Source organism: Geotrypetes seraphini, chromosome 6, assembly GCF_902459505.1.
Source record: "Geotrypetes seraphini chromosome 6, aGeoSer1.1, whole genome shotgun sequence".
Lineage (NCBI taxonomy): Eukaryota > Metazoa > Chordata > Amphibia > Gymnophiona > Dermophiidae > Geotrypetes > Geotrypetes seraphini.
Window position 1 is genome coordinate 134682483 of NC_047089.1, and position 1148176 is coordinate 135830658.

General features: G+C 44.4%; 7 protein-coding genes and 1 long non-coding RNA gene across 40 annotated transcripts in view; 3 read left to right on the forward strand and 5 right to left on the reverse strand.

Moving 5' to 3' along the window:
* Positions 1-3896: 3896 nt before the first annotated feature.
* On the reverse strand, positions 3897-138317 carry DNAJC3 (DnaJ heat shock protein family (Hsp40) member C3). Of its 5 annotated transcripts, none has more exons than XM_033948151.1 (12): positions 138164-138317; positions 131747-131857; positions 98004-98128; positions 77913-77987; positions 70635-70787; positions 68841-69022; positions 67199-67318; positions 38892-38997; positions 38427-38547; positions 22296-22428; positions 8165-8313; positions 3897-4961 (listed from the first exon to the last, which is right to left on the reverse strand). In XM_033948151.1, exons 2-12 carry the CDS (start codon positions 131811-131813, stop codon positions 4804-4806), a joined length of 1389 nt encoding a protein of 462 aa, XP_033804042.1. In that variant the 5' UTR covers positions 131814-131857; positions 138164-138317; the 3' UTR covers positions 3897-4803. The 5 variants fall into 5 exon arrangements, with proteins under 5 accessions (XP_033804042.1, XP_033804040.1, XP_033804043.1 ...); XM_033948149.1 differs by lacking the exon at positions 138164-138317 and adding an exon at positions 138021-138157; XM_033948152.1 differs by lacking the exon at positions 138164-138317 and adding an exon at positions 109390-109730.
* A 22640-nt stretch (positions 138318-160957) lies between these two features.
* Positions 160958-180984, forward strand: LOC117362910 (zinc finger protein 862-like). Its single transcript, XM_033949997.1, has 3 exons — positions 160958-161058; positions 174063-175054; positions 180897-180984. The coding sequence occupies exons 2-3, from the start codon at positions 174105-174107 to the stop codon at positions 180982-180984; spliced, it is 1038 nt and encodes a 345-aa protein (XP_033805888.1). The 5' UTR covers positions 160958-161058; positions 174063-174104.
* Positions 180985-188777: 7793 nt separating this feature from the next.
* Positions 188778-203692, reverse strand: LOC117362690. The gene is made up of 2 exons (XM_033949495.1): positions 203119-203692; positions 188778-190977 (listed from the first exon to the last, which is right to left on the reverse strand). Exons 1-2 carry the CDS (start codon positions 203137-203139, stop codon positions 189085-189087), a joined length of 1914 nt encoding a protein of 637 aa, XP_033805386.1. The 5' UTR covers positions 203140-203692; the 3' UTR covers positions 188778-189084.
* A 1777-nt stretch (positions 203693-205469) lies between these two features.
* On the forward strand, positions 205470-790490 carry DZIP1 (DAZ interacting zinc finger protein 1). 6 transcript variants are annotated; one of them, XM_033947541.1, is made up of 24 exons: positions 205470-205750; positions 206190-206759; positions 305038-305122; positions 319277-319401; positions 335096-335257; positions 350937-351071; positions 360064-360126; positions 529466-529550; positions 546210-546334; positions 559998-560159; positions 578104-578238; positions 591191-591253; positions 617902-618042; positions 639728-639776; positions 660562-660618; positions 664152-664208; positions 728577-728722; positions 750540-750735; positions 772361-772508; positions 772615-772668; positions 773796-774028; positions 780014-780141; positions 788034-788196; positions 790339-790490. In XM_033947541.1, exons 2-24 carry the CDS (start codon positions 206307-206309, stop codon positions 790422-790424), a joined length of 3051 nt encoding a protein of 1016 aa, XP_033803432.1. In that variant the 5' UTR covers positions 205470-205750; positions 206190-206306; the 3' UTR covers positions 790425-790490. The 6 variants fall into 6 exon arrangements, with proteins under 6 accessions (XP_033803432.1, XP_033803434.1, XP_033803431.1 ...); XM_033947540.1 differs by lacking the exon at positions 205470-205750 and adding an exon at positions 205826-206009 and having other exon boundaries at positions 617914-618042; XM_033947539.1 differs by lacking the exon at positions 205470-205750 and adding an exon at positions 205829-206009.
* Positions 244557-395112, reverse strand: LOC117361931 (dnaJ homolog subfamily C member 3-like). 11 transcript variants are annotated; one of them, XR_004539752.1, is made up of 11 exons: positions 394802-394938; positions 388638-388748; positions 333840-333944; positions 319350-319591; positions 253210-253762; positions 253026-253118; positions 252817-252885; positions 251350-252720; positions 246100-246190; positions 245347-245971; positions 244557-245062 (listed from the first exon to the last, which is right to left on the reverse strand). XR_004539752.1 is itself a non-coding variant. In XM_033947545.1 (4 exons), exons 1-4 carry the CDS (start codon positions 394881-394883, stop codon positions 319571-319573), a joined length of 339 nt encoding a protein of 112 aa, XP_033803436.1. In that variant the 5' UTR covers positions 394884-394938; the 3' UTR covers positions 319374-319570. The 11 variants fall into 11 exon arrangements, 1 of the variants encoding a protein (XP_033803436.1); XR_004539751.1 differs by having other exon boundaries at positions 244557-245971; XR_004539755.1 differs by lacking the exons at positions 244557-245062; positions 245347-245971; positions 246100-246190; positions 394802-394938 and adding an exon at positions 394945-395112 and having other exon boundaries at positions 248622-252720.
* On the reverse strand, positions 488604-489710 carry LOC117361932. Its single transcript, XR_004539757.1, has 3 exons — positions 489605-489710; positions 489212-489280; positions 488604-489115 (listed from the first exon to the last, which is right to left on the reverse strand). It is a non-coding gene; the product is annotated as an uncharacterized LOC117361932 (long non-coding RNA).
* Positions 790491-791332: 842 nt separating the features above from the next.
* Positions 791333-888374, reverse strand: CLDN10 (claudin 10). Of its 2 annotated transcripts, XM_033947784.1 has the most exons (6): positions 888053-888374; positions 839915-840076; positions 839738-839819; positions 827074-827178; positions 811099-811227; positions 791333-791442 (listed from the first exon to the last, which is right to left on the reverse strand). In XM_033947784.1, exons 1-5 carry the CDS (start codon positions 888264-888266, stop codon positions 811101-811103), a joined length of 690 nt encoding a protein of 229 aa, XP_033803675.1. In that variant the 5' UTR covers positions 888267-888374; the 3' UTR covers positions 791333-791442; positions 811099-811100. The 2 variants fall into 2 exon arrangements, with proteins under 2 accessions (XP_033803675.1, XP_033803674.1); XM_033947783.1 differs by lacking the exon at positions 791333-791442 and having other exon boundaries at positions 810076-811227.
* Positions 888375-1061380: 173006 nt separating this feature from the next.
* ABCC4 (ATP binding cassette subfamily C member 4) overlaps positions 1061381-1148176 on the forward strand; it is a 627262-nt gene continuing 540466 nt past the window's right edge. For 5 of the 13 annotated variants that reach the window (XR_004539971.1, XM_033950379.1, XM_033950382.1 and 2 more), the window contains exons 1-4: positions 1061381-1061557; positions 1104223-1104333; positions 1117162-1117282; positions 1136720-1136944. Coding sequence is in view for 7 of the 13 variants with exons in the window: in XM_033950379.1 (XP_033806270.1) it covers positions 1061484-1061557; positions 1104223-1104333; positions 1117162-1117282; positions 1136720-1136944 (531 nt within the window). In the remaining 6 variants the exon portion in view is untranslated. Of the gene's footprint in view, positions 1061558-1104222; positions 1104334-1114019; positions 1114105-1117161; positions 1117283-1136719; positions 1136945-1142568; positions 1142706-1148176 lie in introns of those variants that run through there. The other 8 variants (XM_033950385.1, XM_033950387.1, XM_033950380.1 and 5 more) reach the window with 7 other exon arrangements.

The window sequence follows — 1148176 nt, forward strand, 5'->3', positions numbered from 1 at the left end:
CTGACATGGGACTCAAGGATTTTAGTGAGGATTGGAATGCCAGCAATTAGTCTATAGTTGGATGCTTTGGAGAGGTCTGCTTGGGCTGTTTTCGGTATAGGGGTTAAGGCTATTTTGCCCATTTCTTTGGGTAGATGCTCTTGGTTCAGGGAACTATTTAGTAGGTTGGTGAGCCAGCTAATGATATGATGCGGAGCTGCAGAAAGAAGGTATGGAGGACAGTTGTCAAGGGGGCTGCTTCATAAGGCTAGTTTTGATAATAGTCTATTGGTGTCAGGGATGGAAAGGTTGGTGAATGAAGACCAGATCTGGTCAGCTTTTATGGGTTCAGGGTATTCCGTATGGTCGGGTTGGGAAGTGTTTGTTGTGGCTGTCTTAGCAACTTCCAATTGGACCAACTTGACTTTGTTGAGGAAGAAATCTGCTAGTTCTTGGTCTGAGATTTTATTGAAGAGGGTTGCAGATTCTTGGTTTGGGGGGATGACTAAGTTAGTGGGGGTGAATGCAAGCAGGTCCAAGGAATGGCCTTTTTCATGGGTGGGACCTGAAGGTATGATTTCATTGTATATGTAACAGAACTTTTATTGAACCTATACAACAAATAAAAAAAAAATAAAAAAATTAGGTTGCTAAACTATACTATACTTCTGTATTTTGGTGGTTAACTTATAATTAATATTACTATTATTATTTGTAGGTATGGATTTATTATTATGATTGACCTCGTAATATTAATATTTTAGCAGTGAGTCAATGATGTTAACCTTGCTGCCTATGTTTGACCAATGGTAATTTCGTCTAATGTTCTTTTTATGTATGAAGTCATATTCTTCTTAAAGAGTTTATTTTGGTATAAGCTCCTGGAAGCCCTTTATAGATATAAATATAGTTTGACCAGAAGTGTTTTAAATAATTCCTTTCAAATTGACTATGGTTAAGCTTAATATGGCCAGTTGGAATGTAAATGTCTATTAAGCGTAAAAAAGTTTCAGATTACGTTACCCTGAAGAATATTGATATACTACTCCTCCTGCAAGAGACACATTTGAATAATGCTGATTGTTCTAAATTAAAATTTGAATGGGCTAATGTTTATTTTCACTCCTACGTTTTGAAGAAAAGAGAGGTATGTGCTAGGTCGTTCTCACACTCAATTCTGCAACAGTGGGCTCTTTTGTCATCTCAATGTTAAATGTATATGCACCAAATGTTGACTTATGATTTTATGATGGATATAAGAACCATTTTATTAGAGTATGGTTCTCATCCTTTGATCATCGGGGCGATTTCAATCTTCCTTTAGATTTAAGTTTTGGATAGACAGTCTACTTCTGTCATGCATCCATCGAAGATGTGGTCTCAGTTCTATTATCTTGGACTTGGGTCTTGCTGATCCTTGAATTCTTAATCCCACAGGAAGGGACTTTACTTTCTATTCTGCATGTTATCAAACGTAGAATTGATTACTTTCTTACATCCAAATCATTAATTCCTAACATCTTAAATACAAGTATTTCCCCAATATTGATCTCATATCATGCATTAATTGCTATGGATCTTTGGTTAGCTTCTCCACCGAAACAAAAAATATGGAGATTTAATGCTACTTATCTTCTGGATTCTCATTTCATCGAAAGAATAAATGACATAGAGGAATTTTTTCAGATTAATGAATCTAATGATATATCGCCTAATGCTATTTGGAAAGCTTTTAAAGCCTGTTTGACGGGGAAAATCATTAGTTACTCAATATGGATACTATCCAACTGGTATTATTAAGTATAATGTATAATTGTAATTTTAATGGTCCTTTATAATCAAATTTTAATTTTTGTTTCTGGTCTAAATAGGAGTATTTATATCTGTTTTTGAATAAATGACTTCATACATACTTTGGTTAGATAACATAGAAGCTTTAATTCTCATTGCATCTATGATCTCTATGTTAGTAACATTTTAATTGTAAAATCTCCTTGTTTTTAATTTAATCATGTATATTTCTTAAGTTAAAAATTCAATAAAAATACTTAAAAAAAAAAAAGAGGACCTATGAATGGTTGTGACGATCTTTATAAACTACCCATCTCTTACATATAGGGATCAACAATCCATATACTTTAGCTGGGCAAAAAGTGAGCTAAGGGAGAGCTTAAGTCCAGGTAGGGAAACACCACATATTTACATACATTTTGAAAGGAAAAAGTACCAACAGAAAACAGGCTGAAATCTATCTATATCTTTTCCAAGGACAATTTGGACTAGGGTGTGCAAATCAAGCATGTTTCTTTTTAGCCAGTATTTCCATAACTTTTTGATTTGGTTGTTTTCTCCTCATTTTTTTCTGCTTTGTAAACAGCGTATGTTAAAAACATAAAAGAATAAAAATGTCATTCATAGGAGGGGGAGTTTGTTTTGGTATTCCTAATTTCAAAAGAAAAAGCATACATCTGTAATGAAAGAATATGAGTACAGGCAGTGTTAAAGTATTGAATAAAAATGTGTCTAATTTTGCCTACCTGAAACATACTATTCTTTTCTCATTCTGAATCTGTAAACCACTCCAAATAAGAATTATGCATTAATTTGCAGAAATATGTGTTTACTCTGTACAATGTGGAAGTTTTATCATCTACTATTCAGTTAGGAGGTTATTGAAACATACAATTTGAGCAGCAGTGCCTAAACCTTTGAAATGGCAGTAGAAGAAAGCTTGGAAAATTCCAGCTTCAAGGCAATGATGCTTATATCAAGTACAGAAACTTTAATTTAGTGAGTAGAAAATCTTGATATTCTAGCAGGTGGCCCATGACTGACAAAAACAGAATCAGCTGACCAGAATTACCAAAATTTTCATTTATGAATTTGTATATTACATGTAATTCATTTTTTTTTTATATATTAACTACCACAAATGAATTCAGGTCAATAAAATAGCCCCCACCATCTGAGGTGGTTCAAGGAGAATTTAAAATTAGACCATCTGACTTCGCTATACTAACCATTTAGAAATTCCCATTAGATATTTCCTACTGCCTCTCCAAATATATGTGGCAATTTTCACTCACTTTAAATCACAATATTCTTACCATCTCTTCACAGTTCAAAAGCCAGAGGAACATGTCTCTTGAGCATACATCTCAATCAAGTTTTAAAAGATCTAGACTAGGGTTGTCCCACATCGGTCTTTGAGGGCCACAATCCAGTTAGGTTTTCAGGATTTCCCCAATGAGTTTGCATGAGATCTATTTGCATGCACAGCTTCCATTGTATGCAAATAGATCTCATGCATATTCATTTGGGAAATCCTGAAAACTCAACCTGGCGAGGGCTGAGGTTTACACCCTTGATCTAGGCTATAGCGATAACCCTCATCAAATAATGGAGCCATCTATAAGTAGCTTGTGCATGTTTAAAATGGCCAGGAAGCATTTAGCATGGCAATTTCATTCACTGGGCACAAGTGTTCTGCTGGCTTATTTTTGGTACATTCAACCAACATTCAACAATTTAAACTGTATCAAAGATATACAACATCCAAGAAAAAAGTCATTATTCTAGATTTCAGCAAACTAATCTTTTAGCCTTAAGTATTTTGACCTCCAACTAGTTTAGTTGGAAACTTTTTTTTGCATGTATAAAATTACTGGTTACCATGTAGTGCCATCTAAAAAAATATTACACAGTATTTTTCTAGAGCTGGGAATAACCTTTTGGTCTCCTACTTAAAAGCATGAGTAGCCTTTGTCACTTAACACACTTGAATTAAGTCAGGAGCTGAATGCATACCAAGCAGAAATGATCTGTCTTAATTTAACAATTTTCTGGTGTTTAAAAAGAAGATTTCACTTTCCAGCAGGTACTGCTTCAATGAACAAGAAAATATCCTTTCACACAACTGAGCTTTAAATAGAAATTTCTTATATATAAAGTTAATACATCCTTAAAAGCACTTAATTTTTTGATTTCTTATATAAAGTTAATACATCCTTAAAAGCACTTAATTTTTTGAATTGAAAGTTCTTATAATAAGTCCTCCAGGGACAGGGAAATACCTACTGTACCCTCAATGTAACTTGCCTTGAGCTACAAATGAAAAAGGCATAATCCAAAATCAATTCAAACTGCTCAAAGACTGAGCTCCATAGGAGAAACTTCTGTATAAATTTATAATCAAGGCCTTATTTGACATCACTCTACAGGCAGCTACCACTAAAATATAAGTTCTGAGGCAGAAAGATTAGCACCCTCCCAAGTTCTGATAAGTTTTCTGGGTTTAGTAGAATGAGTGCAATTTTATTATTCACTTAAAAAATGGTTGATATAATAAGCATGTTTGCACAGCTTATTATATCACAGAGACTCTCGCCTATAACTATGCTGATTTCACTTAGTAGTTCTCTCTAAGAATAGTGCACCATGGATCCATCAGTGATTCAGCAATGTACATTTTATATGTTAAAATAAATCCAGTCTCTCTTCCATTTATTAAAAAGAAAAAAAAATATCAATGGAAGTGTGAATAGATAATGCCAGTAATTGAAGTTTGGGTGCCCATATATGCTATTCTTAAACAAAGGAACTCCCAACTCCAGCATCCTAGCTAGGGCTATCTCTATAAAATGATCACAATAAAAATTTACTTTGGTAAGATGATGTACATTATAGGGACAAAATTCTTTCATGGAGGGGATGCTGCCTACTCAAGATACTAAGAGATACTAAGAGAGTGATTTCAATACCCATAGGCCTGTAATGAGTTTTTAATGTGTTCTATAACAGATGAGCAGCAGCAAAACGTGGTCTCTAATTAAAGTGGAATTTAAAATTAAATGGTCCTCCTGAGCCAAAGGGGTTGAATCCCTGCCACTGATTCCAGCTTCTGTGGAAATGGCTTCCTCCACCACCCTGCTGGTTCTCTGGGTCCAAGGGATCTTCTCCTGCATCAAATCGCTTCCTCAACTCTAAAAACAGAAATATAGCCAAGAAGATAAATCAGCACCTATTGTGACCAGAAGGGTAAATTGCAACTTTGTTTTGATACAAAGGAATCCAGTTATAAATAGGACATTACATCTTCTACCACCTAGCATGCATGCATTTCCACAAACAAAAATCCAATGTAAAACCCAGTAGAAACTTCAACTCAGCTGAAAGGCTCAGAAGAGAAACGCGAGCCAAAAAGACTAAAATATAAATCTATTCCTAAAGAAGACTAAAGCAGACTATAATTGACTGAAGACATTAATGAGGTGTTATTGTAAAATACTGATCAAGAATTAATCTGATATGAAAGACCTTTAAGGTGATCAGTTTAGCTAGTTTAAGTGGTGTATCAACGTGAGGAGGGGTCAACTCCGGGTTCAACTCAAAGGAGGATGTTCTGGTCCCTTGCCCATTGCTGCAGCCTTCAATTTTCGGGCCACTGGTAATGTCTGTCAACTGAACACACAGACGTTGGTGGCCCGGAAGCTTTCCCTCTGCAGTGTTCTGCCTCTCCGGGGACATGAAGTTTAAGCAGAGGGAAAGCTTCCGGGGATGCCGAAGGCAGCGTGTTCAGCTGACTGACACTGCCAGCAGCCTAAAGATTGTAAGTGGCAACCATGGAGTTGGAGGGGGGAGAGTAATATTGCACCAGATTGGTGGAGGGGGGGGTAAAGGAAAAATTGGGAGGGAGGGAGGACGGAAGATGATCAGAGAAGGAAGAGAAAAGAGAGCTGTCAAAGGGAAGGGAAGCAGAAGAGAGGAGAAAGAGGCCACACCACAGGGGGAAGGGAAGGAATCAGATTCTAGACCATGGAAAGAAAGAGGGAAGCAGAGGACAGAGTTTCCGGAGTATATCGGGGTGAGGGGAAGGAGGAAAAAGGGAGGGAGGGAGAGCTAGAAGGGAAAGAGACAGAGATGCCAGACCATGAGGTGGGGCAGTGGCATAACAAGGACAGACACTGGGTGGATGGGAGAAGAGATAGAAAGGGCTGGTGCTACATAGAAAGGAATTTTCTAAGACGAAGAGGAATAGATACTATAGTGAGCAAGTATAGCAGGCTGTTAATGGGCCAAAAGAATTATTTGAGTCTGAAGATTTTAATTGATGATTCAAGCAGAAAGATCAGAACCAAATGCTGAAGAGTTCCTACATTTTATGGTGAATAAGGGGGATAGTTTAGAGAGGAAGTTTCCACCTGTAGAAGTTCCTATATCTGAGGAAACCATTGTAATGTCAACAAAGTGGTCTGAATTTGAGGTGGTGAGTAAGACACAAGTGGCAGATCTTTTGCAATCATTGTGCCCCACTAATAAATTGATTGATCCATGCTCTTTGTCTATAGTGAAACAAGTAAGAAAGGAGGTGGTGCCATCTTTAACTTATATTGTTAACAAATCTTTAGAAATGAGTATAATGCCTTTATTATTGAAAACAGCTATGGTTATGCCATTTTTTAAAAAGGATGGCTTGCATGAGATGGTTATGGGAAATTACAGACCAACTACTGTATTACAATTTGTGAGGAAGATCATTGAAAGGGCAGTCGTAAAACAGTTTTTTATATTAACAGCTTTATTGAGTGCTCCAACTCCTCCATGCATAATGTGGTGGTATTTTTTAGTTTGGGTTTCTCATTTAACTATGGTGTAAAACACAGGTGTAGTATTTCACAGCTTACAGTGCTGGGGAAAAAATATGGTCTTTCTGGTTGGATACTGTTTTTTCCAAAAAGTATTTTTTCATGGTCATCTTTTATTGGTTGTGATTTGGTGATGGGCTCCTGAAATTTGGCTTTGGGATTTTAGGAGCTCATTTCATGGAAAAAGATTTTTAAAGTTTTAAAAGTTACTCTTACTGGTTGTGGTGTGACTGTGGTCTCTTGAAGCATTGCAATTGTATTTGGAACTGTATTGAATATGCCTATTTGTTGTAGGTACATATAACTTTGTGATGCTCCACAATGTTACGAAGGTCCATACAAAGGTCAATGTGACTTTTACTCTTCTAGTTTTGGAATGTATGGTTTGACACATCAATTCTTCAAATATTTTTCAATTTATAATTTTATCACAAATTTTTTTTTCCCATTCTAAACAGTCAATTCATACATTACAATGCTGTTTCAGATTCATTTTTATTCTTATTTTTATTTCTTAAGGACTCTTGGGGAAGATAAGCTAAACACGGCCTGTGTAGGGTATGGCCTTCAGCTACAGTATCACAGATACTTGAGAGTTTGCATCCAATGATATTTTTGTATTATATTTTGTATTATATTTTTGTATAATATAATATTTTGTATTAAATATATTTGCTTACAAATATATATATATATATATATATATATTTTTTTTTTTTTGTAAGCAAGTTGTATAATAAAGTATTTTGACGCCTACTCTCAGGCAACCCAGGAACGTGTTCCGCATTGTTTGTCTTTTTGACTGTCATGGTGCACATTTCTTTTAAATTTTTATGATTATCATACAATGCTTTCCACTGGAATGTCCCAAAACATTGGTCAAATAAATTGATCACGTGTGTGGCCAACTTGAATTCTGTGTTCATCTCAGAAGAATTTGCTTCAATTGCCATCTTTGGACAAGATGCAATTGACTAGAACAAGGAACAGAGTATTTTGCTATACAGGCTCATGTATAGCCATGTAAGTTGCCAAGTGAATTACAAGCCATAAACTGTTATTTAAGTTTCCAGAAAATATTGAGAACTTGGCCATTTAATGATAGTTTTCATTCTGTTTAAAAGTTCAGCCTATGAACAGTCATTGGAACGTGTGGATAATGTGACATATTGAGTATAAATTATTTTATGTGCAATGGTTTGTTGGGAAGTTGTATGTTAGAATTGGAAACCACTATAATAAACTTGATTTTTAGTAGTATAACAAGTATTAAAATCAAATCAAACAGAATATTCATTATTTATGAAAACTGTTTTCTTTTAGAAAAAAAAAACAAAAACTTAGAGATATATTTATTCCTAGAAAGAAAAAAATTATTCATCCTTTTCAGGAAAAAGTTTTAGCTCCAGTAAGATGATGCTCATTACAGAGTGCTGGAAAGGAAAAAAAGCAGAAAATTATTCAGCTTGATTCCATTATGCTAAAGGAAGGAAGACAAACCAAAAAAGAAAACCATTCTGAAGGGAATACAAAAGCCATACCTGGGTCAGTGAGGACTTCTTTTGCAGATGCTATGTCAATAAATTTTTTCTCTGCCTTTTTCTTTTCCACTTCATCCTGAAAGTTATCTGGATGCCACTGCTGTGCTAATTTTCTGTAAGCTTTTATAATTTCTTGTTTTTTGGCATTTCTGAAAAGTAAAGAAAACAGAGTTTGTTGTATTGTTTATCTACCGTGTTTCCCCGATGATAAGGCAGGGCCATCAAATAAGACAGCCCCCCCCTTTTTATTAAAAAATGTAAAATAAGGCACACCCCCGCAAATAAGCCACCCACCGATACCTGCGCTTACCCGAATCGGGTGGTACGCTGGGTGACTCCGTGTGGTCCCTCCGTCTACCTATTTGCCTCCATGGCTGCGTGCCGCGCCTCGTCATGAAGTGAAGAGGAGGAAGTGACAGGACTGCAGCGCGCGCTCGTGACTCCGCACCAGGAAACACAGGCAGCTTCCCTCATCCCTCCCTACAAAATTTTTTTTACATAGTTCCCCCCCCCCCCGACGTCCGATTCACCCCCCGCAGGACCGCTCGCACACACCCGCACCCCCACCCCGAAGGACCGCCGACTCCCCGACACAATCGGGGCAAGAGGGAGCTCAAGCCCTCTTGCCCCCCCGACTCCCCGACACGATCGGGGCAAAAAGGAGCCCAAGCCCTCTTGCCCCGTCGATTCCCCAACTCCCCGACAATATCGGGCCAGGAGGGAGCCCAAGTCCTCCTGGCCCTGGTGACCCTCCCCCCCCCCCCGCTAGTTGTTCGGGCCAGGAGGGAGCCCAAACCCTCCTGGCCAAGGCGACCCCCTAACCCCACTCTGCACTACATTACGGGCAGGAGGGATCCCAGGCCCTCTTGCCCTCGACGCAAACCCCCCCCCCCCAACGACCGCCCCCCCCAAGAACCTCCGACCGCCCCCCCAGCCGACCCGCGACCCCCCTGGCCGACCCCCACGACACCCCCAACCCCCTTCCCCGTACCTTTCTGTAGTTGGCCGGACAGACCATGTGCCTCAGGCCCTGCCCCCAGGAGGGACCTAAGGCTCCCGGGCCTATTCTGATTGGCCCAGGCGCCTTAAGCCCCACCAGTAGGCGGAGCTTTGGGACAGATGGGCCAATCCGGCCTCATTCCGTCGTTGGCTGCCTGCCGGACAGGCGGGTTTGGCTCCCGTCTGTCCGGCCAACTACAGAAAGGTACGGGGAAGGGGGGTGGGGGTGTCGTGGGGGTCAGCCAGGGGGGTCGGGTCGGCTGGGGGGGCGGTCGGAGGTTCTTGGGGGGGGCGGTCGTTGGGGGGAGGGGGGTTTGCGTCGAGGGCCTGGGATCCCTCCTGCCCGTAATGTAGTGCGGGGTGGGGGTCACCGTGGCCAGGAGGATTTAGGCTCCCTCCTGGCCCAAACAACTAAGGGGGGGTCACCAGGGCCAGGAGGACTTGGGCTCCCTCCTGGCCCGATATTGTCGGGGAGTTGGGGAGTCGGCGGGGCAAGAGGGCTTGGGCTCCCTTTTGCCCCGATCATGTCGGGGAGTCGGCGGGGCAAGAGGGGAAGCAGCAGGACACCGGTAGGAGCTTCTACATGATGGGGGGGGTCGGGAGGCTGTGGGGGTGCGAGCAGTCCTGCGGGGGGGGGGGCATCAGGATGAATCGGATGTCGGGGGGGGGGGGCATCAGGCTTTCAGGGTGGAGACAGGACTTCAAGGGGGAGAGGAGAGTCGGGGCGGGCGAAAGAAGAGTCGGGGTGGCCAGAGGAGAGTCGGGGCGGGCGACTGGAGAGTCGGAGACATTGTCTGGTTATGCTGGTTTGTAATGACAACTACCGTTATTACCATTATACTGTACCATATACAGGTAATAAAATTCTGTTTTTTTTCAACAATAACTGTGTACTGTAGTCTTCTTCATGGGTAAATAAGGCACCCCCCCCCCCCCGAAAATAAGCCCTAGAGCATATTTTGGCCTTCCAAAAAAAATAAGACAGTGTCTTACCATCGGGGAAACAGGGTATATCAGGGGTGTCCAATGTCGGTCCTCGAGGGCCGCAGTACAGTCGGGTTTTCAGGATTTCCCCAATGAATATGCATGAGATCTATTTGCATGCACTGCTTTCAAAGCATATTCATTGGGGAAATCCTGAAAACCCGACTGGACTGCGGCCCTCGAGGACCAACATTGGACACCCCTGATCTAGATTGTCTATGACCAGGCTTGTTCTGGACTGTAGGAGTTTGCTGGCTAATGGAATACAGATGTAGGTCCCTAATTCATAGACAGATATTTTCAGATATAAAGATGCTCTACTAATTTTCCAGCTTTGTAGATTACATAGTAGATTTTTCTATAAGCAATGGAATAACTTAAAGGGAAGGAGTGGAATTTGTCACAGGCTATGGGGCTCATAATCAAAAAAATAAAACTAAAACATCTAAAAAGTGGCCTAAATCAGTACTTGGACGATCAAAAAGCCAGATCGTCCAAGTACAGATAATCAAAGCTGGTTTTAGACTTATCTAAAACCAGCTTAGGCCTTTCCCTTGCCTCTAAACACCTAGAGCGAAAAGAGATGTTTTTAGAGGAGGGGAAATGGTGGGAGGTGGGCAGGAGGTAGGCCAACCTAGACTTAGTCGTACAACAGGTATACCCAAAAGTTTTAACAGGTTGCCTAGTCGGCACTTATACGTTTTGACTTAGACCAAGTCAAAACACGTATAAGTGCCAAAAAGGGGCCACTGAGCTGCCCTGGCAACCTTCCCACCCCCCACCGCAATGATCGCAGCAGGAGATAGCACCAATCTCTCCTGCCGAGAAGTGACCCCTCACCTCCCCTGATCCGATACAGGCAGGAGGGAGCCCAACCCCTCCTGCGCCGGCGACCTCCCCACCCCCCCGATCTGATACAGGCAGGAGGGAGCCCAACCCCTCCTGCCCCAGAGACCCCCACACCGATCCGATATGGGCAGGAGGGATCCCACAGGAGAGGCCTAAAGAAACTGGGCCAATTCCGGTTGGCCCAGGCGCCTAAGGACCCTCCTATGGGTGGGGCCTTAGGCACCTGGCCCAATCAGGCCCTAAGACCCACCATTCGGTGGATGGCGAGCCTGCCGGGCAGATGGATTTGGGACCTGTCCGTCCGAACAACTGATTTTAGGTGGGGGGGTATGCATCGTGGGCAGGAGGGCCTGGGATCCCTCTTGCCCATATTGGATAGGGGGGGAGCGGATTGCGGCAGGAGAGATTAGGCATCTCTCCTGCAGCGATCGCGATCACCCCTCTACCCGAACTACGGCAGGCATCTCTCCTGCCATGGCAGTTCGGAGGTGGGCCGATCGCCATTGTGGCAGAGGAGATAAGCCATCTCTCCTGCCACGATCGTTACCGGAGGGGGGGGGGAGGTGGATTCTATAACCGGTGTTGTTTTTGACAGATACAGGTTACAGAATCCAGTTTTTGGCCCCTCCTTCGCCTAAAAGTTCTGGTTTTGGGCATTTGGGACTTAGGCTGTTTTGAGGTTAATAATGAATAATGTGTTGTAAGTGTGGACGTAGTGGTGGTATGGCCGTTTAAACTGCTGAACGTAGAGGTAGGCCATTCTAAAAAAAAAAACCCATCTCATTTTGGACGTTTTTTTTTGAGAATGGACATTTCCCTGCTTCTACTTTCAGCATTTAGGGCCTAGTTCAAAAGGGGACTTAGACTTTCTTTTTTTTTAAAATTATGCCCCTCCATATTTATATGAGGGAGTACTGAAAATTTCCTAGCCTAACAAACCAACTTCCTAAATTCTGAGCGTTATTTTGCCACTGTAGCTAAAAAATGTGTTGTCTTGTTTCATTAAGTGCCAATTTGCAGAAACAAAATTCTATGTTTGACATTGTTTCAGATCATTGATTGAACTATATCCACATCATTCTCTTCTTAGTTGGACTGAGAACTTTTCAGCATCTCCTCGAACATATAAATCATATGCTATATAATTTTAAAAAACAGGGAAAATACAGATAAAGACCATAGGCCTATTTAGTCTGTCTAATCATGCCATCTTCTTTCCCCTCTTCTGCCTTAGAGATCGAACATGATTATCCACCTCCACTCTTTCTGTGAAAGAAGTATTTTCCGAGGTTACTTTTAAATCTGTCCCCTTTCACCTTTATACTATACCTCCTCATTACAGAGTTTCCTTTCAATTAAGAGAGACTTGCCTCATGCAATTAAACCCACATAGGTGTTTTAAAAGGTCTCTATCATATCTCCCTTCTCCCACTTTTCCTCTAAAGTATACATATTGAGATTTCAAGTCTGTCCCCATACACCTTATGATGAAGGCCACCGATCATTTTAGTAGCATTCCTCTGGACCAACTCCATCCTGTTTATTACTTTTTTGAAGACAGAATATTGTGTACAATTCTGGAGACTAAAGTGTACAATTCTGGAGACTAAATGAGGTCTCACCAGTCTTTATAGAGGAGGACTAATATCTCCCTTTTTCCTTGACATTTGATAAGGCAGTATATCAAACTCTTAAGAAACCTGAAACCTCTCCCTATATAGTACACCCTAGCATCTTTCTAGCTTTTGCTGCTGCCTTTTCAACCTGTTTGTCCACCTTAAGATCATCACATACTATCACATCCAAGTCCCATTCCTCTTTCGTAGACAAAAGTTCTTTATCCCCCAAACTGTACCATTCCCTGTTTTTTATAGCCCAAACACATGACCTAGCATTTCTTAGCATTAAATCTTAGCTGCAAAATTTCAGACCATTCCTCAAGCTTCGCTAGGTCCTTCCTCATGTTGTCTACACCATCAGGGGTGTCTACTCTTTTGCAGGTTTTGGTATTATCCACAAAGAAGCAAATCTTATAAGATAGCCCTTCAGCAATATCACAAAAAATGTTTAAAACAGGCCCGAAAAATGAACCTTGAGGCACACCACTGGTAACATCCCTTTCCTCAAAGCGATCTCCATTGACTACCGTATTTTCGCGGATATAACGCGCGCGTTATACGCGTTTTTACCTACCGCGCATACCCCTCGCGCGTTATATGCCTGAGCGCGGTATACAAAAGTTTTTAAACATAGTTCCCACCCCGCCCGACGCCCGATTCACCCCCCCAGCAGGACCGCTCGCACCCCCACCCCGAACGACCGCTTGCACGCGCTCCCACCCGCACCCGCATCCACGATCGGAGCAAGAGGGAGCCCAAGCCCTCTTGCCCGGCCGACTCCCCGACGTCCGATACATCCCCCCCCCGGCAGGACCACTCGCACCCCCACCCCGAAGGACCGCCGACTTCCCGACAATATCGGGCCAGAAGGGAGCCCAAACCCTCCTGGCCACGGCGACCCCCTAACCCCACCCCGCACTACATTACGGGCAGGAGGGATCCCAGGCCCTCCTGCCCTCGACGCAAACCCCCCTCCCCCCCAACGACCGCCCCCCCCAAGAACCTCCGACCGCCCCCCCAGCCGACCCGCGACCCCCACGACCCCCCCACCCCCCTTCCCCGTACCTTTGGTAGTTGGCCGGACAGACGGGAGCCAAACCCGCCTGTCCGGCAGGCAGCCAACGAAGGAATGAGGCCGGATTGGCCCATCCGTCCTAAAGCTCCGCCTACTGGTGGGGCCTAAGGCGCGTGGGCCAATCAGAATAGGCCCTGGAGCCTTAGGTCCCACCTGGGGGCGCGGCCTGATGCACAGGGGCCCAACCCGACCATGTGCCTCAGGCCGCGCCCCCAGGTGGGACCTAAGGCTCCAGGGCCTATTCTGATTGACCCACGCGCCTTAGGCCCCACCAGTAGGCGGAGCTTTAGGACGGATGGGCCAATCCGGCCTCATTCCTTCGTTGGCTGCCTGCCGGACAGGCGGGTTTGGCTCCCGTCTGTCCGGCCAACTACCAAAGGTACGGGGAAGGGGGGTGGGGGGGTCGTGGGGGTCGCGGGTCGGCTGGGGGGGCGGTCGGAGGTTCTTGGGGGGGGCGGTCGTTGGGGGGAGGGGGGTTTGCGTCGAGGGCAGGAGGGCCTGGAATCCCTCCTGCCCGTAATGTAGTGCGGGGTGGGGTTAGGGGGTCGCCGTGGCCAGGAGGGTTTGGGCTCCCTCCTGGCCCGATATTGTTGGGGAGTCGGCGGTCCTTCGGGGTGGGGGTGCGAGTGGTCCTGCCGGGGGGGATGTATCGGACGTCGGGGGGGGGCATCAGGCTTTCAGGATGGGGACAGACCTTCAAGGGGGGACAGGACTTCAAGGGGGGACAGTGCACGGAAAGTCAGGGGGGTGAACGGAGAGTCGGGACAGCGCACGGAAAGTCAGGGCAGTGCACGGAAGTCAGGGGGGTGAACGGAGAGTCGGGACAGCACACGGAAAGTCAGGGCAGTGCACGGAAGTCAGGGGGGGTGAACGGAGAGTCGGGACAGCGCACGGAAAGTCAGGGCGGGCGAAAGGAGCGTCGGGCATCATGCGCGGTATACCCGTGAGCGCGGTATACAAAAGTTTTTGTACATATCATCGTGATTTCTGCGCGCTATACCCGTGTGCGCGTTTTACACGGGTGCGCGTTATATCCGCGAAAATACGGTACTACCCTCTGTCATCTTCCACTCAATTGATTCCTGACCCAGTCCGTCACTCAGTTTATTAGACACCTGAGTAGAACAGTGTCAAAGGCTTTGCTAAAATCTAAACACACCACATTTAGTACGCTCCCTCTATCCTTTCTCTGGTCATCCAGTTAATTAAATTGATCAGATTTGTCTGACAAGACCTGCCTCTAGTGAATCCATGTTCATTCAGGTTCTGTAATCCACTGGATTCCAGAAACATCACTATTCTCTGTTTTTAAAGCATTTTCATTAATTTACTTATTACACAAATCAGATTTACAGGCCTGAAGTTCCCTACCTCTTCCTTACTTCCACTTTTGTGGAGAGGGACCACAGCTACCTTTTTCCAATCCTCCAATACAATTCTAATGTGAATTTCACATATATATATTAGAACATACACACTTCTTGTTTACTGGAGGCTGTAGTGCTCATTTTCAGAAAAGAAAACATCCAAAAAGTGTCATAAAGGGGACAGATGGACTTTTTTCTTGCCAAACCCTTTTCAATTCACTATTTTTGAAATCTGTTTTCTAAATAGATTTTCATGCTGTTCATCTAAATCTCAAGGGGTTGTGTTAGAAACGTGTTTTGGGCGGGACTAGGGCAGGCTTATGACTTGGACATTTTTCTCAATCACACTACTGGGTAAAGGTTTGGCAACAAATGTCCCCAAAGTTCTGAACCAATCAACAAACCAAAAAAGAGGGACTATAGGAGGTATAAATCCTTCAAACCGAGGTGCTCAGAACCAGAAGATGGTAAGAAAATCACAAAACGGGAACACGCCCCTGTAAGTGTTTTCAGTAGTCTATCATTGCACCATCTTCAATCGCTAGAAAGGTTTTAACTGTGTCTTAATAAATATTAAAAAGTGTTCATTTCTTGATGAAAAACACGCAAACTCCATCAATTTAAGTGCAAGCTGTTTTTTAAAAAAAAAAAACTTAGCTCGAGATGAAGGTAAGTTAATTAGGAAGTTGACAAATACATTCAGGGCAGAGTTTGGAAGTTTGGGACCAGACCTGTTTTAACAAAGAATAAATGCCAGTAAGTGCCCAAACTGACCAGATGACCACTGGAAGGATGAAGGCATGAACCTTCCCCCCCACTCTTCCAGTGGTCATTGACTCCCTCCCACCCCCCAAAAGATGTAAAGGAAAGAGTATCTTTAGAGACCTGCTTGCTGCTCCATAACATCTGCAGCTGGCACAGAGTAGAATAGTGGTCACTGCAGTGGACTGCAAAGAAGGTTACTCAGGCCCATATTCCACTCTAACTACTACACTTGACGTGGAAGGTGTGAGCCCATCAAAACCCAACAAAAACCTACTTTACTATACAGTACTGGAAGTTTTGCCAAGCAGTCATAAGAACATATGTATGAAAACTGGTGAACTAAAGATTAATGTGCAGAATGTGAAAAATATGCTTAAAATGATAGTGAAAAAATACACTTAAGTGCTGCATGCGCACACAAAATACACGCACAGACTGAAACCAAGGGCTTCTTTTACGAAAGTACGTTAGGGCCTTAACGCGCGGAATAGCACGCGCTAAATTGCCGCACACACTAGCTGCTACTGCCTCCTTTTGAGCAGGCAGTAGATTTTCGGCTAGCACGCGCTAATCCGGTGCGTGTGCTAAAACGCTTAGTGCACTTTCGTAAAAGGAGCCCCAAGTGTAAATGTGTGAAAAAGCTCAAAATGGGATGACCAAATAGAAGATGAAAAACTCACCGGTCAACTGAGTGTGAATAAAACCTAAACAAGAAATGGAACGAAAAGAATGGGCAGGATGGAAATCAATGCTGGAGAGTTTGTGATAAGTTCTTTTCACAGTTCACAACTAGGTTCATTCATACATCACAGTAAATCGATTGGAAAAAGTTTTTGGAGTATACCACCTATGGATATTTTAAATATTTTTCACGTTTTGCACGATAAATTGATGAACTAAGGTACTGGTCAGAGCACACACATTTGCATGAAAGGAACTGACGAGGCATATAAGACCCAATATCGGAAGACCTGAGAAAAGACCTCAATGAATGACCGGAAGAAAAATACGTACACTGTATAATTTTCCTGAGCTGCCTATAATTAGAAAATCAATATAAATACTTCTTTGTTTTGAGTGAGTATAGGCAGGAGAGGGAACGGTAATGTGCAATGATGGCTCCCTGATTATCTTGGTCTTTATCTGTTTCAGAAGTGATCTGGTGGAGGTAACTGAGCACTTTACACTTAATTTAGGTTTAATTCACAGAAAAATAGCACACAAAAGATTTAAATTATAGGCACTGCAATAATTAGTACCATTAGGATATATATTTCATTAATTCCTTAAGTAATTTTGTATTCAGCATAATTCATTTCCATCTGTGAAGTAAGGGGTAAAAATAGCGTCCCAATTGTAGGCGGCAGTAGGCGTCCTACTGCTGTCTAGCCAGCCAATCGGGACTCCCGTGTTTTAAAAAAAGCCCCGAGGAGGGTCGCCTATATTGTAGGAATTTTTGCAAGCCTAGGGAGGTACGCAGGGCCGCCTAAGCTCTCCTAAGGCTAGGCGTGGATATGGATTTGCCCAGAACTGACCTTAGGCGAGCTTAGGCGGCCCTAGGTGTCTCCCTAGGGTCACGACAGGCGCCTGAAATGTAGGTCAGCAAAATGCTGATCTATATTTCAGATAAGACACGGACGCAGATCCAATTGTGGTAAGGGAATCTCCCTGCCACGATCAGATTGTTTATTGTTTATTCAGGTTTTTGATTTAACGCTTTTTCGAAACTACAAAGCATTGAACAAAATTTAAAATTAACATTTAAACAAAAATTTAACAAATAAAACATACATTTCTATAATGAAAACATCTATTATTGATTAAACAATAAAAAAACTACAAGACTGACAACAAATACGTACTAGGTAAAACGGACTGAAAAGCCCTGGACACGAATAGGAAGAGGGAGAAATACAATCGATATAGAAAATGTGAGAAACATTTAAGGTAAACACAAAAGGGGATTGGGAAAATAAATGTAAGAAACAAGAATAGGTTAATAACTAAACACAGTTGATCAATTAAAAGCATCTTTAAAAAGAAAGCACTTTAAATTGCTTTTAAAATTTTTTAAGTTTTTTTCCATTTTTAAGTGTAAAGGAAGAGTATTCCAAATCATAGGGGCTGTCACAGAAAAGATTGAGGTACGACGTGTACCAATTATTTTTAAAGATGGAATGTTAAGATTATATTGAGAAATAGATCTTAAAGCTCTCGGAGGGTCATATGGGATCAAAAGTCTGTCTATAAATGCTGGTGTATTGGTCTGTAAAGTTTTAAATGTCAGAAGGGCGATTTTATAAGTTATCCTGTGTGGGACAGGCAACCAGTGGGCTTTTTGAAGCAGTGGGGTAACATGATCAAATTTCTTTGCCCCCGAGATTATCTTAATGGCTGTATTTTGGATCAGCTGCAAACGTTTTAAGTCTTTATGATAGATCCCTTTTAATAATGAATTACAATAATCCATTTTTGATATTACAAGTGCATGGATCAGCAATTACGGCAGGGAACCCATGCCCCCCCAAAAAAAAGACTACCGGCAAAGGGATGCTCAGTCCCTCTTGCCGAACACACACACACAGAGACACCCTGACCCCCCCAGCTCACCTGGACCCCCCCCCCCCGGTACCTTATTGAGTTGGCTGGGCAGAGGGATGCTTTCTCCCTCTGGCCGGCAGGCCCACCTCCACTGAATGGCAGGCCTTCCCCTTCCCAGTGCATCATGGGATACAAGGCCCTGACTGGCCCAGGTACTTAAGGCCCCTCCCATAAGCACCTGGGCCAACCAGAATCTTCTTTCTCAGTGAATTCTCTCATAGTGAATTCTGGAATCCACTGGGAGTAGCCTAACATTCCGATTGGTCAGATCCCTTAGGCCAATCCCCATGAGGACAGATGCAATTCTATATAGGATGCTTAGGCGGCTTCTGAGACCGAGTGTCCTATACAGAATCCAGCCCCAAGTGTCATGTCCCAGTATTAAAGTATTTTTTAGTTTTAGGCTTAGTGCAGTTCAACGTATGTTTCACCAGTATGAATTTCCATCCTGCCCTTTCTTTTCATTCCATTGCTCTTTTAGGTTTTATTCACACTCAGTTGATCAGTGAGATTTTCATCTTTTATTTGGCCATCCCATTTAGAGCTTTCACACTTGACTTCAGTCTGTATTTTGTTTGCACATGCAGTGCTTAAGAGTATTTTTTTCACTATCATTTAAGCACATTTTTCACATTCTGCACATTAATCTTTAGGTCACCATTTTTCGTATATCTTCATATTTTTTCAAAATTTGTCTAAAAACATCTTTTCCATTTGTTGGTCAGTGGAATAGTAAGTAGCGTGCTTCAAGGACTGGTGCTGGGTCTGATTCTGTTCAATATGTCTGTGAGCAACATTAATGGAGGGTTAGAACGTAAGGTTAGCGAATGTTACCAAGATTTGTAACAGAGTGGACACCCCAGAGGGAGTAGAAAATGGATCTGCAAAAGTTAGAAGAATGGTCTAAAATCTGGCAACTAAAATTCAATGCATTTTTTTTTTGGGGGGGGGGGGTAGAAATTTGTAGGGAACTGTATGAAGTGGGAGGCTCATAAGCACAGATGGAGAGATTGGGGTGATTGTGTATGAGAATCTAAAGGCATCTAAAAATGTAATAAGGCGGTGGCTATAGCCAGAAGGATGTTAGGCTGCATAGAAAGAGGAGTAACCAGCAGAAGGGAGGTGTTGATGCCCCTGTATAGATCACTGGTGAGGCCGCACATGGGAGTATTGTGTTCAGTTTTGGAGGCTGTATCTGGCGAAGGATATAAAAAGACTTGAAGCGGTCTAGAGTAAGGCGATGAAAATGGTAAGGGGTTTGAACTAAAAGTAGTACGATAAGAGACTGGAAGTCCTAAATATGTATACTCTGAAGGAGAGAAGGGACAGGGGAGATATGATATAGACGTTTAAATACTTGAAAGATATTAATATAGGACCAAATATTTTCCAGAGAAGGGAAAATGGTAAAACTAGAGAGCATAACTTGAGGTTGCAAGGAGGAAGTCTTAGGAATAATATTAGGAACTTCTTTTTCATGGAGAGGGTAGTGGATGCCTGGAATGCCCTTGCAAGGGAAGTGGTTGAGAGGAAAATGGTGATAGAATGCAAAAAGGCGTAGTATAAACACAGAGAATCTCTAATTTGAAAATGAATGGTATAAATTAAAGAATTAAGACTGGTATTGAACAGGTCTGTGTCCCATATATGGTGATTCGGTGTTGGATGGGCTCTGGAGGGCATCAATGGGAACTCCACTAACTTGGAACATGAGGACGTTACTGGCCAGACTTTACACTAGATGTCCTGCAAAGAAGAGAATAGATAGGCTGGAGTCAGCTTGGACGGCAGCTTAAAGCAGTTGGAACCTAGGCCAGTATCAGGTGGACTTTACAGTTTATGACCCAGAAATATCAAAGAAAAGAGACAAGTTAAAAAATTGAATCATATATTTTTTATCAGTATAACTAATGGGCAGATTGGATGGACTGTTCAGGTCTTTTCCTGCCGACATTTACTATGCTACCCATGTTGTTTCTTGGCTCATATGATGACACTTTTGCATCTGGCTGTTTTCACATATTATTGATTTTCTTAAGTATTTATGAGGGGTGTTCAATAATTTATCTACCACAGTAGGTAAGAAGCATTTTCAATTTTTGTTTTATTTTTCAATATAGTCCCCTGATAACTTCATAACTTTTCCTGCAATGACTTTAATCCCTTTGAAAAGAATTCTTTTTGACCTTCCAAACCAGGACATCACAGCTTCCTTGATATCTTCATCACTTGAAAACTGCTGTCCACAGAGAGATTTCTTCAAAACTCTGAACAGGAAATAATCCAAGGGAGCCAGGTCAGGTCTGTAGGGTGCATGGTTCAGCTGCTGAAACCCACATTATTGGATGGCAGCCTATGATTGTCATGATGTGCACCAGCCCATTTTTGTGAAGAAGCAGCATGTTTGCTTTGAGTTTTCCTCATCTTTTCTCCTCGATTGACTCCCACAAAGCGATCAATGTGTTGGTGTAACTCTCCCCAGTTATGTGGCATGAACTCCAGAAGCAAAAGTCTTTCATCATCCCAGAAGACAGTCGACATGACTTTGCCTGCAGATTTCTGTGTCTTGAACATTTTTGGGGTAAGGGACGAGCTGCCGGTGCAGGTGATCGAGGCAAACAGCGTGCAAGAATTTAAGAGCAAATGGGATGCCCATGTGGGATCCCTTAGAGGGTTAAGCCAAGGTAACCTGTCACCAGGAGTGGGATCCCTAGGATAGTAGACTTGGGGGTGGGTCAGTAGAGTGGGCAGACCTGATGGGCTATGGCCCTTATCTGCCGTCATCTTCTATGTTTCTATGACTTGTGCTTCCACTGTATTGACTCCATTTTGGACTCAGGATCTCTGTAATAGACCCAAGTCTCATCTCCAGTCACCAAAAGATGAAAAAAAAATTTACTTGGTCTTCATGGAGCATCTCCAAGTACTCCTGACAGCACTGGAGCCTCTTGGACTTCTGACATGGCATCAGCATTCTTGGAACCCATTTTGAACTTACTTTAGATATGCCAAACTTTTCATGCATTATTTTCCAAACTGTACTTACCAAGATGTCCATTTCTTCAGCTATTTGGGAAACCTTAATTTGCCTGTCTGACAAAATTAAATCCTCGACTTTCTTACACATTTCTGTGGAAGTTGCTTCCACAGGCAATCTAGTATGAGGGTCATCTTCAATGGACTCTCTCCCTCATTTAAAACTGCTTGCTCCAAAATTTTACTTTGTAGGATAATGGGGCAGACTCACCATAAACTGCATTGATGTGTATATGGATCTCCTTTGGCTTTTTCCTTTCTTTTGTCAGAAATTTTATCACTGAACGGTGCTCCAAATTTAGCAGTTTCTTACTTAATTTGCAAGAGGATTCTCCTGATATTCTGTCTCTTGGAACGTTAGACTCAAACTGTATCGCAACTGTGCATGAGTAACCTTAAGACATGTTGCAACATGCACAAACTTGTTTCAACATGCTTGCTTGTTTTCATACTCAGTTAAATTATTGAACACCCCTCATATGATGTGCCTGTTCTTGTATGTACATTCTTTTATTTTCTCTAGACTCCTGATGCAGGCGGATTTGCCAAAACACGGCCTTTTTCCCATCTTAAAGGTCTTTTGTGCTTTTTTTCTTTCCAAATATTTTAATTTTATTTTTTTTAAACATTCTTTAGGCTTTTGGAAAAATTTGTTAGCTCCTCCACCAAAAGTAGCATAAAAATATTTTTAAATAGTAATTTTACATTTCAAGGACTATGAAAGATAATGGTTCTAAGAGAAAACTACATTTGATTTGAGACCAGATAAATACTCTAAAATACTCTTTAAAAAAAAAAAAAAAAAAGACCTTACAGAGAGAGGAACCTAAAGTCACCTTTTTACTCCTAAGATTTTGTAGTAATCTCTCTTTTGAGACTGTTTCAATAGCCGTTGTGCTTTTTCAAGACCTTCTCGAATCTGCTGGTCATTTTCACTGTTTGTTTGGGCAGTTTCATAATCTTTAATAGCTGTTTAAAAACAAAACAATAGTTAAGTTCAGGTCACTGTAAGAAAATTTCTTTTTTTTTTTTTTTTTTTCCATTATTTTTTATTTTCAAATCTTACATAAAGTGTACAAAATATTAAAATACAATTGATAAATATATATTATCACTTTTATATCTAATACATTATATATCTAAATTTGATTTTCCCCCTCTCCCTCCCCCCACCCTTTTATTACTTTAATATAATATTTTAAATTTTCAAATTTTACAAAAAGTATGCAACATGTTAGAATACAATTGATGAATATTCAATAACATTTTTATATCTAATACATTATGTTCTAAATAAATTTTATCCCCTCTCCCTCCCCCCACCCTTCTATTACTTTTCATTCATACATTATATATTGTATAATATTTTATAACATATTATTTAGAAATTATTTTCCTTACCCCCCCTCTATGTGTGTCATAAAAAAAAAAAATTCTTGAAATAAAGAAAAGAAGAAAAATCATATTATTTATTCATTACAGTATTTTGTCAATGGCCCCCATATTTTTATGAATTTGATATATGTCCCTCTTTGTATTGCTATTGTTCTTTCCATTTTAAATATGTGACATATTGTATTCCACCAAAATGTATAATTCAGGTTATTATAATTTTTCCAGTTATTGGTTATATGTTGAATAGCAACCCCTGTCATTATTAATAAAAGCTTATTATTTTCTGGTGAAATTTGACTTTTTTTCCTCATCATCATTCCAAATAATATTGTATCATATGATATTGCAATATGATTTTCCATCAATTTATTAATTTGTGGCCAAATTGAATTCCAAAAAGTTTTAATATAGGGACAATGATATAATAAATGATCTAATGTCCCTGGTTCTAGATTACAGTGCCAGCATTTATTGGACTTAGAACTGTCTAATTTTTGCAAACGTGTAGGGGTCCAAAAAGCTCTATGTAATAAAAAGAACCAAGTTTGTCTCATAGATGCTGACACTGTACATCCCATTCTCCAAGACCAAATTAGTGGCCATTGAGATGCATTAATCTGATGTCCAATCTCAATGCTCCAAATATCTCTTAGACCATTTTTTGGTTTTTTATTCAAATATCCAGATATTAATTTATACCACAATGCGGCTTGATGTCCTAGGAAGTCTGTTTGAAAACATAAGAACTTTAAACTATATTGATTATTTAATGTTTTCCATTCAGGGAACCCAACCTGAATGGCCTGCTTCAATTGCAACCATTTAAAACTTTGTGTTTTATTAAGACCAAATTTATGTTGCAATTGTGAAAAATCCAGCAGTTTACCTTCTGAAATAACATCATCTAGAGATCTAATGCCTGCAATAATCCAGTTCTTCCAAAGGATTTGAACTCCGCCAATTTTGATCTTGGAGTTTATCCATATAGATTGATTAGTTGATTTGTTTATTGGGTTAGGTGTTAATTTATCAATAAACCTCAACGTTTTCCAAGTATCCATTAATAATTTATTTTCTCTGTATCTTCTAGGTATGTTGATACTTGGCAAATGAACTAAATTTAGGGGAAACATAAGGCGCCATTCTAAATATAACCAATCTGGTGCGTTATCTATAAGTTCTGGGAGGATCCAATACATACCCTGACGTAGAATATAGGCTTGATGGTACCTATAGAAATTTGGAAAATTTACCCCTCCCTCTTTAATTGATTTTTGCAAAGTTACTAAAGCTATTCTAGGTGTTTTACCAAGCCAAAGAAATTTTGTTAAAATGCTATTAAGTTTTTTATAAAAGGACCCCTGAAAGTAAACAGGTATCATACTCATTTGGTAGCAAACTACAGGTAACATCATCATTTTAATAGTTTGGACTCTTCCCCACCAAGAAATATGTAATGGGTTCCATTGTTCACATAACTCCGTAACTTTTTTTAATATATATTTTTCATTCTCTTTTACTGTATCTTCAATTGTATTTTTAACTTGAATGCCAAGATATTTAAATCCTTCTTCTTTCCATATGAATGGAAAAGTATCAAATAATCCTTTTACACAATGAACATTCAAGGGTATAATTTCAGATTTATTCCAATTAATTTTATAACCTGAAAATTTACCAAACTTATCAATTAGTTCCAATAAAGAAGATAAGGTTGACTCTGGATTTCTCAAATAAAGTAAAATATCGTCAGCATAAGCAGAAATTTTATATTCCATATCTGAATATGGAATACCTTGTATCTCCCTCGTTTGCTGTATTGCTAACAATAAGGGTTCTAATACAACATCAAATAACAAAGGAGATAAAGGACAACCTTGTCTAACTCCCCTCTGCAATTGAAAACCATCAGATATCTTATTATTAATATTTAGTCTTGCAATCGGGAAGCTATACAATGTTTTTACCATTTGTATAAATCCAGAACCTATACCAAACCATTCTAATGCCTGATACATAAAATTCCATTCTACCCTATCAAATGCTTTTTCAGCATCTAATGAAACTGTAAAAGTTGGTTCATCCATTTTTTTTGATAAGTTTAACATGTGAAATAATAGTCTAGTATTATTAGAGGAATGTCTTTTAGCAACGAAACCCATTTGATGCATATCTATAATATGTGGGAGAGCTTTGGCTAATCTCAAAGCCAAAATTTTCGCCAAAAGTTTATTATCAACATTTATCAAAGATATAGGCCTGTAGTTCGAAACCAAAGTAGGATCTTTATTTGGCTTAGGCAAAACAATTATTATTGATTCAGCCATAGTACCTTTAATATTACCTTTTATAAGTTGTGTCTGATATAAATTTAGTAAATATGGGGAAAGGACATTTTGAAATGTTTTGTAAAATTCTACTGTATAGCCATCACCACCTGGAGCGGATCCAACTCTAAGAGATCTCAATGCTGTTTCTAATTCTTTTAATGATATAGGTTCATCTAAACTCCGTTTTATATGATCAGGAACCTTAGGTCCATTAATTAAATCTAAAAAATTTTTCCCATCTTTTTGTCTCTCCAAATAAGGCTCGGAAGAATACAGGTCTTTATAAAATTTTAAAAATTGTTTTAATATTATATTAGTTTGATTTGTTATTATACCATTATCATCTTTAATTCCATTAATATTAGTTCTTCTTTTTTTTGCTTTAAGATAATTTGCCAATAATCTCCCCGCCTTATTAGAATTTCCATAATACACTGTTTGCTTGGAAAACAAATCTCTTCTTATAATTTTTGAAGTTAATTCATTATATTTACCTTTTGCTTTTAAAAGAGCTTGCAAAACTTCATATTCCCATTTACTTATCAATTTAGCTTCTAATATTTTTATTTCTTTTTCTAATTCTAAATATTGTATTTTAATCTGTTTCCTAATAAAAGCTGAATATGATATAATATTACCCCTCATAGTTGCTTTAAATGCATCCCATACATTCTCTATAGATGTATCCTCCACTAAATTTATTTGAAAGAAATCGTTAATTTGTGTTTTAAAATTTTCCAAAAATTTGTCGTCCACAAGCAATGCATTATCAAATCTCCATAGAGGTCTACCATTCTCTATTTGATCTAATTGTAATTCTATCCATACTCCCGCATGATCCGAAATAATAATAGGATCTATGGAAGCTTTAATCACCTGTTGCACTTTATTTGTTGAAACAAAAATATAATCTATTCTTGAAAATGATTTATGAACCTGTGAACAAAATGAAAATTCCTGATCATTAAAATGAAGAATACGCCATATATCTTTCAAATCACATGATTGAACCAAATTATCTAAACCTAAAGATTTTATACTTTTACCTGGTTTTTTATCCAATAATGGATCCATTACAGCATTAAAATCTCCAGCCACCACTAAATTAGAAGCAGCCAGTGGTAACATCATATTCTGTAATTTTTTAAAAAATTCTGATTGATTCAAATTAGGGGCATATATATTGAACAACGTCAGGGCATCATTTCCCATACTTATATCAATTTGTATCCATCTTCCATGTGGATCTGAATTTTTTACCTTAATATTGGCCATACATTTTTTATTTATAAGAATTGCTACCCCTGCTTTTTTACCCTCTGCTGGAGCAAAAAAACATTCTTTTACCCACCCACCCGATAATTTCTGTGATTCCTTTTTACTAAGATGGGTCTCCTGCAGACAGTAAATATCCGCATTTTGCTTTTTTAAAAATGTTAATACTTTTTTTCTTTTTATTACGTGATTTAGGCCATTGACATTAATAGAATATATCTTAAAAAACATTATACATTTTAATACTTTTCATTATAATCTTTTTCTCCTCTTCTTTCATATTCAGAATCCTAAAAATGTTTTTCACGACACACATTTTTACCCCTAAAGTATCTAATCCCTTGTTTATTATTTCCTTAATCCTTATAGTAAATACTCTCCTTTTCCCTCCCTTTCCCACCCAATACAATGGCTGCTTAAGGATACACATTGGAAATGCAACCCAAACATTCTCCTCCCCTCTAGGCATTCATTATTCAATCAAATTTCCCTTCTATCTATTTATATTAATCTTTAATATTTTTAGTCATATTTTCATAACATTTCATTAATGTATCTTTATCCATTTAACAGTTTTTAATTTATATTTCTTTGGTATTATCATTACATCATAAAATTTAATCTTGAACATATATTTAGTATGTTATTAATGTTTTTCTTATATCTTGTTCTTCTTTCTTATAAATTTTTATTGCCTTTTCTTTATATCATTTTTCTTTCTTCAGATATTTCGATATTTCATATTTTTATAATTATTTCATAAAGTCATCAAAACCATCTTAAAATTTTATATTAAAATATCATAGGTTCTGGTTTAGAAAGAAAAGCTTTTAGTTTTTCTGGATCCTCAAAATACAAGGATTTGTCTCCAGATGATACTCTCATTTTCGCTGGATAATATAGACCATATTTAAAGCCTTTTTCTTTTAGTTGAGGTCTCATGTCCAATAGTCTCTTTCTTTTATTTGCTGTATTTTTGGCAAAGTCCGGTAAGAACCATATTCTAGATCCTTTATAATTTAGGTTTTTGTCTTTCTTTGCCGCATTTAATATTTCTAATGCTTGTTGGTATCTAAGCATTTTGAAAATTATTGGTCTTGGCCTGCCTTTATTTTCTGTATTTTTAACTGGGATCCTATGCGCTCTTTCTATTTCAAGTGGTTGTTTCAAGTCTAGTTGTAATATTTTTGGAATTAAATTTTCTAGAAAAATTATGGGATTTTTTTCCTTCTAAATTTTCTTGTATTCCAAAAAGTTTAATGTTTTTCCTTCTTCCTCTATTCTCATAGTCTTCCAGTTGATCTTTTAATTTATTCAATTCCAAATTATCATTTTTGCATCTATTTGCTTCACTTTCCATGACCTCCATTCTAGATTCCAATTCAGTTGTTCTTTTGTTATTACTTTCCATTTGTCTATGAATGTTTAATATTTCTTCCTTCATTTCAGACATATTGGTTACAGTTTCCTTAAGCATTTGTTTGATTTGTCTTAGTTCTTCCATGACTTCTGCTTTACTCAATATGTCAGGTTCTTCTGCTGGAAGTGGGATCTTGCTTGGTGTTATTTGATCCTGTTTTTGTCTTTTTGCTGACGTGCCTGTTTCATTTTTGTTTTGTCTGGTAGTTGCCATGTTGTTGTTTCTATCACAATTCTCAGTATTCACTAAGATTTTTGGAATTTTTGAGTCCTTTCCTTCAGGTTATCAGTTTAATTTAGTTGGAGAGAAGTTTCAATTGATAATATTTTCACCAATTTTTCCCTTCACACTATATAATAGGAGAAATCAGCTCCTTACCCTCAGGATTTCTCATCAAAATTTGCAGAGAAGGGCTTTTTTTTCAGTTTTTCTATTTTTAGATTAATAGGCACTTTTCTTCTTACCAGAATCAGTTTTTAATTTAAGGAGTTTTATCTTTTCCTTTTTTCTTTGACAGGCAGTAGTCCTTTATCAAAGTAAGTAAGAATTTTTTGTTGACTAATATATTTTTAATAAACTGCCTTCATTCTTTTCAGTATCTTCAGGCAATTAGTTGATCTCTCAGGGCTGATTTAATTGTTTGTCTTCACAAAAAGGAATCAGCAAAGGGCAAATTAGTCTCCTCCGTTCTCCACCCTTAGGGCTCCAAATCAGCACCGGCAGGAGAAATCAAACCGTCACTTAAGTCAGTTAATAGCAGTCTCAGAATAAGATCAGCGTTTCTTCTCCTTACTGTTAGTCAACTTTCAACACGAAGGAATTGTTTAGGCACAACAAGCACAATATTAGGCTGGTATCATTCACCCTAAGTTTTTCTCGTCGCTCCAGCAAACCCTCTCTTCAATCTCCTTCTGTTTCAGTGAAAAGTAAAAAGAAATTCTCCGACTCTTTGCCCTCAGGGTTCAGCGTCTGCCTCAAACCGCCACTGCTTTACCCCTCTCTAGCTTCCCTTCTTTTCGGTTTCTTTCAGGCACGGCAGGTCAAATATTCCCTCAGACCCATCTCACCAGCTCTGTCAGTCACTCATTCTCAATATCGCGCCGTTTCAGCGCCAAATAAAAATCGGCAGTCCTTTCTTCTGGCTCTCCTCTCACAAGCCCAATCGCAGCTACGTTAGAGGAGAGCAACACTCACTCTAATAATCTTCTTCTACTTCAATAATCTCTTAAGCAAATGACTTTTATCTGTACTTAGCGCCTCACAATTCAATTTGCCGGTATTCCTCTCTCAGCCTTTTCTCTCTCAAGCCCTTCAATTTCGTTAAAGGTTGGCAACATTCAACGGTTTATTTTTTTTTTTTGAATTATGTTAATCCACATCGGGACACAATCCTCCTCTAAAAACTGTCCCACTAGCTCTGCCTTTTATTTACTCACACGTTTCACTATATCAGCGCTGCAGTTCAAGTCTCATAAAACCGTTGAAGAAAAAAAACGGCACTCTGCCTTTTCAGCTCCTATTACCGCAGGCTTCGCTTTAACTTCAGCAAAAGATAATATTTTCATTTATCATATGTTCCGCTTCTTTAGTATTTATTTCTTGATGAAAATTATCTAGAAGGGAATAATTTTTTTTAATATTCTGTGCCTAGATGAAGAGGAGCTTTGCGATTACACGTCCATTCGTGTTCGCGTTAAGCCACGCCCCTCTCTGTAAGAAAATTTCTACATAAGTAATGTATGTAGAGAAACTACAGAAAGGGCAATAATCTAGAGAAAGATTAAATAAATCCAAGGGGGGGGAGAAACTGTTAGTCATGAATTAGCATGCCATTTTGAAATTTTGTTGAAATAAGAAAAGTGATCATATTTTGGAAGCTGCATAGGGACATAACAGGCACATGGCTTATTCAAGGGAGAAAAGCAAGGTGTTACAGCAAGAACTCTAAGGAAGCCTTGATGCCAGCAAAGGTTCTGAAGTAGAACTCTCCAATTAGTTCAACTTATCAATTCATTCACAGTAGTTCTGTTACATATACACAGGAGTCTGTACTTTAGCTGTTGATTCCCACTTCCCGTGAAGCTGCAGAAAGGTATAACTTTAAGCTCTTGAACTCCTTCCCTTCTACAGTGGAGAACAGCTCCCTGCAGTGATGCAGCAGAGGAAAGGCCCCAGTGGGGAAGGCCGCAAAGCAGCCCATTCAGAGCACTGCCGCCGCCGCTGTTTTTGGAGGCCACAGAGCGGAGGTATGTCAGTCACATGGTGGGAAGGTCGATGGGGTTCTGCTGCACAAGGGGTTGGGAGGGAGGAATAGAAAGATGCTGCACAAGGGGATGGGTGAGAGGGTCGGTGGGGTTCTGCTCTACAGGGGGGTAGGAGGGAGGGATAGAAAGATGATGCATAAGGGGATGGGTAAAAGGGGAGGAAAGATGCTGCATGGGGGGGGAAGAAAGGAAAGAGGAAGAATTGGGGTGGATGAGAGGAAGGGAGAAATGATTGTTGTACAAGAAATAATAAGACATCTCCAAAAATAAGCCCTAGTGTGTTTTTTTGACCCAAAATTAATATGACACACTGTCTTATTTTTGGGGAAACATGGTAGCAGTTCTTCTGTGAACCAGGGAGAGTTTCTTCTATCACTAATGCAGAGTCCTGGAAAGAAAATGGAATAAGCAGCAACTGAAGAAGACATAAGAATTGCTGCTGCTGGGTCAGACCAGTGGTCCATCATGTCCAGCAGTCCACTTAGACTAACTGTGATTGTGTTTGCAGTATATCAAATAAATTGAAACTTGAAAATCTCATGGAAAAAAAAGAGCAATCACTACAAAACCAAAATAAAGTATTATTCTGAACAAATTGGAAAGGGAAAACCAGATTTGAAAATTTTTTTTCAATTTACACACTTCCTAGCTAACCCAAATGAATTAACATCCAAATCAATAAGTATCCTAAAAGCAGCTAAACTGGCAACCTTTTTCCAAAGCAAAAGTAGACCACATCAGAACAATAGCAAAGGAAATGCATCTAACTACATAGAAATACTGGGAAACAACATAAAATCAAAGAGAGGACACTCCACACAACAAATTGCTCAGCAGATAAGAACTGGGAGGAATTCTCATCAATCACAGAAAGAGTAATAAGATTACTACCCAAATACACCAAATCTCAATGCTCATTAGATGTCTTCCCAATTTCTTACCAAAAAAAAACCCCATCAAAAATATACTATCTATTAGCCTGGCTAAACAACTCACTAGAAAAAGGAATATTCTCCATACACCTAGGAAAAATCATTCTAACACACATCCCAAACGATCAAAATAGAGAAATGAACAATGTCTAGAATTACAGACCAGTAGCTTCATTCCCATTTCATGTCAAGCAATTACAGTGCAGTAACAAATCAAATCATAAAGTACGTGGCACACTATAAACCAGTGTATTTCAAACTGTGTGCCAGTGCCTCCTGAGATTCCAAGTGTGCCGCGGCACACTGAGGAGGAAGAGAATCGCCTGCCAGCTGACTTCCCTATGCGGTACAGCGCCAGTGCTGCCCAATTTGTCGAAGGCCTACATGGTATCACCCTTCTCTTTAGCGTCCTCCGGCTCCCCCCTGGCCTCCCGGTCTCACCTTTAATGCTAATTACAGCAGCCTGCAGAGGATTGCCAGTAGGTAAAATGATTTTATTTTTAATATAGTGATTGAAATGTGTTAGTTTTGAGAATTGATATCTGCTGTGTATATTGTGTGTATATGAAAAATGAATGGAAAAAAATTGCATTACAATTAGTAAAGGGGATAGGATCTGGGGCAGAGCTTGGGTGGGCCTAGGGAGGTCTGTTGTTGGGGTACTCAGTTGATATTTGTTAGACTTAGGGAGTACTTAGCTTGAAGTAGTTGAGAAACAATGTTCTCCGGCCCTCTTCCCTGCTGGCACACCCTACTGGCATCTCAGGGCCCATCTAGAGGGCCGCTGCACATGCATGGACATCGATGTGATGACGTCACACATATGCGTGATGTCATCATGGCGACGTCCGCGCACTTCTGCGTGCCTCAAGCCTTGGCCACTACCTTTAATGTGTCCTGGCTCGAGAAAGTTTGAGACACTGCCATAAGCTATTACATGTCACAGACATCCAAGATTGGAACGCGCATGAGCACTGGACAGTAAGTCCTTGTACTACAATTCAACTTATCTAGTGCATTCAATGTGTTAGACCAGTGTATCGCAAACTGTGCCTCCTGAGATTCCAAGAGTGCTGCGGCTCACAGAGGAGGAAGAGAAGCACCGGCCAGCTGACTTGCCTCTCGCTGCAAGGAACTTCCTGCAGTGCTGGCGCTGCTTCTTCCTGCTGCTGTCGCGCTTCTCTCTGTACCCCTCCCCCCCCCCCTGACCAGCAGCGGCAGCTTCGTATGCTTTCTAACTTGGTCACACAGCTACCGCTAGGATTAATTTAGACACGGTTTCATCTGGGAGCCTTGGGGCCTTTGCTAGGCCGGCACCATCAAAACAGGCCAATAATGAAGGGAATAGGCTTAGTAGATAAGGACAGGCTGTTCACCCTCTCCAAGGTAGGGAGAACGAGAGGACACTCTAAAGTTAAAAGGGGATAGATTCCGTACAAACAAAAGGAAGTTCTTCTTCACCCAGAGAGTGGTGGAAAACTGGAATGCTTTTCCGGAGGCTGTTATAGGGGGAAAACACCCTCCAGGGATTCAAGACAAATTTAGACAAGTTCCTGCTAAACCAGAATGTACACAGGTAAGGCTAGACTCAGTTAGGGCACTGGTCTTTGATCTAAGGGCTGCCGCGGAAGCGGACTGCTGGGCACGATGGACCACTGGTCTGACCCAGCAGCGGCAATTCTTAGGTTCTAGCAAAGGCTCCTGGATGACACCACATCTAAATTAATCCTAGCAGCAGCTGTGTGACCAAGTTAAAAAGCACACAGTGAGCTGCTGCTAGAGACAGGAGAAGGGGGAGGATGGAAGGGAGAAGAGAGAGAAAGAAAGAGAGAGAAAGAAAGAAAAAGAGAAAGAGAATGAAATCTCACTAGCAGAATTCGAAACACTGAACTCACTTCACCCTACCACCTCAGCTCATGGCCCATGCCCACACTCCCTCCTGTACTCGGCGAAATCAAATCAATCATTCCCCTAATCAATGCCCATTGCATAAGAGGGAAGTACTAGCACCCTGGAAAGTTACAGTGATCAAACCTCTGTTGAAGAAGCCTTCCCTGGACCCAGACACACCAAGCAACTATAGGCCAGTCTCCAATCTCCCCTTCACATCAAAGCTCCTAGATAAAAAGCAGTGCTACACCAAATAACTACATTCATCAAGAATCAGTATGCCCTCTCCAAATATCAGTCTGGATTCAGAAGCTATCACAGCACTGAAACAGTACTCATTGACATAATAGAAGACTGCTAGTACTACATGGACATGGATTAGAGAATGACACGGAAAAAATATGTCCCCATCCCCGTCCCATCCTGTCCCTGCAAGCTCAGTCCCCATCCTCATGAGCTTGGTTCCCGTCCCCGCAAACCATCTGATCCTATCCGCACAAGCCTCGAATAGTTTTACACTGAACTTATTTTATTAAAGTATAAAAAGAAACAATATTCTGTACAATTGTCATTTTATAAATCAAAGTTCTGGCTGCTGAACTAGAGAAAGATCTTCAGCTGGCAGGGCTTTGTTTATAAATGTTTATCAACAGAAAGTTAAAAGGATACATACTCCCCTCTCTTTTTAATATTATGGAATTGGAAAGTTCCCACTCAGAAATATTTATGACATACAAAATGGGTTCCCTTTGAAATGGAAATGATCCATCAGAATAAACTAAAGGCAGTATTCTTCTGCTGTCAAATTAAAACAGTTGTCCGGTCTGTATTTGGACAAAGATAGTTGAATGGTGATCAAACCCCCAGGCAAACAAATTTTGAGAGTCAGAAATAAGTTTTTAATCACTTCAGTGTTTGCCAGCTGTCTTGGTGCACTGCCACTGTCGCAAATGATTTTGTTTACACTTTGCCAGATAAATCTAAAATCAGTCTCTTTGGCATTATGTTATAACTTTACTGTTGAGACCACGACTTTTTTTCCTACCGGATTACTATATTCCTATTTGTGTTCTTCATTTTGCACATAAAGAATTACAATTTAGGCTCCATCTTTAAGCTTTTCTAATTATTCCACATTGAAGATGTGGACCCCCTCCTGATCCCTTCATGCCCCCCCCAAGCTTAAAAATACCCTGGTGTCCTGCAGACCCCTCCTAACCCCCCTCCCAGAAAAAGCTTTAAAAATTCAGTACCTTTCGATGCACGAGTCTAAGTGGGTCACGCGTGGCTGCTTCTAACTTCTCCTCACATGCAACTTCTTGTTTCCGGTTGCGTCAGAGGAGAGGTTTGGGGCAGCCACATGCGACATGTTGAAACGCTCACTCGTGCCAACGGGAGATAAGGGGAGGGAGGTCGAAAGAAAGAAGGGAGGGGGCTGCTGGACCGCACAATCGGTGACCACGCGCACTCCTTCACTTCACTGCAGAGACAAGGTCAATCACCGCTCCACGGGGCAGACCACTTCTTTTCGCTCCCCATTTTGGCAGGTTACCTGCAGCTAGCCGCGGGTAACAGCCATCGTGTCATTCTCTAGTCAGGATGTACTCCTCATCCAACTAGACCTGAGTGCAACCTTCAACATGTTCGACCATGGAATCTTACTATCTGAGATCTGGATCAGGATTACAGCACTTTCCTGGTTCGCATCCTTCCTGACCCAAAGACAACAATGTGTCCTGGCGAACTCGGAATTCTCAAAGCTGAGAACCTCAAATTACAGGAGTCCCCCAAGGAGCACTACTATTCCCACTATTATTAATCAACACCTACAACAGACCAGCCCTTCAAATTGCAAAGAGGCACAGAATCCATATCCACTCCTTTGCAGACAACATACAACAAGAGTCACACAACTTGAGACCCTGCAGATCTGCTTTGAGGATACTAAATCATAGATGACAGCCAACAAACTCCAACAGAACCCATCTAAGACTGAACTATAGAGTCTTGCCTCACCGCTTGACCATACATCTCCTGGGACAACATCACTCTGGAACCCAAAGACCAAGGGGCTCATAATCAAAAAAAAAACTCAACCGTCTAAAAAGTGGCCTAAATGGCTACTTTGATGATCAAAAAGCCTGATCATCCAAGTACCCATAATCAAAGCTGGTTTTAGACGTATCTAAAACCAGCTTAGGCCTTTCCCCTGCCTCTAAAAACGCACAGAGAGAAAAGAGGCATTTTTAGAGGAGGGGAAAGGGCGGGCGGTGGGCCGACCTAGACCTAGGATTTCCCTAATTTACCTGCATACATGACACCTTTTAATGAGGGGAAAGATAGTTTGACTATGTGGGTGAATCTGGTAGTGTCAGGTCTCAAAGAATTCCAGGATAGAGGGATTAGGGGAGGAAGAATGCCATATAGGATCTTGAAAATTAGGCAGATACATTTAAAGTGAATCCTAGAAATCACCGGAAGCCAGTGAAGTTTTGACAGAAGCGGGGAAACATGATCAAATTTGCTTTTTGTGAAGATCAACCTAGCTGCAGTGTTCTGGATCCGCTGAAGTCTTTGAAGATTTTTCTTGGTTCGACTTAGATAGATGGAATTACAATAGTCCAGTCGGGAACGAATGATTGATTGTACAAGGACAGCAAAATGTTGTTGGCGGAAGCAGGATCTCTTTCCTCAGCATGTGAAGACTAAAAAAAATTTTTTTTTACCAGAGAGTTGAGATGATCATTAAAGGAAAGTGTAGAGTCAATAATGATGTCCAAAACTTCGATATGTAGTGAGGGACCAGAAGGTAGTGGAATGAACGTGGGTAACTGATCTAATTTTGGGCCAAGCCAGAGTAGTTTTGTTTTGGACTCATTCAGTTTCATTTGTACAGAGAGGGCCCAGGATTGGAGTTTCATTATGCAAGCTATTATATTTTCGGTGAGATTAGTGAGGTACGAATCTATCTCGAGAAGGACAAGGATGTCATCTGCATATGTAAATAGAGTTTCAAAGGGAGATAGATGGAAGAATTTTAAAGAAGACATATAAATGTTGAAAAGAATAGGGGACAGGGGTGATCCCTGGGGAACAACACATAGCGGTCTCCAAGGAGAAGACATGGTTCCATTCATGTTAACAGTGTAAGAGCGGGATCGTAAAAATTTTGAGAACCAGTCTAAGACTGTGGAATCAGTGTCTTATCTCAGAAAGTTGGTAAATTAGGATATCGTGGTGGACAACATCAAAGGCCGCATATAGATCGAATTGTAGTAGGATAGCAAACTTATTACGAGATTGAAGTTGTTGAATCTTTGAGATTAAAGAGGCCAGTAGAGATTCAGTGCTGAAATTAGGTCTGAAGCCATATTGGCATGGTAATAGAATGGAGAATCTCTCTAAGTACGATGAGAACTGAGTGGATATAATAGCCTCGAGCATTTTGGTCAGGAGAGGAATATTTGCTATAGGACGATAGCTGGAAGGGGAGGATGGGTCTAGATCAGCTTTTTTTAGTAGTGGGGTTAGGGCAATGTGTCGCATTTGTATGTAAAATAGGCCAGATAGTAAGGCTGAGTTGATAAGTCTGGTGAGAGATGAAATAGCCTGCACGGGAATTTTCTTGTAAAGGTAGGAAGGGAACGGGTCCAGGGCACATTTGCAGGATCTTAATTTGTGGCACAGTTTAGAGACCTGGGCTTCGGATACATGCTCAAAGACTGTCCAGGATCTGTCTACTGGGATAGGGTTAGTGTTGCTGAGCACCAGAGAATTGTAAGTGACTGCTGATGGAAAAGAGCTATACTGCTTCAACTCTTGAGTTAAGTACCAGGGAGTCGCCCCATAGATCACCTGGTGCACAATTGTCAAAACCTTATACTCAATCCTCATTTCAATCGGCAACCAGTGCAATCGTTTCAACACTGGACGCGGCTTTTTTCAACATCAAGTGTGTAGACCAAAGGACTCGGGCACGGCAAATAAAATCAATATAAAAAGCTCCGGCTTCCTGATGTAGCTTAGCGAAACACAGACTGTGTTGGAGCCGTGAACTGACCTTTTCAGATAAGTGGTCTACTGTTAACCAACTTTTGTAGAGCCATAATATTTGCCACTCCAGTAGAAGCAAGTATCCTTGCTCCATCCAATGTGTTATGATTAAAATTCAAGCACCTTTCCAGCAACATTGTACCGCTGTTGTGGCGCCTTGCTGAAGAGCTTATGAGCGTATTTAAATATTTAAAAGCCTTTAAATGTTATATGAAGATACTATTTGAGAAACTTGCACAGTATTGATGAGAGGGTTTGTTTTGTGTTTTGTTCTATTTTGAAAGTATTGCCCCCTCAAGTGGACTGTAATTTAAAATCCCTGGTCTGTTTGGATCAAAGATGGATGCAAGGCAGAAAGTGAACACAGAGAGAAAAACAGTGGATAAGAAGGCCTTGGAAACATAGTTAAAAGCACTGAAAAATAAAGTCACCAGACAACAAAGGTAGGGAAAATGATTTTATTTTCAGTATAGTGATAGAAATGTGTCAGTTCTGAGAAAGGAAAGATATTAAAATTTAACTGTGAGGGTCGCAGAAAAAAATAGTTAATGTCTTGTTAAAAAAATTACAATTTTGAATGAGGTAAAACTCTTTATAGTTTATAAATCTTTCCTTTAACAGTTATGGACAAACCGGGAAAGTGACACCCATACCAGAACCCACAATATCAAGACTACAATACCACATACAGCCAATCTTCTTTCCAAACCATATGCCATAATCACAAGCCTACACAAATACAAACCAAGTTATCTATGTCAAGAACCCTGATGAAATAATGTAATCCCTGGATATGGCCAGGCTCTAAATCGCTTTAAACTACTCCTGGGGCATATCAGTGATCCATAAATACTAATGTAATGTAATATAATTTAATCTACGGCTGGTGTGACTGCGGGCACCTAGATTTTAGGTGTTCTGATACTTGGTTGTGCTAGAATTCCATAACGGAATCTAGGTGTCCAAATGCCATTATAGAATAGCTTTTATCACGAAGCATTAGGGTGCCTAAAAGGAAATACCCACTTACAAAATTACCTCCTTTATTAATCATGTTGCCATCCAACATAGAATGCTCATGAATTACATCTCACAGCATTACCATGAACTTGTCTTCCTTTCAGAGTTATCATAAGCTTTGAGCACCTTCTGACCAGGAACTACTTTATAGCCAATAAGCTCATCAGTGCATCACATTAAGAAGTTACAAAGCCTGGCAATCATAAAACATATCTAGATATTAAAAGGAAATCATATCCTTATCCTACATCATCTCAAATGATGAAGATTATGTTTCCCTCTCTGTACAAAGGGGAGGAGTTTAGATTCTTGAAGGACTGTGAAAACATTCAAAAAATTTTAAGCTAATGCAATATTTTGAATGACAAAATTCTTAACAAAAAATTACCTTCATCATATTGTTCCTCTAATAAATATGCCTCTGCCCTGTCTTTGAGAGCATTTACATTAGTGGGGTCATGAAGCAGAACTTCTGAACACACTTGAATAGCTTCGGAGGACTGTTGGCTCTGTATTGAAGAAAAAAAAAAGAGGAATGAAGGTTTTCTTTATACTTAAGCTTAATTTTAAATCTAAGTTATGCACTAAAAATAACTATACTTTCTCCAAACACTATATGATCAGTGTATAAGGCACATACACACTTTTAAAAACAGTTGGAAAAGAAAAGGAAAAATAAATATTACAAGGAGCCGATGAGGAAATAACCACGTAAAGCTTGCCACGATGAAAGGATTTTGAGGCGGTGAGTAGTGGGGCTGAGGTTAATGAAGTAGATTAAAATTAAATATTTTAGAAGTTGTGAAGAGCTCAGAGTATTCGAAATATAACTAAAAATAACTAAATACTTTACCTTTGAATAGCAATGGCAGATCTTTTCTTGGGCAAGTGTAGAATAGAAAGAGACATTGGGCTCTGTATTTGGCAGAGACTGATATTTAATGATGGCATCTGCATACCTAAGTACAAAGTAAAGGGCAGATAGATTTGTGTTTAGTATATTATGTGAGAAGAATGGACAATTTGTATTTTTAGTATTTAGAACCTTTAAGTTCTATCATAAATCACCAAATAAACCTTTAAAATAAACAAAGGAGAGTTTTTGGAGCACCATTCCTTGCAGTGTAAAGCTCTTTGAAAGGTACAAAAACTTAACATTTTAGATCTGCTTAAAGTACAAAGGTCCTCTGTTACTATACTATGTTAAACAGCAGGAATTACTGTGCACTTTTACGGAAAGTTCACAATACCACCCACCACAAGAGCTTGACACTTAGGATCCAATTCATTTAATCCACCTACAAAATCAGAACCGACTAGTATGGCACTAAGCGTGATTCTATAAAAGCTAGGCACACGGTATAGAATTGGGCTTAGGCATCGCCACTCCTGGCGAAATTCTGCGTAACTGCATAATGCAGAATTCCCCCAGAATTCCCCAGGCAAGCAGAATTACTCCGTGCTCTTCACAGAATTACTCCCTCTCTGAATTGCAAATCGCTGACGGCAACATCTTCAGGAACCTGCGTGGGTTCTGCAAACTTCCCTCTACTGCATCCTATTCTTGATGACACTTCCTCTTTCTTCAGATGGGATCACAGTAGAGGGAAGCCTGCAGATCCAGCAGCAAGTTGCCTCAGGAAATCGGCATCACAGAGGTACTGTTGGATTGGGGACAATGTGGATAGCGTCAGAAGTGCTGGCTGGGGGGGGGGGAGGGAGAGGGGGGAGAAAGGTACTGGCTGATAAGGATAAGGCTGATATAAACGTGGTATAAAATACTTCATACTTGCTCCTGACCCATCTTGCCTCACATGGGACACAGACTGTAGAAGTCCATCCAGCATTGGCCACATTGCCCCAGTGCTGGAGTCACTGTCAAAGCTAATGCCAGCCCGTTCCGATCCGTCTTACCATATATGGGGCAAAGACCATAGAAGTCAGTCCGGCATCAGCTTCACTTCCCCACTGCTGGGGTTGCATTTAAGCATCACTCCTGCGCATCATAACCAAAGTTATAATTGTTGATCTGATGAGTTTTGTGTTGGTACTATCCTCTTTCTATTTAGGGATCCTTTGCGTCTATCCCATGCATTTTTGAACTCGGTCACTGTTTTTGCCTCCACCACCTCTACAAGAAGGGCACTCCAGGTATCCACCACCTTTTCCATGAAAAAGTATATCCTGGCATTATGCCTAGGTTTACTACCCTACAACCTCATATTATGTATTCTAGTTTTACCACTTCTTCATCTCTGGAAAATATTTAAACATCTGTATCATATCTCCTCTATCCCTTCTGTTGAGTGATATTGCAAATGGACTGTCTAGTAAAGTTTGCAGATGATACCAAGCTCTGTAACAGGGTAGACACCCCTAAAGGTGTTGGTAACATGAGGCTGGATCCAACAATGCTGGAAGAATGGTCCAGAAACTGGCAACTAAGATTTAATGCTAAAAAATGCAGGGTCATGTACTTGGGATGAAGATTCAGCAACTTTTGTACTATATATCACTTTATTAGAAACTACGAGTAAGGGTGCTGTCCAGCTCAAGGGGATAAGAAGACATCTTAAATAGTAAGTTAATATATTGTTAGCAAAACTCTGGTTATAACATATTGTCCCATGAGCCCATTATATTTAACTGCCTCTATGTGGTGATGGCAAATTTGCAACCTGCATTTAAGCATGAATGACTACAGCTTGCACAGAGTAGCTGGTGTGGCTCTGGCCATCTTGTTGGGCGGACTGGATAGACCATGAAGGGTTTTTTTTTCTTTAAATTTATTTATGTTTCCACATTTACATATCAAGTAAACACTTGTAAAGAAAGTTGGTTAGACAGAACAGTTCTCTCAAAGTATAAAAACCTTTATACCTTGATAATCCTTAAAAGGAAATAAAAATACATTAATAATTTAATCTAGCACAACTCAAGTCCTCAACTTAAGATCCAAGATTTCACATAAGCGAGAAAAAGAGGTAAATACTAATCAAGAAATATGCTAAACATAGTGCTGAGATAGGAGATACTTATTAAACTTCTAGAGCATTTGTTGTTCTGCCATCTATTCGGGAGATAGCCAAGAAAGGTTTTAATCTGCTGTCATTTACTGTGTTACTGTGAATTTTGAACACCTAACATGCTGGCTGGTTACTGTGTTGAACCACTAGAACCCTATGGACTTGGGTGGCCAATAAAGTCCAAACTCAATACCAAAAAAGAAATTGGCTCACAATAGAAATTCTTCCCAGAAGAATTTCTTCTGGGAAGAATTTCTATTGTGAGCCAATTCCTTTTTTGGTTACTGTGTTGACCAGCCAAACACTTAAGTGAATGGGACCAAAAATCAGAATTGTTTTGTAGTATTCACATCATTCAGAACAATTTGTCTAGGTACCAACCAGTAAACCTACATTTTGGGAACTAAACAAATAACTAAGGGCTTGTTTTACAAAGCCATGGTAGCTACTGCTATGGTAATCGCCCTGATGTCCATAGGGATTTAATGGGTGTCAACAGAATTTACCGCACAGAAGCCACTACCGTGGCTTTGTAAAAGGGGATAAATGCACTATTTTTTGCTGAAGTCCTTATAATCCTTACTGCCAAGATCAAGCCATGTGCACTGTAATGCACTAGTACAGTAGATGAAACACACTATTAAGTAAAACAAAAAAATTAAAAAAATAATTTGGGCACATTTTACAGGTTTCAGCTCAGTATCCAGACACTATCGTGTGGCCATAAAATATTCACAAATGTCCAGATTCTATAAGCAACATCTAACTCGGTAGGTGCCCAGCAGAGCGACACCTATCGCATGTCAATCAAAGTTAGGCACCATTTATAGAATTATGCCTAGAAGCATCAAAATCAATTTAGGTGCTGGTCGACATCATGTTAGGCATCGGTATATTTTCCTGGCCGAACATGCCAGCACCTAACTCAATCCATTCCTAAACTCTGCCCCCAACCATGCCTTTTTTTCATGTAGACACTTCCGTGTAGATGCCTACCACAAGGTGGTAGGCATCTACCAGCTAATTATTTTTTTAATTGGTTAATTGGTGCTGATAATTTAAAGCATCATTAAAAACCGATTAAAAATCAATTTAATAAAATTAAGTTAGACATCTAACTCGGTAAGTGTCTTTTATAGCAGTGTTCTTCAACCTTTTTACACCCGTGGACCGGCAGAAATAAAATAATTATTTTGTGGACCGGCAAACTACCGAAATTAAAAAACACATTTTCGCCCTGTCTCCGCAAGCTCGGTCCCCACAAACCATCTGATCCCATCCGCACAAGCCTCAGTTATAATTTTATATTGAACGTATTTTATTAAAGTATAAACAGAAACAATATTCTGTACAATTGTCATTTTATAAATATAAATATTCAGAGCAAGGACCAACAAAACCCCTGTCTCCCCTCCCCTTCACATATATCCCCTCTACTATCAAGAAAACTGAACAAGCCAAATTATTACAGAATGCTACACAGAAATATCATGCTAACAGAATACCACAGTCACACATGATAGGAATAGTTTTAGGCTTTGCAGTCCTCAGTTATGTCTCTAGCAGGATATATATTTCAAACCTGATATATTGTAATGACAAAATAGAAATAAAATGATTTTTTTCTACCTTTTGTGGTCTCAGCTTTCATCTTCTTTCAACTCTTCCTTCCAGCGTCTGCCCTTTCCATCCACTGTCTGGCCTCTCCCCCTTCCATATGTATCTGACTTCTTTCTATGCCCCTCTCCCCTTTCCATCCAGCCTGTGCCTCCTCTCTCCTTTTTACATCATTCATTCCAGCTTCACTGCTTTCTTCATTTTTATATATCTCTCCTACACCAAATCTAGCATCTTTATCCCTCTCTCATTTCTCTGCTGACCCCCTTTCCAGCATCAATCTTTCTCTACTTTCTCATTCCTGTCTCTCCCCTTTCCCTCCTCTAATCTCCCTGCCAGCTGTTTCCTTCCTTTTTTCCTTCTCCCTTCCCTCCTCCCCCCTATCCAACAGTAGCTCTCTTCCTATCCCTTTCCCTCTTCCCCTCCCAGCAGCATCTCTCTTTCTACCTCCCTCCAGGTGCAGTAGCAGCTCTCCCTTTATCCAACAGCTTCCCAGCCTCCAACAGTGGCTTCCTCTCCTTCCAGCAGCTCTCAGTACTTGCCTGCAGCAGTGATTTCCTTAGGCAGCTTGGGTCGGTTGCCGCCTCTGAGGAAAGGGGAAGTTGCCAAAGTGAATCACTGCCCTGTTAAGTACAGAGCTGCTAGGAGAGGAGACAGCCACTGTTGAAGGCTCCCCATGATCCTACTCCTGCTGTGCCCTGCACATTTGCGACCCCCCCCAAGCCGGCAAAAACAGCTTTACACCGCAGGCCCTGCCCCCCAAGGCAAGCCGGAGGCCCCTATCCACCGCATCCTGCACGTGGGCAGACTCTCAGCACATATACTGCTGATGGCCCCAATCCACACGCTGACACCCCCCCCCCCCCGTGCACGCTGACCATCTCCCTTCTACTTGCAGCTTCCCTGCGGCCCTCTTCGGCGACTCGGCAGGGGCAGCGATCAAGACAGGCTGCCGACGTCGGGACCTTCCCTCTCTGAGTCCCTCCTATTTTGTTTCAACTTCCTGTTTCCGCATAGGCGAGACTCAAAGAGGGAATGCCCGACATGGGCAGCCTGTCTTGATCGCCCGAGGCTGGGAGGAACAGAAGATTTCCGCAAACACCACCGGGGCAGGAAATTTAACGGCATCCATCTCGCCGGCCCTGTGCGGACCGGCAGGAATTTTCTGCGGACCGCCACCGGTCCGCGGACCGGCAGTTGAAGAACTGTGTTTTATAGAATCAGGGTCAAAATTCAACATTTTTATACTTCAAACACCAGAAGTTAACATTAGTTACTTCTACATGGCAACAATTTGAACAAGTCACCTTTGTAGGCATGTACAAAAAAATGGAATTTTCTCACCCTAGTAAATTTCATTCAGAATGTTCAATGAAGTGATTGTCAAGTGTATAAAATTAAAATTTATTACTGTTGGATACATACTAGAGGATACATACCAGTGGAGTAGAATGAGTACAAGTGGATCAATTTTTTACTCCGTCAAAAATTACAAAGACTAGGGAACACTCGATGAAGTTACAGGGAAATACTATTAAAACCAATTAGAAGGGAAAAAAATTCACTCAGAGAATAGTTAAGCTCTGGAATGCATTTTATTTTAATTTTATTTATTTTTATTCAATTTTATATACCATTCTCGCAAGGAAGCTCAGGATGGTTTACATTAATTTATTCAGGTACTCAAGCGTTGCCAGAGGATGTGGTAAGAGCGGATGGCATAGCTGGTTTCAAGAAAGGTTTGGACAAGTTCCTGGAGGAAAAGTCCATAGTCTGTTATTGAGAAAGACACAGGGGAAGCTACTGCTTACACTGTATCGGTAGCATGGAATATTGCTACACCTTGGGTTTTGGCCAGGTACTAGTGATCTGGATTGGCCACCGTGGGAACGGGCTACTGGGCTTGATGGACCATTGGTCTGACTCAGTGAGCCTATTCTTATGTGCTTATAGAGAGGATGTGTAAATAAAGGCACTCTTGAAAACATTAGGCAGGGAATCTGAAGCAATTCTAATACTAAAATACTGGAGACCAATATTGAGCCCAAATTGGAAAATTATAGGTCAAGATATTCCACATGATTACTTGCCAACACTAATAGGCTGTTTTCGATAGATATTCTGAAAAAGACTTGAGATTTACTGTTCATGACTAGATTGGCTCCTGCAGAAAAGTGGAAGCAAATCTGTCCTCCCATTCTTCTAGACTGGCTAACCATACCTAGAGATGACAAAGGTTGTCACGTTTAATCAATGACAATATATCCTCTTTCCTAGCCATCTGGAATCCTTTTATTAAATTTGAAGAGCAACATGTTTATGCTATAACTATTATCTCACACATTAACTTTGCATAATGTGTCATTTTAGAGAAGTCTCTTCAATTTGATTGTTTTACTTATTCTTTTCTTTAACTGCTGGTAAAGTGGCATGAAATTCTACAGCCAGCAGTCTATATTTTCAGTACAACACTTTCAAGAATTGCTTTATGTCTGAAAATGTTTTACATTTTTATTGTTAAAGATGATTAAACCTCTTTTTTTATATATTTATATATATATATATTTTAATCTTGGATTCACAGAACCATGATATTTTAAGCATTTGTATATACTGAGTTTTGAGAATACAGTATGGGGCTCATAATAGAAATGTAAAAACACATCTAAAAACCCGCCCAAGTTGGTACTTGGACGATCTAAAAGACAGATTGTCCAAGTGCTGATAATCAAACCTATTTTTTTGATGTATCCAGGGACTTTTTAGGCCTCTGAATGCCGCTATGCGCCCAGAGCTAAAAGGGGCATATCTGGCAGAGTGGTTAGGGCGGGATGTGAGCCGACCTAGACTTAGTCGTCCTGCAGAGATAATCAAAGGTTTTACGAGACCTCCTGGACGGAACTTATACGTTCTGAGTTAGACGATGTAAAAACAGGTATAAGTGCCCAAAAAGTATTCAAAATGACCAGATAACCACTGCAGAGACAAAGTAATGACCCCCACATACTCCCCCAGTGTTCACTGATCCCCTCACATAGGGTTACCAGACGTCCAGATTTCCCCGGACATGTCCAGGAGATCCAGATGGCTTTTCAAAGCCTGGCACTTTGTCCAGGTTTTGAAAATAAATTGCGTCAGGAGGGGGCATCTGCACAAGCGTGGATGCCTTCCTGCCCGAGGAACAGGCAGCATAGGGTGGGGCTGGGGGCAGGGCTCGGGATCTGGATTTTACTGACGTAAAAAAAAAATAATAATAAAAATCTGGTACCCTAATCTCACCCTCACCCCCCCTCCGCAAAGATTGGAATAAAAACGTACATACCTGTTCTCCAGAACATTAGCACCTAGTATAGGAAATCCTAGTAGAGCTGCACACAGGTCTCTTAAATAGCCTGGGGAGTGAGCTAGTGAACCATACAGAGGAGGACCAAGGCCCATAAGATAGTTAACCCAGGGGTGGGCAACTCTGGTCCTCGAGGGCCGGAATCCTATCGGGTTTTCAGGATTTCTCCAATGAATATGCATTGAAAGCAGTGCATGCAAATAGATCTCATGCATATTCATTGGGGAAATCCTGAAAACCCGATTGGATTCCGGCCCTCGAGGACTGGAGTTGCCCATGTCTGGTCTAACCACTACATTTATGGTAGAACATATGTATCCACCAAAACCCCCCCAAACCCTACTGTACTATCATATAGGTGCCACCTGAAGCCATAAGGGCTATTGGGATTGTAGCCAGTTGGGCATAGTGGGGTTTGGGGGTGTTCTGGGAGGGTTCACCATAAACTATAAGGGAGTTCTGGCGAGATGTTTATCTGACACACTTTTTGTGAAGTTCATAGCAGTAAGGTGCAAGGTGCCCCACTGCTCTGTTGCCATGTCTGGGTGGCCAGTCCATCACAATTCTGGCCTCTCTCAAGTCCAAAAGGGTTTGTTCTAGGGGTTTAGGACTTGGACAAATTTTTGGTTGCGAATACGGTATAGAGATAGACGTGGTGGTGGCCAGGACATCCAGATAGACGATTTTAGAAAAAATATATATTTTAGACGTACTTTTTGAGAATGGACATTTTCCCGCTGCCGACTTTGGGCGACCAGCACCCTATGCCCAAATCAGACTTAAATGCCCTCAGATTTTTCTCTACAAAATTAAATATGCTTCACTTTACCTACTAGTGAGGTGTATATATATATATGAGAGATTTTAACTCCTGTAGCAAAAGAGCCTCAATTCTCAGCTTTAGCTCTTAGAATCAAGAGTCATAAAATTATTTCTGATCCCTGCCAGGAATTCAATGCACATTTCGAACAATCAGGCATTTTCTAAGATTTTGTGAAAGTGTGGAACCAGCCACAGATAGAGCCCATAACATAAAAAAATATGGATTTTGAGACAGAAGTTCTCTCTAAAAAGGGAAGAATTCATCAACTTCACTGAATTATAACTGATTGAATATGCACTGTAAATCTCCCAAAGGAGTAGACCTTAGATTTGCAACAAACATTTCCATGAATATGAACATGCCCTTCCAAGATCAAACCTGCTACAGAATAACAATAAGAAATACAATCTGCTACACAATTAGAGGGGTTTTGTTAGAACAAGGCCAAAGATGATGGAACAAAAAGATTTTTTTTAAAAACTGTAAAAAAACAAACAAAAAAACCAAAAACAAACCACTGGGTGAACTTTCTAAGAACTTTAATCTGCTTCAGACAGAAGGCGATAGTTGTCATGTAATCCAGTGATGTGACATGCAGCTTCTCCTTTATATGCACGAGGTCCATAGAAAATACTGGAAGGATAATTTAACTCCTAATGATAGTATCAGATTTCTGTTGTAGTCAGGAATTTGCGATAGAGAATGATCATTACTCTGTTCTGCCAGAATTTAGCATTAAGGAGGAGAAGTCAATAAAGCTGGTGCTCACTGATTCTGAAGGTTAACATTATTGCCATTTAACATGTGATATGCCCAATCAAATGCTTGAGCTCAGAAGAACCTAGCAGTTTGAAAAAGTTTTCAAATGAGTAAACTCTGTTAACAGGCACCCATGGGGATTGATAGATGCCAGATAAAATGTGGTTTCTGGTTGCTTGAGTTAGTATTAAAAATAGGCCTAACTAATACTATACCCTTTACCAATCCCCGGTCCGCTGACAGCCGAGCTGCAAGAGATCCTCCATCTCTCAGCAGAACCCTGCCGACCTCCATTCTGAAAAGCAGTGGAGGTGGCAGCACTGAACAGACTGCTTCGCTGACTTCCCCGGGGCCTTCCCTCTGCCACCACATCACTGATGACATCATTAGTGACGTGGCGGAAGAGGGAAGGCCTGGAGGTAAGGCAGCGAAGCAGCCTTTTCAGTGTTGCCGCTGCTTTTCAGAACAGAGATATGTCGGGGCCTCGTGGTCGGAGGGTCATTAGGGTTCTGCTGCACTTGGAGGATGGGAGGGAGAGATGGAAAGGTGCACAGGGGGATGGGTTGTCGGGGTTCTTCTGCAAAGCGTGTCACTATCTTCCATGGTCCCCAGATGGAATATTTTGGTTGCAGGAAAACAAGCTCAGGGTTCCCACTGATTCTGTATAATTTCTATTATGATATTATAACTTAATAATAATAGAAATGTAACATATATTGTGTAAAAAAACTGCCCTACGAACCTGCCCCGAATCTTCCCCCCCTTCCCCGGAAAAATTTGCATCTATAAAAGCAGTCCTTGGTGTCAAAAAGGTTGGTGACCACTGCCTATACTATGCCATACCATAAACTGTTCCAGTCAAACTACCGGACATGTGGTAGGCAAAGCGTGGGCGTACTCGGGTGTGGCGTGCCAAGTTTACACTTAAATTTCCACCAGAAATTGATTTTATTTTTATTTTTTATTTATAGTATTACAGTATTTCTTAGATTTTTTTCTGGTTGCTTGAGAGTTCTGGTTAACAGAGAGTCTACTGTATTGCCATGTTGCTGTCTTAAGACACTGCGAGTGGCTTTAAGTAAGGTTTGAACTGAAACAAACCTTGACAACTAAAGCCTGTAGAAAAATTTTATTCTCTTCCGTAAGTGGTGAAATGGCACTGGGACTTAGGTGAATCCTGAGTTTTGTTTTCAGATCAGATGCAGAGAAGTAGATTTATCTAGTTTGTGTGATGCATGCAAAAAGAACCCAAGGCAAACATCCTCAGTTTAGAGCAGTGGTCTCAAACTCAAACCCTTTGCAGGGCCACAGAAAAAATAGTTAATGTCTTATTAAAGAAATGACAATTTTGCATGAGGTAAAACTCTTTATAGTTTATAAATCTTTCCTTTTGGCTAAGTCTTAATATTAATATTGTAATTTATAGCTAAAGAGACATATGATCAAGAAACTGTTTTGTTTTACTTTTGGGATTATGATAAGCATGCCGAGGGCCTCAAAATAGTATCTGGTGGGCCGCATGTGGCCCCCGGGCCGTGAGTTTGAGACTACTGGTTTAGAGTTATATACCCTCCTACTAGACTTCCTTATGTCATTACAGGACTTTAGCCAAATTCAAAAGTTTTATATTACATCTCTCTCAACATTTAGCTGTGAAGGCTAGAAACTGGATACCAAGGTGAAGCAATGACCCTTGGCTCTCAGTTATCATGGAGGAGAAAATTCCAGCCCGATGGGGGCCTCAGACATATTCAGGGGAGTAAAATAATCAGTCTCTCCAAGAACAGTGCTAGGAAGATGATGGTTTCTCAGTTTTATCCAGATTTCTAGTACTAAGGATACAAAAAACCACAAGGCATCTACTACCCATATGAAGGGGAAGTAGATCTTCTGCTAATCAACCTTCTGGTTCCAGTTTGTTATCATACAGATCTCTAACTTGAACAGCATGTACTTAAGTATATAAACTATGTCCTGTGTGAGAGACTGACTTAACTGGTTTACAGTAAGTGTAAATAATTAATTGAAATTATGGCCTTAATACTTCAAAATAAAGAAAACTTCATAAAGGAAAAGTTCAGCTTGTTACATATCTGCTTAGCAATAGTTCTCCTAGTCTGTAAGAGTACAGACCTTGCAAATCTGAGATGGTATGTACAATAGGGTTGTCCAGAAATACCTAAAGTTGGGAAAACTGTGCAAATTGAAGTTTTTCCCATGAATTTGATTGCGCTTGAACAGCATCACAGGCTTTATCCTGACTATCTCAAAAAGACATTGAATGATTGAGTTTTGGAACGCCGTTGGTAGATGAAATATACCAAAGTGAATGTTTTTAGCTATTGTTATGGAATTATCAAGTGATAATGTAATATGTTGTGTTCATATTTTAATGTACACCTGATGTATATGTTAAAATGAATAAAGATTTGGGGAAAAAAATGATGTTAAATTTTAGGGGGGGCCCACAGTTAAGTACAAATACTGAGGAGGGGAAAGTGTGGCGCAATGGTTAAAGCTACAGCCTCAGCAACCTGGGGTTGTGGGTTCAAACCCACACTGATCCTTGTGACCCTGGGCAAGTCACTTAATCCCCCCCCCATTGCCCCAGGTACATTAGATAGATTGCGAGCCCACAGGGACAGACAGGGAAAAATGCTTTAAGTAGCTGAATAAACTCATGTAAACCGTTCTGAGCTCTCCTGGGAGAATGGTATAGAAAATTGAATAAATAAATGAAGGCTCATTTAATAAGATACTGTTAGACTTTTTCCATAAAATGTATTTTTAACAATGTATCATTGATGAGTGTGAAAACATAAAAGTTATAGCTATAATACCAAGAAAGTTGCTCCATTAAGCAAAAATATTAGCAAATTTTAAGAAAAATTGAGCTGTGAGCGACCCCAGGATGGGCTTTAAAAAAAATGAAAAAATTATTTTCCGATCAAACAAAATCAAATTCATGGGAAAAACTTCAATTCACACAGTTTTTCCAACTTTAGGTTTTTCTGAACAACCCTAATGTACAAGCCTAGTGCTGGTATGAAACATCAGATAAACTTGGGTGTAGAGCTGATTTGATCATGTGCTGAGATATGCACATAGAAAAAGTTGGTTTCTGTTGAGACAATGTGCTCTAGAAACATCTACTATTTTAAAGTGAAGCATAAAGCTAAACCCCCATACCCCCTCCCATTTAAGGTATAGTATCACTTATCAAGGTATAACAGATTGGAGAAACAGTAAACTAGCTTCTAAGAGAAAGAAAACTAAGACCAGATCAGTTTCAACCAGCTAAACAGCAAGGCTTCCTGCAATTGCTGCTAGAAAGGTATATGACCTATAACAGGACCCAGGCAAAGCTGGGATTCACACCTCCTTTGTCAAAGAGGTCTGCCTTTGGAGTGCGCACCCTTATCTTTGTCTTTAGCAGGGGTGTCCAACCTTTTGGCTTCCCTGGGCCGCATTGGTCGAAAAAAATGTTTCTAGGGCTGCACAAACGCGCAAACACTGCAGCAAGACAGAGGAGGGAGCCAGCAAGATGGTAAACACCCAGGGGCAACAGAGTAAAACACTGCATCGCTCTCGACCAGGGCCGCACAAAATACTTCACTGGGCCGCAGGTTGGACACCCCTGGTCTCTAGTGACTTATGTACTATGATAGATGAAGGATTGTGGGTAGTAAGGCCAAGGCTTAAAAAATATGTTTTCTTGCCAGTACACAGAATAAAGAAGATAAAAGAGATCATAGCGTCCGATTGGTTTTTCTTGCTGGATGTGTGTCTTGTCTTCTTTATGTGTGCTATCCTGGGAGTATGGTAAGTTAGATGAGAATGTATGTGGGCCAGAGTCTCTCTTGCTTCTGGTCCAGGAGAGGCACCCCTTACACCTGATCCAGGGTTTATTTGTGCGAGTCTTACAGATGACGAATAGTTTTCTGCCTGGAGACTAGTCACCTTCTGCCAGGTACTGTACATGACCTTTAGTACTGTGCTAACCCCATGCTGCTCCTTGTGACCCTGGGCAAGTCACTCAGTCCTCCATAGCCTCAGGTACGTTAGATAGATTGTAAGCCCACCGAGACAGATAGGGAAATTGCTTGAGTACCTGATTGTAAAAACCGCTTAGATAACCTTGATAGGCGGTATATAAAATCCTAATAAACTTGAAACTATGAGAGAATACTCAATTTCACACTATGACTTTTCCTGCCTACTACCTGGTTGTCTGTGCACTAGCATAATCAACTGAAATCTAAAGACCTTTAGAGCACTCAGATTTTCCCTCATTTCCAAGGGGTTAATTACAACATGATTATTCTTAGAAGTAGCAGGAACACCAAGTATATCAAGTACCTCTAGGTAAGACAAGATCAAAAGTAACATAGTAGATGACGACAGATAAAGGACCTGCATGATTCATCCATCTGCCCAACAAGGCAGTCAGAGCTGCACCTGCAACTCGTTAATGATCAAATACTGGCACCATAAACAGGGCAGTCAGCAATTTTCCAAAATGCCAAGCACATATAGGTGGTTATTTTTGCTGCAATATTGGAAGCGTTTATCATTTTGGCTGCAGTATAGTCACATTTGTTGTCAATACTTGATTAAATCAACACTATGCTAGGAAGTTCTTCTTTACCCAGGGTGTGGTGGACACCTGGAATGCACTTCCAGAGGACATAATAGGGCAGAGTACGGTATTGGGGGTTTAAGAAAGGATTGGACAATTTCCTACTGGAAAGGGGGATAGAAGGGTATAAATAGAGGATCACTGCACAGGTCCTGGACCCTTTGGGGCGCCGCGTGAGCGGGCTGCTGGGCACGATGGACCTCAGGTCTGACTCAGCAGAGGCACTGCTTATGTTCTCGATGTTACTAACTGACAACATTTTACTTGGTATCAACCTTATGTTGTCTAACCCTCCCCCTTTGAAATACTCATATTATATAAGAACATAAGAAGTTGCCTCCGCTGGGTCAGACACGAGGTCCATCGTGCCCAGCAGTCCGCACCCGCGGCGGCCCATCAGGCCCATGACCTGTAATGTGATCCTTCTCTAATCCCTTTTATCCTTCTATCTATACTCTGTCTAAAAACTATCTTTACCCCTATTTGTATCCTTCAATCCCCCTATCGTTCAGGAATTTATCCAAACCTTCCTTGAACCCCCGTAGTGTACTCTGTCCTATCACAACCTCCGGAAGCACATTCCAGGTGTCCACCACCCTCTGTGTAAAGAAGAGCTTCCTAGCATTGGTTCTAAAATTGTCCCCTTTCAGCTTCTCTGAGTGCCCCCTGGTGCTTGTGGTTCCCAATAATCTGAAGAATCTGTCCCTTTCCACCCTCTCTATGCCCTTCATGATCTTGAAAGTCTCTATCATGTCTCCTCTGAGTCTCCTCTTTTCAAGGGAGAAGAGCCCCAGCCTTCCCAACCTGTCTGTGTATGAAAGGTTTTCCATGTCTGTTATCATTTTCGTCGCTCTTCTCTGGACCCTTTCAAGTATCGCCATGTCCTTCTTGAGGTACGGTGACCAATACTGGACACAGTACTCCAGATGCGGACGAACCATCGCACGATACAGCGGCATGATGACTTCCTTCTTCCTGGTCGTAATGCCCTTCTTAATAATACCCAACATTCTGTTTGCTTTCTTGGAGGCCGCTGAACATTGTGCCGTTGGTTTCATTGTAGTATCTACCAGTACACCCAAGTCTTTTTCAAGATTACTATCCCCTAGCACTGACCCCCCCCCATTTTGTAGCTGAACATCGGGGGTTTTTTTCCTAAATGCATGACCTTGCATTTCTCTATATTAAAGCGCATTTGCCATTTGCTTGCCCACTCCTCCAGTTTGTTTAGGTCCCTTTGTAGGTCTTCACATTCTTCCGTGGTTCTAACCCTGCTGCAGAGTTTGGTGTCATCCGCAAATTTTATAACTTCACACTTCGTCCCTGCTTCTAGGTCGTTTATGAATACATTGAACAACAGCGGTCCGAGCACCGACCCCTGGGGAACACCGCTCGTGACCTTCCGCCAGTCCGAGTAGTGTCCCTTCACTCCGACCCGTTGCTTTCTGTCTGCCAACCAGTGTTTAATCCACCTGTGTACGTCCCCTTCCACCCCGTGGCTCCACAGCTTCCTAAGAAGCCGCTCATGGGGCACCGTGTCAAAGGCCTTTTGGAAGTCGAGATAGATGATGTCTATGGGTTCTCCTTTGTCCATCTGGCTGTTTATCCCTTCAAAAAAGTGCAGTAGGTTCGTTTGGCACGATCTTCCCTTGCAGAAGCCGTGCTGGCTCACTTTTAGTTGTCCATTTTTTTCTATGTGTTCGCAGATGGTGTCCTTTATTAGTGCCTCCATCATCTTGCCTGGGACTGAATTCAGGCTTACTGGCCTGTAGTTCCCCGGGTCACCCATCGATCCCTTTTTAAAGATAGGTATGATATTTGCTATTTTCCAGTCCTCCGGGATCTCCCCAGTTTTCAAGGACAAGTTGCAAATTTGTCGGAGAGTTCCCGCTATTTCGTTCCTTAGCTCTTTTAGAACCCTTGGGTGGATTCTGTCCGGGCCCGGTGATTTGTCGCTTTTTAGTCTGTCTATCTGTTTGAGGACCTTCTCATGGCTTATCTCTATATGCACCAGTTTTTCCTCTTGATCTCCACTTATGATCTTTTCTGGTTCTGGTACATTCGATGTGTCCTCACTTGTGAAGACCGACGAGAAGAACTTGTTTAACCTGTCGGCTACCTCTTTTTCCTCTTTTACCACCCCCTTTCTGTCTCCATCATCCAACGGTCCAACTTCCTCCCTCGCCGGTTGTTTCCCCTTGACGTATCTGAAGAACGATTTGAAGTCTCTGGATTTCTCAGCCAGCTTCTCCTCGTATTCTCTCTTTGCTTTCTTAACCACTCGGTGACATTCTTTCTGGTAATTTTTGTGTTCTTTCCGGTTTTCCTCGGTTTGGTCCTTTTTCCATTTTCGGAACGATTTTCTTTTATCTCCTATCGCCCTCTTTACTTCTGTCGTTATCCATACCGGGTCTTTTGTTCAATTTTTTTTGCACCCTTTCCTAAACCTGGGAATGTACAGGTTTTGTGCTTCCAGCACCGTGTCCTTGAATATGGACCATGCTTTCTCTACGGTTTCCATCCATTTTGAGTGATTTTTGAGTTTCTTTTTCACCACTGCTCTCATAGCTTCATAGTCCCCTTTCCTGAAGTTAAGCGTCGTCGCTGCAGTTCTTTTCACTTTGGATGCTCCTACCTCAAGTTTGTACCGGATCATGTTGTGATCACTATTTCCTAGTGGTCCTACAACTGCCACTTCCTTTGCAGGTCCCCCTAGTCCATTTAGGATTAGGTCGAGAGTGGCATTTCCTCGCGTTGATTCTTTAACAAGCTGTTCCATGAAGCAGTCTCCCACAGCCTCCAGGAATTCTGTTTCCCTCGCACAGCTTGAGTTCCCAATGCTCCAGTCTATCCCGGGGTAGTTGAAATCCCCCATCACCAGTACACTTCCACTTTTGCATTCTCTCCTCAATTCTGCTTCCAGTTCTTTGTCTTTTGCTTCCGTTTGCCCAGGCGGGCGATAGTACAGTCCCAATTTTATGTCAGCTCCATTTCTTCCTGGTAATTTAACCCATAATGATTCCAGTTCTTCCATCCTTGCTGCCGTATCCAATCTGGTCGAGTGAATGGTGTCCTTTATATATAGTGCTATTCCTCCGCCCTTCTTGTGGGTCCTGTCTCTCCTATAGAGATTGTACCCGGGTAATACTATGTCCCATTTGTTGTCCTCAGTCCACCATGTTTCTGTAATTCCTATAATGTCCAGGTCCTCATTTTTAGCTGTGACTTCCAGTTCTCCCATTTTGGCCCTTAGACTCCTTGCATTAGCATATAAACAGTTTAAGTCCTGGTTTTTTCCCTTTCTCGTTCTGCCTTGTGAATTTTTCCTCTTGCCGTCCACCTTGCGGGCTTCCAGCCCCTGAATTCCATTTTGTTCTTCTTCTCTCAATGTCTTGTCTTTCCCGTCCTCAGCCTGTTTCCTCAAATTCACCTGTTCCCCTAACTCCTGCTGTATGCTCTTCGTTTTGTTCTCTGGTTCCGCTTGACCTTTGGACCCCTGTGGTGTGCCATTTGTTTCTTCCCAGCATTGTTCCCACTCAGCATCTTCATTTGATACTGTTTTCCGAAATGTCGACGTCTGGTCGATGTTCGGCTTTCCCCTTTTTCTCAGTTTAAAGCCATCTCTATTTCTTTCTTGATGTTGTTTGCCAGCAGTCTTGTTCCCGCCGTGCTCAGGTGTAGTCTGTCCCTCCTGTAGAGCTTGTTCTTCCCCCAAAAAGTCGTCCAGTTCTTCACAAAGTGGAAGCCTTCCTCTTCACACCATCTCCTCAGCCATGCGTTCATTGCTTGTAGCTCAGTCTGCCTCTTCACATCTGCCCTCAGTACTGGCAGGATCTCTGAGAATGCTATCCTGTTCGTCCATGGAATTGGAAACAGAAATAAGGAATGCCGACCTGGATGTGGTGGCGATATCCGAAACCTGGCTCACAGACTCCCACGGGTGGGACATGGTCATACCGGGTTACAACTTGCTTCGCCGGGACAGAGAGGGTAGGAAGAGAGGGTAGGAAGGGAGGGGGTGTAGCATTATATACTAAAGATGACATTAAGGTCACGAGAATCTCAGATGTACAGTATACTGGGGAATCCCTTTGGGTTAATTTGGCCAGAGGGAAGGACAAATGCTTGTATCTTGGCGTAATTTACAGACCCCCAAGACAACAGGATGACCTGGATATGGAAATAATCGAAGATATAGAAAATATCACTTTGCGTGGGGACACAGTATTGCTAGGTGACTTCAACATGCCTGATGTGGATTGGGTTACACTTACCTCTGCTTCCGGCAGCAGCAGGAGGCTATTAAACTCTATGAAAGGAGCAAGCCTCAGGCAACTGGTGTTGGAACCGACAAGGGATCAGGCAATACTGGACCTGATACTTACCAATGGAGAAAGTGTCACAGAGGTCTCGGTGGGCGACACATTGGCCTCCAGTGACCACAACATGGTATGGTTCAATATCAGGAAAGGTTTCACTAAATCTACTACACTAACCAAAGTCCTCAAATTCAAGGACACAAATTTCAAAGAAATGGGAGACTTCGTTCACCAGGCGCTACAAAGCCAAGAAGAAACCGATAACGTGGAAGACATGTGGTCGACTTTGAAAGCAACCATACAAGAAGCAACAAACCGCTATGTAAAATCAGTAAGTAAACGGCGAAGGAACAATAAGCCACAGTGGTTTACTGCGGAGATCTCAGACCTGATCAAGGAGAAGAAAAAAGCATTCATCTCTTACAAACAATCAGGGAAGCAGGACTCTAGAGCAGACTACCTGGCCAAATCAAAAGCCGTCAAAACAGCAGTCAGGGAGGCTAAATTCCTCATGGAGGAGTCTCTAGCAAAGAACATCCAGAAGGGAGATAAATCCTTCTTCAGGTATATCAGTGATAGAAGAAAAAACTCAGGCGGGATTGTACGTCTTAGGAAACCAGACGGAGACTATGTGGAAAAGGATTCGGAAAAAGCCCAACTATTAAATGAATACTTCTGCTCAGTCTTCATCCGAGAAGCGCCAGGGCTCGGCCCTCAGCTACAGACAAGGGTTGGCTCAGTTGACCCGTTTAGTAACTTTGAGTTTACACCCAGCAGTGTCTACGGTGAGCTGTCAAGGCTCAAGGTTAGCAAGGCAATGGGGCCGGACAACCTGCACCCCAGGGTGCTTAGGGAGCTGAGTGATGTCTTGGCGGAGCCACTGTCCGCGCTCTTCAACCTCTCCCTTAGTACAGGCAGCGTCCCGTTGGACTGGAGGACGGCTAACGTCATTCCACTCCACAAGAAAGGCTCAAAGATGGAGACAGCAAACTACAGACCAGTGAGTCTAACATCGATAGTGAGCAAACTAATGGAAACTCTAATCAAACACCAATTAGATAAGATCCTGGATGAGGAGAATCTACGGGATCCCCGACAACATGGATTTACTAAGGGGAGATCCTGCCAATCCAACCTGATCAGCTTCTTTGACTGGGTAACGGGGAAGCTGGATATTGGGGAGTCCCTGGACATCGTGTACCTGGACTTTAGCAAAGCATTCGATAGTGTACCACACTGCAGGTTACTGAGCAAGATGAGTTCTATAGGATTAGGTGACACATTGACGAAATGGGTTGGGAGCTGGCTTGGAGGTAGGCTCCAAAGGGTGGTGGTGAACGGCACCCCCTCCGAAATGACGGAGGTGATTAGTGGAGTACCACAGGGCTCAGTCTTGGGCCCAATCCTATTCAACATCTTTATAAGAGACTTGGCAGAAGGGCTTCGAGGTAAAATAACATTATTCGCCGATGACGCCAAACTGAGTAATGTAGTGGGCAAATGCACAACAGACGAAGATTCAGTGCCCGACAACATGATGCACGACCTACTCCTACTGGAGCGATGGTCTAGAACATGGCAACTCAACTTCAATGCCAAAAAATGCAAAGTTATGCACCTGGGCAGCCAGAATCCATGCAAGTCTTATACCCTTAATGGCGAGATCCTAGCAAAAACGGTAGCAGAACGAGACTTGGGGGTAATCGTCAGTGAGGACATGAAGTCTGCCAATCAAGTGGAGCAGGCTTCGTCCAAGGCAAGACAAATCATGGGCTGCATACGAAGGGGTTTCGTCAGTCGTAAGGCGGAAGTCATTATGCCATTGTATAGATCCATGGTGAGGCCCCACCTGGAATACTGTGTGCAATTCTGGAGGCCGCATTATCGCAAGGATGTGCTGAGACTGGAGTCGGTGCAAAGAATGGCCACCCGGATGGTCTCGGGACTCAAGGATCTACCATACGAAAAACGGCTTGACAAATTACAGCTATACTCGCTCGAGGAGCGCAGAGAGAGGGGGGACATGATCGAGACGTTCAAGTATCTTACGGGCCGCATCGAGGCGGAGGAAGATATCTTCTTTTTCAAGGGTCCCACGACAACAAGAGGGCATCCGTTGAAAATCAGGGGCGGGAAACTACGAGGTGACACCAGGAAATTCTTTTTCACTGAAAGAGTGGTTGATCGCTGGAATAGTCTTCCACTACAGGTGATTGAGGCCAGCAGCGTGCCTGATTTTAAGGCCAAATGGGATCGGCATATGGGATCTATTCACAGGGCAAAGGTAGGGGAGGGACATTAAGGTGGGCAGACTAGATGGGCAGTGGGCCCTTATCTGCCGTCTATTTCTATGTTTCTATGTTTCTATGTCCTCAGCTTCAGTTTCTTCCCCAGGATCTTGAAATGTTCAGTTAGTGTAGTCCTGCTGTAATTTCTGCTGTTGATGTCGTTTGTTCCAACGTGGATTATCACCGCTGTCTCTTCTGTTTCAGTTCCTTTCATGATCCTTTCAATTCTGTCGGTGATGTCCTTCGTCCTTGCACCTGGGAGACATGTCACCAGCCGGTCCTCTCTCCCTCCTGCTATGTGACTGTCCACTTCTCTCAGGATTGAATCTCCCACCACGATTGCAGATTTCCCCTTCCTCAGCTTCCTCTCTGGTCTCAAGTCTGTATCCTTGATGAGGCTCGATGCTTCTCCCTCAGGGTTCTGGTGAATCCTTGTCTCCTCTGTCTGCTCGATGCTTTCATGAGGTCCTCCTCCCCTGGTGTCTGGCGGCTCCTGTCTTCCGTCTATTGGTTCCTGTCTGCACTGTTGATGATCCTGGTTCTCCACGCTCCTGTAGGCCTCCTCGATGAATCTCTCGAGCTCCCGTACTTGCTCCTCAATGTGGCTCTCTCTTGTGGGGTCCTCAGCTGTCCACGGTTCTTCCGAGATGCGGAGTCCCTCCAGCTCCTGGACCCTGACCTGCAGTCTACCGACCTCCTTCTTCAGGCTTTCCAGTTCCTGACACCGACCACATATGTATGCCTGCCTTCCCAAGGGGAGGTAGTCATACATATGACACTCCGTGCAGTACACCGGAAAGCTTCTCTGGATTCCTGCTGCTTCCATTTCTCTTTCTAGTCTCTTGGTGTGAAGTGTGCAAAGGCGGTCCCTGCTGGGAAGAGAAAAAGAATAAAGAATTTAAGAGAGAAGTACTGGTGTCTTACTTTCTAGTTTAATCTGCTGGTGGCCTGGTCTCCTGGCTCCTTCACAAGGCTCCTTCGCAAAGGCGCTCTCGCTAAGGAGAGCGCCTTTGCCGCTTGCCTTCGCCGGGCGCCGAACGGCTGCGCGCCGTTGGCTCCCCCCCTTTTAAGGGGGAGTCCGGGCGCTGACGACGCGGTGCGGGTGGGCGGAGCTTACTCTCACTACCCGCTCCTCGCCACCAACAGTCCCTGCTTTCTCCTGCCTCCTCCGGTCTCTGCTCCCTCTGTCTCCGACTCCCGCAGCTACCTCTCCTGCCTCAGCTGCCGCCTCTGTTCGCCTCCTCCACGCGGCTTCTGTGCCCCTCACGCCGCGGCTCCTTCCTGTTAAGGGGGAGTCCGGGCGCTGACGACGCGAGTGACGCGGTGCGGGTGGGCGGAGCTTACTCTCGCTACCCGCTCCTCACCACCAACAGTCCCTGCTTTCTCCTGCCTCCTCCGGTCTCTGCTCCCTCTGTCTCCGACTCCCGCAGCTACCTCTCCTGCCTCAGCTGCCGCCTGTGTTCGCCTCCTCCACGCGGCTTCTGTGCCCCTCACGCCGCGGCTCCTTCCTGTTAAGGGGGAGTCCGGGCGCTGACGACGCTGGTGACGCGGTGTGGGTGGGCGGAGCTTACTCTCGCTACCCGCTCCTCGCCACCAACAGTACCTGCTTTCTCCTGCCTCCTCCGGTCTCTGCACCCTCTGTCTCTGACTCCCGCAGCTACCTCTCCTGCCTCAGCTGCCGCCTGTGTTCACCTCCTCCACGCGGCTTCATATTATAAGTTGGATGAGACAATTTGTCCCAATATGCTGTGATATAAAATTTGAATACTTGACCTTACAATTTTCAGGACACAGACAGTAGGGGCTCCTTTTACAAAGGTGCTTTAGGGCCTTAACGCGCGGAATAGCGCATGCTAAAATGCCGCGCGTGCTAGCCGCTACCGCTAATCCAGTGCGTACGCTAAAAACGCTAGCGCACCTTTGTAAAAGGAGCCCTAGATGTCTGCCCAGCAGTAGTCTTACTTTCCAACTACTGGAGTTGCTTTAATTTACTGTTAGAAATCTGTTGTATTCCTAGATCAGCTGTTGTAATGCTTTTCTTTTAATATATTTGACTTCCTTATTTGCCAATTAGCTCTTAGATCCTATTATATTGTGAGCTTTAGCTATTTTCAAGAAGGTTTTGTTTCCTTTCTACTAAATATTGCCCGTTTTATTGGTTCTGAATGACTTTTCTGTACACTTTGTTGCTTGACTGTAAAATTGAAATTACTAAAATGAAAAGAAAACCACCATTAGTAGGTTCTGTATACTCAGAGCTGGGCAAGATCCCAACATACCTGATATTCTCAGAGATATCTGAAATGGAAATCAGATCGGTCTCGGCCAAAAAGGAGACATGAGTACACTTCTCCTTCCAGATTCTCAGGGGATAGGGGCAGAGCCGGATTGTGAATGGCGAAAAACTGCGAATATCCGGTTCTGACCCACCCCCGCCTCCCTCCCGCCTTCCTGGCTGGTCTAGCGGGCTTTCGGGGCAGGAGCGATCTTTCTACTCTCCTGCCCCGTGCAGATCGCCATTAGGAAATGGCTGCTGTGAGTTCCCGTAGTCTCTCGAGACTACGATGGGAACTCCCTACTGCTATTTCCTAATGGCGATCTGCACGGGGCAGGAGCATAGGAAGATTGCTCCTGCCCCGAAAGCCTGCTAGACCACCAGGTAAGGTCGGGATGCTGGGGAGGAAGACTTAACGATGGGGTTTTTTTTTTTCTTTTTTCCCCCTCCCCAAAAATCACGAATATGTGAAATCGCGATTACTGAAACCACGAATGGGGAGGAGGAAGTGTATTACAGTTCCCTGGATCCTCGGAGTTTTATCAAATCCTGGCTACCAGAAGTATGGAAAGATGCAGTTAAAAAAGACCTATCCTTCAATAATGGGAAAAGATGGCGGTCCCTAGTTTGCTTCCTGATCACCCCTTGGAATAGCAAATTTGTACGATCACCCTTTGGAGTAGGAAATTTGTACTTTCATGTTCTGGGCTGTCGCAAACAATGCCCATTTGCATATGCTCACTCAAAGTTGCTGTTTGTCACATCCTGATTTAGGGACAACTCATCAAGGTCCAAGTATTGACTAGGATTATCCGCTAGGAAGCTGATTTATCCTGCCAGGTATGGTGCTATACAAAAGCAAAAACCTCCCAAACCCCAAGAATAGTAACTGGACAAGGGAGAGAGACAAGAGTAGGACCAACACAACTACACTCTACAATCTACAAATAGTTTTTGATACACGGGAGAGCCCTCAGTCACACAGCCACCCACTGAAAAGCACAGTGGAACAGGCTGTCACTTGGCTTACACTCAGAAGAGTGTGAACTGTGAAACATCCCCGGGCTCTACTCCGTGTTTTTTTCAATAAAGTGCACCCAACAGTGCTAAGTGTGAAAAAAGATATAAATAAATCAAAAAAACACACTTTACCATTCACTACAATTGTCTCTGTCCCTTGTCCAGGGGGCCAATAACATCCATCTCATGAGATATGTGTTAGGTTCCATAATCAGTTTGAGCCTCTTTTAAGTAGAACATTACTGTCAGGCTGCCTGCTCAGATCAAAACAGACAATTTTGCTAGTTATTGGATTTCTCATTGTAACCTCTCTCCAAACAACTCAAAGACTATGAACCAAAAGACTGTAGCTGGCCAGAGGAATAAAACCAATACCAGGTATTTTGGCTGGAAATTGATGGGGTTCAGCAAGCAGGCTCTCTGCCTGTAGATACATAGGATGCTGGTTCAAGAGTGGCTGGACTAGACACTACCCTTAACAGCCCAAGTATCAGAGGTTACAAGATTCGCAGTAGTTTAAGAAAAATCTTAGCTCCTCTTCCCTATTCATTCAAACAAGGAGATTTTTAGACACAGACAGGAAGATTGGATATTTTTTTTTAAGACCGTGTCAAACAAAAGTATAAGCTTTCCAGTTTCTCTGCAAAGAAAATAGAACTGGAAGTTATTAAACTCGAATAAGCATTCCAATGAGTAGAAGGAATGGGTGAAAATTCATTACCGTATTTTCGCGGATATAACGCGCACCTGTGTAAAACGCGCACAGGGGTATAGCGCGCAGAAATCACGATGATATGTACCAAAACTTTTCTATACCGCGCTCAGGCATATAACGCGCATGATGCCCGACGCTCCTTTCGCCCGCCCTGACTTTCCGTGCGCTGTCCCGACTCTCCGTTCACCCCCCCTGACTTCCGTGCACTGCCCTGACTTTCCGTGCGCTGTCCTGACTCTCCGTTCACCCCCCCTGACTTTCCGTGCACTGTCCCCCCTTGAAGTCCTGTCCCCCCTTGAAGGTCTGTCCCCATCCTGAAAGCCTGATGCCCCCCCCCCCGACGTCCGATACATCCCCCCCCCCCGGCAGGACCACTCGCACCCTCATCCCGAAGGACCGCCGACTCCCCAACAATATCGGGCCAGGAGGGAGCCCAAACCCTCCTGGCCACGGCGACCCCCTAACCCCACCCCGCACTACATTACGGGCAGGAGGGATCCCAGGCCCTCCTGCCCTCGACGCAAACCCCCCCCCCCCCAACGACCGCCCCCCCCCAAGAACCTCCGCCCGTCCCCCAGCCGACCCGCGACCCCCCTGGCCGACCCCCACGACACCCCCACCCGCCTTCCCCGTACTTTGTGTAGTTGGGCCAGAAGGGAGCCCAAACCCTCCTGGCCACGGCGACCCCCTAACCCCACCCCGCACTACATTACGGGCAGGAGTGATCCCAGGCCCTCCTGCCCTCGACGCAAACCCCCCTCCCCCCCCAACGACCGCCCCCCCCAAGAACCTCCGCCCGTCCCCCAGCCGACCCGCGACCCCCCTGGCCGACCCCCACGACCCCCCCACCCCCCTTCCCCGTACCTTTGGAAGTTGGCCGGACAGACGGGAGCCAAACCCGCCTGTCCGGCAGGCAGCCAACGAAGGAATGAGGCCGGATTGGCCCATCCGTCCTAAAGTTCCGCCTACTGGTGGGGCCTAAGGCGCGTGGGCCAATCAGAATAGGCCCTGGAGCCTTAGGTCCCACCTGGGGGCGCGGCCTGAGACACATGGTCGGGTTTGGCCCATGTGCCTCAGGCCGCGCCCCCAGGTGGGACCTAAGGCTCCAGGGCCTATTCTGATTGGCCCACGCGCCTTAGGCCCCACCAGTAGGCGGAGCTTTAGGACGGATGGGCCAATCCGGCCTCATTCCTTCGTTGGCTGCCTGCCGGACAGGCGGGTTTGGCTCCCGTCTGTCCGGCCAACTTCCAAAGGTACGGGGAAGGGGGGTGGGGGGTCGTGGGGGTCGGCCAGGGGGGTCGCGGGTCGGCTGGGGGACGGGCGGAGGTTCTTGGGGGGGGCGGTCGTTGGGGGGGAGGGGGGTTTGCGTCGAGGGCAGGAGGGCCTGGGATCCCTCCTGCCCGTAATGTAGTGCGGGGTGGGGTTAGGGGGTCGCCGTGGCCAGGAGGGTTTGGGCTCCCTTCTGGCCCAACTACACAAAGTACGGGGAAGGCGGGTGGGGGTGTCGTGGGGGTCGGCCAGGGGGGTCGCGGGTCGGCTGGGGGACGGGCGGAGGTTCTTGGGGGGGGGCGGTCGTTGGGGGGAGGGGGTTTGCGTCGAGGGCAGGAGGGCCTGGGATCCCTCCTGCCCGTAATGTAGTGCGGGGTGGGGTTAGGGGGTCGCCGTGGCCAGGAGGGTTTGGGCTCCCTCCTGGCCCGATATTGTTGGGGAGTCGGCGGTCCTTCGGGGTGAGGGTGCGAGTGGTCCTGCCGGGGGGGGGGGATGTATCGGACGTCGGGGAGTCGGCCGGGCAAGAGGGCTTGGGCTCCCTCTTGCTCCGATCGTGGATGCGGGTGCGGGTGGGAGCGCGTGCGAGCGGTCGTTCGGGGTGGGGGTGCGAGCGGTCCTGCTGGGGGGGTGAATCGGGCGTCGGGCGGGGTGGGAACTATGTTTAAAAACTTTTCTATACCGCGCTCAGGCATATAACGCGCGAGGGGTATGCGCGGTAGGTAAAATCGCGTATAACGCGCGCGTTATATCCGCGAAAATACGGTAATGCCAAAAGAAAAGAAAACAACAGAATTTGCAGAGAGAGAAAACTCTTCAAGGAACTGAATCAGCGGGGGAGCAACAACAGGTGGCATATTCATAAGTACAGTAGGAAATATCAATGACTACTCCAAGAATCATTCAATGATGGACATATGAATGGTTAAGCAGAGATGAATTGAAACCTAGATGAGTGATTGATAGCTACAGCCCAGGACAACAGTTTATGAACAAGATTGTTTACAGCAAGCATTGAAAAAACTAGTTAAACCAATATTTGTAGATTTTATAAGGGTTAAAAAAACAAATGGTTACTCATCTTGTGGCTAGCTGCAAACTGCTGATGGCTGAAAAATTTTATATAGAATAGAACAAGGTGATAAGTCTCATTCATTGGAAACTCTAAGCATTAGAGTGGTGTGCCAGAAAAGCATTGGGATCATGACTCTAAGAGATTTGCAGAAAATTAAAAAGTTAGGATCACCTGAAACATTCCCATCATGACTGATAAAAAGCTGGATGTCAAAAAGCAGATATAGTGATGAAAGAGAAAAAAAAAAATCACAATGGCACTTGATTGAAGAAGGTGTCTGTACCAAGTGATTATGTGTTGAACTGCGAAAAGAGAGGGAAGATACTCAAGCCCCAAGTCTGGAGCTCTCCAAATCTGTGGCACCCCGTTAAATGGCTAGTGGAAACCCCACAATTCAAAGAAATGCAGAACGCAAGCCTTTCCCTTCCTTCTTGTGTTGCTTCTGTAATGCAGAAGTCTGTGACATACCAGGACTTCTCATGTGTGCTCAGTTTGCACAAAAACCAAGCATGCTCAGGAATCCTGGAGGCACACCGCCATCTTCTGCATTATGGAAGCAGCTCAAAGAGGCAGGGAGCAGCTTGAACACTGCATATCTTTGGCTGGCAGGGCTTCAGCATCCCTGTCAGCAAAGCTACTGTATGTTTAATGCATGTGTGGGGGAGGGATACAAGTCAGAATGCATTACACACACACACACACACACACAAAATTGGAAGGCTGACTATGCCTCTGTCCTCTAGTACTAAGAATTACAGTCTAAAACTAAGAAAATGTGGCAGAAAGATACAGAATATTTCCTATTGTTTTGGATGCCACAGGCTTAATTAAAAAGAACTTCCAAGTGCACATGTACATATTACATCTTATGAACTCCAGAAAGTTCTTTGGCACAATACAAGTACAATGGTACCTTGGATTACGAGCATAATCCGTTCCAGGAGCATGCTCGTAATCCAAAATGCTCGTTTAACAAAGCGAGTTTCCCCATAGGAAATAATGGAAACTCGCTTTGATATGTTCCCCCCCCCACGAGAACCGGCATTGCTCCCCCTGAAGGCCACCCCCTGCCCCCCCCGACGCGATCCTGCACCCCCTGACTCGATTGGGCAACCCCCCCTGCTGCGATCGGGCACCTCCCCACCGCTTCTTACAGTCATCTGGGCACCGGCATGTCCTGTGCTTGGCGCCAGTGCCCGAAGATCGGCCTCCTCTTCTGCTGGGCCTTGAGCATCTGCGCATGCTCAAGGCCTGCGAGTTCATGTCAGAACGTCAGAACGTGAACTCGCAGGCCTTGAGCATAAGCAGATGCTCAAGGCCCAGTAGAAGAGGAGGCCGATCTTCGGGCACTGGCACCACGCACAGGACATGCCGGTGCCCAGATGACTGTAAGAAGCGAGTGTTTTGCAAAACACTCGCAAACCGGTGCACTCATAAACCAAGGTACCACTGTATTATGATGAGCATTAGTAGTATATTTGACAGGCTGAGATCATACTCTGTCTTAGAAGTAAGTTTCAGTCCTGTCATGGTATGTGCAAAATTAACCCATTTGGAGAAATTGTCCCTGACAAAAACATTTTAGAAAGCAAAATAGGATATTCTAATGAAGTAACACACACAGTAACACAGTAAATGACAGCAGAGAAAGACTTGCACAATCCACCCAGTCTGCCCAACAAGGTGAAGCTGCGCCCGCCACTCTATGCGGGTTATAGTCATTCATACTTAAACACTGGTTGGCAAATTTGTCATCATGCCAAACATGTATAGACAGTTAAATATGATGCAGTATTGGGACAACATTTTACAAGTATTATGTAGCCAAAATGAGAATACACTGAAATTGCATAATCCCAAGGAATCTTTGTTCAATTCATGATTAATTCAAAAGAGGTTGGCTTAATTCCACAAATAAATATTACACTTTTGAGTAAAGCAAGGGCCTAATTTAGAGTTATCTTAGGTACTATAGAGAAGGCAGTCTCCTCTTACCTGCCTTCTTGTATGAGCTCCTCTGCTGATTGAATCTGTTTGTTAAGTTTCTTTACTTGTTTATAATGAGTAAAGCACTGCTTATGATCCGGATCAAGTTTCAAGCATTCACGAATTTCACTTTTCAAAGTTAATGAAGGAAGGTGAAGAAAAACAAAAAAAAACCCCAATTAAAATTATCTTTCAAAATTAATCAAATACAATCTAGCTATATCATTCACCTATAAAAACAAGGATAAGAACCAAGTTTAATCATGACATATCCAAGTTACTTGCATACTCTAGGAGCAGGCCAGATTTTCAGGATATCCACAATGAATATGCATGAGAGAGATTTGCATACCAAGAAGGCAGTGCATATTTATTGTGGATATCCTGAAAACCTGGCTGCCGGTAGATCTCGAGGACCGGACTTGGGCAGCCCTGCTCTAGAGTATGCAAGTAACTTGGATATATCATGATTAAACTTGGTTCTTTTATCCTTGTTTTTATAGGTGAATGATATTTACCATCTATGTTAAGTATAAATGATTTCTGAACATCATCCAGAGCTTTGGATGGTGTGGGATGTATTTTTAAACATTTAAAATAAATCACCCAGTCTTCTTTTCAGTATTATACAGTATACTATTCTTTAAGCCTTTTACATTAACGGGTGCTGGAATAAATGTGTGTGTCTATCTTTCTTTTTCTCTCTCTCTCTCCTTGGCCGCTGTCTGTCTGTCTTTCTTTCTGTCTCTCTTTTTCCTTAGCTGTCCACTACCACCCCTTGCCTGCTCCCCCTGTCCAGCAGTAGCCCTTCACCCTTCCTTTTACCTCCCCCGTGTCCATCAGCAGCCCTTCTCACTTCGTTTTACCTCCCCCGTGTCCAGCAGCACCTCTTCCCTGCTCCACCTGTTCAGCAGCAGCCCTTCTCCTTTCCCTGCTCCCCCTATCCAGCTTCTGCTAGCTTAGGCAGCCTCAGGGCTTTTGCTAGGCTGGCCCACCTCGCATTATCGAAGTGGGCCGACCTAGTAAATGCCCCGCGGCTGCTGTGTTTGCTGGTCTGGGGGTGAGAAGAGGCGCCCCGGCAGCGCAGGAGTCAAACCACCATTGCCGCTCAAATCTCTCTACGTGCCGCAAGCCGTCACGAGCCGCCCCACGTGCCGCAAATCGAATTCAGAACAGAGGAACACAGCATGGCGGCAGGGATCACGAAACCCTAAGCGCGCATGCACGCTTAGGGTTTTATTATAGAGGATACTCTTCCAAAGGAGGCAAATGCATCTTTTTTCTTACTAATTGAAGGTATGTTGGTTTTCACTGATAAAGTCTATTATAGTCTAAATATATTACAAACGGCCAGAGAATTGGCCAACAGCGATCCAGTCGGTATTACAGACTGACTTTAGTGCATCTAATGTGACAAGAATCCTGCAAATTTCTCTGACTTGGGGATCCTTTTATTAATGTGCACCAATGGATTTAAAGAGTGCTAATGATTAGCACATGCTAAATGTCATGTAGCCCACAGGAATATAATGGGTTGCTTGGCATTTAGTGCATATTAATCATTAGCGCACCTTAGCAAAAGGACCTCTTGGTATGTCTACTATATTCTTAACTGCTCCACCTCTTTTGGAGGGAAAAAACACTAACGTACTTGAGTGACATCTCATGATCCCCCAGCTGATAGTAGATTGTGCTGACTTTATAGAAGGCTTCAGTGTTATCACTCTTTAGTTTGGAAGCAGCTTTCAAGTCATTAATAGCTTTCCCAAACTCTCCCTCCTTAATAAAGCATTCTGCCCGAAGTTCTCGAAGTTCTGCATCCCAAACACATACCTAAAATTAAAAAAAAACAAAAAAAAGCAGCTTACTAAAACCTTACCAGGCATCTCGCATCCTCATTTGGTTTCCTGAAGTACTGTATCTTCTTTGGCAATATATGGTTGCCAACTAGCTCCAGATTAGTTAGAAAAGATTGATCCAGTCCTGGGTTTACCCCAATGCATGCAGGAACTTGTTCTGAGTTGCCAATTTCCTATACTTCCAAAAAACCACCAAAGCTATTAGCATCTATGATCCTGCATCATATGGGGTGGGGGAAGTGGTATCACACTAAAATCATTCCTCAACTAAAAAAACATACCTAACAAATGGTATTTTGAAAACCAACCATGGCCTCTTTTGTCAGACACAAGAAGGGATGTAGTAGTTTGTGCATTGAGAATAGAGGTTATCCTTTATTTCTCTCTGAAAGGAAACTAGAAAAGGGGAAGAGGATAATTTTGATGCGTTCCTAAAATGTTGTGAAGAGGTAGTCAAGTCCTTCAGCCTCCAGTTTTGAAGAAGAAAAGAGGAAAGAAGTGATTATAGCCCAGACTTGGAGGCTTTAGGATTACTCTTATTGCCTATGCATGAACCACAAGGTTCATCAGTAAGAGCAAGAGTACTTCTACTTTTCCTTTCTGGGATATGGGCTTGCCCATTGTCCTTCAAACAGAAGCTTAGATGTGTAAAGTCAAAACAAGAAATGGTGAATAAAAGGAATCGATATAGACTACTTCCATATACCACTTTCCCCGTATCTAATTCATGAACTCTGCAGTGCCATCACTAGATTTCATGTATAGGTATCCTGTTCAGATTAAGAAACATACCAGCATATTAAAGAGTCCTATATACTTATGGGCTATTCAGCCTGTATGCCCTGATTCAGCAATTTACTTGGTTGGATTTTGCCACAAAAAGTTTCCCAGAGGTACTAGAAAACTGTTCTGGAGCTTTTATACAGTACATGATGTGTCAGTAAATGAATATGCGTAGACTAAAGTGTTGTCAGAAACGTAAGTGTGTCTTGAGCATGAACATGAACTAAATGCCATGCATCCAGCACTGGTCGCCGTACATGAAGAAGGACATAGTACTACTCGAAAGGGTCCAGAGAAGAGCGACTAAAATGGTTAAGGGGCTGGAGGAGTTGCCGTATAGTGAAAGATTAGAGAAACTGGGCCTCTTCTCCCTTGAAAAGAGGAGACAGAGGGGACATGATCGAAACATTCAAGATAATGAAGGGAATAGACTTAGTAGATAAAGACAGGTTGTTCACCCTCTCCAAGGTAGAGAGAATGAGAAGGCACTCTCTAAAGTTAAAAGGGGATAGATTCCGTACAAATGTAAGGAAGTTCTTCTTTACCCAGAGAGTGGTAGAAATCTGGAACACTCTTCTGGAAGCTATTATAGGGGAAAACAGCCTCTAGGGATTCAATACAAAGTTAGACAAGTTCCTGCTGAATCAGAACATACGTAGGTAAGGCTAGTCTCAGTTAGGACACTAGTCTTTGACCTAAGGGCTGCCACGAGAGCAGACTGCAGGGCATGATGGACCACTGATCTGACCCATGTTCTAAGTAGAGGACAGTAAAGAGTGTGGAACAATGTATTCTCAGCTTACCTCCAGAATACTATTTAGAAAGTCTGTGGCAGATAAATAATCTTCTTCGCTGTATGCAGCAAGGGCATCAGATCGGAGGCGCTGAATCTCATCAGATTTCAACAGTTGAGATGTGGCTTCTTTTTCTTCCTTTTCACTAGGATTACTCTTCAGCTGGAAAAGAACAAATCTGATTTTTAGAACATAAATACCTTACTGGGTCAGACCAAAGATTCATCAGGAGCATCCAGTTTCCAGTAGTGGCCAATTCAGGAGACAATTACCTAGCAGGATTCCAAGGAGCAGATCTATTCCTTTTTGTGTACATCTGCAGGCAAGTGGTGACTTTCCAAAGTCTACCTGGTTACTTTTCAAAGAACCCTTTTTTTTTTACTCAATGATTTTAAAATTCCTACCTATTAGCTTCACAGATTATCCAAGTTTCAGTATGAGTATCTGAAAGGAAAAATTAAAATATTTCCATCTTACTTGCTCCATCCTATTCATGATAAACAAACATCTATCCTCCTATCTCTTCTCTTCTTCCAAGCTTAAGAGCCCTCACCCTTTTTTTAATAGAAATTTTAATACAACAAAAATAGTCAACACAATCAATCAACATTCTATAACAGCCAGCAAACCAGCACTAATAACATCCGTACACTAATCCTTTGGTACAGTACTCGAACATATTCAGTAAGACTGGTCAACAATACCCCCTCCCCGTCCACTTCCCAATCATGCTATTAGCAAAAAATAGAGAATAATGAGCAGAGCATCCACTATAACTGTCGCACTGTGATCTTATCCTAAACTAGTTACATTAACGGGTGCTAGAATAGATGTGTAGAATTTCTTTCTTTCTATCTCTCTCCCTGCCCCCGTCTTTCTTTCTTTCTTTCTCCCTGCCCCCTTTCTTTCTTTCTTTCTTTTATTGGCTCCTGGTGCTATCCATCACCATTTCCTTAGTCCTCTGTACCCTTTTGGCCCTCATCGATCCTCCACTGCATTTATCACCCTTTCAGTCCCAGCTCCATTCCTATCTATCTTTTCTTCCATTGCCTTCAAGGCCATTCTTCCTGTCCCTATATTCCACCTCACCCAGCTTCTCTTCCTTTTTTACCCCCTCTCTTGAACCCCACCCCAGGACCAATTTCTCTCTCGTCTCTCCCCTGCCCCTCCCCAAGGTACTGCAACTCTCCCCCTCCCCATTACTTTAACCCTCTTCACCCAACCGCATCCCAACACCAGAGCCTGCACCAATTCAAACCCCACCCCCCTCCCCCACCTACCTCCTCCTTGGCCACTGCACTGAATCTTTGTGCAGACTGCCCCTCCCCAGCCCTTCACCCTAATGGACCCTCCACACACACACACACACACCTGGTCCACCGCCCCACAGGCCTGCCCTCCCTCTGCGTGGGTCTGGCCTCCTGGACCCCCGTTACTTACCCGAGGTGGTAGCAGCGGTCCTGAACTACCAACCCCTTCTCCCTCCCTCTGTGCCCCAAAGCAGTAGCAGCGGCAGCAGTCCTGACCCACCAACCCGCCATTCCTTATCCAAAGCAGCAGTGACAGAACTGTAAACAGGCTGTTTGTGGCCAGCCCTGACAGGGCCTTTCCTCTACCACATCTGAAGTGATGCGGCAGAGGAAAGGCCCTGCCAGGGCTTGCCGCGAACAGCCTGTTTACAGCGTTGCCACTGCTGCTTTGGGTAAGGAATGGGGAATTGGCAGATCAGGATTGCTGCCACTTTGCTGAAATGCTTCCCTGCTCGGCGGTTCCTCCCGCTCGGTGATCCTCTACTGCACATGCAGAGGCACGGCGTTTCAAGTGCGCATGCGTGGCTAGGATTTTATTATTATAGATGGGTACATCATTGTACATAAGGATTCCAGATCTTTAGAAAACTGTGTAGTCTATTGTAACGCAGTGCAGTGAGTCTCGACATATGACAAACATAGTCCACTTTAAGCCACACCTGCTGTCTAGTAGGCATTCTAGTTTTGTTTCCAAGCAGCTGCTAAAGTCAACCTGGATGCCATTGCAATAAAAAGAGATACGTTTATGGTACTTGGCTGGTAGGCCCATAGGCTTAAGATACAAGAGACCATAACCCTTCTTAATCGAGATCCCATATATTTCAGTAAGCCAAGCAAATAGAGTCCAGTATACCCTAGCCCAGTGTTTCTCAAAATGCGGTACGTGTATCCTTGGGGGTAAGCGTGCCGCTTGTTGTGGGTACACGGCCTGGCCGCCACTGCCAGGGATCCTTCTCTGCCCGCCCGCTGTTGAAACCGCTCCTTGGGATCCCTACCTGCCTGTTTGAACACCCGCTGCACCACCCCCCCACTCCCTGTTACTTTGTTGGAGCTGAACTGGCTGCTTCCTTCCCCAGAAGCACTCCGTGCAGTAGGCAGCAACTCACACGCTGCGTAGCTGACTCTACACCCTTTGCAGTGCCACATTTTGGATTTGTAGGTACTTGGAGGGCCTCAGAAAAATAGTTAATGTTTTATTAAAGAAATGACAATTTTGCATGAGGTAAAACTTTTTATAGTTTATAAATCTTTCCTTTTGGCTAAGTCTTAATAATAATATTGTAATTTATAGCTAAAGAGACATATGATCAAGAAACTGTTTTATTTTACTTTTGTGATTATGATGAACATACCAAGGGCCTCAAAATAGTACCTGGCGAGCCGCATGTGGCCCCCGGGCCGCAAGTTTGAGACCACTGCTCTACACCTTCTCTCTGACATTAGAATTGATATCAGAGGGAAGGATTGTGGACCAGCCACGTGCAGTGTGTGAATGTCTGCATGTGCTATCCCTGCTGCTGGGAGAGGATGGAGCGAGTCCTACCCTGACAAAGTAACAGGGATGGCTTTGAGGGTGGGGAGCTGCGGCGGACAGACAGACAGGCAAGCATGGATCACCAGTGGCTTCTGGGGAGGGAGGTGGTGTGTGGGCAGGGCAGGCAGGGATGCCCAGGGGTGCAACTTAATTTTGGGACAAAGGTTGGAAGTCAGTGAGGGGGAGGGGGCATGAACTCAACACAGAAAGAAAGGGGGGCATGAACATAGGACACAGAATGGAGAGAGGAAGGGGGCACTAACTTGGGACATAGGAGGGAGAGAATAGAAAGGGAGAATTGTTGGGTATGAGTGTGAGTGCGAGATGGTGCACATGGGGAAAAGCAGAAAGGAAAATTGGACATGGAGAGAGAGGAGCGAGGTAGAGATGCATGGAGAATAGAAGGATGAGAGGGAGAAATGTTGGATATGATGGTGGAGAGGGACCAGAGGGACAGACTGAAAGGGATGCAAGGGGGAGGAATGTTGGACATAGTAATGGAGGGAGAGATATGGTGTTGGAGAGGGGTAATAGAAGGATAAATGGGCATGGGGTTGGTGGGCACTGGTGAAAAATGCTGCACATGATCTGGGGTATGAGACTTTTGCACGAGAATAGTAAAGTTAGGACAAAGGATCAAATTGAAGCCTGTGAACTAGGCCTTAGAAGAAATATAAGTGAACTAACATAAGTGATCCAGTCATCTCCACAAGTAAATGGCAGTGTCATGTGCCAGGAGGCACATGACAAGTTGCACTCTTCATATACATGTATAGGCCCTGCACCACAGCAGATGCTGAGATCATAACGGTCAGGTCTGAGAAAAGCACCAACAAGCATATCACTTATTTCACCTGTCTACAGCCAATGACAAGACAAAAACCAAAACAAAACCCAACATTATTGCCTATGGATACAATCCTGTATAATAAGGGCTTTCCTGGATACCAGCCAGTTGAAGAATGAGATATCCAGCCAGAGACCAGAATGATGTGCAGTGGCGGGAAATAATAATAATAACAGCTTATATACCGCAATACCGTGAAGTTCTTTGCGGTTTACAGAAGATTAAGCAAAGGTAACAAATTGAATTGACTTTAAGAGGGGAGGAAGAAAGAGAATTAATAGGACAGGAAATTCATTGTTGAGGAGAGTGATCAAAAGGACAAGTTAATCGCTATAGAGGGGAAAGAGAAGAGAGGCTCAGTTGTCTAGATGCTTTAGGAACAAGTGTGTTTTTAGATGTTTCCTAAATTCCCCATAAGTAGTGGGCGAAAGCAATTGTTCAAGGTCTCTACCCCACGATGCTGCCTGGTGTGAGAGAAGGTGTTCATGGTGTTTTTTCAGTTTACAACCTCGAACTGGGGGGGAAACAAAATTGGAATGTGAACTTCTCTTGTGTCTGTTGGCTGAGAAGAAGAAAAGGTCAGTTATGTATTTAGGGGCAAGTCCGTGTAGTGCTTTAAAGCAGAAGCAGGCAAATTTAAACTTTACGCGTGCCGCCATTGGCAGCCAATGCAGCTGCCGGTAGTAGGGTGTCACGTGGTCAAACTTCCTCAGCCCAAAGATCAGTCTGACTGCAACATTTTGCATCAATTGTAAACGTTGCATATTCTTTTGGGAAATTGCTAAATAAGCAATGTTACAGTAGTCAAGTAGACTTAGTACGAGGGATTGGACTAGGGTTCTGAATGCTGATGTATTGAAGTAAGCTTTAATGGATCTGAGTTTCCAGAGAGTAAAGAATCCCTTTCTGATTAAGGAGTCTACCTGGTCTTTCATGGTTAGGCATTGATCCAAAGTTACACCTAGTATCTTAATGGTGGGCTGTATAGGGTAACTAAGTTTACTGATACATAGTTGTTATTTGGTGTCAAGCGGATGTGGCGAAGCAACGAAGAAAGTTGTTTTTTCTGAATTAAGTTTGAGCCTAAAGTTTGTCATCCAGTGCTCCATCATGTTTATGGCTTCTGAAGCTTTGGGAATAGTTTCAGAGACAGAATTAGCGAATGGGATGATAATCGTAAAGTCATCTGCATAACTAAATAGTTTTATTCCCAGCTGGGTTAGCTGCGTGCCCAGTGAGGTCACCCGTCAAAAGGCAGAGCAGAGATGATCTTGCTCTTGGCCATGGTGAGAAGTTTCCATTCAAAGAGGGGAGGAGACAGACATCCTTATTGGGAATAGATAAGAATACACTTCCCCCTCCCCATTTGCGGTTTCCACACTCGCAGTTTCACAAATTTATGATTTTTTTTTTTTGGGGGGGGAGCCCATATTTTATCACGTTCCCGCCTCTCTCCCGGCATGCCAGCCTTACCTGGTGGTCTAGCAGTCTTTCGGGGCAGGAGCGATCTTCCCACGCTCCTGCCCAGTGTAGATTGCCAATTGGAAATGGCTGCCGTGCGCTCCCGCCATAGTCTTGAGAGACTAAGGGAACTCACGGCAGTCATTTCCTATTGGCGATCTGCATGGGGCAGGAGCGTAGGAAGATCGATCCTGCCCCGAAAGCCTGCTAGACCACCAGATAAGGCCGGGAAGGTGGGGTGGGTCAGAGCCGGACGAAAAGATATTCGCAGTTTTTCTCCATTCGTGGTCCAGCTCTGCCCCTATCCCCCGCGAATACCGAGGGAGAAGTGTAAAGAATTAAATTGCTAAGTATGGGCTAAACTGAAAAAATGTTAAACTTCACAATAAAGGATTCACAAAGAGAAGCTTATTTATTCCAAGAATACATATGGATTGTGTCTTTAGTACCAATCCAAGAAAGAATACTATTTAAATTCTACTGTATGTTATTTAAAGCCTTAAAACAGAGACAGCCCAATCTACCTGAACAACTGCCTCATCCAAACCACCTCAATCAGACCACAGAAAAACACACACCCCATTCACACACCTTCGATCAAAGAAGTAAAACGGAAAAAACTATACGATGGCCTCCTGGCCACTCAAGCAGCTAAACAAGATAACCAAATCTTCAATCTACTGATAACGACACCAGACTACAAGACGTTCAGAAAAGAAATAAAAACTACATTCTTCAAGAAATTCTTGAAACAGCCCTAACTTCAAACTTACCGTCCTTCCCCCCTCCCTCTTCCCGCCACACAGAAACGACATAACCTACTCTTTACCTCTCCAGAAAGGACAAATGTTCTTCCATTGTAACCCTCCGTTTTTTTAATTCTTTTGTAATCCGCCTTGAACCGTAAGGTAATAGAAATCTCTAATGTAATGTAATGTAATATTTGTTCTACTGTACTTTATTCCTACACATGTAAAAATTCAGTTGCTAGTACACTAATATTAGTATTATGCCTTCAAATAATATTCCCTAATACCACTATCAAATGGAATGCAACACCTTAGGCTGTCCTCATTACCTATCCCTCTCTGCTTCTAATAAGTCTCTCTACTAAATCTACATCCTTTCCTTTTTCAATTTCTCTTCTTTCCTCACCCATTCCTCACTTTTGTCCCTTCCATACAATCTCTTCTGCTCCCTTCACTCTCTTCTGGTCTGCCCTGACTACTTCCTCTCCTCCTCTGCCCAAGATCTTAGTTACATCAACACCAGCAAGAGTCCAGAACATTAGGTTCATTAAGAGAAAGAGATGACAAATTCCAGTCCTACAAGTTGTAGACCAGGGATCTCAAAGTCCCTTCTTGAGGGCTGCAATCCAGTTGGGTTTTCAGGATTTCCCCAATGAATATGCATTGAAAGCAGTGCATACACATAGATCACATGCATATTCATTGGGGAAATCCTGAAAACGCAACTGGATTGCGGCCCTCAAGAAGGGACTTTGAGACCCCTGTTGTAGACCAACACTTGCCCCTTCTTCCCCTCTATACAACGAGATGAAAGAACAAAGGAAGGAGTAGTGCTTGGAGAATACAGTGATTAAAAAGGAGTTAGGATGGCACCCCGACATAATATCTTGGACAAAACAGCCCCAACAAAATAGCCTTAACAAAACAGCCTTTTGTCATGTTTTCTTTTTCTATATTTGCCATCCATCTTCTCTCTGCATTCCTATCTGTCTTGTCCAGCATCTCTCTCCTGTATCCCTGTTCAACATCTTAATGCCCCTATTCACCCCTGTTTCAGCATTTCCCTATGTCTCTATCTCTATTCTTACTTCATGTCCAGCATCTGTTGTCTGTGCACTGTTCCTCTCCTCTCTCTTCTCTTCCTCAGATACCCCAGATCCAGCATTTTTCCCTCTATGTCCCCTGCCCCCTCCCAGTGGTCTGGTATAACTTCCTCTTTCCATCTCTGGGTCCCCTGCCTAAGGTCAGTCCTGAGCAAGTAAGTACTTAGGCTAGCAACAGCAGTATGGGTAAAACAGTTTGGAGGGCAGGCCCTTTTGACAGGGGCTATTTTAACCTGGTACTATTTAGGATATTTAAAAATTTGCATAATTTCTTTCACCTTACCACATTCTCGAAGTCCTCTTCTGCGTCATTCAGCTTTCCTTGTTTAAGTAATAAATGACCTCTTTGCAGTCTTGCCTGCAAAGAAATATAAAATTTAAAAGGCTAAGAAAGCATTTAAAGTTGGTCTTGCATAGAAGTACAGTACTTAGAAAGTCTGTGAACCCTTTTAGAATGGGCTGTGTTTTAGTACAATTTGTTTATTATGATTTATTACCTTTTTGAAAAATTTTACCCAAGGCAGTCTAAAGCAAGAATAAGTCAAACATAGGCAATAGATAATTAAAGCAATAAACATACTCAAAAACAGTATTTAGCATGCAATATTTACATAATATGCAAATATACATTATAAAAGATAGCATACAGTATAAGTATACAGTATAAGTTGAGGCAGAACATGCAGACAGATAAGAGTGTAACAGGAATCCTCTATAATAAAACCCTAAGCGCGCATGCGCACTTAGGAGGCCGTGATCTCTGCCGCCGTGCTGTGTGCTTCCATGGCCACATTCCATTTGCGGAACGTGGGGCGGCTTGTGGCGTATGCAGTGGATTGAGCGGCGGTTTGTCTCAGCAACGGCAGGAGTTTGTCATGCGGGTGCTGCGAGGTGTCCCATGCTGGTAAGAAGTGGAAAGGGAAAGGGGGTTGCTTTGAGGGGAGGGGTGTGCTGGGGGGCAGACAGCAATTATGCTTTGCTCTGGGAGGGGGGGAACAGAAGGGGGCCATGGAGAGACAGGCAGGCATGGCGCAACAGAGAAATACAGGGGGAGGTAAACGAAGGGAGAAGGGCTTCTGTTGGACAGGGGGGAGGTAAAACGAAGGGAGAAGGGCTGCTGCTGGACAGGGGGAGGTAAAAGGAAGGGAGAAGGCCTGCTGCTGGACAGGGAAGCAGTGAAGGAGTGCTACTGGACAGGGGAGAGGTAAATAAAAAGGGAGAAGGGCTGCTGCTGGACAGGAGGAGCAGGCAAGGGGTGGTGGTGGACAGCCGAGGAAAGAGAGAGAGAGACAGACAGCGGCTAAGGAGAGAGAGAAAAACACCCGTTAATGTAACGGGCTTAAAAACTAGTTAGATAATAAAGGGAATAACTTAAAGAAAGTCGCATTTGAAGTCAGTTCAGTAAAAAGTTTAAAAAGCTGTCCTTGAACCTGTTATAGCTGTCCTTGAACCTGTGCTTTATCCTAGGACAAGCAGGCAGCATATTCAAACATGTGGGACTCCTTAGCTGCCAGGATAATAGAAGAGGTAATAGATTTTTCTAGTAACATGAGTCTGGCAAATTCAGCATGGTTAGAGAGAAGTTGGCATCTAAATGGAGAATAAATTCTATAGAACTACTTAGCCGAACCGACTATCCCATCTGGAATGAATGATTCTCCAAACAGTAGTGGGATGTGAAGGTATGAACAGAGAGACCGGGTGACTGCTTTACAAATGCCCTCAATGAGAGTGGGACATACGCAAGTGGCCACTGATCCAACCTTATGTGCAGTGACATGGCTTTCCAGTGTCAGCTGAGCCCGAAGAGCATAGCAAAAGAAGATAGTCCATCAGCCATGTTGAGATGGTTCTCTTGGTGTTAGGATCAAATGACAGGAACAGCTTGGAAGTTCTGTGAGGTTTGGTGCGATCCAAGTAATAAGCTAATACACATTTACAGTCCAGTATGTGGAGGGCGGCTTCATCAGGGTGTGAGTGAAGTCTTGGGAAGAAGACTGGAAGCGATTGGTTCAGGTGAAATTCATAAGCTATTTTGGGGAGGAATTTTGGATGAGTTCAGAGAACCACTCAAATCATGGTAAAATGTTGTAAAAGGTGGATCCGACAAAAGCACTTGAAGTCCACTGACTTGGCAAGCAGATGTAATAGATACGAGGAATGCTACTTTCCAAGTAAGATGTTTAAGAAATGAGGATGAGATTGGCTCAAATGGAGACTTCATCAAAGTGTAAAAGGACAATGTTAAGGTTCCATGCTACCAGAGGATGTTTGAGAGGTGGTTTGGTGTGGTTAAGGCTTTTCATAAATCTGGCAACCAAAGGATGTAGACTGGTTTTTTATCAAGTAGGGTGTGGAGAGCGCTAAGAGTACTAAGATGCACCCTAACTGAAGTAGTTTCAAGACTTGAGTCAGAGAGATGAGGGAGAGCATCTGTTGCGAGGGGTACACTGGCTCCAAACACAAACTCATATCTCACATAGTTGAAGGGGCATGTTGGTGAGAATGTACATTCCGAATTGTTACTAAAGCATATTTTTCTCAGGTACTATTATGTCTACATAACCTCTAAAAATTGTTTAAAATTGGGTACATCAGAAAGTACACTTACTAATACATTATGGGGTTCATAATAAAAAAAACAAAATACGTCTAAAAAGTGGCCTAAATCGATACTTGGATGATCAAAAAGCCTGATCGTCCAAGTACTGATAACCAAAGCTAGTTTTAGACGCATCTAAAACCAGCTTAGGCCTTTCCCCTGCCTCTAAACACATAGAGCGAAAAGAGGCATTTTTAGAGGAGGGGAAAGAGCGGGAGGTGGGCTGACCTAGACATAGTCATACAGCAGGTATAACCAAAAGTTTAGACAGGTTGACTAGTCGGCACTTATACATTTTGACTTGGACCAAGTCAAAACAGGTATAAGTGCCAAAAAAGGGGCCACTGAGCTGATCACAGCTGCCGTGATCAGCTCAGCAGCCCCAGCAACCTGCCTAACCCCCACCGCAACAATCACGGCAGGAGAGATGGATCATCTCCCCTGCCGTGATAACAATACCCTGAAGTGCCACCAACTGTGGCACTTCAGATCGCTATCGCGGCAGGAGAGATAGACAATCTCTCCTGCCGCGATCCCCCCCACCATAGCGATCCAGGCAGGAGAGAGCCCAACCCCTCATGCCCAGGCAAAACCCCCAGCCCCCCGATCGGATTGGGCAGGAGGGAGCCCAACCCCTCCTGCCTAGGCAAAACCCCCAGCCCCCCCCGATCGGATTGGGCAGGAGGGAGCCCCTTACCCCCACCACATGCTCAAGGCCCAGCACAGGAGGCAGACCTTTAGGCACCGGCAAGACATGCTGGTGCCGTTGCGGAGGCTACACTGAAGTAAGAAGAGGGTTCAGGTGGGTTGGGGGACCTCAGGTCACGGCGGGAGGGGTGCCGGTTAGCGGGGGGGGGGGTGCTTGCAAATCAAAGCGCGCTCGGTTTCCGAGGCGCCGATTTTGCAAATGTTTTGCTCGTCTTGCAAAACACTCGCAAACCGGTGCACTCGTAAACCAAGATACCACTGTATTTGGAAAAAATTCTTTGGTAAAGTTTCTGTTTCACAGTAATATTTTCTAGGTTTAAAAAGGGTAAAAGAAACAGAAGAGCTATTTTCCTTTTTTTCTGTTGACTATGGGCTCCTTTTACGAAGATGCACTAGTGTTTTTACCGCACGCACCTGCTCAAGAGGAGGTGGTAGAGGCTAGAGCGTGTGGCATTTTAGTGCACGTTAAGGCCCTAATGCGCCTTCGTAAAGGTGCCCTATATTTGTTTGCTTTTTGTTTTAGAATATCTCCATCATTAATGTGGACTAGAATGATTTAATTTCAGAATTATGTTATATTGATGAGTTTTTGTAAACCTGTTTTTCCTGCTTGGATTAAAAAGGAAATTTAATAAAAAGGAAATTAAAAAACTAATATTTTATGAGCATCTTTGAGTGTAAGGATACAACTACCCAGACAAAAGCATCATTCTTTGATGCGATTGGTCCTTGAAAACTAATGGCAAGTAATTTTATTTTTTTATGCAGTATCCATCCTAACTTGAGCAATAAAGCAATCAAGGCTTTGTTAACGTTTGGATCGTCTTATCTTTGTGAAGTTGGATTTTCAGCTTTTACAGAAATTAAATTTAAAAAAAAGAGAATGCCTGCAGATGGTGCATGATAAAATGTGTTTGCTTGTCGCTATTGAACCACGCTTTGCACTCAAAAACAAGCACAGCTCTTGCATTGATTATTAATTCTATGTATCGTACTTCTTTCAATTTCAATTATAATGTATAGCGAAAAACATTTGCTCGATTTAGTTTGCCGAAGCTAAAAAAAAGTCTGAGAAACACTGCTCTAAGAGGTACTATAGTGAACGCCACATTAAAACATTCCAAGTACACATCTCACCATAACCTGTTTATATTATATGGTGAGCCCTCCAAAACCCACCCAAAACCTACAGTACCTACATAAAGATGACACCTGCAGGCATAAGGGTGTTGTGGTATACAGGTGGGTACAGGTTATGGAACTTTTTAAAGTGATGTTCACCACAATACCTCCTAGAGTGCGCCTCTGCTCTAATCTGATGTCTGTGTAGCCAGTTTACTAAGAATGCTGGCTGCTTGCATGACCAAATGGCTTATTTTTGTGCGTTTTTCATTTGGACATTTTCAGATTCTAAAATGGCCCAAAAAGACACACTAAAGGCCAAAACATCCAGACAGGTCATTTGAGATGTCTTGCGGTTTCAAAAATGGACATTTTCTCTGCTAGATTTTTGGTTTTCCCAAACATCTAAACTCAGACTTAGGGCTCCTTTTACGAAGGCGCGTTAGGGCCTTAATGCATGGAATAGCGCACGCGCTAGCCGCTACCGCCTCCTTTTGAGCAGGCGGTAGATTTTTGGCTAGCACGCACTAAACCATTGCATGCACTATAACGCTTAGGGGCTCATAATAAAAAAAAACAAAACAAAACCGTCTAAAAAGTGGCCTAAATGAGTACTTGGACGATCAAAAAGCCTGATCGTCCAAGTACCCATAATCAAAGCTGATTTTAGACGTATCTACAAACCAGCTTAGGCCTTTCCCCTGCCTCTAAATGCACAGAGAGAAAAGAGGTGTTTTAAGAGGAGGGGAAAGGGCGGGCGGTGGGCAGGCGTAACATAGAAACATAGAAATCGACGGCAGATAAGGGCCAAGGCCCATCCAGTCTGCCCACCCTAATGACCCTCCCCTGCCTTTACTTTGCGAATAGAACCCACGTGTCGATCCCATTTGGTCTTAAAATCAGGCACGCTGTTGGCCTCAATCACCTGAAGTGGAAGACCATTCCAGCGATCCACCACCCTTTCGGTGAAAAAGAATTTCCTGGTGTCACCGTGCAGTTTCCCGCCTCTGATTTTCCACGGGTGTCCTCTTGTTGCCGTGGGACCCCTGAAAAAGAAGATATCTTCTTCTACCTCGATGCGGCCCGTGAGATACTTGAACGTCTCGATCATGTCTCCCCTCTCCCTACGCTCCTCGAGCGAATATAGCTGTAATTTATCTAACCGTTCTTCGTACGGGAGATCCTTCAGTCCCGAGACCATCCGGGTGGCCATTCTCTGGACCGATTCCAGCCTCAGCACATCCTTACGGTAATGTGGCCTCCAGAATTGCACGCAGTATTCCAGGTGCGGTCTCACCATGGATCTATACAAAGGCATAATGACTTCGGGCTTACGGCTGACGAAACCCCTGCGTATGCAACCTATGATTTGTCTTGCCTTGGAAGAAGCTTGCTCCACTTGATTGGCAGCCTTCATGTCCTCACTGACGATCACCCCTAAGTCTCGTTCTGCAACTGTTCTTGTTAGGATCTCGCCATTAAGGGTATAAGTCCTGCATGGATTTTGGGTACCCAGGTGCATAACTTTGCATTTTTTGGCATTGAAGCTGAGCTGCCATGTCTTAGACCAGCTCTCTAGTAAGAGTAGATCATGCATCATATTGTCGGGCATTGAATTTTTATCTATTGTGCTTTTGCCCACTACATTGCTTAGTTTGGCGTCATCGGCAAATAATGTTATCTTACCTCGGAGCCCTTCTGCCAAGTCCCTTATAAAGATATTGAATAGTATTGGGCCCAAGACAGAGCCCTGGGGTACTCCACTGATCACCTCCGTCATTTCAGAGGGGGTTCCATTCACCATTACCCTTTGAACCCTACCTCCAAGCCAGTTCCCAACCCACTTCGTCAATGTGTCACCCAATCCTATGGAACTCATCTTGCTTAGTAACCTGCGATGAGGCACGCTATCGAATGCTTTGCTAAAGTCCAGGTATACGATGTCCAGGGACTCTCCAACATCTAGCTTCCCCGTCACCCAGTTAAAGAAGCTGATCAGGTTGGATTGGCAGGATCTCCCCTTAGTAAATCCATGTTGACGGGGATCCCGTAGGTTCTCTTCATTCAGGATCGTATCTAATTGGTGTTTGATAAGAGTTTCCATTAGTTTGCTCACTATTGATGTGAGACTCACTGGTCTGTAGTTTGCCGCTTCTGTCTTGGGGCCTTTCTTGTGGAGTGGAATGACGTTAGCCTTCCTCCAGTCCAACGGGACGCTACCTGAACTAAGAGAGAGGTTGAAAAGCGCCGACAGCGGCTCCGCCAAGACATCGCTCAACTCCCTGAGTACTCTGGGGTGCAGGTTGTCCGGTCCCATTGCCTTGTAAACCTTGAGCTTGGACAGCTCAACGTGGACACTGTTGGGCGTAAATTTGAAATCGCTAAATGGGTCAACTGAGTCAGCCCTTGTCTGTAACTGAGGGCCATGCCCTGGAGCTTCTCGGGTGAAGACAGAGCAGAAGTATTCATTTAACAGTTGGGCTTTTTCTGAGTCCTTTTCCACATAGTCTCCGTCTGGTTTCCTTAGACGTACTATTCCCCCTGAGTTTTTATTTCTGTTGCTGATATACCTGAAGAATGATTTATCTCCCTTCTGGATATTCTTTGCTAGAGATTCCTCCATGTTTAATTTAGCCTCCCTGACTGCTGTTTTGACGGCTTTTGACTTGGTCAGATATTCTGCCCTGGAGTCCTGTTCCCTTGATTGTTTGTAAGAGATGAATGCTTTTTTTTTTTCTTTGATGAGGTCTGAGATCTCCGCAGTGAACCACTGTGGTTTATTGTTTCTACGGTGTTTACTTACTAGCTTAACATAACGGTTTGTCGCTTCCTGTATGGTGGCTTTCAGAGTCGACCACATTTCATCCACACTATCGGTTTCTGCTTGGTTTTGTAGCATCTGGTGAACAAAGTCACTCATCTCTTGGAAGTTTGTGTTCTTGAATTTGAGGACCTTGGTCAGTGTGGCATGTTTAGTGAAGCCTTTTCCAAGATTGAACCATATCATGTTATGGTCGCTTGAGGCCAATGTGTCTCCCACCGAGACCTCTGTGACACTTTCACCATTGGTAAGCAACACGTATAACCAAAGATTTTGACAAGTTGCCTAGTCGGCACTTATACGTTTGGACTTAGACCCAACCGGCCCATGTGCCCAAGGCCCCACCCACAGGAGGGGCCTAAGACCCACAGGAGGGGGCCGATTCCGGTTGGCCCAGGCGCCTCAAGCCCCACCTGTGGGCGGGGTTTGAGCCACCTGGGCCAATCAGGCCCTAAGGCCAGCCATTCCTGAGATGGCCGGCCTGTCGGACGGACGGGCTTGGCACCCGTCCGTCCAACAATTTTAAGGTATGGGGAAGGGGGGTGGGGGGTCATGGGTCAGCATGGGGGCCAATCGGGGGTGATCGTGTGGGAGGGTTGCGTTGAGGGCAGGAGGGCCTGGGATCCCTCCTGCCCGTATTTTAGTGGGGGGTGTGGGTTAGAGGGTGTTGCTGGGCCAGGAGGGCTTGGGCTCCCTCTTGCCCTGATCGAGTTGGGGGTTCAGGGGTGCTGCAGGCCAGGAGGGCTTGGGCTTCCTTCCTGGCCCCATCGAACTCGGCAGGGGGGATTGGGGATCACGGGGCAAGAGAGCTTGGGCTCCGCCTTGCCCCGATGTCAGCAGGGGTGGGGGGGATCGCGGTTCGCCAGGGCAGGAGGGCTTGGGCTCCCTCCTGCCCGGATCGTTGTAGGGGGGGGTGGGGATTCTGTAACCAGTGTTTTTGACAGACACCGGTTACAGAATCCAGTTTTTAGGCAAAGGACTGGCTCCTTCTTCACCTAAAAGCTCTTGTTTTGGACGTTTGGGGCTTAGGATTTTTTTAGATTGATTATATGGTGTAAGTTTATACATAGTGATGGTCTGGGCATTTAAACAGCTAAACGTAGAGGCAGGCCATTATAAAAAAAACAAACAAAAAAAAAACCACCTCCTTTTGGATGTTTTTTTTGATAATGGATATTTTCCCTGCTTCTACTTTCAACGTTTAAAGCCTTAGGCCAAAAGGGGACTTAGATGATTTTTTTGATTATGCCCCTCCATGCATACCTTTGTAAAAGGAGCCCTTAGATATCCTATAGAAAATGCCCCTCCACATTTACAATAAATGTGGCATCAGATCAGATGTCTTATTCCAGGAACAAGTTAAACTATAAATAATGAAACACAAAATTCTCCCATAAATATTTGTGTATAAATTGGACTGTCAGGTGGTGGTTTCAGACAAAATTCATTGTTGCAGCATTACCCAATTTATCACAGGTCCTTTTTTCAAAATAATTTTTAAATTTTGTAGCTTTGCAAACAAAAATGACAAATCACTTAGCTTAAATATCAGTGCCATTCAGGGCTCCTTTTACTAAGGTGCGCTAGCGTTTTTAGCACACACATGATATTACTGCATGCTACATGGCTAGAACCAACACCAGCTCAATGCTGGCGTTAAGGTCTAGCGCGTGCGGCAATTCAGTGTGCGCTATTCCGCGCGTTAATGCCCTAACGCAGCTTGGTAAAAGGAGCCCTCAGTCATCTCCCCCCATCCCCCTAACATGATAAGAAAAGCCTTATTGGATCAGACTAATAATCTATCTAGTCCAGTATCCCATCTTCACAGAGGCCAATTTAAGTCGCAAGTACCTGGCAAAAACCCAAATAGTAGCAGCATTCCATGCCACCGATCCAGAGCAAGCAGAGGCTTCACCCATGTCTGTCTTAACAGCAGACTATGGACTTTTCCTCCAGAAACTTGTCCAAACCTTTTTTTTAAAAGCAGCTACATTAACCGCTTTCACTATATCCTCTGGAAACTAATTCCACAGCTTAACTATTCTCTGAGTGAAAAAATATTTCCTCCTATTGGTTTTAAAAGTATTACTCTAACTTCGAGTGTCCTCTTTCTCTTTGTTGCACTGGGGTAGAGACTACTTTAATCATTCAACCATTCATTACATAATGTTAATTCTTCCTTACCAAAAAATTCAATTCTTATTTTTTTGTTTTTTTTAAAGGATCTATGAATGATGATTTGGGTGATGCTGCAACGTTGAGTCTTGGCTGAAACCAAGGGGTCCTTTTATCAAGCTGCAATAGGGGTTTAATGCGCGTTAAACCGCCTGCCGCGCTAGCCGCTAACGCCTACATTGTTAGTTGTTTAGCCGGCCGCGGCGGTTAGCGTGTGATGAAATGTCCGACGCGCTAACCCCGCTAGCGCGGCTTGATAAAAGGACCCCCAAGTTTCCAAGTTTATTTAATCTTTGATATACTGTTTATCAAAAATATACCTAAACAGTTTACAATTATCAGAATATTGTTAAACTAAAACAAACTTAAAAGTAAAAAGTGGAGGGGACAACAAAACAAATAGACTTACTGGAATAAAAAGGAAAAATGGAAAATGGTAAAAGCTTAAATACACTACCCGATGATCCATTTCATATATAAAAATATTTATGGAAGAAATGTTTGTAGTTGAATATCTTATTAAAATATGCATAATTAATAACTTGACTCAAAAAATGTTGTTAATAAATATGCCTACACATAGGTCACATACTTTACACACTTATTTCCTGAGGTAATTTTATTAAAGTACATTACATGTGAAAAATCCTTCATAAAGTTACACCTTAAAAAGATAAACCTACTATAGAACAGCTAATGAAGAGAAGGAGATTTGGGGTCCCTTTTACAAAGCCTCAATAAATGCATAGAAGTCCATTCAATTCCTATGGGCTTTGGTACATTTACTCTGGCAGGCCTTAGTAAAAGGGGCCCTTTATGTTTGGGATTATCTAAATTAAAAGTCCTCATCTAAACCTTCTTGCAATGCTGTGGTAAAACCGAATGCAAACTGATCATACATGTCAGAGCTGAAACAGTTCTAGATGTTAGAATGGGTCAAATTCCTCAAAGATGATGATGATGCAAAAGTCTGTCAGTACTGTAGTCTCAGGGCCTGCCATATCTGCCCTGCAGCTGCTTTTGCCTTGCAGGAGACCAGCCCCATACACCTTCGGGTCTCTTTGAATGAGCCCTGCAGCAAGTGAAACCAAGGTTCTTGGAATTATTCCTGATAAAAGTGTGGCAGTTGGTATCAAAATAAACATTCACTCCCCGAGACCAAAATCCCCTCTTATACTCCAGAATTTACCAGAGAGCAGAATATGTTCAACAATCAGATTTGCTCACATGAACTTATTAATGATACTCATGTTAATCTGCTTTCCTGTAAACATTAGTCATTAATATAAAGCATTCAAATCCATTTCAAAACACATGAAAAACACAGCTTTGTAACACTAGTATAAAACTGCTGTGTAATCCTAAGCTAAAAATTTCCCAATAAATAACTGGTAGGGCTAAACTGAAAAAAGGAAGAAGACACTGCAGGGTGTGTACACAGTCCAGTTGGTGGCTGCAGTAAGATCTGGGGAATTTCCTGGAGTGCTCTAAATGATGAATAAATCTTTATGTGGATGAAAAATCTCTAAACCACATCATTTTTGTATGCTGAGAGCAACTATTTCAGAGCCCTGGACTGTAGCCCTTCCTGGGATGATCAGCTCCAAAAACTAGGGGAAATCTGTACAAGATACCTCTGGTTCGTGGTGGAGGTGTTTCCTTTGGAAGTCCCTCTGTTTGTCTGTTCTGGCTTTCAGGCAAAGTGTGGCTCAACTCTAGATCCAGAAGAATCTTGATCTGAAAAGACATGCAGAAGCTCTGTGGGAGTTCACTTCTGCTTTCCATTTTGGAAATCCTTTGATTTGATCAAGTCTCAGGGAATCAGAGGCTACTGTTGGAAGTGTGAAGCTGGGCCTCCACAATCAATATCCCTCCTTTGACGCCCTCTCTTAACCACACTCCAGTTCCATCAGAGGTACCCTAGGGTTATAACGCCCTAAGGAAGTTAATTCTATTGCTGCTGGTAGAGGAAGAAAGAGCTGCAACTTCCTGCTAGTTCCACGAGCAAAGCCTACATACATCCAATCCAGGTTTTACCACCAGCTAACTGCAGAATTTGCTAGAGTTCCATAGCATGCACATCTACCTTTATTTGGGGTTTTATGCTATCCAGGAAGGAAAAATTATGTCCTTACCTGTTAATTTTCTTTCCTTTAGACGCAGCAGATGAATCTAGAGACCAATGGGATAGCCCACATCTACCAGCAGGCGGAGATAGAGAAACTTATTAAGAGGTGGTCCTATTGGCTGGCACTCCTCCTGTATTTCCTTGCCCAAGCATCTGTAACCATCAAGAGGCATAGCATGTAAAAAACTTCTTTCCCATAACAAATCTCAAAAGACAATAATACAGAATACAACCATCAACAATAACAAACTGCGAAAGTTGCACAAGTAAAAACCAACAGACAATATCCAGAAAGGGTGGGGGCTCTGTATTCATCTGCTGCGTCTAAAGGAAAGAAAATTAACAGATAAGAACATAATTTTTCCTTCCTTAGCAACAGCAGCAGATGAATCCAGAGACCAATGGGATGTAGCAAAGCAATCCTCAATCTGGGTGGGATGCAAACGCTGTCTCTGCAACAACTGAAGTACTAAACGCATCCACCGCATGCGCCCCGACATCCAACCACTAATGCTGAGATACAGCACTCTCGGAAGACCAAGTAGCCGCGAGACAAAACTCCTCCAAGGAAAAAACCTCTGGACCGAGTCCAAGAAGTAGCCATCGCTCTGGCAGAAAAGTCATGAAGTTCTCTCGTCACACGCTTCCCTGCCATCAAGCAAGCATAAATAACGTCCTCCCGGACCCCAGTGGCGTACCTAGCATATGTGACACCCGGGACCCATCATTTTTTTGCCACCCCCCCCCATCTGTACGAAAAACATGATTTTTAGTAACAAGCCACACGTCACACATAAGTACTTAGGAAAAGGCAGCATCTTACATATGCAGTGAGCAGTACAACATCAATACACCCATTGTAAAACTAAACAAGCCAGACTAGTACAGATCAAACCTACACCGTCAATCCTAACAGAAAACCATGTCTTTCGAATACACAGAACTCAGAAAATACCTTAACCTAGTATGGAATATGTCATCACAAACTAACCCCTCCCTCTTTTACAAAACTGTAGTGTGATTTTAGCCATGGTGGTAACAGCTCTGACACTCATAGAATTCTGAGCATCAGAGCTGCTACCACCACGTATGGCGCTAAAAACGCTCCACAGTTTTGTAAAAGGGGGGATAAAATAGAAATACATAGACAAAGGTTAAATTGAACCAGCAAGAAGGTGGACTCTGCATACAATGCAAAACCACAGAAACAGTGACACATGTCTCCTAAAGCAACAAATAAATAGAAAATTTTTGTTCTACCTTTGTCTTCTCTGGTTTCTGCTTTCCTCATCTTCTTGTTACTCTCTTCCTTCCATTCACTGTCTGCCATCTCTCTGCCCCTATATGGCATCTTCAATCCTTCTATGCCCCTTCTAGAAACTGTATGCCTCCCCCTTCCATCTCTCCTTTCACCCCTATATGGCATCTCTCTCCTCTCCTTCACCTCTCTTCTGCAATCCCTTTCTTCCCTCATTTTCCTTTTCAATTTATTTTCTGCATCCATCTAGATTACGTTCTTATTACCCTGTCATCAATTTCCTTTTTTACTGTCTACCTACAGCTCGCCACCTCTTTCCCTCACCCCCTCCAGTATTTCCCTAACTCAATCCTTTCCACCATCATGTGCCCTCCTTTTATTTATCTCTTCCTTCCATCCTCTGCCCCTTCTCTCTTTCCCCCACTTCCATCATCTGCCCCTTCTCTCTTTCCCCCACTTCCATCATCTGCCCTCTTCTCTCTCCCCCTTCTCTCCACTTCCATCATCTGCTCCTTCTCTCTCTTTCCCCCCTCCTTCCATCATCTGCCCTCTTATCTCCCACTTCCATCATCTGCCCCTTTCTCTCTTTCCCCCCTCCTTCCATCATCTGCCCTCTTCTCTCTCCCCACTTCCATCATCTGCCCTCTTCTCTCTGTCCCTTCTCTCTCTTCCCCCCACTTCCATCATCTGTCCCCCTTCTCTCAATCTCTCCATCCACCACAGGCCCATCTTTCTCCCTCACCTTTCCGATTTTGGCAACAAGATCGGCAAGGCCCCACCCCCCCTGTGACGGCACTGAGCGGCATCGGCACCCCCCCTCCGTGATGGCACTCAGAGGCATCGGCGCACCCCCTGCCCCGCGACAGCACTCAAGTTTGGCCTCCTTCTCCCGGCATCAGCAGAACTTCAGATCGGCAACAAGTGCTCAGTCAAAAGCTTCCCCTGACTCAGCTTCCTGTTTCCACCCAGGCAGTTCAATCAGGGGAAGCTTTTGACTGAGCACCTGTTGCCGATCTGAAGTTCTGCTGATGCCGGGAGAAGGAGGCTGAACTTGAGTGATGTCGCGGGGCAGGGGGGCGCCGATGCCGCTGAGTGCCGTCACGGAGGGGGGGGGGTGCTGATGCCGCTGAGTGTCGTCGCAGCCCAGGAATTTTCTGGACCTGTCCAGCTGTGCACCCCCCCTAAGGCTGCACGGGGCGGACCGCCCTACGCCCCCCCTTGGTACGCCACTGCCGGACCCATCGAGCTTTGGATGCCACCATACGCTTGAGGCGCCCCTTTAAGAATACAAAAAGGTGATCTAAACAACCACCAGTCATTAGAAACCTAGCTCGCGGAGAACGCGATGCACTTTTAAAAAATGCAGTGAATAAAAGCACGCCTCCCCATTTTATCTCCCAGGAAGAAGGAAGGAAAAGTGAGAGCAGCATAAAAGAAAGGATGATACCTCGTTAGAAAGAAATGGAGTACCGACCAAACCAACACTCCCCCCCTAGAGTTTGTAAATCAGAAATAGGAAGCCCCGCCGAACAAGGCCTGCAACTCAGAAAACCGCCGAGCTGAAGCCAGGGCCACAAGAAACTCCGTGTTCAATGGCACAGCCCTTCAGCGTCTCAAAAGACAAGGAAGAAATGAAGCCTTCAGTAAACTGCGAAGAAGTATCGTAAGACTATACGCCGGACAGGGCTTTCCAAGAGGTGTATGAATATACCGTACTCCGTTTAGGAACTGAACTACATGAAGCTAAGAAGTAAGCGAAGAGCAAGATACCTAGCCCTGGTAACAAGCTAAGAATGGCCCTTGAAGCTGAAGGGAATTGAACGCCAAGCCCTTGGCAATACACTTGTTCCAAAAAAGAACCCTGGAAGGGTGCAACTGTTGAGAAGTACCCAAGAAAGGAAAAACCTCCAAAAGGAAGCAGAAGCCATAGTTGAAGATGTCTGTATCGCCTGGATCGCATAACCCTTACACGTCAACCATGATTTTTCAAAAGCTAGGCCGAACTACCAAAGTAGTATGAATATCCAGGTTGATCGGACCCTAGGGAAGCAAATCCGGAGAAACCAGGAAACTCAATAGTCCGGCTGTTGAAAAAATAATCAGATTTGCATAGCAAGGATGGCGCAGCCAAACCAGAGATTCTTCAAATACTGCACCCTGAAAGCGAGCGGGAGATGGTTAATCCAAGTCAGCATCAGCCAGGGGAAAACACTGAAAAAAGAGAAACCAGAGGCAAGAAAGAAGCCACGCTGCAACTCCCTCTGACTCCCACTCCCTGTGTCCGCCGAAGAAGCTAGAAAGCTGAAAATTTCGAGACGAGGCCATGAGGTCTAGTTCCAGGAAATCTCACTTCCATACAAAGAGCTGGAATGCCCGAGCCAAAATTCACAATATCCAGGATGTAGAAGATTTTACTGTTACTAACCTTTACACTTTCTAGAGCGCACAAAGAGCTACACACCTTCACATACAATAAATGGGCCATGCTCAGATTTCACGGAGAGAAAGTCTATCCAAACTCTTTTTCTGACCCGTAACATGAGCTGCCAACAGAAGAGAAAGAAGAGGGTCCACCCATTGAAGTAGAACTAGGACGTTACCTGCCAATTGAGTATATCAACTACTGCCCAGGCTGTAGAGAAATACCACCATCATAATACTGACTGAAAAGACCTGCAGCGTCATACTGGAAGAATAGTCTGAAGCTCCAGAAACGGTAGCCTGACCATGCTCCAGAGTAGAAGAATGAACAAGACCAGACTCGTGGATCTGAGGATGGAAGGCACCGAGCCCTCAACCCGCCAGCCCGGGATGTTTGGTGACCAGGAGCCAGTCCAGCAAAGACTGAGTCATGCCTTTGAAAAGAGAAATCACGCTGAGCCACCAAAGCATACAGAGCAATGCTTGAGGAGCCCACCAAATAATGGGAGCCCTGAGATACCGGGAACCACCGGAACAAAAGCGACTGCTGCAGCGTTACAATGGGAAAGCAAGCCGAAGTTCTCAGTGGAGTCAGCAACATGGATCCCAGAACCTGTACAGAATCCCATACTCTTAGACAAGGTGACAGAAGAAGAATGCAAACCTGAGACTGTGACCCATCGCCCTAGTCCCAGGGAAGAAACACATTTCTCTCCTATATGAAGAAAAACAGCTTCCCGATATTCCTATAAATAGTACAGGAGAAAAGAGATCTGTGCAAATTCAAAGAGTCACGTCCAAAGAACGGAGGAAAAGAAACCACCCCTTTTGTGGCAGACAAATGGCCCAACTGGACGCCGTCCAAATCAAGCAGCCAGTCAAGAAGAAAGTAGGTGAATCGCCTGGTAGTGCCAAAATGGTACCACTGCCCTCATTTTCTAAAGCCTGGGGTAGGCGAAATGGCATGAGGCAAAATCGAAAGCGTTGCTCCAAGAGAGGCAAGCATACCAAGTGCCGATTCAGAGTCTATAGGAAAATGTAAATTGTCTCCAAGTTTTTCTGCAGAAATGTGTAACCCTGAGAAACCAATTCAGCAGAATGGAATCCAGCCCCAGTCTGCCCAATGCCCCCATCTTGGGCACCATGCAGTGAGTGGAACGTCGTCTTAGTTCCTGAAGAAATACAAGAACTGCCCTGAGGACCAGTAACATATAAAAGTGAAACATAAAACATAGAAACTTCAAGAACGAACCAGAAACCTGATGAGGATGCAAAGTTGCAAACATCCTGAAAAAAAAAAAAAAGTTCACAGTCCCCTGACCTGACAATATAGCGTCTTCCCCCTCAAGAGAAAGCCTGAAGAGTCAGTGGAAGAAGTCAAGATCCCCTCAGAACGAAGTGCCGAAGTTCAGGGAACAGCAGGAGGAGCACTATAGGATCTATAAGAAGAAAGAAACTCTCCTAAGAAAAATCAAGGCTTGCCAGGGAAAGAGGAGCATACTGGAACCATGAAAACAGTACTAACTCCATGCAATGTGAGCGAAACACGTACTGTTTCATTAACTGAGGCAGACAAGGAGTCGGGCTTATAGAAGTAAGTGACTTACCCAGGGCCAGATGTAGAACGCTGTTTGCCAATTCTGTCTAGCACCTGCCATGAAAAAATGGCGGTGGTAAAATCTCGTGCAACAGGCTGTGCACCATAGAGGCTCCGCTGCCTCAGAAATAAAGACAGCCCTGCCCATATGAAAAAGAGAAACACCACTGTGCTCCCAAACTGTGCCCCAATAGATTATCACAACACCAGAACCGGAAATTATTTCTATAACGCTACCACACACACAAACCACTGCACAGAGAGCCGAAAAGAAAACATTCAAGTATGTATATGCTTTCTTTAGAGAGATCCTGAGAGAAAGAAAGAGAAACCTGCACCACGAACCAGGTAATCTCTAGCTGTTAACAGCAACCTGCAGCAATGCACCTTCTGGCCACCCTGTGCAGAGAAAAGCTGAACTGGGCAGTGGAGCATAAACTGAAGTCTCCCTCCAATATGCTCTCAGGCCTAGTAAGCATGACCCCCAAGTTACGAGAAGCATATCAAACAAACACTCAGCAAGCTCCCAAGTGCTGCATCAAAGCAAAATGGGGCTGTACAACCTCCAATGCGTGGAACTCAAACAAAAGGGAGGCCTTGTGAAATAATAGCCTACACGCTGCAATGCTGCTGGGTACTCTGCTGGTATTGAGAAATTTGTACTACAATGAGCCTCCTGCCGCTCCGAAACCGAGAAGCACTGAGTGAAAACACCCCCTGAAATGTCCTCAGGCCGTTCAAGATGGGCCCCATGCCAGCAGAACGCATATGAAATGAGAAGCAGCACTCGGGAGAAAACAAACCCGACAGCCACAGCTTCGACACTATTGTAATGCGGCCAACACGAACAAACAGACCACCGCCAAAGTGGAGGAAAAAACAGCCTGGAGGAGAACTGTTCAAACGCTGTGGCACCGCCGACAGCGTAGGAAAATAACTGTATGGCTCCCGCGCACAGGAAATAACCGTTCCTTCCACGCTCCGGTAAATACAAACCCAGAGCTCCCTCAGCAAACATGCACTGCCTTGCCAACCTAGGCCACCGCAAAATGAAGTAAAAAACAGCTCGGGGGAAAAAGTGCTTGAACGCTGCAGTACTACTGACAGCGTAAGAAAGAAGCGCGGGAAATAACCGCTCCTTCATGCTCCGGTAAACACATACACGGAGCTCCCCACAGCCAACAGACACTCCTGTGCCGAAAGGAGTTAGGCGCTGAATACCACCCAAAACTCGGTCTCACAACGTGTGCGGCTAGAAATAAAATTGCTCACAGCAAAGTCTCTCACCCGTGACACCGGAACCCATAGAGGAAAGGCTCCCTCACAAACATGCACCCGTGACTAACGAACCTGCAGCGAACAAGAAGCCTAACCATAACATACTCACAATAAACTCTGAGTCAGGGCTTGCAGAGGACAGCAAGTGCCGGTTACTGCTGGTTGCTCAGCACTAGCAGGGCAGACATTGTATATATTCCCTGTGGTCTTTTTTTTTTTTTTTTTTTTAAATTAAGGGAAAGAAGAAAAATATACATACATATAGAGACCCAGTCAGAACCTCTATCACTGGAGGGAGGGTGAGGCAGGGACCTGGGAGAGGCCCAGGTATAACCCCTAAAGCTGGCACCGTTCAGCTGGACACCCCTGTCTCACTGAAGAGAAAACCTCAACAGGAGAAATAGAATGGCAGGCTCACTGAAGAGAAACCTCCACAGGAGAAATAAGGTTCCAGACACAGCCAGAATCCAGGAGCTAATTGAATAACGACCATCACTTGCTGGGAAATAGAGCATACTGGAGATACAGGAGGAGTGCCAGCCAATAGGACCACCTGTTAATTAGTTTCTCTAGCTCCGTCCGCTGGTAGATGTGGGCTATCCCATTGGTCTCTGGATTCATCTGCTGCTGTTGCTAAGGAAAAGGAAAATGTCACATTTTGGCAAAACGCTCAAAGTTCTTTAAACTCTGAAAGGAGGTTCCAATCCTTTTGAGTGAGGCCCTTACAACAAATTGCAGGAAACATTCGATTGAAATTGTTGCTGTTAAAGGAAATACCAGTTACTGGATGAAGCAGAATTCATATAAGTATACTAATTGTTGAATAACTAAGTATATTGCTTTGTTCAAGTTAATTAATTTGATGGGGGTGTCTGTGTATCTCTCTCCTGTGTTTAGCTTAGGATTTGTATTGGAGTACAATCGTTGTACAAAAATACAGATCACCCTAGACCAGAGGTTGGCAACTTGGGTCCTTGACAGCTACAACATAGTTGGATTGTCAGGATTTCTTCAATGAATATGAATGAAATCTATTTACGTACAAAATGAGGCAGTGCATGCAAATAGATCTCATACAAATTCCCTGGGGAAATCCTGAAAATCCAACTGGATTGTGACCCTCAAGGACTGAGGCTGCCCCACCCCTGCTTTAGAACCCTAACAGTGGGCTACCTGTGGCCCTTAGGCCAAATAAAGTCCACCACTGATTTTTATGCAACCTATAACACCAGGGGAAGCATACACAGAAAAAAAAATTTTGTTAACTAAATTTACTTTTTTTAAATACTGTATGTTATAAATATTTTCAGACTAGCCATTAGCAGTTTCCATCAGGTTTAGTTACTTTTTACTTGTTTATGACAGAGCTCTGTGCATTTCAGGTTCTGACATTACATAATATTGCAGTATGCAGGTGGACTGTACCGATGTTCATGCAGCCCTCTGTATCTAAAGGATGCCCACTCCTGTCCTAGAATGTACTCAAAACTTTTTCCACATAGTGCACAATCAGAGCCACTTTGTGGAAAACTCGAGTATAACTGTTTAATACATTTTTCCAAAAGGAAGTAGCGTACCAAGTCTCATACTGTTGGCTATGCAAGTCATATGAAGGAGGATAAATAGGCTCTTGTCCAGGGCTGAATTTTGGATTCCTGCTTCCAAATCTAAAGCAAAATTTTCTTCAAGAAGAAATTTCATAAAGCTATTATTAGCCTTCATTCCATACATTTGTATGTAAAGTAAAAGTTTCTAGGAACTGAAAGGGGATACCAAAAATAATCAAAAAGGAAAAGAACTCTCCCCACCCCCCAAACAAACCATCCCAACCCAGGAGAGAATGTATTCTTCTCAAATCAGTCTCATGACAAAATAAAACACCTTTTGGAATTAGACTGATTGATTTACTATGTTTTTAAACAAACAAACCTCTGAAAGAAAAGCACTATTATTCATGCTACGCCAGTAACTCTATATAATATAGATTTTAGCCTCTCATATCTGATCAAATGCGTTTATTTGAACTACCACTAAGGGAACAAAATAATCTGCTTTTAGAAATATTCCATCTTTACTGCAACTTTTGATCTAAAAATAAAAACATCATAAAACTAAAACCCACTGATCTTGAATTGACTTATAGGTAAATAATTTTTGAAATGCTAAATCATAATACACTTGAAGGCAATATCTTAAATCAAACTTATCAAAAGAAAAGCCACCAATTTTCTTTGAGTGTTCTTTCAGAGAAAAACACTACTTACCGATGTAAAATCTGGCTTCAGTTCAATTACTTTACTTAAATCAGGAACTGCAGCTTTAGATTTGCCCATGGCTAGATAAACTGTTGCCCGTCTATAAAAGGCAATATAGTTTTCAGGGTCTCCATCTAGAACAAACAGTCATGCATTAAAAACCCAAAGTATACACATCGGTGAAACAAAAATGCTTTTACATTCAATTGTATCCATATTAAAAAATGTAAATTTTAAAAATACCAAAACCACACAAACACTTAACACAAAATTCTTACCTGACTCAAATCAGATTTGTCGTATTTTACTGCCTCTAGCTATATTAGACAGTCTGTTTTGTTTCATGCCTGGTAACAAATCATTAGTATTCCTTGATGTCTGCATGCAGTTCTAGTTATTTTGGATTTACTTACACATGCACTGCTCATTTCTGTAATGTTCTCCCACACTTGCAATCCTTAGGAAGGCCCATGACCTAGTGCACTATGGCATCGATTTTCATCCGCATCAACTACATTAATACTTCACATACAACATATTCATGTTCACATCATTTACCCCTTCCTTTCTCATTATTTACCACTCATTCATATACACACATCACCTACATTAACACTTTACATTCAAATATAACACTCATGCTCTCATCATTTACCACCCTTTTCACATTGCATAATGATCTCTTCCCATTTGTTTTCAAACTTTCATTTTTCTTTTCCGGTTCCATTTTTAGGTCCATTTGCATTTTTTCAGGGTTCTGGCCTGTCCATTCCCCCCCACGTCAGACATCATCACGTTTTTTTCTTCCCGCTACGTTTTTTACTTTCACTTTTGTTTCCTGTGCACACCCAAGTAGCAGCTTTACAACATTTCACTGTGTTACATAGTAACATAGTAAATGATGGCACAAAGACCCGAGTAGTCCATCCAGTCTACCCAACCATACATGCTCCATAAATTAATTATTTAGTCTAAATGGTCCTTTTACTTAGATATTTCTGGGCCAGAAACCCAGAGCCCTGCCCAGTAGTGTGCTTAGGTTCCATCTACTGGAGTCTCCAAAGCTCATCTTAACCATCAAAACCCTCCCCAGCTCATCCTCCATGGAATGTTCATATTTGGGACACAGGCCATGCAAGCCTGCCCAGTACTGGCCTTAGTTCTTCAATGTATACCCATTATTTTTCTGATTAGAGATCCTCTGTGTTCATCCCACACTTGTTTGAACTCTGTCACCGTTTTCTTCTCCACCACCTCCCTCGGGAGTGCATTCCACGCATCAACTACCTTCTCCGTAACAAAGAATTTCCTAACATTACTCTTGAATCTACCACCCCTCAACCTCAAATTATGCCCTCTGGTTTTACTATTTTCCTTTCTCTGGAATAGATTTTGTTCTACATTAATACCTGTCGAAGCCATTATTGTAGCAATTTCAAAAAAGGTGATTTCAGTGTTCTCCCCAGAAATTTTTTCCAGCCGGGTGGCATGAAAAAGTAGCTGGGTAGGGCGGGGTGGGGAAAATTGGCAGAGTCGCAAGCTTCCCTCCATCGCTGACCTATCTTCCATAGGTCAGCGATGGAGGGAAGCTTACAACTTGCTGCTCTTTCCTTGCTTCGGGCCTTCCTCGTTGCCAGGTCCTGCCTTCGCAGAAACAGAAAGTAGGCAGGACCCAGCAGCAAGGAAGGCCCGAAGCAAGTTGTAAGCTTCCATTCGTCGTTGACCAGTCTCCTGCCTTAGCCTGTAGCGAACTCATGCTTCAGAGCTCTAAGGGGTGCGTCCAGGCTTCCCTTCTCTTCCCCCCACCCCCCAGGACATAACTTCCAGTTTCGGAGGGAAAAGAGGTGAAGCCGGCATGCACACCTTAAAGCCCCGAAGCACGAGTTTGCTACGGGCTAAGGCGCCAAATCTCCAGCCGATGAGAGATGGTGGTTTTTTTAAAAATGTTGAGCAGCGGCGGCAGCTGCAGGATTCACGATGGATGGCAGCCAGGCGGTCATCTAAATTAGCCAGGTGGACCGCCCGGCTGAAAGGCCCTAGGGAGAACACTGATTTCATTCTCCAAAAACCTTGCATGGAAATGATGTTGGCAGAAAGTAGCAAAGATTCACTAAATTTCCATGTGTCCATCACTGGTGATAGTGATGGGCACATGTGCAGAATAAATGCCCACTCCCTCCCACCACTGAAGTCAAGCACCCCCCTGCACATGACAGTGGGAGAGCTTCTCAATCACTCCTGCCACCAAGCAACACCCCCCCCCCATACCTCCAATAACTAGTGCTACCCAATTCATCGATTCATTTTGTTGAATCGATTAGTTTAAAAAATAAAATAAAAATTGAGCACGCTGATCCGTTCAGGTCTCTTAAATCAGGAGCGGCAGCGCTGCCTCTTGCTCGTCATCCACTGCACTGCTGCTCCTGCTTTAGGGGGATGAGGGGGGAGGTGGGAGGGTCAGTCGTGAAGTGCTGTATTTGTGCTCTTTCTAGTGTCCTCCAGCTTTCCACCTGGCCTCCTGGTCTCACCTTCAGCTAATTAGGGCAGCCTGCAGAGGATCACAAGTGCTGTAGTGATCCTAGCAGGCTGCCGTCATCCTCCACAGCACATTCCCTCTGCCATGATCCCGCCCCTGATGTCAGAGGAGGGGGTGGCACCTGAATAGGTTAGGCTGCAAGAACCTACTTAGAGAATGACCAGATACTTGCACAAGTATATTGAAATTTCTCTTTTATTTAAATCATTTAAATGATATTAAGCAATTTAAATTATATTAAGCAAATTACAAACTGTATGCAGCTAATATATTTTGAATATAGTTGTGCCAGGGAGATGTCTCTAAATCTCAGAGCTGACTATCTCAATTCTATATTGCTGTGCTGTCTTTTTTATAATTTTCTCTAACCTATCTATGTGTCTTGATTACACAATGCTTAATCTTTAGTTTTTACATTGTTTCTTCTCATAACTTGCTGTACTCTGCAAGTGTTATCAATCTTGTCATCTCTGTGCTTTTCATTCCCTCATGTGCTGTTGACTTTGTCTTTCTGTTTTTGATAGTAACTAAGTATGTTCCTTAAAATTTTGTTGTGCTCCTGTCACTGCTTTCAGGACTTCATGCTTCTCTCATCACAAATCTCAGGAGCTCACTGTGGCCTCACCCAGCGCTATTGACTTGTTTTCTTACAGCATGATCACTTGCTAGTCTTTCTTTCTTACAACATGACCACTTGCTAGCCCTTCAGTCTCCACTTGATTAATGGCTCGACTCCTCGAGACAATCATATCCAGGCCGTCAGAGGAAACAGTAAGAGAGGGTTGGCTGAAGCAATACAGTTTTCTTGATAAGTGTGAGTTTAGCTGTCATCTTCTGAGCATAACTTTTCCCAATTGCCATCAAAAATGTGGCATAACTACAGAATATTAGAAGCAGAAATACAAGACCAATTAGAGCACTTATTAAACCCTTTTCCATGTACCGAGATTGGAAATATGCATCTGTGATGTATGTGCAACATTCTTCACCAATATTAGCACAGGTACTACTATATTGAGAGGCAAGCAGATAAATCAGAGCCATTTGGTTTTGTAAAGCCATTGTATAAAGAGGATATATCCAATATATCAGAAGCCGACATACTATACACAAGAAATAAAGACGGGAAACTGACAGGGTCGATAGTCAGCCTAGAAGAGGTATGCAAGCAAATTGATAGGCTTAAAAACGATAAATCCCAGGGACCGTATGCCATCCACGCGAGGGTAATCAAGGAACTGAAATGGGTTATAGCTTAACTGCTTCAACTAACAGCCAATCTGTCGATCAAATCAGGAAGGATTCCGGAAGACTGGAAGGTTGTGGATGTTACACCGATCTTCAAGAAAAGTTCGAGGGCCGATCGGGAAACTACAGATCAGTGAGTCTGACTTTGGTACCGGGAAAGATGGTAGAGGTGCTGATAAAGGACCACATCACTGATTACCTTGAAGGACACAATCTGATGAGGACCAGCCAACATGACTTCAGCAAAGGAAGATCTTGCTTGACAAACTTACTGCACTTCTTTGAGGGAGTAAACAGGCAGATAGACATGGATGACCCAGTCAACATCTTATATCTAGATTTTCAGAAGGCGTTCGACAAGGTCCCGCATGAACATCTACTTCAAAAAATTGTGAGCCATAGAATCGAGAGCGATAGTGAGGGGGTCAATGGACAATATTCGGACTGGAAAAGAGTCACGAGTGGAGTGCCGCAGGGTTCAGTGCTCGGGCCCGTGCTCTTCAACATATTTATAAACAACCTGGAAATTGGTAGGACAAGTGAGGTGATTAAATTTGCTGACGATGCAAAGTTATTCAGAGTAGTGAGGACACAGAAAGATTGCGAAGACCTACAATGAGACAAACGCACTCGAGGAATGGGTTGCGAAATGGCAAATAAGGTTCAACGTGGATAAGTGCAAGGTGATGCATGTCTGTAACAAAAATCATATGCACGAATACAGGATGTCCAGTGCTGTACTCTGAGAGAGCCCCCAGGAAAGAGACTTGGGAGTACTTGTAGACAAATCAATGAAGCCGTCCATGCAATACACAGCGGCAGCGAAAAGGGCGAACAGAATGCTAGAAATGATTAAGAAGGGGATCACAAACAGATCTGAGAAGGTTATCATGCCGCTGTACCGGGCTATGATGCGCCCCCACCAGGAATGCTGATCCAACACTGGTCGCTGTACATGAAAAAAAACAAACACAGTACTATTCGAAAGGGTCCAGAGAAGAGCGACAAAAATGGTTAAGGGACTGGAGGAGTTGCCGTACAATGAGAGGCTAGAGAAACTGGGCCTCTTCTCCCTTGAAAAAAAGAGGAGACAGAGGGGACCTGATAGAAAAATACAAAATATTGAAAGGAATTGACTTAGTAGAGAAAGAGAGATTGTTCCAAGGTGAAGAGAACGAGAGGGCACTCTCTAAAGTTAAACATAAGGAAGTTCTTCTTCACCCAGAGAATGGTAGAAATCTGGAACGCTCTTCCAGAGGCTGTTATAGGGGAAAGCACCCTCCAGGGATTCAAGAAAGGGTTAGATAAGTTCCTGCTGAACCAGAACATACGCAGGTAAGGCTATATTCAAATAAGACACTGGTCTTTGACCTAAGGCCGCCACGTGAGCAGACTGCTGGGCACAATGGACCACTGGTCTGACCCAGCCACAGAAATTCTTAATGTTCTTACAAGGTTTGTCATAATTCTAAAGAAAGGGGGATTAGCTAGTACAATAGGTTCATTACTCCTACTTTATATATAAGTATTGCAAGTCTCTTTACAATCTGTAGTAAACATGCTACTCCATATACAAGGTAGAGAGAATCATACCAATTCTATCTCCTTCTGATACTAAAGGTGATGATCTCTTAGGCCTAACTGGGGGTTGGGTATGGAGTAGCACCAGTGGTACCAGAAAGCACAGTTACTTACCGTAACAGGTATTATCCAGGGACAACAGGCAGATATTCTCACATGTGGTTGACCTCATCCACGGAGCCCGGATGCGGACAGCTTCGCAAGCAGACTTGCTGATAGAACTTTAGAAAGTTTGCGAGTGCCTTCCTGCCCAGTGAAGGGTGCACCTCTCCTCAGTTCAGATAGCTAGCAGAGAAGACAACCAGGGGAGGTGGGTGGGTTATGAGACTATCTGCCTGATGTCCCTGGATAACACCTGTTATGGTAATTGTGCTTTATCCCAGGACAAGCAGGCAGCATATTCTCACATGTGGGTGACCTCCAAGCTAACCAAAATGGGATAGTGGAAGTGTTGGCAACTTAAGAGAATAAATTTTGTAAAACTGCCTGGGCGAAATGGCTATCCCGTCTGGAAAAAGTATCCAGACAATAATGAGAGGTGAAAGTATGAACTGAGGACCAAGTGGCAGCTTTACAGATTTCCTCAATAGGAATAGATCTAAGGAAAGCTACTGATTTCGCCATGGCTCCCACTTTATGGGCTATGACTCAACTCTGTAGATGCGTCGAGAAAGAGATACAAGCAGCTAACCAGTTGGAGATGGTGCACTTGGAAATCTGATGTCCCAAGTTGTTTGGATCGAAGGAGACAAAAAGTTAAGGGGCAGATCTATGTGGTTGAGTGCGTTGCAAGAAGAAAGCCAAAGCATGCTTACAGTCCAGAGTATGAAGAGCTGATTCTGCAGGGTGAGAATGAGGCTTTGGAAAAAACACTGGAAGTACAATGGATTGATTGAGATGAAATTCTGAAACCAGGTAAGAATTTAGGATGAGTATGGAGGACCACCTTGTCATGATGGAATACTGTGAAAGGTGGGTCTACAACTAAAGCTTGTAGCTCGCCGACTCTGCGAGCAGATGTGGGAGCAATGAGAAAAACCAATTTCCAAATGAGATATTTAAGATGAGCCGAATCCATTGGTTCAAAAGGAGGTTTCATCAGTTGAGCAAGAACAACATTGAGATCCCAAATCACTGGAGGAGGTTTGGCATTGAAGAGTCCTTTTATAAATCTGGGTATAAAGATGCCAGAGACAGCATTCGAAATTTCTCTCTGACAAGAAATTTGTTGAGGGCTCCGAGGTCCAAAATAGGTTGCAGATCACCCGTCTTCTTCAGAACTAGGAAATAACGGAAGTAAAACCCCCTGCTCTGCGGTTCCAGAGGAACCTCCTAGATGGCATGGAGACGAAGCAAAGCTTGAGCTTCTTGAAGAAGGGCGGTCTGGGATGGATTGGAAGGATACTCTTTTAGAGGCAGATCTGGAGGAACCTGGATGAAATGAAGAGAGTATTCTTCCATGATGACGGAGAGCACCCAGTGATGATAAAAATGATGGAGATGACCTCCAATGGGAAGGGGAGAGGACAGAGGCAGAACGATGGAGGTTGTGCTCTGTATTAGATGGTCAAAAAGGCTGAGAGGCCTTAGGTGCAGCAGGAGTCTGAGGTTTCTGCTGCTGTTGTGGTTGCTTCTTAGGAGGCACTCTTGTATAAGGAGCTGCTCTCTGTGGGAAACACCTCTGGTAAGATGGAAGAGGTCTGAAGCCTTTAGAAGTAGAAGGCTTAGGCTTAGGATGAATGATGGAAGCAAATGATTTCTCATGTTCAATCGTTTAATAGCTGCTTCAATGGAATCATCAAACAATTCATTACCCTGACAAGGAATGTTGGCCAGACGATCTTGAAGATTAGGATCCAGATCTATAGTACAGAGGCGGGCAAGCCACTGAAAAGGCAGCGACCCTCGAGGAAAGCTCAAATGCATCATAGGAATATTGAAGGAGATGCATGCGGAGTTGAGTCAGAGTGGTGATCGTCTGCTGAAATCCTGAAAGACAGTGTTGAGGAATATATTTGAAATATTCAGGCAGTGTATCAACCAAATGCTTGAAATAAGAAATAAAAACAAAATTGTAATTCAAAACTCTAGTTGCCATGAGATAATTTTGATACAAACGGCGACCAAATTTGTCCATGGTCCTGCCCTCTCTTCCAGGAGGGATAGTGGCATAAACTTCAGCAGGATTGGTCTTTTTCAGAGAAGACTCCATAAGAATGAACTGGTGGGATAACTGAGATTTCTCGAAGCCCTTGCAGTGGACCATCCTGTAACGAGACTCCAGTTTTCCTGGGACAGCAGGAATGGATTAAGGTGTCTCAAGATTTCTCCTGAAGGTTTGAGAAAGAAGCCTATTAATGGGTAATTTGAGAGACTTCACAGGAGGACAAGACATACCCATTTCTTCTAAATATTCCTGAGAGTATTTGGAATCAGAGTCCAAAGTAATATTGGCGTTCCTTACTCATTTGATGTAGGAAAGAAGAAAAAGATATCTGCTCCATGGAAAGTTAACCTCGGAGTGCCTCGCAAGGTGGAGAATGAAGGTGAAGCTTCTCTGGAACATTTCAATCTGGTAGGCAACAATCTTAGTTAGGTAAATGTATTCAGTAAGCTATGTTATCCTATTGGAGTTTTCAGAAATTAAGACCACTTTGTTTGATAAGTTTATTACTTAGCGAGTTTTATTATTGAAATTCTATTTTACAAATATTTGTATTTTTTTACTGTATTATTGTATTTCGTTAATTGTGCAGCTCTTTTTAGTGTAAATCGCCTAGAACTTTTGGTTATGGCGATATAAAAGAATAAAGTTGTTATTATTATTATACCTGAGGCCTGAATTCGCAGGTATAGATGACTCACAGAGAATGGATAGAATCCCTCACAGGAGAAGAAGCAGAGGTATTTGGAGATGGTGTCCTCAACTTTGGAGTTGGAGGCCTCGAAGAGTCTCAAGGCCTGGAGATACGAGGCTCGTCTCAAGAAGAGGATCTATGCCTCGATGAATGCCTCGACTGATGTAGAGAACTGTATCTCGAACCAGGCAGGTCTTGCTGAGAAGAAAGTCAAGGAGTCTTTGCCCTATGCCTCAGGAAGGGCGATGCCTTATACGAGAAGGGAGGGCTGGAGGTGGAGGTATCTCGAGGCACTGACAAGGACTCAGCTCCTTGAGAAGCGTGCTTTTGCTCCAGACGAGACACTCGCAAAGGCTTGACTCCTTGCATAGAGTATGTAGATTCTTCTCGAAGCACTCCCAAGGACTCAACTCCTTGTATAAAGTGAGGAGGATCAACTTGAGGCACAGCCAAGGACTTGACTCCTTGTGATACTGCTAAGTGCTCAGACTGGACTGCAGGAAGCAGAGTCGAGGCAGGAGTATGTTTGACAAGCATATTACCAAACTGAAGATCCAAGATGGTCTGTATCATAGCCTCCAAATGTGACACCGAGACTTGAGGATCTGGTACATTTGTTGTGGCTATAGTCTCCGAGGAAGGAGGAGAAGAATGACTCTTCGACTCGGAGACATGCTTCTTGGGTAGCTTGATAACTACTAATGGTACCTGACCTGAGGGAGGCAGCGAGGTAAGCATCTCGTCAGGAGAAGACTTAGCAGATTTACTCGAGGACGAGGACCCAAACGAGGATGGCTTGATTAAAGTTGAAGCCGAGATTGAGGCAGAAGGTGAAACCCCTGTAAGCTGACCAGATTAGAGGTCGAGACCAGGGCAAGTGGATCCATACCTCCAAAGAGTTTTTCCACCTGAACTCGACGATGTTTGCGGGCATGAGGTTGAAGGGTAGCGCAGCGGGCATACAACTCCGGATGATGGTCAGGTCCCAAATACTGAATACACCACTGATGTGGGTCAGTGAGAGAAATCGCACGCTGACAATGGCTACACTTCTTGAAGCCTGTAACCGGCTGGGACATAAATGGGAAAATAGCCACAGCTAAGTCAAAGCCCGGAGGCTGAGGCCACGAGGCAGGCCCCACCATGACCAAAAGAAAAAAAACCAAAGTAAATTAAAAAAATAATAATAATAATAAAAACGCACAAGAAAAACACAGCGACCCTGAAAAGAAATAAAACACGAGCCGCAGTGAGAGAAGGCACAAAGTAGTGAGTCTAGCACAGAGTGTAGAAATAGGACTTCTTGGCTCTGCGGAAAACTGAGAAATGAGGAGAGGCGCGCCTTGCACTGGGCGGGATGGCACTCATGCATGTGCAGTGCGGCAGTCACAAACTTTCTAAAGTTATACAAGCAAGTCTGCTTGCGAAGCTGCCCACATCTAGGCTCCGTGGATGACGTCACCCACATGCAAGAATATCTGCCTGCTTGTCCTGGGATAAAGGCCATATAGCATGATCTGGACCAATTTTCATGTAGCCATCGGTACACACAGGTCCCACAAATCAACCATCAATCAGCGTAAGAGGGCAACAAGAAGTTGCTCTGCCCAGATTGCCAGGCCCACCATTGTGCAAGGGTAAAGTATGAAGATACAGTTACATTAGGCCATGGATAATAATATTGAATGAATTGGTACTAACATTATAAACACAAGTACCAGAACCAGCAAACCATAAAATCCAGGGTAAGGTTGAATAAAACAGATCTTGAAGGAGTGGTAGGATCATATTCAAAATGATGATTGATTCACATAATATAATATAGCAGATTTAAGCAATGTGGAACAATTGCTTGTGTGGTTAAATTGAGGCGACACAAGCCTTGTAGATTTCATTAGATATATAGAGTAATAACACATATTGGAAATATTCCAAGCAACAGGCATAAAAGGGAGCCTATCAGCTTGGTGAGGAATTTGGGTGTAAACTCAACAAGAAGTAGCATTAGCTACTCTAGCAGCTTCAAATTTCATATGTTCATATACATTTAAGTGACCATGTTAAGGATTATTATAATCCCATGTAGGTAAAACTAATGTAAAAACACTAAGATAGTGAACATGCATTTTCACATATTGGTATCTAAATTCTTAAGTACGTGTTATAAAATCTTTACTAAAGACAAATTTAATGTTTCAGTCTAAAAGGTTTTGCAGATAACCATAAGCTAAATATTGAGTAAGAAAACCAGAATAACATCAAACAAAAGTCAGAAGAAAAAAAGAATAGTAGACAAAAGATAGATAACTATTATCTATCTTTCTATTATTATTAACTATTATTAATTATCTTATTATTATTATTAACTATTATTAACTATTGGGAGAGTGTGGCGCAGTGGTTAAAGCTACAGCCTCAGTACCCTGAGGTTGTGGGTTCAAACCCACACTGCTCCTTGTGACCCTGGGCAAGTCACCTAATCCCCCCATTGCCCCAGATACGTTAGATAGATTGTGAGTCCGCTGGGACAGAGAGGGAAAACTGCTTTAGTACCTGAATAAATGCATGTAAACCATTCTGAGCTCCCCTGGGAGAACAGTATAGAAAATTGAATAAATAAATAAAATATTATTATACAATCTGTCCAGTGGTGACAAGAACTTGCTATTAAATTGCTCAGTAATAGTGTGTGTTAAGGGCTAAGGGAGGGTTTGCATCTCTACACATGCTCATACATTTTCCAAAAGTATGTGCTTACAATTTCCTTGAAAAACTAAGCACACGTTCTACAGGTGTGTCATTCTGGATGTACGGGTTATGTCCCGGTGCCCGCAGGCCATGCAGAAGGAATCCACTCCCGAAAGAGCTGGTGGAGGAAACCATCATTATAGGATTTAAGGGAAAATTGGACGCACATCTTCTTGCAGGAGACATTGAGGGATACGAGTGACTAGTGTATTCGCCAGGGTATGCCTGGCTGAGCCTCCGCGTGTGCGGATCACCGGACTGGATGGACCCCAGGTCTGATGTTCTTATGTAATGAAAACCTGAAATTCCTCTCATGTTTGGGGCTTCTCAGATAGGTACACTGGCATACTCGGTCTTTTTCCAGTACAGGAACAGGCTTCATATCTTTCACATAAACTAACAGTGAATAGCTTTTCAATCTTACAGCAAATGAACAGACAGTCTCTATCTGAAAGGGTCCATAAGAATATTGCCGAGACCAGTAAATTTGTAGACAACCATTAAGCCTGTGCCTGGAGTTGCCGGTTCTCGTTGACTTTGGACTTCAGTCAAAGTTGTTTATAGGGTTTTCTAGTATCCCCACTTCTCCAGTTTCTGGACAGGGCAATGTATATGACCAGTCAAATGTAGGACAGGTATTCCAGCTTTGTCCTGTTTGTAATGAGACCCATTAATTTTCGTCAAATTTGAAGGGTTCACTGATGCCCTTGAAAGCTGCATTTAAACCTCTCTGCACTCAGACTTCTACTACTGCAGTCTTCAGGGCTGCAATATAATCAGAAAACAAAAACTAAATGGTAACTGTCCTGGTAATCAAAAAGTATGCAGGCATTTTCCTTCCTGTAGCAAACTGATAATAATAATAATAATTTTATTTCTTATATACCGCTATACCAGAAGTTCGAAGCGGTTTACAACAGAGATACATACAATCAGTGATTGAGATACAAAGTAAACATTCAATCTGAAATACAATAACAGAATCTAAAAGTTATAACAGTGGCATATTTAAGATGTGGACAGCTGTTTGGAATTGTTAGAGAGATAGGTGGAACATGCTTTGGGATTTAGAACTTGTCAAACAGATGTGTCTTTAGTAATTTTCTAAAGTCAACGTAAGAAGTGGCCTCAAGTATGGGTTTTCCAAGCCATATGTTCAATTTAGCTGCCTGGAATGATAATTCTATCAAAAAACTTTCTTGTATTGACATGATTTCAGGGAGGAATAATTAAATAGATTTATTCTGCGGGTGCTCTTATTAGAACAGTTTATAGTGAACTGAGAGGCAAGGTAAGATGGTAGCATCCCCAAAACAGCTTTGTAGCTAAAGCAGGCAACCAGTGAAGTTTCTGAAAGTAAGAGGTAATGTGTTCCCATTTTTTTAAACCGAAGATTAGATGGACCGCAGTGTTCCGAATTAATCTCAGCTTGTTAAGTGTCTTTTTGTAGGCTCCTAGGTATATAATATTACAGTAATCCAGAGTACTCAAGATGGATGATTGTACTAGTAAACGCAAAGATGATTCGTCAAAGTATTTTTTAATGGTGCGAAGCTTCCATAGGACCGATATGCATTTTTTTAACAAAAGATCTGTATGTTTTTCCAGGGTTAGATGCTTATCAAGGGTTACACCTAGTATTTTTAAGGTTTGATCAATTTTGTATTCTCAACCGTTCTCGTGGATCTTATTTTCTTTTATCTTTTCATTGGGAGTTGCTAAGAAGAATTTAGTTTTTTCTGTGTTGAGTTTCAATTTGAAGGCTATCATCCAGAGCTCAATTTGATTTAGGTTGTTGGTTAAGAAATTAATAAAATCTGACGACAGACAGGTTAGAGGGATCACTACAGTAATGTCATCTGCGTAAATGTAAAAATTAAGCCTTAGACTTTGTAGCAGATTTCCCAGTGAGATGAGATAGATATTGAACAGGGTCGGAGATAGAGGGGAACCCTGAGGTAACCCGCAGTTGTTATTCCAGCTATAGGAGAGTTTGTCATCCTTGAATACCTGATAGGATCTATTCCATAGATATCACATTTTCTGTGATACCTATGGATTCTAAGCAATTCATTAGAATGATATGATTACTAGGTCAAAGGCGCAACTTAGGTCCAGTTGCAAGATCATAGCACTGGTGCCTTGACTAAGAAGGGAATGTAGGTGGTTTAGTAGCGAGGCCATAATCGTTTCAGTGCTGTAACCAGCTCTAAAACATGATTGGTTGTTATGCAGTATGTTGAATCTGTCTAAATAGGTATTTAGTTCAGCATTTTCCATCCCTTCCATTAACTTAGTAGCAAGTGGAATGCTTGCGATAGGTCTAAAATTTGATATATTATTGGATGATTCTTTGTTGTTCTTTTTAATAGGTGTTATTACAATTTGACCCAAATTTTCTGGGAACTTTCCTATAGATAGTTGTAGGTAGACCCAGACTAGTACTTTGGTTTTAAAGTTGATTGGGGCCGCTTTCATCACATTTGGAGGGCAAGAGTCCAATCTGCAGTTTGATTTGCCATACTTATAAAACTTGTTGAATGATTGTCAGTCAGTCTCATGAAAGTTGGACCAACTCCCACTCCCTCCTACCGGCACCCCCGAACCCCCACTCCTACCCACTAAAGCCCACCCCAAAGCCCACCCAGACTCCACTGGACCCTTAACAGGAAGGTTGACTGGAAGGATGGCCAGAGAATGGTGGGCCTTCTCCTTCCCATTCTGAAGAGATGGACATGCCGACCAGAGGGAATAGGCATCCATCCAGCCGGCCTTCCTGTTAAAGTTACGGAGGGGTCTAGGTGGGCTTTGGGGAGTGAGAGTTCACTATTTACCGTTCACTATTTACCCTTCTCCATTGAGAATATTGACCAATTAATCTTACTCTCTTAATCCATAATAGAACAGTACCTCCTATCCTATGACATTCTAATTTCCTCAGAAGTCTTTCATGAGGTACTTTGTTAAATGTCTTTTAAAATACACAATATCAACTGGCTCACCTTTATTCACATGTTCATTCACCCCCTTCAAAGAAATCCAGTAGATTGGTGAGGCAAGATTTCCCTTGACTAAATCCAAGGGATCATAGAAAATTGTGGAAGGTAACAATTCCTTACTATATACAATGCTGCTGGTAACATAGTCAGCTAGTCCTTAGAGATAATGGCATACCTTTCCTTAAGGCACTTTTAATTACAGGAAATTAATTTTTATCGAATTGAAAAAAACACAGCAAAAAGGTACAGGTGTGCAAAAATGAACAAGTCCCCCAACTCCCACCCACCCCCCAAACTCAACCCCTTCCCCAGCCCACCCTCCAGCCAAAACCGTCCAGTCATCATAAGGAAGAAATAAGAATATGCAAGACCATTAATAATCATCAGCCCAACCCTGTGCCACTGGGGAGGCCCAGATACCCTAGGCCAAAATACCATGCAAACAGAGCCCTGAGAAGAAAGCAAGGCCTCCCCCACCAACACCCCCACCCCCAACAAAAAAAGAAGAGAGGGAAGAGAAAAAAAAAAAACCAACCAAAAAACGGAGGAAATCCAAACCGAAGCCCCCCCACCCTCACCGAAGGCACTTTTAATTAAATCATTTGCGGGTTTGTTTTTATAACTAGTAGATTGAGGACGATACACTGTAATGAATTTGTGTTCAATCAATAAAGATTTACTTACTAATTTTAATAGCTGATTGTCTAACAATTTGCAGTGTTTTATACCATATCTGGGTATCAATTCAGTGCATACAAGCGAGCCACTTCTACTGCTGCTGCTTTCTGCATTAGTAAGCTTCTACACAATGTGAAATCAATGGGCCATTTATGAAATGGTCTCTCTGGAATAGCTATGGATCCAGATATAACGTGTATCCCTCGGGGATTTACTTTATTTATTTATTTATTTATTTAATTTTCTATACCGCTCTCCCAGGAGAGCTCAGAACGGTTTACATGAGTTTATTCAGGTACTCAAGCATTTTTCCCGTCTGTCCCAGCGGGCTCACAATACATACTTCAGATTTAACTACAATTTAGGTCACAATCTTATTAACATCATGATGCCATACCTGGAGGGATAAGACATGTATCACAGTGGCAGCATTTTCATGCAAGGTAGAATGTAGGTTCTGGACCCGCAACATTAAGGGAATTTGGGCAGCACATGACATCCCTTGGGGATTACTAGAGTCATTCTAATGCACTGTTTCCTTGTTTGTATTTCTAAGGGGTGTGACGCCTTCTAACAATAACTCTCTCAAATTTCCTTTATCTGCAACATTCTTCTTTTGATGCCATGTTAAAGCAAATATATCCTGGCTTTGTTTGTTCATTTGCTCACATGCCCACTTGGCAGCTTTATCCGTTCTGTCATGCATATACTGTTAGTCGTCAGGTTAGGGAACACTGCTGTTTTAAAAACCTCTGCTGCCTGGCTTCCTAAATCTGATAAAATATTGCTTTTACATCTCCAATTAAAAGTACTCTGCAGTATCGCACTAAGGCACAACATAAGTATGGAAATTTTCCATTTTTTGCCACATAGTCACATGGTAACATAGGAATGTGCGGTACAGACCTCTCTTATTTACACTACTAGGCACAGGATCTGTGATTTTAGCCTGAACCAATTGTATTAATTCATCAGCCTGAACCTTCAAGCAGTTCAGGACTTCCATAGTCCGTTCTCTAAATGATTTATTAGCATTCTTAACCTGTGTTTCTATAATTTGTATTATTTATTTTTAGTGGTGGGTTTTTGTTGGGTTTTTTTACATATTTTTATTGCCAGTGAAAAAGTCGCAACCATACAAAGTACAAACTCAACAGCAGAAATGCAAAAATGATCAAATACAAGCAATAATCAACAAGCAGGACAAGCCCATCCATTAAGTCCTTCCCCTTGGCCAAGCCAAGCCTTTTTGTTTTCCTGCTCTTTAGCGTTTTTAATTAAATGGATAACTGAGATCAGAAGACCCCTTTCTAAATGACAAGACAATGGACTCAGTTTCTGATCCTATTTCAGAAAACGGTGCACCTTCTAAGGGTCTCTTACTTTAAAAGCTCCTTTAACATAAATCCACTTCCCTTCTCCTTCTGACCAGGGAGCACTTAGTATGGGCATTAAAACCTGAGTGGGGACACAAGAGAGATGCTGGATGAAAGGATAGTTGAGAAAAGGCGAGATGGTTGATCTGTGGATGGTGGGGTCCATTGCTGCAGCTGCGAGGGGATGGAGATGAAAAAAAAAGTAAAGATGCCAGACCTCCAGGGGAGGAAATGAAAACAGAAGAGGATGACAGAGATGGAAGATGGATGGTTAGAACAGAGAAAGAAGAAAGAAGGAGAGCCTGATCAGAAGACAACCAGAGCCTGGGACCAACATGATTTGAAAAATGACCAGACAACAAAAGGTAGGAAAACACATTATTTTTTGTTTTGTGATTACAAAATGTCAGATTTGAAATGTGTATCCTTACAGAGCTGGTGTTAGACCACGAACTAGGATTTAGAGAGGAAAAGTATTTTTTGTTTGTTTTGTTTACACCACAGGACTAGTGTGGTTAAGAGAGAGCAAAGGGGGTGAAGAGGCTATAAAATAAACCCACCAGGATGTTTGGAAAAAAATAAAAAAACAAAAACCACCCAATTGGGCAGGAAAATCGAATCGAAAAATCCATTCAATAGGCTGAATCGAATCAAAACTTTTTTTCCTGAATTGGGCAGCACTAGTGCATAGTCTTCACCATAAAGCGTATGGGGGACAGACTTAGATCTCAATATGTATACTTTGGAGGAAAGACGGGAGAGGAGAGATTTAATAAAAAAGTTTAAATACCCAAGTGGCGTAAATGTGCACAAGTTGAGCCTCTTTCATTTGAAAGGAAACTCTGGAATGAGAGGGCATAGGATGATGTTAAGAGGTGATAGGCTCAGGAGTGGCTGAGACAGAGACTGTTGTCTGAATTCAAGAAAGCATGGATCTCAGAGAGGAAGAGATACTGGTTACTGCAGTTGGGCAGACTGGATGGATCATTTAGCCTTTATCTGCCATCATGTTTCTATGTTTCAGTATCAGAGACTGCCAGAAAACTCAGAAAAGACCATGGTAAAGCCGTTTTAATAGTCAGCCGCTAAAATACATACATGCTGGAACCAGTTTAGCAAGCACATTAAAGGCAGATTTTAGTTTTGAGACTCTGGCCCTAAAAACTAAAATCTGCCTTTAATGTGCTTGCTAAACCGGTTCCAGCATGCATGTATTTTAGCGGCTGATTATTAAAACGGCTTTACCATGGTCTTTTCTTACAATAAAAGTCCAACCTGTTAGCATAGGGAGAAAATGTTCAGTAAATACGAGTATAGGTTGTATTCATCCAAAACCCTCATGAACACACACACAACTTTTAAATATCAAGATTCTTTCAAATATTAAGAGGATCAGTCAATCACCATAAATGGAATGCCAGTTGAAAAATAAAACTGTATACTAAATTGACTTAATTAGTGGCATCACATGATCTTTAAAACCATTCCCTCAAATGAAAATCATTGTACAAAATTGTATCTCAAAATAGAACACTCATCACACTTTACTTATCTTAAGAGAAGAATAAATCTTAATCTCTCATCTGGATTTTTTTTATTGGGGGGGTTGGCTGTGTTACTGAAGACTTCAGCATTTATAGTACACTGTATTGAAAGGCAGTATAAAAATGTCCAAAATAAAGAAAAAAAAAAAATCATGAGAATGCACCAGTAAATCAGGAGATGACCTCTGATGCTGCTGGCCCATGTTGTCAATGACATGAGCCTTGCTTACCTCAGCAGGGACAGAGATCAAGTGCAGCTGTATTTAATTATTGAAGGGAGAAGGAGGTGGTACTTGGGACGTTTTGGGTAGGTAGGTGGTCACCAAGAGGCTTGTAAACTCATGGGAATCCCTCAGGAACTATTTTCATCTCTACGTTATCCCCTTGCATCGTTCTCATGCAACTGTCTAGAATAGATCATGGCACAGGCTTTTTGCACACGATACCATAATTTGTAACAGAGTGGACACCCCAGGGGGAGTGGAAAACATGAAAAAATATCTGCTAAAGTTAGAAGAATGGTCTAACACCTGGTAACTAAAATTCAATGCATAGAAGTGAAGAGTGATGCATTTGGGGGGTAGAAATCCGAGGGAACTGTATGTGCTGGGAGGTGATGGAGAGAGGGACCTTGGGGCGACTGTGTCTGAGGATCTAAAGGCATCTAAACAGTGTGATAAGGGGGTGGCTGTAGCCAGAAGGATGCTAGGATGTATAGAAAGAGGAGTAACCAGCAGAAGAAGGGAGGTGTTGATGCCCCTGTATAAGTAATTGGTGAGGCCGCACTTGGAGTAGTGTGTTCAGTTTTGGAGGCCGTATCTGGTGAAGGATATAAAACGACTTGAAGTGGTCCAGAGGAAGGTGCTGAAAATGGTAAGGAGTTTGAAGTAAAAAGTATGAGAAGAGACTGGAAAACCTAAATATGTATACTCTGGAGGAGAGGAGGGACAGGGGAGATATGATACAAACGTTTAAATACTTGAAAGGTTATCAATATAGAACCAAATCTTTTCCAGAGAAGAGAAAATGGTAAAACTAAAGGGCATAATCTGAGATTGCAGGGAGGAAGACTCAGGAGCAATGTTAGGAAATTCTTTTTCACGGAGAGGGTGGTAAATGCCTGGAATGCCCTCCCAAGGGAAATGATGGAGAGGAAAACGGTAATGAATTCAAAAAAGCGTAGACTAAACAAAAGGATCTCTAATTAGAAAATGAAGGATGTAAATTAAAGCAGAATGTAAATTAAGGAACTATGGTCGGTGCTGGACAGACTTGTGTGGTCTGTGTCTCATGTGTGGTGATTTGGTGTGTGATGGGCTGGGGAGGGAATCAATGGGAACTCCAACTTGGCACATGGGGATGTTGCTGGCCAGTCTTGTGGAAGATATCCTGTGGACAGGATGGTTGGAGAGAGCTTGGATGGCAACTTCAGCATTTGGAGCTTAGGACAATGCCAGGTAGACTTTGCAGTCTGTTTTCCAGGCGTATCAAAGAGACAAGTTAATTTAATCATGAATTTTGGATGGGTATGACTGATGGGCAGACTGGATGGACCGTTCAGGTCTTTATCTGCCGTCATTTGCTATGTTACTAAGGAGCCATGATCTCAGCTGATAATCTGAAGCAACAGGGATGTCCCTCAAAATGAGGTCCTTGTTGAGAATATTTGCCTTGAAATATGACTGTATATTACTGCTTGTATCTGATCTGCGAGAGGAAAAACTGCTGGCGTTGCAAGTTCCCTGTTTGGGTGGGGGTTGTTTTGTGTATTGACATGAACAAAAAGCCTGAATCTGGAGTTTGAAAAAGTTGTTAATGGTATTGCTTGCCGAGAATATTGCTGTGAAAAGAATAACTTTAAACCTCAAGATTGTGACTGCGGGTTCAGGAAACGGGGAAATCTGCTTCCAATCTCTCATTTGAAAGATAAAGCCATTTATTTTTGCGAATGTTTTGCATTTATTTTTTTAGAGATATATTTTCCTGGAGCTGAGAGAAGTTTTTTGTAAAATTATTAGTTTCAGAGTCAGGTTTTTTTTTTTTTTTTTGAGCAGGCAGTCTTTTTTGCCTGTTAGGTTTATGTCTGTGCTGTTCCTTTTTCTGGTTCTGCTCTATTTCTAGAGTCTGTGAGCCAAAGAAAGTTTTATGTAACTCCATGAAAGCATGGTTATGCGGAGCTAGCTGCCTAATTAGTCCAAGCTTATTGAGTCTTTGAGGCTCATTTATTATTGGTTATGGTGCTCGTATATCATCTTCTCCCAGTACAGGTTCAATACCTCAAATATATAAACACACTATTTGTGATACTTAAAACACTTAAGGAGCAGCCATGGCATGCCAGTTGAAAAATGCTGTGCTAGAGATAGTGAAGATACTGAATTTTTTTATTGAGTACCTACTGTTTATACCATCGAGTTCAATGGAAAAAGATCAGTTTCTCTACCTTCATCTACTAGTAGGAGGGGATAACACCCACTTGTACATAAGAATTGCCACTGCTAGGTCAGACCAGTGGTCCATTGTGCCCTGCAGTCCGCTCATACAGCAGCCCCTAACTAAGACTAGCCCTACCTGCGTACGTTCCGGTTTAGAAGGAACTTGTTTAACTTTGTCTTAAATCCCTGGAGAGTATTTCCCCTAAAACAGCCTCCGGAAGAGCGTTCTAGTTTTCCACCACTCTCTTGGTCAGGGGTGGGGAACTCCGGACCTCGAGAGCCATAGTCGGGTTTTCAGGATTTCCCCAATGAATATGCATTGAAAGCAGTGCATGCAAATAGATCTCATGCATATTCATTAGGGAAATCCTGAAAACCCACTGGACTACGGCTCTCGAGGACAGGAGTTGCCTACATCTGCTCTGGGTAAAGAACTTCCTTATGTTTCTACGGAATCTATCCCCTTTTAACTTTAGAGAGTGCCCTCTCGTTCTCTCTACAGTACAGCCAGATAAGAAATATACATTTACTTTTACACCTGCCCTAGTTCCATCCAATTGTTTCCTCTTTGCCATATGCACATTTTTCAGTTTAAGATGTGTATTTCCTAGCTTGGCAAAAAATTGTGATGTGTTTATGTACGTCTAAAAGGTAAATGGTTTTTCTAAAATAAACACCATAATGTCAATACTCAAACAAGTTTCAGCGTTATGGCCCCGATTCTATAGATGGCACCTAGAGGTTAGGTATCTACACCACCGAAGTAAGCGCCTGACTTAATTAACGCTGATAATTTGCAATTAACAATGTGTAATAGGTGTCTTAACTTTTAGTTAACTCCAATTAAATCCTAACTCAAAAAGTGCAGTTCTATAACAAACAGGCACCAACCAAGTCTTAGGCCCCAAGCTAAAAAGTGGGTGTGGTTTTGGGCGGATCATAGGCATGGTTTTGAGTTAGGTGCTTCTTTTTGAATTAGGCACCAGTATTTAGGCCAAGAAAACCCTGACATAACTAGAATACGCCTAAGATGCAGATGCCTACTGGGGCCTAAGTCCACTTTAGGCACTCCTAGGTAGTGCGCCTAACAAATTGGCCCCTATTTACAGAATCGGTCTCTTATGTGTTTTCCCACTGAATCGGAAGCCAAAGACTGGCCTCAACAACAAGACAGGAAAACACAATAGGGAGTCGTGAGGACAAGATGTCAGAAATCCAGCCAAGGATGTATAGTTCAAGAAGTCACTTTATTAATAAACATGTCACACTAACTCAAAGACTCAACACTGGCAGTGTTTCGGCAGATATGCCTTTATGGCTTCTTTATTATGCCTTTATGGCTTCGTATATTCAATATGAAGCAAGCCAAGACAATTAAGACCAATTGGGCATGATATAGTCTACCAAAAAGATATATAGAGATATATATATATATATATATATTTTTTTTTTTTTTTTAAATTCATATCTCAATCACCTGGGTAGATTTTGTTTGTATTCATTCAAGCTTTATTTTGTTTTTACTCAATTTATGGTTTCTCCTTTATGAGCTTTTCGCTTTTTCTCTTAATATTTCTTATAATGTTGCTTGTTTTTGTTCAGTTTATAATGTTTTTTTATAGATATGCTTTTAATTCATGCAGGCAGATTGATAGACTTAAGAGCGACAAATCCCCGGGACCGGATGGCATCCATCCTAGGGTCATTAAGGAACTGAAAGGGACAATAGCTGAACTACTTCAACTAATAGCCAACCTGTCGATCAAATCGGGAAAGATTCCGGAAGACTGGAAGGTGGCGAATGTTACGCCAATCTTCAAAAAAGGTTCAAGGGGAGATCCGGGAAACTACAGACCGGTGAGTCTGACCTCGGTACCGGGAAAGATGGTAGAGGCGCTGATAAAAAGACCGCATCATTGATCACCTAGACGGACACAATCTGATGAGGACCAGTCAGCACGGCTTCAGCAAAGGACGATCTTGCTTGACGAACCTGCTGCACTTCTTCGAGGGAGTCAACAGGCAGATAGACAAGGGTGACCCAGTCGACATTATATATCTGGATTTTCAGAAGGCATTCGACAAGGTTCCGCATGAACGTCTTCTTCGGAAAATTGAGAACCATGGAATAGAGGGTGAACTACTCACGTGGATTAGAAACTGGCTAACAGATAGGAAACAGAGAGTGGGGGTAAATGGACAATACTCTGACTGGAAGAACGTCACCAGTGGGGTGCCGCAGGGCTCGGTGCTTGGACCCGTGCTCTTCAACATATTCATAAATGATCTGGAAATAGGTACGATGAGTGAGGTGATTAAATTTGCGGACGATACGAAGTTATTCAGAGTAGTGAAGACGCAGGGGGACTGTGAAGACCTGCAACACAACATAACCATGCTCTAGAAATGGGTAACAACATGGCAAATGAGGTTCAACGTGGATAAGTGTAAAGTAATGCATGTTGGTATCAAAAATCCCATGCACGAATACAGGATGTCCAGGGCGGTACTTGGGGAGACCACCCAGGAAAGGGATTTGGGAGTACTGATTGACAAGTCGATGAAGCCGTCTGCACAATGTTCGGCGGCGGCGAAAAGGGCAAACAGAATGCTAGGAATGATTAAGAAGGGAATCACGAATAGATCGGAGAAGATAATCATGCCGCTGTACCGGGCCATGGTACGCCCTCACCTGGAATACTGCGTCCAGCACTGGTCGCCGTACATGAAGAAGGACATGGCACTACTCGAAAGGGTCCAGAGAAGAGCAACTAAAATGGTTAAGGGGTTGGAGGAGCTGCCGTACAATGAGAGATTAGAGAAGCTGGGCCTATTCTCCCTTGAAAAGAGGAGATTGAGAGGGGACATGATCGAAACATTCAAGATAATGAAGGGATTAGATTCAGTAGATAAAGACAGATTGTTCACCCTCTCCAAGGCAGAGAGGACGAGAGGGCACTCTCTAAAGTTAAAAGGGGATAGATTCCGTACAAACGTAAGGAAGTTCTTCTTCACCCAGAGAGTGGTGGAGAGCTGGAATGCTCTTCCAGAGGCTGTTATAGGGGAAAACACCCTCCAGGGATTCAAGACAAGGTTGGACAAGTTCTTGCTGAACCAGAACGAGCGCAGGTAGGGTTGGTCTCGGTTAGGGCACAGGTCTTTGATCTGGGGGCCGCCACGTGAGCGGACTGCTGGGCGCGATGGACCGCTGGTCTGACCCAGCAGCGGCAATTCTTATGTTCTTTAAATTATGTCATTTGCACAATTTTAGCCTATAATGGTTTTTTTACATTTATATACATGTTCCTATGAAGCTTTTGCATTATGATGCTAAGTTATGTTCTGTTTTTAATTATGTTTTAACATGGTCTTTTAGACTCTTGATAACAGCATGACTGCTGCAACACTGCCAGTGTCGAGTCTTTGAGTTATTGTGACATATTCATCAATAAAGTGACTTTTTGAACTATACACCCTTGGCTGGATTTCCAACATCTTGTCCTCATGACTCCCTGTTCTATGTGTTTACCTAAAGATAATCCTATTAAGCTTTCATTAATTTAAGTCTCAAAGTGATAACATAGTTTAAAAAAAAAACCCTCATAATTTTAGCTAAAAATGACAATGTTGAAATATGACAAAAGCACTACAGGATCCAGAGATTTTATTTTAAACAAAGAAAAGAACTGAGACAATTTTTAGAGACGCTGGGAGGAAACCACTAGAAAGTGATGCTTTTGCTAGAACAAATTATATTGGTTCTCTCGATCCATATATAAATCAGGGATCTCAAAGTCCTTCCTTGAAGGCCACAATCCGGTCGGGTTTTCAGGATTTCTCCAATGAATATGCATTGAAAGCAGTGGATGCACAAAGATCTCATGCATATTCATTGGGAAAATCCTGAAAACCCGACTGGATTGCGGCCCTCAAGAAGGGACTTTGAGACCCCTGATATAAATGAAAAGCTCATCATAACATACTTGTGAAGAATTTAGGAATTTCAAAACTGATTGGATATCAGAAAATGAAATCTACTTCAAGTCCTTGCAAAATATGTCAATAGTAGATATATCCCCCTCATTCTATAATCTGGCATTCACATTTTTGTACTTAGCATACAAAACTGCATACACAAGTTATAGAATAGTACCAGAGTTCCATGCATAGGTTAATTGGTACTACCAACCAACAATGGGCGATAGTTTTAGTGCTAATTGGCACTAATTTGTAATTACACACATAACCACACAAGTCGTTATACTAGAAACTTTGCAAAAAGGTTTTGATGTGGGAGATGTATGGGTGGGTCAGATTCTAGAATATTGACAGTTTTGCACACAACCGCAACATTAAGTCAAACATTTATACCAGTTACTGGACCAGATTCTATAAACAGCGCCTAAATCGGCAGGTGCCTTGGAAAAAAGTGCCAGCCGCATGTCAATCACTAAAGTGCCATTTAGAGAATTGTTCCTTAAGGTACCTATCACAAAACTTAGGCACCGGTAATGTAGGTCAGGTTTTTACTGGCGTCCATTGCGGGTGTTTAAGTTCTTTTCAGACTCGCGTCTAATGGCACCTATCTCCGACTCCACCCCAAATATGCCCATTTAGGCATTAGGTGTCAAGAGGCACCATGCAATAAGAACCTATATTCCAATTAAATTTTTTTCCAATTATGAGCTGGTTAAAGCTCATTTAGGTAATTAACGTAGGTGCTGATTTAGGCACCTAGCAGCACCTAACATAGGTGTCCTTTATAGAATCAGGCTCCAAGTGTCTACATAGAAACTACTAGCATAATAGAAATTATGTACATATTTGCCAACATAGAATAAGCTTAGAGGGGCATAATCTAAAAGAAACATTTAAGTCCGTTTTGGGCCTAGGGTGCTAGTCGCCCAAAGTTGGCAGCATCCAAAGTCCATTCTCGAAAAACACGTCCAAGATTTTTTTTTTTTTTTTCAAGAATCATCTATCTGGAGGTCCAGGCATTTGATTGTCCAGACTGCCAAGCTGTCTATCTTTATACCACATTCTCGACCAAAAATTTGTCCAAGTCCCAAATGCCCAGAAAGCACCTGTTACTTACCGTAACAGGTGTTATTCAGGGACAGCAGGCAGATATTCACTACATGAGGGTGACGTCACTGCAAGCAGATTGGCTCGAAGACCTTCAGGCTTGCGATTGGCCCGCACATGCGCACGTGCCCCTCCCGCCCTGCCTAGGGCATGCGTCTCCTCAGCGTGTCCTCAGTTAAGATAGCTAGCAAAGAAGCCAACCACGGGGAGGTGGGTGGGTTGTGAGAATATCTGCCTGCTGTCCCTGGGTAACACCTGTTACGGTAAGTAACTGTGCTTTATCCCAGGCAGGCAGCATATTCTCTACCTGTGGTTGACCTCCAAGCTAAATATAATGGGATGGAGGGAGAGTTGGCAATTTAGGAGAACAGATTTTGCAAAACAGACTGCCCAAAATGGCCATCACGCCTGGAGAAAGCATCCAGACAGTAATGTGAGGTGAACGTATGAACCGAGGACCACATGGCAGCTTTACAGATTTCCTCGATGGGAGTCGAGCGGAGGAAAGCAACAGACGTCGCCATCGCTCTGACCTTGTGGCCTGTGACTCGACCCGGCAGGGAGAGACAAGCCCGAGCGTAACAGAAAGAGATACAAGCAGCCAACCAGTTAGAAATGGTCCGCTTACAAACCAAGTGACCTAAGTGATTGGGATCGAAAAAGAGGAACAGCTGGGGAGAAGAACGATGAGGAGCAGTGCACTTCTAGTAGAAGGCCAGCGCACGTTTACAATCAAGAGAATGTAGAGCCACTTCTCCAGGGTGAGAATGGGGCTTCAGAAAAAACACAGGAAGAACAATGGATTGGTTGATGTGAAAATCAGAAACAATCTTAGGCAAGAACTTAGGATGGGTATGGAAGACCACCTTATCATGATGGAAAACAGTGAAAGGTGGGTCCGCCACCAAGGCTTGAAGCTCACCGACCCGATGGGCAGAAGTGAGAGCAATAAGAAACACAACCTTCCAAGTAAGATACTTCAAGTGAGCCCACACTAGCGACTCGAACGGGTGTTTCATCAATTGAGCAAGGACTACGTTAAGATCCCAAACCACCAGAGGAAAATGAACGTGGAAAAGGCCTTTCATGAAGCGGGAGACCACAGGATGAACAGATAGGCTTCCCGTCAATTGGATGATGAAAAGCAGCAATGGCACTAAGGTGGACTCGAACCGAAGAGGACTTGAGCCCAGTGCCACACAAGTGCAACAGATAATCCAGGACAGCCGATAAAGAGGCAGACAGCAGTTCCTACTGCCAAGTAGCACACCAGGAAGAAAAGCGGGTCCACTTCTGATGGTAACATTGGCGAGAGGACTCCTTCCGAGACACTTCTAGAACGGCCGCAAAATGGAATGGTGTAAGCCAACAGTTGCAGCACTAGCCCCGTCCTGAAGAAGGCGAAATGCGTTGGTGGGGAACAGTGCGGCCACATAGTTGATATTTATAAGATAAGTGCATTATCCATTAGTGAATTTTTGAAAATGGAATGCTTTAATAATAAGATGAAGTTTTTATAAGCAAAAAAGATTAAGAAATATTTATAAAATTAATATGTTTAAAGAAAATTTTCATGACAAGTTACGAGTTGAACTATAAAATATAAAAAGAAAAAAATATTAGGTTTGATATACACAGTGAGGAGTGCTGCGACGCTGATATTTTTCAGAGTAGCGTTTTGAGATATCCCCAGTGTCTATATATCAAATTTTAGTTCTTTGCATTTGGAGTTATACATGGCAAGATAGCTGGTTTGCTTTGGACTGTTATTGAATACTTGCCACAAAGCCTTTGATTTCTACTTTGGAGTTAGGCACCACTAGGCATCTTGTGATAGGCACCTTATTTTTTGTTGAAGTCGCACCTAAGATAAACAGGTGCCTATCACCCAATTAAATTTTTTTTCAATTATCAGCTTGTTTAAGCTCATAACTGAAGCCAATTTACTAATTGAGTTAGACACCTAACGTTAGGTGCCTATTTATGTACAAGTCCCACCTATTTCTCAACAAGATATGCACTTAGAAGGGCATTTTCGATATGACATCTAAATCTGAGTTTGGGAGTATGGGAAAAAAATCTTCAAAAATCCAGTAGAGAAAATGAACATTTTCATATCAAAAACACATTTTTTTGTTTCAGAAATGACTATTTTCTAAATGTTTTTGAGCTTAGTGTGTATCTTTTAGGACCATTTTTGGTCAAAAAAATCCAAAAGAAAAAAATAAACACAACAAGCCGTTGCGACGTAGAAGCAGCTAGCATTCTTAGCAAACTGGCCATTCAGACATCTCAGTAGAGTAGAAGGGCACCCCTAGGGAGTATTGCAGAGAACGTCACATAAAAAGTCCCAGGTATACATCTCACCATAACCCAATTATATTGTAAGCCCTCCAAAACCCAACAAAAAATAAAAATAAAAAATTACTGTACCCACTTGTTCACAATAATAGCCCTTATGCCTGTAGGTATAGTATGTTTGGGAAGAGTTCTGGAGGGCTCACCATACAATATAAGCTGAGATGTGTATCTGAGACTTTATATGTGATGGCCACTGCAGTACTCCCTAGAGTGCCCTTCTGCTCTGCTGAGATGTTTGTGTCCATCAGAAGCTGTCATATAGGCTGGTATGTGCTATTTCTTTCACTGGTGACCACTGGGAGAGTAAGGGGAGGGGGGGGCTCATGCCTTAATCCCTCCAGTAGTCATCTAGTTTGTTTGGGCACCTAAATGGTGTCTAAATGGTGCCCTGGATGTTTTGTTAAATGTTCAATCACCGGTGCAAGACATTCAAGACCTAAGCCCGCCCAAACACATCTTCAAGCTTCAAGTTTATTTAACATTTCTTATACCGCCCAATCAAGCCTTCTAGGCGGTGTACAGAAACGCCAAAACAATGTGCCAAATAAAATACATTTTAAACAGAAACAGACCAGGGGTAATGACAATTTTTAAAGACGTTGACAAATGGGAACAAAAGGGAAGAAGGGTTAGAACTACAATTGATAGAGAAAAAGAACATGCAAGGGGAAGAATAAAAGGAAGGGGGAGCTGAAGGTAAAAACCTTTCTTGATTCTAAGTCGCCCTTAAAAGGACAGTTTAAGTTACAAAAGCATTGAGAAAGAGAAAATGTCTTTAACTTCACCTTAAAATTGGCAAGAGTTGATTTTTCACATAACAGCCTAAAAAAAAAAATATCTAAAATATGAGTTTTGAAAATAGCGACTTGGATGTTTTTTAGTAAGCAAAAAGTCCAAATGCCACTTTTTGGATGTTTCTCTCATTTGAAAAATGAGCCCCATAGCCACAAAACTGTTTAAGCAGGTTCTCAATATTTATGCACATTTGTGCTGGTATTTTCATCATTTATGCATGTATTCAGCATGTAATGTTAGTGCTTTATTTACAGAATTGTCCCCTTAAAGGCTACACATAAATCTTTGAATATGGCTTATTAGCATAGTAAATTACATAGGTGTCCTCTTACTAAGGCGCACTAGCTGTTTTAGCACGCGCTAAATTGGTTAGCGAGCCTTAGTAAAAGGACCCCATAGTAAATGACCGCAGAAAAAGACCTTAACGATCCATCCAGTCTGCCCCGTAACTACATGCATTACAATTTCATGATTGCATTCTTTTTTTTTTCCTTTGTTTCTTCTGGGCCACAAACCTAAGAAGTCCACCCGGTACTATCCTTAGGATCCAACTACTGGAGTTGCCATTGAAGCTTACTCCAGCCTATCCAAACCATCTCCTTGGTGAGATTCAGACCGTTCAATCTGAACAGGCAAACTTTTCATTAGAGATCCTCTGGGTTCATCCCATGCTTTTTTGAAGTCAGTCACCGTTTTCCTCTCCACCACCTCCCTCAGGAGGTCATTCCAGGCATCCACCACCCTCTCTATGAAAAAGAACTTCCTCCTAACATTATTCCTAAGTCTACCACCCCTCAACCTCAAATTATGTCACATCTAAGAGGTTTCATAATTAATATAGTTTACATGAAATACCCTCCATTGTTTCTAAATCATAAATTACATGAACTGCAGTATTTTAGACTTGACCAGTGTTTTCGGAAGTCCTAAGTATAAACTATAATAAAAAGATACTGAGTAACAGTAATTGTAAAACCATTCCTAGTTATTTTCACAGCTTGCATAGATTTGTTTTTAGCCACTTGCACTGGCATAGCAAGGGTGGGAGGTGCCCAGGACAGTGAGGCCCCCCTCACCCTCTTCTCCACCCCCCACCCCCGCTGCACGTGCCCCTTCTCTTTCCCCATACCTGTTTAGCTTCCCCGATGCGAGCAGTATCTCCAACTTGCTGTTCATGCTGGCATCGGCTCTCCCTCCGACATCACTTCCTAGTCCTGGAAACTGTAAGTAATGTCAGATGGGAGCGCCGAGGCCGGCACAAGCAGCAACTAAGAGCTAGAGGTGCAGCGGTAGGGGGGCCCGGCGGTGAAGGTGTGTGCCTGGCGGAGGAGTGGGAAGGAGCGGGGGGGGGGGAGCAGAGTGGAGGAGAGGTGCCAATGCTCAGGGCGGTCCACCTCCTCCCCTTTACTAGGCCACTAGAATGAAACTCAGTTTCTTGGTTCCTGTTTTAGTTCCCTTAATATGGAATTATACAAGATTTTCCTTACCCTATTCCTAAAATGTTTCATAGATACAATTCTACTTCTGCCCTTTCTTCTGTCCAATATACCTGCAAAAAGTCTCATCGCCTCACTTCCTTTTCAGTCATTTTTCCTTCTGTGTGTGCTTTAGCCATCCTGATTTCTCTGTGTTTCAGATTGGTCTGGTATTCTTTTAGAAGGGCAATTTTCCCAAATGGGTTCATTTTGTGCTTACTGCTTACCATAAACAGGAATGAATATGTAGTTCCTGCTATCTTCTGTATTTCGTGAATACTAAATCTGTTTTGCTTTTATTTTTAGAGTTATTCTTTAGAAAACCATATCAATTTCCTTTTCCTCTTATTTTTATTTATTCTCCTTAAATTATTTGTTGACTTTTTAAAAGACTGATTTAATTTACAGTTTTTACATTTTGCTTGTCTTCTCACACCCTACCACTCTTTCGGCTAATTCTCCATTTTGCTGAAATCAACGTTTGAAATCCAGAACACACACAAATATGTGTGTAAAGCTGAGCAGTGCACTAAAGAATCTCAAAACTGATGTTGCGCTTCTGTCTGAATATTTTACTGCCTAGCTGTAGTTTACTTTAAGTTCTGCTATCTATTTCTACCTATACTGTTCTGGCATATAGACCCTAATTCTACAAATGGCACCTAAAACATAAGCACCGAGCAGTGCGTTGTTTAAGTACACTTTATAGAATCACACTTAGTGATGCCTCAAATGAGTTTAGGCATCGATAAGCATCCTAACCTTAGGCACACCCTATTTATATGCCAGAGTTTTCTTGGCCTAAATGAGTATGTCTAACTCTAAAACAGGTGCCTATATGAAAAACCTGCCCACAATCTGCCCTCTAACCATGCCTACTTGCACTGTGTGCATCTGGCCTACTTGCACTAGCCAATTGGAGTCTTAGACCATTCCCAGTGCATCCCAGAATGCATTGGGATTGAGGCCTAAAACTTCAGTTGGCCCAGGTGCCTAAGGCCCCTACTATGGGAGGGGCCTTAGGCATCTGAGCCAATCAGAGCATTAAGCCCCTCCACAGTGCAGCCCAGAATGCACCTGGAAGGGGAAGGCCTGCCATTTTAGAGTCGTAGGCCAAGAGGTGAGCATCCCTCATGACTGGACTTTCTTCATACAGATATTGAGTGGGAGGGGTTTTCTATGAAAGGATGATGGCAGGAGAGAGAGGGCATCCATCCTGTTGGGGAATTTCTTGGAGGCAGGAGGTTCTAGGGCAGAAGGGAGTGGGCATCCCCGCTGCTGCGAGAGGGGTTCAGGGGCAGGAGGGAGAGAGCATCACTCCTGCCCCGCTGCTGCAGGAGAGATTCGAGAGTGGGCATACCTCCTGCCCCACTGCTTCAGGAGGGATTCGAGGACAGGAGGGAGTGGGCATCCCTCCTGTCAGCTGACATCTTGGGGTGGATTCCCTGCTGTGGTCACTCAGCTGATAGCAGCAGGGGGATTCCCTTGCCACGATCATCTGATGGCAATGCGCTTCTCTAACTGGTGCCGATTAGAGAATCAGGCTGTTTAGGCGAGGTTAGAGCTCTGTCCGTTAGAGCAGATGCGATTCTGTATAGGACATCGGTGTGCGATTCTCAGCCACTGCCTAGGCGGCTGCTGAGATCGGCGTCCTATACAGAATCTACCCCTAATTCTATAAAGAATAGGTATTCAAAGTGACTGCACCTTAAAAGTATGTGCATTTTCTATCATTTAGTCATCAATTATTGTACCTCTTTATATCACGGTCTACCACAAAAAGAAACTCGCAAATTACAACTCATCCAAAACACAGCTATTAAACTTTACTATAAGGCAAGGAAATATGATCATGTTACCCCTTTACTCCGTGAAGCCCACTGTCTCCCCATATCACACCGGAAAACTAATAAAATACTTCTACTTGCCTTTAAAAATCAAACTTACCAACTCACCAGCATTTCTAGACAAATATCTTATCCCTTACGCGTTCTGTCGAGCACTTCAATCTAACAGCCAGAATTTATTAAATACCCCATCCATTAGGGAACTATTTTACAATACCACACGCAATACTATATTCTCTGTCAGAGTCCCCTCCCTATGGAAAGCTCTCCCATCAGATATCAGACTGGAAAAATCATTAGACAAATTTAAGCCCAAACTAAAAACTTTTTTTTATTTAGGGATGCATTCTTAATATGAGAATAGGCAATTCATCTCCTCTTAAAATATTTTTTAGTATTGTAAACCGTCTAGGTGCAAGTTGATAGACGGTATATCACGTATGGAATAAACGTGAAACTTGGAAGGGAAATTCTTTGAAAGGGTGAATGAGCACGTGGCTAAAGGTGAGCCAGTTGATATTGTGTTATTTGGATTTTCAAAAGGCATTTGACAAAGTACCTCATTAAAGACTTCTGAGGAAATTAGAAAGTCATGGGATAGGAAGTAATGTCCTATTATGGATTAAGACAGAAAAGAGAGTAGGTTTAAATGGTCAATATTCTCAATGGAGAAGGGTAAATAGAGGCATACCTCAGGGGTCTATGCTGGGACCGCTGTTTTTAACATAACAATAACTAGTGAGAATTAAATTTGCTGATGACACAAAGTTGTTCAAAGCTGTTAAATCGCAAGAGGATTGTGAAAAATTGGAAGAGGACCTTGAGAGACTGGGTATCAAAATGGCAGATGACATTTAATGTGAGCGAGTGCAAAGTGATGCATATGGGAAAAAGGAACCCGAACTATAGCTACGTGATGCAGGGTTCCATGTTAGAAGTCACTGCCCAGGGAAAGGATCTAGGTGTCGTCATTGAGGATACACTGAAACCTTCGGCTCAATGTGCGGTGGCGGCTAAGAAAGCAAATAGAATGTTAGGAATGATTAGGAAAGGAATGGAAAACAGATGAAAATGTAATGCCCTTGTATCTTTCCATGGTACGACTGCACCTCGAATACTGTGTACAATTCTGGTCGCTGTATCTCAAAAATGATAGATTGGAATTAGAAAATGTGCAGAGAAGGGCAAAGACAATGATAAAGAAATGGGATGACTTCGCTATGAGGAAAGGCTAAAGTGGCTAGGGCTCTTCAGATTGGAGAACAGATGGCTCAGGGTTAATATGAAAGAGATCTATAAAATACTGAGTGGATTGGAAAGAGAGGATGCGAATCGCTTGTTTACTCCATCCAAAAATACTAGGACAACGGGGCATGAGCTAAAGCTGCTAAGTAGTGGATTTAAAACAAACTGGATAATTTGTTGCTAGAGAATGTGATGAAATCAGTTAGCAAGCAGGGTTTTAAAAAATATGTTTGGATAATTTCCTAAAAGAGAAATCCATAGGCCACTACTGAGATGGCTTAGGGAAATCCACCGATTATTCCTAGGATAAGCAGCATAAAATCTGTTTTACTACTTGAAATCCAGTTAAGTACTTGGGACCTGGGTTGGCCACTGTTGAAAACAGGATATTGGGGTTGATGGACCTTCGCTCTGTCCTAGCATTGTAATTCTTATGTTCTTATTCTATGAAGAATAATAGGCATGTACTGTTCCTTATAGAATAGACTTTATGTTCTGTGCCCATGTCAATATTATGACAAGACTTGTTTATGGTTCATTATTTGCACCTATTAAACAAAGGTTACAAAAAAGAAAAGAAAATCGACTTAAAATAGATGTCATATCCAATGCCTATAGTATGTACCCTGTTACAAATTACCCTCAGAAAGACTTAGAAGGGATGAAAAAGGTAATGCTACTATTAAGACTATATTTGTTAGTCCCATTTAGTTAGTTTGAACTCTTTTTTTTCTTGCTGTCATTTGAAAAACAAATTCATAGTCAAAAGCACACCAAAATATATTCTCACCTTCTTCCTTAAGAGAACCATATCTCAACATTTTAGCTACATGATATCATAACATTACAAATCCATCTTACTTTCCATCTTAGATTTTGGTTTTTTTTTTAAAAACCATAAGGCAACCACTGAAAGTTAGTTTGATCAGGTTAACACATACCTACAGCAGAATGAAAGTGTGATAAGGCATCTGCTAACTGTCCAGCTGCTAACAACTTCTTGCCCATTTCCAGATGTTTTTCTACTTCTGCATTTATCCCACATTCTGCTCCTGTAAAATAGGGAAAGAAAAAAAAAAAAAAGTCGCTTAGGATAGTAGTTCAAGATGTTAAAAAGCAAAAGTATTAACCACTGCAATTATACCATAGAAGAAACAAAGTACAAACAGGTCAATTGATCATGGTCTGGCCCCAAACACCAGATACAAGTGTCAGCCCCACTAAGAACTGCACTTAAACAGCACTTAGTCACTGGGAACCTTAGATGACATTGAAGGAAAAATAGCCACAGCCAAATCAAACAACTCAATGGTGAGCACAAAAATGGGAATAGCTCACCTGAAAACAAGGGCAGCACCCAACTGATACTCAGGCCTAAGAGAGCACTGAAAACTGAGAAAAATAAAGGACACTTAAAAGAAGGACAAAACTTTACTGAAAACACCAAGGGTAAAAAGGAGCTGAAATAAAAGTGGACCCCCCCTCCCCAAGAAAAAAGGAAAACAATGTCCAAACTCCTTAAGGAAAGGCACCCAAACTCATAGACAAAATGGTGCTGACAGAAGCTGCTAAAGGTGCATCTTCCCCTTACCAAGGATGAAAATGTTGGTCCTGTGCTTGCAAATCGAGCAGGAAGGCACCCTTGCATGTGTGGTGAGAATACTGCCTCAAGCTCTTAAAGAGACAGTATGTTAGACAGAGTTTCTGTCATCAGAAAATGAATTGTTGAGAGATGAAATATTTAATAACAAAAATTATCATATGAGGTCTGACAATTAAGTTCATGAAGTCCTCCTAGAAAAAGTGCTACATACCTCATTATTGAATATCACTATGGTCACCTTCGAAGTACTCTCCTTGGGAAGCTACGCACCAATGCCAATGCCTAGTCTACCCTTCAAAGCAATTTTGGAGCTCTTTTTCTGGAATGCCCATCAAAGCTGTCATTGAATTACCCTTGATGTCCTGAATGTCATCAAAATATCTTCCTTTCAATATTTCCTTTATCTTCGGTTAAAGAAAAAAGTCATTGAGGGCCAGATCAGGTAAGTAAGGAGGGTGTCGAAAATACAGCTATTTTTCTGGCTAAAAACTCCCTTGCAGACAGTGCCAAGTGAGCTGGTGCATTGTCATGATGCAAGAGCCAGGAGTTGTTGGGTGAAAAGTTCAAGTCGTTTTCGTCTAACTTTTTCATGCAGCCTTTGCAGCACTTCCAAATAGTAAACTTAGTTAACTGTTTGTCCAGCTGGTACAAATTCAAAATGAACAATCCCTCTAATATAAAAAAAAGAGGTTAGCAACATTGTTTTGACTCTAGATTTGGACTGGTGGAACAGTTTGGTCACGGAAAATTGTCAGACTTCTATTGCACACTTTGATGCTTTGTTTCAGGGTCATATTGGTGCGTCCATGCAGTGGCGTAGTAAGGGGGGGCGGTCTTGGTAGGGGCGCCAGCACCCGTCCTCCTCTCCCTCTGCTCCTTCCCGACCCCCTCCCCCACCGAGCACAAGTGCCCCTTCCCTTTCACCTCTTTACATTTTTCCTGTGTGAGTAGCGTTACGAACTTGCTGCCCACGTTGATGTTGCCTCTCTCCGACGTCACTTCTGGGCCCCGCGTCTGGGAAGTGACATTGGAGGGATAGCCAACGCGACACTGGCAGCAAGTTCATGATTTTGCTCCCACCTGGAAAAATAAAAAGGCACAGGGGAAGGAAATCGGGAAGGAGCAGGGTTCGGAGAAGAGGGTGGGTGAGGGATGCCACTCACCCTCGCTACGCCAATGCTCCATGTTTCATCACCACCGATAATACATCCCAAAACATCATCCTACCTCTCCAAAAAATCTTGGCAAACTTCGACTCTTTGCTTTTGTTCATCGGTGAGCTCCTTCGGGAGCTTTTTTGCACATACCTTTCTCAAGCCAAGATTTTCAGTTAAGATTTTCCCTTTTCTCTATTGAGGTTTACTTAGTCTGCTCTGCTCCTCAGTGTCAGCCATTGACTTTAACGCACAATTTGACGAAATTTTGCAATGTTTTCATCAGTTCTGCTCCTTACTGGCCGCCCTGACCTTTCTTCATCAGTGACGCTTTCTCTCCCCACTGCCATTTTCTTCATGGCATTATCCCCATGAGCTTGGACTAACATGTCCCTAATTTCACTTCCACTCTTGTCAGGTTTAACATAGAAACATGATGGCATATAAAGGGCAAATGGCCCATCTAGTCTGCCCATCCGAAGTAACCATTATCTCTTTCTCTTTCCAAGAGATCCCACGAGCCTATCCCAGGCCCTTTTGAATTCAGACACAGTCTCTGTCTCCACCACTTCTTCTGGGAGCAAAGAAACTTGATGGCAGTTTAACAAGAAATTTAATGTTTATTCGTTGCTCTAATTCAAACTCTGACATTCTTGCGACAGCACACAAAAACACACAACAATAATGAACGCCACTCAGCAAAACACCACCACATGTCATAAGAACATAAGAATTGCCATCTCCGGGTCAGATGTTAGGTCCATCAAGTCCAGCGATCCGCAGACGCGGAGGCCCCGCCAGGTGTATCTTGGCATAGTTTTAGTCCCCATATCACTCTATGCCACTCATAAGGAGATATACATCTAGCTTAACCTTAAATCCTAGAACAGCGATTCCGCAATTACCTCTTCTGGGAGAGCATTCCAGGTGTCCACCACTTGCTGCGTGAAACAGAACCTCCTGATATTTGTCCTGGACCTGTCCCCCCTCAGCTTCAGTCCATACCCTCTAGTCCGTGTCACATTGGACATTGTAAATAACTGTTTTTCCTGCTCTATTTTGTCGATTCCTTTCAGTATTTTGAAAGTCTCGATCAGATCCCCTCGCAGTCTCTTCTTCAAGGGAGAACAACCCCAGTCTCTTAAGTCGTTCCTCGTAATCCAGGCTCTCCATACCTTTCACGAGCTTTGTTGCTCATCTCTGCACCCTTTCCAGCAGTTTTAGGTATGGAGACCAATGTTGGACGCAGTATTCCAAGTGTGGTCTGACCATCGCTCTATAAAGCGGCATTATTACTTTCTCCGATCTACTCATGATTCCCTTCTTTATCATGCCTAACATTTGCTTTCTTCTCCGCCGCTGCAACGGTTTCAGGGTCCTATCAATTAGTACACCCAAGTCCTTTTCCTGTTCAGTTTTTCCCAGAGTTGCACCTGACATACTATACTTGTATTCCTTATTCTTTCTGCCTAAGTGCATCACTTTGCATTTTTCCACATTAAACTTCATCTGCCATTTATCTGCCCATTTCTCCAATCAATTCAAGTCGCTCTGGGGTTCCTCACTGTCCTTCTGCGATTTGATTGCCCAGCATAGCTTTGTGTCATCTGCAAACTTGATGATCTCACTGGACGTTCCATCCTCTAGGTCATTGATAAAAATATTAAATAAGATGGGCCCAAGTACCGAGCCCTGGGGTACACCGCTAATCACCTTCTCCTTGTCTGAGAACTTCCCATTTATGCCCACTCTCTGCCTTCTGTTCTCCAGCCATTTGTCTATCCATCTTAGTATATCTCCTTCTATTCCATGGCCTTGCAAGTTTCCTGAGAAGTCTTACATGTGGAACCTTGTCGAACGCTTTCTGAAAATCCAAGTACATAATATCCACCAGTTCTCCATTATCAATTTGTCTGTTCAGTTTCAAAAAATTGAAGTAGGTTCGTCAAACACAACTTCCCTTTCCTGAATCCATGTTTGCTGGCTCTCATCAGGTCGTGTGTGTCTAAGTGGTGGATTATGCTATCCTTGATCAGGGCCTCAACCATCTTCCCAGGGAATGAAGTGAGACTCACAGGTCTATAGTTGCCTGGCACTCCTCTCAATCCTTTTTTTAAATAAATATCGGTGTGACATTCGCTATCTTCCAGTCATCCGGTATCTGTCCTGTTTTGATTGACAGGTTGGCAAGTTTTTGCAATAGTTCTCCGATTTCCACTTTTAGCTCTTTCAAGACTCTCGGATGAATTCCGTCTGGTCCAGGAGATTTGTCACTTTTGAGTTTGTCGATCTGGCGGTAAATCTGGTCCAAGTCCACTTCTACTGTGGTGAGGCTGTCCTCTGTTACTCCTTTGAATACTTTCACTGCTTCTGGAATTGTTGCGGTGTCCTCCTTTGTAAAGACAGACACAAAGAAGGAATTTAGTCTGTCTGCAATTTGTTTGTCTTCCTTGATGAACCCTTTCCTTCCTTGGTCGTCCAGTAGTCCCATCGCCTCTTTTGCGGGTTTCCTCCCTTTTACGTACCTAAAGAAGGGCTTGAAGTTTTTGGCCTCATGCGCTATTTTCTCCTCATAGTCCTTTTTGGCATCCCTCACCTCAATAAGAACACAGCTGTAAGACACTGATATACCAAGGTTATGAAACCTTACTGAGTTGTTTGTACAGTGCTGCCAACGTAAGCGCATGGAGATAAGTTTGCGAACTTGTCAGACCTCATGCATAACCCTAGTGCAGCCAGTAAAAAGAATACCTAAACACTGAAAAGATTACTCCTGCCCTGCACCTCTGGCCGCCACATTGGAGAAAGCAGCCAGCAGCCATCCAGTGAGGGAGCTATGGTATTTTATAAGGTGCGGGGGGCTCCAGTAGCGCCACGGCTGATCTACTAATGGGGTGGCTTATCTACAATGTCTTTAGATAGGCTGCCCCATATAAGGAAGCCATACCCACTGTATAAGTTTGTAAAACCCATATATAAGCCACGGCCTTTACATGGGGAAATACGGTATATGTTAATCTTACAGCATATGATATAATATGTTATTGGGCAGACTGGATGGTCTGTACAAGTTTTTATCTGACATCTACTATGTTATGTGCCTTTACAAAACAGGCTCCCAAAACCACAAAAATGCTCTCACATAAATTTACATTTGCTGCATGGCAAGTGCAATTATATAAATACTAGTCATTAAGCCCGTTACATTAACGGGTGCTAGAATATGTCTATCTGTCTTTCTTTCTTTCTGTGTCTCTCCCTGCCCCTGTCTCTTTCTTCGTCTCTCTCCCTCCCACTGTCTGTCTTTTGTACACATGTACTGTATATTACAGCTCTTCCAAAGCTGCTCTCCAGGAACATTTATACAGAGGCCACGTAAAAGTGCATGTGATTTTGTGAGAACATAGCCATCCACAGAATTCTGTAACATCTTCCTGCTTGCAAACTTTGCATACAGAACGTGCTTTGTAAAATTACAGTAGGCCTAAGAAACACTATGCAAAAATGACGAGTAACGTATGTGCATTAAAAAAATGTAGCAAGTTAAGCAGTATAAAGTAAAGGCGTTTAAACTATACTTCATGTTTTATGTTTACCGTATTCATTTCCATGAACCAAAGTATATTATACACACAACCCAAAAACTACGCACAACTTTTACCGCTTTTGTTTTCACATCTACAAGCTAAAACAAATAAAATAAGGCTATACATACTGCGTGTTAACTTCATATCCAGCTTTCACTTATAATTATTTATTTGCTTGGCACGTAAGGCGTATCAGGACTGTATCTTATTTATCCCGTACTGCAAGAGATCCTAAGATTAAGTTATGAAAGGTTTTGTCCTTTTTGATGCTTGTTAAAAACTAGATCCCTAAAATACATCCTGATCGTCTGTCTACAAACTACAGTGCAACGGCTAAGCAGTCTCCAGGTGATCATGTACTATTATTGCTCCTTAATCCTCTCTGGATACAAGCCTTTATTCGGGTAGCAAAGGACAGATCCGGAAGAGAGTAAAATGCCAAAATGCCTGCTACCGTTTTATTATTATGAATAATTAATTCTCCGACTACAAATAAGCAAGATCTCATTTCAGCTCGGAATTTGCCTCCTGTATCTCAGCCCCCTCTTGCCTTAGCACAACTCCGAGGACGTGTGGGATACTTTTAACGCGGCGCCAGGAACAATCCGCCCCGGACAGGCAGTAGGGAAACATTTTTGCCAGGAGCTTAGTGACACTATCTTGCACCTGCCCTGACGGGGGTGAATCCTAACTCAGAGAAGCAGGGTTTCCGCTGATAAACAGCCTCCCAACCCAGAGGAAAGGAAAAGCACCCTCCAGATGAACCTTCCTGGCGCCCGTAGTACTTATCAGCCCCTCCAAACGTCCCTGTACAGCCAGACGCTCCACTGAGCTATTGCCCGGCTCCTGTCAGCTGCGGGCCTCTTCCTACCTTCATAGTGGAGGTCCAAGAGCACCAATAGCAGAGGCAGAAAGGAGAGCAGCTTGTCAGCGCAAGCGCAGGGCGACACCATAATGCAAGGCCTCTGCCCAACTAACTACCAACCACACAGCATCGCCAAGCGCTACACTAACAGCAATTCTTGTGCTCCCAGCGTTCTTCTAACTGCTCCGGCTCTGTTCGGCTGGGTCGTGGTGGGTCCGGATTGGTAGACACCGCTCGTGGCCCCGCCCCCTTTCGCTCAATAGGATAACGTGGAGGCTAGGGAAGAGGGCTGAGTCAGCCTGGCAGTCTCGGGATGGCTGGCCGGTGTCCCCGGCTCGCGGTCCTCTGACGTCAGGGAAAGCTCGGGCGAACGACGTCGTGGGGTGCTAGTAGCCGTACGGTACCTGTCCTGGTTTAAATTCGTGGGCCAAGTGCCTTTCTTGTGCTGCTTTTTCACGGTCGTCCTAATGTATTTTCCTTAAGGGAAAATAGCTGTCCAAACCTTTGCAGATCCGGAGTGGAGGTTTTCTTAGCGCTTTCTTTTAGTTCAAATATTTTATTGAGAATTTAATCGTCACAATTACAGAACAAACCGTACAATGAAAAGAAAAAAGCATCATATAACACAAAGGGCATACAAAAATTATAAAATATTTGGCGTGAACAATCTAAAATGGGAACATGGTAAAAAAAAAACAGGATTTGCAGGATTCTCAGGATCTCCAGGATGTAGGGCAGACCACCTTAAGAATGGAATGCTCATTTTTTAATGACAGCAACAGGCGACAATGTCTTTCAGTGGGGAATTTGTCTGTAAAGTCTCGCCCCCTAAGATGCAGTTCTATCTGTGGGTGGGCTTGGCAGAAGACAATGATGTCAGCAAAAGGGGAGGGGACTTCATGCAGAATGACAGAAAATCAGACAACACAGTTGGTGCAAATTGCAGAGCTAAATAGTGGAAGCAGCTGGATATGTCAGGATCCTGCAGTTCTGAACCCAGAAAAGGCTGCATCTATCTGGTTTCAGCACCCTCAACCACTTATAAGGCAGGAAACATCCATTCCATGCACTCTTTCCCTATCAAAAGCACAGGATATGCCAGAATGTTTCAGGATTTGCAGGATATCCAGGATCCGACAGGATCTGTCAGGATCCTACAATTCTGACCCCAGGAAGAGCTGCATCTATCTGGTTTCAGCACCCTCAACCACCTATAAGGCAGGAAACATCCATTTCATGCTCTCTTTCTCTATCAAAAGCACAAGATATGTCAGGATGTTTCAGGATGTACCAGGATCCTGCAATTCTGACCCCTGGAAGGGCTGCATCTATCTGGTTTCAGCACCCTCAACCACCTATAAGGCAGGAAACATCCATTCCATGCACTCTTTCCCTATCAAAAGCACAGGATATGCCAGGATGTTTCAGGATTTGCATGATATCCTTGATCCAGCAGGATAGAAACATAGAAATAGATGGCAGATAAGGGCCACGGCCCATCTAGTCTGCCCACCCCAATGACCCTCCCCTACCTTTCTCTGTGAATAGATCCCACATGTCTATCCCATTTGGCCTTAAAATCAGGCACGCTGCTGGCCTCAATAACCTGAAGTGGAAGACTATTCCAGCGATCAACCACCCTTTCAGTGAAAAAGAATTTCCTGGTGTCCCCGTGCAGTTTCCCGCCCCTGATTTTCCACAGATGCCCCCTTGTTGCCACAGGACCCTTGAAAAAGAAGATATCTTCTTCCACCTCGATGCGCCCGTGAGATACTTGAATGTCTCAATCATGTCACCTCTCTCTCTGCGTTCCTCGAGTGAGTATAGCTGCAACTTATCCAGCCGTTCCTCATACGGGAGATCCTTGAGTCCCGAGACCATCGGGGTGGTCTTGGGACTCAATTCTGACCCCAGGAAGGGCTGCATCTATCTGGATTCAGCATCTTTAACCACCTATAAGGCAGGAAACATCCAGTCTATGTACTCTTTCCCTATCAAAAGCACAGGATGTGCAGGATTTGCAGGATATCCAGGATCCAGCAGGATCTGTCAGGATCCTTCAATTCTGACCTCAGGAAGAGCTGCATCTATTTGGTTTCAGCACCCTCAACCACCTATAAGGGAGGAAACATCCATTCCATGCATTCTTTTCCTATCAAAAGCACAGGATATGCCAGGATGTTTCAGGATGTGCAGGATATTCAGGATCTGTCATAATCCTGCAATTCTTACCTTAGGAAGGGCTGCATCTATCTGGATTCAGCACCTTTAACCTCCTATAAGGCAGGAAACATCCATTCCATACTCTCTTTCCCTATCAAAAGCACAGGGTATGTCAGGATGTTTCAGGATGTACCAGGATCCTGCAATTCTGAACCCAGGAAGGGTTGCATCTATCTGGTTTCAGCACCCTCAACCACCTATAAGACAGGAAACATCCATTATCCCAATCAAGCGGACAGCATAGTCTCACATGATGGTGATGTAATCATTGGAGCCCTGATACAGACAGCTTAAAGTGTATTGCCACATTAAGAATTTTAGTTCATGACTGACCACACCACACTTGCAAGAGTGCCTTCCTGCCCGATCTAGGGTTGCGACTCCTCAGTTTTAAGTTTTCCGCAGAGCTAAGTTGTATTTTTTGAATGTCATTCAATTTTGCCTTGTTGTCTTCCCGCTCTCGTGTATTTTCTTTTCTCCCTTTTTTCTTTCTTTAAAAAAAAATAATAAAGCGGGTTTTATTTTTTTCCTCTTGCAGGCAGAGAGCTAGAGGAGGTGTAGGTGGTATGGGTGAGAGTAGGAGAAGTGAGGGGGCACCTGTTGCTGTGATGTGGGTGAGGTTCAAGCAGGGAGAGTGGATGATCGAATGAGAGGGAGAAAGTGTTGGATCTTTAGAGAGTGGAGAAGAGGAGAAGAGGAAGGGAGAGGCAATGGGTTTAAAGAGTAAGTGGTGAGGTGTTAAGGGATTCAGTGACTTGGGGAGAGATTGGGGATCGTTAATACTAGTAGGAGGGGGAGTAAGGGAATCATAACAGTGGAAGGAGGAAGAGGAACAGGGAAGAAACTTGCTTGTGGGCTAGTCTAGAGAGCAGAGTGTCACATGTCCATCTAAGTCATTGAGTTTGATTTGCCTGAGGTTCTCTTCCCATCGATGTCCCATCCATGATGGGTTATAAGAAGTGTAGCAGGTATCAATAGCCCATATCTCTCAACGACCCATATTGTTGGTGCCTGGGCCTGGAACATCGTGTTGAGTCCTGTTCATGTTGTTCATTGCTTCAGAAGCATACCATCAAAAGCCACAAATTAAAGCAGGAAAAGTTATTTGACACCAGCATGAACGTCAATAAAACTTCCCAGCCATCAAAACTGACACTGGTGTCAGAGGACATCGCTCCCTCTGGTAAGCCTGTTAAGAAGCCACCAGCTTCCTGGTCTGTGTCGCAGGCCACTATGGCATCGAGTCCAATCATGCCGGCCAAGTGATAACCTCTCTTATGACTCGCTTCTTTTCCATCGAAAGTTGCATCTTCATCGGAGTCATCCTCTCCGAGGCGAGCCGAGGTACCTTTGGTACCAGCAGAAAAGCCGACGGTACCGGTGCTGTCTTTTTGGGAAAAGCTGGATGCGCTTTTCCGCTTAGAATTTGGTGATATGTTTCACCTTATGACCTCTGCACTGACTGCTCTGGTACCGGCTCAGCCTGAGCATGACACTGTGAGGTCTGACTCTTCGGTACCTCATTGAAGCACCTCTTAACATCGATCATCTCATCAATCCTGCACAGCATCTTCTTGTCATTCAAATTCATCAAGGCATCGTCGATTATCGCCTTCTCATTCCAGCAAATGTTCTTCCAAGAGGAAACACCATTCTCTTGCAGATACTTCCCAATGCCTCAGGTCTCTGACATTGATCCCATGTAAGAAACTTCACTCTTCTCATCATGCTTCTAAACATACCACACTGACTTCATCCAAAAAGAAGCATCCTCCTGACCATGCTTTTAAATGTCCATGGTCCCCAACTTCAGCTTCGACTTCATCATCTGATGGGTATCGGTGCAAACACAGACATCATCACAATTCATCTTCACAACCGCAAGGAGAAGTCCGTATCTTCAGTTTGATTCAGATGCTGACTTCTCCATTTCTTTTACTGAGGTTTGTGACAAGTCTGAGGAAAAATCTCCATGCAGGTCTCCTCCTAGAATGAAATCTCCCACGGGAGGGCCATTGGGGGTTGGTAGGAAGGGTTGGGCACCCTCCTGATGCAATTGTCGGGGGGACGGGTTCTGTCGGCAGGAAGGGTTGAGCACCTTCCTGCCGTGATTGTTGGGGGGGGCGGGTTCTGTCAGCAGGAGGGGTTGGGCACCCTCCTGCCGCGATCTCTGGGGGGAGGGGAGACTTACAGCCATAGCCGTGGCTGCTATACTAAACACGGCAGGGAGATCCTTGCCGCGATTAGGTATAGCAGCCGCGTCTACTTACCATATAGGCCAGCATTTTACTAGCCTACATTGTAAGCGTCTCCCGTTCTGCTAGGGAGACGCATAGGGCCGCCTAGGTTTGCTTAAGGCTACCGCCTAGAATTAAGCGAGCTAAGGCGGGCTTGTGGGCCTCTCTAGGTTCCCTGGAGGCACCTTTAATATAGGCGGCCTGCCTGGGGAGCATTTTTTTTTTTTTTTTTAGAAAAAGTGCCTGCCAATTGGCTGATTTGACAGCTGTAGGACACATACAGCTCCTACAATCGGGAGCACTTTGCAGAATCAAGGCACAAAAGTCCATTCCAGTCTGCCCATCCGCCCATTATCTCTTCCTCTCTCTGAGATCCCACGTGCCTATCCCACGCTTTCTTTAATTCAGACATAGTCTCTGTCTCCACCACTTCTTCTAGGAGACTGTTCCATGCATCTTCCAGCATTTCTGTAAAAAAGTATTTCCTTAGATTAGTCCTGAGCCTATCACCTCTTAAATTCATCCTGTGCCCTCTCATTCCAGAGCTTCCTTTCAAATGCAAGAGACTTGACTCATTCACATTTATGCCACATAGTTATTTAAATGTCTCTATCATGTCTCCCATTAATGTAATTATATTTACCATTCCCTCTTTCCAAATTGATCCGCAGTGCCTCTTCCCAGGGCTGGATTAATGGGTAAGCCCAGTAGGCAAGTGCCTAGGGCCCAAAACTGTCAGGAGGGCACCACTAAAGGAAGGTAAAAAGTCAACTCACCTTGTAATTTTTTTTTCAAACAGAAACGTCCCGTCGTTCCCCCCCCCCCCCCCCCGGCGACATCAACGGTGACGGTCTCTCCCCCTGGCATCAACGGCAATATGGCTGGCTCTGCTCCAGGAAGGTTCCGCGATGACTGCATCTGCCGGTCTATCCCCTTCCAACATCACTTCTTCCGGAGTAAGTAAGTGACGTCAGAAGAGGATGGACCGGCAGGCTCAGTCATTGCGGGACCTTCCTGGAGCAGAGTCGACAGCATTGCTGTCCATGCCACAAGCTGTTCTAATGATTTCTGCTTTGGGCTTCCTTTTGCCAAGGAGATCAGAGAGCAGAGCCGGCAGCACGGGACCTTGCATTTGTTTGGAGGGAGAGAGAAAGGAGCATGGAAGGGTGGTGGAGGGAGAGAAAGGGGGCAGGGTGGTATGGAAGGGTGGTAGAAGGAGAGAAAGGGGACAGATGCTGATGGAATTAGTGTGTAGGGAAAGGGGAGAGAGACATAAGGGGGAAAGATACTGGAAGGAATTGGGTTGAAGGGAAAGAAAGGGAGCAGATGCTGATGGAAGTGGGGGGAAGAGAGAGGAGAGAGTGAAATGCCAGACCTTGGGGGCGTGGAAGAGGAAAGGGAAGGAGAGGAGAGGAAAGAGATGCCAGGGAAGGGAAGAAAGTGAATGCCAGACCAATGGGGGTGAAGGGAGAGAAGATGCCATATAGAAGGGGCAGAAAGAGGGTAGACAGTGGATGAAATGAAGAGTGACAAGAAGATGAGGAAAGCAGAAACCAGAGAAGACACGGTAGAAAAAATGTTTGTTTGTTTTAGGAGAGATGCATTGCTGTTTCTGTGGTGTTGCATTTTTTGCAGGTGGTTCAATATAACCTTTGTCTATGTATTTCTATTTTATCCCCATTTTTGCAAAACCATAGAGCATTTTTTACTGCTGGCCGTGGTGGTAACAGCTCCAATGCTCAGAATTCTATGAGCATCTGAGCTGTTACCACCGAGGCTAAAAACCACACTACAATTTTGTAAAAGGGGGAGGGGTTAGTTTGTGATTACATATTCCATACTAGGCGAAGGTGTTTTCTGTGTTCTGTGTGTTCGAAAGACATGGTTTTCTGTTAGAATTGACTATGTAGGATTGATCTGTACTAGTGTGGCTTGTTTAGTTTTACAATGGGTGTATTGATGTTGTACTGGTCACTGCAGTTTTTCTAGGTACACTCTTGTGCAACGTGTGGATTGTTTCTAAAAATCATGTTTTTCATACAGATGGGGGGTTGTAAAAAAAAATTATGGGCCCCGGGTGTCCCATATGCTGGGTACGCCACTGTACTGAGGTTTTGCTTTTTCCCTTGGAAAAAAAATGACACACTTGTGACATCGGCATATCCCTTCTCTCTCTCTCTCTCTCTCTGCTACTAATTAAAAATAAAAAATAGTAATACCATTGAGTGGCAGCAGTGAGAAGGGGGCGGTGGCTGCCATGTGGGGCAGGAGAAGAAGAAGGAGACAGTGGCTGGAAGTGGCACAGGGCGCAGTTCCACGGGCTGCTCTGGGGAACACTAGATTTTAAAGTGAATCTTGCAGTGGTGTCTTTGGCTGGTTACAGCCTGGAGATCGAGGCAAGCTGCAGGTAAGTGAGGCTCTGCCCAGGGAATGTGTCATGGGATCTAGGGAGGGCAGGAGCTGCAGGCAGGTAGGTGATCCTCCTGTCTAGGGAATGCTGGCTGCAGACGGGGTGGTGGATGGGGACATCGTGTTTAATATAGTAACATAGTAAATGACGGCAGATAAAGACCTAATCGGTCCATCCAGTCTGCCCATAAGTTATACCAAATACATGATTAGATTAACTAGTCTCTTCCTTGGGGGCAGGGTGGGGCATGGGCAGGGATAGGGGGCCCTGTGTACTTGTGTGCCTAGGGGCCCTCGAAGAATCCTGCCCTGCCTCTTCCTTGCCCTGCAGATCCTGCAATTGTGTGGCTTTAATAACACTACTCCCCCTCCTTTTCTTCCTGAACAGATTATAGCCCAGTATAACTACATCCCAGTCATGGGTCTCCGTGATCACCACTATATCCAACTCATCTTCTTCAATCACAGCTTCTAGATCCAGAATCCTGTTTTCCATACTTCAAACATTAGTATATACTGCTTTCCAGACATTGCCCTCTTTTCCCATCCGTGTAGAGCAGCGGTCTCAAACTCAAACCCTTTGCAGGGCCACATTTTGGATTTGTAGGTACTTGGAGGGCCACAGAAAAAATAGTTAATGTCATATTAAAGAAATGACAACTTTGCATGAGGTAAAACTCGTTATAGTTTATAAATCTTTCCTTAATTGCTTCTGATAATTTCAGCTACACATAGCTGAAAGCAGTGCAACATGCAGAAAGTGAAGTTTAGATAGTTTTTCACTTTCTGCATGTTGCACTGCTTTCAGCCTTATATAGCTGAAATTATCAGAAGCAATTAAGGAAAGATTTATAAACTATAAAGAGTTTTACCTCATGCAAAATTGTGATTTAGATTCTAAAGTATCAACTGCAAAAGATAAACCTCTAGGGTTTTTATGTAGAGGGGAGAATCAATATCCGACTTGTGCCTGGAAAACTTGTGCCTTAAGTGTCCGGTGGTCGCATCTGCAACCGCCTTCAGCTTTCACCTCCTCCAGCACCAGGACACAACCACCATCTTACATCAAGCAGTCACCGCAAGGAGAGGTGCCAAATTTAGCAAGAGTTCACGAGATTACGTACACATGCACAAGTTGCACTGCCTCCAATGGTTACCTTACGTTCTGGAATGTTGCCTGCCTCACTATTGTAACTTCACACAAGCGTTTTACAGCGTCTGTACACGATTGTCCTCTCCACTCCACCTTACAATTGCATACAGATGCAGGAAAGTGCTTGCGTGAGGTTACAGCAGTGAGGCAGACAACGTTCCAGAACAATGGTAACATACTGGCAGGCTGCATGTGGCCCCCGTGCTGCGAGTTTGAGACCATTGGTGTAGAGGTATACAGTGGTTTACCGTACTTACCTGAGGGCTTATACTCACCCAGGGCTCTGAGCACCTTGCCCCATTGCTTCTGGTTTAAAGCCCTCTTCAGTAGATTAGCCATCCTGCTGCCGAAGACACTTCTTCTCTTCTTTGATAGATGCATACCATCCCTGCTTAGTAGCCCTTAGAAAATCATCCTATTGTCCATAAGAACATAAGAAGTTGCCCCCGCTGAGTCAGACCAGAGGTCCATCTTGCTCAGCGGTCCGCTCCCGCGGCGGCCCATCAGGCCTAGTGCCTGAACAGTGGTCCCTGATTAATTTTGTAACTTACCTCTAATCCCATCCCTATAATCTACCTTTACTCTTATCTGTACCCCTCAATCCCTTTGTCTTCCAAGTACCTATCCAAAGCTTCTTTGAACCCCTGTAGCGTGCTCCTGTTTATCACATCCTCTGGTAGCGCGTTCCATGTATCCACCACCCTCTGTGTGAAAAAGAACTTCCTGGCGTTTGTTCTAAACCTCTCCCCTTTCAATTTCTCTGAGTGCCTCCTTGTACTTATTGATCCCCTTAATTTGAAAAATCTGTCCCTATCTAGTTTTTCTATGCCCTTCATGATCTTGAAGGTTTCTATCATGTCTCCTCTAAGTCTCCGCTTTTCCAGGGAGAAAAGCCCTAGCTTTTTCAGTCTGTCAGTATATGAGAGGTCCTCCATGCCCTTTATTAGCTTAGTTGCTCTTCTCTGGACCCTCTCAAGTATCTCCATGTCCTTCTTGAGGTACGGCGACCAGAACTGAACACAGTACTCCCAGGTGCAGGCGCACCATAGCACGATACAGTGGCAGGATGACTTCCTTTGTCCTGGTCGTGATACCCTTCTTAATGATACCCAACATTCTGTTTGCTTTCCTTGAGGCCGTGGCACACTGCGCTGACGCCTTCAATGTTGTGTCTACCATCACTCCCAGGTTTCTTTCAAGGTCGCTCACCCCTAGCACTGATCCCCCCCATTTTGTAAGTGAACATTGGGTTTTTTTTCCCTATATGCATGACCTTGCATTTCCCTATGTTGAAACTCATTTGCCACTTTTTGGCCCATTTTTCCAGTGTTGTCAGATCTTTTTGGAGATCTTCGCAGTCCTCCATGTTATTGACCTTGCGATATAGTTTGGTGTCATCCGCAAATTTAATAACCTCACATTTTGTTACTGCTTCCAGGTCGTTAATGAATATATTGAATAGGAGCGGTCCCAGCACCGACCCCTGTGGAACTCCGCTCGTGACCCATTGCCAGTCTGAGTAATGTCCCTTTACTCCAACCCTCTGTTTCCTGTCCGCCAGCCAGTTTTTGATCCATCGGTGGACCTCCCCTTGCACCCCATGGTTCCATAGCTTCCTTAGTAGTCTTTTGTGTGGCACCTTGTCGAAGGCTTTTTGGAAGTCAAGGTAAATGATATCTATGGATTCCCCTTTATCCACCTGGCTGGTTACCCCCTCAAAGAAGTATAATAAGTTCGTGAGGCATGACTTGACTTGCAGAAGCCATGCTGGCTCGACTTTAGCTGCCCATAGTTGTCGATGTGTTCCCAGATGCTGTCTTTAATCAGTGCTTCCATCATCTTTCCCGGGACCGAGGTCAAGCTCACCTGCCTGTAGTTTCCTGGGTCTCCCCTTGAGCCTTTCTTGAAGATGGGCGTGACATTTGCTATTTTCCAGTCTTCCGGAATCTCTCCAGTTTTTAGGGATAGGTTGCATATTTGTCGAAGTGGCTCAGCTATTTCGTTCCTTAGTTCCTTGAGTACCCTTGGGTGAATGCCATCCGGACCTGGCGATTTGTCACTCTTTAGCCTGTCTATCTGCCTGAGGACATCCACCTTGCTCACCTCTATCTGGACCAGATTTTCATCCTGCTCTCCTTTTACGATCTCCTCGAGCTCCGGAATGTTGGTTGTGTCCTCCCTCGTGAAAACTGACGTGAAGAACTTATTTAGCCTGTCAGCTATCTCCTTTTCCTCTTTTACCACTCCCTTTCTGTCCCCATCATCCAAGGGTCCCACTTCCTCCCTTGCTGGTTGCTTCCCCTTAACGTACCTGAAGAATGATTTGAAGTTTGTTGCTTCCCCTGCCAGTCTCTCTTCATATTCTTTTTTTGCTTTCCTAACCACTCGATGACACTCCTTTTGGTGTTTTTTGTGTTCCTTTTGGTTCTCCTCTGTTTTGTCCTTTTTCCATTTTTTGAATGATGCTTTCTTGTCACTTATCGCCTTTTTCACTGCATTTGTTATCCACACTAGGTTTTTTGTTCTATTTTTTTTGCACCCTTTCCTGTACTTGGGGATGCACAGGTTCTGTGCTTCGTGCACTGTGCCCTCGAGTATGGTCCAGGCATTTTCTACGGACTCCATCTTCCTTGCGCTGTCGTTGAGTTTCTTTCCCACCATTTTCCTCATGGCATCATAATTCCTTTTTTTGAAGTTAAGTGCAGTCGTTGTAGTTCTTTTCACCTTTGATGATCCAATTTCTAGCCTGTACTGGATCGTGTTGTGATCGCTGTTTCCTAGTGGGGCTAGTACCGCCACCTCCTTAGCGGGTCCCCCTAGTCCGTTGAGGATTAGGTCAAGAGTGGCATCACCCCGTGTTGGTTCCGTGACCAGCTGTTCCATGAAACAATCCCTCGTGACCTCCAGGAATTTGGTCTCCCTCATGCAGTTTGAGTGCCCAATACTCCAGTTCATTCCCGGGTAGTTGAAGTCTCCCATCACCACCACACTTTCGCTTTTGCATACCTGCCTCAGTTCAGCCTCCAGATCCTGGTCGATTTCTTCCGTTTGTCCAGGTGGGCGATAGTACAGACCCAATTTTATGTCTGCTCCAGTTCCTCATGGTAGCTTAACCCAAAGTGATTCCAAGTCGCCCGCCCTTACTGTTGAAGGTATGGATTCTTTTATGTATAACGCTATTCCTCCACCCTTCTTGTGTGACCTATCTCTCCTGTATAGTTTAAAACCTGGTAAAGCCACATCCCATTTATTGTCATCAGTCCACCACGTTTCTGTGACTCCAATTATGTCTAGTCCCTTTTTGCTGGCTAGGACTTCCAGCTCTCCCATTTTAGCCCTTAGGCTCCTAGCATTAGTGTATAAGCAAAGTAAGTCCCATTTGTTCACCTTTCTTGCTGTTTTTCCTCGTGGTTTGGCGCTCCTGGCGTCCCCCTCGTGAGTAGCCAGACCCCAAGCTTCGTCTCGGTCATCCTCCTCCTGTGGTGTGTCTGTTTCGTCCTCAGCTTGTTTCCCTGTTTTTGGTTGTCCCTCTGGACTCCGTTGTTCTCTATTAGTGCTGCTTGCCAGTTTTATTCGTGCACTAGACCCCTTCATTTCTCCCTTAGGTCCTCTTTCAAAAAGTTCCCACTCAGTCCTGAGCCCTCTTTTACAGTGTCCTTGCTCAATATCTTTGGCCCGTGTCCCCTGCATTGCGTCCTTAGGTTCTTTTTCCAAAAATTCCCTCTCAGTCCCGATCCCTTTTTTACAATGTCCTTGCTCCATGTCCATGGCTCTGGGCCCCTGTAATGCATCCTTAGGCCCTTGTTCCAAAAATTTCCACTCAGTCCCGAGCCCTCTTTTACAATGTCCTTGCTCAGTATCCTTACTTGATACTTTTGTCCGATGTGTCAGATCGACTGTCGGCTTTCCCCTCTTCCTCAGTTTAAAGCCAAATCTATGACGCTCTGGATGTTGCGTGCCAGCATCCTCGTCCCCGTCGTGCTCAGGTGCAGTCCATCTCTCCTGTAGAGCTTATTCTTTCCCAAGAAAGTTGTCCAGTTCCGTGCAAAAAGGAAACCCTCCTCTTCGCACCATCTCCTGAGCCAACCGTTTATTGCTTGTAGTTCGCTCTGCCTCCTTGCGTCCGCTCTCGGTACTGGCAGGATCTCCGAGAAGGCTACCTTCCTTGCCCTCAGTTTCAGTTTCCTCCCCAGGATCCTGAACTGATCAGTTAGTGCAGTCCTGTTGTAGTCCCTCCTGCTGACGTCGTTGGTTCCAACATGGATTACTACAGCTGTCTCCTCCGTCTCGGCCCCTTCCAGGATCCTCTCAACTCTGTCGATGACGTCCTTCGTTCTTGCCCCCGGGAGACATGTCACTAGACGGTCCTCTCTCCCTCCAGCTATGTGACTGTCCACTCCTCTCAGGATTGAGTCTCCCACTACGATAGCAGATTTCCCCTTCCTCAACTGTCTCTCTGGTCTCAGGTCTGTGTCAGTGGCGCAGTCCTCAATTTCCTCCTCCGGGTTCTGTCGGGTCTCCTCCTCATCTGCCTGTCCAGATTCTCCGCAAGGTCCTACTCCCATGGTGTCTGGTGGATTCTGTCGTCCGCCCGTTGGTTCCCTCCTGATGAGCTGGTGGTCCCGTGCCTCCACCATCCTGCAGGCCTCCTCGATGAAATTCTCGAGCTCTCTAACTTGTTCTGTGATGTGTTCCACTCTGGCGGTGTCCTCCGTTGCCCAGCATTGTTCCTCTATGGTGCAGAGTCCCTCCAGCTCCTATACTTGAACCTGCAATCTCCCGACCTCCTTCTTCAGGCTATCCCATTCCTGGCATCGACTGCATATGTACGCCCGTCTCCCGGAGGGGAGGTAGTCATACATATGGCATTCGATGCAGTATACTGGGTAGCTCTGCTGTGTTCCTACAGCCTCCATTACTTCTTTCTCGTTCCTATGTCCCACGGTGTGTATGGTGGTGCCTGGCGCGCAGCTAGCTGAAAGAGTAGAGAGAGAAGAGAGAAATGAGTATAGAAGAGGTACCTGTGGTTTATTTTCAAGAAGTTAGATGTCGTTGCTGGGCTGCCCGGTCTCCTGGCTCCTTCTCAAGGCTCCTTCGCAAAGGCGCTCTTGCTAAGGCGAGCACGCCGTTGGCTCCTCCCCTTTTATGGGGGAGTTCGGCTGGTGATGTCGGGGGTGGGCGGAGCTATCTCTTGCCTCTTCCCCTTGGCTCCGCTTTGTCTGGTTTCGCCCTTTGGCTCTCCTCCCCTGCTTTCAGCTCCGCTTTCCGGTTGCCTGCTTTTAACCCTCTCACTCTGTCCGCTCTGGTCTCTGTCCGCTCCGCTCTCTGTCTCCTCTCTCTTGACCGCTTTTAACCTCCTCTCTCTGTCCGCTCTGCTCTCTGGCCACCTGCCTCAATCTGCACCGTTCTCAGCCCTCTGTTCTCCTCTCTCTGCCCGCTTTCCGATTCCTCAAACCCCGCAGCTTCCTCCATTGCCTGCCTGCCTCGTGGTTTGGGTTGCAGTTCAGCACAGCACCTCCTAGCTACCCCTTGCTGCAAAGACTGTGATCGTCGCCGTTGGCTCCTCCCCGATTGTTGTAAACTAAACTATTAAACTGTCAATAAAGATGATTGAACTAAAAAAAAAATAAAATCTGGCACGCTGCTGGCCTCAATCACCTGAAGTGGAAGTTCATTCCAACGATCAACCACCCTTTCGGTGAAGAAGAACTTCCTGGTGTCGCCATGAAATTTCCCACCCCTGATTTTCAGCGGATGCCCTCTTAGAGGGACCTCTAAGAAAGAAGATATCATCCTCCACCTCAATACGGCCCGTGAAATATTTAAACGTCTCTATCATGTCTCCTCTCTCTCTATGTTCCTCGAGTGAGTATAGCTGCAATTTATTCAGCCTTTCTTCATATGGGAGGTCTTTGAGTCCCGAGACCATCCTGGTGGCCATTCGCTGAACCGACTCAACTCTCAGCACATCATTTTGGTAATGTGGCCTCCAGAATTGTACACAATATTCCAGATGAGGCCTCACCATGGATCTGTACAACGGCATTATAACTTCGGGCTTCCGGCTGATAAAATTTCTACGGATACAACTCATCATTTGTCTTGCCTTTGATGAAGCCTTCTCCACTTGATTGGCAGTCTTCATGTCTTCGATAATGATCACCCCAAATCACGTTCCGCCTTGGTCCTAACTAAGGTCTCACCATTAAGTGTGTAAGTTTTGCACGGATTCCTGCTGCCAAGGTGCATGACCTTACATTTTCTAGCATTGAAGTTTAGCTGCCAAGTCGAGGACCAGTGTTCCAATAGAAGTAGGTCCTGCGTCATACTGTCTGGTAAAGTGTTCTCACTTATTATGTTGCATAGTTTGGCGTCATCGGTGAATAATGTGATTTTACCCTGAAGCCCCTGAGTCAGATCTCCCGCAAATATGTTGAAAAGGATCGGGCCCGAGCCCTGCGGCACTCCACTGATCACCTCTGACGTTTTTGAAGGGGCACCGTTCACCACCACTCTCTGAAGTCTACCGTTTAGCCAATCACTGACCCATGCAGTTAATGTTTCTCCCAGTCCCATTGATTTCATCTTGCTCAATAGTCTGCGGTGTGGGACGCTATCAAAAGCTTTACTAAAGTCCAAGTACACGACGTCTAGGGACTCACCCACATCCAGTTTCCTTGTTATCCAGTCAAAAAAACTAATTAGATTGGATTGGCAGGACCTGCCCTTAGTAAATCCATGTTGGTGGGGATCCTATAGATTCTTCTCGTCCAGGATCGTATCTAATTTATGCTTAATTAGTGTTTCCATGAGTTTACTCACTATGGATGTGAGACTCACCGGTCTGTAATTCTCAGCCTCTGTCCTGCAGCCCTTTTTGTGGAGTGGGATTACATTGGCTGTTTTCCAGTCCAAGGGGACTCTTCCCGCCCTCAAGGAAAGATTGAAGAGCACAGATAACGGCTCTGCCAGGACATCACAGAGCTCTCTAAGCACCCTAGGATGTAGATTGTCCGGTCCCATGGCTTTGTTCACTTGGAATCTTGATAGTTCACAGTAGACGCTGCTGGGAGTAAACTCAAAATTCCAGAACGGGTCTTCTGATCTTTGCCTTGCTTGCAACTGTGGACCGGACCCCGGCACCTCGCAGGTAAGGACTGAGCAGAAGTATTCGTTTAGTAGTTCGGCTTTATCGGAATCTGATTCTGCATAAGTCCCGTCTGCTTTCCTCAGGCGTACTATCCCATTTGTGTTTCTTTTCCTATCACTGATATACCTGAAAAAGGATTTATCCTCTTTCTTAATGTTCTTTGCTAGATTCTCTTCTATTCGAAGCTTGGCCTCTCTGACTGCCGTTTTGACAGCTCTGGACCTGGCCAGATAGTCTTCTTTTACCTCTCCTCTTCCTGATTGTTTGTAGGAAACAAATGCTTTTTTATTTTTCTTAACGAGGTCCGAGATTTCTGTAGTGAACCACTGGGGTCTGTTATTTCTCCGTCGTTTGCTTACTGTTTTTATATAGCGATTTGTTGCTTCATGTAGGGTAGATTTCAGGTTTGCCCACATAGCCTCTACATTATTGGTTTCAGCATGGTCTTGCAGTGAACGACGGACGAAATCTCCCATGCGTTTGAAGTCAGTGCCCCGAAAATTAAGGACCTTTGTTGTTCTGGACGATCTGGTGAAACCTTTCCTAAGGTTGAACCAAACCATGTTATGGTTGCTGGAGGCCAGCGTATCACCTACCGAAACTTCTGATACGCTTTCTCCGTTGGTGAGTACCAGGTCTAGTAACGCCTGGTCCCTAGTGGGCTCCAATACCAATTGTTTGAGCCGTGCACCCTTTATGGAGGTTAACAACCTTCTGTTGCCGCTATTTTTTGCGGAAAGTGCATTCCAATCTGCATCGGGCATATTGAAGTCCCCTAACAGTACTGTGTCCCCACGCAAGGTGATGTTTTCAATGTCTTCGATTAATTCCGTATCCTTGACTACCTGTTGTCTTGGAGGTCTGTATATCACACCTAGATACAGGCATTTTTCGTTTCCTCTAGCCAGGTTCACCCAGAGGGATTCCCCGGTGTACGTAACATCTGTGATTATGGTAGTTTTGATATCTTCTCTAGTGTATAGAGCTACCCCTCCTCCTAACTTGCCCTCCCTGTCTCGACGGAGTAAGTTGTAACCCCGTATAACCATATCCCACCCGTGTGAGTCCATGAACCAAGCTTCGGATATCGCCACTATGTCTAGGTCGGCGTTCATTATTTCCGTCTCTAAATCCAGAATTTTATTGCCCAAACTGTGTGCATTGACATACATAGCTCTCCATATCTTATGTTTGCTAAGTCCCTGTACAGAGTGTCCTGCCTGAGTTAGTGTGACCCCTAATGTATTGTTTACAGTGTGTGCACTTACCTTGGACTCAGAGTGGCGACTCACCTCCTCAGGATAGTTACTTACTGCTCCAGAGTATGAGTGGGTACCCTCCCCCAACTTACCTAGTTTAAAGCCCTTCGAAGTAGGCGGGCTAGTCGACGTCTGAAGACGTTCTTACCTCTTCTGGTCAGGTGGAATCCGTCTGGTCCCTGAAGTCCCTGCAGTGCCTCTCTATGGTCCAGAAATCCAAAGTTCATCTTGCACCATCCATGTAGCCACTCGTTAGTCCTCTGGATACGCTCCTCCCGGGCTCTACCCTTGCCTCTTACCGGGAGGATAGATGAGAAGACCACCTGCGCTCCCAACTGCCTCAGCTTCTCACCCAGGGCTCCAAAATCTTTGGGTATGGTCTCCGGGGTGTTCCTGGCAGTGTCATTCGTTCCGACGTGGATGAGAAGCATGGCGAAGTGGTCCTGTGGTTTGAGAAATCTATCTAGACAGGTGGTGACATCCAGGATTCTGGCTCCAGGCAGACAGCAAACCTCCCTTGATTGTATATCCGGTCTGCAGATTGGTCCCTCGGTGCCCCTTAGCGTGGAGTCCCTAATAACCACCACCCTGCGCTTCTTTGGGGAGAGCTGTTCAGTCGTCCCTGGAACTGGGGTCATGTGTCAGACGTCTTCCTGTACCTCATCTGCAGTCCCTTCCTGTAAGATCTGGAATCTGTTCCTCAGGGCGATTTGTGGGGTTGATGTAAAACTGCCCTGTTTGAGAGAAAAGGAAGAAGATGAAGAAGAAACTGAGAAAGGGGGGGGGTCTTCTGTGCTTGCCTTTGGAGGAGGTTACCAGCTGCCAGGAGTCGGCATCCCCAGCCATTTCCTGTACTCCAGTTGTTGGTTTCAAAGCTGAGGGTTTGGTGTCACGAGGATGGACTTGTCCGGTGCCTGCTCGAAGATTCGGGACAGCTCCTGGATGACACCGTCGATGAAGGCCTCATCCTCTCTGATGGTTCTCAATCGCCTCACCTCCTCCCTTAGGCTCATCAGTTCCTGTAATATGTCTCCTTCTAGCTGTTCCACCTCCTCTGTCTGTGTAAAGACTGTAGTGTATTGCTGGGGGGGAGGGGGGATGGCCTCGGTCTGCACACAGGCCTCTGTCCACCGTCCAGGGTCATCCTCCGTCTGTACATAGGCCATAGCCATCCCCTGGATCCCTCTGGTGACTGGAATGCTGGTCTTGATTGTAGTCCTGGTGTTTCTTGTTCTCCCTGCCATTTCAAATTGTTATTTAGGTATGCTTTCCTGTTAGTTAGTTGAAAAAAAACCCAAAAAACCTGCTTGTTAGTTAGTTTGAGAATTTGAGAGAAAAGTCTGCCTGTTTAAGAGCTTGAAAGAAAGGAAAAAGTCTGCCTGTTTGAGAGTTTGAAAGAGAAGTCTGCTTGCTAGTTCGTTAGTTTGAGGGGTTGGGGTGTCTGAGAAGGTCTGCCTGCTATGTAATTAGAGAGGATATATAATTAGAGAGGATGTAATTAGAGAGGATATATAATTAGAGATATATAGTTAGAGAGGATTGCCTGCTTGCTAGTGAGTTAGAAAGGTCTGCCTGTTAGGAGGATTAAAAGATGGATGGAAAGTTTTAGATATAGTTTGAAAAAGACTGTTTCTATTGGTTGTGTGTGGTCTTGCTTTCTGTTTGTTGTCCCCTGAGAGTTGTGATGATTCTGCTGGTGCTGCTGTGTGTGCGGTTGAGTGTTCGTTTGGGGAGTGTGGTGCTCCCTGATGTGTGACTAGGTAACTGACTGGTGTCTTGCGATTTGGGACTCTCTGTCGGGCAACTTAGTTCCCTGGCTCCTTCTTAAGGTTCCTTCGCAAAGGCGCCCTCGCTAAGGCAAGCGCCTTTGCCTGCTCGCCTTCGCCACACGCCGAACGGCTACACGCCGTTGGCTCCCCCCTTTTAAGGGGGAGTCCGGGCGCTCTGATGCTGCTGGTGACTCGCTGGGGGTAGGCGGAGCTTCCTCACGCCGCTACCCCGCTCTGCCTGCCTTCGCCTGCTCTCTCTCCCTCGCATCCTCCACACTCTAACCAGCGCTTCTCCTCTTACCCTCTGCTCTCCCGCTGGTGCCTGCTTGAGCCTGCTGCCTCCCCGACTCGGCCCAAAGCAAGTTCCCTTGCGCCGCGGTTCTCCTCCTTTTAAGGGGGAGTCCGGGCGCTCTGACGCTGCTGGTGACTCGCTGGGGGTGGGCGGAGCTTCCTCTCGCCGCTACCCCACTCTGCCTGCCTTCGCCTGCTCTCTCTCCCTCACGTCCTCCACGCTCTCACCAGCGCTTCTCCTCTCACCCTCTGCTCTCCCGCTGGTGCCTGCTTGAGCCTGCTGCCTCCCCGACGTGGCCCGAAGCAAGATCCCTTGTAGAAAGAAGTCAACTATCAACCACTCTGCTCTTCCGCAGCAGCCCCAAACTCTTCTAGGTAAAAGCAAAAAGAAAATTAACCTTGCTAGACCATTAGAAAATGGTTATGAGGGCTGCCTTCCTTCCCAGGTGTTGGTGAGGGACCGTTGCTTCCGTGAGGAGAGAACTTTTGGACTATTTCCTAAGCCCTTGATTGGTGCCGGTTCCCAACAGGCACTGTCGAGGACAGAGAGTGACGTCAGCTGGGGCCTCCGATTTCTACAAAAGATGCTGTGGTTACGCTATCCCCAGAGGGCTTCTTACCTTCCCAGGTGTTGGTGAGGGACCATTGCTCCCATGAGGAGTAGTGCCTGCAGAACTTTTGGACTATTTCCTAAGCCCTCGATTGGTGCCGGTTCCCAACCGGCACTATCGAGCACAGAGAGTGACGTCAGCTAGGGCCTCCGATTTCTACAAAAGACACTGTGGTTGCGGCAAGGCGGCAGGGCACGGCCGCAGGGTGTGGCCATAGGGACATGCTCTAAGGGGCACGCCTGGCCCCTTGGGAGCCCCTTGGAGCTGCGAGGAGCCGCGCTCTTCCAGGTACTATTGTATGGTTCCAAATTGTAAGTAGTTTTGTAGTTTCTTTCTCTTTAACTGGTTATGGGGAAACGGAAAGTTAAACCTAAGAGTTCCATACCAGTAGTGTCTGGACCCATGGATCATCATATATTACAATCCAATGAAATCTCTACTCCAGTAGGGGATTTACATACTGTTTCGGGAGCATCGCTTAGTCCCTTAGAGAGGACTCCTCCTCCTCCACCTAAAGACTCTTGTGTCAATGGTACCGAAGTGGTTCCAGATGGGACTCATGAAGACAGTTCACCAGGAATCTTCAACTCTCATATTTAAATCTATGCCTCAGGTTTTGTCGCATTTAGAAGAAGCTGTTGGACTAATGCCATCTGAGCCTCCACAGGTTGTTTCCCTAAAGGATATTTGGCTTATTAACACTAGAGTAGAGGGGATGTTACAATCAGTTATAAAGCAAGATGCAAAATTTTCTAGTGAGGTTGATCAGAAATTTCAAAATGTCGATTCTAGTTTAAATATTTTAGATAAGTGTCTGGTGGTATCGGAGGCTCAAATTTCCACATTGCAGAAGGTATCTACCTCTGCTATTAAAGATTCACCAATAATGTATTTTAAAATGGAACATATGGAGAATTTACTTCGATCAAAGAATCTGAGATTGGTTAATTTCCCAAAAACACATCTTATTTCATCAGAAATTTTGTTTTGAAAATATCTAAAGGAAATTTTGGGACTTCCAAACTCAGATTCTTTACCTATTTCAAATTGCTATTATATCCCACAAAAGAAAAAAATAGGCTTAGAGAAAGGAGTGGATCAATTGGTATCAACGGATTTAAATCTAACTGAATTCTTAGAAGACTCATTTGATACCATACAAAATAGGTCCACCCTATTAATTACCGGTTTTAATGAGATGGATAAAAGTCTAATTATGAAAACATATTTCCAGAATAAGCAAGCAAAATTTTGTGGTGATATAGTACAAATATTTCCTGATATGGCCAGATCCACCCAGATGAAAAGAAAGTTATTTATCTCATTAAAATCTAGAGTACTAGCTATTGGTGCCACATTTTATTTAAAATTTCCCTGCAAATGCCCAGTGCAATTGCAGGGTAAAGAATATATTTTCTGGGATCCAATTCAATTGGAAAGTTTCTTAAATATGAAAGAACAACATAAAACCTAAATATCTGATTCTTTTTGAGGAGAAATAGCAGAAGCTACACCTAAATTCCGGAACTTGGAGGCTGGAAGGTGGCTGGCTGACAGTTGAGCTCCCTCCTTTTAAACAACAATTATTCATCTATTTAATTATAAAATCCTCTAAAAGGACATCAACCAAGCAAAAGAAGCATATGATATATGCGTTATGAGAAAAGACCAGCTGTAAATTCTAAACATCAGCAGATACTATGAGCCGTTCGCCTGCTCCTGCCTTTTGCCTGCTCTCACCGTAACTGACATCTCCAGGGCTCCCAGGCCACCTCTCTTCCTCCGGGACTCGGCGTATGAGCGAGCTCAGCCGCCCAGAAGCAGCCGGGAACCCTCCTGAACTGCGGCAGTTGAGCCGTTCGCCTGCTCCTGCCTTTTGCCTGCTCGCACAGCAGCTGACATCTCCAGAGCTCCCAGGCCACCTCTCTTCCTCCGGGGCTTGGCGTGTGATCGAGTGCCGCCCCCCAGAAGCAGCCGGGAACCCCCCTGAACTGTGGCAGTTAAGCCGTTCACCTGCTCCTGCCTGTTCCCTGCTCGCACCGCAACTGACACCTCCGGGACTCCCAGGCCACCTCTCTTCCTCCGGGGCTCGGTGTGTGAGCAAGCTCCGCCCCCCAGAAGCAGCCGGGAACCCTCCTGAACTGCGGCAGTTGAGCCGTGCAACAGCGGACCCAGGAAGCACATTGGGAGCCTGCTCCACCGAGGCGTGTAAGCGCCGCTCCACCCCCCCGAGCCAGCGGGGTTCTTCTTCAGTCAGTGCAGCAGCGGGCCCAGGAAGCACATCGGGAGCCTGCTCCACCGAGGCGTGCAAGCACCGCTCCGCCCCCCCCCCCCCCGAGCCAGCGGGGTTCTTCTTCAGTCAGTGCAGCAGCGGGCCCAGGAAGCACATCGGGAGCCTGCTCCACCGAGGCGTGCGAGCACCGCTCCGCCCCCCCCCCCCCGAGCCAGCGGGGTTCTTTTTCAGTTAGAGCAGCAGCGGGCCCAGGAAGCACATCGGGAGCCTGCTCCACCGAGGCGTGCGAGCACCGCTCCGCCCCCACCCCCCCGAGCCAGCGGGGTTCTTTTTCAGTTAGAGCAGCAGTGGGCCCAGGAAGCACATCGGGAGCCTGCTCCACCGAGGCGTGCGAGCACTGCTCCGCCCCCCCCCCCCCCCGAGCCAGCGGGGTTCTTTTTCAGTTAGAGCAGCAGCGGGCCCAGGAAGCACATCGGGAGCCTGCTCCACCGAGGCATGCGAGCACCGCTCCGCCCCCCCCCCCGAGCCAGCGGGGTTCTTCTTCAGTCAGTGCAGCAGCGGGCCCAGGAAGCACACCGGGAGCCTGCTCCACCGAGGCGTGCATGCACCGCTCCGCCCCCCCCCGAGCCAGCGGGGTTCTTTTTCAGTTAGTGCAACAGCGGACCCAGGAAGCACATCGGGAGCCTGCTCCACCGAGGCGTGCGAACGCCGCTCCGCCCCCCCCGAGCCAGCGGGGTTCTTCTTCAGTCAGTGCAGCAGCGGGCCCAGGAAGCACATTGGGAGCCTGCTCCGCCGAGGCGTGTGAGCACCGCTCCGCCCCCCCCCCCCCCCCCCCGAGCCAGCGGGGTTCTTCTTTAGTTGGTGCAGCGGCGGGCCCAGGGGGCGCGTCAGGAGCCTGCTCCACCAGGGCGTGCGAGTATAAATAAAAAATTTATACTGAAAGTCGCATGTTAAACTGCTAGTGGCATGTTAAACTGCATGCTAATCTGTTAGTGGCATGTACTGTTAATGTTAATGGCATGCACTGCTAGACGCATGAAGAACTTAGTAGCATGTACTGTTAGACGCATGTATTGTTGGGAGCAGGTATTGATAGTCGCATGAAAAACCGTTAGGCTCATGCACAGTTAATATTAACGACATGTACTTTTAGACGCATGTGTCGCTAGGAACTTAGTACTACTAAGAACTTAGTAGCATGTACTGTTAGACGCATGTATTGTTGGGAGCAGGTATTGATAGTCGCATGAAAAACCGTTAGGCTCATGCACAGTTAATATTAACGACATGTACTGATAGTCGCATGAAAACTGTTAATGACAAGTACTGTTAATGTTAATGGCATGCACTATTAGATGCATGAAGAACTTAATGGTATGTACTGTTAGACGCATGTACTGTTAGACGAATGCACTGTTAGACGCATGCACTGTTAGATGCTATACGGTCAGAGACGTCACAAAACCAACCTCCACTTAACTTATCTTCTTTTCCACCCTAACCCATCTACAATCCAGTGTTCTCCCTAGCGTGTTTCAGCCAGGCGCACCGCCCAGCTACTTTAAGTGAGCGCCCAACTGTCATTTTGCTGCAGATACCGCGCCGGACCGGTTCCGGGATCTGACATTGGACTCGCGACTCGGCAGTGGTTCACGCATGAATTGTCAAGCGCCTGCTTCTTCCAGATTGCCTGCACCCTGTACTTGAAGGTGAACAGACCTTTCCTGCCTGAACCACATCTTCAGCAGCACTTAATTCAGCACGCAAGGATAATGCCTGTTCTTCCGCACATGCTCAGATCAGGTCTAACTGAGCATGAGCAGAAGAACCAGCATTAGCGACCAAAGCAAGCCTGCTGAATTAAGTGCTACAGCGCTTTTACAAGGATTTTCCATGAATCACGCCACTGCCCACGGTGGAGTACGGGCAGGGAAGGGGTAATTTGCATAGCACGCCAAGGGGTTGTATTTCGATTGGTCCAACACCTTGGCGCATTATGCAAATTACCCCTTCCCCGCCCCTACTCCTTCACTGTGAGCAGGGAAGGGTAATTTGCATAGTGTTTTTAACATCGACCTATTAAAATATTTTCGCACACGCTCCAAAGGTCCGCCCCTTCAACATCGGAACTTTTGTTTCCCGCTGTGCTGAGGGACAAGGCAGAAAGTTTTGGGCGGGTTAAGTTGATGGTCTAACTTCCCTCTGTGCTTTCAGCAGGGTATTTTTGGAGAAAAAAAAAAGTTTTAAGCTCTTTCAAGCAGAGACTATTTTCTTACTTTTAACTCTGCAGCCTGCGTTGTTGGTAAACTAATAGAAATATTTAATATTAAATTTTTGAAGAGAAAAAAGTTGTAAGCTCTTTCAAGCAGAGAATATTTTCTTACTTTTAACTCTACAGCCTGCGTTGTCTGGTAGACCTATAGAAATATTTAATAGCAGTAGGTCCTCCAGAAAGGGGAAAAAAAAAAGAGTCCAGGGCCAGACTTGGCTGTGTTTTTCCCTCTTTGTGACTCTGTTCAATGCTGCTGCATACGAGAGCGCTATAAAAATATTTAATAGCAGTAGATCCTCCAGAAAGGGGAATAAAAAAAGAGTCCAGGGCCAGACTTGGCTGTGCTTTTCCCTCTTTGTGACTGTGCAGCGCTGCATACATCTGAGAGCGCTATAGAAATAATTAATAGCAGTAGGTCCTCCAGAAAGGGGGAAAAAAGAGAAGAGTCCAGGGCCAGACTTGGCTGTGTTTTTCCCTCTTTGTGACTCTGTTCAACGCTGCTGCATCTGAGAGCTCTATAAAAATATTTAATAGCAGTAGGTCCTCCAGAAAGGGGGGGGGGGGGGGAAAGAGTCCAGGGCCAGACTTGGCTGTGTTTTTCCCACTTTGTGACTCTGTTCAACGCTGCGTACATCTGAGAGCGCTATAGAAATAATTAATAGCAGTAGATCCTCCAGAAAGGGGGAAAAAAAAGAGTCCAGGGCCAGACTTGGCTGTGTTATTCCCTCTTTGTGACTCTGTTCAACGCAGCTGCATCTGAGAGCTCTATAGAAATATTTAATAGCAGTAGGTCCTCCAGAAAGGGGAAAAAAAAGAGTCCAGGGCCAGACTTGGCTGTGTTTTTCCCTCTTTGTGACTCTGTTCAACGCTGCGTACATCTGAGAGCGCTATAGAAATAATTAATAGCAGTAGGTCCTCCAGAAAAGGGGGAAAAAAAGAGTCCAGGGCCATACTTGGCTGTGCTTTTCCCTCTTTGTGACTGTGCAGCGCTGCATACATCTGAGAGCGCTATAGAAATAATTTATAGCAGTAGGTCCTCCAGAAAGGGGGAAAAAAAATAAGAGTCCAGGGCCAGACTTGGCTGTATTTTTCCCTCTTTGTGACTGTGCAGCGCTTCATACATCTGAGAGCGCTATAGAAATAATTAATAGCAGTAGGTCCTCCAGAAAGGGGGGAAAAAAAGAAGAGTCCAGGGCCAGACTTGGCTGTGTTTTTCCCTCTTTGTGACTCTGTTCAACGCTGCGTACATCTGAGAGCGCTATAGAAATAATTAATAGCAGTAGGTCCTCCAGAAAGGGGGGAAAAAAAGAGTCCAGGGCCATACTTGGCTGTGCTTTTCCCTCTTTGTGACTGTGCAGCGCTGCATACATCTGAGAGCGCTATAGAAATAATTTATAGCAGTAGGTCCTCCAGAAAGGGGGAAAAAAAAGAAGAGTCCAGGGCCAGACTTGGCTGTGTATTTCCCTCTTTGTGACTCTGTTCAACGCTGCGTACATCTGAGAACACTATAGAAATAATTAATAGCAGTAGGTCCTCCAGAAAGGGGGGAAAAAAAGAGTCCAGGGCCAGACTTGGCTGTGCTTTTCCCTCTTTGTGACTCTGTTCAACGTTGCGTACATCTGAGAGCGCTATAGAAATAATTAATAGCAGTAGGTCCTCCAGAAAGGGGGAAAAATAAGAGTCCAGGGCCAGACTTGGCTGTGTTTTTCCCTCTTTGTGACTGTGCAGCGCTGCATACATCTGAGAGCGCTATAGAAATAATTAATAGCAGTAGGTCCACCAGAAAGGGGGAAAAAAAAGAAGAGTCCAGGGCCAGACTTGGCTGTGTTTTTCCCTCTTTGTGACTCTGTTCAACGCTGCGTACATCTGAGAGCGCTATAGAAATAATTAATAGCAGTAGGTCCTCCAGAAAGGGGGAAAAAAAAGAGTCCAGGGCCAGACTTGGCTGTGTTTTTCCCTCTTTGTGACTGTGCAGCGCTGCATACATCTGAGAGCGCTATAGAAATAATTAATAGCAGTAGGTCCTCCAGAAAGGGGGAAAAAAAAGAAGAGTCCAGGGCCAGACTTGGCTGTGTTTTTCCCTCTTTGTGACTCTGTTCAACGCTGCGTACATCTGAGAGCGCTATAGAAATAATTAATAGCAGTAGGTCCTCCAGAAAGGGGGGAAAAAAAAGAGTCCAGGGCCAGACTTGGCTGTGCTTTTCCCTCTTTGTGACTCTGTTCAACGCTGCTGCATCTGAGAGCTCTATAAAAATATTTAATAGCAGTAGGTACTCCAGAAAGGGGGAAAAAAAAAGATTCCAGGGCCAGACTTGGCTGTGTTATTCCCTCTTTGTGACTCTGTTCAATGCTGCTGTATCTGAGAGCGCTGTAAAAATATTTAATAGCAGTAGGTCCTCCAGAAAGGGGGGAAAAAAAAGAGTCCAGGGCCAGACTTGGCTGTGCTTTTCCCTCTTTGTGACTGTGCAGCGCTGCATACATCTGAGAGCGCTATAGAAATAATTAATAGCAGTAGGTCCTCCAGAAAGGGGGAAAAAAAAGAAGAGTCCAGGGCCAGACTTGGCTGTGTTTTTCCCTCTTTGTGACTCTGTTCAACGCTGCGTACATCTGAGAGCGCTATAGAAATAATTAATAGCAGTAGGTCCTCCAGAAAGGGGGAAAAAAAAGAGTCCAGGGCCAGACTTGGCTGTGTTTTTCCCTCTTTGTGACTGTTCAACGCTGCGTACATCTGAGAGCGCTATAGAAATAATTAATAGCAGTAGGTCCTCCAGAAAGGGGGAAAAAAAAGAGTCCAGGGCCAGACTTGGCTGTGTTTTTCCCTCTTTGTGACTGTGCAGCGCTGCATACATCTGAGAGCGCTATAGAAATAATTAATAGCAGTAGGTCCTCCAGAAAGGGGGAAAAAAAAGAAGAGTCCAGGGCCAGACTTGGCTGTGTTTCTCCCTCTTTGTGACTCTGTTCAACGCTGCGTACATCTGAGAGCGCTATAGAAATAATTAATAGCAGTAGGTCCTCCAGAAAGGGGGGAAAAAAAGAGTCCAGGGCCAGACTTGGCTGTGCTTTTCCCTCTTTGTGACTCTGTTCAACGCTGCGTACATCTGAGAGCGCTATAGAAATAATTTATAGCAGTAGGTCCTCCAGAAAGGGGGAAAAAAAAAGAGTCCAGGGCCAGACTTGGCTGTGTTTTTCCCTCTTTGTGACTGTGCAGCGCTGCATACATCTGAGAGCGCTATAGAAATAATTAATAGCAGTAGGTCCTCCAGAAAGGGGGAAAAAAAAGAAGAGTCCAGGGCCAGACTTGGCTGTGTTTTTCCCTCTTTGTGACTCTGTTCAACGCTGCGTACATCTAAGAGCGCTATAGAAATAATTAATAGCAGTAGGTCCTCCAGAAAGGGGGAAAAAAAAAAGAGTCCAGGGCCAGACTTGGCTGTGCTTTTCCCTCTTTGTGACTCTGTTCAACGCTGCGTACATCTGAGAGCGCTATAGAAATAATTAATAGCAGTAGGTCCTCCAGAAAGGGGGAAAAATAAGAGTCCAGGGCCAGACTTGGCTGTGTTTTTCCCTCTTTGTGACTGTGCAGCGCTGCATACATCTGAGAGCGCTATAGAAATAATTAATAGCAGTAGGTCCTCCAGAAAGGGGGGAAAAAAAGAAGAGTCCAGGGCCAGACTTGGCTGTGTTTTTCCCTCTTTGTGACTCTGTTCAACGCTGCGTACATCTGAGAGCGCTATAGAAATAATTAATAGCAGTAGGTCCTCCAGAAAGGGGGAAAAAAAAGAGTCCAGGGCCAGACTTGGCTGTGTTTTCCCCTCTTTGTGACTCTGTTCAACGCTGCGTACATCTGAGAGCGCTATAGAAATAATTAATAGCAGTAGGTCCTCCAGAAAGGGGGGAAAAAAAGAGTCCAGGGCCATACTTGGCTGTGCTTTTCCCTCTTTGTGACTGTGCAGCGCTGCATACATCTGAGAGCGCTATAGAAATAATTTATAGCAGTAGGTCCTCCAGAAAGGGGGAAAAAAAATAAGAGTCCAGGACCAGACTTGGCTGTATTTTTCCCTCTTTGTGACTGTGCAGCGCTTCATACATCTTAGAGCGCTATAGAAATAATTAATAGCAGTAGGTCCTCCAGAAAGGGGGAAAAAAAAGAAGAGTCCAGGGCCAGACTTGGCTGTGTTTTTCCCTCTTTGTGACTCTGTTCAACGCTGCGTACATCTGAGAGCGCTATAGAAATAATTAATAGCAGTAGGTCCTCCAGAAAGGGGGGAAAAAAAGAGTCCAGGGCCATACTTGGCTGTGCTTTTCCCTCTTTGTGACTGTACAGCGCTGCATACATCTGAGAGCGCTATAGAAATAATTTATAGCAGTAGGTCCTCCAGAAAGGGGGAAAAAAAAGAAGAGTCCAGGGCCAGACTTGGCTGTGTATTTCCCTCTTTGTGACTCTGTTCAACGCTGCGTACATCTGAGAACACTATAGAAATAATTAATAGCAGTAGGTCATCCAGAAAGGGGGGAAAAAAAGAAGAGTCCAGGGCCAGACTTGGCTGTGTTATTCCCTCTTTGTGACTCTGTTCAACGCTGCGTACATCTGAGAGCGCTATAGAAATAATTAATAGCAGTAGGTCCTCCAGAAAGGGGGAAAAAAAAGAGTCCAGGGCCAGACTTGGCTGTGTTTTTCCCTCTTTGTGACTGTTCAACGCTGCGTACATCTGAGAGCGCTATAGAAATAATTAATAGCAGTAGGTCCTCCAGAAAGGGGGAAAAAAAAGAGTCCAGGGCCAGACTTGGCTGTGTTTTTCCCTCTTTGTGACTGTGCAGCGCTGCATACATCTGAGAGCGCTATAGAAATAATTAATAGCAGTAGGTCCTCCAGAAAGGGGGAAAAAAAAGAAGAGTCCAGGGCCAGACTTGGCTGTGTTTCTCCCTCTTTGTGACTCTGTTCAACGCTGCGTACATCTGAGAGCGCTATAGAAATAATTAATAGCAGTAGGTCCTCCAGAAAGGGGGGAAAAAAAGAGTCCAGGGCCAGACTTGGCTGTGCTTTTCCCTCTTTGTGACTCTGTTCAACGCTGCGTACATCTGAGAGCGCTATAGAAATAATTTATAGCAGTAGGTCCTCCAGAAAGGGGGAAAAAAAAAGAGTCCAGGGCCAGACTTGGCTGTGTTTTTCCCTCTTTGTGACTGTGCAGCGCTTCATACATCTGAGAGCGCTATAGAAATAATTAATAGCAGTAGGTCCTCCAGAAAGGGGGAAAAAAAAGAAGAGTCCAGGGCCAGACTTGGCTGTGTTTTTCCCTCTTTGTGACTCTGTTCAACGCTGCGTACATCTAAGAGCGCTATAGAAATAATTAATAGCAGTAGGTCCTCCAGAAAGGGGGAAAAAAAAAAGAGTCCAGGGCCAGACTTGGCTGTGCTTTTCCCTCTTTGTGACTCTGTTCAACGCTGCGTACATCTGAGAGCGCTATAGAAATAATTAATAGCAGTAGGTCCTCCAGAAAGGGGGAAAAATAAGAGTCCAGGGCCAGACTTGGCTGTGTTTTTCCCTCTTTGTGACTGTGCAGCGCTGCATACATCTGAGAGCGCTATAGAAATAATTAATAGCAGTAGGTCCTCCAGAAAGGGGGGAAAAAAAGAAGAGTCCAGGGCCAGACTTGGCTGTGTTTTTCCCTCTTTGTGACTCTGTTCAACGCTGCGTACATCTGAGAGCGCTATAGAAATAATTAATAGCAGTAGGTCCTCCAGAAAGGGGGAAAAAAAAAGAGTCCAGGGCCAGACTTGGCTGTGTTTTTCCCTCTTTGTGACTCTGTTCAACGCTGCGTACATCTGAGAGCGCTATAGAAATAATTAATAGCAGTAGGTCCTCCAGAAAGGGGGGAAAAAAAAGAGTCCAGGGCCATACTTGGCTGTGCTTTTCCCTCTTTGTGACTGTGCAGCGCTGCATACATCTGAGAGCGCTATAGAAATAATTTATAGCAGTAGGTCCTCCAGAAAGGGGGAAAAAAAATAAGAGTCCAGGACCAGACTTGGCTGTATTTTTCCCTCTTTGTGACTGTGCAGCGCTTCATACATCTGAGAGCGCTATAGAAATAATTAATAGCAGTAGGTCCTCCAGAAAGGGGGAAAAAAAAGAAGAGTCCAGGGCCAGACTTGGCTGTGTTTTTCCCTCTTTGTGACTCTGTTCAACGCTGCGTACATCTGAGAGCGCTATAGAAATAATTAATAGCAGTAGGTCCTCCAGAAAGGGGGGAAAAAAAGAGTCCAGGGCCATACTTGGCTGTGCTTTTCCCTCTTTGTGACTGTACAGCGCTGCATACATCTGAGAGCGCTATAGAAATAATTTATAGCAGTAGGTCCTCCAGAAAGGGGGAAAAAAAAGAAGAGTCCAGGGCCAGACTTGGCTGTGTATTTCCCTCTTTGTGACTCTGTTCAACGCTGCGTACATCTGAGAACACTATAGAAATAATTAATAGCAGTAGGTCCTCCAGAAAGGGGGGAAAAAAAGAGTCCAGGGCCAGACTTGGCTGTGCTTTTCCCTCTTTGTGACTCTGTTCAACGTTGCGTACATCTGAGAGCGCTATAGAAATAATTAATAGCAGTAGGTCCTCCAGAAAGGGGGAAAAATAAGAGTCCAGGGCCAGACTTGGCTGTGTTTTTCCCTCTTTGTGACTGTGCAGCGCTGCATACATCTGAGAGCGCTATAGAAATAATTAATAGCAGTAGGTCCTCCAGAAAGGGGGAAAAAAAAGAAGAGTCCAGGGCCAGACTTGGCTGTGTTTTTCCCTCTTTGTGACTCTGTTCAACGCTGCGTACATCTGAGAGCGCTATAGAAATAATTAATAGCAGTAGGTCCTCCAGAAAGGGGAAAAAAAAAGAGTCCAGGGCCAGACTTGGCTGTGTTTTTCCCTCTTTGTGACTGTGCAGCGCTGCATACATCTGAGAGCGCTATAGAAATAATTAATAGCAGTAGGTCCTCCAGAAAGGGGGAAAAAAAAGAAGAGTCCAGGGCCAGACTTGGCTGTGTTTTTCCCTCTTTGTGACTCTGTTCAACGCTGCGTACATCTGAGAGCGCTATAGAAATAATTAATAGCAGTAGGTCCTCCAGAAAGGGGGGAAAAAAAGAGTCCAGGGCCAGACTTGGCTGTGCTTTTCCCTCTTTGTGACTCTGTTCAACGCTGCTGCATCTGAGAGCTCTATAAAAATATTTAATAGCAGTAGGTACTCCAGAAAGGGGGAAAAAAAAAGATTCCAGGGCCAGACTTGGCTGTGTTATTCCCTCTTTGTGACTCTGTTCAATGCTGCTGTATCTGAGAGCGCTGTAAAAATATTTAATAGCAGTAGATCCTCCAGAAAGGGGAATAAAAAAAGAGTCCAGGGCCAGACTTGGCTGTGCTTTTCCCTCTTTGTGACTGTGCAGCGCTGCATACATCTGAGAGCGCTATAGAAATAATTAATAGCAGTAGGTCCTCCAGAAAGGGGGGAAAAAAAGAAGAGTCCAGGGCCAGACTTGGCTGTGTTTTTCCCTCTTTGTGACTCTGTTCAACGCTGCTGCATCTGAGAGCTCTATAAAAATATTTAATAGCAGTAGGTCCTCCAGAAAGGGGGGGGGGGAAAGAGTCCAGGGCCAGACTTGGCTGTGTTTTTCCCTCTTTGTGACTCTGTTCAACGCTGAGTACATCAGAGAGCACTATATAAATAATTAATAGCAGTAGGTCCTCCAGAAAGGGGGGAAAAAAAGAGTCCAGGGCCAGACTTGGCTGTGCTTTTCCCTCTTTGTGACTCTGTTCAACGCTGCTGCATCTGAGAGCTCTATAAAAATATTTAATAGCAGTAGGTCCTCCAGAAAGGGGAAAAAAAAAGAGTCCAGGGCCAGACTTGGCTGTGTTTTTCCCTCTTTGTGACTGTGCAGCGCTGCATACATCTGAGAGCGCTATAGAAATAATTAATAGCAGTAGGTCCTCCAGAAAGGGGGAAAAAAAAGAAGAGTCCAGGGCCAGACTTGGCTGTGTTTTTCCCTCTTTGTGACTCTGTTCAACGCTGCGTACATCTGAGAGCGCTATAGAAATAATTAATAGCAGTAGGTCCTCCAGAAAGGGGGGAAAAAAAGAGTCCAGGGCCAGACTTGGCTGTGCTTTTCCCTCTTTGTGACTCTGTTCAACGCTGCTGCATCTGAGAGCTCTATAAAAATATTTAATAGCAGTAGGTACTCCAGAAAGGGGGGAAAAAAAAGAGTCCAGGGCCAGACTTGGCTGTGCTTTTCCCTCTTTGTGACTGTGCAGCGCTGCATACATCTGAGAGCGCTATAGAAATAATTAATAGCAGTAGGTCCTCCAGAAAGGGGGAAAAAAAAGAAGAGTCCAGGGCCAGACTTGGCTGTGTTTTTCCCTCTTTGTGACTCTGTTCAACGCTGCGTACATCTGAGAGCGCTATAGAAATAATTAATAGCAGTAGGTCCTCCAGAAAGGGGGAAAAAAAAGAGTCCAGGGCCAGACTTGGCTGTGTTTTTCCCTCTTTGTGACTGTGCAGCGCTGCATACATCTGAGAGCGCTATAGAAATAATTAATAGCAGTAGGTCCTCCAGAAAGGGGGAAAAAAAAGAAGAGTCCAGGGCCAGACTTGGCTGTGTTTTTCCCTCTTTGTGACTCTGTTCAACGCTGCGTACATCTGAGAGCGCTATAGAAATAATTAATAGCAGTAGGTCCTCCAGAAAGGGGGAAAAAAAAGAGTCCAGGGCCAGACTTGGCTGTGTTTTTCCCTCTTTGTGACTGTGCAGCGCTGCATACATCTGAGAGCGCTATAGAAATAATTAATAGCAGTAGGTCCTCCAGAAAGGGGGAAAAAAAAGAAGAGTCCAGGGCCAGACTTGGCTGTGTTTTTCCCTCTTTGTGACTGTGCAGCGCTGCATACATCTGAGAGCGCTATAGAAATAATTAATAGCAGTAGGTCCTCCAGAAAGGGGGGAAAAAAAGAAGAGTCCAGGGCCAGACTTGGCTGTGTTTTTCCCTCTTTGTGACTCTGTTCAACGCTGCGTACATCTGAGAGCGCTATAGAAATAATTAATAGCAGTAGGTCCTCCAGAAAGGGGGAAAAAAAAAGAGTCCAGGGCCAGACTTGGCTGTGTTTTTCCCTCTTTGTGACTGTGCAGCGCTGCATACATCTGAGAGCGCTATAGAAATAATTAATAGCAGTAGGTCCTCCAGAAAGGGGGAAAAAAAAGAAGAGTCCAGGGCCAGACTTGGCTGTGTTTTTCCCTCTTTGTGACTGTGCAGCGCTGCATACATCTGAGAGCGCTATAGAAATAATTAATAGCAGTAGGTCCTCCAGAAAGGGGGAAAAAAAAGAAGAGTCCAGGGCCAGACTTGGCTGTGTTTTTCCCTCTTTGTGACTCTGTTCAACGCTGCGTACATCTGAGAGCGCTATAGAAATAATTAATAGCAGTAGGTCCTCCAGAAAGGGGGAAAAAAAAAGAGTCCAGGGCCAGACTTGGCTGTGTTTTTCCCTCTTTGTGACTCTGTTCAACGCTGCGTACATCTGAGAGCGCTATAGAAATAATTAATAGCAGTAGGTCCTCCAGAAAGGGGGAAAAAAAAGAGTCCAGGGCCAGACTTGGCTGTGTTTTTCCCTCTTTGTGACTGTGCAGCGCTGCATACATCTGAGAGCGCTATAGAAATAATTAATAGCAGTAGGTCCTCCAGAAAGGGGGAAAAAAAAGAAGAGTCCAGGGCCAGACTTGGCTGTGTTTTTCCCTCTTTGTGACTCTGTTCAACGCTGCGTACATCTGAGAGCGCTATAGAAATAATTAATAGCAGTAGGTCCTCCAGAAAGGGGGAAAAAAAAGAGTCCAGGGCCAGACTTGGCTGTGTTTTTCCCTCTTTGTGACTGTGCAGCGCTGCATACATCTGAGAGCGCTATAGAAATAATTAATAGCAGTAGGTCCTCCAGAAAGGGGGAAAAAAAAGAAGAGTCCAGGGCCAGACTTGGCTGTGTTTTTCCCTCTTTGTGACTCTGTTCAACGCTGCGTACATCTGAGAGCGCTATAGAAATAATTAATAGCAGTAGGTCCTCCAGAAAGGGGGAAAAAAAAGAGTCCAGGGCCAGACTTGGCTGTGTTTTTCCCTCTTTGTGACTGTGCAGCGCTGCATACATCTGAGAGCGCTATAGAAATAATTAATAGCAGTAGGTCCTCCAGAAAGGGGGAAAAAAAAGAAGAGTCCAGGGCCAGACTTGGCTGTGTTTCTCCCTCTTTGTGACTCTGTTCAACGCTGCGTACATCTGAGAGCGCTATAGAAATAATTAATAGCAGTAGGTCCTCCAGAAAGGGGGGAAAAAAAGAGTCCAGGGCCAGACTTGGCTGTGCTTTTCCCTCTTTGTGACTCTGTTCAACGCTGCGTACATCTGAGAGCGCTATAGAAATAATTTATAGCAGTAGGTCCTCCAGAAAGGGGGGAAAAAAAAAGAGTCCAGGGCCAGACTTGGCTGTGTTTTTCCCTCTTTGTGACTGTGCAGCGCTGCATACATCTGAGAGCGCTATAGAAATAATTAATAGCAGTAGGTCCTCCAGAAAGGGGGAAAAAAAAAGAAGAGTCCAGGGCCAGACTTGGCTGTGTTTTTCCCTCTTTGTGACTCTGTTCAACGCTGCGTACATCTAAGAGCGCTATAGAAATAATTAATAGCAGTAGGTCCTCCAGAAAGGGGGAAAAAAAAAAGAGTCCAGGGCCAGACTTGGCTGTGCTTTTCCCTCTTTGTGACTCTGTTCAACGCTGCGTACATCTGAGAGCGCTATAGAAATAATTAATAGCAGTAGGTCCTCCAGAAAGGGGGAAAAATAAGAGTCCAGGGCCAGACTTGGCTGTGTTTTTCCCTCTTTGTGACTGTGCAGCGCTGCATACATCTGAGAGCGCTATAGAAATAATTAATAGCAGTAGGTCCTCCAGAAAGGGGGAAAAAAAAGAAGAGTCCAGGGCCAGACTTGGCTGTGTTTTTCCCTCTTTGTGACTCTGTTCAACGCTGCGTACATCTGAGAGCGCTATAGAAATAATTAATAGCAGTAGGTCCTCCAGAAAGGGGGAAAAAAAAGAGTCCAGGGCCAGACTTGGCTGTGTTTTTCCCTCTTTGTGACTGTGCAGCGCTGCATACATCTGAGAGCGCTATAGAAATAATTAATAGCAGTAGGTCCTCCAGAAAGGGGGAAAAAAAAGAAGAGTCCAGGGCCAGACTTGGCTGTGTTTTCTCCCTCTTTGTGACTCTGTTCAACGCTGCGTACATCTGAGAGCGCTATAGAAATAATTAATAGCAGTAGGTCCTCCAGAAAGGGGAGGAAAAAAAGAGTCCAGGGCCAGACTTGGCTGTGCTTTTCCCTCTTTGTGACTGTGCAGCGCTGCGTACATCTGAGAGCGCTATAGAAATATTTAATAGCAGTAGGTCCTACAGAAAGGGGGGGGAAAAAGTCTAGGGCCAGACTTGGCTGTGCCTTTCCCTCTTCTTTCATTATAGAGTGTTTGGGGCAGGTTAAGCCCAGAAGAGAAAGAAATAAAAATCCTTGTAGCACTCACTGGTTCCTGTTAAAGTGACCCATCTGCCTTTCCTTTTTTTGTTCATATCTTGCCCTGCCGTAGTGTAAATGTGCACTGAATATCCAATAGCTCCCACGTTACCACTCAAAAGTCTTATTCATAGGTACTTTTCATTTTACCAACATGAGTAAAAAAGTGTTCAGAAAACAACACTGCTCAGTTATTTCAGAAAAGAGACGCCACAAAGCAATGAAGGTGCAGCATCAACTGCTGATGTGGCAATTTCAGACAAAGACATTGCAGAGGCTGGTCCATCAGGGGAAATCTTTTCAGCACACACTCTGCCAATTGATAAATCTAAGCACCGCTTATCTGGCATAAACAAACAATGGTTTAAAGATTTTGATTGGCTAATGGTCAAAGAAAATGGTATGTGGTGCTCACTGTGCACGAAATATTCAAACAAACACCTCCCAAGGAGGGAGTTACCTTGGGTAAATGTGCCATGCACAAGAATTCAAAAAGAAAGCTTGCTGGACCATGAAAAAAGTAAAACACACATTGAGTCTTCTTCTGCCCTTTAAGATCTGTATCTATGTTAAATAACTTACAGAGAGATGCCTTTGTGGGAGCTTTAAGATTCATGTATTGGTTGGCAAAAAATGAGTTGCCACATACAACGTTGTTTGAAAAGCTGTTGGAACACTGTAAAGAAATGGGTTGTTCCTTTTTACAACATCTCAATGTTGGTAAAAATGCCTATTACACCTCAGAAAGAATAATGCAAGAGCTGCTGGATGTCTTAGCATCAAAAATAAAGTCTAACATATTGAAAAATATGCACGCTGAAAATTTTTTCAGTATTCTATGTGATGAAACCACAGACATCTCAGTTGTAAAACAATTAATTATTTACATTAAATATGTTTTCCAGGTCACTGAACAGGTCAAAATTAGTTATGTATCAACCAGCAATATGAGTGATGGCAAAGCAGAGACTATAACCAACACACTGAGTGAGACTATGGACATACTAGGCTTGAAAACTGCTAATCTGGTTGGACTAGGGTCAGATGGAGCAGCTGTTATGATTGGGAAACAGAAAGGTGTGGCAAAACTGCTTAAAGATAAAACATCTGGACTCTTGGTCAACTGCCACTGTGTAAACCATCGATTGGCCCTTGCAAGTGCCCAAGCAGCAGCTGCCATACCTTATTTAACAAAACTGAATGACATTTTAAGGCAGCTGTTCTATTTCTTCCAAAATTCTTCAGTTAGGATGGCTGGTTTAACAGAAATGCAAAATATTCTGAACATTCCCCAGATTAAGCTTAAAATGGCCAGTGACACTAGATGGCTGTCTCATGCCTCTGCAGTACAGTCACTACGACAGTGCATGATGAGTGTCATAGCTGCGCTGGAAAGAGAGGCCACTGAACGAAATGACATCACAGCTGAAGGATTAAGCAGATGTATTAAAACGTACAATTTTGTTTCCTCTCTGATGATGCTTTCAGATGTATTACCTTTGTTGTCCAACTTATCTAAGGCTTGGCAAAGGCAAGATGTCAATCTTACCGAAATTGAGCCAATTTTGCTCGCCACAAAATTGTCCATCATGCAGTTGAAAGACACTCCTGGGAGATATTTTCAAAGCCTTCATCTTTGTCTGGCAGAAGAATGGTCAGATCTCCGCATTGTCTATACACAGAGTGATGTAATGGCATTCAAAATTGCAATATATGATAAATACCTAGAAACAGTTGTCAAGCACCTAGATGCAAGATTCCCTGACATGCCAATTATTTCCAGCTTTTCAAAAGTTTTCAATGCAGAAACTCACGATTCAAGTGAGTCTGCTGAAATTCTTTTTGCTCATTACTCCAAAAATGGTAGCCCTCCAATTTTAAAATATGAAAGTAGCAGGCAAGAATGGACAGTTGCATCAAAAATGATCAGAAGTCAATCATACAAAGACTTCAGTCCAAAACAAATTTTATTAAAAATGGCAATGACATCAGAGCTCAAAGAGTCGTTTTCAAATTTAGCCAAACTAGTTCATATTGGGCTAGTGATCCCACTGAGCATAGCTGAATGTGAAAGGGGGTTTTCTGCCCTTAAAAGGATCAAGTCATGCTTGAGAAATCGCATGAACCAAAGCACACTAAATAATCTCAAGCTGATCTCCTTGGAGGGCCCAGATTCTGAGGACTTTGATTATGGGAAAGCTGCAGACAACTGGGCCTCTAGGAAAAAAAGAAGAATAAATATTTAACTGAAGGTAAAATTATGTCCTTACCTGATAATTTTCTTTCCTTTAGTCACAGCAGATGAATCCAGAGACTAAGCAGTATCAAATATAGGGAGGGATGTATCAAAGCAGTCCAAACATAGGGATGGAAATAAAGAAGCGAACGGGAAATCCCTCGCCCCCAAATCCTGCCCTGTAGCACGCATCCAAGGAGATTCTACATTCCAGAGAGTATGTTACCCACAATCATACAGAGGCTACCCTCCCTAGCCTATGTGAACAGGAGCCATTCTTGCCTGAGAGCACCATGCTGTGGAAAACACAGCTACATCCCACGAATAGAATGAGTGCAAAGCAGCCTCCCATCATAACCGACAGGCCCCAAATATCCTCCTGTGGAATGGAACCATCGTGCCTGGCAATGGTCCTTAGCTTATGTCAAAACCCATGAGCACCACCGCAGACCAGACCTTTTCCTCGCAAGGGTCTAGGGCATCAAGCCTGGAAACGGGATAAGGGAAGACTCCTCCTCTAACTGAAGGCCTCTGAAGCACAAATCTATAGGGCTCCCTCAGGAGGCAAACTGTTGACCAAAGTCAAGAAGAATGCCAGAGGAGAGGCAATACAACAAAACTGTACCTGGGCCCCGAAGTCACAAGTGCCTTTCCCAGAGCCCACAAATAGATACAGTAACAACATTAGACACTGCGATATCTGATCCAACTTTTAGCCCACTCCTCCACATGAATGACCCAGAAGGAGTGGAAAGAAAAAAAACTCTGATCCAGAGAGAAAGAGCTGCAGCTAGCCCACAACTAGCCTAGCCCCAGCTGTCAGCTGGCCGGGATTAAACAAGGTACACTAGGCTGCCAGTGAAATGGCGCCCCAACCAAGGCCAACCTCAGCTAGGGCCTGTTGAATAATGAGGGCAAAGGAATCACTGCCGGAGGCGGTATCCCTCCTCCAAGAGAAGAAAGATTGACAGCAGTGGCACCGGCAACTGCAGTGACACCCCCTCCTCTTTCGTGGCGGGAGGGAAGGGCCTTGGCTGACCGCCCTCAGGGCCTGTTGCTGCCCCCGCGCGACTACAGCTGAAGCAGCCTCGGCTATCCTACGTGACAAAGTAGTAAAAAAAAAACTCCTCCCACCGGCGCCTCTCCAAAGAGAATGGCAACTTCTGTAGCCCCGCGCCCACAGAACAAGTGAGCTTATGGAACTTAGGTAGCCAGGTTCTTCAAAGGGGAGGGGAGAAGGGACCTGAGAGCCAGGTGTTGCCCCCCCCCCCAAATGGCACTGTACAGCTCCCATCCCGCAGCTCAACTGAGGCCTGAGCCGCAGGAACATTTCTCCTCCACTGAGGCCTAATGCCACAGGAACATTTCTCCTCTGAGGCCTAAGCCACAGAAATATCTTTCGAAATCCACTGTAGAATCCAGGAACTGTGAGGAACCCCTGTGGTCCAGAAGGCACCACATCTAGTAGAGTAAGGGACCTGGGAGGTTTCCAGGTGTTACCTTGAAGAGGGCGAGGTAGGGACGCTGGGAGGGCCCAGGTGTACCTCCAAAGCTGAAACCTGATGGATGTAATCCTACTAGTTTCTGGATTCATCTGCTGTTGATGACGAGGAATATTTTTTCTTCATTAGGTTTCCCATATTTTTTTTCCATTGTTTTCACTTTTCTTCCTGAAAGCGACAATACTTGTGGTGTTTGGTTTATGTCATAACAATTGTTATTAAAAATTTTTGTTAGGATTGCAGGATCCTAAATTGGATACTTTTTAAATTTAATAAAAATATTCTGGCACAAGTGTTGAACCTTAAAAAAGGTTGGAAAATAATTAATGATAATTAACTAATAAAAATAGTACACATTTAATTTTCCCCACCACCAATTTTCCCCGTCCCACCCCACCCGGCTACTTTTTCATGCCACCCGGCTGGAAAAAATTTCTGGGGAGAACACTGACAATCCAACCATGAACCTCTTACTAATATTACTACTCTACATGCTAAGTATTAGCATCAAAGAGATTCACACTCTCTACCCTCAACTACAATTTACCCATTTCCCCGCTTTATCGACCACGCACATCTCCATTCCACAAGAAGACAATACATATAACATTAGCATTATCTCAAACACAAGAACACATCAACGCACCCGCAAAAAAAGAACAAGGGTAGTAAAACCCATAAGAACCATTACCCATACCAATCCCATCACATCCGCTACTATCCCCTGTGCTCATCTTAACACTAGATCAGTCAGGAACAAGGCCTTTATAATCAAAGATTGGATCATCAGCAAACAAATAGCCTGCCTCTTTCTAACTGAAACTTGGCTACTGTCTGAAGATGACCCAATAATTACCGATCTCCTTCCTGACAATTTCAAAATCCTTACATTAAACCGCGAGGGAAAAAAAGGAGGAGGATTAGCAATTCTTCTCAAAGAAGGATTCGAGTTCGAACTTATGGACTCCAAAACATCCAACCAACTAGAAATCCTAGCCTGTAAAATCAGTAACATCCACTTAGAAGATTCCCTCTCATGCATATTATTCTACGTCTCACCGAAAAGTTGGTCAAAAGCCAAAGAGGACTTTTGTGAATTCGTCCTACACAACTCTCTTAGTTCCTCCTACAATATTATCGCAGGAGACATAAACATACATCTCGATGAAGAGGACAACAAAGACACAAAAGAATTCAAAAACTTCCTATCCCTACTTAACTACAACCTCCCTCCGCACAAACTCACGAAAAAGGCCACCATCTAGACGTAGTAGCCTTGTCCACAAAGGAACTCCCAGACCTCACCATCTCATTACCAGGAGGCACCTGGTGCCACGACATCTGGTCCGATCACTTCACTTTCTACTTCAAGCTAATCTGGTTCCAACGAAAACAAATTACCCAACCAAAAATAAAAAAAGAACATCTCACGAGAGGCCACATCAACCCAGATAACTACTGGGCGCAATATAAACTACAAGCAGAGGTAAAGGAAGTAGCTGATTTTTGGGATCACTGGACCACTACCAGCACCTGCATTTTAGACAACATTGCACCTAAACATACCAGTAAAAGTAATGCAAATAAATATAACAAATGGTTCGACATCGATCTTCTAAAAATGAAAGTTAGCCAGACGTCTAGAAAGAAAATGGAAAAAAACAGGAGAATTATCAGACCGTAACAATTGGAGAGCCAATATAAAAACCTACAAACAACTAATAAAAGATAAACGCAAAGCATTTTACTCAAACAAAATCAATTCATCCTGCAACAGCTCACGAGGAGTTAATACAAAAGAGCTGTTCAATCTGGTTACTAACCTATTTGACACCACCCGCTACACTCTACCCACACACAACTTTAAATTACCCTCGGCGAACGACCTAGTCCTGCACTTTGATTCAAAAATTAAAAAACTAAGAAACAATTGCCCAACAGAAGAACCTAATGAACACCATATACCTAACACACAAGGAAATGAAACCCCTGCAGACATGTTCTGGGATTCATTTCAAGACATAGATTGAAATAACTATACCAAATTATACAACAAATACTCCAAATCCTGGACTCATGTCCCCCGGAAATCATGAAAGCGGCACCACTTGAATTTAAACTATCTCTACTGCACTACTTAGCCCATAACCTGAAAAACGGAAAATTCCTCACCAACAAAGGCCACATAATAATAACCCCTATCCTAAAAAATAGCAAAGAATCGTCAGCCCTAGTTTCCAACTACAGACCAATTGCTTCCATATCACTCTTTGTAAAGATCATGGAGGGGCTGGTACACTCCCAATTAATGGAATATCTAGACCAGTTCTCACTCCTTCATGAGACTCAATCCGGCTTTAGACCGCTTTTCAGCACAGAAACGGTAATTGCGGCCATCTTAGATTACTTGCACATATTTTTAAGCAAAGGCCTCAGTGCCCTGATCATGCAATTCGACATGAGCTCTGCCTTTGACCTTGTAGACCATGCGAATTTGCTACAATGTCTAGACGCTATTGGCATCAGAGGCGAAGTGCTAAACTGGTTTCATGGTTTCATTTCGTCCCGAACCTATCAGGTTCACTTCAATAATGATCTCTCCAACACCTGGAGCAACCCAACCGGCGTTCCACAAGGGTCCCCACTATCCCCTCTGCTTTTCAATATTTACATGACCTCACTGAGCGTTCAATTAACCCAGCTGGGGATAAAATTATTCAGTTACGCTGATGACTTCACAATTATTATCCCATTTGCCAACTCCATCTCGGAAACAATTCCAAAAGCATCAGAAGCCATAAACTTGATGGAACATTGGATGACAGACTTCAAACTCAAGCTCAATACTGAGAAGACAAAATTCTTTGTCGCTTCACCGCGCTCTCTTGACACCAAAACCCCACTAGACATCAACAAACATAACTACCCCATACAGCCCACCATTAAAATACTGGGTGTAACTCTGGACCAATGCCTCACCAAGAAAGATCAGGTGGACTCCCTAATCAAAAAGAGTTTTTTCACCCTCTGGAAACTTAAATCCATTAAAGCATACTTTGATAACTCTGCCTTCAGAATCTTGGTACAATCCCTCGTATTAAGTCAACTCGACTACTGTAACATCGCCTACTTAGCAATCCCCCAAAAGAATATGCGACGATTACAACTAATGCAAAACACTGCGGTCAGATTAATCTTCGGTCTAAAGAAGTTCGATCACGTGACGCCATACTTCAAACAGCTACACTGGCTGCCGATGGAAGCTCGTGTAAAGTTTAAGTTCGCCTGCCTCTGTTTTAAAGTTTTCTACGGTCTAACCCCTAAATACATCACTGACCTATTCTCCTTCTCAGCCAACAAACACACTCGCACTTCGTTTCTCCCCCGGTTAGAGGATGCAAACTAAAAAACACCATGAGCATCTTCTCTCACATCAGGCTGCTCTATGGGGTAAAGACCTAGAACAATTCCTATTGCCCACCACTTATGAGGTATTCAGGAAACGCCTCAAAACTCACCTATTCCTGAAATACCTAGACAGCTGACCCACTTCCCTCCTTCCCCTCTCTTGCCCTTTCTCCCCATTGTTCCCACATCCCTTAAGTTAACTCAACTTGTACGTCAACTCAACTTGTACTCCACTAATCTTCTGTAAACCGCATAGAACTTAACGGTATTGCGGTATATAAACTGTTATTATTATTAAATGATTAGAAGAGTTTTTCCCTTTTCAGGCTTAATTTTTGCTGGTTATAAAGTAAATACTTTGTTCCTGTAAAGGGGAATTACTGTTTTTGTTTTTCCTGTATTAAAAATTTTAATGTGAGCTAGATGGAAATAGTTTATGATGCAATGACTTTTTTCTGATTCTATTAAGATTGAAAAATTCAATTCCTTACTGTTCTGGATGCTGAACTGTTGTAACAGTATAAATTAAAAATATATAAAAAAAGAAAATGGTTATAGCAAGAAATCACACTTTTTTTTAAATTGACCTCCAGGTTATCTGGAATGATTCTGATGGCAGAACAAGATTACAGGCTTTCGATGTCACCAGAGAGGAGTTCTGAGTCTTCCCATAAGGAATAAGAAAGTAGGAATGAGTCCTACAAATAGACATGACTGTACTACATTATAAGGACCTAATATACTATCAGTAAGAGAGATTAAAAAAATGTAACTTAGAAGTAGTTTAGAGGTCACAACTCGATAGAAAACTGGATTTGGTACCTTGTAGCCCCAAAAAGCACAGTTACTTACCATAACAGGTGTTATCCAGGGACAGCAGGCAGATATTCTCACAAGTGGGTGATGTCATCAACAGATCCCCGATGCAGACAGCTGCAAAGCAATTTTTCTTGAAGAACTGTAGAAAGTTTGCGATTGACCGCACCAAGCATGCACGACTGCCTTCCTGCCCGAAGTGGGGCATGCATCTCCTCAGTTTAGATAGCTAGCTAAGAAGCCAACCAGGGAAGGTGGGTGGGTTGTGAGAATATTTGCCTGCTGTCCCTGGATGACACCTGTTACAGTAAGTAACTGTGCTTTATTCCAGGACACGCAGGCAGCATATTCTCTCATGTGGGTGGCCTCCAAGCTAACCAGAATGGGATGGTGGGAGTGTTGGCCTTTTAGAAAAATAAATTTTGTAATACTGACTGGGCGAAAAGCCTATCCTGTCTGGACAAAAGTGCCAGACAATAACGAGAGGTGAAGGTATGAACCGAGGAGAAAAATAGCAGCTTTGCATATTACATTGATCGGGTTAGAGTGAAAAAAAAATACAGAAGCTGCCAAACTCGAATTTTTGGAGGACTGTGACTCGACTCTCTAGTTGCAGCCCAGCGTGAGTATAACAGAAGAAGATATATGCAGCCAACTTGTTGAATATTAATCTCCTGGAAACAGGATGCCCCAACTTGTTAAGGTCAGAAAAGACAAAAAGATGGTATAGTCTTCTGCAAATAAGTAGCTAATGCTCATTTGTTAAGTTCAATCTATTTGTACCATTGAAGGAGTCTGGGACTGGTTTTCGTAAGTGTTGAACTAAGTTTTCTCTTTAATTAAATGCTGAATTATGTTTAGCTGCAGACCTAACTTATCTCATGTTCTTGCCTGCCTGTACTGGATGTTAGCTTGGACATTCTAACTTCATATGGCTATCTCAGCATAAACGACATGTAACAGAAAGACTGCAGGGCTTAGATAAGTGACCTGCTAATGACCTGCTAGTGTGAGCTTAGCACCAATGATTGTTAAGAAAAGTAACACGTGAAAAGTTTTTTCTAGAATTCAGTTGTATAGCCAGAAGAATGTATAAATATCTCTGTAACGTCCTGTTTTCGGGACTTCTGAAGCCAGCTTGGAGCTCAGGAGTCGCATATGAATGCTAATAAAACCTGTTGCTTTCTTCAAGTCTCTAAGTTTTGTGGCTTCCCAAAGTGACCTTTCATCTGGTGCACGAACAGGGACTTGAAGGTCTTTTGACCACCGGCTACTCGATTGGTCACTTGTGTCTGGTCTGAGAACCAACCTGTCTGCTAAGCCGGCTTAATTCCTCTTGGAATTTGTAGACCTCATGGCTCTGGCCGGCTCAACTGATTAATCGAGTCCTGTGATAAAGTGCAGCTATCTGTCTGGGATTGGCCACCAAACTGGTAAGTGGAGGAATTGATCATTCCTCTCATGTTTCTCTTCCGTTGCTCTAGTAAATGGCTTGATCCATCATTGAAAGAGCGGGAAGAGATTCTAGGAATTGTGTCTGTCTGTTTGGTAAACGAAACTGAATCTGTAGACAATAGATGTAAGCTGTTTGCAGGAGTCAGGGAATTGGTTAGAACTGGCTATATTTCTATTGTGCTGTATTTGTAAAGGAAGATGGAGGAGGGGTAATAAATATCTGTTGGATTTTGCCTGTTAAGTTCGTTAATGACTGGCGCTGCTAGGTTTCATGAAAGAAAAGATCACTTAATTTGAAGAGAGAGACAGGAAGTGCTTTAAGAAGGAGACGAGAGTGGTGCTTTAAGTATTTAAGGAACCAGAATTTGAAATGAGGTGGAAAGTGAATGAGTTAAAGGACGTCTGAACAGCTGGACGGTTTATTTGTTTCTAGTTGCTCAGAGCAGGCAGTTGAATCAAGAATATACACGTATGTTGAAAGTATTTTAGAGAAAGTATGTGCATGAATTCTGACCTGATTAAAAGGGCTCATGTAGCTGGAATCAGCAGATGTAGGTAGGATTATAAGGGTCAATGCAGTTGAGCAGCCCAATAGGGAAGAACGAATCTTTTGTGTAGGAAAAATTTTATTCCAACCGAGATACCACGCTTATAAGATATATTCTCTCTTCTCTGTGAAATTCTGAAGGGAGGGGTAGTAAGTCTCTATTGAGACGCATGTTGATTATAAAAAACAACAAAAAAAAGGTTTAAAGTTGTGTGTATGGATTATCTTTTGTGAGTACAGTAAAACCTTGGTTTGCGAGCATAATTTGTTCCAGAAGCATGCTTGTAGTCCAGGACACTTGTGAGTTTCCCCATAGGAAATAATGGAAACTCAGACGATTTGTTCCACAACCCAAAACTATAATACAAAAATATACATATTTGTATTGCAAGCCCTTGTTCGTTTGGAACAGTCCCTGCACTCCTGCAGCGTCATAGAGAGAGGAACCATTGGCTCAGTTGTGATAATGCGATGCTTGTATACTGTATGTACTTGTATTGCAAGACATTACTGGTATAGCAAGTTAAAATCTAATCAAATGTTTTGCTTGTCTTGTAGAACACTTGCAAACCAAGTTATTTGCAACCCAAAGTTTTACTGTATATTCCAATCTTTGTTTTGTATTTCTTTTTATAAATCATGTAAGCTTAGTATAAGAATGTAATTTTTAGGAATACTTTTGTATGGAAGTAAATATTTTTGCCAGTCAGATGATAGTGAAGGGACTGCCGCTTTAGAGAGCGCTTGTGTCAAACTACCCTGCTTAGTGGGTGGACCCAAAGCTGAATTTTACTTAATTTTTACAAGTCAGCTCTTTGGGGTAGGAACCTGATACAGAATAGGGATTGAGAACAATTCTTATGTGCTAGTAGTTTAGATAGTGGATCTGCCTTTTAAATCTTCTTGTGGCCATATTTACACTGATTTCAAGTATGCCTTCCTCGTGTCACCTACCTTGGGTTTCATATTTTCCAGGGTACTCGGTCCCTTCCTCACACCCAGGTCCAGGCCGTCTGTAGTCTCCCTGTCCCTGATAACCGCAAGGCTCTGGATCCCTGATTTCTCTACCATTGCCCACCGTCTGTATGATTCTATCAAAGGCACGGATTCAGCCCCTTTTCTCTGGACCCAACTCCAAGATCGGGCTATCCGCTGCCTCCAAAAACTTCTGACTCGGGCTCCTGCCCTTGGCCTTCCTGACCCCTCCAAACCTTTCCAGACAAATCTGGTATCGCAGCCGGAGTCCTTACCCAGTTCCTTGGTTCCTGGCGTCCAAACCTTTCCAGACAAATCTGGTATCGCAGCCTGAGTCCTTACCCAGTTCCTTGGTTCCTGGCGTAGGCCCACTGCCTATCTCTCTCGACAATTGGATCCCGTTGCTGCCGGGTGGCCTCTCTGCCTTTGGCAATTGCTGACGTCTCAGATCTTTTACAGCACGCTAACAAACTCACTTTTGGCCGCCTTATTGACCTCTTTGTTCCACACTGTGTAACCTAGAACATAAAGGCTCCTTATGGCTCACGAACGAGCGCCTCCTTAAATACAAAGCCCTTCTTTGTGAAAACCCTCAGGTCTCTCTTGTTGTTTCTTCTCTCTTTGACCCCTCCACTCTCCTTCCCGTCTCCTCCCAGCCGGTCATGCACAACTTCCTTGACACCGTTGATTTAGTTTATTCTTCCCGTCCTGGTCTCACTGATATCTCACTCCGGGACCTTGATCTCACTCTTTTCACAGATGGCAGTTCGTCTGTCATCCCTTCTGATGCCCATATCGCTGGTTATGCAGTAGTCTCTGTCACTTTCCCTTTACTCATGGACCCTCTGCCCTCTGGCACTTCCGCCCAAGAAGCTGAGCTATATACCCTCCCTTCTGCCCTGTGCCACTCTGCCTCTCAGTCTTGCAACATATTCACTTACTCCAAATATGCTTTCCTTACCTTGCATTCCCATAGGGCCATCTGGAAACATCAAGGTTTCGTTACAGCCTCCGGCCGCCTGATCCATCATGCTCCCCTCATTCTTGACCTCCTCGAGGCTGTCAAATTGCCCTTCCATATTGCGGTTATGCACTGTCGAGCCCACCATCGTGTCACTGATCTCATCTCCTGTGGCAATGCCCTTGCTGACCGTACAGCCCGAGCTGCCAGCCTCTGCCCCCTCCTTCGGCTCCTCTGTACACAAATCATTCCTTTTCTGGATACCCTTATACCCCAGTACACTTCTCAGGAACAGACTTGGGTCCACATTCTTTCGGGCCAGTCTGTCCTGAAAGGGGGGTGGATACAAATATGCGCCAATTCAAGTGCCAATCCAGACCCACACACTGATACTTCAAACGCGAACACAGCAGGTACCCTCATATTCATTCCTCAACACCTGGCCCTCATGATTGTCAAAAGATGCCATGATTTGGCACATTCTGGAGAACCAGCTATGAAAATGAATCCCCCAACCAGATGACTGCCACCTCTTGGACACCAACCCATTGAAACATATCCGATGCAGGTTCTGTCTGTAGATTATACCCACTGCCGATAGCTACACAAGTCCATGGGTATGTCCCTGGAAATACGGTATGGCTAAAACTTGGAAGTCAGATCCCCTGAAACCTAGATGGATAGGTCCTTTTACTGTCCTAATTTCTTCTCTTACAGTTGTCAAGGTGTCTGGACACGAAACTTGGTTCCACTACAACACGGATCTTCAGCTGAGGCTTTCTAAGACCTCAAAAGTTCTGAATATTTACCACTGTACTTAGCAGGTTTTCTGAATATAATTCTTTAAAAGTGTTTGAGTTTAATTGACTGCCTGTGGTTCACCACTGCCTTTAGCAAGTGTCTTGAGTATAACTTTTTGAAGTTTTCTAAGTTGTGCCTGAAAGAAAAATGAGCTTCCTATGTTAGCATTGTCGGCACCTTTTGTGTTAAATATCTGATATTTGTGTTGCCCTCACTGCCTTATGTTTCTTTCTTCTGTAGTTCTTTCCTATTGTACTTAATAAGGGCCCCTAGCTCCTTTGCCTGATGTTTGTTTGCATGATGGAGTTAAGTACAGAAAGTGTCAAACATCAGAGGGTATTTTCTGTTTCCAACCTACTGGTGATGAAGTTTAAAAGTGGGCGGAAATCTGCATTGATAATGTTGAGGGTCCACTTATCAACCAGACTCTTATTGTAGACCCCACTCGCCCGGTGTCTTTGTATTTTGATACGTGTGTTATTTGATGTTGCCCAGGGTCATGGTTTTGCCCCTAAAACAGTTTTGTGTGGCTGCCTAGATTGACAGCGTTATTATACCAAATGTGCTAAGTATATATGTCTGTATAACCTGATGCCTTTAAGAACTGCTGCCATTAGGAAACCTTCACTAATGGTGGAGCGTCCTTTATGGGAATGTGTCTCGTAGGCCACCTACAAAAACTCTCATAAATACCCAGCCAATACCCCCTCTGCCTCCCTTACTATAGGTCCTAGCTCTGGCCCCTTGTGTATTACAGGCAACTGCAATCCCATGGTTTTCACTATCACTGACCCACATAACTGGAATGCCAATGTCCAAGTCCAGAAGGCCAGAGGCAGCATGGCATGAGACCCAGGTACTGTTGTATATGTCCGTATTGTATCCCGCTCAAGTGCTCCTGTCCATCACTCTGTGGTGTTTCCCCAGTTTTATGAAATTATGAAAGTAGATACTGATATTCCTGTAATCACTAGAAATCTGTTTATACAGTTTGCTGAAACTATAGGTCAGACTCTTAATGTTAGCAATTGTTTTGTATGAGGAGGGACTGGTATGGGAGAACAGTGGCCATGGAGCTGGACATGTTAAACCTGACTTCACAGACCCTCACTTTTACGTCAGGTCCACGACCTTCACGATGGGCCTTGCGAACCTCCATTGTCGCTTCCCACTGTCTTCAGTGCCCTTCAGACACTGCTCAATGAAACTTCCTATGAATGATGGCCAGCTCCTGATAGTTGATATTGGCTCTGTGATCTGTTTGCCTACTCTTGGTTGCCTGCTAACTGGACTGGTACATGTGTACTTGGCATTATCTATCCCAGCTTCTTCTTGTTACCGCTGGCCGATGGTGAACACCTGGAAGCCCCTGTATTCGACAACAGGGGTCGCCAAAAGCGGTCTACTTCCACTAATTCCCTTACAATAGGTGAACGGGGAGATGACTGTCCTGCAGAATGGATCATTGCTGTTTACGGACCTGCCACATGGGCCAAGGATGACACCTGGGGCTATCGGACCCCAAACTATATGCTGAACCTTCATCTACAAGCTGTACTCAAACTGATAACTAATGAGACCGCCCGAGCTTTGAGTACCATTGGCAGAGCGAATGCTAAAATGTGCACTGCTATCTATTAGAACTGCCTATCTCTAGACAGAAGGTGGAGCCTGTGGCAAATTCAACCTCTCCAACTGCTGTCTTGAACTTGATGACGATGGTAAAGTGATTGAGGAAATTGTGGATTGTAATAATAATAATAATAATTTTATTTCTTATATACCGCTATACCCTAAGTTCGAAGCGGTTTACAGTGAAGTCGGGTCTAGAGAGAGTACAGTGTTAACAGAAGGATACAGGATAATACAAAGTGAGCAGGTACTGGGTGATACAATAAGGTACGAAATATTAACACGATAAACAGTTACAGTATGTTTACAATGAAGTACAGGGTACTGGGGTGTTTACAAAGGGTACAACATAGTAACAAGAGGACAGTTACAGGATGTTTACAGTAAGATACAGGAAAGTACAAGGTGAGTGGGTACTGGGGTGATTACAGTAAGGTTCAAGATATTAACAGGAGTACAGTTACAGGATGTTTACAATCAGATACAGGATGTTATACTAAGTTATAGGGTGATACAATATGAACAGTTACTAGGGATCAGTGCTGTTTACAGCTAGATATATGATGAGCGTAAGAGAGGTAAAGCATTAGACGTTGGGGGAGGGGAAAAGGAAGGGGAGGGTTTTCGAGGTGGTTTATAATTGGTAGGGGGAGAGTTTAAGTGGTGTTGAAGAGGCGGGTCTTCAGAGATTTTCTGAAGTCCGCGTATGATGTGGCTTCGAGTATTGGTTTTGCTAGCTGTTACGCCACTTATTTCTGCCCAATGGGATGATCAGTGACACTCAAAAAAGCACACAGACTATATAAAGCCTAAACAATAACACTTTATTACATGCATAGATAAATATAAAAATAGAATAACATCACCGTATTTCCGGCTATCACCATCCCTCACAATCGGGAATCCGCAAAGATTGATAGGAGAGGAGAACCAAACCGGGCTGTCCCTTGGTTGCAACGAAACTGGATTCAATTTCTATGGGCTGAGTTTTTCTCTTTTATAGAGAAAAACTGCTGCCCTCTTAGTAAGACAGCCAGTTCTGGTCTTTTGTTATCTGTTTTGACAACACCCAGGTCAAAAGAGGTCAAGATAGCAGATTTCTCAGTCCTTTTGATGTTACTGGCCTCTTAGTAAGACAGCTGGTCCTGGTCTTTTGATATCTGTTTTGACAACACCCAGGTCAAAAGAGGTCAAGATAGCAGATTTCTCAGTCCTTTTGATGTTACTGGCCTCTTAGTAAGACAGCTGGTCCTGGTCTTTTGATATCTGTTTTGACAACACCCAGGTCAAAAGAGGTCAAGATAGCAGATTTCTCAGTCCTTTTGATGTTACTGGCCTCTTAGTAAGACAGCTGGTCCTGGTCTTTTGATATCTGTTTTGACAACACCCAGGTCAAAAGAGGTCAAGATAGCTCAGCTGTCCTTTTGTGATTAAAGAAGTCGGATCTCAGATAAGCAAGGTTATTGTAGAGACCATCTGGTCTTACTGTTCTTTGGAGGTCAGGAGTTCAGGTAAGCAGATTTGAGGATACATATCAGTAATATTCTGAACATGTTAGTAATATGCTGGGGCAAAACAGTCCACCCCTGGATCCTTAAGCCTGTATCTCTGAATAAGAAGTCATCCGAATAGAGGGATAGAGTGTTCGTTTGTATACACAATAGGTAAACCCACAATTAAGAAATGTTAGCATAAGGATAACTGAACAAATATAGATTAAGGGATGAAGAAACACCTTTCGTGCTGTAGCGCTCCATCCGGTAAAAGCATCCCACCAATGGTGTGCAGTAGTAGCTTCAATATGATCTGCTACTGAATGCAAGTTAGTATTTAAAAATTCAGTATCTATTTTATGCTGCAGCAAGGTAAGGTTACGTTGCTGATTTACTTTATTTAGGATTGCTATATTTTGCATGGCTTTCTTTACAGAGGGTAATAAAATAATTGGAGTAAGTACATCGACAAAAGAAAGATTAACATTTACATTTGATATCCAGGGTTCATAAAAATGATAAGTTGCATTATTTGCCCACTGCAACACACTAACATTCTGTAAACATACTGAAAAGGGAGCTTGAATAGCAGGAATCACAAGTTCAACAGTACTGCTAGCAACACAGACATATTTATGTAATATTTCTTGTATAAAAGTGTAACCTTGATGTTGAACGGTCCATTGGCACAGATTGTAGGTATGTTGTAGAGAACATGGTTCATAGATCACATAAGGAGATGGACAAACTTGTCCATGTTGAATTTGTTTACAATTTTTTAACACGTATGTTTTGTTCTGTTCATCTATTTGTTGCCCATAGTAAGTAGGAAACCATAATTGGGGTCCTAATACCAAAGGCATCACAGTGAAAGGACACATTATGGTAGAGTTCCTTACATCAAATAACGTAAGCAACCCTTCACAGGAGAAATCAGAACATTGTTTTATATCAAAATTCCACCATGTTCTATCTAAGGGCGTGGTTTTATTAAATAATACAAAAATCAATGAGGTATTTCGTAATTGTAACTGCTGGATAAAATTAATTCTTTGTTGTATAAAAGACAAAACACGAATCTCACAAATAGTCCAATGTAAGGCTGAAGAAACATTACTATCTAAAGTATATTGCTGTATTATAGTATCATTAACAACATGTAACATTAACTGATCATATCGTAAGGTTAGTTCATGATTATGTACAGTATTTGGCATCCATTTACCTTCCCATCTAAATACATCCGCTACTCCGGAGCCAAAAGATGCTTGTTTGCCAGCCAATATTTCAGAATCAATAGTATTTACAATACCTAATGTAGTTCCCGCCCCCCCTAATAGTTGATCCAGCCATCTTCGGGTCCTACATTTGGGTAAAATAGGAAAATTAATTTTCCATTCATATGTCATTTCCTTATGTTCCAAACTGGTATTTTTGCATTCTCTAATATTTCTTACTAAAGAGGCATTTAATGAAGTAGGATTAGTATGGATAAATGCCATAATAATTACCATGTCAGTGCGGTTTTCAATTTTGGTTGAATTCATACAAATTAGTCCCTGTGCCCTGTTAATGGGTAAGGATAAATTCCAAAATGTAGTGCTAGTAAACTTTTGTGTTTGTATTATATCTCTAGCCACCTGTTTACTAACTATATTTTGGGGGAAAGTATAATTAGTACATTGGATCCCTGTGTGATTTTGAATGGTAATGCTAATTACAGAGGCATTCATCACCCAAAAAGGAGTTTTATAATATTTAGTGAACCCGGTATCTGTGTCATATCGAATGACAGGGGAAGGAGAAAATGTAAAATTCCATATGTTACACAGAGAGTTTTCGCTGCATGTGAAATTATCTTGTTTTCTCATTGAAGTTGCATTTTTCCACTGGACCGTGACGACAGTGGTTGGACGGTCACTCTTCACTGACATTATTGCAGTTTGTCCGTACCATACCAAAGATAGAATGGCGATACACTTCCATGTTAGGTCCTGTGGAAATAAAAAGAATCTTTATTCTCTCCTAAAACATTGGTCTCGTGGAGCGAAGATTGGATGTTCATAACCATCCACTAGTATTTGTACAATACTATCTTTCCCTGCAGCTATTACGGTGGCTCCTACTATTGGTTGGAGTGGTTTCTTCCACCAGATTCTCATATCAGCTTTAATTACATTAGCTGCCCCAAAGCCTGGTTCACTTCGGCCATAATGGTGCAGGGGTTTCTCAATTAACTGTGGAGCTTCCATTTTAATTGCAATAGTTATCAATTGTGCAACACGATCCCCCTTTTGGAGAATGATAGCTTCTTTTCCAAGGTTTAATAACAATATTCCAATTTCGCCCCGATAGTCTGAATCAATGACACCCCCCATTATAGTTACACCTTTAAGAGCCAAACTTGATTGCGGACAAATCTGTCCATAATATCCCTTTGGAATAATCACCCCCAAACCAGTTTGAATAGGTTTCACTATTTGTGGATCTAATTTGCATTCATTAGGGCAATATATATCTAGTCCAGCAGATCCATCAGTGGCCCTTATAGGAAGCTGTACTCCAGGTCTAACAGTCCAAAACTGGAGGGTACAAATTTTGTCACTTGCTTCAAGAGTGGAATACAGCATCCTATTCAGGGGTGTAGTATGTGAAGCTATGGGTCTATTGTTCAAAATTTGTAAGGCTTCAGTTAAATGTTCCCTCCACCTACGCAATGACTGATATCCTAATCTCTTTAATTGGGTTTTTAATAATCCATTCATCCTTTCTATCAGTCCTGAGGCTTGTGGATGATAGGCTACATGTAGTCTCCATTGAACATTGTTATCATTGATCCAATCCCTAATCATATTACCTGTAAAATGAGTCCCCCTGTCTGACTGTATTTCTAGAGGGTGTCCGTAATATAATGTAATTAATCCTAATGCTCTAATTGTGTTTTCTTGATTGGCTTTCCGGCAAGGATAAGCCACTAACAACCCTGAATAGGTATCTACCATGGTACACACATATTGACATCCTTTAGACAATGGTAGAGGGCCTATATAATCTATTTGCCAAATCTGACCTGGTAGCCTGCCTCTGGCTATTTTCCCAAAAATTGGGGGCATCTGCTGCGCTGATGTGAGAGCTAGTTTACATAAATGACAATTACTGATTACTGTCTTTACCATATCTACAGTACAATGTATTCCTCTATCATGTGCCCACCTAATAGTTCCCTTCTCTCCAAGGTGTCCTGACTTTTGATGTGCCCATGTTGCCATGGCCATTTCGGAAGCAACATCTGTTTCCATGACCACAACGTGTGGGGTGGAAGAGTTTTGTTCTTCTGCCAACTCTGTTTCAGTGAGTTTGGATGCGCTATCTGCAACAGAGTTGAAAACAGTGTCAAGCGTATCTTTCACAACATGTGCATCTACATGGTACACTGTTATTACGGTAGTATTGGCCCATTCCAGAATATCTTGCCAAAGTCTGGCTCCCCAGACTTCTTTATTGTGAATTGTCCAATTGTCCTTTTTCCATTTCATCATCCAAGTTGTCATTCCATTTGCTACTGCCCATGAATCAGTAAAGATATGGCATTGTTGTCCTTGTTCTAGCCGTATGGCCTGCCACACTGCATATAGTTCAGCATATTGTGAGCTCTCTCCTTTTCCGGTAGTTGTTAGCAGTTGCTTTGTGACTGGATTAAAGGACACGCCCTTCCAATGTCTCAGTTGACCCTGGTATTTGGAGGAACCATCTGTAAACCAGGTATGCTTTTGTTGTGTCTCAGTTAGTTCTTGATATGTCTTTCCCCACCGAATGGGACTTTCACATATGTCGTCCACTTGCAATGGGGTATCTTCTGTGGGCACATTAAATGCTTTTTCATGCAGCATCGTTACTCCATGTAGGCTTGACTTAGCCCTCTATTGGATGTACCATTTCCATTTTATGATACTCTGTTCCTGGGCATGTCCAATACGATGAGTTTTTGGGTCACTCATGATCCATGTCATAATGGGTATTTCTGGTCGTATCATTACTTCGTGTCCTATGGTCAACTGTTCTGTTGCTACCAAAGCCCAGTAGCATGCTAGCAGCTGTCTTTCAAAGGGTCCCAGTTTCTGGGAGAGTCCTATTCCAGAATCCCAAAGGCACTCGTCGTCCAGCTTGCTTTTGCCATTGGCTCCAATTAGCATATTGCTCCTGTACACTCACTTGCAATTCTACTGGACCCTCCTTTAATGGCCACAAATTCATGGCTTGCTGAATAGCTTCCTTTGCTCTCTGGAAAGCCTGCTCCTCGTGTTCAGCCAAGACAAAATCATATTTTTTCCTTGTGATTTTGTACAGAGGAGACAGGATTTGCCCCAAGTGTGGAATATGTTGCCTCCAGAATCCAAAAAGGCCAATAAAGGCCTGGGTTTGTTTCTTACTTTGGGGAGAAGGGAAGTTTACAATCTTCTGTTTAACTTTCTCTATCACTTCTCGACACCCTTTTGACCATTTAATTCCTAAAAATACCACTGTTTGTGCTGGTCCCTGCACTTTCTTTGGATTTATTTCCCACCCAGCCTGTCTCATTGTTTCTACTACCAATGCCAAAGCATCTGCAACTTCCTTTTCTGTATTACCCTGGATCAAAATGTCATCAATATAGTGTGATAGTTCTACTCCTTCAGGTAAGGTACAGTTATCTAAATGCTCTGCTATAATCTTGTGACAGAAAGTGGGACTATGTAAATACCCTTGTGGTAGTCTTGTAAATGTATATTGTCTCCCTTGCCAAGTGAATGCAAATTGTTCCTGACATTGCTCCACTATAGAAATAGAGAAAAATGCATTGGCTAAATCAATAACTGCATACCAAGTACCAGTTCGTGATTGAATTTGTTCAACCAGTGTTATCATATCGGGAACAGCGGCACTTAAAGGTGGCGTGTGTTTATTCAATTCTCGGTAATCTACTGTCATTCTCCAACTTCCATCTGCCTTATGGACGGGCCATACAGGATTATTGAAGGCGGAGGTAACTGTTTTTATTACTCCTGCTTTCACCAAATCCTGTATTGTATTGGTAATTTCTTCGTGCCCTCCCGGAATACGATATTGTTTCATGTTTACAATTTTTGTGGAGATTGGTACTACTATTGGAACAGGTAATTTTCCCACCACTACTGATCTTATAGGAATGGCTGGTGATTTGCCAAAACTATAAATTCCATCAGAAAGCTGTAAGGTTGGCTTCCGGTGACGTCACGAACCAAGATGGAGGGTTAGAGACATTGCTCTGACTCTCCACTCTGTAGAAGCTTACCTTTCCCGTGGTGGGAGTTGAAATTTGTGAGTGAGCGAGTCGCGGGGAGAGCGTGCAGCCTAGCGCGATTGCAAGATGCCGTCAAAAAAAAGAAATGAGACCGGCAGAGCGTCGGAGCGCGGAGGAGAGCAGGGAGGCCTCCGACACGTGCGAGGGACCTCCGGCATGTCCGCGCGCGAGTCGGGAGACAGCGCGTCGGAAGATGACTCGGAGCGCGGTGCCTCCCCGCGGCTACGGCGTGCAGGAACGGCGGCGGCTGTTACAAGAGCCGATCTGCAAATGTGGGCCACAGAGATTAAAGAGGAGGTGGCAGCTGTTAAAGGAAAAATAAAAGAGGCAGTGAAAGAGATCCGGCAGGACTTTGCTGACTTGCTGGGCAGAGTGGAAGACACTGAAAAGAGATTGGGGGAGCAGGAGGAGACGGTACAAGGACTCACTACCCAGGTGAAAGCAGTCCAAAAGGATCTACTGGATTGCTGTGCTCAAGTGGAAGATCTGGAGAATAGGTCCCGACGGAACAATGTCCGGATCCGGGGAGTTCCAGAAACAGCTGAGTATGGTGATGCTGCGGCTGTGGTGCAGGAGCTTAGCCGGTTTCTGCTGGCCGAGGATGGGGTATCTGACACTGCTCCTGGGGGCCTGAGAGTGGATAGGGTGCACCGCACACTGGGTCCGAAGACTGGAGATTACCCGAGAGATATTATAGCTTGCATCCACCACTTCCCAGATAAGGATCGTCTGGTGAAGAAAGCTAGAGACATGGGTGTTATATCCTGGAAGAATTTGAAAGTGGAGATATTTCAGGATCTCTCGACCATCACTTTGCAGAAGAGGAGAGAGTTTCAACCGTTGCTGGAGGTGCTGAAGCAGAACAACTTACGCTATCGCTGGCTGTTCCCATTCGGCCTGCTGGTTACTTTTAATGGGGTGCATAAGCGTGCGACGACTGTGGCGGAGCTGCAAGCGATACTTTTGAAGGAGGGCCTGGTGCAGCTGGGAGATTCCGTTTTGAGCAAATTATCGGCGCAGAAGTTGGAGCGGTATCAGTGGAAAGCGGTGCCCCAGAGACGGAGAGGACGACAGAGCTCTCGACTTGAGGGGGAGGCAACCGAGCTGGGCGCAGCTGCAGCCCCGGACACCTGAGTGGATGGCTGAGGGTGTTCGTGTTCAACCGCTGCAGGGTTCTGGACCTTGGTGCTGATCCAGTGATGACTTTGGGAGTGTGCCTGAGAGTATATGGTTAAGGGTATGGGGAGCGATTGAAGGGGGGCTATGGTGTGTGAGAGGTTTGGATGTGGGGACGGGAGGTATATTAAAGGTGACATGGGGGGGTGGTGAAGTCACTTGAAGTCTTGGAGGGAGTGGGGAGAGAGGGAGTGTGGGTCTGGTGGGGAGGGGGGTGGGGAAGATTGGGGAGGAGGGGTGCGGATGGGGGGGGTGGGGGTATGGGGGGAGGGGAGCTTGGGTCACGGAGGGGGATGGTAGGGGGAGGGGTGTTGGGTGTGTTGTTGTTAGTTGAGGATGGGGGGGATAAGGTTCTCAGATTGGGAAGTTTGAATGTTAAGGGGCTTAACATGCCACGTAAACGGCAACTGTTGTTGAAAGAAGTTAAGCGCCTATGTTTTGATATTTGTTTTGTTCAAGAAACTCATTTTGTAAAAGCTGGAGAAAAACTTGTACAGTTCCGGGACTATCCAGTGAGGGTTTGGGCATCTAATAGGGTGGAGCGGAAAAAAGCGGGGGTGGGGATTCTGTTTTCCCACAAGTTGAAGGTGGTCCCAGAAGGGGAATGGAGGGATGAGGGAGGGAGATGGCTTATCTGGACTGGTACTGTTGATGGAATTCGGGTAACGCTGGTTAATTTGTATGCACCTAACTCTCAACAGGGCCAATTTTTTGACCTTCTCCTGCCCAAAATTTTATCGGTCAAGGTGGGGCACTTGGTGGTGGGGGGGGGATTTTAATTTGGTTCTTAATCAGGAATGGGATTCCACGGGCAAGGGGAGTGACAGACTTAAGAGTGATAGAAAAGGTCTGAAGAGATTTCTGGAAGTCCTTAATGTGGAGGATGGGTGGCGGGTGCAACATTGGATGGATAGGGACTACACTTTCTATTCTCCTGTACATGAGGTGTACACTCGCATTGATTTGATATGTGTGGATAAAGGGTGGGGGGGTAAGGTGATAGACACCAAGATTGATACCATTGGCTGGTCTGACCATGCCCCGCTATGGATGGATCTGAGCTGGGGAGGACCTCGGGGGGGAGATACGTACTGGAGATTAAATGATACCCTGTTGGGTGATCCGAAAATTGTGCAGAAGTTAGAAACGGGGATCTATGATTTTCTAGAGTTTAATAATGTGGATCAGTTTTCCCCCGTGACGATCTGGGAAAGTTTGAAAGGGGTGTTAAGGGGGGAATTGATCTCTATAGCTGCCTATAAGAAGAAGTCTCGGCAGAAGGAGGAATTGCAGCTCCGGGAAACGCTCCGCACTTTGGTGGATCAACACAAGAGGGGACAGGGGGGGCCCGCAGCTGAGGCTTCGGCTTCAGGAAACCCGAATGGCTCTTGGGAAGTTGGAAGATGAGGTGATTAAATTTAATCTTGAGAAGTTGAGGCTTAAATATTTTGAATCGGGAAACCGGGCCAGTAAACTTTTGGCTCACAGGGTCAAATTGCAACAATCTAGGAGTAATATTTTGGCTATTAAGGAGAGTGATGGCACGGTTATTACTGAGGATGTAGGCATACAAAGGCGGTTTCGGGAGTTCTATCAGGAGCTTTATACTCCAGAGCTTGAGGGTTCCGTGGAGGAGAGCCAAGCCTATTTGAGAGATTTGGGACTGCCCACTCTATCTGGTTCGGATGCGCTGGGGCTGGAAGGTGATATTACGGTGGATGAGGTATTACGTGTTATTAGACATTTGAAGCCGGGAAAGTCTCCAGGACTGGACGGGTTTACAGGGCTGTTTTACAAAAAACTTTCTCCCTTGGTTGCGCCTTTACTAACTAGATTATTTAATTCCCTGAAAGAGGGAGAGCGCTTGCCTTTCTATATGCGTTTGGCAGGGATCACGATACTTCCTAAACCAGGGAAAGATGAGTCTTTGTGTGGCAGCTATCGCCCTATCTCTCTGTTAGGTATTGATACCAAAATCTTGGCCCATATTTTGGCTGATAGGATGGCAACCTATATGCCGGACCTGATTCACCCGGACCAGGTGGGGTTCATTGGGGGGCGTCAGGCGGCTGATGGTATTAGGCGGGTGCTGAACTTGGTGTGGGCGGCTCATAGATCAAGGACGTCTTGGGTGGCGGTGGCGGTGGATGCCGAAAAGGCGTTCGATCGGGTGGATTGGACGTTTATGGAGGCTGTCTTACGCCAGATGGGATTCGGGTCGCGCTTTATTTCTTGGATTCTCACGCTTTATCATACCCCGTTGGCTTGCGTCAAAGTTAATGGGGTCTATTCCAAGCCCTTCGAGTTACATCGAGGGACGAGACAAGGGTGCCCGCTCTCTCCCCTGCTGTTTGCTCTGGTGATCGAGCCTTTGGCTCAAAGCATACGTCTGTCCCGGCTTGTGAAGGGGGTGCAGGTGCAGGGGGTTGAACATAAACTGTCCCTTTTTGCGGATGATATTTTGGCCATAGTGGAGGGGTCGGAGAGTTCACTTCTGGCTTTACGAGATCTGATGCGAGATTATGGGCGGATCTCTGGCTTCAAGGCTAATATGTCTAAGACGGAGATCTTGAACATTTCGGTACCCGAGCTGGAGGCCCTGGAACTGCAACATAGGGTCCCCTACCGCTGGGTGAAAGGCCCCATTAAATATCTGGGGATTTTGCTGGGGGTGGAATGGGATACCCTGTTCCGCCTTAATTATCTTCCTTTGGGAGCGGCAATGCGACAAGACCTTGATAGATGGGACCCTCTGTGCCTTTCCTGGATGGGTAGAATGGAGGTGGTACGTATGATGGTCCTGCCCAGATTTCTCTATCTCTTTCAAGTTCTTCCTGTTGAAGTCCCTAAAGCCTATTTTATTCGCTGGCATAGGTCACTTTTACAATTTATCTGGAGGGGTAGGCGTCCCCGGGTTGCGAGATATGCAATGTTCAAATTTAAGGAGGAGGGAGGCCTGGGGATACCCAATTTGGAACTATACTACCGGGCGGCACAGCTTAGGGCGGTTGTAGATTGGCATACGATTCCGGCCAAATTGTGGGTTTAGGTGGAACCTAGGGGCATAACGGCTCTGTCTTATTTACCGTGGGTGGGCTTAAGGGAGAAGGAAATTGTTAATCTTTCTAATCCTTTTATACGATGGACGCTACGGGTCTGGATGGGGGCTAGTAGGAAACTGGTGGATAGGGTGCGGGGACTACATTTTTTGCCTATTAGGTATGCGGAGGACTTCATTCCGGGTAGGGAGGGGGGAGTCTTTTGCAGGTGGGAGCAAGGCGGGCTGAGGCGTTTTGGCCAGCTGTTGGAGGGGGAGAGCATTCGTGGGTTTCCTGAGGTGTAAGCTTCTTTCCATCTGGAGCAGCGTGATTTATTCCCCTATCTTCAGGTGAAGGATTATGTTATGCGACTCAAAGCGGGGGACCTCCACGCTTATAAGCGCTCGAGGTTTGAGTTCATGTTGGGGGACCCAGTGCGTCGGGGCTGCATTTCGCACCTATACCGCATATTGCATGCCGACCCTGGTCAGCAGACATCTTATATGCGGGCTTGGGAGGAGGATTTGGGGCTCACCTATACGACAGAGGAATGGGAACAAATAGCAATGCGAATACACCACGTGGCGGTGGCTCCACAACTGGTAGAAAATGCTCTTAAGCTCCTTGTGAGATGGTATGTTACTCCTGTGATGCTTGCAAAGATGGGTACCTCATGTACAGGGGAATGCTGGAGAGGGTGTGGTCTGAGGGGTACGTTCTTCCATATGTGGTGGGAGTGCCCTCACATTTTGGAGTACTGGACTCAGGTGTTCCATTATGTGGGGCGCCTATTGCAATGTACTTTGCCATATAGAGCGGAAACAGCTTTGTTGGGGGTACTCCCAGGGGAAGTGGAGGAAACGCAGGACAAGATGGCACGTCTGGCTTTTACAGCTGCTAGGCTAATACTAGCCTCTCTTTGGAAGAGCCCCACGCTACCCAGGGTGGAGATGATGAGAGTGAAACTGGGCTGGGTATGTGAGAAATTTCGCCTTTCCGCTCTACTTACCCGCCAGAGGCGACAGTTCGAGGATCTGTGGGGTAGGTTCCTGGAGGTGGAGGGAAGTTCTGAGTTTCCTGCAAGGGAGGCTTAGAAGGCTTACTCCCGTATGGGGACCTCCTTTGTTTCCTGGGCTTCTGTCCCGCTCCTTCTCCTTTATGGTGCTTATTGAGTAGAGGGGGGGGATCTTGCTGCTTCTTGGGGAGGGGTTAATTAGCTGGTTCTTTGGGGGGGATGGAGGGTGGGGTCTGGGAGGGGGTGGGGGATGGGGGGTTTGGTTGTGGGGGAGAGGGGTGTCTCATATTGTACACACTGTATTCCTGCTTCTTGTTTTTCTTTTATGGTTATGCCATACTGCAGTACTTGTTGTAACAGTGGATACAGTGCTTAAATAAAGAATTACAAAAAAAAAAAAGAAAGCTGTAAGGTTAGCCCTTTCAGGATATCTATCCCTATTATATACTCAGGAATCTCAGTGATCAGTACAGTATATTCCCGGATTGGTAATTGTCCAATTTTTAATCTCAGTTTTGTCTGTACTGCTTGTATAATTTTCCCCCCCAATCCTGATATTTGTATTCTAGGGCCCCTAAATTTTTTAGGGTTCCCATATATAATAGATGCCTCCGCCCCAGTGTCCACTAGAGCTTGTACCTTTTGCTCCCCAGATTTCCAATAGATATTTACCTCGACATGTGGACGCTGTTCTAATTTGGTCCAGGCAAACACTGAGGCTTGGCATTCACATCATTGCTCCTCCCACCACTTCCACCCTTTTAAATCAGGATAGAGTGGAAGCAGTTTCCTCAGGAGGAGCAGTTGGCACCGGCATATCCTCACTCTTGCTTACTTGGGCTTGAGACATAGATTTCTTTTCTAATCCTCTACTTTTGTACATTTTCCATAAAGTCCCGGTATCTTTCCCATCTATTTCTTCCCTCTTTACCCCATCTTTTATTAATGCCAAAAACATATCCCTTCGGGATACTCGATTAGCCCTGTTTGAATTGGATTGTCCTTCCCTCTTTTTATCAAAAGTAGTTTGAGGTCCCCAGTCTCCCAGATCTCCTAACTGTCGGACCGCTTCCAAGACTTCCAAAATAGACCTGTCTGTTTGATTGATCAACAGAGTCATAATTACCTGTTTGTATGCCGGTGCAGCATACCTGATAATTTTATTTCTCATGGATACTGTAAAGGATAATGACATATATGTGTCAGCGTGACCTATTACTAAAGCAACTTTCATAGCCTCTTCCTTAATTCTCATTTGTGCATCTTTCAATGTATACCAAACTTTATCATTTGAAGGCCAGTCAGATTCAAGGGGATATCGCCTCGTGACACCCTTCCCAATTACCTCTAATAAAGACCATTGGTTATATATGTCGTTTAATACATCGCCCTCCGAAATCACCCCAACAGCAACTGAAGCACTAAACATGATGGAACAATGGACCACAGACTTCAAACTGAAGCTCAATTCAGAGAAAACTAAATTCTTTATAGCCTCGCCACAGGCACATAACACGACAAAATCACTACACATTAACAATCTTAACTACCCTATTCAACCAACGATGAAGGTCCTGGGAGTAATGCTGGACCAAGGTCTAACCATGAAAGACCATATAGACTCCCTAATCAAAAAAGGGTTTTTCACCCTCTGGAAACTTAGGTCTATTAAGGCTTACTTCCACACTTCAGCCTTCAGAATTCTAGTACAATCCCTTATACTAAGCCACCTGGATTATTGCAACATCACCCATCTGACAATCCCCCAGAAGCAAATGCAAAGACTACAACTCATACAAAACGCAGCAGTCAGGATGATTTTTGGGTTGAAGAAGTACGACCACATAACCCCTTCCTACAGACTCCTACACTGGCTGCCGATGAAGGCACGCACAAAGTTCAAGCTAGGATGTCTCTGTTTCAAGGTATTAAACGGTCTAGCCCCTAAATACATCACAGACCTCTTCTCATTCCCAACCAACAGACATGAAAGAAAAACACACCTGAAATTTGTCTCCCCACCGGCTAGAGGGTGTAAATATAAGAGATACCATCAACAACTGTTATCGTACCAAGCAGCCACATGGGGCAAAGACTTAGAAAAACTAATTGCATATACAACCAACTATGGTGAATTTAGGAAACACCTAAAAACATACCTGTTCTTGAAATACTTAGATAACGAACCAGAACATCAGCCCCCTTTATAATACCACAACATACCCAAATCATTAAATTATAAACCCCAACCCAATCATCAACCATGAACACTATATTCAATTTAAGGAACATTTCTAATCATGTGTAAGCAGCACGGCACACAAACTGCTGTTAATATTTATTAATGTTGGAACTACCAGATGTACAATGTTATACCCTTTAATCCACTGTATGTACAGTCTCTCTTTATTGTAACTACAGTTTATCTATATTGTAACTACAGTTTCTCTATATTGTAAACCACTTCTCTTTATTGTAAACCGCCTAGAAGTCGCAAGATAGTTGGCGGTATATAAAAATAAAGTTATTATTATTATTATTATTATAATTTGTCGGATCGGGATCCTCCCGTAGCGCATCTTGTACTGCTGCTTCTTGACTAATTCGAACGAATTTAGGGGCGTCTGTGGCATCTAACATAATCCCAGCTGCACCCAGCTCCTGTACTCGGATTACCCATTGTATTAGTGGCTCCCCGGGCCGCTGTGTAAAGCGTGCCATAATATCCATGACTTCTTGCTGAGTAAAGTCCTCCATAACATCATTTCTAGTTAGATTTTCTCCTGTCTGCAGATTTCCCTGTAATCTTCGTCTCCTCAGTGGCTTTGCTTCTAAACTTTCTGCCTGCTTTCCTTCATTACATATATCCTCCTCACTGGTATTAGAATTGGAATCCCAAATATCCCCATCCCATTTATCTGGATCCCAATCATCCGGAGGATGGGAAAGCAAAGTCCTAACCTTTTTGGCACTCACTTCCCCCTCTGTTTTTTGTATTTATATTGAGCACAACGCACGGCTGCCTTTTCGGCTACATTTTGATAGGTGCCCACCTTATTCATTAACAATTTATTTTGACATTATAGCATTGTGATGGCATTCTGTTGCTCACACATTTTCTTTTCCAGCTCCCCTAACTTTGATTGTAACTCATGTTTAGCTTCATGCAACTTCCTTCATGCTGCTAAAATCATCCATCCTCATCTAGAAATTCCCTCTCGCTCTTTTCCTTTTGTAATTTTCACCTTTTGTAAAGAGGCACATAATTCATGTGGATCCCCACTTCCAAAAGTCCAGGATTCACATAATCCTGCCTCGACAGACCACTCAGTGGCTACTAATTTATAAATGCTGTCATCCCAACCCGGAATGGAGAGGTTGGGGGCCTGCCCCTCAACCCCATGTTTCATCTGGTGCCTTTTTGACCACATCGATCAACCCCACTTCTGGTACCAATTTGTTACGCCACTTATTTCTGCCCAATGGGATGATCAGTGACACTCAAAAAAGCACACAGACTATATAAAGCCTAAACAATAACACTTTATTACATGCATAGATAAATATAAAAATAGAATAACATCACCGTATTTCCGGCCATCACCATCCCTCACAATCGGGAATCCGCAACGATTGATAGGAGAGGAGAACCGAACCGGGCTGTCCCTTGGTTGCAACGAAACTGGATTCAATTTCTATGGGCTGAGTTTTTCTCTTTTATAGAGAAAAACTGCTGCCCTCTTAGTAAGACAGCCGGTTCTGGTCTTTTGTTATTTGTTTTGACAACACCCAGGTCAAAAGAGGTCAAGATAGCAGATACTTGTTTGGTTTCTCAGTCCTTTTGATATTACTGGCCTCTTAGTAAGACAGCTGGTCCTGGTCTTTTGATGTCTGTTTTGACAACACCCAGGTCAAAAGAGGTCAAGATAGCAGATTTCTCAGTCCTTTTGATGTTAGTAAGACAGCTGGTCCTGGTCTTTTGATATCAGGTCAAAAGAGGTCAAGATAGCTCAGCTGTCCTTTTGTGATTAAAGAAGTCGGATCTCAGATAAGCAAGGTTATTGTAGAGACCATCTGGTCTTACTGTTCTTTGGAGATCAGGAGTTCAGGTAAGCAGACTTGAGGATACATATCAGTAATATTCTGAACATGTCAGTAATATGCTGGGGCATAACACTAGCCATGTGTTCAGTTGGGCTGCCTGGAAAGAAAGCATTCTGTTTAGGTACTTCTTGTAGTGACATGATTTCAGGGATGGGTAAGTAAAGAGGTTTGTTCTGCGGGAGGTCTTTTTTGGGCAGTAGGTGAGGAATTGGGAAGCTAGGTAGGTTGGTAGCATCCCGAAGATCGCTTTCACCAAACTGGCTCATGTTCCTGTCCAGATCTGGCGTGGCCTTACTGCAGATTGGCTCTCTGGTACCTTCGGCTCCTGGTTGCCCTCTGGTTCAGCAATGAAGACCATCTTACTGGTTGCCGCCCTGTCTTCTCTGCTCCTTTGCTGCCTGCCCTGTGTGGTCTCCATAGCCATAAAGCTGCTCCACCGAACTGTTGACCGTTCCACTGCTGCTATGGCCCTTGCACTTCCCAAGTATCAACCAGTCCCTACAACTGATACTGACCTTCCTCCTTCTTGAACTTTATCAGGCTCGTCTCCTTTCTCCTTAATTCGACTAGCCTGAAAGGGGGGACTAAAGAAGTCTGGGACTGGTTTTCCTAAATGTTGAACTAAGTTTTCTCTTTAATAAAATGCTGAATTATGTTTAGCTGCAGACCTAACTTATCTCATGTTCTAGCCTGCCTGTACTGGGTGTTAGCTTGGACATTCTAACTTCTTATGGCTATCTCAGCATAAACGACATATAACAGAAAGACTGCAGGGCTTAGATAAGTGACCTGCTAATGACCTGCTAGTGTGAGCTTAGCACCAATGATTGTTAAGAAAAGTAACACGTGAAAAGTTTTTTCTAGAATTCAGTTGTATAGCCAGAAGAATGTATAAATATCTCTGTAACGTCCTGTTTTCGGGACTTCTGAAGCCAGCTTGGAGCTCAGGAGTTGCATATGTATGCTAATAAAACCTGTTGCTTTCTTCAAGTCTCTAAGTTTTGTGGCTTCCCAAAGTGACCTTTCACCATCTTTTAATCTTTGTAAACCGCATAGAACTTCACGGTCCTGCGGTATATAAACTGTTATTATTATTATTAACCCTGTCCCCGCCCCTGTAGCTAAGCGGCATCCCTACCATCTGACCAGGTTTCTGGGAGCTAAATTGGATACTCTATTAAAATCCGGTTTCTGTTGACATTTGGAGCAATAAAATTAAGGAGGGGAGGAGATCATGGATAATATGTTGGGGCAGGAGTTTTCCTTGTTCTGTGTTTTAGACCAAGATAATTTTCCATATTCATCTTTTGAATTACGCTTGTTTTGCTGGTGTGTTTGATATTTTTCATGAAAAAACAATAAAATATATTTTTAAAAAAAGACTCTGGTGAGACCTAATTTAGAATATTGTACAATCCTGAACACCGCGCCTTCAGAAAGATATAAAAAAGACTGAGTCAGTCCAGAGGAAGGCTACCAAAATGGTGCGGTCTTCATCATAAGGAGTATGTATACTTTGGTGGTCGCGGGGACGGGGACAATTTTTTTCCCGTGTCATTCTCTAGTATCCACAATTAATATGCATAAAATAAATTTGCATATAATGTAGGCATATGTCTCTCTTATTACACTGTACACTGGAACAGACGTTCTGTGTCCTCCATCTAAAGCAAGTTTGTACTTTCAAAAGCAATTAAAAGTGAAATTAAAAGATTTATCTAAGTAAACTTGAATTAATTCTACTGCAAACCCCTTCCTCCACAGCATGTCTTGTGAGGGTGGGTAATAAAAATATCGCGTCTCATTGCCCTTTTCGATTTTCAAAGTTCAGCCTCCAAGAAACTGGAATAAGGCCTTTCAAAGGAGCGCAGCAGCGAGACACTAGATTCTGTGAACTCCTATCTTTGGCGGAGGAAAACTGCACCCTGGTTCAGTTTTCCTCCGCCAAAGATAGGAGTTCACTCTTCACAGCTCTTTGTCGCGCGACTCCTTTAGCAGAGGGCGTGGAACACGGGTTTCGCGATCACGATTTTCTGCTCGCAGGAAATCCCGCTTTTCCGGCATCAACTGGCTGCGGACGACTAAACGGAACGGGAAGACGGGAGCTCTATAAGGTACAAGACGGGTGCTGGAATCAATTTGGTCGGTTGTCTGGGCGGGCCGGGGAGCGGCGCGTCTTCGCCTCGTTGCTATGGAAACGTTGTGGCTGCTTTCAGCCCTAGGCCGCCTTTTCCTCTAACGCAGTAGCGGGGTTAACAGCGGTGGGAGCAATCGGACTTCGGAGCGGGGAGCCACGGGTGGGGGAGGGCAGGCAGCGGGCGGCTGGGCCGCCCACCTCCTGCTCGGTCAACGCTGGTCACTCCAGATAGTATGGTAAGAGAAAAGAGCCAATGGCCGCTGAGCGAGCGTGCCCGAGCGCTTGGGGGGGGGGGGGGGGGACAGTGTGGAATGTAAGCGTGTGTGGGCCTGCGCTTTTCGCTGTGTTCTAGGCGAGAGTGGCAATTGGGGGAAAAAAATTCGCTGGGATTCACAGTTTTCTCTTTCCTTTCCTAGCCTTTCTATAACAATGTGTACTACCCCTATGGGATCGAGATCGGGGCTTCGTTTACCAGCTTGTCTTCTTCGCTGAGTCCACATCCGATCAAACTTTCCTCCTTGGTTACAGCCAGGATGCCAGCGGGTCAGCTTCCAGTCTTTAAGTTCCGATCTCGGCACGAGACCGTGGACTGGAGGCGGATCAGCGCCATCGATGTGGACAGAGTTGCCAACGAGCTTGATTTTATTACGCTGCAGGAGCACATAACGAACGTAACTTTTTGCAACGTGGAGAACGAGAGGTGCCCCCATTGCCAGAATGCCGTGGACCCCGTGCTCCTGAAACTGCTCCGGTTGGCACAGCTCACCATCGAATATCTACTGCACTCTCAGGAATATCTGACTTCCAGCGTGCATGCATTGGAGGAGAAAGTGCAGGGATCCATCAGTCAGACAGAGCAAATTAAAGTACGGGTGTCCCAACAAGCCGAGGAAGTGAAATCCTTGAAAGATGAATGCAAACGTAGAAAAAAAATCATCAGCACTCAGCAGATAATGATTCACGCAGGAGCCAATACCTATCACAAGGTAAAATATGACTTTCTTGTCTAACAGTTGTGTCTGGGCCAAGAACAGCACACAGCAACATACAGTATTTTGTAATACAAAGAGCAAAAATAATTCGATGTAATTAAATAACAATATAATACAGTGTAAGTTGTCAAATATTCAAAAATCCATTCTCATAACCCTACATTTAACAAAACCCCAACCTGATCAACCCAGGTTACCACAGTTCTGTATATAAAATTTAAAAATGCATATGGTATTTTAATATTCTTGAAAGGTCACTTGGACACACAAAGACAGAGGCGTGAAGAAAGTACAAGAGTTTTATTTACGGCATGCCAGACTCTTGTGCATTGAGCAGCCTGCTTACCAGAGTGTCAGAAACAAGAAATGCATGTACTTTTATGCCCTTTTCACTAAGCATATGAAAACTAATATATGCAAAAACTACAATTTTCATTTGTTACTTCTATAACTTTCTACAATTATTATTGGTCCTAAGCCAGCACTTGCGATAGGTTCAGGGGTACGACTTATAGACCTGTAGGAAGCTAGTTCATTTATCTGCTTATCTAAGCCTTGCAGTTCTAAATGTTCATGTTCAGGAGGACAGGGTACATCATGGCTCAAACTCTTATCTATTTAGCTTACAATGTAGTAAGGCAGGGACATACATTTCAGGCAGATGATGTCAGCAGATTGTATACTGTTTCCAGCTATGTAGGCCAGAGCAGTAGTTCAAACAACAGTTAACCATTTCATGACCCTGCATTCACCCCTTTCAGTCTGCCGTACCTAAGGAGCCAAGCCTGACAAAATAAAGTTAGGGGTCAGGAAAGTCGGGGTTCCCAGTGGGTAAGAGACAATACTGGGAGAGGGCAAGAGCCACTGCAGCAGTGGAACGGTTGACAGCAGAGTCCACAATGCGGTGAAGACCAAACAAGGTAGACAACATAGTACCAGGGAGGACAAAGCAGTTATCAGCAGAATTGTTTTCAGGGTCATACCAGACGGTAACCAAGAGCCCAGAGAACCAGTCCGTATTGAGGCCATGCCAGGTTTGAACAGGAACATGAGCCAGCTTGGTGATGCGGTCTACAACTTCCTAAATCACTTTACCATCAACATCAATTTCAAGGCAACAGTTGGAGAGGTTGAATTTACCACAGACACCCCCTTCAGCAGCTAATAAATAGTCCAAAGCTAGACGATTCTGATAAATAGCAGTGCACATTTTAGCATTCGCTCTGCCAATGGTACTCAAAGCTCGGGAGGTCTCATTATTTATCAGTTCGAGTACAGCTTGTAGACGAATAATGCGGTTCAGCATGTAGATTGGGGTCCGATAGCCCCAGGTGCCATCCTCGGCCCATGTGGCAGGTCCGTAAACAGCAATGATCCATTCAGGAGGCCAGTCATCACCCCATTTTCCAATCTGGAGGGAGTCAGACCGCTTCTGGCGACCCCTGGCATTGAAGATAGGGGCACCCAGGCTTTCGCCATCGGCCAGCGGTAACAGGAAGAAGCTGGGGCGGATCATGCCGAGTACACAAGTTCCAGTCCAATTTGCTGGCAACCAGGAGTATGCAAATAAGCCGCAGAGCCAGTATCGACCATCAGGGGCTTGCCAGTGATCATAGGAGATACCATTGAGCAGATTCTGGAGGGGACTACCTGACAGAGTGGAGGTGAGGTTGGCAGGCCAGGGAGTCCAGGTAGCTGTTGTGGCATTGAAGGACCATTTGAGGTGTCCGACTTGAACATTGAAGAGACCATCAATCCAGGCAGTGAGAGGCAATAATGGAGGTTCGCAAAGTCCATCGAGGAGGTCGAGGAGTGGAAGCAAAAGTAAGGTTCTGTGTAGATAGGCTTAACATGTCCAACTGCTTTGCCTCCCATTGCTCACTCATATTAGTGCCACCACAAACAAAACAATTTCTAATATTAAGGGTTTGTCCAATAGCCTCAGCAAATTGTATAAACAAGTTCCGAGTAAGTGCTGGAATTTAAATGTCTACTTTCATGTTTTCATAAAACTGAGGAAATACAATTGAGTGATGTACTGGTGCTTATGGTCGGGTCACTACATGGATGTATAGGTCTGCATCTGGGTCAGACCCTTTGCCTGAAATTCTAAATCCAATATGCCCTTTCACATACTCTAATTGCTGATTCAACTTTCGGGGTTTCATGATAGTGAAGGAAACTGGGTTGCAGGCACCTACCGGTCAGGTAGGGCTAGGCATAGCGCCCAAGCGTAGAGTAGCGGAAGTTGGGGGCGGCTGGCCCTTTTCGTGGGTTAGGGGGTAAGTAGCCCACTTAATCTGATTTTCATATTGACAGACAAAGGCACCATACTTTCTCTGCCCGTACAGTGGAGGGATTATGAAAGGGCACATGTATTTATCACATGTGGAGTAGTATCTTTGCCAACTGAGGGACCCACAAGAAACAGAATACTTAAGAGTCCTCCAGACCTGCAGCCCTATCAGCAATCCCACATGCATCAAAATACACAGTTACTGGCTTCCTGGGATCCACTATGGGAGTTTGGTTAACAAGCGGACTATCAGCCCCATTAATGCGGACTTCTACCCATTTTTCATCTTTAATACTAGTGGGTTGGTAACATATGATTCCATAAGTGGTCTGCCACTTGCGATAATTGACTCCCTCATAGGAACAGACATCAGATAAGGGGGCAATGTGACAACGGAATTGGGTTCTGTACAGGAGGGCCATTTCTACCTGATTTCCATTACGGACCTCAGAAAGACATGGTTTACAGGACTCAAGGGGTTGTGCCTGAGCTTCTGGCACAACAGGAAACAAATACAAAAGGAAGAAGCATAAGACCGTAAGAAGAAAACAGCAGTCAGATACAACACATAGGAGCATTCGGCAATGTATACACAGAAAACCCATTTGTCACAGAGTGACTTTCAATGTACATAGAAGAAGATTCAATTGGGGCAGTGGTTAACCACAAGCAGTCAGTTAAACTCAAACACTTGTGAAATGGTTATATTCAGAACACCTGCTAAATACAGTGGTAAATGTTCAAAGCAATTTTGAGGTTTTAGAGATCTTCATCTGGAGGTCTGTCTTGCCTGGGGTGGCTTGCCATACAGCAGCAGGCTTGACTCTAATGTAGTGAAACCAGGTTTGATGTCCGGACACCTTGACAGCTGTAGGGGAAGAAATGAGGACAGTGAAAGGGCCTATCCACCTAGGTTTCAGGGGGTCTGACTTCCAAGTTTTTAGCCATACCATATTTCCAGGGATGTATCCATGGACTTGTGTAACTATCGGTAGTGGGGCCCTTTCCAAGACCCATTTGTGGAGCTCTTGAAGGGCTTTAGCTAAAGATTGGACCTTGGAGGATATCCGATCTCAGAGTAGCAAAGGAACCAGGATCTGGGTTCACAATGGGCGGTGGCCGGCCGAACATGAGCTCAAATGGGGACAATTTAGTGGGTTTGGATGGGGTGAATCTAATCTGAAATAGGACAGAGGGCAGCAGGAAAGGCCAGGACAGATTGGTTTCTTCAATTCGTTTCGTGAGAAGGGTCTTAAGAGTTCTATTCATTCTTTCAACCTGACCAGAGCTCTCAGGATGGTAAGCAGCATGTAACTTCCATTCAATTTTGGAGAGCCTGAGCAGTTTGTTGGACAACATCGGCAATGAAAGCAGGGCCGTTGTCACTGCCTATAGAAACAGGGAGACCAAAGCTTGGAATTATGTCATTTAGGAGGTGTTTGGTTACTTCCCTGGCGCGTTCAGTGCGAGTAGGGAAGGCTTCAACCCATCTAGTCAGGGTGTCTGTGAAGACTAGAAGGTGACTGAGGGAATGGGAAGTAGGCATGTGGGTGAAATCTACAGACAGAACCTTCTTCGGATATGTTCCAATGAGTTGGTGTCCAGGAGGTGGCAATCGTCTGGTTGGGGAATTTATTCTAGAACAGACAACACACTATCGGACCGTATTCTGGACTAGCTGATCAAGGTGATTGATAAAGAAATGTCTCTTGAGGGTAATTTTCATAGCGGGTTCTCCAGAGTGCGCCAGATCATGGCATCTTTTGACAATCGTGAGGGCCAGGTATTGAGGAATGAATATAAGGGTACCTGCTGTGCTCGTGTTTGAAGTATCAGTGTGTGGGTCTTGATTGGCACTTGAATTGGCGCATATTTGTATCCACCCCCCTTTCAGGACAGACTGGCCCGAAAGAGTGCGGGGCCCAAGTCTTTTCCTGAGAAGTGTACTGGGGTGTAAGGGTGTCCAGAAAAGGAATGATGATGTACAGAGGAGCCGAAGGAGGGGGGCAGAGAGCAGCTTGGACTGTGCGGTCGGCAAGGGCATTGCCGTGTGAGATGAGATCAGTGATACGATGGTGGGCTCGACAGTGCATAACCATGACACGGGAGGGCAATTTGACGGCCTCGAGGAGGTCAAGAATGAGGGGAGCATGATGGATCAGGCGGCCGGAGGCTGTAATGAAACCTAGATGTTTCCAGATGGCCCCATGGGCATGCAAGGTAAGGAAAGCATATTTAGAGTCAGTGTATATGTTGCAAGACTGAGAGGCAGAGTGGCGCAGGGCAGAAGTGAGGGCATACAGCTCAGCTTCTTGGGCGGAAGTGCAAGAGGGCAGAGGGCCCATGAGTAAAGAGGAAGTGTCAGAGACTACTGCATAAGGAGGAGCGGAGAGCGGAGTGGACAGTGCAGGGAGGAGCAGAGAAACAGGCGGAAAGAGCTGAGAGGACCGGAAAGCGAAGCAAAAACCAGCTAAAGGGAAGTAGATAGTGCAGAGAAAGCAGGCTCATAGGAGTGGACTAAGCAGAGACGAGGGGAAGAGGTGAGAGATAACTCCGCCCACCCACCCCCCGACGTCACCAGCCGAACTCCCCCATAAAAGGGGAGGAGCCAACGTTGCACAGCCGTTCGGCGAGCGGCAAAGGCACTCGCCTTAGCGAGAGCGCCTTTGCGAAGGGCCTCAAGGAAGGGCTCCGGATAACCGCCAAGGTAAGGACTCAACACATAACAAGGCGGAGTACAACCACCAGGCACATACAACTAGCTATTTAACTTTTAGACTATCTTTTAAACTTTCTATCCAACTTTCAAACCAGGCAGACCTTTCTAACTAGCCAACAAGCAGTCAGACCTCTCTAACTAAACAACAGCCAGTCCTTACCAGTCACTCTATCCTTCAAACTTTCAAACTATTTAACAGGTAGCCCTTTCTAGCCAACTAATAAACAGGCAGACTTAACTAACAATTAACTAACTACCTTTATCCTTCAAACTTTCAAATTCTCTGACAGGCAGTCTTTCATACTATCTAACAGGCAGACTTTTCTAGCTCACTAACGAACAGGCAGACATAACTAACTAACATATATTTAAACCAACAAAAAAAAAAAAAATTGAAAATGGCAGGAAGAACTAGAAGCAACAGGGCTACAATCAAGACCGGCAGCCCAGTCACCAAAGGGATCCAGGGGATTGCCACGGTCCATGTACAGACAGAAGGAGAGCCAGGACGGAGGACAGACGTCTCTGTACAGACCGAGGCCATCCCCAAGCAGATGACTACAGTCTCCACACAGACAGAGGAGATGGATCAGCTAGACGGAGACATCTTGCAGAAACTGAGGAGCCTTAGAGAGGAGGTAAAGCGCTTGAGAAGCATCTGAGAGGACGAGGCCTTCATCGACGGAGTCATCCAGGAGCTGTCCCAGATCACTGAGCCGGAGCCAGGCAAAACCATCCTCAGGACGCCCAAACCGTCCGAACCTGCAACCTTGAAACCAACGATTAGGGTACAAGAAGAGGCTGGAGACGCTGACTCCTGGCAGCTGGTAACTTCCTCCACAGGCGAACGCAGAAGACCTTCCTCTTCCCCTTCTGTCTCTTTCTCTCATACACAGGGCAGTTTTACATCGACCCCCTAATCACCTTGAGGAACAGATTCCAGCTGTTACAGGAAGAACCTGCCAATGAGGTACAGGAGGTTGTCCACCAGACGGTTCCAGATCCAGAGGCAACAGATCAGCTCCCCCCAAAGAAGCGCAGAGTGGTAGTCATTGGGGATTCCCTGCTGAGGGGCACCGAGGGACCAATTTGCAGACCAGATATGCAATCAAGAGAGGTTTGCTGTCTGCCAGGAGCCAGGATCCGAGACGTAACCACCTGCTTAGACAGACTAATCAAGCCCCATGACCACTTTCCCATGCTTCTCATCCACGTCGGAATGAACGACACTGCCAGGAACACCCCGGAGAACATATCTGAAGACTTTGGAGCCCTGGGTGAGAAGCTGAGGAGGATGGAAGCGCAGGTGGTCTTCTCCTCGATCCTCCCAGTGAGGGGCAAAGGAAGAGTCAGGGAGGATCGTATCCAGAGGACAAACGACTGGCTGCACGGATGGTGCTGGGAGATGGAACTTTGGATTCCTGAACCATGGAGAAGCACTGCAAGGACTACAGGGACCAGACAGACTCCACCTGACCAGAAGGGGAAAGAACGTCTTTGGACACCGACTAGCCTGCCTACTTCGTTGGGGGTTTAAACTAGGTAAGTTGAGGGAGGGTACCCACTCACGTACTGGCACAAATAACCAACCTGGTGAGGTAAGTTGCCGATCCATTTCTGAGTCAGAGATAACTACACACTGCATTTCCGAGTTCGAGGTAAGTACACATATTGCAAACAGTACTATAGGAGCTCAATTAGCTCAAGCAGGAATATCTACACAGAGACATAGCAAACATAAGGTATGGAGGGCTATGTACGTTAATGCCCACAGTTTGGGCAATAAGATTCTGGAATTAGAGACGGAAATGAGGAACGCCGACCTAGACGTGGTGGCGATATCCGAGACTTGGTTCACGGACTCCCATAGGTGGGATATGGCTATACCGGGACACAACTTACTTCGTCGAGACAGAGAGGGAAAAATGGGTGGAGGGGTAGCACTATACACTAAAGAGGACATCAAAGTTACCAAAATCACAGATGTCAAGTACACTGGGGAATCCCTCTGGGTGAATTTGGCTAGGGGGAAGTACAAATGCTTGTATCTTGGCATAGTTTACAGACCTCTAAGACAACAGGAGGACATGGATATAGAATTAGTTGAAGACATAGAGACTATCACTTTGCGTGGAGACACAGTGTTGTTAGGAGACTTCAATATGCCTGATGTGGATTGGAACAAGCTTTCCACTACGACCAGCAGCAGCAGGAAGCTACTAACCTCTATAAAGGGAGCAAAACTCAGACAAATGGTATTAGAGCCCACTAGGGATCGGGCAATACTGGACCTAATACTCACCAACGGAGAAAGTGTCACAGAGGTCTCGGTAGGTGATATGTTGGCCTCCAGTGACCACAACATGATATGGTTCAACCTCAGGAAAGGTTTCATTAAGTCAAGCACATCAACCAAGGTCCTCAACTTTAAGGGCACAAACTTCGAAAGTATGGGAGATTTCGTCCATCGGGCACTGCAAAACCAAACCGAAACAAATAATGTAGAGGTAATGTGGTCAACTCTGAAATCAACCATACACGAAGCAACCAACCGCTACATAAAATCAGTATGTAAACGGTGAAGAAACAATAGACCACAGTGGTTCTCTGCGGAGATCTCAGACCTCATAAAAAAGAAGAAAAGAGCATTCATCTACAAACTATCAGGGAAGCAAGAATCTAAGGAAGACTATTAGGCCAAGTCAAAAGCAGTCAAAACAGCAGTCAGAGAGGCCAAACTCCGAATGGAGGAGAATCTAGCGAAGGACATCAAGAAGGGCGATAAATCCTTCTTCAAGTATATTAGTGACAGAAAAAGAAACACAGATGGGATAGTACGCCTTAGAAAACCCGACGGGAACTATGTAGAATTGGACTCCAATAAAGCCAAACTTTTTAAAATGAATACTTCTGCACAGTCTTCACTTGCGAGGCGCCGGGATCCAGCCCTCAGCTGCCGACAAGGGAAAGCTCGGAAGACCCGTTTCGAAATTTCGAGTTTACGCCCAGCAGTGTCTACTATGAGCTATCAAGAGTCAAGGTGAACAAAGCTATGGGACCAGACAAACTACACCCCAGGGTGCTCAGGTAGTTGAGTGACGTCCTGGCGGAAGCGTTATCCACGCTCTTCAATCTTTCCTTAAGTAGAGGAAGAGTCCTGTTGGACTGGAAAACTGCTAACGTCATTCCACTCCACAAAAAGGGATGCAGGACGGAGGGTGCGAATTATAGACTGGTGAGTCTCACATCGATAGTGAGTAAACTTATGGAAACACTAATCAAACGCCAATTGGATACGATCCTGAACGAGGAGAATCTACGAGATCCCCATCAACATGGTTTTATGAAGGGAAGGTCCTGCCAATCAAACCTGATCAGCTTCTTTGACTTGGTCACAAGAAAGCTGGATATAGGGGAGTCCCTGGACGTCGTGTACTTAGACTTCAGCAAAGCGTTTGATAGCGTCCCACACCGCAGGTTATTGAGCAAGATGAGTTCGATGGGATTAGGTGAAACATTAACTGCATGGGTTAAGGACTGGCTTAGAGGCAGACTTTAGAGGGTAGTGGTAAACGGTCCCCTCTCCGATACGACGGAGGTAATCAGCGGACTACCGCAGAGCTCGGTCTTGGGCCCGATACTATTTAACATCTTCGTAAGAGACTTGGATGAGGGGCTTCAAGGTAAAATTACATTATTTGCCGATGATGCCAAATTATACAACATAGTAGGCAAAAGCACAATAGACAAAAGCACAGTGCCTGACAGTATGACGCAGGACCTACTCCTGCTGGAGCATTGGTCAAAGACTTGACAACTAAATTTCAATGCCAAAAAATGCAAGGTCATGCACCTTGGCGGCAAAAATCCATGCAGGACTTACACCCTAAATGGTGAGATCCTAACAAGGACTGTAGCAGAACGTGACTTGGGAGTGATCATTAGCGAAGACATGAAGACTACCAATCAAGTGGAGAAAGCTTCATCCAGGGCTAGACAAATCATGCCGGGAAACAAGGGTGCAGGCATAAAACTGGGGCTGTACTATCGCCCACCTGGTACGCCAGAAGGAGTCGGACACGACTTGGAAGCTGAACTGAGACAGGAATGCAGGACTGGAAGTGTAACAGTGATGGGGGACTTCAACTTCCCGGGGATAGACTGGAGTACGGGTCACTCCAACTGCACTAGGGAAACAGGATTTGTAGAAGCTGTGAGGGACTGCTTCATGGAGCAACTAGTCAGGGAACCGACGCGAGGGGGTGCTACTCTTGACCTCATCCTAAACGGATTAGGGGGGCCTGCAAGAGGGGTAGAAGTGGGAGAACCACTAGGCAACAGTGATCACAACGCGATCAGATTCACATTAGAAAGGGGGACACCCATAGTAAGGAGGACCGCAACAACTGCGCTCAACTTCAGGAAAGGGAACTATGCTGCTATGAGGGAAATGGTGGGGAGGAAGCTCAGAAACATCTTTAGGATGGATACTGTAGGAAGCGCCTGGACCCTATTCAGGGACACCCTGCAGGAAGCACAAAGAATGTGCATCCCCAGTTTCAGGAAAGGCTGCAAGAACAAGCGGTCAAAGGACCCGGTTTGGATATCAACTGAAGTAAAGAGGGCAATAAATGACAAAAAAGTATCCTTCTGGAGATGGAAAAAGGACCCAACGGAGGAAAATCACCAGGCGCACAGGAAATGCCAAAAGGAATGCCACCGAGAGGTTAGAAAAGCAAAAGGGGAATACGAAGAGGGGCTGGCCAGGGAGGCGAAAAACTTCAAGGCATTCTTCAGTTACGTAAAGGGGAAGCGACCAGCGAGAGAGGAGGTGGGGCCTTTGGACGATGGGGATAGGAAGGGAGTGATTAAGGAGGATAAAGAGGTAGCTGAGAGGTTGAACACGTTCTTCTCGTCGGTTTTCACGAGCGAAGACACATCTAATATACCGGACTCAGAGGAGCTCATGAGTGGGGAACAGGCCGAAAAATTGGAGCACATAGAGGTAAGTAAGGAGGATGTCCTCAAACAGATAGACAGGTTAAAATGCGGCAAATCACCGGGCCCGGACGGGATCCACCCAAGGGTTCTGAAGGAACTAAGACAAGAAATAGCGGGCACAATCCAGCATGTTTGCAACCTATCCTTGAAAACTGGAGAGGTACCAGAGGACTGGAAATTGGCGAATATCACACCTATCTTCAAGAAGGGATCGAGGGGTGACCCCGGGAACTACAGGCCGGTGAGCCTGACTTCAATTATAGGGAAGATGGTGGAAGCTATGATCAAGGACGGCATTTGCGAGCACATCGAGAGGAATGGCCTACTGAGAACAAGCCAGCACGGATTCTGTAAGGGAAGGTCGTGCCTAACAAACCTTCTGTACTTCTTTGAGGGAATAAGCAGTCGGGTGGACAATGGGGAACCCATAGACATCATTTACCTCGATTTTCAAAAGACTTTCGACAAGGTGCCACATGAAAGGCTGCTTAGGAAGCTATGGAACCACGGGGTGGGAGGGGATGTGCACAGATGGATCAAGCACTGGTTGTCGGGTAGACTGCAGAGGGTCGGAGTAAAGGGACAATATTCTGACTGGCGGGGAGTCACGAGCGGTGTGCCACAGGGATCGGTGCTGGGGCCGTTACTCTTCAACATATTTATCAATGACCTGGAAAAGGAGGCAAAGTGCGAGGTTATAAAATTTGCAGACGATACCAAACTGTGCGGCAAAGTTAGGTCCAGGGAGGAGTGTGAGGACCTGCAAAAGGACCTGGACAAGCTGGAAGACTGGGCAAATAAATGGCAAATGCGCTTTAACGTGGAAAAATGCAAGGTCATGCATATAGGGAAAAAGAACCCGTTGTTCAACTACAAATTGGGGGGGGGCATTGTTGGGAGACAGCAGACTTGAGAGAGACTTGGGTGTGCTGGTGGATGCATCACTGAAGCCATCTGCACAGTGCGCAGCAGCCTCGAAAAAAGCCAACAGGATGCTGGGCATCATAAAGAGGGGCATAACAACCAGGACGCGGGAAGTCATCATGCCATTGTATCGAGCGATGGTGCGTCTACATCTGGAATACTGTGTTCAGTATTGGTCGCCGCACCTCAAGAAGGACATGGCGGTACTTGAGAGAGTCCAAAGGAGAGCAACGAAACTGGTAAGAGGGCTGGAACACTGCCCATACGCCGAGAGGTTGGAAAGGCTGGGTCTCTTCTCTCTGGAAAAAAGGAGGCTCAGGGGAGATATGATAGAGACCTTCAAGATCATGAGGGGCATAGAGAGGGTGGATAGGGACAGATTCTTCAGACTGAAGGGGACAACAGGTACGAGGGGGCATTTGGAGAAACTGAAGGGAGATAAGTTCAAAACAAATGCAAGGAAGTTTTTTTTCACCCAAAGGGTCGTGGACACTTGGAATGTGCTACCGGAGGAAGTGATCAGGCAGAGTACGGTACAGGGATTCAAACAGGGATTGGACGGATTCCTGAGGGATAAAGGGATCGTGGGATACTGAGAGAGGTGCTGGGATGTAACACAAGTATAGAAAGCTAACCAGGTAATAAGAATAGAAACCCAACCAGGTCGTGCATGTGCAAGACTGGAGGGTTAGGACTTCGATGGGAAGATAGGACTTCAATGAGAAACCAAGGGGGCCCCTTCTGGTGATTCAGACAGGTCGTGACCTGTTTGGGCCGCCGCGGGAGCGGACTGCCGGGCGGGATGGACCTATGGTCTGACCCGGCGGAGGCACTGCTTATGTTCTTTTGGGTTGTATCCATAGAAGTTTCGTCAGCTGTAAGCCCGAGTTCATAATGCCGTTGTACAGATCCATGGTGAGACCCCATCTGGAATACTGTGTACAATTCTGGAGGCTACATTATCAAAAAGATGTGCTAAGAGTTGAGTCGGTTCAGCCAATGGCCACCAGAATGGTCTCGGGACTCAAGGATCTCCCCTATGAGGAACGGCTGGGTAAGTTGCAGCTATACTCGAGGAACGCAGAGAGAGGGGAGACATGATCGAGACGTTCAAATATGTCACGGGCTGTATCGAGGTGAAAGAAGATTTCTTTTTTCTTAAAGGACCCACGGCAACAAGAGGGCATCCATTGAAAATCAGGGGTGGGAAATTTCATGGCGACACCAGAAAATATTTCTTCACCGAAAGGGTGGTTGATCGCTGGAATAATCTTCCACTACAGGTAATTGAGGCCAGCAGCATGCCAGATTTTAAGAAAAGATGGGATTGGCATATGGGTTCTCTTCATAGAGGAAGTTAGGGGGGTGGGTCATTAGTGTGGGCAGACTAGATGGTCCGTGGCCCTTTTCTGCCGTCATTTTTCATGTTTCTATAACCAGCGATATGGGTACCAGAAGGAGTGACAGACGAACTGCCATCTGTGAAAAGAGTGAAATCAGGGTCCTGGAGTGGGATATCAGTGAGATCAGGACGGGAAGAATAAACCAAGTCAATGGTGTCAAGGCAGTTGTGCACGACCGGCTGGGAGGAGACAGGGAGGAGAGTGGAGGGGTCAAGGAGTAAAGAGACAACAAGAGAGACCTGAGGGTTTTCACAAAGAATGGCTTGGTATTTAAGGAGGCGCTCATTCGTGAGCCACAAGGAGCCTTTATGTTCTAGAAGAGAGGTCACACAGCGTGGGACAAAACGGTCAATATGTTGGCCAAAAGTGAGTTTGTTAGCGTGCTGTAAGAGATCTGAGACAGTGGCAATTGCCCGAAGGCAGGGAGGCCACCCGGCAGGAACAGGATCCAATTGTCGAGAGAGATAGGCAATGGGCCTACATCAGGAACCAAGGAACTGGATAAGGACTCTGGCTGCGATACCGAAGTGAGAAGATTTTGGAGGCAGCGGAAAGACCGCTCATGAAGTTGGGTCCAGACAAAAGGGGCTGAGTCAGCGCCTTTGGTGGAATCATACAGAGGGCGGGCAATAATAGAGAAATCAGGGATCCAGATACGACAGTATCCGGCGATACCGAGGAAGGTGTGCATGGCTTTGAGAGTACCGGGAACAGGGAGACTACAGACAGCCTGGACACGGGTGTGGGGAAGGTCCCTGGTACCCTGGGAAATATGAAACCCAAGGTAGGTGACACGAGGAAGGCACAACTGAGCCTTCCGGAGAGACACACGGTAACCGCAATGGAGAAGAAACTGAAGGAGAGAGCGTGTGTCCTCCTGACAGGCAGAGGTAGATAGAGTGATAGAGAAGAAGATCATCAACGTAGTGCAAGACTTGGGAATCAGATGAAGGGGAGAAATTGGCAAGGTCTGAAGCAAGGGCATTATTGAATAGAGTGGGGCTATTTTTAAATCCCTGGGGTAGACGGGTACAGGTTACTTAGGAGATTTGTCCAGTGGAAGGATTTTCCCATTGGAATGTAAAAATTGGCTAATTGGAAGGGACTAACCGACAGCAAAAGAATGCATCCTTGAGATCCAAAACAATGAAGTGGGTAGCTCCGGGGGGAACCAATCCCAACAGGGTATAAGGATTAGGGACAGTAGGATGGATGTCCTCTACAAGACGGTTGACAGCATGGAGGTCCTGAACGGGGGCGGTAATCGGGGTGATCACTGGGTTTTAAAACTGGAAGGAGGGGGGTATTCCAGGATGATTTGCAAGGAACCAAAAACCCACAATCTAGTAAACGAGACAAATGGATGTGTATTCCCTGGAGAGTGGACTGGGATATGCGGTACTGCTTGATAGAGACCGGACTGGCAGAAGCCTTGAGGGTAACAACAAAGGGTGGGATGTTACTTGCTAGTCCGGGGGACCCAGACTCAGCCCAAACAGTCGAATCAAGGCCCTCAAGAAAATCAGATACAGAGAGTGGGGGTTTGTTTGCCATGGGTTCCGACAATAGGGAACAGAGGAGGCTTGGTGAGGGGGCAGCGGAGCGGTCAGGAATGGGTGTGAGGTTTGCAGAAGGGAGGTCCATAGTCAGACTGTGAGAAGACAGATGAATAGTAGCTCCCAAGCGCTGGAGAAGGTCCCAACCAAGCAAGAGGACGGGACAAGAGGGCATGAACACAAATGAATGTGGTATGGAATGGCCACCAATGCGAACCGAAACAGGTTCAAGGATAGGGACAGAATCAGAAGAGCCAGTTGCACCCATAGTGGAGATAGATTTGGAAGAATGCTTACTGAGAGAGCAGGTCAGAATTGAGTGTTTGGCGCCGGTGTCGACCAGCATAGAAATAGAGTGGTCCCCTATACGGACATTGACCAAGGGCTCGTGGGAACCGAGTGAGTAAGTTGGGAACAATCCGGAAAGTCCTTGGTACTCACTGCGAGCCGGTCTGTCTCAGTATTCAATTTCAGAGTCGGAATGAAAGGATGCCAAACCAATAGTAGGTTGGTCCGTAGTTTTAGCCTGGCAGGTACGGGGCTTACTTGGACACTCGTTCTTCCAGTGACCCCTCTCCTTGCAATAGGCACACTGATCCCGTTCCAAATCCTTATTGGGTCCTGTCCTATCAGGCTGGGACCCCGCAGGTTTTGAGGGGCCAGAGGAATAGGGAGGGGGGGCGCTTGGAGGAGCAGGGCTCAGAGTTTCGGGCAGGGGGCCGGTTACTTGGGAAAGTATTTTGGAGGGCTACCGCATGGAGATCCGCTTTGCGCCGGAGAAGCTTATCAGCCTCTCGCCTGTTGGCGCTGTCCCAATTCATGAAAACACGTTGGGCAATCTCAAGGAGCTGGACAGTCTTCATGCCTGCGAACCCATCCTGCTTCTAGAGTGTCCTACGGATATCAGGTTGTGTCTGGCTCACAAATGAGGTATTAACCATACAGAGGTTTTCAGGTTTTTCTGGGTCAAAGGGAGTAGACGTTCATATAATGCAGCTGGAGATTCATCAGTCTTTTGGAAATGTTGGTGGGTTTCCGAGAAGCCACCCGGAGACCCTCAAGGATATACTGGCGGTACTTTGAGTGGCGTCATTGGGGTCTCAATTAGGGTCCTGAGAAGGGAAATGGTTATTAATCCAGTTGGGGTCGGCTGCATCCGCATCCGCCTGTGCCTTTGTAAGGGATTCTTGCAAAACCCGTTTACGTTCTTTGGTATTTAGGAGACAGAGAAGTAGTTCCTGGCAATCTGACCACGTGAGTCGGTGTGTACGAATGATGGACGTAATAAGGTCAATAGTTGCCTGTGGCCGCTCTGAGTAAGGGGAACAATGGGATTTCCAGTTGTATAAATCAGTAGTGGTGAAGGGCTGATATACAAGGCTAATAGTGGGTGGTCTAGGATGCCCGGCGGCATCCGGTGGATTGGCAACAGGAACCTGGCGAAGGGGTATGGCCAGATTTGTAGCCTCCAGAGTCTCCTGTTTCATTTGTCTTCTCATGGGAACTACAGTCTCAAGCGATGGCTCATCAGAAAGAGAGAGAGAGAGAGTCCAGAGGTGGATAAAGGACTGGGGAGGACAGAATGTCATGAGCTGGGCTATCAGCCAGGGCTCGGGAAGGGGAAGCTGGAAATTGGGCAGGGAGTTGTACAGGCTGGGAAACAGAAGGCTGAGCAAGGAAGACAGAACTGGGATTGGGTATGGGCTGTTGTGTTGCTGAGTAAGAAGGAGGAGCATTAGGTATTTCAAGTATGTCAGTTGAAGGGTCAGACTCAAAGACATGAGTAGGATGATAATGCTCATTGACAGTCTTCATGAGGGTGAGGACTTGGGACTGGAGTTTCTTGGGTACAGGAGGGAAAAGCCAAGAAGGCTTGCTGCGGACTAAGTCTAACCAACTATTTATATAGGGGAATTGATCAGGATGGCCAGTCTTAGGGTGGGTTACTATGATAAAAACCTGACGGGTTATGTCCTCTTCCAGGGAGCCAGAGGGGGACCAGCCCATACCAAACGTCGGCCATTCTAACTGGCATAGACGAATAAGGATTGATTTTTTTAAGTGTCCCATAATCAGAGCTAAATCCCTTTTTAAAATTAACTAACATTGTATCAAGGGGGTCCCCATAGATAGACTGACATCCCCCCATTGTGCAGTGGAGGACAAAAACACTTCCCTGTATTCCTGGCTCTGCCCGTCTCCGGACTAGGGAAACGCAGTACTAACAGGTCCGCACTCGCTTCGTCCCAAGGACGTCTCAATCACACACAATACACACGCCAGTAATATCTGTTACCCAAAACAGTGAAACACAGGTCCTATATTTCCTCCCTGCGACTTCAGCGATGGATCAAGTGGCTTACTAGGCAGGAGAAAAGAGACAGGATAGGAATGATCAATTCCTACTTACCAGATGGTGGCCACTCCAGGACAGAATTAAATTGATACAGATTCTTGTACTTTAAACTGAGACTGGATAAGTCAGTTGAAGTGGTCGAACTTCCTGAGGTCTGCCAACCCCAAAAGGAGTGCTGCCGGCTAAGCAGACTAGTCAGCCGTAGGACCAGAGACAAGTGACCAATCGAGTGACCAGTGGTCAAGAGACCTTCAAGTCCCTGTTCGGGCACCAAATGAAAGGTCACTTGGACACACAAAGACAGGCGTGAAGAAAGTACAAGAGTTTTATTTACAGCATGCCGGACTCTTGTGCAGTGAGCAGTTTGCTTACAAGAGTGTCAGAAAGAGGAAATGCACGGACTTTTATGCCCTTTTCACTAAGCATATGCAAACTAATACATGCAAAAACTACAATTTTCATTTGTTACTTCTATAACTTTCTACAATTATTATTGGTCCTAAGCCAGCACTTGCGATAGGTTCAGGGGTACGACTTATAGTCCTATAGGAAGCTAGTTCATTTATCTGCTTATCTAAGCATTGCAGTTCTAAATGTTACATGTTCAGGAGGGCAGGATACATCATGGCTAAAACTCTTTATCTATTTAGCTTACAATGTGGTAAGGCAGGGACATACATTTCAGGCAGATGATGTCAGCAGTTTGTACACTGTTTCCAGCTATGTAGGCCAGAGCAGTATTTCAAACAACAGTTAACCATTTCATGACCCTACATTCTGTGTCTCTTGATCAGAGCTGTAGTTTTTGAGTAATTATTTTTTTCCAACCTAATGGTAGCTGGAAAGAATTATACATATGCATCTTCATTTTATAATCTTAGTGCCTAAATGTAAGCACTGTTTGCATGGTTAGATTATTGAAATACTAGTGTTTACATGTGTGAATGTGTGCTGTGCTTGATCAGCAATACGTGTTATGCAGTGGTCTCAAACTCAAACCCTTTGCAGGGCCATATTTTAAATTTGTAGGTACTTGGAGTGCCGCAGAAAAGAAAAAATAGTTAATGTCTTATTAAAGAAATGACAATTTTGCATGAGGTAAAACTCATTATAGGTTATAAATATTTTCTTTAACTGTTAAAGGAAAGATTTATAAACTATAAAGAGTTTTACCTCATGCAAAATTGTCATTTTTTAAATAAAACAAATAAAAAAAACCTCTTTGGAGTGACGATGTTCCTAAATGGACTTTATTTGAAAGTGTCAAAGTTCCAAAGGTACACTAAAATCATCCACATAAAATAATTTCATCCACATAATAGCCTTAAAGGACATAGTCCGCTAGGGATACAGGACCCAACGCAGTCCGCGTTTCGACAAAAAGTCTTCTTCAGGGGTCCTATAAATAATGGGTTACATTAAGAATGCATGTAAGTTATGAATAGTAGTGGTGATAAGATGTGAGACTGTGAATGATATCTGACATGCAAAGAGTATGAAAGATATGTGATAAAGGACACAGTGATGTAAATGGCACTAATAAAAATGAGTTGGTGAAAAAAGTGATAAATATCATAAATATGTGAAAACAGAAAATATTTGCGTCTATGCAAAATGCAGAATGAAGTGAAAAACTTAAATATATTATAAAAATGGTGGACGTGCGAAGACCATGCTAAACAAATGATCTGTGAATGCTTGTGTTTAAACAAGCTAGAAAGACACAAAGGGAACTATATAGGACAAAAAATGAATGAAGAATACTTACCCTGGGGGTCCTATAAAGGTGAATACGTGGGAAACTAAAATAACATTGAATTTAAAATTTCAGGAGTTAAAACCATTTATAAAACTCTATACTACTGCCAAGTATTAAGCATATTAGCAAAGCCATGTAGAATGTTTTAAAAAAAGCTATGTAGAATGTTTAGATACAGATGATAGATGATAGAAAAAAGGGATACGCAGTAAAAAAGAGGGGGTGAGCTTCCAATAAAGAGGCTAAATTGAAAACCTAATTGAAAAACTAACATTTTTTAAATAAGACATTAACTAGTTTTTCTACGGTCCTCCAAGTCCCCTATTTTTTTCTGTGGCCCTCACAGTTAAAGTTTAACATCTTTCCTAAGTTCTCAGAATTGACACATTTCAATCACTATATTGAAAATAAAATCATTTTCCCTACTTTGTTGTCTGGTGATTTTATTTTTCTGTGCTTTTAACTGTTTCCAGAGCCTTCTTGTCCATTGACTATTTTTCTCTCCGTCTTCACTTTCTGCCTTGACTTACAGCCTGTTTTACAAAGCCGCGTGGCAACAGCCCTGAAGCCCTTTAAATCTCTATTGGCTTTGAGGCCATTACCTTGCGGCTTTGTAAAACAGTTTGCATCCATCTTTGGCATTAACTTAACATTCAATTTTTCAATTTTTCTGCTTCTCAAAATCTACGTTTCAATGTCTTACCTTCTCTTCCTATCCCTCTCTCCTTCCCTCCCTATTTCCATGGTCTGACATCTCTCTTCTCCCCCCCCAGTGTAACATTTCTCTTTCCCTTCCTCCTTTCTGCCCCCTGCAGTCCATCTCCCTTCCCTTGCTCCTTTCTGAGCACCCCAGTCCAACATTTCTCCCTCCTTTCCACCAGTCCATTTTTTCTCTCTTCCTCCTGCATGCTTCTCCTCGGATTCTCCTTCCCTCAGCCAAACAACATCTTTCTTTCTTCCTCCGAGTCCAACTTTTCACTCTCTGCCCCCCCTTCCCCAGTGTAACATTTCTCCTTCCCTCCTTTCTGCCATCCCCATCCATCTTGCCCTCTCCATGAGTCCAACACTTTCTGCCTCCTGCACACTTTCTCTCTCTGTTCTTGCCTCAGTAGCATCCTTCCTTCCCACCCCTCAATCCAACATGCTCTCTTTCCCTGTACCTTCTCACTCTCTCCTCCAGTGTGTAGCACCCTTCCTTTCCCTACCTTTCTCCAGGTCCATCAGCACCTCTCTCCATTCCTTTTACCTCCCCCTTGTCCAGCAGAACCCCTTCTCCCTTCCCTGCTCCCCCTGTCCAGCAGTACTCCTTCTCCCTTTCCTGCTCCTCCTGTCCAGCAGTACCTCTTCTCCCTTCCCTGCTCCCCCTGTCCAGCAATACCCCTTTTCCCTTTGTCAAGCAGTACCCATTCTCTCTTCCTTCCTCACCTCCTCCCCTGTCCAGTAATACCTGTATTTTGCAGCCGCGGTCTTGTACACAATCTCGCACACTGGGCAGGAAGAGAGGCGCCGGCATCAGCTGACTTGCAGCTTCCTGCAGCCGTCGCGTATGCCGGGACTCCTGCCTTTATGTATCTGCCAGATACGAGAAAGCTGTTATTCTGGCATATGCGACGGCAGCAGGAAGTTGCAAGTTAGCTGATGTTGGCATCTCTCTTCCTGCCCAAAGTGTGAGATTGGGTACAAAACTGTGGGCCACATGTTTGAGACCGCTGGTGTTGTGTTCTGCGCACTCACATTCTAGAATAACTATAAGGGGGCATTCACAGGTCCCACACTTAGGCATGTAACTTATAGAAAACTATAAGATTCATGCTAATGTGCAAAATTTATGTGCACATATTTAAGACTGCTTTTTATAAGATGTGATAGTGCCTAAATGTTGGTGTGCAAATGCTGACTTATGCTTTATTCTACACTACAGTATTAAGGTCACTTAAATTTGGATGCCAAAATAGCCTTTACAAATTCTAAAATGACAACTGGGCATCCAGATACTGTTAATACAGTAGAATTGCCTCTTAAATGATATCTAAAATGGGTGTCTGGAGAGAAAACTTTTAAAAGTTTAATGGAATAGGATCAAATTTGACATTGGGGAAAAAAACCAACCTGTTGACAAGAGGGATCAAGTTCAAAAACTGGCCAGATTAGACAAGGGGAGTCAGGGAGAAATAAGCTCCACTCCTCCAATGGCCCATTGTATTTCTACGAAGAAGCAGTTAAGCTTCTACTACATAGAAATTTGGATACTGTATCTATATAAAATTGGATATGTGTGTTCCAGCAAAACTCTGAAACGCATGGACAGATTTCAACCAAACTTGGTATACATATCACTTGCTATTTGGGAACAAACACTGTGGGGGTGGGAAGGAGGGTGACACGTAAAAATTATCAAAAACAATAGATTTTAGTGTCTACCCCATAGTGTTTTTGGGCTCGCTGAGATGAATACTCAGCATAACTCTGAAACGCATGGACAGATTTCAACCAAACTTGGTACACATATGACTTGCTATCTGGGGGTGGAAAAGGGGGTTACATTTTAAAAACTATCGAAAACGACAGATATTAGTGTCTAACCCATAGTTTTTGGGTTCACTGAGATGAATGCTGACCCAATGCCGTTAAAGTCCAAGTACAGCCCCATAGAGAGGGACATTCTTGTGGGACATGTGGGGGAGGGGCATGTGGGACATGTGTGGGGGGACTTTTTGGGATAAATAAATATCAGGGTGAATGTGAGGGGAGGGGCATGTGGAATGTGGAGGGTGGGACCTGGGGGCGGGAAGGGACATTTCGGGATAAATATCTGGTAATCTGCTAGTAGTGAAATAAAACACGATGCCTCTGAAAAGCTCTAGGCAGTTGGTTCTTAGCAATAATAGACCTCTAGACCAGTGGTCTCAAAGTCAAACCCTTTGCAGGGCCACATTTTGAGTTTGTAGGTACTTGGAGGGTCTTAGAAAAAATAGTTAATGTCTTATTAAAGAAATGACAGTTTTGCATGAGGTAAAACTCTTTATAGTTTATAAATCTCTCCTTTTGGCTAAGTCTTAATAAAAATATTGTAATTTATAGCTAAAGAGACATATGATCAAGAGAGCCTCAAAATAGTACCTGGCGGGTCACATGTGGTCCCCGGGCTGTGAGTTTGAGACCACTGCTCTAGATCCAACTTTTAACTTTATGAAAAAATGATCCTGAGATTCCCAGGCAAGGTAGACCTGACCAGGACAGAGTTGTGCATCCATAAGATCCAGGGCAGACCAAGGTAGCATTGATGCTCTGCGCTGCTCATAAGAGTTCCTATGAGTGTCGAGAACAGTGCAGATCATTCAACATGCTGGCCTGCGCTTAAAAACACTTGTGGTTTAGTAAAAAAAAAAAAAAAAAAAAAAGGTGGTGGAGGGGGGGGGGGGTTAATGATGTCAGATTTATATTTTTGCTGATTTTGTACAGCTTGACTCTTTTTTTTGTAATCTACTGTGAACTGTAAGGCTCAGTGGGCTGTAAATAAAGTTTTATGTTATATTATGCTGTCTAAGGCAGATTAGGGCAAGTTTGAGCCCTGTGACCAAGCCAGTGCAGGATCTGGGGCAGGGTTATATTAATTTCAAGCTGGATCCTGCAAAGACTGGCTCTGGTAGATCAGACTTCTCCCTATTTCTGCAGTTAGAAGTTCCCCTTTCAGACTGCCTGTCTCCTTTTCTGTACTTTCCTGGACACACACACAGATAATAGATATACCCCAATCATTACATATCAAGCAGACCAGGGGTCCACGCTCAACCTCATCAAGTTTCAAGTTTATTAGGTGACTTGATCAATCGCTTAATCAAACATTCTAAGCGATGTACACTTTAAAATTTACAATTATTAGAGAACAATACAATACGTACAAATACTTAAATAATGGTAAATTACTCTTAATTTTAACATTACTAAACATAGGGTAAGGAGGGATGAAATACAATTCCTAAAGTAAAGAAGAAACATTAAGGGAAAATACAAAAGGGAAATAGGTAACACAGGTATAACAAAGTAAAATATGATACTCCAATAATAAAATTATGTTGTAAAGGCATCTTTAAAAAGGAAGGTTTTTAATTCAGTTTTAAATTTTCCAAACTCTTTCTCCTCCCGTAAAAAAATAGGGAGGGCATTCCATGTCTGCGGTGCTGTACATGAAAAAATAAATTGTCTCCTCGTATTAATAATTTTTAATGAAGGAATAGATAGCAGATTTTGTTCGCTAGATCGTAGAGTTCTCTTTGCAGAATATGGAATAAGTAATCTAAATAAAAATGCAGGGGTCTTATTGTTCAGAGTTTTAAAAATAATTATGCATAACTTATAAGTGATTCTATGAATAACAGGGAGCCAATGAGCCTTTTTGAGGAGAGGTGTTACATGATCAAATTTTTTAGACTTAGTTATTAATTTTATAGCAGTATTTTGTATAATTTGTAGTCGTTTTATTTCATATAATGCAATTCCTTTGAATAAAGAATTGCAATAATCAATTTTAGACATCACCAAAGAGTGAATCAATATAGTAAGTGCTTTGGGACAAAGAAATTTAGAGATGGAACGAATTTTACGTAACCTATAAAAGGTAGTTTTCACTATGTTACTGATATGATCATGATAATTAAGTTTATTATCAAAGATTACCCCTAAAATTTTTGTATTTTTAACTAATTGTAGGGGAGCGTTATGAATTGAAATTGGAGAAACAAGAGGAAAACTATCCTTCCAAGGAAATAGCATAAAATTGTTTTTTTTGATATTGAGGGCCAGTCTGTTTTTATCTAGCCAGTGATCAACTTGATCAAGTTTTCCATTAATGGCCGAAATTTCACTTATGTTATTGTTATTTAAGGGGTGCAATAATTGTATATCATCGGCATAGGCAAAAACATGAAATCCTACGGATTGGCATAATGTCATCAGTGGTGCTAGAAAAATATTAAAAAGCAAGGGTGAAAGAATAGATCCTTGTGGAACCCCATGTGAAATCTGAGAAGGAAGGGATGAAGAATTATTGAAAATAACTGTAGATGTACGATCACTAAAGTAAGATGTGAACCAAGCTAGAACTTCATCTGTAACCCCAATAGATTGAAGTCGAGCAAGGAGCAACTGGTGATCAATTGTATCAAACGCTGCTGAAAGATCAAGAGAAATTAACAGCACCGATTGATGAAGATCTAAGAAATATTGAATAGAAGTTGTCATACCAATAAGGGAGTGTTCCGTGCTATGGTGTTGTCTGAAACCGGTTTGATTCGGATGTAACACATTAGTTTGTTCTATAAACTCTGAAATTTGGTTGAAAACAATTTTTTCTGTTAATTTTGCCAAAAATGTAATATTAGATATTGGTCTATAGTTAGACAGTTCATCGTGACCTACATTTTTATCTTTAATAATTGGACGGATATATGTTTTTTTCCAATCCAAGGGCACCGTATGTTGATTTAAACTCTCTGTAACTAATACATGAATCAAAGGCCCAAAGATGTCAAAATATTGTTTGAGAATTAGTTTGAGAATTAATTGAACAAAATTTTATGTTGATGTTCTCTAGGGTTTCAAACAAACCTTGCAAAATTTTTTGGCTAAATCTCTATTGGTTTGAAATTTACAGGCAAATGAATGGAGGTCACCATCAGAATGACACACTCTGCATTACAGAAAACAGCCACTTTATCTGGCTGCTTCAGCCCAACAAAATAGTCAGAGGACTGAAATTTTTTGGATTAGTAAAACCCCTGGTACTTCCTGTGCAAAGTTTGGGCACTTGTGGGATCTCTCAGAGAGAGAAAGATATAATGGTTACTGTGGAGGGGAAGAATAGATGGGCCATTTAGCCTTTATTTACCATCATGTTTTTATGTCACGAGGAAAAGCTGTGTTTCATTCTAAAAGAAATAAATTACAGTAGAATCTCAGTTATCTGGCACCCATGGAGATTGGTGGATATCAGAGAACTGTTTTTATCCCAGGACAAGCAGGCAGCATATTCTCTCCATATGGGTGACGTCATCCACGGAGCCCTGTAGCAGACAGCCTCGCAAGCAATCTTGCTTGAAGATCTTCAGAGTTTGTGAGTGCTGCACCATGCATGCACGAGTGCCTTCCCGCCTGAGTCAGGGCGCGCGTCTCCTCAGCGTGGCCTCAGTTCTTAGTTTTCCATGGAGCCAAGAAGCCCTGTCTCTCTGCTTTGCGCATTTATTAAGTGCCTTCTTGCACCGTGGCTTGCCTTGTTGTTTTATATGGGTTAGTCACTGTGCACGTCTTCGAAAAAAAAATACAGTGGTGCCTCACACAACGAACTTAATTGGTTCCAGGAGCAAGTTTGTTATGCGAAAAGTTCGTTATGTGAAACGCGTTTTCCCATAACAATACATGTTAAAAAAAATAATTCGTTCTGTAGCATAAAATATGCTAAGATGACATAAAAAAAGATAAATTTTTTGTTATTTTTATTTAGATACATCTAAAAACATACATCTCCCTGTCCTTTTACTTCCACTATCTTCCTATCCCATCTCTATTCCCTTTTGTCCCTCTCCCCATGATCAATCATCTCACCACCTCTCTCTTCCCTCACCCTCAGGGTTCAAGATTGCTTCCACTCTTTTTCCTGTTGTTCTCTCTGCCTGTCACCCTATGATTTAGCATCCCTTCTGCCCTTGTCCAATATTTCCCCTTCTCTCCCTCCCTCTCATCCCCTGCTCCAACATACCGTATTTTGACTGCCCTTTCATCCCCAGGCCTGCCAACTTCCACTCATTTACTGCTTTCTCCCACCTCTGCCAAAGCCCGCCCCCCCCCGCAGTGACCGGCAACACCAGGCACCCCCCCTCGATCGGCAACACCAGGCACCCCCCCTCGATCGGCGAAACAGGGCCCCCCCTCGATCGGCGAAACAGGGCCCCCCCTCGATCGGCGAAACAGGGCCCCCCCTCGATCGGCGAAACAGGGCCGGCGACTGCTTTCTCCCGCTGCTGTTGAAGTCTGTAAAGGGCTCTAACAGTGCGTATGCTGCCAACTGCTTCCTTCCTCCTTCCTCTCCCCTCATGATGTAACTTCCCATTTGGTTGATGGAGGAGGAGGAAGAGGGTAGCCGGTAGCGTCATGCACACTGCGCGGAAGGATGCAGCCTCGGGCGACTTCGTTGTGTGAAACGAAGTCCGTTGTACGAATCAAGACAAGAAGTTCGTTGTGCGCAGCGTTCGCAGTGCGAGGCGTCCGTTATGCGAGGCACCACTGTATATATATTTTTCTTCTTTTCCTCCATTTGTTCAACCCAGGGGCCCCCGAGTTTCGATCAGGCCGCCTGGCCTCGTTCGGCCGCAGCTGGCCTTTTTCCCTATGTCCCGGCCTGTCATCGAGTTTAAAACGTGTACGCAGTGTGGTCGGGTGATCTCTATTACTGACCCTCATCATTGGTGCATTCAGTGCCTGGGCTCCGTCCACCGGACCGAGACCTGCCCGCGCTGTGCCACTCTCTAACCGTTGGCCCTTCGTAGGCGGCGTGCCTGGATCCTCAAGCTCTTAGGCACTATGGAGCAACCGGAGGACAAGACCTCGACTTCAGCCCCGACCTTGGCCCCTGTAACGACCTCGGCCTCGAGGGCCTCGACCTCGATCAAGTTGTCCCCGGCCTCGAAGGCCCCGTCAGCCATGCCTGTTAAGGCCCCGTCCTCGGGTAAGCCTCCTCTTCCTCTTTTAGGTTCCCTACCGAAGAAGCCTTCCACAGAGTCTGTGGCGGCCCAGGCAGTGAGTGCAGTCCTGCCAGCCTCTACGAGACATCCCTCCAAGTGTGCCTCCAAGCATAGGGAATACTCTTCCTCGAGGTCGCCCTCATTGGAGCGCACTGTTGCACCTGCCCGACCAGATCCATGTATGAGGATATGCTAAAGGCCATCCTGACCATGCAAATTTTGTCCATCTTGGCCCAACTTGCCCCTGCCTCGACCCTGCTCCCTGCGAGCCAGCCTCGACAATTGTCCTCGAGTGACTCTTCCCTTCATACTTCCAGGCCTGAGTTGCCGACCGTTAGGCCTCGATCGAGGCACTATGCTAAGCTTGCCTCGTCCTTGAGGCACCTGCCTTCTAAGCGGCCGAAGGACTCCCCTTCTTGAAGAGGCCGGTCTCCAGTACCTTGGGCCTCGAGGTCCATTGAGGCCTCGGTTCAGCCTGGGCATGGGTCTCGGCCTCGGCAGTTTTCTACGCCTCCTGGGTCTCCAAGTCGAGGCAAGTCGAGGTCAAGGACCCCCTCCTCGTGGCCGTTTGGGAGAGTTCCTTCTTCCCCGGGCTCTCTGAGTCATGCCCCGTGGGTTTCCGTTCCTCAGACTCCGGGGTCTTCTTCGAGGCAGCTCAAGTGTAGACACTCTTTGACTCCTCCACTATCGCATAGCAGAGCCTCCTTGGTATCCCTGTTACTGGACACGGATATGCCTGCTCAATATTCTAGGGAGGCTTCCTCTTCCTTCTCAGCTGCTCCGAGGTCCAGATCCTCGTCGCCTCCAGAGGGGCCTTCCTCTTCCAAGGCTTCCTCTACCAAGTTCGTCTTTGACATGGGTAAGGCTCTTCAGCTGGATCTCCAGTCTGAATCCAGATATACCCTGGAATATTTGGTGGAGATGGAGCTTCCTCATCCACCCAGGGAATCTCTGTGCTGAACCCAGTCTTGAAACAGACTTTCTTCAGAAATCTGGAGACCCCTTATGCCATTCCTGCTATCCCTTCCAAGATGGAATCTCGCTATCGGACGGTCCCTTGCAAGGGGCTTGAGAAGGCGCAGCTGTCCCATCAGTCCTTGGTTATGGAGTCTTCCTTAAAGAAATCTAACCCGTCCAAGGTCTACGCTGCTGTCCCCACGGGCAAGGAGGGACATACCATGGACAAGTTTGGCCGTCGTCTGTACCAGAACTCAATGATGGCGAATAGGGTCCTCAACTATAACTTTAACTTTACGTCCTACTTCAAACACTGTATTAAGACCATGCCGTCTTTCCATTCTGATTTGGCTGCTCACCGCCTGCTGGAGTTCCGCCAGTGCCAGGAGACTCTTTCTCAGATTTGTCTCTTTATGCTTCAAGCCACATATGATGCCTATGAATTATCCTCTAGGGTTATGGCCTTTACGGTGGCTATGCGCTGCTTGGCCTGGCTGTGCATCGTGGATATGGACCCCAACTTGCAAGATCATCTAGCAAATCTTCTTTGCTCGGGGAACGAGCTGTTCGATGACTCCATCGAGGCGGCTATCAAACGCCTCTCAGCTTGCAAGCTTTGGTTGCGGATCCACCTTTCACCGTTTTCCATCATGATAAGGTGGTCCTCCGTACACATACTAAATTCTCGCCTAAAGTAGTTTTGGATTTCCACTTTAACCAATCCATTGTTCTTCCAGTGTTTTTTTCCTAAACCTCATTCTCATCCTGGAAAAGTGGCGCTTTATACTCTGGACTGTAAGCGTGCGTTGGCTTTCTACTTAACACACACTCAAGGTCATCGGACTGCTCCTCAACTTTTCATATCTTTGATCCAAATAGGTTGGGGCGTCCTGTTTCTAACTCTCCAACTCTTTCTGCTATGGTCAGGCTGGTCTCCCTCTGCAGGGTCAAGTCACGGGGCATAAGGTCAGAGCGATGGCAGCGTCTGTAGCTTTCCTCAGATCATCTCCTATTGAGGAAATCTGCAAGGCTGCCACTTGGTCCTCGGTTCATACCTTCACCTCTCATTACTGTCTGGATACTTTTTCCAGACATGAGAGCCATTTTGGCCAGTCCGTTTTGCAAAATCTATTCTCCTAACTTGCTAACTCTCCCACCGTCCCATTCTGGTTAGCTTGGAGGTCACCCACATGTAGAGAATATGCTGCCTGCTTGTCCTGGGATAAAGCACAGTTACTTACCATAAAAGGTGCTATCCAGGGACAGCAGGCAGATATTCTTACAACCCACCCACCTCCCTTGGTTGGCTTCTTTGCTAGCTATCTGAACTGAGGCCACGCTGAGGAGATGTGCGCCCTGACTCGGGCGAGAAGGCACTCATGCATGCGCGGTGCAGCACTTGCAAACTTTGAAGATCTTCAAGCAAGTTTGCTTGCGAGGCTTTCCGCTATGGGGCTACGTGGATGACATCACCCACATGTAGAGAATATCTGCCTTGTGTCCCTGGATAACACCTGTTACGGTAAGTAACTGTGCTTTCTGGTTAATTAAGAATGTGTTAGAAACCTTGTCTAACACACTCTCAATTCCCCCCCACTTACCCCCACCACCCTAAAGCACCAGCGTGGCAGCGGTCCTGAGCCACAAAGCCCTCCTCCCTCCCTTCCTCAAGTCCCCAAGCCCCGAAGCAGCTACGAGCCCCCTTCTCCTGCCCAAAAGCACCAGCGCGACAGCAGTCCTGAGCCACAAAGCCCTCCTCCCTCCAGCCCCGAAGTGGCAGAAGCAGTCGGCAGTCTTGAGCTGCGAACTCGCTCACTCACTCCCTCCTTCTCTCTCTTCCTTACCCGAAGTGCAGCAGGCAGCCTCAAAACAGGCTACTCACAGCCAGCCCCAGCAGGGCCTTTCCTCTGATGCATCACTTCTGACACATCAGAGGAAAGGCCCTACTGGGGCTGGCTGCGAGTAGCCTGTATTGAGGCTGCATCCTACTGGCTGCTGTGCTTTGGGTAAGGATGAGAGAAAGAAAGGGAGCGAGGGAGTTCGCGGCTCTGGATCGCCGCCTGCTTCTGCCACTTTGGGGCTAGAGGGGGGCTTTGTGGCTCAGGACCACTGCCGTGCTGGTACTTCTGGGCAGGAGGGGGGTTCGTAGTTGATTCGGGGCTTAGGGGCTTAAGGGAGGATTTACGGCTCATCAAAAGAGAAAAGATCAGAATGCAGTACCTGCACACAATCTTCCTTCTGCCCACTAACTGTTGACTGGCATTTAAAAGAAGCCTAGGCCCATATTCCAGTCCACTTTCACCTCTGGAAATATCTCCGCTTCACTTTTCAGACTCATCATTTTCAGTACAAAGTCCTCCCATTTGTCCTTTCTTTAGCACACAGGGTCTTTACCAAATACTTAGTAGTAGGAGTAGCTCTTCTCAGAAGATAGGCCTTTTAAATTTTAATCCGGACTAAAATAAAAACCCTTACTTCTCCCGGTTTCATCATCAATCTCAAGAAGTCTCATTTAACTCCAATACAGAATCTACAATTCATAGGAGCTCGTCTCAACAGCAAAAGCTTATCTTACTCAAGAGCATTACTTCAGAATTCAACAACTGCCCCTTCAACTGCTACAAAACACCACCTTCTCAAACTGCTAGATCACATGGCAGCATGTTCTGCAGTTATTCCAACTATCAAACTATGCAAGAGACCCATTCAGTGGGGTCTCAGAGATCAATGGAATCAGTACAGACAACCCTTGAATCACAAAATTTGGCCCACTCCTCAAATAAAGAACAATCTCCATTGGTTGCTTTCCCCATCCAACCTACTTTCAGGAGCAATTTTTCAACACCCATCACCAGATCTCATATTGGAAACAGACATCTCACCCCACAAGCTCCTTGGTTTGTATGAGAAAAAACACTTTACATCAATATACTCAACTCCGTACAGTCTTTTATGCCATCTCAACATTCAAACATCTGATCAAAAACAAGATGTTACTTGTCTGAACCGACAATTAAATAACAATACAGAATTTGGACTCTTGTCATTTGTCTGGGAACATTCATACAAACAGTCTAAATACCAGGAGCCCAAAACAACTTAGCTGATAAGCAGAATTTTATTTCCACATGAGCAGCCTCTTTCACTCTAGTGGCTCAAGACATTTTTCGTTACTGGAGAACACCAAAAATAGATCTTTTTGCAGCAGAGACAAATACCAAATTCTCCCTTTATTTTTCAAATCTCCCATCAACCAGCAGTTTCTCCCAGGATGCTTTCAATATTCCATGGACAATGCATTTCTTCTATCGTTTTCCTCCTATACTTATTTCTCGAGTTCTTCAGAAAGTGATTCAAGATTCCACTGACTTGATTTTAGTAGTCCCAGACTGGTCTTGTGAACGATGGCTGTCCCTTCTCTCCATCGACATTCCAATACTATTAGGAACTCATCCAACTCTCCTGACTCAACAAGGCGGTTGACTGATACACCCCAACTTTTCAGCATTAACTCTCAAAGTCTGGCACCTCAGGAGTTCTTTATCACCAATAATTCAAATGTTTTAACAGCAGCAAACAAACCATCCCACCCAAAAGTCATATTCCCTAAAATGGAAATGTTTCTCCATATGGTGTTTGGCTCAGCATTTGGATCCATATCATTATTTGATTCCAAACCTTTTATAGTACCTTAGACATCTCTCCAATTCTGAACTAAAAATAAAGCTATCAGAGTTCACCTAGCAGCCATCTCTTCTGTCCATCTTGAATATGATCATAACACTGCTTTCATCCCATCAAAAGATTCTATAAGAAGCGCCCAAACATTAGGCGCCTAATTAGGCACTGTTCAGCGCAATTCAAGTAAAATTAGGTTCTGTTTAATATGCTGAGCGGAACCTATTTTGGAGGCACCCAAGAAATAGGCCAGCTCCAGGCGCCTAACATGTAGCCATGCCCATGCCTAATATTCCTAGCGCTTATTTTTTTGAAGGCCGCCTAAATTTTTTAGAGGCGCCTTGTTACAGAATCGCGCTTTCTTGATAGGCACCTATGTTTCAATCAGTGCTGATTAAAAAGCTTAATTGAGCTTGTTATTCAATTTAGAGAGGCGCCTATCTAATTGGGCGCCTCTGAAATAGGTGCCTAACTTTAGGCGCTGGTTACATAATTTGGGCCTAAGTGTTTTCTCAAAAGACTCATGCATTTATGATATCCATTCCAGCCCCCTCCACCAACATGGGATTTCAACCTAGTCTTAACAGCTCCTTTTGCCTCAATTTTATCCCCTGGAATCAACATCATTCCAATTCCTCACTTGGAAAACACTTTTCCTAGTTACCATCACTTCAGTAAGAAGGATCAGTGAAATTCAAGCACTTGTACATTATTCACCATACACCAGATTTTTTCCAATGAAAGTAGTCCTCTGTACTCATCTCAAGTTTCATCCCAAAGTGGTTGCCATCTTCCACCTTAATCTAGAAATCACCCTTCCCATAATCTTTCCAAAACCTCATTCAGAACCAGCAGAATCCATACTTCATACTCCAGGTTGCAGAACACCTTTATTCTATTTACAGTGCATTCAGTACTCAGAGAGTCATCACAGCTTTTCCTGTTCTATAGCTTGTCTTATCTGGGCCAAGCAGTTTCAAAATGTACACTCTCCTCTTGGATAGAGAACTGCATAGCCTTCTGTTACGAGCAGGCAAACCTCCTTCCAGGGAGATTGGAAGCCTATATTCTTAAGAGCAATCTCAACTATAGCAACCCTTCTAAAAGGAGGAAGTCCTTTCAGTTGTTAGTGCTGGTGAGTGGAACAGGCACCAGTGAGATCAGCCAGAACATTGGGCTGTTTGAGGACCTTTTGCTATTTAGCAGACTTACCACCGCAGAATGCAGCTGTGGGCCTGACCAAAGGGGCAGGTCCCGCCAGGAGCAAGAGAATTTGATCTCCACAGGCAAAAGGAAGATCAAGGGACCTATTAAGGAAGCAACCCTGGTTCAGGTTTCTATGGCCCAGCATGTTTGCCCAGTTACAGTGGGAGGTCAACATTGTTCTTCCTCCCTGGTAGTGGCTTATTTTTCATTGGGTGAAGGAACCCTGACCCCTCAACTTGTAATGGTATTGGGGGGATCAGTAGTTCCTGCCAGAGATAGAACTACATAGGGTGGTATGGTGAATACTCCAACAAGTATATTTCTCTAGTTTCTTTATCAGGTTTCAGGTTTATTTAAAATTTGATAGTATCACCTATAAAACTTCTAGGCGATGTAGATATTAAAAACAAAGTCATTATTTTACAGCTTAAAAATTAAACCAGATTAGTTATAGACTAACTTGATACAGAAGGAAAAAAGGGAAAGAACTACAGTTCATAGACAATTGCGTGCAAGACAATCGCGCGCGGACAACTGAGCGCGAGACAACTGAGCGCGAGACAAATGAGCGGAAGACAATTGAGCGTTAAGACAAGTGAGCGCAAAGACAACCGAGCGTAACACATTTGAGCGCAAGACAATTGAGCGCAAATTATTTCCAGAAATGTGCACGAGTGGGACAACTGAGCGCAAGACAACTTAGCGCAAGACAACTCAGCGCCAGCAAGTGAGCGCAAGACAACTCAGCGCAAGACAACTCAGTGCAAGACAACTCAGTGCCGGCAAGTGAGCGCAAGACAACTCAGCGCAAGACAATTCAGTGCAAGACAACTCAGTGCCGGCAAGTGAGCGCAAGACAACTCAGCGCAACACAACTCAGGGCCAGCAAGTGAGCGCAAGACAACTCAGCGCCAGCAAGTGAGCGCAAGACAATTCAGCGCAAGACAACTCAGCGCCGGCAAGTGAGCACAAGACAACTCAGCGCAAGACGGAAGCACGCACCGAAGAAAAAGGGGATTTTGTTGGGGAACCCCCACAGTTTACTTAATACAGATCGCGGCGGCGTTGTGGGGGGTTTGGAGGGTTGTAACCTCCCTCATTATATTGGAAACTTAACTGTTTCCCTGTTTTTTAGGGAAAAAGTGAAGTTTTCAGTAAAATGTGTGGAGTTACATTCCCCCAAACCCCCCACAATGCCCCCACAACGTGGCGCAATCTGTATAAAGTAAAGTGGGGGGTTTTCCCCCCTCCACACCCCCGTCGGAGACCTTAAAAATATTAATTTTGTTCGGCACGCGCCTCCACGCTGCGCTCAGTTGTCTGCGCACGGCCTTTGTCCTGGCGTGCTCTTGACCTGACACCGTTAAAGCAGAGCTGATAGGAATGGGAAAGGGACAAGGACAGCAACATAACTCATAGGGACAGGATGGTGAAATTTAGTTCCTGTGTCCCTGTGTCATTCTCTATTTGGAAAAAGAGTTTAATAAATCAAAGTAACAGGGTGGCCAGGTTACCCAGTTCCAGGCTGCAGATTTTGGGATAGTTCTCAATTTTTGACCCAGTTGTTTTTGTCCCGTTACCAGACACATTCATTGGGGACTGTGAGACCTGTAATAGTGGAAGGTAAATGGGCATAGTGGGTGTTTGCATTGGGGTCATAATGAAATGCCCATAGTCTGATGCCTGCAGTGTCTATTCATCTGATCCATCTGTCAAATGCTAAGTTTCATTATTTGTGTTTGTCCTGCATTATATGTTTGTTGTATGAATTGTTAAAATTTTGTAAAGCTGAATTTGCTTAATGATCTTTACATGACAGAATATATGTTTAAAGTGTTTATGAAGATCATTGTCTCGTTTTCTTTGTTTGTTTAAATCGTTATTCATGTTCAAACTTACAAGTGTCTTCATGCTCTGTTGTCTTCACGCTCAGTTGTCTTTAGGCCCAACAGATTTTAAAGATTAAAGACAAGCTTCACTGCACCCCTCCCCCCCGAATAAAACCCAAACAAAACTGTCCACAATTTGTTTGCAGCCTTCTAGTTATTGATTTTATGAAGTGTCTTTATATGTTAAAAGATAATAATAACCAATTTGTTAAATGGCAACCTTAGTCATTATAAGTCATTATAAGTTCATAATCTCATTGGAGTTTGTGAGTGTAAAATAAATTCTGGAATCAATAGTTGTATTATAATGTTTTTATTTCTGGGTAACTGTATTATTGAAGAAAGCATAATACAGTGAACATATAGAATGGATAACATAGGTCCCCCAGGGCAAAGTTAAATGCAAAGTAAGTATTATTGAACACAAGTAAACATGATGTGAACAGCAAATAATAACATTGAATGATAAAGATCATTATAAGAAGTTTGAAATTGAAAAGACAATTACATGGTCTAAAAATAGGATGATGATGAAAGCATAAATTCACAGAAAGAGAAGTATTCTATATGCTTGAGATTCAGTGTTTGAACTGGAGGATGTAAAAGATTATATACATACATAAGTATAGTACATATACACATATAGAATGCTTTTCTGTCAATGAGAAAGTATTCTTCCTCATCAAGGGCAAGCACAGGAATATTGGAGAATTGAACATTAAAAGCAGTTGTAAATTGAAAAGACAATTATTGTTCCACATCCTTACTCTCAGTTGAAGAAATAAATGCATGTTGTGTCAGAAGTATATGAAGACCTGTTAATGCTTAAAAAAATTCTTAGTCAACAGAGATATTATGACTGCAAGGGTAAGCACAGGAACATTGTAGAAAATGACAGGGAGTGGATGAAACTCCAGTGCGAAAGCCTAAATTCACAGAAAGAGAAGTATCCTGTATGCTTTAGGTATAAAATAGTTAAGCCTTGAGCTTCAGTGTTTGAACTGGAGGATGTAAAAGACTATGAACTTTAAAAGATCATATATAGAGATACATACATAAATCTAGTCCATATATACATATTGAGTACTTCTTGTTCAATGCTAAAGTATTGTTCCCCATCAAGCACAGGAACATTTGAAAAATGGACAGAGTGTGGAGAAAACTGACTCTTTGGCTCTCATTCAGTCAGTGTGTGTGTGTCTGTGTGCAGTGTGAGCCACAATAGTGGTCGCTGAAACAGGGGTGGTGGGTGGTGAGGTACTTAGATTAACTGAGTACTTTGCAAAAATGTCATAGATTCACAGAGAAGATGACTTCCTATTATGGATTTTGTGTGCACAAGCACAAATTTTCCAAGCGTGAAGTACTCTGATTAACTGAGTACATGTCGCTTAATGCTAAACTGCTGTTCCCCATCAAGGGGAAACGTAGAAATATAGGTGAAATGGACAGGGCCTGGGGGAAACTGGCGCACCTGTTCAATGCTAGTGCCTTGACACTGCGCTCAGGAAGTACGTATTAAATACATGCTATTACTTCAGGAGACCAATGCCCCTGTTTTATTAATGGTAAGTAGTTCTGCATTTAAAGCAAACTAAATGCGCATCTCCTTACAAGAGGCATACAGGGATATGGGTGACTAAAATTACGCCAGGTGTACACCTTATACAGCAAAAAACAAAAGGAATTGACCCCAAAATTTCCACAAAGAAGAAAATCCAGAGAAAACCAAAAAAACTCTGTGGAGTGACGATGTTCCTAAATGGACTTTATTTGAAAGTATCAAAGTTCCAAAGGTACACTAAAATCATCCACATAAAATAATTCCATCCACATAAAAGTAAATCATCCACATAAGAGCCTTAAAGGACCTAGTCCGCTAGGGATAAAGGACCCAACACGGTCCGCGTTTCGACAAAAAGTCTTCTTCAAGGGTCCCTGGGGGTCCTATAAAGGTGTGTACGTGGGAAACAATTGTGTGGTGAACCGGAAGTGAGACACTGCTTGCATTTGCAAAGGAAAGATGTTAACATATCACCTCTATACATTTCATCTAATACTTAAATGATTAAGAACGATAAGTGTTCTACTCTATTAAAAACATCTCTAAACAAGATAAGCTGTCAGTCTTGTAGCTTTACAAATTCTACCTAGTTGACACAGCCATGTAAATTAACACTTATGTTTGATAAGGTTTTGCATTTATCCTGTACGCAGTTGTGCCTTATTTTCAATAAACTGTATATTAAAATGTCTTTTTAAAAGTATCATAGATATGATGTCACATTTTTCTGATCATCAAAGGAGAGCTGGCAAGCCAAGTCCAGACATGGGAACTGAGATAGTAGGAGGTAGGCGAGTCATGATGCTGGAGAATTCAATTGTGAACTTGTAGTCACAGCCGCTGCAACACAGGAGGCTGGAGGGCAAAGAAAACACTGTTGTCAGGGAGGAGAAAGAGAGAGGGTGAGGGAGAGAGAGAGGGAGGGAGAGGGAGAGAGCCACTCACAGGAGGATTGAAGATCCCACGAGACGGTAGGAGGCAGGCGAGTCATGATGCTGGAGAATTCAGTTGTGAACTTGTAGTCACAGCTGCTGCAACACAGGAGGCTGGATGGTAAAGAAAACACTGTTGTCAGGGAGGAGAAAGAGAGAGGGTGAGGGAGAGAGAGAGGGAGGGAGAGGGAGAGAGCCACTCACAGGAGGATTGAAGATCCCACGAGACGGTAGGAGGCAGGCGAGTCATGATGCTGGAGAATTCAGTTGTGAACTTGTAGTCACAGCTGCTGCAACACAGGAGGCTGGAGGGCAAAGAAAACACTGTTGTCAGGGAGGAGAGAGAGGGAGGGAGAGGGAGAGAGCCACTCACAGGAGGATTGAAGATCCCACGAGACGGTAGGAGGCAGGCGAGTCATGATGCTGGAGAATTCAATTGTGAACTTGTAGTCACAGCTAATGCAGGAGGCTGAAGGGGAAAAAAAACACTGTTGTCAGGGAGGAGAGAGAGAGAGGGTGAGAGAGAGAGAGAGGGAGGGAGAGGGAGAGAGCCACTCACAGGAGGATTGAAGATCCCACGAGACTGTAGGAGGCAGGCAAGTCATGATGCTGGAGAATTCAATTGTGAACTTGTAGTCACAGCTGCTGCAACACAGGAGGCTGGAGGGCAAAGAAAACACTGTTGTCAGGGAGGAGAGAGAGGGTGAGAGGGAGAGGGAGAGAGCCACTCACAGGAGGATTGAAGATCCCACGAGACGGTAGGAGGCAGGCGAGTCATGATGCTGGAGAATTCAATTGTGAACTTGTAGTCACAGCTGCTGCAACACAGGAGGCTGGAGGGCAAAGAAAACACTGTTGTCAGGGAGGAGAGAGAGGGTGAGGGAGAAGGAGAGAGAGATGGAGGGAGAGGGAGAGAGCCACTCACAGGAGGATTGAAGATCCCACGAGACGGTAGGAGGCAGGCGAGTCATGATGCTGGAGAATTCAATTGTGAACTTGTAGTCACAGCTGCTGCAACACAGGAGGCTGGAGGGCAAAGAAAACACTGTTGTCAGGGAGGAGAGAGAGAGAGAGGGAGGGAGAGAGAGAGAGAGGGAGAGAGCCACTCACAGGAGGATTGAAGATCCCACGAGATGGTAGGAGGCAGGCGAGTCGAGTCATGATGCTGGAGACTGTAGGTGGAGTGGGGTGGGTAAGTTGGGAACTGATGAGGAGGGGTGGGAGTGTGGAGGGGGGATGGATGAGATGGGGAGGGAGTTGTTTTTTTTCTTTTTTTGTATTTTTTTCAGGGAGGGCTAAGGGCAGGAGGGGGAGGGAGTTGTTTTTTTTCTTTTTTTGTATTTTTTTCAGGGAGGGCTAAGGGCAGGAGGGGGAGGGAGTGAGACAGGGGGAGGAAGAAGGGGAGGGAGTTTTTTTTCCTTTTTGTATTTTTTTCAGGGAGGGCTAAGGGCAGGAGGGGGAGGGAGTGAGGCAGGGGGAGGAAGAAGGGGAGGGAGTTGGTTTTCTTGTATTTTTTTCAGGGAGGGCTAAGGGCAGGGGGAGGAAGAAGGGGTGGGAGTTGTTTTTTTCTTTTTTTGTATTTTTTTCAGGGAGGGCTAAGGGCAGGAGGGGGAGGGAGTGAGGCAGGGGGAGGAAGAAGAGGAGGGAGTTGTTTTTTTTCTTTTTTGTATTTTTTTCAGGGAGGGCTAAGGGCAGGAGGGGGAGGGAGTGAGGCAGGGGGAGGAAGAAGGGGAGGGAGTTGTTTTTCTTTTTTTGTATTTTTTTCAGGGAGGGCTAAGGGCAGGAGGGGGAGGGAGTGAGGCAGGGGGAGGAAGAAGGGGTGGGAGTTGTTTTTTTTTCTTTTTTTGTATTTTTTTCAGGGAGGGCTAAGGGCAGGAGGGGGAGGGAGTGAGGCAAGGGGAGGGAGAAGTGGTGACAAGAGGGTGCAGCTCCCTCGGTAACAGTGGGAGCCATTCACGGGGTGGGAGGGGCACCACGAAGTGCTGCAAGCAAGACCTGTAGTGCCCCTGTCACGTCACGGATGTTTCTGACGGACTCCTCTGCAAAGTCTTGCATGTGCTGCACCCCCGATAAGATGGTTGCCACCGCCGTGTAAATGTCCTCCGCTGTTACTGAACTGGGCGGAGGATCTGTGTTTGTGGCAGCGTGAGCCACAATAGTGGTCGCTGCAACAGGGGTGGTGGCCGGTGCGGGGTTGGTCCCACAATCTCGGGTGGAGGGTCGGAGGGGGGCACAACAGGTGGGACAACGGGTGGGGCTTTGAATGGGGAGGGGGGATGTTGACATAGGCGGGGAGGAGGAGGAGGAGGATGCCAATATATCTGCAATGAAAAAGAGCATTAAAAGCAGTTGGACATTGAAAAGACAATTACGTAGTCAGCATGGTCTTGGCAGATAAAGTGTACAGTGGAAGCATCTATGAGACAAACTTGGTTCTTTTTGTTACATATGAATAAACCTAAGCATTTGATATTATATTAAGAAAATTCAAGTGATGTCTTAAATCTTAAATGTGTTTATTAATTGTACACTTGATGTACGTTTTAAAAATGAATAAAAGATTTTAAAATAAAAAATTACAGAATCAAAATATCGGAACACTTACCGGACTGGACAGAGAGGTCGCTGAATCTGTCCAGGATGGGTGTTGAGGGAGGACTCATGGAGGTATGTGGGAGGGCTGGGGGAGAGGTGATGACAGATGGACGATGTTGGGGGAAAAGGTACGTTAGATAGATTGTGAGCCCACCAGGACAGAGAGGGAAAAATGCTTGAGTACCTGATTGTAAAAACCGCTTAGATAACCTTGATAGGCGGTATATAAAATCCTAATAAACTTGAAACTTGAAAAGTTTAATGCAGAACTGGGGTTTAGGGGTGGGAGGGAGGGGGAACTGGGCATTGGGAATGAAGGGGCAGGGCTGGGTTTGGGGCGTTTTCAGAGGGGGATCCTGGAAAAGGGTGGTCTAGGGCGTCGGTGGGGGGAAGTGGGACGGGACTGGGTGGAGGTGGAAGGGGTTTGGGAAGTGGGACGGGGCTAGGCAGAGGTGGAAGGGGTTTGGGAAGTGGGACGGGGCTAGGCAGAGGTGGAAGGGGGTTGGGAAGTGGGACGGGGCTGGGCAGAGGTGGAAGGGGGTTTGAAGTGGGGCGTCGGCGTGGGATAAGGAAGGAGCGGTCAGGGATAGGGGCATCTTCCTCCTGATCCTCCTCCTCCTCTTCCTCACTCGCATCTGAAGACATAAATGCATGTAGTGTCAGAAGTATATGAAGAACTGTTAATGTTTAAAATACATTATTAGTCAACAGAGATATTATGACTGCACACCTTATACCCACCCGATATTTTACTGTAACATACCTGTGGTGTTGTCCAGATTCCGTCGTACAGCCTGCGCCCATGCAGGGTGATGGAGCCTAAGCTCTCGGGCTTTTTTCTTCAAATCCTCAACCTATTATATAATGGAGAGACATGAGTGAGGCATGATATATATATGGGATATGTTCAAGCAAGGGTAGGCAACTTCAGTCTTCGAGCCCCGTATTCCAGTCCGGGTTTCAGGATTTCACCAATGAATATGCATTGAAAGCAGTGCCTGGAAATAGATTCCAAGCATATTCATTGTGGAAATTCTGAAAACACGACTGGAATACAGCTATTTAACTCAAACAAGTAAATGAGAGGCACCATTATTGCGCAATTTTGCAGCGGATGCATGATGATGCAGTGCGCGATTTCATGAGATGCGTATGAAATACGCATCCATTATTGCCTTCCGCGCCCCCCCAAAAATATATTTGTCCGCGCCAGTTTGTCAGCGCGCAATTGTCTATGAACAACATGTATTTAATAAGTACTTACGGAGCGCGGTGTTAGAGCGCTGGCGTTGAACAGGTGCGTCAGTTTACCCCAGGCCCTGTCCATTTCCCCTATATTTCTACGTTTCCCCTTGACGGGAAACAGCAGTTTTGCATTGAGCGTGAAGTACTCAGTTAATGTGAGTACTTCACGCTCGGAGAAGTTGGGCTTCCGCCCACGAAACCCTTGATAGGATGCCATCTTCTCTGAATATATAACGTTTTTGCAAAGCTTATATGCCAGTCACATGACTGATGGTGTGTGAATATCGGGAGATTTCCCCTTTTCAGCGCTGCTATTGGTTATCTAAAACACGTGTTATATGGTTAATCGTCAAACAGATTTTACTACATTGTAGTGATGAAATGCGCATATTAATTGAGTATGTGTGAATTTATAGTATATAGTTTTGTAGTACTTTATTGAAACACATTTAACATTAGCATGACGCGCATATGTGTTAAACGTGTGATGACATCAGCATGTCTCCATTAGTGCATAATGATGACGTGTGTCATCATCTTAAAGTTATAGTACTTTTTCGCGCAATTGACGGGTTAGTTTCCCAGCGCGCAATTGACGGGTTTTAGTATAATGAGCGCAAGTGAAAACCGCGCAGACGAACAGAGTTACTGGGAAATCTGAATAAATGGTGACAGTTGTAAATGCGGGTGGGGGGCCTAATTGCGCATGCGCATATGTTGTTCAATGCATGCATGTGCTGACCTATTGATCCTAAAGATTCAGATGTGAGTCGCGCCGATATGAAAGTGCAGCGTACATGTGAAAAGGCTTTATCAAATACTGGCAATAATCTTTTATTTATTGTATACGCAAAAGGATTGAGTGCAAGTCAAATGCGTGAGAGATTGACACATCCGCGCATGCGCAGCTATAACAGTGTTTGCATATGGGAAACACATAAGAACATTAAAATTATATTAATTTTAAAAAGATCAGGGAGTCATGAGCAAATTATTGTAATGATAACACATCATTTTCCACTCATAATATATTAATACAATCATACATCACATATTTTAGGGAAGAGGGATGCGGAGGGAATACATTACTGCTCAATGCAGTAAGTAAGATGCTGCCTTTTCTATTTACACTTTTGTTGATTACTAAACATCGTGTTTTCCATAATGATAGGTGTTGTCAATAAATGGATAGAGGTTTAATGAGATGTGCACAGCTGTTATGGGATGCATTTCTTTAACTGGTCTTTTATAAATAATTGCATAAAAGTATCTGGACAAAAACCAATTACAGAGGATGGGGTATATTTTACAACCTTATATAGGTATCATCACACTAAGGTGTGTATTGGGTCGTTCGTTAATTCTTAGCTTTGTCCTAAAGTTAACTGACCTAATGTTAACTGAAAATGGAATCTAAGTCACTCTGCACTGATAATATGCCACCAGGTCAATCGTACAGGAGATGATTTAATCTACATAAAGCATGGAATTGAAAATTCTTATTTTTCTATTGGAATTGTGAACTTATTTTCTCTGCTAATGTCTTAGAAGTTTCAAGCATCAAATAGCATATTCCTGTTCTGCCTTCTGATGCATTCCATTGGACTTTAAACTAGAGTTTGTTGTGGCCTAATGGTTAGAGCTACAGCCTCAACACCCTGAGGTTGTGTTTCAGACTGCGCAGTGCTCCTTTTGACCCTTGGCAAGTCACTCAATCCTACATTGTCCCAGGTATGTGAGATAGATTGTGAGCCTACCGCAACAGATAGGGATAATTAATGAGTATCCATTTGAAAACCACTTAGATAACCTTGAAAGGCGGTATATAGAAACAGGGACGAAGAGCGAAGTAATAAAATTTGTAGATGACACCAAGCTATTCAATGGGGCTAGGACTAAAGAGGACTGTGAAGATTTACAAATGGATAATTGGAGCATTGAATTTCAGCATCTCGATGGCCACAAATTTGTTGTTGAATGAAGAGATGATCAATGTCTGCAACTATGAGACAAACTTGTGTTGTTATTTAACATAGAGCATCTTGGACACCAGTTATATATTATTATTCATTCTAGGATAAAATAGCATTTGGAATGATGGGAGTGAAGGGAGGTAATTCCATGTATCCTAAAATGAAATGGAAAGATTGCCCAATGATATATTTAATGATATAAGAATAAATATGATTAGAAGAAATGTTATTCATTTTTTAAGCTTACATCAAGTGTTCCAATAATAAAACATTTTAATTTAAATGCATCACTTGCAATTCTTTCTAACAGTTAATTGTTTCCATTGTGTCCTTACTTGTTACTTAGTGGGATAGTACAATAAAAACTTACATTTAATGGCATGGTTATTGATGTCATACTAACATAAATAAAACAAAAAAATGTTTTAACCATTGGTAAATGTTTATTAAAATATTGCATATGTGATAAACATGTAATACACATATATTCAAATGCAGTGTCAAGAACACAAAATTTTTCAGTTCACCATTCATTATCTTTTATGTACAACATGCTGAATTGTAAAACAATGCAGTATTCTACATCTCATGTTTTCTGAGACTGACTGACATTCCTACTTTGGAACTCTGCTTGTGTGTTCTAGAAAGACCAACACCTGACTGCAACCATCACGTTTGTACCTTTGTTAAATTATATGTGTTATAGCATAAAAGCACACATGGTATAGCATTGCTTCTAATCATGTATGGTTGAACAACAACATAGAGTGTGAAAGCTGGGGTTGTTACAGCAGATAAGCAATATCTGTGGGTCTGAGAGCAAAGGTTGGCACATCAGTTAACCAACAGTATTGGGAGTGAGAAAGATATTGGCAGAGTGGGTAACCAATATCAGTGGGAGAGAGTAAGTGAGGAGGATGTTGTTATAGCAGTTAAACAGCATCAGGACCAAATTAAGATAGAGTTTAAATGAAGCAGTTGAAACAACAGTTAGCAGGCCTCTGGCTGTCTGGCCCACCAAAAGGAGTGGGGGACATAGACCATTTAAAGTGTCTCATCTGTTCCTGCACCATGTGTGGAAAACAAACATTTTGCTTGCAGACCCTTGAAAAAGAAAGACAACACACCCTTCAAATTAAATGAGCAACATTTAAAGGGTAGAAAGAGGGAAGGAGCTTAACACAGGCTATCCCTGAAGCCGCTCCATTCAAGACACCATCTGACCTGCCCTACGTGAAGGAAAAAGCCTTTGTACACCACCCACAACACCTTGAAAATGTCAAAGCGAGTACAGTATGCTTGAGTGGGTTACCTTGGTCGGCATAAAAAACCTTCACGCTTGGCACATGTCAGAGCAGTGGATACTAGGATAGGTAGGGAATAGAGGAGGGCTTCAGGGAAACTCCTGGGGGAGAGATCCTGGACGCAAGAGTTAGCAAGCCTCTGGCTGTCTGGCACACCAAAAGGAGAGGGGGACATAGACAATTTAAAGTGTCTCATCTGTTCCTGCACCATGTGTGTTTGGGAAGACATTCCTGCTTCGGGGGACTCTGCTTCTAGGTCCTAGAAAGGTCAATACCTGACTGCCACCATCACGTTTGCACCCTTGTCAACCCATTCTGGGTCCTGCAAAGGTCAACACATGACTGCTACCATCCATTTTGCACCTCTGTTATGTACAACATGCTGAATTCTAAAGCCATGTCTTCTTTTTCTACATCTCATGGTTTCTGAGACAGCACCTAACTGACATTCCTGCTTGGGGGGACTCTGCTTCTGGGTTCTAGAAAGGTCAACACCTGACTGCCACCATCACGTTTGCACCCTTGTCAACCCATTCTGGGTCCTGCAAAGGTCAACACATGACTGCCACCATCTGTTTTGCACCTCTGTTATGTACAACATGCTGAATTCTAAAGCCATGTCTTCTTTTTCTACATCTCATGGTTTCTGAGACAGCACCTAACTGACATTCCTGCTTGGGGGGACTCTGCTTCTGGGTTCTAGAAAGGTCAACACCTGACTGCCACCATCACGTTTGCACCCTTGTCAACCCATTCTGGGTCCTGCAAAGGCCAACACTTGACTGCCACCATCAGGTTTGCACCCTTGCTAACCCGTACTAGGTCCTGCAAAGGCCAACACATGACTGCCACCATCAGGTTTGCACCTCTGTTATGTACAACATGCTGAATTCTAAAGCCATGACTTTTTCTACATCTCATGGTTTCTGAGACAGCACCTGACTGACATTCCTGCTTGTGTACTTTCTGGGCCACCAAAAACAAGGGAGGAAATGTACAATTTCAAGTTTTTCAAATTTTCCTTAACACTGGCTATCCCTAAAGCCGCTCCATCCAAGACACCATCTGACCTGCCCTACGTGAAGGAAAAAGCTTTTGAACACCACTCATAACATCTTGAAAATGTCAAAGAGAGTACAGTATGCTTGAGTGGGTTACCTTGGTCGGCATATAAAACCTTCACGCTTGGCACATGTCAGAGCAGTGGATACTAGGATAGGTAGGGGCCAGAGGAGGGCTTCAGGGAAACTCCTGGGGGAGAGATCCTGAGCGCAACAGTTTGCAGGCCTCTAGCTTTCGGGCCACCAAAAGGAGAGGGGGACATAGACATTTCAAAGTGTCTCATCTGTTCCTGCAGCATATGTGCTTGGGAAGACCGTATGGACATGTCAAAGCAAAGTTCATATCACTGAGTGAACACAATTGTAGCATAGCAACAGGAAAACCTGAACTTCAATAACAAACTCTAAAGTTCCAGATTATGTGCTTTACCATGGAGATATTGAAAGAGAGGTCTTTGTCCGTATGTTGGCAGCAGCGTTGTTAGTCTTTGTGTCACTCTCACATACGTGCTCTTACTGCTGGGTGGTGCGCAGTTACCAGCCTGGAATCGAGCAAGCAGCTGTTCTGTGTGATCTTGCTCACGCTGTATATGTTCAAGGAGTTTAAATATGGTTGGATGGTGGCATGCAACAGAGGATTGAAATGCATGGTGCCAACCTTCAACTGAATTATTGGTCCGAGGCAGTCCATCTTCCACACGGGAGCGCATATTCCACAGAGGAATAGGAAACGGTGGGACACGTCTCCCATTATGCCGCATTCTACCGATGTAATTGTCTTCCCAATAGTCATACACCGGGGTCAGTTCATCTGGTTGACTCTCCTCCAAGGTCTTGAAACACTCAGCAACATCATCCATAGGAACAAAACTTAATGCTAACAGCATTTTGGTGAACAATCTTACTCTCTCCTCATCTCTATAGTTGGCGGTCAGTCCCTCATGTTGAATTCTGCGCCACAATGATTGACCCAGATGGAACAGGCAGCCAGAAACTGTAGCATTCGGAAATACTGTGTGGGCAGCTTGCAGACTTGCTCTCTCAAAGTCCATCAAGATAGTCAATGGTGCCAACGTGTTTCTGGTTTCTACCAATTTCCTTAACACACGTTCATAGTCCTCCTCCCTTTTACTGTTCAACAACACGTACACCATGGGAAGTGCACGATTGTCTACAAATGCATGGATGGTAAACACTTGTACAAACAAATGGGGGGCAACTTTGAATGTCCCATCCATGAACCAATGTCCATGTTGCTCCAACACCTCAAGATTTGATTGTGTTGTAAAAATGAAAATGCGTCTTTCATCATTTTCACCAGAATCTCACAACAGTAATTGTTCACCACGTATGCTTCTTTGGAGCGGCTCAGGAATTTGTATCTCTCTTATGCACCTGGGATTACCCATTGCTAGATGGCCTGCATTTCTCTTTCTATTAATTGTTCTCTGCATGGAGGTGTATGCAGGCAATAATGTAGCTGCTTCTAAACTTGTAACAGCTGTTGTCCCATGAATGATCTGTCGTGGCTTTTCAACCGTAGCCACAGCTCTTTCATGTATCTCTCCCATCATTTGTTCAGCTTCAATTCTGGCTTGTTGGGTGCATGCACATGCGCCGTTATCTCGTCAGAAGATCCATCAACGTGCTTCTTTCTTCCGACACAGTCACGGCGCACACACCTCCAAGACGTGGAACCGTCTGCCATCACTCGGTCATGACGATAACGATAGCCCTCATGAACCCAGTGCTCTCTCCCACGCTGTGAAGTTATTACTTCCATGTCTATGTCAAATCACTCCTGAAACCATACAATTAATAACATTATCCTATTTTGACTTCCAATTGATATACAATTCCCTATATCATGAGTGCACTACTCAAAAGAACATCATACCTGTAAGACTGGAAGTATATCAATGAAACCCTCAGGAACTGTAGACGACCTTCGACCCAGAACCAGTACCTGCAAGAGTTATAACATGCATGTAAACTTCATGTTCGCCCCCACCAACCTCCAGCACACAAAAAAACCTTCAAAGGTAAAATAGGTGAGGTTAGGCCATACATATGTAGAGTTCAGCACTATGGCACAACACCATATACCTGCAAGGGTGCGATCCCTGGCAGGAAAAAACCGAAGATGTCTGACCTCTGTTGATTGTGGTCTGTTGATTGTAGTCTGTTGATTGTAGTCACCTTCAATAGTAGATTATATGAGGTTATTACATACATATGACATACAAATCCCTATATGTAGAGTTTAGCACTATGGCATAACACATTATACCTGCAAGGGTGCGATCCCTGGCAGGAAAAAACTGAAGATGTCTGTCCTCTGTTGATTGTAGTCACCTTCAATAGTAGATTATATGAGGTTATTACATACATATGACATACAAATCCCTATACCTCTGTACTTACCTTGCCTCCAATATTGAACTTCTAGACAACACTAGGGTTTCAGCAAATTCATATCCCTCAGCACATCACTGCAAGACTAGAATTTATAAGGTTAGCACATAGATATAACAAACAGGACCCACTATGTCTGTACTTACCTTTGCAATCATACCTCTAATAGTGGAAATCTGGCTTGACAACCATCATGGATTAAGAACGTCATTATACCTAAGCACAGACAGAAGGAAGGCAGAGGCCCAAAAAAAGTACCCACAACATTGGTATACAATCACCCTCACTACACACCCAAGGCAAAAAGTTTACACCAATAAGCCCCACCATCAGACTACTTATCCTATCCTATTGTTCCGATTTAACAAAACCAAAAAATGAAGCTATGCATATACCTGTAAATGTGAATATCCTCTTATGTATGATACCTGCAAAAGAAAATGGTACTCAATGCCTTTATAAAACTATAAACCATGAGCACACTGTTATTTTTTTAAAAAATCTTTATTCATTTTCAATGACACATCATGTGTACAAGAATCAAAACATTAAAATGAAATACATCACATGTCAATCTGTCTATATTATCACATAATAGATATAAGTACCTCCCTTCCCACCCCACTTCCCCACTCTTTTCCCAATATGAATGATAATAGTATAATAACGACCCCCCTCACAACTATAAGACGGTGTATCTTTAAATAGAAAATAGTGTCTATTCATTACAGTAAGATGTTAATGGCTCCCAAATTTTATTAAAATTATTACAACTTCCCTTTTTTATTGTTACTGTTCTTTCCATTTTGATAATGTGACATAATGAATTGCACCCAAAACTATATACTTGAGTCTACTATGATCTTTCAAATTATTACTTATATGTTGAATGGTGACTCCAGTGCTTATATTTTACTTTTTTTTTTTCATGGACTTACCAAATAACATTGTATCATTAGATAATGCAACACTCAAATTAAACATATTCAGATACTAGTGTTGCTGGCATAAGAGTTTTTACCTCATGCCAACATGTTTCTTTACATCTTTATTACTTTTCAATTCTATAACTCCATCCAATTATGCTTCCAATTAATATCAATCATCACATGATACTTAATCTTAATACTATAACTCAGCCTTCTCGCTCTTTTACCATGCGGGAAAACTAAGCGCAAGACGCGTGCAAGAATGACTATCGATGCGCGCATGCACGATGAGCATTCCATGATATATAAACATACCCATATAAATATGAACATACCCAATATAAACAATTCATAGTGAATTTGGCTGATTTTTAAACTTATACCCTCGCTTTTGTTGCGATTGTGTAGCACGCATCTGGTATCGCTTGCAAAGGCAGCAACATAGCAAAAACGGTAGCAGAACGAGACTTGGGGGTAATCGTCAGTGAGGACATGAAGTCTGCCAATCAAGTGGAGCAGGCTTCGTCCAAGGCAAGACAAATCATGGGCTGCATACGAAGGGGTTTCGTCAGTCGTAAGGCGGAAGTCATTATGCCATTGTATAGATCCATGGTGAGGCCCCATCTGGAATACTGTGTGCAATTCTGGAGGCCGCATTATCGCAAGGATGTGCTGAGACTGGAGTCGGTGCAAAGAATGGCCACCCGGATGGTCTCGGGACTCAAGGATCTACCATACGAAAAACGGCTTGACAAATTACAGCTATACTCGCTCGAGGAGCGCAGAGAGAGGGGGGACATGATCGAGACGTTCAAGTATCTTACGGGCCGCATCGAGGCGGAGGAAGATATCTTCTTTTTCAAGGGTCCCACGACAACAAGAGGGCATCCGTTGAAAATCAGGGGCGGGAAACTACGAGGTGACACCAGGAAATTCTTTTTCACTGAAAGAGTGGTTGATCGCTGGAATAGTCTTCCACTACAGGTGATTGAGGCCAGCAGCGTGCCTGATTTTAAGGCCAAATGGGATCGGCACATGGGATCTATACACAGGGCAAAGGTAGGGGAGGGACATTAAGGTGGGCAGACTAGATGGGCCGTGGGCCCTTATCTGCCGTCTATTTCTATGTTTCATTTACAAACATGGTCGGCGCGCGCGTGCGAACCGGAAATGTAAATATCAACATACCCTATATAAACTTCATAATCAATTGTGCTGAGTTTTATGATCATACACTCGCTTTTCTTGCGTGTGAACCGGAAATATAAATATCAACATACCCAATATAAACAGTTCATAGTCAGTTCATAGACAATTGCGCGCACGCAAGACACAACGCTGAGTTTTATGATCATACCCTCCCTTGTGCATGAACCGGAAATATAAACATACCTGTAAATGAAGAAATGTGGACGTTCGCTTTCACCAGAGGTGATAAAAATCCTCGTAAGATAAATATTCGTTATAGATCAAGTACTAGCAAAACCAGATCTTTACCTATAACGGACACGGTCAGGCAGCGAAAGGAAGGCGGGCTGTTCGGAGGACATATATAATGTGGAAACGTAACCATAGTAACGAAAATGCATTCACGTGACTTATATTTAAATGCTGTTCGGAGAATATATATAATGAGATAACGTAACCATAGTAACGAAAATGCATTCACGTGACTTATATTGAAAACGCAAAGAGTCAAGGGAATCATACTGAACACGCGTTGACGTGATCACGTGTAACATGATGTGTTAATGTGCTGTACGTGCGCATGTCCTTCGATCGGCAAGCGGCCTCTAGTGGCACGCTGAATTGTCATTGCGCTCAGTTATCTTGCGCTAAATTGTCTCGCGCTGAGTTGTCGCTGCGCTCAATTGTCTTGCGCGGAGATATAGTTGCGCGCAATTGTCTGTGAGCGCCATTGTCTTAGCGCTGAGTTGTCTGCGCGATTTTGTCCGCACGCGATTGTCTTGCGTGCTTTTGACCTGTCACCAAGAACTACATTGGTTATAGGAAAGAAGACATGTAAGGGAAAGTACAAAAGGGAATAAGGGAAAATAAATATAGCCTCTTTATATCCAAACTTAAGGCATTTATCTATTAAGAAAACATAAGATAAAGAAAGAGGAGTTGCACAGTTTTACATTACATTAGTGATTTCTATTCCGCCATTACCTTGCGGTTCAAGGCGGATTACATTCAAACTAAAAACAAGAATTACATTCAAAATTTGAAAGAATAGTTTTACTCTTCGAATGCATCTTTATATAGGAAAGTTTTTAGGGAACTCTTGAATTTGTTTAGAGATAGCATGCTTCTGAGAAAAGAGGGCATAGAGTTCTATAACTGAGGGGCATACACTGTGAATATTTAATTGCATCGTATTAATTATTTTTAGGGAAGGCACTGTGAGTAGGTTTTGCATTGAAAGCAGTGCATGCACATGGATCTCTTGCATATTCATTAGGGAAATCCTGAAAACCCGACTGGATTGCGGCCTTCAAGGAGGGACTTTGAGACCCCTGTTGTATAGGGAGCTAATGTGCGTTAAGTATTTTTATGGATGTGTTTTAGATTAGCTGTAATCGTCTTATTTGTTTCTACATGATGTTTTTATATATATTTATCTGAAACTTGGTCTTATTCATTAGTACCTTTTCCAGTTAAACAGCCAGTTACTTCTATCCTGAACTCTGTCTGTCATAAGCCCGGCACCAGTACCAGCCTTGTGCCAAGTAATAACATCTAGAACACTCCAGTTAAGGTTGTCAGGGCTGATTAGTGTAGATCTGACATACACAACACAAACCCCTATACTGAGCCTAGGAATAGCACTGCTGCTGATAGAATGCCAGAATCCACTACTAAACACAGCCAGGGAAAACAGAGCATGGCCTCTTTAAGTACTTCCCTTTTAAAGTTGCTGGCTAAGTAGGTGGAGAGGAATGCAGACCAGAGCAGCAGCACTCCCCCTCGCAGAGCTGGGCAGTGCAGAGCAGCACACAATGATCTTGAAACCTGGAAGCCACAGTGGGAGAGAAGCAGCCTAGGGAAACAGACACACAAGGTGAGGCTCCTGTTCCACTACAGCCTGAGAATGTGGAGATGGATGATCCTGAGGAGGATTTACAAATAGCTCAGGATAGTTCTTTAGAGAAGTAGTCCCCAACCTTTTTGATACCAAGGACCGCTTTTATAGAAGCAAATTTTTCCAGGGACCGGTAAAGCGGGGGGGGGGGGGGGGGGGGGGTGTGAGTAGGATTTGGGATGGGTGGCCAATGTTAAGCCGATTTTTTAAAAAGTTCTCCAGGGGAGATCTGGGAAATTACAGACTAGTAAGCCTCACTTCAATGCCGGGCATAATGGTAGAAATGATTATTAAAAAATAAAATTGTGGAACATGTAGACAAACATGATTTAATGAGACGGAGTCAGTATGGGTTCAGCCGAGGGAGATCTTGCCTCACCTATTTGCTTGACGTTTTTGAAGGTGTGAATAAACATGTGAATAAAGGGGAGCCGGTTGATTTAGTGTATCTAGATTTTCAGAAAGCGTTTGATGAAGTTCCTCACGAGAGGTTCCTGAGAAAATTAAAGTGTCATGGGATAGGTGGCAAAGTTCAGTTGTGGATTAGGAATTGGTTATCGGATAGAAAACCGAGAGTAGGGTTAAATGGTCATTTTTCTCAATGGAGGAGAGTAAACAGTGGAGTGCCTCAGGGGTCTGGACTGGGACCAGTGCTATTTAATTTATTTATAAATGATCTGGAAATTGGAATGACGAGTGAGGTGATTAAATTTGCAGATGACACTAAACTGTTCAAAGTTGTTAAAACGCATGCGGTTTGTGAAAAATTGCAATCGGACCTCAGGAAATTGGAAGACTGGGCGTCCAAATGGCAAATGAAATTTAATGTGGACAAATGCAAAGTGATGCACATTGGGAAGAATAACCTGAATTACAGTTACCAGATGCTAGGGTCCACTTTGGGGATTAGCACCCAATAAAAGGATCTGGGTGTCATTGTAGACAATACGATGAAACCTTCCGCCCAATGTGCGGTGGCCAAAAGAGCAAACAGGATGCTAGGAATTATTAAAAAAGGGATGGTTAACAAGACTAAGAATGTTATAATGCCCCTGTATTGCTCCATAGTGCGATCTCATCTGGAGTATTGCGTTCAGTTCTGGTCTCCTTATCTTAAGAAAGATATAATGGTGCTAGAAAAGGTTCAAAGAAGAGTGACCAAGATATTAAAGGGGATGGAATTCCTCTCGTATGAGGAAAGACTAAAACGGTTAGGGCTCTTCAGCTTGGAAAAGAGATGGCTGAGGGGAGATATGATTGAAATCTACAAAATCCTGAGTGGAGTAGAACGGGTACAAGTGGATTGATTTTTTTTTTTTTTTCTCCATCAAAAATTACAAAGACTAGGGGACACTTGATGAAATTACAGGGAAATACTTTTAAAATCAATAGGAGGAATTTTTTTTTCACTCAGAGAATAGTTAAGCTTTGGAATGCGATGTCAGAGGATGTGGTAAGAGCGGATAGTGTAGCTGGTTTTAAGAAAGGTTTGGACAAGTTCCTGGAGGAAAAGTCCACAGTCTGTTATTGAGAAAGACAAGAGGGAAGCCACTGCTTGACCTGGATCGGAAGCTTGGAATATTGCTACTCCTTGGGTTTTGACCTGGATTGACCACTATGAGAACGGGCTACTGGGCTGGATGGACCATTGGTCTGACCCAGCAAGGCTATTCTTATGTTCTCATAGGACAGTTTTAAACACAATATACATTATATTTCTATTATTATTAAGTTATAATATTGTAATAGAAATTATGCAACATACCATAATGCAGAATCAGTGGGAGCCCTGAGCTTGCAGAACCCCGATGATCCCACCAACCCATCCCCCTGTGCAGCATCTTTCCATCTCTCCCTCCCATCCACCACGTACAGCAGAACCTGATGACTCCACCAACCCTTCCCCCTGTGCAGCACCTTTCCAACTCTCCCTCCCATCCCCCATGTGCAGCAGAACCCCAATGACTCCGACAACCCATCCCCCTGTGCAGCATCTTTCCATCTCTCACTCCCATCCCATCCTGCACAGCAGAACCACACTGACCCTCCCACCACGAGGCTGACATACCTCCAACTTAAACAGCAGCAGCAGCACTGAACAGGTTCCTTCGCTGCCTTCCCTGCCGGGGCCTTTCCTGTGCCGCCACGCCACTGATGATGTCATCAGTGATGTGGCAGCAGAAGGAAAGCCCCATCGGGGAAGGCAGCAAAGCAGCTTGTTCAGTGCTGCTGCCGCCGCCGCTGTTTGGAAGGGAGGTATGTTGGCCTCGCAGTGGGAGGGTCGACGGGGTTCTGCTGTGCGGGTTGAAAAGGAGGGATGGAAAGATGTTGCACAAGGGGATATCGCATGGCCCGGCTGTCAGACTGTGGGCCGCAGACTGGGGGTTGTGGACTCCTGCTTTAAAGCCCATGGAAGTTTTGGACTCACCTGAACCAGTACAAGAAGAGACAATGGAAGTAAGTTGATTCTCTGATATTTCCAGAACTGTTTGAGAATTGCTAAAGTCCAAGTGTTTTTTTTATTATTGTTGTTGTTTGAAGCTGTGATTTCTTTTTGAGACATGGACTATGAACAATTGTCAAGCCAGGGAAGCTGTCTGGTAGAATTTGGCTCATGGTCACTGCAGTTTATTGAATGAAGTAATTTATGTTACTGTTGATCCCTCTGAAAGAATAATGGGCTGGGCTGGGCTGTGCACAAGATTGCTGCCATCAGGGATAGAGAGAACTGAACTGAGTTAGCACAAGTAGAAAGCTGAAATGTTTTCTGTTTTTGTTTGGAGCTTTGTTTTTTTTGTGTGTGTATGTGTGGTTTTTTTTAGCTGTTCATAACACCCAGGATATTTAAGGGAATTAGGGGAGGATTTGCCCCGTCATCTTTTGGAGTGGGATGTGGGATGCATTTTTGAATAAAGTGCTTATTTTGGCAAATCCGCTGATTCTCCCTCCTGCAGCTTTGAAGAGCTGAGATTCAACTGTGCAATAGTTTTGGGCACGGTTAGAGAAAAGGTCAGGTAAATAATTTTTTGAAATGTTTTGTTTGTGCCTTTGAACTGTTTGAGAGACATTGATTTTGGCTGGAATTCTCACATGGGAGAAGAGTTTAAACCTCACCAGCATCCTATATAATAAAACGCTAGCCACGCAGGAGTGCGCATACGCGCTTATACATCACCAGCCACCGATCGCTTCCACAAGCCGGGACCGCAGCCAGCCACCGATCTTCATTCCTCCAGCGGGGGAGGGGGGGTCTCGGAGGAGAGGGATCACGGTCACTCAGCACCCCCACTGAGGAGCCCAGAAACTTTCCGCCCGGCTCTTAAACTGACCCCGCTGCCCGGGACCCGAGTCCTTTGCTGCCCCCCCCTTCCCTTCCCGCGGGCCCGACTACAAACCTGGCGATTCAAGCAGCGTATGCAGCAGTCTTCACACGCTGCTTTGGGCCCTTCTACTGCCCTGATTTGCTCTGCCGCGTCTCTGATAATGTCATCAGGGACGTGCCAGAGTAAATCAGGGCAGTAGAAGGACCCGAAGCAGCGTGTGGAGACTGCTGCACACACTGCTGGAATCACCAGGTTTGTAGTCGGGACCGTGGGAAGGGAAAGGGGGGTGGAGGAAACGCTAATGCTACTGCACAGGGAACTGGTGTGGGGGGAGGGAAATGGAGGGGGAGGGAATGCTGCTTTGGACAGACAGACAAAGGGAGGAAGGGAGACAGAAAGAAAAGAAGAAAGACAGGGGCAGGTGCACAGGGAACTGGTGTGGGGGGAGGGAATGCTGCTTTGGACAGACAGAGGGAGGAAGGGAGACAGAAAGAAGAAAGACACAGGGGCAGCGAGATACTTAGAAAGACAGATAGACAAAGGGGGTCAGGGATAGAGACAGACAGAAAGAAAGACAAGCGGGCTGCTGCTGCATAAGGAGAGCAGTGAAGGGGTGGTGGTGGACACAGGGGAGATAAAAGGAAGGGAGAATGGACAGGGGGAGCAGGCAAGGGGTGGTGATGGACAGCCAAGGAAAAAGAAATACAGAAAGAAAGTAAGCGGCTAAGGAGAGAGAGAGAAAGAAATAAAGACAGACACACACACATATATTCTAGCACCCGTTAATGTAATAGGCTATAAGACTAGTTGGAAATAATCTCTAAAGACAGCAAGTGAAGCCCAGAGGCCCTGCTAGGCCAGGGTATTGAACTTTTGGGGATCTTTCTGAACTTTTTTGTTTTGGCCAGTTTTTGCTTTGCCTTGATTAATTACAGTATCTAACAAATGTGACTTTGTGGAATACTTTACTTGTTTGATACTGACTGCATTAAGTTTGGTAAGCCCACCAGGACAAGGGCTTCTTCCTTCTTGAAGCACACCGGGGCCAGTTTGAAGTGGTGTGTGCCAATCCCTACCTCTGGCTAAGGGATGGCTAGGCTACAACTTTGACAGGGGCAGGACGTAGCAGAAAGAACGTGCCACTGTTGACCAAGGGCAGCTGCAGGGATCGCTATAACACCAGCGAGCCTGCAGGCTGCCCTATTAGCCTTAAGGAGGTAAGAGCAGGGAAGCTGGGGGAGGCAAGAGCGGGCAAGCTGGGGGAGGCCTTTCTGACTGACCCTCCCCTCTCAAGCAGGAGCAGCAGCGGACGGCCAGCAAGAGGCAGTGCTGCAGCTCCTGCTTTAGGAAGGCACTGGGGAAGGGTCGGCCATTGAATCGGGAGGCTGATTTTTTTTTTTTAAATTGAATCAATTCGAATCGATTCACCTGATTCGAATCAGTGAATTGATTCGAATCGTGAATCGGACAGCACTACTCCTCACTGAAAGCAGGATTGTTTATGAAGGAAATAGGCCAGATTTTAGTTATCCCTATTGTAAAAAATTCTAAGGAGCCTATTACCTGTAATTCTAATTTTAGACCGGTAGCCACTCTTCCACTGTTCACAAAGCTTATGTAAGAATTAATAAATGTTGAACTAACAAATTATTTAGATAAATTTGATATTCTCCACAGTTTCCAATCAGGATTTCATTCATGATTCAGCACAGAAACAGTATTAGCCTCATTGATTGACCATCTTCATGGCCTATTTAGTTTGGGATCTAGTGCACTGATTCTTCAGCTAGATTTGAATAGCGCTTTTGACTTGGTAGACCATGAGATATTATTAAATTGTCTGGACTCAATTGGGATCTCAGGATATGTGTTAAATTGGTTTCAGGGTTTTTTAAAAAATAGATCATACCAAGTATTCAGTGCTGATGAATATTCATCTTCGTGGGAAACTTATTACATAGCTTATAGATTAAATTTTATATTTATGCTGACGATATAACAGTACTCATTCCTTTAACATCATTCACGACCGAAGTAAAAAACAAATTTTACTTGTTCTGATACAAATAGAACAATGGGCTACTAAATTTAAATTAAAGTTTAACCCAGAAAAAACAAAGCTTTTCCTTGCTTCTCCCAATGATAAAATTGTTGAAAATGAACTTCATTTAAATGGTCAAAACTATGTTATTGCTACTACGATAAAAATATTAGGTGTTACGCTGAATCGCTCGCTATCTTTTAATTACCATACTGATTTACTGATTAAAAAAATGCTTTGCAGTACTGTGGAAGCTTCGTATTATCAAAAAATATTTTGATTTAACATCTTTTAAAATGTTGGTTCAGTCATCAGTTCTGTCCACTTTGGATTATTGTAATACTATTTATCTAGGTTCTCATAAAATAACTCTTAGGGGTCCTTTTATCAAGGCGCGGTAAGGGTTTAACACATGGAATACCGCACGTTAAACCGCCTGCCGCGCTAGTCGCTAACGCCTCCATTGACGAGGCGTTAGTATTTTGGCTTGCCGCGGGGGTTAGCGCGTAATGAAATGTCCGACGCGCTAACCTCCGTAGTGCACCTTGATAAAAGGAGCCCTTAGTAGACTTAGAATGATACAGAATACAGGTATTCGCCTGATTTTTGGCCTTAAAAAATATGATCATGTTAGCCCTTACTACCAAAAGCTCCATTGGTTACCATTTGAGGCTAGAGTTTTGTTTAAATTTGGTTGTATTTGTTTTAAAGCTTTATTTAGATTGATTCTAACTTACCTCTCTTCTTACTTTGAATTTCATAATCCAAAAAAGAACACGCGAAGAATCAGTTGGTTTATGTTCCCATCAGTAAAAGCATGTCGCAGCAAGAGATTCTTGGGAAAAACTCTTGCATTTCAGGCTAGTGTAATGAATTCATGTTGGGATGCTCTAATCCCCTAAGCCCAGTCTTACTATTTATTTCGAAGAATTCTTAAAACTTATTTATTTGAGAAATATTTGTCTTAATTGTAATTGTATCCTCCAAGAAACACTTTGATGCTTATGCTTGTAATTCATTGTTCATTTTTATTTGCTGTGAACCGCCTTGAACTGAAGGTTTGGCGGTATTTAAGAATAAATTATTATTATTATTCTTTGTGAATCAATCAGTCCCACAGAAGGCGAGTCCAAAACCTAGGGTTCCACTCTGTAATATTATTGTTTGATAAAAACATAAGAATAGCCTTACTGGGTCAGACCAGTGGTCCATCTAGCCCAGTATCTCATCTTCATGGTTACCAATCCAAGTCACTACTATCTGGCAAAAGCCTAAGTAGTAGCAACATTCCATTCTACCGATCCAGGGTAAGCAGTACCCCATGTTTCTCTCAATAGCAGACTATGGACTTTTCCTCCAGGAACTTGTCCAAACCTTTTTTAAAACCAGCTACATTAACCGCTCTTACCACATCCTCCGGCAATGTGTTCCAAAGCTTAAATATGCTCTGAGTGAAAAAATATTTCCTCCTATTGGTTCTAAAATATTTCCCTGTAACTTTGAGTGTGCCCTAGTCTTTGTAATTTTTGATGGATTAAAAAATCGATTCACTTTTACCCGTTCTACACCACTCAGGATTTTGTAGTCTTTAATCATATCTCCCCTCAGCCATCTCTTTTTCCAAGCTGAAGAGACCTAACCTCTTTAGTCTTTCCTCATACAAGAGGAGAATATTCCCATTGTTATCCCAGGACAAGCAGGCAGCATATTCTCTACATGTGGGTGACGTCATCCAAGGAGCCCTGTCGCGGACAGCTTTTCAAGCAAACTTGATTGAAGATCTCAAAGTTTGCTAGTGCTGCACCACGCATGCGTGTGCCTTCCCGCCCCACTAGAGGGCATGTCTCCTCAACGTGGTCCTCAGTTCTTAGTTTTCCGCGGAGCCATAAAGCCCTGTCTCTTCTCTGCGACTCTTAAGTGCCTTTCTTACACCGTGGCTTCTTTTATTTTTATTATTTTATCGGAATTCGCTGTGCCCCGCATCTTTTATTATTTTCCAACCGATCAAAAAAAAAAAAAAAAATTTTTTTATTCATTCGCGACTGGGGGACCCCGTTTTTTCCTTGGCCGCCTGGCCTCGCAGTGGCCGCGGCATTCCTTCCTGCCTTATGTCCCGGCCTCTTACCGGGTTTAAGAAGTGCACGCAGTGCGGTCGGGTGATCTCCATCACAGACCTGCACCGTTGGTGTATCCTTTGCCTCAGTGTTGACCACCCTACAGACTCTTGCCCTCGCTGTGCCACCCTTCAGCTTCGGGCTCTTCGTCGATGGCGGGCCAAGATTATGGAACTCTTCAACATGGACCCGTCAGCGGATAAGACCTCGGTCCCGGTCTCGGCCTTGACCTCGGGTCTCGACATCAGCCTCGAAGACCTCAGTCCCGAGCAAGTCTCCCTCGGCTTTGAAGGCCTCGGCAGCTCTGGCTTCGAAAACCTTGACCTCGGGTAAGTCTCCTCTTCCTCCTTCAGGTTCAGCTCAGCTACCGAAGAAGCCGTCCTCGGAATCTCTGGCCAACTAGGCAGTGAGTGTAGTCCTGCCGGCCTTGACAAGACCTCCTCCTAAGCGTGCCTCCACATTATGGGAATACTCTACATTGAGGTCGCCCTCTTTGGAGTGCACTGCTGCACCAGTTTGTACAAATCCTTTGGTGTCGGTGCCTATGTTCGAGGATATGCTTAAGGCTATCTTAACCTCGCAGATCTCCTCTGCTTTGGCTCAGCTTGCCCTGGCCTCAACCCCGCTCATTGTTGACCAGCCGAGTGTCGCGCTGAGGGATCTCAAGGCAAGGCGCGTCGGTCTCGACGCTCGTCCTCGAGTGCCTCCTCGCTTACTCCCTCAAGGTGGACTTCTCCCGCCGCCCGACCTTGGTTGAAGCACCGTCCTAAACGTACTTCTTCGAGGCAGCGTTCCGCCAAACGGCCCAGGGATTCTCCCCTAAGGCGGGGTAGGTCGTCGGGTCCTCGCACTACGGAGTCCATCAAGCCCTCCGACCTCGTACTGTCTGACCCTCGTCTTCACCTTTCTCCCGTGTCATCTTGGTCTCCGCACCGAGGGGCTTCGAGGTCGAAGACACCAGCCTCTCTTCCGGGTCGGAAGGACGTTTCTTCCCGAGGCTCGCCGATGCGGGCTTCTCGGGCCTCTGTTCCTCGGACCCCTGGGTCCTCGCCTTCCAGGCTCTATAAGCGCAGGCTGTCGTCGACTCCCCCTCGTTCTCTCAGCGGAGCCTTCTCGACATCCATGCTTGTGGACACTGACCTGCCAGCGCAGTACTCGAGGGAGGCTTCCCCCTCATTCTCTGCTGCCCCGAAGTCCCGCTCAGCTTCGCCCCTTGAGGGGCATTCTGCGGGCAAGCCGTCCTCCTTCACCAGGTTCATGATGGACATGGGCAAGGTGCTGCAACTGGACCTCCAATCCAGATCAAGGTATACCTGGGAATATTTGGAGGAGATGGATCTTCCTTACCCACCGAAGGAACCCCTTCTCTTCCCCTTGAACCCAGTTTTGCAGCAGACTTTGTTCTGGAATTTGGAGACGCCATACTCTATTCCGGCCATTCTGGCCAAGATGGAGTCCAGGTACTGGACGGTCCTCTGTAAGGAGTTTGAAAAGGCTCAGCTCTCCCATCAATCCTTGGTGGTGGAGTCTTCCTTGCAAAAGTCGAATCCCTCAAAGGTCTACGCGGCTGTCCCGCTGGGCCGGGAAGGCCAGACTGTGGACAAGTTTGGCAGGCGCCTGTACCAAAATTCGATGATGGCGAACAGAGTTCTGAACTACAATTTCACTTTTACATCATATCTGAAACAGTGCATCAAGTCCATGCCCTCTTTTCAGGAGGATTTGCTTGTTCATCGCCGGGTGGAATTTCGCCGGCTTCTGGATACGTTGTCACAGATTCGCCTTTATATGTTTCAGGTGACGTACGATGCCTTTGAACTCTCCTCGAGGGTCTCCGCCTTTGCGGTAGCCATGCGCCGCCTAGCCTGGCTCTGCATAGTTGACATGGATCTGCAGTATCGGCTGGCGAATCTCCCGTTTTGGGCAACAAACTCTTTGACGACTCCATCGAGGCTGCCACCAAACGCCTCTCCGAGCATGAGTGCTCCTTTGCCTCCTTTTGTCAGACCCAAGGCAAAGCCTGCTCCTCCTAAGTCGTACAAGTTGCCTCCCCGGCGTTATGCCCAGAAGTCCACGCCGGCTTTTTCCCGGCCACCTCCTCGGCGACTGCAGCAGCAATGGGCCCCTCAGAAACCTCAGACCCCTGCGGCGGCTAAGCCTGTGCCATCCTTTTGACTGTCCCTGTTGGAGTGGGCCGGCCCCCTCCATTCTTGAGCCTTCTCCCCTGCCTATAGGGGGCCGCCTCCAGGCATTTTATCACCGCTGGGAACTGATAACTACGGACAACTAGGTCCTCTCGGTCATCAGGGAGGGGTAATCCCTTCATTTCCGGATGCCGCCTCCAGACCTGCCCCCAAGAGAGTGTCCTTCCAACAGGGCGTTACTCCCCCTTCTTCTCCAGTATGCTCAGGCCCTCCTTCGCCTCCGGGCAGTGGAGGAGGTCCCTTTCTGTCAGCAGGGCACCAAATTCTATTCCCGGTACTTTCTGGTCCCCAAAAAGAATGCCTTTTACTGTTTTTCATCATGACAAGGTGGTCCTTCATACTCATCCTAAGTTCTTGCCCAAGGTGGTTTCGGATTTCCACCTCAACCAGTCCATTGTTCTTCCGGTGTTTTTTCCTAAGCCCCACTCTCATCCTGGAGAGGTGGCGCTTCACACTCTTGAATATAAGAGGGCGTTGGCTTTTTACCTCCAATGCACCCAATCTCATCGGTCGGCCCCTCAACTCTTCATATCTTTCGATCCAAATCGGTTAGGCCGTCCTATTTCCAAGCGCACCTTGTCCAACTGGTTAGCTGCTTGTATTTCCTTCTGCTATGCTCAGGCTGGTCTCCCGTTCAGGGTCAGGTCACGGGGCATAAAGTCCGAGCGATGGCGGCATCTGTCGCTTTCCTCAGGTCCACGTCTATTGAGGAGATCTGCAAGGCCGCCACTTGGTCCTCGGTTCATACATTTACCTCTCACTACTGTCTGGATACTTTTTCCAGACGCAATGGCTAGTTCAGCCAGTCGGTTTTGCATAATCTGTTCTCTTAACTTGCAAACTCTCCCACCGTCCCATCTTGGTTAGCTTGGAGGTCACCCACATGTAGAGAATATGCTGCCTGCTTGTCCTGGGATAAAGCACAGTTACTTACCGTAACAGGTGTTATCCAGGGACAGCAGGCAGATATTCTCGCAACCCTCCCTCCTTCCCGGGTTGGCTTCTTTGCTAGCTATCTGAACTGAGGACCACATTGAGGAGACACGCCCTCTAGTGGGGCGGGAAGGCACACGCATGCGTGGTGCAGCACTAGCAAACTTTGAGATCTTCAATCAAGTTTGCTTGAAAAGCTATCCGCGACGGGGCTCCGTGGATGACGTCACCCACATTTACAGAATATCTGCCTGCTGTCCCTGGATAACACCTGTTACGGTAAGTAACTGTGCTTTCCAGAACACAGGAAGTTCCTGAGATTCCATGCTCTGCAGCAGCACTATCAGTTTGCGGTGCTCAGGACCTTCACCAATTTGTTGGTGATAGCAGTTTATATGCGCACCCTTGGGGTCCTGGTTCACCTGTATCTGGTTTATCTGGGTACGAGGGGTATCAGGCTGTTCACCAAGTTGTTCAGGTGCTTCAGAGCCTAGGCTGGGTGATTAAACTTCAGGAAGAGTCACCTCGAACCACTGCAGGACCTGGAATTCCTGGGAGTTCATTTTCATACCAGTCAGAATGAGGTGTTACTGCCCATATTGCGTCAGGACAAGTTATGCCAGTTGATATGGGAGTTGCTGGCCACTCCAGTTCTGACAGCTTGGCAGTATCTCCAAGCTCTGGGGACCATGGTAGTGACAATCATTTGGGTCCCTTGGGCCAGGGCTCATTTGTGTCCGCTCCAGGACACTCTAGTTTCTTCTTGGAGTCTGCAAGGGATCCTTTGCTTGCCCAGCTGCCCTGGTCTGTGGCAGAGCAGCCGAGCCTGGTGGCTGTGTCTTCTTACCTTGTCCTCCCATTCTGGATCACCGACTGGGTGATGTCTGACGATTAATGCCAGTCTCATAGGCTGGGGTGCTGTTCGCTGGAAGTCCTTGTTCAGGGTCAGTGGGTCCTCTCCGAGTGGAAGTGGTCCCTCAATCGCCTGGAGCTTTAGGAGATCTGGCTAGCTCTCCTGTTCGAGGGCCGTATTCGATATCGCGCTGTCCTTGTCGTCTTGGACAATGCCACAGTGGTGACTTACATCAGTCGCCAGGGGGATACCAGCAGTGCCTTCCTAAACGTGGAGGCTCAGCTTCTTTTCTGTTGGGCGGAAGACCCAACTTGTTTAGCTTTCAGCTGCGCATGTAGTTGGAGTAGACAACGTCCAGACGGATTTTCACAGTCATCAGACTGTTGACCTTGGAGAGTGGTCTCTGTCCCAGAGAGCGTTCTACCGCATAGTGGAATGCTGGGGTTGTCCCACGTTTGACCTCAGAGTGTCAGAAACATAGAAAGATGACGGCAGAAAAGGGCTATAGCCCATCAAGTCTGCCCACTCTACTGACCCACCCCATTAAGTCTGAGTACTAATGACCTAGTTCCTTAACTCGACCCTCGTAAGGATCCTACTAGGGCATCCCATTTATTCTTAAAGTCAAGCATGCTGGTGGCCTTGATCACCTGCTCTGGAAGCTTGTTCCAGTGATCTACAACCCTTTCTGTGAAGAAATACTTCCTTACGTCACTATCAAATTTCCCTCCTCTGAGTTTGAGCGGATGCCCCCTTGTGACCGAGGGTCCCTTGAGAAAGAAGATGTCTTCTTCCAACCTCGACATGTCCCGTGATGTATTTAAATGTCTCAATCATGTCCCCCCTCTCCCTGCGTTCCTCTAGAGTGTAGAGCTGCAATTTGTTTAGTCTTTCTTCGTACGAGAGACCCTTGAGCCCCGAGATCATCCTAGTGGCCATCCGCTGAACCGACTCAACTCTAAGCACATCTTTACGGTAATGTGGCCTCCAGAATTGCACACAGTACTCCAGATGAGGTCTCACCATGGTTCTGTACAGTGGCATTATGACTTCAGATTTGCGGCTAACGAAGCTTCTATTGATACATCCCATAAGTTGCCTAGCTTTGGATGAGGCCTTCTCTACTTGTTTGGCGGCCTTCATGTCTGCACTGATGATTACTCCCAAGCCTCTTTCTTCTGAAGTCCCAGCTAGTGTTTCTCCATTTAAGGTGTAAGGTTTGCATGGATTTCTGCTACCGAGATGCATAACCTTACATTTCTTAGCGTTGAAGCCCAGCTGCCATGTCGAGGACCAGTTTTCCAACGTAAGCAGATCCTGTGTCATACTATCCTGCAGATTGCTTTCACTTACTATATTACATAGTTTGGCGTCATCAGCGAATAGAGTTACTTTACCCTGAAGCCCTTGGGTCAAGTCCCTTATGAATATGTTAAAAAGGAGTGGACCCAGGACCGAGCCCTGTGGCACTCTTCTGGTCACCTCCGATGTCTCAGAGAGGGTGCCGTTGACCACCACCCTCTGACGTCTTCCACTCAGCCAATCATTGACCCATGCAATTAGTGTCTCACCTAACCCCATCGATTTCATCTTGTTTAATAGTCTACGGTGTGGGACGCTGTCGAAAGCCTTACTGAAATCCAAGTACACTATGTCCAGAGACTCTCCCGAGTCTAGCTTTCCTGTTACCCAATCAAAGAAGCTGATAAGATTGGATTGGCATGACCTACCCCTAGTGAATCCATGTTGACTAGGATCCCTTAGATTCCCCTCATCCAAAATCGTGTCTAATTTACATTTAAGTAGTGTTTCCATGAGTTTACACACTATTGATGTGAGACCCACTGGTCTGTAATTCGCAGCCTCCGCTCTGCAGCCCTTTTTGTGCAGAGGAACGACGTTAGCTGTTTTCCAGTCTAGGGGGACTCTCCCCGTACTTAGGGAGAGATTGAAGAGCATGGCTAACGGTTCCGCCAGGACATCGCACAGCTCTCTGAGCACTTGTGGGTGCAATTTGTCTGGTCCCATGGCTTTGCTCACCTTGAGTCTTGACAGTTCGCTGTAAACATCAGCTGGTGAGAACCCAAAATTCTGAAATGGGTCTTCCTTGCTTGGCTTTGCTTCCAGCTGTGGCCCGTGTCCAGGTGTCCAACAAGAAGGCACATCAGTTCTTCAGCTGCTATCGCGGGACAGGCAGCAAAGGCCTCATTGCTCTGGTTCAGCTGGAGGGTCTGCTGTATGTCTTTCCTCCATAGCCATGATAGGTCATCTGTTGAGTGGAATTGCGACCCACAGGGGTCAAGTGCTTCTCATGGCGCCCTTGGTATGCCAACCTAGTTCGACTGCAACTTTCACCCTCCCTTATTGCCTTTGTTTTCCCACTTGGGGTCCCATTGTGTTTCAGATTCAGACTGCTTTGGTCTTATGACCTGGCTGTTATGTGCACGGCCTTAGTTCGAAGGAGCTATTCCTCGGCCGTGATTATGCCTCTTCTCCATAGCATTAAGAAGTCCATGGTATCGGTCTATGTGAAAGCTTGGAAAAGTTATCAGGCCTGGTGTGTCCAGAAACATGAAGATTCATCAATTTTTTTGTTGGTGCCTCAGATCCTAGAATTCCTTCAGGATGCTCTGTCTAAGGGCTTGGCTGTGGCTTCTCTCCGAGTCTAGTTTGTTGGTCTTTTCCTACCTTGGCCCCAATCCCCTGAGGGGCTTCTTGCCCTTTCATTCTGGAGCTTCCTTTCAAATGAAAGAGACTTGCCTCATGCACATTTATGCCACATATGATAGAGATGTTTAAATACCTATCTCCCCTCTCCTGCCTTTCAGCAGCTCATATTGCAGGAACTCTGAATACTTATGCAGATTTCTCAGCAGAGTTTCTCTGGATATGGGGAAGTGGCAGTTATTGACAAAAATATATATCTGATCACATTATATTGGGGAGTCTCAGAGAGAGATCTAATGGCATCCAGGAGGCATGCTCAAGTCAGCACATTCTTCAGGTGTTGGAAGGACTCCAATGTAGAGGGTTTGGATGCTGTTCTACAATAGTAACTAGCAGCAGACCACTTATATGTTTTTTTTATTTCGTGGTCAATGATAAGCAGAATTCTTCTTCATATTGCCCATCTTTGAAGGAAATTGATCTTTGTAGCTCTAGATTGGCCAAAACATTCTTGGTACACAGATCTGATGTGGTTGATCTTGCTTCTCTGCTGTCTCTACCCATTAGAGGCCTTCTGAGTCAGAGTCAAGTTCCAATGGATGATCCCTTCCCATTTGGTCTTTTAGTATGGCTCTTGAAAGGTCACACTTAAGAAAGAAAGGCTACTTGGAAGAAGTCATTGCTACTCTTCTATAAGCCTGAAAATAATATATTTCTAATACTTATGCTTGGATATGGAAAACCCTTGAAATCGTGGAGGGGCATAATAAAAAAAATATGTCTTAAGTCCCCTTTAGGCCTAAGGCCTTAAACGTTGAAAGTAGAAGCAGGGAAATTGTCCATTATCAAAAAAATCGTCCAAAAGGAGGTTTTTTAAAAAATAATGGCCTGCCTCTACGTTCAGCTGTTTAAACGCCCAGACCACCACTACGTCTACACTAACACCATATAATCAACCTAAAAAAAGCCTAAGTCACAAACGTCCAAAACAAGGGCTTTTAGGCGAAGGAGGAGCTAGTCCTTCGCCTAAAAGCTGGATTCTGTAACCGGTGTCTGTCAAAAACAACACCAGTTACAGAATCCCCCACCCTACAACGATCGGGGCGAGAGGGGGCCCAAGCCCTCTTGCCCCGCGGCACCCCCGAACTCCCTGACACTATCGGGGCAAGAGGGAGCCCAAGCCCTCTTGCCCCACGGCACCCCCGAACACTGTTCCCTCTAAGCTGTGCACTTGTGCGCGCGCACACAAATTAAAATAGCGTGCACAAAAAAATAAATTTTTGCCTAAAATGATTTTCACTGCTAAAATGAAATGTTGTAGAAGACCAGCTGTTCCGATTTCCCATTTATCACATTTATTGAAGCGTATAATATAAATTTTAAGTCATTCACGTGATTCCGTTATCTTTGGCAGTTGAACTTGACACGTCATGTGCCCCATAGGGCCATAGCCTATGGCCCATAGGATATGAAGTGATTCACTACTGGAAAATAATGGTAACCAGTCCTTTACTCACAGAAAGTCAAATTCAAAAAGTGGACTGGAATCTATTAGGTCATGGAATGAAGCCCTCAGTAACCTGTGATTGCTGAATATAGATAACAGCAACCGAATACAGGTAGGTACTTTTTCATTCATCGGGCTTCAAACCGCATTTTTTAAATTTGTTTTTCAATGCTTATAAAACTTTTTAAATTGTTATCAAAAACTTTTAAAACTTAAAGGTTTGCTCTTATAGTTTATGCAAACATATATAAAGCAACACTTATCTTGTTAAGCGAGTCACTTATCAGCTGTGCTCAGACTATCGGCCCGACGGGACCCGTTTCGCCACTCTGGCTTCTTCTGGGGTCAAAATAGTCGAGCGCTCACAGCCTAACCCGGCTTTTCAGATTAGGCTGGGCTGTGAGCGCTCGACTATTTTGACCCCAGAAGAAGCCAGAGTGGCGAAACGGGTCCCGTCGGGCCGATAGTCTGAGCACAGCTGATAAGTGACTCGCTTAACAAGATAAGTGTCGCTTTATATATGTTTGCATAAACTATAAGAGCAAACCTTTAAGTTTTAAAAGTTTTTGATAACAATTAAACAAGTTTTATAAGCATTGAAAAACAAATTTAAAAAATGCGGTTTGAAGCCCGATGAATGAAAAAGTACCTACCTGTATTCGGTTGCTGTTATCTATATTCAGCAATCACAGGTTACTGAGGGCTTCATTCCATGACCTAATAGATTCCAGTCCACTTTTTGAATTTGACTTTCCATAGGATATGAAACACTTCCGATTCTTTGACTTCCTGAAGTTCCGCCATATTGTTTATTTTGTGGAATCGTAGTGTGCAGCGTGGTACTGCGGTTGTATAACTGTATTCGTTTATTAAATTGCAACCAGATATAAACCGCGAATGGTGAAAAGTGTAAAACGCAAGAGAGCTACAACAGCTTTTAGGTCTGAATGGCTTGAAGAAATTGTTGAAACGGAGACACAGGAATCTCGAAATACAATGCGTGTTCGACTGTGACGAAGACGATGGAGTTGTGTGTTGTTATTGTCAAAATGCCAAAGCAACTGGAAAATTCTCTACTGGAAAAATATGGGATGATGTTTGGAAACTGGACTTTCTGAAACGCCATCTATCAAGTAAATTTCATACCGACAGTATTAGGAAACTCAGAAGTAAAAATCCGAATTTAAGAGGGGGACTGGTTAACATGTTGCTTGAAAGCCCAACCAAAAAAGAAAACAGGCAAATTAATAATGAAAGGAAGCGTACCAGTCCTGATGAAATTAAGGTTCTTGTCGACGTTGTGCTGGCCATTAAGATGAATATATCAATGCTCTCTGTTCAAGATATCAATGAGCACATGGCGAAGTATGTTAGTAAACCTGATAGCTGGAGAAGCAAAAACTATGCGTTTGAATTTCTTGGAATTATCAATGGCATCGTGCAAGATGATCGTATGGCAGACATTAAATTAGCAATGTATCATACGTTAACTGTTGATGACAGCACAGACATTTCTGTCAACATGTACTTAATACTCTAAGTATCGGCCAGTCAATTAAAATGAGTATAGGACATCATTTGCTACAGTTGGAAGCATGTGATGCTACATCAATAGTAACAGCAATTAGGGAATTCTATAGGAAACATGAACTTGACCTAAATAAAATGGTTATGTTCACCTCTGATGGTGCCTCTGTCATGTTGGGCAAAATAGATGGTGTTGCAGCACAGCTGAGAAAAGACATTCCACATTTAGTGCAGCAACATTATGTTGCACATCGGGAAGATTTGGGACTTTCTGATTCATGGAAATAAGTAAAATTGACGAAAGAAGTAGAAACTAATGAGAACTGTGTACACGGTGTTCTGTCAGTCTTCTACTAAACGATGCAAATTTCAAGAAATAGCAGATGCATCTGAATGTGAATCAATTGCTTTCAGACCTCTGAATGAAGTGTGCTGGTTATCTAGACCAGTGTTTTTCAACCGCTGTTCCGCGGCACACTAGTGTGCCGCGAGATGTTGCCTGGTGTGCCGCAGGGCCGCCGGGCCCGGAGCTGACAGGGGGCCCGAGGCAGGGGCGCCAGTAGCTCGCCAAGGCAAAGTGAGTTGATCACCCAGGACTCACTTTGTCTTGGCGATCTAATCTATCGAGCCGATAAGTCTTCTTCTCCCCGACGTCAATTCTACAGTCGGAGAGGAAGTTCGGGCCAGCCAATCGCTGCCTGGCTGGGCGGAACTTCCTTTCCGATTGTAGAATTGACGTCAGGGAGAGCATGCGTCGGCGTCGGCTTTGGGGCCTGTTATCCATTGGTGGGTCCTGTTCCCCGATGGCAGCGGCAGTGGCAGTGGCTTGGGGAACGGCAGGGAGAAAGAAAGAAAGGGGGCAGGCAGGGAAACAGAAGGAAAGAAGAGAAACAGAAAAAAAGAAAGAAAGGTCAGGGAGAGAGGAAGAAAAAGTTGGGGGAGGGAATGAGGTGTGGAGGAGAGAAAGCATACAGGCTGATAGAAGGGAAGAAAGATTGGATGCACAGTCAGAAGAAGAAAGTGCAACCAGAAATCACCAGACAAGGTAGGAAAAATGATTTTATTTTAAATTTAGCAAAGTGGAGGCAGTATTACCACAGTTTTCCAAGGAATTTGCCCAAATAACTTAATAGTTAACTGGGTAAATTCCCAGAGATGAAAACTTCCCTTCACTTATTATGCACAGTTCTGAATTTATATCTGCTGTCTATATTTTACAATATGGTCACCTTTTACTAAACCGCAATAGTGGTTTTTAGCGCAGGGAGCCTATGAGCGTCAAGAGCAGCGCTGGGCATTCAGCGCAGCTCCCTGCGCTAAAAACTGCTATTGTGGTTTAATAAAAAGGATGGAGGGTATATTTGTCTATTTTTGTATGCTATAAAATCCAAATACAGAGAGAGACTGAGAGCTGTTGACGAAGAGCTACGTGTGTGTCTTTCTTCGATTCCAGCCAGAATATCAGCTTTGTGTTCAGCCAAACAGGCCCAGGTTTCGCACTGAATAAAGTATTTTATAATTTTTATTTCGTAATAAAGTAATTATAAAATACTTTCTTTGTGTTTATTTGATTCCTATTCAAGAGAATTACTTTATATATAGTCAATATAGGCAGAGAGTTAAATTTTTTAACATTTTCTAATGGTGGTGTGCCTCGTGATTTTTTTCATGAAACAAGTGTGCCTTTGCCCAAAAAAGGTTGAAAAACACTGATCTAGACACTGCACTTAAAGCAATTATTCGAAATTATGATCCCATGTTAAAATATTTTGAAGAAGACAGAGATAATGATCCTATTGCAAAGTACTGCTATAAGAAGCTGAACAGTGAACAATTTCATATTACACTTGAAGTTTTGAATGATGTCTTATCAGAACTGGCTTCCTTAATAATGGCATTTCAAAAACGTGGTTTGACACCATTGGAAGCTGATCATCTTGCACAGGGTAAATTGAACAAACTTCGAATGCAATACTTAGGTGACAAGGTTAAATGGAGTGATAAAGTCAACAGTCTTCTTGACAACAGGATGAGGTCTGGAGAAAAAGTTTCAGTGGATACTAATTCCATATTAACCTTCATCAACATCCTATGTTTGCATCTGGGTGAAAGATTTCCTGAAAATGAAGTTGAGGAATGGTCTGCTTTTGACTGTACAGCAATATCACAATGCGACTTTGACTTCGGAAATGGACATATCAGATCTCTTTGTTTAAAGTATAAACAATTTATTCCGGAGGAAAGTGTTATTATTCAGCAATACTATGACTTTAAATTCCTTGTTGCAGAAAAAAATCAAAAGCAATCTGATAAACAGCTTTCCAGATATGACAAAATTTGCATTACAGAATGATCAATTTGCAGATTTAGCAAAATTGATGGACATTGGTGCCACATTTTTAGCATCTAGTTCAGATTGGGGGCGTAGTTTTAGTCTAATGAACAATTTGAAGACTAAACAAAGGAATCGTTTACATTTGGAAATGCTGATGCGTATTAAGAGTCACCTTCAAGATGGAGGCTCAACAGATCATCCAGAATGCTTCTATTAAACTTATTATGAAAGCCAAGAAATTTGGTCATGTGACCCCTTTACTTAAAAAAAATCACATTGGCTTCCAGTTGCTTATCGTATAATGTACAAATTAAGTCTGCTCACCTTTAAATCTCTGACATTTAAAACCCCAGCTTTTATTTATAAAGTTTTAATTCCTTATACTTCATCTAGATTACTGAGGTCGAATGATCAATACTTATTGGTCATTCCCTCTCTTAAAATTATTAACACACGGCGGCAATCTATCTTTTCCGTTACAGCTCCTCAAACATGGAATGCCCTTCCAATTTATTTAAGAGAGGAAAAGAACTTGGATTCTTTTTAAAGATGCATTCAATGACTAAATGAATTGCTTATGACTCATTTTATCTTTATATCTTTTGATAGTTTTCTCTTTCCCTTTCCTATTGTTTTTAACCTTAATTGTTTTTCTTTATAATCAGATTGTATTTCTTTCCTAGCCTTTCCTTGTGTTTTATTATGTTTGTATAAGTTGTTTTTTTTATTGTGTTTAGTAGATTTAGGTTTTTTTTGTTAGTTACGTTTGTTTCCCCTAACTCTGTAATTTTTATGGATCTGTACATCACCTAGAATTTGGAATAGGCGATTAATCAAATTCTATAATAAACTTGAAACTTGAATTTATTCGGACTGGATAAATATAAAAGATCGCAGGGAAAAACTTTGAAAACTAAATTGCTGTTGTTTTCTAAATTTTAAGTATAAAGTACAATGATACCTTATTTATAGGTAGTGCTCAATGAAACATTTCAATGAAACATAATTTATATTTATTGAAATGAGACTTTATGTTACATAAAGTGTTACTAAAATTACATTGTGTTTTCGTTAATTCAGACTAAACTCAAAGACCTGCCCATAAATGCCCATAACTGAACTCCGGGCCTTCTGGTAGTCATTTTTATAGCACACACAAATTTAGTTTTTCTTTAAAATGAGCACAGATGAAATTTTTTGCACACACAGCCTATGAAAAATTAGAGGGAACATTGCCCCTGAACCCCCGATGAAGATCAGGGCAAGAGGGAGCCCAAGCCCTCTTGCCTCGCGGCACCCCCGAACTCCCCAACACTATCGGGGCAGGAGGGAGCCTAAGCCCTCCTGCCCTGCGGCACCCCCGAACCCCCCCGACACAATCGGGCAGGAGGGAGCCAAGCCCTCCTGCCCTCGATGCAAGGGCCCCCCTGAACCCCCAATTGCCCCCCCGCCGACCCTCAACCCCCCGCCTACCCCATGACTCCCCCTCCCCCACCTTCAAAAACGTTGGGCGAACAAACGGGTGCCAAGCCTGTCCGTCCGACAGGCCAGCCTTTGAATGGCTGGCCTTAGGACCTGATTGGCCCAGGCGGCTCAAATCCTGCCCACAGATGGGGCCTGAGATGCCTGGGCCCAGTAGATTTAGGCCCCTCTTATGGGCGGGGCCTTAGGCACATGGGGGGCAAGAGGGCTTGGGCTCCCTCTTGCCCCGATCTTCATCGGGGGTTCGGGGGTGCCGCGGGGCAGTTGGGCTTAGACTCCCTCTTGCCTCGATAGTGTCGGTGAGTTCGGAGGTGCCGCAGGGCAGGAGAGCTTGGTCTCCCTCCTGCCCCGATAGTGTTGGGGAGTTCAGGGGTGCCGCGGGGCAAGAGGGCTTGGGCTCCCTCTTTCCCCGATCTTCATCAGGAGTTCGGGGGTGCCGCGGGGCAGGAGGGCTTGGGCTCCCTCCTGCCCTGATCGTTGTGGGGGGGAAGGGTGGATCGCGGCAGGGGAGATGAGCCATCTCTTCTGCCGCGAACATTGCTGTAGGGGGTAGACAGGTTGCTGGGGCCGCTGAGCTGATAGCAGCAGCCACGATCAGCTCAGCGGCCCCTTTTCGGCACTTATACCTGTTTTGACTTGGTCTAAGTCAAAACGTATAAGTGCTGACTAGGCAACCTACCTAAAGTTTTGGTTATACCTGCTACACGCCTAGGTCTAGGTCAGCCCACCTCACGCCCACCACCCGCCCTTTCCCCTCCTCTAAAAATGCCTCTTTTCTCTATGTGTTTAGAGGCAGGGGAAAGGCCTAAGCTGGTTTTAGATACGTCTAAAACCAGCTTTGATTATGGGTACTTGGACAATCAGGCTTTGATCGTCCAAGTACTCATTTAGGCCACGTTTTAGATGTTTTTTTTTATTATGAGCTCCATAGTGTTCAGAAAGAAACCTTATTTCATCTAAAATGTTACTGTCACAAATTCTATCTTTTCTTCAAGAAAGGCTTGAGAAAGGTCTTTCCCTTCATCCACTCGGTTTAGGTAGCAGCTCTGGTTTGTTTTCATGGTTGTGTTCAACGATTTTCCTTGGCAGTGCATCCAGATGTAGTATATTTATTGAGAGGTGTCAATCAGCTTAGCCTCTGTCTATAAAGGTCTTTCCTGAATAGAACCTTAATCCTGTTGTCAGACTCTTCAAAAATCATGATTCTATAAGCAGCACCAAGCAGTTGATTGACAACCATGTGGGGAGGTGCTATGAAGCACCATTTTTAGAATCAGGCCCTTTTGGGATATGTCTCTCTATGTGGTGTTCTTCTTTCTTTCAAAAGTTGTCTGTCCCATCTGTTTGAACCAGTTCATTTCTTTTTTTGGCCTTAAAAGGACTGACATAATAAGGGAACAGAGATATGCATTGCTTGGATGTCTGAAAGGGAGTACTGAGTTTTTTGAAAGTCACTGAACAGTGTATGAAAACCAGCAGAATGTTCTGCTTAACCGGTGCAGGAAGGACAAGGTAGTCTTCAGAGCTTCTCCAGATGGATCACTGAAGCAATCAGCTCAGCTTAAATCAGCAAATGTCTTCAGATACTGAGAATGCATCTTACCAAGGCCCAGGCTTTGTTGCAGGCAAAATATAGATCCCTGTTCTTAATGAGCCTTTCAGAGCAGCTATTAGGTCTTCCATATTGTACATTCTTTTAGCACTGTTGTCTACATTGTATGGTTTGGGGGGAGGGGGCAATAAGAGATGATGTTGCTTTTGAGATAATTATCTTGTCTTGGCCTGTTCCTTCCATCCTGAATGAGGCTTGGCTTCATACCATGCTTTTGAACTTGTCTGACAATACTTGAGGAAGGAAACTGACAGGCAAGATTGTTTCCCCTGTGTAGCTCTGATGATTGCTAGTATGGAAGATTATAAAGGATTGTCATTATTTTTATTTTTCATTTTCAATTCTTTTGCTGGCACTGTCATTTTGTGATATTTAACCTTAGGTCACATACCAGTTTCAAATCTTTTTGCCTCATTGTACAAGTTTCAAGTTTTATTGTGTTTAATATACCGACCATCAACATGTATCTGGCCGGTTTACAATGCTAATAATCATGTTTTGAGATTCCTATCGTTATCTCACTAATTTACCACAATTACCACCTGTTTTTCTGCCTTTAATGTGAAGAATCCTTTCTGAGACTTCTTACCTTCTCTGAATCCTAGGTGGTCTTTTTCATATTATTTTGGAAGAGCTCACTATTTCTAAAGTTATTTTGCTGGATTATCCTGTTTCACACATTCTCTCATTGGTATCTTATTTCTTTGTTCCCTGTCCTACTCCTTTTAACTTATACTCTGCATATTTCCCACTCATTAGAGAATGACACGGTGAAAAAATTGGTCCCCGTCACCGCCCCGTCCCCGTCTCACCATCCTCTGCACCGCCCCGTCACCGCCATTCCCTTCACTGCCCCGTCACCGCCACTGCCACCCCATTCACCGCCCCGTCACCGCCACTGCAACCCCATTCACCGCCCCGTCACCGTCACCGCTGCATATATAAAAGCCTCAAACGGGTACGATTTTAAATACTTTTCTTTATTTACGTATAAAGGAAACATTCTTTAAAACTTTAAAACTTAGTTAAATATTAGTTAATAACTATACAAAAACAAACACGACATGTACTTTTAATGCTTACAATGTTAGCCTACATGGTAAGTAGACGCAGCCGCTGTACCTAATCGCGGCAAATCGTGTACCTAATCGTGTACCAAATCGTGTACCTAATCGCGGTCACTATGCTAATCGTGATTAGCATAGTGACCGCGGCTACGGCTGCAAGTCTCCCCTCCCCCCAGCGATCACGGCAGGAGGGCACCCAACCCCTCCTGTAGACCCCCCCCAACGGCCCTCCCGACAATCGCAGCAGAAGGGTACCCAACCCCTCCTGCCGGTCCTCCCAATGGCCTCCCCTAAGATCGCCGGCAGGAGGGTACCCAACCCCTCCTGCTGGACCCCCCCCCCCACGAACCCTCCCACCCCGGAACCCCCTTAGTCTTACTTTCCAAGTTGGACCGGACGGCTCCTCACATGTATGGCCAGCAGGCTTGCCTCCGTCCAAATGAGGCGGGCCCGCCCCTACCCTGCCCAACCCACAGGATCCTAGGGCCTGATTGGTCTAGGCACCTAAAGCCACTCCCGCTATAGGAGGGGCCTTAGGTGCTTGGGCCAATCAGGCCCTAGGATCCTGTGGGTTAGGCAGGGGAGGGGAGGGGTGGGCCCGCCTCATTTGGACGGAGGCAGGCCTGCTGGCCAGACGAGCGAGGAGCTGTCCGGTCCAACTTGGAAAGTAAGACTAAGGGTGGTGTTTCGGGATGGCGGGGTTTGTTGGGGGAGGGTCCGGCAGGAGGGGTTGGGCACCCTCCTATTGGCGATATAGGGGGCCGTTGGGGGGGCCGGCAGGAGGGGTTGGGCACCCTCCTACCAGTGATCATAGGGGGGCTGTTGGGGAGCTGGCAGGAGGGGTTGGATATCCTCCTGCTGCGATCATCGGGAGGGCCGTTGGGGGGGGTTGGGGTAGGCAGGAGGGGATGGGTACCCTCCTGCCGCGATCGTTGGGGAGGGCTGGTTCTGTCGGCATGAAGGGCTGAGCACCTTCCTGCCGGCGATCGTCGGGGGGGGGGCGGGTTCTATTGGCAGGAAGGGTTGATCTGACAAATGAGGAGCCAGTATATTGGGGGGCGGAGTCAATGCGGCAACGTGCAGGTGAAACACAGGTAAATAGCGGTTCCTAGAAGGGGGGACATTGGCCTGCGGGGACAAATCTATTCACCGTTTTTGCGGTCGGTGAAAGGATTTGTCCCCGCGTTTGCGGCGATTTGCTAATGAGGTCACCATAACCCGCAGCCACGCAGCGGTTCGCTGCGGGGATCGCTCCCCATGTCATTCTCTACCACTCATGATCTGGGTTGTGTTGTCATTTGTGATGTAATGACCTTGCAAAAGGAAGCTGAGTTATGGTTGCCGTGGCAGTTAAAACTTTAAATTTCCTGCCTGTTTTGCATATGTTACAATCATAAGAGTTCTTTATGTGCAAGAATCCTCAATATTTATTTATTTTGTTTTCCAATTCAAATAAGAGCTAGCTATGAAAGATTCAGGCATCAAAGAGACAGTGAGGGAAGAATCGATTCTACAAGCAACAGTAAGTGAGGAAGTGGGACAAAGTCAGGAATGGATAGGAAAAATAGCATGGATCCAGTAACTGGGACTAAGATAAGCAAAGTAGGCATCCTCTGTAAAAGCAGGATTTAATGGATTTTCCCACAATAGAATACATTTTTTTCTTAGTGTCGGAGCAGATGAATTGATGGGTTATGACCATCTACCAGCAGATGGAAACACAGTGCAGAACTGAACTCATCCAAATAGGATGGTGAGGCTCTTGCTGGTTCAGTATTGCTATCTCCAGTAGGTGGTGGATGGTCTTTCATCAGCTCCAGGATTTTTGTTGTAGGCTGCTCCTGCTCCCTTTGGTAGTTTAATTGCATTTGGGGGTGGGGGGTGAACAGAGTTATGATTCTAACCCTGTTCTTAGATGCACTGAAATAATGATAATTGTACAAATATTTCCAATCAAATATTGTTTATTAAAATTTTAAGAGTAATCTTGTTTCAAAAGGCATTTGTACAATGGAGACACATTACAGTCAGAAAGTGTAAATGCAGCTATTCTGAATAAAATGGTCTCAGAATTCAATTCTGCTATGTTTACTTATATATACCTAATATATGACAACACTCCTCTGCCTGCATATCAGTGGTCAAGAATATTTAATACCATATAAGGCTTTTGCATGCCTATTGGGGGAGTGTCTTCCCCCTCACACAAGGATTTCTAAAAATTACATTCTAATACTAGCTTATATCATTTATAAAAATACAGACGAAGTAAAGAAAAAGTATTACAATATACTTACAAAGAAAAATTATCCATACACACAGCTTTAAATTATTTCTGCTTCTCCCATGCTACTGAGTCATTTAACAGCGTGCACTGAAGATTCCTTGTCTCAGTGAAAAAGAAGGGGAGTGGCCAACCCACTCCCAAAAAACTACATTTTCCTATATAAATCCTCCAATACATTTTTGAGGTACCTATATTCTGATCTAAAACCTTTAAATGAAAGTTCCTATATTTGTATTTTAATAGTTTATTAAAATTTAATTCATCATATATGCATCTGCAAAAAAGGAGAGGGAGCCCTCCCCCCCCCTGGGAATGCAATCTCTGTAGTAAAAAGTCCTTCTCTATACCAGGTCAAAGGCCAAACTTTATCTGCCACAGGTCTCTGGAGTAATACCCTGAAACCAGACTGGGCACACATTGAAACAATGGAATTCCATAAAACTAAGCTACCGCCCCTGGTTTATCTTCTGTGGCCTTCAACAGAGCTTATCAATTAATTCTAGTGCCCCGAGAGAATGCCTACTCTTCTCCTGTTTCCAGTGACCACAGCATAAAGCACATATTTTTTCAGATCAATATGTTATCCCGTCTTTGTCTACCTGGTTTGCATTGTGGTTTTATATAGCCACTCATAAAACCTTCTGCTCTGCTCTTGGATTAAATCCTTATCTTATCAATCAATCCCTAACTAGTATTAATCCTGAGCAATGGTAAGAAAATTTAGTGGCTATTTTTTTTAATTTCCTGTTTGCCCCTTCCACCACATACCTGTCCATTTTTAATAGGCTGCCACCCCCAGGTTCATTTGAGCCAAAGAGCCACATCAGGGGTATGTGGGTTCAGGCTTCTGCTGGTGCCTGTCTTAGGGTACACCAGGTGATGCCAGGTCCCTCTTCTCTCCTGCTGCAGTCTTCTTCTTTACCAGCAAAAAAAGGCAGTAAAAGCTCTTGTGCCACAGTTTTGTGGTCAGCAGCTTGTGCCCTTAAGAAGGGGTTGAGTACTTTTACAAACCCCAGCAATTCAGCACAGAGAAAGTGCTCTCTCCCTGTGCTTCCCAGGTTCCAGCACTTTTCAGGGTGAACATGTCTTTAAATATTTTATTATTTTTGGTGTACAACAGTCACTTTTGCTTTCATTTTCATCTTAGCATGCAAGTAGAGCTCGTTAAGTGCTTCTCCCACTATGGAGCACAGAAAGTAGTTTTAGAGCAGTGTTTGGCGTGTTCTGGGGCTCAGGATTTGATGGGTGTAGTGACAGGGCCTTCCATTTGCGTGAGAATGGCACCTTACCTCTGATTTTTGCCTCTGATTTTTCTCATGTGGAGATGTCACTGGCTATTTTAATTCATGCATCCTTTTTCTCCTCACAGCCGTTCTGGTAACGAATTTTAAAAAGTGAGTCATTCACCCAAAAACACTCATGTAAATGAGGTTGGCGGAGAGTAGCGAAGACTCGCTAAATTTGCATGTGCCCATTACTGGTGATAGCGATGGGCACATGCACAGAAAAAAACGCAAAAACAACCCCCCAAAAGAAAAACACAACAATGGGAGAGATACCCATTCTCTCTTACTGCCATGCAACCACCCCCCCCCCCCCGCAGCAGAAGAGATGCCCTCTCTCTTCCACTGCTGCCTGTCTTTCCCTCCCTTTCTGCCAGGTCCAGCAGCACCTCTTCTCTCTTCTGGAACCTAGGCACCTCCGGCTGTGGTAGGGAGACCAAGTTCTTGGATGTTGTAGGTGATTGCTTCCTGGAACAACTTGTCAAGGAAAATATGAGAGGAAATGCAATTCTGGACTTAATTCTAAATGGACTACGAGGACCAGTGCAAGGTATATAAGTAGAAGGGACGAAGAGAAGCAGTGATCACAATATGATCCGCTTCAACCTGGACACGGGGGCAAAACATCAATCCAGAATGACGGCCATGTCACTGAACTTCTGAAAAGGGAATTACGAAGGGATGAGACTCATGGTGGGGAAGAAGATTAAAAGGAGGATAAGCACTGTAAAAACACTAGAGCAACATGGTCCCTTTTTAAGGACACAGTCACCGAGGTGCAAAATCTATATATACCGCGTATCAACAAGGAATCCAAGAGGAAAAAGAACAAGGAACTGGCGTGGCTCACTTTAGCGGTGAAGGAAGCGATCAGGGACAAGAAGACTTCGTTTAAGGAATGGAAAAGGTCAAAAACGGATGAAAACTGGAAAAAGCATAAACAACATCAAAGCAGGTAAGAGGGGCCAAAAGAGATTACGAGGAAAAAATAGCCAAGGAGGCAAAAAACTTCAAGCCGTTCTTTTGATATATTAAGGGGAAAAGCCCGTGAAGGAAGCGGTGGGGCCGTTGGATGACCATGGAATAAAGGTCATCCTAAAGGAGGACAAAGAAATCGCTGACAAACTGAACACATTTTTTGCGTCTATTTACCGAAGAGGATATACACAACATACCGGAAGCCGACAAGCTATACGCAGGAAACGAAGATGGGAAACTGACAGGGTTGACGGTCAGTGTAAAAGAGGTATGTAGGCAGATTGATAGACTTAAAAACGATAAATCCCTGGAACTGGATGGCATCCGTCCAAGGGTAATCAAGGAACTGAAAGGGGTTATAGCTGAACTGCTTTGATAGCCAATCTGTCGATCAAATCAGGAAGGATTCCGGAAGACTGGAAAGTGGCAAATGTTACGCCGATCTTCAAGAAAGGTTCGAGGGGAGATCCGGGAAACTACAGACCAGTGAGTCTGACCTTGGTACCGGGAAAGATGGTAGAGATGCTGATAAAGGACCGCATCATTTATCATCTTAGAAACATAGAAATTTACGGCAGAACACCCTGGAGGACATAGCTAGAGACTTCGGAGCTCTGGGAAAGAGGCTGAAGCAGACAGGAGCACAGGTAGTATTCTCTTCCATTCTTCCTGTTAGGGGCAGAGGAAGGGACAGGGACGAACGCATCCTGAAGACGAATGAGTGGCTACAACGATGGTGCCAGGAGATGAACTTCGGATTCCTGAATCACGGAGAGACACTGCAGAGACTACAGGGACCAGACGGACTCCACCTGACCAACAGAGGTAAGAATGTCTTCGGACACAGACTAGCCCGCCTACTTCGAAGGGCTTTAAACTAGGTAAGTCGGGGGTGGGTACCCACTTTTACACCGGAGCAGTAAGTAACTATCCTGATGTGGAGAACCAACACTACGCTTCTAAGTCTGAGGTAAGTACCCTTATTGCAAAAGAATCGCTAGGAGACACCTTGACTCAAATGGGGGGCTCACTACAGGAGGTTAGTAAACAGAAAGAGTGGAGAGCTATGTATGTTAACGCACACAGCCTAGGGAATAAATTTCTACAACTAGAAACAGAAATAGTTAATGCAGATCTAGACATAGTAGCAATATCCGAAACATGGTTCACAGACTCTCATGGGTGGGATATAACTATACCAGGGTACAACCTGATTCGACAAGACAGAGAGGGTAAGTTAGGAGGTGGGGGTAGCACTATACATCAAAGAAAACATTAAGACAACCAGGATCACGGATGTCAAGTATACTGGGGAATCTATCTGGGTAAACCTGGCCAGAGGCGGAGAAAAATGCCTGTACCTTGGTGTGTTATACAGACCTCCAAGACAATCGGAGGACAAGGACGCAGAACTAATTGAAGACATTGAGAATATCACCTTACGGGGGGAGGCTGTACTATTAGGAGACTTCAACATGCCTGATGTAGACTGGAACACACTATCAGCGACAACTTGTGATAGCAGGAGGATATTAACGTCCATGAAGGGAGTACGGCTCAAACAAATGGTACTAGAGCCCACTAGGGCCCAGGCCATCCTGGATCTGGTACTTACGAACGGGGAAAGCGTCTCAGAGGTCTCGGTGGGAGAGACGCTAGCCACCAGTGACCATAACACGGTATGGTTTAACCTTAAGAAAGGCTTCCCTAGATCACAAACAAAAACAAGGGTACTCAATTTCCGGGGCACTGACTTCGCACGCATGGGAGATTTCGTCTATCAGACGCTGCAGGTTCAAGAAGTAATTACTAATGTGGAGGCTATGTGGTCAACCTTGAAATCGATCCTTCATGAGGCAACTATCCGCTACATAAAATCGGTAACCAAACAACAAAGAAAAAAGAAACCCCAATGGTTCACAGATGAGGTATCATGCCTCGTCAAGGAGAAGAAAAGAGCATTTCTCTCATACAAACGCACGGGGGAAAAAGAAGCAAACATTGAATACAGGAAAAAGTCTGCAGCGGTCAAAACAGCAGTCAGGGAGGCCAAAATTCGTATGGAAGAAACTCTAGCAAAGAACATTAAGAAAGGGGACAAATCCTTCTTCAGATACATTAGCGACAGGAAAAAGAACGCAAACGGGATAGTACGCCTTAGAACACCAGACGGGAATTATGTAGAAACAGACTCCGATAAAGCCAAACTACTGAATGATTACTTCTGTTCAGTCTTTACCTGCGAAGCACCAGGGCACGGGCCTCGGCTAGCAGCAAAGCAAAGCATGGAAGACCCATTTCAGAAGTTTGAGTTAACACCAGCTGAAGTTTACAAAGAACTTTCAAGACTCAAGGTGAACAAAGCCATGGGACCGGACAATCTGCACCCAAGAGTGCTCAGAGAGCTATGCGATGTTTTGGCGGAACCATTAGCAATACTCTTCAATCTCTCCCTAAGTACGGGGAGAGTCCCCCTGTACTGGAAAACTGCCAACGTGGTTCCTCTGCACAAAAAGGGTTGCAGAGCGGAGGCCGCAAATTACAGACCAGTAAGTCTCACATCAATAGTGTGTAAACTCATGGAAACTCTACTTAAAGGGAAATTAGACACGATATTGGATGAGGGGAATCTGAGGGATCCCTGTCAACATGGATTCACTAGGGGCAGGTCATGCCAGTCTAATCTCATCAGCTTCTTTGATTGCCGCAGGGCTCAGTCCTGGGACCATCCCTTTTTAACATATTCATAAGGGACTTGACCCGAGGGCTTCAGGGTAAAGTAGCGCTGTTCGCCGACGACGCCAAACTGTGTAATATAGTGGGTGGAAGCAATCCCACGGATGGTATGACGCAGGATCTGATCAAGTTGGAAAAATGGTCCACGACATGGCAGCTGGGCTTCAACGCTAAGAAGTGTAAGGTCATGCATCTCGGCAGCAGAAATCCATGCAGAACATACACCTTGAATGGAGAAACACTAGCTAGGACTTCAGAAGAACGGGACTTGGGAGTGATCATCAGTGCAGACATGAAGGCTGCCAAACAAGTGGAGAAGGCCTCATCCAAGGCGAGGCAAATGATGGGATGTATCAATAGAAGCTTCGTCAGCCGCAAACCTGAAGTCATAATGCCACTATATAGAACCATGGTGAGACCTCATCTAGAGTACTGTGTGCAATTCTGGAGGCCACATTACCGTAAAGATGTGCTTTGAGCTGAGTCGGTCCAGCGAATGGCCACTAGCAAGGTCTCTGGACTCAAGGGTCTCTCATACGAGGAAAGACTGGGCAAATTGCAGCTGTACTCTCTAGAGGAGCGCAGGGAAAGGGGTGACATGATTGAGACTTTTAAGTACGTCACAGGTCGTGTCGGGGTGGAAAACGATATATTCCTTCCCAAGGGACCCTCAGTCACAAGGGGGCACCCGCTCAAACTCAGAGGAGGGAAATTTAGTGGTGACATCAGGAAGTATTTCTTCACAGAAAGAGTGGTAGATCACTGGAACAAACTTCCGATGCAGGTAATCAAGGCCACAAGCGTGCTCGACTTTAAAAATAAATGGGACATCCAGTGGGATCCCTACGTGGGTCGAGCAGCACTCAGACTTAATGGGGTGGGTCAGTAGAGTGGGCAGACTTGATGGGCTGTAGCCCTTTTCTGCCGTCACCTTTCTATGTTTCTATGTAAAAGGGCCACAGCCCATCGAGTCTGCCCATACCAATGACCCACTCCCTGACTTCTACTCCCCTATAGATCCCATGTGAATATCCCATTTTCTCTTAAAATCTGACACGCTGCTGGCCTCAATCACCTGCTGAGGCAGCTCGTTCCAATGATCAACCACCCTTTCGGTGAAGAAGTACTTCCTAGCATCACCTTGAAATTTCCCTCCCCTGATTTTCAGCGAGTGTCCTCTGGTTACCGAGGGCCCTTTAAGACTGAAGATATCATCTTTCACCTCTATACGCCCTGTGATATACTTAAAGGTCTCAATCATGTCCCCCCTCTCTCTTCGCTCCTCCAGTGAGTACATCCGCAATTTTTTTAGCCTTTCTTCATACGTGAGATCCCTGAGCCCCAAGACCATCCTGGTAGCCATACGCTGAACTGACTCAACTCTCAACACATCTTTTCGGTAGTGTGGTCTCCAGAATTGAACACAATACTCGAGATGGGGTCTCACCATGGATCTGTACAGTGGCATTATGACTTCAGGTTTTCTGCTGACAAAACCCCTATGGATGCAGCCCATCATTTGTCTTGCCCTGGACGAAGCTTTCTCCACCTGTTTGGCAGCCTTCATATCATCGCTAATGATCACTCCTAAATCACGTTCCACCGTGGTCCTGGACAAGGTTTCACCATTTAGTGAGTAAGTTCTGTGTGGATTTTTTTTGCCTAGGTGCATTACTTTACATTTTTTAGCATTGAAGCCTAGCTGCCACTGTTCCAGTTTCCGTAGGTTTTGCATCATAAAGTCAGGAACACTGCTTTTGCCTACTATGTTGCATAGTTTGGCGTCGTCGGCAAACAGTGATACTTTTCCTCTAAGCCCTTGGGTCAAATCTCCTATGAATAAATTGAATAGAATCGGCCCTAAGACGGAGCCCTGAGGTACTCCACTCGTTACTGCTGACGTTTTGGAGGGGGTACCATTTACCATCACCCTTTGAAGCCTACCATCTAGCCAATCCTTTACCCATGTAGTGAATGTATCCCCTAATCCCATCGATTTTAGTTTGTTCAACAGCCTGCGGTGTGGGACGCTATCAAAAGCTTTGCTGAAGTCCAAATATATCACATCCAGGGACTCCCCGGCATCCAGATGACTGGTCACCCAGTCAAAGAAGTCAATCAGATTAGATTGGCAGAACCTTCCCCTGGTAAATCCGTGTTGGTGTGGATCTCGTAAATTTTCTTCGTCTAGAATTTCGTCGAGTTTCTGTTTGATCAGTGTTTCCATGAGTTTGACACTATGGATGTAAGACTCACCGGTCTGTAATTTTCTGCCTCTGTTCTGCAGCCCTTTTTGTGGAGTGGAATTACGTTAGCTGTTTTCCAGTCTAGGGGTACTTTTCCCGTGCGCATGGAAAGATTGAAGAGCACGGATAGTAGTTCAGCCAGAACTTCACTCAGCTCTCTGAGTACCCTGGGGTGTAGATTGTCTGGTCCCATGGCTTTGTCTACTTTGAGTCTTGAAAGTTCGTGGTAGACGCTACTGAGTGTAAACTCGTAATCATGAAACAGGTCATTTTGGCTGTCTCTTATCTGTAGTTGCGGACCAGCTCCCGGTGCTTCACAGGTGAATACTGAGCAGAAGTATTCGTTTAGCAGTTCTGCCTTGGTATAATCAGATTCTGCGTTGTTTCCGTCTGATTGCCTAAGGCGTACTATCCCATCTTTGTTTCTCTTCCTGTTGCTAATGTACCTGAAGAAGGATTTGTCCCCTTTTTTAATATTCCATGCTAGATCTTCCTCTGTTTGAAGTTTGGCTTCCCTGACTGCCTTTTTGACAGCCTTAGATCTGGCCAGATAGTCTTCTTTTGCCTCTCTTTTCTCAAGATGTTTGTAGGTGATAAATGCTTCTTTTTTCTTTTTAATGAGGTCCGAAATTTCCTTGCTGAACCATTGTGGTTTTTTGTTTCTCCGGCGTTTGCTTACTGTATTTATGTAGCGGCTAGATGCTTCGTTTAGGATGGTTTTTAGATTTGACCACATAGTTTCCAGATTGTCAGTTTCTGCATGGTTTTGCAGCTCCTGATGGACAAAGTCTCTCATGTGGTCGAAATCTGCGCCCCTAAAGTTGAGGACTCTCGTTGCTGTGTTTGATTTAGAGAAGCATTTCCTGAGGTTGAGCCATACCATGTTGTGGTCACTGGAAGCCAGCGTGTCTCCCACTGATACTTCTGAGACACTGTCTCCATTTGTGAGTACCAGGTCCAGTATTGCCTTTTCCCTGGTGGGCTCTAATACCATTTGTTTGAGTTGTGTACCCTTAATGGAGGTTAATATTCTTCTGCTGCCACTCGTAGTCGCGGAGAGGGTGTTCCAGTCTGCGTCTGGCATGTTGAAGTCCCATAACAGTACTGTGTCACCACGCAGAGTGATGTTCTCTATGTCCTCAATCAATTCCTTGTCTCTGTCTTCCTGTTGTCTCGGAGGCCTGTATACCACACCGAGGTAAAGGCATTTTTCTTTCCCTCTGGCCAGGTTTACCCAAAGTGATTCCCCTGTGTATCTAACCTCTGTGATCCTGGTAGTTTTGATATTATCCTTAGTGTATAGTGCTACCCCCCTCCTAATTTGCCCTCTCTGTCCCGACGAAGTAGATTGTAGCCTGGTATAACCATATCCCACCCATGCGAGTCCGTGAACCAGGTCTCGGTTATCGCTACTATGTCAAGATCAGCATTCCTTATCTCTGTTTCTAGTTCCAGGATTTTGTTGCCCAAGCTGTGTGCATTAACATACATTGCTCTCCAAATTTGTGATGAGATGCCTATCCCCATTAGTGTGACTCCTGTTTTTTTGTGTATACTATGGGCACTTACCTTAGGCTCAAAAGTATGGGTTTTACTTGCTTCCCCAGGGTGGATCCTTGCTGCCCTTGTATGTATGTATGAACCCTCCCCCAACTTACCTAGTTTAAAGCCTTCCGAAGTAGGCGTGCTAGTCGATGTCCAAAAACTTTCTTGCCTCTCTTTGTTAGGTGTAGTCCGTCTTGTCCCAGTAGTCCTTGTAGCGCCTCTCCGTGGTCTAGGAATCCAAAGTTCATCTCTAAACACCATTCGCGAAGCCACTCGGTCCGATGGATACGCTCTTCCCTTTCTCTGTCTTTGTCTCTTACCGGGAGAATTGATGAGAAGACCACCTGTGCTCCTGTCTGCTTCAGCTTTCTTCCCAGGGCCTCGAAGTCTTCAGGGATGCTGTCTGATGTGCTTCTGGCAGTATCGTTGGTACCTACATGAATGAGAAACATAGGGAAATGGTCAGTAAGTTTCAGAAGTTTGTCTATACTGGTGGTGATGTCCCGGATCCTGGCTCCAGGGAGACAGCAGACCTCCCTCGACTGCAAATCTGGTCTGCAAATTGGTCCTTCGGTGCCTCTTAGCATGGAGTCTCCGATGACCACCACTCTACGCTCCTTCTGGGGCGGGGGGGGGGGGGGTCGAGCAGCGAGAACTGTAGCCGATGTTCTTTGTTCAGAATCCTCGTGAGCCCCCTCTGTTTCATCCTCGACAGTTCCTTCTTGAAGGACGTGAAATCTATTCTTCAGGGAAAGTTGTGGGGTTGGTGTAGAGCTGCCCTGTTTGAGAGAAAAAGAAGAAGACAGTGAGAATGGGGGAGGGGGTTTCTTTGCTTGCCAGTAGAAGAGGTTACCAGCTGCCATGGACCGGCATCTCCAATCATTTCCTGTATTCCGATCGTTGAATTTAGAGCTGTAGGTTTGGGAGTGCCAAGGATGGTCTTGTCGAGGCTTCGTTCTGTGATATGAGACAGTTCCTGGATGGCATCGTCGATGAAGGCCTCATCCTCCCTGATGCACCTCAAGCATTTCACCTCCTCCCTGAGGCTCCGTAGTTCCTGCATAATGTCCTCGTCCGCTTCTACCTGTCTCATCTCCTCTGTCTGCGTAGAGACCGAAGCATACTGTGGGAGGGGGGTGGCCTCGGTCAGCACTGAGACATCTGTTCCCCGCTCAGTGGCATTCTCTGCCTTCTGTGTAGAGTCCTTGGCCATCCCCCGGGTCTCTCCGGATGCTGGAGTGTTGAACTTGATAGTAGTCTTGGCGCTCCTAGTTCTCCCTGCCATTTCAAAAAAGAGGAAGAAAGAAAAAAAATAAAATAAAAAGGAATGTGAGTCAAGGAAAGAGTGTGTTTGCCTGAGTGCTTGTTTGCATGTGATAAAGGAGATTATCTGTTTTCGTGTGTGGGAAGAGAGGGGTGTTTCTGGCTCAAGTGGAAAGGCTCTGTTTAGAGGAGTGTATCTGGATGAATGTGGAAGGGCTCTGTTTAGAGGCCCTTCTTGAGGCCCTTCGCAAAGGCGCTCTCGCCCCTTTTATGGAGGGGCCCGGCGCCTACTGCTGATGCATTGGGGGGACGGAGCTACTCTCGCCGCTTCCCCGATGCTAAAAAAGAAAAGAAAAAACAAATCCCAGGCTTTTGCCGCTCGCCTTGCCTGCTGAGACTCTCTCCCCGCTTTCTCAGCCCTTCGCCTGGCTCTCTGTGCAGTGGCGGACCGTCGGCTCGCCTCCTTTTATGGAGGGGCCCGGCGCCTACTGCTGATGCGTTGGGGGGGCGGAGCTACTCTCGCCGTTTCCCCGATGCTAAAAAAGAAAAGAAAAAACAAATCCCAGGCTTTTGCCGCTCGCCTCGCCTGCTGAGACTCTCTCCCCGCTTTCTCAGCCCTTCGCCTGGCTCTCTGTGCAGTGGCGGACCGTCGGCTCGCCTCCTTTTATGGAGGGGCCCGGCGCCTACTGCTGATGCGTTGGGGGGGGCGGAGCTACTCTCGCCGCTTCCCCGATGCTAAAAAAGAAAAGAAAAAACAAATCCCAGGCTTTTGCCGCTCGCCTCGCCTGCTGAGACTCTCTCCCCGCTTTCTCAGCCCTTCGCCTGGCTCTCTGTGCAGTGGCGGACCGTCGGCTCGCCTCCTTTTATGGAGGGGCCCGGCGCCTACTGCTGATGTGTTGGTGGGGCGGAGCTACTCTCGCCGCTTCCCCGATGCTAAAAAAGAAAAGAAAAAACAAATCCCAGGCTTTTGCCGCTCGCCTCGCCTGCTGAGACTCTCTCCCCGCTTTCTAAGCCCTTCGCCTGGCTCTCTGTGGAGTGGCGGACCGTCGGCTCGCCTCTTTTTATGGAGGGGCCCGGCGCCTACTGCTGATGCGTTGGGGGGGCGGAGCTACTCTCGCCGCATCCCCGATGCTAAAAAAGAAAAGAAAAAACAAATCCCAGGCTTTTGCCGCTCGCCTCGCCTGCTGAGACTCTCTCCCCGCTTTCTCAGCCCTTCGCCTGGCTCTCTGTGCAGTGGCGGACCGTCGGCTCGCCTCCTTTTATGGAGGGGCCCGGCGCCTACTGCTGATGCGTTGGTGGGGGGCAGAGCTACTCTCGCCGTTTCCCCGATGCTAAAAAAGAAAAGAAAAAACAAATCCCAGACTTTTGCCGCTCGCCTCGCCTGCTGAGACTCTCTCCCCGCTTTCTCAGCCCTTCGCCTAGCTCTCTGTGCAGTGGCGGACCGTCGGCTCGCCTCCTTTTATGGAGGGGCCCGGCGCCTACTGCTGATGCGTTGGTGGGGGGCGGAGCTACTCTCGCCGTTTCCCCGATGCTAAAAAAGAAAAGAAAAAACAAATCCCAGGCTTTTGCCGCTCGCCTTGCCTGCTGAGACTCTCTCCCCGCTTTCTCAGCCCTTCGCCTAGCTCTCTGTGCAGTGGCGGACCGTCGGCTCGCCTCCTTTTATGGAGGGGCCCGGCGCCTACTGCTGATGCGTTGGGGGGGGAGGAGCTACTCTCGCCGCTTCCCCGATGCTAAAAAAGAAAAGAAAAAACAAATCCCAGGCTTTTGCCGCTCGCCTCGCCTGCTGAGACTCTCTCCCCGCTTTCTCAGCCCTTCGCCTAGCTCTCTGTGCAGTGGCGGACCGTCAGCTCGCCTCCTTTTATGGAGGGGCCCGGCGCCTACTACTGATGCGTTGGTGGGGGGCGGAGCTACTCTCGCCGTTTCCCCGATGCTAAAAAAGAAAAGAAAAAACAAATCCCAGGCTTTTGCCGCTCGCCTCGCCTGCTGAGACTCTCTCCCCGCTTTCTCAGCCCTTCGCCTAGCTCTCTGTGCAGTGGCGGACCGTCGGCTCGCCTCCTTTTATGGAGGGGCCTGGCGCCTACTGCTGATGCGTTGGGGGGGAGGAGCTACTCTCGCCGCTTCCCCGATGCTAAAAAAGAAAAGAAAAAACAAATCCCAGGCTTTTGCTGCTCGCCTCGGCTGCTGAGACTCTCTCCCCACTTTCTCAGCCCTTCGCCTGGCTCTCTGTGACGGACATAATCTGATGAGGACCAGCCAGCACGGCTTCAGCAAAGGAATATCTTGCTTGATGAACTTGCTGCACTTCTTCAAGGGAGTAAACAGGGAGGGAGACAAGGATAACCCAGTCGACATTGTATATCTGGATTTTCAGAAGGCGTTGGTATGTCGAGTGAAGTGATTAAATTTGCAGACGATACAAAGTTATTCAGAATAGTGAAGGCGCAGGAGGATTGCGAAGACCTACAATGTGACATAAACACGCTCGAGAAATGGCTGCGACATGGCAAATAAGGTTTAACGTGGATAAGTGTAAGGTGATGCATGTCGGTGCAGTGCTTGGAGAGACCCCCCAGGAAAGAGACTTGGGAATACTGGTTGACAAGTCAACGAAGCCGGGTGAACAGAATGCTAGGAATGATTAATAAGGAGATCACAAACAGATCGGAGAAGGTTATCATGCCACTGTACCGCACCATGGTATGCCCTCACCTGGAATACTGCATCGAGCATTGGTCGCCGTTCATGAAGAAGGACACAGTACTACTCGAGAGGGTCCAGAGAATAACGACTAAAATGGTTGAGGGGCTGGTGGAGTTGCCGTGCAGTGAGAGATTAGAGAAACTGGGCTTCTTTTCCCTTGAAAAGAGGAGACCGAGAGGGGACATGATCGAAACATTCAAGATAATGAAGGGAATAGTAGATAAAGACAGGTTGTTCACCCTCTCCAAGGTAGGGAGAAAGGTGGCACTCTCTAAAGTTAAAAGGGGAAAGATTCCGTACAAACGTAAGGAAGTTCTTCTTTACCCAGGGAGTGGTAGAAAACTGGAACGCTGTTCCGGAGGCTGTCATAGGGGGAAAACACCCTCCAGGGATTCAAGACAAAGTTAGACAAGTTGCTGCTGAACCAGAACGTATGTAGGTAAGGCTAGTCTCAGTTAGGGCACTGGTCTTTGACCTAAGGGCCACTGCATGAGCAGACTACTGGGCACGATGGACCACCGGTCTGACCCAGCAGCGGCAAGTCATATGTTCTTATGTTCTTTTACCTCCCTCCCCTTACTATCAGGCAGACCTCAGCTACAACTTGGTTATGGCAGGGAGAACAAGAAGCGCCATGTCTGCAATGAAGACCAACTGTCCTGTAACTGGGGGGACCCAGGGGGCAACCACGGTATGCGTACAGAAGGAGGAGGACCCAGGACTGTGGACAGAGGTCTCTGTGCAGACCAAGATCATCCTCCTCCCCCCCCTGTTCTCCACAATCTCTACACAGACAGAGGAGGTCGACCAGCTAGACGGAGACATCATGCAGGAACTTAGGAGTCTCAGGGATGAGGTGAAACGCCTGAGAAGCATCCGAAAGGATGAGGCCTACATTGACGGAGTCATCCAGGAGCTGTCCCAAATCACCGAGCTGGCCCAAGACATGTCCTCCCTTGAGACACCCAAATCACCAGCTTTGAAACCAACAATTGGGGTACAGGAGATGGCTGGAGACCTGGCAGCTGGTGACCTCCTCCACGGACAAACACCGGAGATCCCACCACCCTCTTTCAATCTCTTCACCCTATTCTTCTTTTTCTCACCAACAGGGCAGCTTTACATCCACCCCACAACTCACCCTGAGGAACAGATTCCAGATCCTACAGGTAGAAGATGTCGACAAGGAGCAGGAGGTAGTCCAGCGCAAGGCTCCAACTCCGGGGACAACTGATCGTCTCCTCCCAAAGAAGCGCAGAGTAATAGTCATTGAGGGGCACCGAGGGACCAATCTGCAGACCAGATATGCAGTCAAGGGAGATTTGCTGTCTGCCTGGAGCCAGGGTCTGAGATGTCATTGCCTGTCTTGATAGGCTTCTCAAGCCCCAAGATCACTTCCCCATGGTCCTCATCCACATTGGCACAAACGACACTCCTAAGAACACCCCGGAGAACATAACTAGAGACTTTGGAGCCCTGGGTGAGAGGCTGAAGCAGACAGGAGCGCAGGTGGTCTTCTCGATCCTCCCAGTTAGAGGCAAAGGAAGTGCCAGGGATGAGCGTATACTGAGGACTAACGAGTGGCTTCAAGATGGTGCCGGGAAATGAACTTCGGATTCCTGAACTATGGAGAGGCGTTGCAAGGAATTCAGGGACCAGATGGACTCCATCTGACCAGTAGGGGTAAGCACGTCTTTGGACACCGACTAGCCCGCCTGCTTCGTAGGGCTTTAAACTAGGTAAGTCGGGGGAGGGTACCCACTCAGATACAAGTGCAGTAAGGTACGATCCTGACGAGGTGAGTCAAAACTCCGATTCTAAGTCCAAAGTAAGTGCCCCCATTGCAAACAATTCTCTAGGAGTCACACTACCCCCAGGTGGGAAACTCCCCACAGGGACTTAGCAATCACGGGGTATGGAGGGCTATGTATATTAATGCACACAGTTTAGGCAATAAGATTCTAGAATTAGAGACCGAAATAATGAATGCCGACCTTGCCGTGGTGGCAATATCCGAAACTTGGTTCACAGACTCTCATGGGTGGGATATGGCTATACTGGGATACAACTTATTTCGTCAGGACAGAAAGGGAAAGTCAGGGGGAGGGGTGACACTATACATTAAAGAAGACATCAAAACTACCAGAATCACAGATGTCAAGTACACTGGGGAATCCCTCTGGGTGAACCTGTCCAGAGGCAGGGAAAAATGCCTGTATCTTGGTGTAGTATATAGACCTCCAAGACAACTGGAAGACAAAGACTCCGAATTAATTGAAGACATAGAGAATATCACTCTACAGGGAGACGCTGTTCTGCTAGGAGACTTCAACATGCCTGACGCAGATTGGAACTCATACTCAGCAATAACCAGCAGCAGCAGGAGACTGTTAACATCCATAAAGGGAGCACGACTCAAACAAATGGTATTGGAACTCACTAGGGCCCAGGCGATCCTGGACCTGGTACTCACCAACGGGGATAGTGTCTCGAAGGTCTCGGTAGGAGATACGCTAGCCTCCAGCGACCACAACATGGTGTGGTTCTACCTCAGGAAAGGTTTCCCTAGATCAAACACGAAAACAAAAGTACTCAACTTCCGAGGCACTGACTTCGAACGCATGGGAGATTTCGTCCACCGGACACTGCAGAACCAAGCTACGACCGATGATGTGGAAGCTATGTGGTCATCCCTAAAATCTACCATACATGAAGCAACAAGCCTCTACATTAAATCAGTACACAAACGGCAGAGAAACAACAAACCCCAATGGTACTCCGCAGAAATCTCGCACCTTGTCAAGGAGAAGAAAAAAGCATTTATTTCCTACAAATGAACAGAGACTAGGGAAGCTAAACTAGAACATAGGGCGAGGTCTGCAGCGGTCAAAACGGCAGTCATGGAGGCCAAACTTCGAGTGGAAGAGACTCTGGCAAAGAACATGAAGAAAGGGGACAAATCCTTCTTCAGGTATATTAGTGAGAGGAAAAAAAACACAGACGGGATAGTACGCCTTAGAAAACCAGATGGGAACTGCGCAGAATCAGATTCCGATAAAGCAGAACTACTGAATGAATACTTCTGCTCGGTCTTCACCTGTGAGGCACCGGGGCACGGTCCGCAGTTGCAGGCAAGGCACAGCGTGGAAGACCCGTTTCAGAATTTCGAGTTAACACCTGGCGACGTCTACTACGAATTGGCAAGACTCAAGGTGAACAAAGCCATGGGACCGGACAATCTACACCCCAGGGTGCTCAGTGAGCTGCGTGATGTCCTGGCAGAACCGCTATCAAGGCTCTTCAATCTCTCCCTAAGTTCGGGGAGAGTCCCCATAGACTGGAAAACAACTAACGTCGTTCCACTGCACAAAAAGGGTTGCAGGGCAGAGGCTGCAAATTACAGACCGGTGAGTCTCACATCAATAGTGTGCAAACTCATGGAAACACTAATCAAATGTAAATTAGACGCAATCTTGGATGAGGAGAATCTACGAGATCCCAGTCAACACGGATTCACCAAGGGTAGGTCCTGCCAATCCAATCTCATCAGCTTCTTTGACTTGGTAAAAAAACAGTTAGACTTGGGAGAATCCATGGACGTCGTATACCTAGACTTCAGCAAAGCTTTCGATAGTGTCCCGCATCGCAGGCTGTTGAGCAAGATGAAATCAGTGGAGCTGGGAGAAACACTAACTACATGGGTCAATGACTGGCTGAGTGGCAGACTTCAGAGGGTGGTAGTTAATGGTACCCTCTCTAAAACATCGGAGGTGACCAGTGGAGTACCGCAGGGCTCAGTCTTGGGCCCGCTCCTTTTCAACATATTCATAGCTAGACATGTTGAACCCAACCACGGGGTTGATGCTGAAGGACCTTACCGGACTAGCACAAAGACGATTTCTTTTTAGATCTGAAATTCATGAATACAAACTTAAAATACTCTATTTTAGTTATTTGTATATCATTTATTCATTGTCTCAGTGGTTTACATTCCATTACGCAGTCATTTGTCCCTATCTGTCCTGGTGGGCTCACAATCTATCTAATGCACCTGGGGCATTGGGGGGATTGAGTGACTTGCTCAGGGTTACAAGGAGCAGTGCAGGATTTTAACCCACAACCTCAGGGTGTTGAGACTATAGGTCTAACCACTAGGCCACTCCTTCCTCTATGCAGGTCACTTTCCTAATATGAGCCTACAGGGAAAGAGTAGAATGTGAAATCACTCTCAAACTAAGTGCCTTTTGATTAATAGCCCAAATTAACCAAGAAAACAATGCTATCGTAGCTCTGCCCCAGGATTCTCTTGGTGATCATTCTGTACTCAGTCTTTTTTCATTGTGGATTTCTTACTGGGCATAATATTAGAACATTACTTATTTCTATTTAGGAATGACCTTGGCTGTGGTGATATGGTTGTGATCATTCCTCTTAACATTTCTGCAGCCTTTGATGCTGCCAGTCATGTAATCTTGTTAGACTGGTTATAGACCAACAGATTCAGTTCATAGGACCTCCTATAACTTATATATTATTCCTATATATAGGTGACCTAACTCAGGGGCTTCAAGGTAAGGTAACGTTATTCGCCGACGACGCCAAACTATGCAATATAGTGAGAGATGGCAATTCACCCGATAGTATGACACAGGACCTACATTTGTTGGAGCTTTGGTCCTCGACCTGGCAGCTGGGCTTCAAAGCTAAGAAATGCAAGTTCATGCACCTCGGCAGCAGAAATCCGTGCAGAATTTACACCTTGAATGGTGAGACCTTAGCTAGAACTTCAACAGAACGAGACTTGGGAGTGATCATCAGCGCAGACATGAAAATTGCTGATCATGTAGAGAAGGCTTCATCTAAGGCAAGACAGTTGTTAGGTTGCATCCGCAGTAGAGAGTTGCGCGGGGACAGCTGCTGTAAGAAGGTAATTTAGATTCGCGGCTACAGGGCAGGGAGGATTGTCGGACCCGGGCTGTTATCGGTCGGTCGGGGAAGTGCCACAAAAGTAAGGGGACCTGGCCGGCTGTGCTGCACCCGGGGCGGGGCGGACCGCCCCCCTCCCTTGGTAGCCACTCGAACCGAGGCTACTCTCCTTCTCCTTACCTGCCCTGCCTGCAGCACAGAGCCGAACGGAAGTCTTCCCGATGTCAGCGCTGACGTCGGAGGGAGGGAGGGCTTTGTTTAAGCCCTCCCTCCCCTCCGACATCAGCGCTGACGTCGGGAAGACTTCCGTTCGGCTCTGTGCTGCAAGCAGAGAAGGTAGGGAGAAGAAGAGCCGCGCGACTGAGTACATGCAGCCCCGCAGGAGCCCCGCGACCCTCGGAGGCGTCCCCATGGGATCCCCGCGACCCTAGGGGGCGTCCCCACGGGATCCCCGCGACCCTAGGGGCATCCCCACGGGATCCCCGTGACCCGAAGGGGGAACCCGCGGGATGCCCGCGGGTCCCGCGGGATTCCCGTCGTCCCCGTTCCCGTGCAGCTCTCTAATCCGCAGGAGTTTCGTCAGCCAGAAGCCTGAAGTCATAATACCATTATACAGAACCATGGTGAGGCCTCATTTGGAATACTGTGTGCAATTCTGGAGGCCACACTACCGAAAAGATGTGCTGAGAGTAGAGTCGGTGCAACGGATGGCCACCAGGATGGTCTCAGGGCTCAAGGATCTATCGTACGAGGAAAGGCTGAAAAATTTGCGGCTGTACTCACTCGAGGAACGTAGGGAGAGAGGAGACATGATCGAGACATTTAAGTATATTACCGGCCGTATCGAGATGGAAGAAGAGATTCTCTTTCTCAAAGGATCCTCAGCCATAAGAGGGCATCCGCTCAAACTCGGGCGGGAAATTTCATGGCGACACCAGGAAATATTTCTTCACCGAGAGAGTGGTTGATCCTTGGAACGAGCTCCCGGTGCAGGTGATCGAGGCAAACAGCGTGCAAGAATTTAAGAGCAAATGGGATGCCCATGTGGGATCCCTTAGAGGGTTAAGCCAAGGGAACCTGTCACCAGGAGTGTGATCCCTAGGATAGTAGACTTGGGGATGGGTCAGTAGAGTGGGCAGATCTGATGGGCTGTGGCCCTTATCTGCCGTCATCTTCTATGTTTCTATGTTTACCCCTTCCCCCTTCCCTTCCCTGCTCTTCCTGTCCAGCAGTACCCCTTCTCCCTTCCCTCCCTCCGTGCACTTCTAGACCAGGGCCCCACTTCCCCGCCCACTTCTTTGCAGGTCCTCCAGCTTCCCCCGGGCCTCCCACTCTTACCGCAATCTGCAGAGAGGATTGCCAGTACTCTACGCGATCCTTGTAGGCTGCCACAGTCCTCAGAAGCACGTTCCCTCTGACGCAGTCCCGCCCAACCCGGGCCATGTGCCTAAGGCCCAGGCACCTTAGGCCCCACCAGTAGGCGGGGCTTTGGTTAGGCTGGGCCAATCTGGCCCCATTTGTCGGAGGACTGCCTGCCAGACGGACGGGTTTGGCACCCGTCTGTCCGGCCAACTTACCTAAAGATACGGGGGTGGGGGGGTCGGCCGGGGGGGTCGCGGGTCAGCTGGGAGGGGGGCCAATCGGGGATTCTGGGGGGGGCAGATGCTGGGGGGAGGGGGGTTCGTCGAGAGCAGGAGGGCCTGGGATCCCTCCTGCCTGTAATGTAGTGGGGGGTGGGGGTAGAGGATCGGCTGGGCCAGGAGGGCTTGGGCTCCCTTCTGGCCCGAACGAGTCGGTGGGGGGGCACGATCGGCTGGGCCAGGAGGGCTTGGGCTCCCTCTTGCCCCGATGGAGTCGGGGAGTCGGGGGGGGGCAAGAGGGCTTGGGCTCCCTCTTGCCCCGATATGTCGGGGGTGCCGCGGTTGGCTGGGGCAAGAGGGCTTGAACTCCCTCTTGCCCCGATGTCGGGAGGGGGGGTCGCAGTTTAACATGGCAGGAGGGCTTGGGCACCCTCCTGCCTGGATCGTTGTGGGGGGGGGGATTCTGTAACCGGTGTTGTTTTTGACAGACACCGGTTACAGAATCCAGCTTTTAGGCGAAGGACTGGCTCCTCCTTTGCCTAAAAGCCCTTCTGTTGGATGTTTGTGGCCTAGGCGTGTTTTTGTTTCATTATGGCTAAAAAGTGTAGACATGCTGTGGGGGTACTTTTAGACGTAGTGGAGATTGGGCGTTTAGGCAGAGGAAGGCCATAATCAAAACATGGACGTTTGTTTTGGTTATGGACACTTTCCCTACTTCTGGGTTGAACGTTTAGGGACTTAGGCCAAAAGGGGACTTAGACGCTTTTTTTGATTTTGCCCCTGTAAGATTTTAGTTTGTCATAATTATTGTTTGTTTTAATTCATGTGAACCATTTAGTTCTTAAGCGGTATAGAAAAATTTTAAATAAATACTTCTACCCTGTAAAATTTCGTGAATGTGGCAGCCATATTGGACTCCACATTTGGATAGTCCGTACTTTCAGCAGGCTCATCTGTCCCATCCTGAATTCCAGGGACTGCTTTTATATGTCCCAAGAGTTCAGGAATAATATGCGTTTTGCACTAAAAGGAAAGATAAGGTACTTACCTCAATAATCTTCTTTCTAGTAAATAGGCATATCATTCCTGAAGCCCACCCTGTAAAATGTTATTTTAGCCTGCTTACTGCCTCAGACAAGCCTGGAAGTCCGGTTTGCTTGTTTTTTTCCTTTATCCAGCAGGGACAAGGATAGGGGTTAACACAGCTATTTCAGTGCATTCAGAACTCTAAGAAGAGAGTGTGGCGTAGTGGTTAGAGCTACATCTCAGCACCCTGAGATTATGGGTTCAAACCCCGAGCTGCTCCTTGTAACCCTGGGCAAGCCACATAATCCTCCATTGCTCCTGATACATTAGATAGACTATGAGCCTGCTGGGACAGATAGGGAAAATGCTTTGAGTACCTAATTTGTAACCTGTTCTCCTTTGGGAGGACAGGCTAAAAAGTCAAATAAATAAGACTTATTGCAGGTTGCACTCAGGTAGCTTGCTAGTTTATTCTACCTTGTTATATGTTAACCGTTTATATTACTACTACTGCTACTACTTATTACTTATATAGCGCTGAAAGGCGTACACAGCGCTGTACATTTTGACATTATAAAGAGTTCCTGCTTATATGTTTCAGTGAGCAGCACAGTGAGGGGAAGGGAATCTAGTTATCCCCCTCACTGCACCCAGACACCATCTTTGCTTGAGCTGATTGATTTTATTTTGTGGGAAGCCCCGCCCCCTTCTTCCCAGGAGCAAAGCCTCTGTTCCTCTATACTGGATTTGGCCACTGTGGGACACGTACCATACAAGTCTGTCTGACATTGGCCTCCAATCCTAGATTTGGCCATTCTTCTTTGTCTCTTTCAAATGCAGGACACAGACCCCTATATGTCTGTCTGGCATTGGCCTCTGTTCCCCAATGCTGGATTTGGCCTCTCTTCATTGTCTCTAGCCACATGCTGGACACAGATCGTACAAGTCTGACCAGCATTGGCATCCATTCCCCATGCTGTATTTAGCCACTCTTTGTCTCTCACTATTCATGGGACAGACCATTCAAGTCTGTCTGATATCGACCTCAGATCACACTATTCTTGCACAAGGTAACACTTCAGTAACCATGTTGCTTTTCCATCTTCTTTCTATTCAAGCATCCCCTGTGTCAAAGTCCAAACCGTGCTCCAGCACTACTCCATGAGTGCTTCTGCTAGGTGTATATATGGTGTATCTGCATGCATTTAAATGTATATACTCAAGATAATGTTAGTAAAGGTAAAATGCTATTTAACTTCATTTTTTCTTATGGGAAAAATGATTGTATGCAGGCCCAACATGTATTTAAAATATGAAGATTATCAACGTTATTTTATATTATTCAGCTGATAGGGCTCCCTTCTTTGTCATTTTTTGTGCCTGCTTCTGAATTACAGTATTTTGCTTTGCTTGTCTCAGTGTTGGAACTTGAATCATTTAATGTTTTATTGCAGTGTCAACTTTGTGATAAAGCTTTTATGAATTATTCGTTTCTTCAAAGTCATGTCCACCGACGCCATCCAGAAGAAACTGCATTTGGTAAGCACTTAATATTTGATAAATTGTTGAGCAAATAAAAACCATGAAGTGTGATTTCTTATCTGATTATCCCTGCAGTACGATTAAGTCTAGGTCGGCCCACATCCCGCCCTAACCACTCCTTCAAAAATGCCCCTTTCCTTAGCAACAGCAGCAAATGAATCTAGCGACTAGTGGGATAGCACGCATCTACTAGCAGGTGGAGATATAGAAACTGATTTACAGGTGCTCCTCTTGGATGGAACGTCTCCTGTCCACTCAGTATACTATATCTCCAGCAGGCGGATGGTTGAAATTCAACTGGCTGCTGGCATTTTGCTGTGTTATGCCCAGTTTTTCTCCCGTTGAGAGTGATCTTCAATGAGCTAGGGGTATCTGGATGAACGGTGCCGGTTTTGGAGGTTTCATCAGGGCCCCCCCAGGTTCCTGCCCCACCTTCCCCTCTGTGGAAATGAGGTGGTGTTGAATCTCTGAATTTCTTCTTTCACATAGAAACCCCCCCTCCAAAAAAAAACAAACAAACAGAGACTAACTTTTGTGTAGCAGTGTAATACTTTTTGACACGTGTACAGGCTACAGCTACCTGTGCTGCAATAGATTCCTGATAAGGTCGAGTAAGCAGTGTTTAGTTCTCTTCATGTCTGCTAGAGTCGGGTGTGTTGTGCTTTATTGTTTAGCTGTCTGCATTGGTTCGATTGTGTCGGGTTTGGATATTATGGCGGCAGAGGCAGTAAAGAGGTGTTCACGCTGTGGGACGCGCAGGACACCATTGAGTTTGTGTTCAGCTGGCTGTGCAGACATCGCAGGGGAGGAAGCCAACATGGCACCGGAGGACATGAACATTTCCCACGCAAAAGATGCGCTGCCCTGCTCTCCCTTGATCTCGGCATTGCCGAGTATGGCACCGAGTGTGTCGGAGGTTGGGGGAAGCCCAAATGATGTCATCGGGCTTTCCTCATTAGCGGGGGCGATTTTTGTGATGGGCGGTTTGTCGGCAGTGAAAGCAGGAATGCAGGCCATGTCATTTCCCCTGAATTTGTAGTGCTCTTGCACAAATCCTTTCTCTTGCAGAGCTCTCAGCCTGCGCAGCAGGGGGAAGTGGTGGGGGAGCTGCTGCTGCTCAAGCGGTTGTAGTTCAGCCTCAGGTGGATGCACAAGCGGCTAAGCAGCGTAGGCTGATACCCTCGGATGGAGGGTACCCTCGGTCTGACTCCAGCCTCTCTTTTCCTATTCAGGGTTCCTTGGAGGAGGGGGAAGTTGAAGATTTGAAGCTGGAGGATTCCCTGGTTAGGGAAGTGAATAACCCCACCGTGCTATGCCTGTTCCATAGAGAGGAACTGTCTTTTATTTCAAAAGCATTGCAAGGGCTGAATATGTCTCAGGCCGATCCACAAGGGGTGGGAAAGGCAAAGCCCCTTATGGCGGGCACGAGAAAACCGCCTAAAATGGTTCCAGTCCGTGAGGCCATGCAGGAGCTTATCTCGACACAATGGGATGCGCTGGAGTCAGGGTTCCGGGTGGCAAAGGCCATGCAACAATTGTACCCAGTGGCGCAGGATAAGCTGGAGAGGTTTAAGCTCCCGAGGGTGGACGCTTTGGTAGCAGCGGTTATCAAGAAGACTACATGGCCAGTTGAAGGACACCCAGGATTGTAAGATTGAGTCTTCGCTAAAGCTCTCTTTCGAGGTGGTGGCTATCACCTTGCAGGCGGCTGTGTGCAGTTCCTATGCGGCGTGCGCATGTCTGCAATGGATCCAACAGACGGCAGATGGGATGTTGGAGTCAGGAGTGGCTCACCCATCTGAATTTGCGGATGTAGAAGCAGGTTTGGTGTATTTGGTGGACGCCTTATATGATGTTATTTGCGCTTCAGCGAAGCAGATGTTGCTTTCGGTGGTTTCACACAGATTGTTGTGGCTACACCATTGGGCAGTGGATGCAGCTTCCAAACTGCAACTTGTGCGCCTACCTTTTAAGGATCATCTATTGTTTGGACAAATTGGTGAAGGATTTTGGTGATTCCAAAACTCAGAGATTGCTGGAAGATAAGCCTAAGGGACCCTTGAGGGACTTACCTTCCCGAGCCCGTTTTCGTGATGCAAAACGGTATAGACCAGGGAAGCCAAATTTCACTCCTGCTTACGCTTCCTCCTTTGCTTTCAAGCCTACGTTTCCACAGAGGAATTCCTTTCATCCTGCAAAAACTCTGGCCTCTCAGCCAGCCCATGCTCCAGCTGTTTGTAATTCCCAATGACGGGGTCTCGGCTCCCTCCACCATGCCTATTGGGGGCGGCTGTCTTTCTTTCTGGCAGAGTGGGCTAAGATAATGTCTGATCAGTGGGTCTTGGACATTATTCGAGAAGATTACAAATTAGAATTCTCCTCTCCCGTTGCAGATTCTTTCTTGATTTTCCTGTGCGCAGGGGTGAGCAAGTGGGAGTTGGCGTAAAGTTCTCTTTAGGTGCTTCTGGATCTTGGAGCGGTGGTTCCAGTTCCTCGGGAGCAGAGGGACCAGGGGGAGGTATTACAGTTACTTCGTTGTGCCCAAGAAAGGGAGTTCAGTCAGAACGATTCTGGATCTCAAACAAGTCAATCAGTTTGTCCACGTCAGGCATTTCCGTATGGAAATGGTGAGGTCGGTCATTACGACAGTTCAGCCAGGGGAGTTCCTGATGGCGCTCGATCTCAAGGAAGCCTCCTTGCATATTCTCATCTGGCCGCTGCATCAATAGTATCTGCGCTTTTCTGTGCTCAGGCTCCATTATCAGTTTCAGGCGATGCCTTTTAGTCTGGCCATGGCTCTGCGGACTTTTTCAAAGGTGATGGTGGTAGTGGCGGTCTGCCTTCGCAAGGAGGGGATTCGGGTCCATCCTTAACTGGATGACTGGTTGATTCAGGCATCGTCCAGGCAAGAGAATTTGGAGGTAACACAGAGGGTGATTTCCCTTCTTCAGTCATTGGGTCAACTTTCCGAAGAGCTCTTTGATCCCCTCCCAATCATTGGAACATCTGGGAGTGCAGTTCGACACAGCAGTGGGGAAAGTGTTTCTGACCAGCGACTGGGGTGATAAGTTACAGTCTCGGGTTCGCCTTCTTCGACAGTCCCTGAGATCATGAGTATGGGATTATTTACAGGTTCTTGGCTCAGTGGTGGCATCTCTGGAAGTGGTGCCTTGGGCTCAATTTCACATAGTAACATAGTAGATGACGGCAGATAAAGACCCGAATGGTCCATCCAGTCTGCCCAACCTGATTCAATTAAAATTTTTTTTAAAAATTTTTTTCTTCTTAGCTATTTCTGGGCAAGAATCCAAAGCTTTACCCAGTACTGTGCTTGGGTTCCAACTGCCGAAATCTCTGTTAAGACTTACTCTAGCCCATCTACATCCTCCCAGCCATTGAAGCCCTCCCCTGCCCTTCCTCCACCAAACGGCCATACACAGACACAGACCGTGCAAGTCTGCCCAGTAACAGGCCTAGTTCAATATTTAATATTATTTTCTGATTCTAAATCTTCTGTGTTCATCCCATGCTTCTTTGAACTCAGTCACAGTTTTACTCTCCACCACCTCTCTCGGGAGCGCATTCCAGGCATCCACTACCCTCTCCGTAAAGTAGAATTTCCTAACTTTGCCCCTGAATCTACCACCCCTCAACCTCAAATTATGTCCTCTGGTTTTACCATTTTCCTTTCTCAGGAAAAGATTTTGTTCTACGTTAATACCCTTCAAATATTTGAACGTCTGAATCATATCTCCCCTGTCTCTCCTGTCCTCTAGGGTATACATATTCAGGGCTTCCAGTCTCTCCTCATACGTCTTCTGGCGCAAGCCTCCTATCATTTTCGTCGCCCTCCTCTGGACCGCCTCAAGTCTTCTTACGTCTTTCGCCAGATACGGTCTCCAAAACTGAATACAATACTCCAAGTGGGGCCTCACCAATGACCTGTACAGGGTCCTTCTACTGACTACACCTCTCTTTATACAGCCCAGCATCCTTCTGGCAGCAGCCACTGCCTTGTCACACTGTTTTTTCGCCTTTAGATCTTCGGACACTATAATCCAAGGTCCCTCTCCCCATCCGTGCATATCAGCTTCTCTCCTCCCAGCATATACGGTTCCTTCCTATTATTAATCCCCAAATGCATTATTCTGCATTTCTTTGCATTGAATTTTAGTTGCCAGGCATTAGACCATTCCTCTAACTTTTGCAGATCCTTTTTCATATTTTCCACTCCCTCTTCGGTGTCTACTCTGTTACAAATCTTGGTATCATCTGCAAAAAGGCACACTTTTCCTTCTAACCCTTCAGCAATGTCACTCACAAACATATTGAACAGGATTGGCCCCAGCACCGAACCCTGAGGGACTCCACTAGTCACCTTTCCTTCCTTCGAGCGACTTCCATTAACCACCACCCTCTGGCGTCTGTCCGACAGCCAGTTTCTGACCCAGTTCACCACTTTGGGTCCTAACTTCAGCCCTTCAAGTTTGTTCAACAGCCTCCTATGAGGAACTGTATCAAAGGCTTTGCTGAAATCCAAGTAAATTACATCTAGCATATGTCCTCGATCCAGCTCTCTGGTCACCCAATCAAAAAATTCAATCAGGTTCGTTTGGCATGATTTACCTTTTGTAAAGCCATGTTGCCTCGGATCCTGTAACCCATTAGATTCAAGGAAGCACACTATCCTTTCTTTCAGCAACACTTCCATTATTTTTCCAACATAAGGCCACTGTCAGCATAGCTATTGCTAGCATTTTTAGTTGGCATAACTAATGTCAGCAAAGGCCTATGGGAAATTATCTGACTCTGGATGCAGAATTCTTTGCTCCTGCACAGAATTCACATACATTAATCATTCAGCCAGACTGGATTGTTTATCAAGAAGATAGGCTGCTTGAATGGGACAAAGAAGCCAGAGACTAATCCCATCTACCATGCCTGCAAGTATCACACCCTCCTTATCAATTAAATTAACCATTGTTTCAAACAGTGTACAAATTCTAAACAGAAAGATACTGGGACATACAATAGTTTCTATACACAGAATAAGATTCCAAGCTATAAAAGCCTCCTTTCTGCAACACATCGGCAGCTCTCTCTTTCTCTGTCTATCCTTCTCTTTATCTATGGAACACGAAGCTTGGACCATCACCCCATCCCCCTTTTCTCTCTCTCTGCCTTTCCCTGGAACTTCAGGCTTCTATGTCTCTCTTTTCCTCTGAACTCTGTAAGGCAGGGAAATTGCTTTGCTCTCTCATTAATTGTAATGCTTATAAATATTGCTTTTCTGTAAGCCTATTTCTATAATATATTCTTTATGCAATCAGCTCTGGCTGTGCCTATTATTTGATTCTACTTCCTGGTGAATCTTCAGTGAGGGAACTGAACCTGGGACCTGGCGTGTGTAAGGGCGCCGCTCAAGTAACCCCTACCACCATATATTGTGGGGGCCACTAACAATCCTTACATTTTGGGGGCTCGTCTCGGTGCTTCCTGATGATTTCATTTGGGTAAGTAGAATTCAATTTTTTTTTCTTCTTGTATGCACTGTGCAATAGGATTATTAGCTGCCTAAGACAAGGTGAGAGATGGTATTTTCCATTCAAAAGACCTTGTGCAGTATAGACAGAGTGAGATAGAAATCAAAAGACCTTGGAAAACCCTTAGATTGATTGTACGTTAGACTGGATGACACACTGGTGAAAAGTTCCAGTAATATTTTGGGTTTTATACTTGGTGAGATTTTACTTATCAATAGACTTTGTATTTTTGATTGATAGACAGAGTGAGATAGAAATCAAAAGACCTTCTGGAACCCTTAAATTGTTTTAGACTGGATGACACACTTGTGAAAAGTTTCAGTAATATTTTGGGTTTTATATTTGGTGAGATTTTACTATCAAAAGTCTTTGTAGTTTACCTGTGCCAGTTTGCATTTTATGATTTGCTATTATATGCTTGCTAAAGGGTGTTGCATGTAAGAATATTTGAGCTGCTCTGAAGAAAAGCATGGTTCAAAATTAAAACAGTCACTCAATTAAGACACGCCACATCTGTACTAATAACTTTTACCTTTTTACCTTGTGCTTTTAATTCTATTTCTTGTCAGTCTCTGCCCTGGTGAAAGGGCACACTGGACTGGAACTGGCAGCTGGCATCTCTCCTCTTCTAACCGACTTCTTATATTTTTTCCTGCTAAACTTCTGCCTGTAAATTTCAGGTAGTAACCAGTGTGGGCAAGTGTGGGCATAAGTGTATTATTTAGGCCAATGACTCTTGCCTAACACGCTTTACCTCGATTTTCTACCTATTAACTAAAGTCTCCCTCCTTCATCAGTGGGATCATTTCAATCTCAAAGGCTACACACAGACAGGGACATTTAGAAGGCCATATAAATATATGAGCAAGGTCCACGAACCAAGGCAGACTTCTGCAGCCTCAAATATGAACCCTTTTGATTTTCAAGAACTCACAGATATTGTACACAAATATTTTGACAAGAAAAGGGGTCCATATGAGGGTAATTTTCCAGAACACACATGGCACGATATTCAGAAACAAATGGTTTCTCATTCTCAGGAGTTTAGAAAGAAAACAAATAAAAGAAAATGCCTTTTCATTCAAGGAATATTAAGGGGAGTTATTAGCCTAAGACAAGAAAACACTGACTTGAGCACTCATTGCCATCAGCTGTCCAAAGACTTAGATGAGGCACAAATTAATATATCCATGCTAAGAACCCAAATTCCTTTTTAACTGTAAATGAACAATTAGAAGAGGCCAAGGCAGAATTAAAGTATTTAAAGTCAAAATGTGCCTCACAGGGACAGGTTAATGCTGTCTCCTCACAGATTCTGCCTTCTGCACCTGTGCCACCATCACCATATAATCCATGTAGTCAGTTTAACAATGTTTTTGTAGCAGGCCAGCGAAAAGGTAAACTAGCTACAGATGTAGAACAGGAAGAAGAACCGACAAATGAAGATGAGGAAAATTTATTACCAGGCCAGAGCAATACCAATAGTACCCCTATAAGTGACACAGCTCCAGTAACAGTAGTACTGCAGGGACATATGAAAGATAGTGACATTGAAAGAATAGTGGAGAAAGTGGGCCCTATGCCTTTTAACATAAATGAATGGTGCAAATGGGCTACTAACATACTGATTCACTGGGGTCTAGGGAAATACAAAAGGAACAATGCAGATTTTGATAAGCTTATGCACCTAGCCCTGGGTCCACATTATTATAAATTTAGATCTCTTGTTCATCCATACCAATTTGTAAAGATGGGCATCGAACAACTATTTCGCTGCACCTCTTTGCAAGTACTTAGAACTCTTTCACCCCTGCCAACCGATACACCAGAGCAGTTTGCATATAGAGTGTGGGTAATCAACGCGGTACTTACGCGGAACATGAACATTGGCCCATTTCTTCAGATTATGGTCAGAGAGAACATAAAGAATTCCTATTAGAATTATTATCTCCTGAGATTACTAAACACTTTCTGTTGTTCTCGGACGACCCTAAAACTATGCCTTTTGACACTTTACTGCTCAGGATTGGGTCTGTGTGGAAGACCCAGCCAGCTCAAATTATTTCAGTATCAGAAGCTAGAAGGTGGCGTGCTGAGGGAGCACCCCAATACAAGAAAACACCACACACAGGAAATAGAGGGCATGGCAGAGGTAGTTACAGAAATTCCTCCACTTACATTCCCTTCCATGAACTCAGAGACCACAAGGAAAAATTAGAAAAAGAGAAAATGAAATGGGAACAGGATCGTCACACAATACAGATAGAATTGGACAGAGTAAAAAGTGATTTAACAGCTAGGAACAACAGTGCTAGTCCATAGGGATGTCCTGACTCTCTGTGTCCGAATGCCAAGATGACTCAGGCCTTCACAGCCCAGCCAGACTCCTTTCACTTACCTGTGGACTCACTTTTGGAGACGCAGGATAAGGGAAAGAAGTCAGACTCAGAGCGGCGCCCTTACATACGCCAGGTCCCAGGTTCAGTTCCCTCACTGAAGATTCACCAGGAAGTAGAATCAAATAATATGCACAGCCAGAGGTGATTGCATAAAGAATATATTATAGAAATAGGCTTACAGAAAAGCAATATTTATAAGCATTACAATTAAGCATTACAATTAATGAGAGAGCAAAGCAATTTCCCTGCCTTACAGAGTTCAGAAGAAAAGAGAGACATAGAAGCCTGAAGTTCCAGGGAAAGGCAGAGAGAGAGAAAAGGGGGATGGGGTGATGGTCCAAGCTTCGTGTTCCATAGATAAAGAGAAGGATAGACAGAGAAAGAGAGAGCTGCCGATGTGTTGCAGAAAGGAGGCTTTTATAGCTTGGAATCTTATTCTGTGTATAGAAACTATTGTATGTCCCAGTATCTTTCTGTTTAGAATTTGTAAATTGAAACAATGGTTATAATTTAATTGATAAGGAGGGTGTGATACTTGCAGGCATGGTAGATGGGATTAGTCTCTGGCTTCTTTGTCCCATTCAAGCAGCCTATCTTCTTGATAAACAATCCAGTCTGGCTGAATGATTAATGTATGTGAATTCTGTGCAGGAGCACAGAATTCTGCATCCAGAGTCAGATAATTTCCCATAGGCCTTTGCTGACATTAGTTATGCCAACTAAAAATGCTAGCAATAGCTATGCTGACAGCCACCACAGCACTCTCTTCTCTCCCATTGTTTCTCAGGGGGCTGGCCTTGGAGGAAATTTGTCGGGCAGCTTCTTAGTCTTTTGGAATACGTTTTATAGGCATTATCGCTTGGATTTGGTGGCTCAGGCTCATTGGGGAACTTACTACAAAAGCTTAAAAGTTAAATTTTACATCTACGCAGATGATATCACTATAGTTATTCCCCTTATACCCTGTCCTCTGAGACAAAGAATCAACTATCATCCATATTAAAGCAAATTGAATTATGGATGACTGAATTCAAATTGAAACTCAACTCAGACAAAACCAAATTTTTCTTGGCAAGCCCGAATGATAAAATTAAAGACTCATCGATTTTCTTGAATGGTCAGGTCTTCCCTATTGACTATTCCATAAAAATTCTGGGAGTGACTCTGGACCGTCATCTTACTCTAAATGTTCACATAGATTTATTGGTTAGAAAATGCTTCTCGATACTATGGAAACTCAGAACCATCAGAAAATACTTTGATGCAGCATCATTCTGCTTATTGGTTCAATCTTCCATCTTAAGCATGCTCGATTATTGCAACATCATTTACTTGGGATCCTTCAAAAAATCCCTTCAAAGACTCCGAGTTATTCAAAATTCGGCAGTTCGACTGATTTTTGGGTTGAAGAAATGGGAACACATAAGCCCTTATTATCAAAAACTTCACTGGCTGCCCCTGGAATCACGAGTATTGTTTAAATTTTTTTGTCTTTGTTTTAAATCAATATTTGGTCTGGCCCCCACGTACTTGATTTCTCAATTTATTCTGGATAGTTCTATTAGACCCACACATAGAATTTATCTATTCACCTATCCGACAATAAAGGCCTGCCACTACAAAAGATTCCTGGACAGAACTCTCGCCTTCCAGGCAGGTAAATGAAACGATTGGCTGGGCAACATTATCCCGCATTCCTCATCCTACTTCAATTTTAGAAAATCGGTAAAAACGAATTTGTTTAATCGATTTGTAACCTAAGAATTTTATAGTTTATCACTTCTTCCATTCTGTAAGCTTGTATTCGATGACTTTATATGGTGACCACTTCGCTGATTATCCAGCACCTCTTGATGTAAACTGCCTTGAACTATCATGGCTTGTATTTGATGACTTTATATGGTGACCACTTCGCTGATTGTCCAGCACTTCTTGTTGTAAACCGCCTCGAACTATCATGGCTTTGGCGGTATATAAGAATAAAATTATTATTATTATTTGACTCGAGCGAAGCCTACTTCATGGGCTGAGTCTAGGGGGCTGGCCTTGGAGGAGATTTGTTGGGCAACTTCTTGGTCTTCCAGGAATATGTTTTCTAAGCATTATCACTTGGATGTGGCGGCTCAGGCAGAGGCTGCTTTTGGCGCTTCGGTTATTGCGGAGGCGGCGTTTGGTTCCCACCCTGATTGAGGATTGCTTTGCTACATCCCACTAGTCTCTGGATTCATCTGCTGCTGTTGCTAAGGAAGGAAAAATTATGTTCTTACCTGTTAATTTTCTTTTCTTTAGGCGCAGCAGATGAATTCAGAGCCCCACCTTTTTCTGTATATTTGAGGTTGGTTTTCGGTTAGTGTTATGGTTAGTAGTTGCATTATGTATAGTTCAATTTTGTACTTGTTTTGGGAAAGAAGTTTTTCTTCATACTGGTGATATTTCTGGTTTCGGATGCTTGGGCAAGGAGTGATACTGAGTGAACAGGAGAAGTTCCATCCAAGAAGAGCACGTGTAAATCAGTTTCTATATCTCCACCTGCTGGTAGATGTGTGCTATCCCACTAGTCACTGGATTCATCTGCTGCGTCTAAAGCAGTGTATCTCAAACTGTGTGCCGAGGCACACTAGTGTGCCTCCTGAGATTCCAAGTGTGCCACAGCACACTGAGGAGGAAGAGAGGCGCATGCCAACTGACTTCCCTAAGTGGTACAGCACCAGCGCTGCCCGATTCACTGAAGGCCTGCATGTTTCCTCCTTCTCTCTAGCGTCCTCTGGCTTCCCCTCTGACCTCCTTGTCTCATCTTTAAAGCTAATTACAGCAGCCTACAGAGGATCGCTGGTAGGTAAAATGATTTCATTTTCAATATAGTGATTGAAATGTGTCAGTTTTGAGAATTTTTATCTGCTGTGTATATTGTGTGTATATGAAAAATTAATGGAAAAAATTGCATTACAATTAGTAAAGGGGATGGGATCTGGGTCAGAGCTTGGGTGGGCCTATGGATGTCTGTAGTTGAGGTACTCAGTTGATATATGTTAGACTTAGGGGGTACTTATTTTGAAGTAGTAGGCAATCAGTGAAGTAGTAGGCAATGGCGCCAGTGCCTCTTCTTCTCTCTGGCCCTCTTCCCTGCTGGCACCCCCTACTGGCATCTCAGGGCCCATCTGGAGGGCCTCTGCACATGTGCGGACGTCGACGTGATGATGTATGTCATCACGGTGATGTCTGCACACTTCTGGGTGCCTCAAACTGTGGCCACTACCTTTAGTGTGCCCCAACTCGAGAAAGTTTGAGAGACACTGATCTAAAGGAAAGAAAATTAACAGGTAAGAATACAATTTTTCCTTCAGCTCTGGGTGCAAGGCAGAATTCAGAAGCCTAAAAAGTCTCTGGATACGTCTAAAAACCTGTTTCGATTATCGGCACTTGGACGACCTGTCTTTTAGGTCATCCGAGTGCCAATTTGGGCGGGTTTTTAGATGCATTTCTGATTCGATTATGATCCCCACCGCATTTATTGCATACTGATTTCATTAGCATGAGCTAAGCTTTAGTAAAAGGGCCCATTTGTGATATAAAAGTTGGGAGTGAAGGAGATTGCAGGTAAATTTTGATACATTGTGTCTTTGGGGGTTAGAAATCCGAGGGAACCTTATGTGCTGGGAGGTAAGAGGCTGATAAGTACAGACGGAGAGAGGGACCTTGGGGTGATTGTGTCTGAGGAGCTAAAGGCATCTAATCAGTGTGATATGGCGGTGGTTGTAGCCAGAAGGATGCTAGGCTGTATAGAAAGAGGATTAACCAGCAGAAGAAGGGAGGTGTTAATAATAATAATAATAATAATAACAGCTTATATACCGCAATACCGTGAAGTTCTATGCGGTTTACAAAGATTAAGCAAAGGTACAAATTGATTGACTTTAAGAGGGGAGGAAGAAAGAGGGTTAATAGGACAGGAAATCCATTTTTGAGGACATAGGTCATTGGTGAGGCCACACTTGGAGTATTGTGTTCAGTTTCGGATGCCTTATCTGGCAAAGGATATAAAAAGACTTGAAGTGGTCCAGAGGAAGGTGACGAAAATAGTAAGGGTTTTGAATCAAAACAAGAACGAGAACAGACTGGAATACCTAAACATGTACAGTATATTCTAGAGCAGTGTTTCTCAACTAATTCAAGCCAAGTACCCCCTAAGTCTAACAAATATTAACTGAGTACCCCTGCCCAAGCTCCGCTTCAGACCCCACCCCAATAATAATAGTAGTACTAATTGTAATGCAATTTCTTCCATTCATTTTTCATATACACATAATTTAATCTTATTAATACATAATGGTAACCACAAAATTAAAAAAACACAAAGCACACTGTATGCATTGAAAATGTTAATTATCATTTTATATTTTGGGTTTTTTTTTTCAAATAGGTCAAGGCAGATGACTTTAAATATTCAATGTCACCTCAGTAACAACTATAGAAAAATAGACAAATATAGTACAAAATATAGACAGCAGATATCAATTCTGAAAACTGACATATTTTGACCACTTTATTGAAAATAAAATCATTTTTCCACCTTTGCTGTCTGGTGATTTCATGAGTCTCTGGTTGCATTTCCTTTTGACTCTGCATCCATTATTTCTTTTTGTCTGCCTCCTGCAAACTTGCTCTCCTCTGGACCTCATTCCCTTCTCCAACCAACATCTCTCTCTGTCTCTCCATGAGTCCAACTTTTCTTCCTCTCTTCTCCACCCCTACTGGCAACATGTCTCCCTTTCTCTCTCACTGTCCATCTATCTTTCTCTCATTCCATCTCTTTCTGCAAAGGGCGTGGAGAGAGAGAGAGAGATCCAGGGTGCATCTTCACCCCCCACCCTCTACTGCCACATCCAACATTTCTCCCTCTCCTATTCCCTGGATCATGTGCAGTATTTTTCACCATTGCCCCCAACCATTGCCCATTTCTCCTTCTATCACCTCTCTCAAGCACAATGCCACATCTCTCCCTCCATCACTATGTCCAACATTCCTCCCCTTTGTATCCCCTTCATTCTGTCCCTCTGATCCCTCTCCACCACCATATTCAACATTTCTCCCTCTCATCCTTCTATTCCCCATGCATCTCTACCTCACTTTTCTCTCTCTATGCCCAATTTTCCTCTTTCTTCCTTTCCCCACGTACACTATCTCTTTCCCTCTCACTCACACACTATTCCCTCCCTCCCTCCTATGTCCCAAATTAGTGCCCCCTTCCTCCATCCCTTCTGTGCCTGAGTTCGTGCCCCCCTCTCTGCCTTCCAGCCTTTGTCCCAAACGTTCTCCTTCCCCCACCCCCTCCTTTCTCCCTTTGTCCCACAATCATATCCCCTCTCTCCCTTACTTGCTTGCTCCAGGGCCGCACTCGCTCCCTTCAGGACCATCCAGCTGGGCTGCTCCTTCCTGCCTTCAGCCGCACAGGGACACAGGCAGTGGTTCTTACACGCTGCACGTAGCTGACCCACAAGCCTTCCCTCTGACATCAGCTCTAACGTCAGAGAGAAGGCTTCTCAGTCAGCCACGTGCAGCGTGTAAGAGCTGCTGCCTACATGCTTGTGCGGCTGAAGGCATAAAGGAGCAGCCCAGCTGGATAGCCTTGAAGCAGGTAACTGGGATCCCCCACTAACCCAGAAGGGGGAATATAGGAAGGAGGGCATGGGATCCCCGGCGTCGGCTTTGGCAGAGGGGGGCAGGCAAGAAGGAAGGCATAGGATCCCCAGTGGCAGCGGCCATTAAAGAGGAAGGGGGGTGGGAGACCCGCACAGTACCACGTACCCCCAAGAAGTGGCTCGCATACCCCTAAGGGTTCCCGTACTGCGTGTTGAGAAACTCTGCTCTAGAGGAGAGGAGGGACAGGGGAGATATGATGCAGAATAAAGAATAAAAAGAACATTAAAAAAACAAAAACACAGCTCTGCTGATTCAGTAAGAGAAGATAAGCTTGAAATGAGTAGCAAAAACCTTTCTAAATACAAAATAAACAATATTTGATTAAAGTTTTGCCCTTTTGTGGCAAGTTGAACCCTAGCTTTAATACTTACAGCTTCCTAGAGGCTTTGAATAGCAAGAAAAGTGACTGGTCGTATTCAATGATAAAGCACATTTGAAAAGTGTAATTGCTACTTTTTCAAAAATGAACTTTTAATATTTTACTAATTAATATTTCCTCATGAAAAAAGAAAAACAGAAGGTGTTGCAGTCAGACAAACTACAGAGTGAGATCGACAAGTTGAAAGAAGAATTGCTACTCACCAAATGCCATCTGGAAGCAGAGCAAAGTGCTCATGTGGCCAAACTTTCACAGGTATTGTATATTATAAGCCTTGATAAATGTTTCATTTGAATTGAGGAGCCAGACCAGAACTTAGGACCCAGGAGCTGAGACCTGCCCCATTTCTTCTCCAATGCTCTGGTGAAATTAAGGGGCAGAGGATGCGGGGGTAGAGATGGTTCCAATTTTTGTAGGGCTTGATTCACAGTCTCTCTTCACATTCCTTTTCCAAGGGAAAATAAATTAGTAAAACAGGCCCTTAATACACTCCTGCAGACCACTGGGCAAAACTCACAGCCAGCAAGCCTTTCTCTAACCAGTCATCACCCACGCTTATGGTCTTTCTCTACTGTTCATTTAGTTGTTCTCCTTACCAGTGTCTCCTCCCTTTTAATTAGCCATCCCTATTACCTAACCCCCTACTCTGCCCCCACTGCAGCTCAGCCCTCACCATCCAACGTGTCGGTCAGCCATCCCTTAAGCCTCTATCATAGCGAACCAGTTAGTATCTGTAACCCCTCACCATGCCCCATCAAACAGTGACCCTCCCCTAAGCCAGTTAGGACCAGATGCACAATGCTCTGGCAACCCAGTGGAAAACACTGGGTTGGGAGCGAGTTTCATTTTTCCAGTGATGCTCAGAACAAATAGCATGCAAATTATATGCATGCTATTTGTGCTCAGTACACTGGTGAAAGGGGGAGTAACTGTGCCTGGTAACTACGCACAATCCAATCCAGTCCAATCCTTGGTCTTATATACCGGGTCATTCCTAGGAAGGGACTCAATCTGGTTAACAGAATTAACCAATGAGGCAAAGGAGACAATGATAGGATAAAGATTCATCTGTTACAGTCCCTTATTTATCAGATAAAAATTTCTTAAAAAGATACATCTTCAAAGTTTTTCTAAAAAGTGTCAAAGAAGAGAGAAGTTCAAGTGTCAAAAAAGGAAGATCGTTCCAGATTTTTACCAAAGCAAATGCCATAGATTAAGAAAGCCTACTTAAGGTTTGTATACCCCTAGTAGAAGGGAATACTAATTTGAATTTGTGTATTCCTCTAGATCAGGGATCTCAAAGTCCCTCCTTGAGGGCCGCAATCCAGTCGGGTTTTCAGGATTTCCCCAATGAATATGAATGCGATCTATTTGCATGCACTGCTTTAAATGCATATTCATTGGGGAAATCCTGAAAACCCAACTGGATTGTGGCCTTCGAGGAGGGACTTTGAAATCCCTGCTCTAGATGAAAGGGGTTGTTGAGAGTTAAAAGAAAGAGTAAATAATGGGGAAAAGTTCCCTTCCTTAGCAACAGCAGCAGATGAATCCAGAGACCAATGGGATAGCACACATCTACCAGCAGGCGGAGATAGAGAAACTGATTAACAGGTGGTCCTATTGGCTGGCACTCCTCCTGTATCTTCAGTATGCTCTATTTCCCAGCAGGTGATGGTCGCTATTCAACTAGCTCCTGAATTCTGGCTGTGACTGGGAAATTATTTTCTCCTTTTGAGGTTTCTCTTCAGTGAGACTGACATTCTATTTCTCCTGTTGAGGTTTCTCTTCAGTGAAGCAGGGGTGTCCGGCTGAACAGTGCCAGCTTTAGGGGTTACACCTGGGCCACCCCAGGTCCCTGCCTCACCCTCCCTCCATTGCTAGAGGGTCTGACTGGGTCTCGATTTTTTTCTTCTTTCCTTCTCTGTTTAAAAAAAAAAAGGGAGACCACAGTTGCTACATTCTGCCCTGTTAGTGCTGCACAACCAGCTCTTACTGGCTTCAACCGGCCCTAACAACAAGGTTGTGAGTATGTATGTGTTTTTTTTACTGTTGTTTGAACTTCAGGTTCTGTTTGGGAGTCTTAGTACTGTGGGTTCGGTCAACGTACGTTTAAAGAATGGATATTTTATTGAAGCTAAATTTTATGACTAGAAATCCATTGAGGGAGCCGGGACTTTCCTGCCCTTTGCATGCATGCGCTTGGTTTCCTTGTTGGTTACAGTGCGGCAGTAGCGGTGCGATTTCATGCTTGCACTTGTTCTCCTCGTTGGGTTTCAGTGCAGCAGTAGTAGTCCTGTTTATTCCGAGGCTCTCTTTCGTCGGTGTTTGTCACGGCCATGTGCAGCTGATTGTGCAGGTGCCAGTTTATAGCAGCGCGTATGAGATGGGACATGTTTTTTCCGGCGCTGTGGGAAGCACCACATCGTTCTTCTAGTTATTCCCCGAGTCTGATTTTCTTTCTATGCAGGCCATGGCAGGGTAAATTTTGCAGGGCTTGAATCTGACTATGTTTCTAGGAGCGTTGATACAGCGGCCACGTGTCGGCGAGAATCAGGCGCGCGCTTGGGTCTCCGGCAATGGCGGGAGAGCTACATTAGCGTTCTGGTAGTTTATTTCCAGCTGACTTTGGTCAGGGTATGCTGCGGCTTCTCTCCTTTCAGGTTCAGACAAGTTGTACATGTTTCACCAGCTTTGGGACAAGCTTGGGCAGATTTATATGTCTGTCTGTGTTCCTGCTGTATTTACTTGAAGAAAGCTGCTAGTTTAATCGGACTCTGGGGTTGGCACTCAAGGGGATTACCAGAGAGTCTCTGACCTGTGCTAGGTCACCCAGTCTTGGTTTGTCTCCGGACTGGGTCGACATATGGCAAATCACGGCACAGTGAGATCAGCAGTAAGATAGTGCCTTCTATTTCACACGGGTATCTCATTGTCTCTCCTGGGGTTCCTGCAGATTGAGCCTTTGTCTGTTGGTAACTGTCCTTCTTATTTGGGCCTCTGTGCTGTGCTGCATGTGCCTAGTAGTGGCTTAGGATATATATGCCTAAAGGTAGTACAAACAGTTTCCAAGTTCGGGCTGTCTCTATGAGCATAATGAGACTTCGCATCTACCTACGGCCAGGACTCTCTTCTCTATTTCTGAGGGGGCCTGGACTTCAGATTTCCATGTTTATCACGCTGGTTTCTCCTGTTGCCATTTTCTCATGGCACATGCTAGACGGACCCCCCGACCAGACAGGAAGGGTTATACAGCTCCTTCTAACCAGGAGCCAGTCACCTATTCTATCAAACCCGAGGAGGAGCACGCGCTATGTGGCTGTTAGTCTCATCCCTGAAGCTCTCATTAGCGATGTGAGCTTTGTCTGTTACCTGTTAGGATGCTGTACGCAGGCAGATAGAAAAATTAAAAACTGACAAATCCCTGGGTCCGGATGGAATCCATCCAAGGGTTTTGAAGGAACTAAAGGAGGAAATAGTGGAACTACTGCAGCAAATTTACAATCTATCCCTGAAAACAGGCATGATCCCGGAGGAGTGGAAGATAGCCAACGTTAAGCCCATTTTTAAAAAGGGATCAAGAGGTGTCCCGGGAAACTACAGACCGGTGAGTCTGACTTCTGTTCCGGGGAAGATGGCGGAAGCACTGATAAAAGAAAACATCGATGAACATTTTGAAAGAAACGAACTTCTGGTAACCAGCCAACATGGTTTCTGCAAGGGGAGATCGTGCCTAACGAACTTATTGCACTTCTTCGAAGGAATTAACAAATGGATGGACAAAGGAGACCCCATAGACATCATATATCTAGATTTCCAAAAAGCCTTTGACACGGTGCCCCATGAACGCCAACTCCGGAAACTGAAGAATCATGGGGTGGAAGGAGAAGTATATAGATGGATCAGAAACTGGTTGGCGGGTAGGAAACAGAGGGTAGGAGTGAAGGGCCACTACTCGGACTGGAGGAAGGTAACGAGTGGGGTCCCCCAGGGCTCGGTGCTCGGGCCGCTACTACTTAATATATTCATAAATGATCTAGAATCAGGGATGAAGTGTGAGATAATAAAATTTGCGGACAACACCAAACTATTTAGTGGAGCTCGGACTAAAGAGGACTGCGAAGAATTGCAAAGGGACTTCAACAAACTAGGAGAATGGGCGACGAGATGGCAGATGAAGTTCAATGTTGAGAAATGTAAAGTATTACATGTGGGAAGCAGAAACCCGAGGTACAACTATACGATGGGAGGGATGTTAGTGAAAGAGAGTACATAAGAAAGGGACTTGGGGGTAATGGTGGACATGACAATGAAGCCGACGGCACAGTGCGCAGCGGCCGCTAAGAGAGCGAATAGAATGCTAGGTATAATCAAGAAGGGCATCACTACCAGAACGAAAGAAGTTATTCTGCCATTGTATCGGGCGATGGTGCGCCCGCATCTGGAGTACTGCGTCCAATATTGGTCGCTATACCTTAAGAAAAACATGGCGTTACTAGAGAGGGTTCAGAGGAGAGTGACATGTCTGATAAAAGGGATGGAAAATCTTTCATACGCTGAGAGATTGGAGAAACTGGGACTCTTTTCTCTGGAGAAGAGGAGACTTAGAGGGGATATGATAGAGACTTACAAGATCTTGAAGGGCATAGAGAGAGTAGAGAGGGAGAGATTCTTCAAACTTTTGAAAAATAAAAGAACAAGAGGGCATTCGGAGAGGTTGAAAGGGGACAGATTCAAAACAAATGCTAGGAAGTTCTTCTTTACCCAACGTGTGGTAGACACCTGGAATGCGCTTCCAGAGGACGTAATAGGGCAGAGTACAGTACTGGGGTTCAAGAAAGGATTGTACAATTTCCTGCTGGAAAAGGGGATAGAAGAGTAAAGATAGAAGATCCTGGACCTGTTGGGCCGCTGCGTGAGCGGACTGCTGGGTGCGATGGACCTCGGGTCTGACCCAGCGGAGGCAGTGCTTATGTTCTTATGTTCTGTTGTTTTCCATGGGGCGGTAGATGTAGCATCTTGATTGCGTCTAATACGTATTCATTTTAAAGGACATAACGTATTTCGCTCACGTTGCATGGAGTTAGTACTGTTTTCATGGTTTCAGTATACTCCTCTTTACATTGCGAAACTTGATTTTTCCTAGGAGAATTTCTTTCTTCTTACAGATCCTACAGTTCTCATCCTGCCGTTCCCTGACCTCCTGCACTTCATTCTGAGGGGATCTTGATTTCTTCCAATGACTCTTCAGACTTTCTCATGAGGGGGAAGCTGCTATAATGTCAGGTTAGGGGGCTGTGAACATTTTTCAGGATGCTTGCAACTTTACATCCTCCTCAGGTTTCCGGTTCGTTTTTGGAGTCTCTATGTTTTGTGTTTCCCTTTTAAGTGTTACTGGTTTAAAATACTGTGTTTTAGGTGGTATAGAGCCTATATTTCTGGTGCCTGTGGCTCAGGGTGACTAAAGTAGGGAAAATCTGTTATAAATCCTGTGTTTTAGGGTAGCACTGATAGAACCTGCAGTTTTGTTTAAAATACTGTGTTTTAGGTGGTATAGAGCCTATATTTCTGGTGCCTGTGGCTCAGGGTGACTAAAGTAGGGAAAATCTGTTATAAATCCTGTGTTTTAGGGTAGCACTGATAGAACCTGCATTTTTGTTTAAAATACTGTGTTTTAGGTGGTATAGAGCCTATATTTCTGACTCACTAGTTTTTAGCCATTGTGTCTGATTAGGTGGAGAAGGGAGGGGCTCTGTTTTACTTCTAAGGTTAATTGCATTATCTTTGGGACATTGCTGTGAACAAGGCTGCCCTGTAAACATCTAAAAGCTAAGTTACTCAGCATTTCATATTCTGCTCTTTTGACTGGTTTTCAGCATTATATCTGCTTAATTTCTCTTCTCCTCCCTGTTTCTTACTAAAAAAATATAAAAAAGCACAAAAAATAAATCCTTCTCTTTCCTCTGTTAAATCTTATTTCCTCTTCCTGCATTTTTGTTTAAAATACTGTGTTTTAGGTGGTATAGAGCCTATATTTCTGGTGCCTGTGGCTCAGGGTGACTAAAGTAGGGAAAATCCTGTTATAAATCCTGTGTTTTAGGGTAGCACTGATAGAACCTGCAGTATTGTTTAGGTGGTATAGAGCCTATATTTCTGCCTTACTAGTAGTCTTACTTATAGTCCCACCAACCACAGGGACCACTATTCATATATAGAGACCCATATAATCAGGACTACTCAAATCAAGTCACTTCACAACCAATCAAGATGACCTTTATTCTATGCAATCACTGTGGTGCTTTAATTCCAAGACATACTATTTGGAGGCTTAAGGCTTGCCCCATCTGTCTTCAACTTGCCAGTATTAAGGAGGAGCTCTGCAAACTTAAACAGGAATTGAATACAATTAAAGCAGCTTCCATCACTCCACAAAATCATACCAACTTACCACCTCTACCTCAAAGAATAAAACAGCCCAGGAATAAATGGGTCACAGTAGGCTCAGGAAGACTGCGACATGTAACACAGAAACATCCACCTTCACTAATATTACCTCTACAGAATTCCTTCGCTCCACTAGTGCACTGCGATACTCAGGAAAACAGAAGGGAGGTGGGACTGGAACCAATGAAGGTAACTCAAGAGAACAAGCGCACCCTAAGTACAAATAAAAAAGCCAAAAACAGAAAACTATTACTGTTGGGGGATTCCATCATCAGAGGCATTAACCTGGAACACAAGGCGAGGAGACCAAAATAGTGAAATGTCTTCCAGGATTCTCAGCTACCAGGAGTTCCAGGCAAATACTGACTATAATTAAGGAAGAAACTAAGGATTTTAACACTGATGTTGTTATCCATCTGGGAACAAATGACCTGGCCAACAACTCCACACTTGCAGCACAGAAAGCTTTTCGGGAGCTTGGTGAGGGCGTGAAACCTTTTGTAAAGACTTTAGCTTTTTCTGAAATACTGCCTGCATATGGAAAAGGAGAGCAAAGAGTGAAAAACACAGAGGACTTTAATAGATGGCTCAGAGCCTGGTGTCATCAAGAAGGCTTCAGGTACATAGGAGGATGGGGAAATACATGGAAGGACAAGAAGCTATATTGCACTGATGGGCTACATATTACTACAGCAGGAAAAAGAAACCTTGCAGAGAAATTTAGACAATATTTTTCTAGGCATTTAAACTAGAAGGTGGGGGTGGTGTATGTACGAAGGACAATTATAGAGACCACCCCCGGCAAAAGAAAAGATGTGATAGTAGTAAAGGCTGCAACATAAGCAATATCAGCAACTCATTTCTTAGTATTGCAACGGAAAGTGAAACGACACAAAAATCCATACAAAAGAGGAGATTATCGCTGAAAAATAGCTGGAAAGCGATGACCACAAATGCTCGCAGTCTAAGCAACAAAGTTCATGATCTGCAAGCCCTGATATTAGAGGCAGATCTAGATATTGTTGCTATCACAGAGACATGGTTCAGTGAATCACATGGATGGGATGCAAACATACCGGGATATAATCTTTTTAGGAAGGACAGAGATGGTCATAAAGGTGGAGAAGTAGCTCTCTATGTAAAGATCAATATCCAAGCGACCGAAATGCAAGGGACCTGGGGAGAGGAAGAAGCGATATGGATTGCTCTGAAAAGAGAAGATGGAACTTCTATCTACGTGGGTGTAGTCTACAGACCTCTGACTCAATCGCAGCAAATTGATAAGGATCTGATTGTGGATATCCAAAAGTTTGGAAGGAAAGAGGAGGTTCTGCTGTTGGGAGATTTCAACCTGCCGGATGCGGACTGGAATGTTCCGTCTGCGGAATCGGAAAGAAGTAGGGAGATTGTGGATGCCTTTCAAGAGGCTCTGCTCAGACAAATGGTGACGGAACCTACAAGGGAAAAAGCGATATTGGATCTGGTCCTCACAAATGGAGAGAGTATCTCTAATGTTCGAGTGGGTGCTCACCTGGGTAGTAGCGATCATCAAACGGTTTGGTTTGATATAACGGCTAAAGTGGAGAGCGGCCGCACGATACTTAAAGTCCTAGATTTCAAACGTACGGACTTTAATGCAATGGGAAAGTACCTGAAGAAAGAGCTGTTAGGATGGGAGGACATAAGAGAAGTGGAAAGACAGTGGTCTAAGCTGAAAGGAGTGATAAAAATGGCTACGGACCTTTATGTGAAGAAAATCAATAAAAACAAGAGAAAAAGGAAGCCGATATGGTTCTCCAACCTAGTGGCTGAGAAAATAAAGGCGAAAGAGTTGGCGTTCATGAAATATAAAAAAACCCAAGAAGAGGAGAGCAGAAAGGACTACAGGGTGAAACTGAAAGAAGCCAAGAGAGAGATACGTTTGGCGAAGGCACAGGCGGAAGAACAAATGGCTAAAAATGTAAAACAGGGAGATAAATATTTTTTCAGATATATTAGTGAAAGGAGGAAGATAAAAAATGAAATTGCTAGGCTAAAAGATGCTGGGAACAAATATGTGGAGAGTGATGAGGAGAAAGCAAATGTGCTAAACAAATACTTCTGTTCTGTGTTCACAGAAGAAAATCCTGGAGAAGGACTGAGATTGTCTGGCAAAGTTACACGAGAAAATGGAGTAGATTCTGCGCCGTTCACGGAGGAGGGTGTTTATGAGCAACTTGAAAAACTGAAGGTGGACAAAGCGATGGGACCAGACGGGATCTATCCCAGGATACTAAGGGAGCTCAGAGAGGTTCTGGCGAGTCCTATTAAAGACTTGTTCAACAAATCTCTGGAGACAGGAGTGATTCCTGGGGATTGGAGGAGAGCGGATGTGGTCCCTATTCATAAAAGTGGTCACAGGGATGAAGCAGGAAACTACAGGCCGGTGAGCCTCACTTCAGTTGTTGGAAAAATAATGGAAGTGTTGCTGAAAAAAAGGATAGTGTATTTCCTTGAATCTAATGAGTTACAGGATCCGAGGCAACATGGCTTTACAAAAGGTAAATCGTGCCAAACGAACCTGATTGAATTTTTTGATTGGGTAACCAGAGAGCTGGATCGAGGACATATGCTAGATGTAATTTACTTAGATTTCAGCAAAGCCTTTGATACAGTTCCTCATAGGAGGCTGTTGAACAAACTTGAAGGGCTGAAGTTAGGACCCAAAGTGGTGAACTGGGTCAGAAACTGGCTGTCGGACAGACGCCAGAGGGTGGTGGTTAATGGAAGTCGCTCGAAGGAAGGAAAGGTGACTAGTGGAGTCCCTCAGGGTTCGGTGCTGGGGTCAATCCTGTTCAATATGTATGTAAGTGACATTGCTGAAGGGTTAGAAGGAAAAGTGTGCCTTTTTGCAGATTTGTAACAGAGTAGACACCGAAGAGGGAGTGGAGAATATGAAAAAGGATCTGCAAAAGTTAGAGGAATGGTCTAATGCCTGGCAACTAAAATTCAATGCAAAGAAATGCAGAGTAATGCATTTGGGGATTAATAATAGGAAGGAACCGTATATGCTGGGAGGAGAGAAGCTGATATGCACGGACGGGGAGAGGGATCTTGGGGTGATAGTGTCCGAAGATCTAAAGGCAAAAAAACAGTGTGACAAGGCAGTGGCTGCTGCCAGAAGGATTCTGGGCTGTATAAAAAGAGGCGTAGTCAGTAGAAGGAAGAAGGTGTTGATGCCCCTGTACAGGTCATTGGTGAGGCCCCATTTGGAGTATTGTGTTCAGTTTTGGAGACCATATCTGTCGAAAGACGTAAGAAAACTTGAGGCGGTCCAGAGGAGGGCGACGAAAATGATAGGAGGCTTGCGCCAGAAGACGTATGAGGAGAGACTGGAAGCCCTGAATATGTATACCCTAGCGGAAAGGAGAGACAGGGGAGATATGATTCAGACGTTCAAATACTTAAAGGGTATTAACGTAGAACAAAATCTTTTCCTGAGAAAGGAAAATGGTAAAACCAGAGGACATAATTTGAGGTTGAGGGGTGGTAGATTCAGGGGCAATGTTAGGAAATTCTACTTTACGGAGAGGGTGGTGGATGCCTGGAATGCGCTCCCGAGAGAGGTGGTGGAGAGTAAAACTGTGACTGAGTTCAAAGAAGCGTGGGATGAACACAGAAGATTTAGAATCAGAAAATAATATTAAATATTGAACTAAGGCCAGTTACTGGGCAGACTTGCACGGTCTGTGTCTGTGTATGGCCGTTTGGTGGAGGATGGGCAGGGGAGGGCTTCAATGGCTGGGGAGGGCTTCAATGGCTGGGAGGGTGTAGATGAGCAGAGATTTCGGCAGTTGGAACCCAAGCATAGTACCGGGTAAAGCTTTGGATTCTTGCCCAGAAATAGCTAAGAAAAAAAAAAAAAAATTTTTTTTAAATTGAATCAGGTTGGGCAGACTGGATGGACCATTCGGGTCTTTATCTGCCGTCATCTACTATGTTACTATGGTCCTCAGGGCAGTTCTTGTAGTTCTTCAGGAACTAAGGGACGTTGTTCCACTTACTGCATGGTGCCCAAGACGGGGGAATTGGGCAGGCCGGATCCCATTCTGCTGAATTAATTTCTCAGGGATACACATTTCTGCAGAAAAACTGGGAGAATATTTACATTTTCACTATGGACTCCGAATCGGCACTAGGTTTGCTTGCCTCTCTTGGAGCAGCGCTTTCGGTTTTGGCACATGCCATTTCGCCAAGGCTTCATGAACATTTTAGAAAATGTGGGCAGTGGTACCATTTTGGCACTACCAGGCGATTCACCTACTTTCTTCTTGACTGACTGCTTGATTCGGACGTCTTCCAGTCGGGCCATTTGACTAACGCGAAAAAGGTGGTTTCTTTTCCTCAGTTCTTTGGACGTGAATCTTCGAATTTGCACTGCGCTCTTTTCTCCTGTACTATTTATAGGTATATCAGGGAGATGTTTTTAATCATATAGGAGAGAAATGTGTTTCTTCCCAGAGACTAGGGCGATGGGTCACAGTCTCAGGTTTGCATTCTTCTTCGGTCACCATGAGCAAGAGTATGGGATTCTGTACAGGTTCTAGGATCCATGTTGCTGACTCCACTGGGAACTTTGGCTTGCTTTCACATTATAACGCTACAGCAGTCGCTTTTGTTCCGGAGGTTCCTGGTATCTCAGGGCTCCAATTATTTGGTAGGTTCCTCAAGCATAGCTCTGTATGATTTGGTAGCTCAACGCGATTTCTCTTTTCAAAGGCATGCCTCGGTTTTTGCTGGACTAGCTCATGGTCACCAAACATCCCGGGCTGTCGGGTTGGGGGGCTCGGTGCCTTCCATCCTCAGCTCCAGGAGTCTGGTCTTAAGAGGCGACTCAGTTCTTGTTCATTCTTATACTCTGGAGCATGGTCAGGCTACCTTTCTGGAGCTTCAGACCATTCTTCCGGAATGACGCTGAAGATCTTTTCAGTCAGTATTATGATGGGGGTATTTCTCTACAGCCTGGGCAGTAGGTGATGTACTCAGTTGGCGGGTAAAGTTGTGGTTCTACTTCAATGGGTGGACCCTCATCTTCCTCTTCTGTTGGCAGATCATTTTATGAGTCAGGAAAAGAGTTTGGATAGACTTTCTCTCCGTGACATCTGAGCATGGCCCATTTATTGTATGTTACAGTGTATACGCTCTAGAAAGTGTAAATGTTAGTACCGTATTTTCACTCATATACCGCACACCCGTGTAAAACGCGCACACGGGTATAGCACGCGGGAAACTGTAATTTATGTAAATAAATTTTTATATACCGCGCACACCCGTATACCGTGCATGCCGCCCCGACTCTCCCGTCGCCACCCGACTCTCCTTTCGCCCGCCCCGACTCTCCTCTGGCCACCCCGACTCTCCTTTCGCCCGCCCCGACTCTCCTCTGGCCGCCCCGACTCTCCTTTCGCCCGCCCCAACTCTCCTCTGGCCGCCCTGACTCTCCTTTCGCCCGCCCCGACTCTCCTCTCCCCCTTGAAGTCATGTCCCCACCCTGAAAGCCTGATGCCAGAGAAAGGGCGGGACCGCCGGAAGAGGAAGCAGCGCAGATGCAGGGTTCACAGAAGGGCCGGGACCGCCGGCAGAGGAAGCAGCAAGACAACGGTAGGAGCTTCTTCATGATGGGGGGGTGGGGAGGCTGTGGGGGTGCGAGCGGTCCTTCGGGGTGCGGGTGCAAGTGCAAGCGGTCCTTCGGGGTGGGGGTGCGAGAGGTCCTGCGGGGTGAATCGGACGTCGGGGTGGGGGGAACTATGTAAAAAAAAAGTTGTAAACGCGCTCACGCATATAACGCGCATGGTTATGCACGGTTTGTAAAATCGGGTATAACGCGCGCGTTATATGTGTGAAAATACGGTAATAGTGAAATCTTCTACATCTTGGATATTGAGAATTTTGGCTCAGGCGTTCCAGCTCTTTTTATGGAAGTGAGATCTCCTGGACCTAGACCTCATGGCCTCGTCTCAAAATTCTAAGCTTCCTAGCTTCTTCAGCGGGCACAGGGAGTGGGAGTCAGAGGGGGTAGCAGCATGGCTTCTTTTTCGCCTCTGGTTTCTCTTTTTTCATTGTTTTTCCCTGGCTGATGATGGTTTGGATTTGCCATCTCAAGCTCGCTTTCAGGGCACAGTATTGGATTGGCTTGCTATGTGGATCTGATGAGTCTTTCGACAACTGGACTGTTGAGTTTCCTGGTATCTCCGGATTTGCTCACCTAGGGTCCGATCAACATGGATGTTCGTACTACTTTGGTATTACGACCTAGCTTTTGAAAAGTCATGGCTGACATGTAAGGGTTATGCGAAGCAGGCGATACAGAGGTCTTCACCTGTGACTTATGCTTCCTTTTGGAAGTTTTTCCTTTCTTGGGTACTTCTCAACGTTTGCACCCTTCCAGAGTTCTTTTTTGGCACAAGTGTATTGCCAAGGGCTTAGTGTTCAATTCCCTTCAGCTTCAAGTGCCATTCTTAGCTTGTTACAAGGGCTAGGTATATTGATCTTCGCTTACTTCTCAGCTTCATGTAGTTCAGTTCCTAAACAGAGTACGGTATATTCGTACACCTCTTAGAAAGCCCTGTCCGGAGTACAGTCTTAAGGTACTTCTTCGCAGTTTACTGAAGGCTTCATTTCATCCTTGTCTTTTGAGACTCTAAAGGGCTGTGCCATTGAACACGGGGTTTCTTGTGGCCATGGCTTCAGCTTGGCGGTTTTCTGAGTTGTAGGCCTTGTTAAACGGGGATTCCTATTTCTGATTTACAAAATCTTGGGTGTCAGTTCGGACGGTACCACAATTTCTTTCTAAGGAGGTGTCATCCTTTCTTTTATGACACTCTCACTTTTCCTTCCTTCTTCCTGGGAGGAGAAATGGGGAGCCGTGCTTTTATTCACTGCATTTTTTGAAAGTGCGTAGCGTTCTCCACGAGCCAGGTTTCTAACGACTTTTAGTTGTTTAGATCACCTTTTTGTATTCTTCAAGGGACGCCTCAAACGTATGGCGGCGTCCAAAGCCTCCATCACTCGATGGGTCCAGGAGGACATTATTTATGCTTGCTTGATGGCAGGGAAGCGAAAGAACTTCATGACCATTCCACCAGAGCGATGGCTACTTCTTGGACTCAGTCCAGAGGTTTTTTTCCTTGGAGGAGTTTTGTCTCGCGGCTACTTGGTCTTCCGAGAGTGCTTTATCTCAGCATTACCGGTTGGATGTGGGGGTGGATGCATTTAGTGCTTCGGTTGTTGCGGAGGCGGTGTTTGCTTCCCACCCAGATTGAGGATTGCTTTGCTACATCCCATCTGCTGCTGTTGCTAAGGAAGGAAAAATTATGTTTTTACCTGTTAATTTTCTTTCCTTTAGAAGTAGCAGATGAATCCAGAGCCCCACCCTTTCTGGATATTGTCTGTCAGTTTTTTGTTTTGCAACTTTTGCAGATGGTTGTATTCTGTATTATTGCCATTTGAGATTTCTTATGGGAAAGAAGTTTTTTACATGCTATGCCTATTGATGGTTACAGATGCTTGGGCAAGGAGCTATACTGAAGATACAGGAGGAGTGCCAGCCAATAGGACCACCTGTTAATCAGTTTCTCTATCTCCGCCTGCTGGTAGATGTGTGCTATCCCATTGGTCTCTGGATTCATTGCTGCGTCTAAAGGAAAGAAAATTAACAGGTAAGAGCATAATTTTTCCATATAAGCTTTTAAATACAACACTCGCACATTTAAATATACTTCCAGTATACTTCGTTACTGATGATGTCATCAGTAACGCAGCAGAGTGAAATCCCTGACGGACAAGGCCAAACAGCCTGTTTAGAGTGCTGCCGGCCCGACGCTGCTTTGGATGAAGGTAGGGCTCGCTCGCAGTCAGCGGAGAGGGAAGGATGGAGGATTCAGCAGGGGATCAGCTGTGCGGCGATGGGGGGAGCCGGGTTGAAGAGTTGCTGGTGAATCCCAGGACTAGGACTTATTTTTGGGGTAGGGCTTAAATTAAGACTTACCCTGAAAATGATGCTAGGTCTTATTTTCGGGTAAACATGGTAATGTCTTATTAAAGAAATTACAATTTTGCATAAGGTAAAACTCTTTATAGTTTATAAATCCTTCCTTTTGGCTAAGTCTTAATAATAATATTGTAATTTATAGCTAAAGAGACATATGATCAAGAAACTGTTTTATTTTACTTTTGTGATTATGATAAACATACCGAGGGCCTCAAAATAGTACCTGGCAGGTCGCATGTGGCCCCCAGGCCACGAGTTTGAGCCCACTGTTTTAGAGTGATTTGGTCACAGCTGTTGGGCGTGTTTTGTGTACATGTGTGTTCCGCACCTGTGGAAGACACAACTGATAGGTATTACATGGAACTCATTAGCATTAAAATGAGCAATCGGTATAATGCACAGCATCAGCGTGCAAACTTTTATGTCAGGTCTGAGCTCTCATAGCCATATTTTCCTGTTAGTGCCCAAGCGCTGATTGGCTCAGGCACTGACAGGAAAGTAAAGAGAGCTCAGACCTGCAAAATCTCTGACCCTTCTGTAAAACCACAACACATGGACAACTTCTGCTATTTCTACCCCACCTTTCCGCCACCGCCAAGACATTCAGGATGCCTGAATCCTGCAGATCCCCCCCAGCCCTCCAAAAATAGCCCCTCCCCCCAAAAAAAAAATTCTGGTAGTCTAGTAGGCCGGGCCAGACCTACCCCCCTGCCCCCCCCCCTAAATTTTGCAGCTTTCTCCTCTATCCCACCCTCTCTCCTGCCCTCCCTTCCTTCAATCAATCGAGTGCAACATTTCTCATACCTCTCTCTCTCTGCTGCTTGTAAACTTCAGGCCGCTGGCAGCGTTGATGAGCTGAACATGCTGCTTCTGGCTGCCCAAGAAGCTTTCCCTCTGCTTCAGCTTCCTGTCCCCACAGAAACAGGACATTGCAGCAGAGTGAGAGCTTCTGGGGCCGCTGAAGGCAGCATGTTTAGCTCATTGACACTGCCAGCAGCCCAAAGCTTGCAGGCTGCAGCATGGAGAGACTGGACCCTAGACTAGAGCACCCCTGAGGAGCTGCACTCGGGGTGGACTGCCCCCTCTGTACACCACTATAGTAATAGTAATGTGTGTGCACTAAGAGTGGAGAAATAGCCTATTGGCTAATGCAGTGATCTGAGAACCCTACTGCAGCTCCTTATTACCCTCTAACTCTCTGTTGTTCCAGGTACAAAATAAGTACCTGTATAGAATAAATAAACTGCTTTGATTTATATTATAATGAGGGGCAGCTGGAATTAAATTTTAATTTTAATTGTGATTGTTTAATATTAAACATTTGTGGTGATATGCTACTGTTTTTATCTGGTTATTATAAAACATGCTTGATATATAAAGAAAAGTAGCCTGTGCCAATTGCTTTTCAGTTTCCATTCATTGGAATACAAGGTTATATTATGTGTTTCTTTTAAATTTGCCATTTTAAAATGTTTTTAGGGGTATGAGCATCAAAAAGTGAAAGAAGATGAGATTTTGAAAAAATTTGACAAATGGAAAGAAGAAGAAAGAGAAAAGTTTGGGGATGAAATGAACAAAGTAAAAGAGATGTTCATAAAAGAGTTTCAAGAACTGACTTCAAAGAATGATGTGCTAGAAAAAGTAAGCAGAATCTAGAATAGTTCTAGAGAAAAGTTTATCAATACACAAATAAAGCATATTATTGAACAAATGTTTTGAAACTGTTCAACTATGATTTAGAAAAAAAGTTTTAACTATGTTTCTGTTGACCTTTTAAATTCTAAGTATGCTTATCTATAATAATAAAATGCTAAGCGCGCTTGCGCACTCTCACTGCGTGCTTCCCTGATCCCTGTTCTGTCGGGCTGTGGCGGTAAGAGTGCGCATGCGCGCCAGACAAGCCTCCCTGGTCTCCACCTCACGGCTGCAGAAACGGCCCCACACTCGCGGCTTCAGGCTCATCCAGCTCCAGCACAGCAGAGAGTCGGCAGTACAGAGTAATCAGTTTCTCCTTCCTTCCTGCGATCCGACCGGCTCCCTTAGGCCCTTCCCTTCCCGCGGTCCCGACTCCAGCAGCCTGCAGCACTGTACACACGCTGCTTCGGGGCCTTCTAAACTAAACTAAACCTTAGGTTTGTATACCGTGCCATCTCCACAAGCGTAGAGCTCGGTACGGTTTACAGGGTTAAGTTGAAAAGGAGCTACAATGAAGGGTTATAGGATGACATCATCAGAGACGCGGCAGAGCAAATCAGGGCAGTAGAAGGCCCTGAAGCAGCGTGTGTAGAGTGCTGCAGACGCTACTGGAGTCGCAGGTTTGTAGGGACCGCGGAAAGGGAAAGGGGGGGGTAGGGGAAATGCTGCTGTTGCACAGGGAAACATAGAAACATAGAAATAGACGGCAGATAAGGGCCCACGGCCCATCTAGTCTGCCCACCTTAATGTCCCTCCCCTGCCTTTGCCCTGTGAATAGATCCCATGTGCCGATCCCATTTGGCCTTAAAATCAGGCACGCTGCTGGCCTCAATCACCTGTAGTGGAAGACTATTCCAGCGATCAACCACTCTTTCAGTGAAAAAGAATTTCCTGGTGTCACCTCGTAGTTTCCCGTCCCTGATTTTCAACGGATGCCCTCTTGTTGTCGTGGGACCCTTGAAAAAGAAGATACAGTGGTGCCTCGCCTAACGAACGCCTCGCACAGCGAACGCTGCGCACAACGAACTTCTTGTCTTGATTCGTACAACGGACTTCGTTTCACACAACGAAGTCGCCCGAGCTGCATCCTTCCGCGCAGGCACTGCACTTAACTGCCCTCTCTCACTTGTTTCCCCCGATTATCCAGCATCTAGCCCTCCCTCCCAAACACTTCCTGTTTCCAGCGTCAGAGGGGACGGGGTATCGAAGCGCGAGCGAGCTGCGGAAGTGGTGTTGGTGGTGGATGGCCTCAGGTATGAGTTAGGATGGTGGGGTGGGGAGGGGAGGCCTGAGAGCGAGCATGCGCGCACAGGGAGGAGACGGGGAGAGACGCGCTGGATTGGCAACGGTTGCTCTCTGTCGCCTCCCGGGTCCAGCGGCGTGACAGTTTTCAAACAGGCGACCACCAGCTTTAACGGCGCTGACTCCCGACTACAGCCTCCAACAGATGACTGCTTCCCATTGCATCCGGCCGCTGGCAGGTCTCGCGCGCAGCAGCCAATGGGTGCCAGCCACGAGTCGGCCAGCACCAGAGGGGGGAATCAGGAGAGACGAGCATCAGAGGGTGGAGGAGAGGCAAGGTAGAAGAAGAAAATCAGAGAGGAGGAGAGAAGCAGAGAGAGAGAGATTGGACAAAGAGGAGGGGATGGTGAAGGAGGAAGAGAACAGAAAAGGAAAGCATAGGAGGAGCATTAGAGAGGGAGAGGAGAAGACAGTTTGCCAGCCTGAGAAACTCCCTAACCCCTTATGCTGCTGCACAGGGAAATGGGGAAAAATGACAGACAGACAGTGGGAGGGAGGGAGAACAAATTATTTTTTTTTACATGTATTGTTATGGGAAAACGCGTTTCACATAACGAACTTTTCGCATAACAAACTTGCTCCTGGAACCAATTAAGTTCGTTGTGTGAGGCACCACTGTATCTTCCTCCGCCTCGATGCGGCCCGTAAGATACTTGAACGTCTCGATCATGTCCCCCCTCTCTCTGCGCTCCTCGAGCGAGTATAGCTGTAATTTGTCAAGCCGTTTTTCGTATGGTAGATCCTTGAGTCCCGAGACCATCCGGGTGGCCATTCTTTGCACCGACTCCAGTCTCAGCACATCCTTGCGATAATGCGGCCTCCAGAATTGCACACAGTATTCCAGGTGGGGCCTCACCATGGATCTATACAATGGCATAATGACTTCCGCCTTACGACTGACGAAACCCCTTCGTATGCAGCCCATGATTTGTCTTGCCTTGGACGAAGCCTGCTCCACTTGATTGGCAGACTTCATGTCCTCACTGACGATTACCCCCAAGTCTCGTTCTGCTACCGTTTTTGCTAGGATCTCGCCATTAAGGGTATAAGACTTGCATGGATTCTGGCTGCCCAGGTGCATAACTTTGCATTTTTTGGCATTGAAGTTGAGTTGCCATGTCCTAGACCATCGCTCCAGTAGGAGTAGGTCGTGCATCATGTTGTCGGGCACTGAATCTTCGTCTGTTGTGCATTTGCCCACTACATTACTCAGTTTGGCGTCATCGGCGAATAATGTTATTTTACCTCGAAGCCCTTCTGCCAAGTCTCTTATAAAGATGTTGAATAGGATTGGGCCCAAGACTGAGCCCTGTGGTACTCCACTAATCACCTCCGTCATTTCGGAGGGGGTGCCGTTCACCACCACCCTTTGGAGCCTACCTCCAAGCCAGCTCCCAACCCATTTCGTCAATGTGTCACCTAATCCTATAGAACTCATCTTGCTCAGTAACCTGCGGTGTTATACGCTATCGAATGCTTTGCTAAAGTCCAGGTACACGATGTCCAGGGACTCCCCAATATCTAGCTTCCCCGTTACCCAGTCAAAGAAGCTGATCAGGTTGGATTGGCAGGATCTCCCCTTAGTAAATCCATGTTGTCGGGGATCCCGTAGATTCTCCTCATCCAGGATCTTATCTAATTGGTGTTTGATTAGAGTTTCCATTAGTTTGCTCACTATCAATGTTAGACTCACTGGTCTGTAGTTTTCTGTCTCCATCTTTGAGCCTTTCTTGTGGAGTGGAATGATGTTAGCCGTCCTCCAGTCCAACGGGACGCTGCCTGTACTAAGGGAGAGGTTGAAGAGCGCGGACAGTGGCTCCGCCAAGACATCACTCAGCTCCCTAAGCACCCTGGGGTGCAGGTTGTCCGGCCCCATTGCTTTGTTAACCTTGAGCTTTGACAGCTCACCGTAGACACTGCTGGGCGTAAACTCAAAGTTACTAAACGGGTCAACTGAGCCAACCCTTGTCTGTAGCTGAGGGCCGAGCCCTGGCGCTTCTCGGGTGAAGACTGAGCAGAAGTATTCATTTAATAGTTGGGCTTTTTCCGAATCCTTTTCCACATAGTCTCCATCTGGTTTCCTAAGACATACAATCCCGCCTGAGTTTTTTCTTCTATCACTGATATACCTGAAGAAGGATTTATCTCCCTTCTGGATGTTCTTTGCTAGAGACTCCTCCATGAGGAATTTAGCCTCCCTGACTGCTGTTTTGACGGCTTTTGATTTGGCCAGGTAGTCTGCTCTAGAGTCCTGCTTCCCTGATTGTTTGTAAGAGATGAATGCTTTTTTCTTCTCCTTGATCAGGTCTGAGATCTCCGCAGTAAACCACTGTGGCTTATTGTTCCTTCGCCGTTTACTTACTGATTTTACATAGCGGTTTGTTGCTTCTTGTATGGTTGCTTTCAAAGTCGACCACATGTCTTCCACGTTATCGGTTTCTTCTTGGCTTTGTAGCGCCTGGTGAACGAAGTCTCCCATTTCTTTGAAATTTGTGTCCTTGAATTTGAGGACTTTGGTTAGTGTAGTAGATTTAGTGAAACCTTTCCTGATATTGAACCATACCATGTTGTGGTCACTGGAGGCCAATGTGTCGCCCACCGAGACCTCTGTGACACTTTCTCCATTGGTAAGTATCAGGTCCAGTATTGCCTGATCCCTTGTCGGTTCCAACACCAGTTGCCTGAGGCTTGCTCCTTTCATAGAGTTTAATAGCCTCCTGCTGCTGCCGGAAGCAAAGGTAAGTGTAACCCAATCCACATCAGGCATGTTGAAGTCACCTAGCAATACTGTGTCCCCACGCAAGGTGATATTTTCTATATCTTCGATTATTTCCATATCCAGGTCATCCTGTTGTCTTGGGGGTCTGTAAATTACGCCAAGATACAAGCATTTGTCCTTCCCTCTGGCCAAATTAACCCAAAGGGATTCCCCAGTATACTGGACATCTGAGATTCTCGTGACCTTAATGTCATCTTTAGTATATAATGCTACACCCCCTCCCTTCCTACCCTCTCTGTCCCGGCGAAGCAAGTTGTAACCCGGTATGACCATGTCCCACCCGTGGGAGTCTGTGAGCCAGGTTTCGGATATCGCCACCACATCCAGGTCGGCATTCCTTATTTCTGTTTCCAATTCCAGGATCTTGTTTCCTAAACTGTGTGCATTGACGTACATAGCCCTCCATGTTATATTTTTGTTATGTCTCAGTGGGGATATTCCTGTTTGAGCTATTTGAACACCTTTAGCATTGTTTGTGTTATTTGTGCTTTCCTGAGGCTCAGAACCACAATGTGTACTCCCCATATACCCAGAACTACAGTGTGTACTCCCCCTAGACCCGGAATTACAATGTGACCCATAAATATGATGTGACCCTACTCCCGACTCAAAAGTGTGTGCACTCACCCCTGACCCAGAATTTCGGTGTCTACTTTCCTCAGCCTCATAAATGTATTGGCATTTTAGTTCACCTGGTATGTTGTTTGTGCCTGTACCCTCCCCCGACTTACCTAGTTTAAAGCCCTGTGGAGTAGGCGGGCTAGGCGGTGTCCAAGGACATTTTTCCCTCTTCTGGTTAGGTGTAGCCCGTCGTGTCCCTGTAGTCCTTGCAATGCTTCTCCATGGTGCAGAAACCCGAAGTTCATCTCCTTGCACCATCCTCGCAGCCAGTCGTTCGCCCTTTGTATTCGATCCTCTCTGGCTCTACCCTTGCCCCTCACTGGGAGAATCGAGGAGAAGACCACCTGCGCATCCATCCTCCTCAGCTTCTCCCCCAGGGCCAGTCTTCGGGTATGCTGTCCGGGATGCTCCTTGCGGTGTCGTTGGTTCCGACGTGGATTAGAACCATGGGGAAGTGGTCTCGGGGCTTGATGAATCTGTCAATGCAAGCAGTGACATCCCGGATCCTGGCCCCTGGCAAACAGCAGACCTCTCTTGATTGTAGGTCTGGTCTGCAGATTGGTCCCTCAGTGCCCCTCAGCAGCGAATCTCCGATGACCACCACTCTGCGCTTCTTAGGGGTGGGCTGTACTGTTGATTCCGGAGTTGGAACCGTCTGCTGAACAACTACTTGTAGCTCTTTCTCCGGACCTTCCTGTAGCAGCTGATATCTATTCCTCAGGGCGATATGAGGTGTCGATGTTGAGCTGTCCTGTATGGGGGAAAAAGAGACAGAGTTAGGTCCTCTGCATTTTCTTGTGGAGGAAGTCACCAACTGCCAGGAGTCAGCGTCTCCAACCACTTCCTGCATTCCGGTAGTTTGTCTCAAGGTGGCCGTTTTGGATGCTATGGGTGTTCCCAGGGTGGTCTTGTCAGGTTCCTGTTCAGCGATCTGAGACAGCTCCTGGATGACTCCATCGATGAAGGTCTCGTCGTCTCGGATGCTCCTTAAGCGCTGAACCTCCTCTCTCAGGCTCTTTAGCTCCATCAAAAGGCTTTCGTCCGGTTGAACCATTACTTCTGTCTGCGTTGAGACTGTAGACATCTTTGAGGGGATGGCCTCGGTCTGTACAGAGACCTCTGCCCTCCGTCCTGGTTCTCCTTCCAGGTCGTAATCAGAAAACATTTTTATAGAATAACAATGACTGGAAGGTAAACTCTTTACCCAAGGGAGGTTTTGTAGCCTTCCTTTCAGAGTTTCACATCTCTGAGTAATTTTATACAATATTTCTTGATCACCCTTCAAAGGCTTGTCTTATTTACATGGTCAGTTATATGTCTTTTGGATTTTGACTCTTTCTGACCTAGTGTTTGTTGAATAATATCCCTGAACATAATTCACTAATACCAGAGCCAGTAGAGCCTGTTCAATTGTCGATTAAAGTTAAATTGAAAAAAAAAAAAGTCTTCAGGCAGTGCAGGTCTGAAGGGAAGCCTTCAATTGAGGTAAATTGACTTTAATAGAGTCATCTGGTCCGTTCCTCTACATCATACATGCATTTCATCATACAAGCATTTTAGGAAGCTCCTGAAAACTCACTTCTTCCCTAAACCCTTATTGACCCAAGTCTAGACACTTTCACTCATCATCTTACCACTAACCTCAATTTTTTGTTTATTGTTTTTTATGCGTTTGTAAAACTATATTATTCTAATTTGTTAAAAATTAATGTTTTTTATACCTGTACACCGCCTTGAACCGAAAGGGTTATGTTATGTTAATTGCTAACCGGCACTTTATTTTTCTCTTAGTAGCGATTTTAACAATGAATACTTTTAAAGGGAAAAAGTGCTCATTGTGTTCTCCATGCGAGGTCAATGAGGCTGGCGTGTGCATGAGTTCACTGGCCGCCACGAAGATAAACCCTTACTGACTTCGGGTGCCAGCAAGCAGGATTCCCCTTCACGCGTGCACCGCAAGTTGGCAGTAGGCAGTGGGGAAGCTCGGGTTTTCAGGAGGGTGGTGGTTTTGTCTTCGCATCCACCCCCATTTGGCCCCCCCTCTTTTCTGGTTCTGAGCCAGTCTACCCATCCCCCCCAGTCTGCGGCCGAGGGTCTTGTGGGGCGAAGATCTTTTGTTTGGGGATGCAGATACACCTGATGAGGACTTGGACCCCTTGGTGGATCCCCAAGATCCTCTCGTGGGGATGGATGCTGCTAGCCGATGTTTTGCTGAGCCACCAGCTGGTGAGCATACATCAGTGGTGCGCATTTTTCAGTGGGAAGAACTCCAGGAACTTATTCTTCAGGTTTTGTTGGTTTTACACTTTGAGGAGGATGCAAAGGAGCCCCTGTGTGTGGTGGATCCCCTGCTTCTGGGAATCTGCTCAGCCTCCTGCTCTTTTCCTATGCATCAGGATATTCGGGATATAGTGCTCGCGCAGTGGAAGGCGCCGGAAATGCCTTTTCATTTTGCACGATCCATAACTCGTCTGTATCCCATCCCGGAGACGTATAGGGATACCTTGAAGTCTCCTGTGGTGTGGTGGATGTGGTGGTCTCAGCCATCACGCCATTGGCATATGGTGCCGGTTGAGGGTGGCTCGGCCTTACGGGGCTCTGAGGATCATAGGATAGAGTCTCTTCTTAAGCAGAGTTTTGACATTGTTGCCCTGGTGGTCCAGGCGGCGATGTGTGGTGGTCTGGTGATTTGGGCTTGATTTTGGTGGTCTGAGCGTGCTCTTGAGCGGGAGTCTGATGACTGGTCCTTGGTGGATTGGGAGATTGCTAAGATTGAGCTGGGTGCTTCTTATCTCTCTGATGCCATGTATGATCTGCTGCAGGCTTTGGCCATGGCTCTTGGATGCTCAAGGGCGGAAAAGTATCTGGTGGCCTTGTCTGCAGCCCACGTGGTAGGCGTCTACAACGTTCAGGTAGACTTTCAGAGTCGACAGTTTCTGGCCCGGGAGATTGGTCCCTGTCCAGGCTAGTGTTCGAGTCTATAGTCCGGTGGTGGGGCCGTCCATCTTTTGATCTGATGGTGTTAGCCAAGATCCAGAAGGCAAACAGATTCTTCAGCTGCTGCAGAGAGGTCAGCAGCGAAGGGTTGGATGCCTTGGTACAGCCTTGGCCTGAGGGTGAACTTCTTTATATCTTTCCCCCATGGTCCATGATAGGGCGCGTTCTGCACCGGGTGGCCCAGAAGATCATGGTACACAGGCCTGGTATGGTTGAGCATGGAGAGGGGTCTGCGACTCCCCTGCCATCAGCGGCTGTTCATGCAGGGACCCATAGTGCTACAGGATCCAGACTGCTTTGGTGCTTGAGTGCGCGGCATTGACAACCAGGGGCTATTCATTTGCGGTCATCGCTACACTCCTTCACAGCAAGCAGAAATTCACCGTGTCGTCCTACGCGAAAGCCTGTAGGGGCTTTCAGGCTTGGTGTGAGGGGCCAGGTGGATTCCTCAGCCCCTTCGGTGACATATGTCTTAGACTTCCTGCAGGCTTGCATCAGGAAGGAGCTTCTGGATTCTTCACTCTGTGTTCAGATTGAGAGACTCTCGTGTTTGGGTTCTGCTGCCTTCAGGGGTTCCTTGGTGTCTTGCCTGAAGGCTTTCAGCTTCCTGCAGGGAGCGGGGAGGCTGAGGCCTCATTTGTGGTTATCTTGCCCAATGTGGAATTAAACTTAGTTCTCCACTCGCTGGCTCATCCTCCCTATGAACCTCCAGATCTGATCTCTCTGATAGATTGTACCATTAAGACTGTGTTTGTTGTAGCAGTCACTTCTGCTCGTAGTGTTTCAGAGCTTCTCAGCTTTTTCATGCTGGGATCCTTTTCTCCACATCACGGATACTGCGGTGCTCTTGAGGACCGTGCCTTCTTTTCTTCCGACAGTGGTTTCAGCATTCCATATCAATCTGGAGATTCGGTTGCCCGCCTTTATTCCTTCAGGCTCCAAGTCCATGTGTTTTACAGTCGCTGAACAAACGGTGTCTCCTTCTGGGATGCTTGGAGGCCACGAATGTCTTTTTAATCATCTGTTGTCCTGGCGGGTCCTGCCCAGCAGGGTAGGCTTGCTTCTAAGGCTACCATCTCTGGATGGATCCATACAGCAATTTCCGTTGCGTATGTGAAATATTTTCCTAAGCTGCTCCTCAGTCTGCTTCCTTTCATCCTCATTCCATGATGTCTTGATCCAAAGCTTCTTGTCTATAGAGAAAGTCCTGCCTCTTGTGAATTCATACCTCTGTACTTAAAATGTTTCCATTAGAATTTCTCCATGCTGTCTTTTCTCCAGGGTGTATATATTCAGATCATTCAAGGATGTCCACATATGCTTTATGAGATGACAGTTGACATTTTAATAGCCACCCTCTGGACTAACTTCATCTGACTTATATCCTATTCAAGGAATGGTCTCCAAACTTGATACTGTAATTGAGATCTCACCAGAGAATTATACAGAGGCAGTTCAGTTCCCTACTTGTCTTTCCTTCTGGTGTTTTCTTCTCCTGTATTATTTATTCTGGTGTTTGCTGTTTTTATTTAGTCACTATAAAATACAGCAGCTGTTCTCATCATTAGATTAGCAGTTTCAAAATGAATAAATTCCAGTTGAATATTAGACTGAATTTTTTTTTTTTTTTACTGATACAAGCAAGTAGGAATGGACCTGTGAGATAAACTGAAGGTGCCTCCAGGTTAGAACTGTAACTTTTTCCTTAGTGCACATTGTCCTAATAATGCATTTTACCAGGATAGTATGTTTGGGTAAGCAATGCTGCAAAGTTTAGCTAAATTTTGAACAAGACTCAATTCGTCCCTCCAGTCCATACAAGGGATCCAACCAGGTTTATCGGAAGTACTATTTTAACTCATTAATAGAAAATAGAAAACTATCATCTGTTTGGGACAGCTAGTATATTACAACTATGATGAAACAATCAAATCAGTTTGGGAGTCCTCATTTGTGTGACTGAAATTGCTTGCATATAAACGGTGTCTCTGTAGATCAGTGGTTCCCAAACCTGTCCTGGAGGACCCCCAGACCAATCGGGTTTTCAAGATAGCCCTAATGAATATGCATGACAGAGATTTGCATATAATGGAGATGCCAGGAATGTAGATCTGCTCCATGCATATTCATTAGGGCTATCTTGAAAACCCGACTGGCCTGGGGGTCATTCAGGACAGGTTTGGGAACCACTGCTGTAGATAGATGAATATATTGGTAACCTGTAGTTTGTTTTGTAGGGTGAGGAGGCGCCAGATCAGTCTTCTGGTAAAGCCAGTACTCACCAAATATTAAAATATACTAGTCTTTAAGCCCGTTACATTAACGGGTGCTAGAATAGATGTCTGTCTGTCTGTGTTTCTTTATCTCTCTCTCCTTGGCCGCTGTCTGTGTCCTTCTGTTCCCTCCCCCCGAACAAAGCTGTCTGCCCCCAGCACAGCCCTCCCCCCAAAGCAGCCCCCTTTCCCTTTCCCTGTCTCTCCATGGCCTTCTTCTGTCTTCCCCCCCAGAGCAAAGTTGTTTACCCTAAGCACACCCCTTCCCCCAAAGCAGCCCCCTTTCCCTCTCCCTGTCTCTCCATGGCCCCTTCGGTCTTCCCCCAAGAGCAAAACTGTCTGTCCCCAGCACACCTCCCCCCCAAAGCAGTCCCCTTTCCCTCTCCCTATCTCTCCATGGCCCCTTTTGTCTCCCCCCAGCACACCTCCCCCCAAAGCAGTCCCCTTTCCCTCTCCCTATCTCTCCACGGCCCCTTCTGTCTCCCCTCAACACACCCCTCCCCCCAAAGCAGCCCCCTTTCCCTCTCCCCCTGGCCCCCTGTATTGATCCCCCTGCTTACTCTCCCTCCATCCCGGTGTCTTCTGGCCTGCTCCTCTTCAAAGCAGGCTGCGATCGTGGTGGCCGGCCCCAGCGAACCTTGCAGGCCACTCCCCAACCCAGAAGCACGCTCCCTCCCGACGCGATCCCATGCGTCAGAGGGAACGTGCCACCGAGGCCGGAAAGTGGCCTGCGAGGCCCGCCAAAGCTGGCCATGATCACAGGCTGTCCCGAAGAGGAGGATCAGCAGCAGCAGCAGTGAGCGAGGGCGGGAGGTGTGTTGAGCTTGCTTCGGGTTGGTGAGTGAGGGCGGGAGGAGGGGAGTGGCCAGAGTGATCCCTGGCTGAGTTCTAAAATGGAACACGGCCACGGATCACACACCACAGCAGCAGGGATCACGCTTTTTTAAAAGCGCATGCGCAACTAACGTTTTATTATATAGGATAGGAGAAGTACCGTATTTTCACGCATATAACGCGCTCATTATACACGATTTTACAAACCGTGCATAACCTTGCGCGTTATACGCGTGAGCGCGTTTTACAACTTTTTTTTTACATAGTTCCCCCCGACGTCCGATTCCCCCCCCCCCCCCGCAGGACCGCTTGCACCCCCACTCCGAAGGACCGCTCGCCCGCACCGCAACCCCGAAGGACCGCTCGCACGCACTCGCACCCGCACCCCACCCTGAAGGACCGCTCACACCCCCACAGCCTCCCGACCCCCCCCCATCATGTAGAAGCTCCTACCGGTGTCCTGCTGCTTCCTCTTGGTGGTCCCGGCCCTTCTGTGAGCCCTGCGCCTGCGCTGCTTCCTCTTCCGGTGGTCCCGCCCTTACATCAGAGAAAGAGCGGGACCGCCGGAAGAGGAAGCAGCGCAGGGCTCACAGAAGGGCCAGGACCGCCAAGAGGAAACAGCAGGACACCGGTAGGAGCTTCTACATGATGGGGGGGGGGTCGGGAGGCTGTGGGGGTGTGAGCGGTCCTTCAGGGTGGGGGTGTGGGTGCGGGTGGGAGTGCATGCGAGCGGTCCTTTGAGGTGGGGGTGCGGGTGCGGGCGAGCGGTCCTTCGGGGTGGGGGTGCGAGCGGTCCTGCGGGGGGGGTGAATCGACATCAGGGGGGGCATCAGACTTTCAGGGTGGGGACAGGACTTCAAGGGGGAGAGGAGAGTCTGGGCGGGCGAAAGGAGAGTCGGGGTGGCCAGAGGAGAGTTGGGGCGGACGAAAGGAGAGTCGGGCGGCGACGGGAGAGTTGGGGCAGCATGAGTGGGATACGGGTGTGCGCGGTATACAAAAATTTTTTTACATATATTTTGGTTTACCGTGCGCTATACCTGTGTGCGCGTTTTACACGGGTGCGCGTTATCTACGTGAAAATACGGTATCTATGTACGTATGTACTGTTTTCAACAGTAGCCTATCCATGGCTCTGCAGATCACTAGGCACAGACTGAAAGTATGAAAAGTGTGGTGCCTGCCATATGTTTGGATGAACTTATGCCCATTATGGAACTACCTATAAGTTTGTCTAAAGTGTTAAGTACTCAGGGGTCAGGGTTGAGGAGGGATTTGCACTTATAGTCATACTTACTCGTTTTGAAAAGTGTGCATGTATACTTCCTTGCAAAATTATCAGCAGAAGCTAATAGGTATAAATGCTTTTAGGTAGTTTTCCTGGGAAAATATAACAGATACATGCATATTACCGTATTTTCACGTAGATAACGCGCACCCATGTAAAACGCGCACACGGGTATAGCGCGCGGAAAACACAAATTTATGTGCAGAAATTTTTATATACCGCGCACACCCGTATACCGCGCATGCTGGCCGACTCTCTTTTCGCCCGCCCCGACTCTCCTCTGGCCACCCCGACTCTCCTTTCGCCCGCCCCGACTCTTCTCTCCCCCTTGAAGTCCTGTCCCCACCCTGAAAGCCTGATGCCCCCCCCACGTCCGATTCACCCCCGCTGGACCGCTCGCACCCCCACCCCGAAGGACCGCTCACACGCGCTCCCACCCGCACCCGCACCCCCACCCTGAAGGACCGCTCGCACCCCCACAGCCTCCCGACCCCCCCCATCATGTAGAAGCTCCTACCGGTGTCCTGCTGCTTTCTCTTGGCGGTCCCGGCCCTTCCGTGAGCCCTGCGCCTGCGCTGCTTCCTCTTCCAGCGGTTCGCCCTTTCTCTAACGTCAATCCCTCTTGCCCCGCCGACTCCCCAACTCCCCGACATGATCGGGGCAAGAGGGAGCTCAAGCCCTCTTGCCCCAGCCAACCGCGGCACCCCCGACACGATTGGGGCAAAAGGGAGCTCAAGCCCTCTTGCCCCAGCCAACTGCGGCATCCCCGACACGATCGGGGCAAGAGGGAGCTCAAGCCCTCTTGCCCCCCGAAACGATCGGGGCAAAAGGGAGTCCAAGCCCTCTTGCCCCGCCAACTCCCCAACTCCCCGACACGATCGGGGCAAGAGGGAGCTCAAGACCTCTTGCCCCAGCCAACCGCGGCACCCCCGACACGATCGGGGCAAGAGGGAGCTCAAGCCCTCTTGCCCCCCCCCGACACGATCGGGGCAAAAGGGAGCCCAAGCCCTCTTGCCCCGCTGACTTCCCAACTCCCCGACAATATCGGGCCAGGAGGGAGCCCAAACCCTCCTGGCCACGGCGACCCCTACCCCCACCCCGCACTACATTACGGCAGGAGAGTTGGGGAGTCGGCGGGGCAAGAGGGCTTGGGCTCCCTTTTGCCCCGATCGTGTCGGGGGGCAAGAGGGCTTGAGCTCCCTCTTGCCCCGATCGTGTCGGGGGTACCGCGGTTGGCAGGGGCAAGAGGGCTTGAGCTCCCTCTTGCCCCGATCGTGTCGGGGAGTCGGCGGGGCAAGAGGGCTTGACGTTAGAGAAAGGGCGAACCGCTGGAAGAGGAAGTAGCAGGACACCGGTAGGAGCTTCTACATGATGGGGGGGGGTCGGGAGGCTGTGGGGGTGCGAGCGGTCCTTCAGGGTGGGGGTGCGGGTGGGAGTGCGTGCGAGCGGTCCTTCGGGTTGGGGGTGCGTCGGGGGGGGGAACTATGTAAAAAAATTTTTATATAGCGCGCTCACGCGTATACCGCACAAGGCTATGCACGGTTTGTAAAAACACGTATAACGCGCGCGTTATATGCGTGAAAATACGGTACTCTCAATTACAGACAGTTATAAATTATCCCCAATGGCCTCAAGTAATTAATTCTTACCTGCTTTAATAAATAATTGGACAGAGGTCAAGTGGGGCAGAAATTTTACTAATCTTTATACAATTATGTGAAGTACTCCTGATTTCCTCTTAAGAACAGAAAGCATTTGATGTGACATTTATGTAGTAACAGGAGAAAGCAAGAGGAGAGGAGAATTCTTCAAATCACAGTATTTTGCATTTAATTATAACTGATCTTGAAAGGATAGAAAATAAATTTACATACTGTTGCCTCACAGCTTCCCTCTGTTGGATTCATCCTAAGTAAATCTAAAATGTCAGTCGGTCAAAAAGAATCCGGAAAAGATTACAACTACAATTGCATTGAGCCTGGCATTGAGTAGTTGGCAAAAAACAATTTTAGTAACAGGAGGTTCTGTATGAATACTTGGGATTTTTAAATGAGATATTTCTTAAAGCAGGGGTGCCCACACTTTTTCGGCTTATGAGCTACTTTTAAAATGACCAAGTCAAAATGATCTATCAACAATAGAATTTTTAAAAACAAAGCACACTGTACGTAGAGAAAATGTCAATTATCATTTATATTCCAGGGTTTTTTCAAAGAGGTCAAAGCAGATGACTTTATGCAATGTCACCTCAGTAACAACTATACAAAAATAAGACAAATATACCCCCTCCCTTTTTACTAAACTGCGATAGCATGTTTTAGTGCAGGGAGCTGTGCTGAAATGCCCCGTGCTGCTCTTGACGCTCATAGGCTCCCTGCGCTAAAAAACGCTATTGCGGTTAGTAAAAGAGGTCCATAGTGCAAAATATAGATAGTAGATATAAATTCTTAAAATGGACACATTTTGATCACTAAATTGAAAATAAAATCATTTTTCCTTCCTTTGTTGTCTGGTGATTTCATGAGTCTCTGGTTGCACTTTCTTCTTCTGACTCTGCATCCAATATTTTTCCCTTCTTTCAGCCTCCTGTATGCTTCCTCTCCTCCAGACCTCATTCCCTCTCCCAACTTTATCTTCCTCTCTCCCTGCCCCCCTCCCCTTTCTTTCTTTCTCCCTGCCCTCTTCTGTCTTTCTGTCTCCCTGCCCCTTCTGTCTTTCTCTCTCCATGCCCTCTTTCTTTCTTTCTGTCTCTCGGTCCCCCCTTTCTTTCTTTCTGTCTCCCTGCCTGCCCCCATTCTTTCTTTGTCTTTATTTTTCCCCGCCCTCCCCCAAGCCACCGCCGCCACCATTGGGGAAACAGGCCCCCAAGCTGCCTGCCGCCGAGTTGTGAGCTCTCCCTTCTTCCCGACGCGATAAACAGAAGCACCAGGCCGACCAGCTTTTCACCCAACGTCAATTCTGATGTCGGAGAGGAAGTTCCAGGCCAGCCAGGCAGCGATTGGCTAGCCCGGAACTTCCTCTCCGATGTCGAAATTGACGTCGGGGGAAGAGGGGAAAGCTGGTCGGCCCGGAGCTTCTGTTTACTGTATCAGGAACAGGTAGAATGTGAAGGCAACACAAGTTTATTACGGAGCCTAGGATAGTTGTTACTGAGGTGACATTGCATAAAGTCATCTGCCTTGACCCAGGATGGGCTCTGCGGTCGATGTGCATTGCCTTTATGATCTTCTGGCCGATTGTGATCGACCTTTTGGGCATCCCTGTCTTAAAGCTTGTGAGAACATGGCCAGCATTTTAAGAACATTGAGAAAGCACATGGTTATCCAGTTCCAAGTCCTACAATGTATCAGCTTCTTATCTTTAATCAGGATAGCACTGGTTTTCGTTACTTTCTTTTTTATCCAGCTTGTTTGTGATCTGCACCCCTGTTATTGGACTCAGTAAATAGCAATAGCACTAAAAAATTTAATATTATAGCTCTTTGATATAATGTTTGAGTATTTGCTGAGCTTTTAATAGTCTATCACCTTTTAGCATCTTATTGAGATACAGAAGAACAATATGCAAGTTACATCCAACTTAGGCACTTTGAAAGACAGCCAACCTTATGAATTTGAAGAAGACAGAAAGAATCAGCAGGAAAACTTGAAAGAATTTCTTGACAAACAGGTGGGTTTTCTCAATATTTCATTTACAAACTGTTTTAATAAATGATAATGATAAATTCTAGCCAAAGCTTAATTGGTATAAAACTTAAGTGCGTAACATCACATCAGAACAACACACAGGTACAAAACAAGAAAAGGGAGACTTTTGTATGATGCTAGCATAACATCGCCTAGTCATATATTAAGACTTACAGACTCTAAAATTCCTCAACTCTCAAGAACCCCACCACAAATCTAGATAGTTATCATAAATGGGGTAACTCCTTGCCTTAATTAACCATCTCATCTATTCTGTATTCCCATTAACTGACTAACTAACCCTCACTCACATCTAGTTCCAATAATTCATACCATCTCTAGTCTACTATTGCAACCCTTCCCAACCCTTTTGCTAATCCCTTCTTCACAAGAGTCTCCCTCAACCAGTCCAATCTCCTTCTACCATTCTTTAAACTTCTCTGGTTATAGCACTTTTGTATTTATTGGGAACTTGTTTTACCACCTTAACTGACCAAGTAGGACAAAGCAATTTTATAGGCTAAAGCACTTAATAGAAAGGAACTACACAGTCTCAGATAATAAAGCCAGCATTCAACCAACAAAAAGAAAGACAGTTTTACAAGGCAGTCACTCAATTCTACCTGGCTCCAGTCCAATCAATTACCATAAGTGTCCTGAAAGAGCCAGGTTTTTAATGGCTATTTTAATTTTTTTGGAAGATAGTTCAGCACAAATTACAATTGGGCCATAAATTAAAAGGCACCGTGTTTAGTGGTTTCCAGTGATGGTGGTATCCTAATAATATTTATTTTTCATCCTGCCATATCACTCCAAATGATTGGTTTGTGTCCCTTCCTGACCAACAGATGATATCATCAGTATAATGAATAGTGTAGACTGCCGACTGCCGACACTCAGTATTTTTCTACCTCAAGCAGATTGTGCAGTTTGGGCTGATGCAGTAGGTTGTCCTGGCTCCCCATAGCACAGGCTATATGACTGCCCGCAATCCTGGCCATGGGTTTGAAGACAAAGATCAAAGATTTTGGCATGCTAGATGTTAGGAGAATTCTTGCAACAAATGATTTTCATCTCACAGATCATGGTAAAGGGGATGTAACTTCTCTCATATGAGTAAAGGCTAAAGAGGTTATGGCTCTTCATCTTGGAAAAGAAATAGCTGAGAGGGGATATGATTGAGGTCTACAAAATTCTGAGTGGTGTAGAATGGGTAAAATTAAATCGATTTCAAAATTACAAAGACTAGGGTTACACTATTCCCCCCTCCCCCTCACTTTTATCAAGCTGCTGCTGAGCAGTGCAAGCTAAATGTCGAGCCGCCAATAGGATTAGAATGGGCTGCTTGGCATTTAGATTGTGTTGCTTGGCAATATGTCTTGATAAAAGGGGGGATATATGAGGTTACATGGAGAAAGTATTTTTTTCACTCAATAAGAACTTAAGAATAGCCTTACTGGGTCAGGCCAAAGGTCCATCAAGCTCAGTAACCCGTTCTCACAGTTGCCAATCCAGCTCACTAGTACCTGGCCAAAACCCAAGGAGTAGCAACATTCCGTGCTACCGATCTAGGGCGAGCACTGTCTTTCCCTGTCTTTCTCAATAACAGACTGGACTTTTCCTCCAGGATTTTGTCCAAACCCTTCTTAAAACCAGCTATGCAATCCGCTCTTATCGCAACCTCTGGCAAGTCATTCCAGAGCTTAACTATATTCTCTGACTGAAAAAATGTTTCTTCCTATTGGTTATTTATTTATTAGAATTTCAATTTTTCATGATCACAACAATCATTTGGAAAATATAGTATCAACAGATTAAGAAGCAAAAAAGGAAAAATATAAAATAAGGCAATACAGTTTATCTTAGCTTTGTTAATACTGTTAACTAGTCCACTATCTTGAAGGGAGGTAGCACAAGAATATAACGGAGAAAATTGTTTTCAATAATTATTAAAGGAAAAAAGATAATCTGTCCTGAAGTAGGCCTGGTTTTCCAATTACTAACATCATTCTTGTATGTTAATAGGTGTACTAGCCGAAATCACCTCTTTACTCAAAATAAACCTGGAAAGCTTGAAGATTAACCAAACATTTATAGGGAAGTCTAAGGCAGGGCTTTGGAGTCAGAGTCGGAGACAATTTGGGGTACTGGAGTTGGAGTCGTGGGTATCAGGAACTGAGAGTCTGAGTCTAAGGACAAATGTTGCACCCAGTTTTAAGACCTGAGGTCGTAATAATAGAAATTGCTTCCTCTTTTTCTGTGTAATTCTGGATACATCTGGGTACATTCTGATTTTATAACTCATAAACAATTTATCTTTATGTTTAAAGAACATTCTTAATAACCATTCTCTATCTGAGTCTAGCGCTAATTGAACAAACCACATAGCAGTTAAAACTGGTTCTATATCTGATCTTTCTAATATATTTGTTAGATCTAAAGCATCTACTACTAGATCTTGCTGATCTTCCATTACAATATATACTTGAATATAAACTGGGATTTTTGGGCCAAAAAATTGGCCCAAAAAGGGGGTCCCGGTTTATATTCAGGTCATCCCCCAGTGACCACCCAAAACCCTCCCGGACTTCCTGCAGGCCTGCCTTAGGCCGGGACAGGAGGGATCCTTCCCATCTCCTGCCCTGGCTGACACTAATAATTACCACCCTTCCTCGCATACCTGTTCCCTGGTGGTCCAGCGTGTATCCTGTTCTAAAATCCTCCCAAAGATTGTAAATGTAGTAGCCAGTGGCGCTTCTGGGCCGGCACGCAAGAGCGAGCTTTTCGTGCTGCTGGCCGGCCCTGCACCGCTCCTTGATAGGCTGCCGCAAGTTCTTGCGGGATTCGTGGTTCTCACAGCAGCCTATCAAGGAGCGGTGCAGGGCCGTCCGGCAGCACGAAAAGCTCGCTCCTGCATGCCGGCCCAGGTGCATTTCTGGCTACTACCTTTACAAAGGAGAATTTCAGGTGGGATACATGCTGGACCACCAGGAACAGGTATGCGAGGGAGGGAGGGTGGTAATTATTAGTGTTGGTTGGGGCAGGAGATGGGAGGGATCCCTCCTTCCCAGCCTACCACTAGGTGGTTTAAGTTAAGGGAAAGGGTTAATCTGTCCGGGTTAGAGGGCAGTGGGGAGTATGGGACAAGCCATTGTGACATCACTGATAAGGTTGACTCTTTTTAGGGGGAAGAGGGTACAGGGAAGGAAGGTGGGACAGTGTTCAGAGCCTGGCAGGGAAGGGGGCTTGGTTCACAGCTTGGTAGGGAATGGGACTGAGGGCAGGGAAGGGAGGGAAGGGGGCTGGGTGCAGAACTTAGCAGGGAGGAGGGGTGAGTGCAGAACTTGGCAGGGCAGGACACTTGAATATTAAGCTGCCCGACTTATATTTGAGTCAACTATTTTTCCTCCTTTTGGGGGGAAAAATGGAGGTCTCGACTTATATTCTGATCGACTTACATTCGAGTATATACAGTAATTTCTTCTTTCCCAAAGAGAGATAGTAAATCTTTGAGATTGGAGGATATGATGTTTCTGGAACTTTCAATATCTCTGAAAAATATCTCTTGAACAAATCAAGAGCCAACATAAGAACATAAGAGTTGCCGCTGCTGGGTCAGACCAGTGGTCCATCGAGCCCAGCAGTCCACTCACGCGGTGGCCCTTAGGTCAAAGACCAGTGCCCTATTTGAGTCTAGCCTTACCTGCGTATGTTCTGGTCCAGCAGGAACTTATCTAACCTTTTCTTGAATCCCTGAAGGTGCTTTCCCGTGTAACAGCCTCTGGAAGAGTGTTCCAGATTTCTACCACTCTCTGGGTGAAGAAGAACTTCCTTATGTTTGTACGGAATCTATCTCCTTTTAACTTTAGCGCCTTTTAACTTGTTCTCTCCACCTTGGAGAGGGTGAATCGTCTCTCTTTCTCTACTAAGTCAATTCCCTTCAATATCTTGAATGTTTCGATCATGTCCCCTCTGTCTCCTCTTTTCAAGGGAGAAGAGACCCAGTTTCTCTAGCCTCTCATTGTATGGCAACTCCTCCAGTCCCTTAACCATTTTTGTCGCTCTTCTCTGGACCCTTTCAAGTAGTGCTATGTCCTTTTTCATGTACGGCGACCAGTGTTGGACGCAGTATTCCAGGTGGGGGCATACCATAGCCTGGTACAGCGGCATGATAACCTTCTTAGATCTGTTCGTGATCCCCTTCTTAATCATTCCTAGCATTTTGTTCGCCCTTATCACCGCCGCCACACATTGCCTGGACAGTTTCATTCACTTGTCTACAAGTACTCCCAAATCTCTTTCCTGGGGGCTCTCTCCGAGTATAGCACCGGACATCCTGTATTTGTGCATATGATTTTTGTTACCGACATGCATCACCTTGCACTTATCCATGTTGAACATCATTTGCCATTTCGCGGCCATTCTTCGAGTATGTTTTATGTCTCGTTGTAGGACTTCACAATCCTTCTGTGTCCTCACTACTCTGAATAACTTTGTATCATCCGCAAATTTAATCACCTTACTCATTGTGCCAATTTCTAAGTCATTTATAAATATGTTGAAGAGCACCGAACCCTGCGACACTCCACTCGTAACGCTTTTCCAGTCCGAGTATTGCCTGTTTACCCCCAATCTCTCTTTCCTATCCGCCAACCAGTTTTTAATCCATGTGAGTATTATCACTCTCAATTCCATGTCTCACAATTTTTCGAAGTAGACGTTCATGCAAGACCTTGTCGAACGCCTTCTGAAAATGTAGATTTATGATGTCGGCTGGGTCACCCTTGTCTATCTGCCTATTTACTCCCTCGAAGAAGTGCAGTAAGTTTGTCAAGCAAGATCTTCCTTTGCTGAAGCCGTGCTGGTTGGTCCTCATCAGTTTGTGTCCGTTAAGGTGATCAATGATGCGGTCCTTTATCAGTGCCTCTACTATCTTTCCCGGTACTGAAGTCAGACTCACCGGTCTGTAGTTTCCTGGATCTCCCCTTGAATCTTTCTGGAAGATCGGCGTAACATTCACCACTTTCCAGTCTTCCGGAATATTTCCTGATTTGATCGACAGATTTGCTATTAGTTAAAGCAGTTCAGCTATAACCCCTTTCAGTTCCTTGAATACCCTCGGCTGGATGCTGTCCGGTTCCGGGGATTTATCATTTTAAGCCTATCAATCTGTCTGCATACTTCTTCTAGGCTGACCGTCGACCCTCTCAGTTTCCCGTCTTCATTTCCTGTGTATAGCCTGTTTGCTTCTGGTATATTGGATATATCCTCTTCGGTAAATGCAGACGCAGGAAATGTGTTCAGTTTGTCGGCGATTGCTTTGACATAGTTGATAGCTTAGAAAAATTAATTAATCTGAGATTTTGTCTCCTTGTTACATTCTCCAATGTCTCTAGTTTATAGTTAATATTTCCATTATATTTTATTAGATGATTTTGTGGTTCTAGTATATTTTCTTGCTCCAGAACTTTAGTTTTCAGTTTTCCCACTCTGTGTTGCAATTTTGAAGTCTCCGATAGTAAGCCAGAACAATGAATAGTTAAAGTTTGAATCTGAGTTCCCAAAGAAATTTGTAACATTGAAATGGCTTCCCATATCAAATTTAGGTCAATTACAGGGGGGATTGAAAAAGTCATTTGAAAGTTTTAATTTTTACAGTACCTGAAAGCAATTCAGTCTGAGAAGGATTCTGCGAGTCACCAGCCGACTCCAAGACTTCGCTCAATGACAAACACAATGCTGAGATGGTGGAAATCCTTTGTGCTGCAAAGTCTTCTCTTTTCTCACAGCTTTCAGACATTGCTGCGTAACTTCCCTCAATAGCGATATCGAACGATACCAGTCAGGGAAGGGGCTGTTCCGGCATTCTCCGCTCCTCTGGAAAGTGGCTGATAGCCTCAAGGGAAGCTCGAGAGTTTCCCATTCTACTCTCTCTTCCGGCTGAGGACTTCTCATCCGGTTTCGTTCCAGAGCCGCATTATACAAAAGCATCCATTGGGCCAGGCTATTGTGTCACAGACCCGGGTTCAGAAGAAAAAACCCAGGTCTTAGATTTCCTTTTCACCATCAGATAAAGCAAAAAGCCATGACGGTATTCTGCTGAACTCCTTTAGGAAGCCATCTTGGTAAAGCTCCTTCCCCATCAGCCTTTCCTCTTCCTATTGGTTTTAAAAGTATTTTCCTGTAACTCTGAGTGTCCCCTAGTCTTTGTAATTTTTGCCGGAGTGAAAAATCAATTCACTTGTACCCGTTCTACTCCAGTCAAGATTTTGTAGACTTAAATCATCTCTCTCCTCAGCCGTCTCTTTTCCAACTGAAGAGCACTAACCTTTTTTGTCTTTCCTCATATGAGAGGAGTTCCATACGCTTTATCATCATCATAATTAAGCACTTGAACTCGTCAGAGGATCTGGTAACAGTGGTTAGCATATCTTTTAAAAAAAACATTTGGACAAGTTTCTGGAGGAAGGGTCCATAGTCTGCTATTGAGACAAACATGAGAGAAACCTTGAGGTAGCATGGAATATTGCTACTTTTGGGTTTCTTCTGAGTATTTGTGACCTGGATTGGGCTCTATTGGAAACAAGATACTGGGCTAGATGGACCATTGATCTGACCCAGTAAGGCTATTATATTGATATGTTGTGGTATTGCTGCTAGAGACACCTTAGAAACATAGAAACATAGAAAGATGACGGCAGAAAAGGGCCACAGCCCATCAAGTCTGCCCACTCTATTGACCCACCCCATTAAGTCTGAATGCTAATGACCTAGTTCCTTAACTCGACCCTCGTAGGGATCCCACGTGGATATCCCATTTATTCTTGAAGTCGAGCACGCTGGTGGCCTTGATCACCTGCACCGGAAGTCTGTTCCAGTGATCTACCACCCTTTCTGTGAAGAAATACTTCCTGGTGTCACCACTAAATTTTCCTCCTCTGAGTTTGAGCGGGTGCCCCCTTGTGACCGAGGGTCCCTTGGGAAAGAATATATCGTTTTCCACCTCGACACGACCCGTGACGTACTTAAATGTCTCAATCATGTCACCCCTTTCCCTGCGCTCCTCTAGGGTATAGAGCTGCAGTTTGCCCAGTCTTTCTTTGTATGAGAGACCCTTGAGCCCCGAGACCATCCTAGTGGCCATCCTCTTGATCCCTTGATCCCTAACAGACAACATTACCTTGAGACAACCACTATGGATCACTTGCGCATTTTGAAATCGTCACCTGAAAGGGGTGGGAATAACTAGGGATCTCTCCTAACCCTTCCCAATAGACCACTCAGGAGAGAAGGGATTAGGAGAAGTTAACAAAAGAGGGATAATTCGTCAGCTTGGCCTCTTTAAAAAGTGGCCCAGGAGCATTGGGCCATGACTTTGCAGCCATATGCTTCCAGGACAGTAATAGGAATTTTTCATTACCAGGTATCCTGCGGTACTCTCTTAATATTAACTTGTATTGTTATAATATAAAGCATGTTATTTCTCTTTAACTTATGTTTTGAGGCAAATAATATGTGTTAGGTCCGTAATGTACATTTACAACTACCTTTCTACAATATCTTTTAAAATATTGACAACCCCCCTCATTGAGGCCAGTTTTATTCTCTCAACCTCATTTTACAGCAAAACACTATCCCACTCTATATTCTGTCCTCTTTGTATTATTTTAACTTGACTTTCACTGGTAGTTAATGTTTTGGTTTTTTTTTTTTTTTTTAATAATACTTTGATGTAAACACATTAGTGAGTCTCCAAGATTCCCTTTCTTTAAGCTATAGGTTAGTGGCTTGACCAGTTACTGAAGCAACTGCAAATCTATCTTACGCATATTTATTGTGGCTATCCTGAAAACCTGACCTGGCTCTGGCTCTCAAGGACCGGAATTGCCTACCCTAGCCATAACCTGTTATATACAGCTGCAAGTTTTTCATGACATACGAGGGCTGTTCAAAAAGTATCAGACCTTAATTTTTCTTCCGTAAACAAATAAAGCTAGGGAGGTGTGGTTTGGTTGCACAAATGTAGGCGACCCTAATGTGCATGCTGGAATTTTTTTCTGCCTAAAGAAGCTGTCATTCACCGGCAGACAGCTGATGAGTGAGGAAGTGTAAGTGAACGCCGTTCGATTTTCATTTTATACAAAATGACAGAAAAAGTTGAACAACGCTACTGTATTAAATTTTGTGTAAAGCTTGGTGATTCCCAAGTGGAAATGATCCGCAAGATTCAACAGGTCTTCGGGGACGAATCAATGGGCACCACACAGATAAAGGAGTGGTACAACTGCTTCAGACATGGCCGCACATAAGTGGAGAGTGAAGCACGTTCTGGTAGGCCCTCAACATCCAGAAATGAGATAGTCATTGACCAAGTGAGGACCCTGGTGATGCAGAATTGTCGAATCACCAAGGGGTACTACCAAGAGGTTCTGCTTTGCCTTCGTAACGCTGTGCAATGCAAGTGGCCGGACCTGTGGGCAGCAGGCAATTGGCAGCTCCATCACGATAACGGACCTGCCCATTCTTCACATTTGATACAGAGTTTCCTGGTCAAACACAACACACCTGTGATTCCTCAGGCTCCCTATTCTCCCGACATGGCTCCGTGTGACTTCTGGCTTTTCCCCAAGCTGAAAATGCCCCTGAAAGGGACCAGATTTCAGTCAAGAGAAGACATCATGCAGAATCTGATGGACAAGTTGTGAGCTATCTCAAAAGAGGCATTCCAGCACTGCTTCCAACAGTGGCAGAACCATTGGAAGAAGTGTGTGGCAGGCCAAGGGGACTACTTTGAAGGAGATTAGTATAAGATTGTTGTGTCTGAATACGAGTATTTTTTTATGAATAAAGGTCTGATACTTTTTGAACAGCCCTCGTATATCTTCTTCAATCTCTGATGGAATTGTCTAAGACAAAGAAAAATCATTTTAAATCAGATCTTTGAGTCTGCTGAATTGGTTTCATATTTATTTTAGGAAAGAAAGTGGGCTTCCAGAATGCAACAGCTTTATCAAGAACATGAAAGAGAAAAGAATCAGGTACAGTAATAATAAATTAACTTGTATGTTTCAGTAGACATCACTTTTTCCCTATTTTTCCCTATCTGTATCTTTTTTAACCTAGCCTCTCCCCTGCTTGCATGCCCATTCCCTTCACCCAGCTTTCTTCCCTTTAAATTTCTTTGCCTCTTTGTTTGTCAGACCCCCCCTCCTATCTTTCTTCTCTTGCTATGGTTCTAATATCCCCAACCCTACCCCTCGTTCTCTCTCACCACCCCATACTTCCACCGTTTAGTTTTTTACTCCTTTGAACCTTTCTCACCTGCTGCAGTATTCAAGGTCATATCTATTTCTAGTTGATAGCTAGTGTACCTCTGTCTTGTCCTCGTAGGCCAATCTTGCATCTGCTGCTTTATGCAACGAGAAACTCCTTCAACTAATGTGGACTCTCACCATGGTCATTGGTCTGTCTCTTGTTAATCTGCTATGCAGGAGTCCAGCTACAATGAAATTCTGTGTGAAAACAACTGCTATGCAGTCCCTCCTTGTGCAACTAGAACAATACTTGTGGTACTGTTTGTTCGTGTGGATGTTAAGGCCTAGATTCTGTAAAGTGTGCCTAACTTTAAACGTGCTTTAGACGTTCATATGGCGCAAGTGGCAATCAGCATTATTTAGGCACTATTTAGGCATCGTATAGACATCTAATGCACTAAGCGTATCTTAGGCATCTATTAGGCACGCGTTCCCAAAAAACCCATATAGACGTCTCTACGATGTTCATGTATAAAAAGGTGGTTTTTAATGATTTGTTATCATTATTTCAGGACTGTGAGCATTAACATAATTAACCCAAAGTATACCATCATTAAAAGGATAATAAAAACACAGTATACCATGTTTAAAAGGATATTTATAATATATTAGTTTCAGTGGGAGTTGATCTGGGAACATCAGCATGGAAGGGGGGAAGCTTAACTCCTATGCTACACAGAAACTTGTACAGCAATAGTATCATTAGCTCCTATAAGAAGTGTAAAGCATAGGACTTTGAGCTCCATATAGGCTTCCAATATAAGTGGTTTAAGCTCCAGAAAGGCTTTAGCATGATACATGCTATTTAGGTCATCCAATCCGCTTTCTCTGGGCATCCCACAGACGTTATTTGAGAGAGGTTTTTAGAACATAAGAACATAAGCATTGCCTCTGCTGGGTCAGACCAGAGGTCCATCATGCCCAGCAGTCCACTCACGCGGCGGCCCATCAGGTCCAGAACCTGTATAGTATTCCTCTATCTATACCCTTCTATCCCCTTTTCCTTCAGGATATTATCTAATCCCTTCTTGAACCCCAATACCGTGCTCTGTCCTATCACACCCTCTGGAAGCGCATACCAGGTGTCTACCACCCTTTTGGTGAAGAAGAACTTCCTAGCATTGGTTCTGAATCTGTCCCCTTTTAATTTTTCCGAATGCCCTCTCGTTCTTGTAGTTTTTGAAAGTTTGAAGAATCTATCCCTCTCCACTTTCTCTATGCCTTTCATGATCTTGTAAGTCTCTATCATGTCCCCTCTAAGTTTCTTCTTTTCCAGGGAAAAGAGCCCCAGTTCCTTGCTCTATATAACACTCTCTTTGTCATGAAAAATTGCTACAATTAGCTCATTCCTCAAAGCAAACAGAAAGCCCATAACTTCAATTGGCCAAGCAGACCTGAACATGGCTTCTAGTTCATTGCAAATGGAGGTATGCAGCTGTACAATGATGACCTTATTGTGACATTATCAAAGTGCACCTGCAAAGTAGAATGCCACAAGTAAAAGATGGGCTGGGAGTTGAACTCACAACCTCTGGAAGATCAGTACAGCACCTTTAGTCATTGAGCTACATACAGCATCTTCCACTCCAGTTTCTCTGACTCCCCTGTCATATCATAGCTTAGTGATCTGCTTAGCTATCATCTCACAGTTAGCTGAGACAAAAGACTGGTAGCTCAATGGCTTTCATTATCCCAAAAGCTAGAATCTCAAGACAGGTTCAATAAATGTGACATGGATTAAAATACTACTGTTTTGTATCAAATGCAAACTCAACTTTTGGAATAGATTGTTTCTAGTATTGCTAATGTTGTGCTGTTTGAGATGAAAATTAGATGTGATTGGTCTGTAGCTTGTCATTTTTATTAAAATGAGTATTTTGTCAGCTGAAGGACATGAGGAAGTCGAACCCAGACCAGGCTCACACCCCAGCCTTCATTCTAACTGCTGTACTACAGAATCAGCCATAAAATCATAGCAATTCTAATTGGATTATACTGTGCTGTTTAGGCATCCTTTGGGCAGTAGCATCAGCATGCTTGTGGCTCTATAACAAAGCGCTCAAAGTATGCCTAATCGGCTGCAGTTCAGCATATCTCAAGCTGTCAGGGTAGGAAATTGAATGAAAGAAGCCACCAAGTTAAGGCACCTGGTTCATCCTCTCATATAATCTCATGCTCTCAAATATTATGCTAGTTGCAGGCTGTGAGGCAGGAGACATACCAGCTACTCCCCCCCTCCCCCTTTGCAGCCTGGGCCTCATGGATAAAGGTCAATGTGACCAAGTAGCTGAAGTGGTGTTTATTAAGGAAACACTAATACCTGGCTGCTACACAATATAAATAAGCACAAAGTGAAAAATGGTTTTAAGATTTTTATTGCACAGTCCAGGAAAGCAGCAAGCAAGTGTAATATCAGGCAACTGCAGTCCGATGAGATGGATGACAGGTATGCAGAGTAAGACACTCATAGGTCCAAATTGTTACTGTGGTAGAATTGGTAAGGTCCCAGAATCTGCTCCCGGTAGGAGAAACATAGAAATAGACGGCAGATAAGGGCCACGGCCCATCTAGTCTGCCCACCCTAATGTCCCTCCCCTACCTTTGCCCTGTGAATAGATCCCATGTGCCGATCCCTTTTGGCCTTAAAATCAGGCACGCTGCTCGCCTCAATCACCTGTAGTGGAAGACTATTCCAGCGATCAACCACCCTTTCAGTGAAAAAGAATTTCCTGGTGTCACCTCGTAGTTTCCCGCCCCTGATTTTCCATGGATGCCCTCTTGTTGTTGTGGGACCCCTGAAAAAGAAGATATCTTCCTCCACCTCGATGCGGCCCGTAAGATGCTTAAACGTCTCGATCATGTCCCCCCTCTCTCAGCGCTCCTCGAGCGAGTATAGCTGTAATTTGTCAAGCCGTTCTTCGTATGGAAGATCCTTGAGTCCCGAGACCATCCGGGTGGCCATTCTCTGCACCGACTCCAGTCTCAGCACATCCTTGCGATAATGCGGCCTCCAGAATTGCACACAGCATTCCAAGTGGGGCCTCACCATGAATCTATACAATGGCATAATGACTTCCGCCTTATGGCTAATGAAACCCGTATGCAACCCATGATTTGTCTTGCCTTGGACGAAGCCTGTTCCACTTGATTGGCAGACTTCATGTCCTCACTGACGATTACCCCCAAGGCTCGTTCTGCTACCGTTTTTGCTAGGATCTCGCCATTAAGGCAGGCTGAAGAAAAAGGAAGATAGATTTAGACAAATTAAGAGTTGATTGGTGAGTTTTAGGCTGTTTTTTTACAAAGGTGCGCTAAATCCACACATGCGCTAACTACTAACACGTGCATAAGATAACATGCACACGTTAACCTTTAGCACACGCTAATGATGCCTAAACGGCGCAAAAATAAAATGCAGCACAGTCTCAGAATAACAGTTAGAATGAACATAAGCAAAAAAAAAACCACTGTTTCTTTTTTTATAATAAGGATATCTAACAATTATGACTCTAAAAAGATTTACCTTTAGCTCTTTGAGGAAAAGCACTGCTATAGGTTCCACATATTCATATAACTTGCATATCCATTTTGCTGACACCAAAGTTTCAAACAGCATGGTTTTTTTTCAGCCAACATTCCTGGCACCAATTATTATCATCACTAATTCTCAGACCTGCTAATGACCCTGTGGAATGGAGAGAATTGTGGCAGATAGGGGGAGAAAAAGTTAATGGAGAATCACCATAAGAAAAATGGGAGTCCAAAAAAAGAAATCAGTTCTGCCTGAGATTTTATCTAATAAAGACACCTAAGTAGCTAGCAATATATCATTCTCACCTAGATTTGTTCCTGGAAAGATGAAAAAGGTTAGACAAACATCAAAATTGCAAATTACTATAGCTGCTAATGGTCCTATGAAATGGAGAGTTGTGGCAGAATGAAAAGGTTAAAAAATAATCAAGAAAGATAAAGTCTCAGAAATAAGCATTAACAGAATAGGTGTCCTAAGAGAAAACACTGCTTTGATGAACCTTCTTATACTAAGCATGCATAAGTAGCGTCTGATGTCATAGGCACCGTTTGGACTTCCTACCAGAAAACTTTCATATCTGATTGGGCGTGCTTTAGGTGTGGTTTGGGCAAACACACCTGTCCTGACTTTTAATCAATTCCTTCCCTTCTCAAAGCTTTTACTAGAAGCCATTTGTCATCTACTTAGTCTGTAGAGGCTCTGTTACCAAATTCTAAATGCAGTTCCCTCTCTAGCTCTATGCCTTAAGGCACTGCTTTTATCTTCCATAGGTCAGGGGTTCAAGTCTCTAGTGCAGTTATCAAATATTTGATATTCATTTTTCTACCAGAAAACCTTCAAACTCTTTGGCCATTCCTTTGCTTAAACATATTTGAGTTGATCTTTAAAATGATCTGCAGCAATTCTCAGATGTCTAAAGCAGCCTGTTCTCTCTTCCTAAACTCCCCTCCCCCACCCCAACACACACTCCTCAAGCATGAAACCACAAACAAGCTGAATATACCAAAAGGAATGTCTCAAAAAATGTACCTTCAATACCTGTCCAAGCCCTCTGAAGTTTTAATAAACTCTTCTATCTGTTGCCCTGTGCAGATATTGCATAGTAGGAAATCCATTCCTACCACAATGGCTTGTAGCAGAGAAGATGAATGTATCTGATGCACCTGTGCCTACAAACTGCAGAATGCTGATGAAAAACAGCAAAGTCCACCAGTTATGAAAGCTGTTAGGATGCTGTTAAAATGAGTAAAGGTGAGGGTAGGATTTGAACCGGGGAGCTTCAGAAGATGGACAAGGTCAACAAGGCGCATTAACCTGGTGAGCCACAAATGGGCATCTTTCTATCAGAGGAGATGTTTCCTCCCATGTCAGCTTAGGATGTCCTAGCCATGGGAAGGAGAAAATAAGTTTGCCTGGAAAGGGAAATATGCTGCTAAAAACGGCAAAGTCCACCATCTAGACCAGGGGTGCCCACACTTTATGGGCTTGCGAGCTACTTTTATAATGACTAAGTCAAAATGATCTACCAACAATAAAATTAAAAAAAAAACACAAAGCACACTGAAAGGCAGAGAAAGTGTTAATTATTCATATTCCGGGTTTTTTCAAAGAGGTCACGGCAGATGTCACCTCAGTAACAAAATAGAAAAATACACCCCCTCCCTTTTTACTAAACCACAATAGTAGGTTTTAGCACAGGGAGTTATGCTGAATGCCTCGCGCTGCTCTCAATGCTCATAGGCTCCCTGCGCTATTGCGGTTTAGTAAAAGGGAGCCATAGTGCAAAATATAGACAGCAGATATAAATTCTCAAAACCGACACATTTTGATCACTAAATTGAAAATAAAATCATTTTTCCTACCTTTGCTGTTTGGTGATTTCATGAGTCTCTAGTTGCACTTTCTTCTTCTGATTGTGCATCCAATCTTTCTTCCTTTCTTTCAGCCTCCTGTATTTCCTCTCCTCCAGACCTCATTCTCTCCCCCAACTTTTTCTTTCTGTCTCCCTGTTTCCCCTTCTTTCTGTCTCCCTGTCTGCCCCCTTTCTTTCTTTCTCCGTGCCCTCCCCCAAGCAACTCGGTTTGCTGCCACCGCCGTCGGGGAATAGCCCCCAAGCCACCGCCGTCCCAAGCTTTCCCTGCAGAAGCGTCGCGCTGACCAGCATTCCGCTCCCTGACGTCAATTCTGACGTAGGAGAGGAAGTTCCGGGCCAACAAGGCATTTCTCCCCATTCCATCCAGCCTGAGCCCCATCTCTCCTTGATCCAGCATTTCCCTTCTGTGTCTATCAGAATTACCATTTCACCTATATCCCTATCTCACCACTTTTTCAGAATCTTCATTTGTCTCTGTCCTTGTCTTTACCCCATGTTCACTATTTGCCCTTTCAATGTCTTTATCTCCCCCCCGACACACACTTTTTTAGCATTACTTCTATGTCTCTATTTCACCTCCTCTTCATGTCCCCTCTGTATCTCTATCCTTATTCAGTAGGTCCTGCTTACCCTTTCTCTTCTTTGTGTCACTATCTCCATTTTCAGCTTTCCCCCCTTTTCCTTTGTTACTGCACCCTGTAGCCAGAATCTTTCCACCCTCCCTCCACTCCGGCCCAGCCCAGTATGAAATATTTCCTTTTGTTTTCCTCCCCTCTCTCTTTCTCTCTCTCTTCTCCCTCACTCACGAGTCCTGCATCTGGCCCTCTCCCTTCTACCTGCATCTAGCAACACCCCCCTGCTCCGCGGCTCTCTTAAGCAACTCGTCAGCAGCGGTGATCAAGACAAGCTGCCGACATCGAGGCCTTCCCTCTACGAGTCCCGCCTTTGTGGAAAAAGGAAGTTGAAACAAGCGGGACTCGCAGAGGGTAGGCCCCGAAGTCAGAAGCTTGTGTCGATCGCTGCTGCTGAGTTGCCGAAGAGAGCCGCGTAGCAGGGGGTGTGGCCGGAAGCAGGTAGAAGGGAGAGGGAGATAGGAAGGCTGCCACGCTTCCCTCCCCCTCCCCCGAAATGACAAAAACAGTCTAAAGTGGATGCCCGGCGTCGGCGTCTTTGATGTCGGGGAGAGGAAGTCTGATAGGCCCGGTAGATCGGGACTGCAACACGAGTCTATCACGGAGCCCGGGATGGGCTCTGCGATCGACTCACGTTGCCTTCCTGAGCTACCGGTCGATCGCGATCGACGTGTTGGGCACCCCTAATCTAGACCCTCTTATGACAGCTAATAGGAAACTGTTAGGAAGTTGTTAAAATGAGTGATAGGCTCAGGAGTGGCTGAGACAGAGACTGTTGTCTGAATTCAAGAAAGCATGGATAGGCACGTGGGATCTCAGAGAGGAAGAGATACTGGTTACTGCAGTTGGGCAGACTGGATGGATCATTTAGCCTTTATCTGCCATCATGTTTCTATGTTTCAGTATCAGAGACTGCCAGAAAACTCAGAAAAGACCATGGTAAAGCCGTTTTAATAGTCAGCCGCTAAAATACATGCATGCTGGAACCAGTTTAGCAAGCACATTAAAGGCAGATTTTAGTTTTGAGACTCTGGCCCTAAAAACTCTGGCCAGACTCTGGCCAGAGTCTCAAAACTAAAATCTGCCTTTAATGTGCTTGCTAAACCGGTTCCAGCATGCATGTATTTTAGCGGCTGATTATTAAAACGGCTTTACCATGGTCTTTTCTTACAATAAAAGTCCAACCTGTTAGCATAGGGAGAAAATGTTCAGTAAATACGAGTATAGGTTGTATTCATCCAAAACCCTCATGAACACACACACAACTTTTAAATATCAAGATTCTTTCAAATATTAAGAGGATCAGTCAATCACCATAAATGGAATGCCAGTTGAAAAATAAAACTGTATACTAAATTGACTTAATTAGTGGCGTCACATGATCTTTAAAACTATTCCCTCAAATGAAAATCATTGTACAAAATTGTATCTCAAAATAGAACACTCATCACACTTTACTTATCTTAAGAGAAGAATAAATCTTAATCTCTCATCTGGATTTTTTTATTGGGGGGGTTGGCTGTTACTGAAGACTTCAGCATTTATAGTACACTGTATTGAAAGGCAGTATAAAAATGTCCAAAATAAAGAAAAAAAAAAATCATGAGAATGCACCAGTAAATCAGGAGATGACCTCTGATTCTGCTGGCCCATGTTGTCAATGACATGAGCTTTGCTTACCTCAGCACGGACAGAAATCAAGTGCAGCTGTATTTAATTATTGAAGGGAGAAGGAGGTGGTACTTGGGACGTTTTGGGTAGGTAGGTGGTCACCAGTGTTCCCTCTAAGCGGGCGGGTGTTGTGAGCAAACTTTTTTCACCGTGAGCCAAAAATATCGGGCGCCAGCAAGTTATGAGCCAACTCGCCCGATTCTCCTCTCGCCGCCCTGCCATCTGCCGTACGCCTCTTCCGATCGTGCGCTGTGACGAGAAACGTGTGCGCTGCGATGTAATATTTTGTGCGCCAGCGCACGCCAGCGCAGCTTAGCGGGAACACTGGTTCAAATGGTTTTATTTATTTCCCCAAATTTATTTTTGTTATACGCATTGAAAATATTTGATATTGCGTTTAAATCAAAATCTCAATAAACTTGAAACGAGTGCCCGTGAGATTGTGGGAGGGTTAAATACTCAAAACTTAGAAGTTTTTGCTACGCCAGCTTTCTGGTATCTTTACATACAGTGGCGTACCTAGCATATGTAACATCCGGGGCCCATCATTTTTTGGCACCCCCCCCCATCTGTAAGAAAAACATGATTTTTAGTAACAAACCACACGTCACACATGAGTACCTAGGAAAAGGCAGCATCTTACATATTGCAGTGAGCAGTACATCAATACACCCATTGTAAAACTAAACAAGCCAGACCAGCACAGATCAATCCTACACCGTCAATCCTAACAGAAAACCATGTCTTTCGAACACACAGAACACAGAAAACACCTTCGCCTAGTAAGGAATATGTAATCACAAACTAACCCCTCCCTCTTTTACAAAACTGTAGTGTGGATTTTAGCTACGGAGGTAACAGCTCTGATGCTCATAAAATTCTGAGCATCAGAGCTGCTACCACCAAGGCTGGTGCTAAAAACGCTTCACAGTTTTGTAAAAGGGGGGATAAAATAAAAATACATAGACAAAGGTTAAATTGAACCAGCAAGAAGCTGGACTCTGCATACAATGCTTCACAGAAACAGTGACACATGTCTCCTAAAGCAATAAATAAATAGAAATTTTTTTCTACCTTTGTCTTCTGTGGTTTCTCCTTTCCTCATCTTCTTGTAACTCTCTTCCTTCCATCCACTGTCTGCCGTCTCTCTTCCCCTATATGGCATCTTCTCTCCTTCTATGCCCCTTCCAGAAACTGTATGCCTCCCCCTTCCATCTCTCCTTTCACCCCATTGGTCTGGCATCTCTCTCCTCGCCTTCCCTCTCCCACACCTCTCCTCATAGTCTGGTATCTCCCCTTCCCTGATTCTCTGGCATCTCTCTCCTTTCCTTTTCTTCCATCTTTCGCTCCCCCTCCATGCTCTCACATCTCCCCCTTCCTTTTCCCTTAGACTGGCATACCTTCCTCCTACGCTCCAAGCCCTGGCATCTCCTTTAATTCCCTCCCTCATCTTCCTTCTCCCTCCAGCTGGGTACCGCAACACTCTTCCCTGCAGCTCTGCACTTCCCCACAATTGCCATGCTTCGGTTCCTCTTCTTCCTTCCTTCCTCCCCCCCCCCCGCGGGACCCTGCGGCACCATCAACTCTTACTCCCTCTAATGTCGGCCCTGCAGCTCCAGACTTCCTCGCACCTTCTCCCCTCCCCCTTTGGATCGCTATTATTTTAAATGTTATAGCCGCGGAGCTGTATCCATCAGTGGAGATGTCTAACCTCGGCCTGCCCCGGAACTCTTACTGCAGCAGACGCCCGTCTAGGCAGGAACAGGAAGTCACTGTTGCAGTAAGAGTTCCGGGGCAAGCCGAGGTTAGACATCTCCACTGATGGATACAGCTCCGCGGCTATAACATTTAAAATAATAGCGATCCAAAGGGGGAGGGGAGAAGGTGCGAGGAAGTCTGGAGCTGCAGGGCCGACATTAGAGGGAGTAAGAGTTGATGGTGCCGCAGGGTCCCGCGGGGGGGGGGGGGGGGGGGGGAGGAAGGAAGGAAGAAGAGGAACCGAAGCATGGCAATTGTGGGGAAGTGCAATCCCCCCAATGCGTCCCCTTACCTTACCGACGCGTGTGTGCGCTGTGAAGAGAAACTTTGCGCTGCGATGTAATATTTTGTGCGCGAGCGCAGGCCAACGCAGCTTAGCGGGAACACTGGTGGTCACCAAGAGGCTTGTAAACTCATGGGAATCCCTCAGGAACTATTTTCATCTCTACGTTATCCCCTTGCATCGTTCTCATCCAACTGTCTAGAATAGATCATGGCACAGGCTTTTTGCACACGATACCATAATTTGTAACAGAGTGGACACCCCAGGGGGAGTGGAAAACATGAAAAAATATCTGCAAAAGTTAGAAGAATGGTCTAACACCTGGTAACTAAAATTCAATGCAAAGAAGTGAAGAGTGATGCATTTGGGGGGTAGAAATCCGAGGGAACTGTATGTGCTGGGAGGTGATGGAGAGAGGGACCTTGGGGCGACTGTGTCTGAGGATCTAAAGGCATCTAAACAGTGTGATAAGGCGGTGGCTGTAGCCAGAAGGATGCTAGGATGTATAGAAAGAGGAGTAACCAGCAGAAGAAGGGAGGTGTTGATGCCCCTGTATAAGTAATTGGTGAGGCCGCACTTGGAGTAGTGTGTTCAGTTTTGGAGGCCGTATCTGGTGAAGGATATAAAACGACTTGAAGTGGTCCAGAGGAAGGTGCTGAAAATGGTAAGGGGTTTGAAGTAAAAAGTATGAGAAGAGACTGGAAAACCTAAATATGTATACTCTGGAGGAGAGGAGGGACAGGGGAGATACGATACAAACGTTTAAATACTTGAAAGGTTATCAATATAGAACCAAATCTTTTCCAGAGAAGAGAAAACGGTAAAAATAAAAGGGCATAATCTGAGATTGCAGGGAGGAAGACTCAGGAGCAATGTTAGGAAATTCTTTTTCACGGAGAGGGTGGTAAATGCCTGGAATGCCCTCCCAAGGGAAATGATGGAGAAGAAAACGGTAATGAATTCAAAAAAGCGTAGACTAAACAAAAGGATCTCTAATTAGAAAATGAAGGATGTAAATTAAAGCAGAATGTAAATTAAGGAACTATGGTCGGTGCTGGACAGACTTGTGTGGTCTGTGTCTCATGTGTGGTGATTTAGTGTGTGATGGGCTGGGGAGGGAATCAATGGGAACTCCAACTTGGAACATGGGGATGTTGCTGGCCAGTCTTGTGGAAGATATCCTGTGGACAGGATGGTTGGAGAGAGCTTGGATGGCAACTTCAGCATTTGGAGCTTAGGACAATGCCAGGTAGACTTTGCAGTCTGTTTTCCAGGCGTATCAAAGAGACAAGTTAATTTAATCATGAATTTTGGATGGGTATGACTGATGGGCAGAATGGATGGACCGTTCAGGTCTTTATCTGCCGTCATTTGCTATGTTACTAAGGAGCCATGATCTCAGCTGATAATCTGAAGCAACAGGGATGTCCCTCAAAATGAGGTCCTTGTTGAGAATATTTGCCTTGAAATATGACTGTATATTACTGCTTGTATCTGATCTGCGAGAGGAAAAACTGCTGGCGTTGCAAGTTCCCTGTTTGGGTGGGGGTTGTTTTGTGTATTGAATGAACAAAAAGCCTGAATCTGGAGTTTGAAAAAGTTGTTAATGGTATTGCTTGCCGAGAATATTGCTGTGAAAAGAATAACTTTAAACCTCAAGACTGTGACTGCGGGTTCAGGAAACGGGGAAATCTGCTGCCAATCTCTCATTTGAAGGATAAAGCCATTTATTTTTGCGAATGTTTTGCATTTATTTTTTTAGAGATATATTTTCCTGGAGCTGAGAGAAGTTTTTTGTAAAATTATTAGTTTCAGAGTCAGGTTTTTGTTTTTTTTGAGCAGGCAGTCATTTTTGCCTGTTAGGTTTATGTCTGTGCTGTTCCTTTTTCTGGTTCTGCTCTATTTCTAGAGTCTGTGAGCCAAAGAAAGTTTTATGTAACTCCATGAAAGCATGGTTATGCGGAGCTAGCTGCCTAATTAGTCCAAGCTTATTGAGTCTTTGAAGCTCATTTATTATTGGTTATGGTGCTTGTATATCATCTTCTCCCAGTACAGGTTCAATACCTCAAATATATAAACACACTATTTGTGATACTTAAAACACTTAAGGAGCAGCCATGGCATGCCAGTTGAAAAATGCTGTGCTAGAGATAGTGAAGATACTGAATTTTTTTATTGAGTACCCACTGTTTATACCATCGAGTTCACTGGAAAAAGATCAGTTTCTCTACCTTCATCTACTGGTAGGAGGGGATAACACCCACTTGTACATAAGAATTGCCACTGCTAGGTCAGACCAGTGGTCCATTGTACCCTGCAGTCCGCTCATACAGCAGCCCCTAACTAAGACTAGCCCTACCTGCGTACGTTCCGGTTTAGAAGGAACTTGTTTAACTTTGTCTTAAATCCCTGGAGGGTATTTCCCCTAAAACAGCCTCTGGAAGAACGTTGTAGTTTTCCACCACTCTCTTGGTCAGGGGTGGGGAACTCCGGACCGCGAGAGCCATAGTCGGGTTTTCAGGATTTCCCCAATGAATATGCATTGAAAGCAGTGCATGCAAATAGATCTCATGCATATTCATTGGGGAAATCCTGAAAACCCAACTGGACTACGGCTCTCAAGGACAGGAGTTGCCTACATCTGCTCTGGGTAAAGAACTTCCTTATGTTTCTACGGAATCTATCCCCTTTTAACTTTAGAGAGTGCCCTCTTGTTCTCTCTACAGTACAGCCAGATAAGAAATATACATTTACTTTTACACCTGCCCTAGTTCCATCCAATTGTTTCCTCTTTGCCATATGCACATTTTTCAGTTTAAGATGTGTATTTCCTAGCTTGGCAAAAAATTGTGATGTGTTTATGTACGTCTAAAAGGTAAATGGTTTTTCTAAAATAAACACCATAATGTCAATACTCAAACAAGTTTCAGCGTTATGGCCCCGATTCTATAGATGGCACCTAGAGGTTAGGTATCTACACCACCGATGTAAGCGCCTGACTTAATTAACGCTGATAATTTGCAATTAACAATGTGTAATAGGTGTCTTAACTTTTAGTTAACTCCAATTAAATCCTAACTCAAAAAGTGCAGTTCTATAACAAACAGGCACCAAGTCTTAAGCCCCAAGCTAAAAAGTGGGTGTGGTTTTGGGCGGATCATAGGCATGGTTTTGAGTTAGGTGCTTCTTTTTGAATTAGGCACCAGTATTTAGGCCAAGAAAACCCTGACATAACTAGAATACGCCTAAGATGCAGATTCCTACTGGGGCCTAAGTCCACTTTAGGCACCCCTAGGTAGTGCGCCTAACAAATTGGCCCCTATTTACAGAATCGGTCTCTTATGTGTTTTCCCACTGAATCGGAAGCCAAAGACTGGCCTCAACAACAAGACAGGAAAACACAACAGGGAGTCGTGAGGACAAGATGTCAGAAATCCAGCCAAGGATGTATACCGTATTTTCACGCATATAACGCGCGCGTTATACGCGTTTTTACCTACCGCGCATACCCCTCGCGCGTTATATGCGTGAGCGCGGTATACAAAAGTTTTAAAACATAGTTCCCACCCCCGCCCGACGCCCGATTCACCCCCCCAGCAGGACCGCTCGCACCCCCATCCCGAACGACCGCTCGCACGCGCTCCCACCCGCACCCGCATCCACGATCGGAGCAAGAGGGAGCCCAAGCCCTCTTGCCCGGCCGACTCCCCGACGTCCGATACACCCCCCCCCCCCGGCAGGACCACTCGCACCCCCACCCCGAAGGACCGCCGACTTCCCGACAATATCGGGCCAGAAGGGAGCCCAAACCCTCCTGGCCACGGCGACCCCCTAACCCCACCCCGCACTACATTACGGGCAGGAGGGATCCCAGGCCCTCCTGCCCTCGACGCAAACCCCCCTCCCTCCAACGATCGCCCCCCCCCAAGAACCTCCGACCGCCCCCCCCAGCCGACCCGCGACCCCCCTGGCGACCCCCACGACCCCCCACCCCCCTTCCCCGTACCTTTGGTAGTTGGGCCAGAAGGGAGCCCAAACCCTCCTGGCCACGGCGACCCCCTAACCCCACCCCGCACTACATTACGGGCAGGAGGGATCCCAGGCCCTCCTGCCCTCGACGCAAACCCCCCTCCCCCCCAACGACCGCCCCCCCCAAGAACCTCCGACCGCCCCCCAGCCGACCCGCGATCCCCCTGGCGACCCTCACGACCCCCCCCCCCCCCTTCCCCGTACCTTTGGTAGTTGGCCGGACAGACGGGAGCCAAACCCGCCTGTCCGGCAGCCAGCCAACGAAGGAATGAGGCCGGATTGGCCCATCCATCCTAAAGCTCCGCCTACTGGTGGGACCTAAGGCGCGTGGGCCAATCAGAATAGGCCCTGGAGCCTTAGGTCCCACCTGGGGGCGCGGCCTGAGGCACATGGGCCCAGCCCGACCATGTGCCTCAGGCCGCGCCCCCAGGTGGGACCTAAGGCTCCAGGGCCTATTCTGATTGGCCCACGCGCCTTAGGCCCCACCAGTAGGCGGAGCTTTAGGATGGATGGGCCAATCCGGCCTCATTCTTTCGTTGGCTGCCTGCCGGACAGGCGGGTTTGGCTCCCGTCTGTCCGGCCAACTACCAAAGGTACGGGGAAGGGGGGTGGGGGGGTCGTGGGGGTCGCCAGGGGGGTCGCGGGTCGGCTGGGGGGGCGGTCGGAGGTTCTTGGTGGGGGCGGTCGTTGGGGGGGAGGGGGGTTTGCGTCGAGGGCAGGAGGGCCTGGGATCCCTCCTGCCCGTAATGTAGTGCGGGGTGGGGTTAGGGGGTCGCCGTGGCCAGGAGGGTTTGGGCTCCCTTCTGGCCCAACTACCAAAGGTACGGGGAAGGGGGGTCGTGGGGGTCGTCAGGGGGATCGCGGGTCGGCTGGGGGGCGGTCGGAGGTTCTTGGGGGGGGGCGGTCGTTGGGGGGAGGGGGGTTTGCGTCGAGGGCAGGAGGGCCTGGGATCCCTCCTGCCCGTAATGTAGTGCGGGGTGGGGTTAGGAGGTCGCCGTGGCCAGGAGGATTTGGGCTCCCTCCTGGCCCGATATTGTTGGGGAGTCGGCGGTCCTTCGGGGGGAGGGATGTATCGGACGTCGGGGGGGGGGGCATCAGGCTTTCAGGATGGGGACAGACCTTCAAGGGGGGACAGTGCACGGAAGTCAGGGGGGGTGAACGGAGAGTCGGGACAGCGCACGGAAAGTCAGGGCAGTGCACGGAAGTCAGGGGGGGGTGAACGGAGAGTCGGGACAGCGCACGGAAAGTCAGGGCAGTGCACGGAAGTCAGGGGGGGTGAACGGAGAGTCGGGACAGCGCACGGAGAGGCGGGGCAGTGCACGGAAGTCAGGGGGGGTGAACGGAGAGTCGGGCAGCATGCGCGGTATAATCGTGAGCGCGTTATACCAAAGTTTTTGTGCTTATCATCGTGATTTCTGCGCGCTATACACGTGTGCGCGTTTTATACGGGTGCGTGTTATTTGCGTGAAAATACGGTAGTTCAAGAAGTCACTTTATTAATAAACATGTCACACTAACTCAAAGACTCAACACTGGCAGTGTTTCGGCAGATATGCCTTTATGGCTTCTTTATTATGCCTTTATGGCTTCATATATTCAATATGAAGCAAGCCAAGACAATTAAGACCAATTGGGCATGATATAGTCTACCAAAAAGATATATAGAGATATATATATATATATATTTTATTTTTTTTTTTAATTCATATCTCAATCACCTGGGTAGATTTTGTTTGTATTCATTCAAGTCTTCTGGTTTAGAGCTTTATTTTGTTTTTACTCAATTTATGGTTTCTCCTTTATGAGCTTTTCGCTTTTTCTCTTAATATTTCTTATAATGTTGCTTGTTTTGTTCAGTTTATAATGTTTTTTTATAGATATGCTTTTAATTCATGCAGGCAGATTGATAGGCTTAAGAGCGACAAATCCCCGGGACCGGATGGCATCCATCCTAGGGTCATTAAGGAACTGAAAGGGACAATAGCTGAACTACTTCAACTAATAGCCAACCTGTCGATCAAATCGGGAAAGATTCCGGTAGACTGGAAGGTGGCGAATGTTACGCCAATCTTCAAAAAAGGTTCAAGGGGAGATCTGGGAAACTACAGACCGGTGAGTCTGACCTCGGTACCGGGAAAGATGGTAGAGGCGCTGATAAAAGACCGCATCATTGATCACCTAGACGGACACAATCTGATGAGGACCAGTCAGCACGGCTTCAGCAAAGGACGATCTTGCTTGACAAACCTGCTGCACTTCTTCGAGGGAGTCAACAGGCAGATAGACAAGGGTGACCCAGTCGACATTATATATCTGGATTTTCAGAAGGCATTCGACAAGGTTCCGCATGAACGTCTTCTTCGGAAAATTGAGAACCATGGAATAGAGGGTGAACTACTCACGTGGATTAGAAACTGGCTAACAGATAGGAAACAGAGAGTGGGGGTAAATGGACAATACTCTGACTGGAAGAACGTCACCAGTGGGGTGCCGCAGGGCTCGGTGCTTGGACCCGTGCTCTTCAACATATTCATAAATGATCTGGAAATAGGTACGATGAGTGAGGTAATTAAATTTGCGGACGATACGAAGTTATTCAGAGTAGTGAAGACGCAGGGGGACTGTGAAGACCTGCAACACGACATAACCATGCTCGAGAAATGGGCAACAACATGGCAAATGAGGTTCAACGTGGATAAGTGTAAAGTAATGCATGTTGGTATCAAAAATCCCATGCACGAATACAGGATGTTCGGGGCGGTACTTGGGGAGACCACCCAGGAAAGGGATTTGGGAGTACTGATTGACAAGTCAATGAAGCCGTCTGCACAATGTTCGGCGGCAGCGAAAAGGGCAAACAGAATGCTAGGAATGATTAAGAAGGGAATCACGAATAGATCGGAGAAAGATAATCATGCCGCTGTACCGGGCCATGGTACGCCCTCACCTGGAATACTGCGTCCAGCACTGGTCGCCATACATGAAGAAGGACATGGCACTACTCGAAAGGGTCCAGAGAAGAGCAACTAAAATGGTTAAGGGGTTGGAGGAGCTGCCGTACAATGAGAGATTAGAGAAGCTGGGCCTATTCTCCCTTGAAAAGAGGAGATTGAGAGGGGACATGATCGAAACATTCAAGATAATGAAGGGATTAGATTCAGTAGATAAAGACAGATTGTTCACCCTCTCCAAGGCAGAGAGGACGAGAGGGCACTCTCTAAAGTTAAAAGGGGATAGATTCCGTACAAACGTAAGGAAGTTCTTCTTCACCCAGAGAGTGGTGGAGAGCTGGAATGCTCTTCCAGAGGCTGTTATAGGGGAAAACACCCTCCAGGGATTCAAGACAAGGTTGGACAAGTTCTTGCTGAACCAGAACGAGCACAGGTAGGGTTGGTCTCGGTTAGGGCACAGGTCTTTGACCTGGGGGCCGCCGCGTGAGCGGACTGCTGGGCGCGATGGACCGCTGGTCTGACCCAGCAGCGGCAATTCTTATGTTCTTTAAATTATGTCATTTGCACAATTTTAGCCTATAATGGTTTTTTTACATTTATATACATCAGGGGTGCCCAACGCGTCGATCGCGATCGACAGGTCGTTCGCTCAGGCGACCCCAGTCGATCGCACAGCAGGTTCCCTTCTTCCCTTCTCTTTTTTTCCCCTCCTGACTGGCCCGCCTCTTAAAGAACGCTGGCCAATCAGAGTGCTGGAAGGGCGGGGTGAAGGTCGGTGGGGGACGGAGCTCAACGCATCACAAGAAATAGAAGCGCCTGTAATGATTGAGGTAAGAACGAGGCCTAATGCTGCCCGATATACAATTTTAAAACCCCCAAAATCGGCCTCCCAATCAGTGGCGTACCGAGGTGGGGTGGTCCGCCCCCGCCCCGGGTGCACGGCTTGGAGGGATATATATATGTTTAGCATTTTTATTATTGGTAGATCATTTTGACTTGGTCATTTTAAAAGTAGCTCGCAAGCCCAAAAAGTGTGGGCACCCCTGATATACATGTTCCTATGAAGCTTTTGCATTATGATGCTAAGTTATGTTCTGTTTTTAATTATGTTTTAACATGGTCTTTTAGACTCTTGATAACAGCATGACTGCTTCAACACTGCCTGTGTCGAGTCTTTGAGTTATTGTGACATATTCATCAATAAAGTGACTTTTTGAACTATACACCCTTGGCTGGATTTCCAACATCTTGTCCTCATGACTCCCTGTTCTATGTGTTTACCTAAAGATAATCCTATTAAGCTTTCGTTAATTTAAGTCTCAAAGTGATAACATAGTTTAAAAAAAAAAAACCCTCATAATTTTAGCTAAAAATGACAATGTTGAAATATGACAAAAGCACTACAGGATCCAGAGATTTTATTTTAAACAAAGAAAAGAACTGAGACAATTTTTAGAGATGCTGGGAGGAAACCACTAGAAAGTGATGCTTTTGCTAGAACAAATTATATTGGTTCTCTCGATCCATATATAAATCAGGGATCTCAAAGTCCTTCCTTGAAGGCCACAATCCGGTCGGGTTTTCAGGATTTCTCCAATGAATATGCATTGAAAGCAGTGGATGCACATAGATCTCATGCATATTCATTGGGAAAATCCTGAAAACCCGACTGGATTGCGGCCCTCAAGAAGGGACTTTGAGACCCCTGATATAAATGAAAAGCTCATCATAACATACTTGTGAAGAATTTAGGAATTTCAAAACTGATTGGATATCAGAAAATGAAATCTACTTCAAGTCCTTGCAAAATATGTCAATAGTAGATATATCCCCCTCATTCTATAATCTGGCATTCACATTTTTGTACTTAGCATACAAAACTGCATACACAAGTTATAGAATAGTACCAGAGTTCCATGCATAGGTTAATTGGTACTACCAACCAACAATGGGCGATAGTTTTAGTGCTAATTGGCACTAATTTGTAATTACACACATAACTACACAAGTCGTTATACTAGAAACTTTGCAAAAAGGTTTTGATGTGGGAGATGTATGGGTGGGTCAGATTCTAGAATATTGACAGTTTTGCACACAACCGCAACATTAAGTCAAACATTTATACCAGTTACTGGACCAGATTCTATAAACAGCGCCTAAATCGGCAGGTGCCTTGGAAAAAAGTGCCAGCCGCATGTCAATCACTATAGTGCCATTTAGAGAATTGTTCCTTAAGGTACCTATCACAAAACTTAGGCACCGGTAATGTAGGCCAGGTTTTTCTGGCGTCCATTGCGGGTGTTTAAGTTCTTTTCAGACTCGCGTCTAATGGCACCTATCTCTGACTCCACCCCAAATATGCCCATTTAGGCATTAGGTGTCAAGAGGCACCATGCAATAGGAACCTATATTCCAATTAATTTTTTTTCCAATTATGAGCTGGTTAAAGCTCATTTAGGTAATTAACGTAGGTGCTGATTTAGGCACCTAGCAGCACCTAACATAGGTGTCCTTTATAGAATCAGGCTCCAAGTGTCTACATAGAAACTACTAGCATAATAGAAATTATGTACTTATTTGCCAACATAGAATAAGCTTAGAGGAGCATAATCAAAAAGAAACATTTAAGTCCGTTTTGGGCCTAGGGTGCTAGTCGCCCAAAGTTGGCAGCGTCCAAAGTCCATTCTCGAAAAACACATCCAAGATTTTTTTTTTTTTTTCAAGAATCATCTATCTGGAGGTCCAGGCATTTGATTGTCCAGACTGCCAAGCTGTCTATCTTTATACCACATTCTCGACCAAAAATTTGTCCAAGTCCCAAATGCCCAGAAAGCACCTGTTACTTACCGTAACAGGTGTTATTCAGGGACAACAGGCAGATATTCACTACATGAGGGTGACGTCACTGCAAACAGACTGGCTCGAAGACCTTCAGGCTTGCGATTGGCCCGCACATGCGCACGTGCCCCTCCCGCCCTGCCTAGGGCATGCGTCTCCTCAGCGTGTCCTCAGTTAAGATAGCTAGCAAAGAAGCCAACCACGGGGAGGTGGGTGGGTTGCGAGAATATCTGCCTGCTGTCCCTGGATAACACCTGTTACGGTAAGTAACTGTGCTTTATCCCAGGACAAGCAGGCAGCATATTCTCTACCTGCGGTTGACCTCCAAGCTAAATATAATGGGATGGAGGGAGAGTTGGCAATTTAGGAGAACAGATTTTGCAAAACAGACTGCCCAAAATGGCCATCACGCCTGGAGAAAGCATCCAGACAGTAATGCGAGGTGAACGTATGAACCGAGGACCACATGGCAGCTTTACAGATTTCCTCGATGGGAGTCGAGCGGAGAAAAGCAACAGACGTCGCCATCGCTCTGACCTTGTGGCCCATGACTCAATCCGGCAGGGAGAGACAAGCCTGAGCGTAACAGAAAGAGATACAAGCAGCCAACCAGTTAGAAATGGTCCGCTTACAAACCAAGTGACCTAAGTGATTGGGATTGAAAAAGAAGAACAGCTGGGGAGAAGAACGATGAGGAGCAGTGCACTTCAAGTAGAAGGCCAGCACACGTTTACAATCAAGAGAATGTAGAGCCACTTCTCCAGGGTGAGAATGGGGCTTCAGAAAAAACACAGGAAGAACAATGGATTGGTTGATGTGAAAATCATTAACAATCTTAGGCAAGAACTTAGGATGGGTACGGAAGACCACCTTATCATGATGGAAAACAGTGAAAGGTGGGTCCGCCACCAAGGCTTGAAGCTCACCGACCCGATGGGCAGAAGTGAGAGCAATAAGAAACACAACCTTCCAAGTAAGATACTTCAAGTGAGCCCACGCTAGCGACTCGAATGGGTGTTTCATCAATTGAGCAAGGACTACGTTAAGATCCCAAACCACCGGAGGAGGTTTAAGGGGCGGATGAACGTGGAAAAGGCCTTTCATGAAGCGGGAGACCACAGGATGAACAGATAGGCTTCCCGTCAATTGGATGATGAAAAGCAGCAATGGCACTAAGGTGGACTCGAACCGAAGAGGACTTGAGCCCAGTGCCACACAAGTGCAACAGATAATCCAGGACAGCCGATAAAGAGGCAGACAGCGGTTCCTACTGCCAAGTAGCACACTAGGAAGAAAAGCGGGTCCACTTCTGATGGTAACATTGGCGAGAGGACTCCTTCCGAGAAACTTCTAGAACGGCCGCAAAATGGAATGGTGTAAGCCAACAGTTGCAGCACTAGCCCCGTCCTGAAGAAGGCGAAATGTGTTGGTGGGGAACAGTGCGGCCACACAGTTGATATATATAAGATAAGTGCATTATCCATTAGTGAATTTTTGAAAATGGAATGCTTTAATAATAAGATGAAGTTTTTATAAGCAAAAAAGATTTAAGAAATATTTATAAAATTAATATGTTTAAAGAAAATTTTCATGACAAGTTACAAGTTGAACTATAAAATATAAAAAGAAAAAAATATTAGGTTTGATATACACAGTGAGGAGTGCTGCTACGCTGATATTTTTCAGAGTAGCGTTTTGAGATATCCCCAGTGTCTATATATCAAAGTTTAGTTCTTTGCATTTGGAGTTATACATGGCAAGATAGCTGGTTTGCTTTGGACTGTTATTGAATACTTGCCACAAAGCCTTTGATTTTTACTTTGGAGTTAGGCACCACTAGGCATCTTGTGATAGGCACCTTATTTTTTGTTGAAGTTGCACCTAAGATAAACAGGTGCCTATCACCCAATTAAATTTTTTTTCAATTATGAGCTTGTTTAAGCTCATAACTGAAGCCAATTTACTAACTGAGTTAGACACCTAACGTTAGGTGCCTATTTATGTACAAGTCCCACCTATTTCTCAATAAGATATGCACTTAGAAGGGCATTTTCGATATGACATCTAAATCTGAGTTTGGGAGTATGGGAAAAAAATCTTCAAAAATCCAGTAGAGAAAATGACCATTTTCATATCAAAAACACATTTTTTTGTTTCAGAAATGACTATTTTCTAAATGTTTTTGAGCTTAGTGTGTATCTTTTAGGACCATTATTGGTCAAAAAAATCCAAAAGAAAAAAATAAACACAAGCCGTTGCGACGTAGAAGCAGCTAGCATTCTTAGCAAACTGGCCATTCAGATATCTCAGTAGAGTAGAAGGGCACCCCTAGGGAGTATTGCAGAGAACGTCACATAAAAAGTCCTAGGTATACATCTCACCATAACCCAATTATATTGTAAGCCCTCCAAAACCCAACAAAAAATAAAAATAAAAAATTACTGTACCCACTTGTTCACAATAATAGCCCTTATGCCTGTAGGTATAGTATGTTTGGGAAGGGTTCTGGAGGGCTCACCATACAATATAAGCTGAGATGTGTATCTGGGACTTTATATGTGATGGCCACTGCAGTACTCCCTAGAGTGCCCTTCTGCTCTGCTGAGATGTTTGTGTCCATCAGAAGCTGTCATATAGGCTGGTATGTGCTATTTCTTTCACTGGTGACCACTGGGAGAGTAAGGGGAGGGGGGCTCATGCCTTAATCCCTCCAGTAGTCATCTAGTTTGTTTGGGCACCTAAATGGTGTCTAAATGGTGCCCTGGATGTTTTGTTAAATGTTCAATCACCGGTGCAAGACATTCAAGACCTAAGCTCGCCCAAACACATCTTCAAGCTTCAAGTTTATTTAACATTTCTTATACCGCCCAATCAAGCCTTCTAGGTGGTGTACAGAAACGCCAAAACAATGTGCCAAATAAAATACATTTTAAACAGAAACAGACCAGGGGTAATGACAATTTTTAAAGACGTTGACAAATGGGAACAAAAGGGAAGAAGGGTTAGAACTACAATTGATAGAGAAAAAGAACATGCAAGGGGAAGAATAAAAGGAAGGGGGAGCTGAAGGTAAAAACCTTTCTTGACTCTAAGTCGCCCTTAAAAGGACAGTTTAAGTTACAAAAGCATTGAGAAAGAGAAAATGTCTTTAACTTCACCTTAAAATTGGCAAGAGTTGATTTTTCACATAACAGCCTAAAAAAAAAAAAATATCTAAAATATGAGTTTTGAAAATAGCGACTTGGATGTTTTTTAGTAAGCAAAAAGTCCAAATGCCACTTTTTGGATGTTTCTCTCATTTGAAAAATGAGCCCCATAGCCACAAAACTGTTTAAGCAGGTTCTCAATATTTATGCACATTTGTGCTGGTATTTTCATCATTTATGCATGTATTCAGCATGTAATGTTAGTGCTTTATTTACAGAATTGTCCCCTTAAAGGCTACACATAAATCTTTGAATATGGCTTATTAGCATAGTAAATTACATAGGTGTCCTCTTACTAAGGCGCACTAGCTGTTTTAGCACGCGCTAAATTGGTTAGCGAGCCTTAGTAAAAGGACCCCATAGTAAATGACCGCAGAAAAAGACCTTAACAATCAATCCAGTCTGCCCCGTAACTACATGCATTACAATTTCATGATTGCATTCTTTTTTTTTTCCTTTGTTTCTTCTGGGCCACAAACCTAAGAAGTCCACCCGGTACTATCCTTAGGATCCAACTACTGGAGTTGCCATTGAAGCTTACTCCAGCCTATCCAAACCATCTCCTTGGTGAGATTCAGACCGTTCAATCTGAACAGGCAAACTTTTCATTAGAGATCCTCTGTGTTCATCCCATGCTTTTTTGAAGTCAGTCACCGTTTTCCTCTCCACCACCTCCCTCAGGAGGTCATTCCAGGCATCCACCACCCTCTCTATGAAAAAGAACTTCCTCCTAACATTATTCCTAAGTCTACCACCCCTCAACCTCAAATTATGTCACATCTAAGAGGTTTCATAATTAATATAGTTTACATGAAATACCCTCCATTGTTTCTAAATCATAAATTACATGAACTGCAGTATTTTAGACTTGACCAGTGTATTCGGAAGTCCTAAGTATAAACTATAATAAAAAGATACTGAGTAACAGTAATTGTAAAACCATTCCTAGTTATTTTCACAGCTTGCATAGATTTGTTTTTAGCCACTTGCACTGGCATAGCAAGGGTGGGAGGTGCCCAGGGCAGTGAGGCCCCCCTCACCCTCTTCTCCACCCCCCACCCCCGCTGCACGTGCCCCTTCTCTTTCCCCGTACCTGTTTAGCTTCCCCGATGCGAGCAGTATCTCCAACTTGCTGTTCGTGCTGGCATCGGCTCTCCCTCCGACATCACTTCCTAGTCCTGGAAACTGTAAGTAATGTCAGATGGGAGCGCCGAGGCCGGCAGGAGCAGCAACTAAGAGCTAGAGGTGCAGCGGTAGGGGGGCCCGGCGGTGAAGGTGTGTGCCCGGCGGAGGAGTGGGAAGGAGCGGGGGGGGCAGAGTGGAGGAGAGGTGCCAATGCTCAGGGCGGTCCACCTCCTCCCCTTTACTAGGCCACTAGAATGAAACTCAGTTTCTTGGTTCCTGTTTTAGTTCCCTTAATATGGAATTATACAAGATTTTCCTTACCCTATTCCTAAAATGTTTCATAGATACAATTCTACTTCTGCCCTTTCTTCTGTCCAATATACCTGCAAAAAGTCTCATCGCCTCACTTCCTTTTCAGTCATTTTTCCTTCTGTGTGTGCTTTAGCCATCCTGATTTCTCTGTGTTTCAGATTGGTCTGGTATTCTTTTAGAAGGGCAATTTTCCCAAATGGGTTCATTTTATGCTTACTGCTTACCATAAACAGGAATGAATATGTAGTTCCTGCTATCTTCTGTATTTCGTGAATACTAAATCTGTTTTGCTTTTATTTTTAGAGTTATTCTTTAGAAAACCATATCAATTTCCTTTTCCTCTTATTTTTATTTATTCTCCTTAAATTATTTGTTGACTTTTTAAAAGACTGATTTAATTTACAGTTTTTACATTTTGCTTGTCTTCTCACACCCTACCACTCTTTCGGCTAATTCTCCATTTTGCTGAAATCAACGTTTGAAATCCAGAACACACACAAATATGTGTGTAAAGCTGAGCAGTGCACTAAAGAATCTCAAAACTGATGTTGCGCTTCTGTCTGAATATTTTACTGCCTAGCTGTAGTTTACTTTAAGTTCTGCTATCTATTTCTACCTATACTGTTCTGGCATATAGACCCTAATTCTACAAATGGCACTTAAAACATAAGCACCGAGCAGTGCGTTGTTTAAGTACACTTTATAGAATCACACTTAGTGATGCCTCAAATGAGTTTAGGCATCGATAGGCATCCTAACCTTAGGCACACCCTATTTATATGCCAGAGTTTTCTTGGCCTAAATGAGTATGTCTAACTCTAAAACAGGTGCCTATATGAAAAACCTGCCCACAATCTGCCCTCTAACCATGCCTACTTGCACTGTGTGCATCTGGCCTACTTGCACTAGCCAATTGGAGTCTTAGGCCATTCCCAGTGCATCCCAGAATGCATTGGGATTGAGGCCTAAAACTCCAGTTGGCCCAGGTGCCTAAGGCCCCTACTATGGGAGGGGCCTTAGGCATCTGAGCCAATCAGAGCATTAAGCCCCTCCACAATGCAGCCCAGAATGCACCTGGAAGGGGAAGGCCTGCCATTTTAGAGTGGTAGGCCAAGAGGTGAGCATCCCTCATGACTGGACTTTCTTCATACAGATATTGAGTGGGAGGGGTTTTCTATGGAAGGATGATGGCAGGAGAGAGAGGGCATCCATCCTGTTGGGGAATTTCTTGGAGGCAGGAGGTTCTAGGGCAGAAGGGAGTGGGCATCCCCGCTGCTGCGAGAGGGGTTCAGGGGCAGGAGGGAGAGAGCATCACTCCTGCCCCGCTGCTGCAGGAGAGATTCGAGAGTGGGCATACCTCCTGCCCCACTGCTTCAGGAGGGATTCGAGGACAGGAGGGAGTGGGCATCCCTCCTGTCAGCTGACATCTTGGGGTGGATTCCCTGCTGTGGTCACTCAGCTGATAGCAGCAGGGGGATTCCCTTGCCACGATCATCTGATGGCAATGCGCTTCTCTAACTGGTGCCGATTAGAGAATCAGGCTGTTTAGGCGAGGTTAGAGCTCTGTCCGTTAGGGCAGATGCGATTCTGTATAGGACATCGGTGTGTGATTCTCAGCCACTGCCTAGGCGGCTGCTGAGATCGGCGTCCTATACAGAATCTACCCCTAATTCTATAAAGAATAGGTATTCAAAATGACTGCACCTTAAAAGTATGTGCATTTTCTATCATTTAGTCATCAACTATTGTACCTCTTTATATCATGGTCTACCACAAAAAGAAACTCGCAAATTACAACTCATCCAAAACACAGCTATTAAACTTTAATATAAGGCAAGGAAATATGATCATGTTACCCCTTTACTCCGTGAAGCCCACTGTCTCCCCATATCACACCGGAAAACTAATAAAATACTTCTACTTGCCTTTAAAATCAAACTTACCAACTCACCAGCATTTCTAGACAAATATTTTATCCCTTACGCGTTCTGTCGAGCACTTCAATCTAACAGCCAGAATTTATTAAATACCCCATCCATTAGGGAACTATTTTACAATACCACACGCAATACTATATTCTCTGTCAGAGTCCCCTCCCTATGGAAAGCTCTCCCATCAGATATCAGACTAGAAAAATCATTAGACAAATTTAAGCCCAAACTAAAAACTTTTTTTTATTTAGGGATGCATTCTTAATATGAGAATAGGCAATTCATCCCCTCTTAAAATATTTTTTTAGTATTGTAAACCGTCTAGGTGCAAGTTGATAGACGGTATATCACGTATGGAATAAACCTGGAAGGGAAATTCTTTGAAAGGGTGAATGAGCACGTGGCTAAAGGTGAGCCAGTTGATATTGTGTTATTTGGATTTTCAAAAGGCATTTGACAAAGTACCTCATTAAAGACTTCTGAGGAAATTAGAAAGTCATGGGATAGGAAGTAATGTCCTATTATGGATTAAGACAGAAAAGAGAGTAGGTTTAAATGGTCAATATTCTCAATGGAGAAGGGTAAATAGAGGCATACCTCAGGGGTCTATGCTGGGACCGCTGTTTTTAACATAACAATAACTAGTGAGAATTAAATTTGCTGATGACACAAAGTTGTTCAAAGCTGTTAAATCGCAAGAGGATTGTGAAAAATTGGAAGAGGACCTTGAGAGACTGGGTATCAAAATGGCAGATGACATTTAATGTGAGCGAGTGCAAAGTGACGCATATGGGAAAAAGGAACCCGAATTATAGCTACGTGATGCAGGGTTCCATGTTAGAAGTCACTGCCCAGGGAAAGGATCTAGGTGTCGTCATTGAGGATACACTGAAACCTTCGGCTCAATGTGCGGTGGCGGCTAAGAAAGCAAATAGAATGTTAGGAATGATTAGGAAAGGAATGGAAAACAGATGAAAATGTAATGCCCTTGTATCTTTCCATGGTACGACTGCACCTCGAATACTGTGTACAATTCTGGTCGCTGTATCTCAAAAATGATATATTGGAATTAGAAAATGTGCAGAGAAGGGCAAAGACAATGATAAAGAAATGGGATGACTTCGCTATGAGGAAAGGCTAAAGTGGCTAGGGCTCTTCAGATTGGAGAACAGATGGCTCAGGGTTAATATGAAAGAGATCAATAAAATACTGAGTGGATTGGAAAGAGAGGATGTGAATCGCTTGTTTACTCCATCCAAAAATACTAGGACAACGGGGCATGAGCTAAAGCTGCTAAGTAGTGGATTTAAAACAAACTGGATAATTTGTTGCTAGAGAATGTGATGAAATCAGTTAGCAAGCAGGGTTTTAAAAAATATGTTTGGATAATTTCCTAAAAGAGAAAGCCATAGGCCACTACTGAGATGGCTTAGGGAAATCCACCGATTATTCCTAGGATAAGCAGCATAAAATCTGTTTTACTACTTGAAATCCAGTTAAGTACTTGGGACCTGGGTTGGCCACTGTTGAAAACAGGATATTGGGGTTGATGGACCTTCGCTCTGTCCCAGCATTGTAATTCTTATGTTCTTATTCTATGAAGAATAATAGGCATGTACTGTTCCTTATAGAACAGACTTTATGTTCTGTGCCCATGTCAATATTATGACAAGACTTGTTTATGGTTCATTATTTGCACCTATTAAACAAAGGTTACAAAAAAGAAAAGAAAATCGACTTAAAATAGATGTCATATCCAATGCCTATAGTATGTACCCTGTTACAAATCACCCTCAGAAAGACTTAGAAGGGATGAAAAAGGTAATGCTACTATTAAGACTATATTTGTTAGTCCCATTTAGTTAGTTTGAACTCTTTTTTTTCTTGCTGTCATTTGAAAAACAAATTCATAGTCAAAAGCACACCAAAATATATTCTCACCTTCTTCCTTAAGAGAACCATATCTCAACATTTTAGCTACATGATATCATATAACATTACAAATCCATCTTACTTTCCATCTTAGATTTTTTTTTTTTTTTTAAAAACCACAAGGCAACCACTGAAAGTTAGTTTGATCAGGTTAACACATACCTACAGCAGAATGAAAGTGTGATAAGGCATCTGCTAACTGTCCAGCTGCTAACAACTTCTTGCCCATTTCCAGATGTTTTTCTACTTCTGCATTTATCCCACATTCTGCTCCTGTAAAATAGGGAAAGAAAAAAAAAAAAAGTCGCTTAGGATAGTAGTTCAAGATGTTAAAAAGCAAAAGTATTAACCACTGCAATTATACCATAGAAGAAACAAAGTACAAACAGGTCAATTGATCATGGTCTGGCCCCAAACACCAGATACAAGTGTCAGCCCCACTAAGAACTGCACTTAAACAGCACTTAATCACTGGGAACCTTAGATGACATTGAAGGAAAAATAGCCACAGCCAAATCAAACAACTCAATGGTGAGCACAAAAATGGGAATAGCTCACCTGAAAACAAGGGCAGCACCCAACTGATACTCAGGCCTAAGAGAGCACTGAAAACTGAGAAAAATAAAGGACACTTAAAAGAAGGACAAAACTTTACTGAAAACACTAAGGGTAAAAAGGAGCTGAAATAAAAGTGGACCCCCCCTCCCCAAGAAAAAAGGAAAACAATGTCCAAACTCCTTAAGGAAAGGCACCCAAACTCATAGACAAAATGGTGCTGACTGAAGCTGCTAAAGGTGCATCTTCCCTTTACCAAGGATGAAAATGTTGGTCCTGTGCTTGCAAATCGAGCAGGAAGGCACCCTTGCATGTGTGGTGAGAATACTGCCTCAAGCTCTTAAAGAGACAGTATGTTAGACAGAGTTTCTGTCATCGGAAAATGAATTGTTGAGAGATGAAATATTTAATAACAAAAGTTATCATATGAGGTCTGACAATTAAGTTCATGAAGTCCTCCTAGAAAAAGTGCTACATACCTCATTATTGAATATCACTATGGTCACCTTCGAAGTACTCTCCTTGGGAAGCTACGCACCAATGCCAATGCCAAGTCTACCCTTCAAAGCAATTTTGGAGCTCTTTTTCTGGAATGCCCATCAGAGCTGTCATTGAATTACCCTTGATGTCCTGAATGTCATCAAAATATCTTCCTTTCAATATTTCCTTTATCTTCGGTTAAAGAAAAAAGTCATTGAGGGCCAGATCAGGTAAGTAAGGAGGGTGTCGAAAATACAGCTATTTTTCTGGCTAAAAACTCCCTTGCAGACAGTGCCAAGTGAGCTGGTGCATTGTCGTGATGCAAGAGCCAGGAGTTGTTGGGTGAAAAGTTCAAGTCGTTTTCGTCTAACTTTTTCATGCAGCCTTTGCAGCACTTCCAAATAGTAAACTTAGTTAACTGTTTGTCCAGCTGGTACAAATTCAAAATGAACAATCCCTCTAATATAAAAAAAGAGGTTAGCAACATTGTTTTGACTCTAGATTTGGACTGGTGGAACAGTTTGGTCACGGAAAATTGTCAGACTTCTATTGCACACTTTGATGCTTTGTTTCAGGGTCATATTGGTGCATCCATGCAGTGGCGTAGTAAGGGGGGCGGTCTTGGTAGGGGCACCAGCACCCGTCCTCCTCTCCCTCTGCTCCTTCCCAACCCCCTCCCCCACCGAGCACAAGTGCCCCTTCCCTTTCACCTCTTTACATTTTTCCTGTGTGAGTAGCGTTACGAACTTGCTGCCCACGTTGATGTTGCCTCTCTCCGACGTCACTTCTGGGCCCCGCGTCTGGGAAGTGACATTGGAGGGATAGCCAACGCGACACTGGCAGCAAGTTCATGATTTTGCTCCCACCTGGAAAAATAAAAAGGCACAGGGGAAGGAAATCGGGAAGGAGCAGGGTTCGGAGAAGAGGGTGGGTGAGGGATGCCACTCACCCTCGCTACGCCAATGCTCCATGTTTCATCACCACCGATAATACATCCCAAAACATCATCCTACCTCTCCAAAAAGTCTTGGCAAACTTCGACTCTTTGCTTTTGTTCATCGGTGAGCTCCTTCGGGACCATTTTTGCACATACCTTTCTCAAGCCAAGATTTTCAGTTAAGATTTTCCCTTTTCTCTATTGAGGTTTACTTAGTCTGCTCTGCTCCTCAGTGTCAGCCATTGACTTTAACGCACAATTTGACGAAATTTTGCAATGTTTTCATCAGTTCTGCTCCTTACTGGCCGCCCTGACCTTTCTTCATCAGTGACGCTTTCTCTCCCCACTGCCATTTTCTTCATGGCATTATCCCCATGAGCTTGGACTAACATGTCCCTAATTTCACTTCCACTCTTGTCAGGTTTAACATAGAAACATGATGGCATATAAAGGGCAAATGGCCCATCTAGTCTGCCCATCCGCAGTAACCATTATCTCTTTCTCTTTCCGAGAGATCCCACGAGCCTATCCCAGGCCCTTTTGAATTCAGACACAGTCTCTGTCTCCACCACTTCTTCTGGGAGCAAAGAAACTTGATGGCAGTTTAACAAGAAATTTAATGTTTATTCGTTGCTCTAATTCAAACTCTGACATTCTTGCGACAGCACACAAAAACACACAACAATAATGAACGCCACTCAGCAAGACACCACTACATGTCATAAGAACATAAGAATTGCCATCTCCAGGTCAGATGTTAGGTCCATCAAGTCCAGCGATCCGCAGACGCGGAGGCCCCGCCAGGTGTATCTTGGCATAGTTTTAGTCCCCATATCACTCTATGCCACTCATAAGGAGATATACATCTAGCTTAACCTTAAATCCTAGAACAGCGATTCCGCAATTACCTCTTCTGGGAGAGCATTCCAGGTGTCCACCACTTGCTGCGTGAAACAGAACCTCCTGATATTTGTCCTGGACCTGTCCCCCCTCAGCTTCAGTCCATACCCTCTAGTCCGTGTCACATTGGACATTGTAAATAACTGTTTTTCCTGCTCTATTTTGTCGATTCCTTTCAGTATTTTGAAAGTCTCGATCAGATCCCCTCGCAGTCTCCTCTTCAAGGGAGAACAACCCCAGTCTCTTAAGTCGTTCCTCGTAATCCAGGCTCTCCATACCTTTCACGAGCTTTGTTGCTCATCTCTGCACCCTTTCCAGCAGTTTTAGGTATGGAGACCAATGTTGGACGCAGTATTCCAAGTGTGGTCTGACCATCGCTCTATAAAGCGGCATTATTACTTTCTCCGATCTACTCATGATTCCCTTCTTTATCATGCCTAACATTTGCTTTCTTCTCCGCCGCTGCAATGGTTTCAGGGTCCTATCAATTAGTACACCCAAGTCCTTTTCCTGTTCAGTTTTTCCCAGAGTTGCACCTGACATACTATACTTGTATTCCTTATTCTTTCTGCCTAAGTGCATCACTTTGCATTTTTCCACATTAAACTTCATCTGCCATTTATCTGCCCATTTCTCCAATCAATTCAAGTCGCTCTGGGGTTCCTCACTGTCCTTCTGCGATTTGATTGCCCAGCATAGCTTTGTGTCATCTGCAAACTTGATGATCTCACTGGATGTTCCATCCTCTAGGTCATTGATAAAAATATTAAATAAGATGGGCCCAAGTACCGAGCCCTGGGGTACACCGCTAATCACCTTCTCCTTGTCTGAAAACTTCCCATTTATGCCCACTCTCTGCCTTCTGTTCTCCAGCCATTTGTCTATCCATCTTAGTATATCTCCTTCTATTCCATGGCCTTGCAAGTTTCCTGAGAAGTCTTACATGTGGAACCTTGTCGAACGCTTTCTGAAAATCCAAGTACATAATATCCACCAGTTCTCCATTATCAATTTGTCTGTTCAGTTTCAAAAAATTGAAGTAGGTTCGCCAAACACAACTTCCCTTTCCTGAATCCATGTTGCCTGGCTCTCATCAGGTCGTGTGTGTCTAAGTGGTGGATTATGCTATCCTTGATCAGGGCCTCAACCATCTTCCCAGGGACTGAAGTGAGACTCACAGGTCTATAGTTGCCTGGCACTCCTCTCGATCCTTTTTTTAAATAAATATCGGTGTGACATTCGCTATCTTCCAGTCATCCGGTATCTGTCCTGTTTTGATTGACAGGTTGGCAAGTTTTTGCAATAGTTCTCCGATTTCCACTTTTAGCTCTTTCAAGACTCTCGGATGAATTCCGTCTGGTCCAGGAGATTTGTCACTTTTGAGTTTGTCGATCTGGCGGTAAATCTGGTCCAAGTCCACTTCTACTGTGGTGAGGCTGTCCTCTGTTACTCCTTTGAATACTTTCACTGCTTCTGGAATTGTTGCGGTGTCCTCCTTTGTAAAGACAGACACAAAGAAGGAATTTAGTCTGTCTGCAATTTGTTTGTCTTCCTTGATGTACCCTTTCCTTCCTTGGTCGTCCAGTAGTCCCATCGCCTCTTTTGCGGGTTTCCTCCCTTTTACGTACCTAAAGAAGGGCTTGAAGTTTTTGGCCTCAAGCGCTATTTTCTCCTCATAGTCCTTTTTGGCATCCCTCACCTCAATAAGAACACAGCTGTAAGACACTGATATACCAAGGTTATGAAACCTTACTGAGTTGTTTGTACAGTGCTGCCAACGTAAGCGCATGGAGATAAGTTTGCGAACTTGTCAGACCTCATGCATAACCCTAGTGCAGCCAGTAAAAAGAATACCTAAACACCGAAAAGATTACTCCTGCCCTGCACCTCTGGCCGCCACATTGGAGAAAGCAGCCAGCAGCCATCCAGTGAGGGAGCTATGGTATTTTATAAGGTGAGGGGGGCTCCAGTAGCGCCACAGCTGATCTACAAATGGGGCGGCTTATCTACAATGTCTTTAGATAGGCTGCCCCATATAAGGAAGCCATACCCACTGTATAAGTTTGTAAAACCCATATATAAGCCACGGCCTTTACATGGGGAAATACGGTATATGTTAATCTTACAGCATATGATATAATATGTTATTGGGCAGACTGGATGGTCTGTACAAGTTTTTATCTGACATCTACTATGTTATGTGCCTTTACAAAACAGGCTCCCAAAACCACAAAAATGCTCTCACATAAATTTACATTTGCTGCATGGCAAGTGCAATTATATAAATATACAGTATGTTTATTTTGTACACATGTACTGTATATTACAGCTCTTCCAAAGCTGCTCTCCAGGAACATTTATACAGAGGCCACGTAAAAGTGCATGTGATTTTGTGAGAACATAGCCATCCACAGAATTCTGTAACATCTTCCTGCTTGCAAACTTTGCATACAGAACGTGCTTTATAAAATTACAGTAGGCCTAAGAAACACTATGCAAAAATGACGAGTAACATATGTGCATTAAAAAATGTAGCAAGTTAAGCAGTATAAAGTAAAGGCGTTTAAACTATACTTCATGTTTTATGTTTACCGTATTCATTTCCATGAACCACAGTATATTATACACACAACCCAAAAACTACGCACAACTTTTACCGCTTTTGTTTTCACATCTACAAGCTAAAACAAATAAAATAAGGCTATACATACTGCGTGTTAACTTCACATCCAGCTTTCACTTATAATTATTTATTTGCTTGGCACGTAAGGCGTATCAGGACTGTATCTTATTTATCCCGTACTGCAAGAGATCCTAAGATTAAGTTATGAAAGGTTTTGTCCTTTTTGATGCTTGTTAAAAACTAGATCCCTAAAATACATCCTGATCGTCTGTCTACAAACTACAGTGCAACGGCTAAGCAGTCTCCAGGTGATCATGTACTATTATTGCTCCTTAATCCTCTCTGGATACAAGCCTTTATTCGGGTAGCAAAGGACAGATCCGGAAGAGAGTAAAATGCCAAAATGCCTGCTACCGTTTTATTATTATGAATAATTAATTCTCCGACTACAAATAAGCAAGATCTCATTTCAGCTCGGAATTTGCCTCCTGTATCTCAGCCCCCTCTTGCCTTAGCACAACTCCGAGGACGTGTGGGATACTTTTAACGCGGCGCCAGGAACAATCCGCCCCGGACAGGCAGTAGGGAAACATTTTTGCCAGGAGCTTAGTGACACTATCTTGCACCTGCCCTGACGGGGGTGAATCCTAACTCAGAGAAGCAGGGTTTCCGCTGATAAACAGCCTCCCAACCCAGAGGAAAGGAAAAGCACCCTCCAGATGAACCTTCCTGGCGCCCGTAGTACTTATCAGCCCCTTCAAACGTCCCTGTACAGCCAGACGCTCCACTGAGCTATTGCCCGGCTCCTGTCAGCTGCGGGCCTCTTCCTACCTTCATAGTGGAGGTCCAAGAGCACCAATAGCAGAGGCAGAAAGGAGAGCAGCTTGTCAGCGCAAGCGCAGGGCGACACCATAATGCAAGGCCTCTGCCCAACTAACTACCAACCACACAGCATCGCCAAGCGCTACACTAACAGCAATTCTTGTGCTCCCAGCGTTCTTCTAACTGCTCCGGCTCTGTTCGGCTGGGTCGTGGTGGGTCCGGATTGGTAGACACCGCTCGTGGCCCCGCCCCCTTTCACTCCATAGGATAACGTGGAGGCTAGGGAAGAGGGCTGAGTCAGCCTGGCAGTCTCGGGATGGCTGGCCGGTGTCCCCGGCTCGCGGTCCTCTGACGTCAGGGAAAGCTCGGGCGAACGACGTCTTGGGGTGCTAGTAGCCGTACGGTACCTGTCCTGGTTTAAATTCGTGGGCCAAGTGCCTTTCTTGTGCTGCTTTTTCACGGTCGTCCTAATGTATTTTCCTTAAGGGAAAATAGCTGTCCAAACCTTTGCAGATCCGGAGTGGAGGTTTTCTTAGCGCTTTCTTTTAGTTCAAATATTTTATTGAGAATTTAATCGTCACAATTACAGAACAAACCGTACAATGAAAAGAAAAAAGCATCATATAACACAAAGGGCATACAAAAATTATAAAATATTTGGCGTGAACAATCTAAAATGGGAACATGGTAAAAAAAAACAGGATTTGCAGGATTCTCAGGATCTCCAGGATGTAGGGCAGACCACCTTAAGAATGGAATGCTCATTTTTTTAATGACAGCAACAGGCTGTCTTTCAGTGGGGAATTTGTCTGTAAAGTCTCGCCCCCTAAGATGCAGTTCTATCTGTGGGTGGGCTTGGCAGAAGACAATGATGTCAGCAAAAGGGGAGGGGACTTCATGCAGAATGACAGAAAATCAGACAACACAGTTGGTGCAAATTGCAGAGCTAAATAGTGGAAGCTGCTGGATATGTCAGGATCCTGCAGTTCTGAACCCAGAAAAGGCTGCATCTATCTGGTTTCAGCACCCTCAACCACTTATAAGGCAGGAAACATCCATTCCATGCACTCTTTCCCTATCAAAAGCACAGGATATGCCAGAATGTTTCAGGATTTGCAGGATATCCAGGATCCGGCAGGATCTGTCAGGATCCTACAATTCTGACCCCAGGAAGAGCTGCATCTATCTGGTTTCAGCACCCTCAACCACCTATAAGGCAGGAAACATCCATTTCATGCTCTCTTTCTCTATCAAAAGCACAAGATATGTCAGGATGTTTCAGGATGTACCAGGATCCTGCAATTCTGACCCCAGGAAGGGCTGCATCTATCTGGTTTCAGCACCCTCAACCACCTATAAGGCAGGAAACATCCATTCCATGCACTCTTTCCCTATCAAAAGCACAGGATATGCCAGGATGTTTCAGGATTTGCAGGATATCCTTGATCCAGCAGGATAGAAACATAGAAATAGACGGCAGATAAGGGCCACGGCCCATCTAGTCTGCCCACCCCAATGACCCTCCCCTACCTTTCTCTGTGAATAGATCCCACGTGTCTATCCCATTTGGCCTTAAAATCAGGCACGCTGCTGGCCTCAATAACCTGAAGTGGAAGACTATTCCAGCGATCAACCACCCTTTCAGTGAAAAAGAATTTCCTGGTGTCCCCGTGCAGTTTCCCGCCCCTGATTTTCCACAGATGCCCCCTTGTTGCCACAGGACCCTTGAAAAAGAAGATATCTTCTTCCACCTCGATGCGCCCGTGAGATACTTGAATGTCTCGATCATGTCACCCCTCTCTCTGCGTTCCTCGAGTGAGTATAGCTGCAACTTATCCAGCCGTTCCTCATACGGGAGATCCTTGAGTCCCGAGACCATCGGGGTGGTCTTGGGACTCAATTCTGACCCCAGGAAGGGCTGCATCTATCTGGATTCAGCATCTTTAACCACCTATAAGGCAGGAAACATCCAGTCTATGTACTCTTTCCCTATCAAAAGCACAGGATGTGCAGGATTTGCAGGATATCCAGGATCCAGCAGGATCTGTCAGGATCCTTCAATTCTGACCTCAGGAAGAGCTGCATCTATTTGGTTTCAGCACCCTCAACCACCTATAAGGGAGAAAACATCCATTCCATGCATTCTTTTCCTATCAAAAGCACAGGATATGCCAGGATGTTTCAGGATGTGCAGGATATTCAGGATCTGTCATAATCCTGCAATTCTTACCTTAGGAAGGGCTGCATCTATCTGGATTCAGCACCTTTAACCTCCTATAAGGCAGGAAACATCCATTCCATACTCTCTTTCCCTATCAAAAGCACAGGGTATGTCAGGATGTTTCAGGATGTACCAGGATCCTGCAATTCTGAACCCAGGAAGGGTTGCATCTATCTGGTTTCAGCACCCTCAACCACCTATAAGACAGGAAACATCCATTATCCCAATCAAGCGGACAGCATAGTCTCACATGAGGGTGATGTCATCATTGGAGCCCTGATACAGACAGCTTAAAGTGTATTGCCACATTAAGAATTTTAGTTCATGACTGACTACACCACACTTGCAAGAGTGCCTTCCTGCCTGATCTAGGGTTGCGACTCCTCAGTTTTAAGTTTTCTGCAGAGCTAAGTTGTATTTTTTTAATGTCATTCAATTTTGCCTTGTTGTCTTCCCGCTCTTGTGTATTTTCTTTTCTCCCTTTTTTCTTTCTTTAAAAAAAAATAATAAAGCGGGTTTTATTTTTTTCCTCTTGCAGGCAGAGAGCTAGAGGAGGTGTAGGTGGTATGGGTGAGAGTAGGAGAAGTGAGGGGGCACCTGTTGCTGTGATGTGGGTGAGGTTCAAGCAGGGAGAGTGGATGATCGAATGAGAGGGAGAAAGTGTTGGATCTTTAGAGAGTGGAGAAGAGGAGAAGAGGAAGGGAGAGGCAATGGGTTTAAAGAGTAAGTTGTGAGGTGTTAAGGGATTCAGTGACTTGGGGAGAGATTGGGGATCGTTAATACTAGTAGGAGGGGGAGTAAGGGAATCATAACAGTGGAAGGAGGAAGAGGAACAGGGAAGAAACTTGCTTGTGGGCTAGTCTAGAGAGCAGAGTGTCACATGTCCATCTCAGTCATTGAGTTTGATTTGCCTGAGGTTCTCTTCCCATCGATGTCCCATCCATGATGGGTTATAAGAAGTGTAGCAGGTATCAATAGCCCATATCTCTCAACGACCCATATTGTTGGTGCCTGGGCCTGGAACATCGTGTTGAGTCCTGTTCATGTTGTTCATTGCTTCAGAAGCATACCATCAAAAGCAACAAATTAAAGCAGGAAAAGTTATTTGACACCAGCATGAACGTCGATAAAACTTCCCAGCCATCAAAACTGACACTGGTGTCAGAGGACATCGCTCCCTCTGGTAAGCCTGTTAAGAAGCCACCAGCTTCCTGGTCTGTGTCGCAGGCCACTATGGCATCGAGTCCAATCATGCCGGCCAAGTGATAACCTCTCTTATGACTCGCTTCTTTTCCATCGAAAGTTGCATCTTCATCGGAGTCATCCTCTCCAAGGCGAGCCGAGGTACCTTTGGTACCAGCAGAAAAGCCGACGGTACCGGTGCTGTCTTTTTGGGAAAAGCTGGATGCGCTTTTCCGCTTAGAATTTGGTGATATGTTTCACCTTATGACCTCTGCACTGACTGCTCTGGTACCGGCTCAGCCTGAGCATGACACTGTGAGGTCTGACTCTTCGGTACCTCATTGAAGCACCTCTTAACATCGATCATCTCATCAATCCTGCACAGCATCTTCTTGTCATTCAAATTCATCAAGGCATCGTCGATTATCGCCTTCTCATTCCAGCAAATGTTCTTCCAAGAGGAAACACCATTCTCTTGCAGATACTTCCCAATGCCTCAGGTCTCTGACATTGATCCCATGTAAGAAACTTCACTCTTCTCATCATGCTTCTAAACATACCACACTGACTTCATCCAAAAAGAAGCATCCTCCTGACCATGCTTCTAAATGTCCATGGTCCCCAACTTCAGCTTCGACTTCATCATCTGATGGGTATCGATGCAAACACAGACATCATCACAATTCATCTTCACAACCGCAAGGAGAAGTCCGTATCTTCAGTTTGATTCAGATGCTGACTTCTCCATTTCCTTTACTGAGGTTTGTGACAAGTCTGAGGAAAAATCTCCATGCAGGTCTCCTCCTAGAATGAAATCTCCCACGGGAGGGCCATTGGGGGTTGATAGGAAGGGTTGGGCACCCTCCTGATGCAATTGTCGGGGGGACGGGTTCTGTCGGCAGGAAGGGTTGAGCACCTTCCTGCCGTGATTGTTGGGGGGGGGCGGGTTCTGTCAGCAGGAGGGGTTGGGCACCCTCCTGCCGCGATCTCTGGGGGGAGGGGAGACTTACAGCCATAGCCGTGGCTGCTATACTAAACACGGCAGGGAGATCCTTGCCGCGATTAGGTATAGCAGCCGCTTCTACTTACCATATAGGCCAGCATTTTACTAGCCTACATTGTAAGCGTCTCCCGTTCTGCTAGGGAGACGCGTAGGGCCGCCTAGGTTTGCTTAAGGCTACCGCCTAGAATTAAGCGAGCTAAGGCGGGCTTGTGGGCCTCTCTAGGTTCCCTGGAGGCACCTTTAATATAGGCGGCCTGCCTGGGGAGCTTTTTTTTTTTTTTTAGAAAAAGTGCCTGCCAATTGGCTGATTTGACAGCTGTAGGACGCATACAGCTCCTACAATCGGGAGCACTTTGCAGAATCAAGGCCCAAAAGTCCATTCCAGTCTGCCCATCCGCCCATTATCTCTTCCTCTCTCTGAGATCCCACGTGCCTATCCCATGCTTTCTTTAATTCAGACATAGTCTCTGTCTCCACCACTTCTTCTAGGAGACTGTTCCATGCATCTTCCAGCATTTCTGTAAAAAAGTATTTCCTTAGATTAGTCCTGAGCCTATCACCTCTTAACTTCATCCTGTGCCCTCTCATTCCAGAGCTTCCTTTCAAATGCAAGAGACTTGACTCATTCACATTTATGCCACATAGTTATTTAAATGTCTCTATCATGTCTCCCATTAATGTAATTATATTTACCATTCCCTCTTTCCAAATTGATCCGCAGTGCCTCTTCCCAGGGCTGGATTAATGGGTAGGCCCAGTAGGCAAGTGCCTAGGGCCCAAAACTGTCAGGAGGGCACCACTAAAGGAAGGTAAAAAGTCAACTCACCTTGCAATTTTTTTTTCAAACAGAAACGTCCCGTCGTCCCCCCCCCCCCCGGCGACATCAACGGTGACGGTCTCTCCCCCTGGCATCAACGGCAATATGGCCAGCTCTGCTCCAGGAAGGTTCCGCGATGACTGCATCTGCCGGTCTATCCCCTTCCAACATCACTTCTTCCGGAGTAAGTAAGTGACGTCAGAAGAGGATGGACCGGCAGGCTCAGTCATTGCGGGACCTTCCTGGAGCAGAGTCGACAGCGTTGCTGTCCATGCCACAAGCTGTTCTAATGATTTCTGCTTTGGGCTTCCTTTTGCCAAGGAGATCAGAGAGCAGAGCCGGCAGCACGGGACCTTGCATTTGTTTGGAGGGAGAGAGAAAGGAGCATGGAAGGGTGGTGGAGGGAGAGAAAGGGGGCAGGGTGGTATGGAAGGGTGGTAGAAGGAGAGAAAGGGGACAGATGCTGATGGAATTAGTGTGTAGGGAAAGGGGAGAGAGACATAAGGGGGAAAGATACTGGAAGGAATTGGGTTGAAGGGAAAGAAAGGGAGCAGATGCTGATGGAAGTGGGGGGAAGAGAGAGGAGAGAGTGAAATGCCAGACCTTGGGGGTGTGGAAGAGGAAAGGGAAGGAGAGGAGAGGAAAGAGATGCCAGGGAAGGGAAGAAAGTGAATGCCAGACCAATGGGGGTGAAGGGAGAGAAGATGCCATATAGAAGGGGCAGAAAGAGGGTAGACAGTGGATGAAATGAAGAGTGACAAGAAGATGAGGAAAGCAGAAACCAGAGAAGACACGGTAGAAAAAATGTTTGTTTGTTTTCTTGCTTTAGGAGAGATGCATTGCTGTTTCTGTGGTGTTGCATTTTTTGCAGGTGGTTCAATATAACCTTTGTCTATGTATTTCTATTTTATCCCCATTTTTGCAAAACCATAGAGCATTTTTTACTGCTGGCCGTGGTGGTAACAGCTCCAACGCTCAGAATTCTATGAGCATCTGAGCTGTTACCACCGAGGCTAAAAACCACACTACAATTTTGTAAAAGGGGGAGGGGTTAGTTTGTGATTACATATTCCATACTAGGCGAAGGTGTTTTCTGTATTCTGTGTGTTCGAAAGACATGGTTTTCTGTTAGAATTGACTATGTAGGATTGATCTGTACTAGTGTGGCTTGTTTAGTTTTACAATGGGTGTATTGATGTTGTACTGGTCACTGCAGTTTTTCTAGGTACACTCTTGTGCAACGTGTGGATTGTTTCTAAAAATCATGTTTTTCATACAGATGGGGGGTTGTAAAAAAAAAATTATGGGCCCCGGGTGTCCCATATGCTGGGTACGCCACTGTACTGAGGTTTTGCTTTTTCCCTTGGAAAAAAAATGACACACTTGTGACATCGGCGTCTCCCCTCTCTCTCTCTCTGCTACTAATTAAAAATAAAAAATAGTAATACCATTGAGTGGCAGCAGTGAGAAGGGGGCGGTGGCTGCCGTGTGGGGCAGGAGAAGAAGAAGGAGACAGTGGCTGGAAGTGGCACAGGGCGCAGTTCCACGGGCTGCTCTGGGGAACACTAGATTTTAAAGTGAATCTTGCAGTGGTGTCTTTGGCTGGTTACAGCCTGGAGATCGAGGCAAGCTGCAGATAAGTGAGGCTCTGCCCAGGGAATGTATCATGGGATCCAGGGAGGGCAGGAGCTGCAGGCAGGTAGGTGATCCTCCTGTCTAGGGAATGCTGGCTGCAGACGGGGTGGTGGATGGGGACATCGTGTTTAATATAGTAACATAGTAAATGACGGCAGATAAAGACCTAATCGGTCCATCCAGTCTGCCCATAAGTTATACCAAATACATGATTAGATTAACTAGTCTCTTCCTTGGGGGCAGGGTGAGGCATGGGCAGGGATAGGGGGCCCTGTGTACTTGTGTGCCTAGGGGCCCTCGAAGAATCCTGCCCTGCCTCTTCCTTGCCCTGCAGATCCTGCAATTGTGTGGCTTTAATAACACTACTCCCCCTCCTTTTCTTCCTGAACAGATTATAGCCCAGTATAACTACATCCCAGTCATGGGTCTCCGTGATCACCACTATATCCAACTCATCTTCTTCAATCACAGCTTCTAGATCCAGAATCCTGTTTTCCATACTTCAAACATTAGTATATACTGCTTTCCAGACATTGCCCTCTTTTCCCATCCGTGTAGAGCAGCGGTCTCAAACTCAAACCCTTTGCAGGGCCACATTTTGGATTTGTAGGTACTTGGAGGGCCACAGAAAAAATAGTTAATGTCATATTAAAGAAATGACAACTTTGCATGAGGTAAAACTCGTTATAGTTTATAAATCTTTCCTTAATTGCTTCTGATAATTTCAGCTACACATAGCTGAAAGCAGTGCAACATGCAGAAAGTGAAGTTTAGATAGTTTTTCACTTTCTGCATGTTGCACTGCTTTCAGCCGTATATAGCTGAAATTATCAGAAGCAATTAAGGAAAGATTTATAAACTATAAAGAGTTTTACCTCATGCAAAATTGTGATTTAGATTCTAAAGTATCAACTGCAAAAGATAAGATTTTGGTGTAGTCCTCTAGGGTTTTTATGTAGAGGGGAGAATCAATATCCGACTTGTGCCTGGAAAACTTGTGCCTTAAGTGTCCGGTGGTCGCATCTGCAACCGCCTTCAGCTTTCACCTCCTCCAGCACCAGGACACAACCACCATCTTACATCAAGCAGTCACCGCAAGGAGAGGTGCCAAATTTAGCAAGAGTTCACGAGATTACGTACACATGCACAAGTTGCACTGCCTCCAATGGTTACCTTACGTTCTGGAATGTTGCCCGCCTCACTACTGTAACTTCACACAAGCGTTTTACAGCGTCTGTACACGATTGTCCTCTCCACTCCACCTTACAATTGCATACAGATGCAGGAAAGTGCTTGCGTGAGGTTACAGCAGTGAGGCAGACAACGTTCCAGAACAATGGTAACATACTGGCAGGCTGCATGTGGCCCCCGTGCTGCGAGTTTGAGACCATTGGTGTAGAGGTATACAGTGGTTTACTTACCTGAGGGCTTATACTCACCCAGGGCTCTGAGCACCTTGCCCCATTGCTTCTGGTTTAAAGCCCTCTTCAGTAGATTAGCCATCCTGCTGCCGAAGACACTTCTTCCCTTCTTTGATAGATGCATACCATCCCTGCTTAGTAGCCCTTAGAAAATCATCCCATTGTCCATAAGAAACATAAGAACATAAGAAGTTGCCCCCGCTGAGTCAGACCAGAGGTTCCATCTTGCTCAGCGGTCCGCTCCCGCGGCGGCCCATCAGGCCTAGTGCCTGAACAGTGGTCCCTGATTAATTTTGTAACTTACCTCTAATCCCATCCCTATAATCTACCTTTACTCTTATCTGTACTCCTCAATCCCTTTGTCTTCTAAGTACCTATCCAAAGCTTCTTTGAACCCCTGTAGCGTGCTCTGTTTATCACATCCTCTGGTAGCGCGTTCCATGTATCCACCACCCTCTGTGTGAAAAAGAACTTCCTGGCGTTTGTTCTAAACCTCTCCCCTTTCAATTTCTCTGAGTGCCTCCTTGTACTTATTGATCCCCTTAATTTGAAAAATCTGTCCCTATCTAGTTTTTCTATGCCCTTCATGATCTTGAAGGTTTCTATCATGTCTCCTCTAAGTCTCCGCTTTTCCAGGGAGAAAAGCCCTAGCTTTTTCAGTCTGTCAGTATATGAGAGGTCCTCCATGCCCTTTATTAGCTTAGTTGCTCTTCTCTGGACCCTCTCAAGTATCTCCATGTCCTTCTTGAGGTACGGCGACCAGAACTGAACACAGTACTCCCAGGTGCAGGCGCACCATAGCATGATACAGTGGCAGGATGACTTCCTTTGTCCTGGTCGTGATACCCTTCTTAATGATACCCAACATTCTGTTTGCTTTCCTTGAGGCCGTGGCACACTGCGCTGACGCCTTCAATGTTGTGTCTACCATCACTCCCAGGTCTCTTTGAAGGTCGCTCACCCCTAGCACTGATCCCCCCATTTTGTAAGTGAACATCGGGTTTTTTTTCCCTATATGCATGTCCTTGCATTTCCCTATGTTGAAACTCATTTGCCACTTTTTGGCCCATTTTTCCAGTGTTGTCAGATCTTTTTGGAGATCTTCGCAGTCCTCCATGTTATTGACCTTGCGATATAGTTTGGTGTCATCCGCAAATTTAATAACCTCACATTTTGTTACTGCTTCCAGGTCGTTAATGAATATATTGAATAGGAGCGGTCCCAGCACCGACCCCTGTGGAACTCCGCTCATGACCCATTGCCAGTCTGAGTAATGTCCCTTTACTCCAACCCTCTGTTTCCTGTCAGCCAGCCAGTTTTTGATCCATCGGTGGACCTCCCCTTGCACCCCATGGTTCCATAGCTTCCTTAGTAGTCTTTTGTGTGGCACCTTGTCGAAGGCTTTTTGGAAGTCAAGGTAAATGATATCTATGGATTCCCCTTTATCCACCTGGCTGGTTACCCCCTCAAAGAAGTATAATAAGTTCGTGAGGCATGACTTGCCCTTGCAGAAGCCATGCTGGCTCGACTTTAGCTGCCCATAGTTGTCGATGTGTTCCCAGATGATGTCTTTAATCAGTGCTTCCATCATCTTTCCCGGGACCGAGGTCAAGCTCACCTGCCTGTAGTTTCCTGGGTCTCCCCTTGAGCCTTTCTTGAAGATGGGCGTGACATTTGCTATTTTCCAGTCTTCCGGAATCTCTCCAGTTTTTAGGGATAGGTTGCATATTTGTCAAAGTGGCTCAGCTATTTCGTTCCTTAGTTCCTTGAGTACCCTTGGGTGAATGCCATCCGGACCTGGCGATTTGTCGCTCTTTAGCCTGTCTATCTGCCTGAGGACATCCACCTTGCTCACCTCTATCTGGACCAGATTTTCATCCTGCTCTCCTTTTACGATCTCCTCGGGCTCCGGAATGTTGGTTGTGTCCTCCCTCGTGAAAACTGACATGAAGAACTTATTTAGCCTGTCAGCTATCTCCTTTTCCTCTTTTACCACTCCCTTTCTGTCCCCATCATCCAAGGGTCCCACTTCCTCCCTTGCTGGTTGCTTCCCCTTAACGTACCTGAAGAATGATTTGAAGTTTGTTGCTTCCCCTGCCAGTCTCTCTTCATATTCTTTTTTTGCTTTCCTAACCACTCGATGACACTCCTTTTAGTGTTTTTTGTGTTCCTTTTGGTTCTCCTCTGTTTTGTCCTTTTTCCATTTTTTGAATGATGCTTTCTTGTCACTTATCGCCTTTTTCACTGCATTTGTTATCCACACTGGGTTTTTTGTTCTATTTTTTTTGCACCCTTTCCTGTACTTGGGGATGCACAGGTTCTGTGCTTCGTGCACTGTGCCCTTGAGTATGGTCCAGGCATTTTCTACGGACTCCATCTTCCTTGCGCTGTCGTTGAGTTTCTTTCCCACCATTTTCCTCATGGCATCATAATTCCTTTTTTTGAAGTTAAGTGCAGTCGTTGTAGTTCTTTTCACCTTTGATGATCCAATTTCTAGCCTGTACTGGATCGTGTTGTGATCGCTGTTTCCTAGTGGGGTTAGTACCGCCACCTCCTTAGCGGGTCCCCCTAGTCCGTTGAGGATTAGGTCAAGAGTGGCATCACCCCGTGTTGGTTCCGTGACCAGCTGTTCCATGAAACAATCCCTCGTGACCTCCAGGAATTTGGTCTCCCTCATGCAGTTTGAGTGCCCAATACTCCAGTTTATTCCCGGGTAGTTGAAGTCTCCCATCACCACCACATTTCTGCTTTTGCATACCTGCCTCAGTTCAGCCTCCAGATCCTGGTCGATTTCTTCCGTTTGTCCAGGTGGGCGATAGTACAGACCCAATTTTATGTCTGCTCCAGTTCCTCATGGTAGCTTAACCCAAAGTGATTCCAAGTCGCCCGCCCTTACTGTTGAAGGTATGGATTCTTTTATGTATAACGCTATTCCTCCACCCTTCTTGTGTGACCTATCTCTCCTGTATAGTTTAAAACCTGGTAAAGCCACATCCCATTTATTGTCATCAGTCCACCACGTTTCTGTGACTCCAATTATGTCTAGTCCCTTTTTGCTGGCTAGGACTTCCAGCTCTCCCATTTTAGCCCTTAGGCTCCTAGCATTAGTGTATAAGCAAAGTAAGTCCCATTTGTTCACCTTTCTTGCTGTTTTTCCTCGTGGTTTGGCGCTCCTGGCGTCCCCCTCGTGAGTAGCCAGACCCCAAGCTTCGTCTCGGTCATCCTCCTCCTGTGGTGTGTCTGTTTCGTCCTCAGCTTGTTTCCCTGTTTTTGGTTGTCCCTCTGGGCTCCGTTGTTCTCTATTAGTGCTGCTTGCCAGTTTTATTCGTGCACTAGACCCCTTCATTTCTCCCTTAGGTCCTCTTTCAAAAAGTTCCCACTCAGTCCTGAGCCCTCTTTTACAGTGTCCTTGCTCAATATCTTTGGCCCGTGTCCCCTGCATTGCGTCCTTAGGTTCTTTTTCCAAAAATTCCCTCTCAGTCCCGATCCCTTTTTTACAATGTCCTTGCTCCATGTCCATGGCTCTGGGCCCCTGTAATGCATCCTTAGGCTCTTGTTCCAAAAATTTCCACTCAGTCCCGAGCCCTCTTTTACAATGTCCTTGCTCAGTATCCTTACTTGATACTTTTGTCCGATGTGTCAGATCGACTGTCGGCTTTCCCCTCTTCCTCAGTTTAAAGCCAAATCTTTGACGCTCTGGACGTTGCGTGCCAGCATCCTCGTCCCCGTCGTGCTCAGGTGCAGTCCATCTCTCCTGTAGAGCTTATTCTTTCCCAAGAAAGTTGTCCAGTTCCGTGCAAAAAGGAAACCCTCCTCTTCGCACCATCTCCTGAGCCAACCGTTTATTGCTTGTAGTTCGCTCTGCCTCCTTGCGTCCGCTCTTGGTACTGGCAGGATCTCCGAGAAGGCTACCTTCCTTGCCCTCAGTTTCAGTTTCCTCCCCAGGATCCTGAACTGATCAGTTAGTGCAGTCCTGTTGTAGTCCCTCCTGCTGACGTCGTTGGTTCCAACATGGATTACTACAGCTGTCTCCTCCGTCTCGGCCCCTTCCAGGATCCTCTCAACTCTGTCGATGACGTCCTTCGTTCTTGCCCCCGGGAGACATGTCACTAGACGGTCCTCTCTCCCTCCAGCTATGTGACTGTCCACTCCTCTCAGGATTGAGTCTCCCACTACGATAGCAGATTTCCCCTTCCTCAACTGTCTCTCTGTTCTCAGGTCTGTGTCAGTGGCGCAGTCCTCAATTTCCTCCTCCGGGTTCTGTCGGGTCTCCTCCTCATCTGCCTGTCCAGATTCTCCGCAAGGTCCTACTCCCATGGTGTCTGGTGGATTCTGTCGTCCGCCCGTTGGTTCCCTCCTGATGAGCTGGTGGTCCCGTGCCTCCACCATCCTGCAGGCCTCCTCGATGAAATTCTCGAGCTCTCTAACTTGTTCTGTGATGTGTTCCACTCTGGCGGTGTCCTCCGTTGCCCAGCATTGTTCCCCTATGGTGCAGAGTCCCTCCAGCTCCTATACTCGAACCTGCAATCTCCCGACCTCCTTCTTCAGGCTATCTCATTCCTGGCATCGACTGCATATGTACGCCCGTCTCCCGGAGGGGAGGTAGTCATACATATGGCATTCGATGCAGTATACTGGGTAGCTCTGCTGTGTTCCTACAGCCTCCATTACTTCTTTCTCGTTCCTATGTCCCACGGTGTGTATGGTGGTGCCTGGTGCGCAGCTAGCTGAAAGAGTAGAGAGAGAAGAGAGAAATGAGTATAGAAGAGGTACCTGTGGTTTATTTTCAAGAAGTTAGATGTCGTTGCTGGGCTGCCCGGTCTCCTGGCTCCTTCTCAAGGCTTCTTCTCAAGGCTCCTTCGCAAAGGCGCTCTTGCTAAGGCGAGCACGCCGTTGGCTCCTCCCCTTTTTGGGGGGAGTTCGGCTGGTGATGTCGGGGGTGGGCGGAGCTATCTCTTGCCTCTTCCCCTTGGCTCCGCTTTGTCTGGTTTCGCCCTTTGGCTCTCCTCCCCTGCTTTCAGCTCCGCTTTCCGGTTGCCTGCTTTTAACCCTCTCACTCTGTCCGCTCTGGTCTCTGTCCGCTCCGCTCTCTGTCTCCTCTCTCTTGACCGCTTTTAACCTCCTCTCTCTGTCCGCTCCGCTCTCTGGCCACCTGCCTCAATCTGCACCGTTCTCAGCCCTCTGTTCTCCTCTCTCTGCCCGCTTTCCGATTCCTCAAACCCCGCAGCTTCCTCCACTGCCTGCCTGCCTCGTGGTTTGGGTTGCAGTTCAGCACAGCACCTCCTAGCTACCCCTTGCTGCAAAGACTGTGATCGTCGCCGTTGGCTCCTCCCCGATTGTTGTAAACTAAACTATTAAACTGTCAATAAAGATGATTGAACTAAAAAAAAAATAAAATCTGGCACGCTGCTGGCCTCAATCACCTGAAGTGGAAGTTCATTCCAACGATCGACCACCCTTTCGGTGAAGAAGAACTTCCTGGTGTCGCCATGAAATTTCCCACCCATGATTTTCAGCGGATGCCCTCTTAGAGGGACCTCTAAGAAAGAAGATATCATCCTCCACCTCAATATGGCCCGTGATATATTTAAACGTCTCTATCATGTCTCCTCTCTCTCTACGTTCCTCGAGTGAGTATAGCTGCAATTTATTCAGCCTTTCTTCATATGGGAGGTCTTTGAGTCCCGAGACCATCCTGGTGGTCATTCGCTGAACCGACTCAACTCTCAGCACATCTTTTTGGTAATGTGGCCTCCAGAATTGTACACAATATTCCAGATGAGGCCTCACCATGGATCTGTACAACGGCATTATAACTTCAGGCTTCCGGCTGATAAAATTTCTACGGATACAACCCATCATTTGTCTTGCCTTTGATGAAGCCTTCTCCACTTGATTGGCAGTCTTCATGTCTTCGATAATGATCACCCCAAATCACGTTCCGCCTTGGTCCTAACTAAGGTCTCACCATTAAGTGTGTAAGTTTTGCACGGATTCCTGCTGCCAAGGTGCATGACCTTACATTTTCTAGCATTGAAGTTTAGCTGCCAAGTCGAGGACCAGTGTTCCAATAGAAGTAGGTCCTGCGTCATACTGTCTGGTAAAGTGTTCTCACTTATTATGTTGCATAGTTTGGCGTCATCGGTGAATAATGTGATTTTACCCTGAAGCCCCTGAGTCAGATCTCCCGCAAATATGTTGAAAAGGATCGGGCCCGAGCCCTGCGGCACTCCACTGATCACCTCTGACGTTTTTGAAGGGGCACCGTTCACCACCACTCTCTGAAGTCTACCGTTTAGCCATTCACTGACCCATGCAGTTAATGTTTCTCCCAGTCCCATTGATTTCATCTTGCTCAATAGTCTGCGGTGTGGGACGCTATCAAAAACTTTACTAAAGTCCAAGTACACGACGTCTAGGGACTCACCCACATCCAGTTTCCTTGTTATCCAGTCAAAAAAACTAATTAGATTGGATTGGCAGGACCTGCCCTTAGTAAATCCATGTTGGTGGGGATCCTATAGATTCTTCTCGTCCAGGATCGTATCTAATTTATGCTTAATTAGTGTTTCCATGAGTTTACTCACTATGGATGTGAGACTCACCGGTCTGTAATTCTCAGCCTCTGTCCTGCAGCCCTTTTTGTGGAGTGGGATTACATTGGCTGTTTTCCAGTCCAAGGGGACTCTTCCCGCCCTCAAGGAAAGATTGAAGAGCACAGATAACGGCTCTGCCAGGACATCACAGAGCTCTCTAAGCACCCTAGGATGTAGATTGTCCGGTCCCATGGCTTTGTTCACTTGGAATCTTGATAGTTCACAGTAGACGCTGCTGGGAGTAAACTCAAAATTCCAGAACGGGTCTTCTGATCTTTGCCTTGCTTGCAACTGTGGACCGGACCCCAGCACCTCGCAGGTAAGGACTGAGCAGAAGTATTCGTTTAGTAGTTCGGCTTTATCGGAATCTGATTCTGCATAAGTCCCGTCTGCTTTCCTCAGGCGTACTATCCCATTTGTGCTTCTTTTCCTATCACTGATATACCTGAAAAAGGATTTATCCTCTTTCTTAATGTTCTTTGCTAGATTCTCTTCTATTCGAAGCTTGGCCTCTCTGACTGCCGTTTTGACAGCTCTGGACCTGGCCAGATAGTCTTCTTTTACCTCTCCTCTTCCTGATTGTTTGTCGGAAACAAATGCTTTTTTATTTTCTTAACGAGGTCCGAGATTTCTGTAGTGAACCACTGGGGTCTGTTATTTCTCCGTCGTTTGCTTACTGTTTTTATATAGCGATTTGTTGCTTCATGTAGGGTAGATTTCAGGTTTGCCCACATAGCCTCTACATTATTGGTTTCAGCATGGTCTTGCAGTGAACGACGGACGAAATCTCCCATGCGTTTGAAGTCAGTGCCCCGAAAATTAAGGACCTTTGTTCTGGACGATCTGGTGAAACCTTTCCTAAGGTTGAACCAAACCATGTTATGGTTGCTGGAGGCCAGCGTATCACCTACCAAAACTTCTGATACGCTTTCTCCGTTGGTGAGTACCAGGTCTAGTAACGCCTGGTCCCTAGTGGGCTCCAATACCAATTGTTTGAGCCGTGCACCCTTTATGGAGGTTAACAACCTTCTGTTGCCGCTATTTTTTGCGGTAAGTGCATTCCAATCTGCATCGGGCATATTGAAGTCCCCTAACAGTACTGTGTCCCCACGCAAAGTGATGTTTTCAATGTCTTCGATTAATTCCGTATCCTTGTCTACCTGTTGTCTTGGAGGTCTGTATATCACACCTAGATACAGGCATTTTTCGTTTCCTCTAGCCAGGTTCACCCAGAGGGATTCCCTGGTGTACGTAACATCTGTGATTATGGTAGTTTTGATATCTTCTCTAGTGTATAGAGCTACCCCTCCTCCTAACTTGCCCTCCCTGTCTCGACGGAGTAAGTTGTAACCCCGTATAACCATATCCCACCCGTGTGAGTCCATGAACCAAGCTTCGGATATCGCCACTATGTCTAGGTCGGCGTTCATATTTTCCGTCTCTAAATCCAGAATTTTATTGCCCAAACTGTGTGCATTGACATACATAGCTCTCCATATCTTATGTTTGCTAAGTCCCTGTACAGAGTGTCCTGCCTGAGTTAGTGTGACCCCTAATGTATTGTTTACAGTGTGTGCACTTACCTTGGACTCAGAGTGGCGACTCACATCCTCAGGATAGTTACTTACTGCTCCAGAGTATGAATGGGTACCCTCCCCCAACTTACCTAGTTTAAAGCCCTTCGAAGTAGGCGGGCTAGTCGACGTCTGAAGACGTTCTTACCTCTTCTGGTCAGGTGGAATCCGTCTGGTCCCTGAAGTCCCTGCAGTGCCTCTCTATGGTCCAGAAATCCAAAGTTCATCTTGCACCATCCTTGTAGCCACTCGTTAGTCCTCTGGATACGCTCCTCCCGGGCTCTACCCTTGCCTCTTACCGGGAGGATAGATGAGAAGACCACCTGCGCTCCCAACTGCCTCAGCTTCTCACCCAGGGCTCCAAAATCTTTGGGTATGGTCTCCGGGGTGTTCCTGGCAGTGTCATTCGTTCCGACGTGGATGAGAAGCATGGCGAAGTGGTCCTGTGGTTTGAGAAATCTATCTAGACAGGTGGTGACATCCAGGATTCTGGCTCCAGGCAGACAGCAAACCTCCCTTGATTGTATATCCGGTCTGCAGATTGGTCCCTCGGTGCCCCTTAGCGTGGAGTCCCTAATAACCACCACCCTGCGCTTCTTTGGGGGGAGCTGTTCAGTCATCCCTGGAACTGGGGTCATATGTCAGACGTCTTCCTGTACCTCATCTGCAGTCCCTTCCTGTAAGATCTGGAATCTGTTCCTCAGGGCGATTTGTGGGGTTGATGTAAAACTGCCCTGTTTGAGAGAAAAGGAAGATGAAGAAGAAACTGAGAAAGGGGGGGGGGGTCTTCTGTGTTTGCCTTTGGAGGAGGTTACCAGCTGCCAGGAGTCGGCATCCCCAGCCATTTCCTGTACTCCAGTTGTTGGTTTCAAAGCTGAGGGTTTGGTGTCACGAGGATGGACTTGTCCGGTGCCTGCTCGAAGATTCGGGACAGCTCCTGGATGACACCGTCGATGAAAGCCTCATCCTCTCTGATGGTTCTCAATCGCCTCACCTCCTCCCCTAGGCTCATCAGTTCCTGTAATATGTCTCCTTCTAGCTGTTCCACCTCCTCTGTCTGTGTAAAGACTGTAGTGTATTGCTGGGGGGGGAGGGGGGATGGCCTCGGTCTGCACACAGGCCTCTGTTCACCGTCCAGGGTCATCCTCCGTCTGTACATAGGCCATAGCCATCCCCTGGATCCCTCTGGTGACTGGAATGCTGGTCTTGATTGTAGTCCTGGTGTTTCTTGTTCTCCCTGCCATTTCAAATTGTTATTTAGGTATGCTTTCCTGTTAGTTAGTTGAAAAAAAAAACAAAAAACCTGCTTGTTAGTTAGTTAGAGAATTTGAGAGAAAAGTCTGCCTGTTTAAGAGCTTGAAAGAAAGGAAAAAGTCTGCCTGTTTGAGAGTTTGAAAGAGAAGTCTGCTTGCTAGTTCGTTAGTTTGAGGGGTTGGGGTGTCTGAGAAGGTCTGCCTGCTATGTAATTAGAGAGGATATATAATTAGAGAGGATGTAATTAGAGAGGATATATAATTAGAGATATATCGTTAGAGAGGATTGCCTGCTTGCTAGTGAGTTAGAAAGGTCTGCCTGTTAGGAGGATTAAAAGATGGATGGAAAGTTTTAGATATAGTTTGAAAAAGACTGTTTCTATTGGTTGTCTGTGGTCTTGCTTTCTGTTTGTTGTCCCCTGAGAGTTGTGATGATTCTGCTGGTGCTGCTGTGTGTGCGGTTGAGTGTTCGTTTGGGGAGTGTGGTGCTCCCTGATGTGTGACTAGATAACTGACTGGTGTCTTGCGATTTGGGACTCTCTGTCGGGCAACTTAGTTCCCTGGCTCCTTCTTAAGGCTCCTTCGCAAAGGCGCCCTCGTTAAGGCAAGCGCCTTTGCCGCTCGCCTTCGCCACACGCCGAACGGCTACACGCCGTTGGCTCCCCCCTTTTAAGGGGGAGTCCGGGCGCTCTGACGCTGCTGGTGACTCGCTGGGGGTAGGCGGAGCTTCCTCACGCCGCTACCCCGCTCTGCCTGCCTTCGCCTGCTCTCTCTCCCTCGCATCCTCCACACTCTAACCAGCGCTTCTCCTCTTACCCTCTGCTCTCCCGCTGGTGCCTGCTTGAGCCTGCTGCCTCCCCGACTCGGCCCAAAGCAAGTTCCCTTGCGCCGCGGTTCTCCTCCTTTTAAGGGGGAGTCCGGGCGCTCTGACGCTGCTGGTGACTCGCTGGGGGTGGGCGGAGCTTCCTCTCACCGCTACCCCGCTCTGCCTGCCTTCGCCTGCTCTCTCTCCCTCGCGTCCTCCACGCTCTCACCAGCGCTTCTCCTCTCACCCTCTGCTCTCCCGCTGGTGCCTGCTTGAGCCTGCTGCCTCCCCGACTCGGCCCGAAGCAAGATCCCTTGTAGAAAGAAGTCAACTATCAACCACTCTGCTCTTCCGCAGCAGCGCCTAACTCTTCTAGGTAAAAGCAAAAAGAAAATTAACCTTGCTAGACCATTAGAAAATGGTTATGAGGGCTGCCTACCTTCCCAGGTGTTGGTGAGGGACCGTTGCTTCCGTGAGGAGAGAACTTTGGACTATTTCCTAAGCCCTTGATTGGTGCCGGTTCCCAACAGGCACTGTCGAGGACAGAGAGTGACGTCAGCTGGGGTCTCCGATTTCTACAAAAGATGCTGTGGTTACGCTATCCCCAGAGGGCTTCTTACCTTCCCAGGTGTTGGTGAGGGACCATTGCTCCCATGAGGAGTAGTGCCTGCAGAACTTTTGGACTATTTCCTAAGCCCTCGATTGGTGCCGGTTCCCAACCGGCACTATCGAGGACAGAGAGTGTTGTCCGCTAGGGCCTCCGATTTCTACAAAAGACACTGTGGTTGCGGCAAGGCAGCAGGGCACGGCCGCAGGGTGTGGCCATAGGGACATGCTCTAAGGGGCACGCCTGGCCCCTTGGGAGCCCCTTGGAACTGCGAGGAGCCGCGCTCTTCCAGGTACTATTGTATGGTTCCAAATTGTAAGTAGTTTTGTAGTTTCTTTCTCTTTAACTGGTTATGGGGAAACGGAAAGTTAAACCTAAGAGTTCCATACCAGTAGTGTCTGGACCCATGGATCATCATATATTACAATCCAATGAAATCTCTACTCCAGTAGGGGATTTACATACTGTTTCGGGAGCATCGCTTAGTCCCTTAGAGAGGACTCCTCCTCCCCCACCTAAAGACTCTTGTGTCAATGGTACCGAAGTGGTTCCAGATGGGACTCATGAAGACAGTTCACCAGGAATCTTCAACTCTCATATTTAAATCTATGCCTCAGGTTTTGTCGCATTTAGAAGAAGCTGTTGGACTAATGCCATCTGAGCCTCCACAGGTTGTTTCCCTAAAGGATATTTGGCTTATTAACACTAGAGTAGAGGGGATGTTACAATCAGTTATAAAGCAAGATGCAAAATTTTCTAGTGAGGTTGATCAGAAATTTCAAAATGTCGATTCTAGTTTAAATATTTTAGATAAGTGTCTGGTGGTATCGGAGGCTCAAATTTTCACATTGCAGAAGGTATCTACCTCTGCTATTAAAGATTCACCAATAATGTATTTTAAAATGGAACATATGGATAATTTACTTCGATCAAAGAATCTGAGATTGGTTAATTTCCCAAAAACATATCTTATTTCATCAGAAATTTTGTTTTGAAAATATCTAAAGGAAATTTTGGGACTTCCAAACTCAGATTCTTTACCTATTTCAAATTGCTATTATATCCCACAAAAGAAAAAAATAGGCTTAGAGAAAGGAGTGGATCAATTGGTATCAACGGATTTAAATCTAACTGAATTCTTAGAAGACTCACTTGATACCATACAAAATAGGTCCACCCTATTAATTACCGGTTTTAATGAGATGGATAAAAGTCTAATTATGAAAACATATTTCCAGAATAAGCAAGCAAAATTTTGTGGTGATATAGTACAAATATTTCCTGATATGGCCAGATCCACCCAGATGAAAAGAAAGTTATTTATCTCATTAAAATCTAGAGTACTAGCTATTGGTGCCACATTTTATTTAAAATTTCCCTGCAAATGCCCAGTGCAATTGCAGGGTAAAGAATATATTTTCTGGGATCCAATTCAATTGGAAAGTTTCTTAAATATGAAAGAACAACATAAAACCTAAATATCTGATTCTTTTTGAGGAGAAATAGCAGAAGCTACACCTAAATTCCGGAACTTGGAGGCTGGAAGGTGGCTGGCTGACAGTTGAGCTCCCTCCTTTTAAACAACAATTATTCATCTATTTAATTATAAAATCCTCTAAAAGGACATCAACCAAGCAAAAGAAGCATATGGTATATGCGTTATGAGAAAAGACCAGCTGTAAATTCTAAACATCAGCAGATACTATGAGCCGTTCGCCTGCTCCTGCCTTTTGCCTGCTCTCACCGTAACTGACATCTCCAGGGCTCCCAGGCCACCTCTCTTCCTCCGGGGCTCGGCGTATGAGCGAGCTTAGCCGCCCAGAAGCAGCCGGGAACCCTCCTGAACTGCGGCAGTTGAGCCGTTCACCTGCTCCTGCCTTTTGCCTGCTCGCACCGCAGCTGACATCTCCAGAGCTCCCAGGCCACCTCTCTTCCTCCGGGGCTTGGCGTGTGATCGAGTGCCGCCCCCCAGAAGCAGCCGGGAACCCCCCTGAACTGCGGCAGTTAAGCAGTTCACCTGCTCCTGCCTGTTCCCTGCTCGCACCGCAACTGACACCTCCGGGACTCCCAGGCCACCTCTCTTCCTCCGGGGCTCGGTGTGTGAGCAAGCTCCGCCCCCCAGAAGCAGCCGGGAACCCTCCTGAACTGCGGCAGTTGAGCCGTGCAACAGCGGACCCAGGAAGCACATCGGGAGCCTGCTCCACCGAGGCATGCGAGCACCGCTCCGCCCCCCCCCCCCCGAGCCAGCGGGGTTCTTTTTCAGTTAGAGCAGCAGCGGGCCCAGGAAGCACATCGGGAGCCTGCTCCACCGAGGCGTGCGAGCACCGCTCCGCCCCCCCCCCCCCGAGCCAGCGGGGTTCTTTTTCAGTTAGAGCAGCAGTGGGCCCAGGAAGCACATCGGGAGCCTGCTCCACCGAGGCGTGCGAGCACCGCTCCGCCCCCCCCCCCGAGCCAGCGGGGTTCTTTTTCAGTTAGAGCAGCAGCGGGCCCAGGAAGCACATCGGGAGCCTGCTCCGCCGAGGCGTGTAAGCACCGCTCCACCCCCCCCCCCCCCCCCCGAGCCAGCGGGGTTCTTCTTCAGTCAGTGCAGCAGCGGGCCCAGGAAGCACACCGGGAGCCTGCTCCACCGAGGCGTGCAAGCACCGCTCCGCCCCCCCCCCCCCGAGCCAGCGGGGTTCTTTTTCAGTTAGTGCAACAGCGGACCCAGGAAGCACATCGGGAGCCTGCTCCACCGAGGCGTGCGAACGCCGCTCCGCCCCCCCCGAGCCAGCGGGGTTCTTCTTCAGTCAGTGCAGCAGCGGGCCCAGGAAGCACATTGGGAGCCTGCTCCGCCGAGGCGTGTGAGCACCGCTCCGCCCCCCCCCCCCGAGCTAGCGGGGTTCTTCTTTAGTTGGTGCAGCGGCGGGCCCAGGGGGCGCGTCGGGAGCCTGCTCCACCAGGGCGTGCGAGTATAAATAAAAAATTTATACTGAAAGTCGCATGTTAAACTGCTAGTGGCATGTTAAACTGCATGCTAATCTGTTAGTGGCATGTACTGTTAATGTTAATGGCATGCACTGCTAGATGCATGAAGAACTTAGTAGCATGTACTGTTAGACGCATGTTGGGAGCAGGTATTGATAGTCGCATGAAAAACCGTTAGGCTCATGCACAGTTAATATTAATGACATGTATTGATAGTCGCATGAAAACTGTTAATGACAAGTACTGTTAATGTTAATGGCATGCACTGTTAGATGCATGAAGAACTTAATGGTATGTACTGTTAGACGCATGTACTGTTAGACGAATGCACTGTTAGACGCATGCACTGTTAGACGCTATATTCGGTCAGAGACGTCTCAAAACCAACCTCCACTTAACTTATCTTCTTTTCCACCCTAACCCATCTACAATCCAGTGTTCTCCCTAGCGTGTTTCAGCCAGGCGCACCGCCCAGCTACTTTAAGTGAGCGCCCAACTGTCATTTTGTTGCAGATACCGCACCGGACCGGTTCCGGGATCTGACATTGGACTCGCGACTCGGCAGTGGTTCGCGCATGAATTGTCAAGCGCCTGCTTCTTCCAGATTGCCTGCACCCTGTACTTGAAGGTGAACAGACCTTTCCTGCCTGAACCACATCTTCAGCAGCACTTAATTCAGCACGCAAGGATAATGCCTGTTCTTCCGCACATGCTCAGATCAGGTCTAACTGAGCATGAGCAGAAGAACCAGCATTAGCGACCAAAGCAAGACTGCTGAATTAAGTGCTACAGCGCTTTTACAAGGATTTTCCGTGAATCACGCCACTGCCCACGGTGGAGTACGGGCGGGGAAGGGGTAATTTGCATAGCGCGCCAAGGGGTTGTATTTCGATTGGTCCAACACCTTGGCGCGCTATGCAAATTACCCCTTCCCCGCCCCTACTCCTTCACTGTGAGCAGGGAAGGGTAATTTGCATAGTGTTTTTAACATCGACCTATTAAAACATTTTCGCCCACGCTCCAAAGGTCCGCCCCTTCAACATCGGAACTTTTGTTTCCCGCTGTGCTGAGGGACAAGGCAGAAAGTTTTGGGCGAGTTAGGTTGATGGTCTAACTTCCCTCTGTGCTTTCAGCAGGGTATTTTTGGAGAAAAAAAAAAAGTTTTAAGCTCTTTCAAGCAGAGACTATTTTCTTACTTTTAACTCTGCAGCCTGCGTTGTTGGTAAACTAATAGAAATATTTAATATTAAATTTTTGAAGAGAAAAAAGTTGTAAGCTCTTTCGAGCAGAGAATATTTTCTTACTTTTAACTCTACAGCCTGCGTTGTCTGGTAGACCTATAGAAATATTTAATAGCAGTAGGTCCTCCAGAAAGGGGGAAAAAAAAAGAGTCCAGGGCCAGACTTGGCTGTGCTTTTCCCTCTTTGTGACTGTGCAGCGCTGCATACATCTGAGAGCGCTATAGAAATAATTAATAGCAGTAGGTCCTCCAGAAAGGGGGAAAAAAAAGAAGAGTCCAGGGCCAGACTTGGCTGTGTTTTTCCCTCTTTGTGACTCTGTTCAACGCTGCTGCATCTGAGAGCTCTATAAAAATATTTAATAGCAGTAGGTCCTCCAGAAAGGGGGGGGGGGGGAAGAGTCCAGGGCCAGACTTGGCTGTGTTTTTCCCTCTTTGTGACTCTGTTCAACGCTGCGTACATCTGAGAGCACTATATAAATAATTAATAGCAGTAGGTCCTCCAGAAAGGGGGAAAAAAAAGAAGAGTCCAGGGCCAGACTTGGCTGTGTTTTTCCCTCTTTGTGACTGTTCAACGCTGCTGCATCTGAGAGCTCTATAAAAATATTTAATAGCAGTAGGTCCTCCAGAAAGGGGGGGAAAAAAAAGAGTCCAGGGCCAGACTTGGCTGTGTTTTTCCCTCTTTGTGACTCTGTTCAACGCTGCGTACATCTGAGAGCGCTATAGAAATAATTAATAGCAGTAGGTCCTCCAGAAAGGGGGAAAAAAAAGAGTCTAGGGCCAGACTTGGCTGTGTTTTTCCCTCTTTGTGACTCTGTTCAATGCTGCTGCATCTGAGAGCGCTATAAAAATATTTAATAGCAGTAGGTCCTCCAGAAAGGGGGGAAAAAAGAGTCCAGGGCCAGACTTGGCTGTGCTTTTCCCTCTTTGTGACTGTGCAGCGCTGCGTACATCTGAGAGCGCTATAGAAATATTTAATAGCAGTAGGTCCTCCAGAAAGGGGGGGGGGAAAAGTCTAGGGCCAGACTTGGCTGTGCCTTTCCCTCTTCTTTCATTATAGAGTGTTTGGGGCAGGTTAAGCCCAGAAGAGAAAGAAATAAAAATCCTTGTAGCACTCACTGGTTCCTGTTAAAGTGACCCATCTGCCTTTCCTTTTTTTGTTCATATCTTGCCCTGCCGTAGTGTAAGTGTGCACTGAATATCCAATAGGCTCCCACGTTACCACTCAAAAGTCTTAGTCATAGGTACTTTTCATTTTACCAACATGAGTAAAAAAAGTGTTCAGAAAACAACACTGCTCAGTTATTTCAGAAAAGAGACACCACAAACCAATGAAGGTGCAGCGTCAACTGCTGATGTGGCAATTTCAGACAAAGACATTGCAGAGGCTGGTCCATCAGGGGAAATCTTTTCAGCACACACTCTGCCAATTGATAAATCTAAGCACCGCTTATCTGGCATAAACAAACAATGGTTTAAAGATTTTGATTGGCTAATGGTCAAAGAAAATGGTATGTGGTGCTCACTGTGCACGAAATATTCAAACAAACACCTCCCAAGGAGGGAGTTACCTTGGGTAAATGTGCCATGCACAAGAATTCAAAAAGAAAGCTTGCTGGACCATGAAAAAAGTAAGTCTTCTTCTGCCCTTTAAGATCTGTATCTATGTTAAATAACTTACAGAGAGATGCCTTTGTGGGAGCTTTAAGATTCATGTATTGGTTGGCAAAAAATGAGTTGCCACATACAACGTTGTTTGAAAAGCTGTTGGAACACTGTAAAGAAATGGGTTGTTCCTTTTTACAACATCTCAATGTTGGTAAAAATGCCCATTACACCTCAGAAAGAATAATGCAAGAGCTGCTGGATGTCTTAGCATCAAAAATAAAATCTAACATATTGAAAAATATGCACGCTGAAAATTTTTTCAGTATTCTATGTGATGAAACCACAGACATCTCAGTTGTAAAACAATTAATTATTTACATTAAATATGTTTTCCAGGTCACTGAACAGGTCAAAATTAGTTATGTATCAACCCGCAATATGAGTGATGGCAAAGCAGAGACTATAACCAACACACTGAGTGAGACTATGGACATACTAGGCTTGAAAACTGCTAATCTGGTTGGACTAGGGTCAGATGGAGCAGCTGTTATGATTGGGAAACAGAAAGGTGTGGCAAAACTGCTTAAAGATAAAACATCTGGACTCTTGGTCAACTGCCACTGTGTAAACCATCGATTGGCCCTTGCAAGTGCCCAAGCAGCAGCTGCCATACCTTATTTAACAAAACTGAATGACATTTTAAGGCAGCTGTTCTATTTCTTCCAAAATTCTTCAGTTAGGATGGCTGGTTTAACAGAAATGCAAAATATTCTGAACATTCCCCAGATTAAGCTTAAAATGGCCAGTGACACTAGATGGCTGTCTCATGCCTCTGCAGTACAGTCACTACGACAGTGCATGATGAGTGTCATAGCTGCGCTGGAAAGAGAGGCCACTGAACGAAATGACATCACAGCTGAAGGATTAAGCAGATGTATTAAAACGTACAATTTTGTTTCCTCTCTGATGATGCTTTCAGATGTATTACCTTTGTTGTCCAACTTATCTAAGGCTTGGCAAAGGCAAGATGTCAATCTTACCGAAATTGAGCCAATTTTGCTCGCCACAAAATTGTCCATCATGCAGTTGAAAGACACTCCTGGGAGATATTTTCAAAGCCTTCATCTTTGTCTGGCAGAAGAATGGTCAGATCTCCGCATTGTCTATACACAGAGTGATGTAATGGCATTCAAAATTGCAATATATGATAAATACCTAGAAACAGTTGTCAAGCACCTAGATGCAAGATTCCCTGACATGCCAATTATTTCCAGCTTTTCAAAAGTTTTCAATGCAGAAACTCACGATTCAAGTGAGTCTGCTGAAATTCTTTTTGCTCATTACTCCAAAAATGGTAGCCCTCCAATTTTAAAATATGAAAGTAGCAGGCAAGTATGGACAGTTGCATCAAAAATGATCAGAAGTCAATCATACAAAGACTTCAGTCCAAAACAAATTTTATTAAAAATGGCAATGACATCAGAGCTCAAAGAGTCGTTTCCAAATTTAGCCAAACTAGCTCATATTGGGCTAGTGATCCCACTGAGCACAGCTGAATGTGAAAGGGGGTTTTCTGCCCTTAAAAGGATCAAGTCATGCTTGAGAAATCGCATGAACCAAAGCACACTAAATAATCTCAAGCTGATCTCCTTGGAGGGCCCAGATTCTGAGGACTTTGATTATGGGAAAGCTGCAGACAACTGGGCCTCTAGGAAAAAAAGAAGAATAAATATTTAACTGAAGACACCTTCTGCATATGCAAGTTGGCTTTGAAGGTAAAATTATGTCCTTACCTGATAATTTTCTTTCCTTTAGTCACAACAGATGAATCCAGAGACTAGTGGGATGTATCAAAGCAGTCCAAACATAGGGAGGGAAATAAAGAAGCGAATGGGAAATCCCTCGCCCCCAAATCCTGCCCTGTAGCACGCATCCAAGGAGATTCTACATTCCAGAGAGTATGTTACCCACAATCATACAGAGGCTACCCTCCCTAGCCTATGTGAACAGGAGCCATTCTTGCCTGAGAGCACCATGCTGTGGAAAACACAGCTACATCCCACGAATAGAATGAGTGCAAAGCAGCCTCCCATCATAACCGACAGGCCCCAAATATCCTCCTGTGGAATGGAACCATCGTGCCTGGCAATGGTCCTTAGCTTATGTCAAAACCCATGAGCACCACCGCAGACCAGACCTTTTTCTCGCAAGGGTCTAGGGCATCAAGCCTGGAAACGGGATAAGGGAAGACTCCTCCTCTAACTGAAGGCCTCTGAAGCACAAATCTATAGGGCTCCCTCAGGAGGCAAACTGTTGACCAAAGTCAAGAAGAATGCCAGAGGAGAGGCAATACAACAAAACTGTACCTGGGCCCCGAAGTCACAAGTGCCTTTCCCAGAGCCCACAAATAGATACAGTAACAACATTAGACACTGCGATATCTGATCCAACTTTTAGCCCACTCCTCCACATGAATGACCCAGAAGGAGTGGAAAGAAAAAAAAACTCTGATCCAGAGAGAAAGAGCTGCAGCTAGTCCACAACTAGCCTAGCCCCAGCTGTCAGCTGGCCGGGATTAAACAAGGTACACTAGGCTGCCAGTGAAATGGCGCCCCAACCAAGGCCAACCTCAGCTAGGGCCTGTTGAATAATGAGGGCAAAGGAATCACTGCCGGAGGCGGTATCCCTCCTCCAAGAGAAGAAAGATTGACAGCAGTGGCACCGGCAACTGCAGTGACACCCCCTCCTCTTTCGTGGCGGGAGGGAAGGGCCTTGGCTGACTGCCCTATGGGCCTGTTGCTGCCCCCGCGCGACTACAGCTGAAGCAGCCTCGGCTATCCTACGTGACAAAGTAGTAAAAAAAACTCCTCCCACCGGCGCCTCTCCAAAGAGAATGGCAACTTCTGTAGCCCCGCGCCCACAGAACAAGTGAGCTTATGGAACTTAGGTAGGCAGGTTCTTCAAAGGGGAGGGGGGAAGGGACCTGAGAGCCAGGTGTTGCCCCCCCCCCCAAATGGCACTGTACAGCTCCCATCCCGCAGCTCAACTGAGGCCTGAGCCGCAGGAACATTTCTCCTCCACTGAGGCCTAATGCCACAGGAACATTTCTCCTCTGAGGCCTAAGCCACAGAAATATCTTTCGAAATCCACCGTAGAATCCAGGAACTGTGAGGAACCCCTGTGGTCCAGAAGGCACCACATCTAGTAGAGTAAGGGACCTGGGAGGTTTCCAGGTGTTACCTTGAAGAGGGTGAGGTAGGGACGCTGTGAGGGCCCAGGTGTACCTCCAAAGCTGAAACCTGATGGATGTAATCCTACTAGTTTCTGGATTCATCTGCTGTTGATGACGAGGAATATTTTTTCTTCATTAGGTTTCCCATATTTTTTTTCCATTGTTTTCACTTTTCTTCCTGAAAGCGACAATACTTGTGGTGTTTGGTTTATGTCATAACAATTGTTATTAAAAATTTTTGTTAGGATTGCAGGATCCTAAATTGGATACTTTTTAAATTTAATAAAAATATTCTGGCACAAGTGTTGAACCTTAAAAAAGGTTGGAAAATAATTAATGATAATTAACTAATAAAAATAGTACACATTTAATTTTCCCCACCACCAATTTTCCCCGTCCCACCCCACCCGGCTACTTTTTCATGCCACCCGGCTGGAAAAAATTTCTGGGGAGAACACTGACAATCCAACCATGAACCTCTTACTAATATTACTACTCTACATGCTAAGTATTAGCATCAAAGAGATTCACACTCTCTACCCTCAACTACAATTTACCCACTTCCCCGCTTTATCGACCATGCACATCTCCATTCCACATGAAGACAATACATATAACACAATACATATAACACAATTTCACAAACACAAGAACACATCAACGCACCCACAAAAAAAGAACAAGGGTAGTAAAACCCATAAGAACCATTACCCATACCAATCCCATCACATCTGCTACTATCCCCTGTGCTCATCTTAACACTAGATCAGTCAGGAACAAGGCCTTTATAATCAAAGATTGGATCATCAGCAAACAAATAGCCTGCCTCTTTCTAACTGAAACTTGGCTACTGTCTGAAGATGACCCAATAATTACCGATCTCCTTCCTGACAATTTCAAAATCCTTACACTAAACCGTGAGGGAAAAAAAGGAGGAGGATTAGCAATTCTTCTCAAAGAAGGATTCGAGTTTGAACTTATGGACTCCAAAACATCCAACCAACTAGAAATCCTAGCCTGTAAAATCAGTAACATCCACTTAGAAGATTCCCTCTCATGCATATTATTCTACGTCTCACCGAAAAGTTGGTCAAAAGCCAAAGAGGACTTTTGCGAATTCGTCCTACACAACTCTCTTAGTTCCTCCTACAATATTATCGCAGGAGACATAAACATACATCTCGATGAAGAGGACAACAAAGACACAAAAGAATTCAAAAACTTCCTATCCCTACTTAACTACAACCTCCCTCCCTCCGCACAAACTCACGAAAAAGGCCACCATCTAGACGTAGTAGCCTTGTCCACAAAAGAACTCCCAGACCTCACCATCTCATTACCAGGAGGCACCTGGTGCCACGACATCTGGTCCGATCACTTCACTTTCTACTTCAAGCTAATCTGGTTCCAACGAAAACAAATTACCCAACCAAAAATAAAAAAAGAACATCTCACGAGAGGCCACATCAACCCAGATAACTACTGGGCGCAATATAAACTACAAGCAGAGGTAAAGGAAGTAGCTGATTTTTGGGATCACTGGACCACTACCAGCACCTGCATTTTAGACAACATTGCACCTAAACATACCAGTAAAAGTAATGCAAATAAATATAACAAATGGTTCGACATCGATCTTCTACAAATGAAAGTTAGCCAGACGTCTAGAAAGAAAATGGAAAAAAACAGAATTATCAGACCGTAACAATTGGAGAGCCAATATAAAAACCTACAAACAACTAATAAAAGATAAACGCAAAGCATTTTACTCAAACAAAATCAATTCATCCTGCAACAGCTCACGAGGAGTTAATACAAAAGAGCTGTTCAATCTGGTTACTAACCTATTTGACACCACCCGCTACACTCTACCCACACACAACTTTAAATTACCTTCGGCGAACGACCTAGTCCTGCACTTTGACTCAAAAATTAAAAAACTAAGAAACAATTGCCCAACAGAAGAACCTAATGAACACCCATATAGCTAACACACAAGGAAATGAAACCCCTGCAGACATGTTCTGGGATTCATTTCAAGACATAGATTGGAATAACTATACCAAATTATACAACAAATACTCCAAATCCTGGACTCATGTCCCCCGGAAATCATGAAAGCGGCACCACTTGAATTTAAACTATCTCTACTGCACTACTTAGCCCATAACCTGAAAAACGGAAAATTCCTCACCAACAAAGGCCACATAATAATAACCCCTATCCTAAAAAATAGCAAAGAATCGTCAGCCCTAGTTTCCAACTACAGACCAATTGCTTCCATATCACTCTTTGTAAAGATCATGGAGGGGCTGGTACACTCCCAATTAATGGAATATCTAGACCAGTTCTCACTCCTTCATGAGACTCAATCCGGCTTTAGACCGCTTTTCAGCACAGAAACGGTAATTGCGGCCATCTTAGATTACTTGCACATATTTTTAAGCAAAGGCCTCAGTGCCCTGATCATGCAATTCGACATGAGCTCTGCCTTTGACCTTGTAGACCATGCGAATTTGCTACAGTGTCTAGACGCTATTGGCATCAGAGGCGAAGTGCTAAACTGGTTTCATGGTTTCCTTTCGTCCCAAACCTATCAGGTTCACTTCAACAATGATCTCTCCAACACCTGGAGCAACCCAACCGGTGTTCCACAAGGGTCCCCACTATCCCCTCTGCTTTTCAATATTTACATGACCTCACTGAGCGTTCAATTAACCCAGCTGGGGATAAAATTATTCAGTTACGCTGATGACTTCACAATTATTATCCCATTTGCCAACTCCATCTCGGAAACAATTCTAAAAGCATCAGAAGCCATAAACTTGATGGAACATTGGATGACAGACTTCAAACTCAAGCTCAATACTGAGAAGACAAAATTCTTTGTCGCTTCACCGCGCTCTCTTGACACCAAAACCCCACTAGACATCAACAAACATAACTACCCCATACAGCCCACCATTAAAATACTGGGTGTAACTCTGGACCAATGCCTCACCATGAAAGATCAGGTGGACTCCCTAATCAAAAAGAGTTTTTTCACCCTCTGGAAACTTAAATCCGTTAAAGCATACTTTGATAACTCTGCCTTCAGAATCTTGGTACAATCCCTCGTATTAAGTCAACTCGACTACTGTAACATCGCCTACTTAGCAATCCCCCAAAAGAATATGCGACGATTACAACTAATGCAAAACACTGTGGTCAGACTAATCTTCGGTCTAAAGAAGTTCGATCACGTGACACCATACTTCAAACAGCTACACTGGCTGCCGATGGAAGCTCGTGTAAAGTTTAAGTTCGCCTGCCTCTGTTTTAAAGTTTTCTACGGTCTAACCCCTAAATACATCACTGACCTATTCTCCTTCTCAGCCAACAAACACACTCGCACTTCGTTTCTCCCCCGGTTAGAGGATGCAAACTAAAAAACTCCATGAGCATCTTCTCTCACATCAGGCTGCTCTATGGGGTAAAGACCTAGAACAACTCCTATTGCCCACCACTTATGAGGTATTCAGGAAACGCCTCAAAACTCACCTATTCCTGAAATACCTAGACAGCTGACCCACTTCCCTCCTATCCTCTCTTGCCCTTTCTCCCCATTGTTCCCACATCCCTTAAGTTAACTCAACTTGTACGTCAACTCAACTTGTACTCCACTAATCTTCTGTAAACCGCATAGAACTTAACGGTATTGCGGTATATAAACTGTTATTATTATTATTAAATGATTAGAAGAGTTTTTCCCTTTTCAGGCTTAATTTTTGCTGGTTATAAAGTATATACTTTGTTCCTGTAAAGGGGAATTACTGTTTTTTGTTTTTCCTGTATTAAAAATGTTAATGTGGGCTAGATGGAAATAGTTTATGATGCAATGACTTTTTTCTGATTCTATTAAGGTTGAAAAATTCAATTCCTTACTGTTCTGGATGCTGAACTGTTGTAAAAGTATAAATTAAAAATATATAAAAAAGAAAATGGTTATAGCAAGAAATCACACTTTTTTTTAAATTGACCTCCAGGTTATCTGGAATGATTCTGATGGCAGAACAAGATTACAGGCTTTCGATGTCACCAGAGAGGAGTTCTGAGTCTTCCCATAAGGAATAAGAAAGTAGGAATGAGTCCTACAAATAGACATGACTGTACTACATTATAAGGACCTAATATACTATCAGTAAGAGAGATAAAAAAAATGTAACTTAGAAGTAGTTTAGAGGTCACAACTCGATAGAAAACTGGATTTGGTACCTTGTAGCCCCAAAAAGCACAGTTACTTACCATAACAGGTGTTATCCAGGGACAGCAGGCAGATATTCTCACAAGTGGGTGATGTCATCCACAGATCCCCGATGCAGACAGCTGCAAAGCAATTTTTCTTGAAGAACTGTAGAAAGTTTGCGATTGACCGCACCAAGCATGCACGACTGCCTTCTTGCCCGAAGTGGGGCATGCATCTCCTCAGTTTAGATAGCTAGCTAAGAAGCCAACCAGGGAAGGTGGGTGGGTTGTGAGAATATTTGCCTGCTGTCCCTGGATGACACCTGTTACGGTAAGTAACTGTGCTTTATTCCAGGACACGCAGGCAGCATATTCTCTCATGTGGGTGAACTCCAAGCTAACCAGAATGGGATGGTGGGAGTGTTGGCCTTTTAGAAAAATAAATTTTGTAATACTGACTGGGCGAAAAGCCTATCCTGTCTGGACAAAAGTGCCAGACAATAACGAGAGGTGAAGGTATGAACCGAGGAGAAAAATAGCAGCTTTGCATATTACATTGATCGGGTTAGAGTGAAAAAAAAAATACAGAAGCTGCCAAACTCGAATTTTTGGAGGACTGTGACTCGACTCTAGTTGCAGCCCAGCGTGAGTATAACAGAAGAAGATATATGCAGCCAACTTGTTGAATATTAATCTCCTGGAAACAGGATGCCCCAACTTGTTATGGTCAGAAAAGACAAAAAGATGGTATAGTCTTCTGCAAATAAGTAGCTAATGCTCATTTGAAGTCTAGAGTATGAATGGTTCTCCTAGATAAAAATAAGATTTGTAAAGATTACTGGTAGCACAATCGATTGATTGGGATAAAATTCAGAGACAATCCATGATAAGAAGTGTGGAGTCAGTGACAACCATAGATAAAAACAAAGTTGTCGTGGAGGAACACTAAATAGTATATCCACTAGTAATGACTCCCTTCCCTCCTTCCTTTTTTTCCTTCTCCCTTCCCTCCTCCCTCTATCCAACATTAACTCTCTTCCCATCCCTTTCCCTCCTCCACTCCCAGCAGCATCTCTCCTTCTTCTCCCTTCCCTCTATTCAACATTAACTCTCTTCTCTTCTCTTCCCATCCCTTTCCCTCCTCCCCTCCCAGCAGCATCTCTCCTTCTAACTCTCTCCAAGTCCAGTAACAGCTGTCCCTTTATCTAGCAGCTTCCCTGCCTCCTACAGTGGCTGTCTCCCCTTCCAGCAGCTCTCAGTACTTGCCTGCAGGAAGTTGCCGGTAAATCACTGCCATGGCAAGTAGGAGAGCTGGTGGGAGGGGAGGAAGTCACTGTGAAGGCTCCCCAGGATCTTGCTCGCACACGCTGACCATCTCTCTCCACCTGCACCTGTATCTGCAGCTCTCTCCATTCTACGTGTAACTTCCCCGCGGCCCTCTTCAGCAACTCGGCAGGGGCGGCGATCAAATCAGGCTGCCGACGTCGGGACCTTCACTCTCTGAGTCCCGCCTATTTTGTTTCAACTTCCTGTTTCCGAACAGGCGAGACTCAGAGAGGGAAGGCCCCGACGTCGGCAGCCTGTCTTAATCGCCTGAGGCTGGGAGGAACATTAGTGAGCAGGAACCACAGTCGGCAGGAAATTTAACTGCCGACTTGATCTTGCCGGCCCTGCGCAGACCGGCAGAAATTTTCTGTGGACCGGCACCGGTCTGCGGACCGATGGTTGAAGAACTGTGATCTAGAACAATTGCTTACGTCTACTACTTATGGGGAATCCAGGAAACGCCTAAAAACATATCTGTTCCTGAAATATCTAGGCAGCCTCCCCATATAACTCTTTCTCCTCAATAACTGATCCCTTGAACTGTTAATCACTAGCCTCCACCATGTTAAGTTCAATCTATTTGTACCATTGAAGGAGTCTGGGACTGGTTTTCGTAAGTGTTGAACTAAGTTTTCTCTTTAATTAAATGCTGAATTATGTTTAGCTGCAGACCTAACTTATCTCATGTTCTTGCCTGCCTGTACTGGGTGTTAGCTTGGACATTCTAACTTCATATGGCTATCTCAGCATAAACGACATGTAACAGAAAGACTGCAGGGCTTAGATAAGTGACCTGCTAATGACCTGCTAGTGTGAGCTTAGCACCAATGATTGTTAAGAAAAGTAACACGTGAAAAGTTTTTTCTAGAATTCAGTTGTATAGCCAGAAGAATGTATAAATATCTCTGTAACGTCCTGTTTTCGGGACTTCTGAAGCCAGCTTGGAGCTCAGGAGTCACATATGAATGTTAATAAAACCTGTTGCTTTCTTCAAGTCTCTAAGTTTTGTGGCTTCCCAAAGTGACCTTTCATCTGGCGCACGAACAGGGACTTGAAGGTCTTTTGACCACCGGCTACTCGATTGGTCACTTGTGTCTGGTCTGAGAACCAACCTGTCTGCTAAGCCGGCTTAATTCCTCTTGGAATTTGTAGACCTCATGGCTCTGGCCGGCTCAACTGATTAATCAAGTCCTGTGATAAAGTGCAGCTATCTGTCTGGGATTGGCCACCAAACTGGTAAGTGGAGGAATTGATCATTCCTCTCCTGTTTCTCTTCCGTTGCTCTAGTAAATGGCTTGATCCATCATTGAAACAGCGGGAAGAGATTCTAGGAATTGTGTCTGTCTGTTTGGTAAACGAAACTGAATCTGTAGACAATAGATGTAAGCTGTTTGCAGGAGTCAGGGAATTGGTTAGAACTGGCTATATTTCTATTGTGCTGTATTTGTAAAGGAAGATGGAGGAGGGGTAATAAATATCTGTTGGATTTTGCCTGTTAGGTTCGTTAATGACTGGCGCTGCTAGGTTTCATGAAAGAAAAGATCACTTAATTTGAAGAGAGAGACAGGAAGTGCTTTAAGAAGGAGACGAGAGTGGTGCTTTAAGTATTTAAGGAACCAGAATTTGAAATGAGGTGGAAGTGAATGAGTTAAAGGACGTCTGAACAGCTGGACGGTTTATTTGTTTCTAGCTGCTCAGAGCAGGCAGTTGAATCAAGAATATACACGTATGTTTAAAGTATTTTAGAGAAAGTATGTGCATGAATTCTGACCTGATTAAAAGGGCTCATGTATCTGGAATCAGCAGATGTAGGTAGGATTATAAGGGTCAATGCAGTTGAGCAGCCCAATAGGGACGAACGAATCTTTTGTGTAGGAAAAATTTTATTCCAACCGAGATACCACGCTTATAAGATATATTCTCTCTCCTCTGTGAAATTCTGAAGGGAGGGGTAGTAAGTCTCTATTGAGACGCATGTTGATTATAAAAAACAACAAAAAAAAAGGTTTAAAGTTGTGTGTATGGATTATCTTTTGTGAGTACAGTAAAACCTTGGTTTGCAAGCATAATTTGTTCCAGAAGCATGCTTATAGTCCAGGGCACTTGTGTATCAAGGTGAGTTTCCCCATAGGAAATAATGGAAACTCAGACGATTTGTTCCACAACCCAAAACTATAATACAAAAATATACATATTTGTATTGCAAGCCCTTGTTCGTTTGGAACAGTCCCTGCACTCCTGCAGCGTCATAGAGAGAGGAACCATTGGCTCAGTTGTGATAATGTGATGCTTGTATACTGTATGTACTTGTATTGCAAGACATTACTGGTATAGGAAGTTAAAATCTAATCAAATGTTTTGCTTGTCTTGTAGAACACTTGCAAACCAAGTTATTTGCAACCCAAAGTTTTACTGTATATTCCAATCTTTGTTTTGTATTTCTTTTTATAAATCATGTAAGCTTAGTATAAGAATGTAATTTTTAGGAATACTTTTGTATGGAAGTAAATATTTTTGCCAGTCAGATGATAGTGAAGGGACTGCCGCTTTAGAGAGCGCTTGTGTCAAACTACCCTGCTTAGTGGGTGGACCCAAAGCTGAATTTTACTTAATTTTTACAAGTCAGCTCTTTGGGGTAGGAACCTGATACAGAATAGGGATTGAGAACAATTCTTATGTGCTAGTAGTTTAGATAGTGGATCTGCCTTTTAAATCTTCTTGTGGCCATATTTACACTGATTTCAAGTATGCCTTCCTCGTGCCACCTACCTTGGGTTTCATATTTTCCAGGGTACTTGGTCCCTTCCTCACACCCAGGTCCAGGCCGTCTGTAGTCTCCCTGTCCCTGATAACCGCAAGGCTCTGGATCCCTGATTTCTCTACCATTGCCCGCCTTCTGTATGATTCTATCAAAGGCACGGATTCAGCCCCTTTTCTCTGGACCCAACTCCAAGATCGGGCTATCCGCTGCCTCCAAAAACTTCTGACTCGGGCTCCTGCCCTTGGCCTTCCTGACCCCTCCAAACCTTTCCAGATAAATCTGGTATCGCAGCCAGAGTCCTTACCCAGTTCCTTGGTTCCTGGCGTAGGCCCACTGCCTATCTCTCTCGACAATTGGATCCCGTTGCTGCCGGGTGGCCTCTCTGCCTTTGGCAATTGCTGCCGTCTCAGATCTTTTACAGCACGCTAACAAACTCACTTTTGGCCAGCTTATTGACCTCTTTGTTCCACACTGTGTAACCTTTCTTCTAGAACATAAAGGCTCCCTATGGCTCACGAACGAGCGCCTCCTTAAATACAAAGCCCTTCTTTGTGAAAACCCTCAGGTCTCTCTTGTTGTTTCTTCTCTCTTTGACCCCTCCACTCTCCTTCCCGTCTCCTCCCAGCCGGTCATGCACAACTTCCTTGACACCGTTGATTGTTTATTCTTCCCATCCTGGTCTCACTGATATCTCACTCCGGGACCTTGATCTCACTCTTTTCACAGATGGCAGTTCGTCTGTCATCCCTTCTGATGCCCGTATCGCTGGTTATGCAGTAATCTCTGCCACTTTCCCTTTACTCATGGACCCTCTGCCCTCTGGCACTTCCGCCCAAGAAGCTGAGCTATATACCCTCCCTTCTGCCCTGTGCCACTCTGCCTCTCAGTCTTGCAACATATTCACTTACTCCAAATATGCTTTCCTTACCTTGCATTCCCATAGGGCCATCTGGAAACATCAAGGTTTCGTTACAGCCTCCGGCCGCCTGATCCATCATGCTCCCCTCATTCTTGACCTCCTCGAGGCTGTCAAATTGCCCTTCCATATTGCGGTTATGCACTGTCGAGCCCACCATCGTGTCACTGATCTCATCTCCTGTGGCAATGCCCTTGCTGACCGTACAGCCCGAGCTGCCAGCCTCTGCCCCCTCCTTCGGCTCCTCTGTACACAAATCATTCCTTTTCTGGATACCCTTATACCCCAGTACACTTCTCAGGAACAGACTTGGGTCCACATTCTTTCGGGCCAGTCTGTCCTGAAAGGGGGGTGGATACAAATATGCGCCAATTCAAGTGCCAATCCAGACCCACATACTGATACTTCAAACGCGAACACAGCAGGTACCCTCATATTCATTCCTCAACACCTGGCCCTCATGATTGTCAAAAGATGCCATGATTTGGCACACTCTGGAGAACCAGCTATGAAAATGAATCCCCCAACCAGATGACTGCCACCTCTTGGACACCAACCCATTGAAACATATCCGATGCAGGTTCTGTCTGTAGATTATACCCACTGCCGATAGCTACACAAGTCCATGGGTATGTCCCTGGAAATACGGTATGGCTAAAACTTGGAAGTCAGACCCCCTGAAACCTAGATGGATAGGTCCTTTTACTGTCCTAATTTCTTCTCTTACAGTTGTCAAGGTGTCCGGACACGAAACTTGGTTCCACTACAACATGGATCTTCAGCTGAGGCTTTCTAAGACCTCAAAAGTTCTGAATATTTACCACTGTACTTAGCAGGTGTTCTGAATATAATTCTTTACAAGTGTTTGAGTTTAATTGACTGCCTGTGGTTCACCACTGCCTTTAGCAAGTGTCTTGAGTATAACTTTTTTAAGTTTTCTAAGTTGTGCCTGAAAGAAAAATGAGCTTCCTATGTTAGCATTGTCGGCACCTTTTGTGTTAAATATCTGATATTTGTGTTGCCCTCACTGCCTTATGTTTCTTTCTTCTGTAGTTCTTTCCTATTGTACTTAATAAGGGCCTCTAGCTCCTTTGCCTGATGTTTGTTTGCATGATGGAGTTAAGTACAGAAAGTGTCAAACATCAGAGGGTATTTTCTGTTTCCAACCTACTGGTGATGAAGTTTAAAAGTGGGCGGAAATCTGCATTGATAATGTTGAGGGTCCACTTATCAACCAGACTCTTATTGTAGACCCCACTCGCCCGGTGTCTTTGTATTTTGATACATGTGTGTTATTTGATGTTGCCCAGGGTCATGGTTTTGCCCCTAAAACAGTTTTGTGTGGCTGTCTAGATTGACAGCGTTATTATACCAAATGTGCTAAGCATATATGTCTGTATAACCTGATGCCTTTAAGAACTGCCGCCATGAGGAAACCTTCACTAATGGTGGAGCCTGTCCTTTATGGGAATATGTCTCATGGGCCACCTACAAAAACTCTCATAAATACCCAGCCAATACCCCCTCTGCCTCCCTTACTATAGGTCCTAGCTCTGGCCCCTTGTGTATTACAGGCAACTGCAATCCCATGGTTTTCACTATCACTGACCCACATAACTGGAATGCCAATGTCCAAGTCCAGAAGGCCAGAGGCCGCATGGCCTGAGACCCAGGTACTGTTGTATATGTCCGTATTGTATCCCGCTCAAGTGCTCCTGTCCATCACTCTGTGGTGTTTCCCCAGTTTTATGAAATTATGAAAGTAGATACTGATATTCCTGTAATCACTAGAAATCTGTTTATACAGTTTGCTGAAACTATAGGTCAGACTCTTAATGTTAGCAATTGTTTTGTATGAGGAGGGACTGGTATGGGAGAACAGTGGCCATGGAGCTGGACATGTTAAACCTGACTTCACAGACCCTCACTTTTACGTCAGGTCCACGACCTTCACGATGGGCCTTGCGAACCTCCATTGTCGCTTCCCACTGTCTTCAGCGCCCTTCAGACACTGCTCAATGAAACTTCCTATGAATGATGGCCAGCTCCTGATAGTTGATATTGGCTCTGTGATCTGTTTGCCTACTCTTGGTTGCCTGCTAACTGGACTGGTACATGTGTACTTGGCATTATCTATCCCAGCTTCTTCTTGTTACCGCTGGCCGATGGTGAACACCTGGAAGCCCCTGTATTCGACAACAGGGGTCGCCAAAAGCGGTCTACTTCCATTAATTCCCTTACAATAGGTGAACGGGGAGATGACTGTCCTGCAGAATGGATCATTGCTGTTTACAGACCTGCCACATGGGCTGAGGATGACACCTGGGGCTATCGGACCCCAATATATATGCTGAACCTTCATCTACAAGCTGTACTCAAACTGATAACTAATGAGACCGCCCAAGCTTTGAGTACCATTGGCAGAGCGAATGCTAAAATGTGCACTGCTATCTATTAGAACTGCCTAGCTCTAGACAGAAGGTGGAGCCTGTGGCAAATTCAACCTCTCCAACTGCTGTCTTGAACTTGATGACGATGGTAAAGTGATTGAGGAAATTGTGGATTGTTATAATAATAATAATAATAATAATTTTATTTCTTATATACCGCTATACCCTAAGTTCAAAGCGGTTTACAGTGAAGTCGGGTCTAGAGAGAGTACAGTGTTAACAGAAGGATACAGGATAATACAAAGTGAGCAGGTACTGGGTGATACAATAAGGTACAAAATATTAACACGATAAACAGTTACAGTATGTTTACAATGAAGTACAGGGTACTGGGGTGTTTACAAAGGGTACAACATAGTAACAAGAGGACAGTTACAGGATGTTTACAGTAAGATACAGGAAAGTTCAAGGTGAGTGGGTACTGGGGTGATTACAGTAAGGTTCAAGATATTAACAGGAGTACAGTTACAGGATGTTTACAATCAGATACAGGATGTTATACTAAGTTATAGGGTGATACAATATGAACAGTTACTAGGGATCAGTGCTGTTTACAGCTAGATATATGATGAGCGTAAGAGAGGTAAAGCATTAGACGTTGGGGGAGGGAAAAAGGAAGGGGAGGGTTTTCGAGGTGGTTTATAATTGGTAGGGGGAGAGTTTAAGTGGTGTTGAAGAGGCGGGTCTTCAGAGATTTTCTGAAGTCCGCGTATGATGTGGCTTCGAGTATTGGTTTTGCTAGCCATGTGTTCAGTTGGGCTGCCTGGAAAGAAAGCATTCTGTTTAGGTACTTCTTGTAGTGACATGATTTCAGGGATGGGTAAGTAAAGAGGTTTGTTCTGCGGGAGGTCTTTTTTGGGCAGTAGGTGAGGAATTAAGAAGCTAGGTAGGTTGGTAGCATCCCGAAGATCGCTTTCACCAAACTGGCTCATGTTCCTGTCCAGATCTGGCGTGGCCTTACTGCAGATTGGCTCTCTGGTACCTTCGGCTCCTGGTTGCCCTCTGGTTCAGCAATGAAGACCATCTTACTGGTTGCCGCCCTGTCTTCTCTGCTCCTTTGCTGCCTGCCCTGTGTGGTCTCCATAGCCATAAAGCTGCTCCACCGAACTGTTGACCGTTCCACTGCTGCTATGGCCCTTGCGCTTCCCAAGTATCAACCAGTCCCTACAACTGATACTGACCTTCCTCCTTCTTGAACTTTATCAGGCTCGTCTCCTTTCTCCTTAATTCGACTAGCCTGAAAGGGGGGACTAAAGAAGTCTGGGACTGGTTTTCCTAAGTGTTGAACTAAGTTTTCTCTTTAATAAAATGCTGAATTATGTTTAGCTGCAGACCTAACTTATCTCATGTTCTAGCCTGCCTGTACTGGGTGTTAGCTTGGACATTCTAACTTCTTATGGCTATCTCAGCATAAACGACATATAACAGAAAGACTGCAGGGCTTAGAAAAGTGACCTGCTAATGACCTGCTAGTGTGAGCTTAGCACCAATGATTGTTAAGAAAAGTAACAGTGAAAAGTTTTTTCTAGAATTCAGTTGTATAGCCAGAAGAATGTATAAATATCTCTGTAACGTCCTGTTTTCGGGACTTCTGAAGCCAGCTTGGAGCTCAGGAGTTGCATATGTATGCTAATAAAACCTGTTGCTTTCTTCAAGTCTCTAAGTTTTGTGGCTTCCCAAAGTGACCTTTCACCATCTTTTAATCTTTGTAAACCGCATAGAACTTCACGGTCCTGCGGTATATAAACTGTTATTATTAACCCTGTCCCCGCCCCTGTAGCTAAGCGGCATCCCTACCATCTGACCAGGTTTCTGGGAGCTAAATTGGATACTCTATTAAAATCCGGTTTCTGTTGACATTTGGAGCAATAAAATTAAGGAGGGGAGGAGATCATGGATAATATGTTGGGGCAGGAGTTTTCCTTGTTCTGTGTTTTAGACCAAGATAATTTTCCATATTCATCTTTTGAATTACGCTTGTTTTGCTGGTGTGTTTGATATTTTTCATGAAAAAACAATAAAATATATTTAAAAAAAACAAACTCTGGTGAGACCTAATTTAGAATATTGTACAATCCTGAACACCACGCCTTCAGAAAGATATAAAAAAGACTGAGTCAGTCCAGAGGAAGGCTACCAAAATGGTGCGGTCTTTATCATAAGGAGTATGTATACTTTGGTGGTCGCGGGGACGGGGACAATTTTTTTCCCGTGTCATTCTCTAGTATCCACAACTAATATGCATAAAATAAATTTGCATATAATGTAGGCATATGTCTCTCTTATTACACTGTACACTGGAACAGACGTTCTGTGTCCTCCATCTAAAGCAAGTTTGTACTTTCAAAAGCAATTAAAAGTGAAATTAAAAGATTTATCTAAGTAAACTTGAATTAATTCTACTGCAAACCCCTTCCTCCACAGCATGTCTTGTGAGGGTGGGTAATAAAAATATCGCGTCTCATTGCCCTTTTCGATTTTCAAAGTTCAGCCTCCAAGAAACTGTAATAAGGCCTTTCAAAGGAGCGCAGCAGCGAGACACTAGATTCTGTGAACTCCTATCTTTGGCGGAGGAAAACTGCACCAGGGGCTAGGGTTTATTGCTTCTAGAAGCATCCCTGGTGCAGTTTTCCTCCGCCAAAGATAGGAGTTCACTCTTCACAGCTCTTTGTCGCGCGACTCCTTTAGCTGAGGGCGTGGAACACGGGTTTCGCGATCACGATTTTCTGCTCGCAGGAAATCCCGCTTTTCCGGCATCAACTGGCTGCGGACGACTAAACGGAACGGGAAGACGGGAGCTCTATAAGGTACAAGACGGGTGCTGGAATCAATTTGGTCGGTTGTCTGGGCGGGCCGGGGAGCGGCGCGTCTTCGCCTCGTTGCTATGGAAACGTTGTGGCTGCTTTCAGCCCTAGGCCGCCTTTTCCTCTAACGCAGTAGCGGGGTTAACAGCGGTGGGAGCAATCGGACTTCGGAGCGGGGAGCCACGGGTGGGGGAGGGCAGGCAGCGGGCGGCTGGGCCGCCCACCTCCTGCTCGGTTAACGCTGGTCACTCCAGATAGTATGGTAAGAGAAAAGAGCCAATGGCCGCTGAGCGAGCGTGCCCGAGCGCTTGGGGGGGGGGGGGGGGGGGGGGACAGTGTGGAATGTAAGCGTGTGTGGGCCTGCGCTTTTCGCTGTGTTCTAGGCGAGAGTGGCAATTGGAAAAAAAAAATTCGCTGGGATTCACAGTTTTTCTCTTTCCTTTCCTAGCCTTTCTATAACAATGTGTACTACCCCTATGGGATCGAGATCGGGGCTTCGTTTACCAGCTTGTCTTCTTCGCTGAGTCCACATCCGATCAAACTTTCCTCCTTGGTTACAGCCAGGATGCCAGCGGGTCAGCTTCCAGTCTTTAAGTTCCGATCTCGGCACGAGACCGTGGACTGGAGGCGGATCAGCGCCATCGATGTGGACAGAGTTGCCAACGAGCTTGATTTTATTACGCTGCAGGAGCACATAACGAACGTAACTTTTTGCAACGTGGAGAACGAGAGGTGCCCCCATTGCCAGAATGCCGTGGACCCCGTGCTCCTGAAACTGCTCCGGTTGGCACAGCTCACCATCGAATATCTACTGCACTCTCAGGAATATCTGACTTCCAGCGTGCATGCATTGGAGGAGAAAGTGCAGGGATCCATCAGTCAGACAGAGCAAATTAAAGTACGGGTGTCCCAACAAGCCGAGGAAGTGAAATCCTTGAAAGATGAATGCAAACGTAGAAAAAAAATCATCAGCACTCAGCAGATAATGATTCACGCAGGAGCCAATACCTATCACAAGGTAAAATATGACTTTCTTGTCTAACAGTTGTGTCTGGGCCAAGAACAGCACACAGCAACATACAGTATTTTGTAATACAAAGAGCAAAAATAATTCGATGTAATTAAATAACAATATAATACAGTGTAAGTTGTCAAATATTCAAAAATCCATTCTCATAACCCTACATTTAACAAAACCCCAACCTGATCAACCCAGGTTACCACAGTTCTGTATATAAAATTTAAAAATGCATATGGTATTTTAATATTCTTGAAAGGTCACTTGGACACACAAAGACAGAGGCGTGAAGAAAGTACAAGAGTTTTATTTACGGCATGCCAGACTCTTGTGCATTGAGCAGCCTGCTTACCAGAGTGTCAGAAACAAGAATTGCATGTACTTTTATGCCCTTTTCACTAAGCATATGAAAACTAATATATGCAAAAACTACAATTTTCATTTGTTACTTCTATAACTTTCTACAATTATTATTGGTCCTAAGCCAGCACTTGCGATAGGTTCAGGGGTACGATTTATAGACCTATAGGAAGCTAGTTCATTTATCTGCTTATCTAAGCCTTGCAGTTCTAAATGTTCATGTTCAGGAGGGCAGGGTACATCATGGCTCAAACTCTTATCTATTTAGCTTACAATGTAGTAAGGCAGGGACATACATTTCAGGCAGATGATGTCAGCAGATTGTACACTGTTTCCAGCTATGTAGGCCAGAGCAGTAGTTCAAACAACAGTTAACCATTTCATGACTCTGCATTCACCCCTTTCAGTCTGCCGTACCTAAGGAGCCAAGCCTGACAAAATAAAGTTAGGGGTCAGGAAAGTCGGGGTTCCCAGTGGGTAAGAGACAATACTGGGAGAGGGCAAGAGCCACTGCAGCAGTGGAACGGTTGACAGCAGAGTCCACAATGCGGTGAAGACCAAACAAGGTAGACAACATAGTACCAGGGAGGACAAAGCAGTTATCAGCAGAATTGTTTTCAGGGTCATACCAGACGGTAACCAAGAGCCCAGGGAACCAGAGAACCAGTCCGTATTGAGGCCATGCCAGGTTTGAACAGGAACATGAGCCAGCTTGGTGATGCGGTCTACAACTTCCTAAATCACTTTACCATCATTATCAATTCCAAGGCAACAGTTGGAGAGGTTGAATTTACCACAGACACCCCCTTCAGCAGCTAATAAATAGTCCAAAGCTAGACGATTCTGCTAAATAGCAGTGCACATTTTAGCATTCGCTCTGCCAATGGTACTCAAAGCTCGGGAGGTCTCATTATTTATTAGTTTGAGTACAGCTTGTAGATAAATAATGCGGTTCAGCATGTAGATTGGGGTCCGATAGCCCCAGGTGCCATCCTCGGACCATGTGGCAGGTCCGTAAACAGCAATGATCCATTCAGGAGGCCAGTCATCACCCCATTTTCCAATCTGGAGGGAGTCAGACCGCTTCTGGCGACCCCTGGCATTGAAGATAGGGGCACCCAGGCTTTCGCCATCGGCCAGCGGTAACAGAAAGAAGCTGGGGCGGATCATGCCGAGTACACAAGTTCCAGTCCAATTTGCTGGCAACCAGGAGTATGCAAATAAGTCGCAGAGCCAGTATCGACCATCAGGGGCTTGCCAGTGATCATAGGAGATACCATTGAGCAGATTCTGGAGGGGACTACCTGGCAGAGTGGAGGTGAGGTTGGCAGGCCAGGGAGTCCAGGTAGCTGTTGTGGCATTGAAGGACCATTTGAGGTGTCCGACTTGAACATTGAAGGGACCATCAATCCAGGCAGTGAGAGGCAATAATGGAGGTTCGCAAAGTCCATCGAGGAGGTCGAGGAGTGGAAGCAAAAGTAAGGTTCTGTGTAGATAGGCTTAACATATCCAACTGCTTTGCTTCCCATTGCTCACCCATATTAGTGCCACCACAAACAAAACAATTTCTAATATTAAGGGTTTGTCCAATAGCCTCAGCACATTGTATAAACAAGTTTCGAGTAACTGCTGGAATTTAAATGTCTACTTTCATGTTTTCATAAAACTGAGGAAATACAATTCAGTGATGTACTGGTGCTTATGGTCGGGTCACTACATGGATGTATAGGTCTGCACCTGGGTCAGACCCTTTGCCTGAAATTCTAAACCCAATATGCCCTTTCACATACTCTAATTGCTGATTCAACTTTCGGGGTTTCATGATAGTGAAGGAAACTGGGTTGCAGGCACCTACCGGTCAGGTAGGGCTAGGCATAGCGCCCAAGCGTAGAGTTGCGGAAGCTGGGGGCGGCTGGCCCTTTTCGTGGGTTAGGGGGTAAGTAGCCCACTTAATCTGATTTTCATATTGACAGACAAAGGCACCATACTTTCTCTGCCCGTACAGTGGAGGGATTATGAAAGGGCACATGTATTTATCACATGTGGAGTAGTATCTTTGCCAACTGAGGGACCCACAAGAAACAGAATACTTAAGAGTCCTCCAGACCTGCAGCCCTATCAGCAATCCCACATGCATCAAAATACACAGTTACTGGCTTCCTGGGATCCATTATGGGAGTTCGGTTAACAAGCGGACTATCAGCCCCATTAATGCGGACTTCTACCCATTTTTCATCTTTAATACTAGTGGGTTGGTAACATATGATTCCATAAGTGGTCTGCCACTTGCGATAATTGACTCCCTCATAGGAACAGACATCAGGTAAGGGGGCAATGTGACAACGGAATTGGGTTCTGTACAGGAGGGCCATTTCTACCTGATTTCCATTACGGACCTCAGAAAGACATGGTTTACAGGACTCAAGGGGTTGTGCCTGAGCTTCTGGCACAACAGGAAACAAATACAAAAGGAAGAAGCATAAGACCGTAAGAAGAAAACAGCAGTCAGATACAACACATAGGAGCATTCGGCAATGTATACACAGAAAACCCATTTGTCACAGAGTGACTCTCAATGTACATAGAAGAAGGTTCAATTGGGGCAGTGGTTAACCACAAGCAGTCAGTTAAACTCAAACACTTGTGAAATGGTTATATTCAGAACACCTGCTAAATACAATGGTAAATGTTCAAAGCAATTTTGAGGTTTTAGAGATCTTCATCTGGAGGTCTGTCTTGCCTGGGGTGGCTTGCCATACAGCAGCAGGCTTGACTCTTACTGTAGTGAAACCAGGTTTGATGTCCGGACACCTTGACAGCTGTAGGGGAAGAAATGAGGACAGTGAAAGGGCCTATCCACCTAGGTTTCAGGGGGTCTGACTTCCAAGTTTTTAGCCATACCGTATTTCCAGGGATGTATCCATGGACTTGTGTAACTATCGGTAGTGGGGCCCTTTCCAGGACCCATTTGTGGAGCTCTTGAAGGGCTTTAGCTAAAGATTGGACCTTGGAGGATATCCGATCCCAGAGTAGCAAAGGAACCAGGATCTGGGTTTACAATGGGCGGTGGCCGGCCGAACATGAGCTCAAATGGGGACAATTTAGTGGGTTTGGATGTGGTGAATCTAATCTGAAATAGGACAGAGGGCAGCAGGAAAGGCCAGGACAGATTGGTTTCTTCAATTCGTTTCGTGAGAAGGGTCTTAAGAGTTCTATTCATTCTTTCGACCTGACCAGAGCTCTCAGGATGGTAAGCAGCATGTAACTTCCATTCAATTTTGGAGAGCCTGAGCAGTTTGTTGGACAACATCGGCAATGAAAGCAGGGCCGTTGTCACAGCCTATAGAAACAGGGAGACCAAAGCTTGGAATTATGTCGTTTAGGAGGTGTTTGGTTACTTCCCTGGCGCGTTCAGTGCGAGTAGGGAAGGCTTCAACCCATCTAGTCAGGGTGTCTGTGAAGACTAGAAGGTGACTGAGGGAATGGGAAGTAGGCATGTGGGTGAAGTCTACAGACAGAACCTGCATTGGATATGTTCCAATGGGTTGGTGTCCAGGAGGTGGCAATCGTCTGGTTGGGGAATTTATTCTAGAACAGACAACACACTATCGGACCGTATTCCGTACTAGCTGATCAAGGTGATTGATAAAGAAATGTCTCTTGAGGGTAATTTTCATAGCGGGTTCTCCAGAGTGCGCCAGATCATGGCATCTTTTGACAATCGTGAGGGCCAGGTATTGAGGAATGAATATAAGGGTACCTGCTGTGCTCGTGTTTGAAGTATCAGTGTGTGGGTCTGGATTGGCACTTAAATTGGCGCATATTTGTATCCACCCCCCTTTCAGGACAGACTGGCCCGAAAGAGTGCGGGGCCCAAGTCTTTTCCTGAGAAGTGTACTGGGGTGTAAGGGTGTCCAGAAAAGGAATGATGATGTACAGAGGAGCCGAAGGAGGGGGGCAGAGAGCAGCTTGGACTGTGCGGTCGGCAAGGGCATTGCCGTGTGAGATGAGATCAGTGATACGATGGGCTCGACAGTGCATAACCGTGACACGGGAGGGCATTTTGACGGCTTCGAGGAGGTCAAGAATGAGGGGAGCATGATGGATCAGGCGGCTGGAGGCTGTAATGAAACCTAGATGTTTCCAGATGGCCCCATGGGCATGCAAGGTAAGGAAAGCATATTTAGAGTCAGTGTATATGTTGCAAGACTGAGAGGCAGAGTGGCGCAGGGCAGAAGTGAGGGCATTCAGCTCAGCTTCTTGGGCGGAAGTGCAAGAGGGCAGAGGGCCCATGAGTAAAGAGGAAGTGTCAGAGACTACTGCATAAGGAGGAGCAGAGAGCGGAGTGGACAGTGCAGGGAGGAGCAGATAAACAGGCGGAAAGAGCTGAGAGGACCGGAAAGCGAAGCAGAAACCAGCTAAAGGGAAGTAGATAGTGCAGAGAAAGCAGGCTCATAGGAGCGGACTCAGCAGAGACGAGGGGAAGAGGTGAGAGATAACTCCGCCCACCCACCCCCCGACGTCACCAGCCGAACTCCCCCATAGAAGGGGAGGAGCCAACGTTGCGCAGCCGTTCGGCGAGCAGCAAAGGCGCTCGCCTTAGCGAGAGCGCCTTTGCGAAGGGCCTCGAGAAGGGCCTCAAGGAAGGGCTCCGGATAACCGCCAAGGTAAGGGCTCAACACATAACAAGGCGGAGTACAACCACCAGGCACATACAACTAGCTATTTAACTTTTAGACTATCTTTTAAACTTTCTATCCAACTTTCAAACCAGGCAGACCTTTCTAACTAGCCAACAAGCAGTCGGACCTCTCTAACTAAACAACAGCCAGTCCTTACCAGTCACTCTATCCTTCAAACTTTCAAACTATTTAACAGGTAGCCCTTTCTAGCCAACTAATAAACAGGCAGACTTAACTAACAATTAACTAACTACCTTTATCCTTCAAACTTTCAAATTCTCTGACAGGCAGTCTTTCATACTATCTAACAGGCAGACTTTTCTAGCTCACTAACGAACAGGCAGACATAACTAACTAACATATATTTAAACCAACAAAAAAAAAAAAAAAATTGAAAATGGCAGGAAGAACTAGAAGCAACAGGGCTACAATCAAGACCGGCAGCCCAGTCACCAAAGGGATCCAGGGGATTGCCACGGTCCATGTACAGACGGAAGGAGAGCCAGGACGGAGGACAGACGTCTCTGTACAGACTGAGGCCATCCCCAAGCAGATGACTACAGTCTCCACACAGACAGAGGAGATGGATCAGCTAAACGGAGACATCTTGCAGAAACTGAGGAGCCTTAGAGAGGAGGTAAAGCGCTTGAGAAGCATCTGAGAGGACGAGGCCTTCATCGACGGAGTCATCCAGGAGCTGTCCCAGATCACTAAGCCGGAGCCAGGCAAAACCATCCTCAGGACGCCCAAACCGTCCGAACCTGCAACCTTGAAACCAACGATTAGGGTACAAGAAGAGGCTGGAGACGCTGACTCCTGGCAGCTGGTAACTTCCTCCACAGGCGAACGCAGAAGACCTTCCTCTTCCCCTTCTTCTGTCTCTTTCTCTCATACACAGGGCAGTTTTACATCGACCCCCTAATCACCTTGAGGAACAGATTCCAGCTGTTACAGGAAGAACCTGCCAATGAGGTACAGGAGGTTGTCCACCAGACGGTTCCAGATCCAGAGGCAACAGATCAGCTCCCCCCAAAGAAGCGCAGAGTGGTAGTCATTGGGGATTCCCTGCTGAGGGGCACCGAGGGACCAATTTGCAGACCAGATATGCAATCAAGAGAGGTTTGCTGTCTGCCAGGAGCCAGGATCCGAGACGTAACCACCTGCTTAGACAGACTAATCAAGCCTCATGACCACTTTCCCATGCTTCTCATCCACGTCGGAATGAACGACACTGCCAGGAACACCCCGGAGAACATATCTGAAGACTTTGGAGCCCTGGGTGAGAAGCTGAGGAGGATGGAAGCGCAGGTGGTCTTCTCCTCGATCCTCCCAGTGAGGGGCAAAGGAAGAGTCAGGGAGGATCGTATCCAGAGGACAAACGACTGGCTGCACGGATGGTGCTGGGAGATGGAACTTTGGATTCCTGAACCATGGAGAAGCGCTGCAAGGACTACAGGGACCAGACAGACTCCACCTGACCAGAAGGGGAAAGAACGTCTTTGGACACCGACTAGCCCGCCTACTTCATTGGGGTATAAACTAGGTAAGTTGAGGGAGGGTACCCACTCACGTACTGGCACAAATAACCAACCTGGCGAGGTAAGTTGCCGATCCATTTCTGAGTCAGAGATAACTACACACTGCATTTCCGAGTTCGAGGTAAGTACACATATTGCAAACAGTACTATAGGAGCTCAATTAGCTCAAGCAGGAATATCTACACAGAGACATAGCAAACATAAGGTATGGAGGGCTATGTACGTTAATGCCCACAGTTTGGGCAATAAGATTCTGGAATTAGAGACGGAAATGAGGAACGCCGACCTAGACGTGGTGGCGATATCCGAGACTTGGTTCACGGACTCCCATAGGTGGGATATGGCTATACCGGGACACAACTTACTTCGTCGAGACAGAGAGGGCAAAATGGGAGGAGGGGTAGCACTATACACTAAAGAGGACATCAAAGTTACCAAAATCACAGATGTCAAGTACACTGGGGAATCCCTCTGGGTGAATTTGGCTAGGGGGAAGTACAAATGCTTGTATCTTTGTATAGTTTACAGACCTCTAAGACAACAGGAGGACATGGATATAGAATTAGTTGAAGACATAGAGACTATCACTTTGCGTGGAGACACAGTGTTGTTAGGAGACTTCAATATGCCTGATGTGGATTGGAACAAGCTTTCCACTACGACCAGCAGCAGCAGGAAGCTACTAACCTCTATAAAGGGAGCAAAACTCAGACAAATGGTATTAGAGCCCACTAGGGATCGGGCAATACTGGACCTAATACTCACCAACGGAGAAAGTGTCACAGAGGTCTCGGTAGGTGATATGTTGGCCTCCAGTGACCACAACATGATATGGTTCAACCTCAGGAAAGGTTTCACTAAGTCAAGCACATCAACCAAGGTCCTCAACTTTAAGGGCACAAACTTCGAAAGTATGGGAGATTTCGTCCATCGGGCACTGCAAAACCAAACCGAAACAAATAATGTAGAGGTAATGTGGTCAATTCTGAAATCAACCATACACGAAGCAACCAACCGCTACATAAAATCAGTATGTAAACGGCGAAGAAACAATAGACCACAGTGGTACTCTGCGGAGATCTCAGACCTCATAAAAAAGAAGAAAAGAGCATTCATCTACAAACAATCAGGGAAGCAAGAATCTAAGGAAGACTATTAGGCCAAGTCAAAAACAGTCAAAACAGCAGTCAGAGAGGCCAAACTCCGAATGGAGGAGAATCTAGCGAAGAACATCAAGAAGGGCGATAAATCCTTCTTCAGGTATATTAGTGACAGAAAAAGAAACACAGATGGGATAGTACGCCTTAGAAAACCCGACGAGAACTATGTAGAATTGGACTCCAATAAAGCCAAACTTTTTAAAATGAATATTTCTACACAGTCTTCACTTGCGAGGCGCCGGGATCCAGCCCTCAGCTGCCGACAAGGGAAAGCTCGGAAGACCCGTTTCGAAATTTCGAGTTTACGCCCAGCAGTGTCTACTATGAGCTATCAAGAGTCAAGGTGAACAAAGCTATGGGACCAGACAAACTACACCCCAGGGTGCTCAGGTAGTTGAGTGACGTCCTGGCGGAAGCGTTATCCGCGCTCTTCAATCTTTCCTTAAGTAGAGGAAGAGTCCTGTTGGACTGGAAAACTGCTAACGTCATTCCACTCCACAAAAAGGGATGCAGGACGGAGGGTGCGAATTATAGACTGGTGAGTCTCACAACTATAGTGAGTAAACTTATGGAAACACTAATCAAACGCCAATTGGATACGATCCTGAACGAGGAGAATCTACGAGATCCCCATCAACATGGTTTTATGAAGGGAAGGTCCTGCCAATCAAACTTGATCAGCTTCTTTGACTTGGTTACAAGAAAGCTGGATATAGGGGAGTCCCTGGACGTCGTGTACTTAGACTTCAGCAAAGCGTTTTATAGCGTCCCACACCGCAGGTTATTGAGCAAGATGAGTTCGATGGGATTAGGTGAAACATTAACTGCATGGGTTAAGGACTGGCTTAGAGGCAGACTTTAGAGGGTAGTGGTAAACGGTACCCTCTCCGATACGACGGAGGTAATCAGCGGACTACCGCAGAGCTCGGTCTTGGGCCCGATACTATTTAACATCTTCGTAAGAGACTTGGCTGAGGGGCTTCAAGGTAAAATTACATTATTCGCCGATGATGCCAAATTATACAACATAGTAGGCAAAAGCACAATAGACAAAAGCACAGTGCCTGACAGTATGACGCAGGACCTACTCCTGCTGGAGCATTGGTCAAAGACTTGATAACTAAATTTCAATGCCAAAAAATGCAAGGTCATGCACCTTGGCGGCAAAAATCCATGCAGGACTTACACCCTAAATGGTGAGATCCTAACAAGGACTGTAGCAGAATGTGACTTGGGAGTGATCATTAGCGAAGACATGAAGACTACCAATCAAGTGGAGAAAGCTTCATCCAGGGCTAGACAAATCATGCCGGGAAACAAGGGTGCAGGCATAAAACTGGGGCTGTACTATCACCCACCTGGTACGCCAGAAGGAGTCGGACACGACTTGGAAGCTGAACTGAGACAGGAATGCAGGACTGGAAGTGTAACAGTGATGGGGGACTTCAACTACCCGGGGATAGACTGGAGTACGGGTCACTCCAACTGCACTAGGGAAACAGGATTTGTAGAAGCTGTGAGGGACTGCTTCATGGAGCAACTAGTCAGGGAACCGACGCGAAGGGGTGCTACTCTTGACCTTATCCTAAACGGATTAGGGGGGCCTGCAAGAGGGGTAGAAGTGGGAGAACCACTAGGCAACAGTGATCACAATGTGATCAGATTCACATTAGAAAGGGGGACACCCATAGTAAGGAGGACCGCAACAACTGCGCTCAACTTCAGGAAAGGGAACTATGCTGCTATGAGGGAAATGGTGGGGAGGAAGCTCAGAAACATCTTTAGGATGGAGACTGTAGGAAGCGCCTGGACCCTATTCAGGGACACCCTGCAGGAAGCACAAAGAATGTACATCCCCAGTTTCAGGAAAGGCTGCAAGAACAAGCGGTCAAAGGACCCGGTTTGGATATCAACTGAAGTAAAGAGGGCAATAAATGACAAAAAAGTATCCTTCTGGAGATGGAAAAAGGACCCAACGGAGGAAAATCACCAGGCGCACAGGAAATGCCAAAAGAAATGCCACCGAGAGGTTAGAAAAGCAAAAGGGGAATACGAAGAGGGGCTGGCCAGGGAGGCGATAAACTTCAAGGCATTCTTCAGTTACGTAAAGGGGAAGCGACCAGCGAGAGAGGAGGTGGGGCCTTTGGACGATGGGGATAGGAAGGGAGTGATTAAGGAGGATAAAGAGGTAGCTGAGAGGTTGAACACGTTCTTCTCGTCGGTTTTCACGAGCGAAGACACATCTAATATACCGGACTCAGAGGAGCTCATGAGTGGGGAACAGACCGAAAAATTGGAGCACATAGAGGTAAGTAAGGAGGATGTCCTCAAACAGATAGACAGGTTAAAATGCGGCAAATCACCAGGCCCGGACAGGATCCACCCAAAGGTTCTGAAGGAACTAAGACAAGAAATAGCGGGCCCACAATCCAGCATGTTTGCAACCTATCCTTGAAAACTGGAGAGGTACCAGAGGACTGGAAATTGGCGAATATCACACCTATCTTCAAGAAGGGATCGAGGGGTGACCCCGGGAACTACAGGCCGGTGAGCTTGACTTCAATTATAGGGAAGATGGTGGAAGCTATGATAAAGGACGGCATTTGCGAGCACATCGAGAGGAATGGCCTACTGAGAACAAGCCAGCACGGATTTTGTAAGGGAAGGTCGTGCCTAACGAACCGTTTGTACTTCTTTGAGGGAATAAGCAGTCGGGTGGACAATGGGGAACCCATAGACATCATTTACCTCGATTTTCAAAAGGCTTTCGACAAGGTGCCACATGAAAGGCTGCTTAGGAAGCTGTGGAACCACGGGGTGGGAGGGGATGTGCATAGATGGATCAAGCACTGGTTGTCAGGTAGACTGCAGAGGGTCGGAGTAAAGGGACAATATTCTGACTGGCAGGGAGTCACGAGCGGTGTGCCACAGGGATCGGTGCTGGGGCCATTACTCTTCAACATATTTATCAATGACCTGGAAAAGGAGGCAAAGTGCGAGGTTATAAAATTTGCAGACGATACCAAACTGTGCGGCAGAGTTAGGTCCAGGGAGGAGTGTGAGGACCTGCAAAGGGACCTGGACAAGCTGGAAGACTGGGCAAACAAATGGCAAATGCGCTTTAACGTGGAAAAATGCAAGGTCATGCATATAGGGAAAAAGAACCCGTTGTTCAACTACAAATTGGGGGGGCATTGTTGGGAGACAGCAGACTTGAGAGAGACTTGGGTGTGCTGGTGGATGCATCACTGAAGCCATCTGCACAGTGCACAGCAGCCTCGAAAAAAGCCAACAGGATGCTGGGCATCATAAAGAGGGGCATAACAACCAGGACGCGGGAAGTCATCATGCCATTGTATCGAGCGATGGTGCGTCCACATCTGGAATATTGCGTTCAGTATTGGTCGCCGCACCTCAAGAAGGACATGGCGGTACTTGAGAGAGTCCAAAGGAGAGCAACGAAACTGGTAAGAGGGCTGGAACACTGCCCATACGCCGAGAGGTTGGATAGGCTGGGGCTCTTCTCTCTAGAAAAAAGGAGGCTCAGGGGAGATATGATAGAGACCTTCAAGATCATGAGCGGCATAGAGAGGGTGGATAGGGACAGATTCTTCAGACTGAAGGGGACAACAGGTACGAGGGGGCATTCGGAGAAACTGAAGGGAGATAAGTTCAAAACAAAGGCAAGGAAGTTTTTTTTCACCCAAAGGGTCGTGAACACTTGGAATGCGCTACCGGAGGAAGTGATCAGGCAGAGTACGGTACAGGGATTCAAACAGGGATTGGACGGATTCCTGAGGGATAAAGGGATCGTGGGATACTGAGAGAGGTGCTGGGATGTAACACAAGTATAGAAAGCTAACCAGGTAATAAGTATAGAAACCCAACCAGGTCGTGCATGTGCAAGACTGGAGGGTTAGGACTTCGATGGGAAGATAGGACTTCAATGAGAAACCAAGGTGGCAAGGGGGCCCCTTCTGGTGATTCAGACAGGTCGTGACCTGTTTGGGCCGCCGCGGGAGCGGACTGCTGGGCGGGATGGACCTATGGTCTGATCCGGCGGAGGCACTGCTTATGTTCTTTTGGGTTGTATCCGTAGAAGTTTCATCAGCCGTAAGCCCGAGTTCATAATGCCGTTGTACAGATCCATGGTGAGACCCCATCTGGAATACTGTGTACAATTCTGGAGGCTACATTATCAAAAAGATGTGCTAAGAGTTGAGTCGGTTCAGCCAATGGCCACCAGAATGGTCTCGGGACTCAAGGATCTCCCCTATGAGGAACGGCTGGGTAAGTTGCAGCTATACTCACTCGAGGAACGCAGAGAGAGGGGAGACATGATCGAGACGTTCAAATATGTCACGGGCTGTATCGAGGTGAAAGAAGATTTCTTTTTTCTTAAAGGACCCACGGCAACAAGAGGGCATCCATTGAAAATCAGGGGTGGAAAATTTCATGGCGACACCAGAAAATATTTCTTCACCGAAAGGGTGGTTGATCGCTGGAATAATCTTCCACTACAGGTAATTGAGGCCAGCAGCATGCCAGATTTTAAGAAAAGATGGGATTGGCATATGGGTTCTCTTCATAGAGGAAGTTTAGGGGGGTGGGTCATTAGTGTGGGCAGACTAGATGGACCGTGGCCCTTTTCTGCCGTCATTTTCTATGTTTCTATAACCAGCGATATGGGTACCAGAAGGAGTGACAGACGAAGTGCCATCTGTGAAAAGAGTGAAATCAGGGTCCTGGAGTGGGATATCAGTGAGATCAGGACGGGAAGAATAAACCAAGTCAATGGTGTCAAGGCAGTTGTGCACGACCGGCTGGGAGGAGACAGGGAGGAGAGTGGAGGGGTCAAGGAGTAAAGAGACAACAAGAGAGACCTGAGGGTTTTCACAAAGAATGGCTTGGTATTTAAGGAGGCGCTCATTCGTGAGCCACAAGGAGCCTTTATGTTCTAGAAGAGAGGTCACACAGCGTGGGACAAAACGGTCAATATGTTGGCCAAAAGTGAGTTTGTTAGCGTGCTGTAAGAGATCTGAGACAGTGGCAATTGCCCGAAGGCAGGGAGGCCACCCGGCAGCAACAGGATCCAATTGTCGAGAGAGATAGGCAATGGGCCTACATCAGGAACCAAGGAACTGGATAAGGACTCTGGCTGCGATACCGAAGTCAGAAGATTTTGGAGGCAGCGGAAAGACCGCTCTTGAAGTTGGGTGCAGACAAAAGGGGCTGAGTCAGCGCCTTTGGTGGAATCATACAGAGGGCGGGCAATAATAGAGAAATCAGGGATCCAGATACGACAGTATCCGGCGATACCGAGGAAGGCGTGCAAGGCTTTGCGAGTACCGGGAACAGGGAGACTACAGACAGCCTGGACACGGGTGTGGGGAAGGTCCCTGGTACCCTGGGAAATATGAAACCCAAGGTAGGTGACACGAGGAAGGCACAACTGAGCCTTCCGGAGAGACACACGGTAACCGCAATGGAGAAGAAACTGAAGGAGAGAGCGTGTGTCCTCCTGACAGGCAGAGGTAGATAGAGTGATAGAGAAGAAGATCATCAACGTAGTGCAAGACTTGGGAATCAGATGAAGGGGAGAAATTGGCAAGGTCTGAAAGCAAGGGCATTATTGAATAGAGTGGGGCTATTTTTAAATCCCTGGGGTAGACTGGTCCAGGTTACTTAGGAGGTTTGTCCAGTGGAAGGGTTTTCCCATTGGAATGTAAAAATTGGCTAATTGGAAGGGACTAACCGACAGCAAAAGAATGCATCCTTGAGATCCAAAACAATGAAGTGGGTAGCTCCGGGGGGAACCAATCCCAACAGGGTATAAGGATTAGGGACAGTAGGATGGATGTCCTCTACAAGACGGTTGACAGCATGGAGGTCCTGAACGGGGGCGGTAATCGGGGTGATCACTGGGTTTTAAAACTGGAAGGAGGGGGGTATTCCAGGGTGATTTGCAAGGAACCAAAAACCCACAATCTAGCAAACGAGACAAATGGATGTGTATTCCCTGGAGAGTGGACTGGGATATGCGGTACTGCTTGATAGAGACCGGACTGGCAGAAGCCTTGAGGGTAACAACAAAGGGTGGGATGTTACTTGCTAGTCCGGGGACCCAGACTCAGCCCAAACAGTCAAATCAAGGCCCTCAAGAAAATCAGATACAGAGAGTGGGGGTTTGTTTGCCATGGGTTCCGACAATAGGGAACAGAGGAGGCTTGGTGAGGGGGCAGTGGAGCGGTCAGGAATGGGTGTGAGGTTTGCAGAAGGGAGGTCCATAGTCAGACTGTGAGAAGACAGATGAATAGTAGCTCCCAAGCGCTGGAGAAGGTCCCAACCAAGCAAGAGGACGGGACAAGAGGGCATGTACACAAAGGAATGTGGTATGGAATGGCCACCAATGCGAACCGAAACAGGTTCAAGGATAGGGACAGAATCAGAAGAGCCAGTTGCACCCATAGTGGAGATAGATTTGGAAGAATGCTTACTGAGAGAGCAGGTCAGAACTGAGTGTTTGGCGCCGGTGTCGACCAGCATAGAAATAGAGTGGTCCCCTATAAGGACATTGACCAAGGGCTCGTGGGAACTGAGCGAGTAAGTTGGGAACAATCCGGAAAGTCCTTGGTACTCACTGCGAGCCGGTCTGACTCAGTATTCAATTTCAGAGTCGGAATGAAAGGATGCCAAACCAATAGTAGGTTGGTCCGTAGTTTTAGCCTGGCAGGTACGGGGCTTACTTGGACACTCGTTCTTCCAGTGACCCCTCTCCTTGCAATAGGCACACTGATCCCGTTCCAAATTCTTATTGGGTCCTGTCCTATCAGGCTGGGACCCCGCAGGTTTTGAGGGGCCAGAGGAATAGGGAGGGGGGGCGCTTGGAGGAGCAGGGCTCAGAGTTTCGGGCAGGGGGCCGGTTACTTGGGAAAGTATTTTGGAGGGCTACCGCAAGGAGATCCGCTTTGCGCCGTAGAAGCTTATCAGCCTCTCGCCTGTTGGTGCTGTCCCAATTCATGAAAACACGCTGGGCAATCTCAAGGAGCTGGACAGTCTTCATGCCTGCGAACCCATCCTGCTTCTAGAGTGTCCTACGGATATCAGGTTGTGTCTGGCTCACAAATGAGGTATTAACCATACAGAGGTTTTCAGGTTTTTCTGGGTCAAAGGGAGTAAAGGTACGGTAGACGTTCATATAATGCAGCTGGAGATTCATCAGTCTTTTGGAAATGTTGGTGGGTTTCCGAGAAGCCAACCGGAGACCCTCAAGGATATACTGGCAGTACTTTGAGTGGCGTCATTGGGGTCTCAATTAGGGTCCTGAGAAGGGAAATTGTTATTAATCCAGTTGGGGTCGGCTGCATCCGCATCCGCCTGTGCCTTTGTAAGGGATTCTTGCAAAACCCGTTTACGTTCTTTGGTATTTAGGAGACAGAGAAATAGTTCCTGGCAATCTGACCACGTGAGTCGGTGTGTACGAATGATGGACGTAATAAGGTCAATAGTTGCCTGTGGCCGCTTTGAGTAAGGGGGACAATGGGATTTCCAGTTGTATAAATCAGTAGTGGTGAAGGGCTGATATACAAGGCTAATAGTGGGTGGTCTAGGATGCCCGGCGGCATCCGGTGGATTGGCAACAGGAACCTGGAGAAGGGGTATGGCCAGATTTGTAGCCTCCAGAGTCTCCTGTTTCATTTGTCTTCTCATGGGAACTACAGTCTCAAGCGATGGCTCATCAGAAAGAGAGAGAGAGAGTCCAGAGGTGGATAAAGGACTGGGGAGGACAGAATGTCATGAGCTGGGCTATCAGCCAGGGCTCGGGAAGGGGAAGCTGGAAATTGGGCAGGGAGTTGTACAGGCTGGGAAACAGAAGGCTGAGCAAGGAAGACAGAACTGGGATTGGATATGGGCTGTTGTGTTGCTGAGTAAGAAGGAGGAGTATTAGGTATTTCAAGTATGTCAGTTGAAGGGTCAGACTCAAAGACATTAGTAGGATGATAATGCTCATTGACAATCTTCATGAGGGTGAGGACTTGGGACTGGAGTTTCTTGGGTACAGGAGGGAAAAGCCAAGAAGGCTTGCTGCGGACTAAGTCTAACCAACTATCTATATAGGGGAATTGATCAGGATGGCCAGTCTTAGGGTGGGTTACTATGATAAAAACCTGACGGGTTATGTCCTCTTCCAGGGAGCCAGAGGGGGACCAGCCCATACCAAACGTCGGCCATTCTAACTGGCATAGACGAATAAGGATTGATTTTTTAAGTGTCCCATAATTAGAGCTAAATCCCTTTTTAAAATTAACTAACATTGTATCAAGGGGGGTCCCCATAGATAGACTGACATCCCCCCATTGTGCAGTGGAGGACAAAAACACTTCCCTGTATTCCTGGCTCTGCCCGTCTCCGGACTAGGGAAACGCAGTACTAACAGGTCCGCACTTGCTTCGTCCCAAGGACGTCTCAGTCACACACAATACACACGCCAGTAATATCTGTTACCCAAAACAGTGAAACACAGGTCCTATATTTCCTCCCTGCGACTTCAGCGATGGATCAAGTGGCTTACTAGGCAGGAGAAAAGAGATAGGATAGGAATGATCAATTCCTACTTACCAGATGGTGGCCACTCCAGGACAGAATTAAATTGATACAGATTCTTGTACTTTAAACTGAGACTGGATAAGTCAGTTGAAGTGGTCGAACTTCCTGAGGTCTGCCAACCCCATAAAGAGTGCTGCTGGCTAAGCAGACTAGTCAGCCGTAGGACCAGAGACAAGTGACCAATCGAGTGACCAGTGGTCAAGAGACCTTCAAGTCCCTGTTCGGGCGCCAAATGAAAGGTCACTTGGACACACAAAGACAGGCGTGAAGAAAGTACAAGAGTTTTATTTACAGCATGCCGGACTCTTGTGCAGTGAGCAGTTTGCTTACAAGAGTGTCAGAAAGAGGAAATGGACGGACTTTTATGCCCTTTTCACTAAGCATATGCAAACTAATACATGCAAAAACTACAATTTTCATTTGTTACTTCTATAACTTTCTACAATTATTATTGGTCCTAAGCCAGCACTTGCGATAGGTTCAGGGGTACGACTTAAAGTCCTATAGGAAGCTAGTTCATTTATCTGCTTATCTAAGCATTGCAGTTCTAAATGTTACATGTTCAGGAGGGCAGGGTACATCATAGCTAAAACTCTTATCTATTTAGCTTACAATGTGGTAAGGCAGGGACATACATTTCAGGCAGATGATGTCAGCAGTTTGTACACTGTTTCCAGCTATGTAGGCCAGAGCAGTATTTCAAACAACAGTTAACCATTTCATGACCCTACATTCTGTGTCTCTTGATCAGAGCTGTAGTTTTTGAGTAATTATTTTTTTCCAACCTAATGGTAGCTGGAAAGAATTATACATATGCATCTTCATTTTATAATCTTAGTGCCTAAATGTAAGCACTGTTTGCATGGTTAGATTATTGAAATACTAGTGTTTACATGTGTGAATGTGTGCTGTGCTTGATCAGCAATACGTGTTATGCAGTGGTCTCAAACTCAAACCCTTTGCAGGGCCATATTTTAAATTTGTAGGTACTTGGAGTGCCGCAGAAAAGAAAAAATAGTTAATGTCTTATTAAAGAAATGACAATTTTGCATGAGGTAAAACTCATTATAGGTTATAAATATTTCCTTTAACTGTTAAAGGAAAGATTTATAAACTATAAAGAGTTTTACCTCATGCAAAATTGTCATTTTTTAAATAAAACAAATTAAAAAAAAAACTCTGTGGAGTGACGATGTTCCTAAATGGACTTTATTTGAAAGTGTCAAAGTTCCAAAGGTACACTAAAATCATCCACATAAAATAATTTTATCCACATAATAGCCTTAAAGGACCTAGTCCGCTAGGGATACAGGACCCAACGCAGTCCGCGTTTCGACAAAAAATCTTCTTCAGGGGTCCTATAAATAATGGGTTACATTAAGAATGCATGTAAGTTATGAATAGTAGTGGTGATAAGATGTGAGACTGTGAATGATATCTGACATGCAAAGAGTATGAAAAATATGTGATAAAGGACACAGTGATGTAAATGGCACTAATAAAAATGAGTTGGTGAAAAAAGTGATAAATATCATAAATATGTGAAAACAGAAAATATTTGAGTCTATGCAAAATGCAGAATGAAGTGAAAAACTTAAATATATTATAAAAATGGTGGACGTGCGAAGACCATGCTAAACAAATGATCTGTGAATACCTGTGTTTAAACAAGCTAGAAAGACACAAAGGGAACTGTATAGGACAAAAAATGAATGAAGAATACTTACCCTGGGGGTCCTATAAAGGTGAATACGTGGGAAACTAAAATAACATTGAATTTAAAATTTCAGGAGTTAAAACCATTTACAGTGGTGCCTCACACAACGAACTTAATTCGTTCCAGGAGAAAGTTTGTTATGCGAAAAGTTCGTTATGTGAAACGCGTTTTCCCATAACAATACATGTTAAAAAAAATAATTCGTTCTGTAGCATAAAATATGCTAAGATGACATAAAAAAAGATAAATTTTTGGTTATTATTTTTATTTAGATACATCTAAAAACATAATTGTTTTTTAAAACAACACACATTTTTTAAATTTAAAGACAGACTAAGTAGAGTCTAATTTTACAGTGAGAGAGGGCAGAGTCTCAGCGGGAAAAACTGGGACTTAACTGTTCATTTTTTTTTTTTTTTCTACCATGTTTCCCCGATGATAAGGCAGGGCCATCAAATAAGACAGCCCCCCCTTTTTAGAAAAAAATGTAAAATAAGGCACCCCCCCGCAAATAAGCCACCCACCGATACCTGCGCTTACCCGAATCGGGTGGTACGGTGGGTGACTCCGTGTGGTCCCTGGCACCCCCGACACGATCGGGGCAAGAGGGAGCTCAAGCCCTCTTGCCCCCCCGACTCCCCGACACGATCGGGGCAAGAGGGAGCTCAAGCCCTCTTGCCCCCCCGACTCCCCGACACGATCGGGGCAAAAGGGAGCTCAAGCCCTCTTGCCCCCTCCGACTCCCCGACACGATCGGGGCAAGAGGGAGCTCAAGCCCTCTTGCCCCCCCGACTCCCCGACACGATCGGGGCAAAAGGGAGCTCAAGCCCTCTTGCCCCCCCGACTCCCCGACACGATCGGGGCAAAAGGGAGCCCAAGCCCTCTTGCCCCGCCGATTCCCCAACTCCCCGACAATATCGGGCCAGGAGGGAGCCCAAGTCCTCCTGGCCACGGCGACCCCCTAACCCCACCCTGCACTACATTACGGGCAGGAGGGATCCCAGGCCCTCCTGCCCTTGACGCAAACCCCCCCTCCCCCCAACGACCGCCCCCCCCCCAAGAACCTCCGACCGCCCCCCCAGCCGACCCGCGACCCCCCTGGCCGACCCCCACGACACCCCCAACCCCCTTCCCCGTACCTTTCTGTAGTTGGCCGGACAGACGGGAGCCAAACCCGCCTGTCCGGCAGGTAGCCAACGACGGAATGAGGCCGGATTGGCCCATCCGTCCCAAAGCTCCGCCTACTGGTGGGGCCTAAGGCGCCTGGCCAATCAGAATAGGCCCGGGAGCCTTAGGTCCCTCCTGGGGGCAGGGCCTGAGGCACATGGTCGGGTTGGGCCCATGTGCCTCAGGCCCCGCCCCCAGGAGGGACCTAAGGCTCCCGGGCCTATTCTGATTGGCCCATTCGCCTTAGGCCCCACCAGTAGGCGGAGCTTTGGGACGGATGGGCCAATCCGGCCTCATTCCGTCGTTGGCTGCCTGCCGGACAGGCGGGTTTGGCTCCCGTCTGTCCGGCCAACTACAGAAAGGTACGGGGAAGGGGGTTGGGGGTGTCGTGGGGGTCGGCCAGGGGGGTCGCGGGTCGGCTGGGGGGGCGGTCGGAGGTTCTTGGGGGGGGGGGCGGTCGTTGGGGGGGGGGGGGGTTTGCGTCGAGGGCAGGAGGGCCTGGGATCCCTCCTGCCCGTAATGTAGTGCAGGGTGGGGTTAGGGGGTCGCCGTGGCCAGGAGGACTTGGGCTCCCTCCTGGCCCGATATTGTCGGGGAGTTGGGGAATCGGCGGGGCAAGAGGGCTTGGGCTCCTTTTTGCCCCGATCGTGTCGGGGAGTCGGGGGGGCAAGAGGGAGCCAGGCGGAGAGAGGGCAGTTAAGCGCAGTGCCTGCGCGGAAGGATGCAGCTCGGGCGACTTCGTTGTGTGAAACGAAGTTCGTTGTACGAATCAAGACATAAAGTTCGTTGTGCGCAGCGTGCGCTGTGCGAGGCGTCCGTTGTGTGAGGCACCACTGTATAAAACTCTATACTACTGCCAAGTATTAAGCATATTAGCAAAGCCATGTAGAATGTTTTAGAAAAAGCTATGTAGAATGTTTAGATACAGATGATAGAAAAAAGGGATACGCAGTAAAAAAGAGGGGGTGAGCTTCCAATAAAGAGGCTAAATTGAAAACCTAATTGAAAAACTAACATTTTTTAAATAAGACATTAACTAGTTTTTCTACAGTCCTCCAAGTCCCCTATTTTTTTCTGTGGCCCTCACAGTTAAAGTTTAACATCTTTCCTAAGTTCTCAGAATTGACACATTTCAATCACTATATTGAAAATAAAATCATTTTCCCTACTTTGTTGTCTGGTGATTTTATTTTTCTGTGCTTTTAACTGTTTCCAGAGCCTTCTTGTCCATTGACTATTTTTCTCTCCGTCTTCACTTTCTGCCTTGACTTACAGCCTGTTTTACAAAGCCGCGTGGCAACAGCCCTGAAGCCCTTTAAATCTCTATTGGCTTTGAGGCCATTACCTTGCGGCTTTGTAAAACAGTTTGCATCCATCTTTGGCATTAACTTAACATTCAATTTTTCTGCTTCTCAAAATCTACGTTTCAATGTCTTACCTTCTCTTCCTATCCCTCTCTCCTTCCCTCCCTATTTCCATGGTCTGACATCTCTCTTCTTCCCCCCCCAGTGTAACATTTCTCTTTCCCTTCCTCCTTTCTGCCCCCTGCCCCCTGCAGTCCATCTCCCTTCCCTTGCTCCTTTCTGAGCACCCCAGTCCAACATTTCTCCCTCCTTTCCACCAGTCCATTTTTTTCTCTCTTCCTCCTGCATGCTTCTCCTCTGATTCTCCTTCCCTCAGCCAAACAACATCTTTCTTTCTTCCTCCGAGTCCAACTTTTCACTCTCTGCCCCCCCTTCCCCAGTGTAACATTTCTCCTTCCCTCCTTTCTGCCATCCCCATCCATCTTTCCCTCTCCATGAGTCCAACACTTTCTGCCTCCTGCACACTTTCTCTCTCTGTTCTTGCCTCAGTAGCATCCTTCCTTCCCACCCCTCAATCCAACATGCTCTCTTTCCCTGTACCTTCTCACTCTCTCCTCCAGTGTGTAGCACCCTTCCTTTCCCTACCTTTCTCCAGGTCCATCAGCACCTCTCTCCATTCCTTTTACCTCCCCCTTGTCCAGCAGAACCCCTTCTCCCTTCCCTGCTCCCCCTGTCCAGCAGTACTCCTTCTCCCTTTCCTGCTCCTCCTGTCCAGCAGTACCTCTTCTCCCTTCCCTGCTCCCCCTGTCCAGCAATACCCCTTTTCCCTTTGTCAAGCAGTACCCATTCTCTCTTCCTTCCTCACCTCCTCCCCTGTCCAGTAATACCTGTATTTTGCAGCCGCGGTCTTGTACACAATCTCGCACACTGGGCAGGAAGAGAGGCGCCGGCATCAGCTGACTTGCAGCTTCCTGCAGCCGTAGCGTATGCCGGGACTCCTGCCTTTATGTATCTGCCAGATACGAGAAAGCTGTTATTCTGGCATATGCGACGGCAGCAGGAAGTTGCAAGTTAGCTGATGTTGGCATCTCTCTTCCTGCCCAAAGTGTGAGATTGGGTACAAAACTGTGGGCCACATGTTTGAGACCGCTGGTGTTGTGTTCTGCGCACTCACATTCTAGAATAACTATAAGGGGGCATTCACAGGTCCCACACTTAGGCATGTAACTTATAGAAAACTATAAGATTCATGCTAATGTGCAAAATTTATGTGCACATATTTAAGACTGCTTTTTATAAGATGTGATAGTGCCTAAATGTTGGTGTGCAAATGCTGACTTATGCTTTATTCTACACTACAGTATTAAGGTCACTTAAATTTGGATGCCAAAATAGCCTTTACAAATTCTAAAATGACAACTGGGCATCCAGATACTGTTAATACAGTAGAATTGCCTCTTAAATGATATCTAAAATGGGTGTCTGGAGAGAAAACTTTTAAAAGTTTAATGGAATAGGATCAAATTTGACATTGGGGAAAAAAACCAACCTGTTGACAAGAGGGATCAAGTTCAAAAACTGGCCAGATTAGACAAGGGGAGTCAGGGAGAAATAAGCTCCACTCCTCCAATGGCCCATTGTATTTCTATGAAGAAGCAGTTAAGCTTCTACTACATAGAAATTTGGATACTGTATCTATATAAAATTGGATATGTGTGTTCCAGCAAAACTCTGAAACGCATGGACAGATTTCAACCAAACTTGGTATACATATCACTTGCTATTTGGGAACAAACACTGTGGGGGTGGGAAGGAGGGTGACACGTAAAAATTATCAAAAACAATAGATTTTAGTGTCTACCCCATAGTGTTTTTGGGCTCGCTGAGATGAATACTCAGCATAACTCTGAAACGCATGGACATATTTCAACCAAACTTGGTACACATATGACTTGCTATCTGGGGGTGGAAAAGGGGGTTACATTTTAAAAACTATCGAAAACGACAGATATTAGTGTCTAACCCATAGTTTTTGGGTTCACTGAGATGATTGCTGACACTCCCAAATCCGTTAAAGTCCAAGTACAGCCCCATAGAGAGGGACATGTGTGGGGGGACTTTTTGGGATAAATAAATATCAGGGTGAATGTGAGGGGAGGGGCATGTGGAATGTGGAGGGTGGGACCTGGGGGCGGGAAGGGACATTTCGGGATAAATATCTGGTAATCTGCTAGTAGTGAAATAAAACACGATGCCTCTGAAAAGCTCTAGGCAGTTGGTTCTTAGCAATAATAGACCTCTAGACCAGTGGTCTCAAAGTCAAACCCTTTGCAGGGCCACATTTTGAGTTTGTAGGTACTTGGAGGGTCTTAGAAAAAATAGTTAATGTCTTATTAAAGAAATGACAGTTTTGCATGAGGTAAAACTCTTTATAGTTTATAAATCCCTCCTTTTGGCTAAGTCTTAATAAAAATATTGTAATTTATAGCTAAAGAGACATATGATCAAGAGAGCCTCAAAATAGTACCTGGCGGGTCACATGTGGTCCCCGGGCTGCGAGTTTGAGACCACTGCTCTAGATCCAACTTTTAACTTTATGAAAAAATGATCCTGAGATTCCCAGGCAAGGTAGACCTGACCAGGACAGAGTTGTGCATCCATAAGATCCAGGGCAGACCAAGGTAGCATTGATGCTCTGCGCTGCTCATAAGAGTTCCTATGAGTGTCGAGAGCAGTGCAGATCATTCAACATGCTGGCCTGCGCTTAAAAACACTTGTGGTTTAGTAAAAAAAAAAAAAAAAAAAAGGTGGGGGGGGGTTAATGATGTCAGATTTATATTTTTGCTGATTTTGTACAGCTTGACTCTTTTTTTTGTAATCTACTGTGAACTGTAAGGCTCAGTGGGCTGTAAATAAAGTTTTATGTTATATTATGCTGTCTAAGGCAGATTAGGGCAAGTTGGAGCCCTGTGACCAAGCCAGTGCAGGATCTGGGGCAGGGTTGTATTAATTTCAAGCTGGATCCTGCAAAGACTGGCTCTGGTAGATCAGACTTCTCCCTATTTCTGCAGTTAGAAGTTCCCCTTTCAGACTGCCTGTCTCCTTTTCTGTACTTTCCTGGACACACACACAGATAATAGATATACCCCAATCATTACATATCAAGCAGACCAGGGGTCCACGCTCAACCTCATCAAGTTTCAAGTTTATTAGGTGACTTGATCAATCGCTTAATCAAACATTCTAAGCGATGTACACTTTAAAATTTACAATTATTAGAGAACAATACAATACGTACAAATACTTAAATAATGGTAAATTACTCTTAATTTTAACATTACTAAACATAGGGTAAGGAGGGATGAAATACAATTCCTAAAGTAAAGAAGAAACATTGAGGGAAAATACAAAAGGGAAATAGGTAACACAGGTATAACAAAGTAAAATATGATACTCCAATAATAAAATTATGTTGTAAAGGCATCTTTAAAAAGGAAGGTTTTTAACTCAGTTTTAAATTTTCCAAACTCTTTCTCCTCCCGTAAAAAAATAGGGAGGGCATTCCATGTCTGCGGTGCTGTACATGAAAAAATAAATTGTCTCCTCGTATTAATAATTTTTAATGAAGGAATAGATAGCAGATTTTGTTCGCTAGATCGTAGAGTTCTCTTTGCAGAATATGGAATAAGTAATCTAAATAAAAATGCAGGGGTCTTATTGTTCAGAGTTTTAAAAATAATTATGCATAACTTATAAGTGATTCTATGAATAACAGGGAGCCAATGAGCCTTTTTGAGGAGAGGTGTTACATGATCAAATATTTTAGACTTAGTTATTAATTTTATAGCTGTATTTTGTATAATTTGTAGTCGTTTTATTTCATATAATGCAATTCCTTTGAATAAAGAATTGCAATAATCAATTTTAGACATCACCAAAGAGTGAATCAATATAGTAAGTGCTTTGGGACAAAGAAATTTAGAGATGGAACGAATTTTACGTAACCTATAAAAGGTAGTTTTCACTATGTTACTGATATGATCATGATAATTAAGTTTATTATCAAAGATTACCCCTAAAATTTTTGTATTTTTAACTAATTGTAGGGGAGCGTTATGAATTGAAATTGGAGAAACAAGAGGAAAACTATCCTTCCAAGGAAATAGCATAAAATTGTTTTTTTTGATATTGAGGGCCAGTCTGTTTTTATCTAGCCAATGATCAACTTGATCAAGTTTTCCATTAATGGCCGAAATTTCACTTATGTTATTGTTATTTAAGGGGTGCAATAATTGTATATCATCGGCATAGGCAAAAACATGAAATCCTACGGATTGGCATAATGTCATCAGTGGTGCTAGAAAATTATTAAAAAGCAAGGGTGAAAGAATAGATCCTTGTGGAACCCCATGTGAAATCTGAGAAGGAAGGGATGAAGAATTATTGAAAATAACTGTAGATGTACGATCACTAAAGTAAGATGTGAACCAAGCTAGAACTTCATCTGTAACCCCAATAGATTGAAGTCGAGCAAGGAGCAACTGGTGATCAATTGTATCAAACGCTGCTGAAAGATCAAGAGAAATTAACAGCACCGATTGATGATGATCTAAGAAATATTGAATAGAAGTTGTCATACCAATAAGGGAGTGTTCCGTGCTATGGTGTTGTCTAAAACCGGTTTGATTCGGATGTAACACATTAGTTTGTTCTATAAACTCTGAAATTTGGTTGAAAACAATTTTTTCTGTTAATTTTGCCAAAAATGTAATATTAGATATTGGTCTATAGTTAGACAGTTCATCGTGACCTACATTTTTATCTTTAATAATTGGACGGATATATGTTTTTTTCCAATCCAAGGGCACCGTATGTTGATTTAAACTCTCTGTAACTAATACATGAATCAAAGGCCCAAAGATGTCAAAATATTGTTTGAGAATTAGTTTGAGAATTAATTGAACAAAATTTTATGTTGATGTTCTCTAGGGTTTCAAACAAACCTTGCAAAATTTTTTGGCTGAATCTCTATTGGTTTGAAATTTACAGGCAAATGAATGGAGGTCACCATCAGAGTGACACACTCTGCATTACAGAAAACAGCCACTTTATCTGGCTGCTTCAGCCCAACAAAATAGTCAGAGGACTGAAATTTTTTGGATTAGTAAAACCCCTGGTACTTCCTGTGCAAAGTTTGGGCACTTGTGGGATCTCTCAGAGAGAGAAAGATATAATGGTTACTGTGGAGGGGAAGAATAGATGGGCCATTTAGCCTTTATCTACCATCATGTTTTTATGTCACGAGGAAAAGCTGTGTTTCATTCTAAAAGAAATAAATTACAGTAGAATCTCAGTTATCTGGCACCCATTGGAGATTGGTGGATATCAGAGAACTGTTTTTATCCCAGGACAAGCAGGCAGCATATTCTCTCCATATGGGTGACGTCATCCACGGAGCCCTGTAGCGGACAGCCTCGCAAGCAATCTTGCTTGAAGATCTTCAGAGTTTATGAGTGCTGCACCATGCATGCACGAGTGCCTTCCCGCCTGAGTCAGGGCGCGCGTCTCCTCAGCGTGGCCTCAGTTCTTAGTTTTCCATGGAGCCAAGAAGCCCTGTCTCTCTGCTTTGCGCATTTATTAAGTGCCTTCTTGCACCGTGGCTTGCCTTGTTGTTTTATATGGGTTAGTCACTGTGCACGTCTTCGAAAAAAAAATATATATATTTTTCTTCTTTTCCTCCATTTGTTCAACCCAGGGGCCCCCGAGTTTCGATCAGGCCGCCTGGCCTCGTTCGGCCGCAGCTGGCCTTTTTCCCTATCATCGAGTTTAAAACGTGTACGCAGTGTGGTCGGGTGATCTCTATTACTGACCCTCATCATTGGTGCATTCAGTGCCTGGGCTTCGTCCACCGGACCGAGACCTGCCCGCGCTGTGCCACTCTCTAACTGTTGGCCCTTCGTAGGCGGCGTGCCTGGATCCTCAAGCTCTTAGGCACTATGGAGCAACCGGAGGACAAGACCTCGACTTCAGCCCCGACCTTGGCCCCTGTAACGACCTCGGCCTCGAGGGCCTCGACCTCGATCAAGTTGTCCCCGGCCTCGAAGGCCCCGTCAGCCATGCCTGTTAAGGCCCCGTCCTCGGGTAAGCCTCCTCTTCCTCTTTTAGGTTCCCTACCGAAGAAGCCTTCCACATAGTCTGTGGCGGCCCAGGCAGTGAGTGCAGTCCTGCCAGCCTCTACGAGACCTCCCTCCAAGTGTGCCTCCAAGCATAGGGAATACTCTTCCTCGAGGTCGCCCTCATTGGAGCGCACTGTTGCACCTGCCCGACCAGATCCATGTATGAGGATATGCTAAAGGCCATCCTGACCATGCAAATTTTGTCCATCTTGGCCCAACTTGCCCCTGCCTCGACACTGCTCCCTGCGAGCCAGCCTCGACAATTGTCCTCGAGTGACTCTTCCCTTCATACTTCCAGGCCTGAGTCGCCGACCGTTAGGCCTTGATCGAGGCACTATGCTAAGCTTGCCTCGTCCTTGAGGCACCTGCCTTCTAAGCGGCCGAAGGACTCCCCTTCTTGAAGAGGCCGGTCTCCAGTACCTTGGGCCTCGAGGTCCATTGAGGCCTCGGTTCAGCCTGGGCATGGGTCTCGGCCTCAGCAGTTTTCTACGCCTCCTGGGTCTCCAAGTCGAGGCAAGTCGAGGTCAAGGACCCCCTCCTCGTGGCCGTTTGGGAGAGTTCCTTCTTCCCCGGGCTCTCTGAGTCATGCCCCGTGGGTTTCCATTCCTCAGACTCCGGGGTCTTCTTCGAGGCAGCTCAAGTGTAGACACTCTTTGACTCCTCCACTATCGCATAGCAGAGCCTCCTTGGTATCCCTGTTACTGGACACGGATATGCCTGCTCAATATTCTAGGGAGGCTTCCTCTTCCTTCTCAGCTGCTCCGAGGTCCAGATCCTCGTCGCCTCCAGAGGGGCCTTCCTCTTCCAAGGCTTCCTCTACCAAGTTCGTCTTTGACATGGGTAAGGCTCTTCAGTTGGATCTCCAGTCTGAATCCAGATATACCCTGGAATATTTGGTGGAGATGGAGCTTCCTCATCCGCCCAGGGAATCTCTGTTCTGAACCCAGTCTTGAAACAGACTTTCTTCAGAAATCTGGAGACCCCTTATGCCATTCCTGCTATCCCTTCCAAGATGGAATCTCGCTATCGGACAGTCCCTTGCAAGGGGCTTGAGAAGGCGCAGCTGTCCCATCAGTCCTTGGTTATGGAGTCTTCCTTAAAGAAATCTAACCCGTCCAAGGTCTACGCTGCTGTCCCCACGGGCAAGGAGGGACATACCATGGACAAGTTTGGCCGTCGTCTGTACCAGAACTCAATGATGGCGAATAGGGTCCTCAACTATAATTTTAACTTTACGTCCTACTTCAAACACTGTATTAAGACCATGCCGTCTTTCCATTCTGATTTGGCTGCTCACCGCCTGCTGGAGTTCCGCCAGTGCCAGGAGACTCTTTCTCAGATTTGTCTCTTTATGCTTCAAACCACATATGATGCCTATGAATTATCCTCTAGGGTTATGGCCTTTACGGTGGCTATGCGCTGCTTGGCCTGGCTGTGCATCGTGGATATGGACCCCAACTTGCAAGATCATCTAGCAAATCTTCTTTGCTCGGGGAACGAGCTGTTCGATGACTCCATCGAGGCGGCTATCAAATGCCTCTCAGCTTGCAAGCTTTGGTTGCGGATCCACCTTTCACCGTTTTCCATCATGATAAGGTGGTCCTCCGTACACATACTAAATTCTCGCCTAAAGTAGTTTTGGATTTCCACTTTAACCAATCCATTGTTCTTCCAGTGTTTTTTCCTAAACCTCATTCTCATCCTGGAAAAGTGGCGCTTCATACTCTGGACTGTAAGCGTGCGTTGGCTTTCTACTTAACACGCACTCAAGGTCATCGGACTGCTCCTCAACTTTTCATATCTTTGATCCAAATAGGTTGGGGCGTCCTGTTTCTAACTCTCCAACTCTTTCTGCTATGGTCAGGCTGGTCTCCCTCTGCAGGGTCAAGTCACGGGGCATAAGGTCAGAGCGATAGCAGCGTCTGTAGCTTTCCTCAGATCATCTCCTATTGAGGAAATCTGCAAGGCTGCCACTTGGTCCTCGGTTCATACCTTCACCTCTCATTACTGTCTGGATACTTTTTCCAGACATGACAGCCATTTTGGCCAGTCCGTTTTGCAAAATCTATTCTCCTAACTTGCTAACTCTCCCACCGTCCCATTCTGGTTAGCTTGGAGGTCACCCACATGTAGAGAATATGCTGCCTGCTTGTCCTGGGATAAAGCACAGTTACTTACCATAAAAGGTGCTATCCAGGGACAGCAGGCATAGATATTCTTACAACCCACCCACCTCCCTTGGTTGGCTTCTTTGCTAGCTATCTGAACTGAGGCCACGCTGAGGAGATGTGCGCCCTGACTCGGGCGATAAGGCACTCATGCATGCGCGGTGCAGCACTTGCAAACTTTGAAGATCTTCAAGCAAGTTTGCTTGCGAGGCTTTCCGCTATGGGGCTACGTGGATGACATTACCCACATGTAGAGAATATCTGCCTTGTGTCCCTGGATAACACCTGTTACGGTAAGTAACTGTGCTTTCTGGTTAATTAAGAATGTGTTAGAAACCTTGTCTAACACACTCTCAATTCCCCCCCACTTACTCCCACTACCCTAAAGCACCAGCGTGGCAGCGGTCCTGAGCCACAAAGCCCTCCTCCCTCCCTTCCTCAAGTCCCCAAGCCCCGAAGCAGCTACGAGCCCCCTTCTCCTGCCCAAAAGCACCAGCGCGACAGCAGTCCTGAGCCACAAAGCCCTCCTCCCTCCAGCCCCGAAGTGGCAGAAGCAGTCGGCAGTCTTGAGCTGCGAACTCGCTCACTCACTCCCTCCTTCTCTCTCTTCCTTACCCGAAGTGCAGCAGGCAGCCTCAAAACAGGCTACTCACAGCCAGCCCCAGCAGGGCCTTTCCTCTGATGCATCACTTCTGACACATCAGAGGAAAGGCCCTACTGGGGCTGGCTGTGAGTAGCCTGTATTGAGGCTGCATCCTACTGGCTGCTGTGCTTTGGGTAAGGATGAGAGAAAGAGAGGGAGCGAGGGAGTTCGCGGCTCTGGATCGCCGCCTGCTTCTGCCACTTTGGGGCTAGAGGGGGGCTTTGTGGCTCAGGACCACTGCCGTGCTGGTACTTCTGGGCAGGAGGGGGGTTCGTAGCTGATTCGGGGCTTAGGGGCTTAAGGGAGGATTTACAGCTCATCAAAAGAGAAAAGATCAGAATGCAGTACCTGCACACAATCTTCCTTCTGCCCACTAACTGTTGACTGGCATTTAAAAGAAGCCTATGCCCATATTCCAGTCCACTTTCACCTCTGGAAATATCTCCGCTTCACTTTTCAGACTCATCATTTTCAGTACAAAGTCCTCCCATTTGTCCTTTCTTTAGCACACAGGGTCTTTACCAAATACTTAGTAGTAGGAGTAGCTCTTCTCAGAAGATAGGCCTTTTAAATTTTAATCCGGACTAAAATAAAAACCCTTACTTCTCCCGGTTTCATCATCAATCTCAAGAAGTCTCATTTAACTCCAATACAGAATCTACAATTCATAGGAGCTCGTCTCAACAGCAAAAGCTTATCTTACTCAAGAGCATTACTTCAGAATTCAACAACTGCCCCTTCAACTGCTACAAAACACCACCTTCTCAAACTGCTAGATCACATGGCAGCATGTTCTGCAGTTATTCCAACTATCAAACTATGCAAGAGACCCATTCAGTGGGGTCTCAGAGATCAATGGAATCAGTACAGACAACCCTTGAATCACAAAATTTGGCCCACTCCTCAAATAAAGAACAATCTCCATTGGTTGCTTTCCCCATCCAACCTACTTTCAGGAGCAATTTTTCAACACCCATCACCAGATCTCATATTGGAAACAGACATCTCACCCCACAAGCTCCTTGGTTTGTATGAGAAAAAACACTTTACATCAATATACTCAACTCCGTACAGTCTTTTATGCCATCTCAACATTCAAACATCTGATCAAAAACAAGATGTTACTTGTCTGAACCGACAATTAAATAACAATACAGAATTTGGACTCTTGTCATTTGTCTGGGAACATTCATACAAACAGTCTACATACCAGGAGCCCAAAACAACTTAGCTAATAAGCAGAATTTTATTTCCACATGAGCAGCCTCTTTCACTCTAGTGGCTCAAGACATTTTTCGTTACTGGAGAACACCAAAAATAGATCTTTTTGCAGCAGAGACAAATACCAAATTCTCCCTTTATTTTTCAAATCTCCCATCAACCAGCAGTTTCTCCCAGGATGCTTTCAATATTCCATGGACAATGCATTTCTTCTATCGTTTTCCTCCTATACTTATTTCTCGAGTTCTTCAGAAAGTGATTCAAGATTCCACTGATTTGATTTTAGTAGTCCCAGACTGGTCTTGTGAATGATGGCTGTCCCTTCTCTCCATCGACATTCCAATACTATTAGGAACTCATCCAACTCTCCTGACTCAACAAGGCGGTTGACTGATACACCCCAACTTTTCAGCATTAACTCTCAAAGTCTGGCGCCTCAGGAGTTCTTTATCACCAATAATTCAAATGTTTTAACAGCAGCAAACAAACCATCCCACCCAAAAGTCATATTCCCTAAAATGGAAATGTTTCTCCATATGGTGTTTGGCTCAGCATTTGGATCCATATCATTATTTGATTCCAAACCTTTTATAGTACCTTAGACATCTCTCCAATTCTGAACTAAAAATAAAGCTATCAGAGTTCACCTAGCAGCCATCTCTTCTGTCCATCTTGAATATGATCATAACACTGCTTTCATCCCATCAAAAGATTAAAGGGCAAATTCTATAAGAAGCGCCCAAACATTAGGCGCCTAATTAGGCACTGTTCAGCGCAATTCAAGTAAAATTAGGTTCTGTTTAATATGCTGAGCGGAACCTATTTTGGAGGCACCCAAGAAATAGGCCAGCTCCAGGCGCCTAACATGTAGCCACGCCCATGCCTAATATGCCTAGCGCTTATTTTTTTGAAGGCCGCCTAAATTTTTTAGAGGCGCCTTGTTACAGAATCGCGCTTTCTTGATAGGCACCTATGTTTCAATCAGTGCTGATTAAAAAGCTTAATTGAGCTTGTTATTCAATTTAGAGAGGCGAATATCTAGTTGGGCGCCTCTGAAATAGGTGCCTAACTTTAGGCGCTGGTTACATAATTTGGGCCTAAGTGTTTTCTCAAAAGACTCATGCATTTATGATATCCATTCTAGCCCCTCCACCAACATGGGATTTCAACCTAGTCTTAACAGCTCCTTTTGCCTCAATTTTATCCCCTGGAATCAACATCATTCCAATTCCTCACTTGGAAAACACTTTTCCTAGTTACCATCACTTCAGTAAGAAGGATCAGTGAAATTCAAGCACTTGTACATTATTCACCATACACCAGATTTTTTCCAATGAAAGTAGTCCTCTGTACTCATCTCAAGTTTCATCCCAAAGTGGTTGCCATCTTCCACCTTAATCTAGAAATCACCCTTCCCATAATCTTTCCAAAACCTCATTCAGAACCAGCAGAATCCATACTTCATACTCCAGGTTGCAGAACACCTTTATTCTATTTACAGTGCATTCAGTACTCAGAGAGTCATCACAGCTTTTCCTGTCCTATAGCTTGTCTTATCTGGGCCAAGCAGTTTCAAAATGTACACTCTCCTCTTGGATAGAGAACTGCATAGCCTTCTGTTACGAGCAGGCAAACCTCCTTCCAGGGAGATTGGGAGCCTATATTCTTAAGAGCAATCTCAACTATAGCAACCCTTCTAAAAGGAGGAAGTCCTTTCAGTTGTTAGTGCTGGTGAGTGGAACAGGCACCAGTGAGATCAGCCAGAACATTGGGCTGTTTGAGGACCTTTTGCTATTTAGCAGACTTACCACCGCAGAATGCAGCTGTGGGCCTGACCAAAGGGGCAGGTCCCGCCAGGAGCAAGAGAATTTGATCTCCACAGGCAAAAGGAAGATCAAGGGACCTATTAAGGAAGCAACCCTGGTTCAGGTTTCTATGGCCCAGCATGTTTGCCCAGTTACAGTGGGAGGTCAACATTGTTCTTCCTCCCTGGTAGTGGCTTATTTTTCATCGGGTGAAGGAACCCTGACCCCTCAACTTGTAATGGTATTGGGGGGATCAGTAGTTCCTGCCAGAGATAGAACTACATAGGGTGGTATGGTGAATACTCCAACAAGTATATTTCTCTAGTTTCTTTATCAGGTTTCAGGTTTATTTAAAATTTGATAGTATCACCTATAAAACTTCTAGGCGATGTAGATATTAAAAACAAAGTCATTATTTTACAGCTTAAAAATTAAACCAGATTAGTTATAGACTAACTTGATACAGAAGGAAAAAAGGGAAAGAACTACAGTTCATAGACAATTGCGTGCAAGACAATCGCGCGCGGACAACTGAGCGCGAGACAACTGAGCGCGAGACAAATGAGCGGAAGACAATTGAGCGTTAAGACAAGTGAGCGCAAAGACAACCGAGCGTAACACATTTGAGCGCAAGACAATTGAGCGCAAATTATTTCCAGAAATGTGCACGAGTGGGACAACTGAGCGCAAGACAACTTAGCGCAAGACAACTCAGCGCCAGCAAGTGAGCGCAAGACAACTCAGCGCAAGACAACTCAGTGCAAGACAACTCAGTGCCGGCAAGTGAGCGCAAGACAACTCAGCGCAAGACAATTCAGTGCAAGACAACTCAGTGCCGGCAAGTGAGCGCAAGACAACTCAGCGCAACACAACTCAGGGCCAGCAAGTGAGCGCAAGACAACTCAGCGCCAGCAAGTGAGCGCAAGACAATTCAGCGCAAGACAACTCAGCGCCGGCAAGTGAGCACAAGACAACTCAGCGCAAGACGGAAGCACGCGCCGAAGAAAAAGGGGATTTTGTTGGGGAACCCCCACAGTTTACTTAATACAGATCGCGGCGGCGTTGTGGGGGGTTTGGAGGGTTGTAACCTCCCTCATTATATTGGAAACTTAACTGTTTCCCTGTTTTTTAGGGAAAAAGTGAAGTTTTCAGTAAAATGTGTGGAGTTACATTCCCCCAAACCCCCCACAATGCCCCCACAACGTGGCGCAATCTGTATAAAGTAAAGTGGGGGTTTTTCCCCCCTCCACACCCCCGTCGGAGACCTTAAAAATATTAATTTTGTTCGGCACGCGCCTCCACGCTGCGCTCAGTTGTCTGCGCACGGCCTTTGTCCTGGCGTGCTCTTGACCTGACACCGTTAAAGCAGAGCTGATAGGAATGGGAAAGGGACAAGGACAGCAACATAACTCATAGGGACAGGATGGTGAAATTTAGTTCCTGTGTCCCTGTGTCATTCTCTATTTGGAAAAAGAGTTTAATAAATCAAAGTAACAGGGTGGCCAGGTTACCCAGTTCCAGGCTGCAGATTTTGGGATAGTTCTCAATTTTTGACCCAGTTGTTTTTGTCCCGTTACCAGACACATTCATTGGGGACTGTGAGACCTGTAATAGTGGAAGGTAAATGGGCATAGTGGGTGTTTGCATTGGGGTCATAATGAAATGCCCATAGTCTGATGCCTGCAGTGTCTATTCATCTGATCCATCTGTCAAATGCTAAGTTTCATTATTTGTGTTTGTCCTGCATTATATGTTTGTTGTATGAATTGTTAAAATTTTGTAAAGCTGAATTTGCTTAATGATCTTTACATGACAGAATATATGTTTAAAGTGTTTATGAAGATCATTGTCTCGTTTTCTTTGTTTGTTTAAATCGTTATTCATGTTCAAACTTACAAGTGTCTTCATGCTCTGTTGTCTTCACGCTCAGTTGTCTTTAGGCCCAACAGATTTTAAAGATTAAAGACAAGCTTCACTGCACCCCTCCCCCCCGAATAAAACCCAAACAAAACTGTCCACAATTTGTTTGCAGCCTTCTAGTTATTGATTTTATGAAGTGTCTTTATATGTTAAAAGATAATAATAACCAATTTGTTAAATGGCAACCTTAGTCATTATAAGTCATTATAAGTTCATAATCTCATTGGAGTTTGTGAGTGTAAAATAAATTCTGGAATCAATAGTTGTATTATAATGTTTTTATTTCTGGGTAACTGTATTATTGAAGAAAGCATAATACAGTGAACATATAGAATGGATAACATAGGTCCCCCAGGGCAAAGTTAAATGCAAAGTAAGTATTATTGAACACAAGTAAACATGATGTGAACAGCAAATAATAACATTGAATGATAAAGATCATTATAAGAAGTTTGAAATTGAAAAGACAATTACATGGTCTAAAAATAGGATGATGATGAAAGCATAAATTCACAGAAAGAGAAGTATTCTATATGCTTGAGATTCAGTGTTTGAACTGGAGGATGTAAAAGATTATATACATACATAAGTATAGTACATATACACATATAGAATGCTTTTCTGTCAATGAGAAAGTATTCTTCCTCATCAAGGGCAAGCACAGGAATATTGGAGAATTGAACATTAAAAGCAGTTGTAAATTGAAAAGACAATTATTGTTCCACATCCTTACTCTCAGTTGAAGAAATAAATGCATGTTGTGTCAGAAGTATATGAAGACCTGTTAATGCTTAAAAAAATTCTTAGTCAACAGAGATATTATGACTGCAAGGGTAAGCACAGGAACATTGTAGAAAATGACAGGGAGTGGATGAAACTCCAGTGCGAAAGCCTAAATTCACAGAAAGAGAAGTATCCTGTATGCTTTAGGTATAAAATAGTTAAGCCTTGAGCTTCAGTGTTTGAACTGGAGGATGTAAAAGACTATGAACTTTAAAAGATCATATATAGAGATACATACATAAATCTAGTCCATATATACATATTGAGTACTTCTTGTTCAATGCTAAAGTATTGTTCCCCATCAAGCACAGGAACATTTGAAAAATGGACAGAGTGTGGAGAAAACTGACTCTTTGGCTCTCATTCAGTCAGTGTGTGTGTGTCTGTGTGCAGTGTGAGCCACAATAGTGGTCGCTGAAACAGGGGTGGTGGGTGGTGAGGTACTTAGATTAACTGAGTACTTTGCAAAAATGTCATAGATTCACAGAGAAGATGGCTTCCTATTATGGATTTTGTGTGCACAAGCACAAATTTTCCAAGCGTGAAGTACTCTGATTAACTGAGTACATGTCGCTTAATGCTAAACTGCTGTTCCCCATCAAGGGGAAACGTAGAAATATAGGTGAAATGGACAGGGCCTGGGGGAAACTGGCGCACCTGTTCAATGCTAGTGCCTTGACACTGCGCTCAGGAAGTACGTATTAAATACATGCTATTACTTCAGGAGACCAATGCCCCTGTTTTATTAATGGTAAGTAGTTCTGGATTTAAAGCAAACTAAATGCGCATCTCCTTACAAGAGGCATACAGGGATATGGGTGACTAAAATTACGCCAGGTGTACACCTTATACAGCAAAAAACAAAAGGAATTGACCCCAAAATTTCCACAAAGAAGAAAATCCAGAGAAAACCAAAAAAACTCTGTGGAGTGACGATGTTCCTAAATGGACTTTATTTGAAAGTATCAAAGTTCCAAAGGTACACTAAAATCATCCACATAAAATAATTCCATCCACATAAAAGTAAATCATCCACATAAGAGCCTTAAAGGACCTAGTCCGCTAGGGATAAAGGACCCAACACGGTCCGCGTTTCGACAAAAAGTCTTCTTCAAGGGTCCCTGGGGGTCCTATAAAGGTGTGTACGTGGGAAACAATTGTGTGGTGAACCGGAAGTGAGACACTGCTTGCATTTGCAAAGGAAAGATGTTAACATATCACCTCTATATATATATAGCACAAATTACTCGGATTCGTGAAAAATCAATATTATACTGAAACACACTTTCACAAGAAAAAAGCAAATGATGTCATGTAAAGAATGTAGACAGTGCTGCTTTAGTTCCAGGGAGAAAGTTCAGACTGAACTCGAGGAAAAGCCTCAGACAAGAGCCCTCCCACCACCACAATGGTGGATAGAGGTGGTAGGGTGGTAACCTCACTGGCAAAAACCTCTGTTATACTCCCAGTTGTAAACAATTATAAGCAGGGCTGTCTATGCTTGATAGAAGAAAAAAACTTTCTACTTATCTCAATTGACCGGTACACCGACGATGGCCAGCGTTTCACTAACTTGCTGCCTCAGGGTGTAATAAAAGTCCGATCAAAACTGGAACCAGAAAAGAAAATTACATCAATAACTGGACTTAAAGCATAACTTCAAAATCATTTTCAGAAGCCACAATGACATACCTTTGAGTAGGACGCCGCAACGTCTCATTCGATCAAAAAAGATAAAAAAGATGGCTGCACCATGACTGTACCGGGTTATGAACTCCCGGGGAATGACGTCAAAACCCCGGAAGTGGCTGTGTAGTAGAGCAGCTGACTAGACAGCAAACTCGAAAGAGACGCGGTCAGAAAAAAACATATGTATTAAATATCCACATTTGAAACCGCTCTCAAAAAATAATGATAAGAAGCTGACAACAGGATGTCTGAACTTTCAGAAAATTTCAAAAAGTGTTAAAGAAACCAAAAAATCAGAAGAAAATCAAAAGATCAGAAGAAAATATTCCATTCTAATCTCCTAGTCCCCATCTGATGCTATACAAAGAACTAGTGGTGAGAGATGTGAAGAAATTTACCAACAAAAGGAGAAAAAGATATCAACCTTATAATTTGACACGTGAAGAATTTATGGCTTTAAAACAATTGAGGACTAATCGTCAGATTAGGATTTGTAGGGCTGATAAAGGGGGAGGTGTTGTGGTTTTAGACATGGCAAAATACAAGGCTGAAGTTTTCAAGCTATTGAATGTGCCCTCTGATTATAAAGAACTCAGAGTAGATCCCACCCCTAATTTAGCCCTTGAAATACAATCTCTCACGTCTTTTGCCTTAGATAGCGGGTTTTTGACTAAAAAAGAATATGAATATTTAAATGTGATCAATCCAAAAATTCCAGTGTTTTATGCCCTACCGAAGATTCATAAGGACATAAATAACCCCCCTGGGCGACCAATTGTATCCAGCAGAGGGTCTATACTGGAGCCCCTTTCCTCGTTTGTTGACATTTTTCTTCGCCCTATAGTCACCAAGGGATTTTCCTATTTACGTGACTCTTCACAATTTCTGATTAAGTTATCTGAAATTACAAATGTAGATGACATAACATTCTTTGTCACACTTGACGTGAAGTCATTGTACACTATTATTCCCCAAAATGAAGTCATTACTATTGTGGATGAATTTCTCCAAAACAACATGAACAATAACAGAATCCCCATTCATCTTTTAATACAGTTTTTGACCATGGCCATGAAAATAAATTATTTCAAGTTTCAAGACAGATTTTTTCAACAGGTTTCGGGGGTTGCTATGGGGGCCACCATGGCACCCTCCGTAGCCAACTTATTCATGCAGAAATTTGAGAGCTTGTGGATTGAGAACAATCCCTTTTCAGATAAGATTCTTACATGGCTACGTTTTATCAACGACATTTTTGTAATTTGGGTAGGTTCCAGAGAAGAACTTGATCAATTCCATGTCTGGTTGAACTCTAGGCACCAGAAGGTAGAATTTAGTATGGAGTGTCATCCTGACTCCATCTCCTTCTTAGATGTCAAGATTGTTCGAGATAGAGGCTCTATCCAGACCACAGTTTACAGAAAGAACACGGATAGAAACACTTTTCTTAGTTTCTCTAGTAACCACCCATCAGCACTTAAACGTAGTTTGCCGACGTCACAGTTTTTTCGTTATAGACGTCTGTGCTCAGACATGTCGGATTACAAAGCCAACAGTAAACAATTGTATACCCGTTTAAAAAGCAGAGGGTATCCCTCTACTGTATTGAAAAAAGCCTACAAAAGGGCTAAGTTTATGAACAGAGATCTTTTATTCGTTCCGAGAAATAAGAATAAGGAGGATGAGGACAACATCGTTACATGTGTTTTAGAATACTCCCCCAATACCAACAACATCACTAAAATTTTACGAAATCATTGGGACATAATGGCACTACATCCTACATTTAGAGATACTCATTTAAGAATGGCATATTCTCGGCAAAAAAATTTCAAGGAACTTTTGAGCCCTTCTGACGTCACAGAACCATTCTCAGCCAGAGATCAACCCGTGGGCCACTTCAAATGTGGAAGATGTTCTATTTGCTTAATTACACGTGAACTTAAAGACATATTTGTGCATCCAAGCTCAGGACAATCATTTGAGCTTAAACACAACACTTCATGCAATTCAATGTTTGTGGTTTATGTCTTTATTTGCCCTTGTCCGAAACTTTATGTGGGACAGACTATTCGTCCTTTTAAAACACGGGTTACTGAGCACAAAAGTTGCATTCGAAACAATCGACTCCAAGCTCCCATGGTTACACACTGTTTGGAACACAATCACAATTTTATTGACTTACAATGCTGTGTCATTGATCACATCATGGATAATTGCTCCGATAGACAACAACAACTTTTAAGGGCTGAGCAAGCTTGGATTTACAAATTGAACAGTGAAGAACCCGATGGGCTCAATCAAAAATTAGAATGGAATATTTTCTTCTGATCTTTTGATTTTCTTCTGATTTTTTGGTTTCTATAACACTTTTTGAAATTTTCTGAAAGTTCAGACATCCTATTGTCAGCTTCTTATCATTATTTTTTGAGAGCAATTTCAAATGTGGATATTTAATACATATGTTTTTTTCTGACCGCGTCTCTTTCGAGTCAGCTGTCTAGTCAGCTGCTCCACTACACAGCCACTTCCGGGGTTTTGACGTCATTCCCCGGGAGTTCATAACCCGGTACAGTCATGGTGCAGCCATCTTTTTGATCTTTTTTGATCGAATGAGACGTTGCGGCGTCCTACTCAAAGGTATGTCATTGTGGCTTCTGAAAATGATTTTGAAGTTATGCTTTAAGTCCAGTTATTGATGTAATTTTCTTTTCTGGTTCCAGTTTTGATCGGACTTTTATTACACCCTGAGGCAGCAAGTTAGTGAAACGCTGGCCATCGTCGGTGTACCGGTCAATTGAGATAAGTAGAAAGTTTTTTTCTTCTATCAAGCATAGACAGCCCTGCTTATAGTTGTTTACAACTGGGAGTATAACAGAGGTTTTTGCCAGTGAGGTTACCACCCTACCACCTCTATCCACCATTGTGGTGATGGGAGGGCTCTTGTCTGAGGCTTTTCCTCGAGTTCAGTCTGAACTTTCTCCCTGGAACTAAAGCAGCACTGTCTACATTCTTTACATGACATCATTTGCTTTTTTCTTGTGAAAGTGTGTTTCAGAGTAACATATCACCTCTATACATTTCATCTAATACTTAAATGATTAAGAACGATAAGTGTTCTACTCTATTAAAAACATCTCTAAACAAGATAAGCTGTCAGTCTTGTAGCTTTACAAATACTACCTAGTTGACACAGCCATGTAAATTAACACTTATGTTTGAAAAGGTTTTGCATTTATCCTGTACGCAGTTGTGCCTTATTTTCAATAAACTGTATATTAAAATGTCTTTTTAAAAGTATCATAGATATGATGTCACATTTTTCTGATCATCAAAGGAGAGCTGGCAATCCAAGTCCAGACATGGGAGCTGAGACAGTAGGAGGTAGGCGAGTCATGATGCTGGAGAATTCAATTGTGAACTTGTAGTCACAGCTGCTGCAACACAGGAGGCTGGAGGGCAAAGAAAACACTGTTGTCAGGGAAGAGAGAGAGGGTGAGGGAGAGAGAGGGAGAAAGAGAGGGAGGGAGAAAGAGAGGGAGGGAGAGGGAGAGAGCCACTCACAGGAGGATTGAAGATTTCACAAGACGGTAGGAGGCAGGTGAGTCATGATGCTGGAGAATTCAATTGTGAACTTGTAGTCACAGCTGCTGCAACACAGGAGGCTGGAGGGTAAAGAAAACACTGTTGTCAGGGAGGAGAAAGAGAGAGGGCGAGGGAGAGAGAGAGGGAGGGAGAGGGAGAGAGCCACTCACAGGAAGATTGAAGATCCCACGAGACGGTAGGAGGCAGGCGAGTCATGATGCTGGAGAATTCAGTTGTGAACTTGTAGTCACAGCTGCTGCAACACAGGAGGCTGGAGGGCAAAGAAAACACTGTTGTCAGGGAGGAGAGAGAGGGAGGGAGAGGGAGAGAGCCACTCACAGGAGGATTGAAGATCCCACGAGACGGTAGGATGCAGGCGAGTCATGATGCTGGAGAATTCAATTGTGAACTTGTAGTCACAGCTGCTGCAACACAGGAGGCTGGAGGGTAAAAAAAACACTGTTGTCAGGGAGGAGAGAGCGAGAGGGTGAGAGAGAGAGAGAGGGAGTGAGAGGGAGAGAGCCACTCACAGGAGGATTGAAGATCCCACGAGACTGTAGGAGGCAGGCAAGTCATGATGCTGGAGAATTCAATTGTGAACTTGTAGTCACAGCTGCTGCAACACAGGAGGCTGGAGGGCAAAGAAAACACTGTTGTCAGGGAGGAGAGAGAGGGTGAGAGAGAGAGGGAGGGAGAGGGAGAGAGCCACTCACAGGAGGATTGAAGATCCCACGAGACGGTAGGAGGCAGGCGAGTCATGATGCTGGAGAATTCAATTGTGAACTTGTAGTCACAGCTGCTGCAACACAGGAGGCTGGAGGGCAAAGAAAACACTGTTGTCAGGGAGGAGAGAGAGAGAGAGGGTGAGGGAGAAGGAGAGAGAGAGGGAGGGAGAGGGAGAGAGCCACTCACAGGAGGATTGAAGATCCCATGAGACGGTAGGAGGCAGGCGAGTCATGATGCTGGAGAATTCAATTGTGAACTTGTAGTCACAGCTGCTGCAACACAGGAGGCTGGAGGGCAAAGAAAACACTGTTGTCAGGGAGGCGAGAGAGAGAGAGAGAGGGAGGGAGAGAGAGAGAGGGAGAGAGCCACTCACAGGAGGATTGAAGATCCCACGAGACGGTAGGAGGCAGGCGAGTCGAGTCATGATGCTGGAGACTGTAGGTGGAGTGGGGTGGGTAAGTTGGGAACGGATGAGGAGGGGTGGGAGTGTGGAGGGGGGTGGATGAGAAGGGGAGGGAGTTTTTTTTTTTCTTTTTTTGTATTTTTTTCAGGGAGGGCTAAGGGCAGGAGCGGAGGGAGTGAGACGGGGGGAGGAAGAAGGGGAGGGAGTTGTTTTTTTCTTTTTTGTATTTTTTTCAGGGAGAGCTAAGGGCAGGAGGGGGAAGGAGTGAGGCAGGGGGAGGAAGAAGGGGTGGGAGTTGTTTTTTTTCTTTTTTTGTATTTTTTTCAGGGAGGGCTAAGGGCAGGAGGGGGAGGGAGTGAGGCAGGGGGAGGAAGAAGGGGAGGGAGTTTTTTTCTTTTTTGTATTTTTTTCAGGGAGGGCTAAGGGCAGGAGGGGGAGGGAGTGAGGCAAGGGGAGGGAGGAGTGGTGACAAGAGGGTGCAGCTCCCTCGGTAACAGTGGGAGCCATTCACGGGGTGGGAGGGGCACCACGAAGTGCTGCAAGCAAGACCTGTAGTGCCCCTGTCACGTCACGGATGTTTCTGACGGACTCCTCTGCAAAGTCTTGCATGTGCTGCACCCCCGATAAGATGGTTGCCACCGCCGTGTAAATGTCCTCCGCTGTTACTGAACTGGGCGGAGGATCTGTGTTTGTGGCAGCGTGAGCCACAATAGTGGTTGCTGCAACAGGGGTGGTGGCCGGTGCGGGGTTGGTCCCACAATCTCGGGTGGAGGGTCGGAGGGGGGCACAACAGGTGGGACAACGGGTGGGGCTTTGAATGGGGAGGGGGGATGTTGACATAGGCGGGGAGGAGGAGGAGGAGGATGCCAATATATCTGCAATGAAAAAGAGCATTAAAAGCAGTTGGACATTGAAAAGACAATTACGTAGTCAGCATGGTCTTGGCAGATAAAGTGTACAGTGGAAGCATCTATGAGACAAACTTGGTTCTTTTTGTTACATATGAATAAACCTAAGTATTTGATAATATATTAAGAAAATTCAAGTGATGTCTTAAATCTTAAATGTGTTTATTAATTGTACACTTGATGTACGTTTTAAAAATGAATAAAAGATTTTAAAATAAAAAATTACAGAATCAAAATATCGGAACACTTACCGGACTGGACAGAGAGGTCGCTGAATCTGTCCAGGATGGGTGTTGAGGGAGGACTCATGGAGGTATGTGGGAGGGCTGGGGGAGAGGTGATGACAGATGGACGATGTTGGGGGAAAAGGTACGTTAGATAGATTGTGAGCCCACCAGGACAGAGAGGGAAAAATGCTTGAGTACCTGATTGTAAAAACCGCTTAGATAACCTTGATAGGCGGTATATAAAATCCTAATAAACTTGAAACTTGAAAAGTTTAATGCAGAACTGGGGTTTAGGGGGTGGGAGGGAGGGGGAACTGGGCATTGGGAATGAAGGGGCAGGGCTGGGTTTGGGGCGTTTTCAGAGAGGGATCCTGGAAAAGGGTGGTCTAGGGCGTCGGTGGGGGGAAGTGGGACGGGACTGGGTGGAGGTGGAAGGGGTTTGGGAAGTGGGACGGGGCTAGGCAGAGGTGGAAGGGGGTTGGGAAGTGGGATGGGGCTGGGCTGGGCAGAGGTGGAAGGGGGTTTGAAGTGGGGCGTCGGCGTGGGATAAGGAAGGAGCGGTCAGGGATAGGGGCATCTTCCTCCTGATCCTCCTCCTCCTCTTCCTCACTCGCATCTGAAGACATAAATGCATGTAGTGTCAGAAGTATATGAAGAACTGTTAATGTTTAAAATACATTATTAGTCAACAGAGATATTATGACTGCACACCTTATACCCACCCGATATTTTACTGTAACATACCTGGGGTGTTGTCCAGATTCCGTCGTACAGCCTGCGCCCATGCAGGGTGATGGAGCCTAAGCTCTCGGGCTTTTTTCTTCAAATCCTCAACCTATTATATAATGGAGAGACATGAGTGAGGCATGATATATATATGGGATATGTTCAAGCAAGGGTAGGCAACTTCAGTCTTCGAGCCCCGTATTCCAGTCCGGGTTTCAGGATTTCACCAATGAATATGCATTGAAAGCAGTGCATGGAAATAGATTCCAAGCATATTCATTGTGGAAATTCTGAAAACACGACTGGAATACAGCTATTTAATTCAAACAAGTAAATGAGAGGCACCATTATTGCGCAATTTTGCAGCGGATGCATGATGATGCAGTGCGCGATTTCATGAGATGCGTATGAAATACGCATCCATTATTGCCTTCCGCGCCCCCCAAAAAATATATTTGTCCGCGCCAATTTGTTAGCGCGCAATTGTCTATGAACAACATGTATTTAATAAGTACTTACGGAACGCGGTGTTGGAGCGCTGGCGTTGAACAGGTGCGTCAGTTTACCCCAGGCCCTGTCCATTTCCCCTATATTTCTACGTTTCCCCTTGACGGGGAACAGCAGTTTTGCATTGAGCGTGAAGTACTCAGTTAATGTAAGTACTTCACGCTCGGAGAAGTTGGGCTTCCGCCCACGAAATCCTTGATAGGATGCCATCTTCTCTGAATATATGATGTTTTTGCAAAGCTTATATGCCAGTCACATGACTGATGGTGTGTGAATATCGTGAGATTTCCCCTTTTCAGCGCTGCTATTGGTTATCTAAAACACGTGTTATATGGTTAATTGTCAAACAGATTTTACTACATTGTAGTGATGAAATGCGCATATTAATTGAGTATGTGTGAATTTATAGTATATAGTTTTGTAGTACTTTATTGAAACACATTTAACATTAGCATGGCGCGCATATGTGTTATTATAATCAACTGAGAGAGTTTTTCCTCACAGCATTTCTCCTTCATTCACAAGTGTAGTTAATCATTCACTGTTCCTCAGCGGGCCACCATGCGCTCAAACAATCTCATTGAGCATGGCTTTACGCCCCCCCTCCTCATCGGAACCAGCGTGTTTTACTCTTATTTTAAATTTATTTAAAGTTTATAGTTAAAGTTTCAATACTTAAAGTACTTAGCTTTGTGCTAGATGTTAAACCGGGGAGTTCTAGTATGTACCACCGACATGTTTCGCCCGTATAAGTTGCTGGGCTTTATCAAGGTTCATGCTCCCTCATTTTACTTTCACCACCATAGCGTCCATGGTGGTGAAAGTAAAATGAGGGAGCATGAACCTTGATAAAGCCCAGCAACTTATACGGGCGAAACATATCGGTGGTACATACTAGAACTCCCCGGTTTAACATCTAGCACAAAGCTAAGTACTTTAAGTATTGAAACTTTAACTATAAACTTTAAATAAATTTAAAATAAGAGTAAAACACGCTGGTTCCGATGAGGAGGGGGGGCGTAAAGCCATGCTCAATGAGATTGTTTGAGCGCATGGTGGCCCGCTGAGGAACAGTGAATGATTAACTACACTGTGAATGAAGGAGAAATGCTGTGAGGAAAAACTCTCTCAGTTGATTATAATACTAATGTGGGCTTCATTCTAAGTTACTTAGTAAATAGTGCTGAAAGTTACATTTATGGCGCATATGTGTTAAACATGTGATGACATCAGCATGTCTCCATTAGTGCATAATGATGACGTGTGTCATCATCTTAAAGTTATAGTACTTTTTCGCGCAATTGACGGGTTAGTTTCCCAGCGCGCAATTGACGGTTTTAGTATAATGAGCGCAAGTGAAAACCGCGCGGACGAACAGAGTTACTGGGAAATCTGAATAAATGGTGACAGTTGTAAATGCGGGTGGAGGGCCTAATTGCGCATGCGCATATGTTGTTCAATGCATGCATGTGCTGACCTATTGATCCTAAAGATTCAGATGTGAGTCGCGCTGATATGAAAGTGCAGCGTACATGTGAAAAGGCTTTATCAAATACTGGCAATAATCTTTTATTTATTGTATACGCAAAAGGATTGAGTGCAAGTCAAATGCGTGAGAGATTGACGCATCCGCGCATGCGCAGCTATAACAGTGTTTGCATATGGGAAACACATAAGAACATTAAAATTATATTAATTTTAAAAAGATCAGGGAGTCATGAGCAAATTATTGTAATGATAACACATCATTTTCCACTCATAATATATTAATACAATCATACATCACATATTTTAGGGAAGAGGGATGCGGAGGGAATACATTACTGCTCAATGCAGTAAGTAAGATGCTGCCTTTTCTATTTACACTTTTGTTGATTACTAAACATCGTGTTTTCCATAATGATAGGTGTTGTCAATAAATGGATAGAGGTTTAATGAGATGTGCACAGCTGTTATGGGATGCATTTCTTTAACTGGTCTTTTATAAATAATTGCATAAAAGTATCTGGACAAAAACCAATTACAGAGGATGGGGTATATTTTACAACCTTATATAGGTATCATCACACTAAGGTGTGTATTGGGTCGTTTGTTAATTCTTAGCTTTGTCCTAAAGTTAACTGACCTAATGTTAACTGAAAATGGAATCTAAGTCACTCTGCACTGATAATATGCCACCAGGTCAATCGTACAGGAGATGATTTAATCTACATAAAGCATGGAATTGAAAATTCTTATTTTTCTATTGGAATTGTGAACTTATTTTCTCTGCTAATGTCTTAGAAGTTTCAAGCATCAAATAGCATATTCCTGTTCTGCCTTCTGATGCATTCCATTGGACTTTAAACTAGAGTTTGTTGTGGCCTAATGGTTAGAGCTACAGTCTCAACACCCTGAGGTTGTGTTTCAGACTGCGCAGTGCTCCTTTTGACCCTTGGCAAGTCACTCAATCCTACATTGTCCCAGGTATGTGAGATAGATTGTGAGCCTACCGCAACAGATAGGGATAATTAATGAGTATCCATTTGAAAACCACTTAGATAACCTTGAAAGGCGGTATATAGAAACAGGGACGAAGAGCGAAGTAATAAAATTTGTAGATGACACCAAGCTATTCAATGGGGCTAGGACTAAAGAGGACTGTGAAGATTTACAAATGGATAATTGGAGCATTGAATTTCAGCATCTCGATGGCCACAAATTTGTTGTTGGATGAAGAGATGATCAATGTCTGCAACTATGAGACAAACTTGTGTTGTTATTTAACATAGAGCATCTTGGACACCAGTTATTATTCATTCTAGGATAAAATAGCATTTGGAATGATGGGAGTGAAGGGAGGTAATTCCATGTATCCTAAAATGAAATGGAAAGATTGCCCAATGATATATTTAATGATGTAAGAATAAATATAATTAGAAGAAATGTTATTCATTTTTTAAGCTTACATCAAGTGTTCCAATAATAAAACATTTTAATTTAAATGCATCACTTGCAATTCTTTCTAACAGTTAATTGTTTCCATTGTGTCCTTACTTGTTACTTAGTGGGATAGTACAATAAAAACTTACATTTAATGGCATGGTTATTGATGTCATACTAACATAAATAAAACAAAAAAACGTTTTAACCATTGGTAAATGTTTATTAAAATATTGCATATGTGATAAACATGTAATACACATATATTCAAATGCAGTGTCAAGAACACAAAATTTTTCAGTTCACCATTCATTATCTTTTATGTACAACATGCTGAATTGTAAAACAATGCAGTATTCTACATCTCATGTTTTCTGAGACTGACTGACATTCCTACTTTGGAACTCTGCTTGTGTGTTCTAGAAAGACCAACACCTGACTGCAACCATCACGTTTGTATCTTTGTTAAATTATATGTGTTATAGCATAAAAACACACATGGTATAGCATTGCTTCTAATCATGTATGGTTGAACAACAACATAGAGTGTGAGAGCTGGGGTTGTTATAGCAGATAAGCAATATCTGTGGGTCTGAGAGCAAAGGTTGGCACATCAGTTAACCAACAGTATTGGGAGTGAGAAAGATATTGGCAGAGTGGGTAACCAATATCAGTGGGAGAGAGTAAGTGAGGAGGATGTTGTTACAGCAGTTAAACAACATCAGGACCAAATTAAGATAGAGTTTAAATGAAGCAGTTGAAACAACAGTTAGCAGGCCTCTGGCTGTCTGGCCCACCAAAAGGAGTGGGGAACATAGACCATTTAAAGTGTCTCATCTGTTCCTGCACCATGTGTGGAAAACAAACATTTTGCTTGCAGACCCTTGAAAAAGAAAGACAACATACCCTTCAAATTAAATGAGCAACATTTAAAGGGTAGAAAGAGGGAAGGAGTTTAACACAGGCTATCCCTGAAGCCGCTCCATTCAAGACACCATCTGACCTGCCCTACGTGAAGGAAAAAGCCTTTGTACACCACCCACAACACCTTGAAAATGTCAAAGCGAGTACAGTATGCTTGAGTGGGTTACCTTGGTCGGCATAAAAAACCTTCACGCTTGGCACATGTCAGAGCAGTGGATACTAGTATAGGTAGGGAATAGAGGAGGGCTTCAGGGAAACTCCTGGGGGAGAGATCCTGGACGCAAGAGTTAGCAAGCCTCTGGCTGTCTGGCACACCAAAAGGAGAGGGGGACATAGACAATTTAAAGTGTCTCATCTGTTCCTGCACCATGTGTGCTTGGGAAGACATTCCTGCTTCGGGGGACTCTGCTTCTGGGTTCTAGAAAGGTCAATACCTGACTGCCACCATCACGTTTGCACCCTTGTCAACCCATTCTGGGTCCTGCAAAGGTCAACACATGACTGCCACCATCCGTTTTGCACCTCTGTTATGTACAACATGCTGAATTCTAAAGCCATGTCTTCTTTTTCTACATCTCATGGTTTCTGAGACAGCACCTAACTGACATTCCTGCTTGGGGGGACTCTGCTTCTGGGTTCTAGAAAGGTCAACACCTGACTGCCACCATCACGTTTGCACCCTTGTCAACCCATTCTGGGTCCTGCAAAGGCCAACACATGACTGCCACCATCAGGTTTGCACCCTTGCTAACCCGTACTAGGTCCTGCAAAGGCCAACACATGACTGCCACCATCAGGTTTGCACCTCTGTTATGTACAACATGCTGAATTCTAAAGCCATGACTTTTTCTACATCTCATGGTTTCTGAGACGGCACCTGACTGACATTCCTGCTTGTGTACTTTCTGGGCCACCAAAAACAAGGGAGGAAATGTACAATTTCAAGTTTTTCAAATTTTCCTTAACACTGGCTATCCCTAAAGCCGCTCCATCCAAGACACCATCTGACCTGCCCTACGTGAAGGAAAAAGCTTTTGAACACCACTCATAACACCTTGAAAATGTCAAAGCGAGTACAGTATGCTTGAGTGGGTTACCTTGGTCGGCATATAAAACCTTCACGCTTGGCACATGTCAGAGCAGTGGATACTAGGATAGGTAGGGGCCAGAGGAGGGCTTCAGGGAAACTCCTGGGGGAGAGATCCTGAGCGCAACAGTTTGCAGGCCTCTAGCTTTCGGGCCACCAAAAGGAGAGGGGGACATAGACATTTCAAAGTGTCTCATCTGTTCCTGCAGCATATGTGCTTGGGAAGACCGTATGGACATGTCAAAGCAAAGTTCATATCACTGAGTGAACACAATTGTAGCATAGCAACAGGAAAACCTGAACTTCAATAACAAACTCTAAAGTTCCAGATTATGTGCTATACCACGGAGATATTGAAAGAGAGGTCTTTGTCCGTATGTTGGCAGCAGCGTTGTTAGTCTTTGTGTCACTCTCACAAACGTGCTCTTACTGCTGGGTGGTGCGCAGTTACCAGCCTGGAATCGAGCAAGCAGCTGTTCTGTGTGATCTTGCTCACGCTGTATATGTTCAAGGAGTTTAAATATGGTTGGATGGTGGCATGCAACAGAGGATTGAAATGCATGGTGCCAACCTTCAACTGAATTATTGGTCCGAGGCAGTCCATCTTCCACACGGGAGCGCATATTCCACAGAGGAATAGGAAACGGTGGGACACGTCTCCCATTATGCCGCATTCTACCGATGTAATTGTCTTCCCAATAGTCATACACCGGGGTCAGTTCATCTGGTTGACTCTCCTCCAAGGTCTTGAAACACTCAGCAACATCATCCATAGGAACAAAACTTAATGCTAACAGCATTTTGGTGAATAATCTTACTCTCTCCTCATCTCTATAGTTGGCGGTCAGTCCCTCATGTTGAATTCTGCGCCACAATGATTGACCCAGATGGAACAGGCAGCCAGAAACTGTAGCATTCGGAAATACTGTGTGGGCAGCTTGCAGACTTGCTCTCTCAAAGTCCATCAAGATAGTCAATGGTGCCAACGTGTTTCTGGTTTCTACCAATTTCCTTAACACACGTTCATAGTCCTCCTCCCTTTTACTGTTCAACAACACGTACACCATGGGAAGTGCACGATTATCTACAAATGCATGGATGGTAAACACTTGTACAAACAAATGGGGGGCAACTTTGAATGTCCCATCCATGAACCAATGTCCATGTTGCTCCAACACCTCAAGGTTTGATTGTGTTGTAAAAATGAAAAGGCGTCTTTCATCATTTTCACCAGAATCCCACAACAGTAATTGTTCACCACGTATGCTTCTTTGGAGCGGCTCAGGAATTTGTATCTCTCTTATGCACCTGGGATTACCCATTGCTAGATGGCCTGCATTTCTCTTTCTATTAATTGTTCTCTGCATGGAGGTGTATGCAGGCAATAATGTAGCTGCTTCTAAACTTGTAACAGCTGTTGTCCCATGAATGATCTGTCGTGGCTTTTCAACCGTAGCCACAGCTCTTTCATGTATCTCTCCCATCATTCGTTCAGCTTCAATTCTGGCTTGTTGGGTGCATGCACATGCGCCGTTATCTCGTCAGAAGATCCATCAACGTGCTTCTTTCTTCCGACACAGTCACGGTGCACACACCTCCAAGACGTGGAACCGTCTGCCATCACTCGGTCATGACGATAACGATAGCCCTCATGAACCCAGTGCTCTCTCCCACGCTGTGAAGTTATTACTTCCATGTCTATGTCAAATCACTCCTGAAACCATACAATTAATAACATTATCCTATTTTGACTTCCAATTGATATACAATTCCCTATATCATGAGTGCACTACTCAAAAGAACATCATACCTGTAAGACTGGAAGTATATCAATGAAACCCTCAGGAACTGTAGACGACCTTCGACCCAGAACCAGTACCTGCAAGAGTTATAACATGCATGTAAACTTCATGTTCGCCCCCACCAACCTCCAGCACACAAAAAAACCTTCAAAGGTAAAATAGGTGAGGTTAGGCCATACATATGTAGAGTTCAGCACTATGGCACAACACCATATACCTGCAAGGGTGCGATCCCTGGCAGGAAAAAACTGAAGATGTCTGTCCTCTGTTGATTGTGGTCTGTTGATTGTAGTCTGTTGATTGTAGTCACCTTCAATAGTAGATTATATGAGGTTATTACATACATATGACATACAAATCCCTATATGTAGAGTTTAGCACTATGGCATAACACATTATACCTGCAAGGGTGCGATCCCTGGCAGGAAAAGACTGAAGATGTCTGTCCTCTGTTGATTGTAGTCACCTTCAAAAGTAGATTATATGAGGTTATTACATACATATGACATACAAATCCCTATACCTCTGTACTTACCTTGCCTCCAATATTGAACTTCTAGACAACACTAGGGTTTCAGCAAATTCATATCCCTCAGCACATCACTGCTAGACTAGAATTTATAAGGTTAGCACATAGATATAACAAACAGGGCCCACTATGTCTGTACTTACCTTTGCAATCATACCTCTAATACTGGAAATCTGGCTTGACAACCATCATGGATTAAGAACGTCATTATACCTAAGCACAGACAGAAGGAAGGCAGAGGCCCAAAAAAAGTACCCACAACATTGGTATACAATCACCCTCACTACACACCCAAGGCAAAAAGTTTACACCAATAAGCCCCACCATCAGACTACTTATCCTATCCTATTGTTCCGATTTAGCAAAACCAAAAAATGAAGCTATGCATATACCTGTAAATGTGAATATCCTCTTATGTATGATACCTGCAAAAGAAAATGGTACTCAATGCCTTTATAAAACTATAAACCATGAGCACACTGTTATTATTATTTTTTTTAAATCTTTATTCATTTTCAATGACACATCATGTGTACAAGAATCAAAACATTAAAATGAAATACATCACATGTCAATCTATCTATATTATCACATAATAGATATAAGTACCTCCCTTCCCACCCCACTTCCCCACTCTTACTTTTCCCATATGAATGATAATAGTATAATAACGACCCCCCTCACAACTATAAGACGGTGTATCTTTAAATAGAAAATAGTGTCTATTCATTACAGTAAGATGTTAATGGCTCCCAAATTTTATTAAAATTATTACAACTTCCCTTTTTTATTGTTACTGTTCTTTCCATTTTGATAATGTGACATAATGAATTGCACCCGAAACTATATACTTGAGTCTACCATGATCTTTCAAATTATTACTTATATGTTGAATGGTGACTCCATTTTTTTTTTTCATGGACTTACCAAATAACATTGTATCATTAGATAATGCAACACTCAAATTAAACATATTCAGATACTAGTGTTGCTGGCATAAGAGTTTTTACCTCATGCCAACATGTTTCTTTACATCTTTATTACTTTTCAATTCTATAACTCCATCCAATTATGCTTCCAATTAATATCAATCATCACATGATACTTAATCTTAATACTATAACTCAGCCTTCTCGCTCTTTTACCATGCGGGAAAACTAAGCGCAAGACGCGTGCAAGAATGACTATCGATGCGCGCATGCGCGATGAGCATTCCATGATATATAAACATACCCATATAAATATGAGCATACCCAATATAAACAATTCATAGTGAATTTGGCTGATTTTTAAACTTATACCCTCGCTTTTGTTGCGATTGTGTAGCACGCATCTGGTATCACTTGCAAAGGCAGCGACATTTACAAACATGGTCGGCGCGCGCGTGCGAACCGGGAATGTAAATATCAACATACCCTATATAAACTTCATAATCAATTGCGCTGAGTTTTATGATCATACACTCGCTATTCTTGCGTGTGAACCGGAAATATAAATATCAACATACCCAATATAAACAGTTCATAGTCAGTTCATAGACAATTGCGCGCACGCAAGACACAACTCTGAGTTTTATGATCATACCCTCCCTTGTGCATGAACCGGAAATATAAACATACCTGTAAATGAAGAAATGTGGACGTTCGCTTTCACCAGAGGCGATAAAAATCCGCGTAAGATAAATATTCGTTATAGATCAAGTACTAGCAAAACCAGATCTTTACCTATAACGGACACGGTCAGGCAGCGAAAGGAAGGCGGGCTGTTCGGAGGACATATATAATGTGGAAACGTAACCATAGTAACGAAAATGCATTCACGTGACTTATATTTAAATGCTGTTCGGAGAATATATATAATGAGATAACGTAACCATAGTAACGAAAATGCATTCACGTGACTTATATTGAAAATGCAAAGAGTCAAGGGAATCATACTGAACACGCGTTGACGTGATCACGTGTAACATGACGTGTTAACGTGCTGTATGTGCGCGTGTCCTTCTAGTGGCACGCTGAATTGTCATTGCGCTCAGTTATCTTGCGCTAAATTGTCTCGCGCTGAGTTGTCGCTGCGCTCAATTGTCTTGCGCGGAGATATAGTTGCGCGCAATTGTCTGTGAGCGCCATTGTCTTAGCGCTGAGTTGTCTGCGCGATTTTGTCCGCACGCGATTGTCTTGCGTGCTTTTGACCTGTCACCAAGAACTACATTGGTTATAGGAAAGAAGACATGTAAGGGAAAGTACAAAAGGGAATAAGGGAAAATAAATATAGCCTCTTTATATCCAAACTTAAGGCATTTATCTATTAAGAAAACATAAGATAAAGAAAGAGGAGTTGCACAGTTTTACATTACATTAGTGATTTCTATTCCGCCATTACCTTGCGGTTCAAGGCGGATTACATTCAAACTAAAAACAAGAATTACATTCAAAATTTGAAAGAATAGTTTTACTCTTCGAATGCATCTTTATATAGGAAAGTTTTTAGGGAACTCTTGAATTTGTTTAGAGATAGCATGCTTCTGAGAAAAGAGGGCATAGAGTTCTATAACTGAGGGGCATACACTGTGAATATTTAATTGCATCGTATTAATTATTTTTAGGGAAGGCACTGTGAGTAGGTTTTGCATTGAAAGCAGTGCATGCACATGGATCTCTTGCATATTCATTGGGGAAATCCTGAAAACCCGACTGGATTGCGGCCTTCAAGGAGGGACTTTGAGACCCCTGTTGTATAGGGAGCTAATGTGCGTTAAGTATTTTTATGGATGTGTTTTAGATTAGCTGTAATCGTCTTATTTGTTTCTACATGATGTTTTTATATATATTTATCTGAAACTTGGTCTTATTCATTAGTACCTTTTCCAGTTAAACAGCCAGTTACTTCTATCCTGAACTCTGTCTGTCATAAGCCCGGCACCAGTACCAGCCTTGTGCCAAGTAATAACATCTAGAACACTCCAGTTAAGGTTGTCAGGGCTGATTAACATAAGAACATAAGAACATAAGCAATGCCTCTGCTGGGTCAGACCAGAGGTCCATCGTGCCCAGCAGTCCGCACACGCGGCGGCCCAACAGGTCCAGGACCTGTGCAGAATCCTCTATCTATACCCTTCTATCCCCTTTTCCAGCAGGAAATTGTCCAATCCTTTCTTAAACCCCTGTACTGTACTCTGCCCTATTACGCCCTCTGGAAGCGCATTCCAGGTGTCCACCACTCGTTGGGTAAAGAAGAACTTCCTAGCATTCGTTTTAAATCTGTCCCCTTTCAACTTTTCCAAGTGTCCTCTTGTTCTTTTATTTTTCGAAAGTTTGAAGAATCTGTCCTTCTCTACTCTCTCTATGCCCTTCATGATCTTATAAGTCTCTATCATATCCCCTCTAAGTCTCCTCTTCTCCAGGGAAAAGAGACCCAGTTTCTCCAATCTCTCAGCGTATGAGAGGTTTTCCATCCCTTTTATCAAGCGTGTCGCTCTCCTCTGAACCCTCTCGAGTAACGCCATATCCTTCCTAAGGTACGGAGAACAATATTGGACGCAGTATTCCAGATGCGGGCGCACCATCGCCCGATACAATGGCAGGATAACTTCTTTTGTCCTTGTTGTAATACCCTTCTTGATTATGCCTAGCATTCTATTTGCTTTCTTAGCGGCTGTTGCGCACTGTGCCGTCGGCTTCATTGTCATGTCCACCATTACCCCCAAGTCCCTTTCTTGGTTACTCTCATTCAATAATATCCCTCCCATCGTATAGTTGTACCTCGGGTTTCTGTTTCCAACATGCAATACTTTACATTTCTCAACGTTGAACTTCATCTGCCATCTCGCCGCCCATTCCCCCAATTTGTTCAAGTCCCTTTGCAATTCTTCACATTCCTCTTTAGTCCCAGCTCCACTAAATAGTTTTGTATCGTCCGCAAATTTTATTATCTCACACTTCGTGCCTGTTTCTAGATCATTTATGAATATATTAAATAGCAGCGGCCCGAGCACTGAGCCCTGCGGAACACCACTCGTGACCCTCATCCAGTCCGAGTAGTGGCCTTTCACCCCTACCCTCTGCTTCCTACCCGCCAACCAGTTTCTGATCCATCTATGACATACACAACACAAACCCCTATACTAAGCCTAGGAATAGCACTGCTGCTGATAGAATGCCAGAATCCACTACTAAACACAGCCAGGGAAAACAGGGCATGGCCTCTTTAAGTACTTCCCTTTTAAAGTTGCTGGCTAAGTAGGTGGAGAGGAATGCAGACCAGAGCAGCAGCACTCCTCCTCGCAGAGCTGGGCAGTGCAGAGCAGCACACAATGATCTTGAAACCTGGAAGCCACAGTTGGAGAGAAGCAGCCTAGGGAAACAGGCACACAAGGTGAGGCTCCTGTTCCACTACAGCCTGAGAATGTGGAGATGGATGATCCTGAGGAGGATTTACAAATAGCTCAGGATAGTTTTTTAGAGAAGTGGTCCCCAACCTTTTTGATACCAAGGACCGCTTTTATAGAAGCAAATTTTTCCAGGGACCGGTAAAGCGGGGGTGGGTGGGGGGGGGGGGGGGAGTAGGATTCGGGATGGGTGGCCAATGTTAAGCCAATTTTTTTAAAAGTTCTCCAGGGGAGATCTGGGAAATTACAGACTAGTAAGCCTCACTTCAATGCCGGGCATAATGGTAGAAATGATTATAAAAAAATAAAATTGTGGAACATGTAGACAAACATGATTTAATGAGACGGAGTCAGTATGGGTTCAGCCGAGGGAGATCTTCCCTCACCTATTTGCTTGACGTTTTTGAAGGTGTGAATAAACATGTGAATAAAGGGGAGCCGGTTGATTTAGTGTATCTAGATTTTCAGAAAGCTTTTGATGAAGTTCCTCACGAAAGGTTCCTGAGAAAATTAAAGTGTCATGGGATAGGTGGCAAAGTTCAGTTGTGGATTAGGAATTGGTTATCGGATAGAAAACCGAGAGTAGGGTTAAATGGTCATTTTTCTCAATGGAGGAGAGTAAACAGTGGAGTGCTTCAGGGGTCTGGACTGGGACCAGTGCTATTTAATTTATTTATAAATGATCTGGAAATTGGAATGACAAGTGAGGTGATTAAATTTGCAGATGACACTAAACTGTTCAAAGTTGTTAAAACGCATGCGGTTTGTGAAAAATTGCAATCGGACCTCAGGAAATTGGAAGACTGGGCGTCCAAATGGCAAATGAAATTTAATGTGGACAAATGCAAAGTGATGCACATTGGGAAGAATAACCTGAATTACAGTTACCAGATGCTAGGGTCCACTTTGGGGATTAGCACCCAATAAAAGGATCTGGGTGTCATTGTAGACAATACGATGAAACCTTCCGCCCAATGTGCGGTGGCCAAAAGAGCAAACAGGATGCTAGGAATTATTAAAAAAGGGATGGTTAACAAGACTAAGAATGTTATAATGCCCCTGTATTGCTCCATAGTGCGATCTCATCTGGAGTATTGCGTTCAGTTCTGGTCTCCTTATCTTAAGAAAGATATAATGGTGCTAGAAAAGGTTCAAAGAAGAGTGACCAAGATATTAAAGGGGATGGAATTCCTCTCGTATGAGGAAAGACTAAAACGGTTAGGGCTCTTCAGCTTGGAAAAGAGACGGCTGAGGGGAGATATGATTGAAATCTACAAAATCCTGAGTGGAGTAGAACGGGTACAAGTGGATTGATTTTTTTTTTTTTTTCTCCATCAAAAATTACAAAGACTAGGGGACACTTGATGAAATTACAGGGAAATACTTTTAAAATCAATAGGAGGAATTTTTTTTCACTCAGAGAATAGTTAAGCTTTGCTGGGCTGGATGGACCATTGGTCTGACCCAGTAAGGCTATTCTTATGTTCTCATAGGACAGTTTTAAACACAATATACATTACATATCTATTATTATTAAGTTATAATATTGTAATAGAAATTATGCAACATACCATAATGCAGAATCAGTGGGAGCCCTGAGCTTGCAGAACCCTGATGATCCCGCCAACCCATCCCCCTGTGCAGCATCTTTCCATCTCTCCCTCCCATCCACCACGTACAGCAGAACCTGATGACTCCACCAACCCATCCCCCTGTGCAGCACCTTTCCAACTCTCCCTCCCATCCCCCATGTGCAGTAGAACCCCAATGACTCCGCCAACCCATCCCCCTGTGCAGCATCTTTCCATCTCTCCCTCCCATCCACCACGTACAGCAGAACCTGATGACTCCACCAACCCATCCCCCTGTGCAGCACCTTTCCAACTCTCCCTCCCATCCCCCATGTGCAGTGGAACCCCAATGACTCCGCCAACCCATCCCCCTGTGCAGCATCTTTCCATCTCTCACTCCCATCCCATCCTGCACAGCAGAACCACACTGACCCTCCCACCACGAGGCTGACATACCTCCAACTTAAACAGCAGGTTTAACTGAACAGGTTAAACTGAACAGGTTCCTTCACTGCCTTCCCTGCCGGGGCCTTTCCTGTGCCGCCACGCCACTGATGATGTCATCAGTGATGTGGCAGCAGAGGGAAAGCCCCATCGGGGAAGGCAGCAAAGCAGCTTGTTCAGTGCTGCCGCCGCCGCTGTTTGGAAGGGAGGTATGTTGGCCTCGCAGTGGGAGGGTCGACGGGGTTCTGCTGTGCGGGTTGAAAAGGAGGGATGGAAAGATGTTGCACAAGGGGATCTCGCATGGCCCGGCTGTCAGACTGTGGGCCGCGGACTGGGGGTTGTGGACTCCTGCTTTAAAGCCCATGGAAGTTTTGGACTCACCTGAACCAGTACAAGAAGAGACAATGGAAGTAAGTTGATTCTCTGATGTTTCCAGAACTGTTTGAGAATTGCTAAAGTCCAAGTGTTTTTTTTATTATTGTTGTTTGAAGCTGTGATTTCTTTTTGAGACATGGACTATGAACAATTGTCAAGCCAGGGAAGCTGTCTGGTAGAATTTGGCTCATGGTCACTGCAGTTTATTGAATGAAGTAATTTATGTTACTGTTGATCCCTCTGAAAGAATAATGGGCTGGGCTGGACTGTGCACAAGATTGCTGCCATCAGGGATAGAGAGAACTGAACTGAGTTAGCACAAGTAGAAAGCTGAAATGTTTTCTGTTTTTGTTTGGAGCTTTGTTTTTTTTGTGTGTGTATGTGTGGTTTTTTTTAGCTGTTCATAACACCCAGGATATTTAAGGGAATTAGGGGAGGTTTTGCCCCGTCATCTTTTGGAGTGGGATTGTGGGATGCATTTTTGAATAAAGTGCTTATTTTGGCAAATCCGCTGATTCTCCCTCCTGCAGCTTTGAAGAGCTGAGATTCAACTGTGCAATAGTTTTGGACACGGTTAGAGAAAAGGTCAGGTAAAGAATTTTTTGAAATGTTTTGTTTGTGCCTTTGAACTGTTTGAGAGACATTGATTTTGGCTGGAATTCTCACATGGGAGAAGAGTTTAAACCTCACCAGCATCCTATATAATAAAACGCTAGCCACGCATGCGCACTCCTGTTTGCGTGTTCCATGATCAGTAGGTCTGTGGCCGCAGGAGTGCGCATGCGCGCTTATACATCACTAGCCACCGATCGCTTCCACAAGCCGGGACTGCAGCCAGCCGCCGATCTCCATTCCTCCAGCGGGGGAGGGGGGGTCTCGGAGGAGAGGGATCGCGGTCACTCAGCGCCCCCACTGAGGAGCCCATCAACTTTCCGCCCGGCTCTTAAACTGACCCCGCTGCCTGGGACCCGAGTCCTTTGCTGCCCCCCCTTCCCTTCCCGCGGGCCCGACTACAAACCTGGCGATTCAAGCAGCGTGTGCAGCAGTCTTCACACGCTGCTTTGGGCCCTTCTACTGCCCTGATTTGCTCTGCTGCGTCTCTGATAATGTCATTAGGGACGTGCCAGAGTAAATCAGGGCAGTAGAAGGACCCGAAGCAGCGTGTGGCGACTGCTGCACACACTGCTGGAATCACCAGGTTTGTAGTCGGGACCGCGGGAAGGGAAAGGGGGGTGGAGGAAACGCTAATGCTACTGCACAGGGAACTGGTGTGGGGGGAGGGAAATGGAGGGGGAGGGAATGCTGCTTTGGACAGACAGACCAAGGGAGGAAGGGAGACAGAAAGAAAAGAAGAAAGACAGGGGCAGGTGCACAGGGAACTGGTGTGGGGGGAGGGAATGCTGCTTTGGACAGACAGAGGGAGGAAGGGAGACAGAAAGAAGAAAGACACAGGGGCAGCGAGATACATAGAAAGACAGACAGACAAAGGGGGTCAGGGATAGAGACAGACAGAAAGAAAGACAAGCGAGCTGCTGCTGCATAAGGAGAGCAGTGAAGGGGTGGTGGTGGACACAGGGGAGATAAAAGGAAGGGAGAATGGACAGGGGGAGCAGGCAAGGGGTGGTGATGGACAGCCAAGGAAAAAGAAATACAGAAAGAAAGAAAGCGGCTAAGGAGAGAGAGAGAAAGAAATAAAGACAGGCACACACACATATATTCTAGCACCCGTTAATGTAATAGGCTATAAGACTAGTTGGAAATAATCTCTAAAGACAGCAAGTGAAGCCCAGAGGCCCTGCTAGGCCAGGGTATTGAACTTTTGGGGATCTTTCTGAACTTTTTTGTTTTGGCCAGTTTTTGCTTTGCCTTGATTAATTACAGTATCTAACAAATGTGACTTTGTGGAATACTTTACTTGTTTGATACTGACTGCATTAAGTTTGGTAAGCCCACCAGGACAAGGGCTTCTTCCTTCTTGAAGCACACCGGGGCCAGTTTGAAGTGGTGTGTGCCAATCCCTACCTCTGGCTAAGGGATGGCTAGGCTACAACTTTGACAGGGGCAGGACGTAGCAGAAAGAACGTGCCACTGTTGACCACGGGCAGCTGCAGGGATCGCTATAACACCAGCGAGCCTGCAGGCTGCCCTATTAGCCTTAAGGAGGTAAGAGCAGGGAAGCTGGGGGAGGCAAGAGCGGGCAAGCTGGGGGAGGCCTTTCTGACTGACCCTCCCCTCTCAAGCAGGAGCAGCAGTGGATGGCCAGCAAGAGGCAGTGCTGCAGCTCCTGCTTTAGGAAGGCACTGGGGAAGGGTCGGCCATTGAATCGGGAGGCTGATTTTTTTTTAATTTTTTTTTTTAATTGAATCAATTCGAATCGATTCACCTGATTCGAATCAGTGAATTGATTCGAATCGTGAATCGGACAGCACTACTCCTCACTGAAAGCAGGATTGTTTATGAAGGAAATAGGCCAGATTTTAGTTATCCCTATTGTAAAAAATTCTAAGGAGCCTATTACCTGTAATTCTAATTTTAGACTGGTAGCCACTCTTCCACTGTTCACAAAGCTTATGTAAGAATTAATAAATGTTGAACTAACAAATTATTTAGATAAATTTGATATTCTCCACAGTTTCCAATCAGGATTTCATTCATGATTCAGCACAGAAACAGTATTAGCCTCATTGATTGACCATCTTCATGGCCTATTTAGTTTGGGATCTAGTGCACTGATTCTTCAGCTAGATTTGAATAGCGCTTTTGACTTGGTAGACCATGAGATATTATTAAATTGTCTGGACTCAATTGGGATCTCAGGATATGTGTTAAATTGGTTTCAGGGTTTAAAAAAAAATAGATCATACCAAGTATTCAGTGCTGGTGAATATTCATCTTCGTGGGAAACTTATTACATAGCTTATAGATTAAATTTTATATTTATGCTGACGATATAACAGTACTCATTCCTTTAACATCATTCACGACCGAAGTAAAAAACAAATTTTACTTGTTCTGATACAAATAGAACAATGGGCTACTAAATTTAAATTAAAGTTTAACCCAGAAAAAACAAAGCTTTTCCTTGCTTCTCCCAATGATAAAATTGTTGAAAATGAACTTCATTTAAATGGTCAAAACTATGTTATTGCTACTACGATAAAAATATTAGGTGTTACGCTGAATCGCTCGCTATCTTTTAATGACCATACTGATTTACTGATAAAAAAAATGCTTTGCAGTACTGTGGAAGCTTCGTATTATCAAAAAATATTTTGATTTAACATCTTTTAAATTGTTGGTTCAGTCATCAGTTCTGTCCACTTTGGATTATTGTAATACTATTTATCTAGGTTCTCATAAAATAACTCTTAGGGGTCCTTTTATCAAGGCGCGGTAAGGGTTTAACACATGGAATACCGCACGTTAAACCGCCTGCCGCGCTAGTCGCTAACACCTCCATTGACGAGGCGTTAGTATTTTGGCTTGCCGCGGGGGTTAGCGCGTGATGAAATGTCCGACGCGCTAACCTCCATAGCGCACCTTGATAAAAGGAGCCCTTAGTAGACTTAGAATGATACAGAATACAGCTATTCGCCTGATTTTTGGCCTTAAAAAATATGATCATGTTAGCCCTTACTACCAAAAGCTCCATTGGTTACCATTTGAGGCTAGAGTTTTGTTTAAATTTGGTTGTATTTGTTTTAAAGCTTTATTTAGATTGATTCTAACTTACCTCTCTTCCTACTTTGAATTTCATAATCCAAAAAAGAACACGCGAAGAATCAGTTGGTTTATGTTCCCATCAGTAAAAGCATGTCGCAGCAAGAGATTCTTGGGAAAAACTCTTGCATTTCAGGCTAGTGTAATGAATTCATGTTGGGATGCTCTAATCCCCTAAGCCCAGTCTTACTATTTATTTCGAAGAATTCTTAAAACTTATTTATTTGAGAAATATTTGTCTTAATTGTAATTGTATCCTCCAAGAAACACTTTGATGCTTATGCTTGTAATTCATTGTTCATTTTTATTTGCTGTGAACTGCCTTGAACTGAAGGTTTGGCGGTATTTAAGAATAAATTATTATTATTATTCTTTGTGAATCAGTCAGTCCCACAGAAGGCGAGTCCAAAACCTAGGGTTCCACTCTGTAATATTATTGTTTGATAAAAACATAAGAATAGCCTTACTGGGTCAGGACCAGTGGTCCATCTAGCCCAGTATCTCATCTTCATGGTTACCAATCCAAGTCACTACTATCTGGCAAAAACCTAAGTAGTAGCAACATTCCATTCTACCGATCCAGGGTAAGCAGTACCCCATGTTTCTCTCAATAGCAGACTATGGACTTTTCCTCCAGGAACTTGTCCAAACCTTTTTTAAAACCAGCTACATTAACCGCTCTTACCACATCCTCCGGCAATGTGTTCCAAAGCTTAAATATGCTCTGAGTAAAAAAATATTTCCTCCTATTGGTTCTAAAATATTTCCCTGTAACTTTGAGTGTGCCCTAGTCTTTGTAATTTTTGATGGATTAAAAAATCGATTCACTTTTACCCGTTCTACACCACTCAGGATTTTGTAGTCTTTAATCATATCTCCCCTCAGCCATCTCTTTTTCCAAGCTGAAGAGACCTAACCTCTTTAGTCTTTCCTCATACAAGAGGAGAATATTCCCATTGTTATCCCAGGACAAGCAGGCAGCATATTCTCTACATGTGGGTGACGTCATCCACGGAGCCCTGTCGTGGACAGCTTTTCAAGCAAACTTGATTGAAGATCTCAAAGTTTGCTAGTGCTGCACCACACATGTGTGTGCCTTCCCACCCCACTAGAGGGCATGTCTCCTCAACGTGGTCCTCAGTTCTTAGTTTTCCGCGGAGCCATAAAGCCCTGTCTCTTCTCTGCGACTCTTAAGTGCCTTTCTTACACCGTGGCTTCTTTTATTTTTATTATTTTATCGGAATTCGCTGTGCCCCGCATCTTTTATTATTTTCCAACCGATCAAAAAAAAAAAAATTTTTTTTATTCGTTCGCGACTGGAGGACCCCGGTTTTTCCTTGGCCGCCTGGCCTCGCAGTGGCTGCGGCATTCCTTCCTGCCTTATGTCCCGGCCTCTTACCGGGTTTAAGAAGTGCACGCAGTGCGGTCGGGTGATCTCCATCACAGACCTGCACCGTTGGTGTATCCTTTGCCTCGGTGTTGACCACCCTACAGACTCTTGCCCTCGCTGTGCCACCCTTCAGCTTCGGGCTCTTCGTTGATGGCGGGCCAAGATTGTGGAACTCTTCAACATGGACCCGTCAGCAGATAAGACCTCGGTCCCGGTCTCGGCCTTGACCTCGGGTCTCGACATCGGCCTCGAAGACCTCAGTCCCGAGCAAGTCTCCCTCGGCTTTGAAGGCCTCGACAGCTCCGGCTTCGAAAACCTTGACCTTGGGTAAGTCTCCTCTTCCTCCTTCAGGTTCAGCTCAGCTACCGAAGAAGCCGTCCTCGGAATCTCTGGCCAACTAGGCAGTGAGTGTAGTCCTGCCGGCCTTGACAAGACCTCCTCCTAAGCGTGCCTCCACATTATGGGAATACTCTACATTGAGGTCGCCCTCGTTGGAGTGCACTGCTGCACCAGTTTGTACAAATCCTTTGGTGTCGGTGCCTATGTTCGAGGATATGCTTAAGGTTATCTTAACCTCGCAGATCTCCTCTGCTTTGGCTCAGCTTGCCCTGGCCTCAACCCCGCTCATTGTTGACCAGCCGAGTGTCGCGCTGAGGGATCTCAAGGCAAGGCGCGTCGGTCTCGACGCTCGTCCTCGAGTGCCTCCTCGCTTACTCCCTCAAGGCGGACTTCTCCCGCCGCCCGACCTCGGTCGAAGCACTGTTCTAAACGTACTTCTTCGAGGCAGCGTTCCGCCAAACGGCCCAGGGATTCTCCCCTAAGGCGGGGTAGGTCGTCGGGCCCTCGCACTACGGAGTCCATCAAGCCCTCTGACCTCATACTGTCTGACCCTCGTCTTCACCTTTCTCCTGTGTCATCTTGGTCTCCGCACCGAGGGGCTTCGAGGTCGAAGACACCAGCCTCTCTTCCGGGTCGGAAGGACATTTCTTCCCGAGGCTCGCCGATGCGGGCTCGTCGGGCCTCTGTTCCTCGGACCCCTGGGTCCTCGCCTTCCAGGCTCTATAAGCGCAGGCTGTCGTCGACTCCCCCTCGTTCTCTCAGCGGAGCCTCCTCGACATCCATGCTTGTGGACACTGACCTGCCAGCGCAGTACTCGAGGGAGGCTTCCCCCTCATTCTCTGCTGCCCCGAAGTCCCGCTCAGCTTCGCCCCTTGAGGGGCATTCTGCGGGCAAGCCGTCCTCCGTCACCAGGTTCATGATGGACATGGGCAAGGCGCTGCAACTGGACTTCCAATCCAGATCAAGGTATACCTGGGAATATTTGGAGGAGATGGATCTTCCTTACCCACCGAAGGAACCCCTTCTCTTCCCCTTGAACCCAGTTTTGCAGCAGACTTTGTTCTGGAATTTGGAGACGCCATACTCTATTCCAGCCATTCTGGCCAAGATGGAGTCCAGGTACTGGACGGTCCTCTGTAAGGAGTTTGAAAAGGCTCATCTCTCCCATCAATCCTTGGTGGTGGAGTCTTCCTTGCAAAAGTCGAATCCCTCAAAGGTCTACGTGGCTGTCCCGCTGGGCCGGGAGGGCCAGACTATGGACAAGTTTGGCAGGCGCCTGTACCAAAATTCGATGATGGCGAACAGAGTTCTGAACTACAATTTCACTTTTACATCATATCTGAAACAGTGCATCAAGTCCATGCCCTCTTTTCAGGAGGATTTGCCTGTTCATCGCCGGGTGGAATTTCGCCGGCTTCTGGATACGTTGTCACAGATTCGCCTTTATATGTTTCAGGTGACGTACGATGCCTTTGAACTCTCCTCGAGGGTCTCCGCCTTTGCGGTAGCCATGCGCCGCCTAGCCTGGCTTTGCATAGTTGACATGGATCTGCAGTATCGGCTGGCGAATCTCCCATTTTGGGCAACGAACTCTTTGACGACTCCATCGAGGCTGCCACCAAACGCCTCTCCGAGCATGAGTGCTCCTTTGCCTCCTTTTGTCAGACCCAAGACAAAGCCTGCTCCTCCTAAGTCGTACAAGTTGCCTCCCCGGCGTTATGCCCAGAAGTCCACGCCGGCTTTTTCCCGGCCGCCTCCTCGGCAACTGCAGCAGCAATGGGCCCCTCAGAAGCCTCAGACCCCTGCGGCGGCTAAGCCTATGCCGTCCTTTTGACTGTCCCTGTTGGAGTGGGCCGGCCCCCTCCATCCTCGAGCCTTCTTCCCTGCCTATAGGGGGCCGCCTCCAGGCATTTTATCACCGCTGGGAACTGATAACTACGGACAACTAGGTCCTCTCGGTCATCAGGGAGGGGTAATCCCTTCAATTCCGGATGCCGCCTCCGGACCTGCCCCCAAGAGAGTGTCCTTCCAACAGGGCGTTACTCCCCCTTCTTCTCCAGTATGCTCAGGCCCTCCTTCGCCTCCGAGCAGTGGAGGAGGTCCCTTTCTGTCAGCAGGGCACCAAATTCTATTCCCGGTACTTTCTGGTCCCCAAAAAGAATGCCTTTTACTGTTTTTCATCATGACAAGGTGGTCCTTCATACTCATCCTAAGTTCGGCCAGTCAATTAAAATGAGTATAGGACATCATTTGCTACAGTTGGAAGCATGTGATGCTACATCAATAGTAACAGCAATTAGGGAATTCTATAGGAAACATGAACTTGACCTGAATAAAATGGTTATGTTCACCTCTGATGGTGCCTCTGTCATGTTGGGCAAAATAGATGGTGTTGCAGCACAGCTGAGAAAAGACATTCCACATTTAGTGCAGCAATATTATGTTGCACATCGGGAAGATTTGGGACTTTCTGATTCATGGAAAGAAGTAAAATTGACGAAAGAAGTAGAAACTAATGAGAACTGTGTACACGGTGTTCTGTCAGTCTTCTACTAAACGATGCAAATTTCAAGAAATAGCAGATGCATCTGAATGTGAATCAATTGCTTTCAGACCTCTGAATGAAGTGTGCTGGTTATCTAGACACTGCACTTAAAGCAATTATTCGAAATTATGATCCCATGTTAAAATATTTTGAAGAAGACAGAGATAATGATCCTATTGCAAAGTACTGCTATAAGAAGCTGAACAGTGAACAATTTCATATTACACTTGAAGTTTTGAATGATGTCTTATCAGAACTGGCTTCCTTAACAATGGCATTTCAAAAACGTGGTTTGACACCATTGGAAGCTTATCATCTTGCACAGGGTAAATTGAACAAACTTCGAATGCAATACTTAGGTGACAAGGTTAAATGGAGTGATAAAGTCAACAGTCTTCTTGACAACAGGATGAGGTCTGGAGAAAAAGTTTCAGTGGATACTAATTCCATATTAACCTTCATCAACATCCTATGTTTGCATTTGGGTGAAAGATTTCCTGAAAATGAAGTTGAGGAATGGTCTGCTTTTGACTGTACAGCAATATCACAATGCGACTTTGACTTCGGAAATGGACATATCAGATCTCTTTGTTTAAAGTATAAACAATTTATTCCGGAGGAAAGTGTTATTATTCAGCAATACTATGACTTTAAATTCCTTGTTGCAGAAAAAAATCAAAAGCAATCTGATAAACAGCTTTCCAGATATGACAAAATTTGCATTACAGAATGATCAATTTGCAAATTTAGCAAAATTGATGGACATTGGTGCCACATTCTTAGCATCTAGTTCAGATTGGGGGCGTAGTTTTAGTCTAATGAACAATTTGAAGACTAAACAAAGGAATCGTTTACATTTAGAGCATTTGGAAATGCTGATGCGTATTAAGAGTCACCTTCAAGATGGAGGCTCAACAGATCATCCAGAATGCTTCTATTAAACTTATCATGAAAGCCAAGAAATTTGATCATGTGACCCCTTTACTTAAAAAAATCACATTGGCTTCCAGTTGCTCATCGTATAATGTACAAATTAAGTCTGCTCACCTTTAAATCTCTGACATTTAAAACCCCAGCTTTTATTTATAAAGTTTTAATTCCTTATACTTCATCTAGATTACTGAGGTTGAATGATCAATACTTATTGGTCATTCCCTCTCTTAAAATTATTAACACACGGCGGCAATCTATCTTTTCCGTTACAGCTCCTCAAACATGGAATGCCCTTCCAATTTATTTAAGAGAGGAAAAGAACTTGGAAAAATTTAAGAGCAAACTCAAGGGTTTTCTTTTTAAAGATGCATTCAATGACTAAATGAATTGCTTATGACTCATTTTATCTTTATATCTTTTGATAGTTTTCTCTTTCCCTTTCCTATTGTTTTTAACCTTAATTGTTTTTCTTTATAATCAGATTGTATTTCTTTCCTTGTGTTTTATTATGTTTGTATAAGTTGTTTTTTTATTATGTTTAGTAGATTTAGGTTTTTTTGTTAGTTACGTTTGTTTCCCCTAACTCTGTAATTTTTATGGATCTGTACATCACCTAGAATTTGGAATAGGCGATTAATCAAATTCTATAATAAACTTGAAACTTGAATTTATTCGGACTGGATAAATATAAAAGATCACAGGGAAAAACTTTGAAAACTAAATTGCTGTTGTTTTCTAAATTTTAAGTATAAAGTACAATGATACCTTATTTATAGGTAGTGCTCAATGAAACATTTCAATGAAACATAATTTATGTTTATTGAAATGAGACTTTATGTTACATAAAGTGTAACTAAAATTACATTGTGTTTTCGTTAATTCAGACTAAACTCAAAGACCTGCCCATAAATGCCCATAACTGAACTCCGGGCCTTCTGGCAGTCATTTTTATAGCGCACACAAATTTAGTTTTTCTTTAAAATGAGCACAGATGAAATTTTTTGCACACACAGCCTATGAAAAATTAGAGGGAACATTGCCCCTGAACCCCCGATAAAGATCAGGGCAAGAGGGAGCCCAAGCCCTCTTGCCTCGCGGCACCCCCGAACTCCCCAACACTATCGGGGCAGGAGGGAGCCTAAGCCCTCCTGTCCCGCAGCACCCCCGAACCCCCCCGACACGATCGGGCAGGAGGGAGCCAAGCCCTCCTGCCCTCGATGCAAGGGCCCCCCTGAACCCCCAATTGCCCCCCCGCCGACCCTCAACCCCCCGCCTACCCCATGACCCCCCTCCCCCACCTTCAAAAACGTTGGGCGAACAAACGGGTGCCAAGCCTGTCCATCCGACAGGCCAGCCTTTGAATGGCTGGCCTTAGGACCTGATTGGCCCAGGCGGCTCAAATCCTGCCCACAGATGGGGCCTGAGATGCCTGGGCCCAGTAGATTTAGGCCCCTCTTATGGGCGGGGCCTTAGGCACATGGGGGGCAAGAGGGCTTGGGCTCCCTCTTGCCCCGATCTTCATCGGGGGTTCGGGGGTGCCGCGGGGCAGTTGGGCTTAGACTCCCTCTTGCCTCGATAGTGTCAGTGAGTTCGGAGGTGCCGCAGGGCAGGAGAGCTTGGTCTCCCTCCTGCCCCGATAGTGTTAGGGAGTTCAGGGGTGCCGCGGGGCAAGAGGGCTTGGGCTCCCTCTTTCCCCGATCTTCATCAGGAGTTCGGGGTGCCACGGGGCAGGAGGGCTTGGGCTCCCTCCTGCCCTGATCGTTGTGGGGGGGAAGGGTGGATCGCGGCAGGGGAGATGAGCCATCTCTTCTGCCGTGAACATTACTGTAGGGGGTAGACAGGTTGCTGGTGCCGCTGAGCTGATAGCAGCAGCCACGATCAGCTCAGCGGCCCCTTTTCGGCACTTATACCTGTTTTGACTTGGTCTAAGTCAAAACATATAAGTGCTGACTAGGCAACCTACCTAAAGTTTTGGTTATACCTGCTACACGCCTAGGTCTAGGTCAGCCCACCTCACCCCCACCACCCGCCCTTTCCCCTCCTCTAAAAATGCCTCTTTACTCTATGTGTTTAGAGGCAGGGGAAAGGCCTAAGCAGGTTTTAGATACGTCTAAAACCAGCTTTGATTATGGGTACTTGGACAATCAGGCTTTGATCGTCCAAGTACTCATTTAGGCCACGTTTTAGATGTTTTTTTTTTATTATGAGCTCCATAGTGTTCAGAAAGAAACCTTATTTCATCTAAAGTGTTACTGTCACAAATTCTAGCTTTTCTTCAAGAAAGGCTTGAGAAAGGTCTTTCCCTTCATCCACTCGGTTTAGGTAGCAGCTCTGGTTTGTTTTCATGGTTGTGTTCAACGATTTTCCTTGGCAGTGCATCCAGATGTAGTATATTTATTGAGAGGTGTCAATCAGCTTAGCCTCTGTCTATAAAGGTCTTTCCTGAATAGAACCTTAATCCTGTTGTCAGACTCTTCAAAAATCATGATTCTATAAGCAGCACCAAGCAGTTGATTGACAACCATGTGGGGAGGTGCTATGAAGCACCATTTTTAGAATCAGGCCCTTTTGGGATATGCCTCTCTATGTGGTGTTCTTCTTTCTTTCAAAAGTTGTCTTCCCATCTGTTTGAACCAGTTCATTTCTTTTTTTGGCCTTAAAAGGACTGACATAATAAGGGAACAGAGATATGCATTGCTTGGATGTCTGAAAGGGAGTACTGAGTTTTTTGAAAGTCACTGAACAGTGTAGGAAAACCAGCAGAATGTTCTGCTTAACCGGTGCAGGAAGGACAAGGTAACATAGAAACATAGAAAGACGACGGCAGAAAAGGGCCACAGCCCATCAAGTCTGCCCACTCTATTGACCCACCCCATTGAGTGCTAGTGACCTAGTTCCTTAACTTGACCCTCGTAGGGATCCCACGTGGAAGTCCCATTTATTCTTAAAATCGAGCACGCTGGTGGCCTTGATCACCTGCACCGGAAGTTTGTTCCAGTGATCTACCACTCTTTCCGTGAAGAAATACTTCCTCGTGTCACCACTAAATTTCCCCCCTCTCAGTTTGAGGGGGTGCCCCCTTGTGACCGAGGGTCCCTTGGGAAAGAATATATCGTTTTCCATCTCGACGCGACCAGTGACGTACTTAAATGTCTCAATCATGTCACCCCGTTCTCTGCGCTCCTCCAGGGTATAGAGCTGCAGTTTGCCCAGTCTTTCTTCGTATGAGAGACCCTTGAGTCCGGCGACCATCCTAGTGGCCATCCGCTGGACCGATTCAGCTCGAAGCACATCTTTCCGGTAATGTGGCCTCCAGAATTGCACACAGTATTCCAGATGAGGTCTCACCATGGTTCTGTAGAGTGGCATTATGACTTCAGGTTTGTGGCTGACGAAGCTTCGATTGATACATCCCATCATTTGCCTTGCCTTAGATGAGGCCTTCTCCACTTGTTTATTAGCTTTCATGTCTGCACTGATGATTACCCCCAAGTCCCGTTCCTCTGAAGTCCTAGCTAGCGTTTCTCCATTCAAGGAGTATGTTCTGCATGGATTTCTGCTGCCGAGATGCATGACCTTACATTTTTTAGCGTTGAAGCCCAGCTGCCATGTCGAGGACCAGTTTTCCAACGTGATCAGATCCTGCGTCATACTGTCCTTGAGATTGCTTTCACTTACTATGTTACACAGTTTGGCGGCGTCGGCAAACAGTGATACTTTACCCTGAAGCCCCCGGGTCAGGTCTCTTATGAATATGTTAAAAAGGGATGGTCCCAGGACTGAGCCCTGCGGCACTCCGCTAGTCACCTCTGAAGTCTCAGAGAGGGTGCCGTTGACCACCACCCTCTGAAGTCTTCCACTCAGCCAATCATTGACCCATGCAGTTAGTTTCTCACCCAACCCCATCGATTTCATCTTGTTTAATAGTCTACGGTGTGGGACACTGTCGAAAGCTTTACTGAAATCCAAGTATACTATGTCCAGAGCCTCTCCTGAGTCTAGTTTTCCTGTCACCCAATCAAAGAAGCTTATAAGATTAGATTGGCATGACCTGCCTCTTGTGAATCCATGTTGATAGGGATCCCTTAGATTCCCTTCATCCAATATCGAGTCTAATTTACCTTTGAGTAGAGTTTCCATGAGTTTACACACTATTGATGTGAGACTCACTGGTCTGTAGTTCGCTGCCTCTGCTCTGCAACCCTTTTTGTGCATAGGAACGACGTTTGCTGTTTTCCAGTCCAGGGGTACTCTCCCTGTACTTAGGGAGAGATTGAAGAGCATGGCTAACGGTTTCGCCAGAACATCGCCTAGTTCCCTGAACACTCTTGGATGCAACTCGTCCGGTCCCATGGCTTTGTTCACCTTGAGTCCTGACAGTTCTCTGTAAACATCAGCTGGTGTGAACTCAAAATTCTGAAATGGGTCTTCCTTGCTTTGCATTGCTTCCAGCTGTGGCCCGTGTCCTGGTGCCTCGCAGGTAAAGACCGAGCAGAAGTAATCATTCAGTAGTTTGGCTTTTTCAGAATCTGTTTCCACATAATTCCCGTCTGGCGTTCTAAGGCGTACTATCCCGTTTGCGTTCTTTTTTCCTGTCACTAATGTACCTGAAGAATGATTTGTCCCCTTTCTTGATGTTCTTCGCTAGAGTTTCTTCCATTCGAAGTTTGGCCTCCCTAACTGCCGTTTTGACCGCTGCAGACTTTGTCCTGTATTCAATGTTTGCTTCTTTTTCCCCGGTGCGTTTGTACGAGAGAAATGCTCTTTTCTTCTCCTTGACAAGGCGCGAGACCTTATCAGTGAACCATTGGTAGTCTTCAGAGCTTCTCCAGATGGATCACTGAAGCAATCAGCTCAGCTTAAATCAGCAAATGTCTTCAGATACTGAGAATGCATCTCACCAAGGCCCAGGCTTTGTTGCAGGCAAAATATAGATCCCTGTTCTTAATGAGCCTTTCAGAGCAGCTATTAGGTCTTCCATATTGTACATTCTTTAAGCACTGTTGTCTACATTGTATGGTTTGGGGGGAGGGGGCAATAAGAGATGATGTTGCTTTTGGGATAATTATCTTGTCTTGGCCTGTTCCTTCCATCTTGAATGAGGCTTGGCTTCATACCATGCTTTTGAACTTGTCTGACAATACTTGAGGAAGGAAACTGACAGGCAAGATTGTTTCCCCTGTGTAGCTCTGATGATTGCTATTATGGAAGATTATAAAGGATTGTCATTATTTTTATTTTTCATTTTCAATTCTTTTGCTGGCACTGTCATTTTGTGATATTTAACCTTAGGTCACATACCAGTTTCAAATCTTTTTGCCTCATTGTACAAGTTTCAAGTTTTATTGTGTTTAATATACCGACCATCAACATGTATCTGGCCGGTTTACAATGCTAATAATCATGTTTTGAGATTCCTATCGTTATCTCACTAATTTACCACAATTACCACCTGTTTTTCTGCCTTTAATGTGAAGAATCCTTTCTGAGACTTCTTACCTTCTCTGAATCCTAGGTGGTCTTTTTCATATTATTTTGGAAGAGCTCACTATTTCTAAAGTTATTTTGCTGGATTATCCTGTTTCACACATTCTCTCATTGGTATCTTATTTCTTTGTTCCCTGTCCTACTCCTTTTAACTTATACTCTGCATATTTCCCACTCATGATCTGGGTTGTGTTGTCATTTGTGATGTAATGACCTTGCAAAAGGAAGCTGAGTTATGGTTGCCGTGGCAGTTAAAACTTTAAATTTCCTGCCTGTTTTGCATGTGTTACAGAATAATAAAAACAAGTGGAATTGTCCAATAAGAAAAGGTGCAACAAATAAAGATGTCTTTCAACTCATCTGGACAATCAGGTTATTCTTTATTCTTCCAAAAATACTCGAGTGTTTTTGGAAGAATAAAGAATAACCTGATTGTCCAGATGAGTTGAAAGACATCTTTATTTGTTGCACCTTTTCTTATTGGACAATTCCACTTGTTTTTATTATTCTGTCTTCTGTGGATTTGTTTCCCCTGTATTTTGCGTTGCATATGTTACAATCATAAGAGTTCTTTATGTGCAAGAATCCTCAATATTTATTTATTTTGTTTTCCAATTCAAATAAGAGCTAGCTATGAAAGATTCAGGCATCAAAGAGACAGTGAGGGAAGAATCGATTCTACAAGCAACAGTAAGTGAGGAAGTGGGACAAAGTCAGGAATGGATAGGAAAAATAGCATGAATCCAGTAACTGAGACTAAGATAAGCAAAGTAGGCATCCTCTGTAAAAGCAAGATTTAATGGATTTTCCCACAATAGAATACATTTTTTTCTTAGTGTCGGAGCAGATGAATTGATGGGTTATGACCATCTACCAGCAGATGGAAACACAGTGCAGAACTGAACTCATCCAAATAGGATGGTGAGGCTCTTGCTGGTTTAGTATTGCTATCTCCAGTAGGTGGTGGATGGTCTTTCATCAGCTCCAGGATTTTTGTTGTAGGCTGCTCCTGCTCCCTTTGGTAGTTTAATTGCGTTTGGGGGTGGGGGGTGAACAGAGTTATGATTCTAACCCTGTTCTTAGATGCACTGAAATAATGATAATTGTACAAATATTTCCAATCAAATATTGTTTATTAAAATTTTAACAGAGTAATCTTGTTTCAAAAGGCATTTGTACAATGGAGACACATTACAGTCAGAAAGTGTAAATGCAGCTATTCTGAATAAAATGGTCTCATAATTCAATTCTGCTATGTTTACTTATATATACCTAATATATGACAACACTCCTCTGCCTGCATATCATTGGTCAAGAATATTTAATACCATATAAGGCTTTTGCATGCCTATTAGGGGAGTGTCTTCCCCCTCACACAAGGATTTCTAAAAATTACATTCTAATACTAGCTTATATCATTTATAAAAATACAGACGAAGTAAAGAAAAAGTATTACAATATACTTACAAAGAAAAATTATCCATACACACAGCTTTAAATTATTTCTGCTTCTCCCATGCTACTGAGTCATTTAACAGCGTGCACTGAAGATTCCTTGTCTCAGTGAAAAAGAAGGGGAGTGGCCAACCCACTCCCAAAAAACTACATTTTCCTATATAAATCCTCCAATACATTTTTGAGGTACCTATATTCTGATCTAAAACCTTTAAATGAAAGTTCCTATATTTGTATTTTAATAGTTTACTAAAATTTAATTCATCATATATGCATCTGCAAAAAAGGAGAGGGAGCCCCCCCCCACCCCCGGGAATGCAATCTCTGTAGTAAAAAGTCCTTCTCTATACCAGGTCAAAGGCCAAACTTTATCTGCCACAGGTCTCTGGAGTAATACCCTGAAACCAGACTGGGCACACATTGAAACAATGGAATTCCATAAAACTAAGCTACTGCCCCTGGTTTATCTTCTGTGGCCTTCAACAGAGCTTATCAGTTAATTCTAGTGCCCCGAGAGAATGCCTACTCTTCTCCTGTTTCCAGTGACCACAGCATAAAGCACATATTTTTTCAGATCAATATGTTATCCCGTCTTTGTCTACCTGGTTTGCATTCTGGTTTATCCAATTGTGGTTTTATATAGCCACTCATAAAACCTTCTGCTCTGCTCTTGGATTAAATCCTTATCTTATCAATCAATCCCTAACTAGTATTAATCCTGAGCAATGGTAAGAAAGTTTAGTGGCTATTTTTTTTAATTTCCTGTTTGCCCCTTCCACCACTTACCTGTCCATTTTTAATAGGCTGCCACCCCCAGGTTCATTTGAGCCAAAGAGCCACATCAGGGGTATGTGGGTTCAGGCTTCTGCTGGTGCCTGTCTTAGGGTACACCAGGTGATGCCAGGTCCCTCTTCTCTCCTGCTGCAGTCTTCTTCTTTCCCAGCAAAAAAAGGCAGTAAAAGCTCTTGTGCCACAGTTTTGTGGTCAGCAGCTTGTGCCCTTAAGAAGGGGTTGAGTACTTTTACAAACCCCAGCAATTCAGCACAGAGAAAGTGCTCTCTCCCTGTGCTTCCCAGGTTCCAGCACTTTTCAGGGTGAACATGTCTTTAAATATTTTATTATTTTTGGTGTACAACAGTCACTGTTGCTTTCATTTTCATCTTAGCATGCAAGTAGAGCTCGTTAAGTGCTTCTCCCACTATGGAGCACAGAAAGTAGTTTTAGAGCAGTGTTTGGCGTGTTCTGGGGCTCAGGATTTGATGGGTGTAGTGACAGGGCCTTCCATCTCCTGCGCGAGAATGGCACCATGCCTCTGATTTTTGCCTCTGATTTTTCTCATGTGGAGATGTCACTGGCTATTTTAATTCATGCAACCTTTTTCTCCTCACAGCCGTTCTGGTAACGAATTTTAAAAAGTGAGTCATTCACCCAAAAACACTCATGTAAATGAGGTTGGCGGAGAGTAGTGAAGACTCGCTAAATTTGCATGTGCCCATTACTGGTGATAGTGATGGGCACATGCACAGAAAAAAAACGCAAAAACAACCCCCCAAAAGAAAAACACAACAATGGGAGAGATACCCATTCTCTCTTACTGCCATGCAACCCCCCCCCCCCCGCAGCAGAAGAGATGCCCTCTCTCTTCCACTGCTGCCTGCTTTCCCTCCCTTTCTGCCAGGTCCAGCAGCACCTCTTCTCTCTTCTGGAACCTAGGCACCTCCGGCTGTGGTAGGGAGACCAAGTTCCTGGATGTTGTAGGTGATTGCTTCCTGGAACAACTTGTCAAGGAAAATACGAGAGGAAATGCAATTCTGGACTTAATTCTAAATGGACTACGAGGACCAGTGCAAGGTATATAAGTAGAAGGGACGAAGGGAAGCAGTGATCACAATATGATCCGCTTCAACCTGGACACAGGGGCAAAACATCAATCCAGAACGACAGCCATGTCACTGAACTTCTGAAAAGGGAATTACGAAGGGATGAGACTCATGGTGGGGAAGAAGATTAAAAGGAGGATAAGCACTGTAAAAACACTAGAGCAACATGGTCCCTTTTTAAGGACACAGTCACCGAGGCGCAAAATCTATATATACCGCGTATCAACAAGGAATCCAAGAGGAAAAAGAACAAGGAACTGGCGTGTCTCACTGTAGCGGTGAAGGAAGCGGTCAGGGACAAGAAGACTTCGTTTAAGGAATGGAAAAGGTCAAAAACGGACGAAAACTGGAAAAAGCACAAACAACATCAAAGCAGGTAAGAGGGGCCAAAAGAGATTACGAGGAAAAAATAGCCAAGGAGGCAAAAAACTTCAAGCCGTTCTTTTGATATATTAAGGGGAAACGCCCGTGAAGGCAGCGGTGGGGCCGTTGGATGACCATGGAATAAAGGTCATCCTAAAGGAGGACAAAGAAATCGCTGACAAACTGAACACATTTTTTGCGTCTATTTACCGAAGAGGATATACACAACATACCGGAAGCCGACAAGCTACACGCAGGAAACGAAGATGGGAAACTGACAGGGTTGACGGTCAGTGTAAAAGAGGTATGTAGGCAGATTGATAGACTTAAAAACGATAAATCCCTGGAACTGGATGGCATCCGTCCAAGGGTAATCAAGGAACTGAAAGGGGTTATAGCTGAACTGCTTTGATAGCCAATCTGTCGATCAAATCAGGAAGGATTCCGGAAGACTTGAAAGTGGCAAATGTTACGCCGATCTTCAAGAAAGGTTCGAGGGGAGATCCGGGAAACTACAGACCAGTGAGTCTGACCTTGGTACCGGGAAAGATGGTAGAGATGCTGATAAAGGACCGCATCATTGATCATCTTAGAAACATAGAAACATAGAAATTTATGGCAGAAAAGGGCCACAGCCCATCGAGTCTGCCCATACCAATGACCCACTCCCTGACTTCTACTCCCCTATAGATCCCACGTGAATATCCCATTTTCTCTTAAAATCTGACACGCTGCTGGCCTCAATCACCTGCTGAGGCAGCTCGTTCCAATGATCGACCACCCTTTCGGTGAAGAAGTACTTCCTAGCATCACCTTGAAATTTCCCTCCCCTGATTTTCAGCGAGTGTCCTCTGGTTACCGAGGGCCCTTTAAGACTGAAGATATTATCTTTCACCTCTATATGCCCTGTGATATACTTAAAGGTCTCAATCATGTCCCCCCTCTCTCTTCGCTCCTCCAGTGAGTACATCCGCAATTTTTTTAGCCTTTCTTCATACGTGAGATCCCTGAGCCCCAAGACCATCCTGGTAGCCATACGCTGAACTGACTCAACTCTCAACACATCTTTCCGGTAGTGTGGTCTCCAGAATTGAACACAATACTCGAGATGGGGTCTCACCATGGATCTGTACATTGGCATTATGACTTCAGGTTTTCTGCTGACAAAACCCCTACGGATGCAGCCCATCATTTGTCTTGACCTGGACGAAGCTTTCTCCACCTGATTGGCAGCCTTCATATCATCGCTAATGATCACTCCTAAATCACGTTCCACCGTGGTCCTGGACAAGGTTTCACCATTTAGTGAGTAAGTTCTGTGTGGATTTTTTTTGCCTAGGTGCATTACTTTACATTTTTTAGCATTGAAGCCTAGCTGCCAAGTTGATGACCACTGTTCCAGTTTCTGTAGGTCTTGCATCATAAAGTCAGGAACACTGCTTTTGCCTACTATGTTGCATAGTTTGGCGTCGTAGGCAAACAGTGATACTTTTCCTCTAAGCCCTTGGGTCAAATCTCCTATGAATAAATTGAATAGAATCGGCCCTAAAACGGAGCCCTGAGATACTCCACTCGTTACTGCTGACGTTTTGGAGGGGGTACCATTTACCATCACCCTTTGAAGCCTACCATCTAGCCAATCCTTTACCCATGTAGTGAATGTATCCCCTAATCCCATCGATTTTAGTTTGTTCAACAGCCTGCGGCGTGGGACGCTATCAAAAGCTTTGCTGAAGTCCAAATATATCACATCCAGGGACTCCCCGGCATCCAGATGACTGGTCACCCAGTCAAAGAAGTCAATCAGATTAGATTGGTAGGACCTTCCCCTGGTAAATCCGTGTTGGTGTGGATCTCGTAAATTTTCTTCGTCTAGAATTTCGTCGAGTTTCTGTTTGATCAGTGTTTCCATGAGTTTGCACACTATGGATGTAAGACTCACCGGTCTGTAATTTTCTGCCTCTGTTCTGCAGCCCTTTTTGTGGAGTGGAATTACGTTAGCTGTTTTCCAGTCTAGGGGTACTTTTCCCGTGCGCATGGAAAGATTGAAGAGCACGGATAGTGGTTCAGCCAGAACTTCACTCAGCTCTATGAGTACCCTGGGGTGTAGATTGTCTGGTCCCATGGCTTTGTCTACTTTGAGTCTTGAAAGTTCGTGGTAGACGCTACTGGGTGTAAACTCGTAATCATGAAACAGGTCATTTTGGCTGTCTCTTATCTGTAGTTGCGGACCAGCTCCCGGTGCTTCACAGGTGAATACTGAGCAGAAGTATTCGTTTAGCAGTTCTGCCTTGGTATAATCAGATTCTGCGTTGTTTCCGTCTGATTGCCTAAGGCGTACTATCCCATCTTTGTTTCTCTTCCTGTCGCTAATGTACCTGAAGAAGGATTTGTCCCCTTTTTTAATATTCCGTGCTAGATCTTCCTCTGTTCGAAGTTTGGCTTCCCTGACTGCCTTTGTGACAGCCTTAGATCTGGCCAGATAGTCTTCTTTTGCCTCTCTTTTCTCAAGATGTTTGTAGGTGATAAATGCTTCTTTTTTCTTTTTAATGAGGTCCGAAATTTCCTTGCTGAACCATTGTGGTTTTTTGTTTCTCCGGCGTTTGCTTACTGTATTTATGTAGCGGCTAGATGCTTCGTTCAGGATGGTTTTTAGATTTGACCACATAGTTTCCAGATTGTCAGTTTCTGCATGGTTTTGCAGCTCCTGATGGACAAAGTCTCTCATGTGGTCGAAATCTGCGCCCCTAAAGTTGAGGACCCTCGTTCCTGTGTTTGATTTAGAGAAGCCTTTCCTGAGGTTGAGCCATACCATGTTGTGGTCACTGGAAGCCAGCGTGTCTCCCACTGATACTTCCGAGACACTGTCTCCATTTGTGAGTACCAGGTCCAGTATTGCCTTTTCCCTGGTGGGCTCTAATACCATTTGTTTGAGTTGTGTACCCTTAATGGAGGTTAATATTCTTCTGCTGCCACTCGTAGTCGCGGAGAGGGTGTTCCAGTCTGCGTCTGGCATGTTGAAGTCCCATAACAGTACTGTGTCACCACGCAGAGTGATGTTCTCTATGTCCTCAATCAATTCCTTGCCTCTGTCTTCCTGTTGTCTCGGAGGCCTGTATACCACACCGAGGTAAAGGCATTTTTCTTTCCCTCTGGCCAGGTTTACCCAAAGTGATTCCCCTGTGTATCTAACCTCTGTGATCCTGGTAGTTTTGATATTATCCTTAGTGTATAGTGCTACCCCCTCCTAATTTGCCCTCTCTATCCCGACGAAGTAGATTGTAGCCTGGTATAACCATATCCCACCCATGCGAGTCCGTGAACCAGGTCTCGGATATCGCTACTATGTCAAGGTCAGCATTCCTTATCTCTGTTTCCAGTTCCAGGATTTTGTTGCCGAAGCTGTGTGCATTAACATACATTGCTCTCCAAATTTGTGATGAGATGCCTATCCCCATTAGTGTGACTCCTGTTTTTTTGTGTATACTATGGGCACTTACCTTAGGCTCAAAAGTATGGGTTTTACTTGCTTCCCCAGGGTGGATCCTTGCTGCCCTTGTATGTATGTATGAACCCTCCCTCAACTTACCTAGTTTAAAGCCTTCCGAAGTAGGCGTGCTAGTCGATGTCCAAAAACTTTCTTGCCTCTCTTTGTTAGGTGTAGTCCGTCTTGTCCCAGTAGTCCTTGTAGTGCCTCTCCGTGGTCTAGGAATCCAAAGTTCATCTCTAAACACTATTCGCGAAGCCACTCGTTGGTCCGATGGATACGCTCTTCCCTTTCTCTGTCTTTGTCTCTTACCGGGAGAATTGATGAGAAGACCACCTGTGCTCCTGTCTGCTTCAGCTTTCTTCCCAGGGCCTCGAAGTCTTCAGGGATGCTGTCTGATGTGCTTCTGGCAGTATCGTTGGTACCTACATGAATGAGAAACATAGGGAAATGGTCAGTAGGTTTCAGAAGTTTGTCTATACTGGTGGTGATGTCCCGGATCCTGGCTCCAGGGAGACAGCAGACCTCCCTCGACTGCAAATCTGGTCTGCAAATTGGTCCTTCGGTGCCTCTTAGCATGGAGTCTCCAATGACCACCACTCTATGCTCCTTCCGAGGGGGGGGGTCGAGCAGCGAGAACTGCAGCCGATGTTCTTTGTTCAGAATCCTCCTGAGCCCCTTCTGTTTCATCCTCGACGGTTCCTTCTTGAAGGACGTGAAATCTATTCTTCAGGGAAAGTTGTGGGGTTGGTGTAGAGCTGCCCTATTTGAAAGAAAAAGAAGAAGACAGTGAGAATGGGGGGGGGGGGGGGTTTCTTTGCTTGCCAGTAGAAGAGGTTACCAGCTGCCATGGACCGGCATCTCCAATCATTTCCTGTATTCCGATCGTTGAATTTAGAGCTGTAGGTTTGGGAGTGCCAAGGATGGTCTTGTCGAGGCTTCGTTCTGTGATATGAGACAGTTCCTGGATGGCATCGTCGATGAAGGCCTCATCCTTCCTGATGCACCTCAGGCGTTTCACCTCCTCCCTGAGGCTCCATAGTTCCTGCATAATGTCCTCGTCCGCTTCTACCTGTCTCATCTCCTCTGTCTGCGTAGAGACTGAAGCATACTGTGGGAGGGGGGTGGCCTCGGTCAGCACAGAGACATCTGTTCCCCGCTCAGTGGCACTCTCTGCCTTCTGTGTAGAGTCCTTGGCCATCCCCCGGGTCTCTCCGGATGCTGGAGTGTTGAACTTGATAGTAGTCTTGGCGCTCCTAGTTCTCCCTGCCATTTCAAAAAAGAGGAAGAAAGAAAAAAAATAAAATAAAAAGGAATGTGAGTCAAGGAAAGAGTGTGTTTGCCTGAGTGCTTGTTTGCGTGTGATAAAGGAGATTATCTGTTTTCGTGTGTGGGAAGAGAGGGGTGTTTCTGGCTCAAGTGGAAGGGCTCTGTTTAGAGGAGTGTATCTGGATGAATGTGGAAGGGCTCTGTTTAGAGGCCCTTCTTGAGGCCCTTCGCAAAGGCGCTCTCGCTAAGACGAGCGCCTTTGCCGCTCGCCTTCGCCGTGCGCCGAACGGCTGCGCGCCGTTGGCCCGCCTCCTTTTATGGAGGGGCCCGGCGCCTACTGCTGATGCGTTGGGGGGGCGGAGCTACTCTCGCCGCTTCCCCGATGCTAAAAAAGAAAAGAAAAAACAAATCCCAGGCTTTGCCGCTCGCCTCGCCTGCTGAGACTCTCTCCCCGCTTTCTCAGCCCTTCGCCTGGCTCTCTGTGCAGTGGCGGACCGTCGGCTCGCCTCCTTTTATGGAGGGGCCCGGCGCCTACTGCTGATGCGTTGGGGGGGCGGAGCTACTCTCGCCGCATCCCCGATGCTAAAAAAGAAAAGAAAAAACAAATCCCAGGCTTTTGCCGCTCGCCTCGCCTGCTGAGACTCTCTCCCCGCTTTCTCAGCCCTTCGCCTGGCTCTCTGTGTAGTGGCGGACCGTCGGCTCGCCTCCTTTTATGGAGGGGCCCGGCGCCTACTGCTGATGCGTTGGGGGGGCGGAGCTACTCTCGCCGCATCCCCGATGCTAAAAAAGAAAAGAAAAAAACAAATCCCAGGCTTTTGCCGCTCGCCTGGCCTGCTGAGACTCTCTCCCCGCTTTCTCAGCCCTTCGCCTGGCTCTCTGTGCAGTGGCGGACCGTCGGCTCGCCTCCTTTTATGGAGGGGCCCGACGCTTACTGCTGATGCGTTGGGGGGGGCGGAGCTACTCTCGCCGCATCCCCGATGCTAAAAAAGAAAAGAAAAAACAAATTCCAGGCTTTTGCCGCTCGCCTGGCCTGCTGAGACTCTCTCCCCGCTTTCTCAGCCCTTCGCCTGGCTCTCTGTGCAGTGGCGGACCGTCGGCTCGCCTCCTTTTATGGAGGGGCCCGGCGCCTACTGCTGATGCGTTGGGGGAGCGGAGCTACTCTCGCCGCATCCCCGATGCTAAAAAAGAAAAGAAAAAACAAATCCCAGGCTTTTGCCGCTCGCCTCGCCTGCTGAGACTCTCTCCCCGCTTTCTCAGCCCTTCGCCTGGCTCTCTGTGTAGTGGCGGACCGTCGGCTCGCCTCCTTTTATGGAGGGGCCCGGTGCCTACTGCTGATGCGTTGGGGGGGCGGAGCTACTCTCGCCGCTTCCCCCATGCTAAAAAAGAAAAGAAAAAACAAATCCCAGGCTTTTGCTGCTCGCCTCGCCTTCTGAGACTCTCTCCCCGCTTTCTCAGCCCTTCGCCTGGCTCTCTGTGCAGTGGCGGACCGTCGGCTCGCCTCCTTTTATGGAGGGGCCCGGCGCCTACTGCTGATGCGTTGGGGGGGGCGGAGCTACTCTCGCCGCTTCCCCGATGCTAAAAAAGAAAAGAAAAAACAAATCCCAGGCTTTTGCCGCTCGCCTCGCCTGCTGAGATTCTCTCCCCGCTTTCTCAGCCCTTCGCCTGGCTCTCTGTGCAGTGGCGGACCGTCGGCTCGCCTCCTTTTATGGAGGGGCCCGGCGCCTACTGCTGATGCGTTGGGGGGGGCGGAGCTACTCTCGCCGCTTCCCCGATGCTAAAAAAGAAAAGAAAAAACAAATCCCAGGCTTTTGCCGCTCGCCTCACCTGCTGAGACTCTCTCCCCATTTTCTCAGCCCTTCGCCTGGCTCTCTGTGACGGACATAATCTGATGAGGACCAGCCAGCACGGCATCAGCAAAGGAATATCTTGCTTGATGAACTTGCTGCACTTCTTCAAGGGAGTAAACAGGGAGGTAGACAAGGATAACCCAGTCGACATTGTATATCTAGATTTTCAGAAGGCGTTGGTATGTCGAGTGAAGTGATTAAATTTGCAGATGATACAAAGTTATTCAGAATAGTGAAGACGCAGGAGGATTGCGAAGACCTACAATGTGACATAAACACGCTCGAGAAATGGCTGCGACATGGCAAATAAGGTTTAACGTGGATAAGTGTAAGGTGATGCATGTCGGTAACAAAAATCTTATACACGATGTTCGGTGCAGTGCTTGGAGAGACCCCCCAGGAAAGAGACTTGGGAATACTGGTTGACAAGTCAACGAAGCCGGGTGAACAGAATGCTAGGATTGATTAATAAGGAGATCACAAACAGATCGGAGAAGGTTATCATGCCGCTGTACCGCACCATGGTATGCCCTCACCTGGAATACTGCATCGAGCATTGGTCGCCGTACATGAAGAAGGACACAGTACTACTCGAGAGGGTCCAGAGAAGAACGACTAAAATGGTTGAGGGGCTGGTGGAGTTGCCGTGCAGTGAGAGATTAGAGAAACTGGGCTTCTTCTCCCTTGAAAAGAGGAGACCGAGTGGGAATTGATCGAAACATTCAAGATAATGAAGGGAATAGTAGATAAAGACAGGTTGTTCACCCTCTCCAAGGTAGGGAGAACGAGAGGGCACTCTCTAAAGTTAAAAGGGGAAAGATTCCGTACAAACGTAAGGAAGTTCTTCTTTACCCAGGGAGTGGTAGAAAACTGGAACGCTGTTCCGGAGGCTGTCATAGGGGGAAAACATCCTCCAGGGATTCAAGACAAAGTTAGACAAGTTGCTGCTGAACCAGAACGTATGCAGGTAAGGCTAGTCTCAGTTAGGGCACTGGTCTTTGACCTAAGGGCCACTGCGTGAGCAGACTACTGGGCACGATGGACCACCGGTCTGACCCAGCAGCGGCAAGTCATATGTTCTTATGTTCTTTTACCTCCCTCCCCTTACTATCAGGCAGACCTCAGCTACAACTTGGTTATGGCAGGGAGAACAAGAAGCGCCATGTCTGCAATGAAGACCAACTGTCCTGTAACTGGGGGGACCCAGGGGGCAACCACGGTATGCGTACAGAAGGAGGAGGACCCAGGACTGTGGACAGAGGTCTCTGTGCAGACCGAGATCATCCCCCTCCCCCCCCCTGTTCTCCACAATCTCTACACAGACAGAGGAGGTCGACCAGCTAGACGGAGACATCATGCAGGAACTTAGGAGTCTCAGGGATGAGGTGAAACGCCTGAGAAGCATCCGAAAGGATGAAGCCTACATTGACGGAGTCATCCAGGAGTTGTCCCAAATCACCGAGCTGGCCCAAGACATGTCCTCCCTCGAGACACCCAAATCACCAGCTTTGAAACCAACAATTGGGGTACAGGAGATGGCTGGAGACGCTGACTCCTGGCAGCTGGTGACCTCCTCCACGGGCAAACACCGGAGATCCCACCACCCTCTTTCAATCTCTTCACCCTATTCTTCTTTTTCTCACCAACAGGGCAGCTTTACGTCCACCCCACAACTCACCCTGAGGAACAGATTCCAGATCCTACAGGTAGAAGATGTCGACAAGGAGCAGGAGGATGCCAGCAAGGAGCAGGAGGTAGTCCAGCGCAAGGCTCCAACTCCGGGGACAACTGATCATCTCCTCCCAAAGAAGCGCAGAGTAAGTCATTGAGGGGCACCGAGGGACCAATCTGCAGACCGGATATGCAGTCAAGGGAGATTTGCTGTCTGCCTGGAGCCAGGGTCTGAGATGTCACTGCCTGTCTTGATAGGCTTCTCAAGCCCCAAGATCACTTCCCCATGGTCCTCATCCACATTGGCACAAATGACACTGCTAAGAACACCCCGGAGAACATAACTAGAGACTTTGGAGCCCTGGGTGAGAGGCTGAAGCAGACAGGAGCGCAGGTGGTCTTCTCGATCCTCCCAGTTAGAGGCAAAGGAAGTGCCAGGGATGAGCGTATACTGAGGACTAACGAGTGGCTTCAAGATGGTGCCGGGAAATGAACTTCGGATTCCTGAACTATGGAGAGGCGTTGCAAGGACTTCAGGGACCAGATGGACTCCATCTGACCAGCAGGGGTAAGCACGTCTTTGGACACCGACTAGCCCGCCTGATTCGTAGGGCTTTAAACTAGGTAAGTCGGGGGAGGGTACCCACTCAGATACAAGTGCAGTAAGGTACGATCCTGACGAGGTGAGTCAAAACTCCGATTCTAAGTCCAAAGTAAGTGCCCCCATTGCAAACAATTCTCTAGGAGTCACACTACCCCCAGGTGGGAAACTCCCCACAGGGACTTAGCAATCATGGGGTATAGAGGGCTATGTATGTTAATGCACACAGTTTAGGCAATAAGATTCTAGAATTAGAGACCAAAATAATGAATGCTGACCTTGACGTGGTGGCAATATCCGAAACTTGGTTCACAGACTCTCATGGGTGGGATATGGCTATACCGGGATACAACTTATTTCGTCAGGACAGAAAGGGAAAGTCAGGGGGAGGGGTGGCACTATACATTAAAGAAGACATCAAAACTACCAGAATCACAGATGTCAAGTACACTGGGGAATCCCTCTGGGTGAACCTGTCCAGAGGCAGGGAAAAATGCCTGTATCTTGGTGTAGTATATAGACCTCCAAGACAATTGGAAGACAAAGACTCCAAATTAATTGAAGACATAGAGAATATCACTCTACAGGGAGACGCTGTTCTGCTAGGGGACTTCAACATGCCTGACGCAGATTGGAACTCATACTCAGCAATAACCAGCAGCAGCAGGAGACTGTTAACATCCATAAAGGGAGCACGACTCAAACAAATGGTATTGGAACCCACTAGGGCCCAGGCGATCCTGGACCTGGTACTCACCAACGGGGATAGCATCTCGAAGGTCTCGGTAGGAGATACGCTAGCCTCCAGCGACCACAACATGGTGTGGTTCTACCTCAGGAAAGGTTTCCCTAGATCAAACACGAAAACAAAAGTACTCAACTTCCGAGGCACTGACTTCGAACGCATGGGAGATTTCGTCCACCGGACACTGCAGAACCAAGCTACGACCGATGATGTGGAAGCTATGTGGTCATCCCTGAAATCTACCATACATGAAGCAACAAGCCTCTACATTAAATCAGAACACAAACGGCAAAGAAACAACAAACCCCAATGGTACTCCGCAGAAATCTCGCACCTTGTCAAGGAGAAGAAAAAAGCATTTATTTCCTACAAATGAACGGAGACTAGGGAAGCTAAACTAGAACATAGGGCGAGGTCTGCAGCGGTCAAAACGGCAGTCATGGAGGCCAAACTTCGAGTGGAAGAGACTCTGGCAAAGAACATGAAGAAAGGGGACAAATCCTTCTTCAGGTATATTAGTGAGAGGAAAAAAAACACAGACGGGATAGTACACCTTAGAAAACCAGATGGGAACTGCGCAGAATCAGATTCCGATAAAGCAGAACTACTGAATGAATACTTCTGCTCGGTCTTCACCTGCGAGGCACCGGGGCACGGTCTGCAGTTGCAGGCAAGGCCCATCGTGAAAGACCCATTTCAGAATTTTGAGTTAACACCTGGCGACGTCTACTACGAATTGGCAAGACTCAAGGTGAACAAAGCCATGGGACCGGACAATCTACACCCCAGGGTGCTCAGTGAGCTGCGTGATGTCCTGGTAGAACCGCTATCAGGACTCTTCAATCTCTCCCTAAGTTCGGGGAGAGTCCCCATAGACTGGAAAACAGCTAACGTCGTTCCACTGCACAAAAAGGGTTGCAGGGCAGAGGCTGCAAATTACAGACCGGTGAGTCTCACATCAATAGTGTGCAAACTCATGGAAACACTAATCAAACGTAAATTAGACGCAATCTTGGATGAGGAGAATCTACGAGATCCCAGTCAACACGGATTCACCAAGGGTAGGTCCTGCCAATCCAATCTCATCAGCTTCTTTGACTTGGTAACAAAACAGTTAGACTTGGGAGAATCCATGGACGTCGTATACCTAGACTTCAGCAAAGCTTTCGATAGTGTCCCGCATCGCAGGCTGTTGAGCAAGATGAAATCAGTGGGGCTGGGAGAAACACTAACTACATGGGTCAATGACTGGCTGAGTGGCAGACTTCAGAGGGTGGTAGTTAATGGTACCCTCTCTAAAACATCGGAGGTGACCAGTGGAGTACCGCAGGGCTCAGTCTTGGGCCCGCTCCTTTTCAACATATTCATAGGTGACCTAACTCAGGGGCTTCAAGGTAAGGTAACGTTATTCGCCGACGACGCCAAACTATGCAATATAGTGAGAGACGGCAATTCACCCGATAGTATGACACAGGACCTACATTTGTTGGAGCTTTGGTCCTCGACCTGGCAGCTGGGCTTCAAAGCTAAGAAATGCAAGTTCATGCACCTCGGCAGCAGAAATCCGTGCAGAACTTACACCTTGAATGGTGAGACCTTAGCTAGAACTTCAACAGAACGAGACTTGGGAGTGATCATCAGCGCAGACATGAAAATTGCTGATCATGTAGAGAAGGCTTCATCTAAGGCAAGACAGTTGTTAGGTTGTATCCGCAGGAGTTTCGTCAGCCAGAAGCCTGAAGTCATAATACCATTATACAGAACCATGGTGAGGCCTCATTTGGAATACTGTGTGCAATTCTGGAGGCCACACTACCGAAAAGATGTGCTGAGAGTAGAGTCGGTGCAACGGATGGCCACTAGGATGGTCTCGGGGCTCAAGGATCTATCGTACGAGGAAAGGCTGAAAAATTTGCGGCTGTACTCACTCGAGGAATGTAGGGAGAGAGGAGACATGATCGAGACATTTAAGTATATTACCGGCCGTATCGAGATGGAAGAAGAGATTCTCTTTCTCAAAGGATCCTCAGCCATAAGAGGGCATCCGCTCAAACTCAGGGGCGGGAAATTTCATGGCGACACCAGGAAATATTTCTTCACCGAGAGAGTGGTTGATCCTTGGAACGAGCTCCCGGTGCAGGTGATCGAGGCAAACAGCGTGCAAGAATTTAAGAGCAAATGAGATGCCCAGTGGGATCCCTTAGAGGGTTAAGCCAAGGGAACCTGTCACCAGGAGTGTGATCCCTAGGATAGTAGACTTGGGGATGGGTCAGTAGAGTGGGCAGATCTGATGGGCTATGGCCCTTATCTGCCGTCATCTTCTATGTTTCTATGTTTACCTCTTCCCCCTTCCCTTCCCTGCTCTTCCTGTCCAGCAGTACCCCTTCTCCCTTCCCTCCCTCCGTGCACTTCTAGACCAGGGCCCCACTCCCCCGCCCACTTCTTTGCAGGTCCTCCGGTTTCCCCCGGGCCTCCCACTCTTACCGCAATCTGCAGAGAGGATTGCCAGTGCTCTACGCGATCCTTGTAGGCTGCCACAGACCGCAGAAGCACATTCCCTCTGACGCAGTCCCGCCCAACCCGGGCCATGTGCCTAAGGCCCAGGCACCTTAGGCCCCACCAGTAGGCGGGGCTTTGGTTAGGCTGGGCCAATCTGGCCCCATTCGTCGGAGGACTGCCTGCCAGACGGACGGGTTTGGCACCCATCTGTCCGGCCAACTTACCTAAAGATACGGGGGTGGGGGGTCGGGGGGTCAGCCGGGGGGGTCGCGGGTCGGCTGGGAGGGGGGCCGATCGGGGATTCTGGGGGGGGGCGGATGTTGGGGGAGGGGGGTTCGTCGAGGGCAGGAGGGCCTGGGATCCCTCCTGCCTGCAATGTAGTGGGGGGTGGGGGTAGAGGATCGGCTGGGCCAGGAGGGCTTGGGCTCCCTTCTGGCCCGAACTAGTCAGGGGGGGCACGATCGGCTGGGCCAGGAGGGCTTGGGCTCCCTCTTGCCCCGATGGAGTCGGGGGGGGCAAGAGGGCTTGGGCTCCCTCTTGCCCCGATATGTCGGGGGTGCCGCGGTTGGCTGGGGCAAGAGGGCTTGAATTCCCTCTTGCCCCGATGTCGGGAGGGGGGGGGGGGGTCGCAGTTTAACATGGCAGGAGGGCTTGGGCACCCTCCTGCCTGGATCGTTGTGGGGGGGGGGGGATTCTGTAACCGGTGTTGTTTTTGACAGACACTGGTTACAGAATCCAGCTTTTAGGCGAAGGACTGGCTCCTCCTTCGCCTAAAAGCCCTTCTGTTGGATGTTTATGGCCTAGGTGTGTTTTTGTTTCATTATGGCTAAAAAGTGTAGACATGCTGTGGGGGTACTTTTATACGTAGTGGAGATTGGGCGTTTAGGCAGAGGAAGGCCATAATCAAAACATGGACGTTTGTTTTGGTTATGGACACTTTCCCTGCTTCTGGGTTGAACGTTTAGGGACTTAGGCCAAAAGGGGACTTAGACGCTTTTTTTGATTTTGCCCCTGTAAGATTTTAGTTTGTCATAATTATTGTTTGTTTTAATTCATGTGAACCATTTAGTTCTTAAGCGGTATAGAAAAATTTTAAATAAATACTTCTACCCTGTAAAATTTCGTGAATGTGGCAGCCATATTGGACTCCACATTTGGATAGTCCGTACTTTCAGCAGGCTCATCTGTCCCATCCTGAATTCCAGGGACTGCTTTTATATGTCCCAAGAGTTCAGGAATAATATGCGTTTTGCACAAAAAGGAAAGATAAGGTACTTACCTCAATAATCTTCTTTCTAGTAAATAGGCATATCATTCCTGAAGCCCACCCTGTAAAATGTTATTTTAGCCTGCTTACTGCCTCAGACAAGCCTGGAAGTCCGGTTTGCTTGTTTTTTTCCTTTATCCAGCAGGGACAAGGATAGGGGTTAACACAGCTATTTCAGTGCGTTCAGAACCCTAAGAAGAGAGTGTGGCGTAGTGGTTAGAGCTACATCTCAGCACCCTGAGATTATGGGTTCAAACCCCGAGCTGCTCCTTGTAACCCTGGGCAAGCCACATAATCCTCCACTGCTCCTGATACATTAGATAGACTGTGAGCCTGCTGGGACAGATAGGGAAAATGCTTTGAGTACCTAATTTGTAACCTGTTCTGAGCTCCTTTGGGAGGACAGGCTAAAAAGTCAAATAAATAAGACTTATTGCAGGTTGCACTCAGGTAGCTTGCTAGTTTATTTTACCTTGTTATATGTTAACCGTTTATATTACTACTACTGCTACTACTTATTACTTATATAGCGCTGAAAGACGTACACAGCGCTGTACATTTTGACATTATAGAGAGTTCCTGCTTATATGTTTCAGTGAGCAGCACAGTGAGGGGAAGGGAAGCTAGTTATCCCCCTCACTGCACCCAGACACCATCTTTGCTTGAGCTGATTGATTTTATTTTGTGGGAAGCCCCGCCCCCTTCTTCCCAGGAGCAAAGCCTCTGTTCCTCTATACTGGATTTGGCCACTGTGGGACACGTACCATACAAGTCTGTCTGACATTGGCCTCCAATCCTAGATTTGGCCATTCTTCTTTGTCTCTTTCAAATGCAGGACACAGCCCCCTATATGTCTGTCTGGCATTGGCCTCTGTTCCCCAATGCTGGATTTGGCCTCTCTTCATTGTCTCTAGCCACATGCTGGACACAGATCGTACAAGTCTGACCAGCATTGGCATCCATTCCCCATGCTGTATTTAGCCACTCTTTGTCTCTCACTATTCATGGGACAGACCATTCAAGTCTGTCTGATATCGACCTCAGATCACACTATTCTTGCACAAGGTAACACTTCAGTAGCCATGTTGCTTTTCCATCTTCTTTCTATTCAAGCATCCCCTGTGTCAAAGTCCAAACCGTGCTCCAGCACTACTCCATGAGTGCTTCTGCTAGGTGTATATATGGTGTATCTGCATGCATTTAAATGTATATACTCAAGATAATGTTAGTAAAGGTAAAATGCTATTTAACTTCATTTTTTCTTATGGGAAAAATGATTGTATGCAGGCCCAACATGTATTTAAAATATGAAGATTATCAACGTTATTTTATATTATTCAGCTGATAAAACTGATAGGGCTCCCTTCTTTGTCATTTTTTGTGCCTGCTTCTGAATTACAGTATTTTGCTTTGCTTGTCTCAGTGTTGGAACTTGAATCATTTAATGTTTTATTGCAGTGTCAACTTTGTGATAAGGCTTTTATGAATTATTCGTTTCTTCAAAGTCATGTCCACCGACGCCATCCAGAAGAAACTGCATTTGGTAAGCATTTAATATTTGATTAATTGTTGAGCAAATAAAAACCATGAAGTGTGATTTCTTATCTGATTATCCCTGCAGTACGATTAAGTCTAGGTCAGCCCACATCCCGCCCTAACCACTCCTTCAAAAATGCCCCTTTCCTTAGCAACAGCAGCAAATGAATCTAGCGACTAGTGGGATAGCACACATCTACTAGCAGGTGGAGATATAGAAACTGATTTACAGGTGCTCCTCTTGGATGGAACGTCTCCTGTCCACTCAGTATACTATTTTATTTATTTATTTATTTTATTTATTTATTTAGATTTTTATCCCGTCCTCCCAATAGCTCAGAACGGTTTACAAATGAACATACACAGTGCGGAGTAACTAGACATATAAGTAGTACAACAGGTTTAGTGGTTGGATTTATAGTTTTTAGAGAGAATTGAATACAGGGAGATTAAGCAGAGAGAGAGAGGGGGAAATACCGTAGTTTAATTTACGGTAAGTTATAAGCATATAGATGCAAATTTTTCGTGGATAGAGTAAGAGAGGGTCATACTGGAATTTCGGGAAGGAGATAGGAGAGTGGAGGGAGGGGCTTAAGGGGGGGAGAGACAGAGGAGATCTTTAATTGAAGAGGAGGGTCTTTACCGATTTACGGAATGCTAATAATGAGTTCTGTTGTCTAAGTTGGGGGGGAAGTTGGTTCCAGAGGTGTGGAATGAAGTGGCTGTAGGATCGTTTGTGGGCAGTTTCTGTGAGCAGGGATCTTCCGGGGGGGACGCATAGGTGTGTCTCTGACTTTGAGCGGAGGGTGCGAGTGGGGTTGTAGATGGGAAGTTTGGATTTTATGTAGGAGGGGGTGGTGGAGTAGATTCTCTTGTGGGCAATTGTTAGGGCTTTGAAAGTACAGCGTTGGCTAATTGGGAGCCAGTGTTCAGCATGGAGTGCCGGGGAGATGGAATCGCGGTAGTTGAGGTTGTGTAGGAGGCGGATGGCTGCATTTTGGACCCGTTGGAGGCGTCTGATATTATTTTTGGTTAGTCCGTTAAATAGCGAGTTACAATAATCCATTCTGGAGAGGACATATGCGTATAGGAGTTGGGCGAGGTCTGGTTTGGAGATGTAGGGTTTGATCCTTTTCAGTTGGCGAAGGTAGTAGAAGGAGGTGGAGACTACTTGGGATATGTAGTTGGATAAGGATAGGTGTCCGTCTAGGGTTACTCCCAGGCTGCGAACTTGATCTGCTGCCGTTAGTCGAGTGGAATCCCATGTTAGTGTAGGTCGTAGGTATTTGGTGTTTTTGTTTCTGATCCATAGGAGTTCGGTTTTGGATGCGTTAAGTTGAAGCTTGTTGTTTGACATCCAAGTTTTCATGTCAGTGAGGCAGAGTTCGAGGTTAGCAATTTGGGATGGCCGATTTTCGCCTAAGGGGAGGAGCAGCTGGATGTCATCTGCATAAGAGTGGATTTTGATTTTATATTTTTGCGCTATATCGATGACGGGTTTGATGTAGAGATTGAACAGAAGGGGGGATAGAAGGGCGCCTTGAGGAACGCCATATTTGATAGGCTTAGGGTTAGATTTATGTGTCCCTAGTAGGACTGTTTGGGTCCTTTGGTGAAGGAAGGAGGTGATCCATTGGAGGGCTGTGTCTTTGATTCCGAGGTCGTGGAGCCTAGATGTGAGTAGGTGATGGTCAACTGTGTCGAAGGCAGCGCTAAGGTCAAGTAGGACTAGTAGGGCGTCGTTGCCTTTGTCCAGTATTGACCAGCTGTCGTCGATGATATCAATGAGAACTGATTCTGTGCTGTGGCCCTTACGGAAGCCAGATTGGACTGGGGATAGGGCAGCTTGTTCTTCAATGAAAGGGTGTAGGCGGTGGAGTACAATTCGTTCAAGGAGTTTGGAGACAATTGGGAGGTTGGAGACTGGGCGATAGTTGCCAGGTTCATTAGGATCAAGGGAGGGTTTTTTGAGAGTGGGCTTGATAATGGCTGCTGGCATTTTGCTGTGTTATGCCCAGTTTTTCTCCCATTGAGAGTGATCTTCAATGAGCTAGGGGTATCTGGATGAACGGTGACGGTTTTGGAGGTTTCATCAGGGCCCCCCCCAGGTTCCTGCCCCACCTTCCCCTCTGTGGAAATGAGGTGGTGTTGAATCTCTGAATTTCTTCTTTCCCATAGAAACCCCCCCCCAAAAAAAAAAACAACAGAGACTAACTTTTGTGTAGCAGTGTAATACTTTTTGACATGTGTACAGGCTACAGCTACCTGTGCTGCAATAGATTCCTGATAAGGTCGAGTAAGCAGTGTTTAGTTCTCTTCATGTCTGCTAGAGTCGGGTGTGTTGTGCTTTATTGTTTAGCTGTCTGCATTGGTTCGATTGTGTCGGGTTTGGATATTATGGCGGCAGAGGCAGTAAAGAGGTGTTCACGCTGTGGGACGCGCAGGACACCATTGAGTTTGTGTTCAGCTGGCTGTGCAGACATCGCAGGGGAGGAATTGGCACCGGAGGACATGAACATTTCCCACGCAAAAGATGCGCTGCCCTGCTCTCCCTTGATCTCGGCATTGCCGAGTATGGCACCGAGTGTGTCGGAGGTTGGGGGAAGCACAAATGATGTCATTGGGCTTTCCTCATTAGCGGGGGCGATTTTTGTGATGGGCGGTTTGTCGGCAGTGAAAGCAGGAATGCAGGCCATGTCATTTCCCCTGAATTTGTAGTGCTTTTGCACAAATCCTTTCTCTTGCAGAGCTCTCAGCCTGCGCAGCAGGGGGAAGTGGTGGGGGAGCTGCTGCTGCTCAAGCGGTTGTAGTTCAGCCTCAGGTGGATGCACAAGCGGCTAAGCAGCATAGGGTGATACCCTCGGATGGAGGGTACCCTCGGTCTGACTCCAGCCTCTCTTTTCCTATTCAGGGTTCCTTGGAGGAGGGGGAAGTTGAAGATTTGAAGCTGGAGGATTCCCTGGTTAGGGAAGTGAATGACCCCACCGTGCTATGCCTGTTCCATAGAGAGGAACTGTCTTTTATTTCAAAAGCATTGCAAGGGCTGAATATGTCTCAGGCCGATCCGCAAGGGGTGGGAAAGGCAAAGCCCCTTATGGCGGGCACGAGAAAACCGCCTAAAATGGTTCCAGTCCATGAGGCCATGCAGGAGCTTATCTCGACACAATGGGATGCGCTGGAGTCAGGGTTCCGGGTGGCAAAGGCCATGCAACAATTGTACCCAGTGGCGCAGGATAAGCTGGAGAGGTTTAAGCTCCCGAGGGTGGATGCTTTGGTAGCAGCGGTTATCAAGAAGACTACATGGCCAGTTGAAGGACACCCAGGATCGTAAGATTGAGTCTTCGCTAAAGCTCTCTTTTGAGGTGGTGGCTATCACCTTGCAGGCGACTGTGTGCAGTTCCTATGCGGCGTGCGCATGTCTGCAATGGATCCAACAGACAGCAGATGGGATGTTGGAGTCAGGAGTGGCTCACCCATCTGAATTTGTGGATGTAGAAGCAGGTTTGGCGTATTTGGTGGACGCCTTATATGATGTTATTTGCGCTTCAGCGAAGCAGATGTTGCTTTCGGTGGTTTCACACAGATTGTTGTGGCTACGCCATTGGGCAGTGGATGCAGCTTCCAAACTGCAACGTGCGCCTACCTTTTAAGGATCATCTATTGTTTGGTGAGGATTTGGACAAATTGGTGAAGGATTTTGGTGATTCCAAAACTCAGAGATTGCTGGAAGATAAGCCTAAGGAACCCTTGAGGGACTTACCTTCCCGAGCCCGTTTTCGTGATGCAAAACGGTATAGACCAGGGAAGCCAAATTTCACTCCTGCTTACGCTTCCTCCTTTGCTTTCAAGCCTACGTTTCCACAGAGGAATTCCTTTCATCCTGCAAAAACCCTGGCCTCTCAGCCAGCCCATGCTCCAGCTGTGTGTAATTCCCAATGACGGGGTCTCGGCTCCCTCCACCGTGCCTATTGGGGGGCGGCTGTCTTTCTTTCTGGCAGAGTGGGCTAAGATAATGTCTGATCAGTGGGTCTTGGACATTATTCGAGAAGATTACAAATTAGAATTCTCCTCTCTCGTTGCAGATTCTTTCTTGATTTTCCTGTGTGCAGGGGTGAGCAAGTGGGAGTTGGCGTAAAGTTCTCTTTAGGTGCTTCTGGATCTTGGAGCGGTGGTTCCAGTTCCTCGGGAGCAGAGGGACCAGGGGGAGGTATTACAGTTACTTCGTTGTGCCCAAGAAAGGGAGTTCAGTCAGAACGATTCTGGATCTCAAACAAGTCAATCAGTTTGTCCACGTCAGGCATTTTCGTATGGAAATGGTGAGGTCGGTCATTACGACAGTTCAGCCAGGGGAGTTCCTGATGGCGCTCGATCTCAAGGAAGCCTCCTTGCATATTCTCATCTGGCCGCTGCATCAATAGTATCTGCGCTTTTCTGTGCTCAGGCTCCATTATCAGTTTCAGGCGATGCCTTTTAGTCTGGCCATGGCTCCGCGGACTTTTTCAAAGGTGATGGTGGTAGTGGCGGCCTGCCTTCGCAAGGAGGGGATTCGGGTCCATCCTTAACTGGATGACTGGTTGATTCGGGCATCGTCCAGACAAGAGAATTTGGAGGTAACACAGAGGGTGATTTCCCTTCTTCAGTCATTGGGTCAACTTTCCGAAGAGCTCTTTGATCCCCTCCCAATATTGGAACATCTGGGAGTGCAGTTCGACACAGCAGTGGGGAAAGTGTTTCTGACCAGCGACTGGGGTGATAAGTTACAGTCTCGGGTTCGCCTTCTTCGACAGTCCCTGAGATCATGAGTATGGGATTATTTACAGGTTCTTGGCTCAGTGGTGGCATCTCTGGAAGTGGTGCCTTGGGCTCAATTTCACATAGTAACATAGTAGATGACGGCAGATAAAGACCCGAATGGTCCATCCAGTCTGCCCAATCTGATTCAATTTAAATTTTTAAAAAAAAATTTTTTCTTCTTAGCTATTTCTGGGCAAGAATCCAAAGCTTTACCCAGTACTGTGCTTGGGTTCCAACTGCCGAAATCTCTGTTAAGACTTACTCTAGCCCATCTACATCCTCCCAGCCATTGAAGCCCTCCCCTGCCCTTCCTCCACCAAACGGCCATACACAGACACAGACCGTGCAAGTCTGCCCAGTAACAGGCCTAGTTCAATATTTAATATTATTTTCTGATTCTAAATCTTCTGTGTTCATCCCATGCTTCTTTGAACTCAGTCACAGTTTTACTCTCCACCACCTCTCTCGGGAGCGCATTCCAGGCATCCACTACCCTCTCCGTAAAGTAGAATTTCCTAACTTTGCCCCTGAATCTACCACCCCTCAACCTCAAATTATGTCCTCTGGTTTTACCATTTTCCTTTCTCTGGAAAAGATTTTGTTCTACGTTAATACCCTTCAAATATTTGAACGTCTGAATCATATCTCCCCTGTCTCTCCTGTCCTCTAGGGTATACATATTCAGGGCTTCCAGTCTCTCCTCATACGTCTTCTGGCGCAAGCCTCCTATCATTTTCGTCGCCCTCCTCTGGACCGCCTCAAGTCTTCTTACGTCTTTCGCCAGATACGGTCTCCAAAACTGAATACAATACTCCAAGTGGGGCCTCACCAATGACCTGTACAGGGTCCTACTACTGACTACACCTCTCTTTATACAGCCCAGCATCCTTCTGGCAGCAGCCACTGCCTTGTCACACTGTTTTTTCGCCTTTAGATCTTCGGACACTATAATCCAAGGTCCCTCTCCCCATCCGTGCATATCAGCTTCTCTCCTCCCAGCATATACGGTTCCTTCCTATTATTAATCCCCAAATGCATTATTCTGCATTTCTTTGCATTGAATTTTAGTTGCCAGGCATTAGACCATTCCTCTAACTTTTGCAGATCCTTTTTCATATTTTCCACTCCCTCTTCGGTGTCTACTCTGTTACAAATCTTGGTATCATCTGCAAAAAGGCACACTTTTCCTTCTAACCCTTCAGCAATGTCACTCACAAACATATTGAACAGGATTGGCCCCAGCACCGAACCCTGAGGGACTCCACTAGTCACCTTTCCTTCCTTCGAGCGACTTCCATTAACCACCACCCTCTGGCGTCTGTCCGACAGCCAGTTTCTGACCCAGTTCACCACTTTGGGTCCTAACTTCAGCCCTTCAAGTTTGTTCAACAGCCTCCTATGAGGAACTGTATCAAAGGCTTTGCTGAAATCCAAGTAAATTACATCTAGCATATGTCCTCGATCCAGCTCTCTGGTCACCCAATCAAAAAATTCAATCAGGTTCATTTGGCATGATTTACCTTTTGTAAAGCCATGTTGCCTCGGATCCTGTAACCCATTAGATTCAAGGAAGCACACTATCCTTTCTTTCAGCAACACTTCCATTATTTTTCCAACATAAGGCCACTGTCAGCATAGCTATTGCTAGCATTTTTAGTTGGCATAACTAATGTCAGCAAAGGCCTATGGGAAATTATCTGACTCTGGATGCAGAATTCTTTGCTCCTGCACAGAATTCACATACATTAATCATTCAGCCAGACTGGATTGTTTATCAAGAAGATAGGCTGCTTGAATGGGACAAAGAAGCCAGAGACTAATCCCATCTACCATGCCTGCAAGTATCACACCCTCCTTATCAATTAAATTAACCATTGTTTCAAACAGTTTTCAAATTCTAAACAGAAAGATACTGGGACATACAATAGTTTCTATACACAGAATAAGATTCCAAGCTATAAAAGCCTCCTTTCTGCAACACATCGGCAGCTCTCTCTTTCTCTGTCTATCCTTCTCTTTATCTATGGAACACGAAGCTTGGACCATCACCCCATCCCCCTTTTCTCTCTCTCTGCCTTTCCCTGGAACTTCAGGCTTCTATGTCTCTCTTTTCCTCTGAACTCTGTAAGGCAGGGAAATTGCTTTGCTCTCTCATTAATTGTAATGCTTATAAATATTGCTTTTCTGTAAGCCTATTTCTATAATATATTCTTTATGCAATCACCTCTGGCTGTGCCTATTATTTGATTCTACTTCCTGGTGAATCTTCAGTGAGGGAACTGAACCTGGGACCTGGCGTGTGTAAGGGCGCCGCTCAAGTAACCCCTACCACCATATATTGTGGGGGCCACTAACAATCCTTACATTTTGGGGGCTCGTCTCGGTGCTTCCTGATGATTTCATTTGGGTAAGTAGAATTCAATTTTTTTTTCTCCTTGTATGCACTGTGCAATAGGATTATTAGCTGCCTAAGACAAGGTGAGAGATGGTATTTTCCATTCAAAAGACCTTGTGCAGTATAGACAGAGTGAGATAGAAATCAAAAGACCTTGGAAAACCCTTAGATTGATTGTACGTTAGACTGGATGACACACTGGTGAAAAGTTCCAGTAATATTTTGGGTTTTATACTTGGTGAGATTTTACTTAGCAATAGACTTTGTATTTTTGATTGATAGACAGAGTGAGATAGAAATCAAAAGACCTTCTGGAACCCTTAAATTGTTTTAGACTGGATGACACACTTGTGAAAAGTTTCAGTAATATTTTGGGTTTTATATTTGGTGAGATTTTACTGTCAAAAGTCTTTGTAGTTTACCTGTGCCAGTTTGCATTTTATGATTTGCTATTATATGCTTGCTAAAGGGTGTTGCATGTAAGAATATTTGAGCTGCTCTGAAGAAAAGCATGGTCCAAAATTAAAACAGTCACTCAATTAAGACACGCCACATCTGTACTAATAACTTTTACCTTTTTACCTTGTGCTTTTAATTCTATTTCTTGTCAGTCTCTGCCCTGGTGAAAGGGCACACTGGACTGGAACTGGCAGCTGGCATCTCTCCTCTTCTAACCGACTTCTTATATTTTTTCCTGCTAAACTTCTGCCTGTAAATTTCAGGTAGTAACCAGTGTGGGCAAGTGTGGGCATAAGTGTATTATTTAGGCCAATGACTCTTGCCTAACACGCTTTACCTCGATTTTCTACCTATTAACTAAAGTCTCCCTCCTTCATCAGTGGGATCATTTCAATCTCAAAGGCTACACACAGACAGGGACATTTAGAAGTCCATATAAATATATGAGCAAGGTCCACGAACCAAGGCAGACTTCTGCAGCCTCAAATATGAACCCTTTTGATTTTCAAGAACTCACAGATATTGTACACAAATATTTTGACAAGAAAAGGGGTCCATATGAGGGTAATTTTCCAGAACACACATGGCACGATATTCAGAAACAAATGGTTTCTCATTCTCAGGAGTTTAGAAAGAAAACAAATAAAAGAAAATGCCTTTTCATTCAAGGAATATTAAGGGGAGTTATTAGCCTAAGACAAGAAAACACTGACTTGAGCACTCATTGCCATCAGCTGTCCAAAGACTTAGATGAGGCACAAATTAATATATCCATGCTAAGAACCCAAATTCCTTTTTAACTGTAAATGAACAATTAGAAGAGGCCAAGGCAGAATTAAAGTATTTAAAGTCAAAATGTGCCTCACAGGGACAGGTTAATGCTGTCTCCTCACAGATTCTGCCTTCTGCACCTGTGCCACCATCACCATATAATCCATGTAGTCAGTTTAACACTGTTTTTGTAGCAGGCCAGCGAAAAGGTAAACTAGCTACAGATGTAGAACAGGAAGAAGAACCGACAAATGAAGATGAGGAAAATTTATTACCAGGCCAGAGCAATACCAATAGTACCCCTATAAGTGACACAGCTCCAGTAACAGTAGTACTGCAGGGACATATGAAAGATAGTGACATTGAAAGAATAGTGGAGAAAGTGGGCCCTATGCCTTTTAACATAAATGAATGGTGCAAATGGGCTACTAACATACTGATTCACTGGGGTCTAGGGAAATACAAAAGGAACAATGCAGATTTTGATAAGCTTATGCACCTAGCCCTGAGTCCACATTATTATAAATTTAGATCTCTTGTTCATCCATACCAATTTGTAAAGATGGGCATCGAACAACTATTTCGCTGCACCTCTTTGCAAGTACTTAGAACTCTTTCACCCCTGCCAACCGATACACCAGAGCAGTTTGCATATAGAGTGTGGGTAATCAACGCGGTACTTAACGAACATGAACATTGGCCCATTTCTTCAGATTATGGTCAGAGAGAACATAAAGAATTCCTATTAGAATTATTATCTCCTGAGATTACTAAACACTTTCTGTTGTTCTCGGACGACCCTAAAACTATGCCTTTTGACACTTTACTGCTCAGGATTGGTTCTGTGTGGAAGACCCAGCCAGCTCAAATTATTTCAGTATCAGAAGCTAGAAGGTGGCGTGCTGAGGGAGCACCCCAATACAAGAAAACACCACACACAGGAAATAGAGGGCATGGCAGAGGTAGTTACAGAAATTCCTCCACTTACATTCCCTTCCATGAACTCAGAGACCACAAGGAAAAATTAGAAAAAGAGAAAATGAAATGGGAACAGGATTGTCACACAATGCAGATAGAATTGGACAGAGTAAAAAGTGATTTAACAGCTAGGAACAACAGTGCTAGTCCATAGGGATGTCCTGACTCTCTGTGTCCGAATGCCAAGATGACTCAGGCCTTCACAGCCCAGCCAGACTCCTTTCACTTACCTGTGGACTCACTTTTGGAGACGCAGGATAAGGGAAAGAAGTCAGACTCAGAGCGGCGCCCTTACATACGCCAGGTCCCAGGTTCAGTTCCCTCACTGTAGATTCACCAGGAAGTAGAATCAAATAATATGCACAGCCAGAGGTGATTGCATAAAGAATATATTATAGAAATAGGCTTACAGAAAAGCAATATTTATAAGCATTACAATTAAGCATTACAATTAATGAGAGAGCAAAGCAATTTCCCTGCCTTACAGAGTTCAGAGGAAAAGAGAGACATAGAAGCCTGAAGTTCCAGGGAAAGGCAGAGAGAGAGAAAAGGGGGATGGGGTGATGGTCCAAGCTTCGTGTTCCATAGATAAAGAGAAGGATAGACAGAGAAAGAGAGAGCTGCCGATGTGTTGCAGAAAGGAGGCTTTTATAGCTTGGAATCTTATTCTGTGTATAGAAACTATTGTATGTCCCAGTATCTTTCTGTTTAGAATTTGTAAACTGAAACAATGGTTAATTTAATTGATAAGGAGGGTGTGATACTTGCAGGCATGGTAGATGGGATTAGTCTCTGGCTTCTTTGTCCCATTCAAGCAGCCTATCTTCTTGATAAACAATCCAGTCTGGCTGAATGATTAATGTATGTGTTCCGCCACTTATTTCTGCCCAATGGGATGATCAGTAACCCTCAGAAAGGCACCCAGACAATATAAAGCTTAAACAATAACACTTTATTACATGCATAGATAAATATTAAAATAGAATAACATCACCGTATTTCCGGACATCACTATCCCTCACAATCTGGAACCCAAAGCGATTGATAGGAGAGGAGAACCGAACCGGGCTGTCCCTTTGTTGCAACGAAACTGGGTTCAAATTCTATGGGCTGAGTTTTTCTCTTTTATAGAGAAAAACTGCTGCCCTCTTAGTAAGACAGCCGGTTCTGTTCTTTTGTTATCTGTTTTGACAACACCCAGGTCAAAAGAGGTCAAGATAGCAGATACTTGTCACTGTCCTTTGTTTTTTGATGTAGTTTCCCATCTGTCTTTACTGATGATCATCTGGTTTTACTGTCCTTTGAAGATCAATGAGGTCAGGATGTTAGCTCCTGTGGAGATCAAAGAGGTCAGGACGCAAGGAGGTGTTGCAGTTTATTGTCTCTTTGATGCTATCCAGTTGTCACTCAAATAAAGGAAGTCAGGATCTCAAATAAGCAAGGTTATTGCAGAGACCATCTGGTCTTACTGTCCTGTGGAGATTAAAGAGGTCAGGATCTCAAATACGCAAGGAGGTGTTGCAGTTTATTGTCTCTTTGATGCTATCCAGTTGACACTTAGACAAAGGAAGTCAGGATCTCAAATAAGCAAGGTTATTGCAGAGACCATTTGGTCTTACTGTTCTTTGGAGGTCAGGATGTCAGGTAAGCAGACTTGAGGATTCATATCTGAATATGTTCTGAACATGTCAGTAATATGCTGAGGCATAACAGTATGTGAATTCTGTGCAGGAGCACAGAATTCTGCATCCAGAGTCAGATAATTTCCCATAGGCCTTTGCTGACATTAGTTATGCCAACTAAAAATGCTAGCAATAGCTATGCTGACAGCCACCACAGCACTCTCTTCTCTCCCATTGTTTCTCAGGGGGCTGGCCTTGGAGGAAATTTGTCGGGCAGCTTCTTAGTCTTTTGGAATACGTTTTATAGGCATTATCGCTTGGATTTGGTGGCTCAGGCTCATTGGGGAACTTACTACAAAAGCTTAAAAGTTAAATTTTACATCTACGCAGATGATATCACTATAGTTATTCCCCTTATACCCTGTCCTCTGAGACAAAGAATCAACTATCATCCATATTAAAGCAAATTGAATTATGGATGACCGAATTCAAATTGAAACTCAACTCAGACAAAACCAAATTTTTCTTGGCAAGCCCGAATGATAAAATTAAAGACTCATCGATTTTCTTGAATGGTCAGGTCTTCCCTATTGACTATTCCATAAAAATTCTGGGAGTGATTCTGGACCGTCACCTTACTCTAAATGTTCACATAGATTTATTGGTTAGAAAATGCTTCTCGATACTATGGAAACTCAGAACCATCAGAAAATACTTTGATGCAGCATCATTGTGCTTATTGGTTCAATCTTCCATCTTAAGCATGCTCGATTATTGCAACATCATTTACTTGGGATCCTTCAAAAAATCCCTTCAAAGACTCCGAGTTATTCAAAATTCGGCAGTTCGACTGATTTTTGGGTTGAAGAAATGGGAACACATAAGCCCTTATTATCAAAAACTTCACTGGCTGCCCCTGGAATCACGAGTATTGTTTAAATTTTTTTGTCTTTGTTTTAAATCAATATTTGGTCTGGCCCCCACGTACTTGATTTCTCAATTTATTCTGGATAGTTCTATTAGACCCACACATAGAATTTATCTATTCACCTATCCGACAATAAAGGCCTGCCACTACAAAAGATTCCTGGACAGAACTCTCACCTTCCAGGCAGGTAAATGAAACGATTGGCTGGGCAACATTATCCCGCATTCCTCATCCTACTTCAATTTTAGAAAATTGGTAAAAACGAATTTGTTTAATCGATTTGTAACCTAAGAATTTTATAGTTTATCACTTCTTCCATTCTGTAAGCTTGTATTCGATGACTTTATATGGTGACCACTTCGCTGATTATCCAGCACCTCTTGATGTAAACTGCCTTGAACTATCATGGCTTGTATTTGATGACTTTATATGGTGACCACTTCGCTGATTGTCCAGCACTTCTTGTTGTAAACCGCCTCGAACTATCATGGCTTTGGCGGTATATAAGAATAAAATTATTATTATTATTTGACTCGAGCGAAGCCTACTTCATGGGCTGAGTCTAGGGGGCTGGCCTTGGAGGAGATTTGTTGGGCAACTTCTTGGTCTTCCAGGAATATGTTTTCTAAGCATTATCACTTGGATGTGGCGGCTCAGGCAGAGGCTGCTTTTGGCGCTTCGGTTATTGCGGAGGCGGCGTTTGGTTCCCACCCTGATTGAGGATTGCTTTGCTACATCCCACTAGTCTCTGGATTCATCTGCTGCTGTTGCTAAGGAAGGAAAAATTATGTTCTTACCTGTTAATTTTCTTTTCTTTAGGCGCAGCAGATGAATTCAGAGCCCCACCTTTTTCTGTATATTTGAGGTTGGTTTTCGGTTGGTGTTATGGTTAGTAGTTGCATTCTGTATAGTTCAATTTTGTACTTGTTTTGGGAAAGAAGTTTTTCTTCATACTGGTGATATTTCTGTTTTCGGATGCTTGGGCAAGGAGTGATACTGAGTGAACAGGAGAAGTTCCATCCAAGAAGAGCACGTGTAAATCAGTTTCTATATCTCCACCTGCTGGTAGATGTGTGCTATCCCACTAGTCACTGGATTCATCTGCTGCGTCTAAAGCAGTGTATCTCAAACTGTGTGCCGAGGCACACTAGTGTGCCTCCTGAGATTCCAAGTGTGCCACAGCACACTGAGGAGGAAGAGAGGCGCATGCCAACTGACTTCCCTAAGTGGTACAGCACCAGCGCTGCCCGATTCACTGAAGGCCTGCATGTTTCCTCCTTCTCTCTAGCGTCCTCTGGCCTCCTTGTCTCATCTTTAAAGCTAATTACAGCAGCCTACAGAGGATCGCTGGTAGGTAAAATGATTTCATTTTCAATATAGTGATTGAAATGTGTCAGTTTTGAGAATTTTTATCTGCTGTGTATATTGTGTGTATATGAAAAATTAATGGAAAAAATTGCATTACAATTAGTAAAGGGGATGGGATCTGGGTCAGAGCTTGGGTGGGCCTATGGATGTCTGTAGTTGAGGTACTCAGTTGATATATGTTAGACTTAGGGGGTACTTATTTTGAAGTAGTAGGCAATCAGTGAAGTAGTAGGCAATGGCGCCAGTGCCTCTTCTTCTCTCTGGCCCTCTTCCCTGCTGGCACCCCCTACTGGCATCTCAGGGCCCATCTGGAGGGCCTCTGCACATGTGCGGACGTCGACGTGATGATGTATGTCATCACGGTGATGTCTGCACACTTCTGGGTGCCTCAAACTGTGGCCACTACCTTTAGTGTGCCCCAACTCGAGAAAGTTTGAGAGACACTGATCTAAAGGAAAGAAAATTAACAGGTAAGAATACAATTTTTCCTTTAGCTCTGGGTGCAAGTCGGAATTCAGAAGCCTAAAAAGTCTCTGGATACGTCTAAAAACCTGTTTTGATTATCGGCACTTGGACGACCTGTCTTTTAGGTCATCCGAGTGCCAATTTGGGCGGGTTTTTAGATGCATTTCTGATTCGATTATGATCCCCACCGCATTTATTGCATACTGATTTCATTAGCATGAGCTAAGCTTTAGTAAAAGGGCCCATTTGTGATATAAAAGTTGGGAGTGAAGGAGATTGCAGGTAAATTTTGATACATTGTGTCTTTGGGGGTTAGAAATCCGAGGGAACCTTATGTGCTGGGAGGTAAGAGGCTGATAAGTACAGACGGAGAGAGGGACCTTGGGGTGATTGTGTCTGAGGAGCTAAAGGCATCTAATCAGTGTGATATGGCGGTGGTTGTAGCCAGAAGGATGCTAGGCTGTATAGAAAGAGGATTAACCAGCAGAAGAAGGGAGGTGTTAATAATAATAATAACAGCTTATATACCGCAATACCGTGAAGTTCTATGCGGTTTACAAAGATTAAGCAAAGGTACAAATTGATTGACTTTAAGAGGGGAGGAAGAAAGAGGGTTAATAGGACAGGAAATCCATTTTTGAGGACATAGGTCATTGGTGAGGCCACACTTGGAGTATTGTGTTCAGTTTCGGATGCCTTATCTGGCAAAGGATATAAAAAGACTTGAAGTGGTCCAGAGGAAGGTGACGAAAATAGTAAGGGTTTTGAATCAAAACAAGAACGAGAACAGACTGGAATACCTAAACATGTACAGTATATTCTAGAGCAGTGTTTCTCAACTAATTCAAGCCAAGTACCCCCTAAGTCTAACAAATATTAACTGAGTACCCCTGCCCAAGCTCCGCTTCAGACCCCACCCCAATAATAATAGTAGTACTAATTGTAATGCAATTTCTTCCATTCATTTTTCATATACACATAATTTAATCTTATTAATACATAATGGTAACCACAAAATTAAAAAAACACAAAGCACACTGTATGCATTGAAAATGTTAATTATCATTTTATATTTTGGGGTTTTTTTTTCAAATAGGTCAAGGCAGATGACTTTAAATATTCAATGTCACCTCAGTAACAACTATAGAAAAATAGACAAATATAGTACAAAATATAGACAGCAGATATCAATTCTGAAAACTGACATATTTTGACCACTTTATTGAAAATAAAATCATTTTTCCACCTTTGCTGTCTGGTGATTTCATGAGTCTCTGGTTGCATTTCCTTTTGACTCTGCATCCATTATTTCTTTTTGTCTGCCTCCTGCAAACTTGCTCTCCTCTGGACCTCATTCCCTTCTCCAACCAACATCTCTCTCTGTCTCTCCATGAGTCCAACTTTTCTTCCTCTCTTCTCCACCCCTACTGGCAACATGTCTCCCTTTCTCTCTCACTGTCCATCTATCTTTCTCTCATTCCATCTCTTTCTGCAAAGGGCGTGGAGAGAGAGAGAGAGAGATCCAGGGTGCATCTTCCCCCCCACCCTCTACTGCCACATCCAACATTTCTCCCTCTCCTATTCCCTGGATCATGTGCAGTATTTTTCACCATTGCCCCCAACCATTGCCCATTTCTCCTTCTATCACCTCTCTCAAGCACAATGCCACATCTCTCCCTCCATCACTATGTCCAACATTCCTCCCCTTTGTATCCCCTTCATTCTGTCCCTCTGATCCCTCTCCACCACCATATTCAACATTTCTCCCTCTCATCCTTCTATTCCCCATGCATCTCTACCTCACTTTTCTCTCTCTATGCCCAATTTTCCTCTTTCTTCCTTTCCCCACGTACACTATCTCTTTCCCTCTCACTCACACACTATTCCCTCCCTCCCTCCTATGTCCCAAATTAGTGCCCCCTTCCTCCATCCCTTCTGTGCCTGAGTTCGTGCCCCCCTCTCTGCCTTCCAGCCTTTGTCCCAAACGTTCTCCTTCCCCCACCCCCTCCTTTCTCCCTTTGTCCCACAATCATATCCCCTCTCTCCCTTACTTGCTTGCTCCAGGGCCGCACTCGCTCCCTTCAGGACCATCCAGCTGGGCTGCTCCTTCCTGCCTTCAGCCGCACAGGGACACAGGCAATGGTTCTTACACGCTGCACGTAGCTGACCCACAAGCCTTCCCTCTGACGTCAGCTCTAACGTCAGAGAGAAGGCTTCTCAGTCAGCCACGTGCAGCGTGTAAGAGCTGCTGCCCACATGCTTGTGCGGCTGAAGGCATAAAGGAGCAGCCCAGCTGGATAGCCTTGAAGCAGGTAACTGGGATCCCCCACTAACCCAGAAGGGGGAATATAGGAAGGAGGGCATGGGATCCCCGGCGTCGGCTTTGGCAGAGGGGGGCAGGCAAGAAGGAAGGCATAGGATCCCCAGTGGCAGCGGCCATTAAAGAGGAAGGGGGGTGGGAGACCCGCACAGTACCACGTACCCCCAAGAAGTGGCTCGCATACCCCTAAGGGTTCCCGTACTGCGTGTTGAGAAACTCTGCTCTAGAGGAGAGGAGGGACAGGGGAGATATGATGCAGAATAAAGAATAAAAAGAACATTAAAAAAACAAAAACACAGCTCTGCTGATTCAGTAAGAGAAGATAAGCTTGAAATGAGTAGCAAAAACCTTTCTAAATACAAAATAAACAATATTTGATTAAAGTTTTGCCCTTTTGTGGCAAGTTGAACCCTAGCTTTAATACTTACAGCTTCCTAGAGGCTTTGAATAGCAAGAAAAGTGACTGGTCGTATTCAATGATAAAGCACATTTGAAAAGTGTAATTGCTACTTTTTCAAAAATGAACTTTTAATATTTTACTAATTAATATTTCCTCATAAAAAAAGAAAAACAGAAGGTGTTGCAGTCAGACAAACTACAGAGTGAGATCAACAAGTTGAAAGAAGAATTGCTACTCACCAAATGCCATCTGGAAGCAGAGCAAAGTGCTCATGTGGCCAAACTTTCACAGGTATTGTATATTATAAGCCTTAATAAATGTTTCATTTGAATTGAGGAGCCAGACCAGAACTTAGGACCCAGGAGCTGAGACCTGCCCCATTTCTTCTCCAATGCTCTGGTGAAATTAAGGGGCAGAGGATGCGGGGGTAGAGATGGTTCCAATTTTTGTAGGGCTTGATTCACAGTCTCTCTTCATATTCCTTTTCCAAGGGAAAATAAATTAGTAAAACAGGCCCTTAATACACTCCTGCAGACCACTGGGCAAAACTCACAGCCAGCAAGCCTTTCTCTAACCAGTCATCACCCACGCTTATGGTCTTTCTCTACTGTTCATTTAGTTGTTCTCCTTACCAGTGTCTCTTCCCTTTTAATTAGCCATCCCTATTACCTAACCCCCTACTCTGCCCCCACTGCAGCTCAGCCCTCACCATCCAACGTGTCGGTCAGCCATCCCTTAAGCCTCTATCATAGCGAACCAGTTAGTATCTGTAACCCCTCACCATGCTCCATCAAACAGTGACCCTCCCCTAAGCCAGTTAGGGCCAGATGCACAATGCTCTGGCAACCCAGTGGAAAACACTGGGTTGGGAGCGAGTTTCATTTTTCCAGTGATGCTCAGAACAAATAGCATGCAAATTATATGCATGCTATTTGTGCTCAGTACACTGGTGAAAGGGGGAGTAACTGTGCCTGGTAACTACGCAAAATCCAATCCAGTCCAATCCTTGGTCTTATATACCGGGTCATTCCTAGGAAGGGACTCAATCTGGTTAACAGAATTAACCAATGAGGCAAAGGAGACAATGATAGGATAAAGATTCATCTGTTACAGTCCCTTATTTATCAGATAAAAATTTCTTAAAAAGATACATCTTCAAAGTTTTTCTAAAAAGTGTCAAAGAAGAGAGAAGTTCAAGTGTCAAAGAAGGAAGATCGTTCCAGATTTTTACCAAAGCAAATGCCATAGATTAAGAAAGCCTACTTAAGGTTTGTATACCCCTAATAGAAGGGAATACTAATTTGAATTTGTGTATTCCTCTAGATCAGGGATCTCAAAGTCCCTCCTTGAGGGCCGCAATCCAGTCGGGTTTTCAGGATTTCCCCAATGAATATGCATGCGATCTATTTGCATGCACTGCTTTAAATGCATATTCATTGGGGAAATCCTGAAAACCCAACTGGATTGCGGCCTTCGAGGAGGGACTTTGAGATCCCTGCTCTAGATGAAAGGGGTTGTTGAGAGTTAAAAGAAAGAGTAAATAATGGGGAAAAGTTCCCTTCCTTAGCAACAGCAGCAGATGAATCCAGAGACCAATGGGATAGCACACATCTACCAGCAGGCGGAGATAGAGAAACTGATTAACAGGTGGTCCTATTGGCTGGCACTCCTCCTGTATCTTCAGTTTGCTCTATTTCCCAGCAGGTGATGGTCGCTATTCAACTAGCTCCTGAATTCTGGCTGTGACTGGGAAATTATTTTCTCCTTTTGAGGTTTCTCTTCAGTGAGACTGACATTCTATTTCTCCTGTTGAGGTTTCTCTTCAGTGAAGCAGGGGTGTCCGGCTGAACGGTGCCAGCTTTAGGGGTTACACCTGGGCCACCCCAGGTCCCTGCCTCACCCTCCCTCCATTGCTAGAGGGTCTGACTGGGTCTCGATTTTTTTCTTCTTTCCTTCTCTGTTTAAAAAAAAAAAGGGAGACCACAGTTGCTACATTCTGCCCTGTTAGTGCTGCACAACCAGCTCTTACTGGCTTCAACCGGCCCTAACAACAAGGTTGTGAGTATGTATGTGTTTTTTTACTGTTGTTTGAACTTCAGGTTCTGTTTGGGAGTCTTAGTACTGTGGGTTCGGTCAACGTACGTTTAAAGAATGGATATTTTATTGAAGCTAAATTTTATGACTAGAAATCCATTGAGGGAGCCGGGACTTTCCTGCCCTTTGCATGCATGCGCTTGGTTTCCTTGTTGGTTACAGTGCGGCAGTAGCAGTGCGATTTCATGCTTGCACTTGTTCTCCTCGTTGGGTTTCAGTGCAGCAGTAGTAGTCCTGTTTATTCCGAGGCTCTCTTTCATCGGTGTTTGTCACGGCCATGTGCAGCTGATTGTGCAGGTGCCAGTTTATAGCAGCGCGTATGAGATGGGACATGTTTTTTTCCGGCGCTGTGGGAAGCACCACATCGTTCTTCTAGTTATTCCCCGAGTCTGATTTTCTTTCTATGCAGGCCATGGCAGGGTAAATTTTGCAGGGCTTGAATCTGACTATGTTTCTAGGAGCGTTGATACAGCGGCCACGTGTCGGCGAGAATCAGGCGCGCGCTTGGGTCTCTGGCAATGGCGGGAGAGCTACATTAGCGTTCTGGTAGTTTATTTCCAGCTGACTTTGGTCAGGGTATGCTGCGGCTTCTCTCCTTTCAGGTTCAGACAAGTTGTACATGTTTCACCAGCTTTGGGACAAGCTTGGGCAGATTTATATGTCTGTCTGTGTTCCTGCTGTATTCACTTGAAGAAAGCTGCTAGTTTAATCGGACTCTGGGGTTGGCACTCAAGGGGATTACCAGAGAGTCTCTGACCTGTGCTAGGTCACCCAGTCTTGGTTTGTCTCCGGACTGGGTCGACATATGGCAAATCACGGCACAGTGAGATCAGCAGTAAGATAGTGCCTTCTATTTCACACGGGTATCTCATTGTCTCTCCTGGGGTTCCTGCAGATTGAGCCTTTGTCTGTTGGTAACTGTCCTTCTTATTTGGGCCTCTGTGCTGTGCTGCATGTGCCTAGTAGTGGCTTAGGATATATATGCCTAAAGGTAGTACAAACAGTTTCCAAGTTCGGGCTGTCTCTATGAGCATAATGAGACTTCGCATCTACCTACGGCCAGGACTCTCTTCTCTATTTCTGAGGGGGCCTGGACTTCAGATTTCCATGTTTATCACGCTGGTTTCTCCTGTTGCCATTTTCTCATGGCACATGCTAGACAGACCCCCCGACCAGACAGGAAGGGTTATACAGCTCCTTCTAACCAGGAGCCAGTCACCTATTCTATCAAACCCGAGGAGGAGCACGCGCTATGTGGCTGTTAGTCTCATCCCTGAAGCTCTCATTAGCGATGTAAGCTTTGTCTGTTACCTGTTAGGATGCTGTACGCAGGCAGATAGAAAAATTAAAAACTGACAAATCCCTGGGTCCGGATGGAATCCATCCAAGGGTTTTGAAGGAACTAAAGGAGGAAATAGTGGAACTACTGCAGCAAATTTACAATCTATCCCTGAAAACAGGCATGATCCCGGAGGAGTGGAAGATAGCCAACGTTAAGCCCATTTTTAAAAAGGGATCAAGAAGTGTCCCGGGAAACTACAGACCGGTGAGTCTGACTTCTGTTCCGGGGAAGATGGCGGAAGCACTGATAAAAGAAAACATCGATGAACATTTTGAAAGAAACGAACTTCTGGTAACCAGCCAACATGGTTTCTGCAAGGGGAGATCGTGCCTAACGAACTTATTGCACTTCTTCGAAGGAATTAACAAATGGATGGACAAAGGAGACCCCATAGACATCATATATCTAGATTTCCAAAAAGCCTTTGACACGGTGCCCCATGAACGCCAACTCCGGAAACTGAAGAATCATGGGGTGGAAGGAGAAGTATATAGATGGATCAGAAACTGGTTGGCGGGTAGGAAACAGAGGGTAGGAGTGAAGGGCCACTACTCGGACTGGAGGAGGGTAACGAGTGGGGTCCCCCAGGGCTCGGTGCTCGGGCCGCTACTACTTAATATATTCATAAATGATCTAGAATCAGGGACAAAGTGTGAGATAATAAAATTTGCGGATGACACCAAACTATTTAGTGGAGCTCGGACTAAAGAGGACTGCGAAGAATTGCAAAGGGACTTCAACAAACTAGGAGAATGGGCGACGAGATGGCAGATGAAGTTCAATGTTGAGAAATGTAAAGTATTACATGTGGGAAGCAGAAACCCGAGGTACAACTATACGATGGGAGGGATGTTAGTGAAAGAGAGTACATAAGAAAGGGACTTGGGGGTAATGGTGGACATGACAATGAAGCCGACGGCACAGTGCGCAGCGGCCGCTAAGAGAGCGAATAGAATGCTAGGTATAATCAAGAAGGGCATCACTACCAGAACGAAAGAAGTTATTCTGCCATTGTATCGGGCGATGGTGCGCCCGCATCTGGAGTACTGCGTCCAATATTGGTCGCTATACCTTAAGAAAAACATGGCGTTACTAGAGAGGGTTCAGAGGAGAGTGACATGTCTGATAAAAGGGATGGAAAATCTTTCATACGCTGAGAGATTGGAGAAACTGGGACTCTTTTCTCTGGAGAAGAGGAGACTTAGAGGGGATATGATAGAGACTTACAAGATCTTGAAGGGCATAGAGAGAGTAGAGAGGGAGAGATTCTTCAAACTTTTGAAAAATAAAAGAACAAGAGGGCATTCGGAGAGGTTGAAAGGGGACAGATTCAAAACAAATGCTAGGAAGTTCTTCTTTACCCAACGTGTGGTAGACACCTGGAATGCGCTTCCAGAGGACGTAATAGGGCAGAGTACAGTACTGGGGTTCAAGAAAGGATTGTACAATTTCCTGCTGGAAAAGGGGATAGAAGAGTAAAGATAGAAGATCCTGGACCTGTTGGGCCGCTGCGTGAGCGGACTGCTGGGTGCGATGGACCTTGGGTCTGACCCAGCGGAGGCAGTGCTTATGTTCTTATGTTCTGTTGTTTTCCATGGGGCGGTAGATGTAGCATCTTGATTGCGTCTAATACGTATTCATTTTAAAGGACATAACGTATTTCGCTCACGTTGCATGGAGTTAGTACTGTTTTCATGGTTTCAGTATACTCCTCTTTACATTGCGAAACTTGATTTTTCCTAGGAGAATTTCTTTCTTCTTACAGATCCTACAGTTCTCATCCTGCCGTTCCCTGACCTCCTGCACTTCATTCTGAGGGGATCTTGATTTCTTCCAATGACTCTTCAGACTTTCTCATGAGGGGGAAGCTGCTATAATGTCAGGTTAGGGGGCTGTGAACATTTTTCAGGATGCTTGCAACTTTACATCCTCCTCAGGTTTCCGGTTCGTTTTTGGAGTCTCTATGTTTTGTGTTTCCCTTTTAAGTGTTACTGGTTTAAAATACTGTGTTTTAGGTGGTATAGAGCCTATATTTCTGGTGCCTGTGGCTCAGGGTGACTAAAGTAGGGAAAATCTGTTATAAATCCTGTGTTTTAGGGTAGCACTGATAGAACCTGCAGTTTTGTTTAAAATACTGTGTTTTAGGTGGTATAGAGCCTATATTTCTGGTGCCTGTGGCTCAGGGTGACTAAAGTAGGGAAAATCTGTTATAAATCCTGTGTTTTAGGGTAGCACTGATAGAACCTGCATTTTTGTTTAAAATACTGTGTTTTAGGTGGTATAGAGCCTATATTTCTGACTCACTAGTTTTTAGCCATTGTGTCTGATTAGGTGGAGAAGGGAGGGGCTCTGTTTTACTTCTAAGGTTAATTGCATTATCTTTGGGACATTGCTGTGAACAAGGCTGCCCTGTAAACATCTAAAAGCTAAGTTACTCAGCATTTCATATTCTGCTCTTTTGACTGGTTTTCAGCATTATATCTGCTTAATTTCTCTTCTCCTCCCTGTTTCTTACTAAAAAAATATAAAAAAGCACAAAAAATAAATCCTTCTCTTTCCTCTGTTAAATCTTATTTCCTCTTCCTGCATTTTTGTTTAAAATACTGTGTTTTAGGTGGTATAGAGCCTATATTTCTGGTGCCTGTGGCTCAGGGTGACTAAAGTAGGGAAAATCCTGTTATAAATCCTGTGTTTTAGGGTAGCACTGATAGAACCTGCAGTATTGTTTAGGTGGTATAGAGCCTATATTTCTGCCTTACTAGTAGTCTTACTTATAGTCCCACCAACCACAGGGACCACTATTCATATATAGAGACCCATATAATCAGGACTACTCAAATCAAGTCACTTCACAACCAATCAAGATGACCTTTATTCTATGCAATCACTGTGGTGCTTTAATTCCAAGACATACTATTTGGAGGCTTAAGGCTTGCCCCATCTGTCTTCAACTTGCCAGTATTAAGGAGGAGCTCTGCAAACTTAAACAGGAATTGAATACAATTAAAGCAGCTTCCATCACTCCACAAAATCATACCAACTTACCACCTCTACCTCAAAGAATAAAACAGCCCAGGAATAAATGGGTCACAGTAGGCTCAGGAAGACTGCGACATGTAACACAGAAACATCCACCTTCACTAATATTACCTCTACAGAATTCCTTCGCTCCACTAGTGCATTGCGATACTCAGGAAAACAGAAGGGAGGTGGGACTGGAACCAATGAAGGTAACTCAAGAGAACAAGCGCACCCTAAGTACAAATAAAAAAGCCAAAAACAGAAAACTATTACTGTTGGGGGATTCCATCATCAGAGGCATTAACCTTGGAACACAAGGCGAGGAGACCAAAATAGTGAAATGTCTTCCAGGATCCTCAGCTACCAGGAGTTCCAGGCAAATACTGACTATAATTAAGGAAGAAACTAAGGATTTTAACACTGATGTTGTTATCCATCTGGGAACAAATGACCTGGCCAACAACTCCACACTTGCAGCACAGAAAGCTTTTCGGGAGCTTGGTGAGGGCGTGAAACCTTTTGTAAAGACTTTAGCTTTTTCTGAAATACTGCCTGCATATGGAAAAGGAGAGCAAAGAGTGAAAAACACAGAGGACTTTAATAGATGGCTCAGAGCCTGGTGTCATCAAGAAGGCTTCAGGTACATAGGAGGATGGGGAAATACATGGAAGGACAAGAAGCTATATTGCACTGATGGGCTACATATTACTACAGCAGGAAAAAGAAACCTTGCAGAGAAATTTAGACAATATTTTTCTAGGCATTTAAACTAGAAGGTGGGGGTGGTGTATGTACGAAGGACAATTATAGAGACTACCCCCGGCAAAAGAAAAGATGTGATAGTAGTAAAGGCTGCAACATAAGCAATATCAGCAACTCATTTCTTAGTATTGCAACGGAAAGTGAAACGACACAAAAATCCATACAAAAGAGGAGATTATCGCTGAAAAATAGCTGGAAAGCGATGACCACAAATGCTCGCAGTCTAAGCAACAAAGTTCATGATCTGCAAGCCCTGATATTAGAGGCAGATCTAGATATTGTTGCTATCACAGAGACATGGTTCAGTGAATCACATGGATGGGATGCAAACATACCGGGATATAATCTTTTTAGGAAGGACAGAGATGGTCATAAAGGTGGAGAAGTAGCTCTCTATGTAAAGATCAATATCCAAGCGACCGAAATGCAAGGGACCTGGGGAGAGGAAGAAGCGATATGGATTGCTCTGAAAAGAGAAGATGGAACTTCTATCTACGTGGGTGTAGTCTACAGACCTCTGACTCAATCGCAGCAAATTGATAAGGATCTGATTGTGGATATCCAAAAGTTTGGAAGGAAAGAGGAGGTTCTGCTGTTGGGAGATTTCAACCTGCCGGATGCGGACTGGAATGTTCCGTCTGCGGAATCGGAAAGAAGTAGGGAGATTGTGGATGCCTTTCAAGAGGCTCTGCTCAGACAAATGGTGACGGAACCTACAAGGGAAAAAGCGATATTGGATCTGGTCCTCACAAATGGAGAGAGTATCTCTAATGTTCGAGTGGGTGCTCACCTGGGTAGTAGCGATCATCAAACGGTTTGGTTTGATATAACGGCTAAAGTGGAGAGCGGCCGCACGATACTTAAAGTCCTAGATTTCAAACGTACGGACTTTAATGCAATGGGAAAGTACCTGAAGAAAGAGCTGTTAGGATGGGAGGACATAAGAGAAGTGGAAAGACAGTGGTCTAAGCTGAAAGGAGTGATAAAAATGGCTACGGACCTTTATGTGAAGAAAATCAATAAAAACAAGAGAAAAAGGAAGCCGATATGGTTCTCCAACCTAGTGGCTGAGAAAATAAAGGCGAAAGAGTTGGCGTTCATGAAATATAAAAAAACCCAAGAAGAGGAGAGCAGAAAGGACTACAGGGTGAAACTGAAAGAAGCCAAGAGAGAGATACGTTTGGCGAAGGCACAGGCGGAAGAACAAATGGCTAAAAATGTAAAACAGGGAGATACAAATTTTTTCAGATATATTAGTGAAAGGAGGAAGATAAAAAATGAAATTGCTAGGCTAAAAGATGCTGGGAACAAATATGTGGAGAGTGATGAGGAGAAAGCAAATGTGCTAAACAAATACTTCTGTTCTGTGTTCACAGAAGAAAATCCTGGAGAAGGACCGAGATTGTCTGGCAAAGTTACACGAGAAAATGGAGTAGATTCTGCGCCGTTCACGGAGGAGGGTGTTTATGAGCAACTTGAAAAACTGAAGGTGGACAAAGCGATGGGACCAGACGGGATCTATCCCAGGATACTAAGGGAGCTCAGAGAGGTTCTGGCGAGTCCTATTAAAGACTTGTTCAACAAATCTCTGGAGACAGGAGTGATTCCTGGGGATTGGAGGAGAGCGGATGTGGTCCCTATTCATAAAAGTGGTCACAGGGATGAAGCAGGAAACTACAGGCCGGTGAGCCTCACTTCAGTTGTTGGAAAAATAATGGAAGTGTTGCTGAAAAAAAGGATAGTGTATTTCCTTGAATCTAATGGGTTACAGGATCCGAGGCAACATGGCTTTACAAAAGGTAAATCGTGCCAAACGAACCTGATTGAATTTTTTGATTGGGTAACCAGAGAGCTGGATCGAGGACATATGCTAGATGTAATTTACTTGGATTTCAGCAAAGCCTTTGATACAGTTCCTCATAGGAGGCTGTTGAACAAACTTGAAGGGCTGAAGTTAGGACCCAAAGTGGTGAACTGGGTCAGAAACTGGCTGTCGGACAGACGCCAGAGGGTGGTGGTTAATGGAAGTTCGGTGCTGGGGTCAATCCTGTTCAATATGTATGTAAGTGACATTGCTGAAGGGTTAGAAGGAAAAGTGTGCCTTTTTGCAGATGATACCAAGATTTGTAACAGAGTAGACACCGAAGAGGGAGTGGAGAATATGAAAAAGGATCTGCAAAAGTTAGAGGAATGGTCTAATGCCTGGCAACTAAAATTCAATGCAAAGAAATGCAGAGTAATGCATTTGGGGATTAATAATAGGAAGGAACCGTATATGCTGGGAGGAGAGAAGCTGATATGCACGGACGGGGAGAGGGATCTTGGGGTGATAGTGTCCGAAGATCTAAAGGCGAAAAAACAGTGTGACAAGGCAGTGGCTGCTGCCAGAAGGATTCTGGGCTGTATAAAGAGAGGCGTAGTCAGTAGAAGGAAGAAGGTGTTGATGCCCCTGTACAGGTCATTGGTGAGGCCCCATTTGGAGTATTGTGTTCAGTTTTGGAGACCATATCTGTCGAAAGACGTAAGAAAACTTGAGGCGGTCCAGAGGAGGGCGACGAAAATGATAGGAGGCTTGCGCCAGAAGACGTATGAGGAGAGACTGGAAGCCCTGAATATGTATACCCTAGCGGAAAGGAGAGACAGGGGAGATATGATTCAGACGTTCAAATACTTAAAGGGTATTAATGTAGAACAAAATCTTTTCCTGAGAAAGGAAAATGGTAAAACCAGAGGACATAATTTGAGGTTGAGGGGTGGTAGATTCAGGGGCAATGTTAGGAAATTCTACTTTACGGAGAGGGTGGTGGATGCCTGGAATGCGCTCCCGAGAGAGGTGGTGGAGAGTAAAACTGTGACTGAGTTCAAAGAAGCGTGGGATGAACACAGAAGATTTAGAATCAGAAAATAATATTAAATATTAAATATTGAATATTGAACTAAGGCCAGTTACTGGGCAGACTTGCACGGTCTGTGTCTGTGTATGGCCGTTTGGTGGAGGATGGGCAGGGGAGGGCTTCAATGCGCATATAACGCGCATGGTTATGCACGGTTTGTAAAATCGGGTATAACGCGCGCGTTATATGTGTGAAAATACGGTAATAGTGAAATCTTCTACATCTTGGATATTGAGAATTTTGGCTCAGGCGTTCCAGCTCTTTTTATGGAAGTGAGATCTCCTGGACCTAGACCTCATGGCCTCGTCTCAAAATTCTAAGCTTCCTAGCTTCTTCAGCGGGCACAGGGAGTGGGAGTCAGAGGAGGTAGCAGCATGGCTTCTTTCTCGCCTCTGGTTTCTCTTTTTTCATTGTTTTTCCCTGGCTGATGATGGTTTGGATTTGCCATCTCAAGCTCGCTTTCAAGGCACAGTATTGGATTGGCTTGCTATGTGGATCTGATGAGTCTTTCGACAACTGGACTGTTGAGTTTCCTGGTATCTCCAGATTTGCTCACCTAGGGTCCGATCAACATGGATGTTCGTACTACTTTGGTATTACGACCTAGCTTTTGAAAAGTCATGGCTGACATGTAAGGGTTATGCAAAGCAGGCGATACAGAGGTCTTCACCTGTGACTTATGCTTTCTTTTGGAAGTTTTTCCTTTCTTGGGTACTTCTCAACGTTTGCACCCTTCCAGAGTTCTTTTTTGGCACAAGTGTATTGCCAAGGGCTTAGTGTTCAATTCCCTTCAGCTTCAAGTGCCATTCTTAGCTTGTTACAAGGGCTAGGTATATTGATCTTCGCTTACTTCTCAGCTTCATGTAGTTCAGTTCCTAAACAGAGTACGGTATATTCGTACACCTCTTAGAAAGCCCTGTCCGGAGTACAGTCTTAAGGTACTTCTTCGCAGTTTACTGAAGGCTTCATTTCATCCTTGTCTTTTGAGACTCTAAAGGGCTGTGCCATTGAACACGGGGTTTCTTGTGGCCATGACTTCAGCTTGGCGGTTTTCTGAGTTGTAGGCCTTGTTAAACGGGGATTCCTATTTCTGATTTACAAAATCTTGGGTGTCAGTTCGGACGGTACCACAATTTCTTTCTAAGGAGGTGTCATCCTTTCTTTTATGACACTCTCACTTTTCCTTCCTTCTTCCTGGGAGGAGAAATGGGGAGCCGTGCTTTTATTCACTGCATTTTTTGAAAGTGCGTAGCGTTCTCCACGAGCCAGGTTTCTAACGACTTTTAGTTGTTTAGATCACCTTTTTGTATTCTTCAAGGGACGCCTCAAACGTATGGCGGCGTCCAAAGCCTCCATCACTCGATGGGTCCAGGAGGACATTATTTATGCTTGCTTGATGGCAGGGAAGCGAAAGAACTTCATGACCATTCCACCAGAGCGATGGCTACTTCTTGGACTCAGTCCAGAGGTTTTTTTCCTTGGAGGAGTTTTGTCTCGCGGCTACTTGGTCTTCCGAGAGTGCTTTATCTCAGCATTACCGGTTGGATGTGGGGGTGGATGCGTTTAGTGCTTCGGTTGTTGCGGAGGCGGCGTTTGCTTCCCACCCAGATTGAGGATTGCTTTGCTACATCCCATTGGTCTCTGGATTCATCTGCTGCTGTTGCTAAGGAAGGAAAAATTATGTTTTTACCTGTTAATTTTCTTTCCTTTAGAAGTAGCAGATGAATCCAGAGCCCCACCCTTTCTGTATATTGTCTGTCAGTTTTTTGTTTTGCAACTTTTGCAGATGGTTGTATTCTGTATTATTGCCATTTGAGATTTCTTATGGGAAAGAAGTTTTTTACATGCTATGCCTATTGATGGTTACAGATGCTTGGGCAAGGAGCTATACTGAAGATACAGGAGGAGTGCCAGCCAATAGGACCACCTGTTAATCAGTTTCTCTATCTCCGCCTGCTGGTAGATGTGTGCTATCCCATTGGTCTCTGGATTCATCTGCTGCGTCTAAAGGAAAGAAAATTAACAGGTAAGAGCATAATTTTTCCATATAAGCTTTTAAATACAACACTCGCACATTTAAATATACTTCCAGTATACTTCGTTACTGATGATGTCATCAGTAACGCAGCAGAGTGAAATCCCTGACGGACAAGGCCAAACAGCCTGTTTAGAGTGCTGCCGGCCCGACGGCTGCTTTGGATGAAGGTAGGGCTCGCTCGCAGTCAGCGGAGAGGGAAGGATGGAGGATTCAGCAGGGGATCAGCTGTGCGGCGAGGGGGGGAGCCGGGTTGAAGAGTTGCTGGTGAATCCCAGGACTAGGACTTATTTTTGGGGTAGGGCTTAAATTAAGACTTACCCTGAAAATGATGCTAGGTCTTATTTTCGGGTAAACATGGTAATGTCTTATTAAAGAAATTACAATTTTGCATAAGGTAAAACTCTTTATAGTTTATAAATCCTTCCTTTTGGCTAAGTCTTAATAATAATATTGTAATTTATAGCTAAAGAGACATATGATCAAGAAACTGTTTTATTTTACTTTTGTGATTATGATAAACATACCGAGGGCCTCAAAATAGTACCTGGCAGGTCGCATGTGGCCCCCAGGCCACGAGTTTGAGCCCACTGTTTTAGAGTGATTTGGTCACAGCTGTTGGGAGTGTTTTGTGTACATGTGTGTTCCGCACCTGTGGAAGACACAACTGATAGGTATTACATGGAACTCATTAGCATTAAAATGAGCAATCGGTATAATGCACAGCATCAGCGTGCAAACTTTTATGTCAGGTCTGAGCTCTCATAGCCATATTTTCCTGTTAGTGCCCAAGCGCTGATTGGCTCAGGCACTGACAGGAAAGTAAAGAGAGCTCAGACCTGCAAAAATCTCTGACCCTTCTGTAAAACCACAACACATGGACAACTTCTGCTATTTCTACCCCACCTTTCCGCCACCGCCAAGACATTCAGGAATGCCTGAATCCTGCAGATCCCCCCCAGCCCTCCAAAAATAGCCCCTCCCCCCCCAAAAAAAAATTCTGGTAGTCTAGTAGGCCGGGCCAGACCTACCCCCCTGCCCCCCCCCCTAAATTTTGCAGCTTTCTTCTCTATCCCACCCTCTCTCCTGCCCTCCCTTCCTTCAATCAATCGAGTGCAACATTTCTCATACCTCTCTCTCTCTGCTGCTTGTAAACTTCAGGCCGCTGGCAGCGTTGATGAGCTGAACATGCTGCTTCTGGCTGCCCAAGAAGCTTTCCCTCTGCTTCAGCTTCCTGTCCCCACAGAAACAGGACATTGCAGCAGAGTGAGAGCTTCTGGGGCCGCTGAAGGCAGCATGTTTAGCTCATTGACACTGCCAGCAGCCCAAAGCTTGCAGGCTGCAGCATGGAGAGACTGGACCCTAGACTAGAGCACCCCTGAGGAGCTGCACTCGGGGTGGACTGCCCCCTCTGTACACCACTATAGTAATAGTAATGTGTGTGCACTAAGAGTGGAGAAATAGCCTATTGGCTAGTGCAGTGGTCTGAGAACCCTACTGCAGCTCCTTATTACCCTCTAACTCTCTGTTGTTCCAGGTACAAAATAAGTACCTGTATAGAATAAATAAACTGCTTTGATTTATATTATAATGAGGGGCAGCTGGAATTAAATTTTAATTTTAATTGTGATTGTTTAATATTAAACATTTGTGGTGATATGCTACTGTTTTTATCTGGTTATTATAAAACATGCTTGATATATAAAGAAAAGTAGCCTGTGCCAATTGCTTTTCAGTTTCCATTCATTGGAATACAAGGTTATATTATGTGTTTCTTTTAAATTTGCCATTTTAAAATGTTTTTAGGGGTATGAGCATCAAAAAGTGAAAGAAGATGAGATTTTGAAAAAATTTGACAAATGGAAAGAAGAAGAAAGAGAAAAGTTTGGGGATGAAATGAACAAAGTAAAAGAGATGTTCATAAAGGAGTTTCAAGAACTGACTTCAAAGAATGATGTGCTAGAAAAAGTAAGCAGAATCTAGAATAGTTCTAGAGAAAAGTTTATCAATACACAAATAAAGCATATTATTGAACAAATGTTTTGAAACTGTTCAACTATGATTTAGAAAAAAAAGTTTTAACTATGTTTCTGTTGACCTTTTAAATTCTAAGTATGCTTATCTATAATAATAAAATGCTAAGCGCGCATGCGCACTCTCACTGCGTGCTTCCCTGATCCCTGTTCTGTCGGGCTGTGGCGGTAAGAGTGCGCATGCGCGCCAGACAAGCCTCCCTGGTCTCCACCTCACGGCTGCAGAAACGGCCCCACACTCGCGGCTTCAGGCTCATCCAGCTCCAGCACAGCAGAGAGTCGGCAGTACAGAGTAATCAGTTTCTCCTTCCTTCCCGCGATCCGACCGGCTCCCTTAGGCCCTTCCCTTCCCGCGGTCCCGACTCCAGCAGCCTGCAGCACTGTACACACGCTGCTTCGGGGCCTTCTAAACTAAACTAAACTAAACCTTAGGTTTGTATACCGTGCCATCTCCACAAGCGTAGAGCTCGGCACGGTTTACAGGGTTAAGTTGAAAAGGAGCTACAATGAAGGGTTATAGGATGACATCATCAGAGACGCGGCAGAGCAAATCAGGGCAGTAGAAGGCCCTGAAGCAGCGTGTGTAGAGTGCTGCAGACGCTACTGGAGTCGCAGGTTTGTAGGGACCGCGGAAAGGGAAAGGGGGGGGGTAGGGGAAATGCTGCTGTTGCACAGGGAAACATAGAAACATAGAAATAGACGGCAGATAAGGGCCCACGGCCCATCTAGTCTGCCCACCTTAATGTCCCTCCCCTACCTTTGCCCTGTGAATAGATCCCATGTGCCGATCCCATTTGGCCTTAAAATCAGGCACGCTGCTGGCCTCAATCACCTGTAGTGGAAGACTATTCCAGCGATCAACCACTCTTTCAGTGAAAAAGAATTTCCTGGTGTCACCTCGTAGTTTCCCGCCCCTGATTTTCAACGGATGCCCTCTTGTTGTCGTGGGACCCTTGAAAAAGAAGATATCTTCCTCCGCCTCGATGCGGCCCGTAAGATACTTGAACGTCTCGATCATGTCCCCCCTCTCTCTGCGCTCCTCGAGCGAGTATAGCTGTAATTTGTCAAGCCGTTTTTCGTATGGTAGATCCTTGAGTCCCGAGACCATCCAGGTGGCCATTCTTTGCACCGACTCCAGTCTCAGCACATCCTTGCGATAATGCGGCCTCCAGAATTGCACACAGTATTCCAGGTGGGGCCTCACCATGGATCTATACAATGGCATAATGACTTCCGCCTTACGACTGACGAAACCCCTTCGTATGCAGCCCATGATTTGTCTTGCCTTGGACGAAGCCTGCTCCACTTGATTGGCAGACTTCATGTCCTCACTGACGATTACCCCCAAGTCTCGTTCTGCTACCGTTTTTGCTAGGATCTCGCCATTAAGGGTATAAGACTTGCATGGATTCTGGCTGCCCAGGTGCATAACTTTGCATTTTTTGGCATTGAAGTTGAGTTGCCATGTCCTAGACCATCGCTCCAGTAGGAGTAGGTCGTGCATCATGTTGTCGGGCACTGAATCTTCGTCTGTTGTGCATTTGCCCACTACATTACTCAGTTTGGCGTCATCGGCGAATAATGTTATTTTACCTCGAAGCCCTTCTGCCAAGTCTCTTATAAAGATGTTGAATAGGATTGGGCCCAAGACTGAGCCCTGTGGTACTCCACTAATCACCTCCGTCATTTTGGAGGGGGTGCCTTTCACCACCACCCTTTGGAGCCTACCTCCAAGCCAGCTCCCAACCCATTTCGTCAATGTGTTACCTAATCCTATAGAACTCATCTTGCTCAGTAACCTGCGGTGTGGTACGCTATCGAATGCTTTGCTAAAGTCCAGGTACATGATGTCCAGGGACTCCCCAATATCCAGCTTCTCCGTTACTCAGTCAAAGAAGCTGATCAGGTTGGATTGGCAGGATCTCCCCTTAGTAAATCCATGTTGTCGGGGATCCCGTAGATTCTCCTTATCCAGGATCTTATCTAATTGGTGTTTGATTAGAGTTTCCATTAGTTTGCTCACTATCGATGTTAGACTCACTGGTCTGTAGTTTGCTGTCTCCATCTTTGAGCCTTTCTTGTGGAGTGGAATGATGTTAGCCGTCCTCCAGTCCAACGGGACGCTGCCTGTACTAAGGGAGAGGTTGAAGAGCGCGGACAGTGGCTCCGCCAAGACATCACTCAGCTCCCTAAGCACCCTGGGGTGCAGGTTGTCCGGCCCCATTGCTTTGTTAACCTTGAGCTTTGACAGCTCACCGTAGACACTGCTGGGCGTAAACTCAAAGTTACTAAACGGGTCAACTGAGCCAACCCTTGTCTGTAGCTGAGGGCCGAGCCCTGGCGCTTCTCGGGTGAAGACTGAGCAGAAGTATTCATTTAATAGTTGGGCTTTTTCCGAATCCTTTTCCACATAGTCTCCGTCTGGTTTCCTAAGACGTACAATCCCGCCTGAGTTTTTTCTTCTATCACTGATATACCTGAAGAAGGATTTATCTCCCTTCTGGATGTTCTTTGCTAGAGACTCCTCCATGAGGAATTTAGCCTCCCTGACTGCTGTTTTGACGGCTTTTGATTTGGCCAGGTAGTCTGCTCTAGAGTCCTGCTTCCCTGATTGTTTGTAAGAGATGAATGCTTTTTTCTTCTCCTTGATCAGGTCTGAGATCTCCGCAGTAAACCACTGTGGCTTATTGTTCCTTCGCCGTTTACTTACTGATTTTACATAGCGGTTTGTTGCTTCTTGTATGGTTGCTTTCAAAGTCGACCACATGTCTTCCACGTTATCGGTTTCTTCTTGGCTTTGTAGCGCCTGGTGAACGAAGTCTCCCATTTCTTTGAAATTTGTGTCCTTGAATTTGAGGACTTTGGTTAGTGTAGTAGATTTAGTGAAACCTTTCCTGATATTGAACCATACCATGTTGTGGTCACTGGAGGCCAATGTGTCGCCCACCGAGACCTCTGTGACACTTTCTCCATTGGTAAGTATCAGGTCCAGTATTGCCTGATCCCTTGTCGGTTCCAACACCAGTTGCCTGAGGCTTGCTCCTTTCATAGAGTTTAATAGCCTCCTGCTGCTGCCGGAAGCAGAGGTAAGTGTAACCCAATCCACATCAGGCATGTTGAAGTCACCTAGCAATACTGTGTCCCCACGCAAGGTGATATTTTCTATATCTTCGATTATTTCCATATCCAGGTCATCCTGTTGTCTTGGGGGTCTGTAAATTATGCCAAGATACAAGCATTTGTCCTTCCCTCTGGCCAAATTAACCCAAAGGGATTCCCCAGTATACTGGACATCTGAGATTCTCGTGACCTTAATGTCATCTTTAGTATATAATGCTACACCCCCTCCCTTCCTACCCTCTCTGTCCCGGCGAAGCAAGTTGTAACCCGGTATGACCATGTCCCACCCGTGGGAGTCTGTGAGCCAGGTTTCGGATATCGCCACCACATCCAGGTCGGCATTCCTTATTTCTGTTTCCAATTCCAGGATCTTGTTTCCTAAACTGTGTGCGTTGACGTACATAGCCCTCCATGTTATATTTTTGTTATGTCTCAGTGGGGATATTCCTGTTTGAGCTATTTGAACACCTTTAGCATTGTTTGTGTTATTTGTGCTTTCCTGAGGCTCAGAACCACAATGTGTACTCCCCATATACCCAGAACTACAGTGTGTACTCCCCCTAGACCCGGAATTACAATGTGACCCATAAATATGATGTGACCCTACTCCCGACTCAAAAGTGTGTGCACTCACCCCTGACCCAGAATTTCGGTGTCTACTTTCCTCAGCCTCATAAATGTATTGGCATTTTAGTTCGCCTGGTATGTTGTTTGTGCCTGTACCCTCCCCCGACCTACCTAGTTTAAAGCCCTGTGGAGTAGGCGGGCTAGGCGGTGTCCAAGGACATTTTTCCCTCTTCTGGTTAGGTGTAGCCCGTCGTGTCCCTGTAGTCCTTGCAATGCTTCTCCATGGTGCAGAAACCCGAAGTTCATCTCCTTGCACCATCCTCGCAGCCAGTCGTTCGCCCTTTGTATTCGATCCTCTCTGGCTCTGCCCTTGCCCCTCACTGGGAGAATCGAGGAGAAGACCACCTGTGCATCCATCCTCCTCAGCTTCTCCCCCAGGGCCCTGAAGTCTTCGGGTATGCTGTCCGGGCTGCTCCTTGCGGTGTCGTTGGTTCCGACGTGGATTAGAACCATGGGGAAGTGGTCTCGGGGCTTGATGAGTCTGTCAATGCAAGCAGTGACATCCCGGATCCTGGCCCCTGGCAAACAGCAGACCTCTCTTGATTGTAGGTCTGGTCTGCAGATTGGTCCCTCGGTGCCCCTCAGCAGCGAATCTCCGATGACCACCACTCTGCGCTTCTTAGGGGTGGGCTGTACTGTTGATTCCGGAGTTGGAACCGTCTGCTGAACAACTACTTGTAGCTCTTTCTCCGGACCTTCCTGTAGCAGCTGATATCTATTCCTCAGGGCGATATGAGGTGTCGATGTTGAGCTGTCCTGTATGGGGGAAAAAGAGACAGAGTTAGGTCCTCTGCATTTTCTTGTGGAGGAAGTCACCAACTGCCAGGAGTCAGCGTCTCCAACCACTTCCTGCATTCCGGTAGTTTGTCTCAAGGTGGCCGTTTTGGATGCTATGGGTGTTCCCAGGGTGGTCTTATCAGGTTCCTGTTCAGCGATCTGAGACAGCTCCTGGATGACTCCATCGATGAAGGTCTCGTCGTCTCGGATGCTCCTTAAGCGCTGAACCTCCTCTCTCAGGCTCTTTAGCTCCATCAAAAGGCTTTCGTCCGGTTGAACCATTACTTCTGTCTGCGTTGAGACTGTAGACATCTTTGAGGGGATGGCCTCGGTCTGTACAGAGACCTCTGCCCTCCGTCCTGGTTCTCCTTCCATCTGTACTCGGACCATAGCCATCCCCTGGGTGCTCTCGGTGACTGAACTGCCTGTTTTGATTGAAGTCTTGCTGCTTCTAGTCCTACCTGCCATTACAAAGTACTGTGGGGGGAGGGAAATGGAGGGGAAATAATTCAAACAACTTACTCTGTGAAACTTCCGTTATTACACAAAAAAAGGTAGGTGACAAAAGGAGAGAGAGACAAAGAACCCCCCCCCCCACATACAGCAGCCAAAGAGACAAACACCAAAACAAACACAGACAGAGAGACCAAAAGTAAGAAATACAGACAGCAGCCAAAGAGATAGACAGAAGGTGACAGTCAAAACACCACACAGAAGAACAGGGGTTTAAAGAGACAGATTTAAAGAAAAAAAAAAAAATTTGGACAAGGAGAGAGAAACAAACAGAAAAAAAAGACAGGGGCTACAGAGACAGATTTAAAGAGACAGACACCAAAACAAAGACAGACAGACATACAGCGGCCAAGGGGAGAGAGACAGAAAGAAAGACAGACACACAAATCTATTCTAGCACCCGCGTGTTCCTGTTTTCCTTGCGCTGTAGGTCCCCGCAGGTAGGTGATATCAGCTTCAGGCGGTGCGGCGACGTCTGTCAGCGTCTGCATGCCGCCGCAGCTGTCGGCAGCTGCAGGCTGCAGCGGCTTGAGGCGGCTGTCGGCGGAGAGCAGATGCAAGGTAAGGGGTGCTGCTGGACAGGGGAAGAGACGGGGGGAGAAAAAAAGGAAGGGAGGCCTACTGCTGGATGGGGGAGCAGGAAAGAGATGCTAGGGGGGAAGAAAAAGGAAGAGAGGCCTACTGCTGGACCGGGGGACAGGACAGAGGTGCTGCTGGACAGGGGGGAAGATAAAAAAAGGGAGAAGGGCTGCTGCTGTATAAGGGGAGCAATGAAGGAGTGGTGGTGGACACAGGGAAGGTAAAAGGAAGGGAAAATGGGTGGGCAGCTGAGGAAAAAGAAAGACAGAAAGAAACACAGAAAGACAGAAAGCGGCTAAGGAGAGAGAGAGGGAAAGAAATAAAGACACACATACACATATATTCTAGCACCCGTTAATGTAACGGGCTATAAGACTAGTTTGATATATTCCTGTATTTAATGTTTTGATGATGGCTGCTATTTTAATTGAGCTATTGTTTCTGCGTAGAGTTGATCTAATCCAGAGGTTCCTAGCTGGTATGTGGTGTGGAAATATGAGATGTGCTGCAAAATTTGCACTACCTGTAGAAAGGTGATGGGGACAGAAAAATATGAATATTTCTCGTCCCATCATCCCCTGTGTGATCACCTCCAGTTGGCTGGAGGAGTTAGCAAGCACCATATCTTATTTGCTTGCACTGTTTTCTTCATCAGCCTTCTTCTGAACTTGGATCTGCATGGAGCTAGTGGGTCTTGTGTGACTATAAGGCTTAGCACTAGTCAAACTTAGAGAGAATGGGTTGATGGAGGAGCAAGTAGAAGTAGGTAAGAATTGCTGGTCACTCAGATCCTTTTGCTGGCTGGTGGTAATCTTTGGAGGGAAAGATGATGGGATACTGGGCTAGATGGACCATTGGTCTGACCCAGTAAGGCTATTCTTCTTTATCGTCCCTCCAGACTAGCACAGAAACTGATGGGTAATAGCTCACCATGACCAGCAGGTGGAGACTGAGACACAAACTTTTGGCTGTAGTATAAGTGGGCTGTGCAGTCCCAAGTACAATCAGTCTGCTCTCAGTTTCCAGCAGGTGGAGGTGGTAAGCCTGTGCAGTCTTCCCTGGTTTAGTGTAGGACTGTTGGATTTTGTTTAAATTGACCTTCTTGTCCCAGTTTGTGGTGCTGGATTGAGCTTAGGGGACCCTTTCTGGAGTCTGTCTGATGTCAGGGTTGCCACATTCGATGGGTCGAGTCCCTGCCCCCCCATTTCTCCCACCTCCCCAAATTTTTACTGTAGAAGTGCCTCAGCTGTAAGCCTTGCCACCAATACTAGTAACCAAAAGATATATAACTGACCATGTAAATAAGACAAGCCTTTGAAGGGTGATCAAGAAATATTGTATAAAATTACTCAGAGATGTGAAACTCTGAAAGGAAGGCTACAAAACCTCCCTTGGGTAAAGAGTTTACCTTCCAGTCAGACTGGTGGTCTGAATCGCAAGAAGTTATCTTTTTGACTCCCCAGCTATGATGCATTTGTTTGTAAGTCACGCAGTTATGCTATTCTAGCACTAGTATCAACTAGGATTCAATCTGAACCAGCTTACATCGGGTCCCCTGAAGCAGGGAACAAAACGGGGCCACGTTGGGACCCCCTCACTCCTGTTTAACAGCTAAGTGGATTTTTTCATCAAGTATGCAGTGACGTTTGCATGATATTAACAACAAGAACAAACCAGTTATTTTGAACTTTTGAAACAGTTTGAACTTTTTAGCCTTTCCAGGTCGTAATCAGAAAACATTTTTATAGAATAACAATGACTGGAAGGTAAACTCTTTACCCAAGGGAGGTTTTGTAGCCTTCCTTTCAGAGTTTCACATCTCTGAGTAATTTTATACAATATTTCTTGATCACCCTTCAAAGGCTTGTCTTATTTACATGGTCAGTTATATGTCTTTTGGATTTTGACTTCTTTCTGACCTAGTGTTTGTTGAATAATATCCCTGAACATAATTCACTAATACCAGAGCCAGTAGAGCCTGTTCAATTGTCGATTAAAGTTAAATTGAAAAAAAAAAAAGTCTTCAGGCAGTGCAGGTCTGAAGGGAAGCCTTCAATTGAGGTAAATTGACTTTAATAGAGTCATCTGGTCCGTTCCTCTACATCATACATGCATTTCATCATACAAGCATTTTAGGAAGCTCCTGAAAACTCACTTCTTCCCTAAACCCTTATTGACCCAAGTCTAGACACTTTCACTCATCATCTTACCACTAACCTCAATTTTTTGTTTATTGTTTTTTATGCGTTTGTAAAACTATATTATTCTAATTTGTTAAAAATTAATGTTTTTTATACCTGTACACCGCCTTGAACCGAAAGGGTTATGTTATGTTAATTGCTAACCGGCACTTTATTTTTCTCTTAGTAGCGATTTTAACAATGAATACTTTTAAAGGGAAAAAGTGCTCATTGTGTTCTCCATGCGAGGTCAATGAGGCTGGCGTGTGCATGAGTTCACTGGCCGCCACGAAGATAAACCCTTACTGACTTCGGGTGCCAGCAAGCAGGATTCCCCTTCACGCGTGCACCGCAAGTTGGCAGTAGGCAGTGGGGAAGCTCGGGTTTTCAGGAGGGTGGTGGTTTTGTCTTCGCATCCACCCCCATTTGGCCCCCCTCTTTTCTGGTTCTGAGCCAGTCTACCCATCCCCCCCAGTCTGCGGCCGAGGGTCTTGTGGGACGAAGACCTTTTGTTTGGGGATGCAGATACACCTGATGAGGACTTGGACCCCTTGGTGGATCCCCAAGATCCTCTCGTGGGGATGGATGCTGCTAGCCGATGTTTTGTTGAGCCACCAGCTGGTGAGCATGCATCAGTGGTGCGCATTTTTCAGTGGGAAGAACTCCAGGAACTTATTCTTCAGGTTTTGTTGGTTTTACACTTTGAGGAGGATGCAAAGGAGCCCCTGTGTGTGGTGGATCCCCTGCTTCTGGGAATCTGCTCAGCCTCCTGCTCTTTTCCTATGCATCAGGATATTCGGGATATAGTGCTCGCGCAGTGGAAGGCGCCGGAAATGCCTTTTCATTTTGCACGATCCATAACTCGTCTGTATCCCATCCCGGAGATGTATAGGGATACCTTGAAGTCTCCTGTGGTGGATGTGGTGGTCTCAGCCATCACGCCATTGGCATATGGTGCCGGTTGAGGGTGGCTCGGCCTTACGGGGCTTTGAGGATCATAGGATAGAGTCTCTTCTTAAGCAGAGTTTTGACATTGTTGCCCTGGTGGTCCAGGCGGCGATGTGTGGTGGTCTGGTGATTTGGGCTTGATTTTGGTGGTCTGAGCGTGCTCTTGAGCGGGAGTCTGATGACTGGTCCTTGGTGGATTGGGAGATTGCTAAGATTGAGCTGGGTGCTTCTTATCTCTCTGATGCCATGTATGATCTGCTGCAGGCTTTGGCCATGGCTCTTGGATGCTCATGGGCGAAAAAGTATCTGGTGGCCTTGTCTGCAGCCCACGTGGTAGGCGTCTACAACGTTCAGGTAGACTTTCAGAGTCAACAGTTTCTGGCCCGGGAGATTGGTCCCTGTCCAGGCTAGTGTTCGAGTCTATAGTCCGGTGGTGGGGCCGTCCATCTTTTGATCTGATGGTGTTAGCCAAGATCCAGAAGGCAAACAGATTCTTCAGCTGCTGCAGAGAGGTCAGCAGCGAAGGGTTGGATGCCTTGGTACAGCCTTGGCCTGAGGGTGAACTTCTTTATATCTTTCCCCCATGGTCCATGATAGGGCGCGTTCTGCACCGGGTGGCCCAGAAGATCATGGTACACAGGCCTGGTATGGTTGAGCATGGAGAGGGGTCTGCGACTCCCCTGCCATCAGCGGCTGTTCATGCAGGGACCCATAGTGCTACAGGATCCAGACTGCTTTGGTGCTTGAGTGCGCGGCATTGACAACCAGGGGCTATTCATTTGCGGTCATCGCTACACTCCTTCACAGCAAGCAGAAATTCACCGTGTCGTCCTACGCGAAAGCCTGTAGGGGCTTTCAGGCTTGGTATGAGGGGCCAGGTGGATTCCTCAGCCCCTTCGGTGACATATGTCTTAGACTTCCTGCAGGCTTGCATCAGGAAGGAGCTTCTGGATTCTTCACTCTGTGTTCAGATTGAGAGACTCTCGTGTTTGGGTTCTGCTGCCTTCAGGGGTTCCTTGGTGTCTTGCCTGAAGGCTTTCAGCTTCCTGCAGGGAGCGGGGAGGCTGAGGCCTCATTTGTGGTTATCTTGCCCAATGTGGAATTAAACTTAGTTCTCCTCTCGCTGGCTCATCCTCCCTATGAACCTCCAGATCTGATCTCTCTGATAGATTGTACCATTAAGACTGTGTTTGTTGTAGCAGTCACTTCTGCTCGTAGTGTTTCAGAGCTTCTCAGCTTTTTCATGCTGGGATCCTTTTCTCCACATCACGGATACTGCGGTGCTCTTGAGGACCGTGCCTTCTTTTCTTCCGACAGTGGTTTCAGCATTCCATATCAATCTGGAGATTCGGTTGCCCGCCTTTATTCCTTCAGGCTCCAAGTCCATGTGTTTTACAGTCGCTGAACATACGGTGTCTCCTTCTGGGATGCTTGGAGGCCACGAATGTCTTTTTAATCATCTGTTGTCCTGGCGGGTCCTGCCCAGCAGGGTAGGCTTGCTTCTAAGGCTACCATCTCTGGATGGATCCATACAGCAATTTCCATTGCGTATGTGAAATATTTTCCTAAGCTGCTCCTCAGTCTGCTTCCTTTCATCCTCATTCATGATGTCTTGATCCAAAGCTTCTTGTCTATAGAGAAAGTCCTGCCTCTTGTGAATTCATACCTCTGTACTTAAAATGTTTCCATTAGAATTTCTCCATGCTGTCTTTTCTCCAGGGTGTATATATTCAGATCATTCAAGGATGTCCACATATGCTTTATGAGATGACAGTTGACATTTTAATAGCCACCCTCTGGACTAACTTCATCTGACTTATATCCTATTCAAGGAATGGTCTCCAAACTTGATACTGTAATTGAGATCTCACCAGAGAATTATACAGAGGCAGTTCAGTTCCCTACTTGTCTTTCCTTCTGGTGTTTTCTTCTCCTGTATTATTTATTCTGGTGTTTGCTGTTTTTATTTAGTCACTATAAAATACAGCAGCTGTTCTCATCATTAGATTAGCAGTTTCAAAATGAATAAATTCCAGTTGAATATTAGACTGAATTTTTTTTTTTTTTTACTGATACAAGCAAGTAGGAATGGACCTGTGAGATAAACTGAAGGTGCCTCCAGGTTAGAACTGTAACTTTTTCCTTAGTGCACATTGTCCTAATAATGCATTTTACCAGGATAGTATGTTTGGGTAAGCAGTGCTGCAAAGTTTAGCTAAATTTTGAACAAGACTCAATTCATCCCTCCAGTCCATACAAGGGATCCAACCAGGTTTATCGGAAGTACTATTTTAACTCATTAATAGAAAATAGAAAACTATCATCTGTTTGGGACAGCTAGTATATTACAACTATGATGAAACAATCAATCAGTTTGGGAGTCCTCATTTGTGTGACTGAAATTGCTTGCATATAAATGGTGTCTCTGTAGATCAGTGGTTCCCAAACCTGTCCTGGAGGACCCCCAGACCAATCGGGTTTTCAAGATAGCCCTAACGAATATGCATGACAGAGATTTTCATATAATGGAGATGCCAGGAATGTAGATCTGCTCCATGCATATTCATTAGGGCTATCTTGAAAACCCGACTGGCCTGGGGGTCATTCAGGACAGGTTTGGGAACCACTGCTGTAGATAGATGAATATATTGGTAACCTGTAGTTTGTTTTGTAGGGTGAGGAGGCGCCAGATCAGTCTTCTGGTAAAGCCAGTACTCACCAAATATTAAAATATACTAGTCTTTAAGCCCGTTACATTAACGGGTGCTAGAATAGATGTCTGTCTGTCTGTGTTTCTTTATCTCTCTCTCCTTGGCCGCTGTCTGTGTCCTTCTGTTCCCTCCCCCCGAACAAAGCTGTCTGCCCCCAGCACAGCCCTACCCCCAAAGCAGCCCCCTTTCCCTTTCCCTGTCTCTCCATGGCCTTCTTCTGTCTTCCCCCCAGAGCAAAGTTGTTTACCCTAAGCACACCCCTCCCCCCAAAGCAGCCCCCTTTCCCTCTCCCTGTCTCTCCATGGCCCCTTCGGTCTTCCCCCCAGAGCAAAACTGTCTGTCCCCAGCACACCTCCCCCCCCAAAGCAGTCCCCTTTCCCTCTCCCTATCTCTCCATGGCCCCTTTTGTCTCCCCCCAGCACACCTCCCCCCCAAAGCAGTCCCCTTTCCCTCTCCCTATCTCTCCACGGCCCCTTCTGTCTCCCCTCAACACACCCCTCCCCCCAAAGCAGCCCCCTTTCCCTCTCCCCCTGGCCCCCTGTATTGACCCCCCTGCTTACTCTCCCTCCATCCCGGTGTCTTCTGGCCTGCTCCTCTTCAAAGCAGGCCGCGATCGTGGTGGCCGGCCCCAGCGAACCTTGCAGGCCACTCCCCAACCCAGAAGCACGCTCCCTCCCGACGCGATCCCATGCGTCAGAGGGAACGTGCCACCGAGGCCGGAAAGCGGCCCGCGAGGCCCGCCAAAGCTGGCCATGATCACAGGCTGTCCCGAAGAGGAGGATCAGCAGCAGCAGCAGTGAGCGAGGGCGGGAGGTGTGTTGAGCTTGCTTCGGGTTGGTGAGTGAGGGCGGGAGGAGGGGAGTGGCCAGAGTGATCCCTGGCTGAGTTCTAAAATGGAACACGGCCACGGATCACACACCACAGCAGCAGGGATCACGCTTTTTTAAAAGCGCATGCGCCACTAACGTTTTATTATATAGGATAGGAGAAGTACCGTATTTTCACGCATATAACGCGCTCATTATACACGATTTTACAAACCGTGCATAACCTTGCGCGTTATACGCGTGAGCGCGTTTTACAACTTTTTTTTTACATAGTTCCCCCCGACGTCCGATTCACCCCCCCCCCCGCAGGACCGCTCGCACCCCCACTCCGAAGGACCGCTCGCCCGCACCCCCACCCCGAAGGACCGCTCGCACGCACTCGCACCCGCACCCCACCCTGAAGGACCGCTCACACCCCCACAGCCTCCCGACCCCCCCCCATCATGTAGAAGCTCCTACCGGTGTCCTGCTGCTTCCTCTTGGTGGTCCCGGCCCTTCTGTGAGCCCTGCGCCTGCGCTGCTTCCTCTTCCGGTGGTCCCGCCCTTACATCAGAGAAAGAGCGGGACCGCCGGAAGAGGAAGCAGCGCAGGGCTCACAGAAGGGCCGGGACCGCCAAGAGGAAGCAGCAGAACACCGGTAGGAGCTTCTACATGATGGGGGGGGGTCGGGAGGCTGTGGGGGTGCGAGCGGTCCTTCAGGGTGAGGGTGTGGGTGCGGGTGGGAGTGCGTGCGAGCGGTCCTTCGGGGTGGGGGTGTGGGTGCGGGCGAGTGGTCCTTCGGGGTGGGGGTGCGAGCGGTCCTGCGGGGGGGGTGAATCGACGTCGGGGGGGGGCATCAGACTTTCAGGGTGGGGACAGGACTTCAAGGGGGAGAGGAGAGTCTGGGCGGGCGAAAGGAGAGTCGGGGTGGCCAGAGGAGAGTCGGGGCGGACGAAAGGAGAGTCGGGCGGCGACGGGAGAGTTGGGGCAGCATGAGCGGGATACGGGTGTGCGCGGTATACAAAAATTTTTTTACATATATTTTGGTTTCCCGTGCGCTATACCTGTGTGCGCGTTTTACACGGGTGCGCGTTATCTACGTGAAAATACGGTATCTATGTACGTATGTACTGTTTTCAACAGTAGCCTATCCATGGCTCTGCAGATCACTAGGCACAGACTGAAAGTATGACAAGTGTGGTGCCTGCCATATGTTTGGATGAACTTATGCCCATTATGGAACTACCTATAAGTTTGTCTAAAGTGTTAAGTACTCAGGGGTCAGGGTTGAGGAGGGATTTGCACTTATAGTCATACTTACTCGTTTTGAAAAGTGTGCATGTATACTTCCTTGCAAAATTATCAGCAGAAGCTAATAGGTATAAATGCTTTTAGGTAGTTTTCCTGGGAAAATATAACAGATACATGCATATTACCGTATTTTCACGTAGATAACGCGCACCCATGTAAAACGCGCACACGGGTATAGCGCGCGGAAAACACAAATTTATGTGCAGAAATTTTTATATACCGCGCACACCCGTATACCGCGCATGCTGGCCGACTCTCCTTTCGCCCGCCCCGACTCTCCTCTGGCCACCCCGACTCTCCTTTCGCCCGCCCCGACTCTCCTCTCCCCCTTGAAGTCCTGTCCCCACCCTGAAAGCCTGATGCCACCCCCACGTCCGATTCACCCCCGCTGGACCGCTCGCAACCCCACCCCGAAGGACCGCTCACACGCGCTCCCACCTGCACCCGCACCCCCACCCTGAAGGACCGCTCGCACCCCCACAGCCTCCCGAACCCCCCCCCCCATCATGTAGAAGCTCCTACCGGTGTCCTGCTGCTTTCTCTTGGCGGTCCCGGCCCTTCCGTGAGCCCTGCGCCTGCGCTGCTTCCTCTTCCAGCGGTTCGCCCTTTCTCTAACGTCAATCCCTCTTTCCCCGCCGACTCCCCAACTCCCCGACACGATCGGGGCAAGAGGGAGCTCAAGCCCTCTTGCCCCAGCCAACCGCGGCACCCCCGACACGATTGGGGCAAGAGGGAGCTCAAGCCCTCTTGCCCCAGCCAACCGCGGCATCCCCGACACGATCGGGGCAAGAGGGAGCTCAAGCCCTCTTGCCCCCTGACACGATCGGGGCAAAAGGGAGTCCAAGCCCTCTTGCCCCGCCAACTCCCCAACTCCCCGACACGATCGGGGCAAGAGGGAGCTCAAGACCTCTTGCCCCAGCCAACCGCGGCACCCCCGACACGATCGGGGCAAGAGGGAGCTCAAGCCCTCTTGCCCCCCCCGACACGATCGGGGCAAAAGGGAGCCCAAGCCCTCTTGCCCCGCTGACTTCCCAACTCCCCGACAATATCGGGCCAGGAGGGAGCCCAAACCCTCCTGGCCACGGCGACCCCTACCCCCACCCCGCACTACATTACGGCAGGAGGGATCCCAGGCCCTCCTGCCCTTGACGCAAACCCCCTCCCCCCAACGACCGCCCCCCCAAATAACCTCCGACCGCCCCCCCAGCCGACCCGTGACTCCCCTGGCCGACCCCCACAATACCCCCACCCCCTTCCCCGTACCTTTGTGTAGTTGGCCGGACAGACGGGAGCCAAACCCGCCTGTCCGGCAGGCAGCCAACGACGGAATGAGGCCGGATTGGCCCATCCGTCCCAAAGCTCCGCCTATTGGTGGGGCCTAAGGCGCCTGGGCCAATCAGAATAGGCCAGGGAGCCTTAGGTCCCTCCTGGGGGCGGGGCCTGAGGCATATGGGCCCAACCTGACCATGTGCCCAAGGTCCCGCCCCCAGGAGGGACCTAAGGCTTCCGGGCCTATTCTGATTGGCTCAGGCGCCTTAGGCTCCACCAGTAGGCGAAGCTTTGGGACGGATGGGCCAATCCGGCCTCATTCCGTCGTTGGCTGCCTGCCGGACAGGCGGGTTTGGCTCCTGTCTGTCCGGCCAACTACACAAAGGTACGGGGAAGGGGGGTGGGGGTGTCGTGGGGGTCGGCCAGGGGGGTCGCGGGTTGGCTGGGGGGTGCGGTCGGAGGTTCTTTGGGGGGGTGGTCGTTGGGGGGAGGGGGGTTTGCATCGAGGGCAGGAGGGCCTGGGATCCCTCCTGCCCGTAATGTAGTGGGGGTAGGGGGTCGCCGTGGCCAGGAGGGTTTGGGCTCCCTCCTGGCCCGATATTGTCGGGGAGTTGGGGAGTCGGCGGGGCAAGAGGGCTTTGGCTCCCTTTTGCCCCGATCGTGTCGGGGGGCAAGAGGGCTTAAGCTCCCTCTTGCCCCGATCGTGTCGGGGGTGCCGCGGTTGGCAGGGGCAAGAGGGCTTGAGCTCCCTCTTGCCCCGATCGTGTCGGGGAGTCGGCGGGGCAAGAGGGCTTGACGTTAGAGAAAGGGCGAACCGCTGGAAGAGGAAGCAGCAGGACACCGGTAGGAGCTTCTACATGATGGGGGGGGGGGGTCGGGAGGCTGTGGGGGTGCGAGCGGTCCTTCAGGGTGGGGGTGCGGGTGGGAGTGCGTGCGAGCGGTCCTTCGGGGTGGGGGTGCGTCGGGGGGGGGGAACTATGTAAAAAAAATTTTATATAGCGCGCTCACGCGTATACCGCGCAAGGATATGCACAGTTTGTAAAAACACATATAACGCACGCGTTATATGCGTGAAAATACGGTACTCTCAATTACAGACAGTTATAAATTATCCCCAATGGCCTCAAGTAATTAATTCTTACCTGCTTTAATAAATAATTGGACAGAGGTCAAGTGGGGCAGAAATTTTACTAATCTTTATACAATTATGTGAAGTACTCCTGATTTCCTCTTAAGAACAGAAAGCATTTGATGTGACATTTATGTAGTAACAGGAGAAAGCAAGAGGAGAGGAGAATTCTTCAAATCACAGTATTTTGCATTTAATTATAACTGATCTTGAAAGGATAGAAAATAAATTTACATACTGTTGCCTCACAGCTTCCCTCTGTTGGATTCATCCTAAGTAAATCTAAAATGACAGTCTGTCAAAAAGAATCCGGAAAAGATTACAACTACAATTGCATTGAGCCTGGCATTGAGTAGTTGGCAAAAAACAATTTTAGTAACAGGAGGTTCTGTATGAATACTTGGGATTTTTAAATGAGATATTTCTTAAAGCAGGGGTGCCCACACTTTTTCGGCTTATGAGCTACTTTTAAAATGACCAAGTCAAAATGATCTATCAACAATAGAATTTTTAAAAACAAAGCACACTGTACGTAGAGAAAATGTCAATTATCATTTATATTCCAGGGTTTTTTCAAAGAGGTCAAGGCAGATGACTTTATGCAATGTCACCTCAGTAACAACTATACAAAAATAAGACAAATATACCCCCTCCCTTTTTACTAAACTGCGATAGCGTGTTTTAGTGCAGGGAGCTGTGCTGAAATGCCCCGTGCTGCTCTTGACGCTCATAGGCTCCCTGCGCTAAAAAACGCTATTGCGGTTAGTAAAAGAGGTCCATAGTGCAAAATATAGATAGTAGATATAAATTCTTAAAATGGACACATTTTGATCACTAAATTGAAAATAAAATCATTTTTCCTTCCTTTGTTGTCTGGTGATTTCATGAGTCTCTGGTTGCACTTTCTTCTTCTGACTCTGCATCCAATATTTTTTCCCTTCTTTCAGCCTCCTGTATGCTTCCTCTCCTCCAGACCTCATTCCCTCCCCCAACTTTATCTTCCTCTCTCCTTGCCCCCCTCCCCTTTCTTTCTTTCTCCCTGCCCTCTTCTGTCTTTCTGTCTCCCTGCCCCTTTTCTTTCTGTCTGTCTTTCTCTCTCCATGCCCTCTTTCTTTCTTTCTGTCTCTCGGTCCCCCCTTTCTTTCTTTCTGTCTCCCTGCCTGCCCCCATTCTTTCTTTGTCTTTATTTTTCCCCGCCCTCCCCCAAGCCACCGCCGCCACCATTGGGGAAACAGGCCCCCAAGCTGCCTGCCGCCGAGTTGTGAGCTCTCCCTTCTTCCCGACGCGATAAACAGAAGCACCAGGCCGACCAGCTTTTCACCCAACGTCAATTCTGATGTCGGAGAGGAAGTTCCAGGCCAGCCAGGCAGAGATTGGCTAGCCCGGAACTTCCTCTCCGATGTCGAAATTGACGTCGGGGGAAGAGGGGAAAGCTGGTCGGCCCGGAGCTTCTGTTTACTGTATCAGGAGCAGGTAGAATGTGAAGGCAACACAAGTTTATCACGGAGCCTAGGATAGTTGTTACTGAGGTGACATTGTATAAAGTCATCTGCCTTGACCCAGGATGGGCTCTGCGGTCGACGTGCATTGCCTTTATGATCTTCTGGCCGATTGTGATCGACCTTTTGGGCATCCCTGTCTTAAAGCTTGTGAGAACATGGCCAGCATTTTAAGAACATTGAGAAAGCACATGGTTATCCAGTTCCAAGTCCTACAATGTATCAGCTTCTTATCTTTAATCAGGATAGCACTGGTTTTCGTTACTTTCTTTTTTATCCAGCTTGTTTGTGATCTGCACCCCTGTTATTGGACTCAGTAAATAGCAATAGCACTAAAAAATTTAATATTATAGCTCTTTGATATAATGTTTGAGTATTTGCTGAGCTTTTAATAGTCTATCACCTTTTAGCATCTTATTGAGATACAGAAGAACAATATGCAAGTTACATCCAACTTAGGCACTTTGAAAGACAGCCAACCTTATGAATTTGAAGAAGACAGAAAGAATCAGCAGGAAAACTTGAAAGAATTTCTTGACAAACAGGTGGGTTTTCTCAATATTTCATTTACAAACTGTTTTAATAAATGATAATGATAAATTCTAGCCAAAGCTTAATTGGTATAAAACTTAAGTGCGTAACATCACATCAGAACAACACACAGGTACAAAACAAGAAAAGGGAGACTTTTGTATGATGCTAGCATAACATCGCCTAGTCATATATTAAGACTTACAGACTCTAAAATTCCTCAACTCTCAAGAACCCCACCACAAATCTAGATAGTTATCATAAATGGGGTAACTCTTTGCCTTAATTAACCATCTCATCTATTCTGTATTCCCATTAACTGACTAACTAACCCTCACTCACATCTAGTTCCAATAATTCATACCATCTCTAGTCTACTATTGCAACCCTTCCCAACCCTTTTGCCAATCCCTTCTTCACAAGAGTCTCCCTCAACCAGTCCAATCTCCTTCTACCATTCTTTAAACTTCTCTGGTTATAGCACTTTTGTATTTATTGGGAACTTGCTTTACCACCTTAACTGACCAAGTAGGACAAAGCAATTTTATAGGCTAAAGCAGTGTTTTTCAACCGCTGTTCCGTGGCACACTAGTGTGCCGCGAGATGTTGCCTGGTGTGCCGTACGGTCAGGGCCGCCATCAGGGCAGTACCACCAGTCTAGGGAGAGGGGCGGTCCGCCCCACGTGGACAGGAGAGAGCTGGACGGGGGACCCGCGGAGTTCATTACATCTCGAGCCGCGAGGCTCGTCTTCTGTTCCTGCCTGCCCTGCAGCTAACATATAGCCGATCGCAAGTGTTCCCCGATGTCAGCGCTGACGTCGGAGGGAGGGCTTAAGCAAAGCAGGCAGGAAGCAGAAGACAAGCCTCGCGGCTTGAGCTTCGTTTTGCTGAGAAAGTTGCAAAGATGGGCTGGTAGGCAAACACGGAACACAAAAGGGGGGAGGGAGTGCGTTTTGGACACAAGGCATGAACTTGGGAGAAAGGAAGGGAGGGAAAGAGATGCTGAGGTGGGGGAGGGAATGCGTTTTTGGACACAGAAGAAATGGACTTGGGAGAGAGAAAGGGAAGGAGAGAGGAAGGGAGGGAAAGAGATGCTGAGGTGGGGGAGGGAATGCGTTTTTGGACACAGAAGAAATGGACTTGGGAGAGAGGAAGGGAGGGAAAGAGATGCTGAGGTGGGGGAGGGAATGCGTTTTTGGACACAGAAGAAATGGACTTGGGAGAGAGGAAGGGAGAGAAAGAGATGCTGAGGTGGGGGAGGGAATGAGTGTTTGGACACAGAAGGCATGGACTTTGGAGAGAGGAAGGGAGGGAAAGAGATGGTTGTGTACATGGGGAATAGAAGAAAGGAGAATTTTTGGTCATAGGGAGGGAGTGAGGTACAGATAGTGGCATACCAGGGTGGGGGGGGGGCGGTCTGCCCCACCCCGGGTTTACGTCCCAAGGGGGTGCACAGCTGGCCACCCTCCAGTGTTGTCCCTAGGCCGGCAAACTGCGGCTCTTTAGCCACTTGAGTGCCACCGCCGCCAACGGTGTTGTTGGCGGTGGCAGCATTATAAAATACTTTCTTTGTGTTTATTTGATTCCTATTCAAGAGAATTACTTTATATATAGTCAATATAGGCACAGAGTTAAATTTTTTAACATTTTCTAATGGTGGTGTGCCTCGTGATTTTTTTCATGAAACAAGTGTGCCTTTGCCCAAAAAAGGTTGAAAAACACTGGGCTAAAGCACTTAATAGAAAGGAACTACACAGTCTCAGATAATAAAGCCAGCATTCAACCAACAAAAAGAAAGACAGTTTTACAAGGCAGTCACTCAATTCTTCCTGGCTCCAGTCCAATCAATTACCATAAGTGTCCTGAAAGAGCCAGGTTTTTAATGTCTATTTTAATTTTTTTGGAAGATAGTTCAGCACAAATTACAATTGGGCCATAAATTAAAAGGCACCGTGTTTAGTGGTTTCCAGTGATGGTGGTATCCTAATAATATTTATTTTTCATCCTGCCATATCACTCCAAATGATTGGTTTGTGTCCCTTCCTGACCAACAGATGATATCATCAGTATAATGAATAGTGTAGACTGCCGACTGCCGACACTCAGTATTTTTCTACCTCAAGCAGATTGTGCAGTTTGGGCTGATGCAGTAGGTTGTCCTGGCTCCCCATAGCACAGGCTATATGACTGCCCGCAATCCTGGCCATGGGTTTGAAGACAAAGATCAAAGATTTTGGCATGCTAGATGTTAGGAGAATTCTTCTCTATTATCTTGCAACAAATGATTTTCATCTCACAGATCATGATAAAAGGGATGTAACTTCTCTCATATGAGTAAAGGCTAAAGAGGTTACGGCTCTTCATCTTGGAAAAGAAATAGCTGAAAGGGGATATGATTGAGGTCTACAAAATTCTGAGTGGTGTAGAATGGGTAAAATTAAATCGATTTCAAAATTACAAAGACTAGGGTAACACTATTCCCCCCTCCCCCTCACTTTTATCAAGCTGCTGCTGAGCAGTGCAAGCTAAATGTCGAGCCGCCAATAGGATTAGAATGGGCTGCTTGGCATTTAGCTTGTGTTGCTTGGCAGTGTGTCTTGATAAAAGGGGGGATATATGAGGTTACATGGAGAAAGTATTTTTTTCACTCAATAAGAACTTAAGAATAGCCTTACTGGGTCAGGCCAAAGGTCCATCAAGCTCAGTAACCCGTTCTCACAGTTGCCAATCCAGCTCACTAGTACCTGACCAAAACCCAAGGAGTAGCAACATTCCGTGCTACCGATCTAGGGCGAGCACTGTCTTTCCCTGTCTTTCTCAATAACAGACTGGACTTTTCCTCCAGGATTTTGTCCAAACCCTTCTTAAAACCAGCTATGCAATCCGCTCTTATCGCAACCTCTGGCAAGTCATTCCAGAGCTTAACTATATTCTCTGACTGAAAAAATATTTCCTCCTATTGGTTATTTATTTATTAGAATTTCAATTTTTCATGATCACAACAATCATTTGGAAAATATAGTATCAACAGATTAAGAAGCAAAAAAGGAAAAATATAAAATAAGGCAATACAGTTTATCTTAGCTTTGTTAATACTGTTAACTAGTCCACTATCTTGAAGGGAGGTAGCACAAGAATATAACGGAGAAAATTGTTTTCAATAATTATTAAAGGAAAAAAGATAATCTGTCCTGAAGTAGGCCTGGTTTTCCAATTACTAACATCATTATAAGAACATAAGAACATAAGAACTGCCTTCTCCGGATCAGACCTTCGGTCCATCAAGTCCGGCGATCCGCACACGCGGAGGCCCTGCCAGGTGTACACCTGGCGTAATTTATAGTCCACCATATCCTTATATGCCTCTCTTAAGGAGATATGCATCTAGTTTGCTCTTGAAGCCTAGGACGGTCGATTCCGCCATAATCTCCTCTGGGAGGGCATTCCAGGTGTCAACCACTCTCTGGGTGAAGCAGAACTTCCTGACATTAGTCCTGAATCTGTCCCCCCTTAGCTTCATTACATGTCCTCTAGTCCGTGTCAAATTGGACAATGTAAATAATCTTCTCTGCTCTATTTTGTCGATTCCTTTCAGTATTTTGAAGGTCTCGATCATATCCCCACGCAGTCTCCTTTTCTCAAGGGAGAACAATCCTAGTGTTATAAGTCTGTCCTCGTATTCCAGTTTCTCCATACCCTTCACCAGTTTTGTTGCTCGTCTCTGCACCCTCTCCAGCAGTTTTATATCCTTCTTTAGGTAGGGAGACCAATGTTGGATGCAGTATTCCAAGTGTGGTCTGACCATTGCCCTATAAAGCGGCATTATAACTTTCTCCGATCTACTCGAGATTTCTTTCTTTATCATGCCCAACATTCTATTTGCCTTCTTTGCCGCTGCCGCGCATTGTGCCGACGGCTTCAGGGTCCTATCTATCAGTACACCCAGGTCCTTTTCTTGTTCACTCCTCCCCAGAGTTGCACCTGACATTGTATACTCGTATTCCTTATTCTTATTGCCTAAATGCATTACCTTGCATTTCTCCACATTGAACTTCATCTGCCATTTCTCCGCCCATGTTTCTAACCGACACAAGTCACTCTGGAGTTTCTCTCTATCCTCCTGCGATCTGATTGCCTGGCATAGTTTTGTATCGTCTGCAAACTTGATGATCTCACTGGATGTTCCTTCCTCCAGGTCATTGATATAAATATTAAAAAGGATCGGCCCAAGTACCGAGCCCTGGGGTACACCACTAGTCACTTTCTCCCAGTCGGAGAACTTCCCATTTATGCCCACTCTCTGCTTTCAGTTTTCCAGCCATTTGCCTATCCATCTTTGTATATCCACCTCTATGCCATGGCTTTGTAGTTTCCTGAGAAGTCTTTCATGTGGAACTTTGTCGAACGCTTTCTGGAAGTCCAAGTATATTATGTCCACCGGCTTCCCACTATCAATTTGCTCGTTCACGGTCTCAAAAAATTGGAGTAAATTCGTCAAACATGATTTCCCTTTCCTGAATCCATGTTGACTGGGTTTCATCAAGTCGTGTGCGTCCAAGTGCCGGACTATGCTATCCTTGATCAGTGCTTCAACCATCTTGCCAGGGACAGACGTAAGACTCACAGGTCTATAGTTGCCCGGTTCCCCTCTCGATCCTTTTTTGAAAATTGGGGTGACGTTCGCTATCCTCCAGTCGTCCGGTATCTGTCCAGTTCTGATTGTCAGATTTGCAAGTTTTTGCAATAACTCTCCGATTTCAACCTTCAATTCCTTTAAGACTCTCAGATGAATCCCATCCGGTCCAGGTGATTTGTCACTTTTAAGTTTGTCGATCTGATAGTATATCTGGTCTAAGTCCACTTCAACTGTGGTGAGGCTGTCTTCTATTTCTCCTGCAAACACTTTCTCCGCTTCAGGTATTGTTGAGGTGTCCTCCTTCGTAAAAACGGACGCAAAGAAGGAATTTAGTTTGTCTGCGATTTGTTTATCTTCCTTGATGTACCCTTTTCTTCCCTGGTCGTCCAGGGGTCCCACTGCCTCTTTTGCAGGTTTTTTCCCTTTCACGTATCTAAAGAAGGGCTTGAAGTTTTTGGCCTCCTGGGCTATTTTTTCCTCATATTCCTGTTTTGCATCCCTCACCGCCTTGTGACATTTCTTCTGATCATCTTTATGTTTGTTCCAGGCTTCGGTTGTCTTTATGCATTTCCATTTTTTGAAAGAGTCCTTCTTTTCTTTTATGGCTTCCTTCACCTGTATGGTAAGCCATGCCGGTTCTCTTTTGCTCTTTGTTCTCCGATCTTTGGAAATCCTCGGAATGTAGAGATCTTGTGCTTCTGTGATAGTATTTTTCAGTAGGGTCCATGCCTGATCAACCGTTTCAAGTTTGTCCACCATCTTCTCGAGTCGTTTTTCTACCATGGCTCTCATGCTATCGTATTTACCCTTTTTAAAGTTCAAGGTGGTGGTTAAGGTTTTGGCATGTTTCCCTTTCCCGATGTCAAGTTTAAAGTTGATTACATTGTGATCACTCGTTCCCAGTGGAACCATGACTTCCACTTCTGTTATCGGTCCCGTGAGGCCATTTAGGACCAAGTCCAAGGTGGCGTTGCCTCTTGTCGGCTCTTTTACCATTTGTTCCAGGAAGCAATCCCCTAGCACCTCCAGGAACTTGGCCTCCTTGCCGCAGTTGGAGGTTGCTAGTTTCCAGTCTATCCCTGGGAAATTGAAGTCTCCCAATATAATTATATTGCCTGTCTTGCATTCTTGTTTGATTTCCTCCATCATTTCTTAGTCAGTTTCCTCCGCCTGTCCTGGTGGACGATAGTAAAGGCCAATTTTCGTATCTGCGCCATATTGACCAGGAATTTTGATCCAGAGTGACTCAAGCTTCTCTTTTATTTCTGTTGTAACCATTTCAACAGAATCTATTCCCTCCTTAACATATAGAGCAATACCTCCACCTTTCTGCCCTACTCGATCTCTTCTATACAGTTTGTATCCCTGTAGTACTGTGTCCCATTTGTTTTCTTCATTCCACCATGTTTCTGTTATGCCAATGATATCCAATATGTCATGTCTTGCTATTGTCTCTAGTTCCCCCATTTTGTTACCTAGACTTCTAGCATTCGTATACATACATCTAAGTTCCCTTCGTGTTACCTTTTTGGACCTTCTACTCTTGGCCGTCCCTGTAGTTTCAATTACGGTATCCTTTACTGCTCCTGTGTTATCACCCTTGTTTGCTGTGTGGTCGTCCCCTCCTGTGTCTGAGTTGTCCCTTCCTGCTTTTTCTCCCTTATTGGCTGTGAGGTCGTCTTCTCTTGTGTAGGAGTAGTTGTCCTTTGCTTCTTCGTCAGGGCATCCTGCTATCCGTGCCATCGACCGGTGGTCGACTGTCGGCTTTCCCCTATCTTTCAGTTTAAAGCCTTCTCGACTGCCTTCTTCATGTTGCCTGCCAAAACTCTTGCTCCTTCCTTGTTGAGGTGTAGTCCATCCCTTCTGTAGTACTTGCTTTTTCCCCAGAACGCCGTCCATTCTTGTATGTTAATAGGTGTACTAGCCGAAATCACCTCTTTACTCAAAATAAACCTGGAAAGCTTGAAGATTAACCAAACATTTATAGGGAAGTCTAAGGCAGGGCTTTGGAGTCAGAGTTGGAGACAATTTGGGGTACTGGAGTTGGAGTCGTGGGTATCAGGAACTGAGAGTCTGAGTCTAAGGACAAATGTTGCACCCAGTTTTAAGACCTGAGGTCGTAATAATAGAAATTGCTTCCTCTTTTTCTGTGTAATTCTGGATACATCTGGGTACATTCTGATTTTATAACTCATAAACAATTTATCTTTATGTTTAAAGAACATTCTTAATAACCATTCTCTATCTGAGTCTAGCGCTAATTGAACAAACCACATAGCAGTTAAAACTGGTTCTATATCTGATCTTTCTAATATATTTGTTAGATCTAAAGCATCTACTACTAGATCTTGCTGATCTTCCATTACCATATATACTTGAATATAAACTGGGATTTTTGGGCCAAAAAATTGGCCCAAAAAGGGGGTCCCAGTTTATATTCAGGTCATCCCCCAGTGACCACCCAAAACCCTCCCGGACTTCCTGCAGGCCTGCCTTAGGCCGGGACAGGAGGGATCCTTCCCATCTCCTGCCCTGGCTGACACTAATAATTACCACCCTTCCTCGCATACCTGTTCCCTGGTTGTCCAGCGTGTATCCTGTTCTAAAATCCTCCCAAAGATTGTAAATGTAGTAGCCAGTGGCGCTTCTGGGCCGGCACGCAAGAGCGAGCTTTTCGTGCTGCTGGCCGGCCCTGCACCGCTCCTTGATAGGCTGCCGCAAGTTCTTGCGGGATTCGTGGTTCTCACAGCAGCCTATCAAGGAGCGGTGCAGGGCCGTCCGGCAGCACGAAAAGCTCGCTCCTGCATGCCGGCCCAGGTGCATTTCTGGCTACTACCTTTACAAAGGAGAATTTCAGGTGGGATACATGCTGGACCACCAGGAACAGGTATGCGAGGGAGGGAGGGTGGTAATTATTAGTGTTGGTTGGGGCAGGAGATGGGAGGGATCCCTCCTTCCCAGCCTACCACTAGGTGGTTTAAGTTAAGGGGAAGGGTTAATCTGTCCGGGTTAGAGGGCAGTGGGGAGTATGGGACAAGCCATTGTGACATCACTGATAAGGTTGACTCTTTTTAGGGGGAAGAGGGTACAGGGAAGGAAGGTGGGACAGTGTTCAGAGCCTGGTAGGGAAGGGGGCTTGGTTCACAGCTTGGTAGGGAATGGGACTGAGGGCAGGGAAGGGAGGGAAGGGGGCTGGGTGCAGAACTTAGCAGGGAGGAGGGGTGAGTGCAGAACTTGGCAGGGCAGGACACTTGAATATTAAGCTGCCCGACTTATATTTGAGTCAACTATTTTTCCTCCTTTTGGGGGGAAAAATGGAGGTCTCGACTTATATTCTGATCGACTTACATTCGAGTATATACAGTAATTTCTTCTTTCCCAAAGAGAGATAGTAAATCTTTGAGATTGGAGGATATGATGTTTCTGGAACTTTCAATATCTCTGAAAAATATCTCTTGAACAAATCAAGAGCCAACATAAGAACATAAGAGTTGCCGCTGCTGGGTCAGACCAGTGGTCCATCGAGCCCAGCAGTCCACTCACGCGGTGGCCCTTAGGTCAAAGACCAGTGCCCTATTTGAGTCTAGCCTTACCTGCGTATGTTCTGGTCCAGCAGGAACTTATCTAACCTTTTCTTGAATCCCTGAAGGTGCTTTCCCCTGTAACAGCCTCTGGAAGAGTGTTCCAGATTTCTACCACTCTCTGGGTGAAGAAGAACTTCCTTACGTTTGTACGGAATCTATCTCCTTTTAACTTTAGCGCCTTTTAACTTGTTCTCTCCACCTTGGAGAGGGTGAATCGTCTCTCTTTCTCTACTAAGTCAATTCCCTTCAATATCTTGAATGTTTCGATCATGTCCCCTCTGTCTCCTCTTTTCAAGGGAGAAGAGACCCAGTTTCTCTAGCCTCTCATTGTATGGCAACTCCTCCAGTCCCTTAACCATTTTTGTCGTTCTTCTCTGGACCCTTTCAAGTAGTGCTATGTCCTTTTTCATGTACGGCGACCAGTGTTGGACGCAGTATTCCAGGTGGGGGCATACCATAGCCTGGTACAGCGGCATGATAACCTTCTCAGATCTGTTCGTGATCACCTTCTTAATCATTCCTAGCATTTTGTTCACCCTTATCACCGCCGCCACACATTGCCTGGACGGTTTCATTCACTTGTCTACAAGTACTCCCAAATCTCTTTCCTGGGGGCTCTCTCCGAGTATAGCACCGGACATCCTGTATTTGTGCATATGATTTTTGTTACCGACATGCATCACCTTGCACTTATCCATGTTGAACCTCATTTGCCATTTCGCAGCCATTCCTCGAGTATGTTTTATGTCTCGTTGTAGGACTTCACAATCCTTCTGTGTCCTCACTACTCTGAATAACTTTGTATCATCCGCAAATTTAATCACCTTACTCATTGTGCCAATTTCTAAGTCATTTATAAATATGTTGAAGAGCACGGAACCGAGCACCGAACCCTGCGACACTCCACTCGTAACGCTTTTCCAGTCCGAGTATTGCCTGTTTACCCCCAATCTCTCTTTCCTATCCGCCAACCAGTTTTTAATCCATGTGAGTATTATCACTCTCAATTCCATGTCTCACAATTTTTCGAAGTAGACGTTCATGCAAGACCTTGTCGAACGCCTTCTGAAAATGTAGATTTATGATGTCGGCTGGGTCACCCTTGTCTATCTGCCTATTTACTCCCTCGAAGAAGTGCAGTAAGTTTGTCAAGCAAGATCTTCCTTTGCTGAAGCCGTGCTGACTGGTCCTCATCAGTTTGTGTCCGTTAAGGTGATCAATGATGCGGTCCTTTATCAGTGCCTCTACTATCTTTCCCGGTACTGAAGTCAGACTCACCGGTCTGTAGTTTCCTGGATCTCCCCTTGAATCTTTCTGGAAGATCAGCGTAACATTCACCACTTTCCAGTCTTCCGGAATATTTCCTGATTTGATCGACAGATTTGCTATTAGTTAAAGCAGTTCAGCTATAACCCCTTTCAGTTCCTTGAATACCCTCGGCTGGATGCTGTCCGGTTCCGGGGATTTATCATTTTAAGCCTATCAATCTGTCTGCATACTTCTTCTAGGCTGACCGTCGACCCTCTCAGTTTCCCATCTTCATTTCCTGTGTATAGCCTGTTTGCTTCTGATATATTGGATATATCCTCTTCGGTAAATGCAGACGCAGGAAATGTGTTCAGTTTGTCGGCGATTGCTTTGACATAGTTGATAGCTTAGAAAAATTAATTAATCTGAGATTTTGTCTCCTTGTTACATTTTCCAATGTCTCTAGTTTATAGTTAATATTTCCATTATATTTTATTAGGAGATGATTTTGTGGTTCTAGTATATTTTCTTGCTCCAGAACTTTAGTTTTCAGTTTTCCCACTCTGTGTTGCAATTTTGAAGTCTCCGATAGTAAGCCAGAACAATGAATAGTTAAAGTTTGAATCTGAGTTCCCAAAGAAATTTGTAACATTGAAATGGCTTCCCATATCAAATTTAGGTCAATTACAGGGGAGATTGAAAAAGTCATTTGAAAGTTTTAATTTTTACAGTACCTGAAAGCAATTCAGTCTGAGAAGGTTTCTGCGAGTCACCAGCCGACTCCAAGACTTCGCTCAATGACAAACACAATGCTGAGATGGTGGAAATCCTTTATGCTGCAAAGTCTTCTCTTTTCTCACAGCTTTCAGACATTGCTGATATCGAACGATACCAGTCAGGGAAGGGGCTGTTCCGGCATTCTCCGCTCCTCTGGAGAGTGGCTGATAGCCTCAAGGGAAGCTCGAGAGTTTCCCATTCTACTCTCTCTTCCGGCTGAGGACTTCTCATCCGGTTTCGTTCCAGAGCCGCATTATACAAAAGCATCCATTGGGCCAGGCTATTGTGTCACAGACCCGGGTTCAGAAGGAAAAACCCAGGTCTTAGATTTCCTTTTCACCATCAGATAAAGCAAAAAGCCATGACGGTATTCTGCTGAACTCCTTTAGGAAGCCATCTTGGTAAAGCTCCTCCCCCATCAGCCTTTCCTCTTCCTATTGGTTTTAAAAGTATTTTCCTGTAACTCTGAGTGTCCCCTAGTCTTTGTAATTTTTGCCGGAGTAAAAAATCAATTCACTTCTACCCGTTCTACTCCAGTCAAGATTTTGTAGACTTAAATCATCTCTCTCCTCAGCCGTCTCTTTTCCAACTGAAGAGCACTAACCTTTTTTGTCTTTCCTCATATGAGAGGAGTTCCATACGCTTTATCATCATCATAATTAAGCACTTGAACTCGTCAGAGGATCTGGTAACAGTGGTTAGCATATCTTTTAAAAAAAACATTTGGACAAGTTTCTGGAGGAAGGGTCCATAGTCTGCTATTGAGACAAACATGAGAAAAACCTTGAGGTAGCATGGAATATTGCTACTTTTGGGTTTCTTCTGAGTATTTGTGACCTGGATTGGGCTCTATTGGAAACAAGATACTGGGCTAGATGGACCATTGATCTGACCCAGTAAGGCTATTATATTGATATGTTGTGGTATTGCTGCTAGAGACACCTTGATCCCTAACAGACAACATTACCTTGAGACAACCACTATGGATCACTTGCGCATTTTGAAATCGGCACCTGAAAGGGGTGGGAATAACTAGGGATCTCTCCTAACCCTTCCCAATAGACCACTCAGGCGAGAAGGGATTAGGAGAAGTTAACAAAAGAGGGATAATTCGTCAGCTTGGCCTCTTTAAAAAGTGGCCCAGGAGCATTGGGCCATGACTTTGCAGCCAAATGCTTCCAGGACAGTAATAGGAATTTTTCATTACCAGGTATCCTGCGGTACTCTCTTAATATTAACTTGTATTGTTATAAGCATGTTATTTCTCTTTAACTTATGTTTTGAGGCAAATAATATGTGTTAGGTCCGTAATGTACATTTACAACTACCTTTCTACAATATCTTTTAAAATATTGACAACCCCCCTCATTGAGGCCAGTTTTATTCTCTCAACCTCATTTTACAGCAAAACACTATCCCACTCTATATTCTGTATTATTTTAACTTGACTTTCACTGGTAGTTAATGTTTTGGGTTTTTGTTTTTTTTTAATAATACTTTGATGTAAACACATTAGTGAGTCTCCAAGATTCCCTTTCTTTAAGCTATAGGTTAGTGGCTTGACCAGTTACTGAAGCAACTGCAAATCTATCTTACGCATATTTATTGTGGCTATCCTGAAAACCTGACCTGGCTCTGGCTCTCAAGGACCGGAATTGCCTACCCTAGCCATAACCTGTTATATACAGCTGCAAGTTTTTCATGACATACGAGGGCTGTTCAAAAAGTATCAGACCTTAATTTTTCTTCCGTAAACAAATAAAGCTAGGGAGGTGTGGTTTGGTTGCACAAATGTAGGCGACCCTAATGTGCATGCTGGAATTTTTTTCTGCCTAAAGAAGCTGTCATTCACCGGCAGACAGCTGATGAGTGAGGAAGTGTAAGTGAACGCCGTTCGATTTTCATTTTATACAAAATGACAGAAAAAGTTGAACAACGCTACTGTATTAAATTTTGTGTAAAGCTTGGTGATTCCCAAGTGGAAATGATCCGCAAGATTCAACAGGTCTTCGGGGACGAATCAATGGGCACCACACAGATAAAGGAGTGGTACAACTGCTTCAGACATGGCCGCACATAAGTGGAGGCCCTCAACATCCAGAAATGAGATAGTCATTGACCAAGTGAGGACCCTGGTGATGCAGAATTGTCGAATCACCAAGGGGTACTACCAAGAGGTTCTGCTTCGCCTTCGTAACGCTGTGCAATGCAAGTGGCCTGTGGGCAGCAGGCAATTGGCAGCTCCATCACGATAACAGACCTGCCCATTCTTCACATTTGATACAGAGTTTCCTGGCCAAACACAACACACCTGTGATTCCTCAGGCTCCCTATTCTCCCGACATGGCTCCGTGTGACTTCTGGCTTTTCCCCAAGCTGAAAATGCCCCTGAAAGGGACCAGATTTCAGTCAAGAGAAGACATCATGCAGAATCTGATGGACAAGTTGTGAGCAATCTCAAAAGAGGCATTCCAGCACTGCTTCCAACAGTGGCAGAACCATTGGAAGAAGTGTGTGGCAGGCCAAGGGGACTACTTTGAAGGAGATTAGTATAAGATTGTTGTGTCTGAATACGAGTATTTTTTTATGAATAAAGGTCTGATACTTTTTGAACAGCCCTCGTATATCTTCCTCAATCTCTGATGGAATTGTCTAAGACAAAGAAAAATAATTTTAAATCAGATCTTTGAGTCTGCTGAATTGGTTTCATATTTATTTTAGGAAAGAAAGTGGGCTTCCAGAATGCAACAGCTTTATCAAGAACATGAAAGAGAAAAGACTCAGGTACAGTAATAATAAATTAACTTGTATGTTTCAGTAGACATCACTTTCTCCCTATTTTTCCCTATCTGTATCTTTTTTAACCTAGCCTCTCCCCTGCTTGCATGCCCATTCCCTTCACCCAGCTTTCTTCCCTTTAAATTTCTTTGCCTCTTTGTTTGTCAGACCCCCCCTCCTATCTTTCTTCTCTTGCTATGGTTCTAATATCCCCAACCCTACCCCTCGTTCTCTCTCACCATCCCATACTTCCACCGTTTAGTTTTTTACTCCTTTGAACCTTTCTCACCTGCTGCAGTATTCAAGGTCATATCTATTTCTAGTTGATAGCTAGTGTACCTCTGTCTTGTCCTCGTAGGCCAATCTTGCATCTGCTGCTTTATGCAACGAGAAACTCCTTCAACTAATGTGGACTCTCACCATGGTCATTGGTCTGTCTCTTGTTAATCTGCTATGCAGGAGTCCAGCTACAATGAAATTCTGTGTGAAAACAACTGCTATGCAGTCCCTCCTTGTGCAACTAGAACAATACTTGTGGTACTGTTTGTTTGTGTGGATGTTAAGGCCTAGATTCTGTAAAGTGTGCCTAACTTTAAACGTGCTTTAGACGTTCATATGGCGCAAGTGGCAATCAGCATTATTTAGGCACTATTTAGGCATCGTATAGACATCTAATGCACTAAGCGTATCTTAGGCATCTATTAGGCACGCGTTCCCAAAAAACCCATATAGACGCCACATAGACGTCTCTACGATGTTCATGTATAAAAAGGTGGTTTTTAATGATTTGTTATCATTATTTCAGGACTGTGAGCATTAACATAATTAACCCAAAGTATACCATCATTAAAAGGATAATAAAAACACAGTATACCATGTTTAAAAGGATATTTATAATATATTAGTTTCAGTGGGAGTTGATCTGGGAACATCAGCATGGAAGGGGGGAAGCTTAACTCCTATGCTACACAGAAACTTGTACAGCAATAGTATCATTAGCTCCTATAAGAAGTGTAAAGCATAGGACTTTGAGCTCCATATAGGCTTCCAATATAAGTGGTTTAAGCTCCAGAAAGGCTTTAGCATGATACATGCTATTTAGGTCATCCAATCAGCTTTCGCTGGGCATCCCACAGACGTTATTTGAGAGAGGTTTTTAGAACATAAGCATTGCCTCTGCTGGGTCAGCAGTCCACTCACGCGGCGGCCCATCAGGTCCAGAACCTGTATAGTATTCCTCTATCTATACCCTTCTATCCCCTTTTCCTTCAGGATATTATCTAATCCCTTCTTGAACCCCAATACCGTGCTCTGTCCTATCACACCCTCTGGAAGCGCATACCAGGTGTCTACCACCCTTTTGGTGAAGAAGAACTTTCTAGCATTGGTTCTGAATCTGTCCCCTTTTAATTTTTCCGAATGCCCTCTCGTTCTTGTAGTTTTTGAAAGTTTGAAGAATCTATCCCTTCTCCACTTTCTCTATGCCTTTCATGATCTTGTAAGTCTCTATCATGTCCCCTCTAAGTTTCTTCTTTTCCAGGGAAAAGAGCCCCAGTTCCTTGCTCTAAATAACACTCTCTTTGTCATGAAAAATTGCTACAATTAGCTCATTCCTCAAAGCAAACAGAAAGCCCATAACTTCAATTGGCCAAGCAGACCTGAACATGGCTTCTAGTTCATTGCAAATGGAGGTATGCAGCTGTACAATGATGACCTTATTGTGACATTATCAAAGTGCACCTGCAAAGTAGAATGCCACAAGTAAAAGATGGGCTGGGAGTTGAACTCACAACCTCTGGAAGATCAGTACAGCACTTTTAGTCATTGAGCTACATACAGCATCTTCCACTCCAGTTTCTCTGACTCCCCTGTCATATCATAGCTTAGTGATCTGCTTAGCTATCATCTCACAGTTAGCTGAGACAAAAGACTGGTAGCTCAATGGCTTAAAGCACTGCTTTCATTATCCCAAAAGCTAGAATCTCAAGACAGGTTCAATAAATGTGACATGGATTAAAATACTACTGTTTTGTATCAAATGCAAACTCAACTTTTGGAATAGATTGTTTTCTAGTATTGCTAATGTTGTGCTGTTTGAGATGAAAATTAGATGTGATTGGTCTGTAGCTTGTCATTTTTATTAAAATGAGTATTTTGTCAGCTGAAGGACATGAGGAAGTCGAACCCAGACCAGGCTCACACCCCAGCCTTCATTCTAACTGCTGTGCTACAGAATCAGCCATAAAATCATAGCAATTCTAATTGGATTATACTGTGCTGTTTAGGCATCCTTTGGGCAGTAGCATCAGCATGCTTGTGGCTCTATAACAAAAAGCTCAAAGTATGCCTAATCGGCTGCAGTTCAGCATATCTCAAGCTGTCAGGGTAGGAAATTGAATGAAAGAAGCCACCAAGTTAAGGCACCTGGTTCATCCTCTCATATAATCTCATGCTATCAAATATTATGCTAGTTGCAGGCTGTGAGGCAGGAGACATACCAGCTACTCCCCCCCCCCCTTTGCAGCCTGGGCCTCATGGATAAAGGTCAATGTGACCAAGTAGCTGAAGTGGTGTTTATTAAGGAAACACTAATACCTGGCTGCTACACAATATAAATAAGCACAAAGTGAAAAATGGTTTTAAGATTTTTATTGCACAGTCCAGGAAAGCAGCAAGCAAGTGTAATATCAGGCAACTGCAGTCCGATGAGATGGATGACAGGTATGCAGAGTAAGACACTCATAGGTCCAAGTTGTTACTGTGGTAGAATTGGTAAGGTCCCAGAATCTGCTCCCGGTAGGAGAAACATAGAAATAGATGGCAGATAAGGGCCACGGCCCATCTAGTCTGCCCACCCTAATGTCCCTCCCCTACCTTTGCCCTGTGAATAGATCCCATGTGCCGATCCCTTTTGGCCTTAAAATCAGGCACGCTGCTCGCCTCAATCACCTGTAGTGGAAGACTATTCCAGCGATCAACCACCCTTTCAGTGAAAAAGAATTTCCTGGTGTCACCTCGTAGTTTCCCGCCCCTGATTTTCCATGGATGCCCTCTTGTTGTCGTGGGACCCCTGAAAAAGAAGATATCTTCCTCCACCTCGATGCGGCCCGTAAGATACTTAAACATCTCGATCATGTCCCCCCTCTCTCAGCGCTCCTCGAGCGAGTATAGCTGTAATTTTTCAAGCCGTTCTTCGTATGGAAGATCCTTGAGTCCCGAGATCATCCGGGTGGCTATTCTCTGCACCGACTCCAGTCTCAGCACATCCTTGCGATAATGCGGCCTCCAGAATTGCACACAGCATTCCAAGTGGGGCCTCACCATGAATCTATACAATGGCATAATGACTTCCGCCTTATGGCTAACGAAACCCGTATGCAACCCATGATTTGTCTTGCCTTGGACGAAGCCTGTTCCACTTGATTGGCAGACTTCATGTCCTCACTGACGATTACCCCCAAGTCTCGTTCTGCTACCGTTTTTGCTAGGATCTCGCCATTAAGGCAGGCTGAAGAAAAAGGAAGATAGATTGAGACAAATTAAGAGTTGATTGGTGAGTTTTAGGCTGTTTATTTTACAAAGGTGCGCTAAATCCACACATGCGCTAACTACTAACACGTGCATAAGATAACATGCACACGTTAACCTTTAGCACACGCTAATGATGCCTAAACGGCGCAAAAATAAAATGCAGCACAGTCTCAGAATAACAGTTAGAATGAACATAAGCAAAAAAAAAACCCCACTGTTTCTTTTTTTATAATAAGGATATCTAACAATTATGACTCTAAAAAGATTTACCTTTAGCTCTTTGAGGAAAAGCACTGCTATAGGTTCCACATATTCATATAACTTGCATATCCATTTTGCTGACACCAAAGTTTCAAACAGCATGGGTTTTTTTCAGCCAACATTCCTGGCACCAATTATTATCATCACTAATTCTCAGACCTGCTAATGACCCTGTGGAATGGAGAGAATTGTGGCAGATAGGGGGAGAAAAAGTTAATGGAGAATCACCATAAGAAAAATGGGAGTCCAAAAAAAGAAATCAGTTCTGCCTGAGATTTTATCTAATAAAGACACCTAAGTAGCTAGCAATATATCATTCTCACCTAGATTTGTTCCTGGAAAGATGAAAAAGGTTAGACAAACATCAAAATTACAAATTACTATAGCTGCTAATGGTCCTATGAAATGGAGAGTTGTGGCAGAATGAAAAGGTTAAAAAATAATCAAGAAAGGTAAAGTCTCAGAAATAAGCATTAACAGAATAGGTGTCCTAAGAGAAAACACTGCTTTGATGAACCTTCTTATACTAAGCATGCATAAGTAGCGTCTGATGTCATAGGCACCGTTTGGACTTCCTACCAGAAAACTTTCAAATCTGATTGGGCGTGCTTTAGGTGTGGTTTGGGCAAACACACCTGTCCTGACTTTTAATCAATTCCTTCCCTTCTCAAAGCTTTTACTAGAAGCCATTTGTCATCTGCTTAGTCTGTAGAGGCTCTGTTACCAAATTCTAAATGCAGTTCCCTCTCTAGCTCTATGCCTTAAGGCACTGCTTTTATCTTCCATAGGTCAGGGGTTCAAGTCTCTAGTGCAGTTATCAAATATTTGATATTCATTTTTCTACCAGAAAACCTTCAAACTCTTTGGCCATTCCTTTGCTTAAACATATTTGAGTTGATCTTTAAAATGATCTGCATCAATTCTCAGATGTCTAAAGCAGCCTGTTCTCTCTTCCTAAACTCCCCTCCCCCACCCCAACACACATTCCTCAAGCATGAAACCACAAACAAGCTGAATATACCAAAAGGAATGTCTCAAAAAATGTACCTTCAATACCTGTCCAAGCCCTCTGAAGTTTTAATAAACTCTTCTATCTGTTGCCCTGTGCAGATATTGCATAGTAGGAAATCCATTCCTACCACAATGGCTTGTAGCAGAGAAGATGAATGTATCTGATGCACCTGTGCCTACAAACTGCAGAATGCTGATGAAAAACAGCAAAGTCTACCAGTTATGAAAGTTGTTAGGATGCTGTTAAAATGAGTAAAGGTGAGGGTAGGATTTGAACCGGGGAGCTTCAGAAGATGGACAAGGTCAACAAGGCGCATTAACCTGGTGAGCCACAAATGGCATCTTTCTATCAGAGGAGATGTTTCCTCCCATGTCAGCTTAGGATGTCCTAGCCATGGGAAGGAGAAAATAAGTTTGCCTGGAAAGGGAAATATGCTGCTAAAAACGACAAAGTCCACCATCTAGACCAGGGGTGCCCACACTTTATGGGCTTGCGAGCTACTTTTATAATGACTAAGTCAAAATGATCTACCAACAATAAAATTTAAAAAAAAAACACAAAGCACACTGAAAGGCAGAGAAAATGTTAATTATTCATATTCCGGGTTTTTTCAAAGAGGTCACGGCAGATGACTCTATGCAATGTCACCTCAGTAACAAAATACAAAAATAGAAAAATACACCCCCTCCCTTTTTACTAAACCACAATAGTAGGTTTTAGCAAAGGGAGATATGCTGAATGCCTCGCGCTGCTCTCAATGCTCATAGGCTCCCTGCGCTATTGCGGTTTAGTAAAAGGGAGCCATAGTGCAAAATATAGACAGCAGATATAAATTCTCAAAACCGACACATTTTGATCACTAAATTGAAAATAAAATCATTTTTCATACCTTTGCTGTTTGGTGATTTCATGAGTCTCTAGTTGCACTTTCTTCTTCTGATTGTGCATCCAATCTTTCTTCCTTTCTTTCAGCCTCCTGTATTTCCTCTCCTCCAGACCTCATTCTCTCCCCCAACTTTTTCTTTCTGTCTCCCTGTTTCCCCTTCTTTCTGTCTCCCTGTCTGCCCCCTTTCTTTCTTTCTCCGTGCCCTCCCCCAAGCAACTCGGTTTGCTGCCACCGCCGTCGGGGAATAGCCCCCAAGCCACCGCCGTCCCAAGCTTTCCCTGCAGAAGCGTCGCGCTGACCAGCATTCCGCTCCCTGACGTCAATTCTGACGTAGGAGAGGAAGTTCCGGGCCAACAAGGCATTTCTCCCCATTCCATCCAGCCTGAGCCCCATCTCTCCTTGATCCAGCATTTCCCTTCTGTGTCTATCAGAATTACCATTCCACCTATTTTCCAGTATCGTCCTTCTTTGTGTCCATTTCACCTATATCCCTATCTCACCACTTTTTCAGAATCTTCATTTGTCTCTGTCCTTGTCTTTACCCCATGTTCACTATTTGCCCTTTCAATGTCTTTATCTCCCCCCCCGACACACACTTTTTTAGCATTACTTCTATGTCTCTATTTCACCTCCTCTTCATGTCCCCTCTGTATCTCTATCCTTATTCAGTAGGTCCTGCTTACCCTTTCTCTTCTTTGTGTCACTATCTCCATTTTCAGCTTTCCCCCCTTTTCCTTTGTTACTGCACCCTGTAGCCAGAATCTTTCCACCCTCCCTCCACTCCATCCCAGCCCAGTATGAAATATTTCCTTTTGTTTTCCTCCCCTCTCTCTTTCTCTCTCTCTTCTCCTCCCTCACTCACGAGTCCTGCATCTGGCCCTCTCCCTTCTACCTGCATCTAGCAACACCCCCCTGCTCCGCGGCTCTCTTAAGCAACTCGTCAGCAGCGGTGATCAAGACAAGCTGCCGACATCGAGGCCTTCCCTCTACGAGTCCCGCCTTTGTGGAAAAAGGAAGTTGAAACAAGCGAGACTCGCAGAGGGTAGGCCCCGACGTCAGAAGCTTGTGTCGATCGCTGCTGCTGAGTTGCAGAAGAGAGCCGCGGAGCAGGGGGTGTGGCCGGAAGCAGGTAGAAGGGAGAGGGAGATAGGAAGGCTGCCACGCTCCCCCCCCCCCCCCCGAAATGACAAAAACAGTCTAAAGTGGATGCCCGGCGTCGGCATCTTTGATGTCGGGGAGAGGAAGTCTGATAGGCCCGGTAGATCAGGACGGCAACACGAGTCTATCACGGAGCCCGGGATGGGCTCTGCGATCGACTCACGTTGCCTTCCTGAGCTACCGGTCGATCGCGATCGACGTGTTGGGCACCCCTAATCTAGACCCTCTTATGACAGCTAATAGGAAACTGTTAGGAAGTTGTTAAAATGAGTGAAGGTGGGATTTGAACCAAGAAATTTGAGATGGACAGAGTGCAACAAGGCGCATTAACCTGGTGAGCCAGAAATGCTTTCTTTGTGGTGATTGTGATATGATAGCTAATCAGATGATACATAGGCACGTCAGTCAAATATGATATGAAAGGGTAGTGAGATCCATCTGAGTAAAAGCTGATATAGCTCTATGGGTTAAAGTCCTGTGCTGACCATACAGAGGTTGTGAGTTCAACACCCAGCGCATCTTTTAATTGTGGCATACTACCTTGAAGGTGCAGCTTGATGATATCACAATGAGGTCAGCTTTGTGAAGCTGAAGAGCTCCATTTTGCAATGAGGGAAAATGCATGGTAAGGTCTGTATCTGGTTTTTCTCTTTTTAAGCGCTGAGAAATGAAGTATTGTGTGCAATAATGATATGTTTTTCTTTCTTTGCTTTCAAGAAAGAGCTGATTGCAGCACTGTTTGTTGAGAAAAAAGGGGGTTCTTTTTAAGCAGGTGGTGTAATGAGTAAATCATATTACTGTTTGTGCAGAAAAATACTGTGTTTTCCATGCAATATGTTTATATTGATGTGCTCTATTGATATGGTAGCTAATTAAATCTATTAGGAGGGAGAAAGAAGAAAAAAACCCGCACTTCCGGCGGAAGCATGGTGTTGTGAGCAGGGCGATCTCACAGCTCCGGTACGCCCACTACAGCTCGGCTACTTAATCTGCGTCTTTACCTCGGCTCTCTGGTTCTTCGTGCAGCAGTGCACGGTCGGGTCTTGCGGGAGCACTCTTGCAGCTCGTGTGGCAATATCGGACCGCGAGCGACGGAAGCAGCCAGACTCCAAGATGGCGGCGCACGTGACACCCGCCTCGCCTAAGACCCCGAGTTCCCTCTGGGTAGCAGAGGTTACTGCTTAGGTGCAGGCCGCGCTGGAGGGCACTCTGGGTGATAAACTGCAGCGGATCCTGAATAAACTTGACATCCTGGACCAGCGCTTTGCTGCATTGACCTCGGAGATTCGGGACACTCATCAGCGGGTCAGCTCCACTGAAGACGCGGTGCAGCAGCTCGCTCAGGACCAGACCGTGCATGCCACCTCTCTGGCAGCACTTAAGGCCAAGGTGGAGGACCTCGAGAATCAGTCCTGCCAGAACAACCTCAGGTTTGTGGGTTTGCCTGAGTCCCTGGTGGACGTCGAGCTGGGGGACTTTCTGGAACGATGGCTGCTGGAATCCTTGGCTCTCCCGCAGAAGTTGGGCCCTCTCTTCTTTGAACGGGCACATCGCCTGGGATCCAGGAGGGATGGCGCGGAGTGGCCGCCATAAGATTGAGGTGCTTCGGACACTGCGTCAGGGGAAGAAACTACTCTACGACAAGAAGCCGGTCCTGTGCTTCCAGGACTACTCTGCGGAGGTCTCTCGGGCTCGGCACAAGTTTTCTCCCCTTTGTTCCAGTCTCATCTGTTGCAGTGTTCCCTTCTCTCTTCAATACCTTGTACGTTTGCGGGTGATGCATGCCGGCTGGGCACAACTCTCTGGAAGCTGCCCAGCGATTTGTGGAGGAGAAGTTCCCGGAGGCAGCCCCATGATCTTTTGAGGGTCTCGTCCAGCGATGTTGGTTGGCTGTGCCGGGGGGCTCGCTCCTTCTGCCCCTGGCTCTGTGCGTACACTGTTTTTCCTTTCCACGTGGGACTTTTTTTAAGTCAATTGATTTTTATTAAAGAAAAGAAACACAATGTACAAAAAGAAAATCATAACAGTAACAGTACAGGGCAGCACACATAACATTTCAAGAAGAATAATCGGGTACATGTTGGCTAAAACTCGAACGCATGACTCGAACAAATATTATCCAGGACTCAGTGGCACCAGGTGTATATACTACTATATAAGGTACATAGCAGAAGAACAGTTCAGGTCAGGTCAGGCGGTACAATCACAATAGGATATCAATGGAGCCCAGATATTTCGGAAGATTGTTTGAGAACCCCTGCACTCAGCCACTCTGGATTCGTACTTATAGGCAGAGAGAACCATAGCCCACCATTGAGAGGTAGACACTGGACGTGATTTCTTCCAGTTGAGTAATACAGTTTTAATGGCCAGTCCACATAGAATGTCAAACAAGGTCTCCATAGGACGAGGAAGAGGAGGCTCAAATACTGCAGAACGCAATATAACCATAGCATAAGTCAGTACTGCAGGAGTGGGGATAATATGGCTCACAATATCACCAACCTCCGTCCAAAAATCAGAAACATAAGAACACTCAAAGAGCATATGTTGTAAAGTTCCAGTAGACGTAAAACATCTCCAGCATTCACTGGAAGATGTGGATACAGCTCGTTGTTGTTTAATCGGAGTCCAAAGTGATTTATGCAGAACAAAAAACAGAGATTGTCTAATAGAGGCCGAGTGCTGGGGTCTATTGCAGCGCCGTCAAATCTGAGTCCATTGACTCTCGGAAATAGAGATAAATCCCTTTCCCACAGTCCTTGTACAGGCAGTAGTGTGAGCGGACCCGCAGTCCGGAAAACATTATATATCATAGACATGACATGAGGCTTATTACTCCAAGCTGACAGCAGAGGAATGATAGGGGATTCTCGATTATGATGAAGGCGTCGCAAGTCAGCCCCAAAAATAGCATATATGCTATGTCTAAGCTGTATATATCTATACGATTGAGTGGGGGGTAGTCCGTATACGGACTGTAATTGTGAAAATGTCATCAAAGTGCCCGACCTCAATAAGTCACGTATAGACCATATCCCACAGGCAATCCATACAGAGCAATAGATCATGCGGGAGCCCACAGTGATTTGAGGGTTCCCCCATATAGGAGAGTATAAAGATAAATATAAAGGATATTGCAGCTCCCGACCAAGATGCAGAAGTGTCTTCTGAGAACCAGAGAGGATCACCCACTTTTTGAAACATGGAGACCCAGAGGAAAAGCAAATCTTATCAAGAGGGTAGGGAATCAGCAAGTCCCTCTCAAGCTTCCCCCAGTAAGGTAGTTCAGGACTTTCCGGGGGCAAAAACCATTTACTGACTCCTCGTAGCAACGCCACTAAGGCATATATAGAGAAGTGAGGGAAATTCACTCCACCCAGGTGCCAGGGCTTTTTGAGGGTAGACAATGCTATGCGAGATGGCTTCCCATTCCAGAGAAATCTTACCAGAATCTTATCCAGTTTTTTGAAAAAAAGAGGTGGAAAAGGAAGTGGAAGCATTTGTAATACGTATAGAATTTGGGGAGTCAACATCATGTGTATGGATTCTAGTCGCCCCCCCACCAAGTCAAATGCAAGGGGGACCATTGAGAGCATAAAGTTTGAATTTTGGATAGTAAAAGCGTAACATTCAAGTCTAGCGTGTCCTGCCAGGAACTACAAAAACGGATGCCCAGGTATTTAATATCATGGGGACACCATGTTAGGCCAAAGGGAGATATCATCGCCTGAGTACAATACGAATTTAAAGGGAGTACCTCAGTTTTGTCCCAATTGATGGTATAGCCAGATAAAGCACCAAATTTCGACAGCAGGGTAAGCACAGCCGGCAAGGTGGTTTCTGGATTGGAGACATAGAGAAGCACATCGTCCGCAAAAGCAGATAGATGCACCTCTCGGGGACCCACCATTATACCCTGAATTGCAGCAGAGTTATCTAGTCGCCGTAGCAAAGGTTCTAGGGCCAGATTGAACAGGAGGGGCGATAGGGTCACCCCTGACGAGTACCTCGAGATAGTGAAAAATAAGAGGAAAAATGTCCATCCACATTCAATCTGGCCCTAGGATTGGAATACAAAAGGCTCACCATATCTATAAAGACATCACCCAGCTGGAACCAATGTAAGGTGTAAAATAAATATCTCCATTCCACATAATCGAAAGCCTTTTCGGCATCAAGACATCACACATTGAGGAATGGAGACATTACGGGTGGCCTGTAATACATGACAGAATACTCTAGAGTTATCAGCCGTAAGACGTCCCTTGACAAAACCACACTGAGTGGGATGTATGAGTAATGGCAAAACCTTGGCGAGTCTATCTGCAAGAATCTTAGCAAAGATTTTACAATCATAGTTAAGTAGGGATATTGGTCTATAATATTTGGGTAGCAATGGATCATGACCGGGTTTGGGAAATACCACAATATCTGCTTCAGTGAAAGTTCCCCCACTGGATCCCTTTTCCATGAAGTCAGTATAGAGCCGTAAAAGCAAAGGAATCATGGTGTTTTGAAAGGTTTTATAAAAACCCAAGGGGAGACCATCACCTCCCGGAGCTTTACCAGTGCGGAGTCCACTAATGGCCATATTGACATCAGAAGCTGACAAGGGTTGATTAAGCTCCGCAAACAGTTTAGGTGGATAAGAAGGAGGCAACAAATCCCTAAAGAATTCATCAAAGTCACTCTCAGAAGGAGCAACCCCCGAGGTATATAATTTCTCGTAGAATGAACGAAATTGATCAGTTATGGCTACAGGATCAGTGATGAGTGAGCTCCCCGGTTTAAGGGCAGTAATATGACGAGCTCTTTTCTTTTGTTTAAGATAGTTAGCTAGTAGGGTACCCGCCTTGTTTCGATGTTCATAATACAAAGCACCCTCATGGAGCAACAGTACACCAGCTTGTTCAGACAGGAAGGTATTATATTGAAATTTCAACTTACGAATTTGTATTAGATCTGAGGTCTCTGAGGATAGATGGTATCTGACCTCCAGGGATTTTATCTGAGCGTCTAAATCTAATAAGGATTTTTTACGTAATTTAGCTAGATGAGCCGAATAAGCTATAATTCTGCCCCTCAAGTACGCCTTGTAGGCATCCCAGACAGTCTGATATGGTACAAGCGGCGTATCATTGTGTTGGAGATATTCCGCTGTCCACGTCTCCACTTGGGATATGAACTCTTGGTCCTTCAATAAAGCAATATTTAGGCGCCAGGAGGATTCTGTAGGTGTGGAAGCTGAAAGATCATAATTAATAGAAATAGCTGAGTGATCCGAGAGAGGACAGGAAAGTATAGATGATGATTGTATAGAGCATATAAGTGAATTAGAGATCAAAAAATAGTCCAGTCGCATGGCAGACGCGTGGGGCGCCGACCAGAAAGTATATTCCAGGTCCTTAGGATGAAATAGTCGCCAAACATCAGCGAGGTCGTATGACTGGATAAGATTAAGCAAGAGTGGATGTGTCGTCGGTGGACGATAAGAAGATTGAGATTTACGATCTAAGTGTGAATCAAGAACCAAATTCCAATCTCCACCCACTATGATATTGTCAGTAGAAAGGGAAGCCATCTCTTTAGATATCTCATGAAAGAACTTTGGGTCTGCATTATTGGGTCCATATAGCGAGATGAATGTATATCTACTAGAGGCTATGTCAAGGGTGACCGAAACCCATCGACCCTGAGAATCATGGGAAGAACCCACTATAGTGTATTGAAGGTGTTTAGAAAGTAATATAGCTACCCCTCCCTTAGTGGAAATAGCTGGGGAGAAAAAGCAATGAGAGACCCAATCCCTCTTTAGTTTGGCTGATTCAGTAACATTCAACTTGGTTTCTTGTAAAAATACCACCTGTGCGGAGTGATGTTTACAATACAACAACATTTTTTTTCTCTTGATTGGATGATTTAAGCCTCTAATGTTCAAGGATAACACTTTACACACTCCCGCCATGGAAAATCATTATCAGAGTCAATAGTAATAGCAGGACAACACCAGTGCATAAACCTTCATGCCAAGCCAATATCATATGTGAAAGTTGCTGCCGTGAGCTAAACCCAAATAGAAAAACCCCATACATACACACAGTCATACTACCCTCCATCCCCCCAACACTCATAACAACTCCCTCCCACCCACAAGGCAAAGGCCTTGCAACCATCCCGCCCAACTGGCGACCCAAGGGAGGGGAAGAGAGACACTCGACAGGAGGGCTATAAGTCAGCAGCCTCCCCTCCAACAGCCCCATAAATCACCATGTTGGCAAATACAGTAAAATATAACAATAGAACCAGACACTCATAGCAAAATATAGAACAGTACAATAATCTCAGTCAACTTCAAATACTTCCCAGAATGGTCAGGAAGTGGAAATATAAAGATGATCAAGCAGTGTCAGTAGATCAATCAAGTATCCATGCGATGCAGATCTTCTTGTTCCTTCAGGAAGCGGTCAACTTCGTCAGGATCTGTATAAGTTTTTGTTCTGTTTTGGTAAGTAATCTTGAATTGAGCCGGAGACAAAAGGCCGTAGCGCGCCTCAATTGCTCTCAAACGAGGACGCATGGCCAGAAACTTGCGTCTCTTTTCTGCAGTAGCTTTCGTGTAATCCACTGAAATGTAGACGGTTTGGCCCTGCCATTCGATTTTCTGCGTGGTTTTCATTTTGTCCAAAATCAGGGCAACATGAGGAAAACGTAAGATTTTCAACACCACCGGTCTCGCCCGTTGGGATCCAGTCGGGGCTTTAAAAGGCACCCGGTGGGCCCTTTCTATCTCCAGGTCTCGGTCGAAGGTGAGAGACAGCACTTTAGGTAGCCAATCTTCGAAGAACTTACAGGAATTAGATCCCTCGATCCCCTCATGGAGGCCGTGCAGACGTAAATTATGGCGTCTGCCACGATTGCCCAGATCTTCCAGCTGCGCTTCCAGCGCATGCAGTGCTTTTCGATCCATGTGCTGATTCGTGGCGATCTCATCCACCCTCAGGCACTTCCGTTCTAGCACTTGCATTTTCGCACCCATGGTTGAAATTTTCTCCGTCAGATTCATTATTTCATGTTTGATATCTTTGATATCGTCTTTACTTTCGGACATCATGTTAGAAATGAATTGCAGCTGCTCCGATATCGTGGCCTCCGAGTCAACACGTGGCCTGTTCGTTTCTCCCTTAGTCGGCGTCGGGGGATCCTGTTTTGGTCGTTTAGCGCCAGAAGTACTAGCAAAGGCTGCCTCAATCTTACCCTGCTTGGGTTGAGGCATCGTTGAAGGTATTGATATCGGAGATTTGAAGCAGATAAATGAGTGAAAAGTTCAAAATAACGGGGCTGTGGACGGGAGCTCGCGACTCAAGCCACCATATCGATCGGGCTCTCTAGCGCCCCCCTTTCCACGTGGGACTTGACCCTTTGACATCGGCATTTTTCTAGCATCCTTGGACATACTCTTTGCTGCTTGTTCCCTCTCTCCTGGGATTTTGTCCTTTTTTTGGGTGGGGGGTATTCCTCTGCTGTGTTGAGGGAGGGGTGAGGTTGTTCGTGTCTGTGTGAGTGGGTGACAGAGTGGGACCAGCAGGGGATGCTATGGGCATGTTTGAGTGTGTGAGGGTGTTGGTGCGGGTGGGGGGTTTTGAGAGCGGGTTGGCTAGTGTGTGGTTGGAGTACATCGGGTCTGTTTGTGGGGGGAACGGGGCTTGGGTGTCAGTCTCACTTGCCTTGCAGTCTTGGCCTTCTTTTCTTTCCTTTATACCCGCAGTCTCTTTGTCCCTAGTTCTCCTGGGGCTTAGCCCCCCCCTTTTTTTTTTGCTTGGATAAAGGCGACATCTAGGGCTGGAGTACTTCTGTGAGGAGCCTGTAGTGGGCGTACCTTGCTTTCTGGAAGTGGCATCCCTTGGGGTGTGGTACAGGGTACAGTTCGGGTTGGTATGGGGTGGGGAGGGAGGGAGTGGTGGGGGCGGCGGGACAGGGGTGGGCTGGTTTTGTTGGAGGATGGAGTTCTTGGTTCTGACAGGTGGGAGGTTAGGAGTTTCCTGGATGAGCGGCTTGAGGGGTGGTGGCTGGGACACTTCTCGGGCTTTCTGTTATGGGAGATTTTGTCTTTGCTATTGGCCCATTTTTTAGCTTTCCCTGGAACATAGCCTGATTTCTTGGAATGTGGGGTTAGGGGATACACTCTCCTATTAAGAGGTATAAAATTTTACAATTGCTGAATCGTAGGAGAGCCTCTATTGCTTTTCTACAGGAGACCCGGCTGTCCTCTGAGGAGCATGCTAAGCTCTGTACTTGGGTGGGTGACCATTTAGAGGCTCCGGCTCTGGGAGGCAAGTGGAGAGTGGGAGTGGTGATTCTCTTTCATAAGGGCCTTCATCTGCAAACTCACAAAATTCTTCGAGATCCTGAGGGACAATTCCTTATCGCCTCTGTATCTCTTAACAGTCAGCCCTTACTATTCTGTAATCCCTATGCTCCTAATAATCCTTCTGCCAAATTTTTCAGGAAACTGCGTAATCTTTTGTTGCAGTTTGGGAATGTCCCCCTGATTCTTGGGGGCGACTTTAATGAGGTCCCGGATCCGAGGATGGATCGTTCTTCTGTGGGGCGGAGACCCTCTGAGCTTCCACTGGTGCTCAGCTATTAGCTTCTTCCTTGGACCTGCTGGACGTTTGGAGGGTTTTGTGCCCGGTGGAGCGAGATTATTTGCATCTTTCTCGGGCCCATGGGACGCTTTCTCGAATTGATCTCATTCTCCTTTCCTGGGCTCTGCTTCTAGCAGTTCAGGAGGCGCTGCTGGGTCCTATTGTGATCTCGGATCATGCTTGAGTGAGTCTCCGTTGGCTTTGGGGGTCCACCCTGGAGGGTGGTATCCCTTGGAAATTTCCTTGTCACTTGTATCATAACGCCCTCTTTCACGATTTTTTGCTAGCCAAGTGGTTGGTTTTCAAATGTACTAATCAGGAACATAGAGAGGATCCCATCCTTTATTGGGAGACAGCGAAAGGCTGTTTTGCGTGGAGAGATCATGACGTTTGTGGTCTTCGAGGCTAAAGCTCGGCATCGGGCGATTCTAGCGTTGGAACATAGGGTACAGATTTTGAGGCAGCGCTTTGCCAGCACCGCTACGTTGGCTCTCAAGACTCAGCTTTTGGAGACGCAGCAGGAATTGAATGAGCTCCTGCATAGGGGGGCTCAGCGGTCTAGAGACCACTATAAATTTCAGTTTTTTTGGTTTGCTAATAAGAGTAGTCGACTATTGGCTCATTTAGCTCGGCCCTATCGTGGGTCTGCGGAGGTCACAGCTTTGCATGATGCGCGGGGAGTACTGCATCATAAGACCGAGGATATTGGTCGTATTCTGTGGGATTTTTTCGCCGACTTGTATGCCTCACCGGGCCCGGACCTTCTTGATGGGGGAGTTTATTTGGATAGCTTGGATCTGCCCCGCCTCTCCATTGGGGGCTTCGCTATGCTGGAGCGTGCTATTGATGTGGACGAGGTGGAATGGGCGATTCGTGCTAGCCCGTTGGGCAAGTCTTCAATCCCATTCCTCATGTTTTTTCCCTATTTTTTTTTTTCTTTTCTTCATAATTAAGATAAATATTAACATTGTAACTGTTCTCTCTTACTTTCCATCCCCTTATGTATCATGTCTGTTTGTTTTGTCTGTTTGTTTTTAACCCACTTTAATGATGTACAATGAAGTCTTGATCTATCTCATATTTTAATGTTACTTGCTTAGTATGTTATAAGCGATTTATCAAATTTTAATAAACTTGAAACTTGGTGAATTTTATAAGTTTACTGGTCGCTGAGATTGCTTCGTTGTTATCTGAGATCTTTAATTTGAATGTGGCCAAGGGTTTTTTACCTCGTTACTTGAATCTTGCTCAGATCATTGTTCTTCCTAAACCTAGTAGGGATCTGGCTTTGCCGGAATCCTATCGACCCATATCCCTGCTGAATTTTATGACAAAACTGATGGCTAAGGTGCTGGCGAATCGACTGGCCTGAGTGTTACCCTCTCTGGTGTCCGAACAGCATGTGGGCTTTGTGCGTGATCGGCCTGTGTCTAAGAACCTTGTCATATCTTGTTGGCCTTGGAGAAAGCCGGTGTGGATGGTACCCCCGCTTTACTTGTTAGCTTTGATGCCGAGAAGGCTTTTGACCAGGTGCGGTGGGGCTTTCTCTTTGCAGTGTTGCGGGCGTATGGGTTTGGCCCCTTTTTCTTTAATGCTATCTTGGCGTTATATAGTGATCCAGCGATGCGGATTTTGGTGAACAGTATTCTTTCGACCTCCTTTCCAATTCGTAGGGGCACTCGTCAGGGCTGCCCTCTATCACCCTTGTTGTTTGCGCTCTACTTAGATCCTTTGATAAGGGAGCTGCAGTCTAATGTAGACATCACTGGTCTCCGGCTTGGTGCCACTCATTTTAAGGTTGTGGCCTTTGCTGATGACCTTTTGGTCTTTTTGACTGATCCGCGCCGCTCCTTGTCTACCCTCTTGGAGAGCGTTCGGGAATATGGGGATTTTTCTGGGTTCGCCTTGAATCTGAAGAAATCGGAGGCGTTGGCCTCCACTGAGCGCCTTCAGAGGTCTTGGGGGGAGGCTTTTCCGTTGAAGTGGGCTGATTCTTCCTTTCACTGTTTGGGCATTCAGCTGTCCATGGATGTTTGGGAGCTTTACCGGTTGAATGTGTCTCGCATGCTTTCCACTACTGGCTCGATCCTGGCTTCTTGGCGTGATCTACCCCTTTCCTTGATGGGGAGAGTGCATCTCTTTCGGATGGTCTTGTTCCCTAAGTGGCTTTATGTTCTGCAGACATTGCCTCTGTGGTCTCTTACGTAAAGACATCCGGACCTTTTATTCTATGTTATCAAAGTTTTGTTGGGGGGGGGCCGGAAGCCTAACCTGCGGAGGCAGTTGCTAGTGGGCTCTTGGGATTGGGGAGGTTTCGGAGTGCCGTATATTGCTCTTTATAATGCGGTGTGCCTTTTACAACATGTCCGGGACTGGGTCTTGGGTACTGATCTTTATACTGATATCTCCATGGAGCGTGACTATTTTTATTCTGCTCACCTCCTTTCCCTTTTCCATGCTCGGTTGGTGATGGTGCCAACTTCCTGTAGACGTAGTATTTTGTTTCGCCCGCTTTGGGAAGTGTGGAGGCGGTTGTTGCCCCTTGGGCGGCAGGATCCCCATGTTAGTGTTCTCTTACCTTTGACTGGTAATCTTTCTTTCCCCCCAGGGTTACTTCCTTCGGTCTTTGGACGCTGGCAGGCTTGGGGTTTTGAACTTATTTTCCACGGTCTGCGGGATAATGGGATGCTCCTCTCCTGCGATGAGCTGCTGCAATGCGGTCTTCCCTCTCCGGGCCTTGCCTTTGCTCATTATCAATTAAGGCATTATGTGGCATCCCTTCCTGGGGGTTCCCTTTCCCTGGAGTTTGGGCTTCGTTTTCGTGCTTTTTTGGAGGGAGGGGAGGATCTTGAGCCTCGGGTCTCGGTTTCCTTATTTCATAAACAGCTTGGTACTCTTGGGCCCCCTGGGGATTTCTCCTTTGTCTTGGAGGCTTGGCAGAGGGATTTTGGGGCAGGAGCTTAGGGTGGACATTTTGCTTCGGGCGCTTAAACATATCCCTGCTCTGGTGCATAGTGCTGAGTTTCGGGAGTGCCACTTCCGGACCATGTTGAGAGCGTATACCTCCCAGAGTCGGGCCTACCATTTGGGCTGTGTTAACACTCAATATTGTCTCGCTTGCCATACGGGGGTGAATTCCTACTTTCATGGCCTTTGGGGTTGTGAGGGCATTCAGAGCTTTTGGGAGGCTTTGGCTTCCTTTCTTCAGGGTCTGTTACGGGTTCCTGTTCCTGTCTCTGTATTTCACATGTTGTTTGCTCATTTCTCTCTGTTTTCTGTTTATACCTCTGCTGAGAAATTGTTTTTGAGCAAATGTTATATTCTGGGGAAAAAGTGTATTTTGAATTTCTGGCTAGCTGATGTTCCTCCCTCTTTCTGGTATTGGAGGAATAAATTACATGAACTTTTAGGATGGGAGGCCAACTTGGCTTATTCCTCTCGACGCAGGAGCAGAGACTTTGTTCGTATTTGGTCTCCTTATTTGGACAGTTGTCTCCCCGGACTCATAGTCGCATTTTGAACAGATTGCAGTTGTATCCTACTACGCCTGTCTGATTTGGGGGGTGGGGGGCTGGAGAGGTTGGGAGGTAGGGATGGTATAGGAGGGGGGTTGTTGGGGGGGGGTCGGAGGGTTTGTGACATCTTGTAACCTGAGAGGACATCAGAGTCCAGTCCTCTTGGGGGGGGGCGCCTGGTCTTCCTTTCTTTCATTGTCTGGCTTTATGACTCTGTTGGTGTATGGTTTGTTTTTTGTTAATAAAATAAACAGTTTGACCTAAAAAAAAACAACCATATTCAAACTCACTATAGGAAATTTTACGAAATCTGAAAGCACGCCTAATCTGTGTCTATAGGAAGTCTCTGACTAAGAAAGCTGAAACTCCATTGAAATGAAGCAAAAACTACACTTACACCAGCTTTTCCTTCACCTACATTTTCCACACTGTTAGACGCCTTCTGCCACCTAACTAGCGTCTATGTGGTGCCTATCCTTAACCACGCCCACGTCTACAAACTTAGACGCAACTATTCCCTAAATTTGCGCCTATCTCGCGTCTGTGTTCTAAGGACGACTAGCTCCGTCTAAGTCCCAATTAACACTTGTTAAGACCCTTAAATCGCTCATTATCCACTTAAATCGGACGCCTAAAGCACGCCTAAAGTTAGGCGCAGTTTACAGAATCGAGGCCTAAGTGTTTAGATATTATGTTGGCATTGACCTTAGTGTCCATTTTGTAACAAAATTTCTACTTTTTATTTCCTCACAATACCCACAAATAATGCTTCAACTTATTTAGTCTTTTGTGTGATTTGTTCGACCTCTTCAGCTTGCTCAGTTTTGTAAATGGCATCTTTCACGTTTTTGACATTTGTAATTATTTGAAAAAATAATTACAAATAGCCACTGTTCTAGGTAGAGTATAAAAAACATGAGAAATTTTGAAATGAACTAAAGACCACCCACAAACCAGAGCAGTATTTAATATTCTCTGAGGACAAGCAGGATTTAGATTCTTACATGTGGATGATGTCCCCAGTGGAGCCTTGAATCGGATGCTATTCACTGTTTGTATTTCTTTAAGAAGCATTTGGTAGACTTGCCATGTGCAAGTGCATTCCCACCCACTGGAGCCATGTAGGACTGATTCATGACAATTTCACTTCTCATGTTATCTTATCCATTCTTTTTATTATACAACTGCCCAGATAAGCATCATTCTTTGACGTGATTGGACCTTGAACACTAAGGGCAACAGTGTTCTCCCCAGCAATTTTTTTCAGCCATGAAAAACATTTGCTGCATTTAGTGTGCCACAAAAAACATTTGCTCAGTTTCGGTTTTTTCCTATTTCTCTTCTTCCCTGCCTGCCCTCTTTCTTTCTTTCTCCCTGCCCTCCCCCAAGCCACTGCCGCTGCCATCGGGGAATAGGCCCCCAAGCCACCGCCGCCATCGTATAACAGGCCCCAAAGCCACCGCCCCAAGCTCTCCCTGCTTTGGGCCGACCAGCATTCCTCTCCCCGAAGTCAATTCTGCCATCAGAGAGGAAGTTCCGGCCCAGCCAGGCAGTGATTGGCTGGCCAAAACTTCCTCTCCGACGGCAGAATTGACGTCGTGGAGAGGAAGGCTGATCGGCCCAAGATCGCGATCGACCTATTGGGAAAAATGCTGCTGGGTCCTGCCTTCGCGGAAACAGAAAGTAAGCAGGACCCGGTAGCAAGAACAGCAATTTGTAAGCTTCACTGACCTGTCTCCCGCCTTAGCCCGTAGCAAACACATGCTTTGGGGCTCTAACATGTGAGTTCTGGCTTCCCTTATCTTCCCCCCTCCCCCCCAGACATAACTTCGGTTTCGGAGGGAAGAGAAGGGAAGCCGGCACGCACACGTTAGAGCCCTGAGCATAAGTTCGCTACGGGCTAAGGTGTGAAATCTGCAAGCCGTTTTTTTTTTTTGTTTGTTTTTTTTTAATGTTGAGCAGTGGCGGCAGCGGCAGAATTTAGCCGGGCGATCATCTAAATTAGCTGGGCGGAGCACCCAGCTAAGAGGCCCTAGGGAGAATACTGTAGCACTTACATGGATATGTGTTCAGTTACCTGTGTTAAGTGCTAGCAGGGTGCTTAAGTGCTACTCAGCAAATACCCACTTACCATATATTTGCAAGGGCAGTAGGTTGCACATGGGTGAAACATGACTGGGACATGGGGAGAACTCCCACTTGCACGTGTAATTCTGATTACTGTAATTTACACATATCTCTGTCACATTTAGGTATCAGCATTTATGCTAACTATGGTTGGCCAATTTTCATTCTTACTGCACGACCTCGGATGCTTAAATGGAAATACCCAATTTTAGAATATTTCCCCAAATGCTTTGGTCTGAGAGTTTGAATACTGACAGCTTTTCATAGAAAAACAATCTTTTTTTGGTCCATTTACATTTTTATTGAATCATGAAAGAATACTTTTGACAAATTAGATATCATCATAATTATACAATATTGTAAAATCCAATGCCATATTTATGTGTAAGCTAGACAAACTACAGCTTAGGACCTCATATTACAGGAGGCCTCACTACTATTATTATTATTATGTATTAATGCTGATAATCATCATAATTAATAAAATGTAAGAAGATAATATAGCATTTTATGTATACTTTTTCACAAGAATGGAGAACTATTAAACCTAAATTGGTCTTCCTTAATCAAGTGGGAGACTAAGAGGCTCTTAAATGTTACAGCTTAGAGACCACAATTTATATAAATCCAGCCATGGTTAATATCATCTTAAATCCAAGATAGTATCAAACATGTCAAACTTATCCAACTTAATAACTATACTTCCATGTCTATTTCAGTTTTATGCCTCTAGTAACCCTCTATCCCACTTTTGATCCCACCTATCTTTCTTACAACCCCAAGTTCCTAAGGCCTGGTCATCTCCCTGCAATTTACCCATACCACTCATAATATCCTAATCATCCAGGCAACGGAGGGGTACCCATGTAATTTCAAATTTCCCATACCTTTTATTTCTCAGAGCATCAAGATATATCTTTTCTAATCTATTCAACACTGCGACTCTCTGGGAGCTTTGTTCCCTGTCAAATCCATTGCAAATTTATACCTATCCATGTGTATGCTATATTAATTGCATTTCTGCCTCGCTCTCCCCATCAAACAGCAGGCTTATCAGGGAAGATTTAGTGGCACAGTATAGGGAGTGGCCTAAGGTTGTGAGTTCAATTCCAGCCTGCTCCTTGTGACTCTGGGCAAGCCACTTAATCCCTCCATTGCCCCAGGTACACAGTTAGATTGTGAGCCTGCCGGGAGAGATAGGGAATACTTCATAATACCCGATTACTATTCAGTGTATTGTACACCACTTTGGGTGAATCTTTTCATGGAAAAGGCATTAATAAATCAAAATCAAAATGTTCATTAGATTTCTGATATGTTGCCTTCTATGGTAGAATCAAAGCAGTTTAATTAGTATATGTATTTTCTCTGTCCCTAGTGGGTTCACATGGAAATTAGCAATTAAGTCAGAAATTTACAACCTTAAAAACACCACATGCTTTCGGGCAGGTATTAGCTTTGTCCATTACAGCTGGCTACATATAGTCTGTAAATCATTCCAGCTACAACTAGAAAAGTTCCTACAAACTGGTAATCCTCAAAGGCAAGTCTGTAGCATATCCTTGCTAAGTCTCCTTGTTGTGGGGGAGACAGATATGTCAAGTGAATTTGTAATTGGTAGGAGATTCTGTACAAGGCAGAACATCCTTCAAATGTATCAAAAACATTGTCCACTTTCAATTGTGTTAGCATTTTTGTATCTGGGACAGAGGAGGGTTACAAAGAACCGCCCAGGGTCACAAAGAACCGCAGTGGGAATCAAACCCAGTTCCCCCAATTCTCAGCCCACTACTCTAACCATTATGCTAGTCCTTTACTCCTTTGTGAATCTCTAATATACAAGAATTACTGCACAAGTCCATCTCATAGGCATGATCTTCCCTTGCAGAAGACATGTTGGCTTGTTTTCATCAGGAAGGAATAAACTAACGAACTTATTGCACTTCTTCGAAGGAATAAACAAGCAAATGGATGAAGGGGCCCCCATAGACATCGTATACTTGGATTTCCAAAAAGCCTTTGACAAGGTACCCCATGAACACCTGCTTAGGAAACTAAAGAACCATGGGATGGAAGGGGATGTACATAGATGGATCAAAAATTGGTTGGTGGGTAGGAAGCAAAGGGTAGGAGTGAAGGGCCACTACTCGGACTGGAAAAAGGTCACGAGTTGTGTTCTGCAGGGGTCAGTACTCGGATTGCTGCTGTACAATGTATTCATAATGACCTAGAAACAGGGCTGAAGTGCGAAGTTATTAAACTCGCAGATGACACAAAACTTTTTAGTGGGGTTAGGAATAAAGAGGACTGTGATGATTTACAAAGGGACCTGAACAAACTGGGAGAGTGGGCAAATAAATGGCAGATGAAGTTTAATGTAGAGAAATGTAAAGTCTTGCATGTAGGAAACAGAAACCCAAAGTATAGCTATATGATAGGGGGGCTGATAATGGGTGAAAGTAGCCTAGAGAAGGACTTAAGGGTACTAGTGAACAAATCAATGAAGCTGTTGGCACAGTGCGCAGCGGCGTCAAAGAAGGTGAATAGAACGCTAGGTATAATCAAGAAAGGTATTACAACCAGAACGGAAGAAGTTATCCTGCCGTTATATTGGGCAATGGTGCACCTGCATCTGGAGTACTGCGTCCAATATTGGTCGCCATACCTTAAGAAGGATAGGGCGATATTCGAGAGGTGTCAGAGGAGAGCAACGCGACTATACTCAGCCTATACTCAAATAACTTGTATCTAAACTAAACTACTTATATTTAAACTACTGTTCTTAATTTGCTGTATAGTCCCTATATTTACACTGCTGCACAGTCTCGTATGTCCAAGTATTTAAATCTACTGTATAATCTTGTATGTCCAATTCACTCCATTGTGAATGTTTACTTGTAAACCGTTCTGAGCTACTGGGAGGACGGGATAAAAATCTAAATAAATAAAAATAAATGATAAAGGGTATGGAAAATCTATCATATGCCGAAGGATTAGAGAAGCGGGGTCTCTTTTCCCTGGAGAAGTGGAGTCTTAGAGGGGATATGATAGAGACTTACAAGATCATGAAGGGCATGGAGAAAGTAGAGAGGGACAGATATTTCAAACTTTCGAAAACTACAAGAACGAGAGGACATTCTGAAAAATTAAGAGAAGACAGATTCAGAACCAATGCTAGGAAGTTCTTCACCCAAAGGGTGGTGGACACCTGGAATGCGCTTCCAGAGGGTGTGATACAACAGAGTACGCTACTGGGTTTCAAGAAGGGATTGGATGATTTCCTGAAGGAAAAGGGGATTGAATGGTGCAGATAGAGGATTACTATGCAGGTCCTGGACCTGATGGGCCGCCGTGTGAGTGGACTTAAAGAATCTCATTGGCTTCCTGTAGCACACCGCATTTTATTTAAGATATGTCTACTCACGTTTAAAACTCTCATTTTTCAAACTCCCGCTTTTATCCATAGTCTTAATTCCATATACCACTTCTAGAACATTGAGATCACAGGATCATCATCTATTGACCATTCCCTCGTTAAAAATCATAAATATTAGACGGCTCACTATTTTTTCAGTGACAGCTCCTCAGTCCTGGAATGATCTCCCAATACATATAAGAGAAGAAAAGAACCTTGAAAAATTTAAGATTAAGCTCAAAAGTTTCCTTTTTAACGATGCTTTTAGTGAATAATGATCTTTTATTATTTTTTATCCACTTTTTTTACTGTCTTTCTTCCCCCCCCCCATGTTTTTACCTTTGTATTTTGAATTTAATATAGAATGTAACCATTAATGAACTTTCCCATTGTTTCAATATAATACGTAACAACTTAATTCTTATTTTAAATTGTGTTTGTTTTTGTAACATTGTTTATTTATACAATATTTTACCTATGTTTATAATTATTTGTATTATTTTGTACATCGCCTTGAATGTAGAGAAGGCGATTAATCAAATTATTTAATAAACTTGGAAACTTGGAAAACTTGGAAACTTGGACTGCTGGGCGTGATGGACCTCTAGTCTGACCCAGCAGAGGCACTGCTTATGTTCTTATATGAAAAGGAGACCAGTACACTCCACACTTTTTACAGCATCAATATGTACTGTTTGGAAGTATTCTTTTAACCCTAAGGTAGGAATTAAGTACTATCTGTACAGCAGTTGATATTCATAAGAAAATAAAAATTGTCGACTGGGTAAGACCAAAGGCCCATCCAGGCCTGTATTCAGTTTCTAACTGTAGCTAATCCAAGTTACAAATACCTAGCGGGATTCCAAAAAGTAGCATGAATGCATTCTACCTATTCCCAGGGATAACCAGTGATTTTCTCTAAGTCTTCCTTAATAACAGTTTATGGACTTTTTCTTCCAGGAATTTTTCCAAACCTTTTTCAAACCCAGCATGTTAACTGTTTGTGGAAATGAGTTCAAGAGCTTAACCATTTGTTGAGTGAAAAAAATATTTTCTCTGACTTGTTTTCAATATTCTACTTAGTAACTTAGTAACTACTTAGTAAAGTCCTCTGGTCTTTGTATATAGTTTCTCTATTTTAGCAGTAGTCAAGAATTTTAAGGTGATAAAAATATTACCAGAATCATCACCTGCTTTGTAAAGCAACATAAGAATAAAATGGATTTACCCATGTGGTAATAACCAAAAAATTGACTTGATCGTTGTTGGTATTGTTTGGATGAACATTAGTCAGACGGACTCTAAGTATTGCTAAATAGGTAAACTGTTTTGTAGCTGTTTGATACAGTGGTATCTTGGATTACGAGCATAATCCGTTCCAGGAGCATGCTCGTAATCCAAAATGCTCGTTTTTCAAAGCAAAGTTCCCCATAGACAATAGTAGCAATAGCAACGATTAGTTCCAGAACCCGGGATATGTACCTGTCGGGGCCGGGTGCTGCAGCGCCCTCTCCTCCGTCTGTCATGAAGAACAACCCTACAGTGCCGCTTCGGGGGGGATGCCTTTAATGTGTCAGCCGCTGGAGAACCCATAGTGCCACTTCAGAGGGATGCCTTCTCCATCCGCCTGCCAGCCCTCCACGTCGGATGCCCCTTGCATGCTGGAGAGCCCCCACCCGAGCCCACGCAGCTGAGTGCTGCCCCACCCACACTCCGCGCATGACATGCACAATGCTGATGATTGACGCTGTGCACGTCACACACAACGCGCAGAGGCGACGGCACCCAGCCACGCAGTCCCAGATAGAAGTCCTCCAACCTGCGGAAGACACCCAACTTGGAAGGCTGGCCGGAAGACGGAAGAAGAATCCCCCGAAGCGGCGCTTCCTGGACTCTAAGTGCTCGTTTATCGGGGCAGTGCTCGGTTTGCGAGTCAAAAGTTTGCTGAGTGTTTTGCTCATCTTGCAAAACACTCGCAAACCGGGTTACTCGCAAACCGAAGTTCCACTGTATTTTTATTTTGTAGCCATTTCTAATTCCCTAATGTGATTGTTGTATGTTCATAGTTTATTTTTACTGATGACCTATTTATTTTTCAAAGCTTTTATCACAGATTGAAAATCTTAGATCAACAATGACAGAGGACCAAAAAGAGAGCAGCATCTTTTACAAAAAAAGAATAGATGAGCTTGATCGGAGACTTAAAGAACAAAGTGAGATCATCAGTTCTCAGAAGGATCAGGTTGGTTTTATGTTTCTTGCTTCCTGTACTGTTTGTTATGATCTAAATAATTAAACTGCACTGACATCTAAGATCCTATAATTACAAGAAAAATTAATTTTACACTTTATACATCACTTAAAATCCTTACAATATATAAATAGATCAACACATTTTTCCCATCAAAAATTATTATATAGTTATTAATGAAATATATTCATATCCTTCAAAAAGTGCAAATAGCATATTTTTCATCTTTATAAGGAAATAGTAAGCACCTATATAATAATGTATAAAGTATATAGTGATGTACACTTCCCTCTCCCCATTCGCGGTTTCGGCAATCGCGATTTCACATATTTGTGATTTTTGGGGGATGGGGAAAAAAAGAAAACCCCCCACAGTTTAGCCTTCCCCCCAGCGTCCCAGCCTTACCTGGTGGTCTAGCGGGCTTTCGGGGCAGGAGTGATCTTCCTACACTCCTGCCCCGTGTAGATCGCAAATAGGAAATGGCTGTGGGGAGTTCCCATCGTAATCTCGAGAGACTAAGGGAACTCACGGCAGCTATTTCCTATTGGCAATCTGCACGGGGCAGGAGCGTAGGAAGATCGCTCCTGCCCCTAAAGCCCGCTAGACCACCAGGTAAGGCCGGGATGCCGGGGGGAAGGCAGGAGGGAGGCGGCGGTGGGTCAGAGCCATTCGCGGTCTGGCTCTGCCCCTATCCCCCGCGAATCCGGAGGGAGAAGTGTATAAAGTGTAAAATGAATTTTTCTTGTATTCACTTAATGAAAGTGTTAAAAATGAATAAAGATATTTAAAAAAAAAAAGATCCTATAATTTCTTGTAGCACTTAATCACTTAATCAGGGACATATTTAACATCTTAGTGCCCATAGGCAAAACTATAGGGCTGATCCCAGAGAATGGGGGTGGTTGTGGGGAATGATAAAAATAGAATCAGAAAAATTAAGGCAGATAAAGACCATATAGTATTTCTAGTCTGCCTATCCATGCCATGTACTATCCCTTTCTCTCCTTTAGAGATCCAATGTATTTGTCCCAGTTTTCATCCGTATCACATTCACTGGGAGTCCGTTACACACATTCATCACCCTTTTTGAGAAAAAATATTTTCGGAGGGTACTTCTGAGTCCTATGCTCCCTCATTCCAGAGTTTCCTTTCAATTGAAAGTGACTCACTTCACGTGCATTTATGCCACATAGGTATTTAAAACATTTCTATCATATCTCCACTCTTCTGCCTTTCCTCCAGAGTATACATACTGAGATCTTGAAGTCTGTCACTATACACTTTATGAAGAAGACCATTGACCATTTTAATAACTATCCTCTGGACCAACACTATCTTGTCATACCTTTTTTGAAAGTGTGGTCTCCAAAATGGTACACAATAAGATCTAGGACAATTCATCGCAGCCGTTTCATTGCAAACAGTTCAGCGTAGCCATTTTGGTGCTGAATCATCACATGAAATGTGCTGTGATGAACTCCTCACCTTGTGGTCTGCCATCTCTTCATTTGGGGGTGGGGGGCACTCACTCCCTCAAAATTATAGGACAATCACGCAATCTGGCACCTAAGCTCCTCCCCACAGCCACTCCCTGAACACAAAGCTCACCAATGTGGATCGCTGCAACCCGCTCCCTCTTACAAATTGTACTGTTGTTTAATCTTCAGGCCCCACCTCCTGCTGCAGCAGCCCCCTTCCCCTTCTGGCCCAGTTACGTGGCAGCAGCAGTAGCAGCACCACCTCTATGGCTGTGAGTACTGACCATTGTTCCGTGATGAACTGGCCACAATGACTCATCCCATTCTGTACACAATATTCTAAATAAGGTCTTACCATAGTCTTATGCAGCACAATATTACCTAATTTTTCCTACTGGCCATTTCTTTCCCTGTGCACTCAAACATTCTTCTATCTTTCACCATCGCCTTTTCTACCTGTTTGACCACCTTAATATCATCACATATGATCATACCCAAGTCCTGCTCCTCTTTTGTGTGCCAAAAACCTTGACCCTCTAAACCAGTGTCCCTCAAACTTTTCCGGCTGGTGGCACGCTAAACTCAGTGCCCCAGCCGGAAGGCACCCAGAAGTGTGCTGGATGTTGACGCGATGACGTCGCGTGCATGCATGACATCATCACATCAATGTCCCCACATGCATGGAGCCCTCCGGCTGCAACTCTAGAGCTGTCTCTTTGATGGGGAATCCAGGAGGAGGGGAGGGGCGAGGAGAGGAGGAGAAACGCCGGCGAGGAGGAAAGTTGTCAGCGCCGTGCTGACTGCCTACAGGACGTGCCTCTCACCGCTAGAGGCACAACCTAGATGCAGTCAGCTTGCACTGGCACCTTTCTTCCTTACCGGCATCTCGTTAGGGCACACAGTTTGCGATACACTGCTCTAAAAGGTACCATTCCCTTGGGTTTTTGGACCCCAAATGCATGACTCTGCATTTCTTAGCATTAAATCTTAGCTGCTAAATTCCACTCCAATCTTCAAGCTACGCTAGGTCTTTCCTCATATTGTCCATACCTTCAAGTGTGTCTACCCTATTGAAGATTTTGATATCCATGGAGAAGCAAACTTTACTAGACAACCCTTTAGCAATATTGCTTACAAAAATGTTAAAAACAACAGGCCTGAGAGAGATCAAATCCAAGATGGTGGAACTCACCTGAAGCCTGGCAGGTCTTCCCCAGCTTTTCCTTAGTTTGTGGTCATGGGGCTCCGGGGAAGCTATTTTCTAATGTCGAAGTGACATTGCAGGTGTGCCGCTAGTGCCCTCGTGGTGCTCCGAGCCCACTAAAGGCTTGCTGGAGAGTTTTCTGAGAAGATTACAAACAGAGACTGCTGTTGGTGAAAACGGGCTTCTTTCTCCCAAATGTTCTTCTGTTTGGACTATAGTACTTATAGTGCTTTAACTGGGAAAATTGATCAAAAGCTGATGTTGCTGTATATGGCTAACTGCCTAAAGTATACAGGCTGCTACACTAGTTATGAGATATAAAAGTTAAAAGTATATTGTTGTCTTTCCTGAGCCTATGAGGGAATAGACTCAGGTAGATGACTCAATAAAACATTTTTTTTATATCAATAAATATGTGTGTCACCATGTTTTCACTGTTAATAAGGAATTGGGGAGGGAGGGGAGGGGAAAGAGTGGGAAAGGAAGGAATAGGGAGGAAGAAAATACATTTGCAATGTTTTAAATTATTGGAGATGATGTCTGTTCATTTTAAATTAATTAATTTTTATTATTTTTATTGGTATGATTATTTAAAAATTAGGAATGATAATGGAGTGTAAAATTTTCTCATTAAATGTTAATGGCCTCAACCATCAAATAAAAAGGAAAAAAAAATGCTTGCTTTCTTGAAACAACAGAATGCTGATATATATTATATACAGGAGACACACTTATCAATGGTGGAGTCAAAAAAGCTGGAAGGGGATTGGGTTAAACATAGTTTTTTGGCCCCTGCAATTGGGAAAAAAGCTGGGGTTGCCATACTAATAAATAAAAAATGTGCAGCTAATTTTCAATTGATTAATTCTGATCTCTTGGGTAGATGGGTACATGTGAAAATGAGCATGGGAAATAATACCCTGGAATTGTTTAATGTGTATGCCCCAAATACGAATCAAACTGAATTTTTAAGAAGTTACAACAATTATTACTCCCACTGGCTGCTTCTAATATAGTAGTGGCTGGAGATTTTAATGCTGTTATGGATCCATTAATGGATAAAAAACCAAGTAAAATTATGAAGTCCTTAGGATTAGATAATTTGATACAATCTTGTAATTTGAAAGATATATGGCAGATACTTCATTTTAATGAACGGGAATTTTCTTTTTGTTCACAAGTTCATAAATCTTTTTCAAGAATAAATTTTATTTTTGTTTCAAATCAAATAGCAAAACAAGTGACAAAAGCATCCATAGAGCCTATCATTTTGTCTGATCATGGGGGTGTATGGATTGAATTTAAATTTGATGAGCAAGAATATAGCAGGTTTGTTTGGAGATTCGATAATACATTAATTGCGGATTCAAAATTATTTGAAGAATTTAAATTAAAAATGATTGAATTTTTTCAAATTAATACTTCAGAAGAAATTACCATTGAAACATTATGGGATGCATTTAAGGCTACCATGAGAGGAAATATTATTTCATATTCAGTATATATTAGAAAACAACTTAAAAAGCAATTTTCTTTTTTAAAAAAAATTCTTTATTCATTTTTTCATTTTTCAACAAGTGTAAAAATTATTAAACAATTGAAAATCAATACATCACTTGAATTACTATCAATTACAGTGTTGAATAAAATTGAATCCCTCCCCTCCCTTCCAACTAGATTTCAATCAAAAATATCATATAAAGATTAATTCCCTTTTTTTTTTTAAACTAAACATTTAATAAAATTCAACCCCCCCTCCCATCCCTTCATTCACAATTGTACTTATAGAGTAAGAATGGCATCTATTCATTACAATATTTAGTTAATGGCCCCCATATCTCTTTAAATTTATTATAACTCCCCTTTTGTATAACTATTGGTCTCTCCATTTTATAAATATGACATAACGAGTTCCACCAGAAATTATAATTTAGTCTGTTCCAGTTTTTCCAATTAGTTGTGATCTGTTGTATGGCGACTCCCGTAATTATCAATAAAAGCTTATTGTTGCTTGATGATATTTGGCTCTTTGATCTTATTAATGTACCAAATAAAATTGTATCGTATGATAATGCTACGTGGTTTTCTAATAGACAATTAATTTGGGACCAAATTGATTTCCAAAAGATCATAATACAGGGACAATAAAATAATAAATGATCTAACGTCCCTGCTTCAAGATTACAATGCCAGCATCTATTAGACTTGGAGCTATCTAATTTCTGTAATCTAACTGGGGTCCAAAAAGCTCTATGTAATAAAAAGAACCAAGTTTGTCTCATGGATGCGGACATTGTACATCTCATCCTCCAAGACCAAATTCGTGGCCATTGAGATACATCAATTTGATGTTTGATCTCAATGCTCCAAATGTCCCTAAGTCCATTTTTAGGTTTTTTATTTACATATCCGCTTATCAATTTGTACCATGTGCGGCTTGGTGTGGCTTGGTGACCCAAGAAGTCCATCTGAAAGCATAAAAATTCTAAACTATATTGCTTATTAAGAATCTTCCATTCAGGGAACCCTGCCTGAATGGCTTGCTTCAGTTGCAACCATCTATAGCTTTGTGATTTTTTAAGACCAAATTTATGTTGCAACTGTGAAAATTCAAGCAGTTTACCATTTGAAATAACATCACCTAGAATTCGTATACCTGCTATCATCCAATGCTTCCAGATGACTTTACATCCGCCAATTTGGATCTTGGAGTTTAACCATATAGTTTGATTTGTTGATTTATAGATTGGAATAGGTGTTAAATTGCTGACATATCTTAGGGTTTTCCATGTATCCATAAATATTCTATTATCTTTATATAAATTAGGCATTTTAATATTAAAAACATGACATAAACGTAGAGGAAACATGAGTCGCCATTCCAACCATAACCAATCTGGGGTATTATCAATGAGCTCCGGGAGGACTCAATACATACCCTGGTGTAAAATATAGGCTTGATGATACTTATAGAAGTTTGGAAAATTTACACCACCCTCCGCAATTGTTTTTTGTAAAGATACTAAAGCAATTCTAGGAGTTTTGCCCAGCCAAAGAAATTTTATAAGAATACTGTTTAATTTTTTATAAAAGGACCCCTTAAAAAGCACTGGTAACATTCCCATCTGATAACAAACCACAAGCAATATTATCAGTTTGATAGTTTGAACTCTCTCCCACCAAGACAGCTTTTTCCACGTGGTCATCCTTGATCTATCTGCAGCATTTGATACCATTGACCATCATTTACTCATCAAGAGACTGTCTTCCATTGGCATTTCTGACCAAGTGCTAAACTGGTTTAAATCATATTTTCAAGATAGGTCAGCCAAAGTTATTTTCAATAATTCATCATCAAACAACTATACAAACTCTTATGGTATCCCTCAAGGTTCAATCTTGTCCCCTTTTTTATTTAATATTTTTTTGTCGTCACTACTCACTTTAAGTCAATCCATTGAATTTTCCTCTTTTGCCTATGCAGATGACATCCAGCTTCTGTATCCATTAAATTTTGCTAATTCCAATGAGATAATAAATATAAATAATAAGTTAAAACAAATAAGTCAATGGCTTAAAGACAACATGTTGGCCCTGAATGCAACCAAATCTTCAATAATGTTTTTTTCCATGGAAAAAGGATCTTACATTCTTATCACAAATACTCCCAGATAGTTTCCCACTGCAAAAAGTAACAACGACAAAAATATTGGGAATATTATTAGACTAAGAACTTTCTTTTCATGATCAGATTAGTTCTGTAGTTAAAAACTGTTTCTATAAGTTACGTCTCATTAGATCTTTATCCAGAGTCTTAAAACCAGAAGCTCTTAACATTCTAATTCATTCATTGGTTATTTCTAGGCTGGATTACATTGTATCATGGCATAACTCAGAAAGAAATAAGAAGGCTACAAATTATACAAAATACAGCAATAAAAATTATTACTAACTCCAAAAAATATGATCATGTCACACCTCTTCTACGAAAAGCACAATGGTTACCAATTTCGCACAGAATAATCTATAAAATTGCACAGATAACCTTCAAATTCCAACAAACCAACGCACCAATATTTCTAGATCGTTTTTTGATACCACACTCTCCAGCCAGGACACTTAGATCAGCAGAACAGCATTTGCTGATTATCCCTTCTCTAAAAATAATTGGTACCAGAAGATCTACAATTTTTTCAGTCATAGCACCCCAGCTTTAGAACAATTTACCAATCTATTTACGTGGAGAAACCTCATTAGAAAAATTTAAAAGCACATTAAAATGCTACCTGTACAAAGACGCATTTGAGTCATAGATAGGATATTTTATCTAATATTAATCCCAGTCTCAAATACCTAATTTTAACCAGACCTTATTTATAGTTCACAAACTCTCCTATCCTCTTTTTAGACAGCCATATTTTCTTTAAAAAAAAAAAATTTCTTCATTACCCTCCTGATGTTGTTTTTCCCTTAAATGTATGTTTACTTTCCTTAAAGATTGTAGTTCACCCCTCTTCCCTTTTGTATCGCTAATTACTTATGTACATACATTGTATGCTTAATTGTACAAATTGTTTTATTTTGTCTCCCAATTTTAAATTGTAATACGCATAGAAATATTTGATATTGCATGTACAACAAACTTCTAATAAACTTGAAACTTGAACCAATCAGGTACCAAATAAGCCCACTCCCGGCTCACGCAGTTGATGAGATTACTAGTTTGTTGGATTTATCGAGCAGCTACAACGGAGCGCTCAGATTAAGCAGCCATAGCGGGCTGTGATGTCACTTCTGATCCTCAATAAAACATTTTGTTGCACCTTCTAAAGTGGTTATGTGTGCTGACTGGGTAAATGTGCAGAATTCCTGGAAAACCCAGCCAGAAATCTCTCACAGACATATAGGAAATTTTCAAAATACTTAGGCCCGGATTCTGTAATCTGTGTCCTGATTGTAAGCAGCTGTAGGCATCTTACACCTGTTTAATCAGCCAATCAGGATGCATGTTTGAAAAAAAAAAAAAAAAAATGCTCCCCAGGCAGACCGCCTATATTGAAAGTGCCTCCGGGAGCCTAGGGAGGCCCACAAGCCTGCCTAAGCTTGCCTAATCGTCCGGGGGGGGGGGGGGGGGGCTACCCACAGGAGGGGTTGGGCACCCTCCTGCCCACGATCATCAGGGCGGGTGAGGGGTCTTTCAACAGGAGGGATTAGGCATCCCTCCTGCCTCATTCGTTTAGAGGGAGGAGACTGGCAGCCACAGCTATGGGGGCTATACTAAACGAGGCAGGGAGATCCCTTGCTGCAATTAAGTATAGCGGCCGCATCTAATGTAACCTGGGTCTGTAACCAGTGTCTGTAACATGGACATCGGTTACAGAATCAGGTTTATTTTTAGTGGGCCTAGGCCTGATTCTATATAGGATGCCCTTCCCGGGCATCCTATACAGAATCCGGGCCTTAGTGTTTTTGCACAAATACAATTTTCTAAGAATTCTAACTGCTTATGTATGGATTATAAAGTTGTCTTTATTAAAAACTGAAGAAGCTGATTGATAGTTAACCATTGACAAAGAAGTTTGTAACAGCTTAGTATCCAACTGAGCAATTCTGAAACTTATCAACTGTCTGCTGAGTGAAACTACAAAGTTGTGGTATACAATGTGTGGTATACAGTAGTGCTGCCCGATTCATGATTCAAATCAGTTCACCGCTTCGAATCAGGTGAATCGATTCGAATCGGTTTGTTTTTGTGAAAAACTGAACTCTCCAATTCAGCCCCGAGACAAGTTCAGGCTTTTTCTCACCGCCGGCCTCGTTCCCATCTAATGTAACTTCCGGTTTTGCGAAACCAGAAGTTACATCAGAAGAAACGAAAGGACGTGGGAGCGTCAAGCGGCGAGCAAGCAGACCTCGTGCAGTGGACCTTGGCAGCAGCAAAAGTGTATTTTTAGCTGGCTCCCCGCATTTCTCCTCTCTTCCCCGCGATTCCACATCCAGTCCAGTAAGTAAATGAATCGGCAGAGGGGCTGGTGAGTCTTGGGGGATGTTACTTTTATTCTTTGGGGCTGGGGATGGAAGCTGAAAATCGGCAGGGGGGCTGGTGAGTCTTGGGGGCTGGGGATGGAAGTGGAGAATCGGCAGGGGGGCTGATGAGTCTTGGGGGATGTTATTTTTTTTCTTTGAGGCTGGGGATGGAAGCTTAGAATCGGCAGGGGGGCTGGTGAGTCTTGGGGCTGGGGATGGAAGCTGAGAATCGGCAGGGGGGCTGGTGAGTCTTGGGGGCTGGGGATGGAAGCTGAGAATCATTTCTATAGGCTATCAGAAATTTGCTTAATAATCTACTCCCACAGAAAAGCAGTAAAAGTCAATAGGTTCTCTGAGTGGGAACAACCTATTTGATCTTGCACTCATGTGATTGACCAATTGTATATCACTGTTTAATTTATCACATTGATTAACACACGTAAGGTGTCCTAGGATGGTGTGCAGGCAAAGGGTGATTAACCTGTTGCCTTATTGTGTAAAGCGCTGGAAAATTCTCTCCCCTCACTTACCTCTCACGTTTAGGACACCCTGCTTCACTATAATAATTTATATGATTTATCTTAAGAACATTATTACGTGGTCTTTTCCTCAAGTGCTGAGACAGGTTGTTCCCACTCGGAGAACCTAATGACTTTTACTGCTTTTCTGTGTGGCATTAACATTTTTGCTATTCATTACAGTGTTCTCCCTAGCGGGTTTTAGCCGGGCGCTCTGCCCGATTAATTTAGGTGAGCGCCCGGCTGTCAAAATTATTAAAAACCCTGGAGCATGGGTTCAATTCGCTGCAGGCTAAGGCGGGAGATATGGCAGCGAGTTGAAGTAAGGGAGGGAGGGAAGCAAGCTTATGTGCGTGGTGAGTTATGCCTAAGGAGGAAGGAGGAGGAGCAGGAGGAGGTGGGGTGGGCTGGTAGGACGGTTGGTTTTTGGTTTGCCTCTGGAAAGAGGGGATGGGATTAGCATCTGCGTGCTTGGCCCCTCTTGGCGCTCGTTGTTGTGCTGCGGTGCAGGGTGGGCGGTGAGCCCCTTGGCCAGCCAGCATGGGGCTGCAGAAGAAAAATAAGAACCCCCGGTATTCAGCCACGAGTTTGTGATTCAAAATCATGCCGATATGGTGTTGTGCGTGGCTATGGTCATCCTGCTGGGACTCATGTTCGAGGTATTGGGAAGCCGCTACCTGTGTGGCTGTCTGCGCCTGTCAGCCTGTGCAACTTCTGTAACAAAAACCCCCGTCCTCCCTGCCTTGTCCCAGTGCGCCTAGCAGCAAACCACTTGTAGGGCTTACCAAGTTTCTAAAGCCTTATCCCACCAAACTGAGGTTAACGGTTTTACTTGCTGGGGTCATTAAAAAAAGCTCTTTTGTGAAAGGGCTGCAGTAGAGAAAGGCTGTCAGATTCGAAGAATATGTGGTTTCAATTCTTTGTGTCCTGAAAAGGGGGGAGAAAGCCAAAGATCCGGGTTATCTTTTTAACAACTTCAAGCAAGGGCTTTGAATGTTAACTCAGGGAAAATTCTCTGTAGTCACACCATTCGTTTTCCTGATTTGGGGAGTTAGTGGCAAACCTTCAATTTTGCAAGTCTTTACAAATGAAATAATTTATCTCACATAGAATAACATTTGATTGATAGCCATAGGAGACTAGAGAGAGAGCTGGAAATGAAATTATTAGATCCTCAGTCAGCATAGGTTCTTTTTCATATTTCCATTTAGTTTGCCTCCCTCTTTTTTAATTAATTGCAGTACTCGGACCCTGTTAGATTTACAACTTCCATTTCCTCATTGTTATGTATAGTATTAAAAAATTTCAAGCAGCTGAGTCACACCTGCAGAAAATGGAAAATTTTGTGAGCTGATACCATATTGTCTCTGCAACTATGTACTATATCCAATAAGAACAGCTGTCACAAAACTTAAAAAGGTTCTTCTTGCTTATTACATCTGTGGATCCTTTGTTCTCTTGTGGTTGTTGTGTTAATTTTTTATTTTATTTTATTTTTTTTGGGGGGGTCACCATTGCTTTATTGTTACAACCCTTTCCAAAAACTTCTTGTTGGTAACTTGAAGATGTCAAGTGCAACATAACGTACTATGATTTCATAATCTAATCTAGAACTTTATAATTTAAAAAAAACATTCCTCTTTTTCTAATGTAATGAAGCAGTAGTATTAGTATATTGTAGCTAGTGAACAGATTTACAGAACTGCTTGTTGATTTTCTGTGTGGGAAACATCAGATTTGTTGGATTATGATAAGAATAATACCTGCAAACCTGCTTTTGCACTGCAATAGGATTTGTACTTGTGAGCTTTGCAAACTCTGTTTAATCAAAAAGTGCCATTCTAGTCTTTTTATCACTATGCCCTTCTCTGTACCTTTTCTAGTTATGCTGTGTATTTATGATGAGGCCTGTGTGCAGTTCTAGTTGCCACAATGTGTGGTGGTATTCTCTGTTCTTTTGCATATATTTACTTATGTGGATTTATTAATTACCTTTATGAAGAGATTCACCCAAGGCGGTGTACAACAAGTACAATTCAACATGAAACTTACAATTTTATTAACAGCACAACAGTAGTAAAGAGACTACCTCATTGATTGTATTTAAGTTTATATTTAAAATCAAAATCAGTGAATTAAAAATAATAGGACTACCATGAAACAGTTAAAAAATATACTTATTAGCACTGAATTTCAAATAGTAGAGATTTTAATGCACATAAGAATAGCCTTCCTGGGTCAGACCAATGGTCCATCAAGCCCAGTAGCCCGTTCTCACGGTGGTCAATCCAGGTCACTAGTACCTGGCCAAAATCCAAAGAGTAGCAACGTTCCATGTTACTGATCCAGGGCAAGCAGAGGCTCCCCCCCCCCCATGTCTTTCTCAATAACAGACTAGGAAATTTTCCTCCAGGAATTTGTCCAAACCTTTCTTAAAATCAGCTACGCTATCCATTTTTACCACAACCGCTGCAATGTTCTCCCTAGCGCGTGCTAGCTTATTTAGCTAGCAGAGTGCTAGCTTATTTAGCAAATAAAATATTTTTAATACATTGCTAATTATTACCTGCATCTTTACCTAAACTGTTTTGCCCTAGCTCTCTTATGATCTTTATCTGCTACTTTTTTGTTTTGCTGTAGTGCAATCACACAGGTCTCTAAGGCTCAGTAACACCTCTCCATAAAATATGTGGAAATGGGGATCACATCTATTTCATATCCTCAGTGAGACCTCAGAAAGGAACCTAGTGATCAAAACATTATTAGAGGTGTTATAGAGCCATTTCTTGGATGACTGGATGAGCTATATTTATCTTTTTTTTTTTAGTTATTTAAATTCATGCAGAAATAAAGGCTAGATTGAACCTAATGACTTCATTAACGCATTTTCCTTTTTTAAACCTCTATACCATTTGAAAGAGGGCAAATATCTAATTATTTATTTCTAGAATTGGATACTTAAATTTAATAAAATATTCTGGCACAAGTGTCAAATCTTAAAAAAGGAAGTAAAGACTATACTGTTCAAGAAATCCCTGAAAAGACCTAACACAAATCTCCTTCTTCCCCCCCCTAACTCTCCAACTCCCGAAATAACCTACTCTACATTTTCCCTGAAAATGACCAGATATCTTTTGTAATCCACCTTCTATAACTCTTTTGTAATCGGCGTTGAACCGCGAGGTAATGGCGGTCTAGAAATCTCTAATGTAATGTAATGTAATATTTAACATTGGAAAATAATAATTAATTAATAAAAATAGTACACATTTAATTTTCCCCACCACCAAGTTTCCCCCTCTTCCCCCCTCCCCGGCTACTTTTTCATGCCACCCAGCTGGAAAAAATTTCTTGGGAGAACACTGCATTATACCTAAACTATTATTCAGTAGAAAAAATTTAGTTTGTTCAATCAAGCAGAACATTCACTCATAGAAGTCCAATGTCCAGACAGGATTTGATTGAACAAACTAAATTTTTTCTACTGAATAATAGTCTAGGTACAATAAAAGTAAATAGCAAAAATATTTGAGTAGATAATTAAGGAAATATTTTTCATATTGTTTGCTTATGGACTGGGAAAAAAAGACTGTTCATGCAAATGTCTCCAAAACTGCTTTAATGGAAAAATGTGATTTTTTTTTAAGTACTTTGTGAAATTTATCATGTTGTTGATGCCTGCTGGCATCCTTGCAGACGAGCAGTTTGCAGTTTTTTCCAGGCACTAGGAATGCGCATCTGGTTTTTGCTTTCTGTCAGGAAATATTATGTATGCAAACTTGTATGAAAATGTTTTGTTTCTATTTTAGGGTACTGCTTGACTAAAAGATGGACAAAAGAACTGCTGAAAATAAAGACTCTACTTGTGCAACAAGTTGGGCAACAATGTTCCATAATATGGTCTGTATTTGATCATTTGGATAATGGAAATGGCAGATGCAAGCTTTGCAAAGTAGCTGCTAAACATAGTGGTGGCACCCGTAATTTGTGGCAGCATGTCGAAAGACATCATAAAGCAAAATATCTAGAGCTACAAACCAGCGACACCGCTAGAAAATCCAGCGACACCACTAGAAAAGCTTCTGTACCAGCCAAACATTTGGTTTCATCCTTCTTCCAAAAGCCACTGCAGCCAGCAGATAAAAAAAGGATTGATAATGCACTTTGTCAAAGACATGCAGCCATTTAGCGTTGTAAAAGATGAAGGCTTTCTTCATTATTCACAATCTTTGAATGGAGGCCATATAGTAGCATCAAGGCAAACTGTAGATCAAATGATTGATGCTAAGTATGAAGAAGTTTACGCCCATGTTATGGATAAGCTTCACCATCTTAAGTATGTAAGCATCACAACAGACCTCTGGGCAAGCAGAACCATGGAGGCTTATATTACAATCACAGCATATGGCATATCTAAAGGCTTTCAACCAGTCAATGTTGTGCTGGAAATGCATCACATGCCAGAGCGACATACAGGTGACAGTATTGCTGATACAGTTGAAAATGCTATGAAAATGTGGAAGCTAGAAGGCAAAGTTTTCGTTGTGCTGCGTCAATGCTGATAATGCTGCGTCAATGAAAAAAGCAGTGGGCAAACTTATTTGAAAAGGTGTCTGCATGGTCCACTACAACTGCTTTGGACATACACTTCAGTTGTGTGTCGAAGATGGACTACGGTCTCAGCAAGCTATCACAGATACTATTCACAAATTCTGTGATATTGTTAGCACATTTCATCATAGTACAATACTCACAGAAAGTTTGAAGACGGCTCAAGAGACTCTGGGAATGCCTGTAAAGAAACTCATTGGTGATGTAAAAACTAGATGGAACAGTACTTGACTCATGTTACGAAGTGTAATTGAGTTACAGCAACCTATCAGCTTATGTTTATGTAACAGTAAAGCCACAAAGAAATCAGCACCTTTGGAATGTGACTGATTTAGCACGCAAGCTTGTAGATATATTGGAAGCTTTTGAAGAAGCAACTACAATTGCATCTGGTGAGCAATATGTTACTATGTCTGTTGTTCATTCAATGGTTGAGCACCTGATGAATTCCATTGGCGAGTCTGGCAATGAATCAAGTGAATCAGATATAAGAGCTGATGATGATGGGGACAAAGGAGAGGGATGTAGTCATGATAGCGAGTCAAGAAATGTAAAGATCATCAGTTCATTCACAGACAAACTGAAAAAGAGTTTATTGCAAAGATTTCAAGACATTTTATATAATAATAACTCTTACAGATTAAGAAGTTTTCTGGACCCAAGATTCAAGTCTACTTATGGTGAGGTAACATATATAACTACATTTGTTATATATAAGAGATCTTGAAGATGCAAACACTGAGCAACCCACCAGCAACACTAACTGAACCAGAAAGTACTCCTGTGGTACCTGAACAACTTCACTCGCAGGATACAGATTTACCTCGTCAACAACACAAGCACAGCTTTTGGGAAACAGTTAAAAATACCAATGTGGCTGCTATTAAATCTAGACTTCCATCGATGTCAGACAGTAGTGAAATCAGCCTCAGATGCAATGCAGAGCTAGCATGCTATAAACTTAAAGAACCCTTGGAAACTGATGGTGATGTATTTGCATACTGGCATGACAGACAAGAGAAGCTACCTTTACTAAGCCAGCTTGCTCAGAAGTTTCTATGTTCGCCAGCATCTTCTGTTCCTTCAGAAAGAATATTCTCTGCAGAAGGTCAAATAATTGCTGCTCGGCGAAGTTGTTTGAAGCCAGCCAAAGCTGACAAACTGATATTTCTAAATATTTCTATTAATGAGGACCAATCAATCACAATTGATGTGCTGACATGAAGTGATTTATGTAATTTTATAACAATATTTCCCTCTCTTTGTGAATCTCTCTATGAGAGGAAAAAGAATTATTTTTGGAACTTTAACATACAGAGTGGCCACCTTCTGTTTATGGATCCACCCTGAAGTCCAAGGCAGCCAGTCTGCTAATTATATACTTTAGTAGCCTAGAGTCCTACCTAGTTACAGATTACATACTCATTTTCTATTGAATTGACACATCTGTCATATTGTATGTCTGCATATTTATTTTGGAGCCATATTGAAGCATGATATCACCCACTTTCAAATCTGACCTCTCTATTTCCCTGACACTACATTCTTAATACTAAGTCCAAAATTTCTGAGAGTTGGCCCACCTCCTTCCTGAGCTTGATTTTTGTTCTATCAGCAGTTCTGATAATTTTTGGTAGGACATCTTGTCCTGTACTGTTACTTGAGTTTATCTTCTTGTTTGGGTTTGTCTTCATGGAACGTCTCGAAATATCCAAGGCTGCTACCATCAGCAGATATTTGCCAGCTACTGGAGCAGAGGTTAATCTCTTACAGAACATATTATTTCTTGCTGACAGGGAGAGATATGATTGTTCTGAAGCTTGAATTCATAAGCACAATGTCTCTCTTAAAAATATAACTTTTGGGGTCTCATAGGGGCCTTCACCTACATTCTCATGAAGGTCTTCCTCCTGATTCTTCCTCACTCCCCCACCCCTGACTTAAAAAAATAAATATAGTTTAAGATTCTTATGTTATATTGATGATATATTGTTCGTTTACTACACTTCACTGACTTCATTGAATCTTTTCTGTCTATAGACCAGTCTATCAAAGATATCTCTTGGGCTGACAGATCATCATATGGTCCTTAAACCTGAAGAAAACACTACTTGTTGGATAAAAGGCGAAAAACCGATTCCTTCATTGATTCCTACATTTTGGAATAAACAAATTCAGGCAGTTAATTTGTTATGCTTTCTGGGAGTAATTATTGATTCCCAGTTATCATTTATTTCACAGATATCAGCAGTGGTTAAATCTGGCTTTTATGCTCTATGGAGACTTAAAGCGATCGATCCGAAACCTTGTTACTAAAGAATCTTTGATGAAACCTTTTTACGCATTTATAAATTCGAAATTAGATTACTGTAATGTGATGTGTGCACAACTAAAACATCTTCAGACATTAAAAAATATGGCAGTGAGAATTCTAAGTAACACTTGTAAATACGATCATGTAATCCCTCTATTAAAACAGTTACATTGGTTACCTGTTTCTTTTCGGATACAGTTTAAAATTTTAACCTTGACTTACAAAACATTACACTTGGGTGTTCCGCACGGTTCATAGTCATTTGCGCGCAAGACAAATGTGTGCAGACGAACGTGTGCGGTCAGATGCACGTAAGTCTTTATAGTGCAAGACAATAGTACGCAGGACTTTATAGCGTAAGGTAAATGTGCACAAGTTTTTATAGCAAAGACAATAGCACGCAGGACTTTATAGCGCAAGGCAATTATGGCCCGTTGCCCCTAGTGCCACCTTCTATGCCACCAGTGTCTATTCCTCAGATCCAAGCTAACCTGCTTCATCCCTCCCCTCTCCCCTCCTGGTCTTTCTCTTTTGCTGTGGGGTTTTTGCCTGTTCTTTCCGCTAATACAACCAGGCCACCTACTAGAGGTATGTAACATTCAGTAAGTTCTGTTATTTACCTTATTCTAAGTTTACCACCCGTAATCATTTTCCCTGCAGGATATCTTTGTTACATGACTTCGCAAAACTTTTTCCTGAATAATGTGATCTGTGTTTGGCAATTTTATTGAATAAAGATTGAAATGTGTTGAAGCTAATTGCTCATTATATTTGCATGATAATCGCTACATGATAGAATACATATTTCAAAGTGTTCATGATGTTCATTTTCTCATTTTATTTCTGAAGTTAAAATAAATTACCATGGCATTGAAAGTAAGGAGTCAGTAGTTATATAAAAATTTATTTATTTCTGGTTAACTGTGTCATTAACCAAAGTATAATGATATATAGGTAAAATACACTACCAGTGAACATATAGAATGGACAAAACAGGTCCCCAGGACAAAGATAAATCCCATGTAAGAAAAGAAGTATTAAAATGAACACAATTAAACATGAGGTAAACAGTGAATCATAACATTGAAATGTAATTATATGACCACCACATATTAGTTTAAAAATTATAGGTGCTGTTGAGTTTATCGAGGTAGGGAGATTCCTTCATCATTTCAACAGCAATGTAATTTGCTCAGTGGCACTTATGCTGTTTTATTTATTGTTATAAATACAAGTAAGAAAAGAAAAGATGATCACTTAAATTGGTAAGGGTGGTGATAGACTTATATGACTGTCACTATCACTATCTTCTGCAATGGAAAAGAGCAAACAGTTTGAATGGAAAAGACAATTACATTAAAAAAAATATGAATGGGGAACACATACCACTCTCTACTGTGAGGCCTTTGAACCTCTTCATTATGGGAGATGAAGGATGGCATTTGGGGAGAGGGATTTTATAGCAATCATATATGTTCATTTAAAAAGATTCATCCCCCTCTATTACTTCAGGAGACCTGTTTCCCTGTTTTACTAATGGTGGGTGGTTTATCATTATTACAAAATACAGCAATCACATTGTTAGGTCATGAAAGAAAAGATGATCACATAACACCTCTCTACATCCCATCTAACTTATACTTAACTGGGTAATTTGGATTAATGTTACTGATCTATTAAAAAGCTCTGAAACAAGATAAGCCTTCTAACTTGTAGCTTTACAAATTCTACCTAGTTCTGCAAAGGGAGCTGTGTTGCTATCTCTGGGCATGCCAAAGCCATGTAAACTTAACACTTATGTTTGCAAAGGTTTTGATGGGAATGATGGAATAGATTTAACCACGCAATAGTTCAAGCATCATGAATAGATAGTGGTAACATAATAGGCCACAGCAAATGAGAATGATGTGATCCACTTGGCCTATACACAGTGATGGCAGATAAGGACCACAGTGTGCATTTGTTCTGTACACAGTTATGGCTCCCTTTCAACAAACTGTATATTAAAATGTGATTTTAAAAGTATCATAGACATGATGTCAGATTTTCCTGATAACATCCCATGCCTCCTTATTTGGCCACTTGATTGTCTGTGCAAATCCTGATGATTTGATTGTGCAGATACTGCTGGATGTGGCATTAAGGAGAGCTGGCATGTAGAGTCCTGCCTTTGAACCGGAGACGCAGGTCTGTCCTGCTACTGGAGGAGAGCTGGCATTTAGTGGTGTTTCAGCGGCTTGTATCCTTCTGCACCACAAGAGCCTGTATGGGGCAGAAAGAACAGTTGTGAGAGCTAAGAAGCACAAGACTTGGACCGGGAGAGGAGAAGCAGAAGCAAAGGAAGATAGAAACCTTCAAAATCCTTAAGGGCATAGAGAGAGTAAATAAGGACAGATTCTTCAAACTGAGGGGAGCCACAAGCACTAGGGGTCACTCGGAGAAATTGAAAGTTGACAGGTTTAGAACAAATGCTAGAAAATTCTTTTTTACGCAGAGGGTGGTGGACACATGGAACGCGCTTCCGGAGGAAGTGATAGGCCAGAACTCTGTACAGGGGTTCAAGAAGGGTTTGGATAGGTTCCTGGAGGATAAAGGGATAGAGGGGTACAGATAGAACTTGAGGTAGGTTATAAAAGTGGTCAGAAACCACTTCACAGGTCGCAGACCTGATGGGCCGCCGCGGGAGCGGACCGTTGGGCGAGATGGACCTCGGTCTGACCCAGTGGAGGCAACTTCTTATGTTCTTATGGGCACTCACAGGTGGATTGGAGTCCTGCCTTTGGACTGAAGACATTAACTATTTTTTCTGCAGCCCTCCAAGTACCCTATTTTTCTCTGTGGCCCTTGCAGTTAACATTTAACATCTTTCTTTTCTCAAACCTGACACATTTCAATCACTATACGTAAAATATAATCATTTTCCCTACCTTTGTTGTCTAGTGACTTTATTTTTCTATGCTTTTAACTATGTTTCCTGGGCATCCTGCATATTTCTCCTCTGGTTCACTTTCCCTCCCCCAAACAACATCATCTCTCCCTCCATGAATCTGACTTTTCACTCTCTGCCCTCTCCCCCTTCCCCAGAGTGTAACATTTCTCATTCCCTCTTTTCTGTCCTCCCCCATCCATCTCACCCTATCCATGAGTCCAACGCTTTCTCCCTCCTGCACGCTTTCTCTCTCTGTACTTGCCTCTTCCCTTGAGTGGCATCCCTCTTCCCACCCCCCAAACCCAACATACTTTCTCCCCAAGCACCGTCTCATGTTCAGCAATACGCAATTTCCCCTGTCCAACATCCGCTAGCTTTAATTTAGCTATAGCCGCAGTTTCATCACGCAGTTGGCCGGCCGAGCAAAGGCTACTTGATGAAAACGTGGCTAAAGCTAGCTGCCGCTGCTCGTCTGGGGGTGGGGAGAAGGCAGGATCTCAGCAGCATCGGCGATTGGGGCAGAAGGCAGGAAATCAGCTGACGGCGACAAGGCAGGTGAGATTATGTGGGTGTACGGATGGTGAAAGTTTTAATTACGCATGCGCGTTCAGCGTTTTATTATTATAGATAAATATACCTCCAGTCGCGCTTTTACACAGCGCACTATTGTTGCTACACTCGTTTATCTTGTGATTTTCTAGCGCACATCTTACATAGCTTTAAAAACATTAAGCCACGTTCAAAAGTAAGGTAATGTTAATATGAACTTAACTGCAAATGAAGAAGTTTGGAAGTAGCGTCGCTTTCACCAGGGGCGAGTCAAATCCACGCAAGATAAATACCTGTTACAGAGACCAGACCTTTACCTGTAACAGAGTCAGGCAGTGAAAGAAGGGCGTGCTGTTCTCAGCACATATAAAAGGAGCCAACGTAACCATAGTAACGAAAATGTATTCATGTGACTCATATTCTCAGCACAAAGAGGCTAGGTAACCATAGTGATAAAAATGCACTTACAAAACGCGGTCACGTATGACAATGACGTTCCTTACATCCTTACGTGAACGTCTTGTGCGTGATTCTGTTGTTAAAATTTCCTCTGCTTGTGCGCATGTGTTGTAGTTCACTGCACGCAAATGTCCTATACTAAGTTGTCAGTGCAATTGTTGCTGCACTCAATTGTCATGAGCGCAATTGTCTTGTGCTGAGTTGTCATGCACGCAATTGTTGCGGTGAGTTGTCATGCATGCAGTTGTCACGCTGAGTTATCATGCATGCAATTGTTGTTGCGCTAAAATGTCTGGGCGCAATTGTCAGCGCACATTTGCCTTGCGCACATTTGACTTGCCACCATTCCGGACTATCTAGCATCTTTATTCCATATTCACCATCAAGGGTTCTCTGATCATTATTAAACAACAGACTAGTGATTCCTCATCCCTCAAAAACAAAATGGGAGAGAATTAGAAATTCAGCATTCATTGCTATTGCGTCAGCCTTATGGAACTCATTGCCAACTAGTTTATGCTTGGAATCTTCATATACTTGTTTTCATGTACTTCTGAAGACTTATCTCTTTGAACTCACTTTCTCTTAACTGTAAATTTAGTAGAGAATGCAATTTTACAGTGATAGACAATGAATGGTTTTCTGTATGAAAGTAGTGTACTATCCTATTTTTAATGGCGTTCTTTTTTATTTTTATTATTTTAATTTATTGTAAACCACCTTGAATTTTGCTGCAACTAAGGCGGTATATTAAGTTTAATAAACGATAACAATAAATCCCTGGTGTCTAGTGGCAACCCCTATTCCTAATCCCTTCCCTATAGCCCCAGATCCCTTATAGGGCACAAAGAGGCAGAAGTGATACCTACTCACTCCTGCCTCTGGTGCCAATATTTTGGAAAATGGCAGTGCCTGACCCCATATGAGGCATCCTAGGATGCACTAATTGGCATCATTCTTGCAAATAAGTTATATAAAGAACTGAGGTGGTCTTGCATTACGACACAGCAAGGGATATGGTACATATGCACAGTCCAGCTCAGAACATTTAGGGGTCCTTTTATTAAGGCGCGGTAGGGGTTTAACGCACAGAATACCATGCGTTAAACCGCCTGCCGCGCTAGTCGCTAACGCCTCCATTGACCAGGCATTAGTTTTTTTGCTTGCTGCAGGGGTTAGTGCATGAAGAAATGTCCGACGCGCTAACCCTGCTAGCAAGACTTGATAAAAGGACCCCTTAGAGTTCCAAAGTTAAGGGAAGCTTTGTGAGGACTTCCATTCTGCTTTCTATAGAACACTTGCTACAGGTAAGTAACTTGGTGTTTTTGTCCTTTTAAAATTAGTAGGCCTATATTTACCAGAATAAATATTCCAATATCAGATTTGATTTGGAGGCTGTTAACTTTTACAGAAAATGTAGAATTTAGACTTCTCTATTATATATCTAGCCACACTGTCAAATTATTAATTAGAAAGAAAAGGTTTTTTTACATTGCTGCTTTTCACTATATATATGCAACTGCAGTTGGTTCCAATTGTATCTATATTTTGTTAAAATATTAATGCTTTATTTTACTGATTTTTCAGATGACAGAACTTTCTATAAAACAGTTAGAAAGTGTCAGACGATACACTGGTAAGCAAAATTTAACTGTCTTGTTTTATTTATCACTCAGCCAAATATATTTTGGGGATCCGGTATACCTATCCATTTTTCTAGTGACCAAGAGAACTACTTCTTTGGTTTCTGATAGAGGGAGGTGGTAGTTAGTGAAGAGTAAAAAGAAAAAAAAATATCTAATTTTATTTCTGTCTCACATGCATGTATGATTGAAATTTTGCCTTAATTTTTTTACCTATGCTTTTTTGTACTGGACCCTCCTTATTGTGGACTAATGCAGAACTAATCTGATGTAATTCTGTTTAAATTCATATTTCTTATCCCTGTTACAGAATATGTAAGAGCTAGGGGAATATAATTTTTCTTTTAGATTATTTTATAATTATCTATATCTGGCTGAAGTATGATTTTAAAATCTCCCAAAATAAGACTTTGCAAACCAGTTTGACTGATAAGACCCTCAACTTTCAAGAAAAAAATTTTCTTGAGGGCTATTTGGCACATAGAGTTATGCCATATTAAACTCTTCATCCCCTAGAATAGTCTGTATATTTTCCTGCCTGTTCCATAACAACTTGTTTGATATCAGGCTATAAGTCCTTAATAAAAATGATTCCTACACTCTCCTTTTTTTCATTCTGGTAGTTGGATGGAAACATAGAAGCATGACGGCAGATAAAGGCCAAATGGCTCATCTAGTCTGCCCATCCACAGTAACCATTATTTCTTTCTTTCTCTGAGAGATCCCTGCCTATCCCAGGCCCTCTTGAATTCAAACACAGTCTGTGTTTCCACCACCTCTTCCGGGAGACTGTTCACACATCTACCATCCTTTCTGTAAAAAAGTATTTCTTCAGATTACTCCAAAGCCTATCACCTATAAACTTCATCCTATGCCCTCTCATTGCAGAGTTTCCATTCAAATGAAAGAGACTCAACTCATGCACATTTATATTATATAGGTATTTAAACGTCTCTATTATATCCCCCTCTCCCTTCTTTTCTCCAAAGTATACAGATTGAGATCTTTAAGTCTGTTCCCATATGCCTTATCACGAAGACCACACACCATTTTAGTAGCCTTCCTCTGGACTGACTCCATCCTTTTTATATCTTTTTGACGGTGCGGCCTCCAGAATTGTACACAATATTCTAAATGAGGTCTCACTAGTGTCTGTATAGAGAGGCATCAATACTTCTTTTTTCCTACTGGCCATATTTCTCCCTATGCAACCTAGCATCCCACTAGCGGGCCGCAGCCATCTGACAGCCGGGCAATGAGAGATCGCCTTGTGCAACATCTATCCATCCCTTTTTCCCAGACTGCACAGCAGAACCCAGCCGACCGCGAGGCCAACATACCTCTGTTTTGAAAAGTGGAAGCGGCAGCAGCACTGAACAGGCTGCTTTGCTGCCTTTCCTCTGCCGTCGCATCACTGATAACATCATCAGTGATGCAGCAGCAGAGGGAAGGCCCTGGTGTGGCCGCTGCTGCTTTTCAGAACGGAGGTATGTCGGCCTCACGGTTGGAGGGTCATTGGGGTTCTGCTGCATGTGGGGGATGGGAGGGAGAGATGGAAAGGTGCTGCGCAGGGAGATGGGTTGGCAGGGTCCTTGGGATTCTGCTGCACGTGGGGGATGGGAGGGAGAGATGGAAAGGTGCTGCGCAGGGAGATGGGTTGGCATGGTCATCGGAGTTCTGCTGCATGGGGATGGGAGGGGGAGATAGAAAGGTGCTGCGCAGGGAGAGGGGATGGCGGGGTCCTGCTGCACGTGGGGGATGGAAAAGAGAGATGGAAAGGTGCTGCACAAGGGGAAGGGTTAGCGGGGTCCTGCTGCATGGGAGGTATGGGAGGAAGAGATAGAAAAATGCCTGATGATGTCATCAGTGATGCAGCGGCAGAGGGAAGGCCCCAGTGGGGAAGGCAGCGAAGCAGCGGAGAGTGTGGCACAGTGGTTAAAGCTACAGCCTCAGCACCCTGAGGTTGTGGGTTCAAACCCACGCTGCTCTTTGAGACCCTGGGCAAGTCACTTAATCCCCCCATTGCCCCAGGTACATTAGATAGATTGTGAGCCCACCGGGACAGACAGGGAAACATGCTTGAGTACCTGAATAAATTTATGTAAACCGTTCTGCGCTCCCCTGGGAGAACGGTATGGAAAATTGAATAAATAAAATAAAATGTTCAGTGCTACCACTGCTGCTGTTTGGAATAGAGGTATGTCGGCCTCGTGGTGGGAGGGTCAGCAGGGTTCTTCTGTGCAGGATGGAAAGATGTTGCACAAGGGGATCTCTCATGGCCCAGCATGTCACTGTCTTCCATCAGCCCTAGATGGGATCGTCTGGTTGCAGGAAAACAAGCTCAGGGCTCCCACTGATTCTGTATTATGGTAAGTGGTATAATTTTTATTATGATATTATAACTTAATAATAATAGAAATGTAATGTATATTGTGTATAAAACAGCCCTACGAACCCACCTTGAATCATCCCCCCCCCCCCTTTTACCGGTCCCTGGAAAAATTTGCTTCTATAAAAGCGGTCCTTGGTGTCAAAAAGGTTGGGGACCACTGCCTTATAGGACCCTCTACCCTGGACTGAGGTAGCCAACAGCAACTTGAGCTGGTGGCTCTACCCATAGTCTCTAGCAAAAGGGATTCCACTTCAGATTGATCCCTAGGTCACACTGACAATGGATGCCAGCCTGTTCAGCTGGGGAGCGCACTGCAGTGGTTGTCTGGTGCAAGGGAAATGGACACCATCCCATGGAAGTGGTTGATAAACAGGCTAGAACTGAGAGTGGTCCTCCTGGCTCTGCAAAACCTACATTCGGTGCTGGAAGGCAGTGATAAGAGTATTCTCAGACAATGATACAGCAGTGGTCTATGTCAACTGGCAAGGAGGCACCAGAAGCACATCGTTCTAACTTGTGAAACTACGGTTTGCTTGGGCAGAAAAGCACCTTCTGGCCATCATGGTAGCACTCATAGCTGGAGTGGACAATGTACAAGCAGACTACCTCAGCAGACAGGTGTTGGACCCAGGAGAGTTGTTGTTGACCCTGTGGGCATTCCATGTCATTGTAGGACGTTGGGGGCATCCAACGTTCGATCTGATAGCAATAGCACGCAACATGAAGGCGACTTGGGTTTTTAGCTGAAAATACAAGAACATTTCCTCCATGGCACCTGGTAGGTCTGGTGGTCCGTCACATTGCATCTCACCCAGGAATGGTGATCCTTGTTGCCCCAGATTAGCCCAGGCATTCTTGATAGTATGCTCACAAGTGGATGAATATCTCTGGCTCCAGGTGTATCCGGACTTGCTCACACAGGGGCCAATTGCTTTAGAAGATCCAGGTTGCTTCAGTCTTATGGCATGGCTCTGGAGCGCACAGCATTAGCCAAGAAAGGATATTCAGAAGTGGTAATTACCACCCTACTGAAAGCCAAGAAACCATCCACTTTTTCAGCATATACTCAGCGCTGGGGTAATAACGAAAATCTGGAGCCCAACAAAGCCCCAGTATTGTCAATACTGGCCTTTCTTCAAGAAGGCCTGGACAAGGGATTAGCAGTGGCATCCTTTAAGGTGCAGATGGCAGGCCTGACTTGCTTCTATGGGTGTCAAACTGAGGCCCAGAGGCCAAATTTGGCCCGCAGAGTAATTAAATTTGGCCTGCGAATTGGCCCGCCGTTCCTACCCTTCCTCTATCCCGGCTTCCCAGTCTCTTCTTCAAAGCAGCTTGCATAGGATTGCCGGTTGGCTGCAGCGTTCCTAGCAGGCTACTGTCTGCCTCCTGAGCACATTCCTTCTGCCGCGGTCTTGTACATCAGAGGAGGAGGGGAGGGACCATGGCAGAGGGAACGTGCTGCGGAGGCAAACAGCAGCCTGTTAGGAACACTATAGCCGACCGGTGATCCTATGCAAGCTGCTTTGAAGGTGAGACTGGGAAGCCGAAGGAAAACATGCAGGCCTGTGGAGGGGTGTGTGTGCGGGCCCTGTTGTAGAAGTACAGACTGGAACAAAGTTGCATGGCACCCCCAGGAAGCGAATAGAGACCTGTACTCCTACTAGCAAGGGACCAGTGGGGTATGAGACTGATTTTTAAAAAGAGAGAGCAAGCCTGTTTAAGACTTTGAAAAAAACAATGAGCAATATCAAAAATAGTGCTAAGCCACCTTGATAGTCCAGGGAGCACCAAGCCATGGTTAGGTGGGCAGGAGCATACCAGCCAGGGCAGGCCTACCACATGGTTAGGCAGTTCCCTTTTCCCAGTTTGCAATGGATGTTTCTTTGGTTAGAAATGGTGCAGGGAGATGTGGAGGAGACTAATTTAAGGGCTGCCAGTCCTGATTGAGCAACCCTCAGTACTTCCATCCTGAGGAACTTAGCCCTGGTGTAGAAGTACACGGAGGGAGGGGTCCAAACAGACGTGCATATGCCGGACTGAGGGTGGGGGGGAATAAATAATGGGTCTAAAAACATAGGAGAGGGAGAGAGATGGTGGACAATGGGATGGAGGGAGGGAAGGAACAGAAAGGGAGAGAAGTTGAACACAAGGTATGGTATGGAGGGGGGCTAGAGATACTGGATAGGAGGGTAGTTGGGAAGAGAAAGGGAGAGATGGTGGACCCTGGGGTAGTGGAGGAGGGAGAGATGCTGGATGAAAGGGTAGTTGAGATGGTGGATCTGGGGATGGTGAGGTCCATCGCTGCGGGGATGGAGACAAAAAAAAGGAAAGATACCAGACCTCCAAGGGAGGGAAGGGAAACAGAAGGGGAGGACAGAGATGGAAGATGGATGGTTAGCACGGAGAAAGAAGAAAATGACAAATGGGCAGGAGACCCTAGCAAGCAAGTTATTAGAAGACAACCAGAGCCTGGGACCAACATGATTTGAATAATGACCAGATAACAAAAGGTAGAAAAAATCATTTTATTTTCTGTTTTGTGATTACAATATGTCAGATTTGAAATGTGTGTCCTGCCAAAGCTGGTGTTAGACAGCAAGCGTGAACTAGGACCTAAAAGAGAGGAAAAGTCTTTTTTATTTATTTTGTTTACATCACAGCACCGGTGTGGAGTTGGAGAGGTTGTAACCCTATACTTCTACTAAGGAGTCCTTTTATTAAGGTGTACATTTAGCACACGCTAAATCGGTTAGCGTACCTTAATAAAAAGACCCCTAAGTATCTTAATAAAAAATTTGGCCCACGACTTAGCCTATGTTTTAGATTTTGGCCCCTTATGTGATTGAGTTTGACACCTCTGCTTTAGAGGCTGAGAGAAGCAAGTTTTCTACTTTGTACAGGTCAAAGTTTGCAGCTTTAGGTATAGGTGTCAACTCTGTGGCTGATATTGTTTTGGGATAGAGTCCATTTTCTAAGCATCTGTTTACTAGGTTTGTTAGCATAGCAGAAAGTTAGGGTGCATGAGTTAACAGACTGGCTGAACATATATTTATGTAATACTGCTTTTGGATATTCTCTTCAACCAGTTTAAGATCTCTTGTGTGTATACTGGGGTGAATTTTTGACCAGCATCTGTCAACTGGGATCCCTTCATTCTCTGTATCTGTATTTGGTTGGGTGAAGATCTGTTATCTTCTGGGTCGTATGTGAATGATGTCCTCACAATTCAGATTTTTTCTTGATGGTGATATGCTAGATTGTCTGCATCTGATTGCGGTGATGTTGGTCCTTCTGTTACATCTTTTGTGGAGATCAGTGAGTTGTAGATTCTAAAGAGACATTTGGAGGAATTTTTAGATTGAGTAATCAGGTTATCGTAGTATGAATTTTTTTTGCTTCGGTTATTGCTAATTTGTATTCATTTTTTTCCTCTAGTTAATGTAGGGTTCAAGTCTTTGCTCTTTTCTCCAGATTCTCTTTTCTCTTCTTACTTCTTTTCTCATGGCCTTTAGCTGTTCTGTGAACCATGGATTATTTTGCTGTTTCATTTTTCTTGTTTTTATATACCCAATTCTATCTAGAACTGTATTTGCTAGATTTTGCCAGACTAATTCCTTCGTCTACTTCTTCATTCATTGACTCTAGTTTTTCATTCATTTCCATCCAGAATTCTTCTGTTGGTATTTTACCACATTTTATAATATGTTTTGTTTCTTTTGCTGTTTGTATCATTGTTTTGAGTATTTTTAGGAAGAAGTTCAAGAGATGATGATCTGACCAGATAACTGGTCTATTTGCTGAGTGTGAAACAAAATCTAGACAGTATCTACCTTTATGAGTAGGGGTACTGTAGGAAAGTGGTGAGTTTTTATTTACTGTCTATCAAGGTTATCTAAGCGGTTTTACAGTCAGGTAGTCAAGCATTTTCCCTATCTGTCCCGGTGGGCTCACGATCTATCTAATGCAGGGGTGCCCAACACGTCGATCGCGATCGACCAGTAGCTCAGGAAGGCAACGCGAGTCGATCGCGGAGCCCATCCCGGGCTCCGTGATAGACTCGTGTTGCCGTCCTGATCTACCTCCTCTCCAGTGTTCTTTCTAGGGCCTTTTAGTTGGGCAGTCCGCCCAGCTGTCATCTGCTGCTGCCGCCGCTGCTGAACATTTAAAAAAAACAAAAAAAAACCGGCTTGGAGATTTCAGCCCGTAGCAAACTTATGCTCCGTGGCTTTAACGTGTGCGTGCCGGCTTCCCTTCTCTTCCCTCCGAAACCGGAAGTTATGTCCGGGGGGGGGGGGAGAGAAGGTAAGCCGGCACGCACATGTTGAGAGCCCTGAAGCAAGCGTTCGCTATGGGCTAAGGCGGGAGACAGATTAGTAAAGCATTTGATCTTCTTGCTGCCGGGTCCTGCCTACTTTCTGTTTCCGCGAAGGCAGGACCCGGCAGCATTTCCCCCAGTAGGTCGATCGCGATCTTGGGCCGATCAGCCTTCCTCTCCCTGACGGCAGAATTGACGTCGGGGAGAGGAATGCTGGTCGGCCGAAGCAGAGAGAGCTTGGGGCGGGTCGGCTTTCGGGCCTGTTATTGGTGGCGGTTTGGGGCCTGTTATTGGTGGCAGTTTGGGGCCTGGTCCCCAATGGCAGTGGCAGTGGCTTGGGGGAGGGCAGGGAGAAAGAAAGAAAAAGGGCAGGCAGGGAGACAGAAGGAAAGAAGAGAAACAGAAAAAAAAGAAAGGGAGGCAGAGAGAAAGAAAGGGCAGGGAGAGAGGAAGGAAAAGTTGGGGGAGGGAACGAGGTCTGGAGGAGAGGAAGCATACAGGCTAAAAGAAGGGAAGAAAGATTGGATGTACAGTCAGAAGAAGAAAGTGCAACCAGAGACTCATGAAATCACCAAACAAGGTAGGAAAAATTATTTTATTTTAAATTTAGTGATCAAAATGTGTCTGAATTTATATCTGCTGTCTATATTTTACACCAAGGTCCCCTTTTACTAAACTGCAATAGAGTTTTTTAGCGCAGGGAGCCTATGAGCGTCGAGAGCAGCGCTGGGCATTCAGCGCAGCTCCCTGCGCTCCAAAAACTGCTATCGTGGTTTAGTAAAAAGGGAGGGGGGTATATTTGTCTATTTTTGTATGGTTGTTACTGAGGTGATAGTGTATAGAGTCATCTGCTTTGACCTCTTTGAAAAACCCTGGAATAGGAATGATAATTAACATTTTCTATGCGTACAGTGTGCGTTGTGTTTTTTTTTTTATTTTATTGTTGGTAGATCATTTTGACTTGGTCATTTTAAAAGTAGCTCGCAAGCCCAAAAAGTGTGGGCACCCCTGATCTAATGTATTTGGGGCTATAGAGGACTAAGTCAGTGTTCTTCAACCTTTTTATACCTATGGTCCGGCGGAAATAAAATAATTATTTTGTGGACCGGCAAACTACTAAGACTGAAATTTAAAAAAACATCTCCACCCTGTCCTCGTGAGCTCATTCCCCACAATCCATTTGATCCCATATGCACAAGCCTCAAATAGTTATGATTTTATATTGAACGTATTTTATTAAAGTATAAAAAGAAACAATATTCTGTACAATTGTCATTTTATAAATACAAATAATACAGGGCAAGGATCAACAAAACTACAGGCCGGTGAGCCTCACTTCAGTTGTTGGAAAAATAATGGAAGTGTTGCTAAAAGAAAGGATAGTGTATTTCCTTGAATCTAATGGGTTACAGGATCCGAGGCAACATGGCTTTACAAAAGGTAAATCGTGCCAAACGAACCTGATTGAATTTTTTGATTGGGTGACCAGAGAGCTGGATCGAGGACATATGCTAGATGTAATTTACTTGGATTTCAGCAAAGCCTTTGATACAGTTCCTCATAGGAGGCTGTTGAACAAACTTGAAGGGCTGAAGTTAGGACCCAAAGTGGTGAACTGGGTCAGAAACTGGCTGTCGGACAGACGCCAGAGGGTGGTGGTTAATGGAAGTCGCTCGAAGGAAGGAAAGGTGACTAGTGGAGTCCCTCAGGGTTCGGTGCTGGGGCCAATCCTGTTCAATATGTATGTGAGTGACATTGCTGAAGGGTTAGAAGGAAAAGTGTGCCTTTTTGCAGATGATACCAAGATTTGTAACAGAGCAGACACCGAAGAGGGAGTGGAAAATATGAAAAAGAATCTGCAAAAGTTAGAGGAATGGTCTAATGCCTGGCAACTAAAATTCAATGCAAAGAAATGCAGAGTAATGCATTTGGGGATTAATAATAGGAAGGAACCGTATATGCTGGGAGGAGAGAAGCTAATATGCACGGACGGGGAGAGGGACCTTGGGGTGATAGTGTCCGAAGATCTAAAGGCGAAAAAACAGTGTGACAAGGCAATGGCTGCTGCCAGAAGGATTCTGGGCTGTATAAAGAGAGGCGTAGTCAGTAGAAGGAAGAAGGTGTTGATGCCCCTGTACAGGTCATTGGTGAGGCCCCACTTGGAGTATTGTGTTCAGTTTTGGAGACCGTATCTGGCGAAAGACGTAAGAAGACTTGAGGCGGTCCAGAGGAGGGCGACGAAAATGATAGGAGGCTTGCGCCAGAAGACGTATGAGGAGAGACTGGAAGCCCTGAATATGTATACCCTAGAGGAAAGGAGAGACAGGGGAGATATGATTCAGACGTTCAAATACTTAAAGGGTATTAATGTAGAACAAAATCTTTTCCAGAGAAAGGAAAATGGTAAAACCAGAGGACATAATTTGAGGTTGAGGGGTGGTAGATTCAGGGGCAATGTTAGGAAATTCTACTTTACGGAGAGGGTGGTGGATGCCTGGAATGCGCTCCCGAGAGAGGTGGTGGAGAGTAAAATTGTGACTGAGTTCAAAGAAGCGTGGGATGAACACAGAAGATTTAGAATCAGAAAATAATATTAAATATTGAACTAGGCCAGTTACTGGGCAGACTTGTACGGTCTGTGTCTGTGTATGGCCGTTTGGTGGAGGATGGGCAGGGGAGGGCTTCAATGGCTGGGAGGCTGTAGATGGGCTGGAGTAAGTCTTAACAGAGATTTCGGCAGTTGGAACCCAAGCATAGTACCGGGTAAAGCTTTGGATTCTCGCCCAGAAATAGCTAAGAAGAAAAAAAATAAAATAAAAAATAAAATAAAATAAAAAATAAAAAATTTAAATTGAATCAGGTTGGGCAGACTGGATGGACCATTCGGGTCTTTATCTGCCGTCATCTACTATGTTACTATGTTACTATGTTAAAACCCCTGTCTCCCCTCCCCGTCACATATATCCCCTCTACTATCAAGAAAACTGAATAAGCTAAATTATTACAGAATGGTACACAGAAATATCATGCTAACAGAATACTGCAGTCTCACATTAGAGGAATAGTGTTTGAGAAGTACAACTAGAGCAACTGCCCCTTGGTCAGAGAGAGCCCTAAGCCAGCTGGAAGCTAGAGAAGCACTGCCTGGGCTTTACAGTCCCCAGTTATGTCAAACACCAGCTCTAGCAGGATACATATTTCAAATTTGATATATTCTAATCACAAAATAGAAGTAAAATGATTTTTTTCTACCTTTGGTCATCTGTGGTTTCTGCTTTCATCGTCTTTTCACTCTCTTCCTTGCAGCATCTGCTCTCTGTCTCTTCAATCCAGCATCTGCCCCTTCCATCCACTGTTTGCCCTCTTCCCCTTCCATATGGTATCTGCCTTCTTTCTATGCCCCTCTCCCCTTTCCATCCAGCCTACACCCCCTCTTTCTATTTTACATGATTCATTCCAGCTTCACTGCTCTCTTCATCATTTTTATCTCTCCTACACTAGATCTAGCATCTGTGTCCTTCTCTCCTTATTTCTCTGCTGACCCCCCTTCCCCGCAGCAGTCTCTCTTTCTCATTCCTCTGTCTCTCCCCTTTCCCTCATCTGATCTTCCCCTCCTCTAATCTCCCTGCCAACTGTTTCATTCCTATTTTCCTCCTCCCCAGTCCAGCAGTACCCCTTCTCTCTTCCCTCTCCCTTATCCAATAGTAACTGTCTTCCCTTCCCCTCCTCCTCCCCTGTCCAGGAATACCCCTTCTCACTTCCCTCCTTCCTTCTCCAGCAAATTTTTTCTCTCTCTACCCTAGCGGCGGCTCTGTGTGCTTTTAACTTCGCAACACAGCTGCCCCTAGCAGTAGTTTAGATGCGGTTTCATCAGGCAACCTTGGGGCCTTTGCTAGGCCAGTCCGCCTCGCGAAGCTGGACGGCCTAGCTAAGGCCCCGAGGCTGACTGATGAAACTGCGGCTAACTAGCGGCAGCTGTATGGTGAAGTTAAAAGAACACAGAGCTGCTGCTACTGGTCTAGGGGTGCGGAGACAAGATAAAGGCAGGAGGCATATGTGGCAGGAGTCCCGGCGAAGGCAGGAGGCATACGCGGTAGGAGTTCCAGCGAAGACAGGAGGTATATGCGGCAGGAGTCCCGGTGAAGGCTGGAGTCAAACACACAGCAAACTCTCACAGCAACAGATTCAGTCCATATACCATAGCCAAAATTTCATTTATACAGGCTAAAGGTTTAAAAGAGGACCTAAGGGATATCAGACAGCCCTCCAAACAGCATAGTTTGGATGGGTAAATTCCTCATTTGTCCCAAGGTACCTCCACCACCATTTTATATATATTTTTTTCTTCTTATGCTTAGCTTCTTAGATATATATTTTTCTTATTTTTAATCTTATAACTTATTTTTCTTAAGCATATTAGATGTACTTAGCTTTTTTTGCTAGCATTCAGCTGCAAACTATTTCCCCGAACGCCAACGCATTTCGAGATCTTTGTCAAGGCGACAAGGGGAACTAGAAGCAAAAAGAACAAAAACATGATTAAAAAAACTAAGCAAGAGTCAGGGAAAGATTCCAAATACACTGACCCCAAGTATAATACTATCTAAAGTCTTACCTTAAAGTTAACAAAGAACAGCATACCGTCTACCCGTATCCAAAAGTAGTAACTGACTGAATCTGAGGCTTTAAATAAACCCACCCCTATGACGTCATTTCCTGGAACAAAAAGCTGACACTACCTAAATTTCTTTAAAGGGGAACTGACACTTCCTATAAGTCTGCTTGGGCAAGCCAATCCGAGGTTTCATTCAAACCATTAGGGGACATGGAGTTAAGTTTAAACATCCAACGGAAATTTCAAGGTATTATTGCACAAAACCCGGGATTTATTGGCTCTCTGGACCAATTTTCCTTTAACTTTGCGGGGGAGGATAGCATTGTTTAAAATGGTTCTGTTTCCGAAATGGATTTATGTGATGCAAACTTTTCCTATGTATATTACTAATAAGGACATTGGTCTGTATCATAAAGTGTTACGTAACTTTCTTTGGAATAATAAGAAGCCCAGATTGACTTTAGCACAACTTTCCTTGCCACTGGGGAGAGGCGGTTTGGCATTGCCGGACCTGCGGAAATATAATGTTGCCTGTCTCCTTCGTCACCTGGTCGACTGGATCAAGAATACTACCTATTACACTCCTGTGTCCCTGGAACAGCAACTGATGGCGCCTACACATTTGTTGTATTATCTTCATGCGAAACGACCCCATCGGATTTTTCCAACTCGTTCTCATCCTTTGTTGAAATCTATGCGCCAATGTTGGCAATGGTTATGCAAACGGATGCAGGTGCCTTTTACTTCTACAGTGCTTTTACCCTTGTGGGGAAATCGGGACTTGGATCCGGATGACTCTAAAACTTATTTGAAGACTTGGTCGACCAATGGCCTTTGTTATGTGCGGGATGTGGTGACGACACAGGGCCTTCCGGTTTCCTTCCCTGCTCTTCAGGCTCGGGGTGTAGTCCAGGCTCGGGATTGGCTTTCTTATGGTCAAGTCAGTCATTATCTGCACTCCCTGGACCGTTCTACTTTGCAGGAAGATAAGGCGGACCTGGTTTGGGAGACTTTGACCCTGTCCCGTTCGACCAATATGAGTCTCTCCTTTCATCAGATCAGCTTGGGCAGTTTTTCGGCACCTTGGAATTATGATACGGTGGCTGATGTTTGGAATCTGGACCTTGCCTCTACTGAGCAGATCACTGGTGAGGATTTGCGTCTCCTCATGCGACATCTTCCGAGACTGATTCGCTCGGTGGTACTGCAAGAACAGCACTACAAATTCTTGTTGAGACTTTACATTTCCCCATATAAGGCCTTGGTGACTGGTATTGCACCTCATGCTGAATGCCCTAAATGCCGTGCTGCCCCTGCTGGTTTGTTGCATATGTTTTGGTCCTGTGACAGAATACAAACCTTCTGGTCTTTTGTTGGCCTTCATCTACAAACGATCTTAAAGAAACGACTTCCCCTTGGAGCGAAGTTTTTCCTTTTTTATCACTTTACCTCTTTGGGACTTTCTAGGGGTAATTCCCTGTTGCTGAAGAAGGCTTTTTTGTTATCTCGTAAATGTATCCTCTTGTTATGGAGGCAGGCCGAGGTGCCTACCCTCACAATGTGGAAAAATGAACTGTTTACTTTGCTGAAGTATAAATATTTGGATACTAAAAAGAGTGGCCCTGGTCAATGGAGGAAATTCCGAGCGGTTTGGGCTCCGGTCTGGGACAATTTGTCTCCGGGTGCCCGAAGTGCCCTTCTGAATTTCTGACACTGGAGTGCTTGGGGGGTGTGGGGTGGGGTTGGGGGGGGGTTTGGGGGGTGGGTTCTTCTTGGCTTTTGCTGAGTATCTTTTGTCTCCGCGCAGAAACCACGCGGTAGACCCTCTAGTCTGGTGTTTTACTTTGTTCCTGGTTCTTTGTATTCGGATTGTGGTTTAACATAAGAACATAAGAACATAAGAAATGCCTCCGCTGGGTCAGACCTGAGGTCCATCGCGCCCAGCAGTCCGCTCACACGGCGGCCCATCAGGTCCAGGACCTGGGCAGTAATCTTTTATCTATACCCCTCTATCCCCTTTTCCAGCAGGAAATTGTCCAATCCTTTCTTAAACCCCAGTACCGTTCGCTGCCCTATAACGTCCTCTGGAAGCGCATTCCAGGTGTCCACCACACGTTGGGTAAAGAAGAACTTCCTAGCATTCGTTTTGAATCTGTCCCCTTTCAACTTTTCCGAATGCCCTCTTGTTTTTTTATGTTCTGAAAGTTTGAAGAATCTGTCCCTCTCTACTCTCTCTATGCCCTTCATGATCTTGTAAGTCTCTATCATATCCCCTCTAAGTCTTCTCTTCTCCAGGGAAAAGAGACCCAGTTTCTCCAATCTCTCAGCATATGAAAGGCTTTCCATCCCCTTTATCAGTCGTGTCGCTCTCCTCTGAACTCTCACGAGTAACACCATATCCTTCTTAAGGTATGGTGACCAATACTGGACGCAGTACTCAAGATGCGGACGCACCATTGCCCGGTACAGCGGCAGGATAACTTCTTTCGTTCTTGTTGTAATACCCTTCTTGATTATCCCCAGCATTTTATTCGCTCTCTTGGCGGCCGCTGCGCACTGTGCCGTCGGCTTCATTGTCATGTCCACCATTACCCCCAAGTCCCTTTCTTGGGTACTCTCATTCAATAACATCCCTCCCATCGTATAGCCGTGCCTCGGGTTTCTGATTCCCACATGCAGTACTTTACATTTCTCAACATTGAACTTCATCTGCCATCTCTCTGCCCATTCTCCCAATTTGTCCAAGTCCCTTTGCAATTTTTCACAGTCCTCCTTTGTCCGAGCTCCACTAAATAGTTTGGTGTCGTCCGCAAATTTTATTATCTCACTCTTTGTTCCTGTTTCTAGATCATTTATGAATATATTAAATAGCAGCGGCCCGAGCACTGAGCCCTGCGGAACACCACTCGTGACCTTCCTCCAGTCTGAGTAGTGTCCCTTCACCCCTACCCTCTGTTTCCTACCCGCTAACCAGTTTCTGATCCATCTATGCACGTCTCCGTCCACCCCATGGTTCTTCAGTTTCCGGAGTAGACGTTCATGAGGCACCTTGTCAAAGGCTTTCTGGAAATCTAGGTATATGATGTCTATGGGGTCTCCTTTGTCCATCTGTTTGTTAATTCCCTCGAAGAAGTGCAATAAGTTGGTCAGACACGATCTCCCCCTGCAGAAACCATGTTGGCTGGTTATCAGAAGTCGTGTTTTTCAAAATGTTCATCAATTTTTTCTTTTATTAGTGCTTCCGCCATTTTCCCCGGAACAGAGGTCAGACTCACCGGTCTGTAGTTTCCCGGGTCTCCTCTTGATCCCTTTTTAAAGATGGGCGTAACGTTGGCTATCTTCCAATCCTCCGGAATCTCACCTGTTTTCAGAGATAGGTTGCAAATTTGCTGTAGTAGTTCCGCTATTTCCTCCTTTAGTTCCTTCAGCACCCTTGGATGGATTCCATCCGGACCCGGGGATTTGTCAGTTTTTAGTTTTTCTATCTGTCTGCGCACATCATCAAGGCTCACTTCTATGGATGTTAACTTTTGTGCTTGATTTCCATTGAAGAATTGCTCAGGTTCCGGTATGTTGGTTGTGTCTTCGTTTGTGAATACAGATGAAAAGAACATGTTAAGTCTTTCTGCGACCTCTTTCTCTTCCTTCACCGTTCCCTTCCTGTCTCCGTCATCCAGTGGTCCCACCTCCTCCCTAGCCGGCTGTTTCCCTTTAACATATCTAAAGAACGGTTTGAAATTTCGTGCTTCCCTGGCTAGTCTCTCTTCATACTCTCTTTTGGCTTTTCGAACCACACGGTGACATTCTTTTTGATACTTCCTGTGCTCTCTCCAGTTTACCTCAGTTTTGTCCCTTTTCCATTTTCTGAATGAATTTTTCTTATTGCTTATCGCTTCCTTCACTATTTTAGTTATCCACGCCGGGTCTTTTATTCGACTCTTGTTGCACCCTTTTCTGAATCTGGGGATATATAGATTTTGCGCCTCGCTCACCGTGTCCTTGAAAAAGGACCAGGCTTGTTCTACCGTCTGCCATTTTTGGGAAGTGTTCCTAAGTTTCTTCTTTACCATTCCCCTCATTGCTTCGTAGTTACCCTTCCTGAAGTTAAAAGTTGTCGCTATGGTTCTCTTTCCTTTCAGTATTCCTACTTCCATCTTGAACTTGATCATATTATGATCGCTGTTTCCCAACGGTCCCACTACTTCCACTTCATTTGCAGGTCCCCTTAGCCCATTTAGGATTAGATCCAGAGTGGCATTTCCTCTTGTCGGTTCTCTAACAAGCTGTTCCATGAAGCAATCTTGTACAGCCTTCAGAAATTCTTTCTCCCTAGCGCATCTTGAGCTTCCGAGACTCCAGTCTATCCCAGGGTAGTTGAAGTCTCCCATAATAACCGTGTTACCGCCTTTGCATTCTCGTTTCATCTCGGCTTCCATTTCTTCATCGATGTCTCCGGTTTGTCCGGGTGGACGATAGTATAGGCCTATCTTTATTTCAGGCCCTTTCCTTCCTGGTATTTTAACCCATAGTGATTCTAGCTTGTTGGTAGTCTCCGCTGTGTCCATTCTTGTCGATTGTATGCTTTCTTTTATGTATAGTGCTATCCCACCGCCTTTCTGTCCTGACCTGTCCTGGCGATAGAGCTTGTACCCCGGCAGTGCTGTATCCCATTTGCTTTCCTCATTCCACCATGTTTCAGAGATTCCAATGATGTCTATGTCCTCCGCAATGATCATGGCTTCTAATTCCCCCATTTTGTTTCTTAGGCTCCTTGCATTAGTATATATGCAATTTAGCTCCTGGAATTTTGCTGCCTTTAATTCCTTTCCCTGTGCTTCGGTCTTTAGATACTTCTCTTTGGCTACAATCTTTCTAACTAAACTAAACTAAACTAAATCTTAAGTTTGTATACCGCATCATCTCTAACCTTCTCTTCTTGGTTAGTCGACTCCTGTAATTTGTCCATTGTTTCTTCCCAGCCTTTTTTCCCCTCAGTATCTTCACGGGATACCTTTTTCCGAAACATCGACGCTTGGTCGACTGTCGGCTTTCCCCTTCTTCTTAGTTTAAAGCCTGTTCTATTCCTCTCTTGACATTGTTTGCTAGAAGTCTAGTTCCTGCTGTGCTCAGGTGCAATCCATCTCTCCTGTAGAGCTTGCTCTTGCCCCAGAACTTCGTCCAGTTCCTCACGAAGTGGAATCCTTCTTCCTCACACCATCTCCTCATCCACGCATTTATTGATTGTAGTTCATCCTGCCTTTTCACATCTGCCCTCGGTACTGGTAGGATCTCTGAGAATGCTATCTTCTGGGTCCTCATCTTCAGCTTCCTTCCCAGAATCTTGAACTGTTCTATCAGCGAACTTCTTTTGTAGTCTCTCCTGCTGACATCATTCGTCCCAATGTGGATCATTACTGCGGTCTCTTCCGTCTCCGCACCTTCCAGGATCTTTCCAATTTTGTCCACGATGTCCTTGGTTCTCGCTCCTGGGAGGCAGGTCACCAGTCGGTCCTCCCTCCCTCCTGCTATGTGGCTGTCCACATGCCTCAGGATCGAGTCCCCAACTAGGATCGCTGATTTTCCCTTCTTCAATGTTCGCTTCGGTCTCAGGTCAATGTCCTCGGTGTGCTTCGCTCTCTCTTCTTCTGGGCATCGACTGGTCAATTTCTCTTTGTGGGTGTCTTCTTTGAGGTCTTCTGCTTCTTGTTCTCCCTTCGATGTAGGTGTAGCTTCTTCTATCATCTGAAGCTCGTTCTCTTCCACCCTTCTCTTGTATGCTTCTTCAATGAATTTCTCAAGTTCCCTGACTTCCTCCTCGATGTGTCTCTCGCTCGTGAAATCTTCAGCTGTCCTGACTGGGTCTTCCGTGGTGTAAAGTCCTTCTAGTTCCTGTATCTTGTCCTCTAGTCGCTTGACTTCCTTCTTCAAACTTTCCAGTTCCTGACACCGACCGCATACATATGACTGTCTCCCCGAGGGGAGGTAGTCATACATATGACAGCCGGTGCAGAACACTGGAAAGCTCATCTTCTGGTTTCCCTCTGCTTCCATAGTCGTTCCTACTTTAAGATAACACTTAAGATTACGTGCTCCTTGTGTGCCTGCTTTCTTCAGCGCTTTCTTTTTTTTTGTGTGTGTGTGTGCTGCCTTCGCTCTACCTTACTATACTTTGTTTGTGTTTGTTCTTTTTGTGCCTGCTTCTTGCCTTCTTCTTGTGTGTACTGCCTTTGCTCTACCTTACCTTACCGTTGTTTGTGTGTGTCGTTCCTTCTGCGCCTGCTTCTTCCGTAACTTTCAGTCTTTCCCTGGTGTTCCTGGGTGTAGTAACTTGGCCCTTCTTGAGGCCCTTCGCAAAGGCGCTCTCGCTAAGGCGAGCGCCTTTGCCGCGCGCCTTCGCCGGGCGCCGAACGGCTGGGCGCCGCTGGCTCCTCCCCCTTTAAGGGTTAGTCCGGCACTGCCTCTGACGCGGGGGGGGGGGGCGGAGCGAACTCTCGCCGCTTCCCCGAGCCTGGTTCCTGCTACTGCCTCCTTTCTTCGGTGCTCGGCACCAACGCTGTCTACCTCCCCACTGAGCAGTGAAACGCTGCCTTTCTCCTCACTGCTCCTCTACTCCTCTCTTCGGCACCGCGTGTGCCGCGCTGGCTCCTCCCCCTTTAAGGGTTAATAAAAAGAAAATTTGGAAAAAAAAACACAAAAAAACATCCAACGGAGCTCGCAACGGTTAAGTCTCCTGATAGAGACTTAACCGTTGCGAGCTCCGTTGGATGTTTAAACTTAACTCCATGTCCCCTAATGGTTTGAATGAAACCTCGGATTGGCTTGCCCAAGCAGACTTATAGGAAGTGTCAGTTCCCCTTTAAAGAAATTTAGGTAGTGTCAGCTTTTTGTTCCAGGAAATGACGTCATAGGGGTGGGTTTATTTAAAGCCTCAGATTCAGTCAGTTACTACTTTTGGATACTGGTAGACGGTATGCTGTTCTTTGTTAACTTTAAGGTAAGACTTTAGATAGTATTATACTTGGGGTCAGTGTATTTGGAATCTTTCCCTGACTCTTGCTTAGTTTTTTTAATCATGTTTTTGTTCTTTTTGCTTCTAGTTCCCCTTGTCGCCTTGACAAGATCTCGAAACGCGTTGGCGTTCGGGGAAATAGTTTGCAGCTGAATGCTAGCAAAAAAAGCTAAGTACATCTAATATGCTTAAGAAAAATAAGTTATAAGATTAAAAATGAGAAAAATATATATCTAAGAAGCTAAGCATAAGAAGAAAAAAATATATATAAAATGGTGGTGGAGGTACCTTGGGACAAATGAGGAATTTACCCATCCAAACTATGCTGTTTGGAGGGCTGTCTGATATCCCTTAGGTCCTCTTTTAAACCTTTAGCCTGTATAAATGAAATTTTGGCTATGGTATATGGACTGAATCTGTTGCTGTGAGAGTTTGCTGTATGTTTTGAAATAAGGAAGTTTACTGTAAGATGGAGTCAAACACGGCAGGAGTCCCGGCATACGCGACGGCAACAGGAAGTTGCAAGTCAGCTGGCTCTGGCACCGGAGCCTCTCTTCCTGCCCAGTGTGCAGTTTGTGGAGGGGACCTGAATCCTTTATGGACTGGCAGAAAATTTTGGAGGACTGCCACCGGTCCGTGAACTGGAGGTTGAAGAACACAGGACTAAGTGACTTGCCCAGGGTCACAAGGAGCAGTGCGGAGTTTGAACCCACAACCCCAAGATGCTGAGGCTGTAGCTTCAACCACTGAGCCACACACCATTTGGGGAGTAAGACCCTAAGTCAGTATGCTACATTTCTAGCAAATATTACAATATCTATATCAAACATTGTGTTGTTAAGGTTAAGGTTTTCTATTAGCACACTTCCAGTAAATAAGAGCATAAGAAGTTGCCTCTGCTGAGGCAGACCAGAGGTCCATCTCGCCCAGCGGTCCGCTCCCGCGGTGGCCCATCAGGCCCACTGCCTGAACAGTGGTCTCTGACTAATTTTATAAATTACCTCTAATCCTATCCCTATAACCTTACCTCTACTCTTATCTGTACCCTTCTATCCCTTTGTCCTCCAGGTACCTGTCCAGACCTTCTTTGAAGCCCTGTAGCGTGCTTTTGCTTATCACATCCTCCGGTAGCGTGTTCCATGTATCCACCACCCTCTGGGTGAAAAAGAATTTCCTGGCGTTTGTTCTAAACCTCTCCCCTTTCAATTTCTCTGAGTGTCTCCTTGTACTTGTGGTTCCCCATAGTTTGAAAAATCTGTCCCTGTCCACTTTTTCTATGCCCTTCATGATCTTGAAGGTTTCTATCATGTCTCCTCTAAGTCGTCGCTTTTCCAGCGAGAAAAGCCCCAGCTTTTTCAGTCTGTCAGTATATGAGAGGTCCCCCATACCCTTTATTAGTTTAGTTGCTCTTCTCTGGACTCTCTCAAGTACCGCCATGTCCTTCTTGAGGTACGGCGACCAGTACTGGACACAGTACTCCAGGTGCGGGCGCACCATTGCATTTTGGTATGTTATCTTACTACAAGATTACAGTTTACTACAAGATTACAATTTACTTCTAGTGGTCATTTCTAGCACACGCCACTAACAACTGTTCCAGTAAACTCTATAGTTAAAAAATTTTACTCTTAAAAACAGGGTACTTTAAGCAAACAATCTAGCACACACAAGATATGAAAGGCATATGTTATCTAAAATTGTTTCTTTTACTCACGGTCCTCTTGGTCCACACAAAGGGCCCTTCAGTGGGGCCCACCTGTCATGCAGCACTTTAAAGGGCTGTTGGAAGAGGCCCGATGGGTGGGAGGGGCTACAATGAGCCATTTGGTTGACTGCTCTGGTTGGGAGAGGAAGGATGTTGAGCCGGTTCCTTCCTCTCCCTGCTGGGGCTGGGGATTTTTGGTGCTCTGCAGCCTCTCCTCCTCAATCAGCACACAATCTATATCTTCATTTTTTGTCCTATGCAGTGTTTCTCTAGGTTTCATTAATTTCTGGTCATCACTGTCATTGTAAAACTTAAACAAATTATCTTTCTGAGTGGAATCTGCATCTTTCTTTGCCATGTTCCAGCCCTCCGACCTTTTCTGCTTCTCACTGCCACCCTGGAATATGCAACTCTTCAGCCACTTTCCAGCTCTTTGACCTGAATTGCACAGAGATCAGGAGAAATGCATGTACTGGTTTCAGTGTGTGTCACATTGGGGAAATTAGCTACTTCTGGTTTGCATCAAATTTTAGTTTTCGGAGCTTTTTGGTTTTTGGAATTTCAGATAAAGGATCATGTATAGTAATCATATGTTAACTCTTTCTTCCAGGAATTGTATAAACTGCAATCCTGTTGCTTTATGTAGTTTTGTCTAAGCAATAATTGTGTACTTTTAATGTTTCTCCAAAGCATTTTTGTTTTTTTAAGTCTTCTTTTTACAAAATTGTTCATTGTGTTTCAGTAAGTGTGCCAACAGTACAGCATGTTGAGTCAAAACCAAGTGCATCAACCACACGTGGTAAGTTTACAGTGCAGTTGAATTCTTTCAATTGACAGCAAAAAACAAGCTATTCCCTTCTAGAGTTCTGTCATGGTGAATTTTTATATAATAGTTTTATGTGGCCTTATTTAGCCAGTTATTCATTATGACTTGCCTATTCACTATAGTCTAAGAGGAAAAACAAGAAACATATATAGCAAAAAGTTTCAAGTTTATTTAAGGCTTGATATACTGACCATCACATGTATCTGGACGGTTTACAATGTTAAGAATTTTTTTAAAACCTGTTAAATTTTAAAAATCTAATTAATATGAAATAAAAAAGGGTAAAACTAAAACTATGACAAATTAGGACTTATTAGAGACGAAAGGTACTAGGGAGTAGGGCTGTTTTAATTACAATATATAAAAAAAATAAGAGGAAGGATAGAGGGGTAGGGAATAATGAGAGGAAGGTAGGGATGGCATTTCTTAAAAAAGAAAAGAAAGATAAATTGCAGAAGTTCCTAATGTACATTGGACCATCAAGGTAGTCAGGTCTAATAAAAGTGTCCTAGAAATGCTTAAATTGTAGCTGATTGGAATTAATGAATAAGTATTTAGGCCCTTCCAAAAATCCTTAGATCTGTAAAGACACACATTTGGTTAGGTAACACCGAGTGAAGAGGTTTCCAGAAAGAGGCCCAGAGTCAAAAGGTCTCTAAGAGAGTGGCAATTGAGACTATAGTACCTAAGGGGCGTGCCAGCGACGAGAAGCAGCCAAAGCTAAGTGTTTCCCTGGGGTGAGAAATTGTAAACAGTCAAGTCAGCCTCCAGGAGTTAATGGACAGAAAACTAACAAGATAGAAGAGAACTTTGTAATGTATTCCTAAAGAGGGGCATAATCAAAAAAAACGTCTAAGTCCCCTTTTGGCCTAAGGCCTTAAACATTGAAAGTAGAAGCAGGGGAAATGTCCATTATCAAAAGAAACGTCCAAAAGGAGGTTTTTTTTTATAATGGCCTGCTTCTACTTTCAGCTGTTTAAACGCCTAGACCACCACTACGTCTAAACTTATACCCTATAATCAACCAAAAAAAAGCCTAAGCCCCAAACGTCCAAAACAAGAGCTTTTAGGCGAAGGAGGAGCCAGTCCTTCGCCTAAAAGCTGGATTCTGTAACCGGTGTCTGTCAGAAACAACACCGGTTACAGAATTCACACCCCCCCCACGACATCGGGGCAAGAGGAAGTCCAAGCCCTCTTGCCCCGCGGCACCCCCACCTCTCCGACGACATCGGGGCAAGAGGGAGTCCAAGTCCTCCTGCCCCGCGGCCCATCCCCGAATCCCCGATTACATTCAGGGCAGGAGGGAGCCCAAGTGTTCCTGCCCCGCGATCTCCAATCCCCCCCCCCCCAAGTCCGATGGGGCTAGAAGGGAGCCCAAGCCCTCCTGGCCACACGACCCCCACTCCCTACAAGATCGGGCAGAAGGAAGCCCAACCCCTCCTGCCCAGGTGCACCCCCACTAAAATATGGGCACGAGGGATTCCAGGCTCTCCTGCTCTCGAATCGCCACCCCCATGACCGCACCCACCTGCCAACCCCATGACCTCTCCCCCTAGCACCAATCACACCCTCCATACCTTGTCAATGTTGGCCGGACGGACGAGTGCCAAGCCCACCCGTCCGGCAGGCCAGCCGGCTCCGGAATGGGGCCAGATTGGCCCAGACGGCTTAAACCCCGCCCACAGGTGGGGCCTGAGGCGCCTGGGCCAACCAGAATAGGCCCAGGAGCCTTAGGCTCCCTCCTGCCCCAAACATAATCGGGGGGACGCGGGGCAGGCGGGCTTGGGCTCCCAACTGCCCCGAACGTAATCGGAGGTTTGGGGGGGGCAGGCTTCGGCAGAGGCAGGAGAAAGCAGTAAATGAGTGGAAGTCACAGGCCTGGGGAGGCGAAGATGGAAGGGCAGTATAAATATTTTATGTTGGAGCAGGGGATGAGAGGGAGGGAGAGATGGGGAAATGTTGGACAAGGGCAGGAGGAGTGCTAGATCATAGGGTGACAGGAAAGAGAGTGGAAGCAATCTTTGACCCTGAGGGGGAGGGAAGAGAGAGGTGGTGTGATCATGGGGAGAGGGACAGAAGGGAACAGAGATGGGATAGGAAGATAGTGAAGGAAAAAGGACAGGGAGATGTCAGGAGAGGAGATTCTGGGCTACAAGAATGGAGGGAGGGGATATGCTGGAAATTGTGGGACCGACCAAGGGACGGGGTGGCAAGGACATGAATGAGAGGAAGATAACCTCTAGCTCCTCACTGCTGCTGCTTTCCTACATGTGCCTGACGCTGACGGCACAAGTTCTTCCCACTTCCATCATCTGCCCTCTTCTCTCCCTCCCTCTACCCCAGGCAATTCACTGAGGGGGGCAGAATAACTGATATAATTGCCTGGGGTGGAAAGAGAAAGAGAGAAGGGGGCAGATGATGGAAGTGGGGAGAACTTGTGCCGTTGGCTTCAGGCGCATATGGGAAAGCATCAGCGGTGAGGGACCCTCACCTCCTCACCACTGCTGCTGCTTTCCCACATGCTGAATGGGGGGAAGAAGATAGAGTTAGTGAGATAGAGGAGGGATGAAGGAAAGGGGTGGCAAGCTGTGAGTAGACACAGTGAAAAGAGGGAAACTGAGGACCGAATAGTAAGAAAGAATTTAATTTAGACAAAGGCAGGAAATAGAGAAGGAAGAACAGAGAAGAAAAGGGAAGAGAGAAGAGAATTCCCAGAAACGGGGGAGACAGATATCAGATCTGAGTGGAGGTAATGAGAAGAGAGAGACACTAAAAACCACAGGGGGGAGAGAAGGAGAGATGGAATGAGAGAGATGCCAGACCATGGGGGGAACAGAGGGAAGATGATGGATGCTAGACCAAAGAGGGGCGGGGAGAGCAGAAGGAGAGATGGCAGAGGGAGGTAGAGATTTTCTGGAAAGGGCAGACACTGGATAGAAGGAAGCGAATGACAAGAAGATGAGGAAAGCAGAAACCACATGACAGAGGTAGAAAAAAAATTATATTTTTTTTATTGCTTTAGGATAAAGTAGTATTTTAGCTGTGTTGATAAAGTTAAAAGGGATAGATCCCATAAGGGAGTTCTTCTTCACCCAGATAGTGGTAGAAAACTGGAATGCTCTTCCGGAGGTTGTTATAGGGGAAAACACCCTCCAGGGATTCAAGACAAAGTTAGACAAGTTGCTGCTGAACCAGAACGTATGCAGTAAGGCTAGTCTCAGTTAGGGTACTGGTCTTTGACCTAAGGGCCGCCACGTGAGCAGACTGCTGGGCACGATGGACTACTGGTCTGACCCAGCAGCGGCAAAATTATGTTCTTATCAGATTTTAAGTGGCCCTGTTTGATAAGGAAAATCTGCATGTATGCATTAGAGTTCTCTGTAAAGTTCTAAGCTTTAATTACAGTTCTGTAGCCTTTGACGATGTCTCCCACTTGTGAGGACTACTATCCTACTTGTCCTTGGAGAATATCTGTTATAGGTCAGCAACTTTGCTTTCTGTTTCAGTGACTGTTCCAACAGTGCTGCCAGTGGAATCAAAATCTTCTGTACCATTCACTCACGGTATGTTTTAATTATTAAAATATATACTATCAGTAATTAGTTATTAATTTTATTGGTAATTTGTGCGACATGGTTTTGTGTGATAACTGTTTCTATTAAAGACACTTCTCATAGGATTGGTAATTGAACAAGGTAAGATGCAGTTTGGGATGAATTGTTAGGTTGATGTATCTGTCTTTTTATTGTTTACTTCAATAGTTACTGTATAAAATTATTAACAATTAGATCTTACAATTTCAAAATATATAGTTATTACCTAAAAGTAAGTAAAGCTGAATTGATCAACAATTATGTGCTTTAAAAAGTGTTTGAAATTTGTTCTTCAGATGGTTTACTTGTAAAACCTTAATAGAATAATAGTAATTTTTTGTTTCTCTTAAGTTTAATGTCTTTAGATCCCATGTCTAAAACTATTTCTACAAAAGACTTTGGGGTCCTTTTATCAAGCTGCGGTGGGGATTTAACGTAAGTAATACCGCGCGTTAAACCGCCTGCTACGCTAGCCGCTAATGCCTGCATTAAGCAGGCATTAGTTTTTTAGCCGGCCACGGGGGTTAGCGTGTAATGAAATGTCCGACGCGCTAACCCCGCTAGCGTGGCTTGATAAAAGGAGCCCTTTGTCTTCATTGTAATTTCTAGTCTATTCAAAGTCCAACAGTTGTCTTTTTGAGTTTTCATACATTATGATTGGGCTTTTAATTTCCATTATAATTGTGTATTTACAGTGCCTTAAATTAGTGTATTTTATCTGAATACAAGCAAGTTCACTGGTCACACGGATGAGTCAAGTGAACAGATTAGAAACTTTTTCAGATTGATTTCCATGGCTAAGTAGCCCAGCAGTGAGGCTAGCATAGGTATGATCCCCAGTCACTCCTGCCCATGCCAGCTCTGATTTCAAAGTGGGTGCAGCAAACTCTAGCAACAGCCATTTTGAAATGAATCTCGCATGGATAGCAGCAACTGGGGATTACTTTTGCCCTAGTATGACTACTGGACAATCAGGACCTAGAAAGTAGATCTGGGGCAGCGGTCTCAAACACGCGGCCCCGCAGGGACTATTTTGCGGCCCGCGATCTGTCCTCTCCACTTCACAAGTTTTCTGATTGTGGAGAGGAGAATCGCGTACAGACCACGACTGCAGTAATTGGACTTGCAGAAGTCTCTCTGGTGGGAATGTCGGCAAATGACTCACGGCTCGCCTAAAGCAGGGGTCCCCAATCTGCTTCCCTTCCCGTCTCACTGCCCTCCCCCAAGCCACTGCAATCGGGGAACAGGCCAGCGCCGAGGTCTTAGCTCTCCCTACTTATCTTCCCCAGCTCGGAGACGACCAATTCTTGCCACCCGACGTCAATTCTAACATCGGGGAGGAAGTTCCGGGCCAGCCAGTCGCTGCCTGGCTGGCCCGGAACTTCCTCTCTAACGTTAGAATTGACATCAGGTGGCGAGAATTGGTCGGCCCTGCGCTGGGGAAGATAAACAGGGAGAGCTAAGACCTCAGCGCTGGCCTGTTCTCCAATTGCAGCGGTGGCGGCCTGTTCCCCAATGGTGGTGGCTTGGGGGAGGGCAGGGAGAAATAAAGAAAGAAAAGGGGGGACAGGGAGACAGAAAGAAAGAAGAGAGAGGGACACAGACAGAAAGGGGCATGGAGAGAGAAAGACAGAAAGAAAGAGCGGGCCTGGAGAAAGAAAAAAAGAAGGGGCACGGAGAGAGAGAGAAAGACAGACATAGAAAGAAAGGGGGCATGGAGAGAGAGAGAAGGGGGCAGGGTGAAAGAAATAAAAAGTTGGGGGAGGGAAGGAGACAGATGCCAGACCAGGGGAAAGGAAGGAAGGAAAGAGGGAGGGAGAGAAAGGAAAGAAAGAGATGTCAGACTATAGAAATAGGGACGGAAGAAGAGAGAGATAGAAGGGAAGGTAAGAAATGGAAATGTAGATTTTGAAAAGAAAGCAGAAAAATTGAATATTAAGTTAATGCCAAAGATGAATGCAAGGCAGAAAGTGAAGACAGAGAGAAAAACAGTCAAAGGACAAGAAGGCCCTGGAAACATAGTTAAAAGCACAGAAAAATAAAGTCACCAGCCAACAAAGATAGGGAAAATGATTTTATTTTCAAAATAGTGATTGAAATGTGTCAGTTTTGAGAAAGGAAAGATATTAAACTTTAAATGTGAGGGCCGCAGAAAAAATAGTTAATGACAATTTTGCATAAGGTAAAACTCTTTATCCCAGGACAAGCAGGCAGGTATTCTCACTAGTGGGTGATGTCATCCGACAGAGCCCCGATACGGACGTCTCACAAGCATGTCTTGCTTGAAGAAACTCAGAAGTTTCGAGATGCCCGCACCGCGCATGCGCCAGTGCCTTCCCGCCCGATGGTCCGGGTGTGTCTCCTCAGTTCTTTTTCTTCCGCGGAGCTGAGAAGTTTACTTCAATTCTGCGCCCATTGAATCTGTTTTTTGCCTTCTGTATTGCCGCGGGTTGGGTTCTTTTGGCTCTCCCGTGCGTTTATTTCTTTCTTTGATTTCTTTTTTCAAAAAAAAAAAAAAAAAAAATTTTTTTTCTTCCGACACCGGGTCGGCCACGTGGCTGGGGCCCCGCACCTTCGACCTTGCGGCGGAGCATTTCCGGCCTATGTCCCGGCCGATCACTGGTTTTAAAAAGTGCAGCAAGTGCCAGCGCGCGATTTCGCTCACGGACCCGCATCGACGCTGCCTACAGTGTCTGGGCCCAGATCACTTTCCGAAATCGTGCCGGCCTTGCTCCACTCTGACGGCGCGAGTGTTTAAGCGCCGTTGTCTGCTTTGGGAGTCCATGTTCAAGATGGAAGCTTCGTTGGATCCTTCAGCTTCGACATCAACTGGTGCTTCGACCCCGTCGGCGAAGCCATCTACCTCCCCAGCTGCTTCGGGCCTTCTGAAACCGGCCTCGTTCATGCCGGTTTCGGCCTCGACCTCGGCGCCGGTGCCTTCTTCCGTCTCCTCAGAACAGGTATCGATCCCTACAGTTCCACCGGTGGTGCTTAAAGTGCCGAAGGCTAGCAAGCAGAAGCACGCGGCACCGAAAGAGCGCGGAGACCGTGCGGAAGAGCCCCCTTTTGGTGCGGATCCCTCCATATCGGCTTTGTTGCGGTCCATTCTGGAGGCTCAGTTTGTGGAACTCATGACCACCATGGGACCCCGGCTGATTGCCTCGATCCAGGGTGACCTCCCAGTTCCGGCTCCGAGGGGCGGGCCGCCCCCTCCTCCTCCTCCGCGCCGCTCGACCTCGTTACTCAGCGAGGAGGAGCGGCGGGCGGTGTCCGGTTCCTCGAGGCGGTCCTCTGGTAGTGCCATGCCTCCCTTGGAACCGATTCCCTCAAGAAAGGCCTCCCTTAGTGATATGCCTCCCTTGGAGCCTATTCCCTCGAGGGAAGCTTCCCTTAGCGACTTGCCTCCCTTGGAACCTATTACCCCGCCCCATGACACAGTGTGGCGTCCACCTTCGAGGTCTCCCAGTCCTGGGCATAGCAGGAAGCAGGACGAGTTCTTCCGAACCCCCTATCAAGCCTGGACGGCTTCTGGGGAGGCACCGACTCTTCCGCCTCTGCGATCGACGGCCTCAAGTCCTATCTGCTCCTTGGAGGCTTCTGGGGACCAGTATTCTCACAGAAGAGCTCGATCCCCTTCCAGGCATCGAGAGGGGCATCGATCCAGACACTCTTCGAGGCATTCCTTTCGGCACTCAACCGTCTCGCCTCAGAAGAAATTGCCTCGGATGGGGTATTCTGCTTCGGCTGGGTCTCCTCCTCCGGGCCTGGAGTTCGAGGACCCCGAGGTGTTTTACTCGCCCTGTTGCTCTCAGGCTTCTGTGGAGCCCGAAGCCTCGACTTCTTCTAGTCCTTCTCGAAGACCGGCGCTGGCGGACCAACTGTCCTTTTCCTCGTTTCTCAGGCAGATGGCGGATGACATGGACATTACCCTCGATGTTGGGTCTCGATACTCCAAGGAGTATCTCGATACCATGCACTTGCCTCGTCCTCCGGCCGAGTCCTTACGCCTGTCTCTGCACAAGCTCCTCGACCAAACCTTTATGAGGTGCTTTGAGTCTCCTTACTCTATCCCTGCGGTCCCTGGAAAATTGGATGCTCGGTACCGCACGGTGCATCATAAGGGCTTCGAGGGACCTCAGCTTTCTCATCAGTCCCTCCTGGTCGAATCCTCGCTCAAGCGGACTCATCCTGGCCAGGTGTATGCTTCGGTGCCTCCGGGCCGCGAGGGCAGGACCATGGATAAGTTTGGACGACGCATCTATCAGAATTCTATGATGGCGTCCCGAGTCCTGAATTATAATTTCCATTTTGCCACCTACTTGGAATTTTTTCTGCCTGTGCTTCGGAAATTCACGCCCTACATCGAGTCCCAGGCTCGGTTTGAGTTTGAGGAGGTGGTTGCTTCGCTGTCCCAGCTTCGTCTTCAGTTGATGCAATCTGCCTATGATGCTTTCGAGCTCTCGGCCCGAGCAGCAGCCTGCTCTGTGGCGATACGCCGTTTGGCCTGGTTGCGGACCATTGACATGGACCCGAATCTTCAGAACCGCCTGGCAAACGTCCCATGTGCTGGGGCGGATCTTTTTGACGAATCCATCGAGACTGTCACGAAGAAATTGTCGGATCATGAAAAGTTCTTCCAGTCCATTCTTAGGCTGAAGCCTAAGCCTCAGCAGTCTCGACCCTCTCGACCGCCATTGATATATCAGCGGCGTTATCAGCCGAGGCAAGCTCCTCCTGCGAGGCAACCTGCGAAGCGGCAGCCTCCCCAGAAGGCTCAGCAAAAGTCTCAACCGTCTGCTGTCCCTAAGGCTCCTCAGCCTTTTTGACTGTCTCGTCGAGGGCATAACCAGTCTCGTTCTGCCTCCCCCTGTTTTTCCCATCGGAGGGCGCCTCCATCTATCATCGCTGGGAGGCCGTAACCACCGACCTCTGGGTCCTTACTATCATCAGGGAAGGATACTCTCTTCAATTCCATCGGGTCACTCCAGACCACCCTCCAAGAGAGTATCCTTCCAACTTGACACAGACCGCCCTTCTTCTTCAGGAAGCCCATGCTTTGCTCCAGCTCCGGGCCGTCGAGCCGGTCCCTGTGGACCAACACAACCAGGGGTTTTACTCCCGGTACTTCCTTGTTCCGAAGAAGACGGGCGACCTACGACCCATTTTGGACCTCAGGGTCCTCAACAAATTCCTAGTCAAAGAGAGGTTTCGCATGCTGACACTTGCTTCTCTCTACCCCCTCCTCGAGCAGAACGACTGGTTGTGCTCTCTGGATCTCAAGGAGGCCTACACTCACATTCCCATTCATCCGGCCTCTCGCAAATTCCTCAGATTTCGAGTGGGACATCTGCATCTGCAGTATCGAGTGCTTCCATTCGGTCTGTCTTCATCTCCCAGAGTCTTCACGAAGTGTCTGGTAGTGGTGGCTGCTGCACTCCGGAACCAGGGTCTTCAGGTATTTCCCTATCTCGACGACTGGCTCATCAAGGCTCCTTCGGCATCGGGGGTCATCTCGGCGACCCTGTCCACGATTCTGTTCCTGCAGAGTTTGGGATTCGAGATCAACTTTCCCAAATCTCTTCTACAGCCTACACAGTCGCTCCCCTTCATCGGGGCGGTCCTGGATACCATACGTCTCAGAGCATTCCTTCCTCCTCAGCGCATGGATGCTCTTCTCCATCTCTGCCAGTCTGTGTCTTCTCGCCAGTCCATCTCAGCGAGACACATGATGGTCCTCCTGGGCCACATGGCCTCTACAGTTCATGTGATGCCGTTAGCCAGACTCCATCTCAGAATTCCTCAGTGGACCCTGGCATCTCAGTGGACTCAGGTGGCGAATCCGTTGACTCGACACATCATCGTCACTCCTGCTCTTCGGCAGTCTCTACTTTGGTGGATGACCTCTTCGAATCTATCCAGAGGTTTGCTGTTTCACTCTCCTCCCCACCAGAAGGTCCTCACAACCGATTCTTCGACCTATGCCTGGGGAGCGCATCTGGATGGGCTTCGCACTTAGGGATTCTGGACCAGTGCGGACCGCCTCCATCAAATCAATCTTCTGGAGCTCAGAGCCATCTTCAATGCTCTTCAGGCATTTCAACATCTGCTTCACGACATGGTGGTCCTGATTCGCACAGACAATCAGGTGGCCATGTATTATGTCAACAAGCAGGGGGGCACGGGCTCGGCCTCCCTCTGCCAGGAAGCTCTCAGAGTCTGGGATTGGGCGGTTCGCCACAACACCTTCCTCAAAGCTGTCTACATTCAGGGGAAAGACAATGTCTTGGCGGACAACTTGAGTCGTCTACTCCAGCCTCACGAATGGACGCTCCATTCCACGCCCCTTCATCAGATCTTTGCTCAGTGGGGGACGCCTCAGATAGACCTCTTTGCGGCTCCCCACAATTTCAAGCTGCCTCAATTTTGCTCCAGGATCTACACTCCTCATCGCCTCGAGGCAGATGCTTTTCTGCTGGATTGGGGGAATCGCTTTCTATATGCGTTTCCTCCATTTCCTCTCATTCAAAAGACTCTGGTCAAGCTGAGGTCCGACCGCGCCACCATGATTCTGATTGCTCCTCGGTGGCCCCGTCAACCTTGGTTCTCCCTTCTACTTCAACTCAGCAGCAGGGAGCCATTTCTCCTTCCAGTGTTTCCTTCACTGCTTACTCAACATCAGGGATCGCTACTTCATCCCAACCTGCAGTCTCTCCACCTGACAGCTTGGTTCCTCTCAACGTAACTCCTCACCAGTTTTCCCAGGCGGTGAGGGATGTCTTGGAGGCTTCCAGGAAGCCTGCTACTCGTCAATGCTACTCCCAAAAATGGACTAGATTTTCTTCATGGTGTATTTCCAATTCAAAGGAGCCTCAGCGAGCCTCCCTATCCTCTGTGTTGGACTATCTTCTACACTTGTCTCAGTCTGGTCTCAAGTCGACCTCTATTCGAGTCCACCTGAGCGCTATTGGGGCTTTCCATCAGCCTCTGCAAGGGAAACCTCTCTCTGCTCATCCTGTGGTTTCCAGATTTATGAAAGGACTTTTTCATGTCAATCCTCCTCTCAAACCGCCTCCAGTGGTTTGGGATCTCAATGTTGTCCTTTCTCAGCTTATGAAACCTCCTTTTGAGCCTCTGAGAAAGGCTCCACTAAAGTTTCTTACTTGGAAAGTGGTTTTTCTGGTGGCCCTCACTTCTGCTCGCAGGGTCAGTGAGCTTCATGCCTTGGTGGCGGACCCACCTTTCACAGTATTCCATCATGACAAGGTGGTCCTCCGCACTCATCCAAAATTCCTACCTAAAGTGGTTTCTGAATTTCATCTCAACCAATCCATTGTACTTCCAGTGTTTTTTCCAAAGCCTCATTCTCATCCTGTAGAATCGGCTCTACACACTCTGGACTGTAAACGTGCTTTGGCTTTCTACTTGGATCGCACCAAACCACACAGAACTGCTCCTCAACTTTTCGTCTCCTTTGATCCAAACAAGTTGGGACGACCTGTATCGAAGTGCACCATCTCCAACTGGATGGCAGCTTGTATCTCTTTCTGCTATGCCCAGGCTGGATTACCCCTTCCTTGTAGGGTCACAGCCCATAAGGTCAGAGCGATGGCAACCTCTGTAGCCTTCCTCAGATCGACACCGATTGAGGAGATTTGTAAGGCTGCCACTTGGTCCTCGGTTCATACATTCACCTCTCATTATTGTCTGGATACTTTCTCCAGAAGGGATGGACAGTTTGGCCAAACAGTGTTACAAAATTTGTTCTCCTAAGTTGCCAACTCTCCCACCGTCCCATTGAGGTTAGCTTGGAGGTCACCCACTAGTGAGAATACCTGCCTGCTTGTCCTGGGATAAAGCAATGTTACTTACCGTAACAGTTGTTATCCAGGGGCAGCAGGCAGCTATTCTCACGTCCCACCCACCTCCCCTGGGTTGGCTTCTCTGCTAGCTACCTGAACTGAGGAGACACGCCCGGACCATCGGGCGGGAAGGCACTGGCGCATGCGCGGTGCAGGCATCTCAAAACTTCTGAGTTTCTTCAAGCAAGACATGCTTGTGAGACGTCCGTATCGGGGCTCTGTCGGATGACATCACCCACTAGTGAGAATAGCTGCCTGCTGTCCCTGGATAACAACTGTTACGGTAAGTAACATTGCTTTATAGTTTATAAATCTTTCCTTTAACTGTTAAAGGAAAGATCTATAAACTATAAAGAGTTTTACCTCATGCAAAGTTGTCATTTCTTTAATAAGACATTAACTATTTTATCTGCGGCCCTCCAAGTACCTACAAATCCAAATGTGGCCCCACTAAGGGTTTGAGTTTGAGACCACTGATCTATGGGGGATACACTTGGGGCTAGATTCACTAAGCAAACCGATCGTGTACTGATTGGTTTGCAAGCCCTTTGCGACCTGATTTCCCTCAGACCCGATTCACTTACCTGTGTACAGATCTGATCCCAATCCGTGCATGCAAATGAGGGGAAATGGCATGCAAAGCAAGAAGGACACGATTCTTCTGACACTGGCTAGCTGATCAAAAAAGAAGCAACTGATGAGGACCCTGTTCTCTGTCCCGATTCTCCTGCTCTGGCATCCCTGCTCTCTGTCCCAATCTCCTGCTCTGGCCGCTCTGTCTCTGCCCTAATCTCCTGCATTGGCCACCCTGCTCTCTGCTGCATTTCCCTGCAGTGCGAACCCGTGGTTTTAATCCGCGGATTAACAGCGGGGCTCCACTGGGGAAGGGCAGCAGAGAGCAGGAGAGTGGGAGCGGGTTTGTGTTTTTTTCTGTAGCTGCCCTGGACAGTTTTCCTCCTCTCCCCTCTCGGTGTGCATATTTTCTGCCACTCCCCTCCCGGCGCATGAACTGGTTTTTTAAAGGCTGCAGTGAGTCCCCTCCTCCATTGTTTTGACCTAACTGGTACAAGCGCATGTGCAGACCATCTACAGGCAAAGACGGTCTGCGCATGCTCCGGGATCGCTCTTCAGTGATCTGTGCGGTCAATTGGGGTCGTGCCTCCAGTCGGCCTACTTTGCATGCAGGCATGTTCTGAATTGGTCACCCGGTCTTGGATCGCTCACGGATCAAATCGGATCCGTGAGCTTATTGAATCTAGCCCTTGGTTGGGTAAATGGGAAGGCATTTGGGAGGGAAGATCTGGGAATTTGGAGGCAGCTGCTGTTTGGGAGGGAAGGAGGGATAAGATGAGGGGGAAGGGATTCGTGCAGTCTTTGGAATCTCAGATTATTCAACTTTTCAGTTATCCAACAACCTGTTGGCCATGTTTATATCAGGTAATCAAAATTCTACTGTACTTGTACCCTTGGTGGACTATCAAATTTAATCATATCTCTTCAGTTCTTAATAGCCTTCATTGGCTTTCACTAGAATGGAGAATACTGTTTAATGTGTTAGTGTTGTTTTTTAAGATGTTAACACACCTTGTCATATTTAGAAGGATGCCCATGCACCAGCCCATGAATTTGACCCAAAATTCCCTTGCCCTTAAAGAAGAGGGATTCACAGTAGCCAAGAAATTCCCAGATTGGAAGGGAAGAAGTTATACATGCCCAAGAAACTTTGCAAGTATATGGTTTTGTGAAGAGAGAAGCCCTGATGAAGATATGCTTCCCTAGATCCACAAATAGTATGTAATGGATCCCAGCAGGTCTGGGGGGTGGAGTTCCTAAAGAGACCCAAAAAGCTGGAAGAACCTACTCATATGGAAGTTGAGAGGCCCGAGATAAAAGAGGAAGATCAAATGTCAGAAGCAGAGATTAATGGACTGCTCCAATGCGGCCAATCGGGTGGAATCCCAAAATATGGAATATTACATTACATTACTGATTTCTATTCCGCCTGTACCTTGCAGTTCTAAGCGGATTACATCAGAAGATAACTGGACATTTCCAGGAAAAAAGTTACAATTAGATAACTGGGCGTTTCAGGAAAAAAGTTACAATTATGGAGCTGGTTACATTATACAATTAGGAGCTGGTTTCATAATAAAGTTTTGAGAAGAGGGTACAAGATAGGTAGAGAAATTAGGAAAACGTCATATGGAGCAGGAAGATTACGAGGTAGTTAAAGGGTGGAAACTGGTTACATTGTTGAGTCTTAGGTGGATAATACAGGTAGAGATGGTGAGGGGGGGGAGTTGCAACGGGGGAGGGGAAGGGGTTGGGCTATCTGGATACATTTTTTGAATAGCAGGGTTTTGATATCTTTTCGGAACGTTTTGAAGTCAGTTGTTGCTGTGAGCAGGTTGGAGATGTTGGGGTCCAATTTTGCTGCTTGTGTTGCTAGTAGGTGGTCATACATCTTTTTGCGCCGAGTTCCTTTGAGAGGGGGGTAGGAGAAAAGGGACTGGGTTCTCCTTTGTCTGGATGAGAGGTTCCGATTTAGGCGGTTATTTAGGTGGGTGAGTGCAGTTCCATTTAGTGCTTTGAATAGTAGGCAGTATAGTTTGAATTGAATGCGGGCTTGTATAGGTAGCCAGTGTGAATCTAGGTAGGCATTGGTGATGTGTTCAAATTTTCCAAGTGAGTAGATCAGTCTGAGGGCTGTGTTCTGTACAGTCTGTAGTTGTTTTATTAAGTATGTGGGGCATGGAAGATAGAGGATATTGCAATAGTCCACTAGACTCAGGACTAGGGATTGGACTATAAGTCTGTATTGATCTTTGTTGAAAAATTTTCTTATTTTACGTAGGTTGCGCATAGTAAAGAATGCTTTTTGAGTAGTTTTGTTGATTTGGACCTCCAGGGTGCAGCATCTGTCTATTGTAATGCCGAGGAGTTTAAGAATGGGCTGTATGGGGTATTTGGTGGCATTTATTTCTAATTCGGTTATAGATGGGGTTTTGTCCTTTTCAAGCAATAGAAATTTTGTTTTGTCCGGGTTGAGCTTCAGTTTGTGGTCTAGCATCCATTTTTCCACTGCTTCTAATGTTTTTTTCAGGTTGTCTATTGGGGTGGGGTCTTGTGAGTCGAAGGGGATGAGTATGGTTATGTCGTCTGCGTAGCTGAATGAAGTTACTTCTAGGTTGTCTAGAATGGTACCAAGGGAGGATATGAAGAGGTTGAAAAGCATAGGCGACAGAGGTGGCCCTTGAGGTACTCCACAGGGGTTAGACCAGGGATCCAATAAGAGATCTTTTGTTTTTACTCTGTAAGTTCTTGTTTTGAGGAATCCTTGGAACCAATTGTATACTCCGCCTGAGATCCCTATGGCTTCTAAAATCTGAAGAAGTATGGTGTGATCTACCAGGTCAAATGCGGCAGAGAGGTCAAGTTGGATAATCAGCATCCTTCTTCCTTTACTAAGGTGTTGTCGGGCTATATCTAGTAGGGATACTAGTGGTGTCTCTGTACTGTGGTTTGATCTGAACCCTGTTTGTGTGGGGTGAAGTAGGTTGTGGTCTTCAGGTAATTTGTGAGGTATTGTGCTACCAGACCTTCTGTTAGTTTAATATATAATGGAATTGAGGCGATGGGTCTGTAATTGGAAGGGGTATCTATTGGGCCTTTGTGGTCTTTCAGTATTGGGGTGATTATGATTTCTCCTTGGTCTTGTGGATATTGACCTTCCGTGAGAGTGGTTTGAATCCATTGCATGAGGCTAGCTGTGAATTTGGGGGAGGCATTTGTTAGCAGGTATGAGGGGCAGTTGTTCAGGTCGCATGACGCTTGGCTGTATTTTTTGTAGAGTCGGTTCATGTCCGACCATTGTATGGAATATGAGTGAGAAAAGGGGATTTCCAAAAACCTGCTACAGCTTAAAACTTTCTGGCTGATATCTGTGGGTCAGGAGATAATGCCTGTTATTTAAGAAAACTATCCTAAGGGGGAGGAGCTGTCAGTTCCCCAGGACTCATAAAGCTGGGTAGCTCAAACCAGAGGAGAGACTACAGAAGATAAAGGGGTTATTTTAATTCACAGTGCTGCTCTTTGGACTTCATGGGATCTCTGCTACATTCTAGCACCTGGTCAAATACCTGTTGACATTGTCATCTACAGCAAGGATTGGAAGACCCATTTGATCTAGGTAGAAGCAGGACTGTCCAGTCTGAGAACAGCTAGGTTGATGACAAACCTGAAGAAATGTTTCCTGGAAGATCAAGAGGTCCAGTACCTAGGATATTCCAATTGGAAAAGGGCGAAGCCCTACACCCTAGAAGTGGAAGCATTCACTTGAGTGCATTTTCCCAAGTCCAGGAAGCAAGTTTGTGCATTCCCTGGACTGAACAGTTATTTATCACCTACCCTAGTTATTTTCACCAGTTCATTCCAGGTTTTACTGAGCAGAGGATAGGCATTAACTGCTCTGGGGGAAGCTGGGATTACCAATATGGAGGCTCCAGAAGAAAAGATTTTGGTGGTTTTTAGAACTTAACACCTGCTGGCAGAGAGTCTCCAGCACCAGGGGCAGATTGTGATGGCAATTATTTAACTTACACCAGAGATATCCAGCTAGTCGCTAAGTGCTGTCAATGAACTCAGAGAGATTGCAGTTCTGTGATTGTTCATATTTAGAATTTTTCTTAAACAGCAGCAAGTTTGTAATTGAAGTTGAGTGATAAGAACTGAGCATGTTTTTGCAGGATCAGGGTAGGAGTGGTAAATTATGGGCTATGATGGGGCAGAGCTCATTTTCTTATGGGTTGGGCCTGTAGGGTTTGGAATTTTGCAAATACTGTTTTTCATGGTGGTGGGCAGAGTTCAGGCAATGGTGTTGGGTTCAGGTAGGAGCTAACTGGGTAAGAGTTTAGAGAAGAAGGAAGGAAGATTGTGGCCAGTGGGAGTTTTGCTGTTACTGCTCATTTCCAATGGCTTCTAGGGCGTTGAAAATGCTTTCTATCAATGCTAAGGGCTTGAATTTTCCTTATAAATAATAGTCTTTGCTAAAAGAGGCACATCATATGGTTGCCTCAATCTGTCTGGTGGAAGAGACTCATCTCATATGAAAGGATGAAGGGCTGCTTCAATCCAAGTGTTATCCTAAGGATTTTTATTTTTACTTACTATACCTGAGAAAGGAAGAGAGGAGGGTTAGTTATCCTCCTATCTTGAGAGCATAAAATCAAAGTGTTGGATCAGGTTAAGGACCTGAGAGAGTGGTTTGCGAGGATTTGGGTTTCTTTGTGTCCCCAGTGCTAATCAGAATGGATTTTATATGGATTTGGAGGTGTATTCTTGTACAATAACCTCTGGAAGCTTCACCATAGGGTAATGTAACTCCTCTAGCTTTGAGCTGCAGGTAACTCCAAATCAAATTCTAGCCCCTCCCTATGAGGATATATCCTGTTACATATCCTGAAACTCCAGCTTGACTGTTAGCTCTTATCTCTTCTGCTCATGATTAATTTTTTAAAATTTCTAGTCACTTTAATTTGTTTTTGGCATGGGTCTTGCCCTTGTACTTTTAAATTGTCTGCTTCTGAGGGGTTACCTGTTAGTAAAGCTGCAGTAAGCCCCCTGGACAGCCTGCAGGACATATCGGAGCTTCGGGATCAGGAGCTATCTCTCTGGGTTCATCCGCTATGGGGTAGAGTGCAGGCTGTGTGGTTCCGTGGAGGCGCGACTAGGATCAAAACCATACTGCGTACCTTCCCTAATTGTTCCAGAGGTCCAAATAGTCACTGACTGGGGTGAACAGGGAAGTGAGACAGTCAGAAGTGAAAAATCCAGTTTTCCCAGCTTCCTGAGGTAATAGATCTCCTCCATGCTTGCTTGTGTAACTAGCCTGCCAGTTCTGTTATTTCTAACAAAGCCACAATGAGTACACTGTACACATGTCTGTATCGGTAATTTTTTTTTGGGGGGGGGTCTCCAAAAATGGGTTTTGGGTATTTTCCCTGCATGCCGTAATCCCCACCCTCCACCTCTAAAAAACGCAAAATCGCCATTTTCCCGGGTTTCCTGAGTTTTTCCCGGACTGTTTTAGGGCAAAATCGACACCCGTGGTGGCCATCTTAGATTTTTTTCAAACTCTTTAAAAGTATATTTTTTGCACTTAGGAGCTTCGTTTTCACTCCAAACTTCTCAGATGGCCTCCTCAGGACTTGGTGGCATTAATTCATGCCTCGTTTGCGGTGGATGGCTAGCGGTTTCGCAGCTGTATTTCTTATGTGTCGCAGGCCGCAAAGGGGACGTTACGTGCACAAATCCCATCCTGCCCCCCTCAGGAGAGGCCCCACTTCCCTTCAGTTCAAACAGAGATGCGTCTAAAGCATCTGGCACACCTAAAAAGGGTGCGGAGGGTGTTTTGGCAAATCGCCAGCATAGCGCTGGGGGGTTAGTCTCTGAATTCTGCTAAGCACCTTTTGAATTTGAGACACGCAGAACGGCACTTGCTGAGGGTGCATATTTTCCCCCCGATATTTGTAAATACGATGTATCTGGATTTTCTGGGTAAAAAGGCTATGCCTATTTTCTTCTACTCAGAATATAGTAAGCAGAAGATGGGGGTCTGTCCCTCTTCTGGCTTCCAGCATGTATTTGTGTTTGCTTGCTGGGACATCGGGAAGCAAGTGGGCGGTTCCCGCCATCGCTTGCTTCGGTCTCTGTACCTTTGCTGTCACAAGTTTCCTTGGCAGGGTACGTGGATTTGGCTATTCTAGCGGATTTTCGGGATCCCTCTGCCAGTGGGTCCCCAGTCCTTGATACTGCCCCAGTTGTGCGCAGGCTATTTAAGACTGGTTGTTTGCCTGACCTTATTTCCGAGTCCTAAGGTTCCTGAACCTGTTTTCAGACCACCAGGAACAGGCTGTATGTTCCTTCATGAGAGATCAGCATCCGCTATCCGCTTCCTTTCTGGACAATCTGAATTTGGCTAGGATTCTCTTAGAGGTCTGGGACTCCTTACAGATGCTAGGGGCTTGGTGCATTTGTTTTCCATGGGCCCGGAATTCACCTCCCTGGCTCCGCCGACAGTAGTTTCGGCTGTGGCGCAGGTTGAAGGATGAAGGGGTTATCCTGAAGGATGTTCAGGACAGATGAGTAGATTTCATCCTCAAGCGCTTTTTTCATTTCCGCGGTGGCGGCAGTGAGATATACCTGGCAGTGAGATATGCTTGGGCGTGTTACACCTTACTGTGCCAAGATCCTGAGGAGGTTGTCCTTCAGGACCGGATCTCCTGGTTTCCAGGGTGAATTGTTGGACGGATGCCCTCAATGACATAATGAAAGCTTTTTCTAAGCTTGGAGCTTATTCAGTGTCAGCACAGTGAATTCCGCGGATCAGCCAGTGGTCCTGTGATTTTTCTCCAAGGCTCCGCTTCACAGGATGCCTTGCAAAGTTTGCTCTTGTTTGGCCAGGGTCTGGATGACCTCATGACCTGTGTTCAGAACCATAAGCCAAAGGTGATACCTGGTTCTAAGCCTCACCCAGCACAGAGTTCGGGACAGCAGATTTTTTTTGTCCCTGTTGGCGCCCTCACCAGCCCACCAGGCCAACGTTTCGGTGCCCCATCCAGACTTCGCTTTGGAGGTTCGTCACGGCAACAGGCTTCCAACTTATGTCATAAGAACATAAGAAGTTGCCTCCACTGGGTCAGACCAGAGGTCCATCTCGCCCAGCGTTCCGCTCCCGCGGCGGCCCATCAGGTCTATGACCTGGGAAGTGGTTTCTGACCACTTCTATGACCTACCTCTAGTTCTATCTGTACCCCTCAATCCCCTTATCCTCCAGGAACCTATCCAAACCTTCCTTGAACCCCTGTAAAGTGCTCTGGCCTATCACATCCTCCGGAAGTGCGTTCCATGTGTCCACCACCCTCTGGGTAAAAAAGAACTTCCTAGCATTTGTTCTAAACCTGTCCCCTTTCAATTTCTCCGAGTGACCCCTAGTGGTTGTGGGTCCCCACAGTTTGAAGAATCTGTCCTTATTCACCTTCTCAATGCCCTTTAGGATTTTGAAGGTTTCTATCATGTCCCCTCTTCTCCAGGGAGAACAGCCCCAGCATTTTTAACCTGTCAGCGTATGCAAAGTTTTCCATACCCCTTATCAGTTTAGTCGCTCTTCTCTGGACTCCCTCGAGTACCGCCATGTCCTTCTTGAGGTACGGCGACCAGTACTGGACACAGTACTCCAGGTGCGGGCGCACCATTGCGCGATACAGCGGCATGATGACTTCCTTCGTCCTGGTTGTGATACCCTTTTTGATGATGCCCAGCATTCTGTTTGCTTTCTTTGAGGCTGTCGCACACTGCGCCGAAGGTTTCAATGTTGTGTCCACCATCACCCCCAGGTCTCTTTCAAGGTTGCTCACCCCTAGCAATATTCCCCCCATTTTGTAGCTGAACATCGGGTTCTTTTTCCCTACATGCATGACCTTGCATTTCTCTACATTAAAACTCATTTGCCACTTTTTTGCCCATTCTTCCAGTCTCGTTAGGTTCTTTTGCAGGTCTTCACAGTCTTCCGTGCTTCTAACCCTGCTGCAGAGTTTGGTGTCATCAGCAAATTTGATAACCTCACATTTCGTCCCCGTCTCCAGATCGTTAATAAATATGTTGAACAGGAGAGTTCCCAGCACCGACCCCTGTGGAACTCCACTCGTGACCCATTGCCAGTCTGAGTATTGGCCCTTTACTCCAACCCTCTGTTTCCTGCCTGCCAACCAGTGTTTGATCCATCTGTAGATATCCCCTTGTACCCCATGGTTCCACAGCTTTTTAAGTAGCTGTTCGTGAGGTACCTTGTCGAAGGCTTTTTGGAAGTCAAGGTAAATGATTTCTATGGATTCCCCCTTATCCATCTGGCTGTTTATTCCCTCAAAGAAGTACAGCAAGTTCGTGAGGCATGACCTTCCCCTGCAGAAGCCATGCTGGCTCGCCTTCAGTTGTCCATTGTTTTCTATATGTTTGCAGATTGTGTCCTTAACCAGTGCGTCCATCATCTTTCCCGGAACCGAGGTCAAGCTCACAGGCCTGTAGTTTCCCGGGTCACCCCTTGATCCCTTCTTAAAGATGGGCGTGACATTTGCTATTTTCCAGTCCTCTGGGATCTCCCCAGTTTTTACAGAGAGGTTACATATTTGGCAAAGTATTTCTGCTATTTTGTTTCTCAGTTCTTTTAGTATCCTTGGGTGGATACCATCCGGGCCCGGTGATTTGTCACTCTTCAGTCTGTCTATCTGTCTGAGGACATTCTCTTTGCTTACCTCTAGTTGTACCAGCCTTTCATCATGGTCTCCGGTTATAATCTCCTCAGGTTCTGGGATATTGGATGTGTCCTCTCTGGTGAAGACTGATGAGAAGAATTTGTTTAACCTGTCAGCTATCTCTTTTTCCTCTTTTATCACTCCTTTCCTGTCTCCGTCGTCCAGTGGTCCCACTTCCTCTCTTGCTGGTTGTTTCCCTTTCACATACCTGAAGAAGGGTTTGAAGTTTCTTGCTTCTCCTGCCAGTCTTTCCTCATATTCTCCCTTCGCTTTCTTGACCTCTCGATGGCATTCTTTCTGGTGTCTTTTGTGCTCTTTCTGGTTTTCCTTTGTTGGTTCCTTTTTCCATTTTCTGAAGGATGATTTCTTGTCACTTATCGTCTTTTTAACTGCATTTGTTATCCACGCTGGGTTTCTAGTTCGATTTTTTTTTGCACCCTTTCCTAAACCTTGGGATGTACAGGTCTTGTGCCTCGAGCACTGTGCCTTTAAGCAGTGTCCAGGCTTCCTCTACGGTCTTCATCTTCCCTGAGCTGTTGCTGAGATTTTTTCCCACCATTTTCCTCATGTCCTCGTAGTTTCCTTTTCTGAAGTTGAGTGTTGTCGTTGTGGTTCTTTTCGCCTTTGATGCTCCTATGTTTAATTTGTACTGGATCATGTTGTGGTCGCTGTTTCCTAATGGTGCTAGTACCACCACTTCCTTTGCGGGTCCCTCTAACCCATTTAGGATTAGATCCAGAGTGGCATCCTCTCGCGTTGGTTCCGTGACCAGCTGCTCCATGAAACAGTCCCTTATCGCCTCTAGGAATTTAGTTTCTCTCGTGCAATTTGAGTGCCCAATGCTCCAGTCTATTCACGGGTAGTTGAAGTCCCCCATAACCACCACCCTTCCACTTTTGCACACCTGCCTCAGTTCGGCCTCCAGGTCCAGGTCGTTTGCTTCTGGCTGTCCTGGTGGGTGATAGTACAGTCCCAATTTGATGTCAGCTCTTTCCCCTCCTGTTAGCTTAACCCATAGTGACTCTAGACTGTCCGCCCTTACTGTTGTTTCTGTCCTGGATGAAGAAATGGAATCCTTTATATACAGTGCTATTCCTCCCCCCTTCTTGTGTGCCCTGTCCCTCCTGTAGAGTTTGTACCCTGGCAGGGCCACATCCCATTTGTTGTCCTCGGACCACCATGTCTCTGTGATTCCTATTATGTCTAGGCCCTTATTTCTGGCTATAACTTCTAGCTCCCCCATTTTAGTCCTTAGGCTCCTGGCATTTGTGTATAGTCAATTTAAGTACCGGTTTGTCACCTTTTCTTTTGGATCTCCTCGTGAATTAATGCTCCTGCCGATCTCCTCACGGGCTGCCAGTCTCCGAGCCTCATTTTGTTCATCCTCCTCCTTTGGTGTGTATATCCCATCCTCTGCCCGCTTCTCTGTTCTTGGGTAGCCCTCTGGTTCCGGCTGTTTCCTCCTTTTCTTGCTCTTTAGCTCTATTTGCCTCTTGGGTCCCTGTGATGCATCTTTGGGTTTATGACCAAAAAGTGTCCATTCAGTCTCTAGCCCTCTATCGCCATTCCCTGGTTCAGTATCCTTGCTTGATACTGTGGTCCGATGTGTCGAGTTCAGATCGACTATCGGCTTTCCCCTTGTTATCAGTTTAAAGTCATGTCTATGCAGGTCTGGTTGTTGCGTGCCAGCATCCTTGTCCCAGCCATGCTCAAGTGCAGTCCGTCTCTCCTGTAGAGCTTGTTTTTCCCCAAGAAGGTTGACCAGTTCCTTACGAAGAGGAAACCCTCCTCATCACACAATCGCCTCAGCCATCCGTTTGTTGCTTGCAGCTCGATCTGCCTCCTCGCATCTGCCCTCGGTGCTGGCAGGATCTCTGAAAAGGCTATCTTCCTTGTCCTCAGCTTCAGTTTCCTCCCTAGGGTCTTAAACTGCTCGGTCAGTGTAGTCCTGTTGAAATTCCTTCTGCTGACGTCATTGGTTCCGACGTGGATTATCACTGCTGTCTCCTCTGTCTCAGCTCCCTCCATGATTCTCTCAATTCTGTCGGAGATGTCCTTTGTCCTCGCCCCTGGGAGACATGTCACTAGGCGATCTGCTCTGCCTCCTTCTATGTGACTGTCCACCTCTCTCAGGATTGAGTCTCCCACCACGATAGCAGATTTCCCTTTCCTCAGCTTCCTCCTGGGTCTCAGGTCTGTGTCGGCGATTTGATCCTCCAATCCTTCCTTCTTCTGTTTGGTTCCTCCGCAAGGTCCTTCTCCCCCGGCTCCTGGTGGGTCCTGTCCTCCATCTGTTGGTTCCCTTTTGAAGAGCGGGTGATCCTGTGTCTCTACATCTTGCAGGCCTCCTCGATGAATCTCTCGAGCTCTCTGGCCTGTTCGTTGATGTGGTTTTCTCTGGTGGTGTCCTCAGTTGGTTCAAATTCCCTCGGTTCCTCTACGGAGCGAAGTTCCTCTAGCTCCTGTACCTTGATCTGCAGTCTCCCGACCTCCTTCTTTAAGCTAGCCAGTTCTTGACATCGACTGCATATGTAAGCCTGCCTCCCGGAAGGGAGGTAGTCATACATGTGACATTCAATACAGTATACTGGAAAGCTTCTGTCCCGTCTAAGAAGCAGTTCTGACGCCTGGCTTCTGGCACCTCTCCCTCAGATCGGGGGAGGGGGGACTTTTGGCCTACCTACCAGAGTGGTAGAGGGTGACTTCGGACTGATGGGTCCTCGAAGTGCTCAGAGAGGGTTTCCGACCCATGTCAGATTTCTTCTTGACTTGCTCCCGTAATGTCCAGTGTGAGCCCAATGTGTGCGGGCCATGGTTCAAAGTTTGCTAGATATGGCAGCAATAGACCCTGTTCCAAGAGAAGACTTGGGCTCAGGGGGATACTCGTACTTCTTTGTGCCAGAGGCTGGTTCTGTAGCTTGGATACCTTTTCTGGACCTAAAGGTAGTGAATGTCTTCCTGCGAGTTCTGAGTTTCAGGCTGGACCAGTGCATTCAGATGTAGCAGCAGTGGCACCCGGGGAGTTCTTGGCTTCCCTGGATCTGATGGTGGCGTCCCTCCACTTTCCATTCTTTCCAGAACACAGGAGGTTACTGAGATTCTACGTGTTTGGGCGGCGTTCGCTTTCACGGTGCTGCCCTTCGGCTGGCATCAGCGCCCAGAGCCTTCTCTATGGTCATGGTGGTAGGGGCTGCCCACCTGCGCTCGCAGGGTGTACTAGTCCTTCCATACCTGGATGCCGGGTTGCTCAAAGCTCTCTCGCTGTAGAAGGGCCACAAGGTGGTTTACCAGGTGGTGCATCTGCTGGAGCGTCTCGGCTGAGTGATCATTCTGAAGAAGAGCCACCTTGAACCTTGGCAGGAATTGGAGTATCTGGGAGTCTGGTTCAACACAGACAATCACCAGGCGTTTCTGCCGGACCCCAGGAAGCTGAAGCTCAAGCTCTGGATTACTATTCAGGCCCTGTTGCAGGTTCCGGCGCTACAGGCATGGCAGTACCTGCATGTCCTGGGTCTCAGAGTTGTGACCATAGTTGTGATTCCGTGGGCCAGAGCGTGACTATGTCCTATTCAGCTGTCTCTCCTTACTCGATGGAACCCCCAGAGGGATTTGCTGGGTGTGAAACTACCTTGGTTGGTGGCAGCACGCAGCAGCATGCAGTGGAGACTGAATCCTGTGACGCTGGACAGAGGGCTTCCTTTGCAAGTCTTGCACTGGGTAACCCTGACAATGGATGTTAGTCGGTCCGGTTAGAGGGAGTTTGTCGATCTGTCCGGTGCAAGGCTGGTGGACAAAGCTGGAGAGCAGATGGTCCATCAATCACTTGGAATGTCGAGCAATACGTCTGGCCTTGTTGCATTTTCAAAAGTATCTTCATCGCAAGGCAGTTCATGTCTTCTCTTTCAATGCGACAGCGGTAGCCTATGCCTACCGGCATGGGGGCATGAAGAATCCCCTGCTGAGTCTGGAGGCTTAGGTGCTCTTTTCCTGGGCAGAACGGGCATCTGGTGGCCTTGCCCACGGCTCATGTAGACAACGTTGAGGCAGACTTTCTAAGTTACCAGATTCTGGACTCAGGAGAATGGTCCCTGTCCAGGCTAGCATTCAAGTCCATAGTATGACAGTGGGACCATCAATCTGATGGCGGGTCGGCTGCTGAGAACTGGAAGGTGGCCTGATCCTTCAGCCGCTAAACGCCCTAGTTCAACCTTGGCCCAAGGAGGAACTTCTCTATGTCTTTTCCCCGTGGCCCATGTTAGGGCACATTCTGTGCCGGGTGGCCTGTCTCTCGGGACTGGTATTCCTGGTGGCCCTGGACTGGCCCAGAAGACATTAGTACGCAGGCCTAGTGCAGTTGAGCATGGGTAAGGATCTAAGTCTCCCCTGCCATTAGCGGCTGCTCACGTAGGAACCCATAGTGCTTCAAGATCCAGACCACTTTGGTCTTGCGGCTTGGTGTTTGAGCACGCAGCGTTAACAGCTAGGGGCTACATGTCTGCCGTCATCACTACGCTCCTTCAAAGCAAGAGGAAATCTACTGTTAGCCTATGCAAAAGCCTGGAGGTGCTTTCAGGCTTGGGGTGAGAAGGTTCAAGTGAATTACATGGTCCCTTCAGTGGCACGTGACCTGGACTTCCTGCAGGCTGACCTCAGGAAGGGTATTGTGGTTTCCTTTCTCAGTGTTCAGATTGCGGGACTTTCGTGTTTGGATCCCTCTGCTATCTGGGGTTCCCTGGCATCTCACCTGGATGTTGTCACTTCTTGCAAGGAGTGGGGAGGCTAAGGGCCTCCCTTATGACTGCCTTGTCCAATGTGGAATTTGAACTTGGTTCTCCACTCGCTGGCTCATCCATCCTATGAGCCTCTGGATGTGATCTTTCTGAAAGATCTTCCATTTAAGACCATTTTCCTCGTTGCGGTCACTTCTGCAAGTGTCGGAGCTTCAAGCTCTGTTGTGCAGAGATCCTTTTCTCTGTATCACGGCGTCTGGTGTCCTTATGAGGACAGTTCCTTCTTTTCTTCCCAAGTCAACCAGGAAGTTAGGCTGCCCGCCTTTGTTCAGTCGGTCTCCAAGTCCAAGTCCAAAGACCGTGTTTTTCAGTCTCTGGATATGTGGCATTTCCTTTTGAGATACCTAGAGGCCACGAAGGACTTCCGTTTTTCGGACCTTCTGTTTGTTCGGCGAGTCATGCTCGTCGGGATTAGCCTGCTTCCAAGGTTACCATCTCTCGATTGGTCCATGCTACCATTTCCACTGCTTATGTGTCAGCAGGGAATAAGCCTTCCCTTGGGGTGAAGGCTCACTCTGCTAGAGGACTGGCTTCCTCATAGCCAGAATCTTCTGCAGTCTCTCTTGAAGAGATTTGTATGATGGCCATTTGGGCCTCTCTTCATACGTTTACCAAGTTTTACCGTCTTGATGTGGGAGCTAAGAAAGTTGCAGCTTTTGGGGCTTCAGTCCTGGTGGCGGGCTCCTCGTCCCCCCCCCTTTCCCAATATGTAGGGACTGCTTTGATAAGTCCCTAAGGTGAAGCTGCCAGAGGTTATTGTACAAGAACGAAAGATTAGGTTACTTACCTCTGCTAATCTTCTTTCTTGTAAATATCCTCTGGAAGCTTCACACCCACCCGTCTATTCTGTATGATTCTCAGTAGCTGGTAAGCTGGATTTCTGTCTTTGACCAGTCTCGCTGAGAATCCCATGCTTGTTCCTTATAAGTTAGGTTTGTGGGGTTAGAGGGGTCCCTGGATGGTGACCCCTTCTGACCTTTAGGCTGTGTCTCCTTTATCAAAAGTAATGCTGTTTTCGATTTGATACTGTTCAAATTTCTTGTTATGCAAAATTTGGCCTTATGGCACTGTTTGTTTTGACTTTGTTTCTCTTGAGCAGAACTGATATGTAGCAGGGAGTCCCCATACCCCTTCTCTCTCTTTTCTTGTGTTTCCTGTTTTATTAGGTCTTCCTGGCTTGTATACAGACTGGAGTTCCAGGGTATGTAACAGGATATATCCACATAGGGAGGGGCTAGAATTTGATTTGGAGTTACCTGCAGCTCAAAGCTTTACATAGTAACATATACATACTAGATGACGGCAGATAAAGACCTGAATGGTCCATCCAGTCTGCCCAACCTGATTCTGGCTTCCTCATAGCCAGAATCTTCTGCAGTCTCTCTTGAAGAGATTTGTATGATGGCCATTTGGGCCTCTCTTCATACGTTTACCAAGTTTTACCGTCTTGATGTGGGAGCTAAGAAAGTTGCAGCTTTTGGGGCTTCAGTCCTGGTGGCGGGCTCCTCGTCCCCCCCCCCCCCCTTTCCCAATATGTAGGGACTGCTTTGATAAGTCCCTAAGGTGAAGCTGCCAGAGGTTATTGTACAAGAACGAAAGATTAGGTTACTTACCTCTGCTAATCTTCTTTCTTGTAAATATCCTCTGGAAGCTTCACACCCACCCGTCTATTCTGTCTGATTCTCAGTAGCTGGTAAGCTGGATTTCTGTCTTTGACCAGTCTCGCTGAGAATCCCATGCTTGTTCCTTCTGGCGCAAGCCTCCTATCATTTTCGTCACCCTCCTCTGGACCGCCTCAAGTCTTCTTACGTCTTTCGCCATATACGGTCTCCAAAACTGAACACAATACTCCAAGTGGGGCCTCACCAATGACCTGTACAGGGGCATCAACACCTTCTTCCTTCTACTGACTACGCCTCTCTTTATACAGCCCAGTATCCTTCTGCAAGCAGCCACTGCCTTGTCACACTGTTTTTTCGCCTTTAGATCTTCGGACACTATCACCCCAAGGTCCCTCTCCCCGTCCGTGCATATCAGCTTCTCTCCTCCCAGCATATACGGTTCCTTCCTATTATTAATCCCCAAATTCATTACTCTGCATTTCTTTGCATTGAATTTTAGTTGCCAGGCATTAGACCATTCCTCTAACTTTTGCAGATCCTTTTTCATATTTTCCACTCTCTCTTCGGTGTCTACTCTGTTACAAATCTTGGTATCATCTGCAAAAAGGCACACTTTTCCTTCTAACCCTTCAGCAATGTTACTCACATACATATTGAACAGGATTGGCCCCAGCACCGAACCCTGAGGGACTCCACTAGTCACCTTTCCTTCCTTCGAGCGACTTCCATTAACCACCACCCTCTGGCGTCTGTCCGACAGCCAGTTTCTGACCTAGTTCACCACTTTGGGTCCTAACTTCAGCCCTTCAAGTTTGTTCAACAGCCTCCTATGAGGAACTGTATCAAAGGCTTTGCTGAAATCCAAGTAAATTACATCTAGCGTATGTCCTCGATCCAGCTCTCTGGTCACCCAATCAAAAAATTCAATCAGGTTCGTTTGGCACGATTTACCTTTTGTAAAGCCATGTTGCCTCGGATCCTGTAACCCATTAGATTCAAGGAAGTACACTATCCTTTCTTTCAGCAACACTTCCATTATTTTTCCAACAACTGAAGTGAGGCTCACCGGCCTGTAGTTTCCTGCTTCATCCCTGTGACCACTTTTATGAATAGGGACCACATCCGCTCTCCTCCAATCCCCAGGAATCACTCCCGTCTCCAGAGATTTGTTGAACAAGTCTTTAATAGGACTCGCCAGAACCTCTCTGAGCTCCCTTAGTATCCTGGGATGGATCCCGTCTGGTCCCATCGCTTTGTCCACCTTCAGTTTTTCAAGTTGCTCATAAACATCCTCCTCCATGAACGGCGCAGAATCTACTCCATTTTCTCGTGTAACTTTGCCAGACAATCTCGGTCCTTCTCCAGGATTTTCTTCTGTGAACACAGAACAGAAGTATTTGTTTAGCACATTTGCTTTCTCCTCATCACTCTCCACATATTTGTTCCCAGCATCTTGTAGCCTAGCAATTCCATTTTTTATCTTCCTCCTTTCACTAATATATCAGAAAAAATTTTTATCTCCCTTTTTTACATTTTTAGCCATTTGTTCTTCCGCCTGTGCCCCGCCAAACGTATCTCTCTCTTGGCTTCTTTCAGTTTCACCCTGTAGTCCTTTCTGCTCTCCTCTTCTTGGATTTTTTTTATATTTCATGAACGCCAACTCTTTCGCCTTTATTTTCTCAGCCACTAGGTTGGAGAACCATATCGGCTTCCTTTTTCTCTTGTTTTTATTGATTTTCTTCACATAAAGGTCCGTAGCCATTTTTATCGCTCCTTTCAGCTTAGACCACTGACTTTCCACTTCTCTTATGTCCTCCCATCCTAACAGCTCTTTCTTCAGCTAGAGGAGTTACATTACCTTATGGTGAAGCTTCCAGAGGATATTTACAAGAAAGAAGATTAGCAGAGGTAAGTAACCTAATCTTTCTTTTAAGAGAAGGGTAGTGGGTTATATGGGGGGATTTCAATACAAGGGCCAAAGTTACATTGGATGCTTTTGGCTTAGAGTATTATCATAGACTACAGGGTCAGTTTTAAAGGCATTATGGATGCTTTGCAGTTTAAGAACCCACTTGAGGTCACATTTTGCTCCAATATTCATACCTCATTCTTGGATATTGACTTCATATTAGTTGATTCATGCCCTTAAGGCTGCATAGATTGGGAATACGGTATGGTCAGATCATAGCCCTTGTGACAGGGAAGCCCTATCATGGAAAGGGAAGAAGGAGAAAGAGAGGAGAAGACAGGAAAAATCCATCAGTTTCCTCTGTCCCCAATAAAAAGAAAAAACTTCCTGCTGATAGATTTCTAGTAAATATATGGAGCTGGAATAAGCAGAAGCCCTGGGGGGATTATATTATGTGTGTATATGAAAAATGGATGGAAGAAATTGCATTACAATTTGTACAATTATTATGGGGGTGGGAGCGGAGCTTAGCTTGGTCTGGGACGGAGCTTGGGCTGGGATACTCGGTTGGTATTTGTTAGGCTTAGGGGGTACTTGGCTTGTAGAAGTTGAGAAACACTGCCATAAATGCAGTTTTAAGGCAGTTAGATTGCATGACCTGGCTGATGACTGATTATATTACATTAGTGACTTTTATTCCACCATTACCTTTCGGTTCAAGGTGGATTACATAAGAGATTATCTAGACATTTCCAGAAGAGTTACAAAGTTGAAGGGTTACTTTGGGGGACTGAAGTGCTTCCTGCGGTGTTAGTTTGTTTTGATGGATTTCTTGAATGGCAGGGTTTTTATTTCTTTTCTGAAAGTTTTGTAGTCTGGTGTCGTGATCAGTAGATTGGATAGTTGGTGGTCTTGTTTCGCTGCCTGTGTGGCCAGTAGGCCATCGTACATTTTTTTGTGTTTGACGTCTCTAATGCTATGATAGGAGTCCTAAGAGAGGGAAAGGAACATTATATGTGTTTTAGTTGATTGGTATTGAATGAATGCATGACTATTCATTTACTTATTGTTATTATGTATGTTATGTTGTAAGCTGCATAGAATTGTTGGATGTGCAGGCTATAAATATTTAAATAAATAGAAAAAAATTGCAGCTGTTGCAAATAATGACTTATGGCACTAGAGAAGCTGGAAGTATAAAGGCATAGGAGAAGACCTCTGGGCCCAAAACAGTTTGCCAAAAATCTCATTAAGTCGTTTGCACCTACAATGAAGTCTCTTTTGCTGGCTGGTGGAATTTTGTGAATTTTTGTTTACACTTCAACTTTATGAAATGTAGAATTCCTTGAAGTTTTATGATCAAGTAGGTAGACATAGCAAGGCTTGAGCCTTGCACCTGTGTCTGATTTGGCACACTGTCCTCAAAGACAAGCCAAAAGTGAACCAAGCCAGAAACTCACATTCTGTTACGTCCCTTCCGGATTTAGTACGCTAGGTGTTGCAGAAATCCAAACACTTTTCTGAGCACATGGTCCTCCCACCTTAGAGAGAGAGAGTTAGAGCCCCCTGTAGTTTTCAATTTCTGCAAGCAATCCATGCAGAAGTCTTTTGGGTTTGCTCTGCATCTTTTTCCTATTTTTTGGCTTATGCTTGTGGCCTCCCTTGCATCATCCTTTCCCTTCATGGAATCTTACCTTCATTGTACAGGGTCTTGTGGAAGCCCATTTGAGCCACTGAACATAAGAACATAACATAAGAACATAAGCAGTGCCTCCGCCGGGTCAGACCATAGGTCCATCCTGCCCAGCAGTCCGCTCCTGCGACGGCCCAAACAGGTCACGACCTGTCTGAATCACCAGAAGGGACCCCTTGCCACCTTGGTTTCTCATTAAAGTCATATCTTCCCATCAAAGTCCGCACCCTCCGGTCTTGCCCATGCACGACCTGGTTGGCTTTCTATACTTATTACCTGGTTAGCTTTCTATACTTGTGTTACATCCCAGCACCTCTCTCAGTATCCCACGATCCTTTTATCCCTCAGGAATCCGTCCAATCCCTGTTTGAATCCCTGTACCGTACTCTGCCTGATCACTTCCTCCGGCTACTATTCTGGATCTGATGCTCAGACTGTCTTTCTAGTTGCCTTTGTCTTGGCACAGCGTATTTCGGAGCTTCCAGCTTTTTCACGTGGAGACCTTTTCTCCGTATTTCAGATGCTGGAGTTGTTCTCCATACTATGTCTTCCTTTCTACCGATGGTGGTTTCTGCTCTCCATGTTACCCAGGAGGTTAGTTTGCCTGCGTTTCATTCCACAGGCTCGGAGCGCAAGGATCAGATCTTATGCAAGTTGGATGTCAAAAGAGTCTTGCTCCATTTTTGGAGATGACTAATGATTTTCAGATGTCTCATCTCCTCTTTGTCTTGACTGCTCAACCTCGGCATAGTTGGCCGGTGTCTATGACCTCAATTGCCCAATGGATGCATATGACCATTTCTGTGGCTTATGTCACCGTCACCCGCGGCAAGCTGCTGCCTGTTTCCTTTCAGGTCCACTCCGCTAGAAGTGTTGCTGCTTCGTGGGTGGAGTCTTGCACATTTTCTCCAAATGAAATTTGCAGGACGGCTCCTTGGTCCTCTCTTCCTACCTTTACCCTTTTTTTCCAGATGGATATGGCGTCTCACTCTGATGTCGCTTTTGGGACTTCGGTGTTGTGAGCAGGCTCTTCTGTCCCTCCCTAGGTGCTGCCATTGTTTTGGTACATTATCTAGCGTATTGAATCCAGAAGGGACATAACAAGAGTGGAAGATTAGGTTTTCATCTTAGATGATCTTCTTTCTGTTAGTCCCTGGAGGATTCAGTATGGCCTGCCCTCTCAGTTGTTCTGCATCACCTACTTTCTTTGGCCTCGCCCTCTCAGTTGTTCTGCATTCTTTGGCCTCGGTTATTCAACTTACAGGCTTGAGGATCTTCCAGCCAGTAGATGAGTCCCATGAGGAGTTGGCTCTTCTGTGAGTATGCATATTACCGAAGACTGCTTCATGTGGGTGCTCGTTGCACACAGCAGGTTAGTTCTACATTGTTCTTCAATGTTTTTCTGTGTTGCCTTCGTGCCTGTTATTGCTTGTTTTCATGTTTTGCAAAGCACACTAGTTCATAAATTGTTTATATTGCTGGGGAGCTTCCCCAGTACCCCCTTCCTTGCCATGGATTTGTTCAGGTATGTTGCTTGGCTTTGGGACTAAACTACAGGGGGGCTCTGATTCTCTCTCTGAGGTACTCAGAAAATGTTTGGATTTCTGCAACTTCGGATTGCAGGAAGGGAATGAACATCTAGCATACTGAATCCTCCAGGGACTAACAGAAAGAAGATTATAAAAGGTGTAGACCTAATCTTCCATTGCTGTCTACTATACTTCCTCTGCAACAGCCTGCAAAACTCCCAAGTATCACTAAACATTTGGAACCTTATTTCTTATTTAAGCAGTTTGAGCTACAGTGTTCAAGCAGTCATTTTATTATTCTCACAGTTCTGTGCCATCTTGCCAACAGAACACCTAGTGCCACTTAGTTCAAACCTGTTTGAATGGGCAACCTGGCACCAGGGAAAGAGAAGGGAACTCACACGGATGAGATGAAAACACGCCCCCTCTTCTACAAAGCCGCTCTAGTGCTCCGAAGAGAATTTAAAGGGCTTCAGGGCTGTTGCTGGACGGCAGCCGCTAGCGCGGCTTTGTAGAAGAGGGGGATGGGCGACAGCAATTTCAGTGGCTGGTCCACAGTTATGGAATGCATTATCAGGCTCTTTAAGATTATATAAAAAATTAAAATCTTTTAAAGCATTGTTAGAAACCCATTTGTTTGTTAAGCAGATTTGTATGGGAGACTATTTGAGAAGGATTGTAATACTGTGATGTTTTAAAGGTTTGTGATGTATTGATGTTTTATTGATAGGATTTATGTATGTCTTGTTGTAATCTGCTTAGGTTTTAAGTAGATGTTTCTAAAATAAATAAATGTAATTAGCTTAAAATTGAACATTGTGAGTAGTGTCATTTGTCAAGGCTTTATCCCTAGCTGCTGGCCGTTTGTATATCTCAATCATTCATTAGCTTAAATTATGTAGCAACATATAAAAAAAGTTAAAATCATTCACCCCTTTCTTTCTAGGGTCTGTTTTTCACCCCTCAGTGATGAATAGAGATAGTCCTGCCATGCAAAAGAAATCTTGTGGTGGTAAACAACTTGATTTGAATATTTTAAGAAAAAAAGAGAGAGATTTTCTTTTATTGTACTTATATTTTAGCAATCTATTTTTGCGTAACTTTAAACTAAAAAAAATATTTCCCCTGGAAAATACTCAGATTGCATACCATGTACAGTGGTACCTTGGATTACGAGCATAATCCGTTTTAGCTCTAGCTATCTCTTTGATTGTCCGACCAATATTGTTGACGTCCTTCTATTGTTCACTTGTGTTGTTTCTTTGTGCTGTATCTGTATTTTCTTGATCATAAGAACAGGCAATATCATCACATGTACTGGAATCTATTGAGGAGCTTTCTGAGGAAGACAAAGGTAATGCAGTATGCTCAGGCATGCTTAAATGTGCATCATCTTGTGGTGTGTGTGTTTTCCCCCCATAAAACATTGTATGTGCAAAGTGATTTCCCTTATGTGTTTTGATTAGTATTTTTTTATTTCATGACATTTAATGAGAGTAGCTTTTCTTTAGAAGTGAAGTAAAGGTCACCAAACAAGAAAATTATGAGGTGATAGTCTTTTCATTGAGCTAATTTAATATATCGTATTTTTCGCTCCATAAGACACACTTTTTCCACCCCCAGAAAGGGGGTGGAAATAAGGGTGCATCTTATGGAGTAAATATCCAAACCCCTCCTGTTACCTTTTTGTAAATTCTGAGGCCCTCCCTCGCTGGACGCAGCTGCCTGGAGTACTGACAGTTGAAGTGGCTATCTCTGAGTCCTCTTCCCTTGTGGCAGAGCGGCGCACAAGGCTGCCGGCCTGGTCCCGTGCCGCTTCCCGCAAGAGTTCTTAATAGAGTTCTAGCGGGAAGTGGCACGGGACAAGGCCGGCAGCCTTGTGCACCACTCTGCCGCAAGGGAAGAGGACTCCGAGGAAGCCGCGTCAGCTGACAGTGCTCCAGGCAGCCATGTCCAGCGAGGGAAGGCCTCAGAATTTTAAAAAGATAACGGTGGGGGGGAGGGAGGCCGGGAGCTGCCCTGCCTAATTAAAAATAGGTATGGAAGGGGCCTGCTGGCAGAATTAAAAATAAGGGTGAGGTTGGGCCTGCCTACCTGCCTGAGGGGAGGCCTGGAGGGTGGAGGCCTGCCTGCCTAGTGAGTAGGCCTGGGAGGGGGGAAGCCTGCCTGCCTGGGGGGGCTATCTGGGAGGGGGGTAGGCCTGCTTGCCTGGGGAGGTAGGCCTGGGAGGGGGGAGGGCTCCTGCCTGCCCACCCATTTGGGTGGGCTGCCTGGGATGGGGGAGGCCTGCCTGCCTGGGGAGCTACCTGGGAGGGGGGTAGGCCTGCCTGCCTGCATGGGGGATAGGCCTGGGAAGGGGAGTGCTCCTGCCTGCCTGCCTGCCTGGGGGGGCTGCCTGGGAGGGGGGTAGGCCTGCCTGCCTGTCTGGGGGGCTACCTGGGAGGGGGGTAGGCTTGCCTCCCTGGGTGGCTACCTGGGAGGGGGTTAGGCCAGCCTGCCTGCCTGGGGGGTAGGCCTGGGAGGGGGAGTGCTCCTACCTGCCTGCCTGGGGGGGCTGACCTTGAGGGGAAAGGCCTGCCTGCCTGTCTGGGGGGATGCCTGGGATGGTGGAAGCCTGCCTGCCCTGTGCCTTGTCCCTACCTATCTGTCAGCCACTAGGCCTGCCTGCCCTGTCCCTTGTCCCGGCCTAGCACTAGACTACCAGAGGGGGGACAGCGTACAGAGCCTGACAGGGAGGGGGGACAGGGTGCAGAGCTTGGCAAGGAGTGTGGGGTTGGGTGCAGAGGAATTTGGTTCAGAATGTTTTTTTTCTTGTTTTCTTCTAAATCTAGGGTGCGTCTTATGGTCAGATGCGTCTTATGGAGCGAAAAATATGGTTTTTCTTAGAAACATGTCATCAGATAAAAGCCAAATATCCCATTTAGTCCGCCCTTTTGGGAGTTAACACTGCCTTCCTCAGTCCAAAGAGAATTAATAGGTTAGAATAAAAATGACTGTCAAAAAAATGCAAAGGAGTCACAAATTACATTACAAAGATATTATAAACAGGAAGAAGAAGAGAATTGGGTGCATTTATTTAAAAAAAAAAAAAAAATTGCATCGTCTAAGAACTGAACGGTTTACAATAATAAAGCATACATAAAGTAGGTCACAAAATAAAATTTTAAAATCTTCAAAATTGAATAATTTCTTCTCTTCAAATATCAGCTAATAAATCACAAAATATGCAGTGGCAAACAACTGAGTTTTTAATTGTTTCTTAAATTGAGGCTGATTTGTGCATAGTCTTAATTGGTTCCCGCACTGTTTTATGTGGCAGTGAAGAAAATTCTCTATACTTTTACAGATATTATCTGTTGAAAACAAATAACTTTTCTAGAAAGTGATAATATGTGCTATGGAGGGGAGTTTGAGGGAATACAGACTTCATAAATATAATAGCCTCAGACATTTTAGAATTTGGTATGATATATCATATCTTTGTAAAGAACACTATATACTATTTTAGATTTGTATCCGATGTCTTTCAAGTTTGCACATAACCTATTTTCTTTGTGATTTTTGGATGTTTTATTATTGTTGAATGTAAATTGTTGATTAAGGAGCTATAAATTGAAAAATGTTCAGAGAAAAGTACTGATTTTCTTACCATTGATTATAGGGCCCATTTTCAAAAAGAAAAATGCTGGCCCCTCCTACATCCCTTTGGTTTGGTTTGTGTGTTTTTAACATAAGAACATAAGAAGTTGCCTCCGCTGAGGCAGACCAGAGGTCCATCTCGCCCAGCGGTCCGCACCCGCGGCGGCCCATCAGGCCCATTGCCTGAGCAGTGGTCCCAGACTATCCCTATAACCTACCTCTACTCCTATCTGTACCCCTCAATTCCTTTATCCTCTAGGAATCTATCCAAACCTTCTTTGAAGCCTTGTAACGTGCTGCGGCCTATCACAGCCTCCGGAAGCGCGTTCCATGTATCCACCACTCTCTGGGTGAAAAAGAACTTTCTGGCATTTGTTCTAAACCTGTCCCCTTTTAATTTCTCCGAGTGCCCCCTTGTACTTGTGGTTCCCCATAATCTGAAAAATCTGTCCCTGTCTACCTTTTCTATACCCTTCAGGATCTTGAAGGTTTCTATCATGTCTCCTCTAAGTCTCCGCTTTTCCAGAGAGAACAGCCCCAGCTTTTTCAGTCTGTCAGTATATGAGAGGTTTTCCATACCCCTTATCAGTTTCGTTGCTCTTCTCTGGACTCCCTCAAGTACCGCCATGTCCTTCTTGAGGTACGGCGACCAGTACTGGACACAGTATTCCAGATGCGGGTGCACCATTGCACGATACAGCGGCAGGATGACCTCCTTCGTCCTGGTCGTGATACCCTTTTTAATGATACCCAACATTCTGTTGGCTTTTCTTGAGGCTGTGGCGCACTGTGCCGACGCCTTCAAAGTTGTGTCTACCATCACTCCCAGGTCTCTTTCAAGGTTACTTACTCCTAGCAGTGATCCCCCCATTTTGTAGCTGAACATCGGGTTCTTTTTCCCTACTTGCATGACCTTGCATTTCCCTACGTTAAAGCTCATTTGCCACTTTTTGGCCCATACTTCTAGTGTCGTTAGGTCCCTTTGCAGATCTTCGCAGTCTTCCATGGTTTCTACCCTGCTGGTAGAGTTTGGTGTCATCCGCAAATTTAATAACTTCGCAATTTGTTCCTGCCTCCAGGTCATTAATAAATATATTGAACAGGAGCTGTCCCAGCACTGACCCCTGCGGAACTCCGCTAGTGACCCATTTCCAGTCTGAGTAATGGCCCTTTACACCAACCCTCTGCTTCCTGTTTGCCAGCCAGTTTTTGATCCATCGGTGGACCTCTCCTTGCACCCCGTGGTTCCATATCTTCTTAAGCAGTCTTTCGTGCGGTATCTTGTCGAAGGCTTTTTGGAAGTCAAGGTAAATGATGTCAATGGATTCCCCTTTATCCACCTGGCTGTTTACCCCCTCAAAGAAGTACAATAAATTTGTGAGGCATGACCTACCCTTGCAGAAGCCGTGCTGACTCGACTTTAGCTGTCCATTGTTTTCTATGTGTTCATAGATGCTGTCCTTAATCAGTGCTTCCATCATCTTTCCAGGGACCGAGGTCAAGCTCACCGGCCTGTAGTTTCCCGGGTCCCCCCTTGAACACTTCTTGAAGATGGGCGTGACATTAGCAATTTTCCAGTCCTCCGGGATCTCTCCAGTTTTCAAGGATAGGTTACATATTTGACGAAGTGGCTCTGCTATTTCGTTCCTTAGTTCCTTGAGTACCCTTGGGTGAATACTGTCCGGACCTGGCGATTTGTCGCTCTTTAGTCTGTCTATCTGCCTGAGGACATCCTCTTGACTTACCACTAGTTGGACCAGCTTTTCATCCCGATCCCCATTTACGATGTCCTCCGGTTCCGGAATATTGGATGTGTCCTTCCTCGTGAAGACTGACGTGAAGAACTTATTTAACCTGTCAGCTATCTCTTTTTCCTCCTTTACCACTCCCTTTTTGTCTCCATCATCCAATGGCCCCACTTCCTCCCTTGCCGGTTGCTTCCCCTTCACATATCCGAAGAACGATTTGAAGTTTGTTGCTTCCCCCGCCAGTCTCTCCTCATATTCTCTTTTAGCTTTCCTCACCACACGGTGACACTCCTTTTGGTGTGCTTTGTGCTCCTTTTGGTTGTCCTTTGTTTGGTCCTTTTTCCATTTTTTGAACGATGCTTTCTTGTCACTTATCGCCTTTTTCACTGCAGTTGTTATCCACGCTGGGTTTTTTGTTCGATTTTTTTTGCACCCCTTCCTGAATCTGGGGATGTACAGGTTCTGTGCCTCTTGCACCGTGCCCATGAGTAGGGACCATGCTTTTTCTACAGACTCTATCTTCCTCGCATTGCCGTCGAGTTTCTTTCCCACCATTTTCCTCATGCCATCATAATTCCCTTTTTTGAAGTTGAGTGCTGTCACTATGGTTCTTTTCACCTTTGATGATCCAATTTCCAGCTTGCACTGGATCATGTTGTGATCGCTGTTTCCTAGGGGTCCTAGCACCGCCACCTCCTTTGCAGGTCCTCCTAGCCCATTGAGGATTAGGTCAAGAGTGGCATCTCCCTGTGTTGGTTCTGTGACCAGCTGCTCCATGAAACAGTCCCTTGTGGTTTCCAGGAATTTGGTCTCCCTCTTGCAGTTTGAGTGTCCAATACTCCAGTCTATCCCAGGGTAGTTGAAATCCCCCATCACCATCACACTTCCGCTTTTGCATACCTGCCTCAGCTCAGCCTCCAGGTCCTGGTCGAGTGCTTCCGGTTGTCCAGGTGGGCAATAGTACAGACCCAATTTTATGTCTGCTCCAGCTCCTCCAGGTAGCTTAACCCATAGTGATTCCAAGTTGTCCTCCCTTACTGTTGTTTCCATCTTGGTTGAGGGTATGGAGTCCTTTATATATAGCGCTATTCCTCCACCCTTCTTGTGTGTCCTGTCTCTTCTGTAGAGTTTGTACTCTGGTATGGCCACATCCCATTTGTTGTCATCAGTCCACCACGTTTCTGTGACTCCAATTATGTCCAGGTCCTTTGTACTGGCTATGACTTCTAGTTCTCCCATTCTCCCATCTTAGGCTCCTAGCATTAGTGTATAGGCAATTTAGGTCCTGGTTGTTTGCCTATTTCGCTGGTTCTCCTCGTGGTTTGGCTCTCCTGCCAACCTCCTCATGGGTTGCCAGCCCCCGAGCATTGTTGTGTTCATCCCCATCCTGCGGTGTGTCCGTGTCATCCTAAGCCTGCTTGCCCATGTTTGGATGACCCTCTGACTCCTGTTGTTCTCTCTTAATCCTGCTTGCTAGGTTCATTTGTGCATTGGCTCCCTGCATTGCGTCCTTGTGTCCTTTTCCCAAAAGTTCCCTCTCAGTCCCGAGCCCTCTTTTGGAAGTGTTCTTTTTCAAAAATATAAGATGCACATCTGAAAAATGGCCTTTTTTGAAAAAACAAAATAGACATTTTGCAGTTTTGAAAATAGGTGTTTTTAGTACCGGACTTTTATGCATCTTCTGAAGAGCATCCAAACTCAGGTTTGGATGCTATATTGAAAATAACCCTCCACTTTGGGAAACCATCTTAGTTATCTTTGCCACTGGGATAATCTCTATCACAACTTCTTAGACCTATCCCAAAGATGCCATAAACAGTTGGGTTTTCAAGATATATGCATTGAATATGAATGAGATCAATTTGCATGTGCTAGAGTATGAATTCTGCAGCAAAATTGATTACAGGAGTTTTGCAGCAGGTCCACATTGCGCCAGTATTGAAGCAGCTGCATTGGCTTCCAATACAGCAGTGTGTTCAATTCAAGGTTTTGACTATTGTACACCAGGTTCTATACCATAAGGCCCCGGATTGTTTTCTGGACATGTTAAAGTTTTACTCTTCTACAAAAGAGTTGCGATCAGAACATGCTATGAGATTAGCCCTGGATAGAGTATGTACTGTATCTCATACAAGAATTGGAATATCATTGTTCTCTGTAGCAAATGTGAAGTTCTAGAATGCCTTGACTGGGCAATTACATTTATGCAAGCCAAGAGATGTTTTTAAGAAACTTTTGAAAACATATTTGTTGGTGTCAGCATTCATGTGAACTCATGAGGATGTCCTATATATAGAATTTTGTCTGAAATAGCATGTGGTGTGTCAGATGTTTGTTTATTTTGTATGTTGATTGTACACTGCTTTGGTTTAAAGCATTATATAAATTTTAAAATAAATTTATGAATATCCTGAAAACTCAACTGGCTGTGGGTTCCATCTCTCTTTCTCTCTCTCTTAATATACATACATATAATATACTTAGAAAATACAAAAGTTTTGTCTGTCAGCTAGTGGTATGCACACACTGCCAAGGACCTGTGACCCTGTACATGGCCGCAAAACACTTTTGGGGGCTTCTTCACTTATGTATCTCCTGGTTGACAACACAGATTTCTGGTATACCGCTAGTGCTGTTGTCCCCTTTTTCTCATTACCCTCTGTGTCTATGCTGCTGCTGCCTCTAGTCTTTGTGGTCAATTCAAATTTTGCAACTATTTGCTGGATCAGGTGACCTTTGAGTGGGCTGGAAGGGGCAGTGAGGGAGCAGGAAAATGATAGCAGCACTGATAGGTTAAATGGGACACTAGAGCTGGTACTTGCAAACTTTTTTGTGAGTATCTGCTAGTATTAACATATCATTTCTTTCCCCTGTCCTTTTTAACATAAGATAAAATGATCACATGACCATTTGAATCCACAATTGTTATATTATAAATAGAAATAAAACAAAAGAAAGTGGTTGAGGTTGGAGTTAAGATGGCAGAGGTTTAGTGCTTGCTTTCTGTCCATATTACCTACCTGCTACAATGGTGAAACGCAAGGGGAAGCTCTGTGTCTCTCCGTCTGAGACTGTGAGCACTCCAATGACAGGTCTGATAGACCTCTTTATTCAACAATCAATGGATCCTTCGGTATCTGGAGCTGAAAGCCTGCTAGAGAGATAACAGGAAGCTGGGGCTATTGGTTTTTCTCCTGAGCCTGACATCTCACTAAGCCCGAACTTCAGAAGTCTTTCAATGCAACCTTCGACACTCAACAGTATTTCTGCCTCACCCAGCATTTCCTTCCAGATGAGGTGTTGGTTTCTCTGAGAGGAAAGTGATGCCAGTAGAGCAGTAGTGGCTGTGAGTTCCCTGCACTGGTCGGGAACTAGGGCTATTTTGCAAAGTCTGTGTACACCAACATTTGAGGCTGTGGTTGGTGCATTTGGAATTGAGATTTCCAAAGATAGTCAAGATCCTGGTGGAAGTCTTTCTTTAATGGTAATTCTACCAATTCCTTCATTCTGTAGTAACTCTTGATGTTTGGGAGACTCTGTCAGAGATGGCAAAGGTTCTAATTCCACAGACTATTGCTCTTAATCAACATGTTTTGGAACAAAAAGTTGAAAAATCTATAGCACTTTACTTTGGTAAAGGATTTAAATAAGAAAGTTCTTAGTAATCAGTCTGTGACTGAAACCTTACTAAAGTCTGAAGTCTAAGGTGGAAAACTTGGAGAATATTCCAGAACTGCAAATCTTAGATTTTTGAACTTTCCTAAGTTATTGATGGTTTTACCACAATATACGTTCAGAAGATATATGATAGAAGTATTATGTGTGGCTATGGAACTTGTTCCTCCTATTGTAAAGGCTTATTATCTTCCTACTTTCAAGAAGCAAGAGAAACAGCCATGAGTAGAAGCTACTATTGAGATGGACACTCTTGATGTTTCTAACATATTAGTACATTTTCTCGATCTGAGTGCTTTATTAACTTCTATAGTAGTAACTTTTACTTTACCACTGATAGAGTGGTTGCTGAGTATGTTTTTTCATCATCGGGATAAGAAATTTCTGGATTTGAAAATAAATGTGTTTCCTGATGCCTTGAGAGACACAAAAAAAGAGATGCAATTTCTTTTGTTAAAACCTTTAGTATTGTATAGTTAGGAACATTATATATTTTGAAATTTCCTTGTAAATGTATTGTGAAACCTGGCTAACCTCAGACTCGGATCCTAGGTTACTGAAGTCTGCCTGCAGAGATACAAGATAAAGGTGGTCTGCAGAGGAAAAAAAAGAGGAGGAGGTCTGGCCATCCTAGTTAGAAACTCCCTAAATGTAAACATACTAGACAAAATACCCACCCCATACATGGACCTCATAGCTTGCCAACTATCATGCTCCACACTAAAGGAATCCATAACCTGCATGCTCTGCTACATAATACCAGGGAACTGGAACACAGCAAGACCAGAATTTGAAGATTTTATATACCGAAACTCACTAACAGCAGTATACAACCTAATCCTAGGAGATCTAAAACTCCATCTCGAAGACCATTCCTCTAAACAAGTTGAAAACCTACTCTCTTACCTCAAAAACTCAACCTACAAGATCTTAGACCCTCCAACCACACATGAGCAAGGCCATCAACTTGGCATCGAAGCCTTCATGACCCAACAGCCCACTCTACCAGAGATTTACACCTCAAATGGAAATTGGTCCCGGTCTCTCTGGTCAGACCACTACACATACACCTTCAGTATCAACTGGGCCAAAGGCAAACTCAAACCAAAATCCCAAAGCTTAACCTATGAATCACATAAATACATCGACCCCCCCCCCCCCCCCATATTCTGTAATAAAACAGATGCAACAATCCAAGAAAGTAACCCCCAAAATTTCATCTCACAATGGTGCACTTAGATGAGCTAGCCCCAATACAGACAAAAACCAGAATCAGCAGATGATCAGACAAATGGTTCGACAACGAACTACTCCTATTCAAAAGACAATGCAGATGACTAGAAAGAAAATGGAGAAAAAGCAACCAAGAGCACACTAAAATATCATGGAGAAAACTAAACCAACAATACAAGCAAAAGCTAAAAGAAAAGAGAAGGACACACTACACCAACCAAATAGGCACAGAAATTCAAGACACAAAAAAACTATTCCAATTACTAAAAGAACTCAAAGACACTAAACCCTTCCTGGCCAATTACTTCTCTTCACCCTTTTAGCTGAATATTTTAAAAACAAAACTACAACTGCCAGGACTACCTTCACTGGAACCCCAACTCACCTAGAAGAAATCACAATGCCCCCCACATAAAAAGAATCAGCTGCAGCACTGGTCCAACTTCTCCACTATACAATGGACCAACCTTAACAAACTCTATAAAAAAAATACAGCCACGTAGCCTGCAATCTTAACCACTGCCCTCCATACCTTGTTAAAAACCTCTAGCACTATATTCTGTGCTCTCCTCTTACAATGGATACAAACCATGCTCATAGATGGCCTTTTCCCACAAGACCTCAGCGAAATCATCGTCATCCCAATCCTAAAAGACCCTAAAGGAGCAACAGATCAACCATCCAACTACAGACCCATAGCCTCAATACCACTTTTTGTCAAGCTAATGGAAGGCCTCATAGCTAAACTCCTCACCAACTACCTAGAAAACCACAACTTATTCCACCCTACACAGTCTGGTTTCAGAACCAATTACAGCACAGAGACACTTCTAGGATCCCTCATGGACATAGCTAGACAATACCGCAGCACAGGCAGAAAAATGCTGATTATACAACTAGATCTCACCGCAGCATTTGACCTGGTGGACCATGACATCCTACTACAAATACTAGATTCAATAGGAATCACAGGTAAAGTGCACACATGGTTTCAAGGATTCCTACAATCCAAGACATACAAAGTAAAGACAAACAAAGAAAAATCAGAACCATGGTCCAACCCCTGCAGCGTACCCCAAGGATCACCTTTATCCCCAACACTCTTCAACCTCTACATTGCATCCCTTGGCACCTGCCTAGCCAATTTAGGCTAACCTCCTATAGCTATGCAGACGACATCACCATTCTCCTTCCTTTTGATCAACCAAAGCCCTCCATGATGGACATACTACACAGAACACTAGAAGCAGTAGCAACATGGATGAAAAATCACAAACTGAAACTGAATCCAGACAAAATAAAACTCATACTTCTCGAAAATAACAAAACCCCAACCATAACAAACCTAGTAATAAACTAATACATACCCCATTCAACCCACTCTAAAACATCTGGGAATGATGATAGATGCTGTACCATGCAGTCACAAATCAACAAAACAATACAGAAATTATTTGTAGTCATGAGACACCTAAGGCAAGTTCGAAAATTCTTCGACAGAAAACAATTCCGGCTCGTGGTCTAGTCCCTAGTCCTAGGTCTTCTAGACCAGTGGTCTCAAACTCGCAGCCCGGGGGCAACATGCAGCCCGCCAGGTACTATTATGAGGCCCTCAGTATGTTTATCATAATTACAAAAGTAAAATAAAACAGTTTCTTGATCATATGTCTCTTTAGCTATAAATTACAATATTATTATTAAGACTTAGCCAAAAGGAAAGATCTATACAGTATAAAAAGTTTTACCTCATGCAAAATTGTCATTTCTTTAATAAGACATTAACTATTTTATTTCTTTTTTTTAAATTCTTTATTCATTTTTAAACTTTCAACAAGTAAATCATAATACAACCATATACACTTTAATATAACTTATTAATCATACAGACATTGAAATCATAATATAATTCCTCCCTATTTTTTTCTGAGGCCCTCCAAGTACCTACAAATCCAAAATGTGGCCCTGCAAAGGATTTGAGTTAGAGGATGTTGCAGTAGTCTAGAACAGTGGTCTCAATCTCCCCTGCCCTGCAACCATGATAAAACAACTACAAACAGTGCAAAACACAGCTCTGAAACTTATCTATTCACTGAGAAAACACGACTACGTCACAGCGGCATAGCTCGAATCACACTGGCTCCCAATACAAGCAAGAATACTATTCAAATTCTACTATCTACTATTTAAAACCATTAATTGAAACAGCCTAGCCTACTTGAACAACCGCCTAATCCAAACTACCGCTACCAGACATAGGAGAACCCACACACCATTCACGCACCCTCTTATCAGAGATGTCAAACAAAAAAAACTACGATGGCCTTCTAGCCACACAAGCAGCAAAACTAGACTACCAACTCTCCAATTTACTGATCAAAACGCCAGACTACAAAACTTTCAGAAAAGAAATAAAAACCATGCTATTCAAGAAATCCTTAAAGACAAACTAACACAACAAGAATCATCTCAATCCCCTGTAGCAACCCGCTCCACTCTGTAATACCTCTGGAAATGTCCAGATAACTTCTTATGTAATCCGCCTTGAACCGCAAGGTAATGGCGGAATAGAAATCACTAATGTAATGTGAAGTATAAATCTGTATGTTATTTTTTGATCCTGTTAATTTAACAAATTTCTAGTGGCAAAGAAACCCTTGGTTCCTGCTCCTCCTCTGTCTCCTGTTGTTGAAGGTACTATATGGGATTTAAATAGAAGGATTTCACTGACTTTTTGTTACAATTCTCCTTAGATTATTTTTATCAATATGTTTTTTTCTGTAATTTTCTGATTTTTCCCCTCACTATATAGTGGACTTTTGCTTAACTAACAATAACTTTGTTCCTTACTTAAGATTGAATTTAATTACTGTATATTGTAATATGCTACATATGGGCTGACCTTTTCTGTACAATATTTTTTTCTTGATTTTAATATTTTGTAATTTCTATAAAAAAAAAAACCCAAAAGAAAGTAAAGTAAGGTAATACTTTTTATATTGGACTATTAGTTACTTAGGCCCCCTTTTATCAAGCTGTGTAAGGGTTTTTTTTATCGCAGGCCACTGTAGTAAAAGCTCAGAGCTTTTACCGCAGCAGTCTGTGATTTTAAAAAACCCTTACACAGCTTGATAAAAGGGGACCTTAATACTTTTCAGACAAGCTCTTAAAAGTAGAACCACCTTCAGATCAGATATATCAAAAAATGACAATATCAAAATATGTAAGTGAAAGATACGAGGGCGAATCAAAAATTAAAGGCAATTGTTAAATTACGCGATAACCGGAACAGAGCTAGCGAAATGCAACATAAGTACTCGTACATTGCCTGTTGAATAGTTCATCCACGCACAGTGCAGTGCTTGGCCTTTAGTCATGTGACTTTTGTTTCTGATGACAAATAGAAGTGTGTTTGGTTATTATAGCCATGAGGTCAGAAACATGAATGCTTCATTGTAAGACAATATGTTTGTGAGTGACATTGCTGAAGGGTTAGAAGGAAGAGTGTGCCTTTTTGTAGATGATACCAAGATTTGTAACAGAGTAGACACCGAAGAGGGAGTGGAAAATATGAAAAAGGATCTGCAAAAGTTAGAGGAATGATCTAATGCCTGGCAACTAAATTCAATGCAAAGAAATGCAGAGTAATGCATTTGGGGATTAATAATAGGAAGGAACTGTATATGCTGGGAGGAGAGAAGCTGATATGCACAGATGGGGAGAGGGACCTTGGGGTGATAGTGTCCGAAGATCTAAAGGCGAAAAAACAGTGTGACAAGGCAGTGGCTGCTGCTAGAAGGATGCTGGGCTGTATAAAGAGAGGCGTAGTCAGTAGAAGGAAGAAGGTGTTGATGCCCCTGTACAGGTCATTGGTAAGGCCCCACTTGGAGTATTGTGTTCAGTTTTGGAGACCGTATCTGGCGAAGGACGTAAGAAGACTTGAGGGCGACGAAAATGATAAGAGGCTTGCGCCAGAAGACGTATGAGGAGAGACTGGAAGCCCTGAATATGTATACCCTAGAGGAAAAGAGAGACAGGGGAGTATGATTCAGACATTCAAATACTTGAAAAGTATTAACGTAGAACAAAATATTTTCCAGAGAAAGGAAAATGGTAAAGCCAGAGGACATAATTTGAGGTTGAGGAGTGGTAGATTCAGGGGCAATGTTAGGAAATTCTACTTTACGGAGAGGGTGGTGGATGCCTGGAATGCGCTCCCGAGAGAGGTGGTGGAGAGTAAAACTGTGATTGAGTTCAAAGAAGCGTGGGATGAATACAGAGGATTTAGAATCAGAAAATAGTATTAAATATTGAACTAAGGCCAGTACTGGGCAGACTTGCACGGTCTGTGTCTGTATATGGCCGTTTGGTGGAGGATGGGCTGGGGAGGGCTTCAGTGGCTGGGAGGGTGTAGATGGGCTGGAGTAAGTCTTAACAGAGATTTCGGCAGTTGGAACCCAAGCACAGTACCGGGTAAAGCTTTGGATTCTTGCCCCGAAATAGCTAAGAAGAAAAAATTTAAATTGAATCAGGTTGGACGGACTGGATGGACCATTCGGGTCTTTATAGGCCATCATCTACTATGTTACTATGTTACAAAGAACAACATGCAGTAGTGCACTTTCTATTGGCAATGGGAGTGAAACCTGTGGAATTTCACCATTGAATATTGTCTCAATATGGACATAGCACCATGGATCAACGAAATGTTTATGGTGAGTAGAAAGCGAGAAGAACAGGTGTAACCGATGAAGGTCATTCTGGTTGCCCATCAACATTGCGCACACAAGAGCACATTGATAGGTCAAATGCCTTGATTAGAGAATACTGATGGATAACAGTGTCTCAGTTGGCTGCAAATTTGGATATCAGCTATGCATCTGCATTTGCCATAATGCATGATGACTTGGGATACAGGAAAGTCTGTACACAATGGGTTCCCAAACAGCTTACTGATCTATAAAAGCAATAGTGTGTGGAAGTTGTGACCCAGTTCCCAAGACAGTATGAAAAAGATCCGAGTAGTCTAGAGAGAACTGTCACTAGCAGTGAGACATGGATGCATCACTGTGACCTGGAGAGCAAAGGATCAACCATGATGAAGTAAAGGAAGCAGTGCTCACCTGGCTTTGAGAGTAGCTGAAAAACTTCTTCTCTGTAAGAATGCAGAAGCTAGTTGAATGATACAATAAATGCATTGTCTTGCATGGGAACTATGTGGAAAAGTGATATGTTCACTTGCTCACAGTTCTATTAAAGCCATTAAATGTATTCTGCCTTTACTTTTTGATTTACCCATTATATATATATATATATATATATGTTTTCCTTTCCCTTCTTTTTTCTAATGAGTATGTTTGAATATATTAAGGGCTCCTTTAACGAAGGTGTGCTAGCATTTTTAGCGCAAGCAGTGGATTAGCGTGCGCTAGCCAAAACAACTACCGCCTGCTCAAGAGGAAACGGTAGCGGCTAGCGCGCGCGCTATTCCGCACATTAAGGCTCTAACATGCCTTCGTAAAAGGATCCCTAAGTCTTTCTTAGTAGAGTTGCATTGCAGGCTATGTATCATTTTAGTAACCTTTTGGTGAATGGTTTATTATTGCAATGTCCATTGAGAGAGGCTCCAGAGAAAGAAGGAAGAAGAGATGATTCCCGTATGCATCTTGACTACAGCCCTTAGATACTCTGCTTGGCTGAGTGTTATCCCAGGACTTGCAGGCAGGTATTCTCACATATGGGTGACGTCATCGACGGAGCCCGGATGCGGACGCCTCGCAAGCAAACTTGCTTGAAGAAACTTGAAGTTTCGAGTCGCCCGCACTGCGTAAGCGCGAGTGCCTTCCCGCCCAGCACAGGATGCGTCTCCTCAGTTCTCAGTTTTCCGCGGAGCTGAGAAGTCCGTCTTTGACTCTCTGCATTTAACTTCGTTCACTTTGTGCCTTCTCTCAACAGCAGTTTGTGTTTTTTTCTTCACGAATCGCTGTTTTATTTTATTCCTTTTATTTTAGTTAAAAAAAAAATTTTCTTCTTCCGTTCGTTTTCTGGGACAGGCTGCTCGGCCGCAGCACGAGGGCTTCAACTTTGCGGCGGCTCTTTTTCTGTCTATGTCCCGGCATGCTAAGGGCTTCAAGAGGTGTAGCAAGTGTCAGTGCGCGATCTCTCTTACGGATCCTCACGGATGCTGCCTCAAGTGCCTTGGGCCAAAACATCAATCTAGGTCGTGCCTGCCTTGCCAAACACTTCAGCCTCGTGCTTTTAAGTGTCGTTGCATTCTGGTGGACAAGCTTTTCGAGATGGTCTCCTGCTGATCCCTCGACTTTGAAGGTGTCTTCGGTCTCGACTTCCACCGAGGCTCCTTCTGCGCCAACTGCTTCCACCTCGAGCCTCATCAGACCTTCATCATTTTCAGCGGCTCTTGCTTCGATGTCATCTGCTATATCTTCCCCTGTTTCCTCAGGTCAGATAGCTCAGCAGTCGGTTCCGCCGGTAGTGATTAAAGTGTCCAAGACTCCTAAGTCAAAACATACTCACACTACCTCGAAGGAACCTCCAGCCAAAGCAGGTGGTCCGGTTTCAGACGCGGATCCATCCTTGCCGGCTTCTTTCCATACCATGTTAGAGAAGCAGTTTATTCAGTTCCTTACTAACATGGGACCCAAACTGCTTCCTCGTATCCAGCCTGGGCATTCAGCAGACTCCTGCAAGGTCGAGCCGCTTCCTTTGCCACAGTCTGAACTTACACACTCTTTGCAGGGAGCAGAGTCTCTCCGAGTGTCTGGTCTGCCATCCAAGCACGAAAAGCAAGGAGCAGATTCTTTGCGAGTGCCTCGACAAGAATCCTCACACTCTAAACAAGGAGCAGAGTCTTTGAGAGTGCATCAAGGTTCCTCCACCAAGCCTCTGGCGCTTCGATCTACAGTCTCTAGTCCTATTCATACATCGGCATCGGCTGCCTATGTCTCCGAGGCGAAATCTCGATCCTCGAGATCTGGTTCCAGACACAGTTCTCACCGACATTCGAGGCCTTCATCGAGGCATCCTTCCAGGCATCGTTCTTCTTCTCATGACAGACCATCTTCCTCGAAGCCTCGATCTACTCCAACCTCGACCAGACCACTGACTCCTCGTTCGAGGTCTCTGATGCCGGACCTCGAGGATGTTCCGGTCTCGATTGCCTCGTCTAAGTCACCAGGTTCCTTTGATGCCTTTTTCTCTGCCGAAGCTTCTTCTTCGACACAGGCAGCCTCGACATCCTCAAGTCCTTCTCGAGGCAAAGCATTGGCAGATCAGCTATCTTTCTCTTTTTTCCTGCGACAGATGGCTGTAGACTTGGATATTCAATTGGATACTGGCTCCAAGTATTCTAAGGAGTATCTAGAAGTCATGCATCTGCCTCAACCTCTGGCAGAGTTTCTTAAGCTTCCACTTCATAAGCTTTTGAATCAGACTTTTGGTCGATGCATGGAAACACCTTTTTCCATACCAGCTGTTCCAGGAAAATTGGACTCTAGGTATAAAACTGTGCATCACAAAGGGTTTGACAACTCACAGTTATCTCATCAATCCCTGCTTGTTGAATCCTCCTTGAAGAGGTCCCATCCTTCCAAGGTTTATGCTACAGTTCCTCCTGGAAGGGAGGGGAAAACTATAGACAAATTCGGAAGTCGCATCTACCAGAATGCTATGATGTCCTCTAAAATCCTCAATATAATTTTTATTTCATCACTTACTTTGAATTTCTTCTTTCTCTACTACCAAAGTTTTTGGATTATTTGGATAACCAAATGCATTTTGAGTTTCAGGAAGTCATTGCTTCTTTTTCTCAATTACATCTGCATCTCCTCCAATCATCTTATGATGCCTTTGAGTTAACCGCCCGAGCGGCTGCTTGCTCTGTAGCTATGCGTCGTCTTGCCTGGCTTCGTACCATTGACATGGACTCTAACCTTCAAGACCGCTTGGCTAACATTCCTTGAGGGTAACAACCTCTTTGATGAATCCATCGAGGCAGCCACCAAGAAATTATCTGACCATGAGAAATCATTTGCTTCTATAGTCAGACCTAAGCCAAAGCTAGCTCCTGCCAAGCCTGCACGCCCTGCACTTATCTATCAAAGGCGTTTTGCTCCGAAGCCGGCTCCTTATATTCGCCCTCCTCTGAAAAAACAGCAACCTCAGAAGCAACAGAAACCCCAACCTTCCGCTGCACCTAAGGCTTCTCAGCCTTTTTGACTGTTTACAACAGAGCATAACCTCCACCGTTCTGTTTCTGTCTCCTTTTCCCCCTATAGGAAGTCGTCTCCATCATTTTAACAATCGACCTCTGGATTCTTACCATCATCAGAGAAGGATCACCAGAGCTTCCTCCAAGAGAGTATCCTTCCAATCCATCCCAGACCGCCCTTCTTCTTCAGGAAGCTCAAGCTCTGCTTTCTCTCCATGCCATCGAACCAGTTCCCTTGGAACAGCAGAACAGGGGGGTTTTACTCCCGTTACTTCCTTGTTCCGAAGAAGACGGGCAATCTGCAGCCCATTCTGGATCTCAGGGCTCTCAACAAATTTTTAGTCAAAGAAAAGTTTTGAATGTTGTCCCTGGCATCTCTTTATCCCCTTCTTGAGCAGAACGACTAGTTATGCTCTCTGGATCTCAAGGAGGCCTACACTCATATCCCCATTCATCCATTCTCCCGTCAATACCTCAGATTTCGGGTGGAGAATCTGCATTATCAATACAGAGTACTACCCTTCGGCCTGGCCTCGTCTCCCAGAGTGTTCACCAAGTGCCTGGTAGTGGTAGCGGCAGCTCTCTGGAATCATGGTCTTCAGGTATTTCCCGATCTCGATGACTGGCTCATCAAAGATTCCACGTCTCAAGGGGTTATTGTAGCGACCCAACGGACTACCTGGTTCCTACAGAGTTTGGGATTCGAAATCAACTTTCCCAAATCTCAGCTTCAGCTCTCACAGACTCTACAATTCATTGGAGCTGTTCTGGACACTATCCAACTCAGAGTATTCCTTCCACAATAACGTCTGGAAGCTCTTCTTCAACTCTGTCATACAGTGTCTACCCGCACTTCCATCTCAGCGAGACACATGATGATACTTCTGGGTCACATGGCCTCCACAGTACACGTGACTCCTTTTGCCAGACTTCACCTGAGAATTCCTCTGTGAACCCTGGCATCTCAATGGACGCAAGTTTGCGACCCTCCTTCTCGACACATTTCAGTCACTCCTTCCTTGAAGAAGTCTCTCCGTTGGTGGATGCTCTCTTCCAATCTTTCCAGAGGCTTGCTTTTTCAAATGCCCCCTCATCAGAAGGTCCTCACGACAGACTCTTCGACCTACGTCAATGTCACATAAATCTGTTGGAACTCAGAGCGATTTTCAAGGCTCTCATCGCTTTTCAACATCTTCGCGACCAGATAGTCCTCATCCGGATGGACAACCAAGTCACCATGTATTATGTCAACAGACAAGGACGGACGGGATCTGCCTCCCTTTGTCAAGAAGCTCTGAAGGTTTGGGACTGGGCAATCCGCCACAACACCTTCCTCAAAGCTGTCTACATTCAAGAGGTGAAGAATTGCTTGGCGGACAACTTGAGTCGTCTTCTGCAACCTCACGAATGGACTCTCCATTCCTCGCCTCTTCATCACATTTTTTCACAATGGGGAACCCCTCAGATAGACCTCTTTGCGGCTCCCCACAACTTCAAAATGCCTCAGTTCTGCTCCAGGATATACTCTCCTCACCGCCTCAAGGCAGATGCTTTTCTTCTGGAATGGACGAATCTCTTCCTCTACGCATTCCCTCTCATTCTCAAGACTCTGGTCAAGTTGAGGAACGATCATGCCACCATGATTCTAATCGCTCTTCAGTGGCCAAGACGTCATCCACCTGAATGGTGGTGTGAACTCTGAGCTCCGGCGGGGCTCGGAAATAGTGTGAGTCGCGCTGCTTCCCAGAGAGCGATTCTACCCCGGCAGTGCGAACACTGGCGGCGGGACCGCACGTTGAATGATTGGCGGCTAAAGGAACTTGCTACGGCGGGACAGCAGAAAGTGAAAGTGGCCGCGGTCTGCGCGTCATGATGCCTCTCCCTCCTCTCCTTCGGGGAAAATTGGAGCCGGGAGAGAGTGTAGACTGGGGAGCAGAATCCAAGAATGAGCTGCAGCAGTGTATGCCTGGCCTGAAGCTGCGGGGCTGACTGATAGTTGCCTGGTCGCCCTACGTCCGGCTTGGATCGGGTCGGTGAATGGTGTGGAACATGGTCGGCCGCTGCTGCCTAATGGGAAGATGATTAATGATCTCGGATTGCTCACTATACATCACTGTGGTAAATACTCTCTACGAAAGTTGTAACGCTAAAATGCCCAGCAATAGTTTGCAAAAAGTTGGGAAATGAGAAGCCATAAAGGGTCAGCTTACACTAATCAAGCAATAACTCTTTAATTGCAGACCCATCTCAGTTAAATGGAGAAGTATTATATCTCTATTGAATATAAGTGCAGTAGCAGGTGGAATATATGGCGAGCCGCCATAAATTGGATAAATTTTGCTTTAATGATCCATCGAGTGGTAAAAGGACTGTAAAAATATCTCCAGCAGCAGCCTCCAAAATGGCGTCTCCAGAACAGCTTCAGGTATCACCAGCAGTGGCCAGTCCAGAAAATAATGCCACAGCCTTGAAAAAGATCCTGGAAGCTGGATTTCAGGACTTAAAGTCAGAGATAAAAGGAGTACGAGAAGATCTTAAAATAGCTCTCACTGAAATCAGAGCAGAAATTAGCGAATTGAGAAGCCAGTTTGAGGCTTCTGAACAACATGTACAACAGCTGGAAGGAGAAATAAAGGACATTAAAATGACAATGTCTCAGCAAACAAAGGAGATCACAGACTTGCAAACACAAATCGAAGACCTAGATAATAGATCCAGGAGAAATAATCTGTGTTTTAAAGGAATATCTGGATGGCCAAGATAGCTGCCGTTTGCTGCTGCTGGGAGGACACTTAGGAGTGTCTCACTTACCTCTTTGGAATGCCTAAGAGAAGGGGTAGAAGCATTGGTGGAGCCTCCCGATGCTCAGAAACCCTTTTGCCTGCAGTAGATGACATCTTTAGGCGTCTCTTAAGTGAGCAAGTTTCGTCGGGGAATCACCTGCTTGGAGCGCCGGCAGAGAGTAGTGCCGCGGCGAACTCCCTTGGGCTAGAAGTTTCCCTGAGCCCCAACGTAAGGACGCTGCCCTTACAGCCATTGCCGCTGGGAGCAAGCTCACCGCAAGAGGAGAGCACGCCAGAGGAGGAAGTGTTTTCCTCTCGAGAGGCCAGTGCGTCGGAGGGCTTGCAATTGAAGACAGCTAAGAGTGATTTTCTCCTCTCAGAAGAACCGGCAACAGAAACAACTTCAGCTAAAGGGAATCAAGACTTCAGAGAGGTAAACCAGCCGAGTGAACATTTATTAATGACACAAGCAACTTTTGTTTCTCCTGTTAAACCCTCTGAAGTCACTCTAGACTCTCTTTGGGACTTAGTGTCCAATCTTGGAAATGCCCTTAATCTTCAAGTAAAAAATTTGGATAAGAAATACAAATCCAGAAAGAAGAAATAAAAATTATAAAGGAAGAGACAGTATTGTTGAAATTAGATATTCAAGAAGAAAAGAAGAATTTAAAAACAATTAAGAGTAATCAAGATCTATTTGTTAAAGATAATACAATTATGAAGAGAAAATTGGAAGCTTTAGAGAATAATATTCGGGTTAATAATTTGCGTTTAATTAATTTTCCTAAAGTATTATCTATTTCTCCACGAGTTATGATAAAGCGGTACTTCCTGGAAATCCTTAAAATACCTGAAAATTCCTTACCACCTCTTACAAAGGTTTATTATTTACCTATAAGAAATCAGGATCCTCAAAAGAAAGAAGATGAAGGAATACCACAGAAAGAATCCTTGGACGTTTCCACTTTATTAGAGCAATCAGATAGAGAACTGGCTATTCCAGCGCACTCTCTTATTGACTGTGGCTTTGGCCCCAGACAAGGATTGGATTCTTAAACTTTTCTTTAAAAACAGATCCAAGGACTTTCTGGGTCTCCATATTCAGATATTTTCTGATGTCTCGAGAGAGACTCAGAAGAGAAGAAGGGAATTTTTAATGTTAAAACCAGGAGTAACTCAGATAGGGGGTCTTTTCTTTCTTAGGTACCCTTGTAAATGTGTCATCAGATACCGTTCCTTAAAATATGTATTTGTAGAACCAGCCCACTTGACTGCTTTCCTTTCTTCGAAACGTCTTGAGTCTGTAGAAACATCTGTACCTTTGCAATAATAATTAGCTCACTTTTCAGTAGCAGTTTAAGCGATTTTCCTTGTTAAAATATTCTTTAATTTCTACTCTTATCGTTAATCCTGGATCCTAATTTGAGGACTAGTGTGTGATTAAGTTATGATGTTTATTTTTCTTCTAATATTTTGATTTATTTTCAGATTTGAGAGTAAATAATAATATTATTATGTTTTCTTGATTTCTCTTTCTGTAGAAGATGATATGCTTGATAATAAATGTGTAAATTCTATAAATAAAAAAATAAATAAATAAAGGAATACCTAAATCTGATCAATATAGAAACTGCGCGGAAGTGGTGAAAGATTTTTGTAGCCAATTATTGGGTCCTGAAAAAATTTTGGATAGAACTAATATTATTATCTTAAGAGCACATCGCAGCTTAGAGATGAACAGAACAGGCATCCCAAAAGATGTTATTGTATGCTTTGGAGATTATTTATTTAAAGAAAAAATACTTCAAGCTGCTCGAAAACATCCACAGTTTATATGGAATGGAATTACAGTTGGTGTCTTTCAAGATCTGGCTCCTATGACTTTACAGAAAAGGGCCTTTCGGGAGGTGACACAAGTTTTGCGCTCAGAGGGCCATGGATATCGATGGTTGTTCCCTTTTGGAATGTGGCTGACTATTAATGGAAAGTCACGTAGTGGACACAGTGGAGGACGCCTGGACTACCCTGAAAGTGCTGGGCTGTAATAATTTACCCAATAATCCAACTAGCGACATTCAAGAAAACAGTGAGACAAGCAGAGACCTCAAGTATGGTTACTCGATCAACTAAGAAACTACCACCTTTGGAGAAATGAGTTACACTAGAGACACTGAAACACAGACACTGTTAAATTAAAGGGGGAAAAAAAAGAAAGGTACTCCCTTGTCCCTTCTACTTTAACTCAGCACCAGGGAGCCATACCTTCTACCAGTTTTTCTTTCTCTACTTACAAGAGTCAAGGATCTCTGCTTCATCCCAACCTGCAGTCTCTACACCTGACAGCTTGGTACCTCTCAACATAACCCCTCTTCAGTTTTCTCAATCTGCCAGAGACATTTTAGAAGCTTCTAGAAAGCTTACAACTAGACAATGCTATCACCAAAAATGGACTAGATTTACTACATGGTGCTTTTCTCATAAGGAGCCTCAGCATTCCTCCTTATATTCTGTTTTGGACTATCTTTTGCACTTATCCAATTCTGGTCTCAAATCTACATCTATACGAGTCCATCTCAGTGCAATTGCGGATTTCCATCAGCCTATTGAAGGGAAACCCCTCTCTGCTCATCCGGTGGTTTCCAGATTCATGAAAGGAATTTTCAATGTCAACCCTCTTCTCAAACCGCCTCCTGTGGTTTGGGACCTCAATATTGTCCTTACTCAACTCATGAAGCCTCCATTTGAACCAATTGATAAGGCTCGTCTGAAGTATCTCACTTGGAAAGTGGTGTTTCTCATTGCCCTCACTTCAGCTCAACGAGTCAGTGAGCTGCAAGCTTTAGTTACTGACCCACCATTCACGGTGTTGCATCATGACAAAGTGGTTCTTCGTACTCATCTGAAATTCCTACCTAAAGTGGTCTCAGAATTTCATCTCAACCAATCCATCATTCTTCCAGTGTTTTTTTCCAAAACCTCATTCTCATTCTGAAGAATCAGCTCTTCATACTCTGGACTATAAACGTGCTTTGGCCTTCTACTTGGAACACACCAAACCACACAGAACTGCTCCTCAACTTTTTGTTTCCTTCGACCCAAATAAGTTGGGACATCCTATTTCTAAGCGTACCCTCTCCAATTGGATGGCGACTTGTATCTCTTTCTGCAATGCCCAGGCTGGATTACCCCTTCACAGTAAAGTCACAGCCCATAAAGTCAGAGCTATGACAGCTTCGGTAGCTTTCCTCAGATCTACACCTATTGAGGAAATTTGCAAGGCTGCTACTTGGTCCTCGGTTCATACCTTCACTTCTCACTATTGTCTGGATACTTTCTCCAGACGGGATGGACAGTTTGGCCAAACAGTATTACAAAATTTATTCTCCTAAATTGCCAACACTCCCACCGTCCCATTCTGGTTAGCTTGGAGGTCACCCATATGTGAGAATACCTGCCTGCTTGTCCTGGGATAAAGCACAGTTACTTACCATAACAGGTGTTATCCAGGGACAGCAGGTAGCTATTCTCACAACCCACCCACCTCCCCTGGTTGGCTTCTCTGCTAGCTATCTGAACTGAGGAGACGCTCCCTGTGCTGGGTGGGAAGGCACTCGCGCATGCGCGGTGCGGGCGAATCGAAACTTCGAGTTTCTTCAAGCAAGTCTGCTTGCGAGGCGTCCACATCCGGGCTCCGTCGATGACTTCACCCATATATGAGAATAGCTGCCTGCTGTCCCTGGATAACACCTGTTACGTTAAGTAACTGTGCTTTATCAGTCCCCTGAGGAAGGCATCCACGGATACCGAAACTGGGATCCTAGTTGGGACCATTTAAGACTTTATGACTTTCTAACTTTCTACTACAATAAAGTAACTGTTGTATTTTGACATCTCACATGCCTCCTTTTCTTGTTTGAATGTCCAATTTACGGCATAATCTTCAGACCTAAGATGAGGTCAAAGCAGTGACCAGTATAAGTGCTTTATTACCTGCTTTTCCTTGTTAATGATAGCTCTATTTATGCATAAGATTAGCTTTCCCTATAACTTTCAAACCAAAGTGTACTATGCAATGAAAAGTATCTATTATAGAGGATAGCAAAAAGAACAGTCTACTCTTCTGGTCTGACTAATTATTCCTTTCTCGTATATTGCTAAGGATATATCCTAACTACCTGCCTAGAAGTGGCCTAAGGCAATAGTGGATATGGGGTGGTGGGAGTGTCGGGGGTGTTAGGTAGGAGAGTTTGAGCATCCCTCCTGCCAATCTTGGATGTGGATGTTGGGTGGGTCTTCTGCCACAGCAGACTAACACTTAAGCACCATGCGAACATATATGTTTGTAAATGCTAGGATTTTAAATATCTAGGTTCATGGAGTCTGTTTCTATATATGTTGCCTAAAAAAATTGGTGCCAGCTAGAATGATGCTTAGTGTGATTCTACAAGGTGTGTGTACCTTGTATAGAATTGTGCTAAGTGCTGCTGTCTGACACACAGGTGCAGCTATTTAGGCCAGTGTGACAGAGTCCAGTCCAGTTTTTCCTGGATTCTGTGCCATTCACAGAAACGACCTGGACACTCTTGCAGGTATAATAGCTTTTTTTAATTAAGTACAGACCTGAGCCTTTTAGCTCACAGGCTCTGGCAAGGCAAAACCCTTTCTCAGCTCAAGGATAGACAGTTTTTCTTAAGCAAGATTCAAGGGCTGGTCCCAGTCATACCCACATATAGTCCACAATTTTCAGTATAACAAGGTTGTCTTATCTTGGCCAGCCATGTACCAAAGGTCTCACATTGTCAGCCTGTCTAACAGTCCTTGCCAGATTTCTTGATGGCCCAGGGCTTTTTCTCAACCTATGGCTAGGAAAGGGTTCTCTCATAAGAATCCCTCTGCTTCTCAGGGTTCTTCTCAACCCACAGCTAGGGAAGGATTTTCTAGTAGAAGTCTCCTTCTTAGGACCTCTTCTTTCAGGGACCTCTCCTGAATGATTCCACTCTGTGGCAGATGTACTCCTCCCTGCCTGAGTCCCGCCCCTCTTGACTTAGCAGGGCTGTATACCTAAGGTGACCATAAATTCCATTCTGAACAGGACCATCCCGTTTTTGGATGCCCTGTCCCATTGTCCCCACACACAGCTTCGGGAAGCCAAAATGTCCCGTTTTCATGGACAACGTCCTGAAGCTATGCACGGGGACAACAGGTCAGGCAAAACATTCCTGTCCTTCCCTGCCGCACAAAAAAAAGCCTCTCTACATGCCTGATTTAAACCTCCCGGTCTACCGCCATTACTCCTCTGCTTACCTCCCTGCTGCTAATTGCGCCCAGAAGTCTTCTTTCCGACGTCAATTCTGACGTCAGAGAGGACGTTTCGGGCCAGCCAGGCAGCAATTGGCTGGTCTGGAACGTCCTCTCCAACATCAGAATTGACGTCAGGAAGAAGGCTTCTGGGCGCGATTAGCAGCAGGGAGGTAAGCAGAGGAGCATCAACGGGGGGGAAGGGGTTAAATCGGGCCTGGAGGGAGGCTTTTTTTGTGCGGCAGGGAGGGAAAGAGGTAGGCAGGCAAGCTGGCTGGCTTTGGGGGAAGCAGGCAGGCTGGCTTTGGGGGAGGCAGGCAGGCTGGCTTTGGGGGAGGTAGGCAGGCAGGCTTTTTGGGAGGGGGTGGGACAAAGGCAGTGGGGGACATAGGAAGGAGGGAGGAAGGAAGGAGAGAAAGAGGCAGAGGAGGGCAGGGGGGTTGTAAATAGAAGAAAGACTAGAGAGATAAAGGCCCGGACCATTGGGGAAAGACAGAAGGCAGAAGCAGGACTATGGGAGGTGCAGACAGAGAGGGAGAGACCCTGAGGAAGAGCAGAGAGAGGCAAGATCATAACAGAGGAGGGAGAGAGAGGAAGACCTGGTACAAAGGAGAACTGACACTGGATCTGGGGGCACTAAGGACATGGGAAGGAGGCACTGGGGACACTAAGGACATGGGAAGGAGGCGCTGGGGGCACAAAGGACATAAGAAGGAAGGAAGGAGGGAATAGAAAAGGACAATTGTTGGGCCTGAGTGCAGAAAGAAATAAAAGAAAGGATGCACAGTCAGAAGGAAACGCAACAGAGACTCATGAAATCACCAGACATCAAAGGTAGGAAAAATGTTTTTATTTTCAATTTAGTGATCAAAATGTGTCAGTTTTGAGAATTTATATCTGCTGTCTATATTTTGCACTATACGTATTTGTCTATTTTTATGTTACTGAGGTGACATCTTTGAAAAGCCCCCAAATATAAATGATAATTTCCTCTGCGTATAGGGTGCTTTGTGTTTTTTTTAATTTTATGGTTACCATCTATAATAATAAAATGCTAGCCGCGCATGCGCACTCTTGCTGCGTGTTCCCTGAGATCTGATCTGTCACGCTAGGCGAGAGTGCGCAAGCGCATTGTACGTCACCAGCCGACGATCGCCTCCATAAGCCCGCTCCCAGCCAGTCGACGATCGCCTCCACAAGCCGGGACTGGGGCACAAAGAGCGCCTCCTGCCCCCCCCTCAGGACGAACCGAAAAACGGAGCCGAGAGGAGTCCAGCAACTTTCCGAACCGGCTCTTGCGATGACCCCGCCACCCGGGACCCAAGTCCTTTGCCGCCCCACCCTTCCCTTCCCTTCCCACGGACCCAACTACGAATCTGGCGATTCCAGCGTCTGCAGCAGTCCTCACACGCTGCTTCGGGTCCTTCTACTGCCCTGATTTGCTCTGCCGCGTCTCTGATGATGTCATCAGGGACGTGCCAAGGAATGAGGCCGAATTGGCCCATCCATCCTAAAGCTCCGCCTACTGGTGGGGCCTAAGGCGCGTGGGCCAATCAGAATAGGCCCTGGAGCCTTAGGTCCCACCTGGGGGCGCGGCCTGAGGCACATGGGCCCAACCCGACCATGTGCCTCAGGCCGCGCCCCCAGGTGGGACCTAAGGCTCCAGGGCCTATTCTGATTGGCCCACGCGCCTTAGGCCCCACCAGTAGGCGGAGCTTTAGGATGGATGGGCCAATCCGGCCTCATTCCTTCGTTGGCTGCCTGCCGGACAGGCGGTTTTGGCTCCCGTCTGTCCGGCCAACTACCAAAGGTACGGGGAAGGGGGGTGGGGGGGTCTTGGGGGTCGCCAGGGGGGTCGCGGGTCGGCTGGGGGGGGGTGGTCGTTGGGGGGAGGGGGGTTTGCGTCGAGGGCAGGAGGGCTGCAGTGCAAACATAAGCCTTTCATTAAGACAATCCTGGTTCGCTTTTCCAAGTTAAAACAATTAGAAAAATATTTCTGGAGTGCTGTAATAAATTAAAATTAATAGTGCTCAGAACCCCCAAGGTAACTTCAGGCATCATTTTGAAGCTGGGGGGGGGGGGGCGGGGGGGGGGGGGGGGGGGGTTTGCGTCGAGGGCAGGAGGGCCTGGGATCCCTCCTGCCCGTAATGTAGTGCGGGGTGGGGTTAGGGGGTCGCCGTGGCCAGGAGGATTTGGGCTCCCTCCTGGCCCGATATTGTTGGGGAGTCGGCGGTCCTTCGGGGGGAGGGATGTATCGGACGTCGGGGGGGGGGCATCAGGCTTTCAGGATGGGGACAGACCTTCAAGGGGGGACAGTGCAGGGAAGTCAGGGAATTTATATTAATTAATTTTTTCTCTGCGTGTTTTGTTTTTGTATAGTTATTAACTAATATTTAACTAAGTTTTAAAGTTTTAAAGACTTTCCTTTATACGTAAATAAAGAAAAGTGAATGGGATTGCAGTGGCGGTGACGGGGCGGTGAATGGGGTGGCAGTGGCGGTGACGGGGCGGTGAAGAGGATGGTGAGACGGGGACGGGGCGGTGACGGGGATGGTGAGACGGGGACGGGGTGGTGACGGGGACCAATTTTTTCACCGTGTCATTCTCTACTTTGGATATATTGGAGCCAATATTCAGTTGGCAGGAAGCAGCTTGCGTAAGTCCCGCAGTTGATGCTGACCCCAGATATTCAATGCTAGGCTATTTCTGGTGACTGATATTGAATATCCTTTTTTTGAGGTTGGCACTAACTTAATCAGCTAAGTCAATATTCAGCACAGGCTGGTTAAGTTACTAGTAACCAAAGATAAGCCTCCTATTTGCGCAGCATGATTTTTCCACTAAACTTGCCTGGTTAGTACCAAATATTACCAGTTATTGTACAATATAGCCAGTTAACTTTCAGTACTGACCATGAATATTCACTGGCGATAAATGGTTAGCTTGTGCTGCATATTTATGATTAGGCACCGAAATGCTATTTAACCTGTCAGTGGCCGTTTCTGGCCAGTTAAATAGTTTTGAATATTGGAGGTTTGTTTGGCAGAAAAAGTAAGAAAGCTTCTTAATATATGATATGATGTTGGATTTTAGTTTGTTTATGGAGGGGATGGTATGTTGTAAGGTCTGTAAATTGTTCATTAATGTAATTGTAATTGTAAGCCAATTGTAGTAGAAATATGCAAATTCAAAATAAAATAAGCTAAATTGTGGAATAGATGTTGCGATCAAGACTAGTAATTTAAACTGAATTTCAAAAAGGTTCTGATAGGTTTGTAAAGGTTGCATTAGGTCTTTCAATCATTATTTATTGAGGTAGTTTATAGACTGCATTAAAATCTGCTATTGTACAGAAGTGCAACAAAATTTTCTGTTCAAGTCATAGCATGTGGTTCTGAAATTTAGGGCTCCTTTTACAAAATGGCACTAGAGGTTTTTAGGGCTCCTTTTACAAAGGTGTGTTAGGGCCTTAACGCGCGCACTAGCTGCTACCGCCTCCTCTTGAGCAGGTGGTAATTTTTCAGCTAGCGCACGGTAATCCAGTACGTGCACTAAAAACACTAGCGCACCTTGTAAAAGGAGCCCTTAGTGTAGGCTTATCAAGGTAAATGCTCCAACGCTCATAGAATGCCTATGAGTGTCAGAGTATTTACCTTGCTGGCCTGTGCTAAAAACCTTTAGCGGCATTTAATAAAACCCAGCATTAATTTTATAAGATAGTGGGCCCAAATGTATGACACAGCAGAAGCATTGCAAAAGAATAAACACCTGCCCTCTAATTCCCATTGTCTCTTAAACTCCCACATACATGTCAAGAGCTGAGGGTCCTAGTAATCTTTCAGTCACTCTGTATGAGCTCTGCTGTTAAGTTTAGATGACAGAAAAATACAGATCATCATTAAATGTCCTGTAAAAGCTTGTCCCTGCGTAACATTTTACCGTTTTTGCATGGCTGCAAATTTAAGTTGCAACAGTCAATTGCTTAGCTCATAACTCTCTGTCTCTTCCAGCTCCTAACCAAAAAACTAACTGTCCCTTGGTGTATAGCATGACATCTAGCTTTATTGTGAATGAAGAAGATTTATGCCATCAGCTCTTGCTGCTAGTAACTGTAGAAAGCTGCACTGTTATGCTGCCACCTGTTGCTTGACCTAAAAAATTACCTTACTGTAACTTGCTTTGAGCTCAAATTTGGAATCTAATTAATCTGAAACAAACAAACAAAAAATTCAAAAAGAATCATTATTTATATACCACTTATAGTCTAAGTGGTTTACATTCAGGTAATAATAATAGCTTTATTTATATTCCGTCATACCTTTCAGTTCGAGATGGTGTACAATAAGAGGTGCTGATAACAGCGAGTTAACATCGGTTGGAATTGGGAAGGGGTAAGTGGACAGTTATGTGGTTGGGCAGCATAGTGGGTGGGAAGGGGAGGTAGGTGTTGAACCATTTTGGAGGTTCAGACAAATTTGTTGAATAAGTGTGTTTTTTGTGATTTTCTGAATGTGTGGTATGTTAGTGAATTTGGATTAGGTCGCGCTGGATGTTGTTCCATATCCCTGCTTGGAAGGCGAGAGTCCTGTTGAGGAATATTCTGAATCTGCATCCTTTGGGGAGGGGAATGTAAACAGGAGTGTTCTGCGTGGGAAGAGGAGTTTGTCCTGTAGGATGAAGTGTTTCAGGAGGTAGGTGGGATAGGTGCCGAGGAGAGTCTTGTAGCAGTGGCAGCTGAATTTGAAAAATATTCTGGCCTCGATGGGTAGCCAGAGAAGTTTCTTGTAATATGAGTGTTCGGATTTTTTCAGGCCAAAGATTAGTCAAACGGCCGTGTTCTGGATTAGCCTCAGTTTCTTGATGGTTTTTTTGTGCGACCCTAGGTAGATTATGTTGCTGTAATCCAGTGAGCTCAGGATCAGTGACTGGACCAACAGTCTAAATTATGTGAAATCAAAGAATGGTTTTAGTGTGCCTAGTTTCCATAGCAAGTGGAAGCATTTTTTGATAAGGATGTTGGTGTGGGCTTTGAATGTCAGTTGTTGATCTAAGGTGGCTCCTAGGATTTTAATTGTAGGATCAATTGGGAAGTTTCTTCCATTTAGGTTGATGGAAGGTTCAGCAGGATTGTTCAGAGGTGAGGCCATAAATATTTTGTTTTTTTTCAGGGTTTAGTTTTGGTTTGGAATTTGTGGACCATTGTTCTACTTGGTTGATGATTGAAGAGAAGAAGTGTCTGGTTTCGGTTGATAAGGTGGAGATGGGAACTATGATTGTGATGTCATCTGCATAGATGTAAGATTGGAGGTTCAGCTTAGATAGTTCTTGGTCTAGGGAGGACATGTATAGGTTGAATAGGATGGGGGATAGGGGGGAGCCTGAGGGACACCGTAGGGGTTGATCCATGTTTGGGAGTAGGTTTGTTCACTGATGACTTGATAGGATCGGGTTTTTAGGAAGCCTTTGAACCAGTTAAGTACGTGGCCCGAGATGCCTATGGCTTCAAGACGGCTGAGTAGGATGACATGGTCCACAAGGTCAAAGGCGCTGCTGAGGTCGAATTGGAGTATTAGTGCTTGTTTCCCTGAACTGAGTAAGTGTGAGATGTGATCAATGATGGAGGCTAAGGCTGTTTTGGTGCTGTAGTGTGAGCAGAATCCAGATTGGTATTCGTGAAATGTTGGGAATTTTTCCAGATAGTTTGTGAGGGCAGCGCTGATCAGGCCTTCCATAGGTTTGGTGAAGAAGGGGATGTTGGCTACAGATCTGTAGTTGGAAGTTGTAGATATGGGGTCTTTGCGGTTCTTTACAATGGGTGTGATAAGGATTTGGCCGAGGTTGGTTGGGAATTCGCCATTTGCCATTAGTTGAGAGATCCAGTCATAGAGCATGACCTTGAAGGGGGCAGAGGCTGCTCTCATGATGATGGGTGGGCAGTTGTCTAGGCGGCAGAAGGTTTTGGCATATTTATTACAGAGCTGGAGAAATAGGAACCAGTTAGGAATTTTAAAGTTGTTCCAGATCATGTCTGCTGGGATTGAGTCAGATTGCCAGGGAGGGGGGCTGGTTGGGATGTTTTGGAAGGAGGTTCTAAGGTTGAGAACTTTTGACTTGAAGAAACATGCGAAGTTCTCAGCAGTTGAGTGGAGGAAGGTTGTTTTAGGTGCTCAGTTTCAAATAGTGAGTTGATTAGAACAGAAGAACATAAGAATTGCCGCTGCTGGGTCAGACCGGTGGTCCATCGTGCCCAGCAGTCCACTCACATGGCAGCCCTCTGGTCAAAGACCAGCGCCCTAACTGAGACTAGCCCTACCTGCTGTTGGTTGTGGAGGATCCTATTTTGTTGGAGTAAAAGTTGTCATTTTTCCTTGGAGATTCTTTTGTATTCGTGAATTTTGGATCTCCATGTTGCTTTATCCTTTTCCATCTTTCTTTCAAGTTGAAGTGTTTTTCTTTTGATTGTAGCTAGTTCTGCGTCGTACCACCCATCAATTATGTGTCATCTTTTGTTGTCTTTCTTTAGTGGAGCAATTTTGTTTAGGATTTGATTGCTAATGGTGTTCCAGGTTGTTTTGAAGTCATTTTCTGAGTCTGGGTTGGATAGTAGTTCGAAATGGGACCAGAATTCAGTAGGATTGAGAGTGGGTCTGAAGTATGTTGCTGGGTTGTCTTTTCTGTGTTTTGTTGATCTGTTGGGTGTGGGTTGGACTACAATATTTGGAAGTTGGCTCTCAAGTGGTCCGACCAAATGATGTCAGTCCAGGTAATGTTAGCTAGGCTGATGAATGAGGAGTGAGATTAAGTCTATGTGGTGGCCTTTCTGGTGGGTGGTGGTAGTGGGAAGAATGAAGAATCCCAGGGATGTTAAGAAGGAGAATAGTTCTTTGATTATTGGGGTGTCTTGTTGCTCTAGGTGGAGGTTGATGTCACCGAGTAGCAGGTTGTGTTTGTCTTTGGAGGTGTTAAGGAGGAGAAATTCGGAAAACTCTTCACTAACATTGTTCCATCTGTTGGGTGGGATATAGAACAGTATGGGGTTCAGGTTGGTGGTCAGGTCGTGTTTCGTGGAATTGCAGGATAGGATTTCTAGGTCTTCATTTGATTTGGAGTCTATGGTCTGGAAGTTAAAGTGGTCTTTTAGGATGATGGCTATTCCACCTCTTCTTTTAAAGTTTCTGGAAAGGGGTATGATCTTGTAGACCCTAGGCAGGATGTTGTGGATGATTATGTCATTATCAGTGATGAGCCAGGTTTCGGTTAGGAATACTAAGTCAAGTTGGGTTTCAGTTAGCCAATCCTTCACTAGTTGGGCTTTATTTCTGATGAAGCGAATGTTGAAGTAGGCACAGGAGAGGGTGTGGGTGTTCGAGGGGGAGGTTCAGAAGGAAGGGAGGGGGAGGTTTCAGAGATACTGATGTTCCTTAGCAGTCATCGTCTTCTCTGGGAGGTATTCTTTGAGTGGTGGGTAGAGTGAAGTACTTGAATTGGAAAAGGGCCTGGTTTGGGGTATGTGAGCTGTGCATGGGAGTGGTGGTCAAGCGTCCTTGCTTGATTGAAGTGGGAGTGGTGAATGAGAAGAGTTATTTTGAAGGCTAGTACTCTGAAGGACCAGAGTTGAAAGCAGATTAAGTATAAGGTTGAGTAGGGTTGAGTAAGGTTGTTTCGGGTGTGAAGCATGGCTGGATTATGTGGGGGGGGGCTGTATGCAGGGAATTGTGAAAGGCTATGGGTGTATGTGTTTGTGTGTGTTTGTGGACAGAGCGGAGAGTGCCAGGTCTAGGAGTGGCCTTACGGATGTAGGTGAACCTGGTGGAGGTTATACAAGGTGGTAGGGTACCCAAGATGGTAGGTTATATGGGTAGGAGATACAAATGGGCACAAGTACAAGATGTCTGGGGCAAAAGAAATTGCACCAAATTGGGAAGCGAAGCTCATCTCCCATGTCTGCTCCAACTCCTTCCCTTGCGGTCAGGCTGCAGGAGGACTGCTGGGGCAGCTCCCAATCAGCAATGGAGCTGCCCTGAAGACTGGAGAAATTTTTTGCTGGAGCTGCCCTGCAGCTTTATTTTTTATTTTTTTTTTTTTGAAAGTTTGACACCGCTAGGGACGGCGGGAGGTTGAGCTCGTCTCCCACACCGGCCCGACCAAAATCTCTGCAGCAGAAAGGCTGCTGAGGCACTGGGGCAGCTCCCATTCGTAGTGGAGCTGCCTTGAAGAAGGAGATTTTTGAAAAGTTTGGCGCTGCTAGGGACGTCGGGAGGCGGAGCTCGTCTCCCATACCAGCCTGACCAAAACCTCTGCAGCGGAAAGGCTGCTGAGGCGCTGGGGCAGCTCCCATTTGTAGTGAAGCTGCCCTGCAGAGTGGAGATTTTTGAAAAGTTTGGCGCCGTTAGGGACGTTGGGAGGCGGAGCTCGTCTCCCACAATGGCCCGACCAAAATCCCTGCGGCGGAAAGGCTGCTGGGGCAGCTCCCGTTGGTAGTGGAGCTGACTAAAGAGCATGCACTTTACATCAAGGGCAAAAGTCCAGATGAAAGCTAAGATAAGTGCTATATTGTACTACAACTTACAAGTTTAAGAGAGATTTAAGAGTAAAATGTTAAAAAGTTATAAACTAAATGGCAATGGGAAGCTTTAACCAATGAGGATAGTCCCATGGCAGTTTGCAATCTAATTCAAAATAGCTAGCGGCAAACTGGGACCTGAGGTTTCCCTCCAACCTAGCAACTATACCACTGTATCTATGTCTATGCTGCTGCAGTATGGTATGAAAAAAGGAAACAGTATAGCATGGATAAAACCTCTGGTCACAGGGTTAGTACATATAATTGGGATTATAATTAAGATTGACTTTAGATGTGAAGAAAAGTGTTTGTATATTAATTACTGAAGACTGGCATTTTATTGCAAAAGCAGTTTTGTTTGTTTAGTTTTTAAGTGAGTGTGTGTTTGCATTAGAAAAATTCATGCAGGTTAAACTTTTAAGTGCAACTATTTGTTTAATGGACATTTTTTTTTTTTTTTTTCAGAAGAAGAAAAAACTGAAGTAACACCAAGAACTAGTAAGCAGCGTTTAATAAATACTTTGAAGCATCACCCTTCACTAATTAAAGAATTAAGATCAGTCTTGGAGCAAGGATTGGTGGAGAAGCTAGAATCTTTAGGTGTTAAAGCAGTAAGTTTTTATAAATTACTTTTAGATGCTGTATAACATCATTTTAGAAGTTGTGGTGTTCTAACTTCTTGCCTTTCCTTGTGCACATACTTCCACATCCATCTCATTAGTACTTAATAGACAAGGAAATTGATACATGATTTTATATACCAATCCCAAATCATAACTGTTTATATTTATGTACTGTAAATCCAAACTGTACCCTGCAGATCACAATACGATTAAAACGATTCATAAAACATGGTTATCACCAGACAATCCCAAATTCATCTGTCCCAACCCTACGTAACCATAAGCACATCAAAACTAAAATGTTTCAACCTCTTTTTGAAATCAGTGTTTCACTGTGATGGTCCCTGGGGAGAACATTCCACAGCATAAATGGATTTTACTGAGAAAAACCTCTCCTAATGTCTAACCAACCAAACTTCCTTTACAGTTGGAAAAGGTGTGCCTTCTGAGACCATAAACATATTAAAAACATAGAGATTGCCAAACTGGAACAGATTGAAAGTCCATGTAGTCCAGCATCCTGTTTCCAACAGTTGCCAATCCAGATCACAAGTTCCTGGCAAGATCCAAAAAGAGTAAAACTGATTTTATATTGCTTATCTGAGAAATAAGCAGTAGATTTTCCCAAATACTTCTTAATAAAGGTTTATGGACTTTTGTTTTAGGAAATTATCCTAACCTTTCTAAACGCTGCTAAGCTAGCTGCTTTTACCACATTCTCTGGCAAGAAATTCTAGAGTTTATATACATTGAGTAAAGAAATACTTTCTCCGGTTTATTTTAAATTTACTACTTAGTAGCTTCATTTCATGTCCCCTAGTCCTAGTATTTTTGGAAAGAGTAAACAAGCAATCCATGTCTACCCATTACACTCCACTCAGTATTTTATAGACATCTGTCATATCTCACCTCAGCCTTCTCTTCTCCGAGCTGAAGTCCCCTAGCCATTTTAGCCTTTCCTCACAAGAAAGTTATCCCATCTTATTTATCGTCTTTGTTGCTCTTCTCTATACTTTTTAAAATTCTGTTATATCTTTTTTGAGATGCCCCTTCCTCTCCCTACAACACTCTTAGTCTGTCCCTATTACCTAGCTTATCTTTCCCATACAGCTCCATTATCCCAGGACAAGTAGGCAGTAATATTCTCGCACATGGGTAACATCACCGCAGAGCCCCTAGTACGGACACTTTAAAAAGTTCGTGATAGCCCACACCATGCATGCACGAGTTCCTTCCCGCCTGACGCAGGACGCACGTCTCAGTTTTTTTGTTTCCGCAGAGCTAAGAAGATGCGGTTTAACGGTCGTTAAACTTTTTCTTGCCTTCCCGCTCTCGCGGCTTTCTGACTTTTTAGTCAGTCCCTTTTTTCTTTAGTGTTGCTTTCTTGTCTTTAAAAAAAAAAAAAAGAAAGCAATATTAGAAATTAGTTTAGTTAGCTCATCTTCAGGTTTGACTTGGCAGGGCCTATTTGTTCACCTCAGCCTCCAACTTCAATTTTGTTGGGGTGCTGTTCTCATCCATGTCAGGCTGCTGATTGAGTTTCTTCAAGCGACGCTCTGTTCGAGTTTCTTGGGATCTTTGAGTGCTCGTACGCTCTCTTGAATTTTGTTGCAGTGTAAAAAAAAAAAGAGGGGTCTTTACACTTTTCTTTTCTTCAACAATGGACTTCATGTCATCCTGGAAGTCAATACCATCTTTGGAGTTCTCTGCATTGGATGTGTGGGCTGAATATTCGACACTTCAGGATCCAGCGACGTCAACTCCAGTATCATAATTTCCTTGGACTTTTTCAGTAAGTACTAATCGATGTTGCTACCGACTCTGGCTTTGGTCCAGGTGACACCGCATATATCAACACCGGCAGTATCATTTGACCTGTCTTCAATGTCACACCATACTGTCTTTGAGTAAGTCAGCTAGGAAGTCTTTCTTTACTCTATTTAGGCTTCGGGCCAAAAGAGTATTGAGTCAAGTCATGCCGACCTCAAAAAAGTCCCGTAAGTGTCCGGTCCCAATCTTAAGGAACATAAGAACAAAGAACATAAGAAGTTGCCTCCGCTGAGGCAGACCAGAGGTCCATCTCGCCCAGCAGTCCGCTCCTGCGGCGGCCCATCAGGCCCATTGCCTGAGCAGTGGTCCCTGACTAGCTCTATAACCTATCTCCACTCCTATCCCTATACTTACCTTTTCTCCTATTCCTATAGCCTACCTCTACACCTATCTATACCCCTCAATCCCTTTGTCTTCTAGGAACCTATCCAAACCTTCTTTGAAGCCCTGTAACGTGCTCCTGTCTACAACAGCCTCTGTAAGTGCGTTCCATGTATCCACCACCCTCTGGGTGAAAAAGAACTTCCCAGCATTTGTTCTAAACCTGTCCCCTTTCAATTTCTCCGAGTGCCCCCTTGTACTTGTGGTTCTCCATAATTTGAAAAATCTGTCCCTGTCTACTTTTTCTATGCCCTTCAGGATCTTGAAGGTTTCTATCATGTCTCCTCTAAGTCTCTGCTTCTCCAGGGAGAAAATCCCTAGCTGTTTCAATCTGTCAGTATATGAGAGGTTTTCCATACCCTTTATCATCTTAGTTGCTCTTCTCTGGACTCCCTCAAGTACTGCCATGTCCTTCTTGAGGTATGGCGACCAGTACTGGACACAGTACTCCAGATATGGCCGCACCATTGCACGATACAGTGGCAGGATGACTTCCTTCGTCCTGGTCGGGATACCCTTCTTAATGATACCCAACATTTTGTTTGCTTTCCTTGAGGCAGCGGCGCACTGCGCCGACGCCTTCAGTGTTGCGTCTACCATCACTCCCAGGTCTCTTTCAAGGTTACTGACCCCTAGTAGTGATTCCCCCCATTTTGTAAGTGAACATCGGGTTCTTTTTCCCCACATGCATGACCTTGCATTTCCCTATGTTGAAGCTCATTTGCCATTTTTTGGCCCACTCTTCCAGTGTCGTTCGATCCTTTTGGAGATCCTCGCAGTCTTCCGTGGTTTTAACCCTGCTGTATAGTTTGGTGTCATCTGCAAATTTAATGACCTCACATTTTGTTCCCGCCTCTAGGTCGTTTATGTAGATATTGAACAGGAGCGGTCCCAGCATCGACCCCTGCGGAACTCCGCTGGTGACCCATTTCCTGTCTGAGTAATGGCCCTTTACACCAACCCTCTGCTTCCTGTGTGCCAGCCAGTTTTTGATCCATCGGTGGACCTCTCCTTGCACCCCGTGGTTCCATATCTTCTTAAGCAGTCTTTCGTGTGGTACTTTGTCTAAGGCTTTTTGGAAGTCAAGGTAAATGATGTCTATAGATTCCCCTTTATCCACCTGGCTGTTTACCCCCTCAAAGAAGTATAATAAGTTTGTGAGGCATGACCTACCCTTGCAGAAGCCATGTTGACTCGACTTTAGCTGTCCATTGTTTTCGATGTGTTCACAGATGCTGTCTTTGATCAGTTCTTCCATCATCTTTCCCGGGACTGAGGTCAAGCTCACCGGCCTGCAGTTTCCTGGGTCACCCTTTGAACCCTTCTTGAAGATGGGCGTGACATTTGCCATTTTCCAGTCCTCTGGGATCTCTCCGGTTTTTAAGGATAGGTTGCATATTTGTCGAAGTGGTTCTGCTATTTCGTTCCTTAGTTCCTTGAGTACCCTTGGGTGAATGCCGTCCGGACCTGGCGATTTGTCGCTCTTTTGTCTGTCTATCTGCCTGAGGACATCCTCTTGGCTTACCTCTAATTTGACACTTTAATATGGAAAGAAGTATATAAAATATCCTGTGATAATGTGTTTAAACGATACCTTCTATAATCACAGTTAAACTTATAATTAAATCCAATAATTGAATGTTGTGAAAATCTCAGACCCTAAACCCGTGACTGGTGTTATCACCAAACTGGGGTTCATTTACGGGACCATCATAGTTTTTCACTGTCCCCGCAACCATCCACCAAAAGATTAAATAAATACCAGATAGACAAAACTTATCTGTGAATGGGATGGTATGATGTCGGTAATGACCCTCAGCGGTGAATAAATAAACTGGTGCTTGTAGTGTTAAAAACAATCACTGTAATTCCTTCGTGATATATGCTTGTCCCCCCGACTCGAGTTTCGAATAACTTCCTTCTTCAGGGAAGGACTAAATCTCATACTATTACCGGCTCCACGACTCGGCTGGAACAGTAAGCTGGGCATCCCATTCACAGATAAGTTTTGTCTATCTGGTATTTATTTAATCTTTTGGTGGATGGTTGCGGGGACAGTGAAAAACTATGATGGTCCCCTAAATGAACCCCAGTTTGGTGATAACACCAGTCACGGGTTTAGGGTCTGAGATTTTCACAACATTCAATTATTGGATTTAATTATTGGATTTAATTATAAGTTTAACTGTGATTATAGAAGGTATCGTTACCTCTAATTTGACCAGCTTTTCATCTTGGTCCCCAGTTACAATCTCCTCGGGTTCCGGAATGTTGGTTGTATCTTCCCTTGTGAAGACTGACGTGAAGAACTCATTTAACTTGTCAGCTATCTCTTTTTCTTCTTTTACCACTCCCTTTCTGTCTCCCTCATCCAAGGGTCCCACTTCCTCCCTTGCCGGTTGCTTCCCCTTAACGTACCTGAAGAACGATTTGAAGTTTGTTGCTTCCCCCGCCAGTCTCTCTTCGTATTCTCTTTTTGCTTCTCTAACCACTCGGTGACATTCCCTTTGGTGTTCTTTGTGCTCCTTTTGGTTTTCCTTTGTTTGGTCTTTTTTCCATTTTTTTAACGATGCTTTCTTGTCACTTATCGCCTTCTTCACTGCATTTGTTATCCACACTGGGTTTTTTGTTCTATTTTTTTTGCACCCTTTCCTGAACTTGGGGACGCACAGGTTCTGTGCTTCATGCACAGTACCTTTGAGTAGGGTCCAGGCTTTTTCTACTGACTCCATCTTCCATGTGTTGCCGTTGAGTTTCTTTCCCACCATTTTCCTCATGGCATCATAATTCCCTTTTTTGAAGTTGAGTGCCGTCGTTGTGGTTCTTTTCACCTTTGATGATCCAATTTCTAGGCTGCACTGGATCGTGTTGTGATCGCTGTTTCCTAGTGGGGCTAATACTGCCACCTCCTTTGCGGGTCCTCCTAGTCCATTGAAGATTAGGTCAGGAGTGGTATCGCCCCGTGTTGGTACCATGACCAGTTGTTCCATGAAACAGTCCCTCGTGACCTCCAGGAATTTGGTCTCCCTCGTGCAATTTGAGTGTCCAATATTCCAGTCTATCCCAGGGTAGTTGAAGTCCCCCATCACCACCACACTTCCGCTTTTGCATACCTGCCTCAGTTCAGCCTCCAGGTCCTGGTCAATTTCTTCCGGTTGTCCAGGTGGGCGGTAGTACAGACCCAATTTTATGTCTGAAGTGGCTCGACATCAGCCTCGTCCTTATGGGACCGGAGTGCGACACCATTGATACCAGCGAAAAATACAACAGTACTAGTGCTTGAAGAAGTTCTGTAAGTGCCTGGTTCTGACTCTGAGAAGTGGCTCCAAATTAACCTCATTCTCATGGGATCGGAGCGTGACACCGATGTAGTGTTCTCCATAGGGCCTTTTAGCTGGGCGGTCCGCCCAGCTAATTTAGAAGAGCGCCCGGCTGTCATCTGCTGCTGCCGCCGCTGCTGAACATTTTAAAAAACCCAAAAAAACCCGGCTTGGAGATTTCAGCTCGTAGCGAACTTATGCTCCGGGGCTCTAACGTGTGCGTGACGGCTTCCCTTCTCTTCCCTCCGAAACCGGAAGTTATGTCTGGGAGGGGGGGAGAAGGGAAGCCGGCACGCACATGTTGAGAGCCCTGAAGAAAGCGTTTGCTACGGGCTAAGGCGGGAGACAGGTTAGTGAAGCATTTGCTCTTCTTGCTGCCGGGTCCTGCCTACTTTCTGTTTCCGCAAAGGCAGGACCCGGCAGCATTTCCCCAATAGGTAGATTGCGATCTTGGGCCGGTCAGCCTTTCTCTCCCCGACGGCAGAATTGACGTCGGGGAGAGGAATGCTGGTCGGCCGAAGCAGGGAGAGCTTGGGGCGGCGTCGGCTTTCGGGCCTATTATTGGTGGCGGTATGGGTCCGATGGCAGTGGCAGTGGCTTGGGGGAGGGCAGGGAGAAAGAAAGAAAAAGGGCAGGCAGGGAGACAGAAGAAAAGAAGAGAAACAGAAAAAAAAGAAAGGGAGGCAGAGAGAAAGAAAGGGCAGGGAGAGAGGAAGGAAAAGTTGGGGGAGGGAATGAGGTCTGGAGGAGAGGAAGCATATAGGCTAAAAGAAGGGAAGAAAGATTGGATGCACAGTCAGAAGAAGAAAGTGCAACTAGAGACTCATGAAATCACCAGACAAGGTAGGAAAAATGATTTTATTTTAAATTTAGTGATCAAAATGTATCTGAATTTATATCTGCTGTCTATATTTTACACTAAGGTCCTCTTTTACTAAACCGCAATAGAGGTTTTTAGCGCAGAGAGCCTATGAGCGTCGAGAGCAGCGCTGGGCATTCAGCGCAGCTCCCTGCCCTAAAAACTGCTATCATGGTTTAGTAAAAAGGGAGGGCGGTATATTTGTCTATTTTTGTATGGTTGTTACTGAGGTGACAGTGCATAGAGTCATCTGCTTTGACCTCTTTGAAAAACCCTGGAATAGGAATGATAATTAACATTTTTTCTGTGCGTACAGTGTGCTTTGTGTTTTTTTTTAAATTTTATTGTTGGTAGATCATTTTGACTTGGTCATTTTAAAAGTAGCACGCAAGCCCAAAAAGTGTGGGCACCCCTGCTCTAGAACATCGCTCCTTAGTTTTATCAAGTGGTGCAGTGAGGGGCCAGCACTTTACATCTTATCACCTCATTCTTTCTTTTTTTCTCCTCATGTACAGCACGGTTCTTTATTCTAAGCAGCTCTGGCATTAACAATACTACGGGTGCCTTATGCTACTTTCACTACCACTTGCAGTCAGGTTCGGCATTTTATCATGGTTTTGGTTTTTTATTTAGTTTTTCACCAGTATTTTCATTTATTTATTAAAGCAGCCTTTTTTAACAGCCCGATGCCCCTCCCCTATCAGTGTGCATTCAATCCACTGCCTACACTTTTTTGGCGCTTCTTTCAACAGATCAAATATCATAGCCCCACTGTCGCATGTTCACATTTATTCTGCGTACGAGTTTATCTCATCAGTGCAGAGACCTTTTCGTTAAGTCCATTTTACTCTCCCTTTTTTACTTTCCCGAATGCTGTGGTTTTATTCTTTGGCTTTAATAGAAGCTCATTTGAACAATAATTTAGATCTTTCCCAGGTTTCACTTTTCATCTACCTGGTCTTTTCTGGTTTCCTTTCTGCTTTTCGTCTGGAGTCTTTTGAGTTTAGAATTACATTTTATGACATATTTTTGTGGTTATAATTGTATGACATGTCTAAATCGGTCAAGTTATCCATTCTTTTTATTATTTTTTGTCCCCTCATACAGTGGCAGACCGCCCCAGGTGCCAGCCTTAGGGGGTACACAGCCGGCTGGATCCAGAACCTTCTGAGCTGCTCTAAATGGCACCTGCACCTCAGCGCAGCTGCCATACTTATTCCGAAGCAGAGTCGGCAGCCATACTGAAGTGCAGGAAGGTCCTGCAATGACTGCATTTGCCGCCTCTGCCTCCAGAAGACATAAATGGCGTCGGAAGGGGTGGACTGGCAGCTGTAGTCATTGCGGAACCTTGCCACAACTCCCTGCGTCTGCTGGCCCACCCCCTCCAACATCACTTCCAGAGGCAGAGGCAACAGAAGCAGTCATCATGGGACCTTGCTGATTTGGAGGGAGAGAGGAGCATAGAAGGTTGGTAGAGGGAGAAAAAGGGGGTCAGAGTGGTATGGAATGGTGGTGGAGGGAGAGAAACGGGGCAGATGCTGATGGAATTGGTGTGCAGGGAAAGGAGAGAGAGACATAAGGGGGAAGGATACTGGATGGAATTGGGTTGGAGGGAAAGAAAGGGGGCAGATGCTGATGGAAGTGGGGGGAAGGGAGAGGAGAGAGTGAAATGCCAGACCATGGGCATGTGGGAGAGGGAAGGGAAGATCAGGAGAGAGTTGCCAGACCATTGAAGGAGGGAAGGGAAGAAAATGGATGCCAGAATAATAGGGGTGAAGGGAGAGATGGAAGGGGAATACAAGGAGAGAAGATGCCATATAGAAGGGGCAGAGAGAGGGTAGACAGTGGATGAAAGGAAGAGAGTGACAAGACCATGAGGAAAGCAGAAACCAGAGAAGACAATGTAGAAAAAAATTATATTTATTTTTTTGCTTTAGGGGAGATGCATCGCTGTTTCTGTGGTGTTGCATTGTATACAGAGTCCAGCTTCTTGGTGGTTCAATTTAACCTTTGTCTATGTTTTTTCTATTTTATCCCCCCTTTTACAAAACTGTAGAGCGTTTTTTTAGCACCGGCCATGGTGGTAATTGCTCAGAATTCTATGAGAGTCTGAGCTGTTACCACCATGGCTAAAAACCACATTATAGTTTTGTAAAAGGGAGAGGGGTTAGTTTGTGATTACATATTCCATACTAGACGAAGGTGTTTTCTGTGTTCTGTGTGTTCGAAAGACATGGTTTTCAATCCTGTGTAGGATTGATCTGTACTAGACTGGCTTGTTTAGTTTTACAGTGGGTGTATTGATGTTGTACTGCTCACTGCAGTATGTAAGATGCTGCCTTTTCCTAGGTACACTCTTGTGTGATGTGTGGATTGTTATAATAATCATGTTTTTCATACAGATGGGGAGGTGTAAAAAAATGATGGGCCTCGGGTGTCACATATGCTAGGTACACCACTGCCTTCATAGTTTATATCTAATCCACAAGCCTGCTTTTAGGACCTACAGGGTATGTATTCCTCTGATTCATGACAATTTCACTTCTCATGTTATCTTATCCATTCTTTTTATTATACAACTGCCCAGATAAGCATCAGTCTTTGACATAATTGGACCTTGAAAATTAACGGCAACAGTGTTCTCCCCAGAAATTTTTTCCAGCCATGAAAACTATTTGCTGCATTTAGTGTGCCACAAAAAAACATTTGCTCTGTTTAGTGTGCCGGAGTTTAAAAAGTTTGAGAGACGCTGCTCTATACCATTTGAAAGAGGGCAAATATCTAATTATTCACTTCTAGAATTGGATACTTCTTAAATTTAATAAAAAATTATGGAACAAATGTCAAACCTTAAGAAAGGCTGCCATATTGAGCATTGGAAAATAACTAATAATAATTAACTAATACAAATAGTACACATTTAGGGCTCCTTTTACTAAGCTGCGCTAGCGGTTTTACCACGATCTTAGCTCGCGCAGAATTGCCGCATGTGCTGGATGCTAATGCCAGCATTGAGCTGGCATTAGTTCTAGCCGTGTAGCGCGGCAATTCTGCATGTGCTAAAGACACTATTGCAGCTTAGTAAAAGAAGCCCTTAATTTTCCCCACCACCAAAGCAGGCCACTCAATCCTTTTTAGGATGTTTTTTCTTCTGGTTTCAATCGCAGCATTTGCTTCTTTTTGCTCGATCGGAGGGTATTTGTTCATATAGTGCACTTTGTGTGTTTTTTCCTCACATTGCCCTCTTTTTACTTCTGGGGCTCCTTTGGCCTTTAGGACTTTTGGCCATTGTCTGGCAGTTAATATCCCTGAGTTCTCAGAGTCTGGGGTTTTCTTCTTCCCAATCGATTGGTTTTCAACACCTTTTGGTTATACTGTTGTTTTAGCACCCAGGAACATTCTTTTCAACCTTCTTGAGTCTCAGCTCTCTGGGTTTCATAAGAATTGCCGTCTTCGGATCAGACCATCGGTCCATCAAATCCGGCGATCCGCACACGCAGAGGCCCAGCTAGGTGGGATAATTTTAGTCACCCATATCCCTCTATGCCTCTTGTAAGGAGATGTGCATCTAGTTTGCTTTTAAATCCTAGAACGGTGGATTCCGCAACAACCTCCTCTGGGAGAGCATTCCAGGTGAACAACCACTCGTTGCATGAAGCAGAACTTCCTGATATTTGTCCTGGACTTGTCCCCCCTTAGCTTCAGTCCATGTCCTCTTGTCCGTGTCACATTGGACATTGTAAATAATCTTTTTTCCTGCTCTATTTTGTCGATTCCTTTCAGTATTTTGAAAGTCTCGATCATATCTCCTCACAGTCTCCTTTTCTCAAGGGAGAACAATCCCAGTCTCTTAAGTCATTCCTCGTATTCCAAGTTCTCCATACCTTTTATCAGCTTCGTTGCTCGTCTCTGCACCCTCTCCAGCAGTTTTATATCCTTCTTTAGGTTGGGAGACCAATGTTGGACACAGTATTCCAAGTATGGTCTGACCATTGCCCTATAAAGCGGCATTATAACTTTCTACGATCTACTCATGATTCATTTCTTTATCATGCCTAACATTCTATTTGCTTTATTTGCCGCTGCCGCGCATTGTGCCGACAGTTTCAGGGTCCTATCTATCAGTACACCCAGGTCCTTTTCTTGTTCGCTCTTACCCAGAGTTGCACCTGACATTCTATACTCGTGTTCCTTGTTCTTTCTGCCTAAATGCATTACTTTGCGCTTTTCCACATTAAACTTCATCTGCCATTTCTCTGCCCATTTCTCTAACTGACACAAGTCATTCTGAAGTTCCTCGCTATCCTTCTACGATCTGATTGCCCGGCATAGCTTTGTGTCGTCTGCAAACTTGATGATCTCACTGGATGTTCCTTCTTCTAGGTCATTGATGAAAATATTAAATAAGATGGGCTCAAGTACCGAGCCTTGGGGCACACCGCTAGTCACTTTCTCCCAGTCTGAGAACTTCCCATTTATGCCCACTCTCTGCTTTCTGTTCTCCAGCCATTTGCCTATCCATCTTAGTATATCTCCTTCTGTTCCATGGCTTTGTAGTTTCCTGAGAAGTCTTTAATGTGGAACCTTGTCGAACGCTCTCTGGAAGTCCAAGTATATTATGTCCACCGGTTCTCCACTATCAATTTGTTTGTTCACGGTCTCAAAAAATTGAAGTAAATTCATTAAAACATGATTTCCCTTTCCTGAAGCCAAGTTGACTGGCTCTCATCAGGTCATATGTATCTAAGTGCCGGACTATGCTATCTTTAATCAGTGCTTCAACCATCTTTCCAGGGACAGACGTAAGACTCACAGGTCTGTAGTTGCCCAGTTCTCCTATTGATCCTTTTTTGAAAATTGGCGTGACGTTCGCTATCTTCCAATTGTCCGGTATCTGTCTAGTTCTAATTGACAGGTTGGCAAGTTTTTGCAAAAGCTCTCCGATTTCAACCTTGAGTTCTTTTAAGAATCTCGGGTGAATTCCATCAGGTCCAGGGGATTTGTCGCTTTTAAGATTGTCGATCTGGTAGTATATCTGGTCCAAGTCCACTTCTACTGTGGTGAGGCTGTCCTCTATTACTCCTTCTGGCTTCCCGCATGTGCTTGTGCTTTTCAGTCACTCAGCACAGTTTACACTACCAAGCCCTTCTTACGGTCTATCATCTTTTCAATATCTAGTGGGAGTGCTTGCCTTTTGTGGCAATGACACTCTGTTCTTATGGTTTTAAGGTTTTCTTTTCCTGTACAACTTCTATTTTTCAGTTTAGCCTGTATAGCCCTAACAAAGTTTTCAGTCTTCGACAACCCATCTCCTTGTTCCTGGGAAGCGCAATTGAATATCCTTTTAAACCAAGGTTTATAGTCCATCAAGGAGCACACCTTTTCATATCTACTTATTGTGCTCTGAGTGATGTATTATGCTCTTAATATTTTTTCAACATTTCTTGAGCCCTGGAGTCCTCCTTTGCATGGACAATCTTCTACCCATGTACTCTGTAATCACATGGAGCCACAAGGTCTCTCCAGTTATGTCATGAAGCTCAGAAAATCTGGCTTTGGGTAATTGCTTGCCTCTTTATCTTGACGATTGTCTGTTTTCATAGGGGAGCAAAATTCCCTATCAGACAAAATCAGCAAAATTATTCAGCTTAACCAATAGACTCCCAGCTCTGCAGCTTTCCATTCTTTTAAGTTCAGTGAAGCACTCCACGGGTGGACTTGTTGGCGACTCGCACCATTTATGAGCTGCCCTACTTTTGTTTCAGACTATACTCATTGCATTGTCTGGGAAACATGCATCTTTTCTGGATTGGACGAGCATGTCTGGGAAACATGCATCTTTTCTGGATTGGACAAGCATGTTTTTTTATATGTGTTTCCATTTTCTCATTTCATGTTGATGTCTTTGTTCAAACTATAACAGGTCCTCTTGCAATTTTTCACAATCCTCTTTCAATTTAGCAACTTTGAACAACTTTTGTGTCATCAGCAAATTTAATTATCTCACTAGTTATTCCCTTCTTTAGAGCATTGGTAGAAATCTGGAACGCTCTTCTGGAGGCTTTTATAGGGAAAAGCACCTTTCAGGGATTCAAGAAAAGGTTGGATAAGTTCCTACTGGAACAGAACATGTGCAGGTAAGGCTAGATTCAAATAGGGCACTGGTCTTCGACTTAAGGGCTGCTGCGTGAGCTGACTGCTGGGCAAGATGGACCACTGGTCTGACCCAGTAGCGGAAAATCTTATGTTCTTATGTTAAAAAGCAGTGATTCCAGCAAAGGCTCCTGGAGAACCCCACTTAGACTCTCACTGGCTACCCATACAAGCACGAATCCAATTCAAATTCCACTGCCTGATATTCAAAGCATTACACGGCTCTTCCCCCTCCTATCTAAACAACTGCTTAAACCAAATCTCCACCTCAAGACACAGAAGAACCTCGAACCCTTTCGCCTTCCCCCCACTCAAAGGCACACAACGCAAGAAAATGTTTGACAACCTTCTGGCAACACAAGCAGCAAAAATCAACCATTCCATCTCCAATCTTATGACAATATCAGACAACTTCAAAACATTCAGAAAAGAAATCAAAACCCTGCTTTTCAAAAAATTCATCCAAATATCTTAACCCCTCCTCTTTTACCTCCAGAAGATTCACCTACCTTCAGATAACCTTCCCCCAAATTACCCACCTTAACACCTTCCAATTAAACAAATACCATAAATAGATTGTAACCTACCCTCTCTAACTGCATTCCATATGTATTTTACATACAGTTCTTCACTGTCAGTTTAATTTCCATCCTATAAGTTCACATAGAATTTTTCTTTTTTCAACCATCTTTATTTTCTCTTCTTTATTAATTTCCAGGTACTTTAGTTAGATTGTGAGCCTTCGGGACAGTAAGGGAATTTTTTAAGTACCTTCTTACTTCTCATTTATAATCTTAATGTATACTTTCTTCAAACCGCTTAGAACCTAACGGATGTAGCGGTATATAAGAAATAAATTACATTACATTACATTACTATTTACAACTCCATAAACCCTTAACAACATACAATCCTATCCACCAAAAAGATTGCTTTTTACTTTTTTTTAACTTGCTCATGAATTAGACAGTTTGTTTAATCCCCAGTGAATGCTGTGTTTGCGATGCCAGTGAGCACGGAGGGAATCTAATCTAATCTAATCTTTGGTTTATATACCGGGTCATCTCCCAGTGGAGCTGAACTTGGTTTGCATATAATTAAGACTAGAGTACATAGCAGAAAACATAGGAGAGGGAAGAACTAATTAAAAACTAAAGTACATAATAAAAGCATAAGAAAAATAATTATAATATTATCATTTCATTGAGACTGTAGTTAAACCATTTAAAAATTGCAAGAACAAAGTTTTCAGGAATTTACAAAATAATTGTAGGTGGCCTAAAAGCCTAATGGAGTCAGGAAGTTCATTCCAGATCTCTTCAAACTTGAAAACAAAAGATCAGCTGAGCTTCCCAGCAGATTTAATTCCCTTAAAGGAAGGGAAGGCTTTGTGTGTTTCTCAAATGGCAAAGTCTAAGGGTGGTCCAACATAAGGGGACAAAAGGATCAAATATTCCATAGAGAAGCTTGAAGATTATACATGTGCATTTAAACTGGATCCTAAAGCGAACTTGGAGCCAGTGAAGTTTTATCAACAAAGGGGAAACCAGATCATACTTTCATTTCCCAAAAATGAGCTTAGCTACAGTATTCAGTATTAACTGAAGTCATTTTAGACTGCTCTGCTTAATGCCCAGATAAACTGAGTTACAATAATCTAGCTGAGAAAGTACAGTGGATTGTACCACTGAAAAATGCTCTTGATGGAATAGTGATCTGACCTTCCTCAACATGCGCAGACTAAAAAAAATTTTGTCAAGGAATTTATCTGTTCATGAAATGTAAGTGATGATTCCAAGATAACACCCAAGACTCTAGATGAAAAATCCATATGTAGTGAGATACCTGTTTTCAATGTGACAGAGGAAGAAGGGAGATTTTCTAATCTTGGCCCAATCCAAAGCAATTTAGTTTTGGCAGCGTTCAAGTTTCATTTGAATAGACAAAGCCCACAGTTAAAGTTTAGAAATGCAGTAGTCTATACTAGGGGCCAGGTTGTTAAGATCAGGATCAACTTCTAATAAAATGAAAATATCGTCTGCATAGGTAAATATAGTCTCTGCTGATGAGAGTCATATACAGTATACATTAAACAAGATTGGCGACAGCGTCCTGTGGCACCCCACAGCTGGATTTCCAAGAGGAGGAAGTCGCACCCTCCAAATATACTTCATAAGATTGCAATGAGAGGAATTTACTAAACCAATTCAGTACAATTTGGTTTAAACCATTATCTGATAACATACGAATCAAGATGTCATGATGAACGACATCAAACGCAGCCGACAGATCAAATTGCAACAATACCGCACATTTGTTTTGTATCTGTAAATTTTGAATCTTTGAAATTAATGATAATAGGAGAGTCTCTGTACTAATGTTTGGTCTAAACCAGTGGTCTTAAACTTGTGGCCCACCAGATACTATTTTGAGGCCCTCTGTATGTTTATCATAATCACAAAAGTAAAATAAAACAGTTTCTTGATCATATGTCTCTTTAGCTATAAATTAAAATATTTTTATTAAGACTTAGCCAAAAGGAAAGATTTATAAATTATAAAGAGTTTTACCTCATGCAAAATTGTCATTTCTTTAATAAGACATTAATTATTTTTTCTGAGGCCCTCCAAGTACCTACAAATCCAAAATGTGGCCCTGCAAAGGGTTTGAGTTGAGACCACTGGTTTAAACGAAATAGAAAATTTCTCCAAGTAGTTGGAAAGTTGGTTAGAAATAATTGACTCTATCATTTTTGTCAAAAGGGATATATTTGTGATCGGACGATAATGAGAGGGAACTGTAAGAGGAGTCTATAATGCCTTTGAAGCCTTTTTGCCTGACACAGCTTCAGTGAAACACTGGCTAGTCACCGTCAGCTTTGGGTTTCATTTGCATTTGCATTCAGCAAAGAAGACTATTGACCATAGATACCTATGAAAGATTATCAGCTTTAGGACTCTGTATAAATAAAGAAGTTTATTCGTCTTTGGCTGTTCAACATTATCTTTGGGACTAAAGCCGATTTTGGACTTGAGTTAAATATAAAATTTGAACATTAAATGTGCACAAAAGTTTGTATATTTATAAGTATTTAAGGATACTAAATGTACAGAGCATCTGTTTATTTATATGAAATAGTGCTATTGCTCTAAATAGAGTGGTTTGGTAGGAGGAGGTTTTTATAGCCTGTTCGCATGCAAAAGTATCAGCGATAGACTTGAGTCTGAGGCTTTTTCCTCCTTCTTAAACAAACTGTCTAATCCACGAGCAAGTTAGAAAAAAGTAAAAAGCAATCTTTTTGGTGGATGGGATTGTGTGTTGTTAGGGGTTTATGGAGTTGTGGGTTGATCGAGTACCTCTAAGTTTGTGATATTGTATTTTTTCACTAGGTAGAATCCCTACTATTTACCCTTCTCCATTGAGAATATTGACTATTTAAACTCACTCTCTGTTTTCTGTCTATCAACCAGTTTTCAATCCATAAAAGGATAAGTCTAATGTAGAGACTGAATAATAAGGGGAATAAAGCCCCCTGCGAAACACCATATTTGATCGGTTTTGGTTTCGATAGCGCATCTTTGAGCAGTACGCTTTGGGATCTATTATTCAGGAAGAAGGCGAACCATCGTAATGTAGTGTCTTGGATATCAATTTCAGAGAGCTGTGCAAGGAGGAGAGAATGATTAATAGTGTCAAACGCTGCGCTGAGATCCAGCAGCACCAGAAGGACATCATTATCCTTGTCAATGAGTTTCCAGCAGTCATGATGATGTCGAGAAGGACGGTTTCAGTACTGTAGAATTTCCTGAATCCCAGTTGGAAGGCAGATAGGGCTCCTTGTTCATCGATGAAAGAGTGTAATTGATTTAATACTGCTTTTTCAAGGATCTTGGAGACAAAGGGTAAGTTGAAGACAGGTCTAAAGTTGCTGGGCATGTTAGTGTCGAGTGTGGATTTTTTCAAGACCATTGACTGATGGCCATTGACTTCCAGCTTGCGGGCACTTTGCCTGTTTTAGAAAGGTGTTGATGAGAGGAAGGATGGAGTCTACAAAGGCATCTTTCACAACCTTCACTCTATTATGTATCCTTTCTGTTTCTTCCAGCCTGTCACAGTAGGATTCCCTCTTCTAGGCAATAACCCCTTTCAGTTCACTTACCCCTTTTTATTCTTCTTCCTATACTTCTAATCCTAGTTTCTAACGCAATAGGCAAATCAGTCTTGAACCTGTGGAATGTGAACCTCTGATTGAGAGATCTGGTGTAGAGAGCCTCATTTATATTTTCCAGCTCCACCTCCCTTCACTCTTTGCTGTGCTATATCTCTTCAGTTTTTCTCTCTACACATGAGATGGTAAGAGCCTGTCTGTTCTGCTCATGTTTAATTTTACTTTTCATTTGGTTTTCATCCAGTCTTGAGGCTTTTCAGTGCTGCAGAGGATCCCGGTATGTCCAGGATATCTCTGGCTGTGAGAGAACACAGAGGTCTATAGCCAGCAGGTAGCTGGCTCTGCAGGGCACCTGCCTGGCCAGCCTGCATTATTGGTTTGGAGGTTCAGGGACCATTCTCTTGGGAGCAGAGCTCACTCTAGGTTTTGTCCACATAGAGCTCGAGTGGAGGCTGAGTGGCCCTGTTTTGGTTTTCTTTTTTCTTTTTTTTTAATTCTTTATTCATTTTTTATTTTACATCAAGTGCACAGAAAATATCAACAATTAAATTAATACATAACTTGAAATTCCACAAATTTTCTCCTTAAATAAGATTTATCCCCATCACTCCCACCGTACTAATATCAAATAATATATATGTGTTGGTTTTCACACTTGTATCAGGCGCCTATTGTATTTCCTCCCCAAGTCTTCGCACTATAACCGGTGGAGGTTTGAGTACTCAGTCCTCCGAAGGGATTGAGGAGCAGTCTGAAGAAATATGCTAACTGGCAACAGCTCCTCAGATATTTACCAAAGTGATGGTTGTGGTAGCAGCACACTTTCACAGGCTCGATATCTGAGTCCATCCATACCTGGATGATTGGCTTATCAGGGCCCCATTGAAATTAGAGGGACACCAAGCAGTTCACCTGGTCATCCAGCTACTACAGAAATTGGACTTGGTGGTCAGCTTTCAGAAGAGTCACTTCATTCCAACTCAAGACCTGGAATACCTGGGAGTCTGGTTCGCCACGAGAGCAAACAGGGTGTTCCTTCTGCAGGCACACAAGGAGAGGCTTCTCTAATTGTTTTAAGCCTTGCTGAACAATCATGCCCCGATAGCCTGGCAATACTTGCAAGTTCTGGGGTCGATGGTTGTGACCATAAACTTGGGTGACCACTTCAAAAGTTGCTTATCTCCCATTAGAGTTCGCAAAGGGATCTATTATATCTACGGCTCCCTTGGTCGATGGAGTCTTATCGCAGTCTGGTCTGGTGGTTGAATTCTCACTCTCTTGCTCTCTCTCCAGAGGAGTTCTCCTCTGGATCTCCACATGGGTGATCTTGAAGATGGACACCAGCCTTTCTGGTTGGGGGGCGCTTGTGTAGACCATCTTCATCTCTGTTGTGACCCAGGAAGTGAAAGATTGGACGCCATGGTTCAGCCATGACCACAGGAGGGTCTTCTTTATGCTTTTCCTCCATGACCCATGGCGTCTTCTGCAAAAGAATTTGCAGGAGCCAGTCAAGAAGCCGCTCAGCACCGAGCAGCAGCGTCAAAGTGTGCTCCTGCTCGATGCTGCTCAGTGGCTGAAGAAACCTGATTTCGCAGCAGCCACCACCAACTGGGTTAGTGGGGCAGAGTGTGGAAAGCTCGCTCCTGCCCCCTGCCCTCTTTACCAGAGATCGGCAGAGGAGGTTCAAGGATAGGGTAAGGAGGGGGGACAGGGTGCAGGGCCTGGTGGCAGCCTGCAATAATTCTGGGAGGGGGGGCGCTTGCCCGAATATAAACTGGGGCCTTCATTTTTAGACCAATTTTTTGGCCCAAAAATCCCAGTTTATATTCAAGTATATACGGTAATTTATTTATGTATTTATTGCAAATTATTACAAGTAGTAACACTTGTTACAGAAAAACAGATAGGAATATTCATCAGCAGGAAAAATGTTTTAGAAAAATTATTTAAATCTTCCTTAGACTACAACATTAAGAGGAGAGGTCTAAAAACTAGGAGAAAGATAAAAAGAAAAATCATAAGAAACAAAGGCTACTCGCTTGACAATCCGTTCCAATTAAACATTCTGCTATCTTTCCTTTCCCCAGTGAGACTCTTAAGGTCCAGAAAGATCTCAATTGATCTGAAGCAAAGAATACATACTTATTTCCAAGGTAATACACCATACATTTACATGGATATGCTAACAGGAAAGAGCCCCCCACCCTTTTCACTTCTCTCATTGAAAGAAATTATTTTCTTCTATCATGTGTTAATTTCACTACATTTGGATATATCCAAATTTTTTGTCCACAAAACAACTTTTGAAAGTTATGAAAATTTAATTTCAGTAATGTATTTAAATCTTGCTTAAAAACCAATGAAACAATCAAGGTTGCTTTTCTACCACCTCTTTATGTGAAATCTCTTAACACATTAGAAATATCTTCCAATGGATTAAGTTCTTCTTGAGCTTTCTCTTGGTGTTGAAGTTGATTTCTACTCAACCCCAATCCTCCATTTATCAATCGTTGCGGTAGATAATATATTTTATTAATTAGTCTTTAAGCCCGTTACATTAACGGGTGCTAGAATATATGTATGTCTGTCTTTCATTCTCTCTCTCCCCTTGGCCGCTTTCTGTCTCTCTCTTTCCTCGGCTGTCAACCATCACCCCTTGCCTGTTCCACCTGTCCAGCAGTAGGCCTTCTCCCTTCCTTTTATCTGCCCCTGTCCAGCAGCACTCCTTACCTGCTCCCCCTGTCCCTCTTCCCTGCTCCCCCTGTCCAGCAGCACTTCTTCCCTGCTCCCCAGTCACTCTTCCCTGCTCCCCCTGTCCAGCAGCACTTCTTACCTGCTCCCCTGTTTCTCTTCCCTGCTCCCCTGTTCCTCTTCCCTGTTCTCCCTGTCCAGCAGCACTCCTTCTTTTCTCCCCCTGCCCCTCTTCCCTGCTCCCCCTGCCCAGCAGCACTTCTTACTTTCTCCCCCGACCCTCTTCCCTTCTCCTCCTGTCCAGCAGCACTCCTTACCTGCTCCCCCTGTCCAGCATGCGGCTCCTCTTCTTTAAAAGTATGTCTGTATTTTTTTTTGTTGTCTGTCTCCTTGCCTGCTGTATGTCTGTTTGTCATTTGTTTCCTGTGTCTCTCTCTCTCCTTAGTGTTTTGTTATTTTTTCAATGTGTCTCTTTAGCCCCCTGTCCTTCTGTGAGTGTCTGTGTGTCTCTAGTCATTAAGCCCGTTACATTAACGGGTGCTAGAATATATGTATGTCTGTCTTTCTTTCTTTCTGTCTCACTCCCTGCCCTTGTGTCTTTCTTCTTTTCTTTCTGTCTCCCTCCCTCCTATTATTTGTCTTTCTTTCTATTTGTCTCTCTTTCTGCCCCCTATAAAGCATTTATCTCCCCTTGTCCACTTTCCTGTACAGTAGCCATATCAGCATTCCCTCCCCCTCCATTTCCTTGTGCATCTGCATTTCCCCCCTCCCTACTTCCCTGTGCAGCATTTTCCTCCCTCCCCACTTCCCTGTACAGCAGCTGCAGCAGCATTTCTTCCCCTGTCCATTTTCCTGTGAGAGCCGGGTGAGAGCTGCTACCCTCAGCTGTTTTTTTTTTTGTTTGTTTTTGTAGTTGAAAGCCGCAATTAGGGTTCGCCGGCCACCAGCGCTCAGCCGCACCGTGAGAGCCGGGTGAGCGCGGCGACCTCCAGTTGTGTATTGTTTTTTGTTTTTTTTTAGTTGAAAGCCGCCGCCGCAGCTCTTCTCTCGATCCTGGTGCAGAGCGGGAGGCAGGGCCTCAGCACCGGCCGGGCGGCTCGCGCCGCCGGCCCCCAGGAGTTCGAGGTCGGCGGCGGACATGCCTGGTGTGCCATGGTGTAGGAGGAACAGAGATCGGTGGCGGCGCAAGGTGGAGAGCAGGTGGTGACGTAAAACGTGCGCATGCGCACTCGTGTTTCCACGACGGATCAGGGAACACGACTTTTGAGTGCGCATGCGCGGCCTACTTTTTTATTATATTAGATAGGAGGAATGGCCTGAACAGGCACAGAAAGAATCTCAGTTAAATTTTTTTTTAAGAAATCCACTGGAGAAAGAAGGACAGATTTGGGTAAGTTCAACATTCTTAGATTAATATTATAGTTCCCAATTTGTTCCATTTTCCAATGGATTATATTTTTATACTTAATAATCTCAGTAACTGTCTCTTTAAGGCCTTTCACTTCACTCTGAACCTGTATAACTTGATTTAAAGATTCATTTTTCACCATATCTCAAGTTAAGAGATAAATTCTCAATCTTCCCAGCCAACTGAGAAATTTCTTGTACTGATTTCTCAACAGTAATATCCAACTTTTGCAGGACCCTCCAAATCCTCTCCAGGGTAATCGCTGGGAGAGCAGTTAGAGAACTAACTAATTCCTTACTCACAGCATAGGAAGTTGATTCATCGGGCCTTCCCTCCTCTTGATCCCCCACAACAGTGACCTCATCAGTCCTTGCTTCAGTCTCAGGTCAGCCCCATACCTGTGCTGAGCATGGCGACATGATAGCAGCCAGCGGGGACAGAGTGGTATCCTGTCCCAAAAAAGAGAGCAGGTCTCCTTCCCTGCTCTCTACCACAGGAACATAAGAACATAAGAAGTTGCCTCGTGATTCCAACTGTGAATCGGTCGAGGGTGGCTTGAACCAGGGGAGAAGTGCGAACCAGAGAGGACACAGTCTGAACAATCCCCTTTCTCTTCATGTGGGGCATCTTCAAAAAGAAAACCCATCAAGGTAAATTTTCAGCTTTACCTCTCTTTCTGACTAACACCGTCGACAAGTCAAGCTGCCATATTGGCCCCTCCTCCTGAGCTCAAGAACTGCCCTTCCTGAGTTTTACAATGTTCTCTGTAATATATACAAATTAAACCAAAATAGCATTAGGGAAAATATTAGGCGTAGTTATTAAATATGCTTTAGTCATATCTCTACTTTGACTTGCTCATTGTTATTAGCATGTACCAGCAATGATCTTTGATGCAGATTATTTGAATTTTGTGTGTTAGCAAGTTTGGAAATTATCGTTAGATATTACATTGGCTAGCAAATTATGGTTTTCTTTTTTCTCTCATATTATAGGGGGTTCGTGGTATTCCGAGTGATCACTTAAATAGAATATTAGCTTCTGTTGAATGTCAGAGAGAAGAAAAGAAAAAGGAAGTTCCTGAAATTCAGCAGATTCGAGAGCATCTTATCCATCAAATGAGTATGAGACTTGAGAAGAGTTCACCCTCATCTGGTAGATTGGCATCCACCTCCCAGCTCTTCTTAGAAGGTAAGAGGAATGAAGATTGCAACAGTTTCTATTTATAACAGAAGCCAATAAATCTATTTATTATAAGAGAAATGCAAACTAGCAGAATTCGACTTTTGCAACAAATGCCTTAGAACACTTAAATTTAAGGAGATTGCTTTCATAAGTAATAGGAATATATTGCCCAGGGAGTTAGTTCTATAAAGCATGCTGCAATGAAGATATGAGCCTGGAAGTTAGGGGTTGGACATGTTAGTCCTACCATGGCTGGAAACTGGGCTCTTGTATGTGTTTCCCCCCCATGGCCCATGCTAGGTTGAATCATTTGCAGAATTGCGAGTCATCCAGGGATCATAGTCCTAGTGGTGCTTGATTGACTCCGCAGACCATGTTATGCGGACCTAGTTTGCCTCCAGAGGTCGAAGGCCTCAGGCTCGCCGTCCAAGTGGATCTTCTCACTCAGGGAATAGGCTCTATCAAAAATCCGGAACACTTTGGGCTTACAGCATGGCTTTTGAGCAAGTGGCCGTGACAAGCAAGGGTTATTCAGATATGGTCATCTCCACTCTGCTTAGAGCTAAGAAGCTGTCGACAGTAGCAGCCTATGCCAAAGCTTGGAACTCCTTTTGGCACTAGTGTGCTGTGAATGATGTAGAGCCCTTATGAGCTTTTTTTTTTTTTTCCATTATATTTTTATTTTCAAATTTTACAAAAAGTGTACATAATAATAAAATACATTTGATAAATGCATGGTATCACTTTTATATCTAACACAATGTATGTCTGAATTTGATTTTCCCCTTCACCCTCCCCCCACCCTTTTATTGCTTTAATATAATATTTTTAATTTTCAAATTTTATAAAAGTATACAACATATTAGAATACAATTATTCAATAACATATTTATATCTAATACAATATATTCTGGATAAATTTATTCATTTTCCCTCCCCCCACCCTTCTATTATTTTTTAATCATATGTTACATTTTGTATCATATATTATAATATATTATATATAAATTGTTTTCCTTACCCCCCCTATATGTGTGTCATAAAAAAAAAAAAAAAATCTCTAAAAGAAGAAAAGAAGAAAAAGTATTCTATTATTTATTCATTACAGTATTTTGTCAATGGCCCCCATATTTTTATAAATTTATTATATGTCCCCTTTTGTATTGCTATTATTCTTTCCATTTTAAAAATATGGCATATTGTATTCCACCAAAATGTGTAATTTAGGTTGTTGTAATTTTTCCAATTATTAGTTATATGTTGAATGGCAACCCCTGTCATAATTAATAAAAGCTTATTATTTTCTGGTGAAATTTGACTTTTTTTTTCTCATCATTGTTCCAAATAAAATTGTATCATATGATATTGCAATATGATTTTCCATTATTTTATTAATTTGTGGCCAAATTGAATTCCAAAAAATTTTAATATAAGGACAATGATATAATAAATGATCTAATGTCCCTGGTTCTAGATTACAGTGCCAGCATCTATTAGACTTAGTACTGTCTAGTTTTTGCAAACGAGTAGGGGTCCAAAAAGCTCTATGTAATAAAAAGAACCATGTTTGTCTCATAGACGCTGACACTGTACATCCCATTCTCCAAGACCAAATTAGTGGCCATTGAGATGCATTAATTTGATGTCCAATCTCTATGCTCCAAATGTCTCTTAGACCATTTTTTGGTTTTTTAATTAAATATCCAGATATTAATTTATACCACAATGCGGCTTGATGTCCTAGGAAGTCTGCTTTAAAGCATAAGAACTTTAAACTATATTGATTGTTTAATGATTTCCATTCAGGGAACCCAACCTGAATGGCCTGCTTCAATTGCAACCATTTAAAACTTTGTGTTTTATTAAGACCAAATCTATGTTGCAATTGTGAAAAATCCAGCAGTTTACCTTCTGAAATAACATCGTCTAGAGATCTAATGCCTGCAATAATCCAGTTCTTCCAAAGGATTTGAGTTCCGCCAATTTTGATCTTGGAGTTTATCCATATGGATTGATTAGTTGATTTGTATATTGGGATGGGTGTTAATTTATCAATAAATCTCAATGTTTTCCAAGTATCCATTATTATTTTATTTTCTTTGTATCTTTTAGGTATATTAATACTTGGTATATGAACTAAATTTAGGGGAAACATAAGGCGCCATTCCAAATATAACCAATCTGGTGCATTATCTATAAGTTCTGGGAGGATCCAATACATACCCTGACGTAGAATATAGGCTTGATGGTACCTATAGAAATTTGGAAAATTTACCCCTCCCTCCTTAATTGATTTTTGTAAGGTTACTAAAGCTATTCTAGGTGTTTTACCAAGCCAAAGAAATTTTGTTAAAATTCTATTAAGCTTTTTATAAAAGGACCCCTGAAAATAAATAGGTATCATACTCATTTGGTAGCAAACTACAGGCAACATCATCATTTTAATAGTTTGAACTCTTCCCCACCAAGAAATATGTAATGGGTTCCATTGCTCACATAACTCCGTAACTTTTTTTAATACATATTTTTCATTTTCTTTTACAGTATCTTCAATTGTTTTTTTAACTTGAATGCCTAGATATTTAAATCCTTCTTCTTTCCATATGAATGGAAAAATATCAAATAATCCTTTTACACAGTAAACATTCAAGGGTATAATTTCAGATTTATTCCAATTAATTTTATAACCTGAAAATTTGCCAAACTTATCAATTAATTCCAATAAAGAAGATAAGGTAGACTCTGGGTTTCTCAAATAAAGCAAAATATCATCCGCATAAGCCGAAATTTTATATTCCATATCTGAATATGGAATACCTTGTATCTCCCTCGTTTGCTGTATTGCTAACAATAAGGGTTCTAATACAACATCAAATAACAAAGGAGATAACGGACATCCTTGTCTAACTCCCCTCTGCAATTGAAAACCATCAGATATCTTATTATTAATATTTAATCTTGCAATTGGGAAGCTATACAAAGTTTTTACCATTTGTATAAATCCAGAACCTATACCAAACCATTCTAAAGCCTGATACATAAAATTCCATTCTACTCTATCAAATGCTTTTTCAGCATCTAATGAAACTGTAAAAGCCGGTTCATCCATTTTTTTTGACAAGTTTAGCATGTGAAATAATAGTCTAGAGTTATTGGAGGAATGTCTTTTAGCAACGAAACCCGTTTGATGTATATCTATAATATGTGGGAGAGCTTTGGCTAATCTCAAAGCCAAAATTTTCGCCAAAATTTTATTATCAACATTTATCAAAGATATAGGCCTGTAGTTCGAAACCAAAGTAGGATCTTTATTTGGCTTAGGCAAAACAATTATTATTGATTCAGCCATAGTACCTTTTATATTACCTTTTATAAGTTGTGTCTGATATAATTTTAATAAATGTGGGGAGAGGATATTTTGAAATGTTTTATAAAATTCTACTGTGTAACCATCACCACCTGGAGCGGATCCAACTCTAAGAGATCTCAATGCTGTTTCTAATTCTTTTAATGATATAGGTTCTTCTAAACTTCGTTTTATATGATCAGGAATCTTAGGTCCATTTATTAAATCTAAAAATTTTTTTCCATCTTTTTGTTTCTCCAAATAAGGTTCGGAAGAATATAGATCCTTATAAAAATTTAAAAATTGTTTTAATATTATATTTGTTTGATTTGTTATTATACCATTATCATCTTTTATTCCATTAATATTAGTTCTCCTTTTTTTTGCCTTAAGATAATTTGCTAATAATTTTCCCGCCTTATTAGAACTTCCATAATACACTGCTTGTTTGGAAAACAAATCTTTTCTTATCATTTTTGAAGTTAATTCATTATATTTACCTTTTACTTTCAAAAGAGCTTGCAAAACTTCATATTCCCATTTACTTATCAATTTAGCTTCTAATATTTTTATTTCTTTTTCTAATTCTATATATTGTTTTTTAATTTGTTTCCTAATAAAAGCTGAATATGATATGATATTACCCCTCATAGTTGCTTTAAATGCATCCCATACATTCTCTATAGATGTATCTTCCACTAAATTTATTTGAAAAAATTCATTAATTTGTGTTTTGAAATTTTTCAAAAATTTGTCATCCACAAGCAATGCATTATCAAATCTCCAAAGAGGTCTATTATTTTCTAATTGATCTAATTGTAATTCTATCCATATTCCCGCATGATCCGAAATGATAATAGGATCAATGGAGGCTTTAATCACTTGTTGCACTTTATTTGTCGAAACAAAAATATAATCTATTCTTGAAAATGATTTATGAACCTGTGAACAAAAGGAATATTCCTGATCATTAAAATGAAGAATACGCCATATATCTTTCAAATCACATGATCTAACTAAATTATCTAGACCTAAAGATTTAATATTTTTACCTGGTTTTTTATCCAATAATGGATCCATTACAGCATTAAAATCTCCAGCCACCACTAAATTAGAGGCAGCCAGTGGTAATAACATATTTTGTAGCTTTTTGAAAAATTCTGATTGATTCGAATTAGGGGCATATATATTAAATAACGTCAGGGTATCATTTCCCATACCTATATCGATATGTATCCATCTTCCATGTGGATCTGAATTTTTTACCTTTATATTGGCCATACATTTTTTATTAATAAGGATTGCAACCCCTGCTTTTTTACCCACTGCTGGAGCAAAAAAACATTCTTTTATCCATCCACCTGATAATTTCTGTGATTCCTTCATATTAAGATGGGTCTCTTGCAGACAGTAAATATCTGCATTTTGTTTTTTTAAAAATGTTAATATTTTTTTCCTTTTAATTACGTGATTCAGGCCATTGACATTAATAGAATATATTTTAAAAGACATTATATATTTTAATACTTTTCATTATCTTATTCTTCCTCTCCTCTTTCATATTTAATATCCAAAAAATTTTCTTCACGACACACATATTTAACCCTAATGTATCTCCCTTAATTATTCTAATAAATATTCTCCTTATCCCTCCCTTTCCCTCCCAATACATTGGCTGCTTAAGGATACACATTGGAACTGTAATCCTAACATTCTCCCCATTCCAGGCAATCAATATTCAATTGTTTAAACAAATTTCCCTTCTATCTATCTATATTGATCTTTTATATTTATTTAATCATTTTCCATAACATTTTATTAATGTATCATTATCCATTTAACAATATGTTAATTTGTATTTCCTTAGTATTATGATTTCAACATATAATTATTTTAAACATATATGCAGTGTATTATTTAATAATTTTCCTATACATTTCTTCAAATATTTCGATATGTTATATTTTCTAATTTTTCATAGAGTCTTCAAAACCATCTTAATGTATTATGTTAATATATCATAGGTTCTGGTTTAGAGAGAAAATCTTTTAGTTTTTCGGGATCCTCAAAATATAAGGACTTGTCTCCAGATGACACTCTCATTTTCGCCGGGTAGTATAGACCATATTTAAATCCTTTTTCTTTTAGTAGAGGTCTCATGTCTAGTAGTCTTTTTCTTTTAGTTGCTGTGTTTTTGGCGAAGTCTGGTAAAAACCATAATCTTGATCCTTTATAATTTAGGTTTTTATCTTTTTTTGCTGCATTTAGTATCTCTAGTGCTTGTTGGTATCTCAGCATTTTGAAAATTATTGGTCTTGGTCTGTTTTTGTTTTCTAAATTTTTAATTGGGATTCTGTGCGCCCTTTCAATTTCAATTGGATGTTTCAAGTCTAACTGTAGTATTTTTGGAATTAAATTCTCAAGGAAAAGGATAGTATTTTTTCCCTCTAAATTTTCTTGTATTCCAAAAAGTTTGATGTTTTTCCTTCTTCCTCTATTCTCGTAATCCTCCAGTTGATCTTTTAATTTATTTAATTCCAAGTTGTCGTTTTTACATCTTTTTGATTCACATTCTATAGTTTCCATTTTTGATTCTAGTTCAGTTGTTCTTTTGTTGTTAACTTCCATTTGTCTATGAATATTTAAAATTTCTTCTTTCATTTCCGACATATTAGTTATAGTTTCCTTGAGCATTTGTTTGATTTGTTTTAGTTCTTCCATAACTTCTGTTTTGCTTAATGTGTCTGATTCTTCGATAGGAAGTGGTATCTTGCTTGGAGTTATTTGTTCTTGTTTCTGTCTTTTTGCAGATGTACCAGCCTCATTTTTGTTTTGTCTGGTACTTGCCATGTTATTGTTTTATTTTTCTTGGTTATTATTATTATTTCTTGTATTTAGTCTTTTAGATTTGGTATTCTTAGGTTTTTAATCTCTTTTCTTCCAAGATTTTGTTCTATCTTTTGAAGTAGAAATTTTTCTTTTTAAGCTCTTTTCTTTTCCTTTACCTATGTCAGTTTGAAAATTCTTTTCTCACTTTCACTTTTTCAATGAAGTAGGGGAACTTTTTTTTTCTCCTCTCACAAGCCCAATCGCAGCCCTGATTAAGGAGAGCAACACTTTTTTTTAGAGTTATTTTTCCTATTTTGACCAACTTTAAGCAATTTTCTTCTGTTTTTTCTCAGCGTCTCTCAATTTCCTCAATGTCTTGCTGTTTCAGTTTTTTAAAGTTCCGTTGAACCTTTTCTCTGTCTCCTCTCTCACAAGCCCAATCGCAGCTTTGTCAGAGGAAAATAATATTCAATTCAGTATTTATTTTAGTAAGCTGATATTTATTTGTCTTCAGCGCTTCGGCACTTAATTATTGAGAGAAAATGCAAGTATTCCTCTCTCTCAATTTTTTTTTTTTTTTTAATCCCCTTTTTTATCAAAGAATAATATTTTTCCTTTTTTGGTTTTAATATATCTGGTCAGAATACAAATTCTTTCACAATTTCTCCAATCAAATTGTTTGATCTCTCACTTGTACTTCGCGGTTTCAGTGCTGCATTCAAGTTTAATGAAACCGCCAAAAATACAATTGGTTCTCTGCCTTCCCGTTTCTTGTCTGCACTTATCTCACTTCAACTGTAGTAATTCAGGTTTTTTTTTGGTTATATCTGATCGGAACACAATCTTTCTTCACAATTTCCCAATCAGATTATCTGGTTATTCACATTCATCTCGCTGTATCAGTATTGCTTTCAAGCCTCTTGAAACTTTTGAAAACACAGACAGCTCTCAGCTTTCCTGACTCTTACCAGCTTTTTTCTGTTTCTGTTATATTTGTTCAGAATATAAACTTTTTTCCTTTTTTTTTTTTTTCCACAATTTCGCCAAACTGTTTGATCACTCACATCTACTTCGCGGTTTCAGCGCTGCATTCAAACTTCATAAAACCGCCATTACAAACGGTTCTCTGTCTTCCCGACTCTTATCAGCACATATCACGCTTCAAATGTAGCAATTCAGCTTTTTTTTTTTCTACAGTTATATCTTGTCAGAACACAACCTTTCTTTACAATTTCTCAATTAAACATACATCTCGCAGTCTCTTGAAATCGCCGAAAACACAGACAACTCTCTATTTCCCGACTCTTGTCAGCTTTTTTTTTCAGTTCACATTCATCTCGCAGTCTCAGCACTGCTTTAAAGCCTCTTAAAACCTCCGAAAACACAGACTGCTTTCCCGATTCTTATCAGCTATTTTTTTTTGTATCTGGTCGGAATATAAACATGTACTTCAGCGCTGTATTCAATTTTATGTAACCGCCAACACAAACGGCTCTCTGCTTTCCCGACTCTTGTCAGCACATACCTCTCTTTAAATGCCGCAATTTAGGATTTTATCTTGTATCTTTTGTTCAGCTTTTTATATATATATTTTCTATATAATTATTTTGAAGGAAAAATAATTTTTTTTTTATTTCATTGCCTGGATGGTGAGGAGCTTCACGATCACACCTCCATCCGTGCTCGCGTTAAGCCACGCCCCCTCGCCCTTATGAGCTTTGATTTCGGTAGTCATGGACTTTTTGCAAGAGGGACTTCAGAAGGGTCTGTCAATTGGATTGCTGAAAGTGCAGATAGCAGGCCTTTCATGGTCCAAGCTTGGGGGGGAATTGAAAAAACAAAAAAGAAAGGAAAATAAAGACGCGGGCACAGCGACTCAACTGAAACTAACCAAACAAGAGGGACAACGAGATCGCGCGAAGCAAGGGAGCAGTGCTTCTGGCTCCGCGGAAAACAGAGAACAGAGGAGACGCATGCCCTAGACCGGGCAGGAGGGGCATGTGCGCGCGCATGCGTGGGCCAATCACAAGCTTGAAGGTCTATCAAGGAAGTCTGCTTGCGAAAACGTCCACTAGGTGGCTCCGTCGGTGACGTTACCCACATGTCGAGAATATCTGCCTGCTGTCCCTGGATAACACCTGTTAGGTAAGTAACTGTGCTTTCTTATAGATGTGTCTAGTTTTCCTGAAGCCTCACCCTGTTTCACCTGCCTTCTGCCTTAAAATCAGTCTGAATTTGGAGAATTCTCTGTCTCTCACATGAACTGGGAGGATATATATAAAAAAGGAAAACACTCAAGAATGTAAAGTCTGGTTTAAGTCTCTACTTGATAGCAGGACATGCGAGTAGCTACAAGCGCTATATATGTCTGGTTTGAGCAGTTACTTGAATACTATAATGTTAATTGATATGTTTGTTACAGAGCAGAACAAATTTGTAGTGTCAGGGATTTTTTCTCATTTCCCTCCTTCTGGATATGTCTTTCATTACAGTATTACTTGATTGTTTTTGTACAAACTGAGGGGGCAGGAACAACTCCCTGAGAAGGAACCAGAGTTAAAAAGATGATTGACAGCATTCTGTAAACAACTTGTGGGTTCAGATGCACAACCCTAGTGTTCAGGACCACTAGTCACATCTACAAGAAAGAAGATTATCAAGGTAAGAACCTAATCTTTTTATATGGCATTTTGAGTTGCACTTGCAAATATGGCTGCATGGCCAATTTGTGTGCACAAGTTAATTGTATAATGAGTCAATCAATGTCGATTATTGGCCACTAACTAGCAATTATTGGCTCCAATTAAAATTTATGCTTACATCTTTTCAGGCTTATTCTATAAAGAGATGCATGTAAAGTGCATGGAACTAAAAAAAAGGGGCATGGCCATGGAGGGGCAGGTAATGGGCGTTCTGAAAATTTATACGCACTGTTATAGAATATGCCTTATCTACACCTAAGTTAGGTTTAAGGATTTACACCATCGAGCGGCAATGGTTCTATGGCCTGAATATCCAACAATCTTTGTGCAGTGGCTTGTACTTTGACCGCCTTGTCCGGGCAACCTGCGGGAGAATACACAAACTAATTGTCAGAGGCTGGTCAAATTCCAGCTTGTAGCTGGACTGAATGTCCAGAACCCATAGGTCTGACAAAATGTGCGCCTAGGCCTGCAGGAACGCTGAGAGCTTGCTCCCTATATGCAGAGGGACTTCCCTTGGCCTGGCGTCATTGTGCCTTATTGGCAGAGGGAGCAGAACGGAAAGCAGAAGGCTGAGTAAGCCTGAAGTCAGAGAACCTCTGCTTGTAGCCCTGGGAGAATCTCTGAGATGTGGATCTGGAATATGGGCGGAAACACAGGGAGCCACTGAAATGAGAGCAGCCTGAGCCTCTAGAAGTTCTGGGTCTGCTATCAGGCAGAGTCTTAGGGCAACGGTCCACCACAGAATTCATGAGATCATCAGTTAGCTTAGCGATGATTAAAAAAAGGTTTGGATAATTTCCTAAAAGAAGTCCATAGGCCATTATTGAGATGGCTTGGGGAAAATCCACTGTTTATTTTAATCTAATCTAACCTAATCTAATCTAGGATTTATGAGTCACGCTGTGCCTAAAGAGGTTTAAAGCGACTTACAGAACAATTTGTCAATACTGTTTAGTGCAAAGTAATAAAGTAGTGGTGCATTATAGAACCTATGGGATTCTATGATGTGGAGATTGTCATAACATGTGGTCAACAAGATAATATGGGTTCTGGGATGTTACAGGAAGTATATTACATAAGATTACATTACATAGGGTTTCATTGCCCACAACACAGTGAGAAGAGCTATTACAGTTGATGCAAGATGACGCAATTGACACAAGATAGCGTCTGCTAAAGTCGCAAGCTGGCAGTTGATAGTGTACTTGGTGCCAGTGTGGTGATGGGGTGAAGAATGTTTACGTGAGTCAGTTTCCTCAAGTGTGTTATATGATCAAGTCTGGTTTGTCTCTAATGATTGAGTATCTGGAGTCGAAGAGAGAGGTCTTTAATTTTTTGTGAAATGTAAGATATTTTGGTTCAGATCTGATGATTGTTGTGAGATCATTCCATAATTTTGCACCAATGAATGTAAACATTATGTTGAAAATGTGTTTATACTTGAGGGTTTTTGTTGAGGGGAGGTTCAGCTGTATTCTGTTAAGATTTCTGGGTAGAGAGGGCCAAGTTGGGGTGAAGAAGTGGTGCGGCGGAGTTTCTGTGAAGTATGTGGTACATGAGGAAGGATGTTTTGAAATTTATTCAAGATGAGATGGGTAACCAGTGTAATTGCTTGAGAAAATTAGAGATTGAGTCGTATTTTTTCAACCTGAATATGAGTCTTATCGCCGTGTTTTGTATAAGCTATAGTTTGCAGATAAGGGTGGTGTTGATGCCTACATAAATGGAGTTGCAGTAATCCAGCTGTGATGGGATTAGCATCTGCATGAGTAATGCAAAGTGTTGTTGATGGAAGCATGGTCTGAGGAGTCTCAATTGTCTCATTGTGAAGAAGGCCTTTTTCCAAAGGTTGGAGACTTGTGGTTCAATGGATAGCGCAGAGTCTAAGATGACACCTAGCACTTTAGAGGATTTTTCTATTGCAAGGGTGTTCCCTGAAGAGAGGGTGACATTTGTTGGAGCTGTTTGTAGTGGGCTGTGAAACCAGAGAATTTTGGTCTTTGATGCATTTAGTTTGAGTTTGAAGATTGTAGCCTATATTTTTATTTTGTCTATGCTGACTGAGATTGTTGTGATTGTATCAGATTGGTTGTTAGTTAATGGGATGAGGAAAAGGTTGTCATCTGCATAGGATAGTATGCATTCGTTGTCGTTAAATTTAATATTGCCTAGTGAGCTCATAAATAAATTGAACAAAATTGGGGAAAGTGGAGAGCCTTAGAGTACTCCACAGAAGTCCTTCCAGTTTTTGGAGAAGATTCTGTTTTTCCTGGTGAGGTATTCCCTTTTTGTGAGAAAAGCTTTAGGAGGAGATGATGGTCTACCGAGTCGAATGCAGCGGAGATGTCGAATTGGAGAAGAGCTGCTTGCTGGCCTATGCTTAGAGTCTGCTTGATTTTTTTGGTTGGAGTCAGTATGAGTAGTTCTGTGCTGTGCTACAGTTGGAATTCGAACTAAATGAGATGCAAGCATGAGTGGTGTTCCATATATGTTGTGAGTTGCTTGTTTATATGGGTTTCCAGGAGTTGGGTAAGTAGGCATTTCAGCAATAGGTCTGTAATTTGAGAGAGAGAAGAGATCTGCATTCTGTGATTTAGGTATTGGCATGAGAGATGTTTTTCCCATTTCTTCCAGAAGTTGACCCTTGTCTAGAATGTTATTTAGGAGTTTGGTGATCCAGGTGATGATTGCTTCCGGTACGGAAGTGAGAAGGTAGGATGGACAGTTGTCAAGGGAGCTACAGCGGGTGGATAGCTTGTTTAGTAGATTTTTTTTGTCTCAAAGGTCGATAGTGGGGTGAAGGAGTTCCATATTTGGTCTGCATGGCAGGGCTCCTGTGGGCTCTCGTGTGTGAGGTGTGTTGGTCTCTGAATGATGGTCATTTTGGATAAGCAGCATAGAATCTGATTTGCTAATTAGAATCTGGCTAGGTACTTGGGACCTGGGTTGGCCACTGTTGGAAATGGGATACTGTGCTTGATGGCCCTTCGTCTGTCCCAGTATGGCAATTCTTATGTTCTTATCCAGGCCCTTGCAAAATAAGAATTGCCCTTTAAAGGGAGGTCTAGCAAGAGTAGCATTAGAGGTGGAATCACCAGCCCATTGCCTAAACCAGAGCATTCTGTGAGCAGAGATCAAATATGCTGACACCTTACCCAAGACTTGCATAAGGTCATACAGAGCATCAGCAACATAATCCACTTCAAGTAAAAGAAACTAAGGAGGAGGCTCCACAGCATCACTCTCCAGAGTACACAGCCTGGACAAACAAGCACGTGTGATAAAGGATGCTGCTGAAGGTGCTTTGACTCCCAAAGCCACCGACTCAATAAGTCTCCTGAGAACCACATCCACATGGTATTCCTGCATGTCCTTGAGCACTGCACCAACCTCACTGGGAAGAGAGGTGCACCTAATCACTTATTTGTATCTTTTCTCGTTTCACTACATGTTTTTGAGGTCGGTGACCACAATATTCAACTTGCGGCCTTACCATGGAGCTATAGAGAGGCATTAAGGCATTGACACATTCTTTTTTTTGTATTATTCTTTATTGATTTTCCATGTATCAACAGTTCAATACAGAAGTATATAAACATATAATAAATCAAGAAAAGCACATTCATCTTACAGGCATACATGAGCCTTTAAACCCACCCACCCATCCAATAACTAGTCAACAAAAACATAAATACATAGATTCTTTCAATAACCTTTCCCTATTTAAAGTAGTAATGTAATCTCATCCTCCTCCCACCCACCCTGGATGTATGTATTCAAAGGGCTAAAATTAAGATAAAAGTATCTCTCCCCCAACCCTCACCCTTCCCTAGATGTGTATGGAAATAAACAAAAATTAAAGATAAAAGACAACTATAATGAAGAAATAAAAAAATGTCAGTGGTCCCCAAACCAATTTAAATAAATTGCTATGCCCCAACATATCAGCATTCATTTTCTCATATCTATAGCTTAAACAGAAATTCGCTCACCAAAAAGGAAAATTGAGGCGATCATAATTTTTCCACTTACGAGTTACCATCTGCATGGCTATCCCGGTCATAATTAGAAAAAGCCGGCATCCTTTGTTTGACACATTCTTTGTTTTATTTCTATTTTATTAATAATTCCTAACATTGTTTGCTTTTTGGCCACTGCTACACACTAAACAGAAGATTTCAATGTAATATCACTGATGACACCTAAATCCTTTTGTTTGGTGGTGCCTCCTAATGTGGAACCTAGTATCACATAACTATAATTTGGGTTATTCTTCCCACAACATATATCACCTTGCACTTGTCTATATTAAATTTCATCTGCTATTTGGATGCTTAGTCTTCCAGCCTTCTAAGATCCTCCTGCAATTTCACACCATCTGCATGCAATTTAACAATTTTGAATAGATTCATGTCATCTGCAGATCTGATCACCTCAGCCACTGTTCCCATTTTCATATCATATTTTTTTTTTTTTAACCCAACAGTCCCAGTATAGATCCTTGCAGTACTCCACTGTTGAGAGGAACCTGGACTATAGCTATGTGATGCAGGGTTCCACTGCCAAGGAAAAGAATCTAGGTGCAGCAGGCTCAGTGTGCAGTAGTGGCTAAGAAAACAAACAGAATGTTAGGAATTATCAGGAAAGGAATGGAAAACAAAGATGAAAATGTTATAATGCCTTTATATCGCTCTGTGGTATGACCGTACCTCAAATACTGTGTACAATTCTGGTTGCTTTATCTCAAGAAAGATATAGCGGAATTAGAAAAGGTAATTCTAATTCTAGAATGTTGTCCGATTAAGAACTGGGAGACACAGAAAGAAAGGGGGCAGGGAGAAAGAAAGAAAGACAGACAGACAGAAAGAAAGAGAAATAAAGAAATACCTAAGTCTACACATCTATTCTAGCACCCATTAATGTAACGGCCTCAATAAAACTTTAAGAAAAAATGTACTTTCCATTTCCGCTCACAGTTCTTACTGGATCTTCATCTCTCTGTTTTGTTTTTGCTTAATTTGCTTAACAGCTAATCACATCCAAGTAAATGACAGAAGGTTCATTAAAAATGGGGGGGGGGGGGAGGAATCCTGCAACTTTATTGGGTTAAAATTTAATTTGAAACTAATTTGAAACTTAATTTTCATGGTGGTAGATCACCGGCACTTCTGGCTAGAAAAAATAGATTACGACCTGTTCGAAGTTGAACATGTCTGCTATAATGTATGGGCCAAAGTTGTTTAGCATGTAATTGGAAAGAGATATATGCATGAATGGATCATGGATAGGTTATGAATGTGTCACCAGAGAATACTATCAGTTATGCCATGTTGTATGGCTCATTTAGGTGCATCAACTTACACCAGCTATTGACCTGTCATAAGTGAGATGCATGCAATATGACTTCACATCAGTATTCTATAATGGCTTAGGTGTTTCAAAGTGCTGTTGTAAATTTGGCACTGACTGTGCCCCACTGTGATACCTGCATTTTGGAGACAAGTTATAAAGTTGTCCCCTTTGTGATAAAATTGATGAGAATTCACTGTCTTTAAATAGCAGTGTTTAAGTATTAGCTAAGATATTCCCTAGCAAATTAAGGTATAACTTCTAAATAGAAAGTGAATTAAAGCACCTAGTTACTTTTTTAATATATAGAGCAGCTACAGTACATGAATAATTTAGGGATCCTTATTTAAGTTTTGGCAAAAAATGTCCTCTGCACACCCTTACATGGGTTTTTTCCACATGCTAAGGTCATTTTTACTGCAGCAATAAAAATAGCTATTTTGTATTTTTTTTGTGTTGATGGCCACGCAATAATGTTGCTGTTAGTGCACAGCCATTTAAAAAAAAAATTGCTACCATGTAAGCACTTATTGGCACCCATTTGTAGGTGATAAGGGCTCACACAATATTCATGTGCTAACCAGTTGGCATGCGGTAGTGTAGCAGCACTAATTGATCAGTGCAAGAATGCCTACTCTCTGCCGTCTGACATATCCCCTTAAAAAATTTAAAATATTTTATAGTGTGCGTTTTTAGCATGCACTAATTTGGCGCAGTGGTTAAAGCTACAGCCTCAGCACCCTGAGGATGTGGGTTCAAACCTACGCTGCTCCTTGTGACTCTGGATAAGTCACTTAATCCCCCCATCACCCCAGGTACATTAGATAGATTGTGAGCCCACCGGGATAGACAGGGAAAAATTATCACAGGAGGTGCAGTGTAGTGGTTAGAGTGGCTACCCCAAACCCCTGAGATTGTGAGTTCAATTCCCACATCAGCTCCATGTAGCTCTCAGAATCCCTTGATGCTTCATTGGAGCATGTACAAAATAAGAAGCTGTTTAAAAAAATGTTTTTGGACTATTTCCTGGAGGAAATCAAGGTGAGCTAGTCTAGCCTCTAAGGCAGTGTCTCTCAAACTTTTGTAGCTCTGGCACACTAAATGGAGCAAATATTTTTTGCAGCACACTAAAACGGAGCAAATGTTTTTCGTGGCACATTATAATTGAAATTATAAATTTGCAAAACCAACAAAAAATTAAATTTGAGAGTTGCTAATCAAAGCGATGGATGTGCTTTTTTGAATGCAAATTAACTCAAAATGCAGCTTGATAGTCAACAAGCAGACACGCATTTCATCATCCACCATCTGCATTAATTCTCTTTTTTTTTCAATTTCTGTCAGAGCTGAAATTCCATGTTTGCAAAGATAAGAAGATCCAAACGGTAACACTCTGCCCTTCACCGCCGCTGCAGCCGCTGAGCCAGTTGGAAGGCTCAACAGGAAACCTCTCCAATTTTAAAAATCTCCCACTTTCCTTTGGCTCTATCATTCTTTTCTACCTGCTGCCGGTGAGTCAGAGGATCACTTCGGGCATGGGAGAGTACTCCGCCCCTCACCGACACTACAGCTGCTGAGCCAGTTGGAAGGCTCAACGGGAAACCCTCTCCAACTTAAAAAAATCTCCCACTTTCCTTTGGTTCTGCCAATTTCTTCTACCTGCTGCCGGTGCAACTAAGGATCCCCTCGGGCGTGAGAGAGCACTCCAACCTTCACCGACGCTACAGCCGCTGAGCCAGTTGGAAGACTCAACGGGCAACATCTCCAATTTTTTTTAAAAAAAAATTTCCCACTTTACTTTGACTCAGCCATCTTTATCTACCTGCTTCCGGTGCGACTGAGGATCCCCTCGGGCGTGTGAGAGCACTTCGCTCTTCACCGACGCTACAGCCACTGAGCCAGTTGAAAGACTCAGCGAGAAACCTCTCCAATTAAAAAAAAAAAATCTCCCACTTTCTGACATCTTTCTCTACCTGTTGCCGGTGCAACTAAGGATCCCTTCGGGTGTGGGAGAGCTCTCCGCCCCTCACCGATGCTACAACCAATGAGCCAGTTGGAAGGCTCAGCAGGAAACCCTCTTCAACTTTTAAAAAATCTCCCACTTTCCTTTGACTCTGACATCTTTCTCTACCTTCTGCCGGTGCAACTAAGGATCCCCTCGGGTGTGGGAGAGCACTCCGACCTTCACCGACACTACAGCCACTGAGCCAATTGGAAGACTCAGCGAGAAACCTCTCCAATTTTTTTTTTAAAAATCTCCCACTTTCCTTTGACTCTGACATCTTTCTCTACCTGCTGCCGGTGCAACTAAGGATCCCCTCGGGTGTGGGAGAGCTCTCCGCCCCCCACCGACGCTACAACCGCTAAGCCAGTTGGAAGGCTCAGCGGGAAACCTCTCCAATCTTAAAATCTCTTTCCTTTGGCTCTGCAATTTCCTTATACCTTCTGCCTGTGTGACTGAGGATCCCCTTAGGCGTGGGAGAACACTCCACCCCTCACCGACGTGAGAGAGAACTCCACCAGTCTACTCCTCCACAACACAATCATCTTCCCTCCCCCCCCCCAAAAAAAAAGCCACTCCCCAACTACCAGAAAATCTCCTACAACCACTCTACCACATACTCCTACCACCCATCTCTCACAATGGAAACTATACTACAAAAACATACACAAGCTTTCCTACTGATTACCCTGCTCCTAACCAACTGGAAGGCGGCAGCATACAACATCTCCCCAATACCAACTATTTCAAATACTAACAGCTAAACATATCACAGGGGACAAACACATAAACTACCAAACCTGCATTCACCACCTCTTCACACCAACAGAGGGTAGAAGACCGACAAACCCCTACAAGACCAAAACACAACCTCACCAAAGATTACTCATCTACCCAAAAACAACTTATAGTGCGTAAACAGATTACACCACACTAACATGTGCCTACTTAAACATCAGAGCTATAAGCCCCAAAATAGAACACATAAAAGACTGGATAGAAAATGAAAATCTAGACTGCCTCTTCCTTACAGAAACCTGGCTAGCTTCAGAATCAGATCCCAGGATAACGGAAGTCTGCCCAAAGACATACAAGATAACAGTGGTCTGCAGAGAAAATAAAAGAGGAGGAGGTATTGCCATCATAGTCAGAAACACCATAGACCTAAATATATTAGACAAAACATCCACCCCATACATGGATCTACTACCCTGCCAACTCTCAGGCACCTCACTCAAAGGAACTATAACCTGCATGCTCTGCTACATAACACCAGGGAACTGGAACACAGCAAAACCAAAATTTGAAGACTTCATGTACCAAAACTCACTAACAGCTACATACAACCTAATCCTAGGAGACCTAAAGCTCCATCTCAAAGACCAAATCTCCAGACAAGTAGAAACCTTACTATCATACCTCGAAGCCTTAACATACAAGATCCTTGACCCCTCAACCCACACATGAGAAACGTCACCAACTTGACATCGCAGCCTTCATGTCCCAACAACCCTTTCAACCAGAGATTCATACCTCAAATGGAAATTGTATCGTTCCCTCTGGTCAGATCATTACACATAATCCTTCAATATCAATTGTGCCAAAAGCAAAAGCAAACCAAAAACGCAAAGAATAACCTACAACTCATATAAATAAATCGATCCCTCCAAATTCTGGAACAAAACAGACGCAATAATCCAAGACTACAACTCCAATGGTGCAGTCTAAGTACAACAACCCTAGATGAGCTAGTCCCAAAACAAACAAAAACCAGAATCTGCAGACGATCAGACAAGTCGTTCGACAATGAACTACTCATACTCAAAAGACAATGCAGACAACTAGAAAGAAAATGGAGAAAAAGTAATCAAGAGCCCACTAAACAGCATGGAGAAAACTAAATCAACAATACAAACAAAAACTGAAAGAAAAAAGAAAGACATACTACTCAAACCAAATAGGAAGAGAATCCCAAACCACAAAAAAACTATTCCAATTACTAAAAGAACTCACAGACACCAAACCCTACCTGACCAATAACGATACTCCCCCTCTCTCAGCCACCCTTGTAGCGGAATTCTTCAAAAATAAAATCGCAACTACCAGGGCTACATTTACTGGAAATCTTACCCACCTAGAAGAAATCACAATATCCCCCACAGAAAAAGAATCAGTTGCAGCAGACAGAACCAGGTCCCACATCTCCATTATACATTGGTCAGACCTAAACAACTCTATAACAAATACAGCCATGCAGCCTGTGACCTCAACCACTGCCCCCATACCTGTTAAAAACCGCCAGTACGTTATTCCATGCCCTCCTTCCACAATGGATACAAACCTTGCTCACAGACACCTTTCCCGTAAGACCTCAGCAAAATCATCATCACTCCAATCCTAAAAGACCGCAAAGGAGCAATTGATCAACCCTCCAACTACAGACCCATAGCCTCAATACCACTTTACGTCAAGCTAATAGAAGGCTTCATAGCTAAACTCCTAACTGTATACCTAGAAAACCACAACCTACTCCACCCTACACAGTCTGGTTTCAGAACCAATTACAGCACTGAAACTATACTAGGATCCATCATGGATACTGCTAGACACCTCAGCACAGGCAAAAAAAAAAAAAGCTAATTATTCAACTAGATCTCACTGCAGCTTTTGATCTAGTAGACCATGACATCTTACTACAAATATTAGACTCAATAGGAATCACAGGCCAGGTACTAACATGGTTTAAAGGATTCCTACAATCTAGAACTTACAGAGTAAATACAAACAATGAAAAATCAGAACCATGGTCCAATCCCTGTGGCATGCCCCAAGGATCACCTTTATCCCCCACACTATTCAACCTATACATTGCTTCCCTCACAACCTGCCTAGACAAACTAGGCCTGACCTCCTACAGCTATGCAGACATCACCATCCTCCTTCCTTTTGACCAACCAGCGCCCTCCATGATAGACACGCTGCACAGAACACTAGAAACAGTAGCAACATGGATGAAAGAGCACAAACTAAAACTAAATCCTGACAAAACAAAATTTATCCTCCTCAAAAATAGCAAAACCCCAACCATAACAAACTTAGTAATAAACTCTTTCACATACCACATTCAACCCACTCTAAAACTTCTGGGAATGCTGATAGGCAGAGGCTGTACCATGAAACCACAAATCAACAAAACAATACAAAAACCCTTCGCAGTCATGAGAAATCTAAGACAAGTTCGAAAATTCTTCGACAGAAAACAATCCAGCTAGTAGTCCAGTCCCTAGTCCTTAGTCTACTAGACTACTGCAAAATTCCTCTATCTTCCCTGCCCCGCAACCATGATAAAATAACTACAAACAGTATAAAACACAGCTCTAAGACTTATTTATTCACTGAGGAAATACGACCACATCACAGCAGCATACCTCGACTCACACTGGCTTCCAATACAAGCAAAGAATACATTTAAAATTCTACTGCCTACTATTCAAAGACATAAATGGAGACAGCCCAGCCTACTGGAACAACCGACTAATTCAAACCACCACAACCAGACATAGGAGAACCCACACACCATTCACGCACCCTCCAATCAAAAATGTCAAACGAAAAAAAATGTACAATTCCCTCCTAGCAACCCAAGCAGCAAAATTAGACCACCAACTCTCCAACTTATTGATCTCAACCGCAGACTACAAAACCTTCAGAAAAGAAATAAAAACCCTGCTATTCAAAAACTCCATAATGACAAACTAACACAGTAAGATCCATCTCAAGCCCCATTTGCAATCCACTTCACCCTTTAGCACCTACGAAAATGTCCAGACAACTCCTAAATGTCCTGACAACTCATATGTATTCCGCCTTGATCTGCAAGGTAATAGCGGAATAGAAATCACTAATGTAATGTAATGTGAAACAAAACTAAAATTACTTGCTGTTAATTTTCAAGGACCAATCATATCAGAGAATGATGCTTGTCATAACTTTGACCAGACTCTTGCGTACATGACGTACATGTCATCTATTCTAGTGTGAACTTTTAAAGGGAATTTTTAAAAATAAAGTAAAATTCTGGAATATCTCGTGGCACACCCAGAATCTCTTTGGGGCAAACTACTGTGCCATGGCACACAGTTTGAGAGACACTGCTCTAAGGCGTCGATTGCCGGATGGATTTATATGGCAATTTTTTCTTCATATATTGCCTGTGGAAAACTGCTACTTATCTCTATTTCAGCACATTTGACTAGAAGTATTGCTGCTTCTTGGGTGGAGATACGGAGTGTTTCCCCCTATAAAATCTGTGAAGTAGCTTCTTGGTCTACTCTCCATACCTTTTCAAGGTTCTACAGAGTGGATGTGGCAGTCCGAGAGGATGCTGCTTTTGGGTCATCAGTGCTGTGGGCAGGCTTATCTGTCCCTCCCTCCCTAGATGTCCGGCACCACTTTGATACGTCAGCTTCAGTTCAGAATCCTATGTATTTGCAACAGAATGGGAAGATTAGGTTCTTACCTCAGTAATCTTTATTCTGTTAGAAGACATAGGATTCTGTACGGCCTGCCTTATGCAGACTTCTGATTTGCCTGTTGCTGCCTTGGACATTGCTGGTGTCCATCACAGGTCTTCTTTTCCTATCAATTGGATAAGTATAAAAAATATAAATATATTACAGCTATCCTTTTTATCTTTTAGAGTCTTATAGGATAGTGCTCGTTGCACATAGCAAGTTGGTTCCTGGTTACCCCTATATTCAAGTTCATGTTAATTATTGTTAATCTTTGTTTCTTTATCATGATTTACAGAGCAGAATAGAAATGTAGTTTGTCATGGGGAATTTCCCTGTGCCCCTTCTTCTCTTTTCTTCTGTTTAAGTGAAATTCAATTTTTTGGGGGTACTAACTGAAGGAGGGAGCTGTTCTCCACTAGGGAAGGGGAGGAGTTGAGAGATCTGAGTGACACCCTTCTGCAAAGTTTGCGACTATAGGAGGACAACAGCTTCAGTACAGAATCCTATGTCTTCTAACAGAAAGATTACCGAGTTAAGAACCTAATCTTACAATAGAAATCTTCAATTCCTGGATGAACCATTTGGGTCTTTATCTGCTGTCATTTACTGTGTATGTTACTACGTATGAACTATGTATGTTTACCATTTTTGAACTTTCTTAAAATGATATTACTTTTGAAGTTGCCCTTAATATGCTCTCTGTATGTCTGGCTGGCCACTTTCTTCATATCTCTTCCTGATTATGTGAAGCATTCATATCATCACAGTTTCATAATGCAGTATATAACTGATAATTTGATTTGATAAATAAATACTAAATAAATTGATCTTTGATGATTATGACAGATTTGCTTTTTATATCCAAATAAATAATTTATTTTTTTAGATAGACAGAAAAAGGTTCCATTGGAAAGTTTATCTTCAGTTTCTCTTCCAAAGGCTGTGAAATCTAGATCCAAAATGAAGCAATTTTCAGAAGATGCTTTCTCAACTGAACAAAGAAAAGCTACAAATGAAAGGACATCTTCATCTAAGTAAGGCATATTTTAGAAAATGTATGCAAACACATTAGTATATATCTTATATATTTATTGTATGTGTAATTAACTGAGAACTCATTTTTTGTCTTTTTTTCTGTAGTAGAGCCAAGAAAAAACATCATAGCAATATTTCCAAAAGAGCTTCAGTCATTGGGTAAGAGTTACTTTTTACATATTTTAGCTAGTAATGTAGTTGCTTTGTTTGGTTCATGGAAATAAATTGACCCCCCCCCATAAAATTAAAATATATTTTTCTTGATGCATTTCCTGGCAAATTCTATATAGTCCACCTAAGGTTAGGTGCCTACGTTGATGCACCCAGCAGATGAAGGCACCTAACTTAATTGATTGATAGGCTTAATTGGTGCTGATAATTGGCACTTAACTCCTCATAATTGGTTTTAATTGGACTTATCGTAAATACTCGAATATAAACCAAGATTTTGGGGCCAAAAATGCTTACTTCCTCCTGCCTGCAGGTCCCCTGAACCCATTACCTGCTCCAACTACCAAGACCCCCGAATCCCCACCCTGATACCTCCTGAACCCCAACCCCCCCCAAACGCCAATACATGGCCTTAAGTATCTTGCCAATCGGAGTCTTAGGCTACTCCCAGTGCATCCTGTGAGAGATGCCTTAAGCGCCTGGGCCAATCAGGGCCTTAGGCCCCTTCCTGGTGCATCCTGGATGCACTGGGAAGGGGAAGGCCCACCATCTTGAAGAGGCGGGTCTGCTGGCTGGAGGGTATAGGCATCCTTCTGGCCAGCCTTACAGCAAAAGGTTGGGGCTTGGGGTGGGGTGGGGTATTGGGAGTATCAGCATTTGGGGGAGTCATGGGTTCAGAAGGGATGGAGCTTGGGGTAGTATCAGGGTGGGAGTTCAGGAGTGTTTGTGGTTAGGGCAGGTCATGCATTCTGTGGGGCCTGCAGGCAGGAGGGAGTGGGCATCTACCTATCGAGGTGGGGGGGTTCATGGATTTTGGCAGGAGGGAGTGGACATCCCTCCTGCTATGGGACTTTAGAGGGGGGTTTTGCGGGTTCCGGCAGGAGGGAGTGAGCATCCCTCCTGCCGATTCTGTGTAGTCCCCTGTCGCAACCACTGATCGCAGCAGGAGTATCTCCTCCCCTCCCCCCCGATCAGCTGCACTGGCAGGATTCCCCAAAGCTGTGGACCATTGGTCTGACCCAGTATGGCTATTCTTATGTTATTAAGTCCGTATCTCGATTGCTACTAATTGAAATGTAACTACTGTAAACTGATACATGTAGTTTTCTTTCCAGAACACCACCGTTCAGTTCAGAAGATGAATTAGAAGAAGACATTTCTTTCCATTCAAATCAAATACCAAAACAATTGCACCTAAAATCATCTACTGGCAACAAAAGTGGCCCAAGGATGATGTCTGCCCAGAGTGATTCAGAGCTCAGTGATGAAAGTGAAACTGAGGGGCATGATTTGAATAAATTTAACCAACAAAATCTTCAGAAGGAAGCTCCTGCCAAGCCTATAAGAGGTCTGTATTACCATTATTAATGAAAAATTTTGTAAACTTTAAAGTAATAGCTTTTTTTTTTTTTTTTAATAAAAAGGAGCAACAGATCAACTATCCAACTACAGACCTATAGCCTCAATTCTACTATATGTCAAGCTAATGGAAGGCCTCGTAGCTAAACTCCTCACCAACTACCTAGAAAACCGCAACTTGCTTCACACTACACAGTCTGGATTCAGAACCAACTTCAGACACTACTAGGCTCCATTCTGGACATAACTAGACAACACTCAGCACAGGCAAAAAAAAATGCTGATTATACAATTAGTTCTCACCGCAGCATTTGACCTGGTAGACCATAACATCTGCTACAAATTCTAGATACAATAGGAATCACAGGCAAAGTACACACATGGTTTCAAGGATTCCTACAATCCAGGATCTACAGAGTAAAGGCAAACAAAGAAAAATCAGAACCATAGTCCAACCCCTGTGGAGTACCCAAAGGATTGCCATTATCCCCAACACTATTTAATCTCTATATTGCATCCCTCGGCACCTGCCTAGACAAAATAGGCTTAACCTCCTATAGCTATGCAGACGACATCACCATTCTCCTTCCTTTTTTATCAGCCAACGCCCACCATGACAGACACACTACACAGAACTCTAGCAACAATGGCAACATGGATGAAAGACCACAAACTAAAGCTGAACCCAGAAAAAACAAAATCCATACTTCTTGAAAAAAATAAAACTCCAACCATAACAAACCTAGTAATGAACTCAATCGCATACCCCATTCAACCCACTCTCAAACTTCTGGGAATGACAATAGACAGATAGTGTACCATGCAACCACAAATCAACAAAACAATACAGAAATTATTTGCGATTATGAGAAACCTAAGACAAGTTCGTAAATTCTTCAACAGAAAACAATTCCAGCTCATGGTCCAGTCCCTAGTCCTAGGTCTCCTTGACTACTGCAACATCCTCTATCTCCCCTGCCCCGCAACAATGATAAAACAACTACAAACAGTACAAACGCAGCCCTGAGACTAATCTATTCACTAAGAAAACCACATCACCCAGGCATACCTCAACTCACACTGGCTCCCAATTCAAGCAATAATACTATTTAAATTCTGCTGTCTATTATTTACATCCATAAATGGTGACAGCCCAGCCTATTTGAACAACCTCTTAATCCAAACTACCACAACCAGACACAGGAGAACCCAGACACCATTCACATACCCTCCAATCAGAAACATCAAACAGAAAAAACTGTACGATGGCCTTCTAGCCACACAGGCAGCAAAACTAGACCAACAACTCTCCAATCTACTAATTTCGACCCCAGACAACAAAACTTTCAGAAAACAAATGAAAACCCTGCTATTCAAGAAATCCATGAAGACTAACACCAGATGAAACATTTCAAACCTCTGACCATGTCCAGAAATCCTCTTCTGTAATCCACCTTGAACCGCAAGGTAATGGCGAAATAAAAATCACTAATGTAATGTAATAATGAGCCATATTCTATATATGGCACCTAAAGCAAACAGTGCCAAGTAGAATGGCAGTACAATTATATAAGGTGCATGTACCTTTTATAGAATCGTGCTTAGCGACTATGCGACACATAACAGGCACATCCATTTAAGCCAGCTATAACCAGGCCAAAATAACTGTGCCTAACTTGCATGTGAATTGAATGTGTTCTATAACAAGGTGCCTAACTTTTAGGAACACCTCCGACCTGCCCTTGACCATGTCCCCTTTTCAAATTCACACACTGCAACTGGCGCATACTTTTTATAGAATCATGTTTTCCAAATTGTGTATATAACTTTTAATTAGTTCCAATTAGCGTCAATTAAAGGATGTTAATTCCCAATTATTGCTGCCAATTAAGTACACAACTTTAGGCACCATATACAGAATTGGTAGAATGTGCCAGTATTCATGTACCGAATAGCAATTTGCTAGCGATTTGTATATACAGATAATACGAGGGGTGTTCAGTAATTTATCTGAGTATGAAAGAAATTAGCAAGCATGTTGGAACAAGTCTGTGCATGTTGTCTCAAGGTTACTCATGGACAGTTGTGGCTCAGTACGAGTCTAACATTCCAAGAGACAGGATGTCAGGAGAGACCTTGTACGAATCAAGTAAGAAACTGCTAGATTTGGAGCACCATTCAGTGATAAAATTTCTCAAAAAAGAAGGGAACAAGCCAAAGAAGATCCATGAACGCATGTCTGCAGTTTTTAGTGAGTCTGCCCCGTCATCCTACAAAGTAAAATTTTGGAGCAAGCAGTTTAAATGGGGTAGAGAGTCCATTGAAGATGACCCTCACACTGGACAGTCTGTGGAAGCAACTTCCACAGAAATGTGCAAGACAGTCGAGGATTTAATTTTTTTAGACATATGAATTAAGGTTTCTCAAATAGCTGAAGGAATGGGTATCTCAGTAGGTACAGTTTGGAAAATAAATCATGAAAAGTTGGGCATGTCCAAAATAAGTGCAAGATGGATTCCAAGAATGCTGACACCATGTCAGAAGGCCACAAGGCTTCAGTGCTGTCAGATGCTTTATGAAGACCAAGTGAATTTTTTTCATTTGGTGACTGGAGATGAGACTTGGGTCTATTACAGAGATCCTGAGTCCAAAATGAAGTCAATGCAGTGGAAGCACAAGTTATCTCCTACCCCTTAAAAGTTCATGACAGAAAAATCTGCAGGTAGAGTCATGGCAACTGTCTTCTGAGATGATGAAGGACTTTTGCTTTTGGAGTTCATGCCATGCAAGACAACCATAACCGGGGAGAGTTATGCCAACACAATGATCACTTTGTGGGAGTCAATCAAGGAGAAAAGATTAGGAAAACTCACAGTAGGCTTGCTGCTTCTACAGGATAATGTGCCAGTGCACACATTATGACTATCGTAGTCTGCATCCGAGAATGTGGGTTTTAGAAGTTGAACCATCCACCCTACAGTCCTGACTAGTGCTGTCCGATTCAGGAAAAAAATTTCAATTTGATTCAGCCTGGTGGGTTTATTTTATAGCCTCTTCACCCCCTTTGCCCTCTCCTACCCACACTGGTCCTGTGGTGTAAACAAACAAAAAATACTTTTCCTCTCTCTGTTAAATCCTAGCTCATGTTCACGATCTAACACCAGCTCTGGAAGGATATGCATTTCAAATCTGACATATTGTAATCACAAAACAGAAAATAAAATTATTTTTCCTACCTTTTGTTGTCTGGTCATTTTTCAAATCATGTTGGTCTGGTTGTCTTCTGATCAGGCTCTCCTTTCTTCTTTCTCCATGCTAACCATCCATCTTCCATCTCTGTCCTCCCCTTCTGTTTCCCTTTTCTCCCCCGGAGGTCTTGCATCTTTCCTTTTCTTCATCTCCATCCCCCCGCAGCTGCAGCAAGGGACCCCCACCATCCACAGATCCATCATCTCTCCATTTCTCAACTACCCTTTCATCCAGCATCTCTCTTCTGTGTCCCTGTCCCTATTCTTCTCTCCAGTAGTGTCCCCCTTGTGTCCCTGTTCCTATGCTCCCTCCATGCCCAGCTTCTTTCTCTCTTCCTTACCTCCTGTATCCCCTTCCCCAGGTACAGGCTTTCTCCTACTATCTCTCCTGCCATCCTGAACCCTGCCCACCTACTTTGGAGGAGTATCTGTCCCTCTTGTACCCTTCCCCTTGTGGTCTTGCATTTCTCTCTCCCTCTATCCATTAGTCCAGCACCTCTCCTCTGCTTTCCTCCCCCTCTTTTTGGTTTGGTCTCTCTCTTCTCTTCACCCTAGGTCTGGCATCTCCCCTCCCCTCTCTTCCTCCTTCCTCCTCCTCCCTGTGCACAGGCCTGCCTCCTGCTGCGAAGGCACTCTTCCTCCTCCTCCTCTCTCTGCACAGGCCTGCCTCCCCACCACGAAGGCCTGCCCCTTCCCTACCGTGAAGACCTGCCCCCCATCCGTGAAGGCCTGTTCCCCCCAGCTTCCCCGCGTTTACCTTAAGCTAATATGGCAGCCTGCAGGATTGCTAGTGCTATAGCGATCCCTGAAGCTGCCGTCATCCTCAGCAGCACGTTTCCTTGCCACGATCCTGACCCTGATGTCAGACGAGGAGCGGGACCGTAGCAGAAAGAACGTGCCGCTGAGGACGATTGGCAGCTGCAGGGATCGCTGTAACACCAGCGATCCTGCAGGCTGCCATATTAGCTTAAGCCGATAAGAGCGAGGAAGCTAGGGAAACATTCAGGCCTTTCCGACTGACCCTCCCCCCTCAAGCAGAAGCAGCAGCGGACAGCCAGCAAGAGGCAGCGCTGCCGCTCCTGCTTTAGGAAGTCACGGGGAAAGGATTGGCCATTGAATCGGGAGGGCAATTTTTCTTAAAATTGAATCCATCGGTGAATCGATTTGAATCGTGAATCAGGCAGCAGTAGTCCTGACCTGGCTCCTCAGATTATTTCCTTTTCCAAGTTTTGAAGAAATCTCTCTGTGGACAATGGTTTTCAAGTGATGAAGATGTCAAGGAAGATGTAACATCCTGGTTTGAAGGTCAAACAGAAGTATTATTTTTAATGGGGTTAAAATCATTGCAGGAAAAGTGGATGGAGTGTATGGAGCTATCAGGGACTATATTGAAAAATAAAACAAAAATTGAAAACTGTTTTCTTTCCTACTGAGGTAAATAAATAATTGAACACCCCTCATAACTAAGTCAGAGACATAAGTACCAAAATTGTTTTGGTACCATAAGTACCAAAATTGTTTTGGTTAGAAAGATTGTTTATTACTTAGCACAACCCTATGGTGAGAACAGGTTTAAAGATATCCATGTCAATAGCTGTCTGCCCATAGGAATATACAGTGGTGCCTCGCATAAAGAACGCCTCGCACAGCGAACGCTGCACACAACGAACTTCATGTCATGATTCATACAACGAACTTTGTTTCACACAACGAAGTCGCCCGAGCTTCCACGATCGCTGCCGATGTATTGAATCCTTCCGCGCAGGCACTGCAGGCAGTCATTAGTCACTGCGCTTAACGCGTTTCACATAACGAACTTTTCGCATAACAAACTTGCTCCTGGAACGAATTAAGTTTGTTGTGTGAGGCACCACTGTAATGGATGTCTTAGCATTTAGCATGTACTAATCTTTAGCATGCACTAAATCGGTTAAAGCACCTTAATAAAAGGACCCCTAATTTAGCAAACTAGAATGGATTTCATTTGATTTGAAATCTGAATACAGATAGTATGGTGGAAGTAACTGATTTTCAGGCTATCTGCCATTTATTTATTTTAAAAATTTGTATCCTGCCTATAACCTAGACAAGTTACAATTGTCTTCATCGGATATGTTTGCGTATGTTGTTTATCCATTTGTGGTCCTTGAGACACTGTTGCAAATAATCCTCCTTTTCCTTGAAATAAGTGTAAAATCCAGGTTAACTTGTTGAAGCTTCTAAACATGCTTTGTTTCATTTTCACCTCTTATGTTGCAATACGTTGTAAGAAATTTGGATAGGAATTTTATTAGGTTATCTGAAAGTTATATAACGGTAGACTGTTATGCAGCCATGCAGTTCTCCACCACATTTGGCTAAAATTCACTACTGACTAAAAGGCATTCAAAGGGCAATTCTGTAATCAAGGCACTTGCATATATGTTCACGTGTAAACTTACCTAGAAATTACCTCCTGGGCACCTAAATGCACATGAGCACCTAACATACACATGGGCAGAGTTCCCAGTTACAAGTGTAATTTAATGCTATAATTTGTGCACATCCAAGCCATATTTAGATGCCCACACTTATGCCTGCTGAAAGTAAACATACATATAAACATTCTTTCTCTATCTAGAGAATTGGAGTGTGGGAGGATTGTTCAGACTATAAAATTTTGTTATTTTTTTGTGTATAATGAGTAAATATACAATACGTTGCAATTCTTATATTTTTTTCTGTAGGTACAATTATTAAAGAATTACAGGAACAAATTGAAAAGAAGATTTCTTCCCATGGAAATGAAAAGAAACCAGTAGGTGGAGTTGATGTCACACAAGTATTTAAAAAGGATGAAGTTAAGGAACTTAAGGTGACTTTTTATTGTTGTTGTTTCAAGATACGAATTTTTTAAGAAACAATTTTTCTTTAGCAGCCTGCTTACCAGACCATTCCAAAACCTATGGGTTATGCCTCTCAACCAGTAAATGAAGACAGAGAAACAAAGCAGTTCTGTGTGATTTGCCCTTTAAGGCACTGTGCAGGTTTAAAACGCTCAGTATTTCTCTGTCTTGGTGGATGGTCACAGTATACAGTTCAGGTCCTGGAGTAATCGGAACAGATAGTTCTCCTGAGTTAGTTGTCACTGATTCAAGTAGAGGTAACCTTCTCCTCAGCACTAATGGAAATGTATGGAATACTTGCACATATTCTTCCTCTGACGGAGTTTCTTGGGGTTGAGGTGCCTTTCAGAAATGATCTGAACTTTGCTACTAAAATGGTTGATGGGGGACAAACTTAAAGATCTCAATACATGTACTTTGGAGGAAAGATAGGAGAGGGGGGAGATATGATAGAGATGTTTAAGTCTATTACAAAATTATTCTGAAAGTTACTATGCCAAAAGTGGGAGAACACTGAGGAGTAAGAACACCACCAGAGTCATTTGGTGTAATATAACATTAGTTGAGCTGAGGTCATCTGTCAGCAATAATTATGCAATAAGGGTGAATGGATAAAAGGGGGGCAAATGGTATAAGGAGAATTTATTAGGTGATGTCAAGGGTCTGTTGAATAAAGATTGATAAGTGTAGAAAGGAAGAAGGAAGCATGAAAGGGTTAATAGACAGCTTGTGAGAAAGAAAGGAATGGGGAGGTTTTGAGTAGATGGGGATAGAGCAGTGGTGGGATTGGTTACATGATTATGGCGGGCTGGAGGGAGTTCTGTGAGGAAAAGGGAAGAGTAAGGTAGTCTCTTCAGGGAAAAATTATCCCTCCCTCCCATGTGTGGTGATGTCTGTTTTGTGTCAGTAATGGGGGTTGTTTTACAGGTTTGGTGTGGATTTTGGGAGGGTTTGGTTGAGTTTTTAGGTTGGGGGAGGCGGCTGCAGCTTTTGGGGTTGGAAAATAGGGTGTTGGCCCAGTTGAAGCTGGGAGATCAACATTTAATCACTACATAAATGTAATGCTCATAGGCAACAGGCAACACCACTGCAAGGAGCTGCATGGCTTGTCGTTACCGCGGATTATGTGTGGAGGATTTTATAGAGTTTAAAGACTTAACAGGAGCTAGTTTCGAAACCGAATTGCCCTCAGGGGGGGTGTGAAATATGCATTGGGGGGAGTTGGTTTTGGTCTTGGATTAGGCAGAATATGTTGGAGCTCGGAGATCAGCAGTTAATAAATAATAAATGTAGCACTCGTAGATGAAACCGCTGTGAGAGGAAGCATGGCCTGTCGTTACCATTGGTCATATGTGGAGGATGTTCTAGAGTTTAAAGACTTAATGGGAGCTAGTTTCGACACCGAATAATTCTCTAGGGTGTGTGAAATATGCATTGGGGATTTATTGGTTTTGGACACAGATTGTATTGTTAGTGGAGATAATATTGCGGTAGTTAATAAAACTGCGGTCAAATATTTATTCCGATAAATTAAGTAGTGTGATTATTGGTTGATGGGTGAAGCTGTCAGTAGCAGATGATTGAGAATGAATGCTAAAGTTATGTGATATTTTCAACAACAGTGGAGAAAAAGCCTCAAAAACTCCATGCAGCACATTTCACTAACATTGTGACAAGCTGTCTTAATACTATCAAAGGCTTAAAAAACTCCACTTATAACATACCCTTCATATCTCGAAAGAGAACATCCCACTAGTGTGCACACTACAAAAATAAAAAAAGCAAAACTTAGCTGTCTGTTGACTTCTTCAAACATTCCCTGAAGATCAATGCTGACACCACCACGCTTCTCAGCGTTTTTTCCAAACAAACTTCACTCTTGCATCTCAAAATATCAGCATAAGTATTTTATAATCTCCCTTAAGTAAGTACCTATGTGCCATAAATGCGCATGAGGCAAGTCTTTTTCATTTGAAAGGAAGCTCTGGAATGAGAGGTCATAGGATGAAGTTAAGAGGTGATACTGTTTCTATTGTTTGAGTTTCTGATTTATATACAGTATAGTTCTTGTGATTTTCACTATATCATTGCCAGCAGAGTTTACTGCTGGACAGCAACTCTAATGCACAGTAGAGCAAAAATTAATAACAGGGGCAAGATCAAACAGCACAGGTAATCATATACAATAGCATCATACTTGCAGTCCTTCCAAAATTGATGTATATATTTGTATATAATTATGTACAAATATCTATTCAATCAGTGTGGTTTATGTTTACTTAAAACTTGTTCCAGTGCAATAGGTGAGATATTCTAGACAACAGGGTTATTTCCTCATACTCGCATGGACTGCAGAAGGAATCCACTCCAGATTTTTCACTCTGCCTCCAGTGTACTTCACAGATTAGCTTAGTGCCCTCTAGCAGTCTTCTACAAGCATGGCTGCAGCTGCATGTGTTCTGCTCTCCTCATTTTTATTATTTTACTTCAACATAGTTTTGTCCCATTTGCAGGTATTTTCGTGTCTACAGCAATTTGGAGGCTCTGCCTGCTTATGAATTCACAGACTTCAGTCTGTAGCTGACAGGCCAATCCCTTTTGGAATACCTGTTGGCCAATCTGCATAGTAATCCTTGGAGCTCAGGGCCATCCCTGAAATTGTCTCACCGTCCGCTAAGCAGGGGTCTAGTGCAGACTGTTAGGCGTGCTTAGGGGGCTCAGCTGTGTCCTGCAGCATTTCAACTGCATTTTCGCACCTCTGTCCATCCTGGTGCACATCTGGTGGTCTGCAGGGGTGAAGGCATTGTCATACAGTGGAGTCTGACTGGCAGCCCGAAGGCTTTCCCAGCAGTGTGGCAGTGAATTCTAGTCGGCTACTGACTCAGAGTTGGAAGCTGGTGCAGCCCTGTGTCTCTGGTAACAGTGAGTACAGCAAAGCTGACAGGCTCTCACAGCAATTTTGAAAAGTTAATTTTCAGGGGTTTTCTGTGTTTTCATATGGTGTTCCCCCACCCTGAAAAATCCTAAAATCGCTATTTTCTATTTTCAGGAAGTGTTTATTTTAGCGTGTTTTTGGTGTGAATTTGGTGCCGGTGGCCATCTTGGATTTTTAGTAAATTTTTCTCATCTTCTCTCTTCTTCAAAACTCAGTTTTTTTGTCAGGAATCCTGTTGGGTTGGAGTCTTTAGGGTCTCCTCTTGTGAACTCATTCAAAGTTTGTGCAAATTTAGTGCTTTTTAAGCATCCTTGCACTGTGTGGTGGGGGGGAGGTGGAGGTGATTTCACATTCAGCTAGCCCAGTGGGGCAACCACCATTGCTTTTGGGGTTTGACTCGGCTGTTTTTTTGGGCAACCAGGTGGCACACCCTCCACCGCCTAAGACCAGAGGTTCTGCTGCTAGACGTTCTGGGGGCAACGGGGTGCCTTCGAGGAGCTCCCCTCCTCCACCCTCTCCTCATGTTCCTCTTTCGATTCCTGTTCTAGGGGATCTGGCATCTGATCCTGACCTCTCTGATGCTTTGTTTGATAGTGCAGCCCTTCCTGGATTGGGGGATCCGAACTTGAGTACTTAGGGGCTCCAGATCCTGGCGATGATCCGACTGTGCTGCGCTTATTTAAATTTGCGGCTTTGCCTGATCTGATTACTGAATCTTTGCTGGAATTGAACTTGGCCTCTCAGCCAGCTACTTCAACTTCTTTTTCTCCCTGACTTTGCATCTGGATATGAGTTGTATGGTCTCTGAGCAGTATGACCTTCCAAAGGGCCTTTGAGAAATGCTAGGGCTATGTCCCGTTTATATCCTATGACACAGGAGTGCCAGCAGCTTCTGAGACAGCCAAAGGTGGATTCCTTGGTGGCGCACCTCTCTTCCCAGTGATGGGGGAGTGGTGTTGAAGGATATACAGGACCACCGTGTGGATGTGGTCCTCAGGAAAATTTTCAAGAGCAAATTTAGGCATTAAGGCAGCGATAGTGACGTCCTTTGTGGCATGCGCCTGTCTCTCGCAGCTGCATACACTGGAGACTGATGCAGTGGATAGCAGTTGTTTTTGTGTTATTTTAAAGGTTGAACCAAAGGATACTCCATGAGATTAATTACAAGCAGATTTAAAACAAATCCCATTAAGTTTTTCATGCAGTGCATAATTAAGCTATAGAATTTGTTGCCAGACGATGTGATAAAAGTGACTAAAGTTTTAGGATTCAAAAGAAATTTGGACAATTTTTTGGAGGAAAAGTCCATTCAGAATTATTAGCAAGGTAGGCATGGAAGAGTAATTGCTCTTCACTGGAAATCATCCAACTATTTATTGTGCTCTTTGGCAGTATTTGTTGGCATTAGTGAGGACAATTTTCAGAGCCACCATCTTAAATAAAATCTGAAGATTGCATTCTCTTATTGTGCATACAAGTTTGATTGTAAGCCACATTTTAGAAGATATATTCCTGGGAACTTTTTTAAGTTTTGATGAGGAAAGGCTCATACACAAATTGCAGTTTTAAAATCTAGAGACATTATTTTTCCATTTAAAAGTACCAATGCAAAAAGTTGATTTGAATTGCTTTGATTATTTTTTGGCAAGTTTCAAAACAAAGAATGTGTACCAGTGCAGGAAATCTGCATGTTGCCTCCAGTATTCATCATTTTGTTGTAAAACGGCCCTTAATTATACTTGTGTGGCTTTATTCATTCTGCTTTTCTTCAGAGAAAACGGTCATTGACCTATAATGAGTGTTCTCTGCCAACAGCAGGATAATCAGCCATACATATCCATTCTCCTCTTTGTATGATGAAAATTGCTTTAAGCTATTATGTAGGACTGAAAGGCCCTGCATGCTGGCAACTAGGCAGGAAATTCTGGATTTTCCTAGTACTTGCTAGAAAATGCTTTGCATTAGCACTATTGGATTGCATCACCTATTGTGTGGTTGATTATAGTGTTCACCTTGGTGAACCACTTTGTTTTATCTTTAATGCATTCATGGGTTCCTGGCTATTAGATACAGGGCACCAAACAAACAGTGAAGTGGCTCTCAGATGAAACCGGAGGCAAGGATTATAGAAACCAAAGTTAATTTGAAGACCTGACATGATCTGTGTTTTGGCATTCTTGTCTGTGTCAGGGGTCTAAATAATATTATAAAAACAATGATCAGAATTTCAAAATACGAGGGTCATTTAATAAATAATGCACACTATGGGGCTCATAATAAAAAAAAAAAAAGTCTAAAAAGTGGCCTAAATGAGTACTTAGACTATCAAAAAGCCTGATCGTCCAAGTACCCATAATCAAAGCTGGTTTTAGACGTATCTAAAACCAGCTTAGGTCCTTACCCTGCCTCTAAACACATAGAGTGAAAAGAGGCATTTTTAGAGGAGGGGAAAGGGTGGGCAGTGGGCGGGAGGTGGGCCGATCTAGACTTAGGCGTACAGCAAGTATAACCAAATGCTTTGACAGGTTAGCTAGTCAGCACTTATATGTTTTGACTTAGACCAAGTCAAAACAGGTATAAGTGCCAAAAAAGGGGCCGTTGAGCTGATGGCAGCTGGTGCAATCAACTCAGTGGCCCGGCAACCTACCCACTCCCCACCGCAACCATCAGGGCAGGAGAGATGGGTCATCTCCCCTGCCGCAATAGCGATACCACCAAGTGCTGCCAAACACAGCACATGGGATCGCTAAAGCGGCAGGGGAGATGACACATCCCTCCTGGCCATGCGACGACGTTCAAATATCTCACGGGCCGTATAGAGGTGGAGGAGGATATCTTCTTTTTCAAAGGCCCCACGGCAACAAGAGGGCATCCGTGGAAAATCAGGGGCGGGAAACTACACGGTGACATCACCGAGAGGGTGGTTGATCACTGGAATAATCTTCCACTGCAGGTGGTCGAGGCCAGGAGCGTGCCTGATTTTAAGTCAAAATGGGATCGCCACGTGGGATCTCTTCACAGAGAAAGGTAGGGGAGGGTTATTGGGGTGGGCAGACTTGGTGGGCCGTGGCCCTTATCTGCCATCTATTTCTATGTTTCTATGACCCCCTTCTACAAGATCGGACAGGAGGGAGCCCAACCCCTCCTGCCCAGGCGAACCACCTACCCCCCACCCCCACTAAAATACGAGCAGGAGGGATTCCAGGCCCTCCTGCCCTCGACACACCCGCCCTCGACACACCCACACTCGCCATCCCCAATCGGCCCACCCCTGCGGACCCGCAAGACCCCTCTGCCGACCCCTCAATTTCCCCCCCACCTTAATATCGTATGTCTAAGGCCCCGCCCACAGGAGGGGCCAAAGGCTACTGGGCCTATTCCGGTTGGCCCAGGCGCCTCAGGCACCACCTGTGGACGGGGTTCGAGCCGACTGGGCCAATCAGGCCCTAAGGCCAGCCATTCTTGCGATGTCTGGCCTGCCGGACAGACGGGCTTGGCACCCGTCCGTCCGGTCAATGATGTTAAGGTGGGGGGGTTGGGGGGATCAAGGGGTCGGCAGGGGGAGTCTCGCGGGTCAGCGGGGGGCTGATCAGGGGTTCAGGGGGGTGAGCGTGGGTGCGTTGAGGGCAGGAGGGCCTGGGATCCCTCCTGCCTGTATTTTAGTGGGGGTGGGGGGTAGGTGGTTTGCCTGGACAGGAGGGGTTGGGCTCCCTCCTGCCTGATTTTGTAGGGGGGTCGCATGGCCAGGAGGGCTTGGGCTCTCTCCTGGCCCGATCATTGTAGCGGTGGGTGGATTCTGTAACTGGTGTTGTTTTTGACAGACATCAGTTACAGAATCCAGCTTTTAAGCGAAGAACTGGCTCCTCCTTCGCCTAAAAGCTCTTGTGTTGGGCGTTTGGGATGTAGGCTGTGTTTGGCTGATTATATGTTATTAGTGTGATGTAGTGGTGGTCTGGGCGTTTAAACAGCTGAACGTAGAGGCAGGCCATTATCAAAAAAACCTCATTTTGGATGGGGTTTTTTTTTTATAATGGACATTTTCCCTGCTTCTACTTTCAACGGTTAAGGCCTTAGGCCAAAAGGGGACTTAGACGGATTTTTTTATTATGCCCCTTCACTTTTTTAATATTTACATTTTTTTTTTTTCAAGTATTTCTTTACAATCCTTCAATATAGTGTTCCTGCTTTGCAATGACCGAATCCCAATGTCCAGGAACTTCATTATTCCATCAAAGACACTGTTTTTGTTCAGTTGCCAAATGGCTTGGGTACCGGCGGAAATAAGCTCTTCCAGAGATGCAAAATGATGTCCACGCATAGGTTATTTCAACTTTGGAAAAAGGTCGAAGTCTGGTTGACTCATGTCTGGACTGTATGGATGAGCATGAGGTAACACCTCCCAGCCGTATTTGCGTAGTTTTTCAATGACAACATTCCCTATGTGTGGGCGAGCATTGTGAAGAATGAGTGGCCCAGCCAAGAGCAACTGAGGTCGGGTTTTGTTCATTTTCTGCGCATTTTTTTTGCAAAAAATCACAATAATACACTGCTGTGACTTTTCTTCCACATGGAACTTTGTCTGTAATGAGATGCTTTCATGATCCTAAGCAAAAACCATCATTTGTTTGACTTTTGATTGAGCTCGTCAAAATTTTTTTGGCCGTTGGGAAGATGGAGCTCTCCACTTGTCATTGAAAAACTACACAAATACGGCAGGGAGGTGTTACCTTCTGCTCCCTACAGTCCAGTGAGTTATTGTAATATTTATGAATAGTTTTGCTATAAAATAGGTTTTTAGGTGATTTCACAGACCTTTTTTGCATGTTATTTTTAACTAATACTATAAGTGAAATGCAATATATTTTGGGCTGTTTTAATCTCTGGTTTGTTTCTTCTTTTCCTTTCATTTCCCCTCCTTATTATTAGTTAACGGACTTTGATGATGATAACTGGGATATTTCATCTCTAGAAGAAGAAAAACATTTAATATCTAAATCTGAGAAAGCTCTACATGGACATGCTCTTCAGAAGAATGATTTGTCCATTCAAAATAAAAGTGGTTGGGTTTCTACCAAATTGTTAAAGGGAGGTAAGACAGCCTACTTGAATTTTGAAAAGTTATAACCCATAAACTGTTGATTAGATAAAAATTTTATTTTCAGTGACCATACGTTAGGTGTTGGGTGTTTGTACAGTTTCTGAATGGTAAAGATACAGTACATGTGCTCACCTTTTATCCCCTATTATTTTGTGTTATCTGTTTTATTTTTATAGTAGTTTGGCATTCTGTTTTGGTTTTTTCTACTTGTCAGTATTTCTGACCTATAACATGAAAAACTTGCCTTAAGAATATTCCTAAGTCACATTCTCCCCTCCCTCCTGCCCTTCTGAAGTTGAACTTATTAGCTTAATTACAGAAGTGAGACAAACTGCTGGAATTCAGGAGTTGCTTTTAGAGAATGACACGGGGAAAAAATTTGTCCCCATCCTCGCGACCATCTTCTCTGTTCCTGCCCCTTCCCCGCAACCACTGTCCCCGCCCCATCCCCATCACCACTGTCCCTGCCCCGTCCCGGCGACCACTGTCCCTGCCCCGTCCCCGCAGCATCCATACAAGCCTCAGTACTGCAATATTTAGCTTATTCCTTCCTTATAAATCAAAGTTCTGGCTGCTGAACTAGAGTTCTGGCTGCTGAACTAGAGTTCAGCTGGCAGGGCTTTGTTTATAAATTTTTATCAACACAACTATTATACTACTTTATCCTAAAGCAAAAAAAAAGAAAAGAAATAGAATTTTTTTTTCTACCATTGTTGTCTGGTGTCTGCTTTCCTCATCTTCTCATTCAATTCCTTCCATTCACTGTCTGTCTTCTCTCTGTGTTTTCCATTTTCTCTGTTACTGTGCTTCTCCACCCCCCAATTGGTCTGGCACCCATCTTCTTCCCTCTGCTCCCCCCATAGTCTGGCATCTCTGTCTTCTTCTTTTCCAGCGTCTTCTCCCCACTCTGTTCCCCATTTCCCTTTAGCGCCTTCTCCCCACTCTCTGTTCCCATTTCCCTCAGCGTCATCTCCCCACTCTCTGTTCCCCATTTCCCTTTAGCGTCTTCTCTCAACTTTCTATTCCCCATTTCCCTTTAGCATCTTCTCCCCACTCTGTCTTCCACATTTCCCTTCAGCATCTGTTCCTCTCCACCCCCCTTCAGCACCTGTTCCATTCCTTTTAACCACCACCCTTCCCTCTCGCCACCCCCCTCAGCGTCTATTCCTTTCTACCACCCTTCAGCACCCCTCGCACGGTCTGACCATCTCCCTCCCTCTTACCTTCATGGCGTGTTGGTCAGAGGCTGTGAGAGGGTGCACAGGCAGCAGGGAATGTTTTGCCATTAAGCCAATAATAATCTCAGCAGCAATCAGAACACAAGCAGCAACACTATGCGCTGTAATAAACGCAAACCAAAGAAGCTGTAGAAAAAAGAGGGCGAGTGTCTCTTTTGATACCCCTAGTCACTTAAAAGAGATGTTGTTGAAAGAGGAATAATCAGGCCGAGACTTCACTTGGAGCAGGCATCTCTCTGCCATCTCCCTCCCTCCACCTCACCTTAGGTGCCGACTTTAATTATTTTTCTCCCAGCGGCATGCTTTCAATAAGCTGTGCGTACGCGGCTGCTTTAATTGTTGAATCTTCTCCTCTGACACAACCGGAAACAGGATGTTGCATCAGAGGAGATTCAACAACTCAAGCAGCCATGCGCGCGCGGCTTATTGAAAGCGTGCCGCTGGGAGAAGAAAAATTAAATTTGGCACGTAAGGTGAAGTGGAAGGAGGGAGACGGCGGGATGCGGTGATCGGGTGGGGATGCTGGACCGCGTGATCTGTGCTTGCTTCACTGTGGAGACAAGACCATTCACTGCTCCATGGGGCGGTGAATGGCCTTGTCTCCGTCCCCGCAGCAACCACTATTTTTTTCACTCCCCGTTTCGGCGGGTTACCCGCAGCTAGCTGTGGGTAACAACAACCGTGTCATTCGCTAGTTGCTTTATATGCTCAGAAGGGTTTTAGGTCTATATAGGAAAACTGTAAAATTGTAAGTGCTGTTCGATAATATCACCCATACCTTTGTAACCTGTGAATGGATGCATTCAGAAAACATCTGATACAAATAAGCATTTATAATTGGTAAATACATGTATATTCCAATCACTTTTGCTGTTTGTGTTTTTTCTTTTAACAGAGGGCCGTGAAACTGATACAACGAGCACACTGAAAAGCAGCTTAGTCACTGTGACTGACCTGAGTAGTGACTGTTTGGATATCTAAGGATATTCAGAGTGGATTGCACCTGCCTTAAAATTGTGAATAAAAATAAATCTTTTCCAAGATTTAGGCTCATGATCGTTATTTAAATAAAAGAAATCAATTTTAGATAATATAGGTGCCTTAAAATGTGCATGCAGAATTTGTTAGATATTATTTTATAAATGACTGTTAATCAGAATTTAAAATGATGTTTGTGTAAATAAGCAGGGCCCCTGGCCTGCAATATGTGGAAGAGGGTTCTTAGATATCTGAACCAATCATGGCCTTAGGCCCCTCACCGTGCATCATAGGATGCACCAGGAAGAGAAGGCCCACTGGGCCTGAGGAGCAGGAGTGAGCGGGCATCCCTCATGTCAACTAATTTACAGGTACGGGGAAGTTCGGGGGCATCCAATGGCAGGAGAGAGTGGACATATCTCTTGCCAATTTTTTTTTTTTTTTAGGAAGCGGAGTGGGGAAGGGGGGCATCAATGCCAGGAGGGTTGCGGTGATCAGGAGGGAGTGGGCAGCCCTCCCTGCCAATTTTGGCTGGCACGGTGGGAGGGTTCCACAGTGGCAGGAGGAAGTGGGCATCCCTCCTGCCTCTATTCTGTTTCCGAGGGTAGGGGGCCATCGGAGAGGTCCAGCTCGGCATTTTTTTTTTTTGAATGGGGCAGATATTTGGAAGCTATGCCTTGTCCTACCAATACTCCACCCCTGTTTGCACCCCCTCTTGTTTTTAGGTACTATGCCATTTATTTGCACCATTACAGTTACTGCTTAGATGCACTCCTGGCACTTTCATGAGTAAGCACGTTCTTATGCATGTAAGTGTTATAAGGGGCATGTAAATGTGAACTCCTAGGTTACAAAAATGCTCTTAATATGACACAAGTTATATATTTGCATGGAAATTGTTTGACACAAAAAATTAGTAACACTGTAAGAAAAATTATATCTGCATGGAAACAATACTGTTTTAGGCAACGGGAGTCCTCAAATGAACAGCATCTGGTTTCCTGCAGCAGTTCAAGTGGATCTGTAACAAAATTCTCTGATAATTATAGCTATATTTGCATATCCTTGAATATGAATTACTACTTTTTATACAGTAAAACAAAAATACACATAACATAACATAGTAAATGACAGTAGATAAAGACCTGTGTGGTCCATCCAGTCTGCCCAACAATCTATTTTTTTTCTTTGATATTTTTGCCATTGAAGTCTGCCTGGCACTGTCATTAGGTTCCAACTACTGGAGTAGCCGTCCAAGCTCACGCCAGTCTAACTAAACCATCCCAAATTATTGTAGTTTGTGTGTGTAGCTAATTTATTTGATCCTTTCTTGGGGACTTTAGTAATAATGCTGTGATGGCAGGAGTGAAACAGAAGAGCGTAAAGTAAAGGGGTTTGGGAAATGGGGGGAGTAAGAGAGGAGACCAGAGATAAAGAACAGAGAGAAATAATAGAACTGAGGAAACAGAGAAAGGAAATGAAGTGAAAGGAGGGGAAATTGGGATTATGAGTTCAGGGAGGGGGATTTGAGAACAGGAAAGGGACTATCTCCTTACTCCTGCCTCTTCTTTTTAATCTTTTGCTCACCTCCAATATACTCATTTACACATCACAGCACCTACAGTCCTTTATACTCTTATCATACTCCTTTCTGATACTTTCCCTGATCCATTCCCTCCCCGCATTCCACACTAATCTACTCGGGGCTAGATGCACAAAACATGGGTTGTTAAGACCATGAGTCACTGTTGGCCAATTTTTGGGCTAACTCTGGAATAGAGAGTTGCGCGGGGACAGAAATCCCACCCGTCCCCGCCAAAGTCCCACCCTTCCCCGTGAGGAATCCCACCGTCCCCACCCGTCCCCTTGAGGAATCCCTCCGTCCCCACCCGTCCCCGCGAGGAATCCCCTCCATCCCCACCCATCCCCGCGAGGAATCCCCTCCGTCCCCGCCCGTCCATATAAACTTCAGAAATAGTTATTTCATTTAATTATGCTACTGAATTAAAGGCTCTGGTAGAAACCATTTACAAATAAGCAAAAAGACTTTATTAATTTGAAAATATTAATTGGGAAGAATACATACTTTGCAAATGGGTTTCTACCAGAGCCTCTAATGTTTATAAATTTTTATCAACACAACTAATATACTACTTTATCCTGAAGCAAAATAAAAAAAAAAGAAATATAATTCTTTTCCTACCTTTGTTGCCTGGTTTCTGCTTTCCTCATGTTCTCATTCAATTCCTTCCATCCACTGTCTCTCTTCCTTCTGCATCTTCCATTTGCTCTGTTACTGTGCCTCTCCCTTTCTTCCCCCTTCCAAATTGGTCTGGCACCCATCTTCTTCTCTCCGCTCCCCCCATAGTCTGGCATCTGTCTTCTTCCCTGCCAGCGTCTTCTCCCTACTCTCTCTTCCCCATTTCCTTTCAGCGTCCTTCTCCCCCCATCTTCCCCATGTCCTGTCAGCGTCCTTCTCCCCCCTCTGTCTTCCACATGTGCTTTCAGTGTCCTTCTCCCCCCTCTGCTTCCCCATGTCCTTTCAGCGTCCTTCTCCCTCTCTGTCTTCCCCATGGCCTTTCAGCGTCCTTCTCCCCCCCCCCCCCCCCGTCTTCCCCATGTCCTTTCAGTGTCCTTCTCCACCCCTTTGTCTTCCCCATGTGCTTTCAGCATCCTTCTCCCCCCTCTGTCTTCCACAAGTGCTTTCAGAGTCCTTTCCCCCCCCCCCCGCCCTTCCCATGGCCTTTCAGCGTCCTTCTCCACCCCTTTATCTTCCCCATGTCCTTTCAGCGTCCTTCTCCACCCCTTTGTCTTCCCCATGTGCTTTCAGCATCCTTCTCCCCCCTCTGTCTTCCACAAGTGCTTTCAGAGTCCTTCCCCCCCCCCCCGCCCTTCCCATGGCCTTTCAGCGTCCTTCTCCCTCCTCTGTCTTCAAGTGCTTTCAGCGTCCTTCTCCCCCCCTCCTTCTCTACCGCCCCGGGTGCAGCACAGTCGGCCAGGTCCCCTTACTTTTGTGGCACTTCCCCGACCGACTGACAACAGCCCCGGTCCGACAAACCTCCCTGCCCTTAACTGCGAATCTAAATTACCTTATTACAGCTGCTGTAAGAAGATAATTTAGATTCGCGGCTACAGGGCAGGGAGGATTGTCGGACCGGGGCTGTTGTCGGTTGGTCGGGGAAGTGCCACAAAAGTAAGGGGACCTGGCCGGCTGTGCTGCAACCGGGGCGGGGTGTGGCGGGGCGGACCGCCCCGTCCCTTGGTAGCCACTCGAACCGCGAGGCTACTCTCCTCCTTACCTGCACTGCCTGCAGCACAGAGCCAAACGGAAGTCTTCCCGACTCAGTCGCGCGGCTCTTCTCTCTACCTTCTCTGCTTGCAGCACAGAGCCGAACGGAAGTCTTCCTGACGTCAGCGCTGACGTCGGAGGGAGGGAGGGCTTTGTTTAAGCCCTCCCTCCCCTCCGACGTAAGCGCTGACGTCGGGAAGACTTCCGTTCGGCTCTGTGCTGCAAGCAGAGAAGGTAGAGAGAAGAGCCGCGCGACTGAGTACATCCAGCCCCGCAGGAACCCCGCGACCCTCGGAGGCGTCCCCACGGGATCCCCGCGACCCTAGGGGGCGTCCCCACGGGATCCCCGCGACCCTAGGGGCGTCCCCACGGGATCCCCGTGACCCAAAGGGGGAACCCGCGGGACGCCCGCGGGTCCCGCGGGATTCCCGTCGTCCCCGTTCCCGTGCAGCTCTCTACTCTGGAACAGCAATAGATGTTCCAACAAGTTTCCATGTAGTCTATTCAGAAAAAAAGGCCATTCAACACTAGCCTCTGTTTTCTGTCCAGTAACCAATTCCTAATCCACAACATAACATTGTCTCATAGCCCATGATTTTTTAATTTTCTAAGGAGTCTCTCACGAGGAACTTTATCAAAAGCTTTCTGAAAGTCTATATCAGGGGTCCCCAAAGTCACTCGTTGAGAGCCGAATTCAGTCGGGTTTTCAGGATTTCCCCAATGAATATGCATCGAAAGCAGTGCATGCACATAGGTCTCATGCATATTCATTGGGGAAGTCCTGAAAACCGACTGGATTCAGCCCTCAAGGAGGGACTTTGGGGACCCCTGGTCTAGATACTCTACGTCGGTGTGTCTCAATTTTTTCACGCCAACTACCCCCTAAGCCTAACAAATTCCAACTGCATATCCCCACCCAAGCTTCACCCCAGACCTGCCCAAACTCCGCCCCTGACTCCACCCCACATAATAGTACTAATTGTAATGCCATTTCTTTTATTTATTTTTATAAACAACCAATCTCAGCCAAGGTCTTGGTTTCTTACAAACTTCTTCCATTTACTTTTAATGATTAGTAGTGCTGCCCGATTCAGGAAAAAAAATTTTGATTCGATTCAGCCTATTGAATTGGTTTTTCAATTCGATTTTCCTGCCCAATTGGGTGTTTTTTCAGACATCCTGGTGGGTTTATTTTATAGCTTCTTCACCCCCTTTGGCTTCTCCTAACCACACTGGCACTGTGGTGTAAACTAAATAAAGAAACAAAAAGGACTTTTCCTCTCTCTGTTAAATCCTAGCTCACGTTTGCGGTCTAACACCAGCTCTAGCAGGATACACTTTTCAAATCTGACATATTGTAATCACAAAACAGAAAATAAAATTATTTTTTCACTTTGTTGTCTGGTCAATATTCAAATCTTGTTGGTCCCAGGCTCTGGTTGTCTTCTGATAACTTGCTTGCTAAGGTCTCCTTCTTTCTCCATGCTAACCATCCATCTGCCATCTCTGTCCTCCCCTTCCATTTCCCTTCCCTCCCCCGGAGGTCTGGCATCTTTAATTTTTTCGTCTCCATCCACAGATTCACCTTTTCTCAACTACCCTTTCATCCAGCATCTCTTCCTCCTTCCCCACCACCCCAGGGTCCACCATCTCTCCCTTTCTCTTCCCAACTACCCTCCTATCCAGTATATCTATCCCCCCTCCACACCATCCCTTATGTCCAACTTCTCTCCCTTTCTGTTCCTTCCCTCCCTAATTCCCATTGTCCATCATCTCTTTCCCTCGCCTCTATTTTTAGACCCATTATTTCTCCCCCCCCCCAAAGTCCGGCATATACATGTCTCTTTGAACCCCCCTTCCCTCCCTCCCTCCATGTACTTCTACACCAGGTTCCCCTCCCCTGAAGGTCTGTCCCCCCTAAAGGCCTGTGCCACCATCCCTGAAAGCCTGTTTCCCCCTTGAAGGCCTGTCTCCCTCCCTTGAAGGCTTGTCCCCCCCCCTTAAAGGCCTGCATCCCATTCCTGAAGGCCTGCCTGTCCCCCCTGAAGGCATGTCCCACACCCCACCCTGAAGGACTGCTCACCCCCCCCCCCCTCCAGAAGGCCTGCGTGTTACCCCTGGCCTCCCACTGGTGTCCGGCTTCCCCCCTGGTCTCCCCGCACCATTTATCTTTGAGGAGTAGCCTGCAGACAAGATCGGAGCTGTTTCCTCTGCCGCGGTCCCACCCCTTCTCTGACATCAGAGGCAGGATCGTGGTGGAGGAAACAGCTCAGAAGCAGTTTGCAAAGATCACTAGCATCGCAATCTTATCTGCAGGCTGCTCCACAAAGGTAAATGGTGCTGGGAGGCCAGGGGGGAAGCCGGACAGCAGCACTTCTCGACTGAACCTCACCCTCTAAAGCAGGTGTGGCAGCAGCTGGCCAGCAAGAGCAGCACTGCCGTTCCTGCTTTAGGGGGCAAGGGGGGAGGGTCAGCCAAATCAGGAAGCCGATTTTTTTTTTGTTTTAAATCAATTCGAATCAATTCACCCGAAGTGAATTGGTGAACCGATTCGAATCGGGCAGCACTACTGATTAGTCACTATGGGCAAGTTCTCTCACACATCCCCTCCCCCTTCCAGTAATCTGACATCTCCCCTCCCTACTGGCCCCCCTCCCAGCCCAATATTTCTCCCTCTCATCCCCTGGATCATGTGCAACATTTTTCACCACTGCCCACCGGCCCCATGCCCATTCCTATCACCCCTCCAGCACCATTCCACATCTCTCCCTCCATCACTATGTCCAAAATTCCCCCACCTTGCATCCCCTCCAATCTGTCCTGTTCCCTCTCCACCACAATATCCAACTCAATAAACAATCTGTGGAATTTCTTGTCAATTTAGCCACCCATGCTAAGCCCCCAACACAAAAGGCACTTAAACCACAGCAGAACCAGGTTTGATTTCCACTGTGGGTTAAGTGTCTTGCCCATCCATTGCCCCAGATATAAAACTTGGATTGAAAGTTATGCAAACCATTTCAGCTGCAATGTAACATAAAGCTATGTTTTTAGTAGTACTGTCAATTATCAAACCCCAAACGGTCACAAAACATGTTCCCCTTATTTGTCTGAACTGCACTTGTTCCTCAACAGCACTCACCCCCAGCAGCACTCCCGCATTAAATGATGCAAGAAACAACCCACGTGCTGCATGTGAATGACTCAGCTCTGGCGCCTGAATTGCTGCATGCACCTCCCACTGTAAGGAGCACTGCCGAAGACTGAAGGAGCGAGTGCAGTTCCAAGAAGGTTGGCGGGGGGGGGGGGGGGGGGGAGGGCAGGAACATGAGATCCCAAGCAACGACGGCAGCAGCAGCAGCGGCGGTGGATGGACAGGTGGAAATTGGCAGCCAAGCCTCATACACCCTAGGGTTGAGAAACACTGCTCTTCAGCAACTGGCTCCCTATTCACATGTGCTGATGCAACAATGGCATTTTTCTGGCAGCCCATTTTTATTCAAGTGTCTCCTTATTGTGCTTACTGAAACAGCCACACCACTTTGTTTCAGAAAAGCCTATATTTCAGTAGAAGTTGCTTGTGAGGTTTTCTTTGCATCCCTACAAAGTCTCCTGGAAGTTGTGTCTGAAATCTTTCTTGGTCTACCTGAGTGTGGCTTGGTATTAACAGAACCCATAATTTCCCAGATTTTGATCAGTTTGAATGGTAATGATTGGCATTTTCAAACCTTTGGACGTCTTTCTACATCCTCCTGATTTATAGAGTTGAATTACTTTTGTTCGCAGATCCTTTGATAGGGATGTTTGGGTTTTTGGTTGTTTTTTTTTTTTTTGCTTTCCCTATTCTTCAGTAACCAGCAAAGTTAGTGCAGCCCTGGATGCAAGAGTTTCTCAAGAGCTAAAAAAAACCCTCATTTATACACAGACACTGTGGCCCGGATTCTGTATAGGACACCTGAGACGGGCGTCCTATACAGAATCGGGCCTACACCCGCCCAAAATAAACCCGATTCTGTAACTGACATCCATGTTGCAGACACCAGTTACAGAACTGGGTTATTGTAGACACAGCCGCTACACTTATCACGGCAAGGGATCTCCCTGCTGCAATAATTATAGTGGCTGCCAGTCCCTCCCCCCGAACGATCACGGCGGAAGGAACCCAACCTCTCCTGCCGATGATCGCTGGCAGGAAGGTGCCCAATCCCTCCTGCCGGTAGGCCCCCAACCCCCATGATTGCTGACAGGAGGGTGTTCAACCCCTCCTGCTGGAAGACTAGCCCCACCCCCACAATCATCGGCAGGAGGCACTCAACCCCTCCTGTCGGAAGACGACCCCCCCGATCACCGGTAGGAGGGTGCCCAATCCCTCCTGGCGATAAGCCCCCCCACCAACGATCACTGGTAAGAGGGTGCCTCCGTCAAAATGAGGTGGGCCCACCCCTCTCTCCGGCCCATCCCATAGCATCCTAAGGCCTGATTGGCCCAGGCGCCTAAGGCCTCTCATATGGTACGGATAGTGCTAAAAGTGTACTGACACTTTAAACTTTGTGAAGATTTGAGACTGCCCATACCACATGAGCTAAGGTGTGCTTGTAGGTCTCCCTAGGCTCTCGAAGGCACCTTCAATATAGGTGGCCTACCTGGGGAGCATTTTTTTTTTTTTTTAAACGTGTCCCGATTTGCCGATTAGACAGCTGTAGGATGCCTACAGCTGCCTACACTCGGGGTGCAGTTTATAGAATCCGGGCCTAAATGCAATTAAACAAAGCACACAACCCAAAGTGCTCACAGTACCTTTATCAGGAGCAAATGTTACATTAACTGTGAGTCAGATAATAATATGTCCATCTTTTGGAAGACAACACCTGATATAAAGACTTTGTTTAAATAATATTGCAATGAAACTACAAAGCAGCTTTTCCAGCTTGTGGCCCTGTTACATAGAAAAGTCTGAGGACAGGGAAAATCACAGATGATGCCTTAATCTAAGGGTTTTTAATTTTACTAGGGCCCTGGGCCAATCAGTTTTGAAAACATGGAAAAATATCTGGTGGAAATATTGGGAATATTTGTTACTTTAGTAAAATCGGAAATGATGGTTAGATATTTCCAGAAACTTAGAAACTTCCATGGAAGAAGTACAGGAAAGGTCTACCCTATTACCGTAGTCGATTTTGTGTTCAGACTAGATCTGAACTAGTGCTTTGCACATTTACTTTAAGAAGGCGGTTACTTTATTTATGGGACAGAAATGCACAGATTTACCCATACATAAGCTATTCCTTTCCATGTGCCTAGAAGTACTGGAACTTGGAGCTACTTTTTCTTGTGTTACCCTTGTAAATATATGATAAATTACATAGGATCTAAATATGTTTTTGATCGAAAACAACTATGTTCTTTTATTGACTTTAGAAAAGATGTCTGTGTTACCAGCTTCCTCAGTGGCTGAAGTACTAACTAATGTTTCATTTATTTTATTGGTTTGGGGGGGGGGGTAATCAACTAAGCCAGGGGTGTCAAAGTCCCTCCTCGAGGGCTGCAATCCAGTCGGGTTTTCAGGATTTTCCCAATGAATATGCATGAGATCTATTAGCATACAATGAAAGCAGTGCATGCAAATAGATCTCATGCATGTTCATTGGGGAAATCCTGACAATTCAACTGGATTGCGACCCTCGAGGAAGGACTTTGACACCCCTGAACTAAGCCTATTCCTACTATATTTTAATTTCCTTGTTAGATATCTCCAATATGTATAGGTCTGTCTTTGGATGAAATTGTGATCTTTGTCTCAGCCTGCCCCTTCTGCAAGCTCCACTACCCGGAGGTTTTATGGCGGAAATAGGAGGGGTTTCTACTACTCTCAACAGGGCAGGTACACTCCTTCCACATGTCCTCAGCAGTAGTACCAGCACAGAAATCCCAGCCTGCTCCCTAATGTGGGCAAGGGATGAAATTTTAACTGACTCAAGGAGGGCATAGTCACTGTAAGTGTAGTTACTCTAGATCAGTGGTCTCAAACTCGGCCCAGGGGCCAAGTACTATTTTGAGGCCCTCAATATGTTTATCATAAATCACAAAAGTAAAATAAAACAGTTTCTTGATCATGTCTCTTGCTATAAATTACAATATTATTATTAAGACTTAGCTAAAAGGAAAGATTTATAAACTATAAAGAGTTTTACCTCATGCAAAATTGTCATTTCTTTAATAAGACATTAACTATTTTTTTCGGAGGCCCTCCAAGTACCTACAAATACAAAATGTGGCCCTGCAAGGGGTTTAAGTTTGAGACCACTACTCTAGATGACCTGCTGGTGAGAAGAAAGCTGAACTTTTTCCAGGAAAGATGGCTCCTTGTAACCTCAGACTGGTGGGGTCTCCAAGTTGTCCAGGTGTGATGCACTTTTAATGGGAAACTTAGACCACCAAATTGCCTACCAAAAGCATTAAATCTGATAAAAGAATTGTGATGAGGAAAGGCTAAAGCAGCTAGGGCTCTTGAGCTTGGAGAAGAGTCGGCTCAGGGGTGATATGATAGAGGTCTATAAAATACTGAGTGGAGTGGAAAGGGTAGATGTGAATCACTTGTTTACACTTTCCAAAAATACTAGGACTAGGGAACATGTAAAGAAGCTACTAAGTAGTAGATTTAAAACAAACCAGAGAAAATATTTCTTCATTCAACGTGTAATTATACTCTAGAATTTGTTGCTGGAGAATGTGGTGTGAAATCATTGAGCTTAGGGTCTAAAACAGGTTTGGATAATTTCCTAAATGAAAGATCTATAAGCCATTATTGAGATGGCTTGGGGGAATCCACTGCTCGTTCCTAGCATAAGCAGCATAAAATCTGTTTTACTCCTTAGTCTTGCCAGATACTTGTGACCTGATTGGCCATCGATGGAAACAGGATACTGGGCTTGATGGACCTTCAGTCTGTCCCAGTGTAGCTATTCTTATGTTCTGAAAACTTGACTGGCAAGGGGGTACTCCAGGACCAACTTGAGAAACACTGATCTGGTAGTTGGTGTAGAACTTGAGATGATTACTATGAGTTCTTCACCAACAAAACATTAAACTCTCCATATTGTTTGTTATTGGGTGATATGAATTTGGCTTTGGAGGATAGATCATTTATCCCAGGACAAGCAGGCAGCATATTCTCACGAATGGGTGATGTCACCAACGGAGCCCTGGTAGAGACCACTTTAAAAGTGCATCGTCACTTTAAGTCTTTAGAAAGTTCATGATATCCCGAACCACACATGCGCGAATGCCTTCTCGCCCAACGTAGGGCACACAGTCCTTCAGTTTCTTAGTTTCTGTGGAGCTAAGAAGTTGCTTCATCAACAGCTGTTATTTTCCATCCTGCTCAGGCAGCTTAATTTTTTACTTTTTAGTTTTTGTTTTCTTCTTTTCTTTATTTTTTATACTAAAAAAAATTTTTTTTTTTACTTTTTCGATTAGGCAAGTTCGGCCCGATGGGGCCTGTTTCCCTCCTTCTGCCTCAACTTTCGATTTTGCCAAGGCCATTTTTCCCTCTATGTCCCATCCTCAAATGGGTTTTAAGAAGTGTGGACGGTGTGCTCGCCCTATTTCCATCACAGATCTGCATCACTTGTGCCTCCAGTGTTTGGGGTCGGAACATAGGGCTGAATCTTGCACTCGTTCCTCACTTCAGAAGAGGACCCTTAAAAATCATCTGATTCAACAGTGTCTCCTCTTCAGTTCCGTTATGGAGGGTGATTTGACACCAGCGCCGACATCGGGGTCCGCACCAAAGTTGACATCGCAACATCTGACGTCGATGGATTCATCTTCGGTGTCACATGCAGTGGGTAAGCCGGCTAAGAAGCCTTCCCCTGAAGGTCACTTCTGCAGTAAGCCAAGTCCTGCAGACGTCGAGAAGACCTAAAAAATGATCAGCTCCTATTGCGGTGAATGCCTCGACATTGGCCTCCTTATCACTGGAGTGCAGATCAGTATCAATGGTACCAGCAAAAAAAGCCAGCGGTACCGGTGCCCAACCTAAGGCAGCAAATGCAAGAACTGCGGGAAGAGTTAAGGGAGCAGTTTCAGCTCTTACTCCCTGTTATGGTGACACCGGCTCCTCCGGTGCCAGTCCAGTCTGAGTCTTCCATATCGGCACCAATAGTTGCAGCCTCAGCGTCGACATTGCAAAAATCTTCCTCAGTGCCGTCTGAGTTGACTAAACACTCAGTGTCGGATACAGCTCGGCACCGTTCTTCCCAAACATCTCCCGAGACGGTGTCGGTCAAATTGGGTAAGGCTTTGATGAAGATGAAGCATACAGAATCGACACTCAGTATTCGACACCGCATTCCACCCACTCGAGACTCGGACCTCTGGTGTGATTCTGAATATCCTGTGCTGTCTGATGAGGATGTCTCTTCAGATGAAGACTCAACTTCCATCTTCTCAAGAACCTTCTCAATGAATGGATAAGTCATCTTTTTCAAAATTTTTGAAAGACATGGCAGAGACGCTTTCTATACCTCTTGAAGCTGACTCAAAAAAATCTAAACAACTTGTGGATGCATTAGATTATAAGCAGCCACCTAAGGAGTTTCTTCGACTTCCCCTTCATGACATCTGGCAGGAGACCTTTTTCAAGAACTTAGAAACTCCTTTGACCATCCCTGTGGCTCTTTGCAAGCTGGATTCGCTATATAGGATGGTACCTGTTCCGGGCTTTGACAACTCTCAGCTCCCCCATGAGTCTCCTGGTGGAGTCCAAGCTTAAAAAATCTGCTGGAGCCAGTGTCTATGCTTCTGTATCTCTTGGCAGAGAGGGTAAAGCAATGGACCGTTTTGGCAAACGATTATATCAAAATGCCATGCCTGCCAACTGATCTGGTAACTATGCTTTTCATTTCTCTTTCTATCTCAAGCATTTAGTTACCCAAGTGTCCAATTTTCAGAAGTACTTACCTGATTGCAAATTACCTGCTTTTCAAAATTACATTTCTGACTTGCTACAGCTGTGCAAATACAGGATACGCTCTATCTGTGACACTTTGAGTTAACATCTCGTGGTGTGGCTATGTCTGTGGCAATGTGACGCCTAGCTTGGCTCAGAGTCTCGGAGCTTGATGTTAACCATCAAGATAGTCTTGCTAATGCTCCTTGTTTGGAGCTTCTTTAGATACAACCACCCAAAAGTTATCAGCTCACGAAACCAGGTGGGACACTTTGGTTAAAAACAAGAAAAAGCCTCCACCTGTTCGCCCTTTCAGACAACAGTCTTCATATTAGCGTCGTTTTGCTGCAAAGCCTATGCCGCCACATCAGTCTCATCCTCAAAGGCAGAGGCAGCAACAGCAGCAACCCCGTCAGCCCCAGCAAAAACAGCAGGCTGTTCCATCTAAATCTACACAGCCTTTTTGACCTGTTTTTCAGGAGCATAGCCAATCTCAACATTTCTCATCCTTTGTCTCAGCGCATCGGAGGTCATCTTCAGCTTTTCATCTGTCATTGGGAACTCATCACATCGGACCTATGGGTCCTCAACATCATTTGTCAGGGTTACTCTCTACATTTTCAGACTCTTCCACCAGACAATCCTCCAAGAGAGTCTGCTTTGGACCCTACACAGTCCTCCCTTCTGCAGGAGGTGCAATCCCTTCTTCTGCTGAATGCTATCGATCAGCAGGCCCAGGGATTCTACTCCCGTTACTTCTTAGTCCCCAAGAAGACAAGAGGACTGAGACCCATCCTGGATTTCAGAGCTCTCAACAAATTTCTAGTCAAGGAGAAATTCAGGATGTTGTCACTCGCCCTGCTTTATCCTCTCAATCAGACTGGCTATGCTCCTTAGACCTCAAAGAAGCCTACACACATATCCCGATTCATCCGACTTCCAGGAAGTACCTCCATTTTCAAATCAATCGCTGTCATTACCAATACAAGGTACTTCCCTTTGGCCTGGTATCTTCTCCCAGAGTCTTCATGAAGTGGCCACCTCTCTCCGATCACACGGCCTTCAAGTTTTCCCTTACCTGGACGACTGGTTGATCAAGGTTGACTCCTCTCAGGAAATGGTCCAAGCAACATCTCAGTCCATTTCTTTTGTCCAGATTCTAAGATTCAAAGTCAACTTCCCCAAATCACATCACATTCCGAACCAATGTCTGCAATTCATTGGGGCAATCCTAGACACCACTCTCATGAAAGCATTTCTTCCTCTAGATCGACTTCAGACTCTCATCCGTCTGTGTCAGCAATTGCTTCCTCTTCAAACCATCTCTGCCAAACACCTGATGGTTCTAGGCCACATGGCTTCAACTGTCCATATCACACCACTGGGAAGACTACATCTTCACACTCCTCAGTGGACTCTGGCTTCCCAATGGTCTCATGACGGATCGTCTCTCAAAACATATAGCTGTGACATCATCTCTTCTGCAGTTGCTTCAATGGTGGATGACCTCCTCCAATCTATCCAGAGGTCTCCTTTTTCATTTACCCCCTCATCACAAGATCATCATGACAGATACGTCCCCTTATGCTTGGTGGGCTCATATGGACAATCTGCAGACTCAGGGGTTATGGACCGCCAGGGAGCAGAAATTTCACATCAATTTCTTAGAACTCAGAGCGATGTTTTATGCCCTCAAGGCTTTTCATCATCATCTTTGCCCTCAAATCCTCCTCCTTTGCACGGACAATCAAGTAGCAATGTACTACATAAACAAGCAAGGAGACACGGCTCTCTCTTGTTGTCTCAGGAGGCCCAGAAAATCTGGACTTGGGTGACAGCTCGCAATCTTTTCTTGAAGGTGGTCTACATTCAAGGGGAGAATTCCCTAGCAGACAACCTCAGCAGTATTCTTCAACCTCATGAATGGACTCTCGACTCTACAACTCTACAGTCCATCTTTGCTCAATGGGGCACTCCTCAAGTGGACTTGTTTGCAGCTCCTCACAATCACAAGCTGCCACAGTTTTGTTCCAGACTTTCCTCTCCGTCTGGCAGCAGATGCTTTCTCCTGGATTGGATGGGTCTGTTTCTATATGCATTCCCCCAATTCCTCTCATGTTGTGAACCTTATTCAAGGTCAAGAGAGAAGCAGCCACCATGATTCTCATTGCTCCTCGGTGGCCCAGACATTGGTTCTCCCTTCTTCAACTCAGCTGCAGGGAGCCCATGCCTCTTCCAATATTTCCTACTCGGTTCACTCAGAATCACGAATCGCTTCTACATCCCAACCTGCAATCTCTACACCTGACAGCTTGGTTTCTCTTGGGCTGAATTCATCTGTCTTACGTCTTTCTCAGCCTGTTCGTCAAATTCTAGATGCATCCAGGAAACCAGCCACTCAGCAATGTTATCAACAAAAGTGGACTAGATTTTCCTCCTGGTGTCTTCTTCATCATCACGATCCAACATCCTTGGCATGGGAATTGGTGTTGGATTATCTTCTTCATCTGTCTGACTCTGGTCTCAAATCTACATCTATAACAGTCCATCTCAGTGCTATTACAGCTTTTCACATGCCAGTCGAGGGAAAACCTCTCAATGCTCATCCTTTGGTTTCCAGATTAATGAAGAGGCTTTTCAATGTTAAACCACCTCTCAAGCCTCCACCTGTCTGGGACCTTATTGTGGTTCTTTCCAGTTTGATGAAGCCACCATTTCAACCAATGGCCACAGCTCTTCTCAAGTATCTTATCTGGAAAGTGGTCTTCCTTATTGCTCTCACCTCTTCCAGGAGAGTCAGCGAGTTACAAGCATTAGTAGCAGATCCACCTTTAACAGTTTTTCATCATGACAAGGTGGTTCTGCGTACACATCCAAAATTTCTGCCAAAAGTTGTAAATGAATTTCATCTCAGTCAGTCAATTGTTCTACCAGTGTTTTTTCCTAAACCTCATTCTCATGCTGGAGAAACTGCTTTGCATACTTTGGACTGTAAGCGGGCTTTGGCCTACTACACTGACCGGACAAAGCCACAACGAACATCTCCTCAACTTTTCATCTCTTTTGATCCAAACAAGTTGGGCATCCTGTATCCAAGAGAATGATTTCAAACTGACTAGCTGCCTGCATCTCGTTCTGCTATGTTCAGACTGGACTGGCACTGGAGAGTCGTGTCACAGCCCACAAAGTTAGAGCTATGGCAGCTTCTGTGACTTGCTTTAGATCTACACCCATTGAGGAAATCTGTAAAGCTGCCACCTGGTCCTTAGTTCATACATTCACTTCTCACTACTGTCTGGAATCTTTCTCCAGATGGGATGGGCACTTCGACCCATCTGTTTTACAAAATTTATTTTCATATGCCAACACTCTCACCATCCTATCTCTATTAGCTTGGAGGTCACCCATTCGTGAGAATATGCTGCCTGTTTGTCCTGGAATAAAGCCATAGTTACTTACCGTAACGTGTTATCCAAGGACAGCAGGCAGATATTCTCACATCCCACCCATCTCCCCGGGTTGGCTTCTTAGCTGGCTTATCTTAACTGAGGGACCGCAAGCCCTACGTCAGGTGGGAAGGCACTCATGCTTACGCGGTTCGGGCTATCACGAACTTTCTAAAGACTTAAAGTAGCGATGCACTTTTAAAGTGGTCCATATCAGGGGGGCTCCATCGATGATATCACCCATTCGTGAAAATATCTGCCTGTTGGCCCTGGATAACACCTATTACGGTAACTGATTTTTTTTTTTGTGCAGTTGGGGAGTGTTTAGATCACTTGACGGCACTAAGTTATGCCATGCCTTTTTTTTCCAAGACCTACAAAGCAATGGGCAAGTATAAAAGTATACCATTCAGAAGGGCCATCATTTAGATTTGGTCACTTTTTCCAATAGGGAAATGATTTGGCCTCATATTTTTCTGACAGATGTCTTGGAAGCCGAGTTTATGGTCAAACCAATTTTTATGTATGTCACTTTATATTAGCAACATCAGGCTCCAAATACACATATGCTTGCTGCAAAGATGAGGTCACATGATTATATAAATCCTATTGAATTCTGGTCTCATTATGATCTAGCCCTTTCCTCTGAGTTGGTTCTAGATTTTTATTCCCACTGGGAGTCTTCTAGTATTCTAGATAAAATTGCTTCCAAGATTTTGTGTATGAATAAACATCATAAAACGGATCCTTGGTTTGACTTGGATCTGTTGTCTCTGAAGAGAACAGTTCAATTTGGACCATGCTAGTAAATAGAAATAAGTTATTGTTAATACTATGATAATGATAGAAAGGTTTTTATGAAATGGATACATGTAACTGAATGAAGTATTAAGTGGTACTAAGGTGATATTTTATATAGGATGGATGGCTTCTCCTGATGAAGTCGACTGGTGAAACCCAGATCTGAGTTGGGGAGAGCCGACAGCATAAGGATTGGTCACAAGTTTTAAGATTGCAATGGGGATTGAGCACTGTTTGTGAGAGAACAAAGGGCTCGGGAACATTGAATATTATGGACATTTGATACATTGCCACCTACCTGTTCAGATAAGTGACTTTTTAAAAAAAATTATTTTTGAAGTATGGTGGTGGCGGGAACAATTGAAGTGTGATGGTTCCCTGATGTCCTTTCCTCTCAATAGGAAAAACAACTGGCACTCAGCACCTTGAAATTTAAATCAGATCTTAAAACATTTCTGTTTAAAGATGCTTTTGAAACCTAAGTCAAGATATTACCATCAATAATTTTCTTCAGGTTTTTCTCTTTTTCCACTTTTCCCTCCCTTTTGGTTTGTTCCTCTCCCATGCCTTTATTTATTTATTTTTTCAATTCAATATTATGTATCCCTTTTACCAACTTCCCTTTTGTATCCAGTGTAGTCTTCTCAATGTTTTAAATATTTTGTGTGTTTCCCTTTATATCTACATTTTGTAAAACTTTTATGTATACCGCTTAGATTGTACAATAGGCAGTACAGTATATCAAAATAAAATAAACTTGAAACTTTCACAGTTTACATGTATGTGTTTAAGCACAGTGGTGTTATTTTTTTTATTAGTATTTAGTCTATACAAAGCAACAGGAGATTCTACCTTATCAAGGCAGATACTCAGAGAAAACAGAGAAGGCGATCAGGTGGTACTCAATATCTTTATTCTATGAAGACTTGACATGTACGTGTTTCGGCCCGAGTCTTAATGCTTTGATCAATACAGTATATGTTGACTTTTCTATCTTATAAATTGTAATGATTGAGTCATGCACCAAACAAATCAATCAAAATGATCACTAAAAAATTTGTCCATGACGTGGAGATTAACCCAGATTCCAGCATAAAGATATTGAGTACCACCTGGTCGCCTTCTCTGTTTTCTTTGATGTTTTACTATTTAGTCTTCAATAAAATAGGCTCATGCTAGACCCCAAAAGTCTGTATACTTGAAATTAAATTGAATTAAATTAAGATTTTGGATCTCAAGTGCTTGCAGCTATGTTGCCAGTTGAACTAGTCTTGGCTCATCTTGTGTCCAGATGGCTGGGTAGAGAATCTACACCCGAGCTAAGTACTATAATGATAAAGATAACATCATAAATTTAAAATAAGATAAAAATGAATGCAAAAAATGAATTATAAGCAAATTACACAAAAAGATAAAAGTTCCATATACTGTATATTAAACTGAATAACGTAAAAAGAGTTTAAAGGACCGATGATAGCTCGCAAGATAGTTATGAGCCAAAACTAGTTCAACTGGCAACATAGTTGCGAGCACTTTAGATCCAAAATCTCTTAGGGCTCCTTTTATCAAGCTGCGGTAGAGGTTTAACGCGTGTTAAACCGCCTGCCGCGCTAGTCGCTAACGCCTCCATTGATGAGGCATTAGTTTTTTGGCTTGCCACATGGGTTAGCGTGTGATGAAATGTCTGACGCGCTAACCCCGTAGCGCACCTTGATAATATGAGCCCTGTTTTATTGAAGATTAATAGTGTGTTTCACAAGTTTTCAGAAGGGATTGTTACTATTTAGTCTGACATTTTTTTAATAACACATTTTGAGATGAAGCCCTGAGTTTTTGAAAATAGAAATTTTGGCAGGACTAATTATTAATTTAATTTGTTCCCAGTTTTTGATATTTGATGGCATAAAATGGGACAGGTGGAGCTTAAAGAGCAGTGGAGAGAAGAGGGTATGGGAGTACAAAAGGTGTTTAAAGGACAAAAGCAGGACTTACTACTCTGCTATGGTAGGTAAGATCAGAATTGATATAAAAAAAACTTTTTAGTTTGTTAACAAGTGGATGGATGTAGATAATTATAAACTATCATCTTGTAAGTTTCCACCTACTTCCAATGCTTTAGCTCAGTTTTTTCATTCAAAAATACTGGATTTAAGATCTTTTCAGATTCCATCAGACTATGTTGATTGTTGACCTCATTGTTCAATCAAATTTTGTTATATAGATTTATGTTGACTAGATTTATTCCTTTGGATAGGACTCTGTTTAGAAAACATTCAAAATACGTGCATTTGTTATGTTATATGGATTGTTATTCCTAAAAAAAAATTTGAAATGAGTACTGTTAATTTTGAGGAGACCTTTTTAATTGGTTTCAAGTGATGTTAGATCTTGGTAAGTTTCCTGTGGATCATGGATATATTGTTATCACCCCCATTATAAAGGATCATTAGGAATCTGATGGTCTGGTATCTAATTATAGGCCAGTTGCTTTGATACCATTTTTTGTTAAATTCATAGAGGATGTTATATACGGTATGTTCAATTGTTGGAGTACCTGGAATGGTTTAATTTATTGCATTTTTCTCAGTCAGGTTTTAGACCTATGTATAGTACTGAAACAGTCTTGGCATCATTGGATTAGTTACATGGTCTTTTTTAGTAAGGGTTAGAATGCCTTACTTTTGCAGTTCGATCTAGACATGAGATATTGCTAGGCAGTCTTGATTCTATAGAAATCTCCAGGCACATCTACCAGTGGTTTCAGTATTTTTTGTATGCCAGGTCTTATCGAGTGGTGTTCTCTCAATCCTGGAGCAATCCTTGTGGTGTCCCACAGGGTCCACCACTCTCTCCACTGCTCTTTAATATCTACCTGTCCTTGGGAATAAAACTGTCCACCATGGGTATTAAATTATATAACTACACAGACTACATCATGGTTGTTTTACCATTAGATTCATTATCATCAAATTATAGTAATCAAATTACTTTAGTAATGTCAACTATAGAAGATTGGGTGATAACTTTTAAATTAAAACTTAGAGCTCCTTTTACTAAGTTGCGATATTGTTTTTAGCGTGTGCTAAATATTAGCGCACGCTAAGCCCCATGCTACATGAAAAACTAACGCCAGCTTTATGGAGGTGTTAGCATGTAGCACGCGTGGCAATATAGCGCGCGCTAAGACCGCTATCGCAGCTTAGTAAAAGGAGCCCTTAATGCTCAAAAAACTAAATTCTTTTTTGCAGTTCCATCTAAGCTTACCCAGGATTGCCTCAATTTGAATGGCATGGTGTAGACTATAGAGCCTATATTAAAACTCTTGGGAGTGGTTCTAGACCAAAATTTAACGATGGAGAATTGGAGGAATACTGTGGTTCATAAAAGATTTTTTATTTTATGAAAATTACATTCCATTTGGAATTGTTTTAAGAAAATAGCTTTTCAGCTGCTGGTTCAATCATCAGTACTGTCTGTACTTGACTATTGTAATATGTAATATCACAATTTTTAAGCCAATCAGGGCCTTAGGCCCTGTCTACTGCATCCCAAGATGCATTGGGAGGGGGAAGGCCTGTTATTCTGAGCATGTGGCCCTGTAGGCAGGAGGGAGTGGGCTTTCCTCCTTCTGATTTGTCATCTGAAGGTACGGGGGATGTAGGGAGATGTCAGGTGGATGTGGGGAGATGTCAGAGAATGTCCTATTTGTGTGGTAGGAGGGGGTTGTGACCATTGGGGGAGTAAGGGAGGGTCATGCCTTAAACCCTTTAATGGTCTTCATGTCAATTTGGGTGCCTATGGGGAACTTAGATCTGTTTTATATTTGTCTAAGTCCCGGCATGTAAGTTCTGCCTAGGACATCCTGGGAAAGCTTCAATTATTGCTTGAGGACGTCTGGGTTGAGGCCCACCTGATGCCTGCCCATAACACACCTCCCAACAACGCCCCTTTGAGCTCTGGACACACAGCAGCTTAGAAGTGCTGCTGAATATCCAGAAAGTTGGTTTTGTCAGCATTTGGAAATCCTTCTATTAGGACCTCCAAGTGCCAACTTGGGCTAGTTTTTGGAAGTTTCAAAGTTTTGATTCAGAGCCTCTATGTATTTTGGTAATGAGCACTTTTTAATGTTCTTTTCTTGGGAAAAGCATTTTAATTAATTGAAATCAAATATTTTAAGTTTCAGAAACTTACAGCTAGACATAGGCATTTTTATCAAAATGTTTTGGAATGCTGTAATTAAATATAGGATTTCCTGCTGTACTGTCGACTTTTGTCCGGAAAGTCATCATAGATGAAGCCCCAGTGTATTGATGCCCTCTTCTGAAACAGAAAACATAACCGGTTATTTTCTTCCTTGGAAAAAAAGATTAATACTAATATTAATATCAATATGTATTTCTAGCAACAAACAGGAATAAAAATATTAATCTTAAAATTTAGATGCATGAACCATGGAAAAAAGCAGTATAAGATAAGCAGTATTCAAAATATCAATATGCCAGATAATGCAATTCTACCTTCTTTTGGTCTCTCTTTTTTATTATTGTTTCCAACTAGGGGTAGAAAATGTCCATTTGTCTGGTTCTCTGTGGGTAAAATAACTGAATTTAAAGAAAAGGGATCAGCAGTTAAAAAGGTGGAATTATCTAGTTTTGAAACCCCCCAAATCAGTGGTTCTTAACCTTGTTGGAGGTACTGAACCCCACCAGTTTCACATGCGTGTTCACCGAACCCTTCTTTATTGGAAAAATAAAATATGATTTTTACAAATTCAAAACATAGGTATACAGTGAGGGAAAAAATAATATCAATTTTGAAAACAAAAAAGTTCTCCTATATTTCGAATAATAATAACATAATAATGAAATTTACTGCAAATCAGTGTGACTTCTGCTGTTGCCTCTCAGAGACCAGTTCAGAAATGCACGGCTTTACCTTGGCAAGTGCCACTCTCATGTCATTTTCGCAGCAAAGTCTGTTCCTTTTCTTCGTTTTTATGTCCAGCATCCTTGAAAAGGATTGCTCGCAAAGATATGTTGTAACAAACGGTATGAAAATTTCCAGAGCTTTCTTAGCAATAACAGGGTACGTTACCAATTGTTGATACCAAAACGTTGAGAGCGTTGTTGTTCTGAAGAGTTGCTGTTGAACCTGGCTCTGCTGAATTTCAATGATTTCATCGAGGTATTCATCATTGACATCTGTTGTCTCAACACTAAACACTAAACGTGAATATGCTGGATATGACTATGACTCTCTTGTAGGGAAGTATCCATCGAGAGACTTTGCAAGCTCATCTAAGTGCGTGGCAATAGTTTGCTTCAGTTCCGCAGGTACAGAAATGTCTCCGATTCCAGATACATCTTCGATCTTACTTACACAGTTGTCTAGCAGGGGAAAGTTTGCGAAGTTATCATTTTCTGTTCGTCGTTTCCATAATGGTAGCTTTTTTTGAAAAGCTTTCAGGTTTTCTTCCGCTTCAATGATGTTGACTCCACCACCCTGCATCTGCTTATTGAGATGATTGAGAGCTGCAAAGATATCAGCCATGTACGCTAAAATGAGAATGAACTCAGAATTTTTGAAGCAATCTGCATGACAATGTTGCTGCTCTTGCAAAAACAGAGCTAATTCCACACGCATGGCAAAAACACGATTCAGCACCTGTCCCCGGGATAACCACCGAACGTTAGAATGGTACAGAAGTACCTCGAATTCAGATCCCATTTCTTTACACAACTCCTTGAAGATGCGGTGCTTCAGAGCATTATTTCGCACATAGTTCACGCATTCCACAACAATTTTTAAAACTTCTGCCAGTTTTGGAGGCAAGATTTTGTTGCCAACGCATGCCTGTGCAGAATGCAATGCGTAACAATGATGTGTGGTGCATCGGCATTCACTAGCGCACCAAAACCGGACTTTCTTCCGAGCATGGCTGGAGCTCCGTCCGAACAGACTGCAGAAACCATATCCCACGAAAGATTGTTGTCTTTGAAGAAGTCATCCACAAGTTTCTTCATATCAGTTGCCTTAGTTGTTGTTGTAAGAGGCTTACAAAATAAAAAATCTTCCTTTATCACGTCGTCTTTCACATAGCGCACGAATACTGCAAGCTGAGTAGCCTTTTCATCGAATCTTGCTCTCTTCACCTTGAATTTAGCGAGCATTGTGTTCTTGTATTTTCCATCTCCATGCATCTTAAGGAAGTGTTCCCTTAGTTTTGCCGGAGCTAGACTAGAATTACTCAACTTGGCATTGCAAATCATGCAATTAGGACGCTGACTCCCATCACGTTCCGTTATACATGTGAATCCATATTGTACATATTCGTCCGACCACTTTCGTATTTTGCTCGACATAGTTAGTAAGGGATTAAAATATTAAGATAGGTATCACACGACGTACCATCACAACAGTTACAATTCGACTACTGTGCGCATCAAATCCCCTGCAGCACAGATAGGCCAAGCGATGTTGCGTGATCACCTGCAGCCAATTATGGACAAGCGGGGCGTATCATCACGAATCATAAGCGCTTCGGTCACGTTCAATCATCTATCAGTTAAATCACAAATTTTGATCAGGAATTGATTGATGTATATAAGGCGTTAGTTACAGATTGATAGATCAAGAAACCGAGTACACGATCAGTCTTGATCAAAATCACTGAATAACTGATAGATGATTGAACGTGACCGAAGCGCTATATGTTTTGACCTCCGCCGAACTCGCGAGACTGACTCACCGAACCCCTGGGGTTCGGTCGAACCCAGGTTAAGAACCACTGCCCCAAATAATTCTGCTTGCAATAGCCTCACTATCCCCCAGCTGATATACCATACCATACCACAAACTGTCCTATCTCTGCAACTGCCCTACATCTAAATCTAACCCGGCAATTGCCATACCACCTTGCATCTCAAACCCCAAAACTATTTTCTGCCACTGCCATACCACCCTCCATAGTGTCCCCACACTCCAGAATTATCCCCTGCAACTGCCATACCCCCCTGGAACTGTCTCACTTTAAAAAAATACCTTCTACTGCCCTATCCTGTAAACTACATCCCAAAACTACCCCACCTGCAACTAACACAGCACCCCACAAACTGTCCCAGCTCCAAAAAAAACTTCCCTGCAACTTCCCCACCACCTCACAAATTGCCCCACTGCCAAAGCTAATCACCCAAAACTATTTCTATATGCTCTACACTGCCCCTAATAACTTTCCATTTCACAATTACCCTACCCCCTCTCCCCAATTCTGTTACCTTCCCTTGTTAATCTCACTGTGAAAACTTCTTCAAGAATCACACCGTTTTCTTATTGGTTGCTATGTGCATTACTAAATAGCATCTGTTGCTTTGAGTAGAGCCAGATTAAGCAATTGACAAACTTTGCACATACTGACCTAGGTTCAATAAATGGCACTCAAAAATCAATGCTGAAAAATCGGCATTTAATGCTATTCTATAATGGGCACTCAAGGATGGATCTAACTTCCTTTTCATAAGTCTTCTGATCAGGACCAATTTTAGATCTGTTGGGGCCCAGGGCAGAATTAAGGAGGGGGGCCCAGATCCATTCTACTACTTGCATCCTCCCCTGATCTCCCCATCTACCATTTCTATCACACATAAAACAACTTTAATTAACTTCTATACACACAAAACACTGATAGACCTTTACTAAATACAGAACAAGGGATCACAAATAGAAATGGGAAACCCATGAAATTAAACTCAGCAAGTATTGCAATACTGGAGAAATAAAACAAATATGTACTTCTTTTTGTACTGAACAAGCAGGAGGCCCAGGTCCAACAAAAATTTAGCTACCTCCTTTGCTGTGACTGATAGGGATCCCAAAGCTCTGCCAGTTGAAGACTACCTCATCTAGTGTGTCCTTGAGCCACCACCAGTTACAGAGCTTGGAGAGTTCTGGCCATCAGACTGGAGTAAGAGGTCTTCAGCTTGCAAGGCTTTAGGATCCCCTCCAGCCCAGGTATTTACATTTCACATTTGGACAGGGAGCGGGGGAGGGGGAATCACTTTGGACTGAGGGCCACTGCCCACCCTTACCTCTCACCACACCATCATCAACTGTCTGGTAAGCAACTGAACATAATACAAAGATCTGTGATGCACATATTGTCACACCTGTGCCCCCCAAAATCATGAATGGCAGTCAGATAGTGACACGCTGCTTCAATCTGGTGCTATACTATCAGTGTTAGGAACATAAGAATAACCTTACTGGGTCAGACCAATGGTCCATCAAGCCTGTTCTCATGGTGGTCAATCCAGGTCCCTAGAACCTGGCCAAAACCCAAGGAGTAGCAACATCCCATGCTACCGAAGCAAGCAGTGGCTTCCCCCATGTCTTTCTCAATAACAGACTGTGGACTTTTCCTCCAGGAAATTGTCCAAACCTTTCTTAAAACCTGCTACACTATCTGTTCTTACCACAATCTCTAGCAATGTGTTCCAGAGCTTAACTATTTTCTGAGTGAAAAAATATTTCCTCCTATTGGTTTAAAAAGTATTTCCCTGTAACTTCATTAAATGTCCCCTAGTCTTTGTAATTTTTGACGGAGTGAAAAATCGACCCACTTGTACCTGTTCTACTTCACTCAGGATTTTGTAGACTTCAATCATATCTCCCCTCAGCCATCTCTTTTCCATGCTGAAGAGCCCTAACCTTTTTAGTCTTTCCTCATACGAGAGTTCCAGCCCCTTTATCATCTTGGTCACTCTTCTTTGAACCTTTTCTAATGCCGTTATATCTTTCTTGATATAAGGAGACCAGAATTGAACACAATACTCCAGATGAGGATGCACCATGGAGCGAAACAGGGACATTATAACATTCCTAGTCTTGATAACCATCCCTTTTTAAATAACTACTAGCATCCTGCTTGCTTTCCTGGCCGCTCCTGCACATTGGACAGAAGGTTTCATTCTAATGTCTATGATGACATCCAGATCCTTTTCTTGGGTGCTAACCCCCAAGGTGGACCCCAGCATCTGGTAACTATGATTTGGGTTATTCTTCCCAATGTGCATCACTTTGCACTTGTCCACATTAAATTTCATCTGCCACTTGTATGCCCAATCTTTCCATTTCCTAAGGTCTGCCTGCAATTTTTCACAATCCACATGTATTTTAACAACTTTGAACAGTTTAGTGTCATCTGCAAATTGAAGACTGGAAGGTGGTGAATGTTACACCGATCTTCAAGAAAGGTTTGAGGGGTGATCTGGGAAACTACAGACTGGTGAGTCTGACCTCGGTACCGGGAAAGATGGTAGAGGCGCTGATAAAGGGCCACATCATTGAGCACTTTGACGGACACGATCTGATGAGGACCTGCCAGCCCGGCTTCAGCAAAGGAAGATCTTGCTTGACGAACTTGCTGCACTTCTTTGAGGGAGTAAACAGGCAGATAGACAAAGGCGACCAAGTCAGCATTGTATATCTGGATTTTCAGAAGACGTTCGACAAGGTTCCGCATGAACTACTTTGAAAAATTGCAAGCCATGGAATCGAGGTTGAAATACTCATGTGGATTAAAAAAACTGTCTGGTGGATAGGAAACAGAGAGTGGGGGTAATTGGACAATACTCAGACTGGAAAAGTGTCACCAGTGGAGTGCCGCAGGGTTTGGTGTTTGGACCCGTGCTATTCAACATATTTATAAACGATCTGGAAATTGGTACGATGAGTTAGGAGATTAAATTTGCAGACGATACTAAGTTATTCAGAGTAGTGAAGACACAGGAGGATTGCGAGGATCTGCAACGTGACATAAACATGCTCGAGAAATGGGCCGTGACATGCAAATGAGGTTCAATGTGGATAAGTGTAAGGTGATGCATGTCGGTAACAAAAATCTTATACACCAAAACAGGATTCCAGGGCGTTACTTGGAGAGTCCCCCCAGGAAAGAGACTTGGGAGTGCTGGTTGACAGGTCAATGAAGCCATCCGCGCAATGCACGGTGGTGGCAAAAAGGGCAAATAAGATGCTAGGAATGATTAAGAAGGGGATCACGAACAGATCAGAGAAGGTTATCATGCTGCTGTACCGGGCCATGGTACGCCCTCAACTGGTATACTGCATCCAGCACTGGTCACCGTACATGAAGGACACGGTACTACTCGAAAGGGTCCAGAGAAGAGCAACTAAAATGTTTAAGGGGCTGGAGTTGCCATACAGCGAGAGATTAGAGAAACTGGGCCTCTTCTCCCTTGAAAAGAGGAGACTGAGAGGGGACATGATCAAAACATTCAAGATACTGAAGGGAATAGACTTAGTAGATAAAGACAGGTTGTTCACCTTCTCCAAGGTAGGTAGAACGAGAGGGTACTCTCTAAAGTTAAAAGAGGATAGATTCCGTACAAACGTAAGGAAGTTCATCTTCACCCAGAGAGTGAAATGCTCTTCCGGAGGCTGTTCAAGGGGAAAACACCCTCCAGAGATTCAAGACAAAGTTAGACAAGTTCCTGCTGAACTGGAACGTACACAGGTAGGGCTGGTCTCAGGGCACTGGTCTTTGACCTGTAGGCCACCGCGGGAGCAGACTGATGGGCACGATGGATCACAAGTCTACCTAGCAGTGGCAATTCTTATGTTAATCTAATCTAATCCTTAGGTTTGTATACCGCATCATCTCCACGTTCGTAGAGCTCAACGCGGTTTACAGAAGGAGAAATAGGAAGGAACTACAACAGAGGGTTAGAGTAGAAGTGTGAAGAAAATTCAGAGGACTTGGGATGCCAAGATATAAGAGTTTCCTTGATTCCTAAGTTGGAGGGAGACTTACATTTTTTGAGAAAAGCCAGGTTTTCAGATGTTTGCGGAAAACTTGGAGAGAGCTCAAGTTCCAAAGAAGTTAATCACCTCACTATCATTCCAATTTCCAGATCATTTATAAATAAGTTACATAGCACCGGTCCAAGTACAGATCCCTGCAGCACTCCACTGTTTACTCTCCATTGAGAAAAATGACCATTTAACCCTACCCTCTGTTTTCTATCCGTTGGACTCTCATCACCTCAGACACCTGGGTCTTAAAAGTCATAAGGGAGGGTTATTTTCTCCACTTTACCTCCATTCTGGCGGAGAACCTTCCAAGAGAATCCTCTTTCACATCTCAACAGACTTCCCTTCTTTAGGAAATTGAAGCTCTGCTTTACTTAAATGCCATAGAAGTAGTTCCCCCTACTCAGAAAAATCAGTTCTATTCCAAGTATTTTCTAATTCCAAAGAAAACAGGACTTCCAATAAATATCTGGTGAAAGAAAAGTTTTACATGTTATCTCTGGGAATCCTATAATCCTCTTCTAGAGCAAAATGATTGGCTATGCTCTCTAGATCTCAAAGTGAGCTATACTTACATATCCATCCATCCTGGTCACAGAAAATGTCTTAGTTTCCGGATCACTCACCAACATTTCCAATACAAGGTTCTACCATTCAGACTGGCTTCCTCTCCAAGAGTGGTCACCAAGTGCCTTGTAGTAGTGGCAGGAACTCTACAAACACACAGATTCCAAATCTTTCCAAATCTAGACAATTGGATGATAAAAGCTACATCACCTCCAGTGGTGCTTACTGAAACACAACAGACAATTCTTTTTCTTCAGCTTTTAGGCTTCAAGATCAACTTCCCCAAGTCTCATCTCCATCCCTCCCAAGCCTTGGAATTCATAGGAGCCCTCCTCAATACCAAACTTCAGAGGGCTTTCTTTCCCTAACAAAGGCAAGATGTCTTGCGACATCTCTCCAGTCATATATCCTCTTGTCACTCAATCTTAGCAAGGCAAATGATGTGTCACCCCCTTTGCGCAACTCTGTCTAAGAACAGCCCAGTGGACATTGGCGTCTCAATGGACAGATCCCTTGTCCTAATGAATAAAAGTCAATTCACCTCTTCGCAATCTCTCTGGTGGTGGTTAACTCCAACGAATCTCTCCAGAGGTCTCCTGTTTCACATCCCTCCTCATCAGAAGGTACTAACCACGGATGCATCCACATATACTGGGGGAGCTCACCTGGACAATCTATGGACCCAAAGTCTGTGGTTTCATTGGGACAAGTCTATGCACATCAAACTGTTGGAGCTTTGAGCGATCTTCTATGCGCTCAAAGCATTTCAGGATCGTCTATTCAACCAGGTCCTTTTTGTCTGTACAGACAATCAAGTAGCAATGTATTACATCAACATGCAAGGGGGCACAGGCTCTATTCCCCTGTGTGAACAGATATGGAATTGGGCAATTCCTTGAAACATCTTTCTCGAGATTATCTATGTGGAAGGCAAACATAATTCTCTGGCTGACAGTCTCAGCAGGTTTCTCCAACCACATAAGTGGTCGCTCAACTCTACAGTCCTCCTCCACATTTTATCCCTTTGGGGAACTCCTCAGAAAGACCTATTTGCATCTCCCCTCAATCAAAAGTTACCTCAATACTGCTCCAGACAATACTCTCTACATCGTCTTGAAGCAGCTGCATTCCTTCTGAATTGGACGGACAAATGCCTATATGCATTTCCACCAATTCCTTTCATCCTAAAGACTTTAATCAAGCTAAAACAGGACTCAGGCACCATGATTCTAAAAATTCCTTGGTAGCCTAGAGAACCTTGGTTCTCCCTTCTACTTCAACTGAGTGCCAGGGATGCAATTCTACTACAGATCTTTCCATCTCTATTTTCTCAGAGTCAAGGGTCTCTCTTGCATCCCAATCTGCCATCTCTGCACCTGACAGCTTGGGACCTCTTGGGCTGACTTCAACAGATAGCCATCTTTCTGAGCCAGTACAAGCCATTATATCTGCTTCCAGAAAGCCTTCAACTCAGCAGTACTGTCACCAGAAATGGACACGATTCCTGTCATGGTATAACCTTCATAATTTGGATGCTCTATCCACTTCTGTTCCTTCAACATTGAACTATCTGCTTTATTTATCCAACTCCGGTCTTAAGTTCGGTCTGAGTACACCTTAGTGTTATTAGTGTTTTGCTTGTTTCTTTTAATAAACCTCTCACCGCTCATCCACTTGTTTCCCAGTTCATGAAAGGACTTTTCAATTCCAAACCTCTACTCAACCGCCTCCAGTTGTTTGGGATGAAGCCACTATTTGAACCAATGGCATCTAAGAGTATTCATTTAAAGTTTCTCACTTGGAAAGTGGTCTTTTTAATCTCTGTTACTTCTGCTTGCCGAGTGAGTAAACTTCAGGCTTTAGTTTCACTCAACTTTTACAATATTTCATCATGATAAGGTGGTACTCAGAACTCATCCTTGATTTCTTCCAAAAGTAGTCACAAATTTTCATCTCAATCAATCCAACCAACGTTCTACATCTGAACCAAACCGGTTTTAGACATCACCATAGCACTGAACATTCTTTGATTGGGATCACCTTGATCCAATATTTTCTAGATCACCATCAATCAGTTCTGTTAATCTCTATTGATCTTTCTGCAGCCTTTGATACGATCGACCATCAACTTCTACTTAATAGACTTCAATCCATCGGTATTACAGACCAAGTTCTTTCTTGGTTTGTATCATACCTTACAGATCGTACCTCTACTGTTCTTTTTAAAAACTCAATATCTAAATCCTCATAGACCACATATGGTGTCCCTCAAGGGTCTATTCTTTCCCCTTTGTTATTTAATATCTTTCTTGCCCCTCTAATAACCTTATGCCAATCTGTGGGTTTCCAAGTCTTTGCCTATGCTGACAATATCCAGCTCTTACATCCATTGGACGCTAATAAAACTTCTGATATCATAGCGATCAGTGAGAAACTTGATCAAGTTTACCATTGGCTGGACTCTAACAGATTGGCACTTAACATTAACAAAACTAATGTGATGCTTTTTTCCTGGAAAGACAGTTCTTCTCTTGTCGCTCCCATTTCTATAAAAAATGTCCCCCTGCAATTCGTTAGCAATATAAAAATTTTAAGGGTGATCTTTGATCACAAACTGATTTTTCATGATCACATTAGTAACACTATAGGCTATGAAATAGGCGATCAATTTCAAAATTTCTATGTTCAAAATACTTAATATTCTTATTCACTCTATGGTGATCTCTAAAATTGATTACTGTAACGCTCTTTTTAAGGAAATCTCTTTGAATGAAATAAAACGTCTACAGATCATTCAAAATGCTTCCATCAAGCTTATAATTAAAACTAGGAAGTTTGATCATGTAACTCCCCTTCTAAAGAATGCGCACTGGCTTCCAGTTACCCACCGGATAACATACAAAATATGCATACTCACTTTCAAATCTCTCCTTAATAAAACTCCAGCATTCATATATAAATTATTAATTCCTTATTCTCCAAATAGAACGTTGAGATTCAATGAACAGAATTTACTAACAATTCCATCTCTTAAGGTTATTAACACAAGACGGCAATTTATTTTCTCTGTTACCGCACCTCAAACTTGGAACGCCCTTTCCATTTACTTAAGGGAAGAGCGCAATCTGGAGAAATTCAAAAGTAATTTAAAAACATTTCTCTTTAGAGATGCCTTTGGTAATTAACTAAACAGTTCGTAGGTCAAATTATTTTTATTGTATCATATTATAGCTTTTATTTGTTTCCCTTTTTGTACTTTTCCCTTTTTGTTCTACTTTTCTATATTGATTTTGTATTTCACCTCCCTTCTTTCCTTGTGTTTATGAGTTTGTTAAGTTAAACTTTTAATCCCTTATGTCGTTATACATAGTTTTGAATTGTATTTTAAATTGTTCATTGCTTAGAAATACGATTAAGCGATTAATCAAAAAAACCATTAAACTTGAAACTTGAAACTTCCACTATTTTTTCCAAAGCCTCATTTTCATCCTGGAGAAACAGCTCTTCATACTTTGGACTGTAAGTGGGCCTTGGCTTATTACATACAAAGAACTAAAACACACAGGACTTCTCCACAAGTGTTCATCTTTTTGATCCTAACAGATTGGGAGTTCCTGTCTCCAAAAAGACTATATCCACATGACTGGCGGCCTGTATTTCCTTCTGCTATGCTCAGGCTGGTTTGCAGCTTGAGGGTCGTATAAAAACACACAAAGTCCGAGCTATGGCAACATCAGAAGCCTTCTTGGATTCCACTTCCATTGAAAATATTTGCGAAGGCACACTTTTATATCTCACTACTGTCTAGAATCCTATTCCAGATGAGATGGCCATTTTGGCCAAGCAGTAATGCAACATTTATTTTCTTCATAATAGCTAACTCTCCCTCCATCCCATTTCAGTAAGCTGGGAGTCTCACATGTTTATCAGCTATGATCATCCAGTGGTTACATAGTAACATAGTAGATGATGGCAGATAAAGACCCAAATGATCCATCTAGTCTGCCCAACCTTAGCTATTTCTGAGCAAAAATCTAAAGCTCTGCCCGGTACTGTTCTTAGGTTCCAACTACTGAAGTCTCCCTCAAAGCTCACTCCAGTCCATCTACACCCTCCCAACCATTGAAGCCCTCCCCAGCCCTTCCTCCTCCAAACGGCCATATACAGACACAGACCGTGCAAGTCTGCCCAGTGCTGGCCTTAGTTCTTCAATATTTACTATTATTTTCTGATTCTAGATACTCTGTGTTCATCCCATGCTTTCATGAACTCCGTTACCATTTTCCTCTCCACCACCTCTCTCAGGAGCGCATTCCAGGCATCCACCACCCTCTCCATAAAGAAGAATTTTCTTATATTGCTTTTGAGTCTCCCACTCTTCAACCTCAAATTATGTCCTCTGGTTTTTCCTTTCTCTGGAAAAGATTTTGTTCTACATTAATACCTTTCAAGTATTTGAATGTCTGAATCATATCTCCCCTGTCCCTCCTTTCCTGTAAGGTATACATATTCAGGGCTTCCAGTCTCTCCTCATACGTCTTTTGGTACAAATCTCCTATCATTTTCATCGCCCTCCTCTGGACTGCTTCAAGCCTTTTTGTGTTCTTCGCTAGATACGGTCTCCAAAACTGACCACAATACTCCAAGTGGGGCCTCACCAACAACCTGTACAGGGGCATCAAAACCTTTGTTCTTCTACTGGTTACACCTCTCTTTATACAGCCCAGCATTCTTCTGGCAGCAGCCACCGCCTTGTCGCAGTGGCGTACCTAGCATATGACACCCGGGGCCCATCATTTTTTGACACCCCCCCAATCTGTACGAAAAACATGATTTTTAGTAACAAGCCACACAAGAGTGTACCTAGGAAAAGGCAGCATCTTATAATACTGCAGTGAGCAGTACAACATCAATACACCCATTGTAAAACTAAACAAGCCAGACTAGTACAGATCAATCCTGCAGTCAATCCTAACAAGAAACCATGTCTTTTGAACACACAGAACATAGAAAACACCTTCACCTAGTATGGAATATGTAATCACAAACCAACCCCTCCCTCTTTCACAAAAAATCTGAGCATCAGAGCTGCTACCACTACGACTGTCGCTAAAAAATGCTCCACAGTTTTGTAAAAGGGGGGATAAAATAGAAATACATAGACAAAGGTTAAATTGAACCAGTAAGAAGCTGGACTCTGCATACAGTGCAACACAGAAACAGTGACACATGTTTCCTAAAGCAATAAATAAATAGAGAAATTTTCTACCTTGGGGGTGAAGGGAGAGATGGAAGGGGGAGGCATAAAGTTTCTGGAAGGGGAATAGAAGGAGAAAAGATGCCATATAGAAGGGACAGAGAGAGGGTAGACAGTGGATGAAAGGAAGAGAGTGACAAGAAGATGAAGAAAGCAGAAACCAGAGAAGACAAGGTAGAAAAAAATTCTATTTATTTATTTTTTTGCTTTAGGGGAGATGCATCGCTGTTTCTGTGGTGTTGCATTGTATGCAGAGTCCAGCTTCTTGGTGCTTCAGTTTAACCTTTGTCTATGTAGTTTTATTCTAACTCCCCATTTACAAAACTGTAGAGCGTTTTTTAGCGTTGGCATCTGAGCTGTTACCACCATGGCTAAAAACCACACTACAGTTATGTAAAAGGGGGAGGGGTTAGTTTGTGATTACATACTAGGCGAATGTGTTTTTCTGTGTTCTGTGTGTTTGAAAAGACATGGTTTTCTGTTAGGATTGACTGTGTAGGATTGATCTGTACTAGTCTGGCTTGTTTAGCTTTACAATGGGTGTATTGATGTTGTACCTACGACCTACACTAACATGGGATTCCACTCGACTAACGGCAGCAGATCAAGTTCGCAGCCTAGGAGTAACCCTAGACGGACACCTATCCTTATCCAACCACATATCCCAAGTAGTCTCCACCTCCTTCTACTACCTTCGCCAACTGAAAAGGATCAAACCCTACATCTCCAAACCAGACCTCGCCCAACTCCTATACGCATATGTCCTCTCCAGAATGGATTATTGTAACTCACTATTTAACGGACTAACCAAAAATAATATCAGACGCCTCCAACGGGTCCAAAATGCAGCCATCCGCCTCCTACACAACCTCAACTACCGCGATTCCATCTCCCCGGCACTCCATGCTGAACACTGGCTCCCAATTAGCCAACGCTGTACTTTCAAAGCCCTAACAATTGCCCACAAGAGAATCTACTCCACCACCCCCTCCTACATAAAATCCAAACTTCCCATCTACAACCCCACTCGCACCCTCCGCTCAAAGTCAGAGACACGCCTATGCGTCCCCCCCCGGAAGATCCCTGCTCACAGAAACTGCCCACAAACGATCCTACAGCCACTTCATTCCACACCTCTGGAACCAACTTCCCCCCCAACTTAGACAACAGAACTCATTACTAGCATTCCGTAAATCGGTAAAGACCCTCCTCTTCAATTAAAGATCTCCTCTGTCTCTCCCCCCCTTAAGCCCCACCCTCCACTCTCCTATCTCCCTCCCGAAATTCCAGTATGACCCTCTCTTACTCTATCCACTAAAAATTTCCATCTATATGCTTATAACTTTCCGTAAATTAAACTACGGTATTTCCCCCTTCTCTCTCTCTGCTTAATCTCCCTGTATTCAATTCTCTCTAAAAACTATAAATCCAACCACTAAACCTGTTGTACTACTTATATGTCTAGTTACTCCGCACTGTGTATGTTCATTTGTAAACCGTTCTGAGCTATTGGGAGGACGGGATAAAAATCTAAATAAATAAATAAAATAAATAAATAAATAAATAAAATAAATAAGTACTGCTCACTGCAGTATTGTAAGATGCTGCCTTTTCCTAAGTACACTCTTGTGTGACGTGTAGATTATTATTAAAAGTCATGTTTTTCATACAGATGTGGGGGTGTCAAAAAATGATGGGCCCCGGGTGTCACATATGCTAGGTATGCCACTGCTACCTACCAACTTTCTATCTCCTTTTCTCATGCTTTAGCTCTCCTATTTCCCATCTCACCTGTTCCCCATCCTCCTATTCCCTTCTATCTTTCTTCTACTCCTCATTATCACATTTCTACCTCTGTACTTACTGTACTTACTATTCTCTTGTCTCTCCTACTTGATTCCACAATTTCCCCTCCTTCCATTCTTGTAACCCAGCATCTCCTGTCCCTCTCCCCCTCATGGCCTAACATCTCCCTAATCTTTTTTCCTCCATAATCTTCCTGTCCCATCTCTCTTCCCTCCTGTCCCTTCTCCCACAGTCTATCATCTCATCTCCTCTCTTCTCTCTTCCCTCCCCCTCATGGTCCAACATTGCTCCCACTCTTTTTTCCTGCTGTTCTTTCCTCCTCTCACCCCAATGATCTAGCATCTCTCCTGCCTGCCCCCACCCCAGTCCAACATTTCTCCTTCACTCCCTCCCTCTCATCCAACATATTTCTTGTTCTTCCTGACTGCCCTTCCATCCAGCATCTTCCCCTCCCCGGGCCAGACTACCTCCCCTGAATCTAACATCTCTGCCATTCTCTTCCCTCCCCAGGGACATAGCCATGGGGGCCATTCTCAGCTCAGAGTCCCCCAACAGCAATGCTTATACTGTCCTGAAATCCCCCTCCCCCACCCCACAACCTATGCAGTCTCTCCTTTCTCTCCTCTCCATGGTCCAATGTCTCTTTCACTTTCCCCTTCTCCTTACCCCTCATGCTGCTGCTGCAGTTCTCTGGTATCAGCTCTTTTGAGGCAGCCTCGTATCTTGTCAACCCAGAAGTTTTTCTGCACAATGCATGTGGGATAGAGGGAAAGGGAAAGAGATGCCAGACCATGGGGAGGAGGGAAAGACACTGGATCATAGGAAATGGTAGAGGGGAAAAATGCATGACTACCTGCAGGGGGAGGGGGTGGAGATGGAAGAAAAATATGTTGCCACCCCCAGATTGAAGGGCTGCCTATGTCTCTGTAAAATCCCTCCCTCCCATCACCATCGCTCTCTTCTCTCCCCCCTCTCTCTTTCATAATTTATTTTTCTAGCCCCTCCCCCTCACCTCTGGTCTTCATTTCTCCCTGCTCTCATCCCTCCCTGTCCCTTCCTCTGGGCTAACTTAGCTCTGGGAGCTCCATGGTCCAGGCATTTCTATCCTTCTGTCCATCTTCCTATCTTCCCCTCACCTTCCCGGTCTCCTTTCAACATCAAAATCTTCCTTTTCAGAGGGGCCTCGGTGCGACAGCCATTATTACAAACTACTTGCACTGCCTCAAACCTTTCCCTCTACTGTGATCCGCCCCCTCAGATGCAACTTCTTATTTCTACCTGGATGGATTGCGGCTGAGGGAAAGCTTTAAGGCAGCGCCGGCAACTTGTGAGAATGACTGCCTTGCCAGGACCCCTCTGAAAAGGAAGATTTTCATTTTGAAAGGAGACCAGGAAGGTGAGGGAGATGGACAAAAGGGGAAGAGATTCCTGGACCACTGGGACCCCTGGAGCTGTGGGATCCAGAGCAGCTGTCTCGTTCGCCTTCCCCTAACACAGGCCCTGCTTATGATTAGAAATCAAGAGTAAATTAACAATGTTCTAATGAATCAAAGGTTGCCCTCTTCATATCTATGCCTGAAAAACAGGATGAACTTAGAAATGAACTAAGCATATCTGGGTGTTTGTATGACAGTATTATTAAGTGCACAATTTGTCAAGCTTAATTGTTTATGCTTGGTAGTTAATCGAGTCACCATCATGTTCCATACCTTTGGACTGTACTTTCAGCAACGGAACAACATAAAATGCTCCCACCAATTAGACAAACTGCTGCTCCAGCCCATCCAATAAACAAGGCAGTTCCTAACTCATATCTGCATAAAAAAAAAAGATTAATTTGCATTTAAAAAAGATGTTAATGGTAGAATTTGGCCAAAAATGCTATGACCCATATATAAATCAAAGCTCCACTCCAGCCCTCCCTCCCTCACATGGTTAGGGTAACTAAGTTACTTATTCCAGAAGGGAGACATTTTGACCAGTCCTGGATTCCTGCCAACCTCATCCTGGTTCATTATGGGACCTGCAGCATGATAGAATCATGGACTACAATATACTGCTTTGGGATGTAATTTGAAAACCAGGACTGGTCCAAAAAATCTCTTCTAAAATAGGAATCCTGGTCACCCTACACCTGGTCCTGCTCCCTTCCTTTCCCCTCCACCTTTGGGTCCAACATAAGAACATAAGAATAACCTTACTGGGTCAGACCAATGGTCCATCAAGCCCAGTAGCCTATTCTCACGGTGGCCAATCCAGGTCACTACTACCTGGCCAAAACCCAAGATTTAGCAATATTCCATGTTACCGATACAGGGCACAGTCAATAACCAATAAAGGGCAAAATGAACTCAACTCTCTAGACTGTTGAGTGACCAAAAATGAGTAATGCAAATTTTGTGAAATACAGTAAAACCTTGGTTTGCGAGCATAATTTGTTCCAGAAGCATGCTTGTTATCCAAAGCACTTGTACATCAAAGCGAATTTCCCCATAGGAAATAATGGACACTCAGACAATTCGTTCCACAACCCAAAATCTGTAATACAAAATACTATACGCACTTGTGTTGCAAGACCTCGCTCATTTAGAACAGTCACTACACTCCTGCAGCATCAGAGAAAGAAGAACCATCGGCTCAGTTGTGATGATGTGACATGTGTATATTGTATGTACTCTTATTGCAAGACCTCGTTCATGTAGAACAGTCACTTGCAGCGTCAGAGAGAGAAGAACCATCAGCTCAGATGTGATGTGTGTATACTTTGTGTACTTGTATTGAAAGACAATGCTTGTATATCAAGTTAAAATTTAATAAAATGTTTTGCTTGTCTTGCAAAACACTTGCAAACCAAGTTACTTGCAATCCAAGGTTTTACTGTAGTCACTTCTGTAAAGTCAAAATGGAGTCACCTAAATATGGTACATATCAGCTCCTAATCAAACTCTGCTCAGAGACATGAAGGCAGATACCACCGCCTCACCACCCAATCATTGCAGTGTTCAATATGAGTTACAACTGATGCTGGTGGTAATTAAATTTTCACAAGCCACACTGGCTATAAACTATTGTGTTGATGACTTTAAGATGTACTAAAGTTTATGAGACTTAGCTTTTAAGTTCACTGGTTCCGACGTGCCACGTTTCGGTACTGCTTCAGGAAACCAACACTAAACTTCAACTTAGTTTCAAACACAGAGTGTACTCTCTGAAAGGAGCAATTAAAATATTTTAATAATTATTTTATTTAACAAAATACTAAAATCACATTGTTATTACCATACTACAAACTATTCATGGCTAAATAAAGGAAGGGACTCGCCAAATACTATACACGGGTTGACATTTTTGCCGTTGGAGCATTAAGAAGAAAGCAAACTTGAGGCGAAAATGTCAACTCGTGTATAGTATGGTAATAACAATGTGATTTTAGTATTTTGTTAAATAAAATAATTATTAAAATATTTTAATTGCTCCTTTCAGAGACTACACCCTATGTTTGAAACTAAGTTGAAGTTTAGTGTCGGTTCCCTGAAGCAGTACCGAAACGTGGCACATTGGAACCAGTGAACTTAAAAGCTATGGGGCTCATAATTGAAAGAGAAAACATTCAAAAACCGGCCTAAGTCGGCACTTGGATGAACATTTCTCAAAAACGTCCAAGCACCAATAATAAAACCGGGTTTTGGACATATTTCTAAACGACCTAGGCCTTCTTAGTGCCACTCAACGTCCAAAGCTAAACGGGGCGTTTCGGGAGGCGTGTTGAGGGTGGGAGTTGGGCGGGACGTGGGCCGGTTTAAACTTAGTCGTACAGCATGTATAACCGAAAGTTTAACAACAGAGCCTAGACGGAACTTGGACCTAAACTCACCAGATAAGCACTGAAAACACATAACACAGACCCCCACACACTACCCCAGTGACCACCCCCATAAAAATTTTATTCACAACTTTAAATTTCAGCCTCCAGGCCATTATCACCTGGCCACCTGGCATAGGAAAGCCTAATCGTCCAGCCCAGAGGCAGTTTAAGTCATCTTAGGGGTGGGTTAGGGACCCATAGAGAGGAGGACCCATGCCCATAAGCCCCTGTAATCACTGCATTGATACTGAAACATGTGCACTGCCCTATACACCCCCAAAACCCTTTTTTTCTGGCATATAAGTAGCTCCAGCAGCCATAAGGGCTATTGGGGTGGTAGATAAGTTGATCTAGGGGATTCTGGAGGTGATTTGGGGGACTCCCCATCACCTATAAGGAAGCTGTAATGAGGAGAAGCCATGGCACCCTTTTTGTGAAGTTCACAGCAGGTAAGGTACCCCACTATTTAGGTGGCATGTCTGGGTGTGCAGTCCATCACTTTGCAGACCCCTCCCACGTCCAACAGGGCTTGTTCTAGGCATTTTGGACTTGGACGGAAGGTTGAATGGAAATGTGTTATAAAGATACACAATTTAGTGGCTTGGACGATCAGATCGGCAGGACGTATAATTAAACGATTTTCAAAAGTAAAAAAAAGTTGGATATAGCTTTCGAAAATGTCTTAGGCTCTTTTTAACTTTGGACGACTTGTGAGATGGACTTAGATGTCCCTTTCGATTATGCCCCTCCACGTCTCATAAACTTTAGTACATCTTAAAGTCATCAACACAAGATGTATACTTTATAGCCCGTGTGGCTTGTGAAAATGGAATTAATTACCACCAACATCAGTTGTAACTCATATTGAACACTGCAGTGATTGGGTGGTGAGGCGGTGATATCTGCCTTCATGTCTCTGAGCAGAGTTTGATTAGGAGCAAATGGTCAAAAGTGAAACAATCATACCATTGCTCCAAGTCTGTAAAGTCTCATTGCATGGCTGTGTGGTTTTGCAGCATTTACAGACTTGGAGCAATGGTATGATTGTTTCACTTTTGACCATTTGCCATTTAAAGACTACTTGCTACCCAAAGACTTCTAAGACTCCTGATGCAGGCCGGATGGCCGAAACGTGATCATGTCGAGTCATTGAGTTGCTTTGGATGTACGATTTTGTTTTGGATTAATAAAGACCATTGGATTTATCAGATGAGTTGAAAGACACTGTTTTTGTGCACCATCTCGATTGGACATTTCCACTTTGCCCTTGCTTGTTTGATTTCTGTGGAATTGGTTCCCCTGTTTTATTGTGCCATATTTAGGTGACTCCATTTTGACTTTACAGAAGTGACTATTTCACAAAATTTACTGATACAGGGCAAGCAGTGGCTTCCCCCATGTCTTTCTCAATAACAGACTATGGACTTTTCCTCCAGGAACTTGTCCAAACCTTTCTTAAAACCAGCTACGCTATCCGCTTTTACCACATCCTCTGGCAATGGCAATGCATTCCAGAGCTTAAATATTCTCTGAGTGAAAAAAAATTCCTCCAATTGGTTTTAAAAGCATTTCCCTGTAACTTCATTGTGTGTCCCCTAGTCTTTGTAATTTTTGATGGAGTGAAAAATCGATCCACTTGCACCCATTCTCCACTCAAGATTTTGTAGACTTCAATCATATCTCCCCTCAGTTGTCTCTTTTCCAAGCTGAAGAGCCCTAACTGTTTTAGACTTTCCTTTACCATCTTGGTCGCTCTTCTTTGAACCTTTTCTAGCACCACTATATCTTTCTTGAGATAAGGAGACCATAATTGAACACAATACTCCAGATGAGGTCGCACCATGGAGCGATACAGGGGCATTATATCATTCTTAGGGGTACTTTTACAAAGGCACGGTAGCGGTTTAACGCGCGGAATACCGTGCATTAAACCGCCTGCCCCGCTAGTACCTAACGCCTCCATTGACGAGGCGTTAGGATTTTAGGCTGCCGCGGGGGTTAGCGCGTGATGAAATGTCTGAAGCGCTAACCCCTGTAGCACACCTTGATAAAAGGAGCCCTTAGTCTTGTTAACCATCCCTTTTTAAATAATTCCTAACATCCTATTTTCTTTTTTGGCCACCTCCGCACATTGGGCGGAAGATTCCATTGTATTGTCTATGATAACACCCAGATCCTTTTCTTGGGCGCTAATCCCCGAGGCGGACCCTAGCATCCGGCAACTGTGATTCAGGTTATTCGTCCCAATGTGCATCACTTTGCATTTGTCCATATTAAATTTCATCTGCCATTTGGAAGCCCAGTCTTCCAATTTCCTACAGTCCGCCTGCAATTTTTCATTATCTGCATGCGTTTTAACAACTTTGAACAGTTCAGTGTCATCTGCAAACTGTTCAAAGTTGTTAAAACGCATGTGGATTGTGAAAAATTGCAGGCGGACCTTAGGGAATTGGAAGACTGGATGGCCAAATGGCAGATGAAATTTAATATGGACAAATGCAAAGTGATGCACATTGCTCCATCTCTCCCCCTCTTCTGCCCCCATATTCATGGTGTGAAAAACAATGAGCTCTCACTGGAAAAAGTCAGGACAGACTCTGATGTGAAATAGCAGTTAGTTTTATTAAACTCTCTTGCAAGAAAGGGTGTCTTGCATACAGAGTAGGCACACAGAGCTGACTGTGTTTATGCATTATATAGTTTGTTCTCACATTTCTGGTTCCTCCTGCCTACATGCCCATTGGTCAGGGAAGTGGCAGTTCACAACCTATTAAATGTCACCTCCTGTACTTCCATTTTCCCTGCCTCTGTTTATTTCTCCGATTACTCTTATTCTTCCCGACCCCAGCCTTATTTACTTCCACCCATATATGGTTTATCTACATACACAATCCTTCCATCACATGCTCATGTCCTTCCGGTATGTCCTTAGCCCTTCAATAAGTTACTGTCCATTAGTCTGTAATTGCTGAGACAGCATGTTCTGCGGTAACTGGGGACAATGTGTTCCCAGATAGTTGCAAAGACTATCTTAAGAATGTCTCGTCTCTCTTCCTCCTTCCCAGGGCAGTTCATCAGTTCTTTCTCCATCTCCCTCCCTTTACTGTTCCTGCATATCTCTGCAATATGCAACAATTAACACTGGAATATTCAAAAAGTATTATCACATCATACTATTAATGTATTAAAAAGATCTCTTGTCACATTTTTCACAATGGGAGCAAGTTATTTGTGTTGAATATAGTTACTTGGCTTATACTAGCTGTCATCTTAAAAGCCTAAAAACAGCTATCCCCATTGGTCAATTCGTACGGGTTAGGAGAATTTGCACTACGGACTCTGATTACAAGAAGCAAGAGATAAAGAATAAATTTCTGGCTAGAGGTTATCCCAAACAAACAGTGCATCGAGCATATTTAAGAGCTCTTTATGCTAATTGGGATCTGCTCTTATCAGACTGACCGAAGGCAGATAATAAGGGTCAGGTCTGCGTTCTTTCGCATTCCATTTACAGACATTGGCATATACTTCAATTACATCAAGCATTTGCAGAGAAACCTTGCATAGCCTATACTCGAGGAAAGAATTTATCAATAACTTCAGATTTTAAAATGAGAACTCAATATTCTGATGGGGTAGACTGTCATGGCCCTTATGGTCATTGTACTGGTGTGATACTTCTTATTCAGGGGATAAGTGGATTCACCCTTTTACAGGCAATACATATAAATTGAGATCTAACACTTCATATTCATCTGCTTTTGTGGTATATATAATCACATGACAAAAAAAAAAAAAAAAAGCCAATCCAACCAATCTGCAGTAAAAAAAAGTCAAAAAGTCAAATGACCAAGAACAAGGAAAAAACTGCAGAAAGATGTGCAAGGTAAAAAAAAAAAAGTCTTATCTTTATTGAAGAGGATACAATGCAATTTAGACAATATTTTTCTAGGCATTTAAACTAGAAGGTGGGGGTGGTGTATGTACAAAGGACAATTATAGAGACCACCCCTGGCAAAAGAAAAGATGTGATAGTAGTAAAGTCTGCAACATAAGCAATATCAGCAACTCATTTCTTAGTATTGCAACGGAAAGTGAAACGAAACAAAAATCCATACAAAAAAGGAGATTATCGCTGAAAAAAAGCTGGAAAGCGATGACCACAAATGCTCGCAATCTAAGCAACAAAGTTCATGATTTGCAAGCCCTGATGTTAGAGGCAGATCTAGATATTGGCGCTATCACAGAGACATGGTTCAGTGAATCACATGGATGGGATGCAAACATACCGGGGTATAATCTTTTTAGGAAGGACAGAGATGGTCAAAAAGGTGGAGGAGTAGCTCTCTATGTAAAGATCAATATCCAAGCGACCGAAATGCAAGGGACCTGGGGAGAGGAAGAAGCAATATGGATTGCTCTGAAAAGAGAAGATGGAACTTCTATCTATGTGGGTGTAGTCTACAGACCTCCGACTCAATCGCAGCAAATTGATAAGGATCTGATTGTGGATATCCAAAAGTTTGGAAGGAAAGAGGAGGTTCTGCTGTTGGGAGATTTCAACCTGCCGGATGCGGACTGGAATGTTCCGTCTGCAGAATCGGAAAGAAGTAGGGAGATTGTGGATGCCTTTCAAGAGGCTCTGCTCAGACAAATGGTGACGGAACCCACAAGGGAAAAAGCGATATTGGATCTGGTCCTCAAAAATGGAGAGAGTATCTCTAATGTTCGAGTGGGTGCTTACCTGGGAAGTAGCTATCATCAAACGGTTTGGTTTGATATAACTGCTAAAGTGGAGAGCGGCCGCACGATACTTAAAATCCTAGATTTCAAACGTACGGACTTTAATGCTATGGGAGAGTACCTGAAGAAAGAGCTGTTAGGATGGGAGGACATAAGAGAAGTGGAAAGACAGTGGTCTAAGCTGAAAGGAGCGATAAAAATGGCTACGGACCTTTATGTGAAGAAAATCAATAAAAACAAGAGAAAAAGGAAGCCGATATGGTTCTCCAACCTAGTGGCTGAGAAAATAAAGGCGAAAGAGTTGGCGTTCGTGAAATATAAAAAAAACCAAGAAGACGAGAGAAGAAAGGACTACAGGTGAAACTGAAAGAAGCCAAGAGAGAGATACGTCTGGCGAAAGCACAGGCGGAAGAACAAATGGCTAAAAATGTAAAAAAGGGAGACAAAATTTTTTTCAGATATATTAGTGAAAGGAGGAAGATGAAAAATGGAATTGCTAGGCTAAAAGATGCTGGGAACCAATATGTGGAAAGTGATGAGGAGAAAGCGAATGTGCTAAACAAATACTTCTGTTCTGGGTTCACAGAAGAAAATCCTGGAGAAGGACCAAGATTGTCTGGCAAAGTTACACGAGAAAATGGAGTAGATTCTGTGCCGTTCACGGAGAAGGGTGTTTATGAGCAACTTGAAAAACTGAAGGTGGACAAAGTGATGGGACCAGACGGGATCCATCCCAGGATACTAAGGGAGCTCAGAGAGGTTCTGGCGAGTCCTATTAAAGACTTGTTCAACAAATCTCTGGAGACGGGAGTGATTCCTGGGGATTGGAGGAGAGCGGATGTGGTCCCTATTTATAAAAGTGGTCACAGGGATGAAGCAGGAAACTACAGGCCTCACTTCAGTTGTTGGAAAAATAATGGAAGTTTTGCTGAAAGAAAGGATAGTGTACTTCCTTGAATCTAATGGGTTACAGGATCCGAGGCAACGTGGCTTTACAAAAGGTAAATCGTGCCAAACGAACCTGATTGAATTTTTTGATTGGGTGACCAGAGAGCTGGATCGAGGACATATGCTAGATGCAATTTACTTGGATTTCAGCAAAGCCTTTGATACAGTTCCTCATAGGAGGCTGTTGAACAAACTTGAAGGGCTGAAGTTAGGACCCAAAGTGGTGAACTGGGTCAGAAACTGGCTGTCGGACAGACGCCAGAAGGTGGTGGTTAATGGAAGTCGCTCGAAGGAAGGAAAGGTGACTAGTGGAGTCCCTCAGGGATCAGTGCTGGGGCCAATCCTGTTCAATATGTTTGTGAGTGACATTGCTGAAGGGTTAGAAGGAAAAGTGTGCCTTTTTGCAGATGATACCAAGATTTGTAACAGAGTAGACACCGAAGAGGGAGTGGAAAATAGGAAAAAGGATCTGCAAAAGTTAGAGGAATGGTCTAATGCCTGGCAATTAAAATTCAATGCAAAGAAATGCAGAGTAATGCATTTGGGGATTAATAATAGGAAGGAATCGTATATGCTGGGAGGAGAGAAGCTGATATGCACGGACGGGGAGAGGGACCTTGGGGTGATAGTGTCCGAAGATCTAAAGGTGAAAAAACAGCGTGACAAGGCAGTGGCTGCTGCCAGAAGGATGCTGGGCTGTATAAAGAGAGGCGTAGTCAGTAGAAGGAAGAAGGTGTTGATGCCCCTGTACAGGTCATTGGTCATTTGGAGTATTGTGTTCAATTTTGGAGACCGTATCTGGCGAAGGATGTAAGAAGACTTGAGGCAGTCCAGAGGAGGGTGACAAAAATGATAGTAGGCTTGCGCCAGAAGACGTATGAGGAGAGACTGGAAGCCCTGAATATGTATACCCTAGAGGAAAGGAGAGACAGGGGAGATATGATTCAGACGTTCAAATACTTGAAGGGTATTAACGTAGAGCAAAATCTTTTTCAGAGAAAGGAAAATGGTAAAACCAGAGGACATAATTTGAGGTTGAGGGGTGATAGATTCAAAGGCAATGTTAGGAAATTCTACTTTACGGAGAGGGTGGTGGATGCCTGGAATGCGCTCCCGAGAGAGGTGGTGGAGAGTAAAACTGTGACTGAGTTCAAAGAAGCGTGGGATGATCACAAAGGATCTAGAATGAGAAAATAATATTAAATATTGAACTAAGGCCAGTACTGGGCAGACTTGCACGGTCTGTGTCTGTATATGGCCATTTGGTGGAGGATGGGCTGGGGAGGGCTTCAATGGCTGGGAGGGTGTAGATGGGCTGGAGTAAGTCTTAACAGAGATTGCAGCAGTTGGAACCCAAGCACAGTACAGGGTAAAGCTTTGGATTCTCGCCCAGAAATAGCTAAGAAGAAAAAATTAAAAAATTTATATTGAATCAGGTTGGGCAGACTGGATGGACCATTCGGGTCTTTATCTGCCGTCATCTACTATGTTACTATATGTTACTATGTTACTGTGTAGCATTCCAAACAAATGGTTCTCTTGTGTGAATGACAGGACCCAACACGGTCTGTGTTTCGGAAAACACTCCTTCCTCAAGGGTCCTTGTAAGTGCGATCAACTTTTGTTACCTGCAAATCTATTGAGTTGCAGCTTTACAGGAGTTTTACGTTGATCGCTCACACAAGAACCCCTGAGGAAGGAGTATTTTTCGAAACACGAACCGTGTTTGGTCCTGTGCATTCATACAAGAGAACCATTTGTTTGGAATGCTACATTGTATCTTCTTCAATAAAGATATGACTTTTTTAACTTGCACATTGTTTCTGCAGTTTTTTTCCTTGTTTTGATATATAATCACCTGCCCTTGTGGATTAATTTAGGTTGGTTGTACTACAAGATCCATTAGGAAGAGATTGATTGAACACTGTAGTTGTTTGAATACTAAGAAATATTCTGCACCGATGGTATCTCATAATGCCACCAACAATCAAACATTTTCTCAACAACAATGGTGTGTTATTGAACAAATTCCTGTAACCTTTAATTGTGATAAAACAACATACCTTTTGATGCAGGAAAATTATTGGATTTTCCATCTAAAAGCTCTCACCACATGGACATAATGAAAAGGTGGACAAATGACTTTTCGGGTGATTTTTATGTCTCCAAAAGAATCTTTTTCTTCTTCATATATCTACATACTTTTGTATTTATACAATGCAACACTATTACAGATTTTTGCTCACGGTTTTTTGTTTTCAACTAATCCTTCATTACATATATTTTAGTAATTTTGTTTGTCAGTTGTCTTTTATCCAACATACTAATAAAGTTTCAGACAACATCATCATTACGTCACAGGGAGTGCGTTGCCTTTTGCAGGGCTTTTAATCGCATCTGTTTTTTTTCGGCTGCCATTACTCTTGCTAACTTTAGTGCAGAGTGTAGGGAGAAAGTTATAGTCAAACTCTCCACTCATGTTTTTTGGCAGACTCCTTAGTGCCATGGAAACTTGGACTTTAACCTGCCATTGTACAAAAAGGATTAATAAGTTCCTGCTCCTGAAGAAGATAGCGAAACAGAGCTCTGTTGGGCAGTGACTAACTTCCTTTGGATTAAGGTAAGTTGGATCTATATGTTATTTTTTTGAATTTGATTTGAGCAGCAAAAGAAAATTGAAGATAGCATGTGCCAAATGAGGAGAGTACATTGTAAAGTTTTTTGCACATTTTTTCACTGATTTTTAGCACTATTTTCCCACTATAGAGGAGACATTATGTACTGGGCGAACTCATTTAGGTTATAGCTTTTAAGTTACATATGAGTTGTCTGCCCAGGGGTATACTGCTAGGGGTTTGATCTACAGCAGTTCCCCGGGTCTCTCTATTTGTTTATTGTTTTTTGTTGCACTTTAGTTATTAAACTTTCCAGTACTCTCCCAATTTTGGCTTATATAGTGAGGGTCCACAACCCTTTCTATATTTATTGCCGAATATATTTGCACTGTCGGTGACAGGTTATTGCAACTGTGCCTTTAAGAGTAAGCTACTCCAACTCCTCCTGTGTATTGTGGGATGCTTTCTAGTGGTTGCTGCCACTGGACTGACAGCTTTTTTTATTCTCCTCTACTGCTCTGTTTCAGCACCTGCATGGCTTGCAGAGAGCACTGACCCATTCACAACATCTTTTCAACTTTAGTACTGTTAATCTCTAAAATCACAGTCCCTGAGGGAGAGAATTACATTGGTAGAAGGTGGACAGTAGCAAGAGAGTCACAACTCTGTACAAGCAACAAACTGTAATTATTATTTTTTGTTTTGTTTTGAGTCATTATTAAAGAAGATTTGTTTAAAGAATTGAGAGTTCAGCTCGCAATGTTCTGAGACTGCAGTGCAGAAATGGTTTAAATAATGATATGCCCTTCCCTGGGTAAAGCTTCGCACCTCTCCCATCCTTTTCCCCATTATCCAGCATTAATCTCTCTCTCCCTCCCACCTCTTCCCAATGTACAGTCCAGCATCTCGCCCTCCCTTTCTTCTGCCAACCCATGGTTTCATATCTCAGTCTTGTTGATAATCTGTTGGGCCTGGCTTTTATCTAGCTCTGCTTTATCACTGTTGGTTTCTGCTTAATACCCGATTACTTATCTGTAGTCATCTGTCTTCTGTTCCTGGTTCCTGCTGCTGTCCTTGCATGTCTGCTGTTTGGTGTTCTGCTCCCAATCTGCCTAGTGTTTTTCCCTGGCCTAGAATTGTATTTGCTTTCTTCTCCTACTAGTGTAGACCATCCTCCTCTGGTCCCAGGCTCCATCCCAGCAAAAATCTATCCCAACTTTGGCTATCTGGGTACTAGTTTGAAAATCACTTGTACTCAGATTAATAGCCAGATATTCTGCACTGGTATCCGATATGGCTTGGCACTAAATATTTGGACATGAAAAGTTCATGGCATCCAGCATCTAAAATAAAATGCTGACTACCATGGGCTGAATTTTGGCCTCTCTTCATTTTAGATTTAAACATACGAGTGAATATGGAGTGACCCTACAGTATTATAAAATGACTCTCTGCCTTGACCATGGTATCTAGGGCCAGATTCTTTAAGGGGCACCTAACTTGGGTTTTTTTTTAAATTACTATCTCCTGCAGTAAAAGCTCTGATGCTCATAGGAATTCTATGAGCGTTGGAGCTTTTACTGCAGCAGCCGGCAATAAAAAATCCCTAACGTAGCTTGATAAAATGGGGTCTTAATTGGCAAAACCCCTTAATAGCTTCAACAATTGAGAAAAATTAATTGGCGATAGGCACATATTTAGGGTTACCAGATTTTAGTTAGATAAAATCTGGACTGATAGCCCCGCCCCCCTCAACCTGTTCTCATTGGTCGGGAGGGATCCGCGCATGTGCAGATGCCCTCCTGACGTGGTCCCAAAGAAGAAGCTTTTCAAAACCCGTCAAAGTGCTGGGTTTTGAAAAGCTGTCAAGACACCTGGACATGCCCTCTAAAAAGAGGACATTTCTGGGTAAATCTGGATGTCTGGTAACCCTACGCCTATCACATGGTGCTTAGCAGTGCCTAATGCCTAAGTGGGCATTTTTATGGGCAGAGCTGGACTTAGGCACTGCTAAGCACGATTCTCCAAAAACTTAGGCACCTGAAATGTAGACCCTTAAAACCTCGGCCTACATTTCCGGTGCCTAAGTTTTTACATAGATGTTACCAGGCACAATTCTGTGAATGGCACCTAGGCATGATTAACACGTGGTTGGCACCATTTTTCCAGGACATTTGAAAGGACACAAAAGAGGATGCTTACTTTGGTGAAATAAAACTGGGATCAAAATATTCTGATGTAGTTCTTTGGGCGTAAAGTGAACAGCCAGCTAGAGAGCACAAACCTGGAAGAAATAAGAATGAAAGAGAGAATGAATGGATGAAATCAGTATCGAATAAAACTATTGATTTACTTGACATATTATAACTGAGGACTTACCGGAAAGTATAAAAGTTACACCAGCTGAGCAAGTAATTTTAGCCTTCGTTCTATCTGAACCTCCCATTTTTGTGCACTGCATTCCAACCAATGCAAATATGGTGCCGAAAAACCCAAGACCGATGGAAGCAATCATAAGTGCCCTACAGGCCTGGATATGATCTGGAACAACAATGTGAAATTTGTCTTTCAGAACAAGTTGGTTTTTTTTAGTTTAAAGTTTTTTATTTATTTTATAAAAATGCAATACAATACAACATGGTGAGAACAACGGACATTCAGCAAACCAACGTGATGTGAAAGTCTACCGCGTGGTTTCTTCGCGGAGACAACAGTATCCAACAAAGTCAAACCAAGACCACCACCCTTCCCCTCCTTCCCCAGCACTCCAGTGTCAAAAATTCAAGAGAGCACTTCAAGCTCCATGAGACAGAATAAGTTTAAAGTATGCATTATTACTAGCACTTGCATAGTGCTACCAGTTATTATCCACTACTTTCATAGGTTACTATTTAGACTGTCTTAGAATAAACTATTCTTAAGACCTACAATTTCCAGTTGCAGCTGAGGGGTACATTCTGCTTTTAATAAAAAAAAATTCTGTAAAAAAAAATTTTTTAGAACATTTTGAAGCCATTCTGCATTTGCACAGATATTCATACAATTTTAAAATATTTTAAAATGCAAAATTATTCCTTAAAAACAAAAACAATTTTACACCGCCCCCCTCCCTTATGAAGCCACATTAGGCTTTTTTATCGCTAGTCGCAGTAGTATTAGCTCTGATGCTCATGGTAATTCTATAAGCGCCGGAATTAATAGTGCAGCAGCCAGCGATAAAAAAAGCCTAATGCATCTTTGTAAAAGGGGGCTTAAAATCTTTATTGTACATGATTTGCTATTTTTTTATTCTCCCTTTCCTTAATATAATATTTTCCATCTTCATTCTCTTTTCATAAATTTCTCTTTGTTTCGCTTTCTACATTCTTTTTTCTCTTCTTCCATATCATATCCAACTCTCATTGGTGCCTCTCTATCTTCTTTTCAAAGATACAATAACTCTTTTTTAACCTGTCTCCACATTACTAGCTTCTTTCAAGTCTTTTCTTTTCTCCTTTCCCTACTAGTAACTTGTGTGGTTTTAGGAAACAAATGGGCAACCGATCCAACTTAGACAGAAAAAAAGAGTATATTAGAAGAAAGATTGCATCACACAGAATGTATTCACCATATAAAACAACATATATATAAATGCTTAAGCCCAACATGAAAGCATAGTTCCTTTTGGTTTCACTAACTACCTTGTGACACTTTCTCCGGTCGACCTTGTGGCTATTCCAAGCCTCGATTGTTTTCTTGCGTTTCCATATTTTAAATGAGCTCTTTTTTTCCCTTATTGCATCTTTTACCTCTTTGGTTAGCCAAGCTGGTTCTCCTTTGCCTTTATATTTCCTTCCCTTGGCTATCTGCGGAATGTATATTCTGAGCTTCGGTGATAGAATTTTTTAGTAGGGACCATGCCTGCTCTACTGTTCTATTTCAGCTATCCTATTCTTGAGACGTTTTCTTACCATGTCCCTCATGTTGTTGTATCTTCCTTTTTTGAAGTTAAAAGCTGTGGATTGTGTCTTGATTCGTTTTCTTTTCCCAATGCCCAGTTTAAAGTTGATCATGCTGTGGTTGCTCGTCCCCAGCAGGACCGTGACTACTACATCTCTTGTCTGCCCAGTTATGCCGTTCAGGATCAAATGCAATGTGGCGTTCCCTCTTGTTGGTTCCCCTACCATTTGCTCAAGGAAGCAGTCTCCTATCATTTCCAGGAACTTTGTTTCTTTGCCGCAGCTTGTGGTTTCTAGGTTCCAGTCTATCCCCGGGAAGTTGAAGTTTCCCATGATCGTTACATTGCCTGTCCTACATCCTTGCCTTATTTCTTCTGCCATTTCTACGTCTGTTTCCTCCGTCTGTCCTGGGTTTCTATAGTAGAGGCCAATTTATGTGTCTGCATCATTCTTTCTGGGAATCCTTACCCAGAGTGACTCTAGTTTCTCTTTCCCCTCTGTGTTCTCTTCCCTGATCGCTACTACTCCTTCTTGGATGTAAAGGGCAATGCCTCCCCCTTTCTGCCCAATTCTGTCCCTTCTGAATAGCTTGTATCCCTGCAGTACCGTGTCCCATTTATTTTCGTCGTTCCACCATGTCTACATCCATGGTGAAGGTTCCATCTGCTATCTTCCATGTCACAATGTCGTGCAGACTCTCAGTTCCGCTGGGTGGGTGGTCGCCCTCAACCTCCACATCCATCTCTTCATCCTCTGTAGTGGTGTCTTCTTCCATCTCGCCAAAGCCTTCTTCCTGGGTTGTTCAGGTACAGTTCTCCAGCCCTGGGACCTCCACATGTTGCTGGTGGGCTTCCTCAATGAATCTCTCAAGTTCTTTGATCCCTTCGCTGGCACTGGATTCCATAGGCAACTTCTCCTGTTTGCTGGGTTCTTCTTTAAAGGTGAGGAGTTCTAGTTCTTTCACTGTTCCCTCCAACAGTCGGACTTGATGTTTCAGGCCGTCCAGCTCCCTACATCGACTGCAAATGTATGCCCTCATCCCCGAGGGGAGGTAGTCATACATGTTGCATCTGGTGCAGAAGACTGGAAAGACCATCTTCTGGCTTCCGTGGTCAATCATTCCTTTCTTCCTTTCTGGGTTGTCTGTGCTTATGTGGGCCTTCTCTCTCTTCCTGTGTTTTGCGGAGTCCTTGACTGTATTCGCTCAGCCCTTCTTAAGGCTCCTTCGCAAAGGCACTCTCACTTTGCCGCGTGCCGAAATGGCTGAGCGCCGTTGGCTCCCTTCCTTAGTAAGGGGGGAGTCCGGGCGCTGATGTGGCGCTGACGTGCAGGGGTGGGTGGAGCCTTCTCTCACCGCTACCCGCTCCTGCCGCCGCTTGCTGGAACTTTAGGCTCCCTTTATGGCTCCTCTTCTCCTCTTATCTGCTTCCGTACCTTCCATTGCAAAATCAGCAGGAGGGACGCCCACTCCCTTCTGTCTACAGGGCTGCATGATGAGAATGATGGGCCTTCCCCCTCCTGATGTATCTTGGAATGCAGTAGGAGTGGCATAAGGCCCTGATTGGCTCAAAATCACCATGATGGGCCTTTCTCCTCCCATTGCATCTTGGGAGAGATCAGTGAGAAACTTGACCAAGTTCATCATTGGCTGAATACAAACAAACTGGCGCTTAACATCAAAAAAACTAGTGTGATGCTCTTCCCATGGAAAGAAAATTTTACTCTCATTGCTCCCATTACTATAAAAAATGTCCCCCTACAAATAGTTAATAATATAAAAATCTTAAGGGTAACATTTGACACCAAATTGAATTTTCATGATCATATCAGTAATATTATTAAAACCCCCTTTTATAGATTACGTAGGATTCGATCTATTTCAAAAATTCTTATGTCCAAAATCATTAAACATTCTTATTCACTCTTTAGTGATTTCTAAATTAGACTATTGTAATGCTCTCTTTAAGGGAATATCACTAAACAAATTTAAACGCCTTCAAATTATTCAAAATGTTTCCATTAAACTCGTCACTAAATCTAGAAAATTTGATCATGTTACACCTCTTCTAAAAAATGCACATTGGCTTCCAGTTATCCATCGGATAACATATAAACTTTGTTTGCTTATCTTTAAGTCTCTTTTCAATAAGACTCCAGCATTTATATATAAATTATTAATACCATATCATCCAAGCAGAACTTTAAGATCCAATTAACAAAATTTTTTTACCATTCCTTCACTTAAGATTATCAATACTAGACAGCAGTTTATCTTTTCGGTAACTGCTCCACAGACTTGGAACGCCCTTCCAATTTACTTATGAAAGGAGCAGGATTTAGGAAAATTTAAAAGTAATCTAAAAACATTTCTTTTTAAAGATGCTTTTGATATTTAAGCTAACAATTCTAAGGCCAGTGATTTTATCATATTATATTATGCTTTTATTTGTTTCCCTATTGTACTTTTCCTTTGTTTTGCTTTTCTTTACTGAATTGTATTTCAACTCCCTATCTTACCTTGTGTTATGAGAATGATGCATTAGTCTTCAACCCAATGTTATTATTGAAAGTTTGTATTGTATTGTCTTTTGTATTGTATTGTCCCTCATTGAATGTATTTTAAATTGTTCATCGCTTAGAATTTGATTAAGTGATTAATCAAGAGAAATATTAAACTTGAAACTTGAGGGGCCTAAGGCCCTGATTGGCTCAATAGCACCATATTGAGCCAATCAGAACCTTAGGCTCCTCCCACTGCATCACAAAATGCATAGGGAAGGGGATGGCCCATCATTCTCAGCACGTAGTCCTGTAGATAAGAGGGACTAGGCTTCCCTCCTGCCAATATTTCAGCAGAAGGTATGGGGCTGTCATATAATGTGGGAGGTGTTCCATGATGTCAGGTGATGTGGGAGGTGTTCCATGATGGTGGTGTCAGGTGATGTAGAAGAGCCAGAAATGTTGGGGGTTGTTGGGGGAGGGGGTGTAGGGCTCCGCAGCTCAGCTAATCTTGGCAGGGGGAATCCCCATCAGCTGAGCTGGCAGGAATCTCCAAAATCAGCTCAGCTGATGGGGATTCCTCTGCTGCGATCAGACAAGGTAATTGGGTACATCTACAAAATTTGCTTCTGTGTTTTTCTTGAGGATGTTTTTATTTTTGAAAATGGCCCAAAAAAGATAGATGTCCTAAGGACCAAAACTTATACCTAGGTCATTTTCAAAAATAAAAGATAGATGTCTAGCAGCTTTGAAAATGGCCATTTTTTTTCTCCTGGGTTTGTGGATATCCTGCCCAAAACGTTCAACCTCAGACTTGTATGTCCTATTGAAAAATGCCCCTTTTGGGCTGCAAAAACTTGAGGGAATGATACAGTTTAGGGGGTGAAGAACTTTTGTGAACAAAAGAGGAGTGGAACTTGGGTGTGATAATATGTGATGATTTTAAGCAGGGCAGGATTAATTTGTCAAGGGCCCCTAGGCACACAAGTACACTGGGCCCCCTGCCCCGTCCCACCCCATCCCACCATGCACCCAGGCAGAAACAGGAAACTGCGTCAGAGGGAAGCTTTGGGCAAGCAGCAATGCTTGCAAAATTACAGTTCCCGTTGCCTTTCTTACCCACGTTGCTTGCTTGTCTTACTTTCCATCACTGGGGTGGGGGCCCGCATTGCCGATCAATGCTGGAGGGGCCCATCGCCATTTAGAAAAAACAATATTGATGCTCTCCTTCATTGGGCCCCCCTGACCATTTCGGGCCCTAGGCACGTGCCTACTGGGCCTATTGGTTAATCCTGCCCTGATTTTAAGGCACTGTTGAAAGCTAAAAGGATGTTTGGGTGCACAGGGAGAGGAGTGGCTAAATCATTGGTTACAGGACTCCCCACCTACTTTCTGGTATTGAAGAAATAAATTACACCTCTTAATGGTTTGGGAATCTGCTGGCTCATTTCTCTAGAAGCCAGAGTAAAGTTTTTTTGTCAGTTTGGTCCCCTTATCTAGATACTCTATCCCCCACTTTAAAGAGTCAAATTATAAATAGACTGCAGAAGCCAGCAGTACCTTTGTTGCCTGCTGTTATTCCTTGAAAGAGTGGGCTGGTGGGAGGAGGAGAGAGGGGTTGACTGATTGTGGGGTGCTTTCTTCTTGGCCAAGTCTGAGTTGAAGAACCAACACATGAACTCATGCTGTTTTGCCTGTGTTGTATTTCTTGGGGTTTTAGTTTCAATGTTGTTTAAAAAAATTTTGTACCAGTGTATATGTTCTTAACATGTTTATTGAATAAATCGTTAAAAAAAGTTAGTAGGACACTGGGAAAAATGTATCACAAAATGGTGATTATGTGGCAAACTGATAAAATTTGCTTTTGAGATATATAATAAATAGTGTTTTAAAAAATAAAAGTGTGGAAACTTTGAAGATCCCTTGTATGTTTCCATATTTTCACCATCTTTTCCAGTAGCTGAACCCTTTCCTCCATTCCACTATATACATACTGTGACTAACCAGGCTCCCTTTTAAAAACCAAAGGAAAACCAGCACTAGGGTGAGAAAAGCTCACCAAAAGTCCTGCTCAGGTATCCTGACAGATTTGGCTGCCTATCCTGAAAGAAGTGCCCCAGAACATGAGGAGGACGAGATTGGGTATAGTGAAGATGAAAACATTCCCAGTCAAAAATCTACCACATTTAGAACTGTGTATATTGAGGAAATTAAGTAATCTGCAGAATGACCAGAGGGGGAGCCCAGGAGAACCAAGCTCTAGACCAGGTGCATGTAGATTTAGGTGGGGCTTCCAACCTCAAAAGAAGGAAACTTTCACACCAGAGGAGGCAGAGGAGGAAAACTCCTTGGGGAGTGAACCCAGGCTGTAGCAATGATGTGGAAATATTAGAAGCAGAAGAGGCTGCTCAGCTCTCTCAGGCAGAATTATTTTACTAAGAGGAACCTATGGAGGTTGGAAGCCAGTTTGCTCCAGCAGAGATTAAATTGGAGACTATGGATGTGAGTGAAGTGCTATGGATGTGAGTTGAAGTGGCAAGATTTTTTTCAAGAATCTTGCCTGACATTTGAAGTACCTGTTTTTGCCATAAAGGTTGTAAACTGAAACCAGAAGTTTGTTCCTTAGTCCAGTTAGACTGAGAAGGGAAAGTAAAATTGTAGTGCTTCTGCACAGGCTGGGGGGATGGGCACAAACTTATGCTGAAGATGAAGCAGTTTTATGTTTCTTAAGAGTAAAGTTTTTTGTTTGCTCTTTTATTTTTGGCTCAGCAAGTGACCGGGGATTGTTAAGGGAGGAATCTGCAATGCTATCCTGGGTAGAGATTCATGAGAGCTTTAAGAAGCTATTGTTTAAGTAGATTCTGCAATTTTCCCTGTCCAGCTCTCAGGAGCTGGAGGCTCATGCTGTTTTAAAATCATAGCTAATTAAAGTGAACATTATAATGCAGTACCAATGGAACTGAGAGGTAAAAATATTCTCTGTTGAGAGATTTGTTACAAGAATATTTTTTCTTTGGATTGAAGGAAAGTCTGGATTATAAAAGACTTGGGGCTTGTTTTACAAATCTGTGCTAGCAACTGCAGCGCTGTAATGGCCCTGAAGCCCATAGAGATTTAAAGGGCTTCGGGGCTGTTGCCGCACGGCAGCCACTAGCGCGGCTTTGTAAAACAGGCCCTTGGGCATGGTGCCCTGCCTGTATTGAAGCCTAGCTTCAGGGTGCTGTTCTTTAGTTTTTACTTTTGACATTTTTATTTTTCCTTTTGTGAATATTGCTGACATTTTCCTGTACCTCACTGCAATACTGTTGATCTATGTTTTGGCTTTGAGAATAAAGACACAATATTTAGTTAATCTTAGAGGCTATTTTGAATGAGTGTATGCACTAATGGTGAACTTTGTTGGCTGGGATGGACAAAAGCTCATTGCCAATACTCCTGGTAGGGCTATCTCCAGTTTGGGAAGCGCACTGAAATATTGAGTTGCCGCCTTGCAGAGTGCCCCTCAACAGTATGCGGGCCTCGGGGGTGACAATACAAGGACTGTTTAAAATATTCCAGGACAGTTTGAATTGCATGCCAATGGGAAGTTCTTTTGAGACATGCTAGGTGGCGTTGAGTAGCTTGAAACCTCATGAGTAACCTCTTTTTTTCCATTTGTTGATATCTGTTTTCATCTCCAACCTACAGCAATTTTTGTGAAAGTGTGTTTTTGTGATCTGCTATTTTTCATAATGTGCAACCTCAATGAGCAGCACTACATCATGAAGTTCTGTTTTAAATTGGATAAGACCGCTACAGAAACTTATGAAATGTTGAAAGTGGCTTATGAGGAACATGTCATAAGTTGTGGAAGGTGTTTTGAATGCGTCAAAATTTGTGAATTTTGTGCACAAAGCAATGACAGTTCTTCCCGTCCTGGAACTTTTTGAACAGACCTTCTATATAGATAGATTAGATATATTATTTAAAATATTTTATATATAGATTATACGAGTCCTGAAATAGGCATGTTTACTTCGAAACACAACTCCATGTTGAGTCAGTTTATTCCTGGTTCGTTGAATAAATATGTGATTGTTGCTCTATTCCCTTTGAAGCTGCATGACTCATTTTTAGCAGGACATTTGCATATCCCTACTTGGTTCCCTTCTGGTTCTCAGTAAGGAAGACTCTGTTCCCTTTCTGGTTTGACTGGATTGTCTGTACAACATTGCATACATCTACTATGCATTATTCAAATTATTAGTAATAAGAGGAGAAGGAGGAGGAAGATTAATAGAATTCTGCTATTTAAAAAAAATCCTACTAACATATTTAAATTTGTTGAAACGAAGTAAATCATATGTGCAATACATGGTGGCTACTTTGAATAAATATTTTCAGTGATGTGTTGTAAAAACATTCTAGTAAAGGTTTAATTCTTAATGAGTGTAAATGCAGATGAATATCCTTTTTTGTACATAATATAAAGGATCACTGACATACAGCTGGAAAAACTATCAAGTAACCTGAGACAAACAGGTATTAGAATAACTTACTGTACAATAAAAATGCTGTATGTTGTACAGAAAATGACTAAGCAATTTCCAATGCCAGGTAGAGTCTTTTATTCACTGTAATGAAAAGTGAATCGGGGGATGTAGATTTTCTAACTACTTTCTATCTGTTAAGAAAAGGTTAAAAAAAAATCACTAAAAAACTTACCAGAGCTCTGCCTTTGCAGACTAAGAATCTCATTTTAGAAAGGACGTATATGTGAACAGAGATGTACATGTCCACACATGCAGGTCAAAGGCATTTTACAAAAGAGTGGTGGCCGGTCTAAAATTAATGAATTTTAGATCCCCTGGCAATGATGCAGGGGGGAAAAGTCAGAGGCCATAAAAATGCAGCCACTTATCTTGTATTATCCGAAGCAACCAGACCATAGCCGACATGTATGTTTCTTTGTATTATGCTTCAGGGCAGGTCTTCTGAAATATAAAAATCCCCTTAGCAACCTTTGATCATTATTAAATAAATGTAGCAAAAATACTAAACAATTAGAAAAATAGCATTCTCAAAAAAACTCATCACAGTCTAGAACTTCCACTCTTGCAACACAGCTTTCTCTGTCAACTTTCATATCCCAGTCTCAGGATGACATCCGCTCTAGTTCAGTTTTAATCCATTAGGCTCCAAAGACTTCAGTTGAAAAATCTATCTATGCTTCTTGTAATTTAGCAGAGCTTCTGTATTACTATCCTCCCACCCTACTTCAATGTGATCCAGAATCCTCCATTTAAAATCTTCAATCGAATGTTTCATTAAATCTCAATGTGTCACTAAAAGTGCTGAAGAAAAATGATTCTTGATACATGATTTATGTTCATCAATCTAATCTTCACAGCAGAGCAATGGAGCACCTCAGAGAGCACTGCAGTGAACTGCACATAAAGGTTTCTAGGTACCTCACTATAACCTTATATTATATGGTGAGCCCTTAAAAACCCACAAAATACCTACTGGATCCAACTGTACATCAAACCAAAAACCCTTATGCCTGTGGGAAAATAGGGGGAAGGTCTGAATTTTGTGGTTCTGGAGGTTTATGGGGCCAGGGATAGGGTCTCCCACCTCTAGAAACCCTTTATTGATATTTTTTAAATTTTCTCCCCAGACCATTTTTGGTGTCAGAATTGCTGCCACAATGGCCATCTTGAATTTCTAATTTTTTTAAAAAACCTCTATTTGCCTCAAAATACCTCAATTTTGCCTAAAATCGATAGAGATGGACTCCTCAGAGCAGAGCACGAGAGGGGGGTGGGTGGGAGCAATGTGCTATACCACATCCGAGTCCTCTAGAGCAAGGGATCTGCAGGAGGCTTGTTTTTCAGGGAAGAGACCCCTTCTGGAGCTGTCCAACAGTGAAATGGTGAAACACAGTCACGTATTCACCGCAGAGCCCAAGAGGAAGAAAAGTGAGCCTCTCCAAAGCTCTTTTGGCCTATCTGGTGAGGGGTTCATGCCTAATTTTGTGAATTTGATGTGGAGCAGATATTTAACTTGTCAGGGTTGGCCCTTGTCCTCTGCAAACATGTCCGGGGCTGAGCAGGCAGGGGTTTCCCCTCAGGTGGCTCCCCGATTGGAGGCCCAGTCTGTCAAAGACTGGGATGAGTGGGGTTCTGGATCCATGCCCTTATTATCCCAGGGAGTTAAGGTACTCTATCCTGAAAGATTCTGACTCTCAGCATGAGGTCGACCGGCAGGAGGTAGTGGTTGCCCTAGATCAAGGAGAGGATCTGATGGTGTGGCACCTATTTAAGGCAATAGTGCTTCCTAGCCTTATTAAGGATTTGTTGCAGAAATTGAAATCCCCGCAAGCCTCCACTTCTCAGTGCTTAGTTATGAGCGGCTGCATAGCTCAGACTATGTACTTTCCCTTGCAACAAAACATCAAGAAGCTCATCACAGATTACTAGGAGGCCCTGGAGGGCTCCCTGAGGGTAGCTAAAACAATATCCAAGTTCTACCTAGTGGCTTCTGATTTCCAGCAGATGTCTGAGCAGCCTAAGGTGGATTTACTAGTAACCCAAGTTACCAAGCATACCTCATTACCCATTGAAGGGGTATGATATTAAAGGACACACATGATTGTAAGATGGATGTGATCCTTAAGAGGCAATTTGATGCATTAGCCCTTGGGCTTAAAGCTGTGGTGACTTTGTTCGTGGCTCATGCTTGCCATATTCAGCTTAGTTATCTTCCAGCGTTTGATGAGGAATCCTCCCAAAATGTTATATCTGGAGTGAATTATGTGGCAGATGCTCTTTATGACATTGTTAGGGTCATGAGCAAAGTTTCCACCTTTTCTATTTCCATTTGCCAAATGCTCTGGATCAAGGCAGTGGGTGGGAGATTCAGCCTTGAAGATCACGCTTAGGAGGCTGCCTTTCAAAGGACAGATGCTTTTTGGTAAGGGCCTCAATGACGGTATGCTAGTATGCAAGATCGTCGCTTTTCAGAAATCCAGACAGCGATCTAGCAACCACAAGCCTTTGGCTTTCGCCCTTCCTCAGTCTCCAAGAAAACACAATGATGCCATATCAGTAGCCATGCTTCCCCCAGTTAAGGGAAAGGCTGTTGGAGTATATGGAGATCTAAGAGTAAATAAGTTTGGATCGTTGTGGTCCTAGAGATCATTTGAGAGGGTTACAAGATTGAGTTTTCTCATCTTCTCTTGGACCTTTTTGTAGATTTACTAGCCAGCTGGCCAGAAAAGGTGAGCATTGTGAGCAATGGTAAATAGGTTTATGGATATTACATTACATTAGTGATTTCTATTCCACCATTACTTTGCGGTTCAAGGCGGATTACATAAGAGTTGTCATGAAGTTACAAGATATATAGGCAGATTATATAGGAATTGTCGTGAAATTAGGTAATACATGTTGGGTAATTTGAACATTTTAGATTTGATAAGGAGTAGACAGTGTAGTAGGTGGAGCTTGGGAAGGAACTGGTCGTGTTAAATATTTTGAAGAGTAGAGTTTTAGTTTCTTTTTTGAAGGTTTTGTAGTCTGTGGTCGAAGACAGCAGATTGGTGAGTTGTCTGTCTAGTTTTGCTGCTCTGGTGGCCATTAGGTTGTCATATTCATGCTATAAAGGCTGTACCAGATGAAGAATCGGACTTGGGCAGATACTCCATATGCTTCATAGTACCCAGGCTCAGATGACTGGAGACTAATACTGGTTCTGAAAGTGCCTCATTTCCACATAAAGACCAATCAGTCGGTCATCATGGCGGTGGCGCTAGGGGCATTCTAAGCCTCCCAAGATTTGACAGTGGCCTAATTTAATATTTCCATCTTTCCGGCCCACAGGAAGTACTTAAGATTTTGTGTCTTGGAACATTACCATTTTTCTGCACTGCTGTTTTGGAATGGTGGCTGCTCATCTCCCAAAGTGGGGATCCAGGTGCACCCATACTTGGACGACTGGCTGATCCGAGCCCCATCCAAAGAGGAAGGGAGAACAAGCAGTGATGCGAGAGGTCCATATTTTACAAGACCTGGGCTGGATAGTGTGAGCGGGTGATAGTTTGCCGATGACGCCAAACTAAGCAATGTAGTGGGCAAAAGCACAATAGATAAAAATTCAATGCCCGACAATATGATGCATGATCTACTCTTACTAGAGAGCTGGTCTAAGACATGGCAGCTCAGCTTCAATGCCAAAAAATGCAAAATTATGCACCTGGGTACCCAGAATCCATGCAGGACTTATACCCTTAATGGCGAGATCCTAACAAGAACAGTTGCAGAACGAGACTTAGGGGTGATCGTCAGTGAGGACATGAAGGCTGCCGATCAAGTGGAGCAAGCTTCTTCCAAGGCAAGACAAATCATAGGTTGCATACGCAGGGGTTTCGTCAGCCGTAAGCCTGAAGTCATTATGCCTTTGTATAGATCCATGGTGAGACCGCACCTGGAATACTGTGTGCAATTCTGGAGGCCACATTACCGTAAGGATGTGCTGAGGCTGGAATCGGTCCAGAGAATGGCCACCCGGATGGTCTCGGGACTGAAGGATCTCCTGTACGAAGAACGGTTAGATAAATTACAGCTATACTCGCTCGAGGAAGCAGGGAGAGGGGAGACATGATCGAGACGTTCAAGTATCTCACGGGCCGCATCGAGGTAGAAGAAGATATCTTCTTTTTCAGGCATCCCACGGCAACAAGAGGACACCCGTGGAAAATCAGAGGCGGGAAACTGCACGGTGACACCAGGAAATTCTTTTTCACCGAAAGGGTGGTGGATCGCTGGAATGGTCTTCCACTTCGGGTGATTGAGGCCAACAGCGTGCCTGATTTTAAGGCCAAATGGGATCGACACGTGGGTTCTATTCGCAAAGTAAAGGCAGGGGAGGGTCATTAGGGTGGGCAGACTGGATGGGCCTTGGCCCTTATCTGCCGTCGATTTCTATGTTTCTATGTGATAGGCAAGCCAGGTGCCAAGCCTAGGGTTTTCCAGTACATGCAATTGACCGAGTGTATAATAGAGGCTGATAGTAAGCTAGGGAATAACCCATTTGGAATTTCAGGACTACAAACATTCCAGGTGTAGCAAAAGGTTTTTTTAATTAAAGGCAAAACAAAAATATTTAGTTCAGACAGTACTCACAGTAGTCTTTCCTTAAACAAAGTACTCCCAAGTCTCTTTGCTTCAAACAACTCTGGTATCTCCTGCCTTCTTATTAGAAAACAAAAGAGAGGGGGAACACCCCCCCCCCATCTTTCTTTGTGACTTACCTTCAATATAGTTTCAGCAAGTCTTTGGTGAGACAGAGTACCTGCCTTAAATAGTTCTGGTTTCTTTCCCAAGAATGGCAGACCACCTGTTCAGCTATGCTGCTGTCATCACTTTATTCATACAATCATTAGTTCTATTCCTCAGCATTAATGCCAAGCTTTGGATCTGCCCAGTATATGTCTCCCATCAGCAGAAGGCAAATTCTCTGCAACATCTACCATCAGTATTTCTCTTGTGCTCTGCTTTATTTAAGCAAATCTGAAAACACCCTTGAGCCGTTTGTATATAAGCTCAGGGTGCGGGTTTCGACTTCTCTAATTGTCAGATGTAATGAACCCACCCAAGAAAACCCTTCAGGTTATAAGAAAAAAAGCCTTCATGTTCCTACATCATTAAACAGTCCATTGGCTCAAGGCACTTATGCTTCATTTAGCTTCACTCTTCAACTGTTAAATAAAGCTTTAGCCTTCAGGCAGAACACAGCCAGCTCTTATTGCGAGTCTCTTACTTTAAATACCACTTTCAGCAAGTATTGGTCAAATATTGGTGCAACTGTAGTCACCAGAAACAGCACTGCAGAAGCTACCATTTCTTAAACAGTTCACAGCTTTCACCCTGGTGTCTGTGCTCATGTCTCCAAAACAATCCTTCTGGCAAAACTTCTATTTTAATATTGTATCCTTTTCTATCTTACATCAGCTTTCCACAGGGCTGCATTCTGTAAAACTCTCATTGCAATTCATTGGTTCTGTTTTATCTTCCATTAAATCAGTCCCAGAACACATGGACATGGTCTTCTTCCTGTTCTATTTCAGAAAAGTCTATTTTAGGCTCTTGAAAATTCCTAGATTGCTTGAGCTTCTCAGTCTTATCTTTAGCATTACTCCAGCGAGGCTTGACTTGTGTAGGCTGTTCCTCTCTTGCTTACTGCTAGGGTAAGTATGATCAGCTTCAAGTGAGGGCTTTGCTCTCATTGGTGGAAACTTCTGGGGAGTTTTCAGGCTAGGAAACTGGCTAGCTTTTGGGTCAAAAAATTTCATTTAGTTTTCTTGGCTAACCCTGCCATAAGGTGGCATAGTGAGGGTGAGGGTGAGTGGTCCCTGGAGTGGTAGTGCCTCTCCCCCACCCTCTTCTCTCCCCCCATGCGCCTTCCTGACCCCACTTGCTGCACATGCACCCCCTTCCCTTCTCCCATACCTCTTTAATTTTCCCAGCGCAAGCAGTATCACAAACTTGCTACCCGCGTTGTCAGCTCTCCCTCTGACATCACTTCCTAGGCATGGGACTCAGAAGTGATGTCAGAGAGAGCCGACACAGGCAGCAAGTTTGTGATACTGCTCATGCTGGAAAAATTAAAGAGGTAGAAGAGAAGGGGCGCTTTCGCATGGCCGGGGGGAGGGGGGGTGTCGGGAAGGAGCAGGATGAGTGGAGTGGAGAAGAGTTGCCAGTGCCTCCACCAAGACGGTGCCCAGGGTGGACTGCCCCGGCCCTCCTCTCCCTTACTACGCCACTGGTGCCATATTTATTCTAGACCTTGCTTCGAAATCTCTGCATTTAGACTTTTGGTCCAATCAATTTTGCTGAGCTTGCTGGACTATTGCAATATCATTTATTTAACAAGTACCAAGAAAAACATAACCAGACTGAAACTGATTCAGGGCTCTGCGGTGAGATTGATTTATGGTCTGAAGAAGTTCAATCATGTTACTCCTTTTTATGGTGAGTTGCACTGGCTTCCTGTGGAGGCACGTATAATTTTCAAACTGGGTTGCTTATGTTATAAAGTTGCCTATGGTCTAGCCCCACTCTATGTAGTTGATAGATTTTCAGTAGCATCTCAAAATAATAGTAGAAAATCGCATGCTCTCTTCGTATTTCCTTCTGTCAAGGGTTGTAAAAGCAAGAAATACCATGATCATATGCTTTCATTTCAAGCAGCTTTCCATGATAAGGTTTTTCGAGCAATGTTCTTCTCATCTCATTCTTATGAACATTTTGGAAACAACTGAAGACTTATCTTTTTTCAAAATATTTGGTCGATTAAATCTCTAATGCTTTCTTCATTTGTTATTAATTATAGCTCATTGAGATTTGATTGTTTTATTGTTTTACTATTAGAATTGTTATTGTTGAGATGTTTGCTATGATATTTTATGGAAAAAAAAATTAACCTTTGCTCTTAATATTTCCTTTTCTATTTTGAATGGAGTTCTTTTCTTGATGAATATGAACTATGTATTGTAAACCGCTTGGATACTGTTAGGTTAATATGCAGTATATAAAGTTCTTAATAAACATTATGTATAACTTTTGTAAACCGCATTGAACTTAAGGTTATGCGGTATAGAAATACGATATTATGTTATGTCCCTTCCAACAACAATTCTTTGCTCTGGAACAGAGCCGGCAGCCACGGAGAGGTGCAGGAAGGTCCTGTGATAGCTGCATTTAAAGTTTACTGCCAATAGTGTTGATACAGGAAAACAGCAGCAACGGTGGGGAGGTGAAGGGGCAGGATAATCAATGGAATTGGGGTGGAGGGAGAGAGAGGGGCAGATGCTGATGGAAGTGGGGTGAAGAGAAAGAGAAAAGGGCAGACATTGGAAGATAGTGGAGAGGGGTACAGATGCTGGATGGAAGTAAGGAGGGGAGAGAGAGTAGTGGATGCTGGAAGAGGAGAGGGGTCAAATGCTTGATGAAAGTAGAAACAGAGAGGGGAGCAGATGCTGGAAGGAAAGGGGGAGGAGAGAAAGAGGGGAGCAGACACTGAATGGATGTGGAGAGGAGAAATAGGTCACATACTGGATAGAAGGGGATAAAGAAAAAAGGGCATATACTGGAATGGGGGGAATAGGATAGAGTTAGTGAGATACTAGAAAGGGTATGGAAAAGAGCTGGCAAGCTGCAGGTAGACACAGTGAAAAGAGGGAAATTGAGGACCAGCCCTCACAAAGACACACTCCAACACTATCCACCTACAACACCACAAAACAACCGCTCCATCACTAGAAACAACTCTCAACAAGCAAAGGAAGGAAAAGAACTTTCCCACCACTTCCCTCAACTACAATACCCACCACTTTCTGCACCACAATGAAAACTACACCACAAAAATATCAAGCTATCCTACTGATTACCCTACTCCTAACCAACCGGAAGGTAACAGCAAACAACATCTCCCCAATACCAACTATATCTAACTCCAAGGGAAGCACCTACCCAACCGGATGGCTCTCAATAGATAAAATCACAAACTATCAGACCTACACCTATCAACCCACCACACAAACTACAAGAAGAAGACTGACTAACCCTTGCAAGACCAAAATGCAACTGCACCAAAGATCACTCATCTACCCGAAAATAACTCAAATCACACAAACAGACTACACCACTCTCACATGTGCATACATGAACATCAGAGCCATAGGCCCCCAAGACAGAACACATAAAGAACTGAATAGAAGAAGAAAACATAGATTGTCTTTTCCTTACAGAAACTTGGCTTATTTCAGATTCAGACCCCAGAATAACGGAAGTCTGCCCAAAGGAATATAAAATAATAGTGGTCTGCAGAGAACAAAAGAGAAGGAGGAATTGTCATCATAGCCAAAACCACCTTAGACCTATAAATACAAGACAAAACAACTACTCCATACATGGATCTACTAGCCTATCAACTCTCAAACACATCACTCAAAGGAACACTAACATTCATGCTCTGCTACATAACTCCAGGAAACTGGAACACAGCAAAACCAAAATTTGAAGATTTTACCAAAACTCACTAATGACAATCTACAAATTAATTCTAAGAGACCTCAACCTTCACCTTGAAAACCAATCCCACAAACAAGTTGAAAACTTACTAGCATACCTCGAGGCACTAACATACAAGATACTAGACCCTCAAGCCACACATGAAAAAGGATACAACTTGACATTGCAGCCTACATGTCCCAACAGCCCATTCAACCAGAAATCCACACATCAAATGGATATGTACTCCTTCAAAATCAACTGGACCAAAACCAAAAGCAAACCAATTACACAAAAAATAACTTACAACTCACGTCAATACATCAACCCCACCAAATTCTGGACAAAAACAGACACCATAATCCATGACTACAACCCCAAAGACTTCACCTCACAATGGAGCCTTCTAAGTACAGCAACCCTAGATAAGCTAGCCCCAGAACAATCCAAAACCAGAATCCATAGAAAATCAGACAAATGGTTCAACAATGAACTACTCCAACTTAAAAGACAATGAAGACAACTAGAAAGAAAATGGAGAAAAAGTAGCAAAGATTTCATAAAAACAGCATGGAAAACACTACACAAAAGCATGGAGAACACTAAACAAAAGCTGAAAGAAAAACGAAAGATATACTGCACAAAGCAAATAGGAGAAGGATCCCAAGACACAAAAAAGCTATTCCAGTTACTATAAGAACTCACAGACACCACACCATAACTGACCAATAAAAACTCCCCCCCTTCCGTCAGCCACCTTATTAGCCACATTCTTCAAAAATAAGATCGCAAATATCAGAGGCATATTTAATGGAACACCTACTCACCTAGAAGAAATTTCAACTACCCCCGCAGAGAAAGAATCGATAGCAGCAGACAAAACCTGGTCCCACTTCTCACCTATACAATGGTCAGACCTCAACAAACTATATAACAAATACAGTCATGCAGCCTGTGACCTTAACCACTGCCCACCATATCTGTTGAAAACCTCCGCACTCTGCTCCTACAAAGAATCGAGGAAGCAGCCGCATAGCAGGAGAGGGCAGCGGCTGCGGACTTGGTCAGGAAGAGGAGAGGTAGCCGGGAGCGGAAGAGGGCAGCGGCGAGGAACGGGCAGTGGCGAGAGTTAGCTCCGCCCACCCGCGTCACCAGCTGCATCACCAGCTGCGTCAGCGCCCGGACTCCCCCTTAAGAGAAGGGGGGCCGCAGTGCGCAGAAGAATCGAGGAAGCAGCCGCATAGCAGGAGAGGGCAGCGGCTGCGGACTTGGTCAGGAAGAGGAGAGGTAGCCGGGAGTGGAAGAGGGCAGCGGCGAGGAACGGGCAGCGGCGAGAGTTAGCTCCGCCCACCCGCGTCACCAGCTGCATCACCAGCCACATCAGCGCCCGGACTCCCCTTTAAGAGAAGGGGGGCCAACGGCCCGCGGCCGTTCGGCGCACGGCGAAGGCGAGCGGCAAAGGCGCTCGCTTTAGCGAGAGCGCCTTTGCGAAGGGCCTTGAGAAGGGTCCAAGGACTCCAGAACACCAGGTAAGGAAGAAGTGATCACGCATGTAAGGAGAGCGCACGCACAAGAAGAAAGCACACAATAAGACACACACAAGACAGGAAAGGATAAAGAAGCAGCAGGCTCCGGGGACAAGAAAGAGGCCCAAGGGAGGATAAAAGACTCACCAAGACAAAAAGCGGCAGAAGAAGTAGACAGGAAAGAGCCAAGCACAGGAGAGAGCACAGCACCCACCCACATAAAGACATAAGACAAGGGAGAGAGCATCTAGTGGACTGCGAAGAAAGAGAAATGGAAGCAGCAGGAACCCGGAGGAGCTTCCCAGTGTACTGCACGGAGTGTCATATGTATGACTACCTTCCCTCGGGAAGGCAGGCATACGTATGCAGTCGGTGTCAGGAACTGGAAAGCCTGAAGAAGGAAGTTGGTCAACTACAGTGCAAGGTTCAAGAGCTGGAGGGGCTCCACATCTCGGACATTTCAAGACAACTGAAGACCCCGCAAGAGAAAGCCACATCGAGAAGCAAGTAAGGGAGCTCGAAAGATTCATCGAGGAGGCCTACAGGCAGGTAGGAGAGCAGGATCATCAGCAGCGCTGGAGCGAGGAAGCTACGTCTACAAGAAATGGAGGACAAGTGACCTGTCTCCCAGGAGCAAGAACGAAGGACATCACCGACAGAATCGAGAGGATCCTGGATGGCGCAGAAGCAGGACTACGCTAACTGAACAGTTCAAGATCCTTCCTAAGGAAACTGAAGCTGAGGACATAGAAGGTAGCATTCTCAGAGATTTTGCCAGTACCGAGGGCAGACGTGAAGAGGCAGACCGAGCTACAAGCAATAAACGCATGGTTGAGGAGATGGTGCGAAGAAGAAGGATTCCTTTTTGTGAGGAACTGGACAACTTTTTTGGGGAAGAACAAGCTCTTCAGGAGGGACGGACTACACCTGAGTAAGGCAGGAACAAGGCTGCTAGCAAACAACGTCAAGAGAGGAATCGAGCAGACTTTAAACTGAGAAGAAGGGGAAAGCCGATAGTCGACCTGACGTCGATGGTTCGGACAAGAGTATCCAAAGAAGATACTGAGCAGGAAAAATGCTGGGAACAAGCAAGAGACGAACAACAGAAACTGTTGACCAACAAGAAAGGCAAACAGATAAAATTAGAGGAACAGGAGAGATTGGGAAAACAGGTTGCAGACGAAAAAGATGCACCAAAAAATGAGGAAGAAAGGAACAGAAATCAGTGACTGGCAGCCCAGATAGGGGATGGCAAGAGGAGCAAAACACATGTAAAACCAGCTGAGAAAAGAAAAAAAACGGGACTTAAATTGCTTGTACGCAAATGCAAGGAGCCTAAAGTCTAAAATGGGAGAATTAGAAGTCATAGCCAAAAAAGAAGACCTAGACATCATTGGAATAACGGAAACATGGTGGAACGAGGATAACCAATGGGACGTAGTACTGCCAGGGTACAAACTCTATAGAAGAGACAGGACCCACAAGAAGGGTAGAGGAATAGCACTATACATAAAAGACACCATTCCCTCGTCCAGAGTGGATATAGAACCAAAGGCGGAAGGATTGGAGTCATTATGGGTTAAATTACCAGGAAAAAATGGCCTTGACATAAGATTGGGTCTATACTATCGTCCACCTGGACAAATGGAAGCAAACGACAAAGATCTGGCAGCAGAATTGAGGCGGGAAGGCAACAACAGGAACGTGACAATAATGGGAGATTTTAACTACCCCAGGATAAACTGGAATATTGGAAACTCGAACTGTGCGAGGGAAACAGAATTCTTAGAGGCTGTGAAGGACTGCTTTATGGATCAGCTTGTCAAAGAACCAACAAGAGGAAATGCCACTCTTGACCTAATCCTCAACGGAATCGGGGGACCTGCAAAGGAAGTGGAAGTAGTAGGACCACTAGGAAACAGCGATCACAACATGATTCAGTACAAATTAGGAGTAGGTACAGCAAAAGGGAAGAGAACCACAGTGACAACGTTCAACTTCAAGAAAGGGAACTATGATGCTATGAGAGCAATGGTAAGGAAAAAACTCACAAATAGCTCAAGGAAAAGAGAAACTGTAGAGCAAGCCTGGTCTCTATTCAAGGGCACAGTGCAAGAAGCACAACATATGTACATCCCCAGATTTAGAAAAGGGTGCAAAAAAAACCAAACAAAAGACCCCGCATGGATAAACAATGAGGTGAAGAAAGCGATAGGAGACAAGAAAAATTCATTCCGGAAATGGAAAAAGGATCAAACTGGGGAAAACTGGAAGGAACACAGAAAACGCCAAAGAGAATGTCATCAAATGGTTAGGAGGGCGAAAAGAGAATATGAAGAGAGGCTGGCCAGGGAGGCAAAAAACTTCAAATCGTTCTTCAGATATGTTAAGGGGAAGCAACCGGCGAGGGAGGAAGTAGGACCGTTGGATGATGGAGACAAAAAAGGAGTGATAAAGGAGCAAAAAGAGGTAGCCAACAGGTTAAACAAATTCTTCTCGTCAGTCTTCACAAGCGAGGACACATCCAGTGTACCAGAACCCGACGTGATCTTCCATGGTGATCAAGAAGAAAAACTGTCAACAATAGAGGTGAGCCATGAGGATGTCCTCCAACAGATTGATAGATTGAAAAGCGACAAATCACCAGGCCCGGACGGAATCCACCCTAGGGTACTAAAAGAACTAAGCAATGAGATAGCGGGAATACTCCAACGAGTTTGCAACCTATCCTTGAAAACTGGAGAGATCCCAGAGGACTGGAAGATAGCAAATGTTACACCTATCTTTAAAAAGGGGTCAAGAGGAGACCCGGGAAACTACAGGCCGGTAAGTTTGACATCGGTTCCGGGCAAGATGGTAGAAGCACTGATAAAGGACAGTATCTGTGAGCACATCGAAAAAAATGGGCTGATGAAAGCAAGCCAACATGGCTTCTGCAAGGGAAGATCGTGCCAAACAAACTTACTGCACTTCTTTGAGGGGGTGAACAGCCAGTTGGACAAAGGGGAACCTGTAGACATCATTTACCTCGACTTCCAAAAGGCATTTGACAAGGTACCCCATGAGCGGCTACTTAGGAAGCTGTGGAACCACGGGGTGGAAGGGGACGTACACAGATGGGTCAAACACTGGTTGGCAGGCAGAAGACAGAGGGTTGGAGTGAAGGGTCACTACTCGGGCTGGAGGAAGGTCATGAGCGGAGTTCCTCAGGGGTCTGTACTGGGACCACTGCTGTTTAATGTATTTATTAATGTCCTGGAAACGGGGACGAAATGTGAAGTTATAAAATTTGCGGATGACACTAAACTCTGTAGAAGGGTTAGAACTACGGAAGAGTGTGAGGACCTACAAAGGGACCTAAACAAACTGGAGGAGTGGGCGAATAAATGGCAGATGAACTTCAATGTAAGGAAATGTAAGGTCATGCATATAGGGAGAAAGAACCCGATGTTCAGCTACCAAATGGGGGGATTAGTATTAGAGGGAAGTAACCTTGAAAGAGATTTGGGTGTACTGGTGGATACAACAATGAAGTCAACGGCACAATGTGCAGCAGCCGCGAAGAAGGCAAACAGAATGTTGGGTATTATTAAGAAGGGTATTACGACCAGAACAAAAGAAGTCATCCTGCCGTTGTATCTGGCAATGGTGCGCCCGCACCTGGAGTACTGTGTTCAGTATTGGTCACCGCACCTTAAGAAGGATATGGCAATACTTGAGAGGGTCCAGAGGAGAGCTACACGAATGATTAAGGGCATGGAAAACCTTACATACACTGAAAGATTGAAGAGGCTGGGGCTCTTCTCCCTGGAAAAGCGAAGACTCAGAGGAGACATGATAGAGACCTAAAAGATCATGAAGGGCATAGAGAAAGTAGAGAGGGATAGATTCTTCAAACTTTCAAAACATATAAAAACAAGAGGGCACTCGGAAAAATTGGAAGGGGACAGATTCAAAACAAATGCTAGGAAGTTTTTCTTTACCCAGCGTGTGGTGGACACCTGGAATGCACTTCCAGAGGACGTAATAGGACAGAGTACGGTACTGGAGTTCAAGAAAGGATTGGACAATTTCCTGCTGGAAAAAGGGATAGAGGGGTATAGATAGGGAGCTACTGCGCAGGTCCTGGACCTGTTGGGCCACCACGTGAGTGGACTGCTGGGCACGATGGACCTCGGGTCTGACCCAGTGGAGGCATTGCTTATGTTCTTATGTTCTTTAACCCTACTCACAGATGGCCAGTTCCTACAAAACCTCAGTGAAATCATCATAACTCCAATCCTAAAAGACCCCAAAGGAGCAACTGACCAACTATCCAACTACAGACCCATAGCCTCAATCCCACTGTATGTCAAACTAAAGGAAGGCCTAGTAGCTAAAGCCCTAAACATATACCTAGAAAACCACAACTTACTCCACCCCACACAGTCTGGCTTCAGAACCAACTACAGCACTGAGACCCTACTAGGAACGCTCATGGACATCGTGAGACAATACCTCTGTACAGGCAAGAAAATGATGATCATACAACTAGACCTCTCTGCAGCCTTTGATCTAGTAGACCATGACATCCTCTTACAAACTCTAGACTCAATAGGAATTACAGGAAAAGCACTAACATGGTTTAAAGGATTCCTACAATCCAGAACTTAGAGTCAAAACAAACAAAGAAAAATCAGAACCATGGTCCAACCCATGTGGAGTGCCACAATGATCACCCCTGTCTCCCACACTCTTCAACCTATACATTGCCTCCCTAAGTTCCTACCTAGACAAACTAGGCATTACCTCCTACAGCTACGCAGATGATATCACCATACTCCTCCCCTTCAACCAACTTGAGCCCTCCACAATACACGGAACACTTGAAACAGTAGCAACATGAATGAAAGAACACAAACTAAAACTTAAGTCAGACAAAACAAACTTCATCCTCATTGAAAACAGCAAAACCCCAACCTTGATTAACCTAGTAATAAACTCATACCCCATTTAACCCACACTAAAACTCCTCGGAGTGCTGATAGACAGAGGCTGTACCATGCAACCACAAATCAACAAAATAATAAAAACATCATTTGCCACTATGAGAAACCTAAAACAAGTTCGAAAATTCTTCAACAGAAAACAATTCTAACTCATGGTTCAATCACTAATCCTAGGCCTAATAGACTACTGCATCATACTATATCTCCCCTGCCCAGCAACAATGATGAAACAACTTCAAACAATACAAAACACAGCCCTAAGACTTATCTATTTGTTGAAAAAATATGACCACATCACAGTGGCATACCTCGACTTACACTGGCTCCCAATACAAGCCAGAGTACACTTCAAATTCCATTGCCTACTATTCAAAGCTATAAATGGAAACAGCCCTACCTACTGGAACAATCGACTAATTCATTCCACCTCAAACAGACACAGGAGAACCCACACAATATTCACACACCCGCCAACCAAAAATGCCAAACGAAGAAAAATGTATGACAACCTACTGGCCACCAGAGCAGTGAAACTGGACCGACAACTCACCAATCTGCTAGCTTCGACCACAGACTACAAAACCTTCAAAAAAGAAACAAAAACCCTACTCTTCAAAAAATACATAAAACCAATATAACACAACCAATAATGTTCCGAACTCCTACTGCATTACCAACTACTCCTTAGAAAATTAGAAAATGTTCAAACTATTCCTTAAGTACTTAATATCTTATCAATATGTACTTCTTAATATCATAACAATTCTTATGTAATCCAACCTGAACCGCAAGGTAAAGGCAGAATAGAAATCACTAATGTAGTGTAATGTAAAAGAGTTGGCAAGCTGTAGGTAGACACAGTGAAAAGAGGGAAATTGAGGACTGGATAGTAAAAAATAATTTAATCTAGACAGAGGCAGAAAATTGAAAAGGAAGACCAGGGAAGAAAAAAAAAGGAGAGTTATGCCAGACCATTGGTGGGAGGGGAGAAGACAGAGATACCAAATCTGATGGGAGAAAAGGAGAAGAGAGAGATGCTAAAAAACATAGGGAGGAGGGAGACATAGATGGAAGGAAAGGAGACAGAGATGCCAGAACATGGGGGGAGTGGAAGGAAGAAAATGGATGCCAGACCAATGGTGGGGATGGAGATTTGGGAGGAGGAGACAGCTTCTGGAATGGACATAGAAAGAGAGCAGATGGCATATGGAAGAGGCAAAGAGAGGGAAGACAGTGGATGGAAGGAAGAGAATGACAAGAAGAATGAGGAAAACAGAAACCAGATGACAAAAGGTAGAAAAAAAATTTCTATTTCTGTTATTTATTTATTTATTTTTTTTTGCATTAGGATAAAGTAGTATTGTTGAGAAACGTTTTTTTACTAACTTTCAGAGACCAAAATTCCCTTCCTCAGATCAGGACCATAATAGCATACTTTATTGGCCCTAGGAAGGAGGTTTTGGCCTCTGAAATCTAATTGAAAAATGTATTAGTTCAATAAAATGGTGTTATCTTATTTTCCATTTTTTGTTTTATTTTTATTTCTTAATTTGTAAAATGATGATTTAGTTATCTTTCTTTTCTTTATTTATTTATAAATTTTTCAAACAAAAAAAATTACAAGAAAAACAAACTTCTTGTTACAGAAATACAGGAAAATATTCTAAGTATGCATTTCACAAATATGAAGTATAACGGAAAACCCTTCCTTAGACCCCAAATAAAAGGGGGGTTGACCCAAAAGTAAGAGAAGTACATTTATCAATTAAACTTAAAAGATCAAAAGGAAAAGCAATAACGCCAGTTTACTATCTCTATCTAAGCACTGCGTCCAACTTCAGGCTATCTTTTTCAGCTCCAGAAAGGTCTTTAATTGGTCAGGAAGAAAAAAGACATATTTAATTTGTGCATACTTTATAACACACTTACAGGGGTAAGCTAATAGGAAAGTAGCCCTAGAGAAATTACATCTTGTCTCAAGGACAAGAACTGTTTCCTCCTTTCCTGGGTTGTCTTAGTGACATCTAAGTATGCCCATATTCGTTTACCATAAAATAAAGTTTTTGAAAACTTGAAGTATTGTTTCATAAATGAGTCCAAATCCTGTTGGAAGACAAAGGATATCAACAATGTTGTTCTTATGGCTGACTCTGTAATAGATTCCTCAAGAATTGCAGAAATATTTTTAAAGTCAATCTATAAAAACTGAGCATTTTTTTCTTCCGTATTCCCCTGGATTTTTTTTGTGGATAGTGGGAGATAATAAATTTTGTTTAATGGAGGTATAAATTCTGCGGAATAACTCAAAACTTCCACCAAATACTTTTTAAACATATCATATGGAGAAATTCCAGAGGATTTAGGAAAATTCAATACTCTTACATTTAATCTTCGATTGAAATTCTCAATATTTTCTATTTTACAGTGAAGCAAGGTACTGTCTTTTATTGCGACTGCTCTATGAGCCTGAAGAGATTGCACCTCATCTTGTATTTTCATAATAAAGTTTAGTTTCCAAATTAGTCTGTTCAAAAGCTTTAGATATGGTATCCAATTTTACCGCTAGGGCTTTTACCTCATCGTTCGTCTTCACTGTTGCTGATTCCAATTTCTGGACCGTCTTTAAGATAGCTTTCGAAGTATCCTCACAGGTGGGAGAAAACTCCCCCAAGCTGACTCACATCGGCAGAAGCTAATCTGTTGAGGAACCCCCCTCTGCGAAAGCATCCGGAGCTACTTCGGCACCGTTGCCTTCTACTTCCAGGGCAGCAGCATCAGCCGGACAGGAAGGTGGGACTCCAGTTGCGGGTGAAAGCGAGGTCTCATGCCCCTCAAGGTCGAGCCTTCTCTACTCTCCCTCATAGCGGGGCTCAAACCACCCATATGTAAGCAAACTGCTGGCAGGTAATGCTCCATCGTTCGCTGTGTTGGGGTAAGTGAGGGCGTTGAGGAGGTAGGTGACCTCACACTTCCCTTCCTTTTAGTGTGCGGCATTCTTTAGCAAGTAAAAGAAGCAACATCGGGAGCAATCTTAATGCCACCAGAATAGTGCTGCCATCTTGGCCAGCCCCCCCCTCCCAAAATCAGATTTAGTTATCTTTCATCAAATTTACATCTGCTATCTTTATATTTTGTACAACATTAGAGGACATCCATCCCTATTACTGTTTCTGTGGTATTGCATTGTATGCAGAGTCCAGCTTCTTGGTGGTTTAGTTTAACTTTTGTCTTTGGCACACCAGTGCTGAAACAGCTTCCAGGACTTAGCATAGGCTGCAACAGTTAACATAAGAACATAAGAATTGCCGCTGCTGGGTCAGACCCGTGGTCCATCGTGCCCAACAGTCCGCTCACGCGGCAGCCCCCAGGTCAAATACCAGTGCCCTGACCGAGACCAGCCTCACCTGTGTATATTCTGATTCAGCAGAAACTTGTCTAGCCTTGTCTTGAATCCCTGGAGGGTGTTTTCCCATATAACAGCCTCCAGAAGAGCATTCCAGTTCTCCACCATTCTCTGGGTGAAGAAGAACTTCCTTACGTTTGTACGGAATCTATCCCCTTTTAAATTTAGAGAATGCCTTCTCGTTTTCCCCACCTTGGAGAGGGTGAGCAACCTGTCCTTATCTACTGAGTCTATTCCTTTCATTATATTGAATGTCTCAATCATGTCCCCTCGCAATCTCCTCTTTTCAAGGGAGAAGAGGCCCAGTTTCTGTAATCTCTCATTGTACGGCAACTCCTCCAGCCCCTTAACTATTTCAGTCGCTCTTCTCTGGACCCTCAGCCTCATTCCCTATAACTGGCCCAGCTGTTTTACCTGAAAGACCACCACTCCCATCCCCAGCTGTTTTATCTGTGTATTTCTCTCTCTCTCTCTCTCTGTTTGTTTTACTAGATTGTAAACTTCAAATTGCAGGGACTATCTACTATATGGGTCATTAAAGTGCAGTGAATACCTGATAGCATTATACAAACAATAATAATGCCTGTTTGCCAAAGAAAAAAGCAGCAGTGACTGACTCTAATGGGGCAAAGTGTAGAGTATCTATACTCCGTAAAGCCAGTCACTTAATATTTCACCTAGAAACTATTTTCTGTCTTCCAACTCACATGCATTCCCACTTAGAGCTCAGTATTTGAAAAAGAGACATTAACCATGTTCTTACAAAGGGACATATTTGACATTATGTCTAAGTGGAAAAAAAAATACATTTAACACCAAACGTCCCCTAAATCTTCTTGATAATGGAAAGAGAATAAAGACATGTTTCAGTGTTTGAAAATTGCCCTACAAAATGTCCCAGTTTAGGATGCTCTACAGATTGCTGTCGACATTTTACCTGTTCCAAAATTACCTAATGAAAACCAACTAAATGCATAAATGGCCCCGCAGTAGCAGAATGTCATCTGCCATGATGGGATTGACGTTTTCTTTCATGTGCAACATGTTCATATATAGTGCTTCAGGTAGAAGGGCATTTATCAATCAGGAGAATGTCAGCCCAACTGTAAGACCAATACCCTAATTGAATCTAGCCTTACCTGCGTACGTTCTAGTTCAGCAGGAACTTGTCTAACTTTTTCTTGAATCCCTGGAGGGTATTTTCCCCTGTAACAGCCTCCGGAAGAGAGTTCCAGATTTCTACCACTCTCTGGGTGAAGAAGAACTTCTTTATGTATGTTTGGAATCTATCCTCTTTTAACTTTAGAGAGTGCCCTCTCGTTCTCTCTACCTTGGAGAGGGTAAACAACCTGTCATTATCTAGTAAGTCTATTCCCTTCATTATCTTGAATGTTTCGATCATGTCCCCTCTCAGTCTCCTCTTTTCAAGGGAGAAGAGGCCCAGTTTCTCTAATCTCTCACTGTATGGCAACTCATCCAGCCCCTTAACCATTTTAGTCACTCTTCTCTGGACCCTTTCGGGTACTACTATGTCCTTCTTCATGTACGGCGACCAATGCTGGACGCAGTATTCCAGGTGGGAGCGTACCGTGGCTCGGTACAGTGGCATGATAACCTTCTCCGATCTGTTTGTGATCCCCTTCTTAATTATTCCTAGCATTCTGTTTGCCCTTTTTGCCAACGCCGCGCATTGCGCTGACGGCTTCATTGACTTGTCTACCTGTACTCCCAAGTCTCTTTCCTGGGGGCTCTCTCCGAGTACTGCACTGGACATCCTGTATTTGTGTATAAGATTTTTTTACTGACATGCATCACCTTACACTTATCCACATTAAACCTCATTTGCCATGTTGCAGCCCATTTCTCGAGCATGTATATGTCACGTTGCAGGTCTTCGCAATCCTTCTGTGTCTTCACTAATCTGAATAACTTCGTATTGTCTGCAAATTTAATCACCTTGCTCGTCGTACCAATTTCCAGGTCATTTATAAATATGTTAAAGAGCACAGGCCCAAGCACCGAACCCTGCGGCACTCCACTCGTGACGCTTTTCCAGTCCGAGTCTTGTCCATTTACCCCCACTCTATGTTTCCTATCCACCAACTAGTTTTAAATCCAAGTGAGTATTTCACCTTCGATTCCATGGCTCGCAATTTTTCAAAGCAGTCAGTCATGCGGGACCTTGTCGAAAGCCTTCTGAAAGTCCAGATATACAATGTTGACTGGGTCATTCTTGTCTAGCTACATGTTTACTCCCTCGAAGAAGTGCAGCAAGTTTGTCAAGCAAGCTCTTCCTTTGCTTAAGCCATGCTGGCTGGTCCTCATCAGATTGTGTCAGTCAAGGTGATCAATGATGCGGTCCTTTATCAGTGCCTCTACCATGTTTCCCGGTACCGAGGTCATACTCACTGGTCTGTAGGTTCCTGGATGTCCCCTCGAATCTTTCTTGAAGATCGGTGTAACATTCGCCACTTTCCAGTCTTCTGGAATCCTTCCTGATTTGATCGACAGATTGGCTATTAGTTGAAGCAATTCAGCTATAGCCCCTTTCAGTTACTTGATTACCCTCAGATGGATGCTGTCTGGTCCCGGGGATTTATTGTTTTATGCCTATCAATCTGCCTGCATACCTCTTCTAGACTGACCGTCAACCATGTCAGTTTCCTGTCTTTGTTGCCTACATATAGCATGTCAGCTTCTGGTATATTGTATATATCCTGTTCGGTAAATACAGACGCAAAAAAATGTGTTCAGTTTGTCGGCGATGGCTTTGTCCTCCTTTAGTACTCCCTTTATTCCATTGTCATCCAAAGGCCCCACTGCTTCCTTCGCAGGTCGTTTCCCTTAATATATATCAAGTTCATAGTTCTTCTTTTCAATTAAGTGCCTGGACAATTTGAAACATAGAAACATAGAATATGACGGCAAAAAAGGGCCATGGCCCACCAAATCTGCCCACTCTAATGACCCACCCCCTTAATTTCTTCCATGAAGAGATCCCACATGCTTATCCCACTTTTTCTTAAAATCTGGCATGCTGCTGGCCTCGACTACCTGCAGTGGAAGATCATTTCAATAATCAACCACCCTTTCGGTGAAGAAATACTTCCTGGTGTCGCCATGAAGTTTCCCACCCCTGATTTTCAACGGATGCCCTCTTGTTGCCATGGGTCCTATAAGAAAAAAGATATCTTCTTCCACCTCAATATGGCCCGTGACATATTTGAATGTCTTAATCATGTCTCCCCTCTCTCTGTGCTCCTCGAGTGAGTATAGCTGCAACTTACCCAGCCGTTCCTCATACGGGAGATTCTTGAGTCCTGAGACCATCCTCATTGCCATTCACTGAACCGACTCAACTCTCAGCACATCTTTTTGGTAATGTGGCCTCCAGAACTGTACACAATATTCCAGATGAGGTCTAACCATGGATCTGTATAATGGCATTATGACTTCTGGCTTCCGGCTGATGAAACATCTATGGATACAACCCATCATTTGTCTAGCCTTGGATGAAGCTTTCTCCACTTGATTGGCCATCTTCATGTCTTCACTAATGATTACCCCCAAGTTAAACATCCTGAATCATTTTGAAGCTGGCTCCTATGACCAACACTGCAGGAACTGGAGGAAAACTGTTATTTCCTGCACATTAAAGTCAACATGGGGATACTTTATGAATTGCTGTGGAAATATTTGGTAAAATAGAATAGTTGATTATATCTTTGTTGATCTTACACATTTGAAATAGTTCATACTTAAAAGACAAAGTGCTCCTTTTACTAAGCTGCATTAGGGCATTAACACGTGAAATAGTGTACGCTACAATGCCGCACATGCTAGATGCTAATGCCAGCATTGAGCTGGCGTTAGTTCTAGCCACATAGCGTGGGTTTAGCACGCGCCAAAATCCTCCGTGCCCTAAAAACGCTATCGTAGCTTAGTAAGAGAAGCCCTAAATGTTTTTTTAATGTAAATGTTGTCAAGTGGCTTTTTGTATGTATTTGTGTTTTGTTGGTTTTTTTCTGATATATAGATATAGATAGATATTTTAGATAGGTGAAGTATCTACCTGTTTTGTGATTTTAACCACAGATACTGTAGATTAACAGCAAAATACTTTGGCTCAATGTATTCTTTGAATCAACTTAAGTGGAAGTGATGTGTTAATCAGCCACGAAAGTAAAAAGACATTACTGGCACTCTTATCTCCCCACTTCAAACACTGGCATAAAATCAATAGTATCCTCCCCCCCCCCCACACACACACGAGAGTATCCATCTGCCTATTCAAAAACATAGAAATTGTTAATTAAAACTTAGAAGAAAACCCTTACTTTACTCTTTTGCATTGTTTTGAGATTCTTGAATCTTCTAATTAGGTTTATTCTGCTTTCTTATTTACTTTATTGAGTTCTTAACCATTTGATGATGGATTTCTAAGTAAACAGTCTGTCCTTCATCAACGTAAAACACATACACACTTATGGAAACTTTGGAAGCATTGCCAGTTTAAATAAAGTAGCATTTTCCAACAACTTAAACTTTGCTATTATAGCAGACTTGAATCTGGTCAGCCTCTAAACATGCATCACAGTATCCTGCAAGATAATTACCGATATGGCATATATCCCTCAACTTTGCTTTATAACAAATATAAAATGCCTGATTAAGCTGTACTAATAAAATACTGTATGTAAATATTTGAAATCTTCTTTTCCGTTCCTCTGGTTCTATTGTTTTCTCGTCTTTCTAAGGCTGACATTAACCATTTACGTTCCTGAAGTTCCTGACAGTACTCCTTCCACCCCCTTCTCCTTAAGAAGGAGTAAACAAATAAAGGATTGTCATAGATAAGGGAAAAAATCTTCAAAAATGGTCTCCCTGTGATAACAGCTGACAGGTAGCCATAGCAGTGTAGACAACATAAATGGGCAGACTGGATGACTAGATGTTTGTTTTCTTCTATCATAATTTATTGTGTTTTGAGTTCAATGAATGATGGGGCTCTATGCTATTTTTTCCTGCTGTCGACTGTGGCAACAATGCTACTTGACAATGTTTCCTTCCTTTTTGTGTGATGCTTCCCCCCTGTAGACACTATCCCTGCCAGTTAAGGTGTGATATTCTCCTGTAGCAGCCACCTCACCCTTTAATTGAGCTTCCAGGGACTGGTGGCTGGTAGGGGTTGGCTTGACTGCACTTGAGGGCAGGGAATAGATCTGAACAGTTTGAGGGGAAGATACTGACTATGAACCAGACTGGAGATCAGGAACTCAAGAAAAAGGCTATCCCAGATAAGGAGAAGTCTAGAAACAGTGGTCCCAACCCTGTCCTGGAGGAACACCAGGCCAATTGGGTTTTCAGGCTAGCCCTAATGAATATGCATGAAGCAAATTTGCATGCCTATCACTTCCATCATATGCAAATCTCTCTCATGCATATTCATTAGGGCTAGCCTGAAAACCCGATTGGCCTGGTGTTCCTCCAGGACAGGGTTGGGAATCACTAGTCTAGAAGATGGCCACATTCTGTTGCTAGAAGCAGCAGAGATGTATCTTTATTGTCTCTTTGGAGCATGTCTCCAAGTTGGTAAATTTTCCACATGCCAAAACAGGAATGAACCTCACCTCAAAGTACAAGGGGCATTGAATAGTTTATCTATCTCAGTAGGAAAGAAAAGAGTTTTCAATAAATTTTTGTTTAATTTTTCAATATAGTCCCCTGATAGCTCCATTCACTTCATCCACTTTTCCTGCAATGACTTTAATCCCTTTGAAGATAATTCTTCTGTTTGACCTTCAAAGCAGGATGTCACAGCTTCCTTGACATCTTCATCACGTGAAAACCATTATACATTGAGAGATTTCTTCAAAACTCAGAACAGGAAATAATCCAAGGGAACCAGGTGAGGACTGTAGCATGGATGGTTCAGCTGCTGAAACCCACATTCTCAGTTGACAACCTGTGATTGTCGTGATATGTGCACCAGAGTATTGTCGTGAAGAAGCCGCAAGTTTTCCTTGTCTTTTCTCCTTGATTGACTCCCGCAAAGTGATCATTATGTTGGCATAACTCTATTGGTTAAGTATTTTCCTGTAACTTCTTTGAGTGTCCCCTAGTCTTTGTAATTTTTGACAGAGTGAAAAATCGACCCACTTGTACCCGGTCTACTCCACTCAGGATTTTGTAGACTTTCCAACAAGGGAATGACACAGGGAAAAATTTGTTCCTGACTCTGTAAGCTTGGTCCCCGCCCCTAAGAGCATGGTCTATGTCTCCACCCCATCCCCGTGATCTCGATTCCCGCCCCATCCCTGCAAACCGTCTGATACCATCCGTACAAGTCTCAAATAGTTATGGTTTTATATTAAACTTATTTTATTAAAGTATAAAAAGAAACACTATTCTGTACAATTGTCATTTAATAAACACAATACAGAGCAAAGATCAACAAAATCCATGTCTCCCCTCCCCTTAACAAATATCCCCTCCACTATTGAGAAAACTGAATAAGCTAAATTATTACAGAATGCTACACAGAAAAATCATGCTACTAGAATACCGCAGTCACACATCACAGGAATAGTGTTAGGGGAGTGCAACTAGGACAACTGCCCCCTGGTCACAGAGAGCCTTTAAGCCAGCTGGAAGCTACAGAAGCATGGCCTGGGATTTGTGATCCCCATTTATGTCTAACACCAGCTGTAGCAGAATACATATTTCAAATCTGATATATTCTAATCGCAAAACAGAAAATAAAATTATATTTTTCTACCATTTGTTGTCTCATCATTTTATTCTTCAAATCATGTTGGTCTCAGGTGCTGGTCTCTGTTTTCTTTTGTCTTCTCTTAACTCACTTGCCAGGGTCTCCTGACCATTTGACATTTCTTCTTTCTCCGTGCTCACCATCCATCTTCTATCTCTGTGTATGTATTGTTCCCCTTGTTCTCTATGTCTCCTATCCATATACAACAAACAAATAGAAGTGTGTTGCTCTTTGTACAGTCCTTCCCTCCACAATGCTCCCAGTATCATTGCCAGTACCCCTGAAGGCATTATTTACATCTCACAAAGAATTCTCAAGTGGTATGGGCAGCTCTCTCAAAAAGCAATTCTCTCAGCATTTTGTTCCTTTGGTTATCTTTTTTTACACATGCACTATGCGCGTTCTGTAGTTTTTTTAGAGCAATTTTGTTCTTAATGGCGCTTTTAGTGGTGACATCAGCATTGATGTAGCTTAGTAGTGATGTCAGCATTGACGTAGTTTAGTAGTGACGCTGCGTTGACTGATGTCTATAAAATCATTAAAGGGCAGCTAGAAGCGCGGCTATTTTGAATTTACTTTCCAGCCGATGCAGAGGCTGAATTTCGCACGCTGCTTTTGAAAATTCCAAAGTACCGGTAAGTTTTGATCAATTTTTTGTTATGCGATTTTGCTGCCAGTCAGTTTTGAGACTTTTATAAAGCCTTTTGAAAGCAGTTTATTTGGTTGTTATTACCACGAAGTTTTGCTAATAGTTGACCCTAGCACTCAGCTTTTCTGCTTAATTGCTCCATATGGGTTTTAAGTGCTGGATGCGTTTCAATGGGGTTTTTTTTATTGTCAAATGTTTCTAGCAGTGCCATGAGTAGCTAGGTTGCCATTATTGATGTCTTCATAATCCTATAACATGGCGCGAGTAATATGTTTAAACTGTATCAGCACCAACACAGTGATTTTATTTTTTAAAAAATCATTTTTTTATCAGTTTTCATGAGCATAATGAGTTGGTTGAAATGCCTTTAATATGCAAATGCTGCTAGTGCTATTGCATGATACAAATCTGTGGGAAGGGGTAAAACGCAGACCTTACGGATCTATACCCCTTCCCCAAATCTGCATGGCTGTTTTACACTGCCTGAGAAGCTGATTTAAACAAATGTTTTGCAATCTGCTTTTGACAATTGTTCAGTTTGTTGTTTCCACTGTGGGCTGCCTGTATTTACAATAACATCACATTGAGCACTTCCTTTAGAAGCTTAACCTGTTGTTTTTCCTTTTTTAGTTAGAGGTGTTCAGTGCACTAATTTGTTATCACCTCTGCCGAATGCTTTATAATGTGTTTCCATGCTATCCATCGGCATCTAGATAGTTTTGGTTTTTACACTGAGCCTTTACAACTCCAGCTAAAAGAGCAGTTTCTGTTTGAGTTTTTCCCGTCTTTAAATTATTTTCTAAAATGACACTCGATGTGCAATTATGTGTTTTTGGAATGTACAATCATGACATTCTGTAACTTTTTAGTGTGCTCTCCAGTTTTGATATATCATTTTAGAACAAAAGAATTGTTATTTTCAAGTGCTTGAAACACTCTAGCACATTCTGTTTTATTCTGTAGTAAATTTCAACTACCGCTGTAATTAGCAACTTTGAATTATGTATGTGATGTCTTTGATAGAGCATGTATACTATGGGCTCCTTTTACTAAGCTGCGCTAGCGGTTTTAGCGAGTGCTGCAATGCTACACGCACTAGACGCTAACACCTCCATTGAGCTGACGTTAGTTTTTCCGTGTAGCTTGTGGGTTAGCATGCACTAAAAACGTTACCGCACACCGCACAAGCAGACTTTGTCCATATTTGGTCTCCTTATTTGGACATTTTACCTCCCCAGAGTCAAGTTTCAAGTTTAATAAAATTTTGATTTGATCGCAAAATCTTACTTCAATGCAATTTACAAAAACTGTTAAAAAATTGGGGTAACATAATAAGAATAACACATAACTCGGACAATTGATTTACACAACTATATACCAGCCAAACACAAGGAAAAAATAAAATGGATTAAATACAATTTATAAAGTAAATCAAACAGGGTAGGATATTGAAACAGAAGGATGGGTAAAAGATTACCTGCTCGATTTTACTTATAACTCTTTCTATATATTAAAAAAAAAGTCTTGGGGGTATATAAAATGCATGTAACTTAGTTAAAAACTTCCTTAAAAAGCTAGTATTTTGAACAGACTGCAGTTGTATCCTACCCCACCTGTCTGACCTTGGTTATTTCCTTGTTTTTGGATTTGGGGGGAGGGGTTGGGGGTGGGGATACAGGGGGCTCTGCTTGGGAAGAGGGGTTGGGGATAGGGGTGCCTTTGTAACCTAGGAGGACATCAGAGTCCAGTCCTCTTGGGGGGGGGGGGGGGGGGAGTCCCTGCCTTGTATAATTTCAATTCTCGTCTGCCATTTTGCATTTGTTGGTGTGTGGGTTTTTTTTTTCTTTTTAATAAAAAAAAGATTGAAACACAAAAAACGCTACCGCAGCTTAGTAAAAGGAGTCCCATATTTCATAGTTCCCTGTCTGGTAATTTTGTAGCTATACTTTTCTTTAAGCTTGCCATTTTTTTAACTTTGCTACTTTTGGTTTTCAGATCAGTGACACAGCCATTTACTGTTTATATATTTTTGCTATGGTGAACACAACCCTTGAGAAAGCTTCCAGCGAAATGGCTAGGCCACCTTTGGGCCATCAAAGATAAGTGTTCCAATTGTTGGGGGTGGTTTGTTGGACTGTATTCCTGCCTCTGGTTTCTATTTGAAAATCTGCAAAATTTTGCTACATAGTCATTTTAGACAGCAGGTTTACTGTTAATATTTTTTTCATTAAGTATTAAAAAAAAACCCCAAAAACATAAATATGGGAAACAGAATGTTTGCATTATAAAAATTTTATATATAAATTTTTTTTCCCCCACATTCTGGTGCCACAATGAGGTTTAGACCCATGATAAGAACCTTACCCCACCAGATTGTCATTACAAAAACTTTGTTTTGCTGACAAAAGGGGAATTTGAGGTCTTTTTCCTCGTTGCATCCATCAGAATTTATTTCACTTCAAATCAACCAAATGGAAATTTTTATAGAAGTCTCTACAGGGTTGTTTGTTCCGTATGCAAACTAAGGTCCTGACTAGGATCCCAGTTTCAGCAGTGTAAACCGCCTTCCTCAGGGGCCTTAGCAAACAACTTCTTTATTAAAGAGGAGCAAGAACTCGTAGCCAGACCTGCAACCAAGGGGTCGGCCAGGACCGCAGAGAGAGAAGAGCCATTTTGGTGCTAGGATTGGAGTTTGGGCATGGAAAGTGTTAGGCGCCAGTAGGCATCTGCATTAGGCACTGGTATTTTTCCATGGATGCATGAAACCTATTATCTGTGGATACTAGCCCCCCCCCTCCCATGTATGTGCCACAATTTATATATTCTCTCCCACCTCTGCCAGAACCAGTTTTTTATTCTTTCCAACCCAACAGAAGTTGGAGAGAATTATGGAAAAGGGGTTGAGAATACCAGTCCATCTGTCTGTCTAGGGTTAAAAGAACTCTCCAAAAATTTAACAGAATGAGATGAAAATTTGCACATCAGAAAATCCAGTAACTGGGGGTTACAGAAAAATAAGTCCCCTCCCCCCAAATGGCCCAAAGAAATGCAGGAGTTGCATCTTCTGTGACACAGAATATTTAATAGATTATCAAGTTCAAAAACAGAACAAATTTTGACCAGAGGTTCCAGAGAAATACCCCCCAAAAAATAAAAAATAGGTCCAGTGCATTTCTATGGGGAAATGAGTTCTACTGCTGTGACATACAAACTTATACTGTATACAATGAAACATAGAAACAAGCTGGTAGATAAAGGCCAAATGGCCCTTCTAGTCTGCCCATCTGGAGCATCCACTATCTCCTCTTCTCCCTAAGACAGGGGTAGGCAATTCCGGTCCTCGAGAGCCAGAGCCAGAGCCAGGTCAGGTTTTCAGGATATCCACAAAGAATATGCATGAGATGGATTTGCATGCACTGCCTCCTTGAGATGCAAATCTATCTCATGCATATTTATTGTGGATATCCTGATAACCTGATCTGGCTCCGGCTCTCGAGGACCGGAATTGCCTACCCCTGCCCTAAGAGATACCCCGTGCCTGTCCCATGCTTTCTTGAATTCAGATTCAGTCTTTGTCTCCACTAGCACTACTAGGAGACTATTCCACACAACTACCACCTATTCTGTAAAAAAGTATTTCCTTAATGCAACCAGTATAAAAAAAATAAGAAAAATACCTGAGGGGAGGTTTGGGCTGCTGCCTAGACTTCAGCAGGTCAGTTCTTGACCTGATCATGGGTCCAAATTTGGATCCAGAATTCGCTCCAAATCCATGATCTTGGCAACTGATTCCAGGCCTTTGGAAAGAGGGAGAATCCTCCCCAATATTGTTTTCATGTATTGTTCATATAAACCCATGGTGAAATATATTTTGTGGCTTTTATCTTGTTACTTCTTTATAATAGTTTTTCTTTGGGTTTTTTGATCAGATTCGTCCTTTAATTTGTAAACTATTTTGTTTTTCTTTTTTGAGGTATTTCCTTTCTCTGTATCATGATACATTTCTGTGCACGTACTTTTTCTGCTTGAATAAAAGGATTTCAATATCTTGCTGTATGTCCTTGGAAAATTAGTGTGGGAGAGATAAGAGGGGAGCTGGAACTAATAGTTTCTAGATCTCAATTGGCCAATAGTCTGGTTAAGGTCTGGAGCATCACTACTAACATCATGCTCACAGAGACTCAGGGCTCTTTTTATCAAGGTGCAGTAGGCGGTTAACACGCAGAATACCGTGTGTTCAACCACCTGCAGCGCTAGTTGCTAACGCCTCCATTGACGAGGCGTTAGGTTTTTGGCTTGCTGCGGGGGATAGCACGTGATGAAATGTCCGATGCGCTAACCCCCATAGCGCACCTTGATAAAAGGAGCCCTCAGTTTAGATTGCTTCAAAGGGATTTAATCACTCCTCATACAGAGCTTTTAAGCTGCTGTAATTAGACAGATGTGCAAAGTCTATTTTTCTGCAGCATTCTGGAGCATTGCTTTTGAGCTTGTGTGTGGATGCAGTTCTACTGGACAAAGTAGGACATTTCTGGAGTAGGAATTTAGGGTAGCAGGTCTGTCATACTTGGTATTGCAAACTATATTAAGGTGCAGGACAAATAGTTCGTTTCTTTGTCCATGGTTGTCCTGATATTTTGCTGTTTATAGCATATTTATTTCATACTATGGTCAACAGAGCGTTAAAACACCCTATATTCATAGAGTACAGATAACATTAACAACATACCCTGTTTCCCTGAAAATAAGACCTATCCCAAAAATAAGCCCTAGTTAAGATCGACCTCTGTTCCGAGGCCTCCAAAAACAGCAGTGGCAGCAGCGCTCTGAACTGGCTGCTTTGAGGCCTTCCCCACTGGGGCCTTCCCTCTGCCACATCACTGATGACATTGTCAGTGATGCAGCAGGGGGAAGGCCTCGAATCAGCCAGTTTAGAGCGCTGCTGCCACCACCTCCAAAAACAGCAGTGGGAGCAGTGCTTTGTACTGGCTGCTTTGAGGCCTTCCCCACTGGGGCCTTCCCTCCACCACATCACTGATGACATCGTCAGTGATGTGGCAGGGGGAAGGCCTCGAAGCAGCCAGTTCAGAGTGCTGCTACCGCCACTGTTTTTGAAGGCCTCAGAGCAGAGATGTCAGTCTCATGGTAGGAGGGTGGGTGGGGTTCTGCTGCACTAGGGGAGGGGTGAGAGGGGAGGAAAGATGCTGCACATGGGGGAGGAGAAAGGAAAGAGGAATAATTGGGGTGGAGGAGAGGAACAGAGAGATTGTCGTACATAAAAATAATCCCCCAAAAGTAAGCCCTAATGCATTTTTTGGGCCCAAAATTAATATAGGATGCTGTCTCATTTTCGGGGGAACACGGTAGTAACAAAGAAACAAATTAACTATATCAAGTTTTACTATCACAAGGCTTGGGGTCTGTACCCTTCTCTTCCACTGCCAACTCTAGACTCTTTCTTGTTGTACCATATGCCTGGAACAGGTTGCCTGAATTCTATATGTCATGCTCCATCCCTAGCAGTATTCAAATCCAAGCTAAAAGCCTACTTTTTTTAAACTGCTTTCAACTCTTAACTCCCACTCACTGCTGTCAGATACCTAGACCCACTGTATCATTTCCTCTACCATTATCTCCCTAACCCTGAAATGTCCTGACTAAATTAGATTGTAAGCTCTTCTGAGCAGGGACTGTCTATTGTATGTTAAACTGTACAGCACTGCGTATGCCTTTTAGCGCTACAGAAATAGTAAATAGTAGTAACACCAATCCCCTGCCCTTCCCTCTAGTAGGGACCAAACAAATTAATTTCCTGCCACATGCTCTTTAGTGTGTAGAGCAAAACATTGGTAGAGCCATGGCCCCGAGTGATTTTGCTGCCTAGAGAACCTCCAAGATTACTAGAAGATACCTGGACTCAAGCAAGACCTGATTAAGAACTCAATAACTGAGTTTTTTCATGTAAAATGTTTGCATTATCTGAACCCTAAATTAAAAATTACTCCAAGAAAGACACAGCAGAGGCAAATGAAGGCTGAAGCAAAACATCTCCCTCTCTGGACGGATGATTTTCTGCAGCTGCTCAGAACCAATTGCATTGGAAGAGACTCACTAAGAGCATCCTTGGCCATAGCTGCCATAGCATGCAGTCTGGGGAAAAACACTGACTTAACTAGGAAAAGAACAACCAATCCACTCAAAGCTAACATAAGAGAGCCTGGACACATGTGTTGATTTAAACAGGAGACAAGCATGTGGCCACGGGTTTCTCATTCTGCAGCATATACAGGCAGAAGGGTTACAGTGAATCTTCTTTTGCAGGCAGTGAATGATCACCCTCTTTGGTCCACTAAGCCTGTCAAATGACTTACGGTAATGTAAGCACAGGAAATACCTTCTCTAGTGAATGAGATATGGGACATTTTTCCATCTTGAACCAAGTGTGCACATGGTTGCTGAGCTTGAGACAGCACTGCCTAGGGTTTTAGAGCTGAGTTTGCAACTGACCCAAGTTCATGGTTTTCCTTGAAGGGCAACAAATCTGCACCTATGACCTAACCACCAGGCACCAAAGACACTGGCATCTCGCTCCTCCAGTGCAAGAGATGGAGGACTTATTGGATGACATTATTATTGAAAGTGTGGTTGAGGTTGAACTTGCCCCTGATCTTGGTGCTAACCCTTTAGCTATTAGAGGCTGGGACATATCCTAGAAACAGCAGATTATCAGATGCATTATAAATCCCTTATGTTATAACAGACTTATTACTTTCCAGTTCTCTGAGGCCCTCTTTTACTAAGCTGCGGTAGAGGTTTCCACTGTGGCCTAGAGTGCTAAATGTTCCAACGTTCATAGAATTCCTACGAGTGTCAGAGCTTTTAGAGGCCGTGGTAGAAACCTCAACTGCGACTTAGTAATATGAGGAGTTAATTAAGTTTAAAGTGGGATACAAAGCTGAAACTGAAAAATAACATTAGGCATTACAATAAGTTAATAAACTGGTGAAAATTTTTCAGGAACAAGTGTCTAAAACAATTTTCTAAAACATATACAGTAACTGTTAGAAATATGAATTTCAAAAGGAAGGTTGTTCCATAACTGCACTGCAAGGTACATATAAGAATGAGAAGACTGCTTTTAAATTTCACATTTCTGATTGATGGACATGCCAGAAAAGGATATTTACCCCTGGCATTCAGCTACCAGTGTTTTATATAATGGTGGCCAGCATTTTTTTTTTTTTTTTTTGTGGGGATATTCAAGGCCACAACATACTTGGATACTGGTTCTGAATATCTAGATATAAAGCAGCTTCCAGGAGCTATTGAGGTACCATCGACATTCAGACAGACTTCTTGCTTTCCTAACTTTATCTGGGTAGTTGTCTAGGTACGGGTCTGAATGTCATCAGAACTAGAGTAACTCCTGGCTCCACCTTGGCACGATCCTTGGATTTCCTTAGCAGATAGTGCCAGGGTGATCAATGGTAATTTTCAGCAGCATTATCTCCATAGGCCCGCTTAAAGTTTATGGCTGACCCTTGTGAATAACACTTATCTATGCAGGAGGAAGTTCTAAAGAGGTAAAGCAGAGAATTTACCAAGCTCTTGTTATATTGTAAACCACAAACAGGAGTCTAGTGGCTAAATTGCCACGTTTTAGATATAGTGATACAAACGGAGGTAAAAGGCCTTGGATACCCATGGATATGGGAGATATGTATATATCATGCCTTCTTGTGTGAGTTACTCTGTTCCTTTCATTGGTCTAAAAAAAAACCTCTGTGAAAATAAATTTTTACTTTTGTCTTTCTTTATTTTTTTGATCTATAATGCTGTCACCATTCAATATACCATAAAGCAGGGGTAGGCAATTCCGGTCCTTGAGAGCCAGAGCCAGGTCAGGTTTTCAAGATATCCACAATGAATATATATGAGATGGATTTGCATGCACTGCCTCCTTCCAATGCAAATCTATCGCATGCATATTTATTGTGGATATCCTGAAAACCTGACCTAGCTCCAGCTCTCGAGGACCGGAATTGCCCACCCCTGCCATAAAGAATGACACGGGGACAAATTTTTCCCCATCCTTATGAGAACCCATTTTCTTGTCCTGTCCCTGTGAGTTCTTCTCCTGTCCCTGTCCCATTTCTGCAAGCAAACGTACAAGATGCAGGCTATGTTTATTATATCAATTAATGATTGTGGTTAATGTTACCACCTTTACACAAACCTAGGAACCCGACACGGTCAGTTAACACGCCTTCATCAGGGGTCCTAGATTGGCACGGTATCTAATTAAACCGCAAATAGAAAAAGAACAATAGCCTGTATGAATTGAAGGTAAATACTTTTCCAAAATCTCTGTGTGAGTTGGCTACGAAGTGAAAAATAAATTTTTACTTTTGTATTTATTTTTTTATCTATAATGCTGTCACCATTCAATATACCATAAAGAATGACGCAGGGCCAAATTTTTCCCCATCCCTGTGAGAACTCATTTTCCCATCCTGTTCCTGTTCTTTTCTTGTCCCTGCCCCGTTTCTGCAAACTCCATCCTCATCTGCCCAAGCCTCAAACAGTTTAAAATCATAAGTGTTCGAGGCTTGTGAGGTTAAGACAGAGCTTGCAGGAATGGGGCAGGGACAGTGACACAACTCACGGGGACAGGATAGGGAAATTGAGTTCCTGCGGGGACGGAGGCAAATTTGCCCCCATGTCATTCTCTATATCATTTTTAAATTGATTTGAATAAATGTGAACTAATTGAACACAACTTTCAAGCCCAACAGGGCCACTGTTTCACCTCGTGGCTTCAAATAAGTTATTGCAAGGGAGGAGAGCTAGAATGACAACTGGTAGTCACAGGAGCTACAAAGATAAACTGTGGAGCCAGTGGGGACATTCAGAAGCTGAATTTGAACTGTTACAGGCAGCACTTGTTGGTTACTAACTTTAACCCCTATCCTGGCATCCTGTTTGTCTTGATTGTGTAGATTATAAGCTCATTTGAGCAGGGACTGTCTCCCTTGTGACTCTTTAAAGCGCTGTGTACGTCTAGTAGCGCTCTAGAAATAATTAATAGAAGCAGAATGCTTTTATGAAAGCAGTCTCTATATTACATTCTGGAATTATGGCTATTTTGCTGCTTGTGGACTCAGATTTACTTTGCTCTCATAACATTTTTTTCATGTTCTAAGGGAATATTGTAGGCAAAAAGTGGGACAGAAGGTGCTCAGTGCTTAGTAGCATCACTTTATTTATTAATAAAAGGAGGAATACCAAAGGGTTATATAACTTGTGGGCTGGCAGTTATGGTGTTAATGCATGTGAGATTCAGTTTTGTTATATTGTAAATAAAAATGCCAGAAGAATTAGTACTGCATTTATTTTAAATTCTGCTGGACTGAACAGCCCATGAGCTAACAATGACCTTCATTTTTCAGCCACAATACATGTTGATAGCTGAGTCCTTGAATGTATTCAATATTTATTTGATTACACACCATAACCACAAAGCTTCGTTCATGTCAAAGAACCATCAAAAAGAAAAAAAAGTATTATGCAGTTAACTCTTCCCCCCCCCCCCCCCCCCCACCGTATCAACAGTGGTGTACCTAGAGTATGTGACATCTGGGGCAGATCATTTTTAACAACCCCCTCCAATATAAAAAGGGATCGGAGGAGCACTCCCAAGGAGCTGAACCCGGGGTGGACCTCTCCTCCCTTGGTTCACCACTGCCTGAGGAAGGGGATTTTGATCTCCAAAAGTTAGTAAAAAATGTATTAAAATGAGTCCAATAAAAAGATTACCTTATTTCCATTTTCTCTTTAAATGTTTATCAATACAGCTACAATACTACTTTATTCTAAAGCAATAAAAAATATAAAATCTCTTCTCTTCACTCTTCCATTCCATCTGCGTCTGCCCTCTTTCTCTGTCCCTTCCATTTTTCTCTTTGTCTCCACTCCCTCCCCCATGCTCTGGCATCTTTCTCCCTTCTCTCCTTCCTATTCCAACTCACCTGATGGTTTGGCATCTGCTTCCCTTCCCCTATGACCTAGGATCTCTCTCCTTCTCCCTCCATACTCTGGCATCTCCTTTCCTTCCTTCCCAGTGGTCTGGCATATCTTTCCCTTTCCTCCCCCATTCCCTGGAATCTCTCTCCTCTCCTTCCCTCCCATCTCTCCCTCCCCCTCCATGCTCTGGCATCTTCTCTCCTTCATTTCGCTCCCTCCCCCTTCCTGATATTCTGGCATCTGTCTCCTTCCCTTATGATCTGCACTGGGGTGGACCGCTCTTAGTACACCACTGTATTTAGCAGGTACATTGAGATTTTGTGGGAATCTGCTACATTTTAGAAAATTGTTGAAAACTTATTTTTTTGCACAAGCATTTTTCTGCTAGCTGTACCTAATTTTATATTGAATATCTAATCATTTATTAGAATGAGGATGATATAATGTTTACATTTAGACCTCTTGTCTGATGAGAATTTTAAGATTTTTTTTATGTACTCAAAGATTGTGTATGTTAATTGTGAGCCACTTTGACTAATGTTTTAAATAAATAATCCATTTTTCAATTAGCTTTCAGAAGTCAAAACCTCCTTCAGGTCAGTATCCTGTTCTAACCTGAGGAATAGGGTTTTGGTCTCCAAAAGTTAGTAAAAAAAATTAGTCCAATAAAAAGATTGCCTTGCTTACATTTTCCATTTATAAACATTTATCAATACAGCTACAATACTACTTTATTCTAAAACAAAAGAACACCATCTGTCCTCTCACCCTTCCATGCAGCATCTGCCCTCTCACTGCCTTTTCCATATGTTGTCCACCCTTTCCCCCTTTCATAAGGCATCTTTCCTCTATGTCCCTTCCATAAACTGTCTGCCCCATGCCCCTTCTCTCCTTTGTACATGATACATTTCAGCTTCACAGCTTCTCTATTTTTCTCTTTCTTGTCTCTACCTCCTCCCCTATACTGTGGCATCTCTTTTCCTTTCCTTCCTTCCTTCCCTCCCAACCCATCCCACAGTCTAGCATCTGTCTCTTTCCCAAGGTATCTGGTCGATAGTATTCTGTCATATGTTCCCCTTTCAAAACTCCATTCTGTGGAACGTGGTAATTTGTTTGTTCAACCTTATAAACACTTGCGTTTGCAGGTGTCGAGGGCAGGTATGTTTCCATGAAGAGGCCCGCAGGCATGGAATGAGATCTCTCTATTTATCCAGGAGCAGGGAATTTGCACAATTTTATGAAATTACTGAAAAAGTATTTGTTTTGTAAGATGAAATATGGGAATTGAAGCTTTAATATAATTGTAGGCGCTGGTCTCTGAAATGTTTTGTTTGTTTGATTTGTTTAATTGTATGTGATGTGGTTTGGGATCTCAATGTTCTTGCTCAATTGATGAAGCCTCCATTTGAACTAATGTCTACGGCTCATCTGAAATATCTCACTTGGAAAATGGTCTTTCTCATTGCCCTCACATCTGCTCGAAGAGTCAGTGAGCTGCAAGCTTTAGTTGCTGATTCACCTTTCACAGTTTTCCATCATGACAAGGTGGTCCTCCGTACTCATCCTAAATTCTTACCTAAAGTGGTTTCAGAATTTCATCTCAACCAATCTATTGTACTTCCAGTGTTTTTTTCCAAGGCCTCATTTTCAACTTGGAGTATCAGCTCTTCATACTCTGGACTGTAAACATGCTTTGGCCTTCTACCTGGAATGCACAAACCACACAGATCTGCTCCTCAACTTTGTCTCCTTCGATTCAAATAAGTTGGGACATCCAATTTCTAAGCGTACCATCTCCAACTGGATAGCTGCTTGTATCTCTTTCTGCTATGCCCAGGCTGGACTGCATCTATAAAGTCGAGTCACAGCCCATAACGTCAGAGCAATGGCGGCTTCAGTAGCTTTCCTCAGATCCACTCCTGAGGAAATTTGCAAAGCTGCCACCTGGTCCTCGGTTCATACTTTCACCTCTCACTATTGTCTGGATGTTTTCTCCAGACGGGATGGCCATTTCAGCCAGAGAGTATTACAAAATTTATTCTCCTAAGTTGCCAACACTCCCACCATCCCATTCTGGTTAGCTTGGAGGTCACCCATATGTGAGAGTAGGCTGCCTGCTTGTCCTGGGATAAAAGACAGTTACTTACCGTAACAGTTGTTATCCAGGGACAGCAGGCAGCTATTCTCACAACCCTGGTTGGCTTCTCTGCTAGCTATCTGAGCTGAAGAGACTCGCACTGTGCTGGGCAGGAAGGCACTCGCGCATGCGCGGTGCGGCAGACTCTTAACTTCTGAGTTTCTACAAGCAAGCCTGCTTGCGAGGCTGTCCGCATCCGGATTCCTTGGATGACGTCACCCATATGTGAGAATAGCTGCCTGCTGTCCCTGGATAACAACTGTTACGGTAAGTAACTGCACTGTTTGGTTTTATTCCCTGATTGAAAACGCTGGAAAGGAGAGGGGGTTTTATCCTTTCTGTATTGTTACTGATTGCTTATAAGTGCTTATTATAATTATTAATATATGTATCTATATTGTTTTGCATTTTTGTTAGCTTTGAAAACTTAATAAAGATTAAAAAAAAAAAAAGAAATATGATGGCAGATAAAGGCCAAATGGCTCAGTCTCCCATGCTTTCTTAATTCAGACACAATCTTTGTCTCTACCACCTCTACTACAAGCCTATTCTACCTATCTACCACCATTTATGTAAAAAAATATTTTCTTAGATTACTCCTGAGCCTATTATCCTATACCCTCTCATTCCAGAGCTTCCTTTCAAATGAAAGAGACTCACATGCACATTTGTCATGTGGGTATTTAAATGTTTCTATTATCTCCCATCTCCCTGGGGCAAGAGAGAATGAGAGGTGGGGGTACTGCATGTAGGAGAAGACTGGCGGCAGACAGTATTACCGGTCTTGCTGGGAATTAGAGGGAGATAAAACTGCAGTTGAGGTAAGAGAAGGAACTACAGAAGTTGAAACCTGAGGAGAGAAAAGGCAGGAAAGAATTTCAGGCCTTATGAGGGGAAGATTCTGCAAATACTACAAATAAATGTTGCTAATGTTTTAAATATTGTGTGCAGAATCTTCAAAACTTTTGCACAGAATTCCTCCAGGAGTAGTTACAAGTAATAGTCATGTTTCAATCATACATTGCTTTAAATACTTCCCTGTTTAGCTGGGGGTATAACAGTTTTGAGACAAGTCCCCAGAAGAAGTGGTTGGCAGAGCATTAGCCCGTTATACAGATTTTCCTAACTGCCAAATGCCCAAGAAGGAACCATCCTCAGTTCCTTAATCAAAGATGACATTTGATTTTATACTTATCTAGTACAATATGCACTTCACTAGAATATTTGCAGTGTTTTCCCAAATGAGGCAGAATATAGAATATCAACCTATATTTGTGTCTCTTATAAGAATAATAATTTTCTTAGCAATTTGAACAAATAAATACTGGTAATTTCTTCTGTACTGACTTCATGTTCAGGTAAGTTATCTTCTAAAAAAGATACCGATGTAAAATTCTGCTAATCTATATTCTACTCAGTTGTCAAGAAATATGGGATGATGATGCTAGTGTCGTCAAAACTTTATCCCTGTTTTTCATCATATACTTGCCAGCACATTGATTCAAGCTGATATAGATAAGTGCCACTTACCTGCTACATTGAACAGTGTCAAATGAGGTCTGCAATGAAAGGAGCCCAAGGCATTCCCTGCACAGTTCATCCAAAGACCTTGGAACACCCAAGTAGCAGTGATCACTGATGATGCTCTGCTAGTGACCTGCCATTCATTGGAGGCTGTGGCACCAATAATAGCCCCAAAACCAGCAACGCAAAACACAAAAGCTAAAATCTGTATCCCAAACATTAGTTCTTGAAGTTTGCAGAACCTCAAATACAAAATCTTACAAAGAAACCATGAGTTGCACTATCCAGGTGACTGAAGAGCAAGTTGCTGGTCCATGAAAGCCTAAAGTACACCACCTCTGATTTACACATAAATAAGTGGACATAAGGCAGTTTTCATGCTTGAATGAGATGGAGTTTGTGGAGAACTATGGACTTTTAGGAATTCTAGTACCTGAATGTAAAAATCACTTGGACATCCTCCATTAATAGGCAGCATACAAATAACTAATAAACTTGTGTTTTCAAAAGTCAGGATAAGAAAGCATTTTTTGATCCACAACAGTGAACAAATTTTTGACAGATGTTTGTACAGGTCTCTAACAGAGGATATAAAAGGGGTTATCTTAGGACAGAAGTTTTCTTTGCTTAATTAATGAATACTAAACATAGTTAATGTATCATAGTTTTCCTGACTAGATATCTTATTTTGCATCATCAGGATTTTTCTTAGTGTGTTTAATGGAACAAAAAGCACTTAGGAGTCAATTCTATGAACTGGCTCCCTCCTTTTAGGCACCCCAAAGCACCTAGATTCCATTATAGAATACTAGTATACTTCATTATTAGCACACCCAAATATTTAGATACCCACAGTTATTCAAAGTTTATATGGGATCTTTTCCCCATTACTCATTCTTTCTTTTAATTCCCAACAACCCCTTTCTACTAGAGGAATACATAAATGTAAATTAATATTCCCCCTCTATTAGGGGTATTCAAACTTTGGGTAGGCTTTCCCACTTTATGGCATTTTCCTTGGTAAAAATCTAGAATGACCTCCCCTCAGAAATTAGACTCCTCTCCTCTTTGACATGTTTTAGAAAAATTTTGAAGACGTATTTAAGAAATTCTTTAATGATGAATAAGGGATTGTAATAGATGAACTTTATGTCCAATTATTGTTTTCCTTTGCCCTTCTAGGTTAATTTTGTGAACTGGATCGAGTCCCTTTTGGGAATGACCTGGTATTTAAGACTAAGAATTGGATTGGATTATACCAATCCTAGAGCTAGCTTAAGGGCAAATGCCCTATGCAGCAGAGACATATGTAAATTACAGTAAATTGCCCAAACAGTAGGAGCCATGCCTAAGTCCTATACTTGCTTCCCCCCCAATGTACATTCCCATTGCAAACATGTGCTATGCAAGTTCTGTTGCAAACATACAGTATAAGTTAAGCAGGTATTTGCAGGTAATGCAGGCACCCTGCTAGCACTTACATGTACTCACATATAATGCAATGCATGTACAAATGTTGAACCTAGGTTGTATTATTACCCTTCACATGTTTTAGATGAAACAACAAAACACAAACATGATGTTACAGGTAAGAATTAGTGTGAAGGCAAATAAATAAAACCAGACAGTAGCAGCCTTGGCTACTGTGGTGGTGTTGCCCCTGGAACAAGAGATTGGGCTCTAGTGGTAGAGATAAAAGTACTGGAAGCTGTCTACCCAAACCTGGCAACATCGAGCAAGTCCCAGAAGATCCCAGTTGGGTAATATAAGTCAGTGAGCAGCCCTTCTGGATTAACCTCCTCCCATTCCCATGATTTCAGGACAAATGGGACCAGAGTCACAAGTGCAACAGAAGCAGTCAGAATGTTCTCTATTGCTAACATTTTAACAGCTCATCTACAATGATGACAGCAACACATGCCTACAAATTAAGGCCCTTATAACCACGGTCCTTGATTTCCTGCAAGGGTTTGGAGGAAGATTTTTCAATATACTTAAATTTAGCTATGACTAAGCATTATTGTACTTAACCACCAAATGTATAGAACCTTGCCAACATGGAGTATTACATAAGGTACTGAAAAACATCCAAGCTCATCATTAGTCTTGGCTAGCAAGTAGCAGTAGAGTGAAAGCATTCATCAAAACTAGGTTAATCAATAAAGGACCTCGGAAAACAGGAGTCTGTCAAGTATACTATCAAGTTGGTCACTTATCTCCATTTAATCATCTATTAATTTCAGTCCATTCTTGTGATGAAACTAATTATTTTAATTTATTTATTTTAAAAAATTATATACCATTTAAAACTACACGGTTTACATAATTTACATACATTTAAAATGAACACATAATAAAAACAAATACATAGTCAAACAAACACATAGTAAAATAAACGTAAAAACAATCAAGGAAATACCATAATGTGGATAAAAAGATCATGGATAGTTCATCAACTGTATCAAAAGTAACTAAAAAAGGCATCTACAAATAGCTGCGTCTTTAATAATTTTCTAAACCTACCCTTTTCACAGCAATTTTGCATCTGACTCACCAAGGAGTTCTATAACTTAACTCCTGCGCAACAGAAAGTCATTTTACCAGTCTCAAGTCTTGGGTTCACAGACGTCTTCAGTAAAGCAAAATTTTCAGAACGCAAAGATCTTTTTGGTATATAACTGAGTATGTTACTTTTAAGCAATTCTGGGATGTTTCCATACATAAGTTGATGGCAAATCATCACAGCTTTATACTGGACTCTGAAGGCGACTGGAAGCCAATGCAATTTTTTAAGATATGTTGAAATATGATCATATTTAGACAAACCCATTATCAGATGTGCTGCTGCATTTTGTATGACCTGAAATGCTCTGCATCTTGCCTTTGTTATTCCAAGGTACAGGGCATTGCAGTAATCAAGCCTCGACAAGATCATGGCCTGGACAACAGTTTGAAAATCATCCTAGGATGCACCGGGGAGGGGCCCGAGGCTCTGATTGGTCCATGTTGTCAGCGGGAGAGAGTTGGCATCTAACCCACTACAGGGGAGGGTTGCTTGTCAGTGGGAGAGAGTGGGCATCTCTCCTGCTGCCGGGGGAGGGGGGTCGCTTGTCAGCAGGAGAGAGTGAGTATCTCTCCTACTGCTAGGTGGGGTTTCACTTGGCAGCAGGACAGAGTGGGCATCTCTCCCGCTACAAGGGGGGTGTTTTGTGGCAGTGGGAGAGAATGAGAATTTCTTCCGCTGCTGGGGGTGGTGGCGCTTCTCAAAACGGCTTTTCTAGCAGTCTCCGATACTGCTATGCCGGAGTTTTCACACAAGATGCGGACAGAAAAGAAATGAGTGTAGCTGTATGGGACTGGGAAAAAATTGGCCTGAGGGAGAAAAGGGGGGGTGGGTCATGGTGGAGAGAACAGTCATGAAAGGGAGAAAAGGGTGAGAAGCGGAGGAAAGAATAAGATTAGAAGAAGGTGAAATGAGAGAAGCTGTAGAGAGAAACCATGAAGACACAAATATACATGGAGGAAATAGAAATGATGATGACATGGAAGGAAAACTAGAAGAAAATCCTTAAAAGAAGGAACTCGAGGAAAGAGAGAAACCAAGATCAAGCAGAGACAGAGGATTGAATTTAAACTATAGACACAAAGATAGGAATATTGTTTAAGTTTTGAGTAAAGATTTCTATGCCAGCTAGAATGGATCAAGGGCAGGCAATAGCTGTATTTTATTCTTTTCTTCCAGCTTTGTAGTCATCAGAATTAAATGTTATTTTATTTGAAGGACATGGGGAAGTAGGAGGAGATTGGGTCAGTATTTTATCTTTAAAATTCCTTTTCTTTCAGAGCTCTGAAAAGCAGAGACCTATTACCGAGTCCCAAATTGAAATAGATGTGTGTGTGTGGAGGGGGGGGGGGGGTTAGCACTATTCCCTTTTATCATAAAAATAAAATAGTCATTCTCTTGTTCCATCTTATGGGAGCTGGTGGTATTGCACTAAGTGGGCTTATGTTGTATTGTCAAATATAAAATAAATCCTACTCAAGGGTATTCAAAAGAGATCATGGAGAAAAATGGTCTCAGAAACCTACTTGGATACAGATTTTTCAATACGAGGATATTTTAATCTAATACCAAATTATTCAAGGTTTATGACTTCCATCACTGACCAAATTACCTCCATCTCTCTATTTGTGTAAACCAAATTGTACTGTATCATACATTGACTTTTTTACTTTTTACAGACAGCAAAACATCACTTATCTTTAAAGTGTGCAGAGTAATGATAAGCCCGACAGGAACTTGTTTCGCCACTAAACACAGCTTTTTCAAGGGTTCTCAGGACACTGCCAAAATATAAAACACAAACCAAAATTAATAATCTTATTCCATACACCCTTAAACAGTGGTTCTCTGTGGAGATTTCGGACCTCATCAAGGAGAAGAAAAAAGCATTCATCTCTTACAAACAATCAGGGAAACAGGACTCTAGGGGAGTCTATCTGGCCAAGACAAAAGCCGTCAAAACAGCAGTTAGGGAGGCCAAATTCCACATGGAGGAGTCTCTAGCGAAGAACATCCAGAAAGGAGATAAATCCTTCTTCAGGTATATCAGTGACAGAAATAAAGAACTCAGGCGGAATAGTACGTCTTAGGAAACCAGACGGAGACTATGTAGAAGCGGACTCAGAAAAAGCCCAACTGTTAAATGAATACTTCTGCTCAGTCTTCACCCGCAGGCGCCAGGAATCGGCCCTCAGCTACAGACAAGGGTTGACGCAGATGACCCGTTTAGTAATTTCGAGTTTACATCCAGCGGTGTCTACTGCGAGCTGTCAAAGCTTAAGGTTAACAAGACAATGGGGCCTGACAACCTACACCCCAGGGTGCTCAGGGAATTGTGTGATGTCTTGGAGGAACCGCTATCTGCGCTCTTCAATCTCTCCCTTAGTACGGATAATGTCCCGTTGGACTGGAAGATGGCTAACATCATTACACTCCACAAGAAAGGCTCCAAGATGGAGACAGCAAACTACAGACTGGTGAGTCTCACATCAATAGTGTGCAAACTAATGGAAACTCTAATCAAACGCCAATTGGATACGATCCTGAACGAGGAGAATCTACAGGATCCCCGTCAACATGGATTTACTAAGGGGAGATCCTGCCAATCCAGCCTGATCAGCTTCTTTGACTGGGTGACGAGGAAGCTGGATGTTGGGGAGTCCCTGTACATCGTATACCTGGACTTCAGTAAAGCATTTGATAGCGTACCACACTGCAGGTTGCTGAGCAAGATGAGTTGGGAAATGGGTTGGGAACTGGCTTGGAGGTAGGCTTCAGAGGGTAGTGGTGAACGGCACCCCCTCCGAAATGACGGAGGTAATCAGTGGAGTGCCGCAGGGTTCGATCCTGGGCCCGATCCTATTCAACATCTTTATAAGAGACTTGGCAGAAGGGCTGCGAAGTAAAATAACATTATTCGCCAATGACGCCAAACTAAGCGATGTAGTGGGCAAAAGCACAACAGACATAAATTCAATGTCTGACAACATGATGCACGAACTACTCCTACTGGAACGCTGGTCTAGGTCCTGGCAACTCAGCTTCAATGCCAAAAACTGCAAAGTCATGCACCTGGGCAGCCATAATCCATGCAAGACTTACACCCTTAGGCGAGATCCTAACAAGAACTGAAGCAGAACGAGACTTAGGGGTGATCGTCAGTGAGAACATGAAGACTGCCAATCAAGTGGAGTAAGCTTCATCCAAGGCAAGGCAAATCATAGGTTGCATACGCAGGAGTTTCGTCAGCCGTAAGCCTGAAGTCATTATGCCATTGTATAGATCCATGGTGAGGCCCCACCTGGAATACTGTGTGCAATTCTGGAGGCCGCATTACCGTAAGGGTGTGCTGAGACTGGAGTCGGTCCAGAGAATGGCCACCCGGATGGTCTCGGGACTCAAGGATCTCCCGTACGAGGAGCGGCTGGATAAGTTGCAGCTGTACTCACTCGAGGAACGCAGAGAGAGGGGTGACATAAGAACATAAGCATCGCCTCTGCTGAGTCAGACCACAGGTCCATCGTGCCCAGCAGTCCGCTCCCGCCGCGGCCCCCCAGGTCAGTGACCTGCAAATGATCCTCTTCTGAAGACATTTTGTCCTGTATAGTACCCCCTCTATCTATATCCCTCAATCTTTTCCTTCAGGAACCTGTCCAACCCCTTCTTGAAACCCAAAATCATACTCTGCTCCACCACCTCCTCCGGAAGTGCATTCCAGGCATCCACCACCCTCTGAGTGAAGAGGAACCTCCTAGCGTTTGTTCTGAATCTGTCTCCCTTCAATTTTCTTGAGTGCCCTCTCGTTCTTGTTTCCCCTGCCAGTCTGAAGAATCTGTCCCTCTCTATACCTTTTATGATCTTATAAGTTTCTATCATGTCCCCTCCAAGTCTCCATTTTTCCAGGGAAAAGAGCCCCAGTTTCTCCAGCCTCTGGGCATATGGAAGGTTTTCCATGCCCTTTATCATTTTCGTTGCTCTTCTTTGGACTCTTTCAAGTGTCACCATATCTTTCTTAAGGTACGGCGACCAGTATTGAACGCAGTACTCCAGATGAGGGCGCACCATCGCCTGATATAGTGGCAAGATAACTTCTTTGGTTCTGTAGTGATTCCCTTTTTGATAATGCCCAGCATTCTGTTCGCCTTCTTTGAGGCCGCTACGCATTGTGCCCTCGGCTTCATTGTTTGGTCCACCAGAACCCCCAAGTCTTTTTCTAGGTTGCTTTTGCCCAATACCATCCCCCTCAAGCTATAGTTTTACATCGAGTTTCCTTTCCCTATGTGCAAGACTTTGCATTTCTCTACATTGAAGCACATTTGCCATTTATTCGCCCATTCACTCAGTTTGTTCAGGTCCCTTTGTAGCTCTTTACATTCCTCAACAGTTTTAACCCTGCTGGAGAGTTTTGTGTCGTCCGCAAATTTTATAACCTCGCACTTCGTCCCTGCTTCTAGGTCATTAATGAATATATTGAACAGCAGTGGTCCTAGCACTGATCCCTGCGGGACACCGCTCGTAACTGCTTCCCATTCTGAGTAGTGTCCCTTTACTCCCACCCTCTGCCTCCTGTCCTTCAGATCCATCTGTGCACATCTCCTTCCACTCCGTGGTTCCACAGTTTTCTTAGCAGGCGCTCATGGGGTACCTTGCTGAAGGCTTTTTGGAAGTCCAGATATATGATGTCTATGGGGTCACCATGGTCCAATTGTTTGTTTATCCTCTCAAAGAAGCACAGTAGGTTCGTTTGGCAAGATCTTCCTTTACAGAAACCATGCTGGCTGGTTCTCATCAGATTATTTCTCTCCACATGCTCATCGATGCAGTCCCTGGAACTGAGGTTAAGCTCACTGGTCTGTATTTCACCGGGTCGCCTCCGGATCCCTTTTTGAAGATAGGTGTAACATTCGCTATCCTCCAGTCCTCCAGGATTACCCCTGTTTTCAAAGATAGGTTGCAGATCTTTAGTAGTAACTCTGCTATTTCATCTCTGGATTCCATCCAGTCCCGGTGATTTGTCTGTTTTTAATCTATCTATCTGTTTGAGTACATCTTCGAGGCTCACCTCTATTGACAATAGTTTTTCCTCTTGGTCCCACTTGAAGGTTTTTTCTGGATTCGGCATGTTGGATGTGTCCTCTTTCGTGAAGACTGACGAGAAGAACTTGTTTAATTTGTCCGCCACCTCCTTTTCCTCTTTTACCACTCCCTTCCTGTCTCCCTCATCCTCCCTTCCTCCCTCGCTGGTTGTTTTCCCTTCACATATCGAAAAAATGGTTTAAAGTTCCGTCCCTCCTTGGCAAGCCTCTCCTCATACTCTTTTTTCGCTGTTCTGACCACACGGTGACATTCTCTCTGATGTTTCCTGTGCTCTTTCCAGTTTTCCTCAGTTTTATCTTTTTTCCATTTCTTGAAAGATTTTTTCTTGTTTCCTATTACATTTTTAACTTCGTTGGTTAACCAAGCCGGGTCTTTTGTTTGATTCCCTTTGCTCCCTTTTCTAAATCTGGGTATATACAAGTTTTGCGCCTCGTTTACCGTATCCTTGAATAAGGTCCAGGCTTGCTCCACCGTCTGTGTTTTTCTGGAGCTGTGCTTGAGTTTTCTCTTTACCATTTGCCTCATGTCGTCATAGTTCTCTTTCTTGAAGTTGAATGCTGTTGCAATGGTCCTCCTCCCCTTTGGCATTTCTCTTTCCACTTTGAATTGGATCATGTTGTGATCACTGTTTCCTAATGGTCCTACTACTTCCACTTCTTGTGCAGGTCCTTTCAGCCCGCTGAGGATTAAATCCAGTATAGCTGTCCCTCTCGTTGGTTCCCTGACGAGCTGCTCCAAGAAGCAGTCCCGCACAGCCTCCAGGAACTCCGTTTCCTTGGAACATTTTGAAGCTCCATGGCTCCAGTCTATCCCGGGATAATTGAAATCTCCCATAATTATGGTGTTTGCGTTTTTACATTCTCTCCTCAATTTGGCCTTCAGTTCTTCATCCATTGCCTCTGTTTGTCCAGGTGGGTGGTAGTACAGTCCCATCTTTATCTCGGCTCCCTTTCTTCCTGGTATTTTAACCCATATTGATTCCGGTCTGTCATTTGCCACTGTTATGTCCACTCCGGTCGAGTGAATGGCATCCTTTATATAAAGTGCTACTCCTCCCCCTTTCTGGTGTGTCCTGTCTCTTCGGTAGAGCTTGTACCCTGATAGTACTACGTCCCATTTGTTTTCTTCGTTCCACCATGTTTCCGTGATTGCTATGACGTCTAGGTTCTCATTCTTAGCCATGATTTCTAGTTCGCCCATTTTGCTCTTCAGGCTTCTTGCATTTGTGTACATACAGTTTAAGTCTTGATAGTTTTGTTTTTTTGTTACTTCCCCTTCTGGTTTGTTGTCCTTGCTGTCCCCTTTCTGTCCTGCAGACTCCTGTTTGTTGTTACTTATGTTATCCCCTTGTGATACTTTCTCATTTTCCTCCTTTTGGACCATCCCTTCCTCTTGTTTCATATCGACCCCCCCTTGTAGTAGACTCCTCATAACCTCCTCTTGATTCATCTGGTTCTGTTAGTATTTCATCGCCTGTTTTGTGTCTTTGGTGTCCTCCCCGAATCTTCCCCACCCAGTATCCTTTTGAGATACTGTCTTCCGAATCATCGACTCCTGGTCGACTGATGGCTTTCCCCTTCTTCCTAGTTTAAAGTTTGTTCTATTCCTATCCTGACGTTGTTTGCTAGTAGTCTTGTTCCTACTGTGCTCAGGTGTAGTCCATCTCTCCTGAAGAGCTTGTTCTTGCGCCAAAACGTTGTCCAATTTCTCACGAAGTGAAAACCCTCCTCTTTGCACCATCTCCTCATCCACGCATTGATTGATTGTAACTCCTTCTGCCTCTTCACATCAGCCCTCGGTACTGGTAGGATCTCCGAGAATGCTATCCTCTGTGTCCTCATCTTCAGATTCCTTCCCAAGATCTTGAACTGTTCGGTGAGTGTATTCCTGTTGTAGTCTCTCCTGGTGATATCGTTTGTCCCGACGTGGACTAACACTGCCATCTGCTCCGTCTCTGTTCCCTCCAGGATCCTGTCAATTCTGTCGGCAATGTCCTTAGTTCTTGCTCCTGGGAGAAAGGTCACCAGCCTATCCTCTCTCCCTTCTGCTATGTGACTGTCCACCTGTCTTAGGATCGAGTCTCCGACCAGGACTGCAGATTTCCCCTTTTTCAGTCTCCGCTGTGGTCGCAGATCAGTGTCCTTGGTGCTAATCGTTTCTTCTCCCTCAGGTCACTGGTAGGATCTTGCCTCTCCTTCCAGCGAGTGTCTTCCATGGGGTCCTTCTGTCTTGTCAGGTGGTTCCTGTCCTCCATTCAGTGTAGCTTCCTCGATCCTGCGCTGCTCCTGATCTTGTACTTCCACTCTCCTATAGGCTTCCTCGATGAACTTCTCGAGCTCCCTGAGTTGCTCCTCGATGTGCCCCTCTCTCATAGGGTATTTGGCTGTCTGGAAGGGGTCTTCAGGGATGTAGAGTCCTTCCAGTTCCCGGATCCTGTGCCTCAGATGACTGACTTCACTCTTCAAGCTATTCAGCTCCTGACATAGTCTGCACACATACGACTGTCTCCCCGAGGGGAAGTAGTCGTACATGTGGCAGTCCATGCAGAACACTGGGAAGCTCGACCCCTGGGCTCCTGCAGCTTCCATTCTTGTCTGCCTTCTAGAAGTTCCTGTACTCTTTGCTTGTGTGTTCACTCCTGTTCCTGGTTCTTCCTAATCGTCTGCTCCCTTCTGCTTGTGCATCGTGTTGATCTCCTCTTCCTGATCCTCTGCGCCTGCCAGTAACCTTTTGCTTGTGTATGTGTCTTGCTTGTGTGTGTGCCTTATGCTTGCTTGTGTATGTGTCTACTTTTTCACTTGAGTATACTTTTCCTTTACCCTCTTCTGCTACTATATGCTTGTGTGTGTTCTCTTGCGCCTGTTGCCCATTTGTGTTCTTGGATGTAGTGGCCTGGCCCTTCTCAAGGCCCTTCGCAAAGGCGCTCTCGCTAAGGCGAGCGCCTTTGCCACACGCCTTCGCTGTGCGCCGAACGGCTGTGCGCCGTTGGCTCTCCCCCTTTTAAGGGGGAGTCCGGGCGCTGACGCCTCTGGTGACGCTGTGCGGGTGGGCGGAGCTAACTCTCGCCTCTACCCGCTCCTCGCCGCCACTAAACTTCCGCTTCCTACCTTCCTCCTGCCTCCCGGATCACCTCCTCTCTCTTCTCAGCTGCTGCCTGCTCCTACCACGCGGCTTGGTCGCTTTACCTTCGCGCCTCGGCTCCCTCCTCTTGATCGAGACATTCAAGTATCTCACAGGCCGCATCGAGGTGGAAGAAGATATCTTCTTTTTCAAGGGTCCCGCGGCAACAAGGGGACATCCGTGGAAAATCAGGGGCGGGAAACTGCACGGAGACACCAGGAAATTATTTTTCACTGAAAGGGTGGTTGATCGCTGGAATAGTCTTCCACTTCAGGTTATTGAGGCCAGCAGTGTGCCTGATTTTAAGGCCAAATGGGATAGACATGTGGGATCTATTCACAGAGAAAGGTAGGGGAGGGTCATTGGGGTGGGCAGACTAGATGGGCCGTGGCCCTCATCTGCTGTCTATTTCTATGTTCCTATGTTTCTACTTCCATCCAAAATACAGAATTATTTAAATATCTTATGTTAAAATCCCATTTTATCAAAAGGGGGTCTACTCTTAACGTTCTAAGGTGAACTTACAAACATATAAAGGATTAAAGCATTTATTTCACTCAAAACATGCCTAAAGTATTACATCCTCATATGGCTTTGCATTCTTACTCCCCTCACAGCTTTGCTACAGGCTTGCTTTTGGGGTCTGTGACTGTGGTTGTACAGGGCACCATAAATAAGGGAGTAGTGAAAATAGTGGGGTGCCATTCCCATATTTTCCACATAATGTAAGCCAGAGAATGAGGGGAGTGAGAGGATAATGGTGCTGGACAGAGAATTGAGGAGAGAGAAGGGATGTTGTTCTGATGTCAGAGACAACGTTCCGGGCCAGCCAGGCAGTGATTGGCTGGCCCAGAATGTCCTCTTCGACGTCAGAATTGATGTCGGGAAGAAGGCTTCTGGGCATGATTAGCAGCAGGGAGGTAAGCAAAGGTGCAGCGGCGGTGGACCGGGGGGAAGTTTAAATTGGGCCTGTAGGTAGGCTTTTTTTTCCGTGGTAGGGGGGGAAGGAGGTAGGCAGGCAAGCTGGCTGGCTTTTGTGCGGCAGAGAGGTAGGTAGGGAGGCAGGCAGGCTGGTTGGCTGGCTTTGGGGGAGGCAGGCAGGCTGGCTCTGGGAGAGGTAGGCAGGCAGGCTCTGGGGGAGGTAGGCAGGCAGATTGGCTGACTTTGGGGCAGGGAGGCAGGCAGGCTTTGGGGGAGGTAGGCAGGCAGGCTGCCTGACTTTGGTGGAGGCAGGCAGGCTGGCTCTGGGGGAGGTAGGCAGGCAGATTGGCTGACTTTGGGGCAGGGAGGCAGGCAGGCTGGCTGGCTTTGGGGGAGGCAGGAAGGCAGGCTGGCTCTGGGGGAGGTAGGCAGGCAGGCTGGCTCTGGGGGAGGTAGGCAGGCCGGCAGGCTTTTTGGGAGGGGGTGGGACAAAGGCTGGAAGGCAGTGAGGGGGACATAGGAAGGAGGGATGAAGGAAGGAGAGAAAGAAGCAGAGAAGGGGGGGTTGTAAGTAGAAGAAAGACTAGAGAGATAAAGGCCTGGACCAAAGGGGAAAGACAGGAGGCAGAAACAGGACTTTGGGAGGTGCAGACAGAGGGGGAGAGCCCCTGAGGAAGAGCAGAGAGAGGCAAGATCATAACAGAGGAGGGAGAGAGAGGGAGACCTGGAACAAAGGTACAAAGGAGAACTGACACTGGATCTGGGGACACCAAGGACATAGGAAGGAGGCACTGTGGGCACTAAGGACATAAGAAGGAAGGAGGGAGGGAATAGAAAGGGAAAATTGTTGGGCCTGAGTGCAGAAAGAAATGAAAGATGCACAGTCAGAAGGAAACTCAACCAGAGACTCATGAAATCACCAGAAAGCAAAGGTAGGAAAAATGATTTTATTTTCAATTTAGTGGTGAAAATCTGTCAGTTTTGAGAATTTATATCTACTGTCTATATTTTGTACTATATTTGTCTATTTTTCTATAGTTACTGAGGTGACATCTTTGAAAACCCTTCAAATATAAATGATAATTAACATTTTCTCTGCGTATAGGGTGCTTTGTGTTTTTTAAAAAATTTTATGGTTATGAAATAAGATATTGTGTGTACATGAAAAATAAATGGAAGAAATTGGGGGCGGGGCTAAGGTGGGATTGGGGGCGGGGCTGAATATTAATAGATGTCCTGTTTTGATGAAAAAAATAAATGGTCACGTTATTTTAGATACATCTAAAATCCTGTTCAATTATTGGTACTTGGACGACATGTCTTTTTGATTGCCCAAGTACCTATTTAGGTGGGTTTTTAGATAGTTTTTTATTAGGTACCTCATAGTGTATAAATGTGGCTTATTTTCCTATCTACTGTATTTCTTTCAGTACGCAATTTAAATCTCTCTCCCACTATACTACTTATCACCCCTACCCTTCCCTTAGCTCAGCAAACTAATAATTTTTAAATGGATACATTTCACTCACAGGGCTGCTGCCAGAGAAAATTATATGGGTTATAAAGCTGTCTTTCTTCCTCAGCCAATCTATCTCAGCCAAAGAGAATGGATTTTTACTATCATTCTGTTTCTGTAAGTCCCCTGCCTTTAGACAGGAGGTTAATTTTATTAACAGAAAATTATTTTTTACAGACTTTAAGGATATGACAGTGTTCACTTTTATTGATGGCTGCTATCCCTGAAGAAAGAATAACTTCAGAATTAGGCAATAGATTTGGTCCACAAGTATCACCTGCAACATGATTCTTGAACTTGGTTTCTAAGTATTCAAGAGGGCTAGCATGCCAAGCATTTCCATTTACTTAAATATCACTGTGGAACAATTACACATTAGGAGATTTTCAGCTGTCTATATACACACAAAACCTTCCCTTCAAATTCCACAGCTGCTACTGCAAATGGATGAAAGGATAAATAAGTAGTCCTTTTGGTATCTGAAGAGTAGTGTTTTCCAATTCTCTGTTTACAAAGACTCATAATATGTTTACTTAATTACCAAAGCTACATTAGAGTTTCTTCTAAGTTTAAGATCTATTCATTACGTACTACTGTTGTTGGGGTTAGTATTTTCGAACAAAGACTACAAAACCTTCAAAAAAGAAACAAAAACCCTACTCTTCAAAAAACACATAAAATCTATATAACAAAAACAGATCCTCCCAAACATCACCTGCGTTACTATCTACTTCCTAGCAAATCAAAAATGTTCAAACCACTCCTTATGTCTCTCCTAATATCTTGACAAGTCTCATGGAATCCATTTTATGTTTTCTGTAATATCATGACAATCATATGTAATCCGCCTTGAACCGCAAGGTAATGGCGGAATAGAAATCACTGCAATCATCATTCAGTGTTAAATGGATATGGTGAATTGGGGGTCAGTTTTCCAAGAGGCAATGCAGCACAATCCTAGTTAATTTGTGTCAACTTTGTATTATCAGCAAATTGAACAGAGTGATATTAGGGCTGAACAATTAATGCTTTAATAATGTGATTAAGTCTGGTATTAGGGGATGGTCAAGCAGGGCAGGTCCAGTGGGACTCCACAGGTGGGATGTCCTTCTCTTCTTCCTCCCCCTCACCTTTTAAAATTCAAGGGGATTGCTTGCATGGCAATTCTCCAATGCTGCCCACAGCCTCCTCAGCGCTCTTCCTCTGTCATAACCTGCCCCCCCCATGACGCTACTTCCTGTTTTCAGTTGACTGGGCCGCTCCAGTGATCCCCTTGAATTTTAAAAGGTGAAGGAAGGCTTCAGACCGGGGGTGGATGGGTGAGAAGGGAACATCGTTCCCGCAGGGGCCCCCTGGAGTTGCCCTACTTGACCCCTCCTAATGTTCCCGATTTTTAAGTGTAGAAATTCTGGATTGAAGGGCATTTGGTGAACCCAGGAATGGTGGGTGTAAGGTTGGGAAGGTGGAAGAAGGGAGAGATACTGGATGGAAGGGCATTTGGTGGGTAGGGAAATCAGTGAGGGGAAGGAAAAGGAGGAATTGGGAGGCCCCCTTCCTTAATTTCTGCCCTGGACCCTAGCAAGTCTAATACCAGCCCAACCTAAGAGTGATGACCCCTCTGACACCCCATTGCCTCAAGTATAAAATTGGTTTCAAATTCCCCTGGGAACAGGGAAATACCTGAATGTAGTTCACCTACTACTGAGAAAGATGTCGGCTAAATAAAAAAAAAATATATTCATAAAAGCCATGTTTTGGCACTTAATTGGCACATGTCTCCACACACAAGCTTATAGAATTGCCTTTCACATGCCTGAAGGAATTATGTTTTAGAAACAGAGTTATTGGTTGAATATTTAGGATCAATATAAAATGTAAACACCTATGTGAACATGCTAAATTTATTTAAATTTTTTCACATTTGGATCGTGCAATTAATCGTATGATTAAAACTTGTGATTGTCCTATATGATATGTGTACCAACTATGAGGGGCTGCTGAAAAGTTCTCAGCCCAACCAAGAAAGTTGGGGCAGTCCATCGAGGGCTATACACTTAATTCAGTGATTTTCCACTTTTTTGTGCCAACCTCACTGTGAAGCATCCCTTTGAAGGTCATGATCTGGGGCTGCATGGCTGCCAGTGGCATCGGATGTCTGCCCTAGTGCTGCCCAATTCAGGGAATTTTTTTTCCGAGATTCAGCCTATTGAATTGATTTTTCAATTTGATTAACTTTTTTTTTTTAAGGGCCTGGCAAGTTTATTTGTGTTGTCTCTTCACCCCTCTTCAGCCCCATGCTGATGCTCTGATGTGAAAAAAAAAAAAAAAAAAAGACTGTTCCTCTCTCTGTTAGGTCCTAGCACACGCTTGCTAACACCAGCTCTGGCAGGATACATATTTCAAATCTAACATATTGTAATCACAAAATAGAAAATAAAATTATTTTTTCTACCTTTTGTTGTCCAGCCTTCTTCTCATTTAAATCATGTTGGTCCCAGACTCTGGTTTCTGTTGTCTTCTGTTAACTCGCTCACCCGAGTCTCCTGCCCATTTGACATTTTCTTCTTTCCCTGTGCTCAACATTCATCTTTCATCTCTGTACCTTCCCTTCCACTGCCATATCCAACATTTATGTTTCTTTCACACTGTCTACCATCTCCATCTCTCTCTCTCTCCCTGCCTTGTGCCCTAGGTCAAACCTCTCTATTCTCCTCCATACAGCATCTCTTCCTTCCATTATCATGTGCAACATTTCTTTCTCTCTCCCCATGTAGTTTAAGTTTCAAGTTTATTAACTTTTTAATATACCGACCATCACCAAGTATCTGGCCAGTTCACAATAAAATTTATACAGAGGAAAAAAGAAGAAAAAATTTAAAATATAAAATGTAGTGAGTGAACATTAAAGACATAACTTGACTAACATGAAAGTGGGGATATGAGGGAAAGGGGGGGGGGAAGTTACATATTTTGGAGAAGAGAGGGAAATAGTGGGGATGGGGAAAAACATATTGGGTAGGATCGCTTTTATTAAAGCGGTTGGTTAAATAAGTTGGAACCAATCAGATGAAGAAGAGAAAAGATAAGGAAAAGGGTGAAATAGAGAGGAAAAAGGTAGGAAGAGATCGAAAGATTAGGGGAAGAAAAAGAAAGAATTTAGAAAAAAAAAAAAAAGGGAAGAAGAAAAAGGTGGAACTAAGAACAGACAAAAGCATCTCGAAATAAAAATGTCTTCAAATTGGTCTTGAAATTATCTAGATGTTGTTCTTCTCTAAGTTGTTGTGGTAAAGCATTCCATAGCGTTGGGGCGACAACTGTAAAGTTTGTTTTCCGGGTATAATAGAATTCTTTGATTGAAGGAATTTGTAAAAGTTTTTGGTCTGTTGACCTCAGAGTACGTGGAGAATAATGGGGGATGAGTTTCTTATAAAGATATAAAGGCTGGTGTGAGAGGTTTATTTTGAAAGTAAGCAGAATGATTTTATAGGTTATGCGATGTGTAATAGGCAACCAGTGTGCCTCTTTCAGTAGCGGGGTGACGTGATCATATTTGCCTATTTTATAAATGATTTTTATTGCCGTATTTTGTATTAATTGTAAACGACGGGTTTCTTTTTGTGGGAGGCCATTATAAAGAGAATTACAGTAATCTAAATGAGAGATAACGAGGGAGTGAACTAGAATTGTAATTGCTTCTATTCCTAAGATTGAGGTTAATGAACGGATTAGACGAAGTTTGAAAAAGCAGATTCGTTCGACTGAACTGATTTGGTCATGAAAGGTGAGATATTTATCGATTATGACTCCTAATAGTTTTATTTTTGTTTCCATTTGTATTGGAGTGGATTTGATAGAAATTTTACCTGGTAAAGATTCACTATTTTTGATTGGGAGTAGTAAAGCAGAAGATTTATCAATGTTGAGAGAAAGTTTGTTAGTATATAACCAGTCATTTATAGTGTCGAGTTTATGGTTTATGTCTGTTACATCTGAAGTATTTGAGGTATTGATTGGGTGGAGTAGTTGTATGTCATCAGCATAGGCGAAGATTGTGAAACCAATAGATTGAGCTAGCGTAAGAAGAGGAGAGAGAAAAATGTTAAAAAGTAGTGGGGATAGAATAGATCCTTGTGGAACTCCATAAGTCGATGATATGGGTTGAGAAATTTCATTTTTTACCTGTACTGTAAAGCTTCGATCAGTAAAGTATGAAATGAACCATTGAAAAGCTGGACCTGTAATACCGCAGTCTTTGAGTCTATTAAGAAGAAGTGAGTGATCAATAGTATCGAAGGCTGCGGAGAGGTCGAGAGAGATAAGAAGAACCGATTTTTGGTGCTCATGATAGTAATGAATAGTTGAGATGAGGCCTAGCAGTGACAGTTCGGTGGAGTGTGAGGAACGAAAACCTGTTTGACAAGGATGAAGGGCATTGGTATTTTCAATGAATTCAGTAAGTTGACTATGAACGATTTTTTCTGTAAGTTTAGAAATAAGGGGTAAATTAGCAATAGGACGATAATTTTCTGGCAGCGAAGGGTCTAGGTTGTGCTGTTTCAATTTTGGAATAACGAGTGCTGTTTTCCAGGAAGTCGGTACTAGGTGATCAGAGAGAGATTTAGAAATCATTTCCCAGATAAATGGACCGAAAAAGGAAAAGTATTTTTTAAGGAGTAGAGGGGGGATACTCTCCATAAGAGTATTAGAAGTGTTTAGAGATTGAAAGATTAGGAGAAGAGTAGCTAAAGACGGCATTTTGAAATTTGAGCAAGTGCTGAATGAGAGATGGGAGGAATCGTCGGGAGTGTGAGAAAGAGAAGCAGAGGGGGAAGGTCCTAGATATGATCTAATGTTTTTGATTTTAGTGTCAAAGAAGAGAGCCAACTCATTGGCAGATGGTTGTGTAGTTGAGGGAGTACCATCTGCCAATGAGTTGGCTCTCTTCTTTGACACTAAAATCAAAAACATTAGATCATATCTAGGACCTTCTCTCCCTGTCCTCCACCCTATGTCCAACATTTCTCTCTCTCTCTCTTATCCATGCATGTCTCCCTCTCCTCCACCATATGCAAGATTTCTCTCTTTCACCCTTTTCTACCTCTTTGTTTACTTCAGCAGAATTCTGTGCACAAAATTAACAAATTCTGCAGGTTTGTCAAAATTGAAACAATATTTTTGCTAATTATTATCCATATTCCATTTAAGAGTTAAAATAAAATGTTTTTCTTCTACCTTTGTTGTCTAGATGTTTTATTTTTCCATCATGTTGGTTCCAGTTTCTTTTATCTGCTTTCTCATCTGCTAATTCTCCTTCAAGTGGCTGCTAACCATTTGTCTTTTCTACTCTCTTCCCTCACTTCACCTGCCTCAAACATATTGAGCATTTTTTTTAGCTCTTTTCTGCCTCTCTGTTACCCTTCTCTTTTCAGCTACCTATCAAATTCCCATCTTCCCTCCCATTCCTTCCTCAGCCCTTCATTCCCTTTCATCTTCAATGTACCTCCATTACCATATTTCTACCCTTTGTTATATCTATCCTCTTATCCATTTCCTTGTCACCCTCTTCTCCCCTCTTCAGGGTTCTAACATTCTCAGCATTTTCCTTCCTCCACCCTTATAGCCCAGCATCTCCTCCCCACCCTCATAGCCTAACATTTCCCAATCTCTTCCATGCTGCACTCTCCCCCATGGTCCAGCATTTCTCCCACTCTCTTCCTTTACTCCCATTTCCAGGCATATCTCCATCACTCCATTCTGCTCCTGGATCCAACATCTCCCTTCTACCTCCTGTGTATCTCTCTCTCTCCCCCCCTCTCATCTACCCCATGTCCAACACCTCTCTATTTCCCTTCCTTGTACCCTATGTGAAATATCTCTTCCTTCCTCCCCTCCATTATATGCAATTCATCCTCTCTCCTCACCATGCTTGTCTCCCTCTCCTTCCCCTGTGCCATCATCTTTCCTTCCTCTCACCCTCTCCTCCCTCTGTGCCATCATCTTTCCTTCCTCTTCCCTTCCCCTGTGTCACTAGCTTTCCTCCTTCCTGAAGTTCCTTTCACCCCTTCCCTCCCCCTGTGTCACTAGCTTTCCTTCTTCTCATCCTCCCCTCCCCCTGTACCACCAGCTTTCTTTCCTGAAGTTTCTTTGATAGGGTGAATAAAATTTGGCTAAAGGTGAGCTGGTCAATATTGTGTGTCTGTATTTTCCAAAAGCATTTTCAAAATACCTCATGAAAAGAATCCAGAGGAAATTTGAAAGTCATGTAATGCCCTATAATGGATTATGAACTGGTTAAAAAGTTGGAGGGGCATATTCAAAAGAAACATCTAAGTCCATTTTTTAAAAATATGCCCAACATATTTTTTTTCCCAAAAATCGTCTAACTGTACGTCCAGCCGTCTGATCGTCCAGACCGCTAAGTCATCCATCTGTATACCTAAGGTGACCATTTATTTTTTTATCAAAAGGGGACATCTATTAATTATCAGTCCTGCCCCCAATACCACCCTAGCCCCGCCCAATTCCACCCTAGCCCCGCCACAACCCTGCCCTAGCCCCGCCCCAAATCCCACCCCCAATTTCTTCCATTCATTTTTCATGTACACATAATAGCTTCATATTAATTCATAATGGTAACCTTAAAATTAAAAAAAACTACAAAGCACACTATACGCAGAGAAAATGTTAATTATCATTTATATTTGGGGGGGTTCAAAGATGTCAAGGCAAATGACTTTAAAATATGCAATGTCCCCTCAGTAACTATAGAAAAATAGATAAATATAGTGCACAATATAGACAGCAGATATAAATTCTCAAAACTGACACGTTTTGATCACTAAATTAAAAATAAAATCATTTTTCCTACCTTTGCTGTCTGGTGATTTCATGAGTCTCTGGTTGTGTTTGCTTCTGACTGTGTATCCTTTTTTTCTTTCTGCACTCAGGCCCAACAATTGTCCCTTTCTATTCCCTCCCTCCTTCCTATGTCCTTAGTGCCCCCAGTGCCTCCTTCCCATGTCCATAGTGTCCCAGTGCCTCCTTCCCATGTCCATAGTGCCCCCAGTGCCTGTCCTGTGTCCCTAGTGCCTGTCCTGTGTCCCTAGTGCCCCCAGTGCCTCTGTCCTATGTCCATAGTGCCCCCAGTGCCTGTCCTGTGTCCCTAGTGCCTCTGTCCTGTGTACCTAGTGCCCCCAATGCCTCCTTCCCATGTCCATAGTGCCCCAGTGCCTCCTTCCGATGTCCATAGTGCCCCCAGTGCCTGTCCTGAGTCCCTATTGCCCCCAGTGCCTCTGTCCTGTGTCCCTAATGCCTCTGTCCTGTGTCCATAGTGCCCCCAGTGCCTCTGTCCTGTGTCCCTAGTGCCCCCAGTGCCTCCTTCCCATGTCCATAGTGCTCCCAGTGCCTCCTTCCTATGTCTTCCCTTGCCTTTGTCCCTCCCCCGAAGCCAGCACGCAGCTCCTGATTGGTGAGGCCCGACTTTAATGCAGGAAAAGGCGGTCGGAGCATACCGTGAGTGATTTCCTTCACTCACCGGCGCTCCGGCTGCTCTCTTCTGCCTCTCCGGCTGCCCTCTCCATTCTCCTCCGCTAAAAACCACATTCACAGTTTTTCAAGATTTGCGGGGGTTCCTGGAATGGAACCCCTGCGAATATCGGGGGAGTACTGTATTAGTTCTATTGAAAAATCTTGCACTGTAAATATGGCATATTGTAACCTGTTTACTGTATATTATGTATGTTAACCTGTAACCCATTCTGAGCTCTTTGGGGAGAATGGGATATAAAACTAAATAAAGTTGTAGAGAAATAGGCTAGGCTAGTGCAGCAGTCTCCTCAATGGGTCAGCGGCAGGCCAGCAGTGATTCTCAGACTGCCTGCTGCTAACCAGGAAGTCTCTCTTCTGCCATGTCTTACCCCATTCTGGCAATTTCCTGTTTCTCTGTGGCAGAGATGAGACTTCCAGGTTAATGGCAGGCAGCATGTGAGAATCACTGATGACTGCCACTGACCCATTGATGAGCAAGAGGAGAGTTTTTAAGGAATGGGACAATGAGGGAGGGGAGATGCTGGACATAGGGTGACAAAGGGGTTTGTGGAAAAAGGGAGAGACGGCAATGGGATGGAGAGGAGGGGGAGATGCTCCTTGGAGAAGGAGAAAATGTTGAACATGGGGAGGGGAGGAAGAGATATTAGATAACATGGCAGAGGGGAGGAAGGGAGAGATAGTACATGGAGGAGAGAGGGAGAAATATTAGATAAGATGGTGGAGGGGAGGGAGAGATGGTGCATGGAGTGTGGAAAGAGATGGTGGACCCTGGACACAAAGGAGGGAGAGAAAGAAAAGGATACGGGAGCAAATGAGAGGAAGGAAGAAATATGTAGGAGATGGAGAAGTGAGAAAAGGGAAGATGGATCCAGAAGCAGAACGGAATGATGCCAGACAATGGAAGTGAGGGAAGAAAGGAAGAATGCTGGATCATAGGAGAGAATGCAGAAGGAAAGAGAGAAGGGTCGGGGACACTGACCCATCCTTGCATATCTCTCAAATCTAGAAGAGGGTTTCATAATTCAGCCCTCTGAGTTGGGTGTTTTGTATAGTGCATAGCGCCATGATCTATGCCCAACTTTGGGTGTGAGGATTTACACTCACTGAAACTTGGAGTAAATCCTCAAGTGTAAATTAGGCATGGATCCCCCCAAGTTCTATAATACTATTGTATATCTTTAGTGAATGCCCCGCCCTGCCCTGCTCCGCCCCAGCTCTTTCCATAGCCTTGCCCTCTTTTCAGTTCTGCCCTGAAAGATTTATTTAATTCATTTTCTATCCCGTTCTCCCCAAGGAGTGCTCAGAATGGGTTACAGGTTAACATACATAATATACAGTAAACAGGTTACAATATGCCATAGTTACAGTACAAGTTTTTTTCCTAACTTGGCACATTCACATACACATCTTTATAGAATATCTCCTAGCAAAATGCATGCAAAAATCCAATTGTTGCCAATTAATGCCAATTGTCATTAGCGCTCATTCCTCAAATTGTGCATCCAAATTTGCATGTGCAATTTTGAGCACCATATAAAGAATCAGGGGGCTAGCATGCATTTGCAAGGGGGCATATTCATGGGTGGAGCATGAGTGTGATTCCCACATATACACATAGTTTACAGAATAGCGCGACTGCAGTTATGTTAGGTCTATGGCTAGTGTAACTGTGGGTACATAAATGTAAAGTGCATTGATAGCAGGTTATGTCGGTATTCTATAATGGAATCTGGGTATAGATTGCTGTTATAGAATAGGCTTTCGCTGTGCAGTATCGGGGAACTAAATGGAGGCGTTCACTTATAATTGCCTCTTATAAGTATATTCAGAAGCTGCTTCAACAGATGGTATCTCTCTGTATATGTATATTATTTAATCCCACAGCCATTGTTTAAAAACACTGACCACAGAGTTTAAATATTGACTTGACCCGAGATAAACAAAGATTGTGGGTTTTTAAAAAAATGAATCTTTGAATGACATTTTTATAAATATTTCTGTAAATGTGATGTATAGGTAGCTATTTCTATCTCTGTGATTTAAGGGGTGTAATAGCATGAGCAGGTTGTGGAATTTTTGGGCCAGCACACGCACAGTCAGACCACCGATAGTACAAAAAAGCTCTTTCTTGGTTCAAAACAAAACTCCCTGAACCCTGTTACGTCACAAGGCAGGCTATACAGGAAACAGTCTCTTGGGTTGATAAACAAAAATTCCTGAGATGGGCCTGGAGATGCCATGCCTTAGACTGCAAAAATCTTCTTAATCCAGATAGTGAGGTCTGGTCCTAGCCAGACCTCAGAACAGGGATCAGATATAATTAGCACCAGAAGCTGGCTTACCTCAGCCATGCAGAATTTGTGAAGACTGTAATCAAGGAGTATGTTGGGTGCACTTTTTCCTTCTTCTTGCCTGGGCCTCATTAATCTGGCCTTGTCTGTTATACTTCCTGGTCCCTGCCTCCTCTTTCCCATGTCACTTCCCCCTAAGGAGGAGCTATCTAAGGTAGCTCTGACTTTGTGAGGGAGTATCCAGCAGGGGGACTGGTAGCATCCTCTAATGGTTAATAATACAGTAGACCAGTGGTTCCCAACCCTGTCCTGGAGGAACACCAGGCCAATTGGGTTTTCAGGCTAGCCCTAATGAATATGCATGAAGCAAATTTGCATGCCTATCACTTCCATCATATGCAAATCTCTCTCATGCATATTCATTAGGGCTAGCCTGAAAACCCGATTGGCCTAGTGTTCCTCCAGGACAGGGTTGGGAATCACTGCAGTAGACTGTAAACCAAGGGACTTGAGTTCAAATCCCGTTTTAACTTGTTTGCAGAGGAAGGAGTGGCCTAATGGTGAGAGCTACAACCTTAGCACCCCGAGGTTGTGGGATCAAATCCTGTGCCGCTCCTTGTGACCTTGGTCAAGTCACTCAATCCTCCATTGCCCCAGGTACATTAGATAGATTATGAGCCCACTGGGACAGATAGGGAAAATGCTTGAGTACCTGATTGTAAACCACTTAGATAATCTTGCTAAGCGGTAAATAAATACCTAAAATAAATAATAAAATACCCTCCCCCTCAGTGTAACCACACCTGGTTGAGCATCTGCCAAGTCAGGGTCCACCACCCAAGATAAAAAGTCAGCATTTGCATTCTCTTGGCCTGCTCGATGTTATACCTCAAAATTGAAGGCTTGAAGATGAAGGAATAACGTCATGATGCAAGCATTTAATTCTTTGTGGCAATCCAAAAAAAAAAACAAGGCAAATAACCCCACGATAAGTAAACCAGAAAAAGAGAGAACAAGTGTGGAAGGGACTGTACATATCACCCTGAGAACAAATGGAGTTTATTGAGTATAATCAAACATCAAGTTATATAACATATACAATTGAAAATAAACAGTCCATCTTTTTATGTATTTCTGGACCCAACACAGACCGTGCTTCAGCTTCGAATGGAAAGCCTGCTTCAGGGGTGAAGGTGTCAATCTAGAAAATACATGAACATTTCACAAATACAGAACAGATTATCTATCTACTAGAAAGATTACCGAGTAAGAACCTAATCTATACTTATTATAACCCCCCTGGTGGCGGAGCAAGATTTTGCACTTTAAAATATGTTATTAAAATAGGTCACAGTGGTTTCCCCAAATAATTTCAACAGCAAACCAGGGGAATTTAACATTAAAAATATGATTTTATTATTTTATTATTAGATGTTAAATAATCAATCTAATTTCAAAACTTGCAAGTAACAAATTAACATATGCTTTTCAATTACAGAAAAAGCTAAATCAAACATCTTTGTCATCAAGAACATCAAAGTCCATTGACTATATTTGTAACATCATAATAATTGTAATGTATTTATTTATTTTATTTTATTTGAGGTTGGTAGAATTCCTTACACATCCAGGGGAGAGAAAGATATTTTGTTTATTAAAATACTTAATTATAATATTATAATTACATAATTTGTCTTATTGTAGTAATTTGGTAAGCGAGGGGGGAGAAAATGATTGATCTAAGTATAAATTGTATGTTTAATAATGCGTTTTATGAAATATTTATGTCAAAGTTTAAAAATCAATAAAGATTTAAAAAAAAGAACATCAAAAACATTCTCAGATAAGTGCTAGTCATATAAATATACTTAGAACTATTTGGATAAATTCACTTTGTAAAATACCAGAATCCTTAAAGTATTTTTCTCTTTTTCAGATTCCACACCTCAAACACCTTGAGGTTTATGTATCAGGTAGGATGTCACACCTGTGCCCCAAAGGAACGCCCTGGACAGTCAGGTAGTGGCATGTTGTCAACTTCGAGCATGGTCCCTTTAGAATTAGGGTGCCTTTCAAATCACTAGGCAGTTGCCTATCTTAGCTTATCAACAAGGTTCCTTTAAAGAACACCATGTGGTCCACAATGGTGAAAAAAATCATAATGCAACCCAGGTTTCCCTGGCAGCATGAAAACAATACAAGAAGGAAAAGGTTCATTCCACTAATCTTAGATTCAATTACCAGCTCTGATTCTGCTAGATAAATCATATACAGTCCTCTTCACCAGAGTCTTAAGGTTAGGCATACTTTATGCAGGCAAAAAGAATACAATTATTCAGCTTAAATGCTTCACTGTTGTACAACCGCTGAAATAATCAGCTCCCTATTCCTGAGCTGCAGGAGGGGAGTTTATGGCAGTAATTAATGAGCCAGCACTAATGGGCTGCTGGTACAGGTAGCCATGAGAAAGAGACAGAATCATTTATACTTCTGGGAAGCAGGTTCCTTAGCAAGGCACACACAGCTTTATATCATTCAGAGAAAACATAGCAGTCCTACACTCAGAGATTCTCAATATGTTTCTGAGAAGCAGGCAGGCTAAATGCAATTAACAGGTTGCTATAGTAACCACTATCAGCTGGGGTTCTCACGCTGTTAACAGTGAATCAAAGAAACAAACGGACTGAGTTTCCTGCTCAGCGTTTGGCTTAATTTAGTCACTGTTTTGTACAGTGAAGGATAGTCCCTTTGCTTAGAGTAGAGGAAAAATGCAGAAAACTTTACAGTCCAAAATTATCCTCTCTGGTAGCCCACATAATCTGCTTACCAGAGAAAAAAAACCAGCTATGGAAAACATCCAATAGGCTCACATTTGTTTCAAGCCACTTCCATTTGTTCTGGCCAAATCTCAGCTGTAGCATTACTATCTCCCCATATCATATTCTCACTCAGCTCTGAGGAACAGACTCCTGACAGAAGGTTTCCTTCACCTTGCTCATCTCTCATCTCCCAGTCAAGGCTGGCTGCCTGCCTAGTCCGGGTAAGCTCAGTCCCGTTCTGAGCTTCCTGTATCTCCTCCTGTCCTGCCTCCCTCTGCTGAGCTTTGCTATAAGCTGAGGAAAAAATCCTACACCCCCTTGGATTCAGAGGGGGAAGGGCTATTCCTTCCTCAGCCTGGGACGTTTCTCTGAGGGAAAACTGTCTAATGTTTTCTACCTTACAGGAACTGGATAATAGTAGGGCAGAGATTTCTTACTTTGCTTTGGCACTGCCTCAGGTAAGACAAACCTTTCCTGTTCTGTCTCAACCTCATCTTCACTGCACATAGGGTAGTCAGCCAAATTACTGTCATGGGCTCTGACCTGGTCTGCTCTTCTGCACTGGGGTTTATATGTTTTCCTATATTTCTCTGTGATAAACCTTGGTGATGCAGTAGGTTTGTCACAAGGTACTTTCAAGAATCTCAGCCACTTAGCTGTTTGTCCACTTCCAAGGGCTCTCTTGGATGTTGGGTACCTTTTGCTTTCAGTGACGTCTTCTGGGATCCAGGTAAATTTTCCACTCGGGTAATATCCGCGTCTGCCTCCTTAACTTTAAATAAATGAAAGGAAGGAAAACCCTGTCTCCCTGTTTCTTATACACCACTTCTGCTTGATTACAGTCAAACCTCGGTTTGCGAGTGTTTTGCAAGACTAGCAAAACACTTGAACAAACTTTAACTCGCAAAATCAGCACTGACTTGATCAACGAGCACGTCCCCCCTGTGGCCCACCCCCAAACCATTACCTCACGCCAGCACCACCGCCTTGCAATTTACTCCTGACATTGCTGCCTGGATGTCCCTGGGCAGGGAGAGTTGTGCAAAGGTCCTCCCTCTAGCCCTGATTGGCGGAGGGCAGGCAGGAAAGAAGGCATCTCGGTTCCTTCTGCTACTTCATAGTAGCAGGGAGGAGCTTATGCAGGAAGTGGTAGCAAAAGGGGGTGGAGTTTTACTGAAGAAATGCTGCATTCTGGCTCTGGAACACGAGCCCCCTCTTGCCTCGTTTTCTTCAGCCCTGCCACCCTGTTACTATTGCCTCTTTCAGCCTGTGTGGAGCTGCTGACGCCCGGTGATAGGCAATCAGTGCAGGACGTGGCCTTGAGGTGAGAGACCCACGATAGTGGGAAACCAGAACGAGATGGGCCCGTGAAGTGGGACCGGAACCTGGAACAATAACGGGCACTGTGAGGTAATGCTGGAATTTTAACATTCTCGGAGCGGCTGGGGGCTGAGAGGGTGCCTATACGGAGGAACAGGCCTTGAGGTGAGAGCGGGAGTACGAGAAAATGGAAAGATGGTCTGTGGGGATTGAAAGAGCAGGGAGTACATATTCTGAGTTGGAAAGGGGAAGGGAAAAGAGGGAGAAGTGTTAGACCACAAGAAGACATAGGCCTGTTTTTGCAATATGGAACAAATCATCCAAGTTTCCATTAATTGCTATGGGGAAACTCGCTTTGATATACGAGCACTTTGGATTACGAGCATGCTTCTGGAACGAATTATGCTCGCAAACCAAGGTATCACTGTACTTAGATTTTTTTCTGACTAGCCCTTGTAAATAAACAGATAATTTATCTTATATCCTAACTAGCACTCCCACAAAAAAAAAAAAACCCCTCAGATTGTGCTTACACACATTCTCACATTCCTTATATATTTGAACTAGTATTTTAGCCCGTTACATTAACGGGTGCTAGAGTAGATGTCAATTTGGTTTTTTTTTTTTTCTTTGTCTCTTTCTCCTTGGACGCTGTCTGTCTGTCATTCTTTCTGTCTATGTCTCTCCCTGGCCCCCTGTCTGTCTTTATTTCTGTCTCTGTTTCCCTGGCCCCCTGTATTTCTCTGTTGTGCCATGCCTGCCTGTCTCTCAGTGGCCCCCTTCCTATGTCCATACTGTCCCATCCTATGTCCTTAGTGCCCTCGGTGCCTCCTATGTCCTTAGTACCCCAGTTCTTCCTTCCCATGTCCTTAGTACCTCTTCTTACGTCCTTGGTGCCCTTAGTGCGTCCGTCCCATGTCCTAAGTACCCCCAGTGCTCTGTCCTATGGCCATAGTACCCCCAGTGCCTCCTTCCCATGTCCTTAGTGTCCCCAGTGCATCCGTCCTGTGTCCTTAGTGCCCCCAGTGCCTCTGTCCTGTGTCCTTAGTGCCCTCAGTGCCCCTTCCTATGTCCTTAGTGCCCCCCAGTGCCTCCTTCCTATGTCCCCTTCACTGCCTTCCAGACTTTGACCCAACCCCACCCCCGAAGCCAGCCTGCCTGCCTACCCCCCTTCTATTCCCCCTGTACAGTAGAACCCGGCATTTTTATTTCCCTCCCTCCCATCCCCCCTGTGCAGTAGAACCGGTGATCAGCCTATTTCCATCTTTCCCCCCCCCGCCACCGCGCAGCCGACCCCCATTGACCCTCCCATCCGCCCCTCCCACAGCGAGATGACCTCGGCGTTTCATTTCCGGCTCCGGGTACATTTGTCAGCGGAGCCTCTGCCCGGGTTGGGGGGGGGAGAGAAGGAAGCGTTTCTTACCTTGTCTACGTCTCCTCCTGACAGCTGGGGGGAGGAGGACCTGAGGATTGGCGCTGTCTCCAACCCGCCACCGAGCCTGCAGCCACCGACAGCCGCTGCTGCGGCCTGCAGCCGCCGACAGCCGCTGCTGCGGCCTGCAGCCGCCGACAGCCACCACGGCCGACATCCACCTCGGGGGATTCACGTGCATGCGCACTCCTACCTGCGGTGCCCTACAGCGCACGGAAAACGGGAGCACACAGGTGGGACTGCGCATGTGTGCGTAGGGCTTTATTATATTTGATATAAACCGATCTGAATATAAACTGAGGTATCCTTTTCTCCCCCCCCAATAAAAAAGGGGATGGGTGGGGGGGAAGGTTGACTAATATAAAGAGAGATTAGAAATTTGGGTTATCATATAAAGACTGCTTACCCTTCCCTCTCCATCATTAAACATAATACAAATATCTGTGATACATAATACATAAATCCTAAAGCTAACATATTCACAAGGAACCTACATAGGAAAACACAATTACAAACAACCACAAACTTAAATAAATGTAGACAAAAATCAAACTAAAACCTCAAGAAGCCATATGCAGTTCAATACCAAAGAAAGAGAAACAGCACTACACTTTGGAAAATAAAAAGAAAGCAGTGTAAATTTAAAGTAAAACTGCATTTTATGTTCATGAAATTAAAAATAAAATTCTTTTTTTACCTTTGTTTTCTGGCCATTTTATTCATGTTTATCCCATTTTCCAGTTTCTGCTTTCTTATGTCGTTTCTTAATTTTCTCTCCAGATCTTCAGTCTCTCTCCTCTCTTTTATATCCTCTCCTACATCCATCTCTTTAACCTTTTTCTTTCAGATTTTCTCCATTTATTTTTCTTCATCTCTATATGCTTCTATTTACAGCTTTCCATCTCCCTCATCCTATTATTCTCGTTTTTTTGCTAATGCTTCTTTCTCCCCCCTCCAGCATCTTCTCTCTCTCATTCCCCCTTTATTTTCACTCTTCTAATCAGTATCTACTGTCTTGCCCCCTCCATCCAGCATTTCCTCTCACCTCATCTTTCTCTCGCTCCCTTAACGTCCATCCAAGATCTCTCCCCATCAACCTTTCCCTTTGCTACTTCCAACATTACCTACCTGGGGCTCTAGCTGTGGGGAATGGAGTCACAGGTGCAGGGCAGGCAGCTGATTCATCATGGCAGTAGCCATGGTGGTCATCCATGCTGTTTGCCGGCCGCTGGGAATAGGTGGGAGTGAGAAGTCAGTGGCGCTGGCTGGTAATGATGAAGCCTGATGCCATGGGGGGCCTTCCCTCTTGAAAAATCACTATACGATCTGATGGTTTTGACCCTGCCCCTCAAAATCAGGAAATAACTTCAGAAGAGGGCAGGATCAAGACCGGCAGAGCCTAGTGACTTGACAACAGAGAAGGTCCCCAAGGTGTCTGGCTTCATCATTACCAGCTGGTTTAGTGGGATTGAACCGAATGCAAGGCTAATCGCAAGGCAAGAGAGGAAGGAGGTAGAGAGAGAAATAAGAGGTCAATGTAGAAATGAACAACAAAGCAGCTCAACGTACACATCAACCACAAAGCAGCTCAATGTACACATCAACCACAAAGCACCTAAACATACACAAGAACCAGAAAGAACCTAAACGTACACAAGAACCAGAACACACCTAAAATGTACATCTGAACCACAAAACAAGCTAAATATACAACTGAACCACAAGGAAAGCTAAATGTACACATCAACTACAAAGCCGCTAAAATGTACACATGAACCACAAAGCAGCTAAGTGTACAAATGAGCTACAAAGTGAGAACAAATCAGAGCGGGTTTTATACCACAGCAGCAAATTGTTAATGGTGGTCTGCTTAAAGGCAGGAGTGTAGCAAAGACAAGAGAGGGAGGAGATAGAGAGAGAAATAAGGAAAATACGCATCGACTTTGTTGTATATTAAAATTTAGCTGTTGTGGCCTCCTCATCTCCCCTTATAGCCACACCCATGCCTCCGATCACTTTTAGAATGAACCAGAAAGCAACTGAATTTACGATGAACTACCAAGTGCGGGTTAATTATGCCAGCGCAGGAGAATTGTTAATGGGGTCTGCTTAAAGGCAGGAGTGTAGCAAGGACAAGAGAGGGAGTAGGTAGAGAGAGAAATAAGGAATACAAGCATTGACTTGGTAGTACATTATAAATTTAGCTGTTGTGGCCTCCTCATCTCCCCTTATAGCCACACCCACACCTCCAAATCTTTTAGAATAAACTACAAAGCAACTAAATTTAGAATAAACAACAAAGTTGGAAAAAATCAGTACAGTTTTTAGGCCAGGGCAGGAGAATTGTTAATGAAGGAGGTAAGAGAGTAGCAAGGCAAGAGAGGGAGGAGGTAGAGAGAGAAATAAGAGGTCAATGTAGAAATGAACCACAAAGCAGCTCAACTGTACACATCAACCACAAAGCAGCCTCAATGTACACATCAACCACAAAGCAACTAAACATACACAAGAACCAGAACACACCTAAAATGTACATCTGAACCACAAAACAAGCTAAATATACAACTGAACCACAAGGAAAGCTAAATGTACACATCAACTACAACGCCGCTAAAATGTACACATGAACCACAAAGCAGCTAAGTGTACAAATGAGCTACAAAGTGAGAACAAATCAGAGCGGGTTTTATACCACTGCAGGAGAATTGTTAATGGGGTCTGCTTAAAGGCAGGAGTGTAGCAAGGACAAGAGAGGGGGAGATAGAGAGAGAAATAAGGAGAATACGCATCGACTTTGTTGTATATTATAAATTTAGCTGTTGTGGCCTCCTCATCTCCCCTTATAGCCACACCCATGCCTCCAATCACTTTTAGAATGAACCAGAAAGCAACTGAATTTACGATGAACTACCAAGTGCGGGTTAATTATGCCAGCGCAGGAGAATTGTTAATGGGGTCTGCTTAAAGGCAGGAGTGTAGCAAGGAGAAGAGAGGGAGTAGGTAGAGAGAGAAATAAGGAATACAAGCATTGACTTGGTAGTACATTATAAATTTAGCTGTTGTGGCCTCCTCATCTCCCCTTATAGCCACACCCACACCTCCAAATCTTTTAGAATAAACTACAAAGCAACTAAATTTAGAATAAACAACAAAGTTGGAAAAAATCAGTACAGTTTCTAGGCCAGGGCAGGAGAATTGTTAATGAAGGAGGTAAGAGAGTAGCAAGGCAAGAGAGGGAGGAGGTAGAGAGAGAAATAAGGTCAATGTAGAAATGAACCACAAAGCAGCTCAATGTACACATCAACCACAAAGCAGCTCAATGTACACATCAACCACAAAGCACCTAAACACACCTAAAATGTACATCTGAACCACAAAACAAGCTAAATATACAACTGAACCACAAGGAAAGCTAAATGTACACATCAACTACAACGCCGCTAAAATGTACACATGAACCACAAAGCAGCTAAGTGTACAAATGAGCTACAAAGTGAGAACAAATCAGAGCGGGTTTTATACCACTGCAGGAGAATTGTTAATGGGGTCTGCTTAAAGGCAGGAGTGTAGCAAGGACAAGAGAGGGAGGAGATAGAGAGAGAAATAAGGAAAATACGCATCGACTTTGTTGTATATTAAAATTTAGCTGTTGTGGCCTCCTCATCTCCCCTTATAGCCACACCCATGCCTCCGATCACTTTTAGAATGAACCAGAAAGCAACTGAATTTACGATGAACTACCAAGTGCGGGTTAATTATGCCAGCGCAGGAGAATTGTTAATGGGGTCTGCTTAAAGGCAGGAGTGTAGCAAGGAGAAGAGAGGGAGTAGGTAGAGAGAGAAATAAGGAATACAAGCATTGACTTGGTAGTACATTATAAATTTAGCTGTTGTGGCCTCCTCATCTCCCCTTATAGCCACACCCACACCTCCAAATCTTTTAGAATAAACTACAAAGCAACTAAATTTAGAATAAACAACAAAGTTGGAAAAAATCAGTACAGTTTTTTAGGCCAGGGCAGGAGAATTGTTAATGAAGGAGGTAAGAGAGTAGCAAGGCAAGAGAGGGAGGAGGTAGAGAGAGAAATAAGAGGTCAATGTAGAAATGAACCACAAAGCAGCTCAATGTACACATCAACCACAAAGCAGCTCAATGTACACAATAACCACAAAGCACCTAAACATACACAAGAACCAGAAAGAACCTAAACGTACACAAGAACCAGAACACACCTAAAATGTACATCTAAACCACAAAACAAGCTAAATATACAACTGAACCACAAGGAAAGCTAAATGTACACATCAACTACAAAGCCGCTAAAATGTACACATGAACCACAAAGCAGCTAAGTGTACAAATGAGCTACAAAGTGAGAACAAATCAGAGCGGGTTTTATACCACTGCAGGAGAATTGTTAATGGGGTCTGCTTAAAGGCAGGAGTGTAGCAAGGACAAGAGAGGGAGGAGATAGAGAGAGAAATAAGGAGAATATGCATTGACTTTGTTGTATATTATAAATTTAGCTGTTGTGGTCTCCTCATCTCCCCTTAAATCCACACCCATGCCTCCGAACACTTTTAGAATGAACTACAAAGCAATTCAATTTACGATGAACTACCAAGTGCGGGTTTAATTATGCCAGCGCAGGAGAATTGTTAATGGGGTCTGCTTAAAGGCAGGAGTGTAGCAAGGAGCAAGAGAGGGAGTAGGTAGAGAGAGAAATAAGGAATACAAGCATTGACTTGGTAGTACATTATAAATTTAGCTGTTGTGGCCTCCTCATCTCCCCTTATAGCCACACCCACACCTCCAAATCTTTTAGAATAAACTACAAAGCAACTAAATTTAGAATAAACAACAAAGTTGGAAAAAATCAGTACAGTTTTTAGGCCAGGGCAGGAGAATTGTTAATGAAGGAGGTAAGAGAGTAGCAAGGCAAGAGAGGGAGGAGGTAGAGAGAGAAATAAGGTCAATGTAGAAATGAACCACAAAGCAGCTCAATGTACACATCAACCACAAAGCAGCTCAATGTACACAATAACCACAAAGCACCTAAACATACACAAGAACCAGAAAGAACCTAAACGTACACAAGAACCAGAACACACCTAAAATGTACATCTAAACCACAAAACAAGCTAAATATACAACTGAACCACAAGGAAAGCTAAATGTACACATCAACTACAAAGCCGCTAAAATGTACACATGAACCACAAAGCAGCTAAGTGTACAAATGAGCTACAAAGTGAGAACAAATCAGAGCGGGTTTTATACCACTGCAGGAGAATTGTTAATGGGGTCTGCTTAAAGGCAGGAGTGTAGCAAGGACAAGAGAGGGAGGAGATAGAGAGAGAAATAAGGAGAATATGCATTGACTTTGTTGTATATTATAAATTTAGCTGTTGTGGTCTCCTCATCTCCCCTTAAATCCACACCCATGCCTCCGAACACTTTTAGAATGAACTACAAAGCAATTCAATTTACGATGAACTACCAAGTGCGGGTTTAATTATGCCAGCGCAGGAGAATTGTTAATGGGGTCTGCTTAAAGGCAGGAGTGTAGCAAGGACAAGAGAGGGAGTAGGTAGAGAGAGAAATAAGGAATACAAGCATTGACTTGGTAGTACATTATAAATTTAGCTGTTGTGGCCTCCTCATCTCCCCTTATAGCCACACCCACACCTCCAAATCTTTTAGAATAAACTACAAAGCAACTAAATTTAGAATAAACAACAAAGTTGGAAAAAATCAGTACAGTTTTTAGGCCAGGGCAGGAGAATTGTTAATGAAGGAGGTAAGAGAGTAGCAAGGCAAGAGAGGGAGGAGGTAGAGAGAGAAATAAGAGGTCAATGTAGAAATGAACAACAAAGCAGCTCAACGTACACATCAACCACAAAGCACCTCAATGTACACATCAACCACAAAGCAACTAAACATACACAAGAACCAGAACACACCTAAAATGTACATCTGAACCACAAAACAAGCTAAATATACAACTGAACCACAAGGAAAGCTAAATGTACACATCAACTACAACGCCGCTAAAATGTACACATGAACCACAAAGCAGCTAAGTGTACAAATGAGCTACAAAGTGAGAACAAATCAGAGCGGGTTTTATACCACTGCAGGAGAATTGTTAATGGGGTCTGCTTAAAGGCAGGAGTGTAGCAAGGACAAGAGAGGGGGAGATAGAGAGAGAAATAAGGAGAATACGCATCGACTTTGTTGTATATTATAAATTTAGCTGTTGTGGCCTCCTCATCTCCCCTTATAGCCACACCCATGCCTCCAATCACTTTTAGAATGAACCAGAAAGCAACTGAATTTACGATGAACTGCCAAGTGCGGGTTAATTATGCCAGCGCAGGAGAATTGTTAATGGGGTCTGCTTAAAGGCAGGAGTGTAGCAAGGAGAAGAGAGGGAGTAGGTAGAGAGAGAAATAAGGAATACAAGCATTGACTTGGTAGTACATTATAAATTTAGCTGTTGTGGCCTCCTCATCTCCCTTATAGCCACACCCACACCTCCAAATCTTTTAGAATAAACTACAAAGCAACTAAATTTAGAATAAACAACAAAGTTGGAAAAAATCAGTACAGTTTTTAGGCCAGGGTAGGAGAATTGTTAATGAAGGAGGTAAGAGAGTAGCAAGGCAAGAGAGGGAGGAGGTAGAGAGAGAAATAAGGTCAATGTAAAAATGAACCACAAAGCAGCTCAATGTACACATCAACCACAAAGCAGCTCAATGTACACATCAACCACAAAGCACCTAAACACACCTAAAATGTACATCTGAACCACAAAACAAGCTAAATATACAACTGAACCACAAGGAAAGCTAAATGTACACATCAACTACAACGCCGCTAAAATGTACACATGAACCACAAAGCAGCTAAGTGTACAAATGAGCTACAAAGTGAGAACAAATCAGAGCGGGTTTTATACCACTGCAGGAGAATTGTTAATGGGGTCTGCTTAAAGGCAGGAGTGTAGCAAGGACAAGAGAGGGAGGAGATAGAGAGAGAAATAAGGAAAATACGCATCGACTTTGTTGTATATTAAAATTTAGCTGTTGTGGCCTCCTCATCTCCCCTTATAGCCACACCCATGCCTCCGATCACTTTTAGAATGAACCAGAAAGCAACTGAATTTACGATGAACTACCAAGTGCGGGTTAATTATGCCAGCGCAGGAGAATTGTTAATGGGGTCTGCTTAAAGGCAGGAGTGTAGCAAGGAGAAGAGAGGGAGTAGGTAGAGAGAGAAATAAGGAATACAAGCATTGACTTGGTAGTACATTATAAATTTAGCTGTTGTGGCCTCCTCATCTCCCCTTATAGCCACACCCACACCTCCAAATCTTTTAGAATAAACTACAAAGCAACTAAATTTAGAATAAACAACAAAGTTGGAAAAAATCAGTACAGTTTTTAGGCCAGGGTAGGAGAATTGTTAATGAAGGAGGTAAGAGAGTAGCAAGGCAAGAGAGGGAGGAGGTAGAGAGAGAAATAAGGTCAATGTAAAAATGAACCACAAAGCAGCTCAATGTACACATCAACCACAAAGCAGCTCAATGTACACATCAACCACAAAGCACCTAAACACACCTAAAATGTACATCTGAACCACAAAACAAGCTAAATATACAACTGAACCACAAGGAAAGCTAAATGTACACATCAACTACAACGCCGCTAAAATGTACACATGAACCACAAAGCAGCTAAGTGTACAAATGAGCTACAAAGTGAGAACAAATCAGAGCGGGTTTTATACCACTGCAGGAGAATTGTTAATGGGGTCTGCTTAAAGGCAGGAGTGTAGCAAGGACAAGAGAGGGAGGAGATAGAGAGAGAAATAAGGAAAATACGCATCGACTTTGTTGTATATTAAAATTTAGCTGTTGTGGCCTCCTCATCTCCCCTTATAGCCACACCCATGCCTCCGATCACTTTTAGAATGAACCAGAAAGCAACTGAATTTACGATGAACTACCAAGTGCGGGTTAATTATGCCAGCGCAGGAGAATTGTTAATGGGGTCTGCTTAAAGGCAGGAGTGTAGCAAGGAGAAGAGAGGGAGTAGGTAGAGAGAGAAATAAGGAATACAAGCATTGACTTGGTAGTACATTATAAATTTAGCTGTTGTGGCCTCCTCATCTCCCCTTATAGCCACACCCCCACCTCCAAATCTTTTAGAATAAACTACAAAGCAACTAAATTTAGAATAAACAACAAAGTTGGAAAAAATCAGTACAGTTTTTAGGCCAGGGCAGGAGAATTGTTAATGAAGGAGGTAAAAGAGTAGCAAGGCAAGAGAGGGAGGAGGTAGAGAGAGAAATAAGAGGTCAATGTAGAAATGAACAACAAAGCAGCTCAACGTACACATCAACCACAAAGCACCTCAATGTACACATCAACCACAAAGCAACTAAACATACACAAGAACCAGAACACACCTAAAATGTACATCTGAACCACAAAACAAGCTAAATATACAACTGAACCACAAGGAAAGCTAAATGTACACATCAACTACAACGCCGCTAAAATGTACACATGAACCACAAAGCAGCTAAGTGTACAAATGAGCTACAAAGTGAGAACAAATCAGAGCGGGTTTTATACCACTGCAGGAGAATTGTTAATGGGGTCTGCTTAAAGGCAGGAGTGTAGCAAGGACAAGAGAGGGGGAGATAGAGAGAGAAATAAGGAGAATACGCATCGACTTTGTTGTATATTATAAATTTAGCTGTTGTGGCCTCCTCATCTCCCCTTATAGCCACACCCATGCCTCCAATCACTTTTAGAATGAACCAGAAAGCAACTGAATTTACGATGAACTGCCAAGTGCGGGTTAATTATGCCAGCGCAGGAGAATTGTTAATGGGGTCTGCTTAAAGGCAGGAGTGTTAGCAAGGAGAAGAGAGGGAGTAGGTAGAGAGAGAAATAAGGAATACAAGCATTGACTTGGTAGTACATTATAAATTTAGCTGTTGTGGCCTCCTCATCTCCCCTTATAGCCACACCCACACCTCCAAATCTTTTAGAATAAACTACAAAGCAACTAAATTTAGAATAAACAACAAAGTTGGAAAAAATCAGTACAGTTTTTAGGCCAGGGTAGGAGAATTGTTAATGAAGGAGGTAAGAGAGTAGCAAGGCAAGAGAGGGAGGAGGTAGAGAGAGAAATAAGGTCAATGTAAAAATGAACCACAAAGCAGCTCAATGTACACATCAACCACAAAGCAGCTCAATGTACACATCAACCACAAAGCACCTAAACACACCTAAAATGTACATCTGAACCACAAAACAAGCTAAATATACAACTGAACCACAAGGAAAGCTAAATGTACACATCAACTACAACGCCGCTAAAATGTACACATGAACCACAAAGCAGCTAAGTGTACAAATGAGCTACAAAGTGAGAACAAATCAGAGCGGGTTTTATACCACTGCAGGAGAATTGTTAATGGGGTCTGCTTAAAGGCAGGAGTGTAGCAAGGACAAGAGAGGGAGGAGATAGAGAGAGAAATAAGGAAAATACGCATCGACTTTGTTGTATATTAAAATTTAGCTGTTGTGGCCTCCTCATCTCCCCTTATAGCCACACCCATGCCTCCGATCACTTTTAGAATGAACCAGAAAGCAACTGAATTTACGATGAACTACCAAGTGCGGGTTAATTATGCCAGCGCAGGAGAATTGTTAATGGGGTCTGCTTAAAGGCAGGAGTGTAGCAAGGAGAAGAGAGGGAGTAGGTAGAGAGAGAAATAAGGAATACAAGCATTGACTTGGTAGTACATTATAAATTTAGCTGTTGTGGCCTCCTCATCTCCCCTTATAGCCACACCCACACCTCCAAATCTTTTAGAATAAACTACAAAGCAACTAAATTTAGAATAAACAACAAAGTTGGAAAAAATCAGTACAGTTTCTAGGCCAGGGCAGGAGAATTGTTAATGAAGGAGGTAAGAGAGTAGCAAGGCAAGAGAGGGAGGAGGTAGAGAGAGAAATAAGAGGTCAATGTAGAAATGAACCACAAAGCAGCTCAATGTACACATCAACCACAAAGCAGCTCAATGTACACAATAACCACAAAGCACCTAAACATACACAAGAACCAGAAAGAACCTAAACGTACACAAGAACCAGAACACACCTAAAATGTACATCTAAACCACAAAACAAGCTAAATATACAACTGAACCACAAGGAAAGCTAAATGTACACATCAACTACAAAGCCGCTAAAATGTACACATGAACCACAAAGCAGCTAAGTGTACAAATGAGCTACAAAGTGAGAACAAATCAGAGCGGGTTTTATACCACTGCAGGAGAATTGTTAATGGGGTCTGCTTAAAGGCAGGAGTGTAGCAAGGACAAGAGAGGGAGGAGATAGAGAGAGAAATAAGGAAAATACGCATCGACTTTGTTGTATATTAAAATTTAGCTGTTGTGGCCTCCTCATCTCCCCTTATAGCCACACCCATGCCTCCGATCACTTTTAGAATGAACCAGAAAGCAACTGAATTTACGATGAACTACCAAGTGCGGGTTAATTATGCCAGCGCAGGAGAATTGTTAATGGGGTCTGCTTAAAGGCAGGAGTGTAGCAAGGAGAAGAGAGGGAGTAGGTAGAGAGAGAAATAAGGAATACAAGCATTGACTTGGTAGTACATTATAAATTTATCTGTTGTGGCCTCCTCATCTCCCCTTATAGCCACACCCACACCTCCAAATCTTTTAGAATAAACTACAAAGCAACTAAATTTAGAATAAACAACAAAGTTGGAAAAAATCAGTACAGTTTTTAGGCCAGGGCAGGAGAATTGTTAATGAAGGAGGTAAGAGAGTAGCAAGGCAAGAGAGGGAGGAGGTAGAGAGAGAAATAAGAGGTCAATGTAGAAATGAACAACAAAGCAGCTCAACGTACACATCAACCACAAAGCACCTCAATGTACACATCAACCACAAAGCAACTAAACATACACAAGAACCAGAACACACCTAAAATGTACATCTGAACCACAAAACAAGCTAAATATACAACTGAACCACAAGGAAAGCTAAATGTACACATCAACTACAACGCCGCTAAAATGTACACATGAACCACAAAGCAGCTAAGTGTACAAATGAGCTACAAAGTGAGAACAAATCAGAGCGGGTTTTATACCACTGCAGGAGAATTGTTAATGGGGTCTGCTTAAAGGCAGGAGTGTAGCAAGGACAAGAGAGGGGGAGATAGAGAGAGAAATAAGGAGAATACGCATCGACTTTGTTGTATATTATAAATTTAGCTGTTGTGGCCTCCTCATCTCCCCTTATAGCCACACCCATGCCTCCAATCACTTTTAGAATGAACCAGAAAGCAACTGAATTTACGATGAACTGCCAAGTGCGGGTTAATTATGCCAGCGCAGGAGAATTGTTAATGGGGTCTGCTTAAAGGCAGGAGTGTAGCAAGGAGAAGAGAGGGAGTAGGTAGAGAGAGAAATAAGGAATACAAGCATTGACTTGGTAGTACATTATAAATTTAGCTGTTGTGGCCTCCTCATCTCCCCTTATAGCCACACCCACACCTCCAAATCTTTTAGAATAAACTACAAAGCAACTAAATTTAGAATAAACAACAAAGTTGGAAAAAATCAGTACAGTTTTTAGGCCAGGGTAGGAGAATTGTTAATGAAGGAGGTAAGAGAGTAGCAAGGCAAGAGAGGGAGGAGGTAGAGAGAGAAATAAGGTCAATGTAAAAATGAACCACAAAGCAGCTCAATGTACACATCAACCACAAAGCAGCTCAATGTACACATCAACCACAAAGCACCTAAACACACCTAAAATGTACATCTGAACCACAAAACAAGCTAAATATACAACTGAACCACAAGGAAAGCTAAATGTACACATCAACTACAACGCCGCTAAAATGTACACATGAACCACAAAGCAGCTAAGTGTACAAATGAGCTACAAAGTGAGAACAAATCAGAGCGGGTTTTATACCACTGCAGGAGAATTGTTAATGGGGTCTGCTTAAAGGCAGGAGTGTAGCAAGGACAAGAGAGGGAGGAGATAGAGAGAGAAATAAGGAAAATACGCATCGACTTTGTTGTATATTAAAATTTAGCTGTTGTGGCCTCCTCATCTCCCCTTATAGCCACACCCATGCCTCCGATCACTTTTAGAATGAACCAGAAAGCAACTGAATTTACGATGAACTACCAAGTGCGGGTTAATTATGCCAGCGCAGGAGAATTGTTAATGGGGTCTGCTTAAAGGCAGGAGTGTAGCAAGGACAAGAGAGGGAGTAGGTAGAGAGAGAAATAAGGAATACAAGCATTGACTTGGTAGTACATTATAAATTTAGCTGTTGTGGCCTCCTCATCTCCCCTTATAGCCACACCCACACCTCCAAATCTTTTAGAATAAACTACAAAGCAACTAAATTTAGAATAAACAACAAAGTTGGAAAAAATCAGTACAGTTTCTAGGCCAGGGCAGGAGAATTGTTAATGAAGGAGGTAAGAGAGTAGCAAGGCAAGAGAGGGAGGAGGTAGAGAGAGAAATAAGAGGTCAATGTAGAAATGAACCACAAAGCAGCTCAATGTACACATCAACCACAAAGCAGCTCAATGTACACAATAACCACAAAGCACCTAAACATACACAAGAACCAGAAAGAACCTAAACGTACACAAGAACCAGAACACACCTAAAATGTACATCTAAACCACAAAACAAGCTAAATATACAACTGAACCACAAGGAAAGCTAAATGTACACATCAACTACAACGCCGCTAAAATGTACACATGAACCACAAAGCAGCTAAGTGTACAAATGAGCTACAAAGTGAGAACAAATCAGAGCGGGTTTTATACCACTGCAGGAGAATTGTTAATGGGGTCTGCTTAAAGGCAGGAGTGTAGCAAGGACAAGAGAGGGGGAGATAGAGAGAGAAATAAGGAGAATACGCATCGACTTTGTTGTATATTATAAATTTAGCTGTTGTGGCCTCCTCATCTCCCCTTATAGCCACACCCATGCCTCCAATCACTTTTAGAATGAACCAGAAAGCAACTGAATTTACGATGAACTGCCAAGTGCGGGTTAATTATGCCAGCGCAGGAGAATTGTTAATGGGGTCTGCTTAAAGGCAGGAGTGTTAGCAAGGAGAAGAGAGGGAGTAGGTAGAGAGAGAAATAAGGAATACAAGCATTGACTTGGTAGTACATTATAAATTTAGCTGTTGTGGCCTCCTCATCTCCCCTTATAGCCACACCCACACCTCCAAATCTTTTAGAATAAACTACAAAGCAACTAAATTTAGAATAAACAACAAAGTTGGAAAAAATCAGTACAGTTTTTAGGCCAGGGTAGGAGAATTGTTAATGAAGGAGGTAAGAGAGTAGCAAGGCAAGAGAGGGAGGAGGTAGAGAGAGAAATAAGGTCAATGTAAAAATGAACCACAAAGCAGCTCAATGTACACATCAACCACAAAGCAGCTCAATGTACACATCAACCACAAAGCACCTAAACACACCTAAAATGTACATCTGAACCACAAAACAAGCTAAATATACAACTGAACCACAAGGAAAGCTAAATGTACACATCAACTACAACGCCGCTAAAATGTACACATGAACCACAAAGCAGCTAAGTGTACAAATGAGCTACAAAGTGAGAACAAATCAGAGCGGGTTTTATACCACTGCAGGAGAATTGTTAATGGGGTCTGCTTAAAGGCAGGAGTGTAGCAAGGACAAGAGAGGGGGAGATAGAGAGAGAAATAAGGAGAATACGCATCGACTTTGTTGTATATTATAAATTTAGCTGTTGTGGCCTCCTCATCTCCCCTTATAGCCACACCCATGCCTCCAATCACTTTTAGAATGAACCAGAAAGCAACTGAATTTACGATGAACTGCCAAGTGCGGGTTAATTATGCCAGCGCAGGAGAATTGTTAATGGGGTCTGCTTAAAGGCAGGAGTGTAGCAAGGAGAAGAGAGGGAGTAGGTAGAGAGAGAAATAAGGAATACAAGCATTGACTTGGTAGTACATTATAAATTTAGCTGTTGTGGCCTCCTCATCTCCCTTATAGCCACACCCACACCTCCAAATCTTTTAGAATAAACTACAAAGCAACTAAATTTAGAATAAACAACAAAGTTGGAAAAAATCAGTACAGTTTTTAGGCCAGGGTAGGAGAATTGTTAATGAAGGAGGTAAGAGAGTAGCAAGGCAAGAGAGGGAGGAGGTAGAGAGAGAAATAAGGTCAATGTAGAAATGAACCACAAAGCAGCTCAATGTACACATCAACCACAAAGCAGCTCAATGTACACATCAACCACAAAGCACCTAAACACACCTAAAATGTACATCTGAACCACAAAACAAGCTAAATATACAACTGAACCACAAGGAAAGCTAAATGTACACATCAACTACAACGCCGCTAAAATGTACACATGAACCACAAAGCAGCTAAGTGTACAAATGAGCTACAAAGTGAGAACAAATCAGAGCGGGTTTTATACCACTGCAGGAGAATTGTTAATGGGGTCTGCTTAAAGGCAGGAGTGTAGCAAGGACAAGAGAGGGAGGAGATAGAGAGAGAAATAAGGAAAATACGCATCGACTTTGTTGTATATTAAAATTTAGCTGTTGTGGCCTCCTCATCTCCCCTTATAGCCACACCCATGCCTCCGATCACTTTTAGAATGAACCAGAAAGCAACTGAATTTACGATGAACTACCAAGTGCGGGTTAATTATGCCAGCGCAGGAGAATTGTTAATGGGGTCTGCTTAAAGGCAGGAGTGTAGCAAGGAGAAGAGAGGGAGTAGGTAGAGAGAGAAATAAGGAATACAAGCATTGACTTGGTAGTACATTATAAATTTAGCTGTTGTGGCCTCCTCATCTCCCCTTATAGCCACACCCACACCTCCAAATCTTTTAGAATAAACTACAAAGCAACTAAATTTAGAATAAACAACAAAGTTGGAAAAAATCAGTACAGTTTTTAGGCCAGGGTAGGAGAATTGTTAATGAAGGAGGTAAGAGAGTAGCAAGGCAAGAGAGGGAGGAGGTAGAGAGAGAAATAAGGTCAATGTAGAAATGAACCACAAAGCAGCTCAATGTACACATCAACCACAAAGCAGCTCAATGTACACAATAACCACAAAGCACCTAAACATACACAAGAACCAGAAAGAACCTAAACGTACACAAGAACCAGAACACACCTAAAATGTACATCTAAACCACAAAACAAGCTAAATATACAACTGAACCACAAGGAAAGCTAAATGTACACATCAACTACAAAGCCGCTAAAATGTACACATGAACCACAAAGCAGCTAAGTGTACAAATGAGCTACAAAGTGAGAACAAATCAGAGCGGGTTTTATACCACTGCAGGAGAATTGTTAATGGGGTCTGCTTAAAGGCAGGAGTGTAGCAAGGACAAGAGAGGGAGGAGATAGAGAGAGAAATAAGGAGAATATGCATTGACTTTGTTGTATATTATAAATTTAGCTGTTGTGGTCTCCTCATCTCCCCTTAAATCCACACCCATGCCTCCGAACACTTTTAGAATGAACTACAAAGCAATTCAATTTACGATGAACTACCAAGTGCGGGTTTAATTATGCCAGCGCAGGAGAATTGTTAATGGGGTCTGCTTAAAGGCAGGAGTGTAGCAAGGACAAGAGAGGGAGTAGGTAGAGAGAGAAATAAGGAATACAAGCATTGACTTGGTAGTACATTATAAATTTAGCTGTTGTGGCCTCCTCATCTCCCCTTATAGCCACACCCACACCTCCAAATCTTTTAGAATAAACTACAAAGCAACTAAATTTAGAATAAACAACAAAGTTGGAAAAAATCAGTACAGTTTTTAGGCCAGGGCAGGAGAATTGTTAATGAAGGAGGTAAGAGAGTAGCAAGGCAAGAGAGGGAGGAGGTAGAGAGAGAAATAAGAGGTCAATGTAGAAATGAACAACAAAGCAGCTCAACGTACACATCAACCACAAAGCACCTCAATGTACACATCAACCACAAAGCAACTAAACATACACAAGAACCAGAACACACCTAAAATGTACATCTGAACCACAAAACAAGCTAAATATACAACTGAACCACAAGGAAAGCTAAATGTACACATCAACTACAACGCCGCTAAAATGTACACATGAACCACAAAGCAGCTAAGTGTACAAATGAGCTACAAAGTGAGAACAAATCAGAGCGGGTTTTATACCACTGCAGGAGAATTGTTAATGGGGTCTGCTTAAAGGCAGGAGTGTAGCAAGGACAAGAGAGGGGGAGATAGAGAGAGAAATAAGGAGAATACGCATCGACTTTGTTGTATATTATAAATTTAGCTGTTGTGGCCTCCTCATCTCCCCTTATAGCCACACCCATGCCTCCAATCACTTTTAGAATGAACCAGAAAGCAACAGAATTTACGATGAACTGCCAAGTGCGGGTTAATTATGCCAGCGCAGGAGAATTGTTAATGGGGTCTGCTTAAAGGCAGGAGTGTAGCAAGGAGAAGAGAGGGAGTAGGTAGAGAGAGAAATAAGGAATACAAGCATTGACTTGGTAGTACATTATAAATTTAGCTGTTGTGGCCTCCTCATCTCCCTTATAGCCACACCCACACCTCCAAATCTTTTAGAATAAACTACAAAGCAACTAAATTTAGAATAAACAACAAAGTTGGAAAAAATCAGTACAGTTTTTAGGCCAGGGTAGGAGAATTGTTAATGAAGGAGGTAAGAGAGTAGCAAGGCAAGAGAGGGAGGAGGTAGAGAGAGAAATAAGGTCAATGTAAAAATGAACCACAAAGCAGCTCAATGTACACATCAACCACAAAGCAGCTCAATGTACACATCAACCACAAAGCACCTAAACACACCTAAAATGTACATCTGAACCACAAAACAAGCTAAATATACAACTGAACCACAAGGAAAGCTAAATGTACACATCAACTACAACGCCGCTAAAATGTACACATGAACCACAAAGCAGCTAAGTGTACAAATGAGCTACAAAGTGAGAACAAATCAGAGCGGGTTTTATACCACTGCAGGAGAATTGTTAATGGGGTCTGCTTAAAGGCAGGAGTGTAGCAAGGACAAGAGAGGGAGGAGATAGAGAGAGAAATAAGGAAAATACGCATCGACTTTGTTGTATATTAAAATTTAGCTGTTGTGGCCTCCTCATCTCCCCTTATAGCCACACCCATGCCTCCGATCACTTTTAGAATGAACCAGAAAGCAACTGAATTTACGATGAACTACCAAGTGCGGGTTAATAATGCCAGCGCAGGAGAATTGTTAATGGGGTCTGCTTAAAGGCAGGAGTGTAGCAAGGAGAAGAGAGGGAGGAGGTAGAGAGAGAAATAAGGAATACAAGCATTGACTTGGTAGTACATTATAAATTTAGCTGTTGTGGCCTCCTCATCTCCCCTTATAGCCACACCCACACCTCCAAATCTTTTAGAATAAACTACAAAGCAACTAAATTTAGAATAAACAACAAAGTTGGAAAAAATCAGTACAGTTTTTAGGCCAGGGTAGGAGAATTGTTAATGAAGGAGGTAAGAGAGTAGCAAGGCAAGAGAGGGAGGAGGTAGAGAGAGAAATAAGGTCAATGTAAAAATGAACCACAAAGCAGCTCAATGTACACATCAACCACAAAGCAGCTCAATGTACACATCAACCACAAAGCACCTAAACACACCTAAAATGTACATCTGAACCACAAAACAAGCTAAATATACAACTGAACCACAAGGAAAGCTAAATGTACACATCAACTACAACGCCGCTAAAATGTACACATGAACCACAAAGCAGCTAAGTGTACAAATGAGCTACAAAGTGAGAACAAATCAGAGCGGGTTTTATACCACTGCAGGAGAATTGTTAATGGGGTCTGCTTAAAGGCAGGAGTGTAGCAAGGACAAGAGAGGGAGGAGATAGAGAGAGAAATAAGGAAAATACGCATCGACTTTGTTGTATATTAAAATTTAGCTGTTGTGGCCTCCTCATCTCCCCTTATAGCCACACCCATGCCTCCGATCACTTTTAGAATGAACCAGAAAGCAACTGAATTTACGATGAACTACCAAGTGCGGGTTAATTATGCCAGCGCAGGAGAATTGTTAATGGGGTCTGCTTAAAGGCAGGAGTGTAGCAAGGAGAAGAGAGGGAGTAGGTAGAGAGAGAAATAAGGAATACAAGCATTGACTTGGTAGTACATTATAAATTTAGCTGTTGTGGCCTCCTCATCTCCCCTTATAGCCACACCCCCACCTCCAAATCTTTTAGAATAAACTACAAAGCAACTAAATTTAGAATAAACAACAAAGTTGGAAAAAATCAGTACAGTTTTTAGGCCAGGGCAGGAGAATTGTTAATGAAGGAGGTAAAAGAGTAGCAAGGCAAGAGAGGGAGGAGGTAGAGAGAGAAATAAGAGGTCAATGTAGAAATGAACAACAAAGCAGCTCAACGTACACATCAACCACAAAGCACCTCAATGTACACATCAACCACAAAGCAACTAAACATACACAAGAACCAGAACACACCTAAAATGTACATCTGAACCACAAAACAAGCTAAATATACAACTGAACCACAAGGAAAGCTAAATGTACACATCAACTACAACGCCGCTAAAATGTACACATGAACCACAAAGCAGCTAAGTGTACAAATGAGCTACAAAGTGAGAACAAATCAGAGCGGGTTTTATACCACTGCAGGAGAATTGTTAATGGGGTCTGCTTAAAGGCAGGAGTGTAGCAAGGACAAGAGAGGGGGAGATAGAGAGAGAAATAAGGAGAATACGCATCGACTTTGTTGTATATTATAAATTTAGCTGTTGTGGCCTCCTCATCTCCCCTTATAGCCACACCCATGCCTCCAATCACTTTTAGAATGAACCAGAAAGCAACTGAATTTACGATGAACTGCCAAGTGCGGGTTAATTATGCCAGCGCAGGAGAATTGTTAATGGGGTCTGCTTAAAGGCAGGAGTGTTGCAAGGAGAAGAGAGGGAGTAGGTAGAGAGAGAAATAAGGAATACAAGCATTGACTTGGTAGTACATTATAAATTTAGCTGTTGTGGCCTCCTCATCTCCCCTTATAGCCACACCCACACCTCCAAATCTTTTAGAATAAACTACAAAGCAACTAAATTTAGAATAAACAACAAAGTTGGAAAAAATCAGTACAGTTTTTAGGCCAGGGTAGGAGAATTGTTAATGAAGGAGGTAAGAGAGTAGCAAGGCAAGAGAGGGAGGAGGTAGAGAGAGAAATAAGGTCAATGTAAAAATGAACCACAAAGCAGCTCAATGTACACATCAACCACAAAGCAGCTCAATGTACACATCAACCACAAAGCACCTAAACACACCTAAAATGTACATCTGAACCACAAAACAAGCTAAATATACAACTGAACCACAAGGAAAGCTAAATGTACACATCAACTACAACGCCGCTAAAATGTACACATGAACCACAAAGCAGCTAAGTGTACAAATGAGCTACAAAGTGAGAACAAATCAGAGCGGGTTTTATACCACTGCAGGAGAATTGTTAATGGGGTCTGCTTAAAGGCAGGAGTGTAGCAAGGACAAGAGAGGGAGGAGATAGAGAGAGAAATAAGGAAAATACGCATCGACTTTGTTGTATATTAAAATTTAGCTGTTGTGGCCTCCTCATCTCCCCTTATAGCCACACCCATGCCTCCGATCACTTTTAGAATGAACCAGAAAGCAACTGAATTTACGATGAACTACCAAGTGCGGGTTAATTATGCCAGCGCAGGAGAATTGTTAATGGGGTCTGCTTAAAGGCAGGAGTGTAGCAAGGAGAAGAGAGGGAGGAGATAGAGAGAGAAATAAGGAATACAAGCATTGACTTGGTAGTACATTATAAATTTAGCTGTTGTGGCCTCCTCATCTCCCCTTATAGCCACACCCACACCTCCAAATCTTTTAGAATAAACTACAAAGCAACTAAATTTAGAATAAACAACAAAGTTGGAAAAAATCAGTACAGTTTCTAGGCCAGGGCAGGAGAATTGTTAATGAAGGAGGTAAGAGAGTAGCAAGGCAAGAGAGGGAGGAGGTAGAGAGAGAAATAAGAGGTCAATGTAGAAATGAACCACAAAGCAGCTCAATGTACACATCAACCACAAAGCAGCTCAATGTACACAATAACCACAAAGCACCTAAACATACACAAGAACCAGAAAGAACCTAAACGTACACAAGAACCAGAACACACCTAAAATGTACATCTAAACCACAAAACAAGCTAAATATACAACTGAACCACAAGGAAAGCTAAATGTACACATCAACTACAACGCCGCTAAAATGTACACATGAACCACAAAGCAGCTAAGTGTACAAATGAGCTACAAAGTGAGAACAAATCAGAGCGGGTTTTATACCACTGCAGGAGAATTGTTAATGGGGTCTGCTTAAAGGCAGGAGTGTAGCAAGGACAAGAGAGGGAGGAGATAGAGAGAGAAATAAGGAAAATACGCATCGACTTTGTTGTATATTAAAATTTAGCTGTTGTGGCCTCCTCATCTCCCCTTATAGCCACACCCATGCCTCCGATCACTTTTAGAATGAACCAGAAAGCAACTGAATTTACGATGAACTACCAAGTGCGGGTTAATTATGCCAGCGCAGGAGAATTGTTAATGGGGTCTGCTTAAAGGCAGGAGTGTAGCAAGGAGAAGAGAGGGAGTAGGTAGAGAGAGAAATAAGGAATACAAGCATTGACTTGGTAGTACATTATAAATTTATCTGTTGTGGCCTCCTCATCTCCCCTTATAGCCACACCCACACCTCCAAATCTTTTAGAATAAACTACAAAGCAACTAAATTTAGAATAAACAACAAAGTTGGAAAAAATCAGTACAGTTTTTAGGCCAGGGCAGGAGAATTGTTAATGAAGGAGGTAAAAGAGTAGCAAGGCAAGAGAGGGAGGAGGTAGAGAGAGAAATAAGAGGTCAATGTAGAAATGAACAACAAAGCAGCTCAACGTACACATCAACCACAAAGCACCTCAATGTACACATCAACCACAAAGCAACTAAACATACACAAGAACCAGAACACACCTAAAATGTACATCTGAACCACAAAACAAGCTAAATATACAACTGAACCACAAGGAAAGCTAAATGTACACATCAACTACAACGCCGCTAAAATGTACACATGAACCACAAAGCAGCTAAGTGTACAAATGAGCTACAAAGTGAGAACAAATCAGAGCGGGTTTTATACCACTGCAGGAGAATTGTTAATGGGGTCTGCTTAAAGGCAGGAGTGTAGCAAGGACAAGAGAGGGGGAGATAGAGAGAGAAATAAGGAGAATACGCATCGACTTTGTTGTATATTATAAATTTAGCTGTTGTGGCCTCCTCATCTCCCCTTATAGCCACACCCATGCCTCCAATCACTTTTAGAATGAACCAGAAAGCAACTGAATTTACGATGAACTGCCAAGTGCGGGTTAATTATGCCAGCGCAGGAGAATTGTTAATGGGGTCTGCTTAAAGGCAGGAGTGTTAGCAAGGAGAAGAGAGGGAGTAGGTAGAGAGAGAAATAAGGAATACAAGCATTGACTTGGTAGTACATTATAAATTTAGCTGTTGTGGCCTCCTCATCTCCCCTTATAGCCACACCCACACCTCCAAATCTTTTAGAATAAACTACAAAGCAACTAAATTTAGAATAAACAACAAAGTTGGAAAAAATCAGTACAGTTTTTAGGCCAGGGTAGGAGAATTGTTAATGAAGGAGGTAAGAGAGTAGCAAGGCAAGAGAGGGAGGAGGTAGAGAGAGAAATAAGGTCAATGTAAAAATGAACCACAAAGCAGCTCAATGTACACATCAACCACAAAGCAGCTCAATGTACACATCAACCACAAAGCACCTAAACACACCTAAAATGTACATCTGAACCACAAAACAAGCTAAATATACAACTGAACCACAAGGAAAGCTAAATGTACACATCAACTACAACGCCGCTAAAATGTACACATGAACCACAAAGCAGCTAAGTGTACAAATGAGCTACAAAGTGAGAACAAATCAGAGCGGGTTTTATACCACTGCAGGAGAATTGTTAATGGGGTCTGCTTAAAGGCAGGAGTGTAGCAAGGACAAGAGAGGGAGGAGATAGAGAGAGAAATAAGGAAAATACGCATCGACTTTGTTGTATATTAAAATTTAGCTGTTGTGGCCTCCTCATCTCCCCTTATAGCCACACCCATGCCTCCGATCACTTTTAGAATGAACCAGAAAGCAACTGAATTTACGATGAACTACCAAGTGCGGGTTAATTATGCCAGCGCAGGAGAATTGTTAATGGGGTCTGCTTAAAGGCAGGAGTGTTGCAAGGAGAAGAGAGGGAGTAGGTAGAGAGAGAAATAAGGAATACAAGCATTGACTTGGTAGTACATTATAAATTTAGCTGTTGTGGCCTCCTCATCTCCCCTTATAGCCACACCCACACCTCCAAATCTTTTAGAATAAACTACAAAGCAACTAAATTTAGAATAAACAACAAAGTTGGAAAAAATCAGTACAGTTTCTAGGCCAGGGCAGGAGAATTGTTAATGAAGGAGGTAAGAGAGTAGCAAGGCAAGAGAGGGAGGAGGTAGAGAGAGAAATAAGAGGTCAATGTAGAAATGAACCACAAAGCAGCTCAATGTACACATCAACCACAAAGCAGCTCAATGTACACAATAACCACAAAGCACCTAAACATACACAAGAACCAGAAAGAACCTAAACGTACACAAGAACCAGAACACACCTAAAATGTACATCTAAACCACAAAACAAGCTAAATATACAACTGAACCACAAGGAAAGCTAAATGTACACATCAACTACAACGCCGCTAAAATGTACACATGAACCACAAAGCAGCTAAGTGTACAAATGAGCTACAAAGTGAGAACAAATCAGAGCGGGTTTTATACCACTGCAGGAGAATTGTTAATGGGGTCTGCTTAAAGGCAGGAGTGTAGCAAGGACAAGAGAGGGGGAGATAGAGAGAGAAATAAGGAGAATACGCATCGACTTTGTTGTATATTATAAATTTAGCTGTTGTGGCCTCCTCATCTCCCCTTATAGCCACACCCATGCCTCCAATCACTTTTAGAATGAACCAGAAAGCAACTGAATTTACGATGAACTGCCAAGTGCGGGTTAATTATGCCAGCGCAGGAGAATTGTTAATGGGGTCTGCTTAAAGGCAGGAGTGTTAGCAAGGAGAAGAGAGGGAGTAGGTAGAGAGAGAAATAAGGAATACAAGCATTGACTTGGTAGTACATTATAAATTTAGCTGTTGTGGCCTCCTCATCTCCCCTTATAGCCACACCCACACCTCCAAATCTTTTAGAATAAACTACAAAGCAACTAAATTTAGAATAAACAACAAAGTTGGAAAAAATCAGTACAGTTTTTAGGCCAGGGTAGGAGAATTGTTAATGAAGGAGGTAAGAGAGTAGCAAGGCAAGAGAGGGAGGAGGTAGAGAGAGAAATAAGGTCAATGTAAAAATGAACCACAAAGCAGCTCAATGTACACATCAACCACAAAGCAGCTCAATGTACACATCAACCACAAAGCACCTAAACACACCTAAAATGTACATCTGAACCACAAAACAAGCTAAATATACAACTGAACCACAAGGAAAGCTAAATGTACACATCAACTACAACGCCGCTAAAATGTACACATGAACCACAAAGCAGCTAAGTGTACAAATGAGCTACAAAGTGAGAACAAATCAGAGCGGGTTTTATACCACTGCAGGAGAATTGTTAATGGGGTCTGCTTAAAGGCAGGAGTGTAGCAAGGACAAGAGAGGGGGAGATAGAGAGAGAAATAAGGAGAATACGCATCGACTTTGTTGTATATTATAAATTTAGCTGTTGTGGCCTCCTCATCTCCCCTTATAGCCACACCCATGCCTCCAATCACTTTTAGAATGAACCAGAAAGCAACTGAATTTACGATGAACTGCCAAGTGCGGGTTAATTATGCCAGCGCAGGAGAATTGTTAATGGGGTCTGCTTAAAGGCAGGAGTGTAGCAAGGAGAAGAGAGGGAGTAGGTAGAGAGAGAAATAAGGAATACAAGCATTGACTTGGTAGTACATTATAAATTTAGCTGTTGTGGCCTCCTCATCTCCCTTATAGCCACACCCACACCTCCAAATCTTTTAGAATAAACTACAAAGCAACTAAATTTAGAATAAACAACAAAGTTGGAAAAAATCAGTACAGTTTTTAGGCCAGGGTAGGAGAATTGTTAATGAAGGAGGTAAGAGAGTAGCAAGGCAAGAGAGGGAGGAGGTAGAGAGAGAAATAAGGGCAATGTAAAAATGAACCACAAAGCAGCTCAATGTACACATCAACCACAAAGCAGCTCAATGTACACATCAACCACAAAGCACCTAAACACACCTAAAATGTACATCTGAACCACAAAACAAGCTAAATATACAACTGAACCACAAGGAAAGCTAAATGTACACATCAACTACAACGCCGCTAAAATGTACACATGAACCACAAAGCAGCTAAGTGTACAAATGAGCTACAAAGTGAGAACAAATCAGAGCGGGTTTTATACCACTGCAGGAGAATTGTTAATGGGGTCTGCTTAAAGGCAGGAGTGTAGCAAGGACAAGAGAGGGAGGAGATAGAGAGAGAAATAAGGAAAATACGCATCGACTTTGTTGTATATTAAAATTTAGCTGTTGTGGCCTCCTCATCTCCCCTTATAGCCACACCCATGCCTCCGATCACTTTTAGAATGAACCAGAAAGCAACTGAATTTACGATGAACTACCAAGTGCGGGTTAATTATGCCAGCGCAGGAGAATTGTTAATGGGGTCTGCTTAAAGGCAGGAGTGTAGCAAGGAGAAGAGAGGGAGTAGGTAGAGAGAGAAATAAGGAATACAAGCATTGACTTGGTAGTACATTATAAATTTATCTGTTGTGGCCTCCTCATCTCCCCTTATAGCCACACCCACACCTCCAAATCTTTTAGAATAAACTACAAAGCAACTAAATTTAGAATAAACAACAAAGTTGGAAAAAATCAGTACAGTTTCTAGGCCAGGGCAGGAGAATTGTTAATGAAGGAGGTAAGAGAGTAGCAAGGCAAGAGAGGGAGGAGGTAGAGAGAGAAATAAGAGGTCAATGTAGAAATGAACCACAAAGCAGCTCAATGTACACATCAACCACAAAGCAGCTCAATGTACACAATAACCACAAAGCACCTAAACATACACAAGAACCAGAAAGAACCTAAACGTACACAAGAACCAGAACACACCTAAAATGTACATCTAAACCACAAAACAAGCTAAATATACAACTGAACCACAAAGAAAGCTAAATGTACACATCAACTACAAAGCCGCTAAAATGTACACATGAACCACAAAGCAGCTAAGTGTACAAATGAGCTACAAAGTGAGAACAAATCAGAGCGGGTTTTATACCACTGCAGGAGAATTGTTAATGGGGTCTGCTTAAAGGCAGGAGTGTAGCAAGGACAAGAGAGGGAGGAGATAGAGAGAGAAATAAGGAGAATATGCATTGACTTTGTTGTATATTATAAATTTAGCTGTTGTGGTCTCCTCATCTCCCCTTAAATCCACACCCATGCCTCCGAACACTTTTAGAATGAACTACAAAGCAATTCAATTTACGATGAACTACCAAGTGCGGGTTTAATTATGCCAGCGCAGGAGAATTGTTAATGGGGTCTGCTTAAAGGCAGGAGTGTAGCAAGGACAAGAGAGGGAGTAGGTAGAGAGAGAAATAAGGAATACAAGCATTGACTTGGTAGTACATTATAAATTTAGCTGTTGTGGCCTCCTCATCTCCCCTTATAGCCACACCCACACCTCCAAATCTTTTAGAATAAACTACAAAGCAACTAAATTTAGAATAAACAACAAAGTTGGAAAAAATCAGTACAGTTTTTAGGCCAGGGCAGGAGAATTGTTAATGAAGGAGGTAAGAGAGTAGCAAGGCAAGAGAGGGAGGAGGTAGAGAGAGAAATAAGGTCAATGTAGAAATGAACCACAAAGCAGCTCAATGTACACATCAACCACAAAGCACCTAAACATACACAAGAACCAGAACACACCTAAAATGTACATCTGAACCACAAAACAAGCTAAATATACAACTGAACCACAAGGAAAGCTAAATGTACACATCAACTACAAAGCCGCTAAAATGTACACATGAACCACAAAGCAGCTAAGTGTACAAATGAGCTACAAAGTGAGAACAAATCAGAGCGGGTTTTATACCACTGCAGGAGAATTGTTAATGGGGTCTGCTTAAAGGCAGGAGTGTAGCAAGGACAAGAGAGGGAGGAGATAGAGAGAGAAATAAGGAAAATACGCATCGACTTTGTTGTATATTAAAATTTAGCTGTTGTGGCCTCCTCATCTCCCCTTATAGCCACACCCATGCCTCCGATCACTTTTAGAATGAACCAGAAAGCAACTGAATTTACGATGAACTACCAAGTGCGGGTTAATTATGCCAGCGCAGGAGAATTGTTAATGGGGTCTGCTTAAAGGCAGGAGTGTATCAAGGAGAAGATAGGGAGTAGGTAGAGAGAGAAATAAGGAATACAAGCATTGACTTGGTAGTACATTATAAATTTATCTGTTGTGGCCTCCTCATCTCCCCTTATAGCCACACCCACACCTCCAAATCTTTTAGAATAAACTACAAAGCAACTAAATTTAGAATAAACAACAAAGTTGGAAAAAATCAGTACAGTTTCTAGGCCAGGGCAGGAGAATTGTTAATGAAGGAGGTAAGAGAGTAGCAAGGCAAGAGAGGGAGGAGGTAGAGAGAGAAATAAGAGGTCAATGTAGAAATGAACCACAAAGCAGCTCAATGTACACATCAACCACAAAGCAGCTCAATGTACACAATAACCACAAAGCACCTAAACATACACAAGAACCAGAAAGAACCTAAACGTACACAAGAACCAGAACACACCTAAAATGTACATCTAAACCACAAAACAAGCTAAATATACAACTGAACCACAAGGAAAGCTAAATGTACACATCAACTACAAAGCCGCTAAAATGTACACATGAACTACAAAGCAGCTAAGTGTACAAATGAGCTACAAAGTGAGAACAAATCAGAGCGGGTTTTATACCACTGCAGGAGAATTGTTAATGGGGTCTGCTTAAAGGCAGGAGTGTAGCAAGGACAAGAGAGGGAGGAGATAGAGAGAGAAATAAGGAGAATATGCATTGACTTTGTTGTATATTATAAATTTAGCTGGTGTGGTCTCCTCATCTCCCCTTATAGCCACACCCATGCCTCCGAACACTTTTAGAATGAACTACAAAGCAATTCAATTTACGATGAACTACCAAGTGCGGGTTTAATTATGCCAGCGCAGGAGAATTGTTAATGGGGTCTGCTTAAAGGCAGGAGTGTAGCAAGGACAAGAGAGGGAGTAGGTAGAGAGAGAAATAAGGAATACAAGCATTGACTTGGTAGTACATTATAAATTTAGCTGTTGTGGCCTCCTCATCTCCCCTTATAGCCACACCCACACCTCCAAATCTTTTAGAATAAACTACAAAGCAACTAAATTTAGAATAAACAACAAAGTTGGAAAAAATCAGTACAGTTTCTAGGCCAGGGCAGGAGAATTGTTAATGAAGGAGGTAAGAGAGTAGCAAGGCAAGAGAGGGAGGAGGTAGAGAGAGAAATAAGGTCAATGTAGAAATGAACCACAAAGCAGCTCAATGTACACATCAACCACAAAGCAGCTCAATGTACACATCAACCACAAAGCAGCTCAATGTACACATCACCCACAAAGCACCTAAACATACACAAGAACCAGAAAGAACCTAAACGTACACAAGTACAATAACATCCAGTTTATGCACTTTTTTCCTATCAAAAGCACAGGATATGCCAGGATGTTTTAGGATGTGCAGGATTTACAGGATATCCAGGATCTAGCAGGATCTAGCAGGATCCAACAGGATCTGTCAGGCTCCTGCAATTCTGACCCAGGAAGGGCTGTATCCCCGTGGAGAACCCTTCACTACCTATAAAGCAGGAAATATCCATTACCGGCACCCCTTCCCCATCAGAAGCACAGGACCTGTCTGGATCCTGCAATTCTGGCCTCAAAAAGGGCTGTATACACCTGGATTCTGTATCTTTCACAACTTATAAGTGAGGAAATATCTGTTCCTTGCACTCTTTAACAATGAAAAGCATAGGACCTGCTAGAATCATGCTAGATATGCATGGTTTTTGTAATCTGAGTCCAGCTGTCTTCAGCATAGCTAGGGCTGGTATTAGGGGAGGGCATTTATGAAAGCTGTCCAGTGCCCCTCAGCTCCAGGGGGCCCACAGTGAGGGCATCTCTTACCTTCATCAAGCGATCTCCCTCCCTTTCTATCACCTTTCTGGGCGCTTTTCAGATTCAGTTTTCTCTCTCCAAAGGGCCCAGATGCTGCAGCCATTCTCACAAGCCACGCATGGCTACTCCAAAGATTCTCCTCTGACATAAGCCGCCTAGGCGGAAACAGGAAATTGCACCAGAGGAAAAGCTCTGATGGGAGACATGAGTGACTTGTGAGAATGGCTGCCGTCTCCGGACCCCTCTGAGAGAGAGAACTCTGATTCTGAAAAGTGCTTGCCAAGGTGACAGGAAAGGAGAAAGATGGCCTGATGAGGGGAAGACTGAGTGGAGCTTAAGGGAAGTGGGGAGGGGAGGGAGAGGGGAGCATACGCTGAAAGGAATTGGAGATAGAAAGTAGAACAGTCACTGGATGGATATGGGGAAGGGAGAGAGGGGAACAGACACTGAAGGGAAGTGGGGAAGAGAGAAAGAGGAGCAGATGCTGGATGGGAGGGGAGAAAGAGGGGAACAGAGGATGGATGGGAGGGGAGAAAGAGGGGAACAGAGGCTGGATGGAAGTGGAAAGGAGAGAGAGTGGAGCAGACTCTGATCAGGATAATTGCACACAAGCGTACTTATAGCTATTCTAGGGTTGTAAAATGAAATGACAAAAAATAATGATGCAAAATATTTTAATAAAATCCAAAATCTTATTTTTTATTAGATATCAATATTAGATCATAAGAGTACTCAATTAATTTTAAATTGAGTATCATTTGCATCAGAGAATTATTACAGAAGCCAAAAGCTGGCCTTGTTCATAAAAAATTCCAATGTTTTACCAGTTACACGTCCATATATATCCTAAATGACGACATTCCTTCGTTACAATCCATCTGCAGTCTAATTGGTTCACATTATTTATTTCCATATAAGGCTAGCTTCATATAGGCGTGTCACAAATTACATTCTTATATCTAAAAAGTTACATTCTCACATTAAGCTTACATATTTTATAAAAAGAAGAAGATCTTTGTCTCATTAAGACTGCACAAAGAAAAGATGGAAAAGAGCAGGTACCCCTCCCATCAAGATTCTACGTAAAAAAAAGTTTCTCAAGGTCAGAGGTCAAACACCATCTGTTGCCTTATCAGGATCTCTTCAGGATTTCAGATATATGAAAATCAAAATAAAATATTCCTAATCTATATTTGTTGCTAACTTATATTTGGTAGCTTATTACCTATAGCTACCTAAGTAAATTTATATTATGTAATTTTACTGCCTTAATGAAATTTACTAAAACTTAAATTTATACATACCATGATACACATATGGTTCAGATTTGTCCTTAGCAAACTCAAGTCATGGCAAACCTAGGGCCCCCTGGTATGTGGATACCAGGTCAAAAGCCAACTCCTGTCTGCCTACATTTCCCTGAGGATTGGCCTAGTTCAGGCTGGTCACTTTTTAACACAAAGAAGCTCTATAAGAAACTTAAACTTTCCCATCTGTTGGTATGGTGGTTATCAATCACAAAATGTCTTAGCCTGCCTCCCTATATCCGTCAAGCACATGACATATCAAATCCATATGTTAACTTAAAATTCCTGTTTTTTAACTTTTTGTATTTCTGATCATTTTATTCCAGCTTATCCAATTTTCATTTATTCATTTATAGCTACTAATCCACATTCTCACTTGCTCTTGGATTAGGCCCTATCTATCAACAGTTTTTCTAACTAGTAAATCCTGGTGCAATGTGAGAAAGTGTAATAGCTGAATTTTTTTATTTCATGTTTGCTCACTCGTACCTGTCCAGGTAAACTAAGCTGGCCCACCTCAGAACTACTTAAGGCATAGGACAAGGTCCTGAGTCCCCCCTTGGGACCTGGAACAGTTCACTGTTCCAGGACCCACACCTGGAGCTTTAGTGGCCTTACCTTGCTCTGTTCTGAGGTTGCTTTGGGCATGACTTGTTCTCTGGATCAGCGTAAGATTGGGAGTCACTTTCTGCAAACATGTTTTTCCAATGCCAATTATACAGAATAAACTACAACACACAATCAGAAACACAAAAGCCAGGCCTATTAAAACACCCAATAGGCCTTTAACCCATGATATATTAGGCATCCATGCAGTTAGCCAATCAAACCAACCCTTATCCTCTACCTTAAATTGTTCCCAATTCTGCAATGCCTTGTCTAGAGATGTGATATGTGCTTGCTGGTCAAAGAAGGAGTCAGGAATATAAGTACAACATTCTTGTCCAATGATGGCACATGTACCCCCCTGGGCTGCTAGGAGATAGTCGAGTGCCATCCTATTTTGAAGAGCTACAATACGTGTTTGTCTGAGCTCTAGTGACAGAGATTGAGTAACTGCTGTTGTTTCATTACCCATAGTTTCAATAAGGGTGGATAATTTTTTTATAATTTGGATTAATTTACCTACTCCATAACTAGGTAAAAGGATCATAGCAAATCTTTCCCCTTCAGAAATGAGGAGTATTTCTTTTTGGTCAGGTAGGAGGCAATTCAGATAGGATTCTCACAGGGGGCAATAGGAACCCGATATAGCAGGTCCCGTACCAACCCTCGTGAAGCCATCTGTATGCATATGGGCCACAAATCCACCAGCAGTCAGCATAAGACGGTAACAAATAATTACTAACACCTGTAAGCCAGGCAAATTGTTGCCTGTCAGTAAAATAGTTAGAAACAGTAATATTTCCCAGTGAAAGAGAAATATTTGGACCATCAGAAGAAACATAATATTGACATGAACTCTTTCCAGCATACCAGGTGGTTTTATCTGTCCTTTTAGAATGGTAACAAAGAAATCCTCGCATGGGTCTAACTAAAACTGGGGCTGGTGGTTTATTTGGGTCAAAACTAAAAGCATAACGAGTAAATGTTTGAAGAAGAGAATATTGAACCATAGAGGAACAATTTCCTTCATGACTAAATTGTGGTGCAACTAAGCCATTACGTGGCATAAGATAAAGAGAATAACAAAGATCAGAAACATTCCATGCAATAGGTCGAAAAGGTAACCCACTAGAGTGTTGTGGAAGCTGGGCACAAACCCAGCAATTGCTTACATTAGCATACCTAGCTACATGAAATTTCATTTGTTCATAGGAATTTCCCTGACCCACTATAGGTAAGAAAAGATTCCATTCTGCAAAAGTGTGGTGGAAAAAAGCAAAGAATAGTAATGGAGAACACCAAATAAGTAACATGGCTAAAATTAATACCTAATTAGTATAACTAAAAAATAAACAATATTGAAAATATGCAAATATAATAATAGCAATAAGATGAACTACTAATAGTGTCTCTAGTCCTTGATTTCCTTGCAGGAACAATAGATATGTGCAGGTAATCAGGTATTAGCAATGGGTGCTGGTTTAATGTCTTTCACGTGTACTAACGGTGTATACCCTTTTAATTTCACTGCATAAGGGAACACCACTTCCACTTGAAAAGGTCCATAAAAGTATGGCTGAGTCCATATATTTCTTGTATGTAACCTCTTATACACCCGCTGATCCTGATGGAACCTGTAAACTGGAAGTGCTTGATCCACACTACTTGGAGTTCGTCGCGATTGAATCTCTGCTATAGCTGTCTGTAATGCTACAACATAATCAGAAAATAAAGTATCATTAGTACAATTTCCAGGTTTCACAAAAGCAAGGGGCATCTTTCTTCCAGTGGCAATTTGGAAAGGAGTCAAAGCAAATCTAGGCATATGCCTATTACGCACTACATAGAGTGCTGCTGGCAAATATTTTAGCCAGTCTTTAGACTCCAATGGCATAATTTTTCTCAACGCAGTTTTTATTAAATCATTCGATTTTTCAACAAAACTGTTTGATTGAGGATGGTAAACTGTTATGAATTTGTGCTTAATCAATAGTGAATTTGCCAATTCTTGTAATAATGCATTTTTAAAGTGGCTGGCATTATCTGTGGCTATCTCATAAGGAATTCCATGTCTTGGAATAATTTCATTTAAGAATATCTTTGCCACTTCTCCTGCTGTTTCTTTTTTACAGGGGTAGGCTTCAATCCAGTCCGAAAAAGGACAAACACAAAGTAAAAGATACCGCTTGCCTGTACAAGGTGTTATGTCTGTAAAATCCACATGCCTCTTCTGAAAAGGTCCCTGCGGGATAGGTAGAGTGCCTGGTGCTACACAAGTACCTCTAGGATTAGTTTTTACACATACAGCACAACGTAATACAGTGTCTTACTATTTTTTCTAAATTAGCATGCCAGATTTGCTGTGACAATTGACTAATTAAAGTAGCTGCACTTTCATGTAAGGCATTGTGCATTTGTTGGATCATTATCACCAGAGGTACCTGTGCCATACATGGCACACCTGACGAATTATACCAGATACCTTCTATACACTGACACTGTAAATTTGTCCATTGTTGAATCTCTTCCTCTGTTACGCCATCTAGGAGCAGTCGTCTATGCTCTTCTTGTTCTTTTGTAATCTTGCTCCTAGCTCTAGTCTGCACTAGCATTATGCCCTGTTGCTCTACAGCCCATTTTGCTGCTAGATCTGTCTGATTATGCATATATTGCTCCCACAATTCATCTTTCTTATCATGGGCCTTAATTTTACATAATGTCAATGTTTTGTCTGGGTATTGCTGCAATAATCTATCCAATCTCTCTATCAAAGGTAAATGTTGAACTGGATGACCTCCAGAGTCTATGAATCCTCTCTTTTCCATGTCATTAAATGCAATTTTGCTACTCCTAAAGCATATGCAGAATCTGAATAGACAGTAACTTTCCTTCCTATATTGTCCTGGACGCTGCTAATTCTGCAGTCTGAGCTGAATATTGATCTGATGGTAAACAATAAATTTTCCACTCAGTGCTGTCAGCATCCCTATCATACGTTGTGATAGCAAATGCTGCTCTGTTTGTAGCACTGGAACCATCTATAAAACAAATATATCCATCACCTAGGGGTTTATCATATTGTAATAACATTTGTTGTTGTGGAATCAAAACTGAACACTCGTGCTCAGTACTGTCTTGTATTCCTAAAAAAGCATAAAACACTTGTGCTGGATCTTTATCCTTCATTTTTGGTTGCACATCCACTAAATCAGTGGTAAGCAGAGCCAAATACTTCCCTATACGCTGACTAGTAAACACTACTTCTGGCAATTTTTAAATATTCAAAATATCATGGGAAGTATGTACTGTGACATGACTGTATGGCAACAAATCCATAATTTTTCCTACCAATGTTGCAGCTGCCACTACTCCTTTTTCACACTGAGAAAAACCCATTTCCACAGGTGTAAAACTTCCAGATAAATATCCACAAACATTGTCATTTTGTTGTAAAACTGCACCCCATCCAGGGTTTCCAATATGTAAATGTACTTGCACTTCTGTCCCAATCAAAGGTAAAACAAACTGTGGGGCCCAAGCCACGCGGCCGACCCGGAGTCGGAAGAAAAAAATTTTATTTATTTTTTTTAGAAAAAGAAATCAAAGAAACAAACAAACGCACGGCAAGAGCAAAAGAACTCAAAACGCGGCGATGCAGAAGGCAAAAAAACGGATTCAATGGGCGCAGAATTGAAGTAAACTTCTCAGCTCCGCGGAAGAAAAAAAACTGATGAGACATGCCCGGACCATCGGGCGGGAAGGCACTGGTGCATGCGCGGTGCGGGCATCTCGAAACTTCTGAGTTTCTTCAAGCAAGACATGCTTGTGAGACGTCCATATCGGGGCTCTGTCGGATGACATCACCCACTAGTGAGAATACCTGCCTGCTTGTCCTGGGATAACATACATTCCATACACTCTTTCTCCATCAGAAGCACAGGATATGCCAGGATGTGTCAGGATATGCAGGATTTCCAGGATCTAACAGGATCTGTCAGGATCCTGCAATTCTGACCCCAGGAAGTGCTGCATCTATCTGATTTCAGCATCCTCAACAACCTATAAGGCAGAAAACATACATTCCATAAACTCTTTTTCTCCATCAGAAGCACAGGATATGCCAGGATGTGTCAGAATGTACCAGGATCCTGCAATTCTGACCCCAGGAAGGGCTGCATCTATCTGATTTCAGCACGCTCAACCACTTAAAGGCAGAAAACATCCATTCCATGCACTCTTTCCCCATCAGAAGCACAGGATATGCCAGGATGTGCAGGATCTAACAGGATCTGTCAGGATCCTGCAATTCTGACCCCAGGAAGGGCTGCATCTATCTGATTTCAGCATCCTCAACAACCTATAAAGCAGAAAACATCCATTCCATACACTCTTTCCCCATCAGAAGCACAGGATATGCCAGGATGTGTCAGGATGTACCAGGATCCTGCAATTCTGACCCCAGGAAGGGCTGCATCCAGTGTTCCCTCTAAGGTGAGCGCATGAGCGATTGCTCACTATTTTCAGTGGCGTCGCTCATACGCTTTCTCCTGTCGCTCACTCGAGGGCGAGGTGAGAGGAAGCGGCGGCAGCCTGTATTTTAAAGTTGAATTATGCAGCGGCGGCTCCTCTCAAGCTTCCCGACTGCATCGGACTTCCGACGCAGGTGGGGATTCGTGAGAGGAGCTGCTGCCATGTCTTCAGTGTCATACCGGGGGGGGGGGGGGGTCAGCCCTGACTGTGCACCCGCCCTAAGGCTGCAGTCGGAGAGGAAGTTTGGGCCAGCCAATCGCTGCTTGGCTGGGCGGAACTTCCTCTCCGACGGCAGAATTGACGTCAGGGAATTGCTGGTCAGCCCGGTGGGAAGCACCGCGGAGGTGGCTTTGGGGCCTGTTTCCTCTGATGGTTGCAGTAGTGGTTTTGGGGCCTGTTTCCCCCGATGGTGGCAGCAGTGGCTTTGTGGAGGGTAGGGAGCAAGAAAGGGGGCAGGCAGGGAGACAAAAGGGAAACAGAAAAAAAGAAAGGGGGCATCAAGAGAGAAAAAAGAAAGAAAGGGCAGGGAGAGAGGAAGAAAAAGTTGGGGGAGGGAATGAGGTCTGGAGGGGAGGAAGCATACAGGCTGAAAGAAGGGAAGAAAGATTGGATGCACAGTCAGAAGATGAAAGTGCAACCAGAGACTCATGAAATCACCAGACAAGGTAGGAAAAATGATTTTATTTTAAATTTAGTGATCAAAATGTGTCTGAATTTATATATGCTGTCTATATTTTGCACTATGGCTCCCTTTTACTAAACCGCAATAGTGTTTTTTAGCGCAGGGAGCCTATGAGCGTCGAGAGCAGCGCTTGGGCATTTAGTGCAGTTCCCTGCGCTAAAAACTGCTATTGTGGTTTAATAAAAGGAAGGGGGGTATATTTGTCTATTTTTGTATGGTTGTTACTGAGGTGACAATGCATAGAGTCATCTGCCTTGACCTCTTTGAAAAAAAAAAAACAGAATAGGAATGATAATTAACATTTTCTCAGTGTATAGTGTGCTTTGTGTTTTTTAATTTTATTGTTGATAGATCATTTTGACTTGGTCATTTTAAAGTAGCTCGCAAGCCCAAAAAGTTTGGGCACCCCTGAGCTAGAGCGTTGAAGCTGTGTATTTCTATTTTATCCCCCCCTTTTACAAAACTGTAGAGCGTTTTTTAGCGCCAGCTGTGGTGGTAGCAGCTCTGATGCTCAGAATTCTATGAGCATCAGAGCTGTTACCACCGTGGCTAAAATCCACACTACAGTTTTGTAAAAGGGGAAGGGGTTAGTTTGTAATGACATATTCCATACTAGGCAAAGGTGTTATCTGTGTTCTGTGTATTCGAAAGACATGGTTTTCTATTAGGATTGATGGTGTAGGATTGATCTGTGCTGATCTGGCTTGTTTAGTTTTACAATGGGTGTATTGATGTACTGCTAACTGCAATATGTAAGATGCTGCCTTTTCCTAGGTACTCATATGTGACGTGTGGCTTGTTACTAAAAATCATGTTTTTCGTACAGATGGGGGGGGGGGGGGGGGGGATGCCAAAAAATGATGGGCCCCGGGTGTTACATATGCTACGTACGCCACTGTATGTAAAGATACCAGAAAGCTGGCGAAGCAAAAACTTTAAGTAAATTTTTATTCTTCTAAGTTTTGAGTATTTAACCCTCCCACAATCTCACGGGCACTCGTTTCAAGTTTATTGAGATTTTGATTTAAGCGCAATATCAAATATTTTCAATGCGTATAACAAAAATAAATAAAACCATTTGAACAATAAACATACAAACATATCCATAGATGATTAAAAATACATAAGGAGTACAAGGATAAACTACATTTGTTTAAAAATGCGTCCTCCGCGCCTGCTCATAAATTTGTGGAGTATGTAACTTGTCGCTCATGCATATATTTTTTTGTACACACCTCATCAATCCTTAGAGGGAACATTGGCTGCATCTATCTGATTTCAGCACCTTCAACCACTTATAAGGCAGAAAAACATCCAATCCATGCACTCTTTCCCCATCAGAAGCACAGGACATAGAAACATAGAACATAGAAACATAGAAAGATGACGGCAGAAAAGGGCTATAGCCCATCAAGTCTGCCCACTCTACTGACCCACCCCATTAAGTCTGAGTACTAATGACCTAGTTCCTTAACTCGACCCTCGTAAGGATCCTACTAGGGCATCCCATTTATTCTTAAAGTCAATAACGCTGGTGGCCTTGATCACCTGCTCTGGAAGCTTGTTCCAGTGATCTACAACCCTTTCTGTGAAGAAATACTTCCTTATGTCACTATCGAATTTCCCTCCTCTGAGTTTGAATGGATGCCCCCTTGTGACCGAGGGTCCCCTGAGAAAGAAGATGTCTTCTTCCACCTCGACACGTCCCGTGATGTATTTAAATGTCTCAATCATGTCCCCCCTCTCCCTGCGCTCCTCTAGAGTGTAGAGCTGCAATTTGTTTAGTCTTTCTTCGTACGAGAGATCCTTGAGCCCCGAGATCATCCTAGTGGCCATCCGCTGAACCGACTCAACTCTAAGCACGTCTTTACTGTAATGTGGCCTCCAGAATTGCACACAGTACTCCAGATGAGGTCTCACCATGGTTCTGTACAGTGGCATTATGACTTCAGATTTGCGGCTAACGAAGCTTCTATTGATACATCCCATAAGTTGCCTTGCTTTGGATGAGGCCTTCTCTACTTGTTTGGCGGCCTTCATGTCTGCACTGATGATTACTCCCAAGTCTCTTTCTTCTGAAGTCCTAGCTAGTGTTTCTCCATTTAAGGTGTAAGGTTTGCATGGATTTCTGCTACCGAGATGCATAACCTTACATTTCTTAGCGTTGAAGCCCAGCTGCCATGTCGAGGACCAGTTTTCCAACGTAAGCAGATCCTGCGTCATACTATCCTGCAGATTGCTTTCACTTACTATATTACATAGTTTGGCGTCATCAGCGAATAGAGTTACTTTACCCTGAAGCCCTTGGGTCAAGTCTCTTATGAATATGTTAAAAAGGAGTGGACCCAGGACCGAGCCTTGTGGCAGGATTTGCAGGATCTAACAGGATCTGTCAGGATCCTGCAATTCTGACCCCAGGAAGGGCTGCATTTATCTGATTTCAGCACCCTCAAGCACTTATAAGGCAGAAAACATCCATTCCATGCACTCTTTCCCCATCAGAAGCACAGGATATGCCAGGATGTGCAGGATTTCCAAGATCTAACAGGATCGGTCAGGATCCTGCAGTTCTGACCCCAGGAAGGGCTGCATCTATCTGATTTCAGCACCCTCAAGCACTTATAAGGCAGAAAACATCCATTCCATACACTCTTTCCCCATCAGACGCACAGGATATGCCAGGATGTGCAGGATTTCCAGGATCTAACAGGATCTGTCAGGATCTTGCAGTTCTGACTTAGGAAGGGCTGCATCTATCTTATTTCAGCACCTTCAACCAGTTATAAGGCAGAAAACATCCATTCCATGCACTGTTTCCCAATCAGAAGCACAGGATATGCCAGGATGTACCAGGATCCTGCAATTCTGACCCCAGGAAGGGCTGCATTTATCTGATTTCAGCACCCTCAAGCATTTATAAGGCAGAAAACATCCATTCCATGCACTCTTTCCCCATCAGAAGCACAGGATCCTGCAGTATGTGTCAGACAGAGAGAGGGCAGACAGTGGATGGAAGTAAGAAAATGATTAGAAGATGAGGAAAGCAGAAACCATACACCAAATATAGAGAATAAATTTGTATTGCTTTAGGATAACTCTTCAGGCTCTGCAGGTGGTGGGAACTCGAAGACACTGCTAGTAGCTGCAGAACTTGGAGATAGCTGGCTGCCGGACTGGAGGATGTGGTCTACAACTGGCACTTTTGGGGGATCGTCCATGAACCAGAGTTAGAGAGTTGGCTAATTTTTGGTGGACCTGGGTATGGGATTCCTGTGTGTTCAATACAGAATAAAGTGCATATCTTTTTTTATTTGTCTAGTGTTGTAATGCTTATGAAGTTTAATTTCTTGGTGTTACCAGTTCAGTGTCCATTTGTGATCATTAGGTAAAGGTGTTTCTGTGTTGTGTGTAAAGAAGTCATTTAAAGTTGTTTTAACTTCCTTCCCCTTATGGCAAACATTTTAGTCCATAACCAGCTCAGCTGAGAGAATTTTTCTAACAGCTTTGCTAAACTTCATTCGAGCCAATTTGAGAATTAATGTTCACTGGTCCTCAGCGGGCCACCATGCACTCGAAAACTCTCATTGTGAATGGCTTTACGCTCCCACTCGTCATAGGACCAGCCCGACTTTCAATTTGCATTCAAAATATAATGATACTTAAATATATGCTAAAAGTACTTAGCTTCAAGTGAAGTAGTGTAGGGAGAATGTATTCTTAACACCAACATGTTTCGCCCGTTAGAATCGATGGGCTTTATCAAGATTCCTACTCCCTTTTAGTAACTTTCAACCGCCATTGCATAAATGAGAAAATGCAATGGCGGTTGAAAGTTACTAAAAGGGAGTAGGAATCTTGATAAAGCCCATCGATTCTAACGGGCGAAACATGTTGGTGTTAATACATTCTCCCTACACTACTTCACTTGAAGCTAAGTACTTTTAGCATATATTTAAGTATCATTATATTTTGAATGCAAATTGAAAGTCGGGCTGGTCCTATGACGAGTGGGAGCGTAAAGCCATTCACAATGAGAGTTTTCGAGTGCATGGTGGCCCGCTGAGGACCAGTGAACATTAATTCTCAAATTGGCTCGAATGAAGTTTAGCAAAGCTGTTAGAAAAATTCTCTCAGCTGAGCTGGTTATGTATTAGTTCTTCATTCTCATATAATCTAGTGCTAGTGTCTACAAACATTTTAGTCCAGCATCAATATTACACCTCTGCTCATGTTTCTGATTATTGTAATCTGTGCAAAATAAATAGTGATTTAGTCACTACATTCTTTAACAAGAAAAAGACTATTAAATACCTATCTATCTTGTTTTAAACACCTGTAGTTAGATCTTGTATACTGTGAACCATAGTACAAAGGTTCTAAATCTTATACAACTCAGTTTTTTGTTGATGTTTTTCATCCAGTGCCATAAAATTACCTGCTGTTATCTGAATGTTCACAACTTTATTTTCCTTCAGGATTCAGTTCTCTTGTATATGTTTTGATTATAACTTTTATATTTTTTCCAGGAAGGCTTGGGATAAAAAACATTAACAGGCAAGGTACAACTTGAATCTGCCTCCCTTGTCACACATTCCACTGGATGCTGCTCTTCTGACTAGCTTGTAGCATTCTTCAGAAGTGAATACCTGCTGCTGATATACACCTGTTTTTCATAGTAGAAGGAAGGTGACAGCAACCACTGGGTGCTCCCTGCTGTCTGCTTTGACCATCTGTCTCTCAAAACTGGCCCCTGCATCTTGTTCTCTTTCAACAATGACCAATGCATTGCTGACACTTCATTTGGACACATGAAATAAAATTATTTGTTTGATTTACAATGGATGTTTATGCCACCATTTTCATGAATGTCAATTTCATGTGTACCTAATATATAAAGTTTAAACTGCATGATTGATGGATTCTTTTTTAATGTTATATGCCATTTATGTATACAGTACGAGTTTTATATTGTCTTTATAATGCCAGTCTTTGTGTGGTTTTGTGCCTAGTTATAAAACCAGTATTGATATAAATTGGGTTCCTTATGAGTATTGCACAATTTTCTTTAATTCTGAAGTTTGTATAACAGTTATGAGTGTTATATTGTTATGGTTGTTTCATCATCCACCAATAATGTTCATATATGTGCTGTAAAATAACTGCACTGCGTGGGTAGGTCAATGGTCAATTTAATAAAAACTATTATGCAACACTTATATTGATATGTGAAAATTAATATAATGTGGATTGTGGTTCTCCACTCTTTATTCTCCTGCACCAAATATTCAATTGCATATTTTGTATTCCTGTTTGTACCTGTTTTTTGGCTTCACGGAAAGGATGGTGATAACAAAGCTGTGTTTCCATACTAATAAACTATTGTTCACAGTATGTGTGGAAAATAGTTTGAAAAACATATCTGGTGCCTGATAGTTATGTGCCAAACTTTTTGAATTCTGATTTGGCTGGACACATCGACACTGCATTGGCATAGACACTCAGTCAGTTAGCCAATTTTGAGCAGTCTTGAGCCTAAACTGCCTGAGCTAGAAACTCCTGGGTGTTGCCTAATAGACTCAGAGGCTCTGCAACAAGAAATTATCAGATGTTAAATGATTGTTTTCCCCTCATCCTTGCTGTGTGTGGAAGTGGTACTCTATCAGCTTGATAAAACCTACTGAGTAGAATTGGCCCCAGTACTAATTGTGCAGTTCCACAGAATATGTACAGCACCAAATTTTAATTTAGAGGTTCATTTTCAAAGTACATACTCATGCCAAGTTAAATGTTACTATGGGAATCGTTTTAAAAGCATTTAAACACACTGTGTATTATAGTATTTTGAAAATGAGCATATAAAGGCAGTGGCATAACAAGGGGGGACGGTCCGGCCCGGGTGCAAACCCTTAGGGTGTGCTCCCGGCCTTGAAGTGTCCGGTTCTTCCCCTGGCCCCCCTGCACCGTTTGCGGTGGAGAAGCAGCCTGTAGTGGGATCACGATGCCAGCAATCCCTGTGCTGCTTCAGCGCTGCTTCTTCTGCTGTGGTCCCGCCCCTCCTCTGATGTCAGACGAGGGGCGGGACCACGGCGCAGGAAGCAGCGCCGAAGCATCGCAGGGATTGCTGGCATCGTGATCTTGCTGCGGGCTGCTTCTCTACCGTAGGTGGTGCGGGGAGGCCAGGGAGATGAGTGGTCCTTAGGGGTGGGGAGGCGAGTGGTCCTTCGGGGTGGGGCAGGCAGGCAGGCCTTCAGGAGGGAGACAGACCTTCAAGGAGTGGACAGGCAGGCAGGCCTTCAAGGGGGGGACAAGCCTTCAAGGGGGGGCAGGCCTTCAGGGGTGGGATGCAGACCTTTAAGGGGGGGGACAGGCCTTCAGGGGAGGGGGGCCCTGGTGTACAAGTACACGGAGGGAAGGGGGGGTTCAAAGAGATGTGCATATGCCAGAATTTGGGTGGGAAGAAATAATGGGTCTGAAAATAGAGGAGAGGGAGAGAGGTGATGTACCATGAGTTTTAGGTAGAGAAGGACTAGAAAGGGAGAGAAGTTGGACACAAGGGATGGTGTGGAGGGGGGTAGAGATACTGGATAGGAGGGTAGTTGGGAAAAGAAAGGGAGAGATGGTGGACCCTGGGGTGGTGGGGAAGGAGGGAGAGGTGCTGGATGAAGAAAGCACAGTTACTTACCGTAACAGTTGTTATCCAGGGACAGCAGGCAGATATTCCCACATATGGGTGACGTCACCGACGGAGCCCCGCAGCGGACAGTCTCGAAAGCAAACTTGCTTGAAGATCTCGAACTTTCGAGCACTGCACCGCACCTGCACGTGTGCCTTCCCGCCCGAACTAGGGGGCGCATCTCCTGAGAGGATCCTCAGTTCAGATACCTAGCCAAGAAGCCAACCAGGGGAGGTGGGAGGGTTGTGGGAATATCTGCCTGCTGTCCCTGGATAACAACTGTTACGGTAAATAACTGTGCTTTATCCCAGGACAAGCAGGCAGCATATTCCCACATATGGGTGACCTCCAAGCTAAGTAAAAAGGGATGGAGGGAAGTTGGCAATTTACGAAAAAAGATTTTGCAAAACAGATTGGCCAAAATGGCCATCCCTCCTGGATAAAGTATCCAGACAATAATGAGAGGTGAAAGTATGAACCGAGGACCAAGTGGCAGCCTTGCAGATTTCCTCAATAGGAGTTGATCGGAGGAAAGCTACAGATGCCGCCATAGCTCTAACTTTGTGGCCCGTCACTCGACCTTGCAGAGGAAGACCAGCCTGAGCATAGCAGAAAGAAATGCAAGCAGCCATCCAGTTGGAGATGGTACGCTTCGATATAGGACGACCCAACCTGTTGGGATCAAAAGATATGAAAAGTTGAGGAGACGTTCTGTGAAGCTGAGTGCGTTAAAGGTAGAAAGCCAAAGCATAAGAACATAAGAACATAAGAAATGCCTCCGCTGGGTCAGACCTAAGGTCCATCGCGCCCAGCAGTCCGCTCACGCGGCGGCCCATCAGGTCCAGGACCTGTGCAGTAATCTTTTATCTATACCCCTCTATCCCCTTTTCCAGCAGGAAATTGTCCAATCCTTTCTTAAACCCCAGTACCGTTCGCTGCCCTATAACGTCCTCTGGAAGCGCATTCCAGGTGTCCACCACACGTTGGGTAAAGAAGAACTTCCTAGCATTTGTTTTGAATCTGTCCCCTTTCAACTTTTCCGAATGCCCTCTTGTTTTTTTATGTTCTGAAAGTTTGAAGAATCTGTCCCTCTCTACTCTCTCTATGCCCTTCATGATCTTGTAAGTCTCTATCATATCCCCTCTAAGTCTTCTCTTCTCCAGGGAAAAGAGACCCAGTTTCTCCAATCTCTCAGCATATGAAAGGTTTTCCATCCCCTTAATCAGTCGTGTCGCTCTCCTCTGAACTCTCTCGAGTAACACCATATCCTTCTTAAGGTATGGTGACCAATACTGGACGCAGTACTCAAGATGCGGACGCACCATTGCCCGGTACAGCGGCAGGATAACTTCTTTCGTTCTTGTTGTAATACCCTTCTTGATTATCCCCAGCATTTTATTCGCTCTCTTGGCGGCCGCTGCGCACTGTGCCGTCGGCTTCATTGTCATGTCCACCATTACCCCCAAGTCCCTTTCTTGGGTACTCTCATTCAATAACATCCCTCCCATCGTATAGCTGTGCCTCGGGTTTCTGATTCCCACATGCAATACTTTACATTTCTCAACATTGAACTTCATCTGCCATCTCTCTGCCCATTTCTCCCAATTTGTCCAAGTCCCTTTGCAATTTTTCACAGTCTTCCTTTGTCCGAGCTCCACAAAATAGTTTGGTGTCGTCCGCAAATTTTATTATCTCACTCTTTGTTCCTGTTTCTAGATCATTTATGAATATATTAAATAGCAGTGGCCTGAGCACTGAGCCCTGCGGGACACCACTCGTGACTTTCCTCCAGTCTGAGTAGTGTCCCTTCACCCCTACCCTCTGTTTCCTACCCGCTAACCAGTTTCTGATCCATCTATGCATGGCTCCGTCCACCCCATGGTTCTTCAGTTTCCGGAGTAGACGTTCATGAGGCACCTTGTCAAAGGCTTTCTGGAAATCTAGGTATATGATGTCTATGGGGTCTCCTTTGTCCATCTGTTTGTTAATTCCCTCGAAGAAGTGCAATAAGTTGGTCAGACACGATCTCCCCCTGCAGAAACCATGTTGGCTGGTTATCAGAAGTTCGTGTTTTTCAAAATGTTCATCAATTTTTTCTTTTATTAGTGCTTCCGCCATTTTCCCCGGAACAGAGGTCAGACTCACCGGTCTGTAGTTTCCCGGGTCTCCTCTTGATCCCTTTTTAAAGATGGGCGTAACGTTGGCTATCTTCCAATCCTCCGGAATCACACCTGTTTTCAGAGACAGGTTGCAAATTTGCTGTAGTAGTTCCGCTATTTCCTCTTTTTAGTTCCTTCAGCACCCTTGGATGGATTCCATCCGGACCCGGGGATTTGTCAGTTTTTAGTTTTTCTATCTGTCTGCGCACATCATCAAGGCTCACTTCTATGGATGTTAACTTTTGTGCTTGATTTCCATTGAAGAATTGCTCAGGTTCCGGTATGTTGGTTGTGTCTTCGTTTGTGAATACAGATGAAAAGAACATGTTAAGTCTTTCTGCGACCTCTTTCTCTTCCTTCACCGCTCCCTTCCTGTCTCCGTCATCCAGTGGTCCCACCTCCTCCCTAGCCGGCTGTTTCCCTTTAACATATCTAAAGAACGGTTTGAAATTTCGTGCTTCCCTGGCTAGTCTCTCTTCATACTCTCTTTTGGCTTTTCGTACCACACGGTGACATTCTTTTTGATACTTCCTGTGCTCTCTCCAGTTTACCTCAGTTTTGTCCCTTTTCCATTTTCTGAATGAATTTTTCTTATTGCTTATCACTTCCTTCACTATTTTAGTTATCCACGCCGGGTCTTTTATTCGACTCTTGTTGCACCCTTTTCTGAATTTGGGGATATATAGATTTTGCGCCTCGCTCACCGTGTCCTTGAAAAAGGACCAGGCATGTTCTACCGTCTGCCATTTTTGGGAAGTGTTCCTAAGTTTCTTCTTTACCATTCCCCTCATTGCTTCGTAGTTACCCTTCCTGAAGTTAAAAGTTGTCGCTATGGTTCTCTTTCCTTTCAGTATTCCTACTTCCATCTTGAACTTGATCATATTATGATTGCTGTTTCCCAACGGTCCCACTACTTCCACTTCCTTTGCAGGTCCCCTTAGCCCATTTAGGATTAGATCCAGAGTGGCATTTTCTCTTGTCGGTTCTCTAACAAGCTGTTCCATGAAGCAATCTTGTACAGCCTTCAGAAATTCTGTCTCCCTAGCGCATCTTGAGCTTCCGAGACTCCAATCTATCCCAGGGTAGTTGAAGTCTCCCATAATAACCGTGTTACCGCCTTTGCATTCTCGCTTCATCTCGGCTTCCATTTCTTCATCGATGTCTCCGGTTTGTCCGGGTGGACGATAGTATAGGCCTATCTTTATTTCAGGCCCTTTCCTTCCTGGTATTTTAACCCATAGTGATTCTAGCTTGTTGGTCGTCCCCGCTGTTTACACGTTTACAGTCCAAGGTATGAAGAGCCGCCTCTCCTGGGTGAGAATGAGGCTTTGGAAAAAATACAGGCAGAACAATAGACTGATTGATATGAAATTCTGAAACAACTTTAGGCAAGAATTTAGGATGAGTACGGAGAACAACCTTGTCATGGTGAAAAACTGTGAAAGGTGGATCAGCCACTAGCGCTTGTAACTCACTGACACGACGAGCAGAAGTGAGGGCGATCAGGAAAACAGCTTTCCAAGTGAGATACTTGAGATGAGCTTTGTCAAGTGGTTCAAAAGGAGATTTCATAAGTTGAGCTAAAACAACATTGAGATCCCAAACCACAGGAGGTGGTTTAAGAGGAGGATGGAGATTGAGAAGTCCTTTCATAAAACGAGAAATCATAGGATGTGCAGAAAGGGATTTTCCATCCAAAGGCTGATGAAAAGCAGCTATAGCACTAAGGTGGACTCGGATAGATGTAGTCTGAAGTCCAGATTGTGATAAATGAAGTAAATAGTCCAGAACTGATGTCAAGGAAGCAGATCTGGGCAGTAGATTATGTGTAGAACACCAAGCAGAGAATCTTGTCCACTTTTGACCATAACATTGTCTAGTTGATGGTTTTCTGGAAGCAAGTAAAATATCTTGCACAGACGGAGAGAATTGAGAAAAGTCTGTTATAGAGAAAGGTACCAAGCTGTCAAATGTAGAGACTGTAGATTGGGATGAAGCAAAGATCCTTGATTCTGCGTGAGTAGAGAAGGAAATATTGGTAGAAGTAGAGGCTCCCTGGTGCTGAGTTGAAGTAGAAGGGAGAACCAAGGTTGCCTGGGCCACCGAGGAGCTATCAGAATCATGGTGGCATGGTCTGATTTTAACTTGACCAGAGTCTTGAGAATCAGAGGAAACGGAGGAAAAGCATAAAGGAACTGATTCCTCCAGTCCAGTAGAAACGCATCCGCTTCGAGACGTTGAGGAGTATAGATGCGGGAGCAAAATTGAGGCAGTTTGAAGTTGAGAGGTGACGCAAACAGATCTATCTGCGGAGTCCCCCAACGAGCAAAAATTTGACGAAGAGTAGGAGAATTGAGTGTCCATTCGTGAGGTTGTAGAAGACGACTCAATTTGTCCGCCAAACAGTTGTGTTGACCCTGAATATAAACTGCTCTGAGGAAGATGTTGTGAAGAATCGCCCACTGCCACAATTTCAGAGCCTCTTGACAGAGGGAGTGAGATCCCGTCCCTCCCTGTTTGTTTACATAATACATGGCTACTTGGTTGTCGGTACGTACTAGAATCACCATGTCGTGAAGCAGATGCTGAAAAGCTTTGAGAGCATAGAATATCGCTCTGAGTTCCAACAGATTTATAGGACACCTCCGGTCTGCTTGGGTCCAGAGCCCTTGAGTGCATAGACCGTCCACATGAGCTCCCCATGCGTACATTGACGAGTCAGTTGTGAGGACCTTCTGATGAGGAAGAGGGTAAAACAGTAAACCTCTTGAAAGATTCAAAGAGAGCATCCACCAACGGAGAGACTTCTTTAATGAAGGAGTGATGGAAATTAGTCGAGTTGGAGGATCCACTGATTGTTGCCATTGAGATGCCAGTGTCCATTGAGGAATGCGAAGGTGAAGTCTGGCAAAAGGAACCACATGAACTGTAGAAGCCATGTGACCGAGCAGAACCATCATTTTCCTTGCTGGAACAGTGGAAAGTTGGAAGAATTGTTGAGAAATTTGAAGGAGTGCATCCTGACGTGGTTGTGGAAGGTATGCTCTCAGATTGATAGTGTCCAAAGTTGCTCCTATGAACTGGAGAGACTGAGAAGGAGTCAGCTGAGATTTGGGAAAATTGATGTGAAATCCCAAACTTTGTAGAAAAAGAATAGTCTGTTGGGTCGCTGCAATAACCCCTGAAAGAGAGGGAGCCTTGATGAGCCAGTCATCTAGGTATGGAAATACTTGGAGACCCTGGTTGCGAAGAGCTGCAGCCACAACCACAAGGCATTTTGTGAAAACTCTGGGGGAAGAAGCCAGTCCGAAGGGGAGAACCCTGTACTGAAGATGAAGATTTCCTACTTGGAATCTGAGGTACTTGCGAAATGCTGGATGAATAGGGATATGAGTATAGGCCTCTTTGAGATCGAGGGAGCACATCCAATCCCCTTGATCCATCAAGGAATATAGAGTTGGCAGAGTGAGCATTCGAAATTTCTCTTTGACTAGATATTTGTTGAGAGCTCTGAGATCCAAAATCGGTCGCAAATCCCCCGTCTTTTTGGGGACTAGAAAATAACGGGAGTAGAATCCCGAGTTCCTTTGGAGAAGAGGAACTTCCTCCACTGCTCGCAGGAGAAGAAGAGCTCGAGCCTCTTGAAGAAGGAGGGGAAGATGCGACTGATTTGAAAGACACTCTCTTGGATGGCGATCTGGAGGCACCTGAAGGAGTCGAAGAGAGTATCCCTCTCGTATGATGGTAAGTACCCAGAGATCTGATGTTATGAGTTCCCATTGATGATAAAATGTGGACAGGCGACCCCCTATGGGGAGGGGAGAATTTGGAAACAGAGAAATTTGAATGCTCAGGTCGAGATTGTCAAAAAGACTGAGCAGGCTTGGTGGCAGCAGGGGTCTGAGACTTTTGTTGTCGTTGTTGTGGAGGAGGCCGACGAGCAGGAGGTCTAGAAAAAGCAGGAGTTGTTTTCTGTGGATAGCGACGTGGAGTTTGTTTGAAACCTCTAGTTGGTACAGGTTTAGGTTTTGGGCGAATGAGGGAAGCAAAAGAGCGCTCATGTTCTGAAAGACGCTTTGTAGCCGCCTCAATAGAGTTATCAAATAACTCATTTCCTTGACAAGGAAGATTCGCCAATCTATCCTGAAGGTTAGGATCCATGTCCACTATACGTAACCATGCTAACCTACGCATGGCTACAGCAAATGCAGATACTCTGGACGAGAGTTCAAAGGCATCATAGGAAGCTTGTAACATGAATAGTCTCAACTGAGAAAGAGTCTTAAGGATATTTTTAAATTCTGATAGGCGATTGGTAGAGATGTCCGGGTAAAATGAAGATAAAATCTTTAAAAAATGGTTGAAGTAGGACGTAAAAATGTAGTTATAATTGAGAACTCTATTTGCCATCATAGAGTTCTGGTATAATCGTCGACCAAATTTATCCATGGTACGACCTTCCCTACCAGGAGGAACTGAAGCGTAAATCTTGGAGGGATGTGCTTTTTTCAATGATGACTCTACCACCAGAGATTGATGAGAAAGTTGAGACTTTTCATATCCTTTACATGGGACCGTTCTGTAACGAGATTCCAATTTGGATGGGATAGCAGTGATAGAATAAGGAGTTTCCATATTGCGAGTGAAGGTCTGCTGCAGAACAGGAGTCATAGGTAATCTGAGTGACTCTTTAGGTGGATGGGGAAGCTCCATATCCGCTAAGTATTCAGGAGTATATTTAGAGTCTGAATGAAGGTCTAGCTTAAGAGCTTGGCCCATGTCAAAAATAAATTTGGCAAAAGAAACTGATTTTGGATCAGATGATTCCTCAGGAGAGCCACTGCGAGATTTAGGCTGAACTGAGTAGGATGGAGAAGCCTCTCTAGAGTATGTGGAAAGGTCTGATTCCAGACGCATAGTGACAGAAGAAGCTGCACTGTGAGGTGGAGTAAGAGAATGTTTCCTTTTCAAACTCCTGGATGGAGAAGTACCAGGTGTACGTGGTATAGAATGAGTTGAGGTGTGTGGAGAACTGTCTCGACGGACTGGCTTCGACGGTGTTCTGGATCGAGAAGGGCTTCGAGTCGAGGCTCGATGTCGAGATCCATGCTTCGTCTTTGAAGAGCGAGGTAAAGAAGCCTCGGTATCCAAGGTCGAAGACTCCCTCCGAAGCTTGGAAGCAACAGGTCTTGAATGCTTCGACCGGTGCTTCGGAGGAGGTGAGCTCGGAGACGACTCCGATGAAGAAATGTTCTTCGGTGTCCGGGATCGGCTTCGGGAGACTGGAAGCTCCGGTTGAGTAACAGGCTGGTCAGCCCGAGGCAAGGTCAAGGATGGGACCAGTTGAGCCACTAAAGAGGTAATCTGAGTGGTAAGGATAGATTTTAACATGTCCTCCAGCATCGGCACCGAGACAGAAGATTCTGACCTCGTATGTGCAGCAGTACGCTCCGAAGAGGGCGACCTCGAAGGTGAGTATTCCCTTATCTTGGAGGTACGCTTTGAAAGTGGACGTGCCGAGGACTCTGGTGGCTTCTTGGATACGGCACCTGAAAGGGAACTCGGAGACTTACCCCCCGTAGAAGACTTCGTGGAAGGCGTCGTCTTCGAGGCAATCGAAGTAGAAGAGGTCGAGGCCTTCGAGACCGAAACTCCAGCCGGAGTCTGGGTCGAGGCCTTCGAGACCACAGGTGTCGAGGTCGGAGTCGAGGCCTTCGAGACCGGGGCAGCCGCCACGGTCGAGGCCGGATCCGAAGATTGCTCCATACCTGAAAAGTTGAAAAAATTGAGCACAACGCCGCCGAAAAGCTCGTGGAGTGAGGGTAAAGCAGCGATGACAATCTTCTGGGGAATGAGAAGAACCCAGGCACTGTAAACAACGGCAGTGGGGATCGGTGACCGAAATCACCCGATTACACTGTCGACAACGTTTAAACCCGGTAAGAGGCCGGGACATGGAAAAAATAAAGTCCGTGTCGAACGAAGGAGCCTAGGCCTAGGCCCAAAGCTCGACGGCCCGAACAAAAAAAGAAAAAATAAAGTATTTTTTTTTTTTTTATTTATCAAGAGAAAAAGAAAAGAAAAAAATAAAGACAAACACAGCGACCGACTTTAAAATGAAAGAGACAGCCGCGGTGATGAGAAGGCAATGCTGCAGAGAAAGAAAACGTGTCTTCTTGTCTCCGCGGAAATAAACGAACTGAGGATCCTCTCAGGAGATGCGCCCCCTAGTTCGGGCGGGAAGGCACGCGCGCAGGCGCGGTGCAGTGCTCGAAAGTTCGAGATCTTCAAGCAAGTTTGCTTTCGAGACTGTCCGCTGCGGGGCTCCGTCGGTGACATCACCCATATGTGGGAATATGCTGCCTGCTTGTCCTGGGATAAAAGATGGATCTGTGGAGGGAGACAAAAAAAGGAAAGATGTCAGACCTCCTGGGGAGGGAAGGGAAACAAAAGGGGAAGACAGAGATGGCAGATGGATGGTTAGCATGCAGAAAGAAGAAGACCCTGGCAAGCAAGTTATCAGAAGACAACCAGAGCCTTGGACCAACAAGATTTGAAAAATAACCAGACAACAAAAGGTAAGAAAACTAATTTTATTTTCTGTTTTGTGATTACAATATGTCAGATTTGAAAAGTGTATCCTACTAGAGCTAGCCATTCGAGCTGCAACACTCGACCCCCAACTCTACAACCTATTGACCTCGACCACAGACTACAAAACCTTAAAAAAAGAAATAAAAATCCTTCTATTCAAAAAACACATAAAACCGAACTAACATAATCAGAACTGTCCCAAGCATCACCTGCAACTACTCCATATGTACTTCTGATGTCATGACAATTCAGACATAATTTATGTTATGTTAGGAATAATAGTTACATATGAGGTTCAATAAAAGAAAATTTTCACTGCCTGTTTCTATTCTGACCATTTATTCAGTTTCATGGTTATTACAAAAAATATGTTTTTTACATGGGGGGAGGTGTCAAAAATGATGGGCCCGGGTGCCACATATCCTAGGTATGCTACTGCACTGGAAAAGAATTAGTTGAAGATAGAGAAAAAGCAGAGAGAAACTGGGACCAAGATGATGGAAAAACAAAACATTCAAACAAGGTAGAAAATATTGTTATTATTTTGAATTTATTAACTGAAATATGTTAGCTTTGGGATATGTGCATCACAATTATTTTTGTATTCAGTGGTGTAGTCATATACAGCTGATTTGGTGAAGGGCTGATGTTGGAGGACAGGCTAGAGAGTTGCGCGGGGACAGAAATCCCACCCGTCCCCACCCGTCCCCGCCAAAATCCCACCCATCCCCACCCGTCCCCGTGAGGAATCCCTCCGTCCCCACCCGTCCCCGTGAGGAATCCCTCCGTCCCCACCCGTCCCCGCGAGGAATCCCCTCCGTCCCCACCCGTCCCCGCGAGGAATCCCCTCCGTCACCATCCTTCCCTATAAACTTTAGAAATAGTTATTTTATTTAATTATGCTACTGAATTAAAGGCTCTGGTAGAGACCCATTTACAAATAAGCAAAGAGACTATTAATTTGGAAATATTATTGGGAAGAATACATACTTTGTAAATGGGTTTCTACCAGAACCTCTAATGTAAATATAAATATAAATACTCAGCTGATGAGAACCCACAAACTGTCAGCTGAGGACTTCCTTTGCAGTTGGCCTGGGGTCCCTTTTGCCAAGCTTGGCAGGCAGCAGTAGCGTCCCTGAGTCACAGATGCTGGCACTCAGTGGCTCATGGATGCTGCCAGCGACTGCTGCGCTTGGTGGAGGGGAGTTCTGACCATCTCTAGAGGAGGTCCTCTGCTGGCGGTGCTTGGGGATCCCCACCAGTCACAGCAAGGGCCAACAAGTACTTCAACACTGTAGAAATAAAACCAGAAATGCATTTCCTTTTCTTTTGAACACAAAACAAAGATATCTGCCATATACATTTCCCAAGGCAGATGACTCTATGCAATGTCACCTCGGTAACAAAATACAAAAATAGACAATACACCCCCTCCCTTTTTACTAAACCACAATAGTAGGTTTTAGCACAGGGAGTTACGCTGAATGCCTCGCGCTGCTCTCAATGCTCATAGGCTCCCTGCGCTAAAAAACAATATTGCGGTTTAGTAAAAGGGAGCCATAGTGCAAAATATAGACAGCAGATATAAATTCTCAAAACAGACACATTTTGATCACTAAATTGAAAATAAAATCATTTTTCCTATCTTTGCTGTTTGGTGATTTCATGAGTCTCTGGTTGCACTTTCTTCTTCTGACTGTGCATCCAATCTTTCTTCCTTTCTTTCAGCCTCCTGTATGTTTCCTCTCCTCCAGACCTCATTCTCTCCCCCAACTTTTTCTTTCTGTCTCCCTGTTCCCCCTTCTTTCTGTCTCTCTGTCTGCCCCCTTTCTTTCTTTCTCCGTGCCCTCCCCCAAGCCACTCGGTTTGCTGCCACCGCCATCGGGGAATAGTCCCCAAGCCACCGCTGTCCCAAGCTTTCCCTGCAGAAGCGTCGCGCTGACCAGCATTCCGCTCCCTGACGTCAATTCTGACAGTAGGAGAGGAAGTTCCGGGCCAACAAGGCATTTCTCCTCATTCCATCCAGCCTGAGCCCCATCTCTCCTTGATCCAGCATTTCCCTTCTGTGTCTGTCAGAATTACCATTCCACCTATTTTCCAGCATCACCCTTCTTTGTGTCCATCTCACCTATATCCCTATCTCACCACTTTTTCAGAATCTTCATTTGTCTCTGTCCTTATCTTTACGCCATGTTCACCATTTGCCCTTTCAATGTCTTTATCTCCCCCCCCCCACTTTTTCAGCATTACTTCTATGTCTCTATTTCACCTCCTCTTCATGTCCCCTCTGTATCTCTATCCTTATTCAGTAGGTCCTGCTTACTCTTTCTCTTCTTTGTGTCACTATCTCCATTTTCAGCTTTCCCCCCTTTTCCTTTGTTACTGCACCCTGTAGCCAGAATCTTTCCACCCTCTCTCCACTCCAGCCCAGCCCAGTATGAAATATTTCCTTTTGTTTCTCTCCCCTCTCTCTTCTCCTCCCTCACCCACGAGTCCTGCATCTGGCCCTCTCCCTTCTACCTGCACCTGGCAACACCCCCCTGCTCCGCAGCTCTCTTAAGCAACTCGTCAGCAGCGGTGATCAAGACAAGCTGCCGACATCGAGGCCTTCCCTCTACGAGTCCCGCCTTTGTGGAAAAAGGAAGTTGAAACAAGCGGGACTCGCAGAGGGTAGGCCCCGACGCCAGAAGCTTGTGTCGATCGTTGCTGCTGAGTTGCCGAAGAGAGCCGCAGGTAGAAGGGAGAGGGAGATAGGAAGGCTGTAGAAGCCTCCGGAGCATGACACCGAACCCGGCCAGGATGATTTCTTTTTCAGGCTGCTGCTGCCGCTGCCATCCCCCACCCGAAATGACAAAAAACAGCCTAATGCCCGCGTCGGGAAACTAGCCATGCTGAGCAGTGAGCTCAGCACGTACACAGATGAAAGCCTTGCTTGCTGATTGGTCCGGCGGCACGGTGGGGCGGGGCCGCCGGACCAATCAGCAAGCAAGGCTTTCATCTGTGTACGTGCTGAGCTCACTGCTCAACATGGCTATTTCCCGACGCGACGCCCAGACTTGTAAGCTGCATGCTTGCATCGCCAGAATTTAGGTAGGTTGTTTTCATCCCCGTGGGAGTCCCGTGGGCAAGGGGGCGTCCCCGTGGGAGCCCCGTGGGTCAGGGGGGCCTCCCCGTGGGAGCCCCGTGGGCCGGGGGGCGTCCCCGGGGGAGTCCCGTGGGCCAGGGGGGGAACCCGCGGGATCCCCGCGGGACCCGCGGGATCCCCGCGATCCCCGTTCCCGTGCAGACCTCTAGGACAGGCTTTGCGTAAGCCCTCCCTCTGACGTCAGCGTTGACATTGGGGAAGACTTCCGGTCGGCTATGTGTGCTGCGGTAGGGCAGGTAGGAAAAGAAGATGAGCCTTGTATTGAACCCCGCGGGATCCCCGAGACCATGAGGGTCCCCATGGGATCCCCGTGACCCTAGGGGGTATCCCCATGGGATCCCCATGACCCGAAGGGGGAACCCGCGGGATCCCCGTCGTCCCCGTTCAGCTCTCTAGTTCCCACCTCCTAATTTAAAGTACAAAATAGTTGATAAATCTATATTGGTTTTCAATGCAAATATTACATAACCTGTAACCAAGGTACCATTCAAACTAAATTGTTATAAGCTGGAAAGTTTGCTTTGCTTTATTAGAAATACTTATATAGCATAAGATGATCCTAAAAGATCAATGTTTTTTCCATTGCTTTATGGGGGTTTACCTTATTGGGTATCAAACAATGTTGCTAAGAATAGGGCCGCACCATTGTGTCTTCAAAGGATCAATGCTACTATAATATGAGGTTTTTACACATGCAGAATTTTCCCCTACCTCGGTTAAGATACAGCAAGAAAACAAATAAATAAGATTCAATGTACCCTGTGTTGGACATTGCTTCCAAAAATTGTTCTATTTCTCCCATATTCTGTGCCACCAACATGACTCTAGAAAGTATTCATTGTCCCGTTATGTTTTTTTTTTAAGTGCCACTTAGGCTGCATCCATTTAACTTTCCAGTTCCCGTTATCAGCTTCAAGGAATAATCTACTCCAAAGTAAAGATGCAGTAGGTTTCCTGACTGCTACTTGTTATCTGTAGCATTTTTCTAATTCAATTCATCATTGACCACACCTGTTTCTGTTGTCTCAAGTTAAATTCATGATTGACCACACCTGTTTCTGTTGTCTCAAGTTAGATTTTCAGGAAGGATGTGCTCATATCATTTTTCAAATTCAATTACTTTTAATTAGATCTCGTTTGTCTAAATTCATCATTGACCATACCTGTTTCTTTTGTCTCAAGTTAAATTTAAAGGCAGAATGTGCTCAGATCTGATCAGTTTATTGCTGTCAAACTTATTGGTCCTTGCTGACTCTTTTCTACCTGTTGTGTGCTGCTATTCACATTTTAAAGAACTTTGGAGAGACTTCTGGGTTTCTGTTTAAAGCCTTCGCATCACTGTGACATGAAGATCTGCACCCAAAGACGTATTTCTGTCCTGTACGGTAAGCAAGCATCAGCACTTATGTTTTTCTCTAGAATATAACCTGTAGCTTTTTCTTTTGTTCTTTGTCTTTCTCTCAATGACCATTGTGTCTCCAGGTCTAGCCTGACTGTATGCACTATCCTCATCCCATCCCTGTGCAATAAATCCTTTAGCCATAATAATAATAATAATAATAATAATTTTATTTCTTATATACCGCTATACCATAAGTTCAAAGCGGTTTACAACAAGTTACATAGTAAGAGTAAGAGATGTTTACAACGAAATACATACAATGAGTGTAAGGGGAACAGAAAAAGTACTTTCTGGGATACAAATTGCAAATGGAAGAGAACCAAGATGGTTTGAATCAAAAGGAAGTATCTAGTCAGAGATTGGGGTGCAGAGGAAAACAATTTGGGTGGAATACCTTTACAAATGGGAAGAAGGATGATTTAATCTAAAATCAAGAGAATTGGGGATTGGGATGAGGATAGCTGAGGGGGATTGGGCAAGAATTGGGAATTAGAATTTGTTAAAGAGACGGGTCTTAAGTGATTTTCTAAGTCGGCGTAAGAAGTGGCCTCGAGAATGGGTTTTACGATCCATGTGTTCAGTTTGGCTGCCTGGAATGATAACATTCTGTCTAGGAACTTCTTGTAAAGACATGAATTCAGGGATGGATAATTAAAGAGATTTATTCTGCGAGAGCTCTTATTAGAGCTGTTGAGGATGAATTGAGAGACAAGGTAAGTTGGTAGCATCCCAAAGATAGCTTTGTAGCTGATGCAGGCAAACTTGAAGAGTATTCTGGATTCCACCGGCAACCAGTGGAGTATCTGGAAGTATGGGGTGATATGTTCCCATTTTTTTAAACCAAAGATGAGCTGGACCGCAGTGTTCTGAATTAATCTCAGCTTGTTAAGTGTCTTCTTATAAGATCCCAGATATATAATGTTGCAGTAATCCAGCGTACTCAAGATGGATGATTTTACAAGTAATCGAAAGGATGAATCATCAAAGTATTTTTTAATGGTGCGGAGCTTCCATAGGACTGATATACTTTTTTTGAACATTAAATCTGTATGCTTTTTCAGGGTTAGGTGTTTGTCAAGGGTGACTCCTAGTATTTTTATAGTTTGGTCAATTTCGTAATCGCGGCCATTCACATGCAACACCCTATTGCTATCTGTTCTTAACACATTTCTTGGTTGTGCCATGGGCAGGCAATGCTAAGTTTTGTTTTTGTTTTTTTAATCATTCTATCAAACTGCATGATGATAGAGCTAAATGTCTTGTAATGTGATGTTTTACTGATTTTGTAAGACTAGCAACAGAGAGGAACTAAAGCTTCATGAATCAGATAGCAGCAGACCTGAAAGGAGATGACTGACGAGCTTTTTTTGTTCTGATGTAAAAAAAAAAGTTTTAAAGCAGTTCTCTGTTAACATAGTGCTAGATGCTCGTGTCCTTTGTTTTGCCTGTACCATCAATTCTGCACCTCATATAGAGCCCCTTTCCCCCAGAACAGCACTGTACAAACATCCTTTTCAGGTTCACTGGACTTAGAGGATCTTTTGGGTGCCTAGAAACATAATTTTTGCATTAATCCTTTTTGTATTCATTCTTGTCGCATGACACAACCTGTTAAATCTATGTTGTCTTATAATTCATAAAAACGTGTTCAATGTTACCTCTGTTATCCATGCATATACAGAAAAAGCTATGAAGTTGATGATGTGTGAATAAAAAAAAATTCAATGCCTCCTTTTGCCATATAGACCAGATGAATAAAGGGTTGTTTCAAGTTTTATTAAGGTTTGTTATCTACGCAATATAATATACTTCAATGCGTATAACATTTTTTTTTTTAAAAAGGAGGACAAAACAAAATGTTTTTATACAATTGAATACAAATTATATATGTTCTAATCCATAACTGGTACAGAAGGCAAGGGGGATGAACTACAATTTGTAAAGAAAGAGAAGAAAGAACACATATGGTGAAAGACTTGAGAAGCTGGGGCTCTTTTCCCTGGAAAAGCGGAGACTTAGAGGGGGTATGATAGAAACTTATATCATGAAGGGTATAGAGAAAGTAGAGAGGGACAGATTCTTCAGACTAGCGGGGGCAACAAAAACAAGAGGGCATTCAGAAAAATTGAAAGGAGACAGATTCAGAACAAATGCTAGGAAGTTCTTCTTCACTCAGAGGGTGGTGGACACCTGGAATGCGCTTCCAGAGGTGGTGGTAGGGCAGAGTACGATTATGGGTTTCAAAATGGGATTAGATGATTTCCTGAAGGAAAAGGGGATTGAAGGGTATAGTTATAGGGTTAATACACAGGAGATTTAATGGTTAAGGAACAACATCAGTGTTCTCCCCAGAAATTTTTTCCAGCCAGGTGGCATGAAAAAGTAGCCGGGTGGGACGGGGAAATTTGGTGGTGGGGAAAATTAAGGGCTCCTTTTACTAAGCTGCAATAGCGTTTTTAACGCGTGCACAATTGCCACGCTACATGGCTAGAACTAACACCAGCTCAATGCTGGCATTAGTATCTAGCACGTGCGGCAATTCTACGCGAGCTAAGCGCGTGGTAAAACCGCTAGCGCAGCTTAGTAAAAAGGAGCCCTAAATGTGTACTATTTGTATTAGTTAATTATTATTAGTTATTTTCCAATGCTCAATATGGCAGCCTTTCTTAAGGTTTGACACTTGTTCCATAATTTTTTAATTAAATTTAAGAAGTATCCAATTCTAGAAGTGAATAATTAGATATTTGCCCTCTTTCAAATGGTATAGAGCAGCGTCTCTCAAACTTTTTTAACTCCGGCACACTAAACGGAGCAAATGTTTTTTGTGGCACACTAAATGCAGCAAATAGTTTTCATGGCTGGAAAAAATTTCTGGGGCGAACACTGTTGCCGTTAGTTTTCAAGGTCCAATCACGTCAAAGACTGATGCTTATCTGGGCAGTTGTATAATAAAAAGAATGGATAAGATAACATGAGAAGTGAAATTGTCATGAATCAGAGGGATACATACCCTGTAGGTCCTAAAAGCAGGCTTGTGGATTAGATATAAACTATGAAGGCAGTGGTGTACCTAGCATATGTGACACCCGAGGCCCATCATTTTTTTACACCCCCCATCTGTATGAAAACCATGATTTTTAGTAACAATCCACACATCACGCAAGAGTGTACCTAGGAAAAGGCAGCATCTTACATACTGCAGTGAGCAGTACAACATCAATACACCCATTGTAAAACTAAACAAGCCAGACTAGTACAGATCAATCCTACACAGTCAATCCTAACTGAAAACCATGTCTTTCAAACACACAGAACACAGAAAACACCTTCACCTAGTATGGAATATGTAATCACAAACTAACCCCTCTCCCTTTTATAAAACTATAATGTGGTTTTTAGCCATGGTGGTAACAGCTCAGACTTTCATAGAATTCTGAGCAATTACCACTATGGCCGGTGCTGAAAAAAACCCTCTACAGTTTTGTAAAAGGGGGCATAAAATAGAAAAACGTAGACAAAGGTTAAATTGAACCACCAAGAAGCTGGACTCTGTATACAATGCAACATCACAGAAACAGCGATGCATCTCCCCTAAAGCAAAAAAATAAATAGAATTTTTTTCTACATTGTCTTCTATGGTTTCTGCTTTCCTCATAGTCTTGTCACTCTCTTCCTTTCATTCACTGTCTACCCTCTCTCTGCCCCTTCTATATGGCATCTTCTCTCCTTGTATTCCCCTTCCATCTCTCCCTTCACCCCTATTATTCTGGCATCCATCTTCTTTCCTTACCTCCTCCAATGGTCTGGCATCTCTCTCCTGTTCTTCCCTTCCCTCTCTCACACGCCCATGGTCTGGCATTTCACTCTCTCCTCTCTCTTCCCCCCAGTTCCATCAGCATCTGCCCCCTTTCTTTCCCTCCAACCCAATTCCATCCAGTATCCTTCCCCCTTATGTCTCTCTCTCCTTTCCCTGCACACCAATTCCATCAGCATCTGCCCCCTTTCTCTCCCTCCACACCACCCTGACCCCCATTTTTTCCCTCTACCACCCTTCTGTGCTCCTCTCTCCCTCCAAACCAGCAAGGTCCCATGATGACTGCTTCTGTTGCCTCTGCCTCTGGAAGATGTAAGTGATGTTAGAGGGGGGTGGGCCGGCAGACGCAGGGAGTTGTGGCAAGGTTCCGCAATGACTGCAGCTGCCAGTCCACCCCTTCCAACGCCACTTATGTCTTCCGGAGGCAGAGGCGGCAAATGCAGTCATCGCAGGACCTTCCTGCACTTCAGTGTGGCTGCCGACTCTGCTTTGGAATAAGTACGGCAGCCGCGCTGAGGTGCAGGTGCCATTTAGAGCAGCTCGGAAGGTTCTGGATCCAGCCGGCTGTGTACCCCCTAAGGCTGGCACCCGGGGCGGTCTGCCACTGTTTGAGGGGACAAAAAATAATAAAAAGAATGAATAACTTGACCGATTTAGACATGTCATACAATTATAACCACAAAAATATGTCAAAATATAATTCTAAACTCAAAAGACTCCAGACAAAAAGCAGACTATAGAAAGGAAACCAGAAAAGACCAGGTAGATGAAAAGTGAAACCTGGGAAAGATCTAAATTATTGTTCAAATGAGCTTCTATTAAAACCAAAGAATAAAACCACAGCACTCGGGAAAGTAAAAAAGGGAGAGTAAAATGGACTTAACGAAAAGGTCTCTGCACTGATGAGATAAACTCATACACAGAATAAATGTGAACACACTACAGTGGGGCTATGATATTTGATCTATTGAAAGACAGTGTCGGCAGTGGATTGAATGCACACTGATAGGGGAGGGGCATCGGGCTGTTAAAAAAGGCTGCTTTAATAAATAAATGAAAATGCTGGTGAAAAACTAAATAAAAAACCAAAACCATGATAAAATGCCGAACCTGACTGCAAGTGGTAGTGAAAGTAGCATAAGGCACCCGTAGTACTGTTAGTGCCAGAGCTGCTTAGAATAAAGAACCGTGCTGTACATGAGGAGAAAAAAAGAAAGAATAAGATGATAAGATGTAAAGTGCTGGCCCCTCACTGCACCACTTGATAAAACTAAGGAGCGATGTTCTAGAGCAGGGGTGCCCACACTTTTTGGGCTTGCGAGCTACTTTTAAAATGACCAAGTCAAAATGATCTACCAACAATAAAATTTAAAAACAAAAAAAAAACACAAAGCACACTGTATGCATAGAAAATGTTAATTATCATTCCTATTCCAGGGTTTTTCAAAGAGGTCAAAGCAGATGACTCTATGCACTGTCACTTCAGTAACAACCATACAAAAATAGACAAATATACCCCCTCCCTTTTTACTAAATCACAATAGCAGTTTTTAGCGCAGGGAGCTGCGCTGAATGCCCAGTGCTGCTCTCGACGCTCATAGGCTCCCTGCGCTAAAAACCTCTATTGTGGTTTAGTAAAAGGGGACCTTTGTGTAAAATAGACAGCAGATATAAATTCAGACACATTTTGATCACTAAATTTAAATTAAAATCATTTTTCCTACCTTGTCTGATGATTTCATGAGTCTCTGGTTGCACTTTCTTCTTCTGACTGTGCATCCAATCTTTCTTCCCTTCTTTTAGCCTGTATGCTTCCTCTCCTCCAGACCTCATTCCCTCCCCCAACTTTTCCTTCCTCTCTCCCTGCCCTTTCTTTCTCTGTCTCCCTTTCTTTTTTTTCTGTTTCTCTTTTTTCCTTCTGTCTCCCTGCCTGCCCTTCCCTGCCCTGTCCTTTTTCTTTTTCTCCCTGCCCTCCCCCAAGCCACTGCCATCGGGGACCAGGACCCAAACTGCCACCAATAACAGGCCCCAAACCTCCACCAATAACAGGCCCGAAAGCCGACCCCACCACAAGCTCTCCCTGCTTCGGCCAACCAGCATTCCTGTCCCAGACGTCAATTCTGCTGTCGGGGAGAGGAAGGCTGATCGGCCCAAGATCGCGATCGACCTATTGGGGGAAATGCTGCCTTCGCGGAAACAGAAAGTAGGCAGGACCCGGCAGCAAGAAGAGCAAATGCTTCACTAACCTGTCTCCCGCCTTAGTCCGTAACGAACGCTTGCTTCAGGGCTCTCAACATGTGCGTGCCAGCTTCCCTCCTCCCCCCCCGGACATAACTTCCGGTTTCAGAGAGAAGAGAAGGGAAGCCGGCACGCACATGTTGAGAGCCCTGAAGCAAGCGTTCGCTACAAGCTAAGGCGGGAGACAGGTTAGTGAAGCATTTGCTGTTCTTGCTGCCGGGTCCTGCCTACTTTCTGTTTCCACGAAGGCAGGACCCGGCAGCATTTCCCCCAATAGAGCCCCGGAGCATAAGTTCGCTTCGTGCTGAAATCTCCAAGCCGGGTTTTTTTTTTTTTGGGGGGGGGGTTAATGTTCAGCAGCGGCGGCAGCAGATGATAGCCGGGCGCTTGTCTAAATTAGCTGGGCGGATCGCCCAGCTAAAAGGCCCTAGGGAGAACACTGAACATGTTTTAAGTAAAAGATCACTTACAGATCATGGACCTGGGGGGGTCCGCCGCAGGAGCGGACTGTTGGGTATGATGGACCCATGGTCTGACCCGGCAGAGGCAATGCAAAAAACAACAACAACAACAACAAAAAAAAAAAACCTAAGAAAAAAAAAAGGCTGAAATAATCATAGAAAAGAGGATAAATTTGCGACCGACTTGTAGGTCTGATTGAGGTCTAAAAGGTTTAGTGATTTGTAAGTAATGCTGTCTATGTTTCAAATGTGTCCTTATACAGGAAACTTTTTAAGGAACACTTTAATTTTTCTAAAGAAGGTTCATTGTATAAGTATAATGGTAAATTTTTCCAAAGCTGGGGTGCTATAACCGAAAAAATGGTAGATCTCCTGGTCCCTATTACTTTTAAATAAGGAATAGTCAGTAAATGTTGTTGTGTTGATCTAAGTGCTCTAAATGGAGAATATAGTATCAAGAGACGATCCAGAAATATTGAGTGTGATTGTTGAATTTTAAAAGTTAACAGTATAATTTTATGTGTGATTGGTAACCAATGTGCGGCTTGTAGAAGTGGTGTAACGTGATCATATTTTTTTGAATTAGTAATAATTTTTATTGCTGTATTTTGTATTATCTGTAGTCTTCTTATTTCTTTTTGGGTTATGCCATGGTATAAAGTGTTGCAATAATCTAGCCTAGAGATGATTAATGAGTGTATTATAATGTTAAGAGCTTCAGGTTTTAAAATTTTTGATAAGGATCTAATGAGACGTAACTTATAAAAACAATTTTTAACCACTGAACTAATCTGGTCATGATAACAAAGTTCCTGATCTGTTACTCACATTATTTTTGTTGTAGTTACTATTTGGAGAGGAATGTTATCTAGGAGTATCTGTGATGAAAATTTAAGATCATTTTTCAATGGGAAAAACATTACAGAAAATTTGGTTGCGTTCAGGGCCAACATATTATCCTTAAGCCATTGGCTTATTTGATTTAACTTGTTATTTATAGTTGTTATCTCATTGGGGTCTGCTGAATTTAAAGGGCACAGGAGTTGGATGTCATCTTCATATGACAAAGCGGAGAATCCAATAGACTGACTGAGGGTTAAGAGAGGTGATAAAAATATATTAAATAAAAGTGTGGAAAGAACTGAACTTTGCGTAATCCCGTAGGAATTGGTGAAGTTGTTCGATGATGAATTATTAAAGATAACTTTAGCTGACCGATCTTGAAAGTATGATTTAAACCAATTTAAATGTGGTCAGAAATGCCAAATGAAGATAGTCTTTAGATGAGTAAATGATGGTCTATGGCATCAAATGCCGCAGATAAATCAAGTGAAACCAGAAGGACAGATTTATGGTGATCTAAGTGATACTGTATATTAGTTGTGAGTCCTATCATAGAATGTTCAGTTGAGTGGTTTGATCTAAAGCCTGTCTGATTGTGAGGTCGTGTGTGAGTTTTTTCTATAAAAGTTGGTTATATGATTAAAAGTAACTTTTTCTATTAATTTGGCAAGAAAGGGAAGATTAGCTATGGTTCAGTAATTTGATTCAGTTGCTATTATTTTGGGTTTTTTATAATTGGTCAGATGATTGCCCTCTTTCCATTCTTTCGGTCTGAATCTTGTTGTTAGACTAGTTTCTATCATTCTCTGAATAAAAGGACTGAAAAAAGAAAAATAACGTTTTAGAAAACATGGAGAAATTGAATTAATGTCTCTGCCCTTAGTATGATGCTTTGCAAGAGTATTTTAAGATCTTCTGTAGTTGGAATATTAAAATTGGCACATTTTGAGATAGGTATTTTTTGTATTTGTTCTTTGTCTATGTTACAGTTAGTTTTTGGGTTGATGCATTCGGCGAGATTTTGAGCACTAGGTTTGATTTCTAACGATGGATCTTCAATACTTTTGGGGGTTGTGAGATTTTTTAATATTGCAAAGAGGGCAGATGAGTTTTTAGCACTGGCTATTTTGTTAAAGTAGTATATTGGTTTTTTTTGCTAAATTTATTTTATTTTTATAGTACTGCATTTCATACAGTATTTTATTACTGTTATTTGTATTTATTTATGTAAAGGCGAGAAAAGGGACACTGTTTTCAAATTTGTTATATATATATACTAGTGTTTAAGCCCGTTACATTAACAGGTGCTAAAGTAGATGTCTATCTGTCTTTTTCTTTCTCTCTCTCTCTCTCCCTACCCCATCTTTTTTCTTTCTTTCTTTCCCTGCCCTGTCTATCTTTTTCATTTTCTCTCTCCCACTGTCTTTTTTTCTTTCCGTCTCTCTCCCTGCCCAGACCCTCACTGAAGCCGCATTCCAGCTGTGCTAACTAAGGGATCCCTTGCCCTTTCCTCAATCCAGCTATGGCTTCCACTTTCCAGTGGCTATCCCATGTCTCTCTTATCACCAACCCAGGCCCCAACTCCCAATCAGACATCTTTTTCCTTCCCCACCCAAATATCAGTAGCAGCGGCAGCAATCCTGACAAGCCAACCCCCCATTCTTTACCCAAAGCAGCAGTGACAGTGCTGTAAACAGGCTGTTTGCGGCAAGCCCCGACAGGGCATTTCTTCTACTGCCCTCTCCAGTATCTCACTAACTGTTCCCCCATCCAGCATGTGCTCTTTCTTTATCCCTTCCTTCCATCCAATGTTTGCACCTCTATTTTTCTGCCCAATAAAAATTATTGAAATGTTGGGGTGGCTCTCTTAATCTAATTTCCAAGATAATGTAAAGAAATAAAACAAAAGAAAAGAAAATAGGTGATATTTTTTTTTTGGACTAACAATGCATTTTATGATGAGCTTGCAAAGGTAACCCTGCTTTAGATCTTAAATAAGCAAACGTTGATAAATATCAGTATATATAAGGAAGACGGATGTTTCAATCTGTCCTCCATACTTGCATTGCTTGTATATATAATACAATATCTGCCATGCTATGTTCGCCACGCTTGTAATTCTAGGTTTATCATGCTAAGCTAAGCTTGTATATACGACCATGCTAAGCTGCCATCCTATGTTTTTTGTCATATAATGCTTGTCATGATGTGTCACACCATGCCATGTTTGTCATGTTATGTTTTACCTTGCTTTGTCATGTATGTAAACTTGTAACCTGTTCTGAGCTATCCTGGGAACACAGGACAAAATCAAATAAATAAATGAAACCCGGATGTCTAAATTGTAAGTTTTTCTGAGTTGGGACCATATATTAAATGTCAAAATGCACAGCACTGTGTACGCTTTTCAGTGCTATATAAGTGATACATAGTAGTAGTAATAAATCTGTCCCCTTTTTTTTTTCTGTAACCATATGGTAACCCTAAGAATAGGTTTGCAATATGGCTCCAGAAAAAGTAGAATGGATTTAGACATCCGGGTTTTACTTTCATTGAAAGCTATGTAAGTAAAGCCTGTGTGTCTCAATCAATCTACCTTTTTATGAACTCCATAAATTGACTGCCTTGTATCTTCACCAGTATATTTCCAGTCACACATTCACCCCTAACATGTATGAAGAGGGAATAAGTGTTGGCAGGGAATACAGAGATAGCATGGGAGAAAAAAACTGAGTGGTATAAACTAATGAAAATACTGGATTATAGTGAAATTGTGGATAATAATTAGCAAAAATATTGTTGAAAGTTTGACAAATGAATTTGCAGAATTGTACAGAATTAGCATATCCCCCCTTTTTACAAAACCATAGCATGTTTTTTAGCGCCGACCACGGTGGTAACAGCTGCAATGCTTATAGGAATTCTATGAGTGTCATAGCTGTTACCCCTGTGGCTGGCACTAAAACATGCAATACAGTTTTGTAAAAGGGGAGGAGAGTGGTTTGTGTTGAATTTTAAATTTTTTAGCAAATAATTTTGAAATATTTGCACAAAATTCCAACATGAGTAAAAAATGTGGATATTATATTGATAAATATTTTGCTTGCATTCAAAATGCCTGTTTTTCTACATTTTCTCTTTTTACATGTCTTCACTGCACACAGCATTTGTACATCAAAACATCCCCCTTTTACTAAACCGCAGGATAGTGTTTTTAGCATAGGGAGTCACTATGAATGCCCCGTGCTGCTCCTGACACTCATAGGAACTATGAGCTAAAAACTGTGGGGTCCTTTTATCAAGCCGTGCTAGCGGGGTTAGCGTGTCAGACATTTCATCACGCGATAACCCCCTTGGACGGCTATAAAATTAATGCCTGCTCCATGCATGCATTAGCGGCTAGTGTGGCAGTAGGTTTTAACGCATGGTATTATGCGCGTTAAACCCCTACCGCAGCTTGATAAAAGGACCCCTATGTGTTAAAACTGCTATCGTGGTTTAGTAATAGGGGGATAAGTTATAGAACGTGTCAAACCAAAGTTCTGTTAGGGTTTAGATAACAGATAAAGGCTAGATACAACACAAACATATCCTAGCTATGTCTGTGAACGAAAGGGCTGTGTAGATTAACAGATGAAACCCATGTTTTTAACATGCATATCCTTTATAATATTGTTATTTTTGACAGTACATCCATAATCTCATTATGTTGATTATTTTTTCTTTTTCTAGGTATATATCTGTTATAACATGCACCATGGCTGTGTATGAGAATAAGGAAAATATGTACAGAACTACAGAAGCTTTACAGATTTTGAAGAACCCGGATACGAGTACCCGGATAGAGCAGCAAAAGATCCTAAACCGGGGGGAGTATATCTATTCAGTTATGAAGGCTACCCAGATAGAAAAGATAACTGGAGAGCAGATGGATATAAATGGTTACATGGTGGTCTTTGCGAGTGGCCTACAGATAAGCCCCATCTTCATAAATGGTACCATCTGAATAAAAAAGGAGATGGAGCATTTCTAAGATACTCTTATCAATTATTAGAAATAGAAAATACTCTTGTTTTAGTCCACTACATGGGTACACTCCCGGATACACGCCATACATGTCATGGGAATAGAAAATACCACCGGTCAAGGGCATTCATGAGGAGTGCTCCTTCAGTTTTGGAAAGATTGAAGAAGGAGGAGGGCAAACCAATGAAAATCTATCGGAAACTGTGTTGTGAAGGAAGTAGTGAGGACATGGCAACAAATGTACCTTGCAATGTTGAGCAGGTACGAAACACAAAGAAAGCACAGAAAAGAAAAGCACCGATCTCCCCAGATGACATTTACAATGTGAGTGAATATTGTTTTGCAATGGATAGTTTCATGTGGTTCTGTGCTTTGTTCCCAGACATACTTGTCATGATGGGAGCAGATGAAATGACCACTTTATTTAGACAATTGACCTCAGGAACAAGATTAAATCCTATACTTATTGCATATGATACAACATTCAATGTGGGAGACTATTACTTATCAACTGTAATATTCAGACATGATTTTTTTCATGGGCAGCCCCATCATCCCCTTGGCTTTCTTCTTGCACTCAAGTAAACATCAAAGAGTACACCTTGAATTCATGCGGAAGTTAATAGCTCACTGGCCCAACATGACTACAGGAAATGTGGTGATAGTGACGGACAGGGAAAAAGCAATACAGAACTCCCTGGATGAAGTACTTCCATCATGCAGAAGGGTATTATGCTGGAACCACCTTAGACGTGATGTCAACATGTGGGTAAAAAATCATGGCGGTACAAATGACGATATTACAGTCTATGTAAGAAACCTTGATGAACTTTTGAGTTCAAAGTCAGTTTTGGAGTTCCATGAAAAATATGCAAAACTACATCAAAAATGGAGCAAGCCTTTTGTTGAATATTTTAACAATGAAGTAATGGACTGCATTTCTAAACATGCAGGTTTATGGATACTAAAGGGGTATCACCTATCAGAAACAGATGAGGGCATAACAAACATTGCAGAGAGCTTCAATGCAGTCCTAAAGGACTTGTTGGATTGGCAGGAACTACCCATTGATTCAATGGTAGTAACCCTGAACCAACTCCAGAATTTTTATATCAGAGAGATTCTTCGTGGACTGTGCCATCTTGGAAACTATAACTTAAGAAAAATACCAATGTCATCTCCTTGATCCCAGATAAGTTATTTTCCCAGAAACATTCTGCACACCAGAGGACATTGTGAAGTTTGCCAAAGGACATGCTGTTTCTCAACAGACATTATCAAAAAAGGAGCCCCCCCCCCCTTCAGCATTAAATCTAGCAGAGGCAGATAGAATTATAAGTAAAGGATGGGTGCAACATGTTCCTTCCATTGGAGCATTTGTAATTAAAGGTGAAAGGGATGCTGAATATATAGTGCGGCTATTTCCAAAAGAAAGATGCAGCTGTCCATCCATACATATATGCAAGCATATATTAGCTGCCAGGAAATCAATTGGAATTGCTGAGGATACAGGAATAAGAAAACCATATAGCCTCAGAGCACTTTTCATAAAACAGCGTGGAAAGAAATGGTCTGGTCGCAAATTTCCAAGAATAAAAGAAAAATGTCATTATACACCAGCACCAGATTCTCTGGCTAAGACAAAAGGCACAATGGAAGATGAAGCCAAGGAAGAGCATAGCATTCAGGTACTAGATGAACCAAGTAACCACGACAGTACATGCACTTTAATCAGTGATGGTTTAGAAGAAGACAGTAGGTCACTGTTAGACAAACAGCCTGATGCATCAAGTGTCAATAATGCAAAGGATACAATTCCCATGTCCATTAAAACAATTGAGGATGAAGTTATTAGGAAGAATTTCAAAGAGGAAAAACCAAAACCATGGGATGTAGAATGCATAAGTTTGTCATATAAACCTGTTAAAAGTTCTGTATCTGTGGCAAACATTGCAATAAATCATGAAGATTTCAAGAGTTTGAAAGGTAGTGCATGGCTCACAGATAGTATCATTGATGGCTTTATTGCATCTAGAGCAATTTTGAACAGGGATCTTGGACTTTCTGCCACCATTTACCCCTTCAGCACCTTTATCTCTTCAACTATGTTGGATAAAGGATATACCACCAGAATGATTGTCGCTTGTAAAAAGAAGAGTTCTAGATGAAGACATGTGGTTGATCCCACAAAATGTAAATAAAAACCACTGGGCACTTGTAACAGTTGTATTCAAGAAAAACAAGTCCTGTATCTGGACTCATTACACCAAGTTGATATTGGTTTCATAGGAAAGGTCATGTCTTATGGAAAAGTTATTTGATGCCTCTGGAAAAGGGTCTCTATGTCTGGATGAGTGGTCATTCTTTGCCCCCGTAGATATACCAAAACAAAACAATAACAATGATTGTGGGGCATTTGTATGCGTCATTGCACATATCATAGCCTCTGGGGACTACTTTGAACACAGAAAGCACAGTTACTTACCGTAACAGGTGTTATCCAGGGACAGCAGGCATATATTCTCACATGTGGGTGACGTCATCTACGGAGCCCCAGCGCGGACAGCTTTTCAAGCAAACTTGATTGAAGTTTCAAGTTTGCTACACTGCACCACGCATGTGCATGCCTTCTTGCCCACTAGAGGGCGCATTCCCACCTCGTGGTCCTCAGTTCCATAACCAGCAAAGAAGCCATCTCCGGGGAGGAGGGCGGGTTGTGAGAATATATGCCTGCTGTCCCTGGATAACACCTGTTACGGTAAGTAACTGTGCTTTATCCCAGGACAAGCAGGCATGATATTCTCACATGTGGGTGACCTCCAAGCCAACCAAAAAAGGGCAGGTGGGAGGATGGCAATTTAGGAAAACAGGTTACGTAACACCGACTGGCCAAACCGGCCGTCGCTTCTGGACAAAGTGTCCAGACAGTAGTGGGAGGTGAACGTATGAACCGAAGACCAAGTGGCAGCTTTACATATGTCCTCCACAGGAGTAGATCGGAGGAAAGCAACAGAAGCTGCCATCGCCCGGACCTTATGCCCCGTGACTCGACCATGGAGCGTGAGACCAGCCTGAGCGTAGCAAAAAGAAATACAAGCAGCTAGCCAGTTGGACAAGGTGCGCTTGGAAACAGGATGTCCCAGCCAATTAGGATCAAAGGACAAAAATAATTGAGGAACCTTCCGATGAGACTTGGTACGTTGGAGATAAAAAGCCAACGCCCTCTTACAGTCCAGTGTGTGACGCGCCGCCTCACCAGGATGAGAGTGGGGCTTCGGGAAGAACACCGGAAGGACAATAGACTGATTGAGGTGAAAATCAGACACAACCTTAGGTAGAAATTTTGGATGGGTGCGAAGAACCACCTTGTCATGATGGAACACAGTAAAGGGTGGGTCCGCAACCAAAGCCTGAAGCTCACTAATTCGACGAGCAGACGTGAGCGCAAGTAAAAAGACCACCTTCCAAGGGAGAAACTTAGGAAGAGACTTGTCAATTGGCTCAAAGGGAGGTTTCATCAGCTGAGCCAAGACCACATTCAGATTCCAAACTACAGGAGGAGGTTTCAGAGGAGGATTAACATTAACTAAACCCCTCATGAAACGAACCACCAGAGGATGAAGAGAGAGAGAACGTCCCTCTAGATGCCGATGGAAAGCAGCAATAGCACTGAGATGCACCCAGATGGAAGTTGTCTTCAGCCCAGACTTGGACAAATGCAGCAAATATTCCAGAACCGAGGACACCGGAACCAAACTCGGGTCCAGATGGTGCGAGATACACCAGGATGAAAATCTGGTCCACTTCTGAGAATAACAAAGCCGAGTCGAGGCCTTGCGCGAGGCTTCCAACACCTCCCTGACTGCCGAAGTCAGGGGGAAAGGAACCAAGCCGTCAGATGTAATGACTGAAGATTGGGATGCAACAGCGAACCCCGACTCTGAGATAGCAGAGAGGGAAAAACTGGCAGAAGTAGAGGCTCCCTGGCACTGAGTTGAAGGAGCAGGGAAAACCAGTGCTGACGAGGCCAACGCGGCGCTATGAGAATCATAGTGGCTCTGGATGACTTGAGGTGAACCAACGTCCTCAAGATCAGAGGAAAAGGAGGAAACGCATAAAGGAATCTCCCTCCCCAGTCGAGAAGGAAGGCATCTGCCTCGAGACGGTCCTGGGAGTAAATCCGGGAACAATAGAGGGGCAGTTTGCGAGTCTCCGGGGAAGCAAAGAGATCCACCTGAGGAGTCCCCCAGCGGTCGAAGACCTCGCGTAGGACTCGGGAGTTTAGCGACCACTCGTGCGGCTGGAGAAGACGACTGAGTTTGTCTGCGAGACAATTCTTTTCCCCTTGAATGTAGACCGCCCGCAGGAAGATGTTCTGGGAGGTCGCCCATTCCCAAAGGCACAAGGCTTCCCGGCACAGGGACCAAGAGCCCGTTCCCCCTTGTTTGTTCACATAATACATGGCCACTTGGTTGTCCTTCCGTACCAGGACTACCTGATTGCGCAGCAGATGACAGAACGCTCGAGCTGCCAGGAAAATGTCGCGAAGCTCCAACACATTGATGTGACAAAGACGGTCCTCCGCCGACCATAGCGCTTGAGTCCGCAGACCGTCGAGGTGAGCTCCCCACGCGTATTCCAAAGAATCCGTGGTCAGGACCTTGCGATGTGGAGGAACGAGAAAGAGCAAACCTCCGGAAAGATTGGAAGAGACGGTCCACCAACGGAGCGATCGTCTCAAGGAAGGAGTCACCATTACAGGAAGGGAGAGCGGGTCTCGACGCTGACGCCACTGGGAGGCCAAGGCCCACTGAGGGAGTCTCAGATGCAATCGGGCAAACGGCGTGACATGAACCGTCAAAGCCATGTGGCCGAGTAGAATCATCAGCCTGTGGGCAGATACGGAGCGCTGCAGCAAAATCTGATGGGCCAGGCGAAGCAGAGCCTCCAGTCTCGACGAGGGAAGGAACGCCCGAAGGCGAACCGTGTCCAGCACGGCCCCGATAAACTGAAGGGATTGAGCCGGGCACAGCTGCGATTTGGGAAAATTTACCTCGAACCCCAGACGTTGAAGAAAAATGATAGTCTGTCGGGTCGCTGAGATAACCCCCTCCCGGGATGAAGCCTTGATCAGCCAATCGTCCAGGTAGGGGAAGACCTGCAGCCCCTGAGATCTCAGGGCAGCTGCGACCACCACCATACACTTCGTGAAGACCCGAGGAGACGAGGCCAGCCCGAAGGGAAGGACGCGATACTGGAGGTGCAACTCCCCCACCTGGAACCGTAAGAACTTGCGGAAGGTGGGATGCACCGGAACATGAGTATATGCTTCCTTCAGGTCCAGGGAGCACACCCAGTCCCCCGAGTCTAACAGAGGATACAGGACTGGGAGGGACAACATATGGAACTTCTCCCGGACAAGAAACTTGTTGAGCCCTCGGAGGTCCAGAATTGGGCGTAAGTCCCCTGTCTTCTTCGGGACCAATAAGTACCGGGAGTAAAACCCCCGTCCCCTTTGGTTCGGGGGAACAGGTTCCACCGCCCGAAGGCTCAACAAGGACTTGGCTTCCGACAGGAGAAGAGGAAGCTGGTCTCGACAGCCAAGAGAAGCCCCCGGCGGATGTTCCGGCGGCCTGGCTAAGAAGTTTAGCGAGTAACCCTCGGAGATGATCCGGAGCACCCAAGCGTCCGACGTGATCTTGGCCCAGGCTGGAAGAAAGGCCTGTAACCGGCCCCCGATAGGAAGGGGGTCCGTTGACGGTGCGGAGGGGGCCCGCCCCCAACCGCGCATCACGTCAAAAAGACGGAGCGGGTTTAGACGCTCCTTGCGCCTGAGGCTTTGGTTGGGACGTTCTGCCCTGCTGCTGGGGACGCCGGGGCGGAGGCCTGGAGAAGGCCGGCGTTGACTTCTGTGGGTACCGCCGCGGAGGAGGTCTAAACGGCTTCTGCGGCGGGGCCCGGGGTTTAAGACGGACCAATGAGGCGATAGAGCGCTCATGTTCAGACAAGCGTTTGGTCGCCGCCTCCAAGGACTCATCGAACAACTCGGAGCCAACACAGGGAAGGTTGGCTAGACGTTCCTGTAAGTTCGGGTCCATATCTAACGTACGAAGCCATGCGAGACGGCGCATCGCCACCGCAAAGGCGGACACGCGAGAGGCCAACTCAAAGGCATCGTAGACTGCGTGAAAGAGGTAGAGGCGCAGCTGGGATAAATTGGCCATAAAGGCGCCAAAATCCTCCTTATGGGAATCAGGCATGACTCCATAATACCTGGGCAACGCCTTGACCATCTGCCTCAAATAGGAGGAGAAGGTGAATGCGTAATTAAGGACCCTGGCGGCCATCAAGGAGTTAGAATAGAGGCGACGACCAAACTTGTCCAGGGTCCGCCCCTCCCGCCCGGGGGGAACCGCAGCCGAGACCCGAGAAGGCTGGGACTTCAACGCCGACTCCACCAGCAACGACTGGTGAGACAACTGCGCTTTATCGAAGCCCTTGCAGGGGACTGTGCGGTACTTAGACTCCATCTTAGACGGAACAGCTGTGACTGTAAGAGGGGAGTCCAAGTTCCTCAGGAAGGTCTGGTGTAGAACCTTGTTAAGAGGCAGCCGGGGGGTCTCTCTGGGAGGAGAGGGCAAATCCTGCTCCTCCAAAAATTCCTTCGTATATTGCGACCCTGACGCCAGATCAAGGTCCAAGGCTCTTCCCATATCAAGGACAAATCTGGAAAAGGAAGAGGGCTTCGAAGGAGGCGAGGGAGAACGATAAGTCTTCGTCACCAAGAAGGAAGGGGAAGCCTCACGGGAATAACGAGGCTCCCTCCCCGTGCCCGAACCCCAAGAGGCCGCACCAAGCGACCTCGACGGGGTCGGGGACCGGCCACGCCCCGAGGAACCCCTGCGGGAAGTCCCCAGGGTATGAGGGATCGAGGCACGCCCCCTCCGTCTCGGCGAAGAGTCCCTCGAGTACTCAACCTCGGAGGAACGGAGAAGCCTCGGATTATCGAGGCGAAGCTCGGAGACCCGAAGGGTTTTGGCCCCGGTCGGCGAGGAGCGACCGCATTGTCGAGGAGAAACCCGTTGACGTTTGGGCTTCCTCGACCGACGCTTCGCCCGAGGCCGACCCAAGGGCGAGGAGCCCCGGGAGGACCTCGACGAGGACGAAGAGATCCTCCGAACCCTCCGCCCCTTGTCCCGAGGCCGCACGCTCCGCTCAGGCTGGTCAGCCGAGGTCGAGGGCAAGGCCGGGGTCGAGGCCGAAGCCGTCCCGGGGGCCGAAATCGAGGGTACCGAGACCGAGGCCGCCGACGCCGGGGCCACCGACGGCGGCTGGAGGTGCGCGAGGGCACCGGACAGCTCCGAGGTAATAAGCGTACGGAGTAAGTCCTGAAAGGCCGGTACCGCCATCATGGCAGGCAGATCCGGGGCCGACGGGTGCTCCCTTGAGGGCGACCTTGGTCTCGAGTATTCCCGCGGGGTACCCGACTTCGACGCTCGGGGCGGGGCCGAGGACGACCCACCCGCCCCCGTCGATGATCCAGAGGATGGCTTCTTCGAGGCTGGAAGAGAAGAAGGAAGTGAGGACTTACCCTTCGTCGACTTTGGGGTCGAGGAGACCGGCTTCGACGAAGCGGGCTGTCGGGGCGAGGTCGAGGGAGATGAGGCCGAGGTCAAGGCCGGGGCCGAAGCCGAGGCCGATGTCGAGGCCTTCCCCGCCCCGGAGTCCACCGCAAAGAGCTCCGCCATCCGAGCGCGACGGCGGCGGAGGGCCCTGGTTTGAAAAGTAGAGCACCGCATACAAGAATCGGTCGGGTGCTCAGGACCCAAACAAAGCAAGCACCACCGGTGAGGATCGGTAATTGAAAGGAGACGATCGCACCGGGTGCACTTTTTAAAACCCGTCAAGGGACGGGACATGGACACGAAACCTGGCCGGGAACGAACGAGGTCCCGCGGCCGCGGCTACCAGGAGCCCCCGGAGCCGACGGAAGAAAATAAGTTTTTTTTTTGTTTTTTTTTGACGAAACTCGATACACAATCAAAGAAAAAACCAAAATAAGCACAGCGACCGAGAGAAAAACACTCAGCCGCGGTGTCGGAAGGCTAAACACGAAGAGCACAATTTCCACAGGGCTTCTGGCTCCGCGGAAAAGACTGAACTGAGGACCACGAAGTGGGGATGCGCCCTCTAGTGGGCAAGAAGGCATGCACATGCGTGGTGCAGTGTAGCAAACTTGAAACTTCAATCAAGTTTGCTTGAAAAGCTGTCCGCGCTGGGGCTCCGTAGATGACGTCACCCACATATGAGAATATCATGCCTGCTTGTCCTGGGATAACAGAAGATATGAGAAAGTTCGTACATGGATTGGAGGAGAATTAAGAAAATTTGATAAACGGACTTTTTTGAGAAAAAAACAGACCTACCTACAGATGCCACAATTGAAGGGGAAAACGTTTTCTGTGCAGTCAATTGAGAATACTTTATCTCGCCTATGTCCACCAGGATACAAAAAGCACCCTAATATTTTGCTCTGCTTTGACAAGCTCATTGTTTGAGGCCAGATGGGAAGTGTGCATGTTGAAAGTTGATTGCAAAAGACCAAGACAAGATGACATGTTGTTCTGTGAAGGGAAATGTAATGATTGGTATCATCATACCTGTGTAGCACTTGACACACAGAATGAACCGGAAACATTTAAATGTAGAAAATGTCTACAAGAAAACAGCAAAGAAGGACAAGGGAGTAGTAAAGTAGAATAATATAAATCATTTTCGGTAAAATAACAAATTATATGTCTACCACCAATGATGAAAACATTGTCAAACAGCAGGAATATATATGAAGGTATAGAAACAATATATCTAGGACATACTGACTGTTGCTAGAACATGTTGACTCTCACCATAAAGTACAGTCTGCCTTCACGATGATATGTCAACAACATCATGAAACATCTGCATTCCAAAATGTCTTTTTAAAACCTTGATGAACCTAAGGCACTTTCCACAACTATTAACAGTACTTCTGTCATTCCAGAAGCACAATGAGGCTTAGCTTTCAAAATGCAATTCCCTATAATGTTGGGAAAGTAAACCTGTTACCAAACAAAACATATGTACAATGAAAACAAATGTTATAGTATTACTTCTAACAAATTTTAAAGTTTGGTTTAACCCACTATTATGTTAAAAAGATCATTTTTGAGGTTCCTCAAAGAAGACCGAGTGTACTGTATGTGTTGAAGACAATGACATAAAAAGGATAATAGACAAATGTTTAATGAGCTAACTACACCCAGTTTTTCAGTATTAAAAATTTTGATCATAAATAGGTTATGTTCTCATAACTACAGGATATGGAGTTATAGTGACAACAATGATAAGAGACTATGTGGACTGACAAAGGAGGATGTTATTGTTCAGTTTCTTTATCAGTGTTTACATGAGAGATTTAGTGTGCAACTGTACTGTACTGACACAAGTTAAACCATGTTTGGGATGCTTGGTAATTATGTACACCAAAGTGAGTGTATGGGAAGTCAAACTAATTTTAAAGCACATCATGGTCACATCTGATATTGGTCTGCACACAGGTAAAGAAATGCTACATTAAAAGAGTAGTAGATTCAGAAGAAATTTTGAATAAGCTATGAATCGAAGACAGAATTGTAAATCAAAATGAATGAAGACTTCAAAATAAAATAAGAGAAAAAAAGTCAAGTTACTACCACAGAATATTTTCAGACTATCCCATTTATAAGTTGAAAATAACACTAGAAGACATACTCCAGTGATCAGGAGAGGCAACTGTAGAGCCACACGTGGAAGTAATATTGGACTGTGGTGGAATGGACAACATGGTGGATTTCCGCATCATTCTTGATTGCAGCATTTTATAATGATGAGACAGGTATGAAAAAAATAAAATTATCATAATATTGGTGAAACGATTTGGGGGGTAGGATCAAAATTTGAGACAAGCATTGTATCATAACTACAGTCAAACCTCGGTTTACGAGTAATGCGGTTTGCGAGTGTTTAGCAAGACGAGCAAAACATTTTCACAAATCGTGACTCGAAAACCATTTTCGCAAATTGTGACTCGCAAAACAAGCGTTGACTCGATTTGCGAGTCCCCCCGCTCACTAACCGACATGGCACCCCCCTGCGAACACCCACCTGCCAAAACTGAAGTCTTACCCCTATCTGGCACCGGCACGCAGCGACAACCTACAGGAGGTGCCGGTGCACAAAGATCGTGCTGCTTGCAGGACTGGGTGTTGAGCATCTGCGCATGCTCAAGGTCTTCTGGCTCTCATTTTCTCTAATAATCTTGGAGAGAGGCGGGAGCCAGAAGGCCTTGAGCATGTGCAGATGCTCAACACCCAATCCTGCAAGCGGCACGATCTTCGTGCACCGGCACCTCCTGTAGGTTTTTCTGCATGCCGGTGCCAGATGGGGGGTAAGACTACAGTTTGGGCGGGCGCTCGCGAGGGGGGGGGGGGCCATGCCGGTTGGCTGGGGGGATGTGGAAGCGTACCAGTGGCCTCGGGGTGAGGTTTTTTGGGGATGTGGTGGGGTGGGGTGGAGCAGTACCTGTGGCCGCGGGGGGGGGGGGGGGGGAAGGTGGAACTAATCAAGCTAGTTTCCCTTACTTCCTATGGAGAAACTTGTTTTGATATACAGTACGAGTAATTTGGTTTACAAGCATGCTTCTGGAACGAATTATGCTCATAAACCAAGGTTCCACTGTACTAATGTTTTCTATTTGTTATTTCCAGGAAAAGGCAAGATGAATATTTAAATGCTGAACATGTACGAGATGATTTTCTTATTTTTTTTCCCTCTGAAGATCTGCAGGACATGCCTTCAGAGCACAATAAAAAACAACAACAGATGTGACATGGGAACATAAATGGAGAAATGATAGGTGAGATAAATCATACATTGTTTTCTATCTCCCTTGTGTGAAGATTTATGCATTTAGGTAAGGTGAGGGTTACATATTAAATTTATCCTGGCTATACCTAAATTTATATCAATAAGTCTTTGAAATTTGGCACTAAAGAAGTACATATTGTGACACATGTATTGCTATTCATACTAAAAATGCTGTACACCAGTGGGAGTCCTACTTGTTAAACAACTTTCAAACTTAACTACACTATTGGTATCATCCTAGATCAGGGGTGCCCAAAAGGTCGATCGCAAAGGCAACGAGAGTCGATCGCGGAGCCCCTCCTGGGCTCTACGATAGACTTACATTGCCTTTGCGTTCTCCCTGTTTCGACACCACAGCAAGCCAGCAGTGACTATAGAAGCGCTGGACAAGCCAGGGTCCCCCCCCCCCCACACACACACCCAAGGTCAATTCTGACATCGGAGAGGAAGTTCTGGCTGTCTCTGAACTTCCTCTCCAACGTCACAATGGACATCGGGGGAAGGCTGCTGGCCTGTTGCGGTGTCGGGAAACAGGCAGAACTCGGCGGCAACGATGGCGGTGGTTTAGGGGCCTGTTGCCAGATGACAGCCCTGTGGTGGCTTGGGGAGACTGAAATACAGGGAGGCAAAACGGGGAGACAAAAAGAAAGAAAGAGGGTTAGGGAGACAGAAAGAAAGGGGAGGGGGCAGGGAGAGAGGAAGGAAAAGATGGAGGGTAGCAGGGAGCAGGTAGGGAGAGAGGAAGAAAAAGTTGGACTCATGGAAGGACAGAGATGTTGGTTGGGGAATGGAATGAGGTCTGAAGGAGACGAAGCATGCAGAAGTCAGAAAGGAGGGAAAAAATATTGGATGCACAGTCAGAAGAAAGTGCAAGCAAAGATTCATGAAATCAACAGACAACAAAGGTAGGAAAAATGTTTTTATTTTAAATTTATTGATCAAAATGTGTCCATTTTGTGAATTTATATCTGGTGTCTATATTTTGCACTATGGTCCCCTTTTATTAAACCACAATAGCGGATTTTAGCGCAGAGAGCCTATGAGCGTCAAGAGCATCGGGGGCATTCAGCTCAACTCTCTGCGCTAAAACTGCTATCGCTGTTTAGTAAAAAGGGAGGGGCTATATTTGTCTATTTTTGTATAGTTGTTACTGAGGTCACATTGCATAAAGTCATCTGCTTTGACCTCCTGAAAAAAACCACAAATATAAATGATAATTAACATTTTCTCTGCATACAGCATGCTTTGTGTTTAAATTTTATTGTTGGTAGATCATTTTGAAATTGGTCATTTTAAAAGTAGCTGGCAAGCCAAAAAGGTATGGGCACCCCTGGCCTAGATAATGAAGAAATTAGCTGGACAGTGAGATGAATGAGTAATACCGTTGGTGATCCATGCAAAGTTGTTAATTTCCCTCTGTGCCCATTCCAGTCCCTAGAGGAGAGATAGAAGTCCTTAGAGGAATGACCTAGTATGTCATTGTCAGATTTTGTTACCTCAGTATTTCTAGTTGATAAAAGAACATTCAAACTGTAGAAAGGTTGTGCAACCTATATCAACTTTGCAAATAAGGATGCAGTATTACAGTTATCAGTATCAAGATAAGCGTCCCAAGTCTCTAATTCGGGAATGGTACCAGAGGACTTGGGAAAGGCCAATGTGGTCCTTTTCCAAAAAAGCGTAAATAAGGAACAAGTAGGGAATTACAGGCCGGTTAAATCCGACTTCTGTGGTAAGCAAATTAATGGAAACGCTTTTAAAACAGAGAATGGTGAAGTTTTTGGAATCCTGTGGAATACAGGACCGGAGGTAACATGGATTAACTAGAGTTAGGTCTTATCAAACAAATCTGATCAATTTCTTTGACTGGGTGACCAGAGAATTGGATAGAGGGAGTGCGCTACATGTGGTGTAGTTTGATTTTAGCAAAGCCTTTCACAGTATTCCACACAAATAAACTGAGTGCCCTTGGATGTGTCCCAAAGTGATGGGCTGGGTCAAGAACTGGTTGAGTGGAAGGCGACAGAGAGTAGTGATCAAGGGAGATCACTCTGAGGTAAGGGATGTTACCAGTGGTGTACCTCAAGGTTCTGTTCTTGGGCCTGTTTTTTTTAACACTGTTATAAATGCTATTGTTGCAGGGCTGTCAGATAAGATTTGCCTCTTTGCAGATGATTCGAAAATCTGAAATAGAGTAGAAACGCTGGATGTTGTGACTAACATGAAAAAAGATCTGGTAAAGCTTGGTAAATGGTCTGAAATTTGGCAACTAAAATTTAATGCTAATAAATGCAAGGTCATACATTTGGGCGACAAAAACCCGAGGGAACACTACAATTTTGGGGATGAAGAACTTATGTGCATGACAGAAGAGTGGAACTTTGGTGTGATTGTATGTGATGATGTTAAGGTGGCCAAACAGATTGAAAAGGTGACGGCAAAAGCTAGAAGCATGCTAGTGTCCATAGGGAGAGGTTTGACCAGTAGGAAAAAGGAGGTATTGATGCCCCTGTATAAGACTTTTGTGAGACCTCATTTAAAATACTGTGTGCAATTCTGGTGGCTGCACCTTCAAACAGATATAAAAAGGATGAAGTCGGTCCAGAGGAAGGCTACTAAAATGGTTTGTGATCATCATAAGGCATATGGGGATAGACTTAAAAATCTCAATGTGTATACTTTGGAGGAAAGGCAGGAGAGGTGAGATGATAGACGGAAAAATTATGTTCTTACCTGTTGGGAAACAGCGATCATAATATGATCAAGTTCAAAGTTGAAGTAGGAATACCGAAAGGAAAGAGAACCATAGCAACAACTTTCAACTTCAGGAAAGGAAACTATGAAGCAATGAGGGAAATGGTAAGGAAGAAACTTAGGAACACTTCCAAGAAATGGCAAACGGTAGAACATGCCTGGCTTTTTTTCAGGGACACGGTGAGCGAGGCGCAAAATTTGTACATACCCAGATTCAGAAAGGGGAGCAAAAAGAGTCGAACAAAAGACCCGGTATGGCTGACTAAAATAGTGAAGGAAGCGATAGGCAATAAGAAAAATTCATTCAGGAAATGGAAAAAGGACAAAACTGAGGGGAAATGGATGGAGCACAGGAAGTATCAAAAAGAATGTCACCGAGTGGTTCGAAAAGCCAAAAGAGAGTATGAAGAGAAGCTAGCCAGGGAGGCACGAAATTTCAAACCATTCTTCAGATATGTTAAAGGGAAACAGCCAGCTAGGGAGGAGGTGGGACCGCTGGATGATGGAGACAGGAAGGGGGTAGTGAAGGAGGAGAAAGAAGTCGCAGAAAGACTTAACATGTTCTTTTCGTCTGTATTTACGAACGAAGACACAACCAACTTACCGGAACCTGAGCAATTCTTCAATGGAAATGAAGCAGAAAAATTAACATCCATGGAAGTGAGCCTTGAAGATGTGCGCAGGCAGATAGAAAAACTAAAAACTGACAAATCCCCGGGTCCAGACGGAATCCATCCAAGGGTTCTGAAGGAATTAAAGGAGGAGATAGCAGAACTACTGCAGCAAGTTTGCAACCTATCCCTGAAAACAGGTGTGATACCAGAGGATTGGAAGATAGCCAACGTCACACCCATCTTCAAAAAGGGATCAAGAGGTGACCCGGGAAACTACAGACCTGTGAGTCTGACCTCGGTTCCGGGGAAAATGGCAGAAGCGCTGATAAAAGAAAACATCGATGAACATTTGGAAAGAAATGAACTTCTGATACCAAGCCAACATGGTTTCTGCAGGGGGAGATCGTGCTTAACTAACTTATTGCACTTCTTCGAAGGAATCAACAAACGGACGGACAAAGGAGACCCCATAGACATCGTATACCTGGATTTCCAAAAAGCCTTTGACAAGGTGCCTCACGAGCGTCTACTCCGGAAACTGAAGAACCATGGGGTGGACGGAGATGTGCATAGATGGATCAGAAACTGGTTGGCGGGTAGGAAACAGAGGGTGGGGGTGAAGGGCCACTACTCGGACTGGAAGAGGGTCACAAGTGGTGTTCCGCAGGGCTCGGTGCTCGGGCCACTACTATTTAATATATTCATAAATGATCTAGAAATAGGGACGACGTGTGAGATAATAAAATTTGCAGACGACACCAAACTATTCAGTGGAGCTCGGACTAAAGAGGACTGCGAAGAATTGCAAAGGGACCTGAATAAACTAGGGGAATGGGCGACGAGATGGCAGATGAAGTTCAACGTTGAGAAATGTAAAGTACTGCATGTGGGAAGCAGAAACCTGAGGTACAACTATACGATGGGAGGGATGTTATTGAATGAGAGTACTCAGGAAAGGGACTTAGGGGTAATGGTGGACATGACAATGAAGCCGACGGCACAGTGCGCAGCGGCCGCTAAGAGAGCGAATAGAATGCTAGGTATAATCAAGAAGGGTATTACAACCAGGACGAAAGAAGTTATCCTGCCGTTGTATCGGGCGATGGTGCGCCCGCATCTGGAATACTGCGTCCAATATTGGTCGCCGTACCTTAAGAAGGATATGGCGATACTCGAGAGGGTTCAGAGGAGAGCGACACGTCTGATAAAAGGGATGGAAAACTTTTCATATGCTGAGAGATTGGAGAAACTGGGTCTCTTTTCCCTGGAGAAGAGGAGACTTAGAGGGGATATGATAGAGATTTACAAGATCATGAAGGGCATAGAGAGAGTAGAGAGGGACAGATTCTTCAAACTTTCGAATAATAAAAGAACAAGAGGGCATCTGGAAAAGTTGAAAGGGGACAGATTCAAAACAAATGCTAGGAAGTTCTTCTTTACCCAACGTGTGGTGGACACCTGGAATGCGCTTCCAGAGAATGTAATAGGGCAGAATACGGTACTGGGATTTAAGAAAGGATTGGACGGTTTCCTGCTGGAAAAGAGGATAGAGGGGTATAAATAGAGGATTTCTGCACAGGTCCTGGACCTGTTGGGCCGCCGCGTGAGCGGACTGCTGGGCATGATGGACCTCAGGTCTGACCCAGCAGAGGCATTGCTTATGTTCTTATGTTCTTAATTTTCTTTCCCTTAGACGCAGCAGATGAATCCAGAGACCAATGGGATAGCTCACATCTACCAGCAGGCGGAGATAGAGAAACTGATTAACAGGTGGTCCTATTGGCTGGCACTCCTCCTGTTTATCTAGTATAGCTCCTTGCCCAAGCATCCGTAACCATCAATAGGCATAGCATGTAAAAAACTTCTTTCCCATAACAAATCTCAAAATGCAATAATACAGAAAACAACCTGCCATAATAACAAACTGCGAAAGTTGCAAAAGAAAAAAACCGAGAGACAATATCCAGAAAGGGTGGGGCTCTGGATTCATCTGCTGCGTCTAAGGGAAAGAAAATTAACAGGTAAGAACATAATTTTTCCTTCCCTAGCAACAGCAGCAGATGAATCCAGAGACCAATGGGATGTAGCAAAGCAATCCTCAATCTGGGTGGGAAGCAAACGCCGCCTCCGCAACAACCGAAGCACAAAACACCCCTACCGCATGCGCCTCCACATCCAAGCAGAAAAGCGGAGAGAAAGCACTCTCGGAAGACCAATTAGCCACGAGACAAATCTCCTCCAAGGAAAAAACCTCTGGGCCGAGCCCAAGAAGTAGCCATCGCTCCGGCGGAATGGTCATGAAGTTCTTTCGCCAACCGCTTCCCTGCCAGCAAGCAAGCATAAAGAATGTCCTCCTGGACCCATTGAGAAATGGAGGCTTCGGACGCCGCCATACGTTTGAGGCGTCCCTTGAAGAATACAAAAAGGAGATATAAACAACTAAAAGTCGTTAGAAACCGAGCTCGCGGAGAACGCTACGTATGTATCAAAAAATACAGTGAATAAAAGCACTGCTCCCAATTTCTCCTCCCAGGAAGAAGGAAGGAAAAGCGAGCATGACATAAAAGAAAGGACGACACCCCCCTAGAAAGAAATAGTGGTACCATCCGAACTGATACCTCATATTTTGGAAATCAGAAATAGGAATCCCCGTTAAACAAGGCCTGCAACATAGAAAACTGCAGAGCTGAAGCCATGGCCAAAAGAAACCCCATGTTCAATGGCACAGCCCTTTAGAGTCCCAAAAGACAAGGATGAAATGAAGCCTTCAGTAAACTGAGAAGTACGTGAAGATTGTACTCCAAACAGGGCTTTCTAAGAGGCGCATGAATATACCGCACTCTGTTTAGGAACTGAACTACATGAAGCTGAGAAGTAAGCGAAGAGCAATATACCTAGCCCTTGTAACAAGCCAAGAAGGCACTAGAAGCTGAAGGGAATTGAACGCTAAGCCCTCGGCAATACACTTGTGCCAAAAAGGAACTCTGGAGTGGTTCAAACGTTAAGAAGCACCCAAGAAAGGAAAAAACCTCCAAAAGGAAGCAGAAGCCACAGGAGAAGACGTCCGTAGCACCTGGATAAGAGAAGAAACAACCTGCTTCGCATAACCCTTACACGTCAGCCAAGATTTTTCAAAAAACTAGGTCGTACTACTAAAGTAGTACAAATATTCATGTTGATTGGACCCTAGGTGAGCAAAGCCGGAGATACCAGGAAACTTCTTAGTCCAGCTGTCGAAAGACTCATCAAATCCGCATAGTAAGGATGGCGCCGCCAATCCAGAGATTCTACAAATACTGTGCCCGGAAAGCGAGCTCGAGATGGCAAATCCAAGCCATCATCAGCCAGCGGAAAACACTGAAAAAAGAGAAGGCAGAGGCGAGAAAGGAGCCATGCAGCTACCCCCTCTAACTCCCACTCCCTGGGCCCGCCGAAGAAGCTAGGAAGCTTAGAATTGAGAGATGAGGCCATGAGGTCTAGGTCAAGGAGATCTCACGTCCATAAAAAGAGCTAGAACGGAGGAGAAACAAGATGGCCGCGATGTAGAGAGGACGCTGAGTTGCACTCTCCTGCGAAATACAAATTTCCTACCTTTTATCGGGTTTATTCCGTTGCTGACATGCCGAAAAGACGAGGCAGAGCGGCTGCTTCAGCCCGGCAGACGGGATCTGCCTCAACGAGGCAGGAGGGAATAACTCGCTTCTTCACATCTTCGCCCCAGGGCGTGTCGGCTGAGCCGAATCGGAGAGAGATTTCGGCTCTCGGGAGCGAAGTCTCGCTCAGCCCCGCGGGACCTCCATCTCCTCTGCAGCCGCGAGACTGGGGAATAGAGGCGGTTCCACAGGGACGGATGGCGTCGCCGATGGAGCTGGAGGGCTTGCCTAACCCTCAACTGCTCTCGGCAGGAACAACTATATCGGAGGAGGTGGCTGATATTTCAGCAAGTGAAGGACAAGCTTCAACAGTCCTTCCATTGGTAAGACCTGCTGAAATAACTTTAGAGTCTATTTGGACTGTGTTAGACTCTTTGTACAAATTATGTACAGGAACCCTTCCTCAGGTGACTCTTCAAGAAAGCAGATTGGACAAATTACAGGAGGAATTGAAGGATCAGGAAGGGAAGGTTAAAAATTTGGATCAGAAAATTCAAAGTTTACAAGCTTCTCAGACTCTTATACTGCAGGATAGACTACTCTACACTAGGAAAATGGAAAACTTTGAAAATTATATGAAAATGCTGAATTTAAGAATTCTTAATTTCCCAAAGGTGTTAACAACACCTCCTAAGGAAATGTTTTATAAATTCTTGAAAGAAATATTTAAATATCCTGAAGCCGGACTACCTCCTTTACATAGAATATATTATTTGCCACCATCAAAACAGAAAATCTCAGGTCCAGAAGTTTCTTCTGAACCTCCTAAACCTTTGAATTTAACAGAAGTCCTTGAAACTTCAGTGGATGAAGTAATCTGTCGTACTACGCTTGTGGTGGCGTTTGTTTTTCAACAAGACAAAGAGGCACTTCTTAGACTGTTTTTCAGGCTGAAAGAAGTGACCTTTTTGGACAGTAAGATCAGTATGTTTCCAGATGTCTCAAAAGCAACTCAGACCAGACGGAAGAGGTTCCTTGAACTGAGACAGTTTGTAATACAGTTGGGGGCTAAATACCAATTGAGATACCCTTGTAAATGTAAGATCCTTTTGGATCAACATTCATATATATTCTTTGAACCCTCACAATTACAATTTTTTCTCGAAGGAAAGGGAATAACAACTTCAAATATCTCTGAAGGGAATGTAGGATCAATCCCATAGTAATGTAAGAAGAAGATGTACTCTACAGATATGGTTTATTGAATTAATTCATTATATATCTCTCACGAATGTGAATTGTTTCTCCTCCAGAACCCAGAATGTGGACTAATTAAAGAGCGAAATTTTGTTTAATTATGAAATGGACAGTATCCAGATATATTTTTCCTTTAAAAAATATGTGGAAGTTCTCTCTTTATTTTCTTATACAAGCAATGTATATGTATCTATATATAAAATGATAAATAAAAAAAAAAAAAATAGAACGCCTGAGCCACAAATCTCAATATCCAGGATGCAGAAGATTACACTATTACCAACATGCACACTTTCCAGAGCGTACACAGCGCTGTACACTGTAACATACAAGAAATGGGCCATGCTCAGATTCCGCAGAGAGAAAGTCTATCCAAACTCTTATCCTGATCCATAAAAGGATCTGCCAACAGAAGACGAAGATGAGTCCACCCATTGAAGCAGACCAACTTCACCTGCCAACTGAGTACAACACCTACTGCCCAAGCTGTAGAGAAATGCCCTCATCCTAATACTGACCAAAAGGACCCTCGGCAGCAATCCGGAAGAATGATCTTAAGCTCCAGAAAGGTAGCCTGACCCTGCTCAAGAGAAGAATGAACAAGTACTGAGTCGCCTCTGAAGACCAGACTCCTGGAGCCGAGGATGGAAGCCACCGAGCCCCCCAACCCGACAGCCCGGGATGGTCGGTGGTCATGAGCTAGTCCAGCAAAGACCGAGGCATGCCTTGAAAAGAGAAATCGCGATCAGCAACCAAATCATACAAAGCGATGCAGGAGGAGCATACCAAATAATTGGAGCCCTGAGCTACCGGGAACCACCAGAACAAAAGCGACTGCTGTAGCGTAAGAAGGGGAAAGCAAGCCGAAGTTCCCAGTGGAGTCAGCAATATGGATCCCAGAAACTGTACAGAATCCCATACTCTTGGTCATGGTAAGCGAAGAAGAATACCAACCTGAGACCGAGACCCCACGCCCAAGTCTCCGGAAAGAAACACGTCTCTCCTATATGAATAAAAACATTACCCCAATATACCTATAAATCAGGGGTGTCAAAGTCCCTCCTCGAGGGCCGTAATCCAGTCGGGTTTTCAGGATTTCCCCAATGAATATGCATTGAAAGCAGTGCATGCACATAGATCTCATGCATATTCATTGGGGAAATCCTGAAAACCCGACTGGATTCCGGCCCTCGAGGACCGACTTTGACACCTGTGCTATAAATAGTACAGGAGAAAAGAGCGCTGTGCAAATTCGAAGATGCACATGTAAAGAACTGAGGAAAAGATACCACCCTTTTCGTGTCAGTCAAATGGCCCGACTGGAAGTCGTCTGAATCAAGCAGGCAGTCAAGAAGAAATTAGATGAATCGCCTGGTAGCGCCAAAACGGTACCACCGCCCACATCACCTAAAACGTTCGGGAAGCCTTGGGTAGGCGAAATGGCATGTGCCAAAACCGAAAGCGCTGCTCCAAGAGAGGCAGGCAAACCAAGTGCCGATTCGGAGTCCATAGAGAAAATGTAAATATACTCTCAGGTTGTCTGCAGAAATGTGTAACCCCGAGAAACTAATTCAGCAGAATGGGATCCAGCCTGCCCAATGCCCCCGTCTCGGGCACCATGCAGTAAGTGGAACAACGTCCCTTAGTTCCCGAAGAACTACAAGAACTGTCCTGAGGACTAGTAACTCTGAAAAGGGAAACACAAAACATAGAGACTCCAAGAACGAACTGGAAACCTGCAGAGGATGCAAAGATGAAAGCATCCTGAAAAATCTTCACAGCCCCCTGACCTGACATTATAGCGTCTTCTCCCTCATGAGAAAGCCTGAAGAGTCATTGGAAGAAGTCAAGATCCCCTCAGAATGAAGTGCAGAAGGTCAGGGAATGGCAGGATGAGACTGCAGGATCTGCAAGAAGATTCTCCTAGGAAAAATCAAGTTTCACAATGTAAAGAGGAAAATACTGGAACCATGAAAACAGTACTAACCCCATGCAACATGAGCAAAATACTTATGTCCTTTAAAGTAAATACGTACTAGACTCAATCAAGATGCTGCATCTACCGCCCTGTGGAAAACAACAGCCTCCTGACAGGTATCAGACAAAGCTCACATCGCTAATGAGAGCTTCAGGGATGAGGCTAACAGCCACAAAGCGCGTTATCCTCCGCGGGTTTGATAGAATAGGTAACTGGCTCCTGGTTAAAAGGAGCTATACAGCCCTTCCTGTCTGGTCGGGGGGCCCATCTAGCATGTGCCATGAGAAAATGGTGACAGGAGAAACCAGCGTGATAAGCATGGAAATCTGAAGTCCAGGCCCCCTCAGAAATAGAGAAAGAGAGAGTCCTGGCCGCAGGAAGATGCGCAGTGTCATTATGCCCATAGAGACAGTCCGAACTTGGAAACTGTTTGCACTACCTTTAGGCATATATATCCTGTGCCACTACTAGACACATGCAGCTCAGCACAGAGGCCCAAATAAGGACAGTTACCAACAGACAAAGGCTCAATCTGCAGGGACCCCAAGAGAGACAATGAGATACCTGTGTGAAATACAGGGCACTATCTTACTGCTGATCTCACCGTGCCGTGAGTTGCCATATGTCGCCCCAGTCCGGAGACAAACCGAGACTGGGTGACCTAGCACAGGTCAGAGTCTCTCTTGAGTGCTAACCCCAGAGTCCGATTAAACAAGCAGCTTCCTTCAAGGGAGTACAGCAGGAACACAGACATAGACATAAATCTGCCCAAGCTTGTCCCAAAGTTGGTGAAACACATACAACTTGTCTGAACCGGAAAGGAGAAAAGCCCCGGCATACCCTGACCAAAGTCAGCTGGAAACAAACTATCGGAACGCTGCAGCTCTCCTGCCATCGCCGGAGACCCAAGCGCATGCCGGATTCTCACTGACACGTGGCCGCTGCATCAACGCTCCTAGAAACATAGTTGGATTCGAGCCCCGCAAAATTTACCCTGCCACGGCTTGCATAGAAATAAAATCAGACTCAGGGAATAACCAGAAGAACGACCCACAGCGCCGGAAAAAACATGTCCCATCTCATGCTGCTATAAACCGGCACCTGCACAATCAGCTGCACATGGCCGTGACAAACACCGATGAAAGAGAGCCTCAGAATAAACAGGACTACTGCTGCACTGAAACCCAACAATGAGAACAAGTACGAGCATGAAATCGCATCGCTACTGCCGTGCTGTAACCAACAAGGAAACCAAGCGCGTGCAGGCAAAGGGCGGGAAGTCCCGGCTCCCTCCACGGATTTCTAGTCATAAAACTTAGCCTCAATAAAATATCCATACCTTAAATGTACGATGACCGAACCCACAGTACTAAGACTCCCAAACAGAACCTGAAGTTCAAACAACCATAAAAGCCAGACATACTCACAGCTTGTTGTTAGGGCCGGTTGAAGCCAGTTTGCAGCAAAAGCATGGCAAAATGTAACAACTGTGGTCTCTTTTTTTTTTTTTTTTTTTTACAGAGAAGGGAAAGAAGAAAAAAATTGAGACCCAGTCAGACCCTCTATCACTGGAGGGAGGGTGAGGCAGGGACCTGGGGGGGCCCAGGTGTAACCCCTAAAGCCGGCACCGTTCAGCCGGACACCCCTGTCTCACTGAAGAGAAAATCTCAACAGGAGAAATAGCACTGCCAGCTCACTGAAGAGAAACCTCAACAGGAGAAACAGAATGGCAGTCTCACTGAAGATAAACTCAACAGGAGAAAATAAAGTTCCAGCCACAGCCAGAATTCAGGAGCTAGTTGAATAGCGACTTTTTCCTGCTGGGAGATAGAGAATACTAGATAAACAGGAGGAGTGCCAGCCAATAGGACCACCTGTTAATCAGTTTCTCTATCTCCGCCTGCTGGTAGATGTGAGCTATCCCATTGGTCTCTGGATTCATCTGCTGCTGTTGCTAGGGAAGTTTAAATATGTATGTGGTGTAAATGCACATGAGTCGAGTTTCTTTAATTTGAAAGGAAACTCTACAATGAGAGAGCATAAGATGAAGTTAAGAGGTGATAGGCTCCGAAGTAATCTAAGGAAATACTTTTTTACTGAAAGGGTGGTAGATGCATGGAACAATCTCCCAGAAGAGGTGGTGGAGACAGAGATTGCGTCTGAATTCAAGAGGGCCTAGGATAGGCATGTGGGATCTCTCAGAGAGAGAAAGAGATAATGGTTACTGCGGATGGGCAGACTAGATGGGCCATTTGGCCTTTATCTGCTATCATGTTTCTATGTTTCTGATAGTAACATTTACCAATAGTCTCACTACCCTCACCCAAGACACAACCTTTTCACCTCCAAAGCATGTCTTTCTGTTGCACCTATGGTCCCCCTTCCAGAACCATGCACACGCATAAGTCCAGAAGTGTTAAAACAAAGTTAATGTAATTATTTTTGATGTAGTAACTACAGATAGTGTACATTCAGCAGCTGTGTACATTCAGCAGCTGTGTTCGCAAAATGACTGATCTTTGGACCAGCACTTCTGACACCACGATTTGTGTATAACCATACTTCATTATAGACCAACATGCAGGGGGAAAGTGGGTGTGTGCACCTGCTATCAGGTAACAACATCAGGGATGGGAGCCAACAAAGATGCAGGAGCTTGTGTGTGGGAAGGTACTCAGCATAACGTAGGGCATCCTATGCTATCTCATGACTCTCTTGGGACTAATTCTTAAAATAAATTAATAAATAAATAAACCAATATACCCTGTGAAAAAGATATTACATATGTGCCTTTAAATGAAGCAAGATGCTGATAGGAATTATGACAAACTTATCCATTTCTTATACAGGTGATGTTGACCCAGTTTGGTCATCGCAGGATAACATACAGAATCCCAGGAAAAACAGGGAGGAGATAATCTTGAACTATGAATGAGACACCCTCAGCTATCAAACCTGAAAAGTTATAACATAGAACTTTTACTGCTTACATGCTACAAGTGTTAAAACATTGGAAACATGAAGGGTATAAATTAAAAACATTTTAATGGTACTGACAGTTAATAAAAACACATAACATTGTGATGCCATCTTATTGAATTTTTGTGAAATGAATGTTCACAAACATTTAAAAATTAGAACTACTGCAAACCATATGCTAAACAATGTGTTAGCATATCCCCTGATAACCAAGATAACATTTGTCTGTTTGAAACCACAAACATCTCATTATTAATAACATCTCATCAATATGGAAGATATAGCTTGGTGAAGTGCAGCGTTTCAAGTTAAGCAACATGTATCTTTAAAATCTGAAGTACCTAATGACATCATATATGTAGTTGTGAGTTGATGCTATGTTGCTGGAATGCCCTTCTCATACATCTAGGTTGGTGCTACCTCTCCATCCAGGTTGAAGAACATACCCCACTCCCAGCACTTTGAGTGCAATTATGTTGCATACCTGATAGATGTAATCACTACTATCACAATCAACCTAGGAGTGGAGGAATAACCTAGTGGTTAGAGCTGCTGCCTCAGCACCCTGAGATTTGTGAATTCCACTTCAGCTCCTTTTGATTTTAGGCAAATCACTTAATACATCATTGCCTCAGGTACAAAATATAAGCACTGAATTGAAAAATCACTATGCAGATGACACTGACCAAAGTCCTGCCATACAGGTAGGTGAAGAAACAGCACTATGGCTGGCCTCAACACGTATACAGGAACTGGAGTTTGAATAAAAACCAGACTGCTGGAAGTACAGACTCCCACCTACAATATACAGACCATGCAACCAAAACACAGCTGAATTTAGAACTTGGAACCATCCATGAATTAGAATGCATGAATAAGTTCTTCCCCTGATCTATAGAGGGAACACAAAAGTAAACCCCCAGACCTAAAAGTGGTTATGCTTGTCTGATTTTTAAAAGGCAGATCCTGGAATGAAGGAACAATATGTTAATTGTAGTTTGACCAATAACATTGTTATAAAAAATTATTGTACCAATCCAGGATAAGAGAAGGAGGGAGATTATTTGACAAGCTGTGTATATAAGTAGGACAGATTTGCCTTACCAACTCAGAGAAAAAACTCTCCACTTTTAATTTCTAGCATTCAGTGTTGGATCTCTCCTCTTTATCTGGATAATAATAGTTGCAGCATACTTATTTGTATTGTTAAATATGTTAAATATAAATAAATTTAAAGCTTATTATTCACTATAATTAGACTGTCTCGGTCATTTCTGAGGCGGCCTAGCAGCGGCCAGCTTCAGTACCTGTCAAAAATACTGCTTTGATTGTTAGTGCACAGAAAAAGCAATATATAAGTCCCATCCCCCATACCATTTAGTTGTGGTAACAACACAGATCAAAGTAAAAGGAACAGACACATCCATGCTCTTTGCAGGCTCGTCATGATGGTTCTTAACGTAGCAAAAATGCATATAGCCACTTTCAGCAAAATAATCAAAAGGCAATAACCATGTTCCATGGTAAAGATTGCATGATCACACAGACAGCTAAAAAGGCAACCAGTGCAGTCAGTATCACCAATATTTCAGTGTTGATCTTTTCCCTAGAGTTAGCAACTATCATTGCTGCATGATAATTATGTTACATGGATTTTTCTACTATGCATACATGCTCAAACAGAGAATTTTTTCTATATTTACAATGCTATGTATATAAACTTTGAGTGTTTTCCTCTATGACCTCAACTCACATGATGGATCTCCCCTCTCAATGAAAGAACAGACCATCGTCTTTCCTACACCCCAACAACTCTCCAACCAGATCAAAAGAGGCCTTCTACATAGCCCCTCCCCTCCTGGCAAAATAGCCACCTTTTTCGCCCTCCTCCACAAGAATTAAACACTCAGAATTTGAGGCCTACATTATTACACACTTTCACTCATGATGGTCAAAATCTTAACCTTCATGTCTTCGGGTATGAATTTGTGCTTAATCCAAGAGAATCCAGCCCTTCTGATAAGATCGGGGTGTATTCTGCCATTTTAGGGGGATTCCTGATGAGTGGATTCAGCACAAAAGGACTGAGTACTGGATCTGGGTAGATCCAGCTTCTCAGGTGGGAATGCATCCATGTGAATACAGCTCTTCTAGTGACAATGACTACTTGATCTAGGTAGATCTTGACACTTTAAAGGGGAATGAGTATTAAATCCAGGTGAATCCAGCCCTTCTGATCCATATGGATAGAGTTAATATAGTGGTAACAGCTACTGAATACTACTAGAAGGGCCCAATTCAATAGGATACAACCAGCATTTCTCTTGTTCCATATCTTTCAAACTTCCACTGTGATGTCCAGCATCTCTGTCCCTGACTCAACCCTAGCTCGTAATGCCCAGCATGTCTCTATTCCTCTCCCTCTCTGAACTCCTTCATCTATCTTCTACCTTCTCCCCACCCATGATTTCAAGCATCTCTTGTGTTCATGATATCCATTATGTCTCTTTCATTCCCCTCTTCAATTTCCTGCATCTTTCTTCTAGGATCCCTTGAAATCCAGCATGTCTTTTTTTCCTATGCTACTTGTTGATCTCATAAATATCTAACCTCCCTTCCCTCAATTATCCACAGCATCTCTCTTCTCCCTCTGCCTCCCCATGTTCTACAGTATGTCTTCCTTTCTCCCTTACTAGTTTATAAGTTCACAATCCAACTTATTCCATCTCTCTTAACCATTCCCTCCATCCCATATAACAGATACCCCTCTTCCCACACCCCCAACCAAGGCAGGATTAATTTGTCAAGGGCCCCTAGGCACACAAGTCCACTGGCCTCTTGCCCCACCCCCATTTATTTACCCATTTTCTTATTTACTTCTACTTTATTTATTTATTTATTTTTAATTCAGAACAAACAACAAAGATTACCATACCAGTGCCAGTGTAGTTTTTCTTCTATTAAACCACCAAACATCTCTGAACAAATCCCCCCCCGTTCCTTCCTAGAGGAAGAGATCTTCAACCAGCAGGGCTTTGGGATGGCCAACAATTTATATTTTGCTTTTGGGTAGGAAGCATGGGGCATGGTGGGAAGAAAATTTAGTGCATGACATTTTATTGGACTAATAGATTTCTCAATTAGCTTCCAGAGGTTAAAACCTCTTTCTTCAGGTCAGTAAACTATACTGCTGTTACAGTATCTGTGTCCTAACCTGAGGAAAGGAGTTATGGTCTCTGAATTTGTAAAAATGTATTAAAATTAGTCCAATAAATAGGATCACATAATTTCCATTTTCTATTAATAAACTATTATTAACACAGCTACAATAATACTTTATCCTAAAGCAAATATAAATAAATAACAAAAAAAATTTTCTACCTTTATCTTGTTTCTGCTTTATTCATCTAATCATCATTCTCTTCCTTCCATCCACTGTCAGCCCTCTCTCTGTCTGACACATCCTGCAGGATCCTGTGCTTCTGATGGGAAAAGAGTGCATGGAGTGGATGTTTTTCTGCCTTATCAGTGGTTGAGGGTGCTGAAATCAGATAGATGCAGCCCTTCCTGGGGTCAGAATTGCAGGATCCTGGTACATTCTGACACATCCTGGCATATCCTGTGCTTCTGATGGGGAAAGAGTGCATGGAATGAATGCTTTCTGCCTTATAGGTGGTTGAGGATGCTGAAATCAAATAGATGCAGCCCTTCCTGGGGTCATAATTGCAGTATCCAGGTACATCCTGACACATCCTGGCATATTCTGTGCTTCTGATGGGGAAAGAGTGCATGGAATGGATGTTTTCTGCCTTATAGGTTGTTGAGGATGCTGAAATCAGATAGATGCAGCCCTTCCTGGGGTCAGAATTGCAGGATCCTGACAGATCCTGTTAGATCCTGGAAATCCTGCACATCCTGCCACTTCCTGGCATATCCTGTGCTTCTGAAGTGGAAAGAGTGCATGGAATGGATGTTTTCTGCCTTATAGGTGGTTGAGGATGCTGAAATCAGATAGATGCAGCCCTTCCTGGGGTCATAATTGCAGTATCCTGGTACATCCTGACACATCCTGGCATATCCTGTGCTTCTGATGGGGAAAGAGTGCATGGAATGGATGTTTTCTGCCTTATAGGTGGTTGAGGATGCTGAAATCAGATAGATGTAGCCCTTCCTGGGGTCAGAATTGCAGGATCCTGACAACTCTTGCTAGATCCTGGATATCTTTCAAATCCTGCACATCCTGGCATATCCTGTGCTTCTGATGGGGAAAGAGTGTATGGAATGGATGTTTTCCTGCATTATAGGTGGTTAAGGGTGCTGAATCCAGATAGATGCAGCCCTTCCTGGTGTTAGAATTGGAATATCCTGGTACGGAATATTGTGCACCTTGCCCTAGCCCTCTATGTTTAGGAGGTCAGGCTGCTCTTACTTCCCGCATGTTCTGTCAACCAATTTTTGATACTATTTAAAGGAGGCCAGGTGGCACTGCTAGAGCCAGAATGAAAGGGCTGGGGTAGGGTAGGGTTACCAGATTTCCCATTTGGAAATCTGGACCCCCTAGACCCGCCCAGTTCTACTCATCCCTGCTCCATCATGTCCCAATCCCGACGCCAATCCCACCCTCACCCTGCCGCCCCCCCTACTGCTTGCCGGGTTTTTGAAAGACCTATGGATCTCCAGACGTCCTCAAAAGGAGGAAATTTATGTGGGAAACTGGATGTTCTGTAACCCTACTGTCAGGTATCTCTCAAAGCCACACAAAAAGCAAAACCGTGTTGCAGGCAGAAGCGTTTTGCATTTCTTTTACAGGATGTCTGAAGTTAATTTACATTCTGGGTTAAAGTTTAAAATCTCATGTCCAAGAAACATGGGGAGAGAACAATAATCTATAGTGCTCCTTGGATTCATGTTAATTTTGAACCCAAGCATTTTCTGGCAGAAGACAGAATCCACCTTTTCAACAGTCTCACACATTAGTCCATCCAGAAGGTGTTGATCTTCTCCTGCTGCAGGTTTAGAAATATTAATGGAAGGAGGAGGAGCTACATCCTGCTGCACTGTTTAAAAGACAGTAACATTAACTTGCCTAGGGGAGAGTGTGACACTGTGGTTAAATCTAAAGCCTCAGCACGCTGAGGTTGTAGATACAAACCCAGGCTGCTCCTTGTGACCCTGGAATAGTCTCTTAACCCCCCCCCCAATTGCCCCAGGTACATTAGATTGATTGTGAGCCCCACCAGGACATGCAGGAAAAAATGCTTGAGTACCTGAATAAATTCATGTAAACCAGGGGTGCCCACACTTTTTTGGCTTGCAAGCTACTTTTAAAACGACCAAGTCAAAATGATCTACCAACAATAAAACTTTTAAAAAACACAAAACACACTGTACACAGAGAAAATGTTAATTATCATTTGAATTCGGGTGTTTTTTTCAGAGGTCAAGGCAGATGACTTTAAAATATGCAATGTCACCTCAGTAACAACTATACTAAAATAGACAAATATACCCCCTCCCCTTTTACTAAACCGCGATAGCAGTTTTTAGCACAGGGAGCTGCACTGAATGCCCTGTGCTGCGCTCGATGCTCATAGGCTCCCTGCGCTAAAAACTGATATTACGGTTTAGTAAAAGGGGGCCTTAGTGCAAAATATAGGCAGCAGATATAAATTATCAAAACAGACACATTTTGATCACTAAATTGAAAATAAAATCATTTTCCCTACCTTTTTCTCTGGTGATTTCATGAGTCTCTTGTTGCACTTCCTTCTTCTGTAAAGCCAATATTTCTTTCTTTCTGCCTTTCTCTCTCTTCCTGCCTGCATACCTTTTTTTCTCTCTTCCCCTGCCCTCCTCTTTATTTCTGCCTTTCTTTCTCTGCTCCCCTGCCCCCCCAAGCCATCGTGCCAGTTTCTCCACTTCCCTGATTCTTTTCCTACCCCCACCCTCATTCCATCAACGCAATTTCTCCATGCTGCTTCCTCAAGCCAGGCCTGGCACGAACAAGATTTCACCTCCGACGTCAATTCTAACGTTGGGTAGGACATTCCAGGCCAGCTAGCCAGCGATTGGCTGGCCCAAAACTTCCTCTCCAACGTCAGAATTGACATCAGAGGTGAAGTCTTGTGAGTCCGGCGCTTGTACGCACCAGGCCTAGCTTGGGGAAGCAGCAGGGAGAAAAAGATCGCAAAGGCAACGCGATAAGACTCGCGTTGCCTTTGCGATCTACTGGTCGATTGCAATCGACCATTCGGCACCCCTGATGTAAACCATTCAGAGCTCCCCTGGGAGAGCAGTATAAAAAATTGAATAAATCTGAATAATTAGTTTCAATAAGGTTGACCAGGTTACTGAAATTCTAAATTCAAATTTCCTCTGTGTGATAAGTTATAGCCTATTTTTTACTGCCCCTCTGGTTGTCACTGCAGGTAGCCTATTTTACTGCCCCTCTGGCTGTCATTGTGCAGGGAGTCCCGCGCTGACGTCTTCTTCTTTGCTGGTCCGCCCACACAGGAAGAGAAGAAAATGTCATAAGGGGCGGGACCAGCAGAGAAGGAGAAGATGGAGTTGCAAGCCTATTTTTATTTCCGTCTGGTTTGTCATTCTAAACTAAAGGGAGTCCCCGCGTTGACGTCTTCTTCTCTGCCGGTCCGCCTACTCGGGAAGAGAAGAGCATGTCATAAGGGGCGGGACCGGCAGAAAGGAGAAGCCAGCGTTGTAGGGGACTCCAGTAAATGCATAGCAGGAGCTGTGGCAATCAAAAAAAGAGGTCTGCTGTTAAGGTGGACCAGGATCCTGGAAAATCCCTGAAATCCTGCAATTTTACCAGGATCTCAATACAAGTTTGAGGATCCTGCAAATCCTGGTTTTACCCAGACCCGTGAAAGTAATGTAAAACAAAGACGCTGCACTGGAGAAACAAATTAGAAGTTAGAGAGCCGCACGCAGTGGCGGGTACAAAACTAAATGAAAATAAATAACGTTAAAGCAAAAAATAGAAGCAAGTGTCTAAAGTAAAGATCACTGGTATGTCATTTGACCACCTACTGGTAATTTAGTTAAGAACGTGAGGCCAGGGGGAAAGCCAGAGGACGCTGCAGCACTTCCCGACTGACCCTCCCCCTTGCCCTTTAAAGCGGCAGCGGCAGTGGACAGCCAGCAAGAGGCAGCGCTGCCGTCCCTGCTTTAGGAAACCTGAAGGCACAAGGAGGAGGGTTGGTCAAACGAAACGGTGACGGAATAATCGCGCGCCGACAACTCGGCACAAGACAAAAGCGGCGGGGAAAAAAATAATTTTTAAAGAGCTCCGACTGAGGGTTTGGGGTGGCTGCCGTTGCGGGAGAGGGTGTGGGGGGTGAAACCCCTCACATTATAGAGAAAACGGAACTTTCACCGAAAAAAATCAGAAAAAGTTCCGTTTTGCGAACACTAACCAATAAAGTGTGTGTGTGTGTGTGTGTGTGTGTGGGGGGGGGGGGGTTGCCACCCCAAACCCACCGTCTGAGCTCTTTACAAATTACTTTTTCCCCGCACGCTTTTGTCTTGTGCCGAATTGGCTTCTTGTGCGCCACTGACACGAACCAAACTACAGAATAAATTCAATTTCCGTGGTACTTAAATATCCGCACAAGTTTTCAACAAAGGTCCAGAAAATTGCAAAGTAAATGCCAATCAGTAAAGCGAAAATTTTAAAACAAAGCCAAAATCAATGGAACATAGCGAAACACTTACCCTCTGCTGGCTCTCGTGTGGAATCAAAACTTGAATTGAACTTGAGGGCGAAATTTAAAGGGTTTAGTGCTGTGACGCATGCGTAAAGCACAGCTAAGGCCCGGTTTCAAAAAAGGGCGCGAAAAGAAGTTAGGCTATTGCGCATGTGTGCTACTGTATGCGTCACAGCGCTAAACCCGCCAGTAAGTTTCACGCAGTTTTGATTCCATACTATAACTTATTTCATGGTACAGTATTACTATATGTTAAAAGGGAAATTATCTTGTGATGTGTTCTGGATTTTTTTTCCGTTAGCTTAAACATGGCTTAACTTGCTGTAATGGTCAGGTCTCGTATGATAGGACCAGAGAATCGGGTCTGGGTAAAACCAGGATTTGCAGGATTTCCAGGATCCTCATAGACTTGTATTGAGATCCTGGTAAAATTGCAGGATTTTCCAGGACCCTGGTCCACCTTAACAGCAGACCTCCTCTTTTTTTGATTGCCACAGCTTCTGCTATGCATTTACTGGAGTCCCCTACAACGCCGTCTTCTCCTTCTCTTCCGGTCCCGCCCCTTATGACACGCTCTTCTCTTCCCGTGTGGGCGGACCGGAAGAGAAGAAGACGTCAACGCGGGGACTCCCTTTAGTTTAGAATGCCAACCAGACGGGAATAAAAATAGGTTTGCAACTCCGTCTTCTCCTTCTCTGCCGGTCCCGCCCCTATGTTCTTCTCTTCCTGTGTGGGCAGACCGGCAGAGAAGGAGAAAACGTCAGCGTGGGGACTCTCTGCAGAATGACAGCCAGAGGGTCATTAAAAAATAGGCTATAACTTATCACACAGAGGAACAAAAAGAATAGGTAGGCCAGAGCACATTACAGGGCTTCAAAGAAGGTTTGGATAAGTTCCTAGAAGATAAGGGAATTGAGGGGTACAGATAGGAGTAGAGGTAGGATATAGGAATAGTCAGGGACCACTGCACAGGTGATGGGCCGCCGCGGGAGCTGACCGCTGGGCGGGATGGACCTCTGGTCTGACCCAGCGGAGGCATCTTCTTATGTTCTTAACAGCAATACTGTGGATTTAGAATTTCAGTAACCTGGTCAATCTTACTGAAACTAATTATCCAGATTTATTAAATTTTTTATACTGTTTATCAGGGGAGCTCTGAATGGTTTACTTCACGGGTGCCCAAATGGTCAATCACGATCGACCAGTAGATCGCAAAGGCAACGCAAGTCGATCATGTTGCCTTTGCAATCTTTTTCTCCCTGCTGCTTCCCCAAGCCAGGCCTGGCGCATACAAGCACCGGACTCACAAGACTTCACCTCTGACGTCAATTCTGACGTCAATAGACTTCTATATGCACAAGTCTTTCTCCTGTTGATATTATAGCAGTTCTAAAAGTAAACATCTATATGCAAGATTAAAAACAAGAGGTTACCCTGGTCCAATACTTAAGAAAGCCTATAAAAGGGCAAAGTTTCTCAACAGGGACCTCTTATTCATTCCAAGAGTTAAAGACACTAATGATGATGTGGTCACATGTATTTTATAATGTTCTCCTAGAATGAATGCAATTACGAAAATCTTACGGAGACACTGGGAGATCATGGAGCTGCATCCTTTGTTTAATCCTTAAACAAAGGATGCAGCTCCATGATCACATTTTAGGATTGCATTTACACGTCAGAAAAACTTTAAGGAGATTTTAAATCCCTCAGATGTTAGTTATACACAAGCAAGCTCTTCTAAGACCACCAATCTACTAACTGGGCACTCGAAGTGTGGAGCATGTATGACCTGTGAAGTAACCATTGAGTTAACCAACAATTTTATACATCCTGGCACAGGTCAAAATTTTGGTCTTAAACATTTGACGTCCTGCATAACCACCTTTGTAGTTTATGTAATTATCTGTCCTTGTTTAAAGATTTATGTTGGACAGATTACACACTCATTTAGAAGACGCATGACGGAACATAAAAGCTGTCTACACAACAATAAAATTCAAGCTCCACTAGTGGTTCACTGTTTGGAACACAAACATAATTTCAGTGATTTGTGCTGTTTTGTTATTGACCATATTGAGGAAGATGCTAATAATAGACCTCTACGTTTATTACAAGCTGAACAATTTGGGATTCATCTTTTAAACAGTGAGGAGCCTGTGGGTCTGAACCAGAAATTAGATTTGAGTGCGTTTTATTAATATTGAAGCTTTTTGCTTGAAGTATTATTTATAGTTTTGAAAGATGTTTTGTTTGTCCCGTTCTCTTTAATGAAGTAATGACACATTGACAGCATTCTTTAGTCTCAGCAAATAGCGCTGCTGCTAACGCACTTCCGGTGCTGACGTTTCACCACCGGGACTATTCAAATCCAGAGTCTTCCTTTGAAGGCCATTTCGGATGCGTGAGATGCTTTGGCGTCCTCCTTTTGAAAGGTATGTCCTCTCTATCAAACTACATGAACGTTAAGTTGTCTAGGACACTTTAGAAAGAGAGAAAGAGACTGTTATTTATTCACATTGTTTTCTATTGTGTTTTAGAAGTCTGATCGGTCGGGATGCACCCTAAGGCAGCATATATTTGTGAAACGCTGGCCATCGTCGGTGTATCGATCAGTGAAGATAAGTAGAGAATTTCTCTTCTATCACTTAATTTTCACTAGCGAAATAGAACATAGCATAAGGCTTTAACACACATTAAAGGTTTTTTGCCAGTGACGTGACCGCTCGACAACTTCTTTGAAAAACTATTTGGTTGAGGTGGGAGGGCCCTTTCTGAGGCTTTTTCCTTCATGTTTTTAATTGAATGTATAGTCTATGCTGTTCTCACTTACTGTCATTGGACATTATCATCATCATTGTTGAAAGTGTCTATTGCATATTTTAAAGTCATTTGCCTTGACCTCTGAAAAAAATCCTGAATTCAAATGATAATTAACATTTTCTCTGTGTACAGTGTGTTTTTTGTTTTTTTAAATTTTATTGTTGGTAGATCATTTTGACTTGGTCATTTTAAAAGTAGCTTGCAAGCCAAAAAAGTGTGGACATCCCTGGTTTACATGAATTTATTCAGGTACTCAAGCATTTTTCCCTGCATGTCCTGGTGGAGCTCACAATCAATCTGGGGCAATGGGGGGGTTAAGAGACTAGCCCAGGGTCACAAGGAGCAGCCTGGGTTTGTACCCACAATCTCAGCGTGATGAGGCTGTAGATTTAACCACAGTGCCACAAACTCCCCTAGGCAAGTTAATATTATTGTCTTTTAAACAGTGCAGCAGGATGTAGCTCCTCCTCCTTCCATTAATATTTCTGTACCTGCAGCAGGAGAAGATCAACACCTTCTGGATAAACTAATGTGTAAGACTGTTGAAAAGTTGGAATCTGTCTTCTACCAGAAAATTCTTGTGTTCAAAATTAACATGACTCCAAGGTGCACTATAAATTATTGTCCTCTGCCCATGTTTCTTGGACATGAGTTTTTCAACTTTAACCCAGAATGTAAATTAACTTCAGACATCCTGTAAAAGAAGTGCAAAACGCTTCTGCCTGCAGTTGCACCAGTTGCAACACGGTTTTGCTTTTTGTGTGGCTTTGAGGGATACCTGACTGTAGGGTTACGAGACATCTCCCAGAAATGTCCTCTTTTTGAGGACATCTGGAGATCCAGATGGCTTTTGAAAACCCGGCAAGCAGTGGGGGCAAAGTTAGGGTGGGATTGGTGGCGGGACTGGGACATGATGGGGCAGGGATGGGTGGAACTGGGCAGGTCGAGGGGGGTCCGGATTTCCAAATGGGTAATCTGGAAACCCTACTTAAGTGCACCCCAGCCCTCTCATTCTGGCTCTAGCAGTGCCACCTAGCCTCCTTTAAATAGCATCAAAAATTGGTTGACAGAACTCTGTGGGAGTAAGAGCAGACTGGCCTCCTAAACATAAAGGGCTAGGGCAAGGTACACAATATTCCGTACCGGGATATTGCAATTCTGACCCCAGGAAGGGCTGCATCTATCTGGATTTAGCACCCTTAACCACCTATAAGGCAGGAAACATCCAGTCATAAGAACATAAGCAGTACCTCTGCTGGGTCAGACCAGGGGTCCATCATGCCCAGCAGTCCGCTCAGGCGGCAGCCCATCAGGTCCAGGACCTGTATAATAACCCTATATCTATACCCTTCTATCCCCTTTTCCTTCAGGAAATTTTCCAATCCCTTCTTGAACTCCAATACTGTACCCTGTCCTATCACACCATCTGTGAGCGCATTCCAGATGTCCACCACCCGTTGGGTGAAGAATTCTTAGCATTGGTTCTGAATCTGTCCCCTTTTAATTTTTCTGAATGCCCTCTCGTTCTTGTAGTTTTCGAAAGCTTGAAGAATATATCCCTCTCCACTTTCTCTATGCCCTTCATGATTTTGTAAGTCTCTATCATATCCCCTCTAAGTCTCCGCTTATCCCGGGAACAGAGCCCCAGTTTCTCCAATCTTTCAGCATATGCAAGGTTTTCCATACCTTTTATCAAACATGTCGCTCTCTTCTGAATCCTCTCGAGTATCCCCATATCCTTCTTTAGGTACAGCGATCAATATTGGATGCAGTACTCCAGATGCGGGTGCACCACCACCCGATACAACGGGAGGATAACTTATTTCGCTCTGGTTGTAATACCCTTCTTGATTATATCTAGTATTCTATTTGCTTTCTTAGCAGCCGCTGCGCACTGTGCCGACAGCTTCATGGGCTTGTCCACTATTACCCCAAGTCCCTTTCTTGAGTACTCTCACTCAGTAACAGACCCCTATAAGGCAAGAAACATCCATTCCATGCACTCTTTCCCTATCAAAAGCACAGGATATGTCAGGAAGTTTCAGGATATCCAGGATCCAGCAGGATTTGTCAGGATCCTGCAATTCTGACCCCAGAAAGGGCTGCGTCTATCTGGTTTCAGCACCCTCGACTACCTATAAGGCAGGAAACATCCAGTCCTTGCACTCTGTCCCTATCAAAAGCACAGGATATACCAGGATGTTTCAGGATGTACTAGGATCCTGCAATTCTGACCCTAGGAAGGGCTGCATCTATCTGGATTCCTATAAGACAGGAAACATCCAGTCTATGCACTTTTTCCCTATCAAAAGCACTGGATATGCCAGGATGTTTTAGGATGTGCAGGATTTGCAGGATATCCAGGATCCAGCAGTATCTGTCAGGATCCTGCAATTCTGACCCCGGAAGGGCTGTATCCCCCTGGAGAACCCTTCACTACCTAAAAGGCAGGAAACATCCATTACCTGCACCCCTTCCCCATCAGAAGCACAGGACCTGCCAGGATCCTGCAATTCTGGCCTCAAAAAGGCCTGAATACACCTGGATTCTGTATCTTTCACAACCTATAAGTGAGGAAACATCTATTCCCTGCACTCTTTAACCATGAAAAGCATAGGACCTGCTAGAATCCTGCTAGATATGCAAGGTTTTTGTAATCTGAGTCCAGCTGTCTTCCTTCAGCACAGCTAGGGCTGGTATTAGGGGAGGGCATTCCTGAAAGCTGTCCAGTGCCCCTCAGCTCCAGGGGGCCCACAGTGAGGGCATCTCTTCCCTTCATCAAGCCATCTCCCTCCCTTTCTATCACCTTTGTGGGCGCTTTTCAGATTCAGTTTTCTCTCTCTGAGGGGCCCGGATGCTGCAGTCATTCTCATAAGCCACGCATGGCTACTCCAAAGCTTCTCCTCTGACATAAGTCGCCCAGGCGGAAACAGGAAATTGCACCAGAGGAAAAGCTTTGATGGCAGACATGAGTGATTTGAGAATGGCTGCCGTCTCCGGACCCCTCTGAGAGAGAGCTTTGATTCTGAAAAGTGCTTGCCAAGGTGACAGGAAAGGAGAAAGATGGCCTGATGAGGGGAAGAGTTTTGAGTGAAGCTTAAGGGAAGTGGGGAGGGGAGCATACGCTGAAAGGAATTGGAGATAGAAAGTAGAACAGTCACTGGATGGATATGGGGAAGGGAGAGAGGGGAACAGACACTGAAGGGAAGTGGGGAGGAGAGAAAGAGGAGCAGATGTTGGATGGGAGGGTAGAAAGAGGGGAACAGAGGCTGGATGGAAGTGGAGAGGAGAGAGAGGGGAGCAGACTCTGGAAGGAATTGAGAGAGAGCAAATGCATGGAAGGAGGGGATAAAGAAAAAAGGGTGCATGCTGGATTGGGGGAAGAGGTTAGAGTTAGTGAGATACTGGAAGGAGTGAGGGAAAGAGGTGGCAAGCTGTAGGTAGACACAATAAAAGGGAAACAGAGGACTGGAAAGTAAGTAGATAAAAGGTAGAAAACAAATTGAGAAGCAAGAGCAGAAAAGAAAAGGAAAGCGAGAAGAGAGAGAGATACCAGCGTAGGGGGGGAGGACAGGAGGAGAGAAATGCTAAAAACCACCTGGGGGAGGGTGGGAGGGATGGAAGGGAAGAAGACAGAGATGCCAGACCATGGGGGGAGCGGAGGGAAGAAGATGGGTGCCAGACCAATGTGGGGGGGGGGAAGAGGCAGACAGTTTCTTGAAGAGGCATAGAAAGAAAGCAGATGCCATAAGGAAGAAGCAAAGAGAGTAGATGGAAGGAAGAGAATGATGAGAAGATGAGGAAAGCAGAAACCAGACAACAAAGGCAGAAAAAAAATTTCTATTTGTTTTATGTGTTTATGAAAATAAGGCGACCCTGTTTATTGGACTAATTTTATTACATTTTTTACTAATTCACAGACCATAACTCTTTTCCTCAGGACAGGACAGGGATACTGTATAGTTTACTGACCTGAAGAAAGAGGTTTTAACCTCTAAATGCTAATTGAGACATGTATTAGTCCAATAAAATGGTGGGCACTAAATTTTCTTCCTGCCATGTCCCATGCCTCCTACTCAAATGCAAAATATAAATTGGTGGGCTTCCCAAAGCGCTGCCAGCTGAAGATCTCTTTCTTTAGGAAGGAAGGGGGGGATTTATTCAGAGATATTTGGAGGTTGCATATAAGAAAAACTGAATACTGGCACTGGTATGATAATCTTTGTTATTTGTTTTGAATTTTAAAATAAAAAAGTAAAAAAGAAATAAAATGGAAATAAAGAAGTAAATAAGAAAATGGGTAAGTACATGGAGCGGGGCAGGGGGTGTGGCAGGGTGGGGTGGGGCCCTTGATAAATTAATCCTGCCCTGGCTAGGGGTGTGGGAAGAGGGGAATTTGTTATATGGGGTGGAGGGAATGATTAAGAGAGAGAGAGGGGATAAGTTGGATTTTGAATTTATAAACTAGTAAGGGAGAAAGGCAGACATACTGTACAACATGGAGAGGCAGAGGGAGAAGAGAGATGCTGTGGATAATGGAGAGAAGGCAGGGCGGATATTTATGAGATCAACAAGTGCATAGGAAGCACAGACATGCTGGACATCAAGGGATCCTGGAAAAAAGATGCAGCAAATTGAAGAGGGAAATGGAGAAGAGACATAATGGAGATCATGAACGAGAGATGCATCCCTCAGAGAGAAAACTTTGATTCTGAAAAGCACCTGCAAAGCTGATGGGAAGGGAGAAGATGCCCAGACTGTGGGACCCCCTGGAGCTGTGGTGCCCAGGGCAGCTTCCCTGTTTGCCCTCCCCTAACGCTGGCCCTGGCTGTGCTGAGTGAAGACAGCTGGACTCAGATTATGGAACCCTGCAAGATTAGTACTGTGACTGCTCCTGCACTGGAACTGAAGAACCGGTATACTGCCCTGGAAGAGGAGGAGATGAGAGCATCCCAGGGAGAGTAAGGACCAAAGCTTGAAATCCCCAAAATTGCTGGATCCGTGACGTAAAGTAGTGGTGGTTGACAATTCCCTTCTGAGGGGTACAGAACGTCCATATGCAAACCAGACATGATGTCCCAGGAGGTACGCTGTCTGCCTGGTGCCAAAATCCAAGATGTTACGGAGAGTGTGCCGAGACTCATCAAGCCTCTTCAAGACTATTATCCGATGCTGCTCATTCATGTTGGCACTAATAATACTACCAGGTACCCCTGTAAATGTATCAAAAGTGACTGTATCTCTGGGAGAGAAGATGAAGCAGTCAGGTATACAGGTGGTATTCTCGTCCATCCTCCCTGTCGAGAGTAAAGTCCAAGGCAGAGAAGCTCACGTCTCGGAGATGAATGCGTGGCTATGTGGATGGTGTCAGAGAGAGTTTTGGCTTCCAGGACAATGGGATGATTTTCTAAGGGCTACTAAGCAGGGATGGTATGCATCTATCAAAGAAGGGAAGAAGTGTCTTCGGCAGCAGGATGGCTAATCTACTGAAGAGGGCTTTAAACCAGAAGCAATGGGGCAAGGTGCTCAGAGCCTTGGGTGAGTTTAAGCCCTCAGGTAAGTAAACCACTGTATACCTCTACACCAATGGTCTAAAACTCACAGCACGGGGGCCACATGCGGCCTGCCAGGTACTATTTTGAGGACCTCAGTATGTTACCATTGTTCTGGAACGTTGTCTACCTCATTGCTGTAACCTCACGCAAGCACTTTCCTGCATCTGTATGCAATTGTGAGGTGAAGTGGAGAGGACAATCGCATACAGACACTGGAAAACGCTTGTGTGAAGTTAGAGTAGTGAGGTGGGCAACGTTCCAGAATGTAAGGTAACCATTGGAGGCAATGCAACTTGTGCATGTGTACGTAATCTCGTGAACTCTTGCAAAATTTGGCACCTATCCTTGCTGTGACTGCTTGATGTAAGATGGTGGTTGTGTCCTGGTGCTAGAGGAGGTGAGAGCTGAAGGCGGTTGCAGATGCGACCATCGGACACTTAAGGCACAAGTTTTCCAGGCACAAGTCGGATATTGATTCTCCCCTCTACAAAAAAACCCTAGAATACTACACCAAAATCTTGTCTCTTGCAGTTGATACTTTAGAATCTAAATCACATTTTTGCATGAGGTAAAACTCTTTATAGTTTATAAATCTTTCCTTAATTGCTTCTGATAATTTCAGATATACATGGCTGAAAGCAGTGCAACATGCAGAAAGTGAAAAACTATCTAAACTTCACTTTCTGCATGTTCCACTGCTTTCAGCTGTGTATAGCTGAAATTATCAGAAGCAATTAAGGAAAGATTTATAAACTATAACAAGTTTTACCTCATTGTTTAATATGACATTAACTATTTTTTCTGTGGCCCTCCAAGTACCTACAAATCCAAAATGTGGCCCTGCAAAGGGTTTGAGTTTGAGACCGCTGCTCTACACGGATGGAAAAAGGGGGCAATGTCTGGAAAGCAGTATATACTAATTTTTGAAATATGGAAAACAGGATTCTGGATCTAGAAGCTGTGATTGAAGAAGATGAGTTGGATATAGTGTGATCACGGAGACCCATGACTGGGATGTAGTTATACTGGGCTATAATCTGTTCAGGAAGAAAAGGAGGGGGAGTACCGTATTTTCACGTAGATAACGCGCACCCGTGTAAAACGCGCACACGGGTATAGCGCGTGGGAAACCGAAATATATGTAAAAAAAATTTTGTATACCGCGCACACCCGTATACCGCGCATGCTGCCCCGACTCTCCCGTTGCCACCCGACTCTTGTTTCGCCCGCCCCGACTCTCCTCTGGCCACCCCGGCTCTCCTTTCGCCTGCCCCGACTCTCCTCTCCCCCTTGAAGTCCTGTCCCCACCCTGAAAGCCTGATGCCCCCCCCGACGTCCGATTCACCCCCCCCGCAGGACCGTTCGCACCCCCACTCCGAAGGACCTCTCGCACGCACTCCCACCCGCACCCCCACCCTGAAGGACCGCTCGCACCCCCACAGCCTCCCGACCCCCCCCATCATATAGAAGCTCCTACCGGTGTCCTGCTGCTTCCTCTTGGCGGTCCTGGCCCTTCTGTGAGCCCTGCGCCTGCGCTGCTTCCTCTTCCGGCGGTCCCGCCCTTTCTTTGACATCAGAGAAAGGGCGGGACCGCCGGAAGAGGAAGCAGCGCAGGCGCAGGGCTCACAGAAGGGCCGGGACCGCCAAGAGGAAGCAGCAGGACACCGGTAGGAGCTTCTACATGATGGGGGGGGTGTCGGGAGGCTTTGGGGGTGCGAGCGGTCCTTCAGGGTGGGGGTATGGGTGGGAGTGCGTGCGAGCGGTCCTTCGGGGTGCGGGTGCGTGCGAGCGGTCCTTTGGGGTAGGGGTGCGAGCAGTCCTGCGGGGGGGGGGGGTGAATCGGATGTCGGGGGGGGAACTATGTAAAAAAAAATTTGTACAACGTGTTCACGCGTATAACGCGCAAGGTTATGCACGGTTTGTAAAATCATGTATAACGCGCGCGTTATATACGTGAAAATACGGTAGTTAAAGATCTTATTAAAGCCACACAATTGCAGGATTTGCAGGGCAAGGAAGAGGCAGGGCAGGATTCTTCGAGGGCCCCTAAGCACACAAGTACACTGGGCCCCCTCTCCCTGCCCTGCCCCATCCCCAAGGAAGAGACTAGTTAATCTAATCATGTATTTGGTATAACTTATGGGCAGACTGGATGGACCGATCAGGTCTTTATCTGCCGTCATTTACTATGTTACTATATTAAACACTATATAAAAGGCAAGCTGAATATCTTTAGATTTATAACCACACAAGATGATATTCATATAGTAGTGCTATCAGAAATATAGTGCTCAACTCATTTCAATAATGAAAACGGTATAGACCTCAGTGTTTCCCAAGATAAATCTTGTTAAACAACCTATGTCAGTAATCATACTAACATAGAAAATACATCCCTGGTCTAGTTATTTTACCGTTACTTTTTATGTCCAAAAATTTTTTAATATAGTTTTCAAAACTTTTTAGAAAAGTGAGCACTTATCTTATTTTCTTCTGATGACTCAAAACCACCGCAGTTGCAGTTTTAGCAGTATATACAGACACCGCTTACGATCAGTATCAAAATTGGTTAATATCCCAACTGGTAAATATCTCAACAGGCCCTGTTTCGCCCTACGGCTGCATCAGGGGATTATCTACAAACAAAACACATTGTTACTATGAAATACAGGAATACTTCCCATATAACACTATATATACTAAAACTACTTACAATTTAAACATGAGCTACTGCTTCAATGATTCTTAGTAACGAAATGGCGGCTCGGCGTACTTCCGGGGTTATAAAGGGAACATCGGAGCGATATTACACCAATCAGCTCCAAGTTCTCACATGACTCTAACCAATCATTATAGCTTCCGGGTTTTTCTTCAAAAAAACCCGGAAGCTATAATGATTGGTTAGAGTCATGTGAGAACTTGGAGCTGATTGGTGTAATATCGCTCCGATGTTCCCTTTATAACCCCGGAAGTACGCCGAGCCGCCATTTCGTTACTAAGAATCATTGAAGCAGTAGCTCATGTTTAAATTGTAAGTAGTTTTAGTATATATAGTGTTATATGGGAAGTATTCCTGTATTTCATAGTAACAATGTGTTTTGTTTGTAGATAATCCCCTGATGCAGCCGTAGGGCGAAACAGGGCCTGTTGGGATATTTACCAGTTGGGATATTAACCAATTTTGATACTGATCGTAAGCGGTGTCTGTATATACCGCTAAAACTGCAACTGCGGTGGTTTTGAGTCATCAGAAGAAAATAAGATAAGTGCTCACTTTTCTAAAAAGTTTTGAAAACTATATTAAAAAATTTTTGGACATAAAAAGTAACGGTAAAATAACTAGACCAAGGATGTATTTTCTATGTTAGTATGATTACTGACATAGGTTGTTTAACAAGATTTATCTTGGGAAACACTGAGGTCTATACCGTTTTCATTATTGAAATGAGTTGAGCACTATATTTCTGATAGCACTACTATATGAATACTATATTAAACACGACATCCCCATCCACCACCCCGTCTGCAGCCAGCGTTCCCTAGACAGGAGGATCACATACCTGCCTGCAGCTCCCGCCCTCCCCGGATCCCATGACACATTCCCTAGGCAGCCTCACTTACCTGCAGCTCGCCTCGATCTCCACTGCAAGATTCACTTTAAAATCTAGTGTTCCCCAGAGCAGCCCGCGGAATTGCGCCCTGTGCAACTTCCAGCCACCGCCTCCTTCTTCTTCTCCTGTCCCGCTCGGCAGCCACCGCCCCCTTCTTGCTGCTGCCACTCAATGGTATTACTATTTATTATTTTAAATTAGTAGCACAGAGAGAGAGAGGGGAGACGCCGATGTCACAAGTGTGTCATTTTTTTTCCAAGGGAAGAAGCAAAACCTCAGCACAGTGGCGTACCCAGCATATAGGACACCCGGGGCCCATAAATTTTTTTGACACCCCCCCATCTGTATGAAAAACATGATTTTTAGAAACAATCCACACGTCACACAAGAGTGTACCTAGAAAAACTGCAGTGACCAGTACAACATCAATACACCCATTGTAAAACTAAACAAGCCACACTAGTACAGATCAATCCTAACAGAAAACCATGTCTTTTGAACACACAGAACACAGAAAACACCTTTGCTTAGTATGGAATATGTAATCACAAACTATCCCCTCCCCCTTTTACAAAATTGTAGTGTGGTTTTTATCCTCGGTGGTAACAGCTCAGATGCTCATAGAATTCTGAGCGTTGGAGCTGTTACCACCACGGCCAGCAGTAAAAAATGCTCTACGGCAGGGGTGTCCAACCTTTTGGTTTCCCTGGGCCGCATTGGAAGAAAAAATTTTGTCTGGGGCCACACAAACACTAACGCTAGCTGATGAACAAAAAAAAAAAAGGCCGAGCAGGTCCTAAATTTGCAATTACTAATATAGAAGATGTACATATCGAATAATAAACCTTCATTAAAGGGACACTGTGGAGAGGAACCCAAAAAAGCAGTAATACTTACCCTAACTGAGCGATCCTCCACATGTTCCGTTGACAGCGTAAGCCTGGTTCTCCCATTCACTTTAACAGCTACAGTGAGCCTCTTCAGAGGCGAGCCTCTGAAGAGCAGGGATACTGAAGCAGCTGTCAGCTGCGCACGTGGAGGATCGCTCAGTCAGGGTATTACTGCTTTTTTGGGTTCCTCTCCACAGTGTCCATTTAAAATTGTTTTTGATATTTTTTACTTTTTTTTTTAAGTAATGTCTCCTTTAAAAACAGATATAACATACATAACTGAGGTGCAAGTCAATTGGCAATTTCATGTTATTAAAAATTACCTTTCCTTCTCAGTCTGCAGCCATCCAAAATGTGGAAAATCAACCACCCATCTTTCTGTCTCTTTCCGTCTGTACATCTTAGCTCCAATGCCAGAAAATTTACTTGCTGCTTTTGGTTTTCCTTGAACTGGGAAGTTTTTAATTACACTGCTGTGTTGAGTGGGTCCTCACTTGTCATTAATTGCACATAGCAGAGGTTCCAAAAATCAGATTCAGTCATTTCCATGACCCTTCCTAGCTCACTCATAATTTATTAAGATTTGAAGAGGGTGTGAGAGCTGAGTTTGGAGAGCCTTGGTGAACTTAACATCCAATAAAGAGCAAAAAAGTTATTTATAATTAAAAAAAAAAAAAAATCTCCTGCAGCTGATTGTGATTTGTGATGGGGCAGTTCTGCAGGTGAGGAGTAGATTTCTTTCAATGAGATATTCATTAACATGCTTAGGGTCAACATGATGATGGCTCAATGTTACTGAATATCTCATAGGCTGCTGTTATTTACAAATTTGTAAAAAAAAACCAAAAACCTTTATCACTGAAACAAATCTACCCCTCACCTGCAGAACTGCCCCATCACAAATCACACCTTGGCTGCCAATTCAGCACAAGGCAGAAAGAGGAATGTAAAGCAATATTTAAAAGTCAGGATACTGGTCCACTTTAAGAAGATTAGCCATTCTAAATGTAAAATTATTCTTGATTGCCCCTCACTCAGGCCCACATCACCGACCACACATGCACAGTACAGGCAGTCCCCGGGTTAGGAATAGGTTCCATTTAAAAAAAAAAAAAAAAAAAAAAAAGGGGGCCTACACAGCTGACTTTTTGCCCTGCTTGTGCTAGGCAGCAGGTGTTGCCAGGCGTCTACCGGCACTATCCAGTAGATTGTGAGTATGTGTTTTATTCTACTGGTCTCTGAACTTTGTGGTTGTGTAAGAGCTGTGGGTTTTTGACTATGGCAGTTTTGTTTTGTGGTGGAATATGTTTTGGTATCAGCTTGCTTCAGTGAGGTAGTTGGCCTCTGTATTCCTGCGCATAACTAAGGAGCGCTTCTTTTTCTTACCCTAGCACTTGTGCTGTGGGGTTGGTAGTTTCTGGGACATTGTTTCTTGATACTGCCACGGCCCGTGGGTAAATGTAACTGTGTGGCTATCGATATGGCCGCAAATTGTGAGGACGGCTCCGGGTGTGTTATACATTATCTGTAATGGAGCTGAATCGTTCTATAGCGCGGGTGGTGCGAGCTTGTGCTCCCCTACTGTTGGGAGCCATGCGCCTTTTCCCCTTTCCTCCACGAGGTGTGTTTTGCATTTTTTATACGCTTCGGCTATGGGCTCCGAGTCCGGTGTGAGCGGCAATGTTCTAGGAGCCGGCCTATTTTGGAGCGAAACAGTCCAAGTTTGGGTCGCCAGCACTGCAATACTCGGGGAGTTATTCTGGGCGGCTGCCGTTCTCAGCGTGGGCCTCGCCGTCTGCTTTGCGGAGCGGTGTGCTGCGGTTTTGGCTATGAGCTCCCGGTCTGTTTTGTACAGCGCTGTTGGGGGAGCCAGCCGGTTTTGATTCTGGCAGGAAAGTGCCTGCGCTTGGGCCCCCAGCGCCGCGGGGTTCATTGACTCATGTCCTACAGCTAACTTAAGCGTGTACCGCGGCTTATTTTTGTTTGAAATCAGCTGTGCCCCGTATTGCAGTGCTCCATTTGCTGTGGTGTTTGTCCACATGCTTCTCTTAACAAGAAAAAAAAAAAAAAAAAAAGAATAGGCAACTGGTTGTTATTGGGGGCTGTACATTATTTAAACCATTCCCATTTAAACCATTCTTAAGTTGAATTTGTATGTAACTCTGATCTTAGTATTCTTCCCACCTTCTCCACTTCCTTGAGGCCCCTCTTGCATTCCTTTCCATCCATCCTACTGTTCCCACCACATCCAACATTACTGCCTCTCATCTCTCTTTCCCATGTATCTTTACTTCACTCCTCTCCCACCACCATGTTCAATGATTCGGAAGGGGTAAAATGCAGACCTTACGGACCTTAACTTCATTTATTGACAGCTGAGATTTCAGATTTCATGTCTGCAGGTCCGCGTTTTAGCCCCTCATTCCACCGCTGTAAATCTGTGCTGATGGTCTTAATAATAATTAATTTGAGGACACACTTCAGCTAAGGGAGGTCTGCCTTTTACCCCAGAACTACAGCCAGAAAATGCATTTCTGCTTGGTTTAAGCCAGTCGCCCCCGTCCTCTCTGAGCACACTACCCGGACCCTTATCCAAGCTCTCGTAACCTCACGCTTAGATTACTGCAGTCTATGCCTAACTGGTATCCCTCAGTGTCACCTCTCCCCTATGCAAAACTCTGCTGCACGTGTCATCTTATAACAACCTCTCTATGCTCATGTCACCCTTCTCCTTAAGTCGCTCCCTCAACGTCCATCCAAGATCTCTCCCCATCACCCTTTCCCTTTGCTACTTCCAACACTACCTACCTGGGGCTCTAGCTGTGGGGAATGGAGTTACAGGTGCAGGGCAGGCAGCTGATTCATCATGGCAGTAGCCATGGTGGTCATCCATGCTGTTTGCCGGCCGCTGGGAATAGGTGGGAGTGATAAGTCAGTGGCACTGGCTGGCAATGATGAAGCCTGATGCCATGGGGGCCTTCCCTCTTGCCAAATCACTATAAGATCTGATGGTTTTGACTCTGCCCCTCAAAATCAGGAAGTAACTTCAGAAGAGGGCAGGATCAAGACCGGCAGAGCCTAGTGACTTGACAACAGAGAAGGACCCCAAGGTGTCTGGCTTCATCATTACCAGCTGGTTTAGCGGGATTGGACCGAAGGCAAGGCTAATCGCAATCCAGGTGCGCCAGACTCCTCACTCCCCCTCCTCTCAGCGGCCAGCAAACAGCATAGATGACTGTTGCAAGGAATAATCAGTTGCCTGCCTTGCATGTTGGGTCTGCCCCTGACCTGAGACCCCATTCCCCCAGCAGGTTTAAATTTTGATATTTTTAAAACTAGTTAGAGAAGTACTCAATTGTAGACCCAAATATAAACAGAAAACCCCATTTTGGGGCCAGTTATTTGGCCCCCAAATCTCAGTTTATACTTGAGTTTATATGGTATCTGACAAATGCTTGCTGCTCCTTGGCAGTTCCATCACTTTAGTTTACACAGTCGGTACAAAAATCCTATAATAATAATAATAATAACAACAGCTTATATACTGCAATACCGTGAAGTTCTATGCGGTTTACAAAGATTAAGCAAAGGTACAAATTGATTGACTTTAAGAGGGGAGGAAGAAAGAGGGTTAATAGGACAGGAAATCCATTTTTGAGGAGAGAGTGATCAATAGAACAAGTTAATCGCTATAGAGGGGAGAGAGAAGAGAGGATCAGTTGTCTAGATACTTTAGGAACAGGTGTGTTTTCAGACGTTTCCTAAATTCCTTATAAGTAGTGGGTGAAGGCAATTGTTCTAGGTCTTTACCCCATGATGCTGCTTGGTGCGAGAGAAGATGTTCATGGTGTTTTTTCAATTTACAACCTCTCACTGGGAGGGAAACGAAGTTGGAATGTGAGCTTCTCTTGTGTCTGTTGGCTGAGAAGACGAAAAGGTCAGTTATATATTTAGGGGCAAGTCCGTATAGTGCTATGGCCTGTCAGACGGCAAAGCTGATATATATTTTTACTTCACAATTCCCCTTTATCATTATCTGGTTTACATAACACACACATACCTTGAGCCCAGTAAACCTCAATCTTTAATTAGACTTCCAAACTTTCAGTTTACCTTTACCTTAATTTCCTATCAGTTAAACATTTGTCTCATGACTTCAAGCCCTCCTGACAAAGCCAGGCAACAGCGGCAACCAGTATGTCTTCCTGGGATCTGGAACTCATTTGTACCGTATTTCCCCATATATAAGCCACAGCATATACATTGGTTTTACAAACCCATGTATGGGGGCGCGGCCTATATAAAAATTTGTAATCATCTCCCCTCACCCCTGGTATTTTTTTCGTAAGCCCCCTTGCTGGCACGTGACTCGGGTCTCCAGTGGTGCAGGGCAGCCGTGATCTCTTCGGCATCCGGCCTGCCCTCGCATCACTTGCTGAATGGTTTAGGTCACTTCTCGCTGCATTATTCCCGATGTGGGTTAGCTTTCAAATGAGGCCAGGAAATGACAGAGGGAAGGACGAGGCCAGTGCGAGCAGCAGGTAAGATTTGAAGAGGTACAGGGGAAGGATGCATAGAGGGGTGCATGGCATGGTAATGCCAGGGATAGCGGGAGGGGGAGACAGCGCAGATATACTGGGCAACTTACTACACCATGTTATCAGACAATAAAAATATCAATGTAAAATGTCTTGAGACCTAATACATAGATTCAGAACCTGAACATACATCTCACTTAATGTTACATGTATTGATAGTAGAGTGACCAACTCTCCTGTATTTCCCACAAACTCCTGGCTAATGAAATGAGCTAATTTTTTTTTTTTTTTTATCCTCCCACATCCGTATTGACTTTCTATTTCTCCCATATTAATCGTACTCCTCACCCTTGTCCTCTCATGAAAGCCCTTGGAAAGATATTTTCTGTTGCTGTACAATGGACATGAGATTGTTGGCAGAAGTAAAGTCTGAGATAGCCATTATAGATATGTCTATGATATTCCACAGTTTTCAGCAATTAAAAAAATTATATATAGCTACAACTATGTACCTTTAGTTCTCTCCCCTTTGAGCTATTTTGTTATAAGCTGTCTTTGCAGGTCACTTTTGGCAGGAGCTGACAGTTGCTTGTTTAGTTTCTCTGAGCGTTCTTTAGGAGAAACATTTGGTGTTTCTTAAAAGTGCTTTTGGTACAGGATTGCATGTAAATAATTTAAAATTTAATGAGTTCTTATATCCAGTTTTCATATCTAGATGTTACTGTATTAGTTGTTATGAGCAGTATGCAAAGGGTTTTTTTTTTAACTGCAGTTTTTTTAGGGTGCAGCACAAAACACCTTTTTTTTCCCTTTTCACAGAATTTGCACTCACTCTGAATTTTTATCACATTACTTTTTTAATCCATTTTGGGCTTCTTTTATTAATTCAATTCCTATGAGCATTGGAACATTGATCTTGCAGGCCTGCCATAAGAAACTCTCCCATGGTTTAGTAAAAGTAATGTAAAAAGTGCCTTTATGTAGCAAAGGTAAAATATGCAGGGAAAGGCATATAGAAGTTTTACTGGGGGAGGGGGTAATTACTTACAAGTACAGAGATTAAAAACATGCAAAATTCATAGCTGACAGTTGGTCTCTCTAATTGATAGACTAGATTTTGTCATTGTATACTATCTCCTTTATATCAGACATATGATCCAGAATAACACTTTGGTACAGGGCTCTAAATATTTTAAGAAACTTAAATAAAACACTTTTAATATATAAAAGGAATCAAATATTTATTTTTAGTACATTATAACTTTTATAGAAACATGATGGCAGATAAAGGCCAAATAGCCCATCCAAAGTAACTGTTATCTCTTTCTCTCTCAGAGATCCCACGTGCCTATCCCAGGCCCTCTTGAATTCAGACATAATCTCTGTTTCCACCACCTCTTCTGAGAGATTGTTCCATGCATCTTCCATGCTTTCCGTAAAGTATTTCCCAGATTACACTGGAGCCTATCACCTCTTAACTTCATCCTATGCCCTCTCATTGCAGAGTTTCAAATGAAAGAGACTCGACTCATGTACATTTATATTAAATGACTATCATATCTCCCCTCTCCCACCTTTCCTCCAAAGTATACAGATTGAGATCTTTAAGTCTGTCCCCATATGTCTTATCATGAAGACCACACACCATTTTAGTAGCCTTCCTCTGGACCGACTCCATCCTTTTTATATCTTTTTCAAGGTGCGGCCTCCAGAATTACATATAATATTCTAAATGAGGTCTCACCAGAGTCTTATACAGAGGCATCAATACCTCCTTTTTCCTACTGGCCATACCTCAGCCTATGCAACCTAGCATCCTTCTAGCTTTCGCCATCACCTTTTCAACCGTTTCACCTTAAGATTATCACAATCACACCCAAGTCCCGCTCTTCCGTCGTGCACATAAGTTCTTCACCCCCTAAACTGTACCGTTCCCTCTGATTTTTGCAGCCCAAATGCATGACCTTGCATTTCTTAGCATTAAATTTTAGTTGCCAAATTTCAGACCATTCTTCAAGCTTCACCAGGTCTTTCTGCATGTTATTCACACCATCCGGCGTGTCTACTCTATTGCAGATTTTGGTATCATCTGCAAAGGGGCAAATCTTACCCAACAACCCTTCAGGAATATCATTTATAAAAATGTTAAAAAGAACAGGCCCAAGAACAGAACCTTGAGGCACACAACTGGTAACATCCCTTTCCTCAGGGCGATATCCATTGATCACTACTCTCTGTTGCCTTCCATTCAACCAGTGCCTGACTCAGCCTGTCACTTTGGGACCCATCCTAAGCGCACTCACAGTAACATAGTAAATGACGGCAGAAAAAGACTCGAATGGTCCATCCAGTCTTCCCAACCATTCATGCTCCACATTCAGTTTATTTATCAGACGTCTGTGTGGAACACTGTCAAAGGCTTTGCTAAAATCAAATCTAAATACTATACTCTCTTGGGGAGAGGGGAGACATGATTGAGACATTTAAGTACATCACTGGTTGCATAGAGGTGGAAGACGACATTTTTTTTCTCAAAAGGTCCCTCGGCCACAAGAGGACATCCGCTGAAAATCAGGGGTGGGAAATTTCATGGGGATACCAGGAAGTACTTCTTCACAGAAATAGTGGTAGATCATTGGAACGAACTCCCGGAGCAGGTGATCGTGGCCAGCAGCATACAAGATTTTAAGAAAAAATGGGATGCCCATGTCAGATCTCTACGAGGGTAGTGTAGAGGTGATGCCACCTGTGCGTGACCCCTTGGAGGGTAGTTTGGGAAGGGATAATAGAGTGGGCAGACTTGATGGGCTATGGCCCCTTTCTGCCGTCATCTTTCTATGTTTCACATCTAGCGCACATCCTCTAGCCAATTATAATGGACATTTACTCCTGCCCCACCCCACCCCACCCCACCCCACCCCGTAGGCCCCAAATTTGGGGAAGGGGTAAAACGCGGACCTCGCGGACCTTACGGACCTCGCGGATCTAAACCGGCACGGCCTTAAAAATTCTTCCGTCATTCAGCTGACAACTGCGGTTTCAAATTTCATCATTGCAAGACCGGCTTTTCTACCACTATAGCTGCTATTGAGATGCCGGCAATGAAATTTAATATTGCTCACCTCATCCTGGACTTGAACCCGTACTGTTAGTCTCATAAACAGCTGCACTAACCTCTACACTATGTTCTTAGCTCATAAAATTGTACGTTTTATAACTTATATTTTCTGTACAGGTTATCAGTCTCTCACTCCTGCCACCTGTCAGGATCCATTTGCTAATTTGTCTAAAAAAACCCAAAACCAGAAGCCCACTCTTTTCTTATTCTTTTACCTATTCTCAATAAAATTTCAGAAAAGTGTGCTTTCCCCGGTCTTGAACCCAGCCCATCGGGGTCCCAGTCAGCTGTCTTAACCCCTAGGCTAGAAGCCTAGCTTGAGCAGTTGCAAAAAATTTCAATCTTTTAGTCTATGCATATGTTATGGCCCTTTAACTCCCACATACAGCTTGACTCTGACGGACCCTAATGCTGAGAAGGGTCTAAAAGGGAGGATCCGTGATGTAAAACATAAGTTTTTCAATGCAGAGGAGAAAAGTGTACTTTACCCTGGTCTTGAACCCAGCCCATCAGGGTCCCAGTCAGCTGCCTTAACCCCTAGGCTAGAGCCTAGCTTGAGTAGTTGCAAAAAAATTTCACTCTTTTAGTCTCTGCATATCTTATGGCCCTTTAACTCCCACGGACCTCCATTACAGCTTGACTCTGACGGACCCTAATGCTGAGAAGGGTCTAAAAGGGAGGATCCGTGATGTAAAACTTAAGTTTTTCAATGCAGGGGAGAAAAGTGTACTTTACCCTGGTCTTGAACCCAGCCCATTGGGGTCCCAGTCAGCTGCCTTAACCCCTAGGCTAGAGCCTAGCTTGAGTAGTTGCAAAAAAATTTCACTCTTTTAGTCTCTGCATATCTTATGGCCCTTTAACTCCCACGTACCTCCATTACAGCTTGACTCTGACGGACCCTAATGCTGAGAAGGGTCTAAAAGGGAGGATCCGTGATGTAAAACTTAAGTTTTTCAATGCAGGGGAGAAAAGTGTACTTTACCCTGGTCTTGAACCCAGCCCATCGGGGTCCCAGTCAGCTGCCTTAACCCCTAGGCTAGAGCCTAGCTTGAGTAGTTGCAAAAAAATTTCACTCTTTTAGTCTCTGCATATCTTATGGCCCTTTAACTCCCACGGACCTCCATTACAGCTTGACTCTGACGGACCCTAATGCTGAGAAGGGTCTAAAAGGGAGGATCCGTGATGTAAAACTTAAGTTTTTCAATGCAGGGGAGAAAAGTGTACTTTACCCTGGTCTTGAACCCAGCCCATCGGGGTCCCAGTCAGCTGCCTTAACCCCTAGGCTAGAGCCTAGCTTGAGTAGTTGCAAAAAAATTTCAATCTTTTAGTCTCTGCATATCTTATGGCCCTTTAACTCCCAAGGACCTCCATTACAGCTTGACTCTGACGGACCCTAATGCTGAGAAGGGTCTAAAAGGGAGGATCCGTGATGTAAAACTTAAGTTTTTCAATGCAGGGGAGAAAAGTGTACTTTACCCTGGTCTTGAACCCAGCCCATCGGGGTCCCAGTCAGCTGCCTTAACCCCTAGGCTAGAGCCTAGCTTGAGTAGTTGCAAAAAAATTTCAATCTTTTAGTCTCTGCATATCTTATGGCCCTTTAACTCCCACGGACCTCCATTACAGCTTGACTCTGACGGACCCTAATGCTGAGAAGGGTCTAAAAGGGAGGATCCGTGATGTAAAACATAAGTTTTTCAATGCAGGGGAGAAAAGTGTACTTTACCCTGGTCTTGAACCCAGCCCATCGGGGTCCCAGTCAGCTGCCTTAACCCCTAGGCTAGGGCCTAGCTTGAGTAGTTGCAAAAAAATTTCAATCTTTTAGTCTCTGCATATCTTATGGCCCTTTAACTCCCACGGACCTCCATTACAGCTTGACTCTGACGGACCCTAATGCTGAGAAGGGTCTAAAAGGGAGGATCCGTGATGTAAAACTTAAGTTTTTCAATGCAGGGGAGAAAAGTGTACTTTACCCTGGTCTTGAACCCAGCCCATCGGGGTCCCAGTCAGCTGCCTTAACCCCTAGGCTAGAGCCTAGCTTGAGTAGTTGCAAAAAAATTTCAATCTTTTAGTCTCTGCATATCTTATGGCCCTTTAACTCCCACGGACCTCCATTACAGCTTGACTCTGACGGACCCTAATGCTGAGAAGGGTCTAAAAGGGAGGATCCGTGATGTAAAACTTAAGTTTTTCAATGCAGGGGAGAAAAGTGTACTTTACCCTGGTCTTGAACCCAGCCCATCGGGGTCCCAGTCAGCTGCCTTAACCCCTAGGCTAGAGCCTAGCTTGAGTAGTTGCAAAAAAATTTCAATCTTTTAGTCTCTGCATATCTTATGGCCCTTTAACTCCCACGGACCTCCATTACAGCTTGACTCTGACGGACCCTAATGCTGAGAAGGGTCTAAAAGGGAGGATCCGTGATGTAAAACATAAGTTTTTCAATGCAGGGGAGAAAAGTGTACTTTACCCTGGTCTTGAACCCAGCCCATCGGGGTCCCAGTCAGCTGCCTTAACCCCTAGGCTAGAGCCTAGCTTGAGTAGTTGCAAAAAAATTTCAATCTTTTAGTCTCTGCATATCTTATGGCCCTTTAACTCCCACGGACCTCCATTACAGTTTGACTCTGACGGACCCTAATGCTATGAAGGGTCTAAAAGGGAGGATCCGTGATGTAAAAATAAGTTTTGGGGAGAAAAGTGTGCTTTCCCCGGTCTTGAACCCAGCCCATCGGGGTCCCAGTCAGCTGCCTTAACCCCTAGGCTAGAGCCTAGCTTGAGTAGTTGCAAAAAAATTTCAATCTTTTAGTCTCTGCATATCTTATGGCCCTTTAAGTCCCACGGACCTCCATTACAGCTTGACTCTGACGGACCCTAATGCTGAGAAGGGTCTAAAAGGGAGGATCCGTGATGTAAAACATAAGTTTTTCAATGCAGGGGAGAAAAGTGTACTTTACCCTGGTCTTGAACCCAGCCCATCGGGGTTCCAGTCAGCAGTCTTAACCCCTAGGCTAGAAGCCTAGCTTGAGCAGTTGCAAAAAATTTCACTCTTTTAGTCTCTGCATATCTTATGGCCCTTTAACTCCCACGGACCTCCATTACAGTTTGACTCTGACGGACCCTAATGCAGGGAAGGGTCTAAAAGGGAGGATCCGTGATGTAAAAATAAGTTTTGGGGTGAAAAGTGTGCTTTCCCCGTCTTGAACACAGACCATCGGGGTCCCAGTTAGTTGCCCTAACCCTTAGGCTAGAAGCCTAGCTTTAACAGTTACAAACATTTTCAATCTTTTAGTCTCTGTATTGGTTATAGGCAGCCCGAGAGCTCGTCTCGACGGGCGTACATAACGTGTAGCTGGGAGGCCCGCGTGGTAGCCCGTCAGAGACGCGGGGATGCTGGGGGGAGCAGGAGGCAGGAGATTGGTCGGCAGGTCTTCCCGCCGTTGGGAAGACCTGCCATTGGGTAGTCGCGGCTGCGGAGAGCCTCGGGAGTGGGGAGGGTTTATAAGTCGGGCTTCGGAGGACTAAGGGCGTTCCTGGTCCTCCGAAGTGGCTTTAGCAGCATGGAGTTGGGTTCGTGAACCGGTGGCAGTGTGGCCGAGCTCTCCTTCGCGGCCGGTAGCTCCTTCGACGAGGAGGAGGAGCTGGTGAGTACCACGCCGGACCGGGAGCATTCCCTGCCGCCAAAGCGTTCTTGTGCGGTCGCCCGGGAATCGATCGCGTTGGAGGCGGGAGGAGGTAGCGTGGAAGTCGCGAGGTCCGGTGGGAGGGCCAGGAGGGGGGGGGGGTTGAATCCGGTGGTTCTGGTCAGGGTGGTACTGTGGCAGCGTTGGGGCGTGTATTGCCGACCGCGGGGCAGGTGCCGGGGTGCTGGCCTGTCTGAACATGTATCCGCTTGGGGCCGTGGGGCTGGTCGCAGTGGTGGTCCTGCAGATTGGTTGGCCCTCGGGGGAGTTGGGGGTTCTGGGGGTCCCTTTGGGGTTCATCCTGCTGGTGCTGTGCAGTTGTCTGGTCCTTGTTCGGATTTTTCTTCACAGGCCTTCGCTGGTTCTTCGGTGAGACGAGAGGCCGTGGCAACTTTTCCCCCAGAGGAAGTGCTGAGTTCCGGAGGAGTTCGGACAGCAGAGCTTGGGCGGAGTGGCCTTGGTCGCGTGGTTGCTGCGAATGGCGCTACTGGCGGAGGAATCTTGTCTGCGACATCCGGACAGCGGGGTCCACACACAGTGGCTGCTGCGGATGGCGCCGCTGGAGAGTCGAGCGGACCAATCATCGCCGGAGGAGCATAGGACATGGGTAACATGGCCTTAGAGGCTGCTGAGTGTGGAGAACAGGGTATGGGGAAGGGGAGGAGTAAGTGCAAGCACAAGCAGAGGGCTAGGGCTTCCTCCTCTTCTTCGTCTTCTTCTTCTTTAACCTCCACTTCTTCTTCGTCTTCCTCCCGATCTCGGACGAGGGCGTTAGGTGAGCAGGCGGGGCAGGAGAGCCAGGATAGGGGAGCTCCGGCATTGATGGCGCTCACCGAACTTTGGGAGAAGGTACCTAGAGGGTTGCGTCGTAAAATTAGGAAGCGAGCGTGCATTGATGTTTTTCGGCTTTTAGAGGGCAGTGCGTAGGAGTAAAAAGAAGGGTAAGAAGGAGGAGGGTAAGGTTAAATCGGGTCAGGTCTCCCGTAATATGGTCAACTGGACGCGGGCGTTTCTTCGGCTTGCTAGCTTCTGGGGCTAGGCTCGTCCTCAGGACTATGGCCTGCTTTTGGCGTACGTTGATTCTGTGCTCGATGCTTATCAGCGCTTCGGTGGTTGGGCCTGGCTCAACTATGATGAGGCTTTTCGAGATAAGATGGAAAAAAACAGGCACATGTCTTGGGGTACCCAAGATATCAATTTGTGGTTAACACATATGGCTAGGCCAGGGGGCGCTGCTGCAGGTGGTGCGGTACGATCGATGCAATAGGGATCAATGGGTGTGAGTCGTTCCTTTCGCTCCGGTGCAGGGCAACCGGGTCAGGGTTCTGGGGGAGGGAATGACCTCTGCTGGAAATTCAACAAAGCGACGTGCCCATTTCCGGATTGTAGATTCCGGCATGCCTGTTCTCTGTGTGGGCAGGGTCACTCAGCGATTAAATGCCCTAAATAAAGAGCGGTCTTGCCCTCGGGGCCGGAAAAATGAGGTGGGTTCCTCTGCGGTGCCCACCCCGATTAAGGCGGGGGCCCTCCGGCCGTGGTTGAGCTGTTATGGTGATCGGAGGGCAGCAGTAATGTTGGAGAAGGATTTTGGTGAGGGTTTTGTCATCCCGTACGAGAAACCGGTGGCTCCGGTGCGGGTTCCCAATGCATCCTCAGTGACTAGCCTAAGGGAGGTGGTTCGGTCAAAATTGCAGGAGGAGATTGGGCTTGGACGTATTGCGGGGTCTTTTCAGAAGCAGCCTTTCTTGGTTATGATGGTCTCCCCGTTGGCAATTATTCCCAAGAAAGACCCTGGTAAGTTCTGTTTGATTCACAATCTGTCCTGGCCTTTGGGCCACTCTGTCAACGAGGGCATCCCTCGTGACCTGTGTGTAGTTCGTTATTCGTCATTTGATTGTGCGCAGCGTCTTGTTGTGCAGGCTGGGCATGGTGCTGTATTGGCGAAGGTGGACATTGAGTCTGCCTTCTGGCTTTTGCCCGTCCATCCCTCCTCTTACCTGCTGCTTGGTTTTCGATTCGAGGGTGAGTTCTATTACGATCGTTGTTTACCGATGGGCTGCTCCATTTCTTGCGCTTACTTCGAGATGTTTAGTACGTTCTTGCACTGGGTTACGGTCCGCATAGCGCGGGCGGATTTGGTTGTGCACTATCTGGATGACTTTCTCTTCGTGGGAGTGGTGGGGTCTGCGGTGTGTTCCCGCTTGAAAGCATCATTTGAACGCGTGGTCGCTGAATCCGGAATTCCTTTTGCGGCGGATAAATCAGAAGGTCCAACTACGGTGCTTACTTTTCTGGGTATAGAGATCGATACTGTAGCAATGGTCACCAGGTTGCTGCTGGGTAAGGTGAGACTCCTGTTGTTGCAGATTTCTCGGATGGCTGAGTCCCGCAAGGCTACCCTCAGAGAAGTTCAATCGCTGCTGGGGTCTCTTAACTTCGCTTGTCTGGTACTGCCTATGGGACGGGCTTTTGCTTGACGGCTTGCTGCTGCCACTTCGCTTGTTCGTGATCGTCGTAATTTCGTGCGTATTTCTGCTGGTATTCGGGCAGATCTCAGGATGTGGATCGTGTTCCTTACGCGGTTTAATGGAACGCTTCCGATACAGCAGCCCGAGTTGTCTAACCTGGATTTGGAACTCTACTCGGATGCGGCTGGTGGCCTCGGTTTCGGCCTTTACTGCCAGGGGGACTGGTGTGCAGCGCCGTGGCCTGTTGCCTGGCAGCGGAGTGGTGTTGCGCGTAATGTGACTCTCTTGGAGCTTTCCTGCTACTGGTCGCCTGCGAACTTTGGCCTGCTCGGCTGTGTAATAAGCGTGTAGTATTTAGGTGTGATAATAAGGGGGTTGTGGAGGTCATTAATCGGCATGCCGCTAAATGTTAATCAGTTGATGCGTGAGATTGTTCTGCGTTGTCTGCGGCTCAATTTGTACATTAGGGCTAGGCCAGGGAGTCGCAACTGTATTGCTGATGCTCTTTCTCGCTTTAACTTTTCACAGTTTCGTTGGCTGGCTCCAGATGCGCAGCTCCGGGGGTTGCAGATGCCGGATCATTTATGGAGCCTGGTCGAGAAGGGATCTGGGACTTGCTGAGACAGTCGGTGGCTCCTACCACCTGGACTCGCTACAATGCTGGATTCCGTCGATTGTCCGCTTCTCTGTCTTCCTGGGGTTGGACCCCGGGACCAGTATCTGAGACCCTGCTGGCGGAATTTGTACTGGTTTCACATCGTGGGGGTTTGTCGCGGGGAGTTGTGGCTGGCCACTTAGCTGGTTTTGCATTCTTCTCCAAGGCCTTGGGGTGGCGTTGCCCGTCTTTGGGTTTCCTGGTGCGTAGACTTCTGGCGGCTATGGCTCGGATTGCGCCACAGCAACCCGACGCCCGACGGACAATATCTCATGACTTGTTGGTGAGGTTGCTCGCGGAGTTGCCGGCGGTGGCTCGGTCCCGATACGAGGAGCTGCTGTTTACTGCTGCTTTTTCGCTAGCGTTTTTCGGAGCCTTCTGCATCGGGGAGCTACTAGTGCATCCAGCTGATTCTGCAGGTGCGCATGGCCTCTTATTGCGGCACGTGCAGTGTGGTGACAGCTCCGTTAGTTTATATCTTGCCAGATCCAAGACGGACCAGCTGAGCAGGGGCCGTACGGTGGTTTTGCATAAGATAGTGGGCTGTGTTACTTGCCCGGTTACGGCTCTGTATGCCTATATGGCGGTTCGTCCCCCGTTGGGGTTGGCCTTGTTGTTGCATGAGGATGGCAGGCCCCTTACACATTATCAGTTCTTAGCCGTGCTGCGTCTAGTTTTGCGCCAATGTGGTGAAGACCCGGCGCGATATGGTACTCATTCATTTCGGATTGGGGTTGCCACTTGCGCCTTTCTGGCTGGGGTGCTGTGTGAAGGTATTCAACAGTTGGGCCATTGGTCCTCGGGAAGTTACAGGAGTTACATTCGGCCTTACGGGGTGGCACGGGGTTTGGATCGGGGAGGGACCTAGGTTGGGCTGATCAGTTCTGGTTTCCACAGATGGGTACCTTGGTTCTGGGGGAGTGTGTGGCTATAGCTGGTTGGTGCATGCTCAGGACTGACACTTTACTAACTGGGGTTTTGTTTTTCCAATTGGGCTGGGTTTGATTGCTGGGTTTGCCTTGCAGATGCGGTGCGGCGACAGCGTACAGTGTGGATTGTCGGGCACTCCTTCGTCCACTGGGCGGGAGAGCGTGCCGTGATCCGGCCTGGGGGTCAGCACCTGGGTCTGCAGCACTTGGGCATTCGCGTGTCCTGGTGGGGTCAGCGGGGCATGCGATGGCATCAGCTGTTACCGTTGCTGGCTGACTTCCATCGTCGCCCTCGTTGTCCAGATGTCCTGCTGCTGCATTTGGGTGGTAACGACGTGGATTCCCAGACGGGGAAGCACCTGATTGACTCTATTCTGGGTGATCTTAGGATAGTTTTGGAATGGTTCCCTGGCACGACGCTGCTGTGATCGGACATTATTCCCCGACCACGCCGGCTGGAGTCCCGGAGATGGACCAGGGGTTTGTGCAAGGTTAACCGTCAGGTTGGGCGCTGGGTGGAGTCTAGGGGGGGGTGCAACTACGACACGAATGGGTGAATGTGTCCTGTTTGGGTTTGTTTGCGAGGGATCGGGTACATTTGTCTGACGTGGGCTGGGATTTGCTGTTGGATGATTTCTCGTCGGGTTGTGAGCGTTGGGCGCTGTCTTAGTCGCAGCTCTGTTCATTGGGGGGGGGGGGCTGTAAGGGTTTACAGGCCCTATGGTGGTATCTCGAGCTACTGGCTGGGCTCATCAGGGGATGAGCGGTGGGCCGGCTGGGAGCCGTGCTTGGTGGGTCAGGTGACCCGGGTTAATGGGGCATGTGGGGGACAGATCCTTGCTTCATGGCGGGGTCGGGGGCATAACTTGTTTTACAGTAGCTCGAAATAATTTTGTGTTATAATGTTTATGCTGTTTATACGTTGATATGTTATTTAACAAACTGTTATGACCAATAAACAGGGCTGCGGCTATTTTTTCACCATAATTTGTGTTGAGTTTTTGTGGGAGAATGTAGGGGAGGGGTAAGGGTTTGAGATATATAGGAAGCGGGCCTATCCAGATTCCGCTGTTAGCTTCTCAGAAGTAAGGTTACCATATGGCTCCTGAAAAAGAATAATGGATTGAGACTTCTGGTTTTTAAGTAAATTTAAACTGTTGAATTCACTCATGCTTATGGCAACTGAAGAGTGAAAGTAGTTGCTGTGAAAAGTGAAACAACAACCCTAATTTACTAATTTGCTCTGCTCTCCATTGTTTGTTTCTCTAACACTGTCTCATCAGTGATCTGCTAATTAGGGATTTTGCTTGGATAATTTAATAGACGTATCCTGACAGGCGGCAGGAGTGAAGGAGCCATAAGATTAAAAAGTCCGAGAGCTAGTCTCGATGGACGGCTCTAACGCGGAGCTGGGAGTCCCACGGGGCCATCCGTCGGGTAGGGTTTAGTGAAGGGGGGGGGTTAAGGTAGGAATAAAAGTTTTGATCGGGAGGGTAGAGGCCTTCCCGCTGAGGGATTGGCCTCTGATAGGGTAAAAGTCGCGGCCGTGGGGTGGGATGGGAGGAGGGCTCTCGGAGGACCTTAACGGTTTCAGGTCCTCTGAGACAACTTTTGCGGCGTCGGGTTCGTGCGGAGCCTCGTGGTTTGCCCCTCTGCTATGGAGCGCGCACCTTTTGACCCGGAGTTGTCCCTGTTGGCCGGCGATTCACTTGATGAGGACGAGCCGACGCCGGTGAGTAGGACTGCACGGGGGGGACGCTCGCTGCTTCCTCGGCGCTTGCGTTCGGCTGCCCAAACCGCGATTGCGCTCGAGATTGTGGAGGAGGTGCGATCTGTTGCTGGCAGTGAGGGGTCAGCCCGCAGGGGCCGCAGCGGACTACCAGGTGTGCGGGGGAGGAGCCGTGGTGCTTCCCGAGCAGGGGGTAGGCAGGAAGGGCCTTTCCTTCTGACTGCTGCTGGAGTTGTGGGTGTGTCAGATGCTGGTCTTCTTCCTGCTTGTGTGCCTGTGGCTGATCGGGCTGGGGTGGGGAGTGTTGGTGCTGGTTTGGGGTCTAGCCGGCAGGATGGAACGGCTCCTTCCTCGCTGGGGAGTGGAGTCCTCGGGGGTGGTTCCTTGGAGATCCCGGTGTTGCCCTCTACCTCTGGGACGGGTCCTGGGCTGCCTGGCAGCGCGGCCAGCTGGTGGTCACCTTGGGCGCAGGGTCCTTGGGGGACTCCTTGGGGTCCTGGTCCCTGGGCTGTAGTTCTGCCTCCAGTCCATGGAGCTGTCCCGCCGCTGCCTTGGGGCCCGGGCGTTTCCATCGGGGGTATCCCTCGGGGGTTTGAGGGGGTGGGAGACCAGCGGGTGGGGGGTTGGCCCTCAGGGTTAACGTATCCTTCTACTGTGCAGGCTGCTGGCCCCTGTCTTGATTTTTTCCCCCAGGCTTCCGCTGCTGAACGTGGGTGTGTCGCTGGGACTTCTGCAGCTGGAGTGTGTGCCGAGGGACTGGATGCTGCCCTGCGGACTGGAGTCCAGGAGCACGCAAGGGCGGCCCGTCGGAGTCCTGCTACGGTGGTTGCTGCGGAAGGCGACAGGAGGAGCAGCAGGTGGAGGAGGCAGATCAGCTGGAATCCTGACCACGGGTAACATGGCGTTAGAGGCTGGGGTTGTTGGTAAGGGTAGGAGGAGGAAGAGTAAGGGAAAAGGTAGGAAAGGCCAACGGAGTAGGGATTCTTCTTCGTCCTCTTCGTCTTCTTTAACCTCTTCTTCCTCTTCGACGTCGTCTTCCTTGTCAGGGTCACCACGGCGGGGGACGGGTGAGAGCTCAGTACAGGAAGGGGCTGATCGGGGGCCCCCGGCTCTTGTGGCGCTGTCAGAGCTGTGGGAGAAGGTTCCACGGTCTCTTCGCCGCAAGATTAGGAGGTGTTCGTGTGTTGATATTTTTCAGCTTTTGGAGGGCAGAGTGCGAGGTCGGAAGAAGAAGAGTAAGAAGGAGGGGGGAAGCCTAAAGTGGGTTTTGTGTTTCGTAATGTTGTGAATTGGTCACGGGCATTTTTTCGTTTAGCCAGTGTTTGGGGACGGGAGCGCCCCCAGGACTACGGCCTTTTGTTGGCGTACGCGGATTCCATCCTCGATGGTTATCAGCGGTTCGGTGGTTGAGCCTGGCTCAACTACGATGAAGCGATCCGTGATGGAGAAGAACCGGCACATGTCTTGGGGTATGCAGGACATTAATCTGTGGCTCACCCATATGACAAAACCTGGGGGTGTCCGTCCCTAGTGTTGCGGGTAAGACGGGGCTTCCGGTCGCCGGGGGGGGGGTTCATTCCTTTCGTCCCCCGGGGGGGCCCGGGGGCCGGGGGGGGGGGCCCGGTCTCTGCTGGCAGTTCAATAAGTCCTCCTGTTCTTTTACGGACTGTCGCTTCCGTCATGCCTGCTCCTTGTGTGGACAGGGCTTCTCGGCTCTCAAGTGCCCCAAGAAGGGAGCTGGAGCGCCCCCTGCCCCGGCCAAGTGAGGTCGGGGTGCCGGGATTGCCCACTCCGGTCCAAGTGGGTGCCATGAGGCCTTGGTTGGACCTCTACGGGGATGGGAGGTCGCCTGCGATTCTGGCGGGTGGATTTAGCGACGGTTTTGTTATTCCATGTTCACTTCCCTTGGCTACTGTGCAGGTTTCCAATGCTTCCTCGGTTTCTCAGTTGCGGGTGGAGGTGCGGCGTAAGTTGCGTGAGGAACTTGCACATGCGCGGGTTGCGGGCCCTTTTCTGGAACGTCCATTCCCGGTGATGGTGTTGTCCCCTCTGGCAATCATTCCTAAGAAGGAGCCAGGGAAATTTTGCCTGATTCATAACCTGTCTAGGCCCGTAGGTCGATCTGTGAATTCCTCGCGATCTCTGTTCTGTCCGCTACGCTTCCTTCGACAGTGCTTTGCATCTGGTGTGAATTGCGTGATGTCGGGCTTTATTGGCCAAGGTGGACGTCGAGTCAGCCTTTCGGTTGTTGCCAGTTCATCCTTCTTCCTATCCGTTGCTGGGCTTTCGGTTTGAGGATGACTTTTATTTTGACCGCTGTCTGCCAATGGGTTGTTCCATCTCCTGTGCATTTTTTGAGTTGTTCAGCTCCTTTCTTCACTGAGTTACGGTCCGAAGTGCAGGGAGGGACTCGGTTGTTCACTATCTAGATGATTTTCTGTTCGTCGGGGGGGGGGGCGGGCTCCGGCGATTGCGGTCTGCTGAAATCTACCTTCGAAGCGATGGCTGCCGAATTCGGGGTGCTATTGTCCGCTAATAAATCGGAAGGGCCCACTTCTTGCCTCACCTTCTTGGGGATCGAGACTGACTCTGTTGCAATGGTGATTCGGCTGCCACAGGCTAAGGTGCGACAGTTGTTAGCCTTGATTTCTCTGGTTCGGGGTGCCCATAAATCTACTCTGCGGGTCGTGCAGTCTTTGTTGGGGTCCCTTAACTTTGCCTGTCGGATTCTGCCTATGGGTCGGGCTTTTTTTGCGTCATTTAGCGGCGGCGACGTCAGGTGTTCGGGATCGACGACACTTTGTCCGGATTACTGCAGGGATTCGGGCGGATTTGCATATGTGGTCTCTCTTCTTAGCCCAATTCAACGGGTCGCTCCCCATTCAGTTCCCTGATGCCTCTAACTTGGATCTAGAGCTGCAATCAGATGCGGCTGGGGGTGTAGGTTTCGGACTCTATTGTCAAGGGGACTGGTGCGCGGCGGCATGGCCTGAGAGCTGGCGGCGGGCAGGTATTACTCGCAATGTGACCCTGCTGGAGCTTTTCCCCTTGCTAGTCGCGTGTGAGTTGTGGACTGAAAAGTTGCAGAATCGGCGAGTCGTTTTCTGGTGTGACAACATGGGGGTGGTCGAAGTAGTGAACAGGCAGGCTGCAAAGTGTTTGCAGGTGAATGTGGTAATGCTGGAACTGGTCTTGCGCTGTTTGCACCTTAATTTGTATATTCGGGCTCGGCACGTCCCTGGGGTTCAGAACAGGCTTGCTGATGCGCTTTCTCGTTTTCAGTTCTTGCAGTTTTGCCAGCTGGCGCCATCAGCGAAGAAGGAGGAGTCACCGATGCCAGAACATTTATGGGGCCTGTTGGTGAGCGGATCTGGAGCATGTTGCAGTGGTCGGTAGTGCCTGCCACTTGGACTCAGTACAATCGGGGCTTCGTGACTGTATTTCAATTTCTGCATACGCGGGGCTGGGTCCCTGTCCCTGTCCCGGAGATCTTGTTAGCTGACTTCTTAGCGGGTTCTCAGTTGGAGGGTTATTCCCGTAGTGCGGCGGCAGGTCACCTGGCGGGCTTTGCTTTCTTTTGTAGGGCCTTCGGGTGGTTCTGCCCGGTGTTGGGATTTCTGCATCGCAGGATGTTGGTGGCCTGGGGTTGGGTGGCTCCACAGTTGCAGGATGCTCAGTTGCCAATCACGCATGCGTTGTTATCTCGTCTCATCGGGGTGTTGCCTGTTGTGGCGAGTTCTAGCTTCGAAGCATGTTTGTTTAGGGTGGCTTTTTCATTGGCGTTCTTTGGGGCGCTGCGAGTGGGTGAGCTGCTTGTTCACCCGGCTGACATCCTGGGCTTGCGTGGTCTCCTGTGCAGTCAGGTGCGCGTGGCCGGGGATATGGTGCGTTTGTTCATTGCCAGGTCTAAGTCGGATCAGCTGTGCAGGGGGCGCACATTGGTCTTAAGCTGAGTGATGGGCTGTGCTTCATGCCCGGTCCAGTCGCTGGAAGCCTATATGGCGATCCGACCTAGCTCAGACGTGGCGTTGTTGCTGCATGCGGATGGCGTCCGTCTCACTCGTTACCAATTCCTGGCAGTTTTGCGTCGGGCTCTGGGTCGGTGCGGTGCTGAGCCGGCGCGTTTCGGCACGCACTCTTTTCGCATTGGGGCTGCTACTAGTGCATTTGAGGCTGGGGTACCTGCTGGGGCCATTCAAAGGTTGGGTAGATGGTCGTCTGGGGCCTATCGCGGCTTGGATTGGGTTAGTGGGTGCTGCTGTGCTGGTCGGGGAGGCTGGGGCGGTTTGAGGGAGGTTGAGTACTGGGTAGGAGTGTTTGCCTTTCAGGGGTATGGGCGGGTTCACTGCATGGCTTCTGTTACTAACCTTTTGGGTTCTGGGGGACGTTGGCTTGACTGCTGAGTTTTGCTTTTCAGGTGCAGCACAACGTGTCCTGTCGGTTTGGATCATTGGGCACTCCTTTGTCCATTGGGCCGGGGAGCGTTCAGTGGTACGACCGGGTGGTCAGCACTTGGGTCTCCGTCCTCGCGGAGTCTACATCTCTTGGTGGGGTCAGCGGGGCATGCGTTGGCACCAGCTGCTCCCCCTTCTGGAGGATCTGCGGCATCGTGCTCGGCGTCCTGATCTATTGCTTTTTCACCTTGGAGGCAACGATGTTGATTCGCTTAGCGGAAAACATTTAATTTATATGGTTATTGGTGACCTGGGGGTAATTCAGGGTTGGTTTCCAGGTGCCCGGCTAGTCTGGTCCGACATTATTCCGCGGCCGAAGCGGTTGGTGTCTCGTAGATAGACCAGGGGGCTTACTAAGGTGAATAGGCAGATTGGCCGGTGGGTGGAAGCTCGGGGCGGGGTACAGATCCGGCATTCCTGGATTGATGTTTTTTGTTCGGGTTTGTTTTACCGGGATCAGGTGCACCTTTCTGACATCGTGTGGGATCTCTTGCTCGATGATTTTGCTACCTGTTGCGAGCGTGTGTTGGATCCTTAGCCGCAGCTCTGTTCATTGGGGGTGCCTGTAACGGTTTACAGGCTTGTGGCGGTATCCCGAGCTACTGGCGGCTGGTGTCATCATGGGGATGAGCGGTGGGCCGGTTGGGAGCCGTGCCTGGTTGGTCGGATGAACCTGGACAATGGGGCATGTGGGGGACATGCCACCCCTCGGACCCTTGCTTAGATGGCAGAGTCGGGGGCCATTTACATCTGAGTCAGTAGCTCGGGATCTGGGTCGCAATGGTGATACCATTGTGCGGGTTTAATGGATAAAATGTTATTTAATGTTGTTTATAATGTTATTTATAATATGTAAAATGTTATTCAAATATGTTAATTTTCAATAAACAGGGCTGCGGCAAGGTTTCTCCACGCAGGTTTACGTGTCTTCTTGGGGTTTGGTTAAGGGTTTGATGGGCAGGAAGATGTTAGCATTAAGAAAGCGGGCCACTCCAGCTTCCGCTGTTAATGCAGAGACTAAAAGAGTGAAACTTTTTGCAGCTCTTAAAGTTAGACTTGTAGCCTAGGGGTTAGGGCAGCTGACTAGCACCCCGATGGGCTGGGTTTGGGGAAAGCACACTTTTCTCCCCAGCATTGAAAACCTTATGTTTTACCAACAGCGGAAGCTGGAGAGGCCGCTTCCCTGAGGCATACCCATCCTTACCTTCAAATCCCAATCCAACCCCCCCCCCCAAAAAAAAGCGTATACCTGAGTGGAGAAACCTGGCCGCAGCCCTGTTTATTGTAAAATAAACATATTTAAATAACATTTACATATAGTAAACAACATATACAAACAGCATTAAATAACAGTTTATCTGATTAAACCCACACATTGTGACCCTGATCCCAAGCTACCAACTTAGATGAAAATGGCCCCCGACCCTGCCGTCTAAGCAAGGGTCCGAGGGGTGGCATGACCCCACATGCCCCCTTGTCCAGGGTCATCAGACTCACCAGGCACGGCTCCCAGCCAGCCCACCACTCATCCCATGATGAGACCAGCCGCCAGTAGCTCGGGATACCGCCACAGGCCTGAAACTCGTTACAGGCCCCCCCCCCCCAACAATGAACAGAGCTGCGGCTAGAGGTCCAACACGCGTTCACAACAAGAAGCAAAATCATCGAGCAAGAGATCCCACCCGATGTCCGACAAATGTACCTGATCCCTGTAGAACAACCCTGAACAAGATACATCAACCCAAGCATGCCTGATCTGCACCCCACCCCGAGCTTCCACCCACCTCCCAATTTGTCGATTCACTTTGATAAGCCCCCTGGTCCATCTACGAGACACCAACCACTTCGGTCACGGAATAATGTCGGACCAAATGAGCCGAGCACCAGGAAACCAACCCTGAATCACCCCAAGATCTCCTATGACCATATCAATTAAAATTTTTCTACTAAGTGAATCAACATCGTTGCCCCCAAGGTGAAAAAGTAAAAGATCCGGACGCCGGGCACGACGACGAAGATCATCCAGAAGAGGGAGCAGCTGGTGCCAACGCATACCCCGCTGCCCCCACCAAGAGACATAGACTCCACGTAGACGAAGGCCCAAGTGCTGACCACATGGTCGGACCACAGCACGCTCCCCAGCCCAATAGACGAAGGAGTGCCCGACGATCCAAACCGACAGGACACGTCGAGCGGCACCTGTAAAGCAAAGCCCAGCAGTCAAGCCAACGTCCACCGACACCCTAAAAGTTAGTAACAGGAGGCCATGCAGGGAACCCACCCAACTGACCCCAAAAGCAAACAGCCCCTCCCCCAAACTGGCCACTCCACCAAGCTTCCCTGGACCCCCCTACCGGCTCAGGAGCACCCTTACCCACTCGACTGACCAGACGAAGAACTCCCCCGCCCAGCTCCCGATGAATGGATGTAGCCACGATAGGCCTCCGAGGACCAACGACCCAACTGTCGAATAACCTCCGCAGGCATCCCCGCCTCGAAGGCAATGGTAGCAGCCCCTATGCGAAAGGAGTACGTGCCGAAGCGCATCGGCTCAACGCCGCAATGACCCAGTGCCCGATGCAAAACTGTCAGAAATTGGAAACGAGTAAGTTGAGTGCCGTCGGCATGTATCAACAATGCCAAGTCCGAAGTAGGTCGAACCGCCATATAGGCTGCCAGAGATTGGACAGGGCACGAAGTACAGCCCTCCACTCAGTGCAATACTATTGTGCGCCTCCTGCCCAGCTGATCTGACTTAGACCGGGCAATGAATAACCGCACTGTATCCCCAGCCACGAGCACCTGACTATGCATGCCCCATAAGTCGGACGGGTGAACAAGCAACTCACCCACTCGTAAAGCCCCAAAGAACGCCAAGGAAAAAGCCACGCTAAATAAACAAGCTTCAAAGCCCGAATGCGCAATCCCAGGCAAAACCCTAAGATGCGAGATAACAATGCATGCGTGATAGGCAACCGGGAATCCGGCAACCGCGGAGCCACCCGATCCCAGGCCGCCAGCATCCTGCGCGGCAAAAATCCTGTCACTGGGCAGTACCACACGAAGGCCCTACAAAAGAAAGCAAAGCCTGCCAGATGACCCGCCGCTGCACTACGGGAACAGCCCGCAGCCAGGGAATCAGCTAAGAAGTCCGCTAACAAGACCTCAGTGACAGGGCCGGGGACCCAACCCCACGGACGCAGAAAGTTGAACACTGTGACAAAACCTCAATTGTACCGAGTCCAAGTAGCAGGAGCTACGGACTGCTGCAACAGGCTCCAGATCCGCTCACCACCAGGTTCCACAAGCGCTCTGGCATCGGCGACCCGTCCGTCTTCGCTGTCGGCACCAGCTGCCGGAACTGCAAAAATTGAAATCGAGAAAGGGCATCAGCAATCCTGTTCTGAACCCCGGGGACGTGGCGAGCCCGAATGTATAAATTAAGATGCAAAAAGCGCAAGACAAGTTCCCGCATCACCGCGTTCACCTTCAAGCATTTCGCAGCTTGCCGGTTCACCACCTCCACCACCCCCATGTTGTCACACCAGAAAACAACACGCCGATTCCGTAACTTCTCCGGCCACAACTCACACGCCACCAGCAAGGAGAAAAATTCCAGCAAGGTCATATTGCGAGTAATACCTGCCTGACGCCAACCCTCAGGCCACGCTGCCACGCACCAGTCCCCCTGACAATAAAGACCAAAACCCGCACTGCCAGCAGCATCTGATTGCAGCTTGAGATCCACGGTAGAGACGTCAGGAAGCTGAATCGGGAGCGACCCATTAAACTGGGATAAGAATAAAGACCACATATGCAAATCCGCTCGAATCCCCGCTGTAATCCGTACGAAGTGTCTACGATCACGTATACCCGACGTCGCAACCGCCAGATGACGAGAAAAGGCACAGCCCATAGGCAGTACCCGACAGGCAAAGTTAAGGGACCCCAACAAAGATTGAACCACCCTCAGAGTAGGTTTATGGGTGTCCCGAACAAGCGAAATCAAAGCTAACAACTGTCGCACTTTACCCGACGGGAGCCGAGTCACCATAGCCACCGAGTCAATCTCGATCCCCAAGAAAGTGAGACAAGTAGTGGGCCCCTCAGATTTATCAGCAGACAACGGCACCCCAAATTCAGCAGCCATGGCTTCGAAAGTAGATTTCAACAGACTACAATCACCAGAACCCGCCCCACCAACGAAAAGAAAATCATCCAGATAGTGAACCACCGACACCCTCCCCGCTCGACGAACAGTAACCCAATGCAGAAAGGAGCTGAACAACTCAAAAATGCGCAAGATACGGAACAACCCATCGGCAGACAGCGATCAAAGTAAAAGGCACCCTCGAACCAAAACCCCAGCAGAGGATACGAAGACGGATGAACCGGCAATAACCTAAAGGCTGACTTTAGCCAGCAAAGCACAAACGCCCGCCTGTCGAACGAGGTGTAAGGCACTGTCGAAGGAGGCATAGCGGACAGAGCAAAGATCGCGAGGAATACCATCATTCACCGAACACCCAACGGGCCTGGACAAATTATGGATCAGGCGATATTTGCCCGGCTCTTTCTTAGGGATAATCGCCAGAGGGGACAATACCATCACAGGGAACGGGCGCTCCTGAAAGGGCCCCTCAATTCACGCCTGATCAAGTTCTTCACACAACTTACGTCGCACCTCCACCTGCAACTGAGACACCGAAGAAGCGTTGGACGCCTGCACATTAGCCAAAGGAAGTGAATATGGAATAACAAAACCTTCACTAAATCCCCGGACAAGCGTCGCAGTGGCCCGCACGTCACTGTAGAGGTCCAACCAAGGCCTCATGGCACCCACCCGGACCGGGGTGGGCAACCCCTGCACCCCGACCTCACTTAGCCAGGGTGGGAGGTGGCCCAGCTCCCTTCTTGGGGCACTTGAGCGCTGAGTGCCCTTGCCTGCACAAGGAGCAGGCGTGACGGAAACGACAGTCCGTAAAGGAACAGGAAGATTTATTGAACTGCCAGCAAAGGCCAGGACCCCCCCCAGCCCCCGGGCCCCCAATGGGACAAAAGGAACGAACCCCCCCAGAGACTTGAGACCCCGGCTTCCCTGACGAACTCAATCCCGACTCCGCAGGTTTCGACATGTGAGTGAGCCACAGATTGATGTCCTGCGTACCCCAGGACATGTACCAGTTTTCCTCCATCTTGTCGCGGAACGCTTCATCGTAGTTGAGCCACGACCACCCGCCGAACCGCTGATAAGCATCAAGAATGGAATCAGCATAGGCCAGCAAAAGGCCATAGTCCTGAGGGCGCTCCCGCCCCCAGACACTTGCCAACCTCAAAAATGCACGTGTCCAATTCACGACATTGCGCGACACCAAGCCCTCCTTTTGCTTCCCCCCTCCTTCTTACTCTTCTTCTTCCGCCCACGCACTCTGCCCTCCAGAAGCCGAAAAAACGTCAACAGATGTACACTTCCGGATCTTACGACGTAGAGACCGCGGAACCTTCTCCCACAGTTCCGACAGCGCTACGAGAGCCGGAGCCCCCCGATTATCCCCCCTCCTGCGCTGGCTTCTTACCCGACCCCCGCCGAGGTGACCCTGCCGAGGAAGACGACGTCGAAGATGAAGAGGAGGTTAAAGAAGACGAAGAGGACGAAGAAGAAGTCCTACTCCTATGGCCCCTCCTACCCTTCTTTTTCTCTTTCCGCTTCCCCCCCTGGTCCCCAACCCCAGCCTCGAATGCCATGTTCCCCGTGTTCCTGACTCCTCCAGGTCCGCATCCTGCACCTGCCACTCCAGGAGTGGCGCCCTCCGAAGCAACCACCATAACAGGGCTCTGGCTCGCCTGCACTGGCTCCTCAACTCCGGTCCGCGGGGCTTCCATCTGACCTCCGGTCGAAACTCCGGCAGAACAAGGCTCCATGAAGCGCTCAAGTCCAGCGGCGGGATCCTGGGGGAAAAAATCCACACAGGGGCCAGCAACCTGCACAGTATGAGGAGAAGTTAACCTTGGGGGCCAAACCCCCACCAGCTGATCTCCCCCCCCTTCCAACCTCCGAGTCCCGCCCCCAAAAGAGGCGCCAGGGCCCAAAGACGGCGATGGAACCGCTCCAGGGAAAGGAGGAGGACCCATAGCCCAGGGGCCGGATCCCCAAGGAGAACCCCAAGGCCCAAACGCCCACGGAGGCCACCAAGAGGTCGCCGGTGACCCACGACCCAACCCGGACGTGGAGGGAAGCACGGGGGTATCCACCCCAACCTCACCCCTCACCCCAGAAGAATACGCCGGTCCACCCTGCTGGCCAGGCCCGAACCCAGCCCACACACCCCTTGAACCACCCGGAGCTGCTACAGGCACTTCAATAGAAGGCACACTCCCAGCAGCAGAAGACCTCCCAGCTCCATCAGGAGCAGCTGCTGAAGGCTCCACAGGCACACAGCCTGCTCGAGGAACGTCTCTACCCCTCCCACGGCCTCCCTGCAGCCTGCTTCTGCCCCTGCGGGCCAACCCCGCACAGCCAAGAGCAGACAGCACCTCCCCCCCTACCTCCAGCGCTATCGCCGTTCGAGCAGCCGAATGCGAGCGCCGAGGAGGTAAAGATCGGCCCCCTCCCCAGCAGAAGCACTCACCGGCTCCCGGTCCTCTTCATCCAGCGAGTCTCCAGCTAACAGGGACAGCTCCGCGAGATCAGCAGCATCGGAGGTGGGTGCACGCGCCATCCTCCCGACCCGACACTTGCCGCCGACACCCTCCGCCGTCCGGTCGTCCGAAAACGAAACCGGCCATGTGGCAGGCCACAGGACTCCGCGAACAGCCGACCCGACAAAAGCAGCCTCGGAGGACCGGAAACCGTTACGGTCCTCCGAGAGCCCTGCTTATATACCTCCTCCCCACCCTATCCTGCTGCCCTGACTCGACCCTTTAGGAGGTCCCTCCCACGGCAGGAAAGACCTCCTCCCTTCAATTTAGCTTCCCTGCCTGCCTAACCCCCCTTCCTAACATTTTCCCGACGGACGGCTCCGCGGGCCTCCCAGCTCCGCGTTAGAGCCGCCCATCGAGACAAGCTCTCGGGCTTTTTAATCATGGATCCTCCATTTTATTCCCCTTCCAGCATTAGGGTCCGTCAGAGTCAAGCTGTATGAGGGAGTTAAAGGGCCATAAGATTAAAAAGCCCGAGAGCCTGTCTCGACGGGCGGCTCTAACGCGGAGCTGGGTGGCCTGCGTTTGCCGTCCGTCGGGGGGGGGGGGGGGGATAGGAGGAGGGGGATAGGTAAAAAATTTTAAAGAGGGAAGGAGGTCTTTCACACCGTGGGAAGCACCTCCTATAAGGTCAAATTGGGGCCGCAGGGTGGGGTAGGGTGGGGGGGTATATAAGCTGTAGGCTCGGAGGACCGTAACGGTTTCCGGTCCTCCGAGGCAGCTTTCCCGCCCTCCCGCCCGTTAGTTCAGTGCGAGGTAGAGTGGTGAGTTTTGTTGTTTTTTTTTTATGGCGGTATCCCGAGCTACTGGCGGCTGGTCTCATCATGGGATGAGTGGTAGGCCGGCTGGGAGCCGTGCCGGTGGGTCGGATGACCCTGGACAAAGGGGCATGTGGGGACATGCCACCCCTCGGACCCTTGCTTAGACGGCAGGGTCGGGGGCCATCTTCATCTATGCCGGTAGCTCGGGATCAGGGGTCACAATGGTGGGTTCCATTGTGGCGGTTTAATTAGACAAAAGGATATGTAATGACGTTTATTATGTTGTTTACTATATGTAAATTGTATCTAAATATGTTTTACAATAAACAGTGCTGCGGCGAGGTTTATCCACTCAGGTCTATGTTTTTATTGGTGAAGGGTTTGGATTGGTATTTAAGGTTAAAGGTATGCATTGGGGAAGCGGGCCACTCCAGCTTCCGCTGTTAATGCAGAGACTAAAAGATAGAAGTTTTTTTGCAACTGCTCAAGCTAGGCTTCTAGCCTAGGGGTTAAGACAGCTGACTGGGACCCCGATGGGCTGGGTTCAAGACCGGGGAAAGCACACTTTTCTCCCCAAAACTTATTTTTACATCACGGATCCTCCCTTTTAGACCCTTCATAGCATTAGGGTCCGTCAGAGTCAAGCTGTAATGGAGGTCCGTGGGAGTTAAAGGGCCATAAGATATGCAGAGACTAAAAGAGTGAAATTTTTTGCAACTGCTCAAGCTAGGCTTCTAGCCTAGGGGTTAAGACAGCTGACTGGGACCCCGATGGGCTGGGTTCAAGACCGGGGAAAGCACACTTTTCTCCCCAAAACTTATTTTTACATCACGGATCCTCCCTTTTAGACCCTTCATAGCATTAGGGTCCGTCAGAGTCAAACTGTAATGGAGGTCCGTGGGAGTTAAAGGGCCATAAGATATGCAGAGACTAAAAGAGTGAAATTTTTTTGCAACTGCTCAAGCTAGGCTTCTAGCCTAGGGGTTAGGACAGTGGACTGGGACCCCGATGGGCTGGGTTCAAGACCGGGGAAAGCACACTTTTCTCCCCAAAACTTATTTTTACATCACGGATCCTCCCTTTTAGACCCTTCCCTGCATTAGGGTCCGTCAGAGTCAAACTGTAATGGAGGTCCGTGGGAGTTAAAGGGCCATAAGATATGCAGAGACTAAAAGAGTGAAATTTTTTGCAACTGCTCAAGCTAGGCTTCTAGCCTAGGGGTTAAGACAGCTGACTGGGACCCTGATGGGCTGGGTTCAAGACCGGGGAAAGCACACTTTTCTCCCCAAAACTTATTTTTACATCACGGATCCTCCCTTTTAGACCCTTCATAGCATTAGGGTCCGTCAGAGTCAAACTGTAATGGAGGTCCGTGGGAGTTAAAGGGCCATAAGATATGCAGAGACTAAAAGAGTGAAATTTTTTGCAACTGCTCAAGCTAGGCTTCTAGCCTAGGGGTTAAGGAAGCTGACTGGGACCCCGATGGGCTGGGTTCAAGACCGGGAAAGCACACTTTTCTCCCCAAAACTTATTTTTACATCACGGATCCTCCCTTTTAGACCCTTCATAGCATTAGGGTCCGTCAGAGTCAAACTGTAATGGAGGTCCGTGGGACTTAAAGGGCCATAAGATATGCAGAGACTAAAAGAGTGAAATTTTTTGCAACTGCTCAAGCTAGGCTTCTAGCCTAGGGGTTAAGACAGCTGCTTGGGACCCCGATGGGCTGGGTTCAAGACCGGGGAAAGCACACTTTTCTCCCCAAAACTTATTTTTACATCACGGATCCTCCCTTTTAGACCCTTCCCTGCATTAGGGTCCGTCAGAGTCAAACTGTAATGGAGGTCCGTGGGAGTTAAAGGGCCATAAGATATGCAGAGACTAAAAGAGTGAAATTTTTTGCAACTGCTCAAGCTAGGCTTCTAGCCTAGGGGTTAAGACAGCGGACTGGGACCCCGATGGGCTGGGTTCAAGACCGGGGAAAGCACACTTTTCTCCCCAAAACTTATTTTTACATCACGGATCCTCCCTTTTAGACCCTTCATAGCATTAGGGTTCGTCAGAGTCAAACTGTAATGGAGGTCCGTGGGAGTTAAAGGGCCATAAGATATGCAGAGACTAAAAGAGTGAAATTTTTTGCAACTGCTAAAGCTAGGCTTCTAGCCTAGGGGTTAAGGCAACTGACTGGGACCCCGATGGTCTGTGTTCAAGACCGGGGAAAGCACACTTTTCTCCCCAAAACTTATTTTTACATCACGGATCCTCCCTTTTAGACCCTTCCCTGCATTAGGGTCCGTCAGAGTCAAACTGTAATGGAGGTCCGTGGGAGTTAAAGGGCCATAAGATATGCAGAGACTAAAAGAGTGAAATTTTTTGCAACTGCTCAAGCTAGGCTTCTAGCCTAGGGGTTAAGGCAGCTGACTGGGACCCCGATGGGCTGGGTTCAAGACCGGGGAAAGCACACTTTTCTCCCCAAAACTTATTTTTACATCACAGATCCTCCCTTTTAGACCCTTCATAGCATTAGGGTCCGTCAGAGTCAAACTGTAATGGAGGTCCGTGGGACTTAAAGGGCCATAAGATATGCAGAGACTAAAAGAGTGAAATTTTTTGCAACTGCTCAAGCTAGGCTTCTAGCCTAGGGGTTAAGACAGCTGATTGGGGCCCTGATGGGCTGGGTTCAAGACCGGGGAAAGCACACTTTTCTCCCCAAAACTTATTTTTACATCACGGATCCTCCCTTTTAGACCCTTCCCTGCATTAGGGTCCGTCAGAGTCAAACTGTAATGGAGGTCCGTGGGAGTTAAAGCGCCATAAGATATGCAGAGACTAAAAGAGTGAAATTTTTTGCAACTGCTCAAGCTAGGCTTCTAGCCTAGGGGTTAAGACAGCTGACTGGGACCCCGATGGGCTGGTTTCAAGACCGGGAAAGCACACTTTTCCGAAATTTTATTGAGAATAGGTAAAAGAATAAGAAAAGAGTGGGCTTCTGGTTTTGGTTTTTTTTTAGACAAATTAGCAAATGGATCCTGACAGGTGGCAGGAGTGAGAGACTGATAACCTGTACAGAAAATATAAGTTATAAAATGTACAATTTTATGAGCTAAGAACATAGTGTAGTGGTTAGTGCAGCTGTTTATGAGACTAATAATACGGGTTCAAGTCCAGGATGAGGAGAGCAATATTAAATTTCCTTGCCGGCGTCTCAATTGCAACTATAGTGGTAGAAAAGCCGGCCCTGCAATCATGAAATTTGAAACCGCAGTTGTCAACGAATGACGGAAGAATTTTTAAGGCCGTGCCGGTTTAGATCCCCAAAAACCGGATCAACCACTGGAAGCCACAGACAAAAAGAAGAAGAAAAAAATCAAAACATAACAACCCTAACCTGGGCTGCGTTATTTACATGAGCCTGTATTTCCCTCCACAGGCTAGAGTTCCTCTAATCAGGTAGGGAAGGCAGCCTTTATTCTGCCGAAGGTCAGAACTGTTTTTGTCTTCTGGCAGAGTACTAAATATTCTGGAACTGTTGCACAAGAAACCTTAACTGTTTCTATTTGCGCAAATGTCAGTTAACCCCCCCCCCCCAAACAAACCAACCCCCAAAAACAGAGCAGCCAGAAACAGCACTATTCTATTCGTGCGACACCTGTTCTCAAGGCGCTAGAGACTGAACCGCAGCGCCATCAAACGAGAAAGCAAAATACACAAGAACACGATCTAACGGCGAAATTTCCAGATCCTAAGCAACTCTTATTTCCGGTCTCATAGCGGAGGACCGTGACTAGACCAACACATGGTTACCAGTACGGTAGTTAATGACACCCTATAAACATTCTGGGGCGGAGGATTCATTGCCTTAATAGGCACGCCAGGGGGCGTGGCCTGGCTGTCTTAGGCTATACCCTTCTACCGGTCTACTGCTGGTTAAAGCTGATTGGCAGAGCCGGGAAGGGTGTTGTGTGCGTGAGGCTTTGCTTGTCTAGAAGAGTCGCGGCCGAGTTCTAAATGATTATATTATTTAATAAAGGTCTTTGAGCATGGAGCCCGTACGGAAGAAGGAAAAGCCCAACCCCATGCAGACTGCCAACTTTTGTTCCAAGTTATTTTTCTGGTGAGTAGCCTGCATCTTTGTCTCCTAGGTGAAAGGGGTGTCCGTCCGATTTACCTCCACCTGCTGCAGGCTGCGCACATGCTCGCATGTGACGGTCATTTAAGGTCATTATCACGTGCATCACAACTGTGACGTTTCTTAGAGGGATCTCAGTAAAGCCTTTAGTAGTGTCCTGTTCTCTGTTTTTAGTTTTATTGTTGTGATGTCTAGATTGGCAGAGTTTTGCTATTTGGAGAGGTGAGGGAGAATTGTCTAGTAGTGGATGTTTGGTGGCTGTCACGGGCACACCCGGTTGTGTTCACAAGTTATACGGATAGTTTAGGAGTGTGGTATCCGCGTTTCTTCTTAGTTTTTCATTAAAAAGGGTGCATGTTTAAATACAGATCCGCGAAAAACAGCATTTGTTTCCGGTTAGCAAGCTGTGGTCATCTAGTGGGTACTGGACAGGAAGGAAGGATACAAAGAAAAGGTTCGGGATCAGTCTGTTAATATTTCTTAGGTGCTAAAAAAAAAAAAAAAAAAAAAGATGCGTTAATCTGTAGCTTTAAAATTATTAATCAGTTTCAGAATAAGAGCAATCATTCCCTGGCAAGTCACTTAATCATCCAAGTACAGTATACGAGGGGTCACTTAAAAGTTGTCAGAAATTATTCCACACTTTTCGTTTCAATGATATAAAATGAAAAGTGTAAAGAAAAGTGTGGAATAACTTATAAGTTTCATAGCTCCGCATCTTCTTGATTGGGCTGAAAAGTACCAAATATATACTATGTTATGTAAATCGCTTTGAATGTAACCACAGAAATATCGAATGTCATCCCCCTTTACCCTGAGACAACCAAGGCTGAAGTGTCCAAGAGGCATTAACTTCCCAAAGTGATGGGATGGGGGCGAAGGTGCTAAATTCGATAGAGTGTGAAGGAGGAATTCGCACAGAATCGGCGTCTGTGCCTGAGCGTGCAGAAAGCCCTGTACAGTATGTTGCTCTAGTTTGTGGATGTTTGAGCACCCTCACTATTGAGCAAACACCTTGAGTATGCCTAGGGATGGGTAATTTCCATGGGGTTTAGCACCCCCAATCATTTTGAAAAGTTGGCTTCTATGATAAGGTAACCAACAACCCTGATGAAAGTAGGCAGCATAGGCTGGAAAGAGCAGGTCTCTATTGTACTGCATTTCATCTATTCAGCTTGACAGAGTAAAATCCAAGCTAAGTATTATATAGATTAAGTTATGGGTCTCCATTAGGAGTAAAAAAGAACATTGAAGAAATAATATAAGAAATCTTAAATGAACACAAATGGGTGATTTATTTAAAAGACTAATATTTCACATAATTATTAATTTATAAGAACATTTCAGATTTATAAAAATAAAAAAGTTAAAAAGAGATGTCTTGACCAGTGATAGCTCACATTTAGGTCACTTGCTAAGACAAATTCTTGGTTTTTTTTTTTTTTCCAATCTTTATTGATTTTTAAACTTTGATAGTGCAATACAAATGGTAAATCTTACAAACTGCATAAAAACACATTATTAACTATACAATTATTACATTAAACAATCATTTTCTCCCTTTCTTATCTTAATTATTAAAATAATAATAACATATGATATGATTTCAATATTATAATAAAATAATTTAACTCCTCAAAATACGTTTCCCTCCTCCCACCCTCCCTGGATGTGCAAGGACTCTAATGGAAAAAGAAAGAAATAAACATAACTCTAATTATAATGCAATAAAATTAGTTAATGGACTCCATACATCATTAAAGGACTTATTGGTCCCCATAATAGCAAGCAACCCTGAGCACTTGAGGTCTTTTAGTCTCTAAAAATTTATGAAAATACAAAACAATAGAGACTGGCTCTTTCCAGCCTATGCTTACTTTCATTAGGGTTGTTGGTTTAAAACACAAAAGTTGAACGTATTTATTATTTCTATGATAAGGTGCCTTAAACACAGCTTGCTATTGTAATAGCGATTGTAGATTATGCAGATAAGTTTGAAAAACGATCTGATCCTTGCATTCAAAAGAAATAAACCAACATGAAAACGAATTCTCTCTTTGTTCTGAGTTTTATCTTGTTTCTAAATAAGTTTCATGTGATATAGCAGCATAATAAATAATGTAAAATAAAACAGGTTTTAAAACCCACCTGAAGGATCAGATGAAAAGGTGGTTTGATTTTGTATATGTTTGCTTTCTTATAAAGCTGACTTTAAATTGTGAGTACTAAGCATTATTGAGTATACTTTTTTTGTGTGGTTTTCAATGCACTGTTTATTCAATCACATTTTGAGTTCCATGGGTTCTGGTCATCTTTGCTGTATGGAGGATGTGCTACATCTTGACATATTGAAAATATGAGTTAATATGAAACAATGTTTGTGCTTTTTCCAGTTTTCGTCCGTTTTTGAACTTTTCCATTCCTTAAACGAAGTCTTCTGGTCTCTGATCGCTTCTTTCACTGCTACAGTGAGCCTCGCTGGTTCCTTGTTCTTTTTCCTCTTGGATTCCTTGTCGATACACAGTATATATATATATATATATATATATACAGTGGTGCCTCGCATAACGGACGCCTCGCACAGCGAACGCTGCGCATAACGAACTTTATGTCTTGATCCGTACAACGAACTTCGTTTCACACAACGAAGTCGCCCGAGCTGCATCCTTCCGCGCAGGCACTGCGCTTAACTGCCCTCTCTCCGCCTGGTTCCCTCTTGACTCCCCGACACGATCGGGGCAAAAAGGAGCCCAAGCCCTCTTGCCCCGCCGATTCCCAACTCCCCACACAATATCGGGCCAGGAGGGAGCCCAAGTCCTCCTGGCCACGGCGACCCCCTAACCCCACCCTGCACTACATTACGGGCAGGAGGGATCCCAGGCCCTCCTGCCCTCGACGCAAACCCCCCCTCCCCCCAACGACCGCCCCCCCCAAGAACCTCCGACCGCCCCCCCAGCCGACCCGCGACCCCCCTGGCCGACCCCCACGACCCCCCCAACCCCCTTCCCCGTACCTTTCTGTAGTTGGCCGGACAGACGGGAGCCAAACCCGCCTGTCCGGCAGGCAGCCAACGACGGAATGAGGCCGGATTGGCCCATCCGTCCCAAAGCTCCGCCTACTGGTGGGGCCTAAGGCGCCTGGGCCAATCAGAATAGGCCCGGGAGCCTTAGGTCCCTCCTGGGGGCGGGGCCTGAGGCACATGGGCCCAACCCGACCATGTGCCTCAGGCCCTGCCCCCAGGAGGGACCTAAGGCTCCCGGGCCTATTCTGATTGGCCCAGGCGCCTTAGGCCCCACCAGTAGGCGGAGCTTTGGGACGGATGGGCCAATCCGGCCTCATTCCGTCGATGGCTGCCTGCCGGACAGGCGGGTTTGGCTCCCGTCTGTCCGGCCAACTACAGAAAGGTACGGGGAAGGGGGTTGGGGGTGTCGTGGGGGTCGGCCAGGGGGGTCGCGGGTCGGCTGGGGGGGCGGTCGGAGGTTCTTGGGGGGGGGGGCGGTCGTTGGGGGGAGGGGGGGTTTGCGTCGAGGGCAGGAGGGCCTGGGATCCCTCCTGCCCGTAATGTAGTGCAGGGTGGGGTTAGGGGGTCGCCGTGGCCAGGAGGACTTGGGCTCCCTCCTGGCCCGATATTGTCGGGGAGTTGGGGAATCGGCGGGGCAAGAGGGCTTGGGCTCCCTTTTGCCCCGATCGTGTCGGGGAGTCGGGGGGGCAAGAGGGCTTGAGCTCCCTTTTGCCCCGATCGTGTCGGGGAGTCGGGGGGGCAAGAGGGCTTGAGCTCCCTCTTGCCCCGATCGTGTCGGGGAGTCGGGGGGGCAAGAGGGCTTGAGCTCCCTCTTGCCCCGATCGTGTCGGGGAGTCGGGGGGGGCAAGAGGGCTTGAGCTCCCTCTTGCCCCGATCGTGTCGGGGGTGCCAGGGACCACACGGAGTCACCCACCGTACCACCCGATTCGGGTAAGCGCAGGTATCGGTGGGTGGCTTATTTGCGGGGGGGTGCCTTATTTTACATTTTTTTCTAAAAAGGGGGGGCTGTCTTATTTGATGGCCCTGCCTTATCATCGGGGAAACACGGTAGAAAAAAAAAAAAAAATGAACAGTTAAGTCCCAGTTTTTGCCGCTGAGACTCTGCCCTCTCACTGTAAAATTAGACTCTACTTAGTCTGTCTTTAAATTTAAAAAATGTGTGTTGTTTTAAAAAACAATTATGTTTTTAGATGTATCTAAATAAAAATAATAACCAAAAATTTATCTTTTTTTATGTCATCTTAGCATATTTTATGCTACAGAACGAATTATTTTTTTTAACATGTATTGTTATGGGAAAACGCGTTTCACATAACGAACTTTTCGCATAACAAACTTGCTCCTGGAACGAATTAAGTTCGTTGTGTGAGGCACCACTGTATATAGATTTTGTGCCTCGGTGACTGTGTCCTTAAAAAGGGACTATGCTTATTCTAACGTCTTTGCAGTGCTTATCGTTTTCTTAATCTTCTTCCCCACTGTGAATCTCATCCCTTTGGAATTCCCTTTTCGGAAGTTCAGTGCTGTGACCTTTCGGGTCTTTATCTGCCGTCATCTACTATGTTACTATGTTTCCTGCTGGGGGGAGGGGAGGAGACATAAATGATATGGAAATACTCCTGTCTCATTTAAGAGGGTAAGGGTAGAAACATAGAAACGTGATGGTAGATAAAGGCCAAATGGCCCATTCACTAATCTCCTCCCTAAGAGATCCCACTTGCCTATCCCATGCTTTCTTGAATTTGCTTTGTACTGCTCTGAACGCTGCCGTTCATCTGGACAAGAGTGTTTTGAACTCTGTGTCCCCTGAGGAAAGTGACCTTTATACGTTGAAACTGGGATCCTTGTTGGGAGTATTTGATTTAAATAAAGACTTGATCATTGGTTGGAAAAACGCCTCCCTTGCCTTTTCTGTTTGACTGTATTTCCCAAGGCGAGGTGTTCTTCTGTTTGCCTGTCTTGAATTCAGACACAGGCCCTGATTCTCAAAACTTTAACACCATTGCAAAACTGTTTGTGATTGTTTAGCCTGCACGCATTTTTGCGATGGATTATCAAAATGGCTTATCTCTGTCTTTAGCAAGGTTTTTAGCAGTCTCCAATACTGATGTTGGCTTTTGGCGACAAAAATAAGCGACTGGTCCAGAGGTACTGGTACAGTCACGGCACTGTTTTAAACCCTGTCGTGGCAGTGTCGGAGACTGCTAGAAAAGCTGTTTTGAAGTGTCTCCCCCCCCCTCAAGCAGCGGGAGAGATGCCCATTCTCTCTCGCTGTATCACAACCCCCTCCCCCCCCCGGCCTCTGACCCCTCTTCACCCGTACCTTTAGATGGCTGACTGGGGGAGTGCCTACTCCCTCCAGTCAGCTGGCCCACCTCTTCCAAAATGGGCCTTCCCTTCCCCATGTCCCTTCACCTTTGAGTCTCACAATACCACTTTTGCACTTCTTCCTATTACTAATATACCTAAAAAAGTCTTGTTCCCCAGTTTTACCATGTTGGCTATTTTTTCTTCCATTTTCATCTTTGCTTTCCTGACTACTCGACCACTCTCTTAACTTTTCCAGATATTTTAGCCTGTCTTTCTCTTGCTGCAATCTTTGTAGTTTATTGTTTATTGTTTAATTAGTTTCTTGATTAAACGCTTTATCGATTCTGCAAAGCGTTGTACAAAGCACTAGATAAAATAACATTGCAACAAACAGAATTACCATTAAAACAAACTTTTAAAAAATGAAAATACAAAACTGTTAGACGAACTACAACACGTACTAGGTTAAATAAGGACGCACTAACAAAAGATACATGAAGGAAAGAGGGAGGAAATACAATAATTATAGTAAATGAGAGAGACATTAAGGGAAAGAACAAAAGGGCAGGACTTAATGGAGAAAAAAGAAGGAAAGAAAAGAGAAAAGAAGAAGAGAAAGAAAAAAAAAAAAAAAAATTAAGAAATAACAACTTCAATTAAAAGCATCTTTAAAAAGGAAACATTTTAAGCTACTTTTAAACGTTTTTAAATTATTTTCTGTTTTTAGATAAGTTTATGAAAGCTAACCTCCTTTTTGAGAACCAAAACAGCACCTTCTTTTCCTTACAAAATGATTTGTTGCCCTTACAATAGGTCATTTCAGTTTTGCTCACTGCTTTCCTACTTCTTCCAGATGTTCCAGTCCAAACAACAGTTCCTTGACGTAATCCCCCATCTGAATAAAGTTAATTTTTTTTAAAGTCTAGAACCTTTACTCTTGAATGAGCCCTCTCTATACCTGTCCTAATCCATACCATACCATACTGTTTCTTATACCCTGCAATTATCAGCATGGAATCAGTGGGGCTTACATCCTCTATAATAAAACCCTAAGCGTGCATGCTCACTTAGGGCTTTGTGATCCCTGCCACCGTGATGTCTGTCTCCGTGCCGAATTTGATTTCTGGCGCGTGGGGCGGCTTGCAATGGGTGTGGTGGTTTGATTCCTGCGCTGCCACTGCCGGGATGCCTCTTCTCACCCCTGGACCAGCAAACACAGCAGCCGCGGGACATTTGCTAGACCGGCCCACTTCGATAATGCGAGGTGGGCCGGCCTAGCAAAAGCCCCGAGGCTGCCCGGGCTAGAGGATGCTGGACAGGGTGAGCAGGGAAAGGAGAAGGCCTACAGCTGGACAGGGGGATCAGGAAAGAGGTGCTGCTGGACAGGGGGGAGGTAAAAGGAAGGGAGATGGCCTACTGCTGGACAGGGGGAGCAAGGAAGAGGTGCTGCTGGTCAGGGGGGAGGTAAAAGGAAGGGAGATAGCCTACTGCTGGACAGGGGGCAGGTAAAAGGAAAGGAGACAGCCTTCTGCTGGACAGGGGGAGCAGGGAAGGGGTGCTGATGGACACAGGGGAGGTAAAAGGAAGGGAGAAGGGCTACTGCTGGATAGGGGGAGCAGGCAAGGGGTGGTGGTGGACAGCCGAGGAAAAAGAAAGACAGAAAGTGGCCAAGGAGAGAGAGAAAAAGAAAGACAAACATACACATCTGTTCTAGCACCCATTAATGTAATGGGCTTAAAGACTAGTAAGATTAATAAGAATGCATAACAGTAACATCAAAGATCAGTTAATATTAAACCACACCATGCAATGATCACTGGATGCCACTTTCTCTGTTTCGTAAGTATTAATTCAAGTATGACCCCATCCTATGTGGGTTCTGTTGCCAACTGCTTGAACAGCTCTCCTAGTAGAGAATCCAGGATCTCCCTACTTCTAGAAGACCTGGAATAGGGATACCCCAATCAACATCTGGCGTGTTAATATAATCTTTTCGTAATATTTCCCCTTTTATAGCTATACTCTGACTATTGACCTTGTCCTATGCCTTAAGTAGTTCTGAGGAGGGCCAGCTTGGTTTACCTGGACAGGTACGGGTGATCAAAGTGAGCAAACATGAAATAATAAAAAAATTCAGCTATTACACTTTCTCACATTGCACCAGGATTTACTAGTTAGAAAAACCTGTTGATAGATAGGGCCTAATCCAAGAGCAAGTGAAAATGTGGATTAGTAGCTATAAATGAATAAATGAAAATTGGATAAGCTGAAATATAATAATCAGAAATACAAAAGTTCAAGATAGAGATTCTAAGTTAACATATTGATTTGATACATGTCTCATGTGCTTGAAAGTACAGGAAGGCAGGCTAAGACATTTTGTGATTGATAACTACCATACCAAATTTACCCCAGATGGAAAAGCTTAAATTTTATAGGGCTTCTTTGTCCTGAAGAGTGACCAGCCTGAACTAGGCCAATCCTCAGGGAAATATAGGCAGACAGGAGTTGGCTTTTGGCCTGGTATCCATATACCAGGGGGCCCTAAGGTTGCCATGACTTGAGTTTTGCTGTGGGAAAGACAGATCGAAACCATATGTGTATCATGGTATGTATTGATCTAAATGTAAGTGTTAGTAAGTCAGTAAGTCAGTAAAATTACACAATAGAAATTTACTTAGGTAGCTATAGGTAATACGTTAACAAGAATAAGTTAACAAGTATAGATTAGGAATATATTTTATTTTGATTTTCATATATCTGAAATCCTGAAGAGATCCTGATAAGGTTACAGCTGGTGTTTGACCTCTGACCTTAAGCAACTTTTTTCTACTCATAGAATTGATGGGAGGGGGAGCTAACTGCTCTGTCCATCTTTTCTTTGTTCAGTCTTAGTGAGACAGAGATCTCAGTATAGAAAAGACACACTGATTTTTACAGGAAAGGATTTAAAAGCTGAACAGTTTTGTAAGTATATTACAATATCTGTCTATGTATTTCTTCTTTTTATAAAATATGTAAGCTTAATGTGAGAATGTAACTTTTTAGGTATAAGAATGTTATTTGTGACACGCCTATATGAAGCTAGCCTTATATGGAAACAAATAATGTGGACCAATTAGATTGCAGATAGATTGTAACGAAGGAATGTCGTCATTTAGGATATATATGGATGTGTAACTGGTAAAACATTGGAATTTATTATGAGCAAGGCCAGCTTTTGGCTTCTGTAATAATTCTCATGATGCAAATGATAATCAATTGATAATTGATAATTCTTATGATCTAATATTGATAACCAATAAAAAATAATATTTTGGATTTTATATTTTGCATCATTTTTGTCATTTCATTTTACAACCCTAGAGTAGCTATAAGTACGCTTCTGTGCAATTATCCTGATCACAATCTCTATTAAATCTCTGACCACGTCTTCTGTCTGTGAAGGACGCCTGTATATCATACCAGTGTAAATACATTTCCATTCCCTCTTTCCAGATTGACCCACAGTGCCTCTTCCGCACCCTGTAGATCCTGCAATTGTGTGGCTTTAATATGATCTTTAAGATATAATGCCACTTCCTCCCCTTTTCTTTCTACCCTCGTCTTTCCTGAACAGATTATAGCCTGGTGTAACTATATCCCATTCATGGTCTCTGTTCCCTCTAAGCTGAGCATGTAAGCAATTGCTCATACATTCTAAGAGCATTGCTCACAGATTTTACATGGTTGCTCACAAAAATTCTTGCAAATCTGGAAAATTGTTGGTTTTTATAACTTGTTGCTCACACAAAAACATTTTTTTTATTTTTAAAACTTGTGCTCACATGAGAGAATTTGCACATACCCGGCCAGTCCTTAGAGGGATCATTGGTCATGGTTCTCCGTGAACCATGTTTCTGTGACTGTCACTAAATCCAACTCATCCTTTTCCATCACAGCCTCTAGGGGTGCCCACACTTTTTTGGCTTGAGAGCTACTTTTAAAATGACCTACCAACTGTAAAATTAAAAACAAACAAACCGCAAAGCGCACTGTACGCAGAGAAAATGTTAATTATCATTTGTATTCTGGGTTTTTTTCAGAAGTCAAGGCAAATGACTTTAAAAATATGCAATGTCACCTCAATAACAACTATACAAAAATAGACAAATATACCCCTTCCCCTTTTACTTAACCTCGATAGCGGTTTTTAGCGCAGGGAGCTGCGCTGAATGCCCCTCATAGCTCCCGACGCTCATAGGCTCCCTGCACTAAAAACCACTATTGAGGTTTAGTAAAAGGGGGCCATAGTGCAAAATATAGACAGCAAATATTAATTCTCAAAATGGCCACATTTTGATCACTAAATTGAAAATAAAATCATTTTTCCTACCTTTTTTGGTGATTTCATGAGTCTCTGGTTGCACTTCCTTCTTCTGACTGTAAATCCAATATTTCTTTCTTTCTGCTCCCCCTTTTCTCTCTGTCTCTCTTTCTTTCTCTCTCCCCCTGTCCCCCCTCTTTATTCTGTTTTTCTTTCTATCTCTCTCTCTTCCTGCCTGCCTTTCTCTTTCTCTCTCTCTCTCCCTGCCTGCCTATCTTTCTTTCTCCCTCTCTCTCCCTGCCTTTCTTTCTCCCTCTGCCCCCCCAAGCCATCGTACCGATTTCTCCACTTCCCCAATTCTTTCTCCCTGTGCCACCCTCTCCAAGCCACTACACCGATTTCTCCCTGCGTCCCCGAGCCAGGCCTGGCGCATTCAAGCGCCAGGTCCACAAGCCTTCCCTTCTCCCCCGATGTCAATTCTGACATTGGAGAAGAAGTTCCAGGCCAGTCAGGCAGTGACTGGCTGTCCCAGAACTTCCTCTTCGACGTCACAATTGACGTTGGAGGTAAAGGCTTGTGGGTCCGGTGCTTGTACACGCGCCTGGCCTGGCTCGGGGAGGCAGGAAGAACAAGATTGCAAAGGCAACACAATCGACTCACGTTGCCTTTGCAATCTACTGGTTGATCGCGATCGACCATTTTGGCACCCCTACTCTAGATCCAGAACCTTGTTTCCTATACTTAGAGCATTAGTATATACTGCTTTCCAGACATTACCCCATTTTCCCATTTATGCAGACGTATTTAGTGATTTACTTATCAGATGGCTTATACTCGCTCACCTGGGGGTTTGATCACCCTGCCCCAATGATATTCCATCTTTTTGTGTGACAAATCAAAGCAGTTTACATTTATTATATGTAAATACTTTCTCTGTCCCTAGTGGGCTCACAGTCTAATTATTGTACCTGGGGTAATGAAGCGTTAAGTGACTTGCCCAGAGTCTTTAGTGTTGCAGTGGGAATCAAACCCAGCTCCCCAGGTTCTTGGCCTATTACATTAACTACTAGGCTACTCCTCCATGCCAGAGAAACCAGGGTTAAAGAACTGGCACTCACCTTTTGAGTAGGTATTAAACAGAAACTTTTGGACATAGCTTCTTAGTTAATAGATTATAAACTTGACCTTAACTTAGGAAAAACTGAGGCTCACACTGAAGGTCCATTAAGCCCAATATCCTGTCAAGTTTCAAGTTTATTTAAATCTTGATATACCACTTTTATAGTTAAAGTGTTTTCCAATTAAAACAAAGTTTTAAAAAGATTAAAAAAAAAAAAAAAGGAAACAAATTCACAATTACCATACAAACACAACATGATACAGACAGATAAATGGGGAAGATACATTGCATAAAATAAAAGAAAGGGGAGGTAAAAAACAAAAGGTACAAAAGGAATCGTTAATGTAAGGCCTGATGTCTGAGATTTTGAATAAAAAAATTAAGTATAAATCTCAAAAGCATCTCTGAAAGGAAATGTTTTAAGATTAGATTTAAAATTAATGAGATTTTTTTCTTTCTCAAGGTCAGAGTCAACAATTCCAATCCAAGTCACAATGTTCCCGAAAAAGTACATCAGATTTTATGCTGCTTATTCTTCAAATAAGCAGTGGATTTTCTCAAGTTCATGTTAGCTTATGGACTTTTTTCTTTTTGGAACTTTTCCAAACTCTTTTAAAAACCTGCTAATCTACCACATTCTATGGCAGTGTATTGCAAATTGTGTGCTGCAGCAGATTCCAGGTGTACCCCAATAAGACGCCAGTAAGGAGGAGAGGCGCTGATACAGGCTGACTGCTTATAAGACGTGCCTCTCGTAGTAAGAGGCACGTCCTGTAGTTAGTCAGCTGGATCCTCCCCCCCCCCCCCCCGAAGTAACAGGTTCAGGATCGCGGCCAGATGGGCCTCCATGCATGCACAGACATCAGTGTGATGCGTGATGTCATCACGTCGATGTCCATGCACTTCCGGGTGCCTTCCGGCCAGGGCACTGGGATTAGTGTGCCTTCCAGCCGAAAAGTTTGCAGGACACTGTTCTGTGGCAACAAATTTGACTTTAATTACATGTTGATTGAAGAAATATTTTCTTGGATTGTTTTAAATTTACTATTTAGTAGCTTTGTTGCATGCTCCCTAGACTAGGCAGAGGAGTGTGTGGCACGGTGGTTGGAGCTATAGCCTCGGCACCCTGGGGTTGTGGGTTCAAATGCCGTGCTGCTTCTTGTGACCCTGGGGAAGTCACTCAGTCCTCCATAGCCCCAGATATGTTAGATAGATTGTGAGCCCATCGGGACAGGGATAGGGAAAATGCTTGAGTACTTGATTGTAAAAAAAAAAAGTTTAGATAAACTTGATAGGCGGTATTTAAAACATCTAATAAACTTGAAACTTTGTGTTTTTGGAAAGGGTAAACAGGTGATTCCTATCTCTGTCATATCTACACCCATGCCGATAAGACCAGCTACTTTTTCTTGGTGTGTTATTGGATAGTATTCTTTCTTTCTGCCTACATACTACTCAACTGATCTAAAAATTGTTGTATTTACACAGAATAAGATCACCTAGACCTTTATTCCCCCTACCCCCTTTTTAGAATCCATTAGGGTTGAAAACTTTGATACATACCTTAATCTTGCATAAATTGGACTACTGTAATGTGTTGGCTGACTGGTCTGCTTTACTCTCAAATGGTTTCAACTTATTGAGAACACAGCAATTTAATTAATCTGTAACACTAGGAAATATGATAATAACATAGTGGATGATGGCTATCCAGTCTGCCCAACCTGATTCAATTTAAATTTTTTAATTAATTTTTTTTTCTTCTTCTTAGCTATTTCTGGGCAAGAATCCAAAGCTCTACCCGGTACTGTGCTTGGGCTCCAACTGCTGAAGTTTCTTTCAAAGCTCACTCCAGCCCATCCACACCCTCCCAGCTCATCCTCAACCAAAAGGCCATATACAGACATGTACCATGCACGTCTGCCTAGTACTGGCCTTAGTTCTTCAATGTTTACTATTATTTTCTGATTCTAGATCCTCTGTGTTCATCCTACGCTTCTTTGAACTCAGTCACAGTTTACTCTCCACCACCTCTCTTGGGAGCGCATTCCAGGCATCCACCACCCTCTCCGTAAAGTAGAATTTCCTAACATTGCTCCTCAACCTCAAATTATGTCCTCTGGTTTTACCATTTTCCTTTCTCTGGAAAATATTTTGTTCTACGTTAATACTTTTCAAGTATTTGAATGTCTGAATCAAATCTCACCTGTCCCTCCTTTCTTCTAGGGTATACATATTCAGGGCTTCCAGTCTCTCCTCATACGTCTTTCTTTACGAACAACATTGGCTACGTGTTCCTTACAGAATTTAGTTCTTACTCATAAGGTTGTTCACGCTGGACAGCCTCCCAGTGGCATAGCCATGGGGAGACCTCAGACCTTCTTTGCTTTCATGGCTAGTAGGGATACCAAGAATTACTAGCTGAAGAGATCTCTAGTCTCACCTGTGCTGAGCAAGGAACACTTAATTCTCAGCAGGTGCACTGCAGCCACTAATGCTGGCTCTCGCATACATGCTCATTTCACCCTAACTGAGCATGTGTGGGAGAACTGGCATTACTAGCTGATACCAATAAACTAATATCACAGCTAGCCTTACAAAGTAGTCCCCTAGACAACTGTCCTCTATACCTTCTTTCAGCAGCTCCGCATCATACAATTAACTGGCTCACCAACCTACTAAATAGTTTCCTGAACCAAGGGCATCTACCCAAAGAAATGGGCAAAATAGCCTTAACCTCTATACCAAAAACAGCCCCAGCAGACCTCTCCATAGCATCTAACTACAGACAGTTTGCGGACATTCGATTCTCACTAAAATCCCTGAGTCCCATGTCGGCAAGCAACTAGCCTCATACATAGAGCGACATTCGATTCTCACTAAAATCCCTGAGTCCCATGTTGGCAAGCAACTAGCCTCATACATAGAGCAACACTCCTGCCTTCACACATCCCAATACGGCTTCCGAATAAAGCACAGCACCGAGCTCCTCCTCATCACTGTAATCACTAAAATCAAACAGTTGCTAAGCTCAGGTCATCAGGCAATATTACTCCAATTTGATATCTCTGCAGCCTTCGACTCAGTGGACCACCAATTACTCCTAACCAAACTCTCAGAAATTGGAATAACAGGGACTGTACTGAATTAGTTTGCCGATTTCCTACAAAATCGCGAATACTTGGTCAAAGGCAAGAATCATACTCCAACCCTTAGAAGGCATTCTGTGGTGTCCCACAAGGCTACCCATTATCCCCAATCCTATTCAACTTATTCATGAGCTCGCTAGGACACATCAAAACGGAAGACGAAACTGTTCTATCTTATGCCGACGACATCCTCCTCCTCATCCCCATAACCAATAACCATCCCAATATTGCCCCAAAAATCTCAAACAATATAGATAAAATTTAAACCTGGGCAACGAACAACAAGTTGAAACTGAATGCCATTGGTTTCCTCACCGCACAACAGAATTTCATATCTAACCTCACTTTCTCATCAGGTATCGCTCTCATAATGGAAAAATCCACCAGGGTTCTAGGCTGCATCTTAGATGACACTCTCACAATAGAACCACAAATATCTAGCCTTCAGAAAAAGAGCATCTACACTATGCGTCAACTGCAACTCACAAGATCATACTTCCACCCACACCACTTTGCTCTGATTATCCAGATGATGGTCCTGCCTCAACTAGACTATTGCAACTCCACCTACCTTGGCATCAACACTGCAACTAATCAAACACTGCAACTAATCAAACAAACTGCAACTAATCCAGAAAACAGCCGTTAGACTAATCTACAAATTAAAGAAATTTGATTCTATCACAACCTTCATCAGGCAACTACATTTGGCTCCCGATATCATCCCGAATAATTTTCAAATTGTCATGTATCCTACATCAGATTCTATACGGAAACTCAGCAGCCCCTCTCATCCAATTATTCTCTACTATTTGGTCGACATCAAAAAGAATCCTTAACAGAATCCAACTAAACCTGCCATCCACAAAACACCTAAACTACAAGTGAATTTTCCACTCTATGTTAACTTATCTGGTTTCAGGTTTATTTAAAAATTTGATATACCGCCTTATCAAATTTCAAAGCTGTTCTACATAATATAAAAACAAAGTATAAAAAGAGCATATGTTAAAAACAAATCATCTGATGCACGGGGAGGGGCGTAAGGCACTGAATGGCTGAGGTGCCTCGGGCTCCTCCATTGGGAGGGGCTTGTGGTGCCTCAGCCAATCAGGGACTTCCTTAGGGAGGAGTGGAGGAGCCCGAGGCACCTCAGCCAATCAGTGCCTTAGGCCCCTCCCCATGCATCAGATGCATCGGGATGTGGCCTAAGGCCAGTGTTGCGGCGGAGCAGCAGGAGGACTTTATGGCTTCCTCCTGCTCCAGAAGACGATCACGGGAGGCCTCTGAAGCAAGAGGGACTGGGCACCCCTCCTGCTCCCAACAATTCTAAAGGTACAGGGAAGGGGTGGGCTGGGCCCGGCCAGCCGGACGGCCTACTACAGGGAGGGATGTGGGTTGGGCCCGGCCAGGTGGCGTTTAAGATGGCAGGAGGGAATTGGCTTCCCTCCTGCCTTGTGTTGGCAGGGCCTCGGCATGTGGGGGGGCATAAGTGCACGGGGGGGCATCGGCATGGAGCTAGGGCATCGGTGTGGGGGGCATAGCGGTGGGCATCGGCATGGGGAGGGCAGCGCAAACTGCAATTTTTTTAAAAATTTAAACTTTTTTACATAGGCCAGGGAGCCACGGGCTCGCAGTGTGGGGAAGGGTAGGAGAGCGTCGGGGCAGCAGAGAGCAGGGCAGAGAGCAGGGCTGGAGCTGGAGAGTCGAAAAGACGTTTTCAACTGGTCCTCAGCAATCACTTTTTAGGTTGATCGGCCAGCCTAGTCAGATCAGGAAATTTGTTTAGTGAATCGCATCCCTACCTACTTTGCATGCAGTTCCCCTCATTTGCATGCACAGATTGGAAGTGGATCGCAGGAGACGTTAGTGAATTGGGCTGGAGGGAAATTTGGTCGCTAATCTTCACATGTTAAGGAAAGTGAGATCCTGCTTCTATCATCAACACTTTGCCGTCCTCGTACAATCCATCATTCTTTCCAGACTGGATTACTGTAACTCCATCTACTTAAGCCTAACAAAGAAAAACCTTCATAGACTCCAGCGGATTCAGAACACCGCGGCTAAACTAATCTTCGCAAAAAGCAAATTTGACCACGTCTCCCCGCTTCTGTCTAAGCTTCACTGGCTCCCAGTAATCCTTAGGGTTCACTACAAATGCGCCTGCCTAACCTTCAAGTCTCTACACGGCATCCTTCCTCCCCTTTTTCCACTATCTTGGAACTCCTCTAATCCCAACACCACCAGATCCACTCAAAAATTCAAACTATCCTTCCCCTCTTTAAAAGGCATATCCCATGCAGGAAAATTAGGGACTTCCCTCTTCTTCAGGATCACCGAACTCTGGAACAGCTTTACTACCCCGCTTCGGAGCCTGACCTCCTTCCAACTCTTCTGAAAACATTTGAAAACTTGGCTTTTCTCTAAAATGCAATGACCCCTCCCTCTTCGATATACTAAGTCCCTCTAAACTTCTCTTTCTAAGTCCTTCTACTTTTCATTGTAGTTCCTTTCTATATCAATTCTTGTAAACCGTGCCGAGCTCTACTTCTGTGGAGATGATGCGGTATACAAACTTAAGGTTTAGTTTAGTTTAAGGGGTCGCAAACCGATCGGTATACAATTGGTTTGCTTAGTGAATCTAGCCCTTAGTTTCTGTATAGCTCCCCCTACATCTATGTTCACTCCTCTAGCTTCTCCATAACCCCTTCCCCCTCTACTTTCCCTTCTCTTTATCTGTCGCCTTGAGCCTGTATAGTTATGTGCGACTCACAAATGGAAGATTAGATTAGATTAGAATTAAATGCTGCTTACTCAACACCAGTGGGATTCGTGCAAGAACCATCTTCAGCTGGTGGGGCTTGGCAACACCACTAGGAAATTAATTGTGGCAGGGAGGGGCAAAGGGGAATAGGGAGAGAATACTGAATCCCTTCAGTTCACCTTTGGAAACCCAGCAAAATGGTTGGCTGTGCTCCTGCTCTTTACCTTTCCACATAATCTCTCATGGGTTTCTCTAACACTAATTTGTTAGTTCCTTTGCTCAGGAAAGTGTCCCATGATTAGTCTTCTATTGCTTAATGCCAACCCCCATGCAATTGGCTTCCTCTAGACCTCGGTGCTGAGATTTCTTAAGAAATTCAAGATTGCTCTTTAACCAAGTTTTCCTGAACCAGTTGTAATAGTGGACAGCATTATCCGGTGTCTGATTTATAATTAGCTTAGATTCAGCTTCCTCCCCCACCCCCACTTGTGTGTTGCATTAATATTATAATTGTTGATTTACATCAATTCTCTAAGACTCTGCTTTTGAATGAACATAAGCTGCTTATGTGATATGAGTACTTTCTTGACTGATTCCACTGGGTGTAACTGTACTACCTGAAACTTTCTGTGCTTGCCAAGATGGTTTCTGAAAGTGTAGTATATCAAATGACTTATAAATGAGGAAGGAAAATACAAGCATGAAAGCAGTGGATAAGTAAACAACTGACTTGTTATAGGCTAAATTTACCCAAATTCAAAATGACAAACTTTTTGCCACAGAGAGTAGCTTTAAATATTCTCAATGGAGAAGGGTAAATAGTGATCTTTGCATGCATGAGCATAGAGAGTTCATGCCGTGGGAAATGTCCAAAACTCTGACGCAGCTAAGAAGTGAAACGCCAGCTAGCTAACGTCGGTGAAGAGGGATCGGCAAAGATAGCAGGAGGACTAATTACCTGCACAAAACAAAGGAGAACCCTGTCTAAGCTAAGTGATTTTTGTATGTGCTTAGTGCATTTTGAACAAGTGAATAAGATTGGATATGTTTAATGCACTGTGAATAAGTAAATAAGATTTTTACAAAGTACGGAACATGGAGAGGAGGGGGGTTTGAGCCAATGAGGTAGTTACCCTATCTAGTGTGGTTTGAAACTTACAACACACAGGGGCTCTGAGGCTCTTTCCCCTTTAATCAAACTCAATTAGAAGTATTGTGAGATGAGTGCTAGAAGAAAAGCTTTCGTCACAGTTCTTGAGCAGTGACATGATTTCTTGCCCCCCTCTTACCTTCCCCCCTTTTCAAGGCCCCTGTTAGTCCCTCCTCCTGATCTCCTTTCAATCCCTCTTTGAATGTCATCTAGAGCCTGAATAGGTATGTGCGACACACAAATAGAAGATTAGATTAAATTTAAGTTAAAACGAGAAAGATATTTGGTGTGATTATTTCGTGTTCTCTCCTTCCTGTATATATTGTTGGTAAATAGTGCGGTTCCCCAGGGGTCTGTGCTGGAACCACTGCTTTTTAACATATTTATCAATGATCTAGAGATGGGAATAACTAGTGAGATAATTAAATTTGTTGATGACACAAAATTGTTACATCGTAAGAGGATACTGAAAAATTGTAAGAGGACCCTGGGAGACAGGGCGTCAAAATGGCAGATGACGTTTAATGTGAGCAAGTGCAAAGTGATGCATATGGGAAGGAGGAACCCAAACTACATGATGTAGCTACATGATGTAGGGTTCCATGTTAGCAGTCGCTGCTCAGGCAAATGATCTAGGTGTCATTGTTCTAGGTTTTAGGTCAATGATCTAGGTGTCAGCTCAATGTGGGGTGGTGGCTAAGAAAGCAAACAGAATGTTAGAAATTATCAGGAAAGGAAAACAAAGATGAAAATGTTATAATGCCCTTGTATCATTCTATAGTACAGCTGCACCTTGAATACTCTGTGCAATTCTGGTTGCTGTATCTCAAAAAAGATATAGCGAAATTAGAAAAGGTACAGAGAAGGGAGAGGGAAATGATAAAAGGGACAGGATGACTTATCTATGAGAAAAGACTAAAGCTGCTAGGGCTCTTCAGCTTGGAGAAGAGACGGCTCAGGTGTAATATGATAGAGATCTATAAATACAGAGTGGAGTGGAAAGGGTAGATGTGAATACCTTGTTTTATTTGTTAAATTTTCTATACCATTCTCCCCAGGGAGCTCAGAATGGTTTACATTAATTTATTCAGGTACTCAAACATCTTCCCCTAACTGTCCTGGCGGCCTCACAATCTTTCCAATGTACCTGGGGGCAATGGGGGAATTAAGTGACTTGCCCAGGGTCACACGGAGCAGCATGGGTTTGAACCAACAATCTCAGGGTGCTGAGGATATAGCTTTAACCCAGGGGTGCCCAATACATCGATCGCGATCGACCAGTAGATCGGGAAGGCAATGCGAGTTGATTGCGGAGCCCATCCCGGGCTCCGTGATAGACTCGTGTTGCTGTCCCGATCTACTAGACCGATCAGCCTTCCTCTCCCCGACGTCCCCCACTGCCGCCCCAAGCTCTCCCTGCAGAAGTGTTGGACCGACCAGCATTCCTCTCTTCGATGTCAATTCTGACGTCGTAGAGGAAGTTCTGGACCGACCAGCATTTCTCTCTTCGATGTCAATTCTGACGTCGTAGAGGAAGTTCTGGGCCAGCCAATCACTGCCTGGCTAGCCTAGAACTTCCTCCCTGACGTTAGAATTGACTTCGGGGAGTGGAATGCTGGTCAGCGTAACGCTTCTTCAGGGAGAGCATGGGGTGGCGGTGGCTTGGGGGCCTGTTCCCCGATGGCGATGGCGGCAGCAAACTTAGTGGCTTGGGGGTCTGTTCCCTGATGGTGGTGGCGGCAAACCTAATAGCTTGGGGGAGGGCAGGGAGAAAGAAAGAAAGGGGGCAGGCAGGGAGACAGAAAGAAGGAGGGGGCAGGGAGACAAAGAAAGAAGGGAAACAGAAAGAAAGGGGGAACAGAGAGACAGAAAGGTGGCATGGAGAGAGAAAGAAAGAAGGGGGCAGAGGGAATGAAAGAAAGAAAAAGTTGTGGGAGAGAATGAGGTTTGGAGAAGAGGAAGCATACAGGAGACTGAAAGAAGGGAGGAAATAATGGATTCACAGTCAGAAGAAGAAAGTGCAACCAGAGACTCATGAAATCACCAGACAATAAAGGTAGGAAAAATGATTTTATTTTCAATTTAGTGATCAAAATGTGTCTGTTTTGAGAATTTATATTTGCTGTCTATATTTTGCACTATGGCTCCCTTTTACTAAACTGGTTTTTAGCGCAGGGAGCCTATGAGCGTCGAGAGCAGCACATGGTATTCAACGCAGCTCCCTGAGCTAAAAACTGCTATCGCGGTTTAGTAAAAAGGGAGGGGGTATAGTTGTCTATTTTTGTATGGTTGTTATTGAGGTGACATTGCATAGAGTCATCTGCCTTGACCTCTTTAAAAAAAACCAGAATTTGAATGATAATTAACATTTTCTCTGCCTTTCAGTGTGCTTTGTGTTTGGATTTTTTTTTAAATTTTATTGTTGGTAGATCATTTTGACTTGGTCATTTTAAAAGTAGCTCACAAGCCCAAAAAGTACGGGCACCCCTGCTTTAACCTTTGTGCCACATACTCCCCTCTTTTTTTTCTTTTTCCAAAAATACTAGGACTAGGGGGCATGTGATGAAGCTACTAAGTAGTAGATTTAGAGAAACCAGAGAGAATATTTCTTCATACAACGTGTAATTAAGCTCTGGAATTCGGTGCCAAAGAATTGAATCAGCTAGCTTAGCAGGGTTTTAAAAAAAAGTTTTGGATAATTTCCTAACAGAGAAGTCCGTAGGCCATTATTGAGATGGCTTGGAAAAATCCACTTCTTATTCCTAGAATAAGCAGCATAAAATCTGTTTTACTACTTGGAATTTAACTAGGTACTTGGGATCTGGGCTGGCCACTGTTGGAAATCAGATACTGGGCTTGATGGACCTTCAGTCTGTCCCAGTATGACAATTCTTATCTTCTCGGGTGTTTTTATAACTATAAAATAAGATATTGCATTTATATTATACAGATCTTCCAAACCACTAACAAGATGATAACTTGTCTTTTAGGCTGAGTTATAAACTGGCCCTTGCTCAAAGTTGTATAATACCTTCATTATAATGTTTAGAAGGTAGTTATTAAGCTCAAATAAAATCTGTAGTTTTTGCTGCAGTAAAATAATGCACTAGCCACTAATCTGTGGCAAACTTAATTTTGTATTACTGCAGCTTGGAAAACTTATTGTATAATCCTGGCGGAGCTCTCTATTTTATAATGGACTAGATCAGTTTCTTCAACTGCCGGTCCGCAGAAAATTCCTGCCAGTCCGCATAGGGCCGGCGAGATCGGATTGGGGCAATCGGCAGCGTCTGGGCTGCAATGGCGATGATCAGCATTGGGCCCCCCGCGACGCAACTCAAGATCGGCAACGGGCCTCCTTCTCCCCCCGGCATCAACAGCATTTTAGATCGGCAATGCAGTGCTCAGCCCAAAGCTTCCCCTCTGACGCAGCTTCCTGTTTCTGCCCAGGCAGTTTGAGTCAGAGGGAAGGTTTGAACTGAGCACCGCGTTGCCGATCTGAAGTGCTGTTGATGCCAGGGGAGAAGGAGGCCCGTTGCTGATCTTGAGTGTCATGGGGGGGGGGGGGCGCCTGTTGCCAAAATCAGAAAGAAAGGTGAGAGGAAGGGAGAGAGATGGGCCTGTGGAGAAAGCTGAGAGAAAGGGAGAGAGATAGGCCTGTGCTGGATGGAGAGATTGTGAGAAGGGGGCAGATGATGGAAGTGGGGAAAAGGGGGAGAGAGAAGAGGGCAGTGGGGAGAAAGGAAAGCAAATGCTGAATGGAAGTGGTGAAAGAGAGCACATACTGGTTGGAAGAAGGGATAAAGAAAAAGGACATATGCTGGATGGGGGAAGAAGATAGAATTAGTGAGATAGTGGAGGGATGAAGGAAAGGAGTAGCATGCTGTGGGTAGACACAGTGAAAAAAGGGAAACTGAGGACTGCATAGTAAGAAAGAATTTAATTTAGACGGAGGCAGAAAATAAAGAAGGAAGACCAGAGAAGAAAAGGAAAGATAAGAGAGAGGAGAGAGAGATGCCAGAGAACGAGGAAGGAGACAGAGGTATCAGATCTGAGCAGAGGAAATGAGAAGAGAGAGATGCTAAAAACCACAGGGGGGAGGGAAAGAGATGAAAGGAGAAAGATGCCAGACCATGAGGGAACAGAGGGAATATGATGGATGCCTGACCAAAGGCAGGGGGGAGGGTCTAGAGGAGAGATGGCAGGGAGAGACAGACAGTTTCTGGTAGGGGCAGACAGTGGATGGAACGGGCAGATGCTGGATTGAAGAGATAGGGCAGATGCTGGAAGGAAAAGAGTGAAAAGAAGATGAAAGCAGAAACCAGAGACAACAAAAGGTAGAAAAAAATAATTTTATTTCTATTTTGACTGCAAAGCCCAGGCAGTGCATCTTTAGCTTCCTGCTGGCTTAGGGCTCTCTCTGACCAGGGGGCACTCCCCTAACACTATTCCTGTCATGTGTGACTGCAGTATTCTGTTAGCATGATATTTCTGTGTAGCATTCTGTAATAATTTGGCTTGTTCAGTTTTCTTGATAGTAGAGGGGATATACGTGAAGGGAAGGGGAGACAGGGATTTTGTTGGTCCTTGCTCTGTATATTTGTATTTATAAAATGACAATTGTATAGAATATTGTTTCTTTTTATACTTTAATAAAATACATTCAATCTAAAATCATAACTGAGCTTGTGTGGATGAGATCAGATGGTTTGTGGGGACCGAGCTCGTGGAAACAGGATGGAAATGTTTGTTTTTATTTCAGTAGTTTGCCTGTCCACAAAATAATTCTTTTATTTCTGCCTGTCCACGGGTGTAAAAAGGTTGAAAAACACTGGACTAGATTGTTTTCTGCAACAATCATCCTGATTCCCCAGCTCTCTGAAGTTTCAAGTTTATTTAAAATTTGATAAAAATGCTTAAAAAAAATTTCTAAGCGAAGTACAAAATAGCATTGGGAAAGTCGGACAATTAAAATTAAAATATGAACAAAACAGAGAACTTATACACAGGAACATGATGGGAAACGGGTTGAACTACAATGGTTTAAGGAAAGATAACAATGGTGGGAAAAAAAGTAAGGGTTGATGACAACAGGAAAAAATCTTTGAAAGAGAAGAGGGTTAAGTAGTAAACATTTGTTCCATTTAGATAAGCTTAAAGTAATGATTTTAGGTTTTGAACACATCTTTAAAGAGAGAGGTTTTCAAGGAACTCTTAAATCTATCTAGAGAGGATTCTTCTCTAAGATGAGCTGGGAGCAAGTTCCATAGTTGGGGTGCAGTGATTGAGAAAATTTCATTACGTCTAGTGCTAATGATTTTTAATGAGGGCATGAAAGGAGATTTTGGTTGCTTGAAGGAGAGGTGGGGTATTAACAGTCTGTCTAAAAAAATAGGACAGTTTTGTTTGAATCTTGAATGATAGAAGGGCAGTTTTATAAGAAATTCAATGCTGAATAGGCAACAAGTGAGCATTTTTCAGTAGCAGTTTAAAATGGTCATATTTCTTAGAATCCATTATGATTTTTATTGCAGTGTTTTAAATTGTAGTTGCCTTAATTGTTTGAGTAATGAATTACAATAATCCAGTTTTGATATTATAAGGGAAAGAGTGGGTATAACTTCCTAACCTTGGTGCCTGCTGGGTGTCTTCCGGGGGGAGGGTGGGGATGGGGTGCAGAATAAGAAGTGAATTTTCCCAAGCCATCTTAATAGTGGCTTATGGACTTTACCTTTTTTAAACCCTGCTAAGCTAAATGCTTTAATCACATTCGCTGACAACGTATTCCAGAGTTTAATTACCTGTACACGTTGAGTGAAGAAATATTTTTTTTCTCCTGTTCTGTTTAAAATCTACTACTTAGTAGCTTCATCATATGTCCTAATATTTTTGGGAAGAGTAAACAAGTCATTCACATTTACCCATGCCACTCCACTTAATATAAGTATTTTATAGATCTCTTATCTCCTCTGAGCCGTTTTTTTCCCCCAGGCTGAAGAGCCCTAGATGCTTTAGCCTTTCTTCACACAGAAGTCCCCATGTCTTTTATTATTTTTATCGCCCTTCTCTGTACCTTTTCTAATTCTACTTTGTTTTTTGAGATGTGACAATCAGAATTGCACACGGTATTCGAGATGCGGCCATACCATAGAGCGATACAAGGATTTTGTAACACTTTCATCTTTGTTTTCCATTCTTTTCCTGATAATTCATAAGAATAGCCTTATTGGGACAGCCCAAAGGTCCATCAAGCCCAGTAGCCCGTTCTCATGGTGGCCAATCCGGGTCACTAATACCTGGCCAAAACCCAAACAGTAGCAGCATTCCATGCTACCAATCCATTCTGTTTGCTTTCTTAGTTACCACTGATGCATTCTGAGCTGAGGGTTTCATCATATCCTCAATGATGCTACCTAGATCCTTTTCCTGGGCAGTAACTCCTAATGTGGAACCCTGTATCACATAGTTATAGTACAGGTTTCTCTTCCCGACACACATTGCTTTGCACTTGCTCACATTAAATGTCATCTGTCATTTTGATTCCCAGTCTCAATTTTTCAGAATCTTCTCAAGACTGAACAACTTTATCATCAGCAAACTTGATTACAGTACTCCCCTGATATTCACGGGGGTTCCGTTCCAGGAACCCCTGCGAATGTTAAAAACCCGCAAAATCGTTTTTTAACAGGGGAGACAGGAGAGGGCAGCCGGAGAGGCAGGAGAGGGCAGCTGGAGCGCTGGTGAGTGAAGGAAATCACTTATGGTATGCTCTGACTGCCTCTTCCTGTACTAAAGTCGGGCCTCACCAATCAGGAGCTGCGTGTCAAAGCATCTCCTGATTGGTGAGGACATATATGATTGTATCCCTTTAAATATTAGGTTTAACCTTATTTAGTTCCATGCGGTTGACAGCTTAAGAATCTAAGACAATCTCAGGAATTATAACCACAATAACGGATTGTTGAATCCTGATCTTGCATTACAAAAATGTATAGAATAGATAAGTTTTCAAGAGTTTTCTGAAATGTTTATACGATGCAGCATTGGCTATTAACCGCCTAAGTTCCTTGTCTCAGACTGCTGCTTGAAACGAGAATAATCTATCAAAGTATTTTTTATATCAACATTCCTTAACAGAAGGGAAAGTGAAGAATGTTAAGAGGCATTGAGACCGTTTAGATATAGCCAGTTCAAAATGTTCCTTCAGATAATTTGCAGTAAGACTCAACTGGCTCAAATCTAGAACAAAAAATTCCTCTCCATCAATTACCTTACTCTCCAGAGGAAAAATAGATTGAGTGCCTTCTGATCAAGCTATGACAATGAACTTACTAACCACTCATTGGATGACTTCTATGCCGACTTGGGAATCCTTTAGCATCCACACTTTAGATCAGCTTGCACCCAAACGGCTCAGACATAAATGCCAAAGAAAATCTGACAACTGGTTTGATAAAGATCTACTCTTATTGAAATGCCAGGTACGTCACCTAGAACAAACATGGACTAAGAAAAAAAGTGAAAGCATCAAAACTAGAATGGATAGTAAAATCCAGAGAGCACAAGTTCCATTTGAAATTGAAATATAAAAATTTTTACTCCTCTTGCATAAACCAACACGACCTGGACTCAAAGGAGCTATTTAAATTAGTAAACAGCCTGTGTGATACATCACCTTTAACCAGCCTCTCCAATGATATCACTCCATTTGCAAATGACCTTGCCCTCTACTTTCAATCAAAAATTCAAACTGCTAGAGCATCTCTCAACACTAGGCAAACCCTTGCTCTATTCAATATGTTAAACTAAAATTCCAGCATCTCAAGCTGACATGACCTGCAGTTCTTTTACCAATCCAACCTGGACTCAATTTAATTATTTATTTAATAAATATGTTCAAACTTACTCACCGATTGATCCCTGCCCTCCTACCTTTACTTCTAGCTAATTAACTTGCTTAATAAAATAATTTTTCATCTAACAAAGGACATATCCATAAGACAAAAAAAAATTAATTTCCTAGCCTAACAATTACAGATCAATTGCTTTTATCCCTCTTTTTTCATAAAACTAATGGAGAGAGTTATACAAATCCAATTAATGAATCACTTGGATCACTTTCAACTTTTTCATGATACCCAATCCGGCTTTAGACAATCATTTAGTATAGCAAAGGTCTTTGCTTTGCTTCTCTTATCAACAAGAATACAAGGTACTCAGCAACAAGAGTACAAGGTACTCGGCAAAGGTCAAAATGCTCTCATCCTCCAATTTGACAGCAGTACTTTGATCTTGTGGATCATGACATATTGCTACAATGCTTAGATGCCGTTGGTCTTTCTGGAAATGTACTAAACTGATTTAAAGGCTCCTAAAATCTTGAAGTTACCAAGTTAAGAGTGAAGACTCATTATCTACTCCATGGAATAGTGAATATGGTGTCCCTCAGGGCTCCCCGCTGTCGCTCAAACTCTTCAACGCCTATCTTGTATCCTTAGGAGATCTCAGCAATCTCAACATCTCACATTATAGTTATGCTGATGACAACATCCTCATCCTCCCAATCACAAGTTTGATACCCTCTGAATTACATTTACTTGACACCATCCATATTACAATGGAAAACTGGATGTCTTACTTCAAGCTAAAGCTAAACACAGAATTTTTGTTCACATTCTATTATAGCTTTTGCTATTACTTCCTGTAAGTTTTCTGCTATATGTGCATTTACTGAATTATCAATTGTTTCTGCAAGAAAGACATTCCCTTCTTCTGTTTTATACAAGCACATACAACAGGATCATTGTGAACATTACTCCATCCATCAAGACTTAACAAAAAAAATGTACACATTGCATGAATATTCAGCCTCATGCTACATAATTAAAACCTAATCCTTATTCCATTATGAATAACTTTGGACTATAATGTATCTTAAATAGAAAACTATTTTAGATTTTTCCTCAAAAATACATTTTATTTAGAAAAATCCAATTAAATATAAAATCCAAGTTTCATCCATAATTACAAGATGGTTCAAAAATCCCACAGGATCCCACCAAAAATGGTTCACTACGCATTGTGAGGCAACTACTCGATTGTGCTTCTGGTCAGCATGGAGACATTTGGGAACCTGTTTGGCTGAGAGCTTTCTCATGCCTAAAACCTTGTGAATAATATAGCCTACTTGTCAGGATATCTCCAGAGTCTTTGCTATCTTTTTAACGGATATTCTTCGATCGTCCAGGCTCAAGAAATGACTAGCATCCACACTTTTTGGAATTGTCACTTGAGTTGGTCTCTCAGATTGTTCTTGGTGTTCCATGCTCCAATATCCTATTCTAAACGTGGCAACCCAGTTTTTGTTCTCTCTGGCTTCCATGGCTGACATCATGCTTGTTGCAGTTTTCCATGTCTCGCTGCATCTGGTCAGGTAAAACCGATGTTTTAGCCATCATTCTGTGGCTTTCAAATTTGTGACCAATGGACTTGCCCATCAAAATTTAAATTGATGACCAACGGGCCCACTATATATAAAGACAAACTGCAACCTTGCAGCCTACCCTGAAGAAAGCAACAACATGTTGGTTCTAACTGACTAGATGTGGCGAGACCCGGAAACAATCATGACAACAGCTGTGGAAACCTAAAAGAATCTATATTGCTATTGTCTTATAATCATCCACGCACCTTTTGTTTGTCTCTTCCAGGTTCCTTTTCTTTTAATTTTGTTGTTTTATGCCTCTTTCCTCTCGTTTCAGTTTGTCTGTCCATCTGTTTCACACCAACTTTCCCCAGTGATGTTTGTATTTATTAATCTAGCTGTTTTAATTTATTATTTAAATGTTATTTATAATTACCTTTTATTGATGTACACCACCTAGAAGCCTGATTAGATGGAAACTTACTATTATTTCATTATCTAATCTTCTATTTGTGCGTTGCTCATACCTATACAGGCTCAAGGCGACTGTAAAGAGAGGTAAGAGGGGAGAGAAAGAGGAGGGAGAGAGATAAGGTGGATAGGTAAGAGGGAGAGGAAGGGGAGAGAGGAGGAAAGGAGAAAGGAAAGGGAGAGAAGAGAGGATAAAGGAAATTAAGTATCGAACAGATGGGTTTTCAGTTTTCTTCGGAAGATGATGTGGCAAGGTTCAGTTCTGGTCTTTTCTGTAAGACCATTCCAAGTTTTGACTCCTAGGAATGTAAGCATGGAGTGGAAAACTTGTTTATAATGAAGATCTTTCAAGTTTCAAGTTTATTATAAAAATTGATTAATCACCTATTCCAAATTCTAAGCGATGTACAAATCGATAAAAATTACAGAGTTAGGGGAAACAAATACAACTAACAAAGGGACTAAATCTACTAAACATAATAAAAAACAATTTATACAAACATAATAAAACACAAGGAAAGGCAAGGAAAGAAATACAATCTGATTAATAAGAGAAAAAACAATTAAGGTTAAAAACAATAGGAAAGGGAAGGAAAAAATTCTCAAAAACTATAAAGATAAAAAAGAGAGCCATAAGCAATTCATTTAGTTATTGAATGCATCTTTAAAAAGAGAGCTCTTAAGTTTGCTCTTAAATTTTTCCAAATTCTTTTCTTCTCTTAAATAAATTGGAAGTGAATTCTATGTTTGAGAAGCTGTGATGGAAAAGATAGATTGCCGCCGGGATTGGATGAGATTGGATGGGAGATTTAGTACCATCCGGTTGAGGGTTCTGCGGGAAGTAGACCATGCTATTGAGAAGAGTTGGATGAGTGGGGCTGCAGAGTTTCCATAAAGTATGAGGTGAATGAAGCAAGATATTTTGAATGTTATTCGTGATGGAATGGGTAGCCAGTGCATTTGTTTGATGAAGGTTACATAGATTACATAGAGTATGACGGCAGAAAAGGGCCGAAGGCCCAACAAGTCTGCCCACTCAAAGAACCCTCCTCCTAAAAGAATCCTCCCCTAAGCATTTCCCCAGAGCAAACCCACATGTTTATCCTATTGTCTCTTGAAGTCGAGCACGTTGCTGACTTCGATACCTGGCATGGAAGACCATTCTAACGATCAACCACCCTTTCGGTGAAGAAGTACTTCCTGATGTCACCATGAAGTCTCCCACCCTTGAGTTTAAGCGGATGCCCTCTTGTTGCCGTGAGACCTGTAAGGAAAACGATATCTTCCTCCACCTCAGCTCGGCCTGTAAGATATTTGAACATCTCTATCATGTCTTCCCTCTCTCTGCGTTCCTCGAGAGAATATAACTGCAGCCTGCTTAGATGTTCTTCATATGGGAGATCCTTGAGTCCTGAGACCATCTTAGTGGCCATTCACTGGACCGATTTCATTCTCTTCACATCCTTTTGATAATGTGGCCTCCAATATTGAACACAGTACTCCAGATGAGGTCTCACCATGGACCTGTACAATGGCATTATAACTTCAGGCTTTCGGCTGACAAAACTTCTTCGGATGCAACCCAGCATTTGTCTAGCCTTGGTTGAAGCTTTCTTCACTTGATTGGTAGTCTTCATATCTTCACTAATGATTACACCCAGGTCCCATTTTGCGACAGTTCTCTGAAGGTTTCACCATTCAGGGTGTATGTTTTGCAGGGGTTACCGCTACCAAGGTGCATAACCTTACACTTTTTGGCATTAAAACTCAGTTGCCAAGTATTTGACCATTTTTCCAGTAAAAGTAGGTCCTGTCTCATAGTGTTGGGCACGGTTGCGCTGTCCACTACGTTGCATAGCTTAGCGTCATCAGCAAATAATGTAATTTTACCTCTAAGTCCTTGAGGCAGGTCTCGTACAAAGATATTAAATAGTATCGGACCCAAGACAGAGCCCTGCGGCACTCCACTGGTCACTTCTGACGTTTCTGAGGGAGTACCATTTACCACCACCCTCTGAAGTCTACTACTGAGCCAGTCTTTAACCCATGCAGTCAATGTTTCTCCTAGTCCCATTGTATTCATTTTGTTCAATAACCTACGGTGTGGGACACTATCAAAGGATTTACTGAAGTCTAAATATACTATATCCAGGGACTCTACCCTATCTAGTTGTTTCGTTACCCAGTCAAAGAAGCTTATCAGATTGGATTGACAAGACCTTCCCTTCGTAAATCCATGCTGGTGGGGATCCCTCAGCCTCTCGTCATCCAGAATCATATCCAATCTGTTTTTAATCAACATCTCCATAAGTTTACACATTAGTGATATGAGACTCACAGGTCTGTAATTTTCAGCCTCTGACCTGCATTCCTTTTTGTGGAGCAGAATGATGTTAGCAATTTTCCAGTCCAAGGGGACTTTTCCCTTCTTTAGGGAAAGATTGAAAAGCGCACCTAATGGCTCTGCCAGGATATCTCTCAATTCCCGAAGTACCCTGGGGTGTAGATTATCCGGTCCCATGGCTTTGTTCACTTTCAGCCTCAATAGCTCATGGTAGACGCTGCTCGCGGTAAATTTAAAGTCCCGGAATGGGTCCTCTGAGCACTCCCTTGTCTGCATCTTCGGTCCGGATCCCGGTGCCTCACAGGTAAAGACCGAGCAGAAGTAGCCATTGAGTAGTTAGGCTTTATCTGAGTCCGAGTCTACATAGTTACCATCAGGTTTCCTGAGGCGCACAATCCCGTCTGTGTTCTTTTTTCTGTCGCTCACATACCTGGAAAACGATTTATCCCCCTTTTTAACATGCCTAGCTATGTTTTCTTCCATCCGGAGTTTGGCATCCTTGACTGCTGTTTTAACAGTTCTAGATTTCACCAGGTTGTTGTAAGGATTGTTAGTCAGGCCCCCACAATGTATGGTTGGTGGGGTTACGTGAGAGGCGCCCTTACAAACGCCAGGTCCCAGGTTCAGTTCCCTCACAGAAGATTCACCAGGAGTAGAATCAAATAAGAAACATAGCCAGAGGTGATTGCATAAAGAATATATTATAGAAATAGGCTTACAGAAAAGCAATATTCAGAAGCATTACAATGAAGCATTACAATTAAGGAGAGAGCAAATAAGTTTCCCTGTCTTACAAAGTTCAGAGGCAAAGAGACAGAGAAGCGTGAAGTTCTAGGGAGAGCCAGAGAGAGAAAAGGGGGTGATGGTCTAAGTTTCGGGTTCCATAGATAAAGAGAAGGATAGACAGAGAAAGAGAAAGCTTCATGTGTGTTGCAGAGAGGAGGCTTTTATAGCTTGGAATCTTATTCTGAATATAGAAACTATTGTATGTTTCAGTATCTTTCTGTTTAGAATTTGTAAACTGTTTGAAACAATGGTTAATTTAATTGATAAGGAAGGTGTGATACTTGCAGGCATGGTAAATGGGATTAGTCTCTGGCTTCTTTGTCCCATTCAAGCAGCCTATCTTCTTGATAAACAATCTAGTCTGGCTGGATGCTTAATGAATGTGAATTCTGTGCAGGAGCACAGAATTCTGCATCAACATTCCAGAGCCAGATAATTTTCCATAGGCCTTTGCTGACATTAGTTCTGCCAACTGAAAATGCTGATTGCTGACATTTGTGACTGAGTCGTATTTTCTCAGGTTGAAGATAAGTCTTACGGCAGTGTTTTGGATGAGTTGCAGTTTGTGAATTAGAGCAGTGTTGATTCCCATGTAGATGGAGTTACAATAGTCCAGTTGTGGTAGGATCATGAGTTGTACGATTAAGGCTAAGTGGTATTGGTGAAAGTAAGGTCTGATTAGTCTTAATTGTCTCAGGGTGTAGAGGGATTTCTTTCAGAGACTAGATATTTGGTTCCATGGTTAGAGTGCAGTCCAGTATGCAACCTAGGATTTTACTATTATAATCTAGGATTCCTGTGTTTTCCAATTTGTATCTCTTCCCAAATTTTAATTGCGAACAGTTAAAATCTGTTGGTGGCTTTGTGGTATATCAGAGTTGAAATGTAGGTCTTGTGGCTCTCTTTTTCACTGTTGAAGACTAAATTTGAAGGGCCAAAGGACTGTGCATTTGGTGGAAGGGAGAGGATGTTTCTATACTAAATAGAATAAAACTTGTACTTCTACTTCCTAGCCTAATATTGAAAAGAAAACATGACTAAATAAGTTATGCAGGTATGTTAACATGTTCAGACTTATTTTGGGGGGAAAGGGTGTTCCTTCTGTGGTGATGCTACATCCTCTGCTCCTTCCTAGCCCTTCCATTATTGTAATAAATTTCTATATAACTTACATTCTTCTAATAAGTATATTAGTTTTCTGTATTACTTAATATCTTTTTGTCAGGAAGAATGCTGCTCCAGCCTATTGTAAGTTTGTCATCTTGGCACAATTCTTTTGCTCAGCGGTGTTTTTCCTGTGACTAAGATGTTCCAGTGTGGTGGACCTGAACTTGCCAGATAATAATCATGACTTTGTAACAGGAAAATCTTTAATATAAGCTGGCAGTAGAATCCAAGGGGCTTTACATAGGGCACGGTCTAATGGGAAAAGAGCAGATATGAGTTTTGTCCAACACAGAAACAAAGTACCAGTGCTAGCAGGCATTTTTTGGATAAATGCTAAAAATAAATACATAAAATCACTACAGTTTGCCTTCTGTTTCTCATTAAACAATGTTCTGGAGAATTATTAAAATATATACATATTATCCTCAATCACCCCAACCTGAAGCACACATTTTTAAAAAACAGCCTCCACAACAAGCATTTGTATGTCCATTAATCTGTAAATATTTCTATTGTGTACATGTGTGATCCCCAGATTAAAATGTACTGGCAGGGTTCCCAACCCCCACCAGCTGAAGTGGACCTCGACCCCTGCCAACACAGATAACGTAAAATGAATTGAAAGGGTCCTTTGTTAATGCAATATGTTAATTTATACAGTTATAGAAGTCCTGATACCAATGTTTATAGACCATTTGATTGCTAGTGTGGCACCATTTTGGGACCATGAGTATGTTTGTGAAATACTGGAGTAACCCTTCTAGTGAACAATAGTATTCACAGGTCTGCTCCATGCAAGATAATAAACTATAATGATCTGATACACCAGCCTTGGGAGATGGCAACACTACATCCTTCCACAGTGAGACAAATGGAGGCTTTTACATAGCTGATGGCCAGTAGCATATTGATGTCAATTTGGTGCTAGACACATAGGAGCACAAAGGAGTGTGAGTGTGTGTGTTGGGGAGGGGGGGCAACTATCCAGGTCTCCAAAACACTTGCTCGGGATGCAGTTTACAAATACACAAACCCAATGGCATTTCCATTTATAAAATTGTGATAGAAATTCTAAGACATTGAAGGCTCCTGAGAAAGTTTACAAACGGAGCTTCTCATTGATCTACAGCATTCAGATTCTCTTGAAGCCAACAAAGTGGGCCAACTGTTTTGGAAAAAAAAATTGTGCTACACATTTGGCAGTGGGACTCATTCACACATAAGTGGAAATTTTTTTAAAATAATGAACATTAAGAGCTGTGTGTATATATAGATATTGTTATACAGTTCACACAAACAAATCATAGAAGGATTGCCAAGGATGTTGCTTGGCTTAATATTTAGCACCTAAGAAAGTTCAGGGGTGTTTTATAAGTAGATTGTACTGGAGCGGCAATCATTCAGGGGTGACAGTTTCATATTATACTAGAAACTGAGGACGTCTTCTATGATTCACAAATTAATTAAAGATTTAGGTCATATGTATTGTGGGTGTGAATGTAACAATGTTTGATTTATTCTCAGTGTTTGATGTAGGGTGATTTTTTAGATCTCTGGCCAGAAATTTTAGCATTTTTCAGGTTTCAAGAATTACTTGTACATATTCATGACTCAGGAATTTCACAAAATATTTAAAAAGGAAATGCATCCCAAGAGTCAAGCTGTAGGATAAAACTTCCTGATTTTCTCTGATTTAACGATAGACAAATCTTAAGTCTGTGAGAGCTTATTCTTGGCCAAAAAAAGAAAAAGGGCATCCAACCTTTCAGCAATGTTATCCCTGTCCGAAGCCAGTACAAAAGACATGACTAAAGTCTCAAAATAGCAGTTTTAAGGTTCTAAGGCAATGGGGGGGGGGAGGGGCACTAGAGTGCCTGAGAAGAATGGCAGCCTGATTGAGTTGCTCTCCACACAGCATTATTGTTTTTAAAATACGTACTGAACATCAATTAAGAAATTTTTCTGGAACTAAATAATTCTTTTGCTAATCATCTTTCCTATTGCAATATCTACAAATCAAGAGGTGATGGCCACTAATAAAACTGGAAAAAGGTATAAACCAGAGCCCAGATCTCCATCCAAGACACCTCTGCCACTATCAGAAAATGGCAGCATGCCTGAGGTTCTTGAGGAACTTAAAGTTTTGAGAGACTTTATGACAGAATCTAAAGAAGAAATAATGAATGAAACTAAGATTAAAGAAGAACTTTCCAACCTAACATCATAGATGGCTCATTTCAAGATACGGGTAACTGATCTTGAAGTTAAAGCAACAGCTACTGAAGACAGTGTTATACAGATTAAAGGACAAATTAAAAAGATTGCAGTTTAGAGCAAAAAATTGATGATGCTAGTAACAGTGCAAGGAGGAATAATCTGCGTATTCTTGGGCTACCAGAAGGTAAGGAAGGCTCCAATATTCTTAAATTTGTGGAGCTATTAATCCCGAAGGTGCTTGATATAACATTTGAGAGGGAATTTGAAGTGGAGCGTGCTCCACCACACTCCAGCATCCTAGACCTATAATACTTAAAGTTTTGCAGTATCCCCAATTACTGCAAATAATGCAGAAAGCAAGATCAATGGCTCCAGTTCAATACAAAGGCAATACCCTGCTTTTTGTCCTGGACCTGAGCAAGAGAACTGCAGAGGCGCAAAAAAAACTGCTTGCTTACAGCCCTAAACTTTAGTCTCTAGGAGCCCGATTCGGCATTTTCTACCCGGCCGGTATGAGAGTCACTTACCAAAATACTACAAAGGATTACATTAACCTGAAGGATCTGGCTGATTTCATCGAAAAACAACACCCAACCCCAATCGATAAGGCTTGACACATGGCCGGTCAGTGCCTTCTGTTGCTCTTCACACGGTACTACTCGAAAGGGTCCAGTGAAGAGCGGCTAAGATGGTTAAGGGGCTGGAGGAATTGCCATACAGCGAAAGATTAGAGAAACTGGGCCTCTTCTTCCTCGAACAGAGGAGATTGAGAGGGGACATGATTGAAACATTCAAGGTAGTGAAGGGAATAGACTTAGTAGGTAAGGACAGGTTGTTCACCCTCTCCAAGGTAGGGAGAACGAGAGGGCACTCTCTAAAATTGAAAGGGGATAGATCCCATACGAACATAAGGAAGTTCTTCTTCATCCAGAGAGTGGTAGAAAACTGGAACGCTCTTCCAGAGTCTGTCATAGGGGAAAACACCCTCCAGGGATTCAAGACAAAGTTAGACAAGTTCTTGCTGAACCAGAACCTACGCAGGTAGGGCTAGTCTCAGTTAGGGTGCTGGTCTTTGATCAGAGGGCTGCCGCGTGAGCGGACTGCTGGGCACGATGGACCACTGGTCTGATCCAGGAGCGGCAATTTTTATATTCATTTATTTGTAGTATCTCTTACAGCTCCCATTCAGAGCCGCGTCTGATCTCTCCCGATGTTCTGACTCTTGACCTGATCACAATTTTACCTCCCCGTATGTCTTGTTTACTTTTACTCTGACTTTGCTGAACCGCTAACACCTATTAATCTCCCAGTCCTGCTTCTATTACCTGCCACACCCGAGTACAACATGTGATGTTCTTCACAATAACAATGAACCGTTAATTTTACATCGGTTTCTTTACTCAGCTGTATTAACTTTCTTTTTATTTTCTACAATTGCATGATCATCTTCTGATTATTGTACTGCTCACCTGCTGCTTGTCATACCATATAGCTTGGATTTGTCTTTTGTGTTCCTATGCATGCGATTTCAGACCCTCTCCTGCAATTATTTTGAATTAACTTTCCCTGCTTTGTTCACGCAGCTATTATCCCCCTACTTTCGGTGTGTTTTGTATTGATCTGCATATCTGTTTGTGAAATCATCAGCTTCTCTGGCTTGCGCTCTTTGTTTAAGATTTGACTTGTTTACGTTACTAATTGTATTATAGGTCACTAATCTCAACTGCTCTTTTGAAATGCAGATTACATGCAATCATCAATGTCTAGACTTTGAACTAGGGCTGTTTACACTCTGCTCTGCTTTTGCCGAATGACAACTGCAGTGCTTCTATCAATGCATTAATACTAGCCATTAGTGAGGATATCTTCATGAATTCCTTTCACAGTTATAAGCGCTTTTTTGGTTGTGCTTCTTGCATTAAAACTAACACTCTGATTGCCTTATTCAGATGCTTGGCTTAACTCTATATCTGTATTTTTTGAATATAAGAGATTCCTTATGCTTTCTCCAAATTAAAGCTGATTTGCCTATGTCAAACTATTTTTTCTGTTGTTTTCAATGTCCTTGCTTACCTAGACTTCATTGTACCTATAGTTTGTGATTCTGTTTTGACTGACTGACATTCAATGCATTATTCATGGTAGCTTTTTGCTGCTTGCTATTTGATATGCTAAGATTGGTTATTTGAACGATGTGTATAACTGTTGCTGAACACTATTGAATGGCTAGTCCTTTAGCTGTTGTGCAGAGAGTGCAGTAGCCTGCTCGCTATAGATGATCATGGCGTCATAATTACATGGTGCTGCTTTTGCTGTGACCCTTTGATAACTTTCTTCGATTTTAATCTTGATACAACAATTCCTCCTCCACAACTGACATAGTAAGTTCATCTACTGAATATTAACTAAATGACCTACTGTTTATTCCACTGCTTTAATCTGATGTATACCTTGTATGCTGGACTGCTGGCCTTACATTTTTATTAACGATTATACAGCTCATGTGCACTCGTTAAATAATGATTTATTTTGATATGCTTATCTGCTTATTTTGACATGCTTATCTGCAAATTGTGCTATGGTTCTCTGATAAGTGCATTGCAAATGTTTACCATAGCCCAGATTGCCTGCTAGTGCTGGATTGCCATTCACCATGTTTGGGGTGGCTTGTGATCTCCCATAGCGAATAAAAACCTCACTCGTTAGGGTTCAATTACAAAATGGTATATGAACCCTCAATATATCCACATCTGTGTTTGTTCTTTTTTGGGCTCATATCATAACCTTCTGATTGTATGTAGCTTGTATGCTTACTGCTGTTTTAACTTTTGTCACAATATATAAATAAAGACTGAAAACCTTTAAACCTAGGCCAGTCACTGGTAGGACACAGCCTAAGAAACAGGCTCTAACCCAGTGGTCTCAAACTCAAACCCTTTGCGGGCCACATTTTGGATTTGTAGGTACTTGGAGGGCCTCAAAACCAGATGTCATATTACTACAGGAAACCCATTTGAGTGCTACGGAGGCTAATAAAATTCGGCTTCCCTGGGCTCATTTACCTTACTTTTCTCCTGCATTAGGGAAAACAAATGGAATCCTTACCTAGTCAGAAATAGATCGGATATCACAGTTTTATCATCTTCTAATGACACTAGTGGACGATGGGTCCAGGTTAACCTGTGTGTTGATAAATGTCCTGTATCTGTTAGTAATCTTTATGCGCCAAACTTGGACTGGCCTGAGTTTTTTGAGGATATTGCAAATGAGGTTGTGAACTCCAACTCTACTTATATTATCGTTGGTGATTTTAATCTAATTTTGAATCTGTGCCTTGATAGGATCTCTACTACTGCTGCCCGATTCACGATTCGAATCAGTTCACCGATTCACTTCGGGTGAATCGATTCGAATGGATTTAAAATAAAAAAAAAATCAGCTTCCCGATTCGGACCCTCCCCCTTCACCCCCTAAAGCAGGAGCGGCAGCGCTGCTCTTGCTGGCCGGCCGCTGCCGCATCTGCTTTAGAGAGTGAGGAGGGAGGGTCAGTCGGGAAGTGCTGCTGTGCTGCTGTCCGGCTTCCCCCCTCCGGCGTCCGGTTCCCCCCCCCGATGTCCGGCTTCCTCCCTGGCCTCCCCGCATCATTTACCTTCTAGTTGCAGCCTGCAAAGAAGGTCGCGGTTATAGCGTCTTTGCAAACTGCTTCGAGCTGTTTCCTCCGCTGCAATCCTGCCTCTGATGTCAGGAGGGGTGGGACCACAGCAGAGGAAACAGCTCAATGCAGTTTGCAAAGACGCTATAACCGCGATCTATGCAGGCTTCAACTAGAAGGTAAACGCTGCAGGGAGGCCAGGGGGAACACGGAGGCCTTCCCCAGGGGGAAATGGGGGTGTGCAGTCCTTCAGAGTGGGGGGTGGGACAGGCCTTGGGGGTTGCAGGCCTTCAAGGTGGGGGGTCAGGCCTTTAAGGAGGGGGACAGGACTTTAAGGGGAGACAAGCCTTCAAGGGGGGAGACAGACCTTCAAAGGGGGACAGGCCTTTAAGGGGGGGGGGGACAAGCCTTCAAGGGGGTGGACAGACCTTCAAGTGGGGGACAGGCCTTCAAAGCGGGGATAGGCCAGGGATGGTGGCATAGGCCTTCAGAGGGGACAGGCCTTCAGAGGGGACAGGCCTTCAGGAGGGACAGGCCTTTAAGGGGGGGACAAGCCTTCAAGAGGGGGACAAGCCTTCAAGAGGGGGATAGACCTTCAAAGCAGGGACAGGCCAGGGATGGTGGCATAGGCCTTTAAAGGGGGGGGCAGGCCTTCAGGGATGGGGGGACAGGCCTTCAGAGAGAGGTGCAGGTCTTCAGGGGGGACAGGCCTTCAGGGGAAGAGGGGGCCCTGGTGTAGAAGTACATGGAGGAAGGGAGGGGGTCAAATAGACGTGCATATGCCGGACTTTGGGGGGGAAGAAATAATGGGTCTAAATATAGAGGAGAGTGAGAGAGATGATGGACAATGGGATTTAGGGAGGGAAGGAACAGAAAGGGAGAGAAGTTGGACACAAGGGATGGTGGTGGGGGGGGGATAGAGATACTAGATAGTAGGGTAGTTGGGAAAAGAAAGGGAGAGATGGTGGACCCTAGGGTGGTGGGGAAGGAGGAAGAGATGCTGGATGAAAGGGTAGCTAAGAAAAGGATCTGTGGATGGAGACGAAAAAAAAAAGAAAGATGCCAAACCTCCGGGGGAGGGAAGGGAAACGAAAGGAAGGACAGAGATGGCAGATGGATGGTTAGCATGGAGAAAGAAGAAAGAAGGAGACTCTGGCAAGCAAGTTATAAGAAGACAACCAGAGCCTGGGACCAACAAGATTTGAATAATGACCAGACAACAATAGGTAGAAAAACTAATTTTATTTTCCATTTTGTGATTACAATATGTCGGATTTGAAACATGTATCCTGCTAGAGCTGGTGTTAGACCGCAAACGTGAGCTAGGATTTAACAGAGGGAGGAAAAGTCTTTTTTGTTTGTTTATTCTGTTTACACCACAGCGCCAGTGTGGTTAGGAGAAGGAAAAGGGGGTGAAGAGGCTATAAAATAAACCCACCAGGATGTTTGAAAAAAAAAAAAAAAAAAAATCAACTCACCCAATTGGGCAGGAAAATCGAATCAAATCGAAAAACATAAGAACCTAAGAACATAAGAAGCACCATCTCTGGATCAGACCCTCAATTCAATAGGCTGAATCGAATTGAATCGAAATAAAAATTTTTTTTCCTGAATCGGGCAGCACTAATCTCTACAGCTATATATCGACCAACGAAAGCAAGTGCTGCTTTGCTAGACATAATGACACGACTTGAGCTCATCTGAATACTCATTTTACTCCCCTCCACATGGATCCTACTCAAGGATTGATATGTTTCTTATAAGTAGCTCATTATTTCAGTCCTTTAATGACTCCTCTATCAAAGAAATATCTATATCGGACCATGCTGCCATTATGCTTACCCTGGATGGTTTAATACTGCCTATGCCAGCTAAATCATGGAGATTTAATTCTTCATTGTTTTTAGAAGATAGCTTTTTTCACATGCTCCTTAAAACCATCACCAAATTCTTCCTTTTTAATATTCCTGAGGATACCAGTGGGGGTGTGACATGGGACTCCTTCAAAGCAATCAGCACAAACCAAAGAGAATTGACCCCAAGGAATCCACAGAGAAAAGAGTCCAAGAGAAGTCCAAGAAAACATTGTGGAGTGACGATTATCCTGAAATGGACTTTAATGAAAGAATCAAAGTTCTGAATATACAATAATATAATCCCTGCCATGCCGATATTTTCTGCATCATATTGTAAATGCTTTCTGTCTTTATCTGTTTCTAAGTCCATTATTGTAATTTGTATTTTATCTGTATCCCGTGTATTAGCTCACCTTGTTGTGAACTGCCTAGAACTTTTTCGGTATGGCGGTATAAAAAATTAATAATCCACATACAAATCAAAAGGACCTAATCCGTTAGTGATGCAGGACCCAACACGTTCTGCGTTTTGGCAAGATGTCTTCTTCAGGGGTACCTAAGAGTCCTATGATGATGAATACATGGAAAAACTGGTATGTGGAGAGATGAACCCTGCTGGAAGCCAAATTTCAAAGCTCTTAGCCAGATTCAAAGCTCTTAGCCAGATTCTCCGGCTTCCCAGCTCAGATCAGGATAATTATGTTGATGTGATGAAAATTGGAGCAAAAAATTTGCTATCACAGGTACTGGGTTTGATGGCAACCACTCTGGAAGTAGTTTCCTGGGTGAGGGCGCATATGCACTATCTCCAGGATTCCCTGCTTTCCTTCAGAGACATTCTCTCCTGCTGCAGCTTCCCTGGACAGGGGAAGTGAAGAACAGCTTGCGCTGGTGGCTCCAGGAAGACTCTTTATCAAAGGGCATGCCCCTTAAAATCTCCTCCTAGGTGACACTAACGACCGACACAAGCCTGTTTGGCTGGGGGGCAATTGCAGCGGTCATCTGGTGCAGGGCCAATGGACCCTGCCACAGAGAAAGTGCTTTTAGGTGAGTTTCACTTTGCTTAGTGTAATGGAGAAATAAATACCAACTTTGCATTCATATTTAAAGCTATGCATCTGTGGTCCAAATATATTCCAGAGGTGGTTAAGATGTGTGTGAGATGAATAACTTGCCCCATTTTGATTCAGCATTCAGACTAGTTTGGAGGGCAGTCATGGGACATTTATTTTGCTACACTGTTATCTTAAGAAACTCTCTTCTACTGAAAGACAAACCAGTAGCCTCCAGAAAATGATTCATAAAGTGGAGGAAAAAGACCTAAACATTTACAGGGGAAATTACAAATGGCACACAGCCGTGTCAAAGTACGCCCACTGTCATCACAGGTCATTAAAAAAAACTCCACTGTGTCTTTTATATTCTAGGTCTACCAGCTTATTTATCAGTAGGATAAACTTGTGTGCAGTACTCCATTCAAACAGAAAGCCAGCAAAAAAAATCAAAACATGCAGGTGCAACAGTAAAGCCCACGTTATGTAGCCAAAGCAAACTTTTCGACAGTCAAGCGCATACAGGCAATTCAAGTGTGTGGCGCAGTGGTTGGAGCTACAGCCTCAGCACCCTGGGGTTGTGGGTTCAAACTCCGCACTGCTCCTTGTGACCCTGGGCAAGTCACTCAGTCCTCCATAGCCCCAGGTATGTTAGATAGATTGTGAGCCTACCAGGACAGAAAGGGAAAAATTTTTGAGTACCCGATTGTAAAACAGCTCAGATAATCTTGAAAGGCGGAATATAAAACACCTAATAATCTAATTTGAAAATTTGTTTTTCACGTTCACTTATCTGGAGGAAAAGTCCATAGTCTGTTATTGAAAAAGACATGGGGAAAGCCACTCCTTGCCCTTTATCGGTAGCATGGAATATTGCTACTCTTTAGATTTTGGCCAGGTACTAGTGACCTGGATTGGCCACCGTGAGAATGGGCTACTGGGCTTGATGGACCATTGGTCTGACCCAATAAGCCTTTTCTTATGTTCTTATGAACTCGCTGGGTTCTTATGTTATGCACTAAGCTGGGCTTGCTGGCAAACTCCTGAAGTTGTAGACATAGTGGAGTTGTGATAGGACAGAGTACATTAAGGGGATTCAAAGAGGGATTGGACAAGTTCCTGAAGGATACGGGGATTGAGGAATATAGATAAAGGTAGAGATAGGTTCATAAAAGGAGAATAATGAGGACTGAAAGGTTTTAGTCAAAGGATCACTTACAGGTCATGGACCTGATGGGCCGCCACATGAGTGGACTGCTGGGCGCGATGGACCCCTGATCTGACCCAGCGGAGGCAACTTCTTATGTATTATGGGCGTACTTTTGACACAGCTGTATGCCATTTAATTTCCCCTGTAAATGTTGAGGTCTTTTTTTCTCCACTTTATGAATCCATTTTCTGGAGGCTATTGGTTTGTCTTTCAGTAGGAGAGTTACTTAAGATAACAGTGTAGTGATTTCCAACTCTTTCCAGTGGATTACGGTAAGTTTTGTCAGAAGTAAAACATTTATTTTGCTCCCAGTTTGCCCAGATATTTTTTCTACCTCAAATCTCTCTACTGCATATTCTGTTTTGTGAGAATAAATATTTGTGAAACCCCGAAGTATTTGCCAAATTTATTCTGTAAGACCTATGTAAATTAAGCTAGGGGATGAATCCAGTGCTGTGCAATGAAAGAATTTTGTTGGATGGAAATTCTTTGACCTCTGTAAGGTATGTACTAGTATGGTATTATATTTAGAATTTGTTTTTTGTATCTCAACTTTTTGCAAGAGAACTATACATTGGATATAAGAATAAAGATTTAAATTAATTATTCTTGGTCATATTAATGCATCATTTTCTTCTCATTATTTGCAGTTGGTTAAATTCGTTATTTCTTATTGGATATAAACGGAAGTTAGAAGAAGATGATATGTATAATGTTCTCCCTGAACACACTTCAGAGAGACTTGGAGAGGAATTACAGTGGTATGTAAAACAGATTTCTAATCGAGGATAATAACCTGTGTGCCCCTTTTTGTGTGCAGTTCACAATAATCAACTTTGTAATACATGATTAAGCTGTTCTTGTATTCTGTGCATAAGTCTGTGGGTACATGCATTTTTTGATGTTATATGTTATTGGATTAGTATAGCATGTGCAAGTGTCTTCTATGAAATGGTCAAGGTCTTCTTTAACCCCCCTCCTTTACAACAGCTCCGATGCTTATAGAATTTCTGTGAGCGTCCAAGCTGTTACCGTTGTGGCCGGCATTAAAAACGCGTGGCTTTGTAAAGGAGGGGGTAAATCTTTGAGACACCTGTGCACGCTGTTATAATTGATAATGCTTCCACAGTAAGGCTAGAGTTTTTAAGGTGCATTGCTTGAATCCAGGAATTGTTCCTATATAGTGGTGTACCTGCAGTTCACTCACACCCAACATTCCCTCTAAAGACTGAGCTGATGCGAGCAAAGGACTGTGTTGATGTGAGCAAAAAATTTCTGTTACCTTGAAGGAGTCTGGGACTGGTTTTCCTGAGTCTTGAACTAAGTTTTCTCCTTAATAAAAATGCTGAATTATGTTTAATTGCAGACCTGACTTATCTCATGTTCTAGATATGCTGAGATAACCATATTGTATTTTGCCCTCCTGGACATGTAACAGAAAGACTGCAGGGCTTAGATAAGTGATCTGCTCCCTATAGGACTATAAGGTTAACCCCTGAACCAATAATAAGTGTGAGCTTAGGACCAATGTTTGTTAAGAAAATGTAGCAAAAGTAACAAAATGAGAAATTGTATCTAGCATCCCGTTGTCTAGCCAGGAAATGTATAAATGTCACTGTGTTTCCTGTTTTTGGGACTTCTGAAGCTGCCAGGTTGGTGCTCAGGAGTCCGCATATGCTGAATAAAAACACCTGTGCTTTCTTCATGTCTCTAGGTTTTGTGGCTGACCAAACTGACCTTTCAACCTTACCTAGCAAGCACTTCTACAGACACATACATGAAAAAATTACAGGAGCCATACTATGTATATTTTCCTTTATTCGTCTGTAGTTTATAGCTACTTTGAATTTTACTCAGATACTGGCTATTTAATGCAGCTTAAAAAATCTGCTTCCCCTGTATGAGCACTATCCATTTTTTTTAAAGGGAGACAGTAGGGGCTCTTTTGAACACAGCAGAGAAGAATACCTTCATTGCCTTTTGTAAACTTTTTACTGATAGTATTATACACACTTTACACCTTCCAGGGAGTTATGTATCAGAAAAGCAAAATGATGTACAGAGTTCCGCAGGGGTCGATACTGTTCAATATATTTATAAACGACCTGGAGTTGGGAACAAATTGTGAGGTTATAAAATTTGCAGATGACACCAAACTCTGCAGCAGGGTTAGAACCACGGAAGACTGTGAGGACCTCCAAAGGGACCTAACGAAACTGGAAAAATGGGCAAAAAAGTGGCAAATGAGCTTTAACATAGAGAAATGCAAGGTCATGCATGTGGGGAAAAAGAACCCGATGTTCAGCTACAAAATGGGGGGATCATTGTTAGGGGTAAGTAACCTTGAAAGAGACCTAGGTGTGTTGGTGGATACAACATTGAAAGCATCGGCACAATGTGCGACAGCCTCAAAGAAAGCAAACAGAATGTTGGGTATCATCAAAAAGGGTATCACGACCAGGACGAAGGAAGTCATCATGCAGCTGTATCGTGCAGTGGTGCGCCCCCATCTGGAGTACTGTGTCCAGTACTGGTCACCGTATCTCAAGAAAGACATGGCAATACTTGAGGGAGTCCAGAAAAGAACAACTAAATTGGTAAGAGGTATGGAAAACCTTTCATACACTGACAGGTTAAAAAAGCTGGGGCTCTTCTCCCTGGAAAAGTGGAGACTTAGAGGAGACATGATAGAAACCTTCAAAATCCTGAAAGGCATAGAGAAAGTAGACAAGGACAGATTCTTCAAACTGAAGGGAGCCACAAATACAAGGAGGCATTCAGAGAAATTGAAAGGGGATAGGTTTAGAACAAATGCTAGGAAGTTCTTCTTTACTCAGAGAGTGGTGGACACATGGAACGCGCTCCCGGAGGATGTGGTAGGGCAGGGCACGCTACAGGGGTTCAAAGAAGGTTTGGATAAATACCTACAGGATAAGGGGATTGAGGGATACAGATAGACATAGAGATAGGTTTAGGAAAGGCAGGGACAGATAGACATAGAGATAGGTACTGGAAAGGCAGGGACACTTAGCAGGTCATGGACCTGACGGGCCGCCGCGGGCTGCTGGGCGCGATGGACCTCTGGTCTGACCCGGCGGAGGCAACTCTTATGTTCTTATGTTCTTATGTAATAGTATAGTACTGTATTTGCAATATTCTAGAAATACAGTATATGCAAGTACTCTAACATTTGGCTCAGTCAGCCCTAGCTCTCCACCAGTCCAGCATCTTCTCCACCTGAACAGTATTGTTCAGCCATAGGTGTGAGCTCTATAGGTGCTTGGGCACCTCCAATATTGAGCAAATTGTTTAGCATCCCCATCAGTTTGAAAAGTTGGTTTTTGTGTTCAGCAGTAGTTTAACAGAATTTGAGGTTTCTGACAAACTTGTAAAATAATTTACCTAACAATTTTTTGGTAGGTTGCCAAAGGATCACCAGGCTTCAGCTCTGCTAGCCTTTAGTTTGCTGATGAATTACCAAACATGATTAGAGCAGCAAGCTGAGAACCAGGGAAGCTAGGGCTCAAATCCCACTGAAGTTGTTTAAGATCTTGAACAAATCACTTAACCCTTCATTGCCTTGGATACAAAACTTAAATTGTAAGCCCTCCAGGGACATGAATATTCCTTCTATACTTGAATGTAACTTGCCTTAAGCCATTACTGAGAAAGGTGTGATCTTTGCAAACCAGCTCACTACCTACAAGCTAGAAATCAGCAATCATCAGACCACTTTTAAAGAAACCACACTTGCCCCAGACACACCCAGCAACTTTAGACTTGTCTCTAACCTACCATTCATTTCAAAGATCCTGGAAAAAATGGTACTCAACCAACTATTCTCCTTCATTGGCAATCAAAAAGCCCTATCCACTTTTCAGTCGGGATTCTGGAGATTTCATAGTACCGGAAAGCCGTACCCCCTCTGGACCCCAATGCTAACAACCTCCCCCCCATGACTCCCCTAACCTCCCCCCAACTAACTTCCCCCCCAACTAACCTTTATGTTTAAATCTGTTTATTCATTTCAAGAAACAGTGAAGAAACAATACAACAAAGATCAGTAAGCAAGAAAACTACTGAATAGAACCATCATTTTGAAGTACATGATACAGATAAAATAGACCCTTTTCAGACCATCGAGGATGTGACTCCAGTCCCATACCAGGGAGAAAGTCCCCATTACCGGTAATAGGGAGACAGGGAGTCACATCGGGTCTAATAGCCAACTGAGTGCAAAGGTGTTTCCATGCCTTTCGAATGGGAAAGAGTAGAAAATCCCCATAATGAAGCTCCCTAGGTGGTAAACATTTCACATGAATCAAATAGCTGAAATGATAGGGAGCAAAAGCTAAGCATTCTATCTGAGTAGCAGAAAAGTAATTAGTCTCACAAAACCAATCATTCACATGTCGAAGTTGACAGGCTACATTAAGGCAACCTTTATGTAATAACCCAAGGCCCCCCTGTGTAATAGGGAGAGATAAATCATGAAAAGAAATTCGAGATCGTTTGCCACCCCATAAATACAGAAGCAAGGAACGACGATGTAGCCGAAAATGGCAGTGCAGAAGAAAAAGAGGCAATGTTTGGAAAAGATAGAGCTATCGAGGAATGATCATCATGTTATACAGAGCTATCTTACCCATCAGTGTCAAAGGATAATGGCGCCAAGCCTTCAAATACTGATCAGTCCTCGACAGCATAGGGAGAATGTTAATAGAGTATAGAGTGGTCAGATCCCTAGGTATAAAAATGCCTAAATAACGAATAGAGGAGGGGGCCCAGACCAAGGGAAAAACCCCTGGCCACGAATCACGAACTGAAAGTTGTAGAGGAAGCACCAGGGATTTCTGGGCGTTTAGTTAATCCAGAAAACAAATGAAACTCGTCCAAAAGCTCTAGAGCACGTGACAACGATCTATGGGGTTGAGCTAAAGTAAGCAGTAAATCATCTGCAAAAGCTAACACTCGGAATTGAGAAGAACCTTCGGCAACCCTACTAACACATCGTCTTGCTGAATAGTGCGAATGAGGGGCTCCAGATAGAGCAAAAAGAATAATGGGGACAGAGGGCAACCCTGACGCGTCCCTCGCCCAACCAAAAAAGGACAAGTAAGGCAGCCATTCACTAATATCGAAGCCGTCGGCTTACAATACAACGCACGCAGAGAAGACCAAAACCAGCCCCCCACCCCTACATATTCCAGAACCCGAAAAAGGTAATGCCAATTAACCTGATCGAACGCTTTGGCGGCGTCCAGACTCGCCAAAATGCCCAAAGTGGAAGTGGATTGAGCTTTGGACGCCGCCAACAATACCCATTGAACGTTTACCACCGAATGCCTGCCCTGAACAAACCCAACTTGTGCAGAAGAAATAACAGAAGGTAACAAAGGGGTCAGACGATTTGCCAGCAAATGGGCTAATATTTTTTAAATCCACATTAATGAGAGAGATGGGGCGGTAAGACTCTACATCATCTCTGGGTTTACCCGGTTTCGGAATCGGAGTAATAGTGGCCTGGTTGGAATGGATGGGAAAGGAATCCTTCTCTAACGCTACCATAAAATAGCCCATAAGAGGTTCACATACCTGTAGAGATAACATTTTATAGAACTCAGCTGTAAACCCATCAGGGCCCGGAGCCGTACAAGATCGTAAGTTCTTAATCGCCTTCTGGATCTCCGTGCCCTGAATAGGTCTATTTAAAGCTGACCTCTGCAAGGCAGTGAACTGAGGCATGCCAGCATCCTCTAAATAATCGACAATATCAGGACCAGTATAAGAGCCAGGGGAAGCATAAAAGTTAGAAAAGTGTCGGAAAAATGCGTCAGCAATATCCACAGGCTTAGTGTGATAAGAAGCATTAGTCGCCCGGATGCGGGAAATATAACGATCGTCTTGCCAATTTTTGGTCAGTTGAGCCAACAATTTACCCGTTCTATTTCCAAAACGATAGAACCGATACTTCCTATAAAAAAAGGGAGCATTTAATCCGATCATGTAATAATGCATTAAGGGCCACCTGAGTCGAATGCAGCTCTTCCCGAAGGGCTCGAGTAGGGTGTTGCAAGAATTTAGCTTTTAGACGGGAATACTGTTTTTCCAAACGTAGAATGCCATGCGATATTCTTTTACGGCGGGCCGACACATATGATATAATCGCCCCCCGAAGGACCGCTTTCGCCATGTCCCAAAAAAGATCTGGGGTGGATTGGTGCTGACCATTAGTGAGTAAAAAATTCATCCCAACAGGTACGCATATATGCCAAAAAGTCGGGATCAGCGTGTAAATAAGAAGGAAACCGCTACCGGGAAGACCCTACTGGAGGATAACCCCAGGTCACATCAATCCAAAGAGGACAGTGATCAGAAATTTCCAAGGGCCCTATGGTAGCCTCTGTAATACTAGGGAACAAAGATTCAGAGATCAAGAAGTAGTCTATACGAGAAAAAGACCCATGTGCCCGAGACTGGTGTGTGTAGTCTCTCTCGAAAGGGTGAAGGAGCCGCCAAGGGTCAATCAGACCAAGGGACTTGCACAAAAAGGGTATACCCTTAGTCAACGCACCCAAAGGTGAGGCAGCTGGAGCAGAACGGTCAAGCGAAGCATCTATTACTTGATTAAGGTCTCCCGCCACTATCAATGGGTAGGAAGTATCCAAAAAACCTAGGGTGACCAGGGAATCAAAATAAGTCTGGGAATAGGAATTAGGCCCATATGTAATCAAAAGTCTAAAGTCTGAACCCTGTAAAGAAACATGTAAGAATAGATTGCGACCCTGCGGGTCCTGGTGACATACAGTAACAGCACACTTCAACCCTTTACGGACTAGTAAACAAACCCCAGCTCGCTTCCCTCCAGAGGAGGCAGAAAACACTGAGCCCACCCATCCCCTCTGCAGTTTTTTATGTTCCTCATCAGTCAATTTAGTTTCCTGGAGGCAGGCCAAATCAGCTTGATGGTGTTTCAGCTGTTGCAACAACTTAGAATGTTTAACCGGTGATGTAATACCAGAAACATTCCAAGAGAGAATACGAAGTGTGCTGTCACCCCGGAGGCTCAAACAAACAATGCAAACAACACAGTAGTAGTAAAATCCGCACCCAGGTGCCCAGCCTCACCCAAGTGCAGGTCACATAGTACCCAACCTGTACAGCAGAAGAGAAAAAACAATAATACAGTGGAAACCACAGAAAAAACAGTATCCAAAAAATTAAAGCAAAAGACTGTTCCCAACCAACCACCCAACCCCCGTCCCAATCCCCAAAAAACTCGGAGAATATATCCCCGAAGGAATATGAAGGAGGTCCGTGAAGACACCCTATGGGACCCCAATCCTCCTAAGCAAATATACAGTAAATAGGTATAGTGAGCTATAAAACCAATATCAATACAGGATAAATCCAGACATCATTCTAACTAGGTAACAGACCCTGGCTAAGTCAAGCAAAGTCAGGGAGGGTCCTTAGAAGAACCAATATTCACATTGATAAAATCCTGTGCTTCTGTGGCTACCGAAAAGGAGTGCCACGTGCCATTATGCTGAATCTTCAATAAGGCTGGGTACACAAATAAGAACCGATGATGAAGTTCCACCAGCCGCGTGCAAAGTGGGTAAAAAGCTTTGCGTCGGTCAGTGAGTGCCAGGGAATAGTCTTGACTGAGATGAATAACAGAATCCCTCAGTTTCAGAGAATCTTTCTGAAGCCGGTATTGGCGTAGAATTTCCTGCTTGTGTCTATAATTTAAGAATTTGGCAATCACCACGTGGGGTCTCGCGTCGCGGGTAGGCCGCACGCCTATACGGTGGGCCCTTTCCAGACAGAGAGAGCCCGGGGTCACAGCATCTGGGAATTCCATCTCGAGCCAGTCCTCCAATTCCTTAAGCAGGCGAGCATCTGGAATAGTCTGAGGGACGCCTAAAAAGTGCAGATTGCTGCAGCGTGACCGATTTTCAAGGTCATCAAGCTTATCAGCCTGTTGCTGCACCGTTTCTTGCAAGGCCGCAATGTCCATTTCGTGCAAGTTAACAGTATCTTCCGCATTAGAAACCCATTGTTCTAGTTCTGTGGTGCGGGAAGCAGTCTCAGTTAAAAGATGTTCCAGTCTGGACATTTGAGACGTAATAGTGTCTATGTGTGGTCCCAGCACTTGAGCAATAGCGCCTTTTATGTCGGCCAACGCTGTGTCTGTGAATTCAGACACAGCCGTACCTGATGCGGCCGCCATTTTCTTTTCATGGGGCTTCGAGCGAAGGTGCTCAGAACGAGCGATTTGCTTGCGGACAGACTCTTGGGAACGAGTCAAGTATTTTTCCATACATGCCCGGTCGATGCCGCCACCGAAAAATGCGATCAATTTCTGATTCGGCGAAGTAAAGCAGCGTGTGGAGGAGCGGGGTCCTGGAGCCGAGCGAGAACACGTCTCTAGCGGCTCATAGTCACGTGACCCTCCCAACTAACCTTTAAATGTTGGTCGGCTGGATGGGTCTTGCTGCCGTCCAGCCGACAGGCCTGCCTCATTGAAATGAGACGGGCCCGTCCCTTCCCAGCCCATCCCCGCTAAGTCTAAGGCCCGATTGGCCCAGGTGCCTATGAGCCTGGGCCAATCACACCTTAGGGTTAGTGGGGATGGGTGGACCCGCTATGCCTAAGGCCTGATTGGCCCAGACTCTAGAAGCCTTAGCGGAGATGGGCCGGGACGAGGCGGGCCTGTCGGCTGGACGGCAGCAAGACCCGACCAGCCGACCAACATTTAAAGGTTAGTTGGGGGGGGGGTTAGTTGGGGGGGAGGTTAGGGGAGTCATGGGGGGAGGTTGTTAGCATGGGGGGTCCAGAGGGGGTCCGGCGTTCCAGCAGGAGGGGTTGGGCACCCTCCTGCCGGCAATTGTGAGTTTGGGGGGGCGGCGTTCCAGCAGGAGGGGTTGGGCACCCACAGCTACCTAAAATCGGGACGGCACTTTTCAGAATCAGGGCCAAACTGTCCTCCTTGATATCATCGACAACTAATGGAAACAATGTTCTGTTGGTGCTATTAGACCTCAGTGCAGCTTTCGACACCATTGATCATCCTCTCATTTGACTCATGGAGCTTGGCATCTGAGATTTGCCACTATGGTTCATATCCTTCCTAAGCAACAGATCCCAGTGCATGCTACTAGACGCTACCCTATCAAAGCCAAAGCCAATCAAGTACGTCATGCCACAAGGAACACTACTATCTGTTTTAATCTCTATATTACACCCATCCTGGATATAGCCCATAAATACCAAATCAAGATTCACTCTGTCACCGACAACATCCAACTACATCTTCCTCTAGGAGAACATCCACGTCTTCCTCTAGGAGAAAACCATGACTCCCAGATTGTGAAACTTATTAACTGTCTATCAGAAACTAAAGTCTGGATGTTCCCTAAACGCCTCAAAAACTGAACTCCTTTGGATCCACAAAAAGCATTGCACCTATAACTGCCCTTCTCTGGGAATCATCTGCCATAACTGCCAAAGGCCAAGTACACAGCCTAGGGGTACTTCTCGATTCTAACTTATTACTTACCATCCATATCTCTCAAGTGGTAGTCTCCTCGTTCTGCTATCTCTGACAACTTCGGAAAATAAGAAATACTTCTCTGAACCTGACTTTACCCAACTTCTGTATGCCTTCGTCCTCTCGCATAGACTACTGCAATGCATTATTGAATGGACTGACAGCAAAAAATCTTAAGCATCTCCAACATGTATCCCATGCACTATTATCAGCCTACTGGCTACCCATACCAAACGCTGCATTCAAATGCTACTGCACGACTTATATTCTGCGAGAGCCGCGATGATCATATTACCTCTCTCCTCAAGTCACTTCATTGGCTCCACATCCATGTCTGAATACAGTTCAAACTTCTCTTACTGACTTACAAGTGTATTTAGTCTGTGGCCCCTCAATATCTCCTCACTTATCTCACCCTATGCTCCCCCCATGAACTCCGTTCATCGGGTAAGTCCCTCTTATCTGTACTCTTCTCCTCCACTACCAACTCCAAACTCTGTCCCTTCTTTCTTGCAACACTATATGCCTGGAACAGGCTGCCAGGGTCAATACATCATGCTCGGTCTATAGAAGTAATGAAATCCAAGCTAAAGTCCACTTTTTTGAAGCTGCTTTCAACTGAACTGAGATACCTATACCCATTGTATCATTCCTCTTGCCAGAAACTCCCTAACACAGAAATGTCCTGTCTGTTCAAATTAGATTGTAAGTTCTTCTGAGCAGGGACCATCTATTCAATGTTAAATGTACAGTGCTGCATTCACCTATCAGCCCTATAGAAATAAATAGTAGTAGTAGTAGAATGATTTATGTCGGGTAAAGTGGGTGGATTTAATTTGTCAGATGAAAAGGGATTTACATGTGGTAAAGAGGTTTTTTTTTTTTTTTCAGCTGCACGATTGGTATGGTCTTGTATTGTACCTTGTCTGATTTGGAGAAATGCGAGAAAGGTCGAGGCTATTGAACACCCTCGCAGGTGTATGAATTTGTAGGTTTTATTGTTGGTTTGAGAGGCTTTGTCTTGACACATGACTTGCTCACAGTTGAGTGTCCTGGTCTTTATCATCCAGATAACATTCATTTGTCAAAGATTGTTCAGGAATTTTTTTTTTTTTTTTAGTGTGCTATGAAATATTTTGGAGACAACTTGGGGCCACAGGCTGAATGGGAGGGTGAGGGAGCTGTGAATAGCAGTAGACTGTCACTACTTGTGGCGCAATGACAGTTGGAGGTGGCCTTTTTTTGATTGGGGAATTGTATGGAAGGAATATTCATTCATTCAATTTTTTAGCCCGTTCTCCTAATGGAGCTCAAAGCAGATTATATATAGGTACTTCAAGCATTTTCCCTATCTGTTCTGGTGGACTCGCAGTCTATCTAATGTATCTGGGGCAGTGGAGGATTAAGTGACTTACCCAGGGTTACAAGGAGCAGCACAGGGTTTGATCCCACAACATCAGGGCACTGAGGCTGCATTTAAGGAAGTGCCGCTATGACCATGTTCTTAGTTCCTCAGTCCGAATAGATGTGTTGCAATGTATCCATGATGGAGTCATTGGCTAAACGGAGGAGAAAGAGATCATTTGCATAAAGAATTCTATGTGCGTCGGAGCTATTACCACTGCGACTGGTGATTAAAAGAGCCTAATGCAGCTTCATAAAAGGGGGTAATAATTTGGAGTCCCAAATATAAAGAATTTCAATAGTCAAAGGCATAATAAGTCTGTGCGACAGTCCTAAATTTGGTATGCTTGAGTACCTGAATGTAAACCACTTAGACTATAAGTGGTGTATAAATGCTTAAATAAATAGTGTTTCGATCTTTTCAGTAATCTGAGTTTGAAAAAAAATCTGCTGAATAACAGATTTGATCTGTGGATTTAATGGCAATGAAGAATCAATAAAGACTCCTAAATAATGTAGTTCTGTAACAATAGGAATCTTGGTGTCATTTACAATTAATTCAGAGGGCACTAATGTGTTGGAAGAGTCATCTGAAAGTCACAAAATCTGGGTTTTTCATGTTCAACTTAAATCTGTTTGCATGCATTCAAGTCCGAATTTTAAACATATTGTCAAAATGTTGCATTGCATCAGCAAGTGAAGTTTTAATAGGGAAATAAAACTGGATATCATAAGCATAAAGTTTGAATTGAAAGTCCAGTAGACAGATAGGAACTAAATAGATGTTAAAAAGGATTGCTGACAATGCAGAACCCTGAAAACTTCAATTGACAATAATTTCCAATCAAATTGATCAAAATGTTGATGGAAGTTAAAGCAATGTTGTTCTAGAAATGAGGTAAACCATGCCAAAACCTTACCAGATATCCCATATGACTTTAGGCAATCCATCAAAATATCATGGTATATCTAAACAGATCATAAAAAAATTGAGTACCTCAATCAAAACCAGCTCTTATTGAGTCAAATAAAGATATCAACAAAGACTTTGTTGAATGTGGAATCTACCATAAATAATTATGATTTGGATTATTCTTCCCAATGTGCATCATTTGCATTTGTCCACATTAAATTTCATCTTCCATTTGGATGTTCAGTATTCCAATCACCTATGGTCCTTCTGCAATTTCTCATAGCCTGCAAGCAGTTTAACAACTCTGTATAGTTTTGTGTCATCTGCAAATTTAATCAGCTCTTGTTCACTGTCCAAAAATACAAGGACTAGAGGGGCACACAATGAGGCTACTAAATAATACATTTAAAACAAATCAGAGGAAATAATTCCTCACTCATCATATAATTAAGCTTTGGAATTTGTTGCCAGCGAATGTGGTAAAAGCAGTTAGCAAGGTTTGAAAAATGTTAAGACAAGTTCCAGAAAGAAAAGTCCATAAACTGGTGGAGATGAGGATACATACTTCTGAGGATAACATTCACAGCCTACAGAAGCAAGCAAAGGTGGTTACACAACTAGAGAGAGATTTGGAAGATCTCAATAATAGATCGAGATGGAATAATTTAAGAGTGTTTGGGGATTCTGGAGGGCAAAGAAAGATTGGATTAGGTCAAGTTCCTGGATGCACCAATTCCTTTGCTACTACACTGGTCATAGGAAGACTTGATTTTTAAATGGTGTAACTATTGGCACGGTTTGATATCACAAGCAGAGTGATCTCATAGTCCTGGAAGCCTGGTCTCTCCACATGCCTGTCATCTATTGACTTGCCTGGGCCCTGACTAGGCTTTTCAAAGTTGCTGCAGTTTCTCCAGGCCCTTTGTGCAGGCCACACAGCAGTAGAGTGGAGGAGTAGCTTAGTGGTTAGTGCAGTGGCCTGAGAACCAGGGGAACTGAGCGACTATGGCAAATCACTTAACCCTCCATTGTCCCAGATATAAAATAAGCTCATATATAATATGTAAACTGTTTTGATTGTACCCACAGAAAGTTGGTATATCAAATTCCATTTCAAGTGCAATAAATGCTTGCAATATTACTTCTAATGCAGTATTTCAGCACCTTTCACAAGCCCTAACTTTAATAATGTTCCATACAGTGCATATTTTGTGTGTTTATTTGTTTCAATTTTTATCCAACAGTTTTTGCAGTTGCGTGTTTAAAGTGTCTTGAATTGCAGCACGCACCTCTGAAATAATCTCGGCCACCCATGCTGAGCTCGTTGAAGGCTGGGCTCCTGACTCACCTTCCGTCATCTTAGAATCGGCCCCACGCTTCTTCTCGCGGTCCTTTTGGGCAGGTTTGGTTGCCATGGCACACAGAGGGTAGTGCAAAAGATGGGGGAAGCACTCACAAGGTCCAAGGATAGCGCTGGGATGTTTTTATTTCACCAGTAAAGCTGAGGGGAATGAAAACGATCACGGCCCGGGAGCTCAGTCCACACACACCCTCACAACAAAACGGCATCACATGACCCCTCTTGTTTAAATTTTTAAAAGAGAGATTTTTTTAAAAAAAATACTAAAATAAATGGAGTTATGCTTGTTTTTTGTTTTTTTTATTACACATCTTATGTGCTTTTTATTTACATAATCACTTCATTCTGCTTTACAGGTATTGGGATAAGGAAATCCAGAGAGCCCAAAAAGAAGCACGCAAGCCACATTTAAGCAAAGCTATTATATATTGCTACTGGAAATTTTATTCAGTTTTAGGATTATTTACATTTATTGAGGTAACCTGAAAAAGAAGCATTTGCCTTTTATATACTTTGAATATGGTAGCTACTTCAGAGAAATGTAACATTTCTATCTTCCCACTATTTTTGATCTTATAAAGTGGCTTAAAATGTATCTTCTGTACTTCTCCCTCCATATTTATGGGTGTTATGGGCAAAGCCAGCCTGCAAATAAGAAATTCACAAATACTTTCAGGCCAACTCTGACCCACCTCTGCCTCCCGGACCTCTCCACAACTTACTTTTTAAAGCTTGGTGGTCTAGTTGTGAAGTGGGGCAGGAGTGATCTTCCTATGCTCCTGCCCCATACAGAGCTGCAGACATAAATGGCTGCCGTGAGTTCCTGCTGTAGTCAACCACGGGGCCTGCTGTGAGTTCCCGGTGGCTCTGCATGGGGCAGGAATGTAGGAAGATTGCTTCTGCCCCGCTTCACCGCTAGACCACCAGACTTTAAAAAGTATGTTGTGTAGTGGTTCGGAATGGGTCAGAGTCAGTCCTAAGTAAGTTGTGAAGTGAAGGGGTCTGGGAGGCAGGGGTGGGTAAGAGTCGGCCTTAAGTAAGTTGTGGAGGCTTTAAAAAATAAGTTGTGAGGTCTGGGAGGGGGCTAAAAACCGTGAGTTATCGAAGTTGTTAGTGCTGAACCCATGAATATGGAGGGGGAAGTATATTGAAATAGCAGGAGTATCCACCAAAGAAGTCTTAACAGAGATTTCGGCAGTTGGAACCCAAGCACAGTACCGGGTAAAGCTTTGGATTCTCGCCCAGAAATAGCTAAGAAGAAGAAAAAAAAAAATTTTTAAATTGAATCAGGTTGGGCAGACTGGATGGACCATTCGGGTCTTTATCTGCCGTCATCTACTATGTTACTATGTATGTTTAGATGTAGTACATAGGTCTTTTTCTATATTTGACTGGCAGCCAGTCAAGGTCTTTTTCTATACTTGAATCTGGAATCTGGCCATGACCCTATAGTTGCAGCCATATAAAATTGTGTGACTCTCTGGAGGTGCAGAATAATGATTCACCTAGGTGCATCAAATGTAAGTTTTGTTACCGCATTTGAGGTCCCAACCCACAGTTTGGGAAGCTCTGATATAATGTTATGTGGTCTTGAAGGTCCATGGACAACATCTTTGGAGAATTGTGTTATTAAAATGTATCTCAACTTGTAATCTGTGATTTGGAGGAACAGAAAATAAGATTTTTTTTAGAAAACCAAAAGGGTATCTTGGATGAAGAGGGTCTTTACTTAGTGCTGCTGTTTGAAGACAAGGCATCCTAAATTGGCACTTGGCTATCCCAATCGCCAGGATGTCCAAGTGCTGATAATCAAAGCCATCTTTCTGTAGGGAAGGTAGCGAGGGCACATTCTTAGGGCATGTGTAATCAGTTTTCTTTTTGCAAGTAAAGTGGTCAATTCAGGGCATAGGGCGGAATTTTGGAGGCCATATAGGCTGGCACCATGTCATGGAATTTCGTTTTACTACCAGCACATGCTGAGCAGAGGATTTTAACATATTGTTCTCAATAGATCCAAGATTCTTTTTTTTGGGTGTTGGAGGTGTGTTATGGGCTTGCATGGACATGTTGGAGGCATGTTATGGGCGGGCTCAAGGGCGGATTAGACATGGACATCTTGCAGTGATAAACATTTTGCAAGACATCCTGGATAGAACTTACAAGTTTGGAACTAGACCTGTTTTAGAAGGGTCTAAGTGCCACAATTGTATGCGTCAAGATAAGACATCTCCACACTCCCCTAGTGGGTGGGCTAGTGAACCACAGAGAGGAGGACCCAGGCCCATATGCCACTGGATGACGGAGACAGGAAGGGAGTGGTGAAGGAGGAGAGAGAAGTGGCGGAAAGACTAAACATGTTCTTTTCGTCTGTATTTACAAAAGTGGACACATCCAACATACCGGAACCTGAGCAAATCTTCAAAGGAGACCAAACAAATAAATTAACAGCCATGGAAGTAAGCCTTGAAGACGTACACAGGCAGTTAGAAAAATTAAAAACTGACAAATCACAGGGCCTGGACGGAATCCACCTAAGGGTTCTGAAAGAAAATAGCGGAACTACTGCAGCAAGTTTGCAATCTATCCCTGAAAACAGGAGTGATCCCGGAGGATTAGAAAATAGCCAATGTTACATCCATTTTTAAAAAGGGATCAAGAGGTGACCCGGGGAACTACAGACCAGTGAGTCTGACCTCAGTTCCGAGGAAAATGGTGGAAGCGCTGATAAAAGACAGCATCGATGAGCATTTTGAAAGAAATAAACTTCTAAAAACAAGCCTACACGGCTTCTGCAAGGGGAGATTGTGCCTAACGAATTTACTGCACTTCTTCAAAGGAATTAACAAACGGATGGACAAAGGGGACCCCATAGACATCGTATATTTAGATTTCCAAAAAGCCTTTGACAAGGTACCCCATGAATGCCTACTTCGGAAACTGAAGAACCATGGGGTGAAAGGAGACGTACATAGATGGATCAGGAATTGGTTGGTGGGTATGAAGCAGAGGGTAGGAGTAAAGGGCCACTACTCGGACTGGAGGAGGGTCACGAGTGGTGTTCCCCAGGGGTCGGTGCTCGGACCACTGCTATTCAATATATTATAAATGATATAGAAACAGGGACGAGGTGTGAAATAATAAAATTTGCAGATGACACCAAACTATTTAGTGGTGCTCGGACTAAAGAGGACTGCGAAGAATTACAAAGGGACCTGAACAAACTAGGGGACTGGGCGACGAGATGGCAGATGAAATTCAATGTAGAGAAATGTAAAGTATTGCATGTAGGAAGCAGAAACCCAAGGTACAGATATACGATGGGAGGGATGATATTGAGTGAGAGTACCCAAGAAAGGGACTTGGGGGTAATTATGGACAAAAAAATGAAGCCGACGGCACAGTGCGCAGCAGCCGCTAAGAGAATGAATAGAATGCTAGGTATAATCAAGAAAGGTATTACAACCAGAACAAAAGAAGTTATCCTGTCGTATCGGGCGATGGTACGCCCGCATCTGGAGTACTGCGTCCAATACTGGTCGCCGTACCTTAAGAAGGATATGGCGATACTCGAGAGGGTTCAGAGGAGAGCGACACGCTTGATAAAGGGTATGGAGAACCTTTCATACACTGTGAGACTGGAGAAACTGGGGCTCTTTTCTCTGGAGAAGAGGAGAATTAGAGGGGATATGATAGAGACTTACAAGATCATGAAGGGCATAGAGAAAGTAGAGAGGGACAGATTCTTCAAATTTTTGAAAACTACAAGAACGAGAGGGCATTCGGAAAAGTTGAAAGGGGACAGATTCAAAACCAATGCTAGGAAGTTTTTCTTCACCCAACAGGTGGTGGACACCTGGAATGCGCTTCCAGAGGGCGTGATAGGACAGAGTACGGTATTAGGGTTTAAGAAGGGATTGGACAATTTTCTGAAGGAAAAGGGGATAGAGGGGTATAGATAGAAGACTACTACACAGGTCCTGGACCTATTGGGCCGCCACGCGAGCGGACTGCTGGGCACGATGGACCTTTGGTCTGACCCAGCAGAGGCACTTCTTATGTTCTTATGAAACACTACATTTATGATAAAACGTGTGAGCCCATCCAAACCCTACTTTACTGCCATTAGGTGCCACCTGCAGCCATAAGTGTTATTGGGATGATTTATAAGAGGGTATAGTAGGTTTGGGGTGGGTGGGTTTGAGGGGCTCACCATAAATTATAAGGGGGTTATTGTGAGAGATACAGCTGGCACCCTTTATGTGAAGTTCACAGCAGTGCTCTCTAAGGTGTCCCATTACTCTGTTGGGATATCTATGTGGCCAGTCCATTACTATGGCCAGGATTAGGACATTAGTACCACGTCCAAATGGTCAGGATTAGGACATTTTTAACCTGGATGTTTTTCTGATTGAAAATGGGGTATAAATTTAGACATCCTGGTGACCAAGACTTCTAAGTGGGTGATTTTTTTAAAAAATTATTTTTGGACGTCCTGCTGTTTGCCATTTGAAAATGGGCATTTTGGTACCTCTAACTTTGGATGTTCAGCAGGAAACGTCCAAGTTGGACTTGGATGTTTTTTTTTTTAAATACCCCTCTTGGTTTTTTAGCCATTTTGGATAGTACGTATGTCTGTGAGATCCAAAATTTAAATGTTACGGTATAAATGCATGTGTTTGAGGCAGCTTATGTTGCTATTTGAAGAAAGGACTTAAATGGTTTCAGTGCATCTTACTGTTAGCTTTTTTAAAGGTGTTACAACATATAAAGGTGCTACGTTTTTCTGTAGAGACTATATGGCTGCTGTTTTTGCACTACATTTGTTTATATGATTTCTTTACCAGACAGTGCACATAGGCTTGAGATGTTTTCAGTATTGTTAAGAGTGAACCATCACAAACAGTAAGATTTACCACCCCAAAGAGCAAGGTTGAAGGTTAGATTATGAGCTTTTTTTTTTTTTTCCAAATGCTGTTTTAAGAAACAAAAATTAGAAAGACTTTTTTTTTAAGTGCCATATTATGAAAATGAAACAAAACAAAAAATAAAGGTAATTTTGCTTTTCTTTAACACCTCAGAAAGGATAGACAGAGAGATGGCATTATGAGGCAATTTACATTGATTATTTCCACAAGTAATTGCTTTCTTTTTTTCTGGACTTAAAAAGTACTCCCCAGTTGATAGCTATAAACCTATGCATAAGTTTCAAAGCACATGTACTTGTAGGTACAGAGATAAAAGAATAAGAACATAAGAATTTCCTCTGCTGGGTCAGACCAGTGATCAATAGTGCCTAGCAGTCCATCCGCTCATGCGATGGCTCTTAAGTCAAAGATCAGTGACCTACTTGAGTCTAGCCTTACCTGTGTACGTTCTGGTTCAGCAGGAACTTGTCTAATCTTGTCTTGATTCCCTGGAGGGTGCTTTCCCCTATAACAGCTTCTGGAGAGCGTTCCAGATTTCTGCCACTCTCTGGGTGAAGAACAACTTCCTTATGTTTGTACGGAATCTATCCCCTTTTAACTTTAGAGAGTGCCCTCTCGTTCTCTCTACCTTGGAGAGGGTGAACAATCTCTCTTTCTTTACTAAGTCTATTCCCTTCATTATCTTGAATGTTTCGATCATGTCCCCTCTGTCTCCTCTTTTTAAGGGAGAAGAGGCCCAGTTTTTCTAGCCTCTCACTATATGGCAACTCCTACAGTCCCTTAACCATTTTTGTCATTCTTTTCTGGACCCTTTCGAGCAGTACTATGTCCTTTTTCATGTACGGTGACCAGTGTTGGATGCAGTATTCTAGGTGGGGGCACACCATGGCCCGGTATAGCGGCATGATAACCTTCTCCGATCTGTTTGTGATCCCCTTCTTAATCATTCCTAGCATCCTGTTTAACCTTTTTGCCGCTGCTGCGCATTGCATGGACGGTTTCATTGACTTGTCTACAAGTACTCCCAGGTAGGGGAGGCAAAATACACAAGAAGGTGAGCTCAGATTTATTCTTCCTGTGTTGATTTTTGTCCTCCAGCCTTGCTCATCCAGCCAGAAGTCTGTCCACAACTCTCCTCAACTGGTCAGCATTTTCATCTGACAACACTAGCACCAAAAGCATCTTTCCTTCAAGAGGAGGGCAATCAGTCTCTAATTTCCTAGGTTCTCATGCTGTAGGATCTTAATATGAATCCCCCTCTACAGTTAGTGTGAGTCCTTTGTCATATGGAAATAGTCATCTGAATCCACCAGAAAGTCTTGGAGTCAATAAGAGTACCCTTTACCTGTCCACTTTCAGACCCAACAGGATTCTTTCTCCCTTCTCGGGTTTTATTAGCAAGTACTATGCAAGATTCTGTTGCTTATGCAAATTAGATGCAAATATTTCTTCAGTTCACTTGTTGGGTATCAATTTCCCGCTATCAATGCTTAGGAAATTATATCAGAGGGAACCTGAAGGTTAGCTGGCTCCTTCCACCTCTCACATAACCTTCTTTGATCAGCTACAGCTACCCACTGCTGGGTCCCTCTACATTCACCTTAACTGTGGGTCATGGGACTAGCTTCAAACCCATCCTATAAGACCAATTCCTAGTGGATCCTCACCTCACTGTGATGGAACATGCACTCTGTCACAACTGGTTAAGCTGCTTGACTTTTTTGTATTATAGGCTTGCCCTTCATGAAAGTCAAGGTTCTGAGTGAGAGCAGGAGCTCAGAGTGCAACAGTTAAAGAGCCTTGTTCTAATGCGTGACACTTGGCATCTCTTCTCAAGTCTACCCAAGACTGGGATGTGATGCTGTGAGCCTTAACTCACAACTAAATAGAATTTTCCCCCTTTGCATATCCCCTCTCAGCTTTTACTTAGACCATTATTGCAATCATGTGTTCTAAATCTAGTCTCTAGGATATTAGACATATCTTTGTCTTCACTGCAACCAAAAGTGCTGACTTTGGAAGTGGCCTGTTGCCTTCAGTTAGTTTGGGATCTATTGAAAGTTTTGGAGCAGTTTCTGCCCAAAACTCATACCCTTATAACTGATGCTGTCCCAGCTCCCTTCTGTTCTTGACCCTGCCTATCAATGACGCCACCCAGCATTAGTAAAGTAAACTGCCAGCAAAGATGCCTCCCTCAGTGTACCACTGGTGTCAAAGCTTTGCAGAAACTTGTTCCTTCTTGTGCTTTGAGTTGCTTGAAGTAATGCTTAGATCTTATCTTGATAAGTTCAGGTAAGTATATGCTTTGGTTTGAGATCTTCGGTGGAGGAGTTAGGTATGGGTAAGGATTTGGGTTACTAGTACATTACTTATACTGATTTGATTTGGGGAAGTAGTTGGTGTGCTTTTTGTCAACACGTGGTTTAACTGCCCTTCACGGCTGGATTTTTACTTAAACAATTCTCGGTAATTCCCTGTTGTGTGAAGTGGATTCTGGGGTTAGATAGTTTTTATATTTGCTGAGTACTGGGATGTGGGGGAGCAATAGTCTCTAAAGCCCTACACCATTACTCACTTGGTGTCTACTTATTTTAAGTTATCCAGTTCATGAAGGTATGGTTAGGAAATAAGAACATTGCACTTAGGGCTAGATGCACTAAGGATAGCGACTTGATCGTTGTTTGAGAATTGGCCAGAGAATCGGCCAACAACAATTGATGCACTATCAAGTTTTCAAGGTAATTAAATTTGGCCCGTGAGAAAATACCCTGTTCCTTTCCTCCCTCCATCTCATTGTCCACCATCTCTCTCCCAACTTCCCAGCCTCATCTTCAAAGCAGCCTGCACTGGATCGCCGGTCAGCTGTAGCGATCTTAGCAGGCTGCCGTCGGCCTCCACAGCACGTTCCCTCTGCCGCGGTCCCGCCGCTCTTCTGACGTATGGGACTGCAGCAGAGGGAACGTGCTGCGGAGGCCAACGGCAGCCTGCTAAGATCGCTACAGCTGACCGGCAATCCAGTACAGGCTGCTTTGAAGATGAGGCTGGGAAGTTGGGAGAGAGATGGTGGACAATGATATGCAGGGAGGAAAGGAACAGGGTAGCCAGTGGACACTAGAAAGAAGGGGGAAAACATGCATGCCTTTACATGCAGGCCTTCGGGAGCGGGGGCAAGCCCTGGTGTAGAAGTACACGGAGAGAGAGAAAAAGGGAGGGAAGGGGGGGTTCCAAAGAGACGTGCATATGCCAGACTGAGGGTGGGAGAGAGGGGAAGAAATAATGGGTCTAAAAACAGAGGAGAGGGAGAGAGATGGACAATGGGATGGAGGGAAGGAACAGAAAGGGAGAGAAGTTGGACACAAGGGATGGAGTGGAGAAGGGGGGATAGAGATACTGGATAGGAGGTTAGTTAAGAAGAGAAAAAAAGAGGTGGTGGGGAAGGAGGGAGAGATTCTGGATGAAAAGTGGATCTGGGGATGTTGGGGTCCATCGCTGCAGCTGCGGGGATGGAGATGAAAAAAGGAAAGATGCCAGACCTCCAGGGGAGGGAAAGGAAACGGAAGGGGAGGACAGAAATAGAAGATGGATGGTTAACACAGAGAAAGAAGGAAATGACAAATGGGCAAGATACCCTGGCAAGCGAGTTATCAGAAGACAACCAAAGCATGGGACCAACATGATTTGAATAATGACCAGACAACAAAAGGTAGAAAAAATAATTTTATTTTCTGTTTGTGATTACAATATGTCAGATTTGAAATGTGTATCCTGCCAGAGCTGGTGTTAAACAGCAAGCGTGAACTAGGACCTAAAAGAGAGAGGGAAAAGTCTTTTTTATTTATTTTGTTTATATCACAGAGCCGGCATGTGGTTGTAACCCTTATACTTCTACTAAGACTAAAGGGTCCTTTTATTAAGGTGCGCATTTAGCATGTGCTAATCTTTAGCGCATGCTAATCGGTTAGCACATCTTAATAAAAGGACCATTAAGTATCTTAATAAAAAATTTGGCCCGCGACTTAGCCTATGTTAGATTTTGGCCCTTATGTGATTGAGTTTGACACCCCTGTCTTACAGGAATGGGGCAGGGAGAGGAACAGACAAAACGCATGGAGACGGGTCGGGGAAATTGAGTTCCTGCAGGGACAAATTTGTCCCCAATGTCATTCTCTACTCCCAACGAGGGTATACTGGCTACAGGAATTCCCAGCCCTCCACCTCCTATTCTGCACCCTCTGCCAAACAGGCACAATGATGCCAGGCTGAGGGATGCCCCCCCTTCAGAAAGGGGGCTGGCTCTCATCATTTCTTCATGCCTGGATGCGCATTATGTCTGACTAGTGTTTAAGCCCGTTACATTAACGGGTGCTAGAATATATGGCTGTCTGTCTTTCTTTCTTTATGTCTCTCTCCCTGCTCCTGTTTCTTTCTTCCTTTCTTTCTGTCTTTCTCCCTCCTGCAATTTTTTTTCTCTCTCTCCCTGGCACCCTTTGCCTGTCTGTCTTTATTTCTGTGTCTCTCTGGTCCCCTGTCTGTCTTTATTTCTGTCTGTCTCTCTCCCTAGCCTCCTTTGTCTGTCTGTATTTCTTTCTGTGTCTCCCCCCCCACTTTCCTTTGCAGAAGCAGCAGTGCTATTTCCCTTCCCCTCCAGATCCCTGTGAAGTAGTAGCAGCATTTCCCCCCACCCACCCCCCATTCCCTTCTCTCCCCCCCCCCACTTTATTTTGCAGAAGCAGCTGTGATATTTCCCTTCCCCTCCAGATCCCTGTGAAGTAGTAGCAGCATTTTCCCCCACCCACCCCCCATTCCCTTCTCTCCCCTACCACCACTTTCCTTTGCAGAAGCAGCAGCGGTTTTCCCTTCCCCTCCAGGTCCCTGCTGAGTAGTAGAAACATTTTCCCCCACCCCCCATTCCCTTCTTACCTTGAGCTGCCCTGCTCCGTTCGGCCCCTCCCCCTTCCCTTCCCGTGTGCTGGCCTGCTGCGGCTGAAGGCTTTTTTCGGCGACTCCTCCTGTTAAAACTCCCCCCCCCCTCCCGCAACCGCTCCTGTTCAAAGCGGCCTGCTGAGGTTCGCGGCCGCTGTAACGAACCTCGCAGGCCGCTCTCCAACTCGGTAGCATGTTCCCTCTGACGCGATTGCGTCAGAGGGAACGTGCTACCATGTGGAGAGCGGCCTGCGAGGTTCGTTACAGCGGCCGCGAACCTCAGCAGGCCGCTTTGAACAGGAGCGGTAGCGGCTGTTGCAGGAGGATTGGGGGGGGGGGGGAATTCGTGAGCGGCGGCAGGACCATGAGGCGGGATTGAGTTTTTCGGCTTCCCCTATCTGAGGAAACCGCCGTGCCGAACTGAGCTGCGCGTGGGGCCGTAGTAAGCGCGGGGCATGCTGCAGTCTTGGCGGCCACGGACATACGGATCATGGAAGCACGCTAATAAGACTGCGCATGCGCCGCCTACGGTTTTGTTATATAGACTAGTGGATCTTGGACCTTATTTGATCGGGCTATATGCTGGAATTTGCTCGGCCTCTGACAGATTGGTTTATGGACTCTCCTACACTCTCTTACAAGTCACCCGGACAAGGTGCTCACAGTTTCAAGCCACCGTTCACCGGGCTTGGGCAGATAATCTATATACATTCTCATGCCAAAGAAAAGATCTGAAGATTAGAGGCCTATTCTGGATCTTCAGCACATGAATGCAGCTCTCAAGGTTCCACACTGTTGAATGTATACTGTGCATTTGGTCATGGCCCCTGGATAATTTCTTACCTCTCTGGATCTCATGGAGGTATACTTGCACATTCCCATTTTTCTTGCCCATCACAAATCTTTGTGGTTTCATGTTCTGGAACAGCATTACCAATTCTCAGCTCTGCCTTTTGGGCTGGCAACAGCATTCCAGACCTTCACCAAAGTGATGGATGTTATAGTGGCTTATCTGTGAAGAATGGGTCTCCAGGGTCCCCTTTCTTGGATGACTGGCTGATCAGAGCTCCCTTGTTGGCTGAGGGACAGCACACGGTTGCTCCAGGTGCTGGTGGACCTGGCTGGATTGTCAACTTCGCTGGACTGATTTGGAATTCTCTTTGACAAGGCTGCGGGCCATGTTTTTTTTTTACCAGAAGCCCGCAGGCAGAAACTGTGTGCCCAGATTTCTTCCCTTCTAGAATGGCCGTCTCCATTGACATGGGATTGTCTTCTAGTTCTGGGATTGATGGTTGCTACACTGGATATGGTTCTTTGGGTGAAGACGCACATGTGTCCTCTTCAGCATGTTTTGCGCTCTCACTGGGCTCTGCACATGAATGCCTTGCAGACCTGTCTAACTTGGACAATGGAACAACGAGCAAGCATGGCCTGGTGGTTTCTCGTGCAATTGTTCCGTGGGGGTGTTCTGCTACATATTGCCTCCTGGATTGTGGTGATGACCAATGCCAGCCTTTGGGGGCTGTGGAGCCCATTTCAATCATTCTCCTGTTCCGGGGAGTTGGACGCCATCTCAGCGAAAATGGTCAATCAACAGGTTCGAGCTTGGAGCCATTATGAGATTGCAGAAGTCTCTGGAAGGTCAGGCAGTTAGGGTCTTCTCTGACAATGTGACGGCAGTAGCCTACATTGATCGTCAGTGAAGGACTAAGAGCTCTCCTCTGGCTCAGGATGCCTACCTTCATTTTCTTTAGATGAAACATCTCCTAGCACTGCTGACAGTGCATGTGGTGGGAATAGACAATGTTCAAGCAGACTTCTTCAGCAGACAGATTCTGGATCTGCTTCAACCTAATGGCAAGAAACAAGAAAGTGGATTGCTTCTTCAGTCAAAGATCTGAGCCCGGAAATGAGGGGCTCAACGCTCTGGTGCAGCTGTAGAGACTTTCCTGTATGTCTTTCCTCCTTGGCCGATGTTAGGCCAGGTCATTTGGCAGTTTGTGGCCTGTCATTCGGTGGCTCCAGATTTGCCTCTCTGAGCTTGGTATGCAGATCTGATGCATCTGCACAGGAGTTGCAGCCTTCGGCTAAGCGCTCATCTGGACCTCTGCTGCTGAGTTCAGTGTCCATGGAGGATCCCGGTCACTTTGCTCTTACGGCTTGGCTCTTGAGTGTGCAACCATAGGGCACAAAGGATATTCTGCTAAGGTTGTTGCTACTCTTCTGAAGTCTAAGAAGTGATCTACAGTTTCAGCTTATGCCAAGGCATGGAAGACCTTCAAATATTGATGTGCCCAGGACTAGGTGAATCCGTATGCAGCTCTGATCTCACTAATTCTTGCCTTTCTTCAGGCTGGTATGGATAAAGGCCTCAATGTGGCTTCTCTTTGGGTCTAGGTAACAAGGCTCTCTTGTTTTAGATCCCAGGAGCATTGGTCCTTGTTGGCATCTCATCCTGCTGTCGCTAGATTTCTAAAGGAGACTCTTCGTGTCAGCCTGCTGGTTAAGCAACCTTTCCCTTCTGGGGACCTTTACTTGGTGCTGTCTAGCCTTACCAAGGCTCCTTTTGAGCTCCTTTGAGATGCTTCCTTTTTGAACTTGATGCTCAAGACATTTTTTCTGGTTGCTATTCCTTTGGCGCAACATGATGTTGGAACTAAAGGCTCTGTCTTGCAGAGAACTGTTCCTCCATATTTTGGAGACTAGGGTTTCCCTTTGGATGGTTTCTTCCTTCCTGCTGAAGGTAGTTTTGGCTTTCCATGTTAAACAGGAAGTGTTTGCTTGCCTTTTAGCCTACTGGTTTCCAGATCAACTGCTGAGGAAACTGGATGTGTGCAGAGTTCTTCTGCGTTATCTGGAGGTCACTAATGAGTTTGTGTCTCTGACCATCTGTTTGTGCTTTCGGTAAGGTGGGGTGTTCCCACTTCTGAGGCCAGGATTTCCAGATTGATCCATAGGGCCATTTTGTCAGCCTACGTTCTGTCTGGGAAACGGTCCCCTGTTTCCATCAAGGCTCATTTTACCAGCAGTGTGGCTTCTTCATGGGCCAAAGCTAGGAGATCTGCAGGGTGGTAATGTGGTCTTTTCTATACATATTTGCCAAGTTTTACAGTGTGGATGTGGTGGCAGGACATGACTCTGTCTTTGGGTCCTTGGTCTTCTGGGTCGGCGCAGCAAGCCTACCCCAGCTATTTGGGGACTGCTTTTGTAAGTCCCATCTGTCTAGAATATCTCACCTATTACACTGGAAAAAAATATTATGTACTTACCTTTGTAAGCTCTTTTCCACTAGATAGCCGAGACATTCTAGATCCCTGCCCAGTCATTTACTGCGCCTGACTACTGTTTGTCTGTTTATGCTTCTCCAATCTGATTCTTGGATGCCTGTCAGCCCTTGAGGGATGGGAAGACAAGTTTCAAGTTTAATTAAAATTTGTTAATCCGCTTATCAAATTTCTAAGCGTAGTACATATAAAATATTTTTAAAAAGGGTATTCCATAAAAAGATCAAACAGGACATACTGTATATATGTTTCAGTTTTATATGAGAGCAGTTTCTGAGCTCCTTTGAAGCCTGTGTTCCAACCCAGTGAAGTACAGCAGAGGGAGAGTGAAAAATCCGGAGTGTATTCCTTCTGCAGCAGACCCGGCTATAGGGAAATAACCCATCTTTCTAGAATGTCTTGCCTATTTACTGAAAAAAGCTTACCAGTGTAAGTACATAAAGGGCCATAATCAAAAAATATGTCTAAGTCCGATTTGGATGTAGGGTGCAATCACCTAAAGTCGGCAGCGACAAAATGTCCATTCTCAAAGTATGAGTACATCTAAAATATATTTTTTTCAAAAATTGTCTATTTGTATGTCCAGGTGTTAGATCATCCAGACCGCCACTACATCTATCTTTATACCACATTCTTGACCAGTGTTCCCTCTAAGCGGGCGGGTGTTGTGAGCAAACTTTTTTCACTGTGAGCTAAAAATATCGGGCGCCAGCAAGTTATGAGCCAAATAAATATGTTGCTTTCTACCACAGAACTTCCTTACGTTTGTATGGAATCTATCCCCTTTCAACTTTAGAGAGTGCCCTCTCGTTCTCCCTGCCTTAGCTACTAAGTCTATTCCCTTCAGTACCTTGAATGTTTCTATCATGTCCCCTCTCAATCTCCTCTGCTCAAGGGAGAAGAGGCCCAGTTTCTCTAATCTTTCGCTGTACGGCAACTCCTCCAGCCCCTTAACCATTTTAGTTGCTCTTCTCTGGATCCTTTCGAGTAGTACCGTGTCCTTCTTAAAGTACCAGTGCTGGACGCAGTACTCCAGGTGAGGGCGTACCATGGCCCGGTACAGCAGCATGATAACCTTCTCTGTCTCTTCAGTCCAGCATCTGCCCCTTCCATTCACTGTCTGTCTTTCCCTGCCATCTCTCCTCCTGCCCCCCCCACCCCCCAATTTGGTCTAGCATCCATCATCTTCCTTCTGTTCCCCTCATGGTCTGGCATCTCTATCCTTCCCTCCCCCCTGTGGTTTTTAGCATATCTCTCTTCTCATTTCCTCCACTCAGATCTGATCATTCTCTGCTCTCTCTTCCCTTTTCCTCTCTGGTCTTCCTTCTCTATTTTCTGCCTCCATCTAAATTAAATTCTTTCTTACTATTTAGTCCCGTTTCCCTCTTTTCACTGTGTCTACACACAGCTTGTCACCCCTTTCCCTCACCCCTCCATTATCTTACTATTTTCTTCCCCCTTTATTTATCTCCTCCTTCCATCCAGTATGTGTTCTTTCCCCACTTCCATTCAGCATCTGCTCTCCCTTCTCAACTGACATCCATCTGCCTTCTGCTCTCTCTCCCTTCTTCTCACTTCCATCATCTGTCCCCTTCTCTCTCTCTCTCATCTCCTCCATTCCATCATCTGCCCCTTCCCTCTCTCTCTCCCCCCCCCCCAACTTCCATCATCTGCCCCCCTTCCCCTCACCTTTGTGGGTCACTTTCTTTCCCCTGAGGGTGGCTCATGTCACAGGGGAAGCTTTGGCCGAGCAGAACCGCTTGATTGACAGTGGAACTTACTTGATTGATGTCGATGCTGGGGCCCGTTGCCGTTTGAAGGAAAAAAAAAAGGTGGAAAAAAGGAACCTGTAAAGGCGAGAGGAAGGGAAACCTCCAGGACAGCTGCTTTTTGCCCTCCTTCAGCGGCCCAAGAGTTCAGACCAGCAGCGGCAGCTCTGTATGCTTTTAACTTCGGCACAGAGCTGCCCCTAATCAATAGTTTAGCGCGGTTTCATGAGGCAGCCTCGGGGCCTTTGATAGCCGGCCCGCTTCGATGATGCGATGTGGGCCGGCCTAGCAAAGGCCCCGAGGCTGCCTTATGAAACCGCGCTAAACTATTGATTAGGGGCAGCTCTGTGCCGAAGTTAAAAGCATACACAGCTGCCGCTGCTGGTCTGGAGGTGCGGAGACAAGGCAGGAGGCAAACGCGGTGGAAGGCAGGAGTCCCGGCGAAGGCAGGAGTCCCGGCACAGCGACTGCAACAGGAAGTTGCAAGTCAGCTGACGCCGGCCTTTCGTTGCGGCGGGGACTGAATCCTTCGCGGACCGGCAAGATTTTGTTTGCGGACCGGCGGTTGAAGAACTGTGCTCTACACTGTGTGCGCTGTGACGAGAAACTTGTGCGCTGCGAGGTAATATTTTGTGCGCCAGCGCACCCCAGCGCAGCTTAGCGGGAACACTGTAAATATCTTGACCAAAATTTCGTCCAAGTCCCAAACGCCTAGAGCAAGACCATTTGGACGTGGGAGGGGCCAGCATTGTGATGGACTGGCCACCCAGATATGGCAACAGAGCAGTGGGGCACCTTACAGGGCACTGCTGTGAACTTCATAAAAAGGGTGCCAGATAAACACCTCACCAGAACTTCCTTATGGGTTATGGTGAGCCCCCCCCAAAACCACTATACCCACTTGTCTACAACCCCAATAGCGCTTATGGCTGTAGGTGACACCTATATGGTAGTAGAGTAGGGTTTGGGAGGCTCACATTTTCCACCATGAATGTATTGGTTAGAATAGCTTATGAATCTGGGTCCTCCTCTCTATGGTTTACTAGCCCACCTCCCAGACTACTTAAGCCACCTGTGTGCAGCTCTATTAGGTTTTTCTATGCCAGGTGCTGATGTTTTGGAGGCAGGTATATATGTTTTTATTCTGAACTTTGTGGGGGTGTGATGGAGTTAGTAGGGGTGTTTTTATTTTGTCCCTGCAGTGGTCATCTGGTCACTTTGGATACATTTTGGGTATTTATACCGGTCTTTACATCATCTAACTCGCAACGTATAACTTTTATCTAGGTAGTCTTGTCAAACATTCGATTATTCCTAAGTCTAGGTCAGCCCACGTCCTACCCTGACCACTCCTCCAGAAACACCCCTTTCAGTTCTGGGCACACAGTGGGATTCTGAGGCATAAAATCTCCCTGAATACATTCAAAAAGATGTTTTGATTATCGGCACATGGACAACCTGTCTTCCTCCTCCAGGAGAGCTCCCTTGTAGTGACTAGTCTGCCTTTCTCATTCTTCTTTCCTACTCTTGTCAGCTGTGAGCTCTTAAAATCCCCTCAAGCTTAGTTGCAAGGGAGAACCTCAAAACATGGAACAGAATTGGCTGGGTTTGGTTCTGGCAATGCTTCCCGAGCATACTGTTTTGGGTCTAGGCAGCGCTTCCTCTTTTCTTCGTTCGGTCCTGCTTTTTCTTCCCCTAGTTGCAGTCCTGTTTGAATTGGGCCAGGCTCTGCAGTATGGAAGCTAATTTTTTCAGCCCATCTTCCTGAGGGATATGGGGGAGGGGAAAAGCTACAGGTTCTATTTTGGAGTCTGTTTCATCCCTCCATCACACTGTGTTGAGAGTTTTTTTGATATCTCCAACACTCCATTAAAAACTGAGAGAATCCTGGTTTTCCACCCAGCATTTCACATTGCATGAAAGGAAGCTCTGGAATGAGAGGGCATAATATGAGTTTAAGAGGTAATAGGCTCAGAAGTAATCTAAGGAAATACTTTTTTAGAGAAACAGTGGTAGATGTATGGAACACTCCCAGAAGAAGTGGTGGAGACAGAAACTGTGTCTGAATTCAAGAGTGTGGGATAGGCAAGTTGGATTTCTTAGAGAGAGGAAGAGATAATGGTTACTGCGGATGGGCAGACCGGATGGGCCATTTGGCCTTTATCTGCCATCATGTTTCTATGTAATGACATCTTAATGTCAAAATGACCACTTCAGAAACCCCCTTCGCTCAGTTCCATGGGGCCTTAACCCTTTCAGGACCATAAGGATCGGAGGCCAATTTTTGTGGTTTTGACGACATTTTTATGGTAAAAAGGGCTTGCAGATGCCAAAAAATTGATTTTTTTTGTGAATTATCATTATTTTTTTTTAAAAAAAATCAAACTTCTGGCTTATGGACAGTGTGGCAAGTGAATCTTCTCGTCAATCTGGCAACGACGCTAATGAATGAATGTCGGAACCAGTTTGTTTACATAAAGGCAGTATCATATGGAATCCGTACATATCAAATTTAGAACTGTAGACTATCCCAATCAAAATTTATAGGATTTTAAAGTTATGGGACAAATATGTCCCTTGGTCCTGAAAGGGTTAATCTTATTTTAACTTCTTTTATCAAGTTTCTATTTGAACCACTGGAGTCCACCTCTTTGAAGCAGCTTACGTGGATAATGTTCTTTTAATAGTGACCTCCGCTAAAAGAGCTCTGCTAAAAGAGAAATCCATGCACTGGCAACATATGAGTCATACATACAATTTCATCATAGTAAAGTAAAGTAAAGTAAACTAAACCTTAAGTTTGTATACCGCATCATCTCCACAATCGTAGAGCTCGGCACGGTTTACAGGAATTGGCATAGCGAAGGAACTCCAATGAGGGTTACAGGACTTGGTATAGAGAATGTTTTGAGGGACTTAGTATAACAAAGAGGAGGAAGTATTACATTTTTGAGAATAGCCAAGTTTTCAGATGTTTTCGGAAAAGTTGGAGGGCGCCCAGATTCTGAAGTGGGGTAGTAAGGTTATTCCAGAGCTCTGTGATTCTGAAGGAGAGGGATATCCCTAGTTTTCCTGCATGGGATATGCCTTTTAATGAGAGAAAGGATAGTTTGAATTTTTGGGTGGATCTGGTGGTATTAGGATTTGAGGAATTCCAAGATAGTGGGATAAGGGGAGGAAAGATGCCATGTAGGATCTTGAAAGTTAGGCAGGCGCATTTAAAGTGAACCCTAGAGATTACTGGAAGCCAGTGAAGCTTAGACAGAAGCGGGGAGACATGGTCAAATTTATTTTTTGCGAAGATTAGCTTAGTCGCGTTATTCTGAATCCGCTGAAGTCTTTAAAGGCTTTTCTTTGTTAGGCTCAAGTAGATGGAGTTACAATAGTCCAGTCTGGAAAGGATGATGGATTATACAAGGACAGCAAAGTGTTGATGGAAGCAGGATCTCGCTTTCCTCAGCATGTGAAGGCTGAAAAAGCATTTTTTTTTACCAAGGAGTTGAGGTGGTCATTGAAGGATAGTGTAGAGTCAATGATGATGCCCAGAACTTTGCTTGAGAACTCAAGCTGCAATGTGGTGCCAGAGGACAGTGGGATGAGGGTGGGTAGCTGATTTAATTTTGGGCCGAGCCAAAGTAGTTTTGTTTCGGACTCATTCAGTTTAATTTGTACGGTGAGGGCCCAGGATTGGAGGTTCGTTATACATGAGGATATGTCCTCAGAGAGGTTGGTGAGGTTCGAGTTGGTCTCAAGGAGTACAAGGATGTCATTAGCATAAGTGTAAAGTGTTTCCAGGGAGGATAGATGGAGGAGTTTCAGGGAGGACATATAGATTTTGAAAAGAATAGGGGATAGAGGTGAACTGTTACTTAAGGGTGTTTCTATCGCGTATCAATGAGGAAATAGTTCTTACATTCTGTCAAAATCTCATCAGAATCCATGCCCTTACACTCATGATTGTAAACAGATCTTTGCATTCAACTCAAAAGAACTGAGTCAGTCAGGATGTCCATGCAGTTTTGTGTTTCCATCGATCCTAACAGAACCAGATTACAAGTTGCCAATAGGAGCTGTAGCAAATTAGCTGACAGCCTGTATCTGATTCTGTTAAAATGAAAAAGTACTCCTCTGAACACCTTAAGTAGTATCTCAACAAATTTGAACCACTGAACCTACTTAAAACCTCTTGAACAGCAACACGTAGAAGAGATCATGTCCTTGGAATTGCCAGTGCATCTGGGGCTTCATACTTTTATTTCACATTACTGCTTGCAACAACCACAATTAAGGATCATGCCTTCAGTCGAGCTGTGCTGGCCTTTTTTCTGTGTGATAAGGCAACTTTTTTTCTTTTTTAATGCGAGGTGTTCTAAATTTTGAGACAAGTAAAAATAATGTGAGCAGTCCTAAGCTTGGGGAGAGTCCGCTCGTTGCTTTACTCAATCCTACTTCTCAATGAGTTATTTCTACTTCCGGTTGCATCAGAGATGACCTTTACAGTACCCACACGCTCGTAAGAAGGAAATTTAGAAATCGCCTGTCACGAAGGTAAGGGGCAGGGAGGGAGTAAGGAAGATGTTTGGACTGGGCGGTGGTGGTGCTCAGGCAGCGGCAGTGGAGGCGATGAGTAAGGAGGGAGGGAGCGCAATCGATGACTGCGTGCATTCCCTCCCTTAACTGCGGGGACAAGGCCATTCACTGCTCTATGGAGCAGTGAATGGCCTTGTCCCTGTAGCCATGGTGAACATTTTTTCCCCACCGTTTTGGCAGGTTACCCGTGGCTAGCTGTGGGTAACAGTCACTGTGTCATTCTCTAGTTCTGGTGACATGCAATGTCACCCCCTCTCTGTGTGCTTGATCATTCCAGTTGTTTATATTAAACACCTGTTAATGTTAAGCAACCCTGCTGTTTTGAAAAGGAATAGCATACTGTAATTTGGAAATAGTTTTGACACCTGATAAATATAACCATGTAGTTTTAGCAATTCTTTTGTATTTTTCTTTTGTTTTCAGGAAACCTTGAAAGTTGTGCAGCCAATATTTTTAGGAAAAATTATTAATTATTTTGAGGCTTATGACCCCAGTAACTCTGTAGCGATGACTTATGCCTACATCAATGCTACTGCTTTGTCTTTGTGTACACTTGCGTTAGCCATAGTACACCACTTATATTTCTATCACGTCACATTGGCTGGAATGAAGCTACGAGTTGCCATATGCCATATGATATATAAAAAGGTAAGAAACTGGGAAAGTATTTATTATGAAATCTGCATATGAACAAGGTTTTGCCAATTATCTCATGTTTCATTCTCACTGGTAATCTTTTGCACCGAGGGGATAGGTATGATTATCAATTGGTGTAAGCTTGTCTGTGTGTACTTTATGCAAAGATCTCAAGATGGGAATGAGTCTGTGTCTTGGAGGAGCTGAAACAGACAGAGATGAAGAGAAGACCCTTAATGACATAATAAAGCAGTCCCATCTGTAGTCTAGAAGCCTCTCTGCTGCTTTGGAGAACGGACACCTAGATGGAAAGCATCATTTTGGTGTGGCAAGAAATTATCCTGCAATTAGGAGTTGACCTCTGAGTGAATGAACAACTCTCACACTTATAATGTGTCTCCAGGGGAATGTGCCTAGAAGAGAAGGATTAGGATCTTATTTTAGGTGGTGATTCAGTCATCATGAATATACATAAGAATTGCCATACTGGGACAGACCAAAGGTCCATCAAATCCAGTATCCTGTTTTCAACATTAGCTAACCAAGTACCTAGCTAAATCCCAAGTAGTAAAATAGATTTTACAGTATGCTGCTTATCCTAGGAATAAGCAGTGGATTTCCCCAAGTCATCTCATTAATGGCCTATGGACTTCTCTCTTAGGAAATTATCTAAACCTTTTTTAAAACTGACATTTTGAAATGTCTATCCCCTCTAACATCAGAGCTAGGCAGAAAAAGGAGGGAAGGATATTCTTTTTTTGTCGACTCAATTTCACCCTCTTTCTCACCCTTCTCCTTTTCATTTTTCAGCTGTGTATAAAATTCCCATCTTCTCTTATCCACTAGCTCTCCCATTCTCCATTTCACTCCTTCCCCAGCCCTCTATTCTTTTTCATCTTTAATCTGTTCCACATTACCATATTTCTACCCACTGTATCCTCATTCATTTCTAAACTAAACTAAACCTTAAGTTTGTATACCGCATCATCTCCACAATCGTATAGCTCAGCACAGTTTACAAGAACTGGTATAAAAAAGTAACTCCATAGTAATGGTTGCAGGAACTTAGTATAAAGAAGGTTTACAGGAATTTAGTATAAAGATGGAACACCATAGAGGGAAGGAAGTATTACATTTTTGAGAATAGCCAAGTTTTCAGATGTTTTCGGAATAGTTGGAAGGAGCCCAGATTCCGAAGTGTGGTAGTAAGGTTATTCCAAAGCTCTGTGATTCTGAAGGAGAGAGATGTCCCTAATTTTCCTGCATGGAAGATGCCTTTTAACGAGGGGAAGGATAGTTTGAATTTTTGGATGGATCTGGTGGTATCAGAGCTCGAGGAATTCTAAGATAGTGGAATTAGGGGAGGAAGGATGCCGTGTAGGATCTTAAAAGTTAGGCAGGCGCATTGCTTCCCCGTTCTCCCAGGGCCGGTGTTAGGGGAGGGCAAATAGCAACTACTCTGAGCCCCACTGCTCTGGGTCAGCATGTCTTCCCCCTTCTTTTGGTGCTGGTCTGACATCGCCCTCACCTTTCCCATCTCGCTAACAAACTGGTCGTAGAGGTGATTCTGAAGTGCTACCTGTGAACCCCCCCCCCTCCATGCTTCTGCTGTGGTCTGCTCTCCAATGACGCAACTTCTGTTTCCTCCCTTCCACAATCATGTCCAATATTTCTTCCTCTCTTCCCCATACTCTCCCTCTTCTCCAGTCCTTTGTCCAACGTTTCTGTTACGTCCCTTTAAGATTCCATACTCTAGGTGTTCAATCCCTTCCCGCAAATCTGGGAGTTGCAGAAATCCAAACACTTTTCTGAGCATGTGCTCCTCCTACATTAGAGTGAGAGAGTTAAGAGTCCCCTACAGTTTTCAATTTCTGCAAGCAATCCGTGCAGAAGTTTCTTGATTTGCTCTGCATCTTTTTCTTATTTTTTTGCTTAAAGTTTATTTTTTCTCAGTGGCTTTTGTGCCCTCTGACCCTGTCCGGAGTTTAAGCACAGGCTGTATGTGTCCTGAGTAGAAGTCCCTCTGGGTTTCAGAGCGCAGGCTGCGTTTCCACCCCTGGTCGCATGGAGAGGTTTCGTGGAGGTGGAGGTTACAATTGGAGTCCGTCTGACTGGCAGTCCAAAGATCTTCAAGTTTGGTCATTTGGAGCAATTTCTAAGGCAGAAAATAATTCCTCCATTCAGCTGTGGTGTAACAGAGCTGATAGGCAGGTACTTAACAGACAGTGGGGGGGATGGAAGTTGTCCACCAAGAGGTCTTGGGCTTCTACCTTCCGGTAATTGTGGGTTCGGAGTTCAGGGTGCAGGGAGGATTTTCTGTTCGGCAGGAAGGCTTGGGCTCCCTCCTGCTGGTGAACGGTTTGGGGTTCGGGGGAGGTTGTCTGTCCGGCAGGAGGGCTTAGGCTCCCTCCTGCTGTTAATTGCGGGTTTGGGGTTCAGGGAAGGTTGTCCGGCAAGAGGGCTTTTTTGGTTGGGAATGTGTGGTAAGGACAGACATAGTGGTGGTCTGGGCAATTAAACTGCTCAATGTAGGGGTAGGCCATTCTAAAAACAAAACAAAAAAAAACCCTCATTTTGGATGGGTTTTTTTGAGAATGGACATTTCCCTGCTGCCTACTTTCTGTGTCTAGGGACTTGGGCCAAAAGGGGACTTAGACATTTTTTAAATTATGTCCCTCCATGTCTCTCTTGGATGCTGCTGATACCCTTGCCGTGACTAGTCGGCACGATACCTTGGAGTGTCCAGAATTGTCTGAGGAACCCACCATCTGCAGACTTTTTCAGACTGTCTCTGTTCACCATTTCCTTGCTGATGCCCTGAAATAGCTTAACTTGGACTCTTGACCTTCTAAGTCTCGGTGTTTGGTCATGAACCGTTCTAATGTGCTGTCCTCATTTTTTTACGTCCCACCAGCATTGATCTGGAGCAGAGCAGTGGGATACCCCAGACAGCTCTTTCCAACTCTCTCTAAAGCTATGGCTAAGCTTTATCCACTGGCTCCTGATGTTCAGCAGTTTTCAGCAGCCAAGGTAGATTCCGCTGTGGTGCAGGTTACCCAGTGCACGGCACTTCTTAGCGATGGGGGTATACTGCATTCAGACTCCCTGGATTGCAGTGGGCACATTATCGTGGAAAAAGGCTTTTTGAGGTGGCTTCTTCAGGTATCAAGGCTGCGGCAGCAACCTCCTTTGTGGCACATGCTTGTCACTCGACATTTTGCTGTGTATCCTTTGTGGAGGAGGATGGATGTCCCCACCTGGTGATGGAAGGTGTGGATTCTGTGGTGGATGCCCTTTATGATCTCATCAGAATTCTCTGTAAGGTCTTGGCTTAACACGGTGTCGACATGCCATACTTTTTGGATCCATCATCGGGCTGGGGGCTCTGCCTCCAAGGCCACTTTAAGCGGACTTCCTTTCAAGGGTCAGCTTCTTTTAGGGAAAGGTCTTGATGACCTCTTGGCCAGTGTTACTGATCGCTGCCTTAGGACTCTCCCTGCGAATAAGTCCCACTGGACTTTGGGAGGGGCCCTTAGTACTCTTCATCCCTCCTGCAGGTTTCATCAGGGATCCTTGGGCTCTTCCATCCTTGGGCTCTTCCTAGGGATACTGTCCCCATTTAAGTACTCCCAATTTAAGATGTCCTTAGGCATCCAGATCCCATGCAGCTGCTGCCCTTGAAAAGCCCCAATGACGGCAAAGGTCGGGCAGGGCTCCCTCATATTGAGGGGCTGGCTTTCTCAGTTTTTCCAGGTTTGGACTTGCATCTCTTTAGATCAATGGGTGCTGGACAACATTTGGGAGGGGCACAAGATACACCTCTTTTGCCTGGACTCTCCAGCAGGTCAGATGGAAGAGGCGTCAAAGGTCCGTACTACCCTGCAGCATCGCTTGGACATATGAGCAGTAAATCTCATTTCAGAAAATGAGTCGGGCTTAGGCAGATGCTTCTTATAATTCATCATGCTCATTCTGGACCTCAAGTCGGTCAATTGTTTTTTGCCGTGGCGTATGTGAATTGTCAGGGGGGCACTAGAAGCGCTCCTTTGGGCCAGGAAACTCGCATGCTGTTTCGCTGGGTGGAGTTACATCTTCTGTTTCTCTCTGCAGCATACATGGCCAGAGTCAACAATGTACAGCCAGACTTCCTCAGTTGACAAGTCCTGGGCCCAGGAGAATGGTCCCTCTCGCGAAGAACTTTCCATCTTATCTTGCAGCGCTGGAGGCCCACTACAGATGCTTGATGGCTTCAGCCAGGACCTCGAAGGTCAGGCGCTTCTTCAGTTGAAGCACACAGCATAGAAGCTTAGGTATGGGCACCTTGGTTTGGCCCTGGTCAGCTCATGAACTCCTTTATGTGTTCCCGCTGTGTCCTCGGGTCACCCGCTGGATAGCGTCACATCCCGGCCTAGTGATCCTAGTGACTCCAGATTGGCCTCATCTTATATGATATGTGGATCTCGTATGTCTTTAGTGGGACTGGAAGCTCAAGCTCCCTCTTTATCATGACATTCTCCGTCAGGGTTCAGTGCCCATGGAGAACCCATGGTACTTTGGTATTCCGGCATGGCTCTTGAGCACTTGGCCTTGGAGTGTGGTTCTTCTGATGTGGTAGTTTCAACGCTTTTGAAGTCTAAGAAACACTCTAATTTTGCTTCTTATGACACAGCCTGGAAGGATCCAACAATGGTGTGCCAAGGACCAGGTAGTGCCTGTGCGGACTCCCATTCTGGTGTTTCTGGCTTTCCTTCAGGCAGGCTTGGATAAGGGTTTAGCTGTGGCCTCCCTTAAGTTTCTGGTAGCAGACCTTTCATGCTTCCAAGCATATAGGGGTTCGGGTTCCAGTTCGCTTACTGCTCATCCTGATGTGTCTAGGTTTTTGAGTGCAGCGCTTTGCTTGTGATCTCCCTTGCATCATCCTTTCTCTACTTGGAATCTTGACATCGTTCTGCAGGGCCTTGTGGATTCCCCCTTTCTAGCCACTGAAGGATGCTTTTCCTCTGGATCTGATGATCAAGACTGTCTTTCTAGTTGCCATTGTCTTAGCACGGTGTATTTCGGAGCTTTGAGCTCTTTCATGCAGGGAACCCTTTCTATGGCTTACGGAAGTGGGGGTGGTTCTCCGTATGGTATCTTCTTTTCTATCAAAGATGGTTTCCGATTTCCATGTCAACTAGGAGGTTTGTTTGCCTGCATTTCACTCCACGGGATCAGAGTAAAAGAATCATATCTTGAGCTATTAGGACGTGTGACCAGTCAGACTCTGTTCTTGACGTGTTCCTAGCTAGAAACCCCAGGAGAGGCAGAGACAGGGCTAGGAAAGCTGTTCCCAAGCCCCGCATAGCCCAGCAGCCTAGGTTCCCTGAGTATATTAGGGAGGAATCCGCTGAAGATGAGGTCCTATCTGACTATTCAGAAGCTGAGGACATGGAAACAGCCCAGTTCTGCTAGGTTTGCTCCCAAACCTGTGAATATTAGGTTTAGGCAAAATCCACCTGTGAGAAAACCCTGCAGTTACCACAACATCCACAGGGGGAGCCCAAGAGAGCCTCAGAACAGCAAAGACACACTGAGAGCAGGGCGTGGCTTTTCCCCTGAAGAACCAGCTGCTTTCCCTTCAGAATCAGAGAGGAAAAGGAAGGAAAAAGGTCCTCTCTCCTGGGCTCAGTAGCCAGTCAGACCAGAGCAACTAAATAGCCTGGAACCCATGGAAGTGGAGAATGTAGCTCCTTGCCAGGAAGCTGAGGCCACACCTCAAGGGGAAGCAATGGAGGTTTGTGAACAAATATTTCCAGAACCTGAAGCAATGGAAATTGGTATTGCCTGCAAAGCTAGTAACTGAAAAACTGTGTTTCTTTTTTGTGAAAGTTTTCCAAGCAAGCCACTGTTTTAAAGTGAACTGTTTTTGAATGTTGTTTTGAAGTTTTGTATGGACAATTACCAGGGCTTGTGTTACAGCCTGCAGCTTAGTGAGAAAGAGTTTTTTTTTTTTTTTAACCTTTCTCCTTTTTGCTACCTGAGCTCACAGCTCTATTGTGGCCCAATACAAGGCCCCAGGCGGGGGCAGGGCTCTTTAGCTATAATGTTATAAAGAACTGTTGCAGGCGCTTTCACAGTTTGTTTTGTGGGATTTTTTTTTACTTCATTGCTTTTGGTTTGAATGCAGTAACATATAGAGACTAAGAACAGTTATAAATTGAGGGAGAAGTTTGTCAAGATCTCGGGTGGGAATATTTAAATGTTTGAAAATTTATGTGAAGACAAACTTGGCAGTTCTCCTGCCCCAGCTCAGGAGCAGAGAGCTGAGGGCCTCCTGAACATTTACTTTTTGCTTTGGTGTTTTGTGGAAGTGATGCACTGTGATTGTTGGACTTAACTCTTTTTTGAGAAAGGCCCAGTTTTAGGATCAGAACAAGGCCTAGGCCCAGGCGAGGCCTAGTTGCAGGAAGCTGTGCTACTCTTGCTATAGCACTGGGACTGTGTATATCCTGATTTGCTGATCAGGATTTTTGCTTTGGGTTTTTCCTTTTTGTTTCTTGCTTGCCATTCTGATTTTGTTTTGTGGAATAAAGAACCCTGGATATAATTTGACTAATTACCTCTTTTCCTCTTGACTGATTTATCTGATATTTGGCCTGTGGGGACTGTCTCCAGTTTGAGCAGCATGCCAGCGCAATTTACCTGTGGTCCACCAGGGGCGCTATTTTCCTAGTCCAGGGCCCAGTGGCCACAGAATTCAGGAGAATCTAGCTTCATTATTTGGAGAAGACTAATGACTTTCGGCTGTCTTATTTTCTCTTTGTCCTGACTAATCTGTTTCGACAAGGTAGGCTGGCTTCTAAGTCCTCGATTGCCCGTTGGATTCGTATGACCATTTCAGTGACTTATATTTCCTGTGGTAAGCAGCCACCAGTTTCTCTTACAGCCCACTGGGCTAGACATGTTGCTGCCTTGTGGACAGAGTCTCGAGGGATTCATCCAGATTACATTTGCAGGGTGGCAACTTGATTCTCTCTTCATACCTTTACCTGGTTTTCTGAGTGGATATGGCGGCAATCTCTGATGCTGCTTTTAGGACCTCGGTGTTGTGGGTAGACTCTTCTGTCCTTCCCTAGACACTGCCATTATTTTTGTACGTCACCTGGAGTATGGAATCCAAAAAGGATGCAACAGAATGGAAAATTAGGTTTTTACCTTTTGATGATCTTTTTTCTGTTAGTCCCTGTAGGATTCCATACAACCCACTCTCTCTGTGTAAGCTCAGTTGTTCGGAATCACCTGCTTTCTTTCTGCCTTGATTGTTCTCCTTACAGGCTTCAGAATCTTCCAGCCAGTCAACAGATCCTGTGGCTGTTTCATGTGGGTGCTCGTTGCACACAGGCAGGTTAGTTCTACGTTGTTCCTCAGTGTCTATTCTATGTTGTCTTTTGCCTGTTTATTACTTGTTTTTATATTTTGCAGAGCTGATCCTAATAGAAATTGTTTGTTGCTGGGGGGATTCTCCTGTGCCTCCTTATTTGTCATGGATTGGTTCTGGTATGGTTGCTTGGCTTTGGGACTGAACTGTAGGGGGCTCTAACTCTCTCTCAGAGGTAGGAGGAGCACATGCTCAGAAAAGTATTTGGATTTCTGCAACTCCCAGACTGAGGGAAGGGATTGAACACCTGGAGTATGGAATCCTACAGAGACTAACAGAAAGAAGATTATCGAAGGTAAAAACCTAATTTTCTATTTTTCCCTCTCTTGACCCTCCCCCACCCCATCTACAAGATTTATCCATTTCTTGCCTCTCTCCACCCATTTGCTACATCTCTCCCTTACTCCCCAGTCTCTTTTCTCATGTCCAGCAATTCTCTCATGTCTCTTTTCCCCTCACTCAGCATCTCCTTCCCTCCTTCATCTCACTTCATCCTCAACTCTCCTCTTGCCAGTGTGGAGGGAGCAGATTGGTCTCTTGCGATCCTCACTGCACCACTCTCTTCAGGGGCAGTGATTTTCATACACTGCCTGCCACTAACAGAGAAGTCTCCCTTCTGCTACGACCTGCCCAGGCAGAGATACAGGAAGTTGTGGCAGAGAGGAGGCTTCTGGGTTAGCAGCAGGCAGCATTGGAAACTGCTGCTGCCGCCTCCTGAAGAGAGCAATGTAGCCAGGAACTAGAGACCAACCTGTTCCCTCCATGCCAGCGTCTGATAAAGTTGCACTGCTGCTAGGTAGGCCTGAACCCATTGTAGCTATGCCCATGGCACTAGCTTAAGATGCTGCTGTAGTAGAAGATTGCAACTGGGACATTTATGGAAGGTGAACCAGATTGCAAAGTTCCTATCCACTTGAGACCCAAGTGAAAGTCCTAACACTGCCATTGACAATACATAACAGTTTAATATCCAGCTGCACAGAGACCATATAATTTAAAATTTTTATGGTAGATGTTTTCAAAGGATATGTATATGCATTTCGAAGCAGCTCCTGATTGGTAAGGCCTGACTTTAGTGCAGGAAGAGGCGGTCGGAGCATACAGCGAGTGATTTCCTTCACTTGCCAGCGCTCTAGCTGTTCTCTCCTGCCTCTCCAGCTGTCCTCTCCTGGTTGGTGGTTCGTGGTCGGAAAATACTGCGAATGACCGGGACCGGAAACCGCCGACTGCGAATGACCGGTGGAACACTGTGTGTGTGTGTGTGTATATATATATATATATACCGTATTTTCACGCAAATAACACGCACCCGTATAAAACGCGCACACGTGTATAGCGCGCAGAAATCACGATGATAAGCACAAAAACTTTGGTATAACGCGCTCACGATTATACCGCGCATGCTGCCCGACTCTCCGTTCACCCCCCCTGACTTCCGTGCACTGCCCCGCCTCTCCGTGCGCTGTCCCGACTCTCCGTTCCCCCCCCCCTGACTTCCGTGCACTGCCCTGACTTTCCGTGCGCTGTCCCGACTCTCCGTTCACCCCCCCCTGACTTCCGTGCACTGCCCTGACTTTCCGTGCGCTGTCCCGACTCTCCGTTCACCCCCCCTGACTTCCGTGCACTGTCCCCCCTTGAAGGTCTGTCCCCATCCTGAAAGCCTGATGCCCCCCCCGACGTCCGATACATCCCTCCCCCCGAAGGACCGCCGACTCCCCAACAATATCGGGCCAGGAGGGAGCCCAAATCCTCCTGGCCACGGCGACCCCCTAACCCCACCCCGCACTACATTACGGGCAGGAGGGATCCCAGGCCCTCCTGCCCTCGACGCAAACCCCCCTCCCCCCAACGACCGCCCCCCCCCAAGAACCTCCGACCGCCCCCCAGCCGACCCGCGATCCCCCTGACGACCCCCACGACCCCCCCACCCCCCTTCCCCGTACCTTTGGTAGTTGGGCCAGAAGGGAGCCCAAACCCTCCTGGCCACGGCGACCCCCTAACCCCACCCCGCACTACATTACGGGCAGGAGGGATCCCAGGCCCTCCTGCCCTCGACGCAAACCCCCCTCCCCCCCAACGACCGCCCCCCCCACGAACCTCCGACCGCCCACCCAGCCGACCCGCGACCCCCCTGGCGACCCCCACGACCCCCCCACCCCCCTTCCCCGTACCTTTGGTAGTTGGCCGGACAGACGGGAGCCAAACCCGCCTGTCCGGCAGGCAGCCAACGAAGGAATGAGGCCGGATTGGCCCATCCATCCTAAAGCTCCGCCTACTGGTGGGGCCTAAGGCGCGTGGGCCAATCAGAATAGGCCCTGGAGCCTTAGGTCCCACCTGGGGGCGCGGCCTGAGGCACATGGTCGGGTTGGGCCCATGTGCCTCAGGCCGCGCCCCCAGGTGGGACCTAAGGCTCCAGGGCCTATTCTGATTGGCCCACGCGCCTTAGGTCCCACCAGTAGGCGGAGCTTTAGGATGGATGGGCCAATCCGGCCTCATTCCTTCGTTGGCTGCCTGCCGGACAGGCGGGTTTGGCTCCCGTCTGTCCGGCCAACTACCAAAGGTACGGGGAAGGGGGGTGGGGGGGTCGTGGGGGTCGCCAGGGGGATCGCGGGTCGGCTGGGGGGTGGTCGGAGGTTCTTGGGGGGGGGCGGTCGTTGGGGGGGAGGGGGGTTTGCGTCGAGGGCAGGAGGGCCTGGGATCCCTCCTGCCCGTAATGTAGTGCAGGGTGGGGTTAGGGGGTCGCCGTGGCCAGGAGGGTTTGGGCTCCCTTCTGGCCCAACTACCAAAGGTACGGGGAAGGGGGGTGGGGGGTCGTGGGGGTCGCCAGGGGGGTCGCGGGTCGGCTGGGGGGGGCGGTCGGAGGTTCTTGGGGGGGGCGATCGTTGGAGGGAGGGGGGTTTGCGTCGAGGGCAGGAGGGCCTGGGATCCCTCCTGCCCGTAATGTAGTGCGGGGTGGGGTTAGGGGGTCGCTGTGGCCAGGAGGGTTTGGGCTCCCTTCTGGCCCGATATTGTCGGGAAGTCAGCGGTCCTTCGGGGTGGGGGTGCGAGTGGTCCTGCCGGGGGGGGGGGATGTATCGGACGTCGGGGAGTCGGCCGGGCAAGAGGGCTTGGGCTCCCTCTTGCTCCGATCGTGGATGCGGGTGCGGGTGGGAGCGCGTGCGAGCGGTCGTTCGGGATGGGGGTGCGAGCGGTCCTGCTGGGGGGGTGAATCGGGCGTCGGGCAGGGGGTGGGAACTATGTTTTAAAACTTTTGTATACCGCGCTCACGCATATAACGCGCGAGGGGTATGCGCGGTAGGTAAAAACGCGTATAACGCGCGCGTTATATGCGTGAAAATACGGTATATATACACACACACACACATATCTATATATCTTTCTCTCTCTCTCTCTCTCTCTCTATGTGTGTGTGTATGTATGTATGTATATGTGTGTGTATATATATATATATGTATACATACACATAGATATATATATATTTATATATTGTCACACCCCTAGCCTTAGAGCTCGGCTTGTGCCAGGCTGGGGTTTGACTAAAACCAACCCAGCCATCAGAAGGGCTAACCAATGTGACAAGCCTGAGGTAAAGGATAGGGAAAATGATATATTCCCCTTTAAGTCCCAGGTAGCTGATCTCCAGGGAGGAGAGGAATGTGAGGAGAATATCCTGGAACAGCCTCAGATCTCTTCCACCTTCCCTGCTGACTCTCAGCTGCAGAAGCTGATTGCAGCTCCTAAGAAAGGTAGGCAAAAGTTGCAGGCTGCTCCTCCCCCGCAGAGAACTGGGCGTGCCCAGCTCAATGTATTAGAGGCTGCTCTGAGGA

What these genes read in the sequence shown, in the direction of transcription:
- LOC117362690 (XM_033949495.1), bottom strand. Translation starts at nt 203,139, where the DNA reads ATGGTGATGGCCGGAAATACG. An exon ending in TGGTGATGGCCGGAAATACG is followed by an intron (nt 190,978 to 203,118) that starts GTGATGTTATTC and finishes TTATTTCCACAG; the next exon opens with GACCTAACATGGAAGTGTAT.
- CLDN10 (XM_033947784.1), bottom strand. Translation starts at nt 888,266, where the DNA reads ATGTTTGGGATACAGATTTTAGCTTTTGTGTTTTGCGTTGCTGGTTTT. An exon ending in CCCAGTTTTATTTCACCAAA is followed by an intron (nt 827,179 to 839,737) that starts GTAAGCATCCTC and finishes TTTTTTATGCAG; the next exon opens with ATATGAGTTAGGAACTGCCT. An exon ending in GCTGAAAGTACAGTCCAAAG is followed by an intron (nt 811,228 to 827,073) that starts GTATGGAACATG and finishes TTTCTGTTTCAG; the next exon opens with AAGAGGGCATCAATACACTG.
- LOC117362910 (XM_033949997.1), top strand. Translation starts at nt 174,105, where the DNA reads ATGAGTGATGGCAAAGCAGAGACTATAACCAACACACTGAGTGAGACT. An exon ending in TTAAAATATGAAAGTAGCAG is followed by an intron (nt 175,055 to 180,896) that starts GCAAGAATGGAC and finishes ATTGACCTCCAG; the next exon opens with GTTATCTGGAATGATTCTGA.
- DNAJC3 (XM_033948149.1), bottom strand. Translation starts at nt 138,102, where the DNA reads ATGGTGTCGCCCTGCGCTTGCGCTGACAAGCTGCTCTCCTTTCTGCCT. An exon ending in CTTGGACCTCCACTATGAAG is followed by an intron (nt 131,858 to 138,020) that starts GTAGGAAGAGGC and finishes CCTATTTTACAG; the next exon opens with GAGCAGAATGTGGGATAAAT. An exon ending in AGAGGAACAATATGATGAAG is followed by an intron (nt 22,429 to 38,426) that starts GTAATTTTTTGT and finishes GTTTTTAAACAG; the next exon opens with CTATTAAAGATTATGAAACT.
- LOC117361931 (XM_033947545.1), bottom strand. Translation starts at nt 394,883, where the DNA reads ATGGTGTCGCCCTGCGCTTGCGCTGACAAGCTGCTCTCCTTTCTGCCT. An exon ending in ACACTTTCATTCTGCTGTAG is followed by an intron (nt 333,945 to 388,637) that starts GTATGTGTTAAC and finishes TGTCTTCCACAG; the next exon opens with GTGCGGAACACACATGTACA. An exon ending in GTACTATTTTGAGGCCCTCG is followed by an intron (nt 319,592 to 333,819) that starts GTATGTTTATCA and finishes CCCTTGGAAAAG; the next exon opens with GAATGTGAAGAGAGACTGTG.
- DZIP1 (XM_033947539.1), top strand. An exon ending in ATGAAAGAGAAAAGAATCAG is followed by an intron (nt 360,127 to 529,465) that starts GTACAGTAATAA and finishes GTTTTATTGCAG; the next exon opens with TGTCAACTTTGTGATAAGGC. An exon ending in AAGTGTCAGACGATACACTG is followed by an intron (nt 639,777 to 660,561) that starts GTAAGCAAAATT and finishes ATTGTGTTTCAG; the next exon opens with TAAGTGTGCCAACAGTACAG.